Consider the following 1,144,517-nt stretch of genomic DNA (forward strand, 5'->3'; position numbering starts at 1 on the left):
TTTGTTACAATATACAAAAGCCTACTTAGCATTTAGTACTTTGTTACTTAAGTTTCCTTAGGACATGGTCATTTTAAACACCATACATCCAATTTTATACCACTCTTTAAATAGTCATTTACCAGCCAAGGAAAACACAGATTAAAGACTCCCTTATGTTATACTTCTCCAAAAGTATATATTAAACATTTAGTAGGTGTCTCTAAAAGAGATGAAAGGATAATGACCTTTAAAATGCCTTAATATTGTCCTATAACATGAAAATAAAGATGCATTCAGGCCTACTAAATAAGAATATACACTAGAGGTAGTCGTAAAAAAAACTACGACCATCTCAACACGTACTCATAATAACCAGTAAATGAATATTTAAGATGTTTATTTCAGTATCTTCATTCCCCACTGTAATACATTTGAATCCCCACGTATTTGAGTTCCGTAAATAGACTCTCTTAATTTGGATAACTATGTAATTACCCTTCAGAGTTGTAGACAACAATGGAACCTTAAAAACCTCTTAAACACATAAATTCTACCCCTAAACTAAAAGAATTCAGGGGTTAAATAAAACAAGTAAGAAGCCACTTACTTACATCAGTTTGGTTTATAGACATTTGAATCTTATTTGAATGACTGACTTGTTTCTAATGTGAAAACCAAATTAAAAATAACTTGATCACTTTGCTTCAAACACAACTGTTCACATATCAAATTCTAACTCCATCTATGTAAAATTCAACTTTTCTGTATCAGAGAAAAAAGCTATTTAAATTCAGTGGCATTGAATATTTCATGAACAGCATGAAAATATGAGTTGATGGAGATATTCCAGGATGCTACAATAAGTAGCTTTTTGTCTTACATATTAGTGCACTGAAACAAAATACTAAATTTATGTAAAATATAGATATAAGAGTATTCCATTCTGTCCAAACCTATTAAATACCTTCCAAAAGTTTCATAATTCAGTCCTAGAAATTCTTGGAGCTGTGAGAATATCCTGTTCAGGAATGTGACTTCTACAAAAGCTCCCAGGAAATTTCAGAAAAAAAAATATATAATCTTCTAATTCAAAAGTTGATTGATTTGCCAAATGATGCAGCAAGATTTGCTTCTCTAAAAGCTTCTGATAAGGTCTGCAAGGGAAGAAATTTAGAATTAAAAAACAAATATTTGTGGGCCAGAAGAAAATTTAGGCAACCATCAATTCTATATGTTGTTAATAATTACCGGATGTGCATGACAGACTCTAGCTATATCTTCACAGGATGCTCCATATTCCAAAGCAAGAGCAGCTTCATTTACCATTTCTCCAGCACCCTTTAAAATAACAAGCCAAGTAAATTTGCTACCATGGTAAAAACTACATGCTAATAGGATAGCAATGGTTAACAGAGGAAGCTTTTAGATCTTAAAAACGCCTTAAATCTGTCTATCAGTTGAAGAAAAGTCAGGAAAAGCTTAACAGAAAAGGCGACATTGAAGAGCTTGGGCTCTGAAGCCAAAGGGCCTTCAATTCATATCTACCATTTACTACCTTAACCATTCATTGGTTCTGTGTGCTTCATTCAGTTTCTTCACCTCAAAAATAACAGCACCTATCTCACAAAGCTTATGTAAAAATAACAAAATGTATACTAAAGTGACACAGCACTCAAATATTCTATTCTCATTATTGTTACATCAGATACAAGAGATATCTATAAGAAAGATATATACTTTAGGCTCAGTGGTAGGAAAGGCTTCCCTTAGGAGGTAACATTTGAGCTGAGACCTGAACAATAGGAGCCAGCCATTCAAAGATCTGGAGGCAGAACAGTTTAAGCAGAGGGTACCTTAAGCACAAAGGCCTAAAATGCAAACATTTGGCCTGTTGTGAAAATGAGAGAAGGCCCATGTGACATGGAATTAATGAGTAAAGGAGAGCAGAAAAAGAAGAGGTCAGAAAAGTAGGCACAAACAGATTCAGTGAGACCCTGGATGTAACAATCTGAAGTTGAAAAGCACCACTGGAAGACTTTCAGGGGCATAATCTGGTATATGTTTTAAAGAGAGAATCTTGGCTGCAGGACAGAAAGTAGATGATACAGTGAGCAAGACTGTGAGAGTGCTGCTGGTATTCTTCTAGAAATGATGTAGACAGAGCCATATTCAAAGTTTTGCTGGAAATGAGCAACCTCAGAGTAACACCAGGCGGTTTATAATTAATAAACAGTGATGCTTTCTAGAAATCTTAATGGGATTTCTCTGGTTTTATAATACTCACTGGTCCAAGAATATGTGCTCCCAGTACTCTGTCTGTCGATTTCTGCCCAAGGATCTTCACCATGCCATCTGTGTCAGCATTTGTCTTAGCTCTGCTGTTAGCAGCAAATGGGAATTTCCCAACTTTGTACTCAATACCCTGTGTGACAGTCAGAAAAAAAGAATCTACGTAAGTGCCAGAAAAGTTCATTCCAATTAGTAACATCATCTACCATTTGTTCAGAAAATAAATCCCAAGAAGGCAATTGTTCGCAAAGCACATAGAAGGAAAGACCAAAAGACTGGTTAATGAAATATATCTTGGGCACAAATGCAAGCAAATACAAATGTCTGTCCATCTGGTTATATTTCAAAGCCAAATATAAAAAATCTGGAATTACTAGTTTTTTAATATAAGCAACTTCTCCTCCTCTCAATTACTGCTGATAAATCTGTGAATGATCTCTTTATAATGCTAACAAGGGAAAAAATATATAAGCTAAACTATATTTCACAGCTGTTAAATACATTAGCCTAATGATAAAATGCTGTTTCTCAACCACCAGTGTCATTGGCACAACTCACACATTGGCGTAAAACCACCCATGTTCAGACTTACCTCTTCTTTCAACTGCTCTTCTGATTTGCCAACCCAAGCAACTTCAGGGTGTGTGTAAATCACTGATGGCACACAATTGTAGTCAATGTGCACAGCACCACCAGCCATTCCTTCCACACAGATAATGCCTTCATCCTCTGCTTTGTGAGCCAGCATTGGACCAGCAACTACATCACCAATGGCATAGATACTACCACAGAAATCAAAAGAAACACAATGAATTTCTGAAAGCACAGCTACTTATCTTCAGTTACATCATGGTAACAGAAGTTTCCAGTAAATAAGTCACCAAAAAATGTATCAAATGCAGCTCTTCAAAAATCTATGAATTCGGCTTCTTATCTCTGAGTAAAATTCAGTTCTTTTTTATTTTACATTTTGTAAGTTTACTGTTCTTCCCCAAAGCCAATACATATTCTAAGCATAAAAATCTTACTTTTCAAAATACTGTTTGAAATAAATTTTAAAATTACTGAAAATGCAGACAATTATCCAACTTACTTTGGAATTTTAGTTTGAAATCTGGTATTAACTGGAATTCTACCTCTGGGATCTAGTTCAATTCCCAGCTCTTCTAGTCCCAAATTCTTAGTAAAGGGTCGTCGGCCAATGCAAACCAAGAGTACATCACAAGTGATAACTTCAGCTTTACCACCAGAAGCAGCTTCAATACTAGATAACAAACAGTATATAAATGTTAAATACACATCTGCATAAATTGATAGGCTTAGAAATTTAAGGCCAGTTATTTCTCAACTGTTGATGACATTTTTGTTTTGTTTTGTTTCTGAGATGGAGTCTTGCTCTGTCGCCAGACTGGAGTACAGTGGTGCAATCTCAGCTCACAGCAACCTCCACCTCCCAGGTTTCAGAGATTCTCCTGCCTCAGCCTCCTGAGTAGCTGGGACTACAGGTGCACGCCACCACATCCAGCTAATTTTTATATTTTTAGTAGAGATGGGGTTTTACCACGTTGGCCAAGCTAGTCTTGATCTCCTGATCTCATGATCTACCCACCTCGATCTCCCAAAGTGCTGGGATTACAGGTGTGAGCCACCACACCCAGCCAGCACTGATGACATTTTTAACAATATAAGTTATTTGAATGCAAACATAAGACTCAGACAATGAAAGAGATTTATCATTAAAATCTAGAGGTCCATTATTAAAATCTCACAAAAACCACAGTATAATAAAACAGCAGTTAAGAATACGGTCTCTGGGTCACAAAAATCCAAATTCAACTACTGACTGCCACTCACTAGCTGTGTGGCAAGTTAGTCATTAATTAAGTCAATGAATTCAGCTTCTTATCTTTGAGTAAAAGTTAGTTATTAAACTATTTAAATACTATTAACTATTTAATTTAAATATTTATTTAAGAACTAATTCATTAAATATGTGAAATGCCGCTAAAGTATTTAATCAGTAGAGTACCAGACGTATAGTAAACAATCTTTTATTACTGATTTCCCCATATATCTGCCAAAAAATATTGGTTCAATTTTATTGAATATTGGGAATTTAAATTTTTCTGAATACACTATAAGAAGGTACAACAATGAGAATATTGGATTAATCTTTCTAGCATTAACCTAATCATAAATTTCAATGTGCTAATGCAATAATTTGATAAGCAACTGAGTGATATTAAGTAATAAAATGACCTTACGTTAGAAAAAAACCTGTATTTGCTAAGCTGATTTTGAAACTTGAGTGTTTTGCTTCAAGAAACAAGACAGGGATGCTACATCAAAAACAAATGATGTATACTTACGAAACATCAATTTTTCCATCTGACTTCTTGGTAGCACCAGTAACCTTTGTATTCAATTTAAATTTAAACCCCTGTTTTTGAAGGATGCGTTGAAAGTTTTTAGATATCTCCATATCAATTCCAACTCCACCTACATGACCTAAAAATTCAACTGCTGTCACATCTGCACCAAGTCTTTGCCAAACTGAACCCTGCAAATAAAAACCCCAATAATCATAAAAGTTTCTATAGCAAATGTTTATGAAATCATCTTAATAATTTATTGTAAAATATTTTCTTCTTTCACTAGTATGTTCCTATGAGAAGCTCTGAGGTTTAAAATTAACCCTGTGTTAAATATGTATAACTTCATACATTTATTAACTTATTCATTCAATATCTGTTGAATACTACATGCTAGGCAATATTTTAGCTTCTAGGCATACATTAGTGAACAAAGCTAAAATCTCTGTTCTCAAGGATCTTATATTCTGGCAGGGGACATAGACAAATACGTAAAGTTCATAACAGAGAATAAAGTGCTACAAGAAAAATAAAACAGGAAGTAGAACTGGGACTACTGATTACCGGGATTACAATTTTGAATAGCACGGTTGGGGAAAGCCTCACTGGGAGTGACATTTGCACAAAACTTGAAAGAATGAGGCAATGAACTATCTAGTTAACTGGGGGAAAAGTGTTGTTCTAGGCAGAGGGAAACAGCAAGTGCAAAGGTCTTGAGGAAAAGGAAGTAGGCTACGAATCACTGATGTTTGCAGAATATTAAACTGGCTTCCTATTTTCTTTTCTCAACAAAGGACAAATTTTTACTTTTTCATTCAAATTATAATTTAAACTGAATGCCAGTTTACTTTAACATTTTGAAAATTAGCATAACTTCTAAACAATTATATATTAAACAATACATAACTGGCAAGATAAACATAATTTCACAGCATTAAATATGAAAAACCATGAACATATCCTTTGCAAGAATGTATACTAAAACCATCTGGTAATTCAAATGAACTATACAAGTTTATCTTCCCTAAATTAGGTGTGGGCATTCATTTAAAAAATCTCATGAATTTCTGGTATGAAGACTGAGTTAACTAGAGGCAATACAGTGACACTAAAAATCTAACACTATGTACATATAAAAGTTAACTCAAAATGGATCATGGACCTAAATGTAAAACCCAATACTATGAAACTTCTAGAAGAACACCTAGGAGAGGAAATCCTAGAATTGACCTTGAGTTAGGCAAAGATTTCTTTGATGTAACACCAAAAGCACAATCCATAAAAGAAAAATGATAAATTGGACCTCATCAAAATTAGAAAGTTTTAGATAACATTGAGAACACAAAAACAGAAGCCACAGACTGGGGAAAAAAATTACAAAACTTCTATCTGATAAGGGATTTATATCCAGAATATATAAAGAATTCTCCAAACTCAGTAAGAAAAATTCAATAAAAAATGGACAAATGTCTGAAGAGGGAAGATACAGAGATGGCAAATAAGTACATTAAAAAATGCTCAACCCTATAAGTCATTACAGAAATCTAAGTTAAAACCACAATGAACTGAATTCAACAACACATTAAAAAGATCATTCACCATGATCAAGCAGGATTCATCCCAGAGATGCAAGGATGATTCAACATACATAAACCAATAAACATGATTCGTCACATTAACAGAACCAAGAACAAAAACCATATGATCATTTCAACAGATGCTGAAAAAGCCTTTAATAAAAATTCAACATCCCTTCATGATAAAAACCCTCAAAAAACTGGATATAGAAGGGACACACCTCAAAATAGTAAGACAAACTCACGGCCAACATCATACTGAACGGGGAAAAATTGAAAGCCTTTCCTCTAAGATCTGGAACAATATAAGAATGCTCATTTTTCACCACTTTTCTCAACATAATACTGGAAGTCCTGGCCTCAGCAATTATAGAGGAGAAAGAAACAAAGGGCAATCAAATTGGAAAGGAAGAAGTCAAATTAATCTTTTGTGCAGACTATATGATCTTATATTTAGAAAAACCTAAAGACTCCACCAAAAAACTATTAAACTTACAAACTAATTCAGTAAAGTTGCAGGATACAAAATCAACATACAAAAATCAGTAGCATTTATATACACCAATAGTGGACAATCTAAAAAAGAAAAAAAAAAGCAATCCCATTTGCAATAGCTACAGAGAATATAAAACACCTAAGAATCAATTTAGCCAAAGATGTGAAAGGTCTATACATAAAAAACTAAAAAACACTGATAAAACAAATTGAAGAGGACACAAAAAATAGCATGGACTGGAAAAATTAATATCGTTAAAATGACAATACTACCCAAAGTAATTTACAGATTCAATGCAATCCCTATCAAACTACCAATGACATTCTTCAACTGCCAAAGTAATCCTGAACAACAAAAAAAAAAACCTGGAAGAATCATATTACCCAGCTTCAAAATTTACTAAAAAGCTGTAGTAACCAAAATAGCATAACATAATACTGTCATAAAAAGACACATAGACCAATGGAACAGAATAAAAAACCCAAATATAAATCCACACATTTTCCGCTAACTCATTTTCAACAAAGGTATCACAAACACAATGAGGAAAAGGCAGTCTCATCGATAAATGGTGCTAGGAAAACTGGATAACCGTATGCAGAAGAATGAGACTAGACCCCTATCTCTTACCATATACAAAAGTCAAATCAAAATGGATTAAAGACTTGAATCTAAAATCTAAAACTATAGAATTACTGAAAGAATACATTGGAGAAATGCTCCAGAACACTGGTCTGGGCAAAGACTCATTGTGTAAGACCTCAAAAGTATAGGCAATAAAGCAAAAACAGACAAATGGGATTACATTAAGTTAAAAAACTTTTGCACAGCCAAGGAAACAATTCACAAAGAGACAACCCACAGAATGGAAGAAAATATTTGCAAACTATCCATCTGACAAGAGATTAATAATCAGAATATATAAGGAGCTCAAAAAAAAAATCCAGTTTTAAAATGAGCACCAGATCTGAATAGACATTTCTCAAAAGATGACATTCAAATGGCCAACACATGTATGAAAAAATGTTCAACATTATTAATTGAGAAATACAAATCAAAATCACAATGAGCTATCATCTCACCCCAGTTAAAATGGCTTTTATCAAAAAGATGGCAATGCTGACAAGGAAGTGGAGAAAGGAGAACCCTCATACACTGTTAGTGGGAAGTAAGTTAGTAAAGCCACTACGGAAAACAGTATGAAGGTTCCTCAAAAAACTAAAAATAAAACTACAATATGAGCCAGCAATTCCACTACTGGGTATATACCTGAAAGAAAGGAAATCAATATATTGAAGAAATATCTGCACTCCATGTTTACTGCAGCACTATTCACAATAGCCAAGATATAGAATTAACTCAAGTGTCCATCAGCAGACAAATAATGTGGTACACATATACAATGGAATATTATTCTGCCACAAAAAAAGAATGAAATTCTGTCATTTGCAACAAAACAGATGGAACCAAAGGACAGTATGTTCAGCGAAATAAGCTAGGCATAGAAAGACAAATATCGCATGTTCTAATATGTGGGAGTTAAAAAAAAAAACAAAACTGAACTCATGGAGATAGCAGAATGATGGTTACCAGAGGCTAGGAAGGCTAGGGGGAGAAGAGGAATGAAGAGAGGTTGATTAATCAGTGCAAATATACAATTAGAAGAAATAAGAGCTGGTGTTAATGCAGGGTTGACTATAGGTAACAATCAATTATACATTTCAAAATAGCTAGAAGAGAATAATTCAATGTTCCTATCATAAAAAAAGAGTTTGAGGTGATGGATAGCCTAATTACCCTGATTTAATTATACGAATGTATCAAATTATCACATGTACCTTGAAAAAAGTACATCTATTATGTAGCAATTTAAAAAATAAAAATAGGAAAAAAAAACCCACAATGAGTTACTACTACACAACCACTAGAACAGCTCAAATTTTTTTAAAAAATGACAATACCAAGTACCAGTGGAAAAGTGGAGCAAACAGAAATTTACATTGCTGGTGGGATTGTACGGAAAACAGTGTAACGGTATTCCTTGAAGTTAAAATAATTACCATATGACCCAACAATTACACATCTAGTTATATACCCAAGAGAAATGAAAACAGATATCCACACAAAAACTTGTACACAAATAGACACAGCAGTGTCATTCATAATAGTCTGAAAGTAGAAACAACCCAAATGTCCACCCCTGATGAATGGATAAACAAAATGTGCCATATCCAGAGAATGAGATATTTAGCCATATAAAGAAATGAAGTATAGATACATGCTACAACTTGGATGAACCATAAGAACATTATGCTATGTAAAGAGAGCAGACACAATATAATACATATTGTATGATTCCATTTATATGAAATGCCCAGAATAGGCAAATTCATAGACACAGTATAATTAGTGGTTTCCAGGGGCTGAGCAAAGGGAGAAATGGAGAATGACTGCTAATGGGTACCAAGTTTCTTTTAGGGTGATGAAAATGTTCTAGAGTTAGACAGTGGTAACAGTTGTACAACTCTATGAATATACTAAAAACCTTTGAATTGTACATTTTAAATGGGTGAACTGGTATGTGAATTATATCTCGATAAAGCTGTTTAAAAAGCAAACAAAAAAAAAGGACCATTCTTGGAAACTGGGATAGGAGTAAATAGAGGGGAAATAATGGGAGTGTGGAAATGATAAGAAACATCATCTTGGAGTCTAATTCAAAGTAGGGAGTGATGAGCATAGACAAGCGCCCTACTCTTTAGGAAAACTGATTTTAAAATACTTACAGACACGAAAACTCAACAGCATCTACCACTTATTTAGAGCTTACTAAATGCCAGTCACTGCATTAAGTGTTTTAAATGTATTAAATCTCAGCAATAGTCCTTTAAGTTAGTTATTTTTATCCCCTTTTTGATGACAAACCAACTGGTTCAGAGTGGCTCATTAACTTAACAAAAACATAAGTCAGTAAGAGGCAGAGTTGAAATTCAAATTTAAATCTGTTCAATTCCAAAACATTTGTTCTTTAATACTACACTAAACTGGAATGGAAGAAGAAAGGCAAAATATAAAAAATAAAAATACAGTCATGTGAATAATCTTTATGAGAAAATAAACATTATGACTACACAGTAAATTCTCTAATAAGTTTAAGTTTTTAAAAAGACATGTAAAAACTAATTCAATACAGTCACAGATATCTAAATCATTGTGTCAAAAGACTCAAGGCTTATACAAAACCTAAAGCAAAACTGCTGAGATGAACAGAATTATTGCTTGCAGATATTATTATTATGACCAATAAAAGAAAGTAAATGTTATTCCTTTTTTCTTCTTTTATCCAACTATGAGAACAAAGTAGAATGAACAGAAGAAATATTGTTAACCAAGAGGCAAAGCCCAAGATTAAGAACAACTGGTCATTTTTAAAGAGTTAATTCCCGGCTGGGCATGGTGGCTCACGCCTGTAATCCCAGCACTTTGGGAGGCCGAGGCAGGAGGATCATGAGGTCAGGAGTTCAAGACCAGCCTGGCCAACATGGTGAAACCCCGTCTCTACTAAAAATACAAAGAAAAATTAGCTGGGTTGGTGGCGCGTGCCTGTAATCCCAGCTTCTCAGGTGGCTGAGGCAGGAGAATTGCTTGAACTGGGACCTGGGAGGTGGAGGTTGCAGTGAGCTGAGATCATATGCCACTGTATTCCAGCCTGGGCTACGGAGCGAGACTCCGTCTCAAAAAAAAAAAAAAAAAAAAAAAACATTGACAATACAGGCACTCTCAGTGAACTCTGGGAACTTAGCACAAGGGAACTGCCAAAAGGTGGCAGACAGGCAAATATGCCTAAATTTTCAAAAATGGAAAAGAAGAGATTCTGCTAAACACTAGAAGACATTATTAATCAGCTGGTTTCACAATCATTAGACACTACCACAAGTGTTCCAAACAGGTCACGTTAACCACTCTTACTTTCTGAAGGGTTTCTGGACTGGTTAATGTAGTATATTTTGGTATCAGCAAGGTGTTAAAAAAAAATTTAAGAAAATCTCATGATATCCTTGTAGATTTGATGGAGAAATGAAGACGAATAAACATCAAAGGTGTTTATAACTGATGAAAGACTGTACTGTCAGATGGCTTTCAATATTTCATCCTGGTCAAAAATTTGTACTAATGACGTGAATGACAACGGAAGTTTGCTTAACCAAGATCGGACCAGATGATGGGACTGCGTGCCTTAATTGTCGTACTTCCAAAATTTATGAACTATGAAAAGTAAAAGCAGTTAAGTACAAGAATGACAGAATCAAGACTAAGATATAGATTGAAATAATGAGTGCGAGTGAACAAGATTAAATTAAAGCAAGAATAAAGGTTCAAAGTCACTTAGGTTTAGAAAATCAGAATTCCAAATGCAAAGAATGTGGTTTTTATCTGAACATAAGCTCAATGTCTGCTTTATAAAAACAACTAAACTGATTTTAAAGGATTACATTATAAGAAGTACACTACACATATCAAAAGAAGTACTCTCTACAACCCTGAAGATGTTTTTTTTTTTTTTTTTTTTTTTTTTTTGAGACGGAGTCTTGCTCTGTCACCCAGGCTGGAGTGCAGTGGCCGGATCTCAGCTCACTGCAAGCTCCGCCTCCCGGGTTTACGCCATTCTCCTGCCTCAGCCTCCCGAGTAGCTGGGACTACAGGCGCCCGCCACCATGCCCGGCTAGTTTTTTGTATTTTTAGTAGAGACGGGGTTTCACCGTGTTAGCCAGGATGGTCTCGATCTCCTGACCTCGTGATCCGCCCGCCTCGGCCTCCCAAAGTGCTGGGATTACAGGCTTGAGCCACCGCGCCCGGCCAACCCTGAACATGTTTAGATTACAAGCTTTCTTTTTCTTTTTGAGATGGAGTCTTGCTTTGTTCCCCAGGCTGAAGTGCAGTGGCGTGATCTTGGCTCACTGCAAGCTCCACCTCTCGGGTTCATGCCATTCTCCTGCCTCAGCCTCCCAAGTAGCTGGGACTACAGGCTCCCGCCACCACACCCAGCTAATTTTTTGTATTTTTAGTAGAGACGGGGTTTCACTGTGTTAGCCAGGATGGTCTCAACCTCTTGACCTCGTGATCCGCCCGCCTCGGCCTCCCAAAGTGCTGGGATTACAGACGTGAGCCACCGCGCCCGGCCAGATTACAAGTTTTCTTGACGGACTGGACAGGATCCAAAGGTTGATGACAAAATAACAGACCTATTATCCATGAGACCTAAGTACTAAACATTAAGAAAACCAATGGAGATTTAAATAGGAATTAAAAATTCAGTCCTGCCTTCAAGGAGCTTTGGTCTTACAGGAAAGTCAGCCATGGACAAATAAATGCAATTATTAGTGGGTACTATGGAAATGTAGATACATTATACTAAGGACTCAAACAATGAAAGACTTGAGCTTTCTTAGAAGAAAGAATTCTTCACTAAAAAGGTAACTTAAAAGCTGATTTTTGTTTTTGGGGTTTTTTTTTGAGACAGGGTCTCGCTCTTTTGCCCAGGATGGAGTGCAGTGGCATGATCCCAGCTCACTACAGCCTCAAACTCCCAGGTTCAAGTGATTCTCCCATCTCAGCCTCCTGAGTAGCTGGGACTACAGGCACACACCACCGTGCCCAGCTCATTTTTTATATTTTTTGTAAAGATAAGGTCTCACATTGTTGCCCAGGCTGGTCTCAAACTCCTGGGCTTAAGCAATCTGCCTGCCCCAGCCTCCCAAAGTGCTGGGATTACAGGCATAAGCCACCATGCCCAGCCTAAGCTGATTTTTGAAAGGTATTTATCCTATCAAAAATGGGCAACAATAATAAAAGCTAATATGTAAGTACTTATTACATATATCAGCTACTGTGCTACATGCTAAAGACAGTGAATCAAACAGCTATGATCTCTGCCCTCATGGAGTTTATGTTTCAATGAAAGAGAGAGAAGAGAACAAGTACAGGTTGAATATCTCTTATCCAAAATGCTTGGGACCACAGTGTTTCAAATTCTGGATATTTTTCCAGTTATTGGAATATCTGCATTATATACTTGCTCAGTTGAGCATTCCCAATTTGAAAGTTTGAACCTGAAATGTTCCAGTGAGCACTTCCTTTGAGTGTCATGTTGACAGTCAGAAAGTTTCAGATTTTGGAGCATTTTGGATTTTTGTTTTTCAGATTTGGGACGTTCAACCTGTAATACCAAGAAAGTAAGATAAACACTGTAAGAAACAGAAGTATGCAGCACAATGGAACACTCGACAAGAATACCTAAAGACATTTAGGGTAGTCAGGGAGGGGCTCACAAGAGTGCAGGGACTGGTAGAGGGAAATGTTCCTAACAGAGGAAGGTCTAAAGATAAGACCAAGGAACTTGGCTTGTTCAGGAACTAATATTTCAATATACTAGTACAGAGTTTGAGAGCGGGGGGGAGCTAGAAAAAAGGCTAGAGATATAAGCTGGTGCCACATCATGCTGGTCTTTAAACAGCAAAGAGTTTGAATTTATCCTAATAGTAATAGTAAGCTGTTGAAGGGTGTTAAGCAGAGAAGGAACATGGTTAAATCTGTGTTACAAAAAAATCACTCCAGCCACAATGAGGAGGATTAGAAAAAGATGAAAGAAGCCAGGAAGACCTAGCGCAAGACATGACACTGGCCTGAACTAATCTATCTAGGTAGATGAATAAAGAGAAGTAAATATACTCCGTGTGTGTGTGTGTGTGTGTGTACCCAGTGACTGAGTGATACGGGGGGAGGGCACAGGAAAAATCATATGTAAGTCCCAAACTTCTTGCTTAGGACTTTATATAAACAGCAGTACCACTCACTGAGGTGGGAAATGCCAGAAGAGAATTAGGTTTGGTTTTGTTTGTTTGAGGTGGGGAGTGGGAGTAGGATGGGGAAAGAAAGGTTAAGTTATACATTTAGTGAATAAATAGAGTGCCTGTGAGACTCACAAATAGACATTCAGATATAAAAGTCTAGAGGCAAAGAGAAAGGATCAGGCTGCAGACATCTGTAGTCCTTAGGCAACTGAGGTGAGAGTGAAGAGAATATTCTGTAGAAAGGCAAAAAAAGGTCTAGGACAGAACCCTGAGATAGAATCTAGAGTAATATTAACAATTGGCCAGGCATGGTGGCTCACACCTGTAATCCTAGCACTTTAGTAGGAGGCCGAGGCGGGCAGATCACAAGGTCAGGAGTTCGAGACCAGCTTGGCCAATGTGGTGAAATCCTGTCTCTACTAAAAGTACAAAAATTAGCCTGACATGGTGGTGGGCGCCTGTAGTCTCAGCTACTAGGGAGGCTGAGGCAGGAAAATCGCTTGAACTTGGGAGGCGGAAGTTGCAGTGAGCCGAGATGGTGCCGCTGCACTCCAGCCTGGGTGACAGAGCAAGACCTGGACTCAAAAAAAAAAGAAAGAAAAAAAGAAAACTACTAACAATTAAAGGGAAGCCTAAGAAAGGGGACTTGCATAATATGGAGAATTCAGCTCAAAGAGCAGATGTAAAAATGGAAGACTATGAAATCGCAGAGGTTAGGGAAAGAGTTTCAAAGGCAAGAAAATCAGCAATGCTAATTACTGCCAAATAAAGCAGTGAAGAAATTATTCCACCAGACTGAGCAATAAATGGATTCATGCCCCAAGAGCAATTGACTGGCACAAGCCATAGACTGAGGAGTGAGTGGAAGTTGATGAAATAAAGCATGGACAACTCTTTTGAGAAGCTGGGTTTTGAAGGAAAAGTGCGAACAAAATTGGTAACTCAAGAAGGACATGGGACCAAGAGAAGGAGTATTTATGTGCACACAAATCTGTGTTAATGACTGCAAATGCATCTGAGCATGTGTATGGTACACAGGTGCACACATAGCAGCACATGAAACTGTAAATGAGAAGGAAAGAGTCTGAAGACTGAAAAATACAAGAATAAAAATCACAAAACAAGTCTCTGAAAAGGCAGATGATGCGCTACCAAGCATAAGTAAAGGGATTGTCTTAGGGAAAATGGCATTTCCATAGTAAGAGGAGAGATAATCAAAAGGATAGGTGTAATAACAGGTAAAAGCATTTTCAAATTTAGGACATCAACTTGAGGGAGTTCTCATCTGATGATTTCTCTTTTATGTAATATTTAAAAGATAAGGTCATCCACAGGCAGAGAAGACAGTATACAAGCAGAGATTTGAGAAGAGTAGAAAGTGAAAATGGCCATTGCAGAGACCAGGGCAGTGTACCATCTTAGGAAATAATAAACTGTCAGCAAGGCTGAGGTTCTTGTTTAGGTTTGTGCCAAGAATTAATACAAGTACCAATGTGTAGACTGTGTTTTTCTCCAGGTGCAGTCAATAGCCTGGAAATAGCATAAAAAGGGCAGACTGCTGCATTCAACCAGAACTAGAGTTTTGCCAAGCAGATATGACAGAACAGTGAGGCAAGCAACTCAAGGACACCTGTAAGAGTGTGGTTAAAGTGATGGACTATGGCATCTAAGCTGATCAGGAACGCAGTCAAGACTAGAAAGGGCAGATTGCAAGAAAGTAGATCCATGGACTAGAAAACCTAAAAAAGGGTACAAAGTACACTAGGAATAACTGAGTAAAAGAGGAAAGGAGGTCATGGTTAGATAATAAAACATCTGAATGTAATATTTCAGAAGTAGAGCAATTCCTGGTGATTACAAGGCACAGTGGCTCTAAAATGGAGGGAGGTCATTGGAATTGTGTGGAAAGCTGCCAAATGGACAAGAAGGGAGAACAAGGCAGACAGAAGGTCTAAAATAACATGGTGTTCAGAGAAATGCAAGTAGTTTGACATTTCTAAAATCTAAGAGGCATAAAGATGAGGACAGAGAAGGGAAGAGCCAAATCATGTATGTCGTGGTAAAGAGAATAATCTTTATCTGGAATGCAATTTGCTCAGGATAAAAGCTGTCCTCAAATATCTGAATGGCTGTCATATTAAAAAAGAATTAGACCAGTTCTAGGAAATAGGAGGGTGGAAGGTACAAGGAAACAGACTAAAATAAAGAAGAACATTCTAAATGAGTAAATAAATAGGCTGTCTTGAAAAAAACAAAAGTAAACTCTTTTTTACTAGAAGTGTTCAAGCAAAACTCAATGCTGATCAGCCTATAATGTTATACAAAGAATCAAAAAGGTGACCTTTAAGTCCCTTCCAACTCCAAGGAGGTAATAAGAAGCAGAAAGATAACACTTACCAATTCTACACCTATTACTCCTGCACCAATAACAACCATCTTTTCTGGAACTTTTTTTAAAGATAAAGCACCTGTAGATGACACTATTGTATCTTCATCAATCTGTAAGAAAAACAAAAGATATAATCAAAATAATCTGAAAAAACCTAGTATAGTCGACCCTCCATATCCATGGGTTCTGAATTTGCAGATTTAACCAACCATGCACTGAAAAATATTCAGAAAAAAAATTGATGGCTGCATCTGTACCAAACATGTACAGATGGGTTTTTTTTGTCATTATTCCCTAAACAATACGGTGTAAGAACTACCTGCATAGCATTTACAGTGTATTAGGTATTTTAAGTAACCTAGAGATGACTTAAAGTATACAGGAGGAAGTATGCAGATTATATGCAAATACTATGTCATTTTATGTAAGGCACTTGAGCATCTGTGGGTTTTGGTATCCAAGGGGGGATCCTGGAACCAATCCACGAAGGATATGAAGAGATAAATGTATTTATAAACTGTGATCTCAGCAGAATCACTAAAAATCCTACGTCATTTATTTGTTTTGAGGTATCTATATACCTAATTTCATCAAATCCCATTAAAAATGCTGACTTTAAATTTTATCCTCCAATATTCCAAATGCAATGGTCAATTTTAACTTCATACTGTACTCAAACATATCTTAATATAAAGTGTTCTATAGCTGGTCAAAATCACTGCAGAATAAAGACAGGTAACTTCCCAAAGCTGAATGACCATCAAAATATAGTATTTCAGTCAGAAATCTCTCATTCAAAGTTCACAAATAGCATAAATAATTTATAAAACATATTTCTAAAGAAAAGTTGTAATGGTTGTAAATTACGAAGCATAAATACCGTGATTCCAGGAAAAGGAGTAACTTCTGAACCCGTAGCTATAAGAATGTTCTTTGTATCAACAACCTGAGTGCCGCCATCAACTTTCGTAGCAGTGACTTGATTTTTGCCAGTTATCTTTCCATATCCATTGACATGAATAACCTTTATGAAATAATGTTTATAAATTCGCAAAGTTTAAAGTAATTTGTTTGATGAATCATTCCAAGGAAAAATTACTCTGTAAATAATTTATCTAAAACAAAATGCTTCCTTACTCAGTAATGCTACACCATGCAGCAAAACATGTGATATATGTCAGGGAAATCTATTTCAGGTTAGCAAGCTATTTTAAATTAAATAAATATTCCCCTGTAACCAAGTTCAAATATCATCACTCCATAATGCAAAGTTAATGTGTATTCAAAGTAAAGCAGAAATCTGAATATTAAACACTGACCTTATTCTGTTTGAATAAGTGGGCAATTCCACCTGTTAAAGCTTTTACTGCAGTACTCTTCTGCTCCATCATCTTGTCTAAATTCAAGCGAACTTCGGACACTGTAATTTGTTAAATTAATCTTTAGTCCTTAGTTAAATTCTTGAAGCACTGTGCAGTGTTTTCCACTCACCAACTGGAAAATTTCAACCTAATGCTCATAAAAGCCAGTATTAAAGTTTCAAAATGTAATAACTTATAATTATGGCTGACAAAGTTTAATCACCTAGGTTTTAATCACTCATTCAACTCAGAAGAGAACTGAAGCAACAGTATTGGATAAAAATGCTCAACTCAATTAAACTTTAGAGGTAAGAAGGGTATCTTAGAAAGTACCTCACATAACAACCAACACATATCTTAGAGATAAGGAAAAAGAGACTGAAAGATTTCTGATTTACCCAGGGTCACAGAGCTAGGATGTAAAAGCCTTGCCTACAATGCAGGTCTCCCGACTACCCCTAGCTCTTCTTTCTTTACATCATTCCATTTTTCATCTAGTATGATATTCTATATGATTTAGTGCATACACATCATCTCTATATCCAATGGACTGCCTGTAAGTAGCCCCTCAAACCTACCTCTGTAAAGAAACAAATGAAGGAAAAGTAACAACCCAAGGTTATGACTAGGTCCTGCCCAGAAGAGACTACCTTTCTGGAAGTACCTACCAACAACAATAAGTGGAGACAAAAGATTAAAACAGCTCAAAAAGTATGTCAGGAGACAAGATATGTTATGAAATATCCTCTTCCTTTTCCGCTATGCCTCACTCTTTCTCTCTAATTTTTCTACTACCAAAAGCTTAAGTGGGCCTTCCTTCCTTCCTCTATCTCCCCATAGTACTCAGGAATCCAGCCTTCTCAGTGATCTCCAGGTTTCAGGAAATGAAAACTGACTCTTCAAAAACACATAAAGGCAAACCTCAGGAAAAAGTTGGCAAAGGAACAGAAGATATAATGGTAGAAATCTGGATTTGCAGAGTTAGGCTTGGTTATACTTGGCTGGGAGAAATCTGGACTTAGGCCTTCCTTTTTAAGGAAATCTCTCCAAATTTTTGAGATTCTTTATTTTACTCTTCCTTCACTAAACATCTATTATACATACATTAGACACATTTAAGTCTTTAGAAGAAGAGCCAAGTCAAGCAGTCTGGCTATGTCATTAAGTATGAAAAGTATACTTACTTTCAATTCCTCTAGATGCAAAATCTTTTCCATGGGCCATATGGTAATAATGAGAGTTGTTCAATAAAGCCTAAAGGAAATTAAAAAGATTAAATTATCAAATATTCATACATAGACTTCAAATAATCAAAAAGCACTTATGAAATGATAGTCTCTTTCTTTTTATTTTTTGAGACGGAGTTTCGCTCTTTTTGCCCAAGCTGGAGTGCAATAGTGCGATCTTGGCTCACCACAACCTCCGCCTCCCGGGCTCAAGCAATTCTCCCTCAGACTACAGGCATGCGCCACCACACCTGGCTAATTTTGTATTTTTAGTAGAGATGGGGTTTCTCCATGTTGGTCAGGCTGGTCTTGAACTCCTGACCTCGGGTGATCTGCCCGCCTCGGCCTCCCAAAGTGTTGGGATTACAGGCGTGAGCCACCGCGCCCAGCCGATACTCTCTTTCAAATGTTCTCACCACAAAAATGGTAGGTAATGAATATGTTAATTAGCTTGACCAAATTATTCCACATTATAGCCATAAATCATAACACCACTTTGTATGCCATAAATATATACAATTGTAATCTATCACTTTACAATAAAAATTTAAAAAGAAGTTAAAAAAAAAAGACATGGCATTCTCTACATGGAATAGTATATGGGACTACACCCATTCAGTTTCTCTTATTAATCAAAGACAGACAATAATGATGTGAAAAACATTCAACAAACAAGAATGAAAAAGACTTTTACTTTCTTTAAAAGTAAAGGCATAAGTACACACTTCAGGGTGGCAGGTGAAAAAGGCAGTCATATTTACATACATAAAGGACCTAAAAGAACAATTTACTTACTATCTATTATCTGTTACACTGGTAAAGGAAAGATAAAGAGAAAAAACTAGAACATCACAGTCTGTCTGAATGGAAAGCTAGGCATTCTGAGACAAGGAAGCTATTTCAGGAATGAGCGGCAGAATAGTGACAGCACTCTTTAAGTTTTACAAAAGAGAAGTGTGTTTTTTATCATTCTTTTTTTTCTCTGTGTGAAATGTGCCACAACTTGGATTGTTTTTTAACAAGTGTATTTGTCTAATCTAGTCTCAATCCATCCTTCTAGTTGGTTGCTAGCCAAAAACAATCTCTGCGCTGTACAAAACATATGCTCACCTTAGAAGGAATACAACCAACATTCAAGCACGTTCCACCAAGTGTTTCATTTTTCTCAACGCAGACTGTCTACAACCAAAGAAAATATTATTTAACTGCACATAACCCCAATGTTTCAGATCACTAAAATTCCAAATATATGTCTTAATTTGTCTACAAAACAAGCTATTTGAGCTGTGTTTTCACAGAGACTAAAATATGTAGTCCTTTATAATTTACCATTTGAATAATAATAAACTCTTTTGGGCTAACCCAAAAGTGAATTATTCTAAAAGATATTTTTGTGTGCTTAACATTACCAAATATACGCTTTTAGTTCCATCACCGTATCTTCCAAAGTGTGATTAGAAGTCAAAATGAAAAGTACTGGGAAGAGAAGAAAACTAATAGATTTCACTTTCCATTCCAAGAGAATACTATAACCAAATGAACCTAATCTTTATTAGTCTCAGGCTTACAAGTTATTTATAGAGTTAAGAAAGTATTTACCATGTTTTTGCCTGCAAAGTACTTTATACACATGATCAACCCTTCCCAAATTAAAATAAATCAATACTTAGTTGGAGTTCAAACCTTACCTTGAAGCCTAACTGGGCAGCTTTAATAGCAGCAACATATCCTCCAGGACCAGAACCTATAACTGTTACATCAGCATCAACTACAATAAAAGCAAATTGATATAAAATAGTAAATTGCTTAATAGTTACCAAAAAGAGCTCTTTGGAAGAGCAAACAAATAACCCAATACTTAAATCTCTTAGAGTACAAATCAGCATTTTCTACATAGTTTCTGCACTATTTTATTACTACTACTTGATGCTCTTTGATGCTACTGAAAAATGGCATAAATATTCAAATTTCATTTTCTGTTATCTTAAATTTCATTTTCTATTATTTTCTATTCATTACAACATGCAGAAACACAACTGAGTTCTGTAATACTAACATTGTATCCACTGACCTTCCTAAATTCTATTGATTTAATAACTGACAGGAATTTAGTGATACTGGAAGACAAGTATGTATGAAGCAAAGAGCCTGAGCTTTGGAATCTGACATTCTGGGCTTCAAATCTCAGCGCTGCCAATGATTAGTTGTGTGAACTTGACCAAATGACTTAACCTTTCTGTAATATGGGGATGAAAACACTGCCTTCAATGATTGATGTTAGAATTAAATAAGATAATTTTATATAATGCTTTAATATTTCCAATAAATTTAAGACCTATTACCTTTTTCAGGTCCTTAACTTCTGAAATATGAGGGAAAAAACAGCTTCCACGTAATATTTAACAAATATATTTTGAACTTGCATATTGATATTTTTTGTATACTTTAAGATAATAGGCTAACCAGAATATTCAATTAACTACTGTGGCTATTTTTCAAATAAAGATAAAAAATTGAAAATTAATTTTGAGGCCGGGCGCGGTGGCTCAAGCCTGTAATCCCAGTACTTTGGGAGGCCGAGGCGGGTGGATCACGAAGTCAGGAGATCGAGACCATCCTGGCTAACATGGTGAAACCCCGTCTCTACTAAAAATACAAAAAACTAGCCGGGCGTGGTGGCGGGCGCCTGTAGTCCCAGCTACTCGGAGGCTGAGGCAGGAGAATGGCGTAAACCCGGGAGGCGGAGCTTGCAGTGAGCCGAAATCGCGCCACTGCACTCCAGCCTGGGTGACACAGCGAGACTCCGTCTCAAAAAAAAAAAAAAAAAAAAAAATTAATTTTGATCAGTATCCTTAGGAGTGTAACAATCGTAATACTAATGTGCAAATAAGTTCAATTACTCCCATTCTTCTCAATCCAACTTCAAATAAAGTAACAATGACTTTTAAGAGTTAGGAAACAGTCTCCCTTTTCTTCCCCTTCCACTGTCCTGACAACCACAACTAGTCTAGCATTTAGCAATTCGTAACACATATTCACATATATTATCATGTTTGAGTCTCAGAATTTCCTATGAGGAAGATAAAGATGTCATAAATAAGACATTTCACAGAAGAAACAAGAAGTTCAAGAGAGGTCAATTAACTTGTCTAAGGTTAACTGGCAAGTGAACTGCAGAGACAAACTAAGCTTTTTGACTCTACTTCCAGTAGTCTTTCCATTATTCAATACTATTCCATTCCTCAGTTTTAACCATCATAAACTAAAATCCCAGAGAGCAATAATCAAGCTTTATAATCACTACCTAAGTGACCTTAGGCGAGTAATTTAACCTGCCTCATCTTTGTTTCCATACCTGGCAAAAGAAAGACCACAAAAAAATCTACTTCATAGAATAAAATAATGTATGTAATAATTTAGCATAGTACCTCTAGCACACATAGTAAGTATTCTATACATAGTAGGTATATTCTGACCTACAAAGAATACTATTCTAATTTGCATCACCGCCTCTCCCCAAAAACACACATCCCTAGAGTAATATCATTCAAAAACCTTTGCTGGCCTGAATAGAATCATAGAACCTCTGTGTTGGTGGATAACTAAGTTATTCAGCCCAATTATCCACAAAAATCTAAGAATCCCTCCTGCTGAATAAATGCAAGTACGAGATTTTCTTTGGTTATAGCAGATGATAACTGAGATAATACACGAAAAATATGTACAGTCATTTCAATATATGAAAAATTGCTTCAATTTTTACTGATCTATCTGTGCTTTTTAGCCACCCTGCGTGGTTCAGACTCAGGTTCAGAATTAAGTATCTAACAAAATGTATTTTTATTTTCAAATCTTGAACCAAGTGATAATCTACACAACATCCCTCAAATGGGTTCTAATTTTTAATTTCAGAGTAATGTAAATAAAAGCTACAAAACAGGTTTCTTTGCTGAATTTTTAATGTCTTTTCTGATTAAAAATACAAGTTTACTGAATAAATTTAAATACACTAAATCAAAAAAAAAAAAAAAAAAACCCCATCCACATTGCCATACAACCCAGAGAAAACTGTTTATAGGACCTCCCAATCTTTCCTCTAGGAAAGTTTTTATAAAATTCAATTTTTGCCATATTTTATATTCTTTTCTCATTCTTACATGAGCATATATATTTATAACATATTATTGCTATGATTCTCCAAAAACCCTTTTAATGACAATAAAACTAAATTAAATATTTTAAATTTTGAGTATATGTATTTTTGAGCATGTATCTTTAATCACTGTTATGTAACAATTCTTATAGTAGGTCCATGGTACTAAAATGAAAAATAAATTTGGTTTGGAAAAGAACTGTTTTAGTAAGGTCAGGCGAAGTAAACAAGAGATAAAAGATAATAGCCAAAACCCTTGGGTTTCATTTCCCTATTCACTACGTAATCTTAGGGGTTATTTTTTTTTTTTAAACTTCAGAAAATACCAAAAATTCAAGAGTTCCTCTCTCACTATAGATACTAGATGTAATATTCCATCACAATACCACTAAAGTGCTAAGATGCACAAAAATGAGAAAAAAGCAGACTCTTTATGTAAAGATCTGTCAACTGAGAATACAGGAGGGTATAAGCCAGGAACAAACTTTCAAAAACAAACCAGTATTTAGGGGAAGTATACACACATCTACAATATACTTTGAAATGTATCAAAAAATAAGATGGACTGATGGATAAACTGATGAGCACATATGTGGTACTGTAAGCACAGAAAATGTTAATGGAAGAAAATTATAGGTGTTCAATGTAAAATTCTTACAATTTTCTAAATGTTTGTAATTTTTCATAATAAAATGTCAGAAAAATAATCTAACTCTCACCTGTACCAAAGGATGCATACAAATGAAAGCTGACAACAAACGATTCTGACTCACCCTCTCCTTGTCAAGAAGAATTTTACAGGTTAGGTCCCATACATAAAGTTAAAAAATCAGAATACAGGCCAGCATGGTAGCTCATGCCTGTAATCCCAGCACTTTGGAAGGCCGAGGCAGGTGGTCACCCGAGGTCAGGAGTTTGAGACCAGCCTCACATGGCGAAACCCCATCTCTACCAAAAATACAAAATATTAGCCAGGCGTGGTTGTGAGAGCCTGTAATCAGCTACTCGGGAGGCTGAGGCAGGAAAATCACTTGAACCCGGGAGGTGGATGTTGCAGTGAACCAAAACCGTGTCACTGCACTACTCCAGCCTGGGTAACAAGAGCGAAACTCTATCTCAGAAAAAAAAAAAAAAAGGATACAGAAAAGTAGTTAAATGAAATACATTTATTTAAGGCAAGCCTGATGGAAAAATGGCAAATGACAGCTGAATAGCAATCTGTGTTTCAAGTGTCAGTGAAGTATCAGCTGATTCAAACATGGTCCTTTAGATTCTGAAATGTGTGCTCCTATCAGGTTTAAAGTATCAGGTTGATACTTTAAAAATACTGGAGTACAATAAGAAGTGACTGACTTGAACAAGGCAATTAATGTTATTAAAATTAACTCAAAGAAAAAAGGCAAGAAAAGTACTCTACAAATTCTCCAAGTGTTACATATTAGATCATTATAAGGAAAATAAGGCACCACATTATCCAGGCTACCACTGAAATAAAGGTGTTGTGTTACAAATCAATTTTAATCATGAATATAATTAAAAGATGTATCTCAAGAAGTCAGTCTGTGTAATCCCAGCACTCTGGGAGGCCAATGTGGGTGGATCACTTGAGGTCAGGACTTCAAGACAAGGCAGGCCAACATGGTGAAACCCTATCTCTACTAAAAATACAAAAATTAGCTGGGCATAGTGGTGCATGCCTGTAGTCCCAGCTACTCAGGAGGCTGACGCATGAGAATCTCCCGAACCTGCGAGGCAGAAGTTGCAGTGAACCAAGATCGCACCATTGCACCCCAGCTTGCATGACAGAGTGAGACCCTGTTTCAAAAAAAAAGTCAGTCTACAATACCTAACACTTGGGTAGTGTACAATGTGCCAGTTAGTGAGCCAGTCACGTGTACTGTCTTATGTAAGCCTCATTACATTTCTATGACATAGTTATTACTACCATTAACAGAGGAAGAAAAGGTTGAAAACAACTAAATAACTTGCATAAGACTACACAACTAGTAAGTAGTCTAGCCAGGATTCAAACAAGGTCCTCTAGATTCTGACATGTATGCTCCCACATACCATTATGTTCTATCGCCTGCCAAAACACTCAGATGATCCCATAATCTCCTGGACAATCAAGAACTTCAACTAAAATGACAAGAATATATGCTTTACTATCAGAACAAAATCAAATAGTTATGACTCATCAGTACCTTCAATAACCTTACAATACAGTGAGGAAAAAGAGGTACATGTCAAAACGAAGATAAAACCAGATTTTTGGCTGGGCGTGGGGGCTCACACCTGTAATACCAGTACTTTGGGAGGCCAAGGCAGGTAGATCACCTGAGGTCAGGACTTCAAGACCGGCCTGGCCAACATGGTGAAACCCCGTCTCTACTAAAAATACAAAAATTAGCCGGGCATGGTGGCAGGTGCCTGTAATCCCAGCTACTCGGGAGGCTGAGGCAGGAGAATTGCTTGAACCTGGGAGGCGGAGGTTATAGTGAGCCAAGATTGTGCCATTGCACTCCAGTCTAGGAGACAAGAGCGAGACCTCGTCTTAGAAAGAAAAAAAAAAAAAAAAAACCCAGATTTTTAAAAAGAAAAATCAAACAGGAAAAGAGATGTCATAAGGCAATAATCATTAATTACCAAATGTACTGAATATAAGAGCTACTTGGTAAGGTTTATTTCCTGACATTTTGTTGAGGGGTAAGGGAAGTTGTTTTTACATTGTCAATGGCCTTATTCTCCAGTCTTTTTCAGTAACCTCCTCCTATAGTGAACACTCTATACTTGTTATCACCCAAAACTGTTCAGCCTCTGAAATCAACACTCCACTTTCTGGTCATAACCTCCTGGTCCCTAAAGAAGAAATACAGTAAAAAAAGAAATAATCTGAAGTAAAACAAACCTGGGTTCCAAACTCTACCCCGGCTAAGTTCTTGGGCCAATTACTCAATCTCTCTGGGCTTTGATAACATGGGGATAATAGTAAGGATGACACCTGCAGCCTCAGAGAGTACGCATGTTAAGATCCTAAGAAGGTGCCAGGTGCATACTGGTTACTCAGTGTTACTCCCCTTCTCAGATCCACCTCCAAACTTCAGTCCGGCAGCCTCCAGTCTCATTCACATCCTCCATTTTAGTCTACACAGTGCTACCACAGAGTTAAACCCAACTCAGATGTTATTCTCTTTGTTGTTATGCTCTATTGGTTCCCCAATCTCTTGTTAGATAAACCCCATGTTCCTAAGTACAACATCCAAATTCCTTCAGTAACTATTTCTCCAGCCTCATCTCCTACCACGTTCTGTTTACTCACCAATACCATGCAGTTTAAGCCTCAGTAACAGTGAATTACTACTCTTAGCCTACATGCATAGAATTATGCTCATCTACCTATGTACGATCTGTTCCATCTACCTAGAAATAAACACTAACAGCACGCATTTCACATTACAAACACTACTTTAAGCTCTTGGGGGGGTGTGCCTGCACATGCTGTGTCGTTTGTGTGTATACATAAATGACAAAGCCCTAGTTCTTATAGTCTAAATAGGAAAAAAAAAAGAATTACAGTAAAAGGTCCAACCTGTAACCAGAGTTACTCTCAACCTTTTCAGCTATCAACATAATTCCTAAGGAAAGAATTATGTGACCATTCCCAATCCATATATATATAGATGTCATTACTCCCTATGCTTAGTCTGTGGACCCCTGTCACAATTATGTGTTGGATGTTTGTCTCCCCCAACTAAATTGTAAGCTCTATAAAAGCTGGGTCTTGTCCGTCTTGCTCACTGCTGTATTCCAGTAGTTAGCCCAGTGACTAACACATAGTAGATATTAGTATCTGTCGAAATAATAAATAAAAGAATGAATGAATGAGTGAACATGAGTGATATAAGTGCTACAAGTTTGATTAAGTGCTGTCATGAAATAAAAGGTCACATCAACAGCAACACACACAACTTTGCAAATTCTGATGAACCTGGTTCATAAGGCTATTCAGACATCTCTCAGATGTTGTAACCGAGACTGTATCATAGTAAGATTTGAACTTCTCAGGAGAGTCAATCAATACTCATGTAAGGAAGAAAACTGAATAAAACATTAACAGTGCAGGCTCTGAAGTCAAAAGGATTCTCCCAGCTCTGTCATTTCCTAGTTGAAAAACCTAACTCTTCCATCTATAAAATGGGGAGAACAGCAGCACATAGGTAGTAGAAAGGCCATGAGGGTTAAATCTGTGCCCAAGACAGAGTTAAGCCCTTAGTGCATCAGTTAATATTATTATTGTTGTAGCTGGATACTTACTTTGTACAAGACACCATACCAGATGCTTTGCCATAGAGCAGTAACTAAAACAGACCTGGCCCAGGGTTCATTCATTCAATAAATATGTACTTATTACCTACTGTATCACTTTAGGTACAAAACAAGTCAGTCAGTCACACACAGTTCCTGCCCTGATGAAGTCTGCATTCCTGAGGAAAAGACAGTAAGCACATACCTCAGACAAACACAAGTATGTGTGTAAAATGTTTGTTACTGCATCCACTCAAAGCTTTTACACACTTTACCTACATGGGTACTAAGTGATTCATGATTTACTCAATGTCAAGGGATCCCCAAACTGATTGTGGAACGCTCAGCCTCATTCCACTGAAATCCAAGTTCTGGCTCAGGAGCTGCCTGGCAAATAGAAGGCACTGAATAATCTTTGTTGACTGATTCCAAAGGTATAAAAAACATCCTTTAGAAATGAAAATCTAACATCTCTCCTGTTATGTGAGTTGAGAAAATGAGATTCCCATTTAAAAAGAGACAAAGTGTATAAGAGGTCCAACTTTTCCCCTCATCATATTAGCTTTTTTTTAAAAAGGATTTCTTGAAAGCTAGGATAAATCACTCACTCACTCTTGGTCATGGGTGACTAGAATCCTCCCCCTTCCTCTAGAAATAAAATATCCAAAGTGATAATGGCTGGATAACAGTTGAGGATACAGGATTAAATTACTTCACAGAATGCAGGGAGACTGACAGTCACAGTTCCCCCAGATAATGATTTCTATAATTGAAGCTTTAAGACATTCTATTTTACTTATAATCCATATGGGTGAATTCAGTAAATGTCAAAACAGTTCATTTTAAATAATCAATATCCTTGGTACTGACAGGTCAAAATACTTCAATATAATCCTATTGATTTTCTGTTTTAAATACTTAAAAAAAATAAAACGCATATCCTTTACAGGAACTTCAAAAATATAAAAAAAGTATACAGGAGAAAATTCCATGATCCATAGCTTCCTTTTAAGGTACATCCTGCTAATCTTTAAAACATGCTTTTGATAAACCCATGAAGACTTTCATTCAGGATGTCAAGAAAGTCATCTCATCATTCTAAACAGTATTAAAATAACCAACACAACCTCACTCAATGGACAAAATTAACTTTTTAAATGTAAACATATGAAATTGCTGCCCTGCTCAAAACCTATTTCCCATCATACTTGGAGTATGATCCAAACTACTAGGCCTGGCTTATAAGGCACTCCATGATCTGTCTCCTGCCTACCTCTCTGATTTTACATTCTATGGGTTTCTGTTCCAGCCCCATCAGCCTTCTTGCTATTCCTTAAACTTCACAAGCTAAGTTCCACCTCAGACCTTTCTCAGTGTTGTTTCCCTCTGCCTGAAGTAACCTCAATCCTTCACTTCACTCAGGATCCTGCCCAGACATCATCTCCTCAAAAAGGCCTTTCCTGACACTGTATCTAAAATTATCTCTCTTTCTCCCTATCACCTGCTTTAATTGTCAGTTACTTCCCAAAATATTTATCCGTTACTTATATATTGTCTGTCTTTTATCACCAAATTACAAGTTTCACAAGAGCAGGGTTTTACCTTGTTCACCGCCTGGAACACACTAGCTCAACACACATTCAAACGAATAAATACATAAACAAATGAACTATAAGACACTTAACATAAGTTATTCCAATATTCACTTACTTTTACATAGAAACAAAAACGAACTGTCAACTAACGTGATGAAAAAAATGTTTTACTTAAGTACTTACTCAGCTGATCTGCGTAAGTTCTCAGAGGCACTGCAGAAAGTCCCTGTAGGCCATGAGATATTCGATTGAAATGGCCCCTCTAGAAAAAGAAAATGTTCCTACTATGTAAGATATGAATTCAAAACATAGAACTACTTAAGGCTGATGAAAACAGAACAATTTTTGGCAAATGTATCAAGCAAGGATTATTAGTGTATCTTCTTCCATTGCCACACAGAAGTTACAGATCAATTTTCCCTCTTTGACGATAACTCTTTGACGATAACTAATCATTTGAACTTTTCAGTCTCAGCTTGCCACACCCATCTTTTTATTATGAATAGTCAACAAACCATCTCATACTTAATTTTAAAAATGTATTCAATGGTATTTTTATTCAATTTTCAGAAAACATGGCTAATTATTAGTGCCAGGGATCATTTTAATGTCATAAAGCTCTGAGCCAGCCGTGGTGGCTCACGCCTGTAATCTCAACACTTTGGGAGGCTGAAGTGGGCGGATCACCTGAGGTCAGGAGTTCCAGACCAGCCTGGCCAACATGGTGAAGCCCCGTCTCTACTAAAAATACAAGAGAATTTGCCAGGTATAGAGGCGGGCGCCTGTAATCCCAGCTACTGGGGAGGCTGAGGCAGGAGAATCGCTTGAACCCGGGAGGCGGACGATGCAGTAAGCCGAGATCGCGCCACTGCACTCTAGCCTGGACGTCAGAGTGAGACTCCGTCTCAAAATAAATAAATGAATAAAGCTCTGGAAGTTCTAACTTAAATACTTGAATAATCTATACATGATAATCCTTTTACCTGTAATTTTTGTTTCCTAACTTTAAGCCAGCATGTATATATAGTCCATATTTACTTAGAACCATCTATGAAGATGTTCCTGAGCCATCAACTAGGAATAGCAAATTAGACAAGGTAACTTAGGAAAATGCAAAGTAGTGTACTTACGTTCTGGAGCTACGACAGTTTGATAAAACTCATCATCTCCCTAATCTCTATATATGGATGGCTACCATTTCCTAAGGGCAATGAGGCAGAAAGAAAGAAAGCAAACAGTCCCTGCTTCTATCACAGTAGGCAAATGGGCAGCAGTGACAAAACTACTCCAAGGCAACTCTTAACACTTGAGGTCAGGACAGCAAACCCAAAGAGCAGCCGATTGTCAATCTTAAGAGTTTTAGTCCCACCTCCGCCGCTCCCTAAAAGCATGACTTATAGAATGTTACATTAATTTTTGGGAACGCAGGTTCCTCATCTCTGAAACAAAGGGGTTTGATTGCTATATTATTTTTGAGGTCTCCACCAATATAGTACCCGGCCACGGTCCCACATACACACAATTTGGCTGTGTCTGGCAGGCAGGTTAAAAAGGAAAGTTGTTCTGATAACCTACTGCAATTAAAGATTTAAATATCCAGAAAGACCTGAGAGATGGCAATGAACACCAGCTGAAAGCTGCCAACACTGACAAGACCTTAGGGGAATTCCCAGGGCTTTCTGTTGGAGCTGACTGGGTCTGAACCATTCAAGAAGTGACCCCAGGGTTACCTGCCCACTGCATAAAATGAGGCCACTCAGGGGTCAGAATTAGGATGAGAAAAAGGCAGAGGGTATAAAGAGCCAGACTATACGGGACGTGGGTGGCTTACACTTCCTCCAAGGTAGAGGCCTCTGTGTGACCGGGATGGCCCTCGGCCCAGGCTTGGGGGTGTGGCATGTGTAACCGCCGGCCGTCACACAACCTGAAAGGACTCGCCACAGCCTGGGCCCAGGCCCGTCCCTCGCCTGCTGCCGCCGCAGGAGAAGCTGCTACCTCGGAGCCTAGGGCCGGGCAGAGCCGGTGCAGAGGCGGGGCCAGGGGTGGTGCGGGACAGGCGCCTGGGCTCCGCCAGGCCAACGGGCTTAGGCCGCGTCCCGGACCCACAGAGCGGGACCTTCCGTGCCTCTGGCTCAGCACGACCCCACCTACTCGGCCCTCACCTTGGCCAAGGAGCAGTACACACGACTCCAGCTCTGCATTTTTCCGCTGTATCTTCCCTTCCGCCAATGCTTTCACCTCCGCTGGGCGCCTCCGCCGCCTCACCAAGGTCTCCCCGCCCTGCGCATGCACAGGCGCAGTTACGTTTTCGCCCGGGAGCAGCGCGATTGGCCCGCGCGGTTCTACCGTAAGAGGTGTTCCTGTCAGGCTAGGCGTCGTACGCTGTCGTAAGGAGCGTAGTGCTTTGTCGCAGCGGGGGTGGTGGTGGGAAAGACTTAGGGGCCGGTGTCAAAATGTCGAGCTACAATGTATTCTTATACTTGGAAGATGAAATAAACAAATAAAACTATCGTTTGCCTAATGCACGCTACAGACAGTAAAGCGTGACAAGTTTGACAAGCTCTTGGTTGTGCTAGGCATTCCTCCGCACTTTCTACAGAGATTTCATCCTTGCAACAACCATATGGAGTATTGCTAGTATTTCTATTTCTTGGATGAGGCCCAGAGAGGTTAAACATTGACCCCAAGGTCTTGAAAAGGAGAGATAACTGCAGCCCCAAGGCCAAAACCTTTGGTCTTAACTACTGCTTTATACTCGCTCCCCTCAAGTGCCATATAAGGGATGGGGCTACAGATTTTGGCATCGCCAGCATCCTGCTCTAATTAGCTAACTGACAATAGGTAGAAAACACACTATCTTCTATTTCTTTGGTTGAGAAACACATCTGCCCGGTAAAACAGAGTGGGGTGGTGGATGAGATTTTAGGTTTTGAGAGATAATAGGTTGAAAGGGTTGAAAAACACTGTCTTCGGCCGGGCGCGGTGGCTCAAGCCTGTAATCCCAGCACTTTGGGAGGCCGATACGGGCGGATCACGAGGTCAGGAGATCGAGACCATCCTGGCTAACACAGTGAAACCCCATCTCTATTAAGAAATACAAAAAAAACTAGCCGGGCGAGGTGGCGGGCACCTGTAGTCCCAGCTACTCGGGAGGCTGAGGCCGGAGAATGGCGTGAACCCGGGAGGCGGAGCTTGCAGTGAGCTGAGATCCGGCCACTGCACTCCAGCCTGGGTGACAGAGCGAGACTCCGTCTCAAAAAAAAAAAAAAAAAAAAAAAGAAAAAAAAAAAAAGAAAAACACTGTCTTCAAGATTGAGCATGAAAGTCTAAGGTCTGATTCTTGCCTTCCATAACTCTAAATAGTGTGAATAAACTTAATTCTACATTTATTTAAAGTCTACCACCCAGGCCTTGTGCTGGTCTAAACACTGGTTAGAAATTACTGCCTATCTATGTTCAGGTTTAGATATGAGTAATATTTAGTGTTTGTTATAGAGACGGCATTGCTGGCAGCTCTGTCCTGTGACAGGGTCCCCGGCTCCTTTTATCTCGTGACTCTGCCATCATCAGAGCTTGCCTTGCATCCTTCATTCAAGATGGCTGCTGGAGTTTCTACAATCATATCCCCTCATTCCATCTGATAACAAAACCACACCTAGCTGCAAGGGGATCTGCGAAACATAGTCTTGTCACCTGAGTGCCTACCTAAAATTGTATTAATAAGCAAGATGAGATGAAGAGATATTGGGGGACAGTGAGTAGCCTCTACCACACAGATGGGGAGAATTGTCTCCTCTCCAGCTTCATGGCAGTTTTTGACATCTGGTCTAGGAGTTATTGTTCCATATGCACCAAATCTCACAGTTCTTTCCTGAACTTTCTGGGGCTTTGTCCCCTACTCCCTTGTCCAAAATTACAATATCATATTTTTATTTTTTAAAGATGAAACATTTCTATCCCTTCCAGCTGTCATTCACAAAGCCTAGGAGCTCAACCTAGTATGAGAATTGAGGCAGGAAATAGATTCGTTACTGCACTCACCATATTCCTCCACATTCCTCCTCATCTCTTCTACCAATTATACCTCTTCTCCTCTCAGCTAGAACAAAAGCCACAATGCATATAAATCAATGCAAACACGCTGGGGGTGGAGGGAGAGATGTCAACAATGGACAGCCCACACTTGCAGTGTTTGTATTCCAGCTAAGGAATATAACCAGAAATTGAAACATACTTATTTTGCTAACTTGATTTTTTTCACTTAAAACTCTCACGAGCAACTTTCCACGTTCATATTGGCCTACAACATTAGTTCTAATTGTTTGGGTGAGGGAGAAAGGACAAGATGGAGGAAGGTGAACAAGAAGGCACAATCCATGTTGCTTCCGGGTTCTTCCTCATCAACATTCCTGTGCGCGGGAAAATGCAGCCCGCCCCAGAAAGATGCAGATCAACCGAGCATGCGCCAGATGACGTCAATCCGAAGAGATCGAAACTTACCCGGCCACGCCTATGGAGACGCCCCTATCATGCCCTTATCCCGCCCACTGCCCTCCCCCTTCCAGTACCAATGCATAAAATTCTGCCACTGGCAGGAGCCAGCGTGACTTCTTCGGCCCCCACGTTTGTGGACCGGAGAACCTCACCCGAGAGCATCGGTGTGACTTCCCTGGCCCCCCACACCTGAGGACCAGAGAACCTCGCCCAAGAGTGTATGCATATTTGCAAATAAAAGGCTGCCACTTTCTTCGCTCGTTTTGGCCTTTTATTGATATTTAGTCTTTGCATCTATTAATAGTAGTAATAGAGAAACAAAACACTAATGACTACTAAGTATTTTGGGACATACCCATTTAACTATATTTTATTATTAGATATGTAAGCCATTACCAATTTTTCAATGTCATGATTGAAAATCACCTGAGGTCAGGAGTTCAAGACCAGTTTGGCCAACATGGCAAAACCCCATCTCTACTAAAAATACAAAAATTAGCAGGGTGTGGTGGCATGCGCCTGTAATCCCAGCTACCCAGAAGGCTGAGGCAGGAGAATTGCTGGAATCTGGGAGGCAGAGGCTTCAATGAGCCAAGATTGCACCACTACACTCCAGCCTGGGCAATAGAGCAAGACTCCATCTCAAAAAAACCTATCCTTAACTCCTTAACTTTCTGGTCTTTTCACTGTACATTTGTATTTTGGCCACCTTATCCATTTCCATGGCTTTAGCACCTGCCTACATACACTAATACATAACTTCTAAATCCTTATCTCCAGTCTTTTTCGAATTTTTTTTTTTTGTAGAAACAGGGTCTTGTTTTGTTGCCTCAGTTTCCCAAAGTGCTGTAATTACAGGCACAAGGCACTGCGCCTAGCCCTTATCTTCAGTCTTTACTTCTCTCCTGATCTCCGATTGCATATTTTCTCTGTTTTTCTTTTCTTCTTCTTCTTTTTTTTTTCTTTTTCTTCTTTTTTTTTTTAATGTGTGTGTGTGACAGGGTTTCACTCTGTTGCCCAATCAGGAGTGCAGTGGAATGATCTCAGCTCCCTGCAGCATCAACCTCCTGGGCTCAAGTAGTCCTCCTGACTCAGCCTCCCATGTAGCTGGGACTACAAGTGCACACCCCATACCCAGCGAATTTTAAAATTTATTTTGGTAGAGGCAAGGTCTCACTATGTTACCCAGGTTGGTCTTGAACTCCTGAGCTCAAGCAATCCTTTCACCTTGTCCTCCCAATGTGCTAGGATTACAGATGTGAGCCACCGCACCTGGCCTCAACCTCATATTTTCAACAGTCTACCGAATATGTCTAACGGTTATCTCAGTTTCAATTATCTAACATCTTAATATAAAATACATGTTTTTCATTATGATTAATGATACCTCTAAAACGCCTATCATCCATATGAAAGATTTTGTAGCCCTTCTCAACTCCTCTCTTTATTCCAGTGTCTAACTGGCCATTGCTTTAGTTAGATTCTCCTAGAAGCAGACCCAGAAACAAGGATTTGAATGTAAGGAGTTTATTTGATAAATGATGCAAGGAAGCACCAGTTGGAGATGGAAAAGGGATGGAAACTATTTCAGATACATTAATTAGTAGACTATTACTGTGGGCAATTGGGGCTCAGACTCACTGGAGGCCTCTGGGAGACAGCATAGAGCATGCTTCAGAGTTGCCCTACCCAATCTATATCCATCAACTTCCGTCAGTCCTTAAGTGAGAACTGATTCCAGGGACTTAACTCTCTACAATTCTCACCTGCCCCGTAAGTACACAGAGTTAGTACCAGCAGCCAGAGAAATCTCCCAGGCAAAGAGTTTCTGATGCTTGCAGTAGAAATGCTTTGAGTGCAGAAATGCTTTGAATGCAGAGGAGAAGTGAATGCTAAGAGTTTACAGGGGAGACACCCACAAGATCTGCGATAATCACCAAGTCCTATCAATTCTGAATGTGAGAATGAGAGTGAAGGAATCATTGAGATGGCTCCAGAGTTGCTAGCTTAGACAGCTGGTAGAGCGTGAAACCAATGCAGAAATAGGCAACATAGGAGAAAGAGCAGCCTTGGAGAAAGATAATGAGTTATGTTTTTTTGAATCTGAGATACCAGCTGGACATCTGAGCGAAGAAAAGTTACTGGAGCACAATTTTAGAGCTTACAAACTCCAGATGTGGACTTGGAAATTTGCTGGCATGTCGACACATATGGGAATAGATGAATTCATTAAGGATAGCATGTTTTTTTAAAAAAAAAACGTTATGAGGGAGCGTGAACGGGAGCTGAAAATGGTATGTCTGATACAGTGTAGGTCGTGGGGCCAGTCCAGGCTGGAGCGCAGTGCCATGAGTATAGGCTTCTCACTCACGTGGTGTTTAGTAGTTTCTTCTTGAGCCAATGTATGTATTACAGCAGCAGGCTGCTTTGTGCTTTCTCATCATAGTAACGTACTACTTGTAAATACATTTTTCCATTTTCTGTTTTTTTGTGTTTTTGACATTTTGTTTCATTGGTCTGATGTATATTTTCCATGCCCTCACCCCTTTAAGGAAAAAAAAAAGGAAAAAAGCAACACACACCCACACAAAATCATTATTTGTTATATTATTTTTAACTGGGCTCTGTGGTCTTCTAGAAGAGGTTGTTGCACAGGAGAATCTCTCATATAGTGCCACTCTCCTCCAAATTGCCTCAGGCAAGAACAGAATTGGTGAAACCCACACAGTGGGACCTGAGAGGTCATTAATCGGCCCCCGTTGCCCCCCAAATTGTTCTATTCCATCTAACCACTACCCTAACTCCTGGCCTGAAAGTTTCCTGTTACGAGATTTATTCTTATTGCTCCATTTCCAAACATTCTCTATTCCAACAAGCTAACAGTTGCTATATTTAAATACGATTCTTCCCTTGGGGAAAAGAGGGTAAGAGGATTATTCTAAACCCTGTGTGAAGCTTTATGTCATTTCTCCATTTAATCATCACTCCAGCCCTGTGAAGTGGTTTGCCTGTAGATTTTCTTGTGGATGGTTAGCCAAGGAACTAAGACTGTCAAGTGGATGAAGTAATTGTCATGGAGGATAAGATCCTTTCCCAGTTGGACAGACTTGGGGCAGGGGGAGGGGAGCAGAGTGAGTGGCAAGTAGGTAGCAAGTGAAGGACAGAAGCTGAAAGAAAAGAGGAGCAAACATTGATGAGAAGTCAAAGACACCAGGCTTAGTAAAAGTGCTGTCTTGTCTTGAGTATGAGTGCTAACTACTGCAGTAATAGTATTAACAACTTTAATAATCTGAATTTTCTTTATAGCTTGCAAGGTCTCTTTATCCATTCATTCTCTCACAGGTCCAGTAATCACTGAGGGCCCACTATGTGCTTGACATTGTGCTAAAAGCCAGGAAAGTAACAGAGAGCTAAACCAGAGCCAGTCCCTGACCTCATGGAGTTTACATCCTGACGGTGTAACTAGGTTCACAACTACTGCCATATGAAATAGAAAAGTGCAATTATGATAAGCACTATGAAAGAGCATGGAGATCCAGGAGGGATTTGAACTAGTTGGGCAAGACAGAAGAGCAGAAAAGTCTCCTCTGAGGGAGTGATGTTTCAGCTAATATCCAAACAATGACAAATTATCTGAGCAGGGAGGATGGAATGAGTGTCCCAGGCAATAAACATTATCAACATACTCATTTTACAAATGGGAAAGAATGTTGTAGGGAGAACCGGACTGACAATCAGGAGACTCAAGTTCTAGACCTAACTGCTCCTTTACTTTCAGTGTTTGTAATCTAGCATAGGTCAGCTCTTCTTTTTATTTTATTTTATTTCATTTTGTTTTATTTTATTTATTACCTGCATTACACAGATGCAGCATTCATCTCTTGGCTTCCCAAACCTTAAATTGAGGGGCTCCAAGGTCCCTTCTAGTTATAAAGCCTACAGTCCTATTTAACTGAGCTGCAAAGAGCTGGCTTATGAAGAACTACATAATGGTCATAGTAGCCTCACATCTGTTAGGATGGCTAATTATCAAAAAGACAAGAGATAACAAGTGTTGGCAAGGTTATGGAGAAGAAGGAACTCTTGCACACTATTGGTGGAAATGAAAATCAGTATAGCCATTATGGAAAACAGTATAGAGCTTTCTCAAAACTGTAGAGGACTACGTGCTCACAAACAGGGTGTTCCCGATAAGTCCTGCTCTTGCAAACGAAGCAGGGCCTTCCCCATAAGTCCTGCTCTTGCAAACGAAGCAGGGCATTCCTTCCCTGTTTACAGGGAGGACTAAGGAGCCAGCTGCTAACAGCAGATCCTGGGGGCTTGTTTATGTGTAAACATCTTGAAAATCCAGAAAGTCAGGGAAAGGTCAGAAAAACAACAATGTGTCTTGTGACTTGGTAACATTCCACAAACGACTGTATAAAATAAAGCAGAGTGCGCCATTCGAGGCAACCGCCATGTTTGTCTTGTCTAGTGTTGTCTTGTGTGTTCATTCCTTTGTTTAGGAAACACGCGGACCCCAACAAAAACATTAAAAATAGAACTACCATATGAACCAGCAATCCTTCCTCTGGGTATATACACAAAGGAAGTGAAATAAGTATCTTAAGAGATAGCTGCACTCCCACGTCACAGCCTTATTCACAGTAGTCAATATATAAACAACTAAATGTCCATTAACAGATGAAGGGATAATATTCTTTTTTTTGTTTTGTTTTGTTTTGTTTTTGACACGGAGTCTCACTCTGTCGCCCAGGCTGGAGTGCAGTGGCGGGATCTCAGCTCACTGCAAGCTCCGCCTCCCGGGTTTGCGCCATTCTCCTGCCTCAGCCTCCTGTGTAGCTGGGACTACAGGTGCCCGCCATCTCGCCCAGCTAGTTTTTTGTATTTTTTAGTAGAGACGGGGTTTCACCATGTTAGCCAGGATGGTCTGGATCTCCTGACCTCGTGATCCACCCGTCTCGGCCTCCCAAAGTGCTGGGATTACAGGCTTGAGCCACCACGCCCGGCCAATATTCTATTTTATATGTGTACATATGTATTAAATTATATATTATATCATTAATAACATTAATAAATAATAATAACAATAATTTAAAAAGAAGGAAATCCTGTCATTTGTAACAACCTGGATGAACCTGGATGACATTATGCTAAGTGAAATAAGACAGACAAAGAAAGCTAAATAGTACATGATCTTACTTATATGTGGAATCTAAACAAGTCAAATTCATAGAAGCAGAGAAGAGAATGGTGATTGCCAGGGGCTAGAGGGTGGGGTTGGGGAAACGGTGAGATGTTGGTCAGAAGGAACAAACTTTTAGTTATAGGATGAATAAGTTCTGGGGATCTAATGTTCAGCAGTGTGGCTATAATTAATAATACTGTATTATATACTTGAAATTTGTTAAGAGAATAAATTTTTTTTTTTTGAGACGGAGCCTTTGTTCTGTCGCCCAGGCTGGAGTGCGGTGGCACGATCTCGGCTCACTGCAAGCTCCATCTCCCAGGTTCACGCCATTCTCCTGCCTCAGCCTCCCGTGTAGCTGGGACTACAGGCGCCCGCCACCGCGCCCGGCTAGTTTTTTGTATTTTTAGTAGAGACGAGGTTTCACCATCTTAGCCAAGATGGTCTTGATCTCCTGACCTCGTGATCCGCCCGCCTCGGCGTCCCAAAGTGCTGGGATTACAGGCGTGAGCCACCGCGCCCGGCCGAGAGTAAATCTTAAGTGCTCTTACCCCTCCACTCCCCCCCCCCCCCCCCCCCCACACACCCCGGTACTGGTCCTTGGCCTGTTAGGAACTGGGCAGCACACAGGAAGTGAGTGGAGGGTGAGCGAACATTACCGCCTGAGTTCCGCCTCCTGTCACATCAGCCAAGGCATTAGATTCTCATAGGAGCGTGAACCCTACTGTGAACTGTGGATGCAAGGGATCTAGGTTGCCTGCTCCTTATGAGAATCTAGCTAAATGCCTGATGATCTGAGGTAGAAGTTTCATCCCGAAACCATCCCCCTTTTTCAAGAAACCAGTCCCTGGTCCTGAAAAGTTTGGGAACCGCTGCTTTACGGGAACTCCCTTTCCATGTTTGAGGAATCCACTACAGTCTGAGACCAGACTCCATTAGCAAGCCCAACTGGTCATCCCTAGCTCTCCTGGCCTCTAGCAGCTGGAGGAGGGACGCAACCTAAGCTCTGCCAATCAGATGCATTCACCGGGACCCGAATCAAAATGGGCGGCACGAAGAAACCGTGACAACTTAGAATGCACCCTACTGGCAGCAGCAGTGACTCTAGTGTCAGTGCCCAATGGTGGCAAGGTAGTGTCCTATTCAGACCCTTCCTGTGGAAAATCTCAGCCGGGGCCATCTAGCTTTCTGCCAATTTGCCAAGCTCATTTCTCAAAACTTCATGTTGATTCTGTTGATATTGGATAGCCTGCCAATAAGTTCCTTCTCTGCATAAGTGAACAAGAAATTTTTCTCAGGCTATTTGCAACCCAGAATTCTTACTGGTACACTACCATTTATTGAAAAGTCACCACACACCAGACACTTTAAGTGAAGTGTTATTAGAAGTCTCATAACACTGCAAAACCGGTATGATTACGCCTATTTTATAGGCAAGGAAACAGAAGCTCAGAGAGTTAAAATAGCATATCTAAGATCACGTAGCCAAAAGGTGACCAACTCCACTTCATCCGCCCCAATCTTTCCTCAGTTGTATACTACATCACCAGACACAGTACTAATTGGCAGAGAATAGTGTCCCTGACTCTTCCTTTTTACTACTTCATATTCTTATTGTGGAAGACTTCATCCCTGGCATTACCCTGTCCTGATTATTTAACCCAGGTTTCCTGGAGTTGAATTCTCCCCTTCATTATGGAAGAAATCAGCCCAAATGGATTTCAGAGTTATTGCCATGCAACTCACTGCTTTGGGTGTTTTGTGGGTTTTGTTTAGGGAATAACTGTAATTCACTTGCTAATCATCTTTTTCCTGAGAAATTTCATTTTCTTAGATGGTGCTTAAACAACAACAAAATTGTATCAAAATGCTAATCTAAGCAATTGTGGTTGATTGAGTAGATAATAATGAGTTATATAGTGTTGTTAACGGTATCTGAGGATCTAAGTGATAGAGTCAAAAGACACCAGCACCATCTGCCCAGAAGAGGGCAATGTTCTCTCATTATGCTATCCACGAAAGCTGGGAACTCTAAAAAGGAACTGTGTATACTGTGATAGGAACTGAAGGATTTACCGTTAATGCTTCAAAATGATTCTAAATACAAAAGTATTAGGCCATGATGTGCCATAATCAATAAATCAACAATTACCAAGTGTTTGCTGAGCATTTACTGGATATAAAATATTGCACAGGACACTGAAGGTAACACAAAAATGTTATCAGCACATCTCCCTGATTTTATAAAGCTCATGATTTAGTTGAGGAGATCAGGCATCTATGCAAGCAGCAAAGAAATATCAGCCGGGCACGGTGGCTCACGCCTGTAATCTCAGCACTTTGGGAGGCCGAGGCGGGTGGATCACGATGTCAGGGGTTCAAGATCAGCCTAACATGGTGAAACCCCATCTCTATTAAAAATCCAAAAATTAGCCAGGCACGGTGGCGTGGGCCTGTAATCCCAGCTACTCAGGAGGCTAGGGCAGGAGAATCGCTTGAACCCAGGAGGCAGAGGTTGCAGTGAGCCGAGATCATGCCACTGCACTCCAGTCTGGGTGACAGAGTGAGACTCGGTCTCAAAAAAAAAAAAAAAAGAAAGAAAAAAGAAAAGAAATATCAGACAAATATCAGACAACATGCCATCCTGGGCTCTGGGTTGGATTGTTGTTCACACACACCGCTCTCCACCTTCCTCCTCAAACCAGCAGTAGGCATATGACTTACTCCTTTGCCTCCTTGAAGTCCTTATTTAAAAGTTACTTTCTCAGCGAAATCTGTCCTTACCACTCTAATGAAAATCACAACACAACCCATCTCTGACGTGCACTGTCATTCTCCCTGACCTGGCTTTTCCCCCCCCCTACAGCATTTATCATCTTCTAACATTCTATATAATTACTTTGTTGTGTTTATTTTATAACGTTTTCTCCCGCCACTAGAAGCTAAGCTCCGTGAGTACTAGGATTTCCATCTGTTTTGTTCAGATACATCCCCGGGGCCTGGAATAATGCTTTGCATGTAATAGGCACTGAAAAAAAATGTTCAGTGAATGAAAGTCAGTAGGAAAGATAAGTGCTGCAGGAATTTGGAGGTGGGGAGATGGTAAGGGGCCGGGGACCTGGAGGATGTCTTTGTGCAAGATGTAATTACTTAAATTGGATTTTGAAAGGTGAGTAGGATTTTGATAGAGGGAGATGAAAAGTCAGGGAGAATGTGATTCCTGAGGCTTAGAGACATCTGGGCAAAGAGGAATAAAGGACAAAGGCATAACAATTTACCAAGTGGTACAGGGAAAAGGGTACGGGCTTTAGGGTAATGCCTAGGGGTTTGAATCCCATTCTGCAATTCCTTTGTGCCCTTGGACAACTTTGCTGACCTCTCAATTATTTCCTCATCTGTGAAACTGAGATAATATTTTCATCAAAGACCATTAGGAGAATTAGAGAAAACTTGTAAATAATCCACCTGGTTCACAGTATGTCCTTAAAAAGGTAAATTATTATACTGCTATAATACACTGAACACTTATCAAGCAGGTTTGTTGAATTAATTTTAGTTTTTATATTTTATTTTGAGCCCGTTTACTCCCTTTGCCCAGCCTGAAGTATAGTGGTGTGATCACAGCTCACTGAAGCCTTGATTTCCCAGGTCTAGGTGATTTTCCCACTTCAGCCTCTCGAGTAGCTGGCAGCTGGGACTAAAGAGTATGCACCACCGTGCCAGGCTAATTTTTTGTATTTTTAGTACAGACTGGGTTTCACCATGTTGCCCTGGTTGGTCTCAAACTCCTGGACTCAAGCTATCTGCCTGCCTCTGCGTCCCAAAGGAAGTCACTTTCAGAGTACATTTTGAGTCACTTAACTTGAGTCTCTGCAGGTATTCTATAGTGAATCTTCCATAAAATGGATTAAGATAGTTATCATGAAATATGAGTCTTTAATGAGCTCTAAGAGTAAGTATTGACTTGCACTTTACATTGTATAGAATTCTGTCACAGACATTACCAGTACTGGTCTACATAGTCGTTATCCTGACATTGATATTATTATTATCATTACTTCTGATAATAAAGTATGAAACTACTGCCTTTATATGATTGAGTTGCTGGTCGAAGCTTACAAATCTGACAAGTGATTAAGATGGAACTCATATTCACAATTTCTGATCCTAAGTCGCTCACTCTTTTATAAAATGACTCCCTGCCTCTAACCATTTTTATGGGATTTGAACCACACAATTATACTGTTGATCTGTTCAGTCAATTGAAAAAAATCTAAATGCCTCTGAAACCCATAGCTGCCTTCTCGCTTCCTTTCTCTCTCTAACTGAGAATGAGATAAGAGGAATGGGAGAACTGGAGTATATCTCTTAAAGGCCACTTTCTGCCAGCTTCTGAAAGATTTCCTCTTCATGTTCTTTGTTCTCACAGAATTTAAACCCCTTCAGGTGGAAATGGTACTTGAGGGAAAATAGCTATCTCATTCAACATATTTCATTTAATATTTCCAGTTAAGAAAAAATTAAGAAACAAACAAAACAACAATTTAAATGACCCAAACACTTAAGATCTGTGAATATATCCACAATGAAGTGGAAAAGTTATTGCTATATCCAAGGATTAATAGAGCATGAAATAATGTAGCAGAAAATTGTGGTTGGGTGTTAGAAAATCTATTAGAAAGAGAGGAACTGGAGTTTGCTCTTCACATGACAGGGTATAAAGAGGTTCATACAGGCGAGTTTAACAATGAACTAGAAGTGGCCAGGCACAGTGGCTCACGCTTGTAATTCCAGCACTTTGGGAGGCTGAGGCGGGTGGATCACGAAGTCAGGAATTCAAGACCAGCCAGGCCAACCTGGTGAAACGCTGTCTCTACTAAGAATACAAAAATTAGCTGGGTGTGGTGGTGTGCACCTGTAATCCCAGCTACTCGGGAGGCTAAGAAAGGAGAATTGCTTGAATCTAGGAGGCGGAGCTTGCAGTGAGCTGTGACTGCGCCACTGCACTCCAGCCTGGGTGACAGAACAAGACTCCTTCTCAAAAAAAAAAAAAAAAAAAATCAACTAGATATAATGAGATTAGATGAAGTTTGGATGTAAGAGCTGTAACTACTGTAGAAATATAGCTATCCCTACCAATACTATTACAGGTGGGTTCTCTGATGTGCTATAACAAAGAACATAGTTATTATCTGCCACAGATTAGATATTTCTTTGATTCCTACCCACAAATGAAGTATTTCTTATTTATTTACTTGAGTCAAGAAGAGAGATGTTCAAAGACATAATCTCTGTAATTCCTCATTTCTGCATCTCTTAGAGAATTGCAAATTTTTGCTATGCCAACAATGATACACTTTAGCATGATTTTTCTGACAAAATCACCTTTAGCATGTTAAGCTAAAACATGTTCCCATCTAATTTTTTTTCTGGAGGCATGTGAAATCTATTCTTTTAAGTTCATCTTTCCAGTTCTTCTCCCCAAGATGACAAAATTCTATCCCATGGTAGCAATTAATCAACAAATCAACATGTAGTAAGCCTGTAATCCCACTTTGGGAGGATGGGCGGATCCAGTTCAGGAGATCGAGACTAACACGGTGTACTAAAATACATGCTGGCGGGCGCCTGTACTCCCAGTTGTGGCTGAGATAGGAGAATGTAAAGGCGGGGCTTGCAAGCGTATTGTATACATGCTTTTGAAGAATTTTGTTTAATTTTTTTTTTTTTTTTTTTTTTTCTGAGATGGAGTCTTGCTCTGTCACCCAGGCTGGAGTGCAGTGATACAATCTCCACTCACTGCGACTTCCACCTCCTGGGTTTAAGCAGTTTCCTGCCTCAGCCTCCCAGGTAGCTGGGACTACAGGCAGACACACACCACCACGCCCGGCTAATTTTTGTATTTTTAGTAGAGACGGGGTTTCACTATGTTGGCCAGGCTGGTCTTGAACTCCTGACCTCAGGCAATCCGCCCTCCTCGGCCTCCCAAAGTGCTGGGATTACAGGCGTGAGCCACCACACCAGGCCATTTTGTTTGTTTAAATTTTATGGAAAATTTCAAACATGCACAAAACAGACAAAGTAGCATAATAAATCTGCATGAATCCATCACTCAGTTTCAACCATGATCAGATTATGGCCAGTATCGCTCTACTGCTCACTTCCCTTCCATTTTATTTTGAGACAAGTCCAAGTAGTCATATAATTTCACCTACAACTAGTTCAATATATATCTGCAAAGGATAAAGATTTTTTAAATATAAGGATTTAAAAGAACAAAATAAAATTTAATTCCATAATGTTATCAAATGTCCAGGCACTATTCAAATTTCCATTAAGACTTGTTATTCTTAACAATAACATTGACAGGGTTTTTTATATACATCAGGCACTGTGACAAAGAATTTATAAACACTACGCAATTTAATCTTTGCAATAACGCTATGAAGAAGGTAACATTATTATCCTACATTTTATAGCTGAAGGAACTAAGACTCGGAGACGTTAAGAAATTTTCTCTGCTCAATGCCTTCAGAAGGTGAAGAAAACCTGCAGAAACAGAAACCAGGGTCACTTACAGTGGATTGCTGACTTAGAATAATAGGGTTATGTTTAAAGGAAATCTATCTCTTCTGTACTGACAAAATAACAACAGCAACAACAACATTCTGGTAGACATAGGCCTGATTATCCATAATGCACAACTATTAAGATTTTTGTGTATTCTGTAATAAATACGAATTCTAAAGAAAAGTCATTTCAAGATGCAGTTGAGGAGGTTCTTGCCAGAAATATAAAGGGTCCCACAAATGGCCAGCTTCATTTTTTTGGTCATGAAGCTGTAATATGTGACACAACCAATAGATGGCGGCAACATGGCAGCGATATTAAATGTCTCTGATCCTATCTTGCTCTATCCAGTAACAACCCTGCTTCACTCTGGATTGCTCCAACATATTTCAGCAGATGTCTCAGGACTCTGAGCACTCTAAAGGTAATTTTGGGAACACAGAAAAAGTAAAAGTGCGCCTGTAGATTAGTGTTTCTCAGAGTATGTCTCATACGCCCTCCACCCCCACACACATTATCATCAGTTGGAAGCCTTGTTAAAATGATGGGTTTTGATGACTTGGTACAAGAAATAATATGAAACATTTTAATCATCATTTATGTTGATTACATGCTAAAAGAATAATATTTTGGATACACTAGGTTAAATAGAATGTATCATTATATTTAATTTCACCTTTTTTTTTTTTTTTCCACTTTTTGAAGTGTGGCTACCAGAAAATGTAAGTTTACATATGTGGCTTATATCTGTCTCACATTTATGGCTCCCCTTATGTTTCTATTGGACATCTCTGCCCTGTAGAGATAGAGTATGTGACTCAAGCCTGGCCAATCAGAGTAACACATTCCCTTGGCCACAGGAATTGGTTTAGGGACTTAGGACAGAATAAGAAAGAACGAAACACACCCTTGTTCCTCTGAGATGTCCATCTGAGTGGATATAGAAACAAGCCATTGCAACTGTCTTGCCCCTATGCGTGAACCTATGATGGAGCAAACTCTAAAGAATTAGAGGTAATCAAGAAGAGAAATGGCATCACAGTGATACTGAGTCCTAGATGAAGCTGTGCCTGTCCTTATTTCTATTCTGGACTCCCCAGTTGTATGAGCTGATACATTCTCCTTTTTGCTTAATCTAATTTTGGTTAGAATTTCTATTGCCTGTAACAGAAAGATGCCTAAATCAGTACACTTTGGCATTAGTGAGTGAGTTTTGTGAACAAATTTCAGTTAAAAAGAAGCCATAATTTAAGGGATTGAAAACAGAGTGATAAGCAAATATAGGCAGAAAATGTAAACATGATGTTTGGTGGTAAAAGGAAAGACAGGCCGGGCACAGTGGCTCACACCTGTAATCCCAGCACTTTGGGAGGCCCAGGTGGGTGGATCTTGAGGTCAGGAGTTCAAGCCCAGCCTGACCAACATGGTGACTCCTGTCTCTACCAAAAATACAAAAATTAGCCAGATGTGGTGGTATGCGCCTGTAGTCCCAGCTACTCAGGAGGCTGAGGCAGGAGAATGACTTGAACCCAGGAGGTGGAACTTGCAGTGAGCTGAGATTGTGCCATTGCACTCCAGCCTGGGCAACAGAGTAAGACTCTGTCTCAAAAAAAAAAAAAAAAAAAGATAGATAAGTCAGAGTCTGCTCAAAGGAGGATTGGTTCAAGGGAAGCAGGTTTTCTGTTTGTTGGTTTGGGGTGATCTGGAATATCCTCATTGCCTAGTTTTCCCTGGGTTGGGGTCAAAAAGAAACAAGGAATGTCTTCTCATCACCCACTCAAAAGTGTAGCATTAAAGTCTAGGCTTTCCTTATCTTAGAAGAGAGACTTCTTGAAGTAACCCAAGCAACAAGTGATACATTCCTGAATTATGTTCATAGAGGTGGAGGGAAGAAAAGAAATTGAGGAGGAAGTGAAGAATGCATAATTAAAAACTAGTGGTTTACTAGATGTAGGGGATAAAAAAGAGAAAGATGGCTGGGCACAGTGGCTCATGCCTGTAATTCCAGCACTCTTGGAGGCCAAGGGAGGAGGATCACTTGAACCCAGGTGTTCAAGACCAGTCTGGGCAACATAGGGAGACCCCCACCCCCACCCCACTGCACCCATCTCTACAAAATATTTTTTTAAAAAATTAGCTGGGTGTAGTGATGGATGCCTGTGATCTCAGCTACTCAGGAGGCTGAAATGGGAGGACAGATGGAGGCCAGGAAGCCGAGGCTGTAGTGAGCTATGATCATACCACTGCACTCCAGCCTGGTTGACAGAACAAGACCCTGTCTCAAAAAGGAAAGAGAGAGAGAAAGAGAAAGACTAGAATGACCCTCAGTTTCCTGACTTAGGATACTTGGTTTCTGGTGATGCCTTTCACCTACAATGGAGTACAGGTGCAGGAGCAGGTATGATGGAGGTGCGGGGTGTGTTTTTTTATACATGCCAGTTCATCTCTGTGCTCTCCCAGGGCCACTGGAAGTGGCCTAAGGATGCCCCCTAACCTTTTCTTTCATTTTTCGTTATTCGAAGGGCTACTCCAAGAAACCCTCACTCTCTACAGATCTCCAGACAAGAACTGGACAGCAGTCTTCATGGATATAGAAAATCCGTCACCCTCGGGGACACTCATCAGTCTCTCCTAAATATGCTCAGCTAACTTTCCACCCACAGCCGCACATTTGGCTGCCCAGCTAGTATCCAGCCTGGAATCAAGAAGCCAGTCTTCCCTTCTTGTAGGACCACCGGTCTTTGTGAGTGATTCCCTCAGAGACCCACAGCACATTGCATGGGAGTGGGATGGGGAAGACACTTCTCGGTGGATGACAGCTCAAGAACTCTCAACTTCTACTCCACCACAAATCACATCCCCTTCCCCAGACCTCTCCTTATTTAGAGGGCAAGTAGTGGAGGGGAGGTAGTAGATGGCAGTAGGGCTGTTTATGGCTACTTCTACGTATGACCTGGGGAAAGAATCTTACCATATTTTTTAGTGGTTTTCTTCAGAACGCTGGGAATCAGAGCTTTTTTGTTTTTTTGCTGGGGTTCCAATCACCAGAGTGCTAGAAGGAATGAGTGAGGCAAACCTGGTGGAGCTGGGGAAAGAAGATTCCGGGCAGAAGGACCAACAAGGCAAAAACCCCAAGGGGGAAAATGTCTCATCATGTTTAAAGATCAGAAGAAGGCACAAATCCCAAGATCCTTCGCACAGCTTATAAGGATCTTGAGGCAATTGGATCTACTTGTCTTTGCCCTTCCCACTCTGTCTTCTGAGCACCCCTTTTCTATTGCTACATAGTAGGCTGCCCCAAAACACACTGACTTGCAACAACAATGATGATATCTCATGATTCTGGGGGTTGATTGGACTCAGCTAGGTGGCTTATGTGTGCCATGTGGTTATTCACATAGGTGTGCAGTTTTGCACATAGCTTCATTCATCTGGAAGCTTAGCTGCAGCTGAAATGTCTAAGATGGCCTCATTCACATATCTGGGTCTTGGTTGTAGACAACTCTGATGTCTTGGTGCTTCTGCACATGGCCTTTCTCTCCACACAGTCTTTCATTGGTCAATAGTCTGACCCAAGTACTTTACATGGCAACTGGCTTCTACAAAGGTGATGACTAAATTTCCCAGCCTTGGAAATTTCACAAGATTACTTCCATTTCATTCTACTAATAAGTCAAGTCACATGACCAGCCCAGAGTCAATATCCCAAGGCTGGATGGGAAGAATGAAAAAGAATTGTGGCTATCTTTAAACTGCCATCCTCCGGCAAAATCAATTTACATTTCTATTTTTTGAACACCATGCTGCTTCATTACATGTGTCTTTGGACATATAATTACTTCTATCTGGACTGGCCTTTGCCTTTCCCTTTCTATTATCTTTATTAGTTACCTTATTAAATTACTTTGCAAATTTTTTATACCTCCACAGTGACCAGTCATTGGATACAGGCAATGACCTTGGGCATGGCAGCTGTCTTCAGTCTAGGGCAATTTCTGGAGAAGGCTGGCAGCCCTGGCAGCTGGAGGAATTAGTATGTTAATTTTGAAGGGGTATCTGAGTGTATAGCACAATGTCCATTGCATCCTACTGTCCTCCCGCATTTTCTGTCTCTGTGTTAGTAATCTGTTTTTTGTTTTGTTTTTTGAGACAGGGTCTTATTTTGTCACCCAGGCTGGAGTGCAATGGTGCAATCATAGTCCACTGCAGCCTTGAACTCCTAGGCTCACGTGATCCTCCCACCTCAGCTTCCTGAGCAGCTGGGACCACAGGTATGTGCCACGACACCTGCTGTTTTGTAGAGCTAATTGTTGTGTTTTTTGTAGAGACGGGGGCCTCCCTGTGTTGCCTAAGCTGATTCAAACGCGTGAACTCAAGTGATCCACCCACCTCGGCCTCCCAAAGTTCTGGGATTACAGGTTTGAGTCACCGTACCCAGCTGATCATCTGTTCTTGACAAGCCTTATTGGAGGCACTGTTGCTTCTGAACTCCAGCCCAGCAGTTGAAATGATTACCCTTGTTTCCATTCCTCCCTGAGTTTTCAAATATTTACTGTACCTTAACTCACTGCTTTAATTTGTCACATATAGTCTCTAACCTATCCAGTTATCATTTGTTGTGTCTTCTTGAAGCTTACCCTGTTCTCAGTGACCCATTACTTGTCAACAGCCCCCAGATCGTGAGGTTTTGGCTGTCTGTGAATACCAGCTTCGGTTCCCTGGCTCTACCCTGCTAGTGTCTCTCCAGTTTAGGAGGCTTGTCTAATTTCATGGCCGACCCTGTTCGAGTCAGTGAACCTACATATGAAGAAATGGTTTAGTTCACTAATAGTCACAAAAATGCAAATAAAACAATTATGACTTTTTTTTTTTCATGTGTAAGATTACCAAAGATTTAAAAGGCTGACAAAATCTTTGAAAAATGGCACTACTCCATTTTCTTACACTGTTGGTGTGGTTAAATTGATATGACCTTTCTGGAGGAGAGTTTTTCAACATGCTTATCATCACGTAAATTATCCAGCAATTGAATTTCCAGTCATTTATACTAACAAGTTATTTTTGCAGGTGTGAAAAGATTTATAAATAAGGATATTCGTTGTAACAAAATAGGAAAATTGGGAAGATAAACTAAGTGTCCATCAATTAATAAGTAAATTAGGGAATAAAGATACAATTTTATGGAAACATTAAGATGAGGAATAGATTTATATTTATGTACATGAAAATATGTTTATGGTATCACTAAATGATACATAAAATCATGCATACTATGATCTCATTTGTATAAAAGTATAAACATATATTTATAAGTATATATATGCATCAAAAGATATTTGAAAGGTTATTTATCAAAGTGCTCCTATTAAAAAAGTATCATTTGGGGCCTGGCGCAGTGGCTCACACATATAATCCTTGCACTGTGGGAGACCAGTGTGGACAGATTGCTTGAGGCCAAGAGTCAGAGACCACTCTGGGCAACATAACATGACCTAATCTCTACAAAAACTTAAAAACAAAATAGCCAAGCATGGTGGTGTCATGACAATATTCCTAGCTACTTGGAGGCTGAAGTGGAAGGATTGCTTGAGCCCAGGAGTTTGAGGCCGCAGTGAGCTTCGATTACACCTTTGCACTCCAGTCTTGGTGACAGAGCAAGACCTTGTCTCTTTTAAAAATACTATTTGTGGCCGGGCGCGGTGGCTCAAGCCTGTAATCCCAGCACTTTGGGAGGCCGAGACGGGCGGATCACGAGGTCAGGAATCGAGACCATCCTGGCTAACACGGTGAAACCCCGTCTTTAAAAAATACAAAAAACTACCGGGCGAAGTGGCGGGCGCCTGTAGTCCCAGCTACTTGGGAGGCTGAGGCAAGAATGGCGTTACCCGGGAGGCGGAGCTTGGAGTGAGCTAATCCGGCCACTGCACTCCAGCCTGGGTGAAAAGCATGACTCCGTCTCAAAAAAAAAAAAAAAAAAAAAAAAAAAAATACTATTTGAAGCAAAGATTTGGATAACATAAATGTAAAAAGCATTAGAAAAAATATAGGTGTACATATGTAAAGGTATTCTTATGCCTTATAAGATTAAACAACTAAAATCACAGGAATAGATCAAATACATAAACCTTTGAAATTTCTGTATTGGATAAATATCGTAAACAACATTGAAAGGCAAATGTAAAACTAGGAAACTTTTTTTTGTTGTTGTTAGAGACAGGATCTCACTCTGTCACCCAGGCTGGAGTGCAGTGGTGCAATCACAGCTCACTGTAGCCTTGACCTCCCCGGTCCAAGCGATCCTGCCACCTCAGCCTCCCAAGCAGCTGGGACTACACATGGGCACCACCATGCCAGGCTCTTGCTTATTTATTTTTATTTCTCCTTTACTTTATCAGTTTCACTAGAATGGAAGCTTTAAGAAAGCAGGGACCTGGTCTGTTCTACTTCCAGAGCCGAGAACAGTACCTGTCAAAGAGTAGATACTTGATAAATATTTATTGAATAAAAAGACAATGAGAGATAAGAGTTAAATATCTTGCATCTCTGGTTTTTTCCAGAAATACCTTTTTAGCTTTTATATATTGCAGACTCTTCCCTAATTTCACTGCTTCCTTCCACTTTCCTCCCTTCTCCATTTCTTCCTCTTCTACTTTTGTGGAAAAAAAAATTAAATCTAATTAATTGGGAATGGTTCCAGCTGGAATGCAGAAGAAAATGCATGCAGGTGACATTCAGGATGACTTGTACCCCTTTACATCTACATTTGCCTTTTATTTAATTAGTAAAAAAATTCAAATTCTGCAGAAAGAGAACAAAAGTTGAGGGTCAGGAAAAGGCCAAAGATTAAAAAGTATATAAGGTATAGTATAATGCAGGTTTATGTTTATTGAAGAGTTTATTTCCTTAAAATAGGATTGATAAACATTCATCCAAAAAAGTAATTTGCTTATTACACACTTAAATAAACAAACACTTATTATAGAAATGCAATTATGTTTTCAAAAGAAGCAAGAGTTCTGAATTTATTGACTTCTTCTGAGTCAATCGGGGCAAAGAGTATTCAAAACAAGTTAGAAATTTCTGTACTTTGTCCAGCAAAAGCTAAGGAATGGGCTTGGCTTAGAATACAGGTGAGCAAACAGGTATTCTTTGGGTCAGTCCCAGCCCATACAGTTGTTTTGCCAAAAATTCAAATTCGAAATTGTTTTGAAAAATCATTTTCAATCTACATTGCCAAAAGCAACAACCAGCTGGAGCTCATTAAGTCCTGACAGTTGCCGAGCTTTAACCTCGGACCCAATCTCAATCATCTGTATTTTGCTGACCCCTAGCTTCTTTTCCTTGTGTACATCACTTGCTTGGTCTCTGTAAGTTTTCAAGTTTGAGGTAGCTATCTTAAAACAGAAATAAAAATGTATTAATTTAATACCATACTGAAGTCAGGCCGCTATTCGGCCCATACACAGTGGTGCAACCGCATCTCTTGCTTAAGCTCAATGATCATTCTGATTGGTCAGCACCATATTGTGTTTTTTAAGGCTTTATTTTTTTTAGAGGAGTTTCAGGTTTGCAGTAAAATTGAGACGAAGGTATAGATATTTTCCATATACCTCCTGCCCCCATGCATGCACAGCCTCTCCCATTATCAACATCCCCCACCAGAGTGGTACATGTTTTACAATTGGTGAACCTACATCGACATTATTATCACCCTAAGTCAATAGTTTACATTAGGGTTCACTATTGGAGTTGTACATTCTATGGGCTTGAACAAATGTATAATGATGCCGGGTTGGTGGCTCACGCCTGCAATCCCAGCACTTTGGGAGGCTGAGGTGGGTGGATCACCTGAGATCAGGAGTTCGAGACCAGCCTGGCTAACATGGTGAAACCCTGTCTCTACTAAAAATACAAAAAAATTCGCCGGCCATAGTGGCACCTTAATTCCAGCTATTAGGAGGCTGAGTCAGGAGAATAGCTTGAACCTGGAAGGCAGAGGTTGCAGTGAGCTGAGATGGCACCACTGCACTCCAGCCTGGCAACAAGAGCGAAAATTCATCTCAAAAAAAAAAAATTAGCTGGGTATGGTGGCACATGCCTGTGGTCCCAGCCATTCAGGAGGCCGAGGTGGGGGAATTGCTTGAAGCTGGAAGGTCGAGGCTGCAGTGAGCCAAGATTGTGCCACTGCACTCCAACCTGGGTGACAGAGCAATACCCTGTCTTAAAAAATATATATACTATCCATCATGATAGTATCATACAAATTATTTTCATTACCCTACAAATCCAAATCCTCTGTGCTTTTCCTATTAATCCCACTGCTTCTTCCCTAGCCCATAAATATAATTCTTTTTTTTTTCTTTTTTTGATGGAGTCTCGCTCTGTCACCCAGGCTGGAGTGCAGTGGCACCATCTCGGCTCACTGCAAGCTCCGCCTCCTGGGTTCACGCCATTCTCCTGCCTCAGCCTCCCGAGTAGCTGGGACTACAGGCGCCCGCCATCTTGCCCGGCTAATTTTTTTGTATTTTTTTTTAGTAGAGACGGGGTTTCACCGTGTTAGCCAGGATGGTCTCGATCTCCTGACCTCGTGATCCACCCGTCTCGGCCTCCCAAAGTGCTGGGATTACAGGCTTGAGCCACCGCGCCCGGCCCATAAATATAATTCTTGCCTAAAATTCTTCTAGTCATATTCTTAAGTTGACAGTTGTTTGAGTTTGCATTATGGATATTCAAATAAATAAAAAAACTTTATTATATAATGAAGGTGAAGAAATTAGACCAGTAAGTAAAGAATTTAAACTCTGATAGATTTAACCTAAAACAAAATAAGCTGTGGATGAGTAGAAATGTTTATCAAATGGAAGAAAATATCCTACAGCATTCTTTAGTAATTCTTTAGGTTAATCCTGTTTACAAAGTACTAAAAGTATTATGGTTTAGGGTATAATTCAGTCTTGAAATTATATATTTAACTACCTATTTAACAACTCCAATGAAATATCCCCAAAGCATCTCAAATATGACCACAAAATATTTGCAGTGATATACAGTAGATTCACCCTGGGTGGGTTTCATTATTATGGTAAAACTCTTTTCATAATCAATAAATGTGTACCTTTGCCCCATGTCTTTACTAAATGAGTGGACGAATGAGTTACAGCCCATGTCTTTGCTGAATTAGTTGATTCTGAAGACACAGGTATTCTCAGCTCTGTAAGTGGGATTCACTATGATCACAGAAAAGCCTTTAGAGCAAATCCCGTAAAACAGATTTCAAATAAAATCACACAAAAGAACATTAAGCCCTCCCCTTACGTTTTGTCTCACTTCTTTGGGAGCCACAGCTGTCCTAAGATGTTTGGATAATCTGCTTTTTTACAAAGTGGGACTGGTGATGAGTGACCCTGAAAGTGGTATTTGTGGCCCCTGGGGTCTTAGACCTCTGCCTGTTTACTGCCTGGTCCTCAGTGGAAATCTGAACTCTCTTTTTCCTGTTGCTCTGTCTTGGAAAAGGATGTAAACAATGATTCAGTGTGAGTGTTTGGGGCCCATGGTAAATGGGTGGAATAATTGAATCATGGAATATTATAGGTGGTAAGAGCCTTTATAGGTGGTTTAATATGTTCTATTTCTTTTACAATTGAGGAAATTGAGCCTCAGAAACATAAAGTGGCTTGCTTATGAGATCTTATAGCCAGTGAATTACAGAGTCAGTTAAAGAACTTACCCTAGGCCTGGTGCAGTGGCTCACGCCTGTAATCCCAGCACTTTGGGAGGCTGAGGTGGGCAGATCACTTGAGGTCAGGAGTTTGAGACCAGCCTGGCCAACATGGTGAAACCCCATCTCTACTAAAAATACAAAAAAAAAAAAAAAAAATGAGTGAGGCATGGTGGTGCACGCCTGTAATCCTAGCTACAAGGGAAGCAGAGGTGGGAGGATTGCTTGAACTCTGGAGACAGAGGTTGCAGTGCGCCAAGATCACGCCACTGCACACTCCAGCCTGGGTGACAGAGCAAGACTCCATCTTATGTTTCTGAGGCTCAATTTCCTCAAAAAAAAAAAAAAAAAAAAGAGCTTACCCTATCATTTCAGATAAGCATATTGGTAGCATTGCTACCTTGAATTGGGGAATCAGCATAAGGAAACTTTACAATGGCAAATATACCATGTCTCAGGAAAACTCTGCATTTCACTCTGAAACTTCATGTGTCACCATCCTGCTGAGCAACTTGAAGGCATTTTCTAAATGACAGGATTAATACCATATTCAACTTTAACACTGAGAGTTAAGACTTTTGGAGAGATTTAGAAGACCTGTCAACATGGGCTGCACACTGTGATATGGGGAGGAAAAGAGGAGATTCATTGTTGGTTGTGGTCAGCATGAGCTATGCAGAGGTATAGCCGATCAAGGGAACTCCTCATGCCCTTCTGTTGAAATTTTCACGTGCCTGGCATCATCTGTCGCTCTGGCCTCTCTCCCAAGCTCCCAGCTCAGATCCTTCATTGCCTGTTGAACATTTCTACACATTAAAAAACACATTAAAAAAACAAAGGCTAAGCAAGTCTCAAAGTGTATCTACCATCGTCCCTTTAAAATATATTTAACTTCAAAATATAGGTACTTAGCAGCTCCAACAATGTGTTCCAAAAATGTCTCAAATATAACTTATACACCCTCTTCTTCACCTTGGCCCTCCAGCTCCGCCTGCAAATCTCACTCATCTCAGAAAATGGCAATACCAGCCTTCCAAGATTGCTTGAGCCCAACACCCGAAGACATTCTTGTTCCCTCATTTCCCCTCTACTTTCAGTCCTTCAGAAAGCACTGGTAAATCTTGCTCCAACTGTATCTCAAATTCACCCACTTCTCCCCTTTGCCAGCCCCCGCTCAGGCCATACCCCCTCACCTCTTACCAGCTGTAATGTAAAAGCTTCCTAAATGCTCTCTCTGCTTTCATTCTATTCTATGCCCCTCTCCAGCACCAAGAGTGACTTTCTTCAAACACAAATTAGAGCAGGTTATTTCTCTGCGTCAAAATCCTTCCCTGGCTTCTTACTCTTCTTAGAATAAAGTCAACGTCAAACTATTTACTATGATCCTGAATTATGGTACCACCAACTCCCCAAACTTAATTCAAGCCTGTCTATTATTTACTCCCCAGCTCTTCACTTTCTCAGCATGCCAAGATCATTCCAGTCCAGGACCTTTGCACAGGCTGAGCCCTCTACTTGGAACTATTTTTCCCACCACTATTCCAATGGCTGGCTCCTTCTCATCTTCAATGTTGGCCTAACTGGCACTTTCTCAAGGAGCCTTTCCTGACCACCCTTTTAAAAGCATGATGACCCATTACATCCTATCTCAGCAACTTGTTTCCTTTGTAGCATCTGTGACCATTTGTAATTATGTTATTTATGGGTTTCTTATTTTATCTTTGTCTTGCTCACTAAATTGTAAGCCCCAGGAAGTTGAGGACCTTGACTATCTCGTTTATCTTTTTGTCTCTAACTCCTAGCAGGGGGCCTGGCATTTAGAAAGCACTCATTAAATATGTGTTGAATGGATGAATGAAGAAATACCTGCTTACTTCTCTGCACCCCACCCCCACCTCACCCCAGGAGACTGCAAACTCTGTGTGGGTGACAAATCTATCTTGTGATCAACACTTCCAAGCCCAGAGCCTAGCACCATCCCTGGCACACAGTGAATATTCCATAGATATTGCTGAATTAAAATAAAATATAGGAGACCAATTATGAGACCATGGCAAGAATCTAGACAGATGGTAATGGAGACTGAACTAGAAAGATGGAGGGAAGGGCAGAAAGTGGAGGGCACCACCACCACTTATTGCTGGGAAGACACTTGCATTGGTCTTGTCCATCCTAGGCACTATTTGGTGCTATGTTATAAGCACTCTGCTAATCTGATGGCCACCAAACCATGCTACTAAATGAAAACAACGAAGTGAAGAAGTGTAGTAGATTGTGTTCCTATTCCTATAATGTAAAAGTTGTGTTTATATATATATGTATAGAAAATTTCAGTGTACTCATGACCTATTAATGATTGCTTCTCAGGGAAGAAGATGGAGACTGTAAGGGAAATCTACATTTTAATAAATATTCTCTCATGTTATTTAACTTTCTTTGCCATCAGCCATGTGTTACTTATTTAAAAAAAACTAGTTAATTTATTAAGCTAATAAATGCCCCTTTAAGTATCCCCTTATGTATTATAGACTTCAGTTCTTAGGAAGCTAGAGTAATTAACACAGGTGTTATTCCCTCATGATGAATTAAAATAATTAACATTAGCATAGTGCTTTTTCATTTCCAAAGCACCTCCATGTATATAATCTCATTACAACCTAGTGATGAATATGTTAGTAGTAGTGGTAACCACATTTTATTTTATTTTATTTATTTTGAGATGGAGTTTTGCTCTTGTTGCCCAGGCAATGGCACAATCTCGGCTCACTGCAACCTCCGCCTCCCAGGTTCAAGCAATTCTCCTGCCTCAGCCTCCTGAGTAGCTGGGATTAGAGGCACCTACCAGCACTCCTGGCTAATTTTTTGTTTTTTTTTTAGTAGACATGGGGTTTCACCATGTTGGCCAGGCTGGTCTTGAACTACTGACCTTAGATGATCCACCCACCTCGTCCTCCCAAAGTTCTGGGATTACAAGTGTGAGCCACCACACCTGGCCGAGTAACCACATTTCATAAAGGAAGAAACACCTTCAAGGTAAACTGTAAATTGTGGATTCAGGGCTTATGAGAGGTCTATGAACATCAGATGGTGGTCTTCCCTCTAAACCCAACTGCTCTTCTGTTCACCAAATCATTTCCGAAATGACAACTTTCTACCTTAACTTCAGATTACATACATATGTTATGTATATTATATAGACTATTGGAGTGTATGGCAATTATTGTAAACATGTTATTGGAGTGTTGGCTATCCCTTTAAAACACTATTATTACATTGCAGGTTTCTTGCATCCATTGAACATCTTGAATAAAGGTTATTCTATTTTTAATTTATGCTATCCTCTGTTTTATTAGATAAACTATGGGTAATTTAAGACCTTTTTCCTCTCTGGTATGTATTGATCTGTTATCGACTTTTGATTTTGTTGGCAGGAACTTTCTGTGAGCTGAGGTGCATGATCCTGATATTGATCCCAGACAATTGCTACTTCTGGTGAGTTTTACCACAGCCCTGCTAGTATCAGAGTAGCAAGAGTGAACTCTAGACAGATTGAATTTCAATCCTAATGATATAAAATGGAAGTAGGGGGTTCCAGGGTTCTTCTCTCTCATGTTAGTCTAAGTAACCTGATGGAGCTTTTTGATGAACTGGATAGATACACTCCTGCCACAACAAATAGGAAAGGATCCTCTTTCTTCCCTCCTCACCAAGGGTTCTCAGTCCTGTATGCACATTAAAATCACCTAGAGAGGCTTCTAAAGAAATATATTGATGCATGGGCCCAACCCACAGAGATTTTTTGAGTCAAATTGTCTGAGCTGGCACCTGGAGATTGATATTTTTTCAGACTCTGCAGGCGATGCAATATTAATAAATTCAAACTGTCTGGAGCTGCATTAGGCAACCAACTTGTTTTTGGTCTATGGGACGCAGTTACTTCCTGAAGCAACATTATCCCCCCTCCCTCCTTATCAAAGTACTTTCATGGCCCTCAGTGGTCTTGGCCAGCACCATCTCTCCCACGCTCAGTGATGCTGAACTCTGGGCCTCCAGCTGAGAACTTGCTCAGACGTTTGAGCCAATTCCAGAGATCCTCTTTATAATACACCAGCACTGCCTCTGGCTTCCTGTTGTGCCCTCTGTATGATGAGAGAAGACTCCAGATCTAGGCAAGAATTCAGGTCTCTATATTTCACAACAAGGTAAAAACTTAACCCACTGGCATGCCTGGAATTTAAACCAGATGAGTCTATTTTCAATTAATAACAGAATTTCTACATTTCAGGGCCTGCTAAGGAACACAGCCTGGAACTCTCTGCTCTTCAGTGCCAAATAAAATCTGATTGAAATCATAATCAAATTTCAAGGTCCACGAGAATCATCCTCTTGGCTCAATTCCATATGCTCCATCCCTCTGCATGGAGCTAGCCAGATAGTGCCACACCTGTGCTAGTACTTTAGATTCTATTTTTATGTCACTGCAATGGTAACCTTTAGTATTATGACTTTGGATTTTTACAGTGAGTTAGTATAAAAGGAGTAGTCACAGAAATACCAGTCCTCCCATTTTAAGTAAAACTATATTTGAAATCAATAGCTTGTATTTTGCTCAGTGGACAGTATCAACTATTTCGCTCATTTTATTCAATCAGCAATCATTTACTAAACACCTGCTTTGGAAAGATAGGTACTGGCCATACATAGATAAATCAGATACATATCTATGTTTCCAAGAATTCACAGATAGTGAAGAAAACTGATAGAAATAGTCACAACACAATGAGCCGGGTGCAATAAAAGGGTTTAGCACAAAGTGCACAGATAAGGACCCAGTGCCAACTTGGGGCAGGCAGTTGGAGAAGGCTGCTGGAAAAAGTAAAAGGGGTTAGACAGGAGAACATGGCTTCTCTTTGCAGAAGGTTCACATTTACATTTTAGCAAGGTAATTCTGGAAGCAGTGAAAAGGTGGATTTACTGAACAAATGCATGGATAGCGCTCGCCATGACCCAAGACTGTTCTAAGTGCCTACATACAATAAATCATTTGATCCCTGAACAACTCTTTGAGGTAGGAACGATTATCCCCAATTTACACATGAGGAAACAGGCACACTGAGATTGTGCAACTTGATTGAGGTTGTATGGTAGTTAAGGAGCAAAGCCAAGATTTAGATGCAGGTGGTTTGGCTCCAGGGTCCATGCACTTTGTCATTATATTATGCTGCCTCAGGGAGAGCGTCAGAGTTAGAGAGGAGAGGCAGGTGGATCAGTTGTAAAACCTATGTAATAGTCCAGGAGAGATGGATATGCTATATTTCGGAGGTGAAAACAATGAGAAAAGTGACTGACACTCACTCCTGACTTCTAGCTTGGAGAGGTAGGTAAATTACTAAGCTTTTAACTGAATTTAGGAGTGCTTAGAGGTGGACATTTCAGACATGTAGACCAAAAGGAAGAAGAAAAGAGAAATAACATTTATAAAGCAACATTTACATTCTAGGCCTTCTACATAGTTATCTTGTTAAATTCTTACAACTCTGAGAGGTAGGTATTAAATATAAGGAAATTGAGGTTCAGAGAGGTTATGTAAGGTCACACAATACATTGAATGTTTGTTGGTTTGGGTTGCCTAGCATCCTAAGAGCACCTTGGTTGTCTTTGGGGGAATCCCATCCCTCCCATGCATGCAGTCTTGGTGGGAGCATAATTCCAGGTACCTGCTGCCAACAAGCATCGAGGAGCTGTGCTACTCCTCTTTATGGCTTTTATTATACTCAAGGCATGGTGAGGCTGCCCAGAGCTGTTTTGGGCTGCTTGCAACAAGAAATTCTAACTGAAGTACACAAGCAGCAAAGCCAAAACTCAAACCCCACCCCATCTAATACCCAGTTCATACTTTTCTACTCACCGTGCTGCTCCCAGGGTTTCTGCACTCAGAATATGTGTACATGGAGATTGTTCACAAAGGGCCAATATGAGAGCCTTTCTACAAATCATTTGATGCTTATTCCAGGGTAAGTGAAAAATCTGTCAGGCAATTAAATAAGATCCAGTTTGTTGAGGTATAACTTGCGTACACACAATTTATCCTATTTAGCCAACCATTTCTATGATTTTTAACATGAAACCGCCACCAAAAACAAAATATAGAAGGGTTCCATCATCCAAAAAAGTTCCCATGTGTCCCTTTATAGTCAGCCCCTAACATCCCAAACCCCAATTTCTGGTAACCGCTGATCTGTTTTTTATCCCTATGGTTTTGTCTTTTCCAGAATGCCATGTAGGTAGAATTTTGCACTATGTAGTTGAGAGTCATGCATGTGGTTCCCTGATCATTAGTTCATTTGTCGGGTAAAGTTTACTGAATGTTAAATTTGTTAAGTTATCAGTCAATAAATATGTATTAGACTAGGTACTGCTCCAGGTATGGGGGGACAGGAGTGGGAACAGCAGGGACTGCAAGGATCTGAGTTCCTGCCTTCAATGAGCTCATGTTCTCATATTGGGCTGGGTTGTAGGTTGGGGGAAAACAAGCAAAAAACACATAAACAGGGCTTTTAAAATAATTTAATTTCAAGTCCTGCTAAGTGCCAGAAGCGGCTTTAATAGGATAATAAGAGAGTGGTAGAAATGGGCAGAGAGGCCGGGCACAGTGGGTCATGCCTGTAATCCCAGCACTTTGGAAGGCCGAGGCGGGCAGATCATGAGGTCAGGAGATCAAGAGCATCCTGGCTAACACGGTGAAACCCCGTCTCTACTAAAAACACAAAAAATTAGCTGGACATGGTGGTGTGGGCCTGTAGTCCCAGCTACTCGGGAGGCTGGGGCAGGAGAATCGCTTGAACCCCGGGAGGCAGAGACTGCAGTGAGCTGAGATTGCGCCACTGCACTCCAGCCCGGGTGACAAGCAAGACTCCATCTCAAAAAAAAAAAAAAAAAAAAAAAAAAAAAAAAAAAAAAAAACGGTGGGCAGAGAATGCTGATTTATCTAGAGTGGTTTGTTGAGAACTCCCTAACGAGGGGATGTGAATTGAGACCCAGATAATGAGAAGGGGACAGCAGTACAAAGATCTAGGCAAGAGGCACGCAGCAGAAGGAAGAAACAAGTGCAAACGCCCAGAGCAGGGCTGAGCTTGGTGCATTCGTTCAAGAGACAGAAAGCCGAAGGGACTGCAGTGCCGAGGACCAGGAAGCGAGTCGTGGGTCACTTGGGAGAGCCAGGAAGGAGCCTGATCAGGGGGTTTGGTAGGCCAAGGCTGGAGGGTAAGTTTTGTTCTGGTTGTAAGAGGAAGCCTTGGAGAGTTTTAAACCAGAGAGTTATGTAACCTGAGTTACACTTGGTAAAGATACCTCTGCCTACTGCATGTTGGATGGACTGTGCTTGACAGGGAGGAGGGTGGGATAAGACTGGAAGCAGGGAGATGGGCCTGGAGGCTTCCTCAGTGTTGAAGGGGGAGCTGACGGTGACTTGAACCAGACCGTGTCACTGCAAATGCTGAGAAGTGTTGGAACTTACTACTTTCGTGGTATGGTGGAAAAAGAGAAAGAAAAAGAATCCCAAAAGCAGTTACATTTTAGTATTTATTTTAAAAGCTGACTTTAAAAATCTCATTAATGTAAATCTGGAGAAATACACAAAAGTTTAAAACTCTCTATAATACAAAGTGGGTTGGTGACTAATTTGCACAATGCAGGTAAGCTAGTCTTGATACTCGAGGTCAAAAAGCCTAAACTCAGGGGATTCATTTAGTTTTGCTGTATGCACTGATGGAAATAAGCCAGTATCCCCCACAGCCCCCACTCCACTTTGTGTTATGAGGACAGCAGGCAATGAGCACACATGCACTGACTCACATGACACCCACATTCAAAGAGCTTTAATGTGTTGGTTGGATTCCAAAGTAAAAAGAATACAGACTCATTGCCATGGTTGTACCTGGTTAAGGTCACACCCCAGCCACACTTCTGAGCCATTTGGCTTAGAAATGGGAAACATTATAAAGTTGAGTCAGGAATATGGCAAACCTCCAACCAGAGTCAACTATTTAAAAATTCACATTTTCTTGTGGCCTTCAGTTTTTTTTTCTCCTTGGCATCCTCTGTTCTATCAAGACATTAAGGCCCACGGCCCTTGCAAAAGACACTTGGTGCTGTGTTCTGAGATTATCATTTTGATCTACATCTGACTACCATTTTTCCAGCCAAGACCAGCCTTCCTTGTAAATAAAGATCTGTTCAGAGGATATGAAAGAATACATATTCAAGGAGTGCTCTATTCCTTTAGCTGTTCAAAGGATTTGAGGGCCTTGTTTGTTTTGAAACAAGTAACCGGCCTTCTCTAACCACATAACCTCAACCTCACAGAACAGCCAGCAGGAAGTCAGAAATGAAGAACAGCCGATGACCTGGGTGCGCTCTCTGGGTGCAGCCTGCTATTGTCCTGTCCCCACCCTTGTCCTGTTTTTCACTTGTCTTGTTGTTTTTAAGAAAAATTTTTGTCTGCTCTGAGGATCTTCTGCTCATCTCAGGTTTTTCTTTCAGATAATACATATGACAGGTGCTGGACAGAGTTGAACTGGAACAAGTGTCTGCAGCCATTCACAGAGGGCATGTCAATCTGTGTTCACTCAGGCAGGAGGCAGGAACATGCAGGATGGGAATGGGAAAGTAAACAGGAGTGGCCATGGACTCCTAGCCTCTTCTCTCCATGAGCTTTTCTCACCATGAGCCTACTCCAGGGAAGGTGGTTGGGCAAGGCCTGGGGGGCAGCTTTGTGAGGCCTAGGAAGACCCCAGAAGAGGACTTTGCTGAGAAGAGAGCAGATGAGAAGTCAGGAGCGGGGTGAGAGCAGCTTCTCCCTCTGCTTGGCGCACACTTGTACATAGGCATCCTCCCTCTATCCCCACGTCCTGCCCCCAGGCCATAAAAACAAGTATGGCCTACTGTAAGGCGTTCCACAATACAGACCTCATTCCTTCTGAAAACTTTTCACACTGTGAGAAGCTTCTTCTGAAAGCAAGCACAGTCACTAGCAATTAACACTGTAGCCACTGCTATTCATCTTTCTAGGTATTAAATAACACCTAGTTGAGGGCAAGAGTAGAACACAAGAGACATTCCAGAAGGAGAAAAGAGAGAGAGAATGAAAAGGGAATGAATTGGTGAAGTGGGATGTACCAATTTTTCCTCAGGGTTGCCTGTATTCAAAATACAAAAACATTCTGTGAATACAAAAGTATTCAAAAATACTCTGTGAGCAACTTTCAGTATACATTCATTTATTTCTCAAATAAGCATTTTTTTGCACCTGACAAATAAGATAAAGTAGCCTCTGGCACATAATAGGTGCTCAATAAAAGTTATTGTTATTACTGGTATTAGTACTGTTGCTGTAATATTACTACTGCATGCCATGTTAACATACCATTCTGGGTTCTAGGAATAGAGAGGGGCAAAACCTAGTCTGTGTCCTCAAGAACTTACAGCCCAGAAGAGGGACAGGTAGTTAGTAACAGGTCCTGACACAGTGTTAATAAATGCTGTGATTAATGTCAGCATTAATAATGTGACTAATGCTATTAATGTCAGCATAAATGCTGAGCCAGAGTGGACCAGACTTTTATTGGAGTCTACAGGAGAAACACTGGCTAGGGAGGGGGGCAGGGATGAGCACTGCTTTCCAAGAAAATAGTCACTGAGAGGAGTCTCAGAAGACAAATAGAAACTGGCCAGGTATAACAGAGCCTTTTTTTTTTTTTTTTAAATAAGAAACAAGGTCTTGTTCCACAGCCTCAAACTCCTGGGCTCAAGTGATCCTCCTGCCTCAGCCTCCCTAGTAGCTGTGACTACAGGCATGCACCATCATGCCCAGCTGTTTTCTGGTAGAGATAGGATCTGTTGTGTTGCCCAGGCTGATCTTGAATTCCTGGCCTCAAGTGATCCTCCCACCTTGGCCTTCCAAAGGTGCTGGGATTACAGGCATGAGCCACTGTGCCCAGCCAGTCAGAGTCTTCATTGCAAGTGACAGAAAGACTGGACATTTTAAGCCGAGAATGTATAGAGAGGCTATCAGATCATCACACAATTTCTAGGAAAGTTGGAGAACAAGATTTGGGAAAGTGGTGCCAGTGAGGTCAGGATGCCATTGGTGGTGTGGCATCACAGACTGGCCACTGGAAATCACATGCTGCTGCCCCCTCACTCCTGCCAACCACCATGTACAAAGGGAGTCTTCCTTGCCCTTCTTGTTTGTATCATTACTTCCAGATTCAATATTGCTAATAGGTACAGCTGATGGACTAAGCCAAGGCTACCTCCCCACATCTTAGCTGCCAAGGTAGCAGGCAGATTGAGTGCTGGGTCTTCTCAACTTCTGTAAAGGAAGACAAGCACTGTCTCCCAACAAGACTCACAAGTGAGGAATGTCCTCACACATTTGGAGAGGATTCAGAGGCCATGAGTCAACACGTGCCAACCACTCTCCACCAGGTGAAGCAGGGAGGAAAGAGCCTAGTGGAGAGGGAACATGACCTGAGGGTGTTGGGGGTAAGACACAGCATAGTGCATTTGCAGGATGAGGACAATAACTCACTTTGACGGGAGCACGGAGTATGGGAGCGAGATAACCGAAGAGGAAGCTGGAAAGGTAGAGAGTCTAGACTAAAGAAAAGCCTGTATATTCTGTGCCTGACAAGGAGTTTGGTCTTTATTTTGTGAATGAAGATATAATAAGGATTTACATTTAGGGCTTTGGAGGGGAATAGAGGTGGGGTAGGGATTGGTAAGGAAGATCAGAGTTTTGAAATTTGAGATGTGCACTCACAGGTCTTCCCAGAGAACATATTCTCTGTAGTTCTAGGTCAAGGACATTTATTTAGCTTTTGTCATCATCTTGCCAACCATGGCTTTCCATTCTGCCTTTTTGTGTCATAAGTTAGTTTCACCTTCCCCAGATTGCGTCTATCACACAGGCTGATTTTGCACTGTGCATTGTTCTTATATTTGAGGGATATGTAGACACAGGTAGAAACTGGCCAGGACTGCAAGAACTGTATTTGTTTAGAGCCAACACAGTTAAACGCTCAGCTACAGCTATATTTTCACAATAGCATAAACACTGCACTAAGACACAGAGACAAATTGTGAAAAGCAGATATCCTCTTGTGATCCTAATTCGTCGGGAAAAAGTACAATATAGAGATGTCTGCAGGTGTCACAGCGTAAAGTGGAGGCGTGACAACAATCCAGTTAGTTGGGGGCTGTTGTTCTGATGGAATTTGTAGGCTAGCATGGGAATTTAGTAGAAAACTAGTTTCCCATCACCTGGAGAGTCAAAGCTGTCTGGCTTTCAAGCCAGGAGAAAACGCGAAGATGAATAACATCTGGGGAGGCGATGCTCTGGGGGAGGCACCGGGAGTTGGTGCAATCACAGACATTGCTGTCTGCAGCATTTGTGTCAAAAGGCAAAGAGGAAATCCATTTCCATCTTTATAGGGGTAAAAGAAAGAAACTAATTCAGACTCAGTTCAACATGTCCTTCCAATTCACCATCTCTCCCCTTCCTGCCCAATCACACCTGCCCACAGAATGAACCGTTGCAGCAATCTCTGTAAAATCATCCCCAGCCCCCTAGTTCAGGAAGACGTGCTGTTCAGGGGTACATGGTTGATGAGCACAAGGCTAGGAACACCCCCAAACCCTATGACATCTTTTCAGTGAGCCCCACCCCAGCTGCCTCTGCTTCCCAGGTCCTTTGTTGAGTTTGTTAATGTCTGGAATTCCTTGGTTGGAACAGATAACAGCATCCCAATAAGTGAGGGTGATTCTTGCACAGTCCTTGACAGCAAAAGATGCCAGACGTTTCATGATTTTGAGTCTAGAAAACTCTATAATTTCTTTCTGAGGTCTCACAAAAGTTTACAGTGAAAATGCTTTGGATAGCTATATCTGTACATGTTTCTATGCAGATTTGGAACTTATGAATTTTAAAGGATTTTTTAAAAATTTAAACTAGGATTTAAAAATAGTAGAATCTTCCCTGCATTAATAGCTTCAGCTCTGACAGAATCACCTTGTTAGCCAATGAATTTAGCTGAGATTTCAAAAAGTATTTTTTAGGCCAAGCACAGTGGCTCATGCCTGTAATCCTAGCACTTTGGGAGGCCGAGATGGGTGGATCACTTGAGCTCAGGAGTCCAAGACCAACCTGGGCAAGATGGCGAAACCCCGTCTCTACAAAAAATACAAAAGTTAGCCAGGCGTAATGGCATGCATCTGTAATCCCAGCTACTCAGGAAGGTGAGATGGAAGGATTGCGTGAGTCCGGAAGCGGGAGGTTGCAGTGAGCCGAGAGCTGCCACTGCACTCCAGCCTGGGTAAAAGAGCGAGACTCTGTCTCAAAAGAAAAAAAAGAAAGAAAGAAAGAAAAAAAAGAAAAGAAAAGAAAAAGCATTTTGGGGGAGCCAGGGAGTAAATCACTTGGTTCCTTATGTAAACCACATTATTCATTATATAAATATCAGATTGGACTTATATGTACTTCTTGAGGAGTGCCTTGGAAAACCACCCATATGTGAATGGTGAAATGGGCATCTCTGCTCCTCATCCTGGGTGTGGGGTAAAGTGGAGTTTATGAAAATTTCAGCCCCACTGTCAAAACACAGTACAACGACTTTGGGGAAAACATGGTCAACAGCATATTTACTCATCTCAGTCACAGTTTTGTAGATACAAGCACCGTCACATGAATAGAACTCATTGGTTTTTTTTGTCCCCTTACAGTAAGAGCCGTATTTTCACCCTCTTACGCTTGAGTATTCTGGCTGAGCTTGAGTGATGTGCTCTGGGTCAGTTTAGAGACCAAGACATTCCTGGCACTTCTCCACATTAGGCAATTTTTTAAATGTTTATTTTGAAATTATATGCTTTACATTGAACACTTCAAGAAAGAAAATAATTACAATGATTTCAAAATGCAATCCCTAGACTTAATGAATATTCTTTATAATTACATCCAGTTAATATATAGAAATGCACAGAGATACTAAGTCAACTAACAAAATAAGTCAAAGAACTATGTAATGTTTTTAGTGATGGGGAACATACGCTCAAGTCACTTATTTATTTACTTTGGTAGAGACAGGGTCTCAATATGTTGTCCAGACTGGTCCTGACCTCAAGCAATCCTTCTGCCTCGACCTCCCAAAGTGCTAGGATTATAGGCGTGAGCCACCATTCCAGGCTCCACTTGGTTTTTTAAAAATATGATTCACCTGTGTTTCAATTCCATATACATCCGTTGCAAGGGTTAAATGAGACTTCTGATTCTAACAATGTAAACCTGAGTCTCAACACTAATGTTCATGGCAGCATTATTCACAAAACCAAAAAGTAGGAACAACCCAGATGTCCATTAATGGATAAGTTAAATGTGGAATAAACATACAATGAAACATTATTCCGCCTTAAAAAGGAATCCAGTTCTGACGCATGCTACAACATGGTTGAACCTTGAAAACATTATGCTAAATAAAATAAACAAGACACAAAAGGACAAATTTGTATGATTCCACCTACCTTGAGTAGTCAAATTCACAGAGCCAGAAAGTAGAATAGTGTTTGCCAGGAGCTGGGGAGAGGGAAGACTGGAGAGTTACCATTTAACGGGTGGTTTTCGTTTAGGATGATAGAAAAGTTCTGGAGACAGATAGTGGTTCACAATGATGTGAATGTATTTAATGCCACTGAAAATGTATAATTAATATATACTTAAAAATGATTAAAGTGGTAAATCTTTTTGTTGTAGTTGTTTTGTTTTGTTTGAAACAGTCTTGCTCTGTCACCCAGGCTGAAGTGCAGTGGCATGATCTTGGCTCACTGCAATCTCTGCCTCCCAGGTTCAAGCAATTCTTGTGCCTCAGCCTCCCAAGTAGCTGAGATTACAGGCGCCCACCACCATGCCTGGCTAATTTTTTTTTTTTTTGTATTTTTAGTAGAGATGGGGTTTCACCATGTTAGCCAGGCTGGTCTCCAACTCCCGACCTGAGCTGATCTGCCCGACTCAGCCTCCCGAAGCGCTAGGATTACAGGCATAAGCCACCGCACCCAGCCTAAAACGGTAAATCTTATGTGTATTTTACCACAATTTAAAAACAAAACAAAACAGAGTCTCAAGTGTAAAGGTTTCCAGTTTGCTGAAGACCACTTGGCTTTCTCTTATTCCAGGGCCTTTGCTTGCTCTTCTCTCTTCCTGGAATACTCTTTACCAGCACTTAACATAATTGGCTCCTTCTTAACAGGCAGATGTCAGTTTGAGTTTCTCTTTCTCCAGTCTGAATCACTTTACTCTGTTCATAACTTATTTACGCTTTATCGGCGCCCCTCACTGGAATGTAAACTAAAAAGTTCCATCTGTTTTATTCCCTAGTACGTAGAACAGTCTGAACTTAAGTCACTGCCCAATAAATAGTTATTGAATGACTGACACTTAGAGCATCAGTGCATGTTCTCTATAAACTGACCTTATTGACGTCCAGTGCAAAAACTCAGGACTATGCCTCTGTTTTCTTGAGTATAAATATGCATCATTATACTCTCTCCTCCTCATCCTCACCTTTCAATTTTCTCAGCCCTAATTCCAGTTTAACATCATTTAAGTGAGTAATACTAAGCTTCCAGACTCGGACCTCACCCATGTTAAAGTTCATTTGGCCCACACCCACCATACTGCCCTACCCATACTGGAGAGGTTGGGATTTTAGAGAGGGAGAAGTGATTTGAAAGGTGAAAAAGTCAAACATCCCAGTCCTTGGGGCCTCATGGAAAGATTCCAGAGTGGAATGATGAAATGGCAAGTTTTCCTGCATAGTTACATTTTATTACAGTCATCAGCTAGAGTAAGGCTCACTTCTGGATGTGATAGGCCCAGGAAGGAAAAATACAGTAGGAAAAACCGGGAGCCATCTGAACTGGTCTCCCTTCCAACTTCTGCTCTCACAGCAATGATGTATTCGACGCTGACACGTCACATCCCCCAGAGCATTACATTTCCAAGCACAGGGCTCCACTGCCCACAGATGCACCCAAGATCTGGGCTCTGGCTGTGGAAGACCTGGGGTGATCCAAAAGCCTCTATGTTACTGGAAAATGTTTGTGTCAAGTGAGCCCAGGTCTAGCCCTTCAGATGTTAATGGAAGAAAGTTGCATTTATCTACCGCCAGCAGCTATTAATCCAACGACTACAATCCCCAAGCACCCTATGTAAGGCCAAAGACAGATCTGATCTGCCATGGGTGATAAATGGTGGGCAACAGGAGTGTAAAATAACACATCATATATACACACACATATATATGTATACACCCACACCCACACACACACACATATATATATATTTGGAGATGGAGTCTTGCTCTGTCACCCAGGCTGGAGTGCAGTGGCACGATCTCAGCTCACTGCAACCTCTGCCTCCCAGGTTCAAGCAATTCTCCTATCTCAGCCTCCCAAGTAGCTGGGACTACAGGCACATGCTGCCACGCCCGGCTAATTTTTTTGTATTTTTAGTAGAGACGGGGTTTCGCCGTGTTGCCCAGGCTGAGCTCAGGCAATCTGAGCTCAGGCAATCTGCCCATCTTGGCCTCCCAGAGTGCTAGGATTACAGGCGTCAGCCACCGCAACCAGCTGCAAAATAACTTATATTTATTATGGTATACCTTTTTCTAACATAGGGGCTTTACTTGACCTCATTTAATTTACCTGTAATCTTTACTCCGTTCTTCAGCTGTAGACTACAAATCCCCTCTGGCCAGCCATGATACAAATACAGGTTCTGTGACACATGGAGTATTGGGAAAGATATGAGTTCAAATGCATCTGTCTTGGAAAAACTATTCAAGATGCAGAGTAGAGAAAGTAGTTGACAACACATTTGTTTATTTATTTATTTATCTATTTATTAGCATAGTAAAGAATGGTACACAAGGAAAAGAATATGTTTTGGATGATTTTGTCCTAAGAAGTGGGATTACTCAATAAGTTTATTCACATGTGCCCCTTCCCTTAACCACCACTTCACCTCCCTTAATCTTGTTTTCTCCATGAATCAGATTGCTGTGACTATCAAAAGAAGTGGGAACTCCTTTGAAGTTTTGATAAAGTAGCTGAAGAGAGAAAAGCAGTCTAATATTCAAAAATAAAAGTAGACCAGGTGCGGTGGCTCATACCTGTGATCCCAGCGGGAGGCTGAAGCAAGTAGATCCCTTGAGTCCAGGAGTTCAAGACCAGCCTGGGCAACATGGCAAAACCCCAGCCTCTACAGAAAATTAAAAAATTAACTGGGCATGGTGGTGTGTGCCTATAGTCTCAACTACTTGGGAGGCTCAGATGGAAGGATGGCTTGAGCCCAGGAAGTCAAGGCTGTAGTGAGCTGAGATCACACCACTGCTCTCCAGCGTGGGTGACAGAGCAATACCCTATCTCAAAAAATAATAAAATTAAATTAAACTAAAAAGTGTTGTTTATACCTCCTCGACAACTCCAACTGAGCCTTCTCCAGTTCTATCAACTGGAGGATTATGCTCTCCAACTGCAGTTGAACGAGACTCCTCAAGTGCAACACCAAGGGAACAGCCCACTCTTCTTTTCACAGTTTTGAAAAATAGCACAAGTATATGTACAGTGAGAGATGTGTGCAGAAGTTGTACACATGAGTGAGCAGTTTCGTGTGTGTGTTTGAAACAGGGTCTCACTCTGGTTGCCCAGGCTGGAGTACAGTGGCACAATCTCAGCTCACCGCAGCCTCGACCTCCCAGGTTCAAGCCATCTTCCCACCCCTGTCCCACAAGTAGCTGGGACTACAGGAGCACACCACCACGCCCGGCTAAATTTTGTATTTTTTTGTAGAGATGGGGTCTCGCCATGTTGCCCAGGCTGATCTTGAACTCCAAGACAATGAATTTTTGAGCTTAGTGTAGTTTGATTTGAGTGGTCCATTAGTTTGTCTTTCAAGCATAATTTAAAGTGGCTATTTAAGTGTTTCAATGATTGGGTTATTTAAATGGGAAACATAATAAAATCACTTTTATTTGAAATTTCTTTAATAAGAGTTGTTGAGTTAAAAAATGTCAGTTATTTATGGTTACTTGGGTATCATTCTCATTTTTTGATTAATACATAGGTATAGATAATGTATCTGCATACACGTAACCATACATTGCAAAAGGACTTTCCGACGTGATTAGGGTTAAGGACCTTGAGATGAGGAGATTATCTTGGATTACCTAGGCTAGCCCAATTTAATTACATGAGTTCTTTAAAGTAGAAAACAGAAAAAAGTAGGCCAGAGAGAGGCAATGTGAGAAGGACCTGATCTGCCTTGGTTGGCCTTGAAGATGAAGGAAAAGACCACAAATCAAGAAATGTGGGCAGCTTCTAGAAGTTGAAAAGGGGAAGGAAACAGATTGTTCCCTAGAGCCTTCAGAGAGGCACATAGCCATGTCAGCACCTTGATTTTAGCCTAGTGAGAACTATGTCAAAATTCTGACATACAAAGCTGTAAGATAATATATCTGTGTTGTTTTAAACCACTAGTTTGTAGTAATTCATACTTCAGAAAGAAAATTAATACACCTAGCAATTTCAGTAATGGCATTCCAAATATCTTCAGCTGTAAAATAGGAGAGCAAGTGGAAAATATAAAAGATTTTAATGGTCCAAAAGAAGAAATCGTCTGCATCCTTATCCTCTAAATCAGCCAGTTTTAAGTTTCATATTCCCTTCTCTCTATATCTACAGATTCTTGGAAAAGGCAAAAGCTCTAGGGACAGAAAACAGATCAGTGGTTGCCAGAAGCTGGGGGTGAAGGAGAAAGTTTGCAACTACAAAGTGGAATTGTTCCAGGTGATAGAACCATTCTGTATCTTGATTGTGGTGGTAACTACACTGCTGTATATGACTATCAAAACTCATAGAATTACTTGGGGGTGTAATATCTACAGAAGGAAAAAAATCATTATCATAGCTATCATTAACTGAGCTCTTGCTTTTACCATGCACTGTACTAAGTACTACAACTCTTGTCACATTATATCCTCACATTAACTTCCTTGAATAAACTGAGCCTTAAAAGTAAAGAAAATTACCCAACATGACTAGTAGAGATGGGCAGAACCAAGACTGGAATCCAAGTTCCTGTGACTCCAAAGCCTATATGTTGACAATGACCATAACTTTGGTCAGTTTACCAAAGTTTAATCCAGTTTACCCCAGAGCTTTGTGTATTTCCTCTAGCCCTACCATTGCCATAAAGGTAGTAGGACAAGTGGCTCTAGGCCTGTCCTGTAGGACAAGCATACATCTTAGATTTTCCAGAACTGTCTTGCTGATTTAAAATATTGTCTCTTTGTTTTCAAAAAGTCACCACAATGTCCTAGAAATTCAAGTGTTTCCTCAAAATGGTAAGTGAATAAACATTGTAATAAAATACACAGAGTCCCTCAAAATCATTTGTCAAATCACATTTCCTTATTTGTGATTCAGATAATATGACCCAGATACCACTATGTCACTTAGTCCCTTAGACATGTCATGGTGATTTGATGTCTATTGTATCCAATAAATTCCACCCTACCTAGGGAGGCTAGTTTATGTAGCATAAAGTGAAGGGTAGGTTGAGCCATAATCCAGTTCATGTGATCAGTAGGGCACCTCAAACTGGATGGCAACTCCAGATACACAGTTTAGGAGCTAGTTCCCCACAAGGACATTTCAGTGCACAACCATTCAAGATGTATATTTAAAGCCACACAATTGTCACCCTAGAGACTCCCAAACAGCATAGCTGAGTCCTCAAGCTGCCAAGATCTGCTCTCCAATTACAGGTACTTATGCAGGACCTGAGCAATCAAATTCCAGTCTCCTGGGCTGTGCTACTCATCTGTCTTAGTCTGACCCTGAACCAAATCGTGTCCATTACACACTGAGACATAATCGTGATCTGTGTATGTTCACAATACCTTTGCCCTGTTTAATACTACAGGATGAATGCAAACACCTCTAAAATATGAAAGAATTGGTTTGATCAATACATTACGCAACACCTTCTCAGTCAGTAAATTATTAATTAATAAGTGAAAGCTTTTCCTAATAAAAATGTGATATAAAAATATAATTTCCTATTTAAATCATAGTCCAAGACTCAAATATTGATTTCTTCTCTGGTAATTATAGGCCAAATGTTTAAATTGTAGTCTTATCTGTTAACTAAGTATTTTTTTCCCTCTTCATCAAAAACTACATCCATAGGAACCACTAATCTGAACATTTCTTACTCAGGATTCTCTTAAACATATGTCATTAATTTTTTTGGAATGCAGTCTTTGTAGCTCCTATTTCCTCTGCCTGGGACACCCTTCCCCCGTCTCCTCGTGGCTTACTCCTTCACTTCCCACCAGACTTAGTTCAAAGATCACCATATTAATGGCCCATCACTGATCACGCAGTATAAAATCACATCCATCATCCTCCCCTCCCTGTACTCTGCGTTCCTCTCTCCTGCTTCATTTGTATCCCTCGCAGTTATCTCCATCCGCCATTTGTAAATGTAACTCATTTGTTTTGTTTACTTGATGTCTGCTCTCACTGGAATACAAACTTAAGGAGATCAAAGATTTTTTTTAAAACTCTTTTATTTACTATTATATCGCTAGGGCCTAGAACAGTGCCTGGCACACAGTAGGAGATCACTAAATATGTGCTGGATGAATATTTAACAGATTGATGCAATTTATTTTATCAGTCACTTAATACAAAATTAATGGCAATTATCATATCCTGTGTCCGATCCCGCCTGGAAAATATTCATTTGTTGGCAAATTTGTTATCTGTTGTTGGCAAGTGGCCATTCAGAGCTCAGGAGCTGCAAGGGTTTCAGGGGGAACTAACATTTCTTGGGTGCTCTTGAGCTATGGACAATCACTAAGTATTTCTCTGAAATTCTCAGCACAAACCAAGCAAGTATCAGGTGGAGGCAACATGATGGAAACACCACTGTCCTGGGCTCCAGGACTCGGTATCTCTGTGGTGTCAGCCCAGTCACTTAGCTCTCTGAGCCTCAATTGCCTCAACTGTAAAATGGAGGCCAGTACTTGCCCTCCCTCCCTTATCAGGCTAAAGCGTGGGTAAAATGAGAAATCTTTCCCCACTTCCCTATCACACACTGCTTACCCTACTCTCTGGGTCCTGCTCTGTTGCAGAAGTCTCATCAACTCACCAGAGCTAATGGGTATTAATGGGTTAATGTACGTGGATTTTAAAAAACTTGTTGGAGATTTTAGGGAGCTCTTGAACTTAGTCTGAAAGAACAATTTCAGATAAACTATGAAGGTAAGAATTTCAGCCAGAGTATGGAGCAGAGTATGGAGGTGGCAGTTCATTGTTTAGGGGGTGATGTTCCTTTCGGCATGCACTAAATAGGACTTCAGACTGATCCAGGGAAAAATAGCTACAGGCTCTGGAGAATTATTGATCGGATTTTGCAATTCAGGAAATGTCCTGAGTACCTGCTATGTACCTGGTACTCAGTGAACTGGTGGCTCCAGCCAGTTACCTTACATCAGCTACATGTGCATGTTCTCTGATGTGCCACTTCGATCATTGTCTTGCTACAAAGTAGCAAAACACAAGGCACCTAGGAGAGGAACCCCTCCACCCCTCCTCAACAAACCCTCAGTGTTGTCTCTAGATCAGGGATGTGCAATCTTTTGACTTCCCTGGGCCACATTAGAAGAAGAAGAATGGTCTTGGCCCACACATAAAATACACTAACACTAATGATAGCTGATGAGCTAAAAAAAATAAAAAAAAAAAAAGGCAAAAAAATTTGATAATGTTTTAAGAAAGTTTAGAAATTTGTGCTGGGCTGCATTCAAAGCCATCCTGGTCTGCATGCAGCCACACAAGCTTGTTCTAGATTGATAGCCATCCTGTCTCCAACCCCAAGGAACACTACTACTGTCCTTAAACATCTGAAAATACTTAGGTTAAAATTTACCTACTAGCTTCCGCATTCCTGTCCTTTGTGTCATACCAGATTCCCCTTTCTTTTTGGCTATTTTTCTCCTTCCCTCATGTTTATATCTAGGTTGGCAGTTGACTTATCCTGGGAGGAGTATGGTGTGGCGGTGGTGGGTGCAGTTAAACTCATTATACATTGTCAAACCGCATGTCTGTTAAAATCTCATAGAATCAGCTAGGCATAGTGGCACATACCTGTAGTCCTAGTTATTTGGGAGTCTGAGGCAGGAGGATCATTTGAGCCCAGGAGTTCAAGGCTGTAGTGTGCTGTGATGGAGCCTGTGAATAGCCACTGCACTCCAGCCTGGGCAACATAGAAGGACCCTGCCTCTTTAAAAAATAATAAAAAAAAAAACCACTCATAGACTGTGTGTGGTGTTTGGGTTTGGGGCTGGGCTTATTGCATTCTTGGCCAGTTCAGTCTGTGCTTCATAAGGAACATATCTGATGTGGGTCTGTGATGTGCATCTTTGTCCTTTATTAATCTTTCACAGAATAGTTAGGGCCAAAGTCTTCTAAGACTTCCCCTGAGAGAAAGGTTTAGGGGAAAAAATGTATTATCTCCTCTCTGGGCCTTTAAGACTTTGAGTATGGGAAAAAAGAATTTAAAAAAAAAAATTTTTTTTGAACCTCATCCTCCATCCAGACTTTCTGACTAGTACCAACAAAGTGTAATCTTGATACATAGAGTCTCAAAACCCAAGATTTTCATTCTTTCAACAAAAATTAATTGAAGTCTTCCTATGCACCTGAAGATAAAAGAGTGACTAAGACAGACATGGTACCTGCCCTCCAGGAACTTTCAGTGCAGGAGTCTGGCAATAAATAAAGAAAACAAACAAACAAACCTAAATTATGTTAAGTGCTGAGAAGGGGGAAAGCATGGGGCAGTGAAAAATAAATACAGGAGGAGCTCATTTAAAGTTGGGGACAAGGAACAAGAAAAGGCCTCAGGGGAAGAGTAGGTGGAGTCACCTAGGTGAAGGGAACAGGTGTTAAGCTTCAGACTTAGAGTCTTGTTATGAAGGGCTCTAGGATGGGAGTGGGGGCCAGTGAGACTGAAGCCCTGGAAGTGGGGCAGAGGGGTAGAGTCCTGGCTGGACAGGGAGAGGTGGGATCAGGCAAGGATGTAGGCAGACTCCCCAAAGTTCCTCCCAAGCCAACTGATGTCCCCCCAGCACCTTTAGGGGATGGAGAGTATGGCGGGACACTGAGCTCTGCCCCAACCTGGTTTCTTTTGGGCAATGTTGATCTTTTCCCTGCAAATGAAGTTCCCATGTTGACTTATTAATTTGGTAAGGACAAAGAAGGAGTGCAGAATGATGGGAAATGCGCAAGAGGCATTTTTGATGTATAAAGTTGAAGCATCACTTCAATTCCAGTCAAAACCAATTTAAACCTGTTTAGACAAAACAAACCAACAAAAAACCCTGCTGGCTCCAGGGAACTAGTGATCTGCCCTGTTGCCACTACCCATTAACTGAATTTCTCCCTTTCTGCACCCGCAGGCTCTTTCCACACTCTCAACAAATATCTTTTTTTTTTTTCTCCTCACTAACTCTATCTTATCTCTAAATGCCGTGTCATGTAAAAGTTGGTGGGCCCTGCTGAGGTCAGCCCTGAATACATGAAAATCCTTATTCCCCTTCTAGCTGACCTAGCTGAAGGATATCACCAGGTGAGAAGCAGAGGCCAAATTTAAGAAAGAGGAGATGCTCCCCTAGCTAAATCCTTCAGAGACCACCTGGGTGGCAGAAATGTAGGAGCGACTGCATAATGGCTCCACCATTGCCCACACCGTGATTTGAGCTTGGTAAGTGTTAACAATCCTTCTCCCTGAAGTTTCTCTCCAGAAAATATTTGTCAGGTTGCCTCACATGCCTTAGGCTGCTCAGGCTTCCACACAGTATATGGAAGAAGCAGATACTTCATAAGAACATTTATCAGTAGTTCCAAGCCAACTGACATGTGACCTTGACAGCAGTTCATGACAGATAACCTAGCATACAGCAAACACTTAAAAAGATAGCCACATCCTGATAACGTCAACATGATCAACACATTGCTGCATTTATGACTAACTCAATAACTCCCGCACATTGGGAAAAGAGTTCATCTGTTGCCAACGGGCAAAAGACTTTCTCCACAGTCCGCCTGGTATTTGGGCTTCCTCCTGAGCTATTGAAAAGAATAGCAACTGTTTTTTGACTGCTTATCATGAGGCAGAGCCTGGGCTAACCATTTATTGAGTTTACTCATCTCTGTAGTCTCCACAGCAGTGTATGAGGTAGGTACTAGAGATGGGGAAAAATCTCTGTTTTAGAGATGGGGAAAAATAGACAAGAAGGTGGTATGAAATTTGGACAATTTATACCCCTAATAAGTGGTAGAGGTGGGAATCCAACTCAGGTAGTTTGACTCCAGATACCCCTTTAAACTATTTAGGATTGTCTATATTTGCTGGCACCACAAGGGACCTGTCAGGTATCATGGTTTCTTATAGTCCCCTGATCAGGGTAAAATTATAGCTAAACTGGAGAATAAGTTCTAGTGTTCTTTAGCATTGTAGAGTGATTATCATTAATAATTTATTCTATATTTTCAAATAGATAGAAGATACAATTTTGTACATTCCCAGTTCAAAAAAATGATAAAGGTGAGAGGCGACGGATATGCTAATTACCCTGATTTGATCATTACACGTTGTATACATATATGGAACTATTGCGCTGTATCCCGTAAGTATGTACAATTATTATGTGTCAATCACATTTTTTGGAAAAGAAAGTAAACGGAAACCACTGGAGACTAGATGTGATCTGGAGGCCAGGGGATGAGGAGAGAGTGGTTTCTGTGCTCCCCTCATTGTGGGAGTAAAATCACCATGCACACTTCTCCATACTCATTCATGGATGTGTCTCTTTAGGATTTATTATACCTGCCCAGGTTTTGGATGAAAAGATTGTGCTAAATATGAAAACAAGGACTTTTTAAAAAAATCAGACAGTTTGGTTTCACATAGCTAATGAATTGTGTGAAAAGGAAGTGTGTGTGTGTGTGTGTGTGCACACTGTAAAGGTGTTTACTTCCATTAGTGAGTATGGAACAAAAGCATAGGCTGCCAACAAACTTTCCAGTGAGCTGTGATCATGCCACTGCACTCCAGCCTAGGCAACAGGGGTAGATCCCGTCTCAAAAAACAATTAGTAAGAAGAGGGTCACAAATATTTGCTTCACTCTTTTACTCCACATTCTGCTCTCTATAAAATCACACACAAAGGGATGAACATTGCAGTGATTTTCTAGTTACTGAGTTTTACCAGTATTGACTTTAATTTCTGTCTTGTTAGATCTCTCAGCTGGGTTATCGTGTTATTCAACATTCCACACATATACCAAGTTTACTGTCTGAAAAGTCTTGAGCTTTTCAAGCTGCTGCAAAGTTAACTAGGAACTTATCAGACCATTTGTAATTACTCTTAAGATTGCTTTAGAAAAAAGCAACCTATTATGTAACCCTTCTCCTGTTTGTGCTCTGGTTGGCCCAGAGCTAAGTGAGACCGGAACACAGATGGGGGTCAGAATAGCCTGTTCCAAGTGGGCTCAGACGTACCTGATGAGGAAAGAAGAGTTAAAGAACAATCATTCTTCTACCATCAGCTCCATCTGGGGCATGTGAGAAATTGAGAAAAGGGAAGGGGATTCACAATTTATGGGCACCTTCCATAGTCCAGGCACTGTGCTAGGAGCTTTCACAAATATTTTACAGTCTAATTGTTCCCATTTTATAGTTGATAGCTAACATTATCAGGCACAATGTGCTATGTGATTTACAAGTATTAATTCATTTAAGAGTCACAACTGCGTAAAGCAGATTCTATTTATTATCCCCTCTTTAATACATGAAGAAACTGGGTCATAGAGAGGTTAAGAATAATTTGTCCAAGGTCATGCAGCTGGTATGTGGCAGAATCAAGATTTAAGCCCAACTCCATAAACACTGACCTCTACCTCTGCACCATACAACCTCTCAGGAGGAGGAAAATGAGACGCAGAGAGGTTATCTGGTCCAAGGTCACACAACTAGAGTGCACAGAGCCAGGGCTCAGAGCCGTGCTTTGTCTGACATCAAAATTCTTGCTCTCAACCAGGTGCAGTAGCTCACACCTATAATCCCAGCACTTTGAGAGACCAAGGCAGGAGGATTCCTTGAGCCCAGGAGTTTGAGATCAGTCTGTGCAACAGAGGGAGATATTGTCTCTACAAAAAAATTTTAAAAATTAGCTGGGAGTTGTGGTATGCAGCTGTGTATGGTCCCATCTACTCAGGAGGCTGAGGCAGGAAGATTGCTTGAGCTGGAGAGCTCAAGGCTACAGTGAGCTGTGATCATGCCATTGCACTCCAGCCTAGGCAACAGGGGTAGATCCTGTCTCAAAAAAAAAAAAAAAAAAAAAAAAAAAAAAAAAAAAGTCTTGCTTCCCACTGTATTTCACTACTGCCTTCCTCTTGCAGTGGCTGAACTATTTCATCCTACCCTTTAGGAACAAATTCAGATAAATCTTTTCCTTTTCTGATTCTCTGTTTTCTCCTCTCTCCTTAATTCTCCCGTTCATTCTTTCCTGTCTCCATTTCTCTTCCTTTTCTCCTATCTTCTTTCTTTTCCTTGTTTCACTTCCTTTTTTTTCCCTCCCTTGCTCATGTCTCAAGTCGGCCAGTGACACCCAGAGTGGGCAATGAGGGCTGAAAAGGTTAATGAGTTCTGGCACTCGTTAATTTAAGCAGAGTAACTGCCAATCTTGCCGAAAGCCCGTTAACAACTGAAACAGTGAATGCTTATCTCAACAAACACTGACATGATGAATTGGTCCAATTGTTGTGACAGGAGCATTTCGATTTTCATTATGGTCAGCCTATTGACCAATTAGATCGGATCATTAAGTGCTCACTGGATTAATTGTTTAATAATTTGATCAAGGGTTTGGTTATTGACGTAAATGTTCAGGTTCACCAAATTACATAACCTTACCCTTAGCTGGGTCCTAGAGAGGCCAGCAGGCACAAAAGTATAGCCTGCCAAGAAACTTCCCAGTTTATTGACCGGGGGACAATATGGGTTTATAAGAGACCCCCCATTTTTTCAAATAAAGGGATTAAGTCGTCAATGTTGTTGGGCATGGTGGCTCCTGCCTGTAATTCCAGTGCTTTGGGAGGTCGAGATGGGAGGATTGCTTGAGGCCATGAGTTGAGACCAGCCTGAGCAACACAGCGAGAGCCCATCTGTATGAAATAAAAAAAATTTAAAAATTAGCTGGGCATGGTGGTGGACGCTCGTAGTCCCAGGAACTCTGGAGGCTGAGGTGGGAGGATCACTGGAGCCCAGGAGTTTGAGGCTGCAGTGATCCATGATTACACCACTTCACTCCAGGTTGGGTGACAGAGCAAGAACATGTCTCCAAAAACAACAACAACAAAAAGTCATCAATACCTCAACAACTCCTGAACATTCATTCATGTGTACAATTCTTTTGGTACATGATACCATCTATACATTTTCTATTCAAGTTCTAGTGCTGTCCGGGACTCTGACCCAGATCTTTTTCTTTTATGTGTCTGCCTATTCATTCCCTTTTCTCTTGTTGATGACTAGACTCTCAGCTGATGTTTCTAACAATCTTTCTGAAGCCTCCACTTGGCTATCCCTCAGGCATCCTAAATTCAACCAGCGTTCCTCGACCTTTCCCCATATAATTCTGTTAATGGTATTTTTCAGCCCCATAAGCTAAACTCTTTGATTCGTCCTTGAGTTCTCCTTCTCCTACACCCCATATTCAGTAGGTCTCCAAGTTCTGTTAGTTTATACCATGGAGATGACTTCTAAATACCTTCATTTCTCTATCCCTACTATGATTGCCTTAGTCTCTCATCTCTTATGAGATGATTGCCGCAGGCTTAAAATGAGTATCTGGGATAGAATATGTGTTTGCTTCCTTATTTGTTTTCCTTCACAGTCTCTAAGTTACTTAAAGGCAAGAACTATGTCTTATTTATCTTATTTATCTAATTCCTAGCAGAATGGAGATGCGCTCACCTCACTTTAGTCCACTATTTATATTGCTGCAGAGCTTCGCTTTCTACAAATCAGTCATCCCTTTATTTCCATCAGTTTCCTATTACTTACAGAAGAAAGGTTAACCACATTGCCATGGCATACAAGGCCCTTCACAGTGTGGTCACAACTTAATTATCTCCCTCCTTATTTCCCACCATTCTTCTCTGATATGGTTTGGATCTGTGTCTCCACCCAAATTTCAGGTCCAATTGTAAACCCTAGTGTTGGAGGTGGAGCATGGTGGGAGGTAATTGGATCATGTGGGTGGATCCTTCATGAATGGCTTAGTACCATCCTCTTTGTTCTGTTCTTGTGACAGAGTTCTAGCGAGATCTGGTTGTTTAAAAGTGTGCTGCATTTCCCCTGTCGCTCTCGCTCTTGCTCCCACTCCTGCCATGTCAGATGCCTTCTCCCTTTTGCCTTCTGTCATGATTGTAAGTTTCCTGAGGCCTCCACAGAAGCCAAGCAGATGCTGGCATCATACTTTCTGTACAGCCTGCAGAACCATGAGCCAATTTAACCTTTCTTTCTTTCTTTCCTTTCTTTCTTTCTTTCTTTCCTTCCTTCCTTCCTTCCTTCCTTCCTTCCTTCCTTCCTTCCTTCCTTCCTTCCTTTCTTTTCTTTCTTTCTTTCTTTCTTTCTTTCTTTCTTTCTTTCTTTCTTTCTTTCTTTCTTTCTTTCTTTCTTTCTTTCTTTCTTTTTAAATAAATTACCCAGTCTCAGGTATTTATCTATAGCAATGTGAAAACAGCCTAATACTTTATCTTCCTAACTCTCCAACTGAAGCCATATGTTCCATTTCTCTGAAGAGGCCATGCTCTATGTGTCCCCATGACTTTACACATGCTGCGGCACCTGCCAGGAATCACCTCCTTGTGCACTGACCCCAACACTGCCTGGAAAATGATGGCTTTACCTTTTGAAAACCAGCCCAGTGTCTTTGCCTCTGGGGCTCCTCACAGACACCTTCCAGACAGTTCCTTCCTCTGCAACCATCCACCACCTTGATTCTTATCTCCATATTTAATGTTGTTCTGGAAGGATTTATTTACTTGCATCACTGTCTGCATTCAATTCCTACGGCTGCTGTAATAAATTATTGGAGTCTGGGTGAGTTAAAAGAACAGGAACTTATTCTCTTGCAGTCCTGGAGGCCAGAAGTCTGAAATCAATATTAGTGTGTTAAAATCAAGGTATCAACAGGGCCATACTCCCTCCAGAGTCCAGAAACTCAAGGGTAGAAATAGTTCCTTGTCTCTTTTAGCCTTTGGTGGCTGCTGGCATTCCTTGACTTGTGGCTGCATCAGTCTAATCTCCGTCTCCATCTTCACATGATCTTCTCTCTCTCTCTTTCTCTCTCTCTGTCTCTCGTGTGTGTGTGTGTGTGTGTGTGTGTGTGTGTAAAATCTCCTTCCATCTCCTTCTTATAAGGATTGGCATTTAGGGCCCACCTGGATAATCAGGGATAATCTCTCCAACTCAAGATCTTCAATCATATCTGCAAAGACCCATTTTCCATATATGGTAACATTTACAGGTTCTAGGGAGGATTAGGGTCTGATATTTTGCCCACCATTCAGTCCACTACACTGTCCCAATAAACTGGGACCTCCTAAAGGGCAGGGACAGGGTTCTGCTCATAATTTTATTCCCAGCATTTAGGACTAATAGGGATTCAACAAATGTTTAATGAAGAGTTGGAGAACAAATAAACTAAACACTCTTATTTTGCAGGTATTGACTATGAATTTGTTCAATAGTCATTTATTGATCTTTTTTTAATGTACCAGACACTGTCCTAGGCATAGAACATACAGTAACAACATAAAACACACATAGCTCTGCCTTCAGGGAGCCTACATTCTAGTGGGGAAACCAGACATTTAAAAGGAGCACACACAAACAAATATATAAGTATATGATATAATAAGGGTTAGGAAATAAAAGTGCAAAGATCAATGAGAGAGAATAAAGGTATGGAAGTCAGCAAAAGCCTCTTCATGGAAGTAACTTTGTAAGCCAAGAGCTAAAGCATGCATTATTGCTGAGTGAAGAGTGGAAAGAAGTACATATTCCAGGCAGAGATCATTACTCCAGGCTGTAAGGCAATAAAGAGCTTGGTGAATCCAAGAAATAGAAAGAAGTCTGGAGAGGCTGGAGTATAATTTTTCTAAACTAGAAATGAAGAAGTGCTGTCAGGGCAAATCATGCAGCCTTGGGATTATTACAGATTTTGAATTTTATTCTGGAAACATTCAGGATTTAAGACCAGTGAGTGACATGACATTATGAGATTTTAATTTTACATTATATCTCTGGCTGCTCATTTGAGTACTAATTGGAATGGTAAAGACAGGAAAGGGGAGACCTAGTGGAAGGTCAATACAGGAGTCCAGATAAGAGTTGATGGAGACTTGGACTGGAGTGGTAGCATTTAATATAGGGAAAAGTGCACATATGAGATATATTTGGGAAGTAGAATGGATAGGTTCCACATGCTAAATCAGAAATGCCTTTAAAAATATATTAAGTTCACATGTCCATCTGGTCTGGTCTGGTCTGGGTAGAGAAAGTGCAAAAGTCAGTGGAGTCGATACCTATAGTTATTTGATTTTTGACAAGAGTATCAAGGCCATCCAATGGGGAAAGAATAGTATTTTCAACAAATGGTGCTGGGACAACTAGACATCCACAGGCAAGAGAATGAAGCTGGACCCCTACCTTACATCATATACAAACATTTACTGAAAATGTGTCAACTATCTGAAATTGAAGAGATAAAACCATAAAACTCTTGGGAGAAAACATAAGGCTAAATCTTTATAACCTTGGATTTGGCAATGGATTCTTAAAAATAGAAGGCATAAACAGCAAAAAATTTAGATAAGTTGGACTTCGTCAAGATTAAAAACTTCTGTGTATCAAAGGATACCATTAATAAGTTAAAAGGGAACCCACACAATGGGAGAAAGCTTATCTGGTAAGGACTTAGTATACGAAATACATAAAGAACTATTATAATTCAATAACAAAAGGCAACTCAGTTTTTTAAAAAAGGATAAATGACTTGAATAGATATTTCTCCAAAGAGGATATACAAATGGCCAAAAAAGCATATGAAAAGAAAAGATTAACAACATCATTAGTCATTAGGGAAAGGTAAATCAAAACCACAATGACATAACACTTCATACCCACTAGAATGGCTGTAATAAAAAAAATGGAAAATAACAGGTGCTGATGAGGATATGGAGAAATTACAATTCTTGTGCGTTGTAAAATTGTCCAGCTGCTATACAATGTAAATGGTCCAGCTACTATACAAAACAAGTTGGCAGTTCCTGAAAAGGCTAAACATAGAATTACCATATAACCCTGCATGATTCAAGGTGACGCATTACCCACGGTTAAATTCTATCCAATGAGAAGGAGGAAAATGGTGAAAAGAGGGCAATCATGGATCTAGCTAAAAATTCTACTGGAAGCAATAGAAGTCCCTACCTTGGTTCTCATGAGGAAAATCTAACCTGGTAGTGGAGATTACTGAGAATAGCAGAGCCAAGACATTTCTCAAAGAAATGAAGCCAGACCAAGCCTTCCCTGAAGCCCACCTCTGAACTTTTCAGTTGCCTGAGACTTAACACTTTCTTTATTTTTAAACCTATTTGAGCCGGGTGTGGTGGCTCACGCCTGTAATCCCAGGACTTGGGAGGACGAGGTGGGTGGATCACCTGAGGTTGGGAGTTCAAGACCAGGCTGACCAACATGGAGAAACCCCGTCTCTACTAAAAATACAAAATTAGCTGGGCGTGGTGGGACATGCCTGTAATCCCAGCTACTCAGGAGGCTGAGGCAGGAGAATCACTTGAACCCAAGAGGTGGAGGCTGCGGTGAGCCAAGATCATGCCACTGTACTCCAGCCTAGGCAACAAGAGTGAAACTCTGTCTCAAAAAAACACAAACAAACAAACAAAAAAATCTATTTGATTTGCAGTTTCAGTTATTTGCAACTGAAACTATCTGCTTCAGTAACTGTGTAGTACTTTTCAATCAAAACATCTTACAGGGGCTTACCAGTTTATATGCAGTACAGGGACAACATCATAAATTATTTAAAGTTGGAACCACCCAGAACATTTGGGGGAAAAAACAGTCACTGTGTAGTTTTAATATTGATTCACACTCCTCATTAGCTAAAAATTCAGCCATAATTTTTTGCGAAGTCTTGAATACCATGGATTAATGAGTCCAACTTCTTTACTGTACAAGTTGTAAGGCTACAATAGAAGGTAGTATCATTCAACACAAAACTAAGAATATCTTATTGGGGCTAATATGGGGTCTTCATGACTCATGGACTCTGGCTCCTTCCATCTTGTTCTATATCCCCTTAGAGTGGTTACGTGTGTGCATATGATCTCAAATAGCTCACCAGCACATCTGAAGTCTCGTCAGCAGGAAAAGTGAAAGGAAGGTCATTCCAAGGCCCTCTGAGGAGTATGTATAAATTTTTATGGAGAGAAATTATCTATCAATAATCCTTTAGGTTTTACCAAAAAAAGAACATAAATAAGGGTTATCATTTACATAATTTATTTGAAATTTTAAAACAACGTTTTATTCTCAAAGCAGTAAAATAAAACAAAACACCAAATTATCATAGGATTTAGGAAAATGTTGAGGTAAAGGTGCATTTTAGGTCATCAATTGATGTTGAATGAATGGATGATAAAAGACCGATCACAGAAAACTTGCTAAGAAAATTGCATCAAAAGAGATGCTTATTTCTGTTACATAAACCAGAGATCTTGAGTTGGTACCCCCAAACTCACAATAGATATGAGAATGTTCAATTCATATTTTCTGCTATCAAAAATTTTACTTACAGTCTCAGAGAAAAAGTGTCTAAAAACTTGAATATAAGGAAATGAGTTTTTTCAAACAAACAGGAAAGACAAAAGGGAATATTTGCCATCAGGAAAGGGTTACCAAAGTGGTCTTAGCCTTCACTGCTGAGCCCAGTATCACTTAGCATCTTAATAATATGCTCTGGAAGACACACTGTATAGTCAGACCTTTGTATGTGACAACGTAGTGTTGGAAAATGAAAGGACAAGCCAATAGGACTGACCCTGTTTTGAAGACTTTTAAGGGCTCTATAAATATGCAGAGGTGGAATATGAAATTTGGAGTTGAATACTAATTCAAGTAAAATGTATAAGAGAATGAATTTTTGAGCTTACAGTTGTGTGTCTAGAAAGGGATATAGAATTCACAACGGTCTGTCCTCTGACTTTGTCTGCCTTTCCTTGCTGGATTAGATTGGATCAGCAGGGTGTCAAAGTAAAATATTTTTAATGTTACAGAACAAAAGAGAAAAGCCATTGGGAATTCTGTTTTCTATTTTTTAAAACAGGGCATTGTAGTATTGACTGCAAATACATCAAAGTCAATTATTAATTAGTATTAATTAATATGGTCAAGAAAAATTTCTTTTCAATAAAGGAAGTTATTTTTCCTTCCTCTTCATACCCTACGTCCATAATGTGTGTGTTCCTCCCTCTCTGTTTTTTTGTTTTTTTGTTTTGTTTTGTTTGAGATGGAGTCTCACTCTGTCGCCCAGGCCTTAGTGCAGTGGCGCGATGTCAGCTCACTGCAACTTCCGCCTTCCAGGTTCAAGCAATTTTCCTGCCTCAGCCTCCTGAGTAGCTGGGACTAGGAGCACCCACCGCCAAGCCCGGCTAATTTTTGTATTTTTTAGTAGAGACAGGGTTTCACCATATTGGCCCAGCTGGTCTTGATCTCCTGACCTCGTGATCGCCCACCTCGGCCTCCCAAAGTGCTGGGATTACAGGCGTAAGCCACTGCACGTGGCCTCTCTCTGTTTTTAAAATTTTGATTACCCAACAAAGAATACATTAAAGTTGGCAACATTTGCATGTTCAATCTCTTCATAATGAATTAAAGAGACTTTCAATGATTATAAATAGTAACACTAGGACAAGAAGTACTTAAACTTACAATGGGTTGCATTAATCAAAGAGGTATAATAATTAATATATACTATTATAATTATAAATAATTAATAAATTAAAATATTGTGATTTTCTCATAGGAACAATGCTGCAATAACAGGGTTATGTTTGTAACCAAATGTCTGATGCCATACATTTTTTAAATGACCGCATCATCATATTTAATCAATTCTAAATTATATGCCACACAGTAATACACTTTTTAATGTGTATGTAAACCAATGACCAATTCAGTTCCATAACCAAGTGTAAGAATTATATTTATTTAAGGGAGCCTATGGAGAATTTTGGTGGCAGGAGCAGTGCTGATCTGTAAGAACGGTTGATCATCCCAAGAAATACTGTATCTGGGACTCAGAAAGCGGAGCAGTTCCTAGGAAATGATCTCCATACAGAAGAAACCGGGGCCCTGAAGGTTCAAGACCAATGGAGGCAAGGTAGGCCCCAGTCCATTCTTACACACTTCAGTTGGGAGAACCTGAGGGTGGTCTATCAGCAGAAAGGAGAGAGTCTGAGGACTTAAATATTGAATGCCTAGCAGGGCCAGGTAGTATCTCCTTTTACCCAAGCTTTGGTTGGCCCTGGGGATCTCCTACACAAAGCTTATCTGTTTTGCTCATTTTAGATGTTCTTTGTTTCTAGTTCCTCTGTTCAGCAATAGGAATAGTAGCATTTAATCTGTCCTGTGAGCACATCTAGAGAATGGCATTTTTGCCTCACATTTACCAAAACCTTAAAAAAAAAAAAAAAAGATCAGTGCTATTGAAACAGGTTCAAAAGGTGAACAATTACAGTTTTTCTTCTCATCTAAGCCTACTAACACTACCAAAATTTCTATCTTAAATAATTCTTGGTTAGCTTTTTTGTTAACAAGTAAAATTGGCATGATAGAAGGGAACTTTCCATTTTACCCTGAAAAAAAGATTTTTTTTTTTTACAATGATCTTATGTAACTTTTGCACCAAAAAAAAAAAAAAGTTTTCTATTTTAAAAATGAGCATGGGGGCCGGGCGCGGTGGCTCAAGCCTGTAATCCCAGCACTTTGGGAGGCCGAGACGGGCGGATCGCGAGGTCAGGAGATCGAGACCATCCTGGCTAACACGGTGAAACCCCGTCTCTACTGAAAAATACGAAAAACTAGCTGGGCGAGGTGGCAGGCGCCTGTAGTCCCAGCTACTCGGGAGGCTGAGGCAGGAGAATGGCGTGAACCCGGGAGGCGGAGCTTGCAGTGAGCTGAGATCCAGTCACTGCACTCCAGCCTGGGCGGCAGAGCGAGACTCCGTCTCAAAAAAAAAAAAAAAAAAAAATAAATAAATAAATAAAAATGAGCATGGGAAAGACTGTAAAGAAATGGATTGACTTGAATCAAATTAAGGAAAAGTGGAAAATAAAATAAAATAGATACGGTAAAGCTGATTGATGCAAGATCTTGGGTATTGAGTACAGCAGTTGAGGCTTCCCCTGCTTACTGGTTACTTTCTACTCAAATTAGAGCAAAGAGAGTTTACAAAAGGATCTCAAGGATGAGAGTTAAGGGGTTTGACTGTGGGGAAAACTTGTTCCAGGGGTAGCCCCTAACTCTGCTAGTCCAGATCCATGGTAACAGCAACAACCATCTCTTCTCCTTCAGAAGAAATTCTCCAAGAGCCTCATCATCTCACCAGCTGTCATGATGCCAATCTTGTCAATCTGTGATTCCAGAGTAGGGCCATAGCACAAAAGGGAGTTAACAAAGGAATTCAATGATGAAAACAGCATTTCAAAAAATTAACTTGATAGCAGCATGTAGTATGAACTAGAGGATATAGTAGCAATAGGAAAAAAAACCCTAGAGGGAAAGTAGAAAATAGTGTTTATTGGGCACACACTCTATGCCACAAATTTGATTTTCTTACATAATTTAATCCTAAAATAACCTCTCTTCACTCTGTAGAAGTTATTATTCCTATTTTACATATGAGCAAATTAAAGGGTAATTAAATGGCTTACCCATGTTCTCACTGCAAATAAGTTCAGAATCAGGGCAGAGGCAGCCTTAATGGAGATGGAAGGATGAAGCTAAGAGATGCTGTGGAGGAGGAAGGGGATTTGGTGACTCCACAAGAAAGTTGGAAATGAAAGAGGAATCAAGGCTGATTTCAAACTCCTAAGCCATGGTGTTAAAAGAGTAATGCGAATGAAATTGGGCAAACCAGGAGATAAATTTGTAGGAAAGGAGTGTTTTTTAAAAAAATGTTAACAATAAAACTGTATTTTTTTTAAATTCAGCAATACAATATGATATATATTGAAAAGTAAAAATCTTCTTCCTTTTCCCATTCCCACTCCCAAATCTTAGTGACTATTTACTGCTTCTTGTGTATCCTTCCTTAAAAGTTACTTTTACACAAATAATGATCATACACTACCATTAATAGTGTATTTTTAAACTGGAGCTTTCCAGGTATGCCTCATTCTTTTTAAAAGCTGCATAGTTTTTCACTGTACTCACTTATCCTTAACCAATTCGGTACTCACTTATACTTAACCAATTCTGTATTGATAAGTATTTTGGCTGTGTTTAGTAAGACTGTTTATGGTGTTGTTTTTGCCACTATTACTGCTTGCAACTACAAAATATTGCTGCAATGCAAATTCTTGTATGAAATTTTTTTCTTTTTTTAATTTTAATTTTTATTTTTGAGATGGTTCCTCCTTATGTTGCCAGGTTGGAGTGCAGTGGCTATTCAGTCACAATTATAGTGCCCTACAGCCTCAAACTCCTGGGTCCCAGCAATCCTCCCTTCTCAGCTTCCTGAGTACTGGGACTTCATGTATGTGCTTCATTTTTAACTGACATATAGCAATTTTACATATTGGTGGGTTACATAATAATAATGTAAAGTGATCAGATCAGGGTAATTAATATATCTATCATCTTGAACATTTATCATTTCTTTGTGTTGGGAACATTCAATATCCTCCTTCTAGTTGTTTGAAACTGTATATTATTGTTAACTCTAGTCATTCTACAGTGGTATAGAACACAAGAACTTATTTATTCTATCTAGCTGTAATTTTGTATCCTTTAGCAAATCTCTCCCTACACCCCTCTTCCTTCTACCTTTCACAGCCTCTAGTATCTCTTGTTCTACTTTTTACTTCTATGAGATCAACTGTTTTTTGACTTCTACGTATGAGTGAGAACATGCAGTGTTTTCCTTTCTGTTCCTGCCTTATTTCACTTAACATAATGACCTCTAGTCCCATCCACGTTCCTGCAAATGACAGGATTTCTTTTTATGGCTGAAAAATATTCAACTGTTTATGTAAACATTTTCTTTATGGCTCTTTATGGTTCATTCATCTGTTTTAGGCCACCTATGTTGATTTCATATCTTGGCTGTTCTGAACACTGTTGCAACAAACTTGGGGGTGCAGATGGCTCTTTGATATACCGGTTTCCTTTCCTTTAAATAAACACCCAATAGTGGGACTGCTGGATCGTTAGGTAGTTCTCTTTGTAGTTTTTTCCAGAAGCTCCATACTGTTCTCCATAGTGGCTGTACTAATTTACGTTCCCATCAACAATGTATGTGTTCTCATTTCTCTGCCACCTCACCAGGATTTATTTTTTGTCTTTTTGATAATGGTCATCCTAAATGGAGTGAGATTATACTTCACTGTGGTTTTGATTCTGATGATTAGTGATATTGAGCATTTTTTCATATATTTGTTGGCCATTTATATGTCTTCTTTTGAGAAATGTCCATTCAGATCATTTGACCATTTAAAAATCAGAATGTTTGGGTTTTTTGCTGTTGAGAAGTTTGAGCTCCTTGTATATTTGGGATATTAATCCCATGTTTGATGAATAGTTTGCAAATATTTTCTCTCATTCTGTTGGTTGTCTTTTTACTCTGTTGATTATTTCCTTTGCTGTGCAGATGCTTTTTAGTTTTATATAACCCATTTGTTTATTTTTGCTTTTGTTGCCTGTGCTTTTGAGGTCTTATTCATAAAATCTTTTCCCAAACCAATATCCTCAGGCATGTCCCTTGTATTTTCTCCTAGTATTTTTTATGGCTTTGGGTCTTACGTTTAGGTATTTGATCCCTTTTTAGTTGATTTTTGTATATGATGAGAGATGTGGGCCTGGTTTCATTCTTCTGCATATGAATATCCGGTTTTCCTAGCATCATTTATTGAAGAGACTGTCCTTTCCTCCAATGAGTGTTCTTGGTGCCTTTATCAAAAATCAGTTGGCTGTATGGATTCACTTATAGGTTCTCGACTCTGTTCCATGGGACTATGTGTCTGTTTTTATGCCAGTACCGTGCTGTTTTGGTTACTATAGGTTTGTAGTATATTTTGAAGTCTAGTAGTGTGATGCCCTCAGATTTGCTCTTTTTTTCCTCAGGGTTTCTTTGGCTGTTTGGGATCTTTTGGGGTTCTATACAAATTTTAAGATTTTTTTTTCTATTTCTGTGAAGAATGTCATTGATATTTTCATCAGGATTGCACTGAATCTGTCAATTTATTTGGGTAGTATTGTATGCAATTTTAAAACATATTTATGAACATGTATTTCTCTCTCTTTTTTTTTTTTTTTTTTTTTTGAGACAAAATCTCATTCGCACTGTCCCCCGGGCTGGAGTGCAATGGTGTGATCTCGGTTTACTGCAACCTCCGCCTCACGGGTTCACATGATTCTCCTGCCTCAGTCTCCCAAATAGCTGGGATTACAGATGCACACCACCACACCCGGCTAATTTTTTGTATTTTTAGTAGAGACAGGGTTTCACTATATTGACCAGACTGGTCTTGAACTCCTGATCTCGTGATCTGCCCTCCTCAGTTTCCCAAAGTGCTGGGATTACAGGCAGGAGCCACTGTGCCCAGCCTATGAACATGTATTTCTAAGAGAAATTCATTGAAATGGCAGAGCTGGCTGGGTGCAGTGGTTCATGCCTGTAATCCCAGCACTTTGGGAGGCCGAGGCGGGCGGATCCCCAAGGTCAGGAGTTCGAGACTAGCAGCATGGCCAACATAGTGAAACCTCGTCTCTACTAAAAATACAAAAATTAGCCAGGTGTGGTGGCAGGCGCCTGTAGTCCCAGCTACTTGGGAGGTTGAGGCAGGAGAATTGTTTGAACCTGGGAGGTGGAGGTTGTAGTGAGCCGAGATTGCACCACTGCACTTCAGCCTGGGCAACAAGAGTGAAACTCCATCTGAAACAAAAAAAAAGAAAAGAAAAGAAAAAGGGAAAAGAAAAGAAATGGAAGAGCTAGGTCAAATAATTTCTTTTAAATTTTAATAAATGTCTTTTAAATGTTGATAAATACTACCAAATAAACATACTAACAAACAGTCGTACCTACAGAACACAGGAGGGCCTGATTCTCCACACTTTTATTAGAATATATATATGTGTGTGTGTGTGTGTGTATATATATGTGTGTGTGTGTGTGTGTGTGTATATATATATAAAATTTTTTTTTTTTTGGAAATGGAGTCTCACTGTGTCACCTAGGCTGGAGTGCAGTGTTGTGATTTCAGCTCGCTGCAACTTCTGCCTCATAGATTCAAGTGATTCTCTTGCCTTAGCCTCCCAAGTAGCTAGGATTACAGGCGCCTGCCACCACACTCAGCTAATTTTTGTATTTTTAGTACAGACAGAGTTTCGCCATGTTGACCAGGCTGGTCTCGAACTTCTGACCTCAGGTGATCTGACCTCAGGTGATCTTCCCGCCTTGGCCTCCCAAAGTGCTGGGATTATAGGTGTGAGCCACAGCGTCCAGCCAGACTGTGTATTTTCAAACTAATTCATCTTGCCAAACTGACACATGAATAATGTTACTATATGGTTTTAAGTTGCTGCATGAAATGTTTTTCGAGTTTGAGGAGCTGTAAGGTCACTTACAAAGAGCATTCTTGTAGGTAGCTAGAAGTATAGGATCTACATTTGAATGAACAAGGAGGAGTATAGATGTTGATTTTGGAATCATGCCCACGAAAAACTAAAGTGTTCTAAAAAAGTAAGTGTACAGTTAAAAGAGCAGAGGAACAAAACTAAACTCTGGGGATGAGAAGTGATGACAGAAAGAGGAAGATGAATAAGCAATAAGGAAACTATAAGGCCTAGGAAAATTCAGAGAAATTTAAGATTACAGAAGGCAAAGGAGGAGAGTCCAGGAAGTGAGACGTGTCACATGTTGCATCAAGAACCAGGAAAATAGCCAAAAAAGAAGTTATTTGCTTTGTCAGATAAATGAAAACAGGTTTATTCAGTTTTATTATCCATATGTGGGAACTCATGTAAGCCACATCAATGGTTGAAACCTTTACTATTTATTAGAAAATTCCACCATAACATGACTGATGAGAAACCCAGCCAACTCTTCAAATTTTTCCAGAGATGAAGTTGGCCCATTTCCAGAATGTTAAATAATGCTGGCAATAAAATGGAGAATAGTTTTGAAATGACCATTCTCACCATCCCATCCCAATGTACCCTGCACACCCATTGTTTTACTAGCAGTTGCACGTCTTAAATGAAGACCCTAGCAATGGAAGAGGGCTGAAAGGTTGAAGATAAAAGGTTATCGTGTTATATCTAAATGTATACAATTTAATCTTTATTCCAATACTGCTATAAGAAGTCTATTCACACTACTACACATAATAAAATGAACTGAAATAAGAAGCAATAAAAAAATCATGACTTATTCTTGGAATGAGAATCATGAACCCTAGGTAAATGATGTCAAGACTGTGCAAAGTGTACTTTCTGCCAGTGTCTTAGCATCGCCTCCCACTCCCTTCCTCAGCCACCCACACCCTCCATATATATCTGAAGATGACTTCAACTCTACTATGCCACTCTAATCCAAGCTCTTCCAATGGAAGAAGAATGCCTTATAATTTTATTCTACAGGGTTATTTCTTGTCTTCCTTTTGTACTCTCAAGACTCAGGTTTGACCAAGATAAAAGACATCAGAAAATATAATTTGTTTCTGACTGGTGATTACTCACTGATTTTACTTTTTGCTCTCTATTCTGAAATATGAGTTTTTATCTGATGTCTCTGGACTTATCTGTGTGGTGGTGGTGGTGTTGCTGCTGCTGTTTTAGTTTTTTAAGAGACAGGGTCTTGCTATGATGCCCAGGCTGGAGTGAGGTGGCTATTCAAAGATGCAATTATAGCACACTACATCCTCAAACCCTCTGCGCTCAAGTGATCCTCCCGCCTCAGCCTTCCAAACAGTTGGGACTACAGGTACACACCACAGTGGCTGGCTCTGGACTCATCTTTACACTGAGAGGGATTAGTAGAAATTCATATTAAATTTAGGAATTATATATTTGGTGGGTTAGACTCCTTTTGGGGTCAATCTTTATGAAGTACATAATAATAACTGTCTTGGCTGGGTGCAGTGGCTCACACCTATAATCCCAGCACTCTGGGAAGCTGAGGCAGGTGGATCACCTGAGATCGGGAGTTCGAGACCAGCCTGGCCAGCATGGCAAAACCTCATTTCTACTAAAAATACAAAAAAAATTAGCTGGGCGTGATGCCAGTCACCTGTAATCCCAGCTACTCGAGAGGCTGAGGCAAGAGAATCACTTGAACCCAGGAGTTGGAGGTTGCAGGGAGCCGAGATGGCTCCATTGCACTCCAGCCTGGGCGACAGAGCAGGACTCTGTCTCAAAACAAAAACAAACAAACAAACAAAAGAACAACTGTCTCATTTCCAACTTCTCAGGGAAACAAAAGAGATGCTCTGAATGGACACACTGGGTCCTTGAAAATGAAGCCTGGAGTCATACTGATTTTAAAAAAATCAGTATGATTTGAAGTCAAGGCATAATAGTAAGTCTAGGGGAGGTGAAGTTTTGCTCCCTCCATGACCAAGAGATTTGCCTCCCAGTGTAATTTCTGCCCATTTTGTCAATGATGTTTGGGGATGCACCTGCAGTCAAACACTGGTCAACTCAGGAGAAGGAAAAACAAGTTCATTATTTAAATGAGTCCACTAATTGTTACACACAAATTGTCATAATTGGCCAGTCAGTCTAGCCACAATATTAAGTCTCTTAACTTTACTCTGTAACTTTTCATATTTCTTCACATACACAAGTCTGATGAAAACCATGGGCACTTTCCCCTGAAAAATTCATATTTGCGTACCCACCCCACCCTCTGACACACAAACATGCACACACATGTCTTTTGTAGAGCTTTAATAGATTCCCTGAATTCTAACCACATATCCCTGGGGGTGCCCAGATAGGCACTTCTGTTACCTTTAAATGAGTTTGAGTCAGGAAAATTTTATCCAGAGATTCTTCTAGTAGAATTCAGCACAGCCAAGAGGCCATGCCTTTCAGGCTATAGAGTAGGGTGATACCACACTACTAAATATAAAAATACCCCTCTCAAAAGTGATATGAGTAATGTGCTATCACATCTGGAACAACCCTGTTGGCTTGGGAGAACATGGATGGACCTCCAAAATCCCCTTTTTTAAACAAGTGCTTCTTAAATTGAGTACGCATGCAGGCCAGTCACAGTGGCTCATGCCTGTAATCCCAGCACTTTGGGAGGCCCGGGCAGGCAGATTACCTGAGGTCAGGAGTTCAAAACCAGCCTGGTCAACACGGCAATATCCTATCTCTACTAAAAATACGAAAATTAGCCCAGGAGCAGTGGCTTACACCTGTAATCCCATTACTTTGGGAGGCCGAGGCAGGAGGACCAGGATCATCTGAGGTCAGGAGTTCGAGACCAGCCTGACCAACATGGTGAAACTCTGTCTCTACTGAAAATACAAAAAATTATCCAGGCATGGTGGCACATGCCTGTAATCCTAGCTACTTGGGGATGCTGAAGCAGTTGAATTGCTTGAACCATGCAGGCAGAGGTTGCAGTGAGCCGAGATCATGCCACTGCACTCCAGCCTGAGTGACAGAGCAAGACTCAGTCTCAAAAAAAAGAAAAAAAAAAAAGAAAAAATTAAGTACACTTCCTTCCACCATAAATGAAGAACAGAATGAAACAGGATTTTTACCTCAATCCTAATTTGTAAATGGGGTCACATTAAGATTTCAGTATAAAATTTGAAACCGTTTTTTCTTTTAAAAGAAAGAATGGTGATTCTAGTCTATCATATTTATGCTTTAAATTAATATGCTTGCTTACTTGTTTATTGACTCAACAACCTCATTGAGCACTGGCTACTTGCCCAGCACTGTGCTAGGCACGTGGAACAGAAAGATAAATAAATACACACAGTCCATCTCCAAGAAGTGGGAGAATGGTGAGAAACCAAGAGCAGTATTTAATGCAAGGCATAATGTCAATTACAGTGATAAAGTGTGACAAGCTAGAAAAAGAACTGTTTTCTAGGATATAGAGGTAAGTCAATACATTTGTTGCATTAAGCCTTAAATATTAAATTATTAAGTGTGCTTCTAAGTTATAATCATACAATGGCTTTAAATATAGTTTAGTAACATATACTACCAAAGCTTTAACTCCATGAAACTTGGGCTAAACTTTTAAAGGATATTCCTTATTTTGGTGTTCGAGGAAAAGTTTTTGCTGTTTTTTGTTTGTTTGTTTGTTTTTTAAGAAATAAAATGAACACTGACCATAATGGCTAAAACTGAAAAGACTGATAGTGCTAAATGGTGGCAAGGATAGGAGCAACTGGAACTCTCATATGTTGAGTGTAGGAATTTAAATCGGTAAAACCACTTTTTGAAAATTATTTGGCATTTTCATATAAAGTTGAATATATTTCTATTCCATGACTCAGCAATCCTCCCAGGACCCAAGAGAAATAAAAATATGTTTACAAAAGACTTTTATAAGAAAGTTTATAACAGCTCCAAATTGGAAACAATCCAAATGTTCATTAACAAGAGATTGTATAAACAGAGTTTGTCATATTCATACTAATGGAATACTATTCAACAATAAAAAGAATGGACAACTCATACACATAACAATATAGATGAACCTCAAAAGTATTGTGCTGTGAGATAGCAGCCAGGCACGAAGAGAACGTACTGTGTGTCCCATTTGTATGAAGTTTTAGAACAGGCCAAACTAATGAAAGATGACAGAAATCAGAACAGAAGTTGCCTCTGTGAGTTGGCTGTGATGAACTGAGAAGAAACATGAAGGAATTTTCAGAGAGAGGAACATTCTCCACGTTGGGAGGGTGAGTGTTACATGATGTGGTAGGCAGAATAATGGCTCCCAAAGATGCCTACATCCTAATACTCCAAACCTGAGACTATGCTATCTTATATGGCAAAAAGGACTTTGCAGATGTGATAAAAGTTAAGGACTTTGCCGGGCACAGTGACTCACACCTGTAATCCCAGCACTTTGGGAGGTGGAGCTGGGGTGGATCACAAGGTCAGGAGTTCGAGACCAGCCTGGCCAATATGGTGAAACTCTGTCTCTACTAAAAATACAAAAGTTAGTCAGGCATGGTGGTGCAAGCCTGTAGTCCCAGCTACTCGGGAGGCTGAGGCAGAAGAATTGCTTGAATCCGGGAGGCAGAGTTGCAGTGAGCCGAGATCGTGCTACTGCACTGCAGCCTGGGCGACAGAGTGAGACTCTGTCTAAAAAAAAAGAAAAAAATAGTTAAGGAGTTTGAGAATGGGAGATTATCTGCATGGGTCTAATCTAACCATATGAGCCCTTAAAAGTAGAGACTTTTCCCTGGCTGTCGGCAGAGATAATGGTATCAGACAAAAAGGGAAGAAAGATATAATATTGCTGGTGTTGAAGATGCAGGAAGGGGTCATGAGTCAAGGAATGTGGGTGGTCTCTAGAAATGAGAAGAGACCAGCAAATAGATTCTCCTTCAGAACCCCCAGAAAGGAACACAGCCCTGTCAACACCTTGATTTTAGTCCAGTGAGATTCATGTCAAGCTTCTGACCTACAGAAGTGTAAGATAATAAATTTGTGTTGTTTTAAGTTATTACATTTGTGAAGACTTGTTACAGGATCGATAGAGAACTAACACACATAGGTATATGCATCTGTCAAAACTCATCAAAAGGTACATTCAAGATCTATATATATCGCTGCATGTAAATTATACCTTGTTATGGATTGAACTGTGTTCCCCAAAAAGATACGATGAAGTTGTAATCCCCAGTACCTCAGAAAGCCTTCATTTGGAAATAGGGTCATTGCAGATATAATTAGTAAAGACGAGGTTATACTAGAGAGTGGGATAGGCCCTTAACCCAAAATGACTAATGTCCTTATAAGAAGGGGAAAGACAAAGATATACCGTGAGAATGCCATGCAGTGACAGGGGCAGAGACTCAAGTGACGCAGCTGCAAGATGAGGAATGCTAAGAAGTGATCACCAGGAACTAGAAAGAGCCAAGCAGGGATACCACTCAGTGTCTGCTGGGGGCATGGCCTTGCTGACACCTTGATTTTGGAGTTCTAGTCTCTGAAACTATAGAATAAATGTCTATTGTTTGAAGTCACCCAGTTTGTGACACTTTGTTATGGCAACCCTAGGAAATTAATATATATCTCAAAAGTTTGTTTAAATCTGGAGTAACAAAAAGAAATAAAATAGTACAGATACAGTTGAAGCCCCTTTCATAGTCCTCCCAGTAAACTTCTTCCCTCTCTCCATAGAGGTAACCAGTATCCTTAATTTCTTATCTATCATTCCATTGCTTATTTTTATACATTTACTACATATCTACGAATCAAGCATTTTTGCATGTTTTTATTTTTTCATTTATTGGAACAAAAATAGAAACTCCTCATTTCTTTCTTTTTTTTTGATAAGTGTGTGGTACAATGATTTGATATGCATACACATTATGAAATGACTACCACAGTGAAGCTAATGAACACCTCTATCACCTCACAGTTACCTTTTCTGTGTACATGTATGGTGAGAACACTTACGGGCTACTGTCTCAGCAAATTTCAAGTATACAATACAGTATAATTAACTGCAGTCACTGTGCTATACAACAGATCACAACAATTCATTCATCTTATAACTGAAGGTTTATACACCCAGCCTCTGGAAACCACCACTTTATTCTCTGTTTTTATGAATTCAACCTTTGTTTTGTTTTTGTTTTAATGTATTAGTTTGTTTTTATTTTGTTCTGCTTTTTTGAGACCAGGTCTCAGTCTGTCACCCAGGCTGGAGTGCAGTGGCATAATCTCAGCTTACTGCAACCTCCATCTCCTGGGCTCAAGCTGTCCTCCCACCTCAGCCTCCTGAGTAGGGACGACAGGCATGTGCCACCATGCCCAGCTAATTTTTAAAATGTTTTATAGAGATGGGGTCTCAAACTGGATCAGCCCAGGCCGGTCTTAAACTCCTGTGCTCAAGCAATCCACCCGCCTTGGCCTCCCAAAGTGCTGGGATTACAGGTGTGAGCCACCACACCTGGCCTGTACTGTTATTTTTTAATAGAAACCACATCACTTCATTTGTTACAGCAAATAATAAATGAGACATAATAATTCAAAAGGGCCCCAAAAAGCTTTCTCTTCCCACAAAATAACAGATTATTAAAATAAGCACCTCTACCACCCGAGCCTTTGGTTAATTTTTTCCTTTGATCCCTGTTCTCTCACCCACATCAGCATGCTGCTTCCCAAATGGAACTTTGCCTTCAACTGTTACACGAGCTAAGATGCTGGTCCATCAACTTGCCTTCATAATATAATGGAGGTCCCTAACTTAGCTGAGGCACCTGGACAAGAATTTGATTTCAACTTCATTCTAAGGCCCATGACTGGTTTCTTTAAAAAGCTGCAGGTGAATGAGGTAGAAAGGACAGAGACATGAGATGGAAACTAGAGAAGGATGAAGAGGATGACTCCCACGCACTATAGGACCACAGGCCTCTCAAGGCTGAAAACTCAAAGAGCAGTGTGACACCCACACAGCTGCGGAGAGCACATGCCTTCAGTTTCTCCTGTAACACGGGCCATGGGGCAAAAATCTGGATGGCAAATGTCACCATGATGAAGGCATACAGGGACCAGGGAAGGCATGAGGACAGGCAGACAGAAGCAACGACGGCCGTGTTCAAGGACAATGTGATGGATACAATGGCAGCATTGGTGCCACAGTGAAAGATGAGGTGGTCTAACAGCGTGAAGACTGACACAGCACAGATGGTGTCAGTGCTGACACTGTCAGGGTCTTCGACACTAGCAAACAGCCATAGACAAAAGTAATGAAGACTACAGGCTCTTCAAGTCAGCCCACCGGACATGCCCACTCTACTTCCACCCTTCACCTCTATTCAAGATCAAATAAAACATATGCAGTCAGTGAAGAAGCCAGGCCAGTCCCACAAGGCCAGTAGGAGACCAGAAACCCTTTGTCCATGTAACACCAGATAACCACAAAAACATAGACACCATGCAGCTGATGGATCACCACACTCAACTCAAATACCCCAGTCCAATATTGGTATTTCTGAGCATAGATGTTTTTCTGCAGTTCTTTCAGGTCCACATAGTTATCAAGGAAGGGCTGTCACTCACATAAGGCCTTCTGCCACTTGGCCTCCTTAGTGTTAGTTACAGGTTGGCATGATTTCTTTATGCACTGTCTACTGTCCTATTAAGGAGAGTAGATAGCAGATAAAGGGTATTAGGCTATTTATAAGGTCAGTAGACTATCAACCAGACTATCTAGTGGATTGAGGATATTTCTTTTCTTTTTTTTTTTTTGCTATTATAAATATTGCATATTTATATATTCTAGAAATATTCATTAACATGAGTCAATGTTTGTTAAGAATACATACTAGTGGAATTGCCAGGTCTTAGAAGATATATATCTTCAATTTGACAAGACAGTGACACGCTGCTATCAGAAATGACTGCCCCAATTTACAACTCACAACGATAGTATAAGGGTTCCTATTGCTCCACAGCCTCTGTGACACTTGGTATTTTCAGGCATTTCATTTTTACCATCTGATAAACAAAAGCAGATTTACTGTAAAGCAAATGAGGTTTAGGCTTCAGGACCTTTCATTTGCATGGGCCCCTTCAAAGGCCCTGTAGTTAATTTTATATGGGAAATTTTGTAATCTGTTTCTTAAAACAAGATCCACAAATTGCATAATCTTCATGCTCTACTGAAGCTAGTTACAGCCCTGCTAATGATGGATGCGAAATGTATATGGTTGTACTTACTTTTCCCTGATTACTAGTGAACTTGAACATATTTTCATATGTTAATTGGCACTTCAAGTTTTCTGTGAATTTTGCCTTTTGTTTATTGATTTGTAGGAGTTCTTGATATCTTCTGGATATTAATCTTTTTTAAGACTTAACTGGGCAAATACCTTGTTCAGTGTATAGCTTGTCTTCACTTTTGTTGTAGTGTCTTCCATGTTTTAATTTTAATAAAGTTGGATTTATTAACCGTTTCCTTTATGATATGCACATTTATGTGACTTGTTGAAGAAATACTTTTATTCCAGGGTTATAACAGCATACTTTTTCTTCTAAAAGTTTAAAATTTTACCTTTTCTATTTAGGCCTTTGGTCAATTGAAAAAATGTGTGTGCAATTGCTGCGAGATAGAGATCTAATTTTTTTTCATTCCACATGGATAGCCATTTGTCTCAGCACCATTTATTGAATAGTCCATCTTTTCTCTAATGCCATGTAATCTCTATTATATATCAAGTTTCAATACATGTTTCTAGGCCTTCTGTCCTGTTCCATTGGTATGTTTATTTCCCACAGCACGAACATGTAACTGCCATAGTTACTATAGCTTGATAATAAGTCTTTATATCTGCAAAATAAGTTTCCCCATTTTTTCTTCTTCAAAGTTGTCAACAAATGTTGCATGTTCTCACTAATAGGTGGGAGCCAAAAACGCGGATCTCATGGAGAGAGAAAGTAGAATGATGGCTACCCACAGGCTGGGAAAAGTAGCAGGGAGGGGGGATGGAGAGCTGTTGATTAATGAGTACAAAGTACAGTTAGATAGAATGAGTAAGTTCTAGTGCTTGATAACACGGTAGGGTGGCTATAGTTAACAATAAATTATTGTATAGTTCAAAATAGCTAGAAGAGAAAATTTGGAATGTTCCCAACACAGAAATGATAAATGTTTGAGGTGATAGATATCATTATTACCCTGATTTGATCATCACACATTGTATGCATATACCAAAATATCACATATACCCCACCAATATGTACAACTATTATGCATCAATTTCAAAAATTGTCTTGACTTTTCTTGGCCCTTTGTGCTTCCATACAAGTTTTAGGACAAGTCTGTCCAGTTCTATGAAAAAAAAAAAGAAAGAAAAGTTTTTTCATTGTAATAGCATTTATGTAATATATTAATTTGAAGAAAAATCTATATGATATTGAACTTTCACATTCATGAAGATTTATGGCTTTATATTTTTCTTAGGTTTTGTTTTTGTCCTTTACAATGTTTTGTAATTCTCTCTATAAAGTTCATCATTATGTATCTTTAGATAAGATTTACTCCAGCCAGGCACAGTGGCTTGTGCCTGTAATCCCAGCACTTTGGGAGGTCCAGGTAGCAGGATAGCTTGAGGCCAGGAGTTGGAGACCAGTCTAGACAACACAGAAAGAACCCTTCTCTATAAAATAAAATTAAAATTAAAAAATTTACTCCTGTAATCCCAGCACTTTGGGAGGCCGAGGCGGGCAGATCACGAGGTCAAGAGCTCGAGACCAGCCTGACCAACATGGTGAAATCCTGTCTCTACTAAAAATACAAAAATTAGCTGGGTGTGGTGGTGCGCACCTGTAATCCCAGCTACTCAGGAGGCTGAGGCAGGAGAGTCGCTTGAACCCAGGAGGCAGAGGTTGCAGTGAGCTGAGACAGCACCACTGCACCCCAGCCTGGGCGACAGAGTGAGATTCCATCTCAAAACAAATAAATAAATAAAATTAGCCAGGTGTGGTGGCATGTGCCTGTAGTCCAAGCTACTTGGGAGGCTGAGGCAGGAGGATCACTTGAGCCCAGGAGTTCAAGGTTTCAGGGAGCTATGATTGAGCCACTATATTCCAGCCTCAGTAACAGAGCCAGACCTTGTCTCTTAAAAATAAAAAACAAAAAGAATTTATTTCTACTTATCTTTGTAGTTTTTGTTGCTATTACCAATGATATCTTTCTTTTTATTACATTTATCACATGGTTATTATTAGTATATAGGAAGGCTATATACTATGTAATATATATATAATGTAATAATTTACCTTTGTTCAGCTTGTATCCATCAATCTTGCAAAACTCTCTTATTTGTTGTAAAATTAATCATTTTTATGCTGATCAATAATTCTGAGTCTCTACCTTTAAGTGCAATATTTTCCAGTTCTTTCATCAGCTAAACCTAAATACAAAATTTAATAAGTGTATAGTGGTTCTGAATAAATGTGCTGTACATCTGTTAAAATAATAAAAAGCAGTATTATACAGTAGTTAAAGACATGACAAAGTTAGGCTTTCTGGATTCTAGCTGGCTTCAATAAAAGCCAATAAAAATAAAAACTTGAGATTTCACCACAAATGAAATCTCAATCTATTCATTTGTAAAGTAGGAACAAAAATACTAAGCTATCTATGGTTGTTATGAGGATTAAATGGGATAAACCCAATAAAATACATTGCAAAGTTCCTAGCCCATAGTAAACACTAATTACAGTTAGCTAATATTGATAAAAGCATGATAAGTGGCACCACAGCTCATTTAATTATGCAGTTAGCACAGGTGTGAGCCAGATTTGAAAACACAGGTTAGATTAATTTCTAACAAACTCTAGTGACCTGTCCACATTCTTTTGGAATTGTCTTATATCAAACATATTTCATTGCTTGAGCTGTCATTGAACCACTATTTATTGAGTCATCGTTCTGTGTTAGATTCATTCTAGGTACTGCGCATACAGTAGTGAATTCACCAAAGTCCTTGCATGCGTGGGGCTTTTATTCTAATGAGAAAGCCAAACATTAGCCAAGTAAATAATTGTGTATTTTAAAATTATGATGCTATGTTTTAAAAAGTACATGCAAATTAATCAAGGGACTGAAAAAATACTCTGAGAGAATACCACAAGAGGGGCTAATTAAGATTAGGAAGTCAAAGTGGTTCTCTTTGAGAAAGTGATGTTGAAGCTAAGCAACAGTCAAACTGAGAGGGAGAGAGAAGCGCATTTAAGCAGAGGAAATGATGTCTGCAAAGATTGGGCAAATTTGCGACTACAAGAGGCCACCATGGTGGGAGTGGAGAAAACAAAAGTAAGAGCAAGGTCGGATGAGGTTGGAGAGTTGTGCAGGGGGAGATCATGCAAAGACTTTGGAAGCCTGTTTTCCTCCATATAATCATCAGCCCCACAAAGAGGACTAGTGTGAAAAGATCATTCTGATTAATGAGTGGTAAAGAGATAGGGAGGGCTGCGAGAGGAAGCAAGAAATGCAGCAAAAGGTAAGAATTAAGATAAAGAAAAGTGATGGCTTTGGGATGTATTTTGGAGGCATACTCAATAGGGCTTAAGGATGGAATGGCTGCGGGTGGGGAGAAGGTCTGCAAGAGGAAGTGTCAGAGATGGTTCCCAGGTCTCTGATGTGAGTAAAGGGGAATATTCTTTACTGAAATGGGGAAGACTAGAGATGGAGCACATTTGGGAGGAAAGATCAAGAGGTCTTAATCTCAGTATGTGTTGTGTTTGAGATGCCTACGAGGCATCCAAGCAAAGATGTGGAGTAGGCAGTTAAATACATGGACCTAGAGGGCTGGGGTTAGAAATCTGAATGTTGCTGGGAGCCATGGACTCTTATTTAGGGTAAGAGGGTAGCAAGAGAGGAGAAGGAAATTCAGAACAGAATCTTAGGAAATGCCAAAGAAAGAGTTAGAGGAGAAATTGGCAAAAAGGATGAGGTGAAAAAAAAGTGTGTTAAAACATTTTTTTAGCATTTTAAGAAAAGAAGATTTTAGCCTGGCATGATGGCTGAGGCCTGTAATTCCGGCTACTCAGGAGATTAAAGCAGGAGAATCACTTCAGGCCATGAGTTTGAGACCAGCCTGGGCAACACAGCAATACTCATCTCTAAAATGAATTAATTAGTTAAATAATTTTTTAAATAAGAAGAGGAGTTCATGAAAGAGTAGTCAGCAGGGCCAAATGCTTTTAAGTAAGATGAGAGTTGGAAGTATTCATTGTGTTTAGCAACATAGGGTGTATTGCTCTTAGGAAGAGCTGTAGTGGGGGCAGAAATTGGAATGCAAATATGGCCTGTGGCTGGGAGTTGGGTGAGTGTTCCTAATGAGGGCCTTTATCCTACCAGGAGTTAACCTATACACCACACTTTTGTAGCCCATGACAGATTGCATGGAGTCATCCAGACAAAGAACACCACCACTAAGCTCTCATTGAAACAGGTTGGTAAAATGTCAAAGGAGATAACCCTTGAGAAGATTCTTTTTTTTTTTTTTTTTTTTTTTTAAGTTCACGTGTGCATCACTGTGCAAATCTCTGCAAACCAATGAAATTACATACACACAAGTGCAATGGGTGGTTTAATCTCACAAGGAACTTGAGGAAGCAATTTTCATCATCACTTCTGCTGATCAAAGTCTCAAAGGTCAAGACCACATTGCAGTCTTTTCATTGTTGTAAAAGTTAATGAAAGTTAATTATTAAAGCTGACAGAAAGGTAACTTGTCCTCTGTCTTACATAACCTATATATAGACATCCCTATGCATATGGATGCACGCAGAGCCTGTAGACCTGAGTGGATGGACACTGCCTCTTAGAACTAGAACTTTATATTGAAAATATATCACTGTTGCTGAAGCTCCTCACTGAGTAGGTGTCAGGTAGGAACCAAATTTATGATTGTTATATTCAAACTGGTTTTCTGTTCCTTGAGAATGGTATTTTTTCTGATCAAGCCTATTTAGGAGTTATTATGTTCTTGAGTTTATTCCATGTGTGTGAATATTTTGAATGAATCCACTAATAAGCTATGCATGTATGTCTGGAGTGCTAGCAATGTGGAATAAATATTTAAGTAGACTTTAATTTAACAAGTAAATGGTTGTAAGCATCATTAAGTTTTAAACAGTCTTTTCAAAGATATTAGTGTTCTTGTTTTAATTATTCAGATAATTCCTTTAATTCTCCACTCAAATCTGACTTTATAGATAGATTATCTGCTCTGAGGGTTGGGGGAAAAAAAAGCAAGCTTTAAGGAAATAGTTTCTCCAGGAGACAGAATCACCTACTAGAAAGGATTCAGAAAGGCCATCTGGTCCCAGCCAGGCATAGGAGCATGTACCTATAGTCCTAGCTACTCAAGAGGCTAAGGCAGGAGAATAGCTTAGCCCAAGAGTTCGAGGTTAGCGTAGGCAACATGGCAACACCTTGTCTCTTAAAAAAAAAAAAAAAAGGGTGGGGGGACATCTGTTCTAGAAGTGAGAAATTTATCTAGATATCCTAGAAAGTCCAAGACTAAGGGAAACAGGGAGAGAAGAAAAGGCAACGAGAGTAAGGATAGAGAATGGAAAGAGAAGAGAGATGGGGAGACAATGGTTACTGGAAAGTAGCAGAGTGCCCTATGCCACAAGTAGTATAATATAATATAATATAATATAATATAATATACTTAGTAATATATGGGTACTTATCCCATACATTACTAACTCTACCAAGGTAAAATCTATTTTATTCTTTAAAATGTCAGGAAAAGATTATACAACTTTCTTTACATATGCAAGTGAGGAACAATTTATCAAATTATTGGACTAAATAATTCTCTTTTCTGAAGAAAGTCATTTGGAAAAATTGTGTCATGAAATTTTACTGCATAAACATCATTCCTTTTTTTCTTTTTCTGAGACGGATTCTCACTCTGTCACCCAGGCTGGAGTGCAGTGGCACAATCTCTGCTCACTGCAACCTCCGCCTCCCAGGTTCAAGTAATTCTCCTGCCTCAGCCTCCCAAGTAGCTGATACTACAGGCACACTCCACTGTGCCTGGCTGAATTTTTTTTTTTTGTATTTTTAGTAGAGACAGGGTTTCACCATGTTGGCCAGGCTGATCTCGAACTCCTGACCTCAGGTGATCCGCCCACCTCAGTCTCCCAAAGTGCTGGGATTACAGGCACGTGCCACCCCGTCTGACCAAGGATTATTCCTAATGAAAAATTAGGAAGCAACTAATTTGATTTCAGAAACAAGTAAAATGTGGTAACACAATACATACTTTGCCTTCTCCCTCTGGATAAGGGAATAAGTAAGTATATAAAGAAATGAACAAATGTTTAATACCTCCTAAACAGCTCATATTAGACTAAGAAACAAAATCGTTCAGAAAATGAGAATGAACATTTTTCAATTACAAGAATAAATATGTAATAACACATTCTAGCTCTTCTCTACAATAAAGGTCTTGATTCTCCAAGGAGAAACAAAGAGCCTCCTCTAGCCTCTGTGACACTTTGTTGAGAAGCAAGGGGGAGAATAAAGCAAGTCACCTCAAGGAGATTGGGCCCCAGGCCACCAGGCTCATGTTTTGTATTGTGGATATTGAGTAAAGGAGTGTGAGGCTTTCGTGCTCAAAAGCAAGGACCTTGAAGGTGCCTCACCTTGTTCTTTTGCCTTGTCTCTCTTGGGGATAGGGGCTATGCCCCCTGACATTCAATATGTAGCAGAGAAGAACATGTAGTGGAGACAGTCAGTTATTCACAAGATGTGGCTTCTCATCCTGGCTCTGGAAAGTTGAGAAAGTCATTTATCTTCTCTCATCTCAATTTCTTCAACTGTAAATTAGCGATAATACAGCTTATCTTCTCTGCCTCCATCACACAGTAACACTCAAGGAAGAAAAGTGAAAGTGCTCAGAAAATATCAACGCCTTATAGAAATGGCCAGGGATTCTCTTTTGCCTTCTGTGAGCCTCCTGGGTGTGAAACCCCTTGCTATGGTGCATCCCAGCATTTCTCTAATGGTTTAGCCTATGGGCCAACACAGCCTTCTGTTTCAGTGTTTGGAATTCTCACTATTCTTTGACATGATTTGCTTACTCCCCACTGCTTTGTCATCACCCTTGCCAAACCTATCTGTTCTTTAAAGTCTAACCCAAGACTCAGAGTTCCTTCACAAAACCTTTCCTAACTCCAACCCACATTTACATCCCTTCTTCCAATTTATTATCTGCACCAATTATTGTGGGCACGTCTCCTGTATATGTGAACTTTGGTGTTTAGGACTACATCATTTATATATCTTTTGCTAATAGTTCAGTTTATTTCAACAAACTTTCTTGTATACTTACTGTGTCATAGGACCTATGCAAAAGGGGAAAAAATGGTTAAGATTTGGGCCTTGCCCTTGAAAAACTCAGTATTAAAGGGAAGAGAAACATAAACAAATAATGACCATACTGTATGACATGGAATAGACACATATACAAGGTACTTACAAGAACAAAATGATTAACTCTATCCAGGGATTCCATGAAGGCTTTACATCATTTTCTTATCTTCTACAACTGTGTTGGGAACTGAGTTCCTGACAAATAATAGGCTAATACTGTTTGTTGAAGGAATGAAGAAATGAATCAATGGTCAGCTGAGTTGTTTTGTTTTGTTTTTAGAGACAGGGTCTCTTTATATTGGCCAGGCTGGTCTTGAACTCCTGGCCTCAAGCAGTCTTCCCACCTCAGCCTCCCAACGTGCCAAGATTACAGGCATGAGCCACTGCACCCAGCTGTGCTGAGTATTTTTAAGAATGAATTGGAATCTACCAGGTATTAGAGAAGAAGAACACAAAGGACGTCATGTGTACAAAGACACGGAACTGTTAAATATTATAGTGTATTAGGAACCTGCTGCAATTGTTAAGGAGGAGTGAAGAAGCTTGTGAGATAGACCAGAGCCAAAACATGAAGGGCCTTGTATGCCATTCTAGGAAGCTCAGATAGATAGATTATTTTAAAACTATGTTAAAACAAACTGGGATAAAAATTGAAAACTGCTACTTCTAAAGATAAGCTCAGAGTAAACATAAAGTCATAGAAAAGTTGGCAGCACTAGCATTTTCCAACAGGTTCCAGCTGACTTTTGTCATGTGGACCAGTTGTAAATTCAGTCTAAACAGTCAATATTAAACTCACTCCTGAGACTGCTACCTATGAACATAAGGCTAAGAAGTCTCCCTTTGTATACCCGGCTTTCAGTTTTGAGAACGGTCCTAGAAGGAAAATAATGGTCTCCTTTTGCTATTAGAAAATTGAAGGCTTGGACCAGGTGCTCATACCTATAATCCCAGCATTTTGGGAGGCCAAGGCAGGCAGATCACTTGAGGCCAGGAATTCGAGACCAGCCTGGCCAACATGGCAAAACTCCATCTCTACTAAAAATACAAAAAATTATCTGGGTGTGGTAACGGGTGCCTGTAGTCCCAGCTACTCGGGAGGCTGAAGCTGGAGAATCACTTGAACTCAGGAGGCGGAGGTTGTAGCGAGCCGAAACCGCGCCACTGCACTCCAGCCTCCAGCCTGGGTTACAGAGCAAGACTCTGTCTCAAAGAAAAAAAAAAAAGAGAAAGAAAGAGAAGAAAAGAAAAATTGATGGCTTGAATCACTGGCTCATAGCAAACATAGTTAAGATATGGCAAGGCAAGGATTTGAAACCTGGTCTGCTTAGTTACCAAAGTCTGACTCTTTTCGGTTGTACCTCCTAATTAAATTAGGTTTGACTTCCTTCTTCAGCATCTTGGGCAATGTAGTAATAGAATTGATGAAAAATAATAGTAACAGTTATTGCTCACTTCAGCCTCTGACCCCTCCTGAGCTCTCTTAACCAACCTCATTGCTGAGACCCCTTCCCTCCAATCACCACTCTGGCCCTCTCCCATTCTGATGCCATCATCTCCGTGTTTCCATCCAGTCTTGTACTAACCAGAATGTGGAGCTTCTTGTGCACTTGATTTCTGATTCCTCTGGCTGCTGATGGAGATCCCTCTGAAGGTGTTCACTGGAGCAATTATTCTGCTTGTTCTCCTGTCTCTCACCCGTTCCCCCAAGTACAGTTATCAGGACACTGCTGTATTTCCCATTGTCCAAGGACTAATTCACGAAACAAGGCTGGCTTACCTCTGGTTTTGCACTGACTGGCTCAGAGATATTTTGAGATCCCTGAGGTGAGTCGTGTTTTCAGCAGATTTCAGGCACAGTATGGGATTTTCAGTGATGTCTCCATGAAGGCCTTCCTCAGCTTGAACAGCTAGGGAGGGGTGATGCTACTAGGAGCTGCCTTGTCCAAGAGTGGAGGCATCTAATGTGACTGCGGAGGGGCTGGGAAGTGTTCTGCACCCTTGCTTGTCTGCTGATTTCAAATGACCGCTAATTAAAGGCAAATCCTAGCACTGCTCATCAGCATCTTGGTTCAAATTAGCTGTTTCCTAGCAAAAGGACAGACCTCTGAAAGACTAAAACCCAGAATAGATAAACACTGAGTGAAAAGGTCAGGGTCTTAAGACACTTCTCAGCAGAGTAGGGCAGGCAGAGTGGAGGTTCTTGTAACTGGAGGCCAGGCTGCAGGTTGGAAATGGGTGGAACTTGGAGGGGTGGGGAGGTATATACATGACAATCCCTAGAAACATCAAAAAGTTTTTAATACATGGGAATAGTTAAACTAAGAAACTGAACTTCAGAAATTAATACCAGTATTAAATTTCTGCTCAAAAAGAAAAAAAAAAAAAAAGCAGAGAACACCAATATGTATGACTAAGCCACAGCACCAAGATATGTAGGTATATGAATGTCTACGTGTGTGTCTATGTGCGATATATATATATAAAATAAAGGCCAAAAAATAAATAAAAAGCAAATCATAGGGAAGCAAATAAACATGGAAATATATACGAATAAGGCTTGGGATTCTACAGTTAGTAAGAGGAAGGGACCCTGAGAATGAATTTCAATCCCCAAATCCACTGACACCCTAAGGACCCAGAGATCCATGAAGATAGAACATGAAAAGGCTTACATTAATATGGGCGTAATATTTGAAATTGGAATTGTGATTCTAGGAACCAGAAAAAAGTGTTTTCCAAGAATTTGTGGCAAAAACATAACTTGTTCGGGTGAAAAAAAAGTTAAAAAAAATCTCTTTTGAACTCCTAATTAAAGATGAGCCAAGATCGCGTCACTGCACTCCAGCCTGGGCAACAGAGGAAGACTCTGTCTCAAAAAAAAAAAAAAGATCATGCTCAAGAATCTCAGAAACGATGACATGGAGAAAGTCATTAATTTATGACTATCTGGAACATCTCTTCAGCAGAGGCACCATTGGTTCAGAGGCCCACATAGTATGTTACACCTGGAGGCATACCTTTTGGAAGCAGGGATGGGTGCAAGGGGAAAACAGAAAGGCTGGAATGTGGCCCCCAAGATTTCTCTCTAAAGTCTGGAAATATTTTTTTTTTCTTTTCTTTTTTTTTTTTTTTTTTTTTTTTTTTTTTTGAGATGGAGTCTTGCTCTGTCATCCAGGCTGGAGTGCAGGGGCATGATCTCAGCTCACTGCAACCTCAGCCTCCCAGGTTCGAGCAATTCTCCTGTCTCAGCCTCCTGAGTAGCTGGGATTACAGGTGCCTGCCAACGCGCCTGGCTAATTTTTGTATTTTTAGTAGAGACAAGGTTTCATTGTATTGGCCAGGCTGGTCTTGAATCCCTGACCTCAAGTGATCGTCCCGCCTCAGCCTCCCAAAGTGCTGAGATTACAGGCGTGAGCCACCACGCCTGGCCAGAAAGATTTCTTAAGCTCCCCTGATTCCTGCCCTGAGCAGTCCTCTTGCAGGCAGTGCTTGGGTGTGAGGAGGAGGCTTTTACTGGCAGGACAGCCAGAGTTCAGACTCTTGATCCAGCTGGAGGTATAAGAAAGCCCACTAAGGAGACAGCCATAGCCATCCTCAGAGAAGGAAGCTGATTAGAAATGAAGTTGTATTTCTCACATCACTGTCATCGGCAAAAAAAATTAAAATAAAAAATAAAAAAATACGACAGCCAAAAGAATATAAGTACCTTCAAGATCTTTTTTAGGGAAGGTAACTAATAAATTTCTGTGAACTCCTTGAGGAAAGCATGAGTAAAGCAAGCAAAGAAGAATCTTTTTTTTTTTTCTGTCCCCTATAGCAGCATCTGACAGAAGTACAAATACACGGTGCTGAAGTCTTCTTCATCCTAAGGTTTGTTCCTTCAAAGGGTTAAGGCTGTTCTTATAAGATATTCCACATATGCGTTGTGAGAAATCCAAGATGTCAGAAGTGAATGACCATGGATTAGATCTTATTTATTAATGCTCCAACCATGTTGTTGGCAATCAGCAAAAAAGAAAAAAAAAAGACAAAAATCCATGTTCTGCACAGCAATGCACAAGTCACCTCCACTTCGTGAGCAAGTTCTTCTGACAATGGGAAGTACTATCTAGTTAGTGGGGTTTGACCCCTGAAGTGTGGGTGGAGAGATGGAAGAGGGAATGGAAACAAAAGAGAAAACAAGCACTTGGGAGTGGCAGGGGAGGAGAGACCCAGAAAGAATAGCAAAGGAGGATCTAAATGTCATAACTGAGGCCCTGGTGGTGCACCTGTTAGCTACTTGGGAGGCTGAGGCTGAAGGATTGCTTAAGCCCAGGAGTTTGAGGCCAGCCTGGGCAACATATGAAAGATCCTTGCCTCTACTGAAATATTTTAAAAATTAGCAGGGCATAGTGGCCCACACCTGAGGTCCCAGCTACTCAGGAGACAGGAGGACTGCTTGAGTCTAGGCGTTAAGAGGCCATAGTGAACTGTGATTACACCACTGCACTCTACCCCAAGTGACAGTGAGATCCTGTCTCTAATAATAATAATAATAATAAGGGAGTCATAACTGAGCTCAAAGGAACTCAAATGCTGGAGGTCAAGCCAGAGATTTGAGGCAGAAGCAGTACATTGTGGTCAGAAGTGAGCACAGAGGACTTTAGAGGAAACTAGAAAATGGGGTGGGAGAGAAAAATGGGTGATCAAAGAGAGGTCAAGTGGGGCCAGCAGTAGAGGCCAGCATCTGATTCCTGGTTGAAACTTGAGCTCTGCAAACATACTGAAAATCCCTTAAGGTATATGAGGGCACGGTGTAACAATATACTATCTAGTGTGAGATAATTCAATTAATCACAGTGATTGAAGTTGAGGAACAAAACTTGGGCATTATGAGTAGTAATACAGAACAAGATTAGAGGGAAAAATGCTAGCAGTTAGTTGCAATGTTCTTCAATGATGTTCATATCAAACAATAGAGAAGCTGTATGACATAGAAAAGATAGCAAAGAAGTCTGAAAATTCAGGTACTGTTTCTGCCATTTTATAAGCTGTATGTCCCAAGAAAAAGTATTTCCATTTTAGTGTGGGTTTGGGGTGTGTGTGATCACTTTATCATTTGTAAGAATAAAATAATAATAACAAAATAATAAGAGTAACTGCCTCAAAGAATTGTGAAGGCTAACTTGGTAATGTGCATTTAAACATGTTGTAAAATTGATCTTTTAAGCATAATAGAAACAGGATTGAGATAAGAATAAAAAACTTAAACATCTTGTGTAGAAAATGCTAATAATTAAAATAATAGCTACCATGTAGTACATGCCTATAGTGTGTTATATGTAAGCTAGATGCTTCGGAAACCTTATTTACTCTTTACAATCACCTGAAACTTGAATATCTTTATCCCCATTATACAGGGAAGACTCAAAGAGGTTAAGGAACTTGTCCAGGATCATTCCTTTAAAAAGATCTTATTACTCACAAATGAAGTAACCAAATAATATTTAGTTTGTTTCATAGTTTTCTTAACTATAAATTGTAATAACTCCTAGAAACAATAAGGAAATAACTGAAATAGGCAATACCTTTGAATTTCACAATTTTTAAAAATTTTACAAGGTAAAAAAATCAAATTTTAAAATTCTGATGGGTAAATTGGAACAGCCTGGACTGGAGTTAGAGGCAATAAATAAACTTTAAATCTAATCTGTCCCAGCACTTCAATGCCTTAACTTTGGAAATATTTCTGGGGAAAAAAAGTTGATAAAGTATCTTGCCTTGTAAGTAAAAAATTGACTAAATGATTCATAAACTGAGTCGATTTTGTTACTTTTTGGCAAATTAAAAAATAAAACAAAAGCTTCTTGTTTACTTACCTAAAAGAGCCATGTCCAGCTCACTGGAATAAACTATCGCTGTCGCAAAACACAATCTAGGTCCCTTAATCCTGCCTTTTTTGATCTTAAAAGGTGGTAACATTCAGTTCGGAGCTCACTCATCTGTAAATTGCATCACATTATCTCTGAGTTATTTAAGAAGCAAGCTCTGTTTGGTTTCAGGCATTTTTAACCTGCTAAAGGCAAGAAGAAGTGTTCACCACATAGTTCGAAAGGTCTTCAACTTGCCACAGCCAACAGAAAAATCAAAATGATTGAACCCTTTGGGAATCAGTATATTGTGGCCAGGCCGGTGTATTCTACAAATGCTTTTGAGGAAAATCATAAAAAGAGAGACAGACATCATAAGACATTTCTGGATCATCTCAGAGTGTGTTTTAGGTAAGATCTTTTTTAAGGTATAGGCATTAGGAATATATTTTTGAAGCACTTTCACCTACATTTTCTAACTTTCCAACTCTCCTTTCTGGCTCTAATCCACAGCCTACAGTCCTTTCCTCTTTGGTTTCCAAACCTCCTACTCCCTGCCAGAGTTGGAAAGGTAGTGTTTAAAATGAACCCCATCTTGGCTTATCAACACAGTCTTTCCAAATCAGACAACAAACAGATGGGAACAGAGGAAAATGCTCATTTGAAATATTACATGATTCAAGCTGAGGATGACAAATAGATCTATTATGGTTAAAGAAAAGCAAGCATTTTAAAAAATTCTTTGTTGGTGACCAGAGGGCAGCTGATTATGGGTAAAGAATGTTACTGGGAGTGAAATTACTAGTTTAATCTTTAGCAAATTACCATCTTTACCAATTTCCCACCGACAGTTAGGTACTAAACTTAAAATTCGATATTAATTGACTGACCTGTGGCTTTCCATGTTTTCAGCTGTTCCCCACAAAAGGCCAAGAGAATTGTCCTCTCTTTGTTCCCCATAGCATCTTGGTTGCCAGCATATCGGCTCAAGGAATGGTTGCTCAGTGATATTGTTTCTGGTATCAGCACAGGGATTGTGTCCGTACTACAAGGTACATTTTTTAAATGTATAATTTGTATACCATAAAATTCATCCTTTGAATGTGTACAGCTCAGGGGCTTTTCATATATTCACTAGGTTGTGCATCTGTCACCACTATCCAATTCTGGAACATTTTCACCACCAACAACCCCAAAAAATCACTTACCCATTAACTTCACATCCCCCTCTACCCTTTCTTTATGGATTTGCCTATTCTGGATATTTCATGTGAAAGAAATAATACCATACATGGCACTTTGTGTCTAGTTTCTTTCACTCACTGTAATGTTTTCAAGGTTGATCCATATTGTAGCATGTATGGGTACTCCATTCCATTTTGTGGACAAATAAGTATTCTACTGTATGGACATATCACAATTTTTTAATCTACTCATTGGTTGATGAACATTTCAGTTGTTTCCACTTGGGGGCTATTATGAGTTATGAGTAATGCTATTTTGGACATTTGTGTAGAAATTTTTGTGTGAACATGCTTCAATTTTCTTGGGTATGTCACTAGGAGTGTAATTGCTGGATCATATGGTAACTCTACATTTAATCATTTGTGGAATTGCTAACTTATTTTCTAAAGTAGCTATGCCGTTTTACCTTTCCACTAGCAGTGTATGAGGGTCCAAATTTCTCCATATCATCAGCACTTGTTATTGTCCATCTTTTTTCTTTTAGCTATCCCAGTAAGTATGAAGTGGCATCTCATTGTGGTTTTCATTTGCATTTCTCTAATGACTAACAATATTGAATATTTTTTCATGTGTTTATTGGCAATTTGTATATCTTTTGAAAAAGGTCTATTCAAATTTTTTACCCATTTTTAAATTGGGTTATTTGTCTTTTTGTTGTGGAGTTGCAAGGGTTGTTTCTATATTCTGGATACCAGACCCTTGTCAGATACACAATTTGCAAATAACTTTTTCATTCTGTGAATTATTGGTTAACTTTCTTCATAGTATCCTTTGAAGTACACATTTTTAAATAGTGATTAAGTCCAATGTATCTGTTTTTTCACTGGTTGCTTATGCCAGGGGTCCCCAATCCCCGGGCCACAGACCGGTTCAGGTCCGTAGCCCGTTAGGAACCAGGTCACACAGCAGGAGGTGAGTGGCACATGAGCAAGTGAAGCTTCAACTGTATTTACAGCCGCTCCTCATTGCTCTCATTACCTCCTGAGCTCTACCTCCTGTTAGATCAGCAGCAACATCATATTCTCACAGGAGTGCAAACCCTATTGTGAACTGTGCATGCAAGGGATCTAAGTGCATGCTCCTTATGAGAATCTAATGCCTGATGATCTGTCACAGTCTCCCATCACCCCCAGATAGGACCATCTAGTTGCAGGAAAACAAGCTCAGGGCTCCCACTGATTCTACATTACGGTGAATTGTATAATTATTTCATTATGTATTACAATATAATAATAATAGACATAAAGTGCACAAAAAATGTAATACACTTGAGTCATCCCAAAACCATCTCCCCTTCCCTAGTCAGCGGAAAAATTATCTTCCATAAAACCAGTCCCTGGTGCCAAAAAGTTGGGGACCGCTGGCTTATGCCATAGATGTCATTTCTAAGAAACCATTGATGAATCCAAGGTCATAAAGATTTATACCTATGCTTTCTTCTAAGAGTTTTATAGTTTTAGTTCTTACATTTATATCTTTAATATATTTTGAATTAATGAGGTAACTTATTTTTAGGGTCCAATCCTAAATACCCTAAGAACCAAATGAGAAAGTCTTTGATTCCTCTTGTACAAAATAAGGACTCTGCTGCTTGTGTGTTTACAGGTTTAGCATTTGCTCTGCTGGTCACCATCCCCCCAGGCTATGGGTTGTATGCAGCCTTTTTCTCAACCATAATCTACCTTTTCTTTGGCACTTCCAAACACATATCTGCGGGTAAGTCAGTTACTGAGCTGATTAATGCTCACATTGTTTTTTCTTTATGAATTTTATTAGCCATACATTGTATCAATTCCAAATTGCACATAATCCAGGAGAAGAGTCATGTTCTCTTGTGAAAATCAGGACCAGGGATTGAGAAGGAGGGCAGGGTCACAGATGGCAGTCATTTTATTTATTTATTTATTTTATTTTTTGAGATGGAGTTTTGCTCTTATTGCCCAGGTCCTTGGAGTGTGATGGTGTGATCTCGCTCACTGCAACCTCTGCCTCCCAGGTTCAAGCGATTCTCCTGCCTCAGCCTCTCAAGTAGCTGGGAATACAGGTGTGCGCCACCACGCCCGGCTAATTTTTTGTATTTTTAGTAGAGACGGGGTTTCTCCATGTTGGTCAGGCTGGTCTTGAACTCCCAACCTCAGATGATCCACCCGCCTCGGCCTCCCAAAGTGCTGGGATTACAGGCGTGAGCCATCACACCTGGCATCGCCAGTCATTTTATATGCTCTTATTCTGTGGTTGAAAGACAATATGCTTTAGGGAGGCATATACTGACCAAGATTCACCCACTGTTAATTAGGTCCGTTTCCGATTCTGAGTATGATGGTGGGAGCAGCAACTGTAAGATTAGCTCAAAATTTCCCTGGAAATACAGGATCGTCCAACAACTCAACGAGTAATTCTTCATCACTAGATGACTACAAGGTGACGGTGGCGGCATCAGTCACAGTGCTTTCTGGAGTAATCCAGGTGAGCACCTTCTCATGTAACTTGCCCACCTCAATCTGTTTGCCTTGACTGGTACACATCTCTCTGTTTTTCCTCGCCACTGCCACTCCTCCCCGTATTCCCTTTAGTTTATGTCTCTCCCTCGTGGCCCATAAGAAATACTGTAAGAAGGGTCACTCATCACAACCAGAGGGAGAAGAGTGGGTCAACAGTATAAAAATGAATGAATATGGGTCTAGACAGAAGGAAGAAGGGGAATAGAGAGGCACGAACAGTGACAAGTGAAATGCTTCAACATATATCTGGGAATTGATAGACTCAAGAAACAGCATATCGGGAATTGATAGAGTCAAGAAACAACCGTATGCAAGAAATCGTCATACTGGTGGCTTTAGAATTTTTTTCTTTAAATCTTCAGCAACTATAATCTAGTTGGAAGGGATGGGGGCTTTGAACGGCTCATGTCAATTTTAGGGAAAACTGAAAAGGATTATGGTAGAGTCTCACTCCCAAGCCATATGTTGACACCCCTACTGAATAGTGAAAATGTCGTGGACTTTTTGAGATGTTGCCTAAGTTTATGGATAATGATATTATTGGTTAAGACCATTTCTTAAAGAAAGAAAAAGTCAGTTTCTACAAGGACATAAGCATGTGTCTTATTGACAATTTGGTTAGTTATTTCTAATACATTTCTGAACCTAGTATAGAAATGGAACCCAGCTGGGCTTTGGGCAGCCACAGCTCTGGCTGCGGTTTGGAGACATGAGCAGAAAGACAGGTCAAGCATCCAAGGGAAGGAGAATCCACCCAATTTACCTTATTGCAAAACAATGATGCTTTAGGGGGGAATTAACCATCTTTTTCCCCCAGCTAGAACCAGTTACCTCTGATGTCCAATATGCAATTATGTATTTCTTAAGCGAAATGAGCAACTTTGAGGAAATATCAGTAGACACTCACTAATGCATGCTCCAGCAGCTAGAAAGTATAACTTAAGGCCGGGCGCGGTGGCTCAAGCCTGTAATCCCAGCACTTTGGGAGGCCGAGACGGGCGGATCACAAGGTCAGGAGATCAAGACCATCCTGGCTAACACGGTGAAACCCCGTCTCTACTAAAAAAAAAAATACAAAAAACTAGCCGGGCGAGGTGGTGAGCGCCTGTAGTCCCAGCTACTCGGGAGGCTGAGGCAGGAGAATGGCGTGAACCCAGGAGGCGGAGCTTGCAGTGAGCTGAGATCCGGCCACTGCACTCCAGCCTGGGCAACAGAGCGAGACTCTGTCTCAAAAAAAAAAAAAAGAAAGTATAACTTAAAATTACATCAGCAAATTTATGAGGGCCGATGCTAGGTAAGATTCTGCTAGAAAAGGCCTATGAGTCTTCCTATGACACTTAAAAATAAGGGTGAGCGAATAAGCCTGTTACTTCTTGGGGGCAAACTAGACTTATATCCTATGTGAATACCATGTAACGTTCCACCTGAAGGATGGGGTGGAAGGGAAGGAGAGGAAGGAGCCTGGATGGGAGGTGTCCCTGGAGGCAGGGACATTTGCTTCCTCAAGGCATATACATACAGGTTGAGCCTTTACATTTTGTGTAATATTATTTCAGTTGCGGATCCTTGAGTTTGCTGAGGCGTACTCCTAATCTATGCTGACAAAGGTTTTTGTTCTCTTTCCAGTTGGCTCTGGGGTTTCTGCGGATTGGATTTGTAGTGATATACCTATCTGAGTCCCTCATCAGTGGCTTCACTACTGCTGCTGCTGTTCATGTTTTGGTTTCCCAACTCAAATTCATTTTTCAGCTGACAGTCCCATCACACGAGGATCCATGTTCAATTTTCAAAGTAAGTATTTCTTTCACTTAAAAAATACTGAAATACATGAAACTCACTGTTGTATTCTTAGAGAGCTTTCCTTTAATGCCTTTGCCATGGGGTTTACCTACAGGTTGTAAAATGTATTCATATTTAAAAAAAAAAAAAAAAGTAAATCCAGGCGTGATGGCTCATACCTGTAATCCCAGCACTTTGGGAGCCTGAGGCAGGAGGATCCCTTGAGCCCTGGAGTTCAAGACCAGCCTATGCAACAAAGTGAAACCTCACCTTTACAAACAATAAAATAATTACCTGGGCATGGTGGTACACATCTGTAGTCCCACCTTTTTGGGAGACTGAGGCAGAGGATCGCTTGAGCCCGAGAGTTAGAGGCAGCAGTGAGCTGTGATGGCGCCACTGCACTCCAGCCTGGGCAACAGAGCAAGACACAGTTTCAAAAAAAAAAAAAAAAAGAAAAAAGAAAAGAAAAGGTAGCAAGAGAGCAATACTGAAAGTCAACCATATCTACCATACAGCTAATGTGAACAACAAAATTAAGTAACACTTACATTTGACTTAAGTATTTTCCAAAAGGAAAAAATATATATATTTATATTTATATATATAAAATATTTTATATTTATATATTTTATATATATTTACACACACACATACATATATATGTTTTTAAAGCTTTACCATTTTGTCCCAACTTTTAAAATGTTTCTAAAAATCTTATTTTGAAAGAAATTTGCTAATTGAGTTACGAGTTTTCCTATTTCTTGAAAAGCAGGTCTCATTCTTTTAGAATTGAAGTTCTTGGGTCCTTTTTGCATCCTATTTAGAAAACAAAAGACAATTTACCAATATGTAGATAAGGCAGCAGTTCTCCCTTCCTCCAGAGGATGCAAAATAGAACAGATAGCGTTCTTAGTTTTACAACTTGGGACAAAATGGTAAAGCTTTTAATAACATAGATTTTGTTTTTTGGAAATATACTTGAGTCAAATATAAGAGAAGTGTTACTAATTTTTTTTGTTAACGTTAGCTCGATGGTAGATGTGTTTGATTTTTAACAACTCCCAACAGTTTTTGGGAGTTGAGATAGAACTTGCTCCAAATTGGAACCAACACTCTCTCACTTCCATTCAGAGGTATTCCAGAAGTGGAGTGTTCTAGAAGCAATTTGGGATCCAGTTTTGGCCCGCTTGAGCTTTTTGGGGCACGTGGATATGGAACCCAACTAGTTTCAAGAAGTAAGACCATGCATAGTGCACAGTTAGCCAGAAAACTATTTTCCAAAAGTGACATAGAGAGTCAGCTAAGAAATGTGAGGGGATCTAAACCCCCAAAAAGGGCCAGGAATTGAGCATACTAAGCAAAACTATCAAAGATCAGAAGTTATTCCCTGGACAGAGTAGTGATGGCTGTGAAATAAAAAATGATGACCAAAGAGACCTAATAATGGCAGGAGACCAGTGGTAAAAACATGAAAAGTATCCAACAAAATTTGACACTAGCCAAAGAGATTCCCAGCAAAAATGCCAGAAGCATTCTTAAACTAGTGTGCCGCCTACACTATGCTAATTTACTCTTCTCATATCTCCATCTCTACTCTCTACAATTTCACATTCACAATTAAACAGGAACAGAACAGGAAATCGCTATCAGTCTCTATCAGTCTTTTTGCTTCCATGTTTATTTTTATTCGTTTGGAGAGGTGTTGTATCCAAATTATGCATTAATATAGGGCTTTGGTGGTTTTTGTTTTTCTAATTGTAGGTACTATACTCTGTATTCTCACAAATAGAGAAGACTAATATTGCAGACCTGGTGACAGCTCTGATTGTCCTTTTGGTTGTATCCATTTTTAAAGAAATAAATCAGCGCTTCAAAGACAAACTTCCAGTGCCTATTCCAATCGAATTCATTGTGGTAATTGATCATTTTCAGACTTTGTCATAGTTACTCTACTGTTTTTATGTTGTAAATCCTTCACCATCTGTAGTTCAGGAGGTTTTAGTGGGGCAGGTCATCTCTGCAGTTTCTGGGTATAATGTTTCGCATGGTTTTCTTCTCATTCAGAATTTAATAACTTCCTCTTATGATTTTGAGTTAATTTTTTTCCATGTGAGACAAGGAGAGTGCAGAGAGCACAACCTTTGACAAAATGTCGTGGTAGAGCCATTTGAATTAAAGCTGTGGTTCTCAATCCTGGTGGCATGTTAGAATTGCCTCCGAATTTCTTAAAAAGTAACAAAGCCTGGGCTGGAGTTCTTATTTAACAGGTACAGAAGTGGGTTTTGGCAATTTATTTTTTTCAAAGCAAAACTCTTACTTGCATCTCACATTTCTAACCTGGGCCATTTGCAATTTTGCAGACCGTGATCGCAACAGGTGTATCCTATGGCTTTGACTTTCAGACAAGGTTTAACGTGTCTGTGGTTGGGAAAATGAATCCTGGGTAAGTGTGTCTTCCATGATGGCATCACCATGCATGAAGCAGAGAGTTAGCAGTAGTGACAGGCGAGGTACAATCCGAACTGCAGGTCACCCTGCAGGTAACTCTCATCAGAATCCTCCCTGCACCCTGCATCCCTAACGAAGACTCACTGCTTGCCTTCTAAGAAGGAGCTACAAAGAAAAGCAGGGTCTGCAGTTCCTTTTTTTTCAGCCTCCCCACAATGAATGCAGTTCTTAATACCAGAAAGTTTCTACTTGTGGAAGAACTCACAAACAAGACAAGCAGGGACGCAGACCAGCAGAAACTCACTTGAAAGTAAACGTTAGCAAACTAGTGAAAGTATACAAATAGGCAAAGTAAGGCTAGACGCGGTGGCTCATGCCTGAAATCCCAGCAATTTGAGAGGCCTAGGTGAGAGGATCACTTGAGCCCAGGAGTTCAAGACCAGTCTGGGCAACACAGTAAGACCCCCATCTCTTGTTTTTTGTTTTTTGTTTTTTTTTTAATATATATATATATATATATATAAAATACAATAAAGAAAAATAGGCAAAGTAAATGGCTTCTCCTTATAAAGAAACACCAAGTGAAATCAGATTTCCTTGTCCATAAATTACTATAAACAATATGTAATGCTTTGTTTGAAGTTACTGAAGCCAAGTTCTGAAAGTTCAAAAGAGACACTGAAGGAACACAGGCATGCCACGTGAGCAGTCCAGATAGGCACACTCTGTCCTTTCTCGCGATCAGATTCAAAACAAGGGTAGGGCAACTTTTCCCACTGCCAAAGGATGAGAAGCCCGGTTTGTACAAGAATTTTAAAATGTACTTCATTACATTTCGTGGATTGAGAAGGAAGATCATTTTGTGCTGTTTCTTCTAACCATAGCATCAGTTTCTTCCAACTTACCAATGAAAGGTTTTCCTGTTTTATTTTTTTAAAAAAGACTTCTCTCCCTCTCTATGCTTAACAAGTATTTGAGAATTCCAGAAATCAACAGTTATATGTATTTTTTTTTTTACTTTAAAACAGCCAAATTCTTTTAAAGGCAAATATATGTATTTTTTATTTTTTTAAAGAAAAAAAAATTTATTACCAGATCTTCATGTGTTACACTTCATGAATCTCAAACGTCACTTTTAATTTTTAAAGTTTTAAAGTGGAAATTAGGCTGAAACTGAAAGACTATTTCTAGGGTTTCCTTCTATTCTGCCACTTTCAAGTGATTTCACTTAACTTAAACGTCTTGGGAGACATAAACCAAATAGAATAAATAAATAAATAAATGTAAAATCAAACAGGATCTTGTCAGAAGGGTTTGGAAAATAAAAGATAAACTTAAGATCACTGAGTTACACCTTAAACACCTCAACAACAGTCTTATTTAGTGAGTATATTTTCAATGTCAGTGTACCTCTCTCCACAGTGTGTGGGGTATGGGAATGGGTAACCATTACATTCAACAGAGAGGCAGTGTAACCTAGTAGGTAAGCTCAAGTGTTCTAGAGACAGAGTGCCTGAGATTTGATTCTGACTCACTTTTTGAGCTTGAGCACATTACCAAAAACTCTGTGCCTCAATGTCCTTGGCTGTAGAAATGAGGCTAAAAATACTAGCTATCAAATAGGATTCTTTTAAGAGTTAAGTGAGTTAATACATGTAACATATTTAAGTGCCTGACTTACAATAAATGTTCAAATTACACTACTATTGTTACTAGTTTAACACCTAAATTAGGTAGCAAGCGCTTGAGCTTTTTATGTTCCTTTTTTTTTTTTTTCTGGGTGATAATTGAGTAGGTATTTTAGGTTTTTGTTGATTGCAAATAGAATATAACTGGAAGGTAGTGATTATTAATTATTGCTAACCTGCTGTTCATGAGTATGCCACCTTAGAAGTTATTTTGCAAAGTCTCATACACTAAATACAAATAATTTGGCTGAAGAAAAGTGCTCATTGAAACAGTAAAGGAAACATAAGGGGTATATTCAGATTCCAGAGGGATCCTGTAATAATAGCTAACAGGTACTTTGTGTTTTACAGTGTGTAAATAGTATTTGCATTTATTATTTGACCCTCCCACTAAACTGTGAAGAAAAGAGAACAAGGCTGGGAACCATGGCTTACGCCTGTAATCCTAGCACTTTGGGAGGCCAAGGCAGGTGGATCACTTGAGGATAGGAGTTCGAAACCATCCTGGCCAACATGGTGAAACCCCATCTCTACTAAAAATACAAAAATTAGCCGGGCATGGTGGCGGGTGCCTGTAGTCCCAGCTACTTGGGAGGCTGAGGCGGGGGGGTCTCTTGAGCCTGGAAGGTGGAGGTTGCAGTGAGCTGTGCACTCCAGCCTAGGAAACAGGAGACCCCCATCTCAAAAATCAGAGAACAAGTGTTATTATCCTCACTCTACAAATGAGGAAATTGTGACTCGAGAAGGGCAAGTGGCAGAGCCAGGAAATGAACCCAAGTCTTTAGACTGTAAATCTTCATCACACCATTGTGTCTACGGTGTTCAGAGACCAGAACAAAAGAATAATAAAGTCCTGGTTATTAAAAAAAACAAAGCAACATTCCAAGCTAACCTTTGGATTTATAATGGCATCAGAATATGGTATAATAGTACTTCTTCAAAATTAAAGCTAAAAATGTAGTACCATAGACATTCACAAAATGTGGAAGAGCCATTCAGAAAGAGTTGATTAGACCTAATTAACCCACTTCCAATAAGTCTGATGACAGAAATAGACATTTACAGGAGTGGAACATTTTAGTAAATTGATGTTGAGTTTGAGATACATGCACCTTTTATAATACAAGTAGTAAATATAATTGAACTGATCTACATTCATGAGGCATAAACACAGAAGTATGCCCTGTGAGTTGAAGGTTTCTCTGACATATATCACCTTAAAGAGAAACCCACTCTCCATTAGGGTCATGGTTGGCTCTAGCATTTCTGTGTAGTGTAGGGCAGTCCAAGGCCCATCTGTTTACCAGGAGCTTTCCATGAAAGGTTATTATTATCAATGGAAAGAAGACTTTTTTGCTTTCCTTGTCTCACAATTGTGTTTGCTCAAAGGGCCTTCATCTATGGATAACTATCGGGAGCATTTTGAGTAATACTTTGCAACCCAGCATAACAATACGAGTGGAATAGAAGACACTTTACAGGAAGCTTATAGGAATACATATGCACATTATAACGTGGTTCTACTGGCAAAATCATATCTCATTTACCACTATCCTTGGATTGAATTTGCAATTTTTTGCCAAATTCAGGCAGTGCTGCTTTTCAGCAGTAAGAAAGCAGATTGCAAAGTTGTCAGTGGAGCTAAATTCTCGTTAATCATACTCCAAAGTGAGACACAACTCAGCCTAGATTGCATTCATTCATAGATTTGTCCAATGATTATATCAGTTTATAAATTGGTTGGTGACATTCAGACTTGCTTAATTTTGATTTTAGATTTGAGCCCCCTAATGCACCTGATGTGGCGGTTTTCCAAGAAACCATAGGAGATTGCTTTGCCATCGCAATGGTTGGATTTGCAGTGGCCTTTTCAGTTGCCAGCGTCTATTCCCTCAAACACGATTACCCACTTGATGGCAATCAGGTAAGTATACAAACTACACTGGGTCTCAATGGGCAACTTTAAATAATATTTTGCACACATAATATCAATGGTGCCACTTCTGAAAAAGGTTCCTTCTTGTTTTCCTGTCAGGAGTTAATAGCCTTGGGATTGGGTAACATAGTCTGTGGAGCATTCAGAGGATTTGCTGGGAGTACTGCCCTCTCCAGATCAGCAGTTCAGGAGAGCACAGGAGGCAAAACACAGGTATGTCAAGATATTTGCTGCAAGCACCGTCCTAGCATTAGTAACTAGGAAATTCAAGCCAGGGGAAAAGTTGAGTTGGTGATAATAATTTTTTATCCTCACAGATTGCTGGGCTTATTAGTGCCATCATCGTGCTGATTGTCATTCTAGCCATTGGATTTCTCCTGGAGCCTCTACAAAGGGTAACACTGTCTTTGGACAGCATCTCTCCTTTTGGTGGTAAATCAAGGACCCTGGTTCTTAAATTCTGAAAGCACAAACTAAACTAGGGGAAAGGAGGTAATGACAAACTCTCAAGTACTTTTCTTAGCCAATACTCTGTGTGAGCCAAAAATATTTCTTTTCCCCTGGCAACGTGTTCTGAATGTTAGGAACACAGATGCCCAACCTGCCTTACCTCCTCTACACTTTGCATGTGCATAGCCCCAAACAGAATTAATGTTGAAATAGGAGGGCACCTGGCACCACACCTTCAATATGCATGGACTGAGTCGAGGTTTTCTTAAAGGTTAAGGTAATCAGGCCCTCTCTCTAATTCAGAGAATGGCGCTACCAGCCACACAACTCGTTCTTAGGAACACACTCTGAAGCTCCTAGAACTTTGGTTTAACTCCAAGACCAACACTGTTGGATTATGGGATGGGAGTGAATAGCCAGCACAGACCTCCCAGCCCTACTCTCATGCTCCTCTGCCTGTAAGCTTGAGGGTTTAGTTTAATGCTTTGTAAACTGTTGCAGCACTCAGATGTAAAACATACCATCAGACCCTGGAAAGCAAAGGCTCTCTAGGAGACATGATGACAGTAAATACATTGTTCCTGTGGTTTTAATATAATTTTGAGGGGGTACATGGAGCCCTGCTGACCTCCTTCTAATCCTGGCTCTGCCACTTATCATCTATGTGATTTTGGGCAAATTACTAAACCTTGCTGAACCTCAAGTGCATTTGTAAAATAGAAAGAGAAATAATACCCACTATAGAGAGTGACTATAAAAATAAAAAGAGCATGAATGTGAACTACTTAGCTGAGGGGGTTTGGCATATGATAAATACTTGATAAATGATAGTCATTATTGTTAACATTATTATTCTTCTACATTGCATTACACTTCTGGCTACAAAGGACATATAAATATGATACAGCCCACCAATGTCTATTGGCTGTTACCTAGGCCTTTTTTCCTTGTTGGTTGGTAGCCGAATGGTGACTTTGGTCCCAGGTTTCTAGACTCCCAATGTGGTCATCTCAAAAAGCTCACTGGCCAAATCCATCTTCAAGCAGGGCAGAGAACAGTTTGCTAAAAATATGCATTCTCCATAGGCTATCCTTCTGATTTCAAAATAAGTGGCATAAAAGGAATGAAAAAGTCACTACTAAAGAAACAGAAGAACGTATCTCAATAAAAATAAACACACACACACTCACCCCTACAGAGAGAACTCCACCCTCTCATACTTCTCCCTGGGTATAAACTTGGGTTCTACCTAGCCCACATCAATTTGGAGACACTAAAGAAATAATTACCAAATCTTGTCCAAGATTTAATCAAAGCCCTTTTTTAAAAGGGTCCTGTGATATGTTCTTTTTAGATCATTGTGGTCAGGAATGTCTTTCTTTCATTCACCTGAATAACTATTTTGCTTCTTTTTATCATATGAAGGCAAAATAACCCATAGGAAAAGCTCATAATAGGTATTTGTTGAGTTCTCACTGCGTGTCAGCGAGCTCTAAGCATTTTATCTTCATTTAATCCTTTATATCAAATGCAGTATGGATACCAGGTTCCTGCGGAAATTATCCCCCTTTCCTTTCTATGATTTCTTAATGCTCTGTAATCTTTACTTTAAAAGTACTCTGTTATATATGTATGTCATTGTAAATTATTTCAAATTGTTTTTCCGTAGAATACTGACTAGTTGGGAAATAATGCCCAATAAAAAAAAAGAAGTCTCTTCGCCAGGTGTCTCTTGACATAGTTTATACTTAGAGAATTTAAAGTCCCGCAAAGTGGAGAGGCCTGTTGTACAGTCCTCTGAATTCTTCACCTAGCTACCAAAAGGTGACATCTTACATAGCTGTAGTACAATATCAGTACTATACATTAGTATAGTATGTTAAGTAGATTACAGACTTTATTCAATTTTCAGCATTTTTTAACTGGCATTCACTTGTGTACCAAATTTTTTAAAAGTCACTTAAGACCATATTTCTTCTAAGTTGTGACCTCTATTCTCACAGTTAGTAAAATTAATTGCTTAGATATTATATTATAAGGATTACCTGTGAAAATTAGAAATAGGCAGATCAGTTCTACCGTCCTCAAGATATAAAAATAAAAACTGCGTATGGCTTTTCTTTGTACATTGTGTTTTCATGGTATAGCAGTATACAAATTCTATACTCTATTCAGAATAAAACAACGTAAATTGGCAGGGGGAATGGGAGCGTGAGGGGCATGTTCCTACAATTATGTTAAAATCCAAAGAACAAAGAGAATGTACTTAGCTATTTAGCATTTTTCACCCTAACTGTCACAATACCTGCAAGACAAAAGATCACATTCTGGCAGTGGAAGAATTGGAAGCCTGAAGTGTGGCTGTAGGGATTAGTACTGGCCTGGGAAATATTCATTCGTTGGTTCAGCCACTCATTCACTGACTAATTTTAAAGGCCCTCCTATATGCATTTAACATAGTAGGTTCTGGGGATACAGCAGGAACTAGATGGATATGTTTCATGCTGTCTCAGAAAGCCCGCCTCAAGTCATCTCATTCCAGGACCTCAAGCTCCCCAAGCTATTATTATTATTTTTTTTTAACAAAGAGCAACCCCCTTCTCCTTGACTCCAATAAACAAACACACATTAGACTGTCTCTGCTTGGGAAGAATTTATTCCAAGTGTTTATCTGTCATATGTCTGAAGGTCTGCCTTTCTCTGTCCCAAGGTGCAGGCTACTAAATGCCATCAGATCATCTATCTCATAATCACAAGAGCAGTCTAGGCCTTGTCACTGTGGTGGGGACAAAGTCATTCATAGGAACAGGTCAGAGTCCCAGTTCTGGTGTGTCCTGCGTGGCATCGCACACCGGAAAAGGGTGTATGCTTTGATTTGCTTTGAGGCCCTTTAAAGCACACACTTATCTACAGCCTTAACCTTTGCTTCCATATGATTTATTTCATTAACTTAAAGTACATCTGATGTTTATGTTTTTCACAGTCCGTCCTGGCAGCTTTAGCACTGGGAAACTTAAAGGGAATGCTGATGCAGTTTGCTGAAATATGCAGATTGTGGCGAAAGGATAAATATGATTGTGTAAGTAGAGGCAATAGTATTTGAAAGAGAGATAAATCACAATAGCATTTTAATGTTAATGTGAAATGCATGTTTATATTGTAAACTAAGTGAAATTTTGTTTCTATATATCTGTTCAAAATAACATTAGTTTTATTTGTTATTTTTAAATTGCATACTCTAATGATCGTTTTCTGGGACTTTAAAAAAATGGGCTACTTTTAATTTAAAAGAAGGGGCTCCATGAAACACTAGTCTGGAACTTCCTTAGGCCTATTCTAAAAGTTCTTGCAGTAATCCGAAATACTACAGAAACTCTTGGAATTTTAGGGTATGCATGGCTTCTGTTTTTCATTACATAATGTGTTTGTTTCCACGAATCTGTGAAGAACTTAATTTCCAAACATTCCTTTTGGAAATACTCTCATTTGGAAAGGCTTCCCCTTGCTCTCACATGCTTTGCTATTTTAACAGGGTCAAAGTCTGTGGTATAAAAATGCTTGTTAACATACCCTTAGGTATTTAAAGATCATAACTAGTAAACTACAGTTGATTTACTTTTGTGGGGCATTTTAACACCCTTTTGGCATGCTAAAATTCTTATAAAGATAGCAACCATCAATTAAATCCACAGACCAAAACATTAGTATAAGCTCTACCAGTTAATTTGTTGATTTTTTTTTTTTTTTAAGAGATAGGATGTCCCTCTGTCAGCCAGGTTGGAGTGCAATGGTGCCATCCTAGCTCACTATAACCTCAAACTCCTGGGCTCAGGCGATCCCCCTGCCCCAGCCTCCTGAGTGCTATGACTACAGCTGCACACCACCATCCTCAGTTAATTTTTTAAAATTTTTTGTAGAAACAGATTCTCACTATGTTGCCCAACTCCTGGCCTCAAGTGATCCTCCCACCTCAGCCTCCCAAAGTGCTGGCATTACAGATGTGAGCCTTCATGCCTAGTCTAATTTGCTGATTTTAATGAACAGCAGCTGGTTATATTAGGTTGGTGCAAAAATAATTGCGGTTTTTGCAATTATAATTATCACTGTGACAGACAATTCCATTTCCTAAATGGGTTGGAAATGGGATTAGAAATGAATACACTTTCTTTGAATCCTCTTATGTTTGCTTGTGTTTTTGTGGCCCAGAACCTGAGCCAGCAGAAACGACCTCTTGAGACAAGTGTCTTCTGTGCACTTTGCTCCCTTGCCCAAGATGACAACTTCCAACTTCCACCACGTCTGGCAAAGTTTTTAATTTTTGTTTTTTTTTTTAGAGACAAGGTCTCACTGTCTCTACAAAAAAAGAAAAAAAGTTTATTTAAAGACCCCGTCTCCACATTGTACTTTAATCAAAGTAAATTGTAGTGTATATGTTGCTTTCTTTTCACAGTTAATTTGGGTCACGACCTGCATCTTCACCATTGTCCTGGGACTTGGGCTAGGCCTGGCAGCTAGTGTGGCGTTTCAACTGCTAACCATCGTGTTCAGGACCCAATTGTGAGTGCTCAAAGTGCTCTGCATGCAAGCATGCTTGGACCTGCCCAAATCAGAAGAGAAAAAAAAATGTCACTGGCTAAGAGAACAGTAGTTGGTTGATAGGTGTGCATTTCTATCAGGATGGGGTAGTTTATCCTCCCTCCGGTTGCTCATTTCAAGGCCTGAAGGGCAATAGCATGGCCCAGCTTTAGAGTATCAGCCCAGGGAGGAGACCTGCTGTTGGTCTGCTCCTGGCTTTGACTCCAGTTCAAATAAATCATATAAATCTCTGAGTCTGTTCTCCCAGCTATAAACCAAAAGTAATTCTATTCCAAGCAGGTTTAATGTCTTTGCCTTGTACTTGTTAAACATGGAAATGTGTTACTGAGACTGAGATTCTTTCCATCTAGTGGATGGATTTCTTTTATAGGTTGTTAGATTGCACTCATACCTTTAAAATATGGAGCTGGATTAGAGAACTTCTCAAAGGCCCCTCTTACCTTAAAATTCTACAAAAGCCGTTTGGAATTCTTGATTTTTAATAATAATTCAGTCCAAGCATCTTTTTTGTTATTATTTATTTATTTATTATTTTTTGAGACAGAGTTTCGCTTGTCGCCTAGGCTGGAGTGCAATGGTGCAATCTCGGTTCACTGCAACCTCTGCCTCCTGGGTTCAAGCAATTCTCCTGCCTCAGCCTCCCAAGTAGCTGGGACTATAGGTGCCTGCCACTGCGCCTGGCTAATTTTTGTATTTTTACTAGAGGTGGGGTTTCACCATGTTGGCCAGACTGGTTCATGAACTCCTGACCTAGGGTGATCTGCCCACCTCAGCCTGCCAAAGTACTGGGATTACAGTCATTAGCCATGGCACCCAGCCTTGATTTTTAAAAATCTTTGCCATGTAACATCACTACCATGTGGTTGCTGAGCCTATTTTGAATTACATGGTGTGACAGAGAAAGAGGCTTCCTTGGGAACTAAGGAGTTCTAGAACAGAAATTGTTATCACAAAGTCAATCCCTGACTGATGGAATACATCGATATTGAAATACTCCTGCACTCTTTCATTTATTTATATTTCATTCCATTATTTACTGGGAACCCATCAAACATAGAGACAAACTAAATGGTCATAAGCAAGTCATTTTACTTTTCCATGTCCTCATCCATACAACTGGGTAATCATATCTGCCTTACCTCATGGAATAACTGTGATATTCAGAAACAAAATGGCAAAAGCATATGGAGTGCTTTATAAACTGTAACATGACAAATGGGAGGCACCTTTTAGGTGCTGTGAGAGGACACAAAGATAAGTAAAACAAGGTGTTCACCTTCCAGAGTCTCTGATAGCATGATGATTCCCCAACCTTTTACATTTTGAAAAGTGAGCCTGCTTTGGTATGCTGAGGAAAAAAAATCAGTGTTAGCCTTATAGGCTTAACAAACATACATGAATGATTTACTTGGTGTTTTTCTCCCGACAGTCCAAAATGCAGCACACTGGCTAATATTGGAAGAAGCAACATCTATAAGAATAAAAAAGATTATTACGATGTAAGGGAGATTCATTTTTTTCTTTGACTTGCTAAATGATATTAAGTACGGATCTAATGGGCACCATCTAACAATGCTTCTCTGCCTTATAGATGTATGAGCTGAAAGGAGTGAAAATTTTCAGATGTCCATCTCCTATCTACTTTGCAAACATTGGTTTCTTTAGGCAGAAACTTATCGATGCTGTAAGGTTTGGGGTTATTTAATGTTTTTCCTTGTAATCTTACTGAATATCTGGGAATGTCATTATTCTGTAAGGTCATTGTTGAGGCTGGGTTATGTCACATATGTTGAGGTGGGGTTGTGTCAGTGTTTTTTGTCCCATGTCCCAGAGCAGATGAAACTACCTTATGGGAGTTTGTTAACAGGTTGGGAAATAAGCCTTTTCAGCTGACATCTAATATAGAAGAATCCTTTTCTCAAATTCTGCTGTAGAGTAAAAAAAATTTACCACATTTTGGGCTGCTGGCTTTTAGTAGGTGTCATCCTACAGATTTTCTTTGGGTATCAACTTCAGAAACAATGAAGGAGCATTTAATATTTGACTGCATCATCAAGAGATTCAGTATAGCAGTTGTAAATGAATAGTTAACACTGAATAACAATAAATACTGAGTGTCCCTGGCAAACTGAAGAGATGATGACAAGGAAGCAATCTTGACAGTTAACAAAAAAAACTCAGTCCTCCCTCTTGAAATATGCCTTTGGTCTCTCTGTACCTTGCATAGAGCCTCTGCCTTAAACCTTAACTATTATTATTAGTTTGATATGCATCAGATATTTTTCTACCCACTTTTTTGTTGTTGTTTGCAAAATGAGATTATATTGTATATTTGGTTTTCTGTACTGCCCTTTTCTTTTTTTTTTTTTTTTTTTTTTTTGAGACGGAGTCTCGGTCTGTCGCCCAGGCTGGAGTGCAGTGGCCAGATCTCAGCTCACTGCAAGCTCCGCCTCCCGGGTTCACGCCATTCTCCTGCCTCAGCCTCCCGAGTAGCTGGGACTACAGGCGCCCGCCGCCTCGCCCGGCTAGTTTTTTGTATTTTTTAGTAGAGACGGGGTTTCACTGGGTTAGCCAGGATGGTCTCGATCTCCTGACCTCGTGATCCGCCGGTCTCGGCCTCCCAAAGTGCTGGGATTACAGGCTTGAGCCACCGCGCCCGGCCTGTACTGCCCTTTTCAATTACTCTAGTAAACTTCCATCTAACTATATTTTTTGTCAAGGATTTGTTTTGTTTTGTTTTGTTTCGAGACAAGGTCTTGCTTTGTCACCCAGGCTGACACGATCACAGCTCACTGCAACCTCAAACTCTGGGGTTCAAGCAATCCCCCTGCCTCAGCCCCCCAAGCAGATGAGACTCCAGGCATGTGCCACTATACCCCACTAAGTTTTAAATTTTTTGTAGAGACAAGTGCTTGCTTTGTTGCCCAGGCTACCCTTGAACTCATGGCCTCATGCAATCCTCCCACCTCGGCCTCCCAAAGTCTTAGGATTAGAGGTGTGAGCCACCATGCCTAGCCAAGGATTTATTACATAATTTGATCCTCCTCTCTTATTTATCTGGAACTAAATATTACAGCAATAAGAATTCATTAGTGTCAAAAAAAAGATTACCCTCAAATATAATACTAAAATTATAAAATAAAATTATATAATAATAAATAACATACAATTATATAAATTTTAATGATAAAAATTACATACAAGCAGAATACTTATGTAGGTGCCACTCATACTCAATAAATAGAAAATAAATAAAATAAAACCCCCTAAGAGTTGTGTAGGTTCCAAACAAAAACAGATTCAAACAGAGTTTATGTCCATTCATGGATAATTTATGGATGAATCCTGGACTGTGTTATACAAAAACTTTTGACTGTTGGTAACTGCATACAGGTGGAGTAGACCATGGGTCTGACACAATGTTGTTGCTGATGTTGTTTAAACCACGTTTAAATTTTGTCACAAATATTTTTATTATCTGTCCCAATCCCTCAAATCACTCCAGTTAAAGTTGTTAGAATTATGCTATATACATAACAGAATATTGAGTACTCTTGTAACATAGCAATGGGTTTCTCAGGTTGGCTTCAGTCCACTTCGAATTCTACGCAAGCGCAACAAAGCTTTGAGGAAAATCCGAAAACTGCAGAAGCAAGGCCTGCTGCAAGTAACACCAGTAAGTTCCTTGACCACATTTCTATGCATTATAGCTAAAAGCTTAGTAAAGGATGATTCAAGGGGTTAGTTCCATTCCTTTAAGTGAAATGCAAGATAAACGAGGGATTTCATGTGTCAATGAGTGTTATATTTTAAAATGACATCCTTTTGAGGGTCTCCCTAAAATTTTTATTCTCCTGGGAAAAGCACCAAACACAAGTGTCTACAATCTTGTTGTTTTGAGACAGTGTCTCGCTCTGTGGCCTACGCTGGAGTGCAGTGGTGCGATCACAGCTCATTGCAGCCTTGACCTCCCAGACTCAAGCGACCCTGCCACCTCAGCCTGCAAGTAGCTGAAACTACAAGCACATGTGCCACCACGCCTGGCTAATTTTTTAATTTTTTGCAGAGATGGGGTCTCACCATGTTGCCCTTGCTGGTCTCAAACTCCTGGGCTCAAGTGATCCTCCCACCTCGGTTTCCTAAAGTGCTGGGATTACAGGCATTAGCCACCACATGTAGTCCAATTCCATTGTTTGGCTCAACTCTGAATCAGTGCTTCTGAAACTCACTGACTATCTCTGACATACACAATATTTTTCTTGGTCACAGTTTTTACGCTTGTTATCCTCTCCTGCAGAAAGGATTTATATGTACTGTTGACACCATAAAAGATTCCGATGAAGAGCTGGACAACAATCAGATACAAGTACTGGACGAGCCAATCGATACCACAGACCTGCCCTTCCAGATTGACTGGAATGATCAGCTTCCTCTCAACATTGAGGTCCCCAAAATCAGCCTCCACAGCCTCATTCTCGACTTTTCAGCAGTGTCCTTTCTTGATGTTTCTTCAATGAGGGGCCTTAAATCGGTAATTTCTTTGTTCTTAATGGAAACAACCAATCAATGACTGAAGGTGAAAAAAAAATTGTATTTGTGGGCTGGGCATAGTGGCTCATGCCTGTAATCCCAGCACTTTGGGAGGCTGAGGTGGGTGGATCACCTGAGGTCAGGAGTTTGAGATCAGCTTGGCCAACATGGTGAAGCCCCATCTCTACTAGAAATACAGCTGGGCGTGGTGGCATGCACCTGTAATCCCAGCTACTTGGGAGGCTGAGGCAGGAGAATGGCTTGAACCTGGGAGGTGGAAATTGCAGTAAGCCAAAATTGCACCACTGCACTCCAGCAACAGAGGGAGACTCTGTCTCAAAAAATAATAATAATAATTGTATTTGTGGAAGGATGCTCCTTTAGGTAACATGCATTTAATTAGAAGCAAATTATAATCTTAGAGTATTCCATGGAGGGAAAGGTGGTGTTCAGTGGACTCTTGAGAAGGGCATTTTCCATGAGACTGGGTACTATATTGAAGGGAATCAAATCTATAATAATAATGTATGATGAATCTGCTGGTGGACAACTGTGCTCACATTCCTTTCAAATTTCAATTCTGTGGTGTTTTCAAATCTTTGTGGGCATAGTATCTAAATTATTCTGAAATCAGAGAAGATCTGGAAAGGTCCTGGGAAAAAATGTAAGAGTGGATCCTTTTGTTTTATCCTCATTCACCATAAGCTGATTTTCACATGGCTAAAACCCAAATAGATATATGAAAGAATAAATGTCACATGTGATTTCAAAACACGACTGACAATCAGATTGCAGCCTGTTTTCTTTCCACAGATTTATCACATTTCTAAAATAAATTAGTTTCTAACAGAAATGCAGAAACATATAAAAAGAAAATTTAAGAATTTCTACATCTTTCTCTTTTTCTTGGGTTTTCACAAAAATCTACCCAAGTGAGAGCTGACCTAAGATAAGACCTATTAAGCATGAACTGGATACATGTGAACTGGATACAAAATTAGAAAATGAAAGAATTTTTTTTTAATGTTAACATCATGTAACTCTTAAGTCTACTTGCGTTTTCTTTTCTTTTTTTGGTTTCAGTTTTTGCTTATTTTAGCTTTTGATTACTTTAGCTTACTGTTTCTGCATTTTCACACACACACCCACCCATCCACACACACACACACACACACGTATTTATTTTTTGGTTCTAGCAGTATAACACAAAGGACAAGGGCTCTAATTCTTAGTTAAGTGCCTAGAAGAGGTTCTGAAAGTGTTTACTAATGACGGCAATGATATTAATGATATTAATGATCATCTAACCTGATCAACAATATAAGCTACTTTTCTTACCTTCCATGATCTTACTCATATCACTACTGGTATTTGTTCTTAGCCTAGAGACCAGAAAAATGTATAAAGATTCATTGGTGCTAGATATATCCATTCATTGTGGACAAGAATAATTAGCAACTCATGGTCCGTAGGTTCTTTTTTTAAACTTTTATGCAGCAAGAAAGCTCTAGTTGAGATCATCCCAAAGAATACACTATTTTAAAATTAAATCAGAGTTGTTCTTATGAGTTTGAGACAGAACATTTTCCCATAATACTCCCTTCAAGAATGATCATTTTTAACTTCTTACTGAGGAGAAGGGCTCCTTTATTTGGGTTTATTTCTGTCATAGAGCCTTGGTTTTAACTTTAGTATCTTTTGACACTATTATCTCTTTTCAAAATGTTAAAGCTTCTGAAAGCAATACATCACCCGTAAGGTATAATTCTGATTGTTTTCTTTATATTTCTGACAAGTGAAACTGTTCCCTAAGGAAGATATACTTTCTTTTTAACAGATTTTGCAAGAATTTATCAGGATCAAGGTAGATGTGTATATTGTTGGAGTTGATGGTAAGTGGCTTTATTTTTGCTTTATGTTCTGACAATCACTTCAGGCTCAATGCCAACTCTCAATCTAGACAGCCTCTCCAAAGAATGAGTATTTTATATAAACAAGATGAAAATCTAATTTGCAGCCAACCCAATAAAAATCCCTATGGAAACAGCATCTTTGCATTTTAGTTGTGTTGATATGTAATTAAATAAATTCTACAATTTGAATCCTGATTTCATAGGCAACAAAGGAGGAATATATTAACTATTTTTTACTCTAAATTTCCTGAAAAAGTAGCCTTGTTTTCTGTCTCTCTTCCTCCCTTCCCTTGCACTCTCCAGCCCATAATAATTTGGTTTAGCTTCACCTGCTGATGAGACCATCCTTGCCAAGGTTATCAGCAATGTCCAGATTGTCAGGATTAACTGCCTTCGTCTCAGGTCCCTCTGCAGCAGCGTACTTAAGCATCAGGCGCTCTCTCTAGCATTTGTCTTTGAAACTCTCTCCCTTCCTGACTCTGGCAAGACATTTCTGATTCACCTCCTACCTCTCAAACATCTCCTCAGGGTCAGACATTGGTTCAACTCCCACTCTTTCAGTCTTCCCCAAGCTTCAAACTTACACTCGATACCATGGTTCTAATTCCACAGACTCTTTCTAGTCAATTTCCTACATGTTTATTATTTCATGTATATCTACTTGTTAATGAATCCCCAAACTATACCTCCAGCCCAGACCTTTCTTCTGAGCTGCAGACCAATGGACTCGACTGTCCGGATATCCCCCAGGCACCTCAAATACATATTTTTAATAAACTACGTATATGATTCCCCCTCCCAAAAATACTTCTTTCCTATCACAATCACTGCATCACTGCTTACCTAGTTTTCCAGATAGAAACCCTGAAACCATCACCAATTTCTCCTCTCCTTCCCTCTAGTCAGTGAGTCACCAGGTCCTATAAATATTTCCTCTTAAATCAGTCTCTTCCTATCCATTTCCAGAACTTTAATCTAGACCCTTCTCATTTCTCAACTAGGCCTTCTAGAAGGACTTTCTAACTAATATCCTTGTCCATCCCTATAATGCTCTCCCATCCTATTTTCTGAAGAAAGCTTCTTCAGGCAGTTTTCCGACAATAACTGAAAACATTCTTGCTTCCCCAGGCAGGGCACTGGGTCTTCAGACTGTTTGCATCCACAGAATACACACATATCAAATAACTTTGCAGTTCAGTTTGTGTCCCTACTAGACTATATCTCTTCCAGGGCAGGTATTGTTCTTGCTTACCTTCTTATTTCCTGTCTCTTCCCTAGATCCTAGGACATCATAGGCATTCAGTAAAGACTTACTGAATACCTACTATTTATCAGGCACTGTTCTGGGTGCTGGGAATACAGCAGTGAATCTGACAAGCCCCTGTCCTCATGAAGCTTATAGTCGCATCGGAAAGCCATATAATAAACAAATAAAAGCATATTTCAGGTAGTGATAAGTGCTAAGAAAAAAGCAGGGTTAAGAAACAGAGGCTGGGAGTGGTGGCTCATGCCTGTAATCCTAGCACTCTAGAAAGCTGAGGCAGGCAGATCACTTAAGCCCCAGAGTTTGAGATTAGCCTGAGCAATATGGTGAATCCTCATCTCTAAAAAAAAAAAAAAAAAAAGGCCGGGCGCGGTGGCTCAAGCCTGTAATCCCAGCACTTTGGGAGGCCGAGACCGGCGGATCACGAGGTCAGGAGATCGAGACCATCCTGGCTAACCCAGTGAAACCCCGTCTCTACTAAAAAATACAAAAAACTAGCCGGGCGAGGCGGCGGGCGCCTGTAGTCCCAGCTACTCGGGAGGCTGAGGCAGGAGAATGGCGTGAACCCGGGAGGCGGAGCTTGCAGTGAGCTGAGATCCGTCCACTGCACTCCAGCCTGGGCGACAGACCGAGACTCCGTCTCAAAAAAAAAAAAAAAAAAAAAAAAAAAAAAAAAAAAAAAAAAAATTAGCTGGGTGTGGTGGTATGTGCCTGTAGTCCCAGCTACCCAGGAGATTGAGGTGGAAGGATGGAAGGATCACTTGAGCCTGGGAGGTCGAGGCTGCGGTGAGCTGTGATCATGCCACTGCACACCAGCCTGGGTGACAGAGCAAGACTGTCTCAAATTAGAAAAAAAGAAAAGAGAGAGAGAGGAAAGAGAGAGAAGGAAGGAAGGAAGGGAGGGAGGGAGGGAGGGAGGGAGGGAGGGAAGGACCGCTGATCAGGGATGTCCAGCAAATGACATTTTTAGTAGAGACTAGAATGAAGTGAGGCAGTCAACCTTGACAGTACTTAGGGGGAGCTTTTTAGGGAGAAGAGACAAGTGGTACACAGGTCCTTCGAAAGGTATAAAATTGGCATCCTTAATCTCTTCCTTTCTACTGGATCCTGTCCCTAAAATATACAGACATATTCCAGTTTCAAGACTTTAAAAAAAAAACTTTTAAGTTCAGGGGTACACATGCAGGTTTGTTACATAGGTAAACTCATGTCATGGGGGTTTGTTGTACAGATTATTTCATCATCCAGATATTAAGCCTAGTACCCATAAGTTATTTTTCCTGATCCTCTCCCTCCTCCCACCCTTCACCCTCTGATAGGCCCCAGTGTTTATTGTTCCCCTCCATGTGTCCATGTGTCCTCATCATTTAGCTCCCACTTATAAGTGAGAATATGCAGTATTTGGTTTTCTGTTTGCATTAGTTTGCTAAAGGATAATGGCCTCCAACTCCATGTACCTGCAAAGGATATTATCTTGGTTTTTTTAATGACTATATAGTATTCCATGGTGTATATGTACCACATTTTCTTTATCCAGTCTATCATTGATGGGCATTTATGTTGAGTCCATGTCTTTGCTATTGTGAATAGTGCAGCAATCAACATACGCATGCATGCATCTTTATAACAGAATGATTTATATTCCTTTGGGTATATACCCAGTAATGGAATTGCTGGGTCAAATGGTATTTTTGTCTTTAGCCCTCTGAGGAATCGCTACACTGTGCTTATACACTGTTGGTGGGACTGAAAATTAGTTCAACCATTGTCAAGGCTTCCTTATAATTAAAAATATCCCCTTGATCCCAGGAACCTTTAATTTACTAACAATTTTACCCTTTTCCATCATCCCAGATATCTTGGAAAGTATCTGTTCCTGCTGTCTCTACTGCCTGGCATTCTTTTCAGTCTTTATCAAAGATTATCACCTTCCTTGTCATTGCACACCACCCTCTCCATCCCAGATCCTGGTGGCCACAATGCCCTCCATGGTCCCTCTCCCTCTATCACTGAAAGCTTGTCTGTGAACAGAAGAATCCATCTCCATGATTGTGTACCTTCTCTTCCTCCACTTTTTTCCAAATCCTAGGCACTTTTAGATGGTACCTGCTCAAGTTTTCCCAGATACCCACCAAGAGGTAACTTTCTCAGAATTTTCATAGTACTTGATCTATATCTCTCTTATATATTCAACAAAAAATATGAAGACATACTATGTGTTGGGAATTATTCTAAAACTAAGAAAACAAGGAAAAAAACTAGATTGCTCCTTGCCCTCATTATTATACAACACGTCTTCTGTCAGTACTACAGGAATATATAAATAAATGTTCTATCTTCCTTGAGGGCAAGATTCAGGTCTAATTTATCTTTTGATCTTTATTACTCAGCCAGAGTTTTGCACATGGCAGACATAAGGTAATAGTTGGTTGAGTAATCCATGTAAATGAATGCTGTTTAGTGCCTACAAAAATGGGATTTCTCAAAGATGATTAGAGGTAAGTGGTAAGGAAGATGTTTTCTTATAAAACCCAGCAGCTTTGCGAAAATGGGCTACAATAAAGAACCACAGCATATCACTGGTCCATAAACATATGTTCCATTTTGGCAGAATCCTAAATTTTAATAAGAAGCCACACTTGATACTCCAATCATTAAGCAGGGAGATCAATTCACTAGGCTCCTGCCTAAATGAGTTTTCTTCTAGGAACTACTGTTTTTCATTTGCTCCTTTGCCTTCCTCCGTTTTACATTAGGGCATTAATTTTTTTTTATTACAAAGGTATTTGTTAGTTCCAAAAGACATTGTACTAAAGATAGACCAGTATTATACCACTGCAACCTACAAACAACCAAATGTCAATGAAACGCACATTTGCAAATGGAAGGTGAAATTACTAGCCTCAAGGAAAAACTGGTGGTCAAACAATTGTTTTTTTCCTAAAAGTTACTGTTTTTCTCTCTTCAGATGACTTCATTGAGAAGCTTAACCGGTATGAATTTTTTGATGGTGAAGTGAAAACCTCAATACTTTTCTTAACAATCCATGATGCTGTTTTGCATATTTCGATGAAGAAAGATTACAGTACTTCAAAGTTTAAACCCAGTCAGGTACCAGCTCTTTGATGACTCACAATTGCATAAGCAGCCACTCCTTAAATTTCTCATTATTTTTCAACATTAAAAAAAACCAGCCCCTAATCCCTATTTCCATTCTCTTTTTCTCAGGAAAAAGATGGAAAAATTGATTTTACCATAAATACAAATGGAGGATTACGTAATCGGGAATATCAGGTAAGATTCTTCAACAGGTTTATCTTCACCTAGACATCACAGCAAAAAAGAAACAAAAAACAAAAAAAAAAACACCTTCAAAGTAGTGAGGCCACTTCCTGCATGTGGCAGAAAGTCCAGCACTTGCTTGAGCCTCTGTGCCTCACCCCTAGAGAACTGAAGCAATGCTAACCAATCTCACAGGGAGTTTTTGGGAAAAGAAACTCAGACCCGTACAAAAAAAGGATGAAAAAATAGTGATAACAGATCTCCGTTAATGCAATATTGAGCATATCTTCCTTTATTTTTCAAACCACTTACAACAATGCTCTTATTCTGGCCCTGTAATAATCCACGTAGCAGGGAAGGTATTGCTATTTCCATTTACAGGTGAATAAGCGATGAAAATAAGCTAATACACACCTCCCAATAGTCAGATGCTTGAGAAGTCCCTAGCACAGTGTCCAGTCAAGCAATGAAACAAGTTTCTATCCTTCCTTACTGGAGTGAGTTGCCAATTCAGCATTTAACTGGAGAGTCCCATTTCATTGCAGATGTTCATTTCTAGAACATCCAGTCCTTTAAAGCAATGTTTCTAGTTTGGGAAAAGTAGAATCACAAATTAAAATGGGTTTCTGCTGTAGGCCAGGTAGATGGCAGGTGTATTACATTCAGTATCTCAATCCTTATAACAATATACAAAGGAGATATCTTCATTTTCCAAATGAAAAAAAAAAAAAAAAAACAGGAAACAGGCTCAGAGAGCTTAATTTGCTTGAGGTCACACACCAAGTGACCCCAACAGGATTGCACTAAGATCTTTCTGATGACAAGACCTGTCTTCTGTTCACTATAGTACACCATCTCTATCCTCTGGTGAAAAACTAACGGATTGAGGGACCAGAGAAAGAATTTAATGATTGTCTTCAAGCATGGCAGGCAGCCAGTGGTATTTCTCTTAGCTGAAAGGTCTCAAAAAAGGAATTTCTAGTCAAAATGAAAAAGAAATGTATAGCATAAGATAAATCTGGAACATTATTAAGAGTGGTATCAAGTAGCAAAGGTCAGATGAAAAGTCCATTCCAGAAAATTGGATAGACCTGAGGTAAGAGGTGAACGTAGATAAGCACCATGATTCTGTCTCCCAGGACTAGATTCCAGAGAACCCCAATAAAACTGGCACCTTGCCTGAGTACCTTATAAGAAGAGCCTCGCACCAGAAATCCTCTCCTCAGTAACTGCATTCACAACTGTCACCAAGTATTGGAGGATAAAGGGTAGGAACAGCATTTAAACTTCATGTCTGACCCAAACACTAGAACCCATTGTCTAACAAATGTAGCTAGCACATTGGTGGACCTTGGCTTCCCCGTATTAAAAAAAGAAACATTTAACACCAGCTCTTTGTCCAGCCTCTAGGAAGGTAAATCATCAGCTGTGGATAGGCCACCAGTGGTGACTGGGGTAAAAGCTGAATGTACCAGGCCAACACAGAGTTCTTTGGAACAAATGTGAAGAAAGATATTGCTACAACACACTGTCCATTACTTTAAGTTAAATTAGGCCTTTGAATTACAATGTGGTATCACATGAATCTATGTTAAACAAGTAGTGATGGAAGATATTTGATCATTAAAATTCAAGACAAAAAAACTGATAACTTTGGTAAATTCTAGCTCCTAAGATGTGATCATTGTAACAGAACTTGACAAGTGTTTTAAAACAGTAACTTTCTGTCTTCTTCCAGGTACCAGGTGAAACAAAATTCTAATCAACATATAATTCAGAGGGATCTTCATCTGACCATGACATAAAAAACAACTTTATACCCAGAAAGTTATTGATAAGTTCATATATTGTATAAAGAGTATTTTTGACAGAATATGTTTCAAACTTTGGAACAAGATTGTTCTAGTATGGCATATTCTTCACATGTCTAGTATGAAATTATGTAAATATTCTTAATTTTATATCTTGTAGATTTATCAAAGGACAAAAATTATTTTGTTCGTATGTATTTTTGTAGCACTGACAGATTTCCATCCTAGTCACTACCTTCATGCATGTTTAGCAGTGTATTGACGCCACTGTTTTGAATGTCATAATTTATACAGGTCACACTATTTCCATTAAAAAAATCAGTTGTACAGTGGATGTGTCTTGTTAAATTTGTTAGCTTTCTGAAACATGCTTGCTGTGGGTCCCGTAATATAGTGGTCTGGCTGGAAACCTGCTACATGAGAATCTTCTAACAGAACCCCTGTAATCAGGCTTCTTTGCTCAGATTTTATGATTATCAGTTTTTTAAAGCATCCAACCTCCTATCCAGATTTTAAACACAATCCTCTAATGTAATATCTGTAACTACATAGATTTAGTATGAAAACTATACAAGCTAAAAAATGAGAAAGCTTTTTTAGCTTTCTAAAAAAACTAAAAGGAAGGTGAAAAGAAAAGATGGGTAGCCAATTCTTCCTGGTCTCAGTGGGAACAAGGAAAACAGATGGCAGAGAAGTAGTACGACTCTTCTTTTTCACTGCTGGTTATTATTTGTAACTCACAGGGCAGAATAACAGCTCTAGAGTTCAATTTATCTGGAGGAGGAGATTCAGTACACCTGCTTCTCCTTTTCCACTGGTATGGCTCTTGGTGAAAATTTGTATTTATGTAATAGTTAGAAATATCAGCACCAAGAGAAAAATATTCAACGCCCTTTATTAAACATCAAACCACTCTGTCAATGGGAAAAGCTGTCCCAATTGTTTTAGATCTTACCTCTGAACATTGTTGTCAAGGTACCTTTCCACTCTGTTAGTGTCGTTGAGAGGGCTTATCTATTGGACTTAAAACTACATACACAAAGGTAAGATACAGGTTATTTACATAGCCAATCTTAAAAGTAGAATATCAGCACTCTCTTATTTTCCCATTTTTTGTAGAGACAGGATCTATGATGCCCAGGCTGTCTCAAACTCCTGGCCTCAAGCAATCCTCCTGCTTCGGACTCCCAAAGTGTTGGGATTACAGATGTGAGCCATTGTGCCCAGCCACAGCACTCTTTATTAAGTGTTTAACTTTTTGAGTCGACACCTTATAGAGTCTCATACACCCTATGGACTTTGGGGGGGGGGGGGAAACACACACACAAAGACAAAATTTACATATAAAATGCCCCACAAATCTTGGGTTAAGAACTTCTCCTCTAAAGAGGGCAGGAAGTCGAAATTGAAAACAGGAGCCTATTTACTCAATCATTTGGTTTGAAGTTGAGGCAAATGCCTTATATATAGGATTGTCGTTGAGGTCTCCATCTTCCCAAGCAAAGGTGCCCTCTGCATTCTTCTTGCCAACCAAACCAAACAACAACAAAAAAAACTCAAGAAACAAGCACAAGCACTCCAATTCTTGTGCCCACATCACAGTACATTCAACCTTAACACCTTAGAGGTTTACTTATCCTTATCGTTAAATGTTTTTTTCTTGTAGGCCACTAAGGTTGGGTATACTTCTAGTAATGGGAATACATGGGGCTGAGCTTCTACTTGCCTGCCTCAGAGCACATATTGGAAATTGACTAGTACCAAAATCTGATCCCTAATTTAGGAAGAGGTCAAGAGACCATGTTGGAACATAAAAATAAACTTATGTAAACCAGAGCAAGATTGGAAGGGAAAGGATGCAACTGGGAGACAGAACAACTTGTGAAGAGACAAACACATTACAGAAATTCAGAAAGGGTGAAAGTAATACATGTTGAGCAGTTTATCTTTAAAATTATTGTGTAAGTTATTTAAGCATTTGATACATATTTTTATCTAAACACAGAACTTACCACTTAGAAATGTAAATGAAATATTTTAAATGGTTGACCCTACACTGCATGAACAAGAATATAAAAGAGGGATATTTAATTCACGTTTCTAGCATCTTCATCTGGATTTCAATATGTCACGGCTGACCTGTTCATCTTCCCCTAGTCTCTCTACCAGCATCTTTTCTACCTCAGTTAATGACAACTCCATTTTTCTTAAGCTGATCAAGCCTAAAAATCCACCAGGAAATCCTATTGACTCTCGTTTTAAAATATAGTCATTTAACTCTCAAAATAGCCCCAATAATGTCGGTATTATGATTTCCCCTACTTTTTAAAAAAAAAGTAAATGAAGACTCAAAAGCAAGTAACTAGTCTAAATTAGATAGTCACAGGTGGTAAAGCCAGAAATCTGTCTGGATAGTCTAACTCTATACAACTCAGACTTTTAATTATTAGAAAACATCACCTCCCAAAAGAAATTAAGACCTAACTAAAAACTGATTACAAGATAAGGACTAAACTCAGGAATAATTATAGGTGCATTCCACAGATTTGTTCCAAAGTCACTAATTTAGCATTGTACAATTATAACCAGAAAAGCAGGTAGGAAATACTAATGTTCAGAATTAAATACATTTCTCTCTCATGGTTTTGCATGTATTTCAGTAATGTATTTTAAACATTAAGATTTATTTCCTGGCCACAATACTTTGAATATAAGGAAAATTTTTGAAGAAAATATAAGGACTATCAAGAATAATTCCTAGGTAAGTTAGAATGTAAGCTCCTAAAGGGCAGAGACCATCTATTTTGTTCATTATCATACACCCACATCTAACATACATAAGTGGTGTTTAACTTTATAAATCAATAATTCATATAAATATATCTTTATGTATATCCTTCCACAAGTCACCCACTTCCCAATTCTTGATACCTGTAATGTTACCACCATCATCTCTTGTGTAAATTATTAAAACACCCTTCTGACTGGTCCCTCTGCTTCCATCTTAGCCTACTTGGTCTTATCACACAGCCAGAATAATCCTTTTACCAAAAAAAAAAAAAAAAAAAAAGTTTTAACATTAAGTGAATAGATTTTTTTTAAAGAGGTCCTACCCAATTGTGAGAACTAAACCCATGACTTATTGTTTCAATCCTGTGCTTCTACGGTGCCAAAAAATTCAAAAATTTTAAAGATGGGGATGTGGGAAAATTAAGCACTGAAGTGTTAAGAATTCTGCCTTAAAACTTCTTCCCTCAGTGATGGAAAACTGAAGGGACATGAATCAAAACAAGACGTTTAAAAATCCAAATTAGGTTTTATTAGCATCACTGCCAAGTATTTTCCCTGGTTTATCTCCACTTCTCGTTAAGCCTAGTATATCTGATATTGCTTTGATTGCACATACGCCGTATTAAGTAAACTGATTGGTTTCTAGGCCATAATTTAGCAAATTACAAACCAGTGAAGAAGAGTACGTCCACTTCAATCAGAATACGTTTATATTAGTATGAAGAGTAAGTCCACTTCAATCAGAATATAGTATGTTTATATTAGTATGAAGAGTAAGTCCACTTCAATCAGAATATAGTATGTTTATATTAGTATGAAGAGTTAGTCCACTTCAATCAGAATACAGTACGTTTATATTAGTATGAAGAGTAAGTCCACTTTAATCGGAATATAGTGTTTACACATGTTTAACATCAACATACTAATTTGATGGGTAATCTAATGAAGAAATATCTGAGTACTCATGCACTTTTTTCATGTACTCATAATGTACTCATTTTCAAAAACTTTATGAAAGACGGAACTGTAGAGTTTTCCAAAAAAGATTACAAAAGATACTCTTCCAATATATTAGTCAGAACAAAGCCTTCAGCAGTTCTGCATACTTCATACAGCCTCTTATTGAGTTTAAAAGATATGTTCAAATATCTCTTCCATTTACATTTCAGTGGTATTTAATTAGTATTTACACGATAATTTTGAGCAAGTAGTTTTTACAGGGCAAAATGAATATAGTTTCTTATAGTCTTTGCAACAGATATTTCCCCAAATACTGTATATTCTGAATAAACATGCCACTGAAGAAATGTAACATTCAACTTGATGGTTTTAATCTTTTAGAAGTGAACTTAATTATACTGGAGAAAGTTATCAACATAAACATGGAAAATTCTGCATTCTTCCAAATGTGCCAATACATAAAAATTCATCTAGGCAAAATAGTATTTATGCTTCCATTTTATTGTTTTTAAGAATTAAACTGCCACCTCAGTAGTCTTAAGAGCAATATAATGAAACATACATACATTTAATTTAGACTTATGTCCATCATAGCTTCAAAGGCTTCCCTGAAATAAGGCTGGGATTCACATCTTTTTCCGTAAGGAAAGAAGCACTAACAGTAATTTTGTTATCCTTCTACCCACCCACCCTCAAACAATTGATGAATTCAAGTCTAACACGATTTAAAACTTTTGTCTACTACAACATTCATCTGATACGCCTCCCTGCATAACATAGATTTCTTAAACCTAATTGAAAATAAATCATTTTTTTAAAACTCTACAAGAGTTCTCTTAGTTCAAAATTTTATGATACTGATTTTTCTCGTCCAATACATAGGCTAAGTGGTTGCTTACCACATTCAACTCTAGTGACTTTCAATAAAAGCAGGACAGCTCTTCATAAATAGCTGAGAAGCTCTAAAGTGATTTTGGCTATTTTCTTATTACATGGAACAAAGAAATGGTTTGGATTTTTAACAGTAACATTTTAATAGCTCCTAAACAGGGGCATGAAAAGGAATCAAGTTTGCACCAGTCCAAGTACCTACAGTAACATGATAGAAGCACTCACCACCAACATTTCACACTATTTCACTCCCATGCTTTTAATAACAAGCATTTCTCACTAGAAATATTGCATTAACACTGGACTTTCAAACTGTGAAGTGTAGAAAATCACTTGCCTGACTTAAAACAAAAAAGTTTATTAGTTATTTTTGGCCAGTCAAGGTTGAAATGGCCATTTTGTTATTTCTAACTTCTGCTCCTAGGGTTCAGAAATGATTTTGCATCTGATCATTCAAGATGAGAATTTGTTTCACCTGTACCTGACAGAATAAAATGGTAAATTAGCAATCAGTTCACCCTTTGTCAAAAGAAGTATGTTCTAAATGTATATACTACAAACTATCTAATAAATGATATCTGCATACTACACATTTCATGTTTTATTATGCACCATTTTAGTGGGGAGGAAAAACTTCACAGGGATTTATTCAAAGGATATAAATAATATCCTAAGAACGTTGATTTATACACATGAGTTCTGTATAAACTGTTAAGTGGTCATCTTAGCTGAACTATAACAAGCCCCTATAATGTAAAAGCTGACTCTAAAGGCACCATGTAAAGCACTGAAATCCACAATTTAGCTGTTACTTTCCTCTTCTCCAATACAAAATTATCTGGTAGTCTTCACTGTTGACTCCAAGCTAAAATGTCCCAAATTCAGACTGCTTTACCAACAAAAGGAATAGGAAATAAAAGTTTTTAAATTTCAAGTTAGAGGAAAAATTCTATCACACAGCAATGAAACCTGAGCAAATGCAAATTTGTAATTATAAGAATATGTCCTTCATTAATACATTATTCAAATTCCTCCATGGCATTCAAACTGCAGTTGAAAATCCTATAAACAAGAACCCACTTAAACACAGCATCAAACTCTACCATGAAATGAAGAATTACATAAAGCCTATTCAGCCCTATTCAGTTTAAGACAATGAACAAAACAGAACACATTTCATCTAAATAACACCATTTAAACAGTTCTATAAAATAATGTTACTTAAGATCAGTATGTGTGGTGCATATGTGATTCCGACCATTCAGTAAAAAAGCATTAATGAGTAACAGCATTCCCCACCAGCTTGAAGCCTGTAGAGTTGATTACTTTGGCCATCTCTTTCCAAATAATTAGTAATGCCTTTTAACATTACAAACAAATATATCTTAGTACTAGAATTCCAATGTATTTTGGTGCTCCTGAGGCTGCCTAAAAATGAAAAGGCATCCAAGTGAAGTGCATTGTATACTTACTATACCTCGAAACCTCAACATTTCAGTGCCTAAAATGTGAAATAACTCTCTATCATTTAACAGTCTGCCTTACAGCAAATTCTAGATTTTTGCTTTTAGGATTTTATTATAACTTTGGGAAATTAGTGGTAAAACATATGGTTTAAAAAACAGTATGTGGCTGCACTTAAATTCACATAAAAATAGCATTTTTACAATCTTATTGAAATTTAATCCTTTTACACAGGTTAACAAAATGTATCACAAGAAAAACTAAACGTTGGGTTTAACAAAACAATACTTTTGAAGTAAAACAATGAAAAATTTTTTCAAATTTTTTACAAATGGTCACCTCTGGGTCAATTTACTAAATTAGGGGAATAAAGATGTTAAAATATAGCTGTGCTCAACTGAGCCACTTATCTGTGTACTACAGTATGGTACTTGAAATCAATCTTAAGGTCAAGATTTAAAACCATTTTAAGAAACAAGACCCTATGTGTTTTATACTACCTCGGTAAGAGGTACTCTTCCTTCCCAAAACAGTCAAAGCTTAATTAAAAGATTGACTATACATAGTTTTTTTCCTCCTCATATCTTCAGTTCAAAATACTATTATCATTGGTAATACGGTCTATATCTCGTCTGATCTGGATGATGTGGTCCAGGAAGTGGGGTTTGAGAAGGCGGACCCTGCAATCGTGGAGGAGGAGGTGGCCCTCTTGGTGCAGGCCATATACCAGGACTCATTCCCCCTGGTTGTGTAAATGGAGGGCTCAGAGTTCCTTGATCTTCAGTGAATTGGGGTAATGAGTTAGGATTATAATGGTGAGGAGGGGGTGCAGTTACAGGTGGACCACCATGTTGAGGTGGGGGAGGTCCTGGAGGAGGATGATTCATATAAGGTGGCATCTGGGCAATAATATGTCCAGGGGGAGGGGTTATTGGTGGTGGAGCAGAGGTCATTGGTGGAGGTGGAGCTTGGCTATATACCAAGTGAGGAGTACCTGCAGCCTGGGGAGGATGTGGCATTGGATGGCTTATTGGTGGTGGAGGAGGTGGGGGTGGTGCATAATGTTGCTGTGGAGGCATAATATGATGAGGGTGCGATACCACTGGTTGACCCTGATATTCAGGATGATGGTGAGCAGGTGCTGGGGCAGGTGGTGGTGGTTCTCTAGCACCTGAATTTGAGTCATCCTGAATAGGGACGGTTATTAAATTGCTGTGTTTTCTTGTTGAAATACGAAAGGTTTCCTGACTGACCGATCGAGGTGGAGGTGGAGCCATGGACAATTCTGCTGGAGGAGCACGAATATCCTCATGTGGCTGATTATAGTGCTCATGCGGCACATGTTGCAAAGGAGGTGGTGGCATCATGATGTGCTGCTTTGGCGGAATATGGCTCATATGGTGCTTGTCTGGTGGCATTATAAAACGCTCAGGGATTTCAGTTGGTGGTGGGGCAATAGGAGGATGAACATTTTCAAGTGAAGCACGGGTAACAGGTTTTCCAGCTCTCATATGGCGATGGTTGATATGAGCCTGTAAGTCTCTCTGAGACAAATACGTTCTCTTGCACCCTTGAACAATGCTACACATGAAGAGAGAACCTCGTGTACACTGCTCAATTCGCTGCACAGGATCACTACAGCTAAATCAGAAGGGGAAAAAATGTGATTTACTAAAAGAGAATATAAAAAATTATGTAATTTTCAAAAATATGCCTCTTAAAAATTTGACTGTTACATAAAACATAGCAAAAGTCCACAATTAGAAGTTACAGTTATTCTACATGAACCTTTAATCTTCCCTACTTTGTTGTCTATTAGCCATTAAGCATAGGCATTTCTGTCATCTTCAGAACTCCTAATATCAAACAATATGTTTCAAGAAGAGACCTCATTCTTCCCAAGGCCTAGAATTTAGCTAATTTTCTCAAACAATTTTACGTTTTGCATCCATTTGCCAAAAAACCCAGCAAGAAAAAAACCAACGGGTTGATTACTTACAATCATGGAATTCAAACTTGTATGGTATTATTGAGGGATAACTGTTTGTTGAGCAAACAGTGGAAAACAGTAAGTAGAAAACAGTAAGTAGAAGACACTGCAAGGACTACAAGAAGTAACATCAGCCTCATCATTAGGGTTCTTAACATTAAACATAAACTATTTCAATCTAAGCCTGGACTATTAAAAGTCCTTTAAGGAAGGGTTTTTTCTGAATTGTCAGGCAAATTTACACTTTCCTAACTTTCTAATTTGTGAGCACTAAATTTAACTTAACATTTTCTTAAAAACTCAGGGTTAAAATTGTAACTATTTTTCATTTACCATATTTAATCCATACTTGCCATTACAGCTTTCTTGACACAGTGGGGAAAGAGGACTGAAATAGGAATCTGAAGATCCTGGATCTGGTATTGGCTCAGTAATTTGAAGTCACTGAACCATTTTTGAGTTTGTTTCTTCATTTGTACAAGGAAGTTAAAGTATCTACCTACTTCACAATGTTCTTACATCTATTTCATATTACTTCAAAGAATATATTTAATATCAAACAACGAAAGTGACAGTATTTAATCCCCAATTAAGCACTATATAAAAATATATGTGTGTATATATATAAGCAATTATCATTGAATATATGTGTCAGGTCATTTGGCACTAAACTAAATGGCTCTATACTCTTGATTTTGAGTTGTCTATCTTTCCATCCTTACTATAAGGCTGGCACTCCTTATTGATGTTATTATGCTTCCCTTTAGTGGCCATCTGGCACACTTGTTTTTTGCTTCTAGTTCACTGTAAACTCTGAACTATCTCGACCTTAACAAGATGAGAGGCACTTTCTCTTGGGTGGTGCTTAAAAACAGTAATACATACTGTTTAACTCTGATTGTCATTTCTTCACTTCCTGATCTGGGTCTGTTAATACAGATAGGCTTCTGTCCGAAAATTGCTACTAAGGACCACATAAGTGAGATGTTACACTTAGTACTTTGTTATATTTAGTCCATTAGTAAGGTTAGTACATTAGTATATTCAGTACATTAGTTACATTTAGTACCTTGAGAACTAATTTCTTTAAACAAGAAGTACCTTTTAATTTCCTTTTAATAAATAAGAGGAAACCTTTAAAAGTCCTCTAAATAATGTTTTATCACATCTGAAATCCTTTATCCCAATGAAGCAATCAAATTTACTATGTAACTTAAAATGAAGGTATACCATGTTGAAAACTTAGGCCTGAGAAAACACCCAAAAAAACAAATGATATATATTTCTAGTGTTTTAACTCTTCTGAATTATAATTCTATAAACGAAATGTTTTAAACTCATAGAAAAATGTTATAATCTGTTACTTTAAAATGCGAATAAAAACATGCCAAGAGAATTAGTTGTCACTGAGCTGTCAATAAATCACCCCTCTCTCCTGCTGACGTTAAATTTTCCTACACCATAAAACGGAATCATTGCTGACAAGTGTCCACAGCTTTGTTATCAATCAATACCACAAATCTTGGTGTAGCTTTAAGCACAGGTTATAAGTGATCTAAGAAGCCTATGGCTATTCCAAGCAAGTATCTCTCATTCTTTCTTAAGCCTTCCTTATCAAGAGTTCTGAACTGATATAAAAATACTTATTCTGTTTTCTTCAAGACTATCCCAAAACGGATCTAGCTTTTTATAATTTGAGACTATGTAATGATGGTGTTCTAAGATATACTCCAGATACAATAATCAGATTTGAAAGTAGCAAGAGCTTATATATATATATATATATATAGTGCTTACTATATGCCAGCTACTATATATACGTACGTGTGTACATATGTTATATATATAAAACCTCATTTAATCCTAAAAATACCACAAGGAGGTAGGTACTATTATCAGCCTCATTTTATCAATAAAGAATAGCTAATAAATAGCAGAATAAGGATTCAAACCCAGGAATTCTAATTCTGGAGTCTTTGCTCTCAATATATCTTAATACTTCTTTAATGTCTCATCAAAAAAGTAACTGTTTTTGGTTTATAATAATACTTCTATAATGGCAAACAGATTTCATTCTGACCAATTTGAGTTGACTGACAGTGTTTACCTTGCCCTATATTAAAGAGAAACGCTAGGCAAGCTGGGCTCACAGAAGAAGATTAGCCATGTCTGTATGTTTGATCTCCTGCCTGATTTATATCACTCCCTAACCTTTAATCCAACTTACAAATCATTGCACTAAAACTTTATTATTTAAAAAAGGTAATGATAATCTTATCTTACCCTGGACACATCTTATCTCCCTTTTTTTCATGTAAAATAGCACAGTCATAGCAAAAAACATGCTTGCATGGAATCTGTAAACAAAGACATATTACAGTTAAGCATATTAGAACTTAAAATATTTCTTAAAAAAACATATATATAGTGACCTATACATAAGGCGGCTTAGAAGATACTTGAGAATACCTGTTAAAATGAATATTTATTAAGTACTAATTATAAAAACCTTTTTCAATCACAAAGCCTTTTGAGAACATCACAAAAACTATGGCCCCTTTCCCAATAAATATACACATATGTATTTGCTTACACTTTCTGGAGGTGTAAACTCTATGAATTTCACCCATGGTACCCAGACGTTTTTTCCTTTTTTTTTTTAAGAAACAGATCTTGCTCTGTTGCCCAGGATGGAGTCCACTGGTGTGATCACAGCTCACTGTAACCTCGAACTCCTGGCTGATGTTCCCACCTCAGCCTCCAGAATAGCTAGGAACATAGGTGTGTGCCACCACACCAGGCTAATTATTTTATTTTATTGTAGAGACGAGGTCTCGCTAAGTTGTCCAGGCTGGTACCAAACTCCTGGCCTCTGGCAATCCTCACACCTCAGCCTCCCGAAGTTGTGGGATTATAGGTGTGAGCCACCACACCCAGCCCTCTGCAGGTCAAAACCTCCTGAAGAACACTTTAATTACGTGTTTTTTTTTTAAATCTTGTTTCTCCTGAAACTATTTGAATGCAGTAAAAATAACAAGTATGTCCTATGTTTAATAAAAGCAGCATCTTCCTCTGGTCGTTTTAAGTTAATCAACTAATAAAAATCTAAAAATCAATCAGAAGGATACAGTAAAATGATGTTAGAACCACATTTTTAAATTCACAGCCTGTTACTATTTCTTTACTATGATGTACAGGAAAGCAACAGTGCATAATCCACGCCATCTACCATCACAGGTACGTTATTGAATTCGATTTTCTTTCTAAACGCAAACGCAAAACTATCTTTTTTGGAGGGAAGAAATGTGAAAATTACTATAAAATTAGTTAGGATTGTAAAATTTTTTTAACGATTAGAATTCAATTTTCAGAAATATTATCAAGCCTCTCTGAGCCTCAGGAAAAAAAGAAATTATAAATATTATTAATGCAGTTTTATGTAAAAAAAATTGTGGCCTTCAAACATAAGTAGTTTTGTTCTATTTATTAAGAAAAAAATTTTTCCTTAATAAACTAGAATAACTGTAAACTAACTGGTATCAAACACTCTAAAGAAATTAGTTTTCAGAAATTATTTTAATTTTCAGTTTTATTTAATATTTTACAAGAATTCAACAATTTGTCAAGATAATCATATTAAATTCATAGTATTCCAATACTTCCCTTAATTATTTCATACTTATTTAAAATGTCACAAACTTAGTCATGAAACAATGATAAACCTATCTAAATTTCAGAACCCGACCTCTATGCAAACGCTTACTGACAAAAACAGTATTTAATTATACTTACCATTCGCCCATAGATTTTAATAGGCAATCCACACTTGTCACAGAAATGAACTGGTGTATCATCCTTTTCACCTAAGATGTTTATCTGTTGAAATGATATAATTAAAATTATCTTCTCACACAATTCTAAAGATTGTATCTACACAATGAATTGGTCAGTGTTTTATAAAAGTTGTTAAAACAATTAGAAATAAAAGCTTCTTGGTATAATCTCCATGTATTCCCCACCATTAGCTGTGATACCATTAGTTTTTCTTCTTAGTGTTAATAGTTACTGATTTTACTGAAAAGTACTTCAAATTATTCTTGAAAATAGAGTATTAACAAATGATTTGTATGTACTGAAAATCAGTTATAACAAGTTCATAACATTCTTTATGTATTGTGCATTACTCTAATAAAACATTTTAACTATTTAATACTTAAAATATTTTATTGTTCTAATACAATTTTTCATTTTTAATTATACCTGAAAGTCCCAAAAAAGGTGTCCAGGAAACCTTCGCTGATTTCCAAACAGCTCACCACCTTTACAGTCATACCGTTCTTCTTCATTATAATCAAATCCTTCTGAGAAAAAAAAAAAAGTACTGCCCATTAACTTTCCACATCTCAAATTTCATTTTGGAAGTACATATACATGGCAAAATAGATCTTTTCACTAAAAAGCCCATCTGATGCCTTTCAAAGCTTTTCTAAGAATAAGACAATCAAGATTAGTTTAAAACATCAGTTAGAAGTGATCTTGGTGATCTAGTCCAACTCTTTCACTTCATTATTGAGAATATTACTATATGGAGACTCATAACAACTCAACATATAGAAAAGTGGCAAAGCCAGGAACAGACCTCAGATCTCTTGACTCCCATTCAAAGGCTCATATCAATTCATGAAACTATTTCTAATGTAAAATGTTACTGACTACTGATTATCATGCTTGTTGCACAAATTTTTAAGATACTGATCACCATTTATTCTAGTCTAGCTACAAAAATGGTATGCCATGAGACTGATTTTATTGCCAAGAGTATAATGAAAACATAAAGCATTCTATGCATTTTATTAGCAAACAAGTTATCTTCTTCTTTGCCCTAAAATGAGTAATTTAGACACCTTAACATATTCATATTTCATCCTGTCGATTAAAACCACTCCCTGATTAATTACCCAAACAGCAGCCATATCATATCTTATGTATCCTTTCCTACAATGCATTTATCAATATCAATAAACTTAAGATATATGAAGATCAAATGGGCTCAATTTCTCTGGCCTAATTAAAAAGTTGATGGCAATCTTCTCATCTCCTACAAAAGAACAAAAAACCAATCAACAGTCTGATGGGAATTCCAGGTAGAATCCAATTACCTAAAGTAAAGCTGAGCAGACAAATATATCCCTCCAAGGAGCCAGGCTTCTCACGACTCTTTTGGCCCTAGAACTGGTAAACAGAGTAGCCAAGCACACAAGTTTTAACTTTACCCACATGACTAAATTACAGCACCTATACACAGACACAGACACACACACACACAGACACACGCTCACATTAACATACAAATAGTGATGCAAGAATTTTTTGAAGCTGATAGACACTTCAGTGTACTGCTATTTAATTACTGCCAATACGAATGTATAATCCAAAGTCAGGGCGCTCTGATAAGCCACACCTGAGAGTTCCTAGGCTCCTATATCACCTATTTACACCTTAGAAAAGCTGGTGTGATCTAAAATTCAAAATAAGGAAACTCAATTTTTCAAACCCAGAAAATGATTGGGATAATAGCCAAGGAAATCAGGAGCACATTATCATTTTTCAGAGTAGTTCCACCTGTACTCCCATCATTAAACTATATATATTTGTAGAGATACCACACTGACACCCCAAACTCCACATTTTGATTGATGCCTAGGAAAACAACAATCAAAAAAAAAATTTCTTTTACTCCAAATTCCGAGAGGGAAAGGGGGAAAAGGATTTTGGCTTTTCTGCATTGTTTGAACTATTAAAGAATGCATTTGTACACTACCATGTTGTTTTAAAAAATTAGTTTTTTAAAAAAAGCCAAAGCAGGAGTGACCGTAAATTAGAGGTAGTGCAACAGCAGCCCTAGGTTATTACTAACACAATTTGTAACAATTTGACTTCAAATATACTTGTTTAGATGAGAGAAAAACCCTACAATAAAAGAAACCATAATGTATGTTTTAACTAAAGCAGCTTGATCCTACAAAATAAATACAGACAAATTGCTGGAATAGAATAGGAAGTCTAGAAATACAAAAAAATACTTTTAATACAGGGGTCCCCAACTCCCAGACCTTGGACCAGTACCCTTGGCTTGTTAGGAACGCGGCCACACAGCAGGAGGTGAGTGGAGGGCTAGGGAGCATTACCACTTGACCTCTGCCTCCGCCTCCCGTCAAATCAGCAGCTGCATTAGATTCTCATAGGAACACAAACCCTATTGTGAACTGTGCAAGAGAGGGATCTAGGTTGGTGCTCCTTACAAGAATCTAACTAACGCAACAGTTGCATCCCGAAATCACTCCCCGCACCCTGCCATCACTCTCCACCTGTGGAAAAACTGTCTTCCATGAAACCAGTCCTTGTGCCAAGAAGATTGGGGACTGCTGTTTTAACATACATATGATAACAATAAAATTCCTATTCAGCAAGGAAAAGAGTTGGGACAATGTTTTGGGGGAAAAAAAAGCCAGATGCCACCTTTTTTCCCCTTAATAACCAAATACATATCCATAAATGTTCTCAAGCAGTATCAGTGAACTTTTTCTGTGAAAGGCTAAATAGTAAATATTTAGGCTTTGTGGACCATATGGTCTCAATCACAATTAACTCCACTCTACCATTATAGTGTGAAAGCCCCCATAGATAATACTTAAATGAATGAGCATAGCTGTGTTCCAATAAAATTGTTTATAAAAACAGGGTTACATTTGGCCCACAGACATAGTTTGCTAACCTGTAATCAAGGGTAAGATGGAAAAACTCTTTTATACTGGTGAAATAGGGGAAGGCCTTTCAAAAAATGTCACAAAACCCAGAAGTCATAAAAGCAAAGACTGGATACCTGACTACATAGAATCTTCAAGATTCTCTGCAATAAATATTTTGTATACAAAATTAAAAGACAAGTGAAGAATATATACAATATAGGCCAGGCACAGTGGCTCATGCCTGTAATCCCAGCACCTTGGGAGGCTAAGGTGAGAGGACCGTTGAGCCCAGGAGTTCGAAACCAGCCTGGGCACACACACAACAAGACCCATCACTACAAAAACTAAATACAAAAAATTAGCCAAGCAGGTGGGGCGCACCTGTAGTCCCAGCTACTCAGGAGACTGAGGTGGAAAGATCACTTGAGCCTGGAATATTGATCCATGATCCCACCACTGCACTCCAGTCCAGGCAAGAGAGTAAGACCCAATTTCAAAAAAAAAAAAATATATATATATATATATATATGTATGTATATATGTATACACACACACATACATACATAACATATAACAAAAATCCTATTAATTTACAAAAAACTCAGAAGAAAGGATCTAAACAAGAAGGACCAATACTATGAAAAAATATTCGCTCTTTCATAATTAAAAGAAATTTACATCAAAACAAAAATTTTAAAAGATTTCTAGTACTCACTATTGGTGTATGGGAGTAAAAACTAACATACCTTTTTTGCTGCAATTTGACAGTACTTGTCAAACTCTAAAATCCACAGTATCTATCAAGTTTTAAAATATCCAAATTTGTAGTTTTAAAGTCTTTGGAATTAAAAAAAAAAAAAAAAAAAGGCCAAATCTGTGCAAAGTACAAATTCTACAAAACACTATGTCCAAGAATATTTGGTGCAACATTTTTTGTAACAGAAAAAAACTGGAAAAACTGTTAAATTATGGTATATCTAAAAATACCCAAACCTGTTTTTTTTAATGAGGTATATCTGCATGTACTGATAAGAAAAAATCTTAAATGCGTATTACATGAAAAAATGGCAACTACACATAAAAAATCAGTACTTTTGTATAAAAAAGTCAACAGGGATTATCTTTGGATAGAAGGATTTTACTTTTAATGTTATGCTTTCTGCAATACTGTTGAGATTATTAAACAATGGGCAGCATTGCTTTCAACAACAAAAGGAATCAAATCAAAAATATTTATAAAGGGAAATAAAAATACAATGTGCTACAATGAGAAGTCAAACAAAAAGGTTGAAGAATAAATATGATATGTAAGATAAAAACGAGGTAGCTATAAGATTACACAGACTATCTGGAGCAATCAGATAAAACAGAAAGAGTGTTGGACCTATTAGTTAAACAAATTACCTTCATCACCAGGTGGAGCCTTTGCAGGCATCCTGTTTATAGTCCTTTGAGTTCGCGGTGCAGGTTTTGCTTTGTTTGCTTGTTTGGAGATGAGCTTTATAGGAATTCGTCTGCGAACATCAAGACCACCCAAGGATCCAGAACTATTAGTGCCTTGTAACTCATTGTCTATGTCAGGGAAAAAAAAGTTGTAACTTCTTTTAGTTTTTCTTTTTAAAGATTATTCTGCCACAGGTATTAAAACAACATACCTAACATTATCAAGTTTATTAAAGATCTGGGTTCTGATTTTCAATATTACATTAAGTTTAACTGCTAATTTTATTTATTTTGGATCAACACTTAAGGCAATGCTTTTTAACCCTTTTTGAGATATGGAATCCTTTAAGAAACTGATAAAAGTTATAGGACCTCTCCCTAGAAAAGTGAATAAAATTTTTCATATAATTCCAGAGAAGTTTACAGAAACATGAAACCATTCATGAACCCAAGAACCATTGTCTTGAACTACAAGATATTCTTTTTTTAAAGAAAAAGACTAAGGAGAAAAAGAAAGAAAACCATCCCTATCCCCATGTCTGATCATCAAGCATGCAGATAATAAACTTAGTAAACTGAACTTACTAACACTGATGAAGGCAAAATTAAATAATGCATTTGAAAATGAAGTTAAGAAACGTGATTATTCCTTAAGTGTAAGAGAGTTATTCTAAAAATCATTCAGAATTACAGTAAAAATCATTACACCATTTAGTAGTAAAAACATGCAATAATGTATTGGGCTATAACATATGACTGAGTTCGTAGTCGGCCCTGTAATGGAAAATTATAATTGAAGAGGATGCAAAGTTCCTGTACTACAACTAGGTCTAAACAACTGTCACCTTCTAGTCCCTGGAGTCTTTGCTTGTTATTGTCTATAGAATTAATTCTTGTCCCATGAGTAACAGGAGTATTATTTCATAGAACTGACCCCATCTAAAGCTTAACAGTCACCTTTTTTCAAATAGATGAAAAGATATAATACAGAAAATACTTAACTTGACCTACTAAAGACAAAAAGGAAAATGCTTAAAATAGGAAATACAAATAACATATTTTTAATTTATTGTGTTTTAAACATGACAAGTTATTGAACAAGGTTGTATAACTGCCCCTGCAGGAAATATTACAGTCCAGATAGATAGCCAAACCGTTCACATTAAATTCAGCAAAGCCAAATTTGGAAGTAGTAAGCTAGTACTAATGGCCTCCAAGGCTACTAGGATTACAGACACACACCAAGTTCACATTCATTTGCACTTTTTCTGAACAATATATCAAACAAAATTAAAAATGGGTCCTTAACGATTATTTTAAGTATCTTTCAGTCTACTTACTACTCTCATAACAGCTAATCCTCAAACAAGGGGAGGGCAGAATTACATGGTTAGCTAGAATCTTGAATTGGGGTAAACCCAACTTGATTAGCTTTCAACGCTTCACTAAATAGACTCACGAGCTGATTAATGTATTTGATCTGCTTTCATTGTAGTTGCTTATGTACGTAAAAGTAATTACAAGCAATGCACCGGCCAGAAGAAACACGAATGACTTTTTCTTGCTCAAAAAGTATTCCTGACATTCCAATCAACTAAAAAGCAAGTTGTTGTACACATATAATCAGTTCAATGCTGTCCCTCAAATACTAAACATTCAAATATCAAAATGGTTGAATCGTTTTACCTTTGTGAATAATGAAAATACCAACACTTCATCACAAGTCCTTTTCACACCATCCTGAACATTTGAGGTCTCTATTGTTGCTTGCACAGTCTACCACTTTCAAGAGCTGGCTGGCCCTTCTCACTTTGCTTCACAGATTGAAGTTCATGAGGTACAGCATTTAATAGTGGTAATGTTCTGGGTTTTTTTGCGACTTTTTTGCTTTTTGTTGTTTTTAAATTAAGAATCAGAACATAAAGCACTATTTCCTTTTGAATACAGTAACAAATTATAAAGTTCTTAACAACAAAAATTTCTTAGCTATTACATAGAAAATGACTAAGGACTACCGGCCACTTAAGATAAATTCACTTTAAAAAGGCACAACACTTCCATATTATATAGTTTTAAAAAGATTGGGGATTTTTATCCTGAATAAAAGGAACCAACAAATATTTTACAAAATCTGGGATATTTTACAAAATCTGGGATACAGTTACAGAAGTGCTAATTCTTAGAATGACCAAAGAATAAATCTAGTGTTAATTGGGAGCCTCTTGGAGTAATTTTTCTGGCAAGATTCTATTAGAACACCTTCATTTTTACATTTGAATGTCAGTATGATCATAAAATGGGTCATTTTTGCATAATGTTCAAGGGTTTCATCAATTTCCCCAAGGAACTCTTAATCCTTTAATATTGAAATTATTCTTTTGAGATGCCTATTCTGTCATGATTCTTCAATTATCTAGCTAAGTGGCATTTCCTCATTTGTCAAAGGCTTTGTGATTTAAACAATTATCAAATTCGTATTTATGAATTTCATGAAAACCAGAATCTTCTGCAAGGTTTTTAATTTTATTTCACAATCAATGCATAGTATTTGATACTATCTTCTGATACTAAGCATCAAAGAGACTGATTCATTAAAAAAATAAAATAGGTAAGAATTTAGTATTAAGCAGAAGGGACATCTGAGCGGGAACTAATTTTTTAAGTGGTTGGCTCATTCGTATTTTCATGTTAGGATGAGTTTTACTTCCTTAGGCAATGTCTAAACTTCAAGAATTAAGATAATAAACACGCTTTACACCCACCCCTATTATGACTTCCTAACATAATAGCCTCTAAACTATGGCAGGAACTTGACTCACAATTCCAGTAGTGGGCTCAAATAAGAATTATTTTCCAAAAGTCGAATGTTTGCTATTCTACCATCAAAATCGCAGTTTCAACTCTATATAAATTCCCAAACACTGGAATTCTTTACAGCCTGGTGCTAGGCCGGCTTCTCCTCCGAACACACCCTTCTTAAGTGGTCTCATCTGTCCTCATGCTTTAAAATACCAGCTATAAATAAAGGTACTAACTTCCAAATACGTATTTTCAGTGCAGATCTTTCCTCTCATCTCCACTTGGCATCTCTCCTGTCTCAATAGTTATCTCACACCAGTAGTCCAAGACCAAACACTTGTTCCCAAATTCCCATCTCACCTCTATAAAAAAAGACTGTTTTCTGCTCCAAGTTTTCCTCAATTCAATAATGGACACTACCTAGTTGCTCAAACCAAAAACCTAGGTATTTCTCCTTTCTCTCACATTCGTTCAAACACCACCAAAGTATTTACAGATGTTGCCCATTCTCCTTCATTTTCACCAAACCAACCTTCCCTTCCCGTCTACTGCAATCAGCTATTTTCCATCATTCTTACCTCCCTCTCTTACACCATTCTCGATAGAACAGCCTATTATATTTTTTTAGAGATTGTGTTCCTCCTCTACTTCTGTTCAGTGGCTTCATATTCACTTAAAAATCAAACGTTTACCATGGCTTTCAATGACCTGAATAATGTGCCTGCTGCCCTCCTTTCCAATCTCACTTCAGGACTCTTACACTCTGGTTATTACTAGGCTGCAGCTGACTTCACTACATCTTCCTACCTCAGTGCCTTTGCACTTGCTGGAAATGCTTTTCCTCTTGCTTTTTTCCCAGGGCTGGGATCTTCTCACCCATCAGATCTTAGCTTCCACAAAGACCATTCCTAACAACTCTCTCTGAAATTTCCCCCATGAATCTCTCCACAGCACTGGTTTATTTTCTTCAAAACACTTATAATTCGCAAACATTTAAAAAACAAAAAAATTTTTAAAAAAGAAGATATTGTCTGTGTTCCTCCGTGAAATAGAAGTTCTATCACGGACCTGGTCCGTCTCGTTTACCATTCCATCTTCTATCTCCCGACCTACAGATATCTGTATCTGGCATAAATATACACTACATAAACATACACACCTAATTACATAATCAAGCAGATATCTGATGAGGACAACTCAATACTCAAGACAAAGCCTTTTTTTCTCCATTTGTGATATGGTCGCTGTAAATGTATGGGGCACCTGTTAACTCCAAGAGCACGCATTCAATATCTGAGAACCACAAAGAAGCAAAAGCCAGAAAATACATAACAAAGGGTGGAGCTACTCTTACTTGGAGAAAAGTATGAGAATGCCTTGATTTTAAGCTCCTCTTTGTAAATACCCTCAAATGATGAGTACGGACCTCAGTCGAAGCGCGGGGCATGCTTTTGGTTTAGGTAAAAGCTACGAGTTGGATTCCAAAAACTCTATCAGACGCCCTTCTTTCACCTCTCTAGTCCATAAAGGATCTGAGAGACGACAGGAGGTGACCACTGCAGCACCCGCCCAAAGCTGACTGAGACAGCAGGAAGTCTCCAACCCACTCTCGCCCGTCCACTCCCAGCGTAAAGAGGATTCCGCGATTCGGAGACCGCAATCTACCCGCCAGTCTCCATAACGTAGGCCAGAGCAGCTGGGCTGAATAAAACAGAGCCGGCGCTCTCCCTTCCCAAAGGCCTACATTGCCCACCGGTCCGGGTTCGGAGCTCAGAACGAGAGAAGGAGCGGTTGTTGCCGGCACGGAGGAGGTAGGTACCACACCAGAGGGTAGGCCAGGAAACGGCAGGCCCCTGCCAGGCACAGGAAGGCATATGTGAGATTTCTTCTCACTGCCACACCCTAGTGTTGTGGGGCGAGCGTAATCCCTTTTGCCTGCTGGGCAACCAGCCCCAGGCCGGCCAAGGGGGCATGGAACCGGGACCCCCACTGCCTCCGCCTCCTTACCAGTGTGATCCATGATTCGGCTCGCAGAGCACAGTGGGAGCGGAAGTCAACCGCGCCGGAGTCGCAGCGAGCGCGTGCGCACTGCCTTCCGGAGGCCAGGAGGCGGAAGTCCGAGCAGGTTGTCCTAGTTTTGGCCTGCAAAGACTTCCTTCTCTCGCCTGCACTACCCAACTCCTGTGAGGGACTCAGGCATAGTTCGAGCAGAGGCAGAAAGAGCGAGCGCGCGAAGAACTTCAGTATCGAGGTTGCTAAGGCTTCTCCTCATGTGCTTCAAGAGAAAGTAGCCTTTAACTGTGGAAAGGACACCAGGAGGACCGGGGAAGGGGAGAGCAGTGGTAAAAATGAGTGTGAGGCAGATAAACCGACTGCCCGCCCCCGCGGAGAGCTGCCTTCTGGGACTTGTAGTGCGCGGGGGCCCCGGAGCCGGCCGGCTGCGCAGGCTCGGCCGTTGCGCTGGCCCCACCCCGGCGGGCGGAGTAACGGTTTGGAATCCCCCGGGGTCGGCGAGCGCTTGGGTCCTCCGCCTGGTGTAGGAAAAGTGTAAACACATGCGCTTCGGCAGGCGTCCTCCAGTGGGAGGTTGCTCGGGGGATGGCGGAGCTGTGAAACTCGCAGCTAAAAGGAAAGTCTCAACGCTTATTGTCTAAATTTTGCTTTGTCGTGACCAGCTACCTAAACCCACGCAGAGGTGACTTGGTATATGCCCCGGTTCCCATCTCTTAAGTCTCTTTAACAGTTGAAACACATTTATAATGCTTGACTGCCACTCACTTTCTAGGGAGAGCGCTTGTGACGCTACGAACCTCTTGAACACCTGAGGACTGGGCGCCAGGGCCTGATGGAGGGTGGAGAGCCAGTGCGGCGCAGCTGCCTCCTCTCACGGGGACACCTAGCAGGAATATGCAGAGTGGAGCTAAAGGGAGCAGATAGAAACCGAGAGAGGGGAAGAGCGCGCGAAGGCTTGGCCGGAAGGAGAGGTTAAAAAGGAAAGGCCTAAAATGAGGAAGAGAGTTACCGCAACAGGCAGTACCTAGTTCCAGTTCTTGGTCCCAGGAGTTTGTGGTTGCTGCTGCTTTCATCTTCAGCCAAAACAAAAGGAAAGTGCCAAGGGGCGATTCCTAGGACTTTCAGTGCAGTCTCCACCTCGCGGACTTGGCTCATTTGTGTCCACTCCTTTCTCCCACGTTTTACACTTGATGCTCTTGGATGAATAGAAAGGAGCACAATTAAGGGAAAACACAAGCTTGGGAGTCAAGGGATTTGGGTTCTATTCTCGTTGTCCCTTGGTGACGACATCATTACCTTGGGTTATTCAAGCTTTCAGTGCCAGAGTTCCTATATCAATAAAAGATTATTACATTGACCTCTTAGAGAAATGTTTTCATGGTACTGAATTGCAAATAAAGTATGTGTAGCAATGTGTCATATCTTTGTAGTTGTACGGTGTTACCTGTGAATCATACTGTGGTGATCACTGCGATTTAAGCGCACCATGTTATTTGGTGATTATTTTCCTGAGATCTTGTAAAAGATTGTTCCACTAAATATATGCAGCTTTATAAACAAGTTTTTAGGTACATTCACAACTAAGGACATTTGTGAATCAAAATTATTCCTGCTTTTTTTAAATGTAAAGTTGTGTATTCCTAAGTGGTTTTCAAGATGCTTTCAGTTTCTGGGATTATTGTTTTGGACATTGGGGCTTGCTTAACCTTTTTCCGATACCTCCCTATTTTTCTAAATACAGTGCTGATATAGTCGGGCTCTTTTCACCAATTTGGGTTTTTTGTTTTTCTTTTTTTAAAGTTTTCACCTAGAAAGTACATCTTTTTCATACCAAAAAAATTTTTTTAGAGATGGGGCGGCCCAAACTGGAGTACAATGGCACAATCATAGCTCACTGCATCCTTGGACTCCTGGGCTCAAGGGATCCTTATGCCTCAGCCTGCGGAGTAGCTGGGACTACAGATGCTCATCACCACCACTGGCTTTGATTTTTTTTTTTTTGTTCTATCATACTTAGCCTATCAGCTAACAGCTAACGTTCAGATTCATGCAGATCCAGGTTCAGAATAGTATTATTAATGTCTGCTGATGCTAATATTTAAATAATTAGAATTAAGAGCGTTCCTATTGTATTTTATATAATTTATCCTGTACGTCAGAAGTTTTGTTGGCATTTTATGGTGCATCGTTATGAAAATTCACTGAGAGAAGATGTACTTATTTTAGATCTGATAAAATGTTAAACATTTGTTTGATTTGATTTGGCATCTGTTACTTTCAGGCATTGCTTTAGTATCTGTGGTCTGTATTTACCCCCTTAATTGTGGTTGCCTTGAATTACCAATGAAGTAGCAGTGTGATAAATTAATTTCTTTACTTACATTTTATTACTGCCCTCTAGTATCTCTTTTCAGTGACCAGCGTGCTGTAACCAGTCACAATTTCTTTATCAAGAGTTGCCATTAGGCCGGGTGCGGTGGCTCACGCCTGTAATCCCAGCACTTTGGGAGGCCGAGGCGGGCGGATCACGAGCTCAGGAGATCAAGACCATCCTGGCTAACACGGTGAACCCCCGTCTCTACTAAAAATACAAAAAATTAGCTAGGTGTGGTGGCGGGCGCCTGTAGTCCCAGCTACTCAGGAGGCTGAGGCAGGAGAATGGCGTGAACCCGGGAGGCAGAGCTTGCAGTGAGCTGAGATCACGCCACTGTACTCCAGCCTGGGCGACAGAGCGAGACTCCATCTCAAAAAAAATAAAAATAAAAAAGTTGCTGTTAATATTTATTTGTGTAGCATAAGGTTTATATTGCTTATACATAAGCTATATATAGCTTAGGTACTGACCTAAGGTTTATAAAAGTGAAAACTTATTGTAATGGGCAGTCTGAAGCACTGAGGTGCACCTTTTTACCTTACTGGCAAGACCATCTCCTACCTGTGAATTATAAGGTAGTGGTCTCCAAGATGTTTTGATAGCCTCCCATTTACATAGTTACTGTTTATACTATGAGAAAAGTAAGAGGGGTATCAGAGAGCTTGTCTTCCCCAATAGCCTGTTACAGACTCCTGAGTGCCAAATAAAGACAAAAACCTTCATCTCTTGACGCTCATTCAACTGTATCCCACTGAGTGCCTAGGACTACATAAGGCAAAAGCTATATAAATAATGACTCCTAATTCAGGGATCCTACAGGATATAATTTATAGAAATATGTGAAGATCTATATAATTTAGTTCTAAGTGTTGAGAGGAAATACAGTGCTACCTGCATTTAGATAAAGTAGTGGGACTGAGGGTAGTTAGGTTGACTTTATGGAGGGATTTAAGCTGAACCTTGATGAACCGATAAAATTTGGAGAGGAGGAGAGCAATAAAAGGCATATCAAACAGAAGAGCAAGGGTACAGATGTGAGAATTGTATGGTTTATATAGAGGACAGTGAAGAGCTTTACTTGTACTCTTGATCCATGTTTGGGAGTTCTAAAAAAATAAGTTATTATGAAGCACCTTGAAAAAGTAAGATTTCAGAGTAACAGTTAAGAAATAGAGCATTTAACAAAACCTAGCATAATATATTCATATAAACAATATAATCCAGCAAGATATATTCAAAAACAATGAGCAAATCTTAACTTGGGGTGGGGAGATGAATCAGTCGATGAACAATCAATTAGAATTAAGGTGTAATAGTATTACACCTAGACCAAGAACAATTGACCAAGAAGCCAGAGATACCTATGATGGCCAAAATGCTATGAAGTATGAGTGGTTAGTAAAAAAAAAAAAAAGATCCAGATAGTGTCCACTATATGTTAACACGTTTGATAAGCAGAAATGGAAAAGGCAGTAAAATATCCTGGTTAGATATATGCCTTATCAAGCTATGGCAGCCAGCTTTTCAAACACCATCAAAAACTGGGCAAGAGACAGATTCAGAGAATAAGAGGGAAATAGACTGTAAAAGCAGAATGTTGCTGATTGAAAGCATTGTCCCATTCCCGTCTTGAAGGAGATTATATTCTTGTTGAGTCCTGGCAATATATGTACTCAATTTGAAAAGGAACGTTTTGATCTAGAGGGATCCTGCAGCCTTCCTTTTCTGAGAAGGAAAATTTTGCAGTGGATATCCTTTGAGCTGGGTAGACCTGCCCCTCACTCTCCCTACAGCTTCTTTGCTAAGATAATTGCCTCCAGCTCACTCCTAAAAGAATGCTTAGGGTATTAAACTGCTCTATAGTAAGCAACTAGTCTGTGTATTGTTTCCTAAACTTAAGGCTTTTGTTCAAGGGCCCCTGACCCTAACCTCGGCTGCCACTCCTTGCCAGTTGAAAAAGGCTTTCAGCGTTATGCTTTTTGAATGAAGATATTCCTCCAAAGTTCGTATGTTGGAACTTAAACCCCAAGGTGGTGATATTAAGAGATTGGGCCTTTTGGGAAGGGATTTAGCCATGAGGGCTTTGCTGTCATGAGTGGTATTGCCCTTAGAGTCTGCAGAGAGCTGCCTGTGAGCCATGTGAGGACACAGCGTTCATCCCTTCCACTATATGAGCGACAAGGTGCTCATCTCGGAAGCAGAGAGCCCTCACGGGACACTAAATCTGCTGACACCTTGATCATGGACTTCCCAGCCTCCAGAACTGTGAGAAATAAATTTTTATTGTTTATAAATTACCCAGTCTCAGGTATTTTGTTACAGCGGTACAAACAGACTAAAACACCTGGTCCACTTGGTTTGTAAATAGATCCTGTTACTGTTAAATAAACGTTTCTGTCAGAAATACATTCTACATCATAGTCCAGTACATAAACTCACAACACCTAAGCATATATTTAAGTGTCATGAAACTATACTTACCCTTTCTATATGCAGTGCTCTCTGCTGTTTTTATTCTGTCCCTTTTTAAAAATATGTTGGTTATAATACACTAAAATAATGTCAAAGTACACTAATTGGTTATAATTCAAGTTTGAAAACCACTGCTTTATATCTCCCATGATGTTTTGAAGAGCTTCTTGTATTGGTCAGGGTCCTCTAGAGGGACAGAACTAATAGGAGACATAGATCCTATTACTATTAAATTATTAAATATCCTATTATTATTAAAGGGGACTTTAAATATTAACTCACACAATCAGAAGGTCTCACAATAGGCCATCTGCAAGCTGAGGAGGAGGGAGAACCAGTCCAAGCCCCAAAACTGAAGAACTTGGAGTCAGATGTTTGAGGGTAGGAAGCATCTAGCACAGGAGAAAGATGTAGGCTGGGAGGCTAGGCCAGTCTTGTCTTTTCACATTTTTCTGCCTGCTTTATATTCTAGCTGCCCTGGCAGCTGATCAGATGGTGCCCACCCAGATTAAGGGTGGGCCTGCCTTTCTCAGCCCACTGACTCAAATGTTAATCTCCTTTGGCCACACCCTCACAGATACACCCAGGATCAATATTTTGCATCCTTCAGTCAAGTCGACCCTCAGTACTAACCATCATAAGTCTACTTCTTGTCAGCTTGAACCCATACACATCTCCTGAGATCATACATAATCTTCAAATAAAGACAATAAGGTCATAATTACCTCTAACATAATACAACCATCCTTCATACAAACGAAAACGCACCAATCCCCAACCCAAATACTATTACATAAAGTTGACAATACTTAAATGCTGCTGTGAAGTCAATAAATCTTATGTCACATGATAACAGAAAAAGGAAATTGAATGAAGGTATTTTCTTAGTACAAGTGTATACATGCACAAACATGTTTTTAACAAAAGAAGGAAGAAATACGACAGTTACAGTTCTCGTGTCTGCAGCTGGTCATGTGGTCGTAGCTGTTATTGATGACTACCTTCTTCTACTATCTGTTCTGTATTCCATTTGCCTTCAGCAAGCACCTCAGCAGGTCGTGGTTTTTTTCCTGGTGGAGTGACTCAAACCTTCATTCCTGAAGTGTCTGGGCCATTTGTAGTCCCACCTGTATTGCGCTGTTGTAGTTTCCCATTAATCTTAATCACAGGGCATGGTAATACTAAGACGCCCTAATGGATCTCCCATATTCCACGTGTACTCTTCCCTACCTCTATTGTGGAGTAGTAGACTGATTTTGTCTTGATGGTCAGGGTCAGTCACCCCAGGCAACACTGTACCTCCCTTCTTAGCCTGTTGACTTAAAGGTAGTAGGAACCCAAAGTGTCCAGGTAGCAATCTTAACTTCCAGTTTAATGGAATCGTGTCTCCTGGTGGCAGTATTCCTCCCTCTGGAACTAAGACCTCTAGGCCAGCAGAATGTAATGTCACAGGAACAGGAAGCAAAAATTTTGCCAGTGGATCACTAGGGGTGATGGTGAGTGGTGCCACTTCCATTTCCACCGATTGATTCCTGGACCTGTGAATCCTGGCTATGGGAGAAAGAGTACCATATATTGGACGCTGCTTCAGAGCATCCACAGCTTTCTGGAGGACCTAGCCCCAGCTGTGCAAAGTACTGTCATCTAGTTGGCGTTGTGACTTCAAAAGGCCATTCCACCATTCTGTCAATCCAGCTGCTTCAGGGTAATGGGGAACATGATAAGACGAGTGAATTCTATGAGCATGAGCCCACTGCCACACTTCTTTAGCTGTAAAGTGAGTGCCTTGGTCAGAGGCAATGCTGTGTGGAATACCATGATGGTGGATAAGGCATGCCATGAGTCCACAGATGGTTGTCTTGGCAGAAATGTTGCATGCAGGTTAGGCGAACTCATATCCAGAGTAAGTGTCTATTCCAGTGAGGACAAACCTCTGTTCTTTCCATGATGGAAGAGGTCCAGTATGATCAACCTTCCACCAGGTAGCTGATTGATCACCCCAAGGACTGGTGCCATATCGAGGGCTCAGTGTTGGTCTCTGCTGCTGGCAAATTGGGCACTCAGCAGTGGCCGTAGCCAGGTTAGCGTTGGTGAGTGGAAGTCCATGTTGCTGAGTCCATGCATAACCTCCATCTCTGCCACCATGGCCACTTTGTTCATGGGCCCATTGGGCGATGGCAGGGGTGGCTAGGGAAAGACGCTGAGTGGTGTCCACAGAACAAGTGGGTCATCCTATCTACTTAACTACTAAAATTCTCCTCTGCCAAGGTCACCCACTGGTGAGCCCTCACATGGGTTACAAATATCTTCACAGTTTTGTATCCCTCAGAGAGGTCGATCCACATACCTCTTCCCCAAATTTGTCACCAATTTTCCAATCATGCTTCTTTCAAGTCCCTGACCATCCAGCCAAACCTTTGGCTACAGACCATGAATCAGTGTATAATCACACATCTGGCCATTTTTCCTTCCATGCAAAGTGCACAGCCGGGTGCATTGCTCAAAGTTCTGCCTTCGAGGAAGGTTTCCCTTCACCACTGTCCTTCAGGGATGTCCTAGAAAGGGGTGGTAGTGTTGCAGCTGTCCACTTTCGGGTGGTGCCTGCCTATCACGCAGAACCATCTGTGAACCAGGCCCTAGTCTTCTCTTCCTCTGTCAACTGATCATAGGGAATTCCCCATGAGGCCATAGGTGCAAGCTGGAGGACAGAAGGCAGGGTGGCAGGAGTGGAGACCATGGGCATTTGAGGCACTTTCTTGTGTAACTTACTTGTGCCTTCAGGACCTGCTCAAGCCCAATCACGTATATAACACTTCCATTTGCTGATGGAATGCTGCTCTGCATGACCCACTTTATGGCTACATGGGTCAGAAATCACCCAGTTCATGATAGGCAGTTCAGGTTGCATGGTGACTTGATGACCCATAGTCAAACATTCAGTTTCCACCAAAGCCCCGTAACAGGCCAAGATCTGTCTCTCAAAAGGAGAGTAGTTATCTGCAGAAGATGGCAGGGCCTTGCTCAAAAATCCTAGAGGCCTCTGCTGTGATTCACCTATGGGGGCCTGCCAAGGGCCCCAAACAGCATCCCTATCTGCTACTGACACCTCAAGCACCATTGGATCTGCTGGGTCATATGGCCCAAGTGGAAGAGTAGCTTGCATAGCAGCCTGGACCTGTTGCAGAGCCTTCTCCTGTTCTGGACCCTACTCAAAACTGGCAGCCTTTTGGGTCACTCAATAAACAGGCTGGAGTAACACACCCAAATGAGGAATGTGTTGCCTCCAAAATCCAAATAGGCCCACTAGGCATTGTACCTCTTTCTTGGTTGTAGGAGGGACCAAATGCAGCAACTTATCCTTCACCTTAGAAGGAATATCTTGACAGGCCCCACACCACTGGACCCCTAGAAATTTTACTGAGGTAGAAGTTTCCTGAATTTTAATCAGATTTACTTCTGGTCCTCTGGCCTGCAAATATCTCACCAGTAAGTCCAGTGTGTTTGCTACTTATCACTCACTGGATTCAATCAGCATAATGTCATTAATGTAATGGACCAGCGTGATATCTTGCAGAAGTGAAAAGCGATCAAGGTCTCTCTGAATAAGATTATGACACAAAGCCGGACAGTTGATACACCCCTGAAGTAGGACAGTAAAGGTATATTGCTGGCCTTGCCAGCTGAAAGCAAATTGCTTCTGGTGGACCTTATGGACAAGAATGGAGAAAAAGGCATTTGCCCAAGTCAATGGCTGCATACCAGGTACCAGGAGATGTGCTAATTTGCTCAAGCAATGAAACCTGGTACAGCAGCTCCAGTTGGAGTCACCACTGGGTTAAACTTGTGATAATCCACTGCCATCCTCCAAGATCCATCTTTCTTCTGCACAGGCCAAATAGGAGAGTTGAACAGGGATATGGCGGGAATCACCACCCCATCTTTCATGTCCTTGATGGTTGCACTAATCTCAGCAATCCCTCCAGGGATGCAATATTGTTTTTTATTTACTATTTTTCTAGGTAAAAGCAGCTCTAATGGCTTCCTTTTGGTCTTTCCCACCATAATGGCCCTCACCCTACCAGTCAGGGAGCCAATGTGGGGGTTCTGCCAGCTGCTAAGTATGTCTATGCCAATTATGCATTCTGGCCCTGGGGAAATAACCACAAGATGAGTTTGGGGACCCACTGGACCCACTGTAAGTTGGACCCAAGCTAAAACTCCATTAACTACCTGACTTCCATAAGCCCCTACTTTAACTGGAGGACCACAATGACGTTTTCAGTCCCTTGGAATCAACGTCAGCTCAGAGCCAGTGTCCAGTAGTCCCTGAAATGTCTGATCATTTCCCTTTCCCCAGGATACAGTTCCCCTGGTAAAAGGCCAGAAGTCTCCTTGGGGAAGGATGGGAGAACAATACTGTCGGTAATGTAGTGGGGTCCTTCATCAGGGGGACACAGCCTCCTCTTCATTTAAGGGGTTCTGGGTCTGTAAACTGGCTCATGTCTGGAAATTGATTGAAGGGGCATGAGTCTCTGTTTTTATAATTTAAATTAGTATTTATCCATTTGACATAGAAGTTTTCTGCTTATATAAATTAAGTAGGAATGCAGTAGGCTTCCTATCAATGTCACTTCTAGGAACACTGTGATTAATTAGCCAATGCCAGAGCGCTACATGAATCAGACTATTCTGATTGCCACTTTGCCTCTGCTGTCCATTACAGTAGCTACACCCACCTTGCTTTTACAGTTGAGTGCTGCCGCTTTGCCCTTGCTACCTTGGGATCCAATTATTCTCATAGTATTTAAATTTTGTAGTTGAGTGACTGTGGTTCCCACTGTTAGATCTGTCATACAGAGAAGAGCAATTACAGGGCTCTTCAAAGATGCAGGTGCTGCCCTCCCAAATCTATTTTGCAAGGCATTGGTCAAGGATATATCTTCTGGACTCTCTCAGGTGGGATGGGAAGGTCTAAAGTGACTAATCCACTCCACCATTCCAGTCTTCCTAAGCCTTTGGATTCCTTCCTCTACATTAAACCAAGAGAGATCAGGCATTTCCAGCTTACTCACAGTGGGCCATCTTTTAATCCATGTTTTAGCTAACCAAGAAAATAAACTATTAGAACCTTTTTAACTCCCTGAGCTGCAACATTAAATGGTGTCCCTACTTAATGGGCCCAATCAATAAATTCAGCCTGATCCAATTCTGTGTTCCTCCCACCATTATCCCACACCCTTAATATCCATTCCCATGCCTGTTCTCCAGATTTCTGTTTATATAAATCAGAAAACTCAAGCAGTTCTTTTTGAGTGTAATGCACCTCCTTATGGGTCACACTCAACCTCACCTCTAGGCATCTGCTGGGACTTTAGTCTAGTTATAGGTCTAGAAGCAAAGAGAGGTGTTGGGGGTGGCTCCTGAGAAGAATCAACATTATTTTGCCTGGCAACTACCTGAGGAGAGGCCATCACTGTTGCCTCAGGCATCACAGGTGTCTCCTCAGACAAAGGTGGAAAGACTGATAGCAGCATGGGTCAGGGAGGGGATGTTGCTACTACTGCGGATGGGGAAGCTGTTCCTTCTGGCAAAAGAATGTTCATCAGAGCTTACAAGCTCAGTGTCCCCAGCTTCGTCAGGGTTCTCCCACATGTCCCCATTCCAAGTTTCAGGGTCCCTTTCTTTTCCATACAATGCCTTCATTTTAACAGTAGACATCTGGCAAGGCTGTGCATGCACCTTTCATTGCAGGTCAGCCACTCATGTGATAAGAGCTTGTGTCTGTTTTTCCACAATTTCAGCTCTTTCTTTACAGGAGATAAGACTCTCACTCAGGGCAATCTCACAGATTTGAGACTCAGTGTCTGTTTCTGAAGCTGAGAGATAGAATCCCTGAGTTAATTATTTTCTTTCATCATTTTGTCCACTGAACTTAGGAGCAACCAACCAGTTTCATTATGTTCCTTGGTTCTCCACATATGGTCAAAGGTATTTTGTATAGAGTCACTAAATTCCTTGCCTCCCATGAGCAATGAATCAGGAGTGTCAAACGCATTTATTTTGCATAACTCCCTAAACAGTTCATACCAAGGACTATCACTGTTCTCCATACTATTAGAAGTAGTCCTTAGCATTTTTGGGTCTAATCATACTAAGCAGCCACCTCCAGAAACCCCCAAAACTAACCTAACTACTTCATCCTTAATATTCTGTTCCTCTGGAACCACACTTCTGGTACCAAAATCTGTATTAGTCAGTGTTCTCTATAGGGACAGAATTAATGGAATATATATATTCCATATATATATATATATATATATATATATATATGAGTTTATTCAGTATTAACTCACACTATTACAAGGTCACACAATAGGCCATCTGCAGGCTGAGGAGCAAGGAGAGCCAGTCCGAATTCCAAAACTGAAGAGCTTGGAGTCCGATGTTCGAGGGCAGAAGGCATCCAGCGGGGGAGAAAGATGTGGGCTGGGAGGCTAGGCCAGTCTAACATTTTCACGTTTTTCTGCCTGCTTTATATTTGCTGGCAGCTGATTAGATGGCGCTCATCCAAATTGATGGTGGGTCTGGCTTCCCCAGCCCACTGACTCACATATTAATCTCTTTTGGCAATACCCTCACAGACACAACTAGGATTAATATTTTGCATCCTTCAGTCCGATCAAGTTGACACTCAGTATTAACCATCACAATCATACAGGCAAAAGACAGTCATTTTCAAACATGAAGGAACTCAAGCAACACAACATGCCTGAGTTTTTCTTGGGACAGGAGGGAAATATCTGTGTATATGTGTATGTTTATTTATACACCTACATGCAACAATCAAATACAATTAGAGAAAATTTTAAACTCAGGACGTAAAAAATTGAGAAAATGATTTATTGAACAACAAGTATTTATTAGTGCCTACTATGTGCCAGACATTCTTCTAGACACTTCAGATACGTCAGTGAACAAAGCAAATAACTCATCCTGCCTGCATGAAACTTACGTTTTAATAAAGTATAGCTGGTTTAAACATGTAACTTTACTAATACTAAACAACCATGGAAATTATGATTACAGAATAAAAAGAAAATATTTCAAACCTGGATAAAATAAATATCATGTAACTGAAAAATTGTTGAGGAGAGAGGAGACAAAGCTAGTAGGTACTAATTTTTCACAAAGTGTCTACTTTTACTGTTCAAAATTGAAAAGCAGTTTAAAATATAGTTATATGCTACATAATGATGTTTTGGTCAACTGCACATGCAAAGGTAGCCCCATAAGATTATAATGAAGTTGAAAAATTCTTAGCACCTAGTGACATCATAGCCAACCTAACATAATAGTGCAACTCATTACTCACACATTTGTGGTGTGGCATAAACAAACTGGTGCTACCAGTCATATAAAAGTGTAGCACATAAAATTATATACAATACACAATACTTGATGATAAATTATTATACTAGTTTATGTATTACTGTAATTTTTATTATTATTATTATTATTTTTGAGATGGAGTCTTGCTCTGTCGCCCAGGCTGGAGTGCAGAGGCATGATCTCGGCTCACTGCAACCCCCACCTCCTGGGTTCAAGCAATTCTTCTGCCTCAGCCTTCCGAGTATCTGGGACTACAGGCGTGCAACACCATGCCTAGATGATTTTTGTATTTTTAGTAGAGACGGGGTTTCACCATATTGGTCAGGCTGGTCTCGAACTCCTGACTTCATAATCTGCCAGCCTCATCCTCCCAAAGTGCTGGGATTACAGGCATGAGCCACCGCACCCGGCCTTTTTAATTATTATTTTAGAGTATACTACTCCTTGTTTTTTAAAAATGTCAGCTGTAAGCCTCAGACAGGTCCTTCAGGAGGTATCCAGAAAAAGACATTGTTATCATAGGAGATTACAGATCTAAGCATGTTATTATCCCTGATGACCTTCCAGTGGGACAAGATGTGGAGGTGGGAGACAGTGATAGTGATGATCCTGAACCTGAGTAGGCCTGTGCTGACGTGTATCTTTGTCTTAGTTTTTAACAAAAGGTTTTAAAGTGAAAAACATTTTTTTAATAGAAAAAACTTACAGAATAAGGATATAAAGAAAAAATATCCTGCACAACAAAAACACAAACAGTTGTACAATGTGTTCGTGTTTTTAAGCTGTGTTATTACCAAAAGAGTCAGAGTTAAAAATTAAAAAGTTTATAAAGTTAAAAAATTACAGTAAATTTAATTATTGACGAAAGAAATTTTTTATAATTTTAAGTTAGCCTAAGTGTACAGTGTTTATAAAGTCTACAGTAGCATACGGTAATGTCCTAGGCTTTCCATATATAGTAAGTGCCCTGTACAAGTGTACCATTTTTTATCTTTTATGCCATATTTCTACTGTACCTTTTCTATGTTCAGATATACAGATACCATTGTGCTATAGTTGCCTACAGTATTCAGTACAGTAACATTCTGTATAGGGTTGTAGCTTAGGAGCAATAAACTGTATCATATAACCTAGATGTGTAGTAAGCTGTACCATCTAGGTTTCTGTAAGTTCACTGTATGAAGTTTGCACAACAATGAAGTCACCTAACACATTTCTCAGAACATATCTCCATCATTAAGTGATGCATGACTATTAAGAATAATATCAAGAATAAAAAATTCAGCCTCTTGGAGGTTTTCATAATTTCTTAACCTAGAAAGAGCCTTTGGCAAAAATACCTCCCATGTGAAAGAAAAAAAATGTTTTTGAGATGGAGTTGCTCTGTTGCCCAGGCTGAAGTGCGGTGGCATGATCTTGGCTCACTACAACCTCCATCTCCCAGGTTCAAGTGATTCTCCTGCCTCAGTCTCCCGAGTAGCTGGGACTACAGGCATGCGCCACCATGCCCGGCTATTTTTTTTTGTAGTTTTAGTAGAGACGGGGTTTTGCCATGTTGGCCAGGCTGGTCTCAAACTCTTGACCTTGAGTGATCTGCCCGCCTCAACCTCCCAAAGTGCTAGGGATTACAGGTGTGAGCCACTGCACCCAGCGTGAATTTTTTTTTTTTTTAACTTCGTGTCCTTTTGTTGTATCAAATTTAAATAAAAGTAATTAAAATTAGAACTTTTAAAGAGCATGTATTGTAGAGCAGTCAGGGTCTAACTAGAAACTGCTTCAAGTATTTTAAATGAGGGAATTTAATACATGGAATTAGTTATTCAGGTAATGGAAGAGCTAAATCAAACATGATAGTAGCAGGCGTGGTAGCACACACCTGTAATCCCTGCTACCTGGGAGAATGAGATGGGAGGATCACTTGTGCCCAGGTGTTTGAGACCAGCCTGGGCAATACAGCAAGACCCTGTCTAAAAAACAAACAAACAACAACAACAAAAAACCCAAAACATGATAGTAAGTTAATGTGGTGATTAGTAAGAGCCAGAAGCCACTCCGTTTTCGGACTGAAAGGACAAAGCGAGAAAGCAGTGTTCACCTGAACCACGGGGGCCCAAAGAAAGCGCAGCTCGACCAGGCGCGGTGGCTCACGCCTGTAATCCCGGCACTTTGGGAGGCTGAGGCGGGTGGATCACGAGATCAGGAGATCAAGACCATCCTGGCTAACATGGTGAAACCCCGTCTCTACTAAAAACACACAAAAAAAATTTAGCCGGGCTTGATGGTGGACGCCTGTAGTCCCAGCTACTCGGGAGGCTGAGGCAGGAGAATGGCGTGAACCGGGCAGGCGGAGCTTGCAGTGAACCGAGATCGCGCCACTGCACTCCAGCCTGGGTGACAGAGTGAGACTCCATCTCAAAAAAAAAAAAAAAAGAGAGAGAGAGAGAAAGCACAGCTCATATGAAGACTATACCCCTGGCTTCTCCTTTTCTCGCACCCTCCAGTTTCCAAGAGTCTTTCATTGACTGATTCCAGACAGATGTCAGCTGACACACAGGAGCCTGGGAAACGCAGCCTGCAGAGATGAAACCCCTTGCAGTACTGATAGAGCAGAGGCAGGGCAAGGAACGGGCATGTAGGCCTTGGGTTGAATATACAGTTCTATAGTACTTTAGAAGTTTTGTTACTACCTACATATATATAGATACGTATATATGTAGATATACAGATATCTCTCTGTATATATAGCTATACAGAGAGATAGTTGGGTGTGCTCTTCACCTGTCAGTGATAGTTGTCTTCATCCATTCAGGTTGCTATAACAAAATATCATAGACTGGGTGGCTTATAACAACAAAAATGCCTTTCCCACAATTCTCAAGGCTGAACAGTCTAAGATCAAGGTGTAGGCAGATTCAGTTTCTGGTGAGGGCCCTTTTCCTGGCTCATAGAAGGTTTTCTAGTTGTGCCCTCGCATGGTGGAAGGGGGAAGGCGGCTCACTGGAGTCTCTTAGTCTCTCTTTTTTTTTTTTTTAGACAGAGTCTTGCTCTGTGGCCCAGGCTGGAGTGCAGTGGGGCGATCTCTGCAAGCTCCGCCTCCCGGGTTCACACCATTCTCCTGCCTCAGCCTCCCTAGTAGCTGGGACTACAGATGCCCACCACCACACCCAGCTAAGTTTTTGTATTTTTAGTAGAGACGGGGTTTCACCATGTTAGCCAGGATAGTCTTGATCTCCTGACCTTGTGATCCACCCACCTTGGCCTCCCAAAGTGCTGGGATTACAGGTGTGAGCCACCGCACCCGGCCTAATGGTAACTCTTGATAAAGAAATTGTGACTGGTTACAGCACAAGAAGACGATATAAGAGAATTATTTTCTTGAGTATAATAATGGTATTTTGGTTAGGAGATGAAGGCTGACTCGGTAGGAGGTAGCATATCATGATGTGTAAGTTACTTTCAAAATATATATAGGTAGATAGGCATATAGATAAGGCAAGGATGGCAAAATGTTAACAATTGGCGAATCTTGGTGGGGGGTGGCGTGTACTATTGTATCCTTTCAACATTTCTGGTGTTGAAAATACTGTATAATTAAAAGCTGGGGAAAAAACTCTAGACAGATTCATTTGTAACAAAAATAAATGTAAACAAAAGAAATTAAAATAAAGGATATCTGGTGCTATAAATGGAATATTTGTATCCTCCCAAATCCACATGTTAAAGCCCTAACCCCCAGTGTTTGTGGTGTTTGGAGATGGGACTTTGGATGATAATTAGGATTCGATGGTCATAAGGGTGGGGCTTCATAGTGGGCTCAGTGCCCTTATAAGAAGAGACACTGAACAGCTTTCCTCTCTCTGTCTCTCTCCACACACATGTGCTTAGGAAAGGCCATGTGAACACACAGTGAGAAGGTAGCTGTCTGCAAGCTAGCAAGAGAGGTCTCACCAGAACCCAGCCATGCTGGCACCCTCATCTCAGACTTCCAGCCTTCAGAACTGTGAGAAAATAAGTTTCTTTTGTTTACATCACCCAGTCTATGGTATTTTGTTATGGCAGCCCAAGCTGACAAATATAGATTTTGGTACCAAGAAACGGGGTGCTGTGTTACCAATACCTAAATATGTGGAAGCAGCTTTGAAAACTGGATAATGAGAGACTGGGAGAGTTTTGAGATGCATGCTAGAAATATGAATATTAAGGGCAATTCTGATGAGGTCTCAGACAGAAATGAAGAGCATGTCATTGGAAGAATATATTAATTGGAGGAAAGGTGATCCTTGATATAAAGTAGCAAGGAATTTAGCTGGACTGTGTTCTAGTATTTTGTGGAAGGTAGAACTTGTGAGGCTGAATTGGATATTTTACTAAGCAAAGTGTCAGAGGAGCAGCTTGGTTCCTCCTGACTGCTTATAGTAAAATGTGAAATGAAAGAGGTGAATTGAAGAAGGAATTAAGCAAAAGGGAACCAGAGCTTGAAGATTTGGGAAAATTATCAGCCTATCCATATTGCAAAAAATGAGAAAACTCGTCCTGAAAAGAATACTAAGGATGTGGATGAACATCCATTTGATAAAAAGATCATGAGTGCGGTTCATGGACACAATCAGCCATTTCAACAGAAAGCAGGCATAGAAATGGGATTATATCAGCAGAGACACCACCTGTTTGAACTAAAGGGGACAAAGAAAGAGAGGGCCCAGTGCAGTGGCTCACACCTGTAATCCCAGTACTTTGAGAGGCTGAGGCAGGTGGATCACTTGAGCTCAGGAGTTTGAGACCAGACATGATGAAACCCTGTCTCTACCAAAAATTCAAAAAAAAAAAAAAAAAAATTGCCAGGCATGGTGGCATGCACCTGTAGTCCCAGCTACTTGGGGGAGCTGAGGCAGGAGGATTGCATGAACCCGGAAAGTTGAGACTGCAGTGAGCCATGATCATGCCACTGCACTGCAACCTGGGCAGCAGAGCCAGATCTTGCCAAGGAAAGAGGAGGGGAGGGGAGGGGAAAGGAAGGGAGGGGAGGAGAGGAAAGGAGAGGAGAGGGGGGAGGAGAGGAGAGGAGAGGAGAGGAGGCGGGAGGGGAGGAGAGAGGAGGGGAAGGGACGAAAGGAAATCCTGTGAAGGAAAGGAAAGGAGAGGAGAGGGGAAGGAAGGGGAGGGGAGGAGACCCTGTCAAGGAAAGGAAAGGGGAGGAGAGGGGGCAGGGGAGAGGAGGAGAGGTAAGGAGAGGGGAGGAGAGGAGAGGAGAGGAGATCCTGTCAAGGAAAGGAAAAGAGAGGAGAGGGGGAGGGGAGGGGAAGGGAAGGGAGGGAAGGGGAGGCAGAGGAGAGGAAAGGGGAGGGAGAGGAGGGGAGGGGAGGGGAGGGAGAGGAGAAGAGAAGAGAGGGGAGAAGAGAGGAGAGGAGAGGAGAGGAGAGGAGAGGAGAGGAGAGGAGAGGAGAGGAGAGGAGAGGAGATCCTGTCAAGGAAAGGAAAGGAGAGGAGAGGAGATGGGAGGGGAGTGGGAGGTATGACTGACTTCTTGGATTTTACAGGACAGGACCACAGAGCTATTCAGCTGTGAAAGTGAGCTACTCTTCAAGAAAAGGAAAAACAGACCCCAAAGGCAATTGAGAGATCATCAGGACTGCCACTCCCACCGCAGGCTAAGAGTGCATGGGCCCAGGGGGACGGCGTAGGGCAAGACTGCATCCACCTTGTTTTCAAAGGTCTCTGCCCAGCAAAGCTGCACGTTTGTGGCCGCACATTAGCAGTGGGGGTGATGCTACTACCTCAATGAGTCTGGAAGGCCAAGCATTGAGCCAAAGAGGAATTTCCTCGAGCCTTAAGATATAATGGAATTTGCCTTACTAAGTTTGGGACTTGTTTGGGACCCACACTCCTTCCTTCTTTCCTATTTCTTTTTTTTTGAATGGGGATGTCTATTCTATGCCTGTCTCACTATTTTATTTTGGAAGCACATAACTTGTCTGGTTTCACAAGTTCATAGCTGGAGAGGAATTTTGCCTCAGGATGAATCATACCTCAAATCTTATCTGTACCTGGTTTAGATATTTAAATGAGACTTGACTTTAGATTTCAGAACTGATCCTGGAATAAGACTTTTGGGGATTGTTGGGATGAAATAAATGTATTTTGCATGCAATAAAGACATGAATTTTGGGGGACCAGGGGTCAGAATATTATGGAGTGTATCCTCTCCCAAATTCATGTGGATGCTGTAACCCTCAGTGATGATATTTGGGTATGGGGCCTTTGGGAGATAATTAGCATTAGATGAGGTCATGAAGGTTGGGCCCTCATGATGGGATTAGTTTCCCTATAGGAAGAAACACCAGAGAGCTTGCACATGCCTGCCCTGAGGAAAGGTCTTGTGAGCCACACTGCAAGAAGGCTGCTGTCTGTAAGCCAAGGAGGGAGCTCTCACCGAAACCCAGTCATGCCAGCACCCTGATCTGACTTCCAGCCTCCAGAACTATGAGAAAATAAATTTCTGTTGTTTACACCACCCAGTCTATGGCATTTTGTTATGGCAGCCCAAGCTGACTAATATACCTGGGAATGACTTAATTTCCCTGAGTTGCACAGAAAATCCTTTATAGTACCATGAAGATAAAATATACTAGAAAGAGGAAAGATTGGTACTTAATTGCAGTGAATCTCTCATTGAGAGGCTCAAGAATCATATACTCTTTCTTTGTTAGGAATAAACACTCCAGATTGTTGGAACAGAGTGTGAGCTCTCTAATTTGCTATAGGGGGAGGGGAGTGTCAGTCTTCACCTAACTTTAGCTATTCTATTTATTGTTACTGTTTGCAATGAGAGGCAATACAAATGATAGCCTAGTTCTTCTTAACCTTTTACCTAGGGCACCAGAAGAATTCAGAATGAATCTTGTCTGCCCAGTGTCCAATTCAGGACATTTCTTTGGCCCTTTCTTAATGCCCCAGGGAACAACCTACCTGCTTCCCTGGACCTTGTTAGCATTTAAATCTCTTTCAGCTGTTTCTAGGGTGTTACACCACACCATCAACATTCACTTACCAAAAGAAATTGTGCTGATTTCTTTCATTGTAGAATTGACTCGGTGTTTTAGAATAGTAGTTAAAGGACTTGGGCTCTTGAATTTTAGCTCGGCTATTTACTTCCGGAGTGGACTTCCTTAGGCAATTCACTTAACCTTTTTTTTTCTCAATTTCCATTATCTGTAAAATGGGGATACTTGTTCCCACCTGTAGTGTTTTTGTGGAAATTAAAGTAGCCAATGAGGCCAGGTGTGGTGGCTCACACCCGTAATCCCAACGCTTTGGGATGCTGTGGTGGGACAGTTGCTGGAGCCCAGGAGTTTGAGCCTGCTGTGAACTGTGATTGCCCACTGCCTGGGCAACAGAGCAAGATCCTGACTCTAAAAATAATAAAAATAAGTAAGTAAATAAAAAATAAATTAGCCAATGAATTTAAATAACTAGCATCACAATTTTCACAATGCCTAACAAATAATAAGCATATAATGACTGTGAGCCATCTTCATCTTTGTCTTCATCATCCTCAAATTTGACAGCTAGATAAAAATCTAGACCGAAACCGTTTTAGGAGATGGTGTCCACTAGGTGGCACCAGCCACAGGTAAATAAAGTCTGCCACGTATGTTTCACCAAAATTTCAGTCATGAAGAGATGTAAAATATATTGCAATGGCAATAATGCAATATATATATACACAGAGATATATAAATATATTGTGGCCCCAAAACTAGATATTTCCTCCGAAATAATTACCTAATGGATGTCTTACAAGCAAACATGTTCTGGTTTGTGATGCCCAGGCCCCAGGAGATTCTGATGCAGGCGTCAGCAGACAAACATTTTTTTTTTTTTTCTTTTTTGAGATGGAGTCTCACTCTGTCGCCCAGGCTGGAGTGCAGTGGCATGATCTCTGCTCACTGCAAGCTCTGCCTCCCGGGTTCACACCATTCTCCTGCCTCAGCCTCCCGAGTAGCTGGGACTACAGGCGCTCGCCGCCACGCCCGGCTTATTTTTTGTATTTTTAATAGAGACAGGGTTTCACCATGTTAGCCAGGATGGTCTCGATCTCCTGACCTCGTGATCCGCCCGCCTCAGCCTCCTAAAGTGCTGGGATTACAGGTGTGAGCCACCACGCCCAGCCGGCAGATAAACTTTGAGAAACTCTCCTATTCTGTATCTGGGTGTGATGGTGTGATACTAAACCTCACCATCTCAAGAGTGTAATTAGGGTCAGGTTTGGCTAACAACTGGAACTTTTGTTTTGCAGAAATATGTTCCTCCTACTTATGTTGTAGCAGGTTGTGATTTGGAGAAGAACCCTGTTGAAGATCAGAGATTTTGTACCTAACATTCTGTGGAAGGAAACTCTGTGGGCAGTAGGGAGGGGAGTAGACAGCTGACATAGGGACAAGAACTTGGTTGGAAGAGCAAGAGTACAAATAAGGTTTTTAGGAAGTTTTTCTACTTGACAAGTAACTATCAGCAATCCTTTTGTAATTGGATGTTTTTCTGATATCTGAGAAACTCTTAGTAAAGCAAGAACAAAATGGGCTGGACATTTGAGTTATAACACTTTTTTACTTTTCTGTCTTAACTGCTTTCTGTTATCCCTAAGCCTTCAAGCAAAATCTTATTAAACATATCCTCGTTACGTTTAGGGGAAGTAAGGCTGTGTCCATCTTTGAGATGTATTATTATACCAGTTGAAACTGAGTTATAGAATTAAGATGATACACTTTTTAAAATGTGAATGCACTCATTAATAGAGAAATTAAATAAAAGCCTGGAATTCCTACATAGGAGGGACTGTTTTGTCATTTGCATGTCAAAGGGCAAGGTGATCCCAGAAGACTGGCCATGGTAATACTCTAAATCAGCTGAAGACCTAGGAGCTGGAGATGGATCACAGACAGGGAGAAGTTGACAGAAAAAATGCATAAAAGGGTAAAAGTGAAGAGGAGATGTAAGCAAATTGGAACATAATTAAATTGGGTAGAAGTTGAAAAGAGCATTTTGGGAAGTCGATCTGTCCTGGCCTTCCTGTCTTAGAAAGAAATAGAAGAGAGGCCTGTGGCAGAACTATTCCTTCGACTTCCTGACCCCCGACTCCCACCCCATCCTTACTTCCTTTCATCCCAGAGAAAGGGGAGTATTCGTCCTATACAAGTTAGATCCCCTCTTGTCTCTTGTCCACACACCATCAGTTATCTATTCCCTCTTGTACATTTTCAATTCTTTTTTCATTACTAGTTCTACTCTCTAAATATGTATGTGTGTGGGAGGATCCCTTGAGCACCAGGAGTTTGAGACCAGTCAGGGCAAGACCCTGTCTCTATAAAACAAAAAATACAAAAATTATCCTGGCATAGTGTGGCAAGTCTGTGATCCCAGCTACTCAGGAAGCTGAGCGGTAGGTTTGCTTGAGCCCGAGATGTCAAGGCTGCAGTGAGCTGTGTTTGTGCTACTGCACTCCAGCCTGGGCAATAGAGGGAGATCCTATCTCAAAAAAGAAAAAAGTATCAGTAGTCACCAATATTTTTAGTTCTCCTTCCCTCCTTAGACGTTTGGTAGTATTATATTTGCCCACTTCTTTTACTTTGGCCATGGAGAGTAAAATGGCCATTTGGAAATGTGAGTGAACGTTACATGTTGCTTCTGGGTGGAAATATCTGAAGCAGGTTCACAATTCTTGCTTTCTCTATTGTCTCGTTTTGTTCTTCCTTGCCTTCAAGAAAGGTGATCCTGTGTTGAGATAATAGATGTCTAAGATCAAAGCAGCCTAGCATGCTAAGTCATCACATGGAAAAAAAATTGCCTTGACCTACAGCAAATGTTCAGCAAGAAAAAAACACCCCAAACTTTTCTTTATAAGTCACTAAAGTTTTTGCTTTTTTTAGTTCTGAGGTGTGAATGTGTTAGGTTACTGCAGTATAATTAAACCTATCCTGGCTAACTTAAATGCTATGCAAACATATATTTTGAATAAATCTATTTTAACCCCCACTTCCAACTAGCTGGCCACCCATAAGCCTCCCTAAACAGAAATTATGGAACTGCCAATGCTTGTAAACTGTCCCTCTTCAGTTCTCCCATATTTCAGTAATTATCATCGCCATCCACTTAGTTGCTCAATCCAGAATTCAAAAACAGGGATTATTTTAATTCTTCCCTCTTCCTCCCCTCACAGTCTGATCACTAAGTTTTCCTAAGTGTGTCTCAAATAGATCCTGAGCATCTGCAATGGCCTTCTTCCTCTTCCTACTTCCAGTCTTGGGATAATATAAATATATATATACCTTCTTGTGGTACAAAATCAGAAGTTAATAAAGGGTCTACAGTAAAAATTCTGCCTTGCAGCCCTGTCCCCAGGTACCCAGTTCCTTCCCGTAGGCAACCGAAAAGACCAGTTCCTTTTGTATCCTTTGAGATACGCTCCGCACATGGAAACAAACAGTCTACATTTCTCTCAGAATAATCTTTTTTTTTTTTTTTTTTTTTTTGAGATGGAGTCTTGTTCTGGAGTGCAGTGGCACAATCTCAGCTCACTGCAACCTCCGTCTCCCGGGTTCAAGCGATTTCCCTGCCTCACCCTCTCAAGTAGCTGGGATTACAGGTGCGTGCCACCAGGCCCTGCTAATTTTTGCGTTTTTAGAAGAAACAGGGTCCCAACATGTTGACCAGGCTGGTCTCGAACTCCTGGCCTCAGGTGATCTGCCTGCCTCGGCCTTCCAAAGTGCTGGGATTACAGGTGTGAGCCACCGTGCCTGGCCAGAATAATCTTTTAAAAATACAAATCTGACCATATTTTCCCAGTTTTGAAGCCTTTTAGTGCTTTCCCATTATAAACTTTCTATTGTTTAGCATCCTGCTTTGGTGACCTCCTTGCCTTTCCTCCCTCTTACCACCCTGCAGTCCTGTTGCTCTTTCACTTCTGAGACAAGCCCCCTTCCCGCTGAGTTCTTTCCTGACTCAGGGTGTTTACCTGTACTGTTCCCTCTGCCTGAAAACTTTTTCCACAGATCTGGACATGCCAATTCCTTCCTTAAATGTTACCTCTTTAGAGAGCATGCTATTCTTGTCATTCTCTACTATTGCCCTCCATTTGTCACCTTCAGTCTCTACTTCCTTATATTGGCTATAGCTATGTAAGAAGTCATTATATATTTATTGGTATGTTTGCTTCTTTATTGATCATCTCCCACGTTAGACTATAAGTTCCATGAGAATAGAAACTGTCTTTTTTTTTTTAACCATTCCCTGATACCCAGCCCCTAGTTCTGTGTCTATTACAAAGTAGGTGCACATTAAATATTTGATGAATGAATGTATGAATGAGGAACTAATGGAAAAATCTAATACTTTGGGGTAGGAATGCAGATGGGCAGAGGAAGATGAAACTAAAAAGAGAAACTAGCCTCAACTATTTAAGCAGGCAAATTTGGCCTCCATATTGTTTCTCCCCTAAGTATAGGTTTTTATCCCATGCCTCCTTACACCATGTGGCTGGCTCTGCCTCTGGTTAGGCCAGCCACTTATTATGCAGAAGAAGGGCTGGGGAGAAAGAAGAGCTGAGCATCAGTCCCACACTTTCAAGCCCTTTAATTCTTTTGGAGAAGGTGGCAGTGAGCACAGAATGCTCATTTGCCACAGCTTGTATTTTGTTGTAAACATTTAATAACTGGTTTAAACAGAAATATTGAGCAATCACTCCTTGCTTTGTTTTAGGGACCAAAACTTTCTTTATTACCAGCAAGTAAAATCAGAAGAAACAATGACTTCCACATAGAAACGGTAACATGTTTATAAGGAAACGTTAACTCTACAATCTCAAATCAATATCTACTTCTACCTATATGTTTTTAAATAGCACATATTTCTTTTTCTACTCATAAAAGTAGTGATTCATATAATTATAAATAATAGAATACTAAAATTATCTTTAATGGATAGGCTATGAAAATAAAAATCACATCTGTGGAACAAGCCTTTTATTTCTAAATCACAAAAGCTAGTATGTCTGCTTTCATCTCTTACTCTCTTTGGAAACTAAAAAACAAAAGCCTCATTCATCTCCACTTTAATTTCACCTTCTGAATTTATTTCTGGATACCTAGATCACCTGATTGGATTAGCGAGGTAATGTAACCCAGCCATTTGTCTTTATCTCTTACCACACTGGAGGATAAAACCCAGGCTCCTTTATGTAGTATATAAGGGTTCTCATTTGCTGGCCCCAGGACACCTTGCAGCCTCATTTCTTACCCCTTCTTCCCTTACCCACTTAACGGGGAACTTACCGGAGAAAGGTCATGGGCTCCTGTGTGTGTTCTAAAGGTCTTACCCTCTCTTACTCAACCAAATACTTCTGGGTCAGGGAATAGAAAGATGTCCAGACTTCCTTCTTTTGTATATGGCATAGGCTTGAAGGAATGGGTTAAATGATCCTGCTGTGCTGGTTTATTACAAATCGATGAGCTAGGAAGTGAACGCAACTGGAGAGAGTAGGCTTGACTACTTTGGTCAACATGCAGAAATAAGAACCATCCTCAAGTTTTGGGCAGTGCCACTAGTTTACAAATGCCTTGACGAGACTCATACCTGGTCTTTCTTGTGAAGAGCCTCTCCCAACTTGCAGTACTGGCTGGCCGAGGACTTGTAAAATTCCTTAACGTCTAAAAGATGACCTTTACATGCTCCCCAGTATTGCCTAGAGCTCCTTCATGACTGAGGAGGCTGTGGGCAAAAATGAAATTGCAGAGAAAGAGTATGTCCTCATGGGAGACTCACCAGAAGTCATTGCAAATGAATTCTACAACAGAATATTCAGTGTTCAACTTACCCTGACTATAGGAAGTCTAATATCAGAGCTATTCCTCCATTTCAGAATGTCTTTGTTCAGCCATAAGTCTGGGAATGGTGTCAGAAGGAGAGGTATATCTGCACTTGGAGTGCATTTTTAAAAGGGTCCCCAGAAGAATTCTTGTGCTGATGGCATAGTTAAGCTTCTTGATTGTGGTGGTGTTTACACAAAGCTATACATGGGACAAAATTGCACAGAGTGCCCCGAGACACACACACACACACACACACACACACACACACACACACACGAGTCCATGTATAACTGGTGAAATGTGAATAAGGTCTATGGTTTATACCAATGTCAATTTCCTGTTGTTTTTTTAAATTGTACTGTAGCTGTGCAAGATGTTAACGTTGTGGAAGCCTGGGTGAGGGGTGCATGGGAATCTTGCCATATATTTCTTTGCAAATTCCTGTGAATCTATAATTATTTCAAAATAAAAAGTTTTAAAGGAGCTGGAAGGGGACTCAGTGCATTGGAGCACTTGATCTAAAACAATGCTTTGGGAATCACCTTGAAACTAGAAGACCTTGTGCAAAAACAGTACCTCAATGTTCACGCCCAAAAACGTTCCTGAAGAAAAGGATGAAGTGGGCTGACTTGGTTGGCATATTCAAAATGTGTATAGACGTTAAGAGGGCCTTTAATTCCCTGAAGCTCTGTTAACATACAAGCGAATTCCGAGCCCCTTTTCTGGAGACCAATAGGTAAGGCAGACAGGCAAGCAGGTGAGCTGTCACAGTAAGTCTTTGGAATAGGCCTAAAAGCTCAGGAAACTCTGAATGTCTTATGTACTTAATGACTGCCATTCTCTAATTATGTTAACCTTACTCAGCATCACTGACTTTAGCTTAATGCATTCATCCGACAATATTTATTGCACCTCTACTGTGTGTCTGACACTCTTTACTCTTCTGAATACTTAGGATATGTCCAGGAACAAAATAAAGAATCCTGCCTTGGTAGAGCTTATGTTCTAGTATAAGGGAGGAGGCAGGAAGAGAAACAGTAGTAAGTGAATTACAGAGCATACTAGAAGCTGATATTAATGAAAAGAGATGGGTAAGGGGGACCAAGAATTCAGGAGATGGCATGGCATGTCGGGGAGGGAGTGTTGTTCACTTCTCTGAGTTCTTAAAGGATATGATTGTACTGAAATCAATCCTCTATTTGGATTTTATTTTCCCATTATGAAATTCTCTACCCCACCATTCCTTTCTTCTTCTTAGTCTTTCTCTTCCCTCCACCTTTTATTTTACCTTCCTCTTTATCTTTCTTCCATTAATTTTCCCTTTCTTATTTCTCTTCCTTCCCTAATTGTCATTCTTTTTCTCTGTGGTTCTCTTACCTTTTTCTCCCTTACGTCCCCCTGTGACCTTCCTTTCCTTCTCCCCTCCTTGTTTCTATTTTTTCTCTCTCCTATTCTTTTTCTAGCTATTTGTCATTATGTGGCTTTCTTATGGAACTGAACTTCGTGTGATTTAACTAAAGTTTGTGTGGCTTTTGTTACCCTGTTAAATTGTTTACATGACAAATGCTACTCTAACTGAAACCAAACTTTCTTCAGATACCTAACCTGATGCAAACAGAAAATAACCCTAATTTCATTGATTCTCACCTTATAGATCTAAGCCCCAGATAGAGGAACCCTTCCCGCAAATATTTCTGGAATATGCAAGGATGCCTCACAAGAATGTTCATAGCAGACTATTCATGAAAGCCCAAAACTGGAAACGACACAAATATCCACAAACAGTAGGATGAATAAATAAGTGGTGGCAAATTTACAATGGAATGAATACAGCAGGGAGAACGAATGAATGATTGCTATATTGAATAAGATGGATGAATCTCATGATTATAATGTTGAGTAAAAGAGGACAGACACAAAAGAAAGGGGGAAAAAAGAAATAATCTTTGATTCCATTGCTATGCAATTCAAAAAAACAGGTTTTAGAAGTCAGGACAGTAATTGCCCTCTGGGGCAACCAACTAAGAGGGAGCATAAGAGAGCTTATGCAGTGCTGGTGGCATTCTGCTTGTTGATCTGGGCACAGGCCACTCTGGTGTGCTTGTTTTGTGAAAATTCTTCAAGCACTACACTGTGATTTGTATCCTTTTTAACATATGTGGTGCCAGAATGAAAAGTTTGCTAAAATAATAATAACCATTGCACAAAATAAACTGGAAATATTTGGATAAGAATTACAAGGTTTAACTGTGATATTTGTGAGTAATGTTGTTTATTGCACTGATAAATCTACGAAAAGAAATTACAGACAAATGGAAGTGGTGCTATAAAGAATACCTCATAATGATGACTGATAAGAGCAATGACAAACTTAGAATGAAGTATTTTTTTATATTTTATTTATTTATTTATTTATTTATATTTAGAGACAGGGTCTTGCTGTGTTGCCCAGGCTAAGACTCTAACTCCTTGGCTCAAGGGATCCTTCCGCCTCAGGCTTCCAAGTAGCTGAGACTACAAGGGCATGTGCCACTGCTCCTGGCACATTCTTTATTATATTTAATAGTTTTGTTCAGAAAGGAGACGTCCAAGTAGTTTAAAAGACAACTTTACATTTATTTTTAAATGTGTGCAAATATTTTCAAGTGTGCATGATTTGATGTTATAATTTATTAAAACTCATATACAATACTGAAATCTTACCCTATAGGTTAAAAATATAACAAAAGGCAACTTTAATTTCAAGTGAAATTTCCATTGATAATACAAAACTAAAAGTATGCTTACTATTCACAAAATACATAGAAGAGACAATATTCCCACAGTTTGCTTGGGAAACAAGTCACACTGTGGACTTACGTCATCACAAGTGAACCCAGAATTTACAACCTCTAGCCTTGTTGTAAAACCTAACTTTGGTATTTCCTTCAAAAAAGTGAGCAGTGCGTATTTCCTTTATTGCACAAAGGTATTCATTCATTTTCTGTAAGACTATTACATTCACTCTTTTATTTTTTATTTTATTTTATTTTTTTTTTTGACACAGTGTCTCACTCTGTTGCCCAGGCTGGAGTGCAGTGGCATGATCTCGGCTCACTGCAAGCTCCGCCTCCCAGGTTCACGCCATTCTCCTGCCTCAGCCTCCCGAGTAACTGGGACTACAGGCGCCCACCACCACGCCCGGCTAATTTCTTTTTTTGTATTTTTAGTAGAGACGGGGTTTTACCGTGTTAGCCAGGATGCTCTTGATCTCCTGACCTCGTGATCCACCTGCCTCGGCCTCCCAAAGTGCTGGGATTACAGGCGTGAGCCACCGCGCCCGGCCTCCACTCACTCTTTAGAGAGATGATTTGTTGTCAATATAAGCAGGTAGTGCTTGAAAATGAGACAGCATTATAATCCTAGTTATGCTGTAACCAGATTTACAACCAGAATTCAGGATCAACCAATTTGTATGATCATTAATCATATTCTTTCAGAAATAGACACATTGTTTCTGGTTATATTTCAGAAGAAAAACAGAGAAGCCATTCTACCTTTGGGCAAGGGTGACTGCAGGACTTGAGTGTGTATAAATTTTGGTAAATGCAGGGGTCCTGGAACCAATCCCTGGATTATACCAAGGGATGATGTAGTTTTCAATCAAGCAAGACATTCTCAATTGGGGACCTGGGTATTACTTTTCTCTAGAAATGAAGTACAAGTTCATTCACTCCAGTGTGATATATATGGAAAAGTCCCCAGGACCAAAGCTTGTGTTATATATAATACCTAGAAAATTGTTGGCACTCAGGAAAAAATAAATAAATAAAAAGAAAATATATAAAAACTTTTGGTCAAAAAAACCTGTATTTTCCAGTATGTACATTCCAAACGAATGTTTTTATATTGAGTTCATTTAGAATGCTTTGTCTTTAAAAATGCACTTTAAACATAGACTACTATAGACAGTTCAATTTTTAGAGTTTTTTTTTAAGTGGTCAGAGTTCAGTTAAATATTACTTACTTTACATACTGCTAGAATTTTTGAGAAAAAAATATAAACTCATTTTAATAATCATTATTATATAAGCACATCAAAAAATTTTTCACTCAAAATAACACTTTTTTGTCAGATTTTATGTAGATCATACCTATATATGCCTCCATGCAATGATCATTTCTATAGACTAAGATAATTAAAACTGAATTTTTAAACAAAATAATCTGTCATATATTTTTCTTTGATCTCAGTTGTGATCCATGATTATTATCATATCAAAAAATGACTTTTATAAACCATGAAAATCTCTTCATTATTTCATTTGTCTGCATCAATGTTTCAAAATACATTGGCCTGGTTCTGTAGCTTTTAGTTAAACCATTTCCAGGATCAAAGAGATCCTCAATTCTGGTTACATGTAATAACACTTCATTATTAGGTACTAAGCAAATTTGCATTTTTAAAACTCCAGCTTAGTATCCAAAGTTATTTTCAAAGGCTTTTATTGATAAATGCATTAATAATTTTATTTCAGCATTTACTAAATGTGACCTTACATGGTGATCAGTGCAGCGCATGGATATCCAGGTTAGTCAAAAATTGATTTTTCTTTATGATTAATCATTCATGACTCACCTGACCACAGAGGCTGTTGGGTCAGCACTCACTCTGACTGAACAGAGATATGCCAGTACCCATGTGAACATTATTAGCAAATCTGTGACATGGATCAGCAGCGTATCATAACACCAGCTTATCCTGGACGCTGCCAAATCGTCTGAATAATTCTCACCATTTTGCACATGTTAGGGGTAAGGTGTTTATTTTATAAATAAATCCTAGAAACAGTCTTAGTGCTTCTCTTTCAATGGCTTAATAGAAAAAAGAATGAGTGTTTCGAGTCTGAAGAAATAGTCAATGCAGAAAATGTTTGCATAGGAGGACGTTAGTGAGGAAGTTTTGTCTTGTGTTCCTTGCTCATAGAGACCTCCTGAGCCCACTTTCAGGATGCAAGTGTACGCATAGCCTGTGGAAGCAAGGGGAAAACAAAGTGTTGATACAACTGAATTCTCCTTAAGTCTGCATTATCTTTTTTATAAATATGTTTTTATAGTATTGGTTGCTTACTGTTACTCATCTTAGGTGTATAGCATCACAATAGAAATAGGGTAAAAACTTAGTTTTGTATTCATTATACTTTTTTTTTTTTTTTTTTTTTTTTTTTTTGAGACTGACTCTCACTCACTGTTGCCCAGGCTGGAGTGCTGTGGCGCGATCGCAGCTCACTGCAACCTCCACCTCCCAGGTTCAAGCAATTCTACTGCCTCAGCCTCCCAAGTAGCTGGGATTACAGGTGCCCACCACCACGCCCAGCTAATTTTTTTTTTTTTTTTTAGTAGAGATGGTGGTGGGGTTACCATGTTGGTCAGGCTGGTCTCAAACTCCTGACCTCAAGTGATCCATCTGCCTTGGCCTCCCAAAGTGTTGGGATTACAGGATTGAGCCACTGAGCCTGGCCTGTATTCCTCATACTTTAATTGGATTTAATTAAGAGCAATGATTACTGTTTATTGAGCACTTACTATGTACAAGGCACTGCTCTTGTTACTTTACATGTATCCTTTAATTTTCACAACTCTGTGGTATTATTACTACTTTCCATGAAGATACTAATATGAAGACAGGATAAGTAATTTGTCCTGGGGTGCACAGCTAGTAAGTAGCAGAATGAGGACTAGCACCCGGGTCTGTCTGGTTCTAAAGTCCATGCCCTTGAAACCATTGTGCTATATTGTTTCACCATCAATAGAAACCCTCCTTGAATTATTCTTTTATGTGGTAACCAATAAATATCCTAAATAAAGCAGTCTTAAGTTCTAAGTTTGACGAGTTTTTACTCAAACTAAGGCTGCCCTATATCCATAGAGTCATAAACTACAAGAGCTAAAAGGACTTCTCAGGTCAATAATGACTTTCCTGGGCTCACTAAGCTAGTGGGCCAACATGCAGGTACTGTGATTTTCACTGTAGCAATGTATTTCCTCCACAAAAATCTCTGCCTGTCATCCTTACTGCCTGATTTCACTAAAGGGGGTTGGATGTTTTTCTTTGCAACATTTTTTCAAGACCGAGAAAAAGGCAGAGAAGGCAGGCTTATCAGATTTGATTATGACACCAGGTAGGGGATAGTAGGGTAGACAATATCCTGGATGATAGATTTAAAACACGAAACTGGCCAATGCGGTGGCTCATGCCTGTAATCCCAGCAATCTGGGAGGCCAAGGTGGGTGGATTACTTGAAGTCAGGAGTTCAAGACCAGCCTGGACAACATGGCAAAACCCTGTCTCTACTAAAAATAATTAAAAAAAAAAAAATTAGCTGGGCATGGTGGCGAGTGCCTGTAATTCCAGCTACTTGGGAAGATGAGGCACACGTGAGAATCTCTCAAACCCAGAAGGGAGAGGTTGCAGTGAGCTGAGATTGTACCACTGCACTCCAGCCCAGGTGACAGAGTAATACTCAGTCACAAATAATAATAATAATAATAATACAAAATTATGTCAGTAAACAAGAACCAACAAGATGCAATCTAGCAGAAATAGGTGTAGTTCTGTATTAGGGTCAAAACTCAATTAAATAAATATAAGTAGGGAACTCTACTAGACCATAGTTTGTATGAAAATGCCCCAGTCTTTAGTTGGACCCAGCTCAATAGAAGCCAAAATTCTGATGTTGCTATTATGAAAGGAAACACATTTTTAAGCTATAGTAATAGAATATCTTGATGAGATCAAGGTAGGTCATGGTTGAAAAATCTCCATGCTGGCCTGACCACATTTAGGGTTTTGTGTCCCCATCGTGACCACAGAAGCATTGACTGCATGTTTGCAAGGAATAGAAGAAACGAGAAGAGTCTCAACTGGAAGACAGTCTGCTGGAGACATGAGAACTATTCTCAAATATTTGAAGGGCTGTTCAGTGGGAAGGTTTGTATTGCTAAGGAAGGTAGATCTCAATTCATTAGGTGGTTACTACAGAAAGGCCAAATTCAGTTTTGTAAGCACAAGTAACCTTTAGAGACTTCCAACCATGTAACAAACTCCCTTGAGAAGCCACTAGTGGCCAATGTCTGGAAATGCTCACCTAAAAGCTGAATGAACATTCATCAAGGATGGTGTAAGAAGGATTTCTGCATGGGCTAGAATGTTAGACTACTTGATTCTCAGAAATCTTTCAACTTTTTACAATTCTGTGATCTTCCTTCAGTGTTCACCTCTTACCCAGTGGTGAAGCTGCAAATTTTACTCAGATGCTACAAGTTCAGGCAAGTTTCCTAGGAATAGTCTGATGTCACAAGAGCATCTGAAATATACAGAATCAGTCTAAGGTGGGGAGAGTATGTTTTTAAAGCTGTTATCAGTCATATGAAGGAAGGTCATAGGGTTTATGTTCCTCACATACTATTCCCGAGGCTTATAAAATTCCTGGCATAGAATTTTCCTCTATTCATTATTTTCCTATCGCATGGCCTTCCATCTCTGGAAGAGCAGGATGCGGAGCTGTAGGCAGCAAATCAGGAGCAGTGTGTTGGCCCTTGCCGGTTGCTGATCATCCCCAAATACCTGGGACAAAAGCTCCCCAAGAACTTAACATCTTCAAGGGAGAATTCTTATTTTCTCTTCTTCCCTGCTATCAAGCCATCTTTTTTACATTTGGGAGAATTATGTTCCCTGACAGCTCTTAATCAGATATATTCACTATTTGTATTACTCTAATTATTCAAAATGTAATCCAAATATTTTCTTCAGAAGAAAATGATCATACCTCATCCTGGACATCAAGTTCTTCTTCAGTCAGCTCTGTTTCAATTAATTCAAGGGTATCTTTACAGTCTTGAATGAGGGTGATCTTGAAAAAGAGAACATAGGGTGGAAATAGAATAGCATCAACCCACCTGATGCTCCACTGAAAATGATTTGAAGCTTTCCTGGGGCTTCTCATCTATCTTTACATACTTCAGAATCCTCTTCAGCTGTCTTGTTCTTTTATATTTCCCAACTAAAGATTTTTGTATATCATTTTTTTTGCACATTCATAGGTGAACTGGTATAGTTCTCCATTGTCTAAACTCCTTTTCAGCTGTCTTCCCTAACCTCTCGAGTGTATGCCTCTTAACAAGTCACCCCCTCTGCCTAAATGATTCAGCAGTCAACAGTGCATCTCTCAATGGCTAAGCTAAGAGCACTTAGCACAGCATTGAGTGTGCAATGAATGCCCATTGAAGAGCTTGTGACTGATGACAATGAACAGTCACAAATGGAATTGGATGGAAATTAATTCTATTGGAGATGGAAACCAATGTCTATGGACTAATTTGGTTATTCAGAAAAGTTCTACTTTTTAGAGGTGCATGTAATTTAATCTTCTACACAGAGGAAACCTACAATTTTGGCTTTGTGTTTTGCATGGAAAAGGACATTTTCAAAGCAACTCCAAATATATATCCAGGCTAAAATGACATTTTGAAATGCTACTTAGCTACTTTTCAACTCACAAGTAGCCCAATTCTCTTTGCTAGTATGAGAATGAATTAGAGGGTTAAGTTCCTGTGCAAATGGTATGACATAATGGGAAAGGTGGAGGCTAAGTCTAACTACAAGTTGTGTCCTGAGATAGTCCTGTGATGGTAAAATAAAGAGATAGGAAGAGGGTTGTGTCATTGCAGTCACAGTATCTGTGATACAGAGGGACTCTTCTTGAAGGAAAGTACCACAGGTGAGGTTTATCGTCATTCACCTACTTATCACATGTAAAGCTTTGTGCTAGACTCTGAGAAGACACAGAAATATGAGCCTCTTGATCTCACAGGCCACCAGGAATGTCCAACCCACTGTTTAGTGGACCAGTAAGTATATAATACAAGCATTCCATTATGCTTAGTCTATTTGTTCAGGGTCAAAAAAAATCCATCCCAGTCACTCACAATGCCTCCCGGATTGCAAACAAAATTGAGTCTAACCTAGTAGGTACATTCTTGGTTAGTGGTTTTTATGACATTCATGACCTAACATCTTAGTAAGAATGGGTATAAACAAATAAAATAACTGTTTTCATGTTGAGAAAGAACTTGATACCTTGGTTTCATTTTACTTTTAATTTGGGTCTCTTAAAGATACTTCATATGATCCTGCTTTCTTATCACCTATGGGTTAGAGAATTTTAAGTTGGATAGAAAAAGGTTTATGAATTTTCAATGTTAAACAGTTTTTTTTCTTTAGATTTGTAGCTTTACTCTTTTTTTTTTTTTCCATTTTTGTTTTTAAGATCCACAGCTTGGTAGTCAGGACTAGTATTTTACCAAGGAACACTAAATAGAACAATCTCTCCACTGCCAGTGCCTAAAAAGAATAATACAATATCGTTTCCTAAGTTGGTTTTCTTCAATCAACTGCCAATCTACAATAAGGATGTACTTATTCTATTTTTAGAAAAATGGGAAGCAATTTAAAATATCCACTATGACACTGGAATCATTATCGTTATTATATCTTGATAGGTATTTGCTTTAGTTTCCTAAGTTCACCATGAGAAATGAGATTCATGTACCACCAGGCGCACCGTTAGGCCAAGCCCAACGAACCAGACCAGAATGCTCACCTCTTCTGGGTATTTGACAGAAAAACTAACAAAATAATACCCATAGGAAATCAGGGCATATTCTGGAGCCAGACGCACTACTGTTGTGCCACGAGGCCTCCCATCAGGGCCTATTCTATTTTGTAGGGAAAAAACCCTGGGCTTATTTGTGGCTTGATTTTTTAATTGCTTTTGCAAAGATCACTTATGGCCTGATGGATCCTGTTTAAAGGCATTTATAATTCAAGGTTTTCCAGATTGCTGAAAATTTAAGTGGAATTTATGTGCACAAATCACAGATCACAGAAGATCAAAGATTCAATATTCTAAAAAGGCATTATAGCTAATGCCCACTTTTATTAATAAAACTACACATTGTAGAACTATTAAGTACTGGATACTACCAGGTAATTTCCTATAAACTATATTATTTAGTCTTCATATCTACCTAGCAAAGTTAATGTTTTTACTTCCATTTTACTGATGAAAAAACTGAGGCTCCAAGAAGTTATGTAGATAGCTTAAAATTCAACAGCTAGACTAGATTTGTGTAATGTTCGCCATTTATAGAAATCATGATAGTTTAGAAAAGATACATCTGTAGAAAGGTTGAATATTTACCGTTTCTAAAATGGAATCTTGACCCTCTTGGGATTTCACCTGGTTCTGTAGATAGAGTATAGCATCATGGACTGTCAAAAAGAATGTGTCCTTTCTAATGTTGTCGTCAAAGAACCCACATTGCTCCAGCTTTTCTATCACATAATCTTCAAAAGAAAGACACAATGTTTTGTTAGTTCCTAGGAAAAGAAATCTTTTGTTTGTTTTTGAGACAGAGTCTCATTCTATTGCCCAGGCTGGAGTGCAGTGGCACAATCATTGCTCACTGCAACCCCCACCTCCCAAGCTCAAGTGATTCCCCCCACCTCACCCTCCCAAGTAGCTAGGACTACAGGCACATCACATCATGCCCAGCTAAGAAAAGAAACTTTTAAGCATCAACCTATACTAAGTTTCTGTAGCTCTTCCTTTTATTTATTTATTTTTCTCGTATCCAAAATGTGACCCAGCTTTGAAATGACAGTTTCTTTTCCAGTAGCATATAGAATGGTTATTCCATAACTGGTCGTAGTCAACCTTGGTGCACGATCATGTCACTTTGGCCAAGCCAGTGTATCCATCCTCCTACTGCTGTGGGCCAGGTTGCTAACGTTTCACAGCTGTGCCCTTCTCTGGAGACTTTCTCTTGCCCATTGGGAGCTGTGTCATCTAAAGAGGACTGGGCCTGTAATTCCAGCGCTTTGAGAGGCCGAGGAGGGTGGATCACTTTGAACCCAGGCATTCTGGGCAATATGGTGAAACCCCAGCTCTACAAAAAAAAAAAAAAAAAATACAAAAACTAGCCAGGTGTGGTTGTGTATGCACCTATAGTCTCAGCTACTCAGGAGGCTGAGATGGCAGGATCACTTGAGCCCAGGAGTTTGAGGCTGCAGTGAGCCACGATTGCACCACTGCACTCCAACCTGGGTGACAGAGCAAGACCCTGTCTCAAATAAATAAGTAAATAAAGAGAATTGGGAGGTTTCATCCCCACGCATGGCTGGCCTGCAGCCACTGACTGATTGATATTGGGGGAGAAAGCAGGTCCCCTTGTCTCAAGGAGGCATAACCTTCTGGTACTCTTCCTGTGGTGGTGCTCCCTGTGAAATCAGGAATCTATGCTGGACTTCAGAAACCATGTCTTTCACCAGCTTCTTCCCCTTCCCTATCCTGCTTCCCTCACTGCTTCATAGATTTCCTCAGGTGTGTTCTCAATAAATCATTTGTGCAAGAATCCCCATCTTGGGCTCTGCTGCTGGAGAATTCAACCTAAGCGTTAGCACTTTCCTACACACATACATTCATAAAGAGACAGACACAGAGACTCACACCCTTGAGAGTCCTCCTGTTGCAAGGAATCTAAGTAATCCCCACCTTTGCTCTCCTCATAACAATATCCCCCCATTGTCAATATCCACCCCACCCCCACCCACTGTCAAGACACACATTTCCATACATTACCAGCTCTATGGCACAAATTGGAAGTAGTATCTTTCTGGGTTTAAAAATGTTCTCAGAGTTTTTATGCTTTTTGTTTTATTTTTGTTTTTGTTTTTTAAATAATAATAAAGATGGGGTCTTACCATGTTGCTCAGGCTGGTCTCAAACTCCTGGCCTGAAGTGATCCTCTGACCTTTGCCTCCCAAAGTGCTGGGATTACAGATGTGAGCCGCCATGCCCGGCCTATTTATTTATTTAAATCTTAACTCTAGCTTGGCAATCGGAGGTTATTTAAAGGTTGTTTCTAAATATGGACTTAGGAAGGAAATCAAAACAAGGCAGAAAGGAACCAGTAGATAGGAAAGATGTGGGGAAAAATTTACAAGTATGAAGATACAAAGAAAATTGAAAAGAGAGTAATTTTTTCTTTTGTATAGGAGAGAACCTTATATGGTCAAAATGATAAGGAGAAAAGAAAAGTAAATCTTTGTCCTAAGGTACAATGCCAATTTTAAAAAAGGAAGTATAGGACAAAATGAAGGTTTAAGCAAGTTATAGAAGGTTTGTAGAAGATAAATATCATGAAAAATTTTATGTGATTGAGTTAGCTAAAATTAGAAGGGAATCATTTATAAGTTTTATAAGCTCAATAAAAATTGAGCATTAATATTAAAGTACACTGATGGAAGGCTAAAGTTTTGGCCCGTGTGTTGGAACAATAGAGTTTTCTCAGAGGATTGGTTTGCTCTTAATAGAAAATTGTGAGAGGATTTTCTTTATCTTCTAGGTAACTGGCCTAGAAAACAGGGATTTCATGTTTCATCAAGATAACTCTTCTTGTGCTTTGTGCCTTTGAACTCTTTTGTCACTTTGGTTTTATTTCATAGTGACCTATGATCCTATTTTGATCAAATGTTTTAAACCTTCGGTGTTTGACAAACTTCTCAAAAATCAAAATTAAGTTTTTTTGACCTTGAACTAACTTTGGGATGTTCCAGAGGACCCTGGAGTTTCTTAAAGAATCTGTAAAGGAGAGATGTTAAACCAAGTGGCCTTATGTTAAATTATATGAGAAGCACTGTTGAAATAAGAAATGATCTTTAACCTTCTTTGAGCTATATTTATATAGATATAGTATTAATATGTTCCAAAATTATATAACATTCCTAGAAATGTGATATGTCTTGGTATAAATGCTACCAGTCATAATTTTGGTTATTTTAAATTGTTGTGTGCCACAGAAATAACCAAATATCCTTGTCAACTGGGTAACTCACTGGGTAACTCAGATCTTTAAATATAGCCACTTTAAGTCTTGTTGTCCACAGTTAATTGTTTTGTTCTGATACTTTTTCCGAAAGCTCTTTGTAAGCCATTGTAATTCTAAAATGCTGTGACTTCAAAGAGTCATATGGGAAGAATGAAAAGGACTCTGACAAATACAAGTTTCTAATAACTTTGAATTCATACCATTCGATGGAATTAAACTGCCAGCCAAGATCAAACAGAGCAAGAATTAATTATATGAGACTGAATGAACTGATGAAGAATTATGGGTTTTATGGCTTTTTTTATTTGAAACATTGCTGGTTTTTTTAATATTTGTTTTCAAGATTTAAAGAAAATTTTTCTTTAAAGCTATCTGTAGTTTAAAGCCACTTGGTTAAGCATACTTTTTTTTTTTTTTTTTTTTTTTTGAGACAGGGTCTCACTCTGTCACCCAGGTTGGAGTGCAGTGACGTCATCTGGGCTCACTGCAACCTCCGCTTCCCCAGCTCAAGTGATTCTCAGCCTCAGCCTCCATGCCCAGCTAATTTTTTGTATTTTTTGTAGTAACGGGGTTTTGCCATGTTGCCAGGCTGGTCTCGAACTCTGAGCTCAAGGCAATCACCCACCTTTTCCTCCCAAAGTGCTGGGATTACAGATGTGAGCCACAGCACCCAGCCTAGTTAAGCATACTTTCATAAACAAAAATTGAAACATTTGCTTTTCCTCTCTACCTGATCCTTCCAGAATTTGGAAACTCTTTGTGAGTATTCTTATTTTTCTGGCAATATGATTATTTACATAAAAGTTCAATAAGAATCTGTTCTTTTAAATAGAATACAATTGGAAAACATTGGTTATATTATCAAGGCTTTGACTAGAATATCATATTTGAAAATGTGCACAGAATTCCTGGCTTCAAGGGCTCCTAGCCTTACAGTGAGTGAATAAAAAGTTGTTGCTTCCTGGGAGGCCCAGGAACTTCAAGATATTAGATACATCAGGCAAAGTCTAATGTCTGCCTTGGTTTAACTTCATAGCATCAAGAAGTTTTAAAAAGTCCAATCTGAGATTCCTTGTCAAAATTTCCGGCAAAGCAATTATTTTTTGGAGACGTGGTCTCACTGTGTTGCCCAGGCTATAGTGCAGTGGCTATTCACAGGCACAATCATAGTGCACTGAAGCCTTGAATTCCTGGGCTCAGGCAATCCTCTCACCTCAGACTCTCAAATAGCTGGGATTGCAGGCATGCAACACCTCACCTGGCTTGGCAAAGTAAATTTAAAATGAGTCACCTATGTGGTTATTCTTGCTGCACTGTGTAAATAATCAATCAGACCAAGTTTGAGACTAAACTTATTTTGTAAACAAATTGGTCTACCATGATTGTCTTTGATAGAAATGGAGGTGACTATAGAAAGAAAAACATATGGTTCAAAAGAAAAGCATAGTAAAACTGTTCTTAGACTGTAGCCCTGTTCAATGTTTATGAGTGTTTATTGTCTACCTGTAGACTGAACTGGATTCTTAATTCTTTTAGCTTTCACTAATATCTGGCTATAACACTCCAATGAAGACCAAGAAGTACTCAATTCCTGAAGCTCTGTAAGTTGAAGCTGAACAACTCAGCATACATTTCAAGAGGTGACTCTCATGCTTAAACTGTGGGCCACAGAGAGAGTTCACCAGAATGCTGGATGCCACAACTAGAGACAATAAAACTACAAACCAAAACGAGAAGTCGCCAACTTCATGCTGTAGACAGCTCCAAGACTGTCAGAACAAGACTCCCTATCATAAGATTCTTATCCCTTTTAATTTTCCCTTACTTTTGCCTACCTCTTTCACTTGGCAGGATAGTGCTGTAGTTAAAATTTCACAATCAGTAGCTTCTTTGGGTAACTTACACTTTCTGCTTTAATTTAAACCAGTCATGGAATGCTAGATTACCTGCTAACTCAACAAGGAAGCATCTGTGCAGTTGGTGACACTTCTTGTTGCACATATATAAATACATCAGGTAACTTGGTTAAAACAGGTAGACTCCTTGTCAGGCTATTCAATTTTAGTTGGTTTGGTTCATGGGAACCCTGGCTAAGGAGCATACTATAAACCCTTGGTGTTATCATCCCAATAGTCATAATAGCAGGTACGTTATACCCTCTCAAAGTTTTAAATGTTTCCACATAGCCACCTGTCAGACATCAAATGGTTTCCCTCTGAAACAACAAAAACTCAGAGAAATGCATGATAATGAGGAGGGCACCATAAGCTATACATGACCTCCTGAGACCAGAAACCCAAAATAATGGTAACAGGGTAGCACTGATCTCCTGCATTTTGTTCACTCTTACCTAGGTGAGAACCTGATCAAACGGGGGGAAATCATCAAATAAAAATGGTGAAGGCCGTTGTCTTAGTCCCCTTGAGTTTTGCCCTCCCAGAGCTTTGCAGCTTCTAGTAGCCAGAATGAAGGAGTAGAGCAGCCTTCGGTGGCTCAAGCAGCTGTGCCCATCCTGCGGTCATGCAAGACACAGGCACATAGTAAAATAAAAAATAAAAATAAAAGGCCATTGTTTTAGACTAAGCTCCTGCACTAGGCCCCAACAGACAAGACTAAAAATCAAAATGGAGTCACTCATGCTAAAGTTTCAAGTTATCCAACCTAAACTAAATTGTTATCTGACCTTTGAAGAAATCAGGAGAGAGGGGTAAGAGCAAATTCCCCAAAACAGCCAGTTTAAATTTCCAGTTGGCATAATAAAGCTTTCTCTGCAATAAACCTCATACAAAAAAGTATCCTGCCATGACCTCATGTTAACTAATCCATTATTTTCCTATTGTTCTGTCTCACTGTCTCTGACTTGCAAGAAAAGTAACTTTGAATGGACTAATATACTCTTTGTCGTTTGCTTTTGCTGTCTTTGGCCTTTTCTGTCTATGAAACCGACCTCTTCCGCTTAGTTCCTTGGAACACTTATTCTGTTTTATGGAATGAAGCATTGCCAGATTCTAGAATTGCAAATAAATGCAATTGAGATCTTTAAAAGAAAAAAAAAAGGGCCTTTAGACATAATGTGCCCACAGTCCCAGGTAGGAGAAAGGGCTTAGGGGAAAGTCTTACAGGTAGATATGTAGATATATGTATTTACCTTGAAGTGATGCAAAATACACATTCACATCAATTCTTTGGAATTCTTTGACAATCTAAAAATAAAAAAGGAGAGTTTGTAACAATTAATAACCTTATCTGCCCATAATTCAGTAGCATTCAGTTACTTGCTCAGGAGAAACATCATTACTTCCATGGTTAATCAGGACTTTAAGGAAAGGTTATTATTGCAAAACCATGGAGGTTTTCAACCTACAGTAATGGTATAATTAGGATTAGATCTCAAGAGATGGCAACATCCAGCACTCAATAGCACAGCACCTGATAGCATGGAGGTGCTAAATAAATATTTGTGGAAAGAAGAGAGTACAGGAGGCTTCTTAATATAGGCCCTGCTGATTGGAGAAGAGATATGGGTGTGGCTATGCTCATCGGGTTCAAAATGTTACAATTGACCTAAAAGTCAAGGCCTCTACTTTGAATGTCAGTGACCTGACTGTGATTTCATGCTACAGCTTTACAAGGTGTTACTCATTGGGAGAAACTGGGTAAGGGGTACATAGGATCTAAATATTATTCCTTAAAACTACATGTGAATTTATAATTATGTTAAAATAAACATTTAATTTTAAAAAGTCAAGACACAAGACCCTTGGTCAATAACAAAAGAGAATTTGAGAATTATGGAGGAACACAAATTAAGACCTCTGTTCAAGTATAAAGTTTGGAGTCTTCTTTAGCTATCATAATATTTGAAAGTAAATATTTGTTGTGTGGGAAATATTCTGGCATTAAATATTTTAAGACTCTCCCCAAAAGTAATTCATTAAACTCTCTGGTCAATACAATCTACAATGGATCTCAGCCAATGCTTAGAGTGAAATGTACAACAAAGAACAAGAGTGTTTTCAAATGAGCTAATAACAAAATCTGCTAAGAGAACTAGAACAGAATCTGTCAGCATATTCTCATACTCTTTTGCCAAGCACAATCACTTCTCTACCTTACCTACCTAGTACACACATCCTGGAATCATTTCTTCCCCTTACAGAGGTAGCATAGAAGCCCTAGCTAAGCTGAACCTCAGTTAGGAGTCAGCTTCATATTATTACATCTGATCGTTGGTGTCTTGACCTGCTTACTTTTCTGCCTGACCCTCTTGATACCTACCTGAAGCTTCACGTAAACTTGATGCTTCAGGTGATGTTCTATTCATCTTCCTTGGAGCACTTACTACAGTTGTTATTTAGAAGATGACTTAATGTTTGCCTTCTCCTCCAGACTGCTAAGTCCCACGTAGGTAGAAACTGTGTCTACTTCATCACTAGTCTCTTGTGCCTGGCAGAGTGCTTAGCACACATTAGGCATTTCACATCTATTTGTTGAAAGAATTAATGATCTTCAGCTTGCATAACTGGTTTCTGATATCATTATTGTTTCTATCCTGCATACTTCTCAACTCTTGCTTTGACTTTCTAGATGCCTGACCTGCTTGCTTCCTACTCTAACCTCTTAATAATGCCTGGTTTTTCCAGTCCTACCATACACCTGGTATTCCTTATCCTGTTGCTGTTAACATAACAAATAGAAATGTAATACTTAACAAACTTTTGCCATTTTTTCTTCTTTTCATATTCCATGTGCTGTACATTCTCAGAAAGATAAAACATAATAAATGTGAATTAATTTGCTGGGGAGTATCTTTGAATCAGATATATATATATTTATATATATAAATACATATATAAATATATATAAATATATATATATAATATATATATAAATATATATAAATATACATAAATATATATATAAATATATATAAATATATATATATAATATATATATAAATATATATATATAAATATATATATATATATATATTTTTTTTTTTTTTTGAAACGAGTCTCACTGCTGCCTAGGCTGCAGTGCAGTGGCACAATCTTAGTTGCAACCTCTGCCTCCCGGGTTCAAGCGATTCTCCTGCCACAGCCTCCTAGCAGCTGGGACTTTGTATTTTTGGTAGAGACGGGGTTTCACGATATTGGCCAGGCTGGTCTCGAACTCCTGACCTCATGATCAACCTGCCTCAGCCTCCCGAAGTGCTAGGTTACAGGCGTGAGCCACCACGCCCGGCCTGAATCAGATACTCTTCTAAACACCTTATATCTATTAGCGTATTTAATCCTTGTAACAACTTATGAAGGTAGATACCATCATTACCTCCATATTACAGATGAAGAAACTGAGATATAGACAGATTAAGCAACTTGCCCAGGGTCATACTGCTAGTAAGTGGTGAAGCCAGTATCTACCCCAGGTAGTCTGGTTCCAGAGGCTATGCTTTAAAATATTACACTTTTTTACAAACGCATTCACCTAGAAAAACTACAAAGCCCATGTATTTGCCCTGTTGCAATACTGGACAACCCACATCATTTTACTATTGCCAAAGCTCCGAATGTATAATTCAGGAAACCAGAACCTTACCACCCTCAGTGACCTCACTCCAACAACGTCCAGGAAAGATATAGCTCCACAGTCAAGCACGAGGCTATGGATGGGCACTTTGGGAACGTTCACTTTGACTGGAAGCTCAGAGTTCCAATCCACTTGAATCTCTATTTCTTTGGTTGGGGTATCAAGTTCCTCCGGATCTTCAATATCTTCATCAGGCTCAAAAGCATTATTTGTTGAACCAGCATCACTTATGATGCCATTCTAAACAAAGAAAACACTGTCAACTTAATTGTGAAAGATTTGAAATGTCTTTCAACCATTCATATCAAATTATCCAAAACTCCTACACACTGTTCCTTGGTAAGCAAAACATCAAGGAGATGAATTCTTAAGGATGAGTTTCACCTCAGCCCAAACTTTGATGTTGTCTAGGAAGAAAACTGGGAGAACAGAGGAGCCAAGAAACTTGTTTTCTGGAAGACTGTGGAACTTTGCCAAGAAATACACTGGCCAGAGAGTCTGAGTAAAAGTTAATAGCTCCAAAAGTCTATGGACTTACTGCCTTCTCTGGTGGGTAGTTTTCTGGCATTGAATTTGCACTTATTTTGTTCCTTTCAGTAAAAATAAAGTATAAAAAATAATGCAGACGTTCTTCATGGTGGGGGAAAAAAATCGCATCCTGTGTTTCCAGGCAGCGCTGCTGATTTTATTTCATTCCCTTCTACTCCCTCTTGCCTATAAGAATAGCTCAGTTGTTCTTTGACACGTACATGTCATTTGTTCGTTCACATCTGGATACTAAAGGGGATATATTTAATTTTAGACCATCTAACTGCTCTCATCAGGGAAAGGAAAGAATTTAAGGGGGAAAAGAAAGATGTTGTCTCACCTTTGTTGCTCTTAATTGTCCATTTTTTATGAGTTTCTGTATTTTCCTCAGTGCTTTCAGCCTCTTATTATATACTCTAATGGCATCAAATCCAACCTTTGGAAATAAATGTCAAGTTACTTAAAATGCCTGGCACCTAAAGCTTGTTAATGGCCACTGTTATCTGTTATCTGGAAAGGCTATTTCTCAAAGGGTATAATTCCTTGAGATATCCTGCCAAAACAGAAATTGTAAGGTCTGGTGGAGTAGATCTCTGTCTACTCCCAGGCTACCCTACTCCTACCCAGAAGCTCAGGGAAGACAGTAGTATATTAAAGGCACCAAGACAGTAAAAGACAAAACAGGAAAAAAAAAAAAAAAACCCCACCAAATACCCTCTTTAGCTTTAAGTCTGGGTTTTCCAAATTCCCTTGGTATCACAGAGCCCTTTTGTTATTGCAAAATCTGTGAACATTCCTCTGAATCAGTTTGCCCTGGAACTCACTTAGAAAAACACTGATTTAGAGGCAAACTCCAAGTTCAAAGCATAGCATGGCATTCAGTACCAGAATTTTCTACTTATTTATTCCAATAGTATTTTTTACTTTTTGCTGCAACAGGGCAACCCTACCTCCGATATCTGTTTCCACTGTCTCTCAGCTCACATAGTTCTCAAACAATTGACATGATTTCTTTCCTTCCGCCAACTGCTGCACAAAGCCTGTTAGTCCAACTAACCTGGATCTCTTCCTTCCATGAACTCTCAACTGTCTATACTACTTATTTGGAACTTACTCAAATTCTGCCTAGAAACATCTCTAATGTTTTTGTCTGGCATAGTTATTACTACCTGGATTTTAACATATGTATTTTTTAATCCCCAAATAGACTCTACATTATTTGAAGGCAAGGATGTTATATTTTAATTCTTATTGCCCTACACAAAGGCAAGAGGGTCTAGGGCCTATTCCTGGTTGGAGCCCTATAAATACTTGTAGAATGAATGAAGTCTCAAAAGAGGTTAGAAAACAAATTTCTAGTGATAAAATACTTACTGTGGACTTGATACATTTTTTAAAACCATCAACATTGCCATAGAAAATAGGACTGGAAAATCTAAGAATCTTCACTCCTTGAGGTTCTTCAATCTGGCATTAAAAGAAATTGTCTGAGGTTAAATAATTTCAAGCCTCAAGTATTTAATTACATTTCTGGCTATTTAGCAAGGAGCCAGGTCACAGTTGCTCAGAGGAGCTGGGTAGCAGCACTCAACTTTTCTCTTCTTTCCTTTCTTTCTTTCTTTCTTTCTTTCTTTCTTTCTTTCTTTCTTTCTTTCTTTCTTTCTTTCTTTCTGTTTGTTTGTTTTTGAGATGGAGTTTCGCTTTGTTGCCCAGGCTGATGTACAGTGGCACAATCTCGGCTCACTGCAACCTCCACCTCCTGGGTTCAAGTGATTCTCCTGCCTCAACCTCCTGAGTAGTTGGGATTACAGGTGCTGCCACCACGCCCCCCCTAATTTTTCCATTTTTAGTAGAGACAGAGTTTCACCACATTGGCCAGGCTGGTCTCAAACTCCTGACCTCAAGTGATTTGCCCGCCTCAGCCTCCCAAAGTGCTGGGATTACAGGAGTGAGCCACTGTGCAAGGCCTCTTCAACTTTTCTTGAATAGGGAGGCAACCTAGGAGGCAGCAGGTTACAAAAACTTTTGGACTTCTACAGTCTCATAAAAGGTCAAAGTTAGAAAGGGCCTTAGAAAGCAATTTATTCAACCCTTTGATTTCCAGATGAAGAAACTGAGGCTTAGAACACTGCCATGATTTGCCTGAAGTTCATACCACTGACTCTCCTGATTTTGCTAACGTTCTTTAAAAGCAGCAAAGAAAAAAAAGCAAAATCAAGGGGATTCGTGGAACTGAGGCCTATGATATCATCTGCTGTTCTCACCCTGACATACAATGGCCACACCCAAAATATAACCCATGAATCATAGAATCATAGACTTTCTGGTCTTCAGGAATCAGCAATTTTAGTCTAGCAACTTCAGATGAGAAAACTGAGGTCCTGAGACGCTGAATGACTTGGGCAAAGTCTCACCAAGATGGAGCCTAGAAGTCAGAATTCCCTAACTCAGCTTAGAGCTCCCTGCCCCAAAGCCAAAAACATCTCTAAATCATTTTAACTCTTAATGGCATTTGGCTCAACATAACGTAAAGATCGCGGAAATAAATTAAGTAGCAGCTACTGAAATCCCAGGTTCAATGTCCAACATTTTTTTAATGTTAAGGTAAAATTAGACTACAACTTCGCAGGGTTCACATTATTATTATTATTATTTGCTAAATTTGTATTTTCTTAATTTACTTTCTCTGTTTTTTTATCTTTGTTTCCTCTAGTCATCACTAAGCAATTTTATTTGCAGCTGACACAAGTCAATCAATGGGATGTTTAATTTCTTTGTTTTTCATTTCTTGTGTCATATATTATTTCTTCTAATTCCAGAGATAAAGCAAAGTATCAAATAATAAGGTCTTGGTCATAGAGAACTTGATAATCTCTTGTTAGAACTGAATAAAGAAAATCTTACAGAAGATAAGAATTATATACCAGATAAATACAATTTTGGATGAACGTCTAGAAATTGCCTATTATTTTTAAATTCCTTTTACAATGGTTTTATATTAAAATGACATTCAGCTGGCCAGGCGCGGTGGCTCACGCCTGTAATCCCAACACTTTGGGAGGCCAAGACCAGCAAATCACTTGAGTTCAGGAGTTTGAGACCAGCCTGGGCAACATGGTGAAACCCTGTCTCTACTAAAAATACAAAAATTAGCCAGGCATGGTGGCACCTGCCTGTAATCCCAGTCACTAGGGAGGCTGAGACAAGAGAATCACTTGAACCCAGGAGGCAGAGAGTGCAGTGAGCTGAGATCATGCTGCTGCACTACAGCCTGGGTGAAGAGACTCCATCTAAAAAGAAAAAAAAAAAAAAAAAGACATTCAGCTAGCATGGATAAAATTCATATAAGACATGGGTGTCAGAAGGTGCATTGGATCAAAAGTTTTCGTGGCACCCCCTGTGGACTAACAGACTTTCCCAATAGGTATTTCTCCCTTTGGCTACCTTGTACATAAAACAGAGCTGCTGAAATTTCAGGCTAGTAAATCCAAGTCCAGCAAATGTCTCACAATGGTACTTACGTTTTTGTAATTCTTGGTACTTTTGTAGATATCTGTGCTAGGAATGCTTCCAAGGCCATTCCAAGAAGGACTAGAAGAAAAGATATCAAGGTCAAGATTTTTTGGAACAGCCATATTTTGGAATAAAAAGTTAAAAACAACAGCTACTAAAGAGCCCATCATTCTGGTGTTTTGGACTCTGTCTTTATTGCAGATGACATTTTCCTGTAGCTAACTCTGAAATGAACAGCTGGTGTTTGTGTGGAATCGGCAGGGGAGGGGAGAAACTGTGCCTCTCTTCTGATGGCTGAGAGAAATAATGAGCATCATACTTGCACGTGCACAACACGTTATAGGATAAGCAAAGAGCTTTCACACATGTGAAATCTTATTTAAGCCCTGCCATAACCCTGAAAGGTCATCAGTATTATCCTGATTTTTATTGTTAAGTAAACTTCTTAAGAGAAGTAAGAAAAGGCCTGGAGGCAAAGGGCAGCAGAGTCTCTGTCTTTAACCCCTTGGTCTTGCAGTGCCTGGAACTTCTTTGTGACTTAGTCATTTTTTATAGAAATAGGAGACTGGGAAGACCAGAAATAAGTCCTTCCAGTCAACCAGACTATTGATTTCCTGTTCCTGATGCAATCAGATAAATTCCGTGATTCTTCATGTGTGACTAGAGACATGCTCAATACAATTCCTGAAGAAAGAGTATCTGTTTAGTGTACTTTCAGCATTGTGCTCTCTGGATCAGCATGATAATTACTGGAAATTAAATACTGTGGAGGATACTGCTTTTTGTTGGCTAAAAGCCTAGATACCAAACTAGCAGCTAAAATGTGCCACCAGTTTTACCTTGGCTTGCAGGGTTGTGCTGATTTTTAACTTAAAAGTTCGTAAGCTAATCTCTCTCTGTAAAACCCTTCTTTTCCAACCACATCCACCCAAGAAAAAATAGATACTGAGGCGTATACAGCATGAGAGACAGCATCTTCTAAGGAGAGTTTCTGAGACGTGTCCTCGCAGCAAATTGGGCACTTTGGGAGCCTGCAAACCTTCTCGGGCCCTTGGGCAATCATTTAGGGTGCTGAGGTAGAAAACACAAGCCTTTTGGGTAGGCACCAATACACCAAGGTAGGGAAGGAGGGCAGGAAGGAGAACTGGCTGGTGGAACAGGAGAGGTGAGCTGATGCTAAGCTGAAGACACCTATCCTGATGTTTTTCCAGGTGTCTTCTTCTTTCATGGCCCAAGCACAGGCAGAGCAGGGGCCAGAAGTCTGAAAAGATGATGGACACCTTGAGGAGGGAGAGAGAGACTCTGTTCCCCTCTAGGCCCAGGAGAGCACTTAACTAATGCCTCTCTAGAATAAAAACAAAACCAACCAAAAAACCACCTACAGGCTCCTCACCTTCCCTCACAGGATGTTTTCCATTATTTAAATCATGTCTTTGCTGCCTTCACTCTGCATATGAGCTAATTGTTTCCTTCACATAATCGTGCGGTTTATTGGTTATATGCCTGATTGGTTATACGACAGGGTTGATTGAATTTTGGCTGTCATCAGCTATTTTAAAGTCCTCCTGTTCTGGGTTATGTAACTTTTGGTTACTAGCTTTAAAAAAAGAAAATGAACTATAATATATAGCAGCTGTCTTGTCCCAAGCCTGTGCCCAGCGCCTTGCATTCCTCATCTCATTTAAAGAAGTAACTACAAAGCCACCTCAGCCTTCGGCTAAACTATGTACCTTTCACTCTTACCACAACTAAATGGAGAGCACAGCAGTGGAGGACATGACTAGGCACATAGGTTCAAATCTTAGCTCTGCCACCTACTAGCTGTGTGATCTTAGGGATGCTTCTTAGCCTTTCTGAATTTCTCTTTTCTCACCTGTAGAATGAGACGAGACTAATCAAACCTATTCAGAGACTATTTTTGAAGATTAAGTATGTCTGTAAAACACTGTGTGCTTAATGCATAGAAGCACTCAATATACAGTAACTATAATGAAAGAAAGTGGCTTCACTACATTTATCAAAATGGTATAAGAAAGCTCAGAGTGTGTTTTTCTGTTTATAGGAAATCTGGGTTTTACGTTACTCACAACTGAACTCTCAGGACCACAGTCAATAGTCCAAATACAAGGCCAGCTAGTAAACCAAGATCCAGCCCCAGAATGATGGACACTATACACGTAAACACCCAGATAACCTACGGAAAAAATAGAAATGAAAATAATTATATTAATGTTATCAGGTACCATCATGTGATAACTACCTATAAAAATAAGATCAATTATCCACAAACAAATTACAGTTGTTTTTTTTTTCTTTTGAGACAGGGTCACACTCTGTTGCCCAGGCTAGAGTGCAATGTCACCATCATAGCTCACTGCAGCCTCCATCTTCTGGGCTCAAGTGATCCTCCAGCCTCACCCTCCCAAGTAGCTGGGACTACCCACAGCTACTACCACCACACCTGGCTAACTTTTAATTTTTTATTTGTAGTAGAGACAAGGTCTCACTGTGTTACCCAGGCTGGTCTCAAATTCCTGAGCTCAAGTGACCCTTCTGCCTACCAAAGTGCCGGGATTACAGGCGTGAGCCACTGTGCCTGCCCAAATCACAGCTTTTTAAAAATATTGTGACTTCATTCATTTTATATTTAAGTGGCTGTAGAAACTGGACTTCTCAATTAAGACCAACTGTCCCATTTTATTTATTTCTAACCTTTTGAATAGCTAATATATTTGCATGGTTCAGAAGGGAATTATTAAAAAGGGGAAAACTCTCGCTCACAACCCTCCCCCTTCTCCACCCATTCCCAACTTCCCTCCCTCCTTGTATCCACTTTTATTTCTGCCTGTGTCTGTGCTTTTCCCCAGCATTTCTATTCTGGTCTCTTTTTCACTTAACGATTTGTCTTGGAAAATTTTCCATATCAATATGTAGGAAGTCTTCTCATTCTTTTTATGGTTTAAATTAGAGAGGAACTCTGAAGGATTTAACTTCTGATTTTTAGTTTCTCAGAATAGTTGTGAAGGTTATGTTAGTCAGAGTTAAAGTCAGCATGGGTTTTTACATTTCGTATTTTGTTTTTGCATTGTTTTATATGTTGTTTGTCCTTCTAAACTAGGGCGTTTAAACATTTTTTTTTTTTTTTTTTTTTGCGTTTAGAAGGCCAAAGGTGTATGAATGAGCCTCATATGGGATTCTTGCTGGAAATTGACCTTCCCAGAGATACAGGATCTTCACAAAGTGCAGTTCACATGGAAGACTTCATGGCTTTGATTTATCCACACAATTCTAATTTCTCCTCTGGAGTTCCCAAAGTGCGAGTGAGACTTAGGGGATAGGGGGAATATAGTGATATGGCAGGAAGCATATAAGAACCAAATCTTATTTCAGATAAAAAGGGATGGTAGGTGACTTACAGCATCAATCTTATTCTGCCTCCACAGACGAGGAATGTCACACACCTGCATAAACATCCCTTTCAGGTTGGCAATCACAACAGCTGCTAAGACCGACTGCCAAGAGAGACAGAGAAGGCTGTGTTATTCAGGGAATGGTTTTCCATGTGATGATTGTTAAACCTCCTCTTATTTATCTGCTAGCAGAGTAGTGAAGGGAAATTACGCAATCGGTATGCCGAGAAGCAGGGTTATACCTTCTGCAAGGGTTCCAGAAGCTTCCCCAGGGCAAGAATAGCGATCATCACAATCCCAGCAGAGATGATGCCAGCAACCTGGAAGACACACACCTCCCATGAAAAGGATTCGTTCTTCTCCCTTGTGTCTTCCAGCTCACTGAATGTGTGTATGAGACAGCCTGTTCACAGACACACTTCATACTTCCCTGCCTCCCCCTTCTGCTCAATACTGGAGAGAAAAGTGAGAGTTATTTGCTCAAACTACAAAACTGAACAAAAATGCTATCTATATATGCTATGGCAGAGAAGTTAAAGAAAATATGGAAGCTGATCCCGTGAAATTAAAGCCAGTTTGACAGGGATTTTATTTAGAGATAGTACACAGCTGCAGTTTCGGCGTTTATTCAGGCCAACCTTCTAGTTATTTGCCATGGCAGGAAACATGGACCAACCCCCCTTTCCTAACAACAGAGATCATTGTCATATCTTGGGAAATAAATTCTCATGGCACATAGCTGATTCTTCTGCATTATTGAAGCTGCAGCTATAATAGCAACTCGGATAACACTTCATACTTGTAGCACATGGTCTCATTAAAGTCTCAGAGAAAATAAATTTACTCATCCTGTTGCAAATTCAAAATGCCACATTGGCACATTGAGAGATGGGATTGTGTCTCCTGCTTCCTGGCACAGTTGAATGGAGGCAGGCTCAGAGCTTTGCCCCAAGGCAGCCTGAAACAGTGGCTATGGAGTGACAGGGCAATAGCAGGGGTAAAAGGAAGCTTCAGAAACTTTACCTTCGCTGGCAAAAATAGCTCTCCTAAGATCCATAAATAGGAGAGAGACTGAGGGGGTGGGAACTACTCTCTCGTTTGATTAGATGACCAATGAATTGTCTGTTGTGACAGCTGGGGCAGAGCCGAGGTGAAGATTAGAAGCTCTGAAACAAAGAAGAAAAGGAGGCAGAGAACTACAAGCAAAGCAATCAGAGGGGAAGCAACAGGGAAGATTGTGTTGAGCACAAGTACTGCCTAGTGCAAGAGGTCTGAGTTACAGGAGACAGACACAGCAAATATAAACAGAAAATTAGAAAGCATTCGCTCCACCTGGCAAATTGATCTGGAAAATTAATCTAAACATATTTAGATTATAGTTGGGTCAGCCTGAGGCAATATGATGTGTACAAGGTACTAAAAAGTGTGCTTCATATGTCCGGCTGCCTTTTCTATGCTCTTCCTATCCCCACCCTAGATTCCCAGTTCCCTGGTGCTCTTCCCCTTCTCCTAAGCAGAGAAGCTGATATGCTCCTTCCCTCCCTTCTCTTCGCTTTCCTTCATATCCCTTCCCTTCCTCTCCCTTCTCCTTCCTTCCATTTTCTTCTTTCCTTCCTTCCCTTATTCCTCCCTTCCTTCCTTGCATGCAATTACTCAACCAGTATTTACTGAGCCACTTGCGTCTCACTGTGGATGTGGAGCTCTGTAAACTGGAGAAAGACATGGAGATCTGGGGACAAGGACCACAGTCAGCTGCCAAACTCATGTCAGGAGGGTGACCACCTACTTGCCAAGTATATGTCATAATTAGTCGCCAATGATGGGAGGCCAAGGCTAATTTTGGCCACTATATTAAAATCGGTGAGTGATCAATTATTTGTACTTACTTGATAAGGCTTGTTTGTGAGAAACTCTGTAGACTTTATATCTACAAGCAGATTCAGTTACTAAAAAATTATTCTGTTAAGGGCGGGGGTAATCAGAGCTAAAGAGTGGCTTGTAATCAGAATTACTTTTCCATGAGTCAGAAGAAGTCAGATGGGGGTGAGGGAAAGAAAAGGTTCCAATGTTTAATTCTTCTACAATCTGTAGATGTGCTAAAAACAGTTCATGTCCACCAATACTCATTCTTCCATTCATTCATTCAGCAAATATATGCCAGGTGCTTCTTATGTGCCAGGCACAATATATGTATCATAGATGCTAAGATGCTATTCTTACCTAAAGGAGTGAAACAATGAGCATTTACAAGTATGTGCTAAGACTTTACATTTTCTTAGTTAATCCTCACACTATCCCTATGAGAGGGATGCAATTCTCATTTCCATTTTGTAGATGCTGAAACCAAAGTTCCAATATAAGAGAAAACACAAGAAGCCACATAAGAGAAGCCCTGCCAGTTTATTTGTCCATCAGTCCCTGGATTTCAGTTCAGGCACTTAGACTTTTAACCCCAGAATTTAGTATACATTTCAATAATTAAATATCAAGCCATTTCTTCACTCGTTTCATTCTTCAATGCTGAAATCCTGGCATCCTTCATTCCTAAATATAATACATGCCAGTATGTGGCAGGGGGTATTAGCTTACCAGAACACCATTATCCCCCAAACCCTCTGCCAAGGAGGTAACTTTACATGGGCGTTCTTACTGGGACTGCCAGCCCAGGCCTCATTTGAGCCTGGAGGTAACATCAGGAGAATGGACATCAGCAGTTTGAGATGTGCCTGCACCCGCTGAAGACCATGTGCTCTGGAGAGCTTGGCAATGCTCCGTCTCAAATGAAAGCAGCAGAAGCTCCTACTGCTGACAGCTGCAGCCTGAAATGGGCACAGCTTTGGAAATTGGCTCTGACCTCTTCCCCTTGACCACAGATCTCTGGCTATGCCTCCGGATATGAGCTGTATTATTTTACCTGCTCCCTCAGAGCTGGAAATATTTGCAACAAAAAACAAATTAAGAAAAGTTCTGAAAATAAAAATTTTTGTTGAAAAGCAGCCCCAAAACTGGAAGAGGCCAATTCTTCCAAGTCTGTCACAAGATCCATTATAAATAGGAAAGGAGCATCACATGTATATTGGGGACAATTAAAGCTCTCCCTGGGCAAGTCACTGTTAGAGTCATTCGTTTTTTCAGTTATTCTCATATATATATATATATATATATATATATATATATATATATTTTGACACAGAGTCTCGCTCTTGTCATCCAGGCTGGAGAGCAATGGCACGATCTCAGCTTACTGCAACCTCCACCTCCCGGGTTCAAGCAATTTTCCTGCCTCAGCTTCCCAAGTAACTGGGATTACAGGCATCCCCACCACACCTGGCTAATTTTTGCATTTTTAGTAGAGAAGGGGTTTCACCATGTGGCCAGGTTAGTCTCAAACTCCTGACCTCAATGGATCTGCCCACCTCAGCCTCCCAGAGTGCTGGGATTACAAGCATGAGCCACGGTGCCCGACTTACATTTATTTTTTAAGCGTCCCTGCCTTAATAAAACCCATTTGAAGACTGTGTGTGTGCGTGTGTGTGTGTGTGTGTGTGTGTGTGTGTGTTTATTGCACTATGTAGTTTGTTTGTTGTTCTTTGTAGTCTCAATGTACTTCTTACTCCTAAATAATAGTTCTTTTGTGTTGGGAAGATAAGGCCCTCAAGGCACAAGAGACAGAAGCACAATTCCTGAGTCTGTCCCTTGTGGCCATCTGCTTGGTGTGGTCTCTTCAATTGTGTCCTGCTGGAAAGAGTGGCCTTTGAGCATGGCTCCTGAGCTTTCTGAATGCTGAAGGAGGGATTATCCAGAGATTAACTAGGATGCTGGCTTTTTGGCCACCTTGTAAAGGCAACAACTGCAAACCACATTTAAAAGATAAGATTAAACCCACATGCAGAACTTCAAGAACATGAATCTTACTCAGGAAGAAATGCCAAAAATGTTACAACAAAAATATTCTTGGCTAGCAAGCTGTTGTTCTGTTGGACCAAGAGCCCTGGAGGAAGTTCCTGATCCTTGTAAAGGAAATGTGAATAGAGCTTTTCACTTTCCTGAAAATAGAGTAACTCCTAAAGCCAGGAAGCATTTTTACTAGGCCATCTGTCTCCCCAGGTAACAAATTAACAAAAATCAGCATCCTTCATTACTGATTCCTTGTCAGTTGTTATTGACCATGGAGAAGCAGGTAAGTGTAGCTACAAGCCCGGTGAGCACTGACACAAATAGATTTGAGAATCGCTGTATCAGAAAACCATACATGTCGTTTTGTTAAGAGATTTTAGGTGAGGGAGTGGAACAAAAGGAATAGGCCTGAGGTGAATCTGATTAGGAAGTACAAGTCTGAAAGGTGAATTGTCCTGCTAAGCTCTGTGCCAGCCTTCCTCGGTTGCCATGACTCGGCTTGTTTTCTGAGATGGATATCACAAGGCTGTTGCTCCTACCTGTGTCTTTCCTCCAGTGCTCTCCTGGACGGCCGTGCGGGACAGAGCAGTGGTGGCCACAAAACAAGAGAAGAATCCTGAGAAGATGTTGCTGATCCCAAAGGCAATGAATTCCTAAGGGAGAGACTGGATGACAACGATCCTACAAATTGAATCTTTGCAAGACCTTCGCTGAGTATTTCAGGAAGTACATTAAGAACGAAAACTCCCATGCCCACCCTGCCTGGTGGTCCAGTTTAATTTTTACCGTGATAGGTACTTGAGGTCCTTGTACAACATCAGGAGTTTGGACTCCATACCATCCAAGAGCGGTGCTCTCGATAATTTTTAAAGTTGACAAGAAATAGCATGTGATCGTTTGCTAAGCTTTTTCACTGCCTAGTGAATGGAATGTCTGCAGCTCTCACATAAGTGTTTTTCTGTGGCTGAATATTCGCTATGAAGCATATTACGACTAGCAGTGCTGTTATTCTGCTTGATTACTAACCATTTAACTGCTGTCATTGCTATACTGTATCTCCAGAAACGTATAGATACAGAACTTGCAAATTTGCAAGCAGTGTGAAATCAGCTTACCTGGCAATGTCTCACATACCTACAAAAATTGCCTGTATATATTAACTGCACAGTGAACCACCTCAATTTAAAGTGGTCACAACTATTATTAATGTTTGTTGCACTACTTTGTCACATTATAACTGCCATTAAAAATAATTGCCAAGAGGTACTGGGTTACATGAAGAATTCTCTTTCTGACCTAATATGTTCATTTTGAATGTTATTTATGACCTGACTGAATTAGCTCTTTTAAAATCAGTGTTATTTCAACTTATTTCTTTAAAAAGCAAAGTGATGCAGTGTGTCTATTCCAAAATAATTTCTAATTAGCAAACACGAGAGGAAAACCAACCCAATAAGGTCTGGTGAAAAAATCCAACCCCTTCTTTAACTGACAGCAAAATCTTTTCCATTTATGTTTTTTTCCTGTTTCCAGCCCTATAAAACCAGTTCAGCAAAAGGGCACCCATACCTGGTTCCCATCGATGGAGTAATCATACTTGGTGGCATATACTTTTCCTACTGACACTGCGATAGCATAAGCCACCACAGCGATGGAAAATGATGCAGCCAGCATCTCCGAGAACAGGCTCACAGGTGGAAGTGCAGGAGGCAAAAACCTAGTGAGTTTTTAAATGCAAAATGCTGTGAAGATTTGACCACTATTCTTTTTCCCCATCTCATCAAATGCTATATCCACTCAGTCACATATTAATATGAAAGTACTTGATCCAAAAGAACAAAAAGCACTTGAAATGCATACATGATAGTAGCAGCTTTTATAATGTTTAATCAGAAGTTGGTGTTATCTCACTGGCTGATTTCTCTGTCCTCTATTTTCGAGCCTACCCATGCTGCCTCTTCTATATCTCTCACATGAATAAATCTGCTGTTACTGATTCTTTAATATCATACAGCCCCATCCATGTCATTTCACATGTTAGTGTTTCTCCTTCCACAATTCCATCTTAAAGGTCTTTGAATTTAAAAGATATTTTAGCCATAATATGAGATTTACTGTGTATGAAGAGGTATCAGGTCTGTTAAAGAAACAAAGAATGTATGATGCTAAAAGAGCTCAGTGGAAAATCTTTTTTTGAGAGCTATGACATTTAAAATCTTCTTAAGGCAAAAAAGATTAAATTAATGTAATTATCACAATGCTCCACAGTGACTAAAATATCTCAATGATTGTGGAGTCCAATGACTATTGTTTGACAAAACCAGAGCTACCCTACAAACCGTATAAAAAAAATTAACCTGCAGATTACATCATGAGGTTGTCTCAAATATGAAAATTTGGGACATGGACCTATGTCTTGATGACTCTCCATATGGTGTAATTCCAGAGGCCCCCAGTCATGAAATGTCTCCCCGACCTACCTCACTTATGCCTAAAGTTTCTTTAATAAGGACACTACATTTTCCCGTATAATTAGAGAAGAGTGGTAAAAATAAAATAGAAATAAAGTTCTTAGAGAAAACCATAGAGAAAGTTAAACCTAGCAAGCATCCTAGGTATTGTTGAATCCACCTCTCTTGTTTTGTTGATAAAGGAACTTAGACTTGGAAACGTGAAGTGATTTGCTTGAGGTCAGTTAGTGGGTCCAGGTCTAAATGTTAGATATTAGATGATTTCCTACCTAATAAGATCTGTGTTGTTCTCTGCCCTTGCAGCCTTACTCTCCCTACCAGTGAGGTCAATTTTCAGACTCCTTTTCTCCTTATATCCCATCCTACCCCACAAGGAGACTCTGGAATGAACCCCATCTATAGACAGACAGGATGTTGGAAACCCTGATCTAACAGTTGGGTGACTCAGCATCACATCACCTGCTAGTTGGGATGTGACTTGGGACCACACTTCTCAAAACAGGCTCGTGACTTGCTCCTGAGACCCAGTCAACCCTACTTCAGGTCACTTGGACTTGTCAGAGTAACTTTCCAGTTTCACATACAGTTTAGTTTTGATAGCAGCCTAATGCACACTGCCTGCCTGGCTGCCTAGTTCTCCAAATATAACCTGATCCTTGATTATCCAGGGTTGCAAAGTGTAAAGTGCAAAGACTTACGTCAAAGGACCAGAATCACTCTCAAATGACTTTGGGCATGTTATTTAACCCACCACGTCCCAGTTTCCTCAGCTGCCAAACGGGGACTGTATACTCTTCTCATAAGATTCAATGAGGAATCACCTGTGTAAGTAATTAGTGTCTACACATATAGTAGGTTCTCGGTATATATTGAGAGAACCTAAGTCTGTCATACTCCTGCCACTCATGTCTGCTGTCTTGCTGAACCCTAAGTGTGCCAATTATTTGCCCCAAACCAATTGAAGTCCCAAACCAATTTGCCCCCAAACCAATTGAAGTCCCGTCTGGATATCTTATAATGACCTGTAAGTAAACCTTTTTTCCTTGCCCTTGCCCTCCTTCTGTGGACATAACTCTCCAAATTTTTTGCTCAGTGGGCCTGTTTGGCCCCAGCCAAGCATGTCAGGCCTGATCATGAGACATCACTACCAAGAGCCCAAGGGGAGTGAGCATGTGAACACACACTTATCTGAAAATATGAAGACTAGGAGAAGTGAACCTTGAAGGGCCCAAAATTCCACAAACAGGCCAGTGTCCTAAACAGAATACCAAACAGAATACCACAATACTTCAGACTGGGTCTGAACACTTAGCAAATGCACCACCACTCCAGCTAGAGGAGAAGAGTAGCCCTCAGAAAGCAGCCAGGAAGAAACCCCTGTGGTTTTGTTGACTTTGCCCCTGCGCTACGCTTTCAAGTACAACTGCAAAGCACATACTTTAAAAACAACAGTAGGCCTGAGTTCCCCAGATCAACTAATGGAACCCAGATTGATGGGACAGGGCACGTTCTGTGGGCCACCTATAACCTGATACATGATAAGAAACCTGACAAAAGGGGTCTGTAACAGTGCCTGTAATCCCACCACTTTGGGAGGCCGAGGCAGGTGGATCACCTGAGGTCAGGAGTTTGAGACCAGCCTGGCCAACATGGTGAAACCCCGTCTCTACTAAAAATTAGCCAGGCATGGTAGTGTGCACCTGTAGTCCCAGCTACTCAGGAGGCTGAGGCAGGAGAATCACTTGAACCTGGGAGGCAGAGGTTGCAGTGAGCTGAGACCATGCCACTGCATACCATGCTGGGTGACAGAGTGAGACTCTGTTTCAGGAAAGGAAGAGAAAGAAAGAAAGCAAGAAAGGAAGAAAGGAGAGAGAAAGAAAGAGGAAGGAAGGAAGGAAGAAAGGAAAGGGAAGGGAAGGGAAAGGAAGTGAAGGGAAGGGAGGGAAGGAAGGGAATGAAAGAAAGAAAGAGTAATAAACACGACAACAAGAGGACCTCTGGAACTGACGAGGACAGGAGGCAAGATAGTGAATAGGGACTAAAATTTAGAGGACAGAGTCATCAAACTTGTTATGGATTTACACACACACACACACACACACACACACACCCCCACAGAGATCATGCCACTGCATTCCAGGCTGGGTGACAGAGTGAGACTCTGTTAAAGAAAAGAAAAAAGAGAGTAACAAACATGACTACAAGGGGACCTCTGGAACTGGCAAGGACAGGAGGCAAGAGAGTGAATAGGGATTAAAATTTAGAGGACAGAATCTTGTTATGGGTTTACACATATACACACATGCGCGCACACACACACACACACAACACTATAACAGAAGAGGTAAAAGAGAAGCCTAGGGTAGGATGAGTAAGGAACTGGACAGATTACGAGTTGCAGATAAGGACCAGTTGCATGAGAAGAGAGGCACGTGACTGGCCCTCATAGTGTCTGCTGGTTAAGAAAGCACCCAGGATGAGAGAATGAGTGAATCCTAGAGGGACGCTTAGATGCCGACTGGACAAGGAAAAGTTGTGTGTTTCTACCAGGAAAGGGAGTGGAGGGAAGGGCATGGAGCCACTGTTTTTGGCTGTCCAATGGGGCATTGTTATTGGGGACAGAGTGATTCTAACATATGGTCCCGACCCTCAATAGGATAAAGGGAGCTACCAGCAGCAGCCTTAATGGAGGATTGAAGCAGGGAGGAGATCAAAAGGGGGCATATCACAATCTCTCTGTCCCTCTTCCTTTCACTGTGCTCACCTCAGGGCCACTTTAATACTCTGCTTGCTCTTTTCCAATCTCTCCACCCCACCCTTTCCCTTTCAGGTTTGTTAATATTGTCAGAATTGCTTCTGTGCTACCAAGTGAGATCAGATAACCAAGGCCTTTGTTGGGGCTTGTTTATAATGACATAGGCTTGGGTATTTTATTCCTTCAACGAGTGTTTTCTGAGAGCTTACTGTGAGATGAGCTCTGTGCTCTGGGACAGAGCTGAACAACACAAATGGGGTCACTGCCCTCGTGGAGGAGCTTAAAGTCCCTGGGGCCAGGCAGGTTAGATTAGCTGACCAAGCTGACCAGGCGGTCTGTCAAAGGATTCAGCTTCATTAAACTCAAGGGCGAGAGGCTAGAAATCTGTTCTCAGGAGGAGCGCACAGGAAGGCTCTGCAGAGGACCTGGAGGGATAATTTAGGGCAGAAGAAATGAGTTCCCCAAACCAACTAATGGAACACGGATGGATGGGACAGGGCCTGCTCTGTGGACCACCTATAACTTGATACATCCTAGGAAGCCTGACAAAAGAGATCTGTAAAGTATCTTTTTCTGTAATTGTTTCTAACTAATGAAATCATCTAACTGTTAGATCAGATTTGTTGATCCTCTCTTAAAGAGTTTCTCCAGTTTCCTTGAGGGCAAGAATCACTTGAGGCACTTTTGAAAAATATTAATTCCTGAGCCCATCCTCTGGAAAGCCTGATTCAATAGGTTTCGGGTGGGAACCAGGAATCTGTGTGAAAAAGGATCCCATGTGATTCTTACAAAAAGGTAAGTTTGAGAAACACTATAATGGATAGCATGTAAATTAAGTCCCATGTAGCCTGTGCTTTTTCAAATAGTTTGGAACAGGTATTAGAAGAAATTATAAGATTCATCAAATGGGAATACAGCAGTTCCCTGTAGAATAAGCTCTGGGAATAAGCTTGCCTGAGGAAGTTTCTACTAAGAGAATGGAAAACAAACACTGGTACCAAACAGTGGCTCCGTGCCCTTCCCTTCCCTCCACTCCCTTTCCTGGTGGAAACACTGGTACCAAACTCTTCTAGTCTTAGGGAAAACTAGTACTTCTTGATTAACAGCAAGTCTAGTCTTAAATGTTATGAGTGAATGTTACAAATATAATAAACATCTAGGCTTCCTTTGTAACCCCATATAAGAAAATTATGGTATAGGGGATCTTGTCTACTCTTTGTCTCATGAGAGATCTCACTGGTGTTTTACAACGAGTTGAGGCTTCAGCTGTTTTCATTATCCTTGTCTTACATAGGAGAATCTCCTCAAGTCACAAAACTGGAAGGTGACAAAGATGAATGAAGGACCCTGGTCTTTTACTCTTCTAATTCACCAAACTACCAAACGTTTCTAAAACTTCCCTTGAAGATAATGCATTTACTTATAGGTAGGAGGGATATAATTATTATCTAAAATTGATTAAACTAAATGGTAGAGAGTTTAGGCCAGATGTCCCTGATTCCTTAAGCAGATTGTTCACAGTGCAATAGATGTTACTAAGAAATGATTCTATTTATATTATATTATAATGTTATGTATAAGTTTAAATCAGGAGTCTGGTGTTAACTGTACATGTTTGCCATGTTTTAAGAAAATGAAGAAAAAAGGGCATATGGGGCTGCTTTTAAACAAATGGCTTAATGTTTATCTACAAACATACTGTTTGTCTTATGGTTGTTTCTTCAAGGTCACACACAAATAGGACTATTGAAGGAGCATCAGTGGAATGAAGCTTGTAATAAAAGGTTTCATTTAAATAAAAAGGACTGACTTACTGACTTAATGTATTAGTACTATCTAAGAGGAACACCACACTCACCCCCTTGGGATGGATTTAACAATGCCAGCATTGTAATTTTTTTCCAGGTTGGCTCCATATGAAATGGCAGTAGCAATTATCGTCTAAAATAAAACAAAAGATGTTAAAAATTCAATTGGTTTTAATAATTCCTTGCTTGTCAACCAAATAATGCTGAACTTTCTAACTACATATTCTACTTACCACAATTACTTCTATAGGAATAGGGACTGGGATTTTGTGTCTAAACCGATCGTTTAATTCCTTAACTGCCATACAGACGACAATGGTGAGTAATCCAGCAATGAAATCAGCAAGATTGGTATCACCAATATTTTGAAAAATTTCAACCAGCGTCTATAAAAAGAAAATAATTTTATATACTTCCTGCTGCTACACACACACACACACACACACACAACCAATTTTCATATGAATCTTCCCACACGAAAAACCATGATATCAGAGTCAAACAACACTCAAAAGTTTCAGTAAAATGATAAAAATGTGTTGGTTGATACGGAGACCATTACATACATATAATTGCTGCAATATATATATACACCAAGTTTTTTATGATCGTTTACTTGGGAAGGAAAAACTGGATGATTTCTACATTCTTATTTTTGCTTCTGTGTATTTTTTATGATAATAATAAAGATGTCTTACAAGAAAAACATGTCATTATAAACATATTACCTTTTACTTGCAGAAAAGCTTTACAAGTTTGTATCTTAAAATGGGCTTCTAGGTGCTATCAAGTAGACTGATTTTTACTATGGTGATATAGCATTGAAACTAAAGGCTGATAAACCTGAAACTCCCAGTTGATCCGTTGGTTGGTTTGTGTGTGTGTATGCATGTGTGTGTGTTTTCTTTCTTTCTATCTTCCTTTTGTCACAATTAGCCAGTATTTTAGGTAAAGTTCTTTCCTAAACCTGAATGATACAGATAATAACCAAAAATAACAAAAAATCCTAAAATACTTCATATGTGGATACAGGTAGACTGATTCATTCTTTATGGCAAAGAAAAGCTATTGAATTGACATACAGGCCAAGCATAAATTTTTGGAAATAAATTTGGTACTTAATTTTATGTATCAAACTTGAACTAAGATAACACTAAAATTTTTTTTGAGCTCTGTTGCCCAGGCTGGAGTACAGTGGCCTCGAACTCCTGAGCTCAAGCAACCTTCCATGTCACCCTCCAGAGTAGCTGGGGCTACAGGCAGGCATCTATATTTATTTTCTTTATTGTAGAGACTACAATAAATAGGCCATTTTATTTTCGTAGAGATCTGGGTGGGGGGCGGGGGTGGGTGGGCGGTATCTCACTTTGTTGCCCAGACTGGTCTCGAACTCCTGGCCTTAAGAAATCCTCCTGCCCAACCTCTCAAAGTGTTGGGGTTACAGGCATGAGCTACCACAGCTGGCCAAAAAAAAAAATCTTTAAGTAGACAGATGAATCAATTCAAGAAAAACTAGTTTTGTCTTGTAAATAGGAGACTTCTGGGAATCGAGGGTGTTTTCAAGGAAATTAGCAAGCAAGAATCCCAGGGAAGAACACTAATATCTTTGTTATATTAACCTCAGTCCTATAGAAGGCATTATTAAAGAGGGTATCTTTGAGACAGTTCTTTGAGACAGTCTCCCAGTGAAGAAAACTTTTCTTTAAATGAGCTTTTTTATAGACATATTTTATAGGAAGATAAAAGAATGGAGCATCTTATAGTTTATCACATGTATTTTACTTATTTTCACAGATAAACTACTTTTAAAATAATTATAATGATAATTTGATGACAATTATGTATGAACTGAATGAACTTTAAGTACTTAATGAACCTTAAGTAATCTAGGAGTCACTTTGCCAGCAACCTCAACTCTCTGGAACACAATCAAGAAGAGTAAGGGAATGGGGGAGAAGTTATTATGCAAGCAGAATACCTCCCACCAAGCCCTTGGACTAGAGTCTGGGCATTTAACTTGTAGGAAGACTCTTGAACTTTCACTCCAAGGGTACTTTTGCTCTCACTTGAAACCCGGTACTAACAAATTCACCCTGTCTGCTTTTCAGAGTCACTGAAAATTGCTAAAGGCAGATACACTGACAGAAACAAGATGATGCAGGGGACAGCAGAGTGAAAAAGAAAATGGGATAACTACCACCAGCAGACACAATAACAAGAACTTAGGGCATTTAACACAGGAGCAAACAGCCCCACCTACCCCAGAGGCTTGAAAGTTATCATTGCGGTTTGGTCCTTTACATAATCAGATTTCTGATGGATGACCCTGATTAATTCATGAGCTAGGCATCACATTTTGATGAATTGTCTATTCATTAAAAGTGTACTTTTCAACTGAAGATGCAAAAATTGAAACTTGAAAAACAAAATATTTGGAATCACTATCCAAATCACACAAACATTTTTACCTTACAAAAATAATCACTACAGGATTCCAGTTTAATCCATGAGAATCACTTAGACCTTTGAATAAAAAGTATGTCTGGTGGATTAAAAGTATAACATGAGGTTCAAAAACCAAAATCAGTTTATATTACACAATTGCATCATGCAAGGCATCTGAGTATATAAATAAGTTGCCTACATATTAAGTAATCATTCAGAATCTTTTAAGACAAGCTCTATGATAGGAAGTTTAATCTGTGTAGAAATAAAACTCACCATGTAAACTGAAATAGTCAGATTATACTTAACATAGAAATTAGACTCTACAAAAACACTGAACAGTACTTCTAATTTAGTTTACTGTTAAAATACCATAAATATGTTAATAGTATGGATACCCATGTGATTCTGTGTTTTAGCTTAGTATTCCAAATAATTCAAATTATGATAATGAACTTTTTGGTAATAGATAATATTTTACTGTATTTCCTGCTGTGTTTGGACAATTTTAGGACAATTTCATTTAGCTAACTTCTTTGTTCTTGCCCAGGATTACCTGAGTTTATGAAGCCATAAGAAAAAAATTATGCCCAATAATATGTATGAGAAGATTGATCTGTTTACTATTGGAGTTGAATTTATTTTTGTTTATTTTATCTCCAAGAATATCACAAACCCTTCACAACCACCTTTTGCTGTCAGGCGTTTCCTTCCATATCTTTTGTGTATACATGTATAGATCAATCCTTAAAGTGTTACTTTAATATAATGGTATAAATTTTACGTACTGAAATAGGTACAAAGCAACAAATCTAATCAAGCTTAGTGGTGGCTTTCAAAGCTCTCACCCTTGTCTACTGAGACAAACCATTCAAACTGAATGGTGGGAAATCAACCCCTAAGTGGACTGGGATTTACTTAGATAACTGAGTAGCTGCATAGTAGTATCAAGGATATTAACTAATTCTAAATTGCTGCCAATACCCTGTCATTCTCCCTTCTACCTCCTACATCCAGTATCTCTGGCATTTGTAAATTAACTTATTTCTTTTTCTCCTAATATTTCCTCCTCTATTTCTTTTCATTCGTTATTTCTAGTTGTCAGTGCCTCTTTGGGGGAGAGGGCAGGACAAACCAAAGTGCAACCTTAGAACAAAGATTAGTTAACATTTCAGGTAAAGTATTTTACAACAATCTTACAGTCTTTCCTGCGAGAGTCCTCTACTACTCTGCATTTATTGAAGGATTCTTTCATGTATAATTGCAATGGTAATATCATAAGCACAATTCTCTGTTCAGGGACTAAGCCGCTCACTCAACCCTATGCAATCATTTTCAGACGTGCTGAATCTTTTTTTTTTTTTTTTTTTCTCAGAAGAGTAAACTTATATTCACCACCACATAGGGATGATTGAAATACCTTCTCCAACTTGGCTGGCCTGTAAGGAGTTTCTTGCAAAATTCTATGCTGTATGCTAAACTGAGACTTCAATAAAAATATGCAACAGGAAATAAGTTACATAATGACTGCACTTGGTTTAAAAACTATTTTTGATCTTGGTCTAGTGGTTCATGGTCATTTTTGTCCCTGTCAAAGTGAAATCATTTGCAGAAAGTTTCTTCTTAAACATAATCCTATGAGAGCAGAAGAACTATTTCTCCTGTTCTGCAAGGGTCCTACAATGGCCATGGACCCAGGTCAACGATTAGTTTGGACCTCCTGTGATCTGTGTAGATGAAGGCCTAGCAATGTTTGCCTAATGAGGTGAGTATACTCAGTAAGAGATGTCTTGGTAGGTTAAGGAGTCACTGGGTTTGTATAGGGAGTGAACAGTGCCTGGCACATGGTAAGTATTCAATATATGTGTATTGAATAGATAAACTGAATGAATGAGAATGAAGGAATAAATGAATGAACATTTGATGAAGAAAATGTAAAAGTAAGTAAAAAGCAAGATGTGCCAGGGGCTGCAAAAGTTACAGAGCCTGTCCAAATAAGGCAGTCAGAGGTCTCAAAAAGAACTAAGGATTGGCCAGGTGCAGTGGCTCACACCTATAATCCCAACACATTAGGAAGCTGCAGTAAGAGGATTGCTTGAGGCCAGGGGTTCAAGACCAGCCTGGGCGACATTGCAAAACCCCTGTCTCTACCAAAATAAAATCTTAAAATTTTTAATTTTAATTTTAAAATATGGGCTGTACATGGTGGCTCACTCCTGTAATCCTGGAACTTTGGGAGGCCAAGGTGAGAGGATCACTTGAGCTCAGGAGTTCGAGACTAACCTGGGCAACATAGCGAGATATTGCCTCTACTAAAATTCAATAAAGAAAAAGAAAATTAGCCAGGTGTGGTAGTGCATGCCTGTAGTTCCAGCTACTCCAGAGGCTGAGTGGAAGAATTGCTTGACACAGGGAGATGGAGGTTGCAGGGAGCTATGACTGTGCTACTGTACTCCAGCCCGGGCAATGGGGCAAGACCCTGTTTCAAAAAAAAAAAAAAAAAAATTTTTTTTTTAAATAGAAAACTGAGGATTTGACAGGAAAAATATACCAAGAATGACCCATATAATGCTGAAACAAAAACTTTTGCTAATGTCTTCTAATAGGCTGGGTCCCGAGGAAATGAACGGCGAACTTCATGGGGTCTATTCATCTGTGATAATAATAATAATAAATTCATTTCTTACTATGTGCCAGATATTGTGCTAAGTGCCTTGCACATATTTTCTTTCTCAATCCTCACAGCTCTAAGAGGTAGTTACTATTACGACTCCCATTTTACAATTGAGGACACTGAGGCTTAGGGAAGTTGAGTATAAATATCACAGGTAGTGGGTGGAGAACCAAGATGCCAACTCAAGTCTGTTGAAGTTCAAAGTCCGTGATCTTTTTTGTTTGTTTTTGGTTTTTTGTTTGTTGTTGCTGTTATTGTTGTTTGAGATGGGGTCTCACTCCCATCACCCAGGCTGGAAGGCAGTGGCATGATCTCGGCTCACTGCAGTCTCAACTTCCTGAGCTCAGGTGATCCTCTCACCTCAGCCTCCCAAGTAGCTGGGACTACAGGTGCGTGCCACCATGCATGGCTAATTTTTTTGTATTTTTAGTAGAGACAAAGTTTTGTCATGCTGCCCAAGCTGATCTCCAACTCATGGGCTCAAGTGATCCACATGTGTCAGCCTCCCAAACTGCTGGAATCACAGGCATGACTCACCACATCTGGCCTCATGATCTTCATCACTATGTGATTCTGCCTCCTGTGTCTATTCTCATTGCTTAAAGTGGTACCTGGCCTGCAGTAAGCACTTGGTAATATTTGTTGAATGGATGGAGTGTAATAGTATGGGATTATGGCACTGTTATGAAATTGAGCAATTCCTGACAACCTCACTGTACATGGCCTTACATTGTTTTAGAAGCCAATAGGTGGGACTTTAAAGACTCAAACTCCATTCTTAATGTTGACACATTGTTTTTGTATTATATCATTCCCCCAAGCTAGGATGACATCATGTTACTATTATCACCATTTTTCAAGCATCAATAACATGCTTTATATAGAACACATTTTTAGATCCAAAACCTTTTTCAAATCTAATTAGTGTGATCTACATCCTGCTTTTGCATTTCTTTTGCATGGTGAATCATCTCTGAATTTAATGTTCCTTTTCATCTATAATTGTTGAGACGTTTACATTATGCATTTTATGGACTCTCATGGTTAGAAAAAGCTTTTAGAGATACATCTCCAATCATTTCATTTCACCAATAAAAAAGATGCCTTGAAATAATCATTTCAAATAACTCCTTTATTTAGAGTACTTGTTATGTACCAGCCCCTGGGCCAAGTGCTTATCTATTCTTATTTAACAATCCAATGAGGTATATACTATTACTAACCCAATTTTGCAGAGAAGGAAACTGAGGCATGGTGATTTGCTCACATGGCTAGTAGACAGTAGAGCCAGAATTTGAATCAAAGTCCATCCAGTTTTAAACCTGAGCTTTCAATTAGCACCCTAACCCTACATGATGTGTCCAGGGTCACTTACCTGTTAGAGACAAAGCTGAGGCTAGAAATCAAGTCTGTTATATTCCAGAGCAGCCTTTAATTCATTAGACCACTTTGTTTTCATTAATGTTTTTAAGTACAATAGTATTTCTAGAGAAGTAACCAAATATTTTCAATGGCTCCCAAAGTATTCATAGAGAAATGTGGGGTCTCCAGATTCAAGTTTTGTTTTGTTTTGGTTTTGGTTTTGTTTGAAACAGGTTCTTGCTCTGTTACCCAGGGTGGAGTGCAGTGGGGCAATCACAAATCACTGCAGCCTCAACCTCCGGGGCTCAGGAGATCTTCCCACCTCAACCTCCCAAGTAGCTGAGACTACAAGTGTACACCACTACACCCAGAAAATTTTTGGATTTGGGGATTTTTTTTTTTTTTCTTTAGAGATGACGTCTCACCATATTGCCCAGGCTGGTCTCAAACTCCTGGACTCAAGTGATCTGCCCACCTCAGCCTTCCAAAGTGCTGGGATTACAGGTGCAAGCTACCACGCCCAGCCCAGACTCAAAGAGAGAATGAATACAGTTGTTTCTGGAATGAACAGTGACCCATGCCTGGAGCAAGAAGCAACACTTACATAGATAATGGAGAGAACTCCATTATAGTTTTTGGTTGAAACATTGAGGACAATCTTTAGCTGTGAGACCAGCACTTGGAAGGCAGCAGCTGTTGTGAAGCCACCAACCAAAGGATCTGCCAAGTACCTCACTATGAATCCAATCTGCAAGCCTCCAAATATCAACTAGGATAAGAAAAAGGAAAGAAAAATTAAACGTTTGCCTGAGATAGAAACCAACTCTCTGGAAATATTAAATCAAGCTTAATACCAATGAAAACACTAGTAGCCTACCTATAGCACAAAAATACTTGTAGAAAAAAATATGAATTTCTTAATGCCTTATCACTCCCCTACCTCCACCACTCTAAACTTTGAAAACGATGCGTAATAAAAACCTTGAAGTATTTCTATACATGTACTCAGAAAAGCAAAAATCCATAGCTTATTTCTATGGCTTTCAGTCCTGTGTCTCTGCTCACCAGAACACTTTTTTCTCATTTATGGATTCCCATATACTTCCCTTCTCTCATCCTCAATTGAATCACACATGTTCTTCTGTGCTTTTTTCTGTCTCTGACTTTGATGATAAGTGAGTCTTAATAAGTGGAGACTTGCTGACTATTTTAGCATCTGACCTAAAACAACGTAATTTATAAAATAATTTTGGGTTCCAGAAAATTGCTTTGTTTTGTTTTTAGAAGAATCTTTAAGTCTATATGCTTTAAAGTTAACTTCAAATAAAAATTACACCAATCTATATTTTACTTATAAGTTCATTACCTGTATGATTCCAACCAGCAGAGTCAGGGCACTGGCAATCAGGACTCTAGCTGTATCTCTAGTTGCAGTGTCTATCATGGTAGTATTTAACACAGTTCCATTGCTGCTGGATACGAGAAAGTGTTCGTCGGGGGCCATGCTCAGAACAACAGATCCCACCATTAAACTCACCACTGGAAAAGGTCCTGGGGAAAGAAAAGTCTCTAACAATTAATCAGTTATTAATCACAAATGTTCAATGTGTCTACATAGGATTTAAAAGATGTATAAAAGATTTAGCTGTGACTAGGAAAATATTGTTTGTTCATGAAAGAAGCTAAGTCGGACCCAGTGACTCACATCTGTAATCCTAGCACTTTGGGAGACTGAGGTGGGAAGATTGCTTGAGCCCGGGAGTTCCAGACCAGCCTAAGCAACATAGTAAAACCCCATCTCTACCAAAATAAGACAAAAATTAGCTGGTGGTGCGCGCCTATGGTCTCAACTACTTGGGAGGCTGAGGTGTGGGGATTGCTTGAGCTAGGGAGGTGGAGGCTGCAGTGAGCTGAGATCATGCCACCACACTCCAGCCTAGGTGACAGAGCCAGATCCTGTCTCAACAACAACAACAAAAAGAAACTAAAAAAGCAGATATCTTGAGGCATTCACGACCCAGAAACAGGCGAGAGAGACATGTAGGTAGATTATCATGATACAACATTCAGGATGCTTTGTGAGTATATCAAAAGGTTGTCTAACCTGTCTATGTGTGATCCTCATGTGTATGGGTCGTGGGGACGGGGATGAGAGTTGTCAGGAAAGGCTTTCTGGCAAAGGTGGCACATACATTGAGTGTTTACTTATTCTACTGAACTTTTGTTTCATATAATCTCATTAATTTCCTAAGTGTCCAATGTCCTAATCTCTGTGGATCTGAGTATCTTGATCAATATCACAGGGTCCAAGTTAGGATTTAAAAAAATAGCAAAGGAGTATGACGTTTCTCTTTTAGTAAGACAAAACATTTTTTCATATCAAATGTCAATCTGTAAGATTTTATATTTTTAAAAAATATTATTTTTTTCCAGCAACTGCTCCGTTTACTACTGTTATTTTTATCCATGATGATGATGATGATTCTACCCTTTCATCATGGAAGCCTTTATGGTTTTGAGGTCCCAAAACCCAGCCCCAATCACCTGGAATATCTCAATGTATAGAATACCAAAGAGAAAAATCAGCTTCCATGTTCCTCATCCAAGCATTCAACACTAATTGATTCTCCAAGGTGAGGAAGTTCTTTCAATCAGTAACCTCTTTCTGATCTCATTCTCAGGAAATACAACTAAGGACAAAAACATGGGTTGGGGATAAAGTAGATGGTTGCATTTATTTCAAGAGGATCATTGAGGTAGACATGTCTAGCCAGCAGATGGATGTAGGAGCAAAATTTTCTCTAGAATAAATGTCAAAGTCACAAAATAGCATTAAAACACTCATTTACTAGGACATTCTAACAAATGAGAATTCAAATTTTAGGAAGAGCAGTAAAACTTATTATAAGCCATACCAAGAAAGAAGGCCAAGCTTAGCTTCTAAACTGTTTTGGTAAGATTTTGCCAGTCTTCTAATATTAGTGATTTAAAATAAGTATGCTCTTCAATTAAATCATGAATATGTATTTGATGAACATACTTAGTAATTTCTAAGTTAATCCAGTAAAATGGTAGGTTCAAAGACCTTGTGTCATTTTTACCCTGTCATTTTGACTCCAAAAATGGAGTCAAATTTATCACGTTTTTAAAAACCAAAACATGCTAAAATGTTAAGGTAGGCTGTCATTTTCAGTTTTTCAATTTTTCCTCTTCATTAAAAAAAGTTACCTAACATCATTGAATAGAAAAAGTAGGCAAAACACTAAAATCCCATTTCCCTGAGAACATTAACAAAGATATATTAGGTTGGTGCAAATGTAATTGTGGTTTTCACAATTAAAAGTATAACGGTGAAAACCACAATTACTTTTGCTCCAACATAATAGAGGCATAATGCACTTAATATAGCCAAAACACTTTAAGCATGAGCAAATATAATTGTAAAATATGCTTATAATTACCAACTGAGATATGTCTTGATGTTCCAAAGATAAAGTATGTCAGGATAGGGAAAAAAGCAGAGTAGAGACCATATCCAACAGGAACTGCAGCTAGTAGGGCATATGCCATCCCTGCAAGCACATCCAAAGTGATTACATTCACAAACCAAAGTTAAGGTATGCAGAAAGTCCTCAACTTACAATGGTTCCACTTATGACTTTGACTTTATGATGGTGCAAAAGCAATATGCATTCAGTAGAAGCCACACTTTAAGTAACCATACAACTATTCTCTTTTTCACTTTCAGTACATTATTCAGTAAATTACATGAGATATTCAGTATTTTATTATAAAATAGGCTTGTGTTAGATTATTTTGCCCAACTGTAGGTTATTATAAGTGTTCTGAGCACATTTCAGGTAAGATAGCCTAAGCGATGATGTTCCATAGGTTAGGTGTATTAAGTGCATTTTTGACTTAAAATATGTTCAACTTGCAATGGGTTTATTAGGACATAACTCATGATAAGCAGAGGAGCATCTGTCTTTCTACTGCACAAAGAAGGGCCTTTACACAGATACTCTCAATTTACAGTTTCAACAGATCAGCCTGTTCTGAGTTGGTCTCCTTATTTTGCATACAGACTTGCTATGCTAGGATGCAGAACAGGATCCAAATCACCTGGAACAATGATTGCATCTACAAACATCACCTGCTCAGATGAATTGACTCAATTGATCAGTAATTCAGTCGTCCACTAATCAGATCAGTGGGAAAAAACAATCAAGTCCATTGTTGATTAAAAACTTGGTCAGGCCCGGTGTTCCACACCTATAATCCCAGTGCTTTGGGAAGCCATAGGCAGGAGCATCAGTTGAGCCCAGGAGTTTGAGACCAGCCTGGAAAACATAGCAAGACTCCATCTCTACAATAAAATGAATGAGCCCGGCATACTGGTTCATGCCTCTAGACCTAGTTATTAAGGAGGCTGAGGTGGGAGGATTGCTTGAGCCCAGGATTTGAGGTTACAGCGAGCTATGATCGTGCCACTGCACTCCAGCCTGGGCAACACAGCAAGACCTTGTGTCTAAAAAAGGAAAAAAAAATTGGTCGATTCAGTCCAAAGGCTCAGACCAGTTTTGCACAGAGACAGTTGTGTCTGAGCTCAGTGTTTCTCTGCATTCTGAGGGACACAGTCATTGTTACCCTGCCCTTTCTCCTTTCTCGGTGGGGGAAGAAAAGTTAGATCTAAAGAAAAAAATGTGATAATTATACACAGCAGCAGACAAGACAACGCTACCCTAATGAAGTTGACCAACGCCTCCACTAGGCAATGCCAGCAGCCCCCAGACCCATGAATTTCTGGCTATAGAGAAATCAACATTCTAGTTTACATGAGGGTTAGAAGAGGATAATGACATTCTTTTCCTTGGTTAAATACTTAGATAGTCAGCATATCTTGCTCCGTTTTACCTCCTCACCCTTCACTCACTCACAATGACAGAAAATCAAGCCTTTTGACCCTTGAGTCATTAATAAGGAATTATGTTTATAGTAGTTTATTAAAAATGGCAACAGCCTGAATATGCTGGCCCCCACACACTCAATATTACTTATCAGAGGAATGTCCCCAAGCGGGGAAGTGGTTAACTAAGTTATGCTTCATACTCCGTAATTCTATGAAATAAAATTGATGTGATGCTCAGAAGTACATTCACTAACATGGAGAGATATGAAGTAAAAAGGAAAAAAGTGAGTAAAATCAAGATTCAAAACTGATAGGTATGTACGCTCCCACTTTTGTAAAAAATACACTCCCATTCCAGCCTGTGGGAGTGTATGCATTAAAAAATCGGGAGGGGCCGGGCGCGGTGGGTCACACCTATAATCCCAGCACTTTGGGAGGCCAAGGTGGGTGCATCACGAGGTCAGGAGCTCAAGACCACCATGGCCAAGATGGTGAAACCCTGCCTCTACTAAAAATACAAAAATTAGCCAGGTATAGTGACGGGCACCTGTAATCCCAGCTACTCAGGAGGGTAAGGCAGAGAATTCCCTGAACCCAGGAAGCAGAGGTTGCAGTAAGCCGAGATCGCGCCACTGCACTCCAGTCTGGGCAACAGAGCAAGACTCCATCTCAAAAACAAGAAAAAAAAATCTGGAGGTATTTTGAATGCAATACGAAGGAATTCAGATATACAAGAAACACAATACCCAATGAATAATACAATAAACTTTCATGTATCCATAATCTAGCTTACGAAATAAATTACTGCCAATGCAGTGGAAACTCTCAGTATATTCTTCCTCAATCACATCCTCTTTCCTCCCTCCACCCTCAGAAGGCAACAATTATCCTGAATTTGGTGCTTATTATTTCCAGATATTTCATTATACTTTTATATAGATATGTATTTATGTGTCTAGAAAGATATTTACTAAAATATTGATGGGTTATCTGTATGGTAGGATCAGAGGAGACTTCTAGTTTGTGGTGGAGGTGTTTTTTCATGTTCCTTATGTGTATTTTCTAGTTTTCTACAATGAGCATTCATTCATTCAACAACAGTTGATTGTGCACCTACCATGTGTCAGACACTGTTAAAACAGAGTCTATGCCCTTGTGGAGTTTGTATTCTAGAAAAATATATCTATTAGTGCAATTGTTTTAATATCTAAATTACAAACAGGAATTGCAATAGTCAGTAGTCCCAAGAGCATGCAATAGAATAGGAAGGTGACTCCACAGAAGGAAGACAAGAAAAGAAGGAGCAGGGGATGAAAGCACAACTTCTCTATTTCATATGGACAGTTTTCAAGTCTTTCTCAAACTTCCATTTCCCTAAACTGGGCTCTGCAGTTCTTAATATGCCTGGAAAAGGGGAACTTTTTAGTTTTCATATAGAGTGTCCCATTGAGGGACTACTACTACTCAAATATATTGTAATCATCTTAATTATAAAGAAACTTGGTACAACAGTTTTAAAATTATACAATTTGTAAAGAAATCTGGAGCCAGGTGTGGTGGCTCATGCCTGTAATCCTAGCATTTTGGGAGGCTGAGGTGGGTAGATCACTGAAGCCAGGAGTTCCAGACCAGCCTGGCCAACATGGTGAAACCTCAACTCTACTAAAAATACAAAAAGTAGCTGGGGGTGGGGTGGTACACGCCTGTAATTACAGCTACTCGGGAGGCTCAGGCACAAGAATATCTTGAATCCAGGAGGCGGTGGTTGCAGTGAGCCAAGATTATACCACTACACTCCAGCCTGCGTGCCAGAGAGACTCTGTCTGGAAAAAAAAAAAAAAAAAAATAAAAGAAATCTGAGTCATTGATTTAAATGATAGAATCTCTGTGTTGGTAGTTATGATGTATAGGATGGTGACATATACTGATGAAGCAGGTGCTAATAAACAGTTGAAATTTATATTAAATTTAAATTTCATCTAAAGGTAAAGCCTTCTACCATGTGAGGACGCAGCAAGGAGAGAGGCTGTCACCAGAAACTGAATCTGCAGGCACCTTCATATTGCAGAAATAAATTCCTGTTGCTTACACAAACAAAGAAATAAAAGTCAAAAGGAGAAAGCAGACGGCAGACTCCTTAAAGCTGTGAATAAAGATAGCCCTACAAGGGTTGCATCGATCTTTTGCTGTCTGATGGGAATTTTTTTTAATAACAAAAATCAGAAAGACCCCATCATCCTTAGCAACTTCCTGGCTTCCCAGTAACCTGAGCTGGTCTTCTCGGAGTTGTTCTACTACTCAGCTGCTCAGCCAGTGATTACATCATGGACATTGTCATCACTGGAAACCACACCACCACCTCCAAAATCTGAATTTTGAGCCTCTCTCAAGCTATAGCCACCAAGCCTTCCAGCTCACCTACCGCAGAATCCTTATTGCAACATTTATTTGTGCTCATGAGGCTTCTAATCAATTAACCGATCCACTGTCTCCCTATCCTCCGCACCTTCCTGTCTTCACTTCCACCTTTGCCCACATAGATGCCATGGAATTTTGCAAATATTCTTAACTCCCTTTTTTCACTCTCTCCTTCCTTCCTTTTCTTGTCTGGCAAAACCCCAATTTGGCTGACCTCAAACATCCACCTTTTCCATGACAGCCTTCAAGCAGCTAGGTAAACTAAACTGAAGCCATCTACATCTGGGCTAACCAATTTCATGTAAAATGTGTGACCACAAGTGCCAGATGGGCACTCAACACTGCCTGGGGACCCAATTACATTTCCTCAGGGGGTGTGCCTTTCCTTTCTTTGAGACAACTGTTCAAACCTCCCCTACTTACCTCGATCTGCCCAAACCCTTCTCCACCAGACTCAAAGTTAAGAGACATATTCTGCTTTTAATCGAAAACGCAGAATCCATGAGATGCTCCCAAGTTGCTTTTCATCAAAATTTCAAACCTGTCTTCATCTGCACCATTTGGGCTATCTTCCTTTGAAAATGGAAGAAATGTCTCCTGCCTTTAAGGAGTAATTCTCCTAATTCTGTTCTCAAACCCCTCCACACTTGCCCCTTTTTGCTACTTTGCTTCTAGTTATTTCTCCTGTACTTCTTGCACCACAGATCTCTTTCTACTAGGTCATTCCTATCGGTTCACAAATATGTTCTAGTATCTCCCATACTGAGAAAAACAAATTCTCCCTTCATTCTGTCTTTATCTCTTATCTCCCTCTGATTCATGGCAAAACTTCCTAAAAGCAGTCTGTAATCCTTCATCATACCCCACCCCTCAGGCATATTCAACACTCTCATCCCCTCTATGCTTTTTTTTTTTTTTTAACCTTCTCTTTTGGCTTTTGATTCCACATTCCTTTGGTTGTTCTTTGTCTTCAACTTCCTGAGCCCAGCTTTCTCAGGTTCTTGGCTGCCCCTCTCCTTGCCTTCCTAACCTCTAAGTACTCTGACTCTCTTTTCTTCTACACCTGCCCTTTCTTCCTAAGTAATCACAGGCATTCCCACTCTTGTAAATATCACCTCTTTAGCGATGCTTTCCTGATTTTTATGTCTAGCCTAGACCTCCCCTCTGACCTTCACACTTGCAGTAGCTCCCACTTCTCTATGTGGCATCTCCACTTGGAGGTCTCACCCCTGCATCTCAAACTTAGCATATCCAAAAGGAAACTTGATTTCCTATCCCAAACCTGCTCCTCAGCCTGTCTTTGCCATTTAGATAAATGATGTAATGATCTACCCGGTTGCTCAAGCCAACAACGTCGGAGGCATCTGTGATTTTCATCCACACTCATCAGTATGCATCAGTGAATTCTTACTGCACAATATATTCCAGATCTTGCAGCTCTCTTCATAGCCTGCCTCATCCGGTTCAAGCTGACACACCTATTCTCCCTTTAATTCACAGCAATATCCCCACAGGGCCAGGAATAGATGAGGCAAATGAGGTGCCTAGGGCACAATATTTAAAGAGGCACTCACCCACACTACAATTCTTCCTCTTCCTCCCTGGAAAATACTAAGTTTTCTGGCCTCAGGGCCTTTGCACCTTTACCTGGTACACTCTTTTTTCTGCTTATCACATGGCTGTCTTCTTCTCATTCTCTTGTCTTTGACTAAATTTCACCTTCTCAGTAAGGTCTTCCTTGATCATTGTGTCTAAAATAGACCTCCCTTCCTGGCTAGGTGCAGGGGCTCACACCTGTAATCCCAGCAGTTTGGGAGGCTGAGGCAGGCAGATCACTTGAGCCTAGGAGTTCCAGACCAGCCTGGGCAACATGGTGAAACCCTGTCTCTACAAAAAATACAAAAATTAGCCAAGCATGGTGGCACATGCCTGTAGTTCCAGCTACTGGGGAGGCTGAGATGGGAGGATCACCTGGGCCTAGGAGGCCAAGGCTGCTGTGATCTCACCACTGCACTCCAGCCTGGGCAACAGGGCAAGACCCTATCTCAAAAAAATATAAAAATAAAGATCCACCTTTCAAATGAATCCCTATTACAGTATATTTAATCCACCACAATAGATATTGCAATCTATAATTATTTTCGTATTTATCTACTTATTTAATTCCCATCCCTACCCCTCAAAATAATTTTACAAAGCTCCATGAGGTCAGCACCTGTGCCTGTTAATGAACCACTGAATCCACATGACTGGATACCTGGCCTACAGAATTTGTTTATAAATATTTATTAAGTGAATGAATGATAAATGAATGTATAAGTAAGCCAGATTAACCTCCCAGAAATTCACTGTATGCAGATAACTTTATAGAGATAATGTTTCTAGAAAAACATGTTACCCATAAAGTAAGGAACTACACAATAGACACCGGATTAAAATCCCAGCTGTACCACTTATCAGCTTCATGACCCTGGGCAAGATTTAATAGATTTCTCACCTACTGAAAATGAAATAATAATAGACCTACCTAGCAGGATTGTTATGAGGATTAAATGAGATAACTGGCAACATTCTTACTTAGCATAGTGTCTCATGCTTATAAACAAAATGAATTCTTATAAGATACTTGCCTATGAAAACTGGGGAGACATGGAGCATGAAACATCATTTTTCATATGTAAAGAGGATTCATTATCAGGAATGCAATTCAATCTTTTTCACTAAATATAACATCTCCTACGTGCCTCTCTCTGTGCTAGGCACCTGCTGAACAAACATGAATTAGGCATGGTTCCTGTCCCCCAGGAGTCACAGGGTGTCGCCATGTCACAGCCCTTAGAGCACAGTGTAGAATACTTGGCGTTGTCTAACTTATGAACCGCGCAGCCCATCCTAGTCTCTCTCCCATCCACCTTTGTGATTAAGAACATGCTTGATCAGGCTGAGGCTCCACCCTGGGTTCATAGGCCATCCTCCTTCTCTGAGGGCATCTACCTGGCCTGATCTGAGCAATCTTGAAAGCTCCATAGCCAAATTTTAGCTCACGATATTGCTCAACATTCATTACTAGCTTCTGAAATAGTCTATTTTCAAGCCATCCCCAACCCACCCTACTTCCCATCACTTGGCAAACTCAGACTTAGCCATCAGGGAAACTCAGTTTTGACATTCAACTTCCAGGAAGCCATTCAAGATCCCCTAAGACCGCTTTGAGCGACCCTCATTTGCACTCCCTTAGCAAGTAATTTGCACTCCCCTGCCGGAGCCCTTTATCACATTGAATTATCTCTTTCTCCATTGGACTATGAGTTCCTTGGAAGCAGAGGATGCATCTTATTCATGTCAGCATATCTAATGCCTGGAACATATTAGGTGTTTCACAAATTATAATAAATAATAACATTTCTGTTTTCATGATTCAGGGTCTTTGGGAAATTGGTCAGGGTGTTGGGGGTGGGGCAGAAACGAAATGGTGGGGATGGGGGACAGATGAGAATGCCATACTGCTAGGCACTGACTATACACCAGATTTCTAAGATGCTTATGGGAATATTATGGTATGAACTCAGTTTATAAAACAATAAATAACCACCTACGTTGGCACATTTTCCCACAGACTAAAATAAGAGGATGATTTTTTTTTTTAAAAAGGATGAGAGGCAGACAAAACATTCGTGTGGAGTCCAGGCTAGGAAGCTTCCTTTATTTTTCCTTAAGCCAGTTTCAAACTGCACCTCAAGATCCATGTTTGGGAGGCTGAACATGGTAGCTCACACCTGTAATCTCAGTACTTTGGGATACCAAGGCGGGTGGATCATTTGAGGTTAGGAGTTCCAGACCACCCTGGCCAACATGGTGAAACCCCGTCTCTACTAAAAACACAAAAATTAGCTGGACATGGTGGCATATGTCTGTAGTCCCAGCTACTCAGAAGGCTGAGGCATGAGAATCACTTGAACCTGACAGGCCAAGGTTGCAAATGAGCCAAGATCGCACCATTGCACACCAGCCTGGGTGACAGAGCAAGACTCTGTCTCTATAAAGCAAAACAAAAACAAAACAAACAAATGAAAAAAATCCATGTGTGGATATAAAATAATGTGCTTCAATCATCATTTTAAAAACCTAAGCATAACAGAACAAAGTGAAAAATTAGCATATTGTAATAAGTATTTTACAGGCACTTTAGATATACATGTACATATCATGATGTAACACATATTTCTTTTTTTTTTTTTTTTAACCTTGACTTGAAACTCTTTACACATTTCTTACTGTGAATTGTGGTCAATAAAAATTGAGAAGCCACTGCCTAATATATGCCTCTAAATGGGAGCTCTGTACCTAGTGTGGCTGCAGTTTCCCAGGAAGAGAACTCTAAGGAAGAGGAGAAAAGAGGTGACTCCACTAAGGGGCTCTACAGGAAAGATAAAGGCCTTGAAGGGTAAGCAAACATCTGTCACAGACCTATGGTAGCTGGGGAGAAGTGTTAAACTCCTTCTGGAGACCAGAACTCTCAATCCACCGACATCTTACCTTGCAGCGTGGCCACTAGCCCAGTACTAACTCCCGAAACTATGTCGCTAAGCAGCCATTCCTTGACTCGGTATTTGGGCAGCCACTCCAAGATGGGCAGGAGAGTCTTTAGCACACCAAAGGCTCTCTTTCTTGAACAACTGTCAAAAGGCAAGAAAACTGGGTTTTCAATCCAATCCCAGTCACAATCAATTTGCACATCACAAAGCTGTGAGCTGAATTCTGCTGATGTTTGTAGCTATTTAGAAAAAGAATAAGAATTTCATGGAAAATAATAACCCTGAAGTGCTTACCATGCTTTTGCCAAGAACCGTATCTATCCTTTTAAATGCATTCTTCTAGAAAACACAGGATTAAGTGTCCCACCCCTTGCTCACCTTTTTAATCCTCTGAGAAAATATTCCTACACAAAAACCTATTTTCTGGTCCAGCCTGAGACTGATGGATGTGGAGTCTCTAAATGGAGATTAATTTTCAGACTCCTAATCCAGGTGCCTTATTATTATTATTTTCTTTAAAGAAAATAAACACACTGAGTGTATTTGGCAATACAAGCCTGGAGCTAGTTTTTACAAAAATCTTAGCATGAGGAATGTATACCTTAAAGCTTGCTACTTAGTAGTTTTTAAATTCAATGATAAAACAAAAATATCAAAAGTAGGTGGTATTATGTAACTCCTGATTTGAATAAATTGTTTTTTTAAAATTATGGTATTTATGGAACTATTGGACATTTTAACAATGACTCATTTTTTGATATTAAGGAGTTATTTTTAGATATTAAGGTGTGATCATGAAATGTGGTTATATTTTTTAAGAGTCTTTAAAGATACTCAGTAAAATACATAAAGACAGTATGCTATATGGGATTTGCTTAAAAATAATAGTGGAGGGAGCAAGTAGGTGTCGATGTAAGAAACAAGATTAACTTGGAGTTGATCACTGTTAAGGCTGAGTGATGGGTAGAAACGGTGGGGGTGGGGAGTTCATTATACTATTACGTCTACTTATGCATATATTTGAAATGTTCTATAATGAAAGGTTTTAGAAACTAACTTCTTGATGTTCGTGACATCTAGTTACAGCACATTTGGGTTTACAGACTGAGGGCGGCTCTCCGTAGGGGTCCCACCGCCTGCTGGTGAAGTACTTGGCACACCCCGCGCTCCCCTAGGTTCTAGCTTGCATTCTGGTCTCTAACTGGTAGCTCGCCTACTTAGCTTGAGGGTTTCAAGGGCTCCTCCTGGTCAAGAGCTGGGTTTCCCTATTCATTTCATTTAAACGAGCTCCCATGAAGGCAACAGGGATCCACTATACCCCAAGGGGCACTCCAAGTTTCCTTCAGAGAGGAAAAAGAGAGATGGGGCTCCCAGTACCCACTCTTCCCAAAGGCGAGTTTCCCAGATAAGTGCAATTCGGGCCCGAGACTGATGGAGTCACCCTCCGACCAGAAGGGCTGCGTGGAGGACTGGAGACCCAAAGTTGGGCCTCTGGGAGAAGCAGCTGGCGCGCAGGAGCTCCGCCGCCCGCACCCCACGCTCGCCCGCAGGGGACGCCCTCCCCCCACGCCAAATCGTGGACGTCCGGCTCCGCTTCTCCCCAAGCGGGCCCGCGCGGCCGCTACCTGCAGCACTTGGCCAGGCTCTCCCGCAGCGTCTTGCGCTCCTGCAGGCGCCGCTCGTGCTGTTGCTGGAAAGCGAGCTCGCTGTAGACCGGCCGTGATACCACATAACTGCAGCTGTATTCGGGGAGCTGCGGCGGCTCCGACCTGCCGCCCGGCGCTGCCATGACCTGCTAGCCAGAGGACAGCGAGGAGGAAGGAGATACGGTGCGGGAGGACTATCTGAGGTGAAGAGCGAGGAACAGAAAGAAGGGGATCACCCGTTAGCTGTCGCCCGGCCCCCCGCCAACTTCAGTCGAACACAGCGAGTCTGGTCCGCGTCCTGCAGCCCTCGGCGCTCGCGACAAGCGCCTCACCGCGCGCACGACCAGCCTGCAAGTGGGCACCTGAGAACCTTTGGATCCCGTGGCCTGCAGCAGCTGAGCGAGGTTCCCCAAACTTGAAGAGAGTGAGCCCTGCTTTGGGGGCTTCCCAAGCTCCATCCAGTCCCCTCCCGCCGGCAGCTAGGGCGCTGTCCGCGTCCTGAAATCTCCCTTAAACCAAGGGACCAAGGGCGCGTGCAAGGCTGGAAGGGACCCTGAGAGTTCCTCCCTCCCCGCACCTGACCCCGGACGCAGCTCCAGGCGCGCACTGGAGGAGAGGTGCAGGCCCCCGGGCCAGGCGTGGAACCCTCAGGGCGCGCTCCGCGGGTCCCCAGGAGGCGGGCGCTGCAGGCACATTCCAGCAGCTGTCGCAGCCCTCCCGGCGGCAGAACTTTCAGTTTATTGAACAACTCTCTCCCCCCGTCCTGTTTTCCGAGCCGCCTGTTCGCTCTCGGAGTCTCAGAAAGAAGGCTGTACTGCCCCCTGTCCGCCTGCTCCGTGCCCCCTCACGAGTCCCATCCGCAACCCTCGAGGCCTCCCGGGGAGGGGAGCCCGGGCCGGGCGGTGTGGGCATCTTCAGGGAGAACTCACCTGTCTCTGCTTGCGCCCCGCCCGGAATGCCCCGGGGACGCCCCTTCCGCTGCCTTTATAGCGCTCTCAGACGGCAGTGGGACGTTTTATTTATGGAGCAACAGAGACACCTTGGTCGAAGGGAAAGACACACACAGGCTGCGGTCTTTCCCAACCGATCTCATCAGGAAAGAAATCCTACCCCTTCTGCATTGCTTCCCTTTCCCGAACCGGGAAGGTTGAGACTCTTTCTGGCTGCCACGCAGGGGCCACCCGGATCCTCACTCTTCCGCATTTACTAATCTTGCGGGCTGCAAGGTCAGGGGCGGGCCGGGCCTTGTGGGACTCCTTACAGGAGAGCAGAGCCCGCCTAGAGGAAGAGGTCCTCGGTCTCTGGGAGTGCTGACCTTCACTCCTAGGTTATGTTATTCAGCGAACTCCACAGCCTGCCACAGGTGCTCTCATACCACATGGGGAAGAGGAGCAGTGGCCAGGTTTCTATATTTATAAGTCCTTGGATTTCTAGAAAGTCTTTTAGGAGTATTCAGTGGGTGGAGGATATAGAGAGTTTACGATCTACTCAGATTTTAGCTACCTATTCTACGCGTGCCTGTGTGTGTGTTTTATTTCACAATCCAAATCAAGCGTCCAGGTGGACCTTTCTTACCCGCTAGACTCTGTTTTTTTCTTTTTTCTCATTCTGCTGGACAATCAGGGAAGGAATAAACTGGACTGCATGGAAATCAAGACTAGAAGAGAGGGAGTAAGAGCCGGAGCTATCCTACCTCACCAGTGCTTTGTCTTCTGTTGGAATAAACTTTGCTAAAACTAATGCATGGTTAAGATGAAGGGCAGAAGGAAGGGTTCGATAAACCAGAACATTCTCGCCTGATTATCAGTGTTCTGAAGTAAATACAGAACCTCTTCGGTTACCCACCTACCTTAATATACAGACCATGACAATTCTACGAGCTCCTGGAAACAGAACTCAGAACTCGTCTCCAGAGAACCCTGATGCAAATTCTCTGAAATGGTAGTCAGTATGTGTATTTTCCTGAGAAGTGAATGAGTCAACAGCTTTCAACAGATCTTCAAAGGGTTACTTGATCCAATGAAGTTAAGAACCACTGAAGAAGAAACCTAAAAAGAAAATCCAGGTCATGAACTTTGCAATTTTTATTCACATACAGAGAAGAGGGGAGGAATCTCTTGTGTATGTTTCACTTAGGTATACCAGTGGTTCTTAATAAAGGGCTTTTTTGCCCCCAGAGGTCAATGCCTGGAGCCATTTTTTGGTTGTCACACCTAGGGGGATGCTACTGGGATTCAGTGAGTAGAGGCCAGGGACGCTGCTAAACATCTTAAAACGAAGTTTGCTATCACTCTAAGGTTTTGCATGCGACTTAAACTGTACATTTATTAATAAATTGCTACATGTACTAAAATATGTATCTCTCTCCATATATGTATATATGTGTGTATTTTTTCTTTATTGTTGGATGTATAGCTCAACTCCACTAAAATAGAGGAAAGTATTTGTTTTAAAGTAGCTTCTGAATATACTCACTCTGTATACCCTCACCCATACCTCCAAGATATGGTGAAAACACAGTCTCTTGCATGAACATTCTGTGATGCTGTAGTTCAGAATTAATCCAGTCCCTTTTCTGGATTCTCTTCAGACCTTACCTGATCCTCTCTTAAGTTACCTCTCACTATCTAACTTAGAAACACAATTTTATTTACATACAAGTCCTATCTCCCTCACTAGACAAAAACTTCTTGAGGGCAAGCGCTGTGTCTCCTTTCAACCATTATTATCTTCTCTCATGTTTTTTGAACAAATTTATCTACAGCCCAAACATATCTTTGTAAAAAACTACAAATTACTTTACATATTTGATCTATGGCTTTGTTTTTCTCAATTAAGAGTATGCTATGGATTATCTTTGCAAGTGAGCACATAAGGATTTTTCTTAACCTTGGAGATGGCTGATTAGGATTTCAGAATATCAACTCATATTCGTAGCTCCATGGCAACTCACCTACATAACTCACAACTCTTTATTGAATTAATTAGAAGTCATTCTGTACAAATATAAATATAGTCCATAACCCATTCTAATATGGATTTCTGCTCCTTGTTGCTTGCTATTTTGAACACTTTTAGTCTGGTCCAGTCAGGCCTGTAAACCACTTTGCACCAGAACTTGGCAATGGTTTATTGGATCAGAGGATTGAGGAGTGGGGTAAGGCTGGCGGAAGGACAGAGGAGAAAATACTTGAATAACGACAGGAGGCAAAAGAGTAACTGCCCTTGGCTAATAGAATTCTTATTTGAAATGCATCTCTCTGTATAAGAGTTTGGTTCAATAATCACACTGTAATAAGTCCTGCATGTGTCTGGATGAAGATAATTACTTCTTTCTGTTAAATGCTTTTCTATAGCAGAAATACCTGGGGTAGAACAGAATGGTATCTCTGTTACAGGATTCTATAAGGGTATAGAACTGCTTTTCTCATAGGTAAAAGGCAGACCAGGCCGGGCGCGGTGGCTCAAGCCTGTAATCCCAGCACTTTGGGAGGCCGAGACGGGCGGATCACTAGGTCAGGAGATCGAGACCATCCTGGCTAACACGGTGAAACCCTGTCTCTACTAAAAAAATACAAAAAACTAGCCGGGCGAGGTGGCGGGCGCCTGTAGTCCCAGCTACTCAGGAGGCTGAGACAGGAGAATGGCCCGAACCCGGGAGGCGGAGCTTGCAGTGAGCTGAGATCCGGCCACTGCACTCCAGCCTGGGCGACAGAGCGAGACTCCGTCTCAAAAAAAAAAAAAAAAAAAAAAAAAAAAAGGCAGACCGTTTGAATTTGGCTGTTTTGAAAACAGAAGAGTAGGAGGAAATAACAGCTTGCTCTCCCCATCCTATTTAATTGTGATATTAAACACCTTAGATTACTCACTTGGGCTTTACAAGGCAACCTTCACCTGTTTCACACAGAGGTGGGTGGTTCTTATTTATCAGATTGTAATCACGTTCAGGACCTGTTTCCAAAGAAATAGATGCATCACTTAAAAATAAATGTCAGACAATATTATTGTTACTCTACAGTACTTATTAGCAGCAAATACTTTTTTAAAAGGCATTTTCTTATTTATCATTTAGGCATTTGCAGTGTAAGACAAACTCCCTTGTTTGATTATGCATTCACTTGTTCATTCATTCATTGGATTATGCATTCACCTGTTCATTCATTCATTGGATTTATTAGGAAATTATTTGCGCTGGCTGTGGGTACAATGATGAACAAAAGCTTGTACCATGGCCTCATATTTAGGGGTGCAGTAGACATTCACCAAACGGTCACAAAAAGTGTATATTATTTCACTGATTATAAAATACAGATTTTTCACATTTTATCAGGGTTCATGTTATAATTAATGATCTGCTATTTATTATAGTTTAATAGCATATTTTGTGATTCATAAAATATGAGTTTTGTAATTAATAGCATTCTATAATTAATAAAATATAGATATTTACATAAATGTATAGTATATCTATGCCTTTTTTTTCTTTTTTAGAGATGAGATGCTGCTATTTTGCCCAGGCTGGACTTGAACTCCCAACCTTCAGAATAACCAGAATAACTGGGACTACAGGCGCACAGCACCACACCTGGCAGAGTCTCTATGCTTTTGAGTGACTATGTGTGCTACAAGAATGATTTAATTGAGTCCTTCGTTTATTTAACTTAAGAGCAGTCAATCTTGCTGTATTACTTTTGTCTGAGAGCAAATACTGTGGTATAAATTTTTTCTTTCTTTCTTTCTTTTTTAACAATTTAAAATGTTCTCTCATCAGAAGAATTGCAAAAGAATGCAAACATGTTGGCTGGGCGCTGTGGCTCACAGGGTAATACAAACACTTTGGGAAGCTGAGACTGGAGGATCACTTGAGTCAGGCCTAATCCTGAGCTTTTATTTCATTATGCATGTTAATTTTCTCAAGATAGCAGATGCTAAATTTCTGCCATACTTATATAAAAAGAGAACTGAACTGAACTTTCATTCAAGATTTCTGATCTTTTCTTCTCTGAACAACTTATTGGGCTTATTCTCAGTAATCATACAGTTCTGCACTCAATTGTTTTCTTGTTTTTTTGTTATTTTTATTTTGCACTCAATTGTTTTCTATTTGTTTACTGTTTGCTACTTTATTTTCTTCTCCAGTTATAAGATATGTTCCCTAAAGGTATAAATAATATATATATTTTATGGTATTACAAAAATAAGATGTGCCTATAGTAAATAATTTGGAAACTACATTAATGTATAAAATAGTAATCACGTTTTATCTCATTATCCACATAATCATTAAGTGTTTTGCTTATTTCTTTTTTGTTTATTCTTTCTATGCAGACATAGGTATACATTTTTATTAAGTAAGATTATAATGCTTGTCTCTTTATTTCCCTACACAATACCTTGACAAATTATGACAAAATAATAGGTACCAGACGTGTTAAATTATTGATCAATTGATTGTTTAACAATGGAATTTTGAGAAACCATTGGGTAGAAATAAAACTAGTTTTAAAAGAAGAGAATCCAACCCTTAAAACATCAAAAAATGAATTATTTATAAATATTATGTGGCAATTCATTCAATTTTAAACAACTTACAGTGTCAATAAAACTATAACTCAATAAATTTCTCAGGCAGTAGAGTCCATCTGCCTCTTCTTTAATATGAATGTAAACTTGATATGTGGTTTAGTAAATTGCTAGAATGAAATAATGGCATAGTTATGGGTTTTGAGGGGTTTTCTGTGTTTGTTTGTTTTAAACAGGGTCTGGCTCTGTCACCCAGGCTGAAGTGCAGAGACACTATCTCAGCTCACTGCAACCTTCACCTCCAAAACTCAAGCCATTCTCCACCTCAGCCTCCCAAGTAGTTGAGACTACAGGCATGTGCAACCACACCCAGCTAATGTTCGTATTTTTTGTAGAGACAGGGTTTTGCCATCTTGCTCAGGCTGGTCTCGAACTCCTGTGCTCAAGCAATCCACCTGCTTTGTCCTCCTAGGGTGCTGGGATTACATGTGTGAGCCACTACACCCAGCCGGGTTTCTTTTAATGTTTGTTGTAATGATGAATTTTTTTTTCAAGAGATGGGGTCTCGGTTTGTTACCCAGGTTGGTCTCAAACTCCTGGGCTCAAACAATCCTTCCACCTCAGCCTTCCAAAATGCTGATTATAAAATGAGATTACAGGCATGAGCCAACCACACTTAGCCTGGATGTTTTCTTTCTTTTTCTTTTTTAGAGATGGGGGTCTCACCTCAGCCCTTGAAGTAGCTGGGATTACAGGCCTGTGACACTATGTCGAGCCACTAATGGCATAGAATAATTTCAGCAAAGAATAATTTGAGGACCCTTCCCAGTTTCTTATTATTTAAGTGTATTGCACTTTTAAAGTTATCCTTGCCTATCTTATCTCATGAAACCTGTGGTTTGTTAATGGAGGGAGAAAAGGGAAGCTTGAGAATTGTTTCAAGTGAACAATGATGTTCTGTGTTACCACGAGTTGGATGTTTAAGTATTCCATTCATTCGTTTAATTATTCATTCATTGATTCATACATTTATTTACTTATATCATGAGTATTTAGTGAGCGCTTGACTTGTATCAAACACTATCTAAGTGTTGGGGATACAGCAGTGAACAAGTTTGTCAAAGTTCCTGCCTTCAAAGTACTTATATTCTGATGGGGGACAGTGACTATCAGCAAAAAAATAAATTAGACAACATTCTGTTGTGATAAAAAGCTATTGGAGAAAGAAACAGAAAGATGTCTTGTGGAATTATTGATGAAGCAACACACAGCAAGGGGAGGGGAAGGGCCACTTTAGAGGGGGTGTTCACGGAAGGCCTTTCTCTTTCAGAGGAAATGACATTTGAAGAGACACTGAAGGATGAGAAAGAGACAGCCTTCCTGGAAGAGGAAACAGCAAATGCAAAAGCTCTGAGTTAGGAAAGAACTTGATGCACTTAAGAAACAAAAAGAAGGCCGGCACAACTGAAATCCACAAAAGTCAGACCCGAGGACAGAAAACTGGACATCCCCAGTGTGTATGTGGCAATTGAAACCAGGCATTCAGGATGAGGAGAGAGGCAGATAAAAGACCAGCACCAAGCCCTCAGACAGTCCAACATTTAGAGGTCATTTATAGGAAGAGAGGAGGGGCCTCTTCTGTAAAACGTTGAGAATCCTTGAACTCAGGTGGTGAGGAAAAAAACACCTCTAAAATATTTTGAACTTCTTGGAGATATTTCTCTCAACAAAATTTCTTTGGTACCTGTATCTTTTAATGACACTTGTAAAGGGAAAAAAAAAAAATCTGAACATTTGAAACTTGCCCCTCCTTTTTTTTTTTTTTTTTTTTTTTTTTCTGAAACAAAGTTGCGCAGGCTGGAGTACAGTGGTGCAATCTCGGCTCACTGCAATGTCTACCTGCTGGGTTCAAGAGATTCTCCTGCCTCAGTGGCACAATCTTGGTTCACTGCAACGTCTGCCTCTGGGTTCAAGTGATTCTCCTGCCTCAGCCTCCCCAGTAGCTGGGATTACAGTCATGAGCCACCACGCCTGGCTAATTTTTGTATTTTTAGAAGAGATGGGGTTTCTCCATGTTGGTCAGGCTGGTCTCGAACCTGACCATGGTTGGTCAGGCCTGGCCTCCAGTGATCCACCTGCCTTGGCTTCCAAAAGTGCTGGGATTAGAGGCATGAGCCACCACCGTGCCTGGCTGTGTCCTGCATTATTGCATGTGTAATTAATCACTTTACCTTTTTGGTAATGGTGGAACCTTATACTAAGTCCTCCTCAGTAGTGAAGGACCCCTTGACTACTGGAGCAGAAGCTAATCTAAGCAATCATACTAACGACTTTTGGTAGAAAACAACAGCTTATCATCCAAGGCAGTTCATCCTTCCTTTTTAAGGGGGATTGGGGGGCGGCTGACAGCTATTTGGCTTTATAAAGAATGCTTTTAAAATGTATTAATATCTCTTGTATTGAACTATACATTAGTAACAACACAACCCTAGAATTTGTTGAGACAGGGTATCCCTTCGTCACTCAGGATGGTATGCGGTGGTGCGATCATAGCTCACTGCAGCTTCAATCTCCCAGGCTCAAGTGATCCTCCCGCTTCAGCCTCCTAAGTAGCTGAGACTTCAAGCTTGTATCACCATGCCTGGCTATTTTTTTAGAAAAAAATTTTGTAGAGACAAGGTCCCACTCTGTTACCCAGGCTGATCTCAAACCCCTGAGCTCAAGCGATCCTTCTGCCCTGGCTTTCCAAGGTGCTGCGATTACAGGCGTGAGCCACCGCACCCAGCCAGAATCTACTGTCTAATTCTTCATTTAAAATGAGTCTTAAATATCAACAGGGAGAAATCCTGTAAAGGGACATATAAAGGGACAGAGAGGTGCAATGAGCAGCAGAAGAATGAAAGAAGGACGAAGCTGCAGAAGGCTGAAGAGAAAGAACCGGAGACCAGGAGGAAGGTTCATGGCAGTATTCGTGCCATGTGGCCTGATGCAGTCTAACTTGAAAGTTGACTTGAAAACTAAACTGCTTTTGAGCATAAGTATTACTTTGAGGTGGGTAATGTTATCCCCATTTTTACAGATGAGGAACTATACACAGAAAAGCTAAATTATTTGCCCAAGGTCATACAGCATGGCTAAGCTGAAATATGAACCCAAGCAGTTTGAGGCCAAAGCTCACTCTCTCAACTACTGCAAAACTACACAGGGTTCCATTATATCATAGAACTTTCAGCCCTCTTGTATTATCTCATCCCAGTCTCCAAAGTCCCTTGGCTAAATTTCAGCTTTTAATTCTCATCTTTAAATATAATATTTAAAAGTATGGTATACACAGACAATGGGATACTACGGGATACTATGGGATGTTAATAAGGTAGGTCTATATATATATATGGACATGGAAAGAAACCCAACTATGTTGAGATGAGAAAAAGGCAAAGTACAAAAAGTGTGTATAGTATGTTTATTTTTCAGTAAATGAAAGGAATATATATTTTGGCTGCATGCAGTGGCTGACATCTGTAACCCCAGCACTTTGGAAGCTGAAGTGGGTGGACCCCTTGAGCTCAGGAGTTCAGGACCAGCCTGGGCAACATGGTGAAATCCCATCTCCACAAAATATCAAAAATTAGCCAGGCGTGGTGGCTCACCCCTGTAGTCCCAGCTACTTGGGAGGCTGAGATGGAAGGATTGCTTGAGCCTAGAAGGCTGAGGCTGCAGTGAGCCATGATCACGCCACTGTGCTCCAGCCTGGGTGACAGAGTGAGACTCTGTCTCAAACAAACAAGCATTATATATATTGGCTTAGACCCCGACTAATCTAATATACAAATATATCTATCTATATATTTATTTGTATATTAGATGAGTCAGAGTCTGAGCAAGAAAAAGATGGCACACTCAGATGGTGTTAATAAGGGAACTGCCTACAAATGTGTGGGCAGGGTCAAGGAAAACCAAAAAGGCATGTTGGAGAGCTTCAGGGCTAGCTGAAGGGAGCTGTCATCTGTTGCATCATAGAAAGGAGTTGTCAGCAATTCTAGCCAGGGGGGACAGGAGGAAGGAACTGTTACCAGAAAATACAGTGTTGAAGAGGGCTGCCCAACAGGAGCTGTAGCCTTCAATGGAGGAATAGAAACATTGCGAATTCCACACTCAACGAGGACGAAGCTGGAGAAATAAATCCCCCAACTTCTTCCCTCTGTACTGCTGATTTCAGGCTGGTGCTTCCCCATCCCTCCATTTCTCTGTTGCCCAAATCCTACTGGAAGAAGTGAGAGAGCTAAGGAGGCTGTTGACATTGACCATAAGGCAGCCTCCTGGGCACAGAGCAGAGAAAGGTGGAGAGAGGATAGGGAGAGGTGAATAGAGAATACCCCTATATTAGCGTAAGCTAGTTCTGGGAATATTCACAAGAAACTAGTTTCTGATGGAAATCAGACTTTTAAATGTATATTCTTTATTTTTTGGAACAGCTTTAGATTTATGTAAAACTTCAGAAGATAGTACAGAGAGCTATCATATACTCCATACATAGTTTACACTATGATTAACATCTTCTTTTGTTTTTGTTATTGAGTTTTGAGACAGACTCTCACTCTGTCACACAGGCTAGAGTGCACTGGCACAGTCTTGGCTCATTACAACCTCTGCCTCCCAGGTTCAAGCAATTCTTGTGCCTCAGCCTCCCAAGTGGCTGGGGTTACAAACGTGGGCCACTACACTCGGCTAGTTTTTGTATTTTTAGTAGAAACAGGGTTTCACCATGTTGGCCAGGCTGGTCTCAAACTCCTGGCCTCAAGCGATCTGCCCGTCTTGGCCTCCCGAAGTGCTGGGACTACAAGCATGAGCCACCACACCCAGCTACCCCTACTATTAACAGTTTAAATGTGCATGGTACGTTTGTCACAATTAAAAAACCAACATTACTACATTATTATTAAAGTCCATTATTTGTTCAGATTCCCGAAGATTTTACCTAATGTCATATTTTTGTTCCAAGATCTCATCCAGGTCACCACATTACATTGGGTTGTCCTGTTTCCTTTGGCTCCACTTGGCTGTGATAGTTTCTCAGGCTTCTCTTGCTTTTCATAAACTTGACATTTTGAGAAGTACTGGCCAAGTATTTTATAGGATGGTCCTCTTTTGGAATTTGCCTGGTCTTTCTCATATTAGACTAGTGTTTTACAGGAGAAAACCCATACAAAGTGCCATTTTCATCATATATTATCAAGGGTACATAGTCAACATGACTTATTGTTGATATTAACCTTGACCACCTGAGAGTTAGTGTTTATTAGGTTTCTCCACAATAAAGCAACTTCCCTTACCTCTCCCCTTTTCCATTCTTCTATAATCTCTCTAACTTTTTTTTTTTTTTTTTTTGACACGATCTCATTCTGTTGCCCAGGGTGAATGCAGTGGCACCTTCATGGCTCATTGCAGTCTCGATCTCCCAGGCTCAAGCGATCTTCCCACCTCAGCCTCCCAAAGTGCTGGGATTATAGGCGTGAGCCACCTTGTCCAGCCCATTCTGCAATCTTCAGAAGGAAGTCACTATACGCAGCCTACTGAGGAGTGGGGAGTGGAATTCCACATCCTTGAGGGCGGAATGCCTAAATAAATTATTTGGAATTCTTCTGCAAGACAGATTTGTCTCTTTTCCTCCATTTATTCATTTATTCAATCATTTCTTTATGTCATAAAATCATGAATATTTATTTTATATGTTGCATTATAAACCAATAGTACTTTTTAAGAAATCAAATTGTTCCAGGCTTGGCCATTAGGAGCTCTTTCAGTTGGCTTCTGTGCCCTTTGGCATAGCCCCACCAGTGTAGGGTGGTTTTGTCTTTTGGTTTTGGAACGCTTTAGTACTTTTTGGCACTGTAAGATGCTCCAGGCTGATCTTGTGTATTTCCTGTCGTAAAATCAGCCATTTCTCAAAGGAACACTGGTTCCTTTTATTGGTGAATGGTATCAGCAACCAAGATCTGGGTGATAGAGTGTTTCTTGCTGCAGGGGAATTGTTGCTCTAGGCCCTTTCAGCTGACAGAGCCAAGAAATATGTGTGTATATTAACCAAGGCATATACACACATCAATAATAGTTCTATATCTAATCATCTATATCTCTATTAAATTAAACATAGGTTCATACTAATTAAGAGATATTTTTATTTTATAATATTTTGTACTATTTGAGGTGATTTTTAAATAGGTCAATTTGTTAGTTTCTCAGTCATTTTAAAAGAAATTATATTATGTTTGAAATGCCCTAGTGATAAGATAAATTATATATATGTATGTCTTGATAGTTGTGGATTACTAGATGCAAAAAAAAAAAATGGTCTATTGGTGTTGTTTGTTTGTTTGTTTTAGAGACAGGGTCACACTCTGTTACTCAGGCAGGAGTGCAGTGGTGTGATGATAGCTCACTGCAGACTCGATCTCCTGGGCTCAAGTGATCCTTCCACCTCAGCCTTCCAAATTGCTGGGATTACAGTCATGCACCACCATACCTGGCTAGTTTTTAATTTTTTGTAGAGATGGGGTCTCACCATATTGCCTAGGCTGGTCTTGAATTCCTGGTCTCAAGTGGCCCTTCCGCCTTGGCCTCCCAAAGTTCTGGGGTTTACAGGCGTGAGCTACTGTGCTTGGCCCCTGTATAAAAATTTTGTGAATCAAACTTCTTTAAGTATGTTAGGAGAATTGGATGATTAAGATAACTCACATGAGTTATTCTTTTATTAAATAAAGAATGAGGCCAGGCCCAGTGACTCATGCCTATAATCCTAGCATTTTGGGAGCCTCAGAAGGAGGATTACTTGAGACCAGAAGTTCGAGACCAGCCTAGGCAACATAGTGAGACCTCATCCCTAAATAAAAAAATAAATAAATAAGCCAGACATGGTGGGGCACATCTGTAGTCCTTGCTACCTGAGAGGCTAAGGTGGGAGGATCACTTGAGCCTGGGAGTTCGAGGCTATGGTGAGCTGTGATTGCACCACTGCACTCCAGCCTGGGTGACAGAGCGAGACCCTGTCTCAAACAAAAAAAGGATGAAAAAGAATGATCATGATCACCACATGCTTTCGTATGTTGCATGACACCTCAACATGGTAAAAAATGAATTAATTACCTTCTTCCAACCCCATTTTTTTTTTTTTTTTTTTTTGAGACGGAGTCTCGCTCTGTCACCCAGGCTGGAGTGCAGTGGCCGGATCTCAGCTCACTGCAAGCTCCGCCTCCCGGGTTCACGCCATTCTCCTGCCTCAGCCTCCCGAGTAGCTGGGACTACAGGCGCCCGCCACCTCGCCCGGCTAAGTTTTTGTATTTTTAGTAGAGACGGGGTTTCACTGTGTTAGCCAGGATGGTCTCGATCTCCTGACCTCGTGATCCGCCCGTCTCGGCCTCCCAAAGTGCTGGGATTACAGGCTTGAGCCACCGCGCCCGGCCCAACCCCATTTTTTAACCTACTCCTCTTCTTGGCTTTCCCATCTTGGTGAATAGCATCCTATCCATCCCATTGCCCATGCCAGAAATGTAGCAGCCACTTCAATTCCTTCTTCTCTGTTATCTTTCATGTCATCTATGGTCAAGTCCACATTTTGAATAGCTCTGAAGTTCTGTCTGCTTCTGTCCCTTTCCACCACTACTGCCTGGGGTCAGCTTAGCATTACCCCAAAGCAATAGCCTCCTAATAGGTCTCTTTGCCTCTCCTCTTGTTCTACTCACAAATTATTCTCCAAAGTAGCCTCCAAAAGTCTAAGAAATGCAAATCAGGTCAGGTTCCTCCTTAGTTTAAAATCTTTCAAAGGCTCTCCATTGCTATTAGCCCTGTTTTTCTATGCACCCATGGCACTGAGCTCTCTTTTATCTCTGGACCTGGTGACTTGCTTATTCCTCTGCCTCGAACTCTTTCCCCCTTTCTCCATTCACAACTTCTTAGTTTAGCTGTCTCTTTGAAAGTTACTTCCCTAATAACCAAAGGCAAGGTTAGATTACCTTCTTACATATATCCTCAGCACTCTTAACTATGTGTGTACTTACCACACTGAAGGGTACTTGTCTAAATCCAGTATTACACTATAAAATTCCTGAAGGTAAGGAGTTTGTTTTTACAGAGACAGGGTCTTGCTCTGTTGCCCAGGCTAGAGTGCAGTGGTGTGATCCTAGCTCACTGGAGCCTCGCCCTCCTATGCTCAAGCCATCCTCCTGCCTTGGCCTTCTGAGTAGCTGGGACTACAGGCACATGCCACTGTGCCCAGCTAATTTTTATGTTTTTGACATAAAACATATGTTTAGAGATGAGGTCTTGCTATGTTGCCCAAGCTGGTCTTGAACTCTTGGAATCAAGCAATCTTCCCACCTCAGCCTCCCAAAGTGCTGGCATTATAGACATAAGCCACCACCCTCAGCTGGTAAGGACTTTTTAAAGAATATAGTGGAGAAATGTTTTCTCAGTTTCAGTCCTAGCTCTACCATTTTCTACCTGAGTGACCTTGAGCAAGTTATTTAGCTTCCCTTGACTCAATTTTATCATCTTTAAAATAAGATTATGTGAGAATAGTACCTATCTCATAATGTTGGTGTAAAAAATAGTTGCAATGCCTGGCACATAGTAAGTACTTGATGAATGTTAACTATTATAATTGAGGTCTGGAGCCCTGGGAGCGGTTTAAGTTAGATCTTGATATATTTCGAGCTTTGTTCCAAAAAAAAAGGTACATGAGTATATGTATATGCTATTTGATGTTGCCAGGAATAGCTAATTTTATCTGTCAAAAATTTCTTCCTAGCACACTCTTTTGAGTCACGGATTTTGGCTTTTAAGTAAGCTAAAGGTTGTTAATTGGGAGAACGGCCAGAAAAACTTATCCACAGCTTTCGAATCACATGTTGAACAAATCTGGCATCACAAGCGTCAAGCTGCCTTCTGTTTCTAATCATTTTTCTTTCTAATTTAGTTTCTCCCACCCGAAGAAATTATAATTTATTTTCATTGCAGAGTCCATGAAAGATGTCACAAGATGTAAAAGCAATTATTTTCAAGAGGATGAAACTCATATTTGCTGAATATCGCAGTTGGCTTCACCCCAAATGCTAAGCAGTAGCAATACTTCCCCGGATTGAGACAACGTGTTACTGATTTGAGAAGGCTGGCAAAAGTCTTGGCTGAGAAAACCTTTCTTCTCTTCTGTATCTCTAAAATTCTTTAAAAATGAACGTGCGTGCATGCACATGCGTGCGTGCGCGCGCACACACACACACACAATGCAACATCTTAATTATGAAAGGTTCTCTAAGACCATACAGGTCAGTGGCTTGGGCCATGAAAGTTTTGAACCCAAGCCATGTTTCAAAATAGACTTCCTTACGGGAGTTTCACTTTTCTTCCTTACGTTTCACTTTTCTCCTCTAAACTTTTCTTTCTTTTCATTCTCAACGTCTACTTCTTGCCCCCTTACTCTAACCTTAAGAGAATAACCTCTTTGCTCTTGATTTCCCCTTACATATCCTATGGTTTTCTAAGTTTAGGCATCTGTCCCTGCTTAGAAGTTCCTATAAAATGATGTAAATCAGGAAAAGACCTTTTGTTAACCCTAAAGCCCATATCTTGTAAAACAATAAAATGTTTTAAAAAATTACAAGTATAGAAAAGAACAAAAGTCAGGAACAATGCTGTTTATTCCTTCTTTCTGTTTATCCAAATCTGTTCATCAAGCCTTAGATCACAACCTCCTTTTTCTCCAGGATGTATCACCAGCATCTCCCTTGGACTGAACACTCTTTCCTCAGAGATTTTACTATGTTTTTATTTCTACTACAGATTTGACATTATCTTGTAGTTATGCCAGTTTCTTCTGGGTTTATGTTAATTCCCAGCAGAAATAAGTTTCTTGAGGGCTAATCCTTGTCTGTGACCTTGGGCAAGTTTTCTAACCTTTCTTACAAGTATTAGTAAGTAATAGTCATTCATTACATTGTCATAATAATGAAATACAATGATAGAACTTTCCAGACCATAGTAATATGCTCAATAAAGTTAAATCCTTTCCCTATTTTCCATTGTTTTGTGATTTTCTCCGTGGTGCCCACTGACATCCAGTGAGAGGCGATACAGAGCACTGATTCAGAATATGGGCTGGAGTTTGATTCTCAGCTTAGCCACTCCCTAAGGAATTTAGGAAGCATACTCAGTCTCTTGTCAACATCGAATAATCAAAAGGGTTAGAATCTAGTTTAAAGAGAGTTTATTCAAGCACAAGGTTGAGGATGGCCACTTGGGAAGCACAGATTCCAAAAAACGAAAGTCAGTGTTTGAAAGTGTAGAAGTTTGGGCTCATTTACATAGATAAGTTTGGGGAGCTTCACAGAATTTCAACCCTTTCTATATAAGGCTTTATGTATAGGTACAATAACCTTATTAGTTATGGCAGTCTTTTTCTTTTCAGGAAAGGTAATTTTACATTCTACACTGAAGATGTAACAGTCATGGAATCTTTTGTACCATCTGGCCTGAATTAGGTACAGGACAATAAAAGAGGATGATAATCTGTAACAAAGATTAGTGATTGCAAGGAGAGAGGGTCTGGTCTCTGGTCTCTCCTAGTCATTTACAGAACACAAACAACGAGGAACAAAGTTAATCCATAGTGTAAAAAGCAGATTGGCCAGAGAGGCCTGGTGTAGAAGGTACCTTTATGGGAACTGGAGCTGCTGATTAAGCTTGATTAAGATGACAACCTCCCGAAAGCACTGAGGCTTCACGGCAGAGCCTATGGGGGAAAACCGGTAGGGAGCCTGGCTGGTATTGGTGAAGTGCTGGGGAAGAAGCTGGAGGAAAGGGGCTTTGACAAGGCCTGTGTTGTCCTTGGTCAGTTTCTGGTGCTAAAGAAAGAGGAAGACCTTGCCCAGGTATGGCTGAAGGACACATGTAGCACCAAAGCCAAGCAGCCCCAGGACTGCTTTGGATACCTTCAAGAGTGGTGTGACACCTTCCTGTGATGCTTTCTGGGGAGCCCTCAATGCCCAGCCCCAGCATTGCATCTCCAGAGTTTGCAGCCGAGTAGGGGACTCCTCCTCTGTCCTCTACAAAGGAAATGATTGCTGTTGTTGTGCTTGTATCCAGTGGACTCCAGGGGTGTTTCAGGAGTTTTCTCCCCTAATCATTTCAACTTTTTTGCAATTCTAACTCTTGCATGCACCTCCCTTCCTTTTCCTCTGCCAGTTCCCTGGTGACACCAACTTTCCTGATGGATTTCTGGCCCTGTCCTTCACCCTTACCTTCACTTCTAGTGTTTCAGGCCATTTGGCTCCTTTTCTTCACAGAACAGTCATTGTCCTTGTGAAGATTTTTAGATCAATAAAGTCAGTGGCTACAAAAAAAAAAAAAAAAAATCAGAAGTTACAATCACAAGCTACATGACTCAGACCACAGTCACATCTCACCCAAAGCTTAAAGTGTTTTATGGGGTTTGAACAGCGTTTTAACTTTTATTTATCTTCACATTTCTGCCTTTTCATCAAGATCTTTCAAAGAAAGCACTGCAGATGATCTCAATAGTTTTGACTTCTTTTATGTTCTGGAGTTTCATGTCCCGTCACTAGGAGGACTCATTACTAGGATGTTATGTTCCATACTAAGGCGGGATTGGATTTCTTAAGGAAGTCAATATCTGGGAGATCTCAGATATCACAAATATATGTGAAAAGTAAGTTGAGCTCTCAGTGTATCCCTGAGGCATGACTGTCCATTGTACTGTCTGCTCTCCCAAGTGAAGGCAAAGAGAAATTGACTGTCTTTATCCACAGGAATACTAAAACATGCACTGCATAAATCTATCACAGTAAAAACTCACCTTCAGCGGAGATGGTAGTCAACAACATATGGCGGTTTGACACTAGCAGATGGCAAGGAATAACTATGTTGTTAATTGCTCTCAGATCCTTTACAATCCTCCATCCTCTGTCATTTGGTTTTTTTTACAGGAAGGATTAGAGTGTTACATAGGCTTCTACAGGGAATAATCAGACCTCTTTTTATATAGTCTAGAACTATAGGTTGTATTCCTTCTAAAGCCTTTAGCTTTAAAGAGTACTGTTTAAGGAAGGGGAACATCACACACTGGGGCCTGTCATGGGGTGGGGACAGTGGGAAGGGATAGCATTAGGAGATATACCTAATGTACATGACGAATTGATGGGTGCCACACAGCAACATGGCACATGTATACCTATGTAACAAACCTGCATGTTGTGCACATGTACCCTAGAACTTAAAGTATAATTAAAAAAATATATTTACTTAAAAAAAACAAAGAGTACTGTTTAAGGTTTGGAAGAGGTTTTGATGGGTTTATTTAAATTTTGATTGGAGAAGTCAAGATAATTTTTCCAGTATCAGTGAAAGACTTTGACCACAACGAATCAGGTATCGCCTTTAACACTTTTTGTAATTGTTTACCGGTCAATAATTCGGTGTCTTCTATGGCAATATAAATTGTAGCTTGTTAATTTAAAAGGATCAGATTCTGAAAAATTCATGGTGTCTAGTAATTCAACTTTGTCTTCTAATTCTAAAAACATTTTACCCTTTTGGGAAAAAGAAATATGGGTATTATATAGTTCTAAGAAATTTCTTCCTATCAAATGGATAGTGGCTTAGAGAATGAAGAGAAAAATACAAGTATCTTGTAAAGGGCCTACTTGAAAAGCTATAGGGTAAGATTTATGTGCCAATACAGGAATATTAGTGACACCCACCATTTAAACGGTTTACTTTAAGGAATGGGACCTTGTAATAAGGTGAGATATACTACAGATAATGCAGCTCAGTGTCAGTAAGAGTTTATGTTTGTTCTCAATTTCAGATACTTTCTATTTCGCCCAGAATATTAATAAGGAGGAAAGGCAAGGTCTCTTTAAGTTCCTTTTCTTTTCTTCCTTTGCCTGTTGTTGTTGCCTCTATTTTAGTTTTCAGCAATCTTTCTTAAGGTGACCAGGGTGTTTTTGCAATAATGACAAAACAGAGGGTTAAATTCATTCTGAGGTTTTTGGGGTATGTTTTGGAGGTTCGGACTGGGTAGATAATTGTTTTAGTTATAAATTCCTAATATTATTAGCCTTATTCTTTTGTTTGGCTTCTTTTTCTCTTCTTTAGTTAAGGCATGAGATAACTGATTAGCAAAATTACCCAAACCATGAATGTGAGCAATTGTCCAACTACGGTGTTGTTCTTCTACTGTTTGTCCTAATTCTTCATCTAAGTAACCCACTTATGAAATCGAAATTGAGGAGAGTATCATTTTGATGATTAGCCTAATTCTCTTCAGATAATCCTGAATATGGTTTAAATATTTTTTCGAATCTCTCAAAATATGTCATTTCTGACTCATCTGAATTTTGTTGTCATTGTTGTATTTTATTCCAGTAGACCATTCTTTGAAAGGTCAACTGAAGGGACGGCTTGAGCAAAGCCTTTGAAACCTCATGGTCACATTTGTGGTCTTCTGAAAATGTATGAAAGTCCTCCACGTGGTTCCTCCAATTTGCCTTAGCTCTTCCAATCTTTAGCTTAACTTTCTGATACTAACATGTGAAATACTTAATACAAATTGGAAAAACCAGGGTTGTAAACTTGAATATTTAGTTCAAATTTCCTGAAAAAACCAATAGGGTCCTGGTGGGGATGTGGAAATTCCTTAATTATGCCTTTAACGTCTACCTTTGATCATGGTTGATAAGTTAAGGCAGGTTCTCCTCTACCAGATACCAGTCATTCACAAAATGGAGCTAAAACAACAAGAGTGGGAAGAAGGGGAAAGGGAAGAAAAGAAGGAAAGGCTGGACAGTGTAGTTCAGATGAGGAAGAGATGGGTAATAAAGAGATGGGGAAGCAGAAGAAGGAGTAAAAAAAGATTTGGCAGTTTTGTTGTTGTTGTTTTTAACTTATAAATGGTTTTAGAGGGCTTTACATTTCCTTCCAGTAGAGAAAGAACTTTGTGAGAGTGCTGTTCAGATGCTTCTAAGTACCGTTAGAAGTAACTCCCTCAATTATTTTGTTTAATTTTAGAAATAGCTTTTTCTAATTGTGCACATAAATAAGCTAATTTAGGTATTTCAAAGATAACCCATTTTGGTCATTATTGTTTGGGGTCTTCATGGGTTAAGAAAGACAATTTTTCTAGATATGGACAGGAGGTTGCACCACAAGTATTTTACAGGAACCCAGCTGGAATTTCTAAAGGTGGATCTCTCCTTAAAAAGGAAGACTCACTTTTAGATGGATGATTGCCCATAATTTGGATTCTCTTTTTAAGTCATCAAAGATGAAATGGGAAAGATGTTTTTGATCTGCTATGTTGCTTAATGGGGATTATTCCTTGAGGTGACACCGGGGAATCACTTTTCTCTTCTTACCTGTCTTGGTGAAAGCCAGGAATCCTGGGCACTTAAGGCACTAGAAGATCAGCTCTTCATATGTGCCCACTAGGTTAAGCAAGATTTCCTGTATGTTCTTCTCTGAGAATTCCCTACAGGACTATTGCATGTTATAAGTGATGAGTTCAGACACTCCCACAAGACCTTATTAGCCTAAGATATCTTTTGGCCAGGAGAAACAGTGTCCCTTGTCTTTGATACTTATCTTCATCCTCATAGAAAGCTTTCCTTCCTTCCTTCCTTCCTTCCTCTCTCTCTTTCTTTCCTTCCTTCCTTCCTTCCTTCCTTCTTCTTTCTTTCTCTCTCTCTCTTTCCTTCCTTCCTTCCTTCTTTCTTTCTTTTTTTTTTTTTTGGCAAAGTCTCACTCTGTCTCCCAGGCTGTCTCCCAGAGTGCAATGGTGTGATCTCAGCTCACTGCAACCTCCGTTTCCCCAAGTTCAAGTGATTCTCCTGCCTCAGCCTCTTGACTAGCTGGGATTACAGGCACGTGTCACCACACCTGGCTAATATTTTGTATTTTTTGATGAAGACAGAGTCTCATCATGTTGACCAGGCTAGTCTTGAACGCCTGACCTTAAGTGATCTGCCTGTCTCGGCCTCCCAAAGAGCTGGGTTTACAAGCCTGAGCCACTGCATCTGGCCATCCTTATAGAAAGCTTTTCTTTTTGGTCACTCAAAAACAAACAAAACAACTTCAGATATGTCAAATGAACCAAGCTTCAGAGTTTAGCCAGGTTTTATTTTTAATGCAAATTTTGCTTAAGCCACATTCACTTCCTCTTTTCAGAGAGAGAAGCTTTCTTTCCCTGACCAAAATTCAAATAAGAGAAAAAGCTGTACAAACATTAATGAGCAGTTACAAATAACATTTAACCTTAGAGAAAAGTGAAAACCACAAATTTGTGAACAGAAGAATATCTAGAGAACAAACAAAGACTCTTACCTTAAAGCAGAGCTTCAATTCCAGCTCCGTCAAGTGTGGAATCGGGTCACTTGAGTAAAGTCTGATTTTCAGTCCAAATCAGGGAGATTCAAAACCTGAGAGGGTCCTAACTGGAGACCCTCTGCTGGCTCCAGTGAAGTCAGGTGAATGAAAACTGTTCATGCTGGTACCAAAATCCTAGCTGTGGGCAATGCAGTGGGGAATCAATAGAGGCTTGCTTTAGGTCCTTCCATAGTTGCCAAAATGTCAACTTGAAATAAGCGTCAGAATCTACTTTGATTTGAAGAGAGTTTATTTTGAATTTTGAAGAGAGTTTATTCAAGTACAAAGTTTGAAGATGGCCTCCTGGGAGACACATATTCCAAAGAATGGAAGTCAGCATTTTGAAGTGTAGAAGTTTGAGGTCACTTACATAGATAAGGTTTAGAAAGCTTAACAGAATTTCAATATTTTTCTGTATTTGGCTGAATGTATAGTTATAGTAATCCAATTAGACAAGGTAATTTTTTTCTTTTCAGGAAAGGTCTATTTAACATTCCACACGGAAGATATAAAATTCAGGAGGTAATTAGTGTTACCTTAACTGAGTTAGGTACTGATAGGGTTTGGTTCTGTGTCCTCACCCAAATCTCATAGTGAATTATAATCCCCATAATCCCCACATATCAAGGGAGGGACCTAGTGGGAAGTGATTGGATCATGGGAGCAGTGTCCCCCATGATGTTCTTGTGATAGTGAGTGAGTTCTCATGAGATCTGATGATTTTATAAGGGGCTCTTTACCTTTCACACACACACTCTCTCTTTCTTGCCTGCCACCATGTAAGATGTGCCTGCTTCTCTTCTACCATGATTGTAAGTTTCCTGAGGCCTCCCCAGTCATGTGGAATTGTGAGTCAATTAAACCTCTTTTTATAAATTACCCAGTCTCAGGCAGTTGTTTATAATTGGGGAAAACAGACTAATACAGGTACAAAGAAGGAGGCAGTTAATCTATCACAAAGATCAGTGATTAGAAGGAGGTCTGGTCTCTTGTTTCTCCTCATCATTTACAGAAGAACACTGAAGAAGAGAGTTAATCTATAATCTAAGCAGCGGAAGTTACAACTCCATGCTCCATGGCTGAGATCACAGTCATATCTCTCAAGACTTAATGTGTTTTCTGGGGTTCCCAGAGCTTTTAAATTTTATTTATTTTCATATTCTCTATGCCTCATTTTTCTTATCTGAAAAGAAAAGCAAGTAATACTACTACTTGCTTCATGGGCTTGCTGCAATATTTAAATGACAAAGAGGAGATAAAGCAATTAGACCCTAGCACATGGTGAGTGCTCAAGGAACACTGGCTGCTCTTATCACAAGGATCGGTGTATAGTAGGCATCTAAAAATACATAAAATAAATTTGAAAAAAGTTTATGGCATAGAAGTAGATAAAGTAATCAGAACCTAGCACATGGTGAGTGCTTATTTAAAAGTACAAGTCCTTTTATTTATTTTTACGTATTTATATTTTTGAGATGGGGTCTTGCTATGTTGCACAGGCTAATCTCCTGGATTAAAGTGATCCTTCTGCCTCAGCCTCTTGTGTAGCTTTGATTACAGGCATATGCAACCATGCCCAGCAGTATGAGTTCTTTTAATAAACGGATTGACTGAGGTAAACTTGGTCACTGTTCGCTACCCAATGACTGTCTTCTTTTCTATTTATTTTGCCAATCTATCTTACACCTGGATTGTAAATGATCTGCTGCACCAGTTCAAATTGTGTTTAAGTCATAAGAAGGAAAAGTTTGGAAAACCAAAATCAGAAACAATTACCAAGTGAAATTATAATCACACAGGAAAGGTGTTTAACAAGGGTGAATGAGAGATTCCCAGTGGCATACATCTTATTTAAAATCTTAATTAGAGTTCTGGAAAAGGCAAAGTCATATGCTAAAGTAATGTTAAGGTAATTACATTAGAAATGGATGGAAATGTGAATACAGGCTGAGGACCTATATAGAGAAGCTGCGGGCCAGGGCAGTGGCTCCCACCTGTAATCTCAGCACTTTGGTAGGCGGAGGCGGGAGGATCACTGGAGGTCAGGAGTCCGAGACCAGCCTGGCCAACATGGTGAAACCTCATCTCTACTAAAATTACAGAAATTAGCCAGGCATGGTGGTGTGTGCCTGTAATCCCAGCTACTCAGGAGGCTGAGGCAGAAGCGCTTGAACCCTGGAGCCAGAGGTTGCAATGAGCCAAGACTGCACCACTGCACTCCAGCCTGGGTGACAGAGCAAGTCTCCATCTCAAATAAATAAATAAATAAATAAATAAATAAATAAATAAATGAAATAAATGAAATAAAATAAAATAAAGAAGCCTGTGCACACTGATTGCAATGGGGCAAAAATAATAAATAAATAAATAAATAAATAAATAGAAAGAAGTCAAAATAAGGCTTTTTTTTTTTTTTCCAAAGAGCTCAGAATGTATTATAAACATCTCATTAATCTGTTCAGTGTTTCTAGAAAAGTGAGATAAGGTACTTAATTGAGTCATATTGCTTAAAATTGTTTTAAAAAAATTGTCAGTCTTTTATTATAAGAAATCAACTAGTTCTATAAAGGATGAATAAGAGAAATCACAGTCCCCAGCCACTTCTCCCTGTCTTCTTTTCCCAAAGGCAACTGCTCTCAAATGCTTTAGCTGATTCTTTGACAGGTATCTCTGTAACGATAAATAATACTCCTGCATTTCTGTTTATTTTTTCTCACTTTTCGCGATGAGGATTTAGCTCTCTTTCTTGTGTGCCCACTACTACCAAACCTCTGCACACTCCCCATTTCTCCATCCTCCTTAATACAGGGTCACAATTTTGGTCAGATCAAATTATGGTAGTAACGGTATTTGCATTATTATAATATGTTTTATATTCAAAATGGAGGGGCTGGGTGTGGTGCCTCATGCCTGTAATCCCAGCACAGTGGGAGGCTGAGGAGGGAAGATCACTTGAGCTCAGGAGTTCAAGACCAGCCCTGGCAACACAGTGAGACCCTTGTCTCTATTGCTTAAAAAAAAAGGTAAAAAAAAAAAAAAAAGAATGAAGGTATGTGGTAAACCACTATTACTTTTCATTTGCTAGACATTTTGGGGGATGAGGGGGTGTTCTCTTGAGGTGTATTTGTCTTGTTTTTTGTTTTTTCATCTTGCATTATTTGCTTTCTTTTCTGAGACCAGTAATATCTATCACTATTCAACCCCAGTTCTCCAGCTTATCCCTACGTCTTTCAGTATGTTGATTCACATCAGGTATCAGACATCAACTTCATGTTCTAGAAAAAAACCCTACCCAAAGTTGTCTGAGTTGTTTTATAGCTAACAATCTCCCTTTACCAACATCCTGTAGACCTCTGCCTCTCCCTGTGTAGATGTCCTTTCTCAAATATTTTCCTATCCTTTTGGTGGAGTACATCCTCTATCCACTAGCTTCCCAAGAAAGAGTATGTGGGAAGTAAAGCTTTTGAGAACCTGCAAGCCTGAAGTATGTTTCTTCACTCATAGTTGATTTGCAACTTGACTGGCCCATAGAATACTAGGTTGGAAATAATTTTGAAAGCATGGTGTATTAGTCTGTTCTCACATTGCTCATAAAGACATACCCAAGACTGGGTAATTTATAAAGAAAAAAAGGTTTAATGGACTCACAGATCCACGTGACTGGGGAGGCCTCACAATCATGGCGGAAGGTGAAAAGCATGTATTACATGATGGCAGGCAAGAGAGAATGAAAGTCACGTAAAAGGGGAAACGCCTTATAAAACCATCAGATCTCATGAGACTTATTCACTACCATGAGAACAGTATGGGAGGGACAGCGTCCATGATTCAATTATCTCCCATCAGGTCCCTCCCACAACACGTGGGAATTATCGGAGCTACTATTCAAGATTAGATTTGGGTAGGGACACAGCCAAACCATATCACATTGTTTTACTGTCTTCTATCTTCCAGAGTTCCTTTTGGGAAATCTGAACTTATTCAGATGCCTCAACCTTTGCGTGTTGTGTTTTCTGGAAATGTGTAGAATTTTCTCTTTGTGCATTATTCATCAGTATGGGTTTATGCTATGGTTTGAATATGTCCCTTCCAACATTCAGGTGTTGAAACTTAATGATCAAGGTGATGGTGTTAAGAGATGGGGCCCTTAAGAGATGATTAGGTGATGAGGGCCCATCCCCTTGTGAATGGGATTAGGTACACTGAAAATGGGGCTTGATGGAGGAAGTCTGTCCTTTTTTGCAGCCCTCACTAGATACCAAACCTGCCGGTGCCTTGATCTTGGATGCCTCCTCAGCCTCCAGTACCAAGAGAAAATAAATTTCTGTTCTTTGTAAATTACCCAGTCTCAGGAATGTTTTTATAGCAGCACAAACAAAATAAGACAGTTTATTTTTGGGCGTTGGGCTGAGGATTTAGTGAGACCTTCTATTTTTTCCTGAGGGCTCTTTTTCACTTTCTCATTTTTTTTTTTTTTTTCATTTTTATTATGAGACCAGGTCTTGCTCTGTTGCCTAGGATGTAGTATAGTAGTGTGATCTTGGCTCACTGTGGTCTCAACCTTCTGGGCTCAAGTGCCTCAGCATCCTGGGTAGCTGGGACCACAGGCATGTGCCACTACATCTGGCTAATTTATTATTATTATTATTTTTTTTGTAGAGATGGGGGCTCATTCTGTTGCCCAGGCTGGTCTCGAACTCCTGGACTCAGAAGATCCTCCTGTCTCAGTCTCCCAAAATGCTGGAATTATAGGTGTGAACTGAAAATTTTTTTTATATTTTTCAATTCTGATTTCATGAGTTCATTGTAATAAAAATTCATGACCTTTCTGAAGACATTGAGAGTTTTGTTGCTCTTCCTACACACTTTCTGTTTTCACTATATATATTTGTTTCTGTTCAGGTGTTTCTTGAATCTTTCATGCTTGATTACTTGCTCATATTTAAAAGTGGAGGCTTCAAGAGCTGCCTGGAAACTCTGAGTAAGTGGGTGAGGCTTGATCATGGTGAGATTTCCTGTAGGGTGAGCTGCCTGGGCCCTTTGTTGGGGAAGCCCCGATGTCAACATCCATGTGAGTGTATTTGGATCTTTCTTCTTGGGTCTGATAGATTCCCACCTACAAAAGACTTATTTGGTGTTCTGCATGAAAGTAAATAACTGCTGCCATCATTCTGAGATGAGGAGGAAGTTTTGCATTTAGTAGGCATACATCATTTACTTAACCCTCCTGTGTTTTGTTTATTAAAACATACTCTCTGCTTTACCCTCTTCAAAGAGGAAGACTGTCTTCTGGTGGGGTGAGGGAAGGAAATCACCCAGCATTTGGAGGAAGAGAGGGGCATCTAGGGATATAACTGCTTTTCAAACAGCTTTCAACCAACGTTCTTTCTTCCATCACAGCCCTGCCCTTCTTTTCTAGGAGTAGTTGTGCCTTCAATGCCTGAGCCTTGATTATTTGGTAGTTTAAATTGACTTGGTTCTTGGATTTCCCCAGGAGGAAAAAGAGTTCAAATTTTCATCAGTTTTACCAAGTCCATACCACCTGTTATCTGTTTTGTAGCTTTCAAAAAGTTGGTGCTATTTCTTGTCATGTTCACTGTATCCTTATAGGTTTATGCTTAAAAAACAAAACAAAACAAAACCTTTTACCATACCATAGTTGCAGTGCAGTTTAGGAGAGAGTGAAAGTGTGTGTTCAATTAGCCAGCCATTCTTTTGCAATTCTGCATTTTTTATGGTATGTTTAGAGATTTTTTTTTAATTTTTTTTTTTTTTTTTTGAGACACTGCTGTGTCGCCCAGGCGGGAGTGCAGTGGCTCCATCTCGGCTCACTGCAAGCTCTGCCTCCCGGGTTCACGCCATTCTCCTGCCTAACCCTCCTGAGTAGTTGGGATTACAGGCACCCACCACCACGACCGGCTAATTGTTTTCTATTTTTAGTGGAGACAGGGTTTCACCGTGTTAGCCAGGATGGTCTCCAACTCCTGACCTCGTGATCCGCCCGCCTTGGTCCCCCAAAGTGCTGGGATTACAGGCGTGAGCCACCGCGCCCGGCCGTGTTTAGAGATTTTTTTGCAGTTGCCTTCTTTTGAGAAAACCAAAGGCAGCAGACTCTGGGCATGCTGAACTGGGGCTACTTGCTCCATTTCAGTTCTTAAATTTAGAAGTATGCCTCTGCCTTCCTCGCAGACAGTCCAATTAAAAATAAAAACCTCCAAATCAAGAATCGAGAAACAGTTATGGGACTCTGATTGCAGCAAGCATTTTCAAAAGCAATTAGCATTCAAATAACTTACCCACTGAGATAGAACAATGGTCTCCCAAGGATGTTCACATTCTAATTCCCAGAACCTGTATGTCAAATTACATGTCAAAGGGGGATTAAAGTAGCAGGTGGAATTAAGGTAGCTAGTCAGCTGACTTTAAAATAGGGAGATTATCCTGGGTCATCTGCTTGGCCTAATGTAGTCACAAGGATCCTTAATTGTGGATGAGGGAGACAGAAGAGTTATTGTCAAAGTTATATGATGTTAGAAAGACTTGACCATCCCTTCCTGGCTTTGAAGATGGAAGGGGAACATGAGCCAAAGAATGCGGATAGCCTCTAGACACTGCACCAGGAAAGGACACAGATTCTCCCCTGGAAGCTCCTGAAGGAACCAGCTCTGCTCACAGAGCTTTTTTTTTTTGTCAGGGAGAGGGGGATCGATTTTTATGTGGGCTTCTCGCAGTGGTTAGAGTCACTCTTCAGAACAATCTCAGCACAGGAAATGCATCACTGAGACTGCCTAGAAAAGTCTGACCAGTAGCACCTTACTGCTTAAAACACACATATTCACAATAACTGACAAACGATAATGTGCCTCACGCAGGAATGTGTTCTCATTTGCAAATCTCTCAACTGGCTATAGCACTAAACCCTCCACCAACTCCTTCTATCTCATTCACCTGGAAACCAGTCTCAATCACATCTCCCCATCCCCAGAACCAATTCCTTATTAAATCTCTCCCTAAGCGGGTTGCCTCCTGTAGCGGGGGCCAGACTGTGACTTGGGAATCAAGCCTGGCTCCACAGGTTGCATTTCCATCTTCTTGTGCCTTTAGAGTAGGACACTGCAAGGAATCCCACAGTTAGCACTCCACCACTTCCCCACTCTAACTGGGGAAAGGAACGTGAGAGAGTCAGAATTCATCTATTTGATTCGTTCACTGAAAAAGGATTCACTTTGGTAGAACTTGTTTGCCTTTGAGATACTTCAGTGAGTTACTTGGGATTCTTTAAAAAGTGGAAGAAAAGGCATCTGAGGGCTATGACACAATCCAGCCACTTCTGGCCACATGTCAGCTTGCTTGTGCCCACTGGACTCGTCAGAGGGAGGCAGGCCCTGCAGTACCCCCAGTACCCTCAAAGCCTCCTCCTGGCAATTCTGGGCAGGGCTGACGTCTGGGCCACAGCTAGTCCAAGACTGTCTTTGAAGACCCAATCAAGCTTCTGTCTGAAATTCCATCTTCTTCTGTCCCAGGTGGTTGTGGACACCCCTGGGGGCTTGTACGGAGGACCAGGCATGGCCAAGGGAAGCAGACAGGCTCAGAGCACATTTCCATTTACAGGGAACAGAACACAGGCCCCTGTGTGTCCACGGAACAATGTGTAAGTTGCAGTGGTGAGTAGAGTAAAACCTCTATGTTGAGCACAGTTATCTCTGGCAAACACAGGGGCCTGCAGTCAGTCCACAATGCTGTGGAATACACCTGAGTACACAGTCAGACATTTGCCCCGTAAACAGTAAATGTGTAACATCAGTTACTTAGAGAGGGCCGTCTGTGCTCCAGACATGTGGTTTGCATGAGGAGAATGGCTGCCACTCAAGGTATCTTCACAGGGAAACAGGGTTTGGGCTCACACACAATGGACAGGCATGCAGGGTTCACCCAAAAAGTTACGGTGTACAGACTTCACTCTATTCAACATGGATTTGGTTTTGTGGAATCCAGATGCACTCATTTACTTCACAGCCTTGGATTTGTCTGTTTGGGGATCGATCTATCTATGTATCTATGTATCTATCTATGTATCTATCTATCTATCTATCTATCTATCTATCTATCTATCTATCTATCTATCTATCTAGATATTTATATCTATATATTTTCTTACCATAATATCAGTGCCTTGTCTGAATATCATCATATCATCATTGTTGAAGAGTAGGGGGAAAACCAGACTCTTCGTATGAACAGGGCTGCTTGAGGAATGTTCATTTCAGCTGTTTGCCACCTCCATTCAGATTATTCCTATCACAGCTCAGCTGGTGACCCAAAGCTAAGCAACAGGCGCAAGGATCCTGTGGGTCTTCCAGATGGCTGTGTTCACCTCCTACCTGAGAGACTCTTTACACAGAAAATGAGTCACCCCACTCAAAAGGAGTGGGGACAGGGGCAGGGACAGGACATGAGAGCCACAGATAACCAAGGTGTTTCTTCCAAGTGGTCAGTTTAAAACAGACAATGACCAGCCATCCATCCCCGAAAAAAACCCAAAAGAAACCACACCAAAAAAAAATTTATTCAGAATCAAAGACAAAATACGGTGTGACGGCCAGGCTGGAGGGGCCCTTTCTCAGTGTCTATCCCTTCTTCAGTCTCCTATCTCTTTCCTCCTATGTGTGAGGAACAGTGAGACATAAAGACCCGCGGAGCACGTGCTCGGGCTGGAGGCTGATGCTGACCACCTGTGGGCACAGACCAAGGGGCACATGCAGAAAGCTGCACATCTATCCACTACCATGGCTTAGGGCCACCTGCTCACGGAGGTTTCAGAGACAGCCTCCACTCTAGCCTTCACACAAGACATCTCCTTTACACAAGACAGCACATGGTAGCTGTCGTGGAAGTCCAGGGGCCCATCCAGTGCATCAGCGATGAGCATGTTGAACTCTTTCAGGCCATGATCATGGTGGCCCTGGCATACACACTTTAATGCCCGAGTCACCAGTGAAGTGGCAATGTCTCCTGAGCATCTTCTCTTTGCTGTCGGGCGGTGCGCTGCCATGTTCAGAGCTGTCATCTTTCAGCAGCTCCTCCTTATCTTCTGCATCCTTGTCCAGGAAGGTCCTTGGGTCCAGCTCTCCCAGGCTGGCTACAGAGCCACTGGGCTGCATCTCCAGGTCTTTGGTAGGTCAGAGGGCTCAGGATCAGCGATGCTTGGGGGTCTTGTGATGCTTCTGCTGGGCTCAGACAAGGGGATTCCCTTGGATCCCCTGGTGGGATTGGCGCCGGGGGACTGCCATCTGCCGGGCTGCACTGTGCAGGCAGGAGCTGCTGCTGCTGCATAGCTGGAAGGCACTGTATGCTGGGGGAGGAGTTGGAGGCTGGCTCACCACTTCCTCATAAGGAGGAGTTAAGTAGTTTAGCAAAAATCTGAAATAAAAAGGCAGCACTGAGTGATTGAAGGCTTCTCGGCAGGGGATCAGGTTGATTTCATGTTGCCGATGCTGGGCCTGAAGGCGGTGCTTGGCTTGGCGGTGGTGGCCATTGCAGCAGCAGCTAAGGATGATGATGATGGTCCACACCAGCCAGAGCTACTAGAGTTCCTAGTAGTAGTTGTAGCACTGAGACTGTCCACAGCAGTGTCCTGTGTCACAGATGTAGCTTTGATTATTGGTATCCATGCAGGCTTCCTTATCCTGTGGGGGTTCAGCCCTGGCTGACAGGGGGCTGGGCAGCACCAGGAGGAGCAGGAGCACCATGCCACCCAGGAGGCTTCTCCTCTCCATCCCCCTCCTGCTCCTGCCCCTCTGCCATGGCGCTGCCACCTCCCTCCTCCCTCTCCTCCTCTACCCTCTTCTTCCTTGTTCCTTCTTTTTTTCTGCTGACAATTTGACTTCAGCCCAGTAAGGCTAATTTCGGACTTCTGACTGCTAGAACTGTAAGATAATAAATTTGTGTTGTTTCGAGTCACTAAGTTCGTGGTAATATGTGAAAGCACCTATAGGAAATGAATACACTCACTATAAATTTAAAAAATAAAGTATGATTCACAGTACCTTAAAATCTGAGAACCCAGAAACAAATCCATGCACCTACAGTGAACTCATTTTCCACAAAGGTGCCAAGAACATACATTGGAGAATGGGCAGTCTCTTCAATCAATGGTGCTGGGAGAACTGGGTGCCATATGCAGAAGAATGAAACTAGGTCCCTATCTCTTGCCATATACAAAAATGAAATAGAAATGAATTAAAGACTTAAATCTAAGGCTTCAAACTATGTAACTACTACAAGAAAAAATTGGAGAAACTCTCCAGGACATTGGGCTGGGCAAAGATTTCTTGAGTAATACCCCACAAGCATAGGCTACCAAAGCAAAAATGGACAAATGAGATTATGTCAAGTTAAAAAGCTTCTGCACAGCAAAAGAAACAATCAGCAAGTGAAGACACAACCCACAGAATGGGAGAAAATATCTGCAAACTATCCACCTGACAAGTGATTAATAGTATATATAAGGTATTCAAACAACTCTATAGGAAAAAATCTAATAATCCAATTATAAAATAGGAGAAAGATTTGAACTGATATTTCTCAAAAGAAGACATACAAATGGCAAACAGGCATATGAAAAGGTGTTCAACATCATTGATCATAAAAGAAATGCAAATCAAACTTACAATGAGATATCATCTCACCCCAGTTAAAATGGCTTATATCCAAAAGGCAATAACCTATGGAGAGGATGTAGAGAAAAGCAAACCCTTTGGACACTGTTGGTGGGAATGCAAATTAGTACAACCACTGTGGAGAACAGTTTAGAGGTTCTTCAAAAAACTAAAAATAGAGCTACCATATGATCCAGCAATCATGTTGCTGGGTATATAACCCCCCAAAAGGGAAATCAGCATATCAAAGAGCTATCTACACTCCCATGTTTGTTGCAGCACTGTTCACAATAGCCAAGACTTGGAAGCAACCTAAGTGTCCATCGACAGATGAATGGATAAAAAAATGTGGTACATATACACAATGGAGTACTATGCAACCATAAAAAAGAATTAGATCCTGCCATTTGCAACAACATGGATGAAACTGGAGGTCATTATGTTAAGTGAAAATAAGCCAAGCACAGAAAGACAAATGTTACATGTTCTCACTTATTTGTGAGATGTAAAAACCAAAACAAGCACATAGGGATAGAGAGTAGAAGGATGGTTACTAGAGGCTGGGAAGGATAGTAGGGGTTGGTAGAGGGGAGGTGGAGATGATTAATGAGTACAAAAAAAAAAGAAATAATGAATAGAGCATAGTATTTGATAGCACAACAAGGTGACTATAGTAAAAATAATTTGTTTATTTTAAAATAACTAACTATAACTGAATTATTTGTACAAAGGATCAATGCTTGAGGGAATGGATATCCCATTTTACATGGTATGATTATTACACATTGCATACCTGTTTCAAAACATCACATGTATCCCCATAAATATCTATACCTACTATGTACCCACAAAAAATTAAAAACTAAAAAAAAATTAAATAAAGAACTCCAAAAAATGTTTGAGGTTTTCAACAGATTGATTACATTAACTCTGCCCTCCGATTCCTTGTCTAGAGGAAGATTATATGGAAGTAATGACAGTGAAGCTTCAGGACTTTTGGTACACAGGTATCAAGAATATTGAAGTTGTAGCGTGTCCTAGGTAGAAAGGAGAAGCTAGGTGAATTGTCCCAAGAGATCTTAGGAGAAAGGTTTCTGAATCTCCAAAACTCCAGTTATTTGTTGTGATTTCTGTTCCTATTCTGAATAAATCCATACCTAATTTTGTTTTGGTAGTTTTGTATTGTTTTTCTTATAGAGAACTCCCCAAGTTGTATCTGCTCTAGGCCCCAAACACTGAGATCCACTCTGCCCTTGCCTTTTTCTTATTATTTGTTTAATTTTTTTATTGAGATGGGGTCTTACCCCTTTACCCAGGCTGGAGTGCAGTGGCACAATCACGGCTCACTGCAGCCTCTGCCTCCCAAGCTTAAGCAATCCTCCCACCTCAGCCTTCTGAGTAGCTGGAACTACAGGCATGCGCCACCACATCTGGTATTTTTGTTTTGAAACAGGCATGCAATGTGTAATAATCATACCATGTAATTTTTGGTATTTTTGGTGGAGATGGGGCTTCACCATGTTGCCCAGGCTGGTTTCGAACTCCCGAGCTTAAGTGGTCCACCTGACTTGGCCTCCCAAAGTGCTGGGATTACAGGCGTGAGCTACTGTGCCTAGCTGCATTTTTCTTTTTTAAATAGATGTAGGCCAGTCTGGTGGCTCACATTATAACTCCAGCACTTTGGGAGGCTGAGGTGGGAGGATCACTTGAGCCCAGGAGTTCGAGGCTAGCCTGGGCAACAAAGTGAGACTCCCCAATCTCTACAAAAAATGAGAAAAATTAAAGAGTCTTGGTGGCGCATGCCTGTAGTCTCAGCTACTCAGGAGGCTGATGCGGGAGGATCACTTGAGTCTGGGAGGCCGAGGCTGCAGTGAGCCGTGATTGTGCCACTGCATTCCAGCCTGGGCAATAGAACGAGACCCCATTTCAAAAAAAAAAAAAAAAAAAAAAAAGACGTAAAAATCATAATATACATGCATATATACATACATAATTATTTTAATCATTGAGAAAGGAAAAAAAAAGTTGCAGTTAAGGTTCAAGTGACTAACAAAACACCCCAAACCCAGGCCCTTTTATAATATCAAATCTGCCAATGGGATTTGAAGTGAAATACATCCGTGTCTGGATGTATTTTAAGAATGTTTGTCAAAATTGTGTCTGATCCTATCACAATCTTAAGACAACAGGACACACTCTAAAGACGGGGAATGGCAAGAGTCATCTGAAGAGAATTTGACACACTAGAATTGAACTGAATTCAATTCAGATAAGCAAACATTAGTTGCATACCTGAGCAAATGGGGCTCTGTGCTTTCTCTGAGGTGGAAGAAGAGGGGTGGCAGGGGAATGACTGATTACAGTTGTTAAGAATAGGTATCCTCAGGCCAGGCGCGGTGGCTCACGCCTGTAATCCCAGCACTTTGGGAGGGTGAGGCGGGTGGGTCACCTGAGGTCAGGAGTTTGAGACCAGCCTAGCCAACATAGTAAAACTCGGTGTCTACTAAAAATACAAAAATTAGCCAGGCGTGGTGGTGGGTGCCTGTAATCCCAGCTACTTGGGAGGCTGAGGCAGAAGAATTGCTTGAACCCGGGAGATGGAGGTTGCAGTGAGCCGAGATTGTGCCATTGTACTCTAGCCTGGGCAACAAGAGCAAAACTCTGTCTCAAGAAAAAAAAAAAAAAAAAGGCAACCTTAACTATCCACCAGTTTCAACACTGTGCATTTTCATTCCAGAGAACTAGGTGGTCCATCTTTTGTTTCCCAATGTTTTTAACGATGTAAAATGCACTTACAAGTGGTTAATATGGTTAATACTATAATATGTATTTAATACCACCTAACTATACACTTAAAAGTGGTTAATACAAGTAGTTAATACAAAAGAGGTTATGCTAACCAATAACTTTTAAATGTATAGTTCGGTGGTATTAACTACATTCATATCGTTGTGTAACCATCACCACCATCCATCTCCAGTACACTTTTTACTTTTAATACATTTTAAAATTCCATCAGATTTTTGTTTTTAGATGAGGAAATTTATGACTGGGCATCAGTCTTTGTATAATGTTCAGAATAGCTTACCATGAGAAACTGTTAAAAGTTCTTCACGTGTATCAACTCGTTTAATCCTGTCAGCAAGACTTTGAGGTAGAGTCTAAATCACCTTAAAGATGAAAAAACTGAGATGCAGAATGGGTAATAAATAAAGCAGATGAGATTTTAACACAGGTAATCTACGTATGTAACCACTATGTTCTACTGATTCCAGAGCATTTTCTGCCAATAAAGATTCTCACGAAATGTCACCAACAGGGGATAAGGTAAATATCTTGTCATAGGATGATGGGTCTCATCCACCTTTTCTGCTCTCTCATACTGGATGGTTTTGGCAGCCTCATTACTAACACTGGTTGCCTGGGGCAGGAATTCTCACTGGTGGTAGTGGTAAACAGGGCATATGAATCCCTGCACTTTGAACAAACCCACCCCCATAGGTGATGTGTATGTGACCTATGAGAAGTTGGTTGTAGAATTCTGTTGCGGAAGGATATTTATTGATGTAGGGGGACAGAAACCAGGTCACAAAAAAGTATGCATAAAAACAGGTGTGATCTTATTTTTGTAAATATTTGTGTGTGTGTATATATAATGAAAATTAGACAAACAGCTATTTTTTTCTTTCATTTCTACATTTACTATGTATTAATTTTTTTTCAAGGGGAAAAAAATCAACAAACTTAAAGAAAGTTTCAGCAAGTAAACCTCTATGGAGGGTTATTCCAGGAAGCCCTTGGCTGAGAAGTGGTGCTCTAGGAGTCTTTGGTGCTCCAGGAAATTGATAGCCCTTGGGAAAGACCGAAATTCTTTACCATGGGTGGTGCTTCAGGGAGAACGACGATTTCTGAAGGAAACAGACTTCAGAGAAGCCTGGCTAACCAGGAAGACACCTGGTTTAGGGGGCAAAGCCAACACTTCAAACACATTTTTTGCTCAAATTTAGGAAAAGAGCTGATCACCAAGAAGTTGGAAACTTTTTCCTAACTTGTTTACACATCAAGCTGTTATGTGCTATCTTTGTATATATAATGTGCCTGAATGTCCTTGAGGACATTGTTGTTGTGGTAGTGTACACCATACTAAAGACAAACAGGGAGAAGAGATTTGTAAACTTTTATGATGTGAAATGCAGTTATTGTGAAGGTGCAATGCGTGATGCTGATTAATAATGGTTAAGTCAAATATAAAAAGTTGAGCATGCAGACAGTAGAGGATATAATTTTTAATTAAGATCCCAACATAAAAGGCAAAGATACAAAGGTTTTGTGCTGCATAGGACAAACATTTATGGCTTTTTATTTATGTCCAGGACATTGAGACAATGCATTGCAGTTATCTGGTGTCATTCACAGCAATTCAGGACAGGTGTGGTGCTTATGGCGTCAGGGACACAGCCTCCTTCTTGTTGCTCCACTTTGCATGGCCTCAACTTCATGATCTAAGATAGCAGCATCTATGTTTCAAGCAGCAGGTCAGAGGAAGAGAAAAAGAAACTGGCCCCACATGACAGTCCTACCTATTTCCACTTACATACAAGGAGATGGAAAATGTTGTCTTTATGTTTGGCAGCTGTTTATAAAACAACAAAAGCTGGAGCGTGTATTAACACATGTGAATGAAAGAATGGATATTGGGGGACAACCAGTACCCTCTGCCATAAGCATCTATTGCAGGATGTCTCCACCTTGGCAACACTGACATTCTGGGTGAGATCATTCTTTGTTCCAGTCCGGTGCATTGTGGAATGCTTTAACAGCATCCCTGGCTTCTATCCACTAGGTTACGACAACCAGAAATGTCTCTAGGTATTGCTAAATGTTCCCCTCAGGATGACCTCTCCACTTCCTGTTGAGAACTACTGATTTACTGTCTGCAGAAACTGTGTTAATCACTGAAGAGACAAACCATAAATGAGATCATTTCACATGGCAATAAGTGCCATGATGAAAATAAAACAGGATAAGAAGGCAGACAGGCCTGGGATGCAACATTTACTACATGCAAACGTCCTGACAGGGAAAGAATTTGGCTTGTTGCAAGAAGAATCAGAATGCAGACATGTCAGGATCTGTATCCTAGGGAAAGAACAACAACAAACAGAATACAAGTGTGACTGGCAGAGCAGGTGGACTGAGTTGAGGCTGGAGAGTAGATGGGAGCCTGGTGAGGTCTTGGTGTTTGATCTTGGTGGTTTGATCTTTACTGCAGTGGGAAAGAATTGGAAGACAAGCAGGGAATGACATGATCAGTGTTTTTTTTGTTTTTCTTTTAAACCAGGTGGCTGCTGAGGGCATGTATATGAGAGAAGCATTAGAGAAGATACAGGGAGATGAGGAGGTTGTCATAGTCCATGTGAGAGATGATGATGGCTTGCAATTAGGCAGTGGCAATGGCAATGGCAATGGAGAAATACTATTGAAGGAGAAAAGTAACTAAGATAGGAGATGGTTAAGGCTATCTTTGACTTATCCAAATGACTAATGGGGAAGACGGAGTGGTGTTAAAGGGTAATTGTTTTCCACACCCCTTGAAATTCAGTTCAGGCCTTACAGATCTGTCCTGTATGCTCCTGTATTAATTTACTATGGCAGCAGTAACAAACAATCACAAACTTGACGGCTTGAAACAATAAATTTATTCCCATAGTTCTGGAGGCCAGGAAGTCCCATATCAGTTTTATGGGTATCTAGAGACTCTGGGGAAGAATCTGTTCCATGCCTCCTCCGGCTTCTGGTGACTGTCAGCATTCCTTCGCTGCAGCTCCATCATTCCAATCTCTGCCTCTGTGGTCACTGTGCTTTCTCCTCTGCTATGTGGTAATATCTCCCTTTGCTTCTATCTAAGCATAGATGTAGCTGCATTTAGGGCACACCCAGATTATCCAGGATAATCTCTCCATCTCAAGACTTCAACTTAATCACACCTTTTGCTATAGAAGAGAACATTTCCAGGTTCCAGGGATTGGTATAGGGGTATCTTTTGGGAGGTCATAATTAAGCCTACCACAGTTCCTAAAGTGTTTGAAATCATTTCTGGTGCAACTAATAAGGTCATGTTTGTGTAGCGATCAAAGTGGAAAGAAACACTGTGAAAGTAATTTTAAAAATGCCATTCAGTAATGTTAAAAAAAGGAAAAGAATTTTATAAGTGGATTTTCAAGATTACTAAGAAAGAGATGAAAAAACAGGAGGGTTCCATGGACTTTAGACAGATCATCCTAGACATTAAAGTCAATGCTTAAAAGCATGGTTATAGTCACACATTGTATAGTGGGCACTCAAATGCACAATGGTCTGTCATGTTAGTAGGGCTGGGCATTAAGATAGGAGGGACAGCGAGAAGGCAGTGGACACTGGAATGGGAATGCAGAACTGAACCAGCCCACAGAGGTAGGGCAAGACAACAGGTTCAGGTACATCTAAGTAGCTGTGGCTAGCAGGTCCAATGATGAAGCAGGAGTGACATGCAGGAAAGCAGAGATCACGAATAACTCCAAGAATGGGTAATATTTAGAGATCCAGGCAGGCTGCTGGCATCAGGCTAATATCTCAAAAAGTGGTTAAACTTTAGGCTCTTGATTGGGGTTCCAGGTCAGGACTCTGTCACTGAAAGGGAATCCTAGTTCTCAGCATACTAGGATAAATAGCCAAGAGAGGAACTTAGGCCCTAAAGAACAAGGCATGAATCTAATTAGCAGCACTGGGGTCCAAGATAGAGCTGGACAAACAACAAGGATAACTCATCCCAAGTTCTGGAGTGCTTATCCAGAACTTGCTAAGTGCTACTTCCTAAAGACCAGTACCTCCAGGCAGATTTGCAAGTAGGAGGAAAGTCTAATAATACTTTATGTAATTCTGATGGAAAAAGGCAAGAATAACATTCCTGTGTTTGAATTTATAATACAGCCTAAGACATACAACATAAATAAGTCATTATTGACAATGGGAAGGAAAGTAATTTAACATGCAACATAATTAAATCCATGAAATAAATATTTACTTATATAATACAATTTTCTAAACACCACCATTATTAAGGAGAGTACTAGGAAAAACTAACAAACATAGCATGTGAAACAGTTGGGTACGGTGGTAAAGGGCACAGGCTCTGGAGCCACAACTGACTAATACATTGCAATATTTTGTTTAGCAAATTATAGCTGGTCTGCGTATAAACAGAAGAGCGATATCTGGGGGATCAAGATACCTAAATTCTAGACTTACATCCTGGCCCTGAATCTAACTATCAATGTTGCCTTGGAAAAACTGCTCAAACTTTTGAGGTCTAAAGTTTCAGACCTGTAAACTTGAGAGGGATGAGGTCCTAGGTCCCTTAAATGTAAACTTTAAAATGCTTTTTTGGAATCTTTCAAATCTTCAAGCTTTTCAAAGTGCACCCAGACTTTCTCCTTACTATACAGTCTGAACAACTTTGAGAATCACTGTATTATCTTTGTTTATATAGTAATCCTGATCTAAATTTTATTATTCCCATTTTGGAGACAAGGAAATAGAGGCCTAGGCTAGCATGGCTAAATAAGCGATAAAGCTGGGATTAGATTTTAACTCTGCCCATTTTAAAACTGTGCATTTCCTACTTTTCTGTATGTTATTCTGATATTAGACTTAATTTTCACATAGTAGGCTAGGATTCCAAGCACTCAATAGCTATATATTTACCCAGATAGCTCTTACTTTGATATTTCTAAGTCTATACTTTGAGCTAACATTTGTTCAGTTCTCTCCTATTTCAGCACTCCCTTTTCTTGTTATTTATGGTGTTGTCAGCCCATATGGTCTAACTCCCATTTCTTACTGCTGTTGAATGTCTCCTACATGTCTGTTTTTTAGCAGTAACTCCTGACTTTTATCTGAAATAAAATTTTTATGTACTTGCTCATTTCATCCACTTTATGATGAAAAAAATTAGCTAGGTGTGAAGTTGGTACTAAAATTATAATAAACAGAGGACGAAACAAAGACAAGAGAAATAAAAACTCCAGTAATTATTTTCCTTTTTTTAAATATTTAGGTTTTTATGAGACAAGGAAGATGATTTCATGTCTAAACACTGGAACAACTGAAATCATATTAATATTATAATCACTGCCATCTTCTAAAGGAAATTCTAAATGAATATTTGAATGGAAAAATAGCATTTAATATTTAACTTTCAGAATATAGAAACATTGTTGGAAGACTGTGTGATACCAGTGTATGTATTTTTGAGGTAATATTTATATAGCTAGTTACTCTCACAACCAAGGGAAACAAATACTGCTTTCTGGATATGTTCTATGTTAACTTGTCAAGAATTCTACACTGTTGTAAAATAAATGCAGTTCAGTGGTATAGCAGTTATACAAATATGTGTAAACTCTATTACTAGATTAACTTGAAACAGTAGAGTGGTTACTAATTATGTGTTATTAACAAAAATATCAACAAAAAACAGACCAAAATGTGCAGCGGCATAATAACAAAAATATAATTATCAATATAGCTATCTTATTAGAGTAAACCATAGTATCATCAGGCTTAAAAAAAACTAAGGTCATTGTTTTTTCTGACTCTTCTTTATAAATACAGTGGATAACTCTGATCAGTTATCCTTATTTACAATCCCTGTGTACAAATTTGCTGATATTGAACACTATTTTCAAACACATCATCATCTGATTAAATAGGTGATCATTACTGAAAACTCATCAAAGCTTTCAAGGCTATTAATGGTTTCGTGCAACTTAAAACTTCTAATTTTGGAAGTAACCGGCCAAGGAATTTTTTCCTTTTATTGGTAAACAGCCACCATATATCAGTGACATTATCAATATGTAAATACAGTATTTAACATGCTTGTATTTTTCTTAAGAGCTGGAATACAGACTTCACAATATTTCTGAAACATCATCAACTATTTTGATAATGCCATTACAATATAACCTATGTGTGACATTAAAAAAAATTATGAACTGGTCATAGTGCATTTTTCTGAACTTAAATTTCCTAGAGGCTAACATAACAAAATTATCATTTTGACACAGTATATTGCAAGCGTCTTTTATAAAGTTCACAGTCTTTTCTTGTTGCCTCTTTCTAAACGATCCTGTAAGGAAAAAAATATGATTTATGTAGTACAGCAAAGAGAAACAATTCATAGACATGACAAGGACTTTTAAAAAACATTCTCTCTTCTATGTATACTTATGAGAATAATTAAATGTGAAAAAAAGGATTGAGAAAGTCTAAAATTTTAAAAACTATAAAATTTGTGGTTTTTACTTAGGAAAAAGAACGCTCTTGGTAAGTTCATTTTTCCCCTTGCCTTAATCTATTTTGCTTTTGTTTCACAGGTTACACCAGGAAAACATGATTTCTAAAATTCCCCTACTGTTAACCCAATTAAGCTTTTTGGCAAACGAAAAGAAGGAAGGGACAAAAATCCCAGATAGGGTGGCTTTGATTTTGTCCTTCAGATATTTGCCAACAGAACTGACTTCTCAAATTATACTCGGCTGATCATGTTATAAAGATGACTATAATACATCATTTAAAACTGAAGGAAAATGGAATAGAAATTAATCTTAAGAGATCACTTGTGCTAAGAAAGTAAATGGCTACGTCAAGAAAAAGATCTCATAAAATGGAGTTGCAGAGTGTTATTGCTTGTATAAAGAAGTTTGTCAAGTTCTTGTTCAGGCTGAACATTAATGCTTCCATAGCAACTTTAGTAACATTAACTTTTGCAATCAAATAAGACGACAACAGTACAGGAGGTAAACATACTACTTTCACAGGTTTACAGGTGTGGCCCCTTTTGATAAAAATCAAAGCTTTAATGAAGCTATTATGGACAAGTCCCTTAAGTGATGGCTGATTTTCCAAAATGAAATTGAAAAACTGGCAGGTGCTGATGCTTTTGTGCAGCCAAAAATCTCTAGTTAGTTCTGTTTTTCTTTTTTTAGAAGAGAGGCAGGGCAAATAAGGAAAGGTAAAGACTTCATGTTTTGAATGGACGGTTTTCTAATATTTATTTAGTGCCTATAACAGGGAAGAGATCAGATGGGGAAATCCAAAAGGATGTAAAATATGCAAATTGGGATCTGTTTACAGTAAAGAAATCAGCATTTCCCTCTTTAACCTTTGTTTCCTTAAGATTTTAATAATCCTTTGTTTTATGATTGTTCCACTGAAAGTATGTCAACTATGTAAAATTCAGAAAGTTAGTTCCAAAGAACCTTAGGATATAATTCAATATCTAAGATTAGTTTGACAACAGAAGTAAAATTCATGAGGACAATTTGATAGAGCTTTTTACCATAGAGGGTCTAACTATCTTTTGTTTCTCAAGCAGGGCTCAGATGGTGAACACTGACACTCAAGAGTTAAAGAAAAGGGTTCTCGGCTGGGCATGGGGGCTTGTGCCCATGATCCCAGCACTTTGGAAGGCCCGGGTGGGCGGATTGCTTGAGGTCAGGAGTTCGAGACCAGTCTGGCCAACATGGCGAAACCCTGTCTCTACTAAAAATACCAAACTTAGCTGCACGTGGTGGCATGCGCTTGTAGTACCAGTGACTCAGAAGGTTGAGGCACAAGAATCGCTTGAATTGGTGAGGTGGAGGTTGCAGTGAACTGAGATTGTGCCACTGAACTCCAGCTTGGGTGACAGAGTGAAACACTGTCTCAAAAAACAAAACGAAACAAAACAAAACAAACGAACAAAAAAAAAAAAAACAGAACAAAACAAACAAACAGGGCACTCGATGATATCTAAATCTGAGAAACTTATACAGGGTCTCATATTGGACAATGGTGGGGGGTGGGTAGGTGAAGGAAAAAAAATGTAACCAATCAGGACATAATAAATAGCATTCTTGATTAGAAATATATAAAGTGCTTTCTTATACAGGATCTGCTTTAATTTTCATAAGGTATTATAATCTTTATTTAAGTATTAAAGTACCTGAGGAGCATAGATGTCAAATGAATCACCTGTGGGTTACAGAAGTGGTATACTATGGAGCTGAGATTTTGTTTTCCTTCAAACAGAGATATTATGGGAAATTGGTTTTATAGGTGATGAAAAAGTATACACATCAAACAGGGTGGTAAGGCACCTCTGGGATTATCAATAGTATAAAAGCCACCACCACTTCTTGGGCTGGAGGGATGAGGGTTATGAAGCCCAGGTGTGAAGGCCAGTAAGTAGAAGCTGCCCAGTGGGACCTGAGCCCATGGAGGGAAGGAACTGGAGTCAAAAAGGAGAAGGCCCCTACAGCGGAGAAGAAATCCCTGGCTTTCCCCTTCCTCCTGCCTTCAGTCTTCTAGTGCCTGCTACTGGCTAAACCTGCCCAGACTGAGTCAGACAGCAAGGAAGCTTTGGAAACAGACCTCCCAGAGATACAGAGTAAAGCAGTGGTGAGAGGAGAATGGATCTAAGAACACAATCCAATGACCAGCAAAGGCCAAAGAACATAGTGGTTAATGACGGAGGTTCTGGAGAAAGATTCTCTGACTTTGAATGCTATCACTTTCTAGTAACTTTGGGTAAATTATGTAACATCTCTGGGTCTCAGTTTCCTCATTCACAAAATAGGGATATTAAAATAGTTTCAATTACTGAGCTGTCACGGAGAGTAAACAAAACAACATATATGAAGCCCTTAGCCAAGTGCTTAGTCCAGAGTATACTCTCAACAAATGTCATCTATTAAATATTTCAAAAACTGGATACAAGCAGAAATTAGATCAAGTCCTAAATGTGCTATCAAACAAGGCCCTACTGTTGGCATGGTGTCTGGCATAATCTGGGACCAGGTCTTTTCCACAGAAACAGGTATAACAACTATTTTCTTGGGAAGGAATCACTCTTTTTTTTGAGATGGAGTCTCGCTCTGTCACCCAGGCTGGAGTGCAGTGGTGCGATCTCGGCTCACTACAACCTCCACCTCCCAGGTTCAAGTGATTCTCCTGTCTCAGCCTCCTGAGTAGCTGGGATTACAGGCACTTGCCACCACGCCTGGCTAATTTTTCGTATTTTTAGTAGAGACAGGGTTTTAGTGTGTTAGCCTGGATGGTTTTGATCTGACCCCGTGATCTGCCTCGGCCTTCCAAAGTGCTGGGATTAAAGAAAGATATGAGCCACCATGCCCAGTCAGGAATCACTCTTAAAAGCTTTCTACATCCTTTACCAAGAATGCAGCAGCTCCAGGCTGACTGTGGCTTTTTTGTGGGGAGGAAATGGGTTGAGGAAATCTCACTGTTACATATATTCTTCAGAATTAAGAGAACCAATGGCTGTTATCACAATGGAGACATTCAACAACGGATACTGGCCATAAGAAATTGAGGGCATACTTCTGGTTTTCCTTTCTCCATTCAAGGATCTAAGTATGTCTGACATCGCAGCAAAGACCACTAATGTCGATACTTAACCTGGTCGAGTAAACCTTAATCTCACAAATAGGGGGAAAATGTTGTATTTCTAGGCAAGAGGTCTCTGAAGTGACTTCTTTACTTTCCAATGTGGATCTTGAAAGATACCATGGAATAATTATCATGCCCTGAATAGGTCAGCAATTTTAGGATCTCTATTTTCTAGCTGGGGAAGGGGTGGTCTTGCTGACAATCTACCTATCTGCTCCGGGCCATGTGAACTGAGCCCTTAGTGTTCCTGGGATTGGAGCATACAGGGTATTCACCCTTCTCTGGCTACTTTGTCTTCTGCTATTGTCAAAGTAGGCTAGTTAAAACAAAGATGCAAACCAAGCGGAACTATCAGATTACAAACATGTGCTTTAGATTACTTCATGACTGGCTCTAAACCAAGGCCAAAGTGCTTGGTTGAGAATAAGTCATTCTTTCAGCAAAATTCCTACAGATGAAGTAATACAGATGATGATGATAATAGCTATCATTTCTTGAGTGTTTACTGTCAGGAAGGCATAGTGCTAAAAAACCTACACATTTTATTTAGTTCTCTTAACAATCCAGTGAGCCAGGCATCATTATTGTTCCAATTTTATAGATGAAAGAAGTGAGCCCCAAAGGGATGCTATAACCTGCCTAAGATAAAAAACCTAGCATGCGGCCAGGAATAGGTAGGTATTCTAGGTATGTCTGACTCCAAAGTCCATGAGTATAGTGCCTGCTTGCCTTGTGCCAGGAACAGTGCTGAGCCTTGGAGATACCATGACCATTAAGATGCAGGGAAATGTGTACAGTGAAATAAAAAGCTATCATTTGTAAAAAGTCCTGACTGAAAGCCACAAAAGCTGCCAAATTTTGAAGACAAGCCCAACTAGTCTGTCTTGGGAGAAACTGGGAAGCAAGGCCAGGGCTGCCTCTGGAATGGTCTCTTTCCCAATTGATCAAAGTGTGGCTGGGAAATCAACTCAGGTTACCGGCTGGTAGCAGAAGGGAGGGAGGAAAGACAAGCCTAACAGGGATGAACGTTTCTTTTCTTGGATTAGAGAGAAAGAGAAAGAAAACCTATGGCCCAGATCTGACTTTGTGGCTTTAACAATGAAACATTTTTTTCCCCATTTCCATCTTTCAAATCAACATTTGGAGGTAAATAATAAATTTGAATGCTAAAGTCTTTGGCCTGATATGTCTAAAACACTGAGACAAGAGTAGTGTGATGTGGAACTTGAAATTCTGGCCTCATTTTGGCATGAATATGGCAAACATCCCAAACAGCAAAACTCATCTTTTCTAGAACCCGTCTGTTTTCCAGTGCTGCCATTTTTGTGGCTTAATTCTTTTGCTTAAAAGTTCACCAAAACTGGAATGCTGTAAATATGCACGTCAGCAATTCCTTATAATTATCTTGTATTTTCCTGCAATGTACTAATCTTTACCCTCTAGGTAAAAATCTGGCTTATTTAAATCATTTAACAAAGCCAGGATTAAGTACATCATCTTGATTAGTTAGGGACAAATAACCCAAATAATTTACTTAGGTAATTACTATTTCAAAACATTTAGGCTCATAAAGTGCATGTCACACCCACCTGAAGTTCAGAGTGTTCTTTCAGGAGTTGATCATATTCTTTCGAAAGTCTCTCTGACTGCATCTTCATTTCCATCACATCATTTTGTGCCTTAGAAAGGGCTAGAAAACATCGAATAGAGTTTTATTTTTATTTCAAAATAATTTCAAATTTATAGAAAAGTTACAAGACTTAAATAGAGAACTCCTGTATAGTCTTTACTCAAATCCACTGTTAACATTGTGCTACATTTGTTATCATATTCTCTCTTCACACACACTATTATTTTCTTGACTCATTTGAGAATAAGGTGCAGGTATCATGCCCCTCTACTCTTTAACACATTTCTGGGAATGTACTTCCCAGAAACAAAATATTATCTAACATAACCATAGTATAGTCACCAAACTTAGGAAACTTAATATGAATACAATACTATAAATCTAATTTACCATCCATATGCCAATTTTTGGAACTGTCCCAATCATGTCTTTTTAGCATTTTTTCCACTGCCAGTCCAGGATACAGTGCTAGATCACATATTGCATTTAGTTATCATGTCTCTTTAATTTCTTTTAATCTGGACTAATTCCCCACCATTATCACAGCCCTCTTCTCCCCATCTTTCATGACATTGACATTTTAAAGAACACAGGCCACTTTCAGATAGAATGTTCTTCACTTTGTTTTTGTCTGATGTTTCCTCATGATTAAAGTCAGGTCATACATCCACTTACATATGAATGTAAGTGATATTAAATGCTTCTCAGGGCATCCAGAGGCCCATCACATCCAAAGTTTCTCTATCCCTCACTGGTTTTTTCATTTTATACTTACAGTTTTAACCTCTGTAACTAAAGAAGCAATATATAGGAAGACAATTTAGTCTATGCAAGCATCCTGCTCCTCAAGATAATGGCACACAAGAATTACTACACATTGACCTTTGCCTACCAAGGAGCTACAAGTCATATGTCAGCAGATTCACATCCTTAGAAGTAAAATAAATGAATAAATAAATAAATAAATATAAAACAATACATTGTGAAGAAGGTACTAATGAGCAAAATATGTAGAAGAGCAGCACAAGATGGGTCAGAAAAAGTAAAGTTGTCATACTTGAAAATTTTATCTCATATAGTGCTTTCAGAAATCATTTTTCCAAACTCTGGGAATCCTGAAGTAGCTCTATATCATATGCAGCCTTCAGAAGTTCTACATTTGGAAGTCTTTTAGGGTAGGAGTTAAAGGGAAAAAAGCAGAATTTATAAATTTAAAAGCTACTTTCCTGGCACAATGAAATAAAATTATAGGATCTAGTTATAAACAATCTTTTCTCTTGAGAAGTCATCATATAGGCATTTTTATATAAATATATAAGCCATTATCAACTAAAATGTTTTTTGTATCAGTACTTTCTAGACAGTATTGTCCAATGTTCTACATAGTTCTACATCTGTGTTGTCAACATGGTAGCCACTACTTAAATGTGGCTATTGTGAACTTTAAATGTGGCTAGTTTAAGTGAGGACCTATATTTTCAATTTAAGTTCAATTAAATTTAAACAGCCACATGTAGCTAGTAGCTAGCCATATTGGGCAGCACAGCTCTGTAATTTCTTCCATGTTCCTTCTATAGCTGCATAATTCTAAATAAGGTATTAAAGATTGATTTTGACAAATTTAATGTGATGTTACTTGCTAAAGGTATGAGACAGGCATGGAAGATACTTTTGGGGATCGTTAGATTTCATTAGGACCACCTTCACAACATAAAGAGTTATATATTAGTTTTCAGTTTGGGTTTTACAAGGCATTTCCTACAGGTTACTTGAAAAATATGATGCACGGTGGTATTATCTTCAGAACTCAGCAAAAAGTTTAAGACCCTGGATTTCTGGTACATAAAACGCACAGTAGATTCCACAACCTAATAATGGCTGACTAGCCTGCAATGGTGTGTTTTTTGTTTTTGTTTTTTTTTTTTTAGACAATGTCTTGTTCTACCACCCGTCAATTTTTAAATTTTTTGTAGAAATGAGGTCTCACTATGTTGCCCAGGCAGGTCTTGAACTCCTGGCCTCAAGCAATTCTCTCACCTCAGGCTCCCAAAGTGCTAGGATTACAAGTGTGAGCCACTGCCCCTGGCCTACAATGGTAGTTTTAGGAATGTTGTTGTTATGGTCCGAATGCTTGTCTCTCCATAAAATTCATATGTTGAAACCTAATTACCAATGTGATGGTATTGGGAGGCGTGGCTGGGGAGTGATTAGGTCATGAGGGTGGGGCCCTCATTAATGGGATTCATGCCCTAATAAAAAGAGGCCCTAGAGAGCTGCCTTTCCCTTTCCATTAGGTGAGGACATAGCAAGATGGTACCATCTATAAATCAGGAAACAGGCCCTCACCAGAGGCCTAATTCAATGGGGCCTTGATCTCAGACTTCCCAGTCACCAGAACTGTGAGAAATAAACTTATGTTGTTTATAAGCTACTGAGCCTATAGTACTTTCTACTAAGACAGTTGGTCAGGCCCTTGTAATGAACACGAGTTGGTCTTAATGTTAAAAATGATTTATACTTGAATTTCTGACATTAATAAATTATTTAATAAATTTAATATATCTTAGGTATCTACCCAGTAGTTCCTTTTTAAAAGAAGCTAGAAAACCACTTGTACAGCCTATCTAGGAGTTTCTTCTGGTTACTACCAGTATAAAGCTATTAACGGAACAAATGCAGACAAATACTGTTTTTCTGCCACTTATTAAGCCAAGGTATGAACTGTGTTTCTTATTTCATTTTGTATTTCAGTGGATATTAATAAATCTAATGAATACTATCACTCCAATTAGGGGAGGATATTATTGTCTAGACGCATCTTGGACTGTTTCCCAGTCCTATATCTCATTTTATAAAAATTATAATATTAGGCCGGGCGCGGTGGCTCAAGCCTGTAATCCCAGCACTTTGGGAGGCCGAGACGGGCGGATCACGAGGTCAGCAGATCGAGACCATCCTGGCTAACACGGTGAAACCCCGTCTCTACTAAAAAAATAAAAAAAAACTAGCCGGGCGAGGTGGCGGGCGCCTGTAGTCCCAGCTACTCGGGAGGCTGAGGCAGGAGAATGGCGTGAACCCGGGAGGCGGAGCTTGCAGTGAGCCGAGATCCCGCCACTGCACTCCAGCCTGGGTGACAGAGCAAGACTCCGTCTCAAAAAAAAAAAAAAAAAAAAAAAATTATAATATTGTGTTTTGGATGCCTTCCACCTCCTTTTGCAACTGCATCTGTAACTAAAGGATTACATAAACTTGTTATCTGACATGTGAATATGCTTGTTTTATTTTGAGCCATATTATTTTGGAAACAGCATATATAAGAAAAATATTATTGGACAAGGAGGCTTTAGATGATACATCTAAGTCGCTATTTCACTTTTCTTAACTGCAAAAATGGGCTGCTATCACTTGCCAGTGGCTTTATGGAAATACTGAGCTATTTCATAAGAATATTGGCTAGATTCAATAAGATACTGTTATGTCCTAGGTTATGGTCCATTAGATATTTTTAAAGGCACATGAATCATTTGTTAATATGGAAAATAACTTCAACTATGTTACAGTGACACATAATAAGCAAAAATATTTGTTGCCCTTCCAAGTGTTAAATGTTCACTTATGGAGCTATTTGCACAGTGGGAGGAGCCAGTGAGACTAATGCACCGTGTAAATGTATTGTATCACTGTGATTTCGACCAGATAACAAAAACTGCCAGTTAAGCTCTGCCAGGAAATGGAAGTTTTTAGAGGCATTGGCATGACAGCTAAAGTTGGGCTGTTGCACAATAGCTGTAAGGATTGAGCCAGAGGAAAACATACTTTATTTGAAAAATTTCCAAACGTCTAGTATTGGTTTCTTTCCAATTTATTTGGTTCTCTTTTTGAGAATTCAAGAGTGTGATACACTGGAGCTATTTAGTATTTAATCCTCACATGTACTATTCCTTTGCCAATGATCACTTATTGGATTGTTAATCTACAGTAATGCTTCCAAGACACTTGGCAAGTAGACACACAAACTTCTGCTCAGTAAGGACATAAATTGTGGCTTAATTATATTATCATTTTTTTGTATATGCCTATATTGTCAGGTCTGTGTAGGTAAAGGTTTATGTTTTATTCATCACTTCAATCAACACCTAATCTCTTTTAACCTCATACCCATCTGTTGATAAAGTTTGTTGATTCACTTCCTTTATAGCTCTCCAATTCATACATTCCACTCCAGCTCTGTGACCACTGTCCTCATTTCCAGATTAGATTAAGTGGATTTCTCACACAGTTGCCCAGCTACTTTAATCCATTGTCTATAATGCTGTCAAAGTGATTGCTCTCATGCCTAAAAACCCTCTAAGAGTGCCCTGAAAACACACAAACATGGCATATGAGGGCCTTCATGATGGCTTCTAGGCCTACTGCTCAACTCTCTCCACTGGTTCCATTTTATTTTACACTCCAGTTGCCTTGAGCTCCTTGTAGTACCTCAAAAGTGCCATATTCCTTTGGTAACAACCTGCTCATTTTTGTTATAACATCTTGTCCATCTCCTCCTATTTCATCTGGCTAATTAATGTCATCCTTTAAAATGTCAAGAAAGTGTCCTTGATCTCCAGTGTTGGCTTCTACTACAACTCAAGTTTCACCACAGCATGTACTGAATTGAAGGGCAACTATGCCCTTACTAGACTATGGACTACTCAAAAAACAGAGCTGTGTCTTATCTGTCTGTCTGAGTACTTAGCATATTGCCTAGTATTGGTAAGTGCTTGAAATATGCTCCTTGAAGGAATGAAACAATGAATAAATGAAACATGTAAGCTTTAAGCATTTGAAAAATTCACTTGTGTGTAAACAGTTCACTTGGAAATGATAAATGTCAGGTGAACAACACAAAGTGTTACTTTAGTCACCTGATAGGAATCTTGGTTGAAACAAGATAAAAACACCTTCAATCTAAAACCAAAATACTCAGGATAGCTGTAACAAAGCAAACAGACCATTCTTGAAATATTTCGATGAAAATATACTCATGTTACAAATATCTCATACTACTTCAGAATCAAAAATAAAATATAAATAAATAGTACCACAGAATCCAGCTCAATTAAAAAAAAATCCCTGTACACTGATTCTAAGAATGGGGCAGGAAATGTGCAAGATAAGGCTGGAGTATCTTATAATGCCAGAAAGTAAGCAAGTGCTCCAAAAATGAAAAAAAAAATCAAAAATGGAAATACGTCAAAGGGACACAGAAGCCAAATGAAAGAGCTGCCAATGGCGAAAGCTGGACAACCTGAACAATAAACTAAACTAAAGTAGTATTAAATTATAACCCAAATTATAAAATAAATACCTATTAGTCCATACTGACAAACAAATGGTAGAGAACTGACAAATCTGTGCAGAAGAATTCCAAACAATTTACACAGATACTGTACTGTCAAGGAGGTTGAGCATAACTTCCCTTTCTTCTTCTTTTTTTCTTTTTTTAATCCACTCATTTGCACACTGATCTGAAGTGTGGGCTGTGAACAGTGATTCAAAAAGATTACAGTATGGAAAAAGGAGGGAAAAGAGTAATTTTACAGTTCAGAAACTAGACAAGCACTATTTTAGCTAGGTGATCAAGGTCAACATCAAAACTGACAAGTTATGTTAATAATATGTACTCTTGATATAATGTGATGAAAGCTGGCACATCACCTCTGTGACTTTCAAAACCTACACAAAAGTAGAAAACATGGAACCCAGGCCAGGCACAGTGGCTTATACTTGTAATTCCAGCACTTTGGGAGGCCGAGGCAGGTGGATCACGAGGTCAGGAGTTCAAGACCAGCCTGGCCAACATGGTGAAACCCTGTCTCTACTAAAAATACAAAAATTAGCTGGGCATGGTGGTGTGTGCCTGTAATCCCAGCTGGGGAGGCTGAGGCAGGAGAATTGCTGGAACCGGGACCTGGGGGGGCAGAGGTTGCAGTGAGTCAAGATCACGCCACTGCACTCCAGACTGGGCTACAAAGGGAGACTGTCTCAGAAAAAAAAAAGAAGAAAAAGAAAACATGGAATCCAGGAAAGAGGGTATCAATACAGGAAAGAGGCAAAGGAAATCCTCATAATGATGATGAATATACAGTTGTAATAATATGATATAGTAAAAGTTATGATATATTTAAATTGAAAGGATGGAGGGAGATGGGAAGTATGAGGAGACAGGAGGGTAACTGGGTGAGATAAAGAGATCTAAGTCCTCGTCTTCCCTATAACAAAGTCAAAGATAATATCCTATATTGAAAGATCAAGAAAAAGCTACCTAAACATTGCATTTAGAAACCTGGAGGCACATATCAGAGGACATTTTTTTTTTGAGACAGGGTCTTACTTTGTTGCCCAGACTAGAGCGCAGTGGCACAATCGTGGATCACCGCAACCTCTGCCTCCCAGGCTCAAGCGATTCTTCTGCCTCAGCCTCCCGGGTAGTGGGGATTACAGGCGTGTGCCACTGTCATCTGGCTAATTTTTGTATTTTTAGTAGAGACGGGATTTTACCATATTTGGCCAGGCTGGTCTCAAACTCCTGACTTCAAATGATCCACCTGCCTCGGCCTCCCAAAGTGCTGGGATTACAGGCATGAGCCACCGTGTGCCTGGCCTCAGAGGACATTTCTAAAGGAGTTGAATGTAGTTGCTTCTGGGGACAGCGCCTCAGGAGACTGCTCTTTTTCATTATAAGCCTTGTGTTACTATTTTGCTTTAAAAAAAAATATATATGTAAAACTTTGATAAAATAAAAAAAAGTAAAAGGTGCTCCAGATAAATACTCCCTTTTATAACAAAGGCTCTCAGAGCTGGGAAGACCTCTAGAGATCTAGTACCATTTTTTATTTCCCTAACATAATTATAATGAAAAGAACATGCTAATTTCTTTATTCAAATCATTTCTCTTCTCCTGCAAAGTTTTATTATTCCGTATCAATGGATATCAATGGTTCTAATAAATGTTCTAAACAGCCATGCTCTAACACTAATGAGAATTGGTTCTACTTACTGGCTTATCCTCTCTTCTCCCAATGCCCTATATTTAAGACTTGTGGCCTCATTTCACACAGCACACTTGTGTTGTGAGCTAACAGATGCATAAAACCTGCCAGATCCTGTCCTAAAGATCCTAAGATTGCATGAAACATTCTTCAAAAGTGATGAATATGGCTTAATTTATCACCTGCTGAACTTTCTAAGTTTGGAGAAAGGGAAGTTACTATGAAAATATTTTTCTCATGAAAAACAAATACAATTTTAAGGGTCAAAAAGCCAACAATGAAAACAGTTATTGATGGTCAGTTTTGCTTAATTACATTATTTGGAGATATATAATAGACATTAAAGTTTAACTAGTCCAGTCTCTCATTTTACAAAGGAGAAAACTATGGCCTAAAAACAGTCAATGACTTCACCAAGATTACCCAGTGTATCCTCAGATTTTGCAACGTAATTCATATAACTTAGCAAAAGCTATATGAACAGCTTGTAATATTTGGGGTCTACTCACAAAGTAAAGTTGGAATATGGCCAATTAATTAGACAATTCAAGCCAAAAAACTACCGCCCTAGATTACCTGGGTATTTGGAAGAGGTTTTTTTTTTTTGTTTTTTTTTTTATATTTTAAATTCTTTTTTACAATAAAAAGCTATCTTTTTTATTAAGCAAAATAAATTCATTGTAGAAAATAATTTAAACTCCAGGAAAAAGTCATTTGTTGTACATGCTAAGGAAAACCACTATTAATAGTTTAGTGTTTTTTCCTAATTGAAAGTGTTTTAAAACTAGAGTTGTCCAGTTTAATTTTTGTATCTCACTTGGCAATAAACATGAACTTGCCATAAGCTGTTATCATTAGAAAAGTATTTACCATTAAGGATTGTAGTAAACATGCATATGTAGGTATGGAATAAGACAGTAGAAAAGAACACCAAGGCATTCAAAGTAATCATCTCCTTCGATCTCTTAGGAGCTACATCAATGGACCCCTTAACCATACAGCATTATTATTCACTGCATCTAGTGTGACACATCGACTTCTAACAGACCACTCTGCTTTTTGCTTTGCTCTTATCATTCAGAACAGTAGTATCATTTCACTCATTTTTCTGCCACTCCATGTCCATCAACACATTTAGACAATTGTGCTTGATTACATCTTTATCACCTGGAACATTCCTTGATTCAGTATGCATTTAGCACTCTCCACTCATGTTTTTGGTAGACTAGCCCATGTTTCACACTGGGGAGGAAGTGAATCCCTTTATGTACATATGTTTGGTTCACCATCTGGACTACAAGCTCTTCTGAGAAGAAACTGTTTTCTCTTGCTTTAATGTCCCTCTGTAGAGATTATAAAAGCTTTTCCTCAGGGTAGACATCGCTATGTTTGCTAGTACTGTGAGTAATATATAAGGTATCTTTGAATTTCTGTCTTAATATCTTCCTTATAGCTATTCCTCCTGGTTACTGAAAGACATATAGTTTATTTTACGAGTATAGGCCTTGATAACAGATAAGAAACTCACAGGAAAGGGAAACGTCACAACTAAATGGGAATGTAACAGGGAACCAAAAAGGATGAAATATCACCATTACATATTAGTCCAAGAAAAGTAGTCTGATAGCGAGCAAACCCTTTTTTCTGTTTTGACAATAACATCAGTACGTGAAAATAACACAGAGGTGAACTAATAAATACTAATAAATCCTTTATTTACCTAAATAAAAGGGCTGGTCATGAGTTTTATTTGCTTTAAGTAATTAAAATACTATTAATTATATATTGCCTATTGGTGCAACCATCAAATAAACTATACTATTATTTCTTAATGCGGAGTTTTTTTTTTTTTCAGTTGATACAAGAAGGGAAAAAGATGTCAATGAAGCAGAAACTTCCAGACATGAAAACAAATAAGAAACAGTATGTTTTTTTCTTATTTAAATCACAAAAGTGCATTAAAAGGCAACAAAGCAAAAAACAAAAAACAAAAAAAACCATATGACCAAAAATAGCAAACTGTTTTTAAGCATTAATAATTTTAAAATAAGCTGGTGGCTTTGATATAACTGTAGGTAAAAGATAACCGAGTTCATGTCCATAAAAATTTACGACTGTAAAACATGCTTAGGGTAAACTTTTAGAATTTATTTTTAGATGAATATGTGGTTCATTTGTACGAAACTGGAAATCCTATTGTTTTAAACTTGTATACAAAGCTTATGTCTTATTCTTAACACTCAAGAGGCAGGAATTTAGGGTTTTGGGTATACAGAACAGCAATTCCCCTGTAATTTTCTATCTTGTCTTGATCTCCAATTTCTCTTGAAAAGCACTTCAGCTACTTTTCACTATCTGGTCCCCATGTTAACTGGCAATAAAAGGTAAAAAAAACTTAACTTCTTCAAGGGTATTAAAGTTGGTCTGTAAAAGGTAATTTTAGTTTTGTTCAAGGTTAAGTCAAGGTGATATGAAAGCATTTATCCAGGAAGAGAGTTTAATTATCATTATTTTAAGTAGAGGACTAGGGGGGTTCTATTTCCTGGTCCAAATCTAGTATGTCTATTGTATGCTGCTAATACTTAGAGACCCATAATAGGTCTTTACACTCAGTTTCTGATTTGTTAGTATATACTTTAAGAAATTTATTTAAAGTTTGCTTTATCCTCAAGAGGCATACTTTTAAAGGAAAGTGTTAATTATGCTCCACATTAAATGACTTTACAATAAATGAATTACTTGAAAAGTTCTTTTAAAAATAGATGAGGCCCAGGCACAGCAGTTCAGGCCTGTAATCCCAGCATTTTTGGAGGCTGAGGAGGAAGGGCTTGAAGCCAAAGTTCAAGACCAGATGAAGTAGCAAAGCGAGACCCTGTGTCTACAAAAAATTTAAAAAATTAGGCAGGCATGGTGGTGCACGTATGTAGTCCCAGCTACTCAGGAGGCTGAGGTGGGAGGATCGCATGAGCCCAGGAGTTTGAGGTTGCAGTAAGACATGACTGCACTCCAACCTGGGCAACAGTGAGACTCTGTCTCAAAAAAACAAACAAACAAAAAAAATTGCTGATGAAACAAAGAAGGAACAAAGGAAAGCAGGAAACAAAGAGAAGAAATGCATCATCAAAAAATTTCACCCAATTACTGTTTTCTCTTTTCCTTTATGTAGGAGACATACACTGCTAATTCAACCTTTATTACAAGATCGGCAGCCCTAAGAATTCCTTGTAAAATATGGCATGTTTTTTATATCTATATGTATTCCTGCTCCTAAAAGAATGAAGAACAGACATTTCCACATGCAGCTCAATCACTTTTTAAACCATATTTACTTTTATCATTGCTTGGATGCATGCAATGACTGAATGCTACATATTTCTAGTTACAAGAATAAAGGAGGCTGGGTACAGTGGCTCACGCCGGTAATCCCCAGCACTTTCGGAGGCCAAGGCGGGCAGATCAAGAGGTCAGGAGACGGAGACCATCCTGGCTAATATGGTGAAACCCCGTCTCTACTAAAAATACAAACAAATTAGATGGGCGTGGTGGCGGGCGTCTGTAGTCCCAGCTACTCGGGAGGCTAAGCCAGGAGAATGGTGTGAACCTGGGAGGCGGAGCTTGCAGTGAGTCAGATCACACCACTGCCCTCCGGCCTGGGCGACAGAGTGAGATTCCATCTCAAAAAAAAAAAAAAAAAAAAAAAAGAATAAAGGAAGGTATTCATTTATGAAAATAAGTAGTTTTCCTGGAAGAGACCTTTAAAGCCAATCTCCTTGGAAATCAGAAGGTTTTTCCACTAAATACAATGTCTGTGCTAGGGTGATATTACTGCACGGAAGCACCGCTAATAGTTTACAAACTCTGGTCAAAATAGGAGTTGGAGGTCAAAACCTGAAGGTGTTTGCCACAACTGATAGAGTGTTCTTAGTAGCTGCCTACAGAATGCCACTTTAAAAATTTGGGCTAACTAGCTTAAATAAATATTTGTATTTACGTTTTGTTTTCACTAATACACTTGGGAGAAAATGTTTCACTTAGATTTAAGTAACATGAAGGATAAGAAAATTCACATGGAAAACACTCTATTTTCCTGTAAAAAAAGAAAACACTGCTTTTTTACTCAATTTTCAAATATAAGATCTCTTTCTAAATCTTTCTTAAGCCTTGTCACCTTAACACCCTCAATATTTAGAAATCAGTGAATATTTTTGAGTGGTACTGTGCACAAAGTATTGTACCACTGAATTCATCCAAATCATGCACTATTAATTGATATATTTTCTTAGTTCTTACCTTACTGAATTTAACTGGTTTAGGTCAACAGAACATGACCAAGGAAACACTCTCTTTAGAAATGGAACTTTGATCTTCTCAAGGTCATTACAAATGTTAGTTTTTAAAAAAACATAGAGCAAATAAAACGTGTTCATAAAATATTATATATCTTGCCAGAACCAAACAAGACACACTCAAACAGGTAAAATCTGCCTCTACCTGAACACTAATTCACTTCGAAAGTATCTCTGCAGTCTATACTTCAAACACAGAAGCTGCTATCACTTGTTATCAGATTGTAAACACAATGCTTACATTGTCAAAGAGTTCATTTTCTCTAAAATCTGATTTTGTCTTTTAAAGAAATGCTCATATAATACTAAGTTAAGTTTTATGCCAGATTTAAAGAGTTAAAGCTCAAAATATCTCAGAGCTGGAATTTTTGAAAGATGAAAAGAGAAACTAAATTGAGCAGGGTTAAGAAAAGTATAGTACACATACACTCGTCTCTTTTAGTTTTGTACCACCCTGCTTATAACATAAGAAAAGAGATTCTTGGTGGATACAGAAAAAAGCAGGATTTTGAAGCAATATTTTTGTGTTTTGGAAATAGATGGTTTCATTCTTCAAAAGAATTAGTAGCTATATTTTATGCAGGGTTAAAAAAAGAACACTAGTTTCTCTTCTGAAATGTCTGTTGTAAATGGTAGGTAACTTAAATTCATTTTCATATAAACAATAACATTTGTAGATCATGTTCTAAATCTTTTGGAATTACAGAAAAGGCAACAGTACCAACTAAAAGATTCTTGAATTTTGGGCTACACTATGCCAACTACATAATATACCACTTTGTCTATAAGGGTAATTTATTTTTTAACTTATTGCTTCTGAACTGTCTTCTTTTTTTCACTTGAAGTAAAAAGTAGGAACGTGACTAAAGCATTTTGTATCACATAAATATTCTCCGGTGGATTTTTGTTCTATTTACAGAATTAGCTTTTATTTTTATGTTTTCCATCTCAAATTCAAATACATCCTGACTGAAGTAAACCCTTTCCAAACAATGTACCTTAACACCAATTGATGGTGAGGTTTCTCAGTGTCTGGCCAACATAAAAACCTATCTGTTGTATGCAGAAATGTTGCAAAGCGTCAAGCCACAAACTTACACTCAGAGTTTTCTGGGATGACATTGAATTTGGGGTATCTACTTTTCTGTGCTATGCAGATGCAACAAAAATAATTTGTTCTTTGACTAAGAAAAAAACAGTAGCAAAACTTTTTTTTTTTTTTTTTTTTTTTTTAAATGTAGAAGAAATCGCTGCCTTCAGGGAAATGGAGTTGGGATGCTCCACTTCAAGCCTACACTGCAATGTTATGTTGGAAGGAGACACTCAAATTCTTAGCTGACATCCCAGATACTGTTGCCTACTCTGTGCCTACCTGTCTCTCTCAAGGAATGCTTTCCTTATGTCTAACAGGTAGAATATATTAGTGCTTGAAATAAACAATACATTTTCTTGTAAGAAAACTGTTCCCCTGCAATTGCTTCTCTGAGAGGAGGAATATACGATGATGGAAAAATGTGATTCATTTTATAAAAACACATTTATAAACAACTTTTTAGGAACACAGCTCTTTTGCTAAGGCAAGAACATCTGTATTTACAACACAGATCTTAAACACCTACATGTTTTTCTGTATAACAGAGCATGTTTCTCTTGGCTGACACAATGTTTTATCTTCATATTTGAACAAGAATTTATAAATAGGTCATTCTTGGTATCTTAGAAGAACATTTAGTCATTAGTTTTGTTTTAGGAAAAACAGTGAAGTGTACAGCATAAAGTATCCTGCTAGTCTTTTTACTTTTTCACATGTACACAAAGTTACCATCTGAAGTCTTCCTTAATTCAGTTTTCAGTTTCTCCTGGTCTTGTACTAGTTTTTTATTTTCTGCTTCCAAAACACATTCTTCATCTTTACCATGGCTTTTCAAAATCTATTGCAAAAGGGAGATATAGGAAGAATTAAGCTTAAATTGCAATAGCCAGACGTTCTTACAGAAAATGAGCTGAGTAGCCTATCTAAAATTACTGGTCTATAATTTATTCTTTGTCCTTTTCAGAATTTTATAGTTTTCTACAATGTACTTTTGCTAACAGAAACTTAATATTTGGCAAACACACAAAAAAGATTTCTTATTATGGCTGAAATCTCTAAAGTGAACATAAGAATTTAAAATAATATTCTCAAAAGTATTTAGGTAAATAATGTCAGTCTTTCTCCATCAATTAATGAGAAATGTAAATCTAAGGGGAAAAAACAGTTCTGAAGATGATATTAATTAGAAAACCATTATGTTCTGATTGTAGAGCGATCTACTCAGCCTATTTTTATACAGACAAATTTGTAAGAGAAGAATATGTCAGAGTGGAGATGGGTAAGTGGGAAATGATGGCCATTTCTACAGCTGGAAAATTCTAATTTTCACTGAATAGTTACCAAATTACTTTTATTCCATTAATCCTTTATAAAGCTCTTTGTATTTTAAAATTGATTCTGGTTTTAAAAATGTTAGTGTTTGCAGCTTATCTTTTCTAGGCAAGAACAATTAAGATCCAAATAGTAAAACAACTGATCAAAATAAAATTATCATGGAGTAAAAATTTCATAATCTGTATTGTGAACAGAAACTATAATTATCATCAGAACTAAGAAGCTGACTTAAAGAAATGACAAAGAATTTAAATTACCAAGAAAGACAAAGTAAATGTTTGAAAAACCTAATATGTATACTGTTGTACGTCAGTAGACTAAATAAAGAGACAGAAACTTCTTTTTTTTTTTTTTTTTTTTTTAAGAAACAGGGTCTCACTCTGTCACCCAGGCTGGAGTACAGTGGTGCAACCCATAGCCACTTCAGCCTTGACCTTCCGGGCTTAAGTGATCCTCCCATCTCAGCCTCCTGAGTATCTGAGACTACAGGCATGTGCCACCACTGCAGGCTAATTAAAAAAAATTATATATAAACATATAAATATATATATTTTGTAGAGACAGAGATCTTGCTATATTGCCCAGACTGGTCGTGAATTCCTGGCCTCAAGCAATCGTCTCACCTCAGCCTCCCAAAGCGCTGAGATGACAGGCATGAGCCACTGTACCTGGCCAGTGGCAGCAACTTGATACTGACAGGTTCTATTGTCAGGTAAAAAAGGAACACAGGATAATTTTAAACAGACTGACATAAGAGAGGAATTTCTACTGCAGGGTGATTCATTTTCTAATGTAAGCCCATATATTCAACAAAACACAAAGTTCTACTGAGCAATGACTACATGCAAATATTTTACAATGCAAGGTGCTGTAAGAGATAAAAATGTAAGAGAAACATGGTCTCGACTTTCGAGTAACTTCAATCTAGTAGAAAGGATGAGACGAGCATAAAAACTGTAGCACAAGACCAAATACAGTACTACTGTGCTATATAGAGATTAGGCAGCTCAGAAGGAGGAATTAAAGCTCTAATGCATATATTATATAATCCCAAGGACTATTTTTTGGAGACAGGAGGACTGAAGTACATTCTGAAACTAAAGGAGCCTCATATCTTCTCAAATTAATAAAAAAAGTTTTTTTTTGTAAAGAGCAGCACAAGAAAAAAATTCTCCAAATCCCTTTTAATTTGTTGCCTACTTCAAGCTGAAAACAACTCCAGCTAATACTTCACTGAATTCAGTTCATAAAATCTCCAGTGATTACCCAAATTAGAAGAGAATCATTGAGTTGCAGGAATGTTTTCGCTGACTGCTTGAATTTTCATGCCATTGACTTGGAAAAGTTGGATTTGTGTAAGTCTTGTAAATAAGCTTTCACTACTGCACCTGTAAACTTGCCTAAATTTATGATGTGTAACTTGACGCTGGAGAAAGACCAAAAACCCTGAAATCTGAAATTTAATGACCACCAGCTACAACAACACAGGTGTTCACTGTCTCATCCAAATTATCCCACCTTGGTAAGTTACGTGGCTGGAAAAAAAAAATCAGAGCACAGTAAAGCTCTATCACGTTGAAGTAGCAAAATTAAAAGTTAATTGGTTTTTCATAATTATTTCATTTCTTTAACTGAATATCAGAACAGAAAGGGGTCACAGGTACCACGTGGAAATTGTTCTATCGGATAACATAGGAGTTGAGGGCACAAAATAATGTGGTTATGAATGTGGATTCTAGAGTCAGGCTGCTTAGGTTCAAATTTTAGTTCTGTCACATATTAGCTGAATGATTTTTGCAAGTCACTTAACCTTTCTGTGCCTCCGTTTCCTCGTCTATAAAATGCAGGTAATAACAATACCAAATTCATGGGGCTTTTGTGAAAATTAACAGTTAAAAACCTTACTGTGAAGCACTTGAAGCAATACCTGGCACAATGTTAACTATTATTTATAGCTAAGGAACTTGGAGGCCCATTAACATAGGTGATTTGTGCTATGTCACACATTGGAACTAGCACCTAAGTCTCTTGGATGTCAGGATAATGCAGTTTCCAATGGAAAATGTGTTTCTGATAGAGAATGATGAGGTATGGCTGGGCGTGGTGACTCTTGCCTATTAATCCCAGCACTTTTGGAGGCCAAGGTGGGAAGATTGTTTCAGGCCAAAAGTTTGAGATCAGTCTGGGAAGGAAGGGAAGGAAGGGAGGGAAGGAGAGGAAAGGGAGGAAAGGAAGAAAGGACATTACAAAGGGGGTGTCTTCACAAGCTTATCTTTCCTTAGCTTATTTTTCAAAACCTACATGAAGCACCTTGAAATAGATGTCATCTTCTACATTCTCACTTATGGCCTTTATTGGTCACTTTATTGGTCAATTAGTTATATTTTGGGCACTGACAACTGCTTTTACGTCCCGCTCACAGACTTTCTCCCCACTGTGTACTGGCTTTAGCCCAGCATATCTGTGCCGCCACTGATTGGGTCACAGCTATGCAGGAAGCAGTGAATCAGAATAGCATGGTACCAAAGGAGAAAAAAACAAACAAACAGAAAGAATAAATCATGCAGGGTCAAGGAATTGGTAATCATGACATAAGTTTCCTTGCACGGGTAAATGGTTCTGAAAACAATTCCAAGAGAAAAGTTGCAAAAGTATTTTGAGGAGGGTGCTTTTTTTTTTTTTTTAAAAAAAAGGGCAAGACTAATTTAAGTATATTAACTATAGTATGTATGGGAAAAATAACACTTTCCATTTTCTTAGAGCTAAGGAATAAGAGAAAAACAACTCAAGAGGAAAAAAAGCAGTGTTCTGATGGTTACAAATCATTACTCCAAAATGATGTGTATAATTTTAAATTAAGATATGTACATGATCAGTTGTTCCATAAATACAAGGCTATGTGCTTTCGAGTTTAGTTATCACGTATCAATCAAAGCTTTGATGACTGTGTTTTTATTTTTACCACTGTGAAATGAGATCAAAGGATAGAAAATAAAGGAATAACATTAAATATTTCGAATATTATGTGAAATTATCAATCTAGCATCAATGACGTTTCTCTGCTTTCTGTAAACCAATCATTTAAAAGAAAACTAAAATCTAGGCTTAAAAATACTTTAACTGAAGAAGAAATGGAAACGGAGTTATAAAGACTTTAGATTATAAAGTAAACTTAAGGGTAATGAAGGAATTAAAATTCATATTCCCAGAATACTATTTTTGCCTTAAATCACAGAAAATAGGTCCAATGGTATTAATCCACTATGGAGAAAAAGCAAATCCAAACAATAGTGAAAATATTAGTGGGAACAAGCATTTCTAAAGAATAGTAAAACTATTCTTGAAACAATCATTACATAAAATATTGTTAATTATGGTCATTTTCTGCTTATACAATATAAAAATGCTCTTTTTGATGCTGAAAACAAATATATTAGATGCTGAAAACAAATATATTACTCCTTGGGAACACTAACAACATTTAATTTTTACAAAGAAAATTAAATACCCGTTTTAGTTTTTCATTTTCTTCCATAAATTTTTTGGCAGCCTTGTTAGTATTTTCTGCTTGAGTTTTAAGTACACTTTTGTTTGACAGTTCTTTCGCCAGTTGAGTAATAAGCGTAACCAGACGTCTCAACACTCTAAGAAAAAAAAAATCAGAATAATGTGTTACTGGCCAATCATCAGAAACTTATTTTAAAACAGTCATTGCCAAATTACTCCCCATTAGGTATAGGTGTGGTGGTGGCAGATAATGTTTAGGCAAAACCCATTATTTTTTTAAATTCAAGTCTTTTAGTAAAAACAGGACCATGTCTCATTCCTTGGAATCTTTGTTAGAAGACCAGCACTTAGAATACAGGTTCAGTGGTACTTATTTGTTTTCCTGTAGAAGGCTTTAGCTTGGAGGAGTAGAAACAGGAAAATTTCATCTAGTGTGGCAGGGCCAGGAAGAGAATTCTTTTTTTGGCCCAGTTCAAATTCTGCTATTTAAGGAACATTGTGTAAGGTCAATCAAGCTGAAGAACAGCTTGCTCACATCTGTTTATGGGTAACTGCCATTGTTAGAAGTAGTGACTACTATCTTCAATTATTCATTCAGCAGACATTCCTTTACTCAGGAACTGCTAAGTGTTGAGACACTCTGCTAGGCACTGCAGATGCAGCAGAAAACAGCAAAGTCCATGCCCTCGGGGGTTTAGCTCCTAGTTGGGTAAGCAAAAGTTTAAACAGTATTTAATTACAACCAGGAATGACACTAGAAAATGAAGTATATATACATTCTTTGAGCATCTGTAAGAGAAGACCTACCTAGTTTGTGGGTAGTGATGGCCACAGAAGGCTTTGAGAAAGAGGCTAACGGATGAGTAAGAGTTAGCCAGGAAATGAGGAAAGAAAAGAGTGTTCTGGCAAAAGGAATAGGTTGTATAAAGACCCTAAAACGGGAAAGAGTTAGGTACACTACAGAACTCAATCAATATTTGTTGCAAGATGGAATGAATGAATAAATGGTGAAGGTCAGTAAGGGTGGAATATATTGTACATGTCAGAGACATGTATGAGACAAGCCTCCACAGAGAGGTAGGGGCCTGATCATTCAGGGCCTTATGGACTTTGCAAACCTACAAGCTGCTAACTACTGTTTGTTATTTGGGTATATCATCTGAATTCTTTTACAAAGATGTTATAAAAAAATCTACAAGTAGGCTGGGTACAGTGACTTGTGCCTATAATTTCAGTACTTTGGGAGGCCAAGGTGGGAGGATCACTTGAGGCCAGGAGTTTGAGACCAGTCCAGGCAACATAGTGAGACCCCATCTCTACAAAAAATTTAAAAATTAGCCCTATATGGTGGTGTGTACCTGTAGTCCTAGAAACGACAGGTTGAAGAGAGAGGATCACTTGAACCCAGGAGTTTAAAGTTACAGTGAGCTATGAAGGTACCACTGCACTGCAGCCTGGGCAACAGAGCAAAAGGCTGTCTCTCTTTTAAAAAAAAAAAAAAAACCTACAGTAAAGGTGGACAAAATGAGAAAGAGAAGCATAAATCGTGTTTTTAAACTGTGCTTCTACTTTTTTTTTTTTTTTTTTTTTTACTTACAGCCAAAAAAATAGTGAAAATCCAGAAATGTAAAGATTTCTTTGAGACCTAAAAAGTTTCATCTGTGTGTGTTCATAGGCATCAGGTCTGCTGGTGGAGCTCCTCTCAATGGTATGAACTGAGGAATATTTCCTCACTTCTCTCACAGCATCTATTACAGAAGAAAATAAAAGATTACTTTTGGCTTTTAAGTATATAAACTTGTTATTAACATTTTAGAATACCTGACCAAACTTTTAAATAACAGACTTTACATAGAGGCAATCTTTTTGTCATTCCATCTCCAGTACACAGGAAGTTTTCATGCTCAAAGTAGGTGCTCTATAAATGGACACTAGTAGCAAATTTTGAATTACTATAGCATTTTTTAAATCATTAATCTAGTACTTAATATCATTTTATTGTTTCTCATCTCTAACTACACTGCAAACTATTATCCTTTACACTTTGTCTCTAAGATGACTAAAATTCAGCCTATTGACAATGACAGATGTCATATCCCACTACAGTCAATTCTAAGAGACTATCCCATTTCTCTTACTATACTAGCATTTTATTACATATTATTACTTTAAATGATTGAGATCTTCAAAATATTTGGTTACAGTGAAATTTCCACTGGCACAGGTTTGCTAAAGTGGGATTTGATCTGTGGTGGCATACACTCCTCCCGACTAGTGGATGGCAGCTGCTACTGGAAATGTTCATATAGCTGCTCCTTTGATGCTGAAGTTCTGGGAAGTCTCAGATGCCGGGAAACTACGTCTTTCAAGTGGAAAATAGAAAACAGCTTATAAGGGTCTACATTTAGTGCATTCTTAGTTCTTGGATTCTTGTATGTACTAGGGAAGGCATCTGCCTTAGATGTCTCAAAAGCCACTGGAAGTATGAACAAGTTTGAATGCTCCCCTTTCATGTGACCAACAGAAGTCTTGGGTAAGAGTTATTGCCACACAAGGAGACTCCAGTTACAAAATTGGGGCCATTTTGACTACTATTTTATTTTTAGCAGCTTTATTGAGATAAAATTCACATGCCATAAAAATTTACCTCTTTAAAATGTGTAATTCAGTAGTTTTTAGTATATTCACAAAGTTGTGCAACCATTACCACTATCTAATTTCAGAACATTTCCATCACCCCACAAAGAAAATCTATACACATCCCTCACCTCCTGGTCACCACCAATCTGCTTTCTGTCTCTACAGAACTACTTGTTTTAGACATTTCATATAAATTGAATCATACACTATCTGCTCTTTTGAGTCTGGCTTCCTTCACTTAGCATAATGTTTTCAAGGTTCATCTGCACCGTAGTATGTGTCAGTACTTCATTACTTTTATGGCTGAATAATATTCCATTGTATGAATGTGGTAACATTTGGTTTATCCATTCATTGGTTGATGGTATTGAACTGTTTCCACTTTCTGGCTATTACGAATAATGCTGCTATGAACATTCATGTGCAAGTTTTATATCGACATATGTTTTAATTTCTCTTGGTATATACCTAAGAGATGAACTGCTGGGCCATATGGTAACTCTATGTTTAATTTTTGAGGAACTGTCAAACTGTATTCCAAAGCAGCTTTACTATTTTACATTCCCACAAGCAGTGTATGTTGGTTTCAATTTCTCCATATCCTCGGCAACGCTTGTTATTATCTTTTTGATTATAGTCATCCTAGTGGGTGTGAAGTGGCATTTCTTTGTGGTTTTGATTGGCATTTCTCCGATGGCTAATGCTGTTGAACATCTTTTCATGTGCTTGTTGATCATTTGTGTATCATCTTTGGAAAAATATCTATTCAGATCCTTTACCCATTTTTAAATTGGATTATTTGCTTTATTTGTCTCCCAAATGTCTTTCATAGAATTTTTTTCAAACTGAGAACTTTATAATGGATACTCATTACATATAGTTATGTTTCTGTAGTCTCTTGACACACAATACTTTTTTAAAAAGGTGCCAGGCCAACTGTTTTCTAGAAAGTTCTTACATTCTGGCTGGGTGTGGTGGCTCACACCTGTAATCCCAGCACTTTGGGTGGCAGAGACAGAAGGATAGCATGAGGCCAGAAGATTGACACCAGCACGGGCAACATGGTAAGACCCTGTCTCTTTTTTTAAATATTAAAAAATAAATAAATCAGCACAAAGAAAGTTCTCACATTCTGAATTTGTCTGAAGTGTAGTCCAATTTCTTTCTCTAACTCCTGTATTTTTAGAAAACTAGAACTCAGACTTGATTGGTTCTGCCAGGCCTCAGAAAGTAAAAATAAAATAAAACAAATACTTGATTGGACAAGGTTTAATACTTTTGCCAAGAATCCCTCATAGTTTATGCTGTGTAATGTTACTTTGTCTCATACTTTTTTGATGCTAAATTTGATTATTTAGTTAAGATGGTGTATTAGTAAGGGTTCTCCAAGGAAAAAGAACCAATAGAGGGTGTGTGTGTGTGTTTGTGTATGTGTGTGTGTGTGTGTGTGTGTATGGGGAAGAGTGGTACAGGGGGCAGACAGAGAGAGAGAGCGAGCTTGAGATTTATTTTAAGGAACTGGCTCACATGCTTGTAGAGGCTTGTTAAGTTTCTGCAGGGTAGACTGGCAGTCTGGAGATTCAGGGAAGAAATACAGTTTGAGTCCAAAGGCAATCTGCTGGCAAAATTTCTTTTTGCTCAGAGGAGGTCAATCTTTGTTCTATTAAGGCTTTCAACTGATTAGATAAAGCCCACTAACCTGTTTTTATTTTCCCCTTTACTATTGAAATCTGGTAGTGAGTCTCTCAATTTTGTTATTTGTAAAGATTTCTTGGCTGTTATGAGAGTTCTTTGCATGTCTGCATAAATTTTAGAAGCAACTGATCAACTGCTACAAAAATGCCTGTTGGGTTTCTGGGACTGTGTTAAGTCCACGGAATTTTGGAAGAACAAACATTTTAATAATATTGAGTATTCCAACTGATAAAAAATCCCCATTTGTTTTGATCTTCTTTAACTTCTTTCAGCAATGTTTTTGTACTTTTCTGTATAGAGCTGTTGTGCCTCTTTTATAAAGTTATTTCTAAGGTTTTTAGGCTTCTTGGTGTACTTAGAAAAGGAATTTTTAAAAATGTCATTTGCCTATTGTTTACTGCTTATAGTATAGAAATACAATTACTGATATACTGAATTTTTGTGCGCTGACCCACCTGTATTTTGTGACCCCACTATATTAATTTCTTTGACATAATAGCTTTATTATAGATACTTTAGGGTTATTTCTTTCTTTTTCTTTCTTTTTTTTTTCTGAGACAGGGTCTTACTTCGTCACCCAGGCTGGAGTGCAGTGGTGTGATCACGTCTCACTGCAGCCTCGACCTCTTAGGCTCAAGCAACTCTCCCATCTCAGCCTTCTGAATAGCTGGGACTATAAACATGAGCCACCATGCATGGCTAATTTTTCTACTTCCCGGTATAAACGGGGTTTTGCCATGTTGCTCAGGCTGGTCTGGAACTCCTGAGCTTGAGCAATCTGCCCACCTCAGCCTCCCAAAGTGGTGGAATTACAGGAGTGAGCCACTGTGCCAGGCCAGGATTTTCTATATAAATAATCGTGTCATCTGCAAATAAGGATGTTTTACTTCTTTCTTTGCAATCTTTATGCCTTCTATTTCTTTCATGACTTATTATTATCCTGGCTAAGACATCTATTACTTAAATGAATAAACAGAGGGTGAATATCCTTGCCTTGTTTCCAATCTTATGGGGGAAGCCTTTGATATTTAAGTATGATGCTAGCTTGAGGATTTTAGTAGAACTTCATCAGAATGAGAAAGTTTCCTTCTAAACCCTAATCTGCTAACCTTTTTAAAAAAACTGAGTGAATATTATTTTTTTCACTGTCAATATTCAATATAATGAGTAGATATTATTAAGGTGGAAACTAAAATCACTGATTTTAAACCTTTTTTAAAAATAAATATTTAAACCTATAATTTTTCCTTTAAGCAGTGCTTTAATGGCATCTTACAAACTTTAATATATTGTATTTTCATTATTGTTCAGTTAAAATATTTTCTAATTTCCTTTGTGAGTTCTTTGACCCAAGGATTACTAACAAGTGTTGTTTAATTTTTCAAACATGTATAGGTTTTCCAGATTTCTGTTACTGATTTCTATTTTCATACTCTGTAGGGGCTGGGCACAGTGGCTCTCATCTGTAATACCAGCATTTTGAGAACAGGAGGATCACTTGAGGCCAGGAGTTTGAGACCAGCCTGGGCAACAAAGCAAAAGTCTGTCTCTATAAAACAACAAAAACAAAACCCCCATACTCTATATGATTCCAATCCTTGGTAGGATTTCAATCCTTTGTATTTACTGAGACTTGTTTTATGGCCCAGAATATAGTGTATCTTGGTGAACAGAGTTTAGTATATTCATGTGCCCTTGCAAAGATTATGTACAGCAGGGGTCCCCAACCCCCAGAGCCATGCACCTGTACTGCTCCATGGCCTGTCAGGAACTGGGCTGCACAGCAGGAAGTGATTGGCAGGCCAGTGAGCAAAGCTTCATCTGTATTTACAGCCACTCCTTATCTCTCACATTACTGCCCGAGCTATCAGATCAGTGGTGGCATTAGATTCTCATAGGAGTGCAAGCCCTACTGTGAACTGCGCATGTAAGGAATCTAGGTTGCACGCTCCTTATGAAAATCTAATGCCTGATGATCTGCCACCATCTCCCATCATCCCCAGAAAAGAATGTCCAGTTGCAGGAAACAACCTCAGGGCTCCCAGTGATTCTACATTATGGTGAGTTGCATAATTATTTCATTATATATTACAATGTAATATTAATAGAAATGAAGTGCATAACAAATTTAATGTGCTTGAATCATCCTGAAACCATCCCCTGCTCCTGCATATGGAAAACCTGTAAGCTGGTCCCTGGTGCCAAAAAGGCTGGGGACTGCTGATGTACAGTTTACAGCTGTTTGGAGAGGTTTGATTTTTATCCTTTTTTAGCATAAGTCTGTTTTGCTTTAGGTCTTAGTTATAGTAAATTTCTAGTTCCTGGGATATAGTCTCTATTCCTAAGGAGCAGCCCTTCTGTGATTTTAGTGGAAAGGTTCAAGGTCTTTACCAAGCCCCTCTAACGTGATGAGGCTCATACTCCAAACTGTCTCTCCTTGGTGGCCAGCAGCCAAAATTTCTTCTTAGCCTTGCTGCTTTCCACTGGCTGTTCCTTTTCCATTGAGCTCCTTGGAATCTTTTCTATACATCCATGGTTCAAGAGTCAACCAAGAATTTGAGAAGAGTTTACATGTGGATTCTGGGTTTCCCTTTTTGGGTTCTCTCCTTTCTTAGACACCCCTTTTATTTTCTAATCTATCTGACCTCTGTCAGTAAGAGTGTCTTTTTGCTTTGAGTTCTATACAGTTGTCTATGACACATGACTGGAAAGTGGTTGGAAGAAAGGCTATATAAATGTGATCACAACCAGTATGATTCCCTTCTTTTAAGGGTTGACTTCCCTCTAGTTTCTGCCTGCTTTTGGTTGCTCTACCAGGCCTTCAAATACCTTTTTTCGTATTTTATTGAGGGTTCATAATTTTTAACAAAGGATAAATAGTCTAATACAATTCGTTTTGCTATGACCAAAGCCAGACTCCTATGTCTTTAACAAAATTATGTTTTAACTTATTGAGGTGAAATTCATATCACATAAAAGTAAACACTTTAAAGTGAGCAATTCAGTTGTGCTTAGTATATTCACAATGCTGTGCAACTATCACCTCTGTCTAGTTCCACATTTCCATACTCCAAAATAAAACCCAAATAAATCACTCTAAAACTTAAAAAATTCTTAATTTTTGACTTTATATTTGTATGCCATATCTATTCCTGAAAGTCTTAGTTTCCAATACCATGAACGTACTCATTTGCTTGATGCTACACTATACATAAAACAGCTTTTAAATTACCAACAACAAAACTATTATAAAGTTTCAGATTTCATTGTAATCCTCTTGGTTCTTAAAATGTACCCTACCAGGGAGGTAAAAAGTTAAGAGTACTATGTTCAAGAGTAACTATTTTCTCTGTGTTGTATATATCAATCTGATATACTATTCAGTTCATTTGTTCTGACTTATTTTCACTTCTAGAGCTTGCTTTTTTCTAGCTCTGTAAAATTTGAAGTTTTCTTTCTTTAAATTCTAGAATAGTTTAAGAAGCAGTAGTAATATCTGTTTTCTGAAAGCAGTAGGGTTTCTTATAAAACTATCTGGTTTTTTGCTTTTTTTTTGAAATAGGGGTCCTTTTTGATAACTTTCTATAATTTTTCTATATAAATTAGTCAGCTTAAATTTTCTATATCTATTGGTGTTCATTTGGTAAATTATATTTTTCTACAAAATTATACATTTTATCTAGGTTTTCCAATTTATTTGCATAGTTATATAAAGTAGTCACTTAAATGATCTTTAGAAAATTTCCTGTATCTTAATGGCTATTTCCCCTTTGTCATTTCTCAGATTGCCTCAATAATGTAGTAAGATGCCAACCTCTACAAAAAACCAATAAACAAAGATAATATATATTTACTACTTATTTTGAGTAGGCAGATAGTGAGTACTATGAAGGATCGTTATGCTTCTTTGTGATGCATCATCCTTGGTAATTAAATGGGACTAATACTCCTGGATCCACCATGCAGAAAAGCTGAAGATTAACCAATAATATTAAAAAGGTTTATTAATGTAAATGGTCATGTAAACCTACCTATAGAATATATCACCTGTATACTAACAAGGTAACTATGTCTGAAAGATGGAATGGAGTCAACAATAAGGGAAGGATGTGACATATAGTCAATTTTCTATAAACCATCTGAAGATGATCCAATTTTACATCAGTTGTGGAAATTTTCAAATTCCTGGGATGCATTTCTGTTAACACTGAACATACTCTTGAAATTCCCACTTCCATTCTGTCTCTTACCAGCAACTAAAATACACACACATGTACACACACTTGTATGCACACACTCAGTTAGTGTTGGCTCTAAGACTATAAATACTTCTTAATAGCTGCCTTATTTGGCTGGGTGTAGTGGCTCATGCCTGTAATCCCAGCGCTTTGGGAGGCCAAGGTAGGTGGATGGCTTTGAGCTTAGGAGTTTGGGACCAGCCTGGGCAACATGACAAAACCCTGTCTCCACAAAAAACCCCAAAAATTAGCCAGGAGTTGGTGGCTCTCCCCTATAGTCCCAGCTACTTGGGAGGCTGCAGCTGGAGAATTACTGGAGCCCGGGAAGTGGAGGTTGCAGTGAGCCGAGATCACACCACTGCATTTCAGCCTGGGTGACAGAGTGAGACCCCATCTCAAAAAATAAATAAATAAATAAATACAAATAAAAAGAAAATGTATAAAAAATAGTTACCTTACTTAGAGAGATAACCAAGAAAGAGAAAATAAATTTCAAAGTAAAATATAAATTAAGCACGAGTAATCCACTGGTTTTGCATTATTTACATCATTGTTGTGCAATGGAACATCAGAGTCTGCACTTTACATATGTTACTGCATTTAAATCTTAAAACATGAAAGTAGGTGTCATTACTCCATTTTGGATGGAGACCTAGAGGATAAGCACCTATCTGGCTGCCTGAACTATCCATGATGTCCTTGTTCTCTGGGAATTAATTACCCTGTTTACTCAAAGATGCAGGCTTCAGCCAGCAGTCATGATTCTCCCTGGTGACTCTCCTGGTTATAGGAGATGAGGAGTAGATACCTGGTGCTAGCTGGTCCAATTTTTTTCCTTTGATTTGGAATTGGGATTCAGAGACGATGAATTAATCCTTGCATATGTCTGGAATGGTAACACCTGGCAGCTGTGCTGTACCCATTTACTGCCTTGGCGATAGACAGAATATCAGAGTCCATAATAAAAAAGAATGAAGTATATATAGGGAAAACATATGGCCAAGAAAAGGACACTTCAGTTCCAAGTACTAATCCTTCCCTGGAATTTGGCTTCCTTCCTTCCTTGGGCTACTCTGCAACAATCCCAAATTTTATTACAAATTTTTCCTTTTTTGGTCAAGTGAGTTCAAGTTGATTTCTCTTTTTCTGAGACGGAGTTTCACTCTTGTTGCTCAGGCTGGAGTGCAATGGCGCAATCTCGGCTCACTGCAACCTCTGCCTCTCGGGTTCAAACAATTCTCCTGCCTCAGTCTCCTGAGTAGCTGGGATTACAGGCATGCGCCCCCATGTCCGGCTAACTTTTGTATTTTTGGTAGAGATGGGGTTTCACCACATTGGCCAAGCTGGTCTGGAATTCCCGACCTCAGGTTGATCTGCCCGCCTTGGTCTTCTGAAGTGCTGGGATTACAGAGGCGAGCCACCGTGCCCAGCCAAGTTTGTTTCTAATGTAACCAAAAGAACTTACACTACAACTCTCCTCCCTTACATAAGTGACAGTTTTCAGTACAAATTTTTGTGATAATTTTAGAGTTAGAAGATCACAAAATTAGGAGCTGCAGAGATTATTTCCATCTCTCCCTTCATTTCACAAGATGAATAAATCAAACCCAGAAAAATAAAAGCCATTTCAAAGGTCATTTAGTTAGCTGGTGGCAGAACTGGAACTGGTTTTCCTTATTTTTCTTTACTGATTTGTTGTGACTAGTTATATGGCTAGAGATTCAATCCATAACATTAATAATGTACCACGAGACAAATATTTACATTTTGAAAAGAGGCACAAACCATTCATACCTTTCTGTTTTTGACAATACCATCCCTTCTCATGCCAGATGTTCTTAGTTTTATAAAGAGGATTCTATTTGAGAGGTTGGTGGTTTGGAACATAGAAGACATTTTCTCACAAAACAGTGTCAAAGATGGCGGTTAGGGGCCCAAGTTTGCCTCTCTAAATCCTATTTCACCAACAACACAACAACTCTGAGGGAATTCTGAGGGAAAACATACTCTGTGCAAGAAGGGGCATTTCAAGAAGTAGCTGGGTAATCTTAGACAAGTCACTTAATCTCTCTGAGCTCAGTAACAACAACTAGAAAAACATGGTGATAATTAAGACTCATGGAACTTCTGGTTTGACAAGAACCTAAAGGTCTACTTTTAATTTTTAAAATATAGTTATCATGAAAATTTAAAACATGCTGAAAAACGAGTATAGACGTTATATAAACAAATGGGCATGGTCATTTCCCAATAAAACTTTATTTACAAAAATAGGCATTTGGCCCACAGGCTGTATAGGTTGCTGACCCTGTTATGTAACAATGCTGTTATCACAACTAAAGTTAACAAAAATTCCCTAATATTATATAATCACTCCATATTCAAATTTTTGCAGTAGTCCCCAAATCTATGTTGCAGTTTTTTTTTTTTTTTTTTTTTTTTTTTTTTTTAAATTAAGGGTCTTGCTCTATTGCTCAGGCTGGAGTGCAATAGCTCACTGCAACCTTAAACTTCTGGGCTCAAGCAATCCTCCAGTCTCTCAGCCTCCAGAGTAGCTGGGACTACAAGTGCACATCACCACACCTGGCTAATTTTTACATTTTTTGTAAAGATAAGGTTTTGCTATGTTGCCCAGGCTAGTCTCAAACTCCTGAACTCGGGCAATCCTCCCGCCTTGGCCTCTCAAAGTGCTAGGATTACAGGTATGAGGCACCGCGCCTGGCCATGTTTATTTTTTAATCCAGTCCAAATCCACACCCTGCATCTAAGACGTCCTTGGAGAGCCTGACGATTCTATTCTTTTATTTGCCTTTCTAACAGCTAAGCTCCTGGGTGCCTAGGACATCACAGTAACAAAGGAGAGACAACACCATGAAAAATAAAGTCTGGTGACTCTGAACAGCAAGGTATGCATAAATATACAGCATTTAAATCTTAAAATAACCTAAAAGGAGTTAAGAATCACAGTGCCCTGTTGAAACTTAAGTTTGAACATATAGAATGGTAGGATCTATCAACTGTGTATCAATATATCAGTATCCACTCTATGTAGTATCAACATACTATATAAAGTCAACTGTACACAAATTGTAACATCAACTCTATTAATTAAAAAGAAATTCATTTAACAAACAATAGAGTTATATTTATTCAAAGAAGGAATCTAGTACTTACCTAGAAATAGAACAATCAATAGGATGATAATGGTAAGGAAAGCCTTATTCCAAAAAGTTGCAATTTTACCCCAGACATTAAATGAAAAAATCTTCTGCCATCTGTAAAGCAATACAATTATATCAGGTATAAAAAAACTAAAAGTTTTGAAATACTTTCTAAATACTGAAGTAACATTTTTGTAATTGTGTAGCAAGTAAAAAGAATTACAGAAATTTAATTTTAAAATTTATTAATTCTGACAAGACAGAATATCTCATGAATTAAAAAACAACTCTTTCAAATTTAATAATAATCTGATATCTGATTATCCTCTGTCTGGTGGCTTAAATATTCTAAAAGTAAACCACACATGAGCAAAACCTTAAAAAGAAATTCTTGCAGTAGTAAAATATTATATTGTTGATAGAAGCTATTACTCTGTATCTTTTTCATGGTCAGAGCAATGACTTAGAAATAACAAAGATATATTGTTCTAACAATTGGCAACATTTCAGGAGTGGGGTCTAACTCTACACACTGATTTTTATATAGTACACTTTTAACATATCCTCCAAGTAAAAGTTTCTCTACTTTAACAATGAGGGAATTATAAAAATTACCCAGGTATTATATACATAAATTGAAAAAATCTTAATTATGTAACGATAATTTTCACACACACACACACACTATATATATATAAAAAGCCACGTAATTACTACAGATAAAGATGTGAACATAGAGGAAATGAGATGGGGAAGTAGTCTAGATGGATTGAACAGTATAAGCAAAGACAGTGGTAAGAAAGCATGGGTTGTAAATGGCAGAGTGACAAAATAATCCATCATGCAATTGTACATGGGCAATTTAAATGAGTAACACTTTAGTCAAAAGGAGGCAGAAAAATGTAGTAAGCACTTACGCTTCAAGCACTTACAAGTTGAAAAAAAAAGTTTCACTTTAAGATTAGGACAAATTTAAGATTTAAGATTAGGACAACTTTACTTGAAATTGGTGGGGTGAGGGAGATTCATACAGATGAATCGGTTCCTTTTGTCTCTGCTTCCAATTCCAAGCATTTTATATAGCCAATATTTAAATTATGCAATATAAAATTTTATATTTTTAAGATAACATAAGTGGTAATATCTTGATCTAGGTCCAAATGGAAATTTATTTATTTCTTCAAGGTCTGGTGTGGTGTAAAAGGGAACATAAGAGACCTCCCATAGGGAACAACTAGCATTTGAGCACCTTATCAGAGTTACAACATATTATGTTCTCACTATATTATGGTTCTAAGTATTTTTACATGTTTTATCTCATTTAATTACAACAACTACCATATGAGGTAGACACTAGTACTATCTCCATTTTACAGATGGGGAAACAGATCAGAGAGGATCAAGAGCATGCCCAAGGTTAGTATCATGCAGTTATAGGTGACCTGATTTCTGAGCATGTGCCTTTAACCACTGGGTTATGTAAGAAAATAATAGAGACTAAATGATGAAATATTTTCTTAAAGATTATGGTGATACACATATAAAATAAAAAGATGTGGATACACACATAGTTAGGGCACATTATAAATGATCTGCGTGCATACATACCGTATTTTCTTTATATTTGTACATGAGAATACATTTATATATCATGTGCAAATATACACACATCTATCTAACAGCCACTTGATCAGGATGGGTAAAATTTTTATTTGGCAGGAAGAAAAATATTGATCCATAACTTACAGATCACTCTGATGGAGAAAAGATCAACTTACAATTTTTTCTTCTTTGCAAACCCTTAAGTCTTATCTATAAATTAGATGTTTACACACAAGATCTTTCTTTCTCTTGAATATATAGGATTCTATCATTGCAAATACTACTAAAAAGCAAAACAGGGTGTTACTGAGTTTGAAACAAAACCTACAGGATGAGAGGCAGCATGACGGAGTAGAAAGAACACTGGACTAAGAGCCAGATTTTTATCTAGAACCTGTCACTTACCAGCTAGGTAACCTTAGGCTACTTGCCCTCCTGGGTTGCAGTATGCGATCTATAGAACATGGGTGGGATGGATCAAATAAGATCAAAGACCCTACAGGATGATTCAATTTTTTTTCTTTAGTAAGAAACAACGTACTGAGCTTAGCTTAGCTGATAGAGAAGGACAGAAGAGAGCAGAAATCCAGGCAGGTAAGGAGCAAGTTAGGAGTTGTGAAAGACTATTTGGACGCTGAGCTAAGGTAAAACTTCTTGAAGTTTCTCCCAGTCCTCCTGGGATTTTACTACACTTTAGTGAGTTATCTCTAGGATCTCATTTACGAAAGATTTTCTTTTATGCCAGGAATATGAACAAATGTCTTGCAACATTTTTATTACGTGTGCATTTCCCCATTCATACTATCAAATTTCTGGATCTAAAACTAAACGACTAAAAAGTAGATTATTTCAAGGGTAAAATGAGCCAGTGCTTGGCTTGAAACACTGTACTTGGTTCTTTTTTTTTTTTTTTTTTGAGACGGAGTCTTGCTCTGTCGCCCAGGCTGGAGTGCAGTGGCGCGATCCCCGCTCACTGCAAGCTCCGACCCCCTGGGTTCACGCCATTCTCCTGCTTCAGCCTCCCGAGTAGCTGGGACTATTTAGATCCGTCACTAAAGAACTAAAGCTAATACATGGTTGTGATACTTTTTACATTCAGCACTTTTAACAGACATTCGTTAATTTTATGTGAACCCAAAAGTAGTAAAATTGTCATTAAACATTAATGAAACTATTTATCGGTTACATAGGCCAAAACTAAGAATAATTTATTGGCTTTGGTTTCTAAATTGCTGTTCCAGTGCCTCAATGAAACACTTTTACACCTATGCTGTACTGCAAACATGATTTATCCACTTACATTTATTTAGTTCATGGCTCCAATTCAGGGCAATAAAACAAAAGTAAAACCTGAGACAAGGCAGGGCAGGTGTTAAAAGTATAACTGTTGCTTTATTATATCTGTAATCAACAGAATCAAAAGCATAGGCCCCTTTCCTTTTAGAAAGGAAGAAAAAGTTATTTCACCTGTACACGTAACAGAGTTTTATATAAAATGTTATTTTAATATTGCCATTATATACTACCTAATTCGTTAGGTGTGTGTATTTTCAAAGACTTTCTAAACTTTTTAATGCTCAGAAAACTTTTTTCATTTTACATTAGGAGCGATCCAATATTTATCATAGTTAACGATTTGAAGATTTCCTACCTCTGAGGAGGAATAAAAGGTAGGCAGAAGATTAAAATGAGTCCTATTTCGGCATAAAGAAAGGTTGCCACTGCCGCCCACTGGAGTGTCATTTTTTTTTCTTCACACCTAAATGGAGAAACGCTTATTTTTATCTTGCTTCCTTTCAAACAAAACCGTTCAATGCCCAGAGGCGCAGCGTTTTTGTCCTGGGGAAGGACCGTGTCCCACCTTCCCGCACCTGGGGGGCCGGCACGGACCCCGGTCAGGAAGGGGGAAAGGGTGGCCCGGGAAGCGGGTGGCTACCTCCCTGGGAGTCGTGGGACCTGGCGAGGGGGCCCGCTGGCCACTGTCTTTTCCGCCAGCTTCGCGGCGACAGAAGCCCAACGCCACCCTCCACCAACGCCCGGCTTCCCGGCCCTCCCGCTCCCAGAAGGCGCCGCGGGCCCTCGACCACCGCTCCGCGGACCTGGCAGGGCCAGCCCCGCGGGGTTCTGCAGACCAGGGAGCGGCGCTCTCCTTCCGCGGCCTAGCGCCCCACGGGTCCCCGGGTCGCGGTCGCCCTTACCCGCCGGCTGCCCGCCTGGCTCCCCGCGCTGCTCCGCGGCAGCCGACGCGCGGGACGTCAGACGCCGCGGCCGGGCGGGGGAGGGGAGCCAGGGCCCCACCCAGCCTCCCGCCCCGCAGGCTTCCCGCCCGCGGGCCCGTCCCGTCTGAAGTCACAGGCGGCGCGACCACGTATATGGGCAACAATTGTTTTCTAATTGGCGGAGGAGTCAGAGCATGAATTAGACTTTTGACCTGATGCTTGGGGATCGGAGCGCAACTTCTTTAGGACGGCAGACTAAGTGCAGCCCCGGCTGGAGGGCGCGCCGGGTGCAGGTCTAGGGAGCCGGGCCGGGCGCCGGGGCTGGGTTGGGTGATGCAAATTCAGCGAACGCGCTTAAGACGCACTCCTTTCCGGTCACCTCCTCTCTTTTTATAGTGGGAACTGTTTGTGTCCAGAATTAAGCTATCATTTGATAAGGGGCCAGGATGAGGTGGTCGTGCAGCATTTTGTTCTGGAGAAGGTAGGATCAACTGTAGTATCACAACATATTCCGTAGGCGTTCCCATTCCCGTCCATGGGCTGGCAAGAGGCAGTCAACTTTAGCGTGATGTTTGGGGACTGGTACGAAAGGTGGGTATGGGGATATTCTTTTAATTACTATTTTCCAGCTTTTCAAACTGTGCATGTACATTTAAATTGCTGAAGAGTTTTTTCAATATTGACAACGTATCAGGAATTTAATAAAAGTACTATCCTGGTTACAATTACTTGGGGAATAGTAAACAAATGCTGAAAATGGATAATGATAGAATATAAAACATTCAAAAACACATTTAAGTTTGTTCTTTTTCTGAATTTATCACCAATAATCTGGATCACGTGTAACAGAAAAATAGAAAACACAGACTTTGAACATAACTGTAAGGAAGATTTTTTTTTTTTTTTTTGAGATGGAGTCTCCCTCTGTCTGTCACCCAGGTTGTATTGTGGCGGTGCGATCTCGGCTCACTGTAGCCTCTGCCTCCCAGGTTCAAGCGATTCTCTGGCCCCAGTCTCCTGAGTGGCTGGGATTACAGGCGCCTGCCACCATGTCTAGCTAATTGTTGTATTTTTAGTAGAGACAGGGTTTCACCATTTTAGCCAGGCTGGTCTCGAACTCCTGGACTCAAGTGATCTGTCTGCCTTGGCCTCCCAAACTGTTGGGATTACAGGTGTGAGCCACTGCGCCCAGCCAGGAAGTAACTTTTTTTTTTTTTTTTTGAGACGAATCTTGCTCTGTCGCCCAGGCTGGAGTGCAGTGGTGCAATCTTGGCTCACTGCAAGCTTCACCTACCAGGTTCACACCATTCTCCTGCCTCAGTCTCCCGAGTAGCTGGGACTACAGGTGCCCGCCACCACGCCCAGCTAATTTTTTTTATATTTTTAGTAGAGATGGGGTTTCACCATGTTATCTAGGATGGTCTCCATCTCCTGACCTCGTGATCTGCCAGCCTTGGCCTCCCAAAGTGCTGGGATTACAGGCGTGAGCCACCGCGCCTGGCCAGGAAGTTACTTTTAATCAAAAGTGTTAGAACTTCCACACTGGTTCCTTCCAAACACCGAGCACATTACTCTAGTGATGATGCTGTGCTCACAACACTAGGGTAATTCAATTCAGAGTTCTGACCATACCTCCCTATTTTGTACAGTATTCATAGAAAATGAAAAAGTCAGTTATCTTTAAAAAAAATACATTAACTGAAAAGTGAAAACAGAATGTACTGAGAAAAAAGATGGCACCACGGTGCTTACGTTAAAATGGATTCATTCAATATTCTCCAACGCGAATTAAACAGTTTTACATAATTATTTCCTTATAACAGTTTTCATGTTGGCAAAATAAATAATACTTTAATTACGAACTGTTTTATTTCAGTCTGAGATACTTAATTCTTGCAGTGCATGCCCACCGGTAACAAAATCTATTAATAACACTCCCAAACCATGGGACTTTAAAGTTACAATCAACTGCTGAGAGGCATAAAAGTAGTATCATTAAACAGAGAGTATGAAAATTAGGTTTTAAAATTAAAAACAAAACCTGGTTACTATTCTCTAGGAAATATTTCAAATATATAATCATCTCCAGCTTGGCTATCAAATTTCCTATACTTAAGATATGGTAGATTGCAGTTAATTTTATCTTTTTAGGTAGCAGGTATTATTTATTAAGCTTTCAATCTTTGGAGGAGCTAGAAGTTTTGAAATGTACCAAATTTAATGTCATTAACCAATTGGAATTTTTAAGATAAGTTCTGAGTGCAATTCTATTCAGAATTTCCTGTTCTTTTTCATTTTGGATGGATGTTGGTATTTGTTCCACCACTTTTTTGCACCTGCATACTTCTTGTTACCTTATAGATACCATGAGCCATACTTTCTTAGTATTGAAATAAATTTTATTTTAAAATGTTAAAAACATGATAAAACATGATTCCTTTAGGAAAAAATTCCCACTCTACCCATCCCCCTAATATCTATATAACAGTACTAACAGCAGTATTTGTCAGTGTTTGCCTAGGATGATGAGGATGTCTGAACTACTGGGAGTTTTCTTTAAACTGCACATTTCTGGGTCTACCCCAGATCTACCGAATCAGAATCTCTGAGGGTGGGGTCTATGACTGATTGTTAAAAAATGCTCCCAGGGATTGTTTTTATACTAAAATTTGGGAGCTACTAGTTTAAGGTACAAAATATGACCTGTGGTTTCACTGTGGGTCTAAAAGTATATATTAAAATTATTTGGGAAGTCTAGTCAAATGCCATAATGGTCTGTAAGGTAATCTATGATTGCTGACGTGCTTGACAGAGCATTAAATACCCTTTTTTCCTGCCTTGAAGTTATCTTTTCCATCATGTACATTAAATGTTGATGGAAACACATGTAAGGAGTCCCGAGTTCAAGAGCAATATCAACCCAGTCCCAGATGCATTTCAGTGGGGTTTCCTCATATCCAGCAAACATGGCCGGGTTTGCTAAGAGTCCTCTTGCAACCATCACACCTACAAATTAAAGCACACCATATTTGTCCATACATTAAGAACCCCTGGTTATTAGTTCAAGCTCAATGAAGCAAACAGAATTTTTTTAAAAAAGTATTATCACCAAGGTTTTGTGATGCCTTTATTACATTAGTATGTTTAATTCAATTACAAAAGAATTAATTTTGGTACCTTTTGTAAACCAGGAAAGTTTAAATGTACTTATAGAAATCTTTATTTTTTAAAGATTTTTACATTAAACAGTTAGTCTTTAGTTTTTCTTTAGGGTAAATCTAGACTGTCATAAATTGGGCTGCTTAAAGTTCAGTTTATCTATATTCTCCCATCTAGCAATCACAGGGCTTGGCATGCCAATAATTTAAGGAAATAATGAAACTGCACAGCAGTTCTGGGGTTCTTTTAGCTCTTATCATTCTCGAGTTCACTTACTCTCATTTCTAGGTGCTTTATTTTACTAGCAGGCTATCTAGAAAATTCTTCACTGGTCACTAGATATGATGGCGTCAGAAAAGTAACTGAATTAATTTATCCCAGTTAAGATAATCCATGTTTTTCCAGGTAGAAAACTTAACATCATTTTAATAAATTGCTTAGCTTAAAACAGTACAATGGGAAAATATGGCTTAATGTTAAACAAAACAAATGAAAATCAAATTAACATTACTTCCCCACTCTCATTTCTTCCCAATTAAAAGAACCCAAGTATTTATTTCTTACCATCTGTCCCAGTAATCTGCCACACATTTTCTGCTTCCTTTAAGCTTCTGATGTCTCCATTAGCAATCACAGGTATAGACATATTTTCCTTAATTATTTTAATGGAATCGTAGTGCACTGGCTGATGTCTTTCTTCAGCAGTTCTTCCATGGACTGTAATCCATGAAACTCCTGTTGCTTCAGCCTTTTGACAAAGATCTACCGTTCTTTTAAGGTCATCATGGATCCTACAATTTCAAAATTATATTTATCTGTTCACAGCACACAAATCTTAATGCTAACATTAACTGACTAAAATGATATTTCATCTACTAAATTAGTTAGATTTGCTATATCATATTATTACTATATGTCATTATCAGCAAGGTTTTCTTCAGGGATCAGTTCCTACTCAAGACCTCAAATTTAGCTATTTCACTACTGACAACAAAGGACAAAAAAGTTTTATCTTAGACCTAGTGCTTCTATGCTTTGGCTTTGATAAATCAAAGAGCCATGAAAGTACTGTCACAGATGAATTTAAACCTTAATATTTGCTGTGCATGCCCCCATCGCCAAGTGGGAGAACATAATACTTTATCTTGAAATATGTTTTCAGGCTGGGCACGGTGACTCACTCCTGTAATCCCAGCACTTTGAGAGGCTGAGGCAGGCGGATCACTTGAGGCCAGGAGCTCCAGACTGGCCTGGCCAACATGGGGAAACCTCGTCACTACTAAAAAATACAAAAATTAGCGAGGTGTGGTGACACACGCCTGTAATCCCAACTACTTGAGAGGCTGAGGCATGAGAATTGCTTGAACCTGGGAGGCAGGGGTTGCAGTGAGCCAAGATCGTGCCATTACACTCCAGCCTGGGCAACAGGGTGAGACACTGTCTTAAAAAAAGAAGTATGTTTTCAACCTGTCACGGAAAAACTGATTCCTGGTTTATTTTCTTTTCATTGTGAAATTTTAGTGCAAATATTTTTCCTGTTTTCTATACTTGGCACCAGTAATGTTTCTTAACATTAAATACTACATAGCTAAAGTTGAAAGTTTGGTGAGACTTACAATAAAGGGAGGCTTTAACTTTCGTTAAAAGTACAAGAGGAAGTTTTTCAGGACTATACATGAAAATTATGGTATATATTCTTTTACTAAATGTCTTATTTTCAACACTTCCATACACCAGCTACCAATTTATTTAGGATAGACACTCCTAACAGCATCAGACAAAAGGAATAATCTTTTATTTCCTAAGTAACGGATGATCGTATCAATAGATTGAAATATTGTCTTTACCTTATTTTAATAGAAACTGAAAATCCAGGGGTTTCCACTTGATTTCTTACTTGTTTCACCATATCTCGAACAAGCTCTGGCTTGTTTATTAAGCAAGCCCCATAACCTTCTGCCATTGCCCACCTTTGTAAAGCAAACATATGAACAAGTGAATTATAAATAACTGGAAGAGAAGACAAAATTCTGAAAGCAATGAAATATAAGTGCATCCATTTCTCTAGTGATCTAGAATAGAAGCAGATTTAAAAAATTCATAGGTTCAACATTTCTAAGTGGATCAATATGAGATTAGGAAAACATGTTCCCAGATCAAAAAGTACTCAGGAGAAATGGTTTTCATTGGCAAGTGAGAATATTAAGTTAAAAGTCATTCAACCAAAACAGGTTTAAATATTTCAAGTAATTAATTGCAATGACTTCAGATTTCAAAAATTCCAAATTTGATGTTTATTGTACATAATGAGGTTTTATTAGTCTCAATAGTAGAAAGATAGTTTTGGCCTACAGCATTCCAATACCACTAAACAGCTTATTTAACTCTCCTAATGAGTATACAAATATGTCTCATCTGATTTAGATTACGCTATACTTAACAACTTTGCTTTTATTCTGTGGACACATTTTGAATTACTGATAATCTACTACAGTGCCAGTACAGTAGAACTATTATTGTCAGGACAGGTGCGGTGGCTCAGGTCTGTAATCCCAGGACTTTGGGAGGCCGAAGCGGGTAGATCACCTGAGGTTGGGAGTTCGCGACCAGCCTGACCAACACAGAGAAACCCCGTCTCTACCAAAAATACAAAATTAGCCGGGCATGGTGGTGCATGCCTGTAATCCCAGCTACTCAGGAGGCTGAGGCAGGAGAATTGCTTGAAACTCGGAGGCGGTGGTTGTGGTGAGCCCAGACGGCACCACTGCACTCCGATTTGGGAAACTCCGTCTCAAAAAAAAAAAAAAAAAAGAAATATTATTGTCAAATTAAGTACATCCTATCAACACGCAGTTACTTAAACCCAACCAAATAACTGTGGTATAGAAAGAAAAGGTGATTATAATAAGGTATTTTTATAAGGAGAATTAATTAGGAGGAAATATATGGTGATTTCCTAAGTCAAACAATCTGTTTTCAGAGCAAGCATATCTGACATGACAGTAAAAATACATTTTAGGGATTGCCGTAAATATTAGATTCTCATATAACTACTTATGGATGAGATTCAAGGCACAGCCACATAAAAATTCTATTGGTGAAGGGAGACAAAACACCTGTCTATACATCGTTTCAGTCATCAGAAAAGACCTTTGAATTTATGTTCCTAAATTATATTTCCCTATATTTTCTTCCTTCTTGTTTTGAGTCCCGGGGCTGTAACTCTATTTTCTTTTTAAGTTTTGGAAAACTAGAAAGATATTTTACCATGTTCACACATAGTTTTTTTTGTAATCTCTTGGAAAATTCTTCCAACTTCTTTGAGCTTTACCTCTGAGGGCAACCACAGTTAATGTCTATTCCATTCGCATAAGGACAGACTATACGAGCAGCATCAGATAAAAGTCTTGCATCGTTAGCAGCAAACTGAACAATCAATGGGCAATCACCTGACAAAATGAATAGCTCAACGTTAAAATTCACAGGAAAAAACCCTGCACACACACACACACACACACACACACACACCAAACTTTAATGTTTGCACAGGATAAAAGAGCAATAACGATTTTTAGCCTAAGAAGCGTCTGTTCAAATAATATAACATTAAACAATTTAAAATATTTTAAATTAAAAGCAATTCACACTCAGTAAAAAATTCAAACAGTACAAAATTTGATAAATGAAAACAATTCTAACACTTTTGACAAAATAGACCCTCTTCCCAAAGGTGAGAATTAGTTTACCTGCATTCCAGAACAATTTTTTTGTATACCTGTAAAATTTAAACAAGTGTGAACATTCTATAAATACCACTATGCCTACTGTTCCTTTCTTTCCTGATATATCTGGGAGATGTACTCAGTCCTATTTTCTTCTTTATAGTGGGATATTCCGCTGTATGGATGGACCATACAGTGTATTTTTAGACTGTTTCACATGCTCTGAGTATATTCATAGGGTAAATTCTTAGGAGTAGAATTGTTAATAGGCATTTAGCATACAACATTGTGATAGATATTACAGAATTATCATCCAAGAGTTTACCAATATATACATACACCAATATGGATAAAAGTTCTTGTTTCCTCACAACTTATCATACCGTGTATATCCAACATTTGAATATTCTAATTAGTGAGCTCTTTTCATATTCTTTGCATTTTTCTATATATAATTAGTCATTCCTTATTCCTTATTTGTAATTTTTTTATAAAACAATTAGTATTGCTATCTATCATGTGTTATAAATATTCTCCTCAGTTTTTTGTCTTTGAGCATATTTGTGCTCTTACATATAAAGGTTTAAATTTTTTTTTTTTTTTTGAGACAGCGTCTCTCTCTGTCACCCAGGCTGGAGTGCAGTGGCACAATCTCAGCTCACTGCAACCTCTGTGTCCCAGGTTCAAGTGATTCTCTGGCTCAGCCTCCCAAGTAGCTAGGAGTACAGGCGCCTGCCACCAAAGCCAGCCAATTTTTTTATTTTTAGTAGAGACAGGGTTTTGCCATGTTGGTCAGGCTGGTCTTGAACTCCTGACCTCAGGTGATCCACCCACCTTGGCCTCCCAAAGCGCTAAGATTACAAGAATGAGCCACCGCGTCTGGCCCAAAGGTTTAAATTTTAATACAGCCAAATGTATTAAAGCTTCCTATGTTTTAAAGAACTTATTTTTCTTATCCTTGGGTCAGTGTTATGAACTCTTTTTAGATGTATTTCAACATTTCTTTTGAGGAATACTTGTACGAGAATCATTGGATGTTTATAAAAATGCAGATTTCTTGGTATCATCCTAGTTGCATTGATTCAAGATTCCTATGGCAATCCACTGATTTATAGGATTATGATGGTTTAGGAGAATTTGCTTTATTCTTTATGGAGATGTAAGGTGCTTTCTCTTTTGTAGCTCAAGAGAGTTACAGAATTTCAATTTAACAACCATTTATTGGTCTAATATATTTCCAACACTGTACTAGATGCTAAGGATACAAATCAAGCTATTTCTATAGCTACAGCCCTCAAGGAGGCCGAACCTAATGGGAGAAACAGGCATATAAAGAGGAAATCATAATGCAGTAGAATTAAGTGCAACATAAGAGCCTGTGCTTAGCAGGGAGGACGTGAGTAGAGGATGATAAAAAAAAAAAAAAAGATTCATGGCTACAAATATTGAGAGCTGAATGAAGAAACATAAACTACAGTTTGCAAGAGAGAGAAAGGGGTCTGGTGTGAGAAGACAGGGTATTGGTTCAAGGACTTAAAATAACTTAGGAATTTTGAAGGATAAAGTCAGTGGGCGTGGGGAGAAACTGAAGGAAGATAAGGCTGCAGAAGATATATTTGGAGGTCAGATTATGAAAAACTGTATATTATCCTCAGGTGCTAAAATTTTAGTCTTTAAGCCAGTAGTTCTCAACCTTTAACAAGCTCAGAATTACCTGGAAAGCTTTTCAGAACACAGATTGCTGGACCACATATCCAGAATTTCTAATTTAGTATACCTGTAAATCTCCCTTTCTAACAAGTTTCCAGATAATAATAATGCTGCTGGTCTGGGGATCCCACCTTGTGAACAATGAGGAAAACTTACATTTTCAATAGGTCACTTGGAGGATAGTTTGGAATGGTACAAGACTAGAGGCAGTGTGACAGGCATCTACTCTAATAGCCCTAGTGAGAGGAGAGGGTTTCAAAGTGGCCTTACGCTTTGGTATATACACTGATAGTTTACAAGGCATTCAGTAATAACAGGTAAAAAAATACTTATTAAAAACACTAAAGAACTAAAACTTTTTCACATAAAATCTCTAAATTGTGTTGTTTCTGATTAGACAAGATAATGGAGTTTGTAAACAAATTTAAAAAGTTTTACAAAGTCAGTACACTCGGTTTCACATACCTTGGTTTGTGGTAAATTCACTGTCTCTGGCTTTTATAGATTTGACAAAATCAGCGGCAACTATCATTGGTGTATAACACAGATCACAACTGTATTTTCTTACTAGTGTCCTAAAAGCCAACCTGTGAGCATATAAAACCTTAATTATGCATTTAGAAACACCACAAACATATTTTAGTGCATTGTTAAATATTTATCAGAGAAAGTTCTACCTACGGGGAGATGGAGGATATTTACTTTTCCCTACTATTCCTGCTAAGTATTACTAAAAACCCTGGATATTATATATAAAACAAACACAAGAAAATTTTGAAAGGTGAAGAAAAGACGGCCAGACAGGCTAGTGACCTCAGGACCTGAGGAATGACAGGGTGGTGAGTTCTCTGGATTTTATTTTTGTCTCAAATATCCTAGACTTGAAGAAGCTGGCCAACTGGAAACAACAATGGATGCAGAAAAAAAAACAGCCCCAACAAAAGCCTTCTCTAACCAAGGGACCAGGAAAATATTCTTTCTGACCTAGTAAGACAGAAATCTTTTAGACAGTTCTACTCCAGCCAAATACTGTAGAAAAAGCTATGGCTTTATCTCCATTAGCAAAGGCCAAGTGGGAATCCTAGACTTCTACCCTCTAAAGGCTGTTAACAAGGTGCTCCAACATTCTACTGAGATGATGTCCGAGAAGGCCAGGTAAGGATTTGAAACTTTCATCTCTGGTGGCCAGTGAGGTCACTCCCAGCCCAGTGGTATCAGTGGAGGCCACAAGGGGAGCCTGGACTTCCATGCCTGCCAGCAGTAATGAAGCACTCCTCTTCCTCACTGCTTGGTGTGGTTTCAGAGGAGGCATAGTGGAGAGCCAGGACTTTCATTATTGCCCAGCATATATGAGGCTACCCTCACCATGGGGAACTGTAACTCTCATCCCTGTCCAGCAGTAATGAGGAGCTCCTCACCCACCAGATGCTGAAGGAGGCCAAGTGAAGGACTTCTATCAGATAGTAATGAGGTGGCATCACTCCCCTAATCATTCCCTGCTGGAGTGTTGTCAGAAAAAGCCAGTTAAAACAGAATGTTCAATAATCAAAATCAATTAATCTAATCCATCATATTAACAGGCTAAATAATAAAAAGCACATGATCATGTAGATGCAGAAAAGGCATTTGACAAAATACCCATACATAGTAAAAAAAAAAAAAAAAAAAAAGCTAACTCTCAGAAAACCAGAAGTAGAGGGAACCTTCCTCAGTTTCATAAAGTACATCCATAAAATTCCTACAGAACACTTTTGCCTTAGACAGGAACAAGGTAAGGAAGTCTGCTCTTATCACCCTTATTCAACACAGCACTGAAACTTTTAGTCAGTGCAAGAAGGCATGATAAAGAACAAAAGGCACATGATCAAAAGGAAGAAATCCAACTGTCCTTATTTGCAGATAACATGGTTGTTTATAGACTCTGAAGGAATTTACAAAAAAACTAGAACCAACAAGTGAGTTTAGCAAGTTTTCAGGATATAAGATCAACATACAAAAATCTATTTCTATGTCCTAGCAATAAACATGTGAACACCAAAAATTAAAAATTCTATTTACAAACATGCTCAAAACAAACCCAGGTGTCTTATAAAACATGTACAGAACTTGTAACCTGAAAACTACACAAAACTGATGATAGAAATCAAAGAAAATCTCAATCAATGGAAAGACATATTGTGTTCATGGATTGGGAGACTCAACACAGTAAGAAAGTCAATTCTTCCCAAGTTGAGGTATAGGTTTCACACAGTTCTTATGAAAATTCCAGCAAGGTTTTTTGCAGAGATAGACAAGGTCATTCTAAAATTTATTTGTAAAGCAAGGGAACTAGAATAGCTAAAACAATTTTGAAAAAGTAAATAAATTGGGAAGAACCAGTCTACCTGATTTCAAGACATATTATAGAGCTATATAATAAAACTGTGGTATTGGCAGGGAAAAAGATACAAGATCAATGGAACAAAATAGAAAATGCTGATTTCTCATAAAGAAGCAAATAATTAAATAGAGGAGAGACAGCCTTTCTTTTTTTTATTATTTTTTTTGAGACGGAGTTTTACTCTTGTTGCCCAGGCTGGAGTGCAGTGGCGCGATCTTGGCTCACTGCAACCTTCACCTCCCAGGCTCAAGCGATTTTCCTGTTTCAGCCTCCCAGCAGCTGGGACTATTGGCATGCACCACCATGCTGACTAATTTTTGTATTTAGTAGAGATGGAGTTTCACCATGTTGGACAGGCTGGTCTAGAACTCCTGACCTCAAATGATCTGCCCACCTCAGCCTCCCAAAGTGCTGGAATTAGGATTTGATGGCGTGAGCCACTGTGCCTGGCCCACAGCCTTTCAAAAATGGTGCTGGAGTAATTGGATACCCATAGGCAACCTAACCTAAGCCTCACACTTACATAAAAGTTAATGCAAAATTGATCGTGGACTTAAATGCAAAACATAAAACTATAAAACTTTTAGGGAAAAAAACTGAGGAGAAAATATTCAGGATCTGGAGCTACATAAAGGTTTCTTATACTTGACATCAAAAGCACAATTTACAAAAGAAAAAATTGATGTTAGACTTCATTAAAATGAAACTTTTGTTCTGCAAAAGATCCTGTTAAGAGCATGAAAAGACAAGCCATATACAGGGAGAAAATATGTGCAAATCACATATCTGACAAAGCAGAATATATATCTAGAGTATATAAATAACTCTCAGCACTCAATAGAAAACAAGAAAACATGGATAAAAGCACTTGAATAGATACTTATACAAAGACAACATACAAATGGCCAATAAACACACAAAAAGATGTTCAGCATCATTAATCATTAGGGAAATGCAAATTAAAACTGCAATGAAATACCACTTCATACCCATTAGGATGATTATAATAATAAAAAAAACAAAACTCCCAGAATATAACAAGTGTTGATGAGGATGTGGATAAATTAAAACTCTTGTTCACTGCTGCTGGTAAGGTAACATGGTGCAGCTGCTATGGAAAGCAGTATAGTAGCTGCTCAAAAAATTAAACATAGAATCACCATATGATCCAGCAATTCTACTTCTGGGTACATAGTCAAAAAAGAATTGAAAGCAAGGTTTCAGAGACCTGTTATGAACCATGGGTATTTGTATATGGGTATTTGTACACCCATAGTTCATGAAAGTATTGTTTGCGATAGCCAAAAGGTGGAAGTTATCTTGTGTTCTATTAATATATGAATGGATATCAACAGATGAATGGATAAACAAAATATACATAAAATGGAACATTATTCAGCCTTAAAAGGAACAATAGTCTGATATATGCTACAACATGAATGAACCTTGAGGATGTTATGCTGCATAAAATATTAGCAAAACCAGTTTTGAACAAATACGTATAAGACTTATATGAGGTACCTAGAGTAGTGAAATTCATAGAGGGAGAAAGTAGAATAATGGTTGCCAGGGGCTGCTGTAGGGAACAGTGGAATGGGGAGTTACAGTTTAATGTGTATAGAATTTCCATCTTCTAAGATGAAAAGAGTTTTAGAGATCAGATGCACAACAATGTGAATGTAATTAACACTACTGAACTGTATTCTTAAAAATGAAAGGTAAATTTTATGTTACGTATATTATTTTATAACAAACTTTTTTAAAAAAACAACTCAATAGTAAAAGAGCAAACAATCCAATTAGAAGATGAGCAAAAGATACCAAGAAATATTTCTTCGAAAACTGAACACACCACTACCTCAGGACCCAGTAATTGCACTATTTGTCCCAAGACTTAAGTTCACATAAAAATCTACACATCAATACTTGTATCTATTTAATATACACTATATACTTATAGGTAGGAGTTACAACCACCACCATTTTTATAGATATATAACAAGTGCAGCTCAGAGAGGTTGTTTACTCAGGATCACATATATACTAGGCAAGCGTTAGCATCATGACTCAATTCTAAATCATGATTCCAAAGGTAGGAGTTTGAAGTTCCCATACGCTGGTGGTCTTATAGTACTTTTAAAAAGTCAGAGCATAAAAGGGAAATTTCATCTTAGTTCATTAACCATTTAGCAACACTTACTTTGAATATCGAACCATTGGGGCACAGACTTTTACCAGCTGTCCAGAATGAAACATTTCTATGGGATCTTTTTTTCTTTCTTGACATATTGTGGTCTGCATGCAGTCACTCTTCATTAATACAGATTTGTTTCAAATCTGAAAAAGACAGTAAGCTTGTATAGAGAAAATATGCTTTCACTATATTAATTCCATTCTAACAATTTCAACTGCCAACAATGTATATTTTTTATCAGGCTTGTGGGCTCAGAAATTTTTTTATTAATAGCTTCTTTCCACAGTATCCAATATGATACTATAGAACGCTGCCTCTATTTGTAAGATAAATAGATGTGGAAAACTACCCAAGATAGTTGTGGAAAAACAAGATTTAGAAAACGATATTTTTCCCTAGTTTACCATGTTGTAAGTTTTCAGGTTATTTAAACAATTTTTTACATGCTACTTTGTTGGGATTGGTGAGCCAAGAAATTTGGTTTATTTTATATATAATACTCGACTAGCATTTGGAAATATCTTGTTTTATTCAGGAAAGTTAAATGGCATTAATAGAACAACTCTAAGTAGTCAGTGTTTCAAAAGATATCCTGGTGCTTTTATTGTAATTCTTGAATCCTGTTGTCTGCGAATCAGAAGATAAACAAACGTTAATTATTTTTAAAAATTTTAATGTGATATTATCTAGTGAAAATTTCAATTATAATTCTACAATTACATTCTAAATCACTTTTATACCCCAAGAGGTACAGGTACAAGTGATGAAATTATGGCATTTATAAATGTTTTATATTTGCTATACTTAAAATCTTACCATTTCACAGTGTTGGTTACTTTTCATATTCCAGTTTTTGGCCTTAGTAATTTAGAAACAGGTATGTATGAAGGAAAAATGAAACAGAAAAAAATAAAAAAAAAAAGAATCGGATATGGGCCAACTTTAGAACAGTCTAATTGCTCAAACTTTAGAGTCTTTAACCTTTAGGCAAAGAGTTGAAATTAAAAATAGCCAAGGTACTTAAGGATGTCAGGATCTTGCAAGAAACTGCTGGAAGAACCAATATTTAAGTAACAGAGGAAAAGGGGAGAGCAACAAAGACTGAAGATGAACTTTGGAGCTGGGAGGAATAAACCTAAAGAGTGATACTCAGAAACCAAGAGAGAGACCATTATGAAGGAAGGAGGGGATAGGTATCTTAAACATCAAAGTAAGGCAAAAATAAAGGGTGCAATGCCAACAAGGTTATTAGTTATTTTAGCAAGAATTATTTCATTTTTATCCACTCCTGCAGTCATAGTAAATGGCATACAGAAGAAGGCCTCAATATTTATTTGCTTAAAGAATAAATCAGTAGCTTTCAGGGGGCTGGGCTCACACCTGTAAACTCAGCATTTTGGGAGGCCAAGGCAGGAGTTCCAGACCAGCTTGGGCAATATAGTGAGATTCCCATCTCTAAAAAAATTATAAAAATTAGCTGGGCGTAGCAGCAAGCACCTGTGGTTTCAGCTACTCTAGAAGCTTAGGCAGGAGGATCCCTTGAGCCCAGAAGGTTGAGGCTGCAGTGAGCCATGATCCTGCCACTGCACTCCAGCCTGGGTGACAGAGCTAGATCCCAACTCAACAAAAGAAAACAAAACAAAACAATCGGTAGCTTTCAACTTTAGTTGTATACTATAATGAACTGGGGAGCTTTTAAGAGTTAGGATGCCCAAGCCATACCCTAAACCAATTAAATCCAAATGTCTGGGCTCAGAATGCAGGCATCAGTGTTTTTATTAAAGCTCTTCAGGTGATTTCAATGTGCAGCTAAGCTTGGAATTACTGGAATAAGTAAATCCAAAGATTCCAAAGCACCTGGTACAATTGTTTGTTTAAATGGGTTCCTGCCTTACCTATTAGCTCCTTTTAGGATATGGATTGAGTCTTATGTTTGTAAACTCATGAGAGCATGCAGAGTAGAGGGGTCAAAACTTTCACTCTATGAGTGAATATTATTCACTGTTCTAAAATCTTCCACTGTGGGGAATAAAGTCAAGGAAGGAAAAATAATTCCTAATTCACAAGTAATGAACGAATCACTCCTATTCCCATCATGACTAAGATCTTACATACTAGGGAAAATCCTCTGAGACAAAGAGAGCATAATGCAGTGTAGCATTAAGACTTGCTTACCTGAGGTGTTATGAGTATGAAATGCATTTAGATTTATAAAATACTTAGAACAGCGATAAACACAGGATAAGCAGTAGCACCTTTTTGAAACAGAATGTAGAAAACCATGTAGCTCTGGAACTGGACAAAATTGGTTTCCTGGATACATACCTACTGTAGAAAATGAAAAAGTCATATTACAGTTTCTTTTTGCGAAGAAGCTTAAGACTTTCTTGCATACTTGTGGTTGATTGACCCTGTTAATTTATCAGTATTTATCTTAGAAGAAAGAAATCTAGGTCAAAAATGCGAACGTATTAGCTGAGAAGATACAATGGGAACCAACCTGATGCTCTTACAGCCTCAATACCGTTAGTTGAGATACAGACAATTTATCAGTTTGTAATTAAGAAAAAGTCTGACATGTGGCTGAAAGTGAGGAAGAGGTAGAAAAGGCAAAAGGTCAAAGGTCTCAGGGAAGGAAGGAGGGTAGAGACAGTGAGTTTTATTTGTCCTTTTATGGTTCAGTCTTCCTTCTTCATCGAGTCTCCCTAATTCTCTTCACTCTTCATCCCCAGCAATTTTTCTTCCCAAGCATTTCCGGCTTTTATTACCCCAGGAGTGCCAGTCAAGGGGTGGGACAGATACAGCTGTGTAGCAACTAACGACTGACTCTTGTGAGTGTGGAGGGCAAACCAAGCTCCCTGAAACCTCCGCTCTGCTCTCCTGCCTTACGCCGCACGGCCCCTGTTCTGAGGTTTAATACTTGCTTCACAGATAGGCGCTGCGGCCACGTTCCGGTGCCCACCTTCTCCTTGGCCAGGGCACGACGCCAGCCCAGGAGGCGCGGCCCAGAGCTGCTGCTAAAGACAGCGGAAAGCGCCGGCCGGACGGCCTTGGCTCCCTCGGTGCGCTGGGCGCAGAGCACTCGGACCCCGGGCGCCCACTGCTTGAGTAACCACCCGGCTCCTAGCCAGGCTTAGCCCAGCTGCGGGGTAAGTCAGTTCGCCAGGCCGGCCTGGAGCCATGGGCTGGTTGGTCGGGCGGCGCCGAGATTCTGCGTCACCACCTGGGCGGGGCCATTCTGCCGCTGACGACATCAACCCGGCACCTGCCAACATGGAAGGTGGCGACGGCAGCGTCGTTGTGGCTGGCCTCGGGGCTCGAGGTTCTGGAGCTGCTGCAGCGACAGTCCGGGAACTTCTGCAGGACGGTAAGGAGACGGGGTCTGACCAGGTCGTGGGTTTGGGGGTCTGCGCTGCGCCGCACCTGGACAGCGAGGTGGACCCAACCCGTTGCTTTGCAGAAAGTTTTCCAGTCTGGACGTGACCACTCCCCTCCGCCCGGCCCCCTGGCTTGGGTACTGTTCTAGCCAACCTGTTTCCTATGGGACTAGCTCCCTCTTTTCCGGTGTCTTGGGGACACCTGTTTCTGTTTGCTCCTCATTTCAACTCGACCCCCCCCATGCCTCCAGCTTCCCTGAAGTTTAGGGAGACCAAACCCTGTGGCCCGCGTTGGCAGCCACGGGCTGCTGCCGCAGTTCTTGAACGGGTGTAGCGTTCGAGCTCTTCAAAAGTGTAAGATCTAGAACAGACGGCAGACGCATGATGAAGTAGGGCCTTGTTTTAAAGTAGAACTGGAAACGCCTACTCCTTTAACAAATGGACTATACAGGTCACCCCTCTCGCAGCCGGTTTTTTTTTTCCCACTCCTTTATGAGGCAGTTATCCACAGTGAGACGTGGGAGAAGGTTTGAGGCATTCGTTCAGGTTGGGATTAACCATTTGTACAGAATCTAGCAGTCAGATTTATTGCTAGTCAGTTTGGAGAGAAGTTGCCCAAAATAAGAAAAGTTAGATATACCTGAAAAGCATATTCAGTTGTGTCAATCCAGTTACCATGCCCGAATCTCTTATCCTTCAGAATTTAAAGTTCAAATTTATAAGCATAAGAATAAAGCCCTTTTCACCTGTTTTTAATTTTTTCTCTAGTGGCCATCGCATTCTACCTTGTACTAAAATCATTTGTATACTTTTTAAAATCTCTTCTGTATGGCGAACTTTTTTTTAATATCCCACAATGTGAATAGCAGTATCTTGCATACAGTAGGTGCAGAATGTTTTTTAAAGTGATCGTCGCAGTTAGAAGCACATGAACACATTTGAAGACCAAAGTGGGTAATAAATGAAATAAAGTTCTAAATTGTTGTTTATTTTCTCTGACTGTTGAATATTTTATTGTCATCCTGAATTACATGCTTTCTCATGATAATGTATGTACTTTTGTCAAAAGCAATGATGTTTTCTGAACTATTTTGTGTTGGAAACTAGGTCAGGGTCTCTGTCTAAAACTTGATTAAACTGAATGTAAATTAAGATACAAGGCAGAGACCCTGATATATTTGCAATTGCTCCTGATATATGTGCAATTCTTGCCCTCAAGCAGTTCACCATCTAGTAGAGGAAATAATCTTGTAGGACTATTAAGGTAGGTGCTGTAATACAGTGATGTAAGATAGCAATTGGATTGTGTATAAAGTAGAGCATTAATATAGAGGAGAATGATAACTGGGGGTTGGGAACTGGTTAGGAAATGTCAGAAAAGGCTTTCTAGGTGGAGACGTTTTAAACTGTAGATAGGACTTCCCCAGGTGAACAGTGGAAGGGACAATACAGTCCAAACACTGGATATATGTTTCAGTAGGGTGTATTTCAGGAATTGTAATCAGTTCTTGGAGGGTAAATAGTCTTCAGTTCTGCCTTCTGTATTTTCCTCCTTGGTTCTCTGCTGTTCTCCACAGTGATTATTTAAATCTTCTTTATCCTTTTCAAACCTTTTCCTTCAAGCTCAACAAATGACTTTCAGCTTCCCTGGGGAGAAAAAAAGGAGCCATTAAATGTGAACTTTCTCCATTTCTTGCCCATCAAAGCGATAAATTTAACTTCAACCTATAACCATCCGTTGCACCTTTTTCCCCTTGCCTTTTCAATTGCAACAGAAGTGGAGTCTCTGCTCCTTTCTTTCTTTTTTTTTTTTTTTTTTTTTTTTTTTTTTTTGAGACGGAGTCTGGCTCTGTCGCCCAGGCTAGAGCGCAGTGGCGCGATCTCGGCTCACTGTAAGCTCCGCCTCCCGGGTTCACGCCATTCTCCTGCCTCAGCCTCCCGAATAGCTGTGTTACAGGCGCCCGCCACCATGCCCAGCGAATTTTTTTGTATTTTTTAGTAGAGACGGAGTTTCACCGTATTAAGTCAGGATGGTCTCGAACTCCTGACCTCGTGATCTGCCCACCTTGGCCTCCCGAAGTGCTGGGATTACAGGCGTGAGCCACCATGCCCAGCCGAGTCTCTGCTCCTTTCTAAGGATAGTCCCTCCTACTTTGCTCTGGATTTTTTCTTCCTGTTTCCTAGGGACTCAGTCACCCTCAATCTATGCCATTGAAATAACTTTGCAAGGTTTCCAATGATTTTCTTGCACATACGACAAATGGACACTTTTTTGGTCCTTTCCTTTAACTTGTAATAGCATTTAATTCCTTTCTTGAAATACTTTTCTCATGTGGTTTATGGGTGCTGTGCTTTTAAAAAATTCTTAATTCTCTAAGTGCTCTTTTCCAGGTTCCTGTAGATACTTGTCAGTTCAGTTTGTTCTGAATTAAGCTGTCTCTGTTACCCCTCCCACCCCCAACATTCCTGAGGAAGTAAGCATTTCCAGCAGAAACTTTGATTCACTGTATTAGGGATTTGGCTAATGACAGTATCGAATTGATAGGCTTGGTGAGCACAGATGCATAGTATGAAAATTGGTGAGGTGTTTATGATATGCCTCCTATGGGAATGAGGAAACTATAAAAGAGAAGCATTATATAATTCATCTCTTTAAAGGCTGTAAGCCCTCAAATGCCACATCCTGTTGTGTTTGATCTTTGTAAGCCCTGTGATACTACTACTACTAACTTTCTTTATCCCTTCTTTTGGCTTTTGCCATTCTTTTTTGTTTCTCTTTCTTTCTCCCTGAGCACTCTTTAGTCTCTTTGATTGCTTTCATTTTCTCTCTCCACCCCCAACTTTCCTATCTTCCTCATTTTTCTGCCTTTCTGTGCATTCTAAAACTTTTTTTCCTAAATCATCTGGTCTTTTCTGTGGTTTCAGTATGATCTTTACCTGTCTTCTGAATTATAAAACTATATTTTTAACTGCCTACTGGACATTTCTATCTTAATTTTATTATGATATGCCGTTCCATAACCTGTATGGACATTTCTATTTTGATAGTAAACAAGTAGTGCCAGTTCTATAATACACATGAAATCCTACATATGAACAAATAGTACAAGTTTTACATGTGAAAAAATGAAATGGAATCACTTTTTCTATTCTCGCCTAATCTTTTCCTCTGGTAGTCTCTGTATCTGTGTTTACTGTGTTGTTAGGTAAATGTGTGCTTGTTCCCCTTGTAAATTATGAATTCTTTGGAGGCAGAGGTTTATGTTCGTCTTTGTGTGTTCAGTGTCTAGTGGTCTAACTTAGTGTAAAACTAAATTTCCTATATCAGTTACTTAATCAAGAAATTTGGGAATCATCCTTGTTTGTTTTACCTGATCACCCATTTTCAGCTTGTCAGTAAGTCCTACATCCTATGCAGTGTGAATATTTGTCAAATTTGTCACTTTTGACGTTCTTAGTGCCACTTATTCAGGTCTTATTCAGGCCTTCATTATGTCACTTAGGCTGTTAACATAGTACTTTACTGGCCTCTGTGGTTGTATTTCTTGGGTATATTGTTAATTGGCTTTGTGGGAAAATAGAAAAAGCCCTGATTTTGTAGTGTTTGCTGATTGCCATGGTGTAAATACTCTCACCATCGTAGATTTTAAGATATCTGTGTGAAAGGTCAACTGGCTCACAGAATTCCTGAAAATGTAACAGTCAGTGCTCAAGAGCCGCAAGAGGCAACTTCAGCACATTGCTGTGTGACTAATCCTTTTTCCATCATCCTCTATACAGCTGCCAGGATTATTGTTTTGGAACATAAAGCGGATAGTGCAGTTTCTTGGCTTAAACGAGATATGGTTAAACATTTTGAATGTCTTACAAACCTCTTTTCAAACTGCCCTCCAACCTTTGGAACCACATCTGTCATTCTTTACCATTTCTGCCCAATATACACGTGCTACGATCTAGACACACTGAAATCAGTATTCCCCTTATTTCTCAAAATATGCCATGGCATTTGCCACTGCTGAGCCTTCCCTTTGCTTGGAAGGGCTTTTTTCATTTGTCTGGCTGACAGGATTCTTAGTTCTGAGAAGCACTTGGCAAATTAGAAGGAAATGTGGTTCTCAGACTTAAAAGTAGCCAAGTAGCAGTTTCCTTCTTTCATTCCACTACATTTTAAGAGTAATCAAGAGTATGAGACTTTATTTTTGTTGTTGTTGTTACCAGAATGATACTATCAGCTGATGTATAGATTTGTTAATTCATGGAACGTGCCATGTGTCTGGTATTGTTCAGACACTGAAGATGAGTTAGCAAACAAAACAAAGACCTTCTTTCCCTCTTGGAGCATACATTATAGCGGATGTAGACAATTTAGGTTTTCTTATAAGTACTCTATTTTGCTTGTTTCATCATCTCTCCGAAGGCAGCTTTAATTGTATCTACTATATCATTAGGAGATTTGGTACATGGTTACCATGAGCTCCCTTCTGGGTATCTATTTTTAACTTTCAATTCTCTTAATTTTTCTTTCATCCATAGATTTGTGGATTTCTATATTGAGGGATATCTTTTTAACATCTAGAATTACTTCTGTTTTCTGTCTATTAGGGGCCTATTTTAAACAACTTTTCTTTCCGTTAACGTATTTCACTCATAAATCCTAAATTTCAGTAACACCTATAAATTTATATTTCATATTGTTACTACAATTCCAGATTCACTTTGCTATAACAGTATTTGTGTATTGATCTAGAGATATCTGAGGCCATAAATATTTTATATATATAGCCAATTTTCCTGTTGTCTTTTCACTGGCAATGATCTTGTTGTGTTGCATTAATAGTTATAGCTAGTAGTTATTTTTTTTGTTTTTTGGTTTTTTTTGAGATGGAGTCTCGCTCTGTTACCCAGGCTGGAGTGCAATGGCACAATCTCGGCTCACTGCAACCTGTCTCCCGAGTTCAAGCTATTCTTCTGCTTCAGCCTGCCGAGTAGCTGGGATTACAGGCACCTGCCATCATGCCCAGCTAATTTTTGTATTTTTGTAGAGACGGGGTTTCACCATGTTGGACAGGCTGGTCTTGAACACCTGACCTCAGGTGATCCACCCGCCTCAGCCTCCCAAAGTGCTGGGATTACAGGCGTGAGCCACTGCGCCTGGCCAGTAGTTATGTTTTTAATCTCTTTCTCAATGTTATACTTCTTTTTGGGTCATGATAAAAGTAAGCATTAAGCAGTGTAGTGGAGTGGTTCAGAGTATGGGATCAAAATATGTTAATTATGATTATCATTGTTCTGTTGTTTAATAACTGGTTTAGTACAGGGTAATTAAGGACTTTTCCTTATTTTTCCCCAATCCAGAGTGTTATAGTGACTTTTTAAACGAAGGCTTTGATGTAAAGACTTACACTTCTCAATCTATTCATCAAGCTGTAATTGCTGAACAACTAGCAAAACTTGCCCAAGGAATCAGTCAGTTGGACAAAGAACTACACTTACAGGTAATTCTGATTTTCAGGGTCCCTATGGATATTTAGCCTAAAGTGATAATTTAGCATTTTTGTAATCTTATTAAATACAAATGCATATTTACATGAAGAAGTGCATACTTAACCAGTGTGACTTATTTTTCAAAGTAAATTTTTGAAATTTTCTGTAAACCACTTTTTGTTTGTTAAAAAACTAATATACCACCTCACTAAAGCCTTTCATTCATACTTCCTGTTCACCACCTTAACTGCTGTGCAACGAATTTAGTGGGCAAAAAATAGGATGTGTTCGATAAAGATAATAGAAAATGGAATTTTGGAAGTAAAACAATGTGAATAAGAAAAAATTGGGATGTTACATTGGCAATTCATACTTTATAAGCACAAAATGTAGCATTTGCTGAAATTACAGAAAGTTGATAAATGTTATTCTGAGTAGGATACAATATGAGAAGTTAGGAGACGGGTCCTACTTTTAGCTATGCTGTTAACTGACTTTAATCTCACTTAATGTCTTTAAGTCTAGCTTTTTTGTTTGTTTTTTAATCTATCAGATGGGTTGGAATAAGCAAGAGGAAGAGGAGACTGTAGTAGATAACTTTGAAGATTCCTTCCTCTCCTAAAATTGTGTAATTTTTATAGGGAGATTTTATGGTATAATTTCTAGTGTTGCCTTTGATAGAGTAGGTATTTAATACATATTTAAATGAATGAACGTATGTATGAAACATCAATCGTTTACCAGGAAACATAGATTTGGTATAACCTGAGACATATCCACTTGATTTTTTGTGTGTCTTAGTTTCTTTGAGTGGCTTAGATAGGACTGGGATGACTTCTAAGGTCATTTTAACTCTAAAAGTCTGATTATATATAATTTGATTTCAATCTTTATTGGCAGATACTTAGAAAACACGTTTAGGCCAGGTGTAGTGGCTCATGCCTGTAACCCCAGCACTTTGGGAGGCCAAGGTGGGAGGATCACGAGGTCAGGAGTTCCAGACCAGCCTGGCCAACAGGCACTACCCCATTTCTACTAAAAATACAAAAATTAACTGGGCGTGGTGGCGGGTGCCTGTAATCCCAGCTACTTGGGAGGCTGAGGCAGGAGAATCACTTCAACCTGGGAGGTGGAGCTTGCAGTGAGCCGAGATCGTGCCGTTGCACTCAAGCCTGGGCAACAACAGCAAGACTCTGTCTCAAAAAAGAAAGAGAGAGAGAGAGAAGTTATAGTAGCCTAGGATGTGAAGTAGAGGAAGTCTGGGAGTCTCAGTAGTCTATATCAGTGAGATGTCTAAAACTGTAAAATATTTACTATTAGGGTTTAGTGCAGGAACTAGAAATCACTCTAAGAAAGACACTTCATACAGAGAGTTTGGATACTTATAAAATTGTTGGGTGAATAGCTAGTGGACTGAGTTGAAGGAACTACCACAGATACAATACAGAGGCCTGGAAGTACCTGTTCTTACCTTCCATGCCAGTGCTAAAATTCTGCTTCTAGATACCTGATGACTAAATACTGGAGTGGTCAATGTGGTTCTCTTAACTGTGTCTAAATTCTCAGGTCTCAGAACCTTTATTACTAGCTGAAACAGTAAGCTTTCCTCTCTCTCTTTCTCTTTTTTTTTTTGAGACAGAGTCTTGCTCTGTCACCCAGGCTGGAGTACAGTGGCGCAATCTCAGCTCACTGCAACCTCTGTCTCCCGGGTTCAAGTGATTCTTGTGCCTCAGCCTCACAAGTAGCTGGGACTACATGCGTGCACCACCACACGTGGCTAATTTTTTTGTATTTTTAGTAGAGACAGGATTTCACCATGTTGGCCAGGCTGGTCTCAAACTCCTGACCTCAAATGAGTCACCCACCTCGGCCTCCCAAAGTGCTGGGATTACAGGTGTGAGCCACCGTGCCTGGCCTAGCTTTCCTCTCTCTTGTCTTCCACAACTCTTGGAAAAATCATTTAATTGGTTGCAAGGGAGTCTATGAAACTATAGTTTCAGGCTTTTTAACCTTACCAAAGTATTACTAGTGATAAAAGAGAATAGATAATTTTAAGAAAGTTTGTCTTGTTAAGATGGACATATTGAGGACCGTATCCGTAGACTGGGAAAAATTTGGACATCTTCTGGGAACCTTACAAGTAACAGACTGAGATGACCAAGGGTAATACTTTGAGTAGATATGAGAGAAAGATACTTGACAGAATGACAGTGATATCTGTAACAGGACAAAGTGGAGGATTTAGGGGTTCCAGTGAATTAATCTTTGGTGATTAAGAACTTCAGTCAGCAAACTAGACATGAAACTTCATATTCGTTGGAATAGAAGGCACACAATAATAAGGATTCCTGCATTATTCTAAAGATTTGAATGATTTCTTGATGTTTCTGGGAATCTCTTGCATGTGGCCTTTAACTTGTAACCTTCTTGGTTTTTTTGTTCTGGCCATCTGCAGTGCCCTAATTTTCATAAAAGTATCAAACATCTATAGGGAAAAGGATTTGCTGTGGGTGTGTGACACTGGGAAACTGGAAGCAGAGAGATGTTCAGGTATAGGTGAGCACTGAGTGCTGTATCTTTCCAGAGTAGGATGTGGCCTTGGTGGTGCTGAATCAAATTCAAGAACAAAGAGAACCTGATGTTTGAAAATATTCTTTAAAGGGAAAACATAGTAATGGTGTGGCAACAATGAGCTGGTTTTGTACATTTTTTGGCACAACTCCACTTGTGCATTTCATTAAGATAGCAAGGGGCTTACCTGAATGTTTGTGTTCCCCTAACATTCATATGTTGAAACTTAATCTCCAATATGATAGTATTAAAAGCTAGGGACTCTGGGAGGTGATTAGTGCCCTTCTAAGAGAGGCCCGAGGAAGCTTGTTTGCCCCTTCCACCATGTGAAGATAGATACAAGGTACCATCTATGAGGAATGGGTTCTCACCAGATGCTGAATTTGCCAGTGCCTTGTTGTTGGACTTCCCAACCCCTAGAACTGTGAGCAATAAAAATTTCTTCTGTTTGTAAATTACCCAGTCTAAGGTATTTTGTGTTTGTAGTCCAAACAGACTAAGACAGGGCTAAGAAAAGGCTTTAACTCCTCTTGCTCTGTGTTGAACTGTAAATGTATGTGTGTTCCTGCTTATAACTCATCTCAGACACACCTTAAAAACCTGTGTTTTTTTCTTTTGTATTTGTATTTGCCTCATTTCTACTCCAAGCGAGACCTTCCATTCTACATTGTGGTTACAAGGAAAAATATCTAACAGAGCAAAAGCTAATCATTTGTTTTTGATTTTCAGGTTGTTGCAAGACATGAAGATTTACTGGCACAAGCAACTGGGATTGAGTCGTTGGAAGGTATATTTCTATTAACTGCTAGAGATTATGTAGGACTAGACCAGGGATTGGCAAGCTTTGGCAAGCTACTTTGGATGGGAAGTATTTTAGACTTTGCCAGCCACATAGTCTCTGTTGCAACTACTAAACTCTGCCATTGTAGAGTGAAAGTAGCCAGATAATATGAAAACGAATGTGTGTGGCTATGTTTCAGTAAAACTTTAGTAAAACTTTGCTGGCCCCTGAGCTACATGATCTGGGTTCAAATCCTTGTTTTACTACTTACTAGGTGTTTGACTTTGGGCAAGTTAGTTAACCCTTCTCTGCCTCAGTTTTCCTATTTGTAAAAGAGTATAATATGTACTAACATAGCATTATTCTGAGGATTAAATGAATTAGCAAGATACTTAGAACAATGCCTGCACATATTTAGTGCACCTGTGTTAGTTAATTAAAACAATAAAAACATCAACAATACCAGAGTGGGTAGTACTGGAAGGAGGCTGGAATTTTTTTCTTATTTTTGCCTTTCTTGGAGCCTTTTCTGCAACTCTTTTTAGTGAAAGTATAGTCGAATAATAATTGGATTTTTATTTTTACAAATCTGCTTATTTTTGTTTGACTAAATATTTTATGAATTTTTCATTCCCTCTTGATTAAATTAAACTACATCTCATAAATATGAATTGTTACTATTGTGTTTTACATTATTGTGATTACTATTTTTAATCATTGTACATCAAAATAAAGATAAGTGGTTTTTCCCTATGTTGATCAAATTCTTGAGAGAGGATATTGTTTTCTGTGATGTAACATTCTGTAATGCTTCCCCCAGTATTTCTTATGTACCAAAAGATATTAACTTATTCTCAGCATGTACAGTATTTCTAAGATACCCTGATGAAGAACTTAATATTTTTGGAAATAGTTGTTTGAAATCTGGAATACATATCTGACTAGGTTTTTAGGAAAATTAAGAAGCTCTAAGTAATGATTGACTTAGTACTGGAAATTAATTATTATTTTTAGTCATTTCAACTTTTATTTTAGATCCAAGGGGATATGTGTAGGTTTGTACCTGAGAATATTGTATAATGCTGAGGTTTGGGATACAAATGATCCTGTCACCCAGGTAGTGTGCATAGTATGCAACAGTTAGGTACTCCCTCCTCTAGTAGTCCCTATTGTCTATTGTTGTCATCTTCAAGTCTATGAGTACCCAATGTTTAGCTCCCACTAATAAGTGAGACTGTGTGGTATTTGATTTTTCTCTTCCTGCCTTAATTTGCTTAGGATAATGACCTTCAGTTCTATCCATATTACTGTATAGGACATGATTTCATTCTTTTTTTATGGCTGTGTGGTATCCATGGTATATATGTACCATGTTTTTAAAATCTAATTCACTGTGGATGGGCACCTAGGTTGATTCTATGTCTTTGTTATTGTGAATAGTGCTGCGATGAACATATGAGTGCATGTGTCTTTATGGTGGAACAATTTATTTTCTTTTGAATGTATATTCAGTAACAGAATTGCTGGGTCGAATAGTAGTTCTGAGTTATTTGAGAAATTGTCAAACTTCTTTCCGCGGTGGCTGTACCTTCCCACCAAGAGCGTATAAGCATTCCTTTTTCTCAGCAGCCTCACCATCATCTGTTGTTTTTTGACTTTTTAATAATAGTCATTCTGAATGGTGTGAGATGGTATCTCATTGTGGTTTTGATTTCTCTGAGGATTGGTGATGTTGAGCATTTTTTTTATGTGTGTGTTGCCTGCATGTATGCCTTCTTTTGAGAAATGTCTCTTTTTGTCTTTTGCCCACTTTTTAATGGAGTTGTGTTTTTGCTTGTTGAATTAAGTTTCTTATAAATTCTGAATATTTGACCTTTGTCAGATGCATAGTTTGCAAACATTTTCACCTGTTCTGTAGGTTGCCTGTTTATTCTATTGATAGTTTTTTTGGTTGTGCAGAAGCTCACTAGTTTTAATTATGTGTTTAAATCTCATAATATTTTTATACATTTCTGAGAGCAAGTAATACTTTAATGGCAATTTTTAAAACATACTAGTTTTTTATTTATAAGGATGGCATGGTAGTACATTGAGTATATATAGGTCTAGATGAATCACCACAACAGAAATATTTCTCACTGTGGCTTTTAAATATGTGTTCTAGTTCTTTAATGTGCTTGTTTTTCCCAGGACGTTCTTCAAAGATTAAAATATTTGAAATACACTGCTAGACTGAATTGGAATGATTATGTCTTGTACAAGTGTGTAGAGTACAAAGGTTGGCTACTTTATTCCTATGATTATCTCAGAATATTCACTAGATTATTTGAACATAAAATATTGAAGTGTAGGCCAGGGTGCAGTGGCTCATGCCTGTAATCCCAGCACTCTGGGAGGCCAGGGTGGGAGGTTCACTTGATCCTGGAATTCAAGAGCAGCCTGCGCAACATAATGAGACTCTATCTCTATAAAAAATAAAACATTAGGTTGGCATGGTGGTGCATGCTTCTAGTCGCAGCTACTTGGGAGGCTGATGTAGGAGGATTGCTTGAGCCAAGGAGGTTGAGGCTGCAGTGAGCTGTGATTGTGTCCCTGCCCTCCAGGCTGGGTGACAGAGCAAGACCCTAGACCCTGTCTCAGAAAATAAATAAAATAAAAAACTTTAAGTGTGAATTGCTTAGTATTCATTTTAGCATGATGTGTCTAAGTATTTACTAGAATGTTATTTTGAGATGCTGAAAAATAAGTGTGGTGTATATACGTATTAGAAAAATTGAATATTATTTTAGCATCTACTTCATCTGCTTTATTCTCCTAAATATGTAAAATTTTTTACCATGTAAGTAGTTTGGAGGTATGTTTAAGCCTATTTTATTTAAAAATGTCCTTTTTTAAAATATTCTTCCAAATATTACTTTGAGAATTTGCTAGGTTTCAGAAAGCTATAGCAATAGAGTTTTTGTTTTCATGGAATTTTGAGAAATATTTATTAAGCTTATAATATAAAAAGAGGTAACCTCCCATCCTGGCTAACATGGTGAAACCCCGTCTCTACTAAAAATACAAATAATTAGCTGGGCGTGGTGGTGGGCGCCTATAGTCCCAGCTACTTGGGAAGTTGAGGCAGGAGAATGGCGTGAACTTGGGAGGCGGAGCTTGCAGTGAGCTGAGATCGCGCCACTGCACTCCAACCTGGGCAACAGAGCGAGACTCCGTCTCAGAAAAAAAAAAAGTAGCCTCATTCATTTATTTTTTCCTTCAGGCCATCAAATAGTAATTAAGAACTTGTTAAGTACTAGGCACATGTGAACGATAGACAAAGTCACTGTCCTTTTGGAACTATGTTCTGGTCCTGGAGGTAGATTGAAAAAAAAAGTACAGATAGAAAACAGGGCTGGGCATGGTGGATCATGCCTGTAATCCCAGCTACTTGTATGCTGAGGCATGAGAATTGCTTGAACCTGGGAGGCAGAGGTTGCAGTGAGCTGAGATCATGCCACTGCACCCCAGCATGGGCAATAGAGTTAGACTGTATCTCAGAAAACAGAAAGAAAAATTTTATTTGTAAATTCTGCAGAGAAATGAAACAGGTGATGGGGATGGATGAAGGCGAGGGAAGGCCTTTTTGAGAAGATGACATTTGAGTCAAGATCTAAGATAAGGAGGAGCCATCACGGGAAGATTTGGAGAGAAGACTGAACAATAAATGGGAAAGCAGGAATTAACTTGGCATGTTTGAGGGACAGAAAGTAGCCCAGAATAGTGAAGGAGGGAGAGAATCGTAGATGAGGTTCTTGGGAAGGAATTTGGATTTAATTCTAAATGCAGTGGTAAACCATTGGAAGAGTTTTTTGGTTTTTGTTTTTGTTTTTTTTTTTTGTTTTGAGACGGAGTCTTGCTCTGTCTCCCAGGCTGGAGTACAGTGGCCAGATCTCGGCTCACTGCAAGCTCCGCCTCCCGGGTTCACGCCATTCTCCTGCCTCAGCCTCCTGAGTAGCTGGGACTACAGGTGCCCGCCACCTCGCCCGGCTAGTTTTTCGTATTTTTAGTAGAGACGGGGTTTCACCATGTTAGCCAGGATGGTCTCGATCTCCTGACCTCGTGATCCGCCCGTCTCGGCCTCCCGAAGTGCTGGGATTACAGTCTTGAGCCACCGCACCTGGCCAACCATTGGAAGAGTTTAATCAGGTTATTGTATGATGAGATTAATACTCTGAATAGTTTACTCTGATAGCTCTATAGAAAAAGGCAATGGTGGAAGCTTCCAAACTAGTGTCCCTGATATTAGAATAGTTTAAGTTGATGATGCCTTGGATTAGAGGGGTGGCAGATGGAGTAAAATGTAGGCAAAGCTGATAGGATTTGTTGATGGCAGATGAAAGAGCTGATGGAAAAAAGTCACCATGAGTTATTCCTAGGATTTTGGTCTCAAAAATTGGATAGATAGATGATGGTATGAGTAATGGAGATGTCATAGCCTGGAGAGAAGTATGATTTTTGATGGGTTGCATGGTAGGGCATAAACTATCTTGGGTATCTTAAATTTGATGTAACAGTAGGAAGAGAGAGAAAGAGGGCAGAGAGATAGGGAATGAGAACATAGGCAGATATATAAAGAAAATCTTTTTACATAGATATATGTGTATACGTCTGTATATGTGTGTGTGTATAAAATCAGTATTTTATTGAACAGATACTATTTAAAACTTTGGAGTTGAATGAAATTCCTGAAAGATTGTAGATGGAGAAGAGCAGATGGCTGAGGATCACATCTTGGGGTACTCCAGCACATGTAGAGGTCTGCCAGAGGAGAAGTGGGAACAACTAATGAGATAATAGGAGACCCAGGAAGTGTGTTGATTTGAAAGCCTAGACAAAAAAATGTTTCAGAAAGGGAGTAGTCAACTGCTGTGAATTTCTGAGAGCTTGAACAAGGTTAAGACAGAACCAACAGTAGAATTTGGCAACTCGTAGATTTCTGGTGACCTTGATAAGATCTGTTTTGGTGGAGTATGGGTGGAAACCCATTGAGACTGGGTTGTGGAGAGAATATGATGTAAGAAAATGGTTATAAGTAACGGCAGTTTATTCTTGGCAGTTTGTGGTGAATACACCACAAAACCAGCGCAAAAGTGGGAATCTTTGGTTCAGAGAGGATTCTGTTGGACTAAACTGTGTTATTATACTTGTATGCTGATAGGAATGTTTATTTGTTCTAACATTACTTCACTTAAAATATGACGACATGTCTATACTTAAATTTAGCTATTACTATGCTTTCAAAACAACTATGCCAGTTGGATATAGAAACTGAATTTTAAAGAATGGCCTTCAAAATAATTAAATATCTGTACTAATTGAAAGCCTAAATAATAAAATTTAAGCTTGATCTTCCTGAAAATATTTTTCCAATTTTGTGAAAATTTCCTCCTGTTGTAAGCCTAGAGAGTTGTAGATTAAGCTGTGGGCTATAGTTTTAATATAGGAGTGATGGGGCAAAGGGGATATCATGGAGGATCAGTCATACTTTTTTGGTAATGTATTAAAATATATGTAACATAAAATTTATCGTTTTTAGCATTTTAAAGCATACAATTCAGTGGCGTTAAGTACATTTACAGTGTTGTGCGACCATCCTCACTATCTAGGTCCAGAACTTTTCCATCACCCCAAATGGAAACCCCACATCCATTAAGCAGTCAGTTTCCATTCCCTGTCAGGCTTCTTTTGTGAGGCAAAGATTGGAGGGGGAGACCAGTTGCAGGCTTTTACAGCAGTGTGGGTAAAAGATATTGGTTGCTTGGATTAGGATGGTGACAGAAAAAGTTAAAATTATATATGCATGTATTTTCTTTTAATTAAACTTTTTACCCAGTTGGATGCCCTGTAAATTTGTAAAGCCAATGTAAGCTTCTGTTTTCCTAGGTGTTCTTCAGATGATGCAGACGAGAATTGGGGCTTTACAAGGAGCTGTTGATAGGTACTGTTCTTAATTTTATAAATAAATGAAATGGGAATATTTTTATCCATTGATATTTTGAAAATGATTTTATTCTGACTCCTCTCTTTTCTTTTTCTTTAGGATAAAAGCAAAAATTGTTGAACCATACAATAAGATAGTTGCCCGTACTGCACAACTAGCAAGACTTCAGGTAGTTTCTTACTTTTGTTTCTTTAGACTTTATTATTCATTTTGTTTTCATAAGTGGACAAAATTGAAGAGTATGAGTTTGGAAGAAGTAAGAGAATGGGAACAGAAGGTAAGAGAAAAGGAGAAAACAATACTAAAAAGCATTAAGATGTCTAGCTCAAAAAATACAAATCTAAAGTGAATTATTTTCACTGTCATTGCAGTATATAATTGTTTATTAACTTATATCTTCTTCAATTTCTTTCATCAATGTTTTTTACCTTTCAGTGTATAGATGCTTCACCTCCTTGGTTAAATTTATTTCTAACTTTTTTTTTTTGTAGCTCTTGTAAATGGGAAATGGGATTGTTTTTCTGATTATTTCTTTGGATAGTTCGTTGTTAGTGTATAGAAATGCTACTGATTTTTGTATGTTAATTTTGTATCCTCTGACTTTACTGTATGCATTTTTTCTAGCACTCTTTTGATGGAGTTTTTAGGGTCCTTTATCTACTTTTCTATCTAAAGGATCATGCTGTCTGCAAACAGGGACAATTTTACTTCCCTTCAGGTTTGGGTGCCTTTTATTTCTCTCTTGCCTAATGACGCTGGCCAGGACTTCCAGTGGCTATGTTGATGAGTAGTAGTGGTGAGAGTGCGCATGCTTGTCTTGTTCCTGATCTTAGAGGAAAAGCTTTCAACTTTTCACTGTTGATTATGATGTTAGTTGTGGGCTTGTTGTATATGGCCTCTATTGTGTTGAGGTACATTCCTTCTATAACAATTTTTTTTGAGTTTTTAACTTGATGTGTTGTTGAATTTTACCAAGTGCCTTTTCTGCATCTATCAAAATGGTATGGTTTTTGCCTTTCATTCTGTTAATGTGGTATATCATTTATTGATTTGCACATGTTGAACCATCTCTGCTCCCCAGAGATAAACCTCACTTGATCATGGGGCGTGATTATTCTAATGTGCTACTGAATTCAATTGGCTAGTATTTTGTTGAGGATTTTGCATCTGTGTTGATCAGGAATACTGACCTGTAATTTTCTTTTCCTGTAGTGTCTTTGGCGTTGACAGAAGGGTAATATTGGCCTGATAAAATGAGTTTAGAAATATGTTTCCATCTTTGGTTTTTTGGGGAGAGTTTTAGAAGGATTGGTATTAGTTTTTCTTTAAATGGTTGGTAGAATTCAACAGTAAAACCATCAAGTCCTGGGCTTTTCTTTGTTAGGAGACTTTTTATTACTGATTTAATCTGTGTACTCTCTATTGATCTGTTAAGATTTTATTTCTTTATGATTCAATTTTGGTAAGTTGTATATGTCTAGAAATGTATCAGTTTCTTCTAAGTTATCTGATTTGTTGTCATATAATTGTTCATGGTAGTTTCTTATAATTCTTTATATTTTTGTAATATCAATTATAATGTTTTCTTTTTCATTTCTGGCTTTATTTGAGACTTCTTTTTTTTCTTAGTCTAGCTAAGGTTTTATTGATTTTATTTATCTTTTCTTTTTTTTTTTTTTTTTTTTTTAATTTATTTATTATTATTATACTTTAAGTTGTAGGGTACATGTGCATAACGTGCAGGTTTGTTACATATGTATACTTGTGCCATGTTGCTGTGCTGCACCCATCAACTCGTCATTTACATCAGATATAACTCCCAATGCAATCCCTCCCCCCTCCCCCCTCCCCATGATAGGCCCCGGTGTGTGATGTTCCCCTTCCTGAGTCCGAGTGATCTCATTGTTCAGTTCCCACCTATGAGTGAGAACATGCGGTGTTTGGTTTTCTGTTCTTGTGATAGTTTGCTAAGAATGATGGATTCCAGCTGCACCCAAGTCCCTACAAAGGACTCAAACTCATCCTTTTTTATGGCTGCATAGTATTCCATGGTGTATATGTGCCACATTTTCTTAATCCAATCTGTCACTGATGGACATTTGGGTTGATTCCAAGTCTTTGCTATTGTGAATAGTGCTGCAATAAACATACGTGTGCATGTGTCTTTATAGCCGCATAATTTATAATCCTTTGGGTATATACCCAGTAATGGGATGGCTGGGTCATATGGTACATCTAGTTCTAGATCCTTGAGGAATCGCCATACTGTTTTCCATAATGGTTGAACTAGTTTACAATCCCACCAACAGTGTAAAAGTGTTCCTATTTCTCCACATCCTCTCCAGCACCTGTTGTTTCCTGACTTTTTAATGATTGCCATTCTAACTGGTGTGAGATGGTATCTCATTGTGGTTTTGATTTGCATTTCTCTGATGGCCAGTGATGATGAGCATTTTTTCATGTGTCTGTTGGCTGTATGAATGTCTTCTTTTGAGAAATGTCTGTTCATGTCCTTTGCCCACTTTTTGATGGGGTTGTTTGTTTTTTTCTTGTAAATTTGTTTGAGTTCTTTGTAGGTTCTGGATATTAGCCCTTTGTCAGATGAGTAGATTGCAAAAATTTTCTCCCATTCTGTAGGTTGCCTGTTCACTCTGATGGTAGTGTCTTTTGCTGTGCAGAAGCTCTTTAGTTTAATGAGATCCCATTTGTCAATTTTGGCTTTTGCTGCCGTTGCTTTTGGTGTTTTAGACATGAAATCTTTGCCCATGCCTATGTCCTGAATGGTACTACCTAGGTTTTCCTCTAGGATTTTTATGGTATTAGGTCTAACATTTAAGTCTCTAATCCATCTTGAATTAATTTTCGTATAAGGAGTAAGGAAAGGATCCAGTTTCAGCTTTCTACTTATGGCTAGCCAATTTTCCCAGCACCATTTATTAAATAGGGAATCCTTTCCCCATTTCTTGTTTCTCTCAGGTTTGTCAAAGATCAAATGGCTGTAGATGTGTGGTATTATTTCTGAGGACTCTGTTCTGTTCCATTGGTCTATATCTCTGTTTTGGTACCAGTACCATGCTGTTTTGGTTACTGTAGCCTTGTAGTATAGTTTGAAGTCAGGTAGCGTGATGCCTCCAGCTTTGTTCTTTTGACTTAGGATTGTCTTGGAGATGCGGGCTCTTTTTTGGTTCCATATGAACTTTAAAGCAGTTTTTTCCAATTCTGTGAAGAAACTCATTGGTAGCTTGATGGGGATGGCATTGAATCTATAAATTACCTTGGGCAGTATGGCCATTTTCACAATATTGATTCTTCCTATCCATGAGCATGGTATGTTCTTCCATTTGTTTGTGTCCTCTTTGATTTCACTGAGCAGTGGTTTGTAGTTCTCCTTGAAGAGGTCCTTTACATCCCTTGTAAGTTGGATTCCTAGGTATCTTATTCTCTTTGAAGCAATTGTGAATGGAAGTTCATTCCTGATTTGGCTCTCTGTTTGTCTGTTACTGGTGTATAAGAATGCTTGTGATTTTTGCACATTAATTTTGTATCCTGAGACTTTGCTGAAGTTGCTTATCAGCTTAAGGAGATTTTGGGCTGAGACAATGGGGTTTTCTAAATATACAATCATGTCATCTGCAAACAGGGACAATTTGACTTCTTCTTTTCCTAACTGAATACCCTTGATTTCTTTCTCTTGCCTGATTGCCCTAGCCAGAACTTCCAACACTATGTTGAATAGGAGTGGTGAGAGAGGGCATCCCTGTCTTGTGCCAGTTTTCAAAGGGAATTTTTCCAGTTTTTGCCCATTCAGTATGATATTGGCTGTGGGTTTGTCATAAATAGCTCTTATTATTTTGAGGTACGTTCCATCAATACCGAATTTATTGAGCGTTTTTAGCATGAAGGGCTGTTGAATTTTGTCAAAAGCCTTTTCTGCATCAATTGAGATAATCATGTGGTTCTTGTCTTTGGTTCTGTTTATATGCTGGATTATGTTTATTGATTTGCGAATGTTGAACCAGCCTTGCATCCCAGGGATGAAGCCCACTTGATCATGGTGGATAAGCTTTTTGATGTGTTGCTGAATCCGGTTTGCCAGTATTTTATTGAGGATTTTTGCATCGATGTTCATCAGGGATATTGGTCTAAAATTCTCTTTTTTTGTTGTGTCTCTGCCAGGCTTTGGTATCAGGATGATGTTGGCCTCATAAAATGAGTTAGGGAGGATTCCCTCTTTTTCTATTGATTGGAATAGTTTCAGAAGGAATGGTACCAACTCCTCTTTGTACCTCTGGTAGAATTCAGCTGTGAATCCATCTGGTCCTGGACTTTTTTTGGTTGGTAGGCTATTAATTGTTGCCTCAATTTCAGAGCCTGCTATTGGTCTATTCAGGGATTCAACTTCTTCCTGGTTTAGTCTTGGAAGAGTGTAAGTGTCCAGGAAATTATCCATTTCTTCTAGATTTTCCAGTTTATTTGCGTAGAGGTGTTTATAGTATTCTCTGATGGTAGTTTGTATTTCTGTGGGGTCGGTGGTGATATCCCCTTGATCATTTTTAATTGCGTCGATTTGATTCTTCTCTCTTTTCTTCTTTATTAGTCTGGCTAGTGGTCTGTCAATTTTGTTGATCTTTTCAAAAAACCAACTCCTAGATTCATTGATTTTTTGGAGGGTTTTTTGTGTCTCTATCTCCTTCAGTTCTGCTCTGATCTTAGTTATTTCTTGCCTTCTGCTAGCTTTCGAATGTGTTTGCTCTTGCTTCTCTAGTTCTTTTAATTGCGATGTTAGAGTGTCAATTTTACATCTTTCCTGCTTTCTCTTGTGGGCATTTAGTGCTATAAATTTCCCTCTACACACTGCTTTAAATGTGTCCCAGAGATTCTGGTATGTTGTATCTTTGTTCTCATTGGTTTCAAAGAACATCTTTATTTCTGCCTTCATTTCGTTATGTACCCAGTAGTCATTCAGGAGCAGGTTGTTCAGTTTCCATGTAGTTGAGCGGTTTTGAGTGAGTTTCTTAGTCCTGAGTTCTAGTTTGATTGCACTGTGGTCTGAGAGACAGTTTGTTATAATTTCTGTTCTTGTACATTTGCTGAGGAGTGCTTTACTTCCAATTACGTGGTCAATTTTGGAGTAAGTACGATGTGGTGCTGAGAAGAATGTATATTCTGTTGATTTGGGGTGGAGAGTTCTATAGATGTCTATTAGGTCTGCTTGCTGCAGAGATGAGTTCAATTCCTGGATATCCTTGTTAACTTTCTGTCTCGTTGATCTGTCTAATGTTGACAGTGGAGTGTTGAAGTCTCCCATTATTATTGTATGGGAGTCTAAGTCTCTTTGTAAGTCTCTAAGGACTTGCTTGATGAATCTGGGTGCTCCTGTATTGGGTGCATATATATTTAGGATAGTTAGCTCTTCCTGTTGAATTGATCCCTTTACCATTATGTAATGGCCTTCTTTGTCTCTTTTGATCTTTGATGGTTTAAAGTCTGTTTTATCAGAGACTAGTATTGCAACCCCTGCTTTTTTTTGTTCTCCATTTGCTTGGTAAATCTTCCTCCATCCCTTTATTTTGAGCCTATGTATGTCTCTGCGTGTGAGATGGGTCTCCTGAATACAGCAGACTGATGGGTCTTGACTCTTTATCCAGTTTGCCAGTCTGTGTCTTTTAATTGGAGCATTTAGTCCATTTACATTTAAGGTTAAGATTGTTATGTGTGAACTTGATCCTGCCATTATGATATTAACTGGTTATTTTGCTCATTAGTTGATGCAGTTTCTTCCTAGCCTCAATGGTCTTTACATTTTGGCATGTTTTTGCAATGGCTGGTACCGGTTGTTTCTTTCCATGTTTAGTGCTTCCTTCAGGATCTCTTGTAAGGCAGGCCTAGTGGTGACAAAATCTCTAAGCATTTGCTTATCTGTAAAGGATTTTATTTCTCCTTCACTTATGAAACTTAGTTTGGCTGGATATGAAATTCTGGGTTTAAAATTCTTTTCTTTAAGAATGTTGAATATTGGCCCCCACTCTCTTCTGGCTTGTAGAGTTTCTGCTGAAAGATCTGCTGTTAGTCTGATGGGCTTCCCTTTGTGGGTAACCTGACCTTTCTCTCTGGCTGCCCTTAAGATTTTTTCCTTCATTTCAACTTTGGTGAATCTGGCAATTATGTGTCTTGGAGTTGCTCTTCTCGAGGAGTATCTTTGTGGCGTTCTCTGTATTTCCTGGATTTGAATGTTGGCCTGCCCTACTAGGTTGGGGAAGTTCTCCTGGATGATATCCTGAAGAGTGTTTTCCAACTTGGTTCCATTTTCCCCCTCACTTTCAGGCACCCCAATTAGACGTAGATTTGGTCTTTTTACATAATCCCATACTTCTTGCAGGCTTTGTTCGTTTCTTTTTCTTCTTTTTTCTTTTGGTTTCTCTTCTCGCTTCATTTCATTCATTTGATCCTCAATCGCTGATACTCTTTCTTCCAGTTGATCGAGTCGGTTACTGAAGCTTGTGCATTTATCACGTATTTCTCGTGTCATGGTTTTCATCTCTTTCATTTCGTTTAGGACCTTCTCTGCATTAATTACTCTAGCCATCAATTCTTCCACTTTTTTTTCAAGATTTTTAGTTTCTTTGCGCTGGGTACGTAATTCCTCCTTTAGCTCTGAGAAATTTGATGGACTGAAGCCTTCTTCTCTCATCTCGTCAAAGTCATTCTCCGTCCAGCTTTGATCCGTTGCTGGCGATGAGCTGCGCTCCTTTGCCGGGGGAGATGCGCTCTTATTTTTTGAATTTCCAGCTTTTCTGCCCTGCTTTTTCCCCATCTTTGTGGTTTTATCTGCCTCTGGTCTTTGATGATGGTGATGTACTGATGGGGTTTTGGTGTAGGTGTCCTTCCTGTTTGATAGTTTTCCTTCTAACAGTCAGGACCCTCAGCTGTAGGTCTGTTGGAGATTGCTTGAGGTCCACTCCGGACCCTGTTTGCCTGGGTATCAGCAGCAGAGGCTGCAGAAGATAGAATATTTCTGAACAGCGAGTGTACCTGTCTGATTCTTGCTTTGGAAGCTTCCTCTCAGGGGTGTACTCCTCCTTGTGAGGTGTGGGGTGTCAGACTGCCCCTAGTGGGGGATGTCTCCCAGTTAGGCTACTCAGGGGTCAGGGACCCGCTTGAGCAGGGAGTCTGTCGCTTCTCAGATCTCAACCTCCGTGTTGGGAGATCCACTGCTCTCTTCAAAGCTGTCAGACAGAGTCGTTTGCGTCTGTGCAGAGGTGTCTGTGTGTCTTAGTTTACTGTGCCCTGTCCCCAGAGGTGAAGTCTACAGGGACAGGCAGGTTTCCTTGAGCTGCTGTGAGCTCCACCCAGTTCGAGCTTCCCAGCAGCTTTGTTTACCTACTTAAGCCTCAGCAATGGCGGGCATCCCTCCCCCAGCCTCGCTGCTGCCTTGCCGGTAGATCACAGACTGCTGCGCTAGCAACGAGGGAGGCTCCGTGGGTGTGGGACCCTCCCGGCCAGGTGTGGGATACGATCTCCTGGTGTGCCTGTTTCCTAAAGCGCAGTATTGGGGTGGGAGTTACCCGATTTTCCAGGTGTTGTGTGTCTCAGTTCCCCTGGCTAGGAAAAGGGACTCCCTTCCCCCTTGCGCTTCCCAGGTGAGGCAATGCCTCGCCCTGCTTCAGCTCTCGCTGGTCGGGCTGCAGCAGCTGACCAGCACCGATCGTCCGGCACTCCCCATTGAGATGAACCCAGTACCTCAGTTGAAAATGCAGAAATCACTGGTCTTCTGTGTCGCTCGCGCTGGGAGTTGGAGACTGGAGCTGCTCCTATTCGCTATTTATCTTTTCAAAACACCAACTCTTATAGCAAGGCATGGTGACATTTCTGTAGTCCCAGCTACTCGGGAGCCTGAGATGGGAGAACTGCTTGAGCCTGGGAGGTAGAAGTTGCAGTGAGCCGAGATTGCACCATTGTACTGGAGCCTGGGCAACAGAGCAAGACCTTGTCTCAAAAAAAAAAAAAAACCCAAAACACAACTCTTGGTTTTATTAATCTTTATTGTTTCCTAGTCTATATTTAATTTATTTCTGCCCTGATCTTTATTATTTTCTTCCTTCTACTAACTTTGGGCTTTGTTTGTTCTTTTGCTAGTTCTTGAAGTTTAATGTTAGGTTATTTATTTGAAATCTTTTTTGATGTAGACATTTATTGCTATAAACTTTCTTCTTAGTACTGCTTTTGCTGCATCCCATAACTTTTGGTATATCGTGTCATTTGTCTCAAGATATTTTAAAATTTATCTTTTAATTTCTTTAATCCATTGGTTGCTCATAAGCATGTTTTTTTTTTTTTTTTTTTTTGAGAATTTTTTTGGTGAATTTTTCAAAATCCATCCTTTATTGATTTCTAGTTTAATACCATTGTGGTTGGAAAAGATATTTGATATGATCACAGTCTTCTTAAGTTTGTTAAGCCTTATTTTCTGGTCTAACATATGATCTATCCTGAAAAAAGTTTCATGTGCATTTAAGAAGAACATGTATTCTGCCACTATTGGATGCAATGTTCTGTATTTGTCTGTTCAGTTTGTTTGGTCTAGAGTGTAGTTAAAGTCTGTTGTTTCGATATTGATTTGTTGGTTTTTTCTTTCTTTTTTTTTGAGATGGAGTCTCACTGTGTCACCCAACCTGGAGTGCAGTGGCCTGATCTCTGCTCACTGCAGCCTCCGCCTCACAGGTTCAAGCCATTCTCCTGCTTCAGCCTGCCGAGTAGCTGGGATTACAGGTGCCCGCCACCACACCTGGCTAATTTTTGTATTTTTAGTAGAGATGGCATTTCACTGTGTTGGCCAGGCTGGTCTCGAACTCCTGACCTTGGGTGATCTGCCTGCCTTGGCCTCCCCATGTGCTAGGATTACAAGTGTGAGCCACTGCGCCTGGCCTATTTTCTTTCAGCACTTTGAATAGATCATCCCTGTCTCTCCTGGCTTATAAGATTTCTACTGAGAAATCTGTTCATAGCCATCTTGGGATTCCTTTGTATGTGATGTGCTTCTTTTCTCTTGCTGCTTTCAAGATCCTCTCTGTTTTTGATTTTTTACAATTTGATTGTAATATATCTTGGGGTAGTCTTGTTTACACTGAATCTGATTGGAGGTCTTTGAGCTTCCTATACCTGGATATTTTTTATCTTTCCACAGATTTGGGGAGTTTTTGTTATTATTATTATTAATTTATTAATTTATTTTTGAGACGGAGTCTCGGTCTGTAGCCCAGGCTGGAGTGCAGTGGTGCGATCTCGGCTCACTGCAAGCTCCTCTTTCCGGGTTCATGCCTTTCTCCTGAGTAGCTGGGACTACAGGCGCCCACCACTGCGCCTGGCTAATTTTTTGTATTTTTAGTAGAGACGGGGTTTCACCGTGGTCTCAATCTCCTGACCCTGTGATCTGCCCGCCTCGGCCTCCCAAAGTGCTGGGATTACAGGCATGAGCCACCGCACCCGGCCTGTTGTTATTTTTTAAAATAAACTTTCTTCTCTCTCTGCTCCTTCTGGGACACACATAATATGTAAATTGGATTGCTTGATGGCATCTCGTAATTCTCAAAGGCTTTCCTTACTCTTTTTCTTTTTTCTTTTTGTTCCTCAGGCTGGATCATTTCGAATAACCCCTTTTCAAGCGCACTGATTCTTTTGTGTGATTGAATCTATTGTTGAAGCTTTCTTTGGAATTTTTTTAGTTCAGTCGTTGTGTTCTTTAGCTCCAGAATTTCAGTTTGGTTCATTTTTGTGGTTTCTGTGTCTTTGTTGAACTTCCCATTTTGTTTGCTTATTGTTTTCCTGATTTTGTGTACTTGTCTAGTTGTATTCTCTTGTAGTTCATGGAGTTTTTAAAAGATGGTTATTTTGAATTATTTGTCAGGCAGTTCATAAACCTCAATTTCTTTAATGTTTGTTCCTTTGGTGGTATTATGTTTCCCTGATTGTGATTCTTGTTGCCTTGTATTGGTGCCTGCACATTTGTAGAAGTAGGAACTACTCCACTCTTTGCAGACTGGCTTTGGCTGGGAAAGTTCTTCACCAATTAGCCTGACCAGAGATTCTAGGCAAGCTTTCTGATGTGGTCTGTGAGCAGGCTTACTGCTGGTGTCTTCAGGCAGGCTGTTGTGGTACCTAGGTTAGCAGGTGCACAGGTCTGGTGCTTGGGTCCATGAGGTTTGGTCTGCAGACTATATTTACTGGGGAAAATGTGGGTCATGAGTTTGCTGGAGCAGACTTAGATCCAGGGTTCACAGTGCCAAGCTGGCCCCCTGTGGAATGGACCTATTCGGGGCCTACTCCACAGGAGCTGGTCTGAAGCCTAGTCCCTTGGGAGCTGACCTGGCACTGGGACTGGCCTTGAGCTTGAATCTGCAGGAGCCAACCAGTTGCTGGAATGGGCCTGGCACCTGGGACCGTGGGAATGGGCCTGGAACCTGAGTCCACAATGCCTGGCTTTCACTGTCTCCTGGGACCATGGGGGTGGGCTTGGAGCCTGTGAGTCAGGCCTGGGTCCTGGGTTTACCAGGGTTAGCCTGGAGCTTGGGTTTGCGAGGGTGGTCCTGGAGCCTTGGTCTGCTGAAGTAAGCCTGGGCTCTGCATCCACTGAAGGCTGGGGTCTGTGGATGCTTGCTTTGTGCCTAGAGCCATGAGAGTCTGTCTAGAGGCTGGGTGAGTGAGTGCTGGCCTGGAGGCTGGGTCTTCAAGGGCTTGCCTGGAGACTGGGCCACTGAGACAGGTGTGAGTCATCTGGTCTTGGGAGCTGGCCTGGCACTGGGTTCTGCGATGAGCCTGGACCCTGGGTTTGCCAGAGGAGGCTGGGTTCTGCTGGGATGGATCTGGACCCTGGGCCTGCCCGAAGAGCCTGGACTTTGTGTCTGTTGGAGTGTGGGGCCGCAGGGGCTGACTTGGAATGTGGACCCATAGGGCAGGCTTGGAGCCTGTGTCCGTGGGTGCTGGCCTGGTGTCTGAGGCCACAGGTGCCAACCTGATGCTGGGGCAGATCTGGTGTTTGGGGCCACGTGGGCTGCTCTGGAGCATGAGGCTTTAGTGGCTGACCTGGTGCTGGAAGTCTGTGTGCTAACCTGGCACTAGGGCTAGCCTGACATCTTGGGCTATGCAGGGTTGCCTGGTGCTGGGTTGGGCCTGGAGCCTGAGTTGGGATTAGCCTGAAGCCGAGGGCTGGTCTGGGACCTGGGGTCACTGGGACCAGCCTGGTAGTGGTGTAGTCTGGAAGTACTGGCCTGGAGTCGGGCAGGGGCAACCTGCCCAACACGATTTTAATGGGGCAGGCCTAGTGTTGGGGACTGAGGCAAAGTCCAGTGCTCAATTCCTTCTCTTTTCTCTGCTCAACGAGCATCTGTCTCCTTGCTAGCTGGCTTGTATTGGGGGATACAGGTAATGTGACACTGTCCTTCCTACTCTCTTTAGTGTGTCTCTTTTTATTTCTGTGCTATATTTAGGTGCTATAATGTCTCACCTGGTTTAACTTTTGTGAAGATAATTTGGATAGTGGTTCAAGTTAATGTGTCTGCAAGCTGGAGTCCTGGAAAGTCTTCCTCTACCATCTTACTAATGTCACTCATAAACATATCACATTGATTTTTGTAACTAAAAATTATGCTTTAATACCCTGTTTTTTGGAAAGTATCCTTTTTCAGATTCATCTATATTGCTTTTTTTTTTTTTTTTCTAGACAGAGTTGTGCTTTGTTGCCTAGGCTGGAGTGTAGTGGAGTGATCTTGGCTCACTGCAGCCTCCACCTCCCAGGTTCAAGGATTCTCCTGCCTTAGCTTCCCAAGTAGCTGGGATTACAGGCACCTGCTACCACATTTGGCTATTTTTGTTGTCGTGTTTTTAGTAGAGACAGGGTTCACCATGTTGGCCAAGCTGGTCTCGAACTCCTGACCTCAAGTGTTCCACCTGCCTCGGCCTCCCAAAGTACTGGGATTACAGGCGTGAGCCACCATGCCTGGTCTTGCTTATTGTTTTGTTTCATTTTTATTGCTGTAGAATATGTCATTATATGAATATTCTGCTTATGGACTTTGGATTGTTTCCAGATTGGGACCATTATGAATAATATGGCTGTGAAAACTTTTTCACAAATATATGTTGGCTCATGTAATACCCCTTTGTATAAGTTATATCCTGGGAATGAGATTTCTGGGTTATAGGGTTTCTGATTTTCAACTTCATTAGATAATGCCAAACTATTTTACCAAATGGTTATAACACATATGCTATCAGTATATGAGAGTTCCTTTTAGTTTGTATCCTTGCCAACACTTAGTATTGTCAGACTTGTTAGTTTTTGCTAATATTTTAGGTATGTGGTGGTGTCTTGTTGTGGTTTTGTTTTTCTAGGAACTAATTACTAAGGAGATTGAACCTCTTGTGAGTCATCTATTACGTGTGTTTGAGATATCCCTGTGCCTACCCGTTTTTTTCTTCTCGCTCTTCTGTGTTGTTGGAGAGAAATTAAATTTATCCAGTTTTTCTTTTATGGTTAGTTCTCTTTTATGAAAAATTCTCACAAGATAACGTTCTGTACTCTGAAGTTATGAAGATATTGTATAATGTCTTCAAAAACATGTATTGTTTTGCCTCATATGTTTAGATCTATAATCTACCTGGAATTGCTTGTACATTTACTAACCTTTTTTATTAAGTATCTAATCTGCTGTTAATCCCATCCTGTGTGTTTTAAAATGTTGCCTAATATAGTTTTCTTTGTATTTTTTTTTTTTTTTTTTTTTGAGATGAAGTCTTGCTGTGTTGCCTAGGCTGGAGTGCAGTGGCATGATCTCGGCTCACTGCAACCCCGCCTCCTGGGTTCAAGCGATTCTTCTGCCTCAGCCTCCTGAATTGCTGGGAGTACGGGCGCATACCACCATGCTCAGCTAATTTTTGTATTTTTAGTGGAGACGGGGTTTTAACATATTGGCCAGGCTGGTCTCGAACTCCTGACAGCCTCCATCCCAAAGTGCTGGGATTACAGGTGTGAGCCACCATGCCCGGCCTATAGTTTTCATCTCTAGTATTTGTTTTTGTGTCTTTTTATATGTTCTCTTTCTGTTATGACATTTATATTTCAATTTCATTTATATACATACATACACACACACACACACACACATATGTATGCTTGTTTGTTTGTTTGTTTGTTTGTTTAAGACAGGGTCTCACTCTGTTGCCCAGGCTGCAGTGCAGCGGTAAGATCTCAACCCATTGCAATCTTCGCCTCCCAGGCCCAAGCTATCCTCCCACTTCAGCCTCCTGAGTAGCTGAGACTATAGGCACGCACCACCACACTCAGCTAATTTTTGTATTTTTTGTAGAGACCAGGTTCTGTCATGCTGCCCAGGCTGGTCTTGAACTCCTGAGGTCAAGCATTCCACCTACATTGGCCTCCCAAAGTGCTGGGATGACAAGCATGAGCCACTGTGTCCATCCGACATTTATGTTTTCATTTACCTTCTTGAAGATATACATGTTTATAATTTTTTTTTTTTTTTTCCAAGACACAATCCTGCTCTGTCGTCCAGGCTGGGGTGCAGTGGCATGATCGTGGCTCGCTGTACCCTCCGCCTCCTGGGTTCAAGTGATTCTCCTGCCTAAGAAGCCTCCTAAGTATCTGGGATTATAGGCAAGTGCCACCACACCTGGCTGATTTTTGTATTTTGAGTAGAGATGGGGTTTCACCATGTTGGCCTGGCTGGTCTTGAACTCCTGACCTCAGGTGATCTGCCTGCCTCAGCCTCCCAAAGTGCTGGGATTATAGGCGTGAGCCACTGTGCCCAGCCTATAAAATAAATTAACATTTAATTCTTTATTATTTCTAGGTTTATTTTTGTTGATTGGCTTTTCTTCTTGTTATGGGTTTTATGTGTTTTGCTTCTTTACATACCTGGTAATTTTTTATTGGATATTAGAAATGTATATTTTGTGTTTAGAGTTCCTAGATTATTTAAAATTTCTTTTAAATAGTGTTGGACTTTTTTCTGGTTCACACTTAAGTTACTTGGAATCAGTTTGATCTTTTTTTCTTAATTAATTAATTAATTAATTTTTTATTTGAGACAGGGCCTTGCTCCGTCACTTGGGCTAGAGTATAGTGGGGGCAGTCTTGACTCACTACAACCTCCAACTGCTGGTCTCAAGCAATCCTCCTGCTCTAGCCTCCCAAGTGCCTGGGACTACAGGCACATACTACCATGCCCAGCTAATTTTTTTTTTTTTAATTTATTGTAGAGATGGGAGTCTCACCATGTTGCCTAGGCTGGTCTCAAACTCCTGGCCTCAAGTGATACTCCTACCTGGCCGCCCAAAATGCTGGGATTACAGGTGTGAGCCACCATTAATCTTTTTGAGATTTAGTTTTAAATCTTTGTTAGTACAGGTCCAGAACAGCCTTTAACCTAGGGCTAGTTTAGCCCTGTTTACTATTAGGTCTTTCTACGGTGGTTGGTGAGAACATGTGTGAGCTCTGTGAGTTGTTTCAGTGTTTCTTTTCCTGTGCTTCCTCTCACACATGCACAGATTGGTACTCAGAAGACTTGCAGCTATTTTTCTGCTTATCTCCACAACGTCTCTTTTTGCAGCTTCTTTTTCTCCAATTCTCTGCCCACAAACACTAGCTTTTTTGGCTTTCTTGAAGTGTAATCTCTGCTTCCCAACTTCAGAGAGACTGTCATGCTCTGTTTCCCTTCCCTTCCTTTCCCTTTGCCGTGGCCTGAAAATTTTCTCCCATTGGTAATCTGAGACAACTGTTAAGCTCATTTTCTTGTTTCTCTCAAAGATCACAGACCTGCGTTTTCTGTTATGGAATTATTGTCCAATTATTCATTCCTGTTGTCCTAAAATTATTTCGTGTATTTTGTTCAGTTTTCTAGTTGTTTAAAATGGAAAGGTAAGTCTGACCCTATTCCATCATTGTTAGAAGTCACACTCATTATTAAAAATTGAGTTATAAGTTATGTACCATAAAATAATCACTTTAACATGTACAGTTTAGGAGTTTTTACTATATTCACAAGATTGTGTCTTGTGAATATAATATCTAATTATACTATAATATTATCTAATGCCAGAATATTTTCATTACCCAAAAAAGAAACTCTATGCCCATTAGCAGTTATTCCCTCTGTCCACTTCCCTACGCCAAGCTCTCAACCACTAATCTGCAGTCTTCCTTTTTGGATTTCCCTATTCAGAACATTTCATAGAAATGGATCATTCATTATGTAGCTTTTGGCTTCTTAATGTAATATTTTCAAGGTTCATCCATATTGTAGCATGTGTCAGTACAGTAAGTTCTTATTTAATGTCATTGATAGGTTCTTAGAAACTTCAACTTTAATAAAGAACATACAGCAGGTCCATGTCATTTCGTTATAAACTGAGGAGGTAGAAAATGGGTCTTATTATACGTTGCTTTGTTGTTGTTGTTTTTTGAGACAGGGTCTTGCTCTGTCATCCAGGCTGGAGTGCAGCCTCTTGAATAGCTGAGACTACAGGCACGTACCACCATGCCCAGCTAATTTTTTTTTAAATTTTAATTTTTTTTAGACAGTGTCTCTCACTGTGTTGCCCAGGCTGGTCTCAAACTTCTGGACTCAAGTGATTCATCTTCCTCAGCCTCCCAAAGTGCTGGGATTACAGGAGTGAGCCACCCTGGTCCATTGTTTTCACTTAAAGTCAAAAGAGCCAGTTGATGATGTTTAATGAGGACTTAGGTACTTCATTCCTTTTTATGGTCAAATAATATATCATTACATGAATATATCACATTTTTGTTCATTCAGTTTGTTTATCCTTTAATCAGTTGATGAATATTTAGGTTGTTTCTACTTTTTAACTATTTTGAATAGACTGCTAAGAACAAACGTTGCATAAATAATACTTATGTGGACTTTTTTTTTCAATTCTTGGGTATACACCTAGAACATATTATGCTAGGTTATATGCTAACTCTATGTTTAACATTTTGAGGATTGCCAAACGATTTCCAAGGCAACTGTACTGTTTTCCATTGTTACCAACAATGTATGAAGATTCTAATTTCTCTACTTTTTAAGAATATTGCCATCTTATTGAAGTGGCATCATTGTGTTGAGTAAATACCCGAGATTCGTTGTCTTACAGCCACAGAAAACTAGGACGCAGACACACAAATAGTGAGATTCAGAGTGGAAGTTTAATAGGTGAAAGAAAGAGAAGAGCTGTCTCTGCTGCAGAGAGAGGGTTCCTGGAGAACTGGGTTGCCACTTTTATGGTGAAATGCAGTGGGTTTTATAGATGAGCTTGAGGAGGCAGTGTCTGATTTACATAGGGCATGAAAGATTGGTTGGACCAGGTGTGCTATTTGCATAAGGTGCGAAAAACTAGTTAGGGCTGGGTGTGCCACTTGTATAGCATGTGAAAAAGCTGGCCACCCCACCCTAATCTTTTATTATGCAGATGGGTTCTCTGGCTGGCTGGTGCCATGTTGCCTGCATCTTTACATGTGGTGACAAAGAAAACCAAAGATGGAGCCTTCATGTTGAACATACTTGGCTTCCAGGTAGCCCTTTTCTATTGACACAGCTGCTGGCATTCACCTGTTCAATTTCCAGCTTGCATATCTATGTCTGCAGCTCGATTTTTCAGGCTGCTCTTTGTTAGAAAAGAAATAATTTGGGGGCTGCTTTTCATTTAAAAGGAAATTCTGCCAAGTACTCTGTTGCCATTATTATCTGCCTAAATAATTTCTGTCTCCTGTATCATTATTGGGTATGAAGTAGTATCTCATTATCATTTTGATTTGCATTTTCCTCATGGCTAATGATATTGAGCATCTTCTGTGGTGCCTTTTGGCTATTTATCTGTCTTCCTTGGTGACATGTCTGTTCAAATCCTTTGCTCTTTTTCTTTCTTTATTTTTTTTACTTATACTTTAAGTTCTGGGATACATTTGCAGAACATGCAGGTTTGTTACATAGGTATACATGTGCCGTGGTGGTTTGCTGCACCCATCAACCCATTATCTACGTTAGATATTTCTTAGAAGAAATATACTATCCCTCCCCCTTGGCTCCACCCCCTAACAGGCCCCGGTGTGTGATGTTGCCCTCCCTGTGTCCGTGTATTCTCATTGTTCAACTCCCGCTGATGAGTGAGAATATGTGATGTTCGGTTTTTGGTTCCTGTGTTAGTTTGCTGAGAATGATGGTTTCCAGCTTCATCCTTGTCCCTGCAATGGACATGAACTCATTCTTTTTTATGGCTGTAGTATTCCATGGTGTATATGTGCTACATTTTCTTTATCCAGTCTAACATTGATGGACATCTGGATTGGTTCCAAGTCTTTGCTATTGTGAACAGTGCTGCAGTAAACATAAGTGTGCATGTGTCTTTATAGTAGAATGATTTATAATCCTTTGGGTATATACCCAGTAATGGGATTGCTGGTCAAATGGTATTTTTAGTTCTAGATGCTTGAGAAATAGCCACGTAATGGTTGAACTAATTTACACTCCCACCAACAGTGTAAAGTCTATAAGGAAGGGGTCCAGTTTCAGTTTTCTGCATACAGCTAGCCAGTTTTCCCAGCACCATTTATTAAATAGGGAATCCTTTCCCCATTGCTTGTTTTTGTCTGGTTTGTTGAAGATCAGATGGTTCTAAATGTGTTATATTATTTCTGAGGCCTGTTCCATTGGTCTGTATTTCTGTTCCATTGATCTATATATCTGTTTTGGTATCATTACCATGCTGTTTTGGTTACTGTAGCCTTGTAGTATAGTTTGAAGTCAGGTAGTGTGATGCCTCTAGCATTGTTCTTTTTGCTTAGGATTGTCTTGGCTATATGGAATCTTTTTTGGTTCCATATGAAATTAAAAGTAGTTTTTTCTAATTCTGTGAAGAATGTCAGTGGTAGCTTGATGGAAATAGTATTGAATCTATAAATTACTTTGGGCAGTATGGCCATTTTCATGATATTGATTCTTCCTGTCCATGAGCATGGAATGTTTTTCCATTTGTTTGTGTCCTATCTTATTTTCTTGAGCAGTGGTTTGTAGTTCTCCTTGAAGAGGACCTTCACATGTCTTGTCAATTGTATTCCTAGGTATTTTTATTCTCTTTGTAGCAATTGTGAATGGGAGTTTGTTCATGATTTGGCTCTCTGTCTGTTATTGATGTATAGGAATGCTTGTGATATTTGCACATTGATTTTGTATCCTGAGACTTCACTGAAGTTGCTTATCAGTTTAAGGAGTTTTTGGGCTGAGATAATGGGGTTTTCTATATATACAATCATGTCATTTGCAAACAGAGATAATTTGATTTCCTGTCTTCCTATTTGAATACGCTTTATTTCTTTCTCTTGCCTGATTGCCCTGACCGGAACTTCCAATAATATGTTGAATAGGGGTGGTGAGAAAGGGCATCCTTGTCTTCTGCTGGTTTTTAAAGGGAATGCTTCCAGCTTTTGCCTATTCAGTATGCTGTTGGCTATGGGTTTGTCATAAATAGCTCTTATTATTTTGAGATATGTTCCATCAGTACCTAGTTTATTGAGTGTTCTTAGCATGAAGGGCTGTTGAATTTTGTCAAAGGCCTTTTCTGCATCTACTGAGATAATCATGTGGTTTTGTCATTGGTTCTGTTTATGTGATGAATTATGTTTATTGATTTGCGTATGTTGAACCAGTCTTGCATCCCAGGGATGAAGCCGAGTTGATCGTGGTGGATAAGCTTTTTAATGTGCTGCCGGATTTGGTTTGCCATTATTTTATTGAGGATTTTCACATCGATGTCCATCAGGGATATTGGCCTGAAATTTTTTTTATTGTGTTTCTGCCAGATTTTGGTATCAGGATGATGCTGACCTCATAAAATGAGTTAGTGAGAAGTCCCTCTTTTTCTGTTGTTTGGAATAATTCTAGAAATAGTTCTAGAAGGAATGGTACCAGCTTCTCTTTGTAACACCTCTGGTAGAATTCGGCTGTTAATCTGTCTGTTCCTGGGCTTTATTTTTTTTGGTTGGTAGACTATTAGTGCCTCACTTTCAGGACTTATTGGTCTATTCAGGGATTCAACTTCTTTCTGGTTTAGTCTTGGTTTAGTCTGGGAGGGCATATATGTCCAGGAATGTATCCATTTCTTCTAGATTTTCTAGTTTATTTGCACAGAGGTGTTTATAGTATTCTGTGATGGTAGTTTGTATTTCTGTGGGATCAGTGATATCCTCTTTAGCGTTTTTTATTGTGTCTATTTGATTCTTCTCTTTTCTTCTGGATTAGTCTGGCTAGTGGTCTATTTTGTTAATCTTTTCAAAAAACTAGCTCCTGGATTCATTGATTTTTTTTTTTGAAGGGTTTTTCGTGTCTCTATCTCCTTCAGTTCTGCTCTGATCTTAGTTATTTCTTGTCTTCTGCCAGAATTTGAATTTGTTTGCTCTTGCTTCTCTAGTTCTTTTAATTGTGGTGTTAGGGTGTCAATTTTAGATCTTTCTCACTTTCTCCTGTGGGCATTTAGTGCTATAAATTTCCCTCTAAACACTGCTTTAGCTGTGTCCCAGAGATTCTGGTATGTCGTGTCTTTGTTCTCATTGGTTTCAAAGAACTCATTTATTTCTGCCTTAATTTCGTTATTTACCCAGTAGTCGTTCAGGATCAGGTTGTTCAGTTTCCATATAGTTGTGCGGATTTGGGTGAATTTCTTAATCCTGAGTTTTAGTTTGGTTGCACTGTGGTCTGAGAGACTGTTTGTTATGATTTCCATTCTTTTACATTTGGTGAGGGGTATTTTACGTCCAATTATGTGGTCAATTTTAGGATGAGTGCTGTGTGGTACTGTGAAGAATCTGTATTCTGTTGATTTGGAGTGGAGAGTTCTGTAGATGTCTATTAGGTCTTCTTGGTCCAGAGCTGAGTTCAAGTCTGAATATCCTTGTTAATTTTCTGTCTCGTTGATCTGTCAAATACTGACATTGGGGTGTTAATATCTCCCATTGTTACTGTCTGGGAGTTTAAATCTCTTTGTAGGTCTCTAAGAACTTGGTTATGAATCTGGGTAGTCCTGTATTGGGTGCATACATATTTAGGATAGTTAGCTCTTCTTGTTGCATTGATACCTTTACCATTATATAATGCTTCTCTTTGTCTTTTTTGATCTTTGTTGGTTTCTTTTTTTTTTTTCTTTTTTTAAATTATACTTTAATTTCTAGGGTACATGTGCACAACGTGCAGGTTTGTTACATATGTATACATGTGCCATGTTGGTATGCTGCACCCATTAACTCGTCATTTACATTAGGTATATCTCCTAATGCTATCCTTCCCCCCTCTCCCCCCCCCAGAACAGGCCCCACTGTGTCCTATTCCCCACCCTGTGTCCAGGTGTTCTCATTGTTCAGTTCCCACCTATGAGTGAGAACATGTGGTGTTTGGTTTTCTGTTCTTGTGATAGTTTGCTGAGAATGATGGTTTCCAGCTGCATCCATGTCCCTACAAAGGACATGAACTCATTGTTTAAAGTCTGTTTTATCAGAGACTAGGATTGCAACCCCCACTTTTTTTTTTTTTTTTTTTTTGCTTTCCATTTGCTTGGTAAATATTCTTCCATCCCTTTATTTTGAGCCTGTGTGTGTCTTTGCATGTGAGATGGGTCTCCTGAATACATCACACGAATGGGTCTTAACTCTTTATCCAATTTGCCGGTCTGTGCCTTTTAATTGGAGCATTTAACCCATTTAGATTTAACATTAATATTGTTATGTGTGAATTTTATTCTGTCATTATGATGCTAGCTTGTTATTTTGCTCATTAGTTGATGCAGATTCTTCATAGTATTGATGATCTTTACCTTTTGGTTTGTTTTTGCAGTGGCTGGTACCAGTTTTTTCTTTCGATATTTAGTGCTTCCTTCAGGAGCTCTTATAAGGCAAGTCTGGTGGTGATAAAATCTCTCAGCATTTGCTTATCTGTAAAGAATTTTATTTCTACTTCCCTTATGAAGCTTAGTTTGGCTGGATATGAAATTCTGGACTGAAAATTCTTTTCTTTAAGAATGTTGAATATTGGCTCCTACTCTCTTCTGGCTTATAAGATTTCTACAGAGAGATCCGCTGTTAGTCTGATGGGCTTCCCTTTGTGGGTAGCCCGACCTTTCTCTCTGGCTGCCCTTAACATTTTTTACTTCATTTCAACCTTGGTGAATCTGACGGTTATGTGTCTTGGGGTTGCTCTTCTTGAGAAGTATCTTAGTGGTGTTCTCTGTATTTCCTGAATTTGAATGTTGGCCTGTCTTGCTAGGGTGGGGAAGTTCTCCTGGATAATATCCTGAAGAGTGTTTTCAACTTGGTTCCATTCTCCCCATCACTTTCAGGTACAGCAATCAAACGTAGGTTTGGTCTTTTCACATAGTTGTATATTTCTTGGAGGCTTTGTTCATTCTTTTTCATTCTTTTTTCTCTGATCTTTTCTTCACACTTTGTTTCATTAAGTTGATCTTCAATCTTTGATATCCTTTATTCCACTTGATCTATTAGGCTATTGATTCTTGTGTATGCTTCACGAAGTTCTCCTGCTGCGTTTTTCAGCTTAATCAGGTCATTTATGTTCTTCTCTAAACTGGTTATTCTAGTTAGCAATTCCGCTAACCTTGTTTTCAAAGTTCTTAGCTTCCTTGCATTGGGAAGAAGTCTTGTGCTCTGAAAGAACATGCTCCTTTAGCTTGGAGGAGTTCGTTATTACACACCTTCTGAAGCCTACTTCTGTCAATTTGTCAAACTCATTCTCCGTCCAGTTTTGTTACCTTTCTGTTGAGGTGTTATGATCCTTTGGAGGAGAAGAGACATTCTGGTTTTTGGAATTTTCAGCCTTTTTGCGCTGTTTTTTTTTCATCTTCATGAATTTATCTACCTTTGGTCTTTGCTGTTGGTGACCTTTGGATGGAGTTTTTGCATGGTTGTCCTTTTTGTTGATGTTGATGCTATTGCTTTCTGTTTGTTAGTTTTTCTTCTAACAGGTGCGTCTGCTGCAGGTCTGCTGGAGTTTGCTGCAGGTCCACTCCTGACCCTGTTTCCTTGGGTGTCACCAGTGGAGGCTGCAGAACAGCAAAGACTGACTAGAAAAAAATCACTGTGAGACTAGTGTTAAGCATGAGAACCAGGATTAAATGAAGGTTATAAAGAATAGTATGTAATGACTATATGTTTTGGCAAGGAAATATAATTCAGCTGTAAAAAACAGTGGGAAGAGCATATGCAAAAAATTTTAAAAACTATTTTCTGCCATCATACTTTTGACTGTAGTGTTGGTTTTGTTGATCAGATATTTTCTGTGTATTGTGCAGCAAAGCAAATGAAGAATTATGCATTATTTTAATTTTGTTATCTCTTGTGTCATTGAGACCTAGGAATCTCAATGTGTAAGAAATTGTATACTATTTATAGATTCATATAGATGTAAGAAGGCTAAATCCTCTACTTCTGATTTTTAATTAGAAGTATCAGTATGAACTTGAGATACTTTAATGTTATTTAAAAATAGTATATACCTTATATTTGTGTGTATATATATATTTGTACATATGTATATGTATGTTAATCTGAGAATGTTTTGTGTGTATTGTGGAATAAATCAAATAAATATTTATGTGATATTTTAGTGCTGACATTTCCTAGCTATGTCTATGGAAAAGTCCCAGAAATGAACAAACCTAGTTCCATGAATGTGGTCTTGAAATGCTGTTTTTTGGCTGGGGGCAGTGGCCCATTCCTATAATCCCAGCACTTTGGGAGGCCAAAGCAGGTGGATCACCTGACGTCAGGAGTTCGAGATCAGCTGGGCCAACGTGTGAAACCCCATCTCTACTAAAAATACAAAAATTAGCCAGGCATGTGGCAGATGCCTGTAATCCCATCTGCTCAGGAGGCTGAGGCAGGAGAATTGCTTGAACCCTGGAGGGGGAGGTTGCAATAAGCCAAGGTTGCGCCATTGTACTCCAGCTTGGACGACAAGAGCGAAACTCTATCTCAAAAAAAAAAAAAAAAAAAAAAGAATAATGCTGTTTTTTACTAAAAGAAACCAGGGCTTCTTTGAGAAATTTTTGATTCCAGGTCTGGGCCATGAAATGTGTAAAATGATCTTGGAACATTTTTATACCAGGTATCAAGGAGGCTGTCAGCGACTGCTAGGTTCATGACAAAGGAACTCAGGAACTGACTTAAGAGGCTTTGGGTGACCAGCTATTTTAGTTTTACTACTGAAAGTCCTAAAACTTGGGAAAATTCTCAGTCTCAGGCAAAGTGGTACAGTTAATCACTCTCAGAGGCTTCTGCTGGCCAAAATGGAACTCTTTGAGCATCAATAAGGGTAAGAGCCATGACGGATTGGGCATTCCTTCTTGTGTTTAAATCCATTTCATAATGATATCAAAAAAAAAAAGCAAAACCCCAGAATACCTCCCCACCACTGACTAATTTTTCATTATTGGTGAATATTAGGGAATTATTCCTTCATTTTGAAAACTAATAAGGGAAAGATTAAGTATTTAGTTTTCTTTATGAACAATACTGCTAGGTAAACAAATAGTAAGGTAAAGTTTATTTTTATAGAGAAATTTCATATGCTTGTAAATAAAGACAAAACGACAGAATTGGATTATTACTATTTTGCAGTCACTTATGTTTCAATGGATTTTGACGTTGCGTATCAGTGGCTGCTACTAAACACAAAAAGAGAGAAAATCATACATCTCTTAAAATATACCACCCTCTAATGTTTAATATTGCCAAAAATACTAAACTTGAATCTAATGAAGCTGCCCACATCCAACTACTAATTTACAGGTAATATAGAAGATAGAGGAACTTGTTAAACTGCATCAAGGGAATACAGTCAACAAAACCCAGTCTGTGGGAAACTTTAGGATAGGTGATCCAATATATTCAACAAATTGCAATGGAAAAAAGAGATGGTGAGAGAACCAACAGATTAAAAACAGGAAAAGTTAAACCATAGCACTTAGGTATTTATACTTCAGTAATAAAAAAAAAATAAAAGTAAGGAAGTGATTAATGTAAAAGAGTAGTGGTTTCTGTTGGTTGGCATGAGGGTAATGGCATTGGGAGGGAGTACATGAAGGCTTCTGTGGTGACTCACATGGTCCTGTCTCCTGATCTATGTGTTGCTTCTTAGTTCATTTAGCTGTGTATCTCTGAGTTTGGTTTTCCATGTTTGTGTTATATTTAATAGTAAAAGTCAAATAAAAAAACGAGGGAAAGGAAATTGATTGGAGGGGAGGCAGCTATATTGGGAAATTGGTGAGAATTGATGCCTTATAGATTAATTTATAATAGCTTAGACTTATTAACTAAGAATTTTATTAAATGCTATTCTCAGAAGATTCAACATAATCTGTAAGTGGAGAGCCATTAAAGTTTACTAAAAAGGGGGTTGGAGTGCTGAAAACTGTGTTTTTTTTTTTTTTTTTTTTTTTTTTTTTTTTTTTGAGACAGAATTTCGCTCTTTGTTGCCCAGGCTGGAGTGCAATATTATGATCTCGGCTCATCGCAACCTCCGCCTCCCGGGTTTAGCAATTCTTCTCCCTCGGCCTCCCAAGTAGTTGGGATTACAGGCATATGCCACCACACCCGGCTAATTTTGTATTTTTAGTAGAAGCGGGGTTTCTTCATGTTGGTCAGGCTGGTCTCGAACTCCCGACCTCAGGTGATCTGCCCTCCTTGGCCTCCCAGTGATGGGATTGTAGGTGTGAGCCACTGTACCTGGCCCAAAAACTGCGTTTTTAAGAAGATAAATCTGGCTGGGTGGATTTCAGTGAGAGACTTGAAAGCTAGCCAAGAAACCACTATGTTAAGGTAATGGTGATAAAGATTTGGATTAGGGTGGTGCTTATAGGAATAGAGGTAAAATAACAACTCTTATTTTATGCAGTAGGATAGTTGGTAAGACTTGGTGACAGATTAAGTATGGTTGCTAAAAATAAAAACAGTAGAAATAAAGATTGCATGTTTTGAGAGCATATCACTTTGTTGGGATTAGGGAATTCTGGATGACAATCATAGAGTAAGAGCTTAATTTCTTCTTACGATGTATTTAAAATCTCAGAGGAATGGTTGCTAGGGATTCAACGTTCCAAATTGTTTATCTAAAAATGTCAGTTCTAACAGGGAAGACACTGATAATGTTTCCAGTGCAAGATATCCAGCTTACTGGTGTCGAATCCGTATGGTTCTGCAGCAACCTCAATTTTTGCCTCCTTAGAAGAAAGAATTCGACTGAGGGGCATAAGGCAGAAAAAGAGACCAAGGCACATTTCAGAGCAGGAGTGGAAGTTTGTTTAAAAAGGCTTTAGAACAGGAAAGAAAGAAAGGAAAGTATTCTTGGAAGAGTCCCAAGAGGGCACTGAGGTCAAGTGCAGTGTTTAACCTTGATGCCAGAACTTAAGAGCCTGGCTCCTTTCCCATAATTCTTCCCTTAGGATGGGCTACCTGCATGTCCAGTGCCCTCCTTACCCTTAAGAGGTGAGCACACGCATTGTGTTTAGAAATTTGTATGCATGCCTACCTGAGACTTTGTTCCTTTTTCAGGTGGAGTGCCCCCGGAAGGTCAGACTCACCATTTTGTGTCTTAAAGCACATGCCCTGGAAGTTGCTTCTCCCTGGCCTTTGCATTGAATTAACACTTCAATGCACCAAGTGTGGACCATCAGGAAATGTCTTCTCCCTGGCACTGGCTGCCAATTTATCAGTTTCAGAGAGGCAATGTGATAACTTCCAAACCATCAACTGACATTCCTAGTGGGTGGGGCAGTAGCCCTCTCCTGCCCCACTCTTGATTGTCTAACTACCTGCAACAATAGCAGTAATTGTTTTTGTTAAGTACATAGTTGGGACAGAGATACGAGGGTGACTTTTCAGTGTTATTTCCTTTTATTTCTTGAATTTTGAATCATGTGCTTGTATTACCTGTTCAGAAAATGAATAATATTTAATTAAAAGATAGAGATGCCCCAATTGTCAATCTCCATGGGAAAAATTGTCCTTTTTTTTTTTTTTAATTTAAATATTTCAGACTAGTTTGTCTGAAAAGCAGTCAGGTAAACATGTTTAATAGTTGATTGACTTTGACTTACATGTGTTTGTAAATATATGTTTGCTTTATGTTTGAGTATGGTATATGCATACATATGGTGTATTGCTTGTGAATACATGGGTGTGGCTGTGTGTGGCTCTGGTGTATGTATTTGTTGTGGGAAGTCAGGGACCCTGAATGGAGGGGCTGGCTGAAACCATGGCAGAAGAACATAAATTGTGAAGATTTTATGGACATTTGTTAGTTCCCCAAATTAATACTTTTATAATTTCTTACGCCTGTCTTTACTGCAGTCTCTGAACATAAATTGTAAAGATTTCATGGACATTTACCACTTCCCCAATCAATACCCTTGTGATTTTGCCTGTTTTTACTTTAATCTCTTAATCCCGTAATCTTCGTAAGCCGAGGAGGATGTGTGTCGCCTCAGGACCCTGTGATGATTGCATTAACTGCACAAGTTGTTTGTAGAGCATGTGTGCTTGAACAATATGAAATCTGGGCACCTTGAGAAAAGAACAGGATAACAGCAATGTTCAGGGAACAAGGGAGATAAGACTTTAAACTCTGACTGCTGGTGAGCCAGATGGAACAGAGCCATATTTCTCTTCTTTCAAAAGCAAATAGGAGACATATCACTGAATTCTTTTTCTCAGCAAGGAATATCCCTGAGAAAGAGAATGCGCTCTAAGGGTAGGTCTATAGACTGGCCCCTTGGAGGTGGCTGTCTTTTATGGTCGAAGCCGAAGGGATGAAATAAGACCCAGTCTCCTGTAGCGCTCCCAGGCTTATTAGGACAAGGAAATTCCTGCCTAATAAATTTTGATCAGACAGGTTGTCTGCCCTCAAACTGTCTCCTGATAAGATGTTATAAATGACAATGTGTGCCCGAAACTTCATTAGCAATTTTAATTTCGCCACATCCTGTGGTCCTGTGATCTGGCCCTGCCTCCACTTGCTTTGTGATATTCTATTACCTTGTGAAGCATGTGATCTCTGTGACCCACACCCTATTCATGCACTCCCTCCCCTTTTGAAAATCGCTAGTAAAAACTTGCTGGTTTTATGGCTCAGGGAGCATCACGGAACCTGCTGACATGTGATGTCTCCCCTGGACACCCAGCTTTAAAATTTCTCTATTTTGTACTTTATTTCTCAAACCAGCAGAGACACTTAGGGAAATAGAAAAGAACCCATGTTAACTATTGGGGGTGGGTTCCCCGATATGTATTTATTTCACCCATAAAAGAATGTTTATACCTGGAGGCTCTGGGACCCTGGCTTCTCAGAGCTTTTAATTCTTATTGCCACCATGTAGGATTTTTCTCCTTAAACAGGGGAGATGTCCTTGCTTCTCAGTTAACCTCGGGGCCATTCAGAAATGGTTGTGATGCAGTAGTATGGAATGTCTCTCTTTCCTTTGTAATCACTACTGAGGCTGAAGATCACTACATATTGGTTATTCAGTATGTCACCCTCTACTGCACTCTCCCTCATGCAACTGCTGTGAATCCAGCTTCTGTAATAAAGTGTCCTAAAATACATGAACTTTTATTTCTTACCTCAGCCTTTTGATAGGTAAAGACCCGGTATTAGATCTGGAAAAAGGAATAGGAAGTGTGTGAAATAGTTTTGTTTTGTTGTTTACGTATTCTCTCTTTTATAATTTATTAGGGATTAAAAACCACCATGCACGGTGGCTCACACCTGTAATCCTAGTACTTTGGGAGTCTGAGGCAGGAGGTTCACCTGAGCCCCGTAGTTTGAGAGCAGCCTGGGAAACATGGCAAAACCTCATCTCCGCACAAAATACAATTAGCCAGGCATGGTGGCACGCATCTGTAGTCCCAGCTACTTGGGAGGCTGAGGCAGAAGGATTGCTTTAGCCCAGGAGGTAGAGGTTGCAGTGAGGTGTGATCATGCCACTGCACTCCAGTTGGAGCAACCGAGTGTGACCCTGTTCTCCAAAAAAAAAAGTATCATGAAATTGAGAGAAGTTTTAAGACTACTCCTGCAGGATATAGGAAAGAGAAGCTGGGATTGTAAATAACAGGAGGCAGTAGTAGGAAGCTGAGCAGCCTAGCTTAGTGATTGTCAATTTTGACTGCACATTGGTACCACCTGGGAATATTAAAAACATAAAAACATAACTCATGCTTGGTTTTCACCCATAGAGATGCTGATTTAATTGGTCAGGGCTGTGGCCTGGGCATTGGAACATTTTCAGTCTACCCACTTGAATTAGTAGTCAAGACTGATAACCACTGGCCTAGAGAAGAAAACTGGTTTAGGACTGAAAGAATCCTTGGCTCTCACGATGCCTCAATTCCAAGTTCTCTCCACTTGGGATGAATTGGAGTTTATTATAAAATGTAAATATAGTACTTTTGTGTGTTCCCTAGGACATTTGATGCTTTTTAAGACTTGTGATTATTTAGGTTTGTGGTTGGTGGGAAACAAAAAATGCATGAGTGAATCTTTAGCATCTGGAAAGAATGGGTAGATTCACATATTAAGTACGGTGTGAGCCACTGTGCTTTTTTTTTTTTTAAATGTAATTTAAGTCCCAGGATACATGTGCAGATTTGTTACATAGATAAACATGTGCCATGGTGGTTTGCTGCACCTATGCTTGTTATTACTGTTTATTAATAGTAATAAAGCTTCATGGATCAACTAACTTAACATTGTGATGTTTGCACAGGTTGCCTGTGATTTGCTTCGGAGAATTATTCGTATCTTGAATCTCAGTAAGAGACTCCAAGGACAACTGCAAGGGGGAAGTAGAGAGATAACAAAAGCTGCTCAGAGTCTCAATGAACTTGGTAAGTGTTTTTTTTTTTTTTTTTTTTTTTTTATTAAAAAGTAGAGATTTAAATATTTTTAAGTCACTTGATTGACTTTTGTTATCACCATTAGCAAGTACTGTTAAACAAATTTTTAAATAATTGGCTGTATACAATATTAACACTTCTCAGAATGAGTAAGTACAATTAGTTGATTTCACTGAAATGCTGTTTATTTTAATTGTATAGTAAAATTGGCCTTTTTCATATACAGGTCTGTGAATTTTAACACATACATAGATTCATGTAAGCACCATTACAGTCATGATACAGAACAATTCCATCACTCCCCCATATTCTCTCCTTATTCCTTCAAGATGATGCCCACCCGCTTCCGCTAATCCTGGCAACCACTGATCTTTTCTTCATCATTGTAGTTTTGTCTTTTTGAGAATGACACGTAAATGGAATTACAAAGTAGGTGACCTTTTGAGGCTGTCTTCTTGTACTTAAAATAATACCTTTGAGATTTATTCAAGTTTTGGAGTGTACTAATAGTTTGTTACTTTGTGTTTGATTGAGTACCATTGCATGGGTAGCCTGCAGTTTGTTTATTGATTCACTGATTGAAGGATATTTGTGTTGTTTCCAGTTTTTGGTGATTATGAATAAGTGTACAGGTCTTTATGTGAAGTTTTCTTTTCTCTAGGAAATATTCTAGAGAAATGCTGCTTTTAAGATGACAACTCCCATGCTGATACTATGCCTAGAAGATTTTAAAAATTTATTTCTTTGTTCATTCTTTTCTTAGACATTTATTGCAGGACCTTGACAGTCAAGGGTTTAATGTTCATGGTTTTGACTATTAACCAGCTGCAAAGTCCATGATGCAGCAATTCATAATTTTTCAGGCAAAATTTGAATAGCTAGTGAGTGCACATAGAACTGCCCAACTCTGTGTTTTAATGAGGGTTGGTAGTTTTCTTCTTTTCACTGGGTACCCACTAATTTTTCTGAAGTGGATATATGTAGTGGTATTTGTACTTTATAGGCTCAGAAGTCTTTAATTGTATCCATTTCAGATATCAAGAGTCTGCTTACTCTTGGTATTGTGCTTTGAAAGCAGTTATGCCAAAATAATATCAGAGAAATGTGCATTATGTGTTCTTTCTGAATTTTCCTGTCTTTGATTTTTTGATTATATAGTCATGCTATGCTGTAATGCTTATTCCATATTTTTTATTAATCAAGGAAATCTATCCTTCACAAATAATGCTTCAACAGCATTACGATTTTGTACTGCTGAAATACAGGTTTTGCTTAGGAAAATCATTGGGAATATCTCTAACTTGTGATTTAGTAGGCTTGGAAAATGTCATATGAAAAGTTAAACTTTTAAGCTGGGTATGGTGGCTGGTACCTGGAGGCCCAGTTAATCGGGAGGTAGAGGTAGGCAGAATTGCTTGAGGCCAGGAGTTTGAGACTAGCCTAGGTGAACAGAACTGATCTCCTCTTGCTGTAAAAAATAAAAATTGAGAAGTAAAGAAAATTAAAATAAAAGTTGAGCATTGTAGCATGTGTCTGCAGTCTCAGCTACTTGGGAAACGGAGATGGGCGGATCACTCGAGCCCACAAGTTAGAGGTTGCAGTGAGCTGTTATTGCACCACTGCTCTCCAGCCTGGGTGACACAGCAAGATCTTGCCTCTTAACAAAAAAAGTTAACTTTAAACAGTGAGTAATGCTTGTGTGTTGTTTTCACAGTATTATCTAAACATAGAAGGGTAAAAATCCAAGTATCAGCCACTGTTTTGCTCTTTTCACATTTAATATCTGTGCACCAACAATAGTTGGTAGGATTATGGAGTCATTAAACATAGATGCATATTATTCCAAGGCTTATTATGGATGTTTGTCATCACTGACACTCCTTCAATATTAAAAAAGTACTAAATTTTGATTGGATTATGATTATAATTTCTTCTAGAATTGACAGATTCTGTAATACAAATGGTGATGTCTTTGAAAAAAATAAAACAAAACAGGCATAGCTAGGCACAGTGGCTCACGCCTGTAATATCATCACTTTGGGAGGCTGAGGTGGGCGGATCGTGAGGTCAAGAGATCGAGACCATCCTGGCCAACATGGTGAAACCCCGTCTCTACTAAAAATACAAAAATTAGCTGGGCGTGGTGGTGCGTGCCTATAATTCCAGCTACTCAGGAGGCTGAGGTAGGAGAATCACTTGAACTCGGGAGGCAGAGGTTGCAGTGAGCCAAGATCGTGCCACTGCACCCCAACCTGGTAACAGAGCGAGACTCTGTCAAAAAAACAAAAACAAACAAAACACAAAAAAGGCACAAGTATTGATCATAATGTTCTGAGTATAATGCAGAGGGTAAAACCATTATCCTTCCAATGTGCTGTTGGCTTTACCTAAAGTTTTTATAAAGATTGTTAAAAAGTTTTTGAGAAAATATAGTTCATGGTGGAATGATCACAAAGTGGATTGTATTAATCTAATTTTTAAAAGCTTTGCAGATGATGTGTGATTTAATATTTGCAAAGACATCATGTCTTTTTTATTCACCACTATAGTTCAGTCTTGACCAGTCCTGTCATTTATAACTAATAAGGAGAAGCCAAGGAAAAATAAGTTGCTACCTTTGGAATTAATATTTGAATAAAAGTAATAATTTTGCGATCGCTGTTACAATTACACATGTACACTAAATGACACTTCTGTGATTGGAACATCTCTAAAATTGTCAGTGTCTTTATCAATATGGTTCTGTTTTTCATTAGAAAGAGTGAAATGATGAAGAGTAACAGTGTTTATACCATAGACCCTTGAAATTAACTTAAAAGCAGTCTTTCAAACTTGAAAGGTTTTGAGGCTTGATTTGGGACACCCAGATGAAACACATTGTCATCTGGAAATTAAGTATATTCTATGAGACTGGGGTGTGGGGTGACTACTAGTGGATGCAGATTTGTTTTTAGGGTGATGAACACATTCTGGAATTAGATAATGGTGACTTTTGTGCCACCTTGTCAGTATACTAAAAACCACTGCATTGTACACTTTGAAAGGGAGAGTTTTATGTTATGTAAATTTGAAATTCTTCAGTGTTGTTGTGTGTATTAATACCTTTGCCTTTTTATTATGGACTAGTATTCCATTGATATATCACAGTTGGTTTATCCATTTACATGCTGATGGAGAGTTGGGTTGTCTCTAATATTTTAGTATTATAAGTTAAGCTGCTATGAACATTCATGTACAAATCTTTGTATGAACATATCCTTTCATTTCTCTTGGATAAATACCTAGGATTGGAATGTCTAGATCATATGGTAGGTATATGTTTAGCTTATTTTAAGAAATTGCCAAGGTTATTTTTCAAAGTAGTTGTAATGTTTACATTTTTTTTTTTTTTTTTTTTGAGACGAAGTTTTGCTGTTGTTGCCCAGGCTGGAGCACAATGGCGCGATCTCAGCTCACTGCAACCTCTGCCTCCTGGGTTCAAGTGATTCTCCTGCCTCAGCCTCCCGAGTAGCTGGAATTACAGGCACCCATCACCATGCCTGGCTAGTTTTTGTATGTTTAGTAGAGAGGGGGTTTCACCATGTTGACCAGGCTGGTCTTGAACTTCTGACCTCAGATGAATCACCCTCCTCTGAGTCCCAAAGTGCTGGGATTACAGGCGTGAACCACCACGCCCAGCCAATGTTTACATTCTTACCAGTAGTATTTGAAAGTTCTACTTCCCCCTACAACCTTGCCAACACATGTTACACTCAGTCTTCTTAATTTTAGTCATTCTAATAGCTATGTCGTGATATCTTGTTTTGAGTTTTCAAAGAAAGCTATAACTAATAAAAGAGTTGAGTAAGATTTCAATATACTAGATAAATATACAAAAAATTAATTGTATTTCTATATACTCTGTTAGCAACAAGCAATTGGAAATTGAAATTCAAAAATACCACTTATAACAGCATAAAAATATGGCAGACTTAGGGATAAGTCTAACAAAAGGTGTGCAAAACCTGTACACTGAAAACTACAAAATGTTGTTGAGAACAAAGAAGACATAAATCAGTCAATCAGTCAATGTTGTTCATCAGTTGGAAGACTTAATATTGTTTATTAAGATGTATATTCTTCCCAACTTGATCTATGAATTCAACAGAATTTCAGTTTAAATTCCAGGAGGCTTTTAGAAATTGACAAGCTGATTTTAAAATTCATATGGAAATTCAGAGGATCTAGAATAGCTAGAATAACTTTCAAGAGAAAACAGAGTTGGAAGAATAACCCTACCTGATTTGAAGACTTAGTACAAAGACTCTTTGAAGTAATCAAGGCGTAAAGATCAGTGGAAGACCCACATATATATATGAACAACTGATTTTTGACCCATTTAGTGGAGAAAAAAATAGTCTTTTCATCAGATGGTACAGGAACAATTGGATCTCAATATGCAAAACACTGAACTTGTTTCCATACTTCACTTCATGTAAAAATATTAACTCCGAATGAATTCGTGTCCTAATGTAAAGTATAAAACTACAGAACTTAAAGTAGGCAACTCAGAAGATTTTTTTATTTTCATTTTTATTTTTTTCTTTTCTTCTTTTTAAAAATTTTTAATTTTACTTTAAGTTCCGGGATACATGTGCAGAACATGCAGGTTTGTTACATAGTTCATGCGCCATGGTGGTTTGCTGCACCTATCAACCTGTCATCTAGGTGTGTGTTTGTTTGTTTTTTTTTGAGACGGAGTTTCGCTCTTGTTGCACAGGCTGGAGTGCAATGGCGCGATCTCCGCTCACTACAACCTCCGCCTCGTGGGTTCAAGTGACTCTCTTGCCTCAGCCTCCCGAGTAGCCGGGATTACAGGCATGCGCCGACGTGTGTGGCTAATTTTGTGTTTTTAGTAGAGACAGGGCTTCTCTATGTTGGTCAGACTAGTCTTGAACTCCTGACCTCAGATGATCTGCTCGCCTTGGCCTCCCAAAGTGCTGGGATTACAGGTGTGAGCCACTACACCTGGCCTAGGTTTTAAGCCTCACATGCATTAGGTATTTGTCCTAATGCTCTCTCTCCCCTGCCCCCTGCCCCCTGCCCCCTGCCCCCTGCCAGTCCCTGATGTGTGTTGTTCCCCTCCCTGTGTCCAAGTGTTCTCATTGTTCAACTCCCATTTGTGAGTGAGAACATGCGGTGTTTGGTTTTCTATTCCTGTGCTAGTTTGCTGAGGATGATGGCTTCCAGCTTCATCCATGTCCCTGAAAAGGACATGATCTTATTCTTTTTTATGTCTGTATAGTATGTGTATCACGTTTTCTTTATGCAGCCTATCATTGATGGATGTTTGGGTTGGTTTCATGTCTTTCCTATTGTAAATAGTGCTGCAATAAACATACATGTGCATGTATCTTTACAGTGGAATGTTTTATTTTCCTTTGGGTATATCCCCAGTAATGGGATTGCTGGGTCAAATGGTTCTAGATACTTGAGGAATCACCACACTCTCTTCCACAACTGTTGAACTAATTTACATTCCCACCAACAGTGTAAAAGCATTCCTATTTCTCCACAGCCTTGCCAGCATCTGTTGTTTCTAGACTTTTTAATAATTGCCATTCTGATTGGCATGAGATGGTATCTCATTATGGTTTTGATTTGCATTTTTCTAATGATCAGTGATGTTGAGCTTTTTAAAATGTTTGTTGACTGCTTAAATATCATCTTTTGAGAAGTGTGTATTCATATCCTTTGCCCACTTTGTGATTGTTTGTTTGTTTGTTTCCTTGTAAATTTGTGTAACTTCCTTGTAGATGCTGGATATTAGACCTTTGTCAGATGGATAGATTGCAAAATTTTTCTCCCATCCTGTAGGTTGCCTGTTCAGTCTGATGATAGTTTCTTTTGCTGTGCAGAAGTTCTTTAGTTTAGATACCATTTATCAGTTTTTGTTTTTGTTACAATTGCTTTTGGCATTTTCATCATGAAATCTTTGCCCATGCCCATGCCCTGAATGGTATTGCCTAGGTTTTCTTCTAGGGTTTTTATAGTTTTGGGTTTTACATTTAAGTCTTTAATTTATCTTGAGTTAATTTTTGTATAAGGTATAAGGAAGGGGTCCAGTTTCAGTTTTCTGCACACAGCTAGCCAGTTTTCCCAACACTATTTATTAAATAGGGAATCCTTTCCCCATTGCTTGTTTTTGTCTGATTTGTTGAAGATCAGCTGGTTGTACAGTGTTATTTCTGAGGTCTCTGTTCAGTTTCATTGGTTACATATCCATGCTGTTTTGGTTACTGTAGCCTTGTAGTATAGTTTGAAGTCAGATCGCATGATGCCTCCAGTTTTGTTCCTTTTGGTTAGGATTGTCTTGGCTCTATGGGCTCTTTTTTGGTTCCATATGAAATTTAAAGTAGTTTTTTCTAACTCTGCGAAGAATGTCAATGGTAGTTTGATAGGAATAGCATTAAATCTATAAATTACTTTGGGCAGTATGGCCATTTTCACAATAATGATTCTTCCCATTCATGAGCATGGAATGTTTTCTCATTAGTTTGTGTCTTCTCTTATTTCCTTGAGCCGTGGTTTATAGTTCTCCTTGAAGAGGTGCTTCACTGCCCTTATTAGCTGTATTTCTAGATATTTTGTTCTCTTCGTAGTATTGGTGAGTGGGAGTTCATTCATGATTGGGTTCTCTGCTTGTCTATTGTTGGTGTATAGGAATGCTTGTGATTTTTGCACATTAATTTTGTATCCTGAGACTTCACTGAAGTTGCTTATTAGCTTAAGGAGTTTTTGGGCTGAGACGATGGGGTTTTCTAAATATACAGTCATGTCATCTGCAAACAGACAATTTGACTTCCTCTCTTCCTATTCGAATACTTTTATTTCTTTATCTTGCCTGATTGCCCTGACCAGAACTTCCAATACTGTGTTGAATAGGAGAGGTGAGAGAGGACATCCTTGTCTTGTGCCAGTTTTCACAGGGAATGCTTCCAACTTTTGCCCATTCAGTATGATATTGGCTATGGGTTTGTCACAAATAGCTCTTATTATTTTGAGATATATTCCATCAGTACCTACTTTATTGAGAGTTTTTAACATGAAGCTCTCTTGAATTTTATCAGAGCCCTTTTCTGCATCTGTTGAGGTAATCTTGTGTTTTTTGTCGTTGGTTCTGTTTATGTGATGGGTTACGTTTATTGATTTGCATATGTTGAACCAGCCTTACATCCCAGGGATGAAGCTGAGTTGATCGTGGTGGATAAGCTTTTTAATGTGCTGCTGGATTTGGTTTGTCAGTATTTTATTGAGGATTTTCACATAAATGTCCATCAGGGATATTGGCCTGAAGTTTTCTTTTTTTGTTGTCTCTGCCAGGTTTTGGTTATCAGGATGATGCTGGCCTCATAAAATGAGTTAGAGACGAGTCCCTCCTTTTTAGTTGTTGGGAATAGCTTCAGAAGGAGTGGTACCAGCTCCTGTTTGTACCTCTGGTAGAATTTGGTGTGAATCTGTCTGGTCCTGGGCTTTTTTGGTTGATAGGCTATTAGTGCCTCAATTTCAGGATTTGTTACTGGTCTATTCAGAGATTTGACTTCTTCCTGGCTTAGTCTCGGGAGTGTGTATGTGTCCAAGTATTTTTCCATTTCTTCTAGATTTTCTAGTTTATTTGTATAGAGGTGTTTATAGTATTCTCTTGATGGTAGTTTGTATTTCTTTGGGGTCAGTGGTGACATCCCCTTTATCATTTTTTTTATTGTGTCTACTTGATTCTTTTCTCTTTATTAGTCTAGCTAATGCTCTATTTTGTTAATTTTTTCAAAAAACCAGCTGTTGGATTCATGAATTTTTTGAAGGACTTTTCATGTCTCTGTCTTCTTCAGTTCTGCTCTGATCTTAGTCATTTCTTGTCTTCTGCTAGCTTTTGGGCTTGTTTGCTCTTGCTTCTCTAGTTCTTTTAATTGTGATGTTAAGGTGTCGATTTTAGATCTTTCCCGCTTTCTCCTGTGGGCATTTAGTGCTATAAATTTCCCTCTAAACACTGCTTTAGCTGTGTCCCAGTGGTTCTGGTATGTTGTCTCTTTGTTCTAGTTGGTTTTAAAGAAATTCTTGATTTCGTCCTTTAATTTCGTTATTTACCCAGGAGTCATTTAGGAGCAGGTTGTTCAATTTCCATGTAGTTGTTTGGTTTTGAGTGAGTTTCTTAATCCCGAGTTCTACTTTGATTGCATTGTGGACTGTTTGTTATGATTTCCATTCTTTTGCATTTGCTGAGGAATGTTTACTTATGTGGTTGATTTTAGAATAACTGCTGTGTGGCACTGAGAAGAAGGTATATTCTGTTGATTTGGATTGGAGAGTTCTGTAGATGTCTGTTAGGTTTACTTGATCCAGAGTGAGTTCAATTCCTGAATATCCTCATTAATTTTCTGTCCTGTTGATCTGTCTAATGTTGACAGTGGGTTGTTAAAGTCTCCCACTATTGCTGTGTGGGAGTCTGAGTCTCTTTGTAGGTCTCTAAGAACTTGTTTTATGAATCTTGGTGCTCCTCTATTGGGTGCATATATGTTTAGGATAGTTAGCTTTTCTTGTTGTATTGATCCGTTTACCATCATATAATGCCCTTCTTTGTCTTTTTTGATCTTTGTTGGTTTAAAGTCTTTTTTATCAGAGACTAGGATTGTAACCCCTGCCTTTTTTTGTTTCCCATTTGCTTGGTAAATTTTCATCTATCCCTTTATTTTCAGCCTATGTGTATCTTTGCACATGAGATGGTTCTCCTAAATATGGCTCATCGATGGGTCTTGACTCTTTATTCAGTTTGCCAGTCTGTACCTTTTTAATTGGGGCATTTAGCCCATTTACGTTTAAGGTTAAAATTGTTATGTGTGAATTTGATCCTGTCATTCATGATGCTACCTCGTTATTTTGCACACTAGTTGATGCAGTTTCTTCATAGTGTCATTGGTGTTTTCATTTTGGCTTGTTTTTGCAATGGCTGGTACTGGTTTTTCCTTTCCATATTTAGTGCTTACTTCGGGAGCTCTTGCAAGGCAGGCCTGGTGGTGATGACATCCCTTAGCATTTGCTTGTCTAGAAGGGATTTCCTTTCTTTTTTCTGCTTTGTTTATGAAGCTTAGTTTGGCTGGATATGAAATTCTGGGTTGAAAATTCTTTTCTTTAAGAATGCTGAGGCTGGGCGCGGTGGCTCATGCCTGTAATCCCAGCACTTTGGGAGGCCAAGGCGGGCAGATCTTGAGGTCAGGAGTTCGAGACCAGCCTGACCAACATAGTGAAACCCCTTCTCTACTAAAAATAGAAAAATTAGCTGGGCGTGGTGGTGTGTGCCTGTAATCCCAGCTACTCAGGAGGCTGAGGCAGGAGAATCACTTGAACCTGGGAGGTGGAGGTTGTGGTGAGCCAAGATTGTGCCACTGTACTCTAGCCTGGTTGACAGTGAGACTCCGTCTCAAGAAAAAAAAAAAAGGAAAAAAAAACCCGGAATGTTGAATATTGGCCCCCCACTCTCTTCTGGCTTGTAGGGTTTCTGCTGAGAGGTATCCGCTGTTAGTCTGATGGGCTTCCGTTTTCTAGGTGACCTGACCTTTTTATCTGGCTGCCCTTAACATTTTTTCCTTCAATTCAACCTTGAAGAATGTATGATTATATGTCTTGGGGTTGATCTTCTCGTGGAATATCTTAGTGGTGTTCTCTGTGTTTCCTGAATTTGAATGTTGGCCTGTCTTGCTAGGTTGGGGAAGTTCTCTTGGCTAATATCCTGAAGCGTGTTTTCCAACTTGATTCCATTCACCGCATCTTTTTCAGGTACTCCAATCAATCATAGGTTCTGTATTTTTATGTAGTCCCGTATTTCTCCAAGGTTTTGTTCATTTTTTTTTCATTCTTTTTTCTCTAATCTTGTCTGTAGGCCTTATTTCAGCAAGGTGATCTTCAAACTCTGATATCCTTTCTTCCACTTGATCTATTCGGCTGTTGATACTTGTGTATGCTTCACGAAGTTTTTCAGCTGCATCAGGTCGTTAATGTTTCCCTCTAAACTGGTTATTCTAGTTAGCAGCTCCTGTAACCTTTTATCAAGGTTCTTAGCTTCTTTGCATTGGGTTAGAACGTGCTCATTTAGCTCAGCAGAGTTTGTAATTAGCCACCTTCTGAAGTCTACTTCTGTCAGTTCATCTCATCCTCTGTCTAGTTCTGCACCCTTGCTGGAGAGCTGTTGCGATCATTTGGAGCAGAAGAGGCATTCTGGTTATTGGAATTTTCAACGTTTTTTTCACTGGATTTTCCTCATCTTTGTGGATTTATCTACCTTTGATCTTTGAGGCTGATGACCTTTGGATGTGGGTTTTGCGTGGGGGTCTTTTTGTTGTTGTTGTTGTTGCTGCTTTCTGTTTGTTAGGTTTTCTTCCAACAGGCCCCTCTTCTGCAGGTCTGCTGAGGTTTGCTGGGGGTCCACTGCAGACCCTGTTTGCCTGGGTATCACCAGTGGAGGCTGCAGAACAGAAAAGATTGCTGCCTGCTCCTTCCTCTGGAAGCTTCGTTCCAGAGGGGCACTGGCCTGATGCCAGCTGGAGCTCTCCTGTATGAGGTGTCTATCATTTCCTGTTGGGAGGTCTCTCCCAGAGACATAGAAGATTTTTGTGACTTTGAATTAGACAGTGATTCTTAGGTGTTACCCAAAGCACAATTCACAAGAGAAGAAAGTTGATAAGTTAGATTTCATCAAAATTTAAGACATTCTTCAAATGATACTGTTACGAGAATAAAAAGACAAACTGTGGACAAGGAGAAAATATTTGCAAAGTATGTATTTGTTAGAGGACTTGTATCCAGACATATCAAAAGACTCAAAACTTAATAGGAACTCCAACAACCCACTTAAAAAATAGGAAAAAGAGTTGAACAGATACTTCACCCAAGGTGATGACAAATATGCATCTGTAAATATGCTCAACATCGTTAGGCATTAGGGAAATGAAAATGAAAAGTATGTTTTTATTGTCAGAGAATAAGCAGAATTATTTTAGTGCAGACATGTTTATTGTACTTTTTAATGCAGGTTATTATGTAATAGTTTAAAAAATAAAACTACACAGCATGGATTGAATGATTAAGTTATATCACATAGATTCAGGATTTTTCTTTAAGAAGAGTCTTGGGACTAGATGAAAATTTAGATGGGCTTTACTACAAAGTGGTGATGTTATTTAAGCATGGGTAAGGTAATGTACTTACTACACATTCATGGCTGCCAAGGGACAGTATTTACCTGGGTCAGTTTGTCACAATCCAGGATCTGTTCTCTTTTTTACTTTTTCTGACTTAGAAACTTTATTTTGCTATGCTGAGAATTGATTTAATAATTTTTATGGATATTTTATTGCCTGACTTGTTCTAAAGAGGGCCTTAATTTGACTAACAGTAAATCAAAAGATAATGAAAAAGAGACTAGCAACAAAAGTAAGAGAAGGATGATTAGTAGGGGGTTTCTTTGACAGCCCAGCTTTTACATTAAAGTCCTCAGTTGAGGCAGTAAGGATTCATCATTCTCCTCTCCACCTCCCATTGATGGATACTGTACTTTTGAGGGGAAATGGAATATGGGATTCACAGTAGGGTGAGGATGACTGTATCTCTTACACACCATAATGACAACTCATGCTTCTGAAATTTTCCCAGTTCTATATATTAATGCATTTAGTCTCTCAAATGTTAGAATGATTCTCTACTAATCCCACTTGTGAAAACAGAATTGTTATTATATTTATGGTTCAAATGTGTAGGTTACTATGATAAACGTTGTATCTTTTTAAAATATTGATGCTTTACTGAATCAATCTCTTCGTTTTATATATCTAGCAAGATTTTTAGTTTTGATCAATAATATATTTATATCCTGCATATTGAGTCTCATGATAACATTAATTCTGAATAGCTTTTTAGTATTATCTAATCTATTTTCGACTTATCCTACAAATAGAGATTGAAGGAGGAAAAATTTCCCGTAAAAAGTAACCAGACCATACCTTCATGAGTACTCTTTAGTCTGTTTATGAAAATCATGGTTTATAATTCATTTAATTTATTTATCAGTCAATTAGGTTTCAATATACATAAGCCCTGTAGCTTGTTAGAATCTCCTACAGAGTGAGTAAAATGCAGTTTCTGTGTTTGAGAAATGGAAGATCTGTCCTTATCTATAAACTCAGCATAAAGCTGATAATGACAACAACAGTATACTGATGATGGTGATGATGATGATATCCATGGGGTAAACCAGTCTCTGCCTAGTCTTCCTATTTGGGCTCATCTGCACTTTCCATGAAGTAACAATAAAAAAACTTTCATCATTCTTTTATCATAAAACTTGGAAAAATTCATTTACTTATTCAGCCATTGTTTATTGAATATCTACTATGTGATATCCCACTTGTGAAAACAGAATACTTGTGAAAACAGAAACAGAATATGCTGTATGCTATTCTAGACACTGAAAATATAATACACTGAACAAAACAGAAACCTCCTACCCTTTGTAGAATTTATATTCCAGTGGGTCCTAAGGATACACATCTGGTGTATCTATAAAAATCTGATTCCAAAGCCTGAGCTCTTAAACCACCAATGCTGTACTCTTTTCTTAAACTCTGTAGCAGCATTTAATGGCTTCATAAAAGGGATTGCTGCTATTGGTAGGTCTCCCAGTGTCCTTTTTTTTTTAAAAAAAAATACATTTGTATTGTACTTTCTAAGAATACCTTATATAAAAATAGGTTTAAATGTATATCATAATTCAGTGAACATGAGAAAATGACTTCTGATTGAGCTATTACCTCATAATAAAACCAAAATATAAAATGTGTGTGTGTGTGTGTGTGTGTGTGTGTGTATAAAATAGGCCATGTTTATGTAGAAAATGTATTTTATGTTGGAATTGTGGGTTGAGTGTTGCTAGTAACTTAATATTCTATTTTAAAGCTTTAATCATTTTTTAAAAGTATAATCAAACAATTGGATATGATAGAAAATATTTCCTTTACTAATTTTAATTGCTTCTGGTCTATTTTCTGAGTTTTACTTTTTTATTGCTAAGCTGCAATATATTAACACCATGTGTCATGAGAGAATATTCTTAAAACCAAACATGTCATAGAAACATTATGATATATTTATTGTGGAAGGGAGAGGTAGTTTAAACTTGTTTCATCCACTGTTGTTCTTATTGTAGCTATGATATTTCCTAATCTGTTAAAACAATACTTATAGGCAAACATTTTTGGCTTATGTATAGATGAAAGTATGATTTATATAATCTTTCCATATAATAGGGACCCATTAATTACTGAAGTAATTAATATTTTTTTGAGATGTCTATAATATGTTGTAGTTGGTGAAGATTTTAGAAAGTTTTATTTCGGCCGGCGTGGTGGCTCATGCCTGTAATCCCAGCACTCTGGGAGGCTGAGGCGGGCGGATCATGAGGTCAGGAGTTCAAGACCATCCTGGCTAATACGGTGAAACCCCATCTCTACTAAAAAAAAAATGCAAAAAGTTAGCCGGGCGTGGTGGCGGGGGCCTGTAGTCCCAGCTACTCAGGAGGCTGAGGCAGGAGAATGGTGTGAACTGGGGAGGCAGAGCCTGCAGTGAGCCGAGATTGTGCCACTGCCCTCCAGCCTGGGTGACAGAGCAAGACTCCATCTCAAAAAAAAAAAAAAAGTTTTATTTCACAGTGTATTTCATGGAAGTCCGCCAGCTAATTTAGGAGGCAGTCACAGGTTGAAAGAAGCTCCCAACTGAATTTCGTGATAACCTTAAATGAGGAAGAATGTCCTTGACCAGAACCAGAGGGCAAAGGGCAAGTATCCTGTAGCCACAAGCTCGTGAGCTGGGTGCCCCAGCTGTGTGAGCCAACTGGGAGGGGTGTGATCTGAAACCTGTGGTTCCTGTTTCCCCACAGGGAAGGCATATGGCTTGGGGCAGTTTTGAGTACAAGGTCTGGAACTTAGCTGGATGCTGCCACTGGGGAACTGTGGGTGTGAGATCTGCCTTGCCAAGTATGCAGGGAGCTGGGTGGGGTTTACTATCACCTGTTACTTCCCACTCCCTACATAAAATTCTCTGTGCAGCAGAGGCAGTTAATACACCTCTCTGGAACATTACCCCAGTGCCCAGAGAAACCTCCCTCGAACTCCCAGAGAAACCTCCCTGGAACTCCTGCCCAGGGGCTGCTGCTTGCCCCACTTGTGGAGAGTCAGAGCAGGGACTTGGCTGACCTAGCCCCCACCAGGCTTTACCCCTCCAGCCACCCTGGTAGTTTAACACAAAGGACAGAAACTTTTGGGAGGTTTATGGCCCTGCCCATCCCTGAGAAACCAGAGCACCGCCCCTGGGTAACATTTTTGGGAGCTTTATGGCCCTGCCCATCCCTGAGAAACCAGAGCACCGCCCCTGGGTAACATAAGGCCAACACAATACCACTGCTACTACTGCTGCTGGTGCTCTTTTGCACACGTCATTTCCTGACTGGAGGCCAACTAACACAGTCCATTACATCATCTCCAGGTAGAATAACACTGCACCCAGGAAGGAGAAAACTTGTGCATGACCTCAGCTATCACCATTGCCCGTACTACCCTGGCTAACTAGGAGGTCCTAAATGTGTCCACATAACCTTTGCATTATGACTACAACCATCATTTGAGAAAGCCAACACATTAAGACTATCCATAATCAAGGAGTCTCAGTCTGTGTCACTTTCCTGCCACCCCCATCAGAGCTGGTGCTGGTATCCACTGCTGGGAGACTTGAGGACAGGCCATATCTCTAGATTCCTTGCAGGCATTCCCAGCACTAGCATGGAGTATGGCAGCCACACTGCGCATCTAGACCCAGAGGAAAAACAGCATTCACAGTAGTCTGGTCCTTAGGGACACCTGCTCCTAGGGGAAGGGAGAGTGTACCACATCAGGGGACCACCCATGGCACAAAAGAACCCAGGCTGCAGGCCTTGAGTCCCAGATCTTTCCACTGGTGGGAAGTTTCTTTCAGAAGAGATATAGTTGCCGTGCTGGGCTCAGCAAGGAAAGTCTGCAGCTCTGCCCCAACAGTCAGGCAGCCCTGGTGCTTGTGAATAGTCTTAGAGAAGAGGACTTCCTTTCCCCCTCATTCACCACTGCAGACACAGATGGAGCTTTTCCCATGGGAGCTTGCCATAGGTGTACCTATAGACAACCTCTCTGAAACACTTCAGGGTGACTGCATCCCCACAGGAGGAGTGCACTCCAAGTGTAGGACTGCATGAGAGGCAGAGTCACAATTCCTCTCCACTTGGAACATCAACATTCCTGCAGATGAATTTTCTGCCGGCCTGATAAGGGAGCTAAGGTGGCTCCAGTCCTTCCCTCTGATAAGACCTCAGTGTGTTTCACTGAGAGCTTCCTCAGCCACTTCTGTCAAGGCTGGGACCTTTGCCCACCATTGGGTACTGCATTTATCCACCTGCTTTAGCCATAGGTGGTTTTTACCTGTGGACATCTCCTGTTTTGTTCTGAAGCCTAAAATATTCAATCTAGTAAGTAAAATGCTGGGGAAAAAATAAATAAAAAAGCACACATCATCACAGGGGAATGAGATTAAGCATCAAGAGACTTCTACCATTTCAACCCTATAAGAGACAGTCAGCTTGCTCACATGACCAATATATTGCTACTACAACCAGCAGCAGAGAAAGCTATCATACAAAGACTCTTTATAACCAAGGAACTAAGAGTTTATCCCCCCAAGAACTGAATTTGGCTACAATAAGCTATAAACATTAAAATCACATCCTTATGGGGGGAAAAAAGAAATTTAAAAAGCATAGTCAAATCAAAAATAAAATTCAAGAATAATCAGAAGAAATAGTCTATCCAAATGAGAAGGAACCAGAAAGGTAATTCTGGTAATATGATAAAACAGGATTCTGTAACACCCCCAGAAGATCACACTAGCCCTCCAACAATGAATCCAAACTAAGATGAACTCTTTGAAATACCGGATAATGAATTCAAAATATTGATTATTAAGCTACTCCAAGAGATACTAGAGAAAGGTGAAAACCAACATAGAGAAGTTTAAAAAAAAATTCAGGATGTAAATGTAGAATTTTCTAAAGAGATAGATGTCAGCAATGATAACAGTTAACAATGAAATCAAGATGAAAATTTAAAAATTCATAATTAATAGTGACACAAGTTATGAAAACTTCTGAGATACAACTAAAGCAGTGCTATGGGGAAAGTGTATAGCACTAAATGCCTACATCAAAAAGTCTGAAAGAACACAAATTGACAGCCTAGTGTCACACCTGAAGGAACTAAAGAAACAAGAACAAACTGAACCCAAAGATAGCAGAAGAAAAGGAAATGACAACGATCAGAGCAGAACTAAATGAAATTGAAATAACAACAGCAGCAAAAAACCTGTCAGAAGCTATCAGAACTTCTGGAAATGAAAGGCTCTCTTAAGGCATTACAAAATACAGTGGAAGGTTTCAACAATATACTGGAACAAGTAGAAGAAAGAATTTCAGAGCTCGAATAATAAGGTTTTTGAATTAGCCCAATCAGTCAAAAACAAAGAAGAGTCAAAAGAAATGAGCAGAGTCTCCAAGAAATATGGGATTATGTAAAACCGCCAAACCTAAGAATAATTGGTATTACTGAGGGAGAAGAGAAAGCAAAAAGTCTAGGAAATTTATTTGAGGGAATAATTGAGGAAAACTTTCCTGATTTTGCTAGAGATTTAGATATCCAAATATGGGAAGCTCAGAGAAATCCTGTCAAAGTCATTGTAAAAAGGTCATCACCAAGGCATATAGTCATCAGCCTATCCAAAGTCAAAATGAGGGAAAGAATTCTAAGAGCAATGAAACAAAAGCATCAGGTAACCTATAAAGGAAAACCTATCAGACTAATAGCAGACTCCTTGGCAGAAGCCTTACAAGCCAAAAGGAATTGGGAGTCCTATCTTTAGCCTCCTTAAACAGAATAACTGTCAGCCAAGAGTTTTGTATCTAACAAAACTAAATTTCATAAATGAAGGAGAAATAAAGTATTTTCAGACAAGTAAATATTGAGGGAATTTGTTACTGCCAGACCAGCCATACAAGAAATGTTAAAATGAGTTCTAAATCTTGAAACAGGAGCTTGATATGCGCCCAATTAAAACCCCTTGAAAGCATATAGGCCCTCGCAGGGCCTAAAATCAACACTGCCAAAAAAACCCCAAAATATCAGCCGGGCACGGTGGCTCACACTTGTAATCCCAGCACTTTGGGAGGCCGAAGCAGGCGGATCACGAGTTCAAGAGATCGAGACCATCCTGGCCAACAGGGTGAAACCCCGTCTCTACTAAAAACACAAAAATTAGCTGGGCATGTTGGTATGTGCCTATAATTTCAGTTACTCGGGAGGCTGAGGCAGTAGAATTGCTTGAACCCAGGAGGTGGAGGTTGCAGTGAGCTGAGATTGTGCTGCTGCATTCCAGCCTGATGACAGAGTGAGACTCTGTCTCAAAAAATAAAAAAAAAATAAAAAATAAAAAATTACCTGGGTAACAATTAACATGATGAATGGAACAGTACCTCACATCTCAATATTAACGTTGAATGTAAATGGCCTAAATGCTCCACTTAAAAGATACAGATTGGCAGAATGGATTAAAAAAAAAATCACAAACCAAATATTTACTGTCTTCAAGAGACCTGCCTAACATAATACTCAAGGCAAAGGAGTGGAAAAAATATTGCACACAAATGGAAACCAAAAGTAAGCAGGAGTAGCTATTCTTATATCAAACAGACTTTAAAGCAACAACATTAAAAAAAAAAAGACAGTGTTGTTTTATAATGATAAAAGGATCAATCCAACAAGAAGATACTACAATCCTAAGTTTATATGCAACTAACACTGCAGCTCCCCAGATTCATAAAAACAATTACTACTTGATCTAAGAAATAAGACAGACAGCAACACAGTAATAGTGGGGGGACTTTATTACTCCACTGACAGCACTAGACAGATCATTGAGACAGAAAATCGACAAAGAAACAACTTAAACTACACTAATAGACCTAACAGATATTTACAGAGCATTGTGCCCAAGAACTGCAGAATATACATTCTTCTCATCAGCATAAGGAAGATTCTGCCTATATGATAGGCCACAAAACAAGTCTCAATAAATTAAAAAAATATCAGAATCATATCAGATATCCTTTCAGACCACAGTGGAATTAAACTAGAGATCAACTACAAAAGGAACCCCCCCAAACTATAAAAATACATGGAAGTTAAACAATCTGCTCCTGAAAGATTTTGGATTAACAATGAAATCAAGATAGAAATTTGAAAACTCATAACTAATAGTGACACAAGTTATCAAAACCTTTGGGATACAACCAAAGCAGTGCGATGAGGTAAGTTTATAGCACTAACTGCCTACATCAAAAAGTCTGAAAGATCACATATTGACAATCTAATGTCACTAGAAACTAGTGAAACAAGAACAAACAGAGAAACTAAAAGTAGAGAAACAAGAACAAACTGAACCCAAAGCTAGCACAAGAAAAAGAAAGAACAAAGATGAGAGCAGAACTAAATGCGATTGAAACAAACAGAAACCATGCAAAAGGTAAATGAAACAAAAAGCTGGTTCTTTGAGAGAGAAACAAAATGGATAGAGCATTAGCTAGATGAACCAAAAAAAAAAAAAAAAAAAAGAAGATTCAAATAAGATAGATCAATTAGAAATGAAAGTGGAGACATTACAACCAGTGCCACAGAACACAATAGATCATTTGAAGCTACTGTTAACACCTCTATGCGTATCAACTAGAAAACCTTGAGGAAATGGATAAATTCCTGGAAACATACAACCCTCCTAGATTAAATCAGGAAGAAATAGAAACCCTGAGCAGACCAATAACAAGCAGCAAGATTGAATCAGTAATAAAAAAAAAATTGCCAACAAAGAAAAAGCCCAGGGCTACATGGATTCACAGCTGAATTCTACCGGATATTCAAAGATGAACTGGTACCAATCCTACTGCAACTATTCCAAAAGATTGAGAGAGAGGGAATCTTCCCGGAATCGTTCTATGAAGCCAGTATCACCCTGATACCAAAACTCAGAAAGGACATAACAAAAAAGGAAAAGTATAGAGTAATATCCCTAATGAACATAGATGCGAAAAATTTCAACAAAATACTAGCTAACCAAATCCAACATCACATCAAAAAGATAATGCATGGTGATCGAGTGGGTTTTATTCCAGGGATTCAGGGGTGATTTAACATATGCAAGTCAATAAATGTGATATATCACTTAAACAGAATTATAAATGAAAACTACATGATCATCTCAATAGATGCAGAAAAAGCATCTGGTAAAATCCAGCAACCTTTTATGATAAAAACCCTCAACAAACTAGGCATAGAGGGGATTTCCCTCAAATTAATAAAAGCCATATATGACAAACCCACAGCTGACATCATACTGAATGGGAAAAGTTGAAAGCCTTCCCCCTGAGAACTGGAACAAGACAAGGATGCCCACTTTGATCACTTCTATTCAACATACTACTGGAAGTGCTAGTCCTAGTCAGAGCAGTCAGGCAAGAGAAAGAAGTAAAGGGCATCCAAATTGGAAAAGGAAGTGAAACTATCACTGTTCACTGATGATATCATTGTATATGTAAAAAACCCTAAATACTGCTCCAGAAGACTCCTAGATTTGATAAACAAGTAAAGTCTCAGGTTACAAAATGTACACAAATCAGTAGCACTGCTGCACACCAACAACGACCAAGCTGAGAATCAAATCAAGAACTTAGCCCCTTTTGCATCTGCAAAAAAGATAAAATACTAGGAATATACTTAACCAAGGGGGTGAAAGATCTCTACAAGGTGAACTACAAACAAATGGAAACACATCCCATGTTCATAGATTGGAAGAATCAATATTGTGAAAATAACCGTACTGCCCAAAGCAATATACATAATTAGTGCAATTCCCCATCAAAATACCAACATTGTTTTTCACCAAATGGGAAAAAAAAAATCCTAAAATTCATATGGAACCAAAAAGAGCCCAAATAACCAAAGCAATCCTTAGCAAAAAGAACACATCTGGAAGCCTCATCTTACTGAACTCTTAGTTGTACCACAAGGCTATAGTTACCAAAACAGCATGGTTCTGGTATAAAAGTAGGTACATAGAACCAATGAAACAGAATAGAGAACTCAGAAATAAAGCCAAATACTTAGAAGCAAGTGATCTTCAACAAAGCATACAAAAACATAAATTGGGCCGGGCGCGGTGGCTCAAGCCTGTAATCCCAGCACTTTGGGAGGCCGAGACGGGCGGATCACGAGGTCAGGAGATCGAGACCATCCTGGCTAACACGGTGAAACCCCGTCTCTACTAAAAAAATACAAAAACTAGCCGGGCGAGGTGGCGGGCGCCTGTAGTCCCAGCTACTCTGGAGGCTGAGGCAGGAGAATGGCGTGAACCCGGGAGGCGGAGCTTGCAGTGAGCTGAGATCCGGCCACTGCACTCCAGCCCGGGCGACAGAGCGAGACTCCGTCTCAAAAAAACAAAACAAAACAAAACAAAACAAAAAAAACATAAATTGGGGAAAGGACACCCTATTAAAAGGTGCTGAGAAAACTGGCTAGCCACATGTAGAAGAATGAAACTGTATCCCTCTCACTTTATACAAAAATCAACTCAAGATGGATCAAAGACTTAAATCTAAGACCCAAAGCCATACAAATCCTAGAAGAAAACCTAGACGTTGGCCTAGACAAAAAATTCATGACTAAAATCCCAAAAGCAAATGCAACAAAAATAAATAAATGGGACCTGGTTAAATAACTTCTCTACAGCAAAAGAAATAATCATCAAAATAAACAGACAATCCACAGAATGGGAGAAAATATTTGTAAACTGTGCATCTGACAAAGAACTAACAGAATCTACAAGGAACTCAAATCAGCAAGAAAAATAAATAATCCCACTAAAAAGTAGGCAAATGACATGAATAGACATTTCTCAAAAGAAGATACACAAATGACCGAGAAACGTGAAAAAATGTTCAACATCCCTAATCGTTAGGACAATGCAAATTAAAATCACAATGAGATACCAGCCTACTCCTGCTAGAATGGCCTTTATTAGAAAGTCAAAAACCAATAGCTGCTGGTGTGGATGCGGTAAAAGGGGAATGCTTATATGCTGCTGGTGGGAATATAAATTAATACAACCTCTATGGAAAACAGTACGGAGATTCCTTAAAGAACTAAAAGTAGATCTACCATTCAATCCAGCAGTCCCACTACTGGGTATCTATCCAAAGGAAAAGAAGTCATTATATGAAAAAGACACATGCCCACGTATCTTTATTGCAGACTAATTCACAATTACAAAGATATGGAACCCACCTAAATGCCCATTGACCAATGAGTGAATAAAGATAACGTGGTATATATATATATATATATCCACACATACACACACACACACACACCATGTAGTACTACTCAGCCATAAAAAGGAATGAAGTAATGTGTTTTGCAGTAATATGGATTAAGCTGGAGGCCGTTATTCTAAGTGAGATACCTCAGGAATGGAGAACTAAATGTCAAGTGTTCTCATTGGAAGTGGGAGCTAATCTAAGTATACCAAAGAGTTAGTGATAAAATGGAATTTGGAGATTCAGAAGAGGAAGGGTATTGAGGGTATGGGATAAAAAACTGCATATTAGATACAAAGTACACTACTTGGGTGATAGGTGCACTAAAATCTCAGAATTCATCACTATATAATTTATGTAATCAAAACCCCTTGTACTCCAAAAGCTATTGAAATAAAAATCAAAAGAAAAAAAATACCATTAAACTGTTTCTAGTTTTCGATTAGGTTTTCCTTTATTGTAAGTCTGAAGTGACTTGTTTCTTAAATGCATTGAAATTTTTTTTGTGACAACTTCTTCATAGTTAATGTAATGTATGTGTATATATCTACAGTGTAATGACAGATTATAAACATTTTCAGTTTGTACATTTGATTTAAATGGTCTCTAAATTGCTTACATATGTGACTGGGTTCAGCCACCACCAGATGGGGGTGGTGATGTGCTCAAATCCAAATGGCCAGAAAGGCTTATGCTTATACATACGGGTTTGTATGTGGTAGAGATAAGCATATAGAAATTATACACACATGCATACAAACCTTTTTTTAAACTAATTGATGTTGCTAAAATTTATATTTAACAGATAATACCCATACCATATTTATGAGTCTATTAGTTCTTTTATCATACAGTGTAAATCCTTTAGGGTAACATCTAGACAAAAACAAGGAGCTCTTTTACTGTAAACATTAGTATGTTTTTCATACATTTCAAAGTTGCAAGGATTTCTAGGTATGTGTTCTGTTTCATATGGTTGTTTAATAATGTTCATGGAAGCTCTGTATTTTACCTTACTATCACCCCTTGCTGGAACACTTCTAACAGTTTGAGAACAATTTATTTAGCTTAAGGTACTTCAAATTAGTAAAGTATCAAAGTTTTTTATTTCTTGATTCTAAGGGATTTTCTTTTTCATTTGGATGCTTACGCCCAGAGTTCTCAAGTTCTTTTCCCTTCTAGTATATATTACTAATAATGTTAATTCAAAAAAAATGTGTCTTAATCTAAACAAAGTGCCTCAGAACTACAGGCTTATTCTGTTGTTGACTGTTCCTTTAAAATTATGCTAGCTTTCTTCTTAATGAATGACAGCTTTGGGTCTCTAAGTTTAATATTGTACAGGAAAGTTAGGTGGGTTGTTCTACTTTTCATTGCCAAGATAATGTATTCCTTTATATATAGAAAAGCCAGTAACAATGTGAAACAGTTTTTATCAGTCTTTGTTTTAGTAAATACGGTAAATTAAGATTGCTAAAGGCTGTTAGAAGGGTTGAATGTAAATTTATGATTGTAGGTGTACCTGTAGAATTTTATACTTTCGTATTGTATAAACAATAGGGCAGGGAGGCATGATCTTCTGAGAAACATATTCAGTAAAATAGCTTGCGGTTTTTTTCTTTCTTTCTTTCTTTCTTTCTTTCTTTCTTTTTTTTTTTTTTTTTTTTTTTTGAGATGGAGTCTCACTCTGTCGCCTAGGTTGGAGTGCAGTGGTGCGATCTCGGCTCACTGCAAGCTCTGCCTCCTGGGTTCATGCCATTCTCCTGCCTCAGCCTCCCGAGTAGCTGGGGCTACAGGCACCCGCCACCATGCCCGGCTAATGTTTTGTATTTTTAGTGGAGATGGGGTTTCACCGTGTTAGCCAGGATGGTCTCGATCTCCTGACCTCGTGATCAGCCTGCCTCGGCCTCCCAAAGTGCTGGGATTACAGGCGTGAGCCATTGCGCCCAGCCTATTCATTTGTTTTAACTTCTGTGTTAGAGACTTGAAATCTCTTTTGATGAATCAGAAATGTGCCCTTCTTTTAATATCGTATCCAAAAGGAAGATAATGCTGACAGTTTTATTATTATAACTAGGAATATATCCTGTTGCCAGTGGTGATAATCTATATTGTTTCCATATTAATTATATTAAAACTAAAGTTATTTCACTGTTGAAAAAATCCTGAAATTATTATATCTGGTAAACCATTCTCTAAAATCCCATCAGTTTATACTATGTAACTAAAAAATTAGATATCTAGGGATATATCTTATGGTGAATTTATTTTCGTGGGCACATCAAGAAGGCATGATCCTCAGAATGAGGTAGTACACAGAGATTTATGAAATTGTTTCTATAGCAGTTACAGAGATTAGTAACAACTGCTTTGAAAAAAAAAATCTGTATCTAATTTATATGGTCTGGGTCTCTGGAAGTTTAGTTGTTCACTTCTCAAGTTTATCCAGAGTTGCTTCTTGAGGAGAATGCAGAATTTGTCAGCAAAAGTTCCTGAAGACCTCCTTTACATGTTCCAGGAAAGAACAATTGGATAGAATCTTATTTTTCAAAACAGGATGCCAACTCTTACATCTTAAATTGGTTTCCAAAGCACGTGGATCTATATTTAGTGTAGCATACATTACTGATTAACTTCCCAGTTCCTTTCTTTCCATTCTTTCTTTTTGGCAGGGTCTCAGTTTGGTTGAGTACTCTTCTTCCTAATAATATCTTTGGGCTCAAGGAAGGGACCACTTAATTTCTCCAGTGTTTAAATCCTGATTGGTCATGATAGTTTCATTCCTTTACGTAATGGTTTAAACATGGACATGAGACCTCATCTGGGCTCAGGAGGCTTGAGAAGAAGTGAGCTGCGGGATATTTTAGAAAGGTTTTCTTTGCAAAAAAAAGTAGATGCAAAGGAGGAATTAGAGCTGGAGATTAGATACTATCCCTACTTCTAAACTTTGAAATAGAGATACACTCTTCGCCTATTTGCACTGAATGAACAGACTCCAGTTCCCTCTTTAACATTCCATTCTGTCATCTCATTTAAAAAATTTCAGGCTAGGCATGGTAGCTCACACCACCCAGCACTTCGGGAGGCCCGAGGCAGCCTGATCACTTGAGGTCAGGAGTTCGAGACCAGCCTGGCCAACATGATGAAACCCCCATCTCTACTGAAAATACAAAAAAATTAGCTGGACATAGTGACACACACCTGTAATCCTAGCTTCTCAGGAGGCTGAGGCAGGAGAATGGAGTGACCCTGGGAGGCGGAGGTTGTAGTGAGCCAAGACTGCGCCACTGCACTCCAGCCTGGACAACAGAGCGAGACTCCGTTTCAAAAAAAAAGAAATTTTACTCCTCTTCCCTTTGTTTTTTAAAGTGTTCTGGATAGGTTAATAGGAATACTTTACGTTAGTGTGGTGTTTTTATTTTTTAAATTTTAGAATGGTAAGAACACTTAACATGAGATCTACCCTCTTAACAGATTTTTAAATGTATAATATGGTATTGTTATCTATAGCACGGTGTTGAACAGCAGATCTCTAGAACTTACTTATCTTGCTTTACTAAAATTTTATGCCCATTGATTAACAACTCATTTCTTCCTCTCCCCCAGCCCCTGGCAGCCACAATTCCATTATTTGCTTCTATGCATTTGTCTATTTTAGACAGCTTATGCCAGTGGAATCATGCAGTATTTGTCCTTCTGTGACTGGCTTATTTTACTAAGCATAATAGCCATAAGGTTCATCCACATTGTTGCATATTGCAGGATTTCTTTCTTGTTTAAGTCAGAATAATATTCTGTTCTATCACATTTAAAAAATCCAGTCATCAGCTGGTGGACATTTAGGTTATTTCTGTATTTTGGCTGTTGTAAATAGTGCTGCTGTGAACATGAGAGCACAGATACCTCTTCAGGATCCTATTTCAGTTATTTTGGATAAAAACCCAGAAGTGTGAGACTCCTGGATCATGTAGTAATTCTATTTTCAATTTCTTTGAGGAATCACCATACTGTTTTCTATAGGGGTTGTACAATTTTGCATACCCACTAACAGTATGAAAGGATTCCAATTTCTCCATAACCTCACCAGCACGTGTCTTGTTTTTTGTTGTTTTTGCTTGTTTGTTTGTTTGTTTTTATAATAACCATTCTAATGGATGTGGGGTGGTATCTCACTGTGGTTTCGATTTGCATTACTCTAATGACTGGTGATATTAATGATCTTTTTATATACTTGTTGGCTGTTTGTATGTATTCTTTGGAGAAACGTCTATTCAAGTCCTTAGCTCATTTTTAATTGGGTTTTTATTTTTGCTATTGAGTTGTAAAGTCCCTTATACATTTTGGAAATTAACCCTTTATCAGATACATGGTTTGTGAATATTTTCTCCCATCTTCTTGTTTCCTTTGCTGTGCAGAACCTCTTTAGTTTCATGTAGTGCCAGTTGTCTGTTTTTTGCATTTGTTGTCTGTGTTTTTGGTCACATCTGTGAAATCATTGCCAAGACCAGTGGTACAGAGTTTTTCCTCACGTGTCGTTCTAGGAGTTTTACAGTTTCAGGTCTAACAGGTAAGTCGTTAATGCATTCTGAGTTGATTTTTGTGTATGGTGTAAGATAAGGGTCCAGTTTCATTCCCTTGCATTTGTATATCTGGTTTTCTTTGTATTTGTTGAAGAGACTGTCATTACCTCCTTATGTATTCATGGCACCCTTGTTACACATTGGTTTATCATACATGCATGAATTTATTTCTGGACTCTGTTGCATCAGTTTGTCTTTCTTTTTGCCAGTACCATACTATTTAATTATTATAACTGTGTGTGTGTGTGTGTATATATATCTATATCTATATATATATATAAAAAGAAGTATGATGATTCTAGTTATGTTATTGTTTCTCAGAATTCTTTTGACTATTCAGGGTCTTCTGTGGTTCCATATGAATTTTAGATTTTTTTCCTATTTCTCTAAAAAATGCCATTGGGTTTTAGATAGGGATTGCATTGAATCTATAGCCCACTTTGATTAGTAGGGAAATTTTAACGGTATTCAGTCGTCTAATCTATGAACATTAGAAGTATTTCCATTTGTTTGTCTTCTTTAGTTCTTTAGTTTCTTTTATCAGTGTTTTGTAGTTTTGAATATGCAGGTCTTTCACTTTCTTAGTTAAGTCTATTCCTAGTATTTTATTCTTTGGATGCAATTGTAAATGAGATTGTTTTCTTAATATCTTTTTCATATAGATTGTTATTGGTACATAGGAATGAAACTGATTTTTGTATGTTGATTTTGTATTCTGCAACTTCACTGAATTTTTTTATGTTAATAGTTTTTTGGTGGGGTCTTTATGCATTTCTGTAAATATTAGATCATGTTATCTGCAAACAGGGACAGTTTTACTACTTTCCTTTTGATTTGAATGTCTTTTATTTCTTTTTCTTAGTCAATTGCTCTGGCTAGGATTTCCAACACTATAGAAGTGTTGGTGGAGCAGGTGCAGGCTAATACTTGTTTGTCTTTTGTTTTGTAGAGACAGGGCCTTGCTTTGCCATTCAGGCTGGAGTGCAGTGGCAGTGGTGCAGTCGTATCTCATTATAACCTCAAACTCCTGGGCTCAAGTGAGCCTCTTGCCTTAGCCTCTTGAATGGCTGGGACACAGGCATGCCACCATGCCTGGCTAATTTTTAATTTTTATTTGGTGGAGATGTAGTCTTGCTGTGTTGTCCAGGCTGGTCTTGAACTCCTAGGCTCAAGTGATTCTCCTGCATTTACCTCCAGAAGTGCTGGCATTATAAGTGTGAGCCACTGTGTCTGGCCTTGTCTTTTTGATCTTAGGGAAAAAGCTTTCAGTCTTTCACAACTGAGTATTTTGTTAGTTGTGTGTTCTTCATATATGACCTTTATTGTGTTGAGGAAGTTTTTCTTTTATTTCTAATTTATTAAATGTTTTTATCATGAAATGGTATTGAGTTTGGTCAAATGCTTTTTCTGCATCGGTTGAAATGGTCATGTGTTTTTTTCCTTTCATCCTATTAATGTGGTGTATTATATTGATTGATTTTTTTTTTTTTTTTTTTGAGACAGAGTCTGGCTCTATTGCCCAGGCTGGAATTCAGTAACATGATCTCAGCTTACTGCAACCTCCACCTCCTGGGTTCAAGGAGTTCTCATGCCTCAGCCTCCCAAGTAGCTGGGATTATAGGTGCATGCCATCATACCCAGCTAATTTTTGTGTTTTTAGTAGAGATGGGGTTTCTCCGTGTTGGCTGGGCTGGCCTCCAACTCCTGACCTCAAGTGATCTACCCGCCTTAGCCTCCGAAAGTGCTGGGATTACAGGCGTGAGCCACCGTGCCCAGTCTGTTGATTAATTTTTGTATGTTGAACTACTCTTGTGTTCCAGAGATAGATCCTAGTTGTTCATGATGTATGATCCCTTTAATACGCAGCTGAATTTGGTTTGCTAGTATATTGTTGAGGATTTTTTAATCTGTATTTATACAGGATATTGGACTGTTGTTTTCTTGTAGTGTCTTTGACTTTGGTGTCAGGCAAATGCTGGCCCTAACTCATGACTGAGTTAGGAAGCATTCCCTTCTCTTTAAATTTTGGAAAGAGTTATAGAAGTATTGATATTTACTCTTTAAATATTTGGTCCAGCTGGGTGTGGTGACATGTGACTGTAATAATCTCAGCTACTCAGGAGGCTAAGGTGGGAGGATCATTTGAGCTCAGGAGTTTGAGATCAGCCTGGGCAAAATAGCGAGACCTTGTCTCTTAAAAAAAAAAAAAATGAATAAATGAATGAAAAAAAGAACAAAAATAAATTAAAAAATGAAATAAAGTACTTGGCCAAACTCACCAGTGAAGTTATCTGGTCTGGGATTTCCTTTCTTGGAATTTTCTGCTTTCTTTTATGTTAATCAGATACTTTTGTGTCTTCTATTTTATTTTGTTTGTGTACTTTTTAGCTATATACTTGTACTATTTTTCTAAGAATTACACTGGGGATTGCAACATGCATCTTTAATTACTACAGTCTACTTAGTGTTGAATTACTTCAGGTGAAATAGTAGCTGCTTTGAAGTCTTTGCTAAGTCCCACATATTAGCCCACTCTGAGTCAATTTCTATTGACTTTTTTTTTTCCTTTTCATGCTTATGGATCATCTTACCTCATTTATTTGCATGTGAAATAAATTTTGGTTGAAAACTAGACATTATGGATAGTACATTTTATTGATTCTAGATCCTGTTATGTTCTCTGAGTATCGCTCATGATGTTTTTGTTCTAGCCTGTAGAACAAATTTAACTTGTCTGGTCTTATACTGTACATTATTTTTCCCTGTATTGTGTAGTTGCTGGTTTCGCTCAGTTCTTTAATCTTACAGCTGCCACTTTGAGAATGTAGTACCCTATGGTTTTCCCTGTACCTTTGTAGTTAGCCATCACCAAGGATTCTGGCAAAGTTCGTACTAAAATTATGGCCCTTACCTCTTTTTCCTTTGTGTGTTTCTTCCCTGTCCTTTCAGTTGCTCTGCTAGCCATGAGCTCAGTCCTTTGACATTGCAAGTTAGTAAGGCCCCAGCTTTCTGCCATTATAGCTGTGCACTGTTTGGGGAATGCTATCAGTCTGAAAAAGCAGCAAACTCACTCATCTCACACATCTTTTAAGGGTAGATTCCTCTCTGACTTTAGATTGCTTTTTTCTCCAAATCCCCATTGGATCTCTCCCACGCATATGTAATTTAATGGTAAGGCAGGGATTTGATCTTGCTCCTGTGGCTTTCAGGATTCCACCCCTCAACCTCTTGTCCCCAGCTTTATATTAAATGACTACTCTGCCTGCCCTGATTCCTATTCTCTGCCGTCTCCAGAATGTAAGTCTGTATCTATGGGATTTGGAATGGGAGTTGTGGTAGTGAGTGCCATTAGGCAAAAATGACCAGACTTGCAATTCTTACCCATTGCAATTTCTATAATTAAAAGTAAATCTTTCTTTGGTGTATTTCTGCTTTTAGTTATTTCTGTCACCTTCAAGTGCAGTATTCATCGTTTAATGATGGGGATATGTTCTGAGAAATGTGTCTTGAGGTGATTCATCTTTGTGTACTTACACAAACCTAGATGATGTAGCCTACTACACACCTAGGCTATATGGTATATCCTATTGCTTCCAGGCTACAAACCTGGACAGCATGTTGATGTATTGAATATTATAGGCAGTTGTAACACAGTGGTACTTGTGTACTTAAACATATCTGAACATAGAGAAGGTAATATATTGTGCTAGTTACTATGGCTGTGACATCATAGGCAATAGGAAATTTTCAGCTCCATTATAATCTTATGAGACCACTAACTAAAGCATCATTATGTGGCACATGACTATGGTGTGTTTTTAAAAATGCTTTATGTAGATTTAGAGCTTATCTGCTGGAAACTATGCATGACCAGTTCACTCTGCCATCAGTGGAAGCTAGATGAAACTAATTTGTATTTTCCTGTTTCTCATAGGCACTCAAAGACTGTAAAATTGGATATGCATTGTAAATTTAAATCACTTTGATAACAGTCTATGTAGGTTGAGAGCTTATGCGTTATTTTTAGTTTGAAATAAGAGGTAATATTAAATATAAACTTAAATTTTATGTATATAAAATTTCTGTATTCCCAAAGAACAAATGGATATAATAATGTTGTCAAGTATCTTTACTTTGGTTTTTGGGGTCTATTGCTATTAAATTACTTGTTTTTTGAAAAGATGATACATCTTGTGGAAATTTTTAATAAATACTCAAATTAGTTACATGTTATTGTTTTTCTAGCTATTTAACAGTTTATTTTCTAAGGCACATCTCTGCCTTATTTAGAAGAACAGCAGAAAAACTATGCCAACAGAAGTTGTTCTTTCTTTTTGCCAAAACTAATTCGAAGTAGCAACACCTTTTTCATAGTCTTTGAATATATTTAATATAGGGATTCTAAGAGATTCTAGATGTTGCATGTGTTGAACTCATGGGTCTTGTCACTGATTTAAGTTTGGTGTTGCTTCTATGACAAGAACAATATTGTGCTTTCTAGAAGATACCATCTAAGCCTGTGTCTTCCAATGTGACTTTAGCCTTGTGGTAACATTATTTAGGGATTGAGATTTGTGGGACACAGAGGCAGGTAAGCAAAGAGAGAGGAGTCTAAAATTATAAATAAGTTCTATTTTACAATAAGAAATTTAATTTATTCAGCCATAGGTTATGTTCACATATTTAGATATTCTTTGATTTCAAGAGAAGTAAGGGCTTAGTGATAATAGCTATTCTAATTGATGGATTTACTCATAGTGGTAATATTTAATGATGCAATTGCTCAGTATTTTGAACTCTAATGCTTTTGATCCTAACAGCTTTTGAGGCTAAAGGATAGTATCTTACTCTGTTTTGTACTGCTGTAACAGAATACTACAGATTGAGTAATTTATAAAGAACAAAAATGTTGTATCTCACAGTTCTGGAGGCAGGAAAGTCCGAGATCAAGTTGTTGCCATTCGATGTGGGCCTTCATGCTGCATCCTCATGTGGCGGAAGGTACAAGGGCAAGAGAGATGAACTCTGTGTTCCTATGTGGGATAAGAGCAGAAGTGAGAGAACCCACTCCTGCAAACCCTTTTTATAGCAGCATTGCTATATGTGTACATAAGGTGGAGCCTATATGAGCTAAACATCTCCCAAAAGGCCCCACCTCCCAACACTGTTGCATTGGGTATTAAACTTCCAGCATATGAATTTTGGGGGACACATTCAGACCACAGCAGATCATGACATGTTCTGTGGTATTTTTTCTGACTTCAAATCAGTGCAGCTCAACAAGTATGGCACTATAGGCAGAATAATGGTCCTCCAAAGAGTCCATGTTTTAATCCTTGGAGCCTGTGAATATGTTACCTTACATTGCAAAAGGGTCTTGGCAGATATGATTAAGATTATAGGCTTTGAGAGGGGGAGATTATTCTGGATTGGAAGACGAAGGCAGAAGAGTGGGTGGGATGATGGAAGAAGAGACAGGAAAGATTTGAAGCATGAGAAGTACTTGATTTGCCATCGTTGGCTTTGAAGATGGAAGAAGGAGATCATAAGCCAAGGTATGTAGATGTCTTCTAGAAGCTGGGAACTGTCCTTAGTTGATAGCCTGCAAGGAAACGGGGTCCTCAGTCCCACAACCATAAGGACTTCAATTCTGCCAGCAACCTAAAGGACCAGGGAAACAGATTCTCCCCAATGGCCTCCGGAAGGGATTACAGCGATGCAAACATCTTGGTTTTAGCCTATTGTGACCTGTTTTGAACTTTACCTTCAAAGCTATAAGATAATAAATTTGTGCTTTTTAAGCCTCTGGGTTTGTGGTAATTTTTTACAGTAGCAATAAGAAACTAATACATGCAGCGTTTGTACTATGTCAGTTACATGGAAAGAGGACTGTTTGTTTTGGAGGAAGAATGATCTTTGAAGTTATTCTCTAGAAAGACATTAGAGTTAAAGCGAAGTAAACTACACACACACACGCACACACACACACGCACACACGCACACACACACACGCGCGCACACACACTATTACTGTTGTTTTTTTTTTTTACTATGTCCTGATTGTCCTGACAGAAAAGTGTCAGAATTATAAGACTTTGTTTTGGGAGAAACTAGATATTTTTTTATACACAGGTACAAAATATTAACTGATGATTTAAAATAAACAGCTATAATTGGATATTGCTTATAAAATATCTTTTATACGTGTCCATCTGTTTATGTGCCTGTTTTAGAATTATGCAGATTAATGAATTTCATTCTTAGTCTTTGGGATGCTTACAGGATATTATCACAGATCTGACTACAGGTGTAGGGTGAGTCTATTTATGAGTCGTAGTTATTTAATTTCTAACAGAAGAATATATTTAGTCAAGATTTTAGTACAGTGAGCAGGAGATTTCTCATGGAATTTTCTATTGAGGCTAGTTCTTCAAAATCATGTTTGTTTTGCATTGTGTTGTGAGGAATCCTTGTGATTTGGATGAAAGGAATGTTGAGCTGTTTCACTTTGGTCTCCTAATTTTGCTTCATTGAGAGTGGTTTGCTCTTATCTTGTTTATAAATATGAGTTTTGTAAACTATTTTATTTGGAAAAGAAAAAGTTCCTTTGCTAAAAGGACTTTGAAAATGGAAGCCATATTTTTTCCTGGGAGAAGTAATAGAACATTCATTGGCAGCTGTAGGGTATGAGCCTTCACTTGGGAAAAGACTTGAGGAAGAATGGCATCTTGGGACAAAATGGAGAGCATGAATGGTTAACATATGTATCAACAGTCTATGTGGAGTAAGAGAGTGAGGGGGATAAAATGGTGTTTTATTGGGATGTGCCGTATAATAACCCACATCCTCCAGCTTTGTCTAGTTACTCTTCAGGGATGGAAGAGTACCCAGGATATTGATCTCTTTGGAAGATAAAGAAGCAAAGTAATCTCTGCTTGGTCTTTTCCATTAATGCCAAGTTGTGATAATTGCAGGACAGAAGGTAGAGGATAGAGAGAAGGTATTTTGTTTGTATGCTGTTGTTTTTGATGAAGTTTGAGGATATTGAAGAATAACCACCTAATTAATTGATTTGGAGACTTTCTACCTAAAACTAAGTACGAAATTGATATTTTAAAGTGAGTTAAATGGTAGCAACAACATTAAAAACTGCAAAGGATTAGTTAGGAAGACTTCTACTGAGGATAAATGATTTTGAATAAATCTTGTTGAATGGGCATATGGAGACTAGTTATTTTAACATAATAATGAGAACAACACTGTATTCATAAACTTTTTTCCATCAAAATAATACTTTATTAATACTTTAGAGGCTTTATAACATCATAAAGTGATACCATAAACTATTATAATCATTTCTGCTATATAATTTGTGATTAAGAGACAAGAAAGAATAGGCTTTGAAACCATTTAGATCTTGGTTTAAATCCCATTTCCATCCCTGTTTCTAACTGTGAATTACCAGAAGTTAACTTCTCACTCAGGTTTCGGAGGACTGTTAGGAAGTAGTAACAAGCCAGAGTAGGTTTCCTTTGACCCTGCCCAGTATATAGTAGGTCTTCAAAATATTGCTTTCCTTCTGTTTTCTTTCTTTAGAAATATAACTAAAGAACAAATTCATGTGATATTTTGATGATCATTTGGAGCATACATCATAATTTGTGATTGTGTGTTCTACTTCTGTGTGCTCAAAAATACTGTTCCCCATCTCCCATTACATCATGTAATGCTTTTCTTGAAAAAAAAAAAAAAAAGAAAAAGATGGTATTTTGTACACACATTTCTCATGCATATGTTTCTAGGAACAAGATATTGGAGTATTACTGTAAAGATTTCTGTGTTAAAGATGGACACTGGCAAGACACCGTGGCATGTGCCTGTAATCCCAACTACTTGAGAGGCTAAGGTGGGAGGATCTCTTGAGCTCAAGGGTTTGAGGTTATCCTGGGCAATATAACAGGACCCTATCTCAGAGAGGTGGGATGGGGGACAGTACTGGAAGAGAGTAGAAACATTTAAGAAAAGTGAAAATCAAGTCTCTGAAATTTCTACTGAGGTAAGAAATCATAATCATTCCTTTTAAAAATAATTTATTCCTTTAAAAAATAGCTACATCACATAATTGAATTAAAAATGTATTTGTTAGTTGTTTTTAAAATAAAATTTAAAAATAATAATGATAAAAGTTTCCATTGATTGCTGTATGGCAGGTATGATGCTGAACATTGTTTGTGCTTATCTCACTGAAGCTTCACAACTCTGTGAGGTAGATGCTATCATTTTACAGATGGGCAAAGAGAATCAGATGAGTAGCATTCCTGGATCACACGGCTAGTAGGAAGAAGAGTTGGATTTCTTTCTCTTTTTAAAAAAAATCTCCTGGGCAATTATTTGCTGTGTTGCAAATTAGGTGTTGAATACACGTGCCCTTAAAGTTTTTGATATGACTGGGAGGCTTTCTTTGGGGGTCATTCCTTTGTAAGTAGTTATTAGGTTACATACTTAACATGTATAGTCATTGTGAAGTAAGAATTTGAGGTTACAGTGTGAGTTTTCTTCCTCACTAAACATAGATTTTTTTCTTTTTTAACACTGGGTGAACTTGTTTTCTTGGACTTTCTCTTTTATTTCTTCAAGTTATACTCTGGTAGAGGTGGTAATGGGGACCAGACTTCTGTAAGACAAAAGTATATGTAAACTTAGAACTTTAGTAAATTTGGGTAGGGTTATAACAATATTATTTGTCACCGGAAGCTGAATTAACTATACAGCTTTCCTTTTTAAATTTAATGTGATAGATGGTGCCTCTTCCATTGATGCAGTCTGCATTTTCTTTTAAACCATCATTTATCTCAGCTGAGATATGAAATTGGTTTGAGATTTAAATGTATTCATTTTTAATATTCCAAGAAAATAAGAATACATTTTAGTGAAGAGTTTATATTTTGCTTCTATTTACTTAAATGTGTTTTAGAGAACATTTAAGGACATTAAACAGGCATCATTTAAATGGTCCCTACAGTTTTAACATTTTAGTGAAGTATGGAAAAAAGTGCATATACTGTAAATGTACAACTTAATTAATTTTCGCCTCTATAGTTTTCATAGCCTGGCCTAATTACAGATACAAGAAAACAGAGGAAAACTTACTCAAGGAACATTCCAAAGGTTGGAAAAATCACAATGTACTGTGTTTGGTTGCTCAGGTCTCTAAAAATGGAAAATGGCAGGTTTCATATATGTAACATTATAACTTTGGGGAAATGCATAGTTTGAAAGCAGGAGGAAGAAATGAGAAAAATGCTGTTATTCTTTAAAAAAATTTTTTATTAATATTTTGAGGCAGGGTCTTATTCTGTTGCCCAGGTTCGAGTGCAGTGGTACAATCTTGGCTCACTGCAACCTCTGCCTCCTGGGCTCAGGTGATCCTCTCTTGAGAAGGATCTAGGCTCTTGAGAAGCTGGTATTGCAGGCGTGCACCACCATGCCCAACTAATTTTTGTATTTTTTGTGGAGGGATGGGGTTTTACTATGTTGCCCAGGCTGCTCTTGAATTCCTGGCCTCAAGTGATCTACCTTCCTTGGCCTCCCAAAGTGCTGGGATTACAGGCGTGAGCTACCGCACCCAGCCTATTATTCTTTTGGCTTAAACCAAATAATTGATAATAATGATATGTTTTCATCTTTTTCAATTTCTTCAAAATATTACAAGGGAATGAGCATATTGTATAGTATGCTCATGAATAAAAGATAGCAGAAAACAAAACACAAGAGAAACAAGATCTGGATGTCTTAGTCAACAACTTAGTCTCAATCTGGACAGTACTTTGTGAGAAAATGTCTTTTCTAAGTATTATATCCAGATGACCAATTTATTTGATTTTCACAGGCTCAATTTTTCATATGTATATATTTTTTAATAATATAATTTTACACTTATGTTTGGTAACTATCAGTACGGACCCAAAATGTAGCAGAGGAAGGAATTTTTGTAAAGGCCTGCCATGTGCTATATTTTTACATTTTTTTAAATAAATGGGCTTGGAATGATCAGCTCAATTTTGTGTATTTTTAAAATGAAATACTACTGTCATACTTTCAATGGTTTAATAAAACAATATTTCTTATAAACATTTTTAATTTGTAAAGTTATATTAACAATATATGTTCATTGTGAAAACTAGAAAATTGAGGCATATGTTGATTGCTGAAAACTAAAAACTACAGATATAATCTTGAGATTCATTATCAGCATTTTCAGAAACTAACCTCTCAACTGTTTGCCTATGCATTACTATATTTATTAGACATACTATTTTGTACCTAAGATTACATTATGGACATAATACCATGTTAAGAAACATAAATCCATGTCATAATTTTAGTGGCTGGATAATACTTAAAAACTATCCAATACTTTATGTAAATAATCTATTGTTAATTATTTTAGTCAAACTTTTTTTTACTGGTATAAACACTGTTTTGATCATCCTTAAACATACATCTTTGCACAGTTGTTCAATTGTTTCCTTATGATACGTTTTAGAAGTTGAATTTCTTGATCAAAGGTCGCGTTTGAGGTTTTTGCTTAATATTTCAAAACAAAATATATTTTGTGTAGTAACGTGAAAAATACTCATAGGTTTATCAAAATTGTTAGTCATAAGCATTTAAAAATTATTTTCTAGCCAGGCACGGTGCCTCACACCTATAATCCTGATACTTTGGGAGGCCAGGTGAGAGGATTGTTTGAGATCAGCCTGGGCAACATAGTGAGAACCCCATCTCTAAAAAAAAGAAAAAAAATTGAAATTGTTTGCTAAGCACATGTAAACATTGGTATATTAATTTGTTTTAAAATTTATTCTAATTTGGATTTGTTTTTGCTGTATGTAGTTGAAGAGTTTTGTGTTTGTCATTCTTTTTCATTGGTGAGTTACCTGTTTGTATTCTGTGCCTGTTTTCCTTTTGCCATGTTGGTTTGTAACTATTCTTTATATAATAGAGGTAAATTTGCTTTACTACATAAGTTGTAAGTATGTTTCCCAGTTTATTCTTTGATGTTTTAGGTTTAATTTTAGAAGTTTTATAATTAGACTTGTTAATCTTTTACTTAGTAATGGATTTATTTGGTTCCTCACCACAATATTACAAAAATATTCACCTCCATATTATTGGATGTTTTTTATGATTTTACTTTTACCTGTCTGCTGTTTATTTTGGTGTAACTTACGCACATAGCAACCACATCTCACAACTCTAGGCAGTACTATTTACTGTCACATAGAATATAATGTAAACTGTGCTTTCTGGAGTTGTACAACTCACTGACTCTGGGAATGGTTAAGCATTAAGCCCTGTTTTTCCATTGTTTAGTTACTTCTCCAACACAACTTAATTAATAATCCATCACTTCACAGATTTGGAATATGTTATTTTTCATAATAAATTCTTATATTTGCTTAAGTCTTGTATGGACTTTCTGTTGCAGTTCAGTTGTTTGTGTATTATTTTCCTTTTTAAATCTTAGGATTATGGTTTTTGTTGCATTTTAGTTATTTTTCACTTATTACTATTTACAGCTAGATTTTTTACTGTTTTCTTTTTTATAGTTTTTAATAGGAAAATGGAATTGGACATACGCATTTTCCACTGGCATTTTTTTTCCAAGACTGTGTCTTTGAGTAATTTGTATGGCGTCTTAATTCTACATTTGAAAAATATGAAGACATTGCTGCAATATTTGGATTTGAATTATTTTCTGTTATATATTATGTAGTATTTTAAGTCTCAGTGATGAGTATCTGGTTGAAGATTTGTGATCAGGATTGAAAATGAGCAGAATTGTATTTTAGGTAAATGGAAATGGAAATTGTGAGAGATTGCTAGCCTCTGACTTGATATCTTCACCTTACAGGGGTATAGGGTATTGAGGGCATAAACTATGATGATGGAAATAGAAAGTGAAAAATGTATGTTTTTCAGCATACGCTTCCATACTGTTAAGTCTAGAAAGACTTTCTCTAGGCTTTGGGATTAAATTATAATTTTTTTTTGGCCCGGCGAACATGAATGTAACCTATTTTCCAGCTTTATCTCCGTCTGCTTCTACATTCATAGAGTGTGGAGTCTACCAAAGTGAATTGTTTCCTGGAGACTTGCTTTTCTTGCTTCTGTACAATTGCCCAAGTTTGTGCCTCTGCCTAATGTGCTGTCCTTGCCCTGATGCCATCAGCCAGTCTCATCCTTCATTCAGAGTTCATTTCAAGTGCCATTTGCTTTCTACACCTTTTCCAGGTACATGTGCCTCCTTTTCCTTTGAGCCCAATTGCTCTTTACTTATAGTCTTACTATATTTTGCCTTGTGACATTGATGTTGGCATATTTATCTTATCTCCTCTGCTTCTGTAAGCAAATACAACCCCAATGTTTTATGAAATGTTCAAATTTGGCATTAAGTGAGGGCTAAGTTCTATCATAATGGACCCTTTAAAAGTGCTTTTATAATTTTTTTCAGTGCTTAAAATATAACAGACTTGTATACTATAGTAACTAGGATTTATGATTATTGTTGTCAGACAATTTAGTCTGGGTGTATTTGTGTCACTAGATTCTGTGACATGTTATTCACCAAGTTTTTAGAAACATTTATTTAGTTTGAGAAGCCAGTTACATTGTAAAATCGGTAAGCATATGTGTTAATATAAATAGTACCGATAGAAGAATACTGTATTTAACAGTATCTTATTTCTTGTGTTTGACAATGGTGATAAAGCATTTGTGGGGTATCCTTTGTCATGTAATTCAGAACACAGTTCTTTTAGCTGTTATTGTATCTGTTCTAACTGTATCTTTGAATCAAATCATCAGTTTTGAGAACCAGAAATTTCAGGCAAAGTAGACTTTTCTTAAAATTAGTTAATGAAAATTCAGTTCTTTAGCTTATTTCAGAATTTGGTAACAGCAACCTCTGCACAAAACAGAGTGGCGTTCTTGAGATTTTAGTCTTTTCAGCTCTGGTGGCTATTCAAGTTTGTGTTCTGTACTTTATAATTTCCCTGTCAATTATTTTCCATAATTTTGTTGAGAGAGAATATTTGTGGAAGGTATTTCTGAAGATTATCAGTCCATGCTCCATTTCTCTTAGTGAATCTCTGAAGGTTGTGGGGTAAGGGAAGGAGAAAGTAACTGTATTAGAAAACCTAGAGGCCATTTTTGTTTTTAAGAACACTTGTCTTCTTTTCAGTTGGAGGTACTACCCTTCCCTTTCTACCCAGTCTGATTGACCTCTTAGTTGTGTTATGAAATGATTCAAATCCACTGTTTTAACGTTCTAGAATCTATCCCTGGATTAAACCAGAGTTGCAGAGGGTTTTATACCTAGACAACCATTCCCATCTAATTCTTTTTACTAAATTTCACTTTAGTTTGATGTTATTATTGTACATTGAGGGTAATTATAATCATTAGCTATTTGAGACTTCTTGTCGCCTTTTCTACAAGGTTGTTGTGGCCAGTGTTATACATTGAGGGATATAAGAAACAACCACGTGAGACTTCAGATATCGTTATAGTTGTGGAAAACATTGAGAAGACCCATGAGAGACATGGGAAGGCCCATGAGAGTCACTGCTCTCTGGTCTTAGTATCAATAGTTTGTACTTGTACTGAGCATCTAGGGAGTTTTTAATCTTACCAATGCTGAGACATGTAATCAGCTCCTTTTCCCTGTTTAAATGACCTAGTAGAAAGTACATAGAATTCAAGGAAAGAGCCTAAAATAAAAATTAAAAAGAAATCATAAGGAACAATTTGTGGCTCACCTCTTGCCAGAATACAGGACTTAATGATACAAGTATTTTTTCGTCCTTTTCATGCTCTTTGCTCTGATTTTATTATTTTTTTGTTTAGTTCAGTTGTATCTAAAATTCTATGCCTTTTAAAGTCATCTTGCTGTGTGCAATGATGCGCGCCTGTCTCCCCAGCCACTTGAGATGCTGAGCAGGGAGGATTGCTTGAACCCAGGAGTACGAGGCCAACCTGGGCAAACTAGTGAGACCCTGTCTCAAAACAGAAAAAGAAAATGCTAACGTTATTTTATATTATCTTTAGGATAAGGGAGGATATACATAAATAAAATTATATCTAACATTTACCAATTTTGCTTCCCTGCTTTCTTCCTAACACTGACGATGATTTTTATTTTAATTTTGGGTTACATACTCTTTAGAGGATCTTCCTGAATTTGAATCTTTGTTCTAGGAAAAAAAAAGTGCATAACCACACCCATGGCATTTTGCATCTGATTTAGGGTACTTTATGAGATCCTGGGAAACCCTATACTAAAGCCATTGTTTATCTGGAATGTATTATTTGACAAATATTTTTCTATAATGTGGCCATATCCAGTCACCTGAATTATTGAATTATTGTCTTTGTATTTTTTTTTTTTTCTTTTTTTTTTTTGAGACGGAGTTTCATTCTTGTTGCCCCCCCAGTCTGGAGTGCAATGGTGCGATCTCGGCTCACCACAACCTTTGCCTCCCAGGTTCAAGCGATTCTCCTGCCTCAGCCTCCCAAGTAGCTGGGATTACAGGCATGCACCACCACACCTGGCTAATTTTGTATTTTTAGTAGAGATGGGTTTCTCCATGTTGGTCAGGCTGGTCTCAAACTCCCGACCTCAGGTGATCCACCCACCTAAGCCGCCTAAAGTGCTGGGATTACAGGCGTGAGCCACCACTCCCGGCCTTGTCTTTGTATCTTTAAGTTGTATTTGCTAGCAGCTGATTTTCAATAATGCTCATTTTCAATAATAAGTTGTGATAGGTTAGTTTCATGATTAAATCAATGAAAATACTAAAAACCAAAAGTAACAACAAAAGATAATATCAGTGTGGTTGGAAAAAATTCCTAGTGAAAGGGTTAATAAGAAATGTTCCTAGAGTAGTGTTTCTGTAATACCATTTGTGGCATTTATCAAGTATCAGTATTACTTAAACTATTATAAAACAGCATAGGAATTTAAATTAAAGGATGTCATAAAATTATCAAAGATTAGGTTACTGTTTACTAAGTTGCATTAATGGTACAAAGTAAATAATAATAGCAAAGGAAAAATATTTGATTCAGACCTCTACATAACCTGAATGGCATTTGTTCAAAACATATACAAAATATGATTTGTAAGTATTTTCACTGCAAGTTTCTTTTAGAAGTAATTCTTTTATGTCAATTATGTTTAAGTGGAAGTTTTATAGTGAAATGAGCAAAAATGTGCAAGAATAGTACTTCTGGTTTGAGTATGAATTTTATGAAAAATAGTAGCCATGCAATTTTATAATTAATTGAGTAGTTTGGTTGAGTGAAGTACGTAACAGTTTATGGTGAATGTGTTTGGTAGCATTTTATCTTCTGAGAGTATGTGGTTCTTAAAGGAAACTTTTGTCTAGATAACCTTGTTTAAAGAAACAACATTTTATTTCTTAGAAAGCTAATGTAGTACTGGATTATAGTATATATAATCCAACTAAAATTTAATCAGTTAAAATGAAGTAAATGGAGGAATTTTTTTCAAGACGGCAGTACAGTCTGAATTAAGAGCTGCTTCTGTACCTTTTCATTTATTGAATGTTGCCTTGATACATAGTCTGTGTTCTGAAATCTAAAGTAGTAATTCTTAAATGTCAGCACACAAGGCACCTGAGAGTACTTACTAAAACATATATTGGTTGGGTGTGGTGGCTCACACCTGTAATCCCAGAACTTTGGGAGGCCAAGGCGGGAGGATTGCTTGAGACCAGGAGTTTGAGACCAGCCTGGGCGACATAATGAGACCCCGTCTCTACAGACATATTTTTAAAAATTAGCTTGTCATGGTGGTGCATGCCTGTAGTCCCGGCTACTTGGGAGGCTGAGGTGAGAGAATCACTTGCACCTCAGAGTTTGAGGCTGCAGTGAGCCATGATTGTACCACTGCATCTCAACCTGGGTGAGAGAACAAGTCTCTGTCTCTAAAAAAAAAAAAAAAAAAATTTTTTTTCAGGACTGCAACCTCAGAGATTCTGATTCAGTAAGTCAGAGGGTCAGATATGGGGCCCAGGAATTGGCATTTTAAAAAGTACTGCAGAATCTCTGATATAGGTGGATTACATTTTGAGAAACAACCTTCTAAACAAGATAAAACAGTAGGGTCTGAGGTTTAAAATTTGTTCGTTTTCAATTCCACTAATATTTACTGATCAGTTGGTATGTATCAGGTACTTTTTTGGGAGGCATTATAAAAGCAGTATAAAGGTGTTATAAAAGTAGTGCGAAAGTACATTAGTATTACCAACTGTTACTGTATTGTGTGCATTTAAGACAGTTTTTACAAAGTTGTTAGGTAACTACAGTTTGCTAGCATTTTGTTGTTTGTAAGAAGTGATAGTTGGAAAAAATTTAACAGCAAAAGAAAAGACAAAGTTTCTTAAGAATTGAGAGTAAGACTTTTAAAGTACAGAGTATGTACATTTGATATTTTATATTTCAACCTATCCTAAGTCATTAGCAATATTTTGATTGAAATATATATCTTTGATTCTTCTTTACTCAATCAGTATGCAGTATACCCAATCAGTGTACTCAGTTTGTAGTATATGACATATGGGATTGTGTATAATATTACTGGCTGATTGAAATATAAATTTATTAATATATAATGATTACCTCACTACAGTCCCATATGTATTTCCCACTCCTGCAGCCTATGTTTAATATGGCCAGTGCTGTCATTTGTTAGCATTAACATTTTAAAATTTTATGTTACGTTTAAAACATTTAATTTTTCAAATCTCATGAGTATTATGTGTCCACAGCTGTCTGAGGGAAAAGCAGTTTCCCCATAACCTTGTCATCCTTGCTAGCCACTTTCTCTCTTCATCCTGAGAAATTGGTTGATGTACTTTGGTAGTCTGCCTTTGCTTAATACCTCTCAGAAAAATATGACATATTGCTCTCACAGAAGCAGGGTGACGAAAATGACCTCAATCCCAGACAGACTTAGCTCACCTCCCTTATCTTACTTGATGCCTCAGGGTTTGATAGTGGCAGGGAGTTGATATTGGTGTCAGTGACAGGAATGACAGCACATTTTACCACTTGCTAGTGCAAGTACAAAGCTGTCATATTTGAAAGCCATGGATACAGCTTATGGAGGCCTGTAGAAAATGTGTGAATAGAATGGGAGAGACACTTAGGATTATTTTCACATGTTGTTTTAATATGAGCAAGGGAGGAAAGATTATTGTGATTACGTTTGCTTGGCTCTTTTTGTCCTGAAAAAATGAGTATTTCTTAAAAGGTGATGGCTTTTGTATTAGTGATAAGCCCACTTTTCCATTTGTTTCCACATTTCAATGCCATTTTGTTGTAAATATCTATAAATTGTAATATTTAATATTTATTCCACTTGTTATGATGCAGTGTTTGTTGTTATATTTCTAGTATGTGCAGCCTGTCAATAGGGGTATCTTTTGCTTTTTTGAATGCTTTTTAGAAAAAAGTCAATCTTCAAATTAGTTTTCTTTTGTGAACTCTAACCTACGATTCTGTATTCTATTCGTATTTCTCTAACAGCTTAACATCTTTGAGTATTTTAGGTCTTTTTCCAGCCTCATCTGGGTTCTTTTATCTCCTTACTTTCTCTTTTATGATGTGATCTGAACTTTTAAAATTTCTAACATTTATTATTGGTCAACTCATTTTTAACTTTCTTAGAGTTCACTGCAGTCCCTGAGTCGGGGGCTTACATTCAGGAGTATATACAGGTGCTCATCTGAGATATAAAGAAAATATTTGCTAAAAGTTTACTTTAGTATTCTTATTTCTCATCTTATTTGGTGAAAAGGATAAAAGAAATACATTATTTTATGGTTTTCCCATTGCTTCTTGCCTTCATTCTGAAATATAACCTTCTCAGTGGCCAAGTTACCTTTGGCAACTGAACATTTTAATTTTTAATTGAAACTGAAAATGTAAATTTTCTAACATGATTTTCAAATACAGTTTGAAGCCACTTAAATGGAATAGAAAAAGCTTTATTTGCCCTTTCATTACTATTATCCTTTAGAAATCTTGCTATTTTAAAAAAATTTAATTAAAAACTATTTGTATGTAGCCATTAACAAAGAATGAGGACAATACGTATATAAGGAGTTGGATGGATGCCTGTGATTCAGGGAAAATAGCAAAGGATGACATTTGTGTGTTTTACTTCATGTACATTGGTATTTTCTCACCGTGTATTTTATAGTTAAAATAGTTATTAGAAAATATGTGTTTAATGAAAAAATGGAATAAACCAATTGAAATATAAGGTAGATAATTTAAAACATCAATTAGAAATTTTCATTCTGAATAGCTTCTAATAACTAGAACATTATTTAATGTTATTTTACTTCATTGAGTGTTCTGCCTTGCCAAATATTCTTTTTGTTTTTGCCTGTGTTATCAGTGTAATTTACACAAAGCATAATTAAATAGTTATTTGATTATTGCGGGTAATCTGTCTTATGGTCTTCCTTATGGTCATCATTTTTAATTCTTCAGTCTCTTATGCCAGCTTTCTTGCCTAGCTAGTTAGAAAATATTGATTCTGCCTTCACATTACCTGTCACATCTGTATACTCCCTTGTCAAGCTAGTGCCATCACTTTTTGCCAGGCTTTTCACTAGCTATGAAGGTGATGGCAGCAGCTTCCTATTTTCTGTGTCTTACCTCATCAATTCTGTCTATGTATTGCTGTTTTATTTGTTTTTTTGAAGCTCATTTTTTCACCTTGTATTCCCCTGCTCAGATATCTCTTCTAGCATAAGATAGAAGCCTTTCTTCTTAAATTCAACATGATCCCTTTCTTCTTAAGTCTATTAAGAACTTTATTCTTCTTTTATAGTATTTACCACATCTGCCTCTGTTTTTAGGTATTGTCATACTTTTTAATACCTAGATTATAAGCGCTTGAGAGTAATGACTATCATATAATTCAAACTATCTGCCAAAATGCCTCTTTTCTGTAAGATTTTAAATGCTAATTGAATCACAAAGCTAGTACTTAATTGTATAATCATGAAATGCAATAAAATTAAAAGTTTTATTGACTTTGGGAAGTAGCCTTGAAATACTATGTGAAATAAGCCCTACTAAGTTCCTGTTTTCTAATAATGTTATATTTTTTTAACCCTTAAGTCTAATTTCAGTTCAATGAGGAATCTAGTTTTTAATGCCCAGGGAACTGAGATTTTGCTACACATTCATCCCCGCTTATCGTCAGGGATACATCCCAAGACTGCCAGAGAATGCCTGAAACCATGGATAGTATCGAACCCTGTATATAGTATAACATGTACTATGTTTTTTTCCTATACATACATACCTATGATAAAGTTTAAATCATATGTTAGGCACAGTAGGATATTAACAACAAGTAATAATAAAGTAGTACAATTATACATAAATTTATAAATAAGTTTAAATATAACAATTTAAAACTTATAAATTGTTTATTTCTGGAATTTTCCATTTAATATTTTTGGACTACAGAGTTGACCATGCTGACTGACCATGGGTAACTGAAGCTGCAGCAGGTAAAACCACAGATAAGGGGAGACTACTGTTACTTTAGTTAAAGGATGAAAGAATAGAACATACATCTAAAAATTGAGTTGGGTCAGAAGTACAGAATGATTATGAATAGCATTTTAAAGATGTATAATTGTAAATAATTCTACCTTCACAATAACTTTGAACATTTGTTCAGTAGTAGTTGGTAGAGTAAAAACTCCCTTAAATTAACACACAAAACAAAGCAAATAAAATTTACCATATCTTGTTGAGCTTATCTTTGGTTGGTATTTAAAATACTATGTGGAATAAGCCCTACTAAGGGCTACTAAGGGCTTTTTATCCTTTGGAAGAACTGACCCAGTTAACTATGTAGAAATTGATGTCTATGCCTATGATTTATAATATATGGATAGAAAAATGTAGTTTTAAGAAGGATCCCATATTGAATTTATTGTTGCCTTTATTGCTTTTGCATTTTAAATTTTTCATTCTAACAGGAAGAATTAGCCTTAATGCTTTTTTGAGCAAAATTATTTGAAATAAAGTGAAAAATTCACACATTGTAATGAAGACCAATGTAAAGAAAGTAGAAATATTTTCTTTTCATAGAACAGATATTTAATACAAAAAGTTGTCTAAGTTTCTCATTCTCACATTTAAGCTGAGGTCAGTAGTTGGAAACATAGTTGTGACTTGTTTTTGAAGCTAAATTTTTAACACATAAATATTATTTTGATTTACATGTTATATACTACTTAGCACATTAAAAAGCTATTAGAAGTTTTCTGATAGGTATTGTCGTAAATCAGTTGATGCACTTTTATATACCTGAAAGATCATTACAGATGGTCAGAAATGCTTGTTAAATGTCTGCTTCAGTGTCAAGTATAGAAATGATAGCAGTTTAAAGGGCAATGTTGTAATATTTACCATTTATTTCTTATTTAATTTCTTATTACAGAGGACAAGAAGGCATGAAAGCAGTTTAGACAAATATAATAGAAATCTCTGTTTTTATACTGAGTTCTTTGGCATAGTTATAAACCTGAAGAATAAAAATATTTAAAACAAGGGAGTTTTTCTTAATATGAAGGTTCTAAAAAAGTCTAATTTTTATTAAGATTATAAAACTAGATATTAAAAATTTATGCTTGGGAGTCCAATTATAAAATTCATTTTTAAAATTTTTAAATGAAGATATTAATGAGTTTGTTTTATTTCCTGGGGTAAAAAATAAAATAAAAGAAGATTAGGAGCTAGTCAGTGCCAAATGTATTTACCAAATGAAAATTTTCTTAATCCTTTTGTGCCTGAAGTGTTAATTTCTTTTTGGCGTTTCAAAAAATATCTCACTTGCTTATGCTACATTTTGTTAAATTGAAGCATTTTTTTTTTTTTTAATTCCAAAGAAACAGTAGAAAATAAGGCAGAAGGAAACTGGGCTTTTGCCAAGATTTGACATTATGTTAACATTATTATCAGAAGTAAATTACTATTTAATTTGCCTTGTAACCTTAGTGAGTTCAAGCTATGGCATGGTATTCATTTCTCCAAGGATTAGGGTATTCAGTAAACTAGACTAGATAAATCTCATTTATTTGTATAAAAGTGATATACTATTGATTTTTGAGACATTTAATATTTTCTTTAAAAATGAATTGCTACTTGGTTTAGTGGATACAGTTTCAGAAAATAGAATAAAAGTTCAGCTAACCAATTACAATGCAGTAAGTATTTTCCTATTTTAAATAACTTATGGCAAATTTTCTGATAGTGATATTGGCACTTATTGATAGATTATTACGTTATAACAACTGGAAAATGTTTGCTTGATATGAGATTCCCAATCCTTGTAATCCATAGTTAAGGTTAGTAATTTCATGATTTTCCCACATGAATTGAGGGTTAGAGAGAAAAATACCTGAAGTTAAATTAAGTGATAGTACAGTAGAAAAGTGACAAGACTTATTGTTACCTTAGTGATTTTCAGTGTGGAAATAAAACAACTACATTTTTAAATACTTGGGAGCTATGATTTGGTAGGAACACTGTATAAACTGTATTACTCTAAAGTTGTATGTATCTAAAATTAGAGGCTTTGTTAGACTTTTCTATAATGATTTAAAGTCTTTTCTTTTTCATTCCTGGTATTCAGATTTGGGTATTTAACTTTCTGTTATACGAAAGGGCTGAGTTGAATAAAGTTAGGAAGTCAGTTTATTTTAATGTACTTTTTTTTTTTTAAATCAGTATACTATATTAATCCAGAGCATTTGGCTTAGATTTAAGCAAAGTGAGGAGGGAAGAAAGAGGCTGGTGCTTTAGTATTCTTCCTTCCCTTTATTTTCATTTCATTTATATGTTATAGGCATACTATCCTTGAACTTAGAAAATCAATCTTTTTTTCATAGTAAACATGAATTTTAAAGTTTCTCTGTCTTGGTGTGCATATAGAGGTTTTTTTGGTTCATTAATTTTAAAATTTTGATAAATTCTATGATTTTTTACATTTAAAACAATAAAACTTCATATGTACTTAATTATTTTTGATGCATCAAATATAGCAAATACACTATACCAGGAAACATAGCATAGTGGTATGGAAAATACTGGATTGTTTTGAGCCCATAATTTTGGTTTTTAGATTAAAATGCTACTCTAGTTGTAATCTAAATATATCTATAGTTTGTGGCTTAGAAACAATGCGTTTTAACTTATAAAAAAAAGCAAGGATACCTATGTCAGTTACATTTTAAAGTTATACGCTGTTTTAAGGCTATGTATTTATTCTTTAGAAAATATGACTTACATGAATATTTTCTGTTGGACATAATATTGACAAAATATACACATGATAGTACTTTAACAAACTGCCATGCAACAAATACATTAAGTAATGAAGAAATTGAATATATATGACCTATCTAGTTGACATTCACATTGAAAATTTACAACATAACCAATACTTAAAATATTTTTTCTTATATTTGGCAGTAATATCAGTTTTTACAATTTAAAACTCATTTGAATGTGGATTTGGTGAAACTTAGACTTTTCTCTAGTCTGTGACAACCTGAGGTACTAAACATTTTTCTCTTATTTCACTATCTTCAAAGGTAATTTTTTTGTTTCTTTTAGGATCTATCCAAGAGTTGTGTATTACAGCATTATTAGGCAGGGGATCAGCTTCCACTATGGAAACAACTCGCTTTTTCATTTTACTTTTCAAGACCTTTTGAAATTTTTGTCTAGTGAATGCATATAATAGAGGGTGAAATATAGTTGTTCCATAAGCCATGACTAAAAAACACAATCTTAATTTTACTAAAAGGTCACTTGGGCCTAAACATAAAATAGTGGTATTTAAAACAGAAATTGGTGTCCAGCAGAGAAGAAATGTAGAAATAATCAATAAAGACATCCTGAAGACTCTCTTTTGTCTTTCTCGTCGTTCACGGTGTCGTTTCACAGCTCGCCGGAGGGCAATTATTACAGAAACTGAAGTTCTTACACCAAAGACTACATTTCTCCCACCACTGCTTTGTGACATGTCTGTAGCCTCATGTTGTGTGGTTAGAGAAATTGTCTTTTTCTTTCTTGCTTTCTTCTTCTGCCCTGTTGAAAATCTTGTGCCTATTCGAATATTAAGAGCCTGAAGTATTTTGGTGTATGTGATTAACATTACTACAACAGTGAAAAAGAATATTGGGATCTGTACTAACAAGTGATAATACATTCCCAGTTCAGTGTAGTATTCATTTGTACTGACACATAAAAGTGTCTTGTTTTCCCATGTATTTCCACTTTGAAGACTGAAAAAATTTACCTCAATAAAAGGAATCAGGAAAGAGAAAAAAGAAAAAATCCAAATGGATATCATTAACATTACAGCTCTGCCCATTGTCAGAATTCGGTTTGCAGGTTTCACAGAGATGTCATATCTGTCCAAAGTGATAGCAAAAACGTTGATTGCTGTTGAGACACTTGCAAAAGATACACAAGCCTCATGGAAACAGCAGATGAGAGCAGTGTTACTCTCCAGTGAAAGCAGAAGGATAACTATAGTTAGAGGAATACATCCCACACAAATTATTACATCAAGTACATGAAGGTTCATTGTAATAATGTTACTGACAGAGTTGATTAAGTTGGATTTCATGCAGTAAAGTACCAATACGGTGAGGTTGCTGCCAAGTCCCAACACAATTTCTAACATAAGAAATCCGGTGAGAGACACTTGAAAGCTTAACGGATATGATAGTGGTTGGTACATATTGGTGTTGATGTCATCAATGTCATCTCGCACTGTAATGTTAGATTCAGACTGCATGTTGATTTCCAGAATGGGAGAAAAACACATTCTTTTGGAGCAGTTGGTTTTTTCCCCTAGAAAGTGAAATAGAATAAACTATTTGATATTTGGCAATTTAAATGACGTATAACGTGTTCTTTTTAAGAAAAAAATCTTTTAATTGTGTACTTAGTTTAATTTTTAAGTTTGTAAACTATTAATAGAAAATGTAGAATTAAGAAACATCAAGGTTGCATTGTTTTGATAGAAAATTGTGTTTTCCTTTTGAAGAAATAACTGTGGAAATTGTTCCTCTGTAGTGCAAAGTTACTTAATATACTAAAGGGTTTTTCTCATTTGAGTATTTCCAGCTTATTATTTGAGATAAAGTGTATTTTTGTATGATAAAACTATCTAGCATACAAAATTAATTTCGGCCCAATGTCTTAAAATTTCATTTAAATGTTGTGAGTAGGTAGCAAATAAATGCTATTTTAATGTGCTCTAGCATAATGAGTGTAGGTGTAATTATTCCTGTGAGATTTCAAATGAACAGGACAAGTGTTCATTTAAAATGACAAATGGTACAGGGCACTAGTTTGTTTTAAGATGCTTTATCCATGTTGATTGAATTCTTATTCAGAAGTCAGCAATGTGCTTGGGGATATTTGGAATTATTTCCCACAGAAATAGGCCAATGATAAATATTTTATATATCACAGTTACAATGCTCACTGAACTTTGCAATTGGCAAACTTAAAAATTGGAAGCAATGGGACATTATGCTAAAGTAAAAAGCTACAAAGCTTGGTAAAAGAGCATTAATCACTCCTATGAATGATTTATTTTGTGACCACACCCTCTTGTATCTTGTGGAAACAAAATTGAAATTTAATATCACATTAAGAAGTAGCCATTTTTGAAGTAGTTTAAAGGAATATATCAGTTGACATTATTTAAACTGAGTATTTAAAGTAAAAGATGAAATTTTAGGGAAAAGGAGTATGTGAAGCCCGTTTTTTGAGGAAGCTTTTAAAGTTACACAATACCTGTGTATATATCACCCATTGTCTAATTTTGAAGAAAAATTAAAAAAAAACCCAAACTCTTGCTAATTCATGCAAATCTATATTTTAATATATAGGGGTTTAGATTAATTTGTAAAAAATAATGTCTAATGTTCTGGGCTAAAATGTCAATCAGTATATTCAGTTTAAAATATGAACTCATACAACCAACTGTATTTCACATTTCAAATACAGCATTTCAACTGTAAAATCATATTCAAACATAAATTATAAAAGCTAATAATTTTCAAAATTCATGTTAACTTTCACTTGATGTTATATTTGACAAGTTTTAGAATACAGTTTTATTTTTGCATGTTTTTGGGGAATAATATTGCAGAAACACAAATGGTAATATTATTTCTTCTGAGTTAGTATAAAGTATTACTAGAGGCATATTTATTCCAGTAAGTTAAGGTCTTAGCTAACATTGAAATCCTATGAAAATGGAAAATTTTAAGTGTGCCAAATTTTCTGAACTGACAGGTTAAACATCAGGTCTTTGTCACATCAGTTAGATTTATAATTAAATAAAGCAGAAATGTCAATTTAAATGATGATTAAGAAAAATACATTTTCTCTAGAGCAAGATTCTGTTCTTTTGTAAATGTTAAGCAGTGTGGTGGGGTGCATGCATCTTCTGACCTACCTGTTTGCTGTTGCCTTATGGGCCTTTTGGTTCACTATGGCAGTTTTTGACAAATTGATACATGATATCATTGACAGATTTTGACATGAATTTTTACCTGACAACAGTGAAGTAGCTGTGTTTTATTTCATGTCTTGTAGGAATTCTTTCGTTTGCTCTCCAATACTTCAACTGCATGCATTATGAGATTTAGTTGGCTGATGGATTTCTAAAGAACAGTACATAATATTTGTATTTGTTTTGCTTTAAAAAGTCACAGCCAAGAGAAATTTCCTCAGATGATAGGAATTATGTTTCCCTTTGATGGAGTACATGATAGTGTTTCTTTATTTTCCAGAATATGTGAAAACAAAAAAGGAAACATAAGGTTTGTAGCTTCTAAAATATATTTAGACATCCTTTTGTTACCATTGTAAATCTGTTTTTATAGCAGTGCTCACTATTTTGAAATGATTTCTTGATCACATAACTTGCTTTATATTATAAATCCAGGCTGTGTCCATTTGATAAAAACCACCTGCTATTTAATTTGGTTTGTTTTCATTAGAAGAGAATACATAATTGGTCATAAAAGTCAGATAGAAAAATCCATTAGTCATATCAATTGATATGAATATCTGAATATTTAGTGCAGAAAACACTTGCTAAATCTTCCTTTTGTTTGCTGGTAAAGTATTTTATTTTCTTTTTGGAAATTCATGTTTCATTATGTCTTCCAGAATCAGTAGCTTCCACAATTCTGGTATATTAAAGTATAAGCTTCCCCTTTTAAAATGCTCACCGATTCTTTTCAGGCTTTTACAGTTATATTGTTTTTCTTTCTGTGGTTATTTTATGTAGCATCTTCTTAGGATACAGTTGATTTTTTATATTCCATCAGTAATGTAGACCTATTCTCTGGTTTTAACTCCTTAATGTCTTAAAGTCGTGTTACAAGAACATCTTGCATTTCGTAGTTCAGACAGCTAGGGAGATGCTCAGTCAATTGCATTCTTCATATTGTCAGTTGTAAATACTGAATTAGCTGCTATCGGCCCTTGTGAAAAGAAGAAAATTGGTTAAGAAATAGGGTTTTTAATAATTTACAATTAATTGAAAGTTAGTTTTGTTTAAAAATTATCCGGTATTTGTTATCAAAATAACCAAACTGTATTAGTAGAGCCACAGTATATGCTTAAAATTGAGTTTCTTTAAATAAAATATTCTTTTTTCCTAATAAAGATTGTATATATTATGTTATTTAATAGTAGAGTTCACATTTCAAATACAATTGTGAGAGAAAACCTATATTTTTAAAAATTAATTTCTGCTCTCATTTTAGAAGCTAACCTGTATTTTCAGAGATGATGAACAATTAGTATACATTAAACATACTGTTATTTCTTCTTTGTAATAAATTTAACAACATTTTTTGCTGTAAAAATATTGTAAGTTGCTTAATTATTAGCACATGATTTGAATTTTAACTCATTAAAACAGATTTCAGAAGATACTATAAATTTCCATTGATGAATTGTTCATGTGGTTGAAATATAAAAGGTAATAAAAATTGTAACTGCAAATTAATTTTCAATGAACATGCCCAATATTACACTTAACATAAAATTAAGTAATAAGTAACAGCAAAATAGTAAATCTAGTTCTTTTAAGAAATATAAGCATTTTTGGAACACTGGAGAAAAACTGTACTGATTACGTTAAGAATAGTATATCTGAAGTGATTTAAAAGCTGTCTTCATAGTGAATTTACAAAGAATATTTGTATTTAACAATGCATCCTAAAAAATTACATTTAAAATGTAGCATGTCTTAAAAGAAATAGATCTTAAAATACATGTCTAGCATTAAGTAGAATTAAACAAACTCTTAAAATTTAGACTAAAATTTTTCAAAGTAATTTTTACCCCACTATGCCGGTTCAAAAGCAGCTGTATACTATAATAAGGAACACATCTTACCTCTGCTAAAGATTTGATACATTCTTGATGTAGTTGCAGCATTTCCAGTTTGGATTGATTCATTTTGTTCACTTGTTAGGAGAGGACTGGGGGAAGAGGGTCATAAACATCTCTTCGAAAATGACCTTAATGAAAATATGTGTCTGTAGTGTGCCATTGTTTCAGCAGTACTGCTAATGTATGGAACATGTAGTGCTGCTTAGAGGCTGCTGCAGTCTCTCACTCTTCCTACTGTGGAATCAATAAGCATCTGAAAATACATAATGAAAGTAATTTAACATACTGAAGGCTTCTTGTCTCCAGAGACAACATTTAGATTCAGTCTTTCTAAAAAGGAACGGCACTGCTTTTCAGAAGAAAGCCTGTTCTGGGCAGCTTTTGCAGAATGACAGCCTACCTTGTCGCTTCTCTCCACTGCAGAGAGATGCAGTGCATTCACTAATTTTGATTGGTCAGTTGTATTGGGCTTAAACTGTGCTTCATATGTATAGCAGGGATTTCCCCCGCTCCCCACTGTTTTATATAAGGACATTTTTTTTAAAAGGCTAAATTTGTGAGTGGTTGTATGTTGTTCTTAAATAGAATATGTGTAAATTAGTATTTTAAAAATGTGTATTCTATTCTGGTTTGTTGGTCACTTATGCCAAACATTAAAAAAAATGCAGGGAGGTGGGAGAACAGGAAAGATTTACATAGTAAAAAGTATATATTCTTTTTAAAGCCTTGATAATTGCATTTGAGAATATTTTAGTCATATATATGTTTTTGGTTGAGATTCTTTGTTCTACAAATAGAAACCCACTGCGTCTTTACTGTGAACCACATTGAATTTCAACTAGTTTGTTTGTATTCAAGTCATTTTATCTGGGTATTCCAAATTGTTGTGAGCATCTCAAGGTGTTAAATATTGTCATGACTTCACTTCAGTATTCATTCATTTGGGTATTCATTCATTTCATTCATTCATTCATTCATTCAAAATAATAATCAGATTGACCTAAGGTGATAATACCCTAAAATATTTTTTAAACATTTCATTGTAGTAGCTTAGTCTCAGGGTATAAAACTTTAATCAGTAATCATTGTATTACTTTTGGAGGTTACTACTTGGTCTTCACCTTTGATAACCCTTTTATTTGGTAAGTGTATACTGATCATTTGCTATAATGTTTTATTTCAGTTGGCTTATTCTATTTTTGACCTGGGCACATTTCTTAGTAGGTTGCTATTTCTTAAATATTACATGTAACTACATGCGAATGTTGTTAGTAAAATATTATTTTAAAGGATAAAGTAAGTTAGTTACATGTCTTTGTAAGTTATAAAGGCAAATCATTATAAGGTAGATACATTTTCAAAATGAAAATAATGGTACAAGTACTGAATATTTAAAATTAAATATTTAAATATTAAAATTTAGATTAAATTTAATATTAAAAATAAAATTAAAATATTTAAAATTAAATTTCTATTAATTTTAGTTACCTATAAATAAGTTTCTGTTTTTAATAGTGAGGATAAATTTCTTTTAGATTTGAGTAGATAAAACAGCTGGACTCTGTTGACAAAATAGAAGACATTACATGTGGCTAAACTGTTAGAATGTTAATTATCACCTATTTCCATTATTTTAGGAATATTTAGTGACCTTCATTTTTCAAAACGTGTACTGTTTTTTATTTGCAATTGGAACTGTTTTCTTATTATTTTGAAAAGCAACATGCATTTTTATAATCTTCCGCTTGTAGTGTTGAAGCTTTATAGGGGAATAGCTGACCAATGTGAGTTGTGAGTTGCATTTCTATAGAAGTTGAGAGTAATGTGGGGAAAATTTTGTTGTGAATTTCAAAAATCTTCTGCACAGCTTTGGGTGGCAAGGCTTTGGTAATACTAAAAATGAAAATGTTGTGCTGCTGTTCGTGCATTTTGAAAGTTGGGGAAAAGTATCTTGCTAGAATGCCAGCCATTAATAAAGATAACTTACACACACACACACACACACCACACCACACACATTCATTTAAGCTTAAAACTAAGACCAGAGAAAACATGGCATCAGTGGAAATATGTGATGGGGATGAGGAGATTATTAACACAGGGAATGCTTTTCTGCCAGAGTTCAAGTAGTTGCTTATGTTTATCATCAGAATAATCCGCACGAAGTAGAAGAAACCAAGGTACAGAGAAATTTACTGACTTGAAAGGGTCTAGGTAAGTTAGCAGCAGAGTCATTGTTAAAACTGCAAACCATACTCTACTAGGCGGTTGGCCTTCTCTCTTTGGAAAATTATGAAGGTCTTGGGACTTGGAATTGGATAATCTAAATTTAGTTGCTATTTATTACCTGTATAACTTTTGGCAAGTGAAACTTCCTTTGGGTCAACTTTGATTCTTTTTGTTGAAGTATATTTTTGTGCTTTGTTTAACTATTTGTGAGACAGTGTTTTCAAATTATATTCAGATTATTTCTAAAAAACAAAATCTGGGGTTTCTGAGCCATAATGGTAGCTCAAGCATGGACAGTGCTCTTTATTTAGTGTACAAGTAACTTGTCTCCAAGGATAAATAAGATAATACAAACTTTTAAAAAATTGTGTACAATGCTTAGTATAATTTTATTTCCTTTATAAAAACCACAAATTGGTGATTATAAGGTATGCTGAAATCTTAACAAGGTAATTCCAACTTCCCCTGTTTTTAACAAATATGCAAATATCTCAACCACTGATTGAGAATCATTATATTATTTTCATGAAAAGAATTAATAACAGACCGGGTGCAGTGGCTCGCGCCTATAATCCTAGCATTTTGGGAGACTGAGGCAGGTGGATCACTTCAGATCAGGTGTTCGAGACCAATCTGGCCAACATGGTGAAACCCTGTCTCTTCAAAAAATACAAAAATTAGGCGTGGTGGCACAAGCTTCTAGTCTAGCTCCTCGGGAGGTTGAGGCATGAGAATCGCTTGAACCTGGGTGGCAGAGATTGCAGTGAGCTGAGATTGCACTGCTACCCTCCAGCCTGGGTAACATGGTGAGAGTAGGTCTCAAAAAAAAAAAAAAAAAAAAAAAATCAGATTGTCAATTTTTGAAGATCCTTGTTTCCATAGTAACTCTCAAAATTGTACATTTAATATATTTTGTGCAATGAATATAACCTCTGTATACTAACCTAGGAGAACAGTTTGACTTCCTAATGATAGCTAAGCACTAGATACCATTCTAACCCCAAAATACAGCTTAATTAAAATCCTTTTTTAAAAGTCGTGCTTTTCTTTTTCGTTATAAATATTTTAATTACATATCTGTTTTAATTCCTAAAAAATTCCTCCTATGGGGAGTCTCTGATATTTAATTTTATGTATTTGTCTTCTTAAATTTGGACAACTGTGACTATGACAGAGTAATTTATTGTATATTTATGTTGTACCATTAATATTAAATCGTTCTTACCCAGCTTGTGGCTAGTTCTGATGGCACAGTTTTGAAGATTCTCTGAGTTTGTAAATAACAACTCAGCTTTGTGAAATATTGGAATTCACCATAACTGAAAGTACTTTGAAACAATCTTAAGGTATCTATGTACAAATAATTTTTAATTGCTGAAAATCAGTTTTAAGCTGTATTGCGACAAGGGTCCTTTTTCAGTGGATACTTAGCGTAGTTAACCTTGAACTCTCTCTGATACTGGAGCCCATAGAAAAAAGGGTTATTTTGCTTTAACACCAATTCAGAAATTTCATTTGGCTTCTCAACTTTGCATTTCTTTCACAACAAATATTTTATCAAAAAAATAGGAGTGGACCATCTGCTGAACTTCCATCAAGTGGGGAGTAGCCGAAGTCGTAGAGAATCAACAACATTGGTGATTCATTTTCTATATGAGAATAATTGAAAACTGATTATATTTGATAAAGCACATGCATCAGAATTGCGTACACTTAACAGATAGAAAATCCACAAGCCATTCTTTCCCATCCTTCCCTACTTCACCTAAATTGGGCATTTACATTTTTTTTTCATTTTTATTTTTCACACTGTGTTTGTAAGTCATTTGCCAGTATCACTTACATTATAAAAATAAACACATGACATTTCTTGCCATGTTTCCATCCATACCTACACTTTGGATCCTGTGACTTTACTACAGTTTATCCTCCCTCTGTTGTACAACCGTTGGCATGTCTACTTTGGGGCTTTGTCCAAATTATTACCTTCATGTCCAGTTTTCTGGTTTACTGTTTTGACTGCTTACTATCCTTCTTTGCCTTCCTAAATATTATGGATTTTATTGATGTTTTTCTCTTATATTTTTATCGAAGAACTACACAAATAGCCATGTTTGTGCCCCATCACTCCATTGTTTTCTCTTTTCTGTTGCTTCCTTTTTTTCTTTGCATAATTTTCTTCCTCTGAGTTATGCAGAATCAAGTTAATTTTGTGTCCTGAGGCCAAGTCCATTGATCAACTAGATTACATATTTAACAAAGCTATGTCAAGTCCCCTCTTTTGTGCTGTTATGACTCTTATGCTCTGCTAGGGAACACAGCTGACTGTCTACAATCTAGTGCTTGATACTAGTTATTGATACTAGTTAGATTCATATCATTTTTGTAAAAAGACTGCCATTCTTTATATATAGAGCCTGAGAATGGCAGAGTTTTACTGTAGGCTATAGTTCTACTATAGACTCAGTAACATCCACTATACTACTTCAGTCATCCATTTGGGAAAATGAATGCATTTTAAGAGTTTAGTTAATAATTCCTAAAGACTGTAATCACTGGTGTCTTTCTGCCAGGTATATTCAGCAGTGTATCTTCAGTTACTGCTACCTTCTGATCTCTATTTAGGGCTGCAATATCTATAAAAAGTCCTGTTGTTATTTTGATTGGTATTGCAGAGAATCTGTGGATCATTTTGGAAAGAACTGACATCTTAACAGTATTGAGTCTTCTAACTTATAAACACAGTATCTCTGCTATTTTTAGGGCTTTTAAAATTTATTTTGTCAATATTTTGTAGTTCTTGGCCTACAGATCCTGCACATATTTTGTTAGATTTGTATTTAATTATTTCTTTAGTGCTATTGAAGTAGCACCTAATTTTAAACAAATCCAATTGTTTATTGCTAGTGTATGTAATTAGGATAATATTGAACTCATATCCTGCAACTTTACTAAATTCATGTATTAGTCTTGCGAGTTTTTTTGTGTGAATTCTGTGGTATTTTCTATATAGACAATTAATGTTGTCTGCAAATAGAGATAGTTTACTTTTTCCTGAAACATGTGTGACTTACTTGTATTCTTGCCTTCTTGTACTGCCTAGGACCTCTGGTATTAGGTTGAAACCCCTGAATATCCCTGAACCTTCTTGCTGGATATGCTGAGAATGCAAAGCCCTAACAGAACTACCCTTTACCCCATCCATTTCTCAGGAAGGGGTTGTAGCTAGCAACCTTGAGGAATGAAGTAATGACTCCCTAGACAAATAGAATACAAGCGGACTTGCTTTTCTTTGTGATAAAAATGGCAACTTTCCCAACCTCAGTGCTCTTCAGCTGTGAAAAAACCCATAGTACACAAAGGATCCACAGTCCCTTCACCAGGGACTTGGAGGGCAAGGTGAATTGTCACTGGTATCATGCTCATACTGCTTACTGTATCATGGGTAATACAGTTCTTTGATTTGGACCCAGGCATCTTACATCTTATGTTAGCATCCATGAAACAGTAACAGGCTAGATTCACAGCTTATAAATAGGATAGAATCCTAGACCCTAAACAATTTTTGACATTTTTGGCTACAAGCATATGATGTTGACAGAGATAGGGTTTCCTGTAAGAGAAATGACAGGGCTCTTGTGGGCTGATTTAGAGGATATGAGACCAGTAGCAAATGCTCTTGTTTAAGTGGTTGGGTAGTAGTACAGAGTAAGAGTCTCCTAACGACCTACCTGTTAATGAATTTTTTGAGGCTAAGCAGTGAGGAGTGGAATTAAATGAAACTGCTCAAATAGTGCCTTGGTTATTGCTCACTCTCTAGGCCTGGAGGAGGAAAAACTATTATTATATCAACAAAACAGCAAGCCTCAGAGCCCTAAGGCAAAAGGCAGTATGGCTGTAGCTGCTGAATCAAGGGCTTCTGAGAGCTAACATAAAAGATATCAGCAATGAGGATGTGGAGCTTTGGGTAGACTAAGTATATTATAAGTTCATTTGTGGAGTCTGAGTGGGCAGCCACTTGCAATTGAATGTAAATGCAGTCTTGCTGACTGGTACGTAGCTGCTCTTTCACTTTGTGGACTCTCATTTTTCTCTCTCCACTCTATTCTAACCTCACCTGCTTAAGATAAAAGCCAAATACGGTAGGGAACCTCAGGGAGAGAGAGGAATTCAGATTTTTTTTAGCTATGTTGAATAGAGATGCTCAATTCGCCATCCTACGTGGTCCCGTGGGGAAAAAGCACGGTAGATGTCAAGGTAGGCTGAAGGCTCTGAGGACTGCAGGGTGCAGTTCCAGCAGCATGCACAGGGCAAATTAGAGACCCCTAGGCCCAAGCACTTCCGGGAGCACAGCGTCACCCTGGAGTGAGAAACCAAAGCAGAAGAAAAGCCTTCCCACCACCACAGTCCTCTGCAGGGTAGATTCCCCCGCTACCTTGTCTTCCCCATGCTCCTGGTTAGGAAGTAATGTAGTCTCCTGGCAGCTATGGCTGTAGTCCCTTTTGTGCATATGTTAAATTCCTTGGTCTGTGTTCCTACAGGGGGTAAAATACTCAAATTTTAAAAAGCTGAAATGTAGCTGGAGCCTCTGGGCCTATTGAGTGTACTATTGTTTTGGGTTCCTCTGCTAAATGTATAACTGGTATTGATAATTTTGTGTTCTTACACTATGAATACTTACAGATTCAGGGGAGATTCTCCTATTCATGGGCTGCTGCATGTAGAGAGGTGTTCCGCTGTCCGCTCCCTAGGTGATTCAGCAAAAATAGTGTATCATCCCAGGAGGGAAGAAAAGAAAATCACAACTTTGGTTAAAGGCTCCATGACTGCTGGAGAATTCAGACCATTTCCTAGTACAGCAGTGCCACCTGCCTGACCCAGCTACCAAGTGCACCTCTTTTGAAAAGGCAGATGCAGCTTTGAAAAGGGATGCAGCTGGCCTGGCCTTCATATCATTTTGGCTTTCCATGAAGTAGAACCTACCCCTTTTGGGGAAAAGCTTATTTCTTACTTTGCCACCTGAAGCAAAGCAGTTGACTTATTATGCCGCTGGATTTAAGGAATTTCTTGTAAAAAACTGAGTCTGTTTCACTTATGGTTCAGCCCAATTAAAAACTGATGCAGTTGTTCAGGGTCGGTCCCAGGTACAGAAAAGTGAGTGGATTGCATCACTCCATTCTTATAGCTTTGACCAGTATGCCCCTTGATTATCCTTGTTATATTTTTACTGGCTCCTGGCCTGTTGCGATAGCCTAACCTTCAGGTCAGCTGTTAGAAGGCTGACAGATTAAAAACAACTTTTCTTTGGTACTGTGAACTGTGAAAACAAATTATAGCTGCCAGTCAGACAGTCTGGCTTACTCAAACCTGTACCTCCTAGATTGCCATCATTTCTGCCTGAATTCGTTATTGTATCAGATATGGTAATAAATCCATCATAATAGTCTGGGCAATCATTGTGTCCTGGTTTTGGGGAATAGGGACTTCAATTGGTATCCCATCCCTGCTTCCATTTGTAGGATGAATTCCTTTTCCTCCTGCATGGCTACAATTTTTTTTTTTTTTTTTTAGGCATTTTTCTTCTCCTAGTTCTAATGCGTTTTCAACAGTGCTCAAAGCATAATGGGGTTGTTGCTCTTACCTCTGGGGTTTAAGGCTCCCCTCTAACCCCTTACTCACCATGTTAAAGATGGTAGAAAGGATCCAGCCTGGACTTCATGCTTTCCCTCAATGGCTTCATGCTTCCCCCAAGCCTGCACCACGACAAATGCTTTCTCAGGCCTTTCACCATACACTCAGTCTTTTTGTGTATGCCTGTGAACATCTGGTGAGATCTTTGCAAAAGTCCGTGAATGGGTATGAATTCCTTTTGTGTCTGTAGATTCCCTGGCTTCTATATTTTCTTGCTAATACACAGTTTTGACTGAATTATTCTTACTGGTGTCCAATATTGTCTTCCCCAGGTACTCAAGTACTCATGTCCCATGTGTCCTGCCTTTCATTAAAATTTGGATTGGTTGGTTTCCCAGTAACCACAGCACTCTGATGAGTTCAAGAAGTTTCTGTTTGTAGATCATTTGTTTTTCCCTTGTTCTTTTTTGTAGTTACAATGTGAGCTATGTTGTATCCAGCTTTGTTCATCTCATGGAAGCTGAAGAATACCTTCTGGGATTTTAATTGATATCACAGTGAACCTGTCCATTCTGTTAGGGAACATTCACGTCTTTGTATTGAGTCCTCTGATCTTTAAACATGGTATATTTCTTTTTTTTTTTTTTTGAGACGGAGTCTCGCTCTGTCGCCCAGGCTGGAGTGCAGTGGCCGGATCTCAGCTCACTGCAAGCTCCGCCCCCCGGGTTTACGCCATTCTCCTGCCTCAGCCTCCCGAGTAGCTGGGACTACAGGCGCCCGCCACCTCGCCCGGCTAGTTTTTTGTATTTTTAGTAGAGACGGGGTTTCACCGTGTTAGCCAGGATGTTCTCGATCTCCTGACCTCGTGATCCGCCCGACTCGGCCTCCCAAAGTGCTGGGATTACAGGCTTGAGCCACCGCGCCCGGCCGCTAAACATGGTATATTTCTCAATTTATTTAGGTTGTCTTTAATTTCTCTCAGTAATATTTTGTAATTTTAAGTGTAGAGGTCTCACATATTTTGTCAAGTTGGGTAGTGCTAGACTCATAACATTTTTGATACTATTATAAATAATATTTTAAAATTTTGATTTTGTTTATATAAAGAAATATTATTGAATTTTGAATGTTGAACTTAAGCCGTATGATTTTGCCAAACTCATTTATTTATTCTTTTCTTAATTCCTTACGATTTCCTTCTTAGAGAATTATACTTGAATAAACAAAAGTTTATGTCATAGTTTTCAATCTTAAATCTGTTTTGGTCTTGCCTTATTGCCGTAGCCAAGACCACAAGTAATATTGAGTAGAAATGGTGAGAGCAGACATAATTGCTTTTTTCCGTGTCTTCAGGGGGAAAGTATTCAATCTTTCATTATTAGATTTGATGCTAGGTGTAGGGTTTTTATGGATATCATTTTTCAGGTTGATAAAGTTTCCTTCTTAGTTTGTTGAGAATGTTTATCAGGAATGCATATTACATTATTTAAGATTTTTTCCATTTAATGAGAGCTCATATGGTTTTTCTCATTTAATCTAGTAACATGATAAATTACGTGGATTTTTTTTTAATGTTAAGCCAACCTTCCATTTTTGACATAAACCTATTTGATAGTACTACCTTTTTAGATATTGCATGATTGTATCGACAATTATTTTTTAAAAATCTTTTGCCTATATATTCATAAGGCCTATTGGTCTGTCATTTTCTTTTATTGTAATGTTTTGATCTGGTTTTGGAATCAGGGCAATGCTGGACTCAAATGAGTTGAAAGATGTTCTTTTTCTCTAATTTTGAAAATGTTTTTGTAAGATCAGAGTTAGTCCTTTCTTAAATGTTTAATAAAATTCCCTAGAGAAGACATTTGAACCAAGAGGTTTTATGTTGTTTAAAGTTTTAAATTACAAATTCAAATTATTTAATAGATAATAGATTCATATTTTCTATTTCTTCTGTGTCTGTTTTGATGATATATGTATCTTTTGAATAATCAGTTTACATTTAAAAGTTGCTAAATTTATTAACATCATCAACTTGTTTTTAATATTTCCTCATTGTATTTTAATTATCTGTAGGATCTGTACAGATATCTTCCCTTTCATTACTGATATTTGACAATTTGTGTCATCTTTTTTTTCTTTTTGAGTTTGCCTACAAGTTTACCAGTTTTTTCAATCTTCAGAAATAACTAGCTTTTGATTTCTTTGTTCTTAATGAACAATGTTGTTATGTTCTTTTTTTGTTTTATTGATTTCTACTCTTTAGTGTTTCCTTTCTTCTCTACTTTGGTAAACGTTTCTTTCATCAATTTTAATTTTTTTTCTGATACGTGGTTCAGTATTGTTTTGCCAACATTCCACAACTTTGGATGTCTTATTTTATATCACTTACTTCAGTATGCTTTCTAATTTTCCTGAGGTATCTCTTTGCTGTTATATGGGTTATTTCAAAGTATGTTGTGTTTTTTTTTCTTTTTGAGGCAGAGTTTTGCTCTCTCACCCAGGGTGGTATGATTACTGCTCACTGTAGCCTTGACCTCCTGGACTCAAGAGATTCTCCCACCTCACCGGTCCAAGTAGGTGGCATTACAGGCATGTGCTACCATGCCCAGCTAATTTTTGTATTTTTTGTAGAGACAGAGTCTACTGTGTTACCTGGGCTGGTCTTAAACTCCTGGACTCAAGCAATCCTCCCACCTCATCCTCCAACAGTGTTGGGATTACAGGCATGAGCCACCATGCTCGGACAAAAGTGTATTTTCTAATTTTTAAATACTTGGTGATTTTTCAAAGTTTTTTGTTATTGGTTGCTAATTCAATTTCATTATGGTCAGAGAACTTGATTTGTATGATTTCTGTTCTTTTAAATTTGTTTAGGTTAGTTTAATGGCTCAGTATGTAATCTATCTTGGTGATTGTGCTGTGTACTTTTGAAAATAATGTGCTTTCTCTCATTGTTCGGAGTAGTGTTCTATAAATGTCAAATAGGTCAAGTTAATGATAGTATTGTAAAATCTTCTCTAGCCTTACTGATGTTTTTACTGTTTTATTAACTTTTTTTTTTTTTTTTCTCCCTGAGCCAGTCTTGCTGCATCACCCAGGCAGGAGAACAGTGGTGCTATCACAGCTCACTGCAGCCTCAACCTCCTGGGCTCAGGCAGTCCTCCTGCCTCTGCCTCCCAGGTAGCTGGGACCACAGGTGTGTTCCACCGTACCTGGCCTTTTTTTTTTTTTTTTTTTTCTTTCCAGTAGATATGGGAGTCTCCTTATGTTGCTCAGGCTGGTCTTAAACTGCTGGGCTCAAGGATCCTCCTGCCCTGGCCTCCATAGGTGCTGGAATTACAGTCGTGAGCCACCACACCTGGCCCTGTTCTATTAGCATTTAAAATAAAGATAAGTTAATTTTTTTTTTACTGAAAAAAAGAGTTGTGAAATCCCCATCTATAATTGCAGTTTTAGTTTTTTGACTTCATCTGGTTTTTGTTTCATGTGTTTTTATCGGGTGCATGCACATTTAGGATTGCTATGAAATACATGGCTTTGTGCTCAATGATAATCCTTTTCTCCTATCAGTATAGCTATTCCAGGTTCATTCTATATAGTTTGCATCGTATATATAGATTATTTTTTAACCTTCACTTTCAACTTGTGTGTTTTTGAGGTTTATTTTCTGTTGATAGTAATGGTTTGTTTTTGCTTTTTAAATGCAATTTGATTTTTGTATTTTAATTGGAGTACAGAGTATTTGTATTTAATCTAATTTTCATATGGTTCCTTGTTCATTTATTCTCTTTCCTACCCTTTTTTGGATTTTTACAATTCCATTTTACCTTCTCTGCTGACTTATTAGCTGTATATATAAAATAATATAAATGTGTGTATATATGTATATATAATAATACATATATAACATAAATACATAATTTATGTTATATATACATAAATTATGCATATGATATATGCATGTTATATATGTATCTATTATATATGTATATATAAAAATATATTTTGCGTGTGTGTGTGTATATGTATTTTTTTTTTAGACAAAGTCTCACTCTGTTGCCCAGGCTTGAATGCCGTGGAACGATCTTTGCTCACTGCAGCTTTGACCTCCAAGGCTCAAGAGATCTTCCTGCCTCAGCCTGCTGAGTAGCTGGAACTACAAGCACTCACCCAGGTTGACCACCTGGCTAATTTTTGTGTATTTTTGTATAGATGGAATCTTGCTATGTTGCCTAAGGCTGGGGTCTTGAACTCCTGGCCTCATGTCATCCTTCTGTATTGGCTTTCCAATGTGTTGGGATTACAGATGTGAGCCACCGCACCTGGCTCAGCTATATCTTTTAAGCTTTCTTGTTTTAATGGTGGTTTTAGGTTTTATGATACACGTGCTTAACTTATTACAGTCTACTTTCAAGTAATAGCACATCATGTATAATGTTAGAACCTTACTATTAATACAATATAATTTCTGTTGGCCCCTTCCATCTTTTCTGCTGTTTTTTGCTTCATAATACAGTGTCACTATTTTTGTTTTAAATAGCCAGTTATCTTTCAGTTTTTTAAAAAGTTTATATTTATCCACATATTTACAGTGGCATTGTTCATTCCTTTTTGTACATCAGGGAAACCTTCTGGTATATTTCCCATCAGCCTAAAGAACTTACTGTGACAGTTTTTGTAGTGCAGAGTTGTTTGCAACAAATTATTTCTGTTTTTCTTGTCAAAATATGTTCCTTTTGTCTTCATTTTTGACTTTCACTCAATATATAGCTCTATACAGACACTTTATTCTTCCATCATTCAAAAAATATTTTGTTGTTTTATGGCATGCTTGGTTTCTGATGAGAAGTCTGTGATCATTCTTATCTTTGTTCCTCAGTTCTGTGATGTATCTTCTTTCCTCTAGCTTTAAGAGTTCCTCTTTATTTCATTGTTTTTATAATTTTCATTGTGATGTACCTTGGTGTAATTTTTTGTGTGTGCTCTCCTTCCTTGCTTGGGGTTCACTCATATTCGTGGATCACTGTTTTTGTTGTGGTTGTTGCTGCTATTGTTATTTGTTGTTTTTGTTTTTTCATCAAATTTGAAAAAATTATTTCATTGTTTCTTCAAATACTTTTTTTCTTAGAACATTATTCTCTTTCTTAGACTTCAGAAACTCCTGTTTTAGGCCGGGTGTGGTGGCTCGCACCTGTAATCCCAGCACTTTGGGAGGCCGAGGCTGGGGGGATCACGACGTCAGGAGATTGAGACCATCCTGGCTAACACGGTGAAACCCCGTCTCTACTAAAAACACAAAAAAATTAGCCGGGTGTGGTGGCGGGCACCTGTAGTCCCAGTTACTTGGGCGGCTAAGGCAGGAGAAAGGCATGAACCCGGGAGGCAGCACTTGCAGTGAGCTGATTGCGCAACTACTCTCCAGCCTGGGCAACAGAGCCAAGACTCTGTCTCAAAATGAAAAAACAAAGTAACAAACAAAAACTCATAATTTAGACTTGGTATTTTTCCACATGTCATTGAGGCTTTGTTCTCCCCCCCCCGCCCATAGCTTTAATTTGTTTGGGTAGTTTTGATTGCTCTGGTTCCTGTTTCATCACTCTTTTTATCTTTTGTAGTGTCTGATTTGTTGTTAAGGCCCTCTAACGAACTTTTCAGTTCAAATATTGTGTTTTTCAGCTCTGGAAAGTTTTATTTGATTAATTTCTATAGTTACAATTTATCTCTGTTGTGTTCATGTATTTCTTTAAATCTGTTTTTAATAGATATTTTAATATCTGTCTTATAATTTTGTCATCTTTTTTGCATCCTGGTATTTCTAATAATTTTTTATTGGGTGCTGGTCATGGTGTTTGAATACTATGAATGGATTTTGTTATCCAATAGTGAATGTTGTACTTTGTTCTATCAGGCAGTTAAGTTACTTGTGGGTCAACTTGATCCTTTCACACTTGTTTTAAGCTATATTAGGGCAGCTTTAGAGGAACATTTATTCTAAGGCTAGTTTAGCCCTACTGTTAAGGCATACTCCTTCATAGAGCCATATTGAATGCTCCTGTTATTTAATGGTATCTCCCATTTTAGCATTCCAACCTAGAATATTTTGCAGTATCCTGTGAGTTTGAGACTTGATCAGTTTTGCAGATTTTCTGGTAGTGGTTCTTTGCCTGGCCTTTTTGAGTCTCACTATATACATTTATAACTTAGTATTTCTTTGAAGATTCAAGAGTCCCTGTATAGAATTTTCTGGTACTGTTTCTCTGCTTAGCCTACCTTTTTTCTGTTATTCTGACCTGAAAATTCCAGGTTTCTCAGCCTTCCTTAACTCAAATTTGTCCCTTCAACTCATTGAGTTCATTGTGTTTACTGAGATGTTCCCCTTACATTATAGGGGAAAGTATATTTAGCAGAAAGCCAGAGTAATCACAGGGCTCAATCATGTGTTTTTTAGGGGTCACAGTCCTGCATTGCCTGTTGTCTAATATCTGAAAACAGTAGTTGCATAAATTCTGTCCCATTTTCTAGTTGCTAGGGTAAATCCTGTACCAATTATTCCGTTAGGTTGGAAGTAGAAGTTTTAAATCTGTTTTTAAAACTTAATTGTCATGGCACTTCTTTTAGCAATTATGAACTACCTTGAGGCATTTCTTTTACTGCTGTCTTACAGTTATGTCTTAAAGTTATTGAAAATCTTTGGTTGTTGTTTTACTTTTTACTCCTTGTTTCTTATGTTAGAGCCAATAGGTTAGTAATATTCTGAATCATGCAAGTCTGATTCTTGGTGCTTAAAATATCTGCTCTGGGCCAGGCACAGTGGCTCATGCCTGTAATCTCAGCACTTTGGGAGGCCAAGACGGGCAGATCACTTGGCGTCAGGAGTTCGAGACCAGCCTGGCCAACATGGTGAAACCGTGTCTCTACTAAAAATAAAAAGAAAATTAGCCAGGTGTGGTGGTGTGTGTCTGTAGTCCCAGCTGCTTGGGAGGCTGAGGCACAAGAATCACTTGAATGTGGGAGGCAGAGGTTGCAGTGAGCAGAGAGAGCACCACTGCACTCCAGCCTAGGTGATGGAGTGAGTCTCTGTCTCAAAAACAAAAGAAACAAACAACAGATCTGCTCTGGACAGTTTTCTTTCATAAATGCTTCCATATTTTTTTTGTTGTTAGAGGAAAAGATTATGTGCTGGAGAAAAAAATCATAAGCTATACAAATTTATGCCTTATGATCTCTAGTCATTTTCCTCTCTCTCCCTCACATGTGTTATTATACATACCAGCAGTTAGCAAACTTTTTCTGCAAAAGGCCAGATAATAAATATTTTAGGCTTTCTGGGCTATAATCAGTCTGTGTCACATATTCTTTGTTTTCTTTTTTGACCTTTTAAAAATGTAAAAACATTCTCAGCTTGAGGGCTGAGACCACCAACACTTTGTTCACATAACCTTCCCCTTTCATTTTTACCAGAAGACCTTACCTCTTACTTTATTGCAAAAACAAATACATTTTATCAACTTTTTGCTTCCTGTGCATCTTATCTCAAAGCGTATCTAGACCTTCAATTATTTGTCCATCTTTCATTCTTGTGTTGAGGGAAGATAGATGCATGTCCTTTCGTTTAAACCTAAACCCACTTTGTGGATTCCCCTTCCAAATTCATTCACACATTGTTCCAGTTTGCATTCCTATGTATTATCTTCCCTGACTCTTCCAGCTGTACTCGGTTAACATGTGCAAATTTGCTCTGTTCTCACTTTATTCCTGCTGCTTTAAATTTTGTATTCATGCCATCCACCACTACAGCTTATCTTATTATGTACTTTTAGTTGAGTTTAAATTGCAAATGGAAAAAATAATGGTCTTTAAACTGTAATAAACTACTTAGGTATAAGGTGTTTTACATATTCATTTCTGAGTCAATCTTGGCCACATTTTCTTTATTTCATAAATTAACAGCTTTTTTTTTCCTCCAGTGACAACATATTAAAACATATTAGAACATCTCAAGCAAAAATCTTCTGTGATGGGGAAGGAAATACTCTCTAAAAGGCAAAATATCAAGTACAGATTTTTTTTTCTTTTTAATTTTAGGAATCAGACTAGATCTAGGCACATTGTGTTGCAGGCGTCACCTCACAAATCTGCCAACGCATGTCTTTTCTGAGCTTCAACACAGCTGCTGTCCTAACCAGCAGCTCTCCTTTCCTCTCCTTGATAGTGGTTTGCATTGGTGTTTTGGTTTATGTTGGGGAAGGAAAAATACAAAAGAATCTCTTTTTCATTTTTCTTGTGATACTATGGGTTTTAAAAAACTATAATGTGAGTTAAGTAGCAGTGGCTTCTTCAGGATCATTCTTATACTAAGAAACACAAAGGGCATTGGTGTTTTAAATATAGATAAGTCCGTTTTCATATAAAACATACTTTAAAGAATAAAATTACTTGTAAAGAATAAAGACACATTTAAAAACTACATGTTCTTACAACAATTTGTTCTATTCTTTTTTCCCTGTAACACAGTTATTCCTCCCCCGCTCCCCACACAACAGATTTGTAATGTAAGAATAGAATCATGGTGCAGCCTGCAACTCCCAGAGGTAAAACACACAGTACTAGACTTCCATCTGTAGATTTTACTTTTCAGATTTCATGCCATTTTCTCAGAGTTAAATTGAAATTTAAAATCATTTTAAGCTTTCAAGGATTGTATTCATGTTGTTCTTTTAAGTGGTTTCATCATACTGTATTTTGTGTTTATTTTATTAAGCATAATTTTATTATTTTTCAATTATATACACTATGCAGCTGCTTGTGTCTTAAATTTTAATTGCTTGCTTTTGTCATATTGAATTAGTTTTGAAATATTCTTTTACTGTTGAATATTTCCTTTTTTGATGAACTTAAAATAGTATCATTAATGAATTTTTTAATCTATTTGAGTAAATTTCTTATTTGTTTTGATTTGGATATTTCACATATACAAGCATAACTCAGAATTATTCAAAATTGAAGAAATGTGGTATGAATGATCTGAAGGATCAGTAATACAATAATTTAATATTTTTAAATTCATGTTTGACATTGCACTTGGATTTGGAAACATTTAGCCTAGAATAAAGACAATTTATTGGTATTATAATAGCTGTGTTAAGTATTTGAATTTTTTGAATCACAGATGAACTCTTATACTAGTAGAATCAAAATCTGTGCCATATTGTGCTCTCTTTTTGAACATGTGATGTAATGAAGATATTTCAGATAAGTTAAAAATACAATTGTTTTGCTAGCTTTAGAAAGGAGACCAGTAAAAGTGTTATTTGACTGATGTAATCTGGAGGAAATTGCTCGGTGAAAACATTAGGTGATTTTACATTTGAGATTTTGACTGTTTCTTCCTTGTTATAGAAGATTCTTAATTTATAGTAATTTGTTTATTTGCTGAGACAAGAGTATAAAATACATTTGGTTTTGTTGATGTTCGGGAAGAGAGTCATTTAGCTAATGTATGAGCTTAGCCTTGCTTACTTTCCCAATTTCGTCCTTGTTAATTCTCTATATATTCCTAAGATTCTCATTATTGATACCATATGCAGCAACTCTCAAGACTCACATTTAAAAACTGGGAAAATCTTGAAATTCCTATTATTTATATGTATGGAATGTACTATATTAATATGAGAGATTTAACTTCTGTACTTTCAGCTGTAATGCTTACTCACTTTTATTTTGTAGACACCTGACTATTGTTCAGATTATTTTCAGAATCACCGTAGGAAGTTCTGATTGCTTGGTTAAACATTTAACAAATATTCATTACATTCTTTGTGTCCAATAGGGTATAAGGTGCTAAGGGAACAGTGACTATGCATTTGTAGTTTAGTAAAAGATGCAGATGAATACACTATGATAGTATACAGTAAGTGCAGTACTAAAGATTAAGTATAAGGTGCTATGCAATCACATAAGACAGACACTAGTCTGCAGGGAAATGGTCATGGAAAGCTCTCTAGAGGAAGTGGATAAACTAGATATGAAGAATACTCAAGTATTTGCCAGATCAAGGCAATGGGTGCTTGTTCAGATTGGTGAAGGTATATCATACAAAGAGACAGCCTTTCCTAGAAGAAATTAAAGATGGGGAATACAAGAAAAGGACAGTGTATTAGTTCATTTTCACACTGTTGATAAAGACATACCTGAGACTGGGAATTAAAAATGGTTTAATGGACTTACAGTTCCACGTGGCTGGGGAGGCCTCACAATCGTGGGGAAAGGCAAGGAAGAGAAAGTCATGTCTTACATGGATGGTAGGGGGCAAAGAGAGCGCTTGTGCAAGGAAACTCTCATTTTTAAAACCATCAGAAACTCCTATTTTCAAAACCATCAGATCTTGTGAGACTTATTCACTATCAAGAGAATAGCATGGGAAAGACCTGCTGCCACGATTCAATTACCTCCCACTGGGTTCCTCTCATGACAGGTGGGAATTGTGGGAGTTACAATTCAAGGTGAGATTTGGGTGGGGATGCAGTCAAACCATATTAGACAGGGAAGCATTGAGAGATAGGGCCAAATATTATATGGCCATCCAAGCCATATTAGGGAATTTCAACTTTTACAGGAGAGCATTGATGACTCCAAGGGAGTAATGTAACAGACTTGCATTTTAGAAAGATCACTCTGACAACAACGTCAAATGGATTGGAATATTGGGAGCATAATTAGATAGGGAAGTCCAGTATGCCAGGCAAGAGTATCATGGTGATAAGAATTAAGGGAGTAGCATTGAGGATGGAACAAAGTAGTGGGATCTATTTTAAGGAGATACAGAAGCTGTGAGGTGTGATTAAAGAAGTAGGGCTGACTTGCAAAATTAAATGGATAGTAGGTCTATTCACTGAACCATTCTTAGGAGGAATGGTTTTGTGAGTAATGATTATATGTACATAGTTAACCCTTGAACAATGTGGGGGCTAGGGGTGCTGACTCCCCATGCAATCATAACTTTTGACTGCCCAGAAACTTAACTGCTGATAGCCAATTGTTGACTGGAAGCCTTACCAATAACATAAATAGTTGATTAACACATATTTTATATGTTATTTGTATTATATACTGCATTCTTACAGTAAAATAAGCTAGAGAAAAGAAAATGTTATTAAGAAAATCATAAGAAAGAGAAAATATATTTAATATTCATTAATTGGAAGTGGATCATCAAAAATTTTCATTCACATCGTGGTCATGTTGAGTCGGCTGAGGAGTAGGAGGAAGAAGAAGGGTTGGTTTTGTCTTAGGGTGGCAGAGGCAGAAGAGATGGAGGAGGTAGAAGAGTAGGCAGGAAAGGCAGGCACACTCGGTGTAACTTGACAGAAATACATGGCAATTTCTGTCTGACTTTTTTGCTTTTTCATTTCTCTAAAAATGTTTCCGTATGGTACCAATCCTTTCATCATTTGCTTTAGTTTCAGTGCCTGTAACGTAGAAGGGTCCATGTTATAAAAGAAGTCAAAAGTAGTCTTGAATAATTGGAACCCTTCTGCTGGATTGTCTAATGTCAGTTTGTTTTCTGGCACTGCTTCTTCTACATCTTCTTCCTCATCTTCTGGCACTGGTTTGGAAACTCTGCTGAAATCCTTCACCCCTGCCATCTTTTTCTCATATCTACGATCTCTTTCATGGTTTCTTTGATCGGCTCTGTGGTAAATCCTGTGAAGTCATGCACAACGTCTGGATCCAGATTTCTTTGGCAGTAATTTATTGTTTCAGGCTTGATGGTTTTCATGGCTTTTTCTATAACAGCGATGGCATGTTCAATGGGGTAATCCTTCCAGACTTAAATTATGTTCTCTCTATTGGAGTTCTCTTCCATAGCCTTGACAGCCCTTTCCATAGAACACCATGTCTAATGAGCCTCAAAAGTCCTTATGACACCAAATCTAGGTGTTGAATTAGAGTTGTTGTGGTTTGGGGCAAGTAGTCTACTTTGATGCCCTGGATGTTGAACCTCATGGAGTTCTGGGTGGCCAGGGGCATTGTCTGATATCAGAATAACTTTAAGGCAAGGTACTGACTTCAGGGACAAACCAACAATGGAAGCAATCAAGAAAAGGTGTTCTCATTGTCCATGCCTTCCTGTTGAACAACCAAAAGATGGGCAGTGGTGTTTATCTTTTTCCTTTAAATCTTGGGGTTAGTAGCTTTAATAGATAAGGGCAATCCTCCTGATCATAAACCTAGCTGCATTTGCACAATACAGTGGAGTTAGCCCATCTCTTACTGCCTTAAATCCCGGTGATTACTTTTCTTCCTTAGTAACAAATGACCTTTATGACATGTTTTTCCAGAATAGGGTACTTTTGTCCACATTAAAAACCTGTTCAGGCAGATATCCTTTCTCCTCAGTGATTTTCTTTTTTTTTTTTTTTTTTTTTTTTTGAGGCGGAGTCTTGCTCTGTCACCCAGGCTGGAGTGCAGTGGCCGGATCTCAGCTCACTGCAAGCTCCGCCTCCCGGGTTTATGCCATTCTCCTGCCTCAGCCTCCCGAGTAGCTGGGACTACAGGCGCCCGCCACCGCGCCCGGCTAGTTTTTTGTATTTTTAGTAGAGACGGGGTTTCACCGTGTTAGCCAGGATGGTCTCCATCTCCTGACCTCGTGATCCGCCCGCCTCAGCCTCCCAAAGTGCTGGGATTACAGGCTTGAGCCACCGCGCCCGGCCTCCTCAGTGATTTTCTTAATAACACCTGGGAACTCATCTGCTTCCTCTTGAGCAGCAGAAGCTGCTTCTCCTGTTACCTTGATTTTTTTTGTTCTTGTTACATAAATTAACCCTTTCTTCTAGGCTAGTGATGCCTCAAATGATAGAGCTTCTACTGGCCTTTCAATTTCTTCAGTCTTTTGATGGCCAACTTTGCCATGTTGGTGAAAGTGGCATTGTAGATCCAGGCACCATCAGCTACTGTTTTCATGTAGGAACCACAGTGTAAGATCCCCACTGCTTGTTTCTTCATCTTGGTTTAGCCACAGAAGGAGCAAGTGTACTTGGCAGGATGGCTGATTTCTGTTTTCTTCAGTGTTTTCCAGAGGGAGGTACCATAGCAATCCCATATTTACCAATGATTTCAACCTACTTGGTGAGTTTTAGCAGTGTAGCTGTGAACTAGGCACAAGCCCAGAGAGGACTATCTTGATATTTTTAAAGCCATACCCCTTTCTAAAATTATTAAACCATCCTTTGCTGGGATTAAATTCTCCAGCTTTAGATCCTTTGCCTTCCTTTTGCTTTAAGTTGTCATATGACTTCACTATTTCTTGAATCATATAGGTGTGCCTTTTTTATAGCAATCATGCACCCACATAAAAGCTACATTTTCAATACGAGATAAAAAGATATTTTGCAGAAAGTGCTGCTGTAGTTGCAGCAGTGGCTTCACAATTTTTCTCTTCTTTTCTTTTTTTACAGTGGTCCTTGTGCCGGATTCGTTTGTCTTGAGATGGTGGGCAACCATAGCTGCAAGTCTCAAAATTCAGCACATATCAAGCAATTCTTTTTCTTGTAATGTCTTGTCTTTTCTCTGCTTCTTGAAAACACTTCCAACAACACCACTAAAGACACTTCATATGGGTCCTATGAAGTTATTCAAGGTTTATGGTATTGCATTAAAAACTATGAAAAATAAGTGAGAACTGCAAGAGATCACTTTCTATTGTGATAACACAATTTACTGGAGAGAGACAAACTGCTCAAGCGAAGATGTTAGCATCACTTAACGTTTAAGGGGATAATTGTAACACTTGAGATCACAGCAATAGCAGTAGGATGTGGCTACCAAATTATTACAGTAGTACAGTATGTACTATAGTTAATTTCTTTTTCTTTTTTCTTTTACTTTAAGTTCTTGGATACATGTGTAGAACGTGCAGGTTTGGATACATGTGCAGAATGTGCAGGTGTGCATGTGCCGTAGTGGTTTGCTGCATCTATCAACCCATCATCTAGGTTTTAAGTCCTGCGTGCATTAGGTACTCATCCTAATTCTCTCCCTCCCCTTGCTCTCTATCCCTTGGCAGGCCCCGGTGTGTAATGCTCCCCTTCCTGTGTCCATGTGTTCTTATTGTTCAACTCCCACTTATGAGTGAGAACATGTGGCGTTTGGTTTTCGTACTATAGTTAATTTTGTACAGTTGTGATTTAATACCACATCTTTATGTTTGTTTACATTTTTGTCAACTGTGAATGGTGCCATGTATGGTCTGCAAGGGTTTTCATAAGTTTTGATAAATTTTAATTTTTATAATATATTTGTGTATATTTTATGGTAGTGATGAAATAGACTAGTATCTACATATATTTTATATATTCAGGACATACCTTTTTCTTAACTTTTTTGATATTTCTAGGCTGTATGGTTCATCTGCAAGTTTTTTCAAATTGTTGCATCAAATCTCCAAAAAAATTTCCAGTATATTTATTGGGAAAAAAATCTGTGTATATGTGGACCTACACATTTCAAACCTATTCAAGAATCAAGTGTACTCTGGGCCATGTTGAATTTGAGGTGCTTATTAGACATCCAAGTGTAGACAGCTAATAGGAAACTGTATATGTGGATTTGAAGTCCTGGAGAAAGAAAGGGGCAGAAGACATAGATTTGAAAGTTGCCACAAAGAGAGGGTAAGTGAATATGTGAGAAGTATGGAGTTGTATTCCCCAAAGGGAGTAGAAATAGTACAGATATCCTGAGGAATTTTAATACGTAAGGGGTGAGTGTAGGAAGAGTAGACCAAAAGGAGACTAACAGGCATTAGCTAGAGAGGTGGGATGGTATAAGATAATGGAATCTAAGAAAGCACGGTGTTTTAAGGATGAAATATCAACATTGTAGATGAGAGTTGAAGAGTAGCCGTAGGATTTAGCCAAAAAAAGAAAGAAAGAAAAAAACATGATTGGTGACCTCTGCAAGACAGCATCAGGAATATGGTAATTACACAAGTATTGAGATCAAGGTGAACATTAGTGTGAGCTCATTTTTCATATGCCTCTTTCAATGAAGAAGTAATTTCAGCTGTTCAACAATATAACATTCCATGTTTGGGCAAGGAGGGTGTCAGTAAGAATAATATTATTATTATTATTATTATTATTATTATTATTATTTTTGAGACAGAGTCTCACTGTCGTCCAGGCTGGAGTGCATGGCATGATCTTGGCTTACTGCAACCTCCACCTCCCAAGTTCAAGGGATTCTCCTGCCTCAGCCTCCCACGTAGCTGGGATTACAAGTGTGTGCCACCACGCCCAACTAATTTTTGTATTTTTAGTAGAGATGGGGTTTCACCATGTTGGCCAGGCTGGTCTCGAACTCGTGAGCAGGTTATCCACCCACCTCAGCCTCCCAAAGTGCTGGGATTACAGGCGTGAGCCACTGTGCCCGACTGTCAGTAAGAATAAAATAAAATTGTGGGAAATTATTTTTGAAGACTTTATAATCCGAATAAAAATAAAAGCCTGATTTATGAAATGGTATAACCTGAAACTTTAGATTGTAAAAGAAAAAGAGATGTCATAATATAGCTTGAATTTGAAATAACTGGGATTTAATCTAAACTACCAATGATTTGGAGTTTCATCTTATAGATAATATATGGTTATTGACAGAATATTATGAGATACTATATGAAAAATGCTATAATGCCTATAGCCTCTAATATAATACCTGTCAAGTGTGTGTGTTTGTATGTAAATATGTGATATACTGAACACCTTGTTTATAACTATATATACTGGTTAATAACTTCATGGCAGTTTCCTTCCTCTTCGTATGTTTATTATCGTGTGACAAAGTGAAAGTTTAAAACAACAAACATTTATGAAATTACATCATTTCTGAAGAATAATAGCCGCCTAAAGATGTCCATGTCCTGTTTCCTAAAACCTGCAAATACTTTACATTATGTGGTGAAAGAGACTTTGAAAATACGATTACAATTATGGACCTAGATATGGGCTTAGTCTAATACATGAGACCTTAAAAGTAGAGAACTTTCCTCAGCTGATGTTGGAAGAGATGATTCAGAGAGGTGAGGCAGAAGGGTGTTCAGAGAGATTCAAAGCGTGAGATGGAAGTAGGGAGCTATAAGCCAAGGAATGTGGGTGGCCTCCAGAAGCTGAGAATATCCCCCAGCTGACAGGCAGCAAGGAAACCAGAAAGTCCTGTAACTACATGGAACTGAACATTGTCAAAAACTTTACTGAATCTGGCAGCAGTTCTTTCCCAGAGTCTCCAGTAAGTAACACGGACAGCCAATACCTTGATTTCAGGTTTGCGACACCCAGAGCAGAAAAAGCCGACTGAGCCCACTGGACTTCTAACCTACAGAACTGAGATAGTAAATTGTATTGTGTAGAGCCACTAATTTTGTTGTAATTTGTCATGGCAGCAATAGTTAACTAATGCAAAGAGATAGGAATCCAGAAGTGGCTTAGCTGAGTGGTTCTGGCTTAGGGCCTCTCACGAGGTTGTAGTGAAGTTGTCAGCCAGGGCGTGACTGGGGTGGAAGGATATACTCTCAAGCTGACTCACATGGTTGTTGGTAGGCCTCCATTCCTCACCATGAGGGCCTCTTTCTAGGGCTGTGCATGATGTGGCAGCTGACTTCCCAGTGTGAGTGGAGAGAGAGAGACAGTGAGAGCTTGTGGGTACACAGTATAGAATCCATAATGTTTTTTGTAGTCAAGTCTCTAATATGACGTATCATTATGTTTGCTGTATTCTGTTGTTCACAAGGACCAACCCTGGGATAATAATTACATTACAGAGGAATGTGATTACCAGGACGCAGGGATCATTGGGGGATCATGCTGAAGGTTGGTTACTGCAAGTATGTGTGCCTAAGATGACAAACTGTCAGTTCTGTATTACATCATTAGCCATATATAATCCCAGCTCTGCAGTGTAATTTTTTTTATTTTTATTTTTTGAGACAGAGTCTTGCTCTGTTGCCCAGGCTGTAGTGCAGTGGCCTCATCCCAGCTCACTGCAAGCTCCGCCTCCCAGGTTCACGCCATTCTCCTGCCTCAGCCTCCTGAGTAGCTGGGACTACAGGTACCCACCACCACGCCTGGCTATTTTTTTTTTTTATTTTTAGTAAAGAGGGGGTTTCACCACGTTAGCTGGAATGGTCTCGATCTCCTGACCTCATGATCCACCCGCCTTGGCCTCCCAAAGTGCTGGGATTACAGGCATAAGCCACTGCACCTGGCCCCTGCAGTTTGAACTGGTCAAGTTTGTCGTATCATATGAACATGGCTGCTCCCTCTTTAATGACATGGATTGTAGGCCGGGCGCAGTGGCTCACGCCTGTAATCCCAGCACTTTGGGAGGCCGAGGCGGGAGGATCACGAGGTCAGAAGATTAAGACCACCCTGGCTAACACGGTGAAACCCCGTCTCTACTAAAAATACAAAAAATTAGCCGGGTGTGCTGGCGGGCGCCAGTAGTCCCAGCTACTCGGGAGCTGTGGCAGGAGAATGTGACCCAGCGCATTGATTACCCAATAAATATTTGTTACAAGCATGGATGAGTGCATGAGTGAATGGGTGATGGGGCAATATCACTATTCAACTACTGAAATGCTTTTCATCATATACCATTCTTTTAGTCATCATAATATTTTTTATTTACATTTTATATTGTGATACCAAGAAGGTTCTATTTACACTAAAGAATGAAATAGAACAGTTTGTATAGTGGAATAAATGAGGGGATAAGTACTTGCTAGCTAGTTTCTGATAGATTAAGGCAATTTTCCAATTCATCTTTCATTATATAAGTCCAAAATGGATTAACAGTAAACCTGCTTGTAAATAGCAGTCTCTTGTGTGCTGAAGAATTGCTTTCAGTTTGTGTATCCTCATCATAAGTGTAGAAAAGTTTAATAATCTTAAGTATTTTATGGGTAGTATGCAAGATATTTTAGTTGAGGAATCTTTTCAGGAATATTTTAGTTGAGGATATTGTATCTTAAGGAATTATGCTATTCTCTCTTAGTTAACCTTTGGAAATGTATATTTTTTAAGCAAAAGTTTAACAAAGACCTAGGAAGAGTGTGTTTTTGTAACTCCACTAATATTTATTAGCTACATTTCTACTACTTTTTTTGGGGGGAGACAGGGTCTTGCTGTGTTGCCCAGGCTGGAGTGCAGTGGCCTAATCACGGCTCACTGCAGCTTCGAACTCCTGGGCTCCTGAGATTCTCCTACCTCAGCTTTCCGAGTTGCTGGGACTACCAGTGCCCACCACCAGTTGTGTTTTTTGTAGAGATAGGGTTTTGCTGTATTGCCCAGGGAGGTCTCAAACTCCTGAGTTCAAACAATCCCCCACCTCGGCCTCCCAAAGTGCTAGGATTACAGGCATGAGCCACTACGATTGCCCTACTTTTCTACTTATTAGTTTCATGAAGAATCAGAACAAGGTTCATTAAATAAGGTAGGGGGGTGAAAGAACAGGTATAATTCTGAAAAGCAGGGTCGGAGTGGCGAAAACCGTGTAAGAAAACTGCAGGTATCTTTCAGCTTATAAAATTCTGAACCATTTGGCCTGTGCCACTTTTCATGGCGAACTTTTTACTTTTAATTATTGCTCTGAGTGATGATAAGATGGACTCAAATAATTTAAACTCTATAAAAATAATACTGAATAATTTAGACCCTATTTTAAAAATAAATTATATGATTAATTTGCTGCTCTATCCTGCAACCAGCCAGTTTACTGAGGATAGGAGAATTGTGGTAGTGTTAGCTAGACTAGAGGATGATACAGAATATACAGACTTACAGAACTGAGAAGGACGCAGAGATCAGTTAATTCATCATCCCCATTTTGAAGATTAAGAAACAACAAAGAGGTAAGTGCCCAGTTTTCTACACAGATTTACTCTGATAGAACTGTTCCTGTGTAAGTCTATGTCTTGCAACAGTGAGTCCGTTAGGACTATTTGAGGTAGGCGTCTAATTCATTTTTGTTAAGATAACTGAATCTGAAATATTTAATTTGTGCAGAATCTGTAGACTCCTACAAACAAATCAGTCCATTACTTTCCCTGCTTTCTGTGCCTCTTACTAGAGATCTCGTTTATAGCTCACCTAGAAGATGGTAAAGAATATATGAAATATGTAATATCAATTTGGCTGTAGGAGAGACTATGAGTGGGATGGATAGCAACATAAGTATGCCAGTTGGCATAAGTTCTTCATGGCACACAAATATGAGGAGAAATTCTAACTATGCTGATAGAGGAAGAGATCGAGTCCACCACAGATTAAGACTGGGATTTTAACAAAAAAAAATATTTCTGGGCTGTCAGCAAAGTCATTTACATTTTTAGTTTTTATTAGCAGCATAATTTAAAGTCTCTCCTCGATCATAACACTTCATTACATTAGAGATATTCTTTTGGCCTGAGGTATTTTTTTAACAGCTTTATTAAGATATAATTAACATAGCATGTAATTCACCCATTATAACTTGTGCAATTCAATAGCTTTTAGTATATCCAGAGAGTTGTGCAATTGGAGCCATAAACTAATTTTAGTAGATTTTTATTATTCCCTGAAACCACTTCATACCTATTAACAGTCGCTCTCCTTTCCTCCCCAAACCATGCAGTCCTAGGCAACTCATATTCTAGAACCAATATTCTGTTTCATAGGTTTGACTATTGTGGATATTTCATATAAATGGAATAATATAATATATGATCTTTTATGCCTGGCTCTTTCACTTAGTATATATTTTCAAGGTTCTGTCACATTGTAGCAGGTGTCACTACTTCATTCTTTGTAACTGCCAGATAATATACCATGTATGGATATACCACCTTTTGTTTTTCTGTTCATCAGCTGACAGACATTTGGGTTCTGCAAATGTTTTCTCTTTTTCTGTGGATTGTCTTTTCTGAAGTAATTTTATTTTAGTTTAAAGGTGATACAGTTTGAGAGATATAACATCCTATTTTCATGGACCTGCAGCAAGGGAAAGCCCTTGATGTTGCATCTTTTAAAGATTATTATAGACTCCTCTCAAGCTTGAAAAGAGATTAGGATGTATAAATTAAGGAACTGGAGAGTTATACTGCAAGGTCAGCTGTTTTATTACAGTGGATTTCAGACTGTATCTCTACATTCTGTTCTTTCTTACTGATGTTTCTTTTTCCAGCTTTTAAAATCTTGTATTTGTATTCTCTGAAACACACCTGTTATAGCATATTATTGGGTCTGCCATCTACCCAAAGAGTCTGCAACCCTAAATTGCATTGTCTCTCAGTGACAGATTACATTCTATAAGTTTCTCTTTTGTTATAGACTTTTTTTTTTTTTTTAGGTGAAATTGATTTAAACCTCAGATGAGACTGTATTTCTAGAAGGTAAAATGTAGCCAGAGGCATATATGTGAAAGTAGGGAGGGAAGATGGTTGACATACTGTTGGGCTGATGTTTACCTTTAGCGCATAAGTATTAAAACAAAACAAAACAAAACAAAAAAACCCTGCGGGTTACTCATGACACATACAGCCATATCCAGCTTTCTCTTTTGTCAAGGCCAGACGTATTAGTCTGTTCTCACATTATTATTAATATAAAGAACTCCCTGAGAATGGGTAATTGATAAAGAGGTTTAATTATCTAATGGTTCTGCAGGCTGTACATTATTCTGCTTCTAGGGAAGCCTCAGGAGACTTATAATCATGGCGGAAGGCAAAAGGGAAGCAAGCACGTCTTACATGGCTGACAAAAGGAAGACAGCAAGCCCAAGGGGGAAGTGCTGCACACTTTTAAAACAGCCACATCTCTTGAGAACTCACTCACTATCACAAGAACAGAGGGGGGAAGTCCGCCACCATGATCCAGCTACCTCCCACCAGGCCCCTCCTCCAACATTGAGGATGACAATTCGATATGAGATTTGGGTGGGACCACAGAGCCAAACCATATCACCAGATGCTTGATTCTTGAAATTGTGTAAGATACCTTTCCTTACCTTTTAGATAACATATTTGCTCAGTTCATAGATCATAGTTTGGGTAGAAGGAAAAGAGCATTGCTAAACTAATGCATACCAATAGGTTTATTATTTTGAAGAATATTTATATTTTAAAATGTGTCTTATTAACTACATCCCTGATTGATAGAATTTAAACTGTTTTAGTGAAGTGAATAACTTTGAGCAGTGGAGGAGATTTTTGAGCATTAGTCATTAAAATATAGCACATATGGTCTAAGTAAATGCCAGAAGAGATACAAGTAATGTGCTGTGAAAATTCAGAAGATGGATAAATTATTTACAGTTTGGAAGGTTAGAAAATATGTTATGTGGAGTTGGCACTTGAACTGAGTATTGAAAGATAAGATTTTATTGGGCTATTTAGAGACTGGGAAGGTGTACACACTTGGAGTCAGGGGAATAATCTTCTAGTTTGACTAAAATGTAAGCTCTGGATTACGGGTCAAACATTGGATTGAATGCACACCTTTATTTCTACTTTTTCCTTTATGTTCACTAAAATGACAGTGAAGGGCTAAAAAGGCATAAACAACAAGGACAAAGAATGGAGACAAGGACTCAGTCCCCTAAGATTGTTCCCACTTCAGATGCCAGTTATAAGTCCCAGGTTGTCAGTAGTATTTCTCATTTACCTGCTGTAGATCAAGGGGTTTCCCACAACTCCCGCCTCAGGATTGGTAATTCTTTTTTTTTTTTTTGAGACAGAGTCTCACTCTGTTTCCTAGGCTGGAGTGCAGTGGTGCGATCTCGGCTCACCGCAACCCTCGCTCCCTGTGGTTCAAGCCATTCTCCTGCCTCAGCCTCCCGAGTAGCTGGGATTACAGGCTCACGCCCAGCTAATTTGTTTTGTATTTTTAGTAGAGACGGGGTTTCACCATGTTAGACAGGATGGTCTCGATCTCCTGACCTCATGATCCACCCGCCTCAGCCTCCCAAAGTGGCGGGATTACAGGTGTGAGCCACCGCGCCCAGCCTAGGATTGGTAATTCTTTAGAACAACTCACAGAGCTCAGCAAAGTACTTAACTTATTATTACTGTTCGTTGTTGTTGTTGTTTTTAAATAAAGGATACAACTCAGGAACAGCCAATAGAAAAGATATATAGAGCATAATATGGGGGAAGGGGCACAAAGCTTCACTTCCCTCTCCCATGGGTTGACCTCTCAGCACCTTGATGTGTTCATCAACTCAGAATTTCTCTGAACCATGTGGTTAGGGGCTTTTATGGAGGTTTTATTACATAACCATGATTGATTAAATAATTAGTCATTGGTGATTGACTCAGTTTTCAGCCTCTCTGCCCTCCCCAGAAGTTGGTGTGGGGTGGGATTGAAAATTCCAATCCTCTAATCATGCATTGATCTTTCTGGTGACTAGTGGCCACTGTCATTCTATTAGCATACAAAAGGCAGTCTTGTTAGTCCAGACATTCCAAGGGTTTTAGGAACTGTGCCAGGAACCTGGTACAGTATTTGGGACAAAGATGAAATATTTATTTTTTGTTATATTACAACATCCCTCTCAGCTTTTTTTTTTTAACCAAGAAAAACAACCAAAACTAAACTGTCCTATAGCTGCTGAAAGTTTTAGTTATTTTACTGATTTCTGCTGAAGAGTTGAGAATTAAGAACAGAATAATCTTCTGGTAATTAATTCGTTCAAACAAGTACATATTGAAGTTCTCCTATGTCCTAAATATTACTCTAAGCACTAGAAAAGAGCAGGTTTGGTGGTGGTAGGAACAAAAGCCTATTTGCAATGGGCTCAAGAAAACGGGGAGAACAATTCCAGATAGAATATAGATAACTTACCTGAGGAATTTTCCTGTAAAGTACAGCAGAGAAACTAGTAGTAACTGGAAAAGGATATAAATTTCAAAGGTTTTTTTTTTTTTTAATAAGCTGTAGGAATTACATCATAGTTATGTCCGATGGGAATGATTCCATAGAGAAGGGAAAAATTGATGATGTAGGAGAGAGGGGAGCATTCCTGGAAGAATGTCCTTGATGAGGCAGGAGGGCATAGAACCTAGTGTACATAATGGAGGGGTTGGTAATGATCGTGGGATTGGGTAGCAGAAATTGGGTTGAATATAGGATCATTAGAAGAGAAGAGGTCAGGAAGTGGTGATGAATGGCATGGTTTGATGATACGAGATTCAAAGCTGGAGTTCTTGAAGAGGATGGAGGGAGAAGAGTCTGGAAGTGTCAGTAAGAAGCAAAGTGGACAGCAACCTAACCTCCAGGCCATGTGGTAGAAGGGGTAAAGGAGAAAACATTGCCTGCTTAAAAGATTGTAGAAGGAGAGCCAAGTTTCTGTTAGAACAAGAAGGTATGAATTTATTTTCTTCATAAAGCCTGTTTCTCTCTGATCTAAATGATATTCCTTTTCATGGTCTTTTCAAGCACTTAAATTGCCTCTAGTTTATAATTACTTCTTTGTAAGTACCATTTGTTTTGTTGTAAATAGTATGAAGTCTCCCATACAGTAGCTTAACAGTAACAGATGCATCTTTCTCATATGATTGTCCAGGGGTATTGTAGGGCAGGAAATATAACTTCTCAGTCCTCCTAAGTTTGTAGTTGGGAGAGAGTCCTATAACAAGAGACAGAGTAAGAAGAGAAAAACAAGCAAGTTTGCTAATGTGTGCAGTGCACATCACTCAGGAGAAACCTCAACGAAAGATAAAGCAGTGGCTTAAAACTCTGGCTTGTATAATGTCTTTAACAAAGTACAATACTTTTTAGAGAAGTGACAAGACAAAGAAAAGCAGTTTTAGGCTTCCAGAGGCGGGAAACTGTGGGAAAGTAAATTTATGGGAATAAACTAATGGAGTAAGATTTGTTTGCAGATTTCTCTGGTGCTGCCTCTGAGCTAATAAGACTTGTCTCCAGTAAAGGAGAATTTATATCCTGTCTTGGTAGAAAAGAGTGGAGGATAGAAAGAGCCCTTACTCCATTTGCTGCTTCTTAATTGCCTTTAGCTCAAAAATATTTATGCCAAAGAGTCATATTTTGGGATGATAGAAACTAAGTTTCTTCTCTTTTTCTGGTGCACCATGCTTATTTTCATCCATAGGGCCTCAGCAAGATTGCTTTATCTTCAGGCATTGAATCTAGTTTCCAGGTAGGAAAAGAATGAAGACGTATTGACTACCTGAGAAAGTAAAACTTTCCCATGAGTCTTTGACAGATTGGGACATATATCTAATTGGTCATTTCTTGCATGTTAACTGTTTCTCATGTACAAATTTTGCTAGAAACAGAAATTTGTTTAGCCGGGCACCTTACTACCATGAACACAATTATAGTTTGGTTAGTTATGATCAAGGGGAAAGTGGATATTGGTTTAGAAACTTTCAGGTACTGTAATGAAAAAATACTTAGCATGCTACTGTTGTAGGAAAGCAAAAATTTCAGTTTCTATGAAGAATGTCTGATTTTATTATGGTTTAAAAATGCATATTAAGATGCACCTTAATATGTGTATCTAAATGTATATAAATTAAAAATAGGCATGTGAAATGTATATTAAAATCATAAGTGTATATTAAAATAATATACTTCCTTTCTGAAGTATCTTAAGAGAGCAACTGTCACAGAGTAGCTATTTAACAATAGTTGTCCAGTGGAAGGACTTTAAGTGTCTGAAAGAGCACCTGTCACACAGTGGCTATTCGATAATGGTCGTCTGGTAAAAGGCAAGACACATTCACTTTCTTCCAAGCACCAGCATTCTATATTTTTAGCAGAAACAAGAAAGAAGTTACTATGGTTCTTAACCTAAGATGCCTAAACCTCAGGTTTTGGCTTGTTTTAAAATGATACCAAAGGGCTATGCTATCCTAACATAATAGATTAATACCAAGCAGAATGCACTGGGGCTAGATACTCACCATTTTTGGAGTAGAGTAGGCAGAGGAAAGGGCACTTGGTGACGTAGTCAGAAAGAAATCATATGACAATGTGTTATAATGCCTTACGTTGATTTAAAAATTCATGGTTTTTAAATGATTTGGTATTTACTTCATTTGAAACTTATACTGATTCAGAGAGGAGATCCTAAATTCATAGTTTTTAAATGATTTGGTAAATATCTCATTTGAAACTCATACTGATTCAGAGAGGAGATCCCAGTTTAATGAATGAATAAACTGAGGCTCATTAAATTCCCTGTCTAGGTTTGCATGGCCTGTGAATGGTGAAGTTGAAATTAGATCTCTGATTTTTGACTCGGTCAATACATGCTGTTTGACCACAAACAGTGTCATTGAAATGTCTTACTTAATTCAAGTATTACTGTAAATGAACATTGACTTTTTTGAAAAGACAAATCAGGGTTATATTTGCTTTATAAATACATCATACTATTTGCAATTATTATTAAATACTACACTTTTTATTTAAACAGGGCACACTGTGTCTTGATGACAGTTGCTGAACACTCATGATCCAACTCTGCTTTAATTATCTATTGCTTTAGATTTTGTATTATATTCCTTTATTCCCCCTTTTAAGTTAATTTTAGTTTTCTTTCTGTCAGTTGAAAGCAAAAATTAACATTTCATGAATTTTTATTTACAATAAAAGTTTAAAATGAATGCTGCATATAAAAGAGGACTTTTTTGTCATAAAATATGCATAACAAAATTTGCTATTTTAACGAATTTTAAGTATGTAGTTTTATGGCATTAAGTACATCCACATAGTTGTGCAACCATCACCACCACCTATCTCCAGAACTTTTTAATCTGTATCAACCTGAAACTCTGTACTCATTAAACACTAACTGCCCATTCTCCCCCACCCTCAGCCCTTGACAACCACCATTCTTTTTGTGTCTATGATTTTAACTAGTCCAGGTACCTCACATCAGAGGGATTATGTATTTGTTTGTTTGCTGACTAGCTTATTTCATTTAGCATAATGTCTTCAAGTTTCCTCTATGTTATATAGCATGTGTCAAATTTTCCTTCCTTTTAAAGGCTGAATAATTCATTGTATATACTACATTTTGCTTATTCATCTGTCCATGGACATTTAAGTTGCTTCAGTGTCTTGGCTACTGTGAATAACCAACCTGTCTTCATCCTTCCCTCTCCCCATCCTTCTCAACTTCTGTCTGGTTATCACCATTCTATTCTCTACCTCTATGAGATCAACTTAATTAGCTCCTACATATGAGCGAGAACATGTAGTGTTTCTCTTTCTGTGCATATTTCACTTAATATCATATCCTCCAGGTTCATCCATGTTGCCACAAATGATGTGATTTCATTCTTTTTTATGGCAGAATAGTATTCCATTGTGTATGTGTACCACATTTTCTTTATCTTTCATTCATCGATGTACATTTGAGTTGCTTCCACCTCATGGCTATTGTGAATATTGCTGCTATGAATATGGGCTTACAAATACCTATTCAAATCCCTGTTAAATATCTTTTGATATATCTAGAAATAGAATTGGTGGACCATATGGTAATTCTATGTTTAGTCTTTTAAGAAACAACCATACCATTTTCCACAGAAACTGCATCATTTTACATGTCTGCCAGTGATATATGAGGATTTCAGTTTTTCTTTTTTTCTTTTCTTTCTTTCTTTTTTTCTGGGACAAAGTCTCTGTTGCCCAGGCTGGAGTACAGTGGCATGATCTCGGCTCACTGCAACCCCTATCTCCTGGGTTCAAGCAATTCTCGTGTCTTAGCCTCCCGAGTAGCTAGGATTACAGATGCCCACCACCACGCCCAGCTAATTTTTGTATTTTTAGTAGAGACTAGGTTTCACCATGTTGGTCAGGCTGGTCTCAAACTCCTGACCTCAAGTGATCCACCTACCTGGGCCTCCCAAAGTGCTGGGATTAGAGGCGTGAACCACCGCACCTGGCCGGATTTCAGTTTTTCTGTGTTCTCCTCAACAATTGTTATTTTCTGTTTTTCTTTTTTAATTGTGGCAAAAAACAAATACCATGTAATTTCCCATCTTAGTCATTTTTAACTGTGCAGTTTGGTACTATGTTTATATTGTTGTTGAACAGATGCCCAGAATTTTTTCGCCTTGTAAAATGGAAATTCTACACCTATCGAACAGGTCTTAATTTTCCTCTCCCCCACCTGCTGGCAACCACCATTCTACTTTCTGTTTCTATGAGTTTGACTACTTTAGATACCCCATAAAAGTAGAATCAGACAGTGTCTATTTGTGACTGACTTATTTCATTTAACATAATGTGCTCATAATCTGTGTTGCAGTGTGTGACAAGATTTTGTTTTTTTTTTTTTTTTTTTTTTTTTTGAGACGGAGTCTCGCTCTGTCATCCAGGCTGGAGTGCACTGGCGCGATCTCGGCTCGATGCAACCTCCACTTCCTGGGTTCAAGCGATTCTCCTTCCTCAGCCCCCTGAGTAGCTGTGACTACAGGCATGTGCCACCATAGCTGGGACTACAGGCGTGTGCCACCACATCCAACTAATTTTTTGTATTTTTAGTAGGACGGGGTTTCACTGTGTTAGCCAGGATGGTCTTGATCTCCTGACCTCATGATCTGCCCATCTTGGCCTCTCAAAGTGCTGGAATTACAGGCGTGAGCCACCGCACCCGACTGATTTTGTTCATTTTTAAGGCTAATATTCCATTGGGTTTATATGCCACATTTTCTTTTTCTTTTTATCTTTTTTAAAACATTTATCTCAATTTATTTTTTATTTCAATAGGTTTTTGGGAACAGGTGATGTTTGGTTACACAAATAAGTTCTTTAGTGGTGATTTCTGAGATTTTGGTGCATCCATCACCCGAGCAGTGTACACGTTGTACTCAGTGTATATACCACATTTTCTTTATGCATTTATCTTGGCAGTGGACTTTTGGGTTACTTTTACCTCTTGGCTATTTTGAATAATAGCTGCAGTGAGTATGGATATGCAGATATTCCCTTGAGATCTTGTTTTCCATTTTTTTGGATGTATGCCCCAAAATGGGATTATTGTATCATACGATGATTCTAATTTTAAGTTTTTTCAGGAAGGTCTATATCATTTTCCATAACAGCTGCACCATTTTACATTTCTAGACACAATACACAAGGGTTCCAATTTTTCTACATCCTTGCAACAGTTGTTATTTTCTGTTTTGTGTATTTTTTTTAATAGTGGCCGTTCTAACTGGTGTGAGGTGATATCTCATTGTGATTTTGATTTGCCTTTTTCTAATGATTAGTGATGTTGAACATCTTTTCATGTGCTTGTTGCCCACCTGTCTCTCATTTTTAGAGAAATGCCTGTTTATATTCTTTGCCCATTTAAAAATCAGGTTATTTGCTTTTTTGTTTCTTAATTGTAGGATTTCTTTATATATTCTAACCCTTTATTAGAAATATTATTTGCAAATATTTTCTCCCATTCTGTAGGTTGCCTTTTCACTCTGTGAATTGTGGTATTTACATGGAAGTTTTACGTTTTGATGTAGTCCAGTATATAGTTACTTTTTTTTTTGCCCGTGATTTGGTGTCAGTATGCGAGAAATTGCCAGATTCAATGCCATGAAATTTTTCCTTTATGCCTCTTCTAAGAGTTTTATAGCTTTAGCTCTTAGTTTAGGTCTTTGATCCATTTTGAGTTAAATTTTGTATATAGCTAAGGTAATGGTACCATTTTATTGTTTAGCATATGGATATACAGTTTTCCCACCACCATTTGTTGATAAGACTGTCCTTTTCCTGTTGAATTGTGTTGGCACCATTGTCAAAAATCATTTGACCTTACATGTGAAGGTTTATTTCTGGGCCCTCTGTTCCACTGGTCTATATGTCTGTCTTTATGCCAGTACCAGACAAGTTTTATTTTTGTAGCTTTGTAATATATTTTGAAGCCAGCAGCTATGAAACTTCCATCTTTTGTTTTGGCTGTTTGGGGTCCCTTGAGATTCCATATGAATTTTAGGATGTCTTTTTCTATTTCTGTATACACACACACAAAATGCCATTGAGATTTCAATAGGGATTGCATTAAATCTGTAGATAAATTTGGGTAGTATTGACATCTTAACAGTATTAAGCCTTTCAATTCAAAATCATGGGCTATCTTCCATTTCTTTGTGTTGTCTTTAATTTCTTTCAGCCATACTTTGTAGTGTTCAGAATACATGTCTTTTGCCTTTTTATTTTCTCTAAGTTTATTCTTGTCTTATTCTTTTTAATGCTAAAATTGTAAATGGGATTATTTTCTTAATTTCCTTTTTGGATTGTTCATTGTTAGTGTACTGAAATGCAACTGATTGTGGTGTGTTGATTTAGTATCCTACAACTTTGCTAAATTCATTTATTTTTACAGTTTTTTATGATGTGGAATCTATAAGGTTTGTCATATCTAAGATTATGTCATCTGTGAACAGAGATAATTTTACTTCTTCCTTTCCAATTTGGATGCCTTTTATTTCTTTTCTTGCCTAATTGTTCTGGCTAGGACTTCCAGTACTATGATGAATAGAAAAAAATAGAAAATTTTTTGTAGATTTTTTTTTTTGTGTGAAAATGGGTACATCCCTGGACTTTTTATAGTACATGGTAGAATGTATGTACTATAAATAGAATATGACTTCAGAAATCCCCATTTTTCTTCCTAGTTAGAATTTTTTAAGTAGAAAAGACTTTATTTTCATGTAGAGGCAGCTTTTTTATAAGGCCAGTTTGATATTAATGGTAATTTTTGGTTAACTGATATTCTTACACGGAAATGACTGCGTTTGAGTTTTTAAGCATTATTGTATTTTCCTCCGGTCTGTACTTACGTCACGTTCTTATTTCAGTATCCTAAGTTCATGTCCTTAGAGGATTAGGTGGTACTATCTTGTTAACTTCCACTCCCCTCTCTTTTGTATATCAGTTACTCTTGAATTGCGAAAATATTTTGCAGCCTATTTTATCAGTTTGAATTTTATTTTAACCCAGCAATGTTTAGTCTGACCTCTCTGTGTTTAATTTTTCAACTTTAGTTTACTATAGAGCAGTTATTTTTATAGAACATTGTGGTCTTTTTACTTGAAATGTTCTTTTCGATTTTCACTTGACATATTCTTTTCAGTTATTCTTTTTGTACTTAAGACTTAATGCTTATGCCAAAGCATTGAAACACATGAGATAGATATGGACAAAATAAGAATGGCAAAATGATGATAATTGTTGAAACTCAGTAATGGGTACAAGGGACCATTCTTTCTTCTTTCATGATATTTTTACAATAAAATGTTACACACACACACACACACACACACTCTTCCTGTTTAAAATAGCAGTTCTTTAGACTCTATATTTGCAGGCCGACCTTTATTTAAAAGTCACTGTTGATTGGGCAGGTTCGTACCTTTAATCTTAGCACTTTGGGAGGCTGAGACAGGCTGATTGTTTGAACCCAGGAGTTCTAGACCAGCCTAGGCAACAAAGTGAGACCTTGTCTCTACAACAAATAAAAAAAATTAGCTAGGTGTGGTGGTGCATGCCTGTGGTCCCAGCTACATTGGAGGCTGATGTGAGAGGAAGTTGAGCCTCAGTATCCTGAGGCTTGAGCCTGGGAAGTTGAGACTACAACGAGCTGTGTTTGTGCCATTGCATTCCAGCCTGGGTGACAGAACGAGACCCTGTCTTAAAATTTTTAAAAAAAAATCAATGTGGCAAATAGGATTTTTCTAGTAAATAATAAAATCGAATGGTAAGATGATAGAGTTTGATGATGCCCCAGATAAAAAATAGATTATCTTTCATATATTCTCTATACTTCAGTGATTTTTTCCCCATCTTTTTATTTTAAAACGTTTTAAATTAGAGAAAGTCGAAAGAATAGTAAAATAAACACCCCTTACCCATAACGTAGATTTACCAGTTGTAAAACTTTTGCCATGTTTCTGTTATCTCCCTCTGCAGATATCTTTACTAATTTTTTGTCTACCTGTTTTCTCAATTATTTATTAAAGGATATAAAACTATTTGACATAATTGTAGATTTTCAAATTTCAGTCATTTTTATTTTTGCTACATTTATATCAAACTCTGTTGTTATGTGCAGACACACTGAGGATGTATTGGGTATATTAGTTTATTAGGGATGCTGTAACAAATTACCATAAATTTGGTGGCCTAAAACAACACAAATTTATTCTTTCACAAGTCTGGAGATTAGAAGTGTGAAATGAGTTTTAAGGGACTAAAATCAAATTGTCAGCAGAGCTGCTTCCTTCTGAATGCTCTAAGATAGTTTTTTGTTTGTTTTTGTTGTGTTTTGTTTTGATTTGCTTTTTGGAGGTTGTCCACTTCCCTTGGTTCATGGCCCTGCATCATATCACCTTTTCTCCTCCTGTTTCCATTCTCCAGTGCCGCCTTCTGTCATCAGATCTCCCAATGCCTCATTTTATAAAATCACTCGTGATTTTATTAGGGCCTATCCAGGTAATCCAGGATAACCTCCCCATCTCAAGAACCATAGCATATCCGCACTGTTCCTTTTAGCATGTAAGGTAGCATTTCACAAATTCTGAGGATTAGGATGTTGGATATCCTTAGAGTACATTAATCTGCCTAGCACAGATGGCAGCACTTCCCAAATTGTTCTAGAGATTCAGTGCAGTCCTTATCAGAATCCAAGTTGGTGTTTGCTGCAGAAATTGTAAAATGATCCTAAAATTCATACTGGAATGCAAGCAACCCAGAAGAGCTAAAACAAATTCTAAAAAGAATAGCCAAAATCAACTTGAGAAAGAACACAGCTGGAGGACTTACATGTACTGATTTTAAAACTTAGTACAGAGCTACAGTAATTCATACAGTCTGGTAATGGCATAAAGATAGATATGTAGATCAGTGGCATAGAATTGAGAGTCCAGAAATAAACTCTGACATTTATAGTTAATTAATTTTTAACAAGAATGTGAAGACAATGTAATTGGTAATGAATAGTCTTTTCAAAAAATTGTCCTAGGACAACTGGTATCTACATGCAAAAGAATGAATATATATCACTTCCTCATACCATGCAACAAAGCAACTAAAAATGTATCACATACCTAAAGATCTAAAACCATACAATTTCTTAAATAAAAACTTGAGGAAATTATTGTGGCCTTGGTTTCTGAGATACAACAACAAAAGCACAAGTGACAAAAGGAAGTGAGATAAATTACACTTTATCAAAATTTAAAACTTTTGCACATTAAAGGGCACTATCAAGAAAGTGAAAAGACAATCCACAGAATCAGAAAAGGTGTTTGTAAATCATGTATCTGACACTAGGTATTTGCATACAAAATATATAAAGAACCCTTACAACTCAAGAAAGATGAATAACCCAATTGTATTAGTCCATTTTCATGATGTTGATAAAGACATACCCAAGAATAAGCAATCTACAAAAGTAAGAGGTTTAATGGACTCACAGTTCCATGTGGCTAGGGAGGCCTCATAATCATGGTGAAAGGTGAAAGGCATGTCTCACATGGCAGCAGATGAGAGAAGAGTACTTGTGCAGGGAAACTCCCCTTTATAAAACCATGAGATCTCATGAGATTTATTTTCTATCACAGGAAAAACCCATCTCCATAATTCAATTAACTCCCACCAGATCCCTCTCACAACATGTGGGAATTTTGGGAGCTACAGTTCAAGATAAGATTTGGGTAGGGACACAGCCAAACCACATCACCAACTGAAAACTGAGCAAAAGCCAGACACAGTCCTGTAGACCCTGCTACTCTGGAGGTTGAAACAGTAGGATTGTTTGAGCTCCCGGAGTTTGAGATCAGCCTGGGCAACACAGCAAGACACCATCTCTTAAAAAAAAAAAAATACTGGGCAAGGACTTGAATAGGCGTTTCTCCAGAGAAGATGTGCAAATGGCCAATGAGCACATGAAAAGGTGGTCATTATCATTAGTCATTAGGAAAATGCAAATCAAACCAGAATGATATACCACTTTACACCCCCAAGAATGGCTAAAATTAAAAAGACATATGGTAACATTCTACTCCCTCTGAGCTGTCAGATCCATATTATGCTACTCTTCCAAGATGATATTTTATTTAGTTCCTTTGAAGGATTAAGTAAAATATGGTTGTTCCATAAAGATTCCCTGTAGTACGGGGCAGCTAAAATATTTTAGATTAAGTTTTAAGTGGTACTCTTAGTAATATTCTGTTACTTAGTATCTTTCATTGTACAATAGGATTGTCACACACTCATTCTTGGCTTTTCTGAACAGCAGACTGACAGGAAATGCTCATGTGGAATTGACATGGTGACCTCCATTTTATTTAGCAAAATATCTGATGCCCATGCTTCAAGCCCGTATAGTTTTTGTTCTACCGTCCTAACTCCTCTTTATAAGCATATTCATTCATTATGAAAATTGTATTTAGTAGCTCAAGAGCTCTTAAGCTAAGAAAATATGAGAACTTTCTGGTAATATGCCAGTGAATGTTGTATAGAAGATTAAAGAGCTTATCCTGCAGCTGCTCTGCATGTGGAACCTTCATTGACTTCAATTCTCAGTTAACTCATTTGGTCTATAGCTTCAGGCCTAAATTGGGGGTTCACTGAAGATAGAAAAAAATGAATATAACAGAGAGAAGATGTTTTAGTTTCCTAGGGCTACTGCAGCACATTACTACAAACTGAGTGCCTTAAAACAACAGAATTATTCTTACACAGTTCTGGAGGCTAGAAGTTTGAAGTAAAGGTGTTAACAGAGCCTTCATACTCTCTCTGAAGGCTCTAGGGGAGGAATCCTTCTGTGCCTCCTGTAGCTTTTGGTGATTGTGGCAGTTTTTGTTGTTCCTTGACTTATAAATGTGTCATTCCAATCTCTGCCTCTATCTTCACATGGCCTTCTCCTAGGTCCCTGTGTCTTTACATGGCATTCTCCTCTCTGTGGCTGTGTCCAAATGTTCCTTATAAGATGTCCTTTATTTTAACTAGGATAGTAGCAGGAGGCAGACAAATCCTTAGCAGACAGGGGCAGGTCCCCGGTAAAACTCCATCTTCAAACCAAAGACAATTTAAAGCCTGAAAGCCAAGCTACAATTCTTGGATAAATCCATATACTGGATTGAGAACCTCTCTTCCTGTTTGGTGTGCTTTCCTCTGATTGATCCCTATCCTTCACCTGTTTTACATATACTTACACTTTCCTAATTGGATTTTTATGCTGTCGAGCCCACCTTTGAGTGATGCCTTTGTTTTAGTCTTTTTTGCTTACTCACAAACCAGTCAGCACGCACTTCCCATTCTGAGCCCATAAAAGCTTCGGACCCAGCCACACTGAAGGAGAGACACCCGACTTCGAGTGGGGGACCACCCTCACATCCCGTCTCTGCTGAGAGCTGTCCTGTTGCTTAGTAACACTTTTCTCTACCCTTCTCACCCCTTGATGGTCAGTGTAATCTCATTATTCTTGGATGCAGGACAAGAACTTGGGAACTGCTGAACATGGGTATGAGCTGTAACATGGTTGGGCTGGGGCAGTCCCAGCCCAGCCACAGGCTGAGCTGGTGCACAAGCAAGGCACAGCCTAGTGGACTGAGTGGGCAGGGTGTCTCCTGCGGCAGGCCTGGGGCTGAGCGAGACTTCAGTGGAGGCGTCACCAGCTGGAGGTGGTCCAGCTGGCAAAAGTCACCGAGGAAAATCCAGTGTCAACTGTATTACACCTGGGAAAACCCTGTTTCCAAGTAAAGTCACATTTAGAGGTACTGATGGTTAAGACTTCAGTACATCTTTTTTTGCGTAGTATAATTCAATCCATAATAGAAGAGTAGTATATTTTTGTCCTAAAATGTATTTAACTCTCAAGTTGTGAAATAATTTGTGTGTGCAGTATTTTCACAGGGAGCTAACATGAAGGGAATTTAGTGAAGAACAGTGAATAAGAGAAGAAATTATCAAGTTTGGGCCATGTAAATTTTGACGTATAGGAAAAGCCAAATCTCAGTTGCTAATCTCTAGTCACCTCTCTTGAAGTCCATGGTAGTTTGGAACCCTCCATTATTTTCCTTACCTCATGACCTCCTCTCCTCAGCTGGACTCCAGTGTGGTCTATCTATAGGCTTACTTTTGGAGAGAGGTCAATAAAGTGTTTATGATCAGATAGATGAACAAGACCAGAGGAACTGATTTTTGTGGCCAGGTTTGTCAGATTGGCCCTTCACTGCTGTCGTACAAACCTTGAAACCCGTATATTGAATAGTAGTCAGAGATTACTCGGATATTTTTCTGGGGCTGCAACCACTGTCAGTTTCTTTAAGTACTTCATCTTTCTCAGAACTCCAATTCCTTACTGGAGTTAGGGTTCCTAATTGAGATCAACTGAATCTACTATACCTAATTTAAGTAGAAAAGATTTATTATAAGATTTTAGAATGTATAAAGAGAACAAAGTTTTACAGGTCCGGAGAATCAAACTTTGATCTGAATGCCCCAGACAGTTGAAACACACAGCTACACTATGGGGCTATTCTAGCAACAGCACTGCAATGGACAGAATGTTTATGTCTCCCCCAAATTCATATGTTGAAATCCTAACCTCCCTATTGTGATGATATTAGGAGGAAGGGCTTTTGAGAAGTTACTAGGTCATGATGATAGAGCCCTTATGAATGCTATTAGTATCCTTGAAAAAGGGATCCCAGAGAGCCCTCTTGCTCTCTTCTGCCATGTGAGGATGCAAGCCTACAGCCTAGAAGAGAGCCCTTACCAGAAGCTGACCACGTTGGTACCCTGATGTTGAACTTCCAGCTTCTAGAATTGTGAGAAATAAGTTTCAGTTGTTTAGAAGCCACCCAGTTTATGGTACCTTGTTATAGCAGCCTGAACTAAGACAAAAACCATTTGCGTCACTTTCCAAATGCTGCCTTAGTAATTACGAACTTGGGCAAGTTAATTAATTGCTGTGTGCCTCAGTTTGATCATCTGTAAAGTGGAGCAGATAAATGTATTAAATGAGTTGTATTAAATGAGTAATATACAGGCTCTTGTAACAATGTCTGGACACATAGGGTCTGTAGTGCTTGAGCTGCTCTAACAAAGTACCACAAACTGGGTGGCTTAAATAACAGAAATGTGTTGTCTTACAATTCTGGAGACTAAGGTCCAAAATCAGGATGTCAGTAAGTTTGCTTCCTTGTGAGGTGCATAAGGGAGAAGCTGTTCCATGCCTCTTCCCTAGCTTCTGGTTTGCTGACAGTCTTGGGAGTTCTTTGGCTTGTGGAAACTTTACCCCTGTCTCTGCCCTTGTCTTCATATGGCATTCTGCCTGTGTGGGTATTGTTGTCCAGCTTTCCTCCTTTTATAATATAAGGATGCTAGTCATGCTGAATTAGGGGCAACAACCCTATGTTTAAATAAAGTCACATTTTGAGGTACTGGGAATTAGGACTTCAACATATGAATTTTAGGGAGACACAGTTCAACACATAACACATAGTAAGCATTATATGAATGTTTATTATTATTGTTACTTCTGATGACTTACTGTGTTATCACCCCATGTAGTTCTTCTAACCTTTTGCATCAGTGTGTTGCGTTTGTAATGTGTGGATTAGAGAGTAGATATTCTGAGTTAACTTTAAAAAATTTGCACACCTTAGTAATTACCATTAATAATCTTCAAGTTATTTCTTCATAGTAAGGACTTCTGACTGTGGATATGTGACTCTCATAATACCTATATAATATTTCTTGTTTTTTTTTTAAGTAAAATTCAGATATAGAATAAAAAATTTGTCTAGAAGTTACTATGGTATCATGTAGGTGAAGATTCTGTGGTCATTAATTTTTATATAATGGGAACTCTTCATAGGAGAGTTGGATATAAATAGATTTGTATCTTCTTCATCTTTTTTTTTTGGAGACAGAGTCTCACCCCTGTATTACTGCTTGTAAGTGCTTTATACTATTTTAATAAGATCCCTTGTTGACCTGATTTTTAAAGGAGTAAACAAAGGGCTTCATTGGATTTATATGGATTTTATTTCTTTTAGTATTGCATCTAAACCAGTATGAAGTAGTCACTGTGTTTTTCTAAGTGTGTTCCATGGGCTTTAGTCTTACTGGATCTTTTGAAAAATCTGAAGGGAAAAAAGTGGGGGATGGATGGTATCCTGTGGATAAATAGATGTGGGAAATGTTATATATTATATTCTTCTTTCGGGTGTTCATTGTGCACAGTAATGGTTTTGAGGAGTGCTATGGTAAAGTACCTACTTAATTTTGTGTTTACCCTAGGATTCCCTATACATTGCAAAGTCAGTGTCCACTAAGCTTTTAATTTTTTGGAGTGCCTGGACCTGAGTGAAGCAGACCCTCTAGTATCCATAATTAAGAATTATGTGATCATCTTTAGCTCTTTGGGAACAAAACACTTTAATGTATATAAGGGTATTATTCAGGATTTGGGATAGGGGACAGACTAGTTTATAATTCCGTTTTCTGGTCTGTCAGAAAAGGTATAATGTAAATGTAGGATTGATACCTGTTTCCATCTTTATACAGTGCTTAGCATATAGGCATTTAATGGCTGTTTGAAACAGAAAATCCTTTTTGATGTCTTTCATAAGTATAGTGAAGAGGGAAAATGCTTTTTTCAGGGGTTGAATAAACCCCATAGCTCTGTTTGATATATTTCTTTTGCAGTTTTTCTTTTTTTCAAAAAAAAAAAAAACAAAAACGGTTTTGTTCAGGTATAATTGGTATCGATAACCTGCACTTGTTTAAAGTATATAACTTTATACATTTTTATTTATTTATAGGCCTGAGAAAGCATCAACATAATCAATATAATAAACATATTTATCACTCCCAAAAGTTTCCATGTGAAACCTCCCTTCCACCCTTCTCTGAAAACCCTTCTACTCCCCAGGGAACCACTAACCTACATTTTTTATTTATTTATTTTTTATTTGGAGACAAAGTCTCACTCTGTTGCCTAGGCTGGAGTGCAGTGGCATGATCTCAGCTCACTGCAACCTCTGTCTCCTGGGTTCAAGTGATTCTCGCATCTCAGCCTCCCAAGTAGCTGGTACTACAGGCACGCACCACCACACCCGGCTAATTTTTTGTATTTAAGTAGAGACGGGGTTTCATGATGTTGCCCAAGCTGGTCTCAAACTCGTGAGCTCAGGCAGTCCGCCAGCCTCAGCCTCCAGAAGTGTCAGCATTACGGGCGTGAGCCACCACGCTCAGTCTCACTAACCTACATTCTACCTTGCATTTTCTAGAAGTATTTTGCTATCTGTGTCATCTGTTCATTGTTTCTCGCATTCTTTTCATTATTTTAAAATTTTACCTCATTTGTTGACTTGTTAGCTATAAACTCTTAGTTTGTTGTTATAGGGTTCATAGTAAACATCTCTAAATTATCAGTGTGTATCTTCCTTGCATTCCCAGAAGAAATTCCTCATGGTCATGGCATATAATTCTTTTCATGTGTTGCAAGATTCTGTTTGCTAACATTTTCTTGGTATTTTTGCATTTCTGCTTGTGAGGAGATTATTTTGTAGGTTTTAATTTTTTTAATTTATTTTTTGTAACGTCTTTGGTTTTTGTATTACAGTAATCAGATTTTCTAGTGTTTTGAAGATTTTCGTGTATATCTCTTGAGAGATAATGTTCTGTTGCATTCTTTTTTTCCCTAGTTTTGGGAAGTGTTCCCTCTTTTATTGTATAGAATTGATTTCTTTTTTTCAGTGATAATGAAAACATCTGGGCCTGTCGATTTCTTATTCAGAATGTTTTAAACTACAAATTCAGTTCCCTTAATGTTATAGATCGAGTCAGATAATCTTGTATTAGCTCTGGTCGTTTCTCTAAGTTGTTCAACTATTTATAGTTTTCCACTATGATATGCCTGTGAGGCCCATAGTGATATCCTCTTTTTAATTCCTGTTACTCATACACTTGATTCTTCATCACATCCCTGCCTGATTGAGAAATTCAGACTAAAGTCTGTCTTTTACAAAAGCAAATATCAAAATATAAAACTGTGGTTTATAGAGGGTTATCTAGAAGACTGATGAACAGTAATCTGGAGAGGAAAGATGCCTTTTTTTGGTCCGTTCAACAAATTTTGTATCTTTGAAATTAAAATAAATTGTATTGCAGAGATTAAGACTTATCACAACAACCACATTTGAACTGTTTCTGAAGCATCAATCTTCTTGGCTACAATCATATCAGATATTCTACAAAGAACATAGCTACTAGAGAATACTGAGATAAATAACAAATTTAAATTAAGACAAAACAAAACAAACAACCATCAAATGACACCGAACAACATGAATGTTGTAGGGTTATAAGAGTTATAATATTGACAGAAGTAATTTATCCAATCAAAAATGAGATTTGGGCTTTCCGCATACTGAATAATGTTCCGGAAGTCAAAGAGAACAATGTTCCAGAAGTCACTTAAATCTAAGGTAGTCCAGTTTTTAAAAAATTGCTTTAAAGATACATCCACACACAGACACAAAAACATACACAGAGTCATGGCTTTTTTTTTTTTTTTTTTTTTTTTTAAGTTTCATTAAAGAAACCTTAGAGAACACAGAAGTTAGAGAAGAAAAGGTCATCGAAAACTCCAAGGACAACTACATATACATTTGACTTTCAGTTCATTATTCTAGATGCAAATAGTGTTTTATTTTTATTTATTTGTATTTTTAGTTTTGTTTCACTTTGTCTGAAATGGAGTCTTGCTCTGGTCACCCCAGGCTGAAGTACAGTGGCACAATCTCAGCCCACTGCAACCTCTGCTCCAGAGTTCAAGCGATTCTGCTGCCTCAGCCTCCTGAGTAGCTGGGATTACAGGTGCATGCCACCATGTCTGGCTAATTTTTGTAGTTTTAGTAGTAGAGACAGGGTTTCACCATGTTGGCCTCAAGAAATAATATGTAAACAAATAACTTAAAAATCAACCAACTGGGAAAAATAGCAAATATGATAGGCAAACAGTGAATATTATTATATAATTAGTAATTTGTTTTCCTCCTTTTCCTCTTCGTTGGTGTTACTAGGAGATTACAAATTTTATTGATGTTCTCAAAGAGTCAACTTTTGGTTTGATTTTTCTCTCTTTTCCTGTTTTCAATTTCATTGATTTCTTCTTCTTTATTCTGTTCTAACTTTGGGTTTATTTTACCTTTTTTCTAGTTTTTTGAGGCAGGAGTTTGTATTATTGATTTGAGACCTTTTTCTAATAACAAATTTTTTTCTTCTAAAAACACACAATATTATTAAATTCCTTCTGAACTGCTGTGTTGGTTGCATCTTACAGATTTTGATTTTGTATTTTCATTTTCACTCAATTCAAAATTAAAATTTCTCAGAGATCCTTTATGATCCCTTGATTGTTTAAAAATGTACTAATTTTCAAGATTTAGAAAATTTCCTAATTTGATTCCATTATGATCAAAGAACAATTTTTTTTTTTTTTTTTTTTTTTTTTTTTTTGAGACGGAGTTTCCTTCTGTCTCCTAGTCTGGAGTGCAGTGGCACAGTCTCAGCTCACTGCAACCTTCCCATCCCCTGCCCTCTGGTTCAAGCGATTCTCCTGCTTCCGCTTCACCCGCCACTACGTGTGGCTTATTTTTTGTATTTTTGTAGAGATGGGGTTTCACCACGTTGGCCAGTCTGGTCTTGAACTCCTGACCTCAAGTGATTGACCTGCCTTGGCCTCCCAAGGTGCTGGGATTACAGGCATGAGCCACTGTGCCTGGCCAAAGAACATACTTTGTATTATTTCAGTTCTTTTACATTTATAAAGTTTGCTTTGTGACCCAGAACGTGGTCTGTATTGGATAATGTTCCATGTGTAGTTGAACAGAATTTGTATTCTGTTTTTGCTTGGGGGAGTGCTCTGTAGATGTCAATTAGACCCTTAGTTTATGGTGGTGGTCATTGTTTATATATCCCTGCTGATTTTACGTAAACTAGGGCATCTAAGGAGAGATATTGGCAGTTATTTCTAGCTAGGTACTGATTGGAAGGTAGACATTAAATAAAGGACCTGAAATATCTTTCTGTTGACGATGCGGGGACGAGGTTTCATGTTTCTAAGCTATAATGTCATATCAACAGTACCATAGTTAGAAAGTCAGGAAAAAAGGAAAAATGGTGCCCAGAGGAACAGATAGACAATGTATTTTCTTTCCATTGGCTCTGAGCAATTTTTTGTGGTAGCAAAAACAGACACAGATAGTGATACTTAGGAAAGGAAAATTAATTCTCATTTTTAATAGTAAGATATTTTCCTTCCCCCTTTTGTGAGAGACACAAAAAAGAAGTAAGACTTTTGATTCTAAATTTCCATGAAACTTTGAAGAGCAAGAAAGATGAACATGCCCTGAGAAGTGCTTTAGACTTGAAATATAAAGATTAGGCTAAAGGGGTTTACTTAAGCCTGAGGCTATTCTGTGCATAGTTTATGTGATGGTATCAATTAATACTAGTTAGAAAAATACAAAGTTTAGGCTGGGCGCGGTGGCTCACGTCTGTAATCCCAGCACTTTGGGATGCCGAGACAGGCGGATCACGAGATCATCCTGGAGATCGAGACCATCCTGACTAACATGGTGAAACCCCATCTCTACTAAAAATACAAAAAAATTAGGCAGGTGTGGTTGCACACACCTGTAGTTCCAGCTACTTGGGAGGCTGAGGCAGAAGAATCGCTTGAACCCGGAAGGTGGAGGTTGCAGTGAGCCGAGATCGCGCCACTGCACTCCAGCCTGAGCGACGGAGCAAGACTCCGTCTCAAAAAAAAACAAACAAATTTTAACCTGTGTTTGTTTTCTGTAATACCTGAACTCCTTAAGATTATCTCTACATGTTCTTCTGGGTCTTCTTTCTCCCTATCCCCATCAAAAGAATAATATCCTATTATGAAAATAATAACTAATAATAACTTACATGTAGTTGTTTATGGTTTACAAAACATGCTTCAATGCGTATTGTCTTACTTGATGCGCATAACCCTACTTGGTTAGCAACATAGGTTTTTTAATCTTCACTGTTTGAGTCTCAGAAAAGTTTAGTGATTTTTCTCAGGTAATAGAATTGAACATAATTAAAGCACAGGTGTTCTCATTTCTAGTTCCGTATTCTTTCTATCACATAATACTTGGTCTCTGAAAAGATGTACCTGTTTTCTGTAAAATTTTTGTAAGAAATAACTCAATTAAAATGTATTTTTACATATTTTGAAGATGTTTCAGTGAATATTTACTATTTCATTTTATGGAAAGATTAATTTCAAAGATTATTAAAAAGGTTTAATAGGTTTTCAAATACAGACTTACGGTTATCCTGTTATATGAACTTGTTATTTAATAGCCTTTGGTTATCTTCCCATTTAAAACTATAAACTCTTGGTCAGGCACAGTGGCTCACACCTGTAATCCCAGCACTTTGGGAGTCCGAGGCGGGCGGATCACATGAGGTCAGGAGTTCGAGACTAGCCATGGTCAACAAGGTGAAACCCCGTCTCTACAAAAAATACAAAAATTAGCTGGTCATGGTGGTAGATGCCTGTAATCCTAGCTCCTCGGGAGGCTGAGCCAGGAGAATCGCTTGAACCTGGGAGGTGGAGGTTGCAGTGAGCTGTGAGTACGCCTTTGCACTCCAGCCTGGGCGACAAGAGTGAAACTCCATCTCACAAAAATAAATAAATAAATAAATTCTTTATGTGTTTTTGATGATATGCCTTTCTCTATTTCATTTGATATGCATACTTTCTCCATTCTCTTTTTTTTTTATTTTATTTTTACTATTAGAAAAAAATAATCGGTGGCAAAATATTTTTTGTAATTCATTTTTTAAAGGTTAAGAAATTATTTTTAGTTGGAATAAGCATTATATTCGTTAAATTTTTTCAATTATTGGTTTTATATATTGTGAAAAGCTTTTATTTATAATTTTTCTGTTCGTCTAATTTAGGCTATCACATATTAAAATCTTACACATTTTAAGCCCACATTATTATGTTCTCTGTTCTCTATAAGCCATTTGTGTTTTTGTGCAAATACGACTTTAAAATTTTTGTCTTATAATTTTATTTTATTGTGTTTTCAGTTATATTACACATTATTAGCAATACTCTGCAATTATATGTGAAAAATTGTCTTTAAAATATTTTTCTTCAAAGACATGTTTTATCATCAGATTTAAGATATCTACCTAAATATGATTAAAGTATTCCAAATATAGGCAGGCAGATCACCTGAGTTCAGGAGTTTAAGACCACCCTGGCCAACATGGTGAAACCCTGTCTCTACTAAAAATACAGTTAGCTGCACATGGTGGCATGATCTGTAATCCCAGCTACTCAGGAGGCTGAGGCAGCAGATTCGCTTGAACCCTGGAGGCGGAGGTTGCAGTGAGCAGAGATTGTGCCACTGTACTCCATCCTGGAGTGATCAGAGCAAGACTCCATTTCAGACAAAACAAAGCAAAACTAAAAATACAAATATAAAAATAAAACACTATTTGCTTCTAGAGTAATGAACTGAAAATCAAATGTATATGTAGTTGTCCTTGGAATTTTGGATGACTTTTTCTCTAACTTCTGTGTTCTCTAAGGTTTCTTTAATGAAACTTAAAAAAAAAAAAAAAAAAAGCCATGACTCTGTGTATGTTTATGTGTCTGTGTGTGGATGTATCTTTAAAGCAATTTTTAAAAACTGGACTACCTTAGATTTAAGTGACTTCTGGAACATTATTATGTGGAAAGCGCAAATCTCATTTTTGATTGGATAAATTACTTCTGTCAATATTATAACCCTACAACATTCATGTTGTTTGGTGTCATTTAATGGTTGGTTGTTTTGTTTTGTCTTAATTTAAATTTGTTATTTATCTCAGTATTCTCTAGTAGCTATGTTCTTTGTAGAATATCTGATATGATTGTAGCCAAGAAGATTGATGCTTCATAAACAGTTCAAATGTGGTTGTTGTGATAAATCTTAATCTTTGCAATATAATGTATTTTAATTTCAAAGATACAAAATTTGTTGAACGGATCAGAAAAAAGCATCTTTCCAGATTACTGTTCATCAGTCTTCTAGATAACCCTCTATAAACCACAGTTTTATATTTTGATATTTGCTTTTGTAAAAGACAGACTTTAGTCTGAATTTCTTAATCAGGCAGGGATGTGATGAAGAATCAAGTGTGTGGAGCTTTTTAGATAATTTTATGATTGTGTTCTGAGAATGGCCTCAAATAATATGTAAACGAATAAAAATCAACAAACTGGGAAAATACTCATAGCAAATATTATAGGCAAACAGGGAATATTATCATATAATCAATACAAAGTTATTTAAGACAAAAAGGGAGCAAAAATTATGTAGAAATTCTCAAGAGGAAATATAGTTAGTAAATAGTATTCAGCTTCATAACTTAAAAAATCAGATTAGACTATCAATAAAAACATATTTCTTATAGAAGCATATATAATATTCAAAAACAGTGGTAATATCCAGTGCTATCTGTGGTTCAATTATACCCATAGATTATTGGAAAAAGCATATAAAGTAGTATAGCCATTTTGAAAAGTAGTTTGATAATTTGTATCAAGAAGCTAAAGTGTTACTTTGATCCAATAATTGTCTTTGATTCTCTCCCAAGAAAATAATTCTGGATATTGAAAATCTTTATAAAGATATTTAAAGTAGTCATTTGTGATAACAAATATTCCGTCTTAAACTGAAGGTTAAGTAAATTTTGGTCATTAGTTTGATAAATATTGGGAGCTGTCAAAAATTGATATTTTTATAAGGACTGTTTTAGGGTAGGTAAATGTATGTAACATTAAGTTAATAAAGGAGACATTGTAAATGAGTATAACTACAAATAATAAGAGCAAAACAATTCATGGGTAAAATTTTAAAAGGATGGATTTAAAAAGAATATAGTGGACATTTACTTTTAAGCTCAATCAAGGTTTTAAGTATTTTAGAAACATCTGAAGGTTGCTTCTGAGACATATATTTGTATGGTGCTCTTTATAAAGTTGGTGTGTAGGAGGGAGCCACTTTTGTTGGTGACTGTAGCCAGCTGCCCAGACCCTGTACATCAGTTTTTCCTTTCTCTGCACTTTCTCACATAAATATCCAGGAGGAGGATATATGCTGTTGTTCTGTTACTTGAGAATTTGGAGATTCATAAATTTCTGAGATACTGCTGTGCAAATTCCAATGCTCCGCTGGCCAGTAGTTGCCTCTGTGTTATAGGGTTATATAATTTCCCCTCTTTCTAACATTTCTCTGACTTCTAAAATATCTTTAATGAACATGGTCTTATCTTAAAAGCTTTTTTCCAGTTACCAGTTAATAATCTTTGCATTAAACTCTTCACCCTGAGGTAATATGTTCTGCTTTTCCTATAATGTCCCATCTGCTGTTAATCCCATCCAGACATTATACATTTTAACTGACTTGTCTTACTTTATTATCCATGTCTATTTGACATGGTCAGTCTATTTTGATGGGGGAACATATCAAATACACTTACAGTAAATGTTGTGAAGTCCTTGTCTAAAAGTGTTATACTCTGTGCCATTGGTTCATACTTAGCATTTAATGGGAAAATACACAAATGCAAAAACACATTTTTAACATATATAAGTTATAATACTGCCCATTAAATTTAAGAATTAGTGTATTAAAGTAACATAGTATCTGCTACTTCTGCTAATTTTTCCAAATGTTGTTAGTGTTTCTGTGTATCCCAAATAATATATCATTTAGTCTTATATTTCTCAGTATGAATTACTTGTTGCTGTGTGTGTTTTCTAAAACTTGTTCTTGTTCCTTAACATCGTGTTACTGAGATTCATTGTTATTGATATTTATACCATATGTATATACCTGTCATTTGTTTACTTTTACTCCTCTATAGTAGTACTTGGGATGAATATATTACACATTTTTTTTTCTTTTGTTGATGGTTATTTGGGTTTTCAGCTTTGTTTTTAAAAGTGCTACTATGAACATTCTTGTACATGTCTTCTGATACACGTATATAAAAACATCTCTGTGGTATGTGCCTAGGAATGGAATATTTTGGTCATGGGGGATACATATATGAAACCTTATCAGATAGTCCCATATTGTTTTCCAAACTGGTTTTTACTAACTTATAATGTTGCTATTTATATATACATACGTGTGTGTATATATACATGCACATATATACATTTGTGCACATGTACATATATCCCTATGTGTGTGTGTTACTGTTGCAATGAACACTGTAATAAATGCCTTCCTGCTCAAATATATTCACCTTTTTCTTCTTTTTAAAAATTATTATTTATTCCCAGAAGCAGAATCATTGATTCAGAGGATGTGATTTTTTTTTTCTAGTAGGCTAGCCACCTTATTTTAACTTTTGGTATTATTTTTCTTAACTTCTATTTACTTTTTAAAATTTAGTTTTATTTATTATGAAAGTTATACATGTGTAATATACTGAAATAGCTACAAGGTTTTTTAAAAATGGCAATGCTCTGCCCTCTTCCTGGCCTCATTTACTCTTTCTCAGAGGCAAACTTTTCAGTCTTTTTCAGCTAATTATTTTAGTATTTGCCTCCATATCTGTAAATAATCTGCTTACATTTATACTTTTTAATTTTTAACTTCTTTGACTCCCCATTATGGAGCGTGAAGATTTACCCTCCTCATTTCTTTCAACTTCCAGCACCAACCCCATTTCATAACGTGCTTTTCTCATTCATCTGGTTTCTTCTAAATAAATAATTTAGTGCTAACATTGTTGTGAAACATAAGTGCATAGCTGAATTCTTTAGCAAACTATAGTTGTACTTCTTTTTGTTTTCTTTTAAACAAAGGAGGAGGCTAGTAAAAGAAGGGACAGCGGGCTAGGTGCGGTGGCTCACGCCTGTAATCCCAGCACTTTGGGAGGCCGAGGCGGGTGGATCACGAGGTCAGGAGATCAAGACCATCCTGGCCAAAATGGTGAAACCCCATCTCTAGTAAAATACAAAAAATTAGCCAGGCATGGTGGCGCACACTTGTAGTCCCAGCTACCCGGGAGGCTGAGGCGGGGGAATCACTTTGAACCCAGGGGGCAGAGGTTGCAGTTTGCTGAGATTGTGCCACTGTATTCCAGCCTGGCAACAGAGCAAGACTGAGTCTCAAAAAAAAAAAAAAAAAAAAAGAAAAAAAAAAAAAAAAAAGAGGGGACAGTGAGGATTTTGGAATCAATAAAGACATTTTCTACTGCAAAATAGGAGAACATGTTAGTCAGCGTGAAGCCAGAGGTTCATGAATGGAAGGACGACTATAATAAACTAGAATATACCAGAATGTTTATTCTGGTAGCCATGTGTACTATTGACTAGAATATTGAAAGCCTAGTGAAATGACTGATGTGCTTGAACTCCCTTTTATCTAATCTAGTAGATTAAATATTTCTCATGTTAAGTACACCAAGAGATAATTAATATCATTTATTTTCCACTAAAAGCAGTAGTCTCATAGTTTTCTCCTAAGGAGTTGATAAATACATTAAATTCAAATAGATCAATTTCATTTCCTGCTTCATTGTTGTGGTATATGAAGGGATCCAACAGGTATTTGTATTAAGTGGCTAGTAAGTTAATTTTGGCTGTGCACTCCACATTTATTAAGGTTTAATTGTCATGATGTGAGTAATGCTGCCATATTTCAAAGTTTGGCATTATATATATTTTTTTAAATTTACATATTTTTAGAAGTTAAACTAGTTATTTAATACTTTCGTTGTTCTAAACTGGGCAAATTTTATGAAGAGTTATATCTGTTATGATTTTTACATCTTTACCCTTTCACTGAGCAAATTGGAAGAATATTGGAGGAATACTCACTCTTTGAATATAAGCTCTTTTCTTTCAAGGCTCTTCAGATTGGCCTGGGATTATCTACTGAAAAGACTGTGTCAGAAAAACCAGGATTTAAATTCTGCTTTACCAGTTACTAGCCAAGTGAATTTGTTCAGATTACTTAAATTCTTTGGGTTTTAGTATCTTCATCTAGGTATGATGATATTTCTAGCAAGATTGTTTAGAAAATTACAAATAACAGAGGCATTAAAGTAATATATACCTTGTATCTAGCTTAATGTATTATACATGCTACATCTTTAAAAATGCTAGTCATTGTTATTAGAATCATCATCATCATTTTGTTCTTGGCTCCAGTCTTTAGATGTGCTTAACAAAGAGCAGACGTATAAAAACTTGTACCACTGATAGTGATTGTATGCATCAGATAAGTGGGAAGGGAAACTTTAGTATCATAATCCCTCTGTTCTTCTGTGGTGAGGGGCAGATGCTGGGGGTTGTTACTACATTTCTTTTCTTTTTTTTTTTTCCTCTGTTGCTACATGTCTGTTACTGAAAAGTAGGTTTGTGGAATAATTAGTAACTAAAATAATATAGACCTTTCTCCCTCCGAGCTGTTAGAGCCCTTTGCACTGCAAATCTAGCATGTTGTTTGGTTACTTCTTAAGGTGAGTGATTGTAAATGTGGTTTGGATAACTGGGGAGGTGGGAGCTGGTGGTGGTTTTACAATGTGATGAAGGCCTCTTTTTTGCTTTTAAAAATACTGGGGCCCAGCTACTCAAGAGGTCAAGATGGGAGGATCACTTGAGGCCGGGAGTTTGAGACCAGCCTGAACAACATAGAGAGACCCTGTCTCTTAAAAAAAAAAAAAAAAGAAAATAGTTGGGCGTGATGCCAGGTACTGGTAGTACCAGCTACTTGGGAGGCTAAGGTGGGAGGACTGCTAGAGCCCAGGAGCTTTGAGACTATAGTGAAATATAATCACATGTGTGAGAGTCCACTACACTCCAGCCTGGGCAGTATATTGAGACTCCTCCATCTCTTAAAAACAACAACAGCAGCAGCAAAAAAAACTGTAGTTGCATCTTGAGAATTTTCTGAAAATATGAGAATATTTATTTACTTAAAAATACTAAATTTGACACTTTTAAATGTGATCTCTTGACATTTCCTTAAACTTGTAATAATCATCGTTTCTATTCTTGTCTTACCAAATCTGTCTTATTTGGAGCATTTAACTCCAGCATAAATTACTTATTAAATAGAAAATATTTGGGAAACTGTATTTTTTAAAATATGGATTTTGAAAGGCAATCCTCTTTAATAGCCTTTTTTTTTGAGAAGTTATACGTCTTTTAATACCTTGATATTTATTCAGTATTGAAATATTTGAATGTGTGTGTTTTTGTTTTAAACAGATTATCTTTCTCAAGGAATAGATCTTTCTGGAATAGAAGTGATAGAAAATGACCTACTTTTTATTGCAAGAGCCCGACTTGAAGTGGAAAATCAAGCTAAGCGCCTACTAGAGCAGGGTTTGGAGACTCAGGTAATAAAAATAAGACTTTTTTAATGTGAAAAAATGTCTCATAATACAGGTGAACATTTGACTTTGAGTTCAAATAAGTAATATATGTCTTCATTTTATCACTGAGAAAGTATGTCTACAATTTAAATCAGAGAATAGGTCATAGTTAAGGGAAATTTTAATATATGTTCAGTATATTTAATTTAAAAATAGACCTAATGTTTCTAATGTATAATGTATATAACATGAAATGTATTTTTTATGATGTGCATATATAGATAGATAGCTGACCATGCATGCTTTGTCTAAAGCGTGGTTCCTCATTTAAGCCTTTCAACAACCCAGTAAGATTGGTATTATTGTTAATTTTATTTTACAGTTGAAGAAACAGAACTTAAATAAGTTGTTGAAAATCACATAGCTAGTAAATTAGTTTGGATTCAAATTTTAATCACTCGAGTCCCAGAACTTTTCAATCTTAATCATTATGCCATAATTTTAAAAATTTTTGACTTGACATTTCTCCTAGGGTATCATTTTCCTGATGCTTAATTTTCTGAATTAGAAGAAATTCAAAGGTATTGATGTATTAGATTCAACAACTTAGAATTAGATCTTAAATCTACCCTTGTATTATACCCAGGTATTTTCTCTATTCGTATTGGGCTCCAAAATAATTATTAATCCTTAGAGTTTTTTCATATCCTCTAAACCAGGAATTTCATTTTGTGCATTTATATTAGGCAGAAATAATGTTATTAATGTGCTGTTCTTTAAGTAGCCTCTAAATCAGGAAGGTACTTGACTTCTGATTCCTAAATAGTTGTAATTTTTAAAATATAACTGAATCAGGTAGTTATTCTTTTAAAATTGAATATTATATGCAAAATGAAAAGTGGACAAATCATAAACTTTCATATAGAATGAATACCACAGTGTGAACATACCCGTGAAATCAAAACCCAGGTCAGAAATGGGACATCACCAGTACTCCTAGAGTTTCTTTGCCCTCTCTCGCAATTTTTACTCTCTTCTGTCTTCCCCAAAAATAATTATTATTCTAACTTCTAACATTAGAGATTACTTTTAGTTGTTTGGTCAATTATGTTTTAACTCTAGGTCTCCGTATAAGGATGGAACTCTTACACTGTTTAAAAAAAAAATAGAGTATTTCTCTACATTAAATAAGAGAAGATACCTTTTTTAGATCCTCAAAAGAGAAGGAAAAGATAACTCTATTAATCAAACATTTTGCCCTGAATTTCAAAACAAGAAAGGGCAGTTGCCTTCCTAAAGAAGTGGTGTCTGGGTTTGACTTTGTAGCCCTCCATCCTATAAGAATTATGCCTTTTTTTGGGATTTTATACAGGGGATTTATTTTCTATAACATATTGTCCTCTTCCTCATATGGTTGCTTTTATCTCCTAATCCTCTGCCATCTCTAGGACTTCAGCAGTACTGTTTTCTCTCCATTCTAAATCCCATCATCGTGGATGTTACCAATACCTATGGAGGTGGTTATTCTTATATGTTGGGCTCACAGTAGTTTGACATCTACTAGCCCAAACTTGAGTCTAATGCCCTTCCCTTCCATCCTATTTCAGTATCTTTCCCTCCTTATTAATGTTGAATATTGTCATTAGCATTTGGTCTAAGTCTTCAGTGTCTCTTCCTTTGACTGTAAATTCCTATTTTTTCTGCCCTCCCACTCCCTTGTTCCTGTTATAACTCATAATTCTTTTATTAACCTAAAACTTCAGTCTCTTGGCCGGGCACAGTGGCTCACATCTGTAATCCCAGCACTTTGGGAGGCCGAGGCAGGCAGATCACCTAAGGTTGGGAGTTCGAGACCAGCCTAACCAACATGTAGAAGCCCCATCTCTACTAAAAATACAAAATTAGCCAGGCGTTGTGGTGCACTCCTGTAATCCCAGCTACTCGGGAGGCTGAGGCAGGAGAATTGCTTAAATCTGGAAGCCGGAGGTTGTGGTGAGCCGAGATCTTGCCATTGCCCTCCAGCCTGCGCAACAAGAGCAAAACTCCATCTCAAAAACAAAACAAAACAAAACAAAACAAAACAAAACCATCAGTCTATTAAGTCATCTATAGCATAAATGCCTTTACTACTCGATGGTTTTCTACTCTGTCAACCTCATATCTGTCCCCTTCTCTGGCTCTACTTATATTTTTGTATTAAATTGATCAAAGATGAGTCTTTTCAACTATTCACCTAACTAATGATTCTCAAACTTCACCACGCATCAGAATTGATGGGAGGACTGGTTAAACACAGACAGCTGAGCCCAACACCCAGAATTTCTGATTCAGTAGATCTGGTACCAAGAACCATTGCTCTTGATGATACCCTCAAATTCTCTCACCTTTGCCTTTCTACTACTCCTGCACAGCAAAATGCCATCTGTGGACCATGCAACATTTATCCCTGTTTTACTTCTATGCCTAGGCTTGTCATTGCTCTTAAAAAACAAAAACAAAACAACACAAAACACAGACAACTGTAAGATTGATGTAACCAAAATTTACGATTCTGAGATGCAGCTGGGTTTCAATTACTTTTTTTTTTAAGTTATTACATCTTTATTGCTTTAATTTTTTATTATACTTTAAGTTCTAGGGTACATGCGCACAACGTGCAGGTTTGTTACATATGTATATATGTGCCATGTTGGTGTGCTGCGCCCATTAACTGGTTATTTACATTAGGTATATCTCCTAATGCTACCCCATCGCCCCTCCCCCCACCCCACGACAGGCCCCAGTGTGTGATGTTCCCCTTCCTGTGTCCAAGTGTTCTCATTGTTCAGTTCCCACCTATGAGTGAGAATATGTGGTGTTTGGTTTTCTGTTCTTGTGATAGTTTGCTGAGAATGATGGTTTCCAGCTGCATCCATGGTATGTTCATCCATGTCTTGTGCCAGTTTTCAAAGGGAATTTTTCCAGTTTTTGCCCATTCAGTATGATATTGGCTGTGGGTTTGTCACAAATAGGTCTTACTATTTTGAGATACGTTCCATCAATACCGAATTTATTGAGAGTTTTTAGCATGAAGGGCTGTGGAATTTTGTCAAAGGCCTTTTCTGCATCTATTGAGATGATCATGTGGTGTTTGTCTTTGGTTCTGTTTATATGCTGGATTACATTTATTGATTTGCATATGTTGAACCAGCGTTGCATCTGAAGGATGAAGCCCACTTGATCATGGTGAATAAGCTTTTTGATGTGCTGCTGGATTCAGTTTGCCAGTATTTTATTGAGGATTTTTGCATCGATGTTCATCAGGGATATTGGTCTAAAATTCTGTTTTTTTTGTTGTATCTCTTCCAGGCTTGGTATCAGGATGAAGCTGGCCTCATAAAGTGAGTTAGGGAGGATTCCCTCTTTTTCTATTGATTGGAATAGTTTCAGAAGGAATGGTACTAGCTCCTCCTTGTACCTCTGGTGGAATTTAGCTGTGAATCCCTGGTCCTGGACTCTTTTTGGTTGGTAGACTATTAATTATTGCCTCAATTTCAGAGCCTGTTATTGGTCTGTTCAGGGATTCAACTTCTTCCTGATTTAGTCTTAGGAGAGTGTATATGTCCAGGAATTTATCCATTTCTTCTAGGTTTTCTAGTTTATTTGAGTAGAGTTGTTTATAGTATTCTCTGATGGTAGTTTGTATTTCTGTGGGATCGGTGATGATAACCCCTTTATCGTTTTTTATTGCATCTATTTGATTCTTCTCTCTTTTCTTCTTTATTAGTCTTGCTAGCAGCCTTTCAATTTTGTTGATCTTTTCAAAAAACCAACTCCTGGATTCATTGATTTTCTTGAAGGGTTTTTTGTGTCTCTGTCTCCTTCAGTTCCGCTCTGATCTTAGTTATTTGTTTCCTTCTGCTAGCTTTTGAATATGTTTCCTGTTGCTTCTCTAGTTCTTTTAATTGTGATGTTAGGGTGTCAATTTTAGATCTTTCCTGCTTTCTCTTGTGGGCATTTAGTGCTATAAATTTCCCTCTACACACTGCTTTAAATGTGTCCCAGAGATTCTGGTATGTTGTATCTTTGTTCTCATTGGTTTCAAAGAACACCTTTATTTCTGCCTTCATTTGGTTATGTACCCAGTAGTCATTCAGGAGCAGGTTGTTCAGTTTCCATGTAGTTGAGCAGTTTTGATTGAGTTTCTTAATCCTGAGTTCTAGTTTGATTGCACTGTGTTCTGAGAGACAGTTTGTTATAATTTCTGTTCTTTTACATTTGCTGAGGAGTGCTTTACTTCCATCTATGTGGTCAATTTTGGAATAAGTGCGATGTGGTGCTGAGAAGAATATATATTCTGTTGATTTGGGGTGGAGAGTTCAGTAGATGTCTATTAGGTCTGCTTGGTGCAGAACTGAGTTTAATTTCTGGATATCCTTGTTAACTTTCTGTCTCGTTGATCTCTCTGATGTTGATAGTGGGGTGTTAAAGTCTCCCATTATTGTTGTGTGGGAGTCTAAGTCTCTTTGTAAGTCTCTAACGACTTGCTTTATGAATCTGGGTGCTCCTGTATTGGGTGCATATATATTTAGGATAGTTAGCTCTTCTTGTTGAATTGATCCCTTTACCATTATGTAATGGCCTTCTTTGTCTCTTTTGATCTTTGATGGTTTAAAGTCTGTTTTATCAGAGACTAGGATTGGAACCCCTTCCTTTTTTTATTTTCCATTTGCTTGGTAGATCTTCCTCCATCCCTTTATTTTGAGCCTATGTGTGTCTCTGCTCATGAGATGGGTCTCCTGAATACAGCACACTGATGGGTCTTGACTCTTTATCCAATTTGCCAGTCTGTGTCTTTTAATTGGAGCATTTAGCCCATTTACATTTAAGGTTAATATTGTTATGTGTAAATGTGATCCTGTCATTATGATGTTAGCTGGTTATTTTGCTTGTTAGTTGATGCAGTTTCTTCCTACTATCAATGGTCTTTACATTTTGGCCTGTTTTTGCAAGTGGCTGGTACCGGTTGTTCCTTTCCATGTTTAGTGCTTCCTTCTGGAGCTCTTGTTGGGCAGGTCTGGTGGTGACAAAATCTCTCAGCATTTGCTTGTTTGTAAAGGATTTTATTTCTTCTTCACTTATGAAACTTAGTTTGACTTGATATGAAATTCTGAGTTGAAAATTCTTTTCTTTAAGAATGTTGAATAATGGTCCCCACTGTCTTCTGGCTTGTAGAGTTTCTGCCGAGAGATCCGCTGCTAGTCTGATGGGCCTCCGTTTGTGAGTAACCCGACCTTTCTCTCTGGCTGCCCCAACATTTTTCCTTTATTTCAACTTTGGCGAATCTGACAATTATGTGTCTTGGAGTTGCTTTTCTCGAGGAGTATCTTTGTGGTGTTGTCTGTATTTCCTGAATTTGAATGCTGGCCTGCCTTGCTAGGTTGGGGAAGTTCTCCTGGATAATATCCTGAAGAGTGTTTTCCAACTTCATTCCATTCTCCCTGTCGCTTTCAAGTACACCAATCAGACGTAGATTTGGTCTTTTCACATAGTCCTGTATTTCTTGGAGGCTTTGTTCATTTCTTTTTTCTCTTTTTTCTCTAAACTTCTCTTCTCACTTCATTTCATTCATTTGATCTTCAATCACTGATACCCTTTCTTCCAGTTGATCAAATCAGTTACTAAAGCTTGTGCATTTGTCATGTAGTTCTTGTGCCATGGTTTTCAGCACTATCAGGTCATTTAAGGACTTCTCTACGTTGGTTATTCTAGTTAGTCATGCATCTAATCTTTTTTCAAGGTTTTTAGCTTCTTTGCGATGGGTTCAAACTTCCTCCTTTAGCTTGGAGAAGTTTGATCATCTGATGCCTTCTTCTCGTAATTCATCGAAGTCATTCTCCGTCCAGCTTTGTTCCATTGCTGGCGAGGAACTGCGTTCCTTTGGAGGGGGAGAGGCAGTCTGATTTTTAAAATTTTCAGCTTTTCTGCTCTGTTTTTTCCCCATCTTTGTGGTTTTATCTGCCTTTGGTCTTTGATGATGGTGACATACAGATGGAGTTTTGGTGTGGATGTCCTTTCTGTTTGTTAAGTTTCCTTCTAACAGGACCCTCAACTGCAGGTCTGTTGGAGTTTGCTCAAGGTCCACTCTAGACCCTGTTTGCCTGGGTATCAGCAGCAGAGGCTGCAGAAGAGTGAATATTGCAGAACAGTAAATATTGCTGCCTGATCATTCCTTTGGAAGCTTGGTCTCAGGGGCATTCCCAGCTGTGTGAAGTGTCAGTCTGCCCCTACTTGGGGGTGCCTCCCACTTAGGCCACTTGGGGGTCAGGAACCCACTTGAGGAGGCAGTGTGTCTGTTCTCAGATCTCAAACTGCATGCTGGGAGAACCACTAGTCTCTTCAAAGCTGTCAGACAGGGATGTTTACATCTGCAGAGGTTTCTGCTGCTTTTTGTTTAGCTATGCCCTGTCCCTAGAGGTGGAGTCTACAGAGGCAGGCAGGCCTCCTTGAGCTGTGGTGGGCTCCACCCAGTTCAAGCTTCCTGGCTGCTTTGTTTACCTACTCAAGCCTCAGCAATGGCGGGCACCCCTCCTCCAGCCTCACTGCCACCTTACAGTTAGATCTCAGACTGCTGTGCTAGCAATGAGGGAGGCCCCGTGGGTGTGGGACCCTCTGAGCCAGTCTCGTGATATAATCTTCTGGTGTGCTGTTTGCTAAGACCTTTGGAAAAGTGCAGTATTACGGTGGGAGTGACCCGATTTTCCAGGTGCTGTGTGTCAGGATTTCCCTTGGCTAGGAAAGGGAATTCCCTTACTCCTTGCACTTCCCAGGTGAGGTGATGCCTCGCCCTGCTTCGCCTCTTACTCGGTGGACTGCACCCACTGTCCTGCACCCACTTTCCGACATGCCCCATTGAGATGAACCCGGTACCTTAGTTGGAAATGCAGAAGTCACCCGTCTTCTGTGTCGCTCGCACTGGGAGCTGTAGCTTGGAGCTGTTCCTATTCGGCCATCTTGGAACCACCCACCTGTACCTGGCCTCAATTACTTTTTTATTATGTCCAATTCCCTCTTCCATTTCACAGATGGTTGTTTCAAATTTTTTTTATTCACTGTAAACCTCCAGTGTCTTCTCTCTCATTGTCATGAGATGATCTTGTCACACTCCTTAAAAAGAAAATCAAGATCACAAGGCATGCATGGTTTTGACTTCATGCCTAGTTCATTCTTAAGGATACAACTCCATCAGATCTCTAACCTTCCTATTTAAGGCGAATTCCACACCATCCTTTCTGCCCTGCTTCTTTACTTTGCTCCTTAGCTTGTCTGAATCTTCAACCTTTTCCTTTTATTTAGCAGTAAACAAAGATACTAAAATTTCTCCCACTTAAAAGGAAAAAGGATTCTTCAAGTTTAACTGTTTACTTAGTTATATCTTGTTATGTAACTATTTCCTAGTCTGTTTACTTCATAGTCAAACTGTTTGGAAGAATAAGCTGCTCTTACTGTCTCCTTTTCTTGACTTCTCATATAGTCCCCAGTCCTATTGTGGCTTCTAACACACTTTCAGTAGATTTATTGAAGTCTATACCCCAGTAGATTACTGGGGTGACCTCCCAGTTTCCCAAAGGACTTTTTTTTTGTTTCTCAAATTTTGACATTGGTAGCCATTTCAACTTCTTGACAGCCTTTCTTCTCTTAGTTTCCTTATCTCAATCTCTCCTGGTTGTTTTTTTTTTTTTTTTTTTTTTTTTTCCTTCTCTTGACATTGCTTTTTGGTTTCTTCATAGTTGTAATAATTTCTGCTTACTTCCTTAATCTTTGTATTCTGTCTTTCTTTGTGACCACTTTTTATTTTAAGTGCTTTTCCTTGATGATCTCGTACATTCCCATTTGCTGATAACTTTAAAATCTCACTCTGCATCCAAGATCTCTTTCGTAAACACCAAATCTTTATAGCTGCCTGCCCTGCCTGCAGGATGGTTGTATTGGTTAAAATTTGCTTATAGAAAACAGAATTTACTTTAGCAAGTTTTAGTAGATAGGGATTTATTATAGGATATGGTTGGGAGGGCTCAAGAAGAAGATCTGAACTTCTCAGAACTACTGAACTGTGCAGAATTGGACAAGTTGGGCAGATATTGCTTCCTCCATGTCAGGAAACTGCCTACTGGTGTTTTATATAACCTTCATTGCATCTGATAGCTTCAGAGCCATATTTCCTCTGACAGGATCTAGATCAGCAAAATGGATGTCCTCTGTTCTGCCTTTTGGTACTCGTAATGCTAGGGACTATACACCAGGCCCCATTAGAGCCAATAGGAGAAATCCAAACACCTCTATGACCAAGCTTGGCAGGGAAAACAACAGAAGTAGGAAAAGTACAGCCTCTGCCATCTAAATGTCAAACAAGTTCTTATAGTTGACGGAATATTAGTCATATCTGGACCCTTTTACAGCAAACACATACTAAAAGGAAGCTGGAATGTATATTGAGCAAGCTCATTCTTAGTATCATCCACATTATTCCATGAGACCCTCCTAATGACTCTGTAACTCAGAATATTAAAAAACAGAGTTGTCAAATATATCTTCTCCTGTGTGTGTTAGCTGCTGTGGAGCACCACTATTCAACTGGGAAACTTGGAAATCAGCTCATCTAAGGACGAGCAAACTTTTCGTGAAGAGACAGATAGTAAATTAGTTTAGATTTTGTAGGCCCTTTAGTTTCAGTTATAACTACTGAACTCTGCTGTTGTAGCAGGAAAACAGCCAGAGACAATATGTAAATAAATGAGCTTGGTTGTATTCCATTAACACTTTATTAGCAAAAACAAGCATGAACCAGATTTGTCCCATGAGCATAGTTTGTTGACTCCTGTTCTAATCTGATTGTTTCTGTATTCTTGTTTCATACCCTTAGCTTTCTCATCCTGATTACTATATTAGTCTTCTATTAGTGTCTGATTTCCATTTAATATTCATACTGCTTCTACAGTGATCTTAATGTTAGATATATCTAGTCGTATCCATTTAGTACTTAAAATTCTTCAACCACTTTGTTCTTTGTAAATCTCAAACTGTAACCCCATTTGCTTCTTGCCATCTTGCTACATCCCCAAGTGACACTTATGGCTGTCCCTTGTTTCCCTGAATATAACAGGTTTGTTCAGCCTCTGTGGCTTGCATTTAATGTTAAATATTCTTTGAACACAGTTACTGGTTGAATTTACGTGGCTATTTGTTTTGTATTCATTCTTTACCCAACTTTTTCCTCCTTAAGTTCCCCAAATATCCTTTCCTGATTCTCGTGGGTGGTTTTAGAACCTCTATTTAGGGTTATAATACACCTTTGAAAAAAAGAAGAAGAAGATGCTTAATAATGTTATTTATTATATTTGAGCATTTTATTTATCACACTGTGTTATATATATGTTTTGATGTACTCACTGGATTGACATTCATTAAGACCTAGTACTGTATCTTTTATCTCTGTTTTCCCATTCTTTGTATTGCTCAATAAGTATTTATTAAGTATTAAATAATTGGATGAAACACTGGATGATGGTCTTAATGTTTCTTTTTCTTTTTCTTTTTTTTGAGACTTAGTTTTGCACTTGTTGCCCGGGTTGGAGTACAGCGGTGCGATCTCAGCTCACTGCAACCTCCGACTCCCGGGTTCAGGTGATTCTCCCGCCTCAGCCCCCCGAGTAGCTGGGATTACAGGCACGTGCCACCACACCCAGCTAATTTTTATATTTTTAGTAGAGACAGGGTTTCACCATGTTGGCCAGACTGGTCTCAAACTCCTGACCTCCGATGATCCACCCGCCTGTGCCTCCCAAAGTGCTGGGATTACAGGCATGAGCCATCGCGTGCCCGGCCCTAATGTTTCTTTTGAAGGATGATTGCTCAAATTATCAAATTCTTTGATAATTACTTCTCAAAGAAATATTGAAGGAATTCCAAGTCAACCTTGAATAAATATGAATATTTCTACAGAAAATTGATATTAGCATAGTTTGTTTAGTTGTGAGAAAGATGGCAATTTATATTTCAGGGAGTGCAATGTCACAAGCCTTTTGTATTAATCTAATGGGAAACCTTATGTATATATACTACTTAAAATTTTGTATCTATGAAATGTTTTTGATATACACATTTTTATATATCTTTATGCAGTTCTTAAAATTTTACTATATTTTAGAGTCATGGGACTCAAACCAAGTAATTCTAGAAAGGAAACAGTACCAACATTTTTAAAACCAAAATATTATCTTCAATAGGGATGGATAAATTTAACATGTCAAAACGGAATGGTTACTGTTAAAGGCTTTTTGTTTTTTAATTGAATTGTCTTATATTTAAAGTAAGAAAGTATTTTTTAGCATAGTAGTTTCTTAGTAAATATATATTAGATATTTTATTGTCTTGTGCACTTTTTTACGAGTTGTCAAGTTTGACTTTTCTTTGGTTTTTAAATTCATATTAAAAATTAAGAGACTGACAAACTTTTAGGAAGTCTTCCTTAAGTATTGATAGTTTTGTTATCTGTTCAGACTATATAAATTTATTCAAAAGATTTATCAAAGTAGATGACTGTTGTTATTTAACCAGTGGCCTATTTCTAATAAATCGGATTAAAAAGACAAAAGTATAAAAGTAATGTGTGTCTGCGTGGGTAGAGGTAGAATGATCTGCATAGATCTCAGAAAAATAGGAGTTAGGGAACTATAATTTTGTTGTATGTCTCAGCATGCTTCATAGGAGGATAGATTCTGCTCAGTGGAGGGGGAGTATTTTCTCCCTGTAAGGCCATATGGATCATATTATCATAGTTTATTGACATTATCCTTTAATGTTATCCAATTCATTTGTCTTATTTAGATGTATAAAGTAACCTTCTGAGTATAATTTGGCTCCTCTGTTAGTCCATTTGAACTGCTGTCACAAAACACCATAAACTGGGTGGTTTATAAACAACAGAAATTTATTTTTCACAGTTCTGGAGGCTGGGGAAGTCTGAAGGCTGGAGGTGCCAGCAGATTGGGTATCTACTGAGGGCCAACGATCTGATTCACAAATGATGCCCTCTCGATGTGTCCTTATGTGGTAGAAGGAGCAAAGGCGCTCTCAAGCCTCTTTTATAAGGGCACGAATCCCATTCATGGGTGCCCTGCCTTCATGACATAATCACCTCCCAAAGGCCACACCTTCTAATACTATCACCTTGGCAGTTAGGATTTCAACATATGAATTGAGGAGGAAAGACACAAACATTCAGACTATTGCAGCGTGCTGTACAATTTTCCTAAAGGGAGAAAATGTATTATCTGCCAATATTAACATTCTGGCTCAGTACATGAAATTTACTGTATTTCTTAGGTATAAATTGATATTTGTGTTTGTAACATCTTTCTGAGCTTAGTTGTTTGTGTCTGTCTTCCTCAGACCTGGGTTTCTCACAAAGTTAGGTTTCGAGTTTTGTGGAGCTGAGAGGATTAAACTCTTAATAATCATGTCACTGAGATAAGGCTTCTTGGGAAGCAGGCTGTAAGAGCCTGTGTTTTGGAGCTAGTGCCTTTTCTTCTCAGACAGCAACAAGACAGGAGGTGTCATCCAGCTGTGTCAGCAGGCAGTTTAGGAATTAAGAATGAAACGAACCATTGTTCAGTCTCTGTTCTTTGTCAGGCTCTGTGTTAGTCACTTTACATTTGTTATCTCAATTGCAATAACAGATCTGTGAAGAAGATACAATTATCCACTTTCTGTATGGTTAAGGAAACAAAGAGATAGAAAGGTTAGGAAATTAACTGAAGATTACATAGCTGGCAAGTAATAGAATCATGATCTGGAGCTCCTGCTTCCGCACTTCTTTAGTAAGACTAAGCAGTTTGTTCTAATTTTATTAAATAATTATATTGAAAATTATTTGACAATTTGTGAAGCAATTTGTATTGTATTTGTATTTTTAGGAAGTCTCCATTTGATGACTAATCTAAACTGGTCCTTCAGTGTTCCTCAGAATTTTTGTTTTCTGGCCAACTGTTTTTTTTTTTCATCTTCTGAAATTATTCTTCTACACTGTCTTTACTTTCCATCAACCATCTTCTCTTGCCATACCCCCATTTTACTGTGAGCAGATGTCCTTAATTCCTGCTTCACTGAGAGTCCTCTCACACCACCTCTGCTCTAGATCCTATTTTCTATTTTCTTAGAACCTTATCTTGTTGACATTTCCATCCCTCATTTCCCTTATACTGTTTCCTCATCAGCATTTAAACATGCACATTTTATGCTACTCTCCATGTGTATCTCTGCTTTTCAGTCTGATAAGCTTTCTATTAGTCGTTCACATCCCATTTTCCTTTCTTCTTTAGGGCCTTGGTACTCTTTTTATGCCTGGAATACGCTTCACACTCCCTGTTAGAACAGATGCTGCAGCTTATATGTATTTTATCCTCAAATTATATTCTTGCATGTATCAGAGATTATTAAAATAGTTAAATGTACAATGTTTCTTATAAATATGGACTAAAAGAATTACAGTATTTTAACTTTGAAGTACTATTGCATTCATGAATGATTACACACTTAGTTTATAGGCTCTTAGCCTGAATAGATGTACAGTAAACAAGGAACTTTTGAAAAGTTACATCATATTATCAGTAACATTTAATAATTTCTGATATTAATTTGATTCCTCAAAAGTGTTGATGATCCTCTCTTACTGAGTATGTAGTTGATGCCCATCATTTTCAATGTCAGTTCATTGTAAAACTTAATATAGCATGAGTCTTTAGTGCTATCTTTACCAGTTGTGAAATTGTAGTATTTAATAACACTAAAAATTCTCCATCTTCATTGTCTTCAGTGATTTTTACATTTTTGGTTATTGACTGATAATTCAATGAGATCTTTTGTTAAAAACTAAATTATTACTTTCTGTTGAATCATGTTAAAGAAATTGATGATATTTCTATTACTTCATTGAATTCTGCCCTTACTAAAATCATAAAAATAGTAATAATAATAATAATAATAATAATAGAGTCACCTAACTGTAATTTGCAGATAAGTTGTCACTTCATTTTTATGGCTGCTGTGTTCTGAATGCATCCTCCTCAAATTCTCCTTATGTTGAAATCCTAACCCCCAAGATTATGTTATTTGGATGTTGGCCTTTGGGAGGTAAACAGGTCATGAAGGAGGGACCCTCATGAATGGGATTAGTGCCATTATAAAAGACTTTTTGCATTTTCTATGTACCTTCCCCTCTCCTTCTACCCCTCATTTTACTCAGAGCCTGAGAGAGCTGCTTATCCTTTTGCCATGTGAGATTACATTAAAAAGGTGTCCTTGTCAGGGAAGGGAACATCACACACTGGGGCCTGTCGGGGTTGTAGGGCTAAGGGAGGGATACCATTAGGAGAAATACGTAATGCAGATGACGGGTTGATGGGTGCAGCAAACCACCATGGCACGTGTATACCTATGTAACAAACCTGCACATTCTACACATGTATCCCAGAACTTAAAGTATAATTTTTAAAAAAAATGGTGTCTTTGTGTGAACTAGGAAGATGAGCCCTTATCAGATACCCAAACTGCTGACACCTTGAACTTGGATTTCCCAGTCTCCAGAACTGCAAGAAATAAATTTCTCTTGTTTATAAGCCCAGTCTATGGTATTTTATTATAGCAGACAGAACAGACTAATATAATAGCTATTCCTTTGTTATCTGAAACAACTATTTGTTTGAAGAAAGTTAGTGCAATTTCTTTTTTTAGCATTCCTTTCCAAACCAAAATTGTTTTAGTAAATGCGGATAACCTTTTTCATCACTACTGTTTTTTCCAGTTAATTGCCTAAGTGTTTTGTATTTATTTGTATGTTTTAAATAGCTTTGTAGTATTATAAAATACTATCATATTGCAAAATGTCTGTTTTCAAATTTATAAACTAAATGACTGTTTAGATATGGAGAAGCTATTGTTTCTTTCTACACGAAAAATATATAAATAAACTTCTGACCTTACAAAAGCCTTATTATTTCTGGATGGGAAAGATTTATAGTGATATCACTATCACTTCCACTGGAAAAATTTGGAAGGACTTGTGACTTAGGGCACATCTTCTGGGGATGCACAGAATATGATCATGTTAGAAAAAACATTTTTCACCTCTATAAGCAGTCTGTCACAGCATGCGTCTGGATGTACCATCCACCTGCAGCTCTTCCTGATTCCCATTTCTCTCTTTTCTACTCACCACAGAGTCTTTCACTGACAGAAGTCACACAAAGAAAGGGAGAGGACCTTATTTATTTATTTATTTTTTCAGGATTACAACAGACTCCATTACCTCCGGCTTTAACTAGCTTTCAAAAATAGGTGGTAGAAATTGTGATCTGGATCAGTTCCTGCATCACCATAGATACCAGTCCCCCACAGTAAAATGATGACATTTTAATTAGGAAGATGACTTTACGTTGTGAATTAGAAGCTTTCCCAGTAAACAAATATGAGATTTTCTGGGGGTTCAAGGTGGAGCAAGATAATGTTTTTACTTATCTTTAGAGGTCATCAGGAAAGAAGATTTCTGTGTTCACTTCTTTTGGAGCTTAGTACCTGTCTATAATCCCGACCCTGTGGTAGTTGTTGCTAGTGATAGTAACTAAGTATTCATGAACTTGCCTTTTCCCTAAGGCAGAAGACCTTCTTGGTCAAGCCTAGGGTCCTGGTGCTTATCAACTGTTAGCCAAAAGTACCATGACAACCTTAGAGGAGCTAGCTCTAGAGAACCTAGACCTAGACCTAGACCTAGACCTAGACCTAGCTTCTCTAAGAAAATAATGTAGAATTGAAGTTCAGTAGATAAATATCTATATAGTATATAGTAAGAAATTATGATATTATGATCTCTTTTCACTTTTGCAGTTAAAAATTCTGAATTATTTCTGGTATAGCAAGGATACCAGTTCAAATGCATTGTGTTCAGTAGGCTCTATGGAAATTATGCATTATCGTAAGCTTCAAAAAGGTCCTCGTAAAATTGAACACACTGATTCCTTTTGTAGTTAACGAGAGTAGTTCTACAGGCAGCAAGCACTTCTTTTGGGATGTTTTCCTTCCCTTATGACCCAACAAACACCATTTGCCTAGCTTTAAAAGGTACAGCTTTTATATATTTAGCTGTTAGGAGTTTTTCTGACTTGTCTCATGGATTATATAACAGATCTCATCATTTGGGCCTGTGTAAACTCCTTTGTCTATTTGGTCCCTGTATTGTTTTTACCACTAACTAGAATTTCAGTAATTTTTCTCCTCTTGTTCAAAACTTGTTCCTTGGCACACAGTAAACAACTTGAAAGAACGAATGTAGTAAGAGCTCTCATATTTCCTTTATGACCTTCAAATGGTAATTTGCTGTTGTTTCCCCAAATATTTGTCTGTTTGTTCATCACTGTAGCTTTCATTAGATTTAATGGAGAGTACATTGGTATTCAGTTAGATAAACTTTATGACATGTATAAATAATAAATTTAAAAGTTACGCTTCGACAATTTCTCTTTAAAGATAACGTTATGTATTGTTATTAATAATAGTTATATAATATGTACGTCATAGTCTTTTATAATTTAAAAGGGTATTTTAAAACTAATCATTTAATTTTTTGTCTCTAAAGCTTAATGTTAGTTGTGTAACATGTCCTTTTTATTTTATCCTTAAATTTGAATGGAAATTAATTTGAACTCTTACATAACACCCAAAATCATGGGTTGGTAAACTACAGCCCGTGGCCTGTTTTTTATATTCCCCCAGTGCTAAGAATTATTTTCATATTTTAAAATGGTTGGGAAAAAACAAAAAACAAGCAACATATATAGTGTGCAGAGCCTAGACTATTTACATATTGCACTTTAAAGAAAAAATATGCTGATCCCTGCTTTTATTAATTGATTTTCTTGGCAGATACTTTCAACTTTTCTTTTCTCCTACTCTTCTCTCTGCCTACCCTTTCTTTTTTACAATGTATCAATTACCATATGGTATTTCTGTATGCTTTTGTTTTACACCAAATGTAAAGTATTACTTTTATTCTAGTTTCTATCTTATGCAGTCATGTCATTTTCATATTCTTTGACAAATTCTCTTGTTTTGAACAATCCACAATAACTTTGGCTGCTTTATTATTTTATTGCCATCTTGCAGTGTGGACTTACATCTAATTAACTGCTTTTAGACTTAGGGTATTTTGGTGTTATTACTTCCCATAGTTTTCCAGTTCACTGAATGCATTTCATTTCAGTTATCCATGTGAATAATTTTTCAATAACGGACTAAATTTTTATTGTATTTCATATAGAATTCTGTCACTGCTGTTTGATTAAAATTTGGTGTTCACTCTAGTCTATATGTAATTGCTTTCTGCTTCTCAAAAATTTCTCTAAACTGTGTTTGTACTTGTATAAATCTATATGATTTTACTTAAACAATCTTGTGGTGGAGTGTTATTATAGTAGTAAATAGTAGAATTTTATTTTGTAATTGAGAAAAATTACAGGCAGCCACTTTTTGTCATTATAGATTAATTTGCATTTCCATGGTTTTATATAATTGAAGTTACACAGTGTACTCTTTCTTGTATCTGGCTTCATACATTCAACATAATCATTTTGAGATTCATGCATGTTATGTGCATTGATAATTTGTTCCTCTTTTATTATGTCATTACTTATGGAAGTATCTTTATCCATTCACCTATTGATGAGCATTTAGGTTATTTCTACTTTAGGACTACTGTAAATAAAGCTGCATGAACACTCAAGTACAAGTCTTAGTGTCAGCGTATATTTTCATTTCTATTAGGTTAATACCTGAGGCAAAAAAAAAGGTTCGATTTTTGCAAAGACTATTATGTTTACCTTTTAAAGAGAATACCATTTTTCCAAAGTGGTTCTATTAGTTTATATTTCCACATCAGTTGTTTAGGGTTCTGGTTCCTCCAGATTGTTGCCAACATTTGATGTTGGCAGTCTTTTTAATTTTAGCCATTTTAGTGGGTATGTAGGAGGTTCTCATTGTGCTTCTCATGTGCATTTTCTTAATAACTACTGATGTGACAAACATTTTAACCACTTAATAGTGAAGGTGTTTGTTCAATTTTTAAAGGCTTTATTGTCTTCTCATTATTGAGTTTAAGAATTTTTATTACATTCTGGATGTAAGCCTTTTATCAAATTTTGTACTGTAAATTGTATTAGTTGGCTTTCACACTGCTATAAAGACATACCCACGACTGGGTAATTTGTAAAGAAAAGAGGTTTAATTGACTCACATTTCCACAAAACTGGGAAGGCCTCAGGAAATGTATAATCATGGCAGAAGGGGATGAGGCATATCTTACATGGTGGCAGGCAAGAGAGAGGAGTGTGTGTGGAGCTAAGGGGAAAGAGCCCATTATAAAACCATTAAGTCTTGTGAGAACTCACTCACTATCCTGAGAACAGCAAGTGGGAAAACCACCCCCATGATCCAGTCATCTCCCACCAGGTTCCTCCCTCTACACATGGGGATTATGAGGATTACAATTCAAGATGAGATTTGGGTAGGGACACTGCCAAACCATATCATAAATATTTTCTTCTATGTCTTTCCTTTTTTCCTGTTATCATGCACTTTTTGTGTATAGTTTGATGAGTTTTAGTACACTTATTTATTTATTTTAATTTTTTTAATTTTTTCAGACAGAGTCTCACTCTGTCACACAGGTTGGAGTGCAGTGGCGCGATCTTGGCTCACTGCAATCTCCATCTCCTGGAATCAAGCAATTTTCCTGCCTCAGACTTCCAAGTAGCTGGGGTACAGGCACATGCCACCACAACTAGCTAATTTTTATATTTTTAGTAGAGACGTGGTTTTACTATGTTGGGCAGGCTGGTCTTGAACTCCTGACCTCAGGTGATCTGCCTGCCTCAGCCTCCCTAAGTGCTGGGATTACAGGTGTGAGCCACCTCGCCCAGCCAAGTTGTAGTAAATTTATACAACTGTGCAACCATCTCATAACCAGTTTTGGAATATTGCCATCATCATACAAAAGTTCCTTCATGCTTGTTTGTAGTCAGTTCCTCCTCCTAGCCCCAAACCCAGGCAATTACTAATCTTGATAGATTATAATTTCTGTCTTCATAGTTTTTTTTCTAAAAATTTTTATATAAATACAGTCATATGACAGATAATCTTGTATATCTAGCTTCTTCACTTAGCACATTGTTTTATTTAGAATGATTCATTTTGTTGTGTGCAGTGTTCCCCAACCTTTTTGACACCAGGGACTGGTTTCATGGAAGACAATTTTTTCACACATGTGGGAGCAGAGGTGGTGGTTTTAGGATGAACTGTTCCGCCTTAGATCATCAGCATTAGATTCTCATAAGGAGCACACAACATATGTCCCTAGCGTGCGCAGTTAACAATAGGGTTCGCACTCCTATGAGAATCGAATGCTGCTGCTGATCTGACAGGAGGCAGAGATGAGGTGATAATGCTCGCTCCCCTGCCGCTCACCTCCTGCTGTGTGGCCCAGTTCCTAACAGGCCAGGGACCCATACCGGTCAGCAGCCCAGGGGCATTGGGAACTCCTGGTTGTATGTATAAGTAGTCCATTCTTTTTCATTGATGAGTAATATTCAGTTCTATGGATATATGCATTTTGCTTGTGTCTTGATAAGTTGGTAGACTGCTTTTGTCTATTATGAATAATGCTGTGTTTTCCTCCCTTGATATTGTCTTTTTGAAAAGCAAAATTTTTTTAGTTTTGATAAAGTCTAGTTTTTCCATGTTTTCTTTTGTGTATTATGAAAGAAATTTTTGCCTACCCTAAGGTTACAAGGTTTTTGTCTTATGTTTTCTTTTAGAGGTTTTACTATTTTACATTTTATTTAATTTTTATGTACAGTGGAAAATTAATTTTTTCCATAGAGGAATTTAGTTTCTTGAGCACCTTTTGTTGAAAACTTTTTTTCTTTTATTTAATGGATACCTTTGCATTTTAATTTTCTGTCAATCTTTCCCCTAATGGTTTTAATATCTATTAATGATTTCTGCCTAAATCTTTTTCTTAAATTACTTTTTTAGTCAGGGATTATGAAAGGATGATTTACTATTTTTGTTATTCCTTGTGTTTACTAGCTCTGATTATTTTGTAAAGAACTTTAACTCATCAACTATGCATATTTGGTTACCCTGAATTGCAGTTTCTTTTGAAAATTATATATAAATATTTAGAAATTTAACTGTCATTACCACTTTATAGAGTAATGAGTTGATACAGTAGTCACCACCAAAGGTAGCAGATGAGATGTGATTTTATTCTTTTGTTTTTCATCTGTTAAAAATTATTATTATGGGCCTTTTTTTTTTTTATATAATGTCTTTCAGTCAGTTTGGTGCTGGATGAGGCTGCATGAACTATTAACAGCAAGCTAGATTAATAATGGCTTAAACCAACAAATTTGACTGGGTGTAGGTGGTGCTAACATTGTTTCAACTATTCAACAAGGATTCAGGCCTTTATTTTTCCATTCCATCATCCTTAGTGTGCTTTTGCTTGTCCCATCATGGTCACAAGATAGCTGTCATGCTGCTAGCCATTGTGTCTGTGTTCAAGGTACAGAGGTGGGGCAGAGCCAGTTGTGAGTCAAAAGGTGGGTGTTATAATATCCTTCCCCAAATTGCGTAAGCCAACATGTCCTTATGTCTCACTGGCCAGATTTGAGTCACTTGCTCAGCCTAGCTGTCAAGAAGATTGTGAAAGCAAGTATCTGGCAAAGAGGAACAGAATTGTCAACATTGGCTCAGGCTACTCTTATCAGCCATTGCCTGAGAAAATTAGGTTTTTATCAAGAAAAAAGAAGGAAGAAAGGAGTTTTGGGCAATAGCTAATACATAATGCTTGCCGTAAGTATCTTTGGTAAAGCACAGAATGACTTTACATTTTATTATATTTAAAAATAAGCCTTGTGTTTATGGCTTGCCACACTAATTTGTCATGATTACTTCCATTTTCCTATAAAATTCATTTTATTGTTGAATAAACATTTTCAATAGTTTCCTTTTAATATTAATTACTATTATCTAATATGACTTGGAATATGTTATTCTGTGTATTGACATCATTTAAAAACTTTTAATGCCAAACTGTGACTTGTTAGAATGTCTTCTTCAGATATTTTGTTAAAAATTGAGAAATTAAAATAGCCCTTCTTCTCCACATTGATCATTTCTATACTGTCTTCCTCATTTTTTTAGGCACTCGGTGTATCACTTTCTGTAGAACTTTCCTCTTCTAATTCATTTTCATCTTCATTCTTTCTACCTCTTCTTTGTCTTTTTTCTCTCATTTCCCACCCCCACCCCACCTCTCACCCCTCCGGCCTTTCTGTATAGATCCTCTTTCTTTTTCTGCCTCTCTTCAAAAGAAAGGCTGGAATAAAGTTTCTGGTATATGAGATCATATTGTACTATTAAATTTCCTTTTTAGTATCTTAATTTTATTTGCATTATGTACTGTTGACTGTTGATTGTTAACAGGTTCAGAAATAATTATATTAGGTTAGCTGAGAAGTACACATCAAGCATTAATGGGTTGCATGTTACTGAATCAGCAAAGCTACTGCTAAGCTCTGAATCACAACCAAGGTAGCTAATATAATTCTTGCTTTTAAATTATGGTATTTAATATGATTCTCTTTTCCTTTAATTCTTATAATCTCCCATGGAGCTCCATTAAGTTTTTAGTGTTCTAGACATGTGTTATATCCAGAAAAAGTGTTAATGTGTGTGTAACATAATAGAGCATATGCATACAGATATTATAAGCTGCCTTAAATATTTTGTCCTCTTATATAGTTGTCACATGTATAGTGTTGTGGATTTAAGTGTTCTTCATAAATATTAGGCTTTTATAATTTCTCAGTGATTGTGCATGATTAAGGTACTGTTCTTTTTATTGTCTTAAATTTACCTGAAAATCAGCCTAATTTTATTAAATACATATTCTACCCAGGGGAAGTGGTTTAAAGAATTATCTGCTTCGGCCATGCACAGTGGCTCACGCCTGTAATCCCAGCACTTTGGGAGGCCAAGGTGGGTGGATCACCTGAGGTTGGGAGTTCGAGACCAGCCTGACCAACATGGAGAAACCCATACTATTAAAAATACAAAAATTAGCCAGGTGTGGTGGCACATGCCTGTAATCCCAGCTACTTGGGAGGCTAAGGCAGGAGAATCGCTTGAAACCAGGAGGTGGAGGTTGCGGTAAGCCGAGATCTTGCCACTGCACTCCAGCCTGGACAACAAGAGCAAAACTCCTTCTCAAAAAAAAAAAAAAAAAAAAGATCTGTCTCATGGTAAAGATGATTTGACTTGTATCCTTTACCTGCTATTTTAAAAAGCTGTATAGCTTTTTAGCAGTAAGGATTGTCTATACAGTGAAAGATAGCTACTTTGAATTTTTGCTTGACTTGACTTGGCATCTTTCGGACTATAACCTCTGTTGCTGGGGAAACACAGTGAGTTGGGAACATGTTGATCATTTCTTTCTTTCTTTCTACTTCCCACCACCTTTTACTTCTCCCTCCCTATCTTCATTCTCTCTCTCTCTTTCTCCCCACTTTTCTTTCCACCCCACACTTTCCCCGTCTTTTTAATATGATTCTGGGGTTTCTTATTTTTCATTTTATTTTGAGTGTGAAATGGTGCACTTAATAAACTTTGAAGAAATATTTTAGTTTTGAAACATTCTTACTAATAAATTATTTTGGAAGTAAAATTTTTAAATCTTTGTGGTTTTCCAGTTAAAATCAGTTGGACTCAACTAAGACTTTATCATAAGTCAAAGTTTTGTGAACTGAGTCACTTTGCAGAATTTCATGACTATAACAGCAGAGTAATATGAGCTAAATTTGTATTCTGTATTTGTCCTTTTCCTTCCCTCAGTTTGTTGCCCTTCTTTTATAGACGAAACACTTAAAAAAAGAATTTAACTTCTAAAGAATATTTTATTAGAGGAAAAAGTAAAATGTGATTGTTAGTCTTAATGATACAAGGATTTCCTTTCAGAGTTTCAGTGTTAATGGTATTATCCACTGTGGGCTCCTGGACTTGCATATTTATGTCATTTTTGCATTTTCTCATCAAATTCTGTCACTTTTATTACTAATTTCAATTATATAAAGCTTTAAAAATCCTGTCACACTTGATTTAATGCTGTATTTATGCTCACAAAGGTTATCTCACATTAGCCCATGGCTTTGTAAACTAAAATATTGCTTGCTATTTCGTGAAACAATCTTTATAGCAGTCTTGCTATATCTCTGTTCTATTAGCTGTGCCAGCAGTTGCTTTGGTTACAGTGTTCCTGTTTTGGCAAGCTTGGGTATCTTAAACAATTATGCTTCTTTTCTGACTATTGTGGAATTTTATTTTCCTCCCATGTAATGCTACAGAGATGTTGAGAAAGAAAGAAAAAAATCACATCATATTTATTTCTAAAGCAGGGAAAATATTTTGGTTTTGTAAAGAAAATGATTGTGCCATATTCTGAAATGCGTTTGAGGATGAGGAAGTCTGTCTTTTTCTTTTTAAGTATCTTTTTCACTTAAAAAATATCTGTTCTGGCCAGGCGTGGTGGTTCACGCCTGTAATCCCAGCACCTTGGGAGGCCGAGGCAGGTGGATCACAAGGTCAGGAGATCAAGACCATCCTGGCTAACACAGTGAAACCCCATCTCTGCTAAAAATACAAAAAAAATTAGCGGGGCATGGTGGTGGGCACCTGTAGTCCGCTACTCGGGAGGCTGAGTCAGGAGAATGGCATGAACCCAGGAGGTAGAGCTTGTAGTTATCCTAGATCGTGCCACTGTACTCCAGCCTGGGCAACAGAGCAAGACTCCATCTCAAAATAATAATAATATTAATAATAAATATCTTTTCTACCCTGTTACATAGTCTTTTATCACATTTTATATTATAATCTATGACCTTGGGAAATTTCATAGAAGATTGATTTGTTGAAACTTACAGTGACAATTCATAGAAAAGTTATTCTTAGAATATTGATTATCCAGAGAGAAGACATTGGCTAGAATATAGCACAACTTTTGCGGTACAATTTATCTTTTTCTAGTGTAGTATTTTAAAAATGGTTTTGGTCTGTTTTGAGATCTCTTACAATTGCCAGAGAATATATCTCACCTGCAAAATGGGTACAACTGGAGATCTTGTAAAGTCAAGGGTTGATAGGATAACCTGTTGGACAGAATACAGAATGGGAGTGAAAGACCCAAGACCTGAGCCTGGCCTGCCACCGAGCAGCTGTGGGCCCACCCAGTTGGGTAGCTTAGTTTCCTTAACTATAAAATTAGCATTATAATACTTATCATGCCTATCTTGTGATGACAAAATAAAATTAGTAGGTGTAAAGGCCTTTTAAATAGCTAGAAGCAGTATTTACTCATAAGCTGTTATTGATCACGGGGAGAAAGTGACTCCTTGGAGTGTACTGTTTTCTACAGGTCATGACTGGGTACTGCAGTGAATGTGCACCACCCAGGGGCACAGGGTACCAAGAATGGGAGTAGTTTTGTAAAGAGGGAGTTTGGTAGGGCATGTAAGGAAACAGAGTAGAATTCCTAGAGCTGATCCTGGAACACTGAAAAAATAGGTACATAAAAGCAGGCAGTTCCAAGATGAGCAGTGAATTGAAGTACTCACATAGTATTTGTCAAGATTTCTTATGCAGTGAGAAAGAGGAATTCATTAGGGACAACTTATGATGTTATTGACCTAAACTGTAATAAAGTTGTAATTTGTAGCAGAGTATGGGGAGTCTGGTATGCAAAGCAAGAAGTTGATTAACTGTTCTCTGCTTGCTTAAAACCATCAAACTCCCCAGAGAACACAGTGACCTAGAATACTAAGAAGAATTTTTTCCATGTACAGTTTTTATAGAGAATTTAAAGTTGAGGAATACATGTGGTATGCAGGTGCCTTTTAGCAGGTTTGAGCTAACCTGTGTATTTGTACAGAAAAATAACATAGGTAATGGTTTCCAAACAGTGACCTGCAGATTGGTGGCAATCATGCCAAGGTTTCATCAGTCCCCTCTACAATTAAAAAAAGGACATGGTAGTGACTTTTTCATAAAGCAGTGTTAATGCTATATAAAAATAGCTCTGATTCTGAGGATTTTTCTCCTAATTTTTTTGGTATTTAAATATTCTTTCCTTCATGAATGATAGTAGATAGTGAGTTGTTTTTTAATATTCTTAGTGAAATGGAAATATTAATTGGTCATTCTACCTCCTTTTAAGCTTTATTTTACCAATTTTTCTAAAAATACGCCTTTCTTTAATTGGCATGAATGATTATTTGCAAATAAGCATTGTTATTTGGAAAAAGCATCAACTTTAAAATCAGACTTGAAACCTACTCTGCCGTCTATTCCTTGTCTCTTAACTTCTCTATACTTCAGTTTCCCTGTCTTTAGGAAATGATAGCAACTACGTTGAACATTTTTTTGGGGGAAAAGTAGACATCATATACGTAAAACACCTAAAATAATGCCTGGTTCGTAATAGGAGCTCACTAGATGATTGCAGTAGATAAACTATTGTTATAAGACCATAATTTTCATCTTTAGTAAACTGGGTTTTCTGTTCTTGGAATAACGATCATATATTTTTATACTCTGTGCAAGGAACACCTGGGCGTTAGAGAACCAGGTAAACCTCTGGAGGAAAGTGTTCAAAGTGGTATTGCTGAGGAAAATAATGTTTTTTTTTGAAGGGGGGACTAAGTCTCGCTCTGTTGCCCAGGCTGGAGTGCAGTTGTGCGATCTCAGCTCACTGCAACCTCTGCCTCCCAGGTTCGAGCATTTATCCTGCCTCAGCCTCCCAAGTAGCTGGGACTATAGGTGCCTGCCACCATGCCCAGCTAATTTTTGAATTTTTGGTAGAGATGGGGTTTCAACATGTTGGCCAGGCTGGTCTCGAACTCCTGACCTTGTGATCTGCCCTTCTCGGTCTCCCAAAGTGCTGAAATTACAGGCGTGAGCCACCTGTGCCTGACTAATAATGTTTATTAATTTGGCTTTCAGGGATGATGTAAATAGTGGTTTTCAAACTTTGGTGTGTAAATGTCACTTGGGATGCTGCTTTTAAAAAAATGCAGATTCCTCCCACATGCAAAGGAATGAAGTTATACCCTTACCTTGCACCATATACAAATATTAACTCCAAATGGATTAAAGACCTAAGTGGAAGACTTGAAACTATACAACTTTAAGAAGAAAACATAGGGGGAAGTGTCATGACATTGGATTTGGCAGTGATTTCTTAGATATGACACCAAAAGCACAGGTAACAAAAGCAAAAATAGACAAATGGGACTACATCAAACTTGTAAACGTTTGCACAGCAGAGGAAATATTCAACAGAGTGAAAAGGCAACCTGTAGAACAGGTTGAAATATTTGCAAACCATGTATCTGAGAAGAGGTTAATATCTAAAATACACAAAGGATGCTTAGAAGTCTGCGGGGGTCCCTCCTGCAGACCCTGACCCAATGACAGATAAATAACGTACACCAATACAGATATTATGCTTGTCAGCCTGGCTGAGGGTCCAGTCAGCTTACAGACTCTCAGGAGAGTGCCATAAACAGTTGCAACCCGGGTCCCCCTCGCTGGCCTTCCAGGCATTTATTCAGCACACATTAAATGACAAAAGTTTCAAGTAAACACTACCGGAAGGTAATTATGGTTGCGCCCCGCCCCCCAACCCAAGTAGACAGCAGTCATGCACCCACGGATGGTCAAAGGTTAGTCTTAGGACCACGTGAGTAGACAAGCTATTTAGATAGACTCCTACATTCCCATGGTAATTCCCCGTTAGCTCAAAGAGGATTAGGCTGCCTTCAGCCATAACTCTATCCTGAGGCTTCTGCAAAAACCTGGCCCTCCACAAAGGTTTATTTAACAATTTTTCCCACCATCCTGACTGAACGCCTACCTCTCCCCCTTTTCTGTTTTCTGCATCAGGCCTTATTGATTGGAGAGCACAGATATATGCAGCAAGAGATTTGTCAGGTGTGGCAGTTGTTGCTCTTATTTCAGCTTTGCATCCTAGAATTAGTAAATAACATAAGACAATCATGAGTATAATTAGCAACATGCTTTTCCAATCAAAGAGTGAACCCCCAGGAGCGGGGGTCTAACCAGGAGATGATCTTGCATACCTTTCCATATGGCTGTTTGTTGGGTGTGCAGATCTATAGTGTGAAGGGATTCTAAAATTTTCATTTTAAGTTGCTTTACATCTGCTGTTAAATTGTCATGAAAGGTTTCCCAGAGGTGGTGTTTCACCTCATCCCAACTATGGATTGATTGATTCCTTGGTAGAGAAGTGACACAGATATGTTTATGCTACTAGTCTCCGTTTAATTGCTGTCAGAATGTTAGTGTCTCTTGTTGCTCCCCCACATATTCCAAAGCAGTCTCGAGGGCTTGCAGATGTGCAAGAATTTTTTTTATCTATACCTTGCTGTAGGAGAGGTTCATTAGACACATTTTTGGCCAGATTATCTACAAAAGCAGCTTTTTGTACTGATTCAGTAATAGATGCCACAGCAACACAAGCAGTTGCCAAGATGATTTTGGCTGAGACTATAAAGGCCACAAGTTTAACTATGAATCTTTTGTGTCTGATAGGGCACATTTTAAGGTAGCAAGGGCAGAGGAACCTTGCCAATCATGTGTCAAATTGACTGGTAGGAATGCCTCAGATTGTCTCGTTAATACCAGGACGCTAGTAATATTTAGATAAGATATATTGTAATTAGTGATACATGAGGTGAACCAAGCCTGATCTTGCGCCTGGGTCACAAACGTGGAGTTTTGGGGTGAAATAGAAATATTGGTTCCCTTAAGGAAAATGTATGGATGGATAGTGCAAATTAGGCACTGATGAGTGTGATTGTGAATAAAGGTTATAATATAGTCATTACTGGAATTATGATATGTCCTATGCCAGGTGTTAGGGAGATGCCAAGATGTCCCAGGTGCCATAAAGTTTCTTGGGGTGGCATAGACTTTACTTGGGGTCTGGGATATCCCATCCCCCCATCGGCCCAAATCCTAGGGGAACGGGACGTGGCTATGAAATGCTGATTGAGCCATGACAGGCGAGGAGATTAGTAAGGCTGCCCTGCAAATGGCCATGGGGGCTGCAGTCTAAGATGTTGTAATTGCCTAACTGGAGGCCACGGGCTTGTCCCCTGTGACAGACCTCCCAGCTAAAGTGAAATCCATTACTTTCCCCGCTTTGTCCTTTAGCACAGGAAGGAATGTTTGGGAAAGCGGCATTGATTGTATTACCTGGTTTGAGGTATTTGCAGCTAAGGCTGTTAAGGCATTTTCTTTGCCATGATTTAGCCATTATTGTGTTTGGGCAGATACACGGTAAGGGTTAGAACCTTTATAACTTACACACAGTGGGAGAATAGTGGAGTGATATGTAGTTATCTGGCACCTTAGTCCAATGTGTGCCATTATTGAGGGACCCCACTGGGGGTAAATCTATCCCTCCTAGCCAAGCAGTCACGTTATTATAGGCTGGGAAGCGGGTGTCTGCCCAGGTGACAGGACGAAAGAAAGGCGGATCTAAAATATGAGCCCAACAGAGTGTAGCAGGTACAGGTTGCAGACAAAGCGAGAGCATATAAAGGATCAATACCCTATATGAGTTGCAATGTGCAACAGAAAGCATAGCAAGGAACAAATTATTTGGAGTAAATGGTGTCTGTGTCTGGAGTAGAATTCGTTCAGCCTTCTGAGTTATCCTCTTCAGCATCAGGTAATGTCTGAGGCTTGTGTCGTCCATGGAAGCCGCATTGTCTGGGGCTGCGGGTCCTGTAGGGTCAGTTCCTTCATCTCTGGTACCAGGTTGGGTCCTAGGCACGCCATGGTATGGTTTGATGTGCCATGCTGGAACACAAAGAGGACCTAAGGGGGTGTGAACACAAGCATGTCCTCTTACCCACATTACTAATTCACTTGGACCACACCATACATTACTGTTCACATCTTTCCATAAAACTGCAGGTTTTATACCTTGAGAGGTTTTAGCAAAGTGCTTTTCTACAGCTGATTGAAATTTGTCATCTAAATTTAAAAACTTAAGAGTAAATAAGGCTTGTGCCAATAGTGTCCATACTCTCCGTTTTCTGTTTTCTGAGCATATTTTTAAGGGTGGAGTGGGCACGTTTTACTATGGCTTGTTCTTGGGGGTTATATGGGATGCCTGTGGAATGTCGGATGTTCCATGCGTGACAAATTGTTGAAATTGTGAGCTGGCATAAGCTGGACCATTATCAGCTTTAATTTTTGTGGGCCGCCTCATAAACGCAAAAGTTAAAAGAAGATGTTTAATGACACTGGGTTGATTCTCCAGGCAAAGCATGGGCACTAATTGAGAATTGGTGTCAATGGATACATGTACATATCTAAGTTTTCCAAATTCAGGGTTGTGTGTAACATCTGTTTGCCATAACTGATCAGGTTCTAATCCTCTAGGGTTAACACCTGTGGAAGGAGGGGACTGCCTGTGAGCTGGCAATCTGGGCATTGTAGGATAATTTGTTTAGCCAGTTTCTGGGTAAGTTGAAATTGTTTAGATAAGTTTCTCCAATTTTGGTGGAAAAATTGATGTGATTGGGTGGCTTGGTCAAGCAGTGATGTCATAACCTGAAGGTCTGCTTGATTATTATCATAAGCCAATGGGCCAGGCAGAGAGCCATGGGCTTGAATGTGTGTGATAAAAATAGGTTGTGTATGTTAATCTAGCAATTGCTGAAGTCGAAGAAAAAGAGCACACAGGGTGGGTTCAAGAATGCACCTAATTAAGGCTGTTTCAAGGTTCTGCAACAAATAAACAGAGTAAGCTGAGTCGCTTACAATATTTATGGGCTGAGCGGAAAAAGTTTCCAAGGCCAATATCAGAGCCCCATCTCAGCTCTCTGAGTGCTAGTAAACCCAGATTGAGTGATTGAATTATGTGGTCTCCACCAGACTGCTGCTTTTCCATGTTTACCATCTGGCTTTTAACTGCTCCTTAACTAACTTATGGGCTGTTTGTTAATTTCCCTTCAGAAGTTACTGTTTACTTAAATTGTATTTGGAGAGAGTCACTTTAGGGGTAAGAGAGAGGTAACAGTGGCCATCATCAGAAATAGGTCTATCAAATTCTTAAATTTTACTTAAATTTTAGCAGTGAATTATAATCTGAGATGTTGCTTGTATACAAGGAACACACGAAATTTTGCCCTGAGCTACCTGTAGAGCTGGGGAGCTGAGCAGGTGGGCCCCAGGGTGGCAGCCACTTTGCGCTTGCTTAGGCACTGCTGCTTTTCTGTTGCCGGCTGGGAGGACCTTCCCGTTTGCGCCTCCTGCCCCTCCTGAGCAGGCCAGCTCTGGCGTGCTGGGCCTGGCTTCCTGTTGCTGCCTCCCGCTGCTCGGGCTGAGTTCCCAGGAGCATTTGCTGGCTCTGGGTTTGGGTTTGCGAGCTTACCCACTGCAGAGCCTCTCTTTTAATTTACCTTCTGCTTGACCACGTGGCTCCGGCTTCTAATGCTTTATCTTTTTATAAGCGTTAAAAGAAATACCCGATTGCCTTGTCGATCTTGCATTACTGGGCAGGCTAAGAACTCCCCTTCTAGAATGCTGCTTGCTTAAGACAGGGTCTCATAGCTGCAGCTTATCTCTTGTCTTTTTTCCTGTTTATTGGAGTAGGGGGCTCAGGCAATACCTCTGTTTCCTCTTTGTTATTTTGGCCCTGTGATAGTGGGGCTGAGGGAAAAGGAGGCAGTAAGGCAGGTGACTTTCCTCCTCCTTCCCCTTTTTAGGCTCTTTTGTGTATAACGAAGCCAGGGCTGCCTTAATTAAAGCCCACAGCGTTAAAGATGATGCTGGGACCTGCTACCCTTGTGCATAATGTTGTTTAAGATTTCCCCCTACTTGTTCCCAGAGCTTTATGCCTTTTTCCAGGAACCATGGGCTTTGGGTTACAACAGTTTGCATTATGTCCCTTAATTAAGCCTGCGAAACCGAGGTTCCACTAGCTTCAAGCAGCTGCTTAAATATTTTTATATACTGTTTCTGTTGAGCTGATAACTGTTGTCCCATCATGAAACCTCAGCCTGAACTTAGAGATCCTGAGTGGGCACCAATGACTTACTGATTACTCACTGACTGCGCAGTCTTTTTCACTTGTTTTTGGGGGTCCGTCATGCTTCCTTTGCAGCATTCCTCACACAGGGCACCAGCTGTGGGGGTCTGTCCGGCAGACCCTGACCCAATGACAGGTAAATAACGTACACTGACACAGATATTATGCTTGTCAGTGCGGCTGAGAGTCCAGGACGCTTATAGACTCCTGGGAGAGTGCCATAAACAGTTGCAACCCCTGCCCTGATGCGTTGCCAACCACCCCCATCCCCCATCCCCAGTAGAGAGCAATCATGCACCCACGGACGGTCAAAGTTTAGTCTTTAAAGAAGCTATTTAGACAGACTCCTCTATATTCCTATGTTAATTACCCTTGCTATAGCTCAAAGAGGATTAGATTGCCTTCAACCATAACTCTATCCTGAGGCTTTTGCAAAAACCTTCTGGCCTTCTAAGAAGGTTTATTTTACAGGTTTTCTGACCATCCTGACTGAACCCTAACAGAACTCAAACATACACACACACACACACACACACACACACACACACACACACACACACACAACCTGATTTAAAACTGGGCAAACTACTTAGACATTTCTCCAAAGAAGATATACAAATGGCCAGCAATCATATGAAAAGATGCTTACCATCATTAATCATAAGGGAAATGCAAATTAAAATCACAATGGGATATTACCTCCACCCATTAAGATGTCCATCAAAAAAAAAAAAAGAAGAAGAAAATAATAAGTATTGGTGAGGATGTTGAGAAGTTGGAATCTTTCTGCACTGTTGTTGATAACTCTATACTCTAACTAAATAACTCCCCATTACCCTCTTCTCCTAACCTCTGGAAACCTCCATTTTACTTCGTGTCTTTATGAATTCGACCACTACAGGTACCTCATGTTAACTGGAATCGTACATTATTTGTCTTTTTTTGACTGGCTTATTTCACTTAGCAAAATGTCCTCAAGGTTTATCCGTGTTGTAATGTACATCATAATTTCCTGCCTTTTAAAGGCTGAATAATATTTCATTGTGTATGTATACTATATTTTGTTTATCCATTCATCCATCAGTGGACACTTGATTTGCAAGCATATGTATTGTTTTCTGTTACCCTTATGTATTGGTTTCCTGGGGCTGTCATTAAAAATTTACACAAGGCTAAAAAAGAATTTAAGGAGAAAAAATTGCCACAACTGGGGTGACTTAAAACAATAGAAATGTATTTTCTCACAGTTCTGGAAGCTGGAAGTCAAATCAAGGTGTTGGCAAAACACCTTAAATTCTTTTTTTTTTTTTTTTTTTTTTTTGAGACAGAGTCTCACTCTGTCACCCAGGCTGGAGTGCAGTGGCCGGATCTCAGCTCACTGCAAGCTCCGCCTTTTGGGTTCATGCCATTCTCCTGCCTCGGCCTCCCGAGTAGCTGGGACTACAGGTGCCCGCCACCTCGCCCGGCTAGTTTTTTGTATTTTTTAGTAGAGACGGGCTTTCACCGGGTTAGCCAGGATGGTCTCGATCTTGTGACCTTGTGATCCGCCCGTCTCGGCCTCCCAAAGTGCTGGGATTACAGGCTTGAGCCACCGCGCCCGGCACACCTTGAATTCTTGAAGAATTCTTAGCCTCTTGTGAGGTTCTAGTGGCTCCCATCAATCCTGGGTGTTCCTTGCTTTGTAATTGTATCATTCCAGTCTCTGTCTCTGTTGTCACATACACTTTTATGCTGTGTGTCTCTGCTTTTCTTTTAAAAGGGCATCAGTCATTGGCTTAAAGGCCTACTATAATTCAGTTATGACTTTATCTCAACTAATTACATCTGCAAAGATGCTGTCTTCAAATAAGGTCACATTCTGAGGTTTGGTTGGACATGATTTTTGGAAGGACACTGTTCAATCACTATGCCTTCTACAATTTAATTCATTTGCTAAGCATATAAAGATGTATATTAACTCTGACTACCATAACAGAATATCATAGACTGGATGGTTTAAACAGCAGAAATTTATTTCCTCACAGTTCTAGAGATTGGAAAGTCCAAGACAAAGGTCTAGCAGGATTCAGTTTCTGGTGAAGGCTCTGCTTCTTGCTTACAGCCACCTTCTTGTGGGTCTTGTCATGGCAGCGAGAGTAAGCAAGCTTTCTGGTATCTCTTCTTCTTAGGGCACTAATCCCATGAGACCAGCCCTCCCAACCCCTTGTCATGACATTGTTGCAGGATTTTCCTTAGTTCAGCTAATGATGGGGTCCTTGTTCATCCCATGGCCATGAAAATTTAGGCTTGCATATGGTTTGAAGAGTGAGTGAAGCATGGTTTTATTGGGTGAAAAAGGAAAAAGGGGGAAAACAGGGCCTTTCGCAAAGCCAGAGTCCCTGCTACAGTGCTTCGTGCCTGGCAGTTCAAATCCCAGGTTCCACACAGGAAGAGGAAGGGCCAGGCTCCTCCCTGCTGCAAAGGCGGAGAACTTCCCAAGGCTCCACCTCAGTGGGCAGGCAGGTTGGAGTTTCTCCAGGGACCCCCTCCCACCTGGCTGTCTCATTCCCCCCTCTAAAGAAGTACATCTAACTGCCATTAGATGAAGGGTAAAGATGAAGACTGATCTTAACTGCTTCCTGCTGACAGGGGGCGCTATTTTGGGGGAAATGGCAGTCAGAGCTCCCTAGAGGCCAATTTAAGGGTTCCCAGCAGAAGGAGCCATCGTCAGAGGCTCCGGTTGTGTGACCATTTGGAGCCTGATAGCTTGAAGGCAAGAACAGACAAACCATCTTATTAGAAGACATGTATCAAAATGAAACAAGGGGAGGGGTAAGGACAGCTCAAAAATTCCGAGGCCTTCTACCAGTTTGCACAGGGAGAGGGAAGCCAAAACCCTGACTGGCAAAAAAAAAACTTTACCCTTTTGCCGGTATGTTGGGCTTTTGGGTTCTCTTCCCCGAGCCTAATCCTAAGCCAACGAGTTTGAATAATTAATTCTTTCCAGTTTGGAGGATGCATCTAAAAGGAGTGTCCCGTAGTACGGAGACACAATTACCTATCAGTGAAGAGAGGACAGATAAGAAGAAGGGATAAAAGAAGCCGTCTTTTAATGGCATCCCAGGGGTTCAGGATGCATTAGAAACGGGTACAGACTGAAGATGAATGGCTGCCCATTTAGAAAGAGGGGAACAGGCATCCCTGGTTCCCTTCTCTTCCTACCAGATACCTGGGGTACGTGAGGGAGAGAGGGAAGAGTATCCTCTTTCCCTCTTCTGTCCTTGCACCTCCAAGTTCTGGCAACCTTGACAGGCACCGCCATGAGTGCAAAAGCAGCTTGCAACCTTGAGGTGGGGGGCCTAGAGAATAGGAATTATCCACTCTTACCTATGTCTCTCTAGCACCTACTGTCAGTAACCTTGGAGTTCCCTAGACCTCATTTATGCCATGGATATTAACCTGGCCTTTATCCATGAAACAGGAAGGTTGGGGTTGGCTGAATTGTCAGGAATGAGCCACGCTCACCTGTGCTGTGCCTTTTAACCTCTGTTGTCATTTGCCTCTGGATCCCTCACATCCAGTTTTCTTTCCTAGGGCTTTGACCCAAAGCTTGGAATTGAGCCTGGGACAAAAATGTGTCTTGGAGGGGTTGCATGGACTTCTTATCATAAGCTGAATGCTAAGGTGAAACTGTATAATTGAGTCCTCCTCCAACAAGGGAGAGAAAATGATGTCTTGTGACACACCCAGATAACTAGTAGCTATAGTCATGCTTTCTAGGATTTGGGTGCATGGTGCTTGGCTTTGGTTAGCTCCCTTGATCTTACTTTCCCAAAAGGAAACCTCTGAGTGATGGGCATCTTATTTATTCCCATCACCTGGCAGGATTTGCAGGTTTTTAGCTCAGAACTAGAAAACTGATCCAGATTTTTACGTTACCCATCCCTCTTGTTCTTTCTGAGTTGCAGCTGGAGATTGCTGTTTGATTTACAGGAACAAGCAGGGTTAGTCTAAAATGTAGGTGAAAATTTAAAAACAACTAGTGAATTTAGACTTTAATGACAAATATATGATGAGTTTTGAAACGCAATTTCTCTCTCTCTGCAGTCCTCATGTTTGTTAAAAATACATCACAGGACTGAGTTCTTTGAAAAATAGACTTTAGGCTGGGTGCAATGGCTCATGCCTGTAATCTCAGCACTTTGGGAGGCTGAGGCGGTTGGATCACTTGAGGTCAGGAGTTCAAGACCAGCCTGGCCAACATGGTGAAACCCCATCTCTACTAAAAATACAAAAAATTAGCTGGGCGTGGTGGTGGGCATCTGTATTCCCAGCTACTCAGGAGGCTGAGGCAGAGGAGAATCGCTTGAACCCAGGAAGCGGAGATTGCAGTGAGTTGAGATCGCACCATTGCACTCCAGCCTAGGCAACAAGAGTGAAACTACCTCTCAAAAAAAGAAAAAAAAAAAGAAAAATAGACTAGTTTTATACTTGGCCTGATTATTTGCATAAAGTGCAGTAATAATAATTATTTCTACATAGGCCTTTTTGATTGGCTTTGATGGAATTCTGTTCTACAAGGAATCTCAGATAAGACCTTTTAAAGCCAAGCCCAACCGTGGGTTTATATCCTCAAATACCTGTGATTTGGGTGATCCTCTCCTCTTAACGTCCCAAGATAAACTTGGAGCTCCTGGACCTGTTAGAAACTGACATTCTTTACTGACCATAGGTCAGGAACACTTTACAGGGACTGAACTGATGAGGGTTTGAGGCCAGTTTCCCCACTGGACTTTTATTGGCTCTGCAAGTCACGATTGACTCCTTAAAGAGAAGCATACCCTTCCAGTCAAAGCCTTGGTAAAATTACCAGTTTTCTCAATTGTGTTGTGTTGCAAAAGAAAATTGAATTCTTACTGCGCTGATGCAAACAACTATATTGCCATAAGAATACTCACAGATAGTTTCCAAATTTTAGAGGAACTAGATAGAAACAAACATGCTCCAACTCTTGATCACAGGGGATATACCTTGCCAAACTACTAAAGGCCATAAATGTTTAAAATAAGTTTCCTTGACTCTGAAAAACAAAACAAGGATCAACAATATTCCAACCAAAAGTCAAAAAGGTTGTTTCAGCTTTCTGAGTTCAGTAGTTATTTAGTTAAATATTGTTTTGTTTGATATGCGTGAACATTTTACCTCTTCATGAGTCTTGCACATTTCCTTTATTCCAGTGTCACAATCTCCAAAGTTACGAGAAGCCTGTATTTGAGAGCACCTGTCAAAGTTCTGTAGATTATAAACCATCTTTTGAAAAGGATAAAAACAAGACAACAATTGTCTGTGAATTGCAAAATGTCCAGGGTAGTTACAGTTGGAGATACAATTGACAAAGAAGTTTGGTTATCTCCAAGGTTTCCAATAACTTAACCTTAATTATGATTAGTAGCATATACTTAGGCATTACAATTTTAGAAATCCCATACAATTTGGAATATATGTTAGCAATATTTACAAAAATATAACCTAAAGAAGACTGAACATCATTTTGGCAATCCCATGTAGCTAAGCATGTCAAATAATCCTGTTTACCTCTCTTTTCTGGACATTCCAGGGGCCCTCTGGACTATCTGAAAAGCCAGGTGTCAGGAAAGACAATTCTGAAATTGAAGTTTGATTTTGGGAAGCTTTTTTAATGTTTTTAAAGTACTTGATTTTATGAAATAGAATTCCAGATTACCATAAACAATTTTATTTTGTCAAAATGACTCAGAAATTTTAAAGAAGCAAAAACCTTTTATAAACCTTTTGAATTAAGTTAATATGTTCACACAGAGAACCTCTTATACAAGATTAATTTCCACAATTTTCCACCACTTGTTTGAACCTTCAGCTTTCTCTTACCTAATTTAAAACAATCCTTTAACCCTAGGTAAAAATGTGTATCTCCATGCTGCTTTTAACATATTACAGCGAAAAACCACATTTTACTGTTCTTACACCCCTTGCATGTAAATCTATTTCCAGTAGTCTCAATTACATGTTATAGTGGTAATTCCTAGTAATTTTTAACTTTAAGGTAAAACTTTGTGTGCTAAGTGCCACTAAGGTTTTACTTCACCGTAATTAAGGGCGTGGTTAGCTCCATATGTCCCCAGGCCTTACAAATTGTGAAGCTGGCGGCAGTTTCCAAGCCCAAAAAGCAATTTATAACCTTAAAACATTTAGTAAACCTTCCAACTGACTTGCATAGTTTAGTTCACCTAGTTACATTTTTATGACACCTGCATTTTACCAATAGTCTTTAAGCCTGCTTTTATTTCTCAAAGATTAAAGTCACATGAACTGAAAGGTATCACAGCTTTTAACTTCCCTTAAAGAAATAGTTGATCCAATCTCTTGTTTTTCTTTAGGTCAAAGTAATTAGAGCCCCTTTTACAGATATCACACACAGTATACACACAGGCGGAATAAAACCCAGTTGCTGGGTGGAGCCTTTTAAGAGAGGGCTAGGAAAAGATGCTGATGTGGAACTAGAGAGCACTCATCCTCTAAGGCAGGATTGCTAAGCAAAGCCTTGCCAAGCAGTTACCTGCCATGCCCCAGGATGTGAAACAAGGCTTGCAGCACAAACTACGCAGATGCGCAAAGCACACCAGACTGGCCACAACCCAAGACTAGCCACACAAATCCTTTTTCACAATTAAAGCTTTCCAGAGCGTATGAATAGTGATAGTGGCGGGGCGAGGGCAGGGGGGGCTGGTCTGGTAAAACGTCTTCTAGAAGAAAAAAAAATTTAGAAGTTAACTTGCTGATCAGGTAGAGAAGGGGTAAAGGAAAAAAAAAAAAAAAAAAAACAGTTTAAATGCCTGGGAAGAACGTCTTACTCTTATGCAAGTTGTTCCTCCAGCAGGGAGAAAAGTTTAATTACTGTCCCATGGAGCTGGAGCTGAACCCTTTGGCCAGGGAAGGGGAAAGCTGCTGCCGTGGTGCCTGGCTGGGAACAAGCCAGCCTGCTGTGCGGGCACCCTTGGCACAGAGGGAAGTGCCTGGGGGAGCTGCTGCTCGCTGGTGCATCCCAAAAAGGGAAGGAAAAGCCCATGAAAAGGACCAGGAGTGATGGCAGGAGGGTGGGAGTGGGGGTCATGGTTTCCCTCACTCTTAGAAGTCCGAGGATGAATAGGCTCAGGAGCAACAGTGAGAGGTTTTGAGTCCCCATTTTACTCACCTCTTCTGGAGGTTCCACGTTGCATGCAAAAACTGTTGGAAGACTTTTCCTTAGTTGAGCTCAAGATGGGGTCCCACGGCCATGAAAATTTAGGCTCGCAGTTTGAAGGGTGAGTGAAGCAGGGGTTTACTGGGTGAAAGGGAAAAACCGGGAAAATGGACTCTCATAGGCCAGAGTCCCTGCTAGAGCGCTTCCCTCAAGGCAGTTGGAATCCCAGGTTCCACAGAGGAAGAGGAGGGGCCAGGCTCCTCCCTGCTGCAAAGGTTATGAGCTTCCCAAGGAGCCCGCTCCCACCTGGCTGACCCGCTCCCACCTGGCTGTCTCAACATCATTCAACCTTAACTGTTTCCCGAAGGCCCCATCTCTAAATACCAATACATTGCAGGTTAGGGCTTCAATATGTGAGTTTTAGGGGACGCAGACATTCGATCTATAACAACATTCAAAAGCAAGACACAAATTTCAGGTTAGGCAATATTTTGGAAGTCAATGATTTTTAAAAACAATGACATACACTTTTGATTATGTATACACACAAGCATAAATCTTGCTTATATTGGCTTTTAACAAATACATAAGATAGGCTGGGCATGGTGGCTCACGCCTGTAATCCCAGTACTTTGGGAGGCCGAGGCGGGCGGATCACGAGGTCAGGGGATCCAGACCATCCTGGCTAACACAGTGAAACCTCGTCTCTACTAAAAGTACAAAAAATAAGCCAGGCGTGGCGGCGGGCGCCTGTAGTCCCAGCTACTCAGGAGGCTGAGGCGGGAGAATGGCATGAACCCGGGAGGCGGAGCTTGCAATGAGCCAAGATTGCGCCACTGCACTCCAGCCTGGGTGACAGAGCAAAACCCCGTCTCAAGAAAAGAAAAAAAAAAAAGCCATAAGATTTATGTTTAATAATTTAGGCATTCGTGTATTGTTTTACTTTATCTAATTTCTTTCTCCTAAAATAAATGATAAATCATTAGTGTTGTTTTAGTTGGTTAAACACTTCCTATTATTTATTTTAGAATTTTTAAATTAAAATGTAATTAATAGGAAAATGCATGCACCATCAGGGTGCCACTTAATGAATTTTTCACAAAGTAAACAAACATGTATAACACGCACTCTTGATTTAAAAAAAAAAAAAAAAAAACCTTTCCAGCATTCCCAAAGTGTTCTGCATGCTCATTCTCATTTAATAAGCTTCCCTCATGTAATTCTTATACCAGAGTTTGAGAGCCACTTATGTAGGTAGCTGGATTTGTAGTAGGTATTAGTGTGGATCTCTTATCTGTCAGGTGTTATTGTTAATGGATTTGGGTTCCACCAATGTGCTGTCATTCACAGGCTTTTGTATATATTGTATCTCTGCTTGCAACCATTTTTCCTTTTGCTTTCCCACTCCTCTAAATCGTCCATACCTTCTTACTGCCACTTCTGACCACTTCCTATAGCTACTTCAGTTCAGATCATAGCTGAAACTACTTCCTTTAAGGAATGTCACCTCACTCCTCTATCCCTCTTTTCTCCCAAGTCTAAGTAATTGCCCCTCCTATGTGTTTTCATTAATCCCTCCATTTTCCCCCTCATTTGTCATAGTACATACTAATTGTTGATTTACTTGCCTTTATCTCCCATCAGACCATAAATATTGAAAGGTCAGACAGTGCAGTGTCTGCTTCATTTTTTTAATCTACAGTACCTCACACAGTGTGAGCACATAGTGGATGATATACATTGAATGATGTTAAAATCATTATGTTTTAGTATTTAAAGGATATTAGAGTTCATCTAGTCCAGTCCCCTTATTTTACAGATGAGTGAACTAAAAGCCTGAAGTTTATTATTAATAAGGGTTCAATAAGAGCCAGTGGTCAAAACCAATGGTATTTGTAATGAAGCAGAATAGTGGGGAAAAAACACTAATGTTCAGTATCACTAGATGTTCTTCACTTGAATCATAGCTAGACAAAATTATTTCATTTCTAATTTTTGTAATGTTCCAGTTCTGGCTCTGACTAGATTATTCTAGCATTCCATTTGTGTTCTCTCATTCCTACTGATTCTGTTTTATATTTATCTCCTTTGTAATTTCTCAATTCTAATCCCGTCCTGTCCCCTCCCCTCCCTCACCTCCCCTCCCCTCCCCTCGCCTCCACAGTGGGGTCCGCCCCCTGCAACCTCTGCCTCCCAGGCTCAAGTGATTCACCTGCCTCAGTGTTCCAGGTAGCTGGGGCTACAAGCACATGCCACCACACCCAGCTAATTTTTGTATTTTTAATAGAGACAGGGTTTCGCCATGTTGGCCAGGGTGGTCTTCAACTCCTGACCTCAGGTGATCCACCTGCCTCAGCCTCCCAAAGTGCTGGGATTACAGGTGTCTAACAGTTTTCTATTTTTATTATTTATTACTTCAATTTAGTTTGCTTCCTAGACTAGATTCCTGCAATGATCCATTTCAAAAGTGTTCACATTTCCAGCAAAGAATGCCCCATGGGCACCTTAGACTCATCCATGTTTATATAAATAATTAATTGACAACTATGTAAATGCAACATAATTAACATTTTTTTTCATGTACACAGTATTCCAGCCAGTAGTCTGTTCACCAGACATCGTTTAAAGTCCAGCAAAATCATTTAGTCTGTTGGTTCCCAAATGCTGGTTCTCAGGTAGCTGCTGACGGTATCAGAATCAGCTGAAGAGCTTTGAAAAATATAAATAACCAGGCCTCAATCTGATCCAAGTGAATCAAAATTTTGTTGTCTGTCTTTTTCTAAAAAAGATCTTCAGCCAGCTTTTGGAATCCCTCCTTTCATCTTGCCTCATCGTTTTAATGTCTTATGAAATTAAGACACAGAGGAAAGAGCTGACTTCCTCAGGGCTACCCAAATGGTGTCTATTGGGTAACTTTATTTTAATAAGTAAAGTAGCATGATAAGAATTCCTTTGGAATTGGAGCAAAGCGAATTCTTAACATTCTTAAAAGTTTTGAAATATTAATAAATGGTGTCAGAACCAATATTTTTTATTATATCTATACTGAATATCAGATAATGTAAATGTGTTGTCTCAATAGTCTTTGCAACTGTCTCACAATTTATTAGCAAAGCAAATCATAGAAATTTACACACTGTTCACTTACTCAACTGACACTTCTTGAACACATATCTAGGATGTACGCTGGATGCAAGGAGTATAGCAGTGAACAAAACAAATGTGGAATCTTCCCACACAGATTGTAAAATTTGATGAGGAGGCAAACGTTAATTATGTACATAAATACAGTTCAATGAATGATAAAGTAATTTGCCCAGAGTCACACAGCTTATCTTTAGGAGAGCTGGGTTTTCATCCCAAGAATAATTTTTAAAGCCCATGTTCTTTCCACTACAGCATGATGCTAATGGATCAAGGTAAAAGAACTAATGTTTGGGGACTCTTCTCCTATCTTCTAATGCTAAAGATTATATTATTTTTGTTTTTTATGCTTCCATTCTTTGTTGATAGAATACAGATTATTAGGTCATAAAAAGGGCAAAACATATTGTTTCACTGAAAATAAACTTCATAAAATCTTTGTGAAAAATGCTTTGGAATCAGGCTTGAAATAAAATTTTATCTGCCCCTGACTACAGGAAGAAAACATGTAGTCAAAGAAACTCATTGTTCCTGCTTCTCCTCTGTAGTCTGTATTCATGAGAGACTAAGGCTAGGGAAAAAAATAAGTCAGTTTCACTAGTAAATCAAACTATGAGTTCACTTTGTATTATTTTTATCCTTATTATTATTACATGGAGATATCTTATATCGTCCAAGCTTTTCCAAAACATAGCACTATTCTCTAAATAATATCAAGCATTTGGTCATACCAGAGTTTATGTAACTAGGTCCTGCATTTTTGGATGTGTAATTAATTTTCAAATTTGTATGATTCTGTTGAGTGATGAAAATAAAAAAAACTTGGTTAATTCTCTGTTTATGTTTATTGGTCTGAAAGTTCCCTGAAGTCAGGGAAAGTTACTTCTCTTTGTGCTCCCTGTTCCTTGCACAATGTCTGGCACATAGAACCCACTCCATAAGCTTTGTCAATTGCTTGTATCCTTGAATTCTTAATCTACTGGAGTCAGAATTTTTACTGATACATTCTGGTAAACTCTTTATCAAAGATGCATATATGTTCATACCATTCTTTGATATTTGCTATAAATATTTACCTTAATATGTTATTGATGCTACAATTATGGGTGTTTTTATATGCAAATGTTTTATCTTAACTTTAATTTTACTTTTAATTTCTTTTTTTATTATACTTTAATTTCTGGGATACATATGCATAATGTGCAGGTTTGTTACATAGGTATACACCTGCCATGGTGGTTTGCTGCACCCATCAACCTGTCATCTACATTAGGTATTTCTCCTAATGGCATCCCTCCCCTAGCCCCTGACCCTCGACAGGCCCTGGTGTATGATATTCCTCTCTCTGTGTCCATGTGTTCTCATTGTTCACTTCCCACTTATGAGTGAGGACATGTGGTGTTTGGTTTTCTGTTCCTGTGTTAGTTTGCTGAGAATGATGGTTTCCAGTTTCATCCATGTTCCTGCGGAGGACATGAACTCATCCTTTTTGTGGCTGTATAGTATTCCATGTGTATGTGTGCCCCATTTTCTTTATCCAGTCTATCATTAATGGGCATTTGGGTTGGTTCCAAGTCTTTGCTATTGTGAACAGTGTTACAGTAAACATGTGTATGCATGTGCCTTTATAGTAGAATGATGTATAACCCTTTGGGTATATACCCAGTAATGAGATTGCTGGGTCAAATGATGTTTCTGGTTCTAGATCCTTGAGGAATCACCACATTGTCTTCCACAATGGTTGAACTGATTTACACTCCCACCAACAGTGTAAAAGTGTTCCTATTTCTCCACATCTTCTCCAGCATCTGTTGTTTCCTGACTTTTTAATGATCGCTGTCCTAACAAGCATGAGATGGTATGTCACTGTGGTTTTGATTTGCATTTTTCTAATGATCAGTGATGATGAGCTTTTTCTCATATGTTTGTTGGCCACATAAACGTCTTCTTTTGAGAAGTATCTGTTCATGTCCTTTGCCCACTTTTTGATGGAGTTATTCGTTTTTTTCTTGTAAATTTGTTTAAGTTCTTTGTAGATTCTGGATATTAGCCCTTTGTCAGCCCTGGATAGATGGCAAAAATGTTCTCCTATTCTGTTGGTTGCCTGTTCACTCCGATGATAGTTTCTTTTGCTGTGCAGAAGCTCCATAGTTTAATTAGATCCCATTTGTCAATTTTGGCTTTTGTGGCCATTGCTTTTGGTATTTGAGTTGTGAAGTCTTTGCCCATGCCTAGGTCCTGAATGGTATTGCCTACGTTTTCTTCTAGGGTTTTTATGGTGTTAGGTCTTACATTTAAGTCTTTAATCCATCTTGAGTTAACTTTTGTATAAGGTGTAAGTAAGGGGTCCAGTTTCAGTTTTCTGCATATGGGTAAACAGTTTTCCCAGCACCATTTATTAAATAGGGAATCCTTTCCCCATTGCTTGTTTTTGTCAGGTTTGTCAAAGAGCAGATGGCTGTAGATGTGTGGCATTATTTCTGAGTCCTCTGTTCTGTTCCATTAGTCTATATATCTGTTTTGGTACCAGTACCATGCTGTTTTGGTTACTGTAGCCTTGTAGTATAGGTTGAAGTCAGGTAGTGTGATGCCTCCAGCTTTATTCTTTTTGCTTAAGATTATCTTGGCTATATGGGCTCTGTTTTGGTTCCATATGAAATTTAAAGTAGTTTTTTTCTAATTCTGTGAAGAAAGTAAATGGTAGCTTAATGGGGATAGCATTGAATATATAAATTACTTTGGGCAGTATGACCATTTTCATGATATTGATTCTTCCTATCCATGAGCATGAAATGTTCTTCCATTTGTTTGTGTCCTCTCTTATTTCGTTGAGCATTGGTTTGTAGTTCCCCTTGAAGAAGTCCTTCACCTCCCTTGTAAGTTGGATTCCTAGGTATTTCTTTGTAGCAATTGTGAATGGGAGTTCATTCATGATTTGGCTCTCTATTATTGGTGTATAGGAATGCTTGTGATTTTTGCATGTAGATTTTGTATCCTGAGACTTTGCTGAAGTTGCTTATCAGCTTAAGGAGATTTTGGGCTGAGACCATGGGGTTTTCTAAATACATAATCATGTCATCTACAAACAGAGACAATTTGACTTCCTCTCTTCCTATTTGAATACCTGTTATTTCTTTCTCTTGCCTGATTGCCCTGGCCAGAACTTCCAATACTATGTTGAATAGGAGTGATGAGAGAGGGCATCCTTATCTTGTGCTGATTTTCAAGGGGAATGTTTTCAGCTTTTGCCATGATAATTGGCTGTCTGTGGGTTTGTCATAAATAGCTCTTATTATTTTGAGATGTTTCATAAGTACCTAATTTATTGAGTATTTTTAGCATGAAGGGGTATTTAATTTTGTGAAGGCCTTTTCTGCGTCTATTGAGATAACGTGGTTTTTGTCATTGGTTCTATTTATGTGATGGATTACGTTTATTGATTTATGTATGTGGAACCAGCCTTATATCCCAGGGATGAAGCCAACTTGATCATGGTGGATAAGCTTTTTCATGTGCTGCTGGATTCGGTTTGCCAGTATTTTATTGAGGATTTTCACATCGATGTTCATCAGGGATATTGGCCTGAAATTTTCTTTTTTTGTTGTGTTTGACTGCTAAGTGGTAGAGTTTGGATCCTGATTTAGGTCTGGCTCCAAAGTCTGTGAAATAAGAATAACAAAAAACTGGTAATGCAATACAGAATCCAATAGAAGCCAAAATTTAGTTACTTAACAAGATTAACAAACTAAATTGATAAGTACCAAGAAGACTGATGAGGAGACGGGAAAAAGAGGTACAAATTACCACTATCAAGAATGAAAAAGGTGATCTAATAACAGACCCAACAAAAACTAAAAAGATGTTAAGACAAAAGTATGAGTTTACACCAATTGATTTGAAAATTTAGATGAAATTGACAAATTTCTGGAAAACGACTTATCAAAAATAATACCAGGAAAATTATAAAATCTATCTAGTTCTTTGTCTATTAACAAAATTGAATTTATTATTAAACCTTTCCTTGGAGAAAACTCCAAAGCCAGACAGCTTCACTGGGGCGATTCTTCCAAACATTTAAGGAATAAATAAACCAGTGTTACATCAACTGTATCCAAGAATTAAGAAAGAGGGACCAAACGTATTTACTTGCTCATTTTATGAGGCCAGGATAACGTTAATATCAAAATGAGAATATTGTAAGGAAGTAAAATTACTAGCTGTCTCCCTTTAAAATCTCTACAAAAATACTAAGCAAAGAGTTAGTAAATATAAGCCACAGAGATCTAAAACTGATAGTGTATTATGACCAAGATGGCTTTATTCCAGAAATATAATTTCTCCAGTAAAGGAGGAAAATTATTATCTCAATACATAGTTAATAACATTCAAAATCAATTCATGAATAAAAATACTCTTAGCAAGCCAGTATCTTTAATCTGATAAAGGGCATTTCTAAAAATCTTGATGGTGAAATATTCAAGGCTTTCCATTTGATATTGGGGATCATGCAAAAATACCAGTCTTACTACTCAGTGCAATGCTGCAGATCTTAGCCAAAGTAATAAGAAAAGCGATGAGATAGAGGAGAATGGGAAGGGAGAAATAAAAGTTATTCAGAAATACCTTGGTTATATAGATAGAAAAATCAAAACAATTTACAGATTGTTTACAAAAAATTTAAAAACATACCAGTTATATAAAAAATAATGTAAATAATTTAAACTGAAGATATATAAGACGTTTTCACAGAACACTATCTATAAAACATTAAGAGAAGTTAAAGACCTAAGTAAATGAAAAGAGATACCATATTCATGGTATTGAGAGTAGCTCAATGTTACAAAGATATCCGTTATTTCTATCTATAGAGTTAATGCAATATCAGACAATACCTCCAAACTTTTTTTAAAAAAGGACATTTGTTAAGCCAATTTTGAAATTTATATGGAAGTGTCATATATCAAGAAGAGCCTATATCAAATTGAAGAACAGAGGCAGAGGATTGCCAAATCTGATATTTAAAGCTACAATAATTTAGATAGGTGAATTGTAAGGGTAGGGAAATGGTAGAGATTTGTAAGTCCAGAAACTCACACACATATTTAGAAACTTGGTTTATTGCAAAGGTGGCTTTTGGGGAGTGCAGGTTATTTTTATTTGCTCTTTTTTTGATCAATTGGGTATTCACGTGGAAAAACACTAATCTTGACTCCTATTTCACATTATATAGAAATTAATTCCAGGCGGATTGTATTTCTGAGCATGAAAGATAAACCAATAGAGTTTCAGGAGAATAACTTTATGAATGAAAGATATCTTTATGAATGTGGGGTGGGGACCACTTTTCAAACAATACCAAAAGTGCTAAACCATAGAGACCAAGATTGATAAAATGGGCTATATTCAAATTAGGAATTTGTCTCCCTTAAAATACTTCATTAAGAATGGGAGAACATATTTGCAGTACATATAATTATCAAAGTGGTTGTATCCAAAATATATCAACAACTTTATATGTAAATGACAAAAAACAACTAGTTAAAAAAATGGGCAAAAGATACGAATAAGCTCTTCACAAAAGAAGATATCCAAATGGATAATTACCATGTAAGAAGTATTAAGTTTTTTAGTCATTATAGAAATACAAATTAAAATCGTAGTACTCACTCCAAATAATAGCCAAAATTAAAGGAATGATCATTTGAATTTTTGGCAAATTTGTGGGGCATCCACAATTTTCATATATCGCTGGTGGAAGTGTAAATTGCTGCAATGGCTTTGTAAAATTGGCAGTATCTACAAACTCTAAGTATACTAATATGATTTAGCAATTCTACTCTTGCCTGCAAAAATGCATATGTATATATGTTCACTAATAGAGGTGTACAGAATGTTCATGGCAGCATACGTTAAAATACCTAAAAGTAGAAGTAAGCCAATTATTTATCAACAGTAGGATGGATAAACTAAAGCAAATTACTACAGTGGAATGCTGCACAGCAGTAAGAAATGAATCAACTACTGCTGCATCCAACCACATGGACGAATTTCACAAAAAATGTGTAGAGTAAAAGGGACAAGCCACAAGATAGGGACAAGCCACAAGATAACACATACTGTATAATTCCATTTATTTGAAATTCAAAAACAAAATAAATTTTTGGTGTTAGAAGTAATGATAGGGATAATATTTGGAACAGTGCAGTTTGGGGAGCTACACAAGATCCACAGGTGCTGATAATATTTAGCTTCATGATCTAGGTGATAATGTGTTCACTTTGTGATAATAAAGCTGTGCTTACATAATTAGCAGACTCCTCTGTATGTATGTTACTTAAAGAATTTTAGTTCAGATAATTGCAGTTTTGTAACTAGCATAATCTATGTATTAAGCTATAAATATGAGTACCATTAATTGAAAAAGTGATCATGTTAATTGACAACTTTAAAATTAGTTCTAGAATTATTATAAATATTGTAAATTGTAAGTATTATAAATAGTGCTATAATATATCCTTCTTTAATGATGAGCTATATATGTAATATAATACACTATTACATTAAAATAACACCAATAGTTTTTAGAAGTAACCTTTTCACACATATTTTCAGAAGTTGGAAGTTAGTAATTTTTGGAGTGGAGAATTTTGAAGAGTGGTTTATTTTAGCTGGGTGTTTTAAGTGAAAAATTTAAGTGTTTTTTAGTTGTTGTATGCATCTTACAATGTACATTCAGCTGATAACACTGAAACTGTACTGTGTGTGGAGAAGCTATGCTTTTCAGATCCTCTGATAATAGTAAAGGCAATAAATATAGTTTTAAAGTATATCTGTATTCTAGTTTTATGAGGTGAAAGTGTTCTTTGATATTGCTCCAGCAGTGCTTTCTTGGTTATACATACACTTAAATAATGACATGGGAAATTTCTTTACAGCTGCCTCATTTTGATTTTTGGTCTCTACTAAAAAGTTTAAAGATAAAACAGTCTTGGGAGAAAGGGAAAAAAATGGAAATAACAGTAAAAGCAAATGCTATGCCCCTTGTTTTCAGTTAATAATTTTTTATGAAATAGCTTATTTTTTTTGTTGGTATACATTAAAAGAGAATTTACACCATAGAATTAAGTACTATTATGACCATATTAAATTAAGCTTTTTTATTAGAACATTTTAATTTGAAATAATATCCATTTGGTTCTTTTTCTTGTTTAATTAAAAAAAAAACCTCAAATGAGTATTGTTATTCGCCAGCCATGTTTCCTGTTATTTTCTTTAAGCCAAATCTACCTGTTATTCTGTTTTATTTATGTTTTGTACATTTTTCAATAAATATAAGTTCCATGAAGACAGGAACTTAATTGGTTTTGTTTCACTACTGTTTTTCCAGCACTCAGAGCTATTTCAGATACACAGTAGGCACGTGTAAATATTTGTAGTTAGAATGATTGAATGGATCAATGAAATATAATGAATAAGTCTGCATGGTTCAGCTCTCAATCAACTCCACAGAATTCACTTATTGTTTAAACACATGTAGAAATAACAAATGTTATTTCTAGTATGATTTTTATAGGGATTGGTGGTAGATTTTAAATAAGCTTGAATATTATACAACAGACTTTTGAACTTCTTGTTATTTTTTAAAGGAGGACAAAAATGGTAAGGGGGAAAATAATATACATCATATTTAGCTTTGTTTTTTATGAAATAAATAATGATTAAAAATAATCTGCACTTCAAATTGTGTTTTTTCTTGTCTTTGATAATTTTAAAATATGGTAGTATTTAAATATGATAGGACTGCTCAAGTACCACTTAAAATTGTATATATGTATTGGTTTTGTGTGTTTTCCTATTTATATCTGTTTCCACCCCACCCCACCTTTTTTAAGAATCCAACTCAAGTCGGAACAGCTCTTCAGGTTTTCTATAATCTTGGAACTTTGAAGGATACTATTACCAGCGTTGTGGATGGATATTGTGCTACTTTAGAAGAAAATATCAACAGTGCATTAGACATAAAAGTTTTGACTCAGCCTTCCCAGTCAGCTGTGAGAGGTATGGATGTGGTTTATATTTAGCTTCTTTATTTATTTATAACTGAGAAGTCCTTTGAAAAGTATGTGAAACACTCATGTTTCAAAGCAATCTAATGACTCATTTTTTAGTAGACAGAAAATGAGAGAAGAAATTATGTTTCAGAATTTATTTATATCGTTTTTGTCTAATCAGTGATTTGAACTGGCCAATTGGTATATTCAGAACTTCTAGATAAAGATCTATAAACTGTAGCATCATTTAGTTGAGAGGAAACAGATGCAAAAAAAAAAAAAAAAAAAAGGCAAGGAACACATTTTTCTTCTAAAATCCTTATCCTTCCATGTGCTTCTTATTGAGACAGAAAATGTTTTTTAAGGAATGCCATCTCTACTTTAGCTTTCTGGACTTTTCTTTATGATAATTCTGGTACCCAGGAAAAATAATGACTAACTGTGGAGATAGAAACTGATAAAATCCTTGGGAACATTACAACTATATTAAAGTCTAAAGAAAACTGTTAAAGGATGGTAAATTCACGGTAGAGAGGAGTAGCGCTTCATTAGGAGTCTGTAAACCTTTTCCTACCAACACATAGCTGACATAGCTGGTGATACTTACATATACATACCCTTCTCCATAAAAGAAGATAGAAAAGACCACAGATTATATCCACCCTCTCTTACTTGCTGCTACTCCGTGTCTCCGTTTCTCCCCTTATATTCATTCTTCGTTTCTGTTGGTAGGAATGAACTATGCTTTCTCTCAGCAAAGACCAAGCACTTGCAGTTGTATTAGATCTCATCACTGCAAGGTATTGCTTTAGCAGATGCCTTCTTTCCACCAGATTGACAATATTTCTTTCTTTGCATCTCTTTCCCTTCACATACAGTTGTGTTATTGTATCTCCTTTTGCTTAAAATCAATTAAATATATCTTAATGTATTTCTTCAGCTCTACTACCTGCATTTTATTTCTTCAGTCTTCAGGAAAATTCCCCGAAATGTTATCTGTAGTTAATGTTTCTGGTTTTTCTCCTTCCATTTTTCTGTTGAAGGCACTCTGATCTATCACAGGGTTGATGGAATAACTCACATTGAATTAATAAGAGTTCTGGATCCATAGTTAATAGTAAAAAACAGTGGCTATTTATTAATTTTTTTTTTTTAGATTTTTAATTTTTTATTAAAAAAATATAGATGGAGTTTTGCTATGTTGCCCCAGTTGGTCTTGAACTCCTGGCCTCAAGCAGTCCTCCTTTCCTTGGCCTCCCAAAGTATTGGGATTACAGGCATGAGCCACCATGCCTGGCCTATTATTATTTTTATATTTGCTATATATATGTGACCTTAATACTGAATATATATAACTTTTAAGTTGTACTAAACAAAAAGAGATAAAAGGATCTTAGGTCTTAAAGAGATTTTTAAAGGTTAGCCCTAGCCTCTGAATCGGTTTGTATTGAAACTATTCTGGAAGGATATCTTTGAAAAGAACTTGCCAAAGGAGATTTTACTCTTAGCTTTTCCCAGCAGTTATTCTCAGAAAGTTTGATATAATGTTTAAATTTCCAGGAGCAGTTTAATCTCATTCCCCCTTGTGTTGTCAAGAATGGGGAAAAAAATGAAAGCAGTTATTCACATGCTGTCAATCCTAATGTATGCCTCTTTTGTTGAAAGAATAAAGAGTTTTAAAGCTGCCTTATTACTATGCCTTGACAAGTGGATACCATGGTTTAACACAGAAACCTTAAGCATCAATTCTTTATTATTTTCTTTAAAAGAGTAATCACAATTATTTTATATTTTAAAATGTTTTATAGACAGTATTAATGTTAGTTTCCTGATCTTGTTTATATTGAAGTTATGTAGGAGAATGTCCTTGTTTGTTGGAAATACACATTAAAATATTCAAGAATGATGGGCATCGTGTCAGTAACTTACAAGTTGTTCAGGGAAAATTTTTTTTACAATACTTACAAATTTTTTATAAATGTAAGATTATTTCAAAATTTTAAAAATACATAATAGGATTCTGTCAGTGTATGTTTCTGAGAGTGAATGGCTCACAGCTGATGAGGATCTAACAGAACCACTACACAGGAAATTGCCAGTGGCATTCATGAGTGTGATGGTGCATGATCTCATTTTCAATCTGAGACTTCCTAAGAAGAGAAAAAAAATACACACACACACACATGTGAATATAAATAATACAATTTTAAGGATAAAAAATAAAAAGCCTGTAACTCAATAAGAAAAAGGTAAACAACCCAAGAGAAAAAAATGGATCAAGAATATGAATAGGCAGGTCACAGAAGAACACATTCAATAAACATGTGAGAAGATGCTCAGCCTCTTTTTGCAGGATGAAACAGTTATTAAGGAAATACAAATTAATCATCAGATTGGCAAAATCTAAGAACTAAGTTCTGGACAAGAGCAGAAACTGTTGTAAACTATGCAAGGAGAATAAAATCCACTTTACTCAATTTTATCTCTAAGGTGGAAAATGTGTTCACCTTATATTATACTTTCTAAGAATATACTGCAAGAAACTCTGGCACGTATATATAAGAATTTTTGTTACCTGGCTGGCATGGTGGCTCATGCCTGTAATCCCAGCACTTTGGGAGGCCAAAGTGGGTGGATCAACTTGAGGTCAAGAGTTTGAGACCAGCCTGGCCAACATGGTAAAACCCCCTCTCTACTAAAAATACAGAAAAATTAGCTGGGCATGGTGGCACATGCCTGTAATCCCAGCTACTCAGGAGGCTGAAGCAGGAGAATCGCTTGAACCCAGGAGGCAGAGGTTGCAGTGAGCCGAGATAGTGCCACTGCACTCAAGCCTGGGCAACAGAGCAAGACTCCATCTAAAAAAAAAAAAAAAAAAAAAAGAGAATTTTAGTTACCTCATTGTTTACAAATAGTGAAAAAGTACAAGCAATGGATAAACTAGTTTTAAGGGGATTAATACACAGCGTTTAAATTAACAAATTTCCCGATATAGATAATGGTCAAAAACAGTACATGAAAAAGTTACAGAAACATATATACAGCATGATACCGATTTAAAGCCTAAGAACATGACAGACTATATTAAATTGTTTTTGCATGTGCACATATGTACTAACAGTGTAAACACGTGCATTGGAACAATGATCAACAATTTTAAGATACCAATGCTGGGCATGGTGGCACATGTCTGTAATCCCAGCTACTTGGGATTCTGAGGCGGAAGGATCACTTGAGCCCAGGAGTTCGAATCCAGCCTGAGCAACATAGCAAGACTCTATCTCTTAAAAACAAACTACAAAACCCAATACCATTACATCTGATGAGAGAGCAAGGGAAATGAGACTAGCAAAGGAGAGGACAAGGAAACTTCACTTTATTTAATGTTGTATTTCTTAAAGTTTGGTGGTTAGTGTTCATAACATTATTCTATATGCTTTTTTGTATGCCTGAAATATTTAACAATAAAACATAAATGTTAAGAAAGTCAAACAATGAAAAAAGATGATAATGAAGCAAAGTAGACAACACAGTATATCCAAATTTCATCACCCAGATAGATACTGTGGTTGTTACTATACAGTGAACAGTAGTCCGTACATTTATCTGTGCATTTTATGTTATAGAAGGATAAATGGAGAGGCATAAATGGAATTTTAAGATACATGCTTTTTAAAAATATCTTTTTATTATAAAGTAAAACTTACACAAAAAAAACCATAAATGAAACATGTAGCTTAATGAATTATTATAAGGTGAACACTTCCTAGGCTAAACCAGCCATCCAGAAACCTCTTTACCAATCACAACCAACCCCTCTCTCTCCCGTATGTAACCATTATCCTCACTTTTATATTGATAACTTCCTGTGTTTTTCTCTTTATAGTTTTATCATTCATGTGTGTGAACTTAAGCACCATAGTTTAGCCTTACCAGTTTTAGAAGTATACTTTTTAAAATAAAATATTTTATTTTCGTTCAACAAAATAATTAGAAATTTGTGTGGCATCAAGGACTTAGTGAATTTCCAATTAATGCTTCTTCATAGGAAATACTAGATCCTAATTGATACCTCTAAATTTAAAAGTAATGAATGAAAGATTACAAAAAAAATTAAGAAATTGAAATCATTTGTTACTAAGTCTGTTGAGTCTTTACTACTAAATGTGGGAGATAGGCATACTTAAACTTTTCCCTACCCCCCCATCCTCATTTGCCTGTTGTTTGTTATGTTATTTTTGAATGATTAATGTTTTTTACATGTTCTTCTATTTTTAAATGATTTTAATCTCTGGTTCTTTTAATATGACCTCTGCATTTCTTTTCTCTTTTTTTCAATAGCTTTAGGAGTACAAGTGGGTTTTGGTTACATGGATGAATTGTATAGTGGTGAAGTCTAATATTTTAGTGCATGGTCACCCAAGTCATGTACATTGTACCAATATGTTGTTTTTTAGCCCTCACATCCCTCCCACTCTCCCATTCTGAGTCTCCAATGTCCCTTATAGCACCCTTTTTGTACCCATAGCTTAGCTCCCACTTGTAAGTGAGAACATATGGTATTCAGTTTTCCACTCCTGAGTTACTTCACTTAGAATAATGGCCACTTGTTCCATCCAAGTTGCTGCAAAATATATTATTTCATCCTTTTTTTATGGCTAAGTAGTATTCCATGGTGTGTGTGTATATATATGTGTGTGTATGTGTGTGTATATGTGTGTGTGTATATATATGTGTGTGTGAGTGTGTGTGTGTGTATATATATATGACAGTTTCTTTACCCACTCATTGTTTTATGAACACTTAGATTGGTTCCCTATCTTTGCAATTGTGAGTTACGTTGTGATAAACATACACATGTAGTTGTCTTTTTGATATATGACTTATTTTCCCTTGGGTAGATACCCAGTAGTGGGACTGCTGGATCGAATGGTAGATGTACTTTAGGTCTTTGAGAACTCTCCATACTATTTTCCATAGAGGTTGTACTAGACCTCTCCATTTCTATACTTATCTCTCCCTTGGCTGGATATCGTAATCTAGTTGATTTTTCAAAAATGTTTCACAGGTACTGTGCTCTCTTGAGTCCTTACATAGTTGGTGGTGTGTTTTGCTTTTATGCTTAAATGATTTGGCCAGGTATAAATTTTTATTTACACTTTCCCTTGGAATTTTGTAGCTGTTTGTGTCCCAATAAATAATGTTTTTCTTCCCCCACTGAACTGGAAAATGAGACACAAATGTAGGAGACAAAAACATGACAATTGTAATGTTAGTTTTATTACTGTTGAAAAAAATGCACCGAAAAGCATGGCTTTGATTTATAACCAAATGGATTTTTTAATATATCACCTCAAAATTAAACTTATTTCCCAATTTAGCCTTTCCCACTATACTTACCACTGGTAGAATGTTGGTCAGAATGCACCTTTTATATATACAAAGCTTCCACAACAGAGGAAGGAAGGGACTGAGCCAATGATGCTCAGTTTCTTATTCAGATTCACTCTTCACTGACTCCTCTTCACATGGAGAGAGTTGGATAAGAGGTAGGGAAGGAAGGTAAGAAAGTTGCTTTAGCTGAAGTCCCTTCATATGAAAGGAAAATGAAGGGTCCCATCTACCATCAGACATTGCTTTACCAACTGCTGGGTTTTAGTGTTGTATTAGAGAATTATGAGACTAATCAGATTTTTATCGCCCACTAGTTGACTTGCTTTTTCTTGACTGTCCAAATGGATTTTCCTTTATCTTTGAAGTTGAGTGACTTCTTTAGCGTGTGTCTCAGAGTTGAATACTCTGTGTCATGTTTTCTGTGTGTGTGTGTGTGTGTGTGAGAGAGAGTTAAAGTATGTTCCCTTTTATAGAAAAGTTTTCTTCCACTGTATATTGAATATTTTTCTGTTCCATTTGTTCTTTTCAGGAACTTTATGCATATATCAGATATTCTTTGTTTTCCATGTCTAGTATCTTCTTGCACTTGGTGCTGGGCATAATGTGGGAGAGAGAGGGTCATGGATGTGGAAGTCTGATTCTCTTAATATTTGCTTGGAGTTTTTTCACTTTGCTTCCAGTATCTTTGCATTTTACTTCATTTTGTATTATTTCCTCTTGCCTATTTTACATGTGTTACTGTGTTTTCACTCTCATTTATTATAACTTTTTGTTTCTTCTAATATGGTCCTAATTTCTATAATATTTTTCCAGTGAGTATTCCAGTAATTACTTTGAGGCAGTGGAAAACTGAGTACCCCTTTCTGTTGTTTCTTTGGTGATCTATGTTTATCATTGCTTTTAGCTTATATTCCTTTCTTCCTCCTTCCTGCCACCCTCCCCAGTGTCTATGTTAAGTCCATTCTTGCTTTGTTTCTGATGATTATTCATCATTGAAAACTGCTAGCTATTCATTGAAGAATGGTATAGGCATGGCTGAAGAGAGATACCTGAAGCACTCTGCAATTTAATTTAGGTTTGTTGTCTACAATACCCATTGACCAGTTTGTTACTTCTTTTTACGTTGGGAGCACATCTGTTCTCAAAATTTGTATCATTCAGAAGAAGCTTAGTATGGCTTCCAGTAAAGCTGTTTAAGCCATTTCTGTGTTGAATCCTAGCATTCACAGTATTTTTTTTCTTCATCTCACTTTACCTCCAGTAGTCTCCCCACACTCAGGGGCTAATTCTTAAACAACATAAATATCAATTCCTTGTGATTTTCCTTCAGCTTTTTTTTTTTTTTTTAATTTTGCAATGTTGAACATTCCCTGGCCTGTCCATATCTGTAGATCTCAGCTGTAATCAAAAGAATCCTTAGATAGCTTGTGCAAATTCTTACAATTGATTTTAAGAGCAATTTACTCTTCCTAATGATCTATGGTGTCATCTTTCTGGTTCCTTCTTCATTTTGACTTATCTACAGCAACTGGCATGCATGCTTCATAATCTCCGGTTTGAAGTTTTGTTTCTTTGAGGTTGACATTTTCAATCTTTTGTTTGATTTTCTTTTCATTGGCATTCAAGGGAAGAGAATAAGAAAATGATTTTATTCCACCATCACTAACTAGAAATCATTTTTCAAGTATTGTATCTATGAGGATCTCTTAGTTTCTTTTATCAGTTAAATAAAACTTAAGGGACTATTTTGTTTCTTGAGTCTATTAAAGCTAACTGGTAATGGCAATATCTTGTATTTCTGCTTGTATTTAAAAGAATAATAGGTTGAAGGGTTTCATAAACCCAAGTCATACATATTCCAGGAATTTGACCTGTATTTTTTAGTATTCATAAAGACACTACATACCCTTTTCTGACTGTTATGAGTTCATTCTTTATATAACATGTGAGAACAGCTGCAGATTGTTACAGTATTATCCATTTCCTGTATACCTTCCCTTAATAGTCTTTGCATAGCACTGCAAATATTCTAAAGCTTCATTAGATGCAGATTTCAAACAGGTATTATCTATATTTTTAAGCCAACATCTTTCTCATAGATTATTTTATTGCTTGCTACTATTATCAGACTAAAGAAATAACTGCGTTTGTTTGCTAAAGGTACGTGCAATTCTTTTCTGAATTGTTGAAAAACTAGAGTTGGGTAGTTTACACACACAGTGCCTCTGGTTTTCTTGATCTTGTCCTCCATAAAAGCAGAGATATAGACTGACTAACCAATGATGAGCTCTTCTACTGCCTGATATTTAACGTTAGTTTGGAGTAAAATGTATGCCTTTCAATTTGGGATTAAAATTTCTATTTTTTTGTTGAAACATTTCAAACCTTTACATATAGATTCCTGTATGTGTTATATACAAGAACATTCTTAGACAGTCTCACTCTCTAAAAAGTTAGTATTAATACATTAATATTATTTAAGGTGCAGTTCATACTCAAAATTGTATTGTTCCCCAAAATGTTGTTTGTGTAAGTTGGTTTCACCTGACTGAAACCAGTGAAACCAATCAGGGATCATGCTTTTCTGTTGGCTGTCTTGTCTCTTTAATAAAAAGCAGCACCACTGCCTTTTTCTTTTTTTTTTTTTTTTTAATGGTATTAACATTTTTTGGAGAGTCTCATAATCTGAATTTGTCTGGATTCATGTGGTATTTTCTTCATGATTAGCTTCAGGGTAAACATACCATTGGTAAGATGATGTTGTGTACTTCCTATTATATCATATCAGGAAACAACACAATTATTTCAGTTTGTTTCATTGCTGCTGATGCTGAATTAGATCACTCCATTAAATTGGCATATGCCAGATTGGTCTTTGTAATACTATGCTCTTTTCTTTGTAATTAGTAATTTATAGGTGCATACTTTGAGACTATGTGATGAATATCTTGTTCTCGATAACATTTTTTTTTTGAGATGGGGTTTTGCTCTTGTTGCCCAGGCTGGAGTGCAATTATATGATCTCGGCTCACTGCAACCTCCGCCTCCTGGGTTCAAGCAGTTCCCTGCCTCAGCCTCCCGAGTAGCTAGAATTACAGGCATGTGATACCATGCCTGGCTAATTCTGTATTTTTAGTAGAGATGGGTTTCTCCATGTTGGTCAGGCTGGTTTCGAATCCTGACTTCAAGTGATCTGCCCACCTCAGCCTCCCAAAGTGCTGGGATTACAGGCATGAGTCACCATGCCCGGCCAATAACATTTCACTTAGTGTTTTGGTATCCACTGATACTCTTTCTCTTAATTAATTTTGCAACTAGTAGTTGCAAAATGGTGATTTTTTTTCTAATTCTGTCATTCTTTCTGCGTTTATTAGCTGATATTCTTTTATAAAGAGCATTTCCATCCTTTATAAACATTTGAGTTTCACTATATACTCATGAATTATTTTTTAATCATTGTTTTATAATTTATTACCATCAGTATTATTTTGGATGGCCAAATTATCTGAAATTTGTGTTGTGGAAGCCCCTTCCAGTCAACTTGATGTATCCTTTTGAAAAATTTCATTTGTCTTCAAACACTTTATTGCTCACTGGCACAATATCTGTCACATTCACCTTGTATTTTCACTGCTCCAAATATGAAATCACTCTTTTTTCCACTGAATCCTGCTTTGTTTTTATTGGAGAATGGTCTTAGAAATCAAAATTTGGATACTAGGTATACTTACTACTCTTGAGGAACCATCGTCTCTCTGACTTTCCAGTGGATAGAGTTGGGAAATATGTCTAATCCCCATTACATATTTGTGTCTTTATTCTGTTTACACTGAGAACCTTATTTTGCTCTGTTCCAAAATATACCTAAACTAGTTTCAGGATTACTACTTCAATACCACATCCAGCAAAAATCTATTTAATAAAGTTCAATATTTCGTTGTAATTTTTTGTGCGTAAATGTATCTTACTGAAGTCAGTGTTCTATAAGTAAAAATTCCATGAATTAAAATTGTTTTCCTCCTGCGTGGTTATGTATTCAATTTGATATATAGTTAGTTGTATTTGTTTCGGTATTTGTTTATATTCAGTTTTTGTTTTTTTGTTTTTTTGTTTTTTTATGAAAGAGGGGGCACAACACACACATACTTTATTTGTTCCTGTATTTGTTTTTATTGTTTTAGAGTTTTTTATTTTTAAGAAAGGGGACACAACACACACATACACACACATGTACATACACAGGATAAATGGGAAATTAGTGAAGATGGTTTTCTGCAAGGGGCATGAGAGCGGTAGGAAACAGAGGAAGACTCACCTCCATCCTTGTACGTTTCACCTATTTCATTTCCCACCATTCTCACACCTCTTGTAGGAAACCATTTTCATCAATTTCCATTTTATCCTTTCTGGATATGTGTCGCTTCCCTTTCTTAAGCATAAAAGGTTAATATTCTTACTCATAAGAAATTATTTCCTATGAGACAGGAAATAATTTTAGTTCCTTCTAAAGAAGGAACTTCTCATTTTTTAGCTTATGTATGGTTTTCATAATAACATATATATATGTGTGTGTGTGTGTATATATATATTTGCCTTTGGAAAACTTTATTTTTCATAGTACTTTCTCACTTGTAACCAGGGGGACCTGGACGATCTACCATGCCAACCCCAGGAAATACTGCAGCTTTGCGTGCTTCACTCTGGACGAATATGGAGAAACTTATGGATCATATTTATGCTGTTTGTGGACAGGTAAATATTTGAAGGAGTGGAAAGAACATTAATATGGATTAACTCCTGGTTATTCCAAGTTCTGTGACCTTGGGCAGGTTTTTTAAATTGATGAGCATTCAAAATACCTCCACTAGCTGATTATAATGTACCTAAAGGTCACCATTTCCCTTTTCTTGCTTTTTCTATTGCCTAAGCTTTACATTTGTTTCATTTAAGGTACAACATCTACAAAAAGTATTGGCCAAGAAGAGAGATCCTGTTTCTCATATTTGTTTCATTGAAGAAATAGTTAAGGTATGTTTAAATGAACACATTTTTATATCTTTCTTGTACAAAACAGGAATATATGAGTCAGCATCATTTGTGTTACTACCTTACAGAGTGGCTACATATGAAATGGCAATAGATAAGTGTATTTCTTGACAACTATAAATGTTCCTTGCAATATAAATGTAATCGTGAGGCTGGGCGCGGTGGCTCACACCTGTAATCCCAGCACTTTGGGAGGCCAAGGCGGGTGGAACACGAGGTGAGAAGTTCAAGACCAGCCTGGCCAATACGGTGAAACTCTGTCTCTAATAAAAATACAAAAATTAGCCGGGCGTGGTAGCGTACACCTGTAGTCCCAGCTACTCGGGAGGCTGAGGCAGGAGAATTGCTTCAACCCAGGAGGCAGAGGTTGCAGTAAGCTGAGATCGCACCCCTGCACTCCAGCCTGGGTGACAGAGTGAAACTCCGTCTCAAAAATAAATAAATAAACGAAAATAAATGCAATCGTGTTTGTTTATGGAGTAGCTGCTATCTTTAGTATTATTTATAGATTAATTTCTGTAATATATATACTAATTTCTCATTTTTTGTTATATAAATGACAGCTTGTAAGTGCTTTAAAATTTCCACTGGAGAATAAGTTGAAAATATTTGGTAAATAAGACGTTTAAATAGAAGTCGTTATAATGTGTTTACTGAAGGTTGTTGATTTTTCCCATAAAGTACTTTGCTGTATTCATTTTCCATATTCTGAGATCTTTCTGTCATCCACCAATCTGCTAGCCTCATGGGCCATAAGAATTCTTTCCATGCATAGGAATGCCTGATTCTACATTTTATTCATTATATTGATGTTTTTTTGATAATGATTAATAGGATAATGATTCTACCGATCGTTAAATCCTAACCTCCAATAGCCCAAAGAAAAATGTTCCCTGAGTTTCCAGTGTTATGGTATAGGTAATTTCCTTTGTAAGTCCACAATATTAAATATTTTGTATACTGTGTGGAGACCCTCCAGGACTATCCTTCAAGTTTGATGATTTATTAGGAGGATCGATAGAACCCAGTGTCACAGGATCCTTAGGGTATCACTTCGCCAGCCAGAAACTCCTGTGACCAGTGGTGCCTTCTGCCTGAGTATTGCTCTTGCCCGCTGGGCTCGTTCTGCCCACTTGGCCTAGCAGACTGCACTTGGCTCGTACTACCGGCCCAGACCCCACAACTGACAAACACGAGCCAGGCACAGAGCGGCGAGTGGTATGTGAGTGACAAGCTTGGGGTCCGGCCACCGCACAGCCAGGCACACTGGCTGCTGTGGCAGGGCAGGCAGCTCCAGGTGTCAGCACAGGTGCTAGCTCCATGTGAGGCTGCAGCTGGATCAGATGTACTGCACATGGCTTATGCTGCAGGCACCCGCATCTAGATGAAGGGAATGTCGTGACACCTGGAAGCTCAAGAGATGCCAGGAACTGCAGAATCCCAAAGAAAGTGTCACAACCCTGGCTCGGAGAGCTCCTAGGTGTGGGCTCCCCAAAGGGCCACAGCTCTTCTCTCCTTCCTGTTGCCCAGAACGTGGTGAGTGGTGGGGACGTGTTTCAGCCCTGTTTGTGTTACAACTTTTTTAGTCCAGCCATTTGGCAGGTCCTGAGTTCTTGTCCCACATCCAAGAAGAATGAGGTATGTGGACAACTGGAAGGTGAGCAAGGCAGAGAGGAACTTCACTGAGTAGCAGAACAGTTGTCAGGAGACCCGAAGTGGGCAGCTCCTTTCTGCAAGCAGGTCATCTCCACAAGTGTTCAGCTCTTAGTGGAGAGGAGACCTGCAGTGTGTAGCTCCCTTCCACATGCAGACCATCCTGATGTCTGTGCAGCCCTCAGTGTAGAGATCTGAAGTGGGTAGGTCCCATCCACAGACTGGTCATCCCAACATCCGTACAGTCCTCAGCATAGAGGAGAACCAGAGTGGTTAGTTTATATCTGTGGGCAGGTCATCCTGTCATCTGTGCAGCCCTCAGCACAGAGGAGACCTAGAGTGGTTAGCTTGTATCTGCTGGTAGGTCATCTTGTCATCTGTGCAGCCCTCAGTGGAGAGGAGACCCAGAATGGGTAGGTCCTTTCCACAGGCAGGTCATCTTGATGTATGTACAGTCCTCAGTGGAGAGGAGACTTGGAGTGGGTAGGACCCATCTGCAAGCTGGTCATCCTGACATCTGTATAGCCCTCAGCAGAGAGGAGACCCAGAGTGGTTAGCTTGTATCTGCTGGCAGGTCATACCATCATTTGTGCAGCCCTCAGTAGAGAGGAAACCCAGAGTGGGTAGCTCCTATCCACAGGCAGATAGTCCTATCATCTGCCCGAGTCTGGCTGAGTCGGAGGTTTTTATGGGCTTCAAAAGGGAGGAAGTGTGTGCTGATTGGTGCATGGTTGGCCATGGGCAGGCCTGGAAAAAGCACCATAAGTTCTCACTCCAGTCCGCAGAACTGGCAGTCCAGCCCCTGGGCTTCAGGTTGCTGGCTTAAATGTAGGTCCTCACCATGGACTCCCCCATTTCTGCCTAGGAGCCTTTCTGCCTCCTGCCACCAACAACCCGTTGTCCACAGCACGCAGGCTGTTCATGTCAAGGGACATCTGCAGGCCCTCACTGAGCTGCCCTTAACACTCCCTCTGCCTTCCTGCCATGCTTGTTGGTGTCCAAAGTCTGGAGGGGGCCAAGGTGGCAGAGGGCTGGCGTGCTGCCCCAAGCATGCACACACCCAGGTAAGATGTGACTGCACCTGGGCTTGGCCTCAATTGTGCTGTGAAATCAAAGTAGATGCTGGGAGCAGGGGGAGGCCAGGCAGTGGGAGCAGGCACTTTCAAGCCTGTGGAGGCAGGGAGCTTCCCAGGTCCCCAAGAACACAGGGATGCCTGGGTCCACAGCTGTGGCTGGGCGGCTGCAGCTACAGCCAGGAGGACAGGGCTCCCACCCCTCCAACTCAGAAGTGGGTGGGGCTCCTGCTGGCTCTCCACTGCAGCCAGCCTCATGGCAGTGGCTGCTCCAGGCAGATCACCCCTGCCATCGCCAGCATATAGTTGTACTCATCATGGCTATGATTTGTGGCAGCTAAAGGATGTGAAGCAAAATCAGCAAAGGGAAAAAAGATGCATGGGGCAAGGTCTAGAGGAGACCAGATGCAAGCTTCCAAAGAGTCCTCTCCCACTGGAGTTAGACATGAGCCCCTTGATTCTTCCAGCAGCAAGTTATGAGATCATGCAAAAAGTGCTGTCTACCAGGAAAACTCAGCTTGAGCTTGTGAGTCCAGAGTTTTATCAGGGGTTAGTTAATGCCTAAAGAAATACCGAAATTCTAGACTCCCAGTAGAAAAGCAAGTGTTCAGTATAAACCATATTGTTTGTCACAAACAGTTTAGGTACAGTGAACAACTCTTAACAGAGAATCATGGGGTCCTTCTCAAAATCTAAGTTCCTAGATGCTAGCCAAATACCAACCTTGCAATCAGGATTTTCTGACAATAGCTACTCAGACCTGTTACATTAACTCTTTTGTGCACATATACTTATATCAGTACATACCTGCTTACTTTACCCTGCTTTCTACTTTGCTTTCAATTGTGTAAAAGAAACAATGAGATGCTTTTTTCAAGGTGTATAGTCACTCATGTTTTGCATTTATTACTAGATGGAATAATTAATATTGGGCCTTCATATTTACAGACAAACACCTATACTTGCCGTGTTTTCATTCGTTTGTTCTGATTTTGGCTGTCTTTCTACAAAAATGAATCTATTTAGTGTTTATGTGCAGTGGCCTCATTTCGAGCTTTTATTATCGAATACTTTGCATATTTTTATTCCTTTTGAACAATTTAGTATTCTACTAACAACATAAGCACAGTTATAACGAACCAACTGTACTCAGGAGAATCTAATGAAAATATCAAAAATAAATAATACTGCTATTTAGGAGGCTTAGGTTTGTATTATTATTACATTGGGTAGAGTTTCTACATAAAAACACATATAAATTCTTGATAACAATAAATTATTAAGGTGAATGAACACTGGCAACTTGTGCAGGCCAGATTTTAAATGCATATGAGTCTAGGCACAGTGGCTCATGCCTGTAATCCCAAGGCGAGAGAATCTTTTGAAGCCATGAGTTCAGAACCAGCCTGGGCAGCATAGGGAGACAGCATCTCCACAAAAACTAAAACAATTCGCTAGGCATGGTAGTGTACACCTGTAGTTCCAGATATTCAGGAGACTGAAGCAGGAGGATTGCTTGAGCCCGGGAGTTCAAGGTTATAGTCAGTTAAGATTGTACCACTGCATACCATGCTCATGGATAGGAAGAATCAATATCGTGAAAATGGCCATACTGCCCAAGGTTATTTATAGATTCAATGCCATCCCCATCAAGCTAACAATGAGTTTCTTCACAGAATTGGAAAAAACTGCTTTAAAGTTCATATGGAACCAAAAAAGAGCCCGCATCTCCAAGACAATCCTAAGTCAAAAGAACAAAGCTGGAGGCATCACGCTACCTGACTTCAAACTATACTACAAGGCTACAGTAACCAAAACAGCATGGTACTGGTACCAAAACAGAGATATAGACCAATGGAACAGAACAGAGTCCTCAGAAATAATACCACACATCTACAGCCATCTGATCTTTGACAAACCTGAGAGAAACAAGAAATGGGGAAAAGATTCCCTATTTAATAAATGGTGCTGGGAAAATTGGCTAGCCATAAGTAGAAAGCTGAAACTGGATCCTTTCCTTACTCCTTATACGAAAATTAATTCAAGATGGATTAGAGACTTAAATGTTAGACCTAATACCATAAAAATCCTAGAGGAAAACCTAGGTAGTACCATTCAGGACATAGGCATGGGCAAAGACTTCATGTCTAAAACACCAAAAGCAACGGCAGCAAAAGCCAAAATTGACAAATGGGATCTCATTAAATTAAAGAGCTTCTGCACAGCAAAAGACTACCATCAGAGTGAACAGGCAACCTACAGAATGGGAGAAAATTTTTGCAATCTACTCATCTGACAAAGGGCTAATATCCAGAACCTACAAAGAACTCAAACACATTTACAAGAAAAAAACAAACAACCCCATCAAAAAGTGGGCAAAGGATATGAACAGACATTTCTCAAAAGAAGACATTCATACAGCCAACAGACACATGAAAAAATGCTCATCATCACTGGCCATCAGAGAAATGCAAATCAAAACCACAATGAGATACCATCTCACACCAGTTAGAATGGCGATCATTAAAAAGTCAGGAAACAACAGGTGCTGGAGAGGATGTGGAGAAATAGGAACACTTTTACACTGTTGGTGGGATTGTAAACTAGTTCAACCATTATGGAAAACAGTATGGCGATTCCTCAAGGATCTAGAACTAGATGTACCATATGACCCAGCCATCCCATTACTGGGTATATACCCAAAGGATTATAAATTATGCTGCTATAAAGACACATGCACACGTATGTTTATTGCAGCACTATTCACAATAGCAAAGACTTGGAATCAACCCAAATGTCCATCAGTGACAGATTGGATTAAGAAAATGTGGCACATATACACCATGGAATACTATGCAGCCATCAAAAAGGATGAGTTTGCGTCCTTTGTAGGGACATAGATGCAGCTGGAAACCATCATTCTTAGCAAACTATCACAAGAACGGAAAACCAAACACCGCATGTTCTCACTCATAGGTGGGAACTGAACAATGAGATCACTTGGACTCAGGAAGGGGAACATCACACACCGGGGCCTATCATGGGGAGGGGGGAGGGGGGAGGGATTGCATTGGGAGTTATACCTGATGTAAATGATGAGTTGATGGGTGCAGCACACCAACATGGCACAAGTATACATATGTAACAAACCTGCACGTTATGCACATGTACCCTACAACTTAAAGTACAATAATAATAAATAAATTTAAAAAAAATAAATTAATTAAAAAAAAAAAAAAAAAAGATTGCACCACTGTACTCTAGCCTGAGTAACAAAGTGAGACCCTTTCTGAAAGAGAGAGAGAGAGAGAGAGAAAGAAAATGCGTATGAATCATTACTGATTAAAAGGGATTGTTAGGAATAGGGATGTATGCTTTTTATTCACCTATTTCATGTACTTAAAAAACTTCTTATTAAAATAAAACCATTAAAGATTGCTCTTTCAGAGATTATTCGCATGCTATTTAAGGATATATTCATATGCCACACACACACATAACTATTTATATATAAATTTTAATGGAAATTACCAGTTTAGTTGAAATTTTTTTGAGGGCAATATTTATGAAAAAAATTTAGTCTCTCTTGGAATTCAGTGTACCTGTCTATAGAAAAGATCAGTCTTTTGTGAAAAGTCCGAAATGACGTTTCCTCCTCTGTACTTGGGAATTCCAGAGCAAGAGAAAAGTAAACTCACAAGAAAATATTTGTCATATGTTGCAAAGACAGCACATAAAGTTCTCAATATTTAGTACAATTTCTTTGAATAGTCTTTTTCTTCAAATATATCTTTATTATAAAGCTGTAAACAAATACAAATATTTTTGCTAAGGAGGTAACTACCAAGTAAGAACATTATTTTTCTAGTTAAGATAATTATCATTGGCAATAGAACCCTTATAAAAAGTTCAAGATTTTTAGAATGATTTGGGGACCCTAAATAACAACCCTTATATTCTTCAGGAAATTTCAAACTTGAGTAGATAATGATATATCTTTTGAGTCACTGAAGAGTGATATATGGACCAAGATCTCTTTTTGTAACCTCTTTTCAAGGAAAAGGTTATGAATAGAATGTTCTTACTCTACAAGTTTTTGCAGTTTTAAGATATTTAAGAATGATATATCCTGATATTGAAATTTCTTTCTAATTTAGTGGCTTAGCATTTTATACCTGTGAATAAAATTTTATTTATTTTAAAAATGAAGTAAAACAGTGTAAATAGTTCAGGATGAAACAATATCAGAATTACGTCATATGCTTTTTATAGTATTTGTTCAGAAATTAATACTTTTTCTCCTTAGGGCAGTCATTACTAGCAAGTATCTTTTCTACATTGGAATCTGTCTATAACAGATTTAAAAAAAAAAAGTACTGATTTTTTTTTCTGTTTTTATTCAAACGCTGCCTTTGAGAAAGTAAAATTTTTAATTACTTGTTTTATTATTTTGTTTTATTTATGATGAGTCAGGGTCTCACTGTATTGCCCAGGCTGGTTTCAAACTCCTGGGCTGAAGTGATCCTCCTGCCTCAGCCTCCCAAATAGCTGTGACTACAGGTTTGCACCACCACACTTGGCTAAAATTTGTACAAGCAGTAGTCTGTATTTGAAATTCACTGAAAGCTAAATTAATAGATGTTTTTTCTTTGGCTTAGAAAATGGATTATAAACAGTTACATTATTAATTTCATATCAAGTAGGAAGATTAAGAATGTATTTTCCAGATTTCTTTGTTTTCAAACCATTTGGTTTCAATGCTTCTGTAATTCACTGTAAGCTATGATGAAATTTCTGTATTTCTTCTTACCAGCTTGTTTTATTTCTACCCCAAAAATCTTTTATTTTACATTTTCCTTTGTTAAATAATTTTCATAGTTATTGTCCTTTTGTCATAGTTTAATATCTAGAGTTGTTTTAAAATTAATTTTTATTTTAGGGCAGCTTTAGATTTACAAAATATTGAGCTGAAAGTACAATGTTATGCATTATGCAAGAACCATGGAACTATACCATGCTAAGAGCAAACTCTAATGTGTAAGCTGTGGACTTCAGTTGATAATGTAACAATAGTGACTTATCAGTTGTAACAAATATACCACTATGCACAATGCTTTATGCAAATGTATGTCATGCATCCACCATTTCAGTATCAGAATGGTTTTACTAGTTTCACTTCCCTAAAAATTCTGTTCTACCTATTCATTCCTACCTGCTGCCCTTCTAGACTTCTGCAACCACTGATCTTTTTACTGTCTTCATAGTTTTTGCCTTTTTCAAAATGTCATGTAATTGGAATTATACAGTAAGTTGCCTTTTCTGAATGCCTTCTTCCACTTAGCAATATGCATTTAAGGTTCCTTCTATGGCTTTTTTTAGTTTAGTAGTTTATTTCTTCTAATCACTGAACAATATTCCATTGCTTAGAGACATCTCAGTTTATTCATTTATTGAAAGATGTTTTGGTTGCTTCCAGTTTTTGCCAATTATGAATAAAGCTACCGTAGACATTATTGTGTGGTTTTCACCTCTTGCTCAACCTTTTGCATTTTCATCTCTTTTGGGTAAATACATAAGAGTTGCGCTTGCTGACTGTATTGTTAGACTATATTTAGCTTAGTAAGAAACTGCCAAACTGTTTTTGAAAGTTGCTGTATCATTTTCTATTCCCATTAATAAAGAAAGAGAGTTCTTTTTGTTCCCCATCCTTGCCAGTATTTGGATTTGTCAGTGTTTTGGAGATCAGCTATTCTAATACGTGTGTCATGGAAACTCATTTTTTAAATTTGTGTTTTCCTGTAGATTTTTTAAACCTATGCTTGTGAAAAAAATTTTCATTAGTTAACGTTCTCAGACTTCGTCTGTAGAAGAAAGAAACTGTCCTGCTGCGCTCATTATTTAACAATCTTTATGTGTTATATTTTATAGTCAATCTGCCCAGATCCCTAAAATATGTTAAAAGTGGTCTAAAATGGTTTACATAAGAGTAAGTATAGCTTTTAGCATTTGGAAAGCCAAATCTTAAAGGTCTTCTTTCTTAACAGTAATTCAAGTAGTGTCAAAGGCAGGACAGTGTAGTGATTAAGAATTTTGACCTGTTATCAGACAGATACGATTTGCTACCACTGATTGTGCAGCCTTGGGTAGGTCATGTAATCTCAAATATCAGATGAGGTTAGTAATAGTGCCCATAGAACTGAGGTATTATGAGAGAAAGTGAAATAATTTAGACTTATTTCAGAGACTAACTTGACAATTTGCTATCATAATTATTAATTCAGTTTTGTTTTTTGTTTTTTTTTTTTTGAGACGGAGTCTCATTCTTGTCGCCCAGCCTAGAGTACAATGGCATGGTCTTGGCTCACTGCAACCTCTGCCTCCTGGGTTCAAGCGATTCTCCTGCCTCAGCTTCCTGAATAGCTGGGATTACATGCACCTACCACAATGCTGGCTAATTTTTGTATTTTTAGTAGAGATGGGGTTTCACCATGTGGGTCGGGCTGGTCTCGAACTCCTGACCTCGTGATCTGCCCGCCTTGGCCTCCCAAAGTGCTGGGATTGCAGGCATGAACCACCGCACCCAGCCCTAGTTCAGTCTTTTTTTAATGCTGGAACTTTTATGTAGGTTCATAAACTGAACAAATGATAGGTAGTAAAGAATCTTGCCATGTGAGAAAGTCAGTTTTATTCAATAGTTCTAATAACATGATATGCTTGTACATTAACTCATGTAGAGTATCAGAAGTTTAAATTATTGATCATGCTTCCTTAAATAAACCAATGTCAAAGATTTCCTCTGAATGTATCAAATTCATATGTCTCACTTTACTAAAGTGAGTTACGACCTAACATGTGGTAGTTTTGTTGCTATAACAATTTGAAAATGATATTTCTTAGTTGCATTCTACAGAGTCTTGTGAGAATTATTAATTCTAAAGTATATACTTTTTTTTTAGCAGATAAAAAGTAAACATTTGGGTTTACTTTAAAACTTAGTTTTCAACATAATCTTCCAAATCTGCCTTGGTTTTTGCTAAGATTTTGATTTCAGATGACAGAGACAACTGTGTGTATTAGTATTCAAAGTGTAATCTTAGGAATGTTCAAGGGAAAAAAAATCCCACATGATAGTGGGTTTCTGTAATGCTTTACTAGTTCAGAAGCTTTTACAGTTGATGGCCATAATGGTATAAAGGATATATGAGATTATAAAGAGGGCATAAATGGTCTGAATATAAAATAAAACTTGACCAATTATATCTGGTGTAACAAATCTTAGGGACATTTTAGTTTATTATTATTTCATTCCTCTCAGCTCATAACCTAAGTGGTATTTTAGTTTAAATGTAGAGCCTTTTGAAAGCTATTTTTTTAATTGAGATAACTAATTCTACTTCTGCATTAACAATTGCCCTGGCTAGCTTATAAAATTATCCTGTTATTTTCAGTTTATATGATAATTTGAAAAGATACATTTATACCTATCCATATTATTATTATATTATTACCTATCCATATTATTTTGGCATTTTAACATTGCCAAAATTGCCAGAATTCTTTTAACATTTAATATTCTTTTTCTCTTACTATATTGTGTTTTCTGTGGTTTATATGAATGGATGCATTATTTCATTTTTAAATTAGAATTTTAGGTTGATTATTAGCCGTTAAGAAATTCAATTATGGTATCTTTAAAACCAGTTAAGAGTTTTATTATCACTGTCTAATCACCAATACTATATAATACTTTGCTTGAAAGTGAGTGTAGCAAATTATTGACAAATTATTAAGAATCTACACATTGGAAAACAGGCTGTATGTTCTTATTTGCAGGATTAAGCCAGCTTAGCTGTGTGGGGGATTACAGATATGATACTTTCATTTTCTAAGCCAGCAATTTTTATCGTTGAACAGAATCTTGTAATCATGTGTATAAGATGCATTAAGCTAAATTTGGAGGGCTTTCAACATTTTCAGTTGCTGTGGTACTAATGAGAATTATAACTATGAAAAATAATGTAGGTTTTTTTGCCGTTTTAGACATACCAAATGATTTGAAAATAGCATTAAAGACTCTAACTCAAGAATTTAGGACATCCAAATTTGAAATCTTTTGAAATTTAAGACATCCAAATTTGAAATCTTCTTAATATTATGAGATAATTGTTCAACTTATTTATCTATGGAATCTCAATTTGATTAAAATACTGAATAGGGATAAATCAGGTAGATTTCTAAATCAGATATTATTAGTAAATACTCTTATCTGTGCAGGTTAGAGGATTTCTTGTTTTACTTATATGGGGACCAGATATTCTTAAGGGCTCTGTCACTACAGTACAAACAAATTCTGCATAAATTAGAAAAACATGATTTTTTAAGCTTGCAAAAAATAAGAGAATGTTTGAGGGGCATTCATACATATATAGATACACGTAAAGATAAAATAGTTGAACCTGTAGTGAGGATTTGTGAGTAATAAGTGAATGTGCAAGATGGGGTTGTCTTGAGGTCAAATATCCACCTCAGTGATGGGATCAATACTCTGTGCTTTGGGGATGTAGCAAGATGAAAGAAGAAACTTGAGAGTCTTGCATTACACCAAGACCCAGGGCAGTGGCTAACATGATCCTCAATTGGTAACAACATGTCACTCCCATAAGAAACAAATGCAGTTCCTCTGCAGAGGAACACATGTTTAGTTTTAGCCATCAGAATTCTTATATTAAGGTTAGACAAATATAAGCTCACAGTAAGAAATTGCCAATCTCATAAACTAGAACCTGTGAATGAAAGCAGAAAAAATAAAAACAATGCAAAATGTCTTTTAGACTCCTGAAGAACTTCTCAAGGATGCTATGGATTTCAGATAGTAGAATTATCTGATAAAGAATCTAAAGTATCTGTAAATGAAATACTTTAAAATATAGAATAAAAAATTGAGAAATAAGTGACTTTAAAATTACTAGGTAGATCTGAAAATGAACCAATAGAACATTTAGAAATAAAAATAAAGTTGTTGAAATAAAAGAGCAGATACATTAAACACAAGATTACAGAAAGCTAAAGAGCAAATTAGAGGTCTGGCAGATAGAATCATTGAAATTATCCAGAATGCCTCATAAAGACTAGGTTATGAAGAATATGAAAGAGAAATTTAAAAATTATGGAGGATCCAATGGAGTTTTAATATAAGACTTATTGGAAAAAGAAAGCCAGGAAACTATAAAAGAAAATTTGTATGATCCTCTCAATACATGCAGGAACAGCATTTGACAGAATCCAACATCTATGTCTGATAAAAAATTCTAAGTAAACTAGAAATACAGAGGGAAGCTTTCTCAACCTAATAAAAGGCATCTAAGAAAAACGAACAGGTGAAATCAGACTGGGTGCACTGGTTCATGCTTATAATCCCAGCACTTTGTGAGTCCGAGGTGGGTTGGGTCAGTTGAGGTCAGGAGTTTGAGAATAGCCTGGCCAACATGGTGAAACCCTGTCTCCACTAAAAATACAAAAAAAATTAGCCAAGCATGGTGGCATGTGCGTGTAGTCCCAGCTACTTGGGAGGCCGAGGCAGGAGAGAGTCACTTGAACCAAGGAAGCAGGGGTTGCAGTGAGCAGAGATCGCACCACTGCACTCCAGCCTGGGTGACAGAGCAAGACTCTGTCTCAAAAAATAATATAATAATAATAATATTTAATGGTGGAAACTTAATGCTTCTCCCCTAAAATAGGGAAAGGGTTTCTTTTTGTTTTCACTACTTCTGTTTAACATTGTTCTAGCTAGTGGAATAGGCAAGGAAAATAAAAGGATTCCAGTTTAGAAGAGAAGAAAATTATATTTATAGATTACATGATTGACTATATGGAAAATCCATTGGAACCTACAAAAGCTATTAGGGCTAAGTCAATATATAAAAGTCAGTTGTACTTCTATAAATTGGTAATGTACAGTTAGGATATATGTATAAAAATATGTACAATTCAGTATAATACACAAAAGTTAGTTGTACTTTTATATATTAGCAATGTACATACAATCCATTGTTCAGGAATTGAACAATGTTAAAAATTCCAGAGCCAGGCATGTTGGTACATGTGTGTAATCCCAGCTACTCAGCAGGCTGAAGCGGGAGGATCACTTGAGCCCAGGAATTCGAGGCTGCAGCGAGCTATAATGGCATCACAGCACTCCAGCTTGGGCAACAAAGCGAGACTATCTCTTTAAAAAAAAAAAAATTCTAATATTGATAACTGTACTATGGTTACATAGGAAAATGTCTTTATTTCTAGGAGATCTGTTAATTATTTAGTGGTACAGAGCCATGATGTGTGCAGCTTACTTTCAGATGGTTCAGAGATAGAGAAAATGAGAATGGTAAAGTAAATGTGGCTCATGTTAACAAGTGGTAAATATGAGTATGCAAATAATGTGTGGGTTTTCGGGGGGGCTATTCCTGCATCTTTTCTGTAAATTCAAAATTATATCAAATTAGAAATTAGAAAATAAGAAGACAATAAGAAAAACTTTATGCTAACTAATTTTTAAATACAAGTAGAAATTGACAGATTTCCAGAAAAATACAACTTTCCAAAACTGCTAAAGTAGAATTAGAAACCATCCACAGTCCTGTAGCCATTAAAGAAATTCAATCAGTAGTTTAAAGTCTACAGATCAAGAAACTAGTAGGCCCATATGGTTTTTCAAGAAAATTCTACCAAACTTTCAGGAAACAGATTATTAAGTTTTTCTAGAGAAGACCCCTTGCCCAACTCTTTCTGTGAAACTAGTATGACCTCTACAACAAGACCAGTTTAGGGTTATAAGAAAGGAAAATTACAGTAAATTTTCAATATTACCACAGAAGTGCAGCAGTATATACCAATGATATAACTATCAAAATAGATGTAGAAAGAGTATTTGACAAAATTCTTTTTTTTTTTTTTTTTTTTTTTGAGGTGGAGTCTCACTCTGTCGCCCAGGCTGGAGTTCAGTGGTGTGGTCTTGGCTCACTGCAACCTCCACCTCCCAGGTTCAAGAGATTCTTCTGCCTCAGCCTCCTGAGTAGCTGGGATTACAGGCATGTGCCACCACCCCTAGCTAATTTTTTGTATTTTAGTAGAGACGGGGGTTTTACCATGTTGGCCAGGATGGTCTCGATCTCCTGACCTCGTGATCCACCCTCCTCAGCCTCCCAGAGTCCTGGGATTGCAGGCATGAGCCATGGCACCCGACCTTGGATGCCCTTTATCCTTGCTTACTTTCTGCATTGTACTGGAGGACTGACCAAGCATAGTAAAAGAATAAGAAGAAATAATATACATGTTAAAAATTGTTTTAGTTTAAAAATTTTTTAATGGACACGTAACAATTGTACTATTTTATGGAGTACATAGTGATGTGATACATATAATGTATAGTGATCAGATCAGGGTAATTTGCATATCCATCTCAAACATTTATCATTTCTTTGTGTTGGGGACATTCACTGTCCTTCTAGCTATTTGAAACTTATTGTTATAGAGTTCAAATATTTGAGAGGAATTCATTTATATTGTTTATCTTCACATTTGAACAAATTGCAGACCTATCAAAATCTACAGAAAGCTACATGTAAAATCAAAATAATCTATGAATGCCTATAATTCTATTTAAGGGTGATATCTTCTTGCTTTGTTTCTAACTTTTATACTGATTCATTCTCTCCCTCTCATCCTCCTCCCCAGTGGTAATTATTTACCTATAAATTTTTTATCCTGTATATCACATACTTGAGTTAGAAAGTCCTGGACATGAACACAACCCAAAGTATAACAGTTTTTTCCTGATTAGGATCATATGTAATACCTTTTTTAACAACATTTGAAAGAATGTCAGGTGGGATGGAAGAAAGTTCTCCCCAAACTCTTTACTTACTTGAGTGAATCAACTTATTTATAGTCAGAATCACTTTCTGTTTGTCTCTCTGTCTTTGATGCAATCATTGTTTGGGTATGTAGTATATGTTAAAATTTCTGGAATATTCAATTACATTATGATATACTAATCATTTTTCATCAAAATTGAAAAGAACACTTTCTCAATCAAAGTTAGAACCTTGCTGAATATTTAAACGGTTTTATCTTTTCACGCAAATGGATTAATATCCTCCTGTTTATGTGGCGGTAGAAAACCTGAATATCCTCCTGTTTTTGTGGTGGTAGAAAACCTGCAGTGAGCAGATACATATGGGTAGAAGTTAGATGAAAGTGTAAACAGTTCATTGTCTTTAAAGTTGTCTCCAATTATTTTCTCCTTTTGGGTTTTCTCTTTATTTCCTAGGGAATGCTTAAATAGACTTAAAAAAAAATCAGTGGATGACTCATAGAGAAAAGTAATATCTAATAATGAAGTGAATGTTTTACAAAATTGCCTTGAACAAGTTTTGCCTAGGCACTGGGACACAAAGTTGAACAGAGTGACCTAGTCCTTGCCTTCCAAAAACTGCTTTCTCTACTTGTTTCCTTTCCAGTCACAGTTGTTTCCCTCAGGGAACCCTTCACAAGACTTATTTTAATATTCCATGGAAATATTAACAGAAAATATCCTTCAATAGTTTTAAATGGTAAAACATTAAATTATCTGAAGAAAGAAAGCTTATAATGGGAAGGCCTAAAGAAATGTTTCCATAATACGTTTGTTCTTGGTGTGGAAAAATGATATTTAGAAACTGTAGAAAAATGGAAGATTCTGTCAGAGTAATAGGCTTTTCTGGCAATCAGTTATGAATTTTTCTTTCACTTCCTCAGAATTCTATACAGCATCAATTAGTTTACATAAGGAATTTGCCGATACTAAAACTACTTTTTTTAAGTAAAAGTGAAAAATATTATTGGTTCTGTTATATAATTAATGCATGAATACTGTACTTAAGCTACACAAAATTGTATATAATGTATATTCTGATTATCTGATACAAAGTATATGATTACAAAGTAATGCCAGATTAGGCTGCTTGCTCAAATAGCAAAATAATGCTGAAATGAAATATGGTTTGTTTTTTTTTTTTTTTTTAGTAATCCAATATAAATTTGACATACTCTTAGGTGGGTATATAGTTTCACTCTAACCTAAATTCATGTGATTTTTTGTGTTTATTTTTTAATTGTGATAAAAGAATTAGTTTAAGAATTACATTACTTAAAACTTATCAACTTAAGTCTAAGTGCACAGTACAAAAATAGTATTACATATATGCTCTCTGATGCTCTCTGCTGTGCAACATATCTCTGGATCTTTTTCGTCTTACAAAACTGAAGTTCTGTATCCACTGAACACCACCTCCCATTTCCCTACCCCTTACTTTCCCCTGGCAAACACTACTCTACTTTCTAAGTGCCCAACTACTTTAGATACCTTATATAAATTGAATAATACAGTATAGGCATACCTTGTTTTATTGTGCTTCACCTCTATTGTGCAACACAGATAACTGCATTTTTTCTTTTTTTCTTTTTTTTTTTGTTTTTTACAAATGTAAGGTTAGTGACAATTCTGCATCAAGCAAACCTATTGGTGCCGTTTTTCCAACATATGCTCATTTGTGTCTGCATGTCACTTTTGGTAGTATTGTTGCAATATTTTAAACTTTTTTTGTTATTTTATCTGGTAGGGTGATCAGTGGTCTTTGATATTACCATTATATTGTCTTGGGGCACCATGAACAGCCCCCATATAAGATGGCAAACTGAATCATTAAGTATGTGTGTTCTGACTGTTCCACCAACTGGCCATTCTCCCAACCCTGGCCCTCTCCTCAGGCTTCCCTATTTCCTGAGACACAACAATATTGAAGTTAGGCCAATTAATAACCCTACAGTGACCTCTAAGTGTTCAAGTGACAGAAATGGTCACGTCTCTCATTTTAAAACAAAAGCTAGAAATGAGTAAGCTTTGTGGAGAAGACTTGTTGAAAGCTGAGAAATGCTGAAAACTAGGTTTCTTATACTAGTTAGCCAAGTTGTAAATGCAAAGGAAAAGTTCTTGAAAAAATTAAAAGAACTATTCCAGTGACTATATGAATGGTAAGAAAGTAAAACAATTGGCTGGGCACGGTGACTCACGCCTGTAATCCCAGCACTTTGGGAGGCCAAGGTGGGCAGATCAGCTGAGGTTGGGAGTTCAAGACCAGCCTGACCAACATGGAGAAACCCCTTCTCTACTAAAAATACAAAATTAGCCGGGCGTGGTGGCACATGCCTGTAATACCACCTACGCGGGAGGCTGAGGCAGTAGAATCTCTTGATCCTGGGAGGCGGAGGTTGTGGTGAGCCAAGATTGCACCATTGCACTCCAGCCTGGACAACAAGAGCGAAACTCCATCTAAAAAAAAAAAAGAGAGAAAGTAAAACAATCTTACTTGCTGATATGACAAAAGTTTGAGTGGTCTGAATAGAAGATCAAGCCAGCCACAACCTTCCTTTAATCTAAAGCCCAATCAAGAGCAATATCCGAATTCTTCAGTTCTGGGAAGGCTGGGGTAGGTGACGAAGCTGCACCTTTTCTTGTTGGAAGATAGTAGAGATTAGTTCATGAGGTTTAAGGAAAAAAATCTACTCCTATAACATAAAAGTGCAATGTGAAGCAGCAAGTGCTAATGTGGAAACTATGGCAAGTTATTGAGAATATCTGGCTAAAATCGTCGATGAAGGTAGCTACACTAAATCAGAGATTTTCAGTGTAGATGAAGTAGCCTTAGAAGAAGATGCCAACTAGGACTTTCATAGTTAGAGAGCAGAAGTCAATACCTGGCTTCAAAGCTTCAAAGGACAGTATGATTCTCTTTTTAGGTCTAATGCCCCTGGTAACATTAAGTGGAAACCAGTGCTAATTTACCATTCCACAAATCCTAGGGCCTTTAAGAATGATGCAAAATCTATTCTGCTTGTGCTCTATAAATGGAACAGCAAAGCATAGAGGATAGCACATCTGTTTATAGTGTGGTATGCTGAACATTTTAAGCCTACTGTTAAGACCTACTGCTCAGAAAAAAAAATCCTTTCAAAATATTACTCATCATTGATAATATACCTACTCACCTAAGAACTCTGATTGAGATGTATAAGGAGACTAATGTTGTTTTCATGCATGCTAACATAACATCCATTCTACAACCCATGATTAAGGAATAATTTTGACTTTCAAGTCTTATTATATATTTTTGGGTTTTTTTGTTTTTTGGTTTTTTTGTTTTGAGACAGGATCTCCCTCTGTCTCCTAGGTGGGAGTACAGTGGTGCGATCTCAGCTCACTGCAATCTCTGCCTCCCAGGCTTAAGTGATCCTCCAGCCTGAGCTTCCCAAGTAGCTTCCCAAGACTACAGGCGTGAGCCACCACACCCGACTAATTTTTGTATTTTTTTGTAGAGATAGGGTTTTGCCTTGTTGCCCAGGCTGCTCTCAAACTCCTGAGCTCAAGCAATCTGCCAGCCTCAGCATCCCAAATTTCTGGGATTGCAGGCATGAACCACCATGCCTGGCCTTATTATTTCTTTTTAATTTTTGTTACTTTAATTTTGACTTTTACTTAGATTTTAAGTTCATGTTTGTTACGTGGCATATTGCATGATGCTGGGATTTGGGGTATAAATGATCCCATCCCCAGGTAGTGAGCGTAGAACCCAATAGTTTTTCAACCTGTGCCCCCTCCCTCCTTTTGTCCTCTAGTAGACCCCAGTGTCTCTTGTTGCCATCTTCATGTCCATGAGTACCTAATATTTAGCTTTCACTTATAAGTGAGAACATGTGGTAATGGGTTTTCTGTTCCTGTGTTAATTTGCTTAGGATAATGGCCTTCAGCTGCATCCATGTTGCTGTAAAAAAAACATGATTTCATTCTTTGGCTGTGTAGTATTCTATGGTGTTTACATGCCACATTTTTGTTATCTACTCTACTATTGATGGACACCTAGGTTGATTCTCTGTCTTTGCTATTGTGAATAGCACTATGATGAACATACACGTGCATGTACCTTTTTGGTAGAATGATTTATTTTATTTTGAATATATACCTAATAATGGGATTGCTGGGTTGACTAGTAGTTCTAAGTTCTTTGAGAAATCTTCAAATTGCTCTCTGTAATGGCTGAACTAATTTATGTTGCCAGCAACAATGTATAAGCATTCCTTTTTTTCTGCAGCCTCTTCAGCATCTGTGGGTTTTTTGGGGGTATTTTTTGTTTTTTATTTTTGTTTTTGTTTTCGAGACAGAGTCTCGCTCTGTTGCCCAGGTTGGAACGCAGTGGGGTCATCTTGGCTCACTGCAACCTCCGCCTCCCAGGTTCAAGCGATTCTCTTGCCTCAGCCTCCCGAGTAGCTGAGATCACAGGTGCCCACCACCATGCCCAGCTAATTTTTGTATTTTTAGTAGAGACAGGGTTTCACCAGGTTGGCCACGCTTGTGTCGAACTCCTGATCTCAGATGATCCGCCTTCCTCAGCCTCCCAAAGTGCTGGGATTATAGGTATGAGCCACCACACCCAGCCTGTGGTATTTTTTTTTTTTTTTTTTTGACTCTTACAATAGCTATTCTGACTGTTATCTCATTGTGGTTTTGATTTGCATTTCTCTAATGATCAGTGATGTTGAGTATCTTTCCATATGTTTGTTGGCTCCCTGTATGTCTTCTTTTGAGAAGTATCTGTTCATGTCTTTTGTCCACTTTTTAATGAGATTATTTGTTTTTTGACTTGAATTGTTTAAGTTCCTTACAGATTCTGGACATTAGACCTTTGTCAGATGCATAGTTTGTGAATATTTCCTTCCATAGTGTAGGTTGTTGGTTTACTCTTTTGATAGCTTCTTTTGCAAAGCAGCTCTTAAGGCTAATTAGGCCTCACTTTTTCAGTGTTTTTGTTGTAATCGCTTTTGAACACTTTGTCATAAACTTTTTCCCAAGGTGAATGTCCAGAATGGTATATCCTAGGTTTTCTTTTAGAATTTTTATAGTTTGTGGTCCTACATTTAAATCTTCAATCCACCTTAGTTAAGTTTTGCATATAGTAGAAGGTAGGGATCCAGTTTTATTCTTCTGCCTATGGCTAACCAGTTATTCTAGCACCATTTATTGAATAAGGAGTCCTTTCTCTATTGCTTATTTTTGTAGACTTTGTCAAAGATCAGATGGCTGTAGGTGTGAGGCTTTATATCTGAGTTCTCCATTCTGTTCCGTTGGTCTGTTTGTTTTTGTACCAGTACCATGCTGATCTGCTTACCATAGCCTTGTATTATAGTTTGATGTTGAATAATGTGATGTATTCAGCTTTGTTCTTTTGCTTAGGATTGCTTTAGCTATTCAGGCTCTTTTTTTGGTTCCATATGAATTTCAGAATAGTTTTTCTAATTTTGTGAAAAATGAAATTGGTAGTTTAATAGGAATAGTGTTGAATCTGTAGATTACTTTGGGCAGTATGACCATTTAAATGATATTGATTCTTTCAATCCATAAACATGGAAAGATTTTCCATTTGTTTGTGTCATCTGTGATTTCTTTCAGCAGCATTTTGTAGATCTTACGGAGATCTTTCAGAGATCTTTCACTTTCATGGTTAGATGTATGCCTAGGTATTGTGTGTGTGTGGCTGTTGTAAATGGGATTACATTCTTCATTTGGCTCTCAGCTTGGACATTATTGTTGTATAGAAATGCTACTGATTTTTGTACATTGGTTTTGTTTCCTGAAACTTTGCTACAGTCACTTGTCAGTTCCTGGACCTTTTGGTGGAATCTTTAGGATTTTTTAGTTATAATATTATATTGTCACAGAAGACATAATTTTGACATCCTCTTTTCCAAATTGGATGCTATTTTTTCTTTCTCTTGCCTGATTGTTCCGGCTAGCACTTCAACTACTATATTGAATAGGAGTTGTGAGAGTAGGCATCCTTGTCTTGTTCCCGTTCTCAAGGGGAATGCTTCCAGTATTTTTCCATTCAGTATGATGTTGGCTGAAGGTTTGTCATAGATGCCTCTTATTTCGAGGTATTTTCCTTTGATGCCTAGTTTCTTGAAGATTTTTATGAAGGGATATTGGGTTTCATTGAAAGCTTTTATCTGCATCTATTGAGATGATCATATGGTTTTTGTTTTTAATTCTGTTTATGTGTTTAATCACCTTTATTGATTTACATATGTTGAAACAACCTTGCATCCCAAGAATGAAGCCAACTCCATCATGGTGAATTAACTTTTTGATGTGCTGTTGGATTCTATTTGCTAGTATTTTGTTGGGAATTTTTACATCTATGTTGATCAGGAATGTTGTCGGGTGGTTTTCTTTTATCATTTTGTCTTTGCCACATTTTGGTATCAGGGTGATGCTGGCATCATATTATGAGTTAGGGAGGAGTCCTCAATTTTTTTGGCGGGGGTTGGGGGAGAATAGTTTCAGTAATATTTGTGCCAGCTCTTTTTTATGTCTGGTAGAATTCTGCTGTTAAACAGTCTGGCCCAGGACTTTTTTTTGCTTGGTAGATTTTATTACTGATTCAGTTACGAAACTTGATATTGGTCTGTTCAGGGTTCCAGTTTCTTCCTGATTTGATCTTAGGAGATTGTGTGTTCCAAGAATTTATTCATTTCCTCTAGATTTTCTAGTTTGTATGTGTTTCACGCGTTCGTGTGAAGAGACCCCCAAACAGGCTCTGTGTGAGCAACACAGCTGTTTATTTCACCTGGGCTTGGGCTCAGGGGCCTGACAGTATGCATAGAGATGTTCCTAATAGTCTCTGAGGAGCTTTTGTATTTTTGTGGGATCAGTTGTAATATTGCCTTTGTCATTTCTGATTGTGCTCATTTGGATCTTCTTTTTTTCTTTGTTAATCTAGCTAGTGGTCTGTTCATCTTGTTTACTCTTTCAAAGAACCAATTTTTGGTTTTATTGAATTTTTTTTTTTTTTTTTTTTTTTGAGGTGGAGTCTCATTCTGTCGCCCAGGCTGGAGTGCAGTGGCGTGATCTCGGCTCACTGCAAGCTCCGCCTCCCAGGTTCATGCCATTCTCCTGCCTAACCCTCCCGAGTAGCTGGGACTATAGGTGCCCGCCGCCATGCCCAGCTAATTTTTTGTATTTTTTAGTAGAGACAGGGTTTCACCATGTTAGCCAGGATGGTCTCGGTCTCCAGACCTCATGATCTGCCTGCCTTGGCCTCTCAAAGTGCTGGGATTACAGGCGTGAGTCACTGCACCCGGCAGTTTTATTGATTCTTTGTCTGGATTTTTGGGCCTCAGTTTTGTTCAGTTCCGCTCTGATTTTAGTTATTTCTTTTCTTCTGCTAGCTTTGGGGTTAGTTTGTTAGTTTCTTTGTTCTTGGTTTTTCTAGTTCCTCTATGTGTGATGTTCGATGATTAATGAGAGATCTTTCTGACTTTTTGAGGTAGGTATTTGGCACTTAAAACTTTCCTCTTAACACTGCTTTTGCTGCATCACAGAGATTTTGGTATATTATGTCTTTTCATTTTTTTCAAATAATTGTTTTATTTCTGACAATTTCATTGTTTGCCCAAAAGTCATTCAGGGACAAGTTGTTTAATTTCCATGCAATTGTGTGAGTTTGGGGAGATATTCTTGGTATTGATTTCTATTTTATTCCATTGTGGTCTAAGATTATGATTGGTATTTCAATTTATTTTTAATTTCTTGAGACTTCCTTTATGGCATAGCATGTGGTGAATCTTGGAGTCTGTTCTGGTTGCAGATGGGAACATATATACTCTGGTTGATGGGTGGAGTATCCTGTAGATATCTGTTAGGTTCAGTTGGTTAAGTGTTGAACTTAAGTCCAGAATTTCTTTGTTACTTTTCTACCTCTATGATCTATCTAATGCTCTCAATGGGGTGTTGAAATCCTCCACTATAATTTTGTGGCTGTCTATATGTTTTGCAGGTCTCTGAGAACTTGTTTTATGAATCTGTGTGCCCCAATGTTGGGTGCATGTATATTTTGGATAGTTAAGTCTTTTTGTTGAATTGAGCACTTTATCATCATGTAATGCCTTTCTTTGTCATTTTTTACTGTTGCTGGATTGAAGTCTGTTTTGTCTGACATAAGAACAGTGACCTCTGCTCTTTATTATTTTCCATTTGCGTGATACATCTTTCTCCAACCCTTTACTTTGAACTGATGGGTGTTACTGCATGTGAGATCTGTCTCTTGAAGATAGCAAATAAATGAATCTTGTTTGTTTTACCCATTTTGCAATTCTGTGCCTTTTACCTGGAGCATTTAGGATATTTACATTAAAGGTTTATATTGATATCTGAGGTTTTGAGCTTATTATGAAGTTGTTAGCTGGTTGCTTTGTAGTTCCTATTGTGTGGTTGATTTATAGTGTGTGTTGGCCCTGTACAGTGTGTGTGTTTTTGTGGTAACGGGTATCATTCTTTCATTTCCATGGTTAGAACTCCCTTAAGGATCTCTTGTTAAGTATCTATTCTTATGCTTGTTAGCCATTTTAATATCATCTTTGGAGAAAAATCTATTGAAGTTCTTTGTCTATTTTAAATCAGGTTATTTTTGGCTGTTACTATATATTCTAGATATTAACTTATTGTCTAATATATGGTTAGCAAATATTTTGTCCCATTTTGTAGGTTGCTTTCACTCTCTGTTGTTTCCTCTACTGCATAGAAATCGTCAAGTTTGATGTAGTGTAATTTGTTTATTTTTGCTTTTGGTATCATATCTAAGTAATTGCCAAATCCAGTGTCATGGAGCTTTTCCTTATTTTGGTCTAGCAGCTATAGCTTTAGGTCTTATATTTAAGTCTAATCTTTTAAATTAATTTTTATATATAGTATAAGGTAAGAATTCAGCTTCTTTCCTTTGCATGTGTATGTATATCTAGTTTTCCCAGCAGCATTTATTGAAGGGGCTGTTCTTTCCCCATTTTATAGCCTTGGTGCACTTGTCAAAGATCATATGGCCATATACTTGAGGGTTTATTTCTGGGCTATCTATTCTGTGCTATTGGCCTATATGTCGTGTTTCATACTGGTACCATACTGTTTTGATTATGGAAGCTTTGTAATATATTTTGAAGTCAGAATGTATGAGACCACTAGTTTTGTTTTCCCTTCTCAGAAAAGATATTTGAGGTCCTTGAGACTTCATATGAATTTTAGGATTTTTTTTCTTATTTCTACTCAAAATGCCATTGAGATTTCTTCAGTATGAAAATGGATTTCCTTTTATTGAAGAAAAATGTAGTTTTGGACAAAAACGTGGGGTTTTTGTTGATGGCAGCCCATTGTTCAGTGCATCATGGTAACATTATGCAGCTTTAATGCTGAAGTGGAATACGTCTCAATTTTGATACTGGTTTTGATCCTGTTTTTAAAAATTGATACATAATTTCTGTACATATTTCATGGGGTACTGGTGATATTTTCTTTCATGCATAGAATATAATGATTAAGTTAGGGTATTTAGGGTATTCATCTCCTCAGGTACCTATTTCCACATGGGAACATCTCAAGTCCTGTCTTCAAGCCATTTTGTAATAAAAAATACATTGTTGTTAACTATAGCCACCCTACTCTGCTATTGAACATTAGAACTTGTTTGTTCTAACTGTATGTTTTTACCCATTTACCAACCACCACTTTCTCCCCCACCCAAAACACACACCCCTTCCCAGCCTCTTTGATATCTATCCTTCTACTCTCTCCCTCCATGAGATCAAAATTTTAAGTTCCCATATATAAGAATGTGCAATATGTTGTCTTTCTGTGCTTGGCCTATTTCACTGAATGACTTGCAGTTCCATCAGTGTTGCTGCAAATGACCAGATTTCATTCTCTTTTTGTGGCCAAGTAGTAGTCCATTGTGTATATATGCCATATTTTCTTTATCCATTCATCCTTCAATGTACACTTAGGTTGATTTCATATCTTCGCTTTTGCAAATAGTGCTACAATAAACATAAACCCCTTTGATACACTATATCCTTTTCTTTAGATAAATAACCAGTAATGGGATTGCTGAAGTGTGTGGTAGTTCTCTTTTTAGTTTTTAGAGAAATCTCTGTACTATTTTCCATAGTGGCTATACTAATTTACCTTTCCACCAACAATGCATAAGTATTCCCTTTTCTTCGCATCCTCACCAGTATATGTTATTTTTTGTTTTTTTAATAGTAGTCATTCTAACTAGGGTAAGGTCATATCTCATTGTGGTTTTGATTTGTATTTCCCTGATGATTAGTGATGTTGACAATTTTTTAATGTACCTGTTGTCCATTTGTATGTCTTCTCTTGAGAAATGTCTATTCATGTTCTTTTTCCACTTTTTAATGGGATTATTTGTTTCTTACTGTTGAATTGATTGAGTTCTTTCTATGTTCTGGATGTTTGTCCCACTGGCTCCCAGGCAATCTGCACTGGTCTTGGCTATGGCTGCAGTGAGCTGCTGGGTCATTCCCTAAGCCCACAGGTGGCATATGCAAGTGAGTGATTGCTGTAGTAGTAGTGGTAGGCTGGGTTATTTGAGAACCTGCTGTACATCCTTTTGTTTAAAATTACAATTTCCAAAACCCTGTCAGTGACATTAATTGAGGAATGTTGTGAACTCATTAATTGATTAAAAAAATTTTATTTTGTAATAGATGTACATATTTTCAGGTATATGTGATAATTTGTTACATTCATGGAATGTGTAAAGATCAAATCAAGGTAATTGGGATATCCGTCACCTTAAGTATATATTTTATTTATGAATTTGAATTATTCTAGCCATTTTGAAATGTACAATACATTATTGTTAACTGTCATCACCGTGCTGATCTATCGAACTCTGGGTCTTATTTCTTCTTATCTAACTGTATATTTATAGTCATCAATCAGCCTCTCTTCATGTCCCTCTCCCCTCGATTTTTTCTAACATCTGGTAACCACCAGTCTACTCACTATCTTCATGAGATCCACATTTCTAGCTCGCACATAGTGTGAGATTATGCAATATTTGTGTTCCTATGCTTGGTGTATTTCACTTTACATACAGTTTCAGCTATGTTGCTGCAAATGAAAGGATTTCACTCTTTTTATGGCTGAATAATATTCTGCTGTGTATATATGCCACATTTTATTTATTTATCCCTTGATGGACAATTAGGTTGATTTCATACTTTGGCTGTTGTGAATAGTGCTTCAGTAAACAAGGGAGTACAGATATCTTTTTGATATATTTTATTTCTTTCTTTTGAATGATCTGTCCATTACTGAGAGTGGGGTGTTAAAGTTCTCTATTATTATTGTGTTGCCATCTATCTCTCCTTTTAGATATATTAATGTTTGCTTTATATACTTGGATGTTTCAATATTGGATGCATACATATTTATAATTGTTATATATCTTCTTGCCAAATTGACCCCTTTCTCATTATATAGTGATCTTTGTCCTTTTTATAGTCTTTGGCTTGTAGTCTCTTTTATCTGATATAAGTATAGTTTTTCCTGCTCTTTTTGGTTCCTAGTTGCATAAAATATGTTTTTGCATCCCTTTACATTCAGTTCGTGTGTGTCTTTATAGGTGAAGTAGGTTTCTTGCAGGCAGTGTATAGTTGAGTCTTGTTTCTTGATCCATTCAACTACTCTGTGTCTCTTATTATAATTGTACAATTGAATCCATTTACATTCACTGTTATTACTAATAAGTAAGAACTTACTACTGCTCATTTTGTTGTTTGTTTCTGGTTGTTTTGTAATTCCTGTCTTCCTTTTTCCCTTTCTTACTGTGTTTTGTTAGCACTTAAGTAATTTTTGTCTGATAGTATGTTTTAATTTATTGGTTTTATTTTTAGTAAATATTTTATAGACTTTTGAATCATGATTATTATGAGGCTTGCGAAAAACATAAGTTGTTTTGTTTTGTTTTGTTTTATATTATTTTATTTTATTTTATTTTATTACTTTTTCAGACGAAGTCTTGCTCTGTAGCCCAGGCTGGAGTGCAAGTGGTGTGATATTGGCTCACCGCAACCTCCACCTCCCGGGTTCAAGCGATTCTCCTGCCTCAGCCTCCTAAGTAGCTGGGATTACAGGTGTACACCACTGCACCCAGCTGTTTTTTGTATTTTTAGTAGAGACAGGGTTTCACCATGTTGACCAAGTTGGTCTTGAACATAAGTTATTTTAAAGATGACAACTTAGATGACAAAAGATACAAAGAAAGAAAAACTTTAAAAACTTTACATTTTAACTCCATTCTCCTATATTCTGACTTTTTGTTTTCTCAATTTACGTTTTTTCACTGAGAAAACACCTGTGAATCAATTTACATATTTTTGTATTGCCTCTAAATATAAAACATGTCAATCTTTAAATATCACTATGATATATCTAACAGATTGCTATAGCTATTATTGTTTTTCATAGATGTGTCATGCTAGAGTTATGAGTGAATCACACAGCACAGTTACAGTATTAAGAGTATTCTGGTTTTCTTAGTGTTCTTAATTTTACCAGTGAGTTTTATACCTTCAGATGTTTTTGTTTATGTGAATATTACTGGGTTTTTTTTTTTCTTTCAGAATTTTAAGAACTCCCTTTAGTATCCCTTGTAAGACAGGTCTGATGGTGGTGAATCCTTTCAACTTCTTTCTTCTTCCTTTTCGAAGCATAGGGATACAGTATTTTGGATAGCATTTTTTTTTTTTCACTTTGAAAATGTTATCCCACTCTCTCCTGGCCTGTGTGGTTACCATTGAGAAGTCTGTTGCCAGACCAATTGTAGTGCTCCTTTATATAGTATTTGTTTCTTTTGCTGCTTTTAGGATCTTCTCTTTGTCCTGGCCTTTGAGATTTTAAGTATTATATGCCTTGGGGTAGTTTTATTTGGTTCTAATCTGTTTGATTTCTTTTGACCTTCCTGTAACTGAATATTCATAGCTTTCTCAAATTTTGGAAGTTTTATTATAAACTTCAAGCTTGGAATACTTCTGTAATATCAACTTCTTTAGCTTCTGCTTATGAGTGGAAACATGCAGCATTTATCTTTCTGTTCCTGGCTTATCTTACTTAACATAATGTCCTCCAGCCTCATTCATGTTACCTTGAATGACAGGATTTCATTCTTTTTATGGCTGAATAGTATTCTATAGTGTATATATACCATGTTTTCTTAATCTATTTCTCTGTAGATACATAGGTTGATTCCATATCTTGACTAGTGCTGCAGTAAACATGAGAGTGAAGATACCTCTTTGACATACTGATTTCCTTTCCTTTGGATATATACCTAGTACTGGGATTGCAGGAATTTTCAAAATACTAGTAAACCGTGCATTCTCAACTGGGGGCAATATTGACCCCAAGAGGGAGAAAATAGTTCTGATTTTTCTTTCTTAGTGTCTCTTATTAGGGAGAAACTAAATCTTATTAATCTAATCTGATTATAGTATATAATTATATATTAAATATAAATAAAATATATATACTGTATTATATAGGTATAAGTATAGTTAATGGTATAATTTTTATTTTGGGAGAGTGATAGTGAAAAAAAGAGGTTGAGACACACTACAGTAAACTACATGAAAGGGATTTTAAACCCTTTAACACCATTATTTAAAAGTGATCTCTAGATAAGAGTATGAGATTAGGCTTTAGGCATTTGAGTTTAAAGAGAAACTTTTACTTTTTACTCTGTGTATTTTAGTATTGAATTTTTTACATCCAAAATTTACTGTTGTAGTTAACATTAACATTTAGATTATCTGTATTACTCCTCCAAAAAATTGAAAAGAATAATGGAAACATCATATTTAATCCTTTCATCCAGAGACAACATCTGTTACTATTTTGTAAAAGTCTTTGTATTTATCTGGTTATATTTTAATAAATGCTATTTGTTCTACCTTCAAAATGTATTTAAAATCTGACTACTTTTCACTATCTTTGACTACCTCATTAATCTAAGCTCTTATTTTATAAAACAAAAAGTTAATTGCATTGTAAATATTGGTTTTTTTCTCTATGAACAATATACATGTAAAAGCTAATATTTTGATTTTAATGGAAATTTTTTGGGTTTCTTATTTTGCTCTGTAGTGTATGTGTAGGGTTGTACATATATAGGGTTTCTTATTTTGCTCTGTGGTGTTCATCTTGAAGTTCCTATTTAATTTCCATAGCTTTCTTCTTTGTAATGAGACAGGAAAATGTTTCCCCCGAAGGCTATTTTTCAACAAAGAGAAATTTTTCTTTGCCTTATTGTATTTGCTTTGCCAGGATCCTTCTGCTTTGAATCCAGAAAATGATTAAGAACTAATTTAAAATTCATTTATACTTGGTTTCTTTGATCAAATTGGCAGGCTTCCTTATTCACAACATGATTTATCCACAGAGATCTCTGGCACAGACCTTTTGCTAAGTCTTTCACACTCTCCTTCCTTTGATCTTAATTTAGCTCCCTCTGCTTCTCTCTGACCTCCTCTCAATAAGCACAGTGACTTAGAAACAATGTATCAAGGGCCAAAAAAAATTGTATTGCTTATCCTCACCTCCCCGATTCTGCCTCAAAGGTATCTACTTCTTTTTCAGGCTTAGTTTTCAACTTTTGTTTTTTGATTCCACATCATCCCATCTTGGTTTTCTCCAGTATCAACTTCTTTCCTCCTTCCTTCTTTTCAGTGTTTTACCATCTAAAAAAATTTTTTTTTTTAAATGACGAAAACCTGAGTCCTTTATTTTCTTCTAAACACTTTTTTTCCCTCATACTTGGGTTTCAGCAAACTACCGGGTATCTCTACTTCCCTGCTTCTCTTTTGCCCCACACCTTTGATGTCAAGGTTTCACTCTACTGAAACAGTTGTTGCTCAGTGCACCTTAGTGACCCAGCTGCCAAATCCTTCTGCCCACTTCTCAGACCATGTTTACTTCACTCCTCTGAGGTGATTGACCACTTCTTAAATCTCTCCTCCCTCAGGTATTCTCACTCTTCAGAATTCCTTTATTGATTCCTCCTCCTGTTCCTCCCCTCCCTTTTAAAATATTTATAAAATTTCAAACACATACCAAACTATAGAACCCAAGTGTAGGACAGTGAAACCCTATGTACCTGCCATCCAGTTTCAGTGATTATTAACTTATGCTCAATCTTTATTTTATAATCATCTCCACCCACTCGTCTCTCTCTACTCCGAATCATTTCTTCCACCAACTTTTTTTTTGTTTGTTTGTTTTTTGTTTTTTTATTATACTTTAAGTTCTAGGGTACATGTGCACAACGGTGCAGGTTTGTTACATATGTATACTTGCGCCATGTTGGTGTGCTGCACCCATCAACTCGTCAGCACCCATCAACTCATCATTTACATCAGGTATAACTCCCAATGCCATGCCTCCCCGATCCCCCCTCCCCATAATAGGCCCCGGTGTGTGATGTTCCCCTTCCAGAGTCCGAGTGATCTCATTGATCAATTCCCACCTGTGAGTGAGAACATGCGGTGTTTGGTTTTCTGTTCTTGCGATAGTTTGCTGAGAATGATGGTTTCCAGCTGCATCCATGTCCCTACAAAGGACACAAACTCATCTTTTTTTATGGGTGCATAGTATTCCATGGTGTTTATGTGCCACATTTTCTTAATCCAATCTGTCACTGATGGACATTTGGGTTGATTCCAAGTCTTTGCTATTGTGAATAGTGCCGCAATAAACATACGTGTGCATGTGTCTTTATAGCAGCATGATTTATAATCCTTTGGGTATATACCCAGTAATGGAATGGCTGGATCGTATGGTACTTCTAGTTCTAGATCCTTGAGGAATCGCCATACTGTTTTCCACAATGGTTGAACTAGTTTACAATCCCACCAATAGTGTAAAAGTGTTCCTATTTCTCCACATCCTCTCCAGCACCTGTTGTTTCCTGACTTTTTAATGATTGCCATTCTAACTGGTGTGAGATGGCATCTCATTGTGGTTTTGATTTGCATTTCTCTGATGGCCAGTGATGACGAGCATTTTTTCATGTATCTGTTGGCTGTATGCATGTCTTCTTTTGAGAAATGTCTGTTCATATCCTTTGCCCACTTTTTGATGGGGTTGTTTTTTTCTCATAAATTTGTTTGAGTTCTTTGTAGGTTCTGGATATTAGCCCTTTGTCAGATGAGTAGATTGCAAAAATTTTCTCCCATTCTGTAGGTTGCCTGTTCACTCTGATGTAGTTTCTTTTGCTGTGCAGAAGCTCTTTAGTTTAATTAGATCCCATTTGTCAATTTTGGCTTTTGTTGCTGTTGCTTTTGGTGTTTTAGTCATGAAGTCCTTGCCCATGCCTATGTCCTGAATGATATTAGCTAGGTTTTCTTCTAGGGTTTTTATGGTTTTAGGTCTAACATTTAAGCCTCTAATCCATCTTGAATTAATTTTCGTATAAGGAGTAAGGAAAGGATCCAGTTTCAGCTTTCTACTTATGGCTAGCCAATTTTCCCAGCACCATTTATTAAATAGGGAATCCTTTCCCCATTTCTTGTTTTTGTCAGGTTTGTCAAAGATCAGATGGCTGTAGATGTGTGGTATTATTTCTGAGGGCTCTGTTTCATTGGTCTATATCTCTGTTTTGGTACCAGTACCATGCTGTTTTGGTTACTGTAGCCTTGTAGTATAGTTGAAGTCAGGTAGCGTGATGCCTCCAGCTTTGTTCTTTTGACTTAGGATTGTCTTGGCAATGTGGGCTCTTTTTTGGTTCCATATGAACTTTAAAGCAGTTTTTTCCAATTCTGTGAGGAAACTCATTGGTAGCTTAATGGGAATGGCATTGAATCTATAAATTACCTTGGGCAGTATGGCCATTTTCACGATATTGATTCTTCCTATCCATGAGCATGGTATGTTCTTCCATTTGTTTGTGTCCTCTTTTATTTCACTGAGCAGTGGTTTGTAGTTCTCCTTGAAGAGATCCTTTACATCCCTTGTAAGTTGGATTCCTAGGTATTTTATTCTCTTTGAAGCAGTTGTAAATGGAAGTTCATTCATGATTTGGCTCTCTGTTTGTCTGTTACTGGTGTATAAGAATGCTTGTGATTTTTGCACGTTAATTTTGTATCCTGAGACTTTCCTGAAGTTGCTTATCAGCTTAAGGAGATTTTGGGCTGAGATGATAGGGTTTTCTAAATATACAATCATGTCATCTGCAAACAAGGACAATTTGACTTCTTCTTTTCCTAACTGAATACCCTTGATTTCTTTCTCTTGCCTGATTGCCCTAGCCAGAACTTCCAACACTATGTTGAATAGGAGTGGTGAGAGAGGGCATCCCTGTCTTGTGCCAGTTTTCAAAGGGAATTTTTCCAGTTTTTGCCCATTCAGTATGATATTGGCTGTGGGTTTGTCATAAATAGGTCTTACTATTTTGAGATATGTTCCATCAATACCGAATTTATTGAGAGTTTTTAGCATGAAGGGCTGTTGAATTTTGTCAAAGGCCTTTTCTGCATCTATTGAGATAATCATGTGGTTCTTGTCTTTGGTTCTGTTTATATGCTGGATTACGTTTATTGATTTGTGTATGTTGAACCAGCCTTGCCTCCCAGGGATGAAGCCCACATGATAATTCCACCAACTTTTAAATGATTTATTCCCTACGACCCACCCTCAACATTATTTTCTTCCCATGCCACATGCAATATATGGAAAAGCTCACACAGCCTAATAGTTTCTACCACCTCTAAATGCTGATAACAGTTAAATCTCTTTTTTTAACATAAATCTTGCTGAAAAGCAGTCAGTGGCCAGGTGCGTTGGCTCCTGCCTGTAATCTCAGCACTTTCAGAGGCCTAGGCAGGTAGATCACGTGAGGTCAGGAGTTCAAGACCATCCTGGCCAACATGGCGAAACCCCATCTCTACTAAAAGTACAAAAATTATCTGGGTGTGGTGGCAGACACCTGTAATACTAGCTGCTCAGGAGGCTGAGGCACGGGAATCATTTGTCATTTGAACCCTGGAGGCGGAAGCTTCAGGGAGCCGAGATCGTGCCACTGTACTCAAGCCTGGGTAATGGAGTGGGACTCCATCTCAAAAAAAAAGAGGCAAGCAGGGTCATCTCCACTTGGATGCCCCACAGGTTCCAGAAGCATAAATCTAAAAGAGCACATCTTTCTTTGTCCACCTGCTGCTCCTTCTTAAATTCTATTTTGGTTGCATAATCTTCATCTTCCTAGTTCTTCATAAATATATTTAGTCCTAGTTATTCATAAGTACATCTTCTGACCCATCAAGTTGTATCAGTTTTCCTGCTGCCCACTCTTACCCTACTACTATGGCCATAGAAAGTTCCCTTTTGCCTAGATTTTTTCAGTAAATTCCTAACTGATCTTTATTGCCTGCAGACTTGATACACCCCACACGCTATTCATCTTCCACATTATTATCAGAGTGATCAGAGTGATTTTCTTTTTGTTTGTTTCTTTTTTTTTTTTTTTTTTTGAGATGGTGTCTCACTCTCTTACCCAGGTTGGAGTGCAGTGGCGCGATCTTGGCTCACTGCCATCTCCGACTCACGGGTTCACGCCATTCTCCTGCCTTAGCCTCCCGAGTAGCTGGGACTACAGGCGCCTGCCACCATGCCCAGCTAATTTTTTTGTATTTTTAGTAGAGACAGGGTTTCATCGTGTTAGTCAGGATGGTCTCGATCTCCTGACCTCATGATCTGCCCACCTCGGCCTCCCAAAGTGCTGGGATTACAGGCATGAGCCATTGCACCCGGCACAGAGTGATTTTCTTAAAGCACAGCTTTATCATGGTATTCTCTTATTAAAACTCTCAAGCAGTTCACTATCATATCTGTATGATGAATGTAGACATACCTTGATCTGATCCTTGTCTTCCTTTCCATTCTTATGTCTTCCCTCTTTCCTGAACGCTCACATTTTGTTCAGAGGATAGAAAACACTTTTTCACACTTCTGTGTACTATTAGCTGGGTGTGGTGGCACGCACCTATAGTCCCAACTACTCGGGAGGCCTGGACAGGAGAATCGCTGGAACCCAGAAGGCGGAGGTTGCAGTGAGCCGAGATTGCGCCACTGCACTCTGGCCTGGGCAACAGAGCAAGACTCCATCTGAAACAAACAAACGAACAAAAAAAGATCTAGCTCAAGAGATCCTGATTCTTCATAAAAAAATAAATCCCATGAAAATATTATTCCTGCTATTTACATGAGGAAATCAAAAGCTCAGAAAGATGAAGTCACCTTTCCAAAGTCACAGCAGAAGTGGTAGACCTTGCATTTAAGTCAAGGTTATTTGACTTCAAAGCCCATACTCTGTTCACTATACCCAGCGCAAGAAGGTTAGCATGAAAGTTTGGCCTTATTCTATGTGCAGCAAGAAGCTGTCAGATATATTTGAGCCAGGAAATCCATGATCAATTTGGTGTTATAAAGAGAAAAACTAAAGATTATATGCTTTGAAAGCTATTTTGTTTAAGTATTAATTATTCTAAGTTTCTCTATATACATTTAATTATGTTGAAATCAATGACTAAAATAAAGGCCAAGCCATAATTCTAAATAATAGATTTATCTTTAAAAGTTCTGATATTTTAGTATATTTTACTTTTGTTCTATCTATATGTAATAATATGTGTCTGGTTTTTTTTTTTATCAGCTTACGTTGGTCTCAGGCAAAAGTCCAAATTTCATTGTTTCTTAAAGTTAGAATTATGCTGTTTGTATTTATAACCAAGAAACAAGGCCAGAAAGATACTTTAAATTGCAAATGTTTCCCTGAATTGATCTGATAACATGATTCCATTTAAGACATACTGGGAGTCAGTTATAAATAGATCATTGTCAAATATCCTTCCAATTCAAATCTACTTGAATTATTTAAAATGTGGTTCAATTAATTTTGTTTCAAAATGTTTAGAAGCAAATATGTAACAGGCTGAGCTTACTTGAAACAAGCAAAATGATTTTTATATAGCTTCATATTTTCTTTATGCAGGAAATTATATTTATGTGATACAGTTTTGACAATAAAATTTTGTTTTTGTTTTCTTAAAGACAGGGTTTTATTCTGTAATCCAGACTGGAGTGCAGTGGTGCGATCCTGACTCACTGCAGCCTTGAACTCCTGGGCTAAAGCAGTCTCCTTCCTCAGCCTTCCAAGTAGCTTTGACCACAGGCACATGCTCCCACACTCAGCTAATTTTTAAAAATTTTGTGTAGAAACGGGGTCTCGCTATGTTGCCCAGGCTGGTCTTAAACTCCTGGCCTCAAGCGATCCTCCCACCTTGGCCTCCCAAAGTGTTGGAATTACAGGTACGAGGCACTGCACATGGCAATAACATTTCTGACTATCCTTTGATAATTAAAATTAACATTCTATCTTTTTATATTTTGTAGGAGATAAGGATATACTATTATATAGTATAGTATATGTATATATACTATTATATGTGTATATATAGGGATACATCATACACACACAGTATATACGTATCTGTATAAACAGATGGGTATACAGATATAGAAAATCATTGCTTTAACATACTATCGTAGCCCCAAATCCACTTTTTTGTTATTATCCTATATACTTTCCCATTCCCTCTGAATCTACTTTATCTCTCTTTATCTCTCCCAAGGACTTTTCACATCCTTTCTTGTTCCAACAGCTACGTGTCCTTCTTAGTACATATCTTTAGTAGCTGCCTCTAGCTCTTAATTTAGACAAGTCCTTGGGATTGATTGATTTATTCAACAACTGTATTAGGGTATCAGGGTTCTTCAGAGAAAAAAACCAACAGGAAATGTTATATATTTGTATATAGAAAATAAGGAATTGGCCAATGGGATTATGGAGACAAGTCTATAGATCTGTAGCTCTGTAGTCGGCAAGCTGGAAAGCCAGGAAAGCCAATGGTGTAGTCCCAGTCCAAAGGCCTGCAGGCTCAGACCTAAAAAAAGCTGGCGTTTCAGTGGTGGCACATGCCTGTAGTCCCAGATACTCAGGAGGCTGAGGCAGGAGAATCGCTTGAGCCTGGGAGATGGAGGTTGCAGTGAACCAAGATCATACCACTGCATTCCAGCCTGGGCGACAGAGCGAGACTCCATCATAAAAAAAAATAATAATAGAAACATAATAAAATAATAAAAATAAAATAAATTTTTTTTTTCTGTTTCCAAAAAGTTTCCTTAAAAATGTTTTTATTATTGTTTTAACTAGTGAAATTTCTTAAGAGTTTTATGGGGGAAAGAATCTCAGGCTATGATAATTGTACTAAAATATGTGTTAGAGTAACTTTTTAAAATAAGGGATGTAACTAATCCATTTCCCCTGTCCCCAGTCTCTTGGCAATTACCATTATTCTTTCTGCTTCTAAGAGTTTGACCATTTTAGATGCTTCGTATAAGTAGAATCTTGCAGTATTTATCTTTTTGTGACTGGCTTGTTTCACTTAGTGTAACATCTTCAAGGTTCATTCATGTTGTAGCATATGATAGGATTTCCTTTTTTTAAGGCTGAATGGTGTTCTACTGTAAGTACAGTCATGCACCACATAATGACATTTCAGTCAATGACAGGCTGCACATACAACTGTGGCCTCATAAGACTGTAATACCGTATATTTGCTCTGTCTTTTTGATGTTTAGATACACAAATGTACTATTGTGTTACAATTACCTACAGTATTCATTACAATAACATGTACAAATTTGTAGCCCAGGAGTGATAGGCTATCATATAACACCTATGTGTGTAGTAGGTTATCCCATCTAGGTTTGTATAAGTACATTCTGTGATTTTTGCACAATGACAGAATTGCCTAATGAGGCATTTCTCAGGCACATTCCCATCATTCAGAAATGCCTGATTGAATATACTACATTTTCTTTATCCATTCATTCTTTAATAGACATTTGGGTTGTTACCACCTCTTGGCTCTTACGAGTAATGCTGCAGTGAACATGAGTATTCAAATAAATCTTCAAGATCCTGCTTTCAGCTCTTTTACTTAAATACCCAGAAGTGGAATTGCTGGATCATACGATAATTTTGAGTAACCTCCCTAATGTTTTCCATAGTGGCTACACTATTTTACATTTCTACCAACGGTGTACAACGTTTCCAGTTTCTCCACATCCTCGCTGACACTTTTTATTTACCAGTTTTTTATAGTAGCCATCCTAATGGATGTGAGATGACATCTCAGTATGGTTTTGATATGCATTGCCATGATGATTAGTGATACTGAGCATCTTTTCATGTGCTTGTTGGCCTGCCATTTATTTATTTGCTTTGGAGAAGTGTCTACTCAAGTCCTTTGCCTCTTTTTTAATCATGATACTTGTTTTTTTATTGTTGAATTGTCAGAGCCATTTATATATTCTGAATATTAACTCCTTATTAGATATATGGTTAGCAAATGTTTTCCCCCATTCTGTAGGTTGCCTTTTTACTCTATTGGTTGTTTCCTTTGCTATACAGAAATTTTCAAGTTACGTGTAGTCCAGTTTGTCTATTTCTGCTTTTTCCACTTTGTCTATTTTACCTGTGTTTATGGTATCCTATACAAGAAGTATTGCCAAATCCAGTGTCATAGAGCTTTCCTTCTATGTTTTTTTCTAGGAGTTATAATTTCAGGTCTTAGATTTAGGTACTTAATCCATTTTCAGTTAGTTTTTATATATGGCATCAGGTAAAGGTTCAAGTTTATTCTTTTGCATGTGTGTATCCAGTTTTCCCAGCAGCATTTATTGAAGAGACTGTCCTTTTCCTATTGTGTAGCCTTGGCACCCTTGTTGAAGATTGTATGACCGTATACTTGATGGTTTATTTTATTTTATTTTTTTGTCTCTCTACTCCATTGATCCATATGTCTGTCTGTATGCTGGTACCATACTGTTTTGATTACTGAAGCTTGGTAATATGGGTTTTTTTTTCTATTTGGATGGATTTTATTTTGGTTTTTAGAGATAAGATCTGCCTTTGTTGCCCAGGCTGGCTGCAAATGCCCAGGTGCAAGCAGTTCTCCCACCTCATCCTCCAAGTAGCTGAGACTACAGGTATGTTCCACTGCACCTGGCTCTGTAATATGTCTTGGAAGTCAGGAAGTCTGAGGCCTCTGGCTTTGTTTGTTTGTTTTTCCTCAAGAAAGATATTTGGATATTTGGGATCCCTGGAGATTCTATATAAATTTTAGTATTTTTTTTTAATTTCTGCAAAAATGCCATTGAGATATTGAGAATCTGCAGATCATTTGGGGAGTATGGACATTTTAACAATATTAGGTCTTGCAATCCATAACACAGGATGCTTTCCATTTACTTGTGTCTTCTTTAATTTCTTTCAACAATATTGTGTGGTTTTCAGTATACAAGTTTTTTACCTTCTTGAATAAGTTTATTCCTAAGTATTCTTTTGGATACTCTTATAAAAATAGGGTAGTTTTCTTCATTTTTTTCTGGATACTTCATTGTTAGTTTGTAGAAATACACTAATTTTTATGTGTTGATTTTGTAGCCTACAACTTGGCTGAATTCAGTTATTATTTTAACAGGCCTTTTTGAGGAGTCTAGGATTATCTACATACAAGATCATATCATCTAAAAACAGATATAATTTTACTTCTTCCATTCCAATTTGGATGCTTTTTATTTCTTTTTCTTGCTTGGTCCTTCTGGCAGGACTCCTAGTACTATATTGTATAGAAGTGGTAAGAGTGGGTATCCTGGCCTTGTTCCTGATCTTAGAGGGAAAGCTTTCTGTTTTGCACCATGGAGTAGGATGTTAGCTGTAGATTTTTCTTATGTGGTCAAATTATGTTGATGTAATTTCCTTCCAGTCCTAGTTTGTTAAGTATTTTTATCATCAGATGGTGTTAAATTTTGTTGAATGCTTTTTCTGCATTAATTGAGACGACCATGTGGTTTTAGTCCTTCATTCTGTTAATGTAGTATATTATACTTCTTTAACATGATGAAAAGCATCTACTTTAAGATACGCAAGACATAATACATAAAATCTTAGGAATCTGAATGTGTTTTCTGATCGTTGCATAAGAAATCAATGGTGATTTGATTTGCCTTGTTTATGATAAACAGTTCTTGAGTAAATTCACAATCATAAGACTCATTTTAAAAAGGAACAATTAATAAAATGAATGTGTACACAGGAATAAAAGTCACAAATCAGTATTTTTCACTGGTTATTTTGTTCACTTGTCCAAAATTATAATTTTATTTTTGGGACTATAGCAATATTTTAACATTAGACATATTTTATTTTATTTATACTCTTTGTTTTTGTTTTTGTTTTTGAGACCGAGTCTTGCTCTATTGCCCAAGCTGAAGTGCAGTGGCACAATCTCAGCTCACTGCAACCTCAGCCTCCTGGATTTAAGCGATTCTCCTGCCTCAGTCTCCCTAGTAGCTGGGAGTACAGGCATGAGCCACCATACCTGGCTAATTTTTGTATTTTTCGTAGAGACAGGGTTTCACCATGTTGACCAGGCTGGTCTCAAACTCCTGACCTCAGGTGATCCACCCACCTCGGCCTCCCAAAGTGCTGGGATTACAGGCGTGAGCCACTGTGCCCAGCCTTAAAATATTACTTTGAACTATATGAAGTTGGCATTTTTGGCTGCAAAAATAGTAGAATATTGGCAGTGTTATATTGTATACCACACATATAGATGTATCTTAAAGTATTTGGCAAAATTTCTAAGAGTGTAATTCTGTTTTAACAGTGTTAAAGTTCTTTGTCTTTCTTTAACAAATGATACTTTAATTAGTATTTGCCTTTTCTTTATAGGGCTTGCTTTTTAAAACATATATTCCAAGTTGAATGAAAGTATCGTGCTAAACTGAGTAGTAGTAATTCCTGTGTGTTTTTTTAAAAACTATATCTAGGCTTCAGCCATTCTCTTTTGTAATAGTGAATTGTTTCTTGTTAGTTATCCTTGATGTAAGCATGTTTTTGTCTATTATTTTGTTATAGTCACACAAATTGCCCTCTGTATTTAAAAAAATGACGATGACAGTAATAACTGTAATAATAATAGCATTCATTGAGAGTTTATTATATGTCAGGCGGCATTGTCCCAAGACTTTTATTAATTTGTTTAATCCTCATAATTATCTTGCAATGTTATCACCATTTTTCATATGAAGAACAAAGGCCCCGAATGGCTAAGCAACATGCCCAAGGTTATACCAGCTATTACATGGCAGAGAAGAATAATGACTGACTTCTTGAACATGAGACATAATTTGAATCATCTTTGTATTTCCATTTAATTAATAATTATATTGTTTGATGGTTAGATGTCTAAATTTTTTATTTAAATTTTAAATAAATTTTCAAGGTTACATGTTACCCATTATGATTTCTTAAAATAAATGAAATAGGGTTTTTTGTTTTTTTCTGTTTTAAAAATTTTTGTTTGTTGTTGTTCACAGGATGGACAACCTGAAATTTTCTACACATTTTGGAATTCAGTTACTCAGGCACTTTCTTCTCAATTTCATATGGCGACAAACTGTAAGTTTATTACTTATTTTGCAAATTAATTTCAAAGTTTTTAGTTATTTTATCATTTTATGTCAAGAAGCTTTGCTGTATTAGTTTACAAAACATTTGTATTGCTATTTTAAAATTCCTGGCTAATTGTCATTCTGTCTAGATGTTTAATCTGGAATCTCTTAGACGTATAATCAGTAAACAAAATTTTTACACATTTTTGTAATTAATATTTAGAATAAAATTCTCCAGAAGAATATGTCAATATCTTATTTTTCAGACATCAGAAGAACTCTGTCTGAATTTTTCCTATGTAGAGTGTATAAAGCAGTTAATGTGGAAAAATTTAGTTCATGCTTTTAGAATTATAACTGAAAGATAAAAACACAGAGACTTTGCAAATTGTTTATTGTTAAAAATGAAGATTTAATGAATAAACAGATGAAATATCTACATCATGAATTAAAAGTTGGTCATTCAAATATGTTCCACAAAACTTTTTCTTAATTTCTTTATATCGTGAAATAATGGCATGGTAGGTCTACACAATGAAATATGCGAACCAGCTAATATCTTATGCGTGTGTTTCTCTAAATACTTTAGGTAAGAGCATATAATGTACCTAGGCCTTTAAAAAAAGTGTTTAGTTCATTTCTATTTAAATTTTTATTCACAAGCATTTATTAGAAGTGCTTACTATATGCTAAATATTGTTTAGTCACTGCCCCTCCCCCGCCAGCCCAGAGTTAAATAAACTAGTCTGCTTGCCTCTCTACATATTTCTAATGAAGTATGTAGTAAGACAGTAACCAGAAAGAGGTCTTCATTTATTTGTAGTGAAACAGAACTTAAGCTAATGGTGTATTAGGATCCATTTATCCCATTTACTTGTTGTGTTGTGTTTTGTTTTGTTTTTTTGAGACGGAGTCTCGCTCTGTCACCCAGGCTGGAGCGCAGTCGCGTGATCTCGGCTCACTGCCACCTCCGCCTCCTGGGTTCAAGCAATTCTTCTGCCTCAGCCTCCCTAATAGCTGGAACTAGTAGCCACCACACCTGGCTATTTTATTTATTTATTTATTTATTTATTTATTTATTTATTTATTTGTATTTTTGGTAAACACGGGGTTTCACCATGTTGGTCAGGCTGGTCTCGAACTCCTGACCTCAAATGATCGGCCCGCCTCAGCTTCCCAAAGTGCTGGGATTACAGGCATGAGCCACTGCGCCCAGCCTATTCCATTTACTTGTGAATCACACTGCTCATTTTGGGAGGGAATAAATATTGTATATTTCCTTGGTTTTTGTTTTTGGTCAGCTTTATTGAGCTATAACTTATATGCAGTAAAAGTCACCAATTTTAAACATAAAATTCTATGACATTTGACAAATGTTTACATTCATATGACCAGCGTTACAATTAAGATATAGAATATTTCCATCATCCCCATTTTTCCATATGTACTTTTGCAGTTTATCTGCTACCTTCACTCCCTGGGTCCTGGCAACAACTAGAATTATATAGTATGCATTATTTGATTGTCAGCGTAATTAAGATTCTTCCATGTTGTTGCATATATCGGTAGTCCATTTCCTTTTAAATTGCTTAATTTGTATTCAATTGTGTAGATATATACCACGATTTTTTATCCATTCCGCAGTTGGGAAACAAGTTGGATTATTATGAATAAAGTTACAGTTATTTACATAGATATATCTCTTTTGAAGACATATGTGTTCCTTCTCTTGTGCAAATATGTAAGAGTGGAATTGCTCAATTATTTGGTAAGTGTTGTTTAACTTTACAGAAACTGCAGTGCTATATTCCAAAATGAATATACCATTTTGCATTTCCATCAACAATGTGTGATAGTTCCAGTTGCTCTACATTTTTGCCAATCCATGATATTGTCGGTTAATTTTAGTCATTCCATTGGGTGTGTACTAGTTTTTTTACTGGGGTTTTAGCTTCCACTAGACTAATGTTGCTTTCTTAGTTCATTTGGGCCGCTACAAAATACCACAGACTGGGCAACTTATACACAACAGAAATTTATTTCTCACAGTTTTGGATGCTGGCAAGTCTAACATCAAGGTACTGGAAGATTCAGTATCTGGCGAGGGCCTGTTTCCTGGTTCATAGACTGTGCCTTCTGACTGTGTCCTCACATGTTAGAAAAGGATAGGGAAGCTGTCTGAGCCTCTTTTGTAAGTGCACTAATCTCATTCATGAGGACTTTCTTTCCCTGACCTTATCCCCTCTAAGAGAACCCACTTCCTAACCCCATCACATTGGTGAGTAGGTTTCAACATACGTATTTGGGGAGATAAAACCATTCAGACCATAGCAGATGCTGACCACATTTTCCCAGGCTTAGATGCCATCCGTATAACTTTTTTGGTTTTGTGTTTGTCTAAAGGATTGCCCTCTGTTTTTATTGTATTTCTTGTTCTCTTACTGAGTCCCAGGGAATCTTTGCATATTCTGGGTTCAGAGTACTTCCTCAGTTGCATGTTTTGAAGATATTTTCCCCTAGAATGTGGCTTGGCTTTTTGTTTTCTTAACAGCGCCTTCCAAAGGAAAAAAATTTTAAATCCTGATCAAATTCAATGTATCAAAGTTATAAATAATTTATACTTTTTTTGACCTAAAAATTATTGCCTAACCCAAAGTCAGAAGCATTTCCTCTCACATTTTATTTTAGAAATTTTACTAGGTTTGTGTTAATTTTCATATATGTTGTGAGTTATCTCAACGTTCATTTCTTTTAGAACACATGGCTCCAAAAAATTATTCTCCGCCTATTGACTTCTTGGGAACTTTTGTTGAAAATCATTTCGTTATCTATAAGTAACACTATAAGTAACTCTATTTTTGGTTCCATTTTTCTGAATGTCTATGTTTACATCAGTACAACAGGGTTTTCGTCACAGTACTCAAAGTCCTATTTTGTTCTTTATCAAAGTGATTTTGGTTACCATAGGTCGTTTGCATTTCCATATATATTTCAGAATTTCGTTCCTACAATAATTGACTCCTGGGATTTTGATGAGGATTGCATTGAAACTACAGATCAATATGTGATGAATTCACAGTTTAATATTGAGTCTTCTGATCCACATGCTATATCATTCTATTTATTTAGGACTTTTACATTTTCTCTTATAAATGCTTTATAGTTTTTAGCATGCAGTTCTAACAAATCTTTTATTAAATTTATCACTGTTTTATATATTTTGATGCTATTCTATATGTTATTTTTTCATTTTACTTTATAATTGTTGATTTTTTAAAACAGAGAAATGCAATTGATACTTGTATTTTGATTTTGTGTCCTTTGACTTTGCCAATCTTACTTATTAGTTCTAGTAGTTATTGGTGATTTCTTACAAATATGAAAGTCTCAGTTTTTGGAATAAAAGAAAGCAAATGTAAAACTCACTTATGGAAGCCATTTGAAACCCTGATGTCTAAGTTGGGTAAAGAGGTGCCTTCTGATGGTAATCATTACTGGGAGGTGGGGGTGTAGAAGAAGTCCTGTTTTAACTTTGTTTGGACTCAGTTTACTGGGAAGGACTCAGTTTACTGTACTTAAACAATCACGGTTTTCTGTTCACTGAGCTTCCAAAAAAATCAATGGGAAGTTTTTCTTAAACATTCTCATCTCCTTTCTCTCAAAGAGTCCTGTAATTATGGAGAGGGTCTCATCTTACAGTGTGACAGAGGGGACCCATATTTATACCTTTAATTATACCTCCCTCTGATCTCTCTTTCCATACTTATCCTTTAAGATACTAGACAATGAAATAGATCTTCTTTTACTGACTGACCTAACCTGCAACTACAACCAGTTTTAGACTTGGACAACCAGAAAGACACACTTGATATGCATCATGACCCAGGCTAGTTGGGGTTTCCTTGTGCTGATTACTCAATCTTGAGATCTCTTAGTGTTGCTAATGTTTAGATAAAAATTCAGTCGAACAAAACAAGATTATATTTCCTACCATTCACACTAAGAGGGGAACCAGGAGCATTGCTAGTTTTCTTTGGATATTTGAATCATCTATGGCATTTTGCATAGAAAAGATATTCCTAAAGAAAAATTGTTATTGCAAAGTTTTATGTAAACATATATAAATCCCTGTTGTTGCTATTAAGCCATAGCTCACATAATCTAACCTTTAGTTATACACTTTAAAAATATTTAAAATAGTATAAGTAATTATTCCAGCATAAGGTAGGTAAAATCAACATCTGTCTTCTATTTATATCACAAAACTTCACAGAGGCACCAATTTTTCAGTGTTGACACAATTTTTTGTCTTGTCTATGCTATCCTACCACCTCATTCTCCTTATCTCATTTGTCTAACCCTAACCTTGCCTGCGTGGATCTTTTCCAACATGTCACACTCTACAACATCAGAGTGTTCACTCTTTTCTGAAAAATTATGCTTTTCGGTTTTTTGTATGTTTGTTTGTTTGTTTTTGAAATGGAGTCTCACTGTGTTGCCCAGGCCAAAGTGCAGTAACTATTCACAGGCACAGTCATTGCACACTGCAGCCTTGAACTCCGGGCCTCAAGTGACCGTCCTGACATGGCCTCCTGAGTAGCTGGGCCTACGGAAGCACTACCATGTCCAGCAGGTGATGTTTTTTGAAAATGGAGAAAACCAGTTTCTTATCACTCAGCATAATAAATTAGGGATTAGTTGTGTTGGATCCAAAATCACGTAAATTTTGAAAAGAAAGAAAAAAGGTCATTTAATTGACTTTTACTTCCATACGTGAAAAGGTAACTGCTACCTTAGATGTCCTTCCGTTATAAACTAGAATAGTAAGTAAAATTTACGAAACACCTGTTTTCAGACATTGGGCAACAGACAATATAGAACTGTGATCCCAGATAAAGCAAAACAAATTGAACGCTAAAATCACCCCAACTTTCTACCTGGCAATTTCCAGACAGCTGCACACACGCAAAAAATGGGAATCAATATATAGTTTACCATTCTTACTAAGTTGAGTCCAGAACTCTTTAAAGGATTACAACAAAATCTGTCACTTAACAGTGTAATATCACATATTCAGCCTCCAATTAAAATGAGTGGACATGAGAAGAAGCAGGAAAATGACCATAACCAGTAGAAACAGAGAAGCTGAAGAATCAGTAGTATAAGCAGAGTAGGAATTTTAAAACACTTCTTATAGTTGTTATAAATGTGCTCAAATATTTTTAAAATAGCATAAACATAATTAGAGAAATGGACAATATAAAGAAGAAACAAATGGAACCTCCACATATGAGAAATACAGTATCTGAAATTATTTCACCAGATAGGACTACATGCAGATTTAAGCCTGAGGAGAAAAAAAAAAAATCAGTGAGGCTAGAAGATATAGCCATAGACATAATTCAAAATAAAGGACCAAGATTTACAAACAAACTTTAAAAAGTATTAGAGTCTTAGGACCCATGGGACACATCAAGCAGTCTAACACATGTGTAATTGGAGTTTCAGAGCCAAGAGAGGAAGGGAAAAAGAAAAAAGTTAGAAAAAAATAGTTGAAAATATCTAAAACATTTTTGTTATGGACTAAATGTTTATGTGCCCCTTCTTCCGATTCATACACTGAAGTCCTAAACCCCAGCGTAACTGTATATGGAGATAGGGCCTTTATGGAAGTAATTAAGGTTAAATGAGGTCACAAGGGTGGGCCCTGATCTTATAGGATTACTGTCCTTATAAGAAGTGATGCCAGAGAGCTTACTCACACTCTCTTTACACAGGCACAAGGAAAGGTCATGAGAGCACTTAGCAAGAGGGAGGCCATCAGCAAGCCAGGAAGAGAAACTCAGCCCTACCAGAACCTTTATCTTAGACTTGTATGTAGCCTCCAGAACTGTGAGAAATAAATTTTTGCTGTTTAAGCCAAAACAACAAAAACAAAAAAATCATTTATGGCTGTAGTTGTAATGCATCTGTTGTAACATATTAATTTAAAATGTGCTTTATCACTCTAAAAAGTTTTTTAAAACCTTGGGGTGGCTATCATTTTGTTTTCTTTCTTTAAATGAGTACATTTAATTTGTACTTTGAATATTTCTTCTTTCAATATGACAGGAATCTACAAAGAAAAAAGCCATTAGCGGACAGGCGCTGTGGCTCATGCCTGTAATCCTAGCACTTTGGGAGGCCAAGGTGGGCAGATCACAAGGTCAGGAGATTGAGACCATCCTGACCAACATGGTGAAACCCCATCTTTACTAAATTACAAAAAATTAGCTGTGTGTGGTGGCACACGCCTGTAGTCCCAGCTGCTTGGGAGGCTGAGACAGGGGAATCACTTGAACCTAGGAGGCAGAGGTTGCAGTGAGCCAAGATGGCCCCACTGCACTCCAGCCTAGCGACAGAGCGAGACTCTGTCTCAAAAAAAAGTGAAAAAAGCCATTAGCATACTTGAAAAATTTCAAGTCTTTAACCATTGTATCTTCCAATATTGTTTATTATTTATTGTTTTAGTACATTTTTAGTAGAAACTGTAGAAGGTAAACTAAGGAAATCACAGAAAGAATAAGTAAGTTGAACTCTACAGAATAAGACTGAGATGGAAATGCCCTCATCCGCTCATTCTAACATCTATGTCAATTCTGGGTTCTTGTTTGGTTGAATTTTCTTTCCATCAGATGTGATATTTTTCTACTTATTTGCATGTCTAATAATTTTTATTGGATATTAGACCTTATGAACTTAACCTTGTTTGGGGCTGATTAATTTTGTCATCTCTAATACTGATACTATCAGATTACTTAAAAACAGTTTGATCCTTTTGAGTCTTGCTTTAAGGTTTATTAGCGAATTCGAAGCAGTAATAATCTGCTATTTATTTCCCAGTTATAAGGCAGCACTCTTCTTAATACCCTCAAATTAATACCCTGTGAATTATGAGGTTTTCCAGCCTGGCTTTAGAGAATAGGGACTATTCTCAATCTTATGTGAATGTAACAGGATGTTCCCTCTAAACCTTTTTCATAGTTTTTCCCCAAACTCTGGAAGTTTAATGCTGATCAGTGCTTTGCTGAATACTCAAGATAAACCCTTTGCACATCTCTGGAATTCTCTGTCTGTGCACCTCTGTTCTCTCTGGTATTCTGTTCTGTGAACTCTAGTTGCTTCTGTTTGGCTGTTCTGGAAGGGAGGGAATAGAAAGAAGGGTATTTTCCCCCTTTCCGTGCCATGACCTAGAAAGTCCTTTAAGGTAATGAGCTGGGAAACTCACAGGGTTCATCTCATTTGTTTCCTGACTCTGAGGAATCACTGTCCTATGTTGCGTGTTAAATGTCTTGAAAGCTGTCATTTCATGTATTGTGTCTGTTTTTTGTTGTTTCAGACAGGGTGATAAATCTGGTCCCTATTGTATCATGGTGACCATAATCAAAAGTTCTTCATTAAAACTTCAGTGAGAAACTTTTGCTTATGGTCATGATGATTTAAATAGTGATTAAAATATTTAATGATTCAAATTTAAATAATTATTAAAAGTATATTTCAGAATATTATATGGGAATGTGTGTGTACGTTTATTTAGTGATGCTGTCATTTACTTGTCAGTGATCATCTGCCTTTTTTTTTTTATCCTTCTGGGACGGAGTCTCACTGTGTCACCCAGGTTGGAGTGAGTGCAGTGGGGCGATCTCCACTCACTGCAAACTCCGTCTCCCGGGTTTCACGCCATTCTCCTGCCTCAGCATCCTGAGTAGCTGGGACTACAGGCTCCTGCCACCATGCCCGGCTAATTTTTTTTTTTTGTATTTTTAGTAGAGATGGGGTTTCACCATGTTAGCCAGGATGGTCTCGATCTCCTGACCTCGTGATCTGCCCGCCTCGGCCTCCCAAAGTGCCAGGATTACAGGTGTGAGCCACCACGCCCAGCCTGCTTTTCTTTTCTTAACCATTACAAACCTTCAGTATTCTCCACATATCTTCCTTTTTCCCATTCTGCTCACCCTCCATAACCAACCGTATCTCTTGGGTCATTAGGACAATTAATGTCATTAAGAATATTTTTCCTGTACCTTGCTTCCAAATAAGAGCCTTATGTCCTCCCTTTGAGCCTCAGAAGATAACTTACTTCTTCAAGGCCACCCATTTACTGGTGCCCATACCTACTTTGTTTGTTTCTCTCTCCTAGCATCATCATTTATACTTCTTTTTCTGTGTTGGATTTCTACTTCTCTTTTAATTTCGTTTCCTCAGCTATAAGCCTATTCAAGTTGCTCCCATGTAATAAAAACTAAAACAAAACTAGAAAGTTCCTCTTTAGTTGCTATTTACTCTCTTTTTTATGTAAATGTCTCCAAAGAGTAGTTTGCACTTTTTGATCTTCATTTTCATACTGTTGATTTCTCAACTAGGTGTAATCTGGCTGTCTTCCATCATTCTGTTGAAATTGTTCTCATTAAGGGAAGCAATGACCTACTTTTTAATTGCCAGTATATGTTTTCAGTTCTTATCTTATGGGACCTATCTGTCTTGTATAGTGAAAGAAGCTAATGAGAGGAAACATATAATATGTAGACAGAAAATCCCATTAATATTTCACCTTCAGAATAGCCTGCTACTTCTAATACCATAATTACTTTAATAGCTTCCTTTGGGAGAACTCGAAAGTAAGTTGTTTATAAAGTACCTTCAATTTTTATAGCACGTACAGTCCCTGAAGTGTACTGTAGTACTTCTTAGAATTATAGACAGGCAATATTAAGGAAGTGCAACCATCTGCAGAGTTGAAGATTACACACAATGTAACAGATTGTTAAAGTAAGTAATATTTTGGCAAAGTATATCTAAAGGGAAATGTTCCTAGTTAGGAACATGTTCTTTCTGATTATACATGTTCATGCTTAGTTTTAAAAAAAGTTCTATTAGAAGGTATAATCCAAGAGTTTGACAGTAAATTTACTTCTTTTTGGAAGTATGCTTGAAAAATCTAGCAAGTACATCTCTTTTTACATGTCTAAAACCCCTAGTGCAATGTTAGTTTCTCAAAACTCTTAAGCTACTCAAAGAAGTTGTTCATACAATTTAGAGAGCTAACATGGTTATATATCTGTAATACCTGGCTTCCCAAACCAAGAATGAATAAGAGATACATTGAGATATATGTGTTTTCAGATTTTAAAAGTTTTAAGTCTTGAATTACTTTATACTAAAGCTCATTATATTTACCTTTTTAAAACATATAGTGATAAAGAGTTGAATCTTAACAAGAATTAGGGAGATAAACTACATGTTCTTTAAAAAAAAAAGGTTGAATGGTATGCAAAAAAATGGAGATCATATTGTGAATATTTCTTGGCTACCTTAATATTTATAAGTTAATTATTATTAATGTTTATAAGTTAGGGAGATAGACCTAATATACTCATTTAAAGTACTTTTTAGAATTTGATCCTTGCAATGGAAACATTTTGTTACATAGTTCTAATGAGCCTATAAAGCACCATCCTAACACCATGTAACACAAAAAGAAAACTTGCAATTTGTGTTAAGGGCATGAGACAAGAGGAATCTTTTAAGAAAGTACTAAAAGTTTATATACCTTGGAAGAAAGTAAATCTAGCTATCAAGTAAGTGTTTTGATATTCTATTTGGCAGAACAAATTTGATCATGTCATTTTCTGATTAAAATCCTGCATTGGCTTCCATTAATCTTTTTAAAAAGTATTAAGCCATAATACTCATTAAGAAAAAGTGTGCATATCATAATTTCACACCTAGATGAGTTTTTCAATTTTTAAAATATCTGTGTAACTAAGGTTAAGTACAGCATCAAGATTAAGAAACGGTATTATTATCTATAGTCCAGATGTTCCCCTCATGTCCCCTTCTAGTTTCTACCAGCCCCTCTCAACAAGAGTAACCACTAATTTCTAATGGAATTTTAAAAAATTGTTATTTTTCTTTTATACAGATAAAACCATCTAGTTTGTACTCTTGTGTCTCCTGACTTCTCAAAATGTTTCTAAAAGTCCCCCATATTGTTGCATGTACTTGTAAGTCATTCTCAAAATGGTAAAATATTCCATCCTGTGAATATACCATAATATATTTATCTCTCATATTATTGAAGAGCATTTGGGTGATTTCTCATTTTGTGCTACTTTAAATAGTGGTACCATGACAATTCTGTGCAATTTTTGGAATTAACTCAAAAATTGAAAATTGATAGGCAGAATAATAGTCCTTCCAAAGAGTTCCATGGCCTAATCTCCAGAATCTATGACTATGTTACGTTCATAGCAAAAGGGATTTTGTGGATGTGAGTTAAGGATCTTAAGGTAGAGAGATTATCAAGATAATCTCTGATCATTTGAGTGGATCCAATGTAATCATATAGTCTTTTTAAGAGTAAGAGGTAGGCAGGAGTTAGAGGAGGAGATATGATAATGGAAACAGAGGTAGGAGTAGTATAATTGCTTGAAGAGAGGGCCACAAACCAAGGAATGCAGGCAAGTAGAAAAGACAGGGACAAAATTCCCCCTAGAACCTCCAGAAAGAACATGACTATACTGCTGACACATTTGATTTTGGCTCAGTGAGACCAATCTCAGATTTCTGACCTCCACAAGATAATACATATTAGTTGTTTTCTCAGCTTTAGTAGGTACTGTCAGAGAGTTTTCCAGCGTGGTTGTACTCATTTAAACTCCCCTTGGCAGTATATGAGAGTTCTAATTTTTCCGCATTCTTGTTAATGCTCGGTATTCTCTTCCTCTGGCATTCCAGTTGTGTATATAGATGCTGATTATTTCAGTTCACTCTAGGATTGGGTTGGTGTGGGGCATGTGCAGTTTTAATAAACAGTTTGCCTTTGATTCTCCTCTTTTACTTTGACATGCTTCTCCCAGGCTTTTAATTGAGAAGTTGGAGAGTCTTTGTCCTGATATACTGAGATTGATCTAGCTCTGCTGTCCAAAGGTTCACAGACTTCCTGCCTCAAGAAACTTTAGACCTACTGAATGTCTTCAAGATAAGACCTTGCTTGTGTTTGTGGCATGTCCTTTCCCCACAGTTGGTCTTTTGTTTCTTAAGCCTCACAAATAGGAAGAAACTTCTCCACTTTTTGAAGATTTATGCTTAATTCCCTGGCTTCCCTCACAATCGCAGAACTCAGCAAATGTTCCATGGGAAATCCAGTTTGAGATTCCTTAAGTTGCTAATTTTTCACTCCTGTCCTGTGAACCCCTAAAAGCTTTGTTAGTTTTTCCTTTCTTCCGCTGAGGTCCTCTGCTTCTGCCAAGCATGAATTTTTTAGAATATATAAGACTTCTTTAATTGTTACAAGAAGGGAACTGGTCTGCCTCCACTCTTCTTCCATTACTCTCAAAATGCAATTCAAATATAACTCTTCTGGTCCCTTCCTATTTCCTCAGCACTCATTATTTTCTTTCTACTTCTTTATCTGTGTACTTAAGCCTGAATTCTTGAATCACCCTCTTTCTCCTCAGCATTTACAAATACCTGAAACACATGTCTATATCCTCGCCATCATCTCTGTAACTCATACTTGTCTTTTCAGTCTCAGGGTAGAAATAAAGTGTTCCCTGATGCCTCTTTTCCCATGCACACCCAAACACGAGCAAGACCTCCTCTGTCAGTTCCCACAGAATTCTTAATGTACCCAATTTCAGCACTTAGCCCACTGCGTTATAATGTCTCACCTACTAGCTTATCTGTGTCTCCCACTGGGCTCTGCAAAAAGCTTCTGCCTACCTCTGTTCCATGCTATAGTCCTATCAGAGAACACAATGCTCATAAATAACAGACATTCTGTTGAGATGGATCCCTAAAGTGTTAAATATTTAAAGTCTTTATTAATTTGAAGGAACTCTGAAGAGAAAACAAACTGTAAAAATCAAAATAATCTTTATTTTTAAAAACGGACTTATAAGCTAAAGGAGACCCTAATATGAAATACTTTTAGAAAACAAACAGTATGTATACATGATAAATAGGGACATGAAAAGATGGTTGCAAGAGCATTAGTGGTGATTATTATAGGATGGGACGCTAGGATGGGTTCACAGAAAAAAGAAAGCCCCAGTTTACTCTGTATATCAGGGTAAATTCCAAGTGGATCAAACAATTACATATGAAATATGAAGCCATTCAAGCCTAGAATAAGCTAGGAATGGCAGAAAATTTTTCTGATTCAATATCCAGAAGCAATGATGAAAACCTCAGTGATTTGATTACGTTAAAAATTTTTTTGCATGGAAAAAAAACCTTGAGCAAAATGAAAGGAAAAAATAACAAAATAGAAAAAAAATTTTAATTAACACTAAAGGTAAGGCGTTAGTATCTCTATTATATAAAAAGCTTCTAAAATGGGAATTAAAAAGCCAAAAACTCTATAGGAAAAAAAATGTAAATACTCTTAAGTATATGTAAAAGATGCTCTATATCACCTATAAATAGAGAAATGCAGAATGTTCAGAGAGACATTATTTCTCATCTATCAAATTAGAAAAAATCAAAAAGTTTGATAACATACTCTATTGGCAAGCCCATGGGGAAAAGTCAGTCTCACACATTATTAATTAGCATACAAACCTTATGGAGGGGCGTTTGTGAGTTCTTAACAAAATTATATAAGCAGCTACTCATTTACCCAGAAATTCTACTTTTAAGGATCGATCCCTTAGATGCAGTGGCGAAAATTTAAAGAGACATTCACTGGGCTATTTGTTGCATGATTATGTGGAATACCAAAAATTGCAAACAACCCAAATGTTCATTACTGTGGCATTAGTTAAACAAACTATGCTGAATTCATGGAATGGAATGTTGAATCCATAGAATTGTATAGAATGGAATGGATTTTTTTTTTTTTTTTTTTTTTTTTTTTTTTTTTTTTTTTTAACGTATTTGCTGAGAACTTTTATTGTTGCCAGGTGAGATTAATGAAATATAGAGCATCTTTGTTGAAGATGAACTGAGGGGAATACCACCTCTTTCCATTGCTGACAGGCCTTTGTTATCCAGCTGTCTCAGTCCTGGGTGGGTGTCCTGGGTGCATGCCCTTGCCTCTTCTCTGGGGATGTCTTAGTGTTAGCACCTGCTCCCTAATGTCGAGCTTTTCTGTATATTTTGAAGCTGCTTCATTTTTGTTTTTTGTCTTTGAGGAGTTTTCAGTTTTTAAGAAACTGTCCTCTAACTGGTTTAGAAATTTATCCAAATTGGTTTCTCCAACGAATGAACAAGAACATTGTCCATATGTTCTTTATCATTTCTTCTTCCTTCAAGGGTGTCCATAGCATCTGCCATTAGCGACTGCAGCACTAATTTTTTTTTTTCATTATGTGAATTCACCAACAAGTTGTATAGAATACTTGTGTTTACATTGTTTTTACAGAACTAGCAGAATAAAACTGATCTATTTTTTTAAAATGCAAGCCATTGCTTCTCTAATTTATCTGACAAAGTGGGCAGCTTAAATTCTGTGAAACATCTTTATAAAGTTTATGAGCTTTTTATTCTACTTCTGGTGAGCCGTGGTTGTTGCTGTTTATGAAGCAGCATTGTGTGATTGGTATATCAATATGCTTCTACAATGAGCTTTTTCTTTGTTCGAGTTGGATTGTCTGGGGAAACATCCCAAGTCTAGCTGGTATCAGTGGGGAAGTTAATCACATGATAATAACTATAGCTTGGGAGAGTGGCACATGCAGCTATAAAAAGAAATGAGGGGAAAAAAAGGAATGAGGAATATCTTTACGTACCTTGATGACTATGGAGAGGTCATCAAGATTGTTAGGTTAAAAATCAGTGGATAAATATGTGTATAGTGCACTTTTGTTTACCTAAGAAAGAGGTACTCGATGGAGTGTATCCTTGAGAGGTCCTTCCAGGTAAGTATGTAAAATAGCACATCCTATCACTGTCTCTTCTCTAACTTTGCTTTATTTTTCTTCAAGGCACTTAGCACTTCCTGACATTATGTTACATAATGACTTGTTTATTGTACCTCTTCACTAGAGTATAATCTGTATATGGAAAGGAACTTGCTTATTTTGTTTACCATTGCATATCCAGCTTTTACAACAGTACTTGGCATGTAGTAAGTGGTCAGCAGATACTTGTTGAATGGATGAATGCTTAAATCCTTCCAGGTATATTTGGCACTGTCCAGTATTTGGGCATCTGAAGGTTGGCAGAGTTGTAAGGAGTACTGCCTTTTCTTGGCCCCAGTTGGTTTCCTAGACATGAGGTGTTTGGTCCTTTTATAGGGAGATGCAGGAGAAGCAGCATCATACAGGCTGAGGTTTGGGCACAGCTAGTCAAGACTAAGGCAAGACCTAAGACTGCTCCAATTCTGAGATGAAACATATATTAGAGCTGTCCTGTGAAGCCTTAAACCAGGAATCTAGGGGTAGTAAGAAAATTAAGACAAGACTGATATAACTCCCAAGGGGAAATGATATAACTCCAAACCTAGACCCCCTTTTCATTCTACTTTCAGTTCATTTGTTCATTCAGTAATCGAATGCTAAGTGTTAAATCTAGGTAAAAGAAACACAGAGGAAAATAAGTCAAATAATAACCCTGCTTTCATTTAACTCACATTTTAAAGGGGAAGGACAGACAGTCAATACAAACTAGTAACTTCTTACAGCGTTCAGGGCTAGGGAAGAAAGTAAAAGAAGGTAGTGGAATAGAGAAGATGGGAAGAGAGAAATTGAGCACATAGACTATTTATATCCTTGAATCTTCATGTGAATTAGCTCAAGGTTTGGGATGCGTCTCACCCTACACATTTTGGAAGCTGTAGGGGTTCTTACTGCAGTGAATTCAAGAAGACAGAGATAGCAGAATAAAATCAAAGGTGGACTTTCTTAATCAGAGGTTTTTCCCCAGACCTATTATTACTTGGTAGGAGTACAATACATACAATTATCTTCCATATTATAAAATATTGTTTTAATAGTAATTAAGTTGTTTAATGAGTTTAATTTCCACATTTGTGCCTGTGTTGTAATCACTAGTGATTAATTAAAAAAAAAAAAACCAAGTTTGCACAAGGCAATAATCTGAATAATACATTCCCAGGTAACTGGGAATTAACCTGTAATTTTCCTTCTATAAATGATTTGATTATCAGAATGTACAGTAGGTGTACTGTAAATTTTCTTCAAATAATTAAAATTGTATGGGTAATATGAACACTTTACATATCAAAGAAACTAAAGTAGAACTTACCTTTGGCTGGCTGTGGTAGCTCATGCCTGTAATCCCAGTGCTTTAGGAGATTGAGGTGGGAGGATTCCTTGAGCCTAGGAGTTTGAGACCAGCTTGGCAACATAGGGAGACCCCATCTCTACAAAAATTAAAAAGTAAATAAAATTACCTGGGTATAGTGGTACATATTTATGGTCACAGCTACTTGGGAGGCTGAGGTCGGAAGATTGCTTGAGCCCACGAGGTCAAGGCTACAGTGAGCCGTGACAGTGCTACTGTACTCCAGCCTGGGTGAGAGACCGAGACCTTGTCTCTAAAAACGAAAAACAAGCAAACAAACAAAAACTTAGCTTCAAGATTTAAATATATAATACTTGTTTGTAAGCTTTAAATATAATTGACTTAAGTAACTTACAATTAATCAATCACATTAGCTGAGATAATATAGACAAAGTTTGGCTTAAACCCTCAATAGTAATGTGTTCTTGTATAGATAAGAGTTTTATGAAAGTGATACTGTTCCCTAAAAAAACCCATGTTTGGGTGTGATGGCTCACACCTGTAATCTCAACACTCTGGTGGCCGAGGTGGGAGGATCGTTTGAGCCCAGGAGTTTGAGACCACCCTGGGCAACAAAGTGAGACCTCATCTCTAAGAAGAAAAGAGAAAAAATAAACCAAAAAAACTTCATTCTATTATTTAAGAAATATTTACTTCTGCTATTCCAGGCACTGTGCTAGGTACCAAATGTGCTTTGAAGAAAAGAGGCATTGTCCTTGCCTTTGTGGAGTGAACAGCCATGTAGGAGAAATATACTGCAAACAAATATGTTTAGAATTTGTGATAAATACAAAAAAAAAAAAGCAAAGAACAGATTGTTGTGAGAGAATTACCGAAGAAATATTTTGATTTTGATTGGGGAAGTTCAAAAACTGAAGGATCTGAGATTTTATCTTTCTTAAAAAGGCTAAACTGCCATAGTTTTATGAATATTGTCCGAAGACATGAGACTCCTGCGTTAGAGAAAAAGAACTTTATTACAACACAGCAAGAATTATGAGCATTAGCATATTGTGTTTTAGTTTCACATGCCTCCAAATATTACAGGGAGATATGACATGGGCCCGTGTAGATGGTACGTGTACAGAGAGATTGCATGGAAGGTAAGGAACTTTGAGCTTGAAGAAACTACCACTTTTGTAGTGAATAGTAAACAAGTCGGCTCTCTGTCTGCAGGATGATGTTACTGTGTCTCTCAAGATTTCTTGCCAAATACAAGAGCAAACCCAGGGCCTCACATTATTGGCATGCCCTGAAAGAACTTACAGGGTTACTTGAGGCCCATGGGGGATTGCTGGTTTATCAGGGAAGAGGGAGGCCAAAGAAGTTTTCTCGGAGATAATTTCTCTTAAATAGCTTTACTGAGGTATAGCTGGCATACAATAAACAACACATCTTGAAAGTATACAATTTGATATGTTTTCACGTATGAGTACACCCCTGAAATCATCACAAGCAATCAATGAGCATATTCATCACTCCCAAAAGTTTCCTTGTACAGCTTCGTAATTACTCTCTCCACTATCTCCCTTCTGCATCCCCAGGCAAACACTGATCTGCTTTTTGTTACTCTATGGTAGTTTGTAGCTCCCAGAATTTTGTACAAATTGAATGATTTAGCATATATTATATATTCTTATTTGTTTGGCTTCTTTCACACAGCATGATTTTATTGAGATTCAACTATATTGTAATTTGTTTTTGTTGCTGCATATTATTCCATTGCATGGATATATTAGTTTGCTTATGCATTGGCCTGTTGATGGACATTGAGTTGTTTCCAGTTTTTGCTACTACAAATAAAGATACTGTGAATATTCAGGTACAGTTCCTTATGTAGACATATACTGTTATTTTTTTTTTGGATAAATATCTAGAAGCAGAATGATGTAACAATATTTAGGTATATAGTTAACATTTTAATGAAATGCTAAATTCTTTTGCAAAATGAGTATGCAATTTTTAATCTCCATAATTTATATAAGAGTTCTAGTTCATTTATCCTTGCCAATATTTGATATGGTCATTTTTTTTTTTTTTTTTTTTTTGTAACAGAGTCTCACTGTGTTGCCCAGGCTGGAGTGCAGTGGCACAATCTCGGCTCACTGCAACCTCCGCCTCCTGGGTTCAAGCGATTTTTGTGCCTCAGCCTCCCGAATAGCTGGGATTACAGGTGTGCACCACCACACCCGGCTAATTTTTGTATTTTTAGTGGAGACGGAGTCTCACCATGCTGGCCAGGCTAGTCTCAAATTCCCGACCTCAGATGATCCATCCACCGCAGCCTCCCAAAGTGCTGGGATTACAGGCACAAGCCACAGTGTTTGGCCATGATATGGTCACTCTTTTTAATTTTAGTCACTTGAACAGTTATATAGTTGTGTCTTGTGGTTTTAATTTACATTTCCCTATTGACTAAAGAGGTTGAGCATTTTTTTTCATGTGTTTATTTGCCATTCATATACCTTCTTTGATAAAGTTCTCATTTTTGAAGTTAGGCTATTTTCTTATTGAGACTTGAGAGTTCTTTATGTGTTTCAGATACAAGTGCTTCATCAGATATATGTGAAATTGATATTCCCTTTCTGGGGCGTGTCTTTTCATTTTCTTAGCAGTATTTTTTTTGAAGAGCAGACACTTTTAATTTAGATGTCCAGTTTATCAAATTTCTTTTATGGACCATACTTTTGGTTTCATATCATGTCTAACTCAAGGACAGAAAAGTTCCCTCAGATGTTTTCTTTTAGAAGATTTAATCTTTTTTAAGTTAATTTTTGTATAAGGTATAGGGTGTGGGTTAAAGAGGATTTTTTTGCATATAGCTCTTCAGTTGTTACAGTATCATTTGGTGAACTCTACCCTGTGTCCACTAAATTGTGTCTGCACCTTCGTCAAAATTCAGTCTCCCAGATATGTGTGGGTCTATTTTTGTACTCTCTATTCTGCACCATTAATCTATGTGTCTGTCTTTACCCCAGTACCAGTGTATTGATTATTATAGTTTTGTATGTCTTGAAATCAGATCATATTAGTACTCCAACGTTGTTGTTTTTCAAAGTTGCCATGACTATTGTGGGTTCTTTGCATTTTCATATGATTTTTGGATCATTTTTTCAATTTCTACTAAAAGAAAGCCTGCATTGATTTTAAATTAGATTGCATTTAATATATAGATTAATTTAGGAATAATTTACATTTAACAATATTGAATCTTTGAACTATGAATGTTATCGCTTTCCATTTATGTAGGTCTTCTTTATCTCAGCATTGTTTTTGCAGTTTTCAGTGTGCACCTATTTCCCCTTTTGTCAGATATATCTAAGTATTTCATATTTTTTGTGCTATTCCAAATTGTATTCTTTTAAAATTTCAACTTCTGATTGTTCATTGCTAGTATATAGACATACAACTGAATTTTGCACATTAATCTTATATCCTGCAACTTTGCTAAATTCAGTTATTATGTTAACTGTAGTAGCTTTTCTCACAGATTCCGTCAGATTTTCCATATAGATACTTGTATGTTGTCTGTCTAAAAAGACTGCGTGCCTTTCCAATCTGAATGTCTTATTTACTTATTTACTTAGGCCTCTGTACACTGGCCAGAACCTCTAGGATATGTTGATTAGAAGTGGTGAAAGCTAACATTGTTGTCTTCTTGCTGATTTCTGAGCAAAAGTATTACTTATTCTCTTAAGTATTATATTAACTGTAGTTTTTCATAGATGCCTTTTATTAGTTTAAGGATGTGTTCCTTTCTGTTCCTAGTTGACTGAGAGTTTTATTAGGAGTGAATGTTAGATTTTTTTTTCAAATGCTTTTTCTTCATCTATTGAAAAGAGCATACGCTTTTTCTTTTTAGTTTGTTAAAAGATGAATCATCACATTGATTGATTTTAAAACATTAAGCAGACCAGGTATGTTGGGTCATGTCTGTAATCCCAACACTTTGGGAGGCCAAGACAGGAAGACTGTTTGAGCCTAGGAGTTAAAGAACAGCCTGGGCAATATAGTGGGACCCCATTTATTTAGATAGATAGATAGATAGATAGATAGATAGATAGATAGATAGATAATTAGATAGATAGATAGATAGATAGATGTTATTATATATATGTAATTCCAGGTGTGTGTGTATATATATCTATGTATATGTATGCCAACTATGAATTTCTGATATAGATCTCCTTGGTCATGATGTATTATTCTTTTTATATATTGTTTGACTAGATTTGATGAAATTTTGGTTATAATTCTTGCATCTATCTTCATAAGGAATATTGTGTAGTTTTTATTTTTCTTTTAATATCTGGTTTTTATGTCAGGGCAGTGCTTGCCTCAGAATGAATTGGGAATTGGTATAGAATTGCTTTTATTTGTTTCTTAAACTGCTTGATAAAATTCACCACTAAAGTCATCTAAGCCTGAAGTTTTTCTTTGTGGAAAGATTTTTAACTAAAAGAATCAACAAGTATAGTGTTATTCAGTCTATCTATTGCTTCTAGAGTGAGCTTTGTTAGTTTGTATCTTTCAAGGAATTTGTGTGTTTCATGAAAGTTTTCAAATTTATTCACATAAAGTTGTTCATAATTCCTTTATTACCCTTTTAGTATCTGCAGAATATTTTGTAATATATAATGAGATCACCTCTGTTATTCTTAGTATGGATTATTTGTTTCTACTCTTTTTTCCTAATCCATCTGGCTAGAAGTTTGTCAATTTTACTTATCTTTTCAGAGAACCAGTTTTTAGTTTCAGTGTTTCTTGTTTTCATTTTCTGGTTCATTATATCTGTTCAGAGCTTTATTATTTTATTTCTTCTGTTTACTTTGGTTTTTATTTGCCCTTCTTTTTCCATGTTCTTAAAATGGAAGTTTAGGTAATTGATTTGAAACTTTTCTTCTTTTCAAATGTAAGTATTTGCATAAATTTCCCCCAAGTAGTCCCTTGTTGATATCCCACAAATTTTGATGTGTTGTGTTATAATTTTCATTCAGTTCAAAATACTTCTAATTTCCCTTTTGATTTCTTTTTTGATCCATGGGTTATTTAGAAGCATTTTGTAGTTTCAAATATTTGAGGATTCTTTTCAGGTATCTTTTTGTTACTAATTTCTAATCTAAAACTATTTTGGTTAGAGAACAAGCTTTGTATGGTTTGAAGCCTTTTCGATGTATTGAGACCTGTTTAATGGAACCAAATATTGTTGATCTTGGTACATACTCCATGTGCACTTGAAAAGAATGTGTATTTGCTGTTTTGCATGACGTATTGTATGAATGTAAATTAAGTCAATTAGGTTTTAGCGCTGTCGAGTTTTCTGTCCCGATTTTCTGTGTACTTATTTTCTTGATTCTTGAAAAAGGAATTGAAATCTTCAACTACAATTGTGGGTTTTTCTATTTTTATATAGATTGTGTTTCAAAATATATGGCCTGCATATCAAGTGCAGTGAGTCAAAGTGGAAAATTATTATTATTAGCATTACTATAAAAGACCTCATTAGAACACATCTTTGGTTTGCCTTATAGTATGGGTTATTTGGAACAATATCTTCATATGCAGAAGAAACATTTATTTACCACATTTTATTTTCATTTATCTAATTCATGTTCTTGTTTTGCTTGGCAGCTTCTATGTTTTTGAAGCAGGCATTTGAAGGAGAATACCCCAAATTATTACGTCTTTATAACGACTTATGGAAGCGTCTTCAACAATACAGTCAGAATATCCAAGGAAATTTTAATGCAAGTGGAACTACAGACCTCTATGTTGACCTACAACACATGGAAGATGATGCACAAGATATATTCATACCAAAAATGCCAGATTATGAGTATGTTTCTTTAATTTGACCTGTAGTTGGCATCTTAATTTTATATTTGTTTTAAATTTTATCTTTTATTTTTATTTTAAATTATAAATTAAGTATACACAAAGTCTCTAAATATTTGTAATGTATTTGTATACCTTAAAAGACTTTGCAAGACTTTTAACTGAAAAAGTCAATTTTCACCCTTGGTTAAACACTTCTGGCTCCTGCCGGAGTCAATTTTAAAGTGTAACACTAAGTAGGATGATGAGAAGCTAGAAGATGATCATGTTGTGGTCACTGTATTTTAATCGATGTTATAATATACCTATAATTACCTCAGACGGTATCATTTATTGATGGACCACTTGCATAAATGTGTCATAAAAGGAACTTGGGTGTTCAGAAACGACAGGGGAGATAAATCTTATGCTGGGATAGGTTCTCAATGTGTTAAGAAAAAGTGGAGTGGATCACTAGGTCTGGAGTTCGAGACCAGCTTGATCAACATGGTAAAACCCTGTGTCTACTAAAAATACAAAAATTAGCTAGGCATGGTGGCGCTCGCCTGTAATCCCAGCTATTCGGGAGGCTGAGGCAGGAAAATCCCTTGAACCTGGGAGACGGAGGCAGCAGTGAGCCGAGATCACGCCACTGCACTCCAGCCTGGGTGATGGAACGAGACTCTGTCTCAAAAAAAAAAAAAAAACAGCAGAGGGTAGTTATCACTTAGGTATTTGTAGGGGATTGGTTCCAGGACCCATTGGGAAGTTCAAGTTTCTTATGTACAAATGACATAATATTTGCATGTAACCTGTGCACATCATCTCTAGGTTACCTATAATACCTAATACAATGTAAATGCTATGCATAGAGTTATTACACTATATTTCTTAGAGAATTATAAGAAAAAATGTGAATAAATGTTTCATTATAGCCACAACTATTGTAGACGTAACTAGGTTTTCAATCCATGGTTGGTTTAATCCTTGGATATAGAATTTGCAGAAACGGAGGTCCAACTGTATAGTCAAAATTACCCCTGAAAATCTCTTAGGTCACCCATGAATATAGTAGTATAGCCATATTTAGGAGCCATATTGGAAACCAATATACAATCTCAGCAAGTTTAGCCTGCCCAGCTTTTCCTCCAAAATTGAAAGAGTATTTTAAACTTTCAGTTTGAGCATCAGATCAAGTGATTGGCTTTCACACCTTTCTTTAAACACTAGAATCATATTTATTGTGTCAACGCTGGCTAAAGCAGTAGCAGTTTCTTATCACCTACCATGTAAGAAAAATGTTGGGTAGACTCATGGGTGCTGTTTAAACAGTTGTTTGTTTCTCTTTTAATTTTATTCCTAAATCTAGTTGAATTTGTGTCCCGTATAGTTAGAAGCTCTGACTAGCAGAATACAGTATGTAGAAGTTCTGACAAGTGCTGGGCAGTGTGACACATGCTTGTAATCCTAGCTACCTGGGAGGATCTCTTGAGCCTAGGAGTTAGAGGCCATCCTGGGCAACATAGTGAGACCTTGTCTCCCTTTAAAAAAAAAAAAAAAAAAAAGGAGTAGTTTTGACTGGCAAAATAAATGGCCATTATAGGTTAGAATCATAAAATGAGACCAGATTATCTTCTCAATAACTCTTTTATAATATGCAGATTCAGTAAGGCCTAATAGAGAAGGCAAAAGAGAACAGAACCTATGTCTGTTGACCTACAAAGATTTAATTATATATCACATTTTTTAAAAAGTATATATAAAATAGCAAATAGAGCATTCTATTTCTGCCTTAGTTTTATTTTTAAACCTATGTGCATGCACTAAAAAAGGTCTAGAAATACACAAAGCAAACAGTAACAGTAGTTTATTTCCAGGAGGTGGAATCCTAATTTTGTATTTTCTGCTTTTATGTAAAAGGAGTACATGTTACTTGTGTGAAAGAAAGGAAAAGAGAAAAAAGGAAAGAGAGGAGGGAGGGAGGGAAGGAAGGAAGGAAAGAAGAAAGAAAGGAAGGAAGGAAGAAGGGAAGGAAGGAAGGAAGAGAGGGAGGGAGGAAGGGAGGAAGGGCACAAGGAAGGACACTTTGGAAGGCCAACGTAGTCGGATCACCTGAGGTCAGGAGTTGGAGACCAGTCTGGCCAAAATAGTGAAACACTGCCTCTACTAAAAATACAAAAAATTAGCCAGGCGTGATGGTGCACGCCTGTAATCCCAGCTACTTGGGAGGCTGAGGCAGGAGAATGGCTTGAACCTGAGAGGCGGATGTTGCAGTGAGCCAAGATTGTGCCACTGCACTCCAACCTGGGTGACAATGCAAGACTCAAAAAATAAAATAAAACGGTAAATTCAATGGAGGGAAAACAAATTAGAGCGAAAAAAGCCACTGTGTTTTCACTAATAGGATATTATTGTCACTTTTTGGAGATGAATTCAGTAAAGTGATTGGTGAGGAAAACAAGATATAGGAGCCATATTCCAAGATGTCAAAAAATCATGAGGGTTCAAGGACACAAACAAGGAAGAGTTGAGTTTTCATAGATGGAAGTTGCCAGTGGAGAGAAAAAGAGATGGGAGATGTAAGAAAGAAAAGAGAACAAATGGAACCAGGCCCTAGAGGAATCAGCACAGAATCAAAACATGAATAGCCAGGGTATCATTTTTCATGATTCATTACTCGTGTCAAATTTTCAGTAGTGATAATTGCTGTGAAGAAAATAAAATAATGCTATAGAGTTGCTTACTATATAGGATGTCAGAGAAAGCTTCTATGAGGCGGTAACATTTGACCTTAGATCTAAATAGTGTGAAAGAATCAACCAGGGGAAATTTAGAGTAAGGTTTTTGCGGTCAGAAGAACAAATTTAGAGGCCTTAGGAAAATTAAGGCTGGGCGCGGTGGCTCACGCCTATAATCTAAGCACTTTGGGAGGCTGAGGAGTTCAAGACTAGCCTGGCCAACATGGTGAAATCCTGTCTCTACAAAAAATATATATACACACACACATATACATATATACATACACACACACACACACACACACACAAATTAGCCGAGCATGGTGGCACATGCCTATAATCCCAACTACTCAGAAAGCTGAGGCAGGAGAACTGCATGAACCCAGGAGGTGGAGGTTGCAGTGAGTCGAAATCGCGCCACTGCGCTCTAGCCTGGACGACAGAGCAAGACTCCGTTTCAAAAAAAAGAAAAGAAAATTAAGATGAGGAGGTTTGAAGAACAGAAGAACAGAAAGAAGCCAGTGCAGCTGGAACATAGTGAACAAAAAAGGGAAGTGTTTAAGATTGGATCAGAGAGGAAAGGAAATGTGAGATCATGTAGAGCTTTATAGGCAATGGTAAAGGGCTTGGAGTTTATCCTAATAAAGTGAGAAACCATTGATTTAGAGGAATGATGTGAACTGATAAACATGTTAAAATTAGCACTCTGACTGCTATGTAGACAACTAAGGGGGGCCAGCACAGAGTTAGGGAAGTGGAAGATGGAAGCTATTTTGTTTATCCAGATAAGAGATGATAATAACTTGAACTAGGATGAGCAGATAAGGTGGCAATTTGGTCAGATTGATTCAAGATGTATTTTTGAAGCAGGATATATAGAGGGCAAGCCATTGATTTGAGAGGACAGGGGAATCAAGGATACAACTAGTTGGTGGAAGACTGAGTGGTTAAGATAGGAAGAATTTTTTCAAAGCATTGTATTTAATACATTGTATTTAATTCTTTTGAAACTAGTGAATTGAAAATGCAAATAGAGTTGTTGAAAAGGTAATTAAATATGAGTCAGGGCTAGAAATACATACTTGGAAGTCATCATCATGCACTTTTCTTTCTTTCTCTTTTTTTTTTTTATTTTGCTCTGTCACCCAGGCTGGAACCTCTGCCTCCTGGGTTCAAGTAGTTATCCTGCCTCAGCCTCCTGAGCAGCTGGGATTAAGGGCGCATACCACCATGCCCGCCTAATTTTTGTATTTTTAGTAGAGACAGAGTTTCGCCATTTTGGCCAGGCTAGTCTTGAACTCCTGACCTCAGATGATCCATCCACCTCAGACTCCCAAAGTGTGGGATTACAGGCCTGAGACACCTCACCCTGCTATCATCATGTACATTTTTTAAAATCATGGAATTGGAAGAGATTACATAGGGAAGATATATACAGAGAGAGAAGAGAGAGCCTTGGTCCAAGAAAGGTACCAGCATGTATAGATTAGTCAGTGGAGTGGCAGCTTACAAAGGAGACAAAGACAGAAAAAATGGTGAGATAGGAGGACAACTTAAAGCAGTGTGGAGCCCCAAAGAATGAGTTCATTTAAGTTGGAGTCTGGAAATGGTCCTAAGAGCAAACAGCAAGAGGAAGCAGCATCTATTCACGAAAGTCTATGAAAATTTGGTCAGAAAAACTGGAGCCTATGGTATTTGAGCCAAGATTGTGCCTGTCTTACCCACCTCAGCTTAGGGAAATGGAGATTATTCTCTAGATTGCAGTAGCCAAGAACATAGGGCTCCCTCTCTTCTAGCTCCAAGCTGGAAGGCTCTCTTCCTGGGAAGAGCAGGGCCTCAACATTATTCATAATGCCCTCAGCAGAAAGTTGCTGAGGCTGACTTTCAGGTAAGTGAGGTCAGGAGTAGGGAGCTGCCATATTGTGCCCAATTCCCACGTAATGAATGGGTCCTTGAGCATGGCAGACTCAAAGTACTGGGGCCCTAATTACCTTTGCCTGGGCTTTTGAAATAGTGATTCTTTGCCAGGAAATATAAACTGAAAGGACCTCGTGCAGTTGCCTGCCACCAAGTGCTCACTTCCTAGAATGAGGTTATTCCCAGACCAAACTGAGGGTTGGACTGCTATTTCTTGCTGCCCAATAACAAGATGCAGATTAGCTGGAGAGGAGGAGAGTTTTTTATTTCTATAACCAGTTGCAGCGATAAGGCCCGGAAAATATCGCCACACCAACTCAAAATTACAAAGTTTTCCAGAGCTTATATACCTTCTAAGCTATATGTCTACATGTAAGTGCATTCATCTAAAGACATAAATGATTAACTTCTTTTAATCTATAAGTTCTGAGTCTTGAAGACCTTCCTCTGGAGCCTCAGTAAATTACTTAATCTAAATGGGTCCCAGGTGCTGGGGTGATTACTCTTATCTTGTCTCCTACGAAATCATGGAGGTTTGGGGAGTTCTTTAGACCACCTATAAACTTGTTTGTGGAGGCCTGGAGAGTTTCTTCAGATCCCCAATAAAACTATTTTAATCCTTAATGGGTCCTGTTAAGAAATCCTTCGTTATCTTGTCATGCTTTAAGGCCCAGGAAAGATGTAAGCAAAACTCTTGGGGGACTTTTGTTATATCCCAGCCTTTGTATAAAGACACTGACTCTCTCAGCTTTGAATATTTAACTTAACCATTCAGTCAGTGCAAAAAGTTGTTATGGAGGCCTACATTGGTGAGACCTGACCTTCTACAAGGTGTCAGTCAGATAGAAGCTTGCCATTTCCTCCACCCTCAGGTCCAGAGCCCTGGCATAAAAATTTTTACTTGGGTAGAGGCAGGCAATAAGACAGGTCCTGGGTCAGGCGTGGTGGTCGCCCAGCACTTTGGGAGACCAAGGTAGGCAGATGGCTTGAGCCCAGGAATTTGAGACCAGCCTGGGCAAAACAGACTCCGTCCACAAAAAATTAAAAAGTTAGCTGGGCTTGGTAGTCTACACCTGTAGTCCCAGCTACTTGGGAGGCTGAGGTGGGATGATCACTTGGGCCTGGGAAGTCAAGGCAGCAGTGAGTGGTGATCATACCACTATACTCCAGTTTAGGTGAGAGAGCAACACCCTTTCTAAAAGAAAGAAATAGAAAAAGAAAAGCAAAGAAAGGAGAGGAGAGGAGGAAAGGAAAAAGGAAAGGAAAAGAAAGGAAGAAAGAAAGAGAAAAACAGCCCCTAATCTCTTCCCAAAGTAAATGACTTCATTTGCAACAGAGCCTAGAGAAGTTTAAACCTAAGGGTATTCTCAAAAAAACCCTGGAAGTGTGGTGAAAGGCAATGGGAGGAGACTTGTAGATCTAGTGAAGATAGCTGAAGGTAAACTAGCTCTGAGGAGAGATCTGGAGAGTAAAACAGCTGGGAGGACCCCTCCTGGAATCAGAACAAATATCAAACATGACCTCAGAAACTGTTCTATCAAAGGAGCTACGGTTAGCTCCTTTGTAGATGGGTTTGTAGAGGAGTTTATGCCTCAAGGCATTGTTGCAAATGTAGAGCAGTCAGTTAGTGGAGTTTAGGTGTGGTCAGAAAAAAATGACAAAGATAATCCTGCCGTTAGTACTGCCATCTCAAGGTGACTGTTAGCATACCCAAAGCTGTGTCTAGCTGAGGAACATCAGAGATTTAAGACTGGGGGGGGAGAGAGAGACTTCATTAAAATATTCCAGCCAATAACTAAACAGATAAAAAGCAAACAACAATAACAAGCCCTAGAGCTGGGGGGACCAGTACCCAGGGTTACAACAGTGTATCTAAAATGCCCAGTTTTGGCTGGTTGTGGTGACTCACGCCTTCCTTTACTTCTGTGAATAGCTTTGAACTGGCAGAAATAAGAATTCAGCAACTTGAAGCTAGGTTGATAGAGATTACACAGGTCAAAACACAGAGAGAAAAGAATGAAGAAAATAAACAGAGCCTCAAGGAAATGTGGAATACCATTAAGAATACCAACGTCTATGTTATAGGAATACCACAAGGAGAGGAGAGAGGTAATGGAGAAAAAAAACTTGAAGAAATAATGAATGAAACCTTCCCAATTAATTGAAATACAATAGCCTATCCATCCAGGAAGCTCAAGTAATATTAATGCAAAAAGATCCACAAACAGATACATCATAGTAAAAATGTCAGAAGTCAAGGACAAAACCCTGAAGGCAGCAAGGGAAAAACTGTTCATCAGCTGGGTGCAGTGGTTCATGCCTGTAATCATAGCGCTTTAGGAGGCCAAGGCAGGAGGATCACTTGAGGCCAGGAGTTCAAGACTAGCCTGGGCAACATAGTGAGACCCTGTCTTTACCCACTCCCCACACCCCCTTCCCAAATACAACTACACTTCACTTATAAGGGAGTCCCAATAACATTAACAGCTGACTTCTCAGCAGAAACAAAGGATGCCAAAAGGTAGCGGGCTCAGATTGCTCAAAGGAAAAAAAATGAGCCAAGAATCCCGTGTCCAGTAAAGCTGTCCTTTCAAAAATGAAGGCAAAATACTTTCCTTGATTTAAAAAAGAGAATGTGTTGCTAGCATTCCAGCTTACAAGAAATACTAAAGAAAGTTCTTCAGGTTGAAGCAAGTGACCCCAGATAATTTGAATCCCCACAGAGTAAAGGTAACTATGAAATTATAAAAGAAAATATAAACACACATTTTCTTCTCTTAACTGACCTAAAAAGCAATTATATGAAATAATATGTATAGAATGTGTAAAACAAAAAGTGTCTGAGACAGGTCTCTATTAATTTAGAGGTTTATTTTGCACAGGTTGAGGATGTGCCTGGGAAAAGGAGACTCTAATCACTGAAGGATCTGTGACCTAGATTTTTTCCAAAGAGGGTTTTGAGGACTTCAAGATTTAAAGGGGAAAGAGTGGGCAGGAAGAGAAGGGGAAAAGAAAAAAGTGGGGAGGGTAGGTAGTGAGATAAGTGGTCACGTTCTTATGAGGCTTTGATTAGCACTCACTGAATCCACATGTTACATGTGAAAGGAGAGGGTACAGGGTCAGTTATGCATTTGTCTCATGTTCAGCAAATCTGCATTTGTCTCATAGTGGGCAGTAGAATTATCTCTAATATTGTCATTGTCCCTATATGTGAAGATAAGCTGTTAATTTACAGGATCAGGGTGAAGGAGGCCACCTGGAGAGAGATGTGGCCTTCCATCGTACAGCTGTTTGGGAACAAAGGAAAGGAAGTTTTTTTGCATAATTCAATTTCCAAGCTTAACTTTTATCTTTGGCATAGCAAGTTTGGGGTCCCAAGATTTAATTTTCCTTTCATAAAAGCATTGTTGAGACTATAACATTTAGAAATGTAATATGTGCCTAATACATTTGCAAATAACCTCACACAGGAGGTAGGTAGGAACAAAGCTGAAATTTGCTAGGAAATGGTGACAGATAGTAAAGTAATAATTATAGCAATTCATTGTTGGGTTTATTAACATTAATGGATGTAATATGTATAACAACACCACAAAGATAAAATATTTAGGAATAACTTTAACAAAAGGAGTGCAAATTTATACTCAGAAAACTGTAAAATATTGTTCAAATAAATATCTAAATAAGTAGAAAAACACCTCATATTCATGAATTGCAAGACTTGACCTTGTTAAGATGGTAATGTGCCCCAAACTGATATATGTCAATTCAGTACCGTAACTATCACTATCAGAATCTCAGCTGACTTCTTTGTAGAAAGTAACAAGTGATTCTAAAATTCATATGGAATTTGAAGGGACCCAGAATAGTTAAAACAATATTGAAGAAGAAGAAGAATGTAGGAGGGCTCACAAGAAATTTTAATCCCAATGCTATAGTACTGCCTGGCACAAGGATAAACATAAAATTGAGAGTACAGAAAGAAACCCATAAATCTATGGTGAGCTATCTTCAAAAAGTGTAAAGACCATTCTTTCAATTGAGAAAGAATTATCTTTTACACAAATGGTGCTGGGACAGCTGATAGTGACATACAAAAGAATGAAGTGGTGCCCTTCACACCATATACAAAAATTAACTCAAGATAGATCAAAGATCTAAATATTAGATTAAAAATATAAAACAAGGCTGGGCACCGTGGCTCATGCCTATAATTCCCAGCACTTTGGGAAGCCGAGGTGAGAAAATCAATTGAGCCCAGGAGTTTGAACCCAGCTTGGATATAGGGAGACCCCATCTCAACCAATCAATCTATACAAAAATGTACATATATATATATATATATGTTAGAAAACGTATGGGTAAATCTTTATGCATTAGGATTTGGTAAATAATTCTTAGACATGACACCAAAATCACAATCAACAAAAGACAAAATGATATATTGGACTTTCTGAAAATTAAAAACTTTGCTGCTTCAAAGGATTATCATCAGGAATGAGTGAAAGTATTTCTGACTCATATATCTGGCAGTTGACTTGTTTCAGAATATATAAAGAACTCTTTCAAATCAACAATAAAAAGACAAATTACCCCATTAAAAAGTGGACAAGGGATCTGAGCAGACATATCTCCAAAAAACATAGATGACCAATAAGCACATGAAAAAGATGGTCAGGAAAATACAAATCAGAACCACAGTGAGCTACTACATCACACCCCCTCGGATGTCTGTAAACAAAAAGACAAATAGTAGCAAGTGTTGGCAAGGATGTTGAGAAATTACTGTCCTCATATGTTGCTGGTGGAAATCTAAAGTGGTGCAGGGCCTTGGAAAAGGGTTTGGCAGTTCTTCAAACTTTTTTTTTTTCCTTGAAACTGGGTCTTACTCTATAGCCCAGGCTAGAGTGCAGTGGTGCAATCACAGCTCACTGCAGCCTCTAACTCTCAGGCTCAAGCAGTCCTCTGCCTTACCCTTTGAGTAGCTGGGATTATAGGTAAGCACCACTAGCTGGGATTACAGGCATGCACCACCATGCCTGGCTAATTATTTTATTTTTTTGTAGCGCCATGGTTTCACTTTGTTGCACAGGCTGGTCTTGAACTCCTGGGCTCAAGGGATCCTCCCGCCTCAACCTCCCATAGTGTTGGGATTACAGGCATGAGCCACCATGTGCGGCCTCTTCAAACTATTAATATAGTTACCATATGACCCAGCAATTTCACTCCAGATGTATACCCAAGGGAAATAAAAACATATGTTCACATAGACATTTGTATGCAAATGTTTATTGCAGCATTATTCCTGATAGCTAAAAGATGGAAACAACCAAATGTCTGTCAACAGACAAATGGGTAAACAACATGTGCTATATTCATACAATGAAATATTACAATTAAAACATATACAATATTACCCATAAAAAGAAATGAAGTACTGTACATCCTCCAATGTGGATGAACCTTGAAAACATTATACTAAGTGAAAGAAGACAGTGAAACACACACATACACAGACACACACAGTATGTTATCCCATTCATATGCAAATCCAGAATAGCAAAATCTATAGAAACATAAAGTAGGTTAGTGATTGATTGGGGCTGGGGATGGAGTGAGGAAGGTGGAGTGTTATTGTTAAAGATACAAGAATTCTTTTTGAGGTGATAAAATGTTCTAAAATTGACTATGGTGATGATTGCACAGATCTCTGAATATACGAAATTCATCAAACTGTATACTTTCAGTGATTGAATTCAAGTGGTGGTATGCTATGTAAATTATATATATGAAAGTTGTCAGATTCAACATGGAGTCACTTGTGTCAAATCCTGACAAAATAGAGCTGGGGGAGGGTCATGAAGGGAGAGCTGTCACACATGATTTGCCTGATAACAAGAACTATCACAAGAAATTTTTCTGAACTGCAGCTTACTACACAAGTCACACAGCGACAGCTAACCACTTACACAAGAACATTTGCCTGACACACTGTCTCACAAGCCCAATCCAAACTGCAAGGGCCTAACCATAACACTAAAATTACACGTCCTACCTTGCAATTTACTGACACCAGTCAGAACTCACCAGCTCTTATATAAGATGCTGCCAGTGCCAATAAACTTTTTTTTGAAAACAACTTGTATAACTTCCTCTTTCCCCAGTAAACCCCAGCCTTTCTTTTGTTTTCCAAACATACCAGAGGCCACCCTGTTCTGTGTGTAGGTTCAAGATAGCAATCCTGCTTCTTGTATGTTATTTCCCATTAAAACCTTTTTACTTAGAATACATCTTTATATAATTTTTTTATGCTGACGTATCTTTTTTCTTTAAATGACACATAATATTTATACATATGGAGTACAGAGTGATGCCATGATACATGTAATGTATAGCCATCAGATCTGGGTAAAAAGATAATGGGATAAGAAGAGACAGATTAAATTATTCTGGGAATTTTTTATTTTAAAAAAAGGAATGAAGCTACCTCTTTCATTGAAATAATAAGAAAGTCACAGAGAATAGATGAAGTTGTAAGAGGGGAAAAAATGAGAGAAGTGCCAAGTTGAGAAAGGTCATGGCCAGTGGTTTTGCTCTTAGGGTAAAACCAAGAAAAAAGTCACCTATAAAGATTGAAGAGTTGCAAAAGTAGAATTTTAGGTTATTACTTTGACCTTCAGGTTTCTCGATATTAAAGAGGTTTGTATAAATGTCCAGTAGAAATCATTTTTTTCTCTGCAGTACTTGGCCAGCTTAGCAGCAGATACAGAGAACATCTCAGTAATATTTTCTTAGAACTTTGAAAGGAAGGTGAATTGGAAAAATCAGGGTGCTAATGAGAGCACCTTGAAATGATGGCTATGGAAAAAGGATGATATAGACCTGGTGGACTGATGGAGGCTGGAAGCAGGAAGGGGTCACGTAGCATAAATTACAATAAGGTCAAATAACAAGTTTTTTAGAGTGAAATATACCACCCTTATAGATACACAAAGCTCGACATGACTCAGTCCATCTGTTTTCTCTGATGTTATCTTGTACTACCCTCCTGTTACTTGATCTGCTCCTCTGGGCAACACACTCAGGTATGGTCTCTCCTCAGGGCCTTTGTACTTGCTGTTCTTTCCTCATAGAAAGCGATTTCCCTGAAAGTCTACACAATTTGCTACCTCTTTTCCTTCAGGGTCCCTCGGTAAGCCTTCCTTTGCCTCATCCTACCTAAAATTGGATGAAAAAGGAAAAAAGACTTAAACATTATTCTCAATCTTTCTTGCTTTATTTTTCTCTTAGCACTTATCATATTCCATATTTAACTTATTTTAAATTTTTTTTTTTGTGTATTTCTCTCCTGTTACTATGTAAGCTTTAAGAGGACAGGGAATTTTTTTTTTTTTTTTTTTGACAGAGTCTTGCTGTGTCGCCTAGGCTGGAGTGCAGTGGCATGGTCTTGGCTCACTGCACCCTTTCCTCCTGGGTTCAAGCAATTCTCCTGTCTCCGTCTCCTGAGTAGCTGGGATTACAGGCACGTGCCACCATGCCACCAGGTCCGGCCAGGAATTTTTTTTTAAACCAAGTTCTCTACTATAGTTCTGTACCTAGGAAATACTTGGCAAATACTGTAGTGACTTAATATTTGTGGAAGGGAAAGTAGAGATAGAAGGTGGGGCATGTAGAAAGTTTCCTTTAAGCTTGAAGATCTTAGAAGTGGAGCAGTTCAAAGTGATGACTCAAATTTGGAAGCCCCCTAGTAAAGCCAAAATAAAAGTTATTATAAATGTAGACTTTTAATATAGGACATGTTTTAGAAAAGATGTTTGACATTGTAGTCACCAAAGATCTTTAATGGTAGATTTGGAGAATGGGAAAGTGCTCTTATAATTCAGTGCCAAAATTTCTGCAGAAGTGGTAAGAGGCTTCTGAGGTCAGTAGATGACATGAGTACAAATAGTGACATTTAAATAGATGGCTCAGACTTCAACAGAGGATTGCTTCAGACAGATTTAGATACTAAGTTATTTCATGCTCCCATCGTGGTCTTGGTATCTTCATCTATTAAAGAAATTATTATAATTAACATTTTACCTGCCAATTTCTTCACAACTCTAAAGCGCTCTTAATCTCTATCTTCCCAGCACTTTACAAAGTGCCTGGTGCATAGTATTCTCAGTAAATATGTGTTGAGTGAAATACTTATCGAATGAGAAAATATTAAGAGATAACTATGGAATTATGATGTTGGAGCCAAGAGCATTCTGATCTCTAGGTCTTATCAGTTCACCAGAAGGGTGAGAAAAAGAGAAAGCCAAGTTTCACATACATGAAGAAGCAGGTCAGATGTTTTAAAGGTTAACTTTTTAGATGAAGGGAAATTTGTTCTTTATAAAAGAAAAAAGATAATGCAAAAGCTGGTAGAAGGATTGTAAACAGGGATGATGTGAGAAGACACTGAATTAATTATAGGAGTAAGGAAACATGAAAATAGTGGTTATAGACATTTGATAGTAATTGTTGAAAGAAAAGTGTAAGATCAAATAGTTTGACTACTAAATGAAAATCAGCATGATTTCAGGATACAGGAAGATAAAAGATACAGGAAGTGCAAGCAGGAAAGAAATATTTCTCAGGTTAAGTTTGATATTGTGAAGAATATTATAAAACAAAGAACTCTACTTGGGAATATTTACATGATTTTAGGACTTTCACAAATACTTTTTATTTTGTCTCACAAAATAACTCAAAAGTGGAACACAAAAATGGAAAACGTAAAACCTAAGTCTGTACACTTCCCTCTCAGACAGTGAGGTTTATTAGGGAGGCAGCTGTGGATGGAAAGGGCCAAGCTAATGGAGCAGGTCTCTGCAGGCTGGTCTCTCTTCCCTATGCTTTGATAACTCCGTAAGTAGGATTTGCAAGTAAAGGCATATCCCCCATTAGCATTAATAGGATTTTACTGTTACTCCTTTAGTTTAAGGAAACAGATAATACAGTAGGTTTGGTGCATATTATTGTGCATTGATAGTGGGGACTTATGTAGAAATTAAAATGTTAATATAGGCCAGACACAGTTGCTCACATCTGTAATCCCAGCACTTTGGGAGGCTGAAGCAGGTGGATCACTGGAGTCAGGAGTTTGAGACCATCCTGACAAACATGGCAAAACCCCGTCTCTACTAAAAATACATCCATTAGCCGGGCATGGTGGCGGACAGCTGTAATCCCAGCTACTTGGGAGGCTGAGGCAGGAGAATCGCTTGAACCCAGGAGGTGGAGATTGCAGTGAGCCAAGATTGCACCACTGCACTTCAGCCGGGGCAAGAGTGAGACTCCGTCTCAAAACAAACAAACAAACAAAAAAGTTACTATAGTCCTGAATGTTTAATTGTGAAATATATTTGTAAATATGTACATTGTAAAACAAATTATTTTCTTTTTCTTAATATAGAGTTACGTTTTTATGGGAGGTTTTTTAAAAAGATATTTACAGCCTGATACAATAGCATTTAGTTCTGTGCAGTTTTAAGTTAGTTTTTAAAAAATTTTGTTTCCACAGTCCAGAAAAGGCTTTGAAAGACTCACTACAACCCTATGAGGCTGCTTATCTATCAAAATCCTTATCTCGACTCTTCGATCCTATCAACTTGGTTTTTCCCCCTGGTGGTCGTAATCCTCCTTCCTCTGATGAACTTGATGGTATTATTAAAACTATAGCAAGGTACGTATTTTTTATATAGCGGCATGCCATATAAGATGACTGCCATATTTGTTAGTGATATATGATAGCAGTAAATTTTTAATTTATTTTCAAATTATTCAAGTAATTAGGCCCACAATTAAGAATTTTACAGTAGCCGGGCGCGGTGGCTCAAGCCTGTAATCCCAGCACTTTGGGAGGCCGAGACGGGCGGATCATGAGGTCAGGAGATCGAGACCATCCTGGCTAACACGGTGAAACCCCATCTCTACTAAAAAATACAAAAATCTAGCCGGGCGAGATGGCGGGTGCCTGTAGTTCCAGCTGCTCGGGAGGCTGAGGCAGGAGAATGGCGTAAACCCGGGAGGCGGAGCTTGCAGTGAGCTGAGATCCGGCCACTGCAGTCCAGCCTGGGCAACAGAGCAAGACTCCGTCTCAAAAAAAAAAAAAAAAAAAGAATTTTACAGTAAATGAGTGCACGCATAGTAAGTACTTGAGATTCCAATTAATAAAATAATTTAAATACCTTAAATATAGTCTAAAAATAGTCTATTATAATTATTCTGTATCTTGCCAAGGATGCAAAGTAAACCTAGCTGTTTATACCATAGTAAATTTCTTACATTATACAAGAAATCAAATACAATAAATGATTTTATAAATTGAGAAACTAAAACATACAGGTTAATTTTTTTTATCCTAAACTCCAGAAAGTGCTTCATGGCAGAAATAAGAATATAAGTTTGATTAGCTTGCGTTTGCTATTTTAAGCTTTTTAAGTGAATGTGACAGCTTTTAGGACTCTAAAAAGGGAGGATATCGTAGCAGAGGTGCCACCTGAATGCCTGCAGACAATGTAATTATATACTGTTGGCTTTAGACACTTATTTAAAAGTTGTCCAGACTAATTTGCAGTTGAAATTATCTGTTTCTGTCATGACTAACAAGTTGTCATAATAATAGATCTGTACATTTGAGATGGATATTTTAAGGAATAAAAAATAGTATGAGACCGAGGTCTAAATTCTTTTAAAGATTTGAAGATGGTGATTCTGAGGTATGGAAGAGTAAGACTGAAAAGCCACAGGTGGCCAGGCATGATGGCTCACGCCTGTAATCCCAGCACTTTGGGAGGTGGAGGTGGGTGGATCACCTGAGATCAGGAGTTCGAGACTATCCTGGTGAAACCCCATCTCTAGTAAAAATTCAAAAATTAGCTGGGCCTGGTGGCGCATGCCTGTAACCCCAGCTACTCAGGAGACTGAGGCATCAGAATCGCTTGAATCCGAGAGGCGAAGGCCGCAGTGAGCTGAGATCATGCCACTGCACTCCAGTCTGGCTGACAAGAGTGAGTCTCAAAAAATAAAAATAAAAAGCCACATGTATAATAATATACATAAGCATATCTTTTGCTGCAGATGTACCTACAAATTATCTAGATTGCCCAGCATCTTGGTCTTAAATCTCTCCACAATTGCCTTGATTTTCCAAAGTTCTGACTAGGTCCTAGTAACTTGATCTCTTTGACCTGTTTATGTAAATATTAAAGAGGAATCTCTCCCATTCCTCTATGCAACTGGACAATGCTATAATCAAATATAATCTACAGCTGGAAGAATCATGCTTATGGTAGTGTTTAATAAAATTTAAAAGTGAACATTAACAAAATTATGTCTCAATACTATATGAAAGTGCATTTTTGTTATACATAGTGTGCACTAGTATTGCTTCAAACTCTTTCAACTTCTTTAGAAAGAGAATCTGGTAAGATTTACTCTACTACTTCAGGGACAATAATTACTTTTCTTGCTTTCCATCTGTATATGGGTTTCTATATGATTTTTAATTTCTAGTATTCTTTCCATGGTCTTTATAAAATACCTTTTTTTTTTTTTTTTTTTTGGCAGTCAGATCAAATGCCCCAGTTAATCCAATGTTAAAGTTGAAAAGAAGCATGACAAAAAAATACTTTAAGAATCCGAATTTTAAAAATTTGTAATTATAGACCTGCTATGCTTTTATATTATTTAAAAAGCTACTCTATTCAAACTAGCATGAATTGGCATAATTTCTACAGAAACTGAGTATATATCATGTGTAATTTATATTTTTAGCATGTGTCCGTTCCAGGTCATCATTTCCATTCAAGAGCTGTCATTTCCTTGCAGATGTCTGTGATATGCAATGCCTCTAATTGCACTTTGTCAGTCTTACCAAGAGTGCGACTCTAAAAATCTGTACACGATTTACCCCTTTAATGACAGACTGAACCCACATATGACATGCTTTTATTAATGAGAAACTGGTCATTAAGGAAGCTGTCTCCAGGCACATTTTCCTAATGCTGAATTTAGGTGGTAAAATGAAACAATGCAACCAGTTCTTGGAAGCAGTGAAATCTATAAAAAGAATAACCATATTGCTTATTGGGTTTGAGTTTTTATCTTGCTCTTTACTTTGTTGATGAACGATGGTGCTAATATTTAAAAACTGTTTTTATTTTCTCCAGTGAACTAAATGTTGCTGCTGTTGATACAAACCTCACATTAGCTGTGTCAAAAAATGTGGCAAAGACCATCCAGTTATACAGTGTAAAGTCAGAGCAGCTTGTAAGTGATATCCTTTATCTGTAAACTTTAATGATTTTGTTTAAAATTACTAACTATATAATACTTGACTAATCATAAATATTGAATTGACTATTCATTTACTTCCATTTTTACTGTAGTGAAAGTTTGTAACTTCCCGATGAATTTAAACTAGAAAAAAAATTTCTGTTAACAAAAAAATGGCCCCTCCTACACATTGTCAGTACACTTTCAGAAGACAGGCAAGTTTTATAAGGTTTCTTTTTTTAACGCATGTGCCAATTAATGGGCTAATTATGTATTTTTAAATATTTAAATATTTTAAATAATTTACATAAATTATAATTATATATGATCAATCAAATTTTCCCTTTTGTGTGACCACTAATTCCATATATCATTCATGCATGGTCACCTAGTGTGAAATTGACTTGAACTGTTAGAAAACTGTTGTAGGAAGTAAAGTACGTAAAATTTTAGTAGAAAAATGTTTATTTACTTTTTAAAGATTCCAACCTCAGAGCCTGGGAGTTTAACCCTAAAATTATTCTATTTGAAATAGCTATAGGCATGCATTTAAAATAATAAGTACATAACTGAATCATAATCTTAATTCTATACATTAATGTTTTAAAGTTAAGCATACATATTTCACCAGTATGTATGTATGCTAATTGAAATTCAAACAAAATAAGACTTCAATATTTTTTTTATTGTTATTGATATACTAATTTTAGACAGTGTATCAAAATCTGATTGTCTCCACTATCTGTAGAGTGTTAGCCAACTACATTTTCAGTTTATCCTCTCTAACTGTTCCCAATTGAAATATCATAATAAACAAAATAATCTACTTTTACCTATATCCAAGTTGTTTCAGTTTGTTCTGTGATAATTTTTAGGGTAAGTTGATGACATACTGAAAGACTTACATAAAATGATCCTTGGAGGTAACAGTCATGATACGAGGCTTCCTACTTTTAGTTCCCATGGATGGCCAGATTTTGTTTGCAAATATGGTACAACTATTTTCCATTCAGTTGATCTTGTAGTCTTGACAAAATCATCTTACAAGCATCTTTTTAAGAACTTTATTGAAAACTAACCATACAGAGATATGGAGGCTCTTGGTAGGAAATTACTATGAATTTAGATTAGTAATTTTTCTCTCAATCTGTGTTTAAAGATGCTTTATTATAATGTTCATTGCTTCAAAAGCATGGTTATTGCTATAAATAAAATTCAGTATTATATCTACTGGAGTTTAGTGTAATTACTGACAATGCCAAGACCTGAAGTTAACACCATAAGAAAGATCCAGCATATATATAGAAAGTACCTTGCATTGAGAGTACGGAGGGACAGTGGTAATGGTAATATGTACTTCAGTTAACATAGTAATGGCTTAGATGAAATAAAAATATATCTACAAATGTTTGACTGAGTTGATACTGTTGATCAAATTGTTGGTGGCTGTAAATTACTTAAGCCTACCTAACGTACCTGCAGTGTTGAAGGCTAACAGAAAATCATTGACATTTTTTGGTTTTTAATTGGATTATTTCTTTTTTTATTAAAGATACTTTTATTTTTCAACTTTCATTTTAGTGTATAAGGGAAACTTAAGCATTAAATAAGATTATAAAAAGCATATGCCCTATTTTTTAAAATACATTATTGACTAATGTCTTAAGTAACAACTTGCTGTGATTGTTCATTTCTTGGCATTTAATAACACTCTTCTACTCCTCTATGTTTTAAAATTATACCTGTTCTTTAATCTTTACAAATATTCCTATTCTTTTAGAATAATTTGACTGAAAACATTTAGAGGAAAATAGCCAAATAGTCTTTAGTGGAAGAAAGACTTGAAACAGATTTTTGAATTCGATAACTACTCTGCCTATAAATGGAAATGTTGACTTGAGATTTGGTACAAAAACTAAATCAATGAGTGGGAGATTCTTTTCAAAGATGAAAAATTTAAGCTTCCAATCTACAAGATTAAGAAGTGACAGAATCTGTTGTTTCCTGACTTTCTAATGATCGCCATTCTGACTGGCATGAGATTGTGGTTTTGATTTGCATTTCTCTAATGACCAGTGATGATGAGCTTTTTTTCATATGTTCGTTGGCTGCATATATGTCTTCTTTTGACAAGTGTCTCTTCAGATCCTTCGCCGACTTTTTGATGGGGTTGTTTGTTTATTTGTTTTGTAAATTTGAGTTCTTTGTAGATTCTGGCTATTAGCCCTTTGTCAGATGGATAGATTGCAAAAATTTTGTCCCATTCTGTTACCTGTTCACTCTGATAATAGTTTCTTTTGCTGTGCAGAAGCTCTTTAGTTTAATTAGATCCGATTTGTCAATTTTCGCGTTTGTTGCCATTGCTTTTGGTGTTTTAGTCATGAAGTCTTTGCCCATGTCTATGTCCTGAATGGTATTGCCTAGGTTTTCTAGAGTTTTTATGGTTTTAGGTCTTATGTTTAAGTCTTTAATCCATCTTGAGTTAATTTTTGTATTGGGGTAAGGAAGGGGTCTAGTTTCACATTTATTAAATAGGGAATCCTTTCCCCATTGCTTGTTTTTGTCAGGTTTGTGTAAGATCAGATGGTTGTAGATGTGTGACGTTATTTCTGCAGCCATTAAAAAGGATGAGTTCATGTCCTTTGCAGGGACATGGATGAAGCTGGAAACCGTCATTCTCAGCAAACTAACACAGGAACAGAAAACCAAACACTGCATATTCTCACCCATAAGTGGGAGTTGACCAATGAGAACACATGGACACAGAGAGGGGAACATCACACACCAGGGCCTGTCAGTGGGTGGGAGGCTAGAGGAGGGATAGCATTAGGAGAAATACCTAATGTAGATGACAGGTTGATGGGTGCAGCAAACCACCATGGCATGTGTATACATGTGTAACAAACCTGCACGTTCTGCACATGTATCTCAGAACTTAAAGTATAATTTAAAAAAAAAGGAAAGAAAACAAAAGAAAACAAAAGAAAAGAAGGAAGAGAGGGAGGAAGGGAGGGAATGAGGGAGGGAGGGAAATCAGATAATTAATGGAATGTTCAAGCAGTGAGATAAAGGAAAGCTAGAATTTTAAGCATGCTTTCAGAAAGAGTGACTTGAAAATACAGCCTGAAATGTACATTGAGCAGCTTTTCAGAATCTGAAATTTATTTCCCTAAAGATTAGTTATAGAAGTTTCTTGGCTACTGAAACATGTTAGTATACTTAATTATAGCTTTAATTCGTATCAGGAGAAAGACTTATAAAAGGTTTTTTCAAGCTGATTTTTAATATTCTGGGATATAGTAGATTACAACATTAAATTATATGTAGAGTGCATTATATACTTAATACATCTGAAATTATTTTTATGATTACCTATTTTTTTCCCTAAGGCTTTTCTCTTACTAATCACCAAAGGTATGTGTTATACAAACCTTTATCTCTGTAAGGAGAAATCCTTCGGTCCTTCTGAATCCAAAGTGGTACCAGAGAATTTATTTTTAAAGTGAGGTTGGGCCACAAAAATAACTACCGTCATTAACCTTTATAGTGAATCAGGGAATTGTGCCAAGCCATTTATATATATTATTTCATTTATTTCACAACAGTCCCATTAGATGGAAGTATTACTGTCCACCACTACAAAATGTAGAAATTGAAGCTGAGAACAGTTAATAGCATGAGTAATATCGACTACTAAAATTAGAATGCCTGGAAGCAGGTGTTGGCACTAGCATTCAAATCCAGACCAGACTGTAAAACAAGCTTGTTCAACTCGCCTTATTTTTTACTGTTGTTGTTCTCTTGTGTTTTGTTAGGCTTTTAGCAGCCTGAAGCCATGATTTTTAGTTTCTGTCTCTAGTGCTAAGCGGAAAAGTATGAGTAAGGGACTTTACTGGCCCAACCAGAAACAGAAACTAAGAACCCATGACTGTATTCTCTCCCATGTTCACCTCTGCACCAACCTTTAATGTTTTCTTATTTCTGATCTGTAGCTTATATATAAACATAACATCTTTTTTATTTAAGAAAAGTTACATTGTGTTATACATATTGTTTTGTGAATTGTTCATTCATTTTACAGTATATCAAGATGTTAATATATGCGTAATATATTTTATTTATGTATAGAATAGTTTATTTTACTTCCGTGCTCTTAATGTATAGTTAGATGATTTCATAGTTGAATTTTGAAATAGTAGGGATTTAGCATTGAAGCTTCACATCTGAGTTCTAAGCAATAGGATTTAGTTCCTCCAATATGTATTTAACTTAGTATGGGTCATGTGAATATCAGCTTTCTAGATGCTCTTTTGTAAAAGTGAGATCAAAGTTTTTTAGATTTTCATTTAAAAATTCTTATTTGTCTTGACAGCAATTGTGAGTTTATAATTAACTAAGTAGAATTTTGTGTTTCAAATCCACATACCCTATAGGTGTAATATTACAATATTTTATGACTGAACTGAACAAATTATTTAATGGTGATATATTGGGGATTTGTTTGTATAGTCTGAAATGTGACCTTTAGAAGAAAAGGTCCCTAGACCTTACAGTGGAAAGTTTGGGGGTTTTTGTTTGTTTTTGAGATGGTCTCACTCTGTCACCCAGGCTGAAGTACAGTGGCATGATCATGGCTCATTGCAACCTCCACCTCTCAGGCTCAAAGTATCCTCCTGCTTCAGCCTCTGGGCACGCCAGCATGCCTAGCTAATTTTCTTAATTTTTGTAGAGATGGGGGTCTCGCCACATTGCTCAGGCTGGTCTCGAACTCCTGGGTTCAAATGATCCATAGCCTTGGCCTTCTGAAGTACTGGGGTTACAGGTGTGAGCCAATGTACCTAGCCACAATGGCAAGTTTTAATTGGTATTTTCCTTATCCTCTGTGTGTTAAAAGGAAACTAAAATATTAGTATATATTTTATTGGCACCTTTAAAATTTATATAGGCTTGTAAAGTTTTTTGATATCAATTTTGGAGGCAAATATATTAATAAGTATTCCTTTTAAAAACTGAAGGGTATTTTCCGACACTAACCATTATTTGATGGTTCCAGGGAATGGCATCTAGAATCTTAGTGTAAATGGCAAATGTTATGAACTGTGAGAAAGGAGATTGGCATTTAATTAGGTTGCAGACCATTTGAAACAATAATAGGAATGACATTTAAGGGGAGGTCTCAACTTCAATGCAGATCAGTAGCTGTGTATGAGGTCATTAGTTCTAGACACTAAGGTTTTATTTTAAGACTTTGTAAATATGCACTTTATTCTTCATATAATTTCATAAGTTGGAGACTTGACATTCCTATGATGGAAAAAAGCATACATGTGTGATATTTAAATGATATAGAGACATGAGCTCAAATATGAGTTCAATTTTTTTTTTTTTGCTTGTTTGTTTGTTTTTAGTTTTAAAAGTATTGGCCAGGTCTGGTGGCTCATGCCTATAATCCCAGCACTTTGGGAGACTGAGGTGGGCGGATCACCTGAGGTCAGATTTCAAGACCAGCCTGACCAAAATGGTGAAACCTCATCTCTACTAAAAATACAAAAATTAGCCAGGTGTGAGTGCGCGCCAGGAGAATCACATGAACCCAGGAGGCGGAGGTTGCAGTGAGCTTAGCTTGCACCACTGCAGTCAAGCCTGGGCAACAGACTGAGACTGCATCTCAAAATAAATAAATAAATACAAGTATTATTTAATGGAGATTTTAATGTCATCTACATGGGCTGTCACCCCGTATATTATTATATGGTAATAGCTTATGTTGTTAATACAAAAAAAAAAAACAAAGGAAATATGAAATCACTTGGAAGACTTTTTATATTATGTGCAAACAGGTGAAACAAATCAGTTTTGTCTTTTTGACCAAATGCACTTTCACTGTAATACAAACACAACACACCAATCCCTTTAGGTTACCTGGGTAGCCTCTTGATCCTTTTTTTTTTTTTTTTTTTTAAGAGAAGGGGATCTCACTGTGTTGGCCAGCTTGGTCTTGAACTCTTGGCCTCAAGCAACCTCCCACCTCAGCCTCCCAAAGTGAGCCACCACGCCTGGCCCTCTTGATCCTTTAGATAGCCTTCCACTCTTTGTTACCTCTCTTCTTATGTTGGACTGTTTTGGGATTACTTCATCCTTTCTTCAAGATAGCTTTCTGGCCTGATACACTGGCTATACCTATAATCCTAGCACTTTGAGAGTTCGAGACAGAAGGATTGCTTGAGCCCAGTAGTCCAAGACTAGCTGGGGCAACATAGTGAGACCCTGTGTCTACAAAAGCAGAAGAAAAAAAGATAGCTTTCTGACTTGCTTCTCAGACCTGTAAGAGCTTCATTTTCCGGGGGCTGTGGCAAATCAATACTAGACGAACTGTCAGGACTAAGAGTCAGTAGATCATATTGAAGACAGAGAGCAATGACAAATAATATTTTCAAGAGAAAGTAAAAAATTTGAAATTGTTAGTTAAAGCAAGTCAAAGTCTGTGTTAGTTATCTGTTGTCATAAGAATGCTGTGTAACTGACAACCGCTGTTGACATGGGTGACACGCAGTAAGCATTTTTGCTCATGCTTCTCAGGTCATATGGGGACTAGCTAGGTGGCTTTACTGAGGTTGGCTGGGTTTACTCACAAGACTGGCTGGCTGCTGTTCTAGGCTGGCCTTAACCATATTAAAACTCTGCTCTGTTATATGTATCTCTAATCCTGCAGCAGGCTATCCTGGGCCTGATCTCATGATGAAGACAGGGCGCAGGAGAGAAAATATTCCCATAAGTCTCACTCACCAAAACAACCCCTCCACAGTACAAAATTAAGTAGCAAAGAATGTACATACAAAGTAGGTGAAGAATTGGGACGAATTATGCCATCTATCACAAAGCCAAATTGAGAGCATGTAACAATGAAAAGAGAGAGCTCATGAACCTTTTTAATTTTAATTTTTAATATTTAGAGACAGGGTATCGCTACATTGCCCGACTGTTATGCAGGGAGTATTCGCAGGTGCAACCAGTGTTCTCTAAAGCCCCAAACTCCTCGGCTCAAGCAATCCTTCTGCCTCAGCCTCTCAAGTAGCTGGGACCACAGGCAACTCCACCACACCTGGCTGAGCTTTTATTTTTATTCCCAAAGATGTACGCTCCCTACTTGAATCCTAATGGTGTGTTTTTGCTAAATTTTTATGTCATTTGATACCACCTTCACTGCCAAAGAAGAGAGAAATTCATTGCTATGGTAATTTACTTAATGATTTCAGTTAATGTTAATATTACTATAAAAATCATAAGCCTTTTTTCTATATGACTTTTAAATTATATATGTTGACCTCTTATCACATTTTCTAATCTTTATTGTCCTAAACCTCTTTTCATTGCCACAGGCATATAATATTCAAACATTTTTCCTTTTCTTTTTTTTTTTATCTTTCTCATTTAAAATTTTTTTTCTTCATTCCAGAATATGAAGTTTTTTAGTATCTGAGTAAATGGAATCCTCCATACCCACCCTAGAAAATATTAGTATTAGAAGTTTGAAAAGAAATTGAGTAATTGAATCTTGCACCATAATTTTTTACTGCCATGTTATCACTTCAATACCATCAAGAAGATTTTTGAAATATGTTGTTTAGTTTTTCCAGATGTTCTCATTGAGAGAATTGGTCAATTACATAGTCAATTTTTTACTGGGATTGGAAGTCCTAACACTATAGAGCTTTTATATCTGTTGAAGCATATTATATCAAGTAGAGCTTTTAATCCTACCCTTTTCCAAGGTATGAACTATAATTTAATGCCTTCGTGTATGCTTAAAAATTACGCTATTTGAAAGTATATTTCTGGGAGATAAAATTGTCAACATTTAGTCAAAGTTAGGCTGTGGTTTACTTAGAGCACCCTCCTTCCTAGCATACACCCACATACAAATGCATATCACATTAAAGTTATAGCTGTACTCATAATAAGATTTAAAGAAAACCTGCGTTTACTGCCCAGGGCCGCTATAGGCATCAACCTAGTGCGACAGACAGCAAGATTGCCTTGCAAATGGAACTAAGGCCAAAACATGCTTAGGAACTACATCTGCAGTATCCCAGTGTGACACCAGCTACCAGCATTAGATACAGTTCTGAATTGGAGACCTGCAGTAATTATATGGAGGAAGGCATGATTAATGGGGCAACTATAACTACCCCTCCCCCAACACATGTATTAGGCACAAACCCAGAATGAGGAAGACTTCCTTTTAAAAATTAGAATGCAAACTAAAACTCTTCATTTGAATATAAGCAAGCTTGTTTGAATCTTAGAAGCTATGGATTGTCTTTGATTATCCTTTGCCATATCAGACATGTAGCACACTTTTGAGCAGCTTTTATTCAACTCACTAGTATTAGGTTGTGCCCGTTTAGAGTATTTTCTGAGACATATCTAAAAGCAAAAATGGTGACATGGAAAGATTCTCTCTGTAATGGGAATTAAGAAAAATCCTCTGTCTCTTTCTCTATCTCTTAGAAAATCTTTTTAGCATATTCAGTATCGTAGGGCAGGAATTGATAATCTAGCAATGGCAATGGGTTTAGGGGATTTGTGGATCCTAGGAAATTATAAAACTTACAAAACTTAGTTCCATTTGCAAGTTTTATGAAAACAGAAGTATTTTTCAAAATATTTTTGAAATTGTGAACCCCATATATCTGAGACAGGTCTCAGTTAATTTAGAAAGTTTATTTTGCCAAGGTTGAGGACTTGCAGAGACACAGCCTCCGGAGGTCCTGACGACATGTGCCCAAGGTGGTCAGAACACAGTTTGATTTTGTACATTTTAGGGAGTCATGAGACATCAATCAACATATGTAAGATGAACATTGGTTCTGTCCGGAAAGGCGGGACAATTCAAAGTAGGGAGGGAGCTTCCAGGTCGTAGGTAGATAAGAAATAAATGGTTGCATTCTTTTGAGTTTCTGAATAGCCTCTCCAAAGGAGGCAATCAGATATACATTTATCTCAGTGAGCAGAGGGGTGACTTCCCTTTAGCTTAGTGATTTTGGGGGCCCCAAGATTTATTTTCCTTTCACAGAATTTTCCTGGGAAAATGCTCTAACAGATTTTAAAGAGGCCTGTGATTCTTCCTCCTCAAGTAACTGAAAGTTATCTGGAAAATCCCCCAGGTATTTGAAAGTTAAACAGCAAACATTTAAATGATCTATAGGCCAAAGAGGGATATTTTAAAAAAATATTTTGAGCTAAATAAAAATGCAAATAGAACAAATGTATTAGCATTTGTAGGATGCAGCTAACTCAGCAAAGTTCAAATCATTAAATACTTTTATTGGGGAGGAAAAAAGATCTCAATCAAGGATCTAATCTTCTACGTTAACAAACTAAAAAGAGAGAGAAGAAAAAAAGAGCAAATTAAACCATAACACATAAGAAGGAAATAATAAAGATGAGAGCAGAAAACAATCAAGTTAAAAAAAAATAGAGAACATGATTAAAGCCAAAAGCATATTCTAGAATTATGATTTTAGTAAAATCATTGTATACAAGGTATCACTGAAAACCACCTATTTCTATCTACCAGCTACAAACAGAAAATAGAATTCACTGTATAAAAGGCTATTTACAATGGCAGCAGAAAATATCAAATTCCAGAATTTGATATTTTCAAATTCTAGGAATAATTTGACAAAATATGGGCAAGACTTTACACTGAAAACTATAAGTTGTATTGAGAGAAATTGAAGAAGAATTTTTTAAATGATGGTGTATGTGCTATTCATGTATTAGATGACTCAGTATTATATGGAGGTTGATTCTTCTGAAATTGATCTATAGATTTGATGTAATTCCAATAAAAATTCTAACTTTAAAAAAAGTTGATCAGTTGATTGTTAAATTTTTACAGAAATACAGAAATGTCAAGAATAACCAAGACACTTGTTTTAAGAGATGGAGTCTTGCTCTGTTGCCCAGGCTAGATGCAATGTCATGATCCTTGCTCACTGTAGCTTAAGGGATCCTCTGCCTCAGCCTCCCCAGTAGTTGAGATTTCAGGCATGAGTTACCACACTTGGCAATCAAGACACTTTTTTAAGAAGAGGAACAATGCAGAGCGATTTGCTCTACTAGATAAGAAGACTCATAAAGTTATAGTAAAGGCCAGGTGTGGTGTCTCACACCTGTAAATCCCAGCACTTTGGGAGGCTGAGGAGGGAGAATTACTTGAGATCAGGAGTTTGAGACCATCCTGGGCAATTGAGTGAGATCTCATCTCTACCAAAAAAAAAATAAGTTCTAGTTAAGATAATGAAGTATAAAGTATTATCACAGGTATAGAAAAATGGAACATTGAGAGAGAAACAGTCCCACATATAGACAGTCATAGTATATTAAAATTCACACTAAACAATTAATTTTACCAAACAGCCACTTTTCTCCAGTTTAAACATCAACTGCCTAAAATAACATTACCAAAACTAAATGTAGTATATATTTTGGAAGTTTGGAGAAAATGAAGGAGTAGAGGTGTGTGTGTGTGTGTGTGTATGTGTGTGTGTGTGTAACATCTTTCTTTTCTTGGGTCTAGATTTTTTATGTTCACTTTTGGTAATTCAAAACATATGTGAGGCTGGGCGACATGGCTCACACCTGTAATCCCAGCACTGTGAGAGGCCAAGGCAGGTGGATCGCTTGAGCCATGGAGTTCAAGACGAACTTGGGCGACGTGCGAAACCCCATCTCTACTGAAAATACCAAAATTAGCGGGATGTGGTGGCACATATCTGATGTCCCAGATACTTGGAAAGCTGAGGCAGGAGGATCACTCGAGCCCAGAAGGCGGAGGCTGTAGTGAACCAAGATCATGGCCACTGCACTCCAGTAAGAGTAATAGAGGGAGGTCCCGTCTCAAAAAAAAAAAAAAAGCATATGTGAGTACTATCTTTCCTAAGAACCCAAGAGAGAAAACTTTTTGAAAAAGTTTATGCCTTTCAGTTCTGTTTCAATTTTTACCATATGTAAGATTTTACAAGAAGGAATAATTTGATTAGTATTCGGAGGGACTGATCACAATGAATGGAACTGAAGAGGCAAGTCCAAGTGCCTAAAAAGGCAGTAGCAGCCTGGCAATTATTGAAGCAATGTGTGTTCTGGACTTTGGTTATACCACCATAAAATGATACCTTCAACCCCAGATCCTCTTGCTTATAAGCCTGGACTCTTGAATACTGACAGACTTAAAACTGATTAAATGCTCTTGCTTTTCCAGAATTCCTTGTGACCCAGTCTGACATCCTTGAAACTGTGTAACCTTAACCCTAGATCCTGCCAGCTCTAGCAGGCTATAGTAAGGGCTTTGTCCTTCACTCAGAATGAGAGGGAAGCTATTTAATGGTTGAATGCAGAAGGAGGAAATCTAATGCAAAAAGGAAGGGTTAGAATGCAAGAAGTAATAATAAGCACAAAACATTGATAAACATGTAGGTAAATCTAATCTTTAATTGCATAAAATTAGAATAGTGACTAATATGGAACATAGAAGTAAGATGGAACTAAAATACAAGTCCACATTAAGGTATAAAATGAGGAAAGAGTGATGGATATTAAAGCATTTTAAAATGCATGTCATTGTTCAGGATTAAGTTGAATATAATTTTTTTTTTTTTTTTTTTTTTTTGACATGGAGTCTTGCTGTCACCCAGGCTGGAATACAGTGGCATGATCTTGGCTCACTGCAAGCTCCGCCTCCTGGGTTCACGCCATTCTTCTGTCTCAGCCTCCCGAGTAGCTGGGACTACAGGCACCCGCCATCACGCCCAGATGATTTTTTGTATTTTTAGTAGAGACGGGGTATCACCAAGTTAACCAGGATGGTCTCGTTTTTGTGACCTCGTGATCCCCCCACCTCGGCCTCCCAAAGTGCTGGGATTACAGGCATGAGCCACCGCGCCTGGCTTAAATTGAATATAATATTAACAATTATGACTACTGAAAGAATAGAAATAGAATATGTAACTTAGAATTAAGTTAATGGAAAAGGGTAAAAAAGGAAACTATCAGCTGAGTAAAAGGCTGAAAAATATACAGAAACAAAAGAGGCAAAAATTGAATCATGACAAATAAGAGAAAGTTTATAAAAAGGTAGTAAAATAAATAATAATAATAATGCATCACTGGTCATAATAAATATAAATATACTAAACTGGCCACTGACATTTTTCGATTTGCATAGAATCAATGGCTGAATTCAGCTTCGTGTGACATACCTAAAATATAAGGACAGATAAAGGATGAAAGTAAAGGAATGGAGAAAAAATATTTCAGGCAAATACTAATCAGAAGAATGCTGACAACGATATTAACATCAGACAGAATAGACTTTAAGTCAGAAAGCATTATTAGGGATTGTGAAGGTCACATATTGAGAAAAGGAACAATTTACTAGGAAGGCAAAGAATTATGATATACGTTACAACACGGCCTCAGACTAATAAAGCATAAGTGGATAGAATTATAGAGAGAAATGGACAAATCCACTATCAAAACGAGAGACTGTGGTGGGGAAGAGGGTCAGTCAAGCCACATTGGAATTATATCCTTTAAAACTACTTCTCTTGAGATACTTTCTCAAACTGTTATAGCCATTTATGGCAAACACAATTATAGAATGACAAATATAATAGTGCCATGTTTTACAAAATGAATTCCTGCTTTCAATCAGGTAATGAACCTTTTTTCCTGGTTTTACATTGTAAACATTAATATTAAAACCAATATACAGAAAGAACCTAATTAACTTGGAGTTCAGTAATACACTTTTTTATTATTAGGACTTTAGTTGAACTGAAGATTATTGTTGGACTATATATAAAGAATTTCTTAGGCCGGGCGCGGTGACTCATGCCTGTAATCCCTGCACTTTGGGAGGCTGAGGTGGGCGGATCACCTCAGTTCAGGAGTTCAAGACCAGCCTGACCAACATGAAGAAACACTATCTGTACTAAAAATACAAAATTAGCCAGGCGTGATGGTGCATGCCTGTAATCTCAGCTACTAAGAAGACTGAGGTAGGAGAATTGCTTGAACCCAGGAGGCAGAGGTTGCAGTGAGCCGAGATTGTGCCATTGCACTTCAGCCTGGGCAACAAGAGTGAGACTCCATCTCAAAAAAACAACAAAAAAGAATTTCTTACTACGAAAAGTAATAATGCATGTAAGAGTACAGATTTAATTACATTAAAAAAAATTTTTTTTTAAATAGAGGTGGGGATCTCACTATGTTGTGCAGGCTGGTCTCCAACTCCTGGCCTCAAGCGATCCTCCCACCTCAAGCTCCCAAAGCGCTGGGATTACGGGTGTAAGCCACCATGTCTGGCCCTTACCCCAGTTATTTTTTTTTTAATTGTATTGATTAATTAGGCATTAATACTAGGAAGCTAGGATTTTAGTTATTCTGTATCCCTCAGAGTAATAAACTGTCATTCTTTTTTGAAATTCTGTAGTTTGAAGTTTAGTTTGTACTATAATCAAATTACTGTAAATCAAAGAGGCCTTATTCTCTACATTTCATGTAGATATGAAGGATTTTTTAAGTTGTTAATAAATTACTTACAGTATTCATTATTGGAAAGTGGGAAAATCTCAGCATACCTGAAAGTGAACAGTTCTTTCTTTTTCAAATAATTAGAAATATGCAGACTTATGACTCTAAATTTAATTAACAAGGCCAGTGTTTAGGTCATTAGTAGGTAGAAATTCTATCTGCTGTTCAAAAGCTTAAGACCCTTTCAAGAAAAATAAAAGCTCTTAGGGAGGATAATAGATTTGATTAAATGATTCATTCTTAGCAAATTGTGTTTGCATTTCTTACCCCCTGTAATGCCAGGTGGAGGTTTTGACAGGAACATGGAAAATCTAGAGAAGGTTAATGAGAAAGTTAGGTTGAGAAAAGGGCTTTGTGTAATGGGAATTGGTGGTGTTTGAGCAACAGAGCTTTGAATTACAAAGCTGTATTTTATTCCTGTGTGTTGTTCATGTTCATCTCTCATGCATAAACAAGACATGATTTTGTTTCTCACTTTTCAGTTATATATTAACTGTTCAAACTGGATCCCATCTCTAGCTATCATCTCTTTAATAACAGATTTTGTGTGAAGATTTAGTCTGATGTTAAGATACAACTTTACCATTGAATCTGTTCTATGGTTCAATTATACCTGTCTTTATTTTGTAAATAGCTAGTAAAAAACCTCTTTTTTAAATTGTCAAATATTTGATAAATTTAACAGTCTAGGGTATAACTAAGAACCAAGAAGGCAATGAACTCATTCTCTGAACTGCTAGAATTGATGTTACAGTGTCCATAAACTAAAGTACATACATGTAACTCATAGGAAAGTCTCCCGGCTTTAACATCGTTAGTCCTCTGGTTTCCCACTTCAAAGCAAATTAGACCAAGATGAGGGAAGAATATCAAAAAAAGATCAAAAAAGAGAAAGTTTACACCTTAGGAATAAGGGGAGGACTCGTCAAATCACTAAAATTTAAAGAAGAATAGGAAACACCAAATATCAAAAGAGGTAGTAATCTAAGTTTGTTTAATGAATGAAGGGGAATGCAGCTCTATATACCCTACTAAGCTCGGATAAAGTCACTAAAAGCAGAGAAGAGATGTAACAGCATAAACACACTGCTCAAACACTAATGGTTAACCTAAGTAGAATTTGCCTTCTTCAGGTCCATGTTCTGTGTATCTTATTTATGAAACCAGGAAAGTGTGACATACACTGTGGGAATATTTTCTTGAAAATATTTTCTGATAGTTTTAGCACTCAAGAAAATTAGTTTCTTTTATTTTCAAAGTTTAGTTAGATTGATGTGCTGGGAAAGTGACAAATTGCTGTGTGAACCTATAGATTTGTCCTTTCCTATACATTTTCAAAATTGCCTAATAGACCCAACCTTTCCCTTGTTCTTAGATATGTCGGGTTTTCCAATTTCTCTGTTTTATAAATATAATCTTTGTGTATAAACTTTTCTGTATTATTTTCTTATGATACATTTTCTGGGGTTCGTTTTTGGTTTCTGTTGTTGTTTTGAGACAGGATCTGGCTCTGTCACTCAGACTGGAGTGCAGTGGCACAATTTTGACTCACTGCAACCTCAGCCTCCTGGGCTCACACCATCCTCACACCTCACAAGTAACTGGGACCTACAGGTGCGCACCACCACACCGAACTGATTTTTGTATTTTTTGTAGAGATGGGGTTTTGCCATGTTGCCTGGGCTGGTCTCAAACTCCTGGGCTCAAGCGATTCTCCTGCCTCAGCCTCCCAAAGTGCTGGGATTACAGATGTGAGCCACCATGCCTGGCTCCATTGTCTGGAATTTTTTTACAATATATTTCTTACAATATTTTCTTACATATGTAAGGGTGTGGCAATTTTGAGGCTCTTGGAGTATATTGCTCCTTAGTATCTCTTGACCTAGAGGATCATTGAACTGTATATCTAAAAACCTGATATGATATAGATCAGGAATTGCCAATAGATTTTATGCCCTGGGTCAAATCTTAGAGATTTGTAGTCACTGCCTGGAGTGCAATGTTGAGAGACCATAAAAGGGCCACAGTTGATTATTGATGTCTTCTGTATGCATGGGAGTGGGCATAAATAGACCACTAGAAGTGTTTCCTTAATATCTGGAAAGTAACTTACTTACCCTTTTGTAGTTTATAAGTAATCTATAACATATTATTTTGTTCTTTTTAGACATTTTTTGGAGTCATCAACTTTATAACTCCCCACAAATAATTCTTGGATTTTCTTAATAGAAACTTAAAGTTGTCATCCAACTCATCCCTTGAATTGTCAGTTTTATTTCTTTTACTTTTAGTCCTCAGGCATGATGTTTAGGGAGATTTTGGTCATTTCATCTGCAGATTAACAGTTATATAAAAACATTCTTCATGTTATTATAATTATGTAATTTATTGTTTCAGTTATCTAGTCTCATCAGTTATTTCTCACACATTGAATTCACATGCTGTTCCTAATGAGCAGATGTACAGAATTAGAATTTCTGAAGAATATTTTGTTCAGATAATTAAATTTTAAAAAACAGTGTATCTTGTCATTTGCATATAAGAATTATTTTAATTTTTATTTAAGGATTTGTTTAGCATTTGGATTCCCTCTCATTCCTTGCTTGTGTGTGCACGTGCGTGTGTGTCTGTGTGTGTGTGTGTGTGTTTTACAAATAAATTCAAATGCAACTCTTTTGGTTTCTAACATCTTTCCAGATTGTATTGAAATAGTGTAACATGATTAATCAGTATGTACATTTGTCCTATTTTACAATGTTGAATCTCTTATTGCTCCCACTTTTCTAGTTCCCTCATTCTAGTGCTTTACAGCCAAGCTGTATTTTTGCACCTTGGTACAATTGTATTCATCTCAAATAAGATAGGCTTTGAAAAAACAAGCATATATAATAAGCATCTTCTACTTTGAGACACCTTGCTGAACATGTACATGAATTAGTGATGTCAATTTTAAGGAGCTTGCAGGAAATGGCTTGAGATAGTAAAGGTTAAAGTGGCTGAAGATGAGTGGAGGATTATGAAGTAGTTGAGGTGCCTACTTTGTACAAGATGCTTTGTTACCACAACCCAAATGGAGCAAAACCTACTCTGTAACTCCAGGCAGCTTCACTGGCATTTGGTTCTCATTCCTAAATGCTAATCTGTTCAGTTGGTCCCTAGCCAGTACTGAGATAGACTAGAGGTTGGGGGAAGGAACCAAGCAAAGGAAAAGTGAAAAGAAAATACGAATAAGACATAGAATTGTCTGGAGATAGAAATATATGGTATTACCATTTTTAAGGCATTTTACAGTTTACATAACATACTTTGGTATAAATTGTATTATTAGTTCCATGTTACAGATTAAGAAATTGAAGCTACACGTCACTCAGCTAGCAAGTGGTAGGGACAGCAGACATTCTGGGAACATGAGTTTTCTGATTGCTTCTGTTCTTTCAGGGAAGTATACAGCAGAGTCATCAACTGAGAATAAGGAGGAGGGAAGGAGGTGTCGGAGATCAGAGAAATGAGGAGAAGGCGAGGAACAATCTCCTAGGGGCTTAGGAGCATGAATGGGATATTTAACAGTATTGACAGACAACATCAAGAACCCACCTTGGTTAAGTGATCATAGATTTAAAGTCCAACCAGTGAGAAGCTCATTCAGCTTCTCACATTCAGGCATTGACTTGGTTTCGCCCAGGACTAGAATTTTCCTAAGTGACCATGAATATATGTATTCTTAATACCCTGCCCCGCCTGCTCTCTGAAAACTAATGAACTCTCCAGGCCCCAGTTTAAAGCCAGTATCTCCACAGGTACACTGGATCCCATTTCCTCTCAAGATACCACTCACTGCTGAAAAGATGTCGCTCACTGCTGAAATTGATGATAATGAATAACATAACATAATCTAATCCAGAAAGGAAGGAAGCAAAGACATGGGTATCAGGGACTCCTGCGAGATAGAATAAGAAGGTGGTACATTTGGGAGGTCTAAAGGGGTTACTGAATTATTGGAATTAGAATCAAAGGGATGGCCAGTACAGTGGCTCATGCCTGTAATCCCAGCATGTTGGGAGTCTGAGGCAGGTGGATCACTTGAGGCCAGGAGTTCAAGACCAGCCTAGCCAACATGGCAAAATCCCATCTCTACTAAAAATACAAAAATTAGCCAGGTATGGTGACATATGCCTGTAATCCCAGCTACTCAGGAGGCTGAGGCACAAGAATCACTTGAACCCAGTAGGCGAAGGTTGCAGTGAGCCAAGAACATGCCACTATCCTCCAGTTTGGGTGACAGAGAGAGAGCCTGTCTTAAAAAAAAAAAAAAAAAAAAAAAAAAACAGAAATGTAAATACATATCTACCTATTGTGTACTCACAGAAATTAAAATTAAAAATAAGTAAAATCAAAGGGAAAGATTTGAAATGGCAGCCTGAGAGTGGCATACTTAAACTCAGATTCGAAAGAGTTCAGTCATTATAATGGCAAGATTATAGAGTGTGACCATGGAAGAAGATAAATGAGTTGGAGTGAATAGTAAGATTGTTGAAGGAGAAGAGGACAAGGAACTGAGAGCCCATTGTATTGGAAGGATCATCTATTTGAAGATTGATTTAATCAAGAAGCAGGGGTCAACAGCAGTGAGCAAACCTAGTGCCCAGATCTTGGTCTATAATTCCATTTTCCACTAAAAGGAACCAGAACTCTTTGGAGATATGGCTGATGCCAGATAAAAGTATTTCATCAATGTAAATCTGTGAAATTGATAACAACTTTGGTTTTGTAAGAAAATATCCTTATTAGGAAATACACACATTGAAATATTTAAGGGTAAATATAAAAGGCCATAATGTATGTATAATTCAGAAAACAAATTATGCACATTCCTGTATGTGACAGAGAGAGAGAGAGAATACAAATGATAAAGCAAACGGGATAAAATGTAACAATCGGTAAATCCAGATAGAGAACATACAGTATTCCTCGTACTGTTTTTATTTTTGCAACTTTCTGTAAATTTGAGATTACAGTGGCATGGGTCCACTTATACACAGATTTTTTTCAACCAAAGGCAGATCAAAAGTACCATATTCATGGGATATAAAACCTGTATATATAGAGAGCCAACTTTTGCTGTACACAGGTTCCTCAGGACCCACCGTGGGACTTGAATATGTGTGGATTTAGGTAGGGGGGGTGGGTGTTATGGTCCTGAAATCAATCCTCCTTGTATATTGAGGGGAGACTATATTTCCAAAAAAACAAAAACTACGACAAGAGTGGTATTGGAGAGAGATACACGGTCATCCACTTAGCTAAGTGTTGGACTTGGACTGATTATATTCTGTGCAGTAAAATCAGGATAAGCAGCAGATTATTTACATCTCCAGTCTTTTGGAAACTTACATTTTCACTTTGATATTTTTATTTTGTTCTTTGTTTTTGGCATAATGACGTTTCATTTTTAGTTCTTTTATGTCAATAACGTTTTATACCCAAAACTATAATATTCTTTTTATATAGCTTTATAGGTCTTTTGAACTTAAGTCATCTCAACCTTCATTTTCACAAGGTTCTCAGAGCATCAGTCAATAACCCTGGAAGTCTGGGATTCTTTCTATGCTTTTTTAAAAAACAGTTTTATTAAGATATAATTCACATATCATATAACTCACCCATTAAAGTATACAAGTCAGTGGTTTTTAGTATATTCACAGTCAATTTTAAAACATTTCATCACCCCAATAAGCAACCTCATACCAGTTAGCACTCACTCCTCATATACACCACTGCCCCACTGCAATTTCCAATCGACTTTTGCACATATAGATTTGCCTAATCTGGATATTTCATATAAATGTAACCATTTAATATATGGCTTTTGTGGTTGTTTTTTTCACATAGAATAATGTTTTCAGAATTCACCTATGTTGTAGTACGTATCAGAGCTTTATTCCTTTGTGTTGCTAAGTAATGTTCCATTGTGTGGTTATTCTACATTTTATTTGTCAGTTTGTTGACATTTGGGTTTCTATTTTGTTATTATGAATAAATGCTGCTATGAATATTTGTGTACAGATTTTTGTGTGAACATATGTTTTTATTTCTCTTACATATATCACTAGGAGTTGAGCTGCTGTGTCACATAGTCACTCTGTATCTACCTTTGAGGAAAGACCAGATTGTTTCCAAGCAGCTCCTCCAATTTTACATTCCCACCAGCAATGTGTGAGGGTTCAGTTTTTCTACATCCTGGCCAGCATTTGTTATTACCTGTCTTCCTGATAATAGCATCCAAGAGGGTGTGACGTGGACCTGTCTATACTTTTAAACCCCCAAAATATGATCAGTCCTCAATAATAAAAGATCTCTACCCTTTTCTAGCAGCAAGCATATCTCCTCATTAAATACTGAACACACAAAGCAAATTGAAATAAAATAACATAAAAATTCTTACATATCTAGCAGCAGGCATATCTCCTCATTAAATACTGAGCACATAAAACAAATTGAAATAAAATAACATAAAAATTCTTTCCCTTTCCCATATCTTTGTTCTTCAAAATTGATTGGAGAGACTCTCAAGAGAAGTAAGAGAGATTGGATTTTTAAAATTGTACAGCTAGAGCTTATAACATTTAAATGCCCATTATAGTCAGATGTATATTTAGCATCTGACCCCCCCGCCCCAAGTCTGCCATACCCACTGATGCCACTCACCATGGCCACTTACACTTTCAGAGTGCCTTATTCAGGAGCCTTTCCCCATCCTTACCTTGGCACAGACCCCATCATTTGCTTTCTCTTGGGAGCTCAGTTTCTATTAGTATTAGTTCACCATATTATTGATTAAGTTGGATTTTGTGGACTCTTGTAAGTGCTTAAGCATTATCTTTTTAACATAGTTCTACAGGAAAATAAATATATTTTCAGGTCACCACCTTAGCACACAGCTTGTTTGCAAGTTTGTCATTATCTGTGTCCATGAGGAAAGTCAAAATAAATTGGAGTTGTTTAACTTGGTTATGCTTCCTATGTCCTGATCAAGTTTAATTTATCTTTAAATAATAATTGTTATAGAGGATTGGATTAAAATCTGATCAATATGAGAATGGTTGATATATTTTTTCTTAAATTTGAACCATGACAGTTAGAGATAATAAAGCATTCCATGTCCCTTTCCCTAAAACTCATGAATTTAGAAGTAAATTAAAGGTCAAGTGTAGAAAGGTTTTAATACCACGTCTACTGATAATCTATACACAGTATAATTTGGGGCTTTTTTTAATCTATAAAAAATCAAAGTTATACCCTCTTTGCACCATTCATTTCATTAGTGTATTAGGATGGCTGTCAATTATACATGGGAGTTAGGTTTACTTTTATTTATTTCTCTAACCATCCCCTTTTTCCCTCTTTCCCCTCTCTCTCTTCTCTCCTTTCCTCCTTCTTTATTTGCGGGCTTATTTCTGAGTATTTGAATAGAAAGAAGCCCATTTGGCAGTTGCCAGAAGGTATTCCTTAGGATTACTATGTTATTATATCAAAATAATAGCACACATGGGGCATTTGGGTCACACCTGCCTCAAGAGTTCATCAGCTGTGAAGTACTAACGGAGCCGTCCATGCAGGACCAATTGTACTTCCACATCCATGTTGTTTTCTCTACACAGATTGCTGGCTTTACCTCAAGTCCAAAGCTTTAACTTGACCTGAATATTTCCAGTTAACATTCTCTTTGTCAGAGGGGCATGAACTTCTCCCCCCTTAAAGAATGTGTGTGTGTGTGTGTATGTGTATGTGTGTGTGTGTGTGAATTATCATTTTGACACATTCTTTCGATGTTGAATTCTTACAGCTCTCCACACAAGGAGATGCAAGTCAGGTGATTGGGCCTCTTACTGAAGGACAGAGAAGAAATGTGGCAGTAGTGAATTCATTGTATAAGTTGCACCAATCAGTAACAAAGGTAACTTTTATTTTATTAAGTTTTTTTTACTTAGTTTTAAATTCTTCTTCTTGCCTCAAATTTGGACAGTTTACAAATTGTTATTTAATACTTTGGAAAAGAATACAATGAAAATATGTTGATTATAACATAAACTAAGGAGTTAACTCTTTTAAACAGTCTTTGATTCTGGCCTTCATTGTTTGTATGACTTTTTGTTTGTACATTCAGTTTAAAACACATGAACTGTAGATCCTCAAGTTAATTAAGTTTATTGAGCAAATTATTGGAGGACAAATCATACATATTTCATACTTATTGAAATGTGTAATTTGATATAGTGTGGATGATAGTAAATTATAGCAAAGCTGATGACAGAATAAGAATGCTGAAGCCCTCCAACATGTCAAAAATGTTCTATTAATATCTTTGCGTTAAAAAGTCAGGGAGGAACTGTATTAAAAACTGAATTTTTATGATATAATCACTGATGAATGCTTACAAATAGATAATGTGTATTCATTTTGCTGTTTTTCTACTAGGCATTTAAAAGAAATGGCTGAACCTTAACTTGTTTGCCTCCATATATTATGTCTAAGGTGAACTGTATTGTTAATTACTAAAAAAGCAACACTTCCAAGTCCATCTGTGACTTTGGAGTAGCTTGTGCTTAATTATTCTCTATAGGTCATTTTTGAAATATGTTATAAATAGGAAGATAACAATTTAGAAGACCTGAAGAAAGCTAATGGTTAAATGATGTTCTTGAAAACTTGACTTATAGTATAAGCTTTAATATACTAGATTGTGTTTTAGAATAATTCTAAGTGACTGTTACTCACTTATTTAAAGATTTTAACAAGTCCTTTTATCAATTAGGGGTTTCTAAAAATGTGTATTTTACACACTAAACAAAAGGCATGTTAAAGAGTTATTAACAGGTAAATCTCAGAAATGATGTATTTTCCATTTTCTTTAATCATTACTCCAAAGCACCATAAGCAAGGAAAGATTGTGTTCTATCTAGCCTACTTTAAATGTCTTTATTGATATTTTCAAAATTTTCATGATGTTTGTATTGATTTGTAAAAATTGAAATGCTGACATTTTTATTTTAAAGACTTGTTGGAAATTAGAGTCAGCCTAAAGACATGAGTGAAAGAAATGAGTAAATATGGCTTTATTCTGACATTTTCCAGTTTAAACTTTATAATTAAAACCTATGTAATATGAATAAAGGAAACCTAGCTCTCAGTATTTATTATTGTTATTTGAAGTATGTATTTTCTTTATAGACAAAATTATTTTTCAACCTATCTTAATAAATACTGATTTTTAAAATCATGTATAAGATATTACTATAAAGCAATGATAATATTGTATATATAGTTTGTGGAAACAGCTTTATTATGCTATGATGAAAATTAGTATTTACAGAAATAGACTTAAGCAAAACTATAACTGGATCAAAACCTTGTTCTAGGTTGTTTCCAGTCAGAGCTCATTCCCACCGGCAGCTGAGCAAACTATAATTTCAGCTCTAAAGGTAAAAGAATTTAATCTTTGACTCTATAGATCAAAGTGGTTTTAGGATTATTTGTTTTGCTGAGTGGGAAATGTTACATTTTATAATTCAGAATCCTGTATATATACAAAAGTAGCATGTTTATAATTATCCTAAAGAGAGTAGATAACGAGAGTGTTTATGTTTTCTAGAATTTAAAAATAGACCCTTTTGGTGTCTACAGATTGTGTTCTACTTATGACAGTTATATATATAGAAGCAAGAGTCTTTTTTGTTGTTGTTTATATTTTCTTTTTTATTTTTTATTATACTTTTAAGTTCTAGGGTACATGTGCACAGCATGCAGGTTTGTTACATATGTATACATGTACCATGTTGGTGTGCTGCACCCATTAACTCGTCATTTACATTAGGTATATCTTCTAATGCTATCCCTCCCCCCTCCTACACCGTGGAATACTATGCAGCCATAAAAAAGGATGAGTTTATGTCCTTTGTAGGGACATGGTTGCAGATGGAAACCATCATTCTCAGCAAACTATTGCAAGAACAGAAAACCAAACAGCGCATGTTCTCACTTATAGGTGGGACTTGAACAATGAGAACACTTGGACACAGGAAGGGGAACATCACACACCGGGGACTGTTGTTAGAAGCAAGAGTCTTACATATATTTATCTAATGGCAGTACAACCCAGTATTATTCCAGTAAAGCAATGGTTCTCCACCAGAATCATTTTGTCCCCTAGGTGGCATTTGACAGCATCTGGAGACATTCTGGATTGTCATGACAAGGTGGAGATGCTACTGACATCTAGTGAGTAGAGGCCAAGGATTTTGCTGAACATTTTGCGATGCATAGGACAATGCCCACCCCTCTCTCATAAGAGAATTTTCCAGTCCAAAATGTCAGTAATGCCAAGGTTGAGAAACCCCACTTTAAACTGAGGCATAAAACCAGAATGTATTCTCATTTTTTATATACAAACATAAGTATACCCCCTTTCTATTATTTAGGAAATTTCATAGAAAATAATGGTATGAGATTCAGAGCCATATGTAGTTGACAGTATCTCTTTTAAAAGCAGGCAAATTATTCATTCTTACAACAGTACTAGAGAGGTACATTTTGAAATATTACTACAACCCTTCAAGTTATGTATTTGTATTCCCACTTTATACATCTTAGAAATAATATCTTGCTCAAGGTCATATCGCTGGTAAATGCAGACCTCATTAACTCTAAAGAGTTATGTCTACTACACTTTGCCACCATCATTCCTGTATTTGCTAATATTTATTCAGTACTTGGTAAGTAAGTAACTAAGGCCGTATAGCATAGACTCTGGAGCCAAACTACCTGTATATGAATCCCATCTCAGCTATTTAACCAGCTATATGGTTAAATAAGCTCAAATGACCTCAAACAAGTAAATAAGCTCTCTATTGCCTTAGTTTCTGCATCTATAAAATGGTACAATAAACCTACACAAAGGTAATAGATTTCAACTATTATATTGGATTTACATCTCTAAGGGAGAGTTTTAAAATTGAGATGAAAGTCTACAAGTAAACCCTAAGGAGAAACACATATTTAGAGAAAAGAGGAAACAAGGAAAGAACAATCAGAAGAAGGAAGAAAATTAGGAGAATACTGTGTCACAAATCCTAGAGGGGAGGGGAGCTTCTAAAGTCAAATGCTTTAGAATTTACAGGGAATGAGGATTTAACAGGCACCAAAATATAACTAAATTCATATATGAATGGATTGATTCATTGAGGGTAAGAGAAGGAGACAGTCTATTTTCCCCCAATGTATTAAAAGTACACTTGTATGCTTTCTCTATATCCCTTTTTCCCCCAATGTGCTTTAAATATTTTTCCATAATAAAATAATTGTTTTTAGTAAGGTTGGCATACGTATCGTTGATCATAACATCAGGTCAATACAACAAGCCTTAAAGTCTTAACATTCTTGGTTCCAGACAGGGAATGGATACTCTTCTATAATTCCATATTTTTTTCTTCTAGCAGTAACTATCAAACACTTTTTGATAACTACCCAAAATAAGTACATTTTACTTTGTGCCCTCATACATAATACATAAGCATTTATAAATATATATACACGTATGTAATTGCATAAAGTGTACTTCTCTACACATTTATGATTGATACAGAAGTTTCACAAAATAATACTTATCCTTATTTTGTGTATGCATTCTAATATTTTCTATGCTAGTGTATTACTCTTTAAAACATCACGATAGTGACCACTGAATTGATTTTTTTGACCTCTAATGGTCCGACACAACCCATAGTTTCAGAAAGTCCATTCTCTGGATTAAGACAGAGTGCCTTCACTTTGATGATAAAAATCACTTGGAGAGTTAAAAATAGAAATTACTCATGGACTGTTTTCAGTATAGGGTAGTTTCTCTGAATCTTTATTTTTAACAGACAACAAAGATTATTCTTTTAATATTAGTCACTTTAGGCAGGGAGCTGGAGTCAGTGCAGGGAAAACTGCCCTAATCTTGGGCTGTAGCTGTCACTCTAAGGTTTGCTTACCAGGACCAGTGCTGTGTGTAGCTGGGTCTGTACTTCACTAAGATATACCAATTTTGCCTTTATGAACTGGATAACAGAAGACTAGCAATAAGTACAAGGCCCTCCTGCAGTGACCTCATCAGTTGGAGACTTCACTGCTCATGTTAATACACTCACTGAAAGTTTTAACTTTGCTCTTTAAGTCTTATAAAAAAACTGTTATGACTTATTAAGTGAAAAACAAAACCCCTGACTTAGAATAAAAAGGAATGTTGAAATTTCATACAATTGTTGGAAATTTAATAAATCACTTTGAATTCAAGGTAGAAAGTTATGATGTATAAATGCCTGCAGCCCAAACCAGAAATCTGTTTGATTTTATTTGATAGACAAGATATGAAATGTACTTTTTAACTTACTGAAAAATATATAGACTTATAACAGTCTTTTCTTCTCTACCTTGAGATTTTATCCAAAATTAAATGTTATTTTAGGCTTGAGGTTCATCATTACATATTCTTTTTTTTCATTTATTCAGAAATATTTATTGTCTATCATATGCCAGGTATTAGTGATACACAGTGAAAGTAACAAATAAAGTCCTTTCCCGTGTAGAGCTTTTATTGTCGTGAGGAGCCCAGTGGTGACAAGTGCTATGATAAAAAATAGAGCACAGTAAAGGATAGAGAATGGGGATGGAAGGAAAGTGCTATTTTATATAGGCTTCTCTAATCAAGAGACATTTTAGCAAAAATCTGAAGGAACTGAAGGATTGAGCCAAGCAGCCATCTGGGGCAAGTGTTCCAGGAATAGAGACCTGAATTGGACAGGCTTGTAATAGTCACAGAACAGCCAGGAGGCCAGAGTGGCTGGAACAGAGTGAGTGAGAGCAGAGGAGCAGGAGTGAAGTTGGAGAGGGAGCAGAGCAGGGTTGGGGTGGCGAGCAGAACATGCAGTCTCCATCATCACATATTCTAAAAATTGTCTAATATATCATGAATGGCATAATTAATATTGAGTATACATTTAGAGTTATTTCATTATAACCACCATAGCTATATAAGTACCATTTAAACCCCTTGGCCCAGTAATTCTGATCCATTTTTTTTTGAGATTTGTCTTGTGCAGATAGTGATTACGTTGCCAAATTTATATATGGCAATGCTTCTTTCTCCCTTTTTGTGTGGGTTTGATGTTCTATATAAAGGAATATTCCAGATTGCTGAGGCTCCAATATTTTTGTAATTTTAACTATTTTAGGTAAATCTTTTTAAAATGTATAACATATTTCCCTGCGTTGTAAAGAGCATATGAAATATAATCTAATCTCCTTTCTCAGTTTCCTTGTTAGTTGTTAGTTTCTATCCATCCTTAAAATGAAGGCATTCCCCAAGATGCTCTCTTCTCTTCCTATTTCATATTTTCCCTAAGTGGGAAACCTCACCCAGCAGTACAGTTTTCTCTGTAAACCACCATTTCTTATGCAAATAGAGATTTTTATTTCTTACTTTCTGATCTTTATGCCTGTTTTTCCATGCCTTGTTTCACTGTCCAGGATCTGCAGTACAGTGTTGAATAGAACTGGTGAGAATGGACCTCATTTACTTGTTTCTGACCTGGGGGTAAAGCATTCAGTATTTTACTGCTTTAAGTATAGTATTAGCTATAGGTTAATGATATAATAATGTTAGCTGTAGGTTTTTGATAGATGACCTTTGTCAGACTAAACAAGTTCCCTTCTATTCTTAGTTTTCTATTTTTTATTATAAATGGTGTTGAGTTTCATTAAATAGCTTTTTCCACATCTATTGAAATAATCATATAGCTCTACTCTTTTATTCTGCTAATGAAGTATATTATAGTAATTTATTTTCAAATATCAAACCAACCTTAGTCATGATGTATTACCCTTTTTATGTATGGCTGGATATTTAATGTATCTTTTTATGTATTCCTGGATACTGGTTTACTTAATTTTTATTAAGGATACTTACATCTATATTCATAAGGAATATTGTCATAAAATTTTCTGTCTTTATTTGGTTTTGGTAGCAAGTTAGTACTGGCTTCACTAAATGAGTTTGAAAGTGTTTCCTCCTCTTCTGTTTCCTAGAAGAGTTTGTGTAGAATTTGTTTTTGTTTTTGTTTTCGTTTTTTCCTCAAGTGTTTAGTAGAAGTCACCAGTGAAGCCATCTGGGCCTGTAGTTTTCTCTGTAGAAAGGCTTATAACTACACATTAATTCATTTAATAGAGAAAGGGCTATTTGTGGTATCTATTCTTTTTGAATGAGCTTTGATATTTTGTGACGTTGAAGGTATTTATCTACTCATCTTAGTTATCTAATTTGTCAGAAAAATCTATGTAATACTTACTATCCTTTTGTGGTTTGTTTAAAGACAGGATTCCACTATGCTGCCCAGGCTGGAGTGCAGTGGCTATTCACTGGCACGATTATGGCGTGCTACAGCCTTGAACTCCTGTGCTCAAGGGATCCTTCTGCCTGAGCCTTTGAAGTGGCTGGGACTACAGTCATAAACCACCGTGCTGAGCTCACTTAACTGTCTTTTTGATGTCTTTGGGACCTATAAGAATAACCTCTTTTTCATTTTTGATATTGTTGATTTGTGTTCTCTTCTGTTTTTTTCTCGATCAATCTAGCTAGGAGTTTAGCAACTGTGTTAATCTTTTCAGTGAAACAGCTTTTAGCTTTATTAGTTTTCTCTGTTTTCTATTTCATAGATTTCTGCTTTTATCTTTTTTTATTTTCTTCTTTTTGTTAGTTTCAATATTTTCTGTTTATCTTTGGATTTATGAGTTTTCTTTGCTATTTTTTAAGATTATTTGAGACTTTACATCAGTAATTTTAGACCACTTTCCCCACAAATAAACATTTAACATTGTAAATTTTCCACTAGCACTGCAATTTTTCTGTGAATACTTGTATCTTCATTCAGGTTGAAATATTTTTCTAATTTCCTTTGTGATTTCTTATTTGAGTCATGGATTATTTAGAAATGTGTTTTTAAAATTTCTAATTACTTTTGGGTTCTGCATATATCTTGTTACTGATTTCTAATGTAATTCTGATAACAGAATTAAATGTTGATGATTTTACCTTTTTTTAAGCAAAAGCAAGTCTATTAAGAAAATAAACAAAAGAATGGATACTTCATAGGCAGAGCAGCCAAATGATGATCTTTAATGATTATTTTAAATCATCATTTAAAATCTGATGAGTTTAAATTAAATTTTATCATGTGAGTGTGATGGCAAAGAACACTGCTAATTTTCTTTTGCCAGAAATGTATTTCACTTCATCTTTGAAAGATATTTATACAGAAAATAGAAATACGGGTTTGAGAGATATTTTTCTCTCAGCACTTAAAATATGTTCCACTGTTTTCTGGCCTCCATGCTTTCTGATAAGAAGTTATTACTTATTAAAATTAATTCCCTTGTATGTAATCTTTTTTTTTTTTTTTTTTTTTGGCTAGTTTCAAGATTTTCTGTTTACCTTTGCTTTTCAGCAGTTTATGATGTGCATAGTTCTCACAAAATTATCCTGTTTGTGATCTGCTGATTTTCCTGAATCTGTAAATTCGTGCTTTTCATTATTTTGGGAAGTATGAGGCCTTTTTCCCTCCCAAGTAGTTTTGCTGCCTCATTCTCTCTCTGCCCCATTATTTTTTCTTCTTACAGGACTCCAGTGACCAGTATATTAGATATTTTGCAGTTGTTTCATAGGTTTAATTATTTTTTAGTGTTTTTTTCTCTTCTCCTCCAGAGAGATTTCTGTTAATTCTATCTTAAGGTTCATTGACTCTTTCCTCTGTCATCTGTATGCATAATTCTTCTACTAAGCCTATCCAGTGAATTTTACAATTTCAGATACTATATTATTTTAGTTTAAAATTACCTTTTTAAAATATATATCTTCATTCACTCTACTGAGATTTCCTATTATTTTATTTATTGTGAGCATATTTTTCCTTGCCTCATTGAGGTTCTTGCCTGATAATTCTAGAGTCCGGTTCATCTCAGGGTTAGCATCTCTTGATTGTCTTTTCCCTTGAGAATTGATAAAATTTTATATGTCTAGTAATTTTGAATAAATCCTGAACACTGTGAATGTTATGTTGTGTAGAAACAGGATTTTTTTTTCTTTTTTTTTACATTTCTTATAAGCATGTTGGTAATTTTGCTTTAGCAGGCAATTAACTTGGTTATACTCAAACTGTGTACTGTCATACCTTCAGTTGGCCACACCTCAATCAGTTCACTTCTTTAAGCCTCAATTGCAAGCCACATTTAGTTTGCTCTGCATATGCATTGTTAATGAGTTAGCTGAAGACTCGTGCCAAGTTTAAACTTAAAATTAGGCAGTCTTCTCTGGCTCTGTCCTTTTTAAGCTCCCTCTCTCACTCTGCAGCAGCTCTGTACCACTGCTGTGGCCTTATAGTTGTACTCCTTTTTGTAGTCTAATTTATCCAGTTTACTTTCCAACATGGTTTTTTCCTAAATCCAAATCATTAACCACATTTTGTGTATTGCTTAACACCCATCATTGGTTTCCTGGTTCCTTTAGGATAAATTCCTAACTTCTTAGTAGCCTATACAAAGTACACCTCTTGCTGCCTCTGTCTCTTCCAGGCATTTATGCTCCATATGCGCTGAATGTCTTGTGGTTTCCCAAGTGCCTCAGTTTTCCCAAACTCCTATGCCTGGGAATCCAAAACTTTTTGAGTGTCAACATGACGCTCAAAGGAAGGTGCTCACTGGACCTTTTCAGATTTTGGATTTTGAGTTACTCGACCTGCATAACTTTTTAACTATTCTCACTAGACTCTGAGCTCCTGTATGGAGGGCAAACTATATGTACACACACACACACACACACACACACACACATACAATCCTGTACATTGTATATTTATTTTTACCAGAGATTAAGGGTTATAGATTAGGAATTTAATGATTAAGGGTCCTATATTTTACCTTTCCTCATTGATTTTGATCATTTGTATGAGCCAGAACTGTCTATCTTCATTATATTTAATTATCTTTGAAGTGTATATAATATATTTACATTTTTGATTTTATGTGTTTTGAGCCTCGGTCATTATTTTCACACTAAAAAGCCATAACTAAGACCTAGGATTTTACTTCAAGTAACTGATGATTTATACCTCCCTGTTGAAAAGTTTCCCAACCATGGCACTATCAACATTTTGAGCTGGGTAATTCTTTGTTATAGGGGCTGTTCTGTATTCCGTAAGATGTTTAGCAGTATCTTTGTTCTTTACCTACCAGATGCTAGTAACAAATTTGTACCCCCATCCCCAACTGTGACAATAAAAAATGTCTTTAAGCAATACCAAATATTTCCTGGGGAGCAAAATTGCCCACAGTTGAGAGTCACTGCTATAGAACTCTCAACAGAAACCTAATTCATGAAATGCCCAACTGTTGTGCCTATTAGAAACATTGTACTGGAACCTACTTAAAGGGTAGAAGGTGGGAACAGGGGAAGGAGCAGAAGAAAATAACTATTGGGTACCAGGCTTAGTGCCTGGGTGATGAAATAATCTGTACAACAAATCCCCATGACACAGCAAACCCCTATATAATAAATCTGCACATGTACCCTTGAACCTAATAGTTTAAAAAAAAGAATCAATGTCTATTTATTATATTCTCTCTGGTTAAAAGCATATGATGTTGTTCCAATTCTTAAATAATTACTTTTGGTCTTGCGTAACTCTTTTGCGAAACTTAAATGTGTTTGTTTAACCTTTACCTCATTAGTGGTACTACTTCTTGCGTCTGCGTTCCTTTCTCCCTGGGCTTATTTAACTACTGAACCTTCTGGAAAAAATAAGAAGAGTGGGCCGGGCACGGTGGCTCAAGCCTGTAATCCCAGCACTTTGGGAGGCCGAGACGGGCGGATCACGAGGTCAGGAGATCGAGACCATCCTGGCTAACACGGTGAAACCCCGTCTCTACTAAAAAAAAAAAAATACAAAAAACTAGCCGGGCATGGTGGCGGACGCCTGTAGTCCCAGCTACTCTGGAGGCTGAGGCAGGAGAATGGCGTGAACCCGGGAGGCGGAGCTTGCAGTGAGCTGAGATCCGGCCACTGCACTCCAGCCTGGGTGACAGAGCGAGACTCCGTCTCAAAAAATAAAAAATAATAAGAAGAGTGGGGATGATGAAATTTTTTAGTGCCGTGTTCCACATATTTTAAGCTTTAAAAACATTACTGACAGTGGTTAGGGAGAGGAGCAGACTTTTGTTAACTTAGTCTGCATTTGATATAATATGAAAACTGTTAGTCACGGTGTTACTCACATCTCAAATTTCTTTGGGTTGTTTTCTTTAATTTTGCCTCTTCTTTTTCTTTTTATTTTTTATGTTCTTCAGGCTATTCATACTCTTATGGAAAATGCTGTGCAACCCTTACTCACTTCTGTGGGAGATGCTATAGAGGCCATAATCATCACCATGCATCAAGAAGACTTTTCTGGGTAATTACTTTTAACCAAATTTTTACTAACTTTTACTGCCTTTGTTTTGTATTCCCACCTCTATGCTTACTCCCTAAGCTGCGGCCCTGCCATCCAAGGCCTTGTTCCTTTTGTGATGGCATTAGCTTTCAGCCCTCTTCATTACCCATTGTGAGCGCCATTCACAGATTAAAATTTTTCTGTTCTCATTTTCATCACTTCTCTCCTCTTTTTAAAAATTTTTTCTTTATGAATAGTATCACATTACATGTACATACATTTCTGTCTTATTGAAACATAAAATGAGTCTGTGGGACTCAGCCTGGTACTTCAGGACTTTTGGTAGTTTGTACCCTCTTCCCTTTCCAAGCTTGTCCTTTTCCTTACTTCTCACAAATACCCTCTACTTCAGTCCCTTTGTTACCCCTTGGCATAGGCATGGTATTCCTTGTATAAAATGCCCTGCCTCTGCCACTGTGCTTATCCAAATCCTGCTTTGGCTCTGGGCAAGCTCCGACTCAGCCTCTTCCAAGATTGATTTTTCTTCCTCGGAGGTTATGTGGCAATCTAATCTGATCACATCACACCTAGCCACAAATACTACAGTGTTATTCCAAACCTGTTTCATATGTGTCTTGCTCATGCATGTCATAGGTATCCTGAGAATAATAATCATAGTTCCTAACCCAGTGTTTACAGAAATCTTTTAAAATGGAGTAAAATGGTTTTGGTTCAGTGTATTAGAAAACTGTGGAGCATTTAGGATAGTTATTTGCAAATGTTTGCTGTGATTTTTAAAAAACTTAATCACACTACAGCTAAACACTCAAATATTAATATGTAGATATATATTTTATAGTCCCAAGTCCATAGTGACTATTTTTGAACAGTCCTATTTCTCTTTACATTCTTGTTGTTTTAAAGAATATCTGTTTTATGAAATTTCCATCTACTAGTTTAGCTATTTATAGAAAAATATTATTTCACTGTCTTCTACTTTTTCAAATTATTCATTATTTCATTTACAAAGTTTTTTTTTTAACTTTTATATTAGGTTTGGGGGCACATGTGAAGGTTTGTTATACAGGTAAACGCATGTCATGGGGATTTGTTGTACATATTATTTCATCACCCAGGTGTTAAGCCCAGTACCCTGTCATTATTGTTTCTGCTCCTCTCCCTCCCACCCTCCCCCATCAAGTAGACCCCAGTGTCTGTTGTTTCCTTCTTTGTATTCATAAGTTTTCATTATTTAGCTCCCACTTATAAGTGAGAACATGTGGTATTTGGTTTTCTGTTCCTGCAATAGGTTGCTGAGAATAATAGCCTGTAGCTCCACCCATGTTCCCGCAAAAAACATGATCTTGTTATTTTTATGGCTGCATAGTATTCTATGATGTATATGTTCCACATTTTCTTTATCCATTATGTCATTGATGGGCATTTAGGTTGATTCCATGTCTTTGCTATTGTGAATAGTGCTGCAGTGAACATTCGCATGCATAGGTTTTTATGGTAGAATGATTTATATTCCTCTGGATATATACCCAGTAATGGGATTGCTGGGTCAAATGATAGTTCTGCTTTTAGCCCTTTGTGGAATCACCATACTGCTTTCCACAATGGTTGAACTAATTTACACTCCCACCAACAGTGTATAAGTGTTCCCTTTTCTCTGCAACCTCGCCAGCATCTGTTATTTTTTTGCCTTTTTAATGATAACCATTCTGACTGGTGTGAAATGGTATCTCATTGCGGTTTTGATTTTTTTCTTTTTTTTTTTGAGTCGGAGTCTCGCCCCAGGCTGGAGTGCAGTGGTGGGATCTCGACTCACTGCAAGCTCCGCCTCCCGGGTTCACACCATTCTCCCGACTCAGCCTCCCCAGTAGCTGGGACTACAGGCGCCTGCCACCACACCCGGCTAATTTTTGTGTTTTTAGTAGAGACGGAGTTTCACCTTGTTAGCCAGGATGATCTCGATCTCCTGACCTCGTGATCCACCCGCCTCGGCCTCCCAAAGTGCTGGGATTACAGGCGTGAGCCACCGTGCCTGGCCTTGATTTGCATTTCTCTAATGATCAGTGGTGTTGAGTATTTTTTCATGTGATTGCTGGCTGCATGTATGTCTTCTTTTGAGAAGTGTCTGTTCATGTCTTTTGCACACTTTTTAATGGGGTTGTTTTCTTTTGTGAATTTGTTTAAGTTCCTTATGGATTCTGGATCTTAAACCTTTGTCAGATGCATAGTTTGCAAATATTTTCTTCCATTCTGTAGGTTGTCTGTTTACTCTGTTGATAATTTCTTTTGCTGTGCAGAAGCTCTTAGGTTTAATTAGATCCCACTTAGCAATTTTGGCTTTTATTACAATTGCTTCTGGAGTCTTTGTCATGAAATCTTTGCCTATTCCTTTGTCCAGGATAGTATTGCCTACGTTGTCTTCCAGGGTTTTTCTAGTTTGGGGTTTTACATGTAAGTCTTTAATCCATCTTGAGTTGATTTTTGTGTACGGTGTAAGGAAGGGGTCCAGTTTCAATCTTCTGTGTATGACTAGCCAGTTAGCCCAGCACCATTTCTTGAATAGGGAAACTTTTCCCCACTGTTTGCTTTTGTCAGCATTATTGAAGAGCAGATGATCACAGATGTGCAACCTTATTTCTGGGCTTTCTATTCTGTTCCATTGGTCTGTGTGCCTATTTTTGTACCATTACCATGCTGTTTTGGTTATGGTAGCCTTGTAGTGTAGTTTGAAGTCAGGTAACGTGATGTCTCCAGCTTTGTTCCTTTTGCTTAGGATTGCCTTGGCTATTCAGGCTCTTTTTTGGTCCCATAGGAATTTTAAAATAGCTTGGTTTTAGTTCTGTGAAGAATGTCATTGGTAGTTTGATAGGAATAGCACTGAATCTGAAGATTGCTTCGGGCAGTATAGCCATTATAATGATACTGATTCTTCCTATCCATGAGCATGGGATGTTCTTCCCTTTGTTTGTGTCTTCTCTGATTTCTTTGAGCAGTGTTTTGTAGTTCTTATTGTAGAGATCTTTCACCTCCCTGGTTACATGTATTCCTAGATGTTTTATTCCTTTTTTGGCAATTATGAATGGGATTGCCTTTCTGATTTGGCTTTCAGTTTGGCTGTTGGTGGTGCATAGGAATGCTAGTGATTTTCGTACATTGATTTTGTATCCTGAAACTTTGCTGAAGTGTATCAGCTGAAGGAGCTTTTGGGCCAAGACTATGGGGTTTTCTAGATATAGAATCATGTCATCTGCAAACAGAGATAGCTTAACTTCTTCTCTTCCTATTTAGATGTTCTTTATTTCTTCCTCTTGCCTAGTTGCTGTGGCTAGGACCTCCAATACTGTGTTGAATAGAAGTGGTGAGAGAGGGCACACTTGTTTTGTGCCGGTTTTCAAGGAATGTGTCCAGTTTTGGCCCACAGTTGGCTGTGGATTTGTCATGGATGGCTCTTACTATTTTGAGGTATGTTCCTTTGATACCTAATTTATTGAGAATTTTTAACATGAGAAAGTGTTAAATTTTATCAGAAGCCTTTTCTGGGTCTTTTGAGATAATCATGTGGTTTCTGCCTTTAGCTCTGTTTTTGTGATGAATCACATTTATTGATTTGCATATGTTGAACCAGTCTTGTGTCCCGGGGATGCAGCCTACTTGATTGGCCTGAAGTTTTCTTTTTTTGTTGTGTCTCTGCCAAGTTTTGGTATCAAGATGATGCTGGCCTCATAGAATGAGGGTTGGGGAGGAGTCCCTCTTCCTCAATTTTGTGGAATAGTTTCTGTAGGAATGGTACCAGCTCTTTGTACATATGGTAAAATTCGACTGTGAATCCATCAGACCTCAGACTTTTTTTAGTTAGTCAGCAATTCATTACTGATTCAATCTCGGAACTCATTACTAGTCTGTTCAGGGAATCAATTTCTTCCTAGCTCAGTCTTGGGAGGGTGTATGCATCCAGGAATGTATCCATCTCTTCTAGGTTTTCAACTTTTTGTGTATAGAGGTGTTCATAGTAGTTTCTATTTTTTTTTTTCCTGTAGAGTCAGTAGTAACATTTTCTTCTTCGTTTCTAGTTGTGTTTATTTGATCTTCTCTCTTTTCTTCTTTATTAGTCTAGCTAGTGGCCTATTTTATTAATTTTTTTACAAAAAATCCACTCCTGGATTCATTGATCTTCTGAATGGTTTTCATGTCTCTGTTTTCCTCAGTTCAGCTCTGATTTCTGTTACGTCTCATCTTCTGCTAACTTTGTGGTTGATTTGTTCATGCTTTTCTAATTCTTTAAGTTGTAAAGTTAGGTTGTTAATTTGAGATTTTTTGGCTTTTTGATGTCAGCATTTAGTGCTATGAATTTCCCTCTTAACACTGCCTTAGCTGTGCCAGAGATTGTGATATGTTGTATCATTGTTCTCGTTATTTTCAAAGAACTTTTTTTTTTTTTTTTTGAGGTGGAGTCTTGCTGTGTCACCCAGGCTGGAGTGCAGTGGCGTGATCTTGGCTGACTGCTGCCTCCACCTCCTGGGTTCAAGCGATTCTCCTGCCTCAGCCTTCTGAGTAGCTGGGATTACAGGCTCACACTACCCCTACGCCCAGCTAATCTTTGTATTTTTTTTAGTAGAGACAGGGTTTCACCATGTTGGCCAGGCTGGTCTCCAACTCCTAACCTCAAGTGATCTACGTGCCTCAGCCTCCCTAAGTGCTGGGATTACAGGCATGAGCCATCACGCCCAGCCCAAAGAACTTCTTGACTTCTGCCTAAATTTCATGTATTTACCCAAAAGTCATTCAGGAGCAAATTGTTTAATTTCCATGTAATTGCATGGTTTTGAGCGATTTTCGGTCTTCTGTTTTTATGGTACTGTGGTCTGAGAGTGTGTTTGGTATGATTGTGGTTCTTTTACATTTGTTGAAGATTGTTTTATGTCCAGTTATGAGGTCAATATTAGTGGTTGTGGCCAAAGGTCGTTTGCTTGTCTCCTGGGGGCTCCACCCCAGACAGATGCATGTTAGCAATCACTCAGAGCAATCAGCGGAGGTGGGGAGGGTCTAAGCTGTGGGCCTAGCAGGGAGGGTCTGTGCTGTGGGCCCAAGCCAGGGGTTCCCTTGGTGACAAGCAGTGGGGTGAGGGGCAGGGAGACCTGTGGGAGACAGACTGGCTTCCTCTTCTTGGGTTGACTGCAGCTTGTTGGAGGTGTGGATAAGGTGCTTAGGGTCTTTGCTCTTTCATTAATCCAAGGGTGACAAGGGCAGTTCCACTGCAGGGGCAGTGGCAAAGAGGCTCTCAGCTGCCGCTGGAGGCTCTGTGCTTGGAGTTGCCGAGTTGCCTCTGGCTTGATAGCTGTGGCTGGGGATGGCTAGAGGCCCAGGCCTGCCTGGTGAAGAGATATTGGAACAGGTACCCATGTAACAGTCTGGCCACTTTTCCGTAGGGCTGCTGCAGTATGCTTGGGGCCCACTCCAGTCCCTAGTAGACTCGCATTTTCCAGTGTTTGGAGTTATCACCGGTGAAAGCACTTCTCTAGGCAGTGGGGTTTCCCCTGGCTCTGTATTGCTCCCAGGTGGGCTGTTGTCCTGTTTTGCTTTTCTTCATTCTCTGTCGGTCAGGTTGTTTCCTTGATTGGTCCCTATCCGACTAGGTTTCTGGATGTTTCAGTTGAAGGTGTTGTATTTACTCACCTCTTCTGTTCCCCTCCATGAGAGCCACGTACACTAGCTGCTTCTAATCGGCCATATTGGCTTCTCCCACATGGGAAATACGGGAAATGTCAAAAGATCAATCTAGGCTGGGCACAGTGGCTTATGCCTGTAATTCCAGCCCTTTGGGAGGCTGAGGTGGGCAGACTGCTTGAGCTCAGGAGTTGGGGACCAGCCTAGGCAACATGGTGAAACCCTGTCTCTACAAAAAATACAAAAATGAGCTGGATGTGGTGGTGTGCATCCGTAGTTCCAGCTATTTGGGGAGCTAAGGCAAGGGGATGGTTTCAGCCTGAAGGAATTGAGGCTGCAGTGAGCTGTGATCGTGCTATTGCACTGCAGCCTAAATGACAATGTGAGACCCTTTCTCAGAAAAGGAAAGACCAGTCTCTATTTTTAAAAATATGTGAAGCACAGAACAGTAAAGTGAATTCTACCAAAAAAATACTGTATTTGGAACTCACTATGACATAGGACTATATAACTTCTGATTACCAATATTTAAGAGGAAATGGTTTTTGTTCAAAAGTGATCTGAACTGTCCCAGTTAGATCAATCATGAATGCCTCTCAGAAGGGAACCAAAACAAGCTGATTTTTGAAGGCTTATTCTATAATAACAGTGGTCACATACTTTTAATGTAATTGGTGAGCTGCAACTAGTGCCTATAGATAACACATTAGACATTAATAGCTGAAAGTTAGTTCCCAAATAGGTATGTTTTTACTAACTTGCTTAAATACTAGTGAGCCAAACTGTTTCTTCAACTGATAGGTTGCCATGAGTATGAAGCATTATTTTAAGGTGCCTAACATTGTCCTTGTTTTTTTTTCCCAGTTGCTTTGGTGACTTCATTTTGGCTCAGTGTATACAACAGTCAATTGAGATTCATGTATACAGCAGTCAGTTGAGATTCCAGTGAAAATTATTCTCCATCTATAGCAGTACAGGCGTATGGAGCACTGCTGCTTTTATTTAAATTATTGCCCCCATGGCAATAATTTTCCTACTTTGTAGAATCTTGTGATTAGTAATTCTGTAATGTCATGTTGTTTCATATGTAAATGGCTTATGTGAAATATGCGGTGGAGTTGGATTAGTCAAGAAGCAGGAATTGCCTTTATTTTAGGGCCAGCTCCCAGGGATAAAAAACAATAGTGAAAACCTGACCCTTCAAGCCCTCCATACCTATTCCTATGTAAAAGCAATAAATAAAGTTTACCTTCAAGTCCAACTTATATGTAGTAGGGTTACAGACTCCCCTGCTATTTAAAGAGTAATTATGGGCTGGGCATGGTGGCTCACGACTATAATCCCAGCACTTTCAAAGGCGGAGGCAGGTAGATCACTTGAAGTCAGGAGTTCGAGACCAGCCTGGCCAACATGATGAAACCCCATCTCTACTAAAAATACAAAAATTAGCCCGGTGTGGTGGCAGGCAGCTGTAATCCAAGCTACTCAGGAGACTGAGCCAGGAGAATCGCTTGAACCCTGGAGGCGGAGGTTGCAGTGAGCTGAGATTGAGCCGCTGCATTCCATCTAGCCTGAGCGACAAAGTGAGATCCTGTCTCAAATAAATTAAATAAATAAATAAGTAAGTAAAGGGTAATCATCAACATGGTTTCTTGGTATTTGAAATTCATTTAAAAAGACTGATGTGTTTCTTTCCAGATTAAAGTTTAAAATGTAAATGTCTGATTGACATAGAACATTGATTAAAATTGTTGCAGTCAATGTAAAGTGACTCATATTGGATTTCAGTTTTGAGTAGGGAAGAGAAGGCAGTGAAAGAAGAACTCTACATCATTGAAGTGATAGATGAGCCCCTTTGTGGAAGGGAGAGCACTCACACAAAAGATTAATGGCATGAAGATTACCATTCACTTCTCAGTTATGCATATGTTTAATTATTCTATTTATATATATTTGGCCACAAACCAAGTCTGAACAAATTAAAGAGAGCTGAAATTAAATATCTTTTCTAATCACAATGGTATGAAACTAGACATCATTAATAGGAGAAATCTTGGAAATTTCGCAAATATGTGAAACTTAACCAACATGGTCCTGAACAACCAATGGATCAAAGGAGAAATCAAAAATATCTTGGGACAAATGAAAATGGAAACAAAATGCATTTTGTTTAAACAAGGAAGTAAAAGATCTATACAATGAAAACTATAAAACATTAATAAAACATTAATGAAAGAAACAAAGACACAAATAAATGGAAAGATATTCCGTGTTCATGAATTGAAAGAATATCATTAAAAGGTCCACACTACCCAAACCAGCCTTCAGATTTAATGCAATCTCTACCAAAATTCCAATGTCATTTTTCACAGAAATAGAAAAAAAATCCTAAAATTCATATGGAACTACCAAAATCTCTGAATAGCCAAGGCAATCTTGAGCAAAAATAAAGCTAGAGGTATCACACTACCTAATTTTAAACTATATTACAGAGCTACATGATGATTAAAATGGCATGGTGCACTGGCATTGACCAATGAAACAGAACAGAGAGCCCAGAAATGAGCTCACACATTTATAGTCAATTGATTTTCGACAGAGATGCCAGGAACACATAGTGGAATAAGGACAGTTCCTTCAATAAATATGTATTAGTAAAACTGGATATCCACATGCAGAGAATGAAATTGGACCTTTATCTCACACCATATGTGAAAATCAAATTAAAATAGATTTAAAACTTAAATGTAACACCTGAAACTAAAACAAATTAAAGAAAACAGGAAAATCTGAGGAATAACTTTTTTGGATTTCATCCCAAGAGCTCAGACTACAAAGCAAAAATAGACAAATGTGATTACATTTATCTAAAAAGCTTCTGAACAGCAAAGAAAACAAGAGTGGAGTGACAACCTCTGGATTGGGGAAAATATTTACAAGCCATACGTCTGATACGGGGATTAACATCCAAAATATATAAGGAACTCAAATCAATAACAAGAAAACAACCTGATTTAAACATAGGCAAAGGACCTGAATAGACATTTCTCAAAAGAAGACATACAAATGACCAACAGATATGTGAAAAAATATTCAACATCACTATACGTCAGGGGAATGCAAATTAAAACCACAATGAGATTTCACCTCACACCTGTCAGAATGACTTATCAAAAAGATGAAATATACCGAGTGTGAAAGACGATGTACAGAAAAGGGAACCCTTGTATACTGTGGTTGGAATGTAAATTAGACAGCCATTATGGAAAACTGTATGGATGTTTCTCAAAAACCTAAAAATAGAACTACCACATGATCCAGCAGTCCCACTTCTGGGTACATAACCTAAGAACTTGAAATCAGTATGTCAAAAAGATATATGCACTTCGTTGCAGCATTACTTACAAAAATAGCCAAGTTATGGAATCAATCTAAATGTCCACCAACATTTAGACTGGCAGATGGATAAGGAAAAGATGGTACACATACACAATGGAATGCCATCCAGCCTTCAGAAAGACAGGAATTCTGTTAATTGCAACAACATAGATGAACCTAGAGAACATTATGCTAAGTGAAGTAAGCCAGACACAGAAAGACAAATACCACATGACCTCACATATCTGTTGTCTAAAACAATCGAACACATAGAAACAGAGTAGAATGGTAGTTAGCAGCAGCTACGGGGTGGAGGGAATAGAGAGATGTTGGTCAAAGGGTACAAAGTTGCAGTTAGGAGAAATAAATGATAAGTATTTAAGGTGATGGGTATGCTGATTACCTTGATTCAGTCATTCCACACTGTTTACATAAAACATTACTGTGTATCCCCTTATTATATATTGTTGTAATTCATCAAAGGTAAACATTAAAAAATGAAACAGATTGGCACCATTTTCGGGGAGGGAGACTTCCTTTTATGTGTTTGTTTTTGCAGCCTGGCCTTGTGGAGTGACAAACCTAGAGTAAAGCTAGCTATGCAGTTGTCTGAATCTGGCAAAACCAAACTCCACACGAAGATGGCCATCATTTACTAAGGCTCCCCTGTACTCAAGCGCCACTCCACCATGTGATGATACTGCAAACAAAAATGTTCCACCATGCACCCTTTGGCAGCCTTTCTGTTGTTGGCACAGTCTTATACCTGTATGCAATCCCTTCCTGCTGGAACACAGGCCTGCTTTTTCTATCTCTATCTGCTTCTGGAAGTGACGGACCTCTGGTTAGCATCCTATTTATAGCAACCACTGCTGTATTTGAAGATAATTAAGTTCAACTCATTCTCTTGCTCTAAGCATTTTAGTCATATCTGTTGTTCTTCTATACACTATCACCAATATCTCTACGTCATTCTCAGAATATGGAAACACTTAACTTGCTTTTTGAAAAAGATTCAGCATGATGTAGCCAGTGATCTCATTTATTAGAAAATATCAGGTGTTAGCTAGTTTTGGCATATCTCTTTCCTATAAATATTTCACATTCCTTTAATATATTCTTTAAAGAGCAATTATAAACATTTATAAATTATAAATAGTATTTCGTGGAGCATCAGCTGGTATCATTTGTTGATCCAAATTAAAGTCTTTCCAAACCTCATCATCTGGAGGAAAAATTGCATACCATGTGTACTGTTACATAACCATTTCCACAGTCAGAATTCTGTTGGACTGATCTGATTAAATAGCACAAGAGCAGAGAGATCTTTGCCAAGAATTTGTATAGGAAAAGCAGCATTTTCTGCCATTGCAAAGTATAAAATGCTATTTCAGGATCCATTATTGATGCATTCATTTACCAGGCAAAACATGTGAGTGGATGGAGAGTTGAGAGACTGGGAGGGACCTTGAGAGGCCAGAGAGTAGAACTTGTATGATTCATCTAAGACAGATGGTTGTCTATTTCATTCTCAATAATCTTTAGGTAAATGGATTCTAAAATTCCTTCAGTAATCCTCCTGGCATCTAAATCACTTTTTAAAATGTAATTTTTAAACATTGTTTTCTGCTAACACTTATCAAAAAATAATGTCTTTTATACCATTAAAGGGAAAAATTACAAAGGATTGAAATAGCAGCATTGGTGGGGAGAGGGGTACAAAATCAAAGAGTGTAATTTAGTGCATCGGTGTTGAAAAGGGCTGCTTTTTCTTTTACAGGTCATTATCCAGCTCAGGAAAACCTGATGTTCCTTGTTCTCTGTACATGAAGGAGCTACAAGGCTTCATTGCCAGAGTTATGAGTGACTATTTTAAACACTTCGAATGCTTGGATTTTGTCTTTGACAACACCGAGGCTATTGCCCAAAGAGCAATTGAACTTTTTATCCGCCATGCCAGTCTCATAAGACCTCTTGGTGAAGGTGGGAAAATGCGACTTGCTGCTGATTTTGCACAGGTACATTGATGAATTACTACAAAAGAAAAAATGTTTTGGCCTATTATCCGTTAAATGAATTAATTATCTATTAAATGAAATTTAATACCTATTAAATGAAAGACTGTTTTCATCAGTGTTTTTAAAGAGTTGCAGCACAAAGAAAAGTAAGCCCACTTAAGCATAAATGGTTAAAAAAAAAAAAAGGAGAAGTTTAAAGATACTTTTATACCAGGTATATTTTTCTTTGTATTTAACAAAATAATTATCCCTCTCTTTGGTATTTCAAGGTTAAGGTGAAATAACTCATTCCACAGGAAAGCAGCCCTTCCCATTTTTACTTAATATGGGATTTTCTCACTATTTTACTGTCACAATAGGTCAAATCTTGCTGGCCAATAATGTAGGCAATGAAATCATATTTCAAACAGTGAAAAGAGACCGCTTGTTGCCCTGTCACTGTTCCAAGGCAGTTTTCCCATTCATTTAAATGCACAGTAGGCCAGGTAGACAGAGTCTGATTATTTGTTCTCTCTCTATCAGGTAGAGTACAGTTCTTCTCTGTGGCTAGCCTTGAAATCATTTCAAGCTATCTGATGTGTGTGAGAGATAGAATGACATTAAAATAGCAAAACATTATCAGCACTTATAGAAAGCATTTTCTTTGTCCTTTAGATAGATTTTTTAAAGCCTTTCAGTAGTATCAGAGGCAATGAAGAAAAACCCCAAATACGCTTTCATTAAAAGATTCAGAAACAAAGATGATTGTTATTTTTGTATAGCATACCAAGGGTAAAATCTTTTATTTTATTTTATTTATTTATTTATTTTTTGAGACGGAGTCTTGCTCTGTCACCCAGGTTGGAGTGCAGTGGCACGATCTCGGCTCACTGCAACCTCCACCTCCTGGGTTCGAGTGATTACTGTGCCTCAGCCTCCTCAGTAGCTGGAACTACAGGCATGCGCCACCACGCCTGGGTAATTTTTGTATTTTTAGTACCGACAGGGTTTAACCATATTGGCCAAGCTGGTCTCAAACCCCTGACCTCGTGATCCACCCGCCTCGGCCTCCCAAGTGTTGGGATTACAGATGTGAGCCACCACGCCCAGCCGGGTAAAATCATTTTTAAGCCTTTCAAAGCTATTAGCTTTACTAGTCTAAATAGTTACTGAAATGAATTCTTCATAGCAGTTTGCCAGATCCTCCCTGCTTATAAAGATAAATGTTAATGTCAATATTTATTCTTGTGTGTATCTGGGAGTGTGTCTTGCTTCATTATTTCTGCATGGAGGAAAGGACTTGGACAGACTGCTTGCATCAGGTCAGTGGTTGTCAGGTGCTCACGCAGACTTGATACACTTTCAAAAAAGGAACAGGTAACACAAACCTAAACTTTCAAGAGCCTGGTTCATTGCAAATTAACTGATGCAGCAGTTAGTCATTTTCATTTCCAGATAACATTCCTGGGGCCATTAGACCATAGAAATGAGCCTTCATTTGGAAAATATGCTTGTAGTAGCCACAGCATAAAAACAGAAATTAAATGTTACCGTTAATATGGCTCTTTTTACCTTTTACATTTTATGAACTTCATTCTTAGGCACCCGTACATTTTACTTTGTTTTACAGATACACTTAGCTTAAAGAAAATTATTTGTCAATAGTGTCTTATTTGTCCCTTACTGGAGTTTCAGATTATTTGTTAAAAATCTGGTGACGTACTAGAACCTCCTCTTATTTGTTTAAAAAAAAAAAAGTGTAAACTATACTCAGATGGTCTCTGTTCTCCTCTTCCGCTTTCCTCCTTAATTTTGTTTTTCTTTTTGTTTCATCTTCTTTCCCTGGACTCTCTCCCCTACCAGCTTATTTGCATTCTGCTCCAGCTGGTTCTTGAGTCACTTTCCTGGAGGCAGCACTTCAAGTCCAATTAGAGTGGCAGCCGAGCAGGAGATGGCCAAAACGAGAGTGCTGTAGGAGAGAGGCTTGTTTTTGTTTTTTTATTTTAATATGTTCCCTTATGGGTCTTGAAAGATGGAAAGTATTGTCCTTTAACCCTTGCTGCTGCGGCTAACAGCTACTCAAAATGCATAGCATCCAGTGGCAGGGGTGAGCTTCCACCTTCCAAAAAACTGCATTATTCAAAATGTTATTTGGCATCGTTTTTTCTTAAGACATGTTGTTCAATAAGCCAAACTTTTCTGGGTCCCTTCCCTTAAGGTAAATTAAACCCATCAGTCATTATTACTAACGTATGCTCAAAAGCCTCTGTTTTCTGTTCTTTAAATATAGAAGAAGCATTAAAACACACAGCATTTACTCAGTGTTAAGCCCTGCAGTTTGCGGCAGGCAGTGTGGTATTGAAAAGCAGATTCCTTTGGTCACCCCTGTACAGTGTGTCCCAGTTTCAAAACATCCTGGCACTCACCTTGGGGATGGCTCCAGTCCTGTGGATCATGGGTACAGCAAAGACAGGCGGAGGCACTATCATAATTAATCAGATCTGTGATCAGTATCTGGCAAATACTGTTCTACTGTTATGTCATGATCTCCCCCACCCACTTTTTAAATTAAAACTTGAATTTCAAGGTTTTACTTCATTTGGTTTGGTTTCTTGCCACAGTTGCAATTATGTGTTGTACCTCAGCTTTCAGTATCACATTTGGTTGGAAGTGTTTTTCGGGGTCAGTCAAAACATTTAAATAGCATTACCCTAACATTTATATTCATGACAGGCATCAACTGGGGACTAGAGGGCTTTTCAACTGCCTTATTATTGAAAGTTCTATCAATTCATATTCAAAATTAAAGCCATTGAGGTCACTGAAATAAAAAATACACAAATATTCCATGGGTTTAAAAACTGTTCTTATGATAAAAGTGCCTGCAATTCTAGTGTAAATAACAAAAAGAGAAAGCTCAAGAAGGGACCTGTAGACCAGGTTTGGGAATACTGGTTATTTGCCATAAAGTCCAATTGCAAAGACAGATAATGACGTATTTTAAGGATTTCTTTAAGAATCCTAACTTCTCCTCACTGGCACCAGTGCAGGAAAGAGAAAGTAGTTGCAGGGTGCCATCTGGAGGGATCATGGTGAGGGAAGTACCTGACATCCAGCCCCCTTAGGAATCCAGGTCATGGGCATGAGGTGGTTTCCTACAGGTAATTAATTCCCTGCTGTGCCCACATGGTCTCAGTGCCCACGCTGATCACACAGCAGTTTTGAAATCACTAAGCCTGTCCACAACACTGGGGTTCTGCTGATTCTGAATCTCTTGGGGTCTTGTCCACAGTGTCCTCTGAAGCACATACTCCCCCTCCACCCCTCAGTTTATTTTCTTACCTGAAGGAAAGAGTGGCTGTTGAAGTTGGTATTAAATTATTTAGTGGTACTTCTAGCAGTCTCTATTTATAGGTCTTCTGGTGCCCTTTAAGTATACGTTTATATCTATTTCACTTTGTGCCTAAAAATATTAATTTAGAAAAGAAAACAAGACAATCAAAATTCTAATTTTTGTTCTAATTCCTATTGCCTTTTCTTCTCCTGAGCAGTGTCAGGGCAGGAGTGCCCTAGGAGTATCCAAAGAAGCCCTGTGGTTAACCAAATGTCTGTGGTAGGGAAGGAACAGCTATGTAATTAGTTCACCGTGCCTGCAGCTGACCGCTCATTCTCTCCAAACGGGGGCTGGAGAGAAGCAGTTGCACATGCCACTTTTGTATCCACTGCTAATGGCAGAGTCACCTCCTCTTAACTGAACACTCTTGCCCTTTAAAACGTGGCCTTTATTGTTTAATGGAATTCTGGAAGAAGAAAACGATTTACAATATCCTAGAGATCCTTTATGGATAAAAAATTTATTTTAAACATTTAACATTTTGAAATTGTCCTATGGCATAGAAATCTTTTACATAATCATACATTTTACAGCAATTCGAGGTCATATTTTCTCATATCATAACTTTTTCCTAGCCATTTATTTGTTTTAACATTTGGTCCTGCTCAAGTGCTAAGGCAAAGGTTGTCTTTGAAGACAGTGATTCCACTAGAGTAGTTGAGAAATTGACAAAAACAGTTCATGAAAAATATAGTTTCAGTATGTAAGAAACCATTATATATATAAAGTTAGGTATTTGAATAGAATTATATCAAAGATACAATGATAATCACATTTTTCCTTTGTGCTCAGTGTAAAGTAAGTGACACATATGGAAAGAAACCAGAAATTCCTACCCAGTGAAGAAATGAAACAGGTTCCAAAGAACAGCCTATCACCTACTATCTTTTGAGTTGGGCACACTGGCTTACAACTGTTCTGTTTTGCATTGTTGGCAAGAATCCTTTTTCTTCCTTAAATTTTTATTTTTATATTTATTTATGATTCTTCATTTTATAGAGTTTCCCAACCATGTAAGGTTTCCTTCTAGGACATACAGTATGCAATCCATGTCTTTAGTATGTTATAAGAGAAATTAACCTGGTTACTATTCATCCTCAAGACCATCCCAAGGAAGCTGCCTCCAACTCTCTCTTGACACTAAGGTCATAAGTTTGACGTAGCATTTATCATTTTGCTTAATAACAATCATCATGTGTGTATGTATACATGTTTATATATGTATATGTAGACATATACACAAATACTTTTGATTTTGTTGATAATAATCATATTGTTTGAATAAATAAATATCTCCTTCTTCATTAAATTTGAGAATTTAGTGATAGCAAGACAGTCTAATCATCTAATCATCTTATCCTCATACCTAGCTTGTACCTAGCACTAAGGCAGTCAAAGTGTCTCTCAAATGAATGATCGATTGGGTCTCTATAGTGTACCCATGGCAAGGAGAATTTAAGCAATTTTTTGTAAGGGTGGCCAGCAGGACAGAAGCCTTACATCATATGTGCTTCTTGAAGAAAGGTGCTGTACTACCAGGGAGCAGCCTATTCTCAACCATTTTCTAAATCATTCTTTACCAGAGTGCTATTTATAGCAAGAGTGGAGAAGCAGTCTATCACCTGAGTAGCATGTATGTGAAAAGTTTGCATATGCACTTGGTAGAAAAGAACAGGTAGCCTAATTAATGACAAGCAGAATTTCCAGTCAAAGGAGGAAAATAAAGAGAAGTGAAACCAAGATTTGCTAAATTCTCCAGTTAGGTAGCATATTAATTTATTAATAATTGAAAAGAGAAAAATTTTTAAACAGTGATAATAATTGCTGACAATTAACAGCACTTTTTATATGCTCTGCACATAAAGCTTTGTGGAATTATCTTTTAATTTGCATTATTCTGTTAAGTAGATACTATTATCTCCATTTTATAGATGAGAGACCTGAGACTTAAAGAGGTTAAATAACTTGTCCAGGGTCACAAACTGGTAACTAGTATCAGCATTTGGAATGCTGATATAGATGTGCTACTAAAAGCTCCAGAGTTAGTCCTTTTAATTACTTGAGCCACACTAACTGATAAAAATTGTCATCGTTTATATTGAATGTAAAAAGACTTGTAATGCCTGAAGTATAGGCGTGCAGTCTTGAAAATTTTCCTTTTCCTTATTTTTCAATGGATAAATGATCTAAACTTTTTCCTTTCATATAACAAAAATGGTTTTTTTGTTTTTTTTCATGAAGGAATTGCCTCATCTTGGGCCCTCTCTTAGTAAATAAATGCAAAAATTATGTAAGTGCTTGCCTTTTAATAAATTTAGTTGGCTTTCACAACTTGTCTTACAGTCCAGATAAAATTAGGTTTACTGCAAGCTACAACTTTCTGTGATCCAGGTCTGTCCCATATTCCCCTAATGATTCCAACATTAAAACAATGGAGTATCTTTTAATATTTCAGATGGAGTTGGCTGTGGGTCCATTCTGTAGACGAGTATCTGATTTAGGAAAGTCCTATCGAATGCTGAGATCATTCAGGTAAGACCGAATTCTTTGTTCATACATTCATATCCTCCAGGCAAGTAAATCCTTTCTGTGCGGGTCGAACGTCATAAAATTGCCAGTATTCAACCATTTTTGATCTACAACAATGGCAGTTTCATGATTTCATCTTAGAAAGTATTCAAATCGGAAACCCACATAGAAATTTATGCAATGACTAATAAATTAGAGGGTATGTGTATTTTCTTAGTCACAGTTCACAAGATTAAGCTGGTAAATTATGCTTTTAAGAAAAGAGGATTTTTTTTTTTTATTTTTAGCTTCTCATTCTTACAGAAGGGTAATACTAGGCAATTCATAATTATATAGACATCTTTTTCTGAAATGTTCATTTGTTCATTTATCATTTTTAACCCAGTCTACTTCTAGCAGGTCATAAGTTACATTCCAGTATATGGATATGATAAAAACTTTTCAATGAAGTATTAAAAGAATCAAGTTCATGGCCGAGCACAGTGGCTCATGCCTGTAATCCCAGCACTTTGGGAGGCTGAGGCGGGCGGATCACCAAAGGTCAGGAGATCGAGACCATCCTGGCCAACATGGTGAAACTCTGTCTCCACTAAAAATACAAAAATTAGCTGGATGTGGTGGTGCGCGACTGTAGTTCCAGCTACTGGGGAGACTGAGGCAGGAGAATCGCTTGAACCCGGGAGTCGGAGGTTGCAGTGAGCCAAGATCACGCCAGTGCACCCCAGCCTGGCAACAGAGCGAGACTCTGTCTCCAAAAAAAACAACAAGAAGAATCTAGTTCAATGATGAAGTGCAGAGAACAACTATAAATGTAATAGGTAACTTAGCCTAATGCAGTAGAGCACAAAATTTCGTATTAGGTGGAGAAATCACTTTACAAAGATACACAAGAGTTGATTCATATTCATGATCTAACAGAAAGAAAAGTCCTTGTCAGGGCTGAACACTTAGATTTTTTTCAACTCAGATTTTAAGAAACATTTAATAACATTGAATAATGACTGGGGTCTTTACTAGCTGATTTTTAAAAGATAAGGAGATGTTATTCATATGGCTGTTTATTCAATAAACCAGAACTTTGTAAGTTTTTTACATCATAGCACACACAGAGGAAGATATTTTCTTTTGTTTTGTTTTTTGAGATGGAGTCTTGCTCTGTCACCAGGCTGGAGTGCAGTGGCACGATCTCGGCTCACTGCAACCTCCACCTCCCGGGTTCAAGCAATTCTCCTGTCTCTGCCTCCTGAGTAGCAGGGATTACAGGAACACACCGCCACACCCAGCTAATTTTTGTATTTTTAGTATAGACGGAGTTTCATCATGTTGGCCATCAGGATGGTCTCGATCTCCTGACCTCGTGATCCATCTGCCTCTGCCTCCTAAAGTGCTGGGATTACAGGCGTGAGCCACTGCGTCTGGCCGAAGAAGATATTTTCATTTAAAAAGGTGGCCAACCCTGATAGCTGAGGGGATCAACATAATATTTTGTGACCATAGCATACCAGATGGGAGACCTTTATATAAACTGTCCATAATATCCAAGAGCATAATGGTTGAAGATTTCTCTATAAGAATAAGATAACAGAGTACAGGTATGCAGCTTTCTAAAAACCAACTCAGTACTGGAAACTCGAGGATCAATAAACAGTATGTCCTTTAAATGATCACTTTGCTCTCTTATGTCATCTAACTTTGGTAGTAGAAACTTCTGGTGGAGTATAAGAAATATAAGAATCCAATATTGTTGATTGAGAGGGGAGCTTTATATTTTACCTCAACAGTTTGTAATTAGCACAGGCCTTTTTTTTTTTTTTTTTTTTTTTTTTTTTAAATGGCAACACAAGAGTCAGGATTTTATTTTTTCTCAAATGAAAGATCACTGCCCATCTGTACAGATATGGGTTTTAGGAAAACTTAAAGTGAGTTCGCAAATGCTTTCAGATACCTTCTTTGAATCAACTCAGATCTTTTTAAAACTGTTTAAGTATTTTGTTGAAGCTATGGAGTTCTGCACTACCAAACATGGGCGAGTTGAAGGATGATGAGGTACTGAGGTTGCCAATCCATTGGTCATCTGTCTGTACCATAACTTTACTAAAACCCCCGTACAGTCATTTACTCTGAGTAAGATGGTGACACAGCAGTCCTAGCTGGGTAATAAAATGTTGCCCTGGCTGGCTGAGTCAGTTAACATACTGGAGGATATTAACCATCTAGTTATTGAAAAAGGTATGAGAAAAGCTGTGATTTGGCATTGCTGTATGAAGATTTGGGTTTTTTTGTTTTTTTTTTTTGAGACAGGGTGCCACTCTGTCACCCAGGCTAGAGTGCAGTGGTGCGATCTCCATCTCAGCTTACTGCAACCTCCACCTTCCATGCCCAAGTGATCATCCCACCTCAGCCTCCTGAGTAACTGGGACTACAGGTGTGCACCACCATGCCCAGCTAATTTTTATATTTTTTGTAGAAATGGGGTTTCTACAAAACTAGGAGTTGCCCAGCCTGGTCTTGAATTTCTGAGCTCAATCTATCTGCCCGCCTCAGCCCCCCAAACTGCTGGGATTACAAGTGTGACAGGTATAAGCCACCACGCCTGGCCTAGGCTATTATTTTTTATAGCCCCATTCCCATGTTTAGTTGTTTATTGCATGTGCATGTATAAAATAATGCTAATTCAGCCTGGCCAACATGGTGAAACACCATCTCTACCAAAACGTACAAAAATTTGCCAGGCATGGCAGCACACGCCTGTAGTCCCGCTACTTGGGAGGCTGAGGTGGGAGAATCGTTTTAACCCAGGAGGCAGAGGTTGCAGTGAGCCGAGATTGTGCCACTGCACTCCAGCCTGGGCGACAGAGTGAGATCCTGTACCACCCACTGCCCCTGCCAAAAAAAAGTAGTGCTAAGTGTCCTGTTTGCTGAGGCAGGATGGCCTTCATGTAAGTACTCTTAAAGTTGTGTCACAGTATGGAGGTAAAAGGTCTGAGGATAAGTTTCACTTAAGACATCTATTTTAAACCATTTAAGATGGGAATTTTCTGCCAACCCTTTCCAATTCTCACATGAGAAAAAGAATCTCTAAAGGAACTTTAAAGTTTGAGCGACATCTTCTAGTACCTATTTATAGAATCAAGAATCGATTGATCAATGTATAATTTTAATAGTTCTACTTTTATTTATATCTAGCTTCTCATGGAGTAACAGGTTTCAAATTTTTGACTATGACCCACAGTAAAAGATACTTTCTATTGTAATTTGGCATATACTTGCATGCAAACATGTGAACACACTCAAATCTACATACATATACATGGATACCCATACATATGGTTCATGAAACAGTAATTACCGTTACTTCATGTGATAACCTCTAACATTTCTATTTCATTTGATTGTTTTAACTCACTAAATTAGTGTAATGACCCACTCATGGCTTGCATCCAGCAATTTCTCAACTTTCTCACAGGGCCCTTAACTCTTGAACTTCAGTTGCTCTAGTGACAGGGAGACAGGGTTTTTCCTTTCCACAAACTGAAGATTTATGCCCTTTTCTCTTGTGATTCTGGCATCTCTGAGCTTCCTCCTGCAGATGACCCCTTAGCTCCCAAGGCCTCAGGCACATAAGAATAATTGTTTCTTGCCTATGGAGTATCCTTCATAACTTGAGTTAATTGAAAACTTCCAACAGATATTTTTATATATACCAATATATTTCTATAGTTATATTGAATCTACAGAAATCTACTGAATTAATCCTAATTAATTTCTCAGTTGTTTGATGGAACTGATACAACTATTTTATAAAAAGTGTAGGATTAACTGGATCAATAAATCAAATGAAAGTATATTAAGGGGTTCAAATCCAGCCCTGGTCTACAAAGAATGTTTTCAGTCCTATCAGTTGAGAAGAAGAGAGACGTGAGCATGTGCTGCGGCCTCTGCCCCGCACCATTGTTGGGAAAGCCCTGGCCCTGCCAGCTTCTTTGCAGTTGTCATGTGAAGAGAACTGACTTGAGAAAGCTTACCCATGTGGCGGGTCCTACCATATTCCTTCCTAGAGAGGAGTAAATCAGTACAAAGCCATCTTTATTCTAATAACCTAATTATAGGCCCTCTGTTTTGCCTACCTACAAAATCTTGTTAGAGATCTGTCTCTTCTTCAAAATGAGTCCTGAGCAGTTGCAGTGAAGAGCTTACTCTTATTAATATGTGCACTTCTTCCATCTGTGCTCTGGGCTGTGACAAAGAATAGGCATCATCCAGTGACCACGCACACATTAGACCTTGGCACTTGTTCATGGGTCTCCTCACCAAAGACTCTGAATCAAACCAAAACCAGTTGAATGGTAGTCAGTAGGAGATTGCCTGAATAAAATATGCTAAGTTCATAGGATCAAATATATGCAGATATTAACAGTAATGTTATTAGTTAATATCTGGTAAAATGAAAACTACTCCCTAGTGCATCACTAAATAAAACAGGCGACTAAGCAGTATATAGTATGATCTCTACTTTTTTTGTTTTTATTTTTTTTGAGACGGTGTCTCCCTCTCATCCCCCAGGTTGGAGTACAATGGCGTGATCTTGGCTCACTACAACCTCCACTTCCTGGATTCAAGTGATTCTCCCGCCTCAGCCTCCTGAGTAGCTGGGATTACAGGCACCCACCACCACGCCCAGCTAATTTTTGTATTTTTAGTAGAGATGGGGTTTCTCCATGTTGACCAGGCTGGTCTCGAACTCCTGACCTCAGGTGATCTGCCTGCCTCGGCCTCCCAATGTGCTGGGATTACAGGCGTGAGCCACCGCACCTGGCTGACCTCTACTATGTTTAAAATAATAACATTTACTAGCCTCAGCAACATGGTGAAACTCTGTCTTTACAAAAGATAGAAAAATTAGCCAGGTGTGGTGGTGCACACCTGTGGTCCCAGCTACACAGTAGGCTAAGTTGGGAGGATCTGAGCTCAGGGAGATCAAGGCTGCAGTGAGCTGTGATTGGTCATTACACTCCAGCCTGAGTGACAGAGTTAGACCCTGTCCCAAAATATAAAATAAAAGAATAAAAGTATTTGAGTGGAGAATAAAAGACAAAAAGGAAAAACATGAAAATATCTTTGAGTAAGATTGTCACTTTGGGGTTTTTCTTTTAGGGTTTTTATATTTTTTTAAATTTTCTGCCTTATTTTATTTTTGTAGTCGGAAAAGTCAAATACTATTTTTAAATCTCTCTTGCATTGTTTTTCCTACTTAAAAATAACTATGGAGCTAAAAAGTAATAAAAGAAAATGTACTAAAACATTACCCAATAAAGAGCAGGTGTGAGTTGACAAGAAAAACTGGCAACCAAACAGCCAAAAACCAGTAGGTTGCAATAGCCACAGAGGGCCTCAGTTCGAAGTAGGGGCAGTGGCTGCAGGGGAGGGTAACGGGCTCAGTTCAGGGGCCCCTTCATAATGGAGGATGACAGTGCCAGCCAGAAAGTTTCAAGTCCAGACCCCACCCAGCGTGTGCACACATGCACACACCCTCACACATACACACACAGGCCTTAGTAGGTGCTCCCTTCCCCCATCATGCAGCCATCTGCCACAGGGCACTTCCTTCTTGATGGTGATATTAGTGGACTATTTATGTAAGCCGGCAAGCTTCTTGCATGTATTTACATTTTACTGTCTACATTATAGTTTCTCGGGCAGCTGGAATCTTTTCATACTCAGTAGAGAATGCTGCCTCTGAAAGCTGTTGACATTAGTGATTTGCCCCTGGGTGATTTGTATTTCTACACAAGACACACATGTCAGAGCCGTAGAGACCCCATCTTTGTCTGCCTCTCTGCAGCATGGCATTATTCCCTAAGTAGTGTTTGTGAGGTTGTTACGTCAGCTCCTCCTGGCCAGAGGCCACGAAGCTGTGACCCTTGACATTGTCAGTATAGATCTTTGTGAGGTGAAGGGCAGAAAAGGGACCAAATGCTCTTCACCAGCTCAGGGGCACAGACCCTGCCTTCAGGCAGGCCTCACCACCTTTGCTCCTGAAGGGACAGCTTGTCCCTGATGATGTCCACAGTCTGCTCTGCTGGAAGCTCATTTCCATCTAGGCTTACTGAAAGGGCAATGAAAGCTGTCAGGAGATAGGGGCTGTTTTCTGATGGATCTTTTAGTATGAGGAGCGGTGGAAGAAGAAAACTGTCAATAACTAGAATGTAGTGTTCCTGTCCATTGTTTTTAATTGTAGGAGTGATGAGGGTTTTCTGGGTGTACAGATTGTATTGATGGTCCTCTGTTGATTGAAATTCCAAACTTCTGTGCCTGAATGTTTATAGAACTGAAAGAAGGCCATCTCTGCAGCTCCCGTTTTTAGCACCTTTAACACTAGACCCTCCAGATGCATTCTGTCTTTTCTTTCTGCTTGTGAATCTGGGGCCCTAACCCATCCCTTGAAATAACTGTCTCTCTGAAGTTTCTGGATTCTTAATTCTAAGTTTCAGATTTCAGGTTACAGCCAGAAGGCAACCACCATCGTGGACTTAGTTGTTTTGTTGCTCTTTGCTATAACTTTGGCAGTGCTAGGAGCACCCAGGTAAACATGAAGAGTTGACTATTTAGTTTATCATCATTTTTATTATTTCTGACAACTATTATTTGGTTATTTATTTTATACCAAGCCTGTGCTGAGTGTTTTACTGATGCTTTCTCATTTGGCCCTCACAGCACTTAAAAGTTAGGTATGATCCCCATGAGGCAATTGAAACCCACAGCAGCAAAGTGGGAGAATCTGGGAGCCACATTTTAGACCCAGGCTGTCTGATTCCAAAGCCTGTGCTTGTAACCACCATACCCCACATTTTATTCCAGAAGTTTCTGTTTGTTTTCAATCTGAATGGTCCTGGAACAGGATTTCAATGCTTATGTGTATCATCCAGGAAAATAGGAAAATCAGAAAATTTTAAAGAGAATCTAAACTCCCCACTTTAGTGGCCACCTCCTGCTGCTGAAATGCCTCATCTCACTGTCTTCTGCTGCATTCACGCTCCCAGACAGTACACATGGAACACTCAGCCAAATGTACGCTTTTATTTTTGTAGAATGTCTGCCCAAATCCCTGCCTCCTTTCCTACCTGATATGCTGGTATAGACAATCTAAACTGTTAGGGACCTTTCTAACCTCTCTACTTTGAACCCAAATCAGCCTCCTGCTTCATTATCTCCTGGGACCCACATGGCCCCTTGTGCCACAAACTAGGCCTCCCTAAAGAATCTCCATAGAAATGCTCGCCTTCTGCAGGCCTCCAACACTTTCTCTTCTCTCTCAAAGGCCCTCATTGTGTCTGGTGTAGGGAGCATGGCCACCTGTGCCCTGCCCCTCGAAGGGAATCATGTTCCTTCTCCCAGTCTTTCATTTCTGTGCTCGTTCCAGACCTCCGTACACATACCTAGTGGTCTTGCTGCCTTCCCAGGCCCTTCTGCAAGAGGAGGTCAAGATAGGGTGGTGGCAAGTGGCATGGAAGAGAATGATACCTATGTCTGTCTCAGGATACCACTGATGTTGGATGTGGACACAGGAGCAACAGGATTTTTATCTTACTTTACTTCATGATTGGCCTTAACAAGCTGTCAGAAGACTGTCAGCTGCACAGCTATGAGTCATTTAAATGTGAATCTTGCTGAGTAGAAATGCTTTTTTTTTTTGAGACCTAATAGTTGACAAATTAACACTACCTTCTGCCTGTAAAGTTTACCTTGAAAGTGCTGCTATATTTAGAATATTATCCTCTAAGAATGATATTGTGACATTTGGTGTATCTGCATTTTATAACACCTTATTTCTTTTTGTTTCATAAAGCACTTTAGATGGTTATTTATTTTTTAACTTGCTAGTGTTTAAAATTCCACCTGGAGTCAGGGAGAAGGGAGTGCTCAAGCTGTGTTCTTTCAGCCTCTTAAAACAACCACCCAAAACAAAATGTCTGTGTTTGATGTTTACAGGTAATTATGACACTGATGCACAATACAGAATCAAATCTAGTTTTGCTTTTCATGGATTTTTTTGACAGTCCTGTTAAAAGGGACAGTTGAGGCCGGGCGTGGTGGCTCACGCCTGTAATCCCAGCACTTTGGGAGGCCGAGGCGGGCAGATCACGAGGTCAGGAGTTTGAGACCAGCCTGGCCAGCATAGTGAAATCCCGTCTCTACTAAAAATACAAAAATTAGCTGGTCATAGTGGTGCGTGCCCCTGTAATCCCAACTACTCAGGAGGCTGAGGCAGAAGAATCACTTGAACCCAGGAGGCAGAGGTTGCAGTGAGCCAAGATCCTGCCATTGCACTCCAGCCTGGGCGACAGAGCGAGACCCTATCTAAAAAAACAAAACAAAACAAAACAAAAAAGTGAGGGGAGGGACAGGTGATTACCCAGAAGATTCCATTTTAAAATGAGCTGGTTCTTACCAGGCCTGGCTGCTAGACATGCTGTTATGCGCACGTACTGTTCAGATTGTTTCCCTCTCCTTGTCTGTCTCCCTCCTTGTCCTTCCCCTTCTGTCCTTCTTTCCTTTCTTGTATCATTTACAGTTTGCATCAAGAATATATTGGAGGAAAACAAAGAAAAACATAAATATTCAAACCACAAAACTAACTTAAATTGCCATAGATAAGTTTCAAACTTGGCTTTAAACTTCATGAAGCCAAAGATAAGAGAGAAACAGAATCAGCTATCTGATTCTCATTATCAGAAGGCAGAAAATGTATCAATTCCTATGAGAAAGTTAAGCATTTCTTTTTTTTCTTTTTTTTTTGAGATGGAGTCTCGCTCTGTGACCCAGGCTGGAGTGCAGTGGCACGATCTTGGCTCACTGCAAGCTCCACCTCCCAGGTTCATGGTTCATGCCATTCTCCTGCCTGAGCCTCCCGAGTAGCTGGGACTACAGGCACCCACCACCACACCCGGCTAATTTTTTGTATTTTTAGTAAAGACAAGGTTTCACTGTGTTAGCCAGGATGGTCTCAATCTCCTGACCTCAGGATCTGCCTGCCTCGGCCTCCCAAAGTGCTGGGATTACAGGTGTGAGCCACCGCACCTGGCCAAGAAAGTTAAGCATTTCTTAGCACTTAATTCTAAAGTACTTATAAGGACTTTTATAGAGAGAGCTTCATATAGGAAGTACTGAGAGATGGGAGGACCAAAATTCTTGATCACCTTCCTGTTGTGGAGGTAGTATAGGATTCCATATGGCTGCTCTTCATTAACAATCAAGGACTGTCATATAGGACTGAACCCCACCCCCACCCCCGGGTCTTCTCACATCGTAAACTGAGGTTCAAGATGAATCCTGCTCTATCACATGGCATGAGCAAAGAATGGGCTCTAATGGAGAAAGGGAAAACTCACAGGTCCAATGTACTGCTGAACACGACAACCAGGGACGGCAGGACAGAAGTGAAGGCATGAGGCCAGGCGCAGTGGCTCATGCCTGTAATCCCAGCACTTTGGGAGGCCAAGGTGGGAGGATCACTTGAGGTCAGGAATTTGAGACCAGCCTGACCAACATAGTGAAACCCCGTCTTTACTAAAACTACAAAAATTAGCTGGGCGTGATGGCAGGTGCCTGTCATCAGCTACTTGGGAAGCTAAGGCAGGAGAATCACTTGAACCTGGGAGGCAGAGGTTGCAGTGAGCCAAGATTGCACCACTACATTCCAGCCTGGGTGACAAAGCTAGACTCTGTCTCAAAAAAAAAAAAGAAGTGAAGGCATGAGTCCCACTATCCTTCACATCCCTCAAAGTCCCTTTTCAGGGCCTGGGCATACCAGACCTATAATATGAACTTGTGACCCAGGGGAGGGACTTCTCATGCCACTTTTCCCTGCAATAGCTTAAACAGGAGAGCAGCCTCGTCACAATGAGCAGGTTAGAGTCATGGGCTGGATTTGGAGTTCAGGGAGCTGTGTGGGAATGTCAGCTGCTCAGCATCCAGGGACCATAGGGCTGCAAGATATTTCAGCTTTTTCTGTTGGGGACAAATAGTGACCAGTCTACGGAGAACAGAGCTGAGGCATAGCCTCATCACCATTCCAACCCAGAGTCAGCTTCTAGAGGCCTTTAAGACAACACCACCCATTACCCCAAAGGAACTTAAGGTCACACCTGGTGAAAATAATTCCGAAAGAGACTGTGATTATATGCTTCAAGTAGGTAAGTCACTAGAGGTCCATTTTGACCCAAAGATAGAATTTGGAGTACCCAGAGAGGTGATAATTATGTGACCTTCAAATTATGATCCTGTACACATTAGTTTTCTCAGATAGGTTTTTCTATACAAGTTGTTAACAGTTCAAAATTATACTTTCTCTAGGGGTCTTTGTTTCTGGCTGTGAATCAGTACAGCTGTTCTAGAAACAGGATGAGTACTTGCTATAGTTGGTATTCTAAAAGATGCTGCATTGCAGAATTAAGAGCCAGGCTGTCTGGGTTTGAATCCTTGCTTTGCCACTTCTAGCTTTTACTGGATTTCTTTATGCCTGTGTTTACCCATCTGTAAAATGGGGATGTAATAGTACCTAACTCATAGGATTTTTGGAAGAATAAATGAATTAACTTTATTGTATACACTTATGGGGTACAAAGTGATATTATATGTGTACAGTGTGGGATGATTAATTCAAACTAAAACATCACCTCAAACACTTAGCATTTTTAGTGGTAAGAACATTTGAAATTTATTCTGTTAGCAATTTTGAAATGTATTATGCATTCCTACTAACTAGAGTCATCACGTTGTGCAATAGATTTCAAAAACCATCTTCCTCCTGTCTAACTGTAACTTTGTACCCTTTGACTAAAACCTCCCCATTTCCTCCTTGCTTAGCCTCTGGTAACTACCATTCTGCTCTCTGCCTCTATGAGTTCTGTTGTTTAAGATCCCACAAATAAGTGAGACCATGTGGTATTTGTCTTTCTGTGTCTGGTTTATTTAACTTAACATAATGTCCTCCAGTCTCGTCCATGTTGTCGAATGACAGGATTTCCTTCTTTTTGAAGGCTGAATAGTATTCTATTTTGTATATATGCCATATTTTCTTTATCCACTCATCCATTGACAGACACTTAGATTGATCCATAGCTTCGCTATCGTAAATAATGCTGCAGTGAGCATGGAAGTGTGCTATCTGTTCAACATGCCAATTTCAAGTCTTTAGAATATGTACCCAAGTGGGATTGCTGAGTCATATTGTAATTCTATTTTTAGTTTTTTGAGGAACTGCCATACAGTTTTCCAAAATGGTTGTATTAATTTACATTCCCACCAACAGTGTACAAGGGTTCCCTTTCCCCCACACTCTCTTCACTGTCTTTCATTTTTTTAAATAATAGCCATTCTGACAGGCATGAGGCGACATCTCATTGTGGTTTTAACTTGGGTTTTCCTTATGATTAGTGATGTTGAGCATTTTTTCATATATCTATTGGTCATTTATATGACTTTTTTGAGAAACATCTATTCAGGTTTTTTGCACATTTTTAAATTGGGTGGTTTTCTTGCCACTTTTGTGTTCCTTATAGATTTTGAATGTTAACTACTTATCAGATATATGGCTTTCTTCTAATCTATCAGTTGTCTTTTTACTCTTATTATTTCTTTTGCTCTGCAGAAGCTTTTTACTTTAATCCCATTTGTCTATTTTTTATTTTATTGTCTCAGTTTTTGGGGTCAAATCCAAAAAGTTACCTTCCAGACCAGTGTCATGGAGGTTTCCCCCTATGTTTTCTTTCTTCTAGTTTTTTTAGTTTCAAGTCCTTTCAAGACCGCATCTTGACTTTTATCTGTTTTGAATTGATTTTTTATATGGTATGACATAACGCTCCAAATTAATCTTCTTTAGGTGGATATCCAGTTGTCTCAACACCCTTTATTGGAGAGGCTGTCCTTTTCCCATTGTGTTTTCTTAGCACCTTTGTTGAAAATCGATTGATTTTTTATATGGTATGACATAAGGTCCAAATTATTCTTCTTTAGGTAGACATCCAGTTGTCCCAACACCCTTTATTGGAGAGGCTGTCCTTTTCCCATTGTCTTTTCTTGGCACCTTTGTTGAAAATCAATTGACTGTAAATGTGTGAGTTCATTTATGGGCTCTATGTTCTGTTCTATTCCTTAGTGTTTCTATTTATATGCCAGTACCATGCTGTTCTAATTACTATACAGCTCTGTAGTATAGTTTAATATTAGGTAGTGATACCTCCAGCTTTGTTATTTTTACTTCTGATTGCCTTCGCTAATCAGGGATTTTTATGGTTCCATATGAATTTTTGGATTATTTTTTCTATTTCTGGGAAAAATGACGTTGGAATTTTCATAGGGATTGCACTGAATCTGCAGATTGGTTTGGATGGTATGGACATTTAACAATATTAATTATTTCAGTCCATGAACACAGAATAGCTTTCCATTTATTTATGTCTTTGTCAATTTATTTCATCAATGTTTTACAGTTTTTAAAACATTGTAAAACATTACAGTACAAATCTTTCACTTCCTTGGTTAAATTTATTTCTAAGTACATTTATTCCTAAGTATTTTATATTCTTGTAGCTATTATATGTGGGTGTTTTCTTGATTTCTTTTTCAGATCATTCATTGTTATTGATTAGATTTGTCTTAATTTTGTATCCTGGGACCTTATTCTTTTATTAGTTCTGTCTTTTGGTGGTATCTTTCTGGTTTTGGGTATATAAGATAATGGCATATGCAAACAGGTAATACTTCATGTCTTTCTTTTCTATTTGAATGCCTTTTCTTTCTTTCTCTTGCCTAATTGCTCTGACAAAGGCCTCCAGTAGGATAATGAATAAAAGTGCTTGCTGACAGTGGACATCTTTGTCTCGTTCCTGATCTTAGAGGAAAAGCTTTCAACTTTTCACCATTAAGTATAATGTTAGCTGTAGGCTTATTGTATGAGACCGTTAATTTGTTGAGAGTTTTTTCTATAAAAGGGTGTTGAATTTTGTCAAACGCTTTTTCTGCATCTAATAAAATGATCATATGGTTTTTGTGTTTTGTTCTGCTGATATGATGCATCACATTTATTGATGTATCAATGTTGACCCATCCTTGCATTTCTCCCAGGGAGAAATCTCATTTGATCATTGTGAATAATCCTTTTAATGTCCTGTAGAATTGGGTTTGTTAGTAGTTTATTGAGGATTTTGTATCTTCGTATCTATATTCATCAAGGTTATTGTCCTATAACTTTCTTCTTTTATGTCATTTTGTGGCTTTAGTATCAGGGCCTCCTAAAACTAGCTTGGAAGTATTCCTTCCCTTTTGATTTTTTTGGAAGAGTTTGAGAAGGATTGGTATTAGCTCTTCTTTAAATCTTTTATAGAACTCACCTGTGAAGCCATCAGGTCCTGGGCTTTTCTTTGATTAGAGACTTTTTATTATGGATCCAATCTCTTTACTCATTATTGGTCTGCTCAGATTTTCTGTTCCTTCTATTTCTGTTTTCTATTTCTTCTTGATTCAGTGTTAGCAGATTATATGTGTCTTGGAATTTTATCCATTTTTTTCTAGGTTACTGTATTTGTGGCCATATAATTTTTCATAGTAATCGCTCATTATCCTTTGTATTTCAGTGGTACCAGTTGTATTATCTTCTCTTTCATTTCCAATTTTAAGTCTTCTCTTTTTCTTTTTTAGTCTAGTTAAGGGTTTGTCAATTTTGTTTAACTTTTCAAAAAACTCTTTATTGATCTTTTTTCCCCCTGGTTTTTTAGTCTGTATTTATTTCTGCTCTGATCTTTGAATTGTTTTTCTTCTGCTAACTTTGGGCTTAAATTTGTTCTTTTCTTGTAGTTTCTTGAGGTGTACTATTAGGTTGTTTATTTGAGATGTTTATTTTTATTTAAGTATTTGTTGCTATAAATTTCCTTCTTAGAACTGCTTTTGCTATATCCCATACGTTTCAGTATATTACATTTCCATTTTCATTTGTTCCAAGATGTTTTTTGATTTATCTTTGGTTTTCTCTTTTGACCCATTGGTTGTTGAGGGGCATGTTGTTTAATTTCCACGTATTTGTGGCATTTCCAAGATTTCTGCTATTATTGATGTCTAGTTTCATACCATTATGATTAGAAAAGATACTTGATATGATTTCATTTCTCCTAAATTTGTTCAGCCTTGGGTTTGCGACCTAACATATGACATATCCTGAAGCAAGATATGTGTGCACTTGAGAAGACGTGTATTCCCTTGCTATTGGATAAAATATGCTGTATATGTCTGTTGGGTCCATTTAGTCTAAAATGTAGTTCAAGTTTAGTGTTTCCTTATTAACTGTCTATCTGGATGATCTGCCATTGTCGAAAGTGAGATATTGAAGTCCCCTACTATTACTGCATTGTAAGTTATTTCTCTCTTTAAATTCTTTAATATTTGCTTTACTTATTTAGGTGTTCTGATGTTGGGTACAGATATATTTACAGTTGTTATATCCTCTTGATGAATTGACACCTGTATCATGATGACTTTCTTTGCCTTTTTTTATTGTTTTGAGCTTAAGTCTATTTTGTCTGATAGGTATAGCTAGCCCTGCCTCTCTCAGTTTCCATTTGCATGGAATGTCTTTCTTCATACTTTCATTTTTATTCTTTGTGTCCTTAGAAGTGAGTTGAGTCTCAGGCCAGGTGCGGTGGCTCACGCCTGTAATCCCCGCACTTTGGGAGGCCAAGGCAGGTGGATCACGAGGTCAGGAGATCGAGACCATCCTGGCTAACATGGTGAAACCCCATCTCTACTAAAAATACAAAAAATTAGCTGGACATGGTAGCAGGCGCCTGTAGTCCCAACTACTCGGGAGGCTGGGGCAGGAGAATGGCGTGAACCCAGGAGGCAGAGCTTGCAGCGAGCCGAGATCACGCCACTGCACTCTAGCCTGGGTGACAGAGCAAGACTCCATCTCAAAAAAAAAAAAAAAAAGGAGTTGAATCTCTTGTAGGCAGCACAGAGCTGGGTCTTCTTTTTAATACATTCAGCCATTTTGTCTTTTACTGGAGATTTTATTGCTCTTAAAATAGAAATAATTATCAATAGGTAAGGACTCAATAATACTAGTTTGTAGTTTGTTCTCTGATTGTTTTGTGGATGCTTTGTTTCCTTGTTCCTCTCTTGCTGTCCTCCTTTGTGGTCTGATTGTTTTCTGTAGTGGTATGCTTTGAATTCTTTCTATGTATGTTTTGTGCCTCTACTCTAGATTGTTGTTTTGTACTTACCATGAGGCTTCCAAAAACCGTATACTAGTAACAGGGTATTTCAAGCTGATAACACCGAATTTTGATAACATACAGTAGTAACTCTACAGTTTTGTTCCCCTTCCCTACACATTTTAATATTTTGTTTTCAAAATATACATCATTTTGCAATTTGTATCCCTAATTTGGGCTATAATTTTTTTTCTTTCTTTTTTTTTTTTTTGAGACAGAGTCTCGTTCCGTCACCCAGGCTGGGGTGCAGTGGCGCCATCTTGGCTCACTACAACCACCACCTCCCAGTTCAAGCGATTCTCGTGATTCAGCCTCCTGAGTAGCTGGGACCACAGGTGTATACCACCATGCCTGGCTAATTTTTGTATTTTTGGTAAAGACCGGGTTTTGCCATGTTGGCCAGGCTGGTCTGGAACTTCTGGCCCCAAGTGATCCACCCACCTCAGCCTCCCAAAGTACTGGGATTACAGGCATGAGCTACTGCATCTGGCCTTGAGCTATAATTTTAATAGTTTTAAGATCATATTAGAGATAAAATTATTTTATAGACCACTATTACAGTTCTAGGTTTTTCTGAGTATGACTATATTATTTATAGCATTGATTTTTGTGTTTTCATATATTTTATTAATTAGCAGCCTTTTATATCAGCTTAGAGAACTCCATTTAGGAATTTCAATAGGCAGGCCTACTGCTAATGAACCTTATTAGCGTTTGCTTGGGAACGTTTTTCTCATTTCTGAAGGATAGCTTTTTTGGTTGAGCACTTTAAATATATCATCTAATTTTATCCTGCCCTACAGGGTTTTTGCTGAGAATCCTCTAGTAGCCATATTGCAAGTTCCTTGTATGTGATAAGTTTCTTATTTCTTGCTTTCTTAATTTTTTTTGTCTTTGATTTTTGCCAGTTTATTATGTGTCTTGGTGAACTTCTCTTTGGGTTGAATTTTTTGTACAAGTCTACAGTTAAAACTTGCTATTTAATTTTTCAGTTCAGTTGTTGTCTCCATCTCCAGGATTTCTATTTGGTTTTTGTTATAGTTTCTATTTCTCATTTTGTTCATATATTGTGTTCCAGATCTCATTTAACTTTTTATTTATATATTCTTGTAGTTTGCTGAACTTCCTTAAGAGGATTGTTGTGTATTTTTTGTCAGTCATTCCATAGATGTCCATTTCTTTAGGGTCCATTATTAGAGCTTTATTAATTTCTTTTGGTGGCGTCATTATTCCCCTAATTCTTCATAATCCTCATGTCCTTGAATTGATGTCTGTGCATTTGAGGAGGCAGCCACCTCTTCCATCCTTTAGAGGTGTTCTTCAGCATAGATTGAATTTCATTATTTACTTCAGCCTGTGATTCTGGATGAGCCAACTGATATCAACCCCAGGGAGGCAGAGCTTGCTGTCAGTTTCTCTAGTTGGCTGGGTCTTTGCCTTTGTTCTGAGTTTGGATGGGGCTGCTGGCTGAACTTCACCTTCCAGCAAGACTACTGGCTGGCCTCTGCAATCAGGTGGAGCTGCTGGCTGGGAACTGTGATTGCTTCTGGTATCCGGCAGGGTCACAAAGTATATTTCCCTGTTGGGGAGTATTGCTATTTGGGTTATGCAGTTGGGCAGGTCTGCAGGCTGGGCTCTAGGTTTAGATGGATCACTGTTCTAGACAGACAGGTCCAGAGGTTATGCTCCATAGTCCTTGCCTAGGCTGGACCATGGGATGGGCTCTGACACTGGGTGGAGCAACTGTTTGGAGCTGCTGTTTGGACTTCAGGGTTTGGGCAAGTCTAGCCCCTGTTCTCTGCAAAAAATACACTGTGGTGGGCATCTCTTTTCCTGGGTAGGGCCTTGGGGTGGTCTCTGAGGCTGCGCATAGAGGCTAGTTTTCTAGGGACTCAAGCCAGGTTGAACTTCTTGTTCAGCTTCTGGGAGCAGCCGACTCAGCTTTGCAGATAGGGTAGATCATTAACTGATCTCTCTGATCAGGTGCCACTGCTGGCAGGAACACAGAGCTACCACCCAGATCTGCACACTAGTCACTGCAAACTCCACCTTCTTGATTTGTTTGACACCAGGGGATCTTGCCCTACAGTTACTCCGGTATTCCTTTTGCGGCAAGACAGTAGTGGGCTTCCTTCAAAGCACCTCAGAATGCTAGGGAAGCTAGATCTCTACTTTCAGTTCTCTTTTCCTCTGTAGAAAACATGGGCTTAGGAGAATCCCCCCTGTGACTCTTGTGCTGACTTGGAGGAGTGGGAGGAGTGATACGGTCAAGGTGACCTTGACCGCCAGAGACCTCTCCACCACCAAACATTCCTATTCTTACCTTACCACTCTGTAGCTTTAGCTAGAGTTGACCACCATGTCCTTCTGTAAACTCATAAGCTGGGACTCAACACATTTTTACTGATGCTGAGCTCACATTTTATCAGCATGGTAGGCCCTGGGCCAGGAACTGAGGATACGAAGTAAGCCGAGATACGGCCCTGTCCTCCCAGAGCTTGCGTTACACCACAGCCATCTGTTTCTGTTCTAACTTCTCTGGCCATTTTTTTTTCTGCATCATTTGCTGAATTATCTTCTTCTAGCCATTCCTTAAATGCTATCATTTCCCATATTTTGTTTTTCTCTGCAGCACTGAACACTGTGAAATTATTTGGGCCTTGCAGATTTTCAAGGCAGGTACATCACATTTTCAGTGTGGCCATAAGAAGACCTTAGTCATCTTCTCATGGAATGTCTGGTTTGGAGCTTTATGGCTTTCTGGTGATAGACAACATACAGGACTGAAATCCTTCCCCAGTAGCTAAAGAAAATACAACATAATGTTATTTGATAGAGATAGATTTTTACTTGTAGAATAGTTAATTTAAAGCCATCTTTACTAATAATAATTCTGTATCTAATGAGAACCAGCTCTCTATTGAGAACATTCCTGACTCTTGACATAAGACCTTATCATTAGTGTAGGGAAGAAGTTCGCTTCTCTATTTTGTACAGGCCTTCATTCATAATTAGAGTAATTTAGTTGGGGTGAAGAAAGACCCCAGAATACAGTGCTCTTTTACATGGTTCAAAATCATTATCTGATCTGTCAAGAGATGTTGCTGCCATCTTACCACTTGGGATTCAATGTCCACAGCTCCGCTTCTAATCAGCTCTCATCCATAAGAGCTCAAAGCAAGTAACAGTTCAAATAATTCCCGCCAGCCTTTTGCACAAGGTGGTATGTAATTGGCAGCGGAATGGATTTGCCTGCCTGCTCCTTCTCTAAAATGTGGACAGTGAAACCCAGACATGTATATAGTATAAGGGAGCCAGCATAAATTTTTGATGGAATGTTCAGCAAAGTAATAACTTTGTATATACAAAGACATATTTGCCTTTTTGAAAAGTTGTATAGAAAATGTTTGAGTGTACCCACATTTGATTATGGTTCAAAGGATTCTATTTTAAATGAAAGCTAAAACGATTGACGAAGATAAGAATCTGTTAATAACAACTACTTGAAGGCTTTACTTTTGTTCTTTATTTGCTTTTAGCCTAGTAATTAGATAAACTTTATGAGGAGCATTTGCTGAGTCCAGTGGATGTCAGACTCACAAACCAATGAGCTGGGGGTCGAATAGGAGCTGAAGGATAGATGAGCGTGTGAGCATGTGGGCGTGTGGAGGCAGAGGCGCGTGTGTGTCTCAATGCTGAATAGGGTGGTTGAGCAGTGGAGGGCTCCTTCAGTAGCCAGTCCAGGAAAAATACTATTCTACAGGGAGAATGATTGTCCCACCAGATCACCTATTTCAATATTGAACAGTGTGAAATAACATGTTTTTCTCCTCTAGACCTCTGCTCTTCCAGGCAAGTGAACATGTAGCCAATAGTCCTGCACTGGGGGATGTGATTCCGTTCAGCATCATTATTCAGTTTTTGTTCACGAGAGCACCCGCTGAGCTAAAATCTCCTTTCCAGGTAATAAAGTCAAGCTAGAACCATTTTGTGACTCTTCCCATTACCTGTGTGAATCCTGAGCCCCTACTCACTGAATGATTCCTGGCCCTCTGCTGCTTTGTTTAGTTGTTGTCTGTCTTTGACAGTGAACAGATATTAGTAAAGGAAAACTCCCACTGCTCAGCATCTTCTTTCTCAGCAGTGCAAAAAATTACCTGATGCATCCAGAATTTACCTTTAATAATGACACAAGGCATTTGTGTTCATAAGGAATTTTTGATGGCAGCCCCTTTTCTTTGCCGACCCACCATCAACTGGCAAATCTAGAAGGCTCCTTGGCAGTCAGAAAGGTGCACCAAGGCCTGTGCCCCTTCCCACTTCCCTTGGGCAGGTTTCCAGGCAGTTTCACCTTGGGAATCCTTAAGAATGCTTTCTGAACCAGCACTTGCTGCCATTTACTAAAGAATGTGTATGCACTCTCTAATTGTGTTTCAACCCTGCAGAGGGCAGAGTGGTCCCACGCACGCTTCTCTCAATGGCTGGATGACCATCCATCAGAAAAGGACAGGCTCCTCCTCATCAGGTAAAGCCAGGTGCTCCAGGGGCACCCATCTGGGCTGGAAGCCCAAGGAGGGTGGGGATGCAGGAGAGGATGAAGGAGCAGTGCCTGGGGTTGTGCACATGTGACTGCACCTTCCGGTGGCAGGCCACTTCACTGCCTAGGCACAGGTGCTGGAGCAGCCAGCAGTTGGAAATGTTGGCCACAACATCTTTTGCTTTCTTTCATTCCATACCTTCATATCCCTGATGTGCAATCCTGTGTCCCATGCAACCCTAAGGACCATGCATTTCTACCTTTGAAAATCATCATCTGCTAGGAAAAGTTTTGCCCTAGCTCCACATCTTTTACTTCATTTTCATGTGCTGCAGTTACTGAATTGGTGGAACACAGATGTGAGTGAACTTTTAAAAATACCCAAGCGCGAAAGAGTTCTGAGGAGGAAACAAGAACAACCCAGCAGCCACTTGGATACCATGGCCCTCTAGTAGTGCCCCATGAGTGCATTTACATACATATGCATGTGCCCTCAAACAGATGTGCACACACCCCCATGTACCCCAACCATGCCCAGGGTGGGGTGCTTTAACTGTCATACATGGCTTATTAAGCAATACTCTTCCCTGCAATTGCTCTCACCGTCACCAGAGATCTCTCTGCCACCAAACATTCCCATTCTTACCACTCTGTAGCTTTAGCTAGAGTTCACCACCATGTCCTTCTGTAAACTCATAAGCTGGGACTCAACACATTTTTACTGATGCTGAGCTCACATTTTATCAGCATGGTAGGCCCTGGGCCAGGAACTGAGGATACGAAGTAAGCCAAGATATGGCCTGTCCTCTCAGAGCTTGCATTACACCACAGCCATCTGTTTCTGTTCCAACTTCTCTAGCCATTTTTTTTTCTGCATCATTTGCTGAATTATCTTCTTCCAGCCATTCCTTAAATGCTATCATTTCCCATATTTTGTTCTTCTCATCCTCCCTCTGCCTTGGTTCCCAGGCGAGCTTATCTAGACCCGTGCCTCTAGTGCCCCTTCTATACTTAAGAGCCTCCAGGTCTGTGGCTGCCTATTGATGGGCCCTTGGCCCAGTAAACTTGCTCTCATCTGTAACCACCCACAGAAATCTCAACCCCAAAATGGTCAAAATAATTCTATTCTCTCAAACCTTCTCGTTCTCTTATACTCCCTGTCTTGGTTGGGAGGTCACAATCACCTGACTAGCCAAGCTGGAAAACCTTTACGCCATCATTCAACTCCTCTGTCATCCTTATTCCTCAAACTCACTCCTGTTGTGCCTCTAAATGCTCTTGAAGTCATTCTCAACTCTCCCAGGGGATCCTGGGTGTCGGTCTGGGCCCAGGACACCCAGTGGCCCTCTGTTGGCCTCAGTGCCGGGTGATGAGTTGGGTTCCCTAAAGCCAGAGCGGGGCTGACATGAGGAGGCGGTTCTAAGCCGCGTGTGTGCACAAGAGTAATTTCCTCAGCTTGCAAAATTCCCAGTGCCCAGGCCTCTCACCCGCGCCTACCTCAAAATCTCTGGGGTAGGCCTGGTATCAGGATTTCTTTATAGCTCCTCAAGAAGGTCCAGGGTGCAGCCAGTGGCGTAGGTCATATTTCAGTTAGGATGAAAGACTGCTGAGGAAGCTGCGACAGGTCAGTTGGAAAATCAGCCTGTCAGCTTTGTTTCCAGAAGTGACCCTGAGCCCTCAAGCTTGGTGCCCACATCCTACATAAGCCACTAGCCCTCTGGGCATATATGTGGATAAAGACTAGCTCGGACTCTGCTCTTTTTCCTTGCTTATCTGTTATTCAGCTATGAACATCTGACACAGAAATGGGAGAGGTTACCAGCCCCCCGTGAATGCTCCTGGTAAAATCTGCCCTCAGGAAAGGCTTTGGATTTGGGTGAGGAGTTTGGGCCTGGGGCTAACACGGATTTGCAATGTCTGTGTGGATTATTTTTCCTGAGTCCCAAAGATTCACTTAGCTGCAGCACACTTGGTAATCTTAAAAAGAGGATTCAGTTAATTGAACATGGTTCATTTTTCTCATCTTAACAAGTTGGTCATTTTTGTCGTCTTAACAAGTTGGAATGAGTTCATCCAAAACAGTTGTCCTGCTGTGGGTGCATCACAAATCTGTTTTCTTTTGCTTCTCTTTAAAAATGTCTCCTGAGTGATTTCATCAGCAGTGCTGTTGCTAAGCCTATATTTAGCAACTGAAAATCATGCTCAGAAATACTGTCATGCTTTTTTAAAAAGGCATACCCATCCCTCCACACATGGCTGATTCCAGAACCTTCATGCCCTTAGCCAAAAATTGAGCTCTCCTTCAGGGATTCAAAAAAATACTCTTGCTGCACCCCAAGCTCTTGGCAATGAGGGGACTTTTGTCCTAGAGAATGTTCTTTCTTATGTATTATTGCAAAACAATTTTGTTCTTGCATACTGAAGCACCACTGGATGAATTTCTTTCCCTTGTAGACAAACTGAGGGTGAGTATTGCTCTTTAAATGTCAGTAAATTTGTTTTAGCTTCTGGGGCAAACCTTGTTGTATATTCATTCTGTTCCTCCCAGCGTAATGTGTTAGGTTGTCATAAAATAGGGCAAATTGAGGATAGTGTAACTACTGCTGCTGAGCAAATGGCAAATAGTCAACTATCCTGCCTTCCTGTTTTCTTCGGACACCAGATGCTTTCTGGAGCTTAAATGAATACTAGTCAAGTTCATTTGAAAATCAGAGTAATGACTTACTCATGGGACCAAGTGGTGTAAGTGGGGGCAGTTGTATGTGTTCAGCCCGCATCAGGCAGGTGCCCCAGACACATGTGCTCCCTCAGATGCAGAGGCAGCCACCTGACTTATGCCTGTGGGTCTGTAACTGTTGAATGTGTTTTCAATAAAGATAGAGTTTCTGATGCAAAGATTTCTTAAGCTCTGTAACAGTGGTGGGGTTGGCCTCAAATCCATTTACTCTGGATATTTGCCATGGAGAACAACTCTTCTTCTTATGGCCCTCTTTGAGTAGAAGTACACTTTTATGATGGCAAAAATGTTCACAGACCTTATTAGCCTAGTGGTACTTTTATCTACACCATCAGAGAATGCTTGGTGCCATGTGCATCCTTGGATCCCTTGCCTTCTCACCGTGGTCCAGGGTCCACAGTCTGGAAGCCATTCCCTCAGCTCTTCTGTATTTCTGCAGAACTCCCAAGATCTCCATTGATGGAGGGTAATGTTTCTCCTCCGGGTACCCCTATGTCACTAGCTACCTATCAGTTCTGTGAACAGAGTGTCTGAGATAGGACCAACAGGGAGGACAGAACCAGGGAAAATCCTGAGCTTAACTGCTTATTGAGGCATGTAGTGTATCTTTACGTCACTTACGCATTTCAGTACTTACTAATCACACTGAATATTTAAATGCCTGACAAAAATCAGTGTTGTTCTCCATGAAAACCTCCACTTGGCTAGTTTTTGTCACATTGAGCAGTGTTGCCATGTTACCACAAACCATTCCTCTACTAATCGTGTTTCGTTTTTTCCCAATAAGGATAGCCTCAATAATCTACTTATTTTGGTTACAAACCAGAGTTAAGACTGTTACATAATGCTTGGCCTGACTTCCAAGAAAGCTAATGTTTTGCTTAAGCAAATGAAGTAATTTAATAAGTACTCGAAAATCTTGCTCTAATTTCATGTGGGAGGGCAGCTTCATCTTTTTTCCCCCATACTTCTGATGGTGTTCTTGATGACTACCCAAAAATCTAACCACTCATTTCTGATCTTTCTTCTACATATTGTGTAATTTATGTGATGTCTTATCCTTTTAAATGCCAATGAAACTACGTTGATTTTTGTACATCAAATATATCTAACCCATTCACTGTGAAATGATTATAGTTCCTGTGAATATAAACACTTCTTAGACACTGATACATACATCTCACTGTCTTAAAGACGGATGAGCTCGCCTGTAATCCCAGCACTTTGGGAGGCCGAGACGGGCGGATCACGAGGTCAGATCGAGACCATCCTGGCTAACTCGGTGAAACCCCGTCTCTACTGAAAAATACAAAAAACTAGCCGGGCGAGGTGGCGGGTGCCTGTAGTCCCAGCTACTAGGGAGGCTGAGGCAGGAGAATGCCGTGAACCCGGGAGGCGGAGCTTGCAGTGAGCTGAGATCTGGCCACTGCACTCCAGCCTGGGTGACAGAGCGAGACTCCGTCTCAAAAAAAAAAAAAAAAAAAGACGGATGAGCTCTTGCGGATTTCTTTACTGTATATGATTCTGTAGGGACTACATTTAGGGAGTGGAGACAATTTCCAGGATGGCATACCAACTAGAAGCATATTACTAAAAGAAGCAAGTTTTTTTCATAGACAAGTATCTCCATTAAGGGTCAGCTCTGAGTTGAACTAAGGCATCTCACAAAACATTTTTCTCTAAGAGCACTAAATTCCATCTTGCATGCCAGTTGAGAGTGGTATGTTAGCTAGGACTTGAAACTGGGTATGTGAGCTGAGTAATGGTATGAACTTACATCTTATTTAAAACAGCTACACTTCTTCAGTAAGGGCTTGCCCAGCCCTCCACATACCTGATTTAAAGTACTCCTGCCCCGACCAGAGCATGGAGCCAGCCTTCAGGGATTCCAAAATGCCGGATCCTACTAAGTCAAGGCTGTTGATACAGAAGTTAGATAGTTTCACAAACCTTGTGACTCCAAGGTGGTTTGCATTCTTTACTGCTGCCTGGAGTTTAAAAAGGCTTTTCTTAAAAGGGAGCATTTGAAGCTGAGTCCTAAGAGATAAAGAGCTGCACAAGAAAGCAAGCAAGGAAGGGTATTCTAAGGACAGGAAGATAATGTGCAAAGGGCTAAGAGAATGTGGCTCTTTAACTGAAACATTCAGTATGGCCAAAGATAAACAGGCCCTTTGGCACACCCTACTTTGTTAGGCAGAGACAGCTTTATTTCAGTGTAATATATGAACAGACACCCTTGATCTTTCCCTAGGTGGGCAGTCAGGTTGGGCTATACAAATGGGGCAAACATGCTTTGCATATTACTTGGTAACACAAAAATGGAAATTAATGATTTGAGGATTTTAGGCCACATCAAGCTATCTAAAACCCAGCAGTAGCATAGAAAGGGCTGGGAGCAGCTTGATGATGAAGCTGGTATTCAGTTGGGTTGAGTCTAGGAACTGACCAGAGCATGCAGCCAGCCTTCAGGGATTCCAAAATGCTGGACCCTGCTAAGTCAAGACTGTTGATACAGAAGTCAGACCTTTCCACATTTCCTATAAAGAATAGGGCATGGCAAGTGCTGTAATACTTCAGGGAGAGATCTCTTGCTACAACATGGAAGACTGACCAGAACAAGGGAGAAATAGCACCAGGATGATCACCACCTAAGAGGCTACAGCAATCATTAGGGCACAAGATAGCAAGGGTTCAAAGTGAAGGAAAGGGGAGAGGAGGGACTGGATGTGGAAATGGGTGTAGCAAATTAATAGGATTTGGTAACTGTTTAGGTGTAGGAGGGGAAAAGAACTTAGAGACCTTAAGTTGATGGTGCCCTTTGTTGAAATAAGGTAAGGCAGGCTGAATGCTGCCCGTTTTTTGACAAGTGAGTTTGAGGGCTACCTGGAAGCAAGTCAGATAAAACTGTCCAGAGGACAGGAAGAAGCAAAGATCAGGAGGGGGAGGTCAGGGCTGGAACTTAAGAGATGTGAAATCCCTTTACGTGGACAGTGGCTGGTGGGATGGAAGGGCACTACAAACTGATGAGTGATAGCCAGACTCTGGGGAAGGGTGTTCCCCGTAATTCAATGAAAAATCTTGAACAAACCCAATTAGATTAGTATTTTCAGTATTTGAGAGCAAAAAGAAAACCACTTAAGAATTAAGTGCTATTGTGTGTGAACTGAGTAATGGTATTAACTTATATCTTTACATAAATGCTCCAATCTCAAACTGAAATTTTGAAGAAAATATAATTATGACAAAAATGTGTTTGTGTATCTGGTACTTAAACAGACCAATAATTAAAAATTAATCTTGTAGCCATTCTTTTTAGCTCCACTTAAACAGATGATCTGGTTCAGGGACTAATGAACTTTTTCTGTAAAAGAAGGGTCAGATATATTTCAGACTTTGCAGGCCACATGGTCTCTGCCTCAACTATTCAACTCTGCCATTGTGTGAAAGCAGCCACAGACAATACATAAATGAATAAGCATCAGGCTAGATTCAGCCTGCAGGCAGTTTGCTAACCCCCAACCTAATCCATGAGAACACCATAATCATAAATAATGGAATGGTACCACATTCCCTTGATTAAATTCAGACTGCCTCCCAATCATATATTTTGCCAATAATTACAGTCCAAGAGCATTTATTCTAGTTGTTGGTTGTTCATAGTTCATCAAATAACAGGAATATAATGCATCTACTGGTGTTACCGAATGTGTCAAAGGGCCCCATCCCCCTGTACTCTTGAGCATGCCTTTCAGAGGCACAGGATGCCCCTTGTGAGCTCTGGGAGTAGGCACAAGTGCCTATTCCGTTGCAGGCGTCTTCAGTAGGGAAGCAGGGAAGAGGGAAATTGAGAACATACTTACACAGCCAGAGGGCTCTGAGTACATGACTAGACCACTAAGAACAATGCAGACTGAAAACATGGTTATAGTTTTTCACTCTAAACATAGTCACCGTAGTAACAGTACCAGTAAATGAGTGAAGGCTGTTGGTCACTTGGCTTGAGAAACTGAGCATTAACAGTTCCAGAAATGAGCTTATTAATAATTTTTATATATTGGTATCCCCTAATCTGTTTTATGTGATTTATGTCATATTTTGACATTGTTTTCATTTTGGTTTTCAGGGGAGCCCTGGAAGCTTACGTTCAATCAGTGAGAAGTAGAGAAGGCAAAGAATTTGCACCAGTTTATCCCATAATGGTTCAGCTGCTTCAGAAGGCTATGTCTGCTCTTCAGTAACAATATGAAAGCTTTGTTGATCTCCACTTTGTGCTAACCCATTCATAGTTGGCAGTTAACACATACTCCAAAAGACAGCTACTATCCACTATTTTAAGAATGTAATTGATTGTTCTGTATTTCCTGTCAACCTTTATTTACCTCTTTAGCACTTATACTTTAGCATAAAAATGTCGAGTCATCACCTTTTAATTCCATGGACCTGATTTTTTCAGAAAGATGTTTTCCTCTTTCAGATTTTTGTACAAGGCTAAAATTTCTTTTCCATCCATAACCGAGTCCTCCTATGGGTACATAAACCCAAAGTCCCCACTTCTTTTAAAAGGATATGAACACGTTATATAATACGTACCCTGCTTCCCCCAACCCTGCCTTCTTCACTAAATAAGCATGTAGGCTCAGTGGTTTCCAAATTTGGCTGCACATTCGTATCACCAGAGGAGTTTTTAAAAATCCTGATGCCCAACTTGCACTCTAATTAACATGTCTGGGAGTGGGAGCCTGACACCAGTATTTAAAAAAACAACAAAAAAAAAATCCCCAAAATGATTCCAATAGACAACAAAGTTGAGGAACCACTGGCACATCCCAAAGCTAAGATACAGGGTTAAATGGCCTTGTTTAAGTATGTCATACTCTATCTTTAAATAAAGCAAGGCTTTTGTTACACTTTGTCATACCATCATTAAAAGCAGACCTTTGGGCTGTTTAACCTTGTAACAAAGATACCATGTGAAAAATAAAAATTTTTATTCTATAGAGATTCTCTATAACTGGTAGATAATCTAAGTCCTTATTTTCTGATGGCTCTTGTTCTGCTATTAACATTTTTGTTTTTAATTTTTAAAATCCCATCAGCAGCCTCCTAATTAGCAGTGTTAGGAATCTGCCTTATGTTTTCCATCTCCTGAACCTGTTATTCTGAGAACTCATAAATAAAATTCAGCCAAGATTAATCAGTAAATGTCAGAGATAAGCAACTTTTTTTTCCATTTATTTGAAATAATATACAAGAATATAGTGTGCAAAATTTAGGGGCAACATCATGAAGAAGTGTAATGAACTGAAATCAATTTTACAGCTGTGATTCCTAACCAGAAACACCACTTGGTAAGTAACATGAAAAGCCATGATTGTAGCTCAGAGCAAAAGCAGCTGTATTGCCAATGTATTTGCTCTAATTTTAGACAGTTGGAGGAAATTAAAGTGCAAGTGTTGCACTGCAATAAGTGCAAAGTCTGCCCCCACCATAAAGATTATGATGACAAAATATATTTAAGATACATGGCTGAGGAGATATAGAACACGAAGTTAAAAAATACAATGGTGTTGACTGTTAATAGCACCATTACAGTGACTATATCCCAATGCTATTAACTAACTTTACCTTGGCCTGGGCTAGGTCTCCATTGGAAATAATGGATGGCTGCTGCCACCTGGTGCATCAACTCAGCATGCCATGGTAACTGCAGCAGGTGGCTCTTAGAAGCTGGGACACCAACACCAGCCACCTGCCACATGTTCTGGTAGCCTCTTGGCACTGACCAGACTAGGAGCGCCTATGTTTGGCACAGATGCTGAGCCATGTGGTGGTTACTCAAAGGCCGACTCCCAGCTTCTGCTTCATTCCATCATGTGTACAATACAGATTAATAAGCAGTAAGGAGCCAATGTATAAACAGCAGTTACATATTTTTTAAATTCCCCTTTCGTACAATTTAAAATAAAACATGTATACACTTTTCCTCTCTTTCTACTGTACTTTAGCACCACAGGATATCAATTTTCAAGCCTATATTACCTGATAGACATATATGAAGTTTGGAAGAAAAATAAGGCAATTTGGTTTAAAATGTTGATAGTTTTAGCTTAATGCTCTAATGGAGAAAGCAAATCCTCACTCATATTATTAAATCATTTCAAGACTCAATGCTATCAGTATCTTATGGTCACACGAATTGAGGACAAATGGTGAGACCTTGATCTTCTTAAGTCTTTCCATCAAGAGTCAATGTATATGCAAATATAGACTTAAGAACATAAGCATCCTGGTTTAATGTTGTTGTGAGCCCTGTGGAAATAAAAAACTCAGTGAATGTTTACAAATCAATACATAGTAACCCTATATATGAAAGCTAAGATGTATAAGATGTTTATAAATTTACTATTAGAAAATACTGCTTCTTAAAGGTGATTTTAAAAAGCTAGCTGATATCTGATGGCTCAAGCATCCAGAAAATGTATGCAATCATAAGACATTGACTAGGATGAACAGAAAAGGATACAGGCGAAGTCCTAACACAAGAAATTCTAAATTAACCAAGAACTTCCAAAACTCAGTTCAGTCACCTCTCTCGTCTGACTACTGACCACTATTTTTAAAGAAATTCTTGAAAAATTTAAACAGATGTGACCTGCATGTTACTAAGAAACAGGCACAAGTACACAGAGTGAATTTAAAGTATCTTTGGCCAGCTCTCCTACTATAAACTACTGATATCTTCACTTCATTTAATGATATTTCAAATTGACCCCACTGTATCACACGCAATTTTCTTGCAATTAATATAAAAACACTGAACCTAAAAGATGCTAGTTTAGTAATGGAAAAGTTGTAAGAAACAAGTCTATCCAAGATAGCTTATCATACAGACTTATTGGCCACCCTTCCTGGGCCTTTCTATTTCTTCTCCCCCTCGAAATTTTTCAATCTAGAAATTCTGTGCCAATGGCACAAGTCCCCATGAATGGTAGCTAACATTCCCCCAACGCCTCCAGCCTCATTGGTCCCTCACCAATTAAGGAAAAGCTGTTGCGACATACCAAAAATTAGAGAAATTTTCTACTGTGATATTAATGGATTAATAATGCTTATCTTTCAACTCAACTAGAAATACTGTATTCCAAAATTATTTTTCCAACCAATGTTTAGAACAAACATTCTTTTTAAAGTTTGCCTGAGATTTCGACTTTCCATGCTAAGACAGTAAATGACACTTGAGGAAAGGCAGTCTTTATATGATGATGCGAAAACATTATTAGGTTTTGAAGTATAAAAATGCTAGAGATAACATCAACACAACCTCTTAAAGGTTGTAACAACTGCTCCAACATGCCAGTACACCTGCAGGGACGAGGCAAGATAATTTTAAACACTATTTATTGAAACATACTGAATTGGTTCTTTTCCTCTTCCAACAGTCAGGATTTAAACGTTTCTGTTCTTCAGCCAAAGCCTTTGCTTCTAATGTGTACATTCTTCTCTCTTCATTCTTCATTTTCTTCCACCTGTCACCAAGGATCACACTTATGGCTCTGTAAAATAAATATTTACACAATGCTGAAGGTACACATTTTTCATAAATCTCATGTCAAGTGCTGCTACTTCAGGAGAAAAATGTGAAGTTAAAAAATGAAAATCTTGTCTATCATAGAGATGGGAAAAGGTCAAGGCCGTAATACTCATTTCCAGTAAAATCTCGAGTCAAATAGTCCATTGTGCCGTATCAGCAGCATAAAGTACTCAACTTGTACTAAAAGCTAATCTCACTCTCTATTTGTGCCCGTAACCTATCAAATAGTTTTGATACAGGTCTTTTTTCATTCACACAACCATAGTGTAAGTGTAGAATTAACTATGCATGCCTTACTATTTCTCTCAAGAGAAAACCAAATAAATAAACCTTTAGGCAATATATTTTATTACTTGAGAAAACTGGATAAACTCAAAATGGTAAGAAGTTGAACTGATAGAATACATCATGACTAAAATTAGAAGCTATTTTCTCCTGTTTGTTACTCTGCTATGAAACCTAAAACAGTCTCAACTAGGGCATACAGATGTAAACCACCTTCCTTCTACAAAGACCTTTTAACCATTCACTTCATGACACCCATATAAGACGGACATAAGGTCCTGGAAATTTTGCACAAAGCACATCAAGTGATTTTTTTTTTTTTTTTTTTTTTTTGAGACGGAGTCTTGCTCTGTCGCCCCGGCTGGAGTGCAATGGCGCCATCTCGGCTCACTGCAAGCTCCGCCTCCCAGGTTCCTGCCATTCTCCTGCCTCAGCCTCCCCAGTAGCTGGGACTACAGGCGCCCGCCACCACGCCCAGCGAATTTTTTTTGTATTTTTAGTAGAGACGAGGTTTCACCATGTCAGCCAGGATGGTCTCGATCTCATGACCTCGTGATCCGCCCATCTCAGCCTCCCAAAGTGCTGGGATTACAGGCGTCAAGTGATTTTTATACTGACTAATATGGAAGCCAAAGCAACAGGCATTTGTGCCTTCGAACAGTAATAAACCACAGAAGCTCTCCTACAAGTGTATTTGTCTTTTTATCCAATAAGTTAATGCAGTTAAACATTGTGCTGCATTTTCCTTTATTATAAACCAATTGTTGGGCTGGATGTTGTGACTCATGCCTGTAATCCCAGCACTTCTGGAGGCCAAGGCAGGCAGATCACTTGAGGCCACGAGTTCAAGACCAGCCTGGCCGACATGGTGAAACCCCATCACCCCTCTCTACTATTTGCCAGGTGTGATGGCACACGCCTGTAATCACAGCTACTGGGGAGGCTGAGGCACTAGAATCGCTTGAACCCAGGAGGCAGAGGTTGCAGTGAGCCGAGATCCCACCATTGCACTCCAGCCTGGGGAACAGAACGAGACTCTCTCAAAAATAAATAATAAAATGAAAATCAATTTGTATATTCCACTTGCAGAACCCATTTAAAAAAAACTTTTAGTCTTGGGTTAAAGGTACCATATAAGGGTTGACACATTTAAACAAAGCAATACATATTCACACCATCTCAGTCATCCACAGTAAGAAAGAATATGAGATGTTTTTCAAGGGGCCGGCACTGGGAAACAAATTTATTCTTTTAAGTTAAAAGATGACAGGTAATGAAATGTACACAATGCTATAGACTATACGCTGTATTCCCTAACAACTATAAAATACACACATCTAAAGATTATTTCTGCAGTGAATGTTACATCCAGATGGACATTTATAGCAACTTAAAATGAGCTACATGTCTCTGACCTATTCTAGTCTCCATTCCCTCAGAATTTGCCTCCAAATGAGAATTTATTCACTGAATTAAGGCAGCTTTATTAGAGACAGGGAAAAATCCATTTTCAAAATTATGTATGACTTATTCGGTTTAGAGAGAGGTGACATCTGATGGCCCTCGGTGTTAGATGATTACCAGTATACCACATGGCAGCAATGCTAAAATGCAAAGAAAATACTACATTTGGCTGGGCACGATGGCTCACATCTTTAATCCCAGCACTTTGGGAGGCAGAGGTGGGCAGATCACCTGAGGTCAGGAGTTCGAGACCAGCCTAGCCAACAAGATGAAACCCCATCTCTACTAAACTACAAAAAATTAGTCAGGTGTGGTGGTGCATGCCTGTAGTCCAAGCTACTTGGGAGGCTGAGGCAGGAGAATCACTTGAACCTGGGAGGCAGTGTTTGCAATAAGCTGAGATCACACCACTGCACTACAGCCTGGGTGACAGAGCAAGATTCCCTCTCAAAAAAAAAAAAAAAAAAAAAAAAAAGATTTATGAGCAATAAAGGATATAACCTGATTTAGAGATTCTATAAAAAGATCAGAAAACAAAACACCTAAAGATAAAATGAGATTTACACTTCTTATCATCAGGATAGTCCAGTCCCCCAGGATTGTAAATAAATACAGAATGCATCCCAGCTGACATTCTCAACTACTGGCAGGGAAGAGACTTATAGGGATGTGAATCCCGTTTCTAGAAGTCAAAGGATATGTTTAATAATACCAGAAATGTACAAAAAGAGAAATGCAGCATGTACCTGTCACTAAATCCGAGGCCATTTTCTCAAAAATTGAACAAGGGGAAAGGTACAAATTATTCTTAAAATGTCCTTAAAGCCTAAAAGTCACAGAGAAGTAGACTTCCAAACTAATTTTTTTAAGAAAACACAGTTAAACCCCCCCTTTTTACTGAAGAAATGGATTACAACTTAGATTAATTGCCAAAAGTCACACAAATGACAGATCCAAGAGTTAAAAAATTTCAATAGTATTAAAAAGTCTCTTAGGGCTGGGCCCAGTGGCTCATGCCTGTAATGCCAGCATTTTAGGAGGCCAAGGTGAGCGGATCACTTACTCAAGAGTTCGAGACCAGCCTGGCCAACATAGTGAAACCTCGTATCTACTAAAAATGCGAAAAATTAGCTGGGCGTAGTGGCACATGCCCATAATCCCAGCTACTCGGGTGGCTGAGGCAGGAGAATCACTTGAACCCACGAGGCAGAGGTTGCAGTGAACCAAGATCCTGCCACTACACTCTAGCCTGGATGACAGTGAGACTTTGCCTCAAAACAAACAAACAAAGGCTCTTAGAATTCTTGACTCGTAATTCCACACTTAGGTATCTTAAGGAATAAGGAACTAGGACAAAGCTATTCATTACTGTGTTACATCTGACTTTTCTCATGATATCAAGATAAAGGAAACAGTAGTTTTGATCCTCAGGATACAAAGACTGGAAGAAGACAGCTTTATTAATATATGGAGAACCTGACTGGTATGAGAGGGATTCAGTAGTACAGGAATTGGAGATGAGTAAGGGTACAGGCAACAGAGTAGGAAGGACTTGAGTTGATTTGTATTCCCAGCTTCCACTGAGGACAGCTCTTAAGTTCAGCCTTTTGACAACTCTGGCAACTTGCTACAAATTGCCAGTTCCCCGTACAATCCACAGTTGACTTAGTTTCGCTGTTCTATAAAGATACAACTACCAATTGTTAGAACTGTGTCCTGTAACAGGTAAATAAGATGATTTTAAAAGGTAGATCTTGCACTTTGGGCGGCAGGCAGATCGCTTGTACCCAGGAGTTTGAGAACAGCCTGGGCAACATGGCACAACCCCATCTCTACAAAAAATACAAAAATTAGCTGGGTGTGGTGGCATGTGCCTGTAATCCCAGCCATTCAGGAAGCTGAGGTAGGAGGATTAATGGAGCCTGGGAGATAGAGGCTACAGTGAGTCACACCACTGTACTCCAGCCTGGGCTACAGCACAAATAAGAAAAGGTAGATCCTTATTACTAAGGTAGGTAACCTAATTGTCTAGGTATTATAAAATAATTACATATAACCCTAAAAATTCCACTTAGTAACTTCTTAAAGTCAACCTGGCCAGGCACGGTGGCTCACGCCTGTAATCACAGCACTTTGGGAGGCCAAGGCGGGTGGTTCACCTGAGGTCAGGAGTTCGAGATCAGCCTGGCCAACATGGTGAAACCCTGTCTCTACTAAAAATACAAAAAATTAACCAGGTGTGGTGGTGGGCACCTGTAGTCCCAGCTACTTGGGAGGCTGAGGCAGGAGAATTGCTTGAACCTGGAAGGCTGAGGCTGCAGTGAGCCGAGATTGTACCACTGCACTCTGGCCTGGGTGACAGAGCAAGACTCCATCTCAAAAAAAAAGAAAAAAAAAACAGTCAGCCTATGAGTTGAATAAAAGCTATTAAAGAATAAGTTTACTTAACTATTCCAGTTACTATGAAACATATTGAAGTATTACTCATTTATTATAATCAGAATTATCACTATTTTTACCTGTTATCTTTCCCTGGATACATCTGAGTATATTCAACTCTGTATTTTTTGGCAAAAAGCATGAAGGCATTCATTGGTCTTTTGCACTTATTAGGAGAAGTGGCACTCACAGTCCCTGAGCTGTGGTTTTTAACAGCTTTAGCATACAAAGAATTGGAAGAGAGCTGTGATGATCCAGGTGAGCCACAGTTTTTACTGAATCCAGATCTTGCAAAGTCTTGACCACCAGGTCCTCCACAAGACAAAGATGCACGACGCTGGCGAGCCATACTACTTAACACATAAACTGCGGAAGAATCCATAGGTGTGAAGTCATAGCTATAAAATTAAAAAAAAAAAGTAAGATTTTAATTCCATTTAGAATTCTGATTTCTAAAAAGCAGGTTTAAAAAAAAAAAAAAAACCCTTAACATGATTGGAAATTTCAGTGCATATCCCCCTGTATCATGTTACCAACACTAACAACTTTTGCCACTGATAGTTGCTTATAAAATGAAATCTGTGTATGTGCCAACTAAAATTAATTTCTTTAAAAAAACCTCTGTAGATAATACAAAAGCTTAAAAAAGACTTTGAACCTCCCAAAGGAATGTTATAATCAGCATACTTTATTCATAGCAAGTAACTCCTCCAAATCCTACACAACCCACTTATTTTTATTTTAAATTCATTTCTGGATAAATGTGACAATACAATTTCTTGGCCTATAGGCACCCAGACCTAGAAAATTAAAATGGAGTGGCAGGCAACATATCAGGCCTAAGGACTAAATACTACAGAAAACAAAAGGTTGGGAAAGGGCAATGAAAAGCTGTTAAATGTGGCTAAAAGAACTTAAGGCCAGGCCTGGTGGCTCACGTCTGTAATCCCAACAGTTTGGGAGGCTAGGGTGGGTGGATCACCTGAGGTCAGGAGTTTAAGACCAGCCTGGGCAACATGGTGAAACCCCATCTCTACTAAAAATACAAAAATCAGCTGGGCACGGCAGCACATGCCTGTAATCCCAGCTATTCAGGTGGCCGAGGCAGGAGAATCGCTTGAACCCGGGAGGCAGATCATGCCACTGCACTCCAGCCTGGGCAACAGAGTGAGACTCTGTCTAAAAAAAAATCAAAAACAAATAAATAATTAAAGGAACTTAAAATGCCCAGTAATCTGGGTCATTTGTTTAGGTAGAGAGCCATACATACATCACTCTCCTGAAAGGGCATCCATGAACTATAACATAGCCTAATAACATAAAAAAGTTCATTGTAAAAACCCGCCTTTCTCAGGAAAGGCCACATTTTGTTCTGTATGTTCAGTTTACATAGACATGGAAATAAGCTAAAGAATTCTCTTGTTCCAGCATTAACTCTTTCTGCCTATAGTACTTTTCTGTCTTCTTGGCAGGAAACCTTTTATTCAGCTTCTAATCTCAACTTAGCTCCTACTTGCTTCTCTGAAACAGAAATTCCGGTAATACATCAAAATAGGTTAACATTAGCTACACGAATACCATCTGCCTAAAGGTAAAACATGAGATTACAAAATTCTAAAGATAGATGGAAACAGCCAAAGGAATGAGGGTGGTCCATGCCACTGACTACACACAGTAAATGACTTTTACCAATTATCAAGTACATGATGTCTTTTTTCTGAAAGTATTGCATGAAATAAATGTACTTAAACTATGACTCCAAAATTACCTCATAAATGCTTAGCAATCAGTATTATGTCAGGAAAGCAATGTCTGCTTTCTAGGTTTGCAGTTTTTGTAAGGTATCTTCAGCCCCTCCCATACATAATTTAGAAAAATAGCAAACTTTAGCACTGACACAAAATTACCCATCTCTACTGATGGAAAATGATTACAACTTTAAATGCCAAAAGATACTGGGTAAGCTAATTACTAAAATTTGAAAATTCCACCATCTAGTGGCACAAATATAACTATCATCTACTTCCATTACAGATACAACTTAAATCAGTTTTAAATATTCAGTCACAAAATTCAATGACTATTACTGTAGCAGTAATGACATAGAGTATCTTTAAAAATAGCTTCATCTTTTGCTATACTACCTTAGGTAAGCATTCACTCTCTTCACTAAAGCACCCGTACCCAAATGTGCCTTTCACAGCTCTACTTTGTGTACATGCCATTCCCTAAGCTTAGAATGCCCATTCCCACTTCACTGTCTGATCACTAGTCTTAATGGCAAACTCCACAATAATGTACTGCCTATTAACCATGTCACAGATATTAACTTACTTAATCCTTCCAATATTATCCCCATTTTACAGATTTTTTTTAAAGGAGCCATAGAAATATTAATTTACTCAAGCTTCCATAGCAAATCAATTGCAAAGCCAGGATTTGAATCCAAGCAGTCCAGATCGAGCTCACGTTCCTAACAGGCTACACTGCCTCTCAATCAGCATGTACATTTACTGTATAAATTTACTAATCCATTTCCTTTTCTAGACTGGAAGCAAAGAGGCATGCCCATTCTTAACTCATTTTTTAACCAATTCTGAAAATAATAATGGAAAATTTCAATTGAGTTCAAATTCCAGCTAGTAATAAGACCTTGGCCAAGTTAAACAAACCCTATAGCCTCAGTTTACTTATCTGTGAAATTATGCTATGCAGTGGTGCCAAAAAGAACAATAAACGTAAGAAACAGGGCAGAAGCTGGCACAGTGTATTATGCCATTAGGGGTATCTATTATTGTAGAATTATCTTAGAATTATCTTAGGTGAGTAGCTAGAGTACTAAAAATTTGTAATCTTTACAAGATATGGGCTTGAATCCTAATTCTGACACTAACTGCCTTTATTTTGGGCTTTATTCCTTAACCTCTCAACTTTACTTCTCTCTGTAAAATGAGGATATAATCTACAAATAGGGTAATTAATATGAAATAAATTAACATTATATACATAGTAGGCACTCAATAAGTTTGTTAAATCATATTACTTGAACAGAAATGTCAACTTCAAAAAGTCAAAAAAACTGTTTTAAATGCCCGAGGCCTAGAAGGTTGGCCTCAATTCTCAAGTGTCTCAGAATGGACTGCTTACAACAGAACCTTGAATTACGTATGAGAACTCATCAACTGATTGCTGACTTCTGATTCTTCCTGAGCTAGACACTACTCACATGTCCTCTGTAAATCATGACCCGAGAGTTTGCTTGGAGCAGTTCCACTTGGACTTTTTCCTCTTCTTACCTCTTTATCTTCTTGCCCTCCCTAGGCCAGGCATCATCTCCCTTAACCAATCCAATCCACAATGAAAATATAGTCACTTTCAGCATCTCAATTTTGTCCTGGTTTCTCCATGATGATACTACCCATTTCCACTCCTTTGCAAGGTGGGTGCTCCTGCTGTTATACTGAAGTCACTCAACAATAAAATGAGACCAATGACTAACGTCATCTTGGGAGTGATTATTATTCAGTGAGATCAAATGGTTAAGAATTAATTTGCTATCTCAGAAAAACAGGAATTAGGCAGGCAAGTTTTCCCTTTTGCTTTAAAAAAGTTTTGTGCTATGTAATAATATGTAAAATTTACATATATATGTAAGTTATGAAGCATACAAATAAAAGAGTGAACCCACAATTCAAATTAAGAATATTTCTAGTATCACTTAAAGTTCCATATTTGCCACTCCCAGAAATAACCTCTCCTGAATGTTTATCATTCCTTTATTTTTTCAATTTTATTATGAAAATATTACTCATAAATACAATATATAAATACTATAGTAGCATTAGTTATATTACTATCTTTCTTAATATGTAAGACACAGTGTTTCATTATGCAGAAATGACTGCTATCCTTTCAAAAGTCTACTTACAAGGCTGACCCTTGACTAATTTCTAGAACTTGGATTTTGAGGGGTCCCATCATTCCCACAACTGAGTGGCTTACTATGCCTAAACTGGATGTACAAACAACAGTTTGCTCTGAATGCCTGCTTTCCTTTTGGAAGTCTGGATTTTGGTATGTGCCAGGCAGAAGAAACCTACGTGACCGCTCTCAATAAAAACCCTAGGTGCCCGAGTGAGTCTAACGAGCTTCCCTAGGAGATATTTCATATATGTTGTCACAGCCCACTGCTGGGGGAATAAAACATGCCCTTAATCCCACTGGGAGAGGATCCCTGGAAGCCTTGCTTCCCCCAGACTTCACCCCACATCTTTTCCCTTTCCCAGTTTTGCTTTGTATTAATATCTTTTTGCCATAATAAGTCACAGCCATGAGCACAACTATGTGCTGAGTCTTGTGAATTCTCTGAGCAAATCATCAAACCTGGGGGCTAGTCTTCAGGGACCCCTGACATAATTATATAATGTGTGCTACATACCATATATAATGGTTATTTTATTTGATATATTTCTAAGGAACATGATTCCATAAAATAGACTCATACTGTATATTTCCAAGACTTATTTTTACTAAACATTGTCTTAAAAATTGATCCATGTCTTAAAGTGTATACCTAAGGTTCATTTATTTTCCACTAATTCCACTATGATTATAACAGAATTCATGGAGTCACTCTCCAGTTAATAAGTATTGACAGTTTCCACATTTTTGCTATCATGAGCAATACAGCTACAAACTTACTTGCACATCTCCTTGAGCATGATTACAAGAATTTACTTCTCTAGGATATATATAAAAGAGGAATGAAATTGCTAATACCTTTACAAGATAAAGCCAAATTATCTTCCAAAGTTTTTCTATCAGGTTACAGTCTCACCAAAACATAGGAGTTATCACTAATCTATATATCCTAAGTATCAGTCATTAAAATTTTGACTCATTTTTCTGGTTTTTCAAAAAAGAGTGTGTATGAGGGATATAATCAAACAGCATTAAGAGTATAAGCTTGTAGACATTTATTGAGCATGTGGCTTGTGTCAGGCCCTATGCGATTTGCTTTTTTAATAATAGTTTCATCCTCATGATATATAAAATATATTAATTAAACTGAATGAAATAAAATCTACAGGCCAGCAGGGACTCTTGGGAATTCTCTAATTAGTGCCCGTACATGCCTATGGATTTGATAATCATCTTAAAGAAAGAATGTATCTTTAAATCCCAGATATCTACAAGCAGACTTTCTCTGGGTTCCTTCTAGGAGCAAGGTGACCAATTGTTCCAGTTTGTCTAGGACTGAGGGGTTTCCTGAAAGCTGGACTTTCAGCACAAAAACCAGGAAAAGCCCATATAAATGAAGATAGCTGACCAACCTTCTGGAGTCAGGACACGTTGGTTCTTGTCCTACTCTGCCGCTTACCAGCAACGTGATCTCAGGAATAACCACTTCCCCTCTCTAAGCCTTTAGATGTCAAGTTTGGCCTATTTTCTACTGTTTGTTAAACCATGCAACTAATGCCCTTGGTCAAAGTAAGTATTAAACAAAGATACAGTTAACTAATATATCAAGAAAAATACAGTTAACTACAAAAAACACAAGAGATGTATAAGCTGTTTAAAAACAACTGGCCAGATACCACAACTTTTTAAATGTAACTATCAAAGCTGAACCATTAAACTCTTGGTCATGTAACGTGTGATATTCTTCCTTATCTAATCCTAAATGTTTTATAAACTCAATTTTCCTATATGACAACTATATGCAAAACTCTGTTAACTATTATACTTTAATTACCTAGTAAGTTTTCATTTCATCATTCTCAAATCTTTAAAGACTGAAATTCCTAAATATCTGACTTAACAACCATTAGGGAAATGAAGGGCAAACTTTAAGAGGAAAATAAAACAAAGAATTAATCCAATATTACCTTTTAAATGTATCAAAAACACCTGAATCATCAAAATTAATGGCATCGGGGTGTCCAGGAGGTAGACATACATCGCCAACATGAACTTCACAACATGGAATGCCATGCTGTACCACAGTCAAGCTTGGATAAAATGATGACCAACCTAAAGTTAAACAATGTTGCATAAAGGATGAGGACTCACAGAAAGCACCCTACTTCAGAACAGACATATCATTTCTATATCTTAAAAATAAAAAGTTATTGCTAAATCTCAAGAGATTCTCTAACACAAGTCATGTATCTTTACAATAAAGTACTAGATAAGTATTTCCTTTCAGCAATGTAAGAGCCCTCTAAAACTAGCTTATCATTCAGCATTTTATTATATATAGGGCTCCTCTATCAATCAGCACTTCCATCAGTCTACAATGACAATAAGTGATAAATGATGACTGAGACCATGAAATAGTTTCTGAATTATAAAATTATGTTTAACATGGTGTTACTATAATAAGGCTCTGAAGAGTGATTCAGGTTTATATCATATTTGGTAACTCTTAATGAAAATGTGATAACCAGATCACTACATTCCCCAAACTATACCAAGATAACAGAAAGTTTATTATAGTATGCTACATGAATCTAAAAATTTCTTACACTCACAGAGTTCCACCTGACTACTGCTAAGATACTTAAGCACCATTAGGTATTATTATAAGCATTCCCTATGGTAGTTTTTTATTTAGTTTGAAAGATGTTTTCCCCTCAAATTATTTTTTCTTAATCATCAAAGCTACAGACATAATTACAGATTTAAGAAGCTTTGTTTAAAAAACGTTACTACAAATGCAATTCAAGCCCTACCTTTATTTTTAACATAGAAAGGGTGGTCCAGCTTACACTCTACGGTAAGTAAACCATCTTCTACTGTACCAGGATCAAAAGTCAACTTCAGTACAGACTCGCCAAATGATACACTTTCTTCATGTGATAACAACTTTAGACCATCAGAACCATAGCCCTGAAAATATATGCATAGCGTGAATGAATTGGAAATATTCAATTCAAAACACTGTGAAGTTCCCATTACATGTAAGACTTTGTGGAAAAGGTAAAAATAACCAAGACAGGATCCCTGCCATTAAAGAGCTTTCAAACCCAGTAGTGAAGAAAGACACATATATAAGTAACTAGACTGGAATAAGCAATTACACTCAAGTATAAATAATGGTGACGCAGTTTAATAAAGAGTTATTAATTCCAAAAGAGAGATTAAGGAGGATTTTCAATTCCAATTGGAACTGAGAATGCAACTTAGAAAGATGGAAGGACATGCCTTGCACCAAGAAATCTGTAATTAACAACTTCTTTGGGGAGTGCTGAGTATTTGCTAAAAATACAAGGTGAGTTCAGATCTGGGGCAAATAAAGGTAATAAAGAGAGGCCAGTTAGTAAAGGCCTCTTAAAGACAAGCAAAGTACTTACACTTTTTGCTTAGAAGGTATTGGGAAATCAATCAAAGTGTTTTCATCAGCATGACTGTCAATTTTTAAGATGATGGTAAATAAGAAGAAACTCTACAGAAGGAAAGATCTCATATTCAATTACTTGAGGATATAATGAGAGACACCTATTATAGACCTGAATTGACAAGTGCAATGGTAATAGAAGCAGACAAATTTAAATTCAATGAATACTGAGCATTTAACACATGCCACATGGTAGGATCTGAAAATACAAACACTAACAAACATGATCCTTACCCTTACATTCACCGAAAAACAAAGGAGACAAACATGCCAAAAGCTTGCTATAGTATCCAAGCATAATTATGCTAACACATGAACAAGGTAATGAGTAAGAGAGAATGACTTAAAAATTTTTACAGAATTAGAATGAAATGAATATAAATGGAAGAAATAGAATAGTAAAAGACTAACTTCATGGTTTTGAATCTGGTAATCAAGAAGGAGGATAATAATAACTTTAACAGAATAGGAGAAAAGTAAGCCAAGAAGATGAAGAAAAAGGTGAGGGCAGTTTTGGTCATACTAAGCTTAGTTCAAATAATTGACTGATATTCATGTAGAGATGTCTAACATGCAGCTGGAAATGTGCAGGTGAAGGTTATAGACACAGACTGGCAAATAATGAAATTACAAAATCTTCTAATTCTCAGGGCTGCAGGAGACCTTAAAAGTAATCCAATCCCATTTTTCAGATCAGGCAGCCAATACTCAGAGGGGTTAACAATCTGCCTAAGATCAGTAACACAGATAATTGCTGGAGAAGCTATAAAGAGAGTCCAGGTTTCCTGACTCCAAGTCCAGAGTGCTTTCCACAGGACACGATGGAGGCACTGCTGACATTATCAGGAGAGAGGAACTGGTGAAGAAAGTGAAGGGGGCAGAATCTTGTCTAATATTCAGCATTGTGGACAGTCAAGTACCAGACCTAAAAGACTGAGAATCAGGATGCTGCCATGCTACACAAATCAAGGGAAGACAATGTCAGGAACTAACCCAATGTGTCAAATATTGTACAGATGTCAAACAGAACAAATAAGGTCTCTCATCCTAGAAATCAGAATAAAGCTAGTAACCTTTGAGACAATTTTTGTAGAGCAGTAGAGGCGAAAGTTAAGACTATTGTGAACTTTACTAAAGTGAAGAGTAAAGCAAGGGGAGGAAACTGAAGGCAGCCAAGACAGGACAATTTTTCTCAAGAGACTTAATAGTGAGACACAGCAGGATCAAAAAAAGAATTTGTACAAGCACATCTCACATGCCCATTTTCTTGCCTACAGGAGAGATGGAGAAATTAAAAATTTCAAAGTGAAAGGTGTCAACTTTATCCTAATATTGCTCGCTACTTCTTTTGCTCATCAACTTAGAAAATGCTAGTTTTAGTAACTTAATATAAAACAGCTTATATAAAGTACCTTACAATAATTGACTGTCAATAATCTATAGGGGAATTAATCACTTTGTAGATTACCTAAGGCAAGGCTTTGGTTAGTTAATTTATTCATTACATACTTCTTTTTTTTTTTTTTTTTGAGACAGAGTCCCGCTCTGTCACCCAGGCTGGAGTGCAGTGGCGCAATCTCGGCTCACTGCAAGCTCCACCTCCCGGGTTCACGCCATTCTCCTGCCTCAGCCTCCTGAATAGCTGGGACTACAGGCGCCCACCACCTCGCCCGGCTAATATTTTTGTATTTTTAGTAGAGACGGGGTTTCACCGTGTTAGCCAGGATGGTCTCCATTTCCTGACCTCGTGAGCTGCCCATCTTGGCCTCCCAAAGTGCTGGGATTACAGGCGTGAGCCACCGCGCCCGGCCTCATTACATATTTGTAATATCAGTTTTCCCCAATGTAAAGTGTATAAAACACAAAGAAGCACCAAGAAATATACTATTTCCCATCCAAGAAAGCATGATAGAAAGGCAAACCTAAAATCAATGCTCCTCCCCATCAGACTAAGCAATGAGTGGTCATAAAAGTTCTCTACCTAAAATGTAAGATGTCATTTAAATATGAAAGTGAATGGAGGATATTTCTGTAGATTAACAACATATCTTGTTTCATTTTGAAAGATTTTGAAAAATTTTTTAAGACTTTTAAATTAACCTTGTGAATGCCCATTTGAAGATCTTCCTCATTATCACAGCCTTCAGCTCTAGCAAAATCTTCAACATCTTGCCATTCCTTATTGCTTCCCTTATGAAAGCACAGTCGTGTGCCTAAGGTTTAGGTAGAAAACAAGTATTAGACATGTGACTGTACTAGACAAGTAAGCTATAGAAAATTCAAGGTTTTTTTTTTTACCTTTCAAAAAACAGTGCCAGACAGTTGAAGGCCAGGAATTGCACCATCCCAAATCATCATCATCTGACAGGGAGGACATGCAGAAAATGCCAGATTCTGACTCACTATTTGCCTATGGAGAAAAATATTATCAACTTTTTTATTTGTTTTTAAAATATACCTTTTAATATCTGTTTTCATCTCACGTCTTTAGGCCCATGCTTGTAGGCGGGTAACTTAATAATTCTAAACTTAGGGAAAATATAACGCCTTCAAAAACTGAAGATTGTCAGGCTATGGGAGAATTTGCTAAAAAAAAAAAAAAAAAAAAAAAAAAACAGACACACACACACACAAAACAAAGTTTTTGGAAGCTTAAGTTATATGCACATTCCCATTAATAATAAACTTTCCTAACACATAGTAGAGCTGTATATAAAATCAAATCCAGATCACTAACAGAACAGTGAGACTATTTCCTATGGGGAAAGTTAATGTATTTCAACTGTTGTGCAAACTTTGTAAAAGTTTAACCTCATAAATAAACTTACCCTTTCATGTCTTACTGGTGTTTCCTCCTTCCAATGGTGATGAGGGAAGGCTGGCTCACTCTTCGAAGAAGAGGACACTGGTGGAGGGCGTGCATAGGAATGTAAACTTTTGCTAGTGGCTATGATGTGTACAGGAGATGATCTAAAATAAAGCAACAGTTTTAACCGTAAGCATAGGTCCTTAAAGTAGATCTTTCCTGTTGATGAAATAACTTCGTATTTAAAATGCCAATGTTATTACATTGAACACATCTATGGTAAACATGAATAAAGACAGCAAGATTTCATTTTATAATCATATTCCTTAACTCCTTATCCAAATTATCCTCACATTTTAGATACCATTTTTTCAGATTTGACAATATATTTTAAATTACTACGGTTTCATTTATCCCATTCATTTTTCTATCAATACATATACGTGTGTATTTCATTCGTGAATGTTAATATCCACTTATGCAGGGCGTCCTATCCATTTCTTTCTTCTACTTTGATGTACTCAGTAACTCCCAGTATGAAGACAGCATTTAAGCTTAATGTAACCAACTCTGAACTCTTTATCTACCAACCACATATCACTGGACAGATAAAACAACTACCTTAAGCAAAAATGCTTAAACTTTTTATAGCAGAGAGCAGCCTATCCACCCTCCTCGTAACTGGACACTATTTCTTGTTTTCTAATACAAACTTGCTGAAAAGCAACTACATATAAGGTCTAGTTGTTTTTTCTCCCCAAGGATCACCTTAAAAAAAAAACTTTATCCCTTCCCCTCTTCTCTTCCCCTCAAAAGTCTCTTTTACCAGACAATGCTCCCTTTAGAGTATATGGAGCTCCCAGGAGCATACCCAGATCCTTCCCTCACAAACAAACCAGATATTCATGGGTGGGGTAACAGAAAGAAACAAGCTTATAAAGGATGATTAATGACATGTACGGACTCAGCAGTCTGGAAAGGAAGCAGAGAGGAAGACAGTCAGGTGGAGGAGGGAAAACCATCTGAAGGTAAGGTCCCAAATCAGGATAATTGTTGAGATGCCAAATAGAGATGTGGTGCTTAATAGAAAAAGTTTATGCATATCTATACTAATACTCTTTTAAAAAGGAGAGGAAGGGCCAGGTGTGGTGGCTCACTCCTGTAATCCCACCCAGCACTTTGGGAGGCTGAGGCGGGCAGATCACGAGGTCAGGAGATCAAGACCATCCTGGCTAACACGGTGAAACCCCATCTCTACTAAAAATACAAAAAACTAGCCAGGTGTGGTCGTGGGCGCCTGCAGTCCCAGCTACTCAGGAGCCTGAGGCAGGAGAATGGCGTGAACCTGGGAGGTGGAGCTTGCAGTGGGCCGAGATTGCGCCACTGCACTCCAGCCTGCGCAACAGAGCAAGACTCTGTCTCAAAAACAAAAAAAAAAAAAAAAAGAGAGAGAGAGAGAGAAAGGACATCTTTCCAATTTTTCCCTTATTTCCTGAGAAATTGTATTAGCCCTTCAATTTCTACTTCATCCTCATTAACATTTTGCATTTTACCTTTCCAGAAATTACTTTTACATAAGGATCTATACTTTGCTTTCATGTTCATATCACTCCTTAAATCAAAAGGCCCTCAGATATCCATGCATTTTAGCATACTCTCCAAGTTTTGATTTCAAATTATATGCTAAATGTTTCATCTTTTGCCCAAAAACTGGCCATCCTGTTATTACACATTTAGATATAAATGAAGTATCAGAGAATGGCCAAACTGCTAAATATTCCTTTTGTTCATCCCTGACTCCCTAATTTTAAAAAGTGAGTTTTATCAGTTCTTCTGTTTAACCACTTAAAACGGAAGTGACAAAAAGTAAAAATAAATCAAAATGAAGAACAATGTGATATTCTAAAATGCATATGGCCTGAATACTCTGTGAAAATTAACATACTAAACATGTCTCAACACTCACAGCATTGATTTCTTCATTTCTCTATCTATGCAGGGGTAATATAAAGTTTTACCTGTCCTCAACTCCTTAACTATACAGTTAAGACTTCAGATATCAAAGCTCAGTAACATAGTTTAACACCCAACAAGAAGCTGCATGAGCAGACAGTGTTAGGAGGCAGGCCAGAGAGCAGAGCATTACTCAAAATGCTGGACAGAATAATACATCCTCAGGGAGATACTCCTTTCTTTATGTCTTATGTTTTTATTTACACTGATTTTCTTCTGAAGGGTTTACACACTTTCCATAAACTGTATTATTAATCCTATGACTCTGCTGTAAAAACTGAAAAAAAGTATTATCTCTAGAGAAAGAAAACAAATCCGATAGTTAAATCGGGTTTTTTTTAAAAAATAATAATAATTTTTAGCTTTTTGACTATTAAGATTACAACGAAAACTAGGACTATAAAGGAAATAGGAACTCTGAAAGGAAGTTTTCTTTCCTATGGAAACAAACATGGAATTAAACTGAAGTTAACTAAATTCAATTTGCTCTAGTCAAGATCAATATCCTGCTAAATACAAGAAAAGCAGCACAACTTAATAGATTACAAGAAAAGTGAGATTTCATACCTAATAAGTTTATTCTTTGGCAATGCATTACACTCAGGAGCACTAACAAAGTTTACAGTTATTCCTACATTACCTAGTATAAAACTCTGGTCTATCATTTCCTACTCACAGGTGTGCAAATATGGGCATTTCTCTCCCTTATAAACTGTCATATTTATCCATTTCTTTTTAGGGATAAACAATAAAGTATTTTCCACTTAGGTCTCCCTAGGCATATTAGCTGGAAGCTTCCATAATTTCATAGCACACTCATTTTCTTAAACTCTGTCTGGATATATGAAACAGTGTTACCCACTTTTAATCCACTTTTGTAAGTTTAAGATTTCAGTATTAGCAAATTTTAGAATTAGCAAACAGGCAAATAACATAAGGCCACATAAACTACGGAAGAAATAAACCTAGACCAAATGGAACCCAACTCAAGTTTGATAAAAGTTTAAAATATAATCTTGATTACAACTCTGCTTCTTTAGACAAATATAATTTTCATTTCTATATGTAGTAAAATTATTTCATGGTCTAATTTATTTTAAACATTTACAAATATTTTTTACTCTATGGTTCTCATTATCACCTTTAATTCTCAAAATATGAAATCATGGTAGTAAGTGAAATAAGTCTTTGATCATTAGATAAGGAGCTTAATTCTAATGACTTAAATTCTAATAATTTAAAGCATTATTACTTTTAAACTAGAAAAAATTTTAAACAAAACCTTTTTGTAATGATAGAATTTTTAAATAAAAATATAATCAATGCTCCTACCTATTGTAAAATGAGCACTGCATCAGTGGACTTTCTGGACTGGTCGCGATATTTGCCAATTCTGTTAGCCAGTCCACCTCATTTTCACGGTAAGTAGTTTCTGGTATGTCTGAGGTATTTTGGTTCCAAGATGGTCTTGTGTATTCTTGATGTGAAACATCTGAACTCAACTGGTACATGCCAGATTGGGTAGGATCACTTTGAACTGCCTGAAGTTCAGGAAGGTCATCTGCAAATATAAGCACACTCAAAATCATAAAAAGGAAATTACTAATACAAGGAACAATATTATAACTGCAGTTAAAAGAGAAGTCAATTTTAGCTAATTAATTTTGAGAGAGGAAAAGCATAAATTTAACATTCTGTTCACAGACTGGAAAAATATGATCTGGTTTGTGTTTTCTGCTTTTTATTCCCCCTAGGTTTTTGTACCTCACCTAGGAGTGACCCATATGCCATTGAGACATTTTTACATTACCAAGTTAATCAAGAAAAGCACATTTTATGTGTGCATTATGTACTTACTAATCACATACTTTAATAACCTGTTATACAGACTATAATGAAAACAATAATTTCCATAATAATATAGATCACATAAATATTTATGCTACTACTTACACAACTCTGTGTTAAAGTATTTCTTTTCACTAATAAATTCTGATCTTGTTAATATTTACTGGTTATTTTTTCCTATAAGTGCATTCTTAAAAGGTAGTTCACAATACCCTTTCAGTTCCCCATAAGACGACTAGAAATATTACCCAAGTACCATTCATGTACACACCAAGCACTATAAGGAACACTGAATTCCAAAATACTGAATTCTTTAAAAAAAATTATATATATATTCTTTTAAAAAATATATATATATTCTTTTAAAATATATATATATATATATATATATATATATATTTTGTATGTATGTGTGTATGCAGTAGGAAAGAAAAAGCATCTTTAAGGCTTAAAAAAAAACAACTCTCCATGAAACACATACTACAGACTCCACAAACCTACTGGGTCCCTTAAATATACAAGTCAAGAAAACTTCTAGTCTCCTCAATGTCACTATAAAAGTATGTATAATTCTATTCAGGCAAATATTCCAGAACAGTCTACTAAAACTGAAATGTCCTAATCTTTAAAAAAAAAGAAAATTGTTTTTTTTGAGACAGGGTCTCACTCTGTTGCCCAGGCTGGAGTGCAGTGGTACAATTATAGCTCCCTGAAGCCTTGGATCCCTGGGCTCAAGTGATCCTCACGCCTCTGCCTCTCAAGTAGCTAGGACTACAGGCATGTGCCCACCATGCCCAGCTAATTAAAAAAAAAAAAAATTTGTAGAGATGAGATCTCGCTACGTTGACCTGGCTGGTCTTGAACTCCTGGTCTCAAAATGATCCTTGTCCTCCCAAAGTACTGGGATTACTAGCGTGAACCATCATGCCAAGCCAAACTGAAATGTTTTAATTAGAAGTACTGACTCAGGATATCCATTGGTAAAAACTGACTTCTTTCATGGAGTCATGAAGGAGCCAAGGAGTTCTAGAACATCACACCAATTTAAAATAATTCTACCCTACAATTTTCATGCTGGTATAGCTATTTCCTTTCCCTCATTGCCTTTGACCAACGTTCATTTACTGCAAAGGGTTCATTTGTTCTGAAGTTCAGGAAATTAACTACTTTTTAAACGAAGTCATAGGTGGAAGGGGCATGTTATTTTACTCCCCTGGGCCCTAAGTTTCTGAGTTCCTCCTTAAACCAAAAACATGATGGAGGAAGATCAACTACCTGATTAAAATGGCACTCCTTGCTCAAAAGTAACCAGTACTCATACTAGGGCCCAGAAAATCCTTGGCATTCAAGCAGGTTATGTGTCCCAAGAGCTTAAGATCTCCAAATTTCCAAACATTACCACAGTACATAATCTCCTCCATTTCATCATTTGTAAAAATAAGACAGCTGTATCTTCTCCCCAGCGTTTTTATAAACATGAAGGGAAACCCCCATATATTAAATAGGGGCAACGCCAAGCTGAAAAGCTGGGCAGCAAGCCAAGGTCACTCATTAGCTCTGTACTCCTGAACACCAGCCTCGAAGCAATACAATTCAAAAACATACCTCAACAAACTTACACATTTCTACAGGTCACATATCTCAAGGAGTAGTTCAGCAATAGTGACAACCATAAATGTCAGATCCTCAAGTTTCAAGGGTCCACTGCAATTTCCACATCATACCAGCAAATCTGCCACGAAGAGTGGCTCAGCATATTTTACTGAGCTCTCTCGAGTATGTTTCAAAAGTAGCATCTTTCGAAAAGCCACAAGTGGGGTCCAGTCTTTATATACAAAGTAGTTTAATTTAATAATCTGTAAATGAGTCTCTACAATAACCACAAATAGCCCAACTCATGTTGATTTTAAGTACTATTTTAAAAGCAATAACAGAATGTTGAAAATTTCTAATATACAAATACTTCATATCCTTTTCTAGCCAGTCAAGTTTGGTGGAGAAGCGGGCTAAGTATGAAAAGTTATCTGAATCTTAGTGAGATTCCTATGTAACTTTTAATTTTGCTTACCAAGCTCCATGTGCTCATCACAAGAGTTATATCCAGGTGAAGATGGCAAATTCTCATTACACTGCAGCAACTCCAATGAGTCATTCATTCCTGAGGCTCTCTTGTCCATCACCAACAGGAGTTTCTGTACTGCATTAGGCATCTGATTTGTCTTCACTTCCCACACCATGTTATGGTGCTCTGACTTAAAATAAAAACATGAGAAATAACGTCAAGCCACGCAATTTGGGCATTACACAAACCTAAAATAAATCAGAGACACGACAATGTTGGGTTTTTTTGTTGTTATTGTTGATTTTTTGAGACATAGTCACACTCTGTCGCCCAGACTGCAGTGCAGTGGCATGATCTCAGCTCACTACAAACTCCACCTCCCGGGTTCAAGCAATTCTCCAGCCTCAGCCACCGAAGTAGGACAATTACAGGCATGCGCCACCATGCCCAGCTAATTTTTGTATTTTTAGAAGAGATGGGGTTTCGTCATGTTGGCCAGGCTGGTCTCAAACTCCTGACCTCAAGATATCCACCCACCTGGGCCTCCCAAAGTTCTGGGATTACCTGCGTGAGCCATCATGCCCCGCCACAATGTTACATTTTAACTTAATTATACACTGCCATTCATAGCTCCCTCAAATCCTTTAGACTCTGATGACTCCTTAATATCTTGGCCTACAACTGAATACTCAGCACTAAATTACATCTCAATCCCAAAAGATTAATATCTTGAATTATAAAAAAAAAAGTATTTTCTGCTGAAGAAAAATGGCATTATATATACTTTTATTTCTTTAACCTAGTAACCTTCCTTTCAGATGCAAAAACTGAGACTAATAGGACTCTTTTTTTCACTTGTACCTTCAAATTCAAAAGGAAATTTAAAAACTTTCCTCAATAAAAGTTAAAAAGACTGGAGGAATATTCTATTTTAATGTCTCTATTTACTGTGTTTATTTTGTTGCCTCATTCTCAAAGTGAACTACTTCAGCACACTTAAAAAAAAATACATTTTTCTTTTTTATGAGACGGAGGAGTCTCGCTCTGTGACCCAGGCTGGAGGGCAGAGGCATGATCTCGGCTCACTGCAACCTCCGCCTCCTGGGTTCAAGTGATTCTCCTGCCTAAGCCTCCCGAGTAGCTGGGATTACAGGTGCATGCCACCACGCCCAGCTACTTTTTTGTATTTTCAGTAGAGACACGGTTTTGCCATGTTGGCTAGGCTGGTCTCGAACTCCTGACCTCAGCTGATCCACCCGCCTCGGCCTCCCAAAGTGCTGGGATTACAGGCATGAACCACCGTGCCCAACCAAAAAAAATACATTTTCTAAATAACATTTAAGAGTTTCCTAAAATGGTCATATATTACAATTCTCATAAAAATAAAACTGTTCTTAGGTTTTCTTAATGAAAATTTGGGACCTAGCCATGATAAAAGATACCTGTCATTCTGAATAAGATACTATGTCTAGAAAGATGAATAATAATCACGGGAAATTTAAACAACTAGTAAATCTACCTGCAAGCCTACAAAATTATCAGAAGGAAGAGAATATGGGTTAACATATTTAAATAATTTCTCAGCAAAATCCAACAACTAAATATTATTATGAAAGGAAAATGTGGTTATACCTTTTATTCCACCCTTTGGACAATGATCAAATTAGTTCTTTATTTAACATAAGCAACAATGGTAAGATTTTCTGATTTATCAGGCTCTAGTCTAAATTCCATTTTTTAAAAAAGTTCCAGCCTGATGCAGTAGCTCGCGCCTATAGTTCCAGCTACTTGGGGTAGACTGAAGGGGGAGGACTACACTTCAGCCTATGCGTTAGAATCCAGCCTGGGCAATGTAGCAAGACTCCATCTCTTAAAGTTCTAATGAGTAATAAAGTTCTAATGAGTGAATATGAAATACACAAAAAAATCCTGACTTTTGCAACAGCATATTTTTCCTCAAAATAAAGCAATAAAATATATTGCTGTTAAAAGTCACTGAAAGTCACTGGGGTACTACCCCAGTGCACACTGATCAAAACCGCACTGAAAAAATGTTAATCACTTAATATTTATAAGCTTTCTTTTTTTTTTTTTTTTTTTTTTTTTTTTTGAGACGGAGTCTCGCTGTGTCGCCCAGGCTGGAGTGCAGTGGCCGGATCTCAGCTCATTGCAAGCTCCGCCTCCCGGGTTTTTACGCCATTCTCCTGCCTCAGCCTCCCGAGTAGCTGGGACTACAGGCGCCCACCACCTCGCCCGGCTAGTTTTTTGTATTTTTTAGTAGAGACGGGGTTTCACCGTGTTAGCCAGGATGGTCTCGAACTCCTGACGTCGTGATCCGCCCGTCTCGGCCTCCCAAAGTGCTGGGATTACAGGCTTGAGCCACCGTGCCCGGCCACTATTTATAAGCTTTCTAAGCCATGATGTTAATTACCAATAAACACTGATGGCACTGATAAATTTCTTTCTACAAAGGCTTTTTCATGATCTTTTTGGTTTTGAAATGTATTCCTGACTAGAAAATACAATCGCTGTGCAAAAAAATGAGAAAAAAAAATTTTTGGAAAAAACGGAATATAGTGATTACCTCTAACCCCACCAACCAGACTTACTTTTAACATTTTGATGTATTACAATCCAATTTATTCTTCATGTACATGTACACTCAATCATGTTTTTCTTCATAGTTCATATTATAGTTTGATACCTTTTTGCGTAATGTAAATTCATAAGCATTTTCCTATGTCATTAATTTTTTTCAAAGCTTTAAATGGTTACATATACATCTTAAGGATGTACCGAAATTCACTTATACCCTCTACTGCTAAATATGCTATTCTGAGTTTCTTCACTCTTCTAAACACTGAATTTATATTCTTATTTTTAAAAGTATTTGCTTACATCTGATTATTTTAGATGGCTAGATACAGGGTTCTTGACACACAGCCCAATTGCATGCATATTGCCTTACCATATGTCTAATATTCTATTTTGGATGCTATCTGCCTATACCCCTCAAAAATAACCCTTATCCTGGGCACTGCTTGAGAGCCTTGCTCAATACTGACTATACAATGTATTATGGTGTGGCAAAAAGGGCACTGGGTTAGACGTAAGGAAATGGGTTGTGATTCCAGCTTGATCACTTACCAAATATATGACCTAAGTGACTGAGTTTCTCTTCATCTGTAAAATAGAGCTATTTATACTTGCCCTACTTTCCTCTGAGAGTAGTTGTGAGGATGAAATGAAATAGAGAAAAAAGTGTAAAATGATTTTGAAATTTTTTTATCCCGAGACATAGGGCAATATTAAATATACTTTGGGTTTGTAATGTCCTAAATAGAACAGTTACTGAAAATACATAGTTAATAGGTGGAAACCAGATAGCTATTCAGTTTCAACAGTCTCCTCCCTGGGAGATATTATGACAAGTCATCCAGCACATCTCAATAAAAATAATGTATCATGCCATTACTTTAGGCCCCTAAAAGATGAAATTTGGAAGAAATTAACACTTCTCCAGTTTAGTACAATGTACTGATCACAATCAGTCTTAGCATATAGTTACAGCAAATATGCTGGGATTTAACAATTTCACTTACATAACTAGCAACTAGAGAAAATGTGTAATGCGAATCTATTTCTCAAGTATGAAATCATGATTTTGAGCCTCCACCTGCTCCTGGGGGGGGGGAAATGGAGCAAATTTAGTTTCATCAGTGATTCTCAACTCTACCCTGTGGCACACGGAATCATATATACGCTTAAAAAAAATGTTTCCCAGGCCCCATCCCCAGAGGATCTGATCTATCTGGCCTGGGGTATGGCTTTGTGCACTGGTTTTTGTTTCCAGGTGCAGAATATTGAGACACATTGGGCTAAAAAAGGTTGCTAAATTCCTACTTATTAAAAAAATCATTTATTTAATAAATACTACGCACAGGGCATTGTATTAGATGAAATGTTGGACCTCACTAACAAAAATTCATCATGAGTCTCAACCTACACTTTAGTGGAAAGATATAAGCAAATGACCACAGTTCTACAGAACAGGACTTGGCTATGAATGGGTTAAAAGAAAAGAAGGGGCTGGACTCTCTGTAATCCCAGCACTTTGGGAAGCCAAGGAGGGTGGATCATGAGGTCAGGAGTTCCCGACGAGCCTGACCAACATGGTGAAATCCCCTCACTACTAAAAATACAAGAATTAGCCAGGCATGGTGGCACGTGCCTGTAATCCCACCTACTTAGCAAGCTGAGGCAGGAGAATCGCTTGAACCGGGAGGCAGAAGTTGCAGTGAGCCGAGATCGCGCCACTGCACTAGAGCGTGGGTGACAGAGCGAGACTCCGTTTCCAAAAAAGAAAAAAAGCCAGGCATGGTGGCTTACGCCTAGAATCCCAGCACTTTGGGAGGCCCAGGCGGGCGGATCATGAGGTCAGGAGATCGAGACCATCCTGGCTAACACAGTGAAACCCCGTCTCTACTAAAAATACAAAAAATTAACCGGGCACGGTGGTAGACACCTGTAGTCCCAGCTACTCGGGAGGCTGAGGCAGGAGAATGGCGTGAACCCGGGAGGCGGAGTTTGCAGTCAGCAGAGATGGTGCCACTGCATTCCAGCCTGGGCGACAGAGCAAGACTCTATCTCAAAAAAAAAAAAAAAAAAAGGAGAGAGAGAGGCCTCCCAATGAGAGAAACTCCCATGAGTAAACTCATATAGCTGGCAAAGTCCTAGTGAGATCAGAGTAATATAGAATCTAGTTTTACCACACAGTAGGATGGCCTTGTGTGTCATGTGATCATGAATACTGAGGCTATACTACTACTACTATATGGCAAGGTAGTCTAGGATCAGATTCTTCAATTGTAGTTTAGGAAAACTATTTACAGACAAGAATAGGGGGTCTGAAATCAGGGTGCCTGAGTTTATATACCAGATTGGCCACTTATTAGCTATGTACTCTAAATAATTTACTTAAAATCTTCATGCCTTGTTTATAAAATGGAAATAAAAGTACTTACCTCACAGGCTGTTATAAAAACTCAGTGAGATAATGTGAAATGCTCAGAATAGTGCCTAACACAAAGCCTTCAATGTACAGTGGCTAGTGTTATGATTAGCAATTATCAGACAATGAAGAACGACTGAGGATTTTTTTTTAACAGAGGTCTGACATGATCAGAACTATACTTTAAAACAGTCTCTTTGAGTCTATGGACAAAATCATACTGAAATACTGTATGAGTATGCAGGAACACCTATAACATTTTAAGGAGGGTATTAAAAAAAAAAAAAAGAGAGAGCGAGCATTCACATTCCCAGTCTCTGTCTATGTAAGCCACCTGTCTCCAGCTTCCTTTGCAATGTTTCTCCAAAAAGGTGATTGATAATATCAGTGCAGATTCCTTATTTAGTAACTCTTAAGAAACTAGTCACACTACGTGAGTTCTTTAAACAGCTAATATTAACAGTTTAGATAGGAGATTTTAACTCTTTCCGTAGAAATATTTCTGCCATCTTAAGTATACAGAATATAATTTAACCTATTTTGATAACTAAAAATCCTTATGAATATCTGTACGATGCTTCACATACAGATGTGAGCTATGTAGTCAACCCTATCTGAACTTAAAACATTTCCTACTTTTACCTTTATTATGAAATTCAGAAGTTGCACTACACATTTCTCTCTCTTCAGAGCTATCCTTTGTGCACGAACAGTGCCGTTCTTGGGGTCCGCAGAAGCACAGCTGCAGTCTGTCTTGTCTTCCCCCTCCCTCTGCAGAGCTCTTTGGTTTCCTCATTCTTCCCAACTAGAACATTTTTCTTCCCTACAGCAGGTCCTGCAGTTTCCAACATTCACCAAGTATAGTACACTAATGTCTCTTTGCAACTTCTATCATTTCTTCAGCACTTTGTCTTAGTTATCAACCACCATCCCAAAACTCCTTAAATGAAGTTGGAAAAAAACATTATTTTAATTTCAAAACAGAGCTACCTATAAATAACCAAAGGAACCAAATAAATATTTACTGAATATAAGTTCTACGTGTTCACACCTCTCGTTGCTCAAGGCTGTCAGAAGTTTGGTCCTGAGAAAACTGAAGTTCTGCTACTGTAAAAGTACCACACAGTAAGAGACGCTACATTTCAAGACAACAGACTTCGGTTTCATTCTTACTAGCTGTGTAACCGGGGACAGGTCACTCAATCTCAGACTTACAGTCCCTCTACTTACCTCACAGGGCTATTCTGAGAATTCAATACATGAAAACAAAATTCAAAACCATATACAAATGGAAGTTTTCTGTCTCTTCTGTCTATTCTCAACTATTTTGGAGAAAGAAAGCAAGGTCTCCAATACAGTAAAGGAATACCAGAAAAGTCCTTACTTTTTTACTCCCCTACATACATTATACCAATTACATACTCATTTTGATAAACAAGCTCCTCTTTCAAATATCTCCTGGTAGAGCTAACCCTATTGTTCATTCATGCTTTTGTATACTGCTTTGGTATCAGATTCAACACAGCTTGCCTTGTAGTTTAGTTAACTCTGCACATGTCATCCCTTCACTACATCAGTGATTCTCAGTAAAATTTTCCAGAATTTGTACTCTGAAATGTCATGTTCAGTATTACAAATTTTACTTTCTTGGAAGGCCCCAGTGCTTTTGGTATGCAAACTTCCAGAAGCAAATATCCACAAAATCTTAAGACAAGAGAGAAAGAGAGAACTAGAAAAAGCTAAGTCTCAATGAATGAAGAAGGAAACTAGGTTTTACAAAATGCCTACCTACACAGCACTTCCATGTACTTCATCTAATTTTATTTTAAACTCACAACAACTCTGTGAATAAAGTGTTATTATGGATGAAGAAAACAGGACTATGATGACTAAATGGGACCATTTTCTTTTTGAAGGAGAGAGCTGAAAGGAAAAAAAGACAAAAGGTATAGGCCAGCATGGGTTACTTCCTGCTTTCAAGTGGCTATTATTTCCTGAATCCTACCTTTCCATCATCATTATGGAATTCACAGCAGGATCTTCTATATGCTCTCCCCTAATCCTGAAGGATTTCCATACCCAGTCCAGACTGTATGCTCAAATTGTTCTCAAACAGTGGGTGAAGAAAAGGTAATTTGCAATTAATTTCTATCTCTGAAACTGAGGTATTTTAAATGGATTACATAATTACACGCTAAAACAACCCTCCATAACAAAGTATATTAAATGCAACTTTCTATACCAAAAGCATCTCAGAGGCCTTAATGCTATGCTTTTAAAGTATTTTCAACAAAACTTCAAACCAAAGATTTCACAGATATTTGTCTACAACTCTAGTTTGCCACTGGGCTAAGAAAAAAGACAAAACAACAAAAACCCTTAGTGGATTAGTTTTGGTCACTTAACACTTTCATGGCCCTCAACAATTAAATCTCTAGGCCTGTTTTCTTTTTTGGACCCGTTTTTTTATTCGTAAATAAGACTAATGGCCGGGCTCAATGGCTCAGGCCTGCAATGCCAGCACTTTGGGAGGCTGAGACAGGAAGATCACTTGAGCCCGGAGTTCAAGACTAACCTGGGCAACACAGCAAGACCCCATCTCTAAAAAGTTATTAAAAATAAGTAAAAACAAAAAAAATGGGACTAATACCTATCTACCTATCAGAATTGTAGGTATAAAAGATACTACATCCCACAGACACTGCCCAATCCACATCTATACAAATTCTTAGTAATTTCATGCTCATTCAACATGAAATGCTATATTGATCAAGACAATAGAAAACCCATTAATAGCACAAGCAGTCATCCACGAACTGTTTTAGGAGTACTGTCAATTCAAATAAGTATTTAAGATGAGTCATATAATAAAACTTGACATCATCTAGAAGTTCTTATGAAACTTGTTTTCCTAAACTTGATTGTACTCCTAAACATTTTTACATTATCTATAAAAACTTGTGGAAAAGGCTTTTTTAAGCTGTTTAATAACTTTTAAAAACTCAATGAACCACATTACGGAGAAAATTATTTTTCTAGTTTCTCTATAGAAAATGATAGTAGAAATTATGAAGCACCAAAGTAAATGCTGATCAGTATATGAAAAATGTGAATGTTACTGACATCAGGCAGTTAATAAGAATATTAGAGTATGCCATTTTTCCCTGAATTTTGTGTAAGCAGGTATCTGACAGCTTTTTTTTTTTAATTCATTGTGATTCATTTTTCTATTCCAAGTAAATACTCAGTTTCATACTTAACAGACATAAAATTCCTGGCATTGACTTTTTTTTTTTTTTTTTTTGAGAGTAAGTCTTGTTCTGATGCCCAGGCTGGAGTACAATGGCCTGATCTTGTCTCACTGTAACCTCTGACTCCCGGGTTCAAGCGATTCTCTTGTCTCAGCCTCCCAAGTAGCTGGGACTACAGGTGCGCGCCACCATGCCCAGCTAACTATTGTATTTTTAATACAATTTCACCATGTTGGCAAGGCTGGTCTCGAACTCCTGACCTCAGGTGATCCACCCGTCTCAGCCTTTCAAAGCGCTGGGAAAGGCGTGAGACACCGCGCCAGGACAGTAACTTCTAACGAATAATGTATGCGTGGGGGTGGAGAGGGGAGTACCAGTATTTTTATTTCAAACACATATACAAAACACCAGCTTGCAATTCACCAGGAAGAACCTTCAGCGCAGAGCAGTTTAGTAAGTCCATGCCATCGTGCCGCATGCCTTCTTCACTGGGCATTTCGATTAGTGAGGAAAAAATCCAAGGAAGTTAAAATATAATGGGCCGGGCGCGGTGGCTCACACCTGTAATCCGAGCAATTTGGGAGGCCGAGGCGGGCAGATCACGAGGTCAGGAGACTGAGACCACCCTGCCCAACGTGGTGAAACCCCGTCTCTATTAAAAATACAAAAAAATTAGTTGGGCGTGGTGGCGCGCACCTGTAGACCCAAGGCTGAGGCAAGAGAACCGCCTGAACCCAGGAGGCAGAGGTTGCAGTGAGCTGAGATCGCACCCCTGCACTCCAGCCTGGCGACAGAGAAAGACTCCCTCTCAAAAAAAAAAAATAATAATATATATATATATAATATATGTATATATTATATATTTCTTATATATACACATATATATAGTGAAGCAAACAACTCTTACAGTGACAGTATCATATTTGAAGTCTGAGAGGTATGCCCTGTGAAACACACAGGATAGCAGAGACATGTAGGTAGGCAATCCTGGAAGAATGTACCCTTTTAACTAGGGTATGTAGTTAGGAGTTTCAGAAGAAAGAGGAAAGGTTTTCGAGACAGAAAACCTAAGAGGGTTTACGAAACTAAGATGAAACTAGAAAGTGAAATCAAAACTTCACTCTATAATTTATCCGTCGAGTTAGCACAAACAATATTTTGTTTTAAAGTGGTTAAATGGTTCCTCAAAAGTATAACATAACCCAAAAACTTTAAGGAGTAGATTTAATTCTCAGTGTAATTCAAATTTCCTTGAAATTTTGTCAACTACTGTCTACCTAGCAATAACTGAGTTTAACCAAGGAAACGGAACAGAAGACCGACTCTACCATTCATTTGCAAGATAAAATAACAAAAAAAAAAACTACAAGACATACATTGCAGATTTAGATCACTGTTAAATGACCAGAAAAGTATTTGCAAATGTTAAAATTATTCTAATTCTCAAAAAGTACCTTTAATTTCAAAACCACTATTACGAGTGGTTATGGCTATTTAGAGTGATAAATCTAAAGCCTCCATCCGAGCTGTTAGTAGGACTCCATCGCTTCCCAGGATGTATAACTCCTTTTCTAAGCCTCCTCTCGTCCTGGCATCACTGGCAACGTGAGCCAGAAACAGAACAAACAGAAAACTTGAGTATTACCTCGCTGTCAGTGCTCCTTCTAAAAAAGACAGCAGCTGGTAACTCCCTAAGTATGAACTCTGGAGTGCAGAGTGCACAGCGGAGAGTGAAATACTCTAGACAGCACGCAGCATTTAAAGCTACAAAAACCTGGCTGTTGACTTCGCCTGGCTTGTTTTGTTTTGTTTCAATCAGCCTGCGGCGGCAGCATAGGTTGAAAGGCGGAGGCTGGAATCGCCTGCCAAGCCTCCTCTTTGGGTCACACAGAGCAGCGCCTCTCGGTTCACGCCAAGTCCATCCCCCACCCTCTTTCGCCATTCATCGCGTTCCCCTCCCTTCCCCCCATCATGTGACCGCAGCCCGGACTCCGGGCTTGTTTTTCCCCTCGGCTCTGCCCCAGCGCGCAGGCGCCTGGGAGCCCATTCATTCGAACTGCGTAACAATGAGCCCCGGGGCCCAGCGGCTCCGCGAGCTCCCCGGCTCGGCAGGAGCCCCCTTCGGTCCAGAAGGAGGCGTCGCCTCACTGGGGTCCCCCACCTCAGGCCGGCCCCCCACCACTGGCCAAGCTCCGACCCTCCGCCCACAAGCGGGGAGTTGAAGTCAAACTTTCCTGGGCAGCCCCGGCGCCGCGTCGGCCCCTTCCCCCGCCCTGGCCCGCCCCATCTCCACACCCGGCCCGGCCACCCACCGCGCGACCCGACCCCGAACGTCGCCCTCCCGCTGCCTCCTCCCCGCTCCCGCCCGAGACCCCCTAGCGCCGCAGTCCCGAAGCCCAGGTGAGGTGAGCTCGCGGGAGACGCTGGTCCGGTGGGCTCGCCGCGGACACCAATCGAACGGTTAACTGCCCCCACTCCAAGGGCGACCCTCCGAGGAGGAGGAACGAGGACCCGAGCCCTTCCGGCTGCCCGATCCCCCGCGCTCCTGCCCCTCCCTTCCCCACCCCCACCTCTTCCCGAACTGAAAGACAACAAACCTGCCGCGAAGTGCCGGCAGCCCAGGCGCGGGCCGCCCCGGCCACGACAACACCACCAGCAGCTCTCGTACCCCCTCTCCGACCGACGTCGGCCTCCCCCGCGCGGGTTACTGCTCCCGCCGCCGCTCTTACTCCTCAACCGAAACTTTCCTACTTACCAAACCCGTCGCCATTACCAAGTCTTTCAAGCTTCGTCTTCCCCCTCCCCTCAACCCCCTAGGGGTTGAGCACCCGCCCAGCTCTTTCGCCCTCTTATTGGACTGCAGAACTGCCATTCGGTTGTTCCCCTTTCCCATTGGGTAGTACCGTGGTCCGTCTCGGGGGGCGGGCATGTATTGACTTTTGTGTTGTGTTTACTGGAGAAGATGGCGTGTCAATCACAAGAGTAAGTGCTTTGGATTGGACTACTGCCGAGAGTCCGGGGACCCGAGCCAAACTTTGTCCCCGAAATGGATTGTGGGTTCGTAGTCTCAAGCCTTGGTCCTTGGCTGGGGGAGGCTGCTAGCCGGGGAAGAGCTGAACTACATATCCCAGAGGCGCTCGCACAGCGCAGTCTTGATAGTAAACAAGAGTCATAGGGACACGTGTATCAGCTCGTTTGTTTTGGTGTCTGGGACAAAAGGGAGGGGGCGGAGGAAGGGAGTGTTTTAAAGCTTGGGCCTCTTCTCTTCCTCCGGGCCTCTGCTAACACTTACAGCGGCCCAAGCCTCTTGCAGTACCCAATCCGGGCCATAAACAGCCAGAGTTGCTCGCTGCTCACGAGTTTGGCAGGAGGCCAGGGTATTGTTTTAGTGCGAGGGGAAGGAGATGACTGCACCAGCGGAAGTACTGCAGGCTTGCGAGGGACTTGGTCACCCACAAATCACGGTCCCAGGCACGAAGGGGCCGAAAGTGATGCTGGGGGCTCCACTGGCAGTGGGAAGAACTAGAAGTCCTTTCTCCTGTGCCTTGCCTCACCACTCCCAGGACAGCAACTTGAGATTGCCTTGTCAGCTCTGTTCAGTTCACCTAAGATTTGTTGAGCGCCAGCTAAGAGCCAGGAAGAGTGAGGCTGGGGAATGGACTGTGAGGAAGCGAGAAGCTCCGGGTCTAGAGAATTTACAAAGCGGCAGTGGGAGCGGGGGCGGGCGTTTACGAAATTGAGGCAAGTTAAAGCGGTATTTTCCATGTTGATTGGTATGCTTGTTGGTTAACGTAATACAGAGGGGCATAATGTATGACGTAAACTGATTTAATTTGTGAATCATTATCAGTGAGTTTCTCTGGTGAGTTTTGTTAAACCTCTTCTCCTAGACGTTTTCTCATTGATGAAAGAAACTGTCTTTCCACTTCATTTCCACTAGGAGTTCCTCAAGTTACGAATTCTCTGACTCACCAGAGACGCTTCCCGGCTTTATAGTTACCTTCACTTTAAACATGGCTGTCCATTCAGTCGGCTGCATCTAGTCAATAATTGGTGTCTTTACCATTCACATTACAAAGACATTATTAAGCTCTTCCCCCCTTTGAACCTTTAGCGTTTAATCATTTAAATTGTGCTTTAGATTTTATAACTTTAGATCACATATATGCTTAGAATTAAGATGAGGAAAACCTACAGTAGTAAGAAATCTGTAAAAGCAAACTTTTGGACAGAGCCAGAAATCACAGCTAGTTATTTCTTTAAAACCTCCTGCATTTCTTGGATTTTCAAATATACCTGAAAGCCGCATAACAAATCAAGAAATCCAAAATAACCCCCCATATGTTGAAATCGAGTTTAAAATTCTTGAGGATTCCCCATTTGAATCCCTGAAGTGAAATTATGGATAAAGTAGTCCTCCCATGTGATCAAATATTTGCTTTCTATGTTCACAAATAGTAATAAAACATTCTATTTTTTATTAAAATAATTCAGAGGAGAGCCAACAGAATGCTTAATTCTTTCCCTGAGGAAAAAGGACAGGATTTGAATTTACCATCTTTCAGAAATTATTAGTGACTCAAAGAAATGAATGTCTCAGCTACTTTGTGTATGTTTTTCTTCCCTTTTTTTTTTTTTTTAAACAATGGAGGGTCATCGTGTACTAGAATTGAAAATATAAAATCTTTTTTCTTGACAAAAAAGAAAAATCTGTGAAGTTCACCTAATTATTTAAAATTGTTTTGAGATATTTTTGTCTAACTCCTTCTAGAAAACTAAAAAGCTTTTCTCTTAAAAAAAAAAAAAAAAGCTGGCAAGAGATTGAGATACTGCTTTACCCTCTCTAGTACACAGACTGTGAGATCTGCTTTCAGCTAAACCTTATTTTTAAAAGTTAAACTATTTTAAAGTTTTTACCAAAAGCCTTAGTGGTGATATTCTTTTATTGGGGAACACTGGAAATGGGAAAAAAAAATTCAACTTTAGATCCAGATATTGTACAATATATTACAAATAATAATTTATCCTTTAATAGCTCTATAAAGCCTTTTCCATTCATTCAGAAACATTTAGTTCCATTTTTTTACCATGGTGCCAATTATTGAGAATAAAAAGACAGAAAACATTTTTTGCATACTTTTTCTCATTTTTGTCCAAGTCTTTAATATGAGTTAAATTTAGATAGTTTAGTCACAACTGATTAAATACTAGTATTAGAATTCGCTACACCTTTAAGTGGACAATTAGTCCAATCTTCTGACTTCCCTGGGGGGCTAAATGACCACATTAGTACCTTATGTGTATTTAACAGGGACCTCATCATTAATTGAGTGACCAATAAAACTAGCCAACTTATAAGCCTGAAGAAAGATCAAAGTACAAAACTAGTAAGATCTCCTTGGAAATTTTTACATGTTCAAATTATACTCTCAGACTAAAACAGATATAATCACAGTTTTTAACTATCCTTCAGATGTTTCCATGATAAAATTGACATTAAAAAATCAGTTTCTTTAAATAACACCTCTTCTTGATTGGTACAGTCACAATTATCTATACACACATGTATACACATAAAATGTATGCAAAAATATGTCAAACTGTGAAATCAAAATGTCTTTCCAGCAGTTTGTGAAGTTACTTCTGTTATCTTAAATATCAAGTTCTAATTTGTTAGAGATAGTAAAAAACAAACAGAAGAAAAAAAACCGATAAATCCTATTTAGGAGTGAAATAATGTATTTCCCTGATTCCACCATATTTGACACACCAATGGCTGCTTTGTTGAACTAAATAGAAGTTCAAGTACATGCATTGCCTGATATTGAAAATAATCACTTTGAATTGTCAAAAGGTAAACAAATGAAATCACATGAACAAGTACTAGAGAAACACATGTATGGTCTAAGTAAGTACTTCTCAGAGTTTTCAGATAGCATCTTGCAAATTTAAACTCAAACAAATATCCTTCCATATACCTTACTATCCTTTAAAATGAGTTAATTTTCTAATTAGTTCAAAGTACTCAGGTAATTCAGGCAAGTTATAATGAAATCCACGGGAGCTGATGATGGCCATTTTAGAACTGAGTCATCTCCTGTTCCTGTAGTTCTTGATACAACTCAAGTTTAGATTTTGCTCCGATGACCAGAAAGCAAGACCTTTCTTCAGTGGCTGATAAGCTACTGTTTTAACACTATAACCACATTAGGAAGAAAAATCAACATAAGATGGAAGAATCAAAATGATTGTGTCTCTGGCTTGGGTAATTGCAGTATGTTGGGGAAGGGTGGTTATGCTGATGTTATTGACTAAGGGAATGCTGGAGAGGATAGCAGATTTGGGGACTGGGAGGAAGGAAAAGGATAGGTTCAGCCTCAGGTGATGAGCATCTGTGCAGGCAAGAAATCTGAGTCTAGAGGTCCTTAGGCAGCTGAATATATTCATCTGGCATTTAGGAAGGCCAAGTCTAGAGAAATAAACCTGAGTATCCTCAGGACATAGAGAGGACTACTCATTTTTTTATCCTAATTTTTCTCAAAAAGTTTTTATCAAGTCTAATTTGGTATAAATGAAAATGTATTTAGAGAAGGCAACAATTCTATTTAATCTCACTCTCAATGTATAAAATCAAGCTCAAATGACTATTCTCATGTCTTGCAAGTTTTCTAGAGATCATTACTGTTATCTGAACTATTTAACACAAATTCTCACATAATATTTTCTACTCCTTATTTGGTATCCTAGGCCCTTCTCTATGTTTAGTTGCTAGCAAAAAGTACCTCATTTTAAGTACAATTAAGTCGGATAAAGAGCAACTAAAATTGTAGGAATAGGGCCGGGCACGGTGGCTCACGCCTGTAATCCCAGCACTTTGGGAGGCCGAGGCGGGCAGATCACAAGGTCAAGAGATCGAAACCATCCTGGCCAAAATGGTGAAACCCCATCTCTACTAAAAATATAAAAATTAGCTGGGCGTGGTGGCACGCGCCTGTAGTCCCAGCTACTCGGGAGGCTGAGGTAGGAGAAACGCTTGAACCCGGGAGGTGGAGATTTCAGTGAACCGAGATCTCACCATTGCACTCCAGTCTGGCTGACAGAGCCAGACTCCGTCTCAAAAAAAAAAACTGTAGGAATAGTACACACATCGCTTTTTATCACACTGGGCTAAACTGAATATTATTGCTTACATTTGTCTCCCCTCCACATTTACATTCTCTCTTTCCTTATCAGTCCCCATCTCATGTGCTTTTGTCTGGTCCATAATAAGCAATCAAAAAAATACATACTTGTGAAACATGAAAAGTTAGGGGAGGCCGGGCGCGGTGGCTCACGCCTGTAATCCCAGCATTTTGGGAGGCCGAGACGGGCGGATCACAAGGTCAGGAGATCGAGACAATCCTGGCTAGCACAGTGAAACCCCATCTCTACTAAAAAACACACACACAAAAAAAACTAGCTGGGTGAGGTGGCGGGCGCCTGTAGTCCCAGCTACTCGGGAGGCTGAGGCAGGAGAATGGCGTAAACCCGGGAGGTGGAGCTTGTGGTGAGCTGAGATCCGGCCACTGCACTCCAGCCTGGGCGACAGAGCAAGACTCCGTCTCAAAAAAAAAAAAAAAGAGGGGAGACAAGCAGCATGAATTTTCTCATATACAGCATAGTGTAGCACTATATATAGGATGCTGGTCTGAATATTCGACTTTGTTGAATAACTTGCGTGCACTTTAACTGTCACTTCCTCAATGTAGTCATTGTTATTATTTGAGCCATCTTCCAGCTATGTTTATATGATAAGCACTATTATTCATTTTTGTTTCCCTCACAGTGTCAGTCACTGAAAGGCAAACAAAGTATTGGGTTGGTGCAAAAGTAATAGTGATATTTGCCATTTTTACCATTTAAAAAAAGGCAAAAACCACAATTACTTTTGCACCAACCTAATTAACACTTCAACTCCTTCCAGTTATACAGTATATAAGTAATAAAAATGTTGAGGATATTTAAGTTCAGCTTTAAAGAGCAATTAGGAGAAAATAGATTTGCCAAAGATGCCTTTATAGTGTGCACCTTTCTTAAAACTATTACTTGGCTTTTAAAAAATGTCATTTGTATATACTTCAAGAATGTAGTCATTATGTAAAGGAAGTACACTTGTATTAAATGTCAGCCCTTGGCCTAAGAGAGGTGATGAAGTTTCAGGGATGCAGAGTTTATTCTCTTGTTCCTCAGCAAGATCTAGGAAGGTTTCCAGTTAGGACCAAGATGGAAAACCAGTCATCAATAGCAACTTAAGATTTTAACTGGTCATATTTCCTGTTCATAAACTCATTCAAGGGTCTACTTTGTAACCTTTTTTTTCAAGTTAAATAGAAAATATTTAGGGTTTCATGTCTGAGTTGTTACAGTCAAGAGCCACAGAAAACTCTCCCTTGTGCCTGAAAAAAAGGTCATTTTCTGTTTTCCAGTGACAGTAAAAAATGCATTTATATGCTATAATGAATCAGTTATAATTGATTATAACTGATTCATTGTAATCAATTATAATGATTGACATGATTTAATGTATATACATTTTGTATTAGCATTTTTTATATTTGGAAAAATGATGAGACTCAGGCTATGGTTAAATCAAAATCTGGGAAAACCACCTCTTTGGTAGGTAGCATTCATTTTTGTGATGTAGACATTACCTCCCTATCAGATATCACCACATCTTCCTATATATGATACATACTTCTTCAGGATTTTCTAGGCAATTTTAGATTTATAAATTTGGAGCATAAAAAAGTAAAGAAAGACCCAGATCTGTCGGTCAAATCAAAAGTTTTCTTCTCAAAATAATCTTATTCTCTGCATTGGAAACTATATACCAATTTATATGCCAGGCTCATTAACATTATTTGGGAAAATATATGAGGCCATGAATTGGATGAGGAATCAACAGATCTCAATTTTCCACGAGTTCTGCCATCAACTCACAAAGTAAATGACTTTAGTGAAGTCACTGATTGTCCCTAGGTATACACATTGAACAACTCTATAGTCTATTCAGTCTATCCAGTTTTGCTGCCTTTAAAAGTATTCTAGAACAGGTAAGATTGTCTCAACTCATTCCAATTTTTCCTTTTTGTCAAAATTCTTTCTGATACCTGGCATCAGGCTGTACCAAACACTAAATTTTAGAAGATAGCATTCCTTATAAACTCTATTTCTCTTAGGTAGTAATTTTTTTTAATAGAATCCCCTGTTCAGCAATTTAACAAAGCTCTGCCTTAATCCAGATGTATGACTCACCTCTCGAGGCCTACACAGTATTAATTTTCCTTGAGAATGCCAAAGGTCATCTCATCCTTGTTACGTTTTTTGAGAAAGGAAAAATTCTATCAATATCTTTAAAGGTGCTTTGGAAAGGGAAAGAACACAGCATGTTTTTAAATCTTGCGTTTCAATAAAATAAAATCCAAAGTCCCTTGCTTCATGCCATTTCACTTGAATAATTTTTAAGCTTGTTTGTTTGTTTGCTTTATAGATGGAGTCTCGCTCTGTCGCCAGGCTGGAGTGCAGCGGCACAATCTCGGCTCACTCCAATTTCCGCCTCCCGGGTTCAAGCGATTCTCCTGCCTCAGCCTCCTAAGTAGCTGGGACATGCCACCACGCCCAGCTAATTTTTTTATTTTTAGTAAAGATGGGGTTTCACTATATTGGCCAGCATGGTCTCGATCTCTTGACCTCATGATCCTCCCGCCTCAGCCTCCCCAAAGTGCTGGGATTACAGGCATGAGCTACCGTGCCTGGCCTCTTTAAGCATTTTAAATGGCATTTAGCCAGAGTTTATAATACTAATCCTAATGGTAACACATATACATTCACCTAAGTTGTGTCACAGGTAATGTATATGTTAAAATATCTGCACTAATCCCTAGTTCATATGGATATGCAGAAAACAACACACACATACACACACATCTTTATTTAAAACAAGAGAAAGCACCGTCACTCTTGGGGAAAAAGTCCTCAACCCTTTCCTTAGCCCCACATGATACACAGGAGGCTCTGTCCTTGAACGGTCAACAGAGAATTCTCACACAGTAAGGAGTGTTGATTAGTAATTGAATAATGACATCCACAAGTCAAACTTGAGCTGTTTTAATTAGATAATTTTACACAAATTCCTAGTTAGCCAGATTTATTTGGTTATTCTAAGTGGCCAAATAAATCTGCAACACACCACAATTATTTCTCCCACACATGACGAATAGCTAATAATTTTAAAAACCTATTGCCATACAGAACCATACTTTCTTACTATGTTATGCCCTGGGGGTTAGCTTCCACATGCCACATTTCTATCATGCTTTTCAATGAATTATGCATTATGCAAGTCAGAAAAGTTTAAAGAAGCAAAAAAGTATGAAAAACAATAATTCATGTATTTTATTATAAAAGTGTGCTTTATTATAAGGAAAATTTAAATATAACCAACAATACTGAAAATAATGTAAGTGGCATTTATAGCCTTGGTCAAAGTTCTTTATTAAACAGGCATTTGCTGTTCCATGAATAGTTAACAATTAGTTTATGCAACAAAATAGATAACTTGAAAAAGTGAGTAAGAATACAGAATGATGAACCAGGAATCTGGAGTTCTTTTGTGTTTTTTCTTGTTTAACAGACACGGCTTTTAAAATAAAATCTGAAATATAAAACAAGTTATCTTCATGTAGAGAGCTCTCTTTTCCTACAAGAAGGTTTTGCAAAAATGTTAAACAGTGTTCTAAAAATGTGGCTGAAGTTATACTTTACATACTTTAACTTCTTATATATACATTATCCAATTAACATTCTAACCACATTTTCATATACAAGTGGGACCATAAACATTCTCTAATAAGACTACACTAGCACAGAGTAATTTTACCCATGTATATATATTCATTTGAAACCTGTTTCCCAAAATGAAATCGCTCATTTAAAAGCAAACAACTGGTTAGAATTAATGTCTCTAGATACTGGGTCATGGGGCCTAGAAATCATGTAAGAGTATATTGCTTTGGTTGAATATAATTAAATTCATCTTATCTGGCAGCATACTGAGCATATCAATGAACAATCAAAATCTAGTACATCTGAGTTAATCCTGCACTAATTTCAACTATGAGTGTACATTAAAGCAATGGCAAGGCCTAATGGTATATATGGTAAGGGCAGATATTCATTTTGTCTTTATATAGGGTTATGCTCATAAAAATTTGTTTCTATTACTCTAGAGGATGTTTCTAAGAATTAAAAACAAAAAAACAAACCATATTGGCTGCTGATCAATGAGACTGTAGGTTGGCAACCATCCTAAGGAAGAACAGAAACCCAAGGGAACAGATGTCTACAAAGGACTGTAATGTGTAGGCCTAGTGAAGAACAAAGAAATAAACTGTGAGCATGCTGATAAGGATCCCAAATTATTTTTAGGACAGGAGAGATTTTTTAGGTGTAAGATCTTAAAGAATATAAAACATGTCGGATCTTAAGTTTAAATCACTTTTTTAAAAAAAACTTTGTGACATTAAATGTCAAGATCAAATTTTTTTTTTTTTGAGACGGAGTCTCACTCTGTCGCCCAGGCTGGAGTACAGTGGCACGATCTCAGCTCACTGCAAGCTCCGCCTCCCAGGTTCACGCCATTCTCCTGCCTCAGCCTCCAGAGTAGCTGGGACTACAAGCGCCCACCACCATGCCCGGCTAATTTTTTTTTTTTTTTTTTTTTTTTTTTTTTTTTTGAGGCGGAGTCTCGCTCTGTCGCCCAGGCTGGAGTGCAGTGGCCGGATCTCAGCTCACTGCAAGCTCCGCCTCCCGGGTTCCCGCCATTCTCCTGCCTCAGCCTCCCGGCGTAGCTGGGACTACAGGCGCCGCCACCACGCCCGGCTAATTTTTTTTGTATTTTTAGTAGAGACGGGGTTTCACTGTGTTAGCCAGGATGGTCTCGATCTCCTGACCTCGTGATCCGCCCGTCTCGGCCTCCCAAAGTGCTGGGATTACAGGCTTGAGCCACCGCGCCCGGCCCACTGCCCGGCTAATTATTTTGTATTTTTAGTAGAGACGGGGTTTCACTGTGTTAGCCAGGATGGTCTCGATCTCCTGACCTCATGATCCGCCTGCCTCGGCCTCCCAAAGTGCTGGGATTACAGGCGTGAGCCACTGCACCCGGCCCAAATTTTTAAAGATATAGAATATGGAGAATTGCAAAATAAAAAGAGGAAGCAGATATATGCTTGATGAGGGAAAAATGCGTTAATGATCTCTCATCTAAAAGACTCTTTTCCTTATTATCATAATGACTAAATTGCCTGTCCATAAACCCACTGGAATATGTAGGTTACTGACATTATGCCAATGAAATCAAAATGTACTTTATTGCAAAAATATAAAAGTTTTTAAATTGCATATGATATTTTATACCATTTCACCAATAGGCCAAGGCCAGCACATAACTTATCAAGCTAGAAAACTTTAAAACAAAAATGATTAAAATGTTACTGTGTATAACGAGTTATAAAAAAAAAAAAATGTGATGCCATGCTGTGTAGCATGTTTAATTGCCAAGTGCCCTCTTACATGGGGATAGTCACTAATACCTCAGTCTGAGTAAGTAAAACACATATAGCCTATGATAACATCCTTTAATTATCTTCTTAAACACAGATACTTTCTATATATTACAATCATTTTAATAAACCTTTCAGTCATAATTTTGTGGAGTACAAAGTCATTTTATCAGTATGTTGATTTTTTTCTGAACTACTCTTTAGGAAGTGATGTTAAAGCCTATTGACTATTAAATCACTACTGTTTATTGATACGTTGTAAATGTAAAAAAAGGAAAAAACCTGAAATCACAGAAAATGCTTGGCATCTACACAAACACATTCTCAGTGGACTAACCACTACTGTGTAATTTTGTCACTATAGGTCTTGCTCCATACTTTTGCTTCATGCAGTGGGTTCAACAATATCCATGTTTGTTCCAAACAGGGCAACTAATTGTTCTTCATAGGTAGCGATGTTCCTTTTCATAATTTCCATGCAAGGTCCCAGAAGCCTTTCAAATGCTTGCACATCCATTGCTAAGAAAAGAGAAGATTTTTTTTTAATAACATTCTTTGCAAATCTGCAGCATTTCTAAGTCATTACAATTATTTCTAAGTCATATACAATATATTCCATATATATCAATAATGCAATGATATTTTAGGTAAATACTATAAAATACAAGAAAAAGCATAATGATAAAAATGTTCCACTTGAAAAAGGAAGCAGCCAGGGCCACACTCTGCAGTCCCTTGGCAATATGATGAGCAATGCTAAGTTGGTGGGAGGTTCCTGGTCCAAGCTGAGAAAAGAATGAGGGACTATCATGGAAAGACCTTAGAATTTTAAAAAATAAATGTGCTGTCTCCACCTTAGCAATGTGTACTCCTCAAAGATGGCACAGGAGTGTTTTCTATCCTGTGTTCCCTTCTCAGGGTTTAAAATGCCATGTTGTGAAGGCCAGGTGTTAACTTTTGTAATTTTTGCTCCCCATACAAATTTGGATCCCTATGCAATCCAAAAATGGCAGCTGACATAATGCTTCTGTTTACTTCTATAAGTACATGCTAGATATCACTTTGCTTGCCTGTCTCCTGGATCTTAAAACTGGATTCATAATATATAGATAGAAAATATGACATACTCTACATATAAAAGTACAAATTAAAATATATCTTCTTCGCCTTTTAAATTAGCAAAGATAAAAAAAGGCAATGTTGACAAGAATAGGGTGAATGGGCATTATGGCACTGCTAGTAGCATGTAAATTAGTACAAATAAAAGTAATCTGGCAAATATGTGTCAAAAGTTAATTTTTTAAAAGCCCACTCCTGAAAACCATTTCTAAGGAAAACTCCTATAATACAGAAAAGCCTTCTATGCACAAAAAAATTGGTCCCCACCAAAACGTTGGAGCCAAAACCTTCAAAGTATTTACCAGTGAGGAATGATTAATTTATCATGTATATATTTACCTAAAAGAATTTTAAAATTTGGTGTAACAGAATAAGAACATTCCTAAGCATAGTGAACTTTAAAAGTTATTTGGAAAACTGTTTAACAACTGGAAGCCCACACAAATAAAAAGGACAAGAAGAAATTATAATAGCAGAAATCACTGAGTGGCAGTGGTATGTTTTTTCCTACATTTTCTGTATCTCAGGTTTTCTTTGATGTGAATGTAATAATCTATTATTGAAAAAAATTAACAGAATTTCACTCACCTCACCTTTACTCTTTCTAATAGCTCTACTTAGGGAAATTACCTGTCAGTTTCTAATTGTCTTCTCTTCCGTCCAAATTTAACACTTGATTAATATTATACTTATTTAAAACCTTTTAAAGAATGACTTCTCTAAGAAGTTAATTCTAAGGATCCTTGCAAATCTTGAAAACATTAAAACTAAGTTTATTCTATTGAATTATGGATGAAAAGCACAGAGAGGGTAATTACTGTGGGATCAATTTTCTTAAAATATTCACCATATTGCCACCTCCTGAACTATATTTTCTTATCAAAGTAAGTGATTTCTCAGATATATAATCTCAGATATACAGAGATGTCTGCACCTGAAGACGGCATTTCTGCCAAGCTACTCTGGTAAAATAGTAATAACGACTGAACAGCAAAGAACATTTGACTGTGCTTTGACAAACGTGAACCTTTGTTTCCCAGTACTCTAATGAGTAAGGATTCTCCCAGCATCTCAGCATTCCCTGCAGATCTTAATAATGGACTTTATAAAAATAGTACCTTAGCCTTCTCTTTTGAGGAGCATAGCACATGTTGCTTATTTGAGAGATTCCATATAAAACGTGGTACTTGGAATTCTTATTTTAATGACAAATATGAGATGTTATTTCATATATACACAAACGAGCAAAATGTACCTGGATGTAAAAATTTCAAAGAAAAAATGGCTTCCACAAATTAATTTTGTAAGGCAACGAGTCCTAATCTTGTTACCTTTTGTGGGGACCACAAAACCTGTGAACCCAATAAAATGATTCATTCAACATGAATACATAAAATGCAGACATAAGTTCAACCAGGAGAAGCACGCCCACTGTTGCAATCCCTACCTAAACATTTGACAGTCCCGATGGCGTGCGCAGAAGCTGCTCGAGGTTTGTTAGTTACCAGGGCAAGCTCTCCAAAGTACTGTCCCCGCGAACATCGAGCGATTTCTACTGCACCATTCTCTTCCACTTCTGATTTACCCTGACAAGGCAATTAAAAAGATGAGCTTTTCCTCAGCTTATGAAAAATAAAATTAACCTCAGTCTAAACATCAAAAAGTAAATCTGTTGTGTTCCTTGCTAATAGTATGTAGGCTTTGAGGACTTACAATGCTTACCTTTCTTTTCATAGTAATTTTCACTTCTCCAGATTCTACAATGAAAAAAGAATCAGCCGAATCTCCCTATCAGAATAACAAAAATAGACGGTGAAAATGCAAATTAACTGACAACAATCTTGTTACCTTTCATATCCCTAAAATTGATCCAACCCCAAAGTACAGATATTGACCTGAAAAGTGAACTCCCATGGGAACAGGCTATCTCAGTTTCTAAATCAAGAGGTTTTTTTTTTTTTGAGACAGAGTCTCGCTCTGTCGCCCAGGCTGAAGCAAGCTCCATCTCTCGGGTTCACACCATTCTCCTGCCTCAGCCTCCCGAGTAGCTGGGACTACAGGCACCCGCCACCACACTCGGCTACTTTATTTGTATTTTTAGTAGAGACGGGGTTTCACTGTGTTAGCCAGGATAGTCTCAATCTCTTGACCTCGTGATCTGCCTGCCTCGGCCTCCCAAAGTGCTGAGATTACAAGCATGAGCTACTGCGCCCGGCCCTAAATCAAGAGGTTTTGATGGACAATTATGTAGTAATGATTTCATTTGTAAAATTATTTGAAATAATACTCTTTTCCCCTCAAGATGGAGTCTTGCTCTGTCACCCAGGCTGGAGTGCAGTGGTGTAATCTCAGCTCACTGCAGCCTCCACCTCCTGGATTTGGGTGACTCTCCTGCCTCACCCTCCCAAGTAGCTGGGATGACAAGCGTGTGCTACCACACCCAGCTAATTTTTTTCCCCTTTTTTAAAAATTTTACTTTCAATTCCAGGATACATGTGCAGAACATGCAGGTCTGTTACACAGGTATACATGTGCCATGGCGGTTTGCTGTACCTATCAACCTGTCATTTGGTTTTAAGGCCAGCCCCGCATGAATTAGGTATCTGTCCTAATACTCTCCCTACCTTCACTCCCCACCCCGTGACAGACCACAGTGTGTGATGTTCCCCTCCCTGTTTCCATGTGTTCTCATTGCTCAGCTGCCACCTGTGAGTGAGAACATTCAGTGTTTGGTTTTCTATTCCTGTGTTAGTTTGCTGAGAATGATGGCTTCCATTTTCATGCATGTCCCTGCAAAGGATCACATTCCTTTTTATGGCTGCACAGTATTCCATGGTGTATACGTACCACATTTTCTTTATCCAGCCTATCACTGATGGGCATTTGAGTTGGTTCCGTATCTTTGCTATTGTAAATAGTGCTGCAATAAACATACGTGTGCATGTGTCTTTATAGCACAATGATTTATATTCCTTTGGGTATATACCCAGTAATGGGATTTGTGGGTCAAATGGTATTTCTGCCATCAAAAAGTGGGCAAAAGATATGAACAGACACTTCTCAAATGAAGACATTTATGTGGCCAAAAAACATATGAAAAAAAGCTCAACATCACTGATCATTAGAGAAATGCAAATCAAAACCATAATGAGATACCATCTCACACCAGTCAGAATGGCAATTATTAAAAAGTCAAGCAACAATAGATGCTGGTGAGGCTGTGGAGAAATAGGAACGCTTTTGCACTGTTGGTGGGAATGCAGATTGGTTCAACCATTTTGCAGGACAGTGTGGCAATTCCTCAGGGATCTAGAACCCGTTATTTATTTATTTATTTTGTATTTTTATTAGAGATGGGGTTTCACCATGTTGGTCAGGTTGGTCTCGAACTCCTGACCTCAATGTGATCCACCTGCCTCAGCCTCCCAAAGTGCCGGGATTACAGGCATGAGCCACTGTGCTTGGCCCTGAAATAATATATTCTCTACCACCGTATTTCTGCTAAAAACCAAGAAAATGTGACAAATAACACTGGGGTAAGAATTTCACCCAAATTTCAGCCTAGATAACAGCATACATAGTTGGAAATGGCAACACTGCTGTGTATGCCAGCAGCATCCCCTTAGTTGGCAGAAACATATCTGCAGATCCTGAGCTCCTTAGGAAGTGCCAAGACGTGCACCCTGCGTCATCCTAACATTGCAAGCATTGGCGTGGTGACCCAAGATAACCCGTCAACTTGCAAAGAGCAGAAAGCACCCAGATGGAGCCGGAAGCAGCAGATGTGAGCCTTGACATTTTCACTACAGTCAACTGAGGACCAAACTCTGACATGCTAGCCTACTGACATTCCATTTCAAGGCACTGGAAGGACTTCTAAAAGAGAAGTGTTGCTATTTCTACCCATATATCTGTTCTTTCTTGTTTCTGTTTCTTAATGAACTCTGCCTTGACATCCAGTGATGCAGTCTGAATTAAACAATACAATATGGAAGATAATAATACAGACACTGACTTTTCTAAGACTCTCAAAGTGATTCTGGAGAAATTTAAAATATTTCAAAATTCTTTAATACAAATTCAAGAAGTTTAGCATCTGATTCTATCACAAAAATAAATGTTGAATTTAGATTTTTAGAATATAGCGTGTATATATGTATATTTATAAATGCTTAAAAGACAACAAATATGTAAAAATATCCTTAATAAACCCTAAGTATAGCATATGTCCTTTCCCTTATTTTTATATCAGGTTTTCATAAAAGCTTCATATTAAGTTTTTGAGTGTTCTGAATCATAATAAGTCTATTAACTGCTGAGTAATTTTTAACTATTTTTAAAGCATGCCCTAAGAACTGATGAAAACTGAATACGGTCTGTGAATTATGCCAATGTCATTTTCCTAGTTTTGATATTGTTATTAATAGTGATGCAAGATGCATTAGGTGAAACTGGTACACGGGACCTCTCAAAACTATTTTTGCGACTTCCTGTGAATCTATAATTATTTTAAAATAAAAACCTTTAAAAATCATTTAAAACATGCTCTGTGCTTTGTTATTTACCAATTTATATAGTAGAACTTTATTTGACTCCATTTCTTCCCAATCCCTGACTGCTGTAACACACACACACACGCAGCAATGGGAGAGGGGTGCTGATTGAAAGATTTACTTATGCATTTGTCTTCTAAAATAATTATCTTTTTCTCAATCTCAAAGACCTTGAATCTTGTTTCCCATATAAAGGAAGAGACTGCATTTCAGATAAAGAGCACAAAATAGTATAAGGTTGTGATACAAAAATTACAGTATCTATTAAAAATCCATTTTAATCATTTGCTCAGTGCTTCACAAATATAACTAGGAAACAAGGTACTATCATCTGCATGCTTCACCTATGAACAGTCTTCACAAATTCTACTTTTAGTAGCCCTACTCCAACCCAGGTATCTAATATTATTGGTTCCAGTTGGGATGTGAGAAAAGTATTAGGGATTATATAGCATGTTGACCCACATGTAGTGCTTGGAAGCCAAAACATTATATGTTGCAGTGTGTTCCCTTCTTGGTGACTTTTATCAAGGAGCAGCCTCAGGAAGTTTCATCATGAAATGATCACGCAAAACTCTACAGAATTTTCCAGTGTACTTTCTGGGTCCTCATGGAAGATTCACCTGTTTTTTCCTCTTATAAATGACTACAATGATGCAGAAAATCATTTGATGGTTTAATACATATTCATTAAGAGTTAATTACATAAAAATATTCAATAGCGTAGTAACTATAAATGAAACCATTTTTAACAGGTTATTTGGTAGAAGTAATATTTATTTAACCCATCACTGCATACTAGTTTTAGAAACATGAAAAGTTTATCAAGATCTACAACTACACAAACCTTTTGGAAAATAACCCTAAACTGAATTAGATTTCAAAATATCATACCTGAGCAATGATTTGTTCTCCATCGTTGTATACTTTGGTGCCTATCACATCTACTACTTTCAGGCGTTCAGAAAACTACAAAGAAAGAAAGACAATATTAAATAGAAACAAATTAACTGGGTAAGCTGATCTATTTAAGAAGTAAAAAACTGGTAGCCTACAGGACAAATAAATTGAGCAGTGTGTAGGTTGTTATGTGTTTGTTGTATTATCAGTCAGCATTTTAAAATAAATTTTTCATAAAAATTGGATCTCCAGCTTCTCTTGAAAAATCAGCATCACATAACCCATATTTCCACATGGCAACAATAACACTATGGTGGGATAGCAGCTGTTTCTTTAATGAAATACATGTTCTCCAATCTGCCAAAGTCCCTTCCTGGCTTGGTTTTCTTCTCTGTGTTACCTGCCTAGCTTTGAAGGCACTGGATTTCCAATCCCTGACCTACTTTTATTTAAAGAAATATGCTGCTGGAAAAGATCAGCTGTCTACCACGCACTATGTGATATGGACAAAACTTCTACCAGGCGTAAGCTGATAATCCAACAGAGACATTCAAAAGGAGAAGCACAGCTGTTTTGACACTTGCCATTTTACAAGACGTTGTGGGTACATATATATGCCTGTCTTTAATTACTCTCAAAATATTTCAAATATGACAGTGAAATAGAAAAGCATTTAATTTAATGATAAAGTATGGAAAATGAAGCTGAATTTTTAGAGTAACAACAACCTATTCTCTCTCGTTAAGTCGTTACCTTCAAAGATAAAAACCTAAGAGCTGGTCTCATTGAGACGACATCTGGGCTAAGAAATGAAGGAGCCCTGCGGCCGTGGAGGAAGGCATTCCACACAGAGAGCAAGTATGAAGACCCTGAAGTGGGTGTGGGACAGGTGTGTTTGAGAAGTGGCAAGAAGCTGATGTGTCTACAGAGAGATGATGAATGTGGAGCAGTAGGAAATGAGGTTGGGGAAAATGGGCAGGGGAATGGGACAGACTGTGCAGAGCCTTAGAGGCCATGTGAGGAGGAGCTTAAACAGAGCAGGGCCACAACCAGGGATTTTAGAAGATTATTCTGCAATTAACCAGGCAAGAGGTGATGGTGGTTCAGATAAGTCAGTGCTAACTCGAAGGTTTCTGGCCTGAGACACTGGAAGGATATGTTACCATCTGCAGGGAGAGAGAAAAGGAGTAGATTTGGGACATACTAGGTCTGAGAGGTCTATTAGACATCTGAGAGGAGATCTTGTATTTGCAGTTGGATAAGTAAGTCTGACCTTCAAGGGAAGGGCCTTGCCCAGTGACACCAATTTTAAGAAGCATCAATATATGGACAGTACAGATGGTCCCTGACTTACAATGGCTCAATTAATTATTTTTCAACCTTACAGTTGTTTGAAAGCGATAGAAACTATACTTCTAATTTTGAGTTTCAATCTTCTCCCAGGTGATATGCAGTACAATGCCAGGCAGACAGCCACAACACCCAGCCAGCCTCACCACAATGAGATGAACCCATGCTCTCCAGTGCACTGTGCTGCCAGGTGACTGTTCCCAACTATAGGCTGATGTGAGTGTCCTAAGCATAGGCTGAGCTAGAATGTTCCATAGTTTACGTGTATTAAATACATTTTCTATTTATGATATTTTCAACTCACAATAGGTTTATTCATAAGATAACCCCAGCGTAAGTCAAGGGACATCTGTATTTAAGGCCATGGGATCTGACATGTTCACCAAGTGAGTAAGTGTATCCTGAAAAGGGAAGAGGCCAAGGACAGAGGCCTGGAATGCCAGTTTTAAGAGGAGAAGAAAAGAGGAATAAACAGCAAAGATGACTGAGAGGAAGAGGCCAGAGAGGACATCTTCTATCTAGAGAACGCCTCCCTGTAAAGTTACAACTAGTGGCTCTTGCCTACATCTATGTGATTGTATGACGTCTGCTATTAGATAAAGACCACATATACATGTGCTATAGATGCGGGGTAGGAATGCAATTATACAAAACAACTTTCAAATAACAAAACAAATGCAATTATAGATAGCAGAAGAAACAATGAGTTATAAAAACTAGCATTACCACTTAATCTCTTCAAATAAAAACATGGATAAATTTTTTTTATTCAAGGAAATTTTTCTATAGAACTAAATATTCCTAGCAAAACAGAAACTTTTAAAGCAAAATAAAATAAAAGTATAAACATGCACTTACCTCCAAAGATTTAAGGAATGGCAGTGACTCAATAAAGCTTTCATACATTTTTCTCTTTTTGGCATTGTTTTTCACAATTATTCTCCTGAAGGTTACCCTGTCCTAAAGGCAGAATATCAAATAAAAGACAGTTAAAAGGTAAATTTTATGGGGGAAAAGCTATACAAATACTTTTATTTTATTCCCTACAAGAAGCAATGATTGAAGATTCTGAAATAAAAGATTAACATCAGTATATTTTTAATGCAACTCATTTCATATTTTTATTTCATCAAGCACAAAATATAATACAGAACCCCATAAAATACTTTTTTCTTTTTTTTTTTAAGGAAGTATGTTTACTTTCATACATAACAGAAATCTGACCAACATGTTGGGCTCTGCCCACAAGGAGGCGCTATCACAGCATTTTTTAAAATATATAGTAGCACTGTGTTCTTTTACTCTGTTATGTACTCTGTTTTTTCATATCCACATTATGTCAAAATTTTCTTTTTAAAAATGTGGAGATATGCCCAAAGAAATGATAAATGCTTAAAGTGATGGCTACTCCATTTACCCTGATGTCATCATTATGCATTGTATGCTGTTATCAAAATAGCTTATGTACCCTGTACATATATACACATACTATGTACCCATAAAAAAATTTTTTTAATGTGGAGGCACAGAGAAATTACAACTATGTTTTTGAGTAAGATCTAATTCCAGTGTTTACCATGTTCACAGTCTAAAATGTTCCTGTTTATGTTTATACTACATGCCCTCAAAAATGCAGAACTCGGTTGAAGAACTAGTAAAAATTTTAAGGATACAGCTCAAAAAATTATTTTCCTAAAAATTTTATTTTAAATAATCTCTCATATTTTAATTCTTTAATAAAAGCCTCAATAATTATGTTAGCTTGGCATTCATTAATAAACAATTATACCATTTTAATAAAGTAAAAATTGGGATATATTATTTAATAAATTACTATGCAAACAATTTAATATTTTTTACTTTTATTTTTAATTTTTGTGGGTATATAGTAGGTGTATATTTATGGGGTACATGAGATATTTTGATACAGGCATGCAACGTGAAATATGCACATCATAGAGAATGGGGTATCCGACCCCTCAAGCATTTATCCTTTGAGTTACAAACAATCCAATTACACTTATTTTAAAAATATACAATTTTATTATGTGCTACCAAATACTAGGTCTTATTCATTCTTTCTTATGCCACCATAGTAAGGCTGAATTTAAACGAACTAGTGCAATAGAGAAAAAGGCCAGTATAGATGAAAGTCTCTAGGTGCGATGGGCTGCAACTCAATGTTTCTATCATTCTAAAATCCCTCTGTTGAAATCCTGATCACCCAGGATAGTATTAGGTGGTGGAGTCTTTGGGAGATGGTTAGGTCATGAGGGTGGAGCATTCATGAATCGGATTAATGTCCTTATAAAAGAGATTCTAATGAGCTCCCTTGCCCCTTCCACCACGTGAGAACACAAGTAGAGGACGTTGTCTGTTAAACAGGAAAACAAGCCCTCCCCAGACCCGAATCTTCTGGTGCCTTGATCTTGGACTTCCCAGTGTCCAGACGATGAGAAATAAATGTTTGTTGCTTAAGCCTCCCATTCTGTAACAGTTTGTCACAGCGGCCCAAAAGGACTAGGACACTAGTAAATTAAACATCTTGTTTCCCAATTTGGTATTGGCTGTAATTTGGACTTGTTTTACTCCTAATACTTCTTTTAAAAGAAAATTTTACGATAATTAGCACAAATATTGAAATTATTTCCAAGCCTAGCTCTGCATCAGAATAAGCTAGAGTACTAAAAAAGATTTCTGAGACACCAGACTTGAATGACTCAAGATCTCTGCATGTAGGGCTCAATAATGTGTATTTCATAAATGCTCCCAAAGTGATTCTGATATATAATCAGGTTTGGAAATCAGGTATAACACCATTTTTATGGACAGAGTTTATTGCAAAACAGAGAAGACTCAAAATAGCTTAATGGTTTAGAAACTAATCATAATCAGTTATCTCTCTCAGAAAGAATTTACCATTAGTAACGTATCTCTTCACACCCAGTGTGACATATAAAGTCCAGAATTTCAAATACTTTCATCCTGAAGCCATTTCAACAATCCCCCTTCCAAATCATCAGTACAGGCCGGGCGCGGTGGCTCAAGCCTGTAATCCCAGCACTTTGGGAGGCCGAGACGGGCGGATCACGAGGTCAGGAGATCGAGACCATCCTGGCTAACACGGTGAAACCCCGTCTCTACTAAAAAATACAAAAAACTAGCCGGGCGAGGTGGCGGGCGCCTGTAGTCCCAGCTACTCTGGAGGCTGAGGCAGGAGAATGGCGTAAACCTGGGAGGCAGAGCTTGCAGTGAGCTGAGATCGGCCACTGCACTCCAGCCTGGGCGACAGAGTGAGACTCCGTCTCAAAAAAAAAAAAAAAAAAAAAAAAAACAAAAAAAAAAAAACAAATCATCAGTACAGTCACATAGATCATGTTACCCCTAAGGCTAACAGTGACCACCAAATATTATTTACAGAGTGAGGCTATACTGCAATGGACTTTTCTCTTGGGCTTTTTTTGCTTATCTTTACACTTATATTTATAAGGCAGACCTCCAGTCTGTTGACCTTAAAAGAAAAATTTCTTTTCTACTCGACTCTCCCTGAGAAGGAGTTATTATAGTCAAGTCGCCCTTAAAAAGCAGGCTTGAAATACTAAGTAATTATGTTAATTATCCTAACATTTTTAGAAAGCTATTATACATCAGGAGGATCATGACAAACTGCCCACTTTTATAAAATTTAGTAACATGTATAGACAACTAAAAATCTCTGAAAATGCTTAATCCTTCTTAGGAACTTAAGTAGTACGTGGACTAGGAAATTCTGGGTCTTTTATACCCAATTAAGGTTTCTACAAGGGGTAAAAACTATCAGTATTCAAAAAGGCCAACCTATAAAATCGTTGATCTTATTCTGAAGATGTGCAAGGAGGCAATTTCCTCACTGTGTGACAATCTGAATCTGAATGGCAACCCCACTGGAATGACTACATTTGAAAAGTAAACCTTCCTCAATAAAACAGGTCATGGCAGATGCTAGATTTATCCCACCGCTTTAATGACAGGCAAACAAACACTTCTGTGGGTGAAGGACTGTTCTGGTTTGGAGTTTTTTCTTTGCTGGTTCTGGGTATTCAAATCGCTGACAGTTCTTAAAACACTTCAGATGATGAGTTTCCTTCTCCCTGAGACAACTCAGCTTTTCTTCTAAACCTTAAAAAAGTGACTCATCACATTTTAAAATAAGTATATAATAACTGGTTCTAATTAAAAGAAATGTAAAATGTCTTGTCTCTTTGATCAAGAGATATTTTTATCAGCTGAATCGACTTCAGAGTCAAATGCTGAACTGTGACTAAATAATGTGTGACTTCTGTAATGCTATATACAGTCGTCCTTGGAAATGAGACTGTTAACAAACTTCACATTTACTTCAACCTCTTCTCTTTCCACAAAAGGATTTGAGAGAAATAACCCAATAAATGCATGTCAAAACTAGTGGGTGAGCTATTTTCAACAATTTTAAAAGAAAATACATATATTGTAAACATTTCCCTAAATCGATGCTGTTTAAAGTTTGGCCTGACATCAGGCAGTACTGCCACCTCCTGGGAGCTGATGAGAAATGCAAAAATCACAGGCCTCACCCCAGAACCACTGAATCAGAATCCACATTTTAACTGGATTCCCAGGTGATTTGGAAGCACATTAAAGTTGGAGAATCACTACCTTAAATACAATCTTCCAGAAGCAGCTTTAGTAGTGCCTAATAATTTGCATCCTATCATATGTGAAAATACTGCCCGAATATATCTTTAAAACAGCTTTTAAGTCTTGCAGGAATACCACATTAAGAAATATATTTAAAAGTACTAATGCCCAGGTCCCAGTGCTGAAGATTCTGATAAATTTGCCTGTGGTGGGATCTAGGTAAAAGGATTTTTAAAAAATACTCCAGGTAATTCTGATGTGGGGCACATCAGCACAGCGACCAAGCATTTTTTCCCTACACATCTGCTTTTAAATGCAGAGCAGTTACCAATCAATTTATAGCACCAAGAGCATCCTTTTATACTGGTTTCTCAAACTCCAAATTTCTGATGCAGTAGGTCAGAATCAATGGGTGGGGCCCCAGAATGGGCATTTCTAAAAAGTTTCCAAGTGATATAGCTGCCAGTGTTCACGGGACCACACTCTGGGAGCCACCAATTTATCAGATTATAATACTTACTTCAGAAAGCTATCTGAGAAAAAGTACTGAAGGTTGTGTTTGTATGGCTCGTTATTTTCTAAGAGTGGGTAAGACAGGAGCATTCTGAATCTGAGTGTCTTTCCTGGGCCACCAGGTCCCAAGATCCTGACTGGACTGGAGGAGTGGGGGCAATGACATGAGGATCTGAGTGCGGTCTTAGTGCCCTACAGTTCAGCATTCAGTGGCTGCTTAATAAATTACCTGATGACTGATGATCTTTAAATTAAAATACTACATGCGGCAATGTGTAACACTGTCATAGCAATTGCTACAAATCATAACATTCAGGTCAAATAAATATTTTACTCACCAAACCCCACAGAGCACCAGGAGAGGTAGCAGTGATTGTAGCTGCTCTGGGTGTATTGTACATTAAGGCCAGTTCGCCGAAACTCCCACGATTATCATAGTTACCAACACATCTTCCAACACCATCACATTTCACATAAATATCATATGTGCCTCTGTTGGACATATGTAGATTGGAGGTTAATTCAAATAAAATCTCATTAAAATAAAACATTATTTCAGAAAAGAGCCCTGTGAAATAAAATTGTATTTCCAGCCTGTTTATCCCCTCCGATGACAAGTAATAAAGGGGAATCCATCTGTGCCATCTGTTCCAGACCATGTGCCTGCTGGGAAAAATGGAACTAACCAATAAAAATTTGGAATAACAAATGATAAAACTATAACTAAAGACTATAACCAAATAGTATATGCATAAAAAACCACCTGGAGAGGCCAGGCCTCACGCCTGTAATCACAGCACTTTGGGGGGCCGAGGCGGGCGGATCACCTGAGGTTAGGAGTTTGAGACCAGCCTGGCCAACATGGTGAAACCCTGTCTCTACTGAAAACATAAAATATTAGCCAGGTGTGATGGTGGGATCCCATAATCCCAGCTACTCGGGAGGCTGACGCAGGAGAATCGCTTGAACCCGGGAGGTGGAGGTTGCAGTGAGCCGAGATTGTGCCACTGCACTTCAGCCTGGGCGTCAAGAGCAAAACCCCATTTCAAAAAAAAAAAAAAAAAAAATCATCTGAAGAGGCTGGGTGTGATGGCTTACTTACACCTGTAATTCCAGCAATTTGGAATTCCAAGGTGGGAGGAACACTTTAGCCCAGGAGTTCAAGACTAGCCTGGGCAACATCGCAAGATTCGATCTCTACAAAAAAATTAGCCTTAAAAAATGAAAGAAAATCACCTGAAGAAACATTTATCAAACCACTGACTATAGTTATCTAAGAGCACAAGAATAGTGAGGGATTCTAGGCACATTGGCTATTTAAGAGTTTCTGTTTGTAACATGAACATATTATTACTTTTGTAACCAGAAGAAAGTAACTTTTTAAGAAGAATCTAGCTATAGCAATTTGGTTAGTCACTACTCTACAAAACTTACTAGTGTCCTTTATAATCTATGGCAGAGGTTGGCAAACTATAGCCCACAAACTGGCTATCTGCTTTTGTAAATAAAGTTTCACTGCAATTATAAACACTCTTGTTTGTTTATGTGTTATCTATGGCTGGTTTTATGCTACAACTGCAGAGCTGAGTTGTTGCAACAGAGAACATATCGGCCTGCAACGCCAAAAGTATTTACTCTCTGGCCCTTTACTTTAGATCAACCCCCATTCTAAAGCTAAAAAGTAGAAATTCAGGCCGGGCGCGGTGGCTCAAGCCTGTAATCCCAGCACTTTGGGAGGCCGAGGCGGGCGGATCACAAGGTCAGGAGATCGAGACCACAGTGAAACCCCGTCTCTACTAAAAATACAAAATTAGCCGGGCGCGGTGGCGGGCGCCTGTAGTCCCAGCTACTCAGGAGGCTGAGGCAGGAGAATGGCGTGAACCCAGGAGGCGGAGCTTGCAGTGAGCCGAGATCGCGCCAATGCACTCCAGCCTGGGCAACAGCGTGAGACTCCGTCTCAAAAAAAAAAAAAAAAAGTAGAAATTCAGACTAGATATCTAACTCTGGTCTTTTCACAGTTTTTTGGTGCTTATCTTTTAACTGGGGTTCTTTTTCTAGGCAAATAAGGTTCAGTTTGCATGTCACTGCACTTCATATTACCCAGACCCTATATTCATGTAAACTGCATTCTTCGTGTGGATGACTGACTTTCCACATACTGTATTTTATCAGAGAACATGCTTTCAAGGCTTGCACCTATGAGGGCAGACAGGAAAAATTCTTTGGCTTATATTCTGTTGATTAAACCCTAACAAAGACAAAGGGTGGGGCTGTGCTGCCAAAAAAAAAAAAAGTGGCTTTTAACATTAGAAAATTATTATGCCCAGGCCTGGTACCTCATGCCTCTAATTCCAATGCTTTGGGAGGCCAAGATGGGAGGATCATTTGAAGCCAGGAGTTCAAGACCAGACTGGGCAACATAGCAAGACTCTGTCTCTACAAAAAACTGAAAAATTAGTCAAGCATGGTGGCACATGCCTGTACTCCTAGCTACTTGGAAGGCTGAGGCAAGAGGATCGCTTAGGCCCAGGAGTTCAAGGCTGCAGTGAGCTGCGACTGCACCACTACACTCCAGCCTAGGCAAGAAAGTGAGACACTCTCCCTGTCCCTCCAAAAAAGAAAGAAAAGGATTATTAATAATAAAGAAGCAATAAGAGCAGAAACATGATAGACAATAGATATTATTACTAAGGAAGAAAATAATTGGTTTCACGGCCAGACCACAGTGGCTCATCCCTGTAATCTCAGCACTTTGGGAGGCTGAGGTGGGCAGATCACAAGGTCTGGAGTTTGAGACCAGCCTGGCCAACATGGTAAAACCCCACCTCTACTAAAAATACAAAAAAAACTAGCCGGGCGTGGTGGCAGCCACCTGTAATCCCAGCTACCTGGGAGGCTGAGGCAGGAGAATCGCTTGAACCCAGGAGGGCGGAGGTTGCAGTGAGCCAAGACCACGCCACTGCACTTCAGCCTGGGCAACAGAGCAGATTCCATTTCAAAAAAAAAGGAAAAGAATTGGTTTTCAATGTAATTCATGGATAGAATGACTGTTTCGAGGGAAACTACTAGAATTTGTCCCATGGATAATCATTTTTCAAGTACAGGTTGAGTTTCCCTCATCCAAAATTTTCAGAATCAGAAGTGTTATAGATTTTAGACATTTTCAGATTTTAGAATATTTGCATATACAGAATGAGGTTATCTTGGGAATGAGACCTAAGTCTAAATACAAAATTAATTTATGTTTCATATATTGTACATACAGTCTGAGGATAATTTTATTTAATATTTTAAGTAATTTTGTGCATGAAACCAAATTTGTGTACACTGAACCATCAGAAAGCAAAGGTGTCATTATCTCAGCCACCCATGTGAACAATCTGTGGTTGTTCAGCATTACCATCATTCCTGACTCCCAATTTATATGCTACCAATAAGCCATCATTTTTTACTTGTATTCACACATAAGTACTCAACAGTAAAAAATATGACATACCATTAATACAATAAAAAATAATGTGTTTGGGGTAACTAAGCAGCACAGCAGCATCCCCAGAGTACCTGCACCGGCTGCCAAACAAGAGCAACCACAAACAATGGCAGGCCTGCAGTCTCCACCTACAATGCTGTGTTCTGATTAAAGTTACTGTACGTCATACACTAACCCCTTCGGGGATGCTGAATAAGCTGTTGTGTGCCTGCATTTTGACTGTGAACCATCACATGAGGTCAGATGTGGAATTTCCACTTGTGCCATCATGTTGACGCTCAAAATGCTTTGGAGTTTGGAGCATTTCAGATTTTCAGACTAGCAATGCTATAGATTAAACTCCTCAATTTACTAAACTATTTACACTTTTGCACTGAAACTGTTCTCTACACTCACTACTTTGAATAGGGTAAAACACAGCAAAATGTGCTGAGGAAAAGTAAAATGAGCTACCAGTACAGTTGAAATCACATCAGTCTAAAGTCTGTTAAAATACCGCAGGCTAGGCCGGGCACACTGACTTACACCTGTAATCCCACCACTTTGGGAGGCCAAGACAGGCAGATCACCTGAGGTCAGGAGTTCGAGACCAGCCCGGCCAACATGGTGATACCTCGTCTCTACTGAAAATACAAAAATTAGCTGGGTGTGGTGGCAGGCACCTGTAGTCCCAGCTACTCCGCAGGCTGAGGCATGAGAATCGCTTGAAACTGGGAAGCAGAGGTTGCAGTGGGCCGAGGTCACACCACTGCACTCTAGCCTGGGCGACAGAGCAAGACTGTGCAAAAAAGAAAAAAAAAAACTTTGGGCTGTTTTTTTCACACAGATTTCTTCTCTGATAATGTGAGGCCTCAGGCAGGGCAGAGCCCCAGAAAGAGAATGAACAGGGCAAGAGACCTGGCTGTGGAGTTGGCTCTACGCCAGTCATTTGGGTGATCTGAACCAAGTGCTGTTACTTCTGTGCGCCTGCATGTTTTCATCTATCAAATGGGTGACTAGGATCTAACTGAAAAGGGAATAGACTATATACAAGTGTAAGGCAGTTTTGAAAGTCAAAAATCCCCACTAAATGATTAAGATTGTAGAGGGTTAGGGTTTCTCATACACTTCTACAATTAAACACACTTAGGTGCATTTCTGAGGTGTTGCACCGATGAAAGCTATTAATGATATAAAAATAATTATTTTGATTCACATATAGATAACTGGTTTATTCTACTCTAAAATCTTGGCTAATGCTTCAGTCATAGGTCACCAGGCATTAGGGATGAGGGAATGGGACAATCAGTGAAAACTCTTGATTTAAAGAGCATGAGCGACTGATGCATGAAAGATACCACCCATAGAGCCAAAATAATGAAATGAGGCTTCAGGAGACTAAAGAGGTCATTTTCACCAAGACCTCTGAGGTGTACACAACTCAACCCAGAGAGAAAACATAATCCAGTGAGTCAGGCTGGGAGAGGACCTGCGTTCCACACAGAAGGGGAGGGGTCAGGGATGCGAACACCCATCACTGTTTTACAAAAGTGAAGAAATAAGGAGTCAGCTCAGGCTGCTCTGCTGTCAGATTTTAGGATTCATCTATTGCATAAGGCACATTGTTCTATGATGAGGTAAAGCACAACTTAAATTTCTTGAAAATAGATTTTCAACATAAACGTAAGATTTCTTTAAATAATTATAGAGTTTTTAAGACAAATATAATAATATACAATTCTTGGAAGGATGCACAAACTACTTACTATACAGACTGGATGCTGTTGAAGCAGCAGGAAGACAGACTTACTTTTCACCTTATGCCCCTGTGAAGTATTTGCATTTTCTATTTTTATTTATTTATCTATTTATTTATTATTTGAGACGGAGTTTCACTCTTGTTGCCCAGACTGTAGTGCAAATGGCGCAATCTCGGCTCACTGCAACCTCCACCTCCCAGGTTCAAGCAATTCTCCTGCCTCACTCAGCCTCCCAAGTAGCTGGGATTATAGGTGTGTACCACCATATCGGGCTAATTTTTCTTGTATTTAGTAGAGACGGGGTTTCACCATGTTGATCAGGCTAGTCTTGAACTCCTGACCTCAAGTGATCCACCGGCCTCATCCTCCCAAAGTTCTGAGATTACAGGCGTGAGCCACTGCACCCAGCCAATTCTGAATTTTTTAAACCATGAGCATGTTTTACATAGTTTAAAAAAAAAAAACTTTTAAGAAATACCAATTGAAGTCTACTGTGAATTAACATCTTAGATGCCATATTATACTGCCGTTCTTACTGTAATAGGCATCTAGTACATACTAATGCCATCACACATCTCTCAATTAGAATTTGGCAAATGAAGATGCTCACGTTAAATGACTGACATTTACAGATTAGACTAACCAAAAGTCAGTCATCAGTTCCTCTATAACCTATGCCTCTTTTCATGATCCACTGTGGCTTCACTGCATGTACTCACAACAGGTTTACAGTGCCTACTATGTAGTAATTAGAGTAGTGGCAATAACAACTATCCTGTATTAACCTGTCAGTTGCCATAATAATGGTTGAGATTTTACACAAAAGGTTCTTTAAATTTCAATAGTAAGGCTGGACAAAACTTACCTATCAATTACATAAAAGTTGTCACCATCGTCACCTTGATCAATTACATGCTCCCCATCTTTGACCAATTTTTCAAACATGGCATCTAATACTTGAGACATCTGCTCCTATTTTTAAAAAAGATGGGATATAATCTTTACGTTTATCTAGGACATGTTTTCTTAAGTAACCATAATTATATTTCTGTGAACAAGTCCAAAGAAATGGAAATATCATAACTACCATTAAATGTTGTCAGAAAAATACACAGTAGTCTTTCTTACCACATACAAATAATTATATTACAAATATATAAAAATGATTATATACTTTCATATTCAGTATTTGAATGAAAGTAATTATAATTAGTCTGTTTCAGAATATTTGCAACTATCACCACTTTAAAATGAAAATTTAACCACCAAACCACCACATACCTTGTGAAATATAATCTTTGCAACTAAAAGGATCAGGTTAGTAAGGAATTATTTCAAATTTCTTTTAAAGATACCCATTTTTAAAAACTTCCTTAGTCATCACTAAAATCTGTGTACAGATAACCTAAATACTTGGTGAATTTAGATCCTGATTGCAATCTTCTTTTTGGTTTAGCACCAAAATAAAAACAGAACAAAATAGAAAAACAACAAAGCGAACCAAAAATGACTGTGGCAAATAATATGTCACTATTCACTGTCACTAAGGTTGGCTTCAAGCTGCAACCACTGGGCTCACTAGGGCAGATTTGTCAGAAACATCAAAAATATTATTCAACAACTAATTAAACTATGTAAAATGTTTATTCTGCCAAAGTGTGATTGACAAGGCTCAAGGATAAACTTCAAACTAATAAGAATAAACTAGGAGGTGAAAGAAATCTTTAATCAGAACAAATACCAGAATAATTCAAAGAACTTTGAAAAGACAGAATAAATGGATATGAGGAAATAATACAATATAATGGAAATCTAAAGACTTAGAGGGTTATTTGTTCTGCTACTTATTAGCTCTGAGCCCTTGGTCAGGTCACTCCTTATGGGTATACAAAAGGTGTAATGCTAACTGCCCATGCCAAAATCAATTACTATTATACATAAATTAAGGAGTTGAAGATAGATTCAAAGCGGAAAAAAGATGCAAGTGGAAAACACAGGTTGAAGAAACAAGATATTCTGGATAGAGAGGATAACAGATCACATGTGATTCTCTTCCTTTTGAGACCACATGAAAATGTTACAAGGCATATGAAGATATGAATCTACAATTGTATAGAGTACAGGAAGGGAAAACCGATGGATGAGAGAGTTTCAGGGCGAAGGTAAGTAACGTGGCAGAGAGAGCTGCCCCAAGTAGCACAGGTGAGACTGCAGTGTGGAGGGGCCAATATGCCTTGTGGAGCACCAGGAGGCTCCCAAGTGGGTAACACCTGGCTCTGCCGGCGTGGGACTGAGACAAAAAGCTAAAAACAAGCGGACTGATTTAAAGTCCTGCAGAGATTAGTTGACACCTTCCTTCAAAATCCCTCTACCCTAATACAGAATGCCTAGCAGCCAAATGTGGACTCTCAACTCTTCCCAGACAAAAGATCAGAGAGAAACTAAACAAATTAGAACTAGAACAGATACGGTGAACACTGTTGCCCTAGAACAAAAACCTTCACTTGGTAGGACTTAGGGGTTCCCCAATGTAACAGCTGGCTCCCTGTCAGCTCAAGCTAAACAGTGCACTGGTTGACAGACCTGCCCTACTTACCCAGAGCTCTAAATCAGCTTTATGTTGCTCCCCTGGTAGCCCACAAGACTAAGATAAACAGCAAAATGACAATACATGAAATAGATATTTCAGGAATCATAGAGAGCTTTTGCAGAGACATTTAAGATGATATACCCATGAGACCAAAAAACAAAATAGGATAGTTAGGAAAAGAGCAAATCAGAGAAAAATGTGTAGCTTGGAAATCAAAAATATGATGGTCTTTTTTTTTTTTTTTTTTTTCCTTTAAAACAGATTTTTTTTTGGCAGGGTGCAGTGGCTCATGGCTACAATCCCAGCACTTTGGAGGCCAAGGCAGGCAGATTGCTTTAGCCCAGGAGTTTGAGACCAGCCTGGACGACACGGCAAAACCCTGTCTCTACCAAAACAAACAGCTGGGCACGGTGGTGCACACCTGTAGTCTCAGCTACTCGGGAGGCCGAGGTCGGAGGACTGCTTGAGTCTGGGAAGTTGAGGCTTCAGTGAGCTGTGATCACACCACTGAGTTCCAGCCTGGGCAACAGAGTGAGACTCTGTCTCAAAAAAATGAGCAGTCTCAGCCACTCAGGAGAGGCCGAGATTGGAGGACTGCTTGAGCCTGGGAAGTTGAGGCTGCAGTGAGCTGTGATTGCTCCACTGCACTCCAGCCTGGGCAACAGAGTGAGACTCTGTCTCAAAAGTAAAAAATAAAAAATAAAATAGACTTTTTTAAAGCAGTTTTAAGCTCATAGGAACACTAAGCAGAAAATACAGACATACTCCACATATCCTCTGCCCCCCACACATGGCACAGACTACCCCATGATAAACATCCTCCACCAGAGTGGCAAATTTGTTACAAGTGATGAATCTACACTGACATCATTATCATTCGAAGTCCATAGTTTATATTAGGGTTTGCTCTTGGTGTTGTACATTCTATGCGTTTGACAAATGTATAAAGACATGTATCCACCATTACAATTTCTTTAAAGGTAAATAAAAGAGAAAGAAGATAAATCACCAAACACCTCAAAAAAAAAGTCAATAAAGAGATGAAAAGAAAGGAGTGTCAGAGACAGTAACAGAGAAAACAAAAAGGAGGAAATATAAACAATACAGGATGAATTTTGTAGACCCAAAGGACACAGGTTTTCAGACCAAAATGGCACACTCAAGTACCCAGCACAATCAATGACCATAAATCCCCACACTAGGATGAAAGAATGTGTTTTTAGAACACTAAAGATAAAAGATCTGCAAAGCTTCCAGAAAAGAGAAAGGGGGATTCTTAGAAACATGAAAAGTTACTCAACTTCTCTCAAAATGAAGAGAAATCCAAATTCAAATCGAAATGAGACATCACTTTTCACTCGCCAGATTCAAAAAGATACAAATGTTAAAATATCACACTGTGTTGGAGACCGTGTGGGAAAAGAGGCATTCTCACACAGACTTCTGGTGAGAAGGTAAAATGGAACAAACTCTAAAAAAGCAATTCGTCAAAATTTAATAAAATTTCAGATATGCATAATCTTCTACCTCACTGTTCCTTTTCTAGGAAGTTATTACATAGCTATTTATAAAATGCATCACCATTTTTCTTTGCATCACAATAGCAGAAGACTGGAAACAAACTACTAGTTTATCAACAGGGCACTGGATAAATAAACTGTCATAGATTCATTCACCAAAAAGCCCTGCTGCTGTAGGCATATAGGGATTTTCAGACACCTTCTTTCAAAGGAGTCACTGGCAGCGAGAGAACACTAAAAGAAGGGTAATCAAGAAATGTGAAAACCTGCAATGGGGGAATTGCAGGAAACAAGGCATTTAGGTGACAGAAAAGAAGACCTATATGAGAATACATCAGCTATCTTCTGTTCAAACCATGACATCAGTAGTTCTAGAGGCCATAACTGGGACTGTTGGGTGGAAGTTTCATGAAGGTTTTGGCACAATGTAAAGACCTGCCCAGGAATGAGAGCTGTCTAGCAGTGACAAGGGCTGCCTTGCAAATAATTTTGCCTTTTCCAGAATGTTAAATAGTTGGAATCATGCAGCACACAGCCTTTCCACATTGGCTTCTTTCACTTAATATTATGCATTTAAGGTTCTTCCATGTCTTCCATGTCTTTTCATAACAAGATCACTCATTTTGTCCACTGTCTAGATGTACCACAGTTTATTTATCCATTCACATACTGAACAACATCTTGGTTGCTTCCAAGTTCTGGCAATTTTGAATAAAGCTGCTACAAATAGCTGTGTACAGGTTTCTGTGTGGACCTAAGTTTTCAACTCCTTTGAGTAAATATCAAGGAGCATTACTGCTGGAGAGGATGGTAAGAGTATGTTTAGTTGTAAGAGACACCACTAAACAATCTTCTAAAGTGACTGTACCGTTTTGCATTCTCACCAACAATGAGTTCTTAAACCACCTATGTTCACCAGCATTTGGTGCTGTCAGTGTTCCGAATTTTGGCCATTCTAATAGATGTGCAATAGTATCTCATTGTTGTTTTAAGTTGCATTTCCCTGGTGACATGTGATGTGGAGCATCTTTTCATATGCCATTTGTGTATCTTTTTCAGCGAGGTGTCTGTTAACATCTTTGGTCCATTTTTTAATCTGATGGTTTACTACTGTTGAGTTCTTTGTATATTTTGGATAACAGTCCTTTATCAAGCTGTGTCTTTTGCAAATATTTCCTCCCAGTCTGAGACCGTCTTTTCATTCTGCTGACGTGTCTTTTGCAGCAAAGAAATTTTTAATTTTAATGAAGTCCAGCTTATCAATTCTTTCTTTCATGGATGTGCCTTTGGTGTTATATCTAAAAAGTTATCACAAAATCCAAGGTCATCTAGATTTTCTCCCATGTTATCACCTAGGAATTTTATAGTTTTGTATTTTACATTTAGATCTGTGGTCTATTTTGAGTTAATTTTTGTGAAGAATGTAAGGTCCATTTCTAGATTCATTTTTCAGAAGTCTAGTTTTTCCAGCACCATTTGTTGAAAAGAAAGACTATCTTTACTTCATTGTGTTGCCTTTGCTCCTTTGTCAAAGATCAGTTAACTTCATTTAAGTGGGGCTGTTACTGGGTTCTCTGTCCTGTTCCACTGATCAATTTGTACATTCTTTTGCCAATACTATACTGTCGTGATTACTGTCACTTTATACTAAGTCTTGAAGTCAGTTAGTATTAGTACTTTAACTTTGTTCTTTTCCTTCAATATTGTGTTAGCTCTGCTAGGTCTTCTGCCTCTCCAAACTTCAGGATCAGTTTGTTGGGATTGCAGTGAATCTACAGATCAACTTGGGAAAAACTGACGTCTTGACAATACTAGGTCTTCCTAACCACGAACATGGAAATCTCTCCATGTATTAAGTTCTTCCTTGATTTCCTTCATAATTTTATAGTTTTCCTCACATAGATCTTATACATATTTTTGTTAGATTTACATCTAAATATTTAATTTTGGGGGGATGGTATGATATGGTATTTTTAATTTCAAATTCCACTTGTTCACTGCTGATATAAAGGAAAGTGATTAACTTTTGTATATTAACCTTGTATCCTGCAACCTTGTTATAATCACTTACTAGCTCTGGAAGCCTTTCCCATTTTCTACTTAATCATGTCATCTGTGAAAAAAGACAGGTACATTTCTTCCTTCTCAATACATTTCACTACATTTTCTTGTCTTATTGCATTAGCCAAGACTTTTAGCACCATGTTGAAAAGGAGTGGTGAGAGGGAACTACAAATTTGTTGAGGTGAACTTCACATAACATAAAATTAATCACTTTATCTTCCTTTTTTAAAATTGTAACTATCCTGGTGGGGATGAAATGGTATTTTCCCATTTCTAAATTGGAAATTTTGTCTTTTTACTGTTGAGTTGTGTTACTTATGTATTTTGGATACCAGATCTTTATCAGATATATGATTGGCAAATAATTTTCTCTTCTGCAGACTGTCTTCACTTTTTAAAATAATGCCCTTTGAGGTACAAAAATGTTACATCTGTGTGAAGTCCTATTTATCTCTCTTTTCTTTTCTTCTTATGCTTTTGGTGTCTAAGAGTCCAATGCTAAATATAAGACCATAAAGACTTACTCCTATGTTTTCTTCTAAGAATTTTATAGTTTAAGCTCCTATATCTTTGGCCTTTGATCCCTTCTGAATTAACTCTGGTATATGCAAAGGAGTCCAGCTTTCTTCTTTTGTGTGTGGATATCCTGTGATATCCAGTGATTCAGCACCATTTGTAGAATAAACTATTCTTTTTCTATTGAATGGTCTTAACACTCTTGTGGGAAAATCAATTGGCTATAAGTATATATGTTTATTTCTAGATTCTCAATTCCATTCAATTGTTCTATATGTCTACCCCAGCCCAGTATATTGTTTTGATTACCGTAGCTTTTCAATAAGTTTAAAATTAGGAAATGTGAATCCTGCAACTTTGTTCTTCTTTTTAAATATTGTTTTGGTTACTTGGAATCTGCTGTTATATGTACAATTATAACATAGTGGCAACAGCAAAACATTAATGTGTTATCATGATTTAGCTTTATAATACATAAAAGCTACTAGTTTAAACTTGTATAAACAATACTGATGAACATATTTTTAAAAAAGAATATAGAACCTCTATAAATACTGATATATTGTTAAATTTGAAAAGAACAGGGCAGGCCAGGCACGGTGGCTCACGCCTACAATCCCAGCACTTTGGGAGGCTGAGGCGGGCAAATCACTTGAGGTCAGGAGTTCCAGACCAGCCTGGCCAACACAGCGAAACTCCATGTCTACTCAAAAAACAAAAATTAGCTGGCCATGGTGGTGCACACCTGTAGTCCAACTACTCGGAAGGCTGAGGCACGAGAATCACTTGAACCCAGGAGGCAGAGGTTGCAGTGAGCCACGATCATGCCACTACACTCCAGCCTGGGCAACAGAGTAAGACTCTCCAAAAAAAAAAAAAGAAGAAAGAAAAGAAAGGAAAGAAAGGAAAGAAAGGAAGAAAGGAAGAAAGAGAGAAAGGGAGAAAGAGAGAAAGAGAGAAAGACAGAAAGACAGAAAGACAGAAAGAGAGAAAGAGAACAGGGCATAACAGTGTGTTAATTTTGTTGCCACCAAAATTTGAAAAAGAATATACTTGTATGTGTATTGCATGACCCTGGAAAAATATACAAGATAGTACTAAAAGAACGTGCTCCTTAAAAACTGGGTTTCTGAGAGGCAGAGGTGGAAAGGAGATTTCCTTTCACTGACTACTCTTTTGTTCTTTTTGAATGTTTGTCAATTTTACATGTATACTGATCTATATTTTTTAATTAACTAAAAAAACTCTAATTAAACTGAGAACATAATTTTACATCTTCATACGGGCTAAGAAAAACTTTCGGAAGAATGATGATGATGGGTTTGCAGGAAGTGGTTTTCATCCCCTTCTTGGGTCCCTGTGTGAGTTCTGGCATCTTTTTGCGGAACAGCAGCCAAGGTTGAAGATGAAGCCAAGGTAGCAGTGAAACAGACCTTTCTTGATGTAGTGCTAATTGGCCCCACAGGGACCACTCTACCCAAATGAGTTCATCAACTCAGGCAACATATGGTCACCTATCAAAATTATAAAAGCTGATTAAATGATTTACTAATATTTTGTTTTGCTTGCTATTTATATGTTGACTTTTTTAAGGCAGGTAGAGGGTGAACATCAGCTTTATTGATTGGTTCTGACTCTAAATGTCAAATGGGGAAAAAAGATGAAATAAATTGTTACATTAACTATTTTGTGATGTTGGAATTAGCTGCATTTGAAAACATTATAGAACTGAAGAATTCATACATGGATATATGAAAAAGCAATTCCTGATAAAATACAGACAGGTGTCTGTTCTAGTCAATCAAAATGTAATTTCCCCATAATTATGCACAGAGTGAAAAGAACTTAGGAAATATTTAATATGCAGAGGCTTATCATGACGACTGACAACTACTGTAGGAAATCCACATTTAATTCTCCTACAGAATGCCAATTCAAGACTGAGCTCAGTAAAGGGCTCTGACTCACTTAAGAAATAACAATTTACTCTTCATTAATGAAAGAGCCTATCATATAGCCTAATTGTTTCAGTTAGCCTCAAATTAGAAATATTTCAGAAGGAAAATGGCCTACTGAGTGGAGCATTAAAATATTCATGAAAAGAATATCTTCAAAGAGATTAATAATTATAAACGCTGTGCTCAACATATGAATATACAGCTCTCCAAGGAAAAATGTTCTGAAGTCTAGGAAGTGCAAGATTTTCAAGCCAAATAATGACTTCAGGAAATTCAAATGAGATAGTAGACACAAAGCCAAGATCATTCTTCTTGCTAATTAGTAGTTTCCCCTTCCTCCTTCAAGTTTTCCCATTTCAGGAAAAGGTAGCAACTTCACAGTCACTCCAGCTAGACACTTTCCTTCAGTCCCCAACTAAATCGATCACCAAGTACCAAATTCTGCTAATCCTTTTTTGTGAAACCATTCTTTTCTGTCTGTCCCTTTCCCCCTTCCCTGGAGTTCAGACCCATTTCTTTTCCCTAGATCATGACCTGGTTTTCTACTGGGCTCCACTCTTTTGTTCTTGTCTGCTTCCCCCATTTTTCTCCCCTCTTTAACTCCTCCTCGACATTACCACCAAAGTGACCTTAGAAAAATCTGATAGTTACATTCTCTGACTAAAATTCTTCAGCTGTGCCCATTGCCTACAAGGTAGTCCAGTGCCACAGCACAGCATTCAAGAAAGAATGGGCCTTCCTGATACAGCACCCATATCTTGGCTCCATCACTCCCATCACAAGATGGAGGCCATCCATCACCGGACGGTTGCCACTTTAGGCTCTAGTGATAATACTCTGTACTTTTCCTCACCTGGTGATTCCCTCCTCATTTTCGGGGGCACAGCTCAGTGACCTCTCCAGCTTTTTGAACCATTAAGGTAAGCTAAGAGACAGACATCTTCTCACCGTGCCCTGACCATATTACAGCATGTATCATGTTTTCCCAACATGCTTTGCAGATGTGTTTGTACCCTCATTAAATTATAAATTCCAAAAGGACAACAACCATCTCTAAATATCTCTGTGGCCTCCAATACCTTAAACAGGTCTTGAAACAGTGAGTAGTCAAGAAATTAAAATGAAAGGAGCTGCATGATAAGCAGATTATCTGAGCTGAATATGTAATTCAATTAAAACACATTTGGGTTACTGTAAATAATGTGTATCATAAAAAACTAGAAAGCTGTTTTATAGTATGAGCTTAAACTAAAACCACCAATCTGCCATGTTTTGGGCTAAAAGTCTTATTCCAGGTGGTAATTTGTTGAGAAAAATAAATTTTACTTACTTACATCCTATATCATCTCTGGAAGGATTTAAATAGTAAGGGAGTAATTCAAGGTGGTCTGAGCTCAAATTCAAAAAAGGGTCTTTTGAAAACTACTATGTAAATACATTTGCTTCTTCTCTATAAAACATTCGATCGTGACAATTCAGAAACTGAATTTTTTTCCCTCTGTGAGCTGGTTTTTAAAATACATATTGAAGACTTTCAGCAAAGCAGTGAAAAAAGTCTAGAACACTCCTATGTTTACAAAATAATCACACTAAGCAAAGATGCTCCTTGCCAGACTATATTAGCAAAAGCTTTCTTAAATATTAATACTTTTAAATGCAACCAAAATTTTCACAATGCTTTTAAAGAGCTAAAGTTGAAATAGCAAGGAAGATCAATTTAATTTAAAAAACAGAACAGAAAAAACGACATCCCAAGAAAGCATAACTAGCAATGATTTCATTTATGCCTGTGTATCACTTAACCCTACAGACATCAGAAGTTCACGACTTAGTCCCCGCTGAAGCATTAAAATACTGGTTCACTGAATAGGAAAGCATGCAAACATAACATACGTAACAGCAACCAAATACTGAACTTGAACATTTTCACATTTAGCTCTAGTCCTTGGTATTCAAAGTATGCTGTGGGTCAAGAACATCAACATTACCTGGGAACTTGTGAGAAATGCAGACTTTTCAGGCTCCACTCCAGACCACGAGAATCCAAATCTGCATTTTCACAAGATCCCCTGATGATACATCAGCATATTAAAGCTTGAGAGCACTGTTCTTGGTGACCTCTGAAATTCTCCCATGTAAAGTTCTAATCAAAAAATAAAGAATTCTTGAATAAAGCCTACCTCTAAGTGTAAAACTAAGGATTGATTTTACCACTGCCTTCTGTGTGACTCTGGAGCAAAAGAGTTAAATACTACATTGGTCCTTCATTTGCGATGTGATCACGTAATCCACAGGCTAGCTTTGATACCAGCTCAGGGTACTGAACCAGGTCTTTGCTTCCTCAGCACTAACTCCCACTGCTGCTAAGTGATGGTACTCGGTAAATATGCCTTGAATGAACTGAGCAAAGAAACTTGAATGGACAAGGATATATGAGGGCCACTCTGAACTAATGAATTCATACCATGAGACTGTAACTATGTTCAAGGGTTTGGCTTAACTTTTTTTTTCTTCTCTTTTTTTTTTTTTTGAGACGGAGTCTCGCTCTGTCACCCAGGCTGGAGCACAGTGGCAAGATCTCGGCTCACTGCAAACTCCACCTCCTCCCGGGTTCATGTCATTCTCCTGCCTCAGCCTCTCAAGTAGTTAGGATTACAGGCGCCCGCCCCAATGCCTGCCTAATTTTTTTGTATTTTTTTTAGTAGAGATAGGGTTTCACTGTGCTAGCCAGGATGCGCTCGATCTCCTGACCTCGTGATATGCCCACCTCGGCCTCCCAAAGTGCTGGGATTACAGGCATGAGCCACCGTACCCGGCCTGGCATAACTTTTAACAAGACTTGAGTTAGATATTATTTAAACACCATCATTTTATTACAAATAACAAATCTATCCGAAACTATTATTTAGGATTAAATATGTATACTTAGATAACTAGAAAAGTGTCAGAGGTGCATGAACCAGAGCAACTCCATCTTGAATAGGAACTGGGTAAAATAAGGCTGAAACCAACTGGGCTACATTCCCAGATGGTTAAGGCATTCTAAGTCACAGGATGAGACTGAAGGTCAGCACAAGATACAGGTCATAAAGATCTTGCTGATAAAACAGGTTGCAGTCAAGAAGTCGGCCAAAACCCACCAAAACCAAGATGGCCACGAGAGTGACCTCTCGTCATCCTCACTGTTAACACTCCCACCAGCACCATGACAGTTTACAAACGCCATGGTAACATCAGGAAGTTACCCTATATGATCTAAAAAGGGGAGGCATGAATAATCCACCCCTTGTTTAGCATATCATCAAGAAAGAACCATAAAAATGGGCAACCAGCAGCCCTGGGGGCTGCTGTCTCTATGGAGCAGCCATTGTTTTATTCCTTCACTTTCTTAATAAGCTTGTTTTCACTTTACAGACTCACCCTGAATTCATTTTTGCGCGAGATCCAAGAACCCTCTCTTGGGGTCTGGATCAGGACCTCTTTCCAGTAACAAAAGGATAAAGCATTCTTTTTTTTTTTTTTTTTTTTTTTTTTTTTTTTTTTTTTTTTTTTTTTTTTTTTTTTTTTTGAGACGGAGTCTCGCTGTGCCGCCCAGGCTGGAGTGCAGTGGCCAGATCCCAGCTCACTGCAAGCTCCGCCTCCCGGGTTCACGCCATTCTCCTGCCTCAGCCTCCCGAGTAGCTGGGACTACAGGCGTCCGCCACATCGCCCGGCTAGTTTTTTGTATTTTTTTTAGTAGAGACGGGGTTTCATCGTGTTAGCCAAGATAGTCTCGATCTCCTGACCTCGTGATCCACCCGTCTCGGCCTCCCAGAGTGCTGGGATTACAGGCTTGAGCCACCGTGCCCGGCCAGGATAAAGCATTCTTGTCTCAGTCCCATGTTTTCTTTTGAGAGCCTAGTGCATGTAGAGAGCCGCGAGCCATCTGCTACGTAAAGAGTGAAGCAAAGATACAAAAGACACAGTTCCTGCCCTCAGACAATGGACAGATGAAGTGACTGATGGATCCTGGGTCTGGTCAAATTCAGGTCTGTCAAAGCCAGTAATGGAGCCTCAGAGACGGACAGACAAACTTATAATGTGTGGACCTAACATAAATCTCCAAAGTCACACAATGTACTGTGTTCCTGGAAGACACAATATAAACATAAATTATACTAGAAACAAAGGAGATTTTAAAAATATTTGAGTGTAAATATGACACAGTATAGAACTGGTATGATGCCGTACCTGAATCTTTACAAAAATGTCCTTTTTAAGAAGACCTCATTTTAAAAAGAGCAGGTCTTGATTTAATGCTTCTCCTCTAGGACATCACCAAAAACTCAAAGATGCTGAGTTTGACCAAAGAAAAAGCGGAGGTAAGTCACAAAAGTTGACTCTATTTTCACACTTGGAATATGGCAGCAGAGGTTTGCTCCTACATGACTATATAGCAATGACTAAGCATAATCTGAGATGAAGGAAGCAGAACATGTACATCACAGTGCAAGGCAAAGTTTGAACAGCACACACACTCATACCAAGAGTGGGTATTCTAGAAATACCAAACCCAAAGATTAGAGATTTCCAAATCCTTATAAAGAACAAACAAACAAACAAAAAACCCTCACCTTAAAGTCAAGTGAAATGTTACTTTTAATCTATCTAATATAGAGTTTATACACATTCAAATATAATTACTATTACTGGCTGTAAAGAGAAACAATCCTGCGTGGGCCCTGAGCATCCCTGCATATCCCTGCTGGGTGCAAACAGTGCAAGGTCCTAACCTCTTTTTACCTGGGCCATAGTATCTTGAGAGATGAGATAACATCTTCCATAGGACACACACCTCAGGCTTGTTTACTTCTTGCTCCAACAGCAGTATATTCCCCCAAACTCAATATTCCTCTCCTGCAGTTCAACCTACTGTGCATGCAAGCATCTGCAAGGGGGTCTTTACCATCACCCCAGGGTGATGTCAGCTTACAAAAAGGGCAAAACTCAAGACCCTGCACAGTTCTTGACACTGTCACTGGGGGAAAAAAATATCCATTTATATTATTAAGATTTATCTTACCGGATCCAGATTCTTAAACAGCAGGATGTCTTTGCAAGCCTCTTGCAATCTATTTCTTTGATCATCAGTTTTTGGATGTATAATCTAAAAGGACACCAGATTTAAAAAACAAAAACATTAGCCAATACCATCTCACTCAAAGAGACTTAAAAAACTAACAAAAATCAGAACCAATGTTAGAAAGAAGAACTGTTAGTGTTCAAGTTCACTTCAGATTGGTGCTGAGATTCACTTTTGGTGACTGGTAATTATGAGCCTACTAAGTAGAGGAACATAATTCACCTTGTGGAGGGGGGAGGTTGGTATCTATTCATCAATATAGCACCTAAATGTTTTTCAAAAGCATATTTTCCCCTAGGTTAGCTAATTCATTATGTACAGAACTGTGACTGACTAGGAAGACCCCAAAGCTCCCAGCCAGTGGGGACCCGTACAAAAGGACAACAGGTGTCAGCAGCTACAATGAAAATCTGGACTGCTGTCATTCTGTTTCTACTGAGCTTAACACTCTTTCAGGATGTAGTTCTTTCTTTCGAATCTTGATAAGGTCCCTGAAAGCAAGTAAAATGTTTAAATGTATAAGGCACTATACATTTAAATATATTTTTACACATGTGGTATGTACCTGCCCCACAGCAAGCAAGTGATTTTTAGAAGGGAGTAAGCAATCATGCACTGCCACTCCAAGACAGTATGTGTTCCAGAGAAAAAAGAGTCCAAGGAGGCTGGCTGGTGCACTAATTTTACAAGGAACTCAAGGAAACTAGTGTGCTATATTCTCACTAAACTTGTATTCTAGAGGGTGAAGAGTGGCAGAATGCCTTGTGTGTAAGTGTGGCTTGCCATCTCTCGAGTCTCTTTTCACAAGCAGGAGGCTCAACTGACTTGGACCAAAAGGTCCACTCTTTTGTGAACATGAGCAGTTTGTAACTATGAAATGAGTTAGAGGGGCAAGGGTAGTCCTAAAAGCAGCAGACAGGGAGTTGGTTTCCTGAAGACCTATACACCACCCTTTCCTGTTCCAATGCTCACTCAAAGAGTGACGACGAGAGCTGATGGGCAGGTGCCCTGCCTCTTCAGGCAGCCGGCCCCACCATCAGAGCTCACAGAATCAGGCAGCAGTGGAGTTTACAGCCACAAACATCAAAAGTCACAATGGGGAATTTAAATCCGCATTTCAAACCATATCAGATGGCTAAAAAATAATGAAAATTATAAGCCTGAAAAGAATTGAGGAAATTTATAGTATCGATACATTATCTATATGTAAACTATTGATATGTAGACCATTTATCTGCATTATGTATAGACTACGTGAAAGAACTATGAGCTAGTGAGAGAAAGGGTCACTGCACTTTCCCCTCTAAGGTAAGGTAGATGTAAACCTTTGTTTACTATCTGCCCAATATTCATCTCAAACTAGAGTCTAAGATGACACACAAACACAGACAAAGCAGATCCCGGGGCCTCCTCATCCACTGCTGCACAAGTAACCTTTACAATTTAGGTATTAACCAAATCACACCAACCAAACTTCACTTCCTCCTACTTCAAATAAGGAAGGCTAACACACTAAAACAAAACAGAAAGTCATTTCTTACTTCACAAAATCCATCCAGAACTTCAAACCGAAGCAACTGAGATGTCTGCCTGCTGAGAAGCTCTGTTCTCAGAAAGGATAGGGGGGAGAGTGCATCAGTATCACGTGCCCGCTTCGCTCTGATCAATTTCAGGTCTTTCTCCCCACCCCTTTCAATTCCTATAAGCCTTCACACAGAAATCCAGCTTTTTCCTCTTCTCTCTTCTTCCTGCTACCTCTCTTACCAATGACCACTTGTACCTTTTTTTTTTTTTTTTTTTTTTTTGAGACAGAGTCTCACTCTGTCGCCCAGGCGCTGGAGTACAATGGTGCGATCTCGACTCACTGCAACCTCCGCCTCCCGGGTTGACGTCATTCTCCTGCCTCAGCCTCCCGAGTAGCTGGGACTACAGGTGCCCGCCACCACACCTAATTTTTTTTGTATTTTTAGTAGAGACGGGGTTTCACCGTGTTAGCCATGATGGTCTCAATCCTGACCTCATGATTTGTCCGGCTCGGCCTCCCAAAGTACTGGGATTATAGGTGTGAGCCACCACGCCCGGCCTCTTTTTTTTTTTTTTTTTTTTTTTAAGACAGAGTCTTGCTCTGTCACCCAGGCTAAAGTGCAGTGGTGCGATCTCGGCTCCTTGCAACCTCCGCCTCCTGGGTTCAAGCGATTCTCCTGCCTCAGTCTCCCAAGTAGCTGGGATTACAGGTGCCCGCCACTGCGCCCAGCTAATTTTTGTATTTTTAGTAAAGACAGGGTTTTTCACCACCTTGGCCAAGCTGGTCTCGAACTCCTGACCTCGTGATCCACCCACCTCGGCCTCCCAAAGTGCTAAGATTACAGGCGCGAGCCACCGTGCCCGAACCAATGACCATTTCTAAGTAGTCTTTGTTTCTCTGCCCCACCTCCATCACTATGGTCTACTGCTCTCCTCCTGTTTCCCTTTTCCCTTACCCTGCCATTACTCCTCAGCACCCAGAGTCCACTCTCTGTAATTAACCTCGTCAGTAAAATCCCTCTTCCCTGGGGAAAGTAAACAGTCAGAAAGCAGGTGCAGTCTCTGACACTGCACTGTAGCCACGTGCTCTGAAGATGCTCTCCCCCATTTTTCCTCTGGGGCTTGGCGTGATCCCACCTCAGGGATCTGTCTCTGGGTCACTGAGGCCTCAGCAATATACCCAAACTGTGATTTTAGTGTACCAGAGGCCACTTTGGTTTTCATTAAAATTCATTCCTGACTTCAGATAAAAATGTTATTTGTTAAACAAACGTAGCATAAATACATGCCAGGTACTATTTTAAGGCTTTACTAATATTAACTCATTTTATCCTAGTGATAGATCCCATGAAGCAAGTTAAGAAATTTAGAGTTAAGGAAATCAACTTGCCTAAATCACTTGTCCAGTGTCATCCAGTCCATAAGGTACAGAGCAGGATTCATGCCAGCCAGGCCAGCTACAGAGTCTATACTCTAAACCAGGGACCAGCAAACTACACCTGCAAGCAAAGCTGTTTTTGTATGTATGGCTTCTAGGCTAAGAATAATTTTACATTTTTTTAATGACTGGGGGAAAAAAAAAAAATCAAACAAATGATAATATTTCCTGACATATAAAATCTATATTAAATTCAAATTCAAATGTCATAGTTTTAATATAACACAACAGACGTGCCTTTCATTGATGTATTACCTACAGCTGCTTTCAAGCTACTACAGCAGAACGGAGTAGTTGCAAAGTAGTTGACTCCTCAAAACCTAAAATATTTACTCTCGGAAAACAGTGCATTTTTCAGTTAAAAAAAAAAAAAAAAACTTTACCAAAAAAAGTTTGCCAACTTCTGCTCTAAATTTTTGCTGCCTTTCCATTAAAAAAAAAAAGAAAAGAAAACCAGTTAATAAGTAAGGTTTAAACTTAGACATTTTCTTTAAAGAACACTGTATATCGACTGGGTACAGTGGCTTACGCCAGTAATCCTAACTTTGGGAGGCAAAGGTGGGTGGATCACCTGAGGCCAGGAGTTCAAGACCAGCCTGGCCAACAGGGCGAAACACCATCTCTACTAAAAATACAAAAATTAGACAGATATGTGGTGGTGTACGCCTGCAGTCCCAGCTACTCAGGAGGCTGAGGCATGAGAATCGCTTGAACCCAGGAGGCAGAGGCTGCAGGGAGCTGAGATTGTACCACTGCACTCCAGCCTGAGTGACAGAGCAAGACTGTCTCCAAAACCAAAAAAAAAAAAAATCAAAAAACAGAAAACAAAAACAAAACAAACAAACAAAAAAAAAACACTGTATCTATGTTGTTAGGCAAGAGAAATCTATACAAGATATTTTCATATTTGTCCCATCCATTCTCCACACGGAGCTGAAAATAATCTTTCAAAAATTTAAATCAGGATACTCCCTTCTCCAGCTTAAAACCTCAATGGACTCCATCATGTTTGGTGAGAATTAAATCCCCATTCCTTCCTTCTCTACCCTCACTGCAGCCATCTGGCCCAGCTCCACCTGCCTTCCCCGATGCCAGGCTCAGCTCCATCTAAAATGCCCTAAGGGGCTTCTGGCAAGACTCTCTGCCTGCCCATCCTTCCAGCCTCACCTCAAGGATGCTTGTTTCAACCATTCCAGAGTATCAGAGCCCCTGCTGGCTTGGGGCTTGTGTTTGGATCCGTACAGTGTTTCGCTGTTTCCTTAGCACTTCATGTTTTTTAACTTTTCATTAATGTATTCACTTGTCTGCTTCTCTCTCTAGACTGTAAGCTCCAAGAGGGCAGAGATTTGTCCATTTGCTCACCACTTTACATCTAGCACCAGACCAGATATGCAGATGGAACTCCAAAAAATTTTTATGGAGAAACATAGAAATACTCTACCCTTAAGTTTATCAATTGTTCTCTACCAGTTTCTACATGCTAGATTTAGACAACCCTTAAATTTTCATTTATTAAAGGCATTCCAACTAAAATCTGTTATTTTCCAAAATGAGTCTTAAGTATTTACATTTTCTTTGAATTCGTATCAGAGGATAAATTTCTGTTTATACTACAGACTTAAGGATTTGGTGAGTCTCAGAAGTAATATAAAATGTCCAAATGAAATGTAATTTTATCACAACACAGTATACATTTTCCTTATAGATATTTCCCAATATGCTTCTGGATCTAAATAATTTTGAAATCTGTAATAATCATTCCCAAGCATGTGGTGTGGTATGCCTCATAGTTTTTGAGACCAAAATAAGTACAATTTTTAGTAACACATTTAGAGGAGAGAATATTCAACCTAATTGATAACCTAAGGTACTTTGCTATAATCAAACATATAATTAATACATTAAATACCAAAAAAAACTATCAAAAATAACTTTAAAAAGTGTTACAGGGGACAGCTCTTACGGTAAAGGCCCAACCACAAAGATTCCTCCTCCTCTAGTAACTGTCCTTATTTATAGAAGTGGTTCCCAAGTAGGTTGGACTTTTTGACCCTGGCCCTACCCTGGGCCAAAGCTGGGTGCATCAGAAACTCTTGGGAAGTTGGAATTTTGAACTGAAAGACACAGTAACAGAGATGAGTAGCTGAGCCCCTTTCAAAGATGCTATGCTAAGTCTTACACTCTGGCTCTTGATGGACCCCAGAGGCGAGCTGGCTCCTGCCTGCCAGGCCTACAGCTTGGCCTTTGAATGCTTTCTGCAGTTCAATATGATCTCCAAGCATTTGTCTGATAATCTCTCCCCAGTGTTTTCTTTTTCACATTTGTCTTGATAGGGTTAGGTTTTACACAGCCAAATGAATCTTAACTGGTATAGCCTCCCCAACAAAACTGTTAGAAATTAGCTGGAGTGAACCTGCCAAAACACTTTATTTACCTCATGAATTAAATGGCAGCTAAAATTCAAGGCCTAACAGCTTTTGAATCAATGAGATACTGCATATTGTTTTTAAACTGTATTGCAAATGTTCATTAATTTAGATTTTTATTAATTTAAACCAGCTCATCTCGATTGCTCTTATCCCAATTACTAAATTTTATCATATCCATTTATACACACATATAAAGAATGCATGTTATCTTCAATGCCACCCAGTACTGTTTCTGCTAGACACAGTATACGGGTATAGTAAAGTATATGGTAGGCAAGGTCTAGTTTTTCAGACTATACAGAGGGGTAACAGTACATCACAGATTAGTAAAAATACCTTAATCCTAAACATCATTTCCAGGCTAGGATTTATAAACTTCATGAAAATAACTGAAGTTCTAATAGTGAGAAATGAGCTTCCACAACCCTGGTAGTGGGAATCCCCATGGGTCCAGGAATAAAATGGGATTTCAAGATCTTCCATGTTGTAAGCCTCCTGATACCACTGGATTTTACATATGTTTCAAGGAGCTTAATGATGTAATGACTTAGGGACGTAGTATCTGCTTCTCCACAAGAAACCACAATCTTACTTAAGTACTATTCAGAGCTACAAAAATAAGTTTTTGTTTATACTGTTTAAGGCCAAAGAAACAAGAGGCACTTTTGCAACATACGTACTCAAAAAAAGGGGAGGAGGGTGGTGCAGAAATTTAATTACTTTCCATTTCCAGGCATAGTTATCTCTTAGTTTACTTTTTACTAAATAAACAATAGAACTGAGCTGAAAGACATAGCTTAAAAACTGCTGAAATCACAGGGGACAAATTCTTACAAAAACATTAGGGCCTGCAAGAAGTCAGCTGCTGAGCAAACGATGAAGACTCACAGATTTAAAAAATAATCCTAACTGCTGTACTGACACACTGGATGTGATTTTACTGTGATTTGTTTGTTTCAGAGTAACTTTCTGTTGTTATAAATTAAGAGGAGTAGAAGGTCTTTCCCAGTATTTTTGTTTACTAGAAACACTGTCTAAGAAAAATAATATTATCACTATGAGAAAGACAGCTGAAAACATTTTTCCTCACCAGGATATATTTTGTAAAGAGATAAAATATATCTCTTTATACTCTTCGGATAAAAATAATTCTGCAAGACTCAGCAGGAGTAGGCTATTGGAGATGAGACTAGGAAAAGAAATAGTCAAAATAATTCCATTATGTCTCCTGTTAACCTGAATGCCTGTTAACATCTTTTCTATGATCATTTTCCTTAGCTATGACAAGGGCATCAATTTAAAATTCATTCATTCAGTAAATTACATACCCTGGACTCTGCATCATCTTCTTCTTCATCAGGATTATAAGCTTCTGCACATACTATAAAAACAGAAATGAACATCTTAGATTGTTTCATCAAAAACCATACTGCAATGAGTACATCGTTAACACCTAATGAACAAAAAGAGTACCACGGTATAAATAACCATTAATTCACCTCAACCAGGGGAAGCAGTCTACCCTCCAAAACTGGTTTCATATTGCAATTTATAATTTACTTAAAAATGAAGCTGTATTTTTGGGCATTGACACTTTCTGATTTTTCCCATTTAGAGAAACATAGCCTAAACCCTTTCATTTTCATTTCCAAGGCATAGTATCTAAACATTACCTAAAAGAACAGAAACAAAAGAAAAGGCTGTCTGCCATGAAATGATCAATTTAATCATATAGTTGTGACTAACTTTCACAAATTATCCATAATCTAAATATTACAGAACAAATATTAACGTTTTGTGTATTTCAGGGACAAATATTAACATTTTGGATATTTCCTTCCAGTCTTTTTCTGGGTTGAGTTTATATTGCATATGCAACTTAAAAACCTGCTTTTTTCATTTAACATTATAAGAATTTTGCATGTCGTTAGAAACACTGTGTAAATACTGCATTTAAGGATTGCAGATTACCATATGCTGTAAATAACTACTTCTCCAATACTGAACATTTAGCTGGCTTATATTAAAACAACTTTGAAATAAACACTTTCATGCATCGATATTTGTCTACATTTCAGATTATGCTGTAGGCATTATTCCCAAACTTATTTTGGGGGGCTAAATGGTATGAGAATTTTTAGGGCACATTTATCACCATGTTTCTTTCTAGAAGGGCTGTACCTATCCATTGTCCTATAAAAAATATGTAATAACACTTCCCTAACTGTACAACAGAATTGGATGCTATTGTTTAAAATCTTTGCCAATTTAAATAATTCAAAAATTTTTTTAAATTACTAAATTTGAACTATTTTCAAATGTTTATAGGACGACTGTATTTCCTCCTTTGTCCTTATCTATAGGAAATATCTGGTTTTCTTTTTGACTTAAATTAGTATTTTCATACCACTTTATCTGTCATATTACTCCATCATTTTATCCAATTTGCTTTTCAATTATAACTACAAGGTTTTTATAGATTATGCATGTTTATTTTTAATGTCATGACATCTATGAGGAAAGAAAATTTCCCAATGTGCTTTAAACCCAACATTAAACATCACAGAAGTATCATTTCTTTTGACCTCGAAAACCCTTTCCTTATTTGCAAATCTAAAGATTTACTTCTTTTTTCATTCAGTTGTTTAAAGGTAGAGCTTTTTACATGTACTATTTAATCTACATGGAGTTTATTCTGGCATAGATAAAAAATTAAAGTACAAAGAATAAATGAAAGGCTGACAAATGTCTTCCTAGGGCCCTCAGGGTGGCATCGAAAGTAGTATCATCTTTGGTACCACTATTCCCATTATTATACCATAAAACACTTTCTTTCCCCCAGGCACCACTCTATACACCTGGACCAGTGACTCTTAACCAAGTCCTATTGTGCCCTCCACAGGTGGGATTCCGCCTCTGTGACATTTTAATTGTCATAACTATAGGGGGTTAGAGGGATGCCACTAGCATCTACTGGGTACAGGCTAAGGATGCTGGAAACATCCTACGATACACCAAACGCTCCGCCCTGAACAGAAAGAATTACCTGGCCCAAAATGTCAACAGTACCGAGGCTGAGAAACCCTGATCGAAAGTACATCATCTCATTCAACCTCACAACAACCTTAAGGTAGATGTTAATGTCATCACTTGACAGATGAAAGAGTAGGGCACAGGAAAGCCAAGATCATACATCCTAGTAAGTGACAGGACCCACATTTTATCCAGGATTGTCTGTCTTGACTCCAAAGCTCTTGCTCTTAACCACTATTCTACACATGACTGCTTTGGTGAATTTACCAGCATAATTCCTGGACATCAGCCTTTAGTCTCAGAAATGTAACAGAAATGGACCAGTCATGCAGAAGCAGGCTCACATTAAAGAATCTCACTGACATATGAAATCAGAATGCCAATTTACTAACTACCTTCCTGAATGAAGGATCAGACCAGCACAACTAGCTAGATCTCTCCCTGCTGGAAAACCAAAGCAGCAGCCAAGTCACTACTGAAAGATTGCTTGGTGAGCAGGAAATGGGAAACAGGAAACTTTGTTAAATAAATTGAATGTTTCATGGCATCAAGCTGGACAGCCTGAGGCACTCTATAGGGATGGCCGTGCCAATGTGTCCAGGATACTTTAACTGGGTTGGCTGCAACTCTCTAGAGAGCACAAGGACATCTACTTCTAAAGCTTAGCTCTCTAACTTTCTGTCCCCAGAGATGGCCAACTTCACAGGCAGGACTGCTACATAATTTGTATGGCCTAGTGCAAAACAAAACAAAACAAACAAACAAAAAAAATCATATATGGAATTAAGACTTTCCAAAGGACAACAAGAGCAGAGGAGCAGAGCATTAAACCAAATGCACGGCCCTCGTGAGTGCAGGGCCCATGAAGCTGGCCGTGTTCATAGGATTGACACATTCAACGAGGTGGCAGTAGGCAGTAGGCAAGATATTTGGTTAAGATAACTTGTTTTACATATACACACCCACCCACCCTCTGTTGATCTTATTTTTTAATTACTGTTGATCTTAAATTGTTGATCTTAAATTTTAATTCACAGAAAGCAATCCTAATTCTCAAATTTCTAAATGCCTAGCCCCTAAGCCCTAACTAAAAATCATCTGGAGTAAGAATCTATTTTTTTTCCAAATACTTTATCAATCGTCTCAATATTATTACTTAACACCCTGTTGATTTGTGATATCCACTTTATCACATAGTATGTTTGTCCATATCTGGGCTATCTGTTTCATTGAACTACATATTGTGCCAATACTACAAGGACTTAGTTACTGACATTCCTGTTGCAATTGTTTCACTACATTAGAATTCATCTACCCCCACCTTCCATGGCCAAATCAAAATAAAGTATCTGCAGTTTTGTAAAGCTGTCATCGTGCCTTATAGCTCTTTATCATCACTTAAACTGTTTCTTCTGATTGGAACTCCCTCCAATCTCCTTTCCAAGCCAACCCTTCTCTCCAGACTCAACTAAAAGGTCAAATGGAGAGTCACATCTTGACCTTTCACCCACACAGAACTAATTCTGGAAACTCCACTTCTGTGCTCATCCTTTGCACTCTCGCAATACAGTGGGAAGAGCTCATTATTGTCATTTACCACACTGCATGCTTCCAAAGATGTTACAAGCTGCTTGCCTCTCCAGGCTGAGGCGTAGCCCTCCAGGGACCGACTGTATGCTCTTGTTCATCTCTGTATTTCCCTAGCACTGACCTGGCACATTGCCTACTAGCTCAAGGTACTTTTTTTTTTTTTTTTTTTTTTTTTTTTTAATTTATTTATTATTATTATACTTTAAGTTGTAGGGTACATGTGCATAACGTGCAGGTTTGTTACATATGTATACTTGTGCCATGTTGCTGTGCTGCACCCATCAACTCGTCATTTACATCAGGTATAACTCCCAATGCAATCCCTCCCCCCTCCCCCCTCCCCATGATAGGCCCCGGTGTGTGATGTTCCCCTTCCTGAGTCCGAGTGATCTCATTGTTCAGTTCCCACCTATGAGTGAGAACATGCGGTGTTTGGTTTTCTGTTCTTGTGATAGTTTGCTAAGAATGATGGATTCCAGCTGCACCCAAGTCCCTACAAAGGACTCAAACTCATCCTTTTTTATGGCTGCATAGTATTCCATGGTGTATATGTGCCACATTTTCTTAATCCAATCTGTCACTGATGGACATTTGGGTTGATTCCAAGTCTTTGCTATTGTGAATAGTGCTGCAATAAACATACGTGTGCATGTGTCTTTATAGCAGCATAATTTATAATCCTTTGGGTATATACCCCAGTAATGGGATGGCTGGGTCATATGGTACATCTAGTTCTAGATCCTTGAGGAATCGCCATACTGTTTTCCATAATGGTTGAACTAGTTTACAATCCCACCAACAGTGTAAAAGTGTTCCTATTTCTCCACATCCTCTCCAGCACCTGTTGTTTCCTGACTTTTTAATGATTGCCATTCTAACTGGTGTGAGATGGTATCTCATTGTGGTTTTGATTTGCATTTCTCTGATGGCCAGTGATGATGAGCATTTTTTCATGTGTCTGTTGACTGTATGAATGTCTTCTTTTGAGAAATGTCTGTTCATGTCCTTTGCCCACTTTTTGATGGGGTTGTTTGTTTTTTTCTTGTAAATTTGTTTGAGTTCTTTGTAGGTTCTGGATATTAGCCCTTTGTCAGATGAGTAGATTGCAAAAATTTTCTCCCATTCTGTAGGTTGCCTGTTCACTCTGATGGTAGTTTCTTTTGCTGTGCAGAAGCTCTTTAGTTTAATGAGATCCCATTTGTCAATTTTGGCTTTTGTTGCCGTTGCTTTTGGTGTTTTAGACATGAAATCTTTGCCCATGCCTAAGTCCTGAATGGTACTACCTAGGTTTTCCTCTAGGATTTTTATGGTATTAGGTCTAACATTTAAGTCTCTAATCCATCTTGAATTAATTTTCGTATAAGGAGTAAGGAAAGGATCCAGTTTCAGCTTTCTACTTATGGCTAGCCAATTTTCCCAGCACCATTTATTAAATAGGGAATCCTTTCCCCATTTCTTGTTTCTCTCAGGTTTGTCAAAGATCAAATGGCTGTAGATGTGTGGTATTATTTCTGAGGACTCTGTTCTGTTCCATTGGTCTATATCTCTGTTTTGGTACCAGTACCATGCTGTTTTGGTTACTGTAGCCTTGTAGTATAGTTTGAAGTCAGGTAGCGTGATGCCTCCAGCTTTGTTCTTTTGACTTAGGATTGTCTTGGAGATGCGGGCTCTTTTTTGGTTCCATATGAACTTTAAAGCAGTTTTTTCCAATTCTGTGAAGAAACTCATTGGTAGCTTGATGGGGATGGCATTGAATCTATAAATTACCTTGGGCAGTATGGCCATTTTCACAATATTGATTCTTCCTATCCATGAGCATGGTATGTTCTTCCATTTGTTTGTGTCCTCTTTGATTTCACTGAGCAGTGGTTTGTAGTTCTCCTTGAAGAGGTCCTTTACATCCCTTGTAAGTTGGATTCCTAGGTATTTTATTCTCTTTGAAGCAATTGTGAATGGAAGTTCATTCCTGATTTGGCTCTCTGTTTGTCTGTTACTGGTGTATAAGAATGCTTGTGATTTTTGCACATTAATTTTGTATCCTGAGACTTTGCTGAAGTTGCTTATCAGCTTAAGGAGATTTTGGGCTGAGACAATGGGGTTTTCTAAATATACAATCATGTCATCTGCAAACAGGGACAATTTGACTTCTTCTTTTCCTAACTGAATACCCTTGATTTCTTTCTCTTGCCTGATTGCCCTAGCCAGAACTTCCAACACTATGTTGAATAGGAGTGGTGAGAGAGGGCATCCCTGTCTTGTGCCAGTTTTCAAAGGGAATTTTTCCAGTTTTTGCCCATTCAGTATGATATTGGCTGTGGGTCTGTCATAAATACCTCTTATTATTTTGAGGTACGTTCCATCAATACCGAATTTATTGAGCGTTTTTAGCATGAAGGGCTGTTGAATTTTGTCAAAAGCCTTTTCTGCATCAATTGAGATAATCATGTGGTTCTTGTCTTTGGTTCTGTTTATATGCTGGATTATGTTTATTGATTTGCGAATGTTGAACCAGCCTTGCATCCCAGGGATGAAGCCCACTTGATCATGGTGGATAAGCTTTTTGATGTGTTGCTGAATCCGGTTTGCCAGTATTTTATTGAGGATTTTTGCATCGATGTTCATCAGGGATATTGGTCTAAAATTCTCTTTTTTTGTTGTGTCTCTGCCAGGCTTTGGTATCAGGATGATGTTGGCCTCATAAAATGAGTTAGGGAGGATTCCCTCTTTTTCTATTGATTGGAATAGTTTCAGAAGGAATGGTACCAACTCCTCTTTGTACCTCTGGTAGAATTCAGCTGTGAATCCATCTGGTCCTGGACTTTTTTTGGTTGGTAGGCTATTAATTGTTGCCTCAATTTCAGAGCCTGCTATTGGTCTATTCAGGGATTCAACTTCTTCCTGGTTTAGTCTTGGAAGAGTGTAAGTGTCCAGGAAATTATCCATTTCTTCTAGATTTTCCAGTTTATTTGCGTAGAGGTGTTTATAGTATTCTCTGATGGTAGTTTGTATTTCTCTGGGGTCGGTGGTGATATCCCCTTGATCATTTTTAATTGCGTCAATTTGATTCTTCTCTCTTTTCTTCTTTATTAGTCTGGCTAGTGGTCTGTCAATTTTGTTGATCTTTTCAAAAAACCAACTCCTGGATTCATTGATTTTTTGGAGGGTTTTTTGTGTCTCTATCTCCTTCAGTTCTGCTCTGATCTTAGTTATTTCTTGCCTTCTGCTAGCTTTCGAATGTGTTTGCTCTTGCTTCTCTAGTTCTTTTAATTGCGATGTTAGAGTGTCAATTTTACATCTTTCCTGCTTTCTCTTGTGGGCATTTAGTGCTATAAATTTCCCTCTACACACTGCTTTAAATGTGTCCCAGAGATTCTGGTATGTTGTATCTTTGTTCTCATTGGTTTCAAAGAACATCTTTATTTCTGCCTTCATTTCGTTATGTACCCAGTAGTCATTCAGGAGCAGGTTGTTCAGTTTCCATGTAGTTGAGCGGTTTTGAGTGAGTTTCTTAGTCCTGAGTTCTAGTTTGATTGCACTGTGGTCTGAGAGACAGTTTGTTATAATTTCTGTTCTTGTACATTTGCTGAGGAGTGCTTTACTTCCAATTACGTGGTCAATTTTGGAGTAAGTATGATGTGGTGCTGAGAAGAATGTATATTCTGTTGATTTGGGGTGGAGAGTTCTATAGATGTCTATTAGGTCTGCTTGCTGCAGAGATGAGTTCAATTCCTGGATATCCTTGTTAACTTTCTGTCTCGTTGATCTGTCTAATGTTGACAGTGGAGTGTTGAAGTCTCCCATTATTATTGTATGGGAGTCTAAGTCTCTTTGTAAGTCTCTAAGGACTTGCTTGATGAATCTGGGTGCTCCTGTATTGGGTGCATATATATTTAGGATAGTTAGCTCTTCCTGTTGAATTGATCCCTTTACCATTATGTAATGGCCTTCTTTGTCTCTTTTGATCTTTGATGGTTTAAAGTCTGTTTTATCAGAGACTAGTATTGCAACCCCTGCTTTTTTTTTGTTCTCCATTTGCTTGGTAAATCTTCCTCCATCCCTTTATTTTGAGCCTATGTATGTCTCTGCGTGTGAGATGGGTCTCCTGAATACAGCAGACTGATGGGTCTTGACTCTTTATCCAGTTTGCCAGTCTGTGTCTTTTAATTGGAGCATTTAGTCCATTTACATTTAAGGTTAAGATTGTTATGTGTGAACTTGATCCTGCCATTATGATATTAACTGGTTATTTTGCTCATTAGTTGATGCAGTTTCTTCCTAGCCTCAATGGTCTTTACATTTTGGCATGTTTTTGCAATGGCTGGTACCGGTTGTTTCTTTCCATGTTTAGTGCTTCCTTCAGGATCTCTTGTAAGGCAGGCCTAGTGGTGACAAAATCTCTAAGCATTTGCTTATCTGTAAAGGATTTTATTTCTCCTTCACTTATGAAACTTAGTTTGGCTGGATATGAAATTCTGGGTTTAAAATTTTTTTCTTTAAGAATGTTGAATATTGGCCCCCACTCTCTTCTGGCTTGTAGAGTTTCTGCTGAAAGATCTGCTGTTAGTCTGATGGGCTTCCCTTTGTGGGTAACCCGACCTTTCTCTCTGGCTGCCCTTAAGATTTTTTCCTTCATTTCAACTTTGGTGAATCTGGCAATTATGTGTCTTGGAGTTGCTCTTCTCGAGGAGTATCTTTGTGGCGTTCTCTGTATTTCCTGGATTTGAATGTTGGCCTGCCCTACTAGGTTGGGGAAGTTCTCCTGGATGATATCCTGAAGAGTGTTTTCCAACTTGGTTCCATTTTCCCCCTCACTTTCAGGCACCCCAATGAGACGTAGATTTGGTCTTTTTACATAATCCCATACTTCTTGCAGGCTTTGTTCGTTTCTTTTTCTTCTTTTTTCTTTTGGTTTCTCTTCTCGCTTCATTTCATTCATTTGATCCTCAATCGCTGATACTCTTTCTTCCAGTTGATCGAGTCGGTTACTGAAGCTTGTGCATTTGTCACGTATTTCTCGTGTCATGGTTTTCATCTCTTTCATTTCGTTTAGGACCTTCTCTGCATTAATTACTCTAGCCATCAATTCTTCCACTTTTTTTTCAAGATTTTTAGTTTCTTTGCGCTGGGTACGTAATTCCTCCTTTAGCTCTGAGAAATTTGATGGACTGAAGCCTTCTTCTCTCATCTCGTCAAAGTCATTCTCCGTCCAGCTTTGATCCGTTGCTGGCGATGAGCTGCGCTCCTTTGCCGGGGGAGATGCGCTCTTATTTTTTGAATTTCCAGCTTTTCTGCCCTGCTTTTTCCCCATCTTTGTGATTTTATCTGCCTCTTTGATGATGGTGATGTACTGATGGGGTTTTGGTGTAGGTGTCTTTGATGATGGTGATGTACTGATGGGGTTTTGGTGTAGGTGTCCTTCCTGTTTGATAGTTTTCCTTCTAACAGTCAGGACCCTCAGCTGTAGGTCTGTTGGAGATTGCTTGAGGTCCACTCCGGACCCTGTTTGCCTGGGTATCAGCAGCAGAGGCTACAGAAGATAGAATATTTCTGAACAGCGAGTGTACCTGTCTGATTCTTGCTTTGGAAGCTTCCTCTCAGGGGTGTACTCCTCCCTGTGAGGTATGGGGTGTCAGACTGCCCCTAGTGGGGGATGTCTCCCAGTTAGGCTACTCAGGGGTCAGGGACCTGCTTGAGCAGGGAGTCTGTCCCTTCTCAGATCTCAACCTCCGTGTTGGGAGATCCACTGCTCTCTTCAAAGCTGTCAGACAGAGTCGTTTGCGTCTGTGCAGAGGTGTCTGTGTGTCTTAGTTTACTGTGCCCTGTCCCCAGAGGTGGAGTCTACAGAGACAGGCAGGTTTCCTTGAGCTGCTGTGAGCTCCACCCAGTTCGAGCTTCCCAGCAGCTTTGTTTACCTACTTAAGCCTCAGCAATGGCGGGCGCCCCTCCCCCAGCCTCGCTGCTGCCTTGCCGGTAGATCACAGACTGCTGCGCTAGCAACGAGGGAGGCTCCGTGGGTGTGGGACCCTCCCGGCCAGGTGTGGGATACGATCTCCTGGTGTGCCTGTTTCCTAAAGCGCAGTATTGGGGTGGGAGTTACCCGATTTTCCAGGTGTTGTGTGTCTCAGTTCCCCTGGCTAGGAAAAGGGACTCCCTTCCCCCTTGCGCTTCCCAGGTGAGGCAATGCCTTGCCCTGCTTCAGCTCTCGCTGGTCGGGCTGCAGCAGCTGACCAGCTCCGATCGTCCGGCACTCCCCAGTGAGATGAACCCAGTACCTCAGTTGAAAATGCAGAAATCACTGGTCTTCTGTGTCGCTCGCGCTGGGAGTTGGAGACTGGAGCTGCTCCTATTCGGCCATCTTGCTCCGCCCCCCCCTTTTTTTTTTTTTTTTTAAATAAATGACTGGTTGGTGAACAAACAAGCTTGCAAGGTCCTTGAGAGCAGAGATGTCCTTTTTTAAGTATCTCACAATAATGTATTTGTATTATACACACTCAAACACATATTGAATGGATGAATGAATGAATGAATGAATGAATACTTGCTCAATGTTAAAATGTCCTACACAATTTGTCCAAGAAATGGGGACAGAGAGGTTGAGTGAAAATGAGAGCCTTTTGTCTTACTCACCAAAAGTCCTGGCACGAAGATTAGGAGGTCAGTAAATATTTCTGTAACAAATAAATGAAGAGGGAGGTTCCAAGATGGCCAAATAGGAACAGCTCCAGTCTACAGCTCCCAGCATGAGCAATGCAGAAGACAGGTGATTTCTGCATTTCCAACTGAGCTTTGAAAAGAGTAGTAGCTCTCCCAGCACGGAGTTTGAGATCTGAGAACAGACAGATGCCTCCTCAAGTGGGTCCCTGACACCCAAGTAGCATAACTGGGAGGTACCTCCCGGTAGGGGCCAAATTACACCTCATATGGCCAGGTGCCCCTCTGAGACAAAGCTTCCAGAGGAACAATCAGGCAACAACATTTGCTGTTCTGCAATATTCACTGTTCTGCAGCCTCCGCTGGTGATACCCAGGCAAACAGGGTCTGGAGTGGACCTCCAGCAAACTCCAACAGACCTGCAGCTGAGGGTCCTGACTGTTAGAAGGTAAACTAACAAACAGAAAGGACATCTACACCAAAACCCCATCTGTACGTCACCATCATCAAAGACCAAAGGAAGACAAAACCACAAGGATGGAGAAAAACCAGAGCAGAAAAGCTGAAACTCCTAAAAATCAGAGCACCTCGTCTCGTCCAAAGGAACGCAGCTCCTCACCAGCAATGGAACAAAGCTGGACAGAGGATGACTTTGACGAGTTGAGAGAAGAAGGCTTCAGATACTCAAACTTCTCCGAGCTAAATAAAGGAGGATATTCGAACCCATCGCAAAGAAGCTAAAAACCTTGAAAAAAGATTAGACGAATGGCTAACTAGAATAACCAATGCAGAAAAGTCCTTAAATGACCTGATAGAGCTGAAAACCATGGCACAAGAACTACGTGACACATGTACAAGCTTCAGTAGCCAATTCGATCAACTGAAGGAAAGGGTATCAGTGATTGAAGATCAAATGAATTAAACGAAGTGAGAAGTTTAGAGAAAAAAAGAGTAAAAAGAAATGAACAAAGCCTCCAAGAAATATGGGATTACGTGAAAAGACCAAATCTACATCTGACTGGTGTACCTGAAAGTGACGGGGAGAATGGAACCAAGTTGGAAAACACTCTTCAGGATATTATCCAGGAGAACTTCCCCAACCTAGCAAGGCAGGTCAGCATTCAAATTCAGGAAATACAGAGAACGCCACAAAGATACTCCTCGAGAAGAGCAACTCCAAGACACCTAATTGTCAGATTCACCAAAGTTGAAAGCAAGGAAAAAATGTTAAGGGCAGCCAGAGACAAAGGTTGGGTTACCCACAAAGGGAACCCCATCAGACTAACAGCAGATCTCTCAGCAAAAACTCTACAAGCCAGAAGAGAGTGGGGGCCAATATTCAACATTCTTAAAGAAAAGAATTTTCAACCCAGAATTTCATATCCAGCCAAACTAAGCTTCATTAGTGAAGGGGAAATAAAATCCTTTACAGACAAGCAAATACTGAGGGATTCTGTCACCACCAGACCTCCCTTACAAGAAGAGCTCTTGAAGGAAGCAGTAAACATGGAAAGGAAAAACCAGTACCAGCCACTGCAAAAACATGCCAAATGGTAAAGACCATCGACACTATGAAGAAACTGAATTAATTAACGGGCAAAATAACAAGTTACATCACAATGACAGGATCAAATTCACACATAACAATATTAACCTTAAATGTAAATGGGCTAAATGCCCCAATTAAAAGACACAGACAGGCAAACTGGATAAAGAGTCAAGACCCATCAGTGTGCTGTATTCAATAGATCCATCTCACGTGCAGAGACACACATAGGCTCAAAATAAAGGGATGGAGGAAGATCTACCAAGCAAATGGAAAACAAAACAAAACAAAACAAAAAAGCAGGGGTTGCAATCCTAGTCTCTGATAAAAGAGACTTTAAACCAACAAAGATCAAAAGAGACAAAGAAGACCATTACATAATGGTAAAGGGATCAATTCCACAAGAAGAGCTAACTATCCTAAATATATATGCACCCAATACAGGAGCACCCAGATTCATAAAGCAAGTCCTTAGAGGCCTACAATAATGGGAGACTTCAACACCCCACTGTCAATATTAGACATATCAACCAGACAGAAAGTTAACAAGGATGTCCAAGAATTGAACTCAGCTCTGCACCAACTGGACCTAATAGACATCTACAGAACTCTCCATCCCAAATTAATAGAATATACATTGTTGTCAGCACCACATCACACTTACTCCAAAATCGACCGCATAGTTGGAAGTAAATCACTCCTGAGCAAATGTAAAAGAACGGAAATTATAACAAACTGTCTCTCAGACCACAGTTCAATCAAACTAGAACTCAGGATCAAGAAACTCACTCAAAAGCACTCAACTACATGGGAACTGAACAACCTGCTCCTGAATGACTACTGGGTACATAACGAAATGAAGGCAGAAATAAAGATGTTCTTAGAAACCAATGAGAACAGAGACACAACATGCCAGAATCTCTGGGACACATTTAAAGCAGTGTGTAGAGGGAAACTGATAGCACTAAATGCCCACAAGCGAAAGCAGGTAAGATCTAAACTTAATACCCTAACATCACAATTAAAAGAACTAGAGAAGCAAGAGGAAACACATTCAAAAGCTAGCAGAAGGCAAGAAATAACTAAGATCAGAGAAGAACTGAAGGAGACAGAGACACAAAAAACCCTTCAAAAAAAAATCAATGAATCCAGGAGCTGGTTTTTTGAAAAGATCAACAAAATTGATAGACCGCTAGCAAGACTAATACAGAAGAAAAGAGAGAAGAAGCAAACAGATGCAATAAAAAATGATAAAGGGGTTATCACCACTGATCCCACAGAAATACAAACTATCATCAGAGAATATTATAAACACCTCTACGCAAAGAAACTAGAAAATCTGGAAGAAATGAATAAATTCCTGGACTCATACACCCTCCCATGACTAAACCAGGAAGAAGTTGAATCCCTGAATAGACCAGTAACAGGCTCTGAAATTGAGGCAATAATTAATAGCCTACCAACCAAAAAAAGTCCAGGACCAGACGAATTCACAGCCGAATTCTACCAGAGGTAGAGGAGCTGGTACCATTCCTTCTGAAACTATTTCAATCAATAGAAAAAGAGGGAATCCTCATTTTATGAAGCCAGCATCATCCTGATACCAAAGCCTGGCAGAGACACAACAAAAAAAGAGAATTTTAGACCAATATCCCTGATGAACATTGATGCAAAAATCCTCAATAAAATACTGGCAAACCGAATCCAGCAGCATATCAAAATTTTATCCACCATGATCAAGTTGGCTTCATCCCTGGGATGCAAGGCTGTATATATTGATCAATATACACAAATCAATAAATGTAATCCATATATATAACAGAACCAAAGACAAAAACCACATGATTATCTCAATACATTCAGAAAAGGCCTTCAACAAAATTCAACAGCCCTACATGCTAAAAACTCTCAATAAATTCGGTATTGATGGGACATATCTCAAAATAATAAGAGCTATTTATGACAAACCCACAGCCAATATCATACTGAATGGGCAAAAACTGGAAGCATTTCTTTTGAAAACTGGCACAAGACAGGGATGCCCTCTCTCACCACTCCTATTCAATATAGTATTGCAAGTTCTGGCCAGGGCAATCGGGCAGGAGAAAGAAATAAAGGGTATTCAATTAGGAAAAGAAGAAGTCAAATTGTCCCTCTTTGCAGATACATGATTGGATATTTAGGAAACCCTGTCGTCTCAGTCCCAAATCTCCTTAAGCTGATAAGCAACTTCAGCAAAGTCTCAGGATACAAAATCAATGTGCAAAAATCACAAGCATTCATATACACCAATAACAAATAAACAGAGAGCCAAATCATGAACGAACTCCCATTCACAATTGCTTCAAAGAGAATAAAATACCTAGGAATCCAACTTACAAGAGATGTGAAGTACCTCTTCAAGGAGAACTACAAACCACTGCTCAGTGAAATAAAAGAGGATACAAACAAATGGAAGAACATACCATGCTCATGGATAGGAAGAATCAATATCGTGAAAATGGCCATACTGCCCAAGGTAATTTATAGATTCAATGCCATCCCCATCAAGCTACCAACGAGTTTCTTCACAGAATTGGAAAAAACTGCTTTAAAGTTCATATGGAACCAAAAAAGAGCCCACATTGCCAAGACAATCCTAAGTCAAAAGAACAAAGCTGGAGGCATCACGCTACCTGACTTCAAACTATACTACAAGGCTACAGTAACCAAAACAGCATGGTACTGGTACCAAAACACAAATATAGACCAATGGAACAGAACAGAGCCCTCAGAAATAATACCACACATCTACAACCATCTGATATTTGACAAACCTGACAAAAACAAGAAATGGAGAAAGGATTCCCTATTTAATAAATGGTGCTGGGAAAACTGGCTAGCCATATATGTAGAAAGCTGGAACTGGATCCCTTCCTTACATCTTATACAAAAATGAATTCAAGATGGATTAAAGACTTAAATATTAGATCTAAAACCATAAAAACCCTAGAAGAAAACCTAGGCAATACCACTCAGGACATAGGCACGGGCAACGACTTCATGTCTAAAACACCAAACACAATGGCAACAATAGCCAAAATCGACAAATGGGATCTAATTAAACAAAAGAGCTTCTGTACATCAAAAGAAACTACCATAAGAGTGAACAGGCAACCTACAGAATGAGAGAAAATTTTTGCATTCTGCCCATCTGACAAAGGGTAATATCCAGAATCTACAAAGAACTTAATCAAATTTACAAGAAAAATCAAACAACCCCAACAAAAAGTAGGCAAAGGATATGAACAGACACTTCTCAAAAAAAGACATTTATGCAGCCAACGGACACATGAAAAAAGGCTCATCATCACTGGCCATCAGAGAAATGCAAATCAAAACCACAGTGAGATACCATCTCACACCAGTTAGAATGGCGATCATTAAAACAGGTGCTGGAGAGGATGTGGAGAAACAGGAACACTTTTACACTGTTGGTGGGACTATAAACTAGTTCAACCATTGTGGAAGAGTGTGGCAATTCCTCAAGGATCTAGAACTAGAAATACCATTTGACCCAGCCATCCCATTACTGGGTATATACCCAAAGGATTATAAATCGTGCTGCTACAAAGACACATGCACACGTATGTTTATTGCGGCACTATTCACAACAGCAAAGACTTGGAGCCAAGCCAAAGGCCCATCAATGATAGAATGGATTAAGAAAATGTGGCCATATACACCATGGAATACTGTAAAGCCATAAAAAAGGATGAGTTCATGTCCTTTGTAGGGACATGGATGAAGCTGGAAACCATCATTCTCAGCAAACTATCTCAAGGACAGAAAACCAAACACCGCATGTTCTCACTCATAGGTGGGAACTGAACAATGAGAACACTTGGACACTGTGTTCACATCACACATTGGGGCCTGTCGTGTGGTGGGGGGCAGAGGGGAGGGATAGCATTAGGAGATATACCTAATGTAAATGATGAGTTAATGGGTGCAGCACACCAACATGGCACATGTATACATATGTAACAAACCTGCACGTTGTGCACATGGACCCTAGAACTTAAAGTATAATAAAAAATAAAAAATAAATGAATGAATGGTTCTATCTCTGGATGGGCACTCAAACCAAAGCCTCCAGATAACTTGTACTGCCTCATATTCTTTCTGAAACATATTTGCCCCATACCTCCTATGCAATCTGAAATTTAGCTTGAAACTATATACTTCATCCTTTTTGTTTGGCAATTAAATAGTGGTAAGAATCAAAACCTTATTCTTTAAGGAATCTTATATTGAGGTTTCCCTGTTTTGTTGTCCATATATGTATGTATATACTACACTGGTCATACAGAATGGCCCAAGAATTTAAGCAGATTCCCACACTGCAGACAGAGTAATGTGCAATGGTGTAGCCAGACAATGGTCACAACTTGCAGGACAGAACAGGAAAATACAAACTATACTGACTTCGCATATTGTGGGACCTGGCCCTCAACCTTTTCATTTGCTATGCATACAGAATGATAGATGAGGGATTATTCAACTCCCAGGTTTTTTCACTAAAAGCTCACAACATTTTGTCATTGATGTTTTAAAAATCAGTACAGTCAAAACGACTCTGCACTGGACAAGTATACATGACCTATATTCTCATCCTGGCTAGCAAGGAGTTAAAGGAAGCAGACTGAACTCCATGATTCACTGGGTCCTCAGCTCTGGCAGAGTCTTGCACACACTAGACAATAAGTATGTGCTGAAGGAATAAAAGGCAAATACAGCTTGCACAGAATGACTGTGAGGTTTAGAGACCTTTAATCTAGAAAAATTGACTTCTATAAAATATATAAAAGTTAATTTGCCAATGTTCTCAATAAACTAAGATTTTAGCATACTCATTTAAATAATAATTAGCTTAAAATAAAGCTGTTATAAAAGCACAGGTGTATTAATTAACAGAGTTGTGACTCAATATTGAGTTAAACTTAGCTTATTGAAGTGGAAACACCCTCCTACAAAGGAAAAAAAATTACCTTTTTCAAGTATTAGTTGAAGGCATGCATCAACCAAGAAAACTGGTTCTTAGGGGGCAAAAAGACTTACTGTATTTTTTTTTTTATAAAGCACAGATATACATTCAATACATAAACAAATATACGGCATTTCTGTGGCAGTAAAATCTCATTGGGGGCATTTAGGGGGAAACAGCCTAAAAAGACTAGGGGGTAGGGGACGATAATAGAAAAAAGATTGAGAAACACTGGTAAAAGGCTATTAACAGTAATATATATATATATAGCTAAGTAAAGGGAATAAGCACAATGACAAGTTAATAGGCTTCCCCCTCCCTGTTCATTCACATTTCTGCCCAGGTAATTGGTACAAACCTGTTCTCATCCATTAGTAATGCTCTTAAATTTGAATTCACAGAGCAAAGGCATTGGAATAACATGTCCAAAATATAGAAGCTTACATTTTGTTCCCAAATCACATTCAGGCAAAAGGCCCACAGGGAAGCCTTATTTATTCATTCAAAAAATATGTGGGGGATGACATAAACGGAATAAAGGGATAATGCAAAGCATCTATGTGTACGTATATATATTCTTTTGTTATACATTTTATATAATGTGTAACTTGTTTTGCCTATACATTTTATATTACTTTCAATATTATATATGTACTATATTTAAAACGTTTATAGAAACAGTCTAGAAATCAAGACAGAAATAGAATGATCATGATAACACCAGTGCCACAATGACGATATCTACAAAGTGCTGGAGGAACACAGACGAGAAAGGAGCAACCAGCAGCTCAGAGGGCAGGAGGTTTCACAGCAAAGGAGGTTCCCTAAAGAATTAATAAACAGTGGGAAAAAGAGGTTGCTTTGTTTTGCTCCCTGCTGTTTTCCTAGAACCTAGAACAGTGGGCACATAGTAAATGTTAACAAAAATGACTGAATAAATAAATGGTGATTTTAGTTGATGAGAAACGTTATTATCTTCTTCCTTATCCTCAGGCATAAAGAAACAGCATACTGCATATGTCAGATTAGACTGGTTTACACAACAGTAACAAACACTGCCATAATCTCAGTGACTCAAAACAACATAAGTGTATTTCTTGGTCACACAGTATGCCCATCTCAGGAGAGTGGGTACTTGGTTCCACTTCCTTACTGAAGGCTGCAGGCTAATGGAGACTCTGCAATTTGGAAGGCCACCAGTCCCTAAAGCTTCTGCCTGGAAGTGACAGATGTCTCTTCTGCCAATAAGGAATATATATCACATTGCATTAGACAAGTTATATGGTCAGTCCTAACTTCAACAAGATGGGGAAGTGCAAGTGTTACTACAACCTCAGAAGGCGAGAAAACCAGAATTTTATGAATACCACTGATGACTATCAAAGAAACCATTTGATGGCCCCAACACAAACAAGGTATGTCTCTCTCTTATTTCTCTCTCCCTCTCTCTTTCTCTGGCTTAAGGCAAATGGAGGAAGGGCTGAAACTGACATCACCATTTACATAAAAATAGCAGGGAAGTTCATAATTTAAAAATCCACAGAATAAGGCTGTCTCATAAACTCTGAACAGAACCATTACAATTTCCTTAAAACCATCTTTCAATTTTTAATATTTTCCTACTTCTTGCATCAAAATATTAAAAGTTATTATAATCCACTCGGTTACAAGCTACATTCCAGCTACAAAAAACGCAATATATCTTTTACCTTTCTGGCAGAAATTTTGGCACCATGCATGAAATAGTACTTAAGTGAATATTTAATTCCCAGACCAGTTATGTTCATGTCAGCAAAATTTTACTATAAAGATTTTAGCCAAGATACTTAACTGTATAACCCTGTCTTGGTGAAATAATAGAAATACAATTTCTATTTAATCTAGGATGTTCTGCCTCTCCCCAAGGTTATCAATGGAGCTTTAAGAATCAGCCATTCACAAACCACTTTCTAGTTCTCTACAAAACTGTATTTTTGACCTTTATTTAGGTAGGTTCTAAACCATCTCAGACATGTAATTACTATTCCTAAAAAAATTTCTATAAAACTTTTTCCTATTAATTCTACTATAAAATATTCTGCTGTCTCACAAACATTTTAGATATTTTAAATATTTGACTAAATTGCCATGATTCATTATAAGCCCATTCTTTTTGTAGCCCTTTAACAGTAGTATTTAGAATAAAACTCCACATTTACTAATTCCTTTTTATGTTTTTACGTTTCTAAAAACGATTTTCCTTTACATGTATACCACTACTCGTTAAGGGACTGTATAATTAAGAAACATTCACACCCCACAAATAAACATCAAGTTCAGGACACTATTGGGAAGGATATTGCTGAAATACATAAATAAGCAACAATGGAGAGCTTCAAACAAATAAAAATTTGTTCATCATTTGCTATTTTCCTCTTATTAAAACTGTATATGCTGGCCAGGCACCGTGGCTCATGTCTGTAATCCCAGCACTTTAGGAGGCCAAGGCAGGTGTATCACCTAAAGTCAGGAGTTCAAGACCAGCCTGGCCAATATGGCAAAATCCCATCTCTACTAAAAAAACAAAAACAAAAATTAACCGGGCATGGTGGTGCACGCCTGTAATCCCAGCTACTTAGGAAGATAAGGCATGAGAATCACTTGAACTCAGGGAGCGGAGGTTGCAGTAAGCCAAGATGGCGCCACTGCACTCCAGCCTGGGCAACAGAGTGAGACGTCGTCTCCAAAAAAAAAAACACACACACAACTGTACATGCCAAAATATTTAATCTGGTTTTTTTAATGTGTAAATTTTTTTCTTCAAAAATGCCTCCAAAGGAAAAACAATACCCTATGTCAGAACCCACATATGTTTTGTAAATAATTTTTTATTCTACTCTTGGGTTTCAAAGTGTTAAAAACTTTAATATGTGTACTCAATCGCTGGAACTATCCTCAATAAAATGTATTTCTACCACACGCTCTACAAGTATGCATTCAGTCTATAAAACATCAACCATTTTTTTTAATAACTGACTTATCTATAGCATGGCACAATTAAAAGACACAGCATTCAATCGGTTTATAAAAGGAATCCTATCAACATGGAACGTTTCTAAGAGGATGAGTCCAGAAGAGGATAGGTTCAAATATTCTACTTAAGTATACTGTTCATACATCATGAGTAGCCTGTGGGATTCTGAGAATAGAGGAAACCATACAAACCTTCACTCTCTTTCACAATGGAACAGTGGTCCCCTCTAGCTCCCAGTGTTCCTTAGATAAGGATACAAGATTAACCCAAGAAAAGACAGATGCATGTAATCCACGGTATTTTACAAATTCTCTATTTAAATTTTCTTTAAGACAAAAAATAGAACCTCACAAATGACCAAGAATAAAATAAACAGATATAATTAAAAGGGCGAGAAAAAAAAAGGGGAGAGAAAAATAATTCGGAGGAGAATATGTTTGGGAAACTACCCATTTTTTAAAGTCAATGTTGTTTGTTACTAATCATCAGAATTCCTCAATGCTGTTCTCTAGAACTATTAAGCAGCAGAGAGTAACTGGATCAACTAGTACTAGAGGACAGAACTATAATAGAAACTATATTTGTACTTTGCTGAAAATGGTCTGATAAGGATTTCTGAGCATTGCAGTTGATATTATGAATTTCAAGAAATTAAAATGCCAAGGTGAAATAAAAAGAGAATCCTAACTCTTTGGTTAAAAAGTCAACAAATAGCTTCCCAAGAATTTGTGCCAATGCTCTAATTGCTTAGATAATACGATCATCTCTTGGCATTTATTTTGGCCTGAGACCCTGAATCACATTAATCTAAATATAAATACTAATTGATAATGATCTAGCTACATTATCAGAATACAACTTTACCTTTCGGATATAGTAAAGCTACAGTTACTTAAAATTTCTGAGTAGTTTTATTGACTGTTTTTCAGATGAATGCTGCCTAGCACACACGTATCAGAGAATTATAGGAACAGACACATTACAGAATCCCTCCCAATTAATTAATATATTTTCAGAACAAGTATCATTTGACCTGATGGCTTTAGGATGAGAAATTTAAACTAAAATATAGCCATAATTATAAGAAAATAGTTCAGTCAATTACTGGCTTTTAAATTTAGTAATAAAACTATCAAATATGGGCTTTAGGGGAACATATTCAATCAAGCCTCTCTACTGATTATCAGAAATCTAAAAACATTCTTGATGCTATTAAATATAAGCAAATTGTAATAGAGCAATGCAAATCAATATCCAAATATTCAAAATATAGAACGTATATTTACAAAACAATACAATTCAGACTGTTTTTTACATTATTTAAAGGCAAAAGAAATAAACCCATGTAAATAATGAAATAAGCATTTCTTCTTGAAAAGTTCCATTTCCATTTTGTAAAGGGGAACTCACCAGACTTTTTTTCATGCATTATTTTCTGTGAGTTCAAAGTACACATTTGTCTTATAAAGTCTGCTTTAAAAAAATAAAAATAAGATTTGATAAACATTTTCCTATATTATTAGGTACGCCACTAAAACAATTTTTAAGTGGCTACATAGGAATCAGTAATACATATAGATATTTATTTTAATTTATTGTGGTTTTTTTTGTTGGAAATTTAGATTTCTTCTTTTTTAACTTTCATTTCTTCATATCAAGACTTAAATCAAGATTTGTGGGATGACAAATGATAAATTTAAATGAACTTTTAAAAAGAAAAACGATATGATATAAAGACAATAACAGACAAGAAATAGAAACTAATAAATCAGCATTTTAACTCTATTAAATTAGCAAACTTGTTTTTTGATAAAAGTCAGTATTAGAGAGGATGCCTAGTTTGGTTTTTGTTTTTTTTTTTTTTTTTTTTTTTTTTTTGAGACACAGTCTTGCTCTATCACCCAGGGTAGAGTGCAATGGTGCAATCACAGCTCACTGCAGCGTCAAACTCCTGTGCTCAGGCTGTCCTCCTGCCTTAGCCTACCAAGTAGCTAGGACTACAGGGGCACACCACTGTTCCTGGCTTTTTTTTTTGGCGGGGGGGGTGGGTAGAGGTGGCTTTTGCTATATTGCTTAGACTGGTCATGAATTCCTCGGCTCAAGCAATCCTCCTGCCTTGATCTCCAAACATGCTAGGATTACTGGCATAAGCCACCTCACCTGGCCAGGATGCAGAGTTTAGAATAGACTTTTTCACATACCGCTAGTGAAATTCTCAATTGGGGGTGGAAGTGGGAACGGAGGGGTGAGTTTAGAAATATTATTAAAAGTCTTGAAATTCTTCATGCCCAATTCCGTAAGTGCTCATCAAGTAATTGGATCTGAATAAATGACAGTCAAAAAAGAGAAGTCTAAATTCCCAAAAACAAACAAGAAATTAAAATAAATATTCATGCATACTACTGATATCTATGTAGTCATTTAAAAATTATGTCTTAGATAAGATCTGGAAGAATTATCTGGATTACCAGGCAGGGACTCTTGTTATCTTCCTTTATTTTCTCCCAAACAAACACAGTCTCTCTCTGTGTTTTGAGCTGCCTGGAGATGTGATCACTACCACTGGGACTGCACTTGGTCAGACCTGAAGCCGGCACTGGGATCTCATCCAAGGCCTGCTGTGACTGCCACCTGGCTATGGCCTATGTTCACTCAAGGCCCGGGGGCTCTACAATCAGCAGGAAGTGAAGCCAGCCAGGCTTGTGTCCTTCCCTTCATGGTGGCGAGCTCCCAAGCCCTGGGAAGATCCAGAGGTGCCATCAGCAAGCCAGGGACTACAGTCAAAAATCTTAGAAGTCTACTTGGTGTTCTCCTGTACTGCGGCTGAGCTGGCACTTAACCCATGAGACAGTCCTTCCCATTCTTCCCTCCCCTTTCCATAAGCAGAGGAACCTCATCCCGTGGCCACCACTATAGACCTATGGGGCGTACTCCAGGCTACTGCTGATGTTCCCTTAGGGAGGGCTCTTCAGTTGCTTATAATGAAGGGTGCTTAGCCTGTGACTCTCCCTTTGGGCAGTGGGCTCCCCTCTGGCCTAGGGCAGGTCCAGAAATGTCATCAATGAGTCAAGTCCTAGAACTGGGGACCCCCAAAAGCCCACTTAGTCCTCTACCCCTCTGTGGCTGAGCTAGTACCTAAGGTACAAGATCAAGTCCCCTTTACTTTTCCCTCTGCTTTTCGCAAGCAAAAGGAGGTCTCTTCCTGTAGCCATCAGAGCTGGTAATGTGCAGAGTCTCACCTGAAGCCAGCAAGTCTCAAAGACTCACCCAAGGCCCACAGCGTACTACCTGGATATTACTGCTGGTTATTCAGGGCCCAAGGCTCTTCAGTCAGCAGGTGATGGGTCCTGCCAGGACTGGGTCCTTCCCTCCAAGGCAGTAGGTTCCCTTCTGGCCCTGGGCATGTCTAGAAATATCATCCAGCAATGAAGGCCTGGGAAGAGGGCCTCGTGGCGCTGATGGGTACCCTATCCTACTGTGGCTGAGCTGGTATCAAAGATGCAAGACAAAGTCCTCTTTACTTTTCCCTCTCCTCTCTTCAAGCAGAAGGAAAGGGTCTCAATTGGAGCTGCAAGCTATGCAGCCTGGGGTTGTGGGAAGGGTGATGCCAGCATCCCTTAGCCACCCCAGTGTCTCAGTTCAATGGCTCTGAGCCCAGTTCAGCGGCTCTGAGCCCAGTTCAGCACTAGGATTTGCCTAGGAGTTCAAATCTTTGTGGCCTAGACTGCTTTTCAAGTTTATTTACAGCCCCAGAGCACTTTAGCCCAAGGTGGTGAGGCTTGCCAGAACTTTCCAACTGTTGGGATGGGTGATTCTCCTCTGGCTAGGGCTGGCTTAAATACTCCTTCTGTGGGCAGGCATCAGCTGAGTTAGCTTGCTTTTGCTTTTTGCTGTGACAGGGCATTACTGAGTGCAATACAATGTCTCACACTGCTACACACTCTCTCTCCCCCAAGCACATGGATTATCTCTCTGCACCATGTGGCCACCGCTGGCGGATGGTGGAGGGGTGGTGGTGGTAACCCAAGACTGTCTCCTACCCTCCTCAGTGCCCACTGCAGTTCTATGGAGTTAAAACAAGTATTGTGAGTGCTCACCTGATTTTGGTTCTTATAAAGGTGCTTCTTTTGGATAGTTGTTTAATTAATGTCCTTGCGTGGGGTGGGGGAGGAACAATTGGTTGAGGCTTCTATTCAGTCATCTTGCTCTGCTCCTCCTAAAAATTATGTTTTACAGGACTATCTAATGACATTGGAAATTGTTCACCAACTTTCACTATTTTTTTTAACAGAGTTTGAATATACAGGCATAGTTTGAACCTACAGAAAATATCCATGAAAAAATTCTGGTAGTATAGACACCAAAGTTTGTATGGTAGCTATCCTCGGTAGTATGATTATGATAATTCTTATTTTTCTATTTCTTCGCCTTCCTAGTAAGACAGGAGATTAACAGGACTTGTTTTCACGACCCTGCTGATCAAAACAGAATGTAGGCCAAGCACAGTGGCTCTAGTCTGTAGTTCCACACTTTAGGAAGCTGAGGTAGAAGGATTGCTTGAGTCCAGGTATTTGAGACCAGTCTAGGCAACATAGTGAGACCTCACCTCTTAAAAAAATAAAAAAAATATTAGCCGAGTGTGGTGGTGCCTGCCTGTAGTCCCGGCTACTTGGGAGCCTGAGGTAGGAGGATTGTTAGAGCCCAGGAGGTCAAGGCTGCAGTGAGCCAAGATCATGTCACTGCACACCAGCCTGGGCAACAAAGTGAAAACCTGTCCCTCAAAAAAACAAAATGAAAACAAGAACTAAGATGTAGTAAAGAGACCAGTCCAAACCAGCTAGGACTAGGAATTCTAATTCATTTGCATAAGACATTCCCACCAGCACCACAACACTTTACAAATGGTGCCACGCAGTGACCCGGAGGTTACCTTATACGGTTCTGGGAACTCCTCACCCTTTTTCTAGAAAGTTCATGAATAACTCACCCCTTATTTAGCATGCAATTAAAAGTGGGTATAAATATAGCTAGCCAGCAATCCACAAGGGCTGCTCTGAGCCACTCTGCCCACTCTGCTCTGGGATAGCCCTGCTCTGTCTATGGAGCAGTCATTCGGCTGGACACTGTTGCCGTAAGACACTTGCTTTTCTTGAATTGTTTCCTGAGCAAAGCCAAGAACTCTCCCAGGGTGAGCCCCAATTCTGGGGTTTGCCTGCATCAGCCTGGCAACCACGAAGGAATAAACAACACTGAACAAGATGAACATGACAAAGGGGCTCAGCAAAAACTGGGACTCTGGAGCTATAACACTATGGAGCTGTAACTCTGTAAGGCTGTAGAGCTGTACATGAGCCAAAGGCTCTTTTTACAGTCAATCATCATTCCTGGTGACTAATAAGCCAAGGGAACCTGAGGGAAACCTTTACCCAGATGCCAAATTAAGATCAATCAACACCATTTGGCTCCCAAGGACAGGTGAGTCTCTCCTCCGTTCCCCCTTGACATTGATCTTTTTGGGTGAACTAAGAAGAGGGAACAAGGCCTCTGGCTTGGTAGTTCATTATCCCCTATCATTTGGGTGCCCCAGATAGGAGCACTGCGACATGTCCTTGTCACCTTTCTCTCAAGTCTTTTTGTCTCTTTAGTCTCTAATAAATGGGTGTTTTACTTTAATGTTTATTTTGTTTTCTTTCACATCTGTAGTCTTTGCTTTGGCTACGTGAGCAATTGTTTCTTAAGTCGAGACACTTTCCTTGTCTGTTTTGAATCCTCTTTTGGTAATTTTCAGAAGTCCCCTGTTGTGCTAACTTTGCGATGCCAGAGTCACATTGTCCAGTGGCCCCAACTGTGTTAGGTCTCATGCCTTTGGGGTTCATGACTGGCCAACTCCTGGATGCTCCGGGTTTTTTGGCATTTCATGTTCCAGGTTTTTCAGCATTTGGCACCCTGTTAGGGCTGTTGGTCTTTGTCATACTGATCATTTTCAGCCTCCTCTTTCTGTGTTTTTTCCGGAATTCAGACTATGAGAATCTGTCACCCTATTTTACCTATCCTTCTACACCTTGCTTATTAAAACACCTCCTGCCGGGTGCAGTGGCTCACACCTGTAATCCCAGCACTTTGGGAGGCCAAGGCAGGCAGATCCTGAGGTCAAGAGATGGAGACCATCCTGGCCAACACGGTAAAACCTCGTCTCTACTAAGAATACAAAAATTAGCTGGGCGTGGTGGCGCGCACCTTAGTTGCGGTACTCGGGAGGCTAAGGCAGGGAATTGTTTGAACCCAGGAGGCAGAGGCTGCAGTGAGCCAAGATCGCGCCACTGCACCTCAGCCTGGTGACAGAGCGAGACTCTGTCTAAAAACAAAACAAAACATAACAAAACAAAACAACACCGCTTTTGTCATATTCTGTTTGCTGGTGGATGCAGTGATCACTTCACTACCCAATTGTACCTCATAATTCACTTCCATCACACCCTAACTGTACTTAGGCTCTCAGGAATTGATGGCCCTTGTACTACTGTCTAGTAGAGATCCCTGTTAGGGGGACAACGGCAAGCATCCCACAGGATTCATTGCTAAGGTGCTTTTTAGGCAACTGAAGCAAATTCAAACTAAATGGCTTAAAAAGGAACTGATTTTCTACCGCACTACCACTTGGGTCCAGTACAAACTGGGAAACCAAGAAATCTGGCCTACAAGTGGCTTTTTTTTTTTTTGAGATGGAGTCTCACTCTGTCGCCCAGGCTGAAGTGCAATGGCGCCATCTCAGCTCACTGCAACCTCCGTCTCCCAGGTTCAAGCGATTCTCCTCCCTCAGCCTCCTGAGTAGCTGGGACTACAGGGCGCTCACTACCACGCCCAGCTAATTTTTGTATTTTTAGTAGAGACCGGGTTTCACCATTTTGGCCAGGCTGGTCTCAAACTCCTGACCTTCCACCCACCTCTCGGCCTCCCAAAATGCTGGGATTACAGGCTTAAGCCACCGCACCCAGCCTAAAAATGGTTCTTTACATTACGACACTATTTTACAATAGGACTTACTCTGTAAAAAGGAGGGAAAATGTGGAGAAGTCCCTTATGTACAGGCTTTTATGGTATTTTATCAGGATCCTGACTTAACAGACAACTGTAGGATGTGTCCAGCTCATGTTACTTCCAGGCACCAAGAAGTCACACCAGATATCCTAGATTATCTCCTTCTGGCCACTCCACCTAGAAGGGCCACATTCTCCCCCCTGGGAGCCCCCTCGGTCCCTTGGTTCTGAGAGGGGTCCTACCAGTTCTCCAGTGTAAGATTCTACCCCCAAAGTCACCAGACGCCCCTCCGGCTTTTACAGCTAGCCCCAGCCTATACCCCCCACTGCCCAAGGAAGTGAATCCAACCAGTGCCACCAGGAGTGGGGCCTCACATCAGCCCCCAAAATCAAACCTGCATCCCTTGCAGGAGGTAGCTGACGGAGATGGAGGGACAGTTCACAAACATGTAGCTTTTTCTATGTGTGATTTGGCTTTACGCAAGGAGAAATTTGGTCAGTTTTTGGAGGATCCAAAGAAGTTTATAGAGGAGTTTATTAAGTTGGCCAAGTCTTTTGACTGAACTTGACGTGGGTTGCAAATTTATTGTCCATTGGTACGGTAGAGGATAAACAAAGGATTCTGGGTACTGTCCATGAATATGCAGATGGAGTGGCCACTCATAACCAAGGCCATGCCATTTTTCTTGTGGGGTGAGATGCGGTTCCAGATCTGGACCTTCAGTGGGATTACCAGAGGGATTCCCAAGACCTTAAATGCAGAAATCACACAGCAACTTGTTTAACAGAAGGTATGGAAAAGTGTGTGGTTTAGAGAAGTAACTCAGGAGAAGAATAAAATCCCTCTCTGTTCCAGGGCTGTTTGGCTGAGGCACTCAGGAAATACACTAATGTAAACCTAGATTCTCCAAAAGGGTGAGCGATCCTTGGTATGCATTTTATCACTCAATCTGCTCCTGACATTAGGAGGAAGCTACAACAGGCAGAAATGGGACCTCAGCCTCCCATGAGTTAACTCTTAAAACTTTGGAGTTTACAAAAATAGGGACAAGCAAAGCAGGCAGAAAAAAAACAAAAGAAATGGCCAAAAAGTACAATAGTTCACAACTGCCTTAAGCACTTTTCTGCCTCAGGGTTATCTATCTCAAGGAAGTGTTGCAAGATTAGTGTCTGGAATGCCCAGACAAGAGCCCCTGACTTGCTGGTCCTACAGCCAGAATCAGTGTGCCTACTGTCACCAAGGGGGCCACTGAAAAAGGGACTACCCCAGGCTCCAAAGGCCACCCAAACCCATAATAGCCAAGAGAATAGAGTACTGACAGGCCCCAAGGTTTCCCACAGCTCCCAACGACACCTTACCATCTCCACAGAGGAGCCTCAGATAGCCCTTGATGTAGCAAGCAAGGATACTGAGTTCTTACTAGACAGGGGAGCAGTCTTCTCAGTACTGACCCATTTCTCAGGGATACTGTCTTTCCAATCTTGTACCATAAGTGGGATTGACGACCAGCCAAAAATTAGGAGATTCACACACTCCTTTGGTTGTACCATGCAGGACCACACATTTTTCCACAGGTTCTAGCTTATGCCTAAGTGTCCTATTCCTTTACTGGGAAAAGACTTACGTTCCCACTTACAGGCCACAGTTCAATTAGGAGAGCCTCATAAAAATGCAATAGGCCAGGCAGGAACACTACTTCTAGCTCTAAGTGCTTGCCTTCATACATACCTCTCTTCCACGGCATATCACTTCTCAAACAGATCTCTGCTTCAGACATGTAAGTTCCCAGTAGAGCTGCTAATGTACCCCCAGTCCAGGTTTCTTTAAAACTCAATGTTGGTTACCATGGAAAAAAACCAGTAATTTTTGAGATCAGAAACACAACGGGGCACACAACCCCTGACAGTAAAGCTTTTAAAGTATAGACTTTAAAGTATTGACTGGTCTTGTCAGCCCCCATGTAACATCCCCATTTTGCCCATAAGTAAATCAAATGGGGAACAGAGATTAATTTAGGATCTGAGGGCAGTTAATGAAGCAGTACTCCCAGTCCTTACACAAGGACTCCTACTAGCTCCTAATAGCTCTGATAGCTCCTAATCCTTACACAGTATTGACCCCTGAAAATGCTAACTGATTCATGGTATTAGACTTAAGGGGTGCTTTCTTTAGTATACATTTGTACCCAGACTCCCACTATATTTCCAGTATATTTTTGCTTTTGAATGCACTAATGCAGACACTCATGTTACATTTGTTTACCTGGACTGTCCTCCCTCAAGGTTTTAGGGATAATCCCCATTTCTTTGAAAATGCATTGGCAAAAGAAATAAGGTAACTACAGCTAATGAATGGATCCCTCCTACAACATGTGAATGACCTTATTAATATATTCAGCCTTACTAGGGAAGACTCTGATAAAAATACAAGTCCTTAATTTTGTAGGGAAATGAAGGTATTGAGTATACCCCCTCAACAAGTCCCAAATTTCTGTCCAAAAAGTTAAATACATGGCATACGTTCTCACTCTTGGGACAAGGACTCAGCCCAGGAATGAAAAGGACTATTCTGGCACTCCAGCCCCATGAGACTAAGAAACAACAAAGAATTTTTTTTGGGGGGTGGGGTGCGCATGTTGGCTCATGCCTGTAATCCCAGCACTTTGGGGGGCCGAGGCAGGCAAATTGCCTGAGCTCAGGAGTTCGAGACCAGCCTGGGCAACATGGTGAAACCCCATTTCTACTAAAATACAAAAAAATTAGCCAGGCATGGCGGCACGTGCCTGTAGTGCCAGCTACTTGGGAGGCTAAGGCAGGAGAATTGCTTGAGCCCAGGAGGCAGAGATTGCAGTGAGCCAAGATCGCACCACTGCACTCCAGCCTGGACAACAGAGCAACACTCCATCTCAAAAAAAAAAAAAAAAAAGTTGGGAGAATGGCTGGATTCTGCCAGATGTGGATTCTCAAGTTTGGGCTCATAGCAAAACCACTCTACGAAGCCCTAAAAGGGAATAATCAGGAGCCTTTAAATTGAGACAGAACCTGCCAACAGCCATTCCTAATGGATTGATCCAGCACTCTTTATGTGGCTGACAAACAAGGAACACTTTTGGGTATTCTAACTGAAAGATTCAGGAATAATCCTAGACCACTGGTTTATTTCTTTAAACAGCTAGACCATGTGGCAGCTGAGTGGCCAGGATGCTTGCAACCTATGGCCACCACAGCTCTACTGATAGAAAAAGCCAATAAGTCTACTTTGGGACAATTACATGGCAAAAACAATTAGACGTCATGGATGCTTGTAGAGTTTATCAAGTGCCTCCATTACTGTCTCATTTTCTGTAAAATTTCTGGTTAGTTTGCTGGTCTGTTTGCTGTAGCCAGGACGCAGCCTCAGGCTATATAAGCTTCTAGACTTCCTGCATGTCTGTCATCCAGGTCACTGTAACCAACAGTGCTGCTGGGCAGGGGTTGTATTTGTGTGTATGTGTGTGCTTTTCTTATGTTCTCTTAATCAAGTCAGCTTCCTCTTGCAGCAAAACTGGCAGAACCCAAGGGTTTGCCCGCATCAAAGGTGTAGAGAGGAAACTATATTATTACAAGAGTGAGGTAGACGTTGGCTCAATATTCCTTTTTAAGTGAATGTTTTAATTTTTATTAGAAATAAAGTTCTCAGTTTTACTATAAATTGTTAGAGATTTTTTCATAACTATTTTCCAAGAAATTTTATTGCCTTGATTCTGATTACAGAAGTTGTATATTTTCAGAAAGTATTAAATTTTAAAATTTTGAAAAGCAATTAGATACATTTAAAAGAAAGACTGATTACTAGCAAGAAAACATTTTTGTTTTAATCCCTTATGTTTGAGATGTGAACGTTTCACAGAATTTTATAATTATCTCTTTTTTTGAGATATGAGTATTTAAGGGAGTTCTGTAGTAATATATTTTGAAAAATATTTATTTGCAGCCAACCGTGGTGGCTCACGCCTGTAATCCCAGCACTTGTGGGAGGCCGAGGTGGGCAGATCCACCTGAGGTCAGAAATTCAAGACCTGCCTGGGCAACATGGTGAAACCCTGTCTCCACTAAAAATACAAAAATTAGCTAAGCATGGTGGCAGGCGCCTGTAATCCCAGCTAGTCAGGAGGCTGAGGCCAGAGAATCACCTGAACCCCGGAGGCAGAGGATGCACTGAGCTGAGACGGCGCCACTGCACTCCAGTCTGGATGACAGAGCAAGGCTCCGTCTCAAACAAACAAAAAAATCTTTTCTTCCTGATTATAAATACATTCTTGATGAAAATAAGGAAAACCTAGTAATGCTGGTGAACCCTAAAATTGGGGCTCACTCTGGGAGGGCTCTTGGCTTTGCTCAAGAAACAATTCAAGAGCGAGCTGACAGCAAAAGAAACCAAATTCGTTAGCACAACAATGTACAGCCAAATGGCTGCTCCATAGACAGAGCAGGGCTATCCCATAGGCAGAGTGGCCCAGAGCAGCCTGCAAGGATAGCTGTATTTATACCCACTCTTAATTATATGCTAAATAAAGGGTGGGTTATTCACAAACTTTCCAGAAAAGGGGTGGGGAGTTCCCAGAACCATATAAGGTAACTTCCAGGTCATTGCCATGGCATCATTTGTAAACTGCCTTGGTGCTGGTTACAGTGTCTTATGCAAATATATTATAATTCCTAGTTCTAGCTGGGTTTTTTTTTTTGTTATTTGTTTTTCGTTTTTTTACTATATCGTGTTCTGATCAGGAAAGTGGTGAAAATAAGTCTTGTTGATCTCCTGCTTCACCCTGGTTACTTGAAAACTATCTTTGGTGGTACAATATAGCAGAATGAGGAGTATGGTCAGTCCTCAGTTCAAAAGGCAATGAGGAAACTAAACAAAACTTTAAAAAAAAAAAAAAAACCAGGGCTCTGGAAATCAACCAAAGGCATACAATAAATTCAACATTTATTCATAATAATAACCGCTGATTTTGAGTTAGGACAGTGGTAACCCATGGCATTCCTGTCTAGGGCTGCAAATCCTTCACCCGCCAGGTTGGTCAACATGGTGGTTCTACCAGCTTTGCAGGAAGAGGCTAACTTGATTGAGAGAACACAAGAAAAGCAGAAACGAAACAAAACCAAAAAACCGACAGACAAGCAGTAAGGCTAGGAGCTCTGGTAGCCTGATGCTCGGTCCTGGCTGCAGTGAACAGACCAGCAGACTAACGAGAAATTTAACAGAAAATGAGGCAGAGATGGAGGCACTTGATAAACTCTCCAAGCATCGATGGCTGCCTGGAAGGCTGTGTGGGTAGGCAGGAGAAACTGGGCAGTGCCCTAGCTCTCTACATATCTCTAGGCTGTCCAGGTGGCTACAGCACACTTAGAGAAGATATGAGTTAGCCTGGCAGAAAGTAAAAGCTACTATACTTGAAAACTGTCTAAAATTTGAATATGCCCCCAAAGTCGCACAAGTCCCATTACCCTTACAACCTGACCAATCACTGGTCACTGCATTACGAAGACACAGGGCCTAACCCTGAGAGGCCAGGGTTAAAAATAAAAACAAACAAAAAGCAGAAACATTAGCAGCCACATACCATGGCAAAGACAGAGCATACGGATTTAGTACAGACAAGTTACCAACAACAACAACAAAAAAAGCAACAACCTGGAGAGAGAGGAAATCAGAATCCAGAACTGCTACATTATATAATCTAAAATGTCCAGTCCTCAGCAAACTTGTAAGACACGCAGAGAAACAGAAGTGTGATACATACTCTGGAAAAAAGCAGTCAACAGAAATGGTCTACAATTGGGCCCAACTGTTAGACTTAGCAAAGATTTCAATTTCAAGGCAGCTATTATAAACATGTTCAAAGCGCTAAAAGAAATCAGGTTTAATCAATCAAAGAGTAATGACAATGACTCAACAAATACAGAATCTCAATAAAGAGAGAAATTCTAAAAAAAAAAAAAAAGGAAATTCTGGAGTTGAAAAGCACAATAACTGAGATGAAAAACTCATTAGGTCAGCTCAAGAGATTTGAATTGGCAAAAGAAAGAGTCAGGAAGCTGATGACAGATTAAGATAAATTATTCAATTTGATAAACAGAAAAAAAGAATGAATACAAATGGACAGTCTTAGATACCTGTGAGACATCAAGTATACTAGCCTAAGTATAGTAGAAGTTCCATAAAAAATGGAAACAGAGAAAGAAGCAGAGAAAAATGTTAGAATAAAACGGCCAACAACTTTCCAAATGTTACAAAACATTTATGTATAGATTCTAGAAGTTCAATGAACCTCAGCATAGAATAAACACAATGAAATCCACACCTACACACATTTTAGTCAAACTGTAAAAGTCAAAAACCAGAGAAAACTGTCAAAGCAGTAAGAGAAAAATGATTTATTTCATACAGGGGAACAACAAAACAATTACTAACTTCTCGTCAGAAACAATAGAAGTCAGAAGGTAGTGAGACGGCGTATTTTTTTAAGTGCTAATTGAAAAAAACTATTGCCCAAGAATTCTCTATCTAGCCAAGCTATCTTTTAACAAGGACAGTGAAATAAACTCATGCCCAGATAGATAATGCAAAGTGCTAACAGAAAAAAACTATTGCCAAAGAATTCTCTAACTAGCAAAACTATCTTTTAACAAGGACAGTGAAATGAACTCATGTCCAGATAGACAACACTGACTAGGAGTATTTGCAGCCAGCAAATGTGCCTAACAAGAAATTAAAGGAACTCTTTCAGGCTAAAAGGAAATGGTACTAGATAGTAACTCAAATCAACAGGAAGAAATAAAGAGCACCAGAAGAAGTAAATATCTGACCCACAGAATGATATAAAATATTTATAAACCACGTATCTGATAAGGGATTAATATCTAGACTATATAAAGAACTCCTACAACTCAACAACAACAACAAAAGTAACCCAATTTAAAAGTGGGCACAGGACTGGCCAGGGGCTGTGGCTCACGCCTGTAATCCCAGCACTTTGGGAGGCTGAGGCGGGCGGATCACGAGGTCAGGAGATCGAGACCATCCTGCCTAACACTGTGAAACCCCATCTCTACTAAAAATACAAAAAAATTAGCTGGGTGTAGTAGTGGGCACCTGTACTCCCGGCTACTCGGGAGGCTGAGGCAGAATGGCATGAACCTGGGAGGAGGAGCTTGCAGTGAGCCGAGATTGCGCCTACTGCACTCCAGCCTGCGTGACAGAGTAAGACTCCATCTCAAAAAAAAAAAAAAAAAAAAAAAAGTGGGCACAGGACTTAAGTAGACATTTCTCCAACATCACAAAGTCATTAGAAAAAGACAAGTAAAAATCACAGTAAGATACTTCAGATCCATTAGGTTAGCTATTATCAAAAAACCAAAATAACAAGTATTGGTAAAGATGTAGAAAAACTGGAATCCTTGTGCATTGTTAGTGGGACTGTAAAATGGTGCAGCCACCATGGAAAACAGTACAGCAGTTCCTCAAAAAAATAAACAGAATCACCACATAACTTAGCAAGTTCACTTCTGGGTATAAAAAAGCAGAGACTCAAATAGACATTTGTACATCCATATTCACATCAGCATTATTCACAATAGCCAAAGGTAGAAGCAACCCAAGTGCCCATCAACAGATGAATGAATAAACAAATGTGATATCTACATATAACGAAAATTATTTCATCTTAAAAAGGAAGGAAATTCTGACCCATGCTACAACATGAATGAACCTTGAAAACATTACACAAAGTGAAAGGAGCCAGTCACCAAAGGATAAATATTGTTTGAGTCGTCTTCTATGAGGTACCTAGAGTACTCAAATTCAAAGAGACAGAAAGAATGTTGGCTGCCAGGGCTGGGAACAGAAGGGAATGAGGAGTTAAGTATTTAACAGGTACAGAGTTTCAGCTTGTGAAGATTAAACAGTTCTGTGGATGGAAGGTGATAATGGGTGCATTATGAATGTGAATGTACTTAATACCACAGAACCATGCACCTGAGAATGGTAAAAACGGTAAATTTTACGTTATGTTTAAAATTATAATAAAAATACATAGACAAATTTTTTTAAATTTAAATATGTGAGTAAACAGAAAAGACTAAATATAAATTTTTGCTCTTCTCTTAATTTCCTTAAGACATCAAATTTCATAAAGCACCAACTGTATCACTGAATTGTTAGGTTTACAACATATATAACATATAGGTAATAGCAGCACAATGGGCTGATAGTCTGTCCCTCATTTCCTCCATACACACTTTAATAAGAGTGTTTAATCTTTAAATGCAGCTATCTCCTGAAAGAAATCATCTCCTTTCAGCTGCTTCCTGGATAACGATCACGATGAAAGGAACAGGGAGGACTATAACGACCTATTTTGAAACTTCAGGATTCTATCCTGACCATTTCTAGTAATGATATATCTGCTAATTTCACTCTCTGACACACACACACACACACACACACACACACATTTAATGGTTCCCCACCACACACAAAATAAAATCCAAACTCTTACAGTGACAGTGGCTTTCAAGGCTACCCTCCCCCACAATCTGATCCAAACCTATATTTAGGGCCTCTCTTCTTCCTATAACAAAGCCCACATATTCCAAACCTTATTAGACTATTCACTATTCCCTGAATATCATATTAACTTGCATGGTTTGCTCAGCTGGAAATTTATTCCTTCCACTACCCATTACCACCTATAAAAATCCTTCTCTTCCTTCAAATCTCTGCTCAAATGCCACATCCTCCCTGACACTTTTCCCCAAAATAAATACACCAGTTAGGATTAAATACTCTCTTCTACGTAGAAACACAAAATGCACCTTATTTATGTTTCTGTTTCGGTAGACTCTCATCTTACATGGGTGCCTAAACAACATATGAGGCAAAAATCTTCTATTGTCCAGGTTATTCTTGAAAATTCCATAGGAAGCCACTGCTGGAGACTGTCACATAGTCTCACAAGAAGTCCAAAACAGTGGTGTTTCCACCATTAAAACTGATTGCCTTTTCCTTCTAAGTGCTAGAAGTTACTTCTGACACATTTAGATGCCATGTCATATGGAAAATGGGTACCCTTAAGGCCTAGAAATGTTCACACTCTGGGAGGCATGCAGGAACCAAGTGAGCCTGCAGGAACGGCAGATTCACATTCACAGGCTCTCACTGTCCACCTACTGCAGGGCACAGACTCACTGAGCGGAATGTGCATGCAGCTCCTTTGTGCTTGTGCTCTCTGTGGGATATGTTTAGTAGAATCAGGGTAGGTGACATTTGTCATGATGCACTTTCCTCTGGGAGGAGATTCATCATACCCATTTAGCTCCTTTAGGACTTGGGTACAAGCTATACCTTACTTACCTTTAGCAATCTCATAGAATGCACAAAAGAATGTCATGCAAAGAGTGAATAATTATAAATGCTTTGAATTTAACTAAAGTGACAGCACAACCAACCACATATAAAACTATCTCTTCTACAGTTATTACAGTATAATTATTCCAGAAACTATCTTTTTGCACCAAAAAAAAAAAAGTGCTCTTACAAATTAGAAACACTTACAGTTCTAGAAATAACATCCAATCTGATCTTAAAATGCAATAATTTTGCATAATGAGGGAACCAGGTGGTTGTCTGCTCTTAATGTTCTGAAGAAAATAACATCAAAAAACAGTTCATAAGATGAAAGATGACAGTGACCTTTAGCCTCCCAGTTTATCTCTGAAAAACTTGTGGTATAAATGTAAAGTGTTATTTCTTTTTTGGGACCTTTTCCTTTAGTAGCTAGAAGAACTGATATGCAAGATAATGGTCCCACTTTCTAAAGAGAAATGACGTTTGTCTAGTATTGTTATTTCTTGTCATTCTATGTTAAGTATTATTCTTTTATAAACAGCAATGTTTCTCAACAGAAAAAGACACATCCAAATGGGTCACCTGCAGTTGCACAGCAGGTGGTGAAACAGGTGACTTAAGCTTCCCTCACACAAGCAGCTCAGGGATTGTCAGTTTTCTCAGATTTGCAAACGTGCTGAGTAAACTGCAGATGTCCCCTTAGGCTGAAAAGGAAGCTCAGTGAGCCAACAGAGATACTGCCTTCGGCAAAGAAAGACAGAGGGCTTCTTCAGGGCAGCTGAAGAAGTTTAGTTTCAGTCTAAACTAAAAATCAGCTGGCAGATATGGTTCTCATAAGCCGACATGGGTCAGTCAAAATTAGCTCCAGGTGAGGTCAGGGTTTCTGAGCCCTGTGCCATAGCAGACCCCATATGGGCAAATGAGACAACTTCCAGGTCAATCCAGGATGGCTGGGCTAATTAGAATGCTTTCCTGGGATTCTGGGGAAGCCTTGAATGAGAGGGGATGTCAGGTCCATCTCTTTCTTGCTGCAGCTGTAAAATGTGGAACTGCAGTGGCAATGCTCCTCACCATATGGAGAAAGTAGCTGATGGCAAGAGAGAATCAGAGGCAAGAGATGGAGAGATTCCTAACAGGGCTCAAAACCAGGTTCCAGTTGCTTCTGAAGTCCAACTGCACTCCTACCGTTGCTGTGACTTGGTGATTCTGTGAACCACACCCCTGCCATCTCAATAAACCCCCTTTTCACTTGATCGAATTCCAGGTGTTTGCACACCGCAGTCACTTACAACCAAAGAGAATTCAGATGTTAAGAAGAATACGTGTTCCAAAAAATCATGACAAGAAAACAAGACAAACCAGTTACCAAAAGTAACTGAGAATAAAATCAAAGCTCAGTCATTGATTAGAAAGTAGTATTTGCAAGATGACAGATTCAAATGCTAGTGACTAGTCAATAGAACTATAACCACAGAATGGATGATACATAACTCGGGAATCATGTGTGGTTCTGAAAGGAGCGTCCATGACTGTTTTATCTGCTTATCTGTGCTAGTAGAGAATGTAAATGATAGTCTGCAAAACTGAAATTACTCTTTCAACAAATTTTGCTGAGCAAATGAATAAATCTGCAAAACAAGTAAAGTTGGCCTTAGATCTTTAATTTAGTTTTTATGTTCCATGAGTTTCAGAACCACTGCCTGGTATTTCTTTATAAATAGCTTTATCATTTTTAGAAAAATGATGCATGTACCCTGAAAATAACTTTTTAACTATCGAAATTTTATTTTATCATATGAAAAACGGTCTGAAATGCTGAAATGCCTCTGGCTTTAGCAAAACTGGTACATGGAAACAACTTTTATTTACTGACCATTTATATATAAGGCAGTAGTTGGTGTTTATGAGGGAGGCAAGTACTAAACAGGGTCCCTAAACTCTACTAATGTAGAACCTTGTTAGGGAGATAAATCCATCTGTTATGGGAGGAGTATAAATTATTAACCATGGTTATATCTAGAATGACTGATCAACAGTATGAGGAAAGAGCACAGAATTCAGAGAGACTGAAGCATAATCCCATCTCTGCCATTTTTTTCCTGCCACTTATTATATGACCTCTATACACTGCTAAATATTATGCATCTCAATTTTCCTCATGTGTAAAAATGTGACTATTTTTTTGTTTGTTTTTGAGATGGAGTCTTGCTCCATCGCCCAGGCTGGAGTGCGGTGGCACAGTCTCAGCTCACTGAAACCTCCACCTCCCAAGTTCAACCAGTTCTCCTGCCTCAGCCTCCCGAGTAGCTGGGATTACAAGCACAGGCCACCGTGCCCAGGAAATTTTTCTATTTTTAGTAGAGACGGGGTTTCATCATGTTGGTCGGGCTAGTCTCACACTCCTGAACTTAGGCGATCCATCCACCTCGGCCTCCCAAAATACGATTATTAAAACCTATATCCGGCTGGGTGCCGTGGCTCATGCCTGTAATCCCAGCATTTTGGGAGGCGAAGGCAGGCAGATCACTTGAGGACAGGAGTTCGAGACCAACCTGGCAAACATGACAAAACCCATGTCTACTAAAATTACAAAAATAAGCTGGGCATGGTAACACATGCCTGTAGTCCCAGCTCCTCAGGAGGCTGAGGCAGGAGGATCATCTGAACCCAAGAAGAGGAGACTGCAATGAGCCAAGATCGCACCACTGCACTCCAGTCTGGGCAACAGAGCAAGACTGTCTCGAACTAAAGTAACATAACATAACATAACGTAACATAACATAACATAACACAAATAAATAAATAGATGCCAACTGTATGAGAATCACATGAAGAGCAAACCTCAAAAAATAGATTGATATATTTGGCTTAAGCTGCCAAAAGACGTAAGAATGATGTCAAAAAGATAAACATTCACACTGCTGACGAATGAGGTTAGAATAAGCTCCAGACCTTTGCACACACCATCTCCTTTCCCTGGAATGCTCTCCTCTCCCCTCACCCTCCACTCTGTGCTTCCCAGGCTTTGGCTGAAATGTCAGCTCCTGAGAGAGGCATTCTCTGACTGACCATGTAAATAGGTGCTAGGCGTCACTCACTAGAGAAATAAATCACCCCACAGATTCTGATTCAAAATAACTGTATAGGATACCTGAACGAGGTTTCTGCCCCTATGAAAGACCATGCTGAAGAACCCACGTCTGACGAGTGACTCACTGGAATCAAACTCTGACTGTTCTCCTGATAAGCTGTGGGTCCCTTCGACCAGTTACTTAATTTCTCTGAGCCTCAGTTTCCATTTCTTTAAAATGGGAATAATAATAGTATCTAAAAGCTGATGAGAGAATTACATGACATACTGTAAATCAGTGAATGTTTGGTATACAGTAGGCAGCCACAGCTTGGTTATATGAGGGTTGGTGGCAGGTGTAATAGAAAATGGGGTTAATAGAGTGATTGAGATTGTAGGTTCTTGAGGCCTCTGAGTGGAATATCAAATTAAAATGTATTAACTTTATCATATGTGGGATGTTAGGGCAGAGAGGTACCAGGTGAGTGAGAAAAGAAGAGGAAAATTAATCCAAGAGAGATCACCTAGCAGCACTATAAGTAATCTAAGTGTGTGATAACCGGAGTGGTGGCAATATAAATAGAAAGTAAGGAAAAGAGACAGGGTTTCACCAGGTTGCCCAGGCTGCTCTCAAACTCCTGAGCTCATGCGATCTGCCTGCCTCAGCCTCCCAAAGTACTGGGATTACAGGCAGAATGCCTGAATTTGAATCCTGTCTCTGCCCATCAGTCATTGTGTAAGCTTGGGCAAGGACTTAACCTCTCCGGATCAGTTTCCTTACTGGTAACATTAGAACAATAATGGTGCCTGTCATATAGAGCTGCACTTAAGTAATAAAACGATTTAACACACATAAAGCACTTAGAAAAGCTCCTGGCTCATGGTAAGCTCTAAATAAATGATAACTATTATGATTATGTAAAGTGGTTCTTACTGGAATTCCAGGTTCTAGTTATATTAAAGTTTGTATGCAAAATGGAACCCAAGTTCTTTTTCAAAATGAAATGTCTTTATCCTATGCAGAACCATGTTTCTAATGCCCTTAATATAGTACTTTTCAAGTTTAAAAGGAGGAAATAAGAAAAAAGTCCATATTTGATGGATGAAAATGCTTTTAGGGAAAAAAAAACATTAAATGTGAATTACATAAATGTTCTCTATGTATTTATTTCACTTTCTGCTAGATTCTCAATCTAAAATCAATGTTAAGTAACAGGACTTAGATTGTCAAAATAATATACTATTTAGGAGGGGCATATGTTCTTAAAAGGCATGTAACAGAACCTGTAACACTTTCCTATGTGTGAAAAAGTTTCAATGAAATTTTATAAAACTATTCTGTAAATTATACTAAAGCCATGAAGTACATATAATCTTAAAAACGTGTTTTAATTTGTGCTAAACAATAGTTGTTACATGTTAGTTATATTTTAAGAACAGAATTAATAATCAATATGCCATGACCAAGCAGAGTTCATTCCAGGAATATAAGGATAGTTCGATATTAGAAAATCTATTAATATAACTTACCTTACCAGTATGTTTAAAAAGTAAACCAAATGATCATATAGATGCTATAAAGACATTTTCGGGCCAGGTGAGGTGGCGCATGCCTGTAATCCCAGCACTCTGGGAGGCCCAGCTTGGCAGATCACTTGATCCCCAGGAGTTCAAGACCAGCCTGGGTAATGTGGCAAAGCCCCATATCTACAAAAAAATGCAAAAATGACCCAGGCGTGGTGGCGCACACCTGTAGTCCCAGCTTGTGGGAGGCTGAGGTGGGAGCATCACTTGAGCTTAGGGGTGAACCAAGATCACACCACTATACTTACTCCAGCCTCAGCAACAGAATGAGAGTTTGTCTCAAAAAAAAAAAAAAAAAAAAAAAAAAGACATTTCTGAAAAATTCTACTTTTTATTTAAAAAAAACCCTACAAATGTTAGTAATGCTACTAGCAAACATATATTCTCACTATACTTTAGGAAATGGGTTAAGTATTTTATATTCATTATCTTATTAATTAACAATACCTTATGAGCTAGGCACTCTTACTACCACGTTTTATGGATAATGAACTGAAGTTCAGACTAAATAACCCTTTTAAGGTCAAACAACTAGTTAGTAGTAAAGCCCCAATCTGAACTCAAAGCCATTGAACCTCAGATCTGTACACTTACAAATCAGAGAAAAAAAAAATTAACAGGAAATTCACACAAGAAAATATAAATGGTCAACAATAATTAAAAGGAGCTATGCTTCACTCATAAATAACGAAATGTCAACTGAAATATAACAGACCTAGCAAATTAACAGACATTTCAAAATTCTGTAATATCAAGTGTTTTACACTGTGTTAAACCTAAGATGGGAATACGAATCAGTATACTGTTTTAGAGGGCAATTTGACAATGCCTATACAAATTTCACATGCTCAAATTTTTTTTTTTCAGATGGAGTCTTGCTCTGTTGCCCAGGCTGGAGTGCAGTGGTGCAATCTCGACTCACTGCAAGCTCTGCCTCCTGGGTTCACGCCATTCTCCAGCCTCAGCCTCCCGAATAGCTGGGACTACAGGCAACCGCCACCACGTCCAGCTAATTTTTTGTATTTTTAGTCAAGATGGGGTTTCGCCGTGCTAGCCAGGATGGTCTCAATCTCCTGACCTCGTGATCCCGCCCACCTCAGCCTCCCAAAGTGCTGGGATTACAGGCGTGAGCCACCGTGTCCGGCCCACATGCTCAAATTTCATGCTGCTTTGATTAAGCAATTCCACTTCTAAAAAATATATCCTGTAGATGTACTTAGAAAATTATGTAGCTATTTGCACCTAAAACCTAAATACCCTTGTTATATACATTTCAATACATACATATAATGGGACACCATTAAGAAGTATTAAGAAGCAAGAGGTGGCTGTAAGTCATTAAAAAGCAAGAGGTACCTTTAGAAGTAAGGTCATGGAAAATGGAACACAATACACTGTTAAGTGAAAAAGACAATGTTCAAAACATTGGACATAAGTTTAATTTCAACTAAATGTGTATGTGCATAAAAACACCCAAGAAAATACACAACAAACTAACAGATATGGCTATTTTTTAGGACTGGGACTGGGAACATTGCAGAGACAGAACCCTTTGTTTTCATTTTATACTCTTCTGTACTACTTGACTTTTTTACTATAAGCATTTATCAATTTTATAATAAAAGTGTTTAATGATGTAACATATATGTATATACTAATCACAACTATAAAAAAGATTGATTCATAAATATTACATTTTGGAAAAATTTTGATAATTGAACCTTACAGTGAGAAACATGACCTCATCATTAAAAAGGCCAAAAAAGTATTTTGACTTACTCCTGCTGAATATATGGAAGTTGCAGATGATTTCAAATTAAAACACAGAAAATTAGTACAACCATCACCTCCCACCCACCGCTCCATCCATGCCCACCTCCCTTGTACATTCCTCCCTCTCCTCACCTTCTTCCAAATCATCATAGAGTGTCTAACATTATTGCTTTTAGATGGCTGAGAAGGCAGGTCTCATCCATTCTGAGTTACACAGAGACAAGCAGATCTTTTATTTTTCATAGGATCCATAATTACAAAGGAGAATGGTATTTAATAATCACAATTCTGCGAACCAAGCAAACATGACTTCCTCAGTTCTTAGCATCTCCCTTACTATACTATTAATCTTCTGTTTGATTGGCAAATATTTGAAAAGTATATAGACGGTAGTCATTGTAATAGGACTTAAATTGATTTCCCCTTTATTAAGCGTTTTCCCCCGATCCAGGGAGAAACAAAGAGCAATAATAAACTGGACTAAACTGTAAGCAAATCACTCCTAAAAATGTACTAGTTTCCTATTTGCATAAATGAATACTATGCTTTACATATTTCTAGATATATATCCACTAATTTGGTTGGCGACAAGATATTTTCAGATTTCTAGCTGAAAAGATAATATGATAACATTTAAATTTAGATCAAAACTAATCTGAATCACTCAAATTGACTGCTAAAAGCATTAAAATGTGAACTACTTTGTAATTTGGAGCACAGAACTTTGAATGATGAATTGATTAAAATATAAAGAACAACTTTAAAATGTAAAAAACTTGTTACCAAAAAAACAATAATTTAAATGCTTCACCTATAACAGTATGTATAGAAAAACAATGCTGGTACTACAAATTACCTAACAATTGCCTTTTCTCTGCTTTATTGGAATTTAGTGAAAAAAAAATTTAACATAATTTCAAGACTCAGGATAAAAAGAGTAACAGGAGAAAATAGAAGTGGTTTGATTTCATTTCCTGCAGAACAGCCAAAAACACTTATATGATTTGGTCTCAGTAATCAAGAATGTGACAGTCCTATTAGTCTATAATGTCATTTAATAAAATAGTTAAAAACTAGGTTTGGCCAGGCATGGTGCCTCATGCCTGTAATCCCAGCACTTTGGGAGGCCGAGACGAGTGGATCACAAGGTCAGGAGTTTGAGACCAGCCTGGCCAATATGGTGAAACTTCATCTCTACTGAAAATATAAAAATTAGCCAGGCATGGTTGCAGGCACCTGTAATCCCAGCTACTTGGGACGCTGAGGCAGGACAGTGGCTTGAACCCAGGAGGCAGAGGTTGCAGTGAGCCAAGATCACACCACTGCACTCCAGCCTGGGTGACAGAGTGAGACTCCATCTCAAAACAACAACAACAACAACAAAAAATAGGTTTGACTCAGTATTAAGGAATAAATTAATTAATAATAAAAATAAAAAGTAAACTATTTGGGCCTCAGTTTCCACACCTGTAAAATGGAGATAAGAAGAAAACTCCCTTCAAATATTGCACTAGTGATTCTCATAGGTCATCTTGGGGAAAGCAAAGTTGAGAAACGGCACTTGGCACACAGTCAATCGTGCAGGTTACCTTCAAAACTTATAACAACCTCTGCCTCAGAATCACTGTCATAGATGAGACACGCATCGCGACTCTCCTGCAGGTACAACCTCCATCTAAGACACTTCAGTCTCACCAACTATAAAGTCTAACACCAAGATCCCTTCTAAAAGAATCATTAGGCCAGGCACGGTGGCTCACAGCTGTAATCCCAACACTTTGGGAGACCAAGGCGGGTGGATTCTTTGAGCTCAGGAGTTCAAGACCAACCTCGACAACGTGGTCAAACTCAGTCTCTACTAAAAATACAAAGAAATACTAGCTGAGCTTGGTGGCATGCATCTGTGGTCCCAACTACTCAAGAGGCTGCAGAGGGAGGATCGCTCGAGCCTGGGAGGTAGAGGTTGCAGTGAGACAACTGCACCACTGCACTCCAGCCTGGGCAACAGAGCAAGACTCCATCTAAAAAATAAAAATAAAAATAATTTAACTAAAGGAAAATTTTAATTTCACTTAACTTCTAATTAATTGTCTATGTAATATAACATGAATGCTTATTTTTTAGTCAATAAAATATAATTCTGAATTACAAATGTCTTCATTATTCTAAGAAAAGCTTTCAATTCTAAGAAGCATATTTAAAATACATTAAATAGCTCTCTTCATATAAATGTACTTAATAAAAGCAAAGCAATTGAAACAAATGTTTCTAAGGACACAAATGGGGAGAATGATAAATATAAGCAAGTAAGAAGCAATATCATTTTTAAAGTAACATGAAAATAAAGGACATTATTTTCATGGTACAGAATTCAGAGGTAAATTGTAGGCAGTAATGTATCAACTTTATAAAAAGAAAACTGTCAGATCCACAAAATCTAAATAAAGTGAAAATACCAAATAGGTAACTTGAAAGTAGCAGTTTATTTTTAGAAAGCCACAAGAGTAGTTATGGCAAACTTAAGTTTTCCATTTCTACTGCAGATTACCACTCAGCAACCTGCTAAAACTCAGCCCATCTGGTAAGTTGTTGTTCAAAAATTGCCCTCACAACATAAAAGCCATGTATATTTGCTGTGTTTGCAGCCTATGTACTCTGTTAGGCAATGCACATATTAAAGTATCTATACCTGCTTTTAAAGGGGAGCTATAACTTGGAATTCTGTTTTAAAATATCTAAGGAGAAGGTCAGCTCTACCTTTTTTGATGGTCAATAAAGACAACATTTTGTAATTCCTTGAAACACGTCTAACAACACTATCATTTAAGCTGTTCAGTCTTTCAAAAGAAAGTCCCTTTCTTTCCACTATTCTGAAAACAATATACTGTACCATTAATGTATATTTTAATTTTTTGTCAATTTTATGGTTCTGTCTCTGTAAAACAACCTTAAAATCAGTGTTCTCTGGTTTTAGTAACTCATGATAAAATAGAAAAAGTAATTCAGGGAGGGGCAGGGAAGGGGAACACCCTGATTCTTATCGGTAAAGGGAAGATAAGACCTGAATATATATTTTGGTTTTTAGTTACAGTATTAATTTTTAAAATATTATAAAACATTATCAAATGATTAGCTAGTATAAAACATATTGCTGGGCTCTCAGAGATGAGACTTACAACCCAATGATCGTAACATTCTCTAGTAGTCAGCTCCGAAGAAGTAGCTGGTTGAAGATGCTGATGAGGTGGGGGTGGGGAGACTGCATTTGCACACACCTGTTTAAAATACCAGTTTAGACTTTTTAAAGGTGGATCAATTTGTTTTCAAAACTATAGTCTACAAATACAGTTTATGATGAGAGACTGAAGTTGCTTTTCTGTTTTCATCTAAAAAGCTAAAGGATGTTACATTTCAGAGAAATCTTTGCTCTCCCCCACAAATAACAATACAATGTTAAGTTAATCCAAATTTAGGGTAGGGGAGTTAGTTGTAAGACATACACAAAATTATGCACTTTGGCCAATTAACATTAGGTGTGATAAGTTACAGGAGGAAAGAAGACACACTAAAATTATGGTGTTTTTATCAAGTTAAAATTTGAAAAATCCAGTCTAATAATAAATAAAAGTTTATTTAGCACTCAAATGTGTCAGACAGTATGCTAAAAGCTTTGCGTGTATTCTCTTCCAGAACAACCGCAACCCGGATTTACAGAAGGTCATTTAGGTAAGTTGCCCAAGGTCACACATAAATGATGGACCTAAGATCCTAAACTATATCTGCCTTCCCTGGGCCCAGCCCAGTGCCCAACATATTGTACGCCCTCATTGAATATTTGACTGTTAAATTTAAAAACAGCTCCAAATCCAGCCTCTTTACTTCTACATCATATTGCCTTCTGTACCTAAGGTAAATATCAGGTTACAGTGCTCTCACTGGGAAGCTGTCAGAGTTAGCCTTAAGGAAAGTTTAGTTAAACAAATATTTACAGTGAATAAATTATAACCTAAAAACTATCAATCCAACTATGTCCTCTTTTCTCTGTCACCCTTGGTCATCCACAAGAAGTAAGACCCTCTGGACCACCATCTTTTCCCCAATTTCATCTCCCCACGCCTTAAGCTTCCCTAGACTGCAAGTACTTCAAGGGCACAGCATGTGTACTGCTGTGCCTGGTGTAATCCCTGGCAATGGTAACTGCTCGTAAATATTTCCTCAAATGAAATGCTGCCCTGTGGCTTCCTTCTGTCCACTGCTACCCTCCTTCCCAACACATTCCCCACACCCTCACATTCTTTTATAAAATATTACTGATTTTTCTATGCCTTGGTTGAAACTTGGTTCTTCTCCAAGAACACTCCTTCTCTTAGAGGGCACCACTCCCCGCACACAGTGGGATCTGAAAGATAGTGAGGGCACGCTGTGGCTCCCCACACTGACATCTGGACCACTCCATAGTGCTCCCACTGAAACCTCTGTGCTCCTCGGAGAGCCACGGCAAACAGATGCCACTTCCTGCCTGGTACCTGGCTCACAGTTTTCATTTCATTCCAATGTGCCACCATCATCACAGACAGTCAATGTCCAAGTTGACAACCCATTTGAGAGCCCATCCTCAACTTACCTTGGCTTCCTTAAATCAAATAAAATGTCATTCAACCTGCCGTTTAGCAGCCTCACCCTGTAACTATATTCACACTGGTCCTTACCCCAGCACACGCTACCTCAGGAATCTCACACCGCTCTACACACATGCCTGGCGAAATCTTCCCATCCTCCTTGCATTCTCATTTCCTTACTTTGCATTCTGTTTTTTCTGTGACCTCATCCAGAGTGCCCTTGTTTCTCAGTCCATTAATTATGAACCTCACTGTTTAGCATAGGGAAAAAGACATGTGAACAAGCAACTACAACATCAAACGATGTGTAATAGCAACGGTATAGGAAGGAAGGAAGGAAGGAAGGAAGGAAGGAAGGAAGGAAGGAAGGAAGGAAGGAAGGAAGGAAGGAAGGAAGGAAGGAAGGGAGGGAGGGAGGGAGTGGATGGCAGGGAATGTGGTGAGCTACAGCAAGGCTAGACAAGACAGCCCATGGTATGCTCCAAATATGAGCAGGCATATATTGGGGGAGAACGCAGGCACGCCATGGGCCTGGAGCAGGGTTGCCACACACCACCATTCGACAACTCTGAGAGCACTATTCATTCATGCAGGTTGTCCTGACAAAATGCCAAGTTAGCAAAATAAGGTAAGTGTGTTAGTTTTTTTTAAAAAATAATCACTTCTTTTAGATAAATGTGCAATCTTCCTTTATAAAAGCTTTTTGTGAGAACTTTCATATCTCACATAGTGCACACCATGGTTGTATCACCTAAGCCATGGCAATCTGCAACAAGGTAAGTACAGAGAGTAAAAGAGTGTTTAGATACAATTATAGCAATTTGATATTGCTGTGGCAGTTTTATATTTTTCAAAAGTACTGGTCTGTAGTGCATTGGGAAAACAAAAACGAAAAACTGGTCCTTCACACAGAGTTGGTGAAGTAGTGACCTAAACTCCGCTTGTAATTAAAGAATGGTTGCACTATGTCTAAGTGTCTATTCTAGCTACTCATACCTATTTTATAGATCTAACTCCCTGACCCCCTTTCCCCAGCAGTGGCAGTGTTCCTGTAATTAAGGCACACAGGGTTTGGTGGGTTACACAATTCCCATGTATTATCTCCCAAGCCCTTCCACACCTACTGGCAAAACCACCAGTGTGAAGAGTCTGAGGACACTACAGGTGCGGAAGGATCCTCCCTTCCCACCATGCCCCCACCCGAACAGCTGCTTTCACTATCTTCCTTTCTCCTTTCTCTGGAGGGCTCTAAGAGAATTCTGAGAAAATGCAATTAAGTTCAAGAGATAATCTAATTTCTCATTAGCCTTGAAGTAGCTTATCAGCATTTCAGGGCCTAACAAAAAAGAACCTGAGACTCAACACTGCCACAGATTCCACTGGGCTCCAATTCCCAAGGTTGCTTAACAAGTATCAGCAAACAAGCACTGCTAGAGTGTGGAGCAGGAGGGGAGAGAGGCTGGAGATGAACCAGGAACAGCACTTGCACTGTTCACTTGGATTATTCATAATGAATCACAGGGGAGAACCCATTTTATTATAATACTAGTGTGGGCACTGAGAGATAACAGATGCATGAAGTGACTTGAAGGCTCCCTAAATGGCTTCCATCCCACCCAAGGAACAAGCCTGGACAAAAGTCCCCAGGCCTGTGCCCTGGCATCTCAGAGAACCTCCTTAGGTCCCAGTCCCACCCTCCACCCTGTCTTCCCACCTCCCTTGCCCAGGGCTGACACCTATTGTTTCATCCTGTTGCCTCAGTCAAATGGTCTTTCTGACCCTTGATTTCAGCCTCACCTTGGATGTTATCCTTCTGACTAACTCTTCATGTCAAACTCTGCAGTCCTAAAGCCATTTCCTTTTTTTTTTTTTTTTTTTTTTTTTTTACATGGAGTACCACTGTGTCGCCCAGGCTTGGAGTGTACGTACAGTGGTGCAATCTTGGCTCACCGCAACCTTTGCCTCCCTGGTTCAAGCGATTCCTCCACCTCGGCCTCTCAAGTAGCTCAGACTACAGGCAAGTGCCACCATGCCCAGCTAATTTTTATATTTTTAACAGCGACAAGGTTTTGTCATGTTGGCCAGGCTGGTCTTGAACTCCTGACCTCAGGTGATCCACCCACCTCAGCCTCCCAAAGTGCTGGGATTACCGGCGTGAGCCCCTGAGCCCAGCCTCAAGAATCTGTTTTTCATGGGTTATCTACTGTTTCATTACAACAATCATCTTGTGAGTTAGGTATTATCCCCATTTCATACCCAGAGAAACTAAGCCTTAGAAAGGTTACTAAGGATACACACACACACACACACACACACACACACACACACACACACTTTTAATACGTAGATAGGTGAGTAGCAGAGCTAGTATTCCAACCCTGGTCTGATTCCAGAGCCTGTAGAGCCTCTCCTGGCAAGGCAGACATTAACAATTTGAAGCAATGGTAAATTAAAGGATGAAAGGCCTTAAGTCCCTGCTGTCCATAGCCAATGGGCATGCACATATGGTATGCTCACTCCATACCATAGGTGCTTGATGGCAGAGGCAAGCTGCACAGCAACATACGGTGAAAATGGACTTTTTACAATAATACTGAATAGAAATACCTAGAATATTCTCTCTCCTTATAGTCCTGGTAAAACGTTATAAATCTTAAAGACAGCACAAACAGTACCCTTTCTGTGAGGCAGGATCTGGAAGAACTGTATGTTTTCTCCTTTTCACTTTGAGGATATTACGGCATTTACTACACTATGAGTCATCATCAGCTTCCCTGCTAGACTGTGCACTTTGTAAGGACTGTATCTTATTCTTTGTGGCATCCCCAGCACTGTCCCTGACACACAAGAGGGACTTGGTAAATGTCTGCTGAATAAACTAGTACATTAATTAAAGTAGTATTCTCCCAATATGCATTCCCAAGTATTGGTGATTACCAGGCTTACTAAAAAGGAAACTAATTTCAAAAAACAAAATATGAATGTAACTATAATTATAACAGAAAACTGGTTTGACAATATAGAAATGACCTCTGGAAAAAAATAATTTGGGGGTTAAAAGCTGTTATCGTCAAATAACCTTAAAGTAGAAACAATGAACACCAAGGCTACAAAATATTTCCCAAACAAAACAAAAGGAAGCATATGTTCTATGAATCAAGGAAGCATATGTTCCTTGAATCAGATTCAAGACAAGATCTGAACTTCTGCTATTTCACTCATTTATTGGGAACTAATCATTTCTGTTCAGGGTGATTTCACTGAGATTTGTAATATCACATTTTATACAGTAGGCGAGACTGAAATTTAAAGATTAATTTCACCTGTGAATTATTCTACATCATAGTTTAGAAAAAACTATAAAATTTCAGCTCTGTTAAAAATATACTATAAAATTCAATGTTCATACTATGGCAAAAAATTAAACAGTGGTTAATTATATAAGAAAAGAAAATCTTTCTATTATAAGAAATAATTACTTATTAGAACAAGTAATGCTCAACAGTAGTCCTTGAAAGCATAGTAAATGTCAATGCAAAGATTTCATGGACGTCGGTGGGGCATACAGACCAAACAACAGCTGTGCTAATGCCATCTATGAATGCATAACAGGCGGTATAGGGTACTGTCTTATGGTTAGGAATAACCTTCAAAACTCTGAAAAAGCAAATTTCAAAAACTTCAGGGAGTCAATTTATGAAAGGCAAGAAAAACTGAGTCATGACAATTAAATGTAATAAAAAAAATCCTTGAATTAGCTAGAATTTAAAAGAGAGAGAAAAAAAACCATGATAGGACAACAGAGAAAATCTGACTCTAAACTCTGTATGAGATAATAGTATTGTATCCAAGGTTAAATTTCTTCAGTGTTATATTAACTAGAAGAATGTCCTTTTTCTTAGGAGATACAGGCTGAAGTATTTAGGATTCCTAAAAGTTTCAATAAAAAATAAAAGACTGCGTGCCCATGTAAAGATGGAGGGGAGACAGCATGCAAATGAGGCAAAATATCAGCAACTGGAGAGCCTAGATAAAGGTGCTCACTGAACTCTTTAAACTGTTCTAGAAGGGTAACTTTTTCAAAACAGTATCTTAGGATTAAAAAAAAATTCAGAGTTCCAACCTCATGATGCAAGGCATTGTCTCAAGATTAACTGGACATTTCTAGCCCCTCCCCAGTTCAGAGACAAAACCACAGAGGAAAACCATTACAATTTTTTTAAAAACCTATAATGTGTAAACAATAAAAAAGATGCCCATATTAAAGGATTACTATTAAACAGTGTTATGACTCTCTAAGGCTTTATTCTGACAGGCTAAGGCAAAAAGCTGAGGGGTTTATTGCTTTGTTTTAAACCATGTTCATAAGAAGAGGGCTGACAGCTAACCTTTTGAAAAGCCTAGACTCTCTGTTGGGGGCTTTATTAAAATCATCCAACACCTATAGTCACAGCACTTTGGGAGGCTGAGGCAGGTGGATCACTTGAGCTCAAGAGTTCAAGACCAGCCTGGGCAACATGGCGAAACCCTATCTCTATAAAAAACAAAAATTAGCTAAGCATCGTGGCACGCACCTGTTCTCCCAGTTACTAGGGAGGCTGAGGTGGGAGGATCACTTCAGTCTGGGAGGTGGAGGCTGCAGTGAGCCAAGATCATGCCACTGCACTACAGCCTGGGTGACAGAGTGAAATCCTGTCTAAAAAAAAAAAAAAAAATTGCGAGGTATGGTGGCTCACGCCTGTAATCCCAGCACTTTGGGAGGCCAAGGTGGGTGGATCACAAGGTCAGGAGGCTGAGATCATTCTGGCCAACGTGGTGAAACCCTGCCTGTACTAAAATACAAAACATTAGCCAGGAGTGGTGGTGTTCACCTGTAGTCCCAGCTACTCAGGAGACTGAGGCAGAAGAATCACTTGAACCCGGGAGGCAGAGGTTACAGTGAGCCAAGATCATGCCATTGCACTCCAGCCTGGCGACAGAGTGAGACTCCATTTCAAAAAAAAAAAAAAAAAATTAAAAATTAAAAAATAATAAAAATCATCCAATTAAACCCTCACAAGTTTGAATATAGCTGTTAAGATCCCCAAGCTGAAAGAAATGAAAATAAATAAAATTAAACTCAAAGAAGTAAACAACTTACATGCAAATTCACAGAGAAAATGGGAAAACTCTAGTCAGTACAACTTCAAACCCTAGGATCTTTCCCATATATTAGGTGATCAGTGAAGCAACAGGATTATTTCTTGATTAAAGCTTTACTCTTAAAATATTTACTGAGTTACTACTTCTACTACCACCACTAAATTTTTATTTGTTTATTTACTTTAAATGGAGTCTCCCCCTTTGTCATCCAGGCTGGAGTACAGTGGCGCAATCTCAGCTCACTGCAACCTCTGTCTCCCAGGTTCAAGCGAATCTCGCACCGCGATTCTTGGCAAGTAGCTGGATTACAGGCGCCCTCCACCAAGCCCAGCTAATTTTTGTATTTTTAGTAGAGACAGGGTTTTACCATGTTGGCCAGGCTGGTGTGGAACTCCCAATCTCAGGTGATCCACCTGCCTCAGCCTCCCAAAGTGGCAAAATTACAGGTGTGAACCACAGTGCCCAGCCACCGCCACTAATTTTTAATACTCACAACAACAAATGATATATTATTTCAATTTTCCACCAAAAATAATCATCTTCCAAAAAACAAAGAGCCCATATTGTAAAATGGATTATGTGGCCAGGCGCAGTGGCTCACACCTACAATCCCAGCACTTTGGGAGGCCAATGCAGGTGGATCACCTGAGGTCAGGAGTTCAAGACCAGCGTGGCCAACACGGTAAAACCTTGTCCCTATTAAAAATACAAAAATTAGCCAGGCATGGTGGCGTACGCCTGTAGTCCCAGCTACTTGAGAGAATCACTTGAACTTGGGAGGGCGGAGGTTGCAGTGAACCAAGATCATGCCACTGCACTCCAGCCTGGGCAACAGAGCAAGACTCCATCTCAAAAACAAATAAAATAAAATGGATTATGGATAATGATTTCTCTGTTATTTTATATTATTTTTTGAGACAGGGTCTCACTCTGTCGCCCAGGTTGGAGTGGCACAATCTCAGCTCAGTGTAACCTCCACCTCCAGGCTTCAAGTGAATCTCCTGCCTCAGCCTCCCAAGTAACTGGGACTATAGGCAAACACCCCCACGCCCGACTAATTTTTGTATTTTTTGGTAAAGAAGGGGGTTCACCAAGTTGGCCAGGCTGGTCTCGAACTCCTGACCTCTAGTGATCCGCCCACCATGGCCTCCCAAAGTGCTGGGATTACAGGTGTGAGCCACCACAACAGGCCTCTCTGTATTAAGGATGTACTGATAAGAAGGGATATTAAGAGCTGAAGAGCATTTTAAGAGACCAAAAGCAGTATTTCTTTTTCTTTTGTTTAAAAATGCGACTATGAGGTACTGTTTAAAAATAAGGTTATGGGGTGCTGTCAGGATGATATCAGAGATATATCTGGAATTCAGAAGAAATCTGACAGTTTTTCATCATGTTTTGTGGAACTTACCCAATCTAATCAGTAAAGTTGGGTCCTATTCTTCCGGTGCCCATCTATGCTTCTCTCCATTAGTCATGTCTTTACATGCCTTGCACTCCTGTACCAAGTAGGATGCTGGCTTATACAACCCTGAAGCCTCTACAAACTCTTAAGATACTAGGAATTCTGTTTGAAAATACTGAGTGAAACTGATTCCTTTCACTTACAATAATAAAAACTGACAGGTTTGTGGGCCAGCACTGAACACATGAAGAAGACAAGAGACTATAGCACAAATAGTGTTCTTAAAAGTGTAACAATAATCCTAAAGAATGTATCTGTTAAGCATAAACATTCCTCTCATCTTCATAACAAAAGAAAAAGGTATACAAAGGGGAAATGTTTTGTTTAAATTATTCAGGTTTGAAATATTTATGTTTGATAAATGCAGTATGAATATCAAAAGCCAAAAACTCAAAGATATAGGAAAGTCAGTTAATGAATTATTAATTATAATTCATAGTAATTTTTTCTTTTGAATCAATAATGACTGAACACCTAGCACTACACATTTGGTATTTTTGTTGTAATATATATATAGCATTTACTGTTGTAACTTTAATTTAAAAATAGATGAATAAGAAACAAACTCTTATGTCGTACAGACGTCTGGTTGATTTTACCTGACTTACTTTCTTCCCCTAAATTACCATTCTTACATTAAAGTTCTATGGGTTATGAAAAGAAAAAGTATCTCTGAAATAAAACTCAGTCAGAAAAGGTATCATAAGAAATCTTTTGAATTATCAAATACTATTGACTGCATTTTGAGAAGATACTCATTTCTTTTTCATTTTCAGGAAATGTTACTTTTTTAAAAAGTGCATCTCTACTACTAAACCTCATATTAGCCACTAAATTAACAAAAAAACTGTAGCATTTCCTCCTCAGGATGTCTTAAGACTGTTTCTATATTCTTTGCCAAAAAAGTTTTAGACAAACTTTTACAAGACATAAAGTCTCAAATAAAATACAGACAAGTAGATGATTAAATAAATCCTCTTCCCTTTTATCTTATACCATTGCTTTTTTAATCCAAAGTATTAAATAATTTTATTTTCCTTGCCTGAAAGACTAAAACTGTATATAAAATGCTGAGTAAAGTGCCTGATCCATCACTGGTACTCCATAAATTAGTTCTCTTTTCTAATAATTAATGTCAAGATTCATTCTCCTAATGGTTTCCAGCATATTATATTATTGGGATAACAATTTTACTCCTTTTAAGGCTTACTGCTATATATAGCATGACTCCGGAACTTGGTATCATCTTATTTATACCAAATTGTTTCCTGTTGTTTTCACTGACATTTCTTGTTACCTGTCATTCTGGCAATAAATGCAACATTTGATTTTAATGTGTATTTGTTTGTGGCATTACATCATCTCTACATTTCTGGCCAAGTCTTGCTAAAACGCACGGACACACATGGGGGTGGGGTATAAAATAATGGCATTTCAAAACTAACCTATACCCTGGAGCCCCTGATCTATCAATTAATTTCTTTTTGAGACGGAGTCTCGCCCTGTTGCCCAGGTAGGGGTGCAGTGGCACGATCTTGGCTCACAGCAAGCTCTGCCTCCCAGGTTCATGCCATTCTCCTGCCTCAGCCTCCTGAGTAGCTGGGAGTACAGGAGCCTGCCACCACGCCCAGCTAATCTTGGTTTTGTATTTTTAGTAGACATGGAGTTTCACCATGTTAGCCAAGACGGTCTCAATCTCCTGACCTCGTGATCCGCCCTCCTCGGCCTCCCAAAGTGCTGGGATTATAGGCGTCAGTCGCAGCGCCTGGCCAATGATACGTATATTGTACAACAAATACTAATGGAACATGCCCAGAAATAAATGTCACATGTCATAAGGTTTGAAACATTTATTTTGAGGTAGAAAGGGTGATTATTTATTCTATGATTCTTAGCTGTGTTTCTATTGAAAGAATTTCACCTCATGAAGACAAGGCATCAGAATACTGATTCTCTCTTCTTCCTCCCTTGTTCTCACCACTGCTCATAAAGAACAACTACACTAGAATATGATCACACTTGATAGTTCTTCTTTGGGATAAAATTTGATGCCTTTCTGACATAAACATAACCTCTCATTCCACAAAGGGCATTACAATCTACAGTTGTTTTCAACATTTAAAATAAATATGCCTTGAGATGACAAAAAACTCAGAACGATAAAGCAGATGTTATTCTAATGTAGCACATTATCCTTATAGACCTGTTCACTATATAACAAGAGTAAATTATACCAGTAACTGCCGACAAATCAAAAATAAAATTCAACATTAAAATGTCTTTAATATTATAGCACAGGTATAAATAAGGTAATATTGTGAAATAAATGACTCATTTGTATTATATAAACTCCAAAGATGATCTGTGTGAAATGTTTATCTTAGGTTTAACAAAAAATTTCCAGGTATACTTAAAGAGTAATTTTTTCAAATCAAATATTACCCTCACTTCATCTGTCCTCTTATTCAGAAAAGATATTCCATATGGTGATTTTTCTAAATAACAGTTTATCTCAATGCCCAAACTCATTTTACTTAAGCCATTTTGGATAGAAGTGGTCTTAATTCTGTCTCATACCTCCCCAGCAGTTTAAATAGTACACAGTATACTGAACCTAATGTAAGCCCTTGTTAATGGCTAAGGCCTATCAAGATGACTACATTAGGGCACTGTGGTATATTTAAACCAGCAATAGCCTCAGGGGCACAAACAAACATGAAGCAATTTGCTCCTATTCTAAATGGCCCCATAATGACACGTTCTTATATCTGCATTTTAAGAGTTCTCCTGTCCCTTATTAAAAACCCTCTTATAAAAACAAACCAACAAACAAAAAAACAAACACTCATCACTGTTTCTAAGGTGTCCTTTACTCATCTGCTAAATCACTGCTTCTAGATTATGGCTGGTAAATCACACAATTATGCAGGTAGTAATTCTATCAAGAGCAAGAATAACACCCTAGGCTGACAGTCTCCATTTAAAAAGGCCCACCAGTTAAGTACACAGTGTGACTTTCAGTGTAGCCACTCAGAGGGCATTTTCAATTGCTTCCTAGATAGTGATTATACCAGATAGTTGTGTTTTCTGGGGAAAATAACTGACAAATAAAGGTTTACTATACAGCAATTATTCTTTGTATCTTCTTGTCCAATATTATCTTTTTAAAATGTCACCATTAGTAAACAAAATCTATAATATAATCAGACTTACCTGAGGCACGCCTTGTGAATCGGTTTATTACTGGAGCTGAAAGAAAAAGCAGAATAATATGATTAGAATAAAAGTCTAATTTTCCCTGAAAAGGCTCAAATTGGTAAATGATCTTATAATTTAACTAAAGAAAAAGATGAATAAATAAGAGGAAACACCATAAATATACAAAAATATTGAAATTCATTAATAATCAAATAAATATAAATTGAAATCAATATTTAACCTATTAAATTAGCACTTTGAAAGAAAAATCCCTAGTTATAGACAGCTAAAATTACTTACGTGGGGACCATATAAAGAGATACAATACCTTTAAAAAACAATTTGGCAATTACATCAAGTACTATAAAAGATTTGTGTCACTTAATAGGGTAAATCTACTAGAGATTTAACCTGAAGTACTACTACTAGTGAAGGAAAGAGCAATGTATGAATAAATCTATTCGGCAGCATCATTTTTTAAATGATAAAATTACAAAACACAACTGAAATTGCTCATGTATGTTGAAATCATCTTTAGCTGAAGGATAGTATATCCTTGAAAGTCTCAGATTTATAGTTCTGACGATTTTTGTGCAATCCAAATGTTCATAGCACGCAAATCTGTCCACTGAAGGCTGCAGTCTCAGGCTGGTGTGTGCACCACTTAGCTGGCAAGCCTACCAACTGCCCACTCCTCCGACTCAACTCAGCTCTGTTTCTTCTTGGTTTTGATGACATAGTTATCTCAAGAACCGAGGTTTTTAAAAACATTTCTTTCTCAAGAGAAGCAGGTACATTTCTGGTTCATTTTATATAAAGGAAGGACATAATGTACTATGCAGTATATTTTGGTAACAGAATGTCATAAGTCTACTTCAATACTTTTAGAAGAGTAATTATGAAATTTGTTTACACTATGGAAACATTAGGTCAAGTAAAAAAAGACAAAATTTTTATCAGCAGTATGATTGCACTGCATGAAAAATATGTATGCACAGGAACAAGTACTATAATAAAACTATGTCAGATGTGTAGTGCATTAATCCTGACAATCATGCTATCAAATATCAGCATCTTTGGCCAGGTGCGGTGGCTCACGTCTGTAATCCCAACACTTTGGGAGGTCGAGGTGAGCAGATCACCTGAGGTCAGGAGTTTGAGACCAGCCTGGCCAACATGGGGAAACTCCATTTCTACTAAAAACTACAAAAATTAGCCCGGCATGGTGGCAGGTGCCTGTAATCCCAGCTACTTGGGAGGCTGGGGCAGGAGAATCACTTGAACCCGGGAGGCAGAGGTTGCAGTGAGCCGAGATCGCTACACTCCAGGCTGGCTGACACAATGAAACTCAGTTGCAAAAAAAAAAAAAAAAAAAAATCAGCATCTTCATACAACTGATGACTACATTTTACAGTAAGTCTCAGAGAAATCTATTAATTTGTTTTAGATCACACAGTCACTCTGCATCAGAGCTGGAGAATCTGAATTTACGAGTATCTTGCATCAAAACGCTGCCTCAGAGAGAACAGAAAATGAAAATACAGATTCCTGAAATCATACAGTAAGAGGTGAATATTATCTTCCTTTGTGATCTTCATTACAATTAAAGATTAACTTTGTGAAATTCATAAACCCAATTATCAAGATATTATCATTTATAACAAAATTACATCCTCCAAAGTGACTGAAAGACATACAATATTTACTATTTATATACCACAATACTTTAGTCATATATTTGCACAGTCACAAATTACGTACATTAAAAACTTGCATCAGGTAAATTGTGTTATGTATATCTTACTACACATATACACAAAGGCCCATCAGTTTTCAAACCCCTTTTTTGCAACGATTAAAGTTAGTCTAAAGAGTGCCTCCCCAGCAAGCTACAAGGACAGTGAACGGAAACAAAATGCAAAAAAATGCAACCACAGGAATGCAGAACAGAGAGTGCAAGCAGATACAGGCAAGATAAAGGTTTAAAAATTTCTCTTAGCCTTGGGGCAAAAATACAGTAGACATTCTCTGCCCCCCTGCCCCCTCCAGCCTCTCTAGATGATGAAGCCACAAGACTATGGGCTCCTGGTTTGAAAGGTCGAGAAGTCTTTGTTTTCCTGGGGTCCTTAGGTTTCTGTGTCTTTCTGAAGTGTTTAAGGCAGAGGTTTTCCACAAAGGTGGCATCGCTATCTAGAAGATGTTTTCTAAATTTGTGGGGGCAATTTTGATTGTCACAGTAATTCAGAGGACACCCTTCCTTGGCTTTTGTCAGGCAAACTCCACAACAATCCTGCACAACAAAGAACTGTCCTGCATCCTACAACTTTTGTCCTGCATGACTTTTAAAACATCCCACTGGGCATTCACATTGGCAAAAAAAAAAAAAAAAAGTCCATTTATAACCATCTGGGCCTAAATCCTAATACAGCTCTTTATATACACATGACTCATTTATGCAGCTTTAATATACATCAAATTTTCTACAACACAATGACAACATAAATCAAATTTGGCTTTTTTTGTGTGTTTTGTTTCTTGCTTTGTTTGGAATTTTACTAATAGATGTTCACCATTTCAGAAAACCATGTGACTACTACAGTGCTCCTTATGGTATTTGGATTGCTAGTACAATGCTTTTTCATCAGACTCCGTTTGCAGCTTTTATAGAGCCTCTACATCTAGGTGGGACAATCTAACTGCATTGTCTTCTTGAGTACATGTTGAAGCACATACCTACTGAAATACATTTTACTTGCTATAAATTATCTTACTTTATTTCTCCTTGATATTTTTGCTAGACATTCTGTCAATTTCTAAATTGCGGGTATACAGGTCTATGATTTTCATTTCCCGACAGTTAATGGGGCATGGGATTGGACAGTTAAGAAAATGGGTGCACCGGCCGGGCGTGGTGGCTCAAGCCTGTAATCCCAGCACTTTGGGAGGCCGAGACGGGTGGATCACGAGGTCAGGAGATCGAGACCATCCTGGCTAACACGGTGAAACCCCATCTCTACTAAAAAATACAAAAAACTAGCCGGGAGAGGTGGCGGCGCCTGTAGTCCCAGCTACTCGTGAGGCTGAGGCAGGAGAATGGCGTAAACCCGGGAGGCGGAGCTTGCAGTGAGCCGAGATCCAGCCACTGCACTCCAGCCTGGGCGACAGAGCGAGACTCCGTCTCAAAAAAAAAAAAAAAAGAAAAAAAAAAAAAAAAAAAAAAAATGGGTGCACCAAGCAAGTGGTATGCAGTAGTTAAGGTAAACACTGGGTTTTGAGAACAATCATCAAAAATCCAATCTCTCATACCCATAGCCCTCCTTTCCACTTGCAGGGATGAAACACAAATGTTTCCTGTACAAACTTTCAGCAAGTTAATGGTCACCTTCACCATTTTTCCAAGTTTTTTAGTCTAATTACCAAAATAGAGAAGGCTGGGAATCAGGGTGGAGGCTTTGCTGGAAAAAAAGAAATGTGCATCCGGCCAAGCTATGCCTGGTCTTCTCTCTCAGGAACCTAAGTCAGGGAAGGTGAGCAGGAAGGTGAGCATGGGCACCGCCAACATTCCGACCTTCCACATCACTGGCAGGGAGGGGGTGAGGCGTGGGGTATGGACAGACCACCCAACTGGCAGACAGGAGCTTTGGGCTCTAATACTGGCCACACCACCTTCTGATGGCATAGATGAACCATGTAACCTTGACTTAAATTTTCAACTTGTGATATATGGAAGCAAGATCTGCCCTCCTTCTTTCAGGGGGTTTTTCTGAAGAAAAAAACCTGGCCAGGCGTGGTGGCCCATGCCTGTAATCCCAGCACTTAGGGACGCCGAGGTGGGCAGATCACCTGAGGTCAGGAGTTCAAGACCAGCCGGGCCAACATGGAGAAACTCCATCTCTATCCTAAAACTTTTTTTTAAAAATTAGCCGGGCATAGTGGTGGGCACCTGTAATCCCAGCTGCTCAGGAGGCTGAGGCAAAAGAATTGCTTGAACTCAGGAGTCGGAAGTTGCAGTGAGTGGAGATCGCACCACTGCACTCCAGCCTGGGCAACAGAGCAGGACTCCGTCTCAAAAACAAAAAAACATAAACATCTTTGGAGGTACCTGTCAATTATAAATTCCTATTCAAATGTAAGAGACTGACGCTTATTTAGTGTAAACTAATATTACCACTTTTTAAATATACAAAATAAACAGCAATACAAATTTCCAAAAAATGTTAACAGATGAAGGTGTTTTAAAATGTGACAAGTCAAATTAAATTTTCTCGGATTTTTGGTTTTTACCTTTAGATTTTCTTATTCTGCGGATATTCGGTGAATACACACACACACACCCCCCCACACACACCCACACAGAAAGAGAGAAAACTAGAGACTAGGATAGAAGGAAAAAAATAGGAAATATATTACATGCCTGGAGAAATAAACAATATGATTTAAGAGCAGAGTAAAATCCTAGCATTTCTAAGAGAATATAACCTAAGATCTTAGTGAATCCCCAAGGAAAAAAGACACAAATATTTATATAAGGTTTGACTTTCTCCCCAACACTACTGCAGTGGAACACTGAGTCCTATGTTCCTATGAATATCTTTGTGCTTGTATAACCAGAGATCTCTTCAGTTGCCAAACTATATTCCACTAGATTCGTTTAGTTCCTACGCTCCCAAGAGACCTAGAAGTGTAACTGATTCAAGTCTTCTTTAATCCTTCAGTGTCCTTACAAGCAAAATCCTCCATTACTTTGGATAAACTGAAGGAGTCTCTCTATCTCAGCAGTGAAAACAGCCTCCCAAACCTGCTGGACTGAGTTCTGCACCAGGCCAGCAGGAACTGCTTATCTGCTCACCTCTTCATGCCCAAAACCTATCACAGTGCCTGGTAGATAAAGGTGCTGAGTAAATAACTGCAGAATGCATCAATAAACTCTGCAAGGAAGCAGAGCAAGTCTCCCTGTCCCCACTAATTTTGTTGCTGTATTGAGTGTGGATGCTAGGCACTGGAATTGTAACAGAGTCCCTGCCCTTGAAGAACTTATTAAGTCTAGTTGTATTTTCAAATACAATGGCTTCAAAGACTTATACCCTGCAACTAGATACCTAATTTAGAAAAATGTAGGCGAATGAGAAATCCAGTAGAAGACTAAAAAACCTAAGATAATCTATGAAACTAAAAGTCAAGTTTATAGCAGTACACACAGTTTGCATCTCTGAGCATACTGCTGGGAGAGAAACTCCAAGTTAAAGAAACAAGAGCCCTGAGAGCTGTGATCTGCAGTCATAAACACACACACACACACACACACACACACACACACACATACACACCGAGCAAACAAAAATAAAAAACAAACTATAAACTACTCTATCTACACTGTAGCTGCGTTAGTTAAATTAGCCTTTTGCAGAAAAGTGTTCATATACCCTAAGTGAAATATACACAATAATCTTGGATTCAGCTGAATAATTTTAGCATCCTTATCCTCCCATTAATCACCTTTTCTAGCAATAAACACTTCCTGAATCTGTTAACTGTCTAAATAAAATATTCTAGAAACTGTGTAAATCAAAACCATGTAAGATAATTATTTTTGAGTGAGTAAATATTTAGTGCAGAATAAATTAATTTCTCTTATGCCTGTGCTTCAGAAATTAAAGTAAAATAAGGCTCACCCTTGAGCCGAGGAATAATTAACTTTTTTAAAAGGTCAACAGCAAACAGGCAAATAAACAACGAAACTTGAAAATTTTTCTAATTAACCTAACACCCACAACTTGCAAACTTTTAATACGTACATAATTTCTGGAATTGAAAATGACCACTTATTTTCTATATTTTTGTTAAAAGGTGCTGAACCTTGACCACAATTGCTAATACTCAGAGATATTTTACTCGTCACTGTCTTGTAAGCCCTTGAAATACTATGTATTTCTAGATACATAGTGTCTAGGAATTTGTTGAGATTCAGCCTGTGGAGGGGCTCAAAGGTACAAGGACAGAATAATAATTAGCAGGTACCCTCCAAGGCTTCATGGTCTTGGTCTCAACGAGACACAGATTATGAACCATGTACCTCAAGGCACTTCTTATGAGACATAACGGGAGCTGTCTGAGAAGCCAGCATTTGGGAGATCACTTTTCTTCTTCCTTTTTGATTATACAGCAAGAAATACAGAGATCAGGTGTCCAACCCACTCAGACACATGGATTATGGCTGGAGGTGGGGCAGAGTAAGATGAAATATAGATGTTTTTACAAAGTGCCCATTTCAAAGACTTCCTTTGTATTTATTAACCAAATTCCTCAAAACAAAACTGACATTTTAGAATATGAAGGTAACAAAATAAAATGATTACATTAAAAAAAAAACCTATTTTTGCTTGTGAATGAACATGAGTCTCCACTTCTTAATTCATCAGGATTTTACCAACAATGCCCCCTTAGGAAAAGAGAGAAAAATACAGTTCAGTCAGAAGAGTCCTAAAAATGACTAAGTTTTTATAAAGCTACACAGAGTTGAGGCAGTAACAATGTCAAGAAAAAGCTTCCCAAATACTTTCAGGGTTTTAAATGTGGGCTCAGAGTTAAGTAGAAAGGGGTGGGAAAAGCCACTGTCAAGACGATGTAAACTCACTCTCTGCTTCTCCATACACAAAACTGTCTCTTGTAAGTCTGTATGGTCAGATTCACGTAAAAAGCAGATCTATGGAGACCAGTGTTCTGCTTGTAAGAGTAAACAATCCAAGCTAGACTAAGAATACCAGAAAAGCTGGAAGCTGCAAAGAGTTCAAATTGCTACAGGTCTATAAAGTCACAACAAAACAGCTCTAGAGAACAGTAATTTGGGAGAAACAAAAGGGAAAGGCAGGAGGGGAGGCTTTGAAATGAAGAGCAACTGAGAGAACAATCAGGGATGTGACTAAGGTTGGCCTACTAATAAGAGTACAGTTATAGAAAATACCCGTATTAGGAGCCTTCCCCATACACTTTCCAGAATGAAGATATTCTTGCCATTCCAGTCTCAGCTCAAATGACCCCCTCTCAGGAAGCTTTTCCCTGAACACCCAGTTTAAAGTTGCCCCCTCTTGTTCCTTTCAATCGTACCATCCTGTTTCCTTTTCTCTAGAGCTGGCTAAAGATGCCTACCGTTTCATGTTTATTGTCTGTCTCCTCCCTTGCTACATTATAAGCTTCATGAGGGCAGGGTCTTTCCTTGTTTGTCTGCTTCATTACTATATCCCCAAGGCTTAGAACACTGCTGGCTACAATATACATTAGGTTCAAAAATGCTGAAGAAATAGTGCTAATGAAAAATAATATAATAGGGGTGGCTCCCTGACACCTAAAGATTATTTGGCCAAGCACGGTGGCTCATGCCTATAATCCCGGCACTTTGGGAGGCCCAAGTGGGTGGATCACATGAGGCCAGGAGTTCAAGATCAGCCTGGCCAACATGGTAAAACCCATCTCTACTAAAAATACAAAAATTAGCCAGGCATGGTGGTACACATCTGTAGTCCCAGCTACTTGGGAGGTTGAGGCATGAGAATCGCTCAAATGTGGAGGCAGAGGTTGCAGTGAGCTGAGATTGTACCACTGCACTCCAGCCTTGGTGACAGAGCGAGACACCGTCTCAAAAAAAAAAAAAAAAGCAAATGTTATGTATACAAGTATTAAGTTTCCGAAAACCATAAATTAAAATATAGTATATAGTATTGGCTAAAAACACAAAATAGACTTCAAAACACTAGAGCTTGACTAGTCTTTGGCTTTTTTTCAAGTAGTATTATTAAAAGCAGTACCACTTACACCCCACAATTATGAAAATGTAACCTGGTTTTAGTCTCTAACAAGAATAATGAAAGATTTCATAAGATAACCAGAGCAGAAGGCAATGGCATTTCTCAATTAAAATGTGAAAAAAAAAAAGGATTTCAAGAGCATCCATATTTCCAATTTAAAAAAAGAGGTGAAATTCACATACAATAAAATGTACAATTCAATTAGTTTTGATAAACATATACATCCACAGCTAACACTTCAATCAAGATATAAAACATTTTCAACACCTTGGATAGTTTCCATGAGGCCTCTTACAGACAATTCCCACAATCTCATAGGCAACCACTTGTTAGGATTTCTACCACTGTAGTTTAGCTTTGCCTGTCTTTGAACTTCATGCAAACATAAGATTAATTCCTGCTGTTCTTTTTTAATGAGTAGTAGTATTCCCTTATATGACTATACCATCATATATATATATATATATATATATATATGTATATATCCATTCTCCTGTTGACGGACATTTCAGTTTCCAGTTTGAGCTATTTTGAATAAAGCTTGTATAAATATTCTTTAATATTCTTCTAAATATTCAACTCTTTGTTGGTAATATTCATTGAAAAAATCAACAAATGGCAACAAATTTTCAAAGAAAATAAACTACAAATACGGTCAATGAACATGAAAAGATGTTCAATGTCACTAGCAATAAGAGGAAAACAAATTCAATTCACAGTAAGATTCTATCTGACATCCATCCTGTCAAAGCTTGTTGAAATCTGACAATATTAAACGTTAGCTTCAATGTGAAAACCAGGAACTCTTACACAGCTGATGAGAGTACAAACTGGTGCAACACCTTTACAAAGCAGATACAACAATGTGAGGTGAAGTCAAAGCTGTGCACCCCTACAATCAACCTTTCCACACTTAGGTACATCCCCTACAGCAGCAGTCCACAAACTTTTCGATCTCAAAACCTCTATATAGTCTCAAAAATTATGTGTGTATATGGTTATATCCATTGATATTTGCTGTATTATAAATTAAAACTGATAAATATTTAAAATATGAATTTAAAAGAACAACATGCAGGTTACTAATAACATATTTTGATAAAATAATACTATATTTTCCAAAACAAACAAAACTTGGTAAAATTTAGAATGACTTTGCTTTACATTTTTGCAAATCTGGTATGATAGAAGATGGTTGGGTTCTCCTACTTGCTCCTGCATTCAATCTGTAGCAATATCATACATCATGTACCCTCTGGAAAACTCTACCGTAAGCTATCATGCTGAGAGCATGAGAGAAAAAAAGGCAAAGAAAATCTTAGAAGCATTATTATAATTTTCATTCTATGGACTCTTGCAAGGTCTGGGAAGAGGAGGCAAATGGTCCCCCAGAGGTATCCAGACCACACACTGAAAACTATCTTTAGAAACTACATTTGCCTAACACACACACACACTCACTACAGCACTATAACAACAAATTGGGAACAACCAAAATATTTACCAAAGAATGGATAAAGTGTGTATTTATACAAGAGTATACTACGTAGCAGGTTAAAATAAATGAACTAGAGAACTAGAACTACATGAATCAATGTAACATCTCAAATGCCGTTCTCAAAAACAAGTTGATGGATAATAATTTACATAAAAGAAACTTTTATAAGTGCAAAATTTATACAAATTTCTAACCTAATGTCTATGCAGTAATAGTACAAAACCACATACCAGAAACATAAACAATAAATGCATCGTATTGGTGGTTATCTCTGGAAACAGAAGTTGATGGAATGGGACAGGACAGAGCACACGAAGGGCCTCCTCCTACTGCACATGCGGTATATTTTAAAAGAAAAACAAACAAACAAACAACTAATTCTTTTTTTGAGACAGAGTCTTACGCTGTCACCCAGGCTGGAGTTCACTGCAACCTTGGCCTCCTGGGTTCAAGTGATTCTCCTGCCTCAGCCTCCCAAGAAGCTGGGATTACAGGCATGTGCCACTACACCCGGCTGATTTTTGTATTTTTACTAGAGATGGGGTTTCATCATGTTGACCAGGGTGGTCTCAAACTCCTGACCTCAGGTGATCTGCCCACCTTGGTCTCTCCCAAAGGGCTGCAATTACAGGCGTGAGCCACCATGCCCGGCCAGAAAAATAAAAATAAAAAACCGTGAAGGGTGCCAAAATGTTAAAATCTGTCAGAGCTAGAAGACTGCTTATATGAGTGTTCCTTATTTATCTGTGTCTTTCTGTATATTGAAAAGATGTCACAATAAGTAAAAGAGAAAAAAAATTCTGCTTTACTCAGTTTTGGCAGATAAAAAGCTCTCACTATGCTCTGATATTATCTGCCCAGCCAAATTAGTTCAAAATGTACTTTAATGCTAAATGTGCTCCTAAAATATTTTTCATAAAATATTCTTTTTACAAACGGGTTTCTGCTAAAATTCAAATACTAAAATACCTTTTAGATTCCATTTAAGGAATTACAAGAAAGGTATTTCAAGGAATTATTATGCATCAAAAGTCCTAATATTGCTTGGCTGGTAAACTGCTGTTAACAGTCAAATAAAAAAAATCAAAGACCTATGAACAACTCCATGTAAAAACAAAGATCCCAAAAGATTGTCTTTATTTTCTTCTAAAAATAAATTACTAGCAATTTGTAGTTGAATAAGTATAGAATCATAAGTTTTCAGAATAAAAACACATACTAATGTAAGACTTGGAGAGGTATAAATTTGTCCCACCATGAGCTTACTTTTATAAATATTATGACATGAGGAAACAAGCTGTCAATTTAATGCCAACTAATTGTTTTCCAGTTAATGTGTACTTCAGGCACATAGTTATGTTTTTCTACAAGATCTGCCTCATTTAAATAAAGTAACAATTTTCAATACTTCTACCTACACATTCCTAAGTTGTTCAAAAATTACTTTCTAAACCTTAAATTTAAGACCATAAACTTGGAGACTGTGTAAACACACATCTATTTACTCCATCAGTTAAACACTGATTCTCGGGGAAAGGATGGTATGAAAACAAAGCAAAGCTTTATCCCATCTTTTTTTTTACTTTTTTTTTCCAAGTCAGACTATTTACCTCGATTTTCAAATGGAATTAAAGGAGGACATGAGATTTAAAGGAGTACAGGTTTTTAAAAATTTGAAACTCTTAACTAAAAGATTTAAAGACTTTCATATTTTTCATTAATAACTTCTTTAAAGTACTATTACTGTACTGTCTTGAGAGCAATCTCTAGTTTATACTTCTAATCAAATTTCATTTTTTTTTAAACTGTCATGTTCTCATTGAATTCTAAAACTTGTATTTGTTTCCTTCCTTTTGGTTTTGTTGTGTTTTGTTTTTTTAACAAACACACATGCTTAGTGTATACCAGGTACTGTTAATTCATTAAATTCTCACAGCATCCCTCTGAGGTAGGTACTATCTTTATTCCCATTTCATAGATGAGAAAAATGAGGCACTGATCATAAAATACATAACTTATTCAAGGTCCCAAAAGTTATAAATGGTAGAGTCAGGCTTCAAATCTAGAGTCTGTACAAAAATGAAATCATGCTTTTAAAAAAGCTTCCACTATTTCATATGTTTCACATAAAAATTTTTGGCAACTGAAAACAATCTGGTTTATTTTTGCTTTTTTCCATAAAAGCAAATTGCCAGGTTTTAAAAGTATGAGGCAAAAGAAAAGTAGCTCTAGTGACCACGTTTATGAAAATTAGTGGAGTGGGAAAAAAGAATGACATGAGAGTACAGGAGAGAAGAACTGAGGAAAGAGAGAATACATTCAGTTTAGGATAAAATTGTTTGCAGGTGCCTGAAGAACATGCAAGCAAAGGTATTTGGTAAGCAGGTGGGTATGTCCATTTCAATTTTAAAGAGACAGGTCTGTGCTGGAGCTAGAGGAAAAACTGGAGGGCTCCAGAGAGTGAGTGAGTCTTGAGGGGTCAGCAGGATTCAAGCAATAGAGGGAGTAAGGCAGCTTGCCTTGCAAAGTGGCAGGAATGAAGAGGAAAGGCAAAGAGATGGAAATGGACAAAGCAGGTTCAGGGCAATAGATCAGTTTTAGGTTAAGCACAGGGTTCACATAAGCAGATGCAATGACATACATCATTAGTGGTTTGTGGGGGGCCAGAATGTCACCTCAATTAGAATATGAAATCCAACAGGCAAAAGAAGCCTGTGCAAGTGCGTTCTGTGCATTTTATAGTGTTCCATGTCAGGTCCAAGTCTCACACTGTATTTTTAATATAACAAAGTCCAAATCCAAGAGACTAAACTGAAGATAGGCTAAAGCTTTTATATTTTATGAAAACACCTTAAAATACATTAATGCAAAAGATTACTAAGAAACTATTAAGTCTATTTAAAATATTTACATGCCTAAGAAGTTTTCAATCATTTTATATTCATACACATTTACCATTAGACAGTGTTCAACTTAGTACTCAATATTTTAAAAAACATTTGCACACCTACTGTGGGCAAAGCACAACACGAAAGACTTAGAGAGATAGGGTATATTCCTGCACATTCTTGCCTGCTTATACTGACCCTTGACATCTGCAAAGCTGACTGATGGAGGCCACATTCATCCTACCATATTGATACTATTAACATCAAGGAGGGAAACTTGCAAAGATTTTTGGTAGGGTGAAATGTAAACTAAACCTTTGGGAAAAGAGTGAGATTTGGCAGAAAGATATGGAGAGGGGAGTGGGAATTCAGGACCAAGAGAATGACTTAAGACAAGAATACTTGGCTATATCAATTTAGAATCAAGTCATGTGACGCTATATACTGTGGTTTTTGTTTTTTTATTTTTTTGAGACGGGAATCTCACTCTGTCAAGCAGTGGCGCGATCTCAGCTCACTGCAAGCTCTGCCCTCCGGGTTCACACCATTCTCCTGCCTCAGCCTCCCGAGTAGCTGGGACTACAGGCACTCGCCACCATGCTCAGCTAATTTTTGTGTGTGTATTTTTAGTAGAGATGGGGTTTCACCAAGTTAGCCAGGATGGTCTTGATCTCCTGACCTCATGATCTGCCCGCCTTGGCCTCCCAAAGTGCTGGGATTACAGGCGTGAGCCACCACAGCTGGCCTACTGTGTTTTATTTACTACTTAATGGATATTTACAAAAGAATTGCCTTTCTTTCATGTATTTTTACACTTATTTAACAGGTAATCCAAGTACATGCTAAACATTTTTCCAAAAGTTACAAAAAAGCAAATAGTGAACGGTCTCTCTCCTAACCAAGTAACTTAAAATATTCTACAAAATTGCATTTCTTTTCAACTATTTTAAACTTTAGACTTTCTTCTAATTCTCACCATTATTTCCATGATTCACTGATTCCTAACCAGAAAACTATAATATGATTCTCTTTGTCCCATCCACAAATATTGCACCAAAAACATTACTACTCTACAATTGGAATTCAAGGTAACAGGTTTTAAAAGAAAAAGCCTGGATTTTCCCCTTCAGGTAATGTAGTTTTATTTCCTTTTTATAACATAGAGTTTTCCTCTGTACTCTGCCAAATCTTGTTGAGTCAACTAACTTATGGAGTGACTGACTGTCTTTTAAAAAAGACACACACACACACACACACACACACACACACACTCTGCAGGCCCTTTATAATCTAGAAGCTTGAATCAGGGAACCAAAATTGATCATGGCAACTTTATACATTACTAGAGCATCAATTTAAGTGTTATTGTTTAGAGCTGTAGTCTCCAAAATGGGGTTCATGTATGCCAAGACAGTGTATAAGGCTACATGTTGGGATGTAGGAGAAAATTACAACTTGCTTAGAATTGCTTTTTACTTTGTCCTTTCAAAATTTATATTGCAGGAAGCTTTACCATACATATAAGTCAATATATTGCCACATGTATAAAATTTATCAACATATATTGGGGGTGTACACTCAAATATATTTTGCTAATAAGGGTATATAATAAAACAAATTTAGAGAATTACGCAGCTCAGTACATGAGGTGATTATTTTTAAAATAAATAAATGTAAGGCTGGGTGTGGTGGCTCATGCCTATAATCCCAGTAGTTTGGGAGGCTGAAGCAGGTGGATCACCTGAGGCCAGGAGTTCCAGACCAGCCTTGCCAACATGGAAAAATCTCGTCTCTACCAAAAATACAAAAATTAGGCAGACATGGTGGCGCGCACCTGTAATCCCAGCTACACAGGAAGCTGAGGCAGGAGAATCACTTGAATCCAGAGGCAGAGGTTGCAGTGAGCCAAGATGGCGCCACTGCACTCCAGCCTGGGCAACAGAGCATGACTCTCTCAAACACAAAATAAAATAAACAAATGTACTGAGTTTCTAAAGTACACGAAATGCTAATTTGAGTTAAATAGACGGAGAAAGCAAATTGTAAAAGGGAAAGATCAATGATGCAGGGCTAGCCTGCAAACTTTTAGATGGAAAAGTAGGTAGCTAATTTTTTGATACGTGGTTATTTTCAACCACATTACTGCTAAAACAGTTACTGAAATGAAGTGTATAAACTGTGGCTGAAGAGGAGGACCCTGAAGTCAGATTATCAGGTTCAAACCTTGATTTCACCAACTACTCTGGGGAAGACTAAATCACGTATTTGTAAAGCATCTGTTCAGACGACAATGTGTAAAGCACTGTTCTGCATCTGATACATCAGTAGTCAAAAATGTTAATAACTAGTATTAAATAAAAAGGACACTATTTATTTATTTATTTATTTATTTATTTATTTATTTATTTTGAGACAGAGTATACCTCTGTAGCCCAGGCTGGAGTGCAGTCGCGCAATCTAGGCTCACTGCAACCTCCGCCTCCTGGATTCAAGGGATTCTCCTGCCTCAGCCGCACGAATAGCTGGGATTAAGGTGCCTGCCACCACGCCTGGCTAGTTTTTGCATTTTTAGTAGAGATGGGGTATCACCATGTTGGCCAGGCTGGTCTCAAACTCCTGACCTTGGGTGATCCGCCCGACTTGGCCTCCCAGAGTGCTGGGAATTATAGGCGTGAGCCACCGTGCCCAGCCCAAAAGGACACCATTTTAAAAACATTAGTTTTCTACAATAATTAGAATGAAACAACCGAATCATATTTGAATTCAACATGACCTTTGAAAAAGATGTTTTTTGGGTCTAACTGAAATATATTAGAACAAATGGAACAAATGGCTTTTTTCCTTCTTTTTTCACCCCCCAAATTTCCCTCAATATCACTCCCATGGACTATTTTGTCTTGGAACAGCTAATGTAAATTAAACAATGTCATCCTTAGTGAAACGGATACAGAAATAACTGTATATAGTATATCTTCTTGGCTTCACTTTTATGTGGAACATGTGTTTACATTTTGACCTTTTGTCTTTTATTTTTTTTTTAATTAAGAAACATTTTAAACAGCAGCAACTGGAAAGACTTTTTTTTCAGTTTCCAAACATATTAAGCTACACATGGCAGAGCCTATTGCTGAAACATTTATAAATGTTACACCAACTGTTTATGGTTCTGATTTTCTTATTTGATTGTTTTGTTGTCATGTAAGCCATGACCTGAAAATTTTAGCTCAAATTCTTTCCATAAAATAATTACATAATGAAACAGTCTGAGTCATTTTGAATTTGTAAAGCACAAAATTCGCTCCCAAAAAATAGTGATAAGCATCATAGTGAGGTTTTTATAGGATTTTGTGACTGTCCCAACCACAACTAGATGACATAGGTAAGACTGGAAGGACAAGAACAGGATCAAGAACACAGTGACAATCCATTCTACTCAGAAAAATCACTGCATTCTTGTTTCTTTTCCATTGTCTCTTATTAAGCAAGTGATATGAAAATACAGTCTAATATTAGATTTCACTTCATTGAAAAAGAATCAAAGAACAAAAAAACCTGGAAATTCTGAAGACAAAAGTACTTTTCTTTAGCCCAGCCTTTTAAACCTTATCTATCAACTTGATGGAAGACAGAAACAATTCATATGATGTGAGTTAATATAAATAGCGCACAAAACATTGGCAACAGTTCTATGAACAAAATCAAATTTGTAAGGCCAAAACCTACCAAATTTGGATAAGGAACTTCTCTGTATCTTACCTGCCCCGTCTATTAACAAAATTGATCACATATACTATCTATGAGGCCATCTCTGACAAAAGGATGGTGTCTTAAGTCTAGGCAGAGCGTGGTGGCTCACGCCTCTAATTCCAACATTTTTGGAGGCTGAGGCAGAAGGACTGCTTGAAGCCAGGAGTTCAAGACCAGCCTGAGCAAGAAAGCAAGACCCATCTCTACCAAAAAACAAACAAAAACAGAAAAAATGAAGTCTAAAGAGAGTAAATGTAAGACTAATCACTTCTTTTTTCTTAAAATAAGAAAAAAGTTGGCTCTCAATAAATATTTGTACAGTGAATGAATAAATGCAATATCCTACCTTCCAACTTTCACACATTCCTTCTAATAGGCCATCCCAGATCTCAGCACTTTCTGTGATTCTCCACACTTCTAAGGCAGACCCTGCAGTTAGTCACTTCAGTCTTCTTCACTGAATCTCTCACCTTACAACATTTCATCAATCCCCAACCTCCACTGTAGGGCTTTACTACTACTACTCCTGACAAACGATTTTCTTAATGGGTCAAAAATAAACACCAAATTGATGGATTTATAGGTCCCCTGCTTGTATTTGCACAACAGAAAAAGAAATACAATTGTTTTTCAACATAGCTGTTAACAAAATCTTGACAGCTGGAAATTTACTGGAATCCATGGAATGAGATTTTGCAACAATAAAATAACCATTCAATATTCACTCCTGTTCTACCCAGACACAGCACATCAATTTATGTGCAACCATTAAAAAAAAAGCTGGTAACTGTCTTATCTAAAATAATAGCTAAATGGTTTGGTTTTTGATAGGTAGAAAAATTAAAGTACTAATGCTTCAATTTCTGTTTAGGTGTTTCCATCGTATGTCTTCAGACAAAGTATAAGTTACTCAAGCAAGCCTTCATAACTGGTTTTACTTCTCTCTTGCTCTCTCCCTCCCCCTTTGCCTCCTGACTTTATCATCTTTCTCCCTTTACCACCCTTCTTCCAAAGCCCAAAGCAATAGATGGGTAAGAGAAGAAAGGACACTATTTCAAGTTTTTTGGTTTCCCAATTTCAACCCCTAAAGCAATCCACTTATTATTACTAGTAAAATGAATGTTAACTTCTGCTTTGAAAATCACAATCACCATCTCTAACTGAAAATAATTTTTATTATCTTTTCTGACACTATTGTTTTATGCTCATAACTAAAATAATGGCTTCAATATTTTAGCCATTGTCTTGAATGATGTAATCCATTTCAGGAGGATTTAAAACCACCATGTAAATCTCTAACAGCCAAAAACTATAAAGTCTCATTAATTACAAAATCCTGGGGCTCTTAGCTACAAATTACGAGTTGAAAGGATATGGATTTTATTACTGTGTAACATTAAATCCTAAGTAAAACTGCCGCATAAGCTCATTCCCTACTTCATCTCGCCAAGAAGTGCAATACTGGATTCATTTCCATAAAACACAATGAAATTGCTATTCTGCAAAAAAAAAAAAAAAAAAAAAAAAAGTATATTACTCTGTAAGATTTTATATCAATGATATAAACTTTACAATATTTTGCTTGACCTTAAGGATGTTTTGTAAATTCTCCAAATTCCCTTTGAATTGTAAAAACCAAAAGGTAGGTAAGATTCCAATAAGACTGGACATAGGACAGAGTCAAGAGAATTAAGCCATAGTTATTACATGGTAAATTTCAATTTATTACCTTTGATATGCTTGTCTTATGGGGTATGATTCTCTATTTTTGGTATGTGTATCTACTTTGAACTCTAGATCTTTTTCTTCTATAATATAGAAAATCAGCTCTTTATTTTCTATCACAGCAGTTATTTTTTCTCCTCGGCTGACTGCTCTGCATGTGCCCATGTGTAGTTAATTTGTTTCTGACCACTTGTCCATTTATCAGAGTAATCTGAATGGTATTAACTTCATTTTTAGTTTCAGCAATTCCACTGAAGAAATCATTGGGCAACACAAGATCTCTTGATGATGCCTATATAAAATCATGAATTACCACTGATTTTAGTCCAAACTAGTACTGATGCAATGCTATAGCCTACTGTAAACCCTTCTAAGAAATTCAAGGCCTTGGGACGTTACCCTTTCAGACATGACGTGTCAAACTGTATTTGCTTTCTCTAGGACGGGAAAGAGGGAGACAGAGTAGACGTCAAGAAGTTTCCATTATGGCTTATTTCTGGCCTTTGAGAGTTCTCCTAGAAAGGGTCACCATAAGCCACTATCATTCTAACACCTAAAGCTTGCTCTTTTGACCAAAATTGCTAGCAAATGGAAAGTAACAATTAGAACTGATGAGACTGGAAGAGAATAGGAGAGGGAAAGGAAAGCTATTAGAAGAGGAAGGGATCCTTTGGAAAGGTAGGAAAGAAGACCACCTTCACCTATCTGACTGTTTGCTCTAGCACCACGTACGGCCATACCACCTGACCCTCAAAAATCACTGACCCCTGGCCAGACAACATTTTTCCAGCTAACTGCAGGTGCCTGGCTTATTTGATTAAACCACCACATTATGAGATCAAGGTCATATGCTTGATCCCTACGTTTGTCAATGGGCACAGTTTCATGGTCAAAAACTTGCCTTTTAACTCCAACCTCATAAATACCATCACTTACATTAAAGACATTCACAAGAGAGGATATGAACCAATGATGCAAATCCATCACCACCACTGAAAAAATAACCAAGAAAACCTGACTTGTGAGTCAGCCCACAGAACAAATTCCATTTAAGAACTCCCTGATGATCCTGGGCTTCAAGGTTAGACACATAAGGGTAAGAAATCAGGCTTCACTACTTACTTGTTCTATGTGCGACCCTGGACAAGTTAATTTTTCGGAGCTTTTAACAATCAAACACATTAAGGGTCCCAAATAGAGCTTGACATATAAGGGTTACTCAGGTCATGCTAGCCCAGCCCCATCTGGAGATATAATCTGGCAGTCAAGAGCACAGGGATGAAGCCAGGTCCATTCCTGTGTCCCAATCCTGATTTTGCAGCTCACGTGAAACACTGGGCAAGTGATGGCCTTATCGTTCTCATAAAGCTGAGATAAAAAAATTAAAGCATTTAGACAGCACACAGCAATTGTCAACTAATGGCAATTATGTTTTAACTCTTAAGATAATATTATCACTATCTGTTAATGTTTTCCAAAGTACAGTCATGGAACTACTGATATCATAACGACCTGGGTGGGATGTCTACTGAGGGGGAAAAAAAGGATACCATGTCCCATCTCAACCTATTCAAAAATGGTAGAAGGTAATGGTCATTTCTGAATCAAACTTCCTTGAGATGCCTATGAAAATTTCAGAATTATTGACCCAGCAGGTCTTGTGCTGTGTCATAGTAAATTAAGACTTGTTTCCCAATCCTTATTCTTTACTATGCCGGAATTGCCCCGTATCTGGGGTTCTTTTCTAATGAGGGACATTTCTGGACATAGATGTCAAACCGACAGGCTCATACTTTTTAGGCTCACTCCTGTTTTTTTCCCCAGTGGTACTATTTTGACTTTTTTTTTTTCTTCTGATCAGGGGTCAGCAAGCTTTGGCCTTGATATGCGGCTAATTCTCGACAATCCCAACCCTCACAACGCGTATGTGTTTAAAAAAAAAAAAAAAGTAATCAAGACCACATGTTGCCCAAAGCCTAAAACGTTTACTATCTGGCCCTTTACAAGAAAAGCTTGCCAACCACTTTGTAGCCTATAATTAAATGTTTTTCAACTGCAGGTCTCAACACAATTTAAAATAGGGAGAAATAATCAATTCAAATAGTAAATATCAAAAAGCACTGCATCTGACAGAAGGTAGTACCTGTACTATTGCCAAAGTTTCAATCAGACACATGTATGTGCCTCCTGGATAATGATCAAATTGTATTTGGTTGCAGTCTAAAAGTTTTAAAGGCCTTGGAGGTGAGGCTGGGGAGTAAATAGTGCAATTGTTTACAAGTTTAACTTGTTTAACTCACATTGAGCAATTTTTACAGCAAAGGTGCCTTGGAGAATATAAAGTCATATAAAGCCCTGCTGTTTTGAAGTTAACGGCTTGTTTCTTCACTACAAAATGAAAATGGAATCTCTTCTGTGCACAATATATTGTTATAAGGAGAAAATGGAATCATCAATGCAAAGTACTTCAACAAATGCATTATACAAACAAAAGATTTTGATTATATTAACAACATATCATACAGAATACATATAAGGTCTTTACCAAGCCCCTGAGTTCCTAGTTTTCTCCAACCTGGGAAAAGAGTCCTTTTTTTCCCCCTTTGTGTGTGTGCATGAACATGTGTGCATGCGTCAGGAGCATAAAAGAAGTATTAGATATCTCTGCCCTTTCTATCATCCGTTACTGGCTGCTGCTTCTTACCTATTTAAAACATGCATTCTTTTCTCTTTCTCTTGTTTCTAGAAGGAAAAGCGTTTGATTTGATTCTTGTGCAAAAAGAACTACTAAGACTATGATTATCCTCTTGAGGAAACATTTAAAAGTCCAAAATTAAAATTGTAAGTAACAAGCTTCACTTTTATCTTCATAAAGCACTAATTTCCAGGCTTTCTGGGATTGTTTTGGACAAACTAAAAATACATTAATTTTATAATCCATTTCAACATGTAATCGTGCAAAGAAAAGAAACATCTTCCTAGGAGCATACACAAGGAAATGAAATGACACTTCTAAATGTTTTCATTTTATGAAATACACTGCGGACACACAAACCACAAGCAGTGTAAATAAATAAAAGCTGGTGCAATGCTGCATGCATGTTTGCCTTATATCACAAAGAGAAAACACTTGCACATTGCACTCCATGGTATTTTAGCTTGGGTTGCCATAAAAATGGGATTTGGGTATGTTGTGTAATACAGGGGGCTGTAAATGAGGGTGTGTGTCTGGGTGTGTTAGGGAAAGAGGGTTGTAAGCAGAAGGGGTGGGACTTGCCAGGAGCAGCTATTTGAGAAAATTCCGTTTTCTTTCCCATTCATTCTTCTAGCTCAGTCTATTCTAGCTCAGTCTGGCACAGTCCTTACAATTACTCACTGGCTTTTCATTCTAAAGACAACCAACAAGCTTTCAGAACTTCCTACAGTGTTTTTCTCATACACTTAAAAAAAAAAAACAGCAAATCATTCAATATGTCTTTTATACAAAAAGCAAACCATTAACCCGTTTCCTCATTCCAAAGACCCCCGTGGGTTTCAGACTAAATAGAATCCTTTGTTACGTGTCCAAAAATAACACAACACGGCATTGGTAAATTGGAAAATAACAGATAACTCTTATTTCCAAGAATGTCAGAGCTATTGGCCATAAATTTTGTTCTGCCCCAGTGAGTCCAATTTCATGCTTCTTTTAGTGAATCTACCATCCTAACAACAGTAAAGACAATCATATTAAACATCGTTCGCCTTTTCTCTTTTGACATTCGTTTAATAAATACAAAGGCTGAAAGAAGACGCCAAGTGGGCCAGTTTCTTTATGCACAATGGTATCCTCCAAGCGAAATACCTCCAATCACAGCGAAAGTTGTCTTTCTAGCAGATGCCCACCCCAACCAGCCCAGGCAGAGGGGGCAGACGGGCAGAGGGAAGCGTAACCTCCCAGCTCTCCCACCTCCAGAGGAAGGGAAGAGGGTATGACAGAGAGCGGAGTAGGAAGGTGGGCGAGTGGGAGAGACAGAAATGGATGCTGAGGGGGTGGGCGAGATGGGAAGGTAGGGAAAGGTGGAGAATGCGGGGAGAGGTGGGCGCGCAAAGCGGCAAGATCCGAGAGCCGTGGCAGCAAGGGGATCCCGGGGCGCGAGGGCGGGGGGTCTGGTCCTCACCATTGAACGCCCCAGCGTCTGCGGGCGCCGCCTCCTCCTCCTCTCCGTCCTCGGAGTCGGAGTGCATGGGTTCCTCGGCGAAGTTGACCCCCTTGCTGGGGGTGCCACCCCCGACAGCGGCGGCAGAGGCGCCCGCGTCCCCCCAGGTCCTGCCCTCATGGCCGAAGCGCGCGGTGCCTTTGCGCTCGTTCTCCTGCTGCAGGCGCGTGAAGTGCTGCAGCGCGAACTCCAGCAGGTCCGCGGGCTGGTGCCTCAGCACCTCCACGGTGAAGCCCTGCAGCAGCTCCGTCAGTCCCGCCGGGATCTCGATGCTCATCCTGACTCTGGGGCGGCAGGCGCCTGGGCGCCGCCCTCGCCCCCTCCCCGGCACGGCCTAGGGCCCCGCGGCTGCCGAGCGAGCGCTGACGGCGCTGGCGGCGCTACCGGCTGCGAGCGCGGCGCACTGGGCCCCGGCGGCCCGGCTGGCCCGGCCCGCGGCTCCTGGCGCGCGTCTGCTCCGTGTGGCGGCGGCGGCTGAGCGAGCGCGGCCCCGGGAGGGCTGGCAGCATCTCCTGCTCCTCCCGCTCCCGCCGCGGCCGCGCCTCTCCCTCGCCCGGGCGCCCCGCCCCCGCCCCGCCGCGGTGCGCGGGAGGGGGCGCAGGAGAGCGCGCCCACGTGACCCTCGGAAACCATGGCAACCTCCGCCGGCTGGCGCCGCTCACCAGCCGCTCAGACCACGGCAGGGTGGAATTCGTTGGCGGGCTGCGCGCCCGGGCTGGGTGAGGCGGAGGGAGGCCCAGCGAGGCCGTCTTGGTGTCCACCTGTCCGCGCGTCCAGGAGCGGGCTGGCCACTCGCCCAGCTTCCCACGCGTCATTCGCCATGGTGAACCCCCGCAGAGGTGGTGCCAAGCGATTTGTCCTGAAACTTCAGCCTCCACCTTAGTAGTGGCATTTTATTTTCCTTCTGGAATCTACTTGCATGATAAGTGTTGTTAATGTCCTTTGTTTAAAGTCTTATGGTGGTACTGTTTCTCTTTTGGGCAAAGAAATGCTACCCCATCTTTGTGACGTCTTTCTTTTTCTTCCACCACGTTTTATCTAGCCTTTCCCCATCCATCCTGTTTATTATGTTTTATCTTACTGATGCTATTCCGTTGTGCACTCCACGCATTTACTATTTGTTGAGACAAAGGCGCCATTTATTGTGAGGCACCTATCAAAGTTAGTTGATCTCCTTCAAATAGGATAGTGCAAGATGAGGCGCTTATTATTTTGAAACTTTTCTTTATGCTTTGAGTGATTTTGACTTGTATCTCCAAAAATGGAAATACTTCAGTATAAAGAAAAATAGAATTACGAATGTGTGCTTTTAAAGTAGATGGCTTTGACTTTGATATGAGGCTTACTTTGCAAATGTTTACAATTTTGAAGTAGAGAAAATTGTCTTTTGTCAATTAAATGCTATTTAAATACGCATACTTCATTTTCTACAATTACCATATCATTGTAAATAAAATAGTTCAAGAGCAAGCTCACTTGGTTATTCTGATTTATCTTCCCACCCACGGAAGAGTAAACACATGACTGGGGAAACTCCAAGACTAGAAATCAGAGATGTAACAAACTAGTCCCTTTTGTAAAAATGGATCTTGATGTTAACCCTTTGTTAATGATGCATCCTGTATTCACTCCATGAGCCAATGTATTTCTCTGTTTTCATTTCTTAAGAACTTTATGGTAATAATGCTACGTTGTTTTTAAATATACAGTAGTTAAGTGCTTCTGATTGTGTCAAGCATTTTAAGAATTAAACTTTTGGCCAGGCGCGGTGGCTCACGCCTGTAATCCCAACACTTTGGGAGGCCGAGGCGGGTGGATCACCTGAGGTCAGGAGTTTGAGACCAGCCTGGCCATATTGGTGAAACCCCATCTCTACTAAAAATATAAAAATTAGCCGGGCGTAGTGGCAGGCGCCTGTAATCCCAGCAACTTGGGAGGCTGAAGCAGGAGAATCGCTTGAACCCAGGAGGCGGAGGTTGCAGTGAACCGAGATTGTGCCATTGCACTCCAGGCTGGGGGACAAGAGTGAGACTTCGTCTCAAAAAAAAAAAAAAAAGAGAATTAAACTTTTATAAAATATGGTGAGAGCCTCACACGTCACTTGTTGGAGCACAATGTTAGTACTACTATTTACCGTGTAAGCATTATTATTTTTATGGATCTGATAGTCTAAGATGCATGTGTATCACCTGTCTAAATATGTGATAATATTTGTATTAATTATGATTAACACTGCTCACATGTGCAGAAAATGCAAAACACAATAGCTTAAGATAGAATTTTATTTCTCTGGAATCTAAATGTGGGCAGTTCAGGGTCGGTATGGTGCTCCATGATCATCAGGGACCCAGGCTCCCTCAGCTCATTGCTCTGTGATCCTGTTTGTGGTCCAAAATGGCTGCTCCAGGGCCAGTCGTATTTTAGCTAACAGGAAAGTGCAAAAGAGAAGTGGAAGCTCCCCTCCTTTCCCTGAATCACATACCCTTTAAGGACACTTCGAGGAAGTTAAACACAATTCCTCTTCCATCTTCTTGGCTAGAACTTAGTCAACATGGCCACTTCTGTGGTGTGGCAGATTACATTTTCCAAAGATGACTACAACAATATCTGCTAGAGTGTGGCGTGGCCACTACCCACTAATGAATTGAAGTCTTATTTCCCCTCCCCCTTGAAAGTGCCTGTGATTTCTCTGACTAATAGAGCATTATTGAAGTCAATTCAGCATGACGGAAGAAGCCAGCCCTGTGCTGGATGCCCTGGCTGAAGTCTTATTCCACAGACTCGGTGAGCAGAATAAAAAGGTTGTGGTAGGCCCCTAGGTTTTGAGATAATCTGTTACACAGCGATAGCAACTGAAACACATGGCTATTAGGAAAGTTTGGAAATGTAATCTTTATTTTGAGCAGTCATGTGCCAAGTAAACATTTGGGGATTAAAAAGAACCAAGTCTGATTGGGCACAGTGGCTCACTCCTGTAATCCCAACACTTTGGGGGGCCAAAGATGGTGGATTGCTTGAGCCCAGGAGTTCGAGACCAGCCTGGGCAACATAAGGAGACTCCATCTCTACCAAAAAAATACAAAAATTGGCCAGGCTTGGTGGTACACATGTGGTCCTAACTGTTCGGGAGGCTGAGGTGGGATGAGCGCCTGAGCCCAGGGAGCTCAAGGCTGCAGTGAGCTGTGGTCATGCCACTGCACTCCAGCCTGAGTAATAGAATAAGACCTTGTCTCAAAAAAAAAAAAAAAAAAAAAAAAGTCTGGAGATAATTATCAATCTCTCTGCCATGATGTCTAACACCTTTTCCCCAGGAATGACAAAATAAAAAAAGCACTACTTTTCCAAACATTAATAAGAGCCATATCTTGTTAATGCCATTTTGTGTTTCCAAATTATTTCTTTTTGTAGATTTATTATATGAAGCATGGTAGACAGCTGTCTGTCATCAACCACAACGCCAAGGTTGTGTGGTTCTCATTTCTTTAAGAATACAGAAATGATTCAATCATGAAATGCCTAATTGGATTAGATGACCCATATAGTTTCTTTCATCCTGAGAGATTTACAATAGTATAACACTAAAAGAAGACTTACTGGACTTGGAACATCCTTGCAAACAGCTCTCTGGTAATTTTCATTTGCATCAGTTCTTAAATAAATAACCATGACCTGAAAAAGTAAAGCTTGGTCCTGATATTCCCATTACATTAGCATTGTTCTCAGAACAAATGTTCACTTCTCAAATCATATTCTGGCTTTTATTCACTACCACATAACCTTTTTGGTAATATTGTATGATTTCTTTTGCTTTCATTTTCAGAACATTTCATTTTGAGCCTTTTGAACAGTGGCTTATGGGAATTATCTATCTCATATTCTTTAAAAGAGCATCACTGATACTGATTTTTTGGTTGTGGATTTACAAAGCAATTTGCACCAATTTCTCAGAGAATCAGACTGGAAGCAATGGCAAAAGAACTCTGAGAGCTCAGCATTGAAATGAAAAGAGTGCTACCAAATTTGTTTTCACACCGGGAAATTAAAGAGATACATCAACTTGCTTATACGTAACTGCCAAAAAACAAAGTCAATGGCTTGGGCAAGCAGTACAGAATAATAACTATGACCAATCAATCATGCAGCACTTCCTGTCAATAGTTAAGGTGTTTCCTGATCAAGTCTCTGGGGTGCAAGAAATATATACTGACTTAAGGAGAAAAAAAAGGAGGCAATTGAGAGGATACAGGGCCTGTTCTTGCCCAGTCAGCCTCAATTTTACATACCTTCAGCGTTTCAACACTGACTACAGTTTTGGTGTCTCTGATTCATATTCTCAAGAGAGAATCGAGTTAGTTGGTCTTGACCATCTAGTAGATTGCCTGACCTTGACTGAGGTGGTCTAGTAAGTGTAGCCAGTAGGGTGCCAGATAAGGAAGTGGTCAAGTAGTGTAAATACATGATAAGGACTGCCTCTTCAGCAGCGGAAAATCCTGAATATTGGGACTAGTCCCAATGTTGTAGACGTGGTACAGATACTTCACAACATGCCTGCTAAAAGATGGTCACCCCATCACCTGAAAATCTTACAGACATTTGGACTAAGAGTAAGTAAAATGTTTAATCTCTATGTGCAACTTTGCAAAAGCGTTGCCGCTAGAAGACTAGTGATTCTGAAATTTTACCAAGCATCTGAATCACCTGGAGGGCTACTTAAAACACAGTTGCTGGGCCCCACCCCCAGAGTTTCAGATTCAGTAAGTCTGAGGTGGGGCCCAAGAATTTGCACGTCTATCAAATACTCAGGTGATACTTAGGCTGTAGGTCTGGGGACCACACTTTGAGATCCACTATGCTAGATTCACTAAGGAAGAGCTTATATTCATGCTGAATAGGAAGCTGCTTAAAGCAAATTTTTTCGCTTAATATCAAAGCATAAGTTTTTCTTTGGCTAAATCAGGACGAAATGCATACTTATTATTCTCCTTTAAGGAATCTTGCAAAGTTAAAGAGATTCTAAAAAAGCAACAAAGAATATGTCCTTAAACATCACATTTCATAAGTAGAATACGGGTTTTCTGTTGAAGACCAGGTTGGACACAGAAGTTTATATCTACTCCTCTAAAATAATGGCTTAAGGAACACAGGAAAACTCAAACGACAAAAAGAACAGGAGAATCACAATAAAAATTAAAAATAAATTTAATTTTTTTTATTATTCAGCCTTAAAAGGAAGGAATTTCTGACACATGCTAGAAGACATTATGCTAAGTGAAATGTCAGTCACAAAAAGACATACACTGTATGATTCCACTTATATGAAGTATCTAGAAAAGTCAAAATTTATAGAAAGAGAAAGTAGAATGGTGGTTGCCAGTGGCTGACTGGGGAGGGGAAAATGGGAAGCTGTTTAATGGGTAAAGAGCTTTGGTTTTGCAAGATGAAAAAGTTCTGGGATTGGTTGCACAACAATGTGAATATAAGTAACACTACTAACCTGTACACTTAAAATGATTACGATAGTAAACTTCATGTTATGTGTATTTTATCACAAATTTTTTTTAAAAATTAATTTTTTAATTTAAAAAAAGAACGGGAAAAGGGACAAGAACAGATGAGAGTTGTCTACTAGAATTTTGGAAATAACAGCAAGCTGAAGAATGCTGGAACCTAAGCCTGGGTGAAGGGTCAGTGAGAGTAAGCCAACAAGAAGCAAGATCACATCTGTATTACAGAGCATGGAGTCTGAAGACACTGGGTGTCTCTGGAGGGGTGGTAAGGGGTGAGGATTGATTAAACAGCTGTAGAAAGAGCTAATAATACTGTCCACCCTCCAGCCCCTTCTCTATCTTATGTGGGCAAGTCACTGCTCTTCTTCATTCCCAGTGGGAAGTGGAGGAATTTATTTTCTAGAGAAGTTTACACAGCTTATTGTGGGGATGAGGTTCTATACTAAAAAGAGGAAGATTGATCCTGATTGGTGAACTGCTTATCGGTGGCCTCCTTCCTCTCTGGACTTCCCAAATTTTGGACAGACAGATTTACATCCTCTTAGGCAGGAAATTAGAGAGTTCCTTTTTAAGGAACTGACCAGCCCAAGAGACAAGACCAACAGTTGCTGACATTGGAGGGTCCCCAGTGAAAAACTCAGGTCTCTGTGTTTTTCCTCTCTCTGAAAGCTTCTATTGTGAAGCTCCATTGTGAAGTCCACTGGTCATTAACCACCACCCCTCCACATACTTTACAAGTATGAAATTATGTAAGAATCATGACTTCCAAGAAAAGTTATTCATATGAAAGACTAGGGTCAAGATAAATGAATTAAATACATAAATTCAAAGAAGTAAAGACTGAAGTGTGAACAGAAGAAAAACTCAAAAAGGCATTTTTCTCTAACATACAATAATGATAATTCCTAACATTTATTTATTAGACACTGTTCTAAATACTTTATATCTATTGACTTATTTAATTTTTACAAGAACTCTAAGAGATAGATATATTATTACACTACAGATGGATAAACCAAGGCACAGAGAGGTTAAATAATTTGCCCAAGATCACATAGCTAGCAAATGGTACTGGGATGGGACCCAGTCTGGCTCTAGAGCCACTGTGCTATATTTTAAAGAAATAAGAAAGAATTTTAGAAATTAAAACTATGACAGTAGATATATAATCTATAAAATGGTCTAAGATAAAGCTGAAGAAATTACCAGAAAGTAGAACAAAATTTTAAAAAATCTAGAAAATAGCAGAGAAAAATAAGAAAATTAAAAGATTTCATTTTTACATCGAAATAATAGTTCAAGAAAGAAGACAATGAGAAATGGAGAAAATTATTAAAGAAATCATACAGTTACTTTTCCTAGAATTAAATGATATGAATTTCTAGATTGGAGGGGCCCATGGACAGGCTTATGGTACAATAAATAAAAATATCCTCACTAAGTCCAGAATGCTGAAATTTCAGAACACTAACATAAATAGAAGAGTATAGAAGCTTTCAGAGAGAGGAAAAACAAAACAAGACAAAAAGAGACAAAACCAGAACAAATCGCATCTGAAAGCTCAGGAATCAGAACTCCATTGGACTCCTCAACATGGCACTGGAAGCTGGAAAACAATAGAACTAATATCCTCAAAATGCTGAGGGAAAACTATTTTCAACACAAAATTCTATATTCAGCAAAGTAGACTGAAGATATTGTGAGACATGTCAGTTTTACATAATATAAATTCCCATTTCCCTTTCTCAAGAATCTAAGTTTTACCAAAACGAGGAGATAAACTGAGGAACAAGAATATATAGGCTCCAGTAAGCAGAAGGGAACTGAGACATGCTCCCACCACCACATCAAGTAGCCTACATGAACCTGTTCCCACATACTTCACCTTCTGTCTGTTAATGTTCTGTCTACCTGTACTCCATTCATTCCCTCTGACCTACTCAAGGAAATTGCTCCTGCAGTTGTCACCTCTGTCTTCTGTGTCATTAATATTTCTCTTCAATTGAGCCATTCTGTGGCAAACAAACTCCTAGGTGACTGCTTTCTCCCTGCTATTCAGGTCCTGTGCAATCCCCTTTCTTTCTTTTTTTGAGACAGAGTCTTGCTCTGTTGCCCAGGCTGGAGTACAGTGGCGGGATCTCAGTTCACTGCAACCTCTGCCTCCTGGATTCAAGCAATTCTGCCTCAGCCTCCCTAGTAGTTGGGATTACATGTGCCTGCCAACACGCCCAGCTAATTTTTGTGTTTTAATAGAGATGGGGTTTCACCATGTTGGCCAGGCTGTTCTCAAACTCCTAGCCTCAAGCAATTCACCCACCTCGGCCTCCCAAAGTGCTGAGATTACAGGAATGAGCCACTGTGCCTGGCCCCAATCTCCTCTTTTGAGCATGAGTGATACCTGTAACTTTGTTCTAGCCAATAAAAAAATGACAAAGTTGAAGGGATTTTGCAATTGAATTAAATGAATTGCAGTACCAAAGCAGGTTTTTTTCTTTTAGTTAATCAAAAGACAGATTATCCAGGTCCTGACTTAATCAGGGGAAAGCCCTTTAAGGAAGGGAGAGATTCTCCTTGCTGATTTGATTAAGTAAGCAGCCATGTTGAAAAAGCCCGTGTGAAATACTTCCTTCACTTAGCTTTCATTATTCCACTTTTTCTTAGTTCTCCTCCTATCTCCCTGGCCACATCTTGTCATCTTCTTTACTGAATATGACTCATCTTCCTGACCTCTCAGTGTTGAAGCATTCCAGACATCTTTCTCTGCACTCACTCCCTGGGTGATCTCATCAAGTCCAGTGGCTTTAAATTCTATTTATATACTGATAATTCTCAGGATAATTGATGAAGGACCTGGGATAGCTGTGGTTCTGCAGGTCTAGAGATCATCCAGGTCCAACTGGAAGAGGAAATCAAAGACATGCAGAAGGAAGTCCCCAAGAAAAAGGAAAGAAATTCATAAATTATCTCATGTGTTTGATTATATTGAGAAAAACTACACCTCTGGCAGAGACTTTGGGGAATAAATAAATGATAGTTCAGAGAAAACTAGGCAATTGAGGGCCGGGCGCGGTGGCTCACGCCTGTAATTCTAGCACTTCGGGAGGCCGAGGAGGGTGGATCATGAGGTCAGGAGATCGAGACCATCCTGGCTAACACGGTGAAACCCTGTCTCCGCTAAAAATACAAAAAATTAGCCGGGCGTGGTGGCAGGTGCCTGTAGTCCCAGCTACTCTGGAGGCTGAGGCAGGAGAATGGCTTGAACCAGGGAGGCGGAGGTTGCGGTGAGCTGAGATGGCACCACTGACTCCAGCCTGGGAGACAGAGCAAGACTCCGACTCAAAAAAAAGAAAAGTAGGCAATTGAAAACAGTGTAGTCTACTTCAGGGAAAGCAAAAGTTGAAAAAAAAGGAAATAAAGTCATAGAACACTATGTGGCTTAGCCATAAGCGATATTTATGTAGTCAAAACAATGAAAACAAATATCGATACAACCAAAGAAGTGTGGTATGACTTAGGAGCAGAAAAGAGAAGGGGAAGATTGCGTACGTCTATGTGACTGTGTGCATTTTTCTGTGTGTATCTGTGTATATGTTGTGGGGGCATGGAATAAGAGCACTAATTCTGATATTCCATAACAGGAAGTCAATGGAAATTCTAAATGAATCAAGAAATAAAAACATATGTATTATTTAGAAATATGTCGTTAAATAGCAAGAGAAATCACTTACATAAGTGAAGGTGCCTTTGAGAAATGGGAATGATACACACACATCACTTTCATTAAGTTGAGGAGTATGGATTTCTATAGCAGATAGTAGGTTACAGGCACCTCAGTATTTCTTACGACTCTTACCTTTATTTCTGGGCATAAGGGTCCACATAGCTGATATTTTCCAATTTCTATTTAGTGAGTTAAACATTTAGTGGGAAATTCCAAACCTGCATCTTCAAGTTTTATGAGTTTTAGAAATCAGAGGCTCTTAAGACAAAGAGCCACTTTTTACAGGGAAAAGTCTTCAGAGTGTTCTCTAAATACTCTTATTTATTGTTTTTGTTTTATAATGTTTTGTTCTATTTCTGTGATTTTTTTCTTTGATCCTCATTTTCTCTCTCCAACTTAGTTACTCCATTGTCACTTGTGAAATTGAAGAAGCAAGATTCCCAGGTGTAGAATTCTTTTGTTAATCAGTATCCCTATGGCATAGACTGTTCTATTTTTGCTTTCAGTCCTCCTAGAGCAAATGTGTGCTTTATTTGAAGAACAGTTTACCATTTACCCTGCTTCAGGGTCATAGTATCTTTTGTTTGTTGAACTGTATGGTCTACTAAATTCTGTTTAGTCTTTCTCTTGCCAACAGAAACAAATCGCACATGTATCAAAGCACAAGGGAATACTTTCGGATGTTTAAAGTATGTTTTATTCACCATTTTAAAGGTAGACATTCTATATTTTCCAATTCTTTTACTGTATGAGTTCTAGAACTTGTAAAATCTCTATGTACCTAGCAGACATAGAGAGGGGTATGATTTGTAGTGGATGTATAGATCTTTTTCTATCTGCAGCATATTGTGCATTAATTAATGATTTTGTTAATCAATGAGAAGTCTTTGGTGTTATCCCTCTACAGATGACTTCAAAATAAATGAAATTTTTTGTTCAATCTTCCGTCTTAACCACCAAGCCACAATTTCATTTATCTCCTGGAAGACTGTGCATATGGGTACATTGCCAACACCTCAAATTCAATAACCAAACTTGTCAGGAAAAAAAAACCTAACTCTGTGCTCTCAGAATTGTTCTTCCCTATTATCATTCTCTCTCTCTCTGTAAATGGTGTCATAATACCTTCTAGTCACCATCTTAGACTCTCAGAGCCACAGTTGACTTTTGCCTCTGCAGGGGCCAAAGGAGAAAGTTCTCCTTGGCCCTCTCAAAGTTCACTGAAAAAAACTCAGCTCGGGCCGGGCGCGGTGGCTCAAGCCTGTAATCCCAGCACTTTGGGAGGCCGAGACGGGCGGATCACGAGGTCAGGAGTTCAAGACCATCCTGGCTAACACGGTGAAACCCCGTCTCTACTAAAAAATACAAAAAAATAGCCGGGCGAGGTGGCGGGCGCCTGTAGTCCCGGCTACTCGGGAGGCTGAGGCAGGAGAATGGCGTAAAAACCCGGGAGGCAGAGCTTGCAGTGAGCTGAGATCCGGCCACTGCACTCCAGCCTGGGTGACACAGTGAGACTCCGTCTCAAAAAAAAAAAAAAAAAAAAAAACTCAGCTCACAAAAGGCATGTTAATAGGAGAAATGACATACAAATTTACTTAACATGTATACATGGAAGCTTTCAGAAGGAAGACCCACAGATACAGGAGAAACTGCCCATTTTTCTGCTTAGGTTCAATTCAACAAAGTATGGACAGCCATATTGGAATATGACTGGACAAAAAGATTAGGATCTGATGGAAATAGATAGAATGGGGAACCTCAGCAAGGCCTTACTGTCTAGATTCTCCCTGGCCCCTGAGTGTGCATTCTTTCCTTCTGGGTAGAGGGTAGGACCCTCCCTGGAATGGGGGTCTTAGGACCTACAGTCAAATAAGGTCAGATAATTTTCTTTATAGCAAGTTTTTACACAGAAAGGCAGAGTTAAAGTTAGAGTAATATTTTTAGGTTTTACGCCTGTCTTGGGGGAAAAGGGGTTCTGGTTTCTATGACCTACCTTGGAGAAGAGGGATTCTAGTTTCTATGGCTAGCCTCAGCCTCGGGAGACAATGGGACTGAGAGCAGGACAGGAGAGGTCAGAGAACACTTTTGTTTCTGAAGCCTTCATTTTAGGGTATTGTTTTCTGAGCCCCAACATCTGTCATGTCTCAGAGTAGATTGGTTGTCAAGTCCTGTCAATTCTACTTCTGTGGTATCTTGCTGACGTTTGTCTTCTCCCTGCCGTTTCTAATGTCACTGTCTGTCTTAGTTTGCTCTGGCTGCCATAACAAAGTGCCATAGAGTTGGTGGCTTAAACAACAGAAATTTATTTGGATGGAAGTCCAAGATCAGGGCACCAGCGTGGTTGAGGTCTGGTGACGGCTGTCTTCCTAGCTTGTAGATGGCTACCTTCTCACTGTGTGTTCACATGGACTTTTCTTGGTGTGCGTGCATGGAGAGAGGACTCTGTTGTCTCTTCCTCTTCTTACCAGGCCACCAGTCCTACAAGGTCCACCCTTATGACTTAATCTAACCTTAATTACCCCCTAAAAGCCCCGTTTCCAAATGCAGTCACATTGGGGGTTAAGACTTCCACATATGAATTTGGAGCAAGGGACACAATTCAGTCCATAGCACCATCCTAGGCTGGGTCTTCATGAATTCTCATCAGGATTGTTGTCTCCCAATTAACCCTCCTGTCTCCAGTCTTTCCCATTTCTAGTTATACATTATTACTTCAGAAATATTTTCTGGGTACATTTCTGTTTATGTCACTTTCTGCTAAAAAAAAAAAACAAAAAAACAAAACAAAACAAAACTCCAATGGCTTTCTATTTCCTGGAGAATAAAAGCAAACCTCATTATCATGAAATTTGAGGACTTCCATAATCTGATTCCAACCTAATTTCCCAGCTTTAGCTCAAAGTCTCCATCTTTACCATTTATACTACAACCAAATGGGAACACTTGCCTTTCTCTGAACATACCATTCAATTTCCTGTCTCTGTACCTTCACTTACTATGTTTGCCCCACTTGGAAATCTATACCCATCCTCCCCAGTCAAAAATCCTACCTTCTGGTCAAGTGCCACCCCTTCATGAAGACTTACTTCAGCCCTTGGCCAGAAGTAACGGCTCTCTGTGTTGTACATTCTTTTGTGCTTGTATTATAACTTTTTGTTTTGTTTCTTTGGGGAATCATTTGGTCTCCCTTTGGAAATAATGCATTAGAAGATACCTGGCTTCCACACAGAATACAGCAGGATCCTTAGCAGTCCTTAGGTCCCTAGCAGGCATTCAGTGAGTATTTATTAATACTCACTGAATATGATATGAATCAATTAATGGGAATGATAAAATTTCATTATCAAATGACATAAGATAGTATTTAGGTTAGTGATTTTCAAGCTACATTAATTGGAGTCATATTCTATTACATACTTTGGACTTTGACAAAATATTTCATTTGAAGAAAGAGTTTTGTTGCTAAATATTCTAAACCATTGATCTTATTCAATTCTTTCAATTTGTAGTTGAGAGAAGTGAGGCCAGATGGAGATTAAAAATGACAACACCAAGGTTTCCCAACCATTTAATAGCAGAAACAGAGTCAGCAGAATATATATAAACCATGTCAACTAGAATGATCTGTTTGTAGAGCAGCTTAGAGACCTCATTCTTTTCTAAGACATTATCCTGCCACTGGGAAAATTAAGAAAGAAATCATCGTAACTCAGTGAGGACACCTAAGGTTAAATTTTGTTAAATCATTTCTTGTAGGCACCGCTGGTACTTCAAAACTATGAAAAATTTCATTTTCCCAAGAAATGTGTTATTCATCATGGATCCTAATAGAATAAGGGTGTTGTCTTAAAAGATCGGACATAAACTAAAAAATAAAGAAATAAAAAAATTTTTTAAAAAAACACCTCACAGGCCTTCACTGTGGCTCATGCCTGTAATCCCAACACTTCGGGAGGCTGAGGGTCGGTAGATGGCTTGAGGCCAGGAGTTCGAGATGAGCCTGGCCAACATGGCAAAACCCTGTCTCAACTAAAAATACAATACAACTAAATACAATACAACTAAAAATACAAAAATTAGCCTGGTGTGGTGGCAGGCTGGTGAATACAGGTGTGGCACACACCTGTATTCCCGCTACTCAGAAGGCTGAGGCAGGAGAATCATTTGAACCCAGGAGGCAGAGGTTACAGGGAGCCAACATTGCGCCACTGCCCTCCAGCCTGGGTGACAGAGAGAGACTCTATCTCAAAAAAAAAAAAAAAAAAACAGAAAAAAGAAAAAAAAAGTCACATAAACCTTTAAAATATAAACAAGCACTGAGGGAAGATTTGAGCATATCATATTCCCCAGAATTTCTCAGGGGCTATGTTAAAGTAAGATCATGCAATAGTTATAATATCAAATGTATCTACTGCTTGCATATGCTTGCATTTATGACATTTCTAGTTATTGCTACTTTTTGAATTATTCTTCTTTGGAATTTCTTTTAAACCAGGCCCTTCTCAAGTTTTCCAAAAACCAGGAAGGATGGAAAAAATATAAAAAGCTTCCAACAGTATTGTTTTTACTGCAATGTTAATTTCCAGTAGTAGTTCACTCTTAGCAGCACAGCCTGACAACGCTTATCTATGTATTTAAATAGAACCTGCCACTTAAGGAACTAAGAGCTCTAAAAAGCATGCCTTTTTTGGCATGAAATAATCCAGGGAGGATGGAAAGCTATTGGGAAGAGAGTTGAAACCTGAGTTTATCATCAATAATAATAATATGTCCAGGATGTAGTGCTGGGCCAATTTATGTATTTAGATTAGATGTTCTATTTTTGGAGCACATCCCAGTGAATCAAAAACATTAACACTGAGAGTTGCAGTAAGCAAATGAATAAGAATCAGCCTTGGAAGATATCTGAGATGCAACCATTCTCCAGGATTTAAAAATGTGGAAAGTTACCTGTTTGACATAGATTAAGGAACATGTCCTTTAATAGCTCCAGTGACTCTCTGAGAGAGAATTCATCCATGAATTCAACATTATTTATAGCACTTACTCTGTGCAAGGCACCATGCTAGAAGTTATGGTTACACCAAAGGACAATTAGGATAGAGGCAAACTGTTCCTGACCTTATATCCTGGTTGGAGAAACTGACGTTAAACAAAAATAGAAAACAAAGTACGTAATTACGAAGAAATATAGGATGGTCTCAGAGAGTATAATCTGGGATACTTAATTCAGAGGTGAGTGGAAATGCGTCCTTTTTACTGATTTGCTGGTATTGGGCATAGGCGCATCATCATTTGCTATTAAATAGAGCCTGAGAATGTTATCAGCAGGGCTGCAATAGGGAGAGCAGCTGAAACCATTATGCAGATCCTTGGTTTAGAGCCAAAGCCCCTGAGACAGCAGTTGGCAAGACGTGGCCATTTTCCATAGGGTTGCCTCCCCTAAAACACATCTATCTCCCCACAGTGTGCAGGGCCCTGTCTGATCCTCCCAGCTGGCTTTATTGCATAATTGCAGGAGCCTCTGATTCTAGCAGAAGTGGGACAGACAGGTCAGCATTAGTCATGAAAAATGTACTTGACAATCTTCTTCTTTTTTTTTTTTTTGTGTTTTACTCTTAAGCGGCCAATGCTTTGTTCATAAAACTTCATAAATATGTTCAAAACAAATTTTTCTGGGTGATAAATGAAAGAGAAAACTTGAAACATTTGCAAAGTATTTATTAAAAGCCAATCTCTTCTATTTTCATTATTTATTGATGGGCTTCTACTCATTTTTATAGTTCACATTTATTGTTAATATAACAGGAATCTAAATATAAATATTCTCAACCTACTCTTTATGTATTTTTTGTTGTGAACTTTTATTTTTACTCCTTAGAGAGCTTTCTTCCTAAAATCTGGTTGCACTATTTTGTGTCAAATAATTCCTTAACAATCCAATTATTTCTGTGTTCTTGTGTTACATTCTCTGTCACTCCTGTCTCCTGATTGCATCTACCCTCCTTTTTTTTTTTTGAGACGGAGTCTCACTGTCACCCACATTGGAATGCAGTGGCGCGATCTGGGCTCACTGCAAGCTCCACCTCCCGGGTTCACGCCATTCTCCTGCCTCAGCCTCCCGAGTAGCTGGGACTACAGGCGCCCGCCACCACGCCCAGCTAATTTTTTTTTTTTTTTTTTTTTGTATTTTTAGTAGAGACGGGGTTTCACCGTGTTAGCCAGGATGGTCTCAATCTCCTGACCTCGTGATCCTCCCGCCTCGGCCTGCCAAAGTGCTGGGATTACAGGCGTGAGCCACCGCGCCCAGCCGCATCTACCCTCTCTCTACTTTCTACTTCTTCTTTTTCTTTTTTTTTCCAGAGACTGAGTCTTGCTGTGTTGCTCAGGCTGGTCTCAAACTCCTGAGCTACAGATATCCTCCCTCGTTGGCCTGAGTAGCTGGGGTTATAGGCGTGTACCACAACACCCAGCTTACTTCTTGCTTTTTCTTTTAAGTAACAGTTCCTGAACAGAACTCTATTAATCCTCTGTTCTTTATTCATAACTTCCAGAAATCTTTGTTATTTGGCTTTCCTTTAAAAAAAAAATCACTTCTGAGTCTGTAGTCTTTCTACAAACTTAGACCTAAACACCTCAAGTTTCATTATTTTCATTCACCATCACTATAGGGAATTTTCTACAAAGAGCTATCCCATTCTATCTTTTCCCTCGCTTGAGTCAAGATCAGTCTCAATTGGCTAATCTCTTTTACTCATACCTTCCAAATTGTGTTTGGGTTAGTTGACAGCCCTTGTACCCACCCTACAAGTCCCATTTCCTCCATTCAACCTTAAATTAACTCACCTGTTTTCTTCCTTCCCCTTTAGTTAACGAACATTTTTCAGTTTTAGAAAGATTGAACATAACATTTTAAAATACTGCTTTTTTTTGAGGGGGGGGGATGAAGTCTTGCTCTGTTGCCCAGGCTGTAGTGCAGTGGCGTGATCTCCACTCACTGCAACCTCAACTTTCTGGGTTCAAACAATTCTCATGCCTCAGCCTCCCAAGTAACTGGGACTACAGGCGCCCACCACCATGCTTGGCTAATTTTTGTATTTTTAGTAGGGATGGGGTTTCACCATGTTGGCCAATCTTGTCTCAAACTCCTGACCTCAGGTGATCTACCCGCCTTGGCCTCCAAAAGTGCTGGGATTATAGGTGTGAGCCACTAAGCCTGGCCTAAAATATTGCATTTATTATGTCTTCTTACAGCCCTAATGAATGTTCCTTCTCCTTTGGGGAAGTTGTGATATGTAGTTGACTGTGATGCTCACATACAGCATAAATTACAGTGAAATCAGACAGAAGGAGCACTGAAGTCTTGTGTTCAAATCTGAAACTCTTGCAAGGTTTGAGACTCTCTGGGTCTCAGTTTTTTTCTGTAAAATGAAGGAATTGGATACCAGATAATATCTAAGACTCCTTTTAGGTTTAGAGTTCTATGATTTTATTTATGTCTCAACAGAAATACCTCACATTCAATACAATGTACATACGCATAATTTTAAACTCTGCAGGAAGTCAACTTTGTTCAATATTCTCTTTAATATCCCTTACAGTTTTTGTTTTGTACCATTTTTATCTTTTCAGAAAATTAGAGAATTAAGATTCTAATGAAATTAATGTTTCTTTTCTCATTCTTTTAAAAATTTTTTTCCTCTTTCCTGCCTCCATCACTCTATAGTTGTTTATATTGAATCTAGACCTACATATTTGTCACCAAAATGAAAACAGAATCCATCTGTTCCTGTCATCCTTATAATAATATTATTTTTGCAGGCTACAACTTACATGTGCTCTTTCTTCTAGTTATATACAGTACTGGCCTTAAACCCAAAGTCCAATTTTTAAAAATATTATTTTAAATAATAAAGTTGATCATAGAATTATTTGAAAAACAAGAAATTTTGCATAGTCCCAATATTCAGAGACAACAACTGTTATTTTTAAAAAATAAATTTGGAATAATACTTTATATATTTTTTTCTCCTGATGCTTAGATACACAAAATAGACTGCCTCTACCATTTTTAATTTTGTGCCCTTTTTATTTATATACCTTCACTTTTCCATAAACAATAGATTCCTAAGCTCTAATAAACCTTTAGTTTCACTGATTATGCACAGAAATTTTTGCTTATTAATGTTTCATTAGCATTTTTCTCATGCAGTATATTTTCAGTTTCTATTGTTATGCATATCGCTGAGGATTGCATGAATATTCTTGCCTTATTTCAAGCTCTATCCATAATGTATGGGAATGCTAATCACATTTTGCCTAGCATTTTTGTATATTTCACACAGTTAGAAGGCAACCCATATGCTGGCTCTGTTTTTAAATGATTTATGCCTGATTGTATTGACTACTATCTCCTGAGACAAAAGCACTAGTTCAAGCTCTTTTAAGTCATTCTGTTATTGGTTTCAAAATACTGGAAATTCTTGTCTGTCATCTTCTTGTAACATAATTTAGGCCTGAGATATTATCCTGTCACTGGCTACCACTAGTCTTTGCAGTTAAATGATGAAAAAAATTTTAGTCTGAATTGTAAAATGTTCAATGCCTCTAATTTCTACTATTCTTTTGTTAGCTTCCTTAAATGAGATAGCAAAAAGCACGAGAGCCATGGATTTTATTATCTCCCTTTTCCCAAAATCAAACCGGATGTATCTGCCAAAGGCTTATTTTAACAGTAGGGGAATTATTTGCAAATGCAGTGGTAAGCCAATCTGTTCCAGGAACTCTCTTTTTCCTCATGAACTTTATTATGCTTTCTAACTCTCAACTGTTTGCCTCTGCCACTTAAAATCCAGTCTCCCATTAGGAAAATAAACAGTACAATCCCAGAGCATTAGAAGGAATTTTATTTCATCCTGCTTTAAGATTACTTGCATAATCATAAGAGGCTGTCTTGCAGAGCTGGACTGTGTGGACATTCATCATTCTGTAGAAGTCTTGGTGTCACTCATGGAAATTGCTGACTCATCTTTTGTTTTTTTGTTTGTTTTAGAGACAGCGTCTCTCTCTGTAGCCTAGATTGGAGTGCAGTGGCACGATCATAGCTCACTACAACCTCCAACTCCAGGGCTCAAGCGATTCTCCCATCTTAGCCTTCTGAGTAGCTAGGACTACAGGCATGCACCACCATACTCAGCTAATTTTTTTATTTTTTGTAGATTTGGGGTTTAACTTTGTTGCCCAGGCTAGTCTCAAGCTCCTGAGCTCAAGTGATCCTCCTGCTTTAGCCTCCCAAAGTGCTGAGATTACAGGTGTGAGCTACCACACTAGCCTCATATTTTTTTTTAAAAAAACTGATATTTATTTATGCAAATAAATAAATATTTTCTCCTTTATCTGATTTACATCTTTTAGTATATCTCTGAAGAAAGCTTTTACTTGAGTCAGTGCCATTTTTCACCTTTCATAAATGTGTTTTCCCGTTTCTTCTTTAATTTCAGCGATTTTTTTTTCCCTCTGACACATTCCCCTTCTTTTGGCTGCCCCCTTGGTGTTGCACATAGATTGCCCCCTCCCCAGACTGCCTTCCCCCACCTTGCCATCTCTATCCCATGATCTGACATGCCTCACCAATTTCACATACTCTAAGGCATTTTCTTCAACGACTCTTCTGATTGCAAGCACAAGGAACAGCTACTCTCACTATTATCTTTCACACTACGTTGTTCCCAAAATCCCTTACTTTGTATGATATTCATACTTCTTTAGTTTTACTTTTCTCTTTTAATGTTTGTTCATTGTTGAGACTGAGAAGATGAAAGCTGAAAGGAAAAGGAATCAAAGAGCATTTTTTTTTAAGTCTACATTTAGAATGAATGATAGCCACCAAATAGCAGCATGAACAACTAGGGGCCTTTCAGCAGAAACTTCAGAGGACCCCCTCATCCTGTATTAAATATAACATGAGGCCACAAAAAGAGGGGTTCATAGGGAGACATCTATACTTGGCAAGCAGGACAATGTGTATGCGTGCGTGTGTGTGTGTGTGTGTGTGTGTGTGTGTGTGTGTGTGTTTCATGAAGGCTCAAACCATAGGAATAATTGTTTGACAAAGTGAACAGTTACTCTTCATTGAAATGAAAACTTTTGTTGTGGTGGTTAGTGACTGTAACTTTGGTTATTTTATGGAGCTTTACTGGTCTCTGATAGCCATCTCCACCCCAAATATTACCACTGAACCAGCAGAGCTTCCTTTAGCCTCTAGGCTCCATGAACTTCCTGCAAAGACTGGCACAAGAATTCTAGATGAAAGGATCAATTCTTGGAGCTTGGAATCAGTTTTAGTATAAAAAAGAAGATAATAGAGAACTCAGCATTTTTTTCTAAAGTCTGTAAATTTGTGTGTATGTGTGTGTGTGTGTGTGACTTGAAATTAGGAATGGTGAAGGCTCTTGATTTCAAAGCTCAGTGGCATAAACAGTAACCATGTTCTCTCACAAAATTTTTTCCATCTTCATAAATAGAATATTGGGCTTCTATAGACCATAATCTGACCAGAGTGGCATTTTGCAAGTGTTTAAATTGTAAAACATTTTTTTCTTGGATTCTTACAAAAACCATGACATTATGTGCTCCAAATATGTTGATTTGGCAGTTCCTCAACTCATCAGCCTTTTGTGTTATCTAGTTATTCTCTTAACAGTTTTTGGCAGTGGTGTGCAAGAATGTTCTACAAGCAGTATTTTTTTTTCTGATGACTTTTTCTGTTTTTTTTTTTTTCTGTCTTTCCCTTCCTTGCCATCTTAACTAACTTTTGCTCCATAACAGATTACCCTCAAACTTAGCTATTTAAAACAACAAACATTTATTATCTCACAGTCTCTGTGGGTTAGGAATTCAGGAACATATAAGAGAGATTGTTCTGGCTCTGAATCAAAGTCAAACCGTCTTCCATGGCTGTGTTCATCTGAAGGCTGGACAGGGGCTGGAAGATCTGCTTCCAAGATGGCTTACTCAAAAGGCTGTGGGTAGCAGTCCTTAGTTCCTCTCCACAGCATTGCTTGGAGTTTTACTTTTATGTTCTCACAACATGGATGCTGGCTTTCCCCAGAGCAAGTGTTTGAGAGAGAGAAAGAGCAAGGAGAAAATCTTATTTCCTTTTATCCCCTAATTTAAGAAGTGACACACCATCTCTTCTGCCATATACTGCTTATGAGAAGCAAGTTGTTAAATCCAGCCTATATTCAAAAGAAGAGGAATCCAGCTCCACCTCTGGAGAAATATTTTTTTTTTTTTTTTTTTTTTGAGATGGAGTCTCACACTGTCACCCAGGCTGGAGTGCAGTGGTGCGATGTCAGCTCACTGCAAGCTCCGCCTCCTGGGTTCGAGTGATTCTCCAGCCTCAGCCTCCCCAGTAGCTGGAACTACAGGTGCCCGCCACCACGCCTGGCTAATTTTTTGTATTTTTTAGTAGAGACGATGTTTCACTGTGTTAGCCAGGATGGTCTCGATCTCCTGACCTCATGATCTGCCCACCTTGGCTTCCTAAAATGCTCACCTCCCAAAATGCTGGCTCATGCCTGAGCCACCGTGCCTGGCCTGGAGAAATAATTATTGAAGAAATTGTTTACACATTAAAAAATCACCACACCTTCCTTCTTTTCCCTCCCTTTATGGGAGTTTTGTTTGATGAAAAAAAAACTGGGGTAAGACAACACCCATATTGCTTTCTTCTTCTAGAAATAAAGATAATGTCCCCAGAGGAAACACAGTAGCAGGGAATTAGGAACCAGAAGGCCAAATTTACACTCAATTCTGTAGTTAAGGAACTTTGTGATTTTGGGTAAACCACTTCACCTTATCTGCCTCAATTGTATTCATTGTTAAGATCTAGACACTCTTTTTTTTTTTTTTTTTTTTTTGAGACGGAGTCTCGCTTTGTGGTCCAGGCTGGAGTGCAGTGGCCGGATCTCAGCTCACTGCAAGCTCCGCCTCCCGGGTTTACGCCATTCTCCTGCCTCAGCCTCCCGAGTAGCTGGGACTACAGGCACCCGCCACCTTGCCCGGCTAGTTTTTTGTATTTTTTAGTAGAGACGGGGTTTCACCGTGTTAGCCAGGATGGTCTCGATCTCCTGACCTCGTGATCCGCCCGTCTCGGCCTCCCAAAGTGCTGGGATTACAGGCTTGAGCCACCGCGCCCGGCCAAGATCTAGACACTCTTTAAGATTCTTTTTAAATCCAGAATTCTATTTTACTTCCTATATTTACTTTGCAGGGAAGTATTACTTAAAATTTGTTCTGTCAGAATCCCAGAAATGAAATTTCTAATTCTTTGGTTCTTAATCACTATATAATCCAGTTAATCACATAGTGTGCTCCAGTCTTATTTGGCTTTACCTCCCATTGGTGATATATGAGTCTAAAATCAATATCCTACCTATATCAGGGTCCCAACAGGAAAGAGATGGCCCAAGCAAAGTATATATTGAGAAGAGTTTAATAAAGACACTATTTATAATGATATGGACAGGGTTCAGGGAGACCAACAAGGGACATTGCAATATCTTCAGGTTGTAACACCAAGGAAATATTACCACTCTGAGGCCCAAACTGTAAAAGGAAGACAACTATTACTGAAACTCAGAAACAAAGAGGGCCCTAATGACAAAAGCTGTAATCTTTGGTCTGGAGATGGAACCTGTTTGTAGTGATCACATAAGGAGGGAACTGAGGGATTCAATATCTTGACATTTTCTTCCTTTCCTTTCACCTCTGACATCCCATTAATTGGCCAAACTCAACTTTGGCTGCCTAGAAAATAGATCTAGTACATGGAAAATAGGCAGCACACCTCCAAAACAAGGTTAAAAGTACACTTTGAACATAGACATAGAAATAATTAAAACATGATAAATAAAATCAGACTTACATAGGGAGGGCCCAATAGGTTGTGAGTACACAAAGGTAATCTGGAGGATCTGTCTGTGTGACACCTTAGAGGGGACAAGATTGATGAATTGTAATTATACCTAAGAAAAATTGTATTTAATTAATTATGTCGTACTCAGTCTAGAAAATGAATATGTAAATGTAAGTAGGGGGGTCTATAAAATGGATCATTGAGAAAGAGGAACTGTGATAGCCCCTCTCTCAGTGCCCAGAGGGACAGTGCCTTGAGCCGCGAGCACAGATATCTTCTCTGAGGCAGATAATGGTTGCACAGCGCAGATTGGTTCACTGGGCTATCGCTGCTTGGTGACACTGCGTTAAGATCATGTAGTTTACCCCCACCTTTATGAGCCATCCTCTTTGAACAAGCCTTTGATGGCAACCTGGCTCCCACTTAGATCTGTCTATTATGTAAGAATGTGCTGATCAGAGAATCCAAATAGCCAAATCTTTCAGAATTGTTTTTTTCAGTATAAGTCAATAGATTGGTCTTCTGGTGGCTGTGCCATTGTGAGCTTGGCTAAGGTGTGTCCATCCCTAGGAGGTGTACATGGATGGGGGAACAGATCAGATTTCTGCTCCTACAGAGCCCCAGAGGCAGCCTCTGGATTGAGGGAACAACCAGCATGGAATCCAAGTCAGCCTGTGAGTGCCTGCCATGTGCTTCCCAACCCCCACACTTTCCCTGTCTTGGCACCTGTCATGGTTTGTTTGTTTAGATAGACTCTCGCAGTGCAGTGGTGCAATCTTGGCTCACTGCAACCTCTGCCCCCCGCCCCCCCGGGTTCAAGCAATTCTCCTGCCTCAGCCTCCTGAGTAGCTGGGACTACAGGTGCCCGCCACCACGCCCGGCCTGTCATGGTTTATTATAATTGCTTGTTTAGTGTCTGTTTCCATTGCTAGGCTCTAAGCTCTGTGAGGACAAAGACCATGTTAAGAACTATTTGTTGAAATGAGTGAATAAAAGAACACATGAGCTTGTCAAGGTATGTTTGCATATCTTCCCAAAAGTTACCCAACCTCATTCTGCATTTTTTTAACCCCCGATAGGAAACAATCATTCTGCAAATTTTATTTAAACTCCAGCACCTTAAATTAACATCCTGCTATATGGCTTATTTGGAGTTCTTATTCTCCCCTGAATTTGGCTTCCTCATAGAGCATCCTTCTGCTTTATCTTTCACTATTTCTCATTTGGAGCTAAATCCTAATGTGTTTTCATCTCTGACAATACTTTTCGCTTGTGCCTTAGCCTTTTTCATTTCGCTTCCCCACAATGCTCTTAGCTAGGCCTGCTTTGGTCATATTTTCTCTTTTTATTCCATTCTTTCTGCCTTTTTTTGTAGTAACTAGGTGCTCAGAATTTCTGGGTTTTATTCGTTTTCCCTTTTTGGCTCTTGATTTTCTTTCCATTTCTATTCCTTTTTCCCCTTGCTCTCGCTGTCTTGAATTGTGTTTCTCAGGCCCTTCTCCCTTCTTTACTTCGACTTGCTCCTCCATCCATATCAAGTGAGGCCTGATTCTTCCCTTTTGTCGAAGAGCCTGTACATTCCTGGTTTTGGTTGCTGCCAGTGCTTTCATGCCTCACTGCTCTTTCCTGGATCTGAGAAATTAATTTGATATGCTACTAAAAAAAGAGGTTTTATAGTGCAAATTTTCAAAGATAAATACAAGTGGGGAGAATAATAGAAAGAACTTCTGTCAGTTTCAGCCATGATTAACATTTGCCAGTTTCGAGGTGTGATCTTCTAAGATTCTTGCCTTACTAAGCTACTACTCTGTATGCCTTCAACCCACAAGTAGGAAGCAGATCACAATCAGATGCCCTCCTGAACCATGGAATGTCCAGGTAGACTCGACTGCCTGCTTCCTTCATACACTCTGAACAAATCTCTATGGAGTTCTGATACAAATTTTCTTCTCTCTCCTCTTCTTGACTATGAGCTCTTTAATGGTAGCAGTTTTATCTTCTTCATCCCTAGCACCTTGCACACAGTGCCTGACACTTAATGGCTGTTCACAAAGACATTGTTGAATGAATGAATGAATAAAAAAAATGTGCTGCAAAGACTTATCTCTATTTCAAGTTTAAAAATTCAGCTATTCTGGTCATTTATCTGCAATGGTCTACTCTCCCTTATCTAATTTCCAACTTTTTTCTCTGAAGAAATGCAGTTTCTTGGCTGGGCACAGTAGCTCATGACTGTAATCCCAGCACTTTGGGAGGCCGAGGCAGGTGGATCACGAGATCAAGAGATCAAGACTATCCTGGCCAACATGGTGAAACCCCGTCTCTACTAAAAACACAAAAATTAGCCGGGCGTGGTGTGGGCGCCTGTAGTCCCAGCTACTTGGGAAGCTGAGGCAGGAGAATCGCTTGAACCTGGGAGGTGGAGGTTGCAGTGAGCCGAGACCGTGCCACTGCACTCCAGCCTGGTGACAGAGTGAGACTTTGTCTCAAAAACAAAACAAAAAACAAAAAAAAACCCTGCAGTTTCTCACTCAGTTGATATAGGTTATCATCATTGGTGATAATGATTTGATAACATCATTGAATCAATATCTGCATTCTATATAGCAATCATTTGGTCTCTAAATAATATAATCACCAACAGTATAGCACTTATTATGTGCCAGGCACTGTCCAAAGTCCTTTGCAGATGTTATCTCTGTTAATCCTAAATCACAAAACCCCATGAGCTGGAAACTATATTATCTCCATTTTCCAGATAAGAAAGTCAACTTTGGGAGCCCGAGGCGGGCAGATCATGAGGTCAGGAGTTCGAGACCAGCCTGACCAACATGGTGAAACCCTGTTTCTACTAAAAATACAAAAATTAGCCAGGCGTGATGGTGCACCCCTGTAATCCCAGCTACTCAGGAGGCTGAGGCAGGAGAATCACTTGAACCTGGGACGTGGAGGTTGGAGTGAGCCGAGATTGTGCCACTGCACTCCAGCCTGGGCAACAGAGCAAGACTCTGAAAGAAAAAAAAAAAGAAAGAAAGAAAGAAAGAAAGAAAGAAAGAAAGAAAGAAAGAAAGAAAGAAAGAAAGTCAGTCAGTCAAAATCCAGGGAGAATAAGTAACTTGTCAAGATCATATCACCAAAGAGTAAAGGAGTCCGTATTTAAACCTAGATCTATTTGATTCCCGAACTAGAGCATCTAACCACTATGCTTACTACCATGGAAGTAGTCTTTATCTTTGGTTGGCTTAGTGCTATTTGTGTCCAGTCAATAGCTCTAAATTTTCTCTCTAGAAACTTTGTCCAAAATAAATAAGAAATTACACTACTCCTAAAGCTTAAGCCATGCTCTTTTTGCTCTTTCACCCTTGGCAACGGAATTGCTGCAAAAATGTCTCTTGAAGTCTTCCCCAGTGACTTTCTAATCTGGGTTCCCACACAATATCCTCATGCAAGCACTTGTTGACTGCCTTTCATCTTATCTTGATGACAAATAGTCCTTCAGAAGGCTTCATAATCTATTCTTTCCTTCAGGGACTAAGTCTTTTCCTTCTCCTTGTAGAGGCACAAGTCCACACCTTTTTTCTTTTGTTCCTGAATTCTTTACCTTTTTCTTGTTCCATTACTTCAGTCAACCTGGTCTTCAAATCTTCCGATCTTGGGCTTACTTACTACTTCATGTCTCTGACTGCTAAAGTAGACATATTTTTGTGTAATCAGTATCACTTTGGGGCATTACCCTTCACAGTTTTCATTCTCAGTCCATGTGTTCTGGTGGAACTGGCCTTACCCCCGCTCTAGAGGTGGACACATAACCAGGCCTAGCCAATGGCAATTACTTCAGCCATAGTGATTGCATCAGGATGGTCACATGACTGATGATGAACCAATCAAATCCTTTAAGGAACTTGTACTACCAAGCAAGTCACTGCTGAAATTGCAGGTACCAAGGATGATGTAAATCTGAAACTGCTGGTGGTCATCTCTGCCACATGTGGAAAGAGCCTGCTTGACAATGAATGGAGCTCTCACGGAGGACACAGTATCAAGAAATGGAGAAATAAATACTCCAGACCCTGTAAATTAAAATCAAATATGGATCAAATATGCCTAAAGTCACTCTCAACCTCTGAACGTGAAAGCCATCAACAGGAAAGCATTCTACAGAGCAGATCCCTGTTATGAAGAGAAACAGAACATCCACCTTCATAAAATGTAAACACTATATTTGACTGGGCGTTATGGGACGAGGCAGATGTAAGAGTAAGAAGTTTCAAGCCAAGGTCTGAGCTGGCCTGAGGGGCCCCATAAAAGTTCCTTTGGAGCCACGATGGAAATAAGAAAGCTGGGCTAAGAATAGTTCTGAATTTATTTTCCATACTGGGCTTCAAAATAAGGCTTCTGAAGAAAGGATCTCTCTGTTGCTAACAAAAGCAAAAACAAAATTTTTTGGAAATCATTGACACAACACTCATGTTAGTTCTCCCAGAAACCCAACTTCTACTTTCTAAATCCTGCTTTGCATCCTATTTTGGCCATATTTATATCCCCAACTACGCAATCATTTAATTGCCTTTCATACTTTATTTTTTTCTTCAAGAGAGAAAAAAATAAAAGTCACTTGGGGGTGATAAGTCAGGCATCTCCTCCACATACTCCTCTCTCTTTTCTCATAGGTGTCAGCCAATTCAGATATACAATAAAATTCAAATTCAGCAAATACTTATTTGCTGTGCAAGGTAGTACGATGTGCTATATTTTGTAACATTCATGAATTCTTTCAACTCCCTGAGAGTTAGGTAGCTATTGATATTTAAGTTTGGTGAATGCGATGAAGTTATCATCTCAAAGGTCACAAGGCAAATTGCTGACAGAGTTAGAAATACAACCTGGACCACAGTCAGGTGTACATGAAGACCCCAAATGGATAGACTTGGATTTAAATCTTGATTTGTTACTTACTAATTTTTGGAACTTGAGCAAATGATTCAGCCTCCTTGAGTCTCAGTTTTCTATCCATAAAATGAATATACTCTACTTCATAATGACATATGTGGGTTATATTAAATAATATACTGAACACATTAGCACAAAGTTTCCTCAGCAACTGTTAGTTTCCTTCCACTCCACCAGGAAATACCTAGGTTCCTCTATCCACAATGATTTACACATTAAAAATGACTCTACTAAGAATCTCCCTTTAAATACTGTTATACATGTAGATACTCATACATGCAGAATGTATTATGCTACAAGTTGTTAATACTTAGTCATTTCTTTATTGATATGACTCTCTTTGGTGAGTAGAGAGCAAAGGCCAGTGACTGTGGATTCTCAACACAAGGACTCATCGTAGAAAAAAATCAACACCAAATTATTTTGCACTTTTATCCAACAAGGATGAAGAGGGGAGGACCCGCAGACTTTCAGTAAATTGTGACCTCTTTCCAGCCATCTGAATCTAGCTATCATTCACTGAATCCACAATTATATATTCAGGCCTAATCTATGCCACACAGTGTTCTAGGGGCTGGAGATACAGTGTGAACAAGACAATCCAAGTGTGTGGGAAGAACCAGAAAAATATGAATGATTCCTCCATGCTACCCTCCTACCCTTCTGCCCTTTTGGGCCCTTATCCTTGGTGCTATAGTTTAGGGTGGGGAGTAGAAACTTATGTTGTTGTACAGCTGAGCAAAGGATAATTTTATATTTTAAGGAGATCCTATGTAGCCTGCAAAGCCTAAAATAGTTACTATTGGCCCTTTACAGAAAATATTTGTGGACTCCTGGTTTAGAGTGACCTGTGCCATTCATCAAGACCACAGTAAAGGTTTAATCCTATGCCTATTAGAATACCTTTGTTAATAATTTGTTATTTATGTAAAACATTATTATTATTGACTATGATTGTTAAACAATATTGAAGAATAAAAAGTGACTGACAGTGGAGGGTAGACTTTTTATATCAATTTCATAAGAAAATAATTTCTTTTGTAAGTCACTTAACTATAACTTGTTTTCCTTGACCATAACCACCACATAAAATATGGACCTTCCAGGCCCGGCACAGTGGCTCATGCCAGTAATCCTGGCACTTTGGGAAGTCGAGTGGGCGGATTGACTAAGCTTAGGTGTTCGAGACCAGCCTGGGCAATATAGCAAAACCCCGTCTCTACTAAAATACAAAAAATTAGCCAGGTGTGGCAGTGCGCACCTGTAGTCCCAGCTACACAGGAGGCTGAGGCACGAGAATCGCTTGAACCCAGGGGGCAGAGGTTGCACTGAGCCAAGATCACTCCACTGCACTCCAGGCTAGGTGACAGAGTGAGATTCCATCTCATAAAAAGAAAAAGAAAAGGAAAAGAAAACAATATGGACTTCCTCTGTATAACTTTCCTGGGGTTTTTCTATTTCTTTTTTCCTGTACCTACCATGGAGGATTAGAAGATGACCCAGAAAAGCTATGATAAGGGGGAAGAAGAAGAGAAGTTAATTTGCCATTACTCGTGCCCTTTGGCCTTTACTACTTAAAAATTCCTAAATGTACTCTACGTTCTTCTTTGTGCCATATTTATTAAAATAAAACAGTCCTCCTTTTATTCATTATTTTTATTTTTTTTAAGACAGAGTTTCCCTCTTGTTGCCCAGGCTGGAGGGCAATGGTGTGATTTCAGCTCATGCAACCTCTGCCTCCCAGGTTCAAGTGATTCTCCTGTCTTAGCCTCCTGAGTAGCTGGGATTACAGGCACACACCACCACACCCTATTACTTTTTTGTATTTTTAGTAGAGATGAGGTTTCTTCATGTTGGTCAGGCTGGTCTTGAACTCCCGACCTCAGGTGATCCACCCGTCTCGGCCTCCCAAACTGCTGGGATTACAGGCGCGAGCCATTGCGACCGGCCAACAGTCCTCCTTTTATTTGTCTAAATGGTTCTTAGGACTTTCTCTCATTCATGCACCCATATTATTTCCTGATTTTCCTTTCAGTAAGGATCATTGGCTAGCAGGAACTTACTCAATGGCTTGGCTTGTTGACATTCGCTCCTAAGGGTAATTCTGAGCCCAGGAGTTGCACCCTCTTCTTTCTCCTGTAAACTGCTTCCAGGTAACACGACTCTCAGTGCCCACCCTGAGCTGGTGATAGGCTGTCCTGGTATCACCCTATTATAGAGGAGTTTGTGCCAAACTAAGCTCACATTGCACATGATTCGATGAGTCTTGCAGCTCTAGCCATGAGTATCCTGGCTTGGGTATCAGCAGACTAATTCCAGCGCCTCTTCCTCTGATTTGTTGTTGCATTTGGGCCAGCTACTTAGCTTCTGAATGCCTAAATGTTCACGTCTGTAACATTAAGATAATGCCAACTTTCATTTTAGCTTCTGGGAATAGAATTACACCGTATAGGAACATTGATGTTGCCATGGTAACAGTCATGTAAAGTATCTAGCATGCCACTGGAGGCAATAAATTATTTATAAGTACGTGTAACAATTCCTAACTGACACGTTAATAAAAAATTCTTACAGGAAATCCTGGGGATATACTTTCACATTAATTTGCATTCATTATTTCAAGGAGAGTTCATCATTCTGCTCCAAACTACCTATTCTAAATTCGCAGAATAAAATCAATTAGCACCCCCTCGAGCTGCTGAGTTCAAAAGCAATACAGAATGCTTCCATAACCTGTGTAAGGGGAAGGAAGAGAATGGCTTCCTGGGACTATGTATTAAAACCAAGGAGGAGTCAATGGGTATGGCTTGTCTAGGAAGAGATGGCTCCAACTTTCAACCATCTGAAGAAAACAGGAAATGTTAGGCAGTGCTACCAAAAACGAATTTGTTATAATATTATTGTTACTATTATTTGGAGAAAATTTAAATATACAAAAAAACAAAAATATAATAATTATCATCATCCAGAAATGACCAATATCAACATTTTGGTTTATAGCCTTCTCATCTTTTTTCTATACTTAAATTTTTTCAAATATTGTTTTGTAGCCTGCTTTTTGATTTGTGAGCAGTTTTCCAGGTCATTAAAATTTTCCCAGAACATAATTGGCTGAATATAGCATCAAGAGGATGTCACAATTTATTGAAGCAATTTGCAATTATTAAACATTAGATTGTGTCCTGAATTGCCTTTTAATGAAAATCAGTTCATGTATCAGTGTGAGACCTCATATTAATTTAGCTGACGTATTTTGACGTATTTTAGACCTACCCATGATCCATCCATAATACTTCAGTTACTAATAGCACTCTCTTCTTTCCCAGGCTCTTGTTATCAGTCAAATACACCCAAAGTTTTCTTCAAAAACAAATTCCCAAAAGGAAAGGGCTCTTAATTGAATTTTGTTTTTCCATTGTCTTTGGTCCTTGTATTTGTATCTTGTGCCTAAAACATTGTTTTCTTTTCTTTCATTTATTTATTTATTTATTTATTTATTTATTTATTTATTTTTATTTCAGACAGAGTCTCGCTTTGTTGCCCAGGCCGGAGTGCAGTGGCGTGATCTTGGCTCACTGGAACCTCCATCTCCTGTGTTCAAGCAATTCTCCTGCCTCAGCCTCCCAAGTACCTGGGATTACAGGCATGTGTCACCACGCCCAGCTAATTTTTTGTATTTTTAGTAGAGACGGGGTTTCGCTATGTTGGCCAGACTGGTCTTGAACTCCTGGATTCAAGTGACACATTTGCCTCGTCCTCCCAAAGTGCTGGGATTACAGGTGTGAGCCGCCATGGCCAGCCTTTTGTTTTCTTTCTTGATCTTATTAAAACTATTTTTTTTGTTGTTCCTGAATTCTTACTTCCTTTAACTATAATATTGATCTCTTTAAGTCTAAATTCGTTCTCTTTTGATAATGTTATTTTTGACTTTCTCTTTTAACAGAGGTTTTATTCCCTAACTAACCCAGCAGATCTCAAACTTGTTTAGTACCAAGATCCCTTTAAAAATTTATTGAGGATCCCAAAGAGCTTTTGTTTATGTGAGTTGTATCTATTGCTGTTTACCGTATTATAAATTAAAAGTGAGAAATTTCAAAAATATTTAATATTTTAAGTAACCAGGCCAGGCATGGCGACTCATGCTTATAATTCCAGCACTTTGGGAGGCCAAGGCGGAAGGATTGCTGAGGTCAGAAGATCAAGTCTTTAGTGAGCCACGATCGCACCACTGTACTTGAGCCTGGTCAACACAGTGAGACCCCATCTCAAAAAAAAAGACACAGTAAGAAACTTATTACATTTAACATAAATAAACATTTTATGAAAGATAACTATATTTTACAAAGGGAACATAAATTTAGTGAGAATGCTGGCATTGTTTTACACTTTTAAAATCTCCCTAATGCCTGCCTTAAGGATTCTCCTGTCTGCTCAGCATCAACACTATTTCCATATGTCGTTCTGGTTGGAGCATATGAAGAAAATCTTGCCTCACATAGATACGTGGTCGGAAAAAGAAGGATCGACCTGCAGACCCCATGAAAAGTCTCAGGAACTCATAGGGATAACTTGCCCACACTTTGAGAACTGCTGCCCTAAACTGTCTCTAATTACTGTATGATCTTTTTACGCTTCAGTTTCTCTTTTTGTAAACAATACATATTGTTTACAATATGTATTGTAAAATAGTATATCAAAGTGTTCTGGAACTTTAACATTAAAAATGCTACAGTGATAGGCAGAAATCTACACCTGTACATAAAACAGGAAAATACTGCCTTTGGGGCATGTTGGAGACATGATGCTGCCCCCAACATTATTACTAAACAAATTGGTGGCCAGGCACCGTGGTTCATGTCTGTAATCCCAACATTCTGGGAGGCTGAGGAGGGAGGATCACTGGAGCTCAGGAGTTCAAGACCAGCCTGGACAACATGGTGAGATGTTGTCTCTTTAAAAACTAAAAAATAAAATTAGCCAGGACCCAGCTACTCAAGAGGCTGAGGCAGGAGAATCACTTGAGCCCAGGAGGTTAAGGCTGCAGTGAGCTGTGATAGCACCACTGCACTCCAGCCTGGGCAAGAGAGCAAGACCCTGCTTCAAAACAAAAAACAAAAGCACAGTGGCTCACACCTGTAATCCCAGCACTTTGGGAGGCCAAGGCGGGAGGATCTCAAGGTCAGGAGTTTGAGACCAGCCTGGTTAATATGGTGAAACCCTATCTCCACTAAAAATACAAAAATTAGCCTGCTGTGGTGGTGGGCGCCTGTAGTCCCAGCTACTTGGGAGGCTGAGGCAGGAGAATCGCTTGAACCCAGGAGGCAGAGGTTGCAATGAGCTGAGATAGCGCAGTGCACTCCAGCCTGGGCGACAGAGGAGACTCCGTCTCAAAAAAAACAAAAACAAAAACAAAACGAAAAAACAATAAACTATATTGGTTCACCAACGTGGTTTATAAAGCAAGTTACTCTTTGCAATAGACATTTAGGTTTCACACATAACCACTGCAACACAAAATTAGGAATTTCCCAAATAAAATCCAAACAGTTCTTCATGTAGTTTTGGTAAAAATAATTTTTTTCAGGAGCATAAGGTATGAATTCTGGCTCAATTGCAAAATGGAGGCATATTTCTCTGAAACCCGCTGCCTAGTTATCTTGGCATTCTTTGCTGTGTAAAATGGACTCATGTTTCATTTCTTGAAAAATGTTGAATGTGTCTTGTTTTAACTTAATGAGGTCAGGGAGGAACTAATCACTAAGAGACATTTTGTTTGCTTGTTTGTTTGTTTGAGATGGAGTCTCGCTCTGTCGCCCAGGATGGAGTACAGTGACACGATCTCCGCTCACGCTGCAAGCTCCGCCTCCTGGGTTCACACCATTCTCCTGCCTCAGCCTCCCGTGTAGCTGGGACTACAGGCGCCCACCACCACGCCCAGCTAATTTTTTTGTATTTTTAGTAGAGATGGGGTTTCACTGTGTTAGCCAGGATGGTCTCAATCTCCTAACCTCGTGATCCGCCCGCCTTGGCCTCCCAAAGTGCTGGGATTACAGGTGTGAACCACCACACCCGGCCCACTAAGGAACATTTTTAAGTCAGAATATAAAGTTTCTCATGATAGACCTCATAATGGATTCTGTGTACTGCAACTGATCCACTATGATATATGATGATTGTCATATAATGTTCTCTACAGTGGTTTTGATTGTGTGTACTTGGGCAGTTGAGGTGTAAAACTGGAATGTTCCCATCCTTCATGGGACCTGTTTCACAACAGTGCACATTCTGCTTAATTGGATACAGTGACTCAGTCTGTAGAGGAGGGATTTGGGAGCAGGATGGCACAGAATCCTGTCTTTAATCCCCACCCAGAAGTCAGTAGCCTGTCCATCCTTACAAAAGCCTCGTGGTGGACTGGGTGTGGTGCTCATGCTTGTAATCCCAGCATTTTGGGAGGCCGAGGCAGGCGGATCACTTGAGGCCAGGAGCTTGAGACCAGCCTGACCAACATGGTGCAACTTTGTCTCTACTAAAAATACAAAAATTAGCTGGGCATCATGACACACGCCTGTCATCCCAGCTGCTTGGGAGGTTGAGGCAGGAGAATCGCTTGAACCCGGGAGGTAGAGGTTGCAGTGAGCCAATATTGCGCCACTGTACTCCAACCTAGGCGACAGAGTGAGAATCTGTCTCAAAAACAAAACAAAACTAAACAAAAAACAAAAAAAACCCCGTCATGCTGGTGACTCTTGTCCTTTTAGGGCCAAGGGTGTTTTTCTTCCATCTGCCCCAGATCTGGATTGTATCTCAACATGGCATCCCATGGTGTTGAAGAGTAGTTGCAGTCTGAATTTCAGGGAGACTGAGTTGTGTTTGCATTTGGAAAATGGAGATAATGGTCAATAGGAATGGATGAGGACAAAATGAGAATGGATATGAAAGGATATGAAAGTGCTTTGAAAACACTTTAAGCTTCATGTAAGTTAAAGAATTGTTTTTATTTTTATGCCTAAACCCTCCTTATTGTGAGGTATTGCGGCAAACAGGGACACACCAGACCTGGAGGTTTTTTGCTTTGTTTTGTGTTTTTCATTTGCTTCTATCAGGCTAGGGAAAAGAACATGCTGGATCCTTCACAGATCTTCTTATGCTAATCCTCTCTGTGGAGTTCTTGGAGTTGACATTGGCTATAAAGCCAGTTGTTGATCTGCACCCCTCCTTTTGTCATAAATGAAAGGTACAATCTGGCACTGAACATTTTTATCTCCCTGTATAATCTGATGACTTGCTCTGCCAGGAAAAATTGATTGCAGTATTCATTATCAATGATTTTATTTTTCAAGTTTTTATACTTCTTTGACATCTAAAAGTAGCCAATAAAATCACCGAAGATACACTTGATGAGAATGTATCAAACACTTAACATGTACATCCAACATTTTAAAAATCCTCTGTTAGTTATTTTTTCAGTTTAAAGTAATCAGGAGTTTGGCATTGAAATGATCTCTGAACTTAGAAATTGGTTCTTGAGTGAAACCTCAACTTCTTTGTGTTTAATTAGATTTCAGTTGCTCCACTTAAAAAAGGTCACCTAAATTTGGAAAAGACAACCAATTTTTATTGTGACAATCTAACCCTTGCTGAATTTTCTTAGAAAGGTTAAAGTCATTTTTTCCATTCACTTGGTAGCATTTACCCATACTTTTTGGTGGTTTTTTTTTTTTTTTTTTTTTTTTTTTTTTTTTTTTTTTTTTTTTGAGATGGAGTCTCACTTTGTCACCCAGGCCGAAATACAGTGGCACAACCTTGGCTCACTGCAAGCTCCGCCTCCTGGGTTCATGCCATTCTTCTGCCTCAGCCTCCTGAGTAGCTGGGACTATAGGCATCCACCATCACGCCTGGCTAATTTTTTGTATTTTTAGTAGAGCTGGGGTTTCGCTGTGTTTTAGCCAGGATGGTCTCGATCTCCTGACCTCGTGAACCACCGGCCTCGGCCTCCCAGAGTGCTGGGATTACAGGTGTGAGCCATGGCATCCGGCCGCATTTACCCATACTTTCGCCACAGCACACCAAAGAAAAGTCTTGAGTCCTCAATAAAAAGGCAATTATATTTTAATGGATTAGGCTTTGATTCCTTGTCTCAGCAGCTTTATAAACTTGCTGTGTACAAATGTTTTAGACTGTGTGCCCCTAGTTTTCTTTGTGGTAATAATGGAACTGTGTTTCCCACGGGTCTATTAGAGGTGCTGTAGATTGAATAAGAAAATGTCTACAAAGGGCCGGGAGCAGTGGCTCAGAAAAAAAAAAAAAAGAAAAGAAATAAAATGTCTATAAAGCTCTTAGAGTAGCCAGGCACTGTGGCTCATGCCTGTAATCCCAGCACTTTGGGAGGCCAAGCCAGGCGGATTACCTGAGGTCAGGAGTTTGAGACCAGCCTGGCCAACATGGTGAAACCCCGTCGCTACTAAAAATACAAAAAAAATTAGCCAGGCGTAGTGGTGCACACCTGTAATCCCAGCTACTTGGGAGGCTGAGGCAGGAGAATTGCTTGAACTGGGGAGGCGGAGCTTGCTGTGAGCCGAGATTGTGCTATTGCACTGCAGCCTGGGCGACAAAAGGGAAACTTCATCTAAAATTTTTTTTTAAAAAAAGTTCTTAGAGTATCTAGAGATATCTGGGTCATACATGAAAGTGTCTGTTTCTAGAGAGCCAAGGTAGAATAAGATGGGTGACTCAAGGAGCGAGCTCAATGAGTCAAGGCAAGGGAACCTGAAAGGAGCCCTGAGAAATGTGAACTGGAGTTGCATGGGCTTCCTGAGCTGCCGTGCTTCCCATGACAGTATGAAGCTGTCAGGTTGCATAGTATTCATAGCATTCCTTGGTTCCCATGGAAAATGGAGGCCAGTTCTAGATTATGGCTGAGACCCAGATACAAGATTCCAGATGTTCTGTGAACCATGTCAACTTAGTTTACATGCAGATATTGAGCAAAATGAGAAAAATATTTTAGCTAAAGATTATAACCCAGAACATCTCACATGGACCATGATTCTAACACAAACTGAATTCCCTTTTTATTTTTATTTTTTTGACTCCCAACAATGTATAAGTAGCCAGGTATTTTTTTTAAAGCAAGTGTCACCTTCATTTTTGTGGCCTTTCTCACATAGCTGCATGGAAATTTTAAATATGATGGAACTATTGCAATACTGTTTTTCCTTACTGCTGGAAGTATCACTGAATGAGTTTTGCATTACAGTAAAATAACACCCTGAGCTGTCATGTTCCCATAGTTGTCTCTGAAAGTAAAAGCTGTGATCACATCCAAGTTTAGAAGTAGGGGAAGTGGGACTGAGATAGGGAAGGCTATCGAAGCTGCCACTGTTGTAACTGCTGCTGCAGTCGTGCTGATAAAGACAAGGGGAAGCAGGCCAGCCTGAGATTCTGGGCCTTAAAGCCCTGGCTCTACCAGCAGGAGAGAAAAATAGCAGCTCTGAAGGATTTATTAGAAAACTTTTTTAAGAACAATGTTATGGAAGATGAACTGGTCTCATATCTCCAGTGTTTCTAGCAAAAACAGCTTCCACTCTTATCTCAGGTAGAATGACCACACTAAGAATTTAAGACATCTCATAGGGATATCTGCCCAAAGCCTCTAAGGTGTGAGTCATTGTCAGAACTTTTAGGAAAAGACAGTTGACTGAATAATGAACTTTCAGGAAAGCATTTACTAACCTTCAATTATGGAGGACTTGCAGAAAATGACCTTTTATCTCCACATCTAGCTAACACACAAATTCCTTTGAAGGAGTCGTTCTAGAATGCTCTTCTGTTCAATGAGGACATTTTCAGGGCTGAGGGACCTAGCTACAACACATGGCTCAAGAGAAGTGAGCTAGTGATTTTTCCCTCCTATGTTTTCTCCTCACTCAATAGTCCCTATTCTATTTTAAACTGTTGTCAAGAAATAATTTAATCAACTCGTTTCTCCAAAGAAGCAGAAAGAGCAAATAATGAACAAGGTTCCATATGTTTTCTTTCTCGGGGTATTTTCATTAGGGGACTAAGGAATGGAACTGTGTATAAAATTGCAAGAATCAGCTAGCCCAGTGGGGAGGTATTCGGGCAGCAAGCCAAACGTCGCCCATTCTACATAATTGTCCCTCTCCTTCTTTTCATTTTTTATTTTTATTTTTTGAGACAAAGTCTCACTCTATCACCCAGGCTGGAGTGCAGTGGTGCGATCTTGGCTCACTGCAAGCTCTGCCTCCCAGGTTCACACCATTCTCCTGCCTCAGCCTCCTGAGTAGCTGGGACTGCAGGCGCCCACCACCATGCCCGGCTAATTTTTTAAAAATATTTTTAGTAGAGATGGGGTTTCACCGCCTTACCCAGGATGGTCTCGATCTCCTGACCTCGTGATTCGCCCACCTCAGCCTTCCAAAGTACTGGGATTACAGGCGTGAGCCACCGCGCCCAGCTGTCCCTCTCCCTCCTAACAAGGTAGACCTGAAGTGTTCCTGCTAACATGGTAGACATCTCTCTTACAGCCCCTTCAGAAATCACAGCCAGGTGCAGTGACTAACACCTGTAATCCCAAAACTTTGGGAGGCCGAGGTGGGTGGATTGCGAGGTCAGGAGTTCAAGACCAGTCTGGCCAAGATGGTGAAACCCCATCTCCACTAAAAATACAAAAAATTAGCCGGGCGTGGTGGCAGGCACCTGTAATCCTGCCACTCAGGAGGCTGAGGCAGAGAATTGCTTGAATCCATGAGGCAGAGGTTGCAATGAGCCAAGATCATACCACTGCACTCCAGCCTGGGTGACAGCAAGACTCTGTCTCAGAAAAAAAGAAAGAAATCACAGTTGGATGTCTACGTTATGTGTCAGGATAAATGGCTGAGTGGAGGAGGCATTTCCTAATGCCCTCTCTGTCTCTTAAGAGTTGGGGGCAAATGTGACTTTACAGCAATTATACAACAGTTTCCAAGCTGAAGCCTACCTTTGGAGGGGGTGGAGGCATCATACCTGGGAGAGAGGTCCTTGCTGAAGAGGGTCTCTGCCTTTCCTCAGGATGATTGCTATAAAGAAAGCAAATGGGCTGGGTGCGGTGGCTTATGCCTGTAATCCCAACACTTTGGGAGGCTGATGTGGGTGGATCACTTGAGGTTAGGAGTTTGAGACCAGTCTGGTCAACAGGGCGAAACCCCATCTCTACTAAAAATGCAAAAATTAGCTGGGTGTGGTAGTGCATGCCTGTAGTCCCAGCTACTTGGGAGGCTGAGGCACGAGAATCGCTTGAACCTGGGAGGCAGAGGTTACAGTGACCCAAGATAGCGCCACTCTACTACAACCTAGGGGACAGAGTGAGACTCCATCTCAAAGAAAAAGGAAAGCAAATAAAAAATTTTATTACGTAGATTATAGTAAGGAATACTAATGCAACATTAAGTATGAAACTGCCCTCCTTCTGTTTATTCAGAAAATGCAAGACTTTCTTCATAGTAATGTCCCCGCTACTTGTATATCATGGACTAATTTGTCTTACTTTGCATCCTTGTGAAGCTTGTCAACTAACATCAGAGGGAACCCCCAAAAAGGAGTGAGCAGATTGCATGGAATCATTGTGTCAGAATCTCTGCACACCCATTTCTCTGTTTCCCTGATAAATCTAACAATCAAGAACACCTGTTCTTTCTGATGTTCTAATCCTACCCCAAAACTGACACTTCGGATGCTTCAGGTTGAAGAATTAGAAGTCACATTGTTTTTGAGGGAATATGGTTTACAATAAATGCCATTAGAGACATTTGAATAAAATGTTTTTGGAACGGAAAGAAGGAAATAATCAACTCTAAGGGGAAGGAAATTATATTGACAGTAACAATAATAATGGTAGCTACTATTCAGCTATTCAGTTAGCCCTCAAATGTACACTAGTCCTTCATTTTGAGATAGAAATGTTCCGTTTCAAGTGGGGGAGGAGGGTAGGAGACAATTCTCTGCCAATGTTGCTGTTGATTGCATAATGAACTTTCAGGAAGACATTTATTAACCTTCTTTGTCTCGCCTGCTTCACCTGTATAATGAGGGTGCTGATACCAGTGTATCACAAGTTTATAGGAAAACTTCAAATAAAAACAAATGCATAGAAGCACTAATCTGTTTCCTGATAAATAGTAGTGAGCAGCAGTAAAGGTATTGCTCTGTGTGTTGACATTGCCAATATGTCTTGGCATTGGTTATGGGTGTTGAAATACGTTACATAAGGTTTTTTGGAGGTGAATTTTGGCTTTTTGAAATACTGGCACATTTTTAGTAATTTAGAATTGAAAAGGTTCAAATAACTTTATTAGATTCTGATATAGTCAGCCAAGTTCAGCACAGAAAACCAGGTTAGAAGGAGGGATACAAGGTTGAAGCTGGCCAGATCTCTGCCCTCAAGACCCTTCCAACCTAGTAGGAGGAATAGGTGTTTAACCAAAATACTAGTGTCATAAGAGACCTAAAAATAAAATATTGGATTGGCAAGGAAAGAATATAAATTCTAGGTGTGAGGATTAAAGAAGGAAATTGTACCGGCAATAACAACAACAGTGAGAGTAACAGCTTCAGTTTTTTAAGAGTATGCTATATTCAGGATACACGAAAAATGTTATCACATGTACTCCCCGCTATGGACTGAATCCTTATTGCCCTCCCCCTCCAAATGTACATGTTGAATCCCTAATTCCCAATGTGATGATGGTATTTGAAGGTAGGGGCTTTGGGAAATAATTGGGTCATGAGGGTGGAGCCCTCATGAATGGGATTAGTGCCCCTATAATTAAAATACACAAAAGAGATAATCTCTCTCCCTCCACCATGTGAGGATACAGCAGAAGGTGGTTATAAGCAAACCAGGAAGAGGGCCCTCACTAGACGTTGAATCTGCTGACACCTTGACTGTGGACTTTCAAGCCTCCAGAATTCTTGTTTTTTTGAGATGGAGTCTCGTCTGTTGCCCAGGCTGGAGTGCAGTGATGTGATCTTGGCTCACTGCAATCTCCATCTCCTGGGTTCAAGTGATTCTCCTGCCTCAGCCTCCCAAGTAGCTGGGATTACAGGTGCCTGCCACCATGCCTGGCTAATTTTTGTACTTTTAGTAGAGATGGGGTTTTGCCATGTTGGCCAGGCTGGTCTCAAACTCCTGACCCCAGGTGATCCATCTGCCTCAGCCTCACTAAGTGCTGGGAGGCGTGAGCCACCACACCCAGCCAAGCCTGCAAACTTCTGAGACATAAATGTTTGTTGTTCAAACTGCCAGTCTATGGCATTTGTTATAGCGGCCTGAGCAAAGCCCTTCCCTCCAAAATTCTATGAAATAATTATTCTCTCTCTCTCTTTTTTTTTTAACAGATGCAAAAATAGAGGCTTAGACAGAGAAAATAACTTGCACAAGGTGATATGGCTGGAAAAAAAAGTGGACCCCAAGTATTGAGTTTGGATCTGTCTAATATCAAAAGCTGTGTTCTTTCTACCCTGCCACATCGTATCTCAGCAACAATGCTGTTCATTTTGTTTTGTTTTGTTTTTGAGTCGGAGTCTTGCTCTGTTACCCAGGCTGGAGTGCAGTTGCAGTGGTGTGATCTCAGCTCACTGCAATCTCCGCCTCCCGGGTTCAAGCCATTCTCCTGCCTCAGCCTCCTGAATAGCTAGGACTACAGGTGCCCACCACCACGCCTGGCTAATTTTTTGTATTTTTAGTAGAGACAGGGTTTCACTGTGTTAGCCAGGCTGGTCTTGATCTTCTGACTTCGTGTCTGCCCCTCTCAGCCTCCCAAAGTGCTGAAATTACAGGTGTGAGCCACCAAACCCAGCCAACAATGCTGTTCTAAAAACATATTATAGTGATGTCAAAACAATTGTGATACTTTTAATGAGACAATTTCTCTGACACCAGCCATGACTCTGTGATACCTCTGTGGCCATTCAAAGTCCACAGAAGCAAGGATCTTGACCTAGAACCAGCAGCTAGCAGGGCTTTCTCTCTCTCTCTCTCTCTCTCTCTCTCTCTCGCTCTGTCTCTCTCTTCTCTCTCTCTCTCTCTCTCGCTCTGTCTCTCTCTTCTCTCTCTCTCTCTCTCTCTCTCTCTCCCCCTCTGTCTCTTTTAGAAAGGGTTGGGGAGTGGAGAATAACTCCATCCAACCATTCTTATGAGCACAGCAGCTACTAACATTTCATGCCTTCTTTAATAGAACCATTTTCTTTGAATGTCTCTTAGGAGACTCTTCCCTGAGAATAAATAGGCACATTGGAATCTTTACTATATTTAAAATGACTATACATATATATATATATGTATTTTTTTATTTTTTTGAGACAGAGTCTAGCTCTGTCATCCAGGCTGGAGTGCAGTGGTATGATCTTGGCTCACTGCAACCTCTACCTCCCGAGTTCAAGCAATTCTTGTGCCTCAGCCTCTCGAGTAGCTGGGACTACAGGCATGTACCACCACGCCTGGCTAATTTTTTGTATTTTTAGTAGAGATGGGGTTTCACCATATTGCCCAGGCTGGTCTTGAACTCCTGACCTCAAGCCATCCTCCTGCCTCAGCCTCCCAAAGTGCTAGGATTACAGGTGTAAGTCACCACGCCTGGCCTAAAATGACTATATTTTCTAAGACACACATTCTGAATAAATAATTTTTTTCCTTATTACTGAGTTTTTTATGTGAAAATTCTTACAAAGATATGAAAATTGTATAACCATTTAGCTATGGTTTTTAAATCAAATTCTTATACTAAAAAGAGTAAAAATTATGGAAAAGTGGAAGTACTTTGGGACTATGCTGTATTTTAGGATACAAAATAAATTTAAAACCTTAAAATGGGATCGTTTTCATCCTTGTGTGAACAAATTTAAAGAACAATATATTCTTATATTATTCTTATTTTAGGATCTGATAGCAAGAAAAAAACTTCTGATCAATGTGATGGCATTTTAGAAACATTAGCACAAATTAAATAAGAAATTGTATATAAAGTATGATTCTGCTATGATCAGCACAATGCCTAACAACTGTGTTATCTGACCAGCCCACTGCTGGTTTTTAAAACCCCAAAATGAAGAAGAAGAAGAAGAAGAAGAAGAAGAAGAAGAGGAGAGAGGGAGAGGGAAGAGCAGAGGGGGAGGGGGAGGGGGAGGGGGAGAAGGGGAAGGAGAAGGGGAAGGGGAAGGGGAAGGAGAAGGGAAAGGGGAAGGGGAAGGAGAAGGGGAAGGGGAAGGAGAAGGAGAAGGAGAAGGAGAAGAAGAAGGAGAAGGAAGAGAATGAGAAGGAGAAGGAACCTTTGTTTTCTGCATTGTGGTCAGTGTCCTAAATTCTTATTCAAAGCCATAGTCACCAGGGCAGTTCCAAGAAGGCTGCCATAGCTACAAAGAATAAGAAATGATTCTACTTTGCTACCATAATTTTTTGGTTTCTTTTTGTTTTTTTGTTTGTTTGCTTGTTTTTTTCTTTGAGAGACAAGATCTTGCTCTGTTGCCAGGGCTGGAGCACTGTGGTGCAGTCATGACTCACTGCAGCCTCAAACTCCTGGGGTCAAGCAATCCTCCTGCCCCAGCCTCTCGAATAGCTAGGACTGCAGGTGACCACCACCATGCCCAGCTAATTTTGTAAAAAGTATTTTTAGAAATGGGGGTCTCACCATGTTGCCCAGGCTGGTCTCGAACTTCTTGCCTCAAGCGAACCTCCTGGCTCAGCCTCTATCCGGTTTTAAAATTTTACTTTAGCCTTTGCAATGGATTTTAAATTGTGCCAGCCATCTTTTATTAGTCAGACCCAGGGGATTTTTATTGTTATTTTGAACCAGATCTATTTTTGCTTAATTCTATGGGAACCACACATAGTTTGTACATTTGCCAGAAATTTATTTTCCAATGAATATTACTCAGTTCTAAATAAGTGCATTCTGCATTTTCATACTGGAACATGGTAGGGGTGAGTTCAATTAGGAACATTCGTTTTTAAATTATATGATGTAGCTTGAACTTTTTTCTAAGTCTAACCTGCTGCTAACTAAAAGTAAGTTAGGGTTTTGCTTATTGTTTTTCAAAGTAATACATTTTAAACAAAGACAATCTTTTATTTATTTATTTTTTAGACAGAGTCTTGCTCTGTCCCCCAGGCTGGAGTGCAGTGGCAAATCGCATCTCACTGCAACCTCCACCTCCTGGGTTCAAGCGATTCTCCTGCCTCAGCTTCCAGAGTAGCTGGGACTAGAGGCATGTGCCACCACACCCGGCTAATTTTTTTGTATTTTTAGTAGAGATGCGGTTTCACCATGCTGGTCAGGCTGGTCTCAAACTCCTGACCTCAAATGATCTGCCCACCTCGGCCTCCCAAAATGCTGGTGTTATAGGTGTGAGCCACTGCGCTCGGACAAAAATAACTTTTAAAAAAGTCATTAAGAACTGCTTTGTTACAGCAGTGTGTCTTATCTGTTGACTATACCACAGCTTTGCATTGTATAACCGCTTAATGTGTGTTCATACACAGAGCTAACTAGCAGATAACATTATGTTAACCACAATAACCAGAAAATTAACATCACTTGTCCTTCTGTTGAACACAAAAAAGGAAATATTTTCTTAGCTAACTTTTGGAACATGATTTATATGGAAAGCTTGAGCTTGTTCCCAGAGGTGGGAAGACCTCTTGCTCTACTGCATGGGGTGTCCGAATATGGAATATTAAGACTGTGTCGCTATAACCTGAGAAAAGCGGAATATTTTCACTTGCAGCAAAGCTTAACTTCCAGGACTGGAAGAAAAAAAGAGGCAATCTTATTACAAGACAGAACCTTCATGTGTCTCAGACCCTGAGGGATTCATAGATGTTATATTTTATTCAGTGGAACAACAGAATCTTTGAGCAAAACTGTTGAAGCAAAATCTTCAGAAAATGATGAATCCTTCACTAAAGCTTAAAGCAAACATGGAAATAAAATTACAAAGCTCCTACAAAGACTGTAGAAAAGAACACCAGGGAGAAAACGGAGGGGATTTTTAGTAAATGTCATTTATTCTTTTGTCAAAAAAGAAAATAAAGGGAGTTTCTTTGGTTGGTTTGGTTTTCTATTGTAGAGATACAGACCACAGAAGACTGTGTGACCTAAACTAGCCATGAGAATAGTTATTCGCCCAAACATCTAAGGCATGAAATAAAATTTTATGTTTTGTTTAAGTTTTCAAATGGACAGAGATTTTCTTTTAAAATGTACCTTTTACATAGAGAAAATGATAAAGAGTGAAATGTAAATGATCCACAATTCCATTGGCTAGATAACTGTTGATATTTTTATTTTTACTTTTTGAGACGAAGTCTCGCTCTGTCGCCCAGGCTGGAGTGCAGTGGTACCACCTTGTCTCACTGCAAGCTCCACCTCCCAGGTTCACACCATCCTCCTTTCTCAGCCTCCGGAGTAGCTGGAACTACAGGCGCCCACCACCATGCCCAGCTAATTTTTTGTATTTTTAGTAGAAACGGGGTTTCACTCTGTTAGCCAGGATGGTCTCGATCTCCCGACCTCATGATCTGCCCACTTCGGCCTTCCAAAGTGCTGGGATTACAGGCGTGAGCCACCGCACCTGGCCAACATTTTAAAAATTAGAAGTAATACAAACACATATTTTAAAAATTCAAATATTAGTAAGTTCTGAGAGGTGTAAATGAAAAAAGATGCGTTCCTTCCCTCCCTTCTCTTCACCCCTCCTTAATGACCAACCTATTTCTCCAAAGGAGAAAGTGTTAACAATGCTGTGTATCCTTGCATAAAAGGGAGTATGTCTCAGGATACCAGCACATACCCTAAGATATATGCTGGGGTGTGTGTGTGTGTGTGTGTGTGTGTGTGTGTGTTTAATTAAGATTTTTCTTTTCACAAAGCATATGCTATTCCATTGTACATTCATTTTTTCATTTAATATTATATATTTAATAATATATTCACAGATCTTCCTATATCAGCATACACAAAGCTATTACATAAGTTTTAAAGACTCAATTTTTATACCAGATTATTTGTAACAGCTGTAAAATAGTTCATTACACAGTGTGCCATAAATATATAATCAGTTCTCTATTGACTAACATTTAAGCTTTTTCTAACTTTTGTGAGTTTATCTGTGAAGGCTTAGCAGTTGAATAGCCGTGAAATAATGTCAACATTTTAAAATTTTATAGATATTATCTAATGTATTGAGTGAGCTTTGTCTCCCACTAACAGTATTTGAGAGTTACAGTTTCTCTAGATGAGATATTATCAAATTTTAAATTTTTACTCAAGAGAAATCCTCTTGAGTTTAGAGTACTCTTATTTAATTCTTTTTTTAAATGAATGGACTTTTTTTTTTTTTTTTGAGACGGAGTCTTGCTTTATCGCCAGGCTATAGTGCAGTGGCCCCATCTCAGCTCACTGCAAGTTCTGCCTTCCAGGTTCATGCCATTCTCCTGCTTCAGCCTCCCAAGAAGCTGGGACTATGGGCGTCTGCCCCCACACCCGGCTAATTTTTTGTATTTTTAGTAGAGACAGGGTTTCACTGTGTTAGGCTGATCTTGATCTCCTGACATGGGGATTACAGGCATGAGCCCAGCCAATGGATGGACATTTTAACTAAAGTAAACCAGAGTATACTTGTTTTTGAAATATATGTTGTCTTAACACAGTGATTTGTGGACCTGTGGGGAAAAAAATAAAATACTTTAAGATTGGATTGGCAAAGGTGGCTAACACCAGAGTAAAACTTCGTAGGCCAATAAGTTTTAGGAAGCTTTCTAAAGAGTAAATTAAACTGATAGGTCTTGTGATCAAAAGCTGACGTGCAGCTGAGAGGAGGAGAAATGGGGAGTTGTTTAATGGGTATAGGGTTTCAGTTTTGCAAGATGAAAACAGTCCTGGAGATTCGTTGCAAAACAATGTGAATGTACGAAACACCACTGAATTTCACACTTAAAAATGGTAAAGATAGTAAATTTTGTGTGTGTTTTACCATAATTTACAAAAGACTAATGTATGAGATCATGCATCCCTAGAGAAAGAAGACAACTATTTAAGTATAGTTTCAAGAGTGTAGGGGAAGAACTTCTACCAGAAACTCAGTCAAATACCTTCAGGGGCCAGTTAATATTGTTACACAATCAGAAAGGGCTCAGAATGCAAAGATCCCCAGTAATGGATTTAAATTTAACCTAAGGCACAAATGACTACTATCTGCAGCAGTAATCTCCCCTCTTGTGCTGTGGAATAGTTGCCCTACCAGGGCATTTCCCCATCAGGGAAAGTATCTGTTCTCTTAAGCCTAATCAAACGTTTCTCAAATAAACTTGCAGTCATAGCCTTCAATCCCAACGACCAGGTTAGCACCTGGAATGAAGATGCTGAAGATGAAAACCTAGTTATGACCAAGGGGCTCAGGTCATTCATTCACAGGTCAGGTCTGACATACACCATTGTTTGCAAGCACTCTATAATTATTTTTGTCATCCCTGACAGCCACCTTGTGAGAAAAGCCAGACTGAAAGGGACAGTGTGGTCTCCAGAATCTAGAGAAAATAATAACACTTTTGTTCACAATGACTCTGAGACTCAGGTCCTGATTGCCAGAGCAGACAAATCACTGTTACAAAAATAAAATACATTTATCTTGGAAAGGTGACTTACTATGAATGCTAGGGAATTATCTAATTAAAGTGTTTCACAAATGGAATAAGACCATTTCTCGAATATTCAATGGAAGTTGGATAGCTGCTTGCTAATAGCACACAGCAGAGCATCTCAACGTTGGCTGAAGATTAGAATCACTTGGGGGATCTTTTGAAAGTCTGATTCCCTGGGGTCATCCCAGACCAATTAATCAGAGTCCCTGAGGTGGGTTTCCAGGTGATTTCAAAGTGCAGCTGAGGCACAAAGGTTCTCAATTTCAGTGTGCATAATCCTTGGGGGGCTTGCCTCCACCTGTCCGCCATCCCAAAGAAATTTGGTTTCGTACGTGTGGGATTTTCTCACAGTTCTACAGTCACACATGCATCTCAGGTGATGTTGATGCAGATGATCTCTGGTCCACATGTGACTACTGCTACCGGACTGAAGTTCCTGATTTTTCATCCTCATCACTTACCTTTTCTGCTTCTCTATAAATGTGCTCCCCTGGGCTTTGTTCTTGTGGCTCTTCACCCCCAAGCTAATGATTTTTATTGCTTTGCCCTGGACTATGCCTGAGATCTTCATATACTACTTACAATGAGTGGATCCAAACTGGCCACATCATCCGATGAAGTCCTGACCAGGGCTGAAAAGAATGGAAAGATGAAAAGATGATGTCATGGTTTCCCCATATCATGCTTTTGCTAACAACTAACTCTCGGATTCATACTTTTAAAAAACAAGAACACAATATTCAACACTCACCCACATCAGAATGTAATATTAGGGCTGTTCTACTGAGTCACAATTAACCCGCTGCCTACCATGAAGGTGAAAATATTTTTAGCCATGCTTGCTAGAATTAGCCCTCTAAAGTTTGTATTTGCATTTTTTCTTTAGAAGCTTTGTCATTAAATGCTATCATCATTATTTTTGACCACTGCTCAAGTTAATGTCATTGGCAAATGATGAGCACATGTATGTTCCATGATTCAAGTTGTCAAGAGAAATTTTAAACATTCTGATCTCAGAACAGATCCTGTATGTTCAAATTTTGTATTTCTCCCAGGCTCACCTAGAACTCTATATGCCTATTTGAATAATCATAGCCCAGTTTAGGGTGGTCAGAGTCAATGTTTCAGAGCAAAAATATAACGGGCTTTGGGTAAGATAAACCTATTTCAGACTTCCAGCTCTATTTCTCAGTAGGTAGGTGACCTTAGGCAATAACTTAATCTTACAGAGTCTCATGTTTTTTTCTCCTTTGGAAATGTGCAACTACAAATCCTCCCTCAAAAGGGTATTACATGAAATGAAAAAGTGTTTAACACATTGACTATCTTACTGTATTTATAGTATCAGTTATATATGATACTACGTTTATAATATTTACATATTTATAGTATCTATAAATATTAGTATTTTTTCCTTTCCTGTGATATATGATAGATAACATGCATAGGTGAGAGTATATATATGGATATTTTTCTTTTTTTCTTTTTTTTTGAGATGGAGTCTCACACTGTCGCCCAGGCTGGAGTGCAGTGGAGCGATCTTGGCTCACTGCAAGCTCTGCCTCTCGGGTTCACGCCATTCTTCTGCCTCAGCCTCCAGAGTAGCTGGGACTACAGGTGCCCAACACCACACCTGGCTAATTTTTTTTTTTGTATTTTTAGTAGAGACGGGGTTTCACCATGTTAGCCAGGATGGTCTCATCTCCTGACCTCATGATCCGCCCGCCTCGGCCTACCAAAGTGCTGGGATTACAGGCGTGAGCCACCACGCCCGGCCTACATATGAATATTTTTCTAACTTAATCTGCTCAAAGAAATTAAGGGAAATGAAAAATAATTCAAACTAGCATTTTACTAACCCTCAGAAGGTCATTCAACCAAAGGTGACTGGGTTATGCTCGAGCATCAGGTGATGTTGGGCAGGGGGCACTGGGTGCTGGATGGGAGCCAGACCAGGAAAGCTTGGCCATGGCCAAGAATGAGGCTCAGGGTGAAGCCAAGGAGACCAACCAGAGCCAAAGAGGGGCAGATGCCAGCGCTTGAGGGCAGTGAGGGCTCAACACTGAGCAGCAGTAGCTTTCAGAGAACCTGGAAGATGCCTAGAAGAGGCAAAGGTCAGCTGCAAGGAACAGATCAGGAGCCCAAGAGACTGCGTCAGGGGAGAGAGAGCAGCCGGGGCCAGAAGGGACTCTGGAGCAGCACGGCCCCAGGCTGTAGTCGTCTATGAGACAGGTTACAGTCTGTCCTCCAGAGCCACTCTTGTCTTTTTATATGAACACAGCTAAACTTCTGTTCTCATATTCGGCTTTTTGGTAGGCTTTTTTGGGTGGGTATAAATGTATTCTTCTATAATTAGACACACTGCACTAGGAAGAGTAGGCTAAATAACTCCAAAATCTCAGTGATTTAATAGAATAAAGTGTATTAGAAACTCCTATCACAGACCACTATAAGTAGGTGGGGAGTATTGTAGGGAGGGGACCCTGCTTTAGGCAATTATCCAGGGATCCAGGTTCCTTTCATCTAGTGGCTCTGACATTCCCAGCAGGGATTCCTAATTTCTTTTTTTTTTTTTTTTTTTTTTTTCCGATTCCCTTCTTTTGTTATGAATTTTCTTGGAAGTTTAGTGAAGTCTATGGACGCTATCTCAGTATGAGGTTTTCAACTGGATAAAGTAAAATACACAATGTTATAAAGGAAGCCGATTAAATCAAATTACTTTTATGAAAATAATTACAATGTAAAATTTTGATAGCTAATAGATGTGTTTCCATATTAATGCCCATTGTTTTTCACAGGAGGCATCTGCCTGCTGCAGAGCTCCCCAAGATTCATGGGAGTGCTCCTGCTAACCCTGAGTCCAGGCCAGTGCCACAGCTGGGTGCCCACCACACGCTTCGTATAATGTTCCATCACCTATTACTGCAGAACAAACTGGCCCCAAACTCAGTGACTTCAAACAACCATTTTATTTTGCTCATGATTTGGTGGGTCAGGAATTTGGAAAGATCTTAGCTGGGCAATTTGTCTAGGATCTGCATAGTATCCACTAAGACAGTTGCTAGATGATGGAGTTCCAAGATGGTTTCTTCACTCACACGTTTGGCACCTCGGTGCTTCTTGGCCACAATCTCTACATGGCTCGGGTTCCTCACAGCATGGCGGTTTCAGGGTAGTCATACTTCTTAGATGGCAGCTGGCTTCCAAAAGCAAGTGTTCCAAGAGTGGAAATCGAGTATAAATATGGATATTTTTCTAACTCAGTCTAAGAAATTACAAGAAAGGAAGAATCATTCAAACTTGTGTTGTAATACTAAGCCTCAGAATGTCACTCAACAAAGGGTGACTGGGTTATCCTCCAGCATTAGCAGTGTTGAGTGGGGACCACAGCATCACTTATGCTGTAGTCTGCTAGTCAAAGCAGTCATCGAGTTTATTCAGAGTCAAGGAGGAACGGACACAGTCCTCACCTCTCAATGGGAGGGACTTCAAAGAATTTGTAGTTGACTTTAATCTGCCATACATTTTTAAAAATTTCATTTAATCTGTATAATAACACTATGAAGTAGGTGTCACAGTCTCCGTTTTACTGATGAGGTTTGGCCATGCCTTGTCCAATGACATGTAAGGAGGAGTACTGTGTAACTTTTAAAGATCTCCCTTATGACTCAAGGATGTCAAAAAATTTAAAATGAAGTACTCTTAAAGAAAGAGCTCTTTATCTCTTCTGCTGAATGCCATGCAGATGTGATCACTGGCACTCAAGCAGCCATTCTGAAACCTGAGGGAGCATGCTAAGGTGGAGGAGTAGTAATACAGATGGAGCCTCAGTCTTGATGATCATGGAGGTGCCATACCCGCCTTGGGCAGCTGCCTCTGGACTCCATTTAAAAATGTGAGAAGGAAACAAATTTACTCTTTGGTCTAAACCACTGTTATTTGGGGAATTTCTGTTTCTTACAGTTGAACCTAATCCTAAGTAACATAGAAGAGCTGTATACATTGGGGATATGAGTATCAACTTTGTCATGACAGCTTCATGTCAGTGATATAGAAGTACAAGGAAGCAGGTAATCATTAACAAATTGAAATAACTTTATGGAGAAGACATATCCTAGAGCAGCTCAAGAAAGAGAGGAAGCCTGGGCAACATACTGAGACCCCCATCTCTAAAAAAAATTAAAAAGTTAGCTGAGCACAGTGGTGCATGTCTGTGGTCCCAGCTACCTTGGAGGCTGAGGTGGGAGGATCGTTTGAACCCAGGAGGCTGAGGTTGCAATGAGCTGCGATCATACCACTGCACTCCAGCCTAGGTGGCAAAGTGAGACCCTGTCTCAAGAAAGTAAGAGAAAGAGAAGGAAGGAAGGAAGGAAAGAAGGAAGGAAGGAAGGAAGAGGAGAAGAAAGAAAGAAAGAAAGAAAGAGAGAGAGAGAAAGAAAGAAAGAAAGAAAGAAAGAGAGAAAGAAAGAAAGAAAGAGAAAGAAAGAAAGAGAGGAAAACTCAATGTATTTGTCCACTTAAAAATATTTCAGGTTGGCCGGGCGCGGTGGCTCATGCCTGTAATCCCAGCACTTTGGGAGGGTGAGGCGGGCAGATCATGAGGTCAGGAGACAGAGGTCAGAGACATCCTGGCTAACACAGTGAAACCCCATCTCTATTAAAAATACAAAAAAAAAAAATTAGCTGGGCGTGGTGGTGGGCACCTGTAGTCCCAGCTACTGGGGAGGCTGAGGCAAGAGAATGGCATGAGCCTGGGAAGCAGAGCTTGCAGTGAGCTGAGATCGTGCCACTGCACTCCAGCCTGGGCAACAGAGCGAGACTCCATCTCAAAAAAAAAAAAAAAAAAAAAAAGTCAGAGTGACTAACATATTTGCCAAGGAACTGGAGATAATTTTAGGTGAACTCAAAAACCATGTGTGTTTTTAACACATACGAATAGGAATGCCCTGAGGGGCACTTATATTGCTGTGGTCTCCCATGCTGCTTGACCATTTCAGCTTTTTTGCTTCACTCATTCCGGATTTAAAATCTTGGGCAGGAGCAACCGATTGGCCAAGACTGAGTTATACACATGAGCCAAAACTTCCAGGGATGGTAAATCAAGGATCAGGCTCTTCCACTAAGACCTATATGAGGGGGAATATCATAAACATAGGAAAAAGCCCCTTCAGATATCCTACAAATCTCCAGTACACTTGGCATGCAATCCCTCCCAGCAGTCACTGTCATATAAGTGAAACCAAAGGCTATGTGGGGGGCTGAGGGTGGGGGGAGGAATTTTTTGTTTGAATCCACACACCAGGGCATGTGTTTGCACTCAGAAGGGTATTCTCCATTCATGTGCATTAGTGATATTGGGGACGTGGGGAGGGGCTTTAAGGAATGTTGGTTCATGAGATTTTTAAACATTTTTAGCACCAGCTTGTGAAGGAAGTGTGAGCTACTTCCTTCTCTCATACCAGATGCCTCCTTAAGTCTTTTGATTTCTTCCTTCCCATCAACATGCTCATTAACAAATTCAGAAAATATGGTTTTGATTAAGTAAATGGATAAACAGATGCCAAACCTGGGTGGAATAACAAACAAAACTAGTGATGTTTGCATAGAATTGGTTTTAGGCCCAGTATTCTTACTTCCTTTGGTGGTTTGCACAGTGGAATAGAAAGGTAACTTATAACATTTCCAAAATAAATTTTCAGCATGAGAGGAGATAAGGCCCTCAATTTGGAATGGTTCAGATTTAGTAGGAGAAGTTATCAGAAATCATCCTTAGAAATGTGATTCATTTGCTGGAATGAGAAATCACCTCTTCGAGTGTCAATTTCCCACATTGAGGGAAGTGGCCTAGATAGAGCCCAGAGTTCCTTCTAGTCTTCGTCTTTAAGTAGTATGACGATGAAGAAAAACCATATGAATATGATAGTCAGGGCTGAAAAACGTTCAGTAGTTTTTAGTGGTTTATATGTTATTAAGGTGAAATGATTGTAAATGAAAAACCATCTACAGTTTAATTCAGTGGTAGCTCTTATCTGTGGGTCAGCATTCTTAGTTGCAAACAAGAAAAATTCTAATTTAAGCAAAAAAGCAATTTATTGAAAGGAACTTGGACAAGTCACAGAATTTCCAGGAAAGCCAGGCTCAAGACTCAGGTGAGAATAAGAGCCCAAATTATGCCACAGAACAGAAGATGGGACACGCCTGTTATTGTCAGTAAATGCTGGATGTCCCTGTTGGCTTCATAAGGCACAGATGAATTCTTGAGCATCGCAGCTTCTTTGCTTCATTTTTTTTCTAGATTTAAAGTTCTGGGAAGGAGTAGCTGATTTTGCACCGAAGCCCAAATTTCCAGGGATGTTGAAATTAAGGATTGGACTCTTCCACAAAGACCTATACAATAGGGAACTCCTCTAAACATAGGAAAAGGCCCCTTCAAATTACCTACAAATTTCTACCACATCTGGCACACCAAGGATCGTCTCTACCAGTCCAGAGGTGGGAAGAGAAGAGACAGCTTTTCCTAAAAGTCATTATATTATTCTACAAGTGAAGAAGCAAACATCTCTATTTATTTAGAGTTTCACCTCCTAAAAAGGCACAGAACTGAAAAACATGTGCTTCTTGATGCATTAAAATTTAATAGTCCATTAGATATGTGGAGAATACATTAAGTCTGTCGGGATAGAAATAGTGAATGTTTGTTTCAGTTTTTGTAGCCCAGCTTCTGAACTTCCTTCTTATATCTGCAAACAAGAATTCTTTACTTTGTACAGAAATCTTCACTGTGTGCTTTACTGTGATGTACAGGTTGCTAATATTTGACAAGCTGAAAATTCAAGATACATTCCTTCTTAGCTTCCATTACAGCTGTGTCTTGGGTACATGATATAGACACCACAACCAGACGTGCCTGCCCAGACCTTGGATTGGGAGCTAGGGACACCAATGGGGATGGTGAGGAAGGCTCTCTGGCAGTGGGGCAGTAGAGGTGGTAATACTGGTGGCTGCCCCAAGTGCTGAGGGCCAGTGGTGTTAGCAGTACAGGTGTCCAATGTTTGGTACTGGTCAAGAGGTGTCCTCTGTAAGCCAGTTCTGCAGTATGATCTTAAACGGTTTTGCTGGTTGTATAACCTTGATCTTAATTGTCCAGTCATTCTGGTGATTCTGATACCCAGTGCTCTCTTTTAAAGATCTATTTCTTTTCTTTTCTTTTCTTTTTTTTTTTTGAGATGGAGTGTCACTCATCGCCCAGGCTGGAGTGCAGTGGCGCGATCTTGGCTCACTGCAAGCTCTGCCTCTCGGGTTCATGCCATTCTCCTGCCTCAGCCTCTCAAGTATCTGGGACTACAGGTGCCTGCCACCATGCCCGGCTAATTTTTTGTATTTTTAGTACAGACGGGGGTTCACGGCATTAGCCAGGATGGTCTCCATCTCCTGACCTCGTGATCTGCCCACCTCGGCCTCCCAAAGTGCTGGGTTACAAGCGTGAGCCACTATGCCCGGCCAATGATCTATTTCTTTCAAGTAAACCAGAGTAGGCCTCTGTGAACTAAAACTCTGATTAATACCTTAGTATCCTCTCAAAATATCCAGCCTAGGGCCTGATATCCAGTAGGAGCATGGTAACTATTTGTTGCACACAGACAGGAAGAAAAGAAGTAAAGAAAAGGAAGGAAGGAAGGAATGAAAGAAAAAGGGTAGAGCATGTAGTTTGGATGCTAATTGTTTTATCATAATTTGTAATTTTGAGGGGTTGGGTTCACCCAAAAAGAAAAATAGAGGGTACCTGGATAGTTTACTGCAAAGTCACAAGGACAACGAAAATTAGAGATTTATTTTGAGAAAGTCAAAATAATAGATGTGATTTGGCCTTAGAAAATTCAGGGTCGGGCGCAGTGGCTCGCGCCTGTAATCCCAACACTTTGGGAGGCCAAGGTGGGCAGATCACTTGAGGTCAGGAGTTCAAGACCAGCCTGGCCAAATGGTGAAACCCTGACTCTATTAAAAATACAAAAATTAGCCAGGCATGATGGTGCATGCCTGTAATCCCAGCTACTCGGGAGGTTGAGGCACGAGAATCATTTGAACCTGGGAGGTAGACGTTGCAGTGAGCTGAGATGGCACTGAAACAGGAATTAAAAGAAATTAAAGAATGTGTAAGCAAAAACTCAGTTGTATGTAAGAAAATCCAATTCCCCCTGATGAAGAGAAAGAGTTGGGGTCCTTTAAAATTAACTGCCTGTTTTTCTGTGGCTAGTGAGCCTTATCTCTCCATTTCCCAGGCATTGTGAAGACTCTGTTTCTCTAGCTGTGCAGCTGCAAGGTCACTAGACATAATCTCAAGTCATAAAACATATTGTTCCTTAAAAAGTAAGAAATAATGTAATGCATGTCTCAATTGAATAACTGTCTTTGTTTCTCGCTTCTGTAATATGCTTCCCCTGCACAGATCTCCCCCCACCCCACGAAATGCTTAAAAGGTAGCTTGACTCTTTGTTCAGAGCTCAGTCCTTTGGATGTTAATGCAACTGGGTCGGTGCACCTAAATAATTAAATAATTCCTCCTCAACCCTTCAGTCTCTCTGCTTCCTTAATTATCCCGCAGCAGCGCCACTGCACTTCAGCGTAGGCAACAGAGTGAGAGTCTGTCTCAAGAATAATAATAATAACAATAATTAATAAAAAATATAAAACTCAGGTGCAGAAATAAATATGTATGTATTATATAGGTTCTGCTACATGTAATAGATACTCCAAATAACTGTTTTAAATAAGATGAAAATTTAACTCTTTCTTTTGTTACAGTAAGAAGTAGATGATAAGAGACACGGTGTGGAGGTTTTATTTCATGAGGTCATTCAGGGATCCAAGTGTCTTCTTCTTATTCTATAATACTTAACATATTGCCCTTACCTTCATGGTCCAATATGGTGCACCATCTTATCTATCTCCATGTTCCAAGCAGCAGGATAGAAAATGGAGGCATGAGGCGGGGCATGGTGGCTCATGCTTGTAATCCCAGCACTTTGGGAGGCCAAGGTGGGCAGATCACAAGGTCAGGAGTTCGAGACCAGCCTGACCAACATAGTGAAACCCCATCTCTACTAAAAATACAAAAATTAGGCGTGGTGGCACATGCCTGTAATCCCAGCTACTTAGGAGGCTGAGGCAGGAGAATCGCTTGAACCCAGGAGGTGGAGGTTGCAGTGAGCCGAGATCATGCCACTGCACTCCAGCCTGGTGACAGAGTGAGACTGTCTCAAAAAAAAAAAAAAAAGAAAATGGTGGCATGATGGGAATGCCCCTTTCATTATGACACATCCCAGAAGTTAAACATTTTACTTCCCATCACATGCAATTGACCAGCTCTTAGTGATGTGGCCACACTTAACTGTAAGGGAGGCCGAACAATGCAATCTTTTTTTTTTTTTGGACATGGGATCTTGCTATGTTACTCAGGCTGGGCTTGAACTCCTGGGCTTAAGCAATCCTCCCTTCTCAGCCTCCTGAGTAGCTGGGACTACAAGTGTACACCACTGCACCTGGCTAACAATGCAGCCTTTATACCAAACCTCCATGCAAATGTCTACCAAAAAAAAGGTTCTATCACTATAAAAGAGGGGGAGAAAAGATACTGGAATGCAGCCAGAAATCTCTGCTTCAATAAATAACAGACACACTTTAACATACGGAATTAGAAGAGAATATAATGGAATTTTCTCTGAGGGTTGCTGAACATAGCTGAATATGAGAAATGCCTCCAGATGTCATAAAATAGGACATTCTTCATTTATAATGAAATAGGTTGAGAAAAGGGACAGGTTATGCTCAGTCTCAGCCTTAATGTCTATATTTGGAAAAGAAAAGAGTAAAAGACTGGACTGAATGAAAGTTTAAAGGTCTTTCTCAGGGCAAATTGCTAAAGTGAAGAGCTGTATGCTTGGCAGAATGTAGTGTGCCTACCCAAACATTCCTCTGGGCCTTTGTAGAAAGTGTAATGGCCCATAAGGAGGTCAAAGAGGCCTCGGGGCTAGAGGAGACAGAGAAAATATCAAGGGAAATTACAGATGACAAATGCAAGGGCAAATTGGGTGCAAGTTCAAAACTGTGGAAACAGCATGGAGAGATGGAGGGCATGTGTATGTCTGAGTTATCTTGCAACATACTACTAGGGGCAAAGAGTAATGGGGCTCTAAGCCACTGGTGGTAAAGGCAGAGGGCAGTGTCCAGAGAATGACAGCTGGGGCAGAACCTCCTGGGGCCACTGCTGCCCAGCTGACAGGCTCCTGGGCTGACTCTTCTGAATTGTACTTTTTTTTTTTACTTTTGAAATGGAGTCTCGCTCTGTGCCCCAGGCCGGAGTTCAGTGGTGCAATCTCAGCTCACTGCAACCTCTGCCTCCTGGGTTCAAGCATTTCTCCTGCCTCAGCCTCCCGAGTAGCTGGGACTACAGGCACCCGCCCTCATGCCTGGCTAATTTTTTTTTTTTGTATTTTTAGTAGAGACAGGGTTTCACCATGTTGGCCAGGCTGGTCTCGAACTCCTGACCTCAGGTGATCTGTCTGCCTCAGCCTCCCAAAGTGCTGGGATTACAGGCATGAACCACTGCACCTGGCCCTGAATTGTACTTTCTGAAGCAGTCTTCAAGCAACTGATTTCCTAGAAGCGTGGTAATGCTTGGCCCATCTTCACCATTGTAACTGTCTGTAAAAGCTTTGGATAGACATCATTCCCTTGTCTCATGCTCTCAGGTTGATTATAAAGATACACATGTCACCCAAGCCCCCTATGTGTGTCATAGGGTGCTCTGGTTTAGTGTGTTTTTGTTTCCTTCCTTTCTTGGCCTATTGTAATTAATTTAAGGTGAAGTAAATCCAAGGAAAAACATGGCTGAAGGTCTACTTATTGTTATTTCTAGTGCAATAATATCTTGTAAATTCTTCCCTATTCTACCACTGAACAACAGCTCAATAGTTTCATTTGACATCCCCATGGACACAACAGAATGGCCGTCTCAAGTTTTCCACTCTTCTTTCCTTTTTAGTAACTTACCTTCAGACTTCTCCAAGCAGTGTTTTTAGCTATGTAAGTTCTAAGTGCCTGTAAGTGCTATGATATCCCAAGATGAGAAGATTGTACACCCCGTTTGTGGACATTTAACTGTTTCTCCTTTGTGGCTTCCTTAACTCTCTCTTCTTTTCCATTTGACTTTATTTCTCGCGTGTCTACCTGTCTCAGATCTGGTGTCAGGGGTTGAGGGCACAGACTCTCCATTCAGACTGCCTGGATTGAATTCTTCCTCTTCTGCTTATTTTCTGGGGCCTATGGGCACAAGACTTAACCTACCTGTGTCTGCCTTCTCTATATGACTGAAACTGGTCCAGTTGTTCCATAGAGCCAATGTTTATGGTCCTTTTTCCTTTTTCTCTTCTTCTTTCTCTTGCTTTCTTCTTTTCTTTCCTTTTTTTTTTTTTTTTTTTTTGACAGGGTCTCACTCTGTTGCCCAGGCTTGAATGCAGTAATGTGATCACAGCTCACTGTAGCCTCAACCACCTGGGTTCAGGTGATCCTCCCACCTCAGCCTCCCATGTAGCTGGGACTACAGGCTTGCGCAACCACACCTGGTTAGTTTTTTGTATTTTTTTGTAATGACAGCGTTTCACCATCTTGCTCAGGCTCAAGCAATCCACCTGCCTCAGCCTCCTAGAGTTCTAGAATTACAGGCATGTTTATGGTTTCTTCTGAATAAACATAGAAGTTGACCCTCTCAGCTTTGAAACTTGAGAAAGTTACATTTGTCTTACCTGAGTTCCTTTCTCAGAAAACCAAGTCAGGCTTCCCAGATAGTATCAAGGAACTGAAACTTACTAGGTCACCACACCCAGACAATGAGACAGGCCAGACCCTTCACGGTCATGATTGACTAACAGTTAGGCCCTAGCTAATCAACTGCCTCCTGTTGACCAACTCCTCTTTCTTACCCCTCCCTAATTCCTGTTTTCCCACACTTGGTTACATTTCTTCCCTGCTATATACTCCCCTAATTTTAGTAGGCCAGGGAGATGGATTTGAAACTGATCTCCAATCTCCTCAGCTATAGCACCTGATTCAAGCCTTCTTCCCTGGCAATATTCATTGTTTCAGTGATTGGCTTTCTATGCGGCAAGCCGCAGGACCCAGAGAGAACCCTTGACATTTTGGTAATACAATGATGATAATAATAGTATCTAGGATTGTTGTGAGGTTTAAATTATTTAATACATGTAAAGGGCTTAGGACAGTGCCTGTGACATAGTAAGCACTCAGTGAGTGTTAGCTATTATCACAGAAAAATTGACTACTATGGCCAGACGTAGTGGCTCATGCCTGTAATCCCAGCACTTTGGGAGGCCGGTGGATCACGAGGTCAGGAGATCGAGACCACCCTGGCTAACACGGTGAAACCCCGTCTCTACTAAAAATACAAAAAAATTAGCTGGGTGTCGCGGCGGGTGCCTGTAGTCCCACCTACTCGGAGGCTGAGGCAGGAGAATGGCGTGAACCCAGGAGGTAGAACTTGCAGTAAGCTGAGATCATGCTACTGCACTCCTGCCTGAGCAACAGAACGAGGCGCCATCCCAAAAAAATAAAAAGAAATAAAGAAAAATTGATTATTATTATTTCCAGAAATTTTTCATAGGAGTCTTCAATAGTGAGCATCTGTTGGTGTGCATAGCATGCCTACCCTCCCTTGTTCTGGTAATAATGATGGGTGACAAAGTGCTAGCAGCCCTCACTCTCAGCGCCTCCTCGGCCTCAGCGTCCACTCTGGCTGGCGCTTGAGGGGCCCTTCAGTCTGCCACGGCACCGTAGGAGCCCCTCTCTGGGCTGGCTGAGGCCGGAGCCCCCGCCCTCTGCTTGCCGGGAGGTGTGGAGGGAGAGGCACCGGCGGGAACTGGGGCTGCGCGCTGTGCTGGCGGGCCAGTGTGAGTTCCAGCGGGCGCGGGCTCGGCGGGCCCTGCACACTGAGTGGCCGGCCGGCAGCGCCGGCCCAGGGCAGTGAGGGGCTTGCAGCTGCGGCGGTTGTGCAGGGTTCCCCAGCAGTGCCGGGTTTGGCTGTCTCTTGGCAGGGGAGGGCTCGGGACCTGCAGCCCTCAGTGTCTGAGCTCCTCCCCCTGCGGTGGGCTACCATGCAGCCTGAGCCTGGCGCCCGGTCCCATCGACAGCCCAAAGGCTGAAGAGTGCAGGCGCGGCTCAGGACTGGCAGGCAGCTTCACCTGCAGCCCTGGTGCAGGATCCACTGGGTGAAGCCAGCTGGGCTCCTCAACTGGATGGGGACTTGGAGAACTTTTATATCTAGCCAGAGGATCGTATGTGCACCAACCACCACTCTGTGTCTAGCTCAAGGTTTGTAAATACACCAATCAGCACTCTGTGTCTAGCTCAGGGTTTCTGAATACACCAGTTGGTACTCTGTATCTAGTTAACCTAGTGGAGGCTTGGAGGACCAGCACTTTGTGACTCTGTGTCTAGCTCAAGGATTGTAAATGCACCAATCAGCACTCTGTGTGTAGCTCGAGGTTTGTAAATACACCAATCAGTACTCTGTGTCTAGCTCAAGGTTTGTAAAGGCACCAGTTGGTACTCTGTATCTAGCTAACTCTGTATCTAGCTAACTAGCACTCTGTGACTCTGTGTCTAGCTCAAGGATTGTAAAGGTACCCATCAGCACTCTGTCAAATCAGACCAATCAGCTCTCTGTAAAATGGACCAATCAGCTCTCTGTAAAATGGACCATCAGCAGGATGTGGGTGGTGCCAGATAAGGGAATAAAAGCAGGCTGCCCCAATCAGCAGTGGCAACCCGCTAGGGTCCCCTTCCATGCTGTGGGAGCTTCGTTCTTTTGCTCTTTGTAGTAAATCTTGCTGCTACTCACTCTTTGGGTCCACCCTGCTGTTATGAGCTATAACACTCACCACGAAGGTCTGCAGCTTCACTCCTGAAGCCAGCGAGACCACGAACCCACCGGGAAGAACGAACAACTCCAGACCTGCTGCCTTTAAGAGCTGTAACACTCACCACAAAGGTCTGCAGCTTCACTCCTGACAGCAAGACCACGAACCCACCAGAAGGAAGAAGCTCCAGACACATCTGAACGTCTGCAGGAACAAACTCCGGACACACCGTCTTTAAGAACTGTAACACTCACCGCGAGGGTCCGCAGCTTCATTCTTGAAGTCAGTGAGACCAAGAACCCACCAATTCCGGACACAATAACACATTTCCTTACTCTGGGGAAGTACCATTCTACATGGTTTCGTTTGTCCTGGTCCCACTCAGGTCCCAGGGCATAGAGATGGGCATCTGACCCAAGCAGGGACAATCCTGTGGTTCTTCAGTCCTTTAGTAGCAGTGACTGTTTCAAAGTGTGGGCCTAGAATCCAAGGAGGGCCAATCAGAATTCTTTGAAGGTGACGGGCAGATGCTGGCCTAAAATCGTCGTTCTTCCTGCCCGCGCTGCTAACGTGAGATAATGAAAGTTTTGTGATAAAGGCAGTCATCTTCCCTGTATGCAAAGAGGAAGCCCATCTGAGATGGGAAGCAGTAAGGCCAAAACACAAAAGAAAGAACGGAGAGGTTGTGGGATAGGGTGGGAAGGAGAGGGAGAGGCCTTATGACTCTTGAGTTTTGGGGGCTGGCAACCCTCAGCCAGCTCTTACAAAGAACTTCGCAGTTTGGAAGCAGGAAGAGTCTCTTTTGGTGCTTAAGGTAGTTTGAGTTGAGTTATTGTCATTGTAACTGGAAGAATCATGACTAATATGCCCCTTATACTAAATTTGTTCTTTTCCCTTTCCTTCCTTTCCTTGGACTCCTTTCTTTCCAGGCCCCTGTGTGACAAGGGCCTTGGTCTGAATTGGGACTACCAGACTCCTCTGCAGGACCTGTCTCTCTTCTTGTCTTGGTTCAGGAGTTTTCCATCTCTAGCTAATATTCCTGGTTTCCTTGGTTGTATTGACCAACTGTGACCCAAAATCTTTATTTCCTCATTTCTTCCAAAGTGTCTCCTCAACAGCTCTCCAGTGTCCCTCTCCCTTATAATCACCTCAATCAACTTCCATGTTTTCCTTTGAGCAGATGTATCCAGCTCAGTTTTTACTTTGTTCTGCAGCTGGTTCCCTTATGTCTTTATTTTCTTCAGATCTTAATCTTGAGTCATTTGCATAAATGTGTTTCTTTTTGACAGGAATGTTACATACCAGCCCCCTTATATCTTGCCAACTTTTTTTTTTTTTAAATACAGAAGACACTTCTCTGCTATGTTTCATATCCAAAACACTTCCTGACTACCCTTTTTTTTTATTTTTTGAGATGGAGACTCACTCTTGTCACCCAGGCTGGAGTACAGTGGTGTGATCTCAGTTCACTGCAGCCTGGGCTCAAATGATTTTCTGGTCTCAGCCTCCTGAGTAGCTGGGATTACAGGTGCCTGCCACCACATCGAGCTAATTTTTGTAGTTTTAGTAGAGACAGGGTTTCTCCGTTTTGGCCAGGCTGGTGGAGTTACAGGTGCCTGCCATCACACCCAGCTAAGTTTTATAGTTTTAGTAGAGACAGGGTTTCTCCATGTTGGCCACCTGGTTTTGAACTCTTGACCACAAGTGATCCGCCCGCCTCAGCCTCCTAAAGTGCTGGGATTATAGGCATGAGCCACCACACCCGGCCCTGGCTACACATTTCACTCTGGTGGTTTAGTGCTGCCTCATCTCCAGCTGCTCCCTATCTCAAGTGAAATTATCAATCCCTAATGAAAAACCACAGCAATTATTTAATTTTGTTAATTTTCATGCCAACATTTCTATTTCTCACTTATTCTCCAGTTCAAGCCTCAAACCAGGCCCTTTATGGAGGGCTGTTAAATTTTCATTGTTATTTAAAGGCAAGCCACACAGCTCTTCCTTAAATTGCACTTCCAATTAATAAATGCAAAAGGAGTAAATAATATAAAAATTCAACATTAGGCAAACACCATAGTAATAACTGTTGCAAGAAAGAACCACTAATGAATGCTAGAATTAGTGGACAAAGTCCGATGAGAAACAGGATATTTGCATAATTTCAAAGAATCTCTCCACAAGATATTTATTCATTATGAAGAGGGAAAATTGTAACTCTACGCTGACGAATCCTGGAAGTGATCAAGGTCAGCATCACCACAAAGACCCATCAGTGTCACATAACCATGCTGTGATGTCCTGAAGAAGTGAACAACATCTCTTCTGCGATGTTCTTGACAAAAATGTACAACCTCAATCTAGTCATGAGAAATCATCAGATAAAGCCAAATTGAAGAACAGTCTGAAAAATAATTGACCAGTACTCTTCAGAAGTGTCAGGGTCATGAAAGGTGAAGAAAGACTGAGCAACAGTTACAGACTGAAGGAGATGAGGGAGACAGGACAGCAAAATACATATAACCCAGAATGGGATCCCAGACAGGAAAGGGACAGAGGACACGTGGTGAAATTTGAGTAAGGTCTGTAAATTAGGTGGTAGTATTCTATCGAAGTTAATTTTCTCATTTAGATCACTGCCCTGATTTATTGTCTGAGTTATAGCCTAGGCATCAGGATTTTTTTTTTTTTTTTTTGAGATGGAGTCTCGCTCTATCACCAGGCTAGAGTGCAATGGCGCGATCTCAGCTCACTGCAACCTCTGCCTGCCATGTTCAAGTGATTCTCCTGCCTCAGTCTCCTGAGTAGCTGGGATTACAGGCACCTGCCACCATGCCTGGCTAATTTCTGTATTTTTAGTACAGACACGGTTTCACCATGTTGGCCAGGATGGTCTCTATCTCTTGATCTCATGATCTGCCTGCCTTGGCCTCCCAAAGCCCTGGGATTACAGGCATGTACCACCACACTTGGCCGGCATCAGGATTTTTAAAAGCTGTATGGGTGGTTTTAATGTGCAAAAGGAGGAAGTATTACATATTAATAATAGTCTAGACACTAGCTTTGGCTTGTCCTACTACTCTTTTGTATTAAATCCTTGCAAAGACTGCAGCCAGTCATTGCCTTGAGGGAACTCTGTGATAGACTGTATTTCCTAGAGGCAAGACATGGCAGATCAGACAGCAGCCAGGTCTGAATGGTGCTCCATGCTCTAACTATTCAGGAGGCTGAGGCATGAGAATCACTTGCACCCAGGACGCAGAGGTTGCAGTGAGCCAAGATCATGCTATTGCATTCCAGCCTGGATATATTATACATATACTTATGAATAAATTTAACCAAAGAGGGGTAAGATCCATACATGGACAACTATGAAACGTTGATTTATCAAATTATAGAAGACACAAATAAATGAAAATATATCCTGTGTTCATGGATTAAAAGAATCAATATGGTTACAACGTCCATGCTTCGCACATAGAGTTCCAAACAGAACTCTTACCTGGTAGGTCAACCATGTAACCAGTCAATAACCAATGTTTTTCCTGTGAAGAAGTAAGAATTCCTGAACAACTTTTGTATTTTTGTGTGTATGATTTGTTACTCAAAGCAATCTACAGGTTCAATGATATCCCTATCAAAATTGCTATATCATTTTTCACAGAAATAGAATAAACAATCCTAAAATTTGTATGGAACCACAGAAGACCATGAATAGCTAAAGCAATCCTGAGCAAGAACAAAGCTAGAGGCATCACACTTTCTGATTTCAAAATATAGAGATGTAGTCATTAAACAGTATGGTGTTAAACAGTATGGGCAACAGAGCGAGTCTGTCTCAAAACAAACAAACAAAAAATTCACAGGTGTATTTCATCAGTTCTTCGAGAGGTCCAGGCAGGATGGAGCACGAGTTGCCCTTGGCAAAGGCCAGCTCAGTTACACATGCTTGTGTCGCTTTGCCCTCCTCTATTTTCCTCCCACTATCCTGTACTACTGCTCTGGAATCACATTTCTGAATAAATGACTTGCTCACAAGTTCCAAAGCCTCCTTTTTTTCTTTTATCTTTTGAGATGAAGTCTCGCTCTATCGCCCAGGCTGGAGTGCAGTGGCACAATCTCGGCTCACTGCAACCTCTGCCTCCTGGGTTCAAGAGATTCTCCTGCCTCAGCCTCCTGAGTAGCTGAGAATTACAGGCATGTACCACCAAACTATGTTTTGTATTTTTAGTGGAGACATGGTTTCACCATGTTGGCCAGGCTGGTCTCAAACTCCTGATCTCAGGTGATCCGCCTGCCTCAGCCTTGGAAAGTGCTGAGATTACAGGTGTGAACCATCGAGCCTGGCCCAAAGGCTCTATTTCTGAGCGAACCCAGGGTAAAATGTCTTTGGTGAAAACAATAAAATCACACCGAATTGGGATAATCATGGAAAATCCAGGATGTCTAATTTGGGGATTAGATTGTCTTCTGTTATTTGAGCTATCTGTCCCTCTTTTCTTCGTTCAAATGGAAGGCAAAATGGCTAGTCCAGTATCAGCTTGCTTTTTTTTTTTTTTTTTTTTTTTTTACCGGTCTGTCTTAATTCTTCAAATTCCGTTTGCACTCTCTCCTTCAGTGGTTTCATTTGCAGCTGACAGCTAACCCTCATTACCCCTTTGGCCGAAGCCAGAAGAAAATAGTGTGGCTTAAATAATTTTTCTGCTCTGTTTAAACAAACTCCCACTGGCCAGCTGCTGCTGCTGTTGTGCTTACAACCCTCTTTTTTTTCTTCCAGCTTCTGAATATCTCTGCTAATAGTTAGCTTCCACAATCTTTCACCTTTTGCCCAGCCCACCTGCTACCACCTTCCCCGTCCATGCCTCATACCTTGCAACTTGCCTCCCGTGCCTCATCACCATTCACTCCATCAGCCTCTCTTCTTCACACCTGCCACTCATGAGCGGTTTACTCTTTCCAAGACAGCAGCCATGCTGTGACGCAGGTGGGAAAATAATCAATGAACAAATAGTCCCTAAGGGCCATTTGACTTGTCCAAGACTACAACCATTCACATATTCATTTGGCAAACATGTATTGAGTGTCTAATATGTGCCACACATTGTTCCGGTGCGGGGTGTATAGCAGTGTTAAAAGAGACAAAAAAAAATCCCTGTTCACATAGAGCTTACCTTTCAGAGAGTGGCAAATTAGTGATAGAGCTGGGACACAGCTCTATATCTCTTTATTTCTAAAATAGTCCTTTTTCTATACCTGTTTACTTAATGGCAGACATAGCACTCATTCTATGTCTCATGGTGTACTAGGTCGTTCTTGCATTGCTTGAAGAAATACCTCATTTTGGGAGGCTGAGGCCAGTGATCACGAGGTTAGGAGATCGAGACTATCTTGGCTAACATGGTGAAACCTCGTCTCTACTAAAAATACAAAAAATTAGCCAGGCATGGTGGCATGCACCTATATTTCCAGCTACTTGGGAGGCTGAGGCAAAAGAATCACTTGAACCTGGGAGGCAGAGGTTGCAGTGGGCCAAGATCACGCCACTGCACTCCAGCCTGGGCGACAGAGCAAGACTCTGTCTCAAACAACAACAACAACAACACACACACACACACACACACACACACACACGAAATACCTGAGGCTGGGTAATTGAGGAAGAAAAGAGGTTTAATTGGCTCATGGTTCTGCAGGCTTTATAGGAAGCATGGTGCCAACCTTTGCTTGTCTTTTGGGGAGGCATCAGGAAACTTATAATCATGGTGGAAGGCGCAGGGGGAGCAGGTGTGTCACATGGCAAAAGCAGGAGCAAGACAGAGTGCTAGGGAGGAGGTGCTACCCACTTTTAAATGACCAGATATCAGGAGAACTCGCTCACTATAGAGAGGACAGTACCAAGGGGGAAGGTGCTAAACCATTCATGAGAAATCTTCCTCCGTGATCAAATCATCTCCCTCCAGGTCCCACTTCCAACATTGGGGATTACAATTGAACATGAGATTTGGATGGGGACACAGATCCAAACCATGTCACATGGCTAAATTTTCTTTTGAGTCATCGGTCTCAAGATTAAAATTTGTCATTGACTCACTACTCCCAGCCACCCCAGATTCTTCTCTGTTGAGCCCCTACAACTGTTAAGGATGTTCAACCTACCTTTCCCTATCTTGGTTAGAACTACGCAAGCCAAAGGGCAGGAAATGCCAGGTAGAACAGGAGAGGCTGAACCATGGCTGAACCATTTCAGCGATGCTTCCACTCTGCAGGGACATCAGCTTTTTCTCACTGATGTCCTTTCTCTTTGTGATTTTGAAAAGACTTTGCTACATTTCTCAGACCTGTGACTTGATATATATTATAACAAAAAAAAAACCATCTTCCTTATGTAACAGCCTGCTTTAAAACCATTGTTATTATTAGTAGAGGTACAATTAGTTAATGAGACCACTGATATCTGTGATATCTGTGTGGGGGCTGTTCAGCTTTACTGATGAGCCAGTTGATTCAGCAAGAGGCTGAGTGAGATAGTCTCTCCTACTTCCCCTCATTCCCTGCAAAGGCAATGGAAAAGGAGTGCTTTTTCAGTTCAGTGTGTACTCTCTTTGGGAATTTGCCATTGTTGTTTTTGAAGATAATGGAATTTATGCTACAGGCTCCAGGTGGAATGCTATCCAACTTTTCTGTTTTCTAGCACAAGTTAGGGCAAGGGCATACCCATTTCTTCATGGATCTGAAAGAACTTGCCACTCAGCAGCTGACCTGCATTTGCAAGGTCTAATAAGCCTCCCCTCCCCTCTCTCAGTGGTTCCCATCCTGACTACACAAGATGATTGGAGAGGTTTAAGATCTGCTTCATTTGGAAGAAAAAAATCCCCAAAAATTAACCTTTAGAGATTAATTGCTTTGGATTGAATATTGCCTCTCTTAATATCTTCTAAAATGTAAATACTTTCTGGACGGAAGGAACACATTACATTCTTTACACATTAGTGAGTTTTATCCTATCAGCCTCCTCTATTTGAAATAGCTGGGCATAATGAGCCCTAAATCTCTATCTTTAGGGAGGGAGGCAGAAAGCCTTGGAAGATATGAGGGATATGCTAGTCCCAAGGACTAACACAGGGCTGGCTGACCCTTTGTGATTACCAAGGACAAGGTAAGGGTGATGCTGGGAGGGGAGGGGAGGGAGAGGCCCTGAAGTTTGTCGCTTCTGGCCTGGGGCCTTTGATCGCTCTAGTTCCTCTGTGGACATGTGGGAATAAAGCTGCTTCGAGAGTGAGGTCCCTATGAGCCCAGTTCCCAGGTTAAGCAATATTTCTCAAACTTTTCCCCACTCTGAGCCAGGCCACAGGCAATCATGACAATGTGTCCTAGACGCAACTGATTTTACTTTGGCTTTCTCCTAACGTAGTGACAAAAACAAAACAAAACAAAAACAAAAACAAAAAAACAGTAAAAAGGTTATAAACAAGGTAAGTTCACGGAAGCATGGAAAGGCTCCCCGTTCCTCCCTTTTATCTTAGGGAGGCCTTTCTGGAGTTCCATGACCTTGCCAGCCCTTTTATGCTCCAAGTCAGAAAAAAAACGTACGCTAGCATGCATACAAGGCTATGATTTTACTACTCAGGAAGCTACATCTCTCAGACCTTCTGTCTGGGTTTACAGCCTGGAAATTCTTATTGCATCAGCTTTGGGAAAAAAATCTCACTTATCTAAGCTTATGCTTCTGCGGTAAGTTTTCCATTTATGTCCACTAGGGACAATGGCCTACTGTGCATTCAGATCTTTCCAGGGGTCAGACACTTCCGTCAGTAATGTCTGCCCATTCTGGTGGTGACTTCACGCAGCAAAGGGAAAGACAAGAGTAACAGCAGTTCTGGAGAAGAGAAGCTTCTAATACACTCCACAAAACAGGGAGGGCTCCAGGCCGTGTTCCCTTTAAAATATATATTTTTGTGCTAATGAAAAATAACAAAACAAACTGGCACAACAGGTAGCTTTATATAGCTTAAACTAATTTCAATTGCTATGAGGTGTACTGAAGGTCATAGTAAGGATATCTATAATTTATTCTGTTTAATTTTATATATGCTAATTACAAATGCCTGGATTTCCAACATTGAGGAATATAGGTTGCCTTTAAAATTGTGATTTTTTCATAGCTGTTTTGTTTTTCATGTTGATAAACTTTTTAAAATGCCTTCAGCAGTCTAAGACATGACTTTCTGTACTCGGAGGCTAAAGACGTGATGACAGTTTTTCTTCTTTCTAACTCCCCCTATCTTTTTGGAACAGGCTGTGGCTGTGGGCGGACTATTCTGATACCATTGCTTTGGCTGTGCAGTATTTTGCAGCTTAAAAGTAAAAGTTCTCTCTGTTATCATTGAACATGCATCCTTGCTAAACACACAATGGACGTTCTTTAGATACAAATGAGTTCCTTCGATTCTGGTGTGTCAGTTCAATGGCTCTCAAATTTCAGCATCCATTTACGTCACCTGGGAAGCTTTCTAAAATGCAACACATCTGGTGTTACCTACAGAGTATATGATTCAGTAGGCTGGGTTGGGTATCAAGGATCTGCATTAATCTTTGGCCTGAGGACCATATTCTGAAGACAAATCATTGCCTTAGAGATGGGTTTCTCAACCTCAGCACTATTGCCATTTTGGTTGGATGATATTTGTTGTGAGGACTGTTGTCTGCATTGTAGGATGTTTAGCAGCACCCCTAGCCTCTCCCCACGAGATGCCACTAACATTTTCATCCTCCTCCCACTTGTGTCAACCAAAAATGTCTCCTGGAGTGGTGGATGTGAGAACCAATGCCTTAGAATCTTTGTCCTTCCCAACTCAAATGTCCTGGCCACCCAAGCATTCTTGTGATGAATTCGTGTGTGGGGCTCTTGTCCCAAACTGATTTTTCTTTTTTTTTGAAACAGAGTCTCGCTCTGTTGCCCAGGCTGGAGGGCAGCGGTGTGATCTCGGCTCACCCCAACCTCCACTTCCCAGATTCAAATGATTCTCCTGCCTCAGTCTCCTGAGTAGCTGGGACTACAGGTGCGTGCCCCTGCGCCTGGCTAATTTTTGTACTTTTAGTACAGACGGGGTTTCACTGTGTTGGCCATGCTGGTCTTAAACTCCTGACCTTGTGATCCACCTGCCTCGGCTTCTCAAAGTACTGGGATTACAGGCGTCAGCCACCGCACCTGGCCTCCAAACTTAGTTTTCTTAGGAAGCTGTACGATAAAATGAGGATTTTTTTTTTTTTTTTTTTTTTTTTTTTTTTTTTTTTTTTTTGCCCCTGCCCTAGAGTTATGTGGAACTTGAAATCTGAGAGAGATGATTTAGGGTATCTGTTGTAAGAAAATTTTTTTTTATTATACTTTAAGTTCTAGGGTACATGTATGTGCACAACGTGCAGGTTTGTTACATATATATACATGTGCCATGTTGGTGTGCTACACCCATTAACTTGTCATCTACATTATGTATATTCCTAATGCTATCCCTCCCACCTCCCCCCACCCCACGACAGGCCCCGGTGTGTCATGTGTCCAAGTGTTCTCACTGTTCAATTCCCACCTGTGAGTGAGAACATGCGGTGTTTGGTTTTCTGTCCTTGCGATAGTTTGCTGAGAATGATGGTTTCCAGCTTCATCCATGTCCCTGCAAAGGACATGAACTCATCCTTTTTTATGACTGCATCAAACTAAGGGCACATGACCATTACCAAACCCCCAGATGACTTTTATTTGACCAGAACAGATTTTGTTCATTATTAAAATTAGTTGCCAACATTTGCAATTTGAGATATATTCATTTTAAAAATTTTCTTGAAAATTCAGAAGATCCAGTCACATGGGCCCACACGCCTATGAATCTGTGCTGGGCATGGTGGCTCACGCATGTAACCCTAGCACTTTGGGAGGCCAAGGTGGGTGGATCACTTGAGTCCAAGAGTTCAAGACCAGCCTGGGCAACATAGTGAAAGCTCATCTCTACAAAAAATAAAATTAGTCAGGCCTGGTGGTTTATGCCTGTAGTCCCAACTACTTGGGAGGCTGGGGTCGGGGGATGACTTGATCATCCCACTGTACTCCGGCCTGGGCAACAGAGTGAGAAACTGTCTCAAAAAGAAAAATAAAAAAGAATCAGATGGACTGGACTAGAGGAAAAGCTGCACCTAGAGAGCCAGATGTGCTGTCCAGTTGCCCACGTCCCCACGTGTCTGACCTCACTCATGCATAGTACCTGTCTGCCTCCTAAGGGCATTGGATTAGTAATTCTTGGTTTAAAGCTCCACAGCCAGTAGCTGAGAATGCAGCATTCCTTATGGAACAATTCTACTAGGGTTGGCAATGTTGGTGCTAACTCTTGAATGTATTCAAAGATTACTTTGTTTGCAAGGCAATGGGCCAAGTGTTTTAATCTCCTATGATCACGATATCTCCTCATTTTATGATATTTATGTGGAATTTTATGTGTTTTCCCTTTCTGGAGCAAAACTTGGATCATAGGCACTCAGCCTCCTTTGCACATTCTACGAATGCTTTTTGTTGTTTAGGAACACAACTCTGTGTGTCTGTTGAGAATTCTCTCTCAAGTGCTAGTTCTTGATCTGGCTAATGAATCATTTCTAGGAAACGAAGAAACAAAGGAAAAATGGGTGTGTGATGCACTCCCAGCCATACTGTCTCTCATCTCACCTGAAATAACAGTGTCATATGTAATGATTAGAGACTGAGAGTTGACCTCAAAAGACATGGAGGAAAATGTCATGGTGGGGAGGGCTGGCTTCTTGGGCACACAGCCTGTGCCTGTGAGGGTCCTGGGCTTGGTTTAACACTGTTGCTGCCATCTTGAAATTCTTCACAATTTTTGAACAGTAAGTCCTGCAATTTCATTTTGCACTGAGCTCCACAAATTATGTAGCTGGGCCTGTCTAAAAGAGGGATTTAAAAATTTATTATTGTGGGAGGTGAAGAGTGTTCAAAAATGTTAGTGTAGGAATTTCATTACTGTAAAGAGAAACAGCCTCCTTTTCCCTGAGATAGGGATTCCACTTATTCAGAAAATTAACAAACAAATTCTGAAAACCAGCTGTGTGTGAACTGCTAGGAGGCAAGAAAATACAGATGATAAGGAGGGCAGTATGGTGGTGTGGAGCCAGGTGTAAATAGGTTTTAATGAACTTAGACAAATCACATAATTTGTCCTCTTACTTACGCCTCTTTCTTATGCCGTCAACTTTCAGCATTACCTATAAGTCTCAGCTTAATAAAAAGATGTTGGTGCCCCCATTTTTTTAAAGCTTTCCTTCTCCTTCCATGGCCCTTATTTTTTTTCCTTACCTGTAAGAAAAAAAGGCCTCCTTCTATGGTCTTAGCTTCTTACCTGTAAAGTGAGGATAATACTTCTGACATTAAGAAGTTGTAAGGATTTTTTTGTGTGTGTGACAGAGTCTCACTCTGTCACCCAAGATAGTTGTGAGTGCCTAGTGCAGTGTCTGACATAGTAGGCCCTCACTATATGGCGGTTCTATTAATATTAATATGGGCCTTTGTTCTCAAGGAGTCTAGAATCTAGAAGGTGAGATAGATATATTAAATCATGGCAGTAGAACCTGGTGCATTGGTTGGCTCAGGCCACCATAACAAAATATCATAGACTGGGCATTTCTTAAATAGAATAAATTAATTTTCTCAGAGTTTTGAGAAGTCTGAGATCACGGTGCCGGCATTGTCAGGTTCTGATGAGGTCTCTCTTTCTGGCCTGCAGACACCCACCATCTCGCTGTGTCCTCACATGGTAGAGAGACAGTTCTGGTCTCTTCCTCTTCTTACAAGGGCACCAGTTCTAACAGATCAGGGCTCTACCCTTATGCCCTCATTTAACCTTAATCCATCCCCCGCTCCCCGAAGGCCCCATCTCCAATACAGTCGCATGGAAGTGAGTATTAGAGCTTCAACATACGAATTTGGCGGTGCGGTGAGTGGGACAAAATTCAGTCCATAGTATCTGATATAAGTACAACTAGGGCATAAATGAAAGTGCCCTGCTCAGCCAGGCATGGTGGCTCACACCTATAATCCCAGCACTTTGGGAGGCCGAGGTGGGCGGATCACCTGAGGTCAGGAGTTCGTGACCAGCCTAGCCAACATGGTGAAACCCCGTCTCTACTAAAAATACAAAAATTAGCCAAGTGCCATGCTGGGCGTCTGTAGTCCCAGCTACTCGGGAGGCTGAGGCAGGAGAATCACCTGAGCCCATGAGGCGGAGGTTGCAATGAGCTGAGATGGTACCACTGCACTCCAGCCTGGACAACAGAGTGAGACTCTGTCTCAAAAAAAAAAAAAATCTTCCCGCCTCTGTCTAGCCTCAAATCTATTTTCCGTAGTCAATGGTATGGACCAAATATTTGTATTCTTCCAAAATTCACATGTTGAAACCCTAATCCCCAGTGGGATGCTGTTTGGAGATGGGGCTTTTGGGAGGTGATTAAGTTGTGGGGGTGGAGCTCTCATGATGGGATTTGTGCTCTTACAAGAAGAAACATGAGAGAGCTTGCTTCCCCTCTCTCCGCCATGAGAAAATGGCCCTCTTCAAATCCAGAAGAAGGATGTCACCAGATATGGGATCTACGAGCACCTTGGTCTTATACTTCCCAGCCTCCAAAACTGTTGAGAGATAAATGTTGTTTAAGGCACCCAGTCTGTGGTAGCTGGTTATAGCAGCCTGAACTGCCTAAATCAACATTCAAACAATATTTCTGTTGTAACTGTTCTCATATTTGATGCTCTCCTTTACTCCTTTCAATGCTGGATGTCTGTCTTGTGCTACATTTTTCTTTCAGCTTTTCCATTGATTACCTTTGTGAGTATGAATAATTTATTTATGCCTCTATTTCTTGTGCCATCAACTCTCAGCATTATCTATTGAGTCTTAGCTTAAAAAGAAGATGTTGGTACTCCCATTCCGTTTTCAAGCTTTCCTCCTTCTTCAATGGCCTTTTTTTTTTGTCAATTACCTTTTTGCATGATTGAGATTACCGATTTGTATTCTGCTCTGCTACCACAGTCTAGTCTTCCTTGCAAGCCAAAAAAGCAGCTTTTGTGTTATTAGGCCTGTGCAAATGCTGGCTCAAGTTATATGCTAGAAACACTTTACTTCTTTACTGGTCCAGATGATACACTCAGGATCAGCAAGACAATTTCTTTTCCTCAAGGTCAAATGAATTTTCTTTTCTTACAATTAAAAAAGTCTTAAAATAATTATGCATTTGAGCTTGCTACATATTTGGATTTCCTTTTCTTGTAGAGTTTTATTTTAAAGTTTCTAAATGTACTCCTCTCTGTTTTCTTCTTTCTTTTTTTGAGACGGAGTCTTGCTCTGTTGCCCAGGCTGGAGTGCAGTGGCACGATCTCGGCTCACTGCAAGCTCCGCCTCCCAGGTTCACGCCATTCTCCTGCCTCAGCTTCCCAAGTAGCTGGGACTACAGGTACCCGCCACCACACCTGGCTAATTTTTTAATATTTTTAGTAAAGCCGGGGTTTCACTGTGTTAGCCAGGATGGTCTTGATCTCCTGACCTTGTGATCCGCCCACCTTGGCCTCCCAAAGTGCTGAGATTACAGGTATGAGCCACCGTGCCCGGCCTCTGTTTTCTTCTTAAAGCCCTGGCTTCAACAAATCTTTTCTATCATATCATCTATTAGATTATTTCATCTTTTCCATCAATATGACCTTTTTAGGCCAGGCGGGGTGGCTCACGCCTGTAATCTCAGCACTTTGGGAGGCCACGGCAGGCAGATCGCTTGAGGCCAGGAGTTTGAGACCAGCCGGGCTAGCATGGTGAAACCCTGTTTCTACTAAAAGCACAAAAAATCAGCCGGGCATGGTGGTGCACACCTGTAATCCCAGCTCTTCAGGAGGCTGAGGCATGAGAACTGCTTGAACCCAGGAGGCAGAGACTGCAGTGAGCCAAGATCATGCCACTGCATTCCAACCCGGGCGACAGAGTGAGACCCTCTCTCAAAACACAAACAAACAAACACTAGATAAAATTTGGATTGCAGAGGGAAGAAAAAGGGAGAGAGACTGAGAGACAGGACTAGCCGGATTTCCTAGGCCAACTAAGAATTCCTAAGCCTAGCTGGGGAGGGTGACCGCGCCCACCTTTAAACAAGGGGCTTGTAACTCAGCTCACACCAGATCAATCAGGTAGTAAAGAGGGCTCACTAAAATACAAATTAGGCTAAAAGCAGGAGGTAAAGAAATAGTCAAATCATATATCGCCTGAGAGCACAGGGGGAAGGACAATGATTGAGATATAAACCCCAGGCATTCGAGCCTGGAGTGGGCAGCCCCCTTTGGATCCCCTCCCGTTGTATGGGAGCTCTGTTTTTGCTCTTAAATCTTGCAACTGCACACCTTCTGGTCCATGTTTGTTGCTACTCAGGCTGAGCTTTTGCTTGCCGTCTATCACTGCTGATTGCTGCCATTGCAGACCCTCTGTTGACTTTCACCACTCCAGATCTGGCAGGGTGTCTGCCGCGCTCCTGACCCAGCGAGGCGCCCATTGCCGCTCCAGATCAGGCTAAAGACTCGCCATTGTTCCTGCACGGCTAAGTGCCAGGGTTCGTCCTAATCAAGCTGAATGCTTGTCGCTGGGTTCCACCGTTATCTTCCGTGACTCACGGCTTCTAATAGAGCTATAACACTCACCACATGGCCCAAGGTTCCATTCCTTAGAATCCATGAGGCCAAGAACCCCAGGTCAGAGAACACGAGGCTTGCGCCATCTTGGGAGCCGCCCACCACCATCTTGGGAGCTCTAAGAACAGAGACCCCCAGTAACAAGACTACTTGGAGACAGGAATAAAGAAAACATCATGGCTTGAACTGCCTCCCAGATTCAAGTGATTTTCCCACCTCAGTCTCCTGAGGAGCTGGGGTTACAGGCATATGCCAACACGCCCAGCTAAGTTTTGTATTTTTAGTAGAGATAGGGTTTCACTATGTTGGCCTGGTTGGTCTCAAACCCCTGACCTCAAGTGATCTGCTCCCTTGGCCTCCCAAAGTGCTGCGATTACAGACGTGAGCCACCGCCCCCAGCCTATGTAGTCTTTTTTTTTTTTTTTTGAGACAGAGTCTCGCTCTGTCGCCCAGGCTGGAGTGCAGTGGTGCGATCTCGGCTCATTGCAAGCTCTGCCTCCCAGGTTCATGCCATTCTTCTGCCTCAGCCTCCTGAGAAGCTGGGACTACAGGTGGCCTCCACCAGGCCTGGCTAATTTTTTGTATTTTTAGTAGAGACGGAGTTTCACCATGTTAGCCAGGATGGTCTCGATCTCCTGACCTCATCATCCACCTACCTCAGCCTCACCAAAGCGCTGGGATTACAGGTCTGAGCCACCACACCCGGCCCAGCCTATGTAGTCCTTAGAGTGGAAAAACTAACTCTGCAAGCATGCAGACATATCCTTTGGCTGAACACCTCACCCTTTTAATTTTATAGACTCTGTTACTGCTTCCAAAGTGGGTGACTTATTCCTATCTGAGTAGAACTTAATGGAAGAAAAAAAAGACCCTAGGAGTGCAAGTGGGGAAAAAAAAATAGTCTTCCCACCTCTATTTAGCTTTAAATCTGTAAATCTATTTTACACCTAGGGGTGTAAAGAGGGAAAGAAACACACAGGAAACATATGATTAATATTTCGAGATACAATCCTACCACAACTGGTGGAATATTATTTTTCCTTAGACTTTTGAAAGTATAAGTCCACTTTTTTCAGCACCCACTGTTACTAATGAGAAATCAGATGCCAGTCTGGCTTGTTCTTTTGTGTCTGACTTGGTTTTACTTTCTGAACGATTTTGAGGTAGTCGCTATATGTTTAGTGCCTTGAAATTTCAGAGTAATGTGTCTGTCAGTAGGTGTTTTTAAATTTGTGAACTGGGCATTTAGTAGATCCTTTCAATCTGAACATTTATGAACAAGAAGCTTTACATATTTTCATTATTTATTTGATAAATTTGTCCTCTTCATTATCTCTGTCCTTTCTTGAAATTTGATTTGTCTAATGTTAGACTAATGCTGAATTGGTCTTTTAGGTTTTAAATATTGTGGTAAAATACACAAAACATTAAATTGTCTCTTCACTTACATCTCGCCCCCTGCCTCCATATCTCTTTGTCTTTTTGTTCTAAAGTCTGAGAAATTTCCTTGACTTTTCCATTCTTCTAGTGTGTTTTTTATGTCAATAACTAATAATTTCTAATGGTTTCTTCTGTTTTCTGATTGCTCCTTTTTAATAGAAACTTATCCTTGGTTATGAATTTCATTTGAGTATTTTAATTACAATTGCTTTGTTTCCCAAATTATTTCAGTGTTTCTGATGATTTATCTTGGTCTCTCTTGTTGCTGGTTCTCTTCGTCTCTTCCAATGAAAAGAACAGTCTTAATTTATCTATTCACGTGTAAGAAGGAGAGCCTGAGTAGCTAATGTGGCTTTCTTTTGTCTTCCTTTTGTTGTAAACTCTTCAGATTGAAATTCTGCAAGGGGTAAGCAGGCAGGGCTGTGGGATGATAGGCTTTGCTCTCAGGTGAGCAAGGTAAGGGTTGGCTATCAGGCTAGGTATCCTTCCAAGCAGATGAATGAAAAGGACTTTATTCAGGGACACCATTGTCCACCCTAGAAGCTTTAGTTTTGCTAATTAGTTCATGTGGAGTTGGATGGATGATTCAAGCAGATCAAGTTTGAAAATACAGTAGATACCTTTGGAATTTTTCCAGTGTTGATGCTTTGTTTTAAGTTAGTGAGTCACACACTATTTGTATTCTTTTAATGGAATTGAAAACATTCTCTAAATTTTGTTTTGTTTTGTTTTTGTGACAGTCTCACTCTGTCATCCAGGCTGGAGTGCAGTGGTGAAATCTCAGCTCACTGCAACCTCTGCTTCTTGGGTTCAAGCGATTCTCCTGCCTCAGCCTCCTGAGTAGCTGGGATTACAGGCCCCCACCACCTCACCTGGCTAATTTTTGTATTTTTAGTAGAGACAGGGTTTCATCATGTTGCCCAGGCTGGTCTCAAACTCCTGACCTCAAGTGATCTGCCCTCCTCAGCCTCCCAAAAGGCTGGGATTATAGGTGTTAGCCACCACACCTGGCCCATTCTCTAAATTTTGAATATGAATTTACTTGCAATAGGAACTATTTCACAAGTAGAGTATGTAGATGTAGGGATGAATTCAGCACTATAACTGATTTATTTAAAGAAAGGATTTATCTACATATTGGGCTTCTACTGTTATTGAGGTAGACATTTTATAAGCAATTGAACTCAAATTAGAGTTGTTTCCACCTGCCAACTTTTTTTTTTTTTTTTTTTTTTGAGAGGGAGTCTTGCTCTGTCACCCAGGCTGGAGTGCAATAGTGCAATCTTGGCTCACTGCAACCTCTCCCTCCCAGGTTCAAGTGATTCTCCTGCCTCAGCTTCCCAAGTAGCAGGGATTACAGGTGTGCACCACCATGCCCAGCTAATTTTTGTATTTTTAGTAGAGACAGGGTTTTGCCATGTTGGCCAAACTGGTCTCAAACTTCTGACCTCAGGTGATCCACCTGCCTCAGCCTCCCAAAGTGCTAGGATTACAGCGTGAGCCACTGCACCCAGCCCACCTTCTGTCTTTATTTGGATGTTGTTTTATGGTATATGCTAATAGACTAGCCTTGTTATATCCTTCAACTTAAATATATATATACACATACATTTATTTTTTATTTACATTATCAATATGAATGCATATATTTATATATAAATTCTCTAAATTTGCAGACGTGTGTGTGCATGCATGCGTGTGTGTGTGTGTGTGTATATATATTATCTCCACCAATCAGTCAGTGTAGATTTGGTAGTTCCAGTGGTTCTATGGTTCAGTTAAAAAGAATTGAAAGTACTCTGGTACATCCAAATGATAAAATATTCCCCAGTCTTTCCACTTTTTCTTACTTTCTCCTTCCCTCCTACATAGAAGTTTAATAATTGTTCAGAAAATATGTATTCAGTTGAACTTTTTTTTTTTTTTTTGAGACGGAGTCTCACTGTGTTGCCAGGCTGGAGTGCAGTGGTGCAGTCTCGGCTTGCTGCAACCTCCGACTCTGGGGTTCAAGAGAGTCCCCTGCCTCAGCCTCCTGAGTAGCTGGGACTATAGGCGTGCACCACCACGCCCGACTAATTTTTTGTATTTTAGTAGAAACGGGGTTTTACCATGTTGGCCAGGATGATCTCAATCTCCTGACCTCATGATCCACCTGCCTCAGCCTCCCAAAGTGCTGGGATTACAGGCATGAGCCACATGCCCGGCCCTCAGTTCAACTTTTTTATCATCCATTATGTGAATCCTGAAGCCTATTCAGCATCATTTTGTTTCTAGATTGCGAAGACTGCAGGATCTTCATATTTTGACCTAAAATTGGTAGATTTGTCTTTTAGCCTATCTGAGTTGCCTCTACTTAATTCGTAGGCTTTAACTCTGGCTAGATCCTGAAGCACATGATATATTTTCCTTTCCTTGTCACTGTGGAACCTGATGAGTAGTCTCTGGGGTTATTTCCTTCCTGTTCAGACTGGACCAAAACAGCTCTCAGGACAGACAGTGAGTAATGTTGAACAACCCCAGACTCTTTCAGCAAAACCCCAAGACTCCTTTGTCATCCTCATTCAAGTCGGACCTCCAATTTTCTGGAGATAGCAGAAGCCCAGGCTGGAATTCTCCTGTGCATTTAGATTGCTGCAAGGCCCACAAATACTACACAGAGAAAGCTATGGCCGCTCCAGAAGTCTGCTGCCTCCCAGGGTGAATGCTGAATGCTGTGCTCACATTTTCCTTGCAGAAACCCTAAGGAAGGCCCGGCAGCCAAGAACTAGCAGGCTCTGCTTCACAAAGCGAAGTTCATTTGTATGCTAAAAGTAGAGAAAGGGTCAAAGGGCAGCCGGGAGTGGGGTCTGGACTTCTCAAATAGGTTCCTACTTCTTCAAGCCCCTTATTTCCCACATATCTTTTGGAATCTAGAGAATGAGTGACCCTGTTTGTTTACTATTTTATTTCTATTTTTTGGTCTTCGTTTCTGGGAGGTAGCTTCATTCCAGGATGAAGCTTTCAGAACTTAAGTCCCAAGCTCCTTTCCCTCAGTAACATAAAGAAAGCCTTCAGTCCCCAGGGATCATATGAAGTGTTCTTCCTTCTGTTTTGCAATGTTTAAAATGCCTGTTCCCCGGTGCCATAAAGAAATAGCATTTGAACAGACATTTAATTTCCTCAGCAAGGCCATTTTTACTTTCTGCAGAAAGGGTACACTCGCCAGCAGTTTTGCCAGGAGAGTGCACTGAACAAAGGAGACAGGGTCGCTTATAACCGGATGCGTCCACCCTACTGCTATGTCTGGTTTCCGTTGACTGGAATGGGACCTCACATTCTGTATTTGTCCCGATTGGCTAGTAACTTAGAACTTTTTAAAAGAGGTAAAGGCAGAGGAGAACAAAGGAAGGAGGAAGTAACTTGTGGAATGCTAAGAAAGGTAAAAACACCTTCACATAAGGAAGAGAAGAACAGGCTATGACCCAGCGCTTGCTTGGACCAGTATAAGCATGCCAGGGCAAATATTTAGGCTAAATTGTGGAAGCTAAGAACATAAAGCACATTGATTTCTTTACCACGGCTAGCAGATAATTTAAGAATGTTAGCACAGGTCTTCAAATAAATTTTGCTTCTAAGAGATGTGACTATTTATTCCTAATTAAATGGGGAGGAAAGTCTTTGAAGAGGAAACTCTACTTTCGTTTTTACAACTAGAATGTATCTGACAATGAATAAATTATGTGCAAAATTAGGTATATTCATGCAATAGATGTTCAGTCCAACAAATAAAAAATTTTAATAAAACAAATTGAAATAAAAACTGTCTAACGGCCTCTTTTCTGTGATCCTGGAGATCTATGTCCCCATCCGCGCTCCCTTGCTCAGGCTCTGCTTTGCCCCATTCCCGTCTGCCCGGATACAGGAGGGAGGCAGGGAAGTGCTGGGTAGAGAAGGGCGGGATCCCTGGAAGGGCTCCACACTTGGGCCTGTGCATGCAGACCTAAGTGAGAACAGGTAATCTTGTTTTCACGCCCAAATGTTGCATTTTCCAAGACCACTTTGGCCCACCATGCCCCCCCATCCTGTGCCCATATAAACCTGAGACCTTAGCGGGCATAGACACAAGTGGCTGAATGTTGGAACCAGCAGACCAGTGACAACGGAACAACGTGGCAGAGAAAGAGAAGCGGAAGGACGCCTGGAGGCCTAGGGGAGTTCAGCCTGGAGCAGTCAGAGAAGAGTGAACCACTGGGCAGCCCAGCTCCAGCGGAAGACCACTCTCCCCACTCCATCCCCTGCTTCTGGCTCTCTATCCATCTTGCTGAGAGCCACCTCTACCACTCCATAAAACCTTGCACTCACCCTTCCAGCCCACATGTGATCTAATTCTTCTGATACACTGGACAAGAACTCGGGATACAGAAGGCTGTCACACTGGCCCCCTGCCCTCGTGATAAGGCAGAGGGTTTATTGAACTGATTAGCATAAGCCATCTGCAGATGGCTAAGCTGAAAGAGGACACTGTAACACACACCTGCTGGGGCTTCGGAAGTCGCAGACACCCACTCATAGACACTGCTGAGGGGCTGGAGCCCAAAAGTGCTCCCTACTGCCTCTGTACCTGCCCCCCGAGGAGTCTGAGCAGCGGGGCTACAGAAGGAGCGAGCCACACCCTTGTTGCACATCCTGTGAGGGGGATAAGGGAACTCTCCTGTTTCACCCCTAGCCCTCTCAGTTTAAGATACAAGCATTCACCTAATGAGTAACTGATGATGAATGAACGGTAACTGGAGAAGGCAAACAATAAGGAAGACAGCATCTCCCAAGGAACTACTGACATCCTTGCAATGGCATTCGAAGGTGGCTCAGCATAGCTCAGTCTGAACCAAATCCATGCTAAGAAAGAGACAGAGTGGGAACTTATTACTATCTTTTCAAATACTTGCTGGGGTCACTTGCAAATCAGAAGGAATATAACATTGTACGCGGCTATGTTGCCCACCTATCTGGAGCTTTAGAAAGGATGCTCTCAAAAAATTAAAATGAAGGAGGTGGCACAGAATTAAACTATAAACTCCACACAAAATGGTACAGAATAGAATACGGAATGTGGAATATGCAAAGCCATTACAAAGACAATGTTCTTCAGCCTGCAAGAGAGTAAACTGACTAATATTAAGCATAGCTAAAGAAATAATGTGAAAATCAGGAGCATGGTGGTCAGCTTGGAGATTAGAATCATAAGGAATAGAAAATGTAATCATAAGGAACAGTGGGCAGGACCCTCCAAACCATTGTCCAGAGGAGATGAAATAATCCCCCTCCTATTGGCTGGACCAATCCCATCACGTAGGTGAAGCCTCAGGCCATCTCAGCCTGATGCCATTAGCATTGGATTTATCTGGAGAACTCTCTTTGTTCTGATTTCCTGCTCTCCAGGCAATCTTTGATTATTATCTGACTTCCTCTGTCATTTTGCCTACGGAAATGGATCTGTTACAAGGGCTTTTAGTATTCCATTTCTTACAATAGTTTTCTTTTTCTGACTGTAAAAGAACAAAATGGCATTTTGACCACTATATTATTTGGCCTGCCCTGCAGGGCCACCAAGCTGGGGAGGAAGGCTTGTTATACAATCCATGAGTGTTCCTGTTCCTGGGAGAGGTACTTCTCATTATAAATGAATAATCTGGCATTCCGTTTTGGGGCTTAGTGAATACTGAGTCTGCCCCTGAGGAGGGTTCATATACTCAGAGAGCACTTGGGTTTCTGAGCCTGGAAGGAAGAAAACGTGGAACGTTCTCTTGGTGAGGACACAGCCTACTGAACTTTATTTCCTATGTGATAAGCACATATGCTTTGAGTTGCTGTTATTTTTCCATTTTAGGCAAAGATAAAATGTTCAATGCATAATGTAAGATCCAGTGTTTACTGTGCATGATATGCTCCATATTAACATCTAGGTTTCTAGAACATAAGTGTGGCATTGTTTCCATCACAGTCACACTTTTAAAAATTCCTCTAAACTCAGTATAAACAATGTTTTAAAATTTTAACTTAATTAAAATCCTAGTACAGATGCATTTATTACTAGGTCTACTAATTAAAGAGGGGAAGGAGGAAGGCAAATGAATTATTTCAACCCCAAACTCAACCCCTCCTATTCTCCTACACGTAAGGGATGATATGAGATTTGTGCCAAGAGATGAGAATTCCCATCCTGTTTGGATTATGCTGGAATGCTTTTGGAAGATACGTAAGAGAAGAAAACAGTATGATTCTCTATTTACTTCTTTTTTGGATACACATTTATAAACCCTCAGAAGCATGCCTCAAGAAAGCATGATTTCTAATCTAAAGTAAGCAGAAGCTGGGGTTTTTGAACGGAATGGCAGGATTGCCTAAGAGGGGATCCTCTCTGGTGATAATGGCTGCTGTTTCCATGGCAATTGCAGATTCACCTGCACATCCAGTCTCTGCTCCTTTTGTTCATAGCAAACAACCATTAAGCAGCAACCAGCACTATTAGCAAGGCAGAGGCATTTAAGGAAACTGGTTCCCACCACTCTATGTTCAGATCTTTTGTTCTGTAATGGATCTGCAACTCCCTAGTGTCTTGTTGACATAATAGCATGAGGGTGCTGGAAAAAAATGTTTGTGATCTCACCTGGGCCAAAATTTTTCTGAGAAAGTGGTAGTCTTTAATTCTCATAGCCAGTAATTCCCAAACACTAGCATGTCTCAGAATCCTCTAAATTTGCAAAAATTCCCAGGCCCCACCTCCAGAGAATCTGACTTAGTAGGTCTGAGATGGGGGAGAGGTTTGAGGTGGGGTTAAGGACTGATTTTTTTTTTTTTTTGAGACAGAGTTTCACTTTCTCACCCAGGTTGGAGTACAGTGGTGTGATCTCGGTTCACTGCAAGCTCCGCCTCCCGGGTTCACACCATTCTCCTGCCTCAGCCTCCCGAGTGGCTGGGACTACAGGCACCCGCCACCCCACCCAGCTAATTTTTTGTATTTTTAGTAGAGAAGGGGTTTCACCGTGTTAGGCAGGATGGTCTTGATCTCCTGACCTCGTGATCGGCCCGCCTCGGCCTCCCTAAGTGCTGGGATTACAGGCTTGAGCCACCGCGCCCGGCCGAGGACTGAATTTTTAACAGGTACCATAGTTTATTCAGTTACAGATGGTCCCAAGGCAATACATCAGGGACACCTTATTTTGGAAACTCTCCAAATAATCCAGAAGAGGAGAGAATTGGACACTGTCCCCTTCATAATTTTAAAGAAGATCATGATTTTAAAGAGAACAGTTGAATCTCATGGAATTTCTCTGGCAAAGAATCTAGTTTCAATATACTCAGGCCATATGGCTTTAGTTAGGTGGCAAAGTCACTTTAGGATAGGCCTGAGTGTTAGATTTGCTTTTGAGGCTCGCATCATTATAACTCATTTTCATGGCTCCCTCAGAGCAGTATCTAACATCTGCTTTCTCCTCTATAGAAAAGACAAGGAACTACTCCCATTGCAGGACCAGGCCAGCTTCAGAAAACAGGCAGGTGGGGCTGTTACTTCCAAGGGAAAACAAAGATCAAGTACTAAACCATGCTCTACCTTTCTCATAAAGGTCAGTGTGGGCTTCAGCTTCAGGAAGGCCGGAGCTTCAAAGCTGTGGGAGGGAGAAGGAGGCATCTCTTTGATTCCTTTTCTTGCTAATGCTTGAAAAAGCTGTGAGCCCCACACCTTGAAGAAGACCTCCTGTAGTAATCTCTCTTCCTTCATCTTTCGATTTTTCAGCCTCCTAGGCTTTAGATGTTCTAAGATAAAGTATCTCCCCACTCTTTTAGTGCCTAGGTTGTGTTGATGCCTCTTTTAATCATACTGTATTTGTTAGATACAGAATACTGCAGGCACTTGCCTCCGGGGATGGCCTTGGAAGAGACTGTGGTACATCTAGGAAACCTTCCCACAGAGTTGGCATTTAAGGTACACAGGAATCACACATGGTGGCTTAAGTTTAAATTCAGAGCATCCTAAGTACACTTTGCTCCTGCCCCAACCCCACAGTCCCCTATTTCAGAAATAACTTCAGCATGCATGTGCCAAAGCGCTGCAGGTGGTACTTGAGCTTTTATTCAAATGCAGTTTCTCTTTGAAGGAGAACAAAGTAGATTGGAATAAAAGTCCTATTTTTGGAAAAGAGAAGTGATGCACTGATAGATATTTGCAATGTAAAAAATCCCTTCTATAGGAAAGCATCCTCAATTACTTAACTTTCTTTACAGCGGTTGACTCAGGAAGAGCTCCAAATCACAGCAAGTACCTGTTGACCATGACTGCTTGTATTGCAGGTAACTTGGCGGCTTTTCCCATGTTCACAAAACGAGAACAAAATGACTGGTTTCCATTGCAATATGTAGGCAATTGTTAGCAACAGCTTTGTTTTCTTTTGTTTTTTGTTTTTTAACCTCTACTCATCGTTGTGAACTAGAACCTCCTTTGCATCAATAACTACAGGGCCAGCTTTGTAAACAAGTCTCAGTTTAGGGGTGACTGCAGAGGTGCTGAGTTATTATCCACATCAGATGAAGTACAACATGGAGTTGCCTAAAGTGGCAGAGAAAAGAAGCAGTAAAACGTGATGGGGAAACCTGCAAGTTTGGGAACCAGGCTGCCTGAGTACTAATCCATGCTGTACTGCATTCTCAACAGGCCCCTCATCTGTAAAATGGGAATAATGAGAGCTGGGGAGAATTATGCAAGGTGCCTTTAGTGGAGGGCCAGCACTTAGCAAGGGCCCAGTACACATTTGCCATTCTGGATATGGAGAAAAGACTGATGCATTCGATGGAGTGATAACTCAGTAGACACGCCTAGATTTATTTGGAAGATCAGGGAGACAATGCTATCACTGATTTGGACTAGAAGAGTTAGCTCTCTGGTTGCCACCTTGTATTCATGGGATAGATGCTCAAATCAGCCCCTGTGAATCCCTTAAACAAGCAAGTGGGTGCAAGCATGCCAATAGAGTTGAATTTGGTGCTAGCCATTTCTGTTTCCTTCTGACCAAGATGCCCTTTCCTACACACCCAGGTTCCGTGATCAGCTCTCTTTATCAGATCTTGTGCCTTGCCTCTTCAATATTAAGAACTGCCATTTAGGGCCAGGTACAGTGGCTCAGGCCTGTAGTCCCAGCACTTTGGGAGGCTGAGGCAGGTGGATCACTTGAGGCCAGGAGTTCAGACCAGCCTGGCCAACATGGTAAGAACCCATCTCTACTAAAAATACAAAAAAAAAAAAAAAAAAAAAATAGTTGGGCATGGTGGCCCGTGCCTGTAATCCCAGCTACTCAGAAGGCTGAGGCCGGAGAATTGCTTCAACCTGGGAGGTGGAGGTTGTAGTGAGCCGACATGGCACCACTGCACTCCAGCATGGGCAACAAAGCAAGACTTCATCTCAAAAAAAAAAAAAAAAAAAAAAAAAGAACTGCCATTTAGCCATTTATTGTCAAGCTCTTTTTATTGTCTAAAAAGAAGTCAGGGGACTCTATGTCTTAATGGAATAATTTCTTCCTGTGCAGTTGAATAAAGCAGAAGCATTTGGAATAAACAAGGAAAAATCCAGCTCTGCTTGATGCCTCCAACCCCTCACATCTTAATCTCCTCATCCCTTCTTCATATGTCCATTGACTACCTAACCTGTGTGCTAAGTGCTAACGACACACAGTGAAGCAGATAAACGTGGTCCTGTCCTCAAGAAGCTCATATTCTAGAGGGAGAATGATCATAAACAAGAAAATGGACAAAGAAGCAATTTTATCTTGTAAGAAGTACTTTAATAAAAAGAAAGAAGGAAGGGACTGAAAGAAGAGAACAGTGGATCAGAGAGTTGGGGTGCTACAATGGATTGGGTGGTCAGGGAAGGGGCTGCTATGAGTGGGACCTTAAGCTGAGAAAAGACTGCCTCTTTGCGAGGTGATTGTGGGCAAGGTGATGTTTTTAACAATGAGCCAGGCTTGGGTTGAGACGAGGAGGTAAAAAGTTCTTTGAAAAAGGCTGAGATTATGATGCTGGTGCTGGGCTCAGAGCATGTACCCCAGAGGACTCAGGGATATAAGTATATGGGGTGGGTCCTTGGGTTCCTGGCAGATCAGGTGTGTACAGAACACAATGCTAATCCATTAATTCATTCTTTCACTCCACAAGTTTATGGAGTATTATAATAGGTCATGTACTATTCTGGGTGCTTGGACCACATTAGCAAACAAAACAAAGATTTCCACTCTGGAGCTTGTGTTCTAGCTAGAGGAAATAGAAAATAACTAACAAAAGTAACATGCAAGTAAATTAAATTATGTCCAATGTTGGAAGGTGTTAAGTGCTATGAAAAAGAAAAAGACAAGGTAAATTAAGGTAAGGAGGAATTGGGAGTGCCAGGGGTAAAGGTATCTGCACACAAATGTGTGCGTATGTTTGTTTGTGTGTATGTAATTTAAAATAGAGTGGTCAGCATAGGCCATGTCAGAAGGTGAGTGTCTTAGTCCATCTTATGTTGCTATTGCAGAATACCACAGACTGGATGATACATAATGAACAAAAATTTGTTTGGCTTATAGTTCAGAAAGCTGGGAAGTTTAAGAGCATGGTCTTGGCATCTGGTAAGGACATTTGTGGTATGTTGTCCCATGGTGGAAGGCAGAAGGGTGAGGGTGAGAGTGAGAGACAGAGAGGGCTAAACTTGTCTTTATAACAACACAGTCTTGAGATGATGAACCCACTCTTATGATAATGCCATTAATCCACTCATGAGGATGGAGCCCTCATGGTCTAATAATCTTTTAATAGTTTTACCTCTTAATACCATCACAATGGCAATTAAATTCCAACATGAGTTTTGGAGGGGACGTTCAAATAATAGCAGTGAAATTGAAGATGAGGGGTTTAGCCTTACAGGTTACTGGGGAAAAGGGTCCAAGCAGACTGAACAGCCAGTACAAAGGCCAGAAAGTAGGACATGAGACTCTGGTAATGAGTATCTGGGGGACCTGGACCTCTGGGGTGACTAACCAGGGATGTGAGGCACCGTGAGCTAGTCCTGAGGGTCTCTGAGATGAAGTGGGGCTGCAGCTCCTAAGGCACACTGCACTGGTACTCACAGCAGCTGCCATTCTAGAGGCTGGAGCTGGTGTTGCAGGTTTATGAGCTGAGACTCAGGGGGCTGTGAGTGGGACACTGTGCCAGGTACTGTGGTCATACAAAGATGCTGACCTGCTTCTCTCTTTGCCTCCAAGATTCCCGAAACCCTTCTCTGTAGCACCACTCTGGCTTCCTCAACCTCCTAAAAGTCTTCATGGACCCAAATTTCCTGTATCCTCTTCTAGTCCTATCTTGTTCAGTCCCAACCCCAACTCCTCAATGCAGAGGACCTCAAATGAGAGGTGAGGAGGAAAGCAACCAACCTGAGCTAACAACCCAGGGCATTCTGGGGTGGCAGGAGTTTTGATTGAATTCCTGGAGGTGCCCGTGGCTGGGATGCTGTGTAAGCTGATAAGTTACGGGACTGACTGAACTTGGCATTTAGATGGTAGAAAAGCAGAATATTCAAGGTCCTTTGGTTTACATTTCACCTTTGCCACTTTTTAACTGAGAGACCTTGCAAAAGTTAGTCTGTTATTCTCAGGCTCTTCTAGAAGCCTCGGGGAACCCTGGGCAGCTTGTGGATTTTGAAACCCCCATCTTTGGACATATATATACAAATATATATATTTGAAGATATAATTCACATACCATAGAATTCAACATTTTAAAGTATACAATTCAGTGGTACTTACATTCATAAGGTTGTGCAACCATCACTAATATCTAATTCCAGAACATTTTCATTTACCCCAGAAAGAAACTCATATACATTGGCAATCACTCCACATTTGCTCCTGCCCCCAGCCCCAGCAACTATGAATCTGCTTTTTGTGAATTTGCCTATTCTGGACATTTCATATAAATGGAATCATAGAATATGTGTTCTTTTGTGACTGATTTCTTTCATTTTTCATAATGTTTTCAAGGTTCATTCACATTGTAGCATGTATTAGTACTTCTTTCCTTTGTTATGGCTGAATAACATTCCCCTTGGATTTATCTTATTTTATTTTATTTTTAGTTTTTGAGACAGTCTCTCTCTGTCACTCAGGCTGGAGTGCAGTGGTATGATCATGGCTCATTGCAGCCTCGACCGCCCAGGCCCAAGCAATCCTCCTGCCCCAGCCTCCCAAGTAGTTGGGACTCCAGGCACGCACCACCACGCCTGGCTAATTTTACTTATTTTTTGTACAGACAAGCTCTCGCTATGTTGCCCAGGCTGGTCTTAAACTCCTGGGCTCAAGTGATCCTCCCAGTTTGGCCTCCTGAAGTGTGGGATTACAGATGTGAGCCACCTCACTGGGTGGTCCCTCTGGATTTAGTTAGCAGCAGGAATCAGTGAATTTCTGTAAGACCTCTGTGATGAGGCTTCACCCTACTTTCCACACAGATTTGCCATCCATTAGCAGTCTATGCCTCCATCCCCTAAGCTCGATGCCAGTATACAAATGCTTTTGCTTTTATTGCCTTCTAGATCCTGGGTATGTATCCCCATTGGGCCGCTGTCGAGCTGTAAATGAGAAATACTAATTGCTATCTTACGTGTTGTGGTAAAGGGCAAATGAAACAGCTTATAGAAGGATCTACCCTCCCCCTTTGCACTGTATATGCTTCATAGAGGACTCTATGAGTTCATGAAATGCCTTGCTCTCCAGTCACTCAGGAAGAATGTTCTAGTCTCCTTGTTCCTGTGATATGGCTGGGGGCAGGGCTTTCTGGGGTGGCAGGAGTTTTGACTGAATTCCTGGGGGTGCCTGTGGCTGGGTTTCTGTGTAAGGTGTCTACCCACTTCACCTGCTGAGCCCCAGGGTGAGCAATACACAATGGGCGTCGGAGGGGAGCTTGGATAGTGTTTTTAGATAAAGGCCTGAAAGGAAAGCTGATAAGTGACTGTAATTGATATGATGAGACCCCCTGGTCTCCAGCCAAAAGTGTTAAGTCTTAGCTGGTGTCCCAGCACAGCCAGTTCCTCATCTTATTGCCTCACTTCTCTGGCCTAGCCAGTCACCACTTCTCTTTGCCACTACTCACCATCAGTGAGTGACCCTCTGGAATAGGAGGAGTGTTTTTCAAGTAGCCTCAAGCAACTTGCAGGCTCTGTAGCTCTAATCTGAGCTGTAGAGAGGGAGGCTTCTTGGCACTGAGAATCCAGGCTGGGCAGTGGGATATGGTAGAAAGGTGAGGCCTTGAAAACACCAGAAGGAAAACACCTTTCTTAGGACATTTAGGAAGAACCCTGGAAAGATCCAGAAATTCAGGCAAAAGGGGAATGGTTTGGGAAAGACTGGAGAAAAGAAGTAACAGCACACTGGTTTGATTTTGGGGGTACCTCTGTACTGTGATCCACCCCTCTTATCATCCCAGGTCTGCCTCTCTCATTTGAGCACTTGGAGCAGTAGTTCTTTTGTTTTTTAGACGGAATCTTGCTCTGTCATCCAGGCTGGAGTGCAGTGGTACAATCTTGGCCCACTGCAACCTCCGCCTCCTAGGTTCAAGCGATTCTCCTGTCTTAGCCTCCCGAGTAGCTGGGATTACAGACATGCACCACCACGCCTGGCTAATTTTTGTATTTTTAGTAGAGATGGGGTTTCACCATGTTGGTAAGGCTGGTCTCAAACTCCTGACCTCGTGATCCGCCCACCTCGGCCTCCCAAAGTGCTGGGATTACAGGCATAAGCCACTGCGCCTGGCCTTGGAGCAGTAGTTCTAAATCATCCCTGTGTAACAGAATCACCTGGGGAACCTTTAAATATACAGATTCCTAGGCCTTTCTCAGTAATTCTGATTCCACTGGGGTGGGGTCCTGGCAATAAGTATTCCTTCTTTTTTTCCTTCCCTTCCTAATCCTCTCTCTCCCTCTCTCTTTCTTTTTCTCTCTTCTTCCTTCCTTCCCTCCCTCCCTCCCTCCCTCTTTCCTTCTTCCCTTCCCTTCCTTTCCTTTCCTTTTCTCTTTCTCTCTTTCTCTCCTTCCTTCCTTTCCTCCCTCCCTCCCTCTTTCCTTCTTCCCTTCCTTTCCTTTCCTTTTCTCTTTCTCTCTCTCTCTTGCTTTCTCTCTTTCTCTCTCTCTTTTCTTTTCTTTTCTTTCCTTTTCAGGGTCTCACTTGTTGCCCAGGCTGGAGGGCAGTGCTGTCACACAGCTCACTGCAGCCTCAACCTCGTGAGCCCCAGTGATCCCCCAACCTCGGCCTCTCAAGTAGCTGGGACCATAGGCAGGTGCCACTATGCCAGCTTTTTAAAAAAAATCTTTGTGGAGAGAAGGTCTCCCTGTGTTGCCCAGGATGGTCTCGAATTCTTGGGTTTAAGTGATCCACCCATCTAGGCCTCTCAAAGTGCTAGGATTACAGGCATGAGCCATCATGCCTAGTCAACATAGGGAGACCCCATCTCTACAAAAATTAAAAAAAAAAAAGCTGGCATAGAGGTACCTGCCCTTGGTCTCAGCTACTTGGGAGGCTGAGGTTGGGGGATCACTTAGGCCTGGGAGGTTGAGGCTGCAGTGAGTTGTGATTGCAAAAGTAGGCAAGGGACATGAACAGAAACTTTTCAAAAGAAGACATACATGTGGCCAACAATCATATAAAAGAAGCTCAACGTCACTGATCATTGGAGAAATGCAAATCAAAACCACAATGAGATACCATCTCACACCAGTCAGAATGACTATTAATAAAAAGTTGAAAAATAACAGATGCAGGTGAGGTTGTGGAGAAAAAGGAGCACTTATACACTGTTAGTGGGTGGGTAAATTAGTTCAACCATTGTGGAAGACAGTGTGGTGATTCCTCAAACACCTAAAAACAGAAATACCATTCAACCCAGCAATCCCATTACTGGGTATATGCCCAAAGAATATAAATTTTTCTATTATAAACACACATGAACACATATGTTCATTACAGCATTATTCACAATAGCAAAGACATGGAACCAACCTAAATTTAGCCCATCAATAATAGACTGGATAAAGAAAATGTGGTGCATATATACCATGAAATACTATGCAACCATAAAAAGAAATAAGATCATGTAGTTTGCAGGGATTTGGATGGAGGTGGAGGCCATTAGCCTTAGCAAACTAATATAGGAACAGAAAACCAAATATTGTATATTCTCACTTATAAGTGGAAGCTAAATGATGAGAACACATGGACGTAAAGAGGGGAACAACACACACTGGGACATATCGGAGGGTGGAGGGTGGGAGGAAGAAGAGGATCAGGAAAAAGAACTAACTAATGGGTACCCGGTAAGCCGGGCATCTGGGTAATGAAATAATCTATACAATAAACCTGCATGACACAAGTTCAACTATATAACAAACCTGCACATGTACCCCTGAACTTGAAATAAAAGTTTAAAAAAGGTGTCCAGGTTACTCTAATGTGCACAGGGTTAAGGAGCACTGAGTTGGAGTCACCTCTCACTCACCTCCAAGGGAACTTTCTAAAGGCTGCCATACAAGAGCCAGCAAGATGCCGCCTTCTGTATGTCTTGGAGAAAGACTGTGTCTTGGTCCATTCATGCTGCTGTTGCAAAAAATCTTAGACTGGGCAATCTATAAACAGCAGAAATTTATCATTTACAGTTCTAGAGGCTAGGAAGTCCAAAATCAAGGTGCTAGCAAATCCAGTGTCTGGTAAGGGCTTGCATTCTGCTTCCAAGATGGCGCTTTCTTGCTGCTGAGTCCTCATATAGCAGAAGGCACAAGGGAGCGCTCTTCAACCCTTTTCTTTTTTTTCTTTCTTTTTTTTTTGGTAAGGGCATTAATCCCATGACCTAATCGCTTGCCAAAGTCCCTAACTCCTAATACCATTGCCTTGGGGGTTGGGTCTCAAAATCTGAATTTTGGACCATAGTAGCCTGCTTTCAGAGCTGAGGGGATCCCTGATCCAGCAGGAGTTCATCAGAGGCATTCAGCAGCCTTCACACTGATCTGATCGCTGCCATTATTGCTTGTTTGGCTTTGTGGCCATGGGCAGCCACTTCTGGAGCTGGCTGAGTCTGTTCCTCTGGAGCAGTAGTCCGTACTAATACTTGTCTAGGTTGTAAGGCATGAGAGGGAAGGCAGCAGAAACCACAGCAAGGTGATGTGGGCAGGGTAACTAGTCATAGAAAGTGGGCTAAGGCTTCAGGACTATCTCCTGTCAGCTCCAGTATTTGATTATTTGTGAGGTCCATATTTCTTCTTCTTTTTTTAGAGACAGAATCTCACTCTGTCACCCAAACTGGAGTTCAGTGGTGAGAACTCGGCTCACTGCAACCTCCACCTCTTAGGTTCAAGCGATTCTTCTGCCTCAGCCTCCCAAGTAGATTGGACTACAGGCATGTGTCACCACGCCCGGCTAATTTTTATATTTTTAGTAGAGACGGTGTTTCACTTGTTGGCCAGGCTGATCTCGAACTCCTGATCTCAAGTGATCCACCTGCCTTGGCCTCCAAAAATGCTGGAATTACAGGTATGAGCCACTGCGCCTGGCCTGTGAGTTCCATATTTCTAATCTCAACAACCTTCCTAAATGATTGTTATGAGGTTCCAATAAAACAATGTATTCATGAAAGGGCACTGTAAATTGTGAAGTGCAACAGAAACATTCATCATATTATTATGGAGTGTCCTCAAGTCCTCCTTTTCTTTTGAGTGCTTAGATATCTCCCCAGTAGATTGGAATCTATCTCTGTCCCAGGAGTTTGGGGGCTCAAACAACGCAGGGTCAGGAGCAAAGCTATAGATTAGTAAATCTCTTTGTAAACATATTTACAAAATATGATGCTGCCAAACTGGATGGTGAGGACAGAGTGAAAATTTGTTTTTCCAACAAAGGGGATAAAAGGATAGAAAACAAAGTGAGCCCTGCATGACTGAATTCAATGGAATCCTGAGCTCCTGTGAGGGCTCGAAACTCTCTTACTTTTTTTTTTTTAGACAGAGTCTTGCTTTGTTACCCGGGCTGGAGTGCAGTGGTGCAATCTCCACTCACTGCAACCTCTGCCCCCCAGGTTCAAGCAATTTTCCTGTCTCATCCTCCTGAGTAGCTGGGATAACAGGCACCCGCCACTACGCCTGGCTGATTTTTGTCTTTTTTTTGAGACAGAGTTTCACTCTTGTTGCCCAGGCTGGAGTGCAATGGTATGATCTCGGCTCACTGCAACCTCCGCCTCTGGGGTTCAAGTGATACTCCTGCCTCAGTCTCCTGAGTAGCTGGGATTACAGGCATAAGCCACCACGCCCGGCTAATTTTTTATATTTTTAATAGAGATGGGGTTTCTCTGTGTTGGTCAGGCTGGTCTCAAACTCCCCACCTCAGGTGATTTGCCCGCCTCAGCCTCCCAAAGTACTGGGATTATAGGTGTGAGCCACTGCACCTGGCCGTCTTTTTTTTTTTTTTTAAGTAGAGACAGGGTTTCACCATGTTGGCCAGGCTGGTCTCGAACTTCTGACCTCAAGTGATCTGCCTGCCTTGACCTCCCAAAGGGATGGGATTACAGGTGTGAGCCACTGCACCCAGCCTGGAAACTCTCTGAGAGAAAGCTGAGGTCAATGCAAGGACAGGTCAGTGCACTGGAGCCCATGGGAGCCAGGAACAAGGGACAGCCTTCCCAGGATGGGGGACTAAGTGAAATGAGGATGCCAAGGGGCTGCAACTTGAGTGGGTGGAGGGAGAATGCAGACAGGACTAGGCTTCCTCTGAGATGCCATGCAACAACTCAGCTGCTTTTGCACCCATGAGGGAGCTCCCTGAAGGCCCGCAAAATTTATCTAAGGACCTGATGTGCTTGTCTATACCATCACAGAAAAATCACCACTCCCCCCGCCATCCTTACCCTCCTTGCTGAGGCCAGCACATTTCTCCCCCCTGGCAGGAGGAAGGAGCGGCGTCTTCTCCTTGTACTCAAAGGTAGAGGCGGGTGGAGTGTGCAGCAGATCCTGCAGCAGGCCCGTTTTTCACGAGTAATGCCATTTATGGGGAAGCAGGGAGATGAGGAATCTGAGCATGAGGAAGTGGGTGGAGAGTGCAGGAGTCTAGAGGATTTGTATTTTGCTGTTGCTGGGCGGGGCTCTGAGAAAAGGGAAGAAAGGAGAGAAAAACACAGCCCTGGCCATCATTCTGGTCACTGTCACCACGGCCACAGCTGGGTCATGGCTCAAGCTCACCAGGAAGAAAGTGGTGTGTGTGCTCATGTGACCAGAGCTGAGGTCTCCAGACAAGCTCTTATCGAACCCCACAAAACTGCTTCAGGACGAGGGGATATGGGCTTTGTGAAAATACCTAGATAAATTCCCAATTATTCGTATGCCTCTTTCCCATTTTAAGAAATACTTTACCTTTTAACTCTTTGGATTCTCACAAGAAGTCTGGAAGGGAAGTCGAGCCAATATGAGCAATTCCATTTTATAGGGAAGAAACCTGGGGTTTGCAAAGGTGAAATGAATCATCTAAGAGTCTGGACTTGTAGGTGGTAGTGCTGTGAGTTGGACTCATGCTGACTTTAACTTGTTTGGTGTTTGCTCATTCTTCGTTTTTGTTTCTCTCTCCAGTGCCTTGGATTTCGCCCTACCAATTCTGCAGGTGGGCAGATCAGGTCACCGGGCCCTCGGATCTGACATCCCTTCCTCCCCTCTCTGGGCAAGCTCACAATGTGAGCATGTCTGTGTCTTGGCTCCACGGTGAGAGACCGGGTTTTTGGCTAATGTGCGAACTTGAGCTCCTGCTTTTGCTCTATGCATTGTGTATATTTAATCATGTTTGACGGAATTTACTTTAGCCCAAGTTCAGGCTGTTAGCCTTTTTCCGCTCATTGTCTCTTTCATTTTTACCCACACTCCATGCAAGTGATTTGTCTTCCCTTGGACTTCAAATAGATGGTTCCCTCTCACCACCCACACAGCCACAGAAGATGCTATCCTTTAAGAACCTCTCACTCTTCCTCTGGGAAGGGGCATTTACTTTTGGGATAGACTCTTGCCTTTAGAAGAGAAGCCAAAGGTTTTTTTTTTTGGCTTTTTGGCTCTTCTTCTTTAAGCTGCACATTTGTTTTACTCTTCCTTTCCCTGTCTCAGTTATTTTCCAAGTTTCTTTCCTGGACTGACTTGAGACTTCCCTGCAAAGTCAGCCTGACATTTTCCTGCTGCTCTGAACCCTTCCCCATTTAATTATTCCAACCAAAAATTATACTAACTTTTTGTTCTTGCTAAAAAGAAAATAAACAAAAAATTAGGGGCCAATATTTTAATGGGCAGCTCTCTTCTTGGTTAAAGTGACAGACAGGGGCCCGATCGTGGGATGGTTGCACGTTTGCATAGTGTGTTCTCATGCATTTGATGGTCACAACAGCGACGACAACGATGTGAGGCTGGCAGTATGGGAATTATCATCCCCATTTTACAGAGGAGGAAACAGAGGATTATAGGGGTTGGCTGGCTCATCAAGGGTCATCTAACTTCAATATTGGCCTTCAATTATGATTCCAAATTTTGCATAAGAAAACTTACTGTTTTGGAGTAGAGTATGCAGGTTCAGATACAGAGTCTATGATACCAGCTTGACTTCTAACACATTTTCATCTTAGTGAATTCACTCTGGCCCAAGGGCTGGCTGGTTCTCAGACCTGAAGTCTCACAAGCTCAGTTCAGCCCTGTCTGTGTTCCAGAGGTGATTAGATATTGGTTGCTGACACATCCTATCCAAGCTCCAAGGTTACACATTTTTTCAGATAAGTTAAACATATTATGGTCAAATGTTGCAGTTCTAAGAGCTAGCAACTTTCTACACCTCCAATCTCATCTATTAAGTGTTAATTTATATTTACTCTCAGAGAGCCATCTTCCTTCCATTTCTTATGGAACATCTCACTGTCACTTCCATGTACCACTTATAGGGCCAAGAGAGGTCTGTTTACTCTCAGTTAAGTTGACTTTTCCTCTTTTTGCTCCAATTATCCTATTTTGGTAATTTCATTGATATTCACAGATTCTTCATTTCTTGCGGCAGGGAAGACAGATGCTATATCTCACCTTCTGCATTGTGTTAATATATGGTTCTTACTCATTGTTTCCATGAAAAGTCAGACCCAGGAAACTGTTATTTCCATTTTAATTTAATAACACTTTTTTGAGGAGACTAATCTTGGATACAGAAGGAATCTAACACAGTGATAACACTCTTACCTCAATAAACACTTCTCTAAACCCTGCCTGAAATATTCACTTCACTGCTGTTAGACTACCTTAAACCTATTCATTTCAGATTTCACATTGAAAAAATGTGAAAACAATTGGATCAATTATTTGTCCATTAATTCAGCAAACATTCGTTGAGCACTCTCTCCATGCCAGACACTGTATTATGTATGCTTTGGGTACGCTGAGGCAAGGAGTCTTTGTCCTCTGGAAGCTTGCAGGCTTATATAAAAGCCAGAAAATGTGCAAAAAATTATATGATGGAGCATTATACAAGATAGCATGGGAATCCTTGGGTTTATGTGTGGACGTTCTAATCCTCTGGCAGCAGCTGCATCTCCCAACAATTACACTTTCAGATGCTTGACACCCTCTTTCTTGCCATGGCTCCAGCTCTCCCTGGGCTCTGATATTATTTCCTCCCCTTGCCTCTTCATTCCTGGTGTGGTGATGGTTTCCTACCATTGCTAATCTATTAGCACACCATTTTCTTTTGTTGATTCACTTAACTCTTCCCACACCTCTGAAAGTGACTCTTTCATTCAAGTGTCTTCATTTGAACCACATTAGGTGAGTTATGTTTCTGCCAGGACTGCTGTTATTGATACAGGCACCAGAACAAGAGGAATTTCTGCATATGCAGGGAACTAAATGTAGTAAGTAGGACCCAAGTATAGGGTGTGAGGTAGAGGGAGGATAGATGAATGGTTAGGAATGGGGCTGGAAGACGCCAACTCACCAAGGCTGGAGATTTTTATTCTGAAAGCTCTGATTAGCCATTGAAGGATTTTAAGCAGGAAAGAGACATGGTTAGATTTCTACTTTAGAAGGAAAGCTGGTTGGGCACGGTGGTTCACGCCTGTAATCCCAGCACTTTGGGAGGCCCAGGTGGGCAGATCACGAGGTCAGGAGATCGAGACCATCCTGGCTAACATGGTGAAAGCCTGTCTCCACTAAAAATAAAAAAAAATAGCTGAGTGTGGTGGCAGGTGCCTGTAGTCCCAGCTACTCATGAGGCTGAGGCAGGAGAATGGCATGAACCTGGGAGGTGGAGCTTGCAGTCAGCCGAGATTGTGCCACTACACTCCAGCCTGGACCACAGAGTGAGACTCCGTCTCAAAAAAAAAAAAAAAAAAAAAAAAAAAAAAAAAGAGGGAAAGTTTATTGGCTACTGTGTGTAGACTGGATTGCTAAGGTTGTATGGGAGTGGTTAAGACAAGATTAGCTAGGAGGTACATAAATAAGCACATGAGATGATTGGAGCTGAGTCAGCTAATGGTAGACCTTAGAAGGTTTCTTACCTCTGTAAGCCATTGGTTCCTCCATCCTCCCTGAGGATGAAGTCACTCAGGGAGAGGTCTAGTTAGTCAGTTTTTCTTCAATTTCGGGCAGCTACCCAGTATCTTTCTGATATGTATATGTGTGTTTGTGTATTTTTTTTTCTTATAATCTATTTTCCAGAACTAGTTTCTATTGTTTGCAACTAAAAAATCCTGATACAAGATTCAAGGAAGAAATGAATAGAGTCCATATGGGATAGGTCCATCCCGCAGATACTTAGGAATAAGTACAACTGACTGAACTTGGTGATAGAAAGAATGCATGTGGCCAAGTGGCCAAGGGAGAGAAGAGTCAAAAATGACTGTTGATTTTTAGATATGAGACTGGGTAGATGATGCACCATTCACTGAGATGAAGGATATTGGAGGAGGATCACATTTCCCACTCCCACTGTGGGGGAGGGATGAGTAACTCAGTTTTGACAAGCTGGGTTTGAAGTGCTTATAGAAATGTCCAATAGATACTCAGTTATGTGGCTCCAGAATTTAGGAAAAAGATCTGGCTAGAGATGGAAATTTGGAAAGCAACAGCTTATTAGTAGCAGTTGAAGCTGTGGGAGTAGATGAAGTCACTCAGGGAGAGTATGTAATATGAAAACAGGAGAGGGAAGAGCTGGGTGGAGAAAAGAAGTCCACCTAGTGGGAAACTGGAGATGGTAGAGTACGAGGAATTGAAATGAGCATGGAGTCTAGGGTGGAAAAGAGTAAAGGAAACTGCTGCCTCCAGTTCTGGGTGGGATTCAGAACTGGAGGGGGCAGTCTGGTTGAATGGTGGCTGTATTGTGATGATCTAGAAGAATAGAATGTGGTGGTGGAGGTGGAAGTGGTATTGGAGTCTAAGATTTCCCAGATGGAGCAATTCTGGGAAGTAATTAAACTCAAGTTGTGGTCATGAGAGTCAAGGTACTGTGAGCCTAAGGTGGCCTATGCATGGAGATTTACAGTCCTCCAGGTGGAAGTAGTGACCCAATTGACTGAGTTTTTGTTGAATGTGCAGTGAGGTCAGAGATGAGAATGACAATGAGCGACTAAAGGAAGTATTAATAATTTGGAAGCAGAAACAGGAGAATTCTGCAACCTTCCTTGCAATACACACAAACAGAGCTTGAAAATACAGAACAGCTCTTACCCCAGTCCCAGAGGACTGCAGAAAAGTGCTGTCACAGGGACAGCGGAGCTTCCCTCTGTGCCAGGAGAGTAGAGAGCAGGGAATTTATTTGAACAGGTTGAGAATAATAAAGACATTTGTTTACCACCAAATGGGGAATCCAGATGATAATAAGGATGAAGGAGGAAATAGTGGAAAATTGGATTTTTGGGAGCAGAATAGGGAAGGGGATAGATGATAACTGTGTTCAAGGATGATGGAGGTGTTACTGGAATTCTGATGAAAGTTAAGTTCAGGTCGGGCACGGTGGCTCAAGCCTGTAATCCCAGCACTTTGGGAGGCCGAGACGGGCGGATCACGAGGTCAGGAGATCGAGACCATCCTGGCTAACCCCGTGAAACCCCGTCTCTACTAAAAAATACAAAAAACTAGCCGGGCAAGGTGGCGGGCGCCTGCAGTCCCAGCTACTCGGGAGGCTGAGGCAGGAGAATGGCATAAACCCGGGAGGCGGAGCTTGCAGTGAGCTGAGATCCGGCCACTGCACTCCAGCCTGGGTGACAAAGCGAGACTCCGTCTCAAAAATAAAAAAAAAAAAAAAAAAAGAAAGAAAGAAAGTTAAGTTCATGTTGGTGCTCAAGCTTGGTCGTTACCCATGAGTGGTGGCCTTTGCTTTTCTTTGTCCTTCCACAGGGCAAAAGTGAAAACAACTGGGCTGCAAGAAACTTTGGAATATTTGTTTTCTCTCAACAAAGTAATTTTGACTGTAACATAAGAAGCAACTCTGATAGGAATATCCTCCAAAAGTATTGAATTAAGTGTTAACCTGACATTTTAATACGATAAACATTTTAAACATTAGTTCTTAGTTTTTGCCTTTGCCATACTCTACAACTGAGGTCAGATATAAATGTGCTTCCATGAAAATGGTTTTCTGAAAAGTTTTTTTGAACAATAATTTTTATATATATACATAATGTATTTTCTCTAAAAAGACACATACAGTGGTTTCAAGGCAAGGAGGAAGAATTATATCAGTGTGAAATAGAAGCTATTTGGTCTAAGTTGGAAAACCAGCAAAGAACATTATTTCTTGCTAAAGGATTAGGAAAGACTTAAAATAGTTATCTAAATTGTCAAGTCAGGAACATTTTTGTGCAATATACAAAGGGTTCATTAGCCTACTCACAATGATTTTTGACATTGCCTTTTCTTTTTGTCATCCAGACCTACTCTGATATCTTCAGGTAAAGAGAAGTAAGAAAGTTCTTTGGAGAAAATCTCAATTCTCTCACAACAGTAGGAGGATACTCTCCAGAGAAATAGAGCTGAGGGTTCTTGAGCTAATGACTAAAACCCCCAAGGCCCCTTCTAGTTGGTTAATTCTGACCCCTGGGGGTTGGTTTCTGCAAACGCATCTACTTCAACACTAAGGCAGGACATGCATGACTGTAAACTGGCTGGCACCGCTTTTAAAAAAGAACCTTCACTGAACTGAAGCAAGAATGTGGAGCCATTTATTACCAAATTGAAGAGAAAAAGTGGTATTAAGAGGCACTTAAATGCAAAAGTGAACTCATTTAAAAAATAAAACAAAACAAAGGACTTCATAATTTACTGGCAATTATAATTACCCAGAAAAGGATGCATTATTTACAAAATCATAAAATGTCATTGTTTGTCAATTTTCTTCATAAAGACAAAAACTGGTAAATCACAGTACCTCTTTCTGTTTTTCTTTCTTTTCTTTTCTTTCTTTTCTTTCTTTCTTTTTTTTTTTTTTTTGAGATGGATTCTCGCTATGTTGCCCAGGCTGGAGTGCAAAGGCATGATCTCAGCTCACTGCAACTTCTGCCTCCCAGGTTCAATTGATTCTCCTGCCTCAGCCTCCTGAGTAGCTGGGATTATAGGTACTTGCCACCATGCCCAGCTAATTTTTGTATTCTTAGTAGAGATGTGGTTTCACCAGGTTAGCCAGGCTGGTCTAGAACTCCTGACCTCAGGTGATCCATCCGCCTTGGCCTCCCAAAGTGCTGGGATTACAGGTGTGAGCCACTGCACCCGGCCCTACAGTACCTCTTTCCTTAAAGCATCAAATATGTGCCAGGTATATGCAAATGTATTGTTACATGGCCCATGTAACCGGAGAGAGTAGGATGGCGCCATTTAGCTCTGGAGAAGCTTATATTGGTAATAGATGGAATTAGTGAAGGTAGGAATCTTAACTTCTCATTTTATTTTTAAAAGGCACGATAAGTGTGAGAATAAAAAAAGTTCAGAATATGAGACTAAGGCTGCAAGGAATTCAGTATTTTTATCATTTGTCCTAATACGTCATAGTGGAGAATAGACCCTCGGGGAGCTAAATCTTCAGGTTTGTGTAAGACTGAGAGTTGAATTGCTGCTAATGCCAAGTCCCCAAAATAAAATAAAAAACTAGTTAGTTGAAATTCCTGAAGGTCTTTAATATCACCACAAAATACAGATCATGTGAAAGAGAGAGAGAGATTTTGCTCAAGAGCATCTTCTAAAAATCCTCAAAGAATACGTTCCCCGTTACTTCAACTATTCAGCTATTGATGGAAAGAACTGGCTGTAGCGTAGAACTGTTTCTATGCAGTGGCATTTGATGAGTAGGGTCTCATTTGTGCAATAGGGTAGAGGTAGGGAAACTTTCTAGTCCTAATACAACTGTGGCCAAGTGGAAGGCTTTGAGTATTCCTACTAGAAAAGGTTGCTTTATGGTTTGACCCCAGAAATTAAATGATGGGCAAACCAGTTAATCTTAATCAAAACTGTGAGGCAAAATTTGTCCTTGGTCCGTTCATCAACACCCTTTCAAGCTTTTTTTTTTTAAATGAGTACGTAGGCCAGGCATGATGGCTTACGCCTGTAATCCCAGCACTTTGAGAGGCTGAGGCAGGAGGATCACTTGAGCTTAGGAGTTTGAGATCAGCCTGGACAACAGGGCGAAACCCTGACTCTAGAAAAAATACAAAAATTAGTCAGGTGTGGTAGTGCATGCCTTTAGTCCCAGACACCCAGGAGGCTGAGGTGGGAAGATTGCTTGAGCCCAGGAGATGGAGGGTGAAGTGAGCCTGGATTGTGCCACTGCACTCCAGCCTGGGTGACAGAGTAGGACCCTGTCTCAACAAATAAATAAATAAAGCACTTATTATGTGTCAGGCATAGGTACTAGGGATACCTGGTCCTAATCCTAGCGAAACGAATATTCTAATGAGAGAATAAAATAATGACTACAAATTTTGATGGCCATTATTTGGGAAACAGACAAGGGAAAGAAAAAAATGGGAAATATTTAAACTGGGCTTTAAAGATGAAAAGGAGCTTGAGTTGGGAAAGATCTCAGTGGGTCCAAGAATCTGAGAAAACCTAACTGGAGTTTTGTAAGCTAGAGGAGAAAAAGTAGGGTGAGGCTGGAATTGGTATCTTCTTACCTATCATTTTAGTCTCGCTCTCCACCTTCTGTGACCCAAAGCACAGTGTGTTGTCAATCATTCATTTATTCTGTCAATATGTAGGCACTGTTCCAGCTGCTCAGAATAGGAGAGAGAACCAAACAGACCAAATTCCTGCTCATATGGCTCTTACATTGTAGTAAACCCCAGGACGTTGATTTGATTACTGTCTTTTATAATGCTTGATGTGCAAGCTGGATATGTGGATGGAAAGAGATAGAGGTGAGGTAGTTGGGGAAAGGAGGGAACTTGATACAGGGTAGTCTGGGAAGGCTCTATGATAAGGTGACTATTGTCAGCTTTTGAAAATAGAAGAAAAAAGATAACCCTATGGCCAACGGGATGTTAGTTGATTGGCTTAAGATGTTGCTTGTCCTTGGAGTATTTTATTCAACACTTGACACAAAGTGCCTTGGGGTAGTCCATTTGCTCCCTAGAAGTGGTTGGAATGCAGACTAGGGGTGAATATGTGTAGGAATTAGAGAAAGATTCCTGGGGAAGATAGGAACAAATAAGGTTTTGATAGACAAAGGAAAGAATAACATTCCCAGCTGAGAGAATGACTTGAACAGAAACCTCGAGGTATTGAAGTATGCTTTTATTGTGTAAGTTTTTTGTCACTGTGGGAAGAGGGAGTGGTGCATCTTTGTTAGTTTAGCCCGAAAACTCACAGCACTTTAGGTATTTCAAGAAGAGGAAATGTAATGCAGAGAATAGAGTATGTAAGTGATGGAAGGGGTAAGAAGTCAAACAGAGGCGCTGAGGCAGCTCAGAGTTCAGCCGTACTAGGGAGCTGCTGCTTCCTCTAGGACTGGAGGGAAAAAGGGTGGTGCTACCACAGCCCAGGATCTGGGGCCATCTGGTAGAAGTGGGAATCACAGTAAACCTTCCTTAAGGGAATGGGGTCTATGAAGGAAGAGAATGTTCCGTGGGAACTGAGAACAAGCGAGGGGAGGAGGTCAGTGTTAAAGATGCTGACCTGAAGCAGAGAGAGGGGCAGGATTCCGGCCTGTTTTGGACTCCTGCCTTCCAGTCTGCTGCCAACCCACTGGCCAACGCTACTCCAAAGCTAGAGAGAGGGAAAGGGAGCCTGGGAAGTGTAGTTTCTGGGGTACAGAGCAAAGGGAGAAGGGCAGGGAGTGGATGTGAGAGCAAACAAGCAAATTACCACCAAGTAGACGAAGGGAGCAAAAGAAGGAGGGCAGGGCAGTTGAGACTCAGGAAGTGAGGCTGCAAGGGAGGGGTAGATCAGAAACAAATCATGGCAGCCTTTGGTGGCTAAGGAGTTTGGGCTTTATTTTTTGGTCACAGGGAGCCATAATAGGATTTTTAAGAAGATACTAATTTTTATGAGTTTTTAAAATTATAAAAATAATATACATTCATCATAAAAACATTCTAACAGTACATAAATTTCAAGACAACAGTAAAATCAAGGTTCTCAACTTCCTTCCAGACTAACTACCTCTCCTCCCATCCCACTCTCCACAGGTTAGCAGTTTGGTACCCCACTGACCCTCTTCAAGTGTATACAAACAACACATATGCACACACTCTGCTGTGTATAATAAGACTAATTTATTATCTATATATGTATACTATGACCCCATTTATGTATTTATATATAAAAGTACATACGGATATACTATGTAGGGTCATATTAGGCATATTTATATACATAAATAAATACATAAATAGGTTCATATTAAACATTCTCTTCTGTAACTTTCTTTTTTCCACTAAAAATACATCTTGGACATTTTCCATGTCAATACATGTAAATATATGCATCTATCTTAATCTTATTAATGGCTATATAGTATTTTAGGGTATGTATTTTATTTAACTAGTGCCTTATTAAGGGGCATTTAGACTGTTTCCAGTATTTTGTTTTGATGAACAATGTTCCAGTTAACAACTTTACACAGGCCGGGCGCTGTGGCTCACGCCTGTAATCCCAGCACTTTAGGAGGCCAAAGTGGGTGGATCACCTGAGGTCAGGAGTTTGAGGCTGGCCAACATGACGAAACCCTGCCTCTACAAAAAATACAAAAATTAGCTGGGCATGGTGACGGGTGCCTGTAATCCCAGCTACTCAGGAGGCTGAGGCAGGAGAATCGCTTGAACCGAGGAGGCAGAGGCTGCAGTGAGCCAAGATCGCGTCACTACACTCCAGCCTGGGCAACAGAGCGAGACTCCATCTCAAAAAAAGAAAAACAAAACAACAACAAAAAACAACTTTGTACATAGTCATGCATTTTTGACTAAGTATCTAGAAATAAAATTGTTAGGTAAAAGGGAATGTACCTTCCTAATGGAAAATATATGATCAGACCAATGATGGTGGCTCACACCTGTAATCCCAGCACTTTGGGAGGTCAAGGCAGGAGGATTGCTTGAGGCCAGGAATTTAGACCAGCCTGAGCCTGAGCAATGCAGCAAGATCTCATCTCTACAGGAAAAATTTTTTAAAAATTAGTTGGGCACGGTGGTGCGTGCCTGTAGTCCTAGCTACTTGGTTGGCTGAGGTGGAGGATCACTTGAGCCCAGGAGTTTGGGCCTACCATGAGCTATAATTGCATCACTGCCTATAGCTTGGGTGACACAGTAGGACCCTGTCTCTGAAAAAAAAATGTGGGCCGGGCACAGTGGCTCACACCTGTAATCCTAGCACTTTGAGAAGCCAAGGTGGGTGGATCATGAGGTCAAGAGATTGAGACCATCCTGGTCAACATGGTGAAACCCCATCTCTACTAAAAATACAAAAATTAGCTGGGCATAGTGGCGCATGCACCTGTAGTCCCAGCTACTCGGGAAGCTGAGGCAGGAGATCGCTTGAACCCAGGAGACGGAGGTTGTGGTGAACCGAGATCCCACCACTGCACTCCAGCCTGGCAACAGAGTGAGACTCTGTCTCAAAAAAAAAAAAAAGTATACACACACACACACACACACACACACACACATATACATGTATACACATACACATACACATTTATATGGATTTGTATATATAATGAAATTGCCACCACTGCATCAATCTATGTTCCCACATATAGTACATATAGTAAATCAAACTGTTTATCCCATATCCTCAGCAACACTGATTGTTGCGATTTAAGTCTTAGTTAATCTGGTAGTTACAAAGTGATATTCAATTGTTCTTTAAAATTTACATTTGTTTAATCGTAAAGAAATAGAATATTTCTCATATTTATTAGTCATTTATATGACCTTTGTCCATTTTTCTCATTGAAGGGTCAAATCTTTTCTTACTGATGTATTTTTTTTTCAGACAGAGTCTTGTCTTGTTGCCCAGGCTGGAGTGCAGTAGCACAATTTTGGCTCACTGTAACCTCTGCCTCCTGGGTTCATGAGATTCTCCTGCCTTAGCCTCCTGAGCAGCTGGGATTACAGGCGCACACCACCACAATGCCCAGCTAATTTTTTGTATTTTTAGTAGAGACAGGGTTTTACCATGTTGGCGAGGCTGGTCTCGAACTCCTGACCTCAGGTGATCCACCCACCTCAGTCTCCCAAACTGCTGGGATTAGAGGTGTGAGCCACCACCCCTGGCCACTTACTTTTTTTTTTTCAGACAGAGTTTCACTCTGTTGCCCAGGCTGGAGTGCAGTGGCGCCATCTTGGCTCACTGCAACCTCTGCCTCCTGGGTTCAAGCGATTCTCATGCCTCAGCTTCCTGAGTAGCTGGGATTACAGACCTGCCTGCCACCATGCCCGGCTAATTTTTTGTATTTTTGGTGGAAACGGGTTTCACCATCTTAGCCAGGCTGGTCTCAAACTCCTGACCTTGTGATCCACGTGCCTCAGCCTCCCAAGTGCTGAGATTACAGGCATGAGCCACCGCACCTGGCCAGCCACTTACTATTTTTAATTGCTCTTTGTATTTTATGTAAATTAGTTCCTAGACTTTAATTTGTGTTGCAAATATTTCTCCCTATTTGCTAACTAAAAAATATTTAAAAGGGTCATTAGATTTTCTGGACAGTCAAACTTATTAGTGAGCTGTATCTAGTTGGTCTATCAAAGACTAAACTTTCAGGGTTAATAAAAAGTGGGGGCCAGATGCAGTAGCTCATGTCTGTAATGCCAGCAATTTGGGAGGCTGAGGTGGGCGAATCACTTGAGCTCAAGAGTTTGAGACCAGCCTGGGCAACATGATGAAACCTATCTCTACAAAAAATAAAAAAAATTAACTGGGTGTAAGTGGCTCATACCTGTAGTTTTAGCTACTTGGGAGGCCAAGGTGAGAGGATCTCCTGAGCCAGGAGGTTGAGGTTGCAGTGAACTGTGATTGTGCCACACTGCACTCCAGTCTGGGCAATACAGCGAGACTCTGTCTCTCTCTCTCTCTCACACACACACACACACACACGCACGCACACACACGAAAAGTAAAATGGGTATGTTAGGGTAAGTAGCTGAAGCTTTAAAGGAAACTGAGAAAATATAATGGATCTGACATTGCTGAAAATAGATGTCATTCACAGCCAGAGGATTAGGGCATTTATTTAGAATAATTTACAGTTGTGTTCTACAAGAAAATGTTTTTCTGTAACTGTCACAGAGAAACCTCATTGTTTGCCTTAAGAGAACACTTCATTAATTCTGTGATGCAGAAAGGAAGTTGGAATCTTGCATGTATCTGTGAGTGTCTCAACTGTTTAGTATAACATTGGTGGATTTTAAGGCATTGGTATTACGTGTGTTTTTGGGAGAGGTATCTAAAGAAAAATCCAACTGCTGAGGGAATCTAAAAACACCCGGATGTTTTAAGATCATAAAGAATTAAACAATTTTCCAACAGACTCTCTGGTTTATTTTCCAAGCTTCCTCTGCTTTTCTGGTTTCTCATTGTTCTTTCTTTTGGAGGACACAAATCTCCCACTGAAAAGATATTTAAGTACTAAATCATTAGAGGGCTTCAATATTGTTTTAACTGGGTCAGCAAGCAGGAGGAAATGATCTGTAACAGTGAGTAGAAGACCTTGTATAGGGATGATTGCTTGATAATTGCATTTTGTTCCAATTCTTAGGAGCTACTGAGAATATTAAACATGAAAGAAAGCTTTGGGAAATCATCAACTAAATACCGATGTTAATGGATATTTGTCACAGACTGTTATAGCCAAGTTATTTGTAGCTGGGTGCGGTAGCTCACACCTGTAATCCCAGCACTCTGGGAGACTGAGGCGGGCAGGTGGCTTGAGCCCAGTAGTTTAAGACCAACCTGGAGAACATGGCGAAACCCCATTTCTATAAAAGTACAAAAAATTAGCTGTGACGTGTACCTGAAGTCCCAGCTACTTGGGAGGCTGAGGTGGAAGGATTGCGTGAGCCCAGGAGGTCAAGGCTGCAGTGAGCCATGATCGCAGCACTGCACTGTGGCACTCCAGGCTGGGTGACAGAGTGAGACTCACAACCAACCAACCCAATCAACCAACCCATCAACCAAACAAAAAAAACCCCCAAAAAACAAAAAACAAAGTTATTTGTGCCCTTTATCTGCTCATTAGACTAAGATCCTTGGGAGTTGTATCAGATTCACTTCTTAACCCCCACAGTACTGCATATAATATTCAATAATCATTGTGCCAAAATGAAATTTCATTTAAAAACACAAATTTCACCATCTTAAGGAAACTAGAATCCCGTCAGCATGGAAATATGAAAAAAAGCACAAATTAAATATAACAAGCTGGGGAAAGCCTATCTTAGTGTGATGAGCTTATTGCATTAAAATAATTCAATTATTCCATTATACATTATTGAATTTTTCTAGATTGAGGGATATCTTAGCCAGAACTTTCTAGAAGAGCTTTTGAGACAATCTAATAAAAAGTTTGGCCTGAGAGCAGGCCACCGTCTAAATATGCTGGGTAGAAAAGAGAAAAACTGACAGAACCCCAATCTAAATTTAAATTCAAAAATTTAAAACCACATATTAGTGTTTCTCCTCCAGTCTGCTCTTCTTTCTGTCTTCTTGGAGAGCTTCTCTTACCCAGGGAAAGTTATCTTTGTAGCCCTTTTCTTCACACCCTCCAGTGACTGCTTTCAGATTTTTAGAAGGCTGTGGTTTTTAAAGTCTGGGTGCAGTCGCTCACGCCTGTAATCCCAGCACTCTGGGAGGCTGAGGCGGGCGGATCACAGGTCAAGAGATTGAGACCATCCTGGCCAACATGATGAAACCCCATCTCTACTAAAAATACGAAAATTAGCTGGGCGTGGTGGTGGGCGCCTGTAGTCCCAGCTACTTGGGAGGCTGAGGCAGGAGAATTGCCTGAACCCTTAAGGCAGAGCTTGCAGTGAGCTGAGATCACGCCAATGTACTCCAGCCTGGCGACAGAGTGAGACTCTGTCACACACACACACACACACACACACACACACACACACACAAATGGCTATGGTATTTAAAAATCTGCTGGTACCAAAGTGCTAAAGGCATCAGTCAAAAAGAAATTAATACCTTCAAATTAAGGCACATAAAAGCACCCATGGACAGAAGAAAAGGACCTTTTGGGTCTGGCAATAAAGTAGTAATCAATATCATACTTTTTTTTTTTTTTTTTTTTTTTGAGATAGAGTCCTGCTCTGTCATCCAGGCTGGAGTGCAGTGGCATCATCTTGGCTCACTGCAACCTCCACTTCTTGGGTTCAAGCAATTCTCCTATCTCAGTCTCCTGAATAGCTGGGACTACAGGTGTGTACCACCATACCTGGTTAGTGTTTGTATTTTTAGTAGAGGCAGGGTTTCACCATGTTAGCCAGGCTGGTCTTGAACTCCTGACGTCAGTTGATCCACCCACCTTGGCCCCTCAAAGTGCTGGGATTACAGGCGTGAGCCACTGCATCCCATCCGGCCTATCATACCATTTTTGAAAAACATGCTGTTGGTATTGAGCAATACCTTTCTTTTTGTATATGAACGTAGTTACCACACAGTAGCCGAGGAAATTGATAGGATCAGGTGATTTCTTTTAGAAATCACAGTAAGGAGAGATGAAAGCAGGAAGAAATTAATTCATTTGTATAGCATCACTTTTGTCCTAAATTAAGATGTGAGACTGAATCAATACTTGCAGTAAGATAAGACCAGGGGAACGGAGGCATAGTAATACCAGAGTCTTAGTTTTAGAATAGAAAGAAAAATACCCAGAAAAATAGGCAACAGTAATTACTATAGTAATCTTTTATCCTCAGGGGCAATTAATCTTAGCTTAAAATCTAACATGAGGTTGGTCTTAGGAAAGACTGGGCTGATTAAGGGAGTTGTTAGAATTGGAATGGTTTATTGAAGACCTGATGGATTCACTTTTTCTTAAGGGCCTGCAAACAGAGCAGATTTTCATCTGCTGTTATTACACAGAGGTTGTAGCTAAAAGCAACATAGATAAGTCAACTTACATTCTTGGTGAGTCTTCTGATCTTAGGGTTCAATGATACAAGAATCGGTATTTCCTGGTATTGTCTCTGATTTACTTTCAGTAGAAAAGTTTTATTAAGATATAATTCACATACCACTCTTCATTTAAAGTGAAGAGTTTTAGTATATTCACAGAGTTGTGTAACCATCACAATCAATTTTAGAACATTTGTATCACCCCTAAAACAAACCCCATAACCATTAACAGTCACTCCCCATTTCCTTTCAATCATCCCCAGTCCCAGGCCTAGGCAAGCTCTAATATACTTTCCGTCTCTATAGATTTACCAATTCTGGACATTTAATGTAAGTTGAGTCATACAATATGTGGCCTTCTGTGACTGGCTTCTTTTACTTAGCATATATTTTCTTTTCTTTTCTTTTTTTTTTGAGACGGAGTCTTGCTCTGTTGCCCAGGCTGGAGTGCAATGATGCGATCTCAGCTCACTGCAAGCTCTGCCTCCCGGGTTCACGCCATTCTCCCACCTCAGCCTCCCAAGTAGCTGGGACTACAGGTGCTCGCCACCACTCCTGGCTAATTTTTTGTATTTTTAGTAGAGATGGGGTTTCACCATGTTAGCCAGAATGGTCTCCATCTCCTGACCTTGTGATCCACCTGTCTCGGCCTCCCAAAGTGCTGGGGTTACAGGCGTGAGCCACTGCACCCGACCGTACTGAGCATATATTTTCAAGGTTCATCCATGTCGTAGCATGTATTAGTACCTCGTTCTTTTTATTAATGAATATTTCATTGTATGACTACATTGTATTTTATTTACCAATTGGACATTTGGGTTGCCTCCAACTTATGTCTATTATGAATAATGCTGCTATTACTGTACCAGTTTTTGTGTGGACATAGGTTTTCATTTCCCTTGGTATATATTTAAGAATGGAATAATTGGGTCACATAATAACTTGATGTTTAATCTTTTGAGAAACTGCCAGTCTGTTTTCCAAAGCAGCTGTGCCATTTTACATTCCCACCAGCAGTGTATGAGGATTCCAGTTTCTCTATATCTTTGCCAACATTCATCGTTTTCTGTTTGATTATAGCCATCACAGTGGGTATGAAGTGGTATGTCATTGAGGGGTTGATTTATATTTCCCTTATGGCTAACGTTCAGCAAACTTTCATGTGCGTATTTAATACTTTCTATGGAGAAATGTCTATTTAAATCCTTTGCCCTTGTCAAAATTGAATTATTTTTCTTTCTTTCTTTTTTTTTTTTTTTTTAAATTTTAGAGATAGTGTCTTGCTCTGTCGCCCAGGCTGGAGTGCAGTGGCGTAATCATGGCTTACTGCAGCCTTGACTTCCTGGGCTGAAGTAATCCTCCGTCTCAGCCTCCTGAGTAGCTGGGACTACAGGTGTGTGCCACCATGACTGGCTAATTTTTTAAAAAATTTATTTTTTGTAGAGATGAGGGTCTCACTATGTTGCCCAAGCTGGTCTTGAACTCCTGGCCTGAAGCAATCCTCCTGCCTTGGTCTCCCAAAGTGCTGGGATTACAGGTGTGAGCCACTGTGCCTGGCTTTATTTCTTTCTTTATTTTTTATTATTGAGTTTTATAAGACTTTTTTATTTATCCTAGATACAAGTGTCTTATCAGATATATAATTTGAAAATATTTTTTTCCATTCTGCGTTTTTTTTCTTTTTTTTTTTTTGAGATGGATCTCGCTCTGTCACCCAGGCTGGAGTGCAGTGGCGCAATCTTGGCTCACTGCAAGCTCTGCCTCCCAGGTTCACGCCATTCTCCTGCCTCAGCTTCCTGAATAGCTGAGACTACAGGTGTCCACCACCAAGCCCGGCTAATTTTTTTGTATTTTTAGTAGAGACGGGGTTTCACCGTGTAAGTCAGGATGGTCTCGATCTCCTGACCTCATGATCTGCCTGTCTCGGCCTCCCAAAGTGCTGGGATTACAGGCGTGAGCCACCGTGCCTGGCCCTGTGTGTTGTTTTTTAAATGTTCTTGATGGTATCCTCAGAAGCACAAAAGTTCTTAATTTTGATGAAATTTAATGTATTTTTTTTTCTTCTGTTGCTTGTTCTTTTGGTATCATATCCAAAAACCCATTGCCTAATCCAGTGTCATGAAGATTATATCTAAGATTCCTTCTAAGAGTTTTATGATTTTAGCTCTTAGATTTAGATCTTGGATTCATTTTGAGTTAATTTTTACATATGGTATGAGATAGAGTCCAGCTTTACTGTTTTGCTTGTGGATATCCAGTTGTCCCAGCACAATTAGTTGAAAAGACTGTTCTTTCCTCATGGAATTGTCTTTGGACCCTTGTTGAAAATCACTTGAACATAAATGTGAGCATTGGCCAGGTGCAGTGGCTCATGCCTGTAATCCCAGCACTTTGGGAGGCCGAGGTGGGTGGATCACCCGAGGCCAGGAGTTCAAGACCAGCCTGGCCAACAGGGTGAAGCCCTGTCTCTACTAGAAGTACAAAACTTAGCTGGGCATGGTGGAACACACCTGTAGTTCCAGCCACTGCACTCCAGACTGGGAGACAGAATGAGACTCAGTCTCAATAAAATAAAATAAATAAAGTAAAATAAAATAAAATAAAATAAATGTGATCATTTATTTCTGGACTCTGAATTCTAGTCCATTCATCTATGTGTCTGTCCTTATGCCAGGACCATGTGGTCTTGATTACCATACCTTTTAAAATAAGTTTTGGAATTGGGAAGTTTGAATCCTCCAACTTTGTTTTTTGTTTTTGAATATGTTTTAGTTATTCTGGGTCCCTTGCATTTCCTTATTAGGATCTGCGTGTCAATTTCTGCAATGAAACCAGCTGGGATTTTTTTTTTTTTTTTTTTTTTTTTTTTTGAGACGGAGTCTCACTCTGTCACCCAGACTGGAGTGCAGTGGCGCGATCTTGGCTCACTGCAAGCTCTGCCTCAGCTGGGATTTTTAAAATGTAAATTATGTAGAATCTTATTGAGTCTCTAATTCATGTAAATGAATGTCTTTTCATTTATTTAGGTCTTTACTTTATTTCAATAATGTTTGGTATTTTGCAGAGTATAAGTTTTGCATGTCTTTTGTTAAATTTATTATTAAGTATTTTATTCTTTGGTTGTTATTGTAAGTAAAATTTTTAAAAAATTTCACTTTTTAAAAATTTCATTTTCAGATTATATATTGCAAAGTCTATAGAAATGCAATTGTGGCACAAGTATACATATGTAACAAACCTGCACATTATGCACATGTACCCTACAACTTAAAGTATAATAATAATAAATAAATTTGAAAAAAAAATAAAAAAAATAAAAAATAAAAGTTATTTGCCAATAGATTTTTCAATGCAAGATTTTTAAAAGGCCATTATCTGTCATTGTCAAAGAAATGTGGCCTGTGGTTCTTGCAATTAAAATAACTCCTAATTACGTGAAAAAAAAAAAAAAAAGAAATGCAATTGATTTTTGTTATTTGATTTACTTTTGCTTTAAGGTAATAATTAAGGTGGTAACAGAAAATATCTAGCTGCAAGAAATACTGTTTGTTCTAAATAGATTGTGCTAACGAAATAGAATATTATAGTATAAACAGTAGCTTTGTTTTGTCCTAAGGATGAAAATATATAATTAAAAAGCAGACACATAATGCAAAGGCATTTAAATGTATCATAGCAATCCCATAGATAGCCTTTAATGTTCAAGTACCCCAGAATATGTGAATAGCATCGTCTGTTTCTGTATTTACTTAATTTTCACCAGCAGCAGTTAATGATTTAACTACTGGCAGTCTAATTCTCTCCTTTCACGTCTCAACTCAGATGTCAATTCCCCAGAAGGTCTTTCCTGACTCACCTATGTATGGTTGCCTTCCTGTATTTACTTGGTAAGACATCATCTACTTCTTTAATGACACTTATTACAATGCATAATTATCTTGTTTGTTTATTGTCGCTCTCTCTCTGTCCAACAGAGTGTAAATAACTCTATGAGAACAGGGAGTTTTTTTATATTTGTTGACCTCAGAATCCCCAGTGACTGGCACATAGTGATTACTTACAAAATTTTTTGTTATACAAGTGAATAAATTGATTTTCCAACTACAAAAACATAAAAAGAAAACTACCAAACATAGCAAAGCAATAAACAAATAATACTGACATCACACTTGTGTCTGCTTTTGATGTAACAACTTACATCAAAGTTTACAAGTTTCCCAAAAGATGTTTTGCAATTATCTCTGGAAAAGCCAATTGTGTTTTTCTTTTTAAACTGAGCCTATCAATTTATCACAGCCTAAGTTTACATATTACTTGACTCATTCATCATCACATTAAGTAATCTGAAAACATTTGAGAATTACAACTAGAAACCTCTAAAAGAAACCTTGCCCCTATAATACAAGGGAGAGCTAGGTCCTTGGCACATTAAGGTTTAAATAGTGGAATATTGAATATAGCCATGGACTTGTTCATATCACATATCTGATCCAATGCTAAATTTAATTTTATATCTACATCTATAATTTTGGATGAGAACCATCACTACCTAAGTCCTCTTTACTTTTTACTCCCCACCTCAAGCACTAGTGTTTGATATTCTATAGGTGGCAATTTTTAACTTTACAAAACCCAAGTAAAAGATATTACTTCATGAGGACTGATATACACTCTAAAGAACTGTAGCGATATGAGGGCCTGGCGCGGTGGCTCATGCCTGTAATCCCAGCACTTTGGGAGGCCCAGGGGTGGGATCACGAGGTCAGGAGATCGAGACCATCCTGGCTAACACGGTGAAACCCTGTCTCTACTAAAAATACAAAAAATTAGCCAGGCGTGGTGGCGGGTGCCTATAGTCCCAGCTATCTAGGAGGCTGAGACAGGAGAATGGCGTGAACCTGGGAGGTGGAGCTTGCAGTGAGCCGAGATCGCACCATGCACTCCAGCCTGGACAACAGAGCGAGACTCCGTCTCAAAAAAAAAAAAAAAAAGGAGTCGTAGAGATATGAGTATGATGGGCCAACTCACTCATTAGCTAAATGCTTCAACCCTCACATCAGCCTCAAAGCCTGGGTTCAAAGTTAGTTTCCTACAAAAAATGATCAGTTAGTACTAACCATAGACCTTCAGATTTGCTCTTCACTAGTTGGATTCTTGGTTGTTAGATCTGCAAGTGTCTATGCTATACTTTGTGGTTGTCTCAGGGATGTTAATGAAAGGTTTTTAAAAATCTACATACATTTAGATTCTAGTAATTCTAATTGCCATAATAATATTAGTCATTTGATTAGTTCAATTAATAACACACCCAGAAATCTCTCATTCTATTTCATAGTTTCTATATCTAAATCTGTGTAATTTCAAAATACTCTCAAGTCAATTGAAATACTTAGTAAGCTGGGTGCGGTGGCTCATGCCTCTAATCCTCATGCTCAGGAGTTTGAGACACCCTGGGCAACAGAGTGAGACCCCATCTCTGCAAAAAAAATACAAAAAAATTAGCCAGGTCTGGTGGCGCACACCTGTGTCCCAGCTACTCAGGAGGGTGAGATGGGAGGATAGTTTGAGCCCCAGAGGCAGAGGTTGCAGTGAGCCAAGATCATGCCACTGCACTCCAGCCTGGATAACAGAGCCAAAATCTGTCTCATAAATAAATAAATAAATAAATAATAATAATAATAATAAACCTGGCCAGGTGCGGTGGCTCACGCCTGTAATCCCAGCACTTTGGGAGGCCGAGGCGGGTGGATCATGAGGTCAGAAGATCGAGACCGTCCTGGATAACAAGGTGAAACCCCATCTCTACTAAAAATACAAAAACAAAATTAGTGGGGCGTGGTGGCGGGCGCCTGTAGTCCCAGCTACTGAGGCGGGAGAATGACATGAACCTGGCAGGAGGAGCTTGCAGTGAGCCGAGATCATGCCACTGTACTCCAGCCTGGGTGACAGAGTGAGACTCTGTCTCAAAATCAAACAAAAAACAAAACACAAAACAAAAAAACTTTTAAAAAGTACTTAGTAAAGGCAAAATATTCCAAGTATTCAAAATATGCCTTACGTATTTGTCTTGCCATAAATATAACATTTTAGGAATATTCTGGAAATTTCAAGAAAAAGAGAATGCAGCTTTTTTAGTTATGAACCAACACATTTTTAATTTTTAAATTTGTGATTTGCAGACATAGAACAGTGAATTTAGAGGGCAGAGCCACTAACGGAATGCTAAGCCCTCACTGATCTTTGCAGGAGAATTGATGGCAGTTCTTGCTCACACAAATCCTATGTTCATTTGGATTGCTGGCTTCACTTTAGGGCTAAGAAGAGCAAAGGCCAGGAAGGATAAGAATCATTCATCAGTGATAAACATTGGAAGAACTTGAGCTCTTGTGTTTTAGAAAAATTTAGAAAGCCAAGTGTATATGAGAAAGTTTTTCCTAAATAACAGTTCATCTAGACTAATTAGGGAACATGATTAAATTTTTCCTAAAAGTGAGCCAAGAAAAGATACAGGTAGAAGATATAAAATTACCCTATCTCTGAAGAAATTGTGTGTTATTAATTCTGAATTCCAGAGATTCCATGGTGTCTGGCATAGAAATGTTTGAAAATCATACTGAAAGAGAAGGAACATTATCGAAAGTAGATTGGGTACTTTCAGCTTTGACCTCCTGGCATCCTAAGTGTTGAGGATTGTTTCAAGTGGAAAGAGGGATGCTGTTTTGGAGGCTTTGATTAGTAAGGGAAACTGGAGTAAGAAATGCTTGAACTATTATTTCTTTCCCTTGCCTATTCAAGAGTTGTCAGTGTTATAGTTGTAGTGCCTGTTCTGATCTACTAAATGGAGTCATGCAGTCTCTTCCGTACCTTAGAATGATATTCTCTTGTCCGATGTGATTTTCATCTGCTATATTGATGTTGGACATAGGAGAAGACCTTGATACCAAGATATAGGACTCATGTCTTAAAATATCAAGAGTTTCCAAGGAAGAAATAACAGGGAGCTTCCAAGATACGCATCTTTAAATTAGAGGCTAAGATCACAGAGGCAGGCTGATTTCTTCCTGATAAAAACGTAGGGTGTTAAGGAGATGGAAGTGAGGAGGAAACAGGAAGATGACCAAAATTTTGCAGTGGAAGGAGGGGTCCTTAATGCTATGATCTAAATGTTTATGTCTTTCCAAAATTCATATTTTGAAACCCTAATCCCCATGTGATGATTTTGGAGGTGAGGCCTTGGGACATAATTAGGCCGTAAGAGTGGAGCCCGCATGAATGGAATTAATGCCCTTATAAAGGAGGCCCAAGAGAGACCCCTTGTCCCTTCTGCCATGTGAGGACACAGCAAGAAGTTATCATTTATGAAATAGGCCCTCACCTGACACTGAATCTGCTGGTGTCTTGTTTTTGGACTTCCCAGCCTTTTAATAGTAAGAAATAAATTTCTGTTGTTTATAAGCTACACAGTCTATGGTGTTTTGTTATATCAGCCCAAATGGACTTAGATGCTTATATAAGCCTGGTTGTCTATAATATATCCCCTTATGCCAGATAAGAATCATTCTCAACCTAGCTCCCTTGGCACTTTGGGAATTAAGGAATCAATAATCTCTGAAATTCTGCAAACCTGATAGTTCTTTGCCCCTCCCTCCCTGTCTCCCTCCCTCTCCTCACTCTGTCTCTCTTTCCTTTTCTTTTCTCTTCTCTTCTTTTCTCTTCTCTTCTTTTCTCTTTCTCTCTCTCTGTCTTTCTTCCTTTCCTTCCCTTCCCTTCCCTTCCCTTCCCCCTTCCCCCCCTTCCCTTCCCTTCCCTTCCCTTCCCTTCCCTTCCCTTCCCTTCTCTTCCCTTCCTTCCTTCCTTCCTTCCTTCCTTCCTTCCTTCCTTCCTTCCTTCCTTCCTTCCTTCATTCCTTCCCTCCTTCCTTCTTTGAGACAGGGTCTCACTCTGTCACCTAGGCTGGAGTGGAGTGGTGCAAGCTTGGCTCACTGCAACCTCTGCCTCCCAGTTTCAAGCAATTCTCCTACCTCCGTCTCCTAAGTAGCTGGGACTACAGGTACGTGCCACCAAGCCCGGCTAATTTTTGTATTTTTTGGTAGAGACAGGGTTTCACTATGTTGGCCGGGCTGGTCTCGAACTCCTGACCTCAAGTGATCTGCCCTCCTCGACCTCCCAAAATGCTGGGATTACAGGCGTGAGCCACCACACCCAGCCTTCTTTCTTTTCTTCTCTTTTCTTTGTCTCTCTTCCTCCCCGCCCCCCCTGCCACTCTCTCTCTCTCTCCCTCCCTCCCTCACTCCCTCCTGTCTCTCTCTCTTTCTTACCTTACCCAAGACTCTGTAAGGTCACAGCTATTGGAAAAGGCCCTGAGAGACCTGCCCTTTTCCAGGTTACTTTTATTCTAATCTGCAATGAGGTCTGAATAGGACTGCATTGATAATTCAGATTCAAATAATTTTTAATAATCAGTAAGCTATCTCCTCTTGTTCCCTGAGAAATCCTCATCACCCATTCTGATACACACTATAGGACCTCCTCTGCTTCTCTTTGATAAGCCAGAACTTGCAAATGCTTCAGAAGATGTCAAAAGCTACCTGAGCATGTTTTTCTCACTGAACAAGCTGCTAAAGAGAGACTTGACATTAAATAACCTTAAGCAAAATAAGCCCAACCACTGTTCCTGGAGCTACAACTGAGGAACCCTGGCCTTGACCTTTTAGTGGATAGCCTAGGGCAGGGAAGAGTCCCCAAGTTGCAGCACCTGCTTCTTGAGAAGGTGCATGTGCAAGCTCTTTAGAAAAGGTTTCCGGGGAAACCATATAACTTCTATTCTTCTTTTCTGAAATTTATTAAGCACTAAACGTGCCTGCTAGTGCCTGGAGTTCTCATTTGAAGTCAGAAGCTGCTGAAGAAAAGCGTTTGCATGAAACACACCCACATGCCCAGAAATCATTTTTATGCTTCCTTCACTAAATGTCAGCTGCATACTCCACTGGGGAGAACTAATGACCTGAGTTCACTTAAGGGGTGAAAGAAAGGAGGATTAACTTCTGTTAGATGAATTGCTTTTCTTTCGTGCCATTGTGATGGCTATTAATGAATGATAGTGATGTTCAGTTTGAACAGTGGTGTCTTCCCAGTGAGACCCTTACGTACCTAGGCTATGCAGAAAACGTAAATACCAGAGAATGTGTTTTTTTGTTCAACTTTTATTTTAGATTCAGAGGGTACATGTGCAGGTTTGTTCCCTGAGTATATTGCATGTTGCAAAGGTTTGGGATATGAATTATTCCATCACCCAGGTACTGAGCATACTACCCAATAATTACTTTTTCAACCCTCCCTCAATTCCCTTCTCTAGTAGTCCCTAGTTTCTACTGTTGCCATCTTTACGTCCATGAGCACCCAATGTTTAGCTCTCACTTATAAGTAAGAACATGCAGTATTTGGTTTTCTGTACCTGTGTGTAATTTACTTAGGATAATAACCTCCACCTGCATCCATGTTGCTGCAAAGGACATGATTTCATTCTTTTCTGTGGCTGCATAGTATTCCATGGTGTAAATATACCGTATTTTTAAAATCCAATCCATTGTTATTAAGTACCTAGGTTGATTCCATATCTTTGCAATTGTGAACAGTGCTGTGATGACCAGGTGAGTGCATGAGTCTTTTTGGTAGAACAATTTGTTTTCTTTTGGATATATACCTAGTCGTGGGATTGCTGGATCAAATGGTAGTTATAGCTTAAGTTCTTTGAGAAATCTCCAAACAGCTTTCCATAGTGGCTGAACTAATTTACATTCTCACCAACACTGTATAAGTGTTTCCTTTTCTCTTCCTCACCAGCATCTGTTGGTTTTTGAGTCTTTAGTAACAGCCATTCTGACTGGTGTGAGATGGTATTTCATTGTGGTTTTGATTTGCATTTCTCTGATGATTAGTGATGAGGAACGGTTTTTCAGGTTTGTTGGTTGCTTATATGTCTTCTTTGGAGACCGTCTCTTCATGTCTTTTGCCCACCTTTTAATGACGTTATTTCTTTTTTGCTTGTTAAATTGTTTAAATTCCTTCTAGATTCTGGATATTAGATCTTTGTCAGATGTCTAGTTGGTGAATATCTTCTCCCATTCTGTAGGTTGTGTATTTACTCTGTTGGTAGTTTCTTTTTCTTTTTGAGTTGGAGTCTCACTCTGTCACCCAAGCTGGAGTGCAATGGCGTGATCTCAGCTCACTTCAACCTCTGCCTCCCGGGCTCGAATGATTCTCTCACCTCAGCCTCCTGAGTAGCTGGGATTACAGGCACCCGCCACCACGCCTGACTAATTTTTGTATTTTTAGTGGAGACGGGGTTTCGTCACATTGGCCAGGCTGGTCTTGAACTCCTGACCTCAGGTGATCTGCCTGCCTCGATAGTTTCTTTTGCTGTGCAGAAGCTCTTTAGTTTAGTAGGTCCTACTTGTTAATTTTTGTTTCCGTTGCAATTGCTTTTGAGGACTTAGTCATAAATTCTTTCCCAAGCCCGATGTCTAGAATGGTGTTTCCTCTAGGATTCTTTTTTTTTTTTTGGGGGACACAGAGTTTCCCTCTGTTGACCAGACTGGAGTGCAGTGGTGTGATCTCTGCTCATTGTAACCTCTGCCTCCCAGGATCAAGTGATTCTTATTCCTCAGTCTCCTGAGTAGCAGGGACTGCAGTTGTATGCCAGTGCACCCAGCTAATTTTTTTTTTGTATTTTTAGTAGAGACAGGATTTTGCCATGTTGGCCAGGCTGGTGTCTAACTCCTGGCCTCAAGCAATCCTTCACATAGGACTCCCAAAGTTCTGGATTACAGGTGTGAGTCACTGTGCCTGGCCTAGGATTCTTAAAGTTTGAGGTCTTACATTTAAATCTTTAATCCTTCTTGACTTAATTTTTGCATATGGTGAAAGGTGGAGTCCAGCTTCATTCTTTTGCATACAGCTAGCCAGCTATTCCAGCACCATTTATTGAACAGGGAGTCTTTTCCCTATTAGTTTTGTCGACTTTGTTGAAGAGCAGATGGGTATAGATGTGCAGCTTTATTTCTGGTTTCTCTATTCTGATCCATTGGTCTGTGTGTCTGTTTTTGTAACAGTACTATGCTGTTTTGGTTACCATAGCCTTATAGTGTAGTTTGAAATTGGATGATGTGATGCTTCTGGCTTTGTTCTTTTGCTTAGAATTGCTTTGGCTACTCAGGCTCTTTTTTGGTTCCATATGAATTTTAGAGTAGCTTTTTCGAGTTCTGTGAAAAATGATCTTGGTAGCTTGATAGGAATAGCATTGAATCTGTATATTGCTTTGGGCTTTTTGTTTATTTATTCGGAGACAAGATCTCACTCTGCCACGCAGGCTGGCGTGCAGTGGTGATATCATAGCTCACTGCAGCCTCAAACACCTGAGTTCAAGTGATCCTCCAAGCCCAGTCACCTGAGTGGCTAGGAATACAGGAGTGTGCTACCATGCTATTCTGTGTGTGTGTGTAAAGATGGGGTCTGGCTGGTCTCAACTCCTGGCCTCAAACTGTCTTCCTGCCTTGACCTCCCAAAGTGCTAGGAATAGGCATGAACCACTGCCCCTAGCCCAGAGAATATCTTGATGTACTTTTTTTTTTTTTTTTTTTTTTTTTTTGATCAAGGCCCTTGCTCTGTCACACAAACTGGAGTACAGTGGTGATCACAGCTTACGACACCCTCAACCTCCTGGGCATGAGTGATCCTCCTACCTCAGCCTCCTAAGTAGCTGGGACCACAGTTGTGCACCACCATAATCAGCTACTTATTAGAAATTTTTTTGTAGAGACAGGGTCTTACTATGTTGCCCAGTTTGATCTCGAACTCCTGGGCTCAAGCAATCCACCTGCCTCTCCCTCCCAAAGTACTGGGATTACTGGCATGAGCCATCTGATGTATATTTTTTAATATGCAAATATATATTTGAATAAGAAAATTACAGAAAATTAGGCTGAAATATTTCTGTATCTACATATCTGCATTTATGGCCAAAGAATTTGAGATATAATCTTCCCTTGGTATCTGCAGGAGTTTGGTTCCAGGACCCCCTGCATAAACCAAAATTTCCACATATTCAAGTTCTACAATCAACCTTGCAGAACCTGGGTACTGTTGCAGGAAGTCAGGGACCCTGAATGGAGGGACCGGCTGAAGCTGTGGCAGAAGAACATAAATTGTGAAGATTTCATGGACATTTATTAGTTCCCCAAATTAATACTTTTATAATTCCTTACACCTGTCTTCACTGCAATCTCTGAACATAAATTGTAACATTGATCATTTCCCCAATCAGTACTCTTGTGATTTCCTATGCCTGTCTTTACTTTAATCTCTTAATCCTGTCATCTTCATAAGCTGAGGATGAATGTCATCTCAGGACCCTGTGATGATTGCGTTAACTGCACAAATTGTTTAAACAATATGAAATCTGGGCACCTTGAAAAAAGAACAGGATAACAGCAATGTTCAGGAAACAAGAGAGATAACCATTAGGTCTGGCTGCCTGTGAGCCGGGCGTAACAGAGCCATATTTCTCTTTTAAAAGCAAATAGGAGAAATATCGCTGAATTCTTTTTCTCAGCAAGGAACAGCCCTGAGAAAGAGAATGTGTGCCTAGACGTAGGCCGCTAAAATGGCCGCTCTGGGGACGTCTGTCTTTTATGGTTGTAGATAAGGGATGAAATAAGCCCTAGCCTCCCGTAGCACTCCCAGACTTATTAGGATAAGGAAATTCCTGCCTAATAAATTTTGGTCAGACCAGTTGTCTGCTTTCAAACCCTGTCTCCTGATAAGATGTTATCAATGACGGTGCATGCCCAAAACTTCATTAGCAATTTTAATTTCACCCTGGTCCTGTGATCTTGCCCTGCCTCCATTTGCCTTGTGATATTTTATTACCTTGTGAAGCATGTGATCTCTGTGACCCACACCCTTTTCATACGCAGATTCCCTTTCTGAAAAATCACTAATAAAAACTTGCTGGTTTTGCAGCTTGGGTGGCATCACGGAACCTGCCAACATGTGATGTCTCCCCTGGACACCCAGCTTTAAAACTTCTCTCTTTTGTACTCTATCCCTTTATTTCTTAGACCGGCCAACACTTATGGAAAATAGAAAGGGACTCATGTCGAATTATTGGGGGTGGGTTCCCCCGATAGGATACGTGAAGAGTTAGCCTTCTGTGTATGGGTTTTTGCATTTGTGAATACTGTTTTGTTGAAAATAAAAGCTGCATATAAGTGGCTCCATGCAATTCAAACCCATGTTATTCAAGGGTCAACTATACTTGATCTGCCATGTTTTCAGTGTCATAGGGGTAGATCCCAGCAGCCACATCTCCACCATGCGATCCCACATCCCTGATCATAACTGCTGGACTCTGATGTGGACTCCTGACCAAAGCTCAGCCAATGCCATTTGAAGTTGAACAAAAAGATTCTGGAAATTTAAACTAGATAATCAAATCAGAGGAGAGCTGAGAGGGATCCATGCTTAACTACCTACTCGTTCAAAGAAGGAAAGCTGATATGCAGGGAGAGAAAGAGATTAGAGTCCACACAGAGAAAGATATGGCAGAGGGAGGGAGAGAGAGAAAAGAGAGATTGGAAGAACTTGTGTTGGCTTTCTAGTTCCTGTATCTTTGCCTGGGAAGCCTGGGTATACTCTGTTGCAAGATTTGTGAGACAGATTGACGTCCTCAAAATAAATCCAACTTTATTCTTTTTTTTTTTGATGATTTCACTAGGTATTTTTTAAGTGTTATTATTATTATTATTATTATTATTATTTTATTATGCTTTAAGCTCTAGGGTACATGTGCACAATATGCAGATTTTTACATAGATATACATGTGCCATGTTGGTTTGCTATACCCATCAACTTGTCATTTACATTAGATATTTCTCCTAATGCTATCCCTCCCCCCAGGTCCCCACCCCCTGACAGTCCCCGGTGTGTGATGCTCCCTGTCCTGTGTCCATGTGTTCTTGTTGTTCAACTCCCACCTATGAGTGAGAACATGCGGTGTTTGGTTTTCTGTCCTTGTGATAGTTTGCTTAGAATGATGTTTCCAGCTTCCTCCATGTCCCTGCAAAGGACATTAACTCATCCTTTTTTATGGCTGCATAGTATTCCATGGTATATATGGGCCACATTTTCTTGATCCAGTCTATCATTGATGGACATTTGGGTTGGTTCCAAATCTTTGCTATTGTGAACAGTGCCGCAAGAAACATACATGTGCATGTGTCTTTATAGTAGCATGATTTATAATCCTTTGGATATATACCCAGTAATGGGATCACTGGGTCAAATGGTAATTCTAGTTCTAGATCTTTGAGGAATCGCCACACTGTCTTCCACAATGGTTGAACTAATTTACACACCCCCCCAACAGTGTAAAAGCGTTCCTATTTCTCCACATTCTTTCCAGCATCTGTTGTTTCCTGACTTTTTAATGATTGCCATTCTAACTGGCATGAGATAGTATCTCATTGTGGTTTTGATTTGCATTTCTCTGATGACCAATGATGATGAGCATTTTTTCATATGTCTGTTGGCTGCATGAATGTCTTCTTTTGAGAAGTGTCTGTTCATATCCTTTGCCCACTTTTTGATGGGGTTGTTTGTTTTTTTCTTGTAAATTTGTTTAAGTTCTTTGTAGATTCTGGATATTAGCCCTTTGTCAGAGGGGTAGATTGCAAAGATTTTCTCGTATTCTATAGGTTGCCTGTTCACTCTGATGATAGTTTCTTTTCCTGTGCAGAAGCTCTTTAGTTTAATTAGCTCCCATTTGTCTATTTTGGCTTTTGTTGCCATTGCTTTTTGTGTTTTAGTCATGAAGTCTTTGCCCATGCCTATGGCCTGAATGGTATTGCCTAGGTTTTCTTCTAGGGTTTTTATGGTGTTAGGTCTTACATTTAAGTATATAATCCATCTTGAGTTAATTTTTGTATACAGTGTAAGGAAGGGATCCAGTTTTAGCTTTGTATGTATGGCTAGCCAGTTTTCCCAGCACCATTTATTAAATAGGGAATCCTTTCCCCATTGCTTGTTTTTGTCACGTTTGTCAAAGATCAGATGGTTGTAAATGTGTGGTGTTATTTCCAAGGCCTCTGTTCTGTTCCATTGGTCTGTATATCTGTTTTGGTACCAGAACCATGCTGTTTTGGTTACTGTAGCCTTGTAGTATAGTTTGAAGTCAGGTAGCATGATGCCTCCAGCTTTGTTCTTTTTGCTTAGGATTGTCTTGGCTATGCAGGCTCTTTTTTGGTTCCATAAGAACTTTAAAGTAGTTTTTTCCAGTTCTGTGAAGAAAGTCATTAGTAGCTTGATGGGGATAGCATTGAATCTGTAAATTACCTTGGGCAGTATGGCCATTTTCATGATATTGATTATTCTTATCCACGAGCATGGAATGTTCTTCCATTTGTTTATGTCCTCTTTTATTTCACTGAGCAGTGGTTTGTAGTTCTCCTTGAAGAGTCCCTCACATCCCTTGTAAGTTAGATTCCTAGGTATTTCTTTCTCATTGTAGCAACTGTGAATGGGAGTTCACTCACGATTTGGCTCTCTGTTTATTATTGGTGTATATGAATGCTTGTGATTTTTGCACATTGATTTTGTGTCCTGAGACTCTGCTGAAGTTGCTTATCAACTTAAGGAGATTTTGGGCTGAGACAATGGGGTTTTCTAAATATACAATCATGTCATCTGCAAACAGAGACAATTTGTCTTCCTCTTTTCCTAACTGAATACCCTTTATTTATTTCTCTTGCCTGATTGCCCTAGCCAGAACTTCCAACACTATGATGAATTGGAGTGGTGAAAGACGGCATCCTTGTCTTGTGCCAGTTTTCAAAGGGAATGCTTCCAATTTCTGCCCATTCAGTATGATACTGGCTGTGGGTTTGTCATAAATAGCTCTTCTTATTTTGAGATACATTCCATCAATACCTAGTTTATTGAGAGGTTTTAGCATGAAGGGCTGTTGAATTTTGTTGAAGGCCTTTTCTGCATCTATTGAGATAATCATGTGGTTTTTGTCATTGGTTCTGTTTATGTGATGGATTACATTTATTGATTTGCATATGTTGAACCAGCCTTGCATCCAAGGGATGAAGCTGACTTGATCGTGGTGGATAAGCTTTTTGATGTGCTCCCGAATTCGGGTTGCCAGTATTTTATTGGGGATTTTAGCATCAATGTTCATCAGGGATATTGGCCTAAAATTCTCTTTTTTTGTTGTGTCTCTACCATGCTTTGGTATCAGGATGATGTTAGCCTCATAAAATGAGTTAGGGAGGATTCCCTCTTTTTCTATTGATTGAAATAGTTTCAGAAGGAATGGTATCAGCTCCTCTTTGTACCTCTGCTAGAATTCGGGCTGTGAATCCGTCTGGTCTTGGACTTTTTTTGGTTGGTAGGCTATTAATTATTGCCTCAATTTCACAACCTGTTATTGGTCTATTCAGAGATTCAACTTCTTCCTGGTTTAGTCTTGGGAGGGTGTATGTGTCCAGGAATTTATCCATTTCTTCTAGATTTTCTACTTTATTTGCATAGAAGTGTTTATAGTATTCTCTGATGGTAGTTTGTATTTCTGTGGGATTGGTGGTGATATCCCCTTTATCATTTTTTATTGCATCTATTTGATTCTTCTCTTTTTCTTCTTTATTAGTCTTGCTAGTAGTCTATCTATTTTGTTGATCTTTTCAAACAATCAGCTCTTGGATTCATTGATTTTTTGAAGGGTATTTTTTGTCTCTATCTCCTTCAGTTCTGCTCTGATCTTAGTTATTTCTTGCCTTCTGCTAGCTTTTGAATTTGTTTTCTCTTGCTTCTCTAGTTATTTTAATTGTGATGTTAGGGTGTTGATTTTAGATCTTTCCTGCTTTCTCTTGTAGGCATTTAGTGCTATAAATTTCCCTCTACACACTGCTTTAAATATGTCCCAGAGATTCTGGTATGTTATGTCTTTGTTCTCATTGGTTTCAAAGAACATCTTTATTTCTGCCTTCATTTCATTATTTACCCAGTAGTTATTCAGAAACAGGTTGTTCAGTTTCCATGTAGTTGTGCCATTTTGAGTGAGTTTCTTAATCCTGAGTTCTAATTTGATTGCACTGTGGTCTGAGAGACAGTTTGTTGTGATTTCTATTCTTTTACATTTGCTGAGGAGTGTTTTACTACCAATTATGTGGTCAATTTTAGAATAAGTGCAATGTGGTGCTGAGAACAATGTATATTCTGTAGATTTGGGGTGTAGAGTTCTGTAGATGTCTATTAGGTCCACTTGGTCCAGAGCTGAGTTCAAGTCCTGGATATCCTTGTTAACCTTCTTTCTCATTGATATGTTTAATATTGACAGTGGGCTGTTAAAGTCTCCCATTATTATTGTGTGGGAGTCTAAATCTCTTTGTAGGTCTCTGAGGACTTGCTTTATGAATCTGGGTGCTCCTGTATTGGGTGCATATATATTTAGGATAGTTAGCTCTTCTTGGTGAATTGATCCCTTTACCATTATGTAATGGCCTTCTTTGTCTCTGTTGATCTTTGTTGGTTTAAAGTCTGTTTTATCAGAGACTATGATTGCAACCCCTGCTTTTTTTTTTTTTTTTTTTTTTTTTTTTTGCTTTCCATTTTCTTGGTAGATCTTCCTCCATCCCTTTATTTTGAGCCTATGTGTGTCTTTGCATGTGAGATGGGTCTCCTGAATACAGCACACCAATGGGTCTTGACTCTTTATTCAATTTGCCAGTCTGTGTCTTTTAATTGGAGGATTTAACCCATTTACATTTAAGGCTAATATTCTTATTTGCAAATTTGATCCTGTCATTACAATGTTGGCTGGTTATTTTTCCCGTTAATTGATGCAGTTTCTTCATAGTGTCAATGGTCTTTACCATTTGGCATGTTTTTGCAGTGGCTGGTACCGGTTGTTCCTTTCCATGTTTAGTGCTTTCTTCAGGAGCTCTTGTAAGGCAGGCCTGATAGTGACAAAATCTCTCAGCATTTTCTTGTCTGTAAAGGATTTTATTTCTCCTTCACTTATGAAGCTTAGTTTGGCTGGATATGAAATTCTGGGATGAAAGTTCTTTTCTTTAAGAATGTTAAATGTTGACCTCCACTCTCTTCTGGCTTGCAGGGTTTCTGCTGAGAGATTCACTGTTAGTCTGATGGGCTTCCCTTTGTGGGTAACCCAACCTTGCTCTCTGGCTGCCCTTAACATTTTTTCCTTCATTTCAACCTTGGTGAATCTAACAATTATGTGTCTTGTGGTTGCTCTTCTCAAGGAGTATCTTTGTGGTGTTCTCTGTATTTCCTGAAGTTGAATGTTGGCCTGCCTTGCTAGGTTAGGGAAGTTCTCCTGGATAATATCCTGAAGAGTGTTTTCTAACTTGGTTCCATTCTCCCTGTCACTTTCCAGTATACCAATCAAACGTAGATTTGGTATTTTCACATAGTCTCATATTTCTTGCAGGCTTTGATCGTTTCTTTTCACTCTTTTTTCTCTAATCTTGTCTTCTCACTTTATTTCATTAATTTGATCTTCAATTACTGATATCTTTTGTTCCACTTTATCCAATTGGCTATTGAAGCTTGTACATGCATCATGAAGTTCTTGTGCCATGGTTTTTAGCTGCATCAGGTCATTTAAGGTCTTCTCTACATTATTATTCTAGTTAGCCATTTGTCTAACCTTTTCTCAAGGTTTTTAGCTTCCTTGCAATGGGTTAGAACATGCTCCTTTATCTCAGAGAAGTTTGTTATTACCAACCTTCTGAAGCCTACTTCTGTCAACTCATCAAACTCATTCTCTGTCCAGTTTTGTTCCCTTGCTGGTGAGAAGCTGTGATCCTTTGGAGGAGAAGAGGTGCTCTATTTTTTGGAATTTTCAGCTTTCCTGCTCTGGTTTCTCCCCATCTTTGCGGTTTTATCTACCTTTGGTCTTTGATGTTGGTGACCTATAGATGGGGTTTTCGTATGGATGTCCTTTTTGTTGATGTTGATGCTATTCTTTTCTGTTTGTTAGTTTTCCTTCTAACAGTCAGACCCTTAGCTGCAGGTATGTTGGAATTTGCTGGAGGTCCACTCTAGACCCTGTTTGCCTGGACATCACTAGCAGAGGCTGCAGAACAGCAAATATTGTGGCCTGATCCTTCCTCCAGAAGTTTTGTCCCAGAGGGGTACCCATCTGTTTGAGGTGTCTGTCAGCCCCTACTGGGAGGTGTTTCCCAGTCAGGCTACATGGGGTCAGGGACCCACTTGAGGAGGCAGTCTGTCTGTTCTTGGAGCTCAAATGCTATACTGAGAGAACCACTGCACTCTTCAGAGCTGTCAGACAGGGACGTTTAAGTCTGCAGAAGCTGCTGCCTTTTGTTCTACTATGCCTTGCCTTCAGAGGTGGACTCTATAGAGGCAGTAGGCCTTTACTGAGCTGCGGTGGGCTCTGCCCATTTTGTGCTTCCTGGCCTCTTTGTTTACACTGTGAGCTACTCAAGCCTCAGCAATGGTGGACGCCCCTCCCTCTGCCAATCTGCAGCGTCCCAGGTCGATCTCAGACTGTTGCACTATCAGTGATTAAGGCTCCATGGGTGTGGGACCCACTGAGCCAGGCATGGGAGGGTATTTCCTGGTCTGCCAGTTGCTAAGACTGTGGGAAAAGTGCAGTATTTGGTCAGGAGTATACCCTTTCTCCAGTTACAGTTTGTCACAGCTTCCCTTGGCTAGGAGAGGGAAATGTCCCGACCCCTTGCACTTCCCAGGTGAGGCGATGCCTGGCCCTGCTTCAGCTTGCCCTCTGTGGGCTGCACCCACTGTCTAACTAGTCCCAGTAAGATGAAACAGGTACCTCTACTGGGAAAACGCAGAAATCATCTGTCTTCTTTGTTGATCGTGCTGGAAGCTGCAGACCAGAACTCTTTCTATTTGGCCATCTTGGAAGCCAGTGCCCCAACTTTGTTTTTGATGAGAGTGATTTTCCATTATTTCCAACCAAAACACCCCTTAGAAAAACACTGAGCTTTGCTAGAACCGTCCTTTACTGCATTTCTATCCAAATGGGCAGGGCTTGCTGGTTGTTGGACCTGCCATTTCTGAACTAAGCCATGTGCTGTTCTCCATGTTCTATGTTATGGGACTTCAAGGGCAATGTCCTCCTGCACTGGCTCTCTGAGGGGTGTGTGGCATGACTGTGGCCATGCTCTTCATACTGGAGGTGGCTGGTGGCCTATCTGGGAATGTTGTTTCCCAACCATGTGGTATTATATTTTTCTGATGGCAGTGACCATGGGGCTTTTTATAGAACTGACACAGAGCAGGTCAGCTAGGGAAACAGATTTGGGGGAGTCAAAGTTTTCCCTGTGCGGGAGACTCCCAGGTTTGGGGAACCTTTGGGTTTAGGATCATAAAAGGGTAGACAAGAAAGGGACCTTTTGCAAAGTCCAGCTCTACTTCTTCTTTGTCCAGATAAGAATCAGGAAGCCCAGGAGGCTTGCATGTTTTGCCCCAGGGTGGAGCCAGGACTCCCTATGTCTCAGATTCTCTTTCCATCCCATCTGCTTCTAGTATTTTCTTAATGAAGAGAGAATCCTGCATTCTTCCATTTTGGGTTGTGGTAGTAATATATAGAATAGAGTTCTTATGTCACATATATGGCTATGGATTTTATAATCCTCATGTTGAAATTTAAGTCATTTCTTTTTAAAGCAAATTGAAGAGAAATGTGAATCCACAGGTAATATGAAATAATAATTGTTTTTTTTTTTTTTTCAGTAGACCTGTGTATATAGTGTTTGCCTGACTTCAACCCAAGTTGTCTTAGGCTGTGTTTGTTCTGATATCCAGTAAACCATGATAACCCATTAAGGTCACCTGAACTTAGTTAACATGGGTAGAAACATGCTATATAAAAGAAATCCAAGTTTTGACTTTGTACCATATGCCCCCCGAGATCATATTTATTACAAAGACGATTCCCAAATCTACTTCTCTCTTGATCCCTAGACACTCTGTGTGAGGTCCTGAACAACTATTTGGTCCATGCCACGCCCATGATCCTGTCCTGATTCACACCATTTTGTCTCTTGTCTACTCTATTGTAGAGTTTTCCTTGCCTCTGGGATACCGTTCTATTTTCTTTTCTTTTCTTTTCTTTTTTTTTTTTTTTTTTTTTTGAGACAGAGTCTTGCTCTATCACCCAGGCTGGAGTGCAGTGGCGTGATCTTTGCTCACTGCAACCTCCGCCTCCTGGGTTCAAGTGATTCTCCTGCCCCAGCCTCCCCAGTACCTGGGATTATAGGCACGTGCCACTATGCCTTGCTAATTTCTGTATTTTTAGTAGCGACAGGGTTTCACCATGTTGGCCAGGCTGGTCTCGAACTCCTGACCTCAGGTGATCCACCCACTTTGGCCTCCCAAAGTGCTGGGATTACAGGCATGAGTCACCACACCTGGCCTCTCTCTCAATTTTCTTCAACAGATTGCCTCTGGAATTATTTTTTTTCTATTTTTTAATGAACAGTTTCGTTTGCCAGATTTGCAACCATTTCTTCTTTTGAAAATAGCCCTTAGATTTTCCTTTAAGTACCATCCCCCTCCTGCCGTAAATGAGTGAATGAGGCTTGGATGGTGCTGACCCTACTCTCTGTCTCCAAGGGAGGGCAATGTAACCCCCTGGCCATGGTGTTCATATTTGTACTGGGTGACCAAAGTTGTCACATGAGACTCAGCCCAGGATCTTGATGAAACTATTGGGGAAGAAGCAATCTCTTCTCCCAAGGGAGCCTAAGCTGTTAGGATATAAGCCTCAAGCTGATTTGATTTGCCATCTTTGCCACATCTTTGGCAAGAACTCCCTTGAGAAAGAAATCAAGAAGAGGAAAGCAGAGCCAAGAGATGACATCATTTATTCCTTGGCATCAGTTGAGCCTGAAGCCAGATGCATCTCTGAACTTCCCAGTTAAATGAACCAATACATTCTTTGTTGCTTAAGCCAATTTGAATTAGGTTTCAGTTACTGGCAACCTAAAGTGTTCTTACTAATGAATGGCCATATCACTATTGTTCTTAACAGTTTATTAATGCCTTTCTATTACATGCAGAATAAATCCAGCCTCCTCTGCTCAGTTGCAAGGCCCTTGTAACCTTTGCTTCCACTTTTCAACACTAAGCTGGCATTCCTGCCGTAGTGCTCTATTGGTATTTCTTGACTCACCTTGCATGTTCGCCCCTTGCTGCCTTTGTCTTGCTGCTCTCACTCTCACCCCATTTGGAATGCTCTGACCCCCATGTTGAAATCCTACTCATGCCTCAAGACCTACCTCAAATGTTACTTTCTCTAGACAGCCTTTCCTGGTCCCTTAGTTGGAAGATCTTTTACCACCTTTGTAATTTTTTTGGCTCTTTATTTGTACCTTCAATATAACACATCACAATCTGTCTTGTGTTCCTCCTCAAGAGGTCTTGTTTATATTCCTGCCCCCTTGCTCAAGCCTAGAACAGAGTGGGCATCAGTAGATCATGATTTATCACAAATTTTCTTCTATTATAGTCAAGTGTGCATGAGCCCGTTCCCTCCACCAGACAGTGCCTGACTTACTTTTGTTTCCACAGGATGATCTAGTATGGGTGAGGGCCACATGCATAATAGACACTCAATAAATGTCTGCTGAATGTGGATTTGGTTTTAGAGGCTTTCACAGTCATTTTCATAGAGGTTTTGTTGGTACTGAGCCAGTTTCAACTACTGGTTTCAATGCTGTCATCTGTGACTTCACTCCAGCCCTCAGCACCACCTTATTAGCCACCCTAGCCAGTTTTAGCTACCTCTGAGTGATCTGTGGCAGTGTTTGCTGAAATCTAAATGAAGGCAGAAGCAAAAGCATGGCTAACAATTATTCAGGCCTTTTGAGGGCTTCTGCAAGAGCTGTCTGAATGCTGATCCTTTTCTTTCTTTCTAACTGAGGATGAATGGCTGTTATCGCTGTTAAGAGAGTAGCAGCTTTAAGTCTGGGACTTACTTCCCTTAAATGTTTTTTGATAGTTTCCATTTGGCTTGATGCTTGCGATTGAACTTGCTTCTTTGAATAAACTAGAAGTTAGGAGAGAGGAAATGAGAAGAAAAAGTGGGATCATCATTTTACAAAACACAGCTGAGTGGGAGCTCCCCTTCCACCACCACCACCAACATCATCATCATCATCATCATCATCATCATCATCATCATCATTGCCTGAGTACCTGCTGGGGTACTTGATCCTACTCTAAGATCTAGGGAAAAAAAATAAAACAATCTTACGTTTTATTTTATTTATTTATTTTTTTGAGATGAAGTCTTGCTCTTGTCCCCCAGGCTGCAGTGTGGTGGCCTGATCTTGGCTCACTGCAACCTCTGCCTCCGGGTTCAGTCAATTCTCCTGCCTCAGCCTCCCGAGTTCAGTCAATTCTCCTGCCTCAGCCTCCCGAGTAGCTGGGATTACAGGCACCCACCACCACGCCCAGCTAATTTTTTCTTTCTTTCTTTCTTTTTTTTTTTTTTTTTAGTAGAGATGGGGTTTCACCATGTTGGCTAGGCTGGTCTCAAACTCCTGACCTCAGGTGATCCACCCACCTTGGCCTCCCAAAGTGCTGGGATTACAGGCATGAGCCACCACACCTGGCCCAATCTTACATTTTAAAAGTGGGTTTGTCTACATATATGTAACACATGTGTGGACATTTAGTTTTTTTCTTTGTACTTATTTGTACTAGTCAGACTTTTGAGTCTGAAAGTTTCCTGACAAGGGCAAACTAGCAAACTTTATATACATGGATTATCCTTAGTTTACTGACTGCAGGTGCTTTTTACAAGTACTGGTGATGTTTGTGACTCGGCTGTTTTTAGATTTGACTGACATCATCAAGTAATTACCCTGTGCTAGGCACTATGCTAAGTTCTTTCACGTATATTAATTTGTTTGTCTTCTTTAATCTTCATAACAACTCTGAAATGTATTAGTTATCTATTGCCACATAACAAATTATCCCCAAACTTAGTGGCCTAAAACCACAGTATTTATTATCTCATAATTTCCATAGATCAGGAATCCAGGGATGGCTTAGCAGGGTGATATAGCTCTGGGTCTCTCCTAAGGTTTGACTTGAAAGGATACCCACCCTGACTCACTGATGTGGGTGCTGGCAGAATTCTATTCCTCACAAGCTGTTGGCTGGAGACCTCCCTGGGTTCCTTGCCACATAGACCTTTCCACAGAGCATCTCACTACATGGCAAGGGCCTCCATCAAGCTGAGCAGATTCAAAAGGGAGCTAGAGAATGCCTGCAAGATGAAAGTCACAGGCTTTTTATAACCTAATCTTGGAAGTGAAATTGTACATCCTTTGCCATGTTTTATTTGTTAGAAGCAAGTTGACAGATCCAGTTCATACTCAAGGGAAGGGGATCACACAAAGGCATAAGTACCAGGAGGCTAAGATCACGAGGACCATGTTAGAGGTCTACCTCCCACAGAGCTAGGTATTATCATGCCTCTTTTATGGCTGAGAAAATTGAGGCACCATTTGAAAAAAGAGATTGATGATGCGTGTATGTGTGTAGTTCATCATGTATGATGACAATTCATGTCTCTGAGTGGTTTTGCTCAAGCACAGATTGGTATGTATTTTCAACCCTCTTGTTGATTTGATTTTCCTCACTCACTGAATCTGCTTCTGTATCCTACAGAGCTTTGCTATGCAAAGTGTGGCCTGGGGACTGCCAGCATTGGCTTCACCTGGGAGCTTGTTGGAAATGCAGAATCTCAGGGCCCACCCTAGACCTGTGGAATCAGAGTCTGCAACCCCAGGTAATACATGTGCATGGTGAAGTTTGAGAAACTGCTCCACAAGGTCTCTTTAAGGTTCTCTGCTGACTATAAGTGTTCCTGTGCTCTTTTGTCTGCTGGCCTCGTGAGGGGATTTTTTTTTAGCAGTAGTGAAGAATGTGTTCTATTCCTACACTATTTTAAAACCAGAGCAGAGCTAGGCATGGTGGCTCATGCCTGTAATCCCGGCACTTTGGGAGGCCAAGGTGAAAGAATCAGTTGAGCCCAGGGGTTTGAGACCAACCTGGACAACATAGTGAGACCTCATCTCAACAAAAGAAAAAAAATTAGCCGAGTGTGGTGGTGCATGTTTCTGCTCCCAACTACTTGGGAGGCTGAGGTGGGAGGACTGCTTGAGCCCAGGAGGTCGAGGCTGCCGTGAGCCATGATCACACCACTGCACTCCAGCCTGGGTTGGAGCAAGACCCTGTCTCAAACCAAACCATACCAAACCAAACCCAAGAAAATAAAGCCTCTGAAATGAAAACTTCTTATCATCTACTATTAATATCTTGTATAAATAGCAACAAAGTAAGTATAATAATAATGGGGTCTCTTAATACTCTAAAATGGAGCAGGAGCAACTGGCATGGATAATCATACACAGCAGACAATTAAAAATGAAACTTGGCATTTGGCTCTAGAATGAACTGCAGCAAATCTGTCCAGAAACTGAGCCTTCCTAAATTATGTTTTATTTAGGCAACATAGATGAATCTCAAAAGCATTATGCTATGTGAAAGAAGCTGGGCACAAAAGACTACATATTGTAGGATTCCATTTATATAAAATCCTAGAAAATGCAAAGCAATTCGGTGGTTCTTAGGAGTTAGAATTGACTGCAAAGAGGTATGAGAGAACTTTCTGGAGTGATGGAATTGTTCTTTATCTCGAACATAGTGGTGGGTGTATGGGTTTATGTATTTATTAAAACTCATCAAATTCTACATTTAAAATTGGTGAAATTTGTTCATACAATCTTCCATAAAGCTGATTCAAAAGGCAAATGGGAGTTGGTAGCATTGTCAGTTGATTCTAGCTTCTCTCATTTTCTTTAAGCCCAGAACCCAGGAACTAATTTGCATTGATTAGAATAACTCATCAGAGAAGGATGCTATTTAGAAGATTCCTTGGTATCTGATGTTGACAGAGAATTGAAATTATTTCTCCTTTGAAGTCCTACTGAGAAGATACTGTACTTAGAAAATTGTTAAGATTTTCATCATTCAAAGTACTCCTAAAAGTCACACTCCAAGGGTGATGCCATTGAACTTTTGGCTTTAATTTCTTGAGTTTTTTTAGCCTTCTTTAAAAAGAATATAGAAATGATAACGATCACTTATTGAGCATTAACTCTTGGCCAGAATTCTACTTAATGCTTTACTTTCATTATTTCAATTAATCAGCACAGTAATTCTGTAAAGCAGGTATGTACTGTCCTCCCCAGTTTACAGAGGAGAGGGCTGAAACTTAGACAACTTGTTCAAGTGACAACTGGTACTTGAATTTGGAATGATCTAATGCTAAAGCCACTTCAACCACTCTTTACTTCTATCTTACCTATTAACTGCTTCTGCAGTGTCTTGCTCAGGCTCTAAAATAGATTATCCCCGAATTGCTGGCTTAAGGTCACCTTGTGTCCACAGCCACATATGCTCACTCTGCGTTTTCTCCAGGATCTCACGAGTCTCATACATCTTTAATTCTACACAGATTAAAGTAATCAAATCCATCTACGTGCTGAAAGCCTGCAGAATGTGCCCTGCCACTTTGAGCAGACAGTGCCTGAGCAAGGAGTTGCTTCAAAAATGAAGAACTGTCTTCTCTGAACCATAGACTGGGGAGAGCAGATGCTGGGAGAGGTCAGGGATTTGGCAGTGATGTGTGGCCATGGGATTTGACCGGAGGAAGCCCTCAGTAGTAACAGGGCATTTTTTTTTCCTCTTTCTTTTTGTTATTGTTGTTGTTGTAGAACAGGGTGCTTAGTGATGCAAAGGAGAGGTACAGAGTAGAGGGTTCTGGGACCAGCATAGCTTTGGCCACCATATACATCTGGTGATGGGAGGTGCTGTGTAGCTACAAACCTTGCACACAGTGGTGGTAATGATGGGTGGCTCTCTGCCAGGTAGTAAGGACCCATTTTAACTCTTATGTGTAATCAAAAGATTCTGAGTTTGATTCTCTGAGTATAAAACTTCTCAGATGGCTGTCCATCTGCTGTGAGAGGCAGAGAATTGCCACTGAGGTGCTGCAATGGACTCTGTGTTCCTTGGTATATCCCTGTGCCCCATTGCAGCCCCCAAGACAGATGCCAAGTGCATTATGGATGCAGACTCAGAGTCCAGCCCCAGAGAGAAAATTCTTATCCAAAGAGCAGGCAATGAGCTTTACTCACTCATACTAATGAGCAAATGCTTAGAAAAGAATCTGACATTCATGAGAAGTGAAAATGAAGCTGTTTGCACCTCCAAGGGGGACCTCAGATGTGAGCTAGAGAGCTCAGCATGGCCAACCGCTACACGAGGTCTGCAGAGCTGAGAAGAGCTGCACCAGCCAAGGCATCCCTCACTGATTAATAGACGACATCCTTAGAGGCTCTTCTTCTCCAAAAGCATTGCTATTTTATGGGAGAAATCAAGGTCGGCCTTAGCAGTACAACAGATCACAACCAGGTGTGGCTGGTAAAGCAGGAAACTTTTACATGGACATTTTTACACCAAGAAGTTCTGACAATAGCTTTGATGCCACTACTTAATAACTATTGACTTCACATAATTTTTTCCTTTGAGAAACAAATTTTTCTGAGCTTTAAATGAGTTATGATGTAAGCTAAAGGATGGAATTATTATACAGACTGTATTGTTTTCAAAACGAAAAGATGTAACCTTTTCTCCTTATAAAGAAATTCAAATAATAGAAAGTCAAGTTTCCTAAAACTTCCTAAAAAAAAATGCGAGGTAAAAAAAAAAAAATCACTATTGGTCAGACACGGTGGCTCATGCCTGTAATCCCAGCACTTTGGGAGGCCGAGGCGGTGGATCACCTGAGGTCAGGAGTTCAAGACCAGCCTGGCCGATGTGGTAAAACCCCATCTCTACTAAAAATATAGAAACTAACCGAGTGTGGTGGTGGGCACCTGTAATCCCAGCTACTCAGGAGGCTGAGGCAGGATAATTGCTTGAACCCAGGAGATGGAGATTGCAGTGAGCCTACACAGTGCCACTGTATTCCAGCCTTGGCGACAGAGTGAGACTCCATCTCAAAAAAAAAATTACTATTAACAGTGTGGTGTAAATACATCCTCCCAGCCTTTTCATGCATATATAAGCCTACATTTTAACTCAAATATAATAGCATAATACAGTCCTGTAACCACCTTTTTCACTCCTCAGTATGTCATAGATCTATCTACGTAGATCTCAATACATTTTGATCTAATTTATCTTTTCAAAGTCTTCATTGTGAGTCCACTGTATGGATGTAATTTCAATGTAATTTCAGTCTCCTACTGAAGGACTTTTAGGCTATTTTGAAATTTGGTTATTATAAAGAATGTTGACAACTATTTTTGACCATAAGTCTTCCCACACTTGCACAATAATTTCTGAAGGATAAATTCTTGAATGTGGACTTGCTGGGTCAGAGAATAGGTACCTTGATTTTGATAAGTTTTGTCAAAATGCCATGCATGAATTTACCAAGTTGCACTGCTTTCAACAGTTTGATAGAGTGCCCTTTCTCTAAAATTAGTACCCATTCTGGACTTTACCAATCTTTACTAAGCTGATAGGGAAAAGAGACTTAAATTATTTTAATTTGCATTTATTTAATCAATCATGACTTGGGGGTCTGCTGTCATAAGTTTATTGGCCACACATATTTCTTTTCCTGTGAATTATTTTCTGATAAGGTATTTATCTTTTACTTATTGAATTATTAGACCTTTTTATAATATATTAAGAATATTAGCACTTCACATATTTTGCATGCAATCTTTTTGTTAACAGCAGAAAAGAGATTTACTTACATAAACTCTGTGGTCCCCCTACTAAAAAATAAAAGCCTCCACAAAATTTTTGGTTATTGACACTATTTTAGTTCCCTAGGGATCCATAACAAAGTGCCACAAACTGGTGGCTTAAAATAATAGAAACAAATTCTTTCACTTCCAGAGGCTAGAAATCCAAAATCAAAGCACTGGCAGGGCATGCGCCCTTGGAGGCTTCTAGGGGCGGATCCTTCCTTGCATCTTCCAGCTGCTAGTAGCCCCAGGTTGTTCCCTGGCTTGTAGACGCATCTCTGCCTCCATCACATGGCACTCACCTTGGATGTTACTTGGATTGGGGCCACTCTCATAACTTTGCCTTAACTTGTTTATATCTGTTATGACCTTATTTGGAAACTATGTCCAAGTAAGGTTACATTTCAGGCACCAGGGTTGAGACTTCAACATATCTTTCTGGGGGACAAAGTTCAACCCACAACAAACATGCACCCATTATGAAGTATCAGCTATCGCTAACATATTATAAACATGGTAAGGACCGGGACTAGGTCAATCTTGCTCCATATTTGAATCCCCAGTATGTAGCACAGCGTCTGGTAGGTAGTGGCCCCTCAGTGATTTTTTTTTCTTTTGAGACAGGGTCTTGCTCTGTTGCCCAGGCTGGAGTGCAGTGGCGTAATCATGCCTCACTCCAACCTTGACCCTCTGGGCTCAAGCAGTCCTCCCACTTCAGCCTCTTGAGTACCTGGGACTACAGGCATGTGCCACTACACCTGGCTAATTTTTGTATTTTTTGTAGAGACAGTGTTTCACCATGTTGTTTCCTAGGCTGGTCTAGAACTCCTGGACTCAAGCGATCCGCCCATCATGGCCTCCCAAAGTGCTGGGATTACAGGCATGAGCTACCATGCCTGGCCAAGGTGTGTGTTTTATGTTCCCCAGATACCTGTCCTGAAATGAATCTTTGAGAATATGCAGACAAGCACCCAAACTAGAACCAAATTTATTGACCAGAATTATTGGGTTGGATGAAACAGAAAATAAACCAACAGAACACTTAAAAATACAAGTTTATTTTCTTTATATTGTTAAGTCTAATTATCAATTTATTTCAAAATCATGAAAAGCAGAGCCTAGCATACCAAATGCTAGGTCAGATTTGCTCTGGAAACTTACTTTCTAGATAATTTTTTGGACTTACTTAAAAAATAATTAATTTCCATTAATAGAGCACTAACAGCCTCCAACTTATACTGCAGAATTCCTATATGTAATCTTTTTTAAAAAAATTAATCACCTGAAAAAGATATATTTACTACAGTTAAGTTTTTAAGTCAAGAGTTTTCTCTGGGAATTGATATATTTTATCTATAATGTCTCCACTTCCCCATACTTTCATCAAAGTATCACTGAAGCAGTCAAAGGCAGTCAAAGGGGGGTAGGTCTACAACATCTGCTTAGGTTTATTTCAGTGAACATGGTTCCAGTCTAAGGGCAATGGGCCACTGTTCTAGGTCCTAATGTACAGCCATAGAGATGAGGTATTTTGATTTGAACAGAAGCAACATTTTGACCCAGGCACTATATTTACTCATGCAGACGTGGTAGACCATGTGTGCTAAACTGAACACCAAAGCCATCATTCAGACACACACAGTGCTGGTCTCATGGACCCATGCAGTCACACAGAGCCTCATGCTCAGAAGGGCACTGTGCTTGGTGTGACAACTGCTGTTACCATCTTGAATTTCTTAATAATTTTTGAATGATGGGCCTGCATTTTCATTTTTCACTGGGTTCTGCAAATTATGTTGCCAGTCCTAGATAAACATAAAAGTTGGTTTGGCCTGATTCATCTGACTTGTGATCTGTGTTTTCATTTGGCATTGAAGATAGAGCTGTGGGTAGTTCCCAGCAGCAGGATGATTCTAGTTCTAGAACATTTTCAAAGGTATAGAAGTTGTTGGTCATGTAATTCACCAGGAACAGTAAAGGAAGGAAGCCCACAAAGATGATTTTTATTTATGTGTAAGATTATAGAGCTGAAATTATCCTCTTTGGAATATGGAAGAATCAAGCCCAACTGTGAGAGATATATATGTGTGTGTGTGTGTGTGTGTGTGTGTGTGTGTGTATTTATATAGGCATAATGAAAGAACTGGTTCATTTCAAGAGGAAATATGTATGCACATGTGCCAATAAGCTAAATATAAATATATTCCTCTCTAATCTTTTTTTTTCATCATCAAGAAATTATTTCAGCAATTCAAATAAAAAGAAGAATCTGTACAAGGTCTGAGCTTGGCTATTGTTTATCAGAATAGTGAAAACATCCTCTTCTGAATTAGAAAGTACTCTTCCTGCCTTTCTTCAAAAGAATAGTAGGGAATAGTTGGTCCAGAAGGGCCACAAAATGTTTATCCTCCATTTACAGACAGGAATAAACATTTCATTATAGGGCATGGTCCTCTGTACAGGCGGGTAGAGTGTGATTTTAAAAGAACAGACAGGTTGCCAAAGAAGAGGAGTTTTTTTCTAGATACCTGTGAGACGGGAAAAAGCTCAAAGGGCAAGGAAGAAGAATCATCTAGACCTTCAAAGGCCACGCAGGGCTTCCAGCTCTGGCTGTGAATTAGAATCACCTAAAGAATCTAGAAAAATATTGATGTCTGGGCCTCATCCCACAGTAATTAAATTACAACCTGGGAATGGAACTCAGCCAAGGGTGTTTTTATTTTTTATTTTTTTTGAGACAGGGTCTCGCTTTGTCATCCAGTCTGGAGTGTAGGGACATGATCATGACTCTCTGCAGTTTCCACCTCTTGGGCTCAGGCAATCCTCCTGCCTCAGACTCCCGAGTACCTGGGACTACAGGCACACACCACTATACCCAGCTTTTTTGTTTGTTTGTTTGTTTAAAGAGATGGGGTCTCACTGTGTTGCCCAGGCTGATAAGGGTGTTTTTAAAAAGTGTCCCTGTGGATTTTTCTTTGCAGCCAGGCTTAGGAACCACTGGGCTTTTGCACACATTAAAAAAAAAAAAAAAAAGTCCGGACTACCTCAAAGTCAAACAGGTATCTATTTTTAAAATTAAAAAATTAAGTATATATTTATATCTGATTATACTTAAACATAGGCACTGTTAACATAGAGTTTTTTTCTATGTAATGTATTAACTACAGGTAATTACACAATATTTTATAAATAATTTAATGGTCTCTCTAAGGTTAAACAATACCTCCAATAAATAACAATAACATTTAAGAGATGAAAATATTTTTAAAGTAAGATATCTCAATTATTTTTAGGAAATCTGAAGGATGTGTCAAAGTTTAAAAGTCCTTTAAATGGGAAATGGATAAGACAAGTAGTGTTCTTCCTAACTTGGAATAGTTTTAAGATATCAAATATCTTCTTCCATTAAAAAAAGAAGAAACTGTTCAGGTCAAAGTTTAAAATTAAGGTATTTGGAAACTAATTCATATTTTCTAGAATGCCTCCTTTAATAAGACACTTAAAAAAATCACTAAACATCTTTACAAATAAGTACCTAAGATTCTAATAATTCTTGAGAAATAATTCTTTTTCAACTAATTTTTGAGTTCTAGAGTAAAAGTGTTCTTGAAGATTCCACAAGTCTGTAAAGAGTTGTGGGAGCATCGCAATTGATGAAAGAGGGAGGCAGGGAAAAAGGAAGAGAAGAAATGTCAGGCATAAAAGGGGCCCTGTAGTTACAACCTGCTGCCATGCAGGAGAAAGCTATACTAATCATACTAGATAACTCACTCTTGTGGACAGAGTTGACACAAAAAGTCTCATCTCTCTTTTTTCATATTCATAACCCTGGAACAAGACCAGCAGAGGAAGGTCAAGGCACAGCGGTTCGGATTTCCCCTGTTGTGTTTGTGTGTTTTAGTTGTACGTGATAAAACAACTTAATTGCAAAAGACACTGAAAAGACTAACTCGCTTTCCTTGCTTTTAGCACACCACTAACACCTGCAGACACTAAGGAGCTGTTTGGAACCATCATTTAAGGAATGAGACAAAGGTTACAATGATTACATCTTTTTCTTTAAAGAGCTTGAGGAACACAAAGATAACCAAAATTGAGACTAAACCCAGATGAAAATAGATGTCATCAATTATTCCAAAGAATTTCCAGAAGCACTCAATAGTAAGATAGTCAAAATATCAGGGACAATAAGGAAGTCATTAGTCTGTTTAAACCGAGAGTATACTCCAAAGCCACAGACAAATGAGAAAAAACAAACCTGCAAATAATCCTAGCACTGGACATTGCTTAACCAAACAATCAGCAATGCCAACATCTTTTCTCCAGGGAAGAGTTCAGGTAGGAAAAGAGCTATACTTCTGAAATGCCAGCTTTCACAATGTGTATTGCATTTGAAATCCAAGTTCGATGATTGCTCTGCTAATTTAAACCATAGAACACTAACTTGTTTTTGATTCTAGCCTAAAGTATTAGGCTGAATGTTTTTCTCCTTGTTTGATGCCAAGAACAAGATGTAGAAACCAATTAAACTGCACAGTCCATCCTTTGTCTCTGCACACTTCGATCTGATCAAGAAAATACTTTTTAGCATCCTCCTCATTTTTCCCCACTGTGAGGGCATCCCGGATATATTCAATGTCTTCTTTGCTTGTTAACTGGGGCATTCCGGTCATCAGCATCATGGAGAACAGGATGATCAGTAGGTTTGTGTGATGACGAAGGGCTAGATAAGCCTTAACACAGGTGTCCTGCATAAAGGAGAAGAAAATGCTGTTACTGTTGTTATGGTAACTAACAAGTAGGCTGAAGATTACAGGGATGTAGTGAAATGTACATAGCATTACCTGTCCATGAAGAGAAACCATCACAAACAAGGTAGGTCCCTGCCTCTGATGAGAAACTGTTTTTATAATCTCTTAAATACTTTTGTGTAGTTGTGTATATCCAGGGAGTGCTCAAGGAAAACTAATTGATACAGACAAGTTTCATCTTATTTCTTACTCTACCTTTTAAATTCGGTTTTTTTCCCAAGAGATTGAGGGTAGAAATTTCTGTAATTTCCGAAGAGCAATGAGTCAGCTTTTGAACATCATAGTAGAATCAATAAACTTTATGTAAGTGTAAATAATGTTTGCCAAGAACTAATGAAATCCATAGAACTAATGGAAATGTGTTTGAGATGTAGTTTTCATCTTTATTTTATACTCTGTTCAAGTCTAAGAAAACAGATGAATTAGCTTTTCACTGTCTGATAATCAAAATTGTTACATGAACTTTGAAATTTTAATACAAATTCTGAACACTGAGTGAGAGAGAGGGCTTTAAAAAATGCCATGGCTGATGGCTCATCAAAAAGCTTTGTAGCAGGTGATACAGGTGAGTTAAGTCTGCTTATTAAGCAACAGGTACGATTATGTCATTTAAATTGTTCCAAAGCACAGAAAAATGCAAGTCTCAATTTTACAACAGGAGAATAACCCAACCTTAATACCATAACTTGACAAAGATAGTATACTAAAGAAAACTAAAGTTAGTGATTATATATATAAATATTTCAAATAATATTGAGTATAATGTTAAAAGATTAATACACCATAGCCAAATAAGGTTTATTCTAAAGCTGAGGGATTAATTCACCATAAGGTACTATGTTAACATCTATTTTTGATTTAAAAATATATGATATCATATGTCATTAAAATATAACAATGTGAAGAATTATTTGAAATTATAAAAATAATTCTAAATAATGAAATACCAGAAAAAGAAAGATAAAATCAGAAAAGTGGGCCGGGCGCAGTGGCTCACGCCTGTAATCCCAGCACTTTGGGAGGCCAAGGTGGGTGGATCACTTGAGGTCAAGAGTTCAAGACCAGCCTGGCCAACATGGTGAAACCCTGTCTCTACTAAAAATACAAAAAAATTAGCAGGGCGTGGTGGCAAGTGTCTGTAATCCCAGTTACTTGGGAGGCTGAGGCAAGAGAATTGCTTGAACCCAGGAGGTAGAGGTTGCAGTGAGCTGAGATCACACCACTGCACTCCAAACTAGGCAACAGAGCAAGACTCTGTCTCTAAATAAATAAAATAAAATCAGAAAAGTGAAGGTAAACTTATTATTTACAAATGACCTAATTGTCTTGTAACACTGAAGGAAAAAAATAAAATATTACTGTAACTAGTTTTTAATAAACTAGCTTTTTATAAAAATTAATAAATAGAATGCTGTAAATAGGATCCACAAGTTGGAAAGTAAAATGCAAAAACAGATGCTATAATCAATGGTAACAACAATAGCATGATTCCTAGGACTAACACATAAAACATGTAGAACCTATGTTTTTATAATTTTTATAATTTGTAATTTTTATACGCTTAAAAAATTATAAAACTTTAATCTCTGAAGAGCAATGAGTCAGTTTTTGAACATCCCTCAGTGATGAGACTGCTTATAATGATATAAATTATTCTTAATCTATAAACATAAAATTTCAATACAAATTCTTATTGGGTGTTTAAACTCAGATATGGTTTAAAGTTCATCTGAAATAATTAAGGCCTGAGAGAACATTTTGAAAAAGTATAATAATGAAAAGTAGTACTTGCCAAACCAGATATTAAGCCATTTTATAAAACTACATTATTAAAAACAGTGTGAACCAGTATCTATTTTTCTCCCAAAAAGACAAGAAATTTTGTGGAACAGAAGGGAAAGTTCAGAGACATACTTAAATACATAAATATGATATATAATACAGGTGACTTTTCAAATTAGTAGGGAAAAGATCTATTATTTGATAAATGGGACCAGGACAAGTAGCTCATCATTTGCGGGAGAAAATAAAATTCTACTCCATGTGATATACCAAAAATAAATTCCAGATGAATTAAATGTAAAAAGGGAAAATATTTAAATATTCATGGAGTGGGAAAGGACTTTATGAAGATGACTTCCATGGTGGACTTTATGAGGAAAACATGGTGAGACTACAGGAACTTAAAACTTTTGAGAGAAAAAAAGCTATACATAATATTAAAAGAGGCTAATGACAAAAGAAAATGTATTTGCAACATGACAGATCACTCTTTCAACTCCAGCCCCCTAATAGTTCTTAAAAATTAATAAGAAAGAGATAGTTGGCTAGAAATACAGGCCAAAAACAACAAAACTTCACACTGTTAAGATATAAAAATCGGATAAACCTATGAAAAAATACGCAACTTCATTAATACTCAAAAAAATGTAACTTAAAATGAGATGGAAAATTTACCTACAAACTGGACTTTTTTTTTTTTTTAGTCTTTTAAGGACAATATCCAATGTACACGTTTTATAAACTGATGGTAGATAGGAATACATATAATGTTACCACTAGATAATTTAATTAACATGCGTCAAAAGTTTTAAAGTGCTTATAAATGTTACATAAGTTAATTGTGATGGTTGTTACATGACTGATGCATTGGTCAAAATTCATAGAACTGTACACCTAGAAAGGGTGATTTTACACCTCCAGCAAGCTGCAGTTGACCCAAGGAGAGGAGGCCAGTCTGTCTCCTGTGCGCCCCACACATCCCCCACACTGCTTGACAAAAGACAGGAAACCCCTGGCTTGGGCCAATAGCACAGACTCTCCATCCTGGGCTGATTGCACTGAGCCACTGCTGATCTGCATCTCTCTGGGGTGGAGTTCCCAGGTGACAAGCAAATGACCCTTGGCCATAACCACTACCACAGTCCCTTCCTCTGCTGCCTCCAAGTTGGGGAAGGAACATAAACACTGAGATTACCTGAGAGCTGCAGTGGGCATCCGAGGAGTGCCAAGTCATGATCTACAGCCAGCACTCAAGGGGGAGAGAAACCCACACTTACAGAGCAGTGAGAGGGAACATGGCTGCAACTGTGAGGTAACCTGGGGGAGCCAAACAACCAAGCAAGAGTCTACCAACTGACCAATAAGCCTAAGTGCCACCTGCTGGATCACACCCCAAAGCTTCAACACCAAAAATACCTCACTAACATACCTCCCTCTGAAACCAGGGATAAGAAGTCAGCTTCAAATAAAGACCCTGCACAAAGCCTCGGCCTGGTGAAAACATCCAGAAAATAATTCTATTGCCTGTACTCAATCTACAACTGTGGTTAAAGGAGCACCCACATGCAGAGATGAGAAAGTACCAACAAAAGAACTCTTGTGACTCAAATGGCCAAATTGTCATATGTCCTACAAGCAACCACACCAGTTCTCCAACAAGAGTTCCTAACCAGGCTGAACTTGCTAGAATGACAGACACAGAATTCAGAATATGGACAGGAACAAAGATCATCGAGATTCAGGAGGATGGAAAAACCCAATCCAAGGAAAGTAAGAATCACAATAAAGTGATGCAGGAACTGAAGAATGAAATAGCTGGTATAAAAATTAATCTAATGGGTCTGACAGAGCTGAACAACACAATATAAGAATTTCACAATGCAATCACAGGTATTAATAGCAGAATAAGCCAAGCTGAGAAAAGAATCTCAGAACCTGAAGACTGGTTCTCTGAAATAAGACAGTCAGACAAAAATAACGAAAAGAGAATAAAAAGAAATGAAAAAAAAAAAAAAAACCCAAATCTCTGAGAAGTATGGGATTATGTAAAAAGTCCAAATCTACAGATCACTGGCATCCCTAAAATGGAGGAGGATAAAGCAAACAACTTGGAAACACATTTCAGGATATCGTCCATGAAAACTTCCCCAAGCTTGCTAAAGAGGCTTACAGTCAAATTTGGGAAATACAGAGAACTGCGAGATTCTACACAAGAAGATCATCCCCAAGATACGTAATCATCAGATTTTCCAAGGTCGAAATGAAGGAAAGAATGTTAAAGGCAGCTAGAGAGAAAGGGTGGGTAACCTACAAGGGAACTCCATCAGGCTAACAGTAGACCTCTCCACTGAAACCCTACAAGCCAGAAGAGATTTGGAACCTATATTCAACATTCTTAAATAAAAAATCTTCAGCCAAGAATTTCATATCCAGCTAAACTCAGCTTCCTAAGTGAAGGAGACATAAGATCCTTTTCAGATAAGCAAATGTTGAGGGAATTCATTCCCACCAGACCTGCCTTACAAGAGACCCTGAAAGGAGCACTAAATATAGAAAGGAAAAACTGCTATCACCTAATACAAAAACATGCTTAAACACACAGACCAGTGTCATTATAAAGCACCCACACAAGCCAACATAATAACCAGCTAAGAGCACAATGACAGGATCAAATCCATACATATCAATACTGACCTTGAATGTAATGGGCTAAATGCCCCACTTAAAAGACAGAGTGGCAAGTTGGATAAAAAAGCAAACACAATAGTAACGCTGTCTTCAAGAGACCCATCTCATGTATAATGACACTCATAGGCTCAAAATAAAGGGATGGAGGAAAATATACCAAGCAAACGGAAAACAGAAAAAAAGCAGGGGTTTCTCCTAATTTCAGACAAAACAGATTTCAAACTAACAAAGATCAAAAAAGACAAAGAATGGCATTACATAATGGTAATAGGTTCAATTCAACAAGAAGACTTAACTATCCTTAATATATATATAAAGTACTCTCTCTCTCTCTCTATATATATATAAAATCCAAATAAACACAATTAGAAATGAAGAAGGGTATGTTATTACTGACCCTACAGAAATAAAAACAACCATCAGAAACTACTACAAATATGCACACAAACTAGAAAACCTAGAAGAGATGGATACATTTCTAGACACATACACCCTCCCAAGACTGAGTCAGGAAGAAACTGATTCCCTGAACAGACCAATAATGAACTCCAAAACTGAAACAGTAATAAACAGCCTATCAACCAAAAAAAGCCTAGGACCTGATCAATTCACAGCTGAATTCTACCAGATGTACAAAGAAGAACTGGTACCCTTCCTATATAAGCTATTCCAAAAAATTGAGGAGGGACTCCTCCCCAACTCATTCTATGAGACCAGAATCATCTTGATACTAAAACCTGGCAGAGACATTAAAAAAGAAAACTTCAGGCCAATATCCTTGGTAAACATCAATACAAAAATCTTCAACTAAATACTTGCAAACCGAATCCAGCAGCACATCAAAAAGCTAATCCACCATGATCAAGTAGGCTTCATCCCTGGAATGTAAGGTTGGTTCAACATATGCAAATCAATAAACATGATTCTCACAAAGAACTAAAGACAAAAACCACATGATTATTTCCATAGATGCAGAAAAGGCTTTCAATAAAATTCAACACCCTTTCATGTTAAAAACTCTCAATAAACTAGGTATTGAAGGAACATATCTCAAAATAATAAGAGCCATTTATGACAAACCCACAGCCAACATTATACTGAATGGGCAAACCTGGAAGCATTCCCCTTGAAAACTGGCACAAGACAAGGAACCCGTCTCTCACCACTTCTATTCAACATAGTATTGGAAGTCCTGGCCAGAGAAATCAGGCAAGAGGAAGAAAGAAAGAAAGAACATCTAAATAGGAAGAGAGGAAGTCAAACTATCTTTGTTTGCAGATGACATGATTTTATATCTAGAAAACCCCATAGTCTCTGCCTAAAAGCTCCTCCAGCTGATAAACAACTTCAGCAAAGTTGTAGGATCCAAAATCAGTGTACAAAAAATCACTAGCATTCCTATACACTAACAATAGCCAAATCAAGAGCCAAATCAGAAAGGCAATCCCATTCACAATTGCCACAAAAAGAATAAAATACTTAGGAATACAGCCAACCAGGGAGGTAAAAGATCTCTACAATGAGAATTATAAAACACTGCTCAAAGAAATCAGAGAAGACACAAACAAATGGAAAAAACATAGCATGCTTATGGATAGAAATAGTCACTATCATTAAAATGGCTATACTGCCCAAAGGAATTTGATGCTATTCCTATCAAACTACAAATGACATTCTTCACAGAACTAGAAAAAACTATTTTAAAATTCATGTAGAACCAAAAAAGAGGCCAAATAGCCAAGGCAATCCTAAGCAAAAAGAACAAATCTGGAGGCATCATGTTACCTGACTTTAAACTATATTATTACAAGGCTACAGTAACAAAAACAGCATGGTAATGGTACAAAAACAGGCACAGAGACCGAAGGAGCAGAACAGAGAGCCCAGAAATAAGGCCACACATCTATGACCATCTAATCTTTGACAAAGCTGACAAAAGCAACAAGGAAAAGACTCTCTATTTAATAAATAGTGCTGGGATAAACTGGCTAGCCATATGCAGAAGACTGAAGTTGGACCCCTTCCTTATACCACATACAAACATCAACTCAAGATGGATTAAAGACTTACATGTAAAACCCAAAACTATAAAAACCCTGGAAGACGACCTAGGCAATGCCATCCTGGATGTAGGAATGGGCAAACATTTCATGACAAAGACACCAAAAGCAACTGCAACAAAAGGAAAAATTGACAAGTGGGATCTAATTAAACTTAAGAGCTTCTGCACAGCAAAAGAAATTATCAAGACAACGAACAGACAACCTACAGAATGGGAGAAAATATTTGCAAACTATGCATCTGACAAATGTCTAATATCCAGCATCTATAAAGAACTTAAATTTACAAGAGAAAAACAATCCCATTAAGAAGTAGGCAAATGACTCAAACAGATACTTCTCAAAAGAAGGCATACGTGCAGCCAATAAGCATACAAAAAAAGCTTAACATCACTGATCATTAGAGAAATGCAAATCAAAAGCACAATGAGATACCATCTCCCACCACTTAGAATGGCTATATTAAAAAGTAAAAAAATAACAGATGCTGGCAAGGTTGTGGAGAAAAAGGAACACTTATACACTGTTGGTGGGAGCGTAAATTAGTTCAACCATTGTGGAAAGCAATGTGGCGATTCCTCAAAGAGCTAAAAGCATGACTGCCATTTTGATCCAGCAATCTCATTACTGGGTATATACCCAGAGGAATAGAAATCATTATGCCATAAAAACACATGTACAGAAATATTCACTGCAGTACTATTCACAATAGCAAAGACACAGAATCAACCTAAATGCCCACCAATGATAGACTGATTAAAGAAAATGTGGTACATATACACCACAGAATACTATGCAGTCATAAAAAAGAATGAGATCATGTGTTTTGCGGAACATGGATGGAGCTGGGGGCTATTATCTTTAGCAAACTAACGCAGAGACAGAAAACCAAATACTGCATGTTCTCCTTTGTAAGTGGGAGCTAAATGATAAGAACTTATGAACCTAAGGAAGGAAACAACAGACACTGGGATCTACTTGAGGGGAGAGAATGAGAGGAGGGAGAGGAGCAAAAAAGGTAACTATTGGGTACTGGGCTTAACGCCTGGGTGACGAAATGATGTGTACAACAAAACCCCTGTGACATGTGTTTACCTACGTAACAAACCTTCACATGCACCCCAAGCCAAAAAGAAAAGAAAGGGTGATTTTTACTCTATGTAAAACATGCCTCAATAAACTTGGCTTAAAAAATATCTATATCCTTTTACCCAGCAACTTCCATGCTAGGTATCTACCTTTAAAAATACTGAATAATTTTGCAGTGATTTATCTACAAGGATTTTCATTAGAACATGGTTTAATAATGTCCTACAATAGGGGACTGATAAAAAAAGATTCACGAAAAGTACTTAAAATTGCATGTCCTGGAACTACTAGAAAGATACTGTGGAAGGATATTTAATAAACATGTAAAAGTGTTTAAGAAGTAGGTATAAAACAACGCATCCCATTTTAGTAAATTAACACAAAATATATAGAAAAAAGAATATAAATTTATAGGACAAAATACTAATAGTTTTCTTTTGCCTTTAGCTGATATTGTCTGTGACATTTGTATGTGGCAGAGTGACTGCAATGATAATTGAGGTCAGGCTTATGTCATTCTGTATGTCAAGGCTGGGCAGAGTACACATCATCCTATGCAATACAAAACCCATGGACTATTCTGGCATTTTCCAAGGGAGACAATATACATAAAGTGCCCAGGATGGAGGCCAGCACATAGTGAGGGCTCAATAAACGTCGTCCTCTCCCTTGCCTACCATCCCCTCTGCATTTCCTCCCTGTTCACCAAGAAGTGGGACACTTGTGTGGGCTGTTGCGGCTGCTGCCCAGCCATCACTTGTCCCCTGGAAGTGGCCCCAGTGCATTAGTGCTCTTGCATTCTTAATGACTCCACTTATGTCCGGAAATTATTTTCTTTTGCTCATCTGTAGGACCCACTGAGGTCTCTCTCATTTCTTCGTAATTACACAGGCTAAGTGCAGACTTCACCCCAGGCAACAGCCTCATTTATTTGCCAACTTGCACAATTTTCACAAGGACATAGATGGGGACGCCTTTTGGTTTTGAATTAGAGTACATTCTGATTTTTAATTATTTTCTATCCTTCTATACACTAGGGGATCCACACAAATCCCCTGCTGTGTGAGCCCACTGTGTGGTCAAACTCTTTTTAATAGAAAATTTTCGAGGAGGGAAATTAACCTAAGGCCAAGTTATTATAAAACCAATCCACTGGTGCTCAGTAAATACTTGTTAAGCAGTGACGCAGGAATTCACCTATCCCTGCTGCACCCAAGGAGAGGCGTTAAAGGAAAGAACTGCCCTGCTTTTCTCGAAGGCTCTCACTCATATAAAGAATTTCTGTTGATTCTAATTTATTCAGATAGTTCTAATTTTCACACAAGGATCTCTTCTATGAGAAAGAAATTTCTTCCCCAGTTTAACTGCATGTCCCATGCTTGTCAAACACAGTGTCCAGATTCTGACTGGCTGTACACACTTAGAGACTTGGTGCAGCTTTAATCACCCTTTGCCGAAAGGCAGTGTATTGTGGTGGTTAACAACACAGATTCACATCAGGCTGAATGAATTCTAATTTTGGCTTTATTACTGGTTAACTATATCACTGGAGAAGTCACTTACCCTCTTTTAAATATAGATTAAGAATAATAAGAATGATACCCATTTCATATTGTTGTGGTGAGATTTAAGTGCTACATAAGTAGTTGGCTATGATTACTAATCAATAAAACGTGGAGCTGCATTATTGAATACACACTCTGTTCAATGCTAAGGGGCTCACTGTTCCTCTAGACCACCTGCCCACAAGGTCTCTTAGTAAAGGCCTAGTGGGTGAGGTAGGTTGGAGTCGGGGCTAAGCCTCACTCCAACCAGTGTCAAAGGGAGGCTGTCATGGCGCTAGCCCACTGAGGTGGGCAGGATGGAAGCATACAGCAACACTGGCTTCCTGCAGGTGGTTCTCTCACCTTGGGGGGCACAGCTGAGCACCTGCCCTGCCCAATCAGCCCCAGAAGTTTCATTTCTGCCCTTTGGACTCAGCCACAGGGTCTGTGGGAGTGTTCTGATACTACCTTGGCCTAGAGGCCTGTGGTTTCAGGGACTATGAGGATGTGGCCTGGGGAGCTCAGGGGAAAACACAGAACACAGAAGTTACTGGCTGTAATTTTCCCTTCTGCCAGGGCTGCCTCTCCTTGACCTCAAACATCCTCATTCTCTCCTTTTCAACTGACTGTTGAAGGATTTGTATTATTGAGAGAAGAGTAAGGGAAAAATCTGACTTCGGTGACTTGGTTTAATGCACTTGTTAATGAGCACAAATGTGGGGAACATTACATTATTATTAATGCCATTAGCTAGAACATTCTCCATTAGTAGCTAATAAATAGATTGAGCCTACGTAGTACATCTGCTCTCAATTTCATTGTTGATTCAAATGCCTTAATTATAGCATCTAGGACTAACAGAAAGAATTGTTGTTACAAAGCTACCGCCCTCAGAAGTCTTGGGAACAAAGGAATTCATTATCATTTCAGGGCCCAAACTTTTACTTGATTTGCTAACTGCCCCAAACAAACTACTTTTATATACAGCCTACTAATTTAACCACTGATGAGCTGTGGCTGCTACAGACTGTCTGAGGTCACATGAAATACTTTTCTTAAGATCAAAATCCTCCATTTTCATCTAGAAATGAAGTGGAACCTCCACTGACTTTTCCTAAATGGTAATGTTGCCTCTGTATGCTAGAGGAAGGAGACAATGGATAAAAATCATTTCAGTCAAAGGCAGAGGATTTTATTTTATTTTTTAAATAAAAATCAAGGCATTGGCTAGCCAGCCTCTAGGAATTATTTTCGCAAAACAGAGAAGGTCACTGGTTATTAGACCTAATAGTGCACGAGAGCACACTTTCTGGTAAATCCGAAAGAGGAGTGTGTCTGGTACTTGGCCATGCATTTGATGAGTTTGAATTAGGATTCTTATCTATAATTACTTGAAAAATGATTCTCAGACTAGCTTTGTCTACCAGGGGAAGGGCTGTACTGCCATCTTCTCGAATATTTAGCTAGAAGCACATTAGAAACCTAAATGCTACAATAAGCTATTCTACTTTAGTCAATATTCTGAACAGCGTGCACATAGGGGTGGGTGTGTATGTGTGTGTGTGTGTGCGCGTGTGTGATTTATCTTTCAGCCTTGTTCCGAAAAGGATTTAAGGTGGACTATTTGGAGATACAAAAGTCAAAATAACATTAGTTAGAAGTGGGTGAAAAAAGGAAAGGAAACAATCCACAATGGGTTGGGGAAGGAGGCTAATTTAAAACTGTACATCACAAGTCCTATATACAGTCATGTACTGCGTAACAATGTTTTGGTCAACCATGGACTACATATATCATAGTTGTTTCATAAGATTATAATTCCATATTTTTACTGTAACTTTTCTGTTCAGATGTGTTTAGATACACAAGTGCATAACATTGTGTCACAACTGCCTACAGTATTCAGTAAGTAACATGCTGTAAAGGTTTGAAGCCTGGGAGCAATGGGCTATATTATATAGCCTAGGTGTGTAGTAGATTTGTGTAAGTTAACTCTATGATGTTTGCACAATGATGAAATTGCCTAATGATGCATTTCTCTGTATGTATCCCCATTGTTAAGCAATGCATGACAGTACTTGCTACAGGAAGTCTTCAAATATATCTCTAGCTAAAAGGACACTAATCTGTTACTCTAGTCAATGTTCAGAAAATTTAAAAGAAAACATCTCTATTTAGGAGAAGCACAGCGTTTCTAGAAACTAAGACCAACAGATATTTCACCAGAAGATCTTTATAGAGAGATTATGTTTTGTAATATGCTAAACAATGTCCTTGACCATATTCTATGTTAGACAAAATGTTCTAAAAGAAACTAAATTTGAGAGAATGATGTCAGTCAAAAGGTTATTATCTTTCCAGTTTTGGACTTGCATCTTTTCCAGAATAGTAATTTAAATTTGACAAGCTTAATAAAGTCCTAAATTTGACAACTCCCATAAGTCTGCATTATGGGGGAGATACCACACCAACATATTCAAACTCCTACAAATGGCTGATATCAGACCCTTCTTTGAGAATATGTTCCAATGCATAACATGGAGAGATAGTGAGTACTGAAAGTCTTCATAATGAGACAGGAGGCTGAGCCTGGCCTAGTCAGTGGGTTGGGGTGCAGATCCCAAGACGGAATCCTTTATCAGCTCAGTACATTATGGGTGACAGATAAACTGGTCATCTCCCACTTGACCCATAATAGACCTTAATTATGGTTATTTGTGATTAATCAAATGAGCTCCAAATGGCTTCTTTGCTTTGCTCTACCCTCCACCCCTTTAATCCAGCCTATGTACTGCTTCAAGTTGGACCCAAATTTCCTTTTTTGACTCAAATTCTACTACACACTTCCAGAAATATCCACTTTCTACCCACACCAGGTAAATATACTTCTTGTTCCTAAATACTGATTGTGTGTACTTTTCTAACTTCATGCACTTGCTTGTGCTGTTCTTTCTGTCTGGATGTTCCCTCCCTTCCCTGTATCTGCCTGGAAAAATGAAACTGAATTCATTCCTTAAGGCCTGAGAAAAACACACGCTTCTCTGAATAGCCCTTTTCTATCCTCTAGGGCAGGATTAATTGCTCCCTCTGCAAACCACTGTGGACACTGTTAGCACAAAGTATTCCTTGGCATGAAGTTGTGTAAGTAGCTCTCTTGCCATGTTCTGGGGCCATGCTTGTTGTCTCACCTGTGCCCAGTGCAGTGTCTGACACACTACAGATAATCTGAATATATATGATGGGTGAATGCTTAATGTACAGAAGCCACGTTCAGTATTGGACATAATTCACTACTTTAAAATCAGGATGCATTAGGGAACGATCGTATTTGAAAGGGACCAAACTGGGAAAATATCTTGCCTTGCCAAAGGCGGTACCTGACCCTTCTTTATGCCTCTCACGGTGCCTAAAATGTAGTATGTATTTAGTCAGTGTGCGTTGAATTAGTGTCTTACTTTGGATATGGTGAATAAGGCCTGGTAACTACAACAGGTTAGAGCAGGAGGCTGAGAAAATCCAGCCTAGCAGGTTATAGGTGTAGACAAGGATGAGGGCTACCACACAAAGGAAGGGGAGGTAGAGAATAGTGATCGGAAATGATGCTGAGGTGGCTGCAGTCCTTGGAAGAATGTCAGATCACAAGGTCTCTGTGGTCCCTGTGGCTGGGCTTGGGAGAATAGTCTAGTCTCCAGCAAGAAAAATGACAGAAGGGATTAGGGCCCTAGTTCTAGCAGCTGGGTAACAAACAGAGGTACCTCTGGTGGAGAAACTGAAACAGAAGCAGTTAAAACAATGTGGGACCCAAGAGTAGAGCTCGACCACAAAAGAGAGGGACTGTGGTTGAATAAAGGTTCTTAAACACCTCCTGAGTCAGGACCCTGCATAGAGACTGGGCATGTGGCTAAGCCTCCAGGTTGGAGGCTTGGGTATACCCTGGCATGGGGATGAGACTGTGGAACTGGAAACAGGGCAGGTCTGATGAAACTGGCAAGAAAATTTCCACAGTCATCCTAGATTAAAATAACACAATGAATGGGCTCCAGACTTCTTTCCTATAAAATGCTTCTTAAGAGTGACATCTAGGGGCAAGTGCCTTTTAAAGACACTCCTCAAATGACCTGCTTTGCATAGATTTGTCTGTGGATGTGTTATTTGGCTCCCCTGATGACTTCAGATTTGCTTGGTGGCTACTGTGTGCACAACATTCCAAAATGCTTGTTTATAAAAGAACAAGTTGTTCCTGCCCTTTAACCACTGTCCTGTATTGAATGTACACTATGTGTATATACTCCATGCTCTGTTCTCTTGGCAAAAGGTACAGCTCTGAGTGGAAAGGAATATGTAAGATTCATGTCAATAAAGAAATCTCTACAAAAATGTGAATATGTACCATATTACACTCACATATTTGTATTATTTAATGAAACATTAGATTTCACAGTCTGATTTATTTCCTCATCTAAAGTATGCATGTTTAACCTGCCTCCTGAAGGCTTATTACCTTCCACGTGACGGTGGTCTGTCAATCTGGGCCTGAGTTACTGTGAAACTCACGGAATACAATGTATGATATGGAAGGAAGACACCCCAGAGGTCATCCAGTTTTATCTAGCTCCTCCCCTACGAGGTGCTGTCCCTCCACTACTCCACTCAGCAAATACCTACCGACTGCTTACTGTGGCTCAGCCCCTTATGAGGGACACAGGACACATGTGGCCCTGCTGCACAGAGCTCACAGTTGGGAGAGGGAAAGACCAAAAGCAAATCAGTACAAATAACTGTATTTTGTGATATATGCAACGAAGGACCTGGCAGGGGACTGTGGCAAAGGGTAACAGGAGGGAACCTGATTTAAAACACTGCTCTGCAGAATGACATTTATGCTGAGACCACAGGGTAGCATAGAGCATTCGGGGAAGAAGGCAGTGGGTAGCCGGGATGGGGGAAGATGTGCAGGAAGGCCACAGTGATAAGGGAGCAGATGAGGGGAACAGTGTGGCGTAAGGCTGAAGGGGCAGGGGCTTCCTCACACAGGGCCTAGTAGGCCGAGCCTGGATATTTAGATTTTATTCAAAATGACAAACTACCATCTCATGGATGTTAATCAGCCTTACTCAGTTTGGAGAGATGAACATAGCTATTTCTTAAGTTTAGTTTTTAAGCAAATTCTGATTAATTTATAATTTTCTAAAAAGACCAAACAGTTAATTGAATGAAGGAGAAACTTTAACATGTTGACAGTATTATCTTTGGAAAGCAGGATAATGGATTTTTATATCTTTTGGTATTTTCAATATTTTGCTGGCTCTTGATTTTAATAAACAACATTTACTAGTTTTAAAATGTTAAAAAACAACACATTCGGGGCCGGGCGCGGTGGCTCATGCCTGTAATCCCAGCACTTTGGGAGGCCGAGGCGGGCGGATCATGAGGTCAGGAGATTGAGACCATCCTGGCTAACACGGTGGGACCCTGTCTCTACTAAAAATACAAAACATTAGCCGGGCGAGGTGGCGGGCGCCTGTAGTCCCAGCTACTCAGGAGGCTGAGGCAGAAGAATGGCATGAACCCAGGAGGCGGAGCTTGCAGTGAGCCGAGATTGTGCCACTGCATTCCAGCCTGGGCAACAAAGCGAGACTCCGTCTCAAAACAACAACAACAACAACAACAACAACAACAAAACAAAACAACACATTCTGACATTTAAAAAACTTACAAGCCAAATTTCATTTGCCAATGATATAAATATATTTGCGTATTATATATATTCTATAACTGTTCAGTGAAATTTAAAATAATGTGGTCTAGAATAAATTACCAATGAGTAGAAGCATTGTTTTCTTTTTTATTCCTCCCATAAGGGAGATTTTTCTATGGAGAATTTATCGAAATCGTCATCATTGAAATGTTTTGTTTAGCACCTGTGTGTAGGATGCTGCTCCAAAGGCCAACAGATACTCCTGGGATCAAATGCTGGGCCTTGGTTTTGTGTTTCTCTATCTAATTATAGCTTGTTCCTGAACTCTCCCCTATTCTAGAAGTAACTGTGGCTATGGTCCTAGGCTAAAGTAGCTCCCTTGGGAAGCAGAGAGGTGGGATGCAGTAGAGCTTCTTTCAGCTCCTGTTACTTCCATGCTCAGGCCACCAGTTAGGTATGTTTTTCTTTTTCTTTGTGGACCAGGCTCACTTCACCCTTAACAAAAAAGTGGGTCAATTTTTCTCCATTGTTCCTAACACGTTATTCAAATATGCAGCATGTATTAGTTAACCTTATCAATTCAAAATAAGCAATCCACTGGAAATGAGGACGCCTTTATTTCAAAATGCAAATGTATACAACATTTCCCAGCTTCCCTAAAAATGGCAGCCTTTATTATACAAGATTCTAAGACACTATTTGGAGAGTTTAGAGATGTGGTCCCTGATCTTGAAGAACTTCAATTCTAAAATAAAAGATAAAACCAAGAAACAGAAAATCTTTTCAGAAGGCTTAGCAGTATGTAGAAGAAAAAAAAATTACCACGAGGTCAGAGTCAAATGATGAAAAAATCTGCTGCCCATCGTTGTCATGCTGTAAACTTTGGAAATTCTGCATATATGTAATTTAAAGCTGTGGTATTCAGGTTTTTTCCTGTTGTGAAGTATGAGGGAACATAGGGAAAGAGTGAGCAGAGAGGGGGTGGGGAAGGGGGAAGCAGAGCAGGTTGAGTTAGAACTCCATTTACTCTTCAAGCAGAGCATGCTACTTTGTTTTATATATTACCTGAGATCTCATTTCAAAAATGGTTTCTCAAAAGTTTTCAAAGTTTGAAGACACACCGTGATGACTACAACAATGGTGGCTGGCGTTTACTGATTCTCTCCTGTGATCTAGGTACTGGGCTAAGCATTCTGAATATTTCATTTAAGTAATCCCAAAAAAACCACAGCAAGTAGGTCTTATTATTCCCACTTTACAGATGAAAGGCTGATGTTATGAAAGGATGAATAATCATCATAGATGTGCTTATTAAGTAGCAGGTCCAGCATTCAAACTCAAGTTTCTCCACTATAAAGCCCATCCTTTTAACCACCATGTTAAGCCGTATGTGTGCTTAAGGCTCAACGTGTACAGATTCACAGGCGTTTAACGTGTATGCTTAACATGTATGTTTAACAGTACTCCAAAACGCGGATACCACACAAGTACAACAAATGTACAAAAGTGTGTTTTTAGTGGGGCACACTGCCTAAACGTTGCTTTAGTAAAAAAGGTATGTGACTTGAGAAACAAGCTTTGGTCACTAAGGATGGAGAAATACTCCAGACTGAGAGGACAGACTGCACAAAGGCTCACTGCAAAGGTTTGTTGCTTTGGGTAGAAGATGCTGATGGGGGAAGCCAGCTCTCCTTGGCCTCCCCATACTGCAAATCTTTTTGTGAAAGAATATTTTGAAACTTAAAAACAGTAACAACCAAAGAAAGAGAAGATATGACAGGGTGACATGGGCACCAGGGGGTCTATGGGAATGTTGTTAGCAACAGGACAAATGTGCAGTCGTTCTAGGAAAAATTACTGGCTAAGGCCAGGCGCGGTAGGAAAAAGGTCAGGAGATCGAGACCATCCTGGCTAACACGGTGCCGGGCGAGGTGGTGGAAACTCCCAGCTACTTGGGAGGCTGAGGCAGGAGAATGGCGTGAACCCGGGAGGCGGAGCTTGCAGTGATACTGCACTCCAGTCTGGGCGACACAGGGAGACTCTGTCTCAAAAAACAAAAAAAAAAAAATTACTGGCTAAAAGGAAGAGAACATATATACAAAAAGAAGGAGAGCCGGCTGGGCACGGTGGCTCACGCCTATAATCCCAGCACTTTGAGAGGCCAAGGCGGGCGGATCACAAGGTTAAGAGATTGAGATCCATCCTGGCCAATATGATGAAACCCCGTCTCTAGTAAAAATACAAAAATTAGCCGGGCATGGTGGTGCACACCTGTAGTCCCAGCTACTCGGGAGGCTGAGGCAGGAGAATTACTTGAACCTGGGAGGTAGAGGCTGCAGTGAACTGAGATTGCACCACTGCACTACAGCCTGGGTGACAGGCAGGACTCCGTCTAAAAAAAAAAAAAAAAAAAAAGGAGAGCCTGTCAATGAGGCCAGATTCCTTGTGCATGTCTGATTCTTTAAGTTGCAGTTTATTGCTGGTCTGTTTGTCCGAAGCTAGTTGGATGAACCCCGCTGAGAGGAGAGAAGAAATGAGTGTTTTCCCCACTTTAAATGGTGAAATTCTTCCAGGGTTTTTTTTTGGAACCATTTCTCTGTTCCAGGAAGTTGTCAAAACATGTGATTTTTAACTTTAAAGAAAAACAGGACTGAAATGTGTCAAGTCCCTGGAAATAGTCTGAAACTCAATTGAGTTTATGCAGAAAAACACACACTAAAAATCACAAGACCATCTGGCCACAGAGATCTCAGTTTCTCTGACAACACCACTGGAACTGTGGGAGGGTAAGTCTTGTAATCACCATATTGAAAATCAGTCAGGAGAACAAACAAGAACAGACAGGTTTCAAAACAATATATCCTAGTTCCTGTTCTACTGAACTTTAAGGGTCGTGTCATCTCCCAAGGGTAACCCTGGACTCAAGAAGAGACTCAGGGAAAAGAGAGCAAGTCTGAGATGTGAAATGCAAAGCACATCATGTTTCAGATGCACTAAGGGAGGTGGCTATTTAAAGGGCACCCAAGGCAAATGTACATACAAAGTAATTATTCTTTGTCTTTGTTTTGTGTTTGTATTGCTATAACGTAAGTATATTACAGTAGTAGTTACAACTCTTATGAATTATGTTCATTAACGGTATTAATTTTGCCAGTGTTTAATTCTCTTGGGTATTTGAAGTATTTGATAGTCAAAACTGGATACAGACCGGGAAGGAACGGAAAGCAGGTAGAATGTACACCAAGCTTGTCCAACCCAAATGCAGCCCAGGATGGCTTTTAATGTGGCCCAACACAAATCTGTAAACTTTCTTAAAACATTGTGAGGCTTTTTCTGTAATTTTTTTTAGTTCATCAGCTATCTAGTGTATTTTATGTGTGGCCCAAGACAATTCTTCCAATGTGGCCCAGGGAAGCCAAAAGATTGGACTCCCCTGATCTACATACTCCCAGGGAGATGGACAGACTTATGCAGGAGCTTGTTTACAGGTGAGCAGGAAAAGCTAGAAGTCTTAGCAGAACCTGTAGTCAAACCAACAGATTTCAAATGAAATACTGGGTACTCTGCCTTAAAAAAATGAGATAAGCGCAGGTGGCGCATCAAGAATTCACCTGTAGCAAAAACCAAGAGAAGCTCACAACGTTTTGTGAGTTCTGGAAAATACGTGTAAAATTTGAGTCTTCTAGCTAAGGTCTTTAATAGACAAATATCTAGTGGCTAACATGCTCAGCAGACACCCTTCCAGAAAGTCCTCTTTAGTGCCAGCGTCATCTTGATGTTCCACATTTTTCCATCTCACTGCTTATGAAATATTTCTACTTCTGTTTGGTTTTAGGTGGGAGGATTACTGAGAAGTGTCATTTTGCACTTGGGGAAGGAATGAATGGAAGTGACAGGGAAGAGGTAGGGTTGGCCATGCCAGAAAAGGGTAGGGGTGAAGGCTGGACTGGCCTCCAAGCTGAGTGAGAGGTGAGGGCTGCGGCGTGCTGCAGGTACCATCTGCTTGGGTGCTATTCTCAGCAGGCAATGAAGAAGGAGGTGACTTACCTGAAATTTCTGGAAGTGTAGGCTTGTCTTCTTTCCAGAAGTTCCCATGACGAACAGGAAGTCAGGGGTTAGCACAAATGGCACTCTCTCTTTATTAATGCCCAGGAAACTTTTGTAATTCCCAAGAATGTGCCCGAAGTCAATATGAAATAGGTTTCCTTAAGAGAAGAAAGTATCTGACATCATTACAGTGGCACAGCACTTTGTTCCTTAAAATATTTCTTTGAGTTGCCTAAAAATGAGCTATCTTGTGATGAAAGTATTTTTTACAATGTTTGTCAGCTTGTGATATTTTTCGTCTTAGCAGGTGTGTGAAAGTCGTAGCTACAAAACATTCTTTGAACCAAGTATGTTTTTGATATCCTTCTGGTGTTCTTTAGATGACAGCCAGATGCCACTATAAAATTCTCATCTCAAAATTATTCTCAGAAACATAAATCAAACTCTCTGGCCAGTATGTCATCATTATCCCTAAGACTCTCTTATGCTCTTTATGTAACTCAGGATAGACTGATGTTTCACTCTGCTTGGGGGCAGGAATATTCACCTTTTCCTTTTGAGTAGCCATCTATGGCCATACCATCCTGAATGTATCTAAGCGTGTCCGATCTCGGAAACTTGGGCAGCATGATAGAAGCAAATCATTTTGAGTCTCCTTTGGGTCAATTTCTACCTCTACTACTATCACCACCACAATCATCATCATCTTATTTGTTTAGTCCTTTATCATTTCTATTGCCATAAATACATTATCTCTTTTAATTCTCATAGGAAGTAAGCAATCTATCCCCATCTGATGCTTTTTCCAGACTCTACTCTTAAAATGGCTCAAATTCATAGAGAAAAATCTCATGCTTTGGTGGCCACTACTGACTGTTGTCAGAGTGGACAGTGAACCACTAAAGTGGAGTGGGTTAGGGAGATTTAAGGATATCTATGAGTTCTTTCTGTTGCTTCTCTGCAACATCTGTCACTGGTGATCACTCCCACCTTCGCCAGCTTCTGGGATATGACCCTCTCCTAGTTTCCCAGCTGTCGCTCTAACTTTGCCTTCTTAAGACTCATTTCCTGCCTCTACCTCTTTCACTCACACCTCAGTCCTCAAGTGAGGTGGTCTCTTTAGAGCAGGGGTCCCCAGCCCCTGGGCCATGGACCGGTCCATGCCTGTTAGGAACTGGGCCACACAGCAGGAGGTGAGCGATGGGCAAGTGAGCAACTTCATCTGTATTTACAGCTGCTCCCCAACACTTGAATTAGTGCCTGAGCTCCACCTCCTGTCAGATGAGTGGTGGCATTAGATTCTCACAGGAATGCAAACCCTATTGTGAGCTGTGCATGAGAGAGATCTAGATTGCGTGCCCCTTATGAGAATCTAATGCCTGATGATCTCAGGTGGAGCTGAGGTGGTGATGGTAGCACTGGGGAGTGACTGTAAATACAGATTAACATTAGCAGAGAGGTTTCACTGCACAGAGACCATAATAAATCAATTCCTTGCAGACTCATATCAAAACCCTCTCAGTGAGTGGCAAGTGACAATTGAGCTGCATCTGGTGGCAGGCTTTACAGTGGCAAGCAAGTTGAAAAAAAAAGTGCGCAATGATCCCGAAACCATCCTTGTTCCCCCACCCCTGTCTGTGGAAAAGTTGTCTTCCAAGAAACCGGTCCCTGGTGCCAAAGAGGTTGGGGGCCACCGCTCTAGAGTAACCGAAGCACCAATGTCTCTACACAATGACTTCTAAATATGTGATTCAGTCTTAAACTCCATTTAAAGACTACTCTGTTTGAAAGGAGGGGAACATGGGGAGTTAGTGTTTAATGGGTACAGAGTTTCAGCTGGGGAAGATGGAAAAATTCTGGGGATGAATGGTGATGATGGTTGTACAACAAGGTGAACATATGTAATGCCACTGAACTGAACACTTAACAGTTAAATTACAGTTAAAATAGTAAATGTTATATATATTTTACCACAATAAAAGTTTATTCTGCACTAAATAAACTCACCTGTCTCTGTGATCATAATATTGTCATTGTGTCTGTCGCCTATTCCAAGAACAAAGGTTGCCACACAGTAGCCTGCACAGGAATAAACAAATCTCTCCACTGCTGCCTGAAACTAATTAAAATGCATTTGAATATTAGTTGTCTTCTAACTATAAAAAGCAACATGAATCTACAAATGACTTCTAAAAAGAGACTATTCTGGAAACCATTTTCAGAGAGCAAGTTAGTTGTGCCAGATTTCATTAGCATTATATCTATGAATTGCCATCTTTCTCATTGCCCTGCTTATAATTTAGGTGAAGATTCAGTGAAGCACAATGGCATGAGGAAGAAACAAGAGTCAAAGGGCAACAGTAATTTAATCAAAGGGTTCACTTCCTCTCCATGCATCACTTGCCAACAACTATACAGAACCCATGGTAATTTCTCCTTCATTTGTGAACAGGTTTTGCTCGTGACCACTAAGAGTATGCTTGGGTTCACAGATCTACATGTATAACAGATTAATAAGTGCTACTCATTATATTTCCTCCCCAAAAGACTGCTAACCATGCAAATGAGAAGTGCTAATCCTGTGCAGCAGAACTTTAAACGACAGCCAAACAGCCTAACCACACAGCTTGTGAAGGATGGAGCATATGCACTTCCAAGGAATGGTGGAACTGACATTTTCAGCATCCATGATTTACCATTTAGATTAGAGTTCAGCAGAAAATTATAAATTACTTTGTTGTGTATGTTGTATTTCCCAGGTACATAAGAATTTATACATGGTAACTAAATATTTTGGCTGAACAACAAAAATAGCCATAAAAAGTGCTAACAGATTATTTCACAGAACCAAATTTTAAGCAAAGCATGCCTGATAATCAAAAGAGAAGCAAATGCTCATGGAGTCTTGAACTGAGTGCCTCTGTTTCACACAGATGTGCTGTCACCATGGGAGAGTACTTCATTATTTCACAAGTAAAAAATTTCACTGATATGTCAGAAGGCAAGACACTGACAGATTCTTTGAAAACGTGAAGCCACTATTGCTATATAAATGACAACTTGTAAGGAGCCGTTAGACTGGGAAAAAGCATGAGCTCACCTTTTCTTCAGTAGGAGATTTTTCTTTGAGCCAGTGATTCAGGACTTCATCTTTAAATGCTCCCGTGTTGCCCACGGTGCTTTGCTGAATTTTGGCAATTGTTGTGGCGTCTTTCACAATCTCGATCATTCCTATAGAAGGATGCACAGAGTCTGATGGAGACTGGGGGCCAGTGCCTGGCCCAGAGGACGAAAAGCTAGGTCTTTGTTGAGTGAAGGGCAGGTTTTTTGTTTTTTTTTTTTTTTTTTTTTTTTTTGACCAGAGAGCTATTTTCCAGGTCTATGCTATTGGTTTTCTTATGAGGAATAGAAAGGAAAGAAGGAGGACATGGAAGTTGTGTGGGATATGCTTTCAATATCCCAGAATGACAAGAGGAAAAGGCTGGTTTTGAATAGTAATAAATAAAAGCATTTATATGCTGAGCATATTCTTCCTCAGATGGCAATCTGTGCCTTTTCCTTTTTTAAATTACAGGGTTCAATGTAAATGATTTTGTAGAGTTCTCAGATCAGAAACTTGAATAAACATATGTTTCATTGAAACTAATGGTGAATGTCTATAAAAATACCTGATAGTAGAGTGTGTAATAGCTTTGATAATGTGAATTCTGGAATACTAAAATAAGTGACAGATCTTTCCATCTATTTTTAAATGTTATTTGTGAGAGAAAAGTTTAATATGTAATGAAATGAGTTAAAGTTTAGAGGTGGAGAAGGAAAGAGGAGGGAACAAGTTCTTACTAAAATCATTTCCATGTATAGTCACAAGGATTTGAATCATGCATTCATGTATTTTCAATATATCCACATTAAGTTGATAGTCACATTCACCAGCATGGAAATATTTTCTTCCTTTTCATTAAGATTATGATTTTTCAGTTATTAAATGTCTATACTGAAGGAATTATAATCCTTTCAAATGAGCTGAGTGGTCTATTCATCTCCTGAGGTAACTACATACCTATTTTGTCACCAGTTGAAATGCAACCATATGGCAGGAGGCACAGATCCAAAGATTCAGTCTCCCAAATGGACTCCATGATTCGTAGAATCTGGGCATCAAAAGACAAAAATGTTTATATTATATATATATATAAACTTAATATATTTTTCTCCTCCCTTGAAAATAGCAATCATATCTTGTAACACAAAATATAAAAGTAAATGTAAAACATGTAAGTAACAACTGTATGTTTATTGGTCAATCTGGCACACTAAAGTTTCTCTTCTTTGTGAGCTTGTTAATTTTGGTTTCCGAAATGTACCTTGGGGAAGAGGATAAATACATTTCTTGTTTTGTTTTGATTTTGAAGACGGAATCTTGCTCTGTTGTCCAGGCTGGAGTGCAGTGGTGTGATTTTGGCTCACTGCAACCTCCACCTCCCAGGTTCAAGTGATTCTCCTGCCTCAGCCTCCTGAGTAGCTGGGATTACAGGGACACACCATGATGCCCGGCTAATTTTTTTTTGTATTTGTAGTAGAGATGGGGTTTCACCATGTTGGCCAAGCTGGTCTCAAACTCCTGACCTCAAGTGATCCGCCCACCTCAGCCTCCCAAAGTGCTGGGACTACAGGCGTGAGCCACCGTGCTCGGCCAATAAATTTCTTTTGGAGTAGGTTTTAGCTGTGGTTCATCACCTCTCTGCTCAAAATGTTCTGCTCTACTTGTGTCTATTTTACCACAAAACTCTAACATTTTTACATATATTTATCACTCTAAGGCAACAACCAAAGAGCAGTAACTACAATGATGATAATGATAGCGAATATATACTGAATGCTGCTTTATGTGATCCTTGCATTGCCCTATAATGTGGATAAGATTATTATTCCCATTCTACAGGAGAAGGAACAAAGCCTTAAAGAACTTAAATAACTTGCCCTTAGCTGCCAAATTATGCGCCCCAACAAATACACCAAGTAGGCTGGGCATGATGGCTCACACTTAGAATCCCAGCAATTGTGGCGATTATCTGGCTCATGCCTAGAATCCCAGCAATTTTGGCCATTGTCATGCTGTCTTTCACAATCTTGACCATTCCTATAGAAGGATGAAGGGTCTAATGGAGATTGGGGGCTGATGCCTGGCCCAGAGAAGGAAAGGCTATGTTTTTGTTGAGTGAAGGGCCGAGAAGTTTTTTTTTTGACCAGAGAGCTATTTTCTAGGTCCACACTGTTGGTTTTCTTATGAGGAAGAGAAAGAAAAGGAGAAGAACGTGAAAGTTGTGTGGGAGGCTGAGGTGGGAAGATTCATTGAGCCCAGGAGTTTGAGGCCAGCATGGGCAACATGGCAAGACCCCATCTCTACAAAAAATAAAATTTGCCAGGTATGGTGGAGAACACCTATAGTCCTAGCTACTTCAGAGGCTAAGGCAGGAGGATTGCTTGAGCCTAGGAGTTTGAGGCTATAGTGGGCCGTGATCATGCCACTGTACTCCAACCTGGGCAATAAAGCAAGACCTTACCTTAAAAAATTAAAAAAACAAAACCATGAACTAACTAAAGGACAAAGGCAAACTTTCCCTTAAAATGAGAAGACCAACAGAGTAATTTTTGTGTTTTTAAAATGTCCATCTTCAAAGAATTCGAAATATTCTACAGATTTATTTGAAATTTAATAAACTTGCAGAAAGTTTGAAGGATTTCTCTTTTTCTTTACTAAAATACCTCCTGGGCAATACATAGACCATTCTTGAAATGAAAGCAAAGCAAAGCAAAGGCAAAGCAAAGGTATTCCTGTTTCTATATTAGAAATAAGCAGGCTGGGCACGGTGGCTCACACCTGTAATCCCTGCACTTTGGGAGGCCGAGGTGGGTGGATCACGAGGTCAGGATATTGAGACCATCCTGGCTAACATGGTGAAACTCCGTCTGTATTAAAAATACAAAAATTAGCCAGGCATAATGGCGGGCGCCTGTAGTCCCAGCTACTCCGGAGGCTGAGGCAGGAGAATGGCGTGAACCCGGGAGGCGGAGCTTGCAGTGAGCCGAAATGGCGCCACTGCACTCCAGCCTGGGCGATAAAGCAAGACGCCGTCTCAAAAAAAAAAAAAAAAAAAAAAAAAAAGTAAAAACAGAAACTTAGAACTGGAAACATGACCAGTTTTAAATAGGCTACCTTGAAATCAATGTGATTTGTCTACTTTAAATAAATCATATTAAGTATTAGAAATTATTACCCCTACAATACTGACCAACTGGAATCTGGAGAACATTACAGACTTGTGAAGCTAAAGTTTATCTAGAAATGTTAGAAAATATGAAAATAATTAGCACTGATACCTTGACCATTCACCTTCTGCCCTAATAGTACTTCACTCTCGTCACTTACCTGCAGGATTTCTGTGGTGACCTACTTGCTCATCTTCTCTCTCCTTCCCATCAAATCATTGCTTGATTTGTTTATGAGTATCAGAGGAGAGGTATCTAAGAGTGCCTAGAGATGTGCAGACATATCTATGGGCAGGAATGAAGTGAGTGCTGGGGATAAACATGGCTATTTTCTATGTTATCAAGCTTAGAATGGGGTGTATAAAAAAGACATTAGGTGAGGGAGGTATATCTGGCTACTTGGGAGTGCCAGATATGCATCTTGGACAGAACTATAATGCTCATTAGCTTGCATATCTAATAGTCTGCAGCCATATTCCCCAAGTGAAAACTCTCTATTATGTAATATTTGATCACAATTCATCATATGAAAGAAGAGTGTGGGAACAGAGCCAGTAGGAGAAGGCATGTTTTTGATGTAATACAGAATTGTGTTTCCAGATAACTGAAAACAATCTTAAAATTAGCATACCTGTAAAATAAGCATGTCTTGGCGCAGATCATCACCATGTTTAAATATAATTCCAATTGTTTCATTTGATAGGGCTGTAGGATCGGCACATTTAAACTCAAGCCACAGTGGTTTTTTCTTGGAGGCCATTACTTTACATTTTTCAATCTGTAAGGAAGCAGTCACATGTTTACCACACACAATGAATAATGAACACACATGGTGGAGACACAAATTCTCTTGCAAAACATCACTATAGAAAATGATTTTCAATATTTGGGTAAAAATACAGAAGTTGTTTTCACCAAATCTGGAAACTCCATGTGAGAGTGAATTCACAACTCTTAAACCAGTGCCTCTCAAACTGTGCTCCAAAGAACTGCAAGAGTCTTTGGAGGTGCCTAAGAGGTATGGCAGATCTCACGCTCCCCATGCACACAGAGCTCTGGCACTCCTACATCCTCTTTAATGGACAGCAACCTGGCTATTACATTTGTCCTCTAAGATTTATTTTGTAAAAAGAATTCTAATGCTTCCACAATGTCAAAAAAACTATTATTGCAGAATCAGATGCAATAGGCTACATCTAAGAAGATGAAATTTAACAGAAATAAATGGAAAATCTGGCATTTAGGTACAACATGCCCTCCCCCTAAACCTCATACATCTAAATAAATTCAAGGTAGGGGAAATGTGGCTTGGCAGTCACTCACTTAAACATAAAAAAAGTAGGTGTTTCAGGCAAAGGTGAGTTCACCACAGATCAAAATTGTTATGTAGTCGTTTAAAGAAGCAAACACAGGCTGGGCGCCGTGACTCACGCCTGTAATCCTAGCACTCTGGGAGGACGAGGCGGGTGGATCACGAGGTCAGGAGATCAAGACCATCCTAGCTAACACGGTGAAATCCCGTCTCTACTAAAAATACAAAAACAAAATTAGCCGGGCATGGTGGTGGGCACCTGTAGTCCCAGCTATTCGGGAGGCTGAGGTGGGAGAATGGCACTGAACCTGGGAGGTGGGGCTTGCAGTGAGTGGAGATCACGCCACTACACTCTAGCCTGGGCAACAGAGTGAGACTCCATCTCCAAAAAAAAAAAAAAAAAAAAAAAAAAAAAAGAGAAGCACACACAATTTGAAGCTGTATTAATATGTCATAATTCCTTCTAATCTCTAAATAATGGACAGTGGATAGTGTGTGCTTCTGCTATAAGGCCAGTTTGCTGGTAATTGTATATAAAATTAAACATTCAGGGGAAGAACTTCCTCATCTTTTCACGTGGCTTCACTGCTACGGGAGTTGCCATCCTGCCATAAACAACTAGAAAACTATGAAAAATATATAAAACTCTTTCCAGACATTGAACAAGCAGTGGAGGTCCCTGACCCCCGAGAAAAGGAAGACAAATGAAGTGAGCCCTGTAACTGCCCCAGATTACTGCCTGGGGGCTGTTTCTAGGCTACAGCACAGAGGAAAGAAATCCAGACTGAGCCCAGAGTCCAGCAGTCTAAATTACTGTAACTGAAGTCTCGGAGAGGAGAAAAAAGAGGCAACAGAAAAAACTGGTTGAAAAATTTCCAAATTTGATAAGACTATAAACTCACAAATTCAAGGAGCTCCATAAACTCCAGTAGGCTAAACACAAAGGAAACTCATACCAGGGTACATCATAATCAAATTGCTGAAAACCAGAAATAAAAGAGAATCTTAAAAACAGCCTGGGGGAAAAAAAAGACATATTATGCAGACAGAATCAAAGATAAGACTCATCATCAGAAAATATGCAAGCCAGAAAAAAATGCTACTGCAAGAAAAAAACCAGTTAATCTAGAATTCCATATTCAGGGAAAATATTTTTCAAAAATGAAAGCAGAATAAAAAGTGTTTCAGATAAACAAAAGCTGAAAGAATTTATTGTCAGCAAACTTGCAGTAAAAAAGATGTTAGAAGCTCAAGGAAATCTGGACCTATATAAGGCAATAAAGAGTAACAAAAATGGTAAATATGTAGGTAAATAGTTAAAAATTATTTCATCTATTAAATCTGTGAAGTCTATTTTTTAACTGTTTAGAGCAAAAATAGTAACGTATTGTGCCATTTATAACATATGTAGAAGTTAAAATCATAATAAAATAATGCAAAGGATGTGCGGGTTAATGGAAGTATACTGTTGCCTGTATAAGCACACGTATATGAAGTGCTTTGTTATTTAAACAGAATCAAGAGTGTGTGGTATTGATGCAAGGACAGACATTTAGATCAGTGGAAGAAGAACAGAGAATCTAGGTGTAGACCCACACATATATGGTCAGTCGATACTTGACAAAGGTGCCAAGGTAATTCTCCAGGAAAAACAAAACAAAACAAAACAGTCTTTTCAACACATGGTGCTGAAAAATCTGGATATTCATGTTAAAAAGTGAACTCTGACCTTCACCTCACACTGTACACAAAAATTAACTCAAATTGGATTGCAGACTTCAATGTAAGAATTAAAACCATAACCCTTCTAAGAAAAAATATCTGCCACATTGAGTTAAACCAGAATTTCTTAACCTTGGCACTGTTGCCATTTTGGGGTGGATAGTGTTTTTTCTGGGGGACTATCCTGTACGTTGCAGGGTATTCAGCAGCATCCCTGGCCTCTACCCACTAGATGCCAGTAGCATTCTCCCAGTTATAACTAACCATCAAGAATGTCTTCAGACATTGCCAAATGTGGCCTTGGCAGACAAAGGGATTACCCCAAGCTGAGGCACTGGATTAGATAGTTTTCTTTTTCATTTTTTTTGAAACAGGGTCTCACTCTGTAGCCCAGGTTGGAATGTAGTGGCACAAACACAGCTCACTGCAGTATCAAACTCCTGAGCTCAAGTGATCCTTCCACCACAGCCTTCCAAGTAGCGGGGACTATGGCACATGCCACCATGCCCGGCTATTTTTTAAATTTTTTATAGAGATGGAGTCTTGCCATGTTGCCCAGTCTGGTCTCGTACTCCTTGCCTCAAGGGATCCTCCCGCCTTGGCCTCCCAAAATGCTGGAATTACAGGTGTGAGACACTGTGCTAGGCCTACACAGATTTCTTAGATAAGACACTGAAAGCACAAACCATTTAAGAAAAAGTTGCAAATTTGACTTAATCAAAATTTAAAGCTTCTGTTCTTTGAAAGACACTTCTAAGAAAATAAAAAGGCAAGTCACAGACTAACAGAAAATATCTGTAAAATGTATATCTGATACAGAATTTGTATCCAGTTTATATAAGTAACTCTCATAAATAAAAATAAGAGCCAGGCGCAGTGGCTCACTCCTGTAATCCCAGCACTTTGGGAGGCCGAGGTGGGTGGATCACAAGGTCAGGAGATTGAGACTATCCTGGCTAACACAGTGAAACCCCATCTTTACTAAAAATACAAAAAAAAAAAAAAAAAAAAAAAAAATTAGCTGGGCATGATGTTGGGCGCCTGTAGTCCCAGCTACTCGGGAGGCTGAGGCAGGAGAATGGCATGAACCTGGGAGATGGAGCTTGCAGTGAGCTGAGATCATGCCACTGCACTCCAACCTGGGCAACAGAGTGAGACTCTGTCTCAAAAAAAAAAAAAAAAAAAAAAAAAAAAAGGGCAACCCAACTAAAAAAACTGGTGAAATATTTGAATGGAAAATTTTCAGAAGGTACTCTAATGGAAAATGAGCACATAGAAAGACACTCAACCTCATTATGGAAATGCAAATAAAAAAATAGTGAGATATCACTTCATACTCATTTGAATGACTAAGATTAAAAAGACTGATAATAACAAGTGCTTGCTAGGATGTGGAACAACTAGAACTCATTGTATACATTGCTGGAATTTAAATGGTACAACCACTTTGGAAAAATGGGTATCTTGTAAAATTGCACACACACACCATCTGACCCAACTACCCCACTGTTAAACATTTATTCAAAAAATGAATGGAAAATAAACTGTGGTATATCCATACAAGGGACTACTACTCACTCATAAAAAGAAACAAATAACTGATACATACAATAACATGAATGAATCTTAAAAGCATTATGGAAAGTAAAATAATTCAGATATAAAACTATGTACTATATGATTCCTCTTAATAAAAGTCTAGAAAAGGCATTTTATGATAGAAAGTAGATCTGCTGCATTTGCAGAGAGAATGGGAGGAGAAAAAGGATTAACTGCAATGGAACATGACAGAACTTTTTCTCTAACATGTCTATGGAAATGTTCTAGATCTTGATTGTGGTGGTGGTTATATAATTGTATACATTTCTCAAAACTCACTGAATTCTATGTTTTTTTTTTTTGAGATGGAGTCTTGCTCTGTCACCCAGGCTAGAGTGCAGTGGTGCGATCTCGGCTCACTGCAACCTCTGCCTCCTGGGCCCCAGTTCAAGTAATTCTCCTGCCTCAGCCTCCCGAGTAGCTGGGATTACAAGAATGCGCCACCATGCCCAGCTTACTTTGTTTTGTATTTTTTTAGTAGAGACAGGGTTTCACCATGTTGGCCATCATGGTCTTGAACTCCTGACCTTGAACTGTGCCTGTTCCCTGAATTCTACATTTTAAATGGACAATTTTTATTGTATACAAAGAGTATCTCAAGCTGATTTAAAAAATATGGAAGGGAAATTATCTGGTGTTGAGGCTTTCATAACCAGTGATTAGACAAGGGCTTATGAGAAACCCATCCAGAGACTCTCCAGCTTCCCTGTCTATGCATAAACATTAGGTTTTAAGTACTGGGCCCCAGCAAGCATGTTAGACATCTTCAAGACATAAAGACCACGTGGAGACATCCAAGTGATACCTACTGCCAGCGCTCCTGCTTTCAGTCCAGGATCATATGGAACTCTAAAGCTTTTGGGGAGTTGAGAATTCTGCAGGTTTTCAAGCTTTTGTTTAAGTTGTGAAATAACTGTAATTGTCAAAAGTACACAAGAGTTATGTGAGTTCAAGAAATCATCAATATTATCTATTACATTTCCTGAGAACACACTTATTCATAGCATTCTATATATTTGTTCTGGTGTAGAGCAGAAGAAAACCGGGTGGGCCCTGCCTTTGAGGAACTAACCATATGACGTGGTAAGATACATTGGGCTTACTGTGAGCAACATAACCATGTGCACATACTACAACAGGGGACAGAAATATGTGAATATATGTGGGATAACACATACATACCAACACAATCCAAGTAGAGAAGGATGCTCTGAGGGTAATGCTAAGGAATTAATACTGTGGTTTTCTTTCCAGCATGTTAAACTTTAAACTACCATCTGATTTGAGGAACAGACATTTGAGGAAAATAATAAATGGAATTTGGTTAGGGTTCTGTAATTTCTTTTCAGAAGAGGAAGTTAGGTTCTGTAGAGAAGTAGAGAAGATGGATGTGACAGCCTCAAAATTCTAAAGGCAAAATATGTGAATTAAAAATTACTGGATAACTGACAGAATGAGGGTCAGTACAAATGTTTTCCTTTCTTAAGATACAAATGAAATATTATTATTACCATTATCATTTTTAGGAGGAAGCATTGTAAGAATCAAAGGGAGAAAGACATTTTAAATTTTCAGGAGTTTAAAATACTGGTTGAGTACATGAAGTCTCTATGTAATAAGCCACAGTGCTAGGTCTAGGTATGTAAAAATGAAAACGAGATATTCTCTAGATTCAAGGTTCATACAGTTTACCAGACCAGGAAGATATGTTAAAGACTTTAATTTAATGTAGTATCAATCAAAATCTACAGAATTACAGAGAAGGAGTGATTAATTTTCCTAGGGCAGAAGCAGGTTTTCTTAGGGTAGGGATAAGATATTGGAAACAGCTTGAGAGAGAAGGTGGGGTGTGTGTGTGTGTGTGTGTGTGTGTGTGTGTGTGTGTGTGTGTTTATTACCTTTACACACACACACACAAACAGACACAGATACAGAGTCATCTCTTGGTCTCTGTAAGGATTGGTTCCAGGATCTCCTGCAGATATCATAATCCATGAATGCTCAAGTCCCTGATATAAAATGGTGTAGTATTTGCATATAACCTATGCACTTCCTCCCATATACTGTAAATCATCTCTAGATACCTATAATATCTGATAAAATGTAAATGCTAAGTAAATAGTTGTTATACTGTACTGTTTAGGGAATAATGACAATAATAAAAGTCTGTACGTGTTCGATGCAGATGCAATTTTTTTCCAAATGTTTTCTATCCGTGCTTGGTTGAATTTACAGATGTTGGGCCACAGATAGGGAAGAATGAATGTATCTCTATATATTACTCTGAGGTATATAGACGAAGAAATGCCAAAAAATTAAAATAGCCTCTCAAAAATTCATCATTTTATAAGACTGAAAACTTGAAAACTATATGTGCATATTCAGAGATGTGAAGAAAAAGGTAAAGATTTGGAAATATCTAATCTTTGTGTATGCAACTGTTCTTAAAAAATACATCTTACATCTGTATAATGCTAGTTAATTTTTCAGAGTTAAGAATATGTAAATATATAGTTAAAAATTATGAACTTGTAAAAGGAGAACTTTAAATTTGTTTACTCCATGCAGACAGAAGACTCAAAAATGTGTTCTTGGTGCCTTCAGGAGGATGCAACTTGGATTCCAGGAAGAAAAAGAATTATAGGAACAATGGCATTTGGAGACGAAGGCATTTGGAAAGAGAACCAAGAAAATATAGCCGCCATACCTTGGGAACTGACATCATACTTTTCAGCAGAGAGCGATTTAATATCAAGGGTGACTTTTTGTAACATCTCGATTACTTGGACTTGTTGGGTAAAGTCGTGCAGCATGGCTGTGCCACAGCCCCTCAAATAGGCTTCCAGAATCACGGCGAACCTCTGCTGATAGTGTCTGGACTGGACTATCTCACTTCTCAAGAACCAAAACAAAAAGTGACCAATTCTTTTGTTCTGAGGGCAGGTACAAGAAAGTTGAAATTATTATGACTAATGCTTTAGGTCTACCAGTCAATTCTTGGCAACTTAAAATGTCATGCTATTATCAAAATGGAAGTACTTACTCTTAAACCACGCTTCAGCAGAAATCTGGCAAGGGCGCTATCATGGTATGGTTCAAATTTCACAGCCTAAAGGAAGAACACATTGGCATTTGTAGGACTATACTCTACATTGTTGAATCAGGGAAAAGGAAATGGAGAACTGGTGCTCTGTTTTAGTGGGACTTCATGGCTAGAAAGATGAAAATCTTAATAGTAACTTAAGTTTAATTCTGTCTTTTAGAGGACACTTAGGACCAGACTGAACCACTTGACTTAAGATCATAGAGCAACCGATGACATAACTGGGATTAGAGGCTGAAACTCTTGACTCACGGTCATGTGCTATTGATAAATTCAAAGGTGAAGAGGTGAGGGAATTTGCTCTAATTAGGTCTTACTGGTTTTGTTGGAGGGGTAGAGGGGAAAGATGGAGACACTGTAACAAATCTATAAAGTGGAAGGTAAGAGCGGATGTGAGAAAGAAAATGGACAGTGGACATATAGTATAATACACATAAGGAGAAAAATATTTGTTAGATGAAAAGATCCTAAAAGCCCTATAGCCTCTCTTTTTGGCATCTTACTGGCAAGTCACTGAACTGTCTCACAGGTTCTTAACTACAAGTAAACAGTGGGTCTAGATCAATCCACATAGAGCAATCACTACCCCCTGCCACACTGTGGTGTGTACAGAGCTTTCTGTCCAAAAGTCCCTGATTTTATGTTTTCTTAGGTATAATTTGATCTTCATTTTTAGTGTTTAGTAATTTTCATATCACTTGGCTGATGTTAGAGACTATTGACTTAGTACAGCTCTATTACTGAAGAGGAAGAACTGATAAAATGTAAAAAACACAATTAAATTTTGTGAGTGCATGGGTATTTGTTTCATTGTTCTCTGTGCTTTTCTGTAAGTTTGAAATAGTTCGTAACTTTAAAAGCAGCAACACTAACATTGTTCAGATTATTATAAAAGCATATACAAAGTTAGAGGATAGATATCATATGTAAACATGAAGAGAGACTTAATATTAAATATCTCCGAGTATGCACTTTATGAATAGAAATGGTGTATCCTTTTTTCCTAAGGAACGGAAGAAATTCCCATTCTAGTTTATATTTTAGGAACTGGAGGCTCCTTGGAAGGATTTACAATTCTTCCTCTGGTTTTCCAGTTTGGACATGATCAGTAGTGACTTCATCATGTTTCAATTATACAAGTTTTTACAAAAATGCTTTTCAAAGTTATGGTCAAATAGGTGCCACTGTAGCTGCATCAAAGGCCTTAATTCTGAGAATGTGGTCTTTTAGCCACCAGTACTCATTTTCGCAATGTTTTAAGTTTCTAACCCAGATGTGAGTCTTTCTGACCTTCTTCAGGTTTCACTTCTGTAAAGACAGTGCAGATCTCAACTAGGAGACCATTTTGATGAGGAATGAGTCATTTAGCCATAGCTGAAAATGTCTCAAGTAGTTTTACAAATGACTACTCTTCTTCAGATTTAAGACCACAAATTCAATGTTAATATTATGTATTGACCTCTTCCATTTAACACATTTCTAAAAAGAAGATTATTCATTTTCCAGCTCTTTAAAGTTCACTTGTGAACATGACAATGAAAAATAATTCATGTTAGCCTTAGGATTTGCAACAGAGCTCATTCAAGTTTGTTTCATGTTGTTTTTCTTATGGAGAGCTAGAAAACTGAAGACTAATTATTCTAAAATTCTTTAGTGTTATACAAATATCTGATGTAGTGAAAAAACTACTGAATATATTTAACGGATGAAAACAAACCCAAATGTAATGTTTCAAGTATCTGACTAACAGGAAGGTGAAGATTGAGAGTTAAAGTTGAGGCTATCCAAAATGCTTATCAGAAAACTCCAGAACTTCCTATAAATACAGATAGTGATTAGACAGTTTAGTGTGTAATATTTAGCCTGGCTACTCCTAAAGATCTCAGGTCAAACATCACTTACTCAGAACTGTCCCTGGGTCCCTTAATCAAAATTAAGTGTACCTTGGACCCCTGGACTGTTTTCTCATAATACGGTATAGTTTTCCCGAAAGTATTTGTCACAATTTGGTATTAAACATCTGTTTGTGTGTCTACTCATTTAATGCCAGTCTTCTCAGTACATGTTGTTGAATTAATGAATGAATAGGTCTGTGCTCTAAAATAGCACTTCTATTCAAATTCCTTTACTTCCTTTCCCTTGTCAAGCAGTACAATATAAGTTGAGAACTGCTAAAGTGAGCAGGGGAACTGTTCCCCTTTCTTTCTTTAACTTCTTAGCTAAACCTTAGAAAAATCACTTGTCCTCTCAGGATCCCAAGGAACATCATGAGAAACGGAGTAGAAATACATACAGTCCTGTACCTATCTGCAGAGAGGAGCTTTCAAGATTCTACCCAGATATGAGATATTATTCTGTGAACTGTAATAGACTTAGACAGAGAGTAAGACCTTTTATCTCTAGTCCCAGAATCCTGACACCAGACTGACAAAGGATATGGTGGTGGATTTGTGAAGGGTTTCGGGTAGTGAAAAGAGCAGGATTTGGAGGCAGACCTCCTGGGTTTGAATTCTGGTCTGCCTCTTTCAAAGTATGTGATCTTGGGCACATTACTTAGCCTCTTTGTACCTCAGTTTCCTCATGTAAAAAGTGCAAATGTTAATTTGACCTCCATCATAGTTATTGAAAGAGTTAAATGAGATAATACACTGAAAGCATGTCAGTCACTTGGAGCCTTGGCACATTAAGTGGAATCTATTATTAAAATAATAAATGAGAACAAAGTATTCCCACAGGGCCAATTCTCCTAAAAACGTGAAGTACTAATGTCTGCAAAACGCTTGTCGGCAAACCCTCCAAGACAGTAAAAATGTACATGCAACAGTTTACTACTTTTTGAGGTGGCTTCATCAGATCTACTTTGGCCGATGATGAAGCTCTGAACAAAGGGCATTTGATGACAACTGAATGGGGTGCCTGTGCATATGCAAATAAACTCCTTTTGAGAAGGCTTCCATTGATAACACCAACATCCCCTACCTGTACCAACTGTAGAAGGTAATGCAGAACATCATCGTCCTCCAAGCTCTCCAGTTTCTGAACTGCAATGGCTCTTACATTTTCATCTGAGAAGTTGCAGTCCAGGAGCTGCATTGTCAACCCAACATCCAAAGCACTTTGATCCCAGACTTCCCTTCTGGCCAACAATTGGTATGTTTTGGCCACAATTTCTTGCTGTCCCCATTTCACTGAACTAAATAGCTTAGGATATGCTTTTGGGTGCTTAAGGCTTTCATATCTAAAGTGCCAGAGCAATTCTTTGTCCTCTGCTGTGAGAGGGTTAAGTGGATCAGTAGCTATGATCGCCTCCAATTGCTTGCGAAGCTGGTTGGGCATTTCTGCTCGAACCCGGTCCCCTTCCGGGTCAGGGGTGGGCTGATGCTTAGGCAGGGCTATCGGGTGGCAGTAATTGTCCAGAAGAATGGAGATGGACATTGAGTTCTCCTTGTCTGGGTTAGTTGCAGACGTGAGTTTGTCAGCACTGAAGCTTCCTTGGTCTTCTCCCTTCCCGGATATCTGCCACATGTGGAGAACGTATTCTCCACGGCGCAGAAGGAACCGGTGGTCTATCAGCAGCAGGTTCACATAATAGAGAAGCTGAACTTTGCCCTTGGACTCAGAACTGGGGGACTCTGCAGAGGCCTTGCTGGACACTGCTGGAGCTTTACCACAGTAGATCTGGAGGTTCAGTAGAGCTCCTTTGGGCAAGTCTTTGATTTTGATACTGAACTCAAGCCACACATTCCAGAGCACCTCCTCTGTGAAGGGTTTGGGGCTGGTTCTCCTTTGGCAAAGGACTTGCTGCCCATGCTGGATGTTTGCCTCTACAAAAACTGTGAGGTCGGTGTTCCGGGGCAGGACGGGGATATCAATGCCTCTGATCTTGACCCTGAACTTGCGGTCGCAGTCCCACAGGGACACGGTGAACACACTCTCGTGGTCCTTGCCGTGGATGGTCAGCTGCTCATGGTAGCCAGTGACTCCTGTGCAGTCATCCACCAGTGGCCACTCTTCCTTCCTTACCTCGTCTAGGGCCGGGTCTGGAGGCGTGTCCAGTACCAGGTGAATTTCTTCTCCGTTCTTGAGGCAGTGCCTCACCCACTGGAAGTTTTTGATGGGCGTTTCGCCCACCAGGTACTCATCCCGGCCACAGACGCGCAGCACAAAATCCTGTTCGCTTTGGCTTTCAGGAATATCCATCAGAGATTTCTTCTTGGCCATCTTGGTGAAGAAGCTCTGCAGGATGGTTCCAGGGGTGTCGTCGGGCGAGACCTTAATGGTCTGGCTGGTGGTGCTGCGGTGAATGACGATGAAGATGCAGTTGTTGGCAATCTTCTTCCACAGGTACTCCGGGAGGGGCTTGGACGTCACCCAGGGGTGCATGGCGTAGAGCCTCGGGTCGCGACTGGCCACCTCCGCCATGCGCGGCGTCACCAGGCCGCGGCGCGTGAACTCCAGCTCGTCGTCGTGCACGTTGCTGACGTCGGTGACATCATAGCCAATCAGCGCGGTGAGCTGCCGCTGGAAGGCCTGCGACTCCTCAGAGGGCGGGCGCCGCTGCACCAGGTGGATCTGGCCCGGGCTCCGGTGAGTGGCCTTCCAGTAGCGCAGGCAGTCCAGAGTCTGCACCACCTGGTACTTGTCGTAGATCTCATACCACTGCCCCTTCTTCTGGTAGAGCAGGAGGAAGTGGTCCGGCCCCAGTCGGTGGTAGAAGTCCGACGCCATGCTGGTCTCCAGCGCTCGCAGCCACACCTGGGCCTTCATCTGCTCCACGTTGCCGTGGCCCGCCACGTGCAGCAGCGCCGTTTCGGGGCTCTTGCATTTGCGCTGGCTGGTGGGCAGCACGAACTCGATGGGGATGAGCTCCATGGAGGACAGGCTGGCCGCAGCACTGCGCGGCTTCATCCTCCGGCGCCTGCGGCAGTTGTCCTCTCTCAGCACCACGGGCTGTTCATAGTTCTCCAGCTCCATGCCCTACGCGACCTGGGAGCAGAGGGAGACAGGGATTTGTCACAAGAAAGGCACTTTCCCTTTATATTTTCTGGTGAGATGAGGAAAGAGGAGGTGTAGGCGGCGTACATGTGTGCAGGCACCCAGAGGGACCAAGTATTTTAAACTGGAAGCACTACAGCCCTTCAGAGCATGGGCTTTGGAGTCGGGCCCATGAGGCCTGGTCCAGCCACTTACTTTCTGGGTGATTTGGGCTGTTTAATCTCTGATCCTGTTTCTCATCTCTCAGACAGGTTAGTAATGAATGTCCCAGAGGGAGAGTTAAATAATACTTGTTCAATATAGGTGACGGGTATATGGGGGCTTATTGGTCGTTCTACTTCTGTATACTTTGAAAATTTTAAAGAGGTGGGTAAAACACTCAGCCAACACAGTGCATGACACATTATAATGGCTGAGAATGGAAATTGTTCTTAAACATACTGAAACATAGATGACTAAAATAGTACAGTTAAGGATCAAGTCCTAGTTTACAAGGTGCAACATGAGATGCCAAAAAACCTCACTTTGAAAACAGGCCTTTAACTTACTTCCTCTTTGTTCAGTCTCACACTTCTTGGAACCCAGACACCTCACCCAACCTTGCTTCACGTTGTCTGTTTTCAAACTGCCTGGACCCACGATCTACTCCCTAATAAATTTCCTGTCACTTGGTTTCATCTTTTTTTCTTTCTAATTAGGAAAGCAAGTCATTTCATTCGTAAAGCTAAAACATGTCGGAATTAGTAAAGTTACAGTCAAAACCATTTGCAGATACGTAAAATTTTGAATCACTGAATTTGTCAGCATTGTGGCTGTCATTGCTATATTAGGTCAGTATCTTAGAAGAGTCACCCAAGCCTGTACTCTCCCAATAGGAACATGTAGGTAATTTTAACATTGTTTAATTAATTAATTTAAATTAATTTGATCTGTCTCTGCTTAATAGTGGAAGAGCCACAGGATGGAAGGCAGGATTTCTGGATTCCAGTGACCTTCTGTTTAGACCCCCAATCATTTAACTTCTTTTTTGCTCTAATATTTTCATTTTTATGATACAAGTTCACAAATTTATTCTCATTAACTTACTCTTTCCACAGAATTCAATAAGTACCTACCCTTCACAAAGCACTTAAGTATAAATAGAACATACTGCAATATGAAATCCTTCAAGTAATAACTGAAATTTGAAATGTATTAACACTGAAAGATTAATAGGTATTTGCTTTTAATATTTAGTATCACTACATTGTAATACATTATATTCTAAACAAGAATCAATCACTGAAAGAAAAAAAGTTTCAGAAAATATCATTTACTCTCTTAAATAACTAATGTTAGACTCAAAACTACATTATTTCTTTAAGAAATAGTGGAGCATTTGATGTGTACCAAAAAGGAGAGCTTGATAAAAAGATAAGAAAGACACATTTCATTTGATCCAAACTTATGTTCAAATCTTGGCTTAACTTTAAAGCCAATATTCCCTCTCTTAAAATATGAAGTTATACTTAGTAAGTGAAACCAACTGTCCCAAAGAACTGTCTCTTGTGGCTTAAAACATTCATTTTGGTCTTTTGCTACATTATAGAATAACTAACAAGAGAACTGTAAGATACATTGATGTTGACACTAACTTGAAATAAAACATGTCCAAATTTAGGCAGCATATAAATACACAGCAATAACTTCTGCCTCAGTGATACCGAACGATCTTATAAGATGCAGAGGAAAACAGGATAATACTCACTGGTTTCCTTCATGGCTGAGGCTATGACACTTTCCCCTTTTATGAGAAGATGTTGGAAACACAGTAAGTACAGTAATCTTGAAGTATGCACTTGTAGGAATATGAAGCCTGGCCACCGTGCCCTCCCTTTTCCTCCCAAAACAAAAACAAAAATCTGATGCACCTGCAAAACTTTTGCCGGAACCTTGTGAATATCCACAATACAGGTTGGACTAGACAATGAAACACAGACATTCAGTGGTAGTATCATCTCGAGAACCGACAACAGTTCCAGATAAAAATAATCTAGCCGAGGAGGAAGTGCCACTATTCCGAGTCAGACCCAACAAAGAGCAAAAAATAGAAGGAAGCAATACCTGATAAAGCAGCGGAGGTGATGATGCTGAAGGATCATTTGTTTAATTTTTAAAAACAAAACAAATTCAGACCTACCCAGTGTGCCTCTAAATTCTTCCGCTTTTCTGGGGCTCCCTTCATATCCAGATGCAGAGGAAGTGTTGCAGTTACCAGGAAGGAAGTTTTAACCAAGTTGATTATACGTGTGATTGCTCATTTTAAAAGTGTCAGAAATGCATTTCCTGTTTTAGCATAGAGAGAGAGGGTAAGAGTATGAGACTAAGCAATGTTTACCATGGTTTTTCTTTCTTTTTTTTTTCTCTTTGAACTAATTTTTCAAAAATTGTGATACTGAGACAAAATGACATAAATCCAAACCAAAATTACCCATTATGAGACATAAACGTATGAAATATCTTTGTAGCTAGTTCTAAGTAAAAGAAAAGGTTTAAGAGCCACAGTATTAAGTGTCCTATTAAGAAGACTTTTACCAGTCAAATTAAACTCATTTCCCTCCTGGGAATTCAAAAGAATCCTTGTTCCTACACACTAACTGAGGAGTGGGGAAAGAGAAACCTAGTCATCTTGAGGACTAAGTTATCCAGCTGAAAATTTTTAAAGGCACGGTCTCGGAGCTCACTTCCTTAGCTTGGTGAGAGCTTTGTCTATTTTTTCAGAGCATTTGGGGCCTAAAATATCACTGGCTGAAGCTGAAAGCACTGCAGCATGTGCATGGTGTGTGTATATAAATGTGACATACTGCAGTAAGTAACCCTTCAAATAATGGTTGAAATGCTAAAAGTATTAAAATTGAAAGATGAATAAAAAGGTATTTTGATTTTAATACTTACTACCACCACATTGTAATACGTTATATTCCAAACAAGGATCAACTACTGAAACAAAAATTAATGATTCAGAAAATATCCTGTGTTGAGGATGGAGCCTTATTGTCAGCAATGATTGATTAATTGACTGTAGACAAAAGAGAAGGAGGTTGCTTGGTATCGTGGGGACATTGGGGAGCTGAACACTGTTACAGCATCAGACAGAGTCCATCCTGGGAGTTGGCTCCTGATGCCTATGGGAGTAGAGAATGCATAGAAAAGCCATCCTAAATCATTTTTAGAGTAGCTTTGTATCTTCCAGGTGACCTCAGTTCTTTCCAGAACCTCCAAGCATCCTGAACCCACGCCCCCTCTCCTCCATCTCAGAGTTCCCTACGCAAGAGTTCATCCTCCAACCGGGGTGTTCAGGGACTCCAGCTGAGCTTCAAGGGCAGCAGATAGAATGGAGGTGGCCTCACAAGTCTCTTGGAAGTATATAATTAAGAGTTCCTCTGAATTACTCTGATACTGAGATAGGATTTGACTTATCTCCTTTTACATATGTCCCTTGGGTTTTAACTTTTAAATAGCACTCTAATAGTTGACATCGGCAGGCAAATAATTTAATTCAAAGGCTGCCAACCAAATATTTAGAGGGGGCTTATCAGCTTCCCAAAGTACATTCCTATGTAGGAATACTCCCTTAGGAGGCTGGCAGCTTTAGAAGCTTCAAGGCTGGCCTTCTTGGTTGGTCCTGAGGGAAGATCAAAACACTGCAGCCACCAAGCCATGATGTGAGAGCCTGACAAGCTGTGTTTTACCCAGAGTGTGTGGGAGGGTTCCTGGGGGTGGGTGGAGTGGGAGGAGGTTTGAGGGTGGGAGGGCTGACCTCAAAGGGACCATGAGCTTGGCCAACTCTGTTCCCCGGACCATTCAACACATCCCTTCCCTGTCCTGGCTCAGTCACTTCCAGGGGGCCAGGTCCCAATCTGGCACTGCACATGCACACGCGCACCCTACATTATTCCAGAAACACGAGAGTCAGCCTCTTGGCCCTGCCTGCTTCTGAAGGAACTATTCAGCTAAGTTTGATTAGGCAAAGGATTTTCTGTTCTATGACTAAATTTGCAAATACGTCAGGTTTATTGGTGGCTTGAGATTAAAAGTACCCTGCTCTTCCCCAAATCTTAATATAGCCACTAAAATTTGACTATCTGTAGGAAATGCTCCCAGGCAGAAGTAATGGCAAAGATTTCCTTCCTCTGTGGATACTTCCTCCATGCATCCTTTATGAGTAAGAATATTTTATATCCCCAGAATATTTAGAAGACCTTCAGTCCTCATTAATGTCCTGTTTTAATAACATACTATTTTTCCCTTCTGTGATTCTGTAGACATACAAATCATTTTGACTGGGGGAAAAAGAAAAATACAATCAAAGGCTCGGACCTTCAATATCACATCAGTGATCACAGCAATGACAAGATAGAACAGTTTAGAAAATAACACAGTAGGAAGTATCGGTGATCAGTAGACATTAAAAATTAATTATTTGTTATGAGGAAGGCTCTTTGCAAAGGCCTTCAGAGAGATTATTTATGGTCTGCTTGGAGAGACAGAGCATGCAGAGGAAAGAATAACATATGCAATGTGTTAGCATAAGTTTAACTGTGTGATGTAACTTTCATTATGCAAGCCAACGGTTTACTGGAGGAGCTCACTTTGGGTGGGATTTGAAAATTTTTGTTTTAAGTATGCAGGGGAAGGTCCAGGATTCCAGGAAGAGGATTCACAGGGGCAAGTCCTCAAGCCAGAAGGCATCTGTGGGACAGTGAACAGATCAGTTCACTGAAATGGAGAGTTTGCAAAAGACAGCAGTGAGAGAGACGGGCAGAGACATGGCAAGACAAATGTGTGCTTCCCACATGTATTTCACGTCTTGGCACATGTAAATAGTGGTGACATGTGTATGGCACACTGGGGTGAGCTGAGGAAGCTCCTCAAAGCATGAGACAATGGGTGCATTCCCAAGGCCCTCACCGCTTTGGGCATACTGGCTGGGAACTCTGTTATTGGTTATTTACTGTTGGAGTATCTCTGTCACTCAGACTTGAGGGAATCTTGCATCTTGAAAAAACATGATCATTTTTTCATATTTTTTTTAACTCAGCTTCAGATGGTTTATACATTGTGATAAAGATGCAAAAAGGCATTTTAATCTAATCTAACAGTTTAGTTCACCTTCATACCTTGCTTTATTGTCTTGAGCACAAAGGCAAACCTTTATGAAGCTGTGCCTGATATTTTTTGGTCTGTATTTGGTAAGATTTAAGAGAAACATCCTGGTATTGTAGAAACACAGGCTGGGTGTGGTGGCTCACGCCTGTAATCCCAGCACTTTTGGAGGCCGGGGTGGGCGGATCACGAGATCAGGAGATTGAGACCATCCTGGCTAACATGGTGAAACCCCGTCTCTACTAAAAATATAAAAAAATTAGCCGGGTGTGGTGGCGGCCACCTTTACTCCCAGCTACTCAGGAGGCTGAAGCAGGAGAATGGTGTGAACCTGGGAGGCGGAGCTTGCAGTGAGCCGAGGTCACACCACTGTACTCCAGCCTGGGCAACAAAGCGAGACTCCATCTCAAAAAAAAGAAAAAAGAAAAATAAAAAAAGGAAACACACACATTAATGAGACCTAGGTTTATTCCTGCACATTCTTCAGGCCTCATATATGCCCCTTCATTTCTTTGGGCTTCCTAATCTACCAAAGGATAACAACTACCCTACATATTTCATAGGGAGTTGCTATAAATACTCAATTTTCAATGGAACAAAAATTTGTCTCACTGTACTATGTCGGATATTATGTTAGATGACTCTAGAAGGTACAGAATTCCGGGTATCAAACACCAACACAACACAGAGAGGAAGAAAAGTCCATGCCATCTTGTGTGTTTCTTTTTCATAGAGAGGAAGATTTTCCCAAAGGTCTTCTGGGTTCCCTTATGTCTCTGGCAAGAACTGTGGCAAGGGCCTGTCGATACCTCAGCCAATCAATAGGAAAGGGGATAGAATTATGTGAATGGTTTAAGCTGCTCAGGATTTGCCCCTTGAGTTCCTGGCTAGCTAGAGAGTGGTGGACACCAGAACCGAATGTCAGGGTTCTGACTGTAAGGACAAATGGCATTAGGGAGGATTGTAGGAGACTATACCAGTCTTGATGCCATTAGGAATGTAGGCTATTATTATGCCATGTGAGTGGAGGGGAGCCACTTCAGGTTCTGAGAAAAGAAGCTATGGGAAATCAGTCACAGTCAACACAACTCCATGGACCTACAGCCAGATCTAGGTCCCTATGGGACCTTCCACTTCATTCTCCATTCTTAGTATCAGAAACTGACCATTGAGCACATTTTTCTGTTTCCTTGTTTAGTTAAACTTTGCCAGTACATAGTAGTAAGCACTGCACAAATTTCTGGAAAAGATTTTTCTATAAATTGGCTTTTCAAAATCCAAAATCCTTTGCATGATACTTCATTTTTATTTTATTTTTTATTTTTGATACAGAGTCTAGCTCTGTCTCCCAGGCTGGAGTGCAGCGGTGTGATCTCAACTCACTGCAACCTCCACTTGCCGGTTGCAAGTGATTCTCCTGCCTCAGCCTCCTGAGTAGCTGGGATTATAGGCATGCACCATCACGCCCGACTAATTTTTGTATTTTTAGTAAAGACTGGGTTTCACCATATCGGCCAGCCTGGTCTTGAACTTCTGACCGCAAGTGATCTACCTGCCACAGCCTTCAAAGTGCTGGGATTACAGGTGTGAGCCACCACACCAGGCCTACGTAATACATTAGACCTTTTATGATGTATCCCTTATCAACTGTCCTTAACTCTCTCTTCCAGATTCTTCTCTTCCAAATCCCTTCCATGATTGAATTCTACCAATTTCTGCTCTCATACCTTATGTGTTCCACCACACCTCTGTGCCTCTGTGTGCCACTCCCTGTGTCCTATCCCCTCCCGTCGTTCTCTCTCCTCTCCCTCCCCCTTCTCTCGTCCCCTCAGCCATTTGACCAGCTCCTGCTTCATTGGTATTCAGAGTGAGTAACCTCCTCTGAGAGGGCTTTCTGGTCAGGAAAGCATAGGGTTAGGGAAGCTTTCTCCCAGTAGAAACCACCGCAATAACAATATCACCACCAACAAGCAGAAACCCTTTTTTAGGGAAGGGTCTCACTGTGTCGCCCAGGCTAGAGTGCAGTAGTGCAGTCACAGCTCACTGCAGCCTTGACCTCCCAGGCTCAAGTGATCCTCCCATCTCAGCCTCCTGAGCAGCTGGAACTACAGGTGTGAGCCTCCACACTCACCTAATTTTTTGTATATTTAGTAGAGACAAGGTATTGCCATGTTGTCCTGGCTGGTCTGGAATGCCTGGATTCAAGTGATCTGCCTGCCTTGGCCTCCCAAAGTGTTGCAATTACAGGCGTTAACCACTGTGCCTGGCTCACAAACTCTTTTATGGCACTTTCTTTGAGTCTTACATTGATCTGAGAACTTTAGTACATTCATTCATTTAATCCTCACATCCTTCCAGGAGAGAGGCACTAATATTATCTCCATTTACAGGTGCTAAAAGCAAGGCACAGAGAAGTTGAATGACTTGCCCTAGGTGCCACAGGTGGTAAGTGGCAGACGTCATAGCACTTCTCCCGGGTGAGGATAGCTGGTGACTGGGCTGCCTCCTCCACCAGACTGGGTTCTTTGAGTGACTGCTCTGTATTCACTTGCTGTATTGCCCAGAGCTTAACACAGTGCTTGCCACATACAAAGCTAGGGCCTCGATAAATGTTGTTGGAATGGTTAGTTTGTATAGAGTCTCTCTTTTTGGAAGCCATTGGATTCCTTTGTATTTCCAGGAAGCAATGGGAATACTGAGTGATATTCCCAAAGCCTCCGAGACTAACCAAAACCCAGACAGCCCCTCCCTTCCATGTAACCACCTAACATAAAACTCTCCAGTCTGCCTCCTGTTCAAACCTTGCAATGTGAAACTTGGGAGGAAAATGCTCTGTAGGGTGTGGAACTTAGGAGGTAACCTAGTTTGACATTATAAGGAACCACAGTGCTTTAGAAACATCTCCTTTGTAGCTCTTATTTGGTCCAATTTAGTAGTTTTCTTTGTTGTTCCATTCCTATTATTGATTGAAATATAAGACCAAAGACTATCGGTACCATGTCCTGTAAGCAAGAAATTCTGACATAGAATGGACATCCAGACCCATCCCTGAGTCTCTGCCTTCAGAATTACCTGCATGCTGCTAAGGAATTTTATCTACCTACCTATGCACCCATCTAATCACCTGCCTAACTGTCTCACACACACACCATGATCCTGACAGAGACAAAGCTGGTTGCAATAAGGGAATAGTTTCCGAACCAAATCTGTTTCCTTCCTTCATAGGATTTTCCCTGCTCAAGAGCATAGCAGAGGGTCCTAGGAGAGAGGAAGACTGAATAGACCAGCTTGGTTGGAGTCTGCTCTCAAATCGCTGGTCCTGAGGCTGGAAGTGAGATTATAATGGGAGCTGCTTCTCAGGCTTTCTTAGGGAACATTGTTCCTTCCAAAGCCCTGGGTTCTCAGCTTTGAGTCTGGCAGGAGTCACATCCAGCTGGAAGGAAGCCAAGAGGGTGCCCCGCCTCTCCAGGTTCAGAAAAAGGGCACAAGAGCAGAGCAGGCTGGGGCTGGGAAGCCGGTGGTGGGGCTGGCCAGGAGCCAAGTGCTTTCCTGACCCCCAGGAGGGTGAGCTGGGTCGCTGTGAGGCCACGGCCCTGCACCTCCTTCTTCTTCTTTCCAAGCAAAAATCAACTTTATTCCAGTGGCGTCTGCACTGCTTTCTTCTGTGATGGCTAGACAAGGACCTTGAGGGCTGTGGCACTTGCCCCTGCAGGGACCTGGGGCAGGGCAGGGAGGGATTTCTACCTGCCTTGCTCTATACCTAGGAGGAATCTTTTTGCCTCCAAAACTTAGCCCGCATTTTCTGGAATTACCCATCTTGTGTATCTGTTGAATCATGAGAGAATTTTCTGCAGATCGGGAAATGCCCTGCAGGGTGTGTCTCAGTGAGTGCTGGAGTTCTCTGGGGTGTGCCCCTCTCCTGCCGTAGCGTTTCTCATTTTCTTTTCAAATAGATGCCTGTGTTGTCTCCATTCCTCGAGTCTTTTTCATTCTCTCCTCCTCCCCTCTTGCCTCCTTTTCTATTAAAATGGTATGTACAGCCTGAAGGGGAGGAGCTTCTGGGTTGCTGGTAGTTTCTTGATGGGGTGCCGGCCTAGCTTATGATGAGTTTGTGGAAGTCCATGAAGCGTGGCACATACAAAGCTTGTGCACTCAATGATCACTTTTCTGTGTGTGAATGTCAAACATTACTTTTACCTAAAGTTCTTTGTACTCAAAAATGCCTAAGATTTAAGCTACTTCCTATACCTTTTTTTTTTTTTTTTTTGAAGACAGGGTCTCACTGTGTCTCCCAGGCTGGAGTGCAGTGGTGCAAACAGGGCTTACTGCAGCCTCCATCTCCCTGGCTCAACCAATTCTCCCACCTCAGCCTCCCAAGTAGCTGGGACCAGAGGTGGTGCACCACCACGCACGGCTGATTCTTAAATTTGTCATAGAGATGGGTCTCACTATGTTGCCCAGGCTGGTCTCAAACTGCTGGCCTCAAGCAATCCTCCAGCCTTGGCCTCCCAAAGTGCTGGGATTACAGGCATAAGCCACTGCACCTGGCCATACTTTCTTAAACAATTAAGAGTGTTCCTCACCCACCCCACCCCTCTTTTCCTGCTACATTCTTGCAGACTGCTTTCCATGTGAACTTTGATATTTCAAGTGGAGCCCAGTTTGGAATTGTTGGGTTTGCCTCTAACAAACTCTGCCCTTGCCATAGTGGCTTCATCTTTATATTAGCTGGGGGCATCCATGGGTAATTCAGACTCATTTGGAGGGAAAGGGGTCTCCCATTCAAGCTGATGTTGTGGAATTCCATTCAATTATTCATTGACTTATGCAATAAATGAATGCCATGAGTGCATTGTGTTCATGCATTCATTTAGCATTTGTTATTGAATGTCTTATGTAATGGCACATGGAGTTTCTGTGCGCACGGAACTTGAAACCTAGCAGGGCAGAGAAGATGTGCACCTGTCATCATCACAAAACTTGGCATGTAAGAAGTGTCCTCAGGGCTGTACAGGGAAAGGGCTGCAGGATTCACAGCAGGATGCTGCCCTTTCCAACTGAGCCTTCCAGCAGAAAGGCCGCAGCAGAAGTGGCAGGGAGAACAATTTAGCTAGGCAGGGGTGAGGGGAAAGAGCATTCCAGAGAGGGAATAGTGTGAGGCAGCCAAAGTTCAGAAGAGTGAAATTCATTCACTTAAGTAGCCTTGAATGGAGAGGAGGCCCAAGGAGGATGGGCTGTGGTCAAGGCATGGTGTTCCTGAGAATGCTGTGGCAAAAACATGGCCTTCATTTGTAGACATTGGGAAATAATTACAAAGAACCAAATTGAACAGGGTGGAAGTGGGAGTAGGTGAGGGGATGCAGTACATCTCTAAAGACCCCCTGCTTTCTTTTTAAAATCATGACTCTATTCAAGTATACTTAACATTCCACCCCCACCCCCGCCAGTTTTAATCTTTGACATAGTTCTCTGAGACAAATGCAATAGTCTTAACATATTCATTAGGTTATGCTAACTGTACTGATCACTGTAACAAAATCTCAGTGGCATATTTCTTTTTCATCCTATAGTCCCATGCAGATTGGATGGAGAGAAGCTATTCTAAGCATTCATTCTAGACCTGCCTCTTTCTAATTGGTGGTTCTGATTTTCCCTTGGGCCTTGAATTCTCCATTCAGTCTGAGAATGGCTCACATTTTTGTGCCCATTTTCCAGAGCTCTGTCACCATGACCCATCTAACTATGGGATTGGCTGGGAAATACAGCCTATCTGTGTGCCTAGAGGGAAAAGAAAATAGGTTTGGCAAATCCATAGCATTATGTTTGCCAAAAAATACTATACGTAATATAACTTTATGAATATGATAAAATTTAAGTACTATCCTGCATCTAATTGCATGTGTTATGAATTACTTCTATCATGACACACTTAGAATTACAGCCTTCCAGCATTAGACAATCATTGATGTCATGATTATATCTTGTCTCTATATTGAGTGGAAGTGATAAGTAAAGGGTTTTACAAAACTTGTTACTGGCAGTCCTACCCTGCTGCCTTTTCCAAACTGTTCTATAACGATGCAGTTCTTCCTTCACTCGCCAGGAAATTCTGTTCTAATCATACGGTGTGGTAACCCAGAGAATACATATAACATGAAGAGAGATTAATAGGTAGCTAAGGGATTACATTGTTAGAACTTGTCATTGTCAAGGCTAACCCTAGAAATGGTTTTTTTCTTTTTTTTTTGGAGACAGAGTCTTGTTCTGTCACCCAGACTGGAGTACAGTGGTACGATCTTGGATCACTGCAACCTCCTCCTCCCAGGATCCAGTGATTTTCAGATCTCAGACTCCCAAGTAGCTGGAACTACAGGCGTCTGCCCCCACGCCTGGCTAATTTTTGTATTTTTAGTAGAGACGAGGTTTCATCATGTTGGCCAAGCTGGTCTTGAACTCCTGACCTCAAGTGATCTGCCCGCCTCAGCCTCCCAAAGTGCTGGGATTGCAGCCTTGAGCCGCCGCACCCAGCCCACAGAAACTTTCTAAATTCACACTTTTGAAGTGTTTTGTCAATTTATTCTTCTACCCTATCACTATGAAAGTTTATCTTAATAAAAGTTTATTTTTGTGAACTTTAAAATGAAACCATTTTTTGTAATAGGTTTGTATGTACTGTCAGCAGGGAGGGAGACTGGTGGAAAATCTGTGTGATATAGTCATTTGGAGACTGGGATGACAGGGACTCTGCCTTCTTCAACACGTGGCTTTCAAGAAAGCCTCAGGCATCAATACCAGGCCAGAAGATGAGAGTGGAGGATGGTGTGGGAGGTTTAGGGCTGGGTCTGACAGTGGGAAATGCTGCTTCCATCAACATTTCATTGCCTATTGTGAGAATGGGGGTCAGAGAAAGACAGCTCCTGTTGCAGTTCAGCAGTGACTCTACTGTATGGTGGGGGCAGGGATAGGGTGGAGACATAGGGTCAGTCTTTGCTGAATAACTAGTCATCTCTGTCGCAGCCAGGCTACCAACTTCTCTTTTTTTTTTCGAGATGGAGTTTTGCTCTTGTCACCCAGGCTGGAGTGCAATGGCGTGATCTCAGCTCACTGCAACCTCCTTCTCCCAGGTTCAAGCGATTCTCCTGCCTCAATCTCCTGAGTAGGTGGGATTACAGGTGCCCCCCCACCACCCCTGGCTAATTTTTGTATTTTTAGTAGAGACGAGGTTTCCCCATGTTGGCCAGGCTGGTCTTGAACTCCTGACCTCAGGTGATCCACCCTCCTCGGCCTCCCAAAGTGCTGGGATTACAGGTGTGAGCCACTGCGCCTGGATCCAACTACTCTTTTTAAAAAAACTTACATGTGGTACCCTGACTCTATCCAAATTAGATGTACTAGACATATTGCTTTTAAGAAAAAGAAAGGAAACTTTGCTTTAATGTGATAGTTCTAAAAGAATTCAATGTTTGTTGTTGGTGGTATGATAATATAAATTTGTTGGATTGATAATAGGAGTCTCAGACAGGGGGATAGTGTGGATTATTACATGGTGCCAAGGTCCAAGGGAAATAAAAAAGCAAAGGCAAGTGTGGTAGTCAATAGGGCTGGTCGTGCGTACTCCAATTCTCCTCCTGTAAGAAGGCAGGAGGTAAGACTATATTTTCCCACCCTTTGAAATTAGGGGTGATGATTTGATTTACTTTGACCAGTGAAATGTGAGCAGAAATTTGTCACAATTTGCCATGGAAGCACTTGTGATGGAACTGTGTCTACCTGGCCCCTGAGAGACTGGGGTCAGTAGAACCCCCAGCTGACCCACGTGGGACATGTATATGGGCAAGAAATACACCTTTGGCGAGTGAAGCTGTTGAAATCTTGGAGTTGTTTGTAACCATTGTCCAATTTAATATGTTCTCATTGATACAAAAGATTATTCTTGAAAAAATAGGCTGACATATTTTGGATCAGATTTTTATAAGGTTAAATTTCACTTGATAGGATTTGAAATGTAAGGATTTCTTGGGGGTGGAAATTTAGTTGAAATCAACTTTAAGTGATATAAAACATTCTATTTATTCATTAAATGTAATATTTAATTTAAAAATGCTTCAAAAGTATGATATTATGAACTCCTTTATTATACAAATACCAGAGAGACAACTAATAATTTATGTAATGTTTAAGGTACAAAATTATAGAAAAATATTAGCAAATTTCTTTTATCAGCAGCTTTTAAATGAGATAAATTTTCAGGGTTTTAGATGTGTTTTTTAGTAAAAGTAAATTATGTTTAAATCTTTTTGTCTTTCTTTATGAAACTGCTACTCCTTTCCCACAGGGATTTTATGTGGCTTTTCTTAGAACCTTCTCCTTCTTAATGGTATTGAAATAACCAGAATTAATACCACATGATCCTGTTTCTCCTTTTGTCTCCTCAGTTCTGTTTTGAAAATTCTGTGATTACCGTATTTAAATTGCAGTATCAGTATGTTTGCTAATAGTGCCAAGATTCACTGTGAATACCTTATATTCTTTGCCCTGTATGCCTCAAAATGAATAAAGATGATGAAAATACTAAACCATGTATATACAACTTAATGTGAAATAATGGGTTATGAGTCTATTTCATAGTACAGAATGAAGTTCAAAGCTTGGTAGGAAACAGGGTGGGGTATACTAATGGTTCACAAATGCCAGTTTATGTCCTGGCTACATCAAAACCCTCTGGGAAACTTGTTAAAAACTCAGGCTCCTAGGTTTCCCTCCAATTTCCCTGAATCAAAATATCCAGAGAAAGGACTTGGGGATCTGTATTCTTAACAATCTCTCTAGGTAATTATGGTGGGCAGATGGGTCTGCCTTAGCAAAGGGCATAGAGGGCCATCCAGAGGACAGCACATGGAGCAGAGTGCCCTCCTTGTCTTCCATCTGCCATGAGGATATGTTTATACTCAACTCTGTGCCCAGAAGCCACCTTGAGATGGTGCTGGTGGTGACACCCTTCAAGAGGGGAGAAAAAGCTCTGATAGGGAGTTTGAACTTTTTGTTTTTGTTTTGAGACAGAGTCTCGCTCTGTCACCCGGGCTGGAGTGCAGTGGTGTGATCTCGACTCACTGCAATCTCTGCCTCTGAGGTGCCTTAGCCTCCCAAGCAGCTGGGATTACAGGTGTGTGCCACCATGCCTGGCTCTTTTTTTTTTTTTTTTTTTTTGTATTTTTAGTAAAACCAAGATTTCCCCATGTTGGCCAGGCTGGTTTTGAACTTCTGGCCTTAAGCAATCCACTCATCTTGGCCTCCCAAAGTGTTGGGATTACAGGCGTGAGCCGCCACACCTGGCCAGGAGTTTGAACTTTGACTTAGCTAAATATTTACCTCCAAAGAGACCATTTCAAAATTGGTAACACTGAGGTACTCTTAAATGGAAAGTTTAATTTTTTTCCTGTTGGTGGGAATGAAGGCCCTGAAAGAAGATGAGATCAGGTATAGAAAATAGATGTGATTTTTTCTTTGCACAACAGTATCATGGTATATATAATATCCCTCATTCTGTAACCTATCATTTCCAAAATTTATTTGACATTAGGGTGGTTTTTCAAGTAAAATTTATTAAAAATTCTGTGGAAATTACTGTTCCTCGGAATGTATTTTGGTAAATGTTGCTCTAAATTATTTTGCTTTGTGTGTGTGTGTTCAATGTACATTTATACAATCTTGCAAAGCATTGTCATGCACAATTGGTGGCTTCCCCAAGTGGCAAACTCAAAGCACTATTAGATGGCTGATATGGGCGGTATGATGCCATATTGATTTGAAGATCTCAGCTCCTAAAACTGAGATACAGGAATGAACAAACATGGAATAGAAAGTTCAGTGTCTCAGTTTAAATTCCTTAAAAATGATGGATTCCAAAATTGAGGTAAGGATTTGAATGCAAATCATTTATTTGGGAAATAATCCCAGGAAGCCTGGTGAAAGAATGAGATGGTGAGACAGAGAAGGGGGAAGTCAATAACGGATATATTGATGACTACTCTGGGCATGAGGACTCAATTCCTCTGGTATCCTCTAAGAAAATAGGTGGAACATGCCTCCAAACTGGCCTGTTGAGGGAGAAGGAAGTTGATTATTTATTCTTCATTGGTTGGGGGTTTCTCCTGTGCATATTAATTCTTGGGCACTTCTGGTCTCTCCTAAGCTTGGACTGAACATGCCATTGGGTAGACAGATACAGGTGCCTTAAGTCGGAATCTGTTGGTATTTGTGGGTACTGTTTTCTGAAGACTTCTACATGGGGAGAGGGGGATATGAGAGGTTTATTGACAGCATCTGCCATACCCAGGTTAACTCTCATCTTTTAAGGTCACTGCTTCTGCTCCTATTGGCAAAAGCTACCTCTTATATTCTCGGGTTGTGTCATCAGCTGAAACTGCCTATTTTGGCACCAACTATATGATCAGTAGTAGCATGTAATAATTTTCAAAGGACTTGCAATAGAAACAAATTCTGGGAATATCTTCATATCTTACTTTACAAGAAACAAATGATGTTTGATAAAAGCTGACCCATAAGTAACTTAAAGTCTGAATATAGGATGAAATGTAGACAGGCATTTCATGGCCAAGTCAGTGCTTGAATGTCCTTCAGATTAGAACCCATCACTGGTGATATGGTTTGGCTGTGTCCTCACCCAAATCTCATCTAGAATTGTAGCTCCCATAATTCCCATGTGTTGTAGGAGAGACCTCATAGGAGATAATTGAATCATGGGGGCAGTTTCCCTCATACTGTTCTTGTGGTAGTGAATAAGTCTCATGAGATCTGATGGTTTTGTAAGGGGAAACCCCTTTCACTTCGTCCTGTCTTGTCTGCCACCATGTGAGACATGCCTTTTGCCTTTCACCATGTAAGATATGCCTGCCTTTCGCCTGCCACCATGATTGCAAGGCCTCCCCAGCCACATGGAACTATGAGTCCATGAAACCTCTTTTTCTTTATAAATTGCCCGGTCTTGGGTATGTCTTTATCAGCAGCATGAAAGCGGACTAATATAACTGGTGACCTGTGAAAATGGTCTCAGTCAAATCTAGTCCACCATGCTTAGGCAACCTGACAGGTCATCATGGTAACAAACCTGAAATTAAGTAGTTGACTTATTTTAGCAAACATTTATTGAGTCCTTATGTTTATAATAAAGAGCATACTGAAGGTGATTTTAAAAGTAGTATTACTGAACTTTAGAGCTGCTTGGAATTATGCAGCATCCATTATGAGTCTGTTTAATGTAATGGTTAGGAACATGGACTCAGGAACCAGACTGCCTGGATCCAAATCCTGGTTCCATTGCTTGCAAGCCTGCCTTGGACAAGTAACTTCACATTTCTGCATCTTCGTTTATTCTATATAATAGTACCTCCTCATAAAATTCTAAGATTAACTGAATGAATATATGCAAAGCTTGTAGAACAAAGTCTGACACAGGGTAACCAATAAATATGTTTAGCCGTTAACTAGCTCCATCTTGGTTTACAGATGAGGGAACTCCAGCCAAGAGATGGTTAGTGACCTTCTCAAGGTCACTCTGCCTTAAACTCATAGCAGAGTTTAGATTGGAACTCATGTCTTCTAATTTCTAGAGCAATTTGTTTTCATTACAAGTTGCTGAATGATGGCAGACAATCTCTACAGGTTAGATCTTTGTTATTATTTGAGAGACAAAGTCAATAATATTTTGAGAGCAATTTAAAAAGATTATAAATGTAGCATAAGGCTGGGTGTGGTGACTCATACCTGTAATCCCAGCACTTTGGGAGGCTGAGGCAGGTGGATTGCTTGAGCTAAGGAGTTTGATACCAGCCTGGGCAACATGGCAAAATCCTGTCTCTACAATGAACACAAAAATTAGCCTGGCATGGTGGCATGTGACTGTGGTCCCAGCTATTTAGGAGGGTGAGGTGGGAGGATTGCTTGAGCCCAGGTGGTTGAGGCTGCAGTGAGCCAATGTTACACCACTATACTCCAGCCTGGGCAACAGAATGAGACCCTGTCTCAAAAAATAAATAAAAAAAAAATAAACATAGTATAAAGTATCACGTAGAATCTATGAATGCTAAATGTAGAAGAAACTAAAAGTAATGTGTGGAAATCATCATGGCGTCAAATTATTATAGAATCTTCCTGAAAGAGAAGAGCCTTGAAGTTTATTTGGCTCTTGGCTCGTACATTTAGGAAGCAATGGATTTGACTGGGAAGGTAACATGGGAAAGGCTTCCCTGGTACAGACAGGGGTACAGTGGTAGGAATGTGTGGGTGAACATTAATGCCTGAGGAGATGGGTTGGATTGTGGGGGGACTGAGGTTATAAACTGGTGGCTTGGGGCAGGATCTATGACCATGTATGTGTTTTGTTTGGCCTACACAGAGTTAGTTTCACAAAAATTTGAGTTGGCTACTTTATCAGTGAGGGTTCTTCAGAGGAACAAAACCAGTAGAATATATGTCTATATATGTATGTATATATGTGTGTACATATGTTTTTATGTGTACAGAAAGCATGCATATATACACATAGAGAATACATATATACATACGTATACGTGTGTGTGTATTTAGAGAGAGGGAGAGAAAAAATGATTTTTAAGGAATTGGTTCGTGTGATTTTGAAAGCTGGCAAGTTTGAAATCTGTAGGGCAAATCAACCAGCTAGAAATTCAGATATGATTTTTGTGTTATAGCCTTGAGTCAGAATTCTTTATTCCCTCTTCTCTGGAAACCTCAGTGTTCTGCTCTCAAGGCCCTTAACTGATCGGATGAGGCCTCCCCACATTATTGAGGATAATCTCCTTTGCTAAAAGTCAGTCAATTTTAGATGTTACCCACATCTACAGAATACCTTCACAGCAACATCTAGATCAGTGTTTGACTAACTTGCCACCATAGTTTAGGTGACACATACAATCCACCATCACAGTTACCAATGTTTAAAGAAACCTCTAGATTTTAAAAGGAAGATTCAGAATTCTAGTTTCTTTTGAAAAATGGAAGTTCTGGCAACTCTGAAACTGCAAGTCCTTTAGATGAGGAAGGGGCAATGGTGGGAGTGGGTAGGATTTGGTTCCTTTGTGTACTTTAATATGAGTGGCTCTGTTTTTCATCTGTTTTATGTTTTGTGCTGCTGAAGTATTTGAAAACCACTCCTTAAGACCAGCATGGCCATTTTACAATGGAAGAAACCAAAGCCCGGGTTCTCAGCTTGATTTTGTATGACCAGCTGTCTTAGTCCATTTTCTTTTGCTGTAATAGAATGCTACAGACTGGGTAACTCATAAAGGATAGTTTATTTGGCTTATGGTTCTGGAGGCTGGAAAGTCCAAGGGTACCTTCGTGCTGTGTCATTCCATGACAGAAGTGCAAGTGAGTGTGCAAGACAGAGGATGGGGGATAAACATCCTTTCATGAGGAATACACTCCTGAGATAACTAATCCCACAATAATTCGTTAATTCATTCATGAAGGCAGAGCCCTCATAACCTAATCACTTGTTAAAGATCCTACCTCTTATTGTCACCATTAAATTTTAACATGAGTTTTTGAGGGAGCATTCAAACCACAGCACTGTCAACAGAAAGCCTTTGAGCACTCTCCAACTGAGTAGTCATGTATTCACAAAAAATTCCCCATCTGGTGAGAAATAACTGAAGGAGTGAGAGACAGGGAGCCAGAGGATCAGTACAGAAGCCATGCCATTATCCATGTGCAGCATGCATGTCCTAGACCAGATAGTGGCTCTGAAAATAGAGAAGGAAAATGAATAATAACTGTACACAAGCTGAAAATCAGTAAGTAAGGAGTGGGCAAAGGCAAAGGAGTCTCTAAGGTGTTGAGCCTGTGGACTAGGAAAATAACGACACTTTTGGCAGAAATGAGAAAGCTGGAAAGGGAATCCATTAGAAGGGCCAACATCTTTAACATCACTTATTGCATTGGGGGCTTACTTTTTTTGACAGTAAAATTTCCTGAAACCGGGTAAAATAATTTTTTAAATAATTCACTTTTTTAAAGCTATACTTCATTATCAGCCATCCTCCAATCCTTGAAACAAATCAATGTTTTACTTTGGCTGTGAGAATTTGCTGACAGCAAGTGCCAGAATAAACCAACTATCTGATAGGAATCACTGAAAATTTGGTAATCTTATAAATGTGTAATTTTTACCTGTACTTTAGATTCTAAAAAATTTATATAAACAGAATATTAAAGCTTGTAGATAAAAATGTTAATTTAAAAAATGTAGCAAGATAAGCATAGGTAATATTAAATGAATTAAATTTTTATTAAAGAAAATGTGTGAAATAAATAATACACTTTTAACCTCTGTGATGAATTCTCTAGAAATAGCTTTAATTGGCTCCAATACAACTGCCTTTTTAATATATGTAAATTAGCACCTAGCATAGTGTGCCCCAAGGTTAGCTATTCAATTTTAATATAATTTTCCCTTTAAGTTAATGCTCTCTTAATTGAACTAGTTTAGAAATGTCTTCAGTCATAATTAAACTCTGCACAATCTCATCCTTAGATAATCCTCAGTTTTCCTCTCTCAGAATGCTCTGTTTATATATACCCTAAGTAAGAATACCCTCTTTCACTCCAAAATGAAAGCATCCTTTGAATTGATCACCAACTTGAATGGGGTGCATCCTCACCAATACATTGTGTATAATATTTTGTCTTCAGCTACACATGTTAGTGTTCTATACAACAACAACATTCAAAGAAAGTATAACTATGCCACCAATTAAAAGACTTTAGGATAGCATAGTAGTAGATAAGACAAGGATGAATGTAGTAGAAAGACTGAAAAATGGAGACTGAATTTTAGGAGATAGCTACAATGGGGAGTTAAAGAAGGGAAATCTAGCCATACAGAGATAAAGAAGAAATACAGAGAGTCAGTCAGAGGAATCAAGAGAACCTTGCTGTCTTAGTCCGTTAGGGCTACAGCAAAATACAATAAACTGGGTAGCTTTATTTATTTATTTATTTATTTATTTATTTATTTAGAGACGGAGTCTTGCGCTGTTGCCCAGGCTGGAGTGCAGTGGTGTGATCTTGGCTCATTGCAACCTCTGCCTCCCAGGTTCAAGTGATTATCCTGCCTCAGCCTCCAAAGGAACTGGGATTACAGGCACCCACCACTATGCCCAGCTAATTTTTTTTTTGTATTTTTAGTAGAGACGGGGTTTCACTATGTTGGCCAGGTTGGTCTTGAACTCCTGAACTCGTGACCCACCCATCTCGGCCTCCCAAAGTGCTAGGATTACAGGCGTGAGCCACTGCGCCCAGCCCTATATAATTTTTTTTAGAGACAAGGTCTTGCTTTGTCACCCAAGCTATAGTGTAGTGGAGTGATCATAGCTCACTGTAACCTTGACCTCCTTGTGATCCTCCCACCTCAGCCTGCTGAATAGCTGGGACTACAGGCATGGGCTACCAGCCCGGCTAATTTTTTGTTTTTTTTTAGTAGAGATGGGGTTTTGTCATGTTTCCCAAGCTGATCTCAAACTCCTGGGCTCAAGGGATCAGCCTGCCTTGGCCTCCCAAACTGTTGGGATTACAGGCGTGAGCCACTGCACCCAGCCACCTGGGTAACTTTAAACAATAGAAATTTATTTCCCATGGTTATAGAGCCTAGGAAGTCAAATATTAAGGCACCAGCAGATTTGGTGTCTGGTGAGGTTGGTGATGGCAGTCTTCTCGCTATTTCCTCACCTGGCAGAAGGAACAAGAAAGTTCTCTGGAGTCTTTCTCTCTCTCTCTCTTTTTTTTTTTTTAATGGAGTCTCACTCTGTTGCCTAGGCTGGAGTGCAGAGGCTCGATCTCAGCTTACGGCAACCCCCACCTCCCGGGTTCAAGCAATTCTCCTGTCTCAGCCTCAGAGTAGCTGGGATTACAGGCATGCGCCACCATGTCTGGCTAATTTTTGTATTTTTAGTAGAGATGGGGTTTCGCCATGTTGGCCAAGCTGGTTTCGAACTCCTGACCTCAAGTGATTCACTTGCCTCGACTTCCCCAAGTGCTGGGATTGCAGGTGAGAGCCACTGCACCTGGCCTGGAGTCTTTTTTATCAGGACCCTAATTCCATTCATGAGGACTCTGCCCCCATGACTTAATAACTTCTCAAAGGCCTTGTCTCCTAATACTATCACTTTTGGGGTTCAGATTTCGACGTAAGAATTTGGTGGTGGTGTAGGGGAATGGGAGGCAGTCACAAACATTCAGACCATAGCACTGATATCAGAGAATCCAAAGGAGAAGAGCTTTCCAAGAGAAGATTAAAGTGGATGATGATCAACCAGGTCAGAAACAGCAGGTGAAAATGTTGAACGGATCATTGAACTCAGTTGGCAAATGTTTGGTACTGATGGGGAGAGAGCAATTTTGGGTGGAATAACTATCTTCTTCAGATGCAAGTGGATTTGAGAGAACAAAGACGAGTGAATAAAGACACAGGCTGCAATTCAAAGAAAATTTTACCACCTTTAGCCAAGAGCTCACTGTTGACTCCCTTGAAATGCCTCATTTACTTCAATTAATGACTGAAGCAAACTATTGGCATCTGTAAATTATACTCAAAAGAGTACTTCATATTGTTTCCATTAATTACCCAAGACAGGAGTTCATTAGTGAGAGCACACTAATGATTAGCCCAAATAGCTGTAATTGTAGTGTTATTAAAATGCTGGATTAATATCTCCTTTACCATGGATTTATCTGTTCATAGAGATAGGACGGCAGCTGTCAATTACAGAAATATAATTTTTTGTCTCTATGTCTAGGAATCGTTTTACTCTAAGGCTGGCAGAAAAATTTTAAAAAGGAAACAAGTTATAGAAGTTATAGCAATTCTCTAAATTGTACCCAATGCTAAACAGTAAGAGTCACCATGGGAATATTCTAGAAATTATCTTTGGAGTCTTCTCACTAGTCCTTCCATTACAGCCTTCTGCTGCATCTGAAATTGCTGGCCATTTTCTCAAGTGAAAATATACTCTCTTGGTTCATTTGGTACCAGCTCTTCTCTGGTTTCTTCTTCTCTGACTGTCCCCTGACGTCCCTGACTCTTCCCCTATGTCTCCTTGATTCCTTTTCCTCTGCCAGCCCCTTAAAGGGTGCTTTCTCTCCCGAGGTACAGTCACAGCTCTCTTCTTACTTTGTGCCTCTTCCTGGAAAATCCCAGGGCTTTTCCTGTCACTCAGATTCAGGTGGTCTCCACATGCCCAATTCCTTTCTCCTTAGCTTCATTTCCATATTCCCAGCTGCCTACTGAACAGAGACTCTGGGAGGTTTTACAGGCAACCTGAACCCAGTATGTCCAAAACCAAGCTCACACTCTCCCCACCCGATGCTTCATTCCTTCCCCACAAGACCTGTTCCACTTCTGTTGGTTGATGGCATCAACATCTACATGGCCAACTGAGCTAGAGACCTCAGAACCATCCTCAGTGCTTCCCCCTTCCCACCTCACACACCCAGTTGGTCTCTGAATTGTGGCCACTCTGCTCTTTGACATTTTAATCTACCTACTTATTTAACTATATTCATTCAACAAATGAGTCTATTGTGTACCAGGCACCTGAGTGATGGCAATTAACAAAACCGATAAAGTCCATGCTCTTGGAATTTATATCTAGTAGGGGAAGGTAGGCAGTAAACAAAGAAAACAAAAAAAATACACACAGTGATCATAGCTGGTATTAAGTGCTAGGGAAAAGAAGCAGAGTAAGGTGTGCCAACAAAAAGTGGTGGAGGGGGATTGCCATTTTAGGTAAATTTGAAACCACCTTTGCAAAAATTATAACTGAGGAAATTATGACAGTGAAAGAAATCAGACATAACCGACTCCATCTTGGTTCTAACCTCTATGCTGTCCTGTTCATTCCTGGGCATAGGCTGAACTAACCTTGGGAAGGAATATAGTTTATAGTTTAACTTTGATACAAAAGTGATAATAGCCCTTTCCCCGAAAAAACCAAACCAAACCAAACCAAAACCCTTCTTGCCTGAGGACCGGTGTGCCCTTGCAGGACTAACAGATTCACTACAAGAGTAGAAATTATGGTTTGGAGGCCATGCAAGCTCTGGCTGCAAGAGTCTCAACCTCCCCAAATCGCTCCTGGGAATAACACCACTTTTGTAAAACCTAAGGTCAGTGCTTGAGATATTCTGCAGATCCTGCATTCTGATGCACCAGCTGACATTGCCTAGACCTGTAATCTGGCTCAACCAGGTCTGCAATCCCACCCAGGAACAGAAAACAGCAATAAAAACTCACCTCGACCCCCTATGATTTCATCTCCAACCCGACCAATCAGCACTCCCCACTTCCCGAGCTCCTACCTGCCAAATTACTCTTAAAAACTCAGATCTCCGAGTTTTCAGGGATACTGATTTGAGTAATATAAAAACTCTAATCCCCTGCACAGCCAGCTGTGCATGAATTACTCTTTCTCTGTTGCAATTTCTCTGTGTTGATAAATCAGTTCTATCTAAGCAGTGGGCAAGGCTAACCCTTTGGGCAATTACAAATTGATTAAAGAAGACCACTCTGATGAGGTAACAAATGAAAACCCATCTGAAGCAAGCAGGGAATGATGCTGTGACTGTCTAGACATAATCGTGCTCCTGCATTCTCCCTGTCTCTAGCCTTCACCACTGCTCCCCCAACAGTTTCCTTTTTTTTTTTTTTTTGAGACACATTCTCACTCTGTCGCCCAGGCTGGAGTACAGTGGTGTGATCTCAGCTCACTGCAACCTCCGCCTCCCAGGTTCAAGCAATTCTCATGCCTCAGCCTCCCGAGCAGCTGAGATTACAGGCATGCGCCACCACACCCAGCTAATTTTTGTGTTTTTAGTAGAGACAGGGTTTCACCATGTTGGCCAGGCTGGTCTCAAACTCCTGGCCTCAGGTGATCCGCTTGCCTTGGCCTCCCAAAGTGCTAGGATTACAGGTGTGAGCCACCATGCCTGGCCCCCTGAGAGTTCACTAATTGGCTTTCAGGCTCCGTGCTTCAAACTTCATATTTCTTGGTTGCATATGACCTCTCTTTCCTGCTCTGGAACATCCAACTCTGTGGTCCAGTACACTGAAGTCATTATCGTTCTCTGAACATCCTACCATTGTTTATTTCCTTAGATGTGTTTTTTGTGTGTGTATGTGTGTTGTTCCTTTTGCCTGGAATGCCCCTTCATTAACACCTGTGCTGGAAGAACCGTTAGCCTTTCTATATTCTTGAAAACTGCCTTACATTTTTTTCTCAAATCTAAGGACAGAGAGTAGACATTTCTCCTAGAGTGGCCAGGTTTTGTTCCTGATTACTAATCAATTTTTATATATATGGCAACATTTTTTTTTTTTTTTTGAGACAGAATCTCACTCTGTCACCCAGGCTGGAGTGCAGTGGTGTAATCTTGGCTCACTGCAACCTCCGCCTCCTAGGCCCAAGTGATCCTACTGTCTCAGCCTCCCAAGAGCTGGGACTACAGGCACACACCAACATGTCTGGCTAATTTTTTTGTATTTTTAGTAGAGATGGGGTTTCACCATTTTGGCTAGACTGGTGTCAAACTTCTCACCTCAAGGGATCCACCCACCTGTGTCTCCCAAAGTGGGATTACAGGTGTGAGCCACTGCACCCAGCCATGGCAACAATTTGATCTGAAACTTCTATTATAACATCCACCTGGTAGTGAGTTTGTAGAGGTGACCACCTTTCTTCTAATCTGACAGTTGTTGATTGACCAAATTAGCTTAGGTTGGTATGCAACACTGAAATATTGATACCCCTGCCCTATAAAAACTTGATCAAATATTGTTCAGGTTACATTGGGTTTCAATTTCAGGAAAAAGGGGATTATTTTTCTCAGACAATGTGACTACATAGGGGCAGTTGCTGTTGATGATGTGATAGAAAATGTACTGCAAAAAGTTTATTGATCAACAATAATCTTCATCACTTCTCTGATTTCCCCTATAAGATGATGTAAGCATAACCTAGCATGAGGTTTAGAATTACAGATTGAGTGAGCCAACTTGGTTAATGAACAATAACAAAGAGACACCTTGTGAGATATTTGAATATCAAACTCAATCCATGAGTTCTGGCTTCACTTAGCGTGGAATAATCACTTATATACCCTTGAATGCCATTTTGTTTTGCTCTCCATGTTATTAAAACACTAATTTTGATTTTCAGACTATAATGGATGTGGAATTGGCATTTCATTTTCCAGATGTGCTATTTGAGGACAATGCAAGTGAAAAGTGAAGCAGAGTGTGTTAATGGCCTACAGCTACTCTACAGGAGATGTTTACCTCACCTCTAATGGACTTAATCACCAATCACTCAGCCCATCTTTAGGAGACCTCCCTGGCTGCTGAGAACAAAGGGCTGCACAGCTTGTCACTCTTCTCACAGCTGGCTGCTTCCCCTCCTGATTTGCAGCAGTGTCCTCCAGTCTGCTGAAAGGCCCCACAGGCATCTCAAACCAATGGTCCAAAGCCAAACGCAGCATTCTTCTCACTCAAACCCTCTCTTTTTCATGCATGTCCTGTTTCAGTCAATGACATCACCATCTGCCCAGATGCTCATGCCAGAAACCTGGGGATTCCCTTTGGCCCATCCTGCCTCTCACAAATGGCATCTAACCAGCCTCAGGTTCTGTTGATGCTAACTCCAAAATAACTCTTGGAATAGATCCACTTCATTGTGCCCCATAGCCAAAGCCTCAGTCCAGGTTGTCACTGTCATACCTAGATGACCCAGTACTACCTGATTTCCTTCCATTCTTTTCCTTCCAGTAGGATACCATTTGAGATAAAAACATATATTTATTTTATTTCTGTATTTTCCTTTTTACATCCCCTCCATTCAGCCATGCACAGTAATATCTACAGTAAATATCTACCATAAAAAATGAGAGAAGTAAGGTTAGAAAAATCTAATATTTAAACTGTGGGGTGGGTTATTTCATGGTTCCTAAAATGTGTGGGGTGAGTCTGTGTAGTAGCTGGTCAACTGTTCCATGGGTCTGACTATCCTGGTGGTAGTGGTTCACAACAGCTCAATTGTCAAAAGGGCCCATTCTGAGCTCTGTGTCTGAGTGGTACTTTCAGGACTATAATGGCGTTGACTGTAATGGAGTTTTTTGGTAGAACTCTCCCCTCCGCCTCCCGGCTCTCTGATCTGGGGTTGCCTGCCGTCTGTCCATTCAGCCTCCCCTTCCTTCCATGTCATTCGCCAATCCCTCCAAGAATGTGTCATAATTACTCTACCTCTGCTAGAGAATGGGGGCTAGTTGGAGACCTAGAGTTCATGGTAGTCATGCTGTAACAAAATTATGCTATCACAGGTGTGTTTTCATGGATTTTTGTTTTGTGCTCACTGCTTTAGGAGAGGTGTATAGAAGGTAAGAAATTCTTGATTTTGTTCCCAAAACTTTATCAATAGATTGTGATGTTGACTATGGAAAAAAACAACTTGTCTAGGTCAAAGTAATGGGAGAACAGACTTTACCTCAGATAAAAATACAATCTCCCACCCCTCCCTAATCCCAATTCCTGGTGGAAAGAGAGAAATGTGAGGGAACTATGTGAATAAAGTAGAGGGGCCTAGGCTCAGCCTTCTGGAAGTACCCAGGGAGGCAACAGGACCCCAGAATGAAATGCACATACATCCAGGCAGATGGGGCAAGAGTACCAACTTATACACACCTAGGCCCCATGCGATCTTGGAAAAGAAGCTGATAAATGCAATTCCGCTGGTTATAAATAACAGAAAACTTCAAATCTTGTACCTTTCTCAGAGAAATCTTTATTTTGTTTTATTAAATTTGTATAAAATTATGGTGCAATTTTGTCACATGCATAGATTGTGTAGCATCAAGTCAAGCCTTTTAGGATATCTATCACTTGAATAACATACATTGAACCCATTAGAGATCTTTATTTTAATGTGAAGCAAATCGGTCTGTAGTCTTGTAACTGTAGGCCTGGAGATGGGGTGGGAGAGAAAAGGTGGCTAAAAGGGCTTTCCTGGCTCTCCCAATCCCTAAGATCAGCCTTCTGTGCTGTCAGCACGGGCAGGGGAGGTTTCGGGTAAACGCACAGCGTGGGGCCTTTCCTTCTGATTTGCATTCCCTAGGAGGTAGAGACTTAGTTAAACATTACTGAAAAATAAGTCATTATTGCTAATGGGAAGGAGTATATTTCTCCTGTGTGTCAGAAAAAAAGTTAGCAACTGTAACTGTTATGTTTGTAAAGAATTGAGAATAATCTGAGTAAAACATTTTTTTTCAATGGCACCAGGGCTGAAAGTTTTCACTACTATTTCAGAATCAACATAGTTCTTTACATTCTTTAATAGAGCTGAGGTATGTCTGGCTGTGAGATGAACTGAGTATTTTCAATTAGTATATGTCAAATCATGGGAATTGTGAATAACAAGAAATCTCAGAGTCATTCACAGTGATTTGTGACCTGAGTAGCTAATTTTCTGACTGTACCCCTGACAACTCTTAAATATATGCATCTTGTTTATACACTACTAAATTGTGAAAATATTAAGGGTAACTTAGCAAGTAAGATTGTCCACAGGTGTGAAAAAATTAATTGCTAACTGCTTCTTGCTTACCAATCATTTAGATAGATAGATAGATAGATAGATACACACACATACATAATATATGTGTGTGTACATATGTAATATTCACCAATCATTTCTAGATATATTTAACTTCTGCATTAATGATAAAACTAAGTATGTACATAAAATTGTAAACTTCACATGTGTTATTGTAAACATTTCATTATAAAACTACTTCCTATTTTTAGTTGACACGAATCACTATGAAGCTGCAAATCCATCTTATTTAAATTCTTATTTGAATAAGTTCCTGTGACTGCATCACAAGTAAGTAGCAGGGTGTCCCCTCAGGGGGTTGTCCAAATGACAAGAAAGGCTCAGGGCCTCAGTGAAGTCAACTGTGCAACACGTCTCTGGTTAAGTGTCTTGGTGGAACATCAAATAGAGTGTAGTTCTTTCCAGAAGTGTTGTCCCACGAAGATGGGAAAAAAAAAAGCCATTGAAAAAAAGCAGCCAAGCACAGATCTTCAGATAATTTTGAACAAAACAATTTGAATTAGATATGGAAGTGTGAAGCCATGCATTACTGGGGAAAATCATGACCAGAATGAAAGCCAGCATTCTACCTCTAACATTATGAGTATGATTGCTCCTTAAATGTGCTTTCTTGCCAAAGTGAGGGTGAACAGAATTTTCATAATGTAGATCACACTTTAAATGTGTTGGAAAAGCTAATGATACAAGGAATTGTGAAGTGTAACCTTTTCTAAATTGAATACTTAACTGCACATGCAGGACTATGTGTCATCTTTGGTGCAGTTATTCATAGGTTTTCTCAACATAGGTTTTATTTTTGAATGAATCTAAGAATCTATAGATTGTAAGATGCAACATTAGTTTATGTTCCACCAAGAAATAAAATACTGTGACAAATGAACTCTGATATAATGCCTTGTTACTTATTTTTTATATGTGTTGAAAGACCTCCTAGACAAATTTGGACATAGATTTTTACTTTATATCAATCTAATGCAGTAGTTCTCATTAAAAAAAAAAATCTCAGAATCACTTTATACTCTTCAAAGGATTCTGAGATATTGTTTAGGAGCCCCAAAAGCTTTGTTTTATGTGGATCTTATCCATTGATATTTGCAGTATTGGAAATTAAAATTGAGAAATTTAAAACATTTTATGAATTGCTTTTAAAATAATAAATTCATTGCACATTAAAATAAGTATTTTATACAAATATGTTGTTAAAATATGAACGTGAAGAGTAGTGTTGCTTTACATTTTTTCATATTCCTTTAATATTTGGCTTAATAAAATTTAGCTGGATTTTCATATTTATTTCTGCATTCAATAATTCAATAATAGCCTTTTCAAGAATTGTGAATATTCAAAACTTGACAAATGGTAGTTTCTTAAACAGTTGCAATATTGTTAGCAGTGGCAAATCCATATGGGTCTGCAGCAACCTCAATTCTTGCCTCTTCAGAAGAATTTGACCAAGGGTCATAAGGCAGAGTGAAAGAGACCTAGGCAAGTTTTTGTTACACGCGTCCATGTGAAGAGACCACCAAACAGGCTTTGTGTGAGCAACGAGGCTATTTATTCACTTGGGTGCAAGTGGGCTGAATCGGAAAAAGGAGTCAGCAAAGGAAGATGGGGTGGGGCAGTTCTATAGGATTTGGGTAGGTAGTGGAAAATTACAGTTAAAGGTGGTTATCTCTTACGGGCAGGGGTGGGGGTCACAAGGTGCAGGGTGGGGAGATCATGAGACTCATTGTCCAGGGGTGGAAAGTCACAAGGTCGATTGATTAGTTAGGGTGGGGAACAAATCACAATGGTGGAATGTCATCAGTTAAGGCAGGAACTGGCTGTTTCACTTCTTTTGTAGTTCTTCAGTTGCTCCAGGCCATCTGGATATATACATGCATGTCACAGAGGTTATGATGGCTTACTTTAGGCTCAGAAACCTGACATTCCTGTGTTCTTATATTAATAAGAAAAACAAAACAAAATAGTGGTGAAGTGTTGGGGTGGTGAAAATATTTCGGGGTGGTATGGAGAGAGAATGGGTGATGTTTCTCAGGGCTGCTTTGAGTGGGATTAGGGGCGGTGTGGGAACCTAAAGTGGGAGAGATTTAAACTGAAGAGAGATTTTGTGGTAAGGGGTGATATTGTGGGGCTGTTAGAAGGAGCATTTGTCATATAGAATGATTGGTGATGGCCTGGATGCGGTTTTGTATGAATTGAGAAACTAAACGTAAGACACAAGATCTGAATAAGAGAAGGAGAAAAACAGGTATTAAAGGACTAAGAATTGGGAGGACCCAGGACATCCAATTAGAAAGTGTCCAAGGGAGTTCAATGTAATTATTTGCTTGGCCGGCGAGTTTTGGGGCTCTCTCCTTGAGTTTTTTTATGTTGTCATATACCAGGCCAGATTGATTTAGGCAAAAACAGCACTCTTCATTTAAAAATATACAGAGTCCTCCTTTTTCAGCAGTGAGTAAGTCGAGGCCTTAGTGGTTTTGGAGGACAACTGCAGCTAAAGAGTCAACCTGGGCCTGAAGGACTGATAAAGTTTGTGATACGTCTGTGATGCTAGCAGAGAAGTCATTAGAGAGGCTACAGAAGGTCATGACAGAGGTTGAAATGCCTGCTATTCCAGTTCTGAGAGCAATAGTAGAGGCAGAAAGTCCTAAACCAACAAGCAAGAGAATTAGTGGAATAACCCTTTTTGTTGTGTTGGTGTCATGAGGGGAACAGGAAGCTGTTTGGTCCCATTTGCAAACTGAATTTTGGGGGAAAACTAGTGTGCATGTGCCTGTCCAATTAGCAGGTAGACACATGTAGGTGGATGAGCCACAGAAGAAAAGGAGAACTTGTGTAAGGCAAAAGTGGAAGTGCAAAGTGAAAAAGGTGAGAGGGTGTACTAAAAGAGGTGTCTTGTACCCAGACTCGTAGGGATCCAGCTAAGGCAGCAGCGTCAGAGGTTGTAATGGGGACTGATGGGGTAACTGTGTACGGGGGAGGTTTGATTTTCATGGCGTATGAGGAAACGTCAGGTGTCTACGAGCAACCTCTCACTGGTATTTGTGGGGCTGGGTATGAGCAAACAAAAAGAAGGGCTGGGAGGAGAATCTGAAGAACAAGGGGAAGGTAGCCAAGGATGGAGTCAAATGCAGGGCAAATGTCTTCTGAAGCAATAGTAACTGCTAATGTTTTTAAGTTTGTCAGTATTGATAGAGGGCTTATCTGTAATGCAGAGCTGAAAAGCCCCAATGGTTTTGGTAACGTGTGTGGTTGGGCTTTGGAGATGAAGAGTGAAGGAACATAGAGAAGGTGAAAGGTTACCTAAGGGAATTCTGGTGGGTCTTCGCTGGGAGATGCACAGAGGAGTAGCAACAGGGATAGCAGTTTGTGTTGTGAGGGGTCCAAATATGGGGGAAGTAGAATTGACATAAGGAGAAAGGTTTTTTAAGTAGATGCAGAGAAGAGCATCAGCTTGCTGATAGTCTGAGGAGGTTTTGCTAGACCTGTCTAGAAAGCAAAGAAGTTCTTCAGAAGAGTAAAGATGAGGGCTGTTAAAGGAGGTTTGGAGATGTAGGGAGACAGGAGATGTTGCCTAGTTGGTATGTAAGGCGGGGACAGCTGTGTGAGCGCAGGAAGAAGGGGAAATGCAAAGCCAGCAATGGTTCGCTAATAAGGGATTAGAAACAGCTAGGAGAGAGTGAGTGAGACTGATAGTGTGGTGGAGATAGCTGGGGAGAGGTAGAGAGTGGCATAAGAATGAGAACGAGAATAAGAGTGAGTGTAAAAGTAAAGACTAGGACTTCATCAGGGTAGAAGTATGGGAGGGTGCCCTACCAGCAAAGATCATCTACCCACTCCAAGAGGGAGTTAAGAGTGGCAGTTTGGGGAGAGTACCAGGAAATATCCGCTATGAGGGTTTGGAGGAAGAGTGTAAACCAGCAGTGTAAACAGGGGCAGGGCATTTATAAGTAGTTGAGAATGGTGAATGGGAATATGACTAGACAGAAGATAGCAGGGATGATAAGTGTTTGGGGTGCAGTCCAAGAAGTGGGGTGACTGCATAAAGCCCTGTTGCAAAAAGTAGGGTAAGGACGAATAGACCTAATAGAATGAAGGGCTGTATTAGGGTCATAAGGGTTATTACCGTTCTTCAGAAATGCGAGTGAGTTTAAGGGAAGTAGGGGAGAGTGCTTGCGACTTCCAGGAGGAAGAGGAGAGATCAGGCTTGCTGTCTGATGGACACAGCTTTATTCTGGAATGGTGAACCCAATAGGGAGGGTTCTGCAGACAGACAGCTGTTGGGGTGCTGTAGATGACTAGGTAGGGTCCAATTCATCAAGGCTGTAGAGTTTAAGGGATCAGACTCTTAACAAGAACTGATTGTCCAGCTGGGGTGTCTTCATATGGCTGGGAATCTGGAGTAGGCAAGAGAAGATTAGCAGCCTGGCGAATTTCCTGTCTAGCCTCCTGGAGGACTGGAAGATAGTCACCCAGAGGGCTGGTGTCTGGAACAAGATTGAGGCCGAGGAAGAAAGTGTGTCCATATAAAAGTTCAAATGGGCTGTACTCTGTAGCATCTCGAGGGCAAGCTCTAATTCTGAGAAGGGCAAGTGGTAGAAGTACTGTCCAGTCCTTTTTAAGTTGGAGGCTGAGCTTGGTGAGGTGTGTTTTTAAAAGACAATTAGTCCGTTCTACCTGTCCTGAAGATTGAAGACGATAAGGGGTATGAAGCTTCCACTGAATACCAAGAGCCTGAGAAATGGCTTGGGTGATTTGACTAATAAAAGCCGGACCATTGTCAGATTGAATAGAAGTAGGGAGGCCAAATTGGGAATTATATCTGTTAGAAGGGAAGAGATGACTGCAGTAGCCTTTTCAGAGCTAGTGGGAAAGGCCTCGACCCATCTGGTGAAGGTGTCGATCCAAACCAGGGGATATTTAAATTTACGGACATGGGGCATATGAGTAGAGTCAATCTGTCAGTCTTGTGTTGGAGTAAATCCACGAGCATGATGAGTAGGAAAAGGAGGAGACCTGAGAAAGCTTTGGGGGCTGGTGGCATGGCAGACAGAGCATTGAGAAGTGATGGTCTTAAAGATGGATTTCCATGAAGAGAAGGAGATGAAGGGCTGCAGGAGGCAAGCCAGAGGCTTGTATCCCACATGGAAGTGGTCATGAAGGGAAGAAAGAATGAACTGAGCTTGTGAGGCAGGAAGAATGAATTTTCCGTGATCTAAGAACCACTTGCCCTGAGTTGGAAAAGGCTGGTAGAGCAGGTTTTCAGGTTTTCAGAGTAGGTGGGAGTGATAGAGGAGAAAGAAAAATACTGGCCCTCTGGAGTGGGGACCGGAATATTAACGGGTGTGGAGGCATTGGCTATTTCTTTTGCTGTCCTGTCAGCATAGGCATTTCCTTTTGCAATAAGATCTGTAGGTTTCTGGTGTCCTTTACAATGAATGACTCCAGCCTTGGCCGGCAGGAGAGCAGCCTTAAGGAGGGCCTTTATTAGGGAGGCATTGATAATGGAAGAGCCTTGTGTGGTAAGGAAGCCTCTTTCAGCCCAGATGGAAGCATGGTTATGGAGGATGTGGAAAGTATATTTGGAGTCAGTATAAATGTTAATATGCATTCCTTTAGTGCGAGAGAGCATACAAGTTAAAGCAATCAGTTCGGCTTGTTGGGAAGTGGTGGAGGGAGGAAGGGTAGCAGCTTCGATAATAGAGGTGTGGGACATGACAGCATATCCAGCTTTAGCTGATGAAAATTGATTGGGTTTAGAAGAACTGCTGTCGATAAAACAAGTGTGGTCTGGGTTTGGAATTGGAAGAATAGAAATATGAGGAAAGGGGGAAGATGCCATGTGTATTAGGGAAATACAGTCATGTGGTTCAGGACTTGTGTTCGGTGCTAAGTGAGAAGCTGGGTTGAAATTGGGCCCATGGGTAATAGTTATTGTTGGAGTTTCAACAAAGAGTGAATAGAGCTGGAGGAGTCGAGGGGCATACAATAAATATGAAAGGTGTGGGGAGGATATTAATGCTTGAAGGTTGTGAGAACTGTAAAGGGTAAGTGGAGCATAGCCTGTGATTTTGAAGGGCTCTAGAAGTATTAAAGCGGCGGCTGCTGCCACACACAGACATAAGGGCCAGCCCAGAACTGTGAGGTCAAGTTGTTTTGATAGAAAGGCAACAGGTTGTGGACCTGGCTCCCATATGAGGACCCCAGCAGCACAGTCTTGTATTTCAGTTGTGTGTAAGGAAAAAGGATGGGACAAGTCGGGGAGTTCTAGTGTGGGAGCTATCTCCAGGGCCTTTTTGAGAGAGCAAAAGGAAGAATGGGGAAAAGACTTAGGGTCTATGGGATTAGTTAAGATACCTTTTGTGAGCTTATAAAGTGGTTTGGTTGGGATAGCAAAGCCTGGTGTCCGGAGTTGGAAATATCCAACAATGCCTAAGAAGGAAAGGAGTTGTTGTTTGGTGGTGGGGATTGGGGTCTGGGAGATTAACTAAACACGGTCTGCAGGAAGGACACATGTATGTTGATGGAGGATTATACTGAGGTAGGTAACAGTAGGGAAAGAAATTTGTGCCTTGGAGGGAGATACTCGGTACCCCTTTGAGTAGAGATGTTGAGGAAGCAGGATAGGGTCCTGCTGGGAAGATTGGTAAGACGGGCTGCAAAGAAGAAGATCATCGATGTATTGAATAAGGTGGGAGGCAGATGGGCAAAACCAAAGCAGATCATGAGAAAGGGCCTGGCCAAAGTAGTGTGGGCTGTCCCTGAAGCCTTGGGGCAGAACAGTCCAGGTGAGTTGTTGGGATTGGTGGGTGTCAGGGTCAGTCCAAGTAAAGGTGAAAAGAGGCTGAAGGAGGGATGCAAGGGGATGGTAAAGAAAGCATCTTTGAGGTCGATAACAGAATAGTGAGTTGTGGAAGAGGGTATTGAAGATAGAAGGGTGTATGGGTTTGGCACCTTAGGATGGATAGGAAGGACAATTTGATTAATAAGGCGAAGATCCTGAACCAACCTGTAAGGCTTGTCCAGTTTCTGGATGGGTAGGATAGGGGAGTTGTGAGGAGAATTTGTAGGCTTTGAGGCCATGTTGTAATAGGTGGGTGATAACAGGGTTTAACCCTTTTAAAATCTGTTGTGGAATGAGATATTGGCATTGAGTGGGGTAAGGGTGATTAGGTTTTAATGGGATGATAAGGGGTGCATGATCGGTCCCCAAGGTAGGAGTAGAGGCATCCCATACTTGTGGATTAAGGTGGGGAGATACAAGGGGAGGATGTGAAAGAGGCCTTGAATTGGGTAAAAGTACAGCAATGAGATGTGACTGTAGCCCAGGAATAGTCAGGGAAGCAGATAATTTGGTGAAAATGTCTCAGCCTAATAAGGGAACTGGGCAGGTGGGGATAACTAAAAAAGAGTGCATAAAAGAATGTTGTCCAAGTTGGCACCAGAGTGGGGAATTTTAAGGGGTTTTGAAGCTTGGCCATCAATACCCACAAGGGAAAGAGGCCCTTGAAAAGAAGGTAATGTGGAGTGGGTAGCCCCTGTATTGATTAAACAGGGGATGAACTTACCCTCCACTGTAAGGGTTACCTGAAGCTCGGCTTCCGTGATGGTCCAGGGCTTCCGAGATGACTGGGCAGTGCCAGTCTTTAGCCACTAGGCTTTGGAGATCTGGGAAGCAGTCAGCCAGAGAGCCTTGGCTTTTTGTTCCAGTAGGTCTAGGAGCAGCTGTAATCTGAGTTGGACAGTCCGACTTCCAGTGGGGTCCTGCGTAGACAGGACAAGGCTTAGGAAGAATCCTGAGCTGTGGGCATTCCAAGGCCCAGTGGCTAGGCTTCTGGCATTTGAAGCAAGGTCCATGAGGAGGTTTTGAAGGAGTGTCTAGAGGCTGCAATTTTGTTGTTCTGAGGTTTTTGTGTGCCGCAGGCATGGCTGGGATTTGTTTTACAGCGGAGGCAAGCAGTTGCAGCTTTGAAATATGTTGTTGCTTGGCTGCCTCTTCTCTATTGTTAAACACCTCGAAGGTGAGGTTAATTAAATCTTGTTGTGGGGTTTGAGGGCCGGAATCTAGTTTTTGGAGTTTTCTCCTAATGTCAGGAGCAGACTGGGTAATAAAATGCATATTAAGAATAAGATGGCCTTCTGGCCCTTCTGGGTCCAGGGCTGTAAAGCATCGAAGGGTAGCCACCAAGCAGGCCATGAACTGAGCTGGGTCCTCGTCCTTACCTTGGGTGGTTTCTTTAAGTTTTTCATAATTAACAGCTTTGTATGCTGCCTTTTTGAGCCCCTCAACTAGCCAAGAGACCATGTAATCTCGCCTAGCTATATCTTGGGAGCCTGTTTGGTATCTCCAATGGGGACCTTCCTGGGAAACTGCCCTGGTGCCTTCTTGGAGGCCTGGCTCATGACGCCAGCAGTCATCAGTGTGAGATTGGGCTAGGGTGTAAACTCTTTCTCGCTCATCTGGGGAGAGGGTAGAAGTCAGGATGACAATTTAAGTCACTCCAGGTTAAATTGTAGGACTGAGTTAAATGTTGAAATTCCTATATATATTTAGTGGGATGTGATGAAAAAGAGCCTAAATGCTGACTGATCTGGAAGAGGTCCAAAAAAAGCACATGTACTCTGACTATGCCTTCAGATCCAGCCACCTCTCTATGAGGAAATTATTGGGCCAGGTGGGAGAGAGGTAGTCATGGAACGAAGCTGTAAGCCAGACAGAGTGTTAGGAGGGGAGGTAATAGAAGGGTTATAGGGTGAGGGGGAGCGGAGGCTGTGGAAGAATTGGGACACGATTCAGTCTGGCAAGGAGTGGCCGGGAGAGGAGGAGAGAGGTCAGAGGAGTCAGTGGAAAAGGAGGATTCAGAGGACTCTGAGCTTGGGGTGGAGACCAAAGGAGTGGACAGGAGAGAAGGAAGGAAAATCTGGGACAAGTTTCATTGGGAGCAGAGACTAGGGAGGGAGCAAAGTGTAAAAAAGGCCTGGGCATAAGGCACCTCATACCATTTGCCCAATTTTCGACAAAAATTATCTAGGTCTTGCAGGATAGACAAATCGAAAGTGCCATTCTCTGACCACTTGGAACTATTGTTGAGTTTGTATTGGGGCCCAGAGGTATTACAGAAGAAAAAAAGATGTTTAGGTTTTAGTTCAGGTGTTAGTCGAAGGGGTTTTAGGTTTTTAAGAACACAGGCTAAGGGGGACGAGGGAGGAATGGATGGCAGAAGGTTGCCCATAGTGGAGAAGGTAAGTTTAAAGAGGAAGGTACAGACATGGAGAAATGGAGGTGGGCAGCTACCAGGCTTCCAGTAGGTGTCCCTGACTGAGTCCTGTGCTATAATGTGGGTGAGCAGCCAAAGCAGGCATCCCTGCAATTGACCTGCCACCAATGGAGTGTGGGTGAACGATCAAGGCAGGCATCCCCACTATGATCAGACACCAAGGGAAGACTGTCTTCCCAAATCCGTGACCGACATCAGAGTTTTTGAGTTTATGGATAAAATGTGTCTCCTTTGTCTCTACTAGAGAGGAAAAAGAACTGGAATTGGAAGGATATGGAGACTGAAGGGTAGTGAGAGAGGTTGGAGAAGAGAGTGAAGAAACTGCTTACCCAATTTGAAATTGGTGAGATGTTCCTTGGGCTGGTCTGAGGACCCTCCTGGAGTGAGGGCGAGGACAGGGGGCCAGTCTCCCGAAGGAGTCCGCCATTCTGGGTTTCAGCACCAAATGTTACGTGCATCTGTGTGAAGAGACCACCAAACAGGCTTTGTGTGAGCAACAAGGCTGTTTATTCACTTGGGTGCAGGCAGGCCGAGTCCAAAAAAGAGTCAGCAAAGGGAGATATAGGTGGGGCAGTTCTATAGGATTTGGGTAGGTAGTGGAAAATTACAGTTACAGGTAGTTATCTCTTATGGGCCGGGGCGGTGGGGGGGGTGGGGGTTGGTCACAAGGTGCAGGGTGGGGAGATCATGAGACTCATTGTCCAGGGGAGGAATATCATAAGGTCGATTGATTAGTTAGGGTGGGGCAGGAACAAATCACAATGGCGGAATGTCAGCAGTTAAGGCAGGAACTGACTGTTTCACTTCTTTTGTGGTTCTTCAGTTGCTCTAGGCCATCTGGATGTAAACATGCAGGTCACAGGGGTTATATTGGGTTAGCTTGGGCTCAGAGGCCTGACAGTTTTAGAGCAGGAGAAAAAGTTTAGTAAAAATTTTTAGAGCAGGAATGAAAGTAAAGTATAATTGGAAGAGGGCCAAGCAGGTGATTTGAGAGATTCAAGTGCATGGTTTGACCTTTGACTTGGGTTTTTATACCTTGGCATGCTTTGGTTGGGGGTGGGTGGGTGTTGCAACCCTTCTTCCCTGATTCTTCTGTTGGTGTGTGCTGTCCGCATGTGCAGTGTTTTGCTAGCACTTGTGAGGGGCTGCAGACCCAGTGTGTTACTGAAATTGGGCACATGCTCACTTGTGGCATTTTTCCCTTACCATTCAAGTGCTCCTAGAGGGAGGTTTTATACCAGTTGAACTCTGTCCTTTTGCCCATTAATGTGCATGCTTGAGCCCATATACCCAACTCCTGAGATCTTATTGGGAAGCTGCGGATCACCAGTTTCAGGTGTTTTTATCTATTGGGAGATTGCCTTTCCTTGGTGCTGCTCATGCCTATCTACTGTAACAATGTCAAATCTGAAACTATTCATCAATGAACTTTCATAATCTGTTATATTAAAGTTGATTGGTCTGTCTTACACTTCAAATTTTTTAAATTCATGCATGATTTTGTAACATCATGCAATGATCATTTAGAAAATATGGGTTCACTGAGTTATGCCAATTTTCCAAATGTTGACACATTTTATTATACAATATCCCAAAAAAATAACATTCTTACTATCACCAAGATTCTCATCAGGAGAATCTTGAAGTATTGGGAAGGTGTCAAGTTCACAGTGACACAAGATTTTTAAGATTCGATTTTTGCTTTCAAGTGTATTATTAATTACAAAAATGCTTCTTTTCAAGATAACAGTAATACGTTGTTACACAGCAGAAGCACTTTTTGCTTCATTAAGAAAATTCGTATGAGAATTCAGCTTTTAAAAAGTTGTGGTGTGCAGTAGTCAGAATACAGTGATTACTGGCAAATTTGGTGCCATGGGCTTGATGTGTGCTAAGGCACTATCAATTATATCCATCAGTACTTTTTACCATCTATACAAATGTTAACACACTGAAAAAGACAACACCTCCGTATTATTATGAAAACAAAATTTATGGTTGTGGGCCCCCGGAAAGGGTTTTGGCACTCACAGGAACTTTTAGACCACACTTTGAGAGCTGCTGTTCTATTACTCACATAAAATAAAAACAAAAGTGAAGTAAATTATTTAGCATATTATTAAAAGTTCTTTACAGTCAGTGTCTGACTCCTTTGAAACATTTTTGGATTTAGGGTCAAAAATCCACACACTATTATATACCAATATTATACAAATTACTATTGCATGTATTGTGATTCTTCCATCTCTTAAAGCAATATCCAGAATCATGTAGCAATGTGAAAAATTGGTATCAGTTTCATAAATGTTATATCCAAACCTACAAATATATAATTTTGTAGTAATATGAATTTGTTAATATTGCTAAATATATATTCCTAAGGGGTCATATGCAACTATTGTGAATATCATATTAATTTGTGAGTACCCTATAACCAAACTAATCCCTCTGGAATTGGAGCGCTAAGAGAAGCTTTGACACTATTGGGAAATGCTACTTAGCATAAGAATCTGGTGCATTCAAGCTGAGAGGAAAGATTTGAAAATTTAATTCATTTGTATTTTACTTAGATGTTTCCATCTCTCAGATCTCCCCAATGTCAAAGCAATAGCTCAAAAGTCAGCAGATACATCCCAGAAACCTTCAAGTCATTCAGGTGGAATCAACTTTCATTTCGAGATCACAGGGCATACATAGTGCAAGACATGCAAAGAAGTGTTTTGCTGGCCTGGATGGTGATAGTCATGAGAACAGATGTTTAGGATCACGGGTTATATTGTGATATTGTGTCAGTTCTGAACGCCTTGTTCCCAGGAACAAAGATCACCATGTGGTCTCAGATACATTTCTTTTCTAGTTTTGGTAACATTAGGGGCCTTTAAAGCATGGGGCCCACCTTTTTGAAAGGAGAACAATAAAAAGTTAATTGATGTACAATGGTCTTTTAAATGAGGATGAGGAAGCATTGGTATGTGTAGCATGGGGGATAATCAACCCAGAGGATAGAGGCACACTGAAGAAAACACACAATCCGATTCCAGTGCCAGCAGTTGAATACTACTGCCCAGGGGGTCCCAGAAATTGTGGATCAGTCTTTGGACTGGTGCCTTTTATTGTTTGGATTTATATGATGTTAGAGGACTCTGTTGACATCGACATTATTTGCAGACATTATTAAACCTCCCCCCGACAACACACACTAAAAACACTATAAAACTTGGCATGGTGAAAGTAATCACAACAACTTATGAAAACTGCTTACCATTTATGCATAATTACTATGCAGCAGAATGTTAAATAGACACATCGCTGAAGGTGCCGAATTAGCTTTTCTGCAGTTTTGATAACACTAAACTCTGTTCACATACACACAATTAACATCATTTATTGCACATGTCGCATGGTTGTCTGCATAAAATAGAGTATGTACTCTCCGTGACTACATTATGTTCCCAATGTTTGTTTATCACTGTAGATATTTTGCCACAAAATTTAGGACTAGGTGGTTGAGAATGTATGTTTAGCTGTGGACCAAATCCATGATACCCTGGAAGTCCAATTGTGGCCCCTCAAATGTAAAAGAACAGCCAGGGTGGAGTTATAGATGAGCTGAGGGGTTTAGTAGAATAGTAAGATTTTATTGTCTTGGGTGTTGGCAGCAAAAGTGACTATGGTGGCCATGAGTGTCCACCTAAGTCCACATAAACAAAACCTGCTCTGTGAACAAAGTCTCTTGAGACTTAGACTCTAAAACCAGTTCATCAGAACTAATACCAGAGAGAGCAATCCTGTGATGATGAAGTATTATTGTTATAGATAAGACCATACAGGACTTAAGGAGAAATGCATGCAGATAAAAAGACATGACAGATTTTTAATGAGAATGCTTTTAATTAATATTTTTTTGGTGTTGAGGGTGACACAGAGAAGGATTTTACTAAAATAATAAGAGAGGGATGAAGTTGTGGAAACAACACATTTGAGACTAGAAAGTGTAAAAATGGAGGACTTCACTTTTTCTCACTACAGCTAATTCCAGCTACTGCTTATAAAAGCTGTCATTTTTCATTTCTTTAAATTTTCATTATAATCTTAAAGGCATTACTGGAAAATACCTTCTCCCCGTATAGGTCCATATGGCAGGAAATGTTTCGTAAGTGGTTGTCCTTTTTATTAGAGTTGACTTCAGAAAATTATTTTAACCTGTATTCAAAAACGCTGTCATCATCTGTTTCTATATCTGCCAGTATTTATTATTCAGAGTTGTCCAGAGCAACAGAGCCAATATGGTATAGCTATACCTATAAAATCATCTTTCCTCTGCCTTTTTTTTTTTTTTTCGTTCTATCCAGGTCCCAAACTGATTGGATGGTGCCTGGCTGCATCAAAGCTGGATCTTTCCCACTCACTCCAGCGACTCACACACCAATCTCCTCTGGAAACACCCTCATAGACACACCCAGAAATAAAGCTTTACCAGTTTTCCAGATGTTCCTGAATCCAGTCAAGTTAACACCTAAAATTAACCATCACAAGTCCATCGCTTGTCAACTTGGTACCAACACACATCTCTGTAAACTGTACTTAGTCTCCAAATAAAGACAATAACAAGGTAATAGTCCCACCTAACCTGATAACAATTATCCTGTGGCTCATGCTTGTAAATCCAGCACCTTGGGAAGGTGAGGCGGGCAGATCACCTGAGGTGGGGAGTTGGACACCAGCCTGACCAACATGGAGAAACCCCGTTTCTACCAAAAATACAAAATTAGCCAGATGTGGTGGTGCATGCCTGTAATCCCAGCTACTTGGGAGGCTGAGACAGTAGAATCACTTGAACCCAGGAGGTGGAGGTTGCAGTGAGCAGAGATCATGCCATTGCACGCCAGCCTGGGCAGCAAGAGTGGGACTCTGTCTCGAAAAACAAAACAAAACCCCACTAATCCCTTACCCAGAAGAGGAGGTAAAGTCCTTGAAAGATGTTTACTTGTCTCCTGATATCCCATAACTTAAATATTATGATGTAATATTAACAATACTTAAATACTGATATAAAGTCAATATATCTTATGTTAAATGATTGAGAGGAATGAAAACAAAGATACTTGTTTAATATATGTATATGTACATACAAATGTATTCTTAACAAAATAGGGAGAAATATGACAATTACAGTCCTAATTTCTGTACTGGTCACATGGTCATAACTGGTATTTATAGCTACTTTCTTCCAATATCCATTCTGTATTCCCTTTGCCTTCAACAAGCACCTCATCTGGTCATGGTTCTTTACCTGGTGGGGTGAACCTTCATTCCCGAAGGGCCTGGGTTAATTGTAGTACTGCTTGGATTGGGTTGTTGTAATTTCCCATTGACTTTAATCACAGGGTTTGGTAATACTAAGAGATGCCCTAAGGGATCTTCTGTATTCCAGACATACTCTCCCTTAACCCCAATGTGGAGTACTCATCCAGTTTCCCCTTGGTAATCTGGATCAATTTCCCCAGCCAACACAGTAATTCCCTTGTTTGCCTGTTGACTCATAGGCATGAGGAGCCCAAAGTGACTGGGTGGCAGTCTTAACTTCCAGTTGAATGGAATCATTGTTGTCTCCCGGTGGCAGCACTCTTCTCTGGTGCTAAGACCTGTAGGCCAGAAAAGCATAAAGTCACAGGAACAGGAAACAACATTTTGCTACTGGGTCACTAAGGATAAGGGTGAGTGGTGCCACTCCCATTTCTACCCCTTGATTCCTGGAACTGTGAATTCTGGTTATGGGAGAAAGAGTACCATATATTGGATACTGGTTCAGAGGATATATAACTTTATGGAGAACCTCGTCCCAGCCCTGTAAAGTATTATCACCTAGTTGATGCTGTAACTGTGACTCAAAATGCCATTCATCAAGCCAGTTGCTTCAGGACAATGGGGAGCTTGGTAAGGTCAGTGAACTCCGTGAGCGTGAGCCCATTGCTGCACATTTTTGGCTGTGAAGTGAGTTCCTTGGTCAGAAGCAATGCTGTGTGGAATGCCAAGAAAATGGATAAACATTCTATAAGTCCACAGATGGTCGTTTTGGCAGAAGCATTGCATACAAGGAAGGCAAATCTATATCCAGATTAAGTGCCAGTAAGAACGAAATGTTGCCCATTCCATGATAGAAGTGGAAGTGGCACCATTTGCCATTATCCCTATTGACCCAGTAGCAAAATGTTGCTTCCTGTTCCTGTGACTTTATGCTCTGCTAGCCTACAGGACTTAGCACCAGAGAAGAGTGCTGCCACCAGGAGACACAACAATGATTCCATTCAACTGGAAGTTAAGACTGCCACCCAGTCACTTTGGGCTCCTAGGCCTATGAGTCAACAGGCAAACAAGGGAATTACTGTGTTGGCTGGGGAAATTGATCCAGATTACCAAGGGGAAACTGGATGAGTACTCCACATTGGGGTTAAGGGAGAGTATGTCTGGAATATAGAAGATCCCTTAGGGCATCTCTTAGTATTACCAAACTCTGTGATTAAAGTCAATGGGAAATTACAACAACCCAATCCAAGCAGTACTACAATTAACCCAGGCCCTTCGGGAATGAAGGTTCACCCCACCAGGTAAAGAACCATGACCAGCTGAGGTGCTTGCTGAGGGCAAAGAGAATACAGAATGGATAGTGGAAGAAAGTAGCTATAAATACCAGTTATGACCATGTGACCAGTTACAGAAATGAGGACTGTAATTATCATCAGTATTTCCTCCCTATTTTGTTCAGAATATATTTGTGTTTAATAATACCAATATATTAAATAAATATATTTGTTTTCATTCCTCTCTTAATCATTTAACATATGATATATTGACTTTAGGGGCCCAGCGCAGTGGCTTACGCATGTTATTCCAGCACTTCGGGAGGCTGAGGTGGGCAGATCACTTGAGGGCAGTAGTTGGAGACCAGCCTGGCCAACATGGTGGAATCCTATCTCTACTAAAAATACAATTCAGCTTCTCGGGAGGCTGAGGCACGAGAATCACTGGAACTCAGAAAGTGGAGGTTGCTGTTAGCTGAGATCATGCCACTGCACTCTTGCCTGGGCAACACAGCAAGACTCTGTCTCAAAAAAAAAAAAAAAAAGATATATTGACTTTATGTTGTTAATTTTACATCATAGTATTTAAGTTATGAGCTATCAGGAGACAAGTAAACATCATTCAAGAACTTTACCCCCTCTTCTGGGTAAGGGATTAATATGTTTTTTATTGTATGCAGGATAATCGTATCAGGTTAGGTGGGACTATGACCTTGTTATTGTCTTTATTTGGAGATTAAGTTCAGTTTACAGAGAGGTGTGTAGATTATGTACAGACAAGGGGTGGACTTGTCATGGTTAATTTAGGTGTCAGCTTGACTGGAGTGAGGAATACCTGGAGAAGTGGTAAAGCATTATTTCTGGGCATGTGAGGGTTTTTCCAGAGATGAGAGTAATTAACCTGCCACAAGGTAGCTGGCTGATCCACCCGAGCAATGATGCTGTATCAAGGGCTCAGTGTGGGTCTCGGCTGCTGGCAGATTGAGCCCTCAGAGGTGACTGTAGCCAGGTCAGCTTTGCTAAGTGGAAGTCTGTGTTGCTGTACTCATACATGTCTTCCATCTCTGCCACCCTGGGCACTTCGTTCTTTAGCCCATTGGATGATGGTAAGGGTAGCTGGGGAAAGAGAATGACTAGTATCCACAGAATGGGTCATCCCATCTCCTTGATTATTAGTCCTCCTCTGCTGAGGTCACCGTTTGGTGAGCATTGACAAAGGACATAATTATCTTCACATCTTTTGCCCACTCAAGTCCATCCACATATCTCTTCCCCAAATTTGTTTGTCATCAATTTTCCAATTATGTTTCTTTCAAGTCTCTGACCATCTGGCCAAACCAATGGTTACAGTTCATGAATTGTTATCTAATTCCACATCTGGCCATTTCTCCTTCCAAGCAAAGTGCACTGCCTGGTGTACTGCCCAAAGTTCTACACACTGAGATTTCTCTTCACCACTATCCTCTAAAGATGTCCCACAAAAGGATGGTATTGCTGAAACTGTCCACTTTTGGATGGTGCCTGCATATTATGCAGAACCACCTGTAAACTGGGACCTCTATCAGTTGATCATAGGATACTCCCCATGAGGCCATCGGTGCAGGCTGAGGCAGTGTAGTTGTAACCAGGGGCATTTGGGCCACTTCGTGTAACCTACTTGTGCTTCAGAACCTGCTTGGGCCCAGTTATGTGTATATCACTTCCATTTGATGATAGAAGGCTACTGTGTATGCCCAACTTTATGACTTGGTGGGTCAGTTAACACTTAGTTAATGATGGTCAGGTCAGGTTGCATGGTTACTTGGTGGCCCTTGGTCAAGGGTTCAGTTTCTACTAAGGCCTAGTAGCAGGCCAAGACTGCCTCTCAAAAGAACAGTCATTATTTGTGGATGATGGCAGGGCCTTGCTCCCAAAATCCTGAGGGCCTCTGCTGCAATTCACCTATGGGGACCAATGAAAGGCTTCAAACAGCATCCCTCTCTGCCACTGACCCCTCCAGCACCATTGGATCTGCTGGGTCATATGACCCAAATGGCAGAGTAGCTTGCACAGCTGCCTGGACCTGTTGCCTCTGCCTTATCCTGTCCTGGGCCCCATTCAAAACTAGCAGCTTTCCAGGTCACTTGGTAGATGGGCTAGAGTAACACACCAAAAGGAGGAATGCGTTGCCTTCAAAATCCAAAAAGGCCTACTAGGTATGGTGCCTCTTTCTTGGTTGTAGGAGGGGCCAGATGGAACACCTTATTCATCACTTTGGAAGGGATATCTCAACATGCCCCACACTGCTGGACCCATAGAAATTTCACGGAGATAGAAGGCCATAAAGTTTGGTTGGATTTATTTTCCACCCTCTGACACACAAAATGCCTCACCGGTAAGTCCAGAGTGCTTGCTACTTCATGCTGACTAGGTCCAATCAGCATAATATAATGGGCCAGAATGAAATCTTGTGGATGGGAAAGGTGATCAAGATCCCAGTGAACTAAATTGTGACATAGAGCTGGATAGTTGATATAATTCTGAGATAGGACAGTAAAGGTGTATTGCTGACCTTGCCAGATGAAAGCAAACTGCTTCTGGTGGGCCTTATGGACAGGGTTGGAGAAAAAGCCATTCTCCACATCAACACCTACATACCAGCTATCAGGAGATGTGTTAATTTGCTTAAACAATGAAACCACATCTGGTATAGCAGCTGCAATTGGAGTAACCACTTGGCTAAACTACAATAATTCACTGTGATTCTCCAGGATCCATTTGTCTTCTGTCTTCTGCACAGACCAGATAGAAAAGTTGAATGGGATGTGGTGGAGATCACCACCCCTGCATCTTTCATGTCCTTGATGGTGGCACTAATCTCTGCAATCCCTTCAGAGATGCAATCAGTGGATTTTGATTTACTATTTTCCTAGGTAGGGGCAGCTCTAATGGCTTCCATTTGGCCTTTCTCACCATAATAGCCCTCATTCCACAGGTTAGGGAATATGGGGATTCTACCAGATGGCAACCACATCTGTTCCAATCATGCATTCTCGAATGGAGGAAATAACCACAGGATGGGCTCACGGACCCACCAGACCTATTGTGAGTCAGACCTAAGCCAAAACTCCATTGCTAACCTAACTTCTATAAGCCCTTGCTGTGGCTTGTGGACCACAGTGACTTTTTGGGTCTCCTGGAATCAATGTCAATTCAGAGGCAGCATTCAGTAGTCCTGAAAGATCTGTATTTCCTTTTCTCCAATGCACAGTTATGCTGGCAAAAGGCCATAGGTCCCTTTGGGGAAGGATGAGAGAAAGCTTAATAGTGTAAATTTTCGGTAGTGTACCAGGGTACTTCCTGGACAGAACCTGGCCTCCCCTTCATCCAAGTATTTCTGGGTCTGTGAACTGGCTCAAGTCTAGGAATTGATTGAGAGGGAATGATTCTCTGTCTTTATGTTTCAAATTAAACCTTTGTTCACTTGACCTGATAGTTTTCTGTTTATACAGATCAAGTAATAATTTATTAGGCTTCCTATCTATTTTACTTTTAGGAACACCATGGTTAGCTAGCCAACACCCTAGATTTACACAAGTCACACTATTCTGATTGTTGCTTTGCCTCAGCTGTCTAAGATGGTAACTACACCTGCCTTGCCTTTGATAGATGAGTGCCACCACCTAGGCCCTGCCACACCAGGTTCCAATGACCCCATTGCATTTAAGTTTTCTAATTGAATGACTGCAATTCTGTCATGATTGGTGCAAGGTTAGAAATGACCAGGTCCATGTGTGGTTGTGTCTTTCCACAGTGTCAGGCTTTTATTGATACAGTTGCAATCACAAAAGCCAGAAGCTACATGGAGTTCCCAAGGAAACAATTCCCTTTAGTACTTCCTGTTCACTCAATGGTCAGAGCTTCAGGCACACAGGCTCAAGACATTCCACAAGTCAGTCAATATTGCAAACCATACATAATAGTATACTTAGTCAATATAGTCAATATATAAATGTTACAGGTTAAACATTCCATAACAAAGTCACATTCAAAATCAAGAGGAAAAAGGATAAGAGAAGGTGTTAATAAGCCAGTCCAGGGAGGGCTAAGAAGACAAAAGGAATCCTGGTTTGAGCCAGATGGTCTGTCAGCCTTACAAGTCCTTGAAGTGGCAGAGCTTTTGGCTGCAGACACCCAATTTCTTATTGTAAGTGATTGCAAGACAGTGTCATTAAGGCAGCCATTTGGAGCTGCTGAAGGCCCGATCTTTTAACAGTCATAGAGTCCTCTGATGATGAGAACTGACAGTGCAAGGCTGTGCTTGTTTGTGTCTTTATCTCATTGGATGTGGTCTTTATTTTTTTATTTGTTTATTAAACAAAACATCTTATCCTTGTTCGCAAAGTGCCCTGTGAAATATAAAATGAAGCCTTTTTTTAAGATGGAATTAACTATGTCAAGGGTGCTCTATGCAGGTTCCCACTGTAAGGTCCAACCTACAGAAAAGCACAATCATAGCACTGTTCAGGGATGCTGGGGCTCCCCCCACACATCTGTTTCTCAAAGTATTTGGTGAAAGGTACATCTTCTGGACCTTCCCAGTATGGGTTAGTAGGTTTTAAGTGACAAATCCGTTCTAGCATTCCAATCTTCTTTTAACCCTTTCTTCTACATTAACCCAAGGGAGATGGGGGATCTCCAGCTTGTCCTCGTGAGCCATCTTTTGATCCAAGTTTCAGGTGAAGAGGAGAAAATATAATTTCTTTTCTCAACCCTCATAAATTTGTAGATGGGACACTTTTGTCACAAAAGACGGAAAAGAAAAAAACAAACATATATATATATATATTTATTTATTTTTTGAGATGGAGTCTCACTCTGTCACCCAGGCTGGAATGCAGTGGCACAATCTCGGCTCACTGCAACCTCCGCCTCCCGGGTTCAAGCAGTCCTCCTGCCTCAGCCTCCCGAGTAGCTGGGACTACAGGCACCCTCCCACCACACCTGGCTAATTTTTGTACTTTTAGTAGAGATGGGGTTTAACCATATTGGTCAGGCTGGTCTTGAACTCCTGACCTCAGGTGATCCACCTGCCTCGGCCTTCCAAAGTGCTGGGATTACAGGTGTGAGTCAGCATGCTCAGGCTCTTTTTTTTTTTTTTTGAGATGGAGTCTTCCTTTGTCACCCAGGCTGGAGTGCCGTGGTGATATCTCAGCTCACTGCAACTTCTGTCTCCCGGGTTCAAGTGATTCTTTTGCCTCAGCCTCTCAAGTAGCTGGGATTACAGGTACGCGCCACTACACCTGGCTCATTTTTGTGTATATATATACACGCACATATATGTGTGTGTGTGTGTGTGTGTGTGTGTGTGTGTATATATATATTTTTTTTTTTTTTGGTAGAGACAGGGTCTTACCGTATTGGCCAGGCTGGTCTTGAACTCCTGACCTCAAATGATGCACCCACCTCGGCCTCCCAAAGTGGTAGGATTATAGGTGTGAGCCACCATGCCCGGCCAAACCAAGCATTTTAATTTAAGCATGCAATGTGTATTATGCAGGGGGAAATATCAGTTCAAAAGTGTCTCTCAGATGGTGGCTTAGGGTCTCAGCTTAGATAGCATATCTAATAAAGAACAATAAATTTAGAAGCAACAAGACAAAGGAATAAGCAACTTTTCCCAAAAGGTGAGAAAACTATGAGACAGTAGTCGAGTTTGCTCCCAGAATCCTCTGGCCCTGCTGGTGCCAATGTCTGAGCTGATAAGCAAGAGAGAATTGATATCTCTGTCTTTAGGTAGAAAGGGGAGGCAGAAGCCCCCCTGCATCCTTTTCCCTGGAATTTTATGGCGTGTCAAAGGTAAGAAAGAGCAGCTCAGATAGTTATTTCTGTAACTATTGCTTTCCATTTGCCTCTGGCTTAAATATATTTTTGTCAAGAAGGTATATTTTGGGGTGAAATATTCTGGTTTCCTTCACAGCCATCCAATCAGCCAAACTGCTAGCACCTTTCCTAACTCCTCTAACTGCAGCATGCAATGCACGAGCTCTGCTTAGTGGGCTTGTATTAATAACTTTGGCCTGATCCAATTTTATGTTCCTTCCACCATTATTCCATACCATTAATATCCATTTCTACACATATTCCCTGGATATCTGCTCATAAATTAGAAAACTCAAGTAGTTCTTTTGGAGTGTGGTGCACCTCCTCATGGGTCACACTTTGTCCCTCTTACGGGCCTGCTGGGAGTTGAGTCCAGATATAGGTCTAGAAGCAAAGAGGGGTGGGGGAGGGGTGAATCAACATTGCCTTACATAGCAATTGCCTCAGCAGAGGCCATTACCCTTTTCTCAGGCTATGCAGAGTCAATCCCTGAGGACAGAGGTGGAAAGGCTGTGTCACTACGGACAGGGATGCTGGTGCCACTGGGGGTGGGGGTAGGGAGGCCATTTTGTTTGCTGGCAAACAAGACTCATCGGAATTTAGGAGCTCAATGTCCCAACTTTATCAGGGTCTTCTCACAAATTTCTATTTACAGGATCCCATTCTTGCACAACCGACGTCCTCACTATGAGACTGAGAGTTCAACTTTTGTTGTAACTCAGCCAATCACCTGACAGTGGCTTGTGTTTGATTTTCAGCAATTTCAGGCCTGTGGCTACAGGAGAGAAGATGTTACCTTAGGGCACACTTAGAAACTCTTAGGCTATTTATGTGGAGCTGGAGCTAGAAATTTGAATCCCTGAGCTCATCTTTTTCTTACATTACTGTGTCCAGTGACATTAGAAGCAGCCAACCATCCTCATTATATTCCTTGGTTTTTCACAAATGTTTGAAAGTATGATATAGAGAGTTACCAAGTCCCATGCCTCTTATAAGTAGTTGATTAAAAGTATCAAATGTAGATATTTTGTGTGTCTCTATAAACAGTTCTTGCCACGGACTATCCAATGCTCTCTGTACTACTTGAAGTGGAGTTTGTAGAATTTTTAGGTCGAATCAAATCAGAAAGCCAATTCCAGAAAACCCCCAAACCAACAAAAGAAACTCATCCTTAAAATTCTGTTCCTCCAGAAATGGGCCTGGTACCAATATCTGTATGAGTCAGGATTGTCCAGAGAGAGAGAACAAGTAGGATATATGTATATAGCTAGCTAGCTAGATAGATAGAGGTAAATATAGAGACAGAGATACTTAAGAAGGGATTTATTCAGGGAATTAACTAATGCTATCATAGAGGCTAAGACATCCTTCCAAGGGCTACCCACAAGCTAGAGACCCTGGGATAACAAAATCTGGCTCAGTCCAAGTCTAAAAGCCTCAGAACCAAGGAAGTGAATGATGTAATTCCCAGCCTGAGGCAGAAGGCTCTGGTGTAAGTCCCAGAGCTTCAAATGCCAGAGAACATGGAGCAGTCCAAGGGCAGGAGAACAAGAGTGTCCCATTTGCAGGGAGGGAGAATGAGAGAAAGATAGATAGAGACAGAGGAAGAATGAGAGAAAGAGAGAGAGAGAGACAGCGGGAGAGAGAGGCTTTTTTCTGCCTTTGTGTTCTATGCCCAGCTAATTGGATGATGCCCAGCCACATTAAGGGTGGATCTTTCTCACTCACTCTACCAACTCACATGCCAATCTCCTTTGGAAACACCCTCACAGACACACCCAGAGATAATACTTTACTAGTTCTCTAGGTATTCTTCAATTCAGTCAAGTTTACACCTAAAATTAACCATCACAGACAATTATGATTGGGATTTGACCTTTGACCTGGTGTCCTATCTTGCCCCTTGAGTAGAGGAAAATGGATTGTGGGAGAAAGTGTAAGCTAAATAAAGGGCATTTGAAGAAGCAGATGTGGCAGTTAGATGAAGCACAATTTAATAAAATTAGATGTGCAAGTATGCATGCATTTTTGCTAATGATATTCTGAGGAATGCAAAGTAAATTTATTTTACCTACATTTTGACTGAGAAATGAAGATATTAGCAGGGAGCTATGAGAAGCAGGTGATATTAAAAGCAAATGCATTTTTAATTTTTCTTTGTTATAGTTCCATGGTTGTTAAAAGAGCAAGGCTTTTCAAATCATAGCCTTAATTCAAAGAAGTTTAATTCTGGATGGCTAATGGGAACTGACTCAGTTATTTCTTTTTTCCAGTGGTTTATAATTATTGTTTTTGAAATTACTTTTGAAGCTAAGCTCTTCCCACAGTGCTCTCTGGGTAATTAGTTTTACCATAGATTCAGGTGGCAAATCTCTATATATTACTGTTCTGAATATAATCAAGAGAAATGTGGTTAAATTTTTTTGTTATTGTGACATTTTCAAGGAATAATTTGAGTTTGTCTGAAATAGTGCACTCATTCAATCACTCAATGTCTTATTTGGGTCAGGCCCCTCAGAGCAGAGCCTGGGCTGAGTACTCATAGGAAACAGCAGCAAATTGTACTCCCACGATGCAGTCATTGGCTGCAGGCTGCCCAAGGGAGATACAAACGCCCAGTCACTTCCATCTCCTGCACGAGGTGGCAAAACAGATCCAGGAGCCCCAGAGCAGTGCTCCAAAGATGGATTGGATGTGTGGGGCCATTGGAACCAAAAGCACAGAAAGGGATACACAGAAACAATACAAGGGTAACGAAGATGTGATGGGATCGGGAAGGAGCATCCATGGTGTCCGCTGTACTCAACCAATATATTGAGCACCCACCGTATGTTGAACAGTGTTCAAAGCCCTGGGGATTTGGTGGAGTATAAGCCAGGAGAGCTTTTATGCTAGTGGGAGAGATGGTTAATATAATAAGTAAGCTAATATATGAATAATGTATTAATAGCATGATGATCCATGCTATGAAGAATAGGAAGCAGTACAAGGGAATAGAGAATGATTAGGGGTGCTATATTAGACAGGGTAGTCAGGATAAGTTAAATAAACAAATTCTATGAAAAATGTATTTGGGTTTCCATGGGGCTCTTATCCTTTGGGAAGTACTGGCATTGTGTATTGTTTCTTCCTAACCCTGGGAACTTCTTTCACATGGAACTCATAGAAGGGAAGTGTGCCTCCTATTTGAATAAAACTATCACAATAGGTATTCTTGACATAGGAATAACAAACTTGAAGTAAAAGGCATTTTTCTACCCTCTGCATTTATTTCTAAATGTTCTGAAGTCAAATATTTGGGGAAGCAAAGAAAAAAGAAAATTAGATTTGTATGTTAAGAATTCTGGTAATGTATGTTGGTAAGCATCTCAACTCTGATTAAGAATATTGAGAAAATCTAAGTTATTTAGGGGAAAATGGATAGAAAAGAAGGAGGAAAACACAGTCATCTGAGTTATAACATAAAACTACCTTTGATGTTTTTAACTGAAAATCCAAGAGAATCTAAAAAGACACAGTAGACTTTCCAAAGAAAGGTATGTGATGAGGTCATAGTGTTGCAGAGATGACAGTCAAAGTCAGTTATTGGATGTTATGTTGCAGAGGTGACTAGGCTCTTGTCACTGTTTCATGCTGAAACTCACAAATGACTGCCAATCTATGGACATCTGGGTTTATGTTTGTGGGAATTCTTACTGGGAAGTGTTGTTTTACAAATTCTTTCTCCTGATTATTTCATCTGATGCAACTTCTGGTAACCTCATTCAACTATCTTTTTACTGTCCCCCAATTTATCTGGTCTTTTGCACCAGAAGGATGGACAGGAGGTGGTGGTGGAAGAAGCCAAATAGAATTTGCTAGCAGGAATAGAAGGTGACTCATTTTCTCCCTTCCTTTCTTACTTATTCCCCATGGTAAATGTTCCAGGACTTTTCCAGTAGAAAAGAGAGGAGATGAGACATAAGTTATAATGGTTCCACTGTGTAATTTTTAGTAGGTAATGAATGCTTCACAGCTTTGTTTTATTAGAAAATATACATGCTATGTTAATAAAATGGGTTGTGGCGTTTGACATTTCATTAATGAACATTAAATATCATTATCAAAAGGCTCATAATTCATTATAATTTTAAAATTAAACATGAGCTTATCAAATAATTTAATCTAGTAATGTTGAGATGAATTGTGGGGCAATGTTCTTCAGTGCATACTGTTTTATTTTATTTATTTTTATTTTTATTTTTTTGAGACAGTCCCACTCCGCCACCCAGGCTGGAGTGCAGTGGCGCGATCTTGGTTCGCTGCAACATCTGTCTCCTGAGTTCAAGCGATTCTCATGCCTCTGCTTCCTGAATAGCTGAAATTACAAGTGTGCACCACCACGCCTGGCTAATTTTTGTAGTTTTAGTAGAGACAGGGTTTCACCATGTTGGCCAGGCCAGTCTCAAACGCCTTGCCTCAAGTGATCCACCTGCCTTGGCCTCCCAAAGTGCTGGGACTATAGGCATAAGCCATGGCACCAGGCCTGTACTATTAAAACACACACACACACACACACACACACACACACACACACACACACATTAATGGACAATGAAATATGTAACAGTGTCTTGCTTTATTTTGTGCTGCTAAAACAGAATACTTGAGACTGGATGATTTGTAAAAACCAGAAATATATTTTCTTGCAGTTCTAGAGGCTGGAAAGTCCACGAACAAGGCATCTGCAGGGTCAGTTGTCTGGTGAGAGCTGCACACCAGAGTGGCACTTGGAGTGCGGGATGATGAATTTAGATTGGGGTGGTTAAAAAAGATTCCTCTGAGGAGGCAACATTTAAGATAAAAGGAGAATGATGGGAACCCAGCCTTGTGAAGCTTGAGGGAAGAACTTTCCAAGCAGAAGAAATAGCTTGAACAAAGGTCCCTATAGCAGGAACAGGCTTGGTGTGTTCAGTATTCCATGATGGGAAAAATGTACATTTATATCACTATTAGCTTTTAAAATCATCTTTAAATTATTATATCATGTCTGTAGTTGGTATGTAGATAACACAGTGAGGTGCCAACCAGTGAGAATCATATTAAGGGGACAGGCCAACCAGACATAGAAAGATGGGCACCATTTTATAAGAGGTGTTAAAGCATCATTGGAAAACACTTGGAACGTGGCACTCCTAAACTCAGGTCTCCATGTACAAGTCCTTCTTTAAGTATCGAAGCTTAGGGACCAATGCAATGGTGAGGTATCTGATGGCAGTGAAGTCTCTGAAGTCTTTTTGGTGCTCCTTGTCAACTGCTTTCCCAACAGCTTCTGCCAGTAGGATCCAAGGATACAAGGATCCAACCCCAGTTGGAGCTATCATACCCTGGGAAGGAAGGAATGAGTTACAGAGCATGGAGGCTGAAGAGCTTGTGAGTGATTTTCACTCTGTTGCTCAGCCTTTTTTCCCTCCCTGCTGGGTGTGGCAGCCAGAATTTAGTCAGAAGTGCAACCCATGTGAGGAGCTCGTGGCAAACCCTCAACTGCTTTATTTAGCAGCAGACCTCACTGAGGCTGGGGAGGAGGAAGGATGGGGCTGGCTGCTCTGCTTAACTGCACATCATCCTTTTTTTTTTTTTTTTTCATTGCCATTTACCTCATGGCCCACCTTGTTTCCAGATCCTGCAGCTTTTGAGCTAAAGATTTTTCTGGAGCTCTGTTGCAGAAGGCAACTTACTTAACAGAATGATGGCTCTAGTTGGCTTTCCTTTAATCTGATCCTAGATTTTTCATATTTTCCAAAAAGCCTCAAAGTTTCTGGAGTAAAATGGTGTCTGTGGCAGAGACTGCTGGTTGTCTACTCCCAAATATCTCCCCTTTAATAAGAGAACCCCAAATTTCACATGACTGCTAAGCTAAACAAACAAGCAAAAAATCCACAAAAGAACAACAACCCTACATTCCCAAATTCTTTGCAGTCAGATATGACCCTGTAACTAAGTTCTGACCAATGAAATATAAGCAGAAATTATGTGTGGGAGTACACACTAACATCTTTAAAAGAGAGAGAACATGGCCTCCTTTCTTTTTTATTCATCTTTCTGCCTGAGATATGAATACAATAGCTGAAGCTCTAGCAATCACATTGAACCACAAGGAAGAGGTTCACACTCTGAGAATGGTGGAGGTAAAAACTGGAAGGAGCCAGGGTCTGTGATAATTGCCATAACCTGCTCTGAAATGCTTATTTCTAGATTTCTCCTATGTGAGAGAAAAAGAAACTGTTTTGTTTAAGGTACTGTCATTTTGTGTTGGTTTTATAGCCAAATCTAATTCTAACTGATATAGTTCCCTTTTTGTTTTTTAAGAACCTATTCAGAATTACACACACACACACACACGCACACATACAATGTGTGTGTATATATATATGCATACATACATATATATGTATGTATATATAGAGTGCATCTATATATATGTAATGTCATTTCACTGGGAAGTGAGGAAAACTTCTTGAAATGGAAACTTGCATGCAAAGATTGTCTCAAAAAGAATGAAAAAATTACTTGAATCATGAGTTTGTATTTTTTCTTCATAATTTTTTCATCCTCCTATATCCTTACATAGTAAGTGCTTAATAAATCTTTTGACTTTGAAAACACTGCAGACTTATCTTTATTATAAAATATAATTTTTAAAATATTAAAAGTTACATAATGAAAACAATTTTAGACTTGGATTCAGAAGATGTGGTAGATGGTGGTGGTGCTTGGCCCAGAAGTCCATTACCTGGCCATGGTACCCATCTTCCAGGTGCTGTAGACTCAATGAGTATAAGCTCCTTGCCCAGAGATGCAGCTTCCATCCACCCGGGGTGGGGTGGGGTTGGAGGGCTACAGGCAATGAATGATTGATAAAGGGATATAAAAACCTCACTCTCTTGTCTCAAGGCAGGAGAAATTTGTAGAGCACTCATGCTCCAGAGCTTCCATGGCATCAGGCTAGTGATAAACTCTAGCTGACCCATATCTTAGCCCAGCCCCTTCCCCTGTCCTATTCTACCTCCCTCATGCACATACAGGTTTTCACTCCCTCAATAAGTTACTTGCATGAGAATCCTCATCTCAGGCTCTGCTTCCAGGAAACTGGACCTAAGAGGGAAGATGTAGGTGGCTGTCTCAATTTTGCTGTATAGCCTTAGGAAAGCCACTGGATTTTTTGAGTCCTTTTGTTCCTTGCTGATTGCTTCTCAATTGTATTCATCAGTCTTATCAATATTTACGGAAATTTGTCATCATTTTTTTCTACATATGTTTGACAAATAGTTGTTAAATTTTTATTTTTTTGAGATGGAATTTCGCTCTTCTTGTTCAGGCTGGAGTGCAATGGCATGATCTTAGCTCACTGCAACCACCACCTCTCAGATTCAAGTGATTCTCCTGCTTCAGCCTCCTGAGTAGCTGGGATTACAGGTACCTGCCACCACACCCGGCTAATTTTTGTATTTTTAGTAGTGATGTGGTTTTGCCGTGTTGGCCAGGTTGGTCTCGAACTCCTGACCTCAGGTGATCCACCTGCCTCGGCCTTCCAAAGTGCTGGGATTATAGGCATGAGCCACCACACCTGGCCCTAAATTTTTTATGTTACTCAGAAGCAGAACATTATTGCAAGACTCACAGATTTCAATGTTTTATTTCTGTGAAAGCCTTCTGGCAGCTCATGGCCAAGAATCTGACAAAGCTGGTGCCATGGTCAGAATGTGTCCCCCTGCTCCTCTGGAATTCATGTGTTGAAATCCTAAGCCCCAAGGTGATGGCATCAGGAGGTGGGGCCTTTGGGAGGCTCTGCTCTCATGAATGGGATAAGTGCCCTCATCAAAGAGATCTCAGAGAGCTGCCTTGACTCTTCTACCACGTGAGGATATAGGGAAAAGTTGCCATCTATGAACCAGGAAGCAGGCCCTCACCAGACATTGAATCTGCTGGTGCCTTGATCTTGGACTTCCAGCCTCTAGAACTGTGAGAAGTAAATTTCTGTTGTTTGTAAGTCACCCAGTACAAGCTATTTTATTGTAGCAGCCCAGATGGACTAAGACAGGTAGGCCTCAGAACAACCTAGGCAATTATATTGCCAAAGGCCTAGGAGTAGCACAGTTGGTTCATTCATGACTTGGCTCTATTTGCAACTGGTGTCCTCATCTACCTGCGCCCCTACCACATGCTTCGTGCCACCACAGTTCTCAGCCTGAATTCATGCCACCTCCATGTTGCTAGGCCATGAACCCTCCCCTGGCCACCCATCTCTGTCCTCACCCTTTAAGTGTGAGGGGAGATTCAAGTAAGGAGGGTGGGAAAGAATACCTGGGAAATAATATCACCCTGCACTTAAACATCATCCTGTGGAAAATACCCAGCTAGACCACTGCCTTGCTTTACCTGAGATGAGAGCTGAGCAGACTGTAAACCAAAAATAAAATTCCAAGGCCCCCTGCAATCATCTGAATGGACTGCCTCCTGGCCAGGGCACTCTAGCATTTAACCTGAAACACCAGTTCAGGCCATGACAGGAAGTGGGGGTTGAACATCCATTATACCCCTCCAGCATTATCATCAACACCAACCTTAAGTCTGATAAGACACATGTACAGTCTATTCTCTCCAAAGCCTGCTCCTTGGCTTTAGGAGGCTTCATTTGCAATGATAAAACCTAGGTCTCCACAACCCCTTCTTATAATCCAGACCTTTCTTTCTACTAATAATAACTCCTTCAACTAACTGTCACTCAGAATACCTATGACCTGGAAGCCCCCCACCCTTTCCAGCTGGAACAAATGTAAATCTTACATGTATTGATTGATGTATTATTATGTCTCCCTAAAATGTATAGAAGCAAGCTGTATCCCAACTGTCTTGGGCACATGTTGTCAGGACCTCCTGAGGCTGTGTCACAGGCATGTCCTTAACCTTGGCAAAATAAACTTTCTAAATTGATTGAGACTTGTCTAAGATGCTCTTGGGTTTACAAGACTAACAACAAACCCTCAACATTCATTTGTCTCAAAGCTTTTCTTTTTCACAAAGGAGATACCATCAAGAGTGTGAAAGAAAAGGCCGGGCATGGTGGCTCACGCCTGTAATCCCAGCACCTTGGGAGGTCAGGGTGGGCGGATCACTTGAGGTCAGGAGTTCAAGACCAGCTAGCCAACATGGTGAAACCCCGTCTCTACTTAAAGAAAAAAAAAATGCAAAAACTAGCCGGGTGTGATGGCACATACCTGTAATCCCAGATACTTGGGGGGCTGAGGCAGGAGAATAACTTGAACCCAGGGGATGGAAGTTGGGGTGAGCCAAGATTGACCCACTGCACTCTAGCCTCAGCAATAGAGCGAGATTCTGTCTCAAAAAAAAAAGAAAAAAAAAGAAAAAAGAAAAAGAAAACAGAAAAAAAAATGTGGAAGAAAGGGCAAGAAAGAAACATTAGCATCTGTGCATGAATGTGACTTCCTGACTCTATGGAAGGAAAAATTACGACGACTTTGGTAAATATCTTCTTCCTCATTATGGGTTTCAACTGTGTGTGAAAATTAACGTTAGCCCCTGAAGAACGTGTGGAAGAACTTGGTGTAATGCGTCCCTCTTTAGATCAACAGGTGTTAACTAAATGGGAGAGTGTCCTCAGCTTTCAGATGAGTCCTCAGCAGGAGGTTGGCTGGAGGGCTAGATACTTGCCCTGGACAGCCCCTCCTTGCCCAATCTCTGACTGTTCAAAAGCACATGGCGGCATCAACAGATGTGGTTGATGGTCTTACTGAAGCCCCTAATGAAAGGCCCAGGTAAGGGGACATGATCTAGTGGGGGAGGGGAGATGCATTCTACATCGAGGAAGGATCCTTCTGGGTGAGAGGCACACATTTCCAGAAGGTGGTGGAAGTTTTCCTCCTGAAAACTAGAAGCAAGAATCTCTTTGAAGGTGAGCTGTGGGTGTGAGGAGATTGGAGTCAGGTTATAAACAGGTTGCTTCTGAGTCCAAGCAGGAACCCTGTTGTAAAGAGTTAACATCCCCAGTGCTTGCTGCCTTAGGATTCTGAAGAAAGCCAAATCTAGCACTTAGCTTAACTTTTCCTTGTTTTCTTTTAAAATTACCTTGACCCTTCAGTAAAGAAGTTGTCCCAAACAGGCTGGTGTAGGTGGATTGGGAAAGCAGATTGCAGAATCAAGGTAGCAAAAGGGAAGGTCAGTAATTGTGTCTGCAGAGAAGCATCAGTAACTTGTGGGCGTCCCACTTCCTGGGATTTGAATTTAGGAGCAGTGGCGCCGTGAATGGGACTCTTGGAAGACAGAAGAGCATCATGAGGTCCTGAGACAGAGCTCTTTGTCTGGGGAACTTCTCAAATCCTCACTCTTCTGTCAAAACATTGTGTGGGAGAGAGTGGGAGTGCAGAAAGTAGGATGGATAAATTAAAGTAGAAAGTGTAGTTGATTGATAACAAGATCACTTGAACTTTATGATTAAAACCTTAAGCCTTAAGACTGTCATTCTGGTGTCATTTGGACATTAACCAAGACTTAGGTAAGAAAGGATGTATTCAGGAGGGAGGAACTTGATTGTGCTTCAGGAATCATATCTCCTGGGATGTTACTCACTTCAAGCATGAGGCAGTCCTTTGATGGCAATAGCAAGTTTTACTACCTGAAACCAAGGAAAGCTAAGTGTATAATTGGCCTCCATGGTTAGTAGCAGGAAAACGTGGCTATATTTAATGTATAAATCATGTATTTCTGCCTGTCCTCCCAAAGGAGGTCCTTTTCCTTAGAATAAGAATGCTCCAAAGAGCATGTGAATACATTTAACAGAATGAGATGCAATCAGAGGTGATTAAAAGCATCAGTGATGCTGATTGCAAGTCAGGTCAACAAGGAAGTATGTTTCCTTTAAATACATAGGGGTTGCTACTGTGATAGCCTTGGCATCTATTTCTACCTGTTAGTGGATTTGATGCACAGTCATTCACAATGAAGTCCTATTTTAAAAACTACAGTCACAGTAGTCAATCATTACAAACACTACTTTACCTACTGCTCTTGATTCACAGTAACTGTCTAGCAAAACCCTGGATAAATTCAACTCTGCTTGACACCTGTGCAGCTGATTGTGGCAGGTGAGCAACACACCACCCCCCTGATGTCAATTGAATTAATGGCCATAAACCTCAAGTGGGCCTTTAACGCCACACTTCTCTATTCACTCTTCCACTTTCCTGGAAGAGTGAATTTACTCCTCCTCCTCCTTTACCCTTCCCTTCTCTTTCTCCTTCCATTTGAATTGAGGTGTAATTTATTCTCAGTGAAATGCACAGATTGTAAGTGTGTAGTTTGATGATTTGACAAATGTATTCATCATGTAACCCATATCCCAGCAAGATATAGGACACTACCATCACCCCAGAAAGTTCCTTTAAATCACTTCCAAGCCAACTCCTGCACCTCCCCCCGCCAGAGGCCACCACTGATTTTTATCCTTGGTGACCACTTCACTCACACCTTTCCCTTGCCTCAAATCTCCAACTCCTCTTCCCTATCCTTACTCTCAGCTGATGATCTTGTTTCCCACTTTACTAAACAAAGGAAAGCAATCAGAAGAGAGCCTCCACATGGTCCCCACCTGCTCCCAACTTCTACAGATGACTCGGCATTTGCATCCTTCCTGTCTGTACCTGGGTGGTCTATCTAACCGTGCTGTCTAAAACTAGGTCCTCCCATCAACATCTGTTCATCAAGGGTAGCACACCAGCAAGCCTTTCCTCTTTTTCTTGTATAAATTTTCACACATTACTGGGCCTATTCTAATTAACATTTATTTCTATGCTATTTGCATCCAATCTTTAAAAATAATAAAACATTCTTTTGACCCCCACTTCCTCTGCTAGCCCCATTTCTATGCCCCTTTTTGTAGCAAAACTCAAAATGTGGCTTATACTTTCTGACTTTAATTCTTCCCTATTCTCTGTTAAACTCATATTATCTAGACGTTCACTCCTGCCACCTCATGGAAACTACTCTTCTCAAGGCCAAATGACTTCTACATTGCTAAATCCAATGGTAAAGTTCTCAGTCTCCAGTAGATATGACATAATTGGTCCCTTGCTGCTCCTTTGACGAGACTTCTTCACTTGGTCTTCATAACACTATCTGGGTTTCTTCACTGCTCAATCCTTCCCAGTCTCAGTTTCTCCCAGCGAATTCCTTATCTTTTTCCTTAACTCCTCCTGTTGGCTTGGCTCAGCTCAGCCTTTGGTCTTCTGCTTTCTCTGTCTACACTTACTCTCAGTGATCGCACCTGGCTTAGGGCTTTAAATGCCAACCATATGATGATGTTTTCCAAATTTATGCCTCCAGTTCAGGTATCTGACCTGAAATCCACACTCTATTATCCAGCTTCCCACTTGACATCTCCATTTGGATGTCTGATAGGCAGCTTGACCTGAATATGTCCAAAAGTGAACTCTTGATCTACCACTATAAACTTCTTCACTGACAGCTTTACCATTTGGGTTGATGGTTGCTCCATTTTTGTGGTTGCTCAGGCCAAAATTTTCAAGTCTTTCTTGATGCTTTTTTTTCCACTTATACCTCACATTCAATGTATCAGGAAATTCTGTTGGCTCTAAATGACTGATAATAGATAGTATTACTTTTTCCCCAAATAATCTAGTTTTTCTTCCTGCTGTGCCTCTCCCTGCAGGAGGATTAAATATCCCCACTCTGTTGAAAATAGGAGTGGCCATACAACTTGCTGTAGCTGAAGAAACGTGAGCAGAATTGATGGACATCATTTCTGGTGGGTGCTTTAAGAGCCAGCATGTAGTTTGCACATCTCCTTTCTCCCTCTGTCACAACAGCTTAAGATGTTCCAGATGGAGGCTGCTCTACCAGCCTGGACCCAGAGCCATATCAACAAGGAGCAGAGTCATAGCCGACCCTCCCCGGACATGAAGTGTTGTAAGCTGCTGAGATTTGGGAGCCTCTTACTACTGCAGCTTAACTACTATGTGGACTGAAACACACTCTTTTCAAAATGTAACCAGAATCTGATCACTTTTACTGCTGCCCTGGTTCAAGACATCGTCATCTTACTGGGCTCCTTGGTTCTTTCTTCATCCCCTGCTATCCATTCTCAATGCAGCAGCCTCAGTGATCCTGTTAACACCGGTCTCACTTCTCTGTCCAAAAGTCTGTAATGGTTCCCATTTCATTTAGAGCCAGAGCCAGCCCTTGCAAGACCCAGGAGTCCCAGCATGATCTCATTATGTCTCTCTCCTTATGTCTCACCACTCTTCTCCTTGCAATCCCACTGGCCTCGGCCTCCTTTCTTCACTCAGCAGGTATGTTCTCACCTTTGGCCTTTCCTCTGAGCTCTTCTCTTTGCCTGGAATGCTCTGCCCAGATATCTCACATGTAAGTTCCTTGCCTCTTTTAAATTTTTACTCAAATACCACCCTTTCAGTGAGCCCTGACACTCTATTTATAATTGCACCCTACCCCTTCTCCACCTTAGCACTCTTAATCTCCATTACCTGCTCTACCTTTATTTTCAATAGCCCTTAATTACCTTTCAGCATATTTTATCATTTACTTTTTACATCATGTTCAGTGTTATTTATTGCCTGCCTCCTCCATTTGAATGTAAGTCCCACAAGAGCAGAGATCTTTGTCTGTTTTGTTCACTGATTGTACTATTTAGCTATTTCAGTGATAGCATTTAATACCTAGTGAACTTCAGAACATATTTATTGTAGGAGTATTGAAACTAGAAAGTGGTGGTGCTAGAAGGAAGAGATGGTTAAGCAAATCAACAGACAGGATCAGGGCCCAACCTCACACAACTCAGAGTGCCAGGAGACAGCGGGTGTAGCAGTGGTAATATCTGTGGCTCCTCTCATTGGCAGGAAGACAAAAAATGCTTGCTCCACCCTCATAGCCTTTGGGTTTCTTGTTCTTTAGATATCCCATAGTTAGTTATATAGGGTGCTAGTTTTACAGCCACGCTCGTATGTCACATGGCATTTTTCTGGAATATCAATATGCAACTCATCCCTACCACTCTTGTCCATTCATAACCGTGGATCCAGTAGAGGCTGGGTTCTCCCATGGTGGGTAAACAACACAGTTCACTGATCTTTTGGACCAAGAACTCAGAATAGTTGATCTATTGTTGAGCACATAGTAGTTGCTCAACAAATTTGTTGCCTAAATGAATTCAAGAGAATAACCAACTCCAGGAATAAAAGAAGCATTTTCTCAAAGTAAATCCTCACTTTTCAGTCTGGCTGCATATACATGTTACCAGATAAAGCTCTGGACCATGATAATTATGAGTGAAACAAATGTCTGATTGAGGCTTAGCTGTGGGTTTATTTTCCAAGAAAACATTCTAGAATATTTGGGACCTTGATCAAAGGCTTAAGTGTAGTGTTACTTAAGGTCTTTAAATGACTAAAATGTTATAATTGTTCACACAACACTAGTTAATTTGCAGTTAGTGGTTGAGAAGATGGAATCTGGAGCCTGATTATGTTCACATCCCAACTCTGCCACTTACTATAATAGCTATGTGACCTAGGGCCAATTACTTAACCTCTCTGTGATTCATTTTCCTCATTTGTAAAATGGAGGCAATAGCAATACCTACCTCATAGGGCTGTTGTGAGGCTAAAGTCAATGAATGTAAGTGTTTATAACAGTGCCCAGCATAGAGGAAGTAATATATGTCTGCTTTGTTATCATTATTATGTTTATTATCCCTACATTTTTTTTAAACTATCCACTTGTTGTGCTAAGTGGATTCTGAAAGCCAGGAAAAAGACACTGAGTTCCTTAGAATGCTGTTGCCCAAATGTCTGTCCCTTATGACTGTGCTTGGTCAAAGTTATACTCTTAGTTTTATATTTGTTTAATTTTTGATAGGTTGGGGTAAGTAGCAGAACAAGTTTTGTTCTTTAAAAACAGCCTTTACATTTTCTCTTTCCCTAAAATCCCCTTCTTAATCTGTAGTAATAGCCCAACCTTTTCAGAAAAGAGAGATCCACTGGAAAGAAAAAGTCGTTGACACAGCCCCCAGAAAGAGGGACACCTTCAGGATATGTGAAAATGTGATTTAAAGAGGAAATGAGGACTATAGATAAGTTTTCTTTTTAATTTTTTTCTCTAAAATATGCCTAGTAAGCATGTATATTTTAAAAATTAGAATAAAATACAATCTAAGATAGAGAGTTAAAAATCATGCAAAAATTCCTAGTTAAACAGCTGTGCTACAGAGGGTCACAGACAGCAGATAGAATGGGGTGGGGAGGAGGACAGCAGCCAGTATAGATTTTGGAACATGATGGTGCATAGCCAGGAGCTGTATGCCGCAGAAGTGAGAGGTGGGCTTTCCTACATACCTCACATTATCTAGAAGAGGGAGAGAAAAATCAGAAAGTCAGAAAGACTTTCAGCTGACCAATAAACAACATTTGAGCACCTACTGTATGCAAATTACTGTGCTAGATACAGTGAGGAGTATAGCCATGAGTAGGACAGGGTCCCTATCTTATTGTCAGAGATGTGTGAACCAGAGCAACTCCATCTTAAATAGGAGCTGGGTAAAATGAGGCTGAAACCTACTGGGCTGCATTCCCAGACTCTAAAGGCATTCTAAGTCACAGAATGAGATAAAAGGTCAGCACAAGATACAGGTCATAAAGACCTTGCTGATAAAACAGATTGCAGTAAAGAAGCCGGCCAAAACCCACCAAAACCAAGACAGCAACAAGAGTGACTTCGGTTGTCTTCACTGCTACACTCCCACCAGCACCACGGCAGTTTACAAATGCCATGGCAATGTCAGAAAGTTACCCTGTATGGTGTAAAAAGAGGAGGCATGAATAATCCACCCCTTGTTTAGCATATAATCAAGAAATAACCATAAAAATTTGCAGCCAGCAGCCTTCGGGGGTGCTCTATGGAGTAGCCATCCTTTTATTCCTTTACTTTCCTAATAAACTTTCTTTCCCTTTACTCTATGGACTCACCCTGAATTCCTTCTTGGGCGAGATCCAAGAGCCCTCACTTGGGGTCTGGATCAGGACCCCTTTCCGGTAACATCTTTCTGGTGACCACGAGGGACTGTAGTGAGGAACCCCCTGGTAAGTGTTGGGGTCCTGTAACATCTTTCTGGCAACAACTCAAGGGACTATAGTGTGGAAACCTCCTTCCCAAAGGCTACCTTTGGGTAAGTGTTGGGGTCCTGTAACATCTTTCTGCAATCACAGAAGGGACTATAGTGCAGAAACCCTGACCCAACAGCTACCTTTGGGTAAGTGGTGTGGTCTTGTAACATCTTTCTGACAAACCCTGAAGGGATAATACTGAGGAGACCCCCCACCCCGACCCAAAGGAAACAGACTGCAGCACTGATTGGATGACTTTGGGTAAGTGGTGGGGTACCCAGGTAAAGAATGGGATTGGGTTAGAGGCCCACCTTAGGGGAGTTAGAGTCTCTTCTAAGAGAGGGTTAAAAGCTCCTCTCAATAAAAGGCAAGGACGCTTGACCAACCTTGTTTAAAGGTCGGACTTAGGAGAATTAGAGTCCCTTCTAAGATTTAGGGAGTTAGAGACCCCTTTCAGTAAAGTCCCTCTCAGCTAAGAATGGGTTTGGCACTATGGGATGTTAACTGCTATTCTCTTTGGATTAAACTGCCTTGTACTCTTTGCTGATGGCTATGGGTTAGGCATGTACAGGATTAGGCATGTACAGGATTGTGAAACATAGGGAGATTTTTCTAAAAGGGGAAACTTGAGAGCTGATGGGACTGCTGGAAAAGATTCCTTTGTGACCAACAAGAGGCCACTTGAACTTTTGATTCAGTGTTGCTGCAATGGGCGTGCCTTTCTCTGGCCTCCCTGAGCAGCTTGCCTTCCCCACCCTACCACAGGCAATGCTTTTCTCTCTCTCCTTTCCCTTTCTTATCTTTTCTGTTACTCAGGGTGACATCTTGCCCAGAGACCACATGTTGAAACTCCTGTTGGGAGGTTGGATTAACGATGATGGGGGCAAGTTTGAGCCTTGCCAGTTTGATATTGGGTGCTAAGCAGAGTGGCTAATGTCTACGTTTTGTCACATGTCTTTTACTCTGGCCAGAATGGAGGGAGATAATTTTTCCTTTGTGTTGCATTTTGGCCTCCAGGGCTGTGGTGCAGCCAGCTGGATCACTAGGGCCACTCAGGGAAAGGGAACCCAGAAGCCTGGCATGCTGGCAAGAGGATAAGAATTTCTTACCAGTCAGATTTCTGGCCTGTGTATGTGTGTGTGTGTGTGTGTGTGTTTGTGTGTAAACTGCATGAGGTTCCCTCTGGTCCATTGTGTCTTTGGAAGCTTGACCTCGTAACCACGTGGCAGTACTTTCTTTTGGTCTCTGCCATCACAATGGTGGTCTGGGTTCAGGATTCAATTCCTGGCTTAGAAGATGAGTTCTTTGTCTTCTTCTATCTGTGTATTTATATGTCTTGTGTGATGTCTATATATGAAAGAGCTTTAATTGATTGACTTAAAAATAAGAGCTTCAATGAAATATTTTGTCAGAAAAGTAAAAAAGTGTAATGCCTTTAGTTCATGTGACTTTAGTAATGTTTGGGAAATAAAGACAGTTTTAAAGATTATTGGTAAAAAAAAAAAAAAGACATTTGGTCTAAATTATGCAGGTCAGATATTAAGTTTGCTAAATACTTTAAGGTCATAATCTGCTTCTTTGACTTTGAAAAATTGTTCAGTTTATTTTGGGGCATTAAATTCTAAGTAAGTCCTAGGACATGTGAAGTTAAATGCTGGAAAGAGTCAGACCTTATCTACATTTCAGTCTGGGTCCTAGGCTTCACGTCTAGTAGATAACTAAAATCACTTACTAACCAGGGTTTTTACCACAAGTAAAAGTCACTAAGAGTTAACAGAGTAACATGTGTTTAAGACTACTAAAAAAAAAGTTCTACATGCAAGGCATGTAAGGAAAGTAGAATGTGTTTTTGGTAAAAGATTTTAAGAACACATGGGAATGTGTATTTTTCTTGCCTAGATTAAAGGATTGTTTTAAGTTAGATAAAGCTGAAGGTTTAAGCAAGTTGTGAAATGTTTATGAAAAATTAATTGTAAAAGAAATTCTGTGTGTAAACCTACTGGCTAAAGTTAAAGGGATATTATACAGTTTTTCTGTAAATTAAGCATTGGAATAAAAGCACAACAGGTTTTTATTAAAAGCAAAAAACCTGCCTATAATCTGCTCTTTAACACAAATTTGTAAAGGGTTATAAAACGTTTATGAAAATCTTACCTTACAGTCAAACATTAAAATTGGGTAGATATAGCTGTAAGGTTTTAGTAAGAATTGAGTTTAACGTTAATAGTATACTAATGTAATGGTGAAATTTGGCTTTTTGGTATGTTAAAATCATACAGAAAGCATCATCAAATGTAAAATAGCATTTGACTTTCTTTGGGCTGTATTTGTATAAATATGCTATTGGTATGTGTTCCAAAATTATTTTTAAAAACTCCTGTAATTGTAATATGGCTCAATGTAGGTTATTAATAATTATAACTGTTACACAAAATCATTGTGTGACACAAGGGTAACCAACATTTCCTAGTCAATTGTGGCTTAAATAGTGGCTGTCCTAAGATTTTGTCATCCACAGACAATTATCTTGTTTTAATCTTCTTTAGAAGGTGGTTTATAATCAACTATAGACCTCTGACAGGTGCTCTTGAATGCAAGTTTCTAATAACTTTGGCGATTGTGACATTAGAATAGAGGAAAAAACTTTCAGGATTTTCATGGAGAGCTGAAATGTTTATGAATATCAAGCAAAACAGGAGTTAACTAAATTAACTGAACCAATAAAAACTGAAGTAATCTTTTTAACTTTTTTCTTAAAATGTTGCTGATCCTTTGTTTTGTTTTTCAGAGTCAACAAAAACTTTTCTTTTAAGCTATTTACAGCATTTAACAATTGAGTAAGGTATATTCCTATGAACAAAATTTGGAGTGTATTTGTTTCTCTCTGCCTGATTTCTCCAGAATTTGGAAACTATTTCTGAGTATTCTTAATTTATGGCAATATAGTTATTTGCATAAGTGCAATAAGAATCTGTTTTCTTTTGCAACAGAACATAATTGGAGAATTGGTTATTTTACCAAGGCTTTGACTGGAATGGTGTGCTTTCCTTTAAGGAATCAAACTTGACTTGTAAAGTCAATAAAAGCCCCTTAGGGAAACACCTCATACCTTGCCTACACAGTCTCTGTATAAGGTTTCTGACCTGAGGTAAGAAAAGAATGTCACTTTCTAACAGGCCTAGAAGCACCAAGTTATCTTGGGACCCCGAGGAAGGGAATTTACTCCACTCATAGGTATTTGAGGGTGCAAACCCATGGCATGGCTCAACTTTAAAACAAGTCTTATCTAAGATTCCTTCTGTGGAACACAGTCCCATCAAAGCCAATTTAAAAAGAGCTTATGTGAAAAATAATTATGCTTGCTGCACTTTATACAAATAATCAGTCCAACTATGATAAAGCAAATCAGTCTTACCATTATTTGTCTTTTATAAAAATGAGAAACTGGAGAGAGAAATATTATGTTTCAAGAGATATGGTATACTTACTAGATTACAGTCTCATCAGTTGTTTTTAAGTTTGTTTCTACAATTTAGGCTAACCCTGTGAACTAACCAGTGATCTCTGACTGCTGCTCAGAAGAAACAAGAGGAATGGGTAATGTAAAAATCTGAATCACTATTCTAATTCTGGGCATGTACTGAAATCATCTAGCAACTCCATATCAGCTTGGTTCTATCAGCTGCCCAGTTCATGGAAAGCCCTCTAATTTGGTTTACTTGGAATAATTTTACTTATTTTGCTTTGCTGTTGTGAAATATATTGCTGTTGCATATAAAAATTCAGGACAAGCTTACTGAATGTTTTCTTAAATTGAACACTTATTAATCTTCCAGATATCACCTTTTGTCAGAACTTGGAGTTATGAATGGCCCTCAATATACCAATGCTTTCTGACTGAGCTCCTCTCTACCCTGAATACAAGAGACCCTAATAGTTAGGCAGAAATATTGTCACCCCTATTCAGCCTGAAGAAGTTACAGAAGGTGGATCTTCATTCCTGGGCAACCCTTAGGATTAAGGGTTCTCTTATAAAAGGGAAGGGGAAAATGTCAGGCATGTGAACTGGAGCAACTCCATCTTGAATAGGAGCTGGGTAAAATGAGGCTGAAACCTATGGACTGCATTCCCAGACTGTTAAAGCATTCTAAGCCACAGAATGAGACAAAAGGTCAGCACAAAATATAGGTCATAAAGACCTTGCTGATAAAACAGGTTGCAGTATAGAAGTTGGCCAAAACCCACCAAAACCAAGATGGCAACAAGAGTGACCTCTGGTTGTCCTCACTGCTATACTCCCACCAGTGCCATGACAGTTTACAAATGCCATGGCAATGTCAGGAAGTTACTTTATATGGCTTAAAAAGGGGAGGCATGAGTAATCTATTCCTTGTTTAGCATATCAAGAAATAACCATAAAAATGGGCAACCAGCAGCTCTTGGGGCTGCTTTGTCTATGGAGTAGCCATTCTTTTATTTCTCTACTTTCTTTTTTCTTTTTTTTTTTTCTGAGACAAAGTGTTGCTCTGTTGCCCAGGCTGGAGTGCAGTGGCATGATCTCAGCTTACTGCAACCTCTGCCTCCTGGGTTCAAGTAATTCTCCTGCCTCAGCCTCCTGAGTAGCTGGGACTACCGGCGCATGCCACCACACTCAGCTAATTTTTTGTATTTTTAGTAGAGACGGGGTTTCACTGTGTTAACCAGGGTGATCTCAATCTCTTGACCTCGTGATCTGCCTGCCTCAGCCTCCCAAAGTGCTGGGATTACAGACATGAGCCACCGTGCCTGGCCCCTCTACTTTCTTAATATACTTGCTTTCACTTTACAAGCTCACCCTGAATTCTTTCTTGCATGAGATCCAAGAACCCTCACTTGGGGTCTGCCTTTCCTGTAACATCTTTCTGGCAACCACAGAAGGACTATAGTGAGGAAACCCCGGCAGGTGTTGGAGTCCTGTAACATCTTTCTGTTGACCACTGAAGGGACTATAGTGTGGAAACCCCCTTCCCAAAGGCTACCTTTGGGTAAGTGTTGGGGTCCTGTGACACTATCACATGCACTTTAGAGGAAGAAACAGACTCTACAGCAAGTGTATCATCCCTTCTTTTGGAGAGAAGAAACTTTTTACAGTCATAATGCCAATACTTCTCTAAGTATCCTTTTTCAAACCAAGTGCACTAGAAGTGCCAAGACTGATGATGAAAATCCAGACTCCCAGCCCTCTCTGTTCCTGCTGACTCAGAATGGCTAGAGCCCAGAGCCACGAGATCTGCCTTTATCCAACACTTTAGGTGATTCTTATGCACAATTTAAAATGCTGGAACCCCTGTTGCTAAGTGATAGGTATCAAATGAAGAAGAATTGCTGTACTTTTGACCGGAGTGGTGATGGGGATGGAGAGTTTCATGGAAGAGAGTTTGAATGGAGGCTTCAGCTGGGTTTTATTAACTGTGGCAAAGGGGAGGTGGCATTCCAGGAGCAAGGAATGATGGTCAAAGGCAGTGAAGTGCACAGGGCATCAGTGGCTCTAGCATGGAGAAGAGAGAACTGCCCTGAAGTCTCTCACAGACGTGCACTCCAGGCCAACCAGACGATGTCTCTTGCCTTCTCCAGGGCCATTCTGCAGCCTCTCAGGCTTCCCTTCCATGTGCAAGCAGGGTGACATTGGAGAGGAATTGAACCATGGAAAGTTAGTTTTGCTCTGTGCTCAGTTGTCACTGAATGAGCTAAGCTGGCCGGCTTTTTGCCTTCTGTCAAGTCAGCTGCTCTCTGAATTCAAGCAGAAGTATGAGAAACTGGTTACCACTCAGGCTTGAATTTTGCTGTTCTCACTTCTTGAGAGAGCCACAAGCTGACTCTATTTCCAAATGGCAAACAGCACTCTCAAGGCTACCCTCACCTTAGGGCAGGACCGCACAGCACAGAAAGGCCAGTGCTTAGCACACCAGGCATATGGAGCAGCTCAGGTGCCTCCGGGTGAGTAAGTGGCACACAGTGGGAGGAGATCAGATGTTACTAAACAGCATGAGGTCTGGGCCAACTGTTGCATCCTTCCTTACTTGGCCACCTGGAAGCTGTCAGTCAACCGAACAACAAGCATCTAATGGCTGACAGTACTTAGAGCCAGTGCAATCAGCCTCCACCCCTTTGTTTATTTCTACTTGATGTTATTTGAAGAAATGTCTCTTTGGATGAGAGCCTGGTATTCATTTCCCCAGGAAGTCTGGGGTCTGGGCTCACCACTCCACAACCCCCAGCCCTGCCCCACCCTCCAACTCTATCAAAGACTACAACTGCCTACCTACTGGCCCTCTCCGTGTGGTGTAGCAGAGAGAAAATGATTAGCTGGAACAGAGGAAGACACAGGCATGGCATAATGGACGTGGTGATGCCAGATGCCCCTTCCAGGAAGGACTTGTTCTAGCTCTGGGAGTGCTGTCAGCAGACAGTTGTCAGGTACCAACCCTTCAGGATCCACCTCAGCTGCAGAGAGCTGCCTTCCCCAAAGCCATTCCCTCCTGTGAGGCCCATATCCAGTGACTGATGGACACAGGTGTAGAAAAGTCTGGCTCTTTGGCCCAGTGCTGGCCAATCCTGCCACGCTCCCCTTCTCTCCATAGGTACTAATCCTAAGGGCACTTCCTCGTAAACACCTACAACCTGAGTTCCCAGAGAACCCACCTTGCCAAACATGAGTTTGAATTTCATCTCAATGGCTCATGAGGCCTGTGGTTTTGGGGAGATAATCACTTATTTTTTGTGAGGCTTAATGTCTTCATCCAAGAAATGGGAATAATGGTAACTTCATAGGATTATTGTGTATGCAGAGTAATCCCTCATAAATATTAGATATCGTAATCTTGGGCAAGTTTATGGCTTCTGGGAGCTTTGGATCCTTTATGCAATAATAGAACAATACTACTTACATCTCGGGATTTTGGTAAGACTTGTATGACATAATGTATGTCTTGTTAGATGCACAATAGATAAGAGCCCCCACCCCCCCACCATTTTCCCTTTAAAATGCCCACAGAACCTTTATATAGTGAATTTAAAAGATAAGTCATGTTTATTTTCTTTTTCTGTATTGCTTGCCCTTCATCAGTGTATAGGACATTTGTATTTGGAGGAGAAAAACTGAATGCAGAACAGAAAGGCAGGAGCTAGGGTGGAACCCTGGATTTGTGGCTCTGTTCCTTTTCATCACAGCTCAATGGCCAGCTCCTCCGAGAAGCTCACCCTGACTAACTCAGCACATTCTGCAAATTATTCATGCAACCATTGATGACCATCTCTTTTTCCTTGATTCACTTTTTAAGTCCTTATAATAATATATTTTCATGGATTACAGGATTTCTATGTTCTTATTGTAAGGCTCTGAGAAGCAGAGATGGTGTCTGTTGTTTAAAAGAGAGTATGTCTGGTGGAATACTGCCATTTTCCCTGGGATTGTTTATTTGTTACTGTGCTAGTTACCAGCAACAAACTCTTCTAACAGTGCTGAGTCCTGCTGCAACCCTGAGATGCTCCAGGAATTCCCGCTGAATTGACAAGAAATCTGAGAGCCAGATGGGATCTTCTGAGGCCCCCTAGTCCAACTCTGATCATCTTATCTTTCTGAAAATTTATTTTGGGTCACCACCTTCCTTAAATAATGCATTTAAAGGTTCATGTGAAAATTTTTGCAAACCCATCTTTATTATATCTTCTCTATTTTATAATTTGATAACTCAATTTTTGAAAAAGCTTGGTCAGTTCTAGGAACATTGTCTTACACTGACATCTGCTGGGCAGGTGGAAAAATAACAGACACCTGTAATACTAGTGTCTTTTAGGAGTAGAAGCAGAGAAACACCATTCTTCTTTTTTTTAATAAGCATCTTTCTTACAACTATCCTAATTTTAAGCTTTCCTTTCCCTCTTCTCCTACTAAACCTAAAGTCTGGATTTTATATTTCTTGATAACTCTATTGCTAAAGGCCCATAGGACCATTAAACAACATCATTTCATAGATAATACTTAATGATGAACAATAATCACCCTCATTACATGTGACCTTGCTTCTGCAAACACCATACCTCCAAATAACTGAGCTGTCAAGTGGGCCCCATGAAACATAAGCAGCCATTTTTAACCCTGGATTCACCCAGTTGGCCGGAACTGTGAGGCCGTCTGATCTGGATCAGAATGTCTCAGTGATGGAAGGAAGAGTCATTCAGTGTGAATGTCAGAGTTCTTATTTTGAAAGTTTTTCCAGGGATCACGACCCCAGTAAAAATGTATTCAAGTGTTTCATCATCCTAATGAGACTTTGTTATAAACCATCTCTCTCTCTCTGCTTTTATTTAAACACTTTTTTTTTCTGTCCAAACAAATTCCAGCTCTAATATAATAGTCCTTTTATTCCAGGAAAGGATGGAAAAACAAGCAAATAAAGGATATGATTTGTCAAATGATCATAAATGCTAAGTTTTACAAAAGGGCAGGAAGGAAGATAAGGATTGCGTGTGTGCGTTTGGGGAGGTGGTTGCTTACTGCTCATAGAACCGTGTGGGGGATGAAAGCTGACCCAGGAGCCTTGCGTTTCTTGTGGTGACATAAACCACAAGGTTTAGAAAGTATGCTGTGACTGAGGTGGGAGGATCACTTGAGCCCAGGAGGTGGAAGTTGCAGTGAGCCAAGATCGTGCTATTACACTCCAGCCTGGGTGACAGAGACTCTGTTTCAAAAAAAAAAAAAAAAAAAAAAAAAAAAAAAGTATGCTGAGGTTTAGAAAAGACTAATCAATATACTATTTATTATAAAAACTTTATGATATTTTAATTTATTATCATAAAAACTTTAGCAGATATACCAGTAGGCTATATTCTAATTATCTCCCTTACCAATCCCTTTCACTGTACTTTTTTGGGGGTTATTTAATAATTTAATCATTAAAAGTACTTTCTGGATGGTTCCATACTTTTTTCCTGGAAGTGTTGATTTAGAGAGGAAGACAGCAGCCAGGGTCTGAGCCTGTAGCATTCGTTAGCACTGCGTGGGAACTAATTGATCCTCTGGGTCATCTGGAGGTTGGAGAAGGAGGCGCTGAATAATTCAGATGGGGTACACAGAGGATGGGGCTTGACGCCTGGGATGGATGGGCCAGGCAGACTTGGTGAGAAAAAGGGAGGTGGATTTTGGATCTGGGTAAACTTAGGTTTGAAAAGTGGCTCTCCTCCTTACTAACTGTGTATCTTGGGCAGTTACTTATCTCCTCTTTGCCTTCGTTTCTTCATCTGTATATGGGGATAACAATTCCATCTTGAATAGTGCTTGTTGACATGGTGCTTGGCACATAGTAGGTGTGAAGTTATTTCTATTCCCTGTTTCAGAAGAAACACTAATTTGCTTATGTCTGGTCCTGTATCTGCTCTGAACACCCAGTTGCTAATTGTTCTTTCACTTGATCCATGCCGGTTCTAAAAATCTTTAGAATTCAAGCCTTCCCCTTTTCAAGTGTTCTGGTTGCCACAGATGATCACTCTTCTCTTAAACTTCTCTGACATCCTTTCATCCTGGCATTTTCAGACTTCAAAAAACGGTCTTAGAGATTTATTGATTTAACAAATGTTTATTAAGCTCTTACAAAGTGCTAACACTGAAGATAGAACAGTGAACAAAACAAACTAAAATTCCTGCTCTCAAAGACCTTTTATTCTGGGAGAGGATGGAAAAATAAGTAAATAGAGCTTATGAATTATCAAATAATCATAAATGCTAAGTAAAAAAAAAAATGCAGTGCAGGAGGGGTGATTAGGATCATGTGTGTGTGTTTGCGGAGATGGTTGTTTGCTCTCATAGAGCTGTGTGGAGTCTGAGGGCTGACCTGGGAGTCCTGGGCTTCCTGTGGTGACATAAACAAGGTTAGGGAGCATGCTGAGGTTGATGCTGGTGGTCTCAAGGAGGACAGTGGTGTGGAGTGTGAAGGCTGGAGAGTTGGTAGGTTGGGCTCCAGTCAGGAGAAGACACAGTCCCCTCTTCATTCCCGCCAAAGGCGTTCTGGAGGAGAACATGGGGAGGGGCCTCCTGGATTACACCTGGACCACAGAGAGTCAGTGGGCTTCCCTCTCATTTGCTTCCTTCAGTTCCTGATAACAAGACAGGCTGTGGGGACGTGGTAAATGTTGACTTCTCAAGACTCAGGCCCTGACAAGCATTAAAAAAAAAAAAAAAAAAAAAAAAAAGAAAGTGAAAAAGAAAAAAAGAAGGAAGATGAGATGTTGCTCCCTTCAAGAAGTTCATTCTGTTCCTTTGGAACACAAGAAAGTTGTGGAGGAGATGAGCCTTCTTCCTTGAACAACTAACCTAAGATGTGAGACCAAGAAATATTGGTGAGAAAAGATTTAGCCAATATGGCAGAGTGGAGGGGGCATTTTCTGGGATTAGAAAGTGCGTTGTCCTCCTGGCCGCCCGGCTCTTGGCACATTGCATACCCTTCTGAGTCTGTATTTCTCCTTCATCTCTAGGAGCAGAAGGAGGCTGGCCTCTTATATCAATTTCTGCTAAAAACAAATTCCGTGATGTTAAGAAGTTTCAATTGTATCTCTATTGTTGGAGTTTTGAACAGAAAATAGAGAATTTTAGGGTCTAGATAGAAATTTTTTGGTTTTTCTTTCCAGTTGGCTTTGGAAGCAAAGGATGCAGGAAAGGAAGACTTGGCTTCTGTTGCTGGTTTACAGGAGTAAGATTAGGTTTCTTGGATAATAGCCAAACCTACCAGAATAGGGGCAGTGGATCTTTCAAAGACTGGGAAGAATTTGTTTGGCAGGAGATTTGCTGACTTGATCAAGAGGGATTTTCCACTCAATTTTTCTGGGAAAGGGAGAAGAAAATCCTGGTAAAATAAACTTAAATGCTCCCTTTGTGGATATTCATGACCCTCAGGGCTGAATTAGTTGCTCCTGTCTGTTTCCATAGAAAGGTGGGAAGAAAGATGGAGCCAAGGGGTAGGATAAAGGCCAATGACTTCCTGCAGAAGCAGCAGTGCTTGTATGATGAACATTTAATAAGTATGCAATGAATTAAATATGAAATGAAAGACAGTAAGACAAACTGTATCAGGCCTTGCTATAAGGGAATACATGAGACTGGGTAGTTTATAAAGAAAAGCGATTTAGCTGGCTCACAGTTCTGCAGACTGTACAGGAAGCATGGCACCAGTATCGGCTTGGCTTCTGTGGAAGCATCAGGGAGCTTTTACTCATGGCAGAAGGCAAAGTGGGAGGAGGCATGTCACATGGCAAAAGCAGGAACAAGAGAGAGTAGGGAGAGAGGTGCTACATACTTAACAACTTTTTTTGTGTTATTTATTATTTTTGAGATGGGGTCTCACTCTTGCCCAGGCTGCAGTGCAGTGGCTTGATCATGGCTCATTGCAGCCTTGACAGCCCTCTCCTCCTCCCCGCCCTGGGCTCAGGTGATTCCTCCACTTTAGCTTGCCAGGTAGCTGGGACTACAGGTCTGGCTAATTTTTTGTATAGATGGTGTTGGCCATGTTGCCCAGGCTGGTCTCAAACTCCTTGGCTCAAATGATCTGCCTGCCTCAGCCTCCCAAACTGCTGGGATTGCTGGTGTGAGCCACTGTGCCCGACCTAGGTGCTATGCACTTTTAAACTACCACTCACTATTGCAGAGGCAGCACCAAGCCATGAGGGATCCACCCTGATGATCCAGTCTCCTCCCACTAGGCCCCACCTCCAACATTGGGGATAAAAATGCAACATCAGATTTGGTGGGGATACAGATCCAAACGATATCACAAACCAACAGGTAAGAAGAAATGAGGAGATACAGGAAAACTGACCTTAGCTTTGCATCAGTCCCAGACAAATTTCAAGAATGGACTATTAAATGTGGTTTATGATTACTTAGAAAATGATTTTTTCATGATTTATTTTGAAAAAAATTATAGACCCATAGGAAGTTATAAAAAATGTATAGGTCACGAGGTCAGGAGTTCTAGACCAGCCTGGCTAAGATGGTGAAACCCCACCTCTACTAAAAATACAAAAATTAGCTGGGCACCTGTAGTTCCAGCTACTCAGGAGGCTGAGGCAGGAGAATTGCTTGAACCCAGGAGGCGGAGGTTGCAGTGAGCCAAGATCGCGCCACTGCGCTCTAGCCTGGGCAAAAGAGCAAGATTCTGTCTCAAATATATATATATATTTATATATAGGGAGGTTCACTCTGTTTCCCCCAGCGATAACATCCTGCCTAACTATAGTACAACACCAAAACCAGGAAATGGGCATTAGGCCAATCCACAGAGCTTATTCACATTTCACCTGTTTGATGTGTTCTTGCATGTGTGTGTATGTATAGTTCTGTGCAGCTTTACTAATGTATAGGCTCATGTAACCACCACTCTAATAAAAATATAGAGCTGTTCCATCACAAGGCTGTGTCGCTGTCCTACACCCGCTCCTACCCTGAGGAACAATCAGTAATCTGTTCTCCATCTTCAGAATTTTTCATTTCAAGAATGTTATATAAATGAAATCATATAGTATATAACTTTTTAATGTTGGCTCTTTTGGGCTGGGTGTGGTGGCTTATGCCTATAATCCTAGCACTTTGGGAGGCCGAGGTGGGTGGATCAATTGAGCTCAGGAGTTCAAGACCAGCCTGGGCAACATGGTGAAATCTCGTCTGTACTAAAAATACAAAAATTAGCTGTGGTGGCTCATGCCTATAATCCCAGCTACTTGGGAGGCTGAGGTGGGTGGATCACCTGAGCCCAGGAGTTTGAGGCTGATCGTGCCACTGCACTCCAGCCTGGGCACCAGAGCAAGACCCTTTCTCCAAAAAAAAAAAAAAAAAAAAAGTTTGGCTCTTTTCACTCAGCATAATTCCCTTGAGAGGTATCCAAGTTGCTTCATTTATCAATAGTTTGTTCCTTTTTACTGCTGAGAAGTATTCCAACGTATGGTGTATGGATAGACGACAGTGTGTTTAACCTTTCACCTGTAGAAGACTATTTGGGTGGCTTTTGTTTATTATGAATAAAGCCATCATGAACATTCATATACAGGTCTCTGGTGAACGTAAGTTTTCATAGCTTTGAGATAAGTACTCAAGAGTGCAATTATTGGATTATAGGGTACTTGTATGTTTAGTTTTAGAACAATTTGGCAAATTATAGAAGAGTGCCTCTGACTGCTAGCAAGAGGTGGGACTCCTTTGGATTCGGGTCTGTCTGATCATCATTCTGCCAAGGAACCAGCTATGGGACAATGGAAAATTCGCCCAACCTCTCTGTGCCTGCGTTTTCTTTTCTGCCACTTAACAAAAATAGTGCCTTCCCCACAAACCCTGCAGGCAGTTATGAATAATACATTTATGGGAAAGTTCTTTAAGCAAAACATAAACTTATGACATTAGTATTTCATTGAGGACCAAATATACGCTTAAAATCTAGCATAATTAATCTCTCTCTCCGACTCTCTCACCTTACTGAATTCCTTAGATTTTCCTGTTCCCCCCTCCACCTTTTTGAGCTGTGTTTCAAAACGCAGCATAGCTGGCTCTAACAGAGGTGCTCTTTTGTCTTGGGAACTGCTTGTCTAGTCTAGATCATTAAGCTTTCTCTCCTCTCCTAAATCTGTACTATAGCAAACTGATCGTGTTTATTCATCCTATGCTCTTGTGACTTCTTAGGTGTCTTTATGTCTGAAAACCACATGAGCCCCAGACCAAGGACTACTGTCCAAAGTACTATTCAGCTGAACCCACCCAAAAATACAAGCTTTAATTTGTCTTAAAGGATAGATAAATATTAGTTTAAGCTCCATAATGAAATATAAGTGTAGAGTCACTTTACTCACAGTTCCACTGAAAATTATGTATGTACATATGTGTGAATTAGGTTGAAGAGGGCTATTTTTTTAAGTACCACAAATTTGTCTATATTTTTGCAGAGAATAGTAGGATATTCTTTATGGTTTGCTATTATGGTCATCATTACCTTTAATTTTTAACTATGTGTTTAATCACTAAAGGGATTGGGTTCATGGACTTAGGTCAAAAATTGAGAATTAAAGAATTAATGGTCATTTATGGTCATCATTACCTTTAATTTTTAACTGTGTGGTTAATCACTAAAGGGATTGGGTTCACGGGCTTAGGTCAAAAATTGAGAATTAAAGAATTAATCCTTTGGGGGATAAAAGGAAAAGAAAAGAACTAGTGACCACAGAATCTTTAAGTATGAAAACACAATTAGGATTTCTAACAATGAACTAGAGATCCTGGAATAATTTCAAGTTTTCTTAATTTGAATGCTTATTTGCTATTCATACTTGATTCTCCCCACCCCGTAACCTCATTAAGAAACAGAGTGATGTGTGTATCAGAAAAAGAGAGAAAAAAATGTATTTTCATGATTTGAGGAGCCACTAGGAAGAGTGTCTTGATGAAAATACCTTTCAAAAGTCTGCCACATAATCCTGACATCCACCATTAGAGATTTATTACTTTTTAAGCACTAGTTCTTTGGGAGGCAGAGATACTCAGCTGCTGCCAGTTGAGAACACAGAAACAAGGCCACATAGGGTGAACTGCAAAGCACAGGCTCTCCAATCAAATGGAACTAGAGTTGAATTTGGCTGTGGCACTTACTAGCTGTGGGATCCTGGGCGAATTACTTTTCTTTGAGTCCCAATTTATTCATCTTTAAAATGGAGTTAATAATGGCTATCACATGAGAAATACAATTTAAGTGAGCACATGTTCTCTCTCCATATATATATATATGTATATGAGGAACTTAATACACTACCTGGTTTAAAATAGGTTCCCAGTACATTGCAATGATAATTATTAGCAATGGTAGAAATATTTAATTCAAATTCAGATTTGCATAGCTTTAGGGATACATGAAGACATCCCAAGAGCTATGCAGACTCAGAATCAATTTCCAAATTCTCATTCTCTCTCTCTCTTTATATATATACACATATATATGTATGTGTATATATATATATATTTGCTCAAAAGTGCACCTGAATCAAGCTGCTTCTCTTCATCTACCTTTTCTTTTATAGCTCCTTTTCTTCTGTGCTACAAAAAAGTGACACATTTTTCATCCAACTCAAATTATACTGTGATACCTTGATTGCCCTGGGTATACAAAGCTCTGGGACACCAAGCTGAGGAAAGTCAAACTACGGGTATTTGGGGGAGAGAGAGACTCTCAAAGGAAATACTCTCCGTCGAAGGAAATACTATGGGTATTTTCCTTTACTCAAACCAGTATAAACCAAAGGTGCAGGGCATATTACCTTTTCTGTCTTATGCTTATCTCTCTTAGGGGCAAAGCGTACCTTAAGCAGGTATGCTCACCCATGTCGGGGTGTTTGGACTTCAGGAGTATCATGGAACTTGGCAGGAGAAGTGATGGCATTTTCCTCCTGTCTTCACTACTGGCAAAAAAGGCATTGTTCCTGAGGAAAGAGACTCTTGAGAATAAAGCAGGCCGGGCACAGTGGCTCACGCCTGTAATCCCAGCACTTTGGGAGGCCACGGTGGGCAGATCACTTGAGGTCAGGAGTTCGAGATCAGCCTGGCCAACATGGCAAAACCCCATATCTACTAAAAATACAAAAATTAGCCGGGTGTGGTGTTAGGATCCCATAATCCCAGCTACTCAGGAGGCCGAAGCAGAAGAATAGCTTGAACCTGGGAGGTGGAGGTTGCAATGAGCTGAGATCGCACCACCGTACTTCAACCTGGGTGACAGAGTGAGACTCCATCTCAAAAAAAAAAAAAAAAAAAAAAAAGGCCGGGCGCGGTGGCTCAAGCCTGTAATCCCAGCACTTTGGGAGGCCGAGACGGGTGGATCACAAGGTCAGGAGATCGAGACCATCCTGGCTAACACGGTGAAACCCCATCTCTACTAAAAAATACAAAAAACTAGCCGGGCGAGGTGGTGGGCGCCTGTAGTCCCAGCTACTCAGGAGGCTGAGGCAGGAGAATGGCGTAAACCCGGGAGGTGGAGCTTGCAGTGAGCTGAGATCCGGCCACTGCACCCCAGCCTGGGCGACAGAGCAAGACTCCGTCTCAAAAAAAAAAAAAAAAAAGAGTGAGAGAGAGAATAAAACAAAGAGAACATCTCTTAGAAATATTGAAGATGGCAGTAAGTTATTCATCCAGGTGGCAAACTCATGGGAGGTCTCTGTCTATCTTGAAATATTTAAGATTTGTAAGAAGTGTACTGGGAAATGCCAGTGAGCTATGAACCACACTTTCTCTGCAATTTCACCATCTCAGTAATGAGAGCAAACTCAGTGAATACTCTGATTTATCTGCATTTTACTCTGAGTCTCAGTAGTGTAATTTGCATAACTTCAAGGTGAAAAGACCTACAATTTCATCCAACATATCAAGGCTACATTTTCTAATAAAAGAAACACATATTAGAAGTAAGTTAGTATTTTGTATTTTCTTAAATATTTACTCAGATTTCTAGAAGAAACACTTTCATTAATTTTTGCTAAAAGTTAGCAAAATATGAAATCTATACTCATTTTTGATGAAGGTACAAGTCTCCTGCTCACTGTCACTCATGAACAACTTTCCTGTTCATATATTTATTCCTGCCATGTAGTTATTAGGTATATAAGTCAGCTTGTATTGCCATAACAAAATACCATGCACCAGGTGGCTTAAACAATAGAAATTTATTTTCTCATAACTCTGGAGGCTAGAAAACCAAGATTAGGGTGTCAGCATGGTCAAGTTCTGGTGTGGGCTCTCTTCCTGGCTGGCAGATGGCTGCCTTCTCATTATATCCTCACATGGGGGGCAGGAGGAGAGAGAGAGAGAGAGTGAGAGTGAGAGTGAGAGCGAGAGAGAGCGCATGAATGAGAGCGTCTGGCATCTCATCTTCTTTAAAGGGCACCAGTCCTATTGAAGTAGGACCCCAGCCTGTGACCTCACTTAAACTTTATCACCTCTTCATAGGCACTATTTCCAAATATAGTCACATTGAGGTTAAGCCTTCAAAATATCAGTTTTTGGGGAATGAAATTCAGTCTGCAGAATTAGCATTAAGTAATTTAACAGAAATATGTTGCAGATTATACTCTAATGTGCTTAATAATCCTTAATGTGCTTTCCATAATCTTGTACTATACTTATTGGTGACTAAGTTCTTTCTCTTGCTGTCAACTTACATAAAGTATTTAAACTATACTGTCAAAAGCATAAATCTATTGGTTCAAAAGCAAAACAATTTTCCAAAATGTAAATCTAATATGCAATGACTTGAACTTTAGAAAACTGGTTTGATTTAATTAGGATTAATTTCTCCCTTTCAGATGTTAATATACTGATTTCAGTTCTGCTAAGTGTATTGTCTTCAGTCATATTTGGGAAGAAATTAATATATACATGAATATCCCCAAGTGTCTGTCCTTCTGTCATTTCTTTACTCTGCATTTTGAGACATCCTTAAAAAATGAAATTTGGCATTATATATAGGTCTCTGTCCACAGTCAAGGAGAAAAGTCCCCAAATGCACAATTTACAATTTTTCTGTTTTTGTTTCTAACTCCACTTTCATCTATTTTAGCTCCATAAGTCTTGGCCAAGCTTTTTTGGGTCATACTTCCTAGAAACTTAGAAAGTGAACTCTAATAATTAGGTAACACATTTCTTCTTCTTCTTCTTTTTTTTTTTTTTTTTTTTTTTTTTTTTTGTAAATTAGGTAGTTTCCAATTCTTTGCTTTCAATAAAATTAAAGGAGGACCTAACCAAGTTGTCAACAGATAGGTCAATAGTTTTTCATAATAGATCACTATGTACTTTTTGACTTATAATCAAGAAGGCGTTCAAATAACAGAGTAACATTTTCATCAGAAAATGCCTAACATTCTCGTTACTTATTTAATTGAACAAGTTTTCTCAGGGCTTATGTCTAAAAAAATAAAAAATAAGAGTAGAATTGATGCTGACTTCTGTCTCATTTTAACAGTGAGGAACAGCCACAGATACATGAACTAATTTTAAAAGATCCATTCATTTAGTTTAATTTTCCAATAACACTTAACTTGCTATGTTTTATAATTATTTATCAAAATATGCTATATGCTATATATTTATGTTGCTTTAGTCAGTTGTATACTAAAAATCATTGTAAAAATAATTCAATCCAGAAAACTTCAAAATTTTGAAAAGGAATAATACAAATTTTTCAGTTGTTAAAAAAGGTTGTTGGTGAATTTTTAAGACTGAGGGTGGGAGACTAAGTGTCAAATTCCTATAGCATTTAGAGTTCATTGGATACAAAGTGTGATATATTTTATTTAAAAATAAATATTTACAATATACTAAAAAGTACACATTTTGAAGTTATTCAAATTTATGACGAAAAATCTTAGGTGTCTACTTGAAAATGTGCAAGGTGTTCAAAGTTCCTTTAGGAAGTATGAGAGAAATTAGTTTGAAGACCTTGTTTAGCTGATCAAATCTTTACAGTTTTAACAGCTGATGGTGACAGACTTCATGGAGAAAAGTAGATAAAAAGAAGGATATACGTGGGTATGTTGTTGATATGGGTTCTTGTGACAGAAAAGTAGACTCGGTGAAAAATATAACAAAATAACACATAATTCCCAAGCTCTTAAATTTTTATGGCCAGCACCTTTGAGACATAGCATATCCATTGTTTATGAACGTTGCAAAGCAGATTTGTGAAGTTGCTTTTTCTTTTGGATGGGCTTACTTATGTTGGAGACCAATAATCCACTGTTATAGCCATATTACCATGTGCCTAGCACTGTGCTAATTATTAGAGATACAGAGATGAACAAGGAGAGAAGATCCCTCAAGGGATCGACAGGATAGCAGGAAAAGGGAAGTTAAACTAGTCTAAGTTGGAAGTCGATGATGTGCTGTAAGTATTTTTCATTTGTATCCCATATTTGACTGTGCAAAAACTTGAGATTGGGTAAAGATCTCCCTCATCATCCAATCTGTTGAGGAATGGAACAGGATGGAACAAAATGGTGGAAGGAAAGTGAATTTGCTCTTTCTTTTTGAGCTGGGACATCTATCTTTCCCTGCTTTCTGACAATGGTGCTCTTAGTTCTTGGGCCTTTGTACTGGGACTGAATTGTACCACCAGCTTTCCTAGGTCTCCAACTCACAGACGGCAGATTGAGGGACTTCTCAGCCTCCATAGTCATGGGAGCCAGTTCCATATTTCTCTCTCTCTATCTATACCTCCTGTTGGTTCTGTTTCTCTGGAGAACAGAACCCTGACTAATACAAATGGTTTATGGTACAAGGTTTTCCGAATCCTTTGGGTTTGGATCTTGAAGTTAATTCTCTGAAATTTAAAAGAAAAAAAAAAAAAAAGAGAATCTGTTTTTTCTTCTCTCAAACTCTTGCCACTTACAATAGAGAGCCATACCCCCAATACCACCCTGAATGCGCCCAATTTCATCTGATCTAGGAAGCTACGCCCAACTAGGGTTAGGCCTAGTTAGTATTTAGATGGGAGAAAGCCAGGCCCCTGTAGACCATGGTTTCTGGTGTGCATTTACCAAGCTCTCTCTGTAGTTCATGATCAATGACTTTTGTTCTGCCTGGATGGTCCTACCCTGATATACCCAGAAAGTGTCTGCTGACTGCTGAATGGTGGGTTAAAAGAAAGGGTAACAGGAATTAGAAAGCACATGGTTTAATAATTTTTTAAAATTCCCTACTTGAATTGGGAAGTGATGCATGTTTCTGGAATTTTCATCAAGAGATCATGGTGTTTCTAGGAAGCTGGCTAACTATGCCTATATATATAAAACAACAAAAAACGCAAGAACCGAAGAACTACAACCTACTCAATTACATTGCAACTTGCCAGGAATTAAGTAATGGTGTTCTCGGAATTGGAGAGTATGATGTAATCAGTGTTTATCTGACTCTGTGCTGAAGAGCCTGGGCTTAGCTTCCTGAGGACCAGCAGGCTACCTAGCTGGTAATGTCTGTAGAATGGAGAGCAGCTCATCCAAGAGCCCAGCTTTTGAGGGCATAGAGTTGATGAATTTCATGGGAAAGGCAGGACCCTTCACTCCAACTTCTAGCTGTTTGATAGCAATTCTCAAACTAGTGTGAATACAAGTCATTTAGGAAGATTGTTTAATAATATAGATTCCAGGAACCCCCATACAGATCATCTGATTCATAGGTCTGGGTTGGGGCCTAGGAATTCACATTTTTACAGACTTCTTCTCGACCATGTTTTGAGACCTTTAGACTCCCATTTGGAGAGCCTAGGATAAAATTTTAATAATTGTCGAAAATACCACCCTTAGATCCAGACCAGAGGGGCTCCTGCCCTGGGGTCTGTAGTTTAGAGGGCCCTGCTCTGGCCCTCCCCTGGTCATGTTGGTCCCCATGGGATGAGGTGTCTGGGGGCCCTAGGGGATATGCCAACCTTGAGACTGTGAGCAGACTTCCATACTGTGATCTGGGGAGAGAGAGAGAGAGAGGTTGATTTTGAAGAATTGGCGCCTGTAATAATAGAGGCTGAGAAATCCCACAATCTGCTATGTGCAAGCTGGAGCCGAGGAAAGCCAATGGTATAGTTCAGTCCAAGTCAAAATGCCTGAGAACCAGGGAAGCCAATGGTGTGAATCTCAGTCGAGGGCCAGAGAAGATGTGATGAAATGTCTCTGCTCAAGCAGGCAGGCAGCAAGCAAGTAAGGGCGAATTCCTCCTTCCTTTGCCTTTTGTTCTCTTCACGTCCTCAGGAGAGTAGATGGTGCCCACCCACACTGGGGCAGACACCGACTTTGCCAATCCACAGATTCAAATTCTAATCTCCTCTGGAAACACCCTCACAGACATCCCCAGAAATCAGGTTTAATCCGAGCACCTGCATCCAGTCAAGTTGCCACATAAAATTCACAATCACAGGCACTGAGCTGGCTCATGACTGTGCATGGGCTTCTTCCCTGGTCTGACCTCTAGAGGGCATACCCTGCTGGGCGTGTCATTATGTCTGAGCAGTGGCCAAGGGGCAGCTGTTTGTGGGGGTGTGGATGGAGTTGAGTGTGTGAGCTGCAGTGTGCACTCGTGGCCCCAGGAAGCCCCTCATTCATGGAGGGCTGGCTGTGGGAAAAGAGGGAGCGTGGGCTCTGGGCCAGAAGTTGGCGCTCCCTGTGCCACCGCATTACTACCTTGGGTTTCTGGGTTGTTTGGAGGGTATATTTATCAGATAGGAGAATAGGATCTTTTATTCAGCAGTTTGTTAGCTTTGATTTATAACTTCTAAATAACTAGACATATGGTTTAGGACCTTAGTCTGTACTCTTGCTTTGGGCCTCACAAATGTTAGAGGCAGACCAGATCAACATTTCCAGACTAGTAACATCTTAGACATGATTTCTTCTAAATAAGAATTGTCCTTCAAGCCAGGCCCCAGGGAGGGACAAATGGACAAAAGGTAAAGGAAATATGACCTCCAGGCTGGCAGGGCCAAGGGAGGGAAAACCCAGCTTGCGTGGCAAGGTAACGAATCTTGGCGTGTCCTTTCCAAGCCCTGTCTGCATCTTAGGTAAGGAGTGAGAGAATGGGAGTGGGGCATAATTCTGTTTTGCAGAACTGACAGATTTAAGCTATCTTGGGGGACCCAAAATCTGGGTTTTTCTAATTTCATTCTCTCCAGGATTCTAGCCTCCCCAGCATGAGTCAAGTTGTCCTAATTTTTCCCAGAATGAGATAATAGTCTGAAAATGTGAACAATTTTCTGGCTAACTTTAACATATTTTCTAAAACAATTGCACATAAAAAAGACTTGTTCAATTATTTTATAAGGGGATTAACACAGGAAACTTTTATATATTTCACACACATTGGAATGTGTAAAAGACATTGTTACATGACAGTCACTACTTGATACCATATTCCACATACTTTAATGAAAATATTCCTTAAAATACCCAATTGCTTTTCTCCCATTAGATCTGCTATGTAAAGTTGTCCAAGTTGTTGACTGTGTGAGAATACTTAGCCCAAGAAATGAATGGGATCTGAAGTCCAGCCTACTGTCTCCTTGTCAAGCTGAGTGCCCTGACATGGCCTGCATCCACCAGGAGGAAGGATGCTTTTTTCTAATCACAAAAGTCACAGTCTGCTTGTCAAACCACATACCTTGCTCATGAGAGGGGCATGTTTGCTGAGGTTACCCTCAAAATAACAGAGTTGAGGATGCTAAAATGATGCCATATGTTGAGGGATAGTGAAAGCCTTCTAGGGAGATGGACATCTGGGAATTTGATTACTTGCCCTCTCCCCCTCTGCACCCTCTCTCCCTCTCTCCCTTCCACTGCAGTGAGGAGAAAGAATGCCTTTCTGGGAAAAAAATTACTGGCAAAAACCAAACCAAACCAAAACAAAACGCCAAGAAACCCCACAATAACACAGCTGCTGTGATTTCTGTGGGTCCTAGAGAAAAGAGGAGCTCACTGCTGCTTCAACCTGTGTAATAGCCAGGTCCTGGGACAGAATTAGCTAGAGTTAGAAAAAAAAGTCAACATGGTGAGTACAGCTGGAGATGGAACATTCATTGCCACCCATCTACTAGCCTGGAATCAGGGAAGTAATTAGTCCAATGTGGATCAGCGTTGGTCATGGACTAGAGGAAGACATCTCCTACCCTTGCCCAATCCTGAAGCCCCTTTTGGGCCCTGCTGGAACTCACAGTCCATTATTAGCAAAACCCAATAGTGTCAGCCTTGGCTCTGACTCTTCCAGCACCATCTCACTCTGATGAAAACCTGGCTCTACCCTGGGAATGCTGCCTTCTGATTCTGCTGGTATTCTCCTTGTCCCGTGGTGGCTGTGGTTTTCTCCCTCCAGTTGTGCCATGGGGCCTGGAGGCGGGGTGTGTTTCTTTTTCACTCCTCATTGCCACTTCTGCATCATTATCTCTTTCTCCTCCCTAAAAGTGTCCTGCATTGAATCTCAGGTCATCAGGTTATGTCACCTGACTTCTTATTTTGTGACATCTGTCATCCTGAGGTCATTCCCTCTGGTTCCTCAGTGTTCCTGCCTCACCATTGCACTCCTCTTCCTGTCTTAACTCTGAGCAAGTTCAACTTACACATGGATTGTCCCTCCATTATCCTGGTCTCTCGGTTCCCTACTGACCTCTCCTCTCACAATCTGGTCTTCCCCTTTCATCACCGTCATTGCAGACCCTGTCATTTCCCACAGCTGCAAGGCCTCCACGGCTGCAAGGCATGCCGCCCACTCTAGAATCCCTGCTTCCTCTCTTTATAGCATGCTCCCTCAATCGCCCTGTGTGCCAGGGCTGTCAAAGCAAAGTGCCACAAATTAGGTGTCTTAAAGAATAGAAATGTATTCTCACACAGTTCTGGAGGTTGGAAGTCTGAGATCAAGGTGTTGATGGAGTTGGTACCATGTAGGGGGATGCCCCAGGCTGCTGTCCTGGCCTCTGGTGAATTGCTGGCAATCCTTGGCTTGTAGACTCATCACTCCAACTTCTGCCTTCGTGTTCACATGGTGTTCTCTTTGTGTGCCTGTCTGTACCCAAATTTCCTATTTTTATAAGGACACCAGTCATACTGCATTAGAACACCCCCCCATCTTAACTAATTAGGATATATGTGCAATGACCCTATTTCCAAGTAAGGTAACATTCTGAGGTACCAGAGGTTAGGACTTCAACATTTAAATTTTTTGGGGGGGCATATAATTTAACCCCTAACATTCTCCATCTCCAGCAATCCTTCCACTCCCCTCTTAAATTCATGAACATAAACCCTTAATGCTGCTTGGCAAACATACTCCCTGATATGGTTTGGCTGTGTCCCTACCCAAATCT

At 39.0% G+C, this 1,144,517-nt stretch overlaps 12 protein-coding genes, 3 long non-coding RNA genes, 1 other non-coding gene and 2 pseudogenes across 31 annotated transcripts; 6 read left to right on the forward strand and 12 right to left on the reverse strand.

The window, feature by feature from the left end:
* Window positions 1-362: 362 nt before the first annotated feature.
* Window positions 363-30,940, reverse strand: DLD (dihydrolipoamide dehydrogenase). Its single transcript, XM_050785199.1, has 14 exons — window positions 30,759-30,940; window positions 28,780-28,858; window positions 20,232-20,311; window positions 19,654-19,722; window positions 18,502-18,571; window positions 17,276-17,376; window positions 16,837-16,980; window positions 15,965-16,066; window positions 4,641-4,831; window positions 3,365-3,535; window positions 2,864-3,053; window positions 2,267-2,404; window positions 1,231-1,320; window positions 363-1,136 (listed from the first exon to the last, which is right to left on the reverse strand). Exons 1-14 carry the CDS (start codon window positions 30,795-30,797, stop codon window positions 1,071-1,073), a joined length of 1,530 nt encoding a protein of 509 aa, XP_050641156.1. The 5' UTR covers window positions 30,798-30,940; the 3' UTR covers window positions 363-1,070.
* Window positions 30,941-77,719: 46,779 nt separating this feature from the next.
* LOC126949832 (uncharacterized) lies at window positions 77,720-92,290 on the forward strand. The gene is made up of 4 exons (XR_007723970.1): window positions 77,720-77,922; window positions 78,245-78,373; window positions 88,050-88,226; window positions 89,796-92,290. It is a non-coding gene; the product is annotated as an uncharacterized LOC126949832 (long non-coding RNA).
* Window positions 92,291-100,306: 8,016 nt separating this feature from the next.
* On the reverse strand, window positions 100,307-102,188 carry LOC126950820 (phosphatidylinositol N-acetylglucosaminyltransferase subunit C-like; annotated as a pseudogene).
* Window positions 102,189-105,955: 3,767 nt separating this feature from the next.
* Window positions 105,956-146,735, forward strand: SLC26A3 (solute carrier family 26 member 3). The gene is made up of 22 exons (XM_050784811.1): window positions 105,956-106,668; window positions 115,213-115,431; window positions 115,933-116,072; window positions 117,871-117,981; window positions 118,562-118,731; window positions 120,393-120,557; window positions 122,310-122,462; window positions 122,909-122,991; window positions 126,461-126,608; window positions 126,720-126,833; window positions 126,938-127,015; window positions 130,054-130,149; window positions 131,521-131,627; window positions 133,096-133,165; window positions 133,258-133,350; window positions 135,247-135,342; window positions 135,964-136,197; window positions 138,034-138,088; window positions 142,342-142,484; window positions 142,602-142,667; window positions 145,415-145,509; window positions 146,624-146,735. The coding sequence occupies exons 2-22, from the start codon at window positions 115,301-115,303 to the stop codon at window positions 146,733-146,735; spliced, it is 2,460 nt and encodes an 819-aa protein (XP_050640768.1). The 5' UTR covers window positions 105,956-106,668; window positions 115,213-115,300.
* A 1,961-nt stretch (window positions 146,736-148,696) lies between these two features.
* CBLL1 (Cbl proto-oncogene like 1) lies at window positions 148,697-166,195 on the reverse strand. The gene is made up of 6 exons (XM_050785213.1): window positions 165,560-166,195; window positions 160,715-160,882; window positions 156,822-156,922; window positions 156,354-156,437; window positions 154,845-154,918; window positions 148,697-152,212 (listed from the first exon to the last, which is right to left on the reverse strand). Exons 1-6 carry the CDS (start codon window positions 165,570-165,572, stop codon window positions 151,177-151,179), a joined length of 1,476 nt encoding a protein of 491 aa, XP_050641170.1. The 5' UTR covers window positions 165,573-166,195; the 3' UTR covers window positions 148,697-151,176.
* Window positions 166,196-193,100: 26,905 nt separating this feature from the next.
* SLC26A4 (solute carrier family 26 member 4) lies at window positions 193,101-248,553 on the reverse strand. Of its 2 annotated transcripts, XM_050785206.1 has the most exons (21): window positions 248,483-248,553; window positions 247,533-247,751; window positions 245,909-246,048; window positions 237,507-237,617; window positions 235,412-235,596; window positions 234,650-234,814; window positions 227,798-227,950; window positions 227,615-227,697; window positions 222,100-222,247; window positions 221,070-221,183; window positions 216,876-216,953; window positions 216,640-216,735; window positions 215,311-215,417; window positions 213,232-213,301; window positions 211,085-211,177; window positions 210,051-210,146; window positions 209,192-209,422; window positions 206,742-206,796; window positions 200,905-201,050; window positions 198,472-198,555; window positions 193,101-195,672 (listed from the first exon to the last, which is right to left on the reverse strand). In XM_050785206.1, the coding sequence occupies exons 2-21, from the start codon at window positions 247,694-247,696 to the stop codon at window positions 195,649-195,651; spliced, it is 2,343 nt and encodes a 780-aa protein (XP_050641163.1). In that variant the 5' UTR covers window positions 247,697-247,751; window positions 248,483-248,553; the 3' UTR covers window positions 193,101-195,648. The 2 variants fall into 2 exon arrangements, with proteins under 2 accessions (XP_050641163.1, XP_050641162.1); XM_050785205.1 differs by lacking the exon at window positions 248,483-248,553 and having other exon boundaries at window positions 247,533-248,286.
* A 15,266-nt stretch (window positions 248,554-263,819) lies between these two features.
* LOC126949830 (barrier-to-autointegration factor-like) lies at window positions 263,820-264,088 on the forward strand. The gene is given in 2 exon segments (XM_050782661.1): window positions 263,820-263,865; window positions 263,868-264,088. Coding segments are annotated over 2 exon segments (267 nt in total).
* Window positions 264,089-277,299: 13,211 nt separating this feature from the next.
* LOC126950823 (WW domain binding protein 1-like) lies at window positions 277,300-278,284 on the reverse strand (annotated as a pseudogene).
* A 5,148-nt stretch (window positions 278,285-283,432) lies between these two features.
* Window positions 283,433-326,876, reverse strand: BCAP29 (B cell receptor associated protein 29). Its single transcript, XM_050785223.1, has 8 exons — window positions 326,135-326,876; window positions 325,588-325,695; window positions 322,348-322,448; window positions 312,198-312,348; window positions 310,602-310,737; window positions 306,488-306,596; window positions 293,245-293,345; window positions 283,433-288,335 (listed from the first exon to the last, which is right to left on the reverse strand). The coding sequence occupies exons 2-8, from the start codon at window positions 325,677-325,679 to the stop codon at window positions 288,300-288,302; spliced, it is 726 nt and encodes a 241-aa protein (XP_050641180.1). The 5' UTR covers window positions 325,680-325,695; window positions 326,135-326,876; the 3' UTR covers window positions 283,433-288,299.
* Window positions 303,478-303,621, reverse strand: LOC126951891 (small nucleolar RNA U109). Its single transcript, XR_007724725.1, has one exon. It is a non-coding gene; the product is annotated as a small nucleolar RNA U109 (small nucleolar RNA).
* A 1,656-nt stretch (window positions 326,877-328,532) lies between the features above and the next one.
* On the reverse strand, window positions 328,533-342,354 carry DUS4L (dihydrouridine synthase 4 like). Of its 6 annotated transcripts, none has more exons than XM_050785222.1 (7): window positions 342,283-342,354; window positions 339,327-339,463; window positions 335,212-335,333; window positions 332,646-332,763; window positions 331,162-331,284; window positions 329,879-330,105; window positions 328,533-329,161 (listed from the first exon to the last, which is right to left on the reverse strand). In XM_050785222.1, exons 2-7 carry the CDS (start codon window positions 339,440-339,442, stop codon window positions 328,914-328,916), a joined length of 954 nt encoding a protein of 317 aa, XP_050641179.1. In that variant the 5' UTR covers window positions 339,443-339,463; window positions 342,283-342,354; the 3' UTR covers window positions 328,533-328,913. The 6 variants fall into 6 exon arrangements, with proteins under 6 accessions (XP_050641179.1, XP_050641177.1, XP_050641178.1 ...); XM_050785220.1 differs by lacking the exon at window positions 342,283-342,354 and adding an exon at window positions 341,821-342,174; XM_050785221.1 differs by lacking the exon at window positions 342,283-342,354 and adding an exon at window positions 341,646-341,739.
* Window positions 342,355-342,500: 146 nt separating this feature from the next.
* On the forward strand, window positions 342,501-711,480 carry COG5 (component of oligomeric golgi complex 5). The gene is made up of 22 exons (XM_050785204.1): window positions 342,501-342,687; window positions 348,053-348,192; window positions 351,482-351,539; window positions 357,459-357,513; window positions 357,616-357,685; window positions 386,347-386,467; window positions 497,351-497,481; window positions 545,957-546,122; window positions 556,149-556,261; window positions 556,460-556,537; window positions 596,717-596,798; window positions 617,711-617,915; window positions 632,099-632,260; window positions 634,749-634,848; window positions 656,297-656,407; window positions 657,870-657,932; window positions 666,883-666,986; window positions 677,806-678,043; window positions 683,872-683,948; window positions 703,045-703,171; window positions 703,654-703,733; window positions 710,606-711,480. Exons 1-22 carry the CDS (start codon window positions 342,501-342,503, stop codon window positions 710,718-710,720), a joined length of 2,583 nt encoding a protein of 860 aa, XP_050641161.1. The 3' UTR covers window positions 710,721-711,480.
* On the forward strand, window positions 394,318-405,253 carry LOC126949831 (uncharacterized). Its single transcript, XR_007723969.1, has 2 exons — window positions 394,318-400,823; window positions 400,886-405,253. It is a non-coding gene; the product is annotated as an uncharacterized LOC126949831 (long non-coding RNA).
* Window positions 434,283-440,565, reverse strand: GPR22 (G protein-coupled receptor 22). Of its 2 annotated transcripts, XM_050785214.1 has the most exons (3): window positions 440,141-440,565; window positions 438,280-439,218; window positions 434,283-436,561 (listed from the first exon to the last, which is right to left on the reverse strand). In XM_050785214.1, exon 3 carries the CDS (start codon window positions 436,533-436,535, stop codon window positions 435,234-435,236), a length of 1,302 nt encoding a protein of 433 aa, XP_050641171.1. In that variant the 5' UTR covers window positions 436,536-436,561; window positions 438,280-439,218; window positions 440,141-440,565; the 3' UTR covers window positions 434,283-435,233. The 2 variants fall into 2 exon arrangements, with proteins under 2 accessions (XP_050641171.1, XP_050641172.1); XM_050785215.1 differs by lacking the exon at window positions 440,141-440,565 and having other exon boundaries at window positions 438,183-438,457.
* Window positions 711,481-711,693: 213 nt separating the features above from the next.
* On the reverse strand, window positions 711,694-745,455 carry HBP1 (HMG-box transcription factor 1). 6 transcript variants are annotated; one of them, XM_050785212.1, is made up of 12 exons: window positions 744,297-744,682; window positions 740,043-740,340; window positions 734,396-734,579; window positions 731,812-732,040; window positions 728,489-728,630; window positions 727,959-728,070; window positions 727,761-727,873; window positions 724,996-725,152; window positions 724,150-724,294; window positions 718,342-718,659; window positions 713,894-714,035; window positions 711,694-712,791 (listed from the first exon to the last, which is right to left on the reverse strand). In XM_050785212.1, the coding sequence occupies exons 3-12, from the start codon at window positions 734,562-734,564 to the stop codon at window positions 712,774-712,776; spliced, it is 1,545 nt and encodes a 514-aa protein (XP_050641169.1). In that variant the 5' UTR covers window positions 734,565-734,579; window positions 740,043-740,340; window positions 744,297-744,682; the 3' UTR covers window positions 711,694-712,773. The 6 variants fall into 6 exon arrangements, with proteins under 6 accessions (XP_050641169.1, XP_050641166.1, XP_050641167.1 ...); XM_050785209.1 differs by lacking the exon at window positions 744,297-744,682 and adding an exon at window positions 741,406-742,339; XM_050785210.1 differs by lacking the exon at window positions 744,297-744,682 and adding an exon at window positions 741,189-741,323.
* A 125-nt stretch (window positions 745,456-745,580) lies between these two features.
* Window positions 745,581-763,971, forward strand: LOC126949833 (uncharacterized). Its single transcript, XR_007723971.1, has 3 exons — window positions 745,581-745,633; window positions 762,569-762,680; window positions 763,266-763,971. It is a non-coding gene; the product is annotated as an uncharacterized LOC126949833 (long non-coding RNA).
* PRKAR2B (protein kinase cAMP-dependent type II regulatory subunit beta) lies at window positions 754,723-873,262 on the reverse strand. The gene is made up of 11 exons (XM_050785216.1): window positions 872,687-873,262; window positions 850,882-850,917; window positions 794,060-794,112; window positions 787,281-787,364; window positions 774,436-774,542; window positions 768,680-768,833; window positions 764,031-764,132; window positions 761,817-761,891; window positions 758,092-758,157; window positions 757,817-757,955; window positions 754,723-755,769 (listed from the first exon to the last, which is right to left on the reverse strand). The coding sequence occupies exons 1-11, from the start codon at window positions 873,000-873,002 to the stop codon at window positions 755,636-755,638; spliced, it is 1,266 nt and encodes a 421-aa protein (XP_050641173.1). The 5' UTR covers window positions 873,003-873,262; the 3' UTR covers window positions 754,723-755,635.
* A 139,931-nt stretch (window positions 873,263-1,013,193) lies between these two features.
* Window positions 1,013,194-1,057,158, reverse strand: PIK3CG (phosphatidylinositol-4,5-bisphosphate 3-kinase catalytic subunit gamma). Of its 4 annotated transcripts, none has more exons than XM_050785225.1 (11): window positions 1,057,056-1,057,158; window positions 1,052,861-1,054,867; window positions 1,049,822-1,049,887; window positions 1,049,486-1,049,711; window positions 1,047,588-1,047,691; window positions 1,042,777-1,042,923; window positions 1,039,936-1,040,026; window positions 1,038,976-1,039,106; window positions 1,037,883-1,037,994; window positions 1,035,876-1,036,033; window positions 1,013,194-1,016,904 (listed from the first exon to the last, which is right to left on the reverse strand). In XM_050785225.1, the coding sequence occupies exons 2-11, from the start codon at window positions 1,054,853-1,054,855 to the stop codon at window positions 1,016,626-1,016,628; spliced, it is 3,309 nt and encodes a 1,102-aa protein (XP_050641182.1). In that variant the 5' UTR covers window positions 1,054,856-1,054,867; window positions 1,057,056-1,057,158; the 3' UTR covers window positions 1,013,194-1,016,625. The 4 variants fall into 4 exon arrangements, with proteins under 4 accessions (XP_050641182.1, XP_050641181.1, XP_050641184.1 ...); XM_050785224.1 differs by having other exon boundaries at window positions 1,056,980-1,057,105; XM_050785227.1 differs by lacking the exon at window positions 1,057,056-1,057,158 and adding an exon at window positions 1,056,787-1,056,973.
* Window positions 1,057,159-1,144,517: the final 87,359 nt, after the last annotated feature.

The sequence above is a fragment of the Macaca thibetana genome, chromosome 3, assembly GCF_024542745.1.
Source record: "Macaca thibetana thibetana isolate TM-01 chromosome 3, ASM2454274v1, whole genome shotgun sequence".
NCBI classification, from domain to species: Eukaryota; Metazoa; Chordata; class Mammalia; order Primates; family Cercopithecidae; genus Macaca; species Macaca thibetana.

Coding starts and splice junctions, on each gene's coding strand:
- DLD (XM_050785199.1), bottom strand. CDS start 30,797: ATGCAGAGCTGGAGTCGTGTGTACTGCTCCTTGGCCAAG. Junction 4,832..15,964: donor GAGTAATAGGTGTAGAATTG/GTAAGTGTTATC, acceptor TTTTATTTGCAG/GGTTCAGTTTGGCAAAGACT. Junction 1,137..1,230: donor GAGTCTGTCATGCACATCCG/GTAATTATTAAC, acceptor CTTCCCTTGCAG/ACCTTATCAGAAGCTTTTAG.
- SLC26A3 (XM_050784811.1), top strand. CDS start 115,301: ATGATTGAACCCTTTGGGAATCAGTATATTGTGGCCAGGCCGGTGTAT. Junction 118,732..120,392: donor TGCTTTCTGGAGTAATCCAG/GTGAGCACCTTC, acceptor TTCTCTTTCCAG/TTGGCTCTGGGGTTTCTGCG. Junction 120,558..122,309: donor ATCCATGTTCAATTTTCAAA/GTAAGTATTTCT, acceptor TTCTAATTGTAG/GTACTATACTCTGTATTCTC.
- CBLL1 (XM_050785213.1), bottom strand. Junction 156,923..160,714: donor GGCTCCACCTGGTGATGAAG/GTAATTTGTTTA, acceptor TTTTTTTCTCAG/AAGGATTTGATTATAATGAA. Junction 156,438..156,821: donor ACCTTTTTTGGGACTTTCAG/GTATAATTAAAA, acceptor TCATTTCAACAG/ATAAACATCTTAGGTGAAAA.
- SLC26A4 (XM_050785206.1), bottom strand. CDS start 247,696: ATGGCAGCGCCGGGCGGCAGGTCGGAGCCGCCGCAGCTCCCCGAATAC. Junction 221,184..222,099: donor ACTCCATCGATGGGAACCAG/GTATGGGTGCCC, acceptor TCTCTCCCTTAG/GAATTCATTGCCTTTGGGAT. Junction 209,423..210,050: donor GACAATTAAGAGCAACAAAG/GTGAGACAACAT, acceptor TTCTTTGTTTAG/AATGGCATCATAAGTGATGC.
- BCAP29 (XM_050785223.1), bottom strand. CDS start 325,679: ATGACACTCCAGTGGGCGGCAGTGGCAACCTTTCTTTATGCCGAAATA. Junction 312,349..322,347: donor ATTGATTGTTCTATTTCTAG/GTAAGTACTAGA, acceptor CTTCTGTAATAG/ATGCTGTGAGAGAAGTGAGG. Junction 306,597..310,601: donor AAAATGAAAAACTAAAACGG/GTATTTAATTTT, acceptor CTTTTGCAATAG/ATTTTGAAAAGCCATGGTAA.
- DUS4L (XM_050785222.1), bottom strand. CDS start 339,442: ATGAAGAGTGACTGCATGCAGACCACAATATGTCAAGAAAGAAAAAAA. Junction 331,285..332,645: donor AACTGTGGTTGCCCTCAGAG/GTAAAGCTCAAA, acceptor TGCTTTACAAAG/GTGGGCAATGGCAGAAGGTT. Junction 329,162..329,878: donor GCAGATTACTGGGACAGATG/GTAAGAAATAAA, acceptor TTTAATTTGTAG/GTGTGATGGTTGCAAGAGGA.
- COG5 (XM_050785204.1), top strand. CDS start 342,501: ATGGGCTGGTTGGTCGGGCGGCGCCGAGATTCTGCGTCACCACCTGGG. Junction 342,688..348,052: donor CCGGGAACTTCTGCAGGACG/GTAAGGAGACGG, acceptor TCCCCAATCCAG/AGTGTTATAGTGACTTTTTA. Junction 596,799..617,710: donor ATTTCATATGGCGACAAACT/GTAAGTTTATTA, acceptor TTTGCTTGGCAG/CTTCTATGTTTTTGAAGCAG.
- GPR22 (XM_050785214.1), bottom strand. CDS start 436,535: ATGTGTTTTTCTCCCATTCTGGAAATCAACATGCAGTCTGAATCTAAC.
- HBP1 (XM_050785207.1), bottom strand. Junction 727,874..727,958: donor CTGGCACTGTTTTTTGAAAG/GTAAAAAAAAAA, acceptor CCTAAACCTTAG/GCACACGACTGTGCTTTCAT. Junction 725,153..727,760: donor TTCAAATGGGCATTCACAAG/GTTAATTTAAAA, acceptor ATATATTTTCAG/GGCTATGGTTCTGATGGTCT.
- PRKAR2B (XM_050785216.1), bottom strand. CDS start 873,002: ATGAGCATCGAGATCCCGGCGGGACTGACGGAGCTGCTGCAGGGCTTC. Junction 774,543..787,280: donor TGTTTAAGAATCTGGATCCG/GTAAGATAAATC, acceptor TTTTAAAAATAG/GAGCAGATGTCTCAAGTATT. Junction 768,834..774,435: donor AACTTTTATGTAATTGATAG/GTAAGTTTTGTC, acceptor TATGTCCAACAG/AGGCACATATGATATTTATG.
- PIK3CG (XM_050785225.1), bottom strand. CDS start 1,054,855: ATGGAGCTGGAGAACTATGAACAGCCCGTGGTGCTGAGAGAGGACAAC. Junction 1,047,692..1,049,485: donor GTATGATGTCAGTTCCCAAG/GTATGGCGGCTA, acceptor TGACAATTACAG/TTATTTCACAACTTAAACAA. Junction 1,039,107..1,039,935: donor TTCAACTGGTGACAAAATAG/GTATGTAGTTAC, acceptor ATCCTTCTATAG/GAATGATCGAGATTGTGAAA.